The sequence below is a fragment of the Microcebus murinus genome, chromosome 6, assembly GCF_040939455.1.
Source record: "Microcebus murinus isolate Inina chromosome 6, M.murinus_Inina_mat1.0, whole genome shotgun sequence".
NCBI classification, from domain to species: domain Eukaryota; kingdom Metazoa; phylum Chordata; class Mammalia; order Primates; family Cheirogaleidae; genus Microcebus; species Microcebus murinus.
The window spans coordinates 91,136,943-92,267,659 of NC_134109.1; the positions used below are offsets into that span (position 1 = coordinate 91,136,943).

Genomic DNA, 1,130,717 nt, shown 5'->3' on the forward strand with positions numbered 1-1,130,717 from the left:
AATTATTAGTTTGCTATGGTTTCCTTTTTTGCCCTTATTGTATTTTTAGTAACTTAAAATGCAGTCACTTGTCTTCTTGGCTGAGATAAGGTTAGGAATGAAAATGTTTTTGTTCAATTTGTTTTGTTTATCATGCTTTTTTTTTTAATGAGAACTGAATTTTATTTACATCCATTTCCATTGAATATATCACATCTTCAGGATAGGTGATAACTTATTTAAAAGCTATGCCCATTTTCTTCAGGCTATTTATAAGTAGAAGACTCTCCCCAGAGTAGCAGTAACTTTTTGAGCTGAATGATTGAAGTCTTCAAATAAAGGAATAACTGCTGCAAGAATTCTTTCCTTCATTTTGAAGAATTTAAACTGTTGAGTAGGAATTCTGCAACTTTACATACTCTTAAAATAACATTCACACACAAATAAATGCTTGTATTCTAGCCAGACATAGGCTCAATTTTTCAAATACTCTAGCCATGGTAATATTTTCTTTGGGAAATCCTATGAAACAATTGCTCAACTCATAACTTCTCCTGCCATTAATATTTACACATCAACTGCCAAAATTTCTTTAAAAATGTTTTTTTAATTATTAAGGGTATATAATATTTCTATATGTTTGTAGGGTACATGTGTTTTGATACAGACATACAATGTATGTTAATCAAATCAGGGTAATTGGAGTATTCATCGCCTCAAATATTTGTCATTTCTTTGTGTTAGGAATACTCCAATTCCACTCTTTCAGTTATTTTAAAGTATACTGTAACTTATTGTTGAGTGTAGTCACTTTGTTGTGCTATCATATATTGTTCATTCTATCTAACTATATTTTTGCACCCATTAATTACCCCCTTCCTTGATATCTTTCCCAGCCTCTGGCAACCATCATTCTACTCTCTATCTCTATGAGATCAATTGTTTTAATATTTAGCCCCTACATAAAAGTAATAACATGCAAGATCTGTCTTTAGTAACTTAACTTTCTTGTTGGATGCATTGTAGAAGAAAGCTGTAGTATCAAGTGGACAAAAGAGTTGCATTCAGAATATATTTTAGCACAGTAGTTTTAAAACTGATATTAGCTTATAATTTATAAGCAATAGTAATGTTTAGGCCTCCTATCTTGTCTGATAATATATTCTGTATACTAACAATTTATGTATTCTGTATGATAGATGTTGCTAATTTTATCTTACCTGATTATTATTTGAAAGTAAGCTAGCTAAACATCATTATTTGCCTTAAAAAATACCTTATTGGCTGGATATTTAATATTGTTACTTATACATTTGTTTTAGTATAGTTTAATTCAAAAGTATCCTAGCGGTATGGTATAAAGCTCAGATTTTCTAGTTCGGACAAGTTGTCAAGACTTCTGTAAGGTATTGGGGCAATCAAGTTGGAGGCATTCATTTTAACTTTATTGTTCTGTACTTAAACTATATAATCATATGCAATTTGTTAAAACAAAGAATAAAGATGAAGGCATTTAAATGGACTACAAATGATTCTGACTTGTAAACTAAGGAGGCCTCTTGTCCATTGCTAACCAGATTATAGGTGGTATCATACTTCCTTTCGTTCTCCCGGAATTACTCTTAGAGCTAAGTGTCATTATTAGCATGTTGTTGCTAATTACATAAACAAGAACATATATGTAATCAGAGGGGGGCAAGTCTTTAGAGTTCCTTAAACTGTTTTAAAAAAAGAAGATAGGGAAAGAAAGAGAACTAAACCAACATGTTACTCAGATTCAAAGGTAAAACCAGGAATGGTTTCCATGTTAGCATTTTAACAACAGACAAATATAAAGCTTATAAGCAGATAGGACAAGACAGTATTACTAGTTCAACAGGAAATTGGGAGCTAGCTACAGGTTACTCATATGTGTGTACACGTCCCCATTTATCACTAGAGTGCCTAAGTGCTTTACAATGCTGTTCTGGTAGTCAGGTACTACAATATTAGGAAAACAAGCAGGCCAATTTCCCCATTCAACATCATTTCTTACTTTGTTCATTTGAATACCAATCATTTGTATTAGTTTTCTGGAGTATTATTTTGTAAATCTCACCAGCACCATGGTAAGTAGTTTTATTGTACAGAAGTTATCAGTGGCACATACAACCTTCCCCTGCCCACTTTGCCATGAGCGTTTTGTATGTTATAGTCAGACAGTAAGTAGCATTTCCCTATATATAAGAGAGCTGTCCAGAAAGTATCCAGCCAGGTAACCATTCCTATTGTATTAGCAATGGCTGGACAGCCCTGGACAGCCCAGACAGCCCTCATATATAGTGTACAAATACATTAAGAGCACTTAAGAATTTTATAAAATTGTACATTACATGAAGTGGAACCATAAAGATTATTACTAAATGTAGGTACAGAGAAACATGCAGAATGAGTCCTTTAAATTACACAGCCTATGTATGGAATACATAATTTTATTTTAAGTTTATATTTCCTGCAGGATGGTAGCATACATCTTTTGCTACCCAGAAGGAAAATATATTTTCCAAAAATGTTGACATTGCTCACTGCATTAAGTTTAAATTAAAATGTTCCCTATGTATATAGATGGCAAAATTACTTAACAACACATTCCATTTTTTAATATATCAAAGTTTCCAAGGTAACATTATTAAAATGATTATAACGTAGTCCCTAATAATATCAAGCTCTAACAGGAAGATACAGAGAAGGCAGAAAGGTTTCATCCTGTCAGTGGTTTAGGTGCTCTTCTTTCCTTCCCCTGGTAAATTCAGTGTCTTTCTTGGCGTGTTTATGATGGCATCTGCGGTCACTTTGGCTTTGGTTTTCAGGTCTTTCACCATAATGTCCGTCTTGTTAGGGACAGGTGCGGGTTTGCAGCACTAACCACAGGAGAAGAGGAGTGGGGCGAACTATCTGTCATCACTCTGTCGTACCAGCTCTGCTTGTGATTTTTCCAAGCAAGGGGCTGAAGAACCTGGACAACACCCCTCAGAAATGAACCCTGACAACCTGGGTCTTGTGCCTCAGGAAGAAAGACTGATGATGTCTTATAGAGCAGTTCCGCCCCATGAGAAGGGCTTGGGGCCATGCACCACCATAGGAAGCCATGCTTCAGCTTGTAGTAGAAGAGAACCATGACAGGAAGAGATCAGAGAAGAATTCAGCTATGCCAAATACACTGTGCACTATCCAGTAGGTCAGCCACAGGGCATCATCTTCTTTGCTAGAACTCTCTATGGCTCTAATTGAGATGTAGTCTGGGTAGCCAAATCCTATCAGAATGCAGAGGAAAGAGGCTCCATAACTGAATACCAGTGTCAATGGGAAAAAACCAAACTCTGTAAAATAATTTTAAAGAGATTTATTATGAGCCAAATTGGAGGACCATGACCCGGAGCCACTCCCAAGAAGCCTTGAGCAAGTGGACCCGCTGTGTCTGGGTTACAGTTTGGTTTTATACATTTCAGGGAGACAGGGGTTACAGGTAAAGTCATAAATCAATATGTGGGAGGCATACATTGATTTGTCCTGAAAAGGTGGGCCATCTTGAAGGGAGGGAGGGCTTACAGGTTATAGGTGGGTTTAAAGATTATTAGGTTTATAATTGCTTAAAGACACGAATCTTTGTCTAAAGGCTTGGAATGTTTCAACATGAGCTATTATCAGAGATGAGCCATGGGACAGATATCTGTTGTGTAAATTGAGGACCTGCAGGTTTATCTTGCATATCCTTAGGCCTGTTAATGGGTTACAAAGGATGTCCCCAAGAAGGGAGGGGGACATGATAACCATGTCTGACTTCCTTCCTCCTGGCAGGCCATTTAGTTTTAGGATATTCCTTTGGCCACGAGGGGGTCCATTCAGTCAGCCCGTGTGTCTTAAAAGGGGTGAGTCTTAAAATTTTATTTTAGTTCACACCAGGTTCAAGGCCACTTGGTGTCCTGCCTGAGGACACCAAGTGTGATGAAGCTGATCTGCGCCTCAAGCTTGGCCAGGAACTCAGTCAAGTAGCTTCTCATGCAGAAACCAGTGGAACCTCTCCCTCTTGGCCTCAGATAGGGGAGGGGCTCATTTAGCATGTGTTAAGGAAAGTAAGACATTACTTAGGCTGGGCCTGGTGGTAGCAAGCAGTTAGATTAAAAAAAAAAAAAAAAAAAAAAGAATCTAGGCCCAGCACTGTGGCTCACGCCTATAATCCTAGCACTCTGGGAGGCCGAGGTGGGCGGATTGCTCGAGGTCAGGAGTTCGAAACCAGCCTGAGCAAGAGCAAGACCCCGTCTCTACTATAAATAGAAAGAAATTAATTGGCCAACTAATATATATAGAAAAAATTAGCTGGGCATGGTGGTGCATGCCTGTAGTCCCAGCTACTTGGGAGGCTGAGGCAGCAGGATAGCTTGAGCCCAGGAGTTTGAGGTTGCTGTGAGCTAGGCTGACGCCACAGCACTCACTCTAGCCTGGGCAACAAAGTGAGACTCTGTCTCAAAAAAAAAAAAAAAAAAAGAATCTGGAATAGGAAGTGAGATTCTGGGAGAAAATGTTGAGAATACTTAAATAGTAAATTCTCCCCTCTACCCTTTACCCAAGTGTCTCCTGCCATAATTTTATTTGCTCAAAATTTAGAGGATTTAAAAATTCTATTTTAATAAGAATGATTGGTTGTTTGCTTTCAGTCCTGACTTTTTTTTTTTTGGCTCGTGTTTTGCTTTTGCTTATGAAAGCCACTCAATCGCAGAAGCAACAGGGAGGCAAATCAGTGAAAAATTGGGGTCTTGTTTGTGCTACTCTCACAGGCTAAGCTGCATCTCCAGGGGGAGGGGCAGGCACTTGGCCCTAGGCCCAGTTGTCTTCCCATTGTCAACAAACTGTTTATTTCCCTGCTCAGATTCTTTTTATTTTTTCTCATCCTCTTATCACAAGGTGCACTTATTAACAGCTTATTATTAGCAGTCTTTATAGTTAAGGCAGAGGTGAAAAATAGTACCTCAACCTTCAACCTTTCATAGCTTATAAATTCTCCCACCCCCTCAGAGGAGCATCGGTCCATGGCCTTGATATTTTTATCCCTGACTAGTAAGTCTTTTTAAAAGTCTATCCCTTGCTATGACAGGCAAGGCAAGCCTGAGCACAGGGACTGTCCCAGGCCTTGCAGCTCATATTACACACTGTCTAAGGCTGGTGGAGACAGTGCACTCCCATTGCCTAGTGACTGCCGGGTCCCACAGGGACTCAGACACTGGCTGTCTTCCAAGACAAAGACAAGTGCTAAAGTGAGAATGGTGAAGCCAGGTGTTTGTTTCTGCAGACACCTGTCGTTGGAGAGCCTCCATCCCACACACCATGGAATTTATCTGGTAATATAAGTCATGGGCTGGTGAATTCCTGAGGGGCATTGCATAGAGATTTAGAGGACTTCTGAGAAATATGGGACATGAGCAATTGTTCAAGAGTCACAGCATATGTGCTTACATGGCTCTGCAGGAGGGAGAAGTGAACATGGGATTTCTTTCTCCGATCTTAATTGTTTTTTTTCTTATGATATGTGGAGGCATAGAAGCTCTGTAATTCATGTGAATTTAACAATGTGGAGTTGAATTAAGTATTTCCTAAGTTGCCAATTTTTTTCTAAAGTTGTGCAAATCTATGTTTTCACAGGAGCACAGTGTTATGGTTAAATGTGTGGGTTCTGGGTTTGGTTCCTTGATTTGGACACTTAACTAGCCATGTGACCTTGAGCAGGTTATATAATAGTGTCTCAGTTCCTTTCATTAAAAAGTAGGGGTTAAAAACAGTGCCTAATCTGTAGAGTTGTTGTGAGAATGAGATGAAGTAGCATGTTTGGTGTGCTCAGAGATAGGTCTGGCACATCATAAACATATCTAGTGTGAATATCACAAGAGCCTACTTGTTTTCCTAGGTGACCATGGGTGTGCCCCAGTGAATCAATGCTCTTAGGACAGAGCTTCCCTGATTGAGTAGTGTACTAACTCCCTGATTGGAATCAGAGAGAAATTCTCAGAGGACAGATTCTTGGAGCTGCTTGGGTGTTGATTTCTAAACGAATGCAATTAAGCTCATCTACATTGCAGGTGGGCTTGTGTCCATCAACAATACACCATGTGATAGAAGGTACATAGCATATAACTTGGTTGTCTTATTCTAATAAAACATTTGCTTCTTGGTGTTTAAGGTCATTGAAGAATAAAGACCCCAGACGTAGAGTTTGGAGAATATGAATCATTCAGTAGAGAATGCATGCAATCTTCTCCAAAAGAGAACCATTTATTTTTCAAAAAAACAGTAACTGATTATTTTGCATGTTCCAGGCCCTCTGCTAGGCACTGAGGATAGAATAGTGAGCAAAAAGGCATGATTCCTGTCCTCTTAGAGTTTGAATCTAACGAGGGAAACATTTTTAATCAAATAACTACACAAATAGTCACATATCTAATATTAGCTACAATAATAAAATGTGCATATGCCATGAGGGTTTAACTATGGGGAGTAGTCAAGGCAAGAAACTCAGGGAAGTTTTCTAGGGAAGTGATATTTGAGATGAGTTTTGAAGGATGAACAATAATTTGAGGGGCAGGCCCAGGGTGTTTCCTAGACAATGGGGAGAGCATCTGAAACAACCTGTGGTAGGAGAGGAAAGGCTTATTTGAATGAGAAAGCCATCCCACGGTAGCTGGCGCACAGATATTGAGCCATTTTCTTTTTCTTTCTCTTTTCAGGCAGGAAAAATCACTCTAGAACATTTACTCTGGCTGTGAATGGGAGAATTGAAACAATGTCTTTGTTACTTTTACTCTGCAGATTTCTTAGTGCTGTAAAAACTGCTTCTAATACTGGTAAAAAAAAAACAAAAACCTTCAAAGTTGCTTGGTGGCCTATTTATGCTTATTATAAATAATCCATTTATAACCAATAATGAAAAGGAGCTGCCATATTATTTATATAGCTCTTTTTTAAAAGAGGAAATTCACATCTGTGTCTTTATGTCAATAGAAGGCATTTCATTTTGAAGATAACTTATGAGCCAAGGAAAGCAAATATAAATACTCTGGTTGATATTAAAGTTGGCCAATTCTCTGTCGAGACTATATATTGCATATGAGAGGAAGTCAAATTGCTGAAACATCTATTATTCTCGGAGCTTTCCAAGCTAATAACTTCTTCAATGCGATATCAACTTTCTAAATGTCAGGACAAATTACAGCTATATATGACTTAATCTTCTCTGGGCTATAAAGGACTCAAAATACTTGCCCTTTCACTCTGGCATGGAGCTAGCGATGGGTGGAGTTTGCAGTGCTTTGCATCCATACAAATGCACGTGTATGATTAATGGGTGTCTTATGGCCACCTCACGTTTTTATGGCACTTTAAATTTTCTAATGCACCTTCATGTGTCTCATTGTGTTATGAGTCCAATGTTAGAACCAGAATGGACTTTAAGAGTAATTTGGTCTAAAGATTTTTTTTTCACTTTTGATAAAAAAAAGTTTTAATTTTCTAGGAAGATACAATAATTCTAAATTTGTATCAATTAACATAATCTCAAAATACATAAGGCAAAAATTAGCACAGGCACAAGGAAAATAGATAAATCTACAGTCATTTTCATGCTCCTATCAGACGTTAAAAACAAAGTATAAAGATACAAGATTCCAACAAGGAAGTAAGTAAAACTGACCTAATGGATAAATATAATAATACATTGTACCCAACCACTATAGGGTATATAATTTTTTTTTCTTCTGATTGAATAACAGCTTTTTTTTTAAAGATGTTTTTAATAGAAAATGCATGAATATCATATAACCTAAGGCAGTATTTGCTAACTGTTAAGTCATGGAATTAGCGGGTCATGATATCAATTTAGTGGGTTGTGACTAGCATTAAAAAATAGGATAGAATATATCGAAACGCAGTAAGAATGATGTTGCTTTCTGAAACTGTTGTTTCAGTAGTGTTTATGCTTGTAAGCGTATTTCTTTGGTCATGCTTGAAAAATACCATAAGGGTAAATAATGATGTTATTGATTTTAAAAAGCAAAGGGGTTGGTGAATGGTTCAAACTGCAGCTCTGTAATCTACTAACGAAGTGGCCTTGGGCAAGTCATACAAACTGCGACATGGTCTCCTGATTTCTAAACTGGGGCTGACTAATCCCAATTGTATGAATCTGGTTCAAGTAATAATTGAGGGCATGTATGAAAAAGGTGGCAGGAGATGCTTACTCTATATAAATATTTCTAGGAATGGAACACATGTTCACACCCAAGTTGAGAGGCAGGAAGGCATACGGTGAATGGCCAGGTATTATTGATACAGGAGATGAAATGGAAGCCAATGGGGGCAAATGGCTTGTTCAAGACCACTTAGCAAGAATGAACGACAATCAAATCCAGCTCTCCTGACTATTGGTCTTTCATATTTACCTCCATTCTTGTCCTCCACCTCTGGAATTTCTCTTTCTGCCTCAAGTTCTCTTCAGTGATTTATTCCTTTGTATATTAAGCGGAAAATAAATAGCAACATTGGTGGGGCTTATTGACCTGACCCTCTGACCTCAGAATAACATGCTTATGCCTTGCAAAGTGCATCCCTAACCATAAATTATCGACTTACAACAATAGAGCACAATATTGAAGAAAGATACTAAACTGGATGTCAGAATATCTGATTGTAATACTTTTTAATTTCAGTGATTAACCATGTGATAGTAAATAAGATAATCTTTGTCATATCAAAGAAGATGATATTGAACTAGGCTACAGCTAAGAACTTTTCTACCCTTAATATTTTGAGAATATAAGTGCCCATTACTTATCAGAAGCAATTATCAGTGGTGATAATGCTTGAGGCATGAGGTGATCTGTAGTTATTATTTACTAAGCCATTTTATTCACCATATTTGCTCTGAGGTTTTTTTCCTTTCTATTAAAATATTTGAATCTTAGGCTGCTTGAGCATTCCCATGAGAATTGATGTTTTCATTTGTATTTATAGGTGAGCTGCAGCAGGAATCAAATACTACCCTTTCTACTTTTTGTTACTGAACTACTATCTCATCTATAAGATCCAGATCAAATGACGTAATTTCTCTAAAGCCGTCCCACTTACCCAGCTGGAGACAATCACATCCAAAGCACTTAGATATACTATCCACCAAAAAGCAGTGTGATTATTTGTTTATGTGTTCGTCTCCCAGACAAGACTGTATCCTCAGGATCTAGACTAGTGTCTGGCACATAGTAGATGCCCAGTAGTTATTTACTGGATGAAAAAAGACTCTGGAAAAAGTTGGTAAGTCTCCATGTGTCTGTCACTGAATGCACTAGACAGAACAAATTTTCCCATTCTTCGAGGACAGTCTTCATTGCATATTTGATACTATGCTGTGTTTATGGCAGAAACAGTAATGAAGAAGGTTGTGAAAACCTGAGTAACTGACAGCCTTGATGACTTGTAGGAAACTGCCCCTAGGACCCTTGACTCATCCTCTAAAAGCAGCTCTGCAACCCCATGCATTGCATCTTCCTCTAATATTAGCTATCACTGCAGATCTCAATTTTTTTTGCTTATTTTCTGGTGGAAACTGTTAATGTATAGTTGCAGAGTGTAGGATTCAGTTGAAAGAGATGAGTGCACAGAGAGCATGGGGTATATTGGGGGAGATTGTACTTCTTCCTTGCAATGGAACTATCACCCTAAAAAAATCATCTCTCAGTTTGTAAGTGCTCCACAGCTGCTTCTGGGAATGAACTCCTGTGTTTACCAAATTTGCAGAGTGTTTGCTAGAGTTAATTCACAAAGATGGGCAACCAAAAGCAATTTGGGTTCTAAGTTGATTACTCTATTTAAGGGCAAAGTTTATTCAAGAAAGGTAGCATGGTGCAGTTTCAGTACGAATAGACCAGATTTGTTTCCCGTGTTGCCATTTGCCAGCTATGTGACCTTGCAGAAGTCATATAGTCTTTCTGAGACTCAGTTCTCATTTGTAAAAAGGGAGCTATGATCCCGTCCCTTCTCTTTCCTAGAATTGTTGTGAGGCTCAATTTAGAAAGTAAATTGATAAACGTTTGTAAATTGTAAGATATTATTAACCTCTTATGTTTATATTTTATTTTTATAAATAAACAAAATAATGACAAGCTGTACTATAGTTTTAGTTTGCGGGTGAAGTTAAATTTTAATTTGGGAAAATAATTTAGGCAGTAACACTGGTTTACGATCTTGCATGTAGTTTAACTGAAATAATTATTTAATTTTCACTGCAAATTTAGTAGACTTGATGTGCCATACATACTGGCTATTAGTCAGAAAATCCCAAAGCAAGAGAGATCCTCTCCTAATCCCAAAGAAAGCCTAGATTTCATTTGATTGAAATCATAGACACTGAATCATCTGATTATTACAATCAAAGTTTACTTCTTTAAGCACAAATAAGTTCTGTTGATTTCAGAAATTAATGTTTCCCCTTTTAAGATGAAACGCTGTTTGTTGAGGCTATTTGGTTATATGTGTTTTCTTGCCTACCATGACTCAGAATCCCAAGGTGAGATGGGAATTAAGCTATCAATAGAAAATTGTGCTTTCGCAGCTGTTCTGGGCCAAGTATTGAATCAGTGTTGTTCAAGCAATGGTTTTTATACAGAGAGCGCAGGACTTCATTTCATGGGGGAATGTCCCAGAACAAAGGGAATTTGTTTGCATTCATTTGTGTTTTCAATGGAGGGAATAAATGTCACCAGGTGATTTGATTGGCCGTGCATAGACTTTTATAGCAATTTACATTAGATTCTTACTTCAAATAGTCTCTCATAAGGTAGATACCTTCCCAAAATAAAGATAAAGCACATCATATTGTATCTTTTCATGCTCCAAAAAGTTAAGCAGTCTGTAAAGGAGGAAATGAAAACAAGACACTTTGTTTGGGTCCTGTCAAGATCTCAAACCCTAAAGGGTCTGTGTTTGGCAATACAGCCTCTCCTTCCCCAGAGAGAGGCTTGTTTTTTTTTCTGTAGCAATTAGCAGTTGCCACACACCTAGACTTGGAAGGACTTCTAAGGTGAGAACAAAACTCATTTTAAAGCTTTGGTATAAAGCCCCTTAGTCGTGCAGAATAGAAGTGTTTTTGCATGTTAAATTATGGTTTTTTCTTAAGCTCTCTGGAAAGGCAGGCTAGCCCTTTTGTTTCGATTTTTAAACACACAGCTTTCCCAGTAAAAGTTGCAGGCTCTGAGAGTCTGGCTCCCTCATTTAATTTGTAGTGTCAGGAGAAACAATCCCTGGTGAAAATGTAAACACCAGACGATTATTTACCAGTGACACTGGCTCTGAGCCTAACTTCAGGTGTCTGCAAAAACTATTTTTTAAAGAAAGGTCTTCTTTGAGTAGATCTGATGAAAAATCTTCATGCCTGACCAGGTGCTTTGCTTTTGTGAGCATTCATGGCTGGGCCTGTAAAATATGAAGAGACATTGCCTTGCCGACCAAGCTTTCTTATCTGGCTTCAAGGACTTGGTGCCCTTGAATAATAGCACACAGGGACTTTGGTCACACCCTGATGGGAACACAACAACATATTGTATTGTAAAAAGACACCAGTCTGGGAGTTCGCAAGATATATTTGTAAGCAATGAATGCATTTGACCAGGAGCAATACTATTTTTGTTGATTAAAACAAGATGGTTTAGTTGTCTTTTTTGCAACTTTTTGAAGGAGGAAGTATGAATCTTGCAGACATTAAAGCAGAGGTGCTTCTTGAAAAAGGTATAGGGGGGCAGTATCATGAATTTCCCAGAGTTTAACTGATATAAAATGGTCATGTTGCAAGGAGAGTCTGTGACTGTAGACAAAACAAAACATGAAATTGGGAATTGCAAGCCCTGGATTTGAATGATGGCTGCACGATTCTAGGGAAACCATTGACTCCTGAAATCTGTTTTCTTGCCAGTAAAGTGGGAATGCTTATTTTTCTGTCTTTTATTTTATAGATCGGATCAAGATGATACAATGTGTTTCAAAGTGTTTTAGGTATATTAAGGCAGTGAACTATAACCACTATTGATACTGTTGGGAGAGGAGAGAAAGGACATAGAAAAAAAAATTAAATATGAGTATTTGTTGTATCCTATACTCCATGCTAGGTATTATGCTATGTGTCAAAGATGTAAGGATAAAAAGCGCAGTATTTGACCTCCAAAAGCACCCCTGATAAGGAAGGTAGGCTTGTCAAAAATATAATTGCAAGGCAGTGTGGTAAATGAAACGAGAGATAACTAGCAGGTCCCTGAGCAGTATCAAAAAATGAAGTCATTTGGCTTGAGTGAGTCTGGAAGGGTTTAAAAGGAAGAAGATACCCCCATCTTTAATGCTTGGAGGAATGGTGGGAGTTCATCCCACATTCCAGAGAAAGAAGGACATGGAAGAATAGCATAGCTCGACTGGATCAGCGATCTGCCAGTAGCTTTCTATGCCTACAGCTCTGTTCTTAAATGGGATGAACTGAGTGAGTTGATGCTAGATGGGTAAGCAGGTGCCAGATTATGGAGGGTTGCTTTCCCTGAGTGAGCACTTTCTTCCAGAAAAAGGTTTTAAGCAGGTGTTTTCCAGTTATTTAACACATGCTTGTACAGTATTGCACTTTCTATATTCCAGGTACTGTTTTAAGAGCTTCATAAATGTTGACTCATTTCATCCTCATAACAAGTAGATATTGCTATTTTTATTTCCATTTAACGTCTGAGGAAAATGAAGCACAGAGAGAGTAAGTAACATTCCTAAAGTGGCATACTCATGAGTGATGGAACCAGAATTCAACCTTGGTCCTGGAGTCCACATTCTTTTTTTTTTTAATTTTTTTTGAGACAGAGTCTTGATTTGTTGTCCAGGCTAGTATGAATGCCGTGGCATCAGCCTAGCTCACAGCAACCTCAAACTCCTGGGCTCAAGCAATCCTTCTGCCTCAACCTCTCCCGAGTAGCTGGGACTACAGGCATGCGCCACCATGCCCGGCTAATTTTTTTCTCTATATATATTAGTTGGTCAATTAATTTCTTTCTATTTATAGTAGAGACAGGGTCTCACTCTTGCTCAGGCTGGTTTCGAACTCCTGACCTTGAGCAATCCGCCCGCCTCGGCCTTCCAGAGTGCTAGGATTACAGGCATGAGCCACCGCGCCCGTCCTGGAGTCCACATTCTTAACTATTTCACTGTGCGCCCAATCAGGATTATTTCCACGTTTAAGAAAGATCACCCTGGCTACAATGCAGGGAATGGATTGACGAGGAGGCAAAGCTGTAGGCAGGGAGACCAGTTGGGATGTGGGAGCAAAAGTCCAGACAAGAAATGTTGCAACAGTTAGGTAAGAGAGAAGGAATGGATGGGTTTAAAGGACATGTGGAAGATAGAATTGATAGTAATCACCATAGAATGACTGTAGAGTGTAAAGGAGAAGGAAGTTAAGGATGTCAGGTTTCAGGGTTGGTGATGATTACATTATCAAGACAGGCAGTACAAGAGTAAAAATGAGAAGATACTTGTCATGTGGATTTTGAAGCAGCTGGGGGATATGAAGGTGTTATGTGTGGAAGACAGATGATTATATGGAGTTGGAATTCCAAGGAAGAATCTAAGCCTGAAATTTAGATAAGGTAGTCATCACTAGAAAGCTCTGGGTCTATATGTGATTTCTTAGGGAAGTTTTAAAAATGGAACCCTACTGATTTAATCCAGTTTGCTGATATGGATATTTGCCTTTTTTGGCATAAAGTGAGAAGAGCAGAGGGCTTGGGAAAGAACTCTAGGGAGAATCAGCTATCATGGTGCCTTTCAGGGTAGAAGAATGAGAAGAAGCAAAATGAATGGTAGAATAAACAAAACCATTTCAGTGGATATTCTTTCAGCAATTAGTTAAAACAGACATGTGTAACTATTCAATTAAAACTTTATGCCTCGGCTGGGCACGGTGGCTCATGCCTGTAATCCTAGCACTCTGGGAGGCCGAGGCGGGCGGATTGCTCAAGGTCAGGAGTTCGAAACTAGCCTGAGCAAGAGCGAGACCCAGTCTCTACTATAAATAGAAAGAAATTAATTGGCCAACTAAATATATGTAGAAAAAATTAGCCGGGCATGGTGGCTCATGCCTGTAGTCCCAGCTACTCGGGAGGCTGAGGCAGCAGCATTGCTTGAGCCCAGGAGTTTGAGGTTGCTGTGAGCTAGGCTGACGCCACGGCACTCACTCTAGCCTGGACAATAAAGCGAGACTCTGTCTCAAAAAAAAAAAAAAAGGAAATATCAAAAAAAGTTTTAAAAAATTTAAAAATAAAACAAACAAAACCTTTATACCTTCACAGGCAATAGTTTATGAAAAAAGAAAGGATGAAGGATGTGTACATGTTGAGCATTTCTGTGTAGAGATAGAACGTCTCACTATTCAAAAACAAAATTCTGTTTAGACTCTCCTGGAAAGACGCTTGAATATTTACTTTCATCTTTGCTATAAGAAAGCGTCACTGTGGGCTCTTACAGTGGGATTAATATTAACAATACAGTCTGGTTTACAGTAATCAGCTTTCCCAGGGCAGGGTGGGGTGTATTTCTGGAGGCGCTGCTGCTTCCACAGGGTACGGGGGAGGTCTAACTGTTTTATCCATTGTATAAGCAATCTTAACATGCAAGAGATTTTTGATGTCAGTGGAAGAACAGACAATTTCAGGAGTGGGTCATGCCCTTTATGCTCTCTTTGGGAAGACTCCCAGATTGAAATTCAACCCTGAAGAAAGGGGTGAAGTTTATGTCATGACAGGAGTCATTGAAAAAAAGATCGGACTTAGTGTTTGCTGGCAGATTTTATAGGGAGTTCATCTCATTGTGCCATGCTGTTTTGAAATGCCACTAAGTAAAAAAAAATAATGATATTGCCAGAGACTTTTTTGATGGGTGTAATTTTAAAGCATCTGATACTGAAATTTAGAACGATGCTGTAAGAAGCCATTTCTGATTAGAAAAATATTTAATATTTAGACATGTAGTTAGCTACAGAATGGATGAACTTAGACCCAATAATTTTTTAAGGTACATGTGGTAGAGCAGGCTACATTAAATTCAGGCTTTGTTATTCTTGTACTCACTACTTAAATATCAGCAGAATTTTAAGAAGAAAACTTTTGTGCGTTTGAATATTTCAAGTACAGTGAATTTGATTATAAACACTTTAGAGACAGACTGTCTCCAGTGTAATAAAAGTCAAGTTATCTGGCACTGTACCCATTGGAAAGTTTTAGAAACCAGCATTTTCCAAGTATAGCTCTTCATTCTAGAAACCAGTTTCAACACCGCAGCTAAAGGATACAGGCTAGAATTTCTATGAGAAAAATATCAGAGAAAAAACAAGGAGATGCTCATGGTGACAGAAAATGGGATAACTGTGATATTGTTTATTTTAGCTATCTATTACTATGTAACAAACCACTGGAAACATAGGGCTTAAAACAGCAATGGTTTATTATTTCTCACCATCCAGTGGGTTGCCTCGGTGGGTGGTCCTTCTACTGTGGTTTGGATCACTCCATTGGCTGCATTCAGCTGGTAGCTGGTCTGGTAACTGCAAGATGGCCTTTCTCACATGTCTGGGCCTTGAAGGTGACTGTCAGCTGGGCTACTTGAGTTCTCCAGGGTTTTAAATGTCCTATCTTTCCAAATGGTATTCTCCATAGTGTTCCTCCACAGTGCCCCTCTCTCCAACAGGAGAGCATGGGCTTCCTCATAGCATGGCGATTGAGTTCCAAGAGATAAAAGTGGACACTACCAGTCCTCTTATACAGCTTGTCCCTAACCTGGCACATGTCCCTGCCATGGCATTCTCTTGGTCAAAGCAAATCACAAAGCCAGCTCAGATTCAAGGGCAAGGGAAGTAGAAGGATGGTGAAAATGTTGGCTGCCATCTTTGAAGATAACCAACCAGGTCATTAAAAGTAGATTTTCTGGGAAGAGGGCTGCTTTGGCTCTTTCTAGGGCAGTGGTGGACCAACTACAAAAATACTGGTACTTAACTCTATTGGTCTGTCCGTGAATGGGAAGATTGCTTCTCAGTAGCCTTTGCTGGATTTGATTTGTATCTTCCCACTCTGTGTAGTCATTACCAGACAGAATCATTATAATACACAGATGGAAGATTGTACTCTAATTTCTACTAAAGTCTTGGTCGAAACGTTGGGGAAACAGCCATGAACAATGGAGACACTGTTGCTTTCCTCATGCGTTTTAGTACTGAGATCTTAAGATATTTTCCCAGTGTTAAGATTTCTAGAACAAGGAAATGAAAGTAAGATTTAAGTCCAGGTAGAGTTATTGTCAACCTCTGCAAAGAACACTTAGTTGTGTCAAATGAAAAATACTCCCTAGTCACAATGAGTTTTTCCTAAATTGAATGTCCTTAATTGAAAAGGACACTTAATCGAGAGGTTTCCCAAGAAAAGTACCAGCAGGTGACAACTGGCTAATGCCATTCAATGACAGTGACTTCTGCTTAAGTAAGATGAGCTTGCCATCCCAGGCAGGAAGTTGTTGTTGTTTTCCTTTCTGTATTTTTTTTTTTTTTGCTTGTTATAACTTTGTGTTACAAAGTAGGAGAGTCTGTGTATATAACTTGTCTTCATGTGCTTTCCTGGGTGACTTAGGGTGAGGGGTTGATTTATAGGGCTTTCCTGGCTTATGTGTCTAGCCCAAGCTTTACAACACATGGTAAGACAAAAACAAAAACAAAAACACGGTATACACTTAGGTAAGTTTTGTGAAAGATTCTGTGACTCTTCTCTTAGAAAGGATGAAATCAATTGAGTTGTGTTTTGGTTGAAATCATCTCCTTTTTTGCTAACAGCAGTATGCCTAATGCCACAGTAGCGCATCTGCTACAAACAAGTCAAGTCCCTAGTGTTGTGATGTTGTCAGCGATTCGTACAGGAGCAATGAAGTCATTTACCAAAATGGAGATGATGAACTTGATCATTTGTTAACATCTGGTCCACCCTCAATGTCAGTGTTTTTATCTGCCCAAAATGCAACTCTCATGTTGCTCTTAATTTGTTGTATACTAGGTGCTGGGTTAATGATGCTGACTTCAGACATTTAAATGACAGATGAAAATGTTTAACTTGGGAATACTATTTAGAGATAGTCTATTCAAAGTTATAATCTGTGTCCATATCCTATGATGTTAAAATCAATGCTATTTGTCTAAGTGCTGGCACTCAATAAATACCTGACAGTATTTATAGAATGAACAAGAGGATGCTGTTTACCCAAGAAAACTGGATATATCATTTTTATTCATGAAGCTCTTCCTACCTGGGCTTCCATGACTCCCATCTCTGCTCATGCTTTTCCCACCAATGGAACCTTTTCTTCTGAGTTTCTTTTTCTGCCTTTTCTTTCTATACCTTTCTTTTAAACATTGGAGTTTCCTTAGCTTGGACATCTTTTCCTTTGTTGTTCATTTCATTGTCTGGGCACTCTCGTTCATATATATGGGCTTTTGACTACAAGCTGGTAACACTCGTGCATATTTATTACCAGGCCAAATCTCTTTTCAGAACTTTAAAACTAAACATTCCCATCTGATTGTCACATAAGAATTTTACAATTAAACATGTCAAAAAGGAGCTCATTACCTCTTCCATCAAACTTCTCTATTCCCGAGCCCTGATCATTGTGGTTGGGTGCTGCCGTCCACTCAGTCACACGATCCAGGAATAAGAAAGTGCTTCCAAGTTTCCTCCCTCTTCCAGTCTCTGTTCATAAGTGACTAACTCCTATTGATTATTTTTTCATAAGATCCTCCCTCCTTTCATAAGGAAGGAACAGACCCTTCCTTTCTCCGCAACTCTAAAGCTATTGCCATAGTTCAGATCCTCACATCTCAGCCTAGAAAATTCAAATAGAGCCCTCACTGATCTCCCTGTCTCTAACCTATATTCTACACTGCTCCATCTTCCTCTACCAGGAGGGCTTTTTAATACAAAAACCTCACTGCTTTATGGCCCTGCTTAACAACTTAGCAGTTATCGCCAAACTTTGTAGGTATGTAATGTATCCCATCAGTAAAGAAAAAACATAGATGTATACTCCGATAGATGTGTATTTATTCATTTATAAGGTCTCCACATGTGTTACTACACAAATATATTACATTCTAAAAATACACATAAATAGAAATAATGGGATTAAAACAAACCCAATTGGATATTCTAATATTCACTTCCAACATTCTACCACTGGATATTGCAGCACAGGGGTGAGACACCCCACTATGGAAACCTCTGAGCTATTGGATAAATTCCAAAGTTTCTACTATGTCTTACGTGACCGATTCTCCCTCTCCAGCCATTGACCCTAACACACGGAGTTGGCACACTGGGCTTTGGTCATGCTGAGCCTCTGTGGCTCCCTGGCTATACCATGCTGTCAAACGCCCCTGGGCTTTTGCTCCCCCTGCTTTCTCAGCTTGGAGTGCCCTCTAAAACTCTGTCCATTTTGTGACCATTTATTGAACTTTCAAGGCTCAGCTCCTAAACCTTCTCACATTGAAGTTTTTCCTGCAATCGTACCCAATAATACTATGTATAGAACCTCTGCAAGAACACCCACACCACCTCACCGCACTTGCTTGTATCTGTGATTTTCTGCTGAGCTCATTTCTCCCTCTCCCCCTTGTCTCTCATTCTGTACCCCTAGCACCTAAAAATGTCTCAGGTAATAATAAGTATTTATTAAATGAATGAATATATTTATAAGTTTATCCTCAAATCAGTAGATACATGCAAGTCCTGGAATAACAAAGCTACCAGTCAGTGAGGGTCAGCTATTTCTAGACAGTTGTAATATGTTTTTAATTGACATTGTCTCCAACCCTGGAAATAGTCTTAGAAGGTGTATGTCTTATTGCATTCACGCTGCTGTCATAGAATGTCATAGACTAGGTAGGTGGCTTATATGCAACAGAAATTCGTTTCTCACAGTTCTGGAAGCTGAAAAATACAAGCTCAAGATGCAAGCAGACTCAGTGTCTGATAAAGGCTTGCTTCCTAGGTTGTAGATGGTTGTCTTCTTGATGCATTCTCTCAGGGTAGAAGGGGCAAGGGATCTCTCTGGGCCCTACTTTATAGGGTACTAATCCTATTCATTGGGGTTCCACCATCATGACCTAATTGCATTGGGGTTAGCATTTCAATGTATGAATGGAGAGGGTGGCCACACACATTCAGTCCATAGCAGTATATATTCTCATTTCCTTTTTCCATGTGAAGATACTGAAATGCAGAGATGGGAAGAGCTTCCTCAACATTACCCAGGAAATTTAAATATACCTGTTGCTGGTGGTGGTCATTGTCACACTTTCTCCTATTTTTCTTCCTTTTTAAAATTACTTTCATCCATTTCATTTTTTATTTTTTTAAGAACTTTTTCAGTGGTTCCTACCTGATTTGAGGAGGAAGGGGCCACTCATGATGAACTTTGCCTAGCAATGAGAATACTCCTTTCTACCCCATCCCCACTGAGTTCAAGAAATTATAATGCATAGAGGGCAGTTCTCAGTCTTTAGCTATATTCCCCTCTGTTCACTTATTTGGGAGATGTTAAATGACTTTTCTTTGGTGCTAAACAAATGGCACCATTTCTTTTCTGCATCTGCTTCTAGATCCATAAAAAGAAAACTATGTAATGCTTAATCACAAGGATATATAGAGAGTATAGATAAGAACCAGAGAAATAATGAATACTCATGAACCACCTACACAATTTATGAATGGGTACATTACCAATGCGTTTGAATCTGGGTATCCCTTCCATGGTCCATCACTATGTCCCCTTTGCAGGTAATAATTGTCCTGAAATTTTTCCTTGATATCTCATTTATGAAATTTTTTTTCCACTAAGAACACAAATGTGTTAGCATATAATTTTTTCTAAAATTTAAAGTTTATCACTGGTATGAGGTCTTTAATCCACCTGAAGTTCATTTGATGTAGGTATTAGAGATCTAATTTCATTCTATACCCCATTCCCTATTTGGATAGCTAGTGGCCTTGCCACAGTTTATTGGATTGTTTCACTGCTACCCACTGATTGGCAATGCTGCTTCTTCACATAGCAAGTTTAAGTGGATCTGTTTGGAAACTTGTAATTCCATCGTATTGGTTAATTTATCCATACTTAGGACAAAATTACCTTGTTCTGTCATACTTATATAATATTGCTATTCAGTAGAACAAATTCTACCATTTTTCTCCTTTATAACTATCTTTGCTATTATTGAGGCTCTTTGTAATTCCCAAGTAACAAGAATTCGCTCTTTAGGTTACTAAACAATAGCCACAATAAAACCCCAGAAAAACCACAAAACAAACATTTTTATCCTCTTTTGAGAGAGATTACTTTGAAACTATATAGCAATTTTGAGATAACTGACATTTTCTTGTCCATGATACATATATTTCTCTACTTTTCAATGCTTTAAAATAAATATTATAATTTTATGCATAAATGGTTTATGCATAATTTTAAAGTTAAACTTCCAGATTTTTTACTAAAAACTTTATGGTGTTACATTTTATATGTAAGTCTATGATCCATTTGAATAAATTTTTGTATGAGGTATGGATTTGTGATTTTTCTACTTTTCATTTATATCAGTTTTTGCCTTACATATTTTGAGGATCTGTATTTGGTGCATGTACATTTAGGATTGCTCTGTTGTCATGGTGGATTGATATTTTTATGACATTATGACTCTGCGATGTCTCTAAAGTGTCTGGAAACTGTTTTTGCCCTGAAGTCTATATTCTTATCTGGTATTAACATAGCCACCCCTGCTTTCTTTTGATTAATGTTTATGTGATGTGTCTTTTTCTATCCTTTTATTTTCCACATACATATATTATGTTTGAAGTGAGTTTCTTATTGACAGCATATAATTAGGTCATGTTTTTAAATCCACTCTGTCAATATCCATCTTTTAAATGGCTTTTTTAGATGATTTACATTTAACATAATTATATACTTTCAATATAAAAAGGCTTATTTCTGCCAGCCAAGGTAGCTCCAGTCTTCCTAATTGTTGTAGTCTCTTAAAACTTCAAAAAGAAAAAAAAATGAATTAGTTATTTTATTATTTTGATAATTTAATTTGTCTCACTCTTTAAAAAGTAATGAATACAGAGCCTAGCAGGTTGTAATGAAAGTTCTAGCTTGCTATGCTTGACATGTGAACAAACAAATGAATCAGTCAATCTTTTTTGTTCCTACTCTTTTAAAATTTGGTCTCAAACCTACAATGATGACTTATGTAAAATTAATTAAAAATCCAGATAGCCTGCCCTGGACTCTTCAGTCTATGCTCTGATGAGTTACAGTATTATACACTGTCTCAGACTTTCAAAATGAAATAAAACCTAACAATAAAAAAAAAGGAAGTGGATAGAGCATATTAGACTTTAAGCTCCATTAAGGCAGAGACTGAATCTCTTTTGTTCACCACTATGTACTTAAAGCATAGCATAGTGTGGCACATTGAAGACATTTGATTAATATTAGTATTTGTCAAATGAACAAATGAAGTAGAAAAATGATTTATTAGCCCCCAGCTCAAGAACAGTCCTATTTCAGTTAGAATGCCCTTTCTTGCATCTTCTCCTGTGCATATCCAATCTCCATCTTCCAAGATGCAGTTGCAAGTCCACTTTCTGAATTATCTCCCAACTGGAAACAGTTGCTTCCTTTCCTGAAATCTTACAGTCCTTCCTCATGCCATTGATCACTTTCCACCTGTTGCTGGAAGTATTTAGTCACATGTTTTGTTATTTCTTAAGAGGGGCATCTGTGTCTCTTAGATCTTGTCATCACAGCCCCTGGTAGAGTGTGTCGTTTGACACAGAGGCTCTTGTTGAATGTCTGCTGCAGAAAAGTGTGACTGCCTGAGATAGTTGTTGCTCTCCCCTGGGAGTTGTTGTGTGATGATGGTGAAGCGTTGCCAAGGTTATAAGATGACCCCTTTTAGTCTTCACTGAAGAAGAACAGATGGGCAGAAAAATATCTAGAACCAAAACTAGTGGGTGGTATCACAATGACTTTGTCTTCAGGAATATGTTCTTACATACATTTTTGGAAGTAGCAGCCAATATATTCTGAATAAAAAGTCAGCTATCGTTTTAACTGTGTCAGGAGGATTGATTTGCTATCTAATTTAGTAGTACAGTTAGGCGAACATAGTCTAAAAGTAAATGAGCAAGAAGTGAAAGTTCTCGAAACTCTTCAAAAAGAGTATGCTGGGTGTATAAACCAAACCAAAATCTTCATTTAAAAATATCTTTTTAAAAGCTACCTAGATTTTCTAACACCATAATTTTTGTTTGTTTACTCTTTTTATTTTAAATTCTTTGAAAAATTTCTTCAAAAACTTTTAAGTTTTTGAAGGTGGTTCTCATGGAGATTTTAAATATAGAAAAATGATCCTGCTTTCAGAAGAAAGCATTCTGTTGGAGGAACCTCTACCACAAGAAAGAACTCCCGTAGCTACTGAAGACCAATGGAAATTTATTATACTCTACCAAGTTAGGGTCGCGGGGTATTTTTAGTTTCTGAGCTCTTAAATTACAAAAAGGTGTGTGTGTGGGTGGGCCTGGATGAATCCAAAAAGACGTGTAGAAATTAGCCAGGTGAGGAAATAACCTTTCAAGTAGAAGAATGGGGAGACTGAAAGCACACAGCTGATATAGAGTAAGCTGTATGGAGAGACCTTAGGCTGAATTGAAAGACAGAAGAATACAAAAAAAAAGAAATGAAGCTAGAGTGATGAATTCAGAGCCTTAGATTTATTGTGCTTTATTTATTCTTTACTCAGGATAAACCATTACAAGTATTTCCTGTTAATCCATTCAAAGCTATCTATTGTGCCAGGCACTCTTACAGGTGTTTGGGATATAGACGTGGACAAGACACAGTATCTTCTCTCAAAGATTTATACTGTAGCAAGGTATGCAGAAAAGTGGATAGGCAATTATAATGTTTTATGTTTGTCTGCAGTGAAGAAGCTTGGCACCTGATTAAGAAGTTACCAGTATTTTAGGTTGCTCACTTTTGGGACAATTTGGAGATTGGTTACAAGGCTAGCAGAGCATGAGACATTGACCTTATCTCAGAAAAAAAAAAAATGCCTGCTACATACCAGACATTTAGCCAGTATTTTAAATCCTTGGCCCCTTTTTACTTGTTGGAAGGGAGACTAGAGGGTGTTTAAAAAATTTAGCACCTCACCAGGAATTATTCATTGAAGTATCCTGGGAAATCCACAGACGTTTCTTATGATTTTGTCTTGTTTGTTAAGAGAGAAATAAGAAAGAAAGCTGTGAGTTATCTAAAATAATTTGTGTAGAATAATTTCCCAGAGATTTCTCTAATTATGATCTGATTTTTACTTCTGTTTCTCCGTAGCACCCAGTGTATCCCTCCACAAGTATTTATTGCAGTGTGGTAATCTGATCGCACATCCCAGATTGGGAGCACTGTGAGCAGAGCAGAACTCTGAGCAGAATCCTAAAGCAGAGGACCTGGCATATCAGAGAGAGATTTTCTCAAAACATCATCCCAGGACCATCTGAAGGGCTTGCAAAAATGCAGATTCCTGGAGCTCTGCTGCAGGCATATTGAATCAGATTTTAGTAGGAGGGCTTGGGAATTGGCATTTTAAATACAGTTCTCAAAAGACTCTCATGTACACGAACATCTGAGAAGCGTTTTAATAAAGGCTCAGTGTGATGTTGGTCGTGGAACTATTACTCAAGAGCTTATCCTTTGTTTGTTTGAGACAAAGTCTCACTCTTCTTGCCTGGGCTACAGTGCTGTGACATCAGCCTAGCTCACAGCAACCTCAAACTCCTGGGCTCAAGCGATCCTTCTGCCTCAGCCTCCCAGGTAGCTGGGACTACAGGTATGTGCCACCGTGCCCGGCTAATTTTTTTTTATTTTTTTATTTTTAGTTGTTTGGCTAATTTCTTTCTACTTTTAGTAGAGACGGATCTTGCTCTTGCTCAGGCTGGTCTTGAACTCCTGAGCTCAAGCAATCCTCCCGCCTTGGCCTCCCAGAGTGCTAGGATTACAGGCATGAGCCACCTTGCCCGGCCGAGAATTTATCCTTTTTGAGTGGAAAAGCTGTCTTATAATAAATTCAGGTTTAACTAGCATTATATTTGACCTTAAAAATCTCCACTATCTATTTTTGTTCCTTTCGTATTTTTGGAAACACTATCCTCAATGTCAGAAACACAAGCAGGAAGAAGATATAAATGTCAATTTGCAGAAATGTATCTAGAGAAACATCTGTGACACTCTTACCTCAATATATTATATCAGTTCATGTTGGAGATAAAAGAAATCTACATTAACCCCAGCCAGGCAACTGAAAGTCATCTCTATGGCAACTTCTAACACTTAAAATATAAAAGAAGGGGCTTGGTAAAGATGATCAGGTAATAATAGCCCACTATGTGAGCCACAAACCTCATATTTTTAAATTTGTTTAATTTTCATAACAGCCATGTGAAGTAGACAATTGTATTTCCGTTTTGTTGATAGGCAATTGAGACTTGAAGAAGTCAAGCAATTTTTTCCAGGGAAGCTCTTTGCTTTTTCCTATTTAAAAAAAAAAATAAGTTGTCATTTCCCCCATTTTACCTTCTCTTTGTCTAAAAAGTTTTCAGCAAAAACAAAAGCTAATGAAGATTTTTGTCTCTGTAGGATTTGATGTTTCGTAGCTAATTTGATGTTAGCCTTTTCCAGTATAATTCTTCTAATTATAGTACTAATACTATACTAATTAGTACTAATACTAATACTAATACTATAGTACTAGTACTCTAATTTTGCAGTAACTTCTCATTTCTGACAACAGAAGATAATGCTTGGGAAATCAGAGGTGTCACGTGACACTCCAGTGTTTTTATATTTACTTTTGGAATACACTCAGTAGGTCTACCTCTAGCCTTCCATGTTTACTCTGTAAGACATGGAATGTTTCACAAGAAATGCTTCTATAAGCTAGAACACCAACTGGAGAGGGTTTGACATGATTCTGGATTCAGGGTTAAAAAACACAGAAACACTGAGCAGGTCGGTCGCAGTGGCTCATGCCTGTCATTCCAGCTCTCAGGAGGCCGAAGTGGGCGGATCGCTCAGGGTCAGGAGTTCGAAACCAGCCTGAGCAAGAGTGAGACTCCCTCTCTACTATAAATAGAAAGAAATTAATTGGCCAACTAATATATATATAGAAAAACATTAGCCAGGCATGGTGGCGCATGCCTGTAGTCCCAGCTACTCGGGAGGCTGAGGCAGGAGGATCGCTTGAGCCTAGGAGTTTGAGGTTGCTGTGAGCTAGGCTGACGCCACGGCACTCACTCTAGCCTGGGCAACAAAGTGAGACTCTGTCTCAAAAAAAAAAAAAAAAAGAAACAATGAGCAGCGGTCAGTGATCATGTGTTAATATTTTTCTCAGCTGGGAGAGCAAGTTCAGGAGTTCAGGGTTAGCATTAGGCTGTAACACTTTGTTATGCTTAGGTAGGACATTTTTGTGTTCAAAGAGGCTTTTAGGAAATGTACATTTCTTCATAAATATATTCCCCAAAGTCTTAAGTCTTTATGTAACAACATTTTTTTTGATATATTACCAAGAGAAATTTAATATAATAATTGAGTGAAAAGAACGCCAGAGTTATACTCTGTTCTCTGATACTCAGTGTGATAAGAACCTGGGGAGATTATGCTTTTCTCTGAAGCTGTCTCCTAAATGGTAAAATATGAGCAGTGAACTCGTATTTTAAGGTCCTGTAGTTGCCTTTTGCCAAACTTTGTTCAATGATTATCTATATATGTGCAAAAATACCTAACTTTTCTCTTAATCTTGATTCAACTTAATTCAACTCTTTTTTTTTGTTTTGTTTTTGAGACAGAGTCTCGCTTTGTTGCCCAGGTTACAGTGAGTGCTGTGGTGTCAGCCTAGCTCACAGCAACCTCAAACTTCTGGGCTCAAGCAATCCTGCTGCTTCAGCCTCCCAAGTTGGGACTACAGGCATGTGCCACTATGCCTGGCTAATTTTTTCTATATATATTAGTTGGCCAATTAATTTCTTTCTATTTATAGTAGAGACGGGGCCTCGCTCTTGCTCAGGTTGGTTTCGAACTCCTGACCTTGAGCGATCCGCCTGCCTCGGCCTCCCAGAGTGCTAGGATTACAGGCGTGAATCACCGCACCCGGCCAACTTAATTCAACTCAATAAACCTACATAGATGATGACTTGGCATCAGAAATGTCCTGTCAAGGAGTCAACGTACTTGCTGAATTGGCCATACTGAACTCCAGCTTGACTCATTTCAGCATTTCACCCCGATTTTACATGTGTCTCATCTGTAAAGGCTTTGTATGGTACCTAACTCAGTAATGTGAATTACCAAACCGTTTTGGGATGCCCACTCTATGAACTGACCTGGGGTTGCCAGGGACAGATCTGGTTTAACTCAATTACAGATTAATTAAAACCTATTAATCCCTGTAGTGACTCCTTTCACTCAAAAGTCTCCTGGTTTAAATAATAAATTATATGGCCACCCTATTCTTTCCAACACCTTTTTAAAGTACATGTATTGGTTTCCCAATCCCACACGTAAGGAAATGACAGTTGGCTTTGAGAGGCTAACCAACGTGATTAAACTAGAAAGTCGGGGAGCCAGGATGGAAAATCAGTTCTGTTTGATGCCAAAACCCAGGTCCTAACCACTATCCTTCAAGGACTCCTTTCCCTACCCTATGCTAGGAAAAAATGACTTACAATGCAATGCTGAAATGGGTACTACATCCTTTATTTATTTAAGTGCAAATAACCTTCCCTCCTAGGACATTTTTCCTTACGTTAAATTCATCTTATTACAAATTCAAGTGATTCCTTTGGCTCTGTCCCAGCAGACCTAGACACCAGCTGGTCACAAGGATTTTATCTTTGTTCAAGGTGTATTTATCCCTCAAGCTTCTGTAAGTGGAAAACTTTGCCTGCAAAGAACAAAGCACAGAGGTTTTACAGGCTGATAGGGCTCTTTGGTCTACACCTCTGCTATAGGGTGGTGTGAGAGTTTGGACAATGTTGAGGCTTATAGTGGTGAGCAAAAGTGATACTCTTAAGGCAGGTGACGCAGTAAACAAGTCCTCGATTGTCCTAGGAAGAAAAAGGGAATCTTTTCCAAAGCGTAGGGATTCTGAAGACCTTGGGCACCTGGCCTGGACAAGCACAATCATTGCCCTAAAAGTGGGCAGATCTGGAGCAAAGTGGGGTGGCTAAGAAGTAAACATGGCAATAGTGGTTAAAATGATGACATTACTACTAGTTAGAACAATATCACCATCCCTACTGTATAGAAAACAAAATAGATTCATACAGCTTTGGACTTACTTGCTCAGTGTTACACAGAAATAAATAAGCTAGATCACGAAGTCAGGATTTCTAACTCCAATTCTCCCATTCAGTATTTCTTCATCAATCCACCTTCCCATTCATCAATTTATTCATATTACCAGTTGTTATTGAATATTTGAGTACCAACTTTGGCTAGGCCAGTGCTTCCCAAATGTTGATGCCTTATTTGAAATATCTTGGGATCTTTAAAAACTACTGATTGCTGCCAACCTAGCTGTTCTGATTTAATTGGTATGGGCAACTAAATGTGATGTGGGCATCAGAAGTGTTTTAAAAAGTTCCCCAGATGATTCTAATAAGTAACCAAATTAGGAATTCACTGTGCGGACCCGTAGTTAGGAGACAGCAGTAAAAGATGACCCAGGCAAACTGACACCGTTAAAAAATTGCAAGGAAATAGAAAGCCCATCTTTCTTGCTGTAAGTATGCAGAGAAAACGTTTCAGCACGGGGACCAACAAAGTTGCTAAATTTTGCAGTCTCTTAGAATGGCTGATTTTTTTTCTGAGAGGTTTGGGGAAAAACATAGCAAAATGGAAATGAGATTTCTGGAGTGGCTTGTACTCTTGTGAAGTACAAAATGTAAAATATATGTCACTTCTCTGTTCAAAACATAAAGTAGTGGATGTGAATAAATCGCCACTGAATCAGCACCTCACGACAGCTGCTCTCAGAGGGTAATTTAGGCTGCTTTTTATGCCGGGCTTCAGACTTTGATGTGATGAGGGGATTTCGAAATTCACTTTGAGAAGTCCTTCTTTCCCTCAGATTCAGATGGTTAAGTGATCAGAGATCCCATTTGATTTCTGTGTGGAAAACCTCCATTAATTGGATGCAAAGCCGCACTCGAGAATCCCGAGGGAAATGAGAAAGTGACGGCTTTGCTTACAAGAACACAGAGCCAGGCTGTGCCGACAGGCGGCTGCTCCAGGTGTTTCTCCTCAGGAGGGCCCCAAAAGTCAAGGCACATTAGCAATGAGTCTGCGGCTTCTAACTCAGCCCTAAGGAATCTCCAGACCCAGGGATATTTCTGGAATAGCAATATTAAGGCATCACCCAAGAGTATTACAAGACGAGCAAAATAACGATTCTCCTTTTTGAACTTGGCTGAAGCCTGGACAAGTTTGCTCCAAAGATGAATGCATGTGCAGACTGGGGGCAGTCGCTCTGTGGCAGGGACTGCAGGCAATGATTCAGAGGCAGAACGGATATTTATTTGGATGTAATCTGCATGTCCGATAGCATTTGCTATCACACATATCAACGCATTAGATACTAATTCGGCCTGTGAGGTCATAGGATGGAAAGGGATATGAACAGATCCTAAGGCTTTCTGTTTCCCTGCTAAATCGCCAGTGAGCTAGCTAGGATTGATAGGTTCCTCATCACAAATCTCTCCTTGCTCTTACTTCCCCTGGAAGCAGTGTCAGAGCAGGATACAGGGCTGCTTGTTAAGGACCAGGCAGATGCTGTGTGCAGTTGGGTGTGAACAGATATGCATGGTGACTGAGAGGGACACACAGCAGCCAGGCAAGGATGCATGGCTCTGAGCTTCAGCTGGAAGGCACAGCGGGGCTGCTCAGCTTTCCTTGTTTTCTTTCTTTGTCTCCTTTCTTTCCTCTTCATCATTTCCTGTGCATCCTTTATAGAGCTTGAGTTTCTTGTCGTCATGGATTGTAGGAGGAATACCTACTATGTGCCTGTCAAATTTCTATACATCATCTCATTTAACTCAACCTGTGAGAGATGATTATCATCACCACCTCAACCCAAATCTGGGCTCAGTGTTTCCCTGCTGCATGTTACAGCACGTTCCATGTCTAAGTCTACACTGAGGCAGGGTTTTATCTATTTGCCCCACTAGACTGTGCTGCTTGAAGGTAGAGACAGTGTTTCTCTTTGAACTATTACTGCTTAGCTCAACAGTTGCATATAATGATAGGTGCTGGGTATGATGATAAATGCAGTTGGAAATGGATTGCCTAGTATTTGCCAAGGAAGTAAATATTAATTGAGAGAATAAAGAAAGCCAAAGTCCAAGAAGTTCAAAAGTAGTTTGCACAAGGTTACACACAATTATAAATTGATCGACCCAGGGTTCTAACCACAAGGCTCCAACTATAGGTCCCAGGGCTCTTCCTGCTATTATATGGTCTCCTTTGATGAAGATGAAATATAAAATTAGATGTCACCATACATTTTCACAGCTTGCTACTGAGTGAGCTGTCCAGGGTTTGTCTCTACTTCTATGCTTCAAACAGAAGTTATGAGTTAGATTTGTCTGTTACAGAACTATGAATTTAGATGGGTCTCAGTGAAATCTTATGAAAAGTTTTGGTTTATGTTTAAGAGATATAAGGCATTCTCTTTCAAACTTAAAGGAGAAACTTTATATGAATTAAAAAATGCTATGGGCAAGTTTATATTTTAAAAAAATTAGACGAAATAAACTATATGCTTCTAGGCTTACATGGAGTATCAGTGTACTGTCATCTTGTTACCTTAAGGCTTTCATAACTTATAGTGATACCAAAGTCAAAATTAAAGGTCAATGCTAAAGGTCAAAATGACCGAGAAAGCAGCATATTTTCACAGTCCAATTATAATGCTAAAAAGGTGAGCATCCTAGGACATCTGAAATTCAATTCATGGTTCTACTTATGATCTTTTGGTGAATACAGAGGAGAACTGGCACATACATGTTCAGTTGCAGAAACACCAACATATCAGTGCCATTGAGGGATATGAAAAGCAATTTCAGGCAAATGTATATTTTGAGCGTGAATTATCTAGATAATACCTTCAATTATCTACAGCATTGTAGAACAGAGATGCTAATCTGCTCTATGAAGATTTATGCCCCTTTTGGTGCTATAATATAAAAGCTATGATAGATATGCATACGTACATATATATATATAATATATGAGTGTGTATATATACATTAATATAATCTAACCATGAGAAAAGTCATAATGGGAAAAGAGCAACCTATAAATAATTTTTGATCTTGAATATGTTGAATTAAGGGATAAAACATTATTAAAGACAGCGTTATAGTAAGTGACATGATTTTTCAGCTGCTGTATTCCTGTTATTTCATTAGTACGAAAGAAGTAGGAATTGAGAAGAATTGAAACTGCTCCAGCCAAAATGATATGGGTAATTAGAGAAATCTACACTTGGCTGACACACAAAGTGATGGGGCTGTTGAAATTCCATCTTTGAAACAAGCACTTCAATACAGCTTGAATATTTTCTACAGAAATTTGGGACAGTCATTATGTGGTGGGGTATAAGTGGATGGGGGCAGCAACTTGAGTATACATGGAAAATAGAGTATACAGAGAGCGGGAAGCAGTTGGTTCTAAAAATCCTGAGGCTTTAAACATGCCCCATCAGCTGCTCTAGCAATACCAGAGCCACTTACCTTTCCCATCCTAATTCTTGTGCTGGTCATTTTAATCAGACTTCATCCATTTAAGAATATTGAGGGATGGGGTATTCACACAGCAAATATGCATTTGCTGCCTACAACGTGGAGGTACTATGCTAGGTGCTCAGAATGCTCAGTGATCAAAAAGTCCTTAATTATTATGTGATAACATCTTCGATGGGGTTTGGCTACAAAAAAAAAAAAACAAAGCTGCAAAGAAGGTTAGGGTATTGGCAAGAGTGGAATTGAGATCATAGGTCTTGGAGTGTAAGCAGATTATGTTGGCAAGGGAAAAAGGGGAGACGCTGTGGATTGGAATAAAATCAGGGGAGCTCAAAGGGATGGGTGCCTCTTTGAGTTTGCAAATTCATCACACTGAGAGCAGTTGAAGAAGAAAACCAAAGGAAACCCCAAGCAGAGAATGATTGTGTGTAGTTGGAGGAGTTATGGGTGATGACAGTCTCACACTGTGGGCCAGGAATGGGTGGTGGGAATAGAATGGAGAAAAAGATGATCAGAGTTGAGGAAGTCATGGAACCGAGAGAGCATTGTTTGGGTGGGTTGTCCATGGGGCTGGTAAAGTTAAGCTGAAGAGTGTATTTGTGTGCATGCATGTGTGTGTGAATCATGGAGCCTTTGCACTCCCAAGCTTACAAAATAGGAGCTCTGAGTATTACTCATAAGACTTAAACCATTCTGATATTATCTTCCTAGCAATATTTTTCACTAAAATAAATCAATGCTAAAAAGTACAACCTTTTACTATATGTATATTAATTATGACAATCCTTGTTCTGAAATTCTAACATCAAAGTGAGAATTAACAGAAATAAGAATGTCCTCAAAGTTGTTTTTTAAAGGCAGTGGTTCTTTTTTTTTTTTTTTTTTTTGCAAAACTTTGATAGACTTTCAATATCATTTAAAAAAATCCTCACAATATTGTGAATGTACTAAATGTCACTAATGGTAAATTTTGTTACCTGTGTTATATTATAATAAAAAAAAAATCCTCCCCTATCCACCCCAAGTAAATCATTTTGTTTCTACAGCCCAGAAATTCTGACTAGCTTCATGTAAATACCAATTCATTTCTCTTGCTATTATTTGGCATTCAATTATAGAATATCAAATGAGTAAGGGAAAGAGAGAGGTTGGCTTTCTTTTACATTTATTATAATTCAAGTCAGTACACATTCATTGAACTTTTGGTAGATGCTAGTAATAGCGCTAAGCCTTATATGGGAAGCCACAGCAAACATCAAATAGTCCCTGCCCCCTCGCTAGGAGCTCATAGCCTAAACAAAGGGGCATCAACAGACATACCTCTTATGAAGCAAACTATGGTTAATGATTACATCATGGGCTCCGGCAGTTTGTTTTGGTGGAGGGAGAAGGTGGAGACTGAAATGATCTTGTTCCTTCTTTCCAGAGCGCTTTTAAACAGGAAGTCAAACATGGCTAAGTTATTTCACCCAACTAAACAAATTAGTAGGATCCTGAAAAACTATACAGCCACTACTTAGCTGCAGAGAACTTTAGACAAAGTTTTTGTCACTCAATCCCTTTTTTGTCACTCTAGCTATAACAATATTTTAAAAAAATGGGAAACAGTTTCTAAAATCAGAACAACCTCAAATCCTCAATATCAGGATTTTGTTCTTTTTTATGGCTGAATAGCATTCCACTGTGTGTATACATACCACATTTTCTTTATCCATTCATCCATTGATGGAAACTTAGGTTGATTCCATATCTAGGATACTGTGAGTAGTACTGCAATGGCAGTGCAGATATCTTTTTGATATACTGATTTCCCTTCTTTGGGATATATATCCAACTGTGGGCTTGCTGAGTCATATGATAGTTCTGTCTGTAGTTTCTTGAGGGATCTCCATACTGTTTTTCATAAGGGCTATACCTACTTTACATTCTCACCAACAGCAGGAAGCGTGATCTGCATCCTGGCCAGCATTTGTTATGCTTATCGTTTGATAATAGCCATTCTACATATCCTATCTTGTTTCTCACCCCTGCCCTGTTCATGCCCGTGGCCATATTATTAATAGTTTAAATCTCATTGTTGATTTTCCACCCACACCTCGTAGCTTGCCCCCAGTTTCATGCCTCACGGTGTCTCTTTGGTTTTCAGGGCTCAAACAAAGACTTTCCAATCAAGTTTGATAATTATATTTAAAGTACTTTTTGGTAGAGATTTCATGGTAATGTTTTGTGTATTAAGTCTCACAACAGAAAACAGATCCGAGCTGCGATATTAAAGTAGAAAACTCAACATGATATAGATGATCCATGTTGATCAGAATAAATTTTACAGCCATGTTTTTCATAAAGTTAATTTCTACTTACAGTTTTTCATGGACTTCATTACAATATCTGAGCTGGGTATCACTGCACTAAATTAAATTGAAGAAAAATCTTTACAAATCACATTTTAGGGAAAAAATTGTGACATTTTAATAAATGTAGTGAAATGCGGCTAGAAGGCAGCGTTTAGAATTTCCTGGATAAGCATTATTTTTCCTATTTAAAAATATTGTAGTTTATAATTAGAACAACGATGATCACTCCTTCTTAGCCCGGCTAACTGCAGGCACTAAGGAGATGTACTGTTCCCAAGGAGTTGTGCCATTTTCTCCCATTCTTTGCAGTTACTAAATAGTCACCTGCATCTGAGTAGAACCATTTGCATCTGGGTTTGGATCTCCACTCTGCTCTTGTCATCTCAGGTAGACAAGTAACCTCTCTAAGTCTTTTCGTTTATCTGTGTAGTGAGGTATTGCCTACCTTGGAGGGCTGTTGTGAGAACTGTATATGATCCCATAGTGGACTCACCAAGTGTGGAGCCCACCACATTTTCTCTTTCTTCTAAAGGGTAGCTTGGGTTTTATAAGATCACAGGAATGGAACCAGAATGTAGCCTATTCTTTGAGAGATTATTTTGAATTCTTCGTCTTGTTCAAACTTTGATTAACCTTTTCAGCCCACTAGCGTACTATTTAATGAAAAGCTTTTGAAATAAGAGGCCCAAAAGCTATATTCTGGAATATACACATAAACTATGATTTAAAAAAATACAATTTCTATGTATAAATGCTATAAACATGCTATGTGAAGTAAGGAGATGTTCTGGAAATTACCCAGATTACTAGTTTAATAGTAACTAACCACTCTGACAACTTAGATCCCAAAGTAGAGTGCTTTTGGGGGGAGGGGAAGCATAATTTGATCAATTTTGTCATTTTTATAACCAATCCTTTCATTTCCATTGCAATTAATCCTAATGTCGAATCAAGTTTGTCCATCAAGTTACATGTGATAGATACTCTCATCTTCTCTGTGGCCAACTTCTTGCCCTCTTCTCAACTTTACACATACTAAATTACTTTTTCCTCATATATCTTTTCTAGTTTGATATATACCATAACAGGCAAAAAATATAATACAGGTGTTATAAATTATTCCTAGGTGATGAGTAAATTCTTAGGTAATAAAAAAAATTCTAAAGTTATTTATAGTGTGTGTGTATATATGTATTCTTTTACTTAAAATGTGTAGATGGGCAAAATTCACCTTTTGAGTCATTGCCTACTTTTTGGTGGTCCCCACGTTTCCTGTCCTTGTCCCTTCCTTCATCCCTGAAGTTTTTGGGGGTTTTTTGCAGCCAACAGTGAGTGAACAATTCTCTAGAACTTTCTGGGGCACTCAAAATAATAGAGCATGGGCCGGGCGAAGTAGTTCACACCTGTAATCCTAGCTCTCTGGGAGGCCGAGGCGGGCGGATTGCTCAAGGTCAGGAGTTCAAAACCAGCCTGAGCAAGAGTGAGACCCTGTCTCTACTGTAAATAGAAAGGAATTAATCGGCCAACTAATATATATAGATAAAAATTAGCTGGGCATGGTGGCGCATGCCTGTAGTCCCAGCTACTCGGGAGGCTGAGGCAGTAGGATTGCTTGAACCCAGGAGTTTGAGCTAGGTTGATGCCATGGCACTCACTCTAGCCTGGGCAACAAAGTGAGACTCTGTCTCAGAAAAAAAAAATAATAATAATAATAGAGCATGGCCCAGTGGAGTGGTATGTGTTCCCCCCAACTCATGCTCACTGGCCCAGAATCTGGTCATGAGTCCTCTGAGCCTTGGTGCTGTCATTCCTCCACCCAGAGGACCCTGCTATGGAAGCTCTCCTCTCCGAATTTCTTTACCTCTCCAGAAATTGCTTTGTTTGCAAATAGGGCTACAGGAGCTAGAGTTCTAGATCTTTTGTCTGAAAAATGCTGCTCTCCTCTTCATGATGAAGGATGGATGTATGAATTGTCATTACAGTTCTTTCATCAACTGGGGCTTTAAGGACATATACAGCACAGTGGTTAAAAACAGGTTTAGAATTAGAGCTGTACACAGAGGTTAAGAGTTTAGAAACTGTGTTTGAATCCTGATTTTGTTGTGGTGTGACATCTCTGAGCCTTCATTTCCCTAACAGTAAAGCAGAAAAAAAAAATGAGATTGCTGAGAAGATATTACATTGGTTAATATATGTAAGTGCCTACCAAAAAAGGTAGTTTTATTACTGGGAAATATTACTGCTATAACAACAATAGGCATTCCTAAAAAGCCTTGTATCTAATTTCCTATTCACTACACACATATGGGATAATTTACCTTATACAAATATGTACGATATTTCAAATGTTGCATCAGAATGAGGAATCTACAAACCAATCTCACAGTCTCAAAAATTTAAGGTAAAGAAGGGATAGAGATTACAAACTCCTTTTCTACTCTTCATTTATTTTTCTTTCTTACCTTTAGTGCCTTTCTTTATTTCTTCACTTCTGCTTATATTAATATTACCAAATTTTAGATGTGAATGAGTTATATTTCCTCCAAGAGATAGCTCCTCCCTATCTCCTTCAAATAACTTATGAAATTTGAGACTTGTATACTATCAGATTGTATGTATTATTTTTAATTGCTGACATTGATGACAATTATAATCCTAGACCCCTCCTTGTATTTTTTTAGAAAAAACTCTAGCATCTACTTAATATCTGACACTGCTAAGCATTTTGCTGGCATAAGGAGTATAATTTTCCGCACTAACAACTTTAATGAGGATATTAGAGAAATAAATATACAAATCATTGTATGAGCACTGGAACACACGAAACAAATTTAAAGATACAAATTTGCTAACAATTTGTGGATATTACCATTTTAAAACACTTGTCATCTTTGAATAAATTAATATTTTGATATTTCACTATCTCATTATAAAGTTATAATTTCTTTCAAGTATGTTATTTGAAATTATTTTCAAATGTGTGTATGAGTGTGTTTGAATGTGTGCTTATTATATTCCAGGCCTACCCTGGTTTTTTGCAAAGCACATACTTGATTGTGTAATCGTGTCTGGAAAAATATGATTCCCTTAGCTGCAATGTGCACTATACCAAGCTTAGTGACGGTCATCTGCCTCAAGAAGCAGGCAGACCTAGAAGATTCTGACTGTTCCATTTAAGTGTTGCAGCATTCATCAGGTACCTGGCCGCATAAAAGAATACTGCATTATTAAAGAGAAGAGAGGAATAGAATGGAGCAAATGCCAAGGTTTTTAGTGACTTTTTTTCCTCTTCAGACATAAAATAGAATCACAGAGGTGAGCCTCTGCTCTAATTAATTCTTTCCTTGCTCAGAATGTCAGCCTTCTCCACTGCCCTCATCTGAACCACCTGAAGGGAATAACTAATAGGAGTTCATCTGCCATCCGTTGTACATGATAAAATTCAGACTGCTAAGATATCAAAGGTGACAAGTTATGCCCACCTGAAAAGAAACACGATAGAGAATATCTGTGTAGTTCTCTCTATTGCATTCCCCTCTCCCCCGACGTTGGCTTACAGAGCTCAGAAAGCTGATTTTGCTGTCCTAGTTTTAAACTACTTTAAGGTGGGGTACATTTAAATGACCCTGCGGTAGGGTTCTGGCCTTGCCCAGACTGCTTTTGAAGCACAACTTAGAAACACCAGCAGGGGGCGAGCATTAGCCGTGAGAAATGCTCAGATTTACTTGATGGTTTGTAGAGGCAAACACACACTCTTCCCCACATGCACTCCATACGTTTATGCTTAGTTATTTTGGAGACCTTATCTTATTATTTAATTTTTTCCTCTGTCATACGAAGACTCCTAACTGCTGTCTTCATTGCTCACCAAAATCATACCCAGACTTTTGTTACAAAAACTCTTTCAGATTTGGGGAAGACAGCCTGACACAATGGAATGCACTAAGTGTTGCATTAAATCAAACCTGCCTGGGTTGATGCTCTGTGACCTGGAGCAAATTTCCTGACTTCTCTGAGCTTCAGTTTCCGCATTTGTAAAACAGGGACAAGAAAGTTACCTACTTCGTTGTGTTGTTGAGACACCAATGTGAGACAGTACATGTAAAGGATTTAGCCTCAGTATCAGCCATGTGGTAAAATCCTGATAAATATTACATATCGCTAGCTCTTAGTACCAATCCTGGGAAACAGTAGACACTCAAAAATAATGGTCGTGCCTATTAGAGCAGCCCTGCTAAGAGTGTATTTGGGAAGGCTTTTTACAGGATGAGTCTGCAAAACTGAAGGACGAGATGCTCATGGAAGGCTGATGCATATTTCAGTAAGCAGAGGTGAATCTACAAGCGTGAGGAACCAATGACTCGAGTTCACGGTTCACAACCCTAAAATGAGGAAGAAATTGTCAGGGGAATTGAGTGCTGCACATGGGAATGGAAATAAAACAGGCTGGATGGTTTTATATCCGGAAACATAATTTGCAGTCAAGCAATTGTGTCAGGACAGAGGGATTTTCTGCATCTATTTTTGCACCCAACTTCTTTCTGGCAGGATCTGGGGAAGAACACATCATTTGGAGTTAGGCAAATCACAAACAGGCCCAACTGTTTAGAAAGAAGTGGTCTTTACCCATTGTTCTGTTACAACTTGGAAGCTTGAAAGAAAGATGTGAACTTGGGGGAACGAAAATGGATTATGATTTCAGGAAATAAAATCAGAAAGGACAAACATGCTTATGGAGTAGAAGGAGTACTGAGAGATCTCATGGAAAAGACTGTATCTACTTTTCATCCTGAACTCTGCATACAGGGGGCTACTGAATCAAATAACTTGATAGAAAGGATTTGAAAGAAAACTAACAATTTTGCAGGGTTGTGTGTCTACTTACTGAAAAGAGTCAGGATGGATGATCTGTCTCCCTAAATCCTGAATACTGCATGGAAGTGGGAATTTAAATCTAACAATTACACTTAGTACACTGTATTTTTATAGCTATTTGTACAGAGCTATCCCTATGGGTGTCTATGAAAGGTAGATAAAAATGGTGTTTCTGCAAATAATTCCTGAGTAGCTCATTTTTTTCTACACTCTGAGGACATGTGATATATCTCGAAAAGAGGAAATAAATTCTCAAGTTGTGTTCAGGTATTCGTTTCAGGTATTTAAATACACATCTAAATAAAATAGGTCTTAGGACTTAGCCGGGAATCTGTCACATAAAATAGGTCTTAGGACTTAGCCGGAAATCTGTCACATGAAACAAAGACCGTTTTCATTATTAAAAATGATATATGAAATGCTATACTTTAAAAAAAAAAAACAAATAATATTTTAGAAATAGCATCTCATCCAAAGTCAGGAGACTATATTTAGCAAGTAATAAGGCAACTGATAATCCTTTGGCACTTAGAGGCTCTGACAGCAGCCAGTGCCATTGGACAGAAGTGGTTGCACAGCTTAAAGCCACGTTGTTGGCCACAAGCATACGCATGTATTACATGCTCAGATGGTTTCTAAGTTGTCGCACTTTTTGTGAAGATAGCACTTTGGAAAAGACTTTGTTCTCCATTAGTGCAGTTGCATTCGTCATTTACAGTGCTGCAGTCATAACAGAGGTGTTGTCATCTGGATTGATCTGTGTGAAGCTTGTTAAATATTGCACTAGGTCCTTCTAAAGTCATGTCTCATCAGCGTCTATCTAGCAAGAGTTGCTGGTGTTTTTAAGGCTGAGATAGTTTTGGCTACATTCTACCCCCAGACGTACATATTTTAGGTAAGAAAATACAATCGTGCAGGAAAGTAAGGTTAATGACTTTATAAGTTTTCTTCTCTGATTATGCGAATAAACCCCAAATAATTTTTATTTATAATGGTTTAGAAGTATCTGGGGCATTAGACTCACGCAGGCAACACTGCACAAAATAATATGGTTCCTTTACAATGTGATCATTAGACATTAGATGATTTGTTTCTTTTTTATTTTTTTATTTATTTTTATTTTTTGAGACAAGAGCCTCACTCTGTTGCCCTGGCTAGAGTGCCGTGGTTGTTGGCCTAGCTCACAGCAACCTCAAACTTCTGAGCTCAAGCTATCCTTCTACCTCAGCCTCCCGAGTAGCTGGGACTACAGGCATGCGCCACCATGCCCGGCTAATTTTTTCTATTTTTGGTAGAGACGGGGGTCTCACTCTTGCCCAGGCTGGTCTTGAACTCCTGAGCTCAAAGGATCCACCGGCCTAGGCCTCCCAGAGTGCTAGGATTACAGGCATGAGCCACTGCGCCCTAGCTGATATAAGATGATTTTAACTATGTTTTATTATGTAAAATTTTAAACATATAAGAAGTAAGCAGATTATTATAATGAACCCTCAAGTACCTATCAACTGATTTCAGTGATTATCAACCCATGACAAATCATTCATCTATACCCCTCTCTTCTCCTCCCCAGTCTGTATTAATATTAAAGCAATTCTTAGACATTATATCATTTTACCCTTAAATATTTTAGTATCAATCTTTCAAATATTTGAACCCCTTTTTTTAACACAACCTTCTGTATAATTGCTTCATAAATTAGTAATGATTCTCTAATATTATTGAATATTCATTTGAATGTTTCAATTTCCACTTACCTCACAACAGTTCTTTTTCTTTAATCAGAATGCAAATAATATCTAAATATTAAATTTATTTCTGTCTTTTAAGTGCACTTTTATCTATAGATTTCCTCCACTATCTTTTACTTTCTTTTTTTTTCCTTCTGAAATTTATTTATTGAAGAAACTGTTGATGAATTGCTTGTTTTATATGTTCCCATGTCCTGAATTTTGCTGATCATACCCTGTGGCATAGTTAACATGTTCTTCTATTTATATTTTCTATAAATTAGTGTTTGAATCCACTGGCTTGATTAGATTCAGTTCAATTTTCTTTGGCAGGGCTATTTTATAGGTGGTTGCATATTTTTCCATAAGAAGGAAGGCACATGATATCTGGCTCTCTTTTTGTGATGTTAATAACTATCAATGCTCAGCGCCACCAATTTTTTTTATGCCAAGGTGTCCCCATTTGTTTTGATTATCTGCAACTCTTTTTATAGTGTATTCCTCCAGGAGCTATCAAAGAATATTCCTTGAGTTTTTATGTTTATGCAGGTTGTACATTTTATCCTTGAAAGTCAGTTTGATTGTTAAATTCATGCTTCATATTTTCTTTACTAAAGTACCTTAATTTTGTTATTCCGTTGCCATCTGGCATAAAATTTGTCAGAAGTCTGAAGATAATGTGACTTGTTTTTTTCTTTATGAATGACTTAGTCTTTTTGTCTGGGTGTTCAAATAATTTGCCAGAATATATCCTGGCATGGCTCTTTACATAATGAGTTTTTCCAGGTATGTAGCATGCCCTCGCAAACTACCATCTAAATATATTGTTTTTGTTTTAAATTATAGCAAACTTCTTTTAAATTAAAAAGGTTTTACTGTTTTTTCCTTGGGAGTTCAAGTTGTATATAGTTTAAATTTTATTTTCTTAGCTTTCTATAGTTGTCATTTAATCTTGAATTCTTTGTACATGTTACTTAAAAATTTTACTCTTTTTACTTACATTTTTCCTAAGGTAATATCAGTCCTGTTTATAAACTGCATTCTTTCATTTCTGAAATAATTTCACTTTTATTCCTAATTCTTTTCTGAGTTCTATAATCTTATTTCTAGTTTTTCTAATTCTAATTTATGTTACTCTTCCAAATCTGGCATCGTTTTTTTCAAAATTGTAAAAACTTATTTGAAATATACTTCATCAGTTTTGTGGCCTTGTTTTCATGTCACATTTTCATTTTCTGAAGAGATATTATATTGCTTCCTATACTCCTTTTTTTTTTTTCTTGTAACAACTTTGTATGGGATTTGGATGTGCTCCTTTTCTAGTCACTTTTTCATAAAATTAGTTTTTAATCATACACAGTTTTTGCAAATCAGCCCAGTTGAAATATGCCACTACCTTGTTGCTGTTCACTAGTCTCGGGTTTTATAGCTTTGTTTGTCTCCGCCTGCTTATATTTTGGGTTCATAAGCTATATTCTTGTCAACTGCTTTTATTTGTTGTCTGTGGGGATTTTTTTGTTTTGATATCCTCTTTAAAGATGTTGCTTTGAACTACTCTTTTTTTTTTTTTTTTTTTTTGAGACAGAGTCTCACTTTGTTGCCCAGGCTAGAGTGAGTGCCATGTCATCAGCCTAGCTCACAGCAACCTCAAACTCCTGGGCTCAAGCAATCCTCCTGCCTCAGCCTCCCGAGTAGCTGGGACTACAGGCATGTGCCACCATGCCCGGCTAATTTTTTCTATATATATTAGTTGGCCAATTAATTTCTTTCTATTTATAGTAGAGACAGGGTCTTGCTCTTGCTCAGGTTGGTTTCGAACTCCTGACCTTGAGCAATCCGCCTGTCTCGGCCTCCCAGAGTGCTAGGATTACAGACGTGAGCCACTGCGCCTGGCCTGAACTACTCTTAAAGGATAGCTCATCATGCGGATTAAGGTGGGCGCAGGAGAGAAGGAGAAACCTAAATTATATTGAGCTCTTCTGCTTTAAGGAAGTGTTTGCCTTTCGTGGATATAAATGCCTACATTCGCCATAAGCCAGTTTGTTGAAATTGGTTTGGTAGTTTCATGTAAATAGTAAAATATGAAATAGTATCTATTATGATGCATTGTTTAAAAGAACTGTAGATCATGTAAAGTCATTGTTGTCAAATGGATAGCTTCGTTTTTCCTATTATCTATATATCTCAAAATATTAACATTCCATGTATTTATCTTGGAAAAACTAAAACAATTGCCATACTTGGAATTGAATCTGTACGTTCAACCCTGTGCAAAATGGAAAACATTTCTGATGGTAACATGGTATTATTCTCACAGCTTTGGAGACTTGGATATGGATCCTAAGAGGATAAATGTCCTTGTACCTTGGTGGTGGAAAGGTACTCACTGCATATCAGAGGGATAATTTAGAGAGGAGACAAGAGATTGTGTTATGCAGTATTAAAGGAACTCATTTCCCTAGGCAACCCCTGTGGGTTTGGATTATTCCTATGAGAACTGGGTTTTAAATGAATTTTAAAATTCAGTTCCCAGTTGTTCTTCGGGAACTAGGCATGGGAACTCGCCTTTGGAAGGCTTCTATCAGTCTAAGAGTGAGACACCAGTGAGAACAGCAGAAACACATATTCATCAAGCAGTTATTAGGACCAGAAAAAACCCAGGAAGAAGACAGTAGAAGCAAGCAGATCCATGTGGATATTGCATGACAAAAGAAAAAGAGTCTCAGTATAAGCACTGAAACTTCATGGGAGGAGCTTAGGAAAAGAAGTACCAGCAAAGGTTTGGGACTAAAGAAAGATGCTAAGTCCCCAGGTCACTGTGTTTGGGTCTGTCTATGAGAAAACAGGAGTCGGTCTTCCTTTTGTGTATAATTTTGAGTTTGGGCGAGGATCTAAATTCCTTGTCTCTTCAAGCTTTATAGCGAGAATCAAAAGCTCATGGCTGGCAAACTGGAAAGAACTTACAGATTATTTTTTTTCATGCAGATCGTTTGAAACATTGTAAAGATTGACACAAAAGTTCCAAATTTCTTTCCTATTTTCAAAACCAGCGGATTTCATGGACCGTGCTCCTCTCGTTAATTAGGAAGCTATCCTTTAGAGAGGGCATGCACTCTGTAGCTTCCTACAGTCCCTAGCTCTCTGCATTTTACCACACTCACCTGCCTTAATGCATCGACATAACCTTCCTGATCATTAAAGTATTTTTGTGTTTGAAACCTCTGCTTTAAAGGATAAAGAGAATAACTGCATTCCAAATACCTGGGTTCGCGTTTGCATTCCAGGAATTCTGGGGTTCTAGAGATCTCAGACTCACAGATAGTAGAAGGTACAGTCAGGGGAAAGTGATTGCAAGGTGATAAAGAAGAGAATCAGAGAAAGAGACTTGACTATATTGGAAACAGGCCTAAAAGAGACAAGAGTAGGGAGTGAGAGTATTTGACAAAAACACGGTACCCCAGGGCAGCTCCTGGTCATGCTTGTAAAATGCTCGAGAGGGAGATAGTTTCAGCATTCTAACCTCTAAACTAGTTTTTAAATGTTAATACTCAGCACAATACTTCCTTCAGAGCAGTTTAAAAAATTGTCATAAAAATATGTAGCATAAAATTTGCCATCCTAAACATTAAGTGCACACTTAAGTAGTGTTAAGTATATTCATACTGTTGTGATTATATTTACACAGATCTCTAGACTTTTTTCATCATTTAAAAATTAAACTCTTACACCCATTGCACAAAACGCCCTGTGTTTCCCTTTCCCTCTCTCCTGAAAACCAGTATTCTACTTTTGGTTTCTATGAGCTTACTACTTTACATACCTCATATAAATATAGAATCACAGATTATGTTTGTTTATTTATTGATTGACTGGCTCATTCACTGAGCATAGCATCCTCATAGTTCATTCATGTTGTAGCTTGTGAAGGGATTTCCTTTTTTTTTAGGGCTTGCTAATAAAAACGTTTGAGCAAAAATGAAATTAAAGGATAAAAATTAAAAAAAAACAAACTTTATTTCTCAACACAAGCTCCATCAAGTTCAAGACTCCTTTGTAGATGGTGGTACCAGCCATTTAGTCAACCCCTAAAGAACTGAGGGTCCTAGGAATTTCACCATGTCAATGCACCTATATTTACATTATTAACTGAAAAAAAAATGGGTGCCTTTTATGGATGCCCTTTAAAGTTTTTGTTTGTTTGTTTTTAAGATTAGGAAACAAATAGAAGGAGCCAAATTAGGACTGTAACATAAATACCTAATAATTTCCCATTGAAACTCTCACAAAATTGTTTGATGACAGGGATGAGCAGAAGCATGGTTGTGGTAGAGAAGAACTCTCTGGTGAAGCTTCCCAGGCATTTTTCTGTTAAAGCTTTGGCTAACTTTCTCAGAACATGCTCATGATAAGCAGGTGTTATTATTCTTTGTCTCTCCAGAAAATCAACAAGAAAAATGCCTTGAGCATCCCCCTCAAACTGTTGCCATGACCTTTGCTCTTGACCATTCTGTTTTTTCTTTGACTGGCTAACTTCCACCTGTTAATAGCCATTGCTTTAGTTGTGTTTTTGTCTTCAGGATTGTGCTGGTAAAGCCATGTCTCATCTCTGGTTACAATTATTCTTGAACAATGCACTTGATCCCACTTGTTTAAAATTTCCATTGAAAGCTCTGCTCTTTTCTGCAGCTGATCTGGGCACAATGGTTTTGGCACCCATCAAGTAGAAAGTCTGGTCAACTATAAGTTTTCATTCAGAATTGTGGAAGATGAGCCAACTGGGATGTCTATGGGGTTGGCTATTATTACTGTTGTTAACTGTTGGTCCTCTTCAATTAGGGCATGAACAAGATGAATGTTAGCGCCCAAAATTGCTGATGCTCAAAAATTGATGTGGATGGTCTGCTGCAGGCTTCATCTTCTACATTGTCTTATACTTCCTTAAAATGAGTTATTGATTTGTAACCTGCTGACTTCTTTGGGGCATTGTCCCTATAAAACTTTTCAGAAAACATCAGTGATTTCACCACTCTTCCACCTAAGCTACATCATAAATTTGATGTTTGTTCTTGCTTCAATTTTAGCAGCATTCATGTTGCTGTGATTGGGGCTTTTTTCCAAACTAATGTCTTATACTTTTTAGTGCCCCAAACTGGATCCTGTTCAGACATGTTATAACAAGTTAGTACAAATTTATTTTTGGGCAAAAACATCTGAAATCCCTGCACAGTTTTTTCATAATTCACATTTTCCATGAACTTTATGAAGATCCCTCATACATACTACATTTTCTTTATCCATTCATCCATCGATGGACCTTTGGGTTGCTTGTAACTCTTGAATGTTGTGAATAGTGCTACAATGAACATGGTTGTGCAAATATGCCTTTGATATCTTTCTTTTAATTCTTTTGGATATATAGCCAGAAATGTGATGGCTGGATCTAATGGTAATTCAAATTTTGTTTTTTGAAATAACTTCTCTACTGTTTTTTTTAAAATAGTAGATATACCATTTTTATTTCCACCAACAGTGCACAAGGGTTCCAATTTCTCCACATCCTTGTTAACACTTGTTACCTTCTATGTGTGTGTGTGTGTGTGTGTGTGTGTGTGTTATAACGCCTTTCCTAATGGGTGTGAAGTGATATCGTTTTGACTTGGATTTCTCTAATGATTACTGATGTTGAGCATAATTTCATATTCTTATTGGCCATTTGTATATCTTCTTTGGAGAAATATCTATTCAAGTATTTTGCCCATTTTAAAAATTGGGTTATTTGTTTTTGTTGTTGAGTTGTAGAAGTTCCTTTTATTTTCTAGATATTAACCCCTTATTGGATGGATAAAGACATATGGATCAATGGAACAGAATAGAGAGCACAGAAATAAAACCTCATGCATATGATCAAATTATTTGACAAAACCATATAATGGAGAAATAACTGTCTCTTTAACAAATGGTGCTGGGAAAACTGGATGTGCACATGCAAAAGAGTGAAGTTAGACCCTTACCTTATACCATGTACAAAAGTTAACTCAAAATGGATTAAAATCCTCAGTGTAAAATGTAAAAATATAAAACTCATAGAAGAAAACATAAGGAAAAACTTTAAGAAATTGGATTTGGCAATGATTTGTTGGATATAATACTAAAAATAAGGCAACAGAAACAAAAAGAGACAAACAGGACATCAAACTTAGAAACTTCTAACAACAAAGGAAACAACCATAAAATGAATAGGTAACCTGCAGAATAGGAGAAAATATTTGCAGGCAGTAGTATTTTTAATTTAATATAGTATGATCCATTAATCCAAAAAAGTCTCTACTAACTATTGGAATTTCAGTGTTATAGGAAGGCAGTATTTTAAAGCAAAAGATCTTTCTGGAATTCTTAAAAATATACTGAGCTTCTTTCAAGGAACACATTTTAAAAACTGAAAAACTTCATCTATATGATGCAGACTTTGTTATCTTCTTTTCAATTCTTATGATGCTATCAGACATTGCTTCTTTCCACCACTTGCAGAAGTAGAGCATCTCTTCCTCTAGCACCCATTATAAAACCAACAATGATGCCAACAGTAGCAGCTAATACTGTCAAACACTGTATATTTTTTAACTCAGTTCATCCTTACAACACATGTGCATGTGAATGGGTAGCCACATTTCATTTGCCCTCCTTTTATAGATGTCCCATAAATCAAAATTACCAACACACTCAACTGTTATGATGTCAGAATTATTCTAAAATGATTCCAAGTTCATTGCCTTGACTTCCTCTTCCTCCCATGCGACATCCTTTATTAATTTGCAATATAGCTTTCATTACTTACAGAGCCTTTTCTCAACAGAGAGAGCCAAAGTAACCAAAAAGTTGCTGAGGGAGAAATAAGAAAGGGCAAAGATTTGCAAAGTGAAGCGTTCTCAAGAAAAAAAAAAACAAAAACATCGCTTAGTTCACAGTTGACCTGGAGTCAACCCTTTTGACAGTTGTAAGAGCTGCTTTCTCCCCGGATCTAAACGAGGAAGCAAGGTTTTGTTTTTGCTTTTTTCCTCCCAGGCTGTGCAGAGTATGTGGGTGTGTTCTCAGGAGACAACAGCCAGGAAACTGAAAAGAATATGAAATGCTATGAAGAAAAAGGATATTGTGGCCAAACATATTAAATAAAATTCTGTAAGTGCATCTATTTTTGATACAAATATTTAAAACTCTTTCAAAGAAATATGTTCTTCACTGACTTCATGGTTTGTACACATTCTGGGTAGTTGTTGTTTAAGTTAGGTGGAGAGGACTTTCAGGATGAGGCATATGTGTATAACCAGAAACTGGACAATTAATGTCTCTTTAGTACCAAATACGGTTTTTAGAGACCTGTTAGACAAAGAACATTATCTCGACAGATTTTGGTTCTACGTAGTTTGTAGTCAATAATGATTCTCAGCAAATCATCAGGGAGCGTCTATTGAGGTTATTTTCACTGTTCTTGGAGTTATCAGCACATACTAAAAAACCCCTGAACTATTGGAAATGTGATGCTATTTACAATTTCACTCCTTAGTCTTCACAAAAAAAGGAAAAGAAGTCATTGTCTGGGGAAGAAGGAAAAACCCAAGATTTATATATTTATCACTGTGTACATAAGCATTTTATGTAAAACACTTATTTCTTCTAATATTGAACAAGATAGCTCAATTTATATGTAAACTGTACTGACAAGCATGTGAAAATGTCTAGTTGGGCCTAAGACATTTGGTGAGCAAATATAAATTATTGAGATTATAGTTTTCATTTTTGTCAAACCAAATGGAAATTTGCATTTGGAAATCTATAAAAGGACAAAAGGAAGACGCATACTGAGCACATAGTACATAGAAACACAGGAAACGGAGGCTTAGGGAGGTTATATGAACAGTATCAGGCAAAATGGTAGAAAGTGGCAGAGCTGTGAATCAAAGATAGGCCCTCTGGTACTCTAAAATTTATTCTTATTTAAAATTAAAAAGTACTCTGAAAACTTCACTACTATGAATAGGAGGGCAGATTAGTACAGAAAATAATGACAATGATATTTGGTAAGAAGTTTAATAATTATCACTAGCTAATACTTGAGTACCTACTACATGACAAGTGTATATACTAAATTGCTTTACATGATTTATCTCATTAGATTCATCAACAAGAGTATAAATAGCAATGAGTTTTGTGCCCATTTTGCAGATAAAGTAACTGAGCTTAGAAAGATTACGAAACTCGACCAAAATCAGAAGGATGGTACTTGCTGGACCCCAAACTGGAAACCAGCCACCCTGATTCTGAAGTCTGAGTTCTTCAACACTACCATATCACTAAATCATAATTCCCCGAATCAACAAAAGTAAAAAAAAACAACAAATAAATAAGAAAATTAAAATATTTTTACCAGTTGTTGTCCAAATGCTGTGTCTTTTAAAAAATGTAGAGTGTCTTTGAAAAAATGTGATGATTTGATGAAGTACAGTGCTGACAACTAATTTTACCGCAGGAAACAAAAAAATGAACAACAGAATAAAAGTATAGATGCTGTCACACACAACAGCATTCCACATCTAACGATCATTACCCAAGCAGAAATATTCTAAGAGTGTCTGCTTGAATAATTAACTCTCTTTAATTATTAAAAAAATTTTAGAAACCTTATAGGGTTGTGCCATTTATTACAATGTTAGTTTAAATAAATATCTGTCTGCTTTGCAGTGGAACCAGTTTTGAAAATAGTTCACTGCCTTATTTTTACTCCTGTCTCAACCACTTGCTAGTTCTGCACAGTCAGACAAGGCATGCAAGCCTTTCTAAGTCTCTGTTTCATCGGTATAGCATGGGAACAATAACAATACTACTATAATGTTCTGCAGGTTTTTAAAGATAAGTATCAAGTAAGAAAATATATGTAATAACATTTGTAAGGGTGCTAAACGTTAGACATTATTATCGTGTCACCGACTCATTACTGTTGGAATATATAGTTAGAAGGTTTGTTCTGGCATAAATTTCTGAGACAGCTGGTGAGAACTAAGGGCGCCATTTGGACCAAGAAATAGAACACAGCTAATTGGCTACACAGGGACTCAACCCATGTCCTTAGCCTCGTTAACTCTGTGCTTTACTAACTAAGGACACTGTTACTCATTCAACCTACCTTTAATGAGTCTCGCCTTAGGTAGGGCATTGGTGATAAACCGTAAACCATGGTCTCTGCCTTCAAAGAGCTCACAGTCTAACAAGGAAAGGCAAGCAGATGAGCAAATTAGTAGTTACTGTACTTTATAATAACCCAGTGCTGGCTAGGCACAGTGGCTCACACCTCTAATCCCAGCATTTTGGGAGGCTTGAGGCCAGGAGTTCAAGACCAGCCTGGACAACATAGTAAGACCTTGTCTTTACAGAAAAATAAGAAAAATTAGACAGGTGCGGTGGCACATGCCTACAGTCCCAGCTACTCAGGAAATTCAGGCAGGGGGATCACTTGAGCCCAGGAGTTGGAGGTTGCAGTGAGCTATGCAGTGAGCTACATCACTGCAGTCAAGCCTAGCCGTCAGAGCAAGAATCTTGTCTCTGAAAAAATTAATAAAAATATAAAAACAATACCAGTGCTGCAACAGAGAGCTATAAAAGCGCTAAGAATGAAGGAACAGAGACAAGCACTGCCAATACGGATTAGGGAAGTATGGCATACTCATCTTGTGATGAAATTTGTTGAGCCTAAAATTTTACTTCTTAAATCATTTAGGTGTATTTAAAACTCAGAGTTAAAAATAGTCAATCAAATTCCTCATGTGGAAATTTAAAAGTTTTTTTGTTGTTGTTAGCTTTAAAAATGAACATTTGTTATCTCTCAGTTTCTGTGGGACAGAAATTGGAGACTAGCTGAGCTGGGTTTTTCTGCCTTTTGGTTTCTCATGTGGTTTCCTTCAGCAGTCAGCAGTGACTCTAGTTATTTGAAAGCTTGAACATGGCCAGAGTGGCAGCTTCCAAAATGGCTTGTGCGCGTGATGGTTGGTAGGAGGTCTCAGTTCCTGTATGGCTGTTGGCAGGAGTCCTTAGTTACTTGCCATGTGGGCGTCCCCCTAGGTTGCTTGAGTGTCCTCATGACATGGCAACTCCCCCCAGAGTGAGCAAACCGAGAGAGAGTAGGCAAAGAAGCAGCAGCAGTGCCTCCTAGAACCTTGTCTATGGAGTGACACCCTGTCAATTCTGCTCAAAGGTGCCATCTTTAAATGACCCATAATTTAATGGAAAGCTTTAATTTCAGAATAGAATAGAACTTAATGTGTGTTCGACTATCATGTAATCTATGTGAGGCACATTCTTCCAAATTGCACTAGATAGTTTATTCCCAAATATTTGTTCCCCTATACATTATTTACTTATTTAAAGCTAGAAACACTAACTTGCTTTTTTAGGTGTAATCATGCTTTCATCGTTAATTATGACAGTCTATTTTGACAATTCATTTGTGTGGATACAGAAAGCTAATTACTGGTGAGAGGTTTTATTATTTATTTTAATAGTGAGGTACAATGATTGGTTATCATTTCCCCCAAATAAAGAGTAAGATCTCCTAGAAAACTGAAAATATGATTCAAGGCACATAGAGTTTGTTTATGCTTTTTCAAGAATTCCTCTATTGCTTGAATACAGGTACACAGTAACAGAACTCTGTAAGAATGACCTTTTATTTGGTACTTTTGGTTTAGTCAAGCTTCACTACTTACTAAAAAAAGCAACCCGTGACCCAGGTGCCTTGCTTTTCTTCCACCTGAACCTAAATGAGACAAATGATCTGGCCCAGTCTTGGGATATGAGGGGAAGGATACCCTAGAGCAGGCATCCTCAAACTATGGCCAGCCCGCGGGCCACATGCGGGCTGCCTAGGTCTTTTATTTGGCCCTCCGGGTGTTTTTGCCGCTGCTGCCTGTCCTGCTTAGCAGCCAACTCGTCCTGGGCCCACAGTCCGCACTCTCCAACAGTCTGAGGGACAGTGAACTGGCCCCCTGTTTAAAAAGTTTGAGAACCCCTGCCCTAGAGGTTTTAGTCTTAAATTACTGCCGAAGGATTTGAAGGAGAAATGATCTTATTTCATCAATTGATCTGTGAGTAAGTTTTGGGGCATGTATCTGTGGAGTGGCAAGTATGTAAGTAGAAATTACACATTTCCTGTCTTGTGGTGTTTAATGTTATTAATCCAGGAGTTTGAATAGCTCTCTGCAGAAATAGAATGCATCTTGTCGACAAGAACGTGTAGGACTCTAACATATTGTTGTAGTCACATCACTGTAATTATACATTATTCAAATCAGGTACTCAGCAGGTGAAAACGACCCATCAAAACTCAAGGAAGTTCTGTGAGGGATTTTGGTGTCCCTGCAGGTCAATCAAGTCATAAAGCTCTGTCATTCTAACAGTAACATATTTTATTAGCAGCCGGTGTCCCTCAGATACATGATTCCTGCCACTTTCAGAGATGTAAACAATTTCCATTTTGAAATATAAGAGCAGAATCCTGATCATTAGAGCTTAGCAGTGCATTCATTAGAATACACATACTGGCATTGGAGCATTCATAAAACATTATTTCCTCTTACCAGCAAAGACTGATGATCACCACCCCTGGTGTTATTTATTTCCTCTCTGAGAGTATTTGAATTAGAGCAATATTTTTATAACTCTTTTCATTATATTCAAAATATGTATGTATGTATACATACATATTTTGTAGACCACTCATGGTGAGGATAATCTGATGTTTCCTTCTACAGGTTTAAACATTGAAATCACTGACATTATATCCCAATTTACTGAGGGCTTATACACATTTGCCTTATTCTGGGTGCTTGGGACTCTCAGCTGAGCATAGCTTCAGAATTTTGGTTTAAACATTGAAATCACTGACATTATATCCCAATTTACTGAGGGCTTATACACATTTGCCTTATTCTGGGTGCTTGGGACTCTCAGCTGAGCATAGCTTCAGAATTTTGGTCTGGTTATTGCATAGCCCCCCCCAAAAAAAAAAATCTCTGAATAGGTGCCACTCCAGTGATGACTGAAGGCAGCAGGGATCTGCATCTGCCCCAGTGTTAGCCCCTGATGCAGATTTAGACCTTGAGCAGCTGCTCAAGTCCATTAACAGTCAATTAAGCAGCAGGCAAGGGAAGCTGTGCTCCTATGAACTAAAGGTGGGGCTGAGAACTGCCAATGGGGAGCCCTCTCCGCTAGCCAGTACCTGCCATATAGAGTATGTCTAATTTGAGGACACGTTTTAAAAGAATGCATGGAGAGGTTATTTATTGGTTGTGACATATGGTAGGCGAAATATGTTTTGCCACAAATTTTGCCAAGAAATGTTATATCAGGCTTGACTGTTCATTTTGCTGGCAACTTTTATTAAATATTTAGGTAGAGTCAATTCTAATGTTAGTCATGGCATATTCAATCTTACATGTACCAAAAGATGCCATATGCATCTGTGTATATGGCTTCTTACACTGTTTAATCTTAGCTACTAGTTAGTTGACTGCGCTACAGTTCTGAAAACATCCTCCCATGTTCTAAAAAGGAAAGAAAAGTAAAATAAGCTGGTAGAGCAGATGCAGCTTAAAACCTCCAAATTATTCTAGGACTTGAGCTTCTTTAAGGCTCTATTTTAAGATTTGGTACTTTTTTTTATTTATTTATTTCAACAGGAGGATTAGAGGATTGAGAATACTTTATTGATGCAAAGTGAGAGCTGTTACTCCCCCACCTCCTCTACTCAGCAAAACTAAAAAAAAAGCAAGCCAGCCCATTCAATTCCCAGCCAGATCTTTAAAATGTTAACATCAAATGGGAAAGACATTATTCCCAAGGGAGAAGAAAAAAAAAAAAAAACCCACAAAAAAACCTTTGTAGCACTGTTAAGTTTTCCACCATTCCCCACTTTGCTGTGTATATATGTGTCTTTAGTTCATAATATTGAGAAATCACCTTCAGATAGGTTTCCACGGTAGAAGAAGAGGCAAAACGGATGGGGGATGAGATGTCAGTATCTCCTCCATCTAAATAGGGAATCCCACTAGCTGCGTCTGGGTGGCTCAGTGGGAATTACAGCGTGCGCAGTGTACTTTCCACGATTCCAGGCACAGCCGACTGTATCTAAAGACAGGGATTGTCAGATAACGTGGGTCATTTCGTTGCGCCCACGTTAGCCTGCTGGAAGGAGGTGGCAGAATTGGCTCCGAGTGTCCCTTCCTAGGTCGTCCTGCAGTGTGACGAGGGAAAGACGAGGCTGAGGAGGCTCTGGCATCCGGGCGTCCCTCCCCAGCGGGGATGAAGCCGTGCCCCAACACAGTTTAGTTGTCAGTGCGGCGGTGACTGCCACACCTGGCGGCGGCTCCTGCGCGTCCCCTGCGAGCCGGGGCTGTGGCTCGCCCGCGCGGAGCTGCTCCGTGCAGCCTCGGCGGCGGCGGCAGGGTTGCGGGCAGAGCCGCGCGCGGTGGAGGAGGCTGGGGACATCACCCTGCTGCTGCTGCTGCATTCGGAAAAGCCCCGGCGGCGGCGGGCGGCGTGTAAAGTTGCCAGCACGCACCCAGCGCCCCTGCTCCTCACCGTCCATGGTTGACGCGCCTGGGCGCTCATTTGCACACGGGGAGGGGAGAGATCCCATCTTGCTTTCTTAGAGAAAGGGTCGCCAGACATTTGCTGCCGTCGTAGAAGAAGAAACGTGCCAATGAGAAGAGTGCAAGGCAGTTGTTTCTTGCCAGCAGCTAAGTTGTAGAATTGCTTTGGAGACCGCCCCGGGGAGCGCGATAGAATTGACAAGAGCGGAACAGACACCGTTGCAGAGCAAGGTACGCCTGATTGCACAGGAGTCGGGTCCCCGGGACGCAGCCTCTGCTCCTGCCCTAACTATTTGTGGCCCAAGAAAGGAAACGGGATTAGAAACAGGATTGCAAGCGGGATTCCTGAAAGGAAAACACATACACTCTCCTAAAGGAGGGGAGGAACAACCCAGCTGGCGTGTACATTTTTTTTTTTTAAAGGAGAATCCCTCAGGTATGTTCCCTTTCCCCTCTGTATTCGCTGCTGCTTCATCTGCATGCGATTTTTGTGTGTCTCTTTTCTTGTTGATTCTTTTTTCCTTTGCACTTTGAATTACAACCGTGGTGTCCTCTTAGTGTAGTAGTTGCATTTGTAAAAAGCCCAGCTGTCCTGTGTTTGTAATCCTGTTGAAGATCCCAGACTTCTTGGTCTCCTTGCTATATTTTAAATGCAGAATGATACATGATTGCTTAGTTTCCAGTCAACTTTCAGGGAAATTATCTGCATAGGGGCGAACAGGCTTGGGATGAAAGGCTGGGATAATATTCCCTAATTCCTTGGAATTTTGGAGGAAAAAAAATTAGAGCTCAACAGAGAACAAAAGTTGAGGCTTCCAGGAAAGGGTTAAAAGCCAAGATGTCATAGACTAGTATTGTTTTTCTAGCTCAGCATCTAATCTGGAGCACACCAAGCTTTACCAGTGGTTTTGCATTTCTAGCTCTTGATCAGTCCTTCAACAGGAAGATCCTGCAGATTTACTTTCAAGAGATGAATTGTTTACATTATGTGCCCGGTTCTGTTTTACAACTGTTCTATGGTGCTGGAGGAGACAGTTTAAAAAAAAAAAATCCCTTTGATCCAACAGCTTGAGTGAACCCGAACTTCTGCAATTACATCATCGATATACTTGTATAATAAAGAGAAAGACAGATATGCAACAGTAGTAATGTTGGCTGCTTTTAGTATCTAGGCTGAGATGACAAAGCTTAAAATCAATTTTCCTTGTTAGGCTTTTAGAGAGATAAAGAGGTGGGTGCATAACACATAAAAAAGTGAAATTTTAAAAATAGTCTGTGTTTCTTTAAGAGCTAAGAATATAAGTTTATATCATTTTAGAATCAATACATTTAATGCTTTTTAGAAAGTAATCTTCCTGTCTTTTTACTCTTCAATACTTAATTTTCATAAAAGTGGGTAATAAACTAAATGTACATGTATTTAAATGAGCGTTTCTAGAGGAGGAGAAACAAGAGGATGATTTTAGTATATACAAAACATCTTATAGATTTTTAGTGTTGTGTTAATGCAGAGAGTTAATACCAAAGCTCTAGGACCTTGACTTTTAATTGTTGGTCTCACTTTCTTGTGATTTAAAAGTCCAAATAGAATAGAGGTGAATGAGATTTTAATTATCATTTATGTATACTGTAAAGTAAACCACCATCCTGTCATTTGAAAATTACAATCTCATTTTTGCCAAATGGTAGTGATCTGGAGCACTGAATGAGGCCATAAAATGAGGAAATCAGTTGTTTCAAAATTCCACACATTATTATAACAATAATGTCAAAATATGGTGAGTAACTACAGGCAATTCTTGGAACTAGAGGAGTGATTTAGAAGATGGGCAAAGTGTTAAGTTTACGGTCATTAGTGGACAGTGAAAAACGTATATTTCTTCTGTATTAACTTTTTGTATGGAGGTTATATCTGTAGATGAAACACGTTAGCAGTCATACAACAGCAATTTTACCGAATCCATTAAATGACTGTTCTTGAAACTAATAAACTGCTATAAGAGAACCTAAAAGAATAGTTGAAACTTTCTTTTACAAAGTTGTCTTTTCAAAATACAATGCAATTTTGTTGAGAGAGTCATTTCAGTAGAATTATGGACTTCGCTTTGAGGGTAGATAAGAAGTCATGGGTTTATTTCCTAGCATTCAATAATTCATCGTTAGACTTTCATTAAAGAAATTCAGAAACTTTTCCCAGAGATTGTCATCACCATGTGCTTGGATCAGTCCATGCCTGGGTGAAATATGAGGCTACCATGTTCGATAAGCATAGAGAAATCACTTTTCATGTGTTTATTATTAAGAAAGTAAACTGTTTTCCTTCCTAGGTCGTATAATACCTTTTTATGGCTGCTAGTCTTTAAATGTGAAGCGGTGAAATATGTATTACACAGAACGAGGAGTCCATGGGTCATTGCAAACTGATGATAATTGCAGTGATTCCCCTTTCACAGATAAACTGTACTAAGTGTGTGTGGGGGGAGGCGAGGGAGGAGGTCAGTTGAGAAGAGGATGTACTTTGATGTCTTTGCCGATTTAGGGCAAACCTGTGTTTTTGGATATCAGACACTTTTGTTATGATAATATCTATTTCCCAATGCTGTAGGCACTTTCATTTCTATCGACCTTCTCAGCTAATGTTAATGCATAAACCCTACTGTGGTGACTTCTCTGAGGCATTTTGGTACCTGTACATCGTCTTCCAGTTTTAACACTATCAGTTTCTGTTGTTCATTTTTTCCACCCCCATAGTCTTTCCCACTGGAGAAGGGCTTTCACCAGGATTTCTGAAGACATTGGAATCCACCTTGCCACCTGAGAAAAATATTTTTGCTGTTTAGCTAGAAATTTTAAATACATGCCAAATTTGTCTCTAAAATACACTTTTACAGACAGAAAGTCACTTTCTAACTATATTATAGTTTATACCTAATATCAAGTTATTTAGTGACATACATTTAGAATAATATCCCTCAAGCAATAATTGCAAATTCAGGGAATCAAATTTGCATCTTTGTTATTGTCACCAATCCTTTCTGGATCTTAAAGTTAAGTTGTCTGTGGTTGGATTGCTAGGCTCCAATGTTCTTCCAGCTTTAAAAAAAAGGATTTATTAATAACCCTCTCAGTCTGTACTTTTTGAGTATGCAAAAGACTAAGCAACCGGTTCTCTAATCTCTATAGAGATAATGGATGCCATAGCAGTGTTTGCCTCACCTGTAGTCTTTTAAAGCATAGTTAGGAAGACACGAATAGGTATTCTAACCTGTAGGTCAAAAGTCTTCCAAAGGAGCAATAGACACAAAGACACACTGAATCATTTCTCCTTCTCTTGTAAAAATGAATGTGATATAAGAGGCATAAATGTTTCCTTTCTCTTACATGGTCTAGTGATATTGTGTATTTTAGCCTCAGCATACAGAGATTATTATAATCTTGATATGGGAGAGAGTTTTATATTACTCTTCTTACCTAGAGAGTTAAGAAAATGTTTTGTAGAAATAAATGTTTGGTGGAAAGATATAAACTCAACATTATAAATCGTACTCAGGGTTTCCAAAGTATTAAAGAAATCATAAAAGATGGGCTTCCCTTTCATTTTATTTATTTATTTATTTTTTATTTTTTATTTTTTTATTTTTTTATTATTTTTTTTGAGACAGAGTCTCGCTTTGTTGTCCAGGCTAGAGTGAGTGCCGTGGCGTCAGCCTAGCTCACAGCAACCTCAAACTCCTGGGCTTGAGTGATCCTTCTGCCTCAGCCTCCCGAGTAGCTGGGACTACAGGCATGTGCCATCATGCCCGGCTAATTTTTTATATATATATCAGTTGGCCAATTAATTTCTTTCTATTTATAGTAGAGACGGGGTCTCGCTCTTGCTCAGGCTGGTTTTGAACTCCTGACCTTGAGCAATCCCCCCGCCTCGGCCTCCCAAGAGCTAGGATTACAGGCGTGAGCCACAGCGCCCGGCCTAGGCTTCCCTTTCAAATACGTTCTTGTTTCCCTTATATTTACAATCCATCTTTTGCCTGTCTCTACTTCCAACAGCCGATCTCCACTGGCCAAGTCCTGTGTTCAGGGTAAAATATGCTTTTTTTTCTGAGCATTCTAGCTCTTGAGAATCTGGGTGCCATATGTCATTTTTTAATGGAGAAAAAGTGTTTTGCGTGAAAATATTTTGCTTCATGTGTTTTATAACTGTATAATAGAAATAACATACTTTAGAAGTAGCTTTTCCAGGCATATAAATCATAAAAAAAAAAAGAAAGAAGGCGGCTGTTAGACAAGGATGACTATTTCTACTTTACAGGTGGGAGGAACTGATGATTTGGGCATTATTACTGAGGCACTTCTTTGTTGACATAATCTCAGAACAACTGGAGGAAGAAGGGTCTTATTTTGCATCATGCCATTATTAAGTGGCATGTAACTGAAGAAAACATAAACTATTGCTTTGTTTATTAATGAGCAATCTTAGGTAAAAATTGCCAGTGAGTTAAAGCTAGAGAATTAGTGTGCACATTCTAAGAGTACAGAGCTTTTTGCTATCTAGCATAAAATACTGGGATTAACCAAATCTTGGCTCAGTCTCCAACTGGCTGGGTAAACTTGGGCTGTCATTTTCCTTTGTAAGCTTTGATTTTCTTGTCTGAAAGTCCAGTTAGATGCTTGTGAAGATCTCTGTAGTTCTCTGACTTAAGAGATTCTGTAGAAATTATTAATACATTATGCAAACCCCGTGGGGTTGATGCCCTTTGAAAGGTAGCTACAGAATTACTTGACTCTTACTTCTGAGAGGTTAGAAGTTCTAAACAGCATTTGCCTGCCTGATAAACTGAAGAAACAGTCTTAATTCTTTTAGAATTGAGTAGGGAATTTGTCAACTTGGTCTCCTTCAGACAACTAGGCAAAAGTATTGGCTTAATTATAATCCATGTAACCGCGAATTTTGTGTAAGTCTGTCTATCTGTGACTCATAAAATATTTGCTACAGCTTTGATAGATGTTGAAATACTGCCATTTTGCTAGCAAGAAACAAATGGCATTAGGGTACTTAGCATCTCACTTTTTTAGAGTCATTTATAGAACAGTGCTTTTAAAAATAAAGTGTGTGTACATACGCTACTTAGTCATTGGAATAGATTTACTTTCTCTCCCTCCAGCTGTCTTCTCTGGATGGGCGCACTCAATGAGAATCTGCTAGAAAGGAGGGGGTTGCGGGGCTCTCTCATGGCTGAAGGCGCAAACTTAACTAGGAAACTTCTCAAACCTAGGGAGCATGTACATTTCCTTTTAGTTTCAAAGAAGGTTGATTGGCAGGAGGCAAAATATAAAGACAATTTCACATACTTAAAAATTAAAATTTGACTGACTCAATACTTCTTAGAAAGTAATTTGTAGGATTAGAAGGTTGTGCTTAATTATGCGATAAGATGTCACAATATTACTGCACGGTAGTTGAAGAACATATTTTTTAACATAATAAATGATAAATGTAATTCTTGATAAATAAATATAGCAAGTGACAGGAAATACCTTCTTTAACGGGTGTCTTCGTCCACTTAGCCTTGAGTGGGAGCATTCCCTGGTCCTTTATGCCTACTCTTTGTCTTGGCGCCCTGAATTTCTTTAGGAGCCTAAATTACCTCTTTGAGGGGATTTCCACTAACGTGTCCCAGAAACTCAAGAGATTCAACTCTAACAGTTTCTCCCAGAAAGCTCCTCTCCCTGATTTGCTCAATCTCTGAGGCTCAAATCTCAAGTTATCCTCATTGTCTTACCCTTCCTCATGTCTCATATTCGGTTACTCACCAACTCTTATTTTCTCTTTTGTACATCATCTCCAGCCATGCCTTGTTTTCTCTTCCTGTTGCAACCAGCCTAGTTCAAATCCTTATCACTTTATGCCTCAGAATACTGCTTGAATCTTCCAATTGTTCTGTTACGAGCCCCTCCTCTGAGCATCTGTTCTGCATACTACTGCCAGGTTCATTGTCCTAAAAAAATGCCTCAAACATGGCACGTGTCACTCCCTGCTCAAAAACTTTCAAGGACAACATATTGTATATAAAAGAAGCCTAAAATACTTAGTGTGGCAAAATACACCTTGATATTAACACAACCAGTTCTCTGACTGCCATTCTAGCTTTACTTTCTTCTAGTTTCTTATCCAGTCTCTGCCCCAATTATATAGATTACTCATAGTTTCCGAATGTGGACATTTTATGCGATTCCATAGTACAAAATGATTTGCCCAGTTCATGTAATTAACACATCCTATATAGTTTAAATCTTTATTTTTGCATGTTTGTTTAGAAAGTCCTCACTAGGTTATAAACCTCTTGAGTATAGTATCTTTGCAAACTTTGTCAAGTTACTTAAAATTTCCACATCATAATTCTCAACTAGAAAATAATTACACTATAAAGATTATTGCTTTACAGAGTTTTCATGAGGGTTACATGAAATGATACAGAGTAAGTGCTCATGAATACAGCCTATATATTTCTCATTATCTGTACTAGAAGATAGAGGCTCAGTAAATATTTTTACATTTAATTTGAGTTTTATAATATCAGTTATTAGAAGAAAAGACTAGTAAGGGAAGGAGGAAACTTGGTATACAAAGTAGGAAATAACAACAAGAAAAATAAATTCAGGAGGAAAACTCAAATCTCTACTGTGTCCCAAGATAGTAATGATCTCAACAACTATGTTTAGGACAAATTGGGATATCTGCAGATAGTTTATTCTAGGTGAATCAGGTACCCCGAGATTACAATATAAGCTTATGTGTGTTATCCTTAGAATTATGGCAGCAAATCTTTTTTTTTTGAGACAGACTGTCACTTTGTTGCCCAGGCTAGAGTGAGTGCCATGGCATCAGCCTAGCTCACAGCAACCTCAAACTCCTGGGCTCAAGAGATCCTACTGCCTCAGCCTCCTCAGTAGCTGGGACCACAGAGATGTGCCACCATGCCTGGCTAATTTTTTGTATATATATTTTTAGTTGGTCAATTAATTTCTTTGTATTTTTAGTAGAGACGGGGTCTCGCTCAGGCTGGTTTCGAACTCCTTACCCCGAGCAATCCGCCCACCTCAGCCTCCCAGAGTGCTAGGATTACAGGAGTGAGCCACCACGCCCAGCCGGCAGCAAATCTTAATGGCTTTTTAGAGGACAGCTGGTGTGGGTTTCACGAAGACTCTACCATTATAAAATACTCTGTGAACAGGAAGAGAGATTAGGGTCTGACCAGTGACCCTGATTTCTTCTCATTGTTTAGGCTTCCTGACTTCAGGAGACTCTCAGTAACTCCATGGTGAATGTCAGGATCTAGTGTCCATGCAGCTCGTGAACACAGCCACTGAAAGAAGAGGTGTAGCTACAAGAGAGGTGGAAGATAGACATTGAATAGCAAGGGAGCTGCCTACCTGTCTCAATCTAGGTCAGAACCATGTCACATAGGTCCTTGTCACCTCACCATGTGATATTTGTCTTTCTCTTACTGATCGGGGGTTCTGAGACTAAGCACTACTTTTCTCAGTTTGGTTTCTGTAGTAACAATACTTTCCTCCTCAGTTAATGTATCCCATATCCCTCCTCACTTCCTCTGATCTAAATCTTTCCATTTTGACTCTAGCTGGTAGTCTAAGTTGTAGTCTACCAACCTCATATTTACTCATCCAGCAAGTCCACACTATTGGTCTCTACCTCTGTGCCTCCTGCTTTATGGCTTCTAGCTCCCAATGGATTTAGCAACAGCCACACCTATGGAAAGAAATCCAGAGAAGCTCCAGTGATCTTTTATAGTTTTCTAGAAGAAACTCTTAGAGCATCTATTTATTTCAAGATAGAGGGCAATGTGCCTCATTATAGACAAATACATTCACCTGTGATTTTATAGTGGAAGAAAAATTCTGAAAAAAAGAATGAATGAGGAATCTGAGCAAAATATGCTTTAACTCCCTTGTATGAACATAAAAGGAGGGTAGAAATGTCAAGTAGGAGAGACAGAGTGTGGCCAATTCTAAAATCTACAGAGAGAAAACTTCAGCTTAGCTTTGTAAGTTTTCCTTGCAAATTTCTAGATATCATGTTACCTTCATCTTAAGACACTTGACACTATAGGCCTTGAATAATTTCTCTTATAATTGGTTCCAGTTGTCTGTACTTCAGGCCTTACCTGCAAGATATTATTTGCTGATTGTTGTGTCTGGAATATAAAGCATCCTATGAGGGTGAAGATGATGTTTCTTGGCATGTTGAAGATTGGAAAAGTTCACAAGATATGACACATATTTCAAATTTCAGTAGAATTATAAAACACTAAATATGGTTTTCAAAAATTATAGAGACCAATAAAGCATTTATTTAAGTAGTTACAGTTTCTGGATGTCTGGTGGTCAATTGCTTCCCATTTCATCCACATATTTTTTTTACTTTTCATTGTGAACTCAATCTTAGTTCAGTTATCTAAAACTCCTGGAGGAGAGATAATTTACTGTCCTGCATCATACCAGATGAAAATGAACCAAAAATCAAAGCCTGTTTGTAAGTTAATGCACATAAGTTTGTTATATGTCTGTAAAAATTAACGTATGATAAAATCAACCAATCTGAAATCTAATGGAGAGATACTGTTTACCAGGAATTCAAATATTAGTGAAAAATTAACTAATTTATATCTTTAGAAGAAGGATAAATGTAATGTTTATAGGTGAACATACTACTTGTAGATAAGACATTTCATCTTTTGTCTGTAATGTTGTACAATAGTGATATGTATTCCTTATTATGGCGTGGAAGATTCTCAAGACTGCTCCTTGGTGCTTTCTACATTATAAAATATTAAATTATGTTTAGTATATTTGGCCTTCAGTTTAAAACTTTCTAATTGTTTGAAGTTGATAAGCAGATATTTTTGATAAATAGCCAATTCCTATTCAGTTAAATAACACAACATTAGTGATGAAGGGTGGCTGTCTGGGTAATTAAAATTCTGTTTTATTTGGTTCAGGAGGTAGTAGAAATGATCCTTTGGGTAGTGAGTTAACTCTTATATGGATTGATTGTTAGCACTGAGAGAAATAGGCTGTCTCAAAACCACTGACCTGGATCCAAACACATCATCTTGCAAGAGTAAAACAGTTGGTCTTAGAGAGGAACAGAAAAGAGATTGTAGCTATGCAAAATCCATCACTTTTCCCAGAAAAGCAATTCAAAGCCAGCATCCTACGGAAGGGAAAGTAAAGCACAAATTATATGCATGAGAGATAGTATATTTTTCATAATTCCTGAGTACTAGGAGGTTTATCTTAATTACCTTTTGCGTAGGTTACTACTGCAATTAGTTTGTGGGTCCTGAGAACTCAGCAGTCGGCTATGGAAGAAGGCGGGGCAGGAATGCCACGGGCAATAGGAGAAAGAAACATACCCACAAAATCCACAGTGTAGCAATCCCAGTGCACTGAGGTGACTGTATTTACATTTTCTGTGTTTGCTGTATGCCGTAGGCTATCCGAGGGATGTCTCTGTTCCTTCCTGGTTGCCATTGTCCTAATTAGGCTATCTATAAAACACTTGGCATCTAGGGGGTTTTCTCTGTTTTAATTACAGAACTGTGAGCAGCTTTTGCAGCAGCCATGAAATAAGTTCAGTTTCACACAAGATGCGTCTGTGTGGGTTCAATGTGTGGTTACTTCTGTAGAGTCCTAAAGGCTTGGCTTTCCCAGTATCCTCCTTCTCACCGTCCTATCTAATCTGAATTTCTAGTGCCTGTACCTGCCTTCTATCCTTCACTAGATTATAAATTCCTGGAGGCCACGTCTTGCTCCGCTTTTCTCCCTGCAAATTTGTTCGAATGCTTCCCTATACTAGATGCAGGGGCGGAAAACCCTGGTGAATTAAAATGGTTCTGATGGGATACAACACAGCAGTTCCCTGTGTTTGACATTATTAGTACAAAACATAGTGTTTAAAAGAATTTTTCTTGATATTTTAAAGAGGAGAGGATGCTATATATTATTATTGGTCAGAGAGAATATTCTAGACAGAAAAAATATGCTTATAGGAGAAAAGAAAATAACAAAGTTTTTTTGTGAATACAGCACAGGAAGCTGTTTCTGTTGTTATTTAAGAAGCCTTTTGGGGCACTTTGCTAGGTTCTACAGAAAAAAAAAATGTGAAGGTGAATAAATTGGGCACCTGCCATCAAAACTCTTGTATCTGTTGGGGAAGGGATGCATGAACTTGCAAGGAGTGAATGATAAGATTTTTTTATTTTTATTTTTTTTTTTGAGACAGAGTCTCACTCTGTCAACCTGGCTAGAGTGTCGTGGTGTCAGCTTAGCTCACAGCAACCTCACACTCCTGGGCTCAAGTGATCCTTCTGCCTCAGCCTCCCGAGTAGCTGGGACTACAGGCATGTGCCACTATGCCTGGCTAATTTTTCTCTACATATTTTTAGTTGGCCAATTAATTTGTTTCTATTTATAGTAGAGACGGGGGTCTTGCTCTTGCTCAGGCTGGTTTCGAACTCCTGACCTTGAGCGATCTACCCACCTTGGCCTTCCAGAGTGCTGGGATTATAGGCATGAGCCACCACGCCCGGCCAATGATAAGATTTTATATTGCAACACTGATGGTCTGGGGAGGAGGAAATAGAAGTATGTTCTATCCAAGCAAAGATGGAAAGAGGTGTCTTGGGTTAGAACAGAGAACATATGGTGAGGAGTAGGGCTGTCGTTAGGTGTGAATTTTGTCACTTTTTGGTGGAAGGAAAGTGCTGCTACTGTTTGTCGAAATGACTTGTTCAAACAACTCTGTTCATTTTGATTCCACAGAGGGCGGGGACTATTGCTATTTTGCTCCCCATTGTATCTGCCAAACCTAGCACAGCTCACAACATGTAGCTGGTGCCTAGTAAATATTTGTTGGGTGAATGAATACACTGTTGATATCTCCATCCTGTCAGATTTTTTTTTTAAGTTTATGAATGCACATCCAGGTTTTTAGTTAGTTCGATTTCTCTTGAATGTATCTTTCACCACTTTATCATCATCGGTAACCTATTCTGTGTCTTGCCCATGATGCAGGGAGTACTGGACTTACAAAGGATCCTCTTTTAAATGAGGGGCTTCCAGCCTTATTTCCTCAATAAGAGGAAGATGTAGATGCCATGCTTGATGTGAGTAAAATATTACAGAGTAGACTAAGACGTTTCTCTAATGGCAGCATATTGTTTAATATTTTGGAATCTGTTAGATGTTTTCCCTCCAAATTGTTATCAAATATTTCCCCCTGAAACACTGTGGCTCAATTTGCATTTCTCAATGAAGGCAAGGTTATGCAACCTCAATTACAATCTTAGAAAACTGTCAACAAGATATGATTAATAGGCGCTGCTTAATTGTTTCAACAATTTTTAAGCACTCTTTCTTGGTTTCTGCCTGCAACAATAGCCTGATGGGAGATTCAGGGGTAAAAATAGAAAAAAAAATTAGTCCAAACAATTATTAAAGATACCATGGCAGGGCAGTGGTTTAAATTAAAATTATAATTCCTCATGTTTCACCTGTTTTTCCATTAAATCTACAGATTTCTTCTTTGGCAAACATTTGTGTTTTATTTATTATGCCACATAAAACATGTTTTCTATTTTCACTGTTGGATATACAACAGCCAGATACACAGTAGAGGGAGGATTATTTCCGATCTGGTGTTCAGGTGTTTTTAAATTTATACACCATGTGGACTTCAAAAATATCTGCAAGTCAATAGCAATGTTAAATTCTCTAGGGAATTGCCTTTTTGTTTTCTAGAAAATTATACTAAATGCTTTTGTAAAGCATTACCTATCATGGATTTCACTACTTTTTTTAAGTATGATCTTGCTTATACTAATACATAACTATATTTTTTCTTGAAAACAGTGGACAGCATGGGTACTCTGAGGGCTGCTTTTAAAAGGAGCTGTCTTAAGTGTCAGTACTGCAATAGTTTTGCACCTGAGAGTTTTGGCACAGATCTCTGGCACTGTCACAGTAAGGAAATCAGAGGAAGACTTGGGTAGAGTCTAATCAGATTCTGTATTTCTGTGATCCTGACCATTATTTCTAAGCAAAGTAATGAGACAGAGGTTACTCAATTGGGGAATAACTCATAAAGGAAGAACAGGCCAGCTTATCCAAAAGGTAAACAGATCATGATGATTATGAGTGTCTCTACTGAATCTCATATAGACCTGCTTTCTCACTGTAATATAATTCTCCATCATTTTTTTTCTTCCTATTAAAACATACCTATTTCATTTTTCTTTCTTTCATTTGGGACTCTGAATTATTCCAAACATGCAGATAATTACTCTATATATCAATGGGGTCTTCTAAAAAAAAAAAAAAACAAGAGACCACGAATGAAAACTGAATAAAGAATTGTAGACCTTTCAGACAAACCTGAGAAAAGATTAGGAAGGTTAAATTCAGAGTAGCAGTGAAGGGGAACTTCTCTTTTGCCCTCTGCTGGCCAAGAAATTGGTGACACAACTCCAGCTTCAACTGGTCTATTCCCTGTGTTTCAGGGACACAGTAGAGTTACACACCAGTGTTACATAATAATTTTAAATCTTTTGTTTTTACATGCATTTTTCAGTGGTTACAGATAGACATATCTTTCCTACCTCACACCCCCTTCCAAACATCATAAATTCTCTTTGTACTTTCCCTTTTACTGTTTAAGTGGATTCAAGTTTCCCTACTAGTAAAGTTTTTACCTCTAAAATATGAAAAATAGCTTAAAGGGAAATAAAGTAGGGTTGTTAAGAATAGGAACATACATTTTTTTTAAATTTGGTAAGATATGATATGCTTATGGTTGGGGAAAAAGAAAAAAAAAAAAAAAAAACAACCAACCAACCTCCCTTATCTTTCTCCCCCTTAGCATGCCGAAGCTTTGTTACTCTCAGATTCTTACAGATATCCCAGAGGAGTTAGGCTGCATCAGTGGTTAACATCTCTCATCAGCAGGTTCTTGAAAGTTGTGGTAGGTCAGATGAGACCTGAGTCTATTGGGCACTTGATGCAGAAGAGAGAATCATTAAGTAGCTCAGAAAAGGTGAACAAAGAGCGGCAAAGGTGAGGCTAAGGTTTTGGGAACAAACATCTGTTGATTTCACAAAACTTTGTATTTTCAGGGCTAGACATTTCTGTGTTCCTTAGCACCGAGGTTCAGACCAATCAGATGAGAGCTCCATTATATGCTAATAAACCTTTCATTTAGAATGGTGTTCTGTAGTTGAAACACAGTCGAGAATCTGCCTTACAGACAAAATTTATAATGAGGATACATCAAGAATCATTTCTTAAGTTCTGTGCAATATGTCAACACAGGGCCTTTTCAGCAGAATATTTAGAATGTTTATATTTTGCATATTCAATACCATAATTAAGGTGATATGCATGCAGTTTATGTTTTCACTGACATAAGTGTGTGCTTTTTATATTTTTCAGATTATCTGTATAATACAATGATAATATAAGGTTAAATCTTTGGAGTTTTATAACCTACATTCAGATGTAGGTATGACCATTTTTGGAATTGTTCGTGTTTAGAAAAGTATTTAATTGTGCCAGGCCACAGTTTATTCCTCCCTACAACAAGAATAAGTATAGTACATTTTGTAGAGGATTGCTGTCATAATTAGATAATTTTTAACTGCTTAGCATAGTGCCTGGAAAAGAGCAAGCAAATATTAAACTGCACCTCCTATTATTCTTTGTTACCCATTAGCTGCCTCTGCTGCTTATGCTGTGAAAATAAAGGTATTTTGTAGATCTGAAGTCATATGACCTGCAGGTCAAAACTAGGGCATATGCAGAGACAGCATGGAAAAGCTATGAACTGGTATCTGTGCCAATCCAGGAACCAGATTCTCTTTCACTGAGGACCATTCCTAGGGTGACTTAAGGGAATGGGGACCTTGGTCTTGAAGGCATCACACTCTGGCATCCATTCTGTCCACCCTGTATGCCATTCAAGCATACTTGCTTCAAATGGTAAATTAACACTGAGGATAGCTCCTCCAAGATCCTGGCTGGTCTCTTTTCTTGGGAAAACTTACATGAAGAAGGTTATTGAAATGAAGTAGTAGAGCCCCTGTAATTGCAGGTACTCTCAAGATCACAACTCATCATCTCTTTCTTACACCTCCCATTTTAGACAGCCCCCCCCCCCAAATCCCCCACCTATGGCTATCACCTCTGCTGATCCGGGTGGCTTACCTGATGAGGTGACCCAGATTATTGTCCCTAAAAGTTCTGCGCCTTTGGTCATCTTGCCATTCTTGCCCATTTACAATCAAACTGGGCAAGGGATTATGAAGAATTTCCTCAGTGGCTTATCTGGGTGCCAAATGTATTCCCCCTTCAGCCCATTGTGTAATTTCGGCTCTATGTTCTCTTAATGATCAAAGTGGATTCCTCCTGCCAAGTATATCTTGGCAGCTATATCTTAAGATTTCATGGTATTTTTCACTGTGTCCCCTCGGAGAAGCAGTGTCCCCTCTGGAAACTAAGTGCTCTGTGATCACAGTGAGCAAAGTTGTGGGGATGGGAAGTACCAATACTCCAGTGGGACACTGAGAGTGGCAGTAAGTAGTACGGCCACTCCCATTTTCACTCCTTGGTTCTCACACTCATGTATTTTACATGCTGACTAGCACATGGGATAGTCACGGAATTGGTGTACATACTACATTCTGAATTATGAGACCCCTTCCTATTAGGGTATCATTTATATGCTGGTACTGCAGATGTACATTCAAAAGCTATTTCTGTATTAGTCTGGAGTCTTCTGGGCTTTGATATGATAGGACTAGCGGAGTTCATGGTCATAAGCCCAATGCTGCACTTCCACTACTGTGAAGTGGGCCCCTTTGTCTAAAATAAAATTATATGAATGGGAAAGGCAAGCTTATGTCTGGAATTGTCTCGATTCCAATTAAAACGAAGCACTGTCCTTTCCAGAGTAGAAGGCCAATGTAATCAATTGCTACCAAATGGCTGGTCAATATTCTCAAAAGATGTTGTATCAGGTGCTCAGCATTGGTCTCTGTTGCTGGAAGGTTGGATATTTGGAAGCAGCAGTAGTTAAATCAGCCTTGGTGAATTTTATTGTAGAGGCTGTCTTCAACCTCCTGATCATCCATTATTTCCTTTGCTTGTATAAATTAAATAGTATCTTTGGAAGGGTATGCATCTCCTTGCCTCTAGGAACTGCATTCTATTACCCATTTGCGTAGCTCTCTCTAAGTCAGGCCTCTATGGCTGCTTCTTTAACGTTGCAGCTTATTATAATAATCACACCCAAGTTGTTTCTGATAATTAAATGTTACTATCATTTAATCAGTTGTTTTGGGATCTTATCATTCCCATTGTTATTAGGGCCCTCGTTCTATAACAGCCCTGGCCTATGGAAGACAGCCACCACCGAGATACTCAGCAATGCCATTGAGAAACTCACTGTCACATTATTTATCTCATTGGTAAATGGCGTGTCCTCTTGTGCAGTATTCTTGGCTGGCCATTATGTAGTTTATTTATTATGTAGTCCACTTCTCTGAGACTTATTATCCCTTTTTCGGCTATTTTCAAAACGATTTCTTCTTAGTGTGGATCATAACTGTTTTCAAGTTTCAAAGGGCCACTATAATTTTGTGTTAACATATTTCCCATGGTTCTTGCCGGCTGGCAGAGGAGAGGACTTCCACAGTGACAAATTCTTCCTTGCTTAACTTTGTGTATCTCCCCACTGATGCGGCACTGACAGAATCCAGTCCACGAGTAATCTCAGTTCCTACTTGTGCATACCTGTCAGTGAGATCCTACAGCCTCTTCAACATGCAGTATCTTTCTTCCCTTCCTCCCTTAACAAACTCTGCCATTCCTCAGCTGGAATACCATGTGATTTTACCCTAGTGATTGGTCTGGAGTCCCAGGGGATGTTTGTGATAGGTCTTGATGGTGGATACACAGATTTTCTCTCAAGGGGAGGACCTCCATATTGTCTTCAAGCAAGTGTGGAATGCTAGCCCCTAAACCAGGGGGAGAAGACCGCTCTTGCAGTCTTAGAAGATTCAGGGAAATCTAGGGATTCAAGAGTTTCAAGTGATTTAACCCAAAGGACCCGTCCTATGACTCACAGTGCTATTTTTTCCCAATTAAGGCCCCAACATTGGCATAGCCAACCTGCCTAAGGTGAGAATTAAACCTTCTCTAGAGATTTATAACTGTTACGATTAATTCCTGGGCCTGGTACCCAGCTTCTTCTACGTCTGCTGCAAGAGATGAGAATTTGTTTATATCATGACATGGAGGTTGCTGTCTTTACTCTTAGCCTTAGATTAATATTAGGTCATTAAATTTGAAATGTCCAATTTTTTTTTTTTTTTTTGAGACAGAGTCTCGCTTTGTTGCCTAGGCTAGAGTGAGTGCCCTGGCATCAGCCTAGCTCACAGCAACCTCAAACTCCTGGGCTCAAGCAATCCTTCTGCCTCAGCCTCCCGAGTAGCTGGGACTACAGGCATGCGCCACCATGCCCGGCTAATTTTTTCTATATATATTAGTTGGCCAATTAATTTCTTTCTATTTATAGTAGAGACAGGTCTCGCTCTTGCTCAGGCTGGTTTTGAACTCCTGACCTCGAGCAATCGCCCACCTCGGCCTCCCAGAGAGCTAGGATTACAGGCGTGAGCCACCTCGCCCGGCCTGAAATGTCCAATTTTGAATCTAAAGTTTAGTTTATTAGTTCTCAAACAAGAAGTAGTTCAATCATGAAAACTGTGCACCTAAACTATTGACACAGTTTGGCCATCTTAACAGTAGCTTGTTTATGCCAGAAGCCTAGAGATTGAGAGGCAATGAAATCATGAAAGACATTTTCCACAGCTTGTTGAGAATTGAATATTTTTCCTTGGAAGAAATAGTCCAAAGCCTGGAATAAGTGGTAGTCAGTTGGTGCAAGATCTGGTGAATACAATGGATGACAGAGTTTCCAAGTCTAGCTGCTTTAGTTTGGGCAACATTGTTTTTTATAATATGTGGTCTTGCAAGAGGATTGGCCTGTCTGAATTAACCAATCTCAGCTGCTTAATAGCAAGCATCTTTATCATTTTGTCCAATTGGTTGCAGTAGACATCTGCTGTAATCAACCGACCAGGTTTCATGAAGCTGTAGTGGATAATAGCAGTGCTAGACCACCAGGCACCATTAGCTTTTTTTTTTTTTTTTAATGAACATTCAGTTTTGAACTATGTTTCAGCACTTCATCCTTATCCAACCATTGTGCCAAACACTTGGAATTGTCAAAAAAAAATCCATTTTTCACCACACATAACAATAAGTTGTAGAAATGGTCGCCTTTATGTCATGACAGCAAAGAAAGGCAAACTTCGAGACGATTTCTTTTCTGACGCCCCTTTTAATTTATGCAGAACCAATCTGTCCAGCTTCTCTACCTTGCTGATTTGTTTCAAATGGTCCAGTATTGTTGGAATTTTAATGTCAAACCTTGCTGCTAATTCACATGTAGATTGAGAAGGATTCGCTTCCACTACAAGCTTTCAGCTCATCATTATCTGCCTTGGTCTCAGGTCGCCCATGTAGCTTGTTTTCAAGATTAAAACCACCAGAATGGAACTTCTCAAACCATCAGTGTAATGTGTGTTCATTAGCTGTAAACTTACGGAACGCTTCATAGATATGTTCAGCTGTCTGCGCTGCATTGGTTCTAGGGCAGAATTCATTCAAAAATAACATGCATTTTTGACTTATCTATGGTTTCACAAAAATTGCTCTAAAAAAATATTTGAAAGATAATCACAGGCCACACCATGTGTTTGAAAGAATGGGGATGTACCTTCAAAATTAAAAAAAAAAAAAAGTGTCAAAGTGAAATGTCAGAGATATCAACTGTCAAGCTTAGTATTAATACTTAAGGAAATTGAACATTTCTTCCTTGATAACCTAGTAATTAATCACTCTTAGCCTTTCTTTGTCTTTCTTTACTATGTCAAGAGGCCTTAGCAACAGTTATTATATTCCATAGCGCTAATCACTTCTTCCCCTGACACTTTCAAATACCTGAGGTATCATATACACTAATTCATTTCCTTCTACTGGAAATGAATTATCCCATCCCAGTCTATCACCAGTGGAAATGTTTTAACAGTTGCATTGCTACAACATACCACAGGCTGTCGGTTTTCTACATGGCATCAGGGATTGAGTCCTCATTGCCAGTCCAACAGAAGATACAGATAAAATATCCTCATTTAGAATCACTACCTCAGTGTTCCTGGGATGCCAACTTTCTTAGATTAGGTTCTCTGGGCAACAGACTGTGAAAGAGATATATATGCAGAACTTTTGGATTAGCAAGAGGGAGAAGCCAAACTTGAATGTATTTGCAACCGAGGTCTCAACCAATCTCAAGGAAGCTCTGATGCTGGGGTGGTCCCTGTATTAAAGCAAGAGGGCCAGTATTTTAAGCTCTGCATTCATTAGTCTTTGGATGTGGACTGCCCCAGGGGAGGGAGAATGACGATTTCCACGGACCTTTCTCAGAGAGTAACTCAGCTGTGAGTGTTTGGCAACTAACACAGCACTCTTGGAAGTTGGAGGAACAAGTGTCTTAGTCCTGAAGTGGGTATCTGTGTGGTGCATCACAGCTATTTCACATCATATCTTTCCATTAATTCTGAGGGTAGACATGGATAGGAGGCTAGAATGCAAGTATTATGGTTGGCGTTACTTTGATGTCAAGTGTATTCAGAAAATGTACACTGTCTAGGATGTTCCTTCCATATTCTTGTCCCTCTTATGTCTCCAAAGACACAGAAGTTTACTCAGAAGATAGTCTCACTAGTTATTTTTTAAAAATCTGTGATGTTTATAAAAATTAGCAGATTGTAGTCCCTGGGTAAAAAAAAAATAGTCTTTATGATCCTTGTAGCATTTTTCTGGGTCTTTGCTTTATAACTGTACTCAAGGCCTAAACAAAGGCTCTGGGCTGAGTCAGGAGGCAAAATACAAGTAGAACCTAAGCCTTCATCTTAATGTAGTTTTATAGGAGGGAGGGATTACCTTCCTTTGTGACAGGGAGCATTGGATGGATAGACACTGTATATTTTTACCCCTTTATTATAGATGTAAACATTTTCCTATTACCTTCTTAATTGCTTCCTATTATTTCAGTTGCACTGGTGTTTAGACTTGCCATAGATCAAGTGATTAACTGCATCTGTTGTGATTGTTTAATCTCAAATATTCCTTGAGATAAGAGCTGGCTGATGCTAAGCATACTTTAGTTTTCAACCGAGGAGACTTTACATGTATAATTTGGTATTACATAATAAAAAAACCAAAACTTATTAAAGAACTGAACCTGATATTTGAATTCTTCATTGGGGCATGTATTATCTTTAATGAAAAATTTAGGTGATGTTCTTGCTGTTAGGCTTTTTGAAACAATTTTCTTTTTTTATTGATTTACTTAAAAAGAGCCCTGGGATAAAGGAAAAGGATGAAATTTCAGCTCTGTTTAGTGTGACACTAATTTAAGTTTTAGTTATAAATGCCACACCCATTTTGCTTGAGTGCCTGGAAACATAAGTAATTGGCTTTCGACCAAGATTTAGAATCAAATGGAGTTCCATTGTGTGAGGAGAATGAGTTGCACTGGATTCAATATTCTAAAAGGGAAAGGAGGAAGGATACTAATTACATAAGCATCTAAGTCCTGGTTTGTTGCTACTCTGTGCAACATTCATTAAAATTTAAAACTGTTACTTCTACTACAAAACAAAGACTTGACTAGAGTTTGACACAATCAGTGAGGAAAGAAGAACAGCTAAGAGGCCACATCAACAGTCAAGTGTAAAAATGTGTGTTGAGGGTTAAGTGAATTTGTGGTTTTTAGTGTAGATAGTTCAATACTGAAATATTTCAGAACCTATGTAAAAATGTTTAATGTTTTGCAGATTTTTTTCCTAAGAGAAGATTATGACTTCAAGTGAACACTGATCAAGGCCTTAAGTAAGAGAGTAGCTCTGGAAGGGAAAAGGAGAAATCCCTATGAATTTCTTTCATAGGGAATGAAAGGAATTGGAAAGTGAGGGACCACAAGATCTAGATACTGGTTAGAAGTATGAGATAAAGGAAAGGAGGCAACAAGGAAGAACTTAAGAGTTCCAGTCTGTAGAACTAAGAATGTTGGTTTTGTTAATAAATAATATATGAGGAATTTAGGAACCATTGTAGTTCATGGGTGAAGATAAAATTGCAAATATTAAATTTGTGATGTTAATGGTTATTCAGACCAAACTGGTCAACAGACAAATAAGAATTAATGCCCAAAAGAGAAGATAGATGCAGACATATATTAATTTGTTAGTTAGAAGAAAGGGGGGGGGGACAAAGTCCAAGAAAAGGAATAGAGGCCAGCGAAGGACCTTGTTACGGCTTCTTTGTAAAGAAGAAAAACTACTTAAATTGATACCTTACATAATAACATTGTAAACAAAACTCACAGTGGCTCCAGACCTCGACCTAGAAATCAATCAGAAACAAAGGTAGCCACTCCCTCTGTGGCCATCTGGTCTCTCATTTCTGCTTTTGTCCTCCTGTCTGCATTCTTCTCTTTTTCTGAAAATATGTTTTCACTGCCCTACTTTCACAAAGCTCAAACCTGACTGCCCAGGTCACTATTTTATGTCACCTTCTCGTCGAAATGCCTGAAGAGATTTGATGAAAGTCTTCACGTTCCAACTCCGAATTCCCAAGAAAGAGAAACTTACTGGCCCAGTTTTGATCCCATGAACACCCAGATAGACATAGCTGTGGTCAGAGAGTAGCTCCAGCAGGCCATGCTCTTATGGAAGTAGAGTGATTTAAAGAAAGCCAAGAGGTTAATGGTTTCAGAAGCAGTGATCATTTGGGGAAGATTAAGGTTTTATGCAAATATTGTTCATGCCCGATAAAAGAAATTCCAGTAGAGTTCTGGGGCTGGAACTGGATGTCCAGAGGTTGGAGAAGAATGAACTCATAAACACATAGGGAGAGAAGTCTCCAGTATACTTTCGAAGAGTTAGGTGGAAGGTGCAGTGGCCTGAAGTAACACTCTGAAAGGATGGCTGAAGGCTGTCTTTCATTTGTTTTTTTATTTATAATAGGGAAGATGTGAACAAGTTTATTGTTTAGGTTGGATGGACCCAGTGGAGAAAATGAGACTGACAATGTAATCGAGAGATAATTGCTAGAACATAGTCCTAAAGGTGGTGAGAGGTGATGAAGTCAAGAGTACAGCAGGAGGTGTGAGCCTTGGAAAGGAGGAATTCTTGTACCTTAGAGATGTACAGCAAACGTACAGTACTGAAACAGGAATCTTTCTGGATACTCCTTGTAGTTCTCCCAACTGGATGACGTTGAACCCTTGGACACCTTTAGTCTGATCAAGGAGGTATTTCTGTATCAGAGGATTTCCAAGCAGGATGGAGAGGTGAGGCCTAGCCTTTGTGTTGAGGATTAATGTCCAAAGGACCTTCTGTTTCCTAAACACGCTGTCTTTCTGCTTGAACCCTTAAACTTATATCTTTGTTTGCACGGGTCAACTTTATTTTCTGTGCGTTGCATGCTATGAAATGGCACTAAATGGGGCAACTGAAACAAGACCTAGTTTTAATACAACAGTCAAACCATTTTCTACCATTTCAGGATATTACTTCTCCTGTGCTGTTTCCATTATTAAAGTACATGCTATGTTCGTATTGGCTTACTTACATATTTTTATTGGAGTAAGGTTTACAGTGAAACGCATGTATCTCAAGTTTACAATTTCAAGAATTTTAAAAATGGAAACACTACCCTGATAAGATATAGAGCATTTCTATTGCCCCCCCAAATTTTTTCATGTCCCCTTCAAGTCAATCCTCATCCTTCATAAATAATAATTTTCAGGTTTTTATTATAAATTAGCTTGCTTTGAACTTAATATAAAAGAAAGTATAAAGTTTGTATTCTTGTATCTGGCTTATTTTTCTCAGCATATTTTTTAGATTCACATGTAATAGTGGTTCATTCTTTATTGCCAATTAGTGCTTCATTATTCAAATATACCATAATTTGTATATCCGTTCTCCTCCTGATGGAGTTTTCTTTTATTATTTTTTGCCTATTATGAAAAAAGCTACCATAAAAATCTTGTACACATTTATTTGAGAAAATATGTCTGTATTACTTAAGAATGCAATTACTGGATCATAGGGTAAGTGTAGGTTTCACTTTATGGGAAATTAACATTTCCTAAAGTGCTTTTATTTTATGCTGTCCTCTGCAATGTATAAAAATTTATAGATGCTTCACATTCTCTCTAGCATTTGGTATAACCAGTCCTTAGATATTTTAGTCATTTTCATCTGTATAAAATGGTATCTCATTTTTACTTTTAACTTTCATTTTCCTTATAATTAATGCTATACAACACAGTTCCATATGTGAACTGTGTCTGTTCATGTCTTTTCCTGTTTTTTATTTATGTTATTTTATCTTTTAATTGTTGATTGTTTTTGAAGTGTTTGTGTGTGTGTGAGAGAGGTATGTATTGCAAAGACAATCTGTGCCTTGCCTTTTTATTTTGCTAGAGGTTTTCGAAGAAAACATGTTTTTAACTTTGGTGAATTCCAAGTTATCAAATTTCTCTTTTATATTTAGTGCTTATTTCTACTTCTAAGAGATTTTTCTATACCTTAATTTTGTGACATTCTTTTATGTTTATTCTAAAACTTTATAGTTTTAGTTCAGCTGAGATTAATTCTGTATATGCAATATAACCTATTTTTCCCATATGTTTATCAAATTGTTCCATGATCATTTGTTGAAAATATACTTACTGAATTTTTTGCACCTTTGTGAAAGTTAAAGTGATCTATACATGTGTGTTTATTTCTGGACTTTCTTCTCTGTGTTCTAGTGATCTTTTTGTGTTCTCTTATGTCTATTACAAGTACAGTGCAGCTATTAGTAACTTTTGAAATTAAGTAGTATAAATCCTCCAATCTTGTTATTTTTATAGACTATTTTAACTATTATAGATTCTCTTCATTTCTATATACGTTTTCGTATTTTATTTCTGAATCCTCAAAAACAAACATGCTGAAATTTTGATTGGGATTCTGTTACATTTATAGATCAATTTAGGGAAAGTTGACATAATATTGATTCTTTCAACTTCTGAACATCTTTTTGTTTATTTCATTCTTCTTTAGTTTCTTTCAGCAATACTTTATAGTTTTCAGTATAGAGGTCTTGAACATATTTTAGTAAATTTATTTCTAAGAATTTTATGATTTTGGTGTTATTTTAATTAAAATTTTTCAAGTTTTAGTTTTCAGATTTTTTTCTGCTAATAGTAAGAAACATAATTGCTTATTGAACATATTTATCTATGTTGAGTTTATGTTCTGTGAACTTGTTATATTTACTTTTTTGCTCTAATAGTCATTTTGAAGATTCCTTAAGATTTTCTCATAAATAATCATGTCAACTGTGGAAGGGCAGTTTAACTTTTTCCTTTATGATGCTTATGCTTTTTGTTTCATTGTTTTGCCTTACCAAATCATCTAAATCCTCCAATGTTGAACACAAGTGGTAAGAGTAGGTATATTAGGCTTGATCCCCATCTGGGAGAAGGCATTAAATATTTTACTATTAATTATAAGCTTAGTTGTAGGTCTTAACTGTAGATTTGTAGATGTGTATTTTATTAGATTGATGATATTTACTGCTATTTTGCTAAGAAATTTTTATTTGTATAAATGTAAGGGGTACAAATGCAATTTTGTTACTTAGATATATTGTGTGGTGGTGAAGTCTGAGAGTTTAGCCTATCCGTTGCCCATGTACATTGTACCCATTAAGTTACTTAATCACCACCCTTCTCCCACCCCCCACCCTTCTGAGTCTTGAATGTCTGTCATTCTACAATCTATGTGTACATATTATTTAGCTCCCACTTATAAGTGTGACTGTTGAGTATTTGAATTTATGTTTCTAATTTGTTTCACTTAAGATAATGGCCTGCAGCTCAATCCATGTTGCTGCAAAAAGCAATGATTCCATTCTTTTTTATGGCTAAATAGTATTCCATCATGTATACATACACCTCATTTTCTTTATCCAACCATCCATTGATGGATACTTAAGTTGGTTCCATATCTTTGCTATTGCAAATAGTGCTGTGATAAATATACAAGTGCAGGTATCTTTTTGATATAATGATTTCTTTTTCTTTGGGTAGATACCTAGTAATGGGATTGCTAGATCAAATGGTAGATCTATTTTTAGTTCTAGCATCAAACTGTTTTTTTTTTTTTTTTTTTTAGCGGTGTACTAATTTACATTCTCACCAACAGTATATAAGCATTTTCTTTTCTCTGCATCCTCACCAACATCTACTATTTTTTGGCTTTTAATAATAGCCATTCTGACTGGTGTAAGATGATATCTCATTGTAGTTTTAATGTGCATTTCTCTTATGATTAGTGATGAGCATTTTTTTATAGTTGCTTGTTGGCCATTTGTCTTTTTTATGTCTGTATGATTTGTACTTATGCCCCTTCTTTCATTTCTGTTATTGGTAATTTGTATTTCTCTTATTAATTAGCTTTTCCTAGGAATTTAATAATTGTAGTGTTCTTTTTATTGATTTTTTTCTCTTTATTATTTTTTGCTATGTGTTTAATTTACTGTTTTAGTAGCTTCTAAAGGTAAAACTTAGATGATAGATTCTTAGATTATCTAAAGCTATATATTGCTCTTTACATACTACTTTTAGCTGTTTCCCACAAATTTTGATAAGTTGTTTTTTAAATTATCATTCTGTTCAAAATATTTCTATTTTACCTTATGATTCCTTTTTTGACCCATGGCTTATTTAGAAGAATGTTGTTTAACTTCAAAATATTGGTGTTTCGAGATACTTTATTTGCATTACTTTCTAATTGTCCTTTATTTTGGTCACAATATATGTTTTGCAAGATGTCAACCTTTTGAAAATTATTGAGGCTTATTTCAAGGCCTAAGAGACAGTCTGTCTTTGTTAATGGACTATATGCATATGAAAAACATGTGTGTTCTACAGCTTTTGTGTGTAATGAGTACATGATATTTTGACAGAAAAATTAAAGGGCTTCAACTATATATTCCTTATTTCAAAGAAAGGCAAATTGCTTGAGACAGTAATTCTGAGGGAGAAATTATAAATTAGAATAAAGTATTCCTCCTAAAATAGAGTCCCAAAGAATGATCCCAAGACTTCAAGAAATGTCATAAATATATCAGAGGGTCAGGAACAGCTTCTGGTTATAATAAAGTCAGTTTCCACAGGCAAGCACCACTGGATTTTAGCTCTGTGACCTTCAACAAGTCAACTAAATTTTCCAAACCTTGATCTTCTGGAGATAATGACCCTTCCCCACATGGCTAAGTATTCTAACTATTCTTAGAATCAAGCAAGAGAATATATATGGACATATTTTGAATGCTAAGTCATATAAAACATAGATGGTGATGATATTATACCATAATATAGCATAAATCTATAGCTAATTTTAGTCTAAGTGAAAGCAATTTTACATTGTCAAGTGTTTTTAACACTCATAGAATTCATAAGTCAGCATCTTATTCTTCAGAGAGGTCTTAGAAAACCACAGTTAGAAATCAGTCTGAAATTGCCACTAATTATTAAACAGTGTGTTGCTTTTTTTTTTAATTATTATTTTTTTTTTATTATTTTTTATTTTTTTTAATTTTCAGTGTGTTGCTTTTAAGGATCTGCTCTTTGCATTAGAGTGAATTTATAGACAGGTCAAAAGTAATAAAACTAAGCAAAATGAATTAGCAACACCTAGTCATCTACAAAAAATATTTTGTGAAAGATTTTTATTTAGACACCAAGGTACACAGCTCTTTAGACTTCATAAATTAGGCAGAAATATTCCTAATTTCTTATTGTAAATATATTTAATTTTAGCAAAAGATTTTTTGGCTGGAATACTTTATTATATAGGCAATTTTATGTAAATGCAATAACATTTTACACATTTGAACTTTACTCTCTTATATGATAATTCTCTCATCTAGGAGGGTAATATATTTGTATTAAGAACAGGATAACTTCTTTCTCTTCCACCCTAGTAACATTTGGGTTAAGTTCTGTTTGTGGTTGAGCAGGTTAGTAATAGTTCATGACAGGTTTTGATAAATTTATTCAATTTATTTATGAATTTATTACCTTTTTTTCCAGTGGAAAGGAATCAAATAGCTATTAAATATCAGTCACCCTGGTACCGTCAGTTAGTTAAAACAAATGCAAAAATGAGCGATTATATTACCCCATGTTGTATGCTATATTGCATGTAACAGAGTATAGTAAAAGCGTATATATGCTTCAGAGAAGGTTCCCTGATGATCAAATGATCCAAACAGAGAGATTGTATTAACTCCTGATGGGCCTTCAGGGAGACTTTGCAAGGGAGGTATTGCTTATCCTGGGTCTAAAGTTCAGTTTGCAAAGACACTCTGACTGTCTTCATGAGTTTTGACTTAAATAACATTTTGTCAGGTTAAGAGAGAAAGACACAAGGCAAAAAAATGGTTAGTAATAAAACCAAACAGTGTGCCCCACCAAGAAATGTGTTCACTGTCATTACCACTTCATCTCACATATCTCACAAATACCTCCATGAAATAGACCATATCGCTAGTGGTTTATGCAAGAGGAAAATGAAATTTCTGCGGTCCCAATCCCAGATTCAGAAATGTTAAAATGTGAAAATATGTGTGTCTTAAAAATCAATAAAACATGGATAAAATTGTTGTCATGAGTTTGCTATATACTCCTTTGGAGTATATAACATTTGAAAATAACACTTAACTGCATGTAGCACTATAGATTTTTCTCTTGCTTGCTCACAAACTTTCAAAATTAGTGTGATTCTTACTATACCTTAAAAAACATGTTGGACAACTTGCATTTGTCTAAATGAACACAGAGAAGGGGATGTGTCACTGTGGGGCTTTCTTGGCTGCTCTGTAGTCAGGAAAAGACCGGGGATAAATGAAGGTATGCTCAAATGGGAATCTTATTACTTACCAATAATAATAACAACTAGCAATTTTTAGTGTTTCTGATGTTCTGGGTACCATTCTAATTATTTAGTCCTTACAACAACATGAAGAAGTTGGTACCATTATTATTGCATTTGTCAAACAAGGAAACTGAGAAACAAAGGGATTAAACAATGTGCTCAACATACACAACCAGTCCATGGCAGAGCCATGATTCAGAGCAGGCAGTTTGACTTAAGTCCCCCCTCAATGCCTCTCCTCCCCACCAAGTGATAAATGGTATACATTGGAGCTCAGCTGAGCACCAAATGACATACAGCTCCTACTCATCAAGGATGGAAATGCTTCTAGACTTAATTGATGTTATTCCACTTAAGCAGTATGGTGTAGTATGGTTTGGGGACCACACAGAAATTGTTCAAATCCTAACTCTCTCACTTGACCAAGTCTTGAGGAGGTCACTCAGTATCTCTGAGTCTGTTTTTTTTTTTTTTTTCCTTGTCTTTAAAACAAGAGTGATATTTTACCTTGTAGCATTGTTTTAAGCATATAGATTAATCCTTTCAATATACAGAAGACTGAGTAGACCTTTTCTATTAGGCTGAAGATAGCACTAAGTCCTTAGGAAGCATGGGGAGGGGTGGTGGGGTGTAATTTGGTTGAACAGGAATATAGGCCCCCTGATGTTACCTATCCAACTTGGTGGAACAAAAAAATGTGGGAAACATTTGAGCTAGTAGCAACTTTTGCTCTAAGATAGTGGTGTACCTCAATGACCTTCCTTTATACAGCTTAGCTCTCTAGTAAAAATTCTAACACGTGTCAAAATTACTCATGGGTTTTACTTTCAGAAATTTCTTTTAATCTCAAAAGACGTTCCTATTGCAGAAAATTGCAGACACTAACTATAGAAAATTAAAGGAAAAGTGAAATTATTTAAGGATAGAGTTAGATTGCCCTGTCAAAGAATGCCGGGCACAGTAGGAGGATGCCAACCCTTGGATGTGATTGCTTTAGAGGAAAAGCAGCCCAGCACACAGGAAAAAACAGTGAATTCAGGGCAGGCGACCTGCCTATTTGTTCCAGCTCTGTTGTGTGAACTCAAAGTGTTTTGACCTTCCTAGGTTTCCCTTTCATGCTATGCACAGTTGCACAATTTGAGGATCAGTGCTGTTGAAACTGTATTTCCCAACACTCAGGACTCTGCAGAGGGGTGATACTGGATGCAATTTATATAGAAGCAGCAGGGTAAAGTGGGACTCTAGCCCTGCTCCCTTACCTAAACTGAAAGAGCTCCACTTTTTCAATTATATTCATTGAGTTTCCACATCTGATTTTGTTGAAAAAAGGGTGGGGGTTGTTTCTGAGGATAAAAACAAAAACCAAAAACTCATAACGCAAAACTTGGTTCTTGAGTGATATATTTCTAAGTTGCTCACCTGCAAACAGGTACCTATGCTCTGCTTTCTGTGCATGGGGTGGGCAGACGTTGCAAAGACTGAAAAAAGCCACAGCTCTTATCATCAACGAGTGTGTAAGGTAGTAAGTGGGTAAAGCTCACTCTAGGCTCCTCAGTCTTTCATTCCTGGACTATCCTCCAACCTCTCTCCCTTTTGGAGTGACTCTTCCCATTCCCAGGCACCTTTATGTTCTCTCTGTTCTCCCTCCTAGTTTTAAGGGATGTTATCATAAACCATTTATGCTAAAATACAAAGTGTCTAATAAACCTTAAAATATAGGGCCTCCCGGTGAGACTTGCATTTCAACAGGACCAAAATTTAAAACAAAAGGAATAAAACTCTAATTGTAAAAAGTAGTATAGATTCTTCTTGGGTGGAGGAGGGGCGGAGTTCTTCAAACACACTCTATAGGCAACAAGCTATTTTCCTAAAGTTGGCCCTCCTGGGCATAGTAGTATAATATAGTGTTTATGAGAAAAGACTCTAAAGCCAGTCAAATCAGGTTGCAATTCTACCTACATCACTTCCCAGCTCTGTGGCTTTGGGCTCGACACTCAGGCTCTCAGTTTCATCTGTAAAAGTGGAGATGAATAATAGTACCTACTCCAGAGATTACTATCAAGCATTAATGTAGTAGTCTATCCAAAGCACTCAAGACAGTGCTTTGGCATAATAATGAAAAAGTGGAAAAACATGTACAGTTGGTAAACAGTCTAGAAGAATAAGAACTAAATATGTTTCAGGCTATAAGACTATAATAAAAAGAGATGACTGAGAAGTTAAACACTTGCAGACAAGGTGAGTCTTGATTTATCATTTGAATAATTAGGAAGATTTGGTGGAAAATATTCTAGGCAGAATTAAGAACAAGAATAAAGAAACAAGGCTCGGCGTGGTGGCTCACACCTGTAATCCTAGCACTCTGGGAGGCTGAGGCAGGAGGATCATTTGAGCCCAGGAGTTTGAGACCAGCCTGAGCAAGAATGAGACCCTGTCTCTACTAAAAATAGAAAAATTAGCCAAGTGTGGTGGTATGCGCCTGTAGTCCCAGCTACTGGGGAGGCTGAGGCAGGAGGATTGCTTGAGCCCAGGAGTTTGAGGTTGGTGTGAGCTGGGCTGACATCACCACACTCTACTTAGGGCAATGGAGTGAGACTTTGTCTCCAGAAAAAAAGAATCAAGAAACAATGAGAGAATAAGCTTGGTACATCCATGCATGGAACTACGAAGTGGCCCAGAGTAGAGGGTATACAATCATCCACAGTGAGAGAATGGGAAGATGAAAATGATATTTAAAGAAAATTAGATGGTGTTTGCTCAGGATAAATCTTTTCATCACATTCTTATTTGATCATTTTTGTTGAAATATTTTAATATATATATTTCTCTCTCTCTATATATATATATACACTGAGTGAGGATTCCATTGCCTTAAAAACTAATGATTCTCCAAAACATCATTTCCTGTGTTGTGATTCAGCAATTTTCATTGTCAACAGTTATCCCTGGGACCATCAGTCACCTTATATTTGTAAGTCCGTTTACTCCTTAGCATAAAAATGTTGTACAAAATGGGTCCAAGTCTTCATTGACCCAATCAAGACATTCTAGATGATGTATTTTAAAACTAGATTTTTAATATCAACTCATTTGCTCATCATCTGCCTTGTTCCAACTTGTTCCATCACTACCAGCTCCCTCTGGCCAATCGCTCTGGCCCCTCGCTGGCTGTGTGTCTGGCTTGCCCTTACAGCTACCCTGCTTTTCTTCCACGCTTTGTTTGAAAGCCCCTGCTTCCAAAGGCGCTTGGTCAGTGTTCTGGCTGTGGACCTTCCCTGCACTTTGTCAGGTTTCCTCCTTCTCTGCTGCAGCCCCTGTGCCTTCCACCTGATGGGAAGTCTCTTTGAGTCAGCTTCTTTCCAAATCACCAGGAATTTACTGTTGAACAGATACATGCTTTGCCGATATAAGCCATATAAATATATATCGCTCTTTTAGTTAGTCTTGGAAGAATTTCTTTTCAATCAGCAATCATAATCTGTAGCAATAGGGTCGTTTACTGATGAGAAGCTATTGTAGTGGGAAGCAGAGGCTTTCTTGCTGTGTTCTTGTGGGGAACTAATCATAATTCCACACAGTCCAGGGTGCTTAACGCAAACTCCATGCAAATGAAGGAGCAGTTAAGCATGAGGTTACTTTGTCTGTCTGGGATTAAGCAGATAGTAGTAAATAGAAAGCCAGAAATTCGGATGATAATCATGAGGTTTCTAGATCAAAGGCAGAAATACAGGAGAACAGCGTCAGAGCCCGTGGAACAAGCATCCTGCTGGAGTGGGACCTTGGAGGGGGACCTCCTTGGGCTGTATCATGACAGGTCCTGTCTCTTTGTCCTCTGTGTCATCTTGAAATTTAACTCCTAAATGCCCAGCTCACCTGCTTTACTGCATTTTATAAGGAATGTGAAATTATTTATTGATCTGAGAATGCTTTAACTTAATTCTGGTAAATTGCTGACTTTTTAAAGGTTCATTAGCTCCTTTAGCTCACTAGGATGGGTAGTTTTATAGTCATATTAGGTAGTTCTCTTACAAAATGAATTTTTTGACATACCTGCAAAAAATGCTTAATTGCCCATTCAACACTGATATTAATTTCAGGGTTTACACACTTGCGGTCCAAATCTGGGGCTCAGAGTCAAGGCCGTGTTGCCTGTTATGTGCATTCCCCAAGGCATATTTCCAAAAACTCCAAACCTCAGCTTCTTTATCTGGAAGCTAATAATACTTATTTCATACAATTATTAATAGAAATGAAGTGAGACGAATTTTTAAAAATTGCATAGACAGGCCGGGTGTGGTGGCTCACGCCTGTAATCCTAGCTCTCTGGGAGGCCGAGGTGGGTGGATTGCTCGAGGTCAGGAGTTCGAAACCAGCCTGAGCAAGAGCGAGACCCTGTCTCTACTATAAATAGAAAGAAATTAATTGGCCAACTAATATATATAGAAAAAATTAGCTGGGCATGGTGGTGCATGCCTGTAGTCCCAGCTACTCGGGAGGCTGAGGCAGAAATTAGCCGGGCATGATGGCAGTAGGATCACTTGAGCCCAAGAGATTGAGGTTGCTGTGAGCTAGGCTGACGCCACGGCACTCACTCTAGCCTGGGCAACAAAGCGAGACTCTGTCTCAAAAAAAATAAAAAAATAAAAAATAAAAATTGCATAGACAGTGCTTACAACATAGTAAGATAGCAAATGTTATTACTGAGCCTTCTCATAGCAAAATAGTGTTTTAATCTGTCTCAATGGTCTTTTTCCCAAAACCGTAAATCTTATCTGTAAAGTTCATTACTGAAAATAGTGTGTGCTCGTGTAATTAAAGTTAGCACGACTGGAGGGTAAGTGTGAGCTCTTGAATTCAACTAGTTGGGAATCAGATAATGATATTGTGGTATCCTGGTTCCCACTCCACCCTCCAACTACCCCTCACCCATATTAATTTTGCCATGATCTGACCTATTTCCTTTTTTAAAAAATTGAACTTCAGAGAAGATAATAAGTATGTGGGTTCGTATGGGGTGGGTTTACCGACACGTGTCAGTTACCCCTGGTAATACTCTACATACAAATAATCACTCTATAAACTACAGGACTAAGGACTAAGCTATCTTTTTGATTTATTTAGCTGTGTGTTTTTGGGCCATATTGCTTTATCCTTTGGAATTCTTATCTTCTCACCCACATAATAGACATGGTAATGCCTTCTTTGAAGAGTTTCCCTGAGAATCGTTGAGATAATTTAAGTTTCTGCAACAGGTGCTTATTAAATGTCAGCATCTTTCTCTATCTCAGGCTTTTCTCTGAAGAAAGTTCCACAGCCGGTAATTTGGACTCACCAGGTCTTTCCCTAAGGCAGCCATCATTTTATGATGAGGTTGTATTTCTCTCTGTTTCTCTCTCTCGCTTTCTCTCTCATACAGACATCCATGGTAGGAACTTGGTAACTGGGAAGATGAGATTTCGATGTTTGTTAGGAAATTGTTGCAGAACCATGGAAGATGAAGGGCATCTTTCCCCTTCACTTCCAATGACTTCTTTAGGGTGTCCTACCTAGCAGAATTCTCAGGTTGCCTCCCACTTCTACCAGTCTTCATTTTCCCATCAGATGCCCCCTGATTAATCTTCTGTTATTGCGCCTTGCATCTTTTCCTTACCCTTCTCAGAGCTAACGATAACTAACAGTTACTGGGCTTTGCTATCTCTTTAGACACTATTCTAAGAACTTTACATGTGCTAACTTAGTTAAACCTTACAACTAACCTTTGAGGAGATACTATTTATTAGAGAAGTTAAGTAACTTTCTTAAGATCATACAGTTAGTAAATCTCAGAGTTGCGATTCTAACCCGGGTAATCAGGACCAAGAGACCCTGCTGAAAACTAATAACCATTAGTGTCTCCTCATCAAATGGAACTTCCTAACCTAAATTTCAAAACTGTCTTACATTCTGTTTCAATTTTTCCCACCTTCTACTTCCCATCATAGGCATTCCTAGGCATAGATGGCCAAGAGAGGTGCTTCTCCATCTGTGAACAAGACAGGAATGTCTCTGGAGCTTGCCTTCTGCTCACACTGCTTCTCCTTGTTTAAGGCTGAGTGCAGCCAGTCCAGGCTTCTCAAAACCTTTACTGTTTGTTTATTAGGTTTATTATTTGTCCATTTATTCATTTATATATTCATTTATCCAACAAATATGAGTCTATTATATATCAAGTAAATATGGATATTTCAAGTTAAGTAGAATATGGTCCCTGCTTTTCAAGAGCTCTCAGTAAGAGTGGAGAGGCAGACATAGGAATAAAACACTTCACATAAGTAATTATTGTATTGTCTGAGTAACCATAAAAAAGGGGCATTCAAGGTATTATGGAAGCAGAGAGGAGAGGGTACTGTACTCTGAGGAGGTAAAACATTCTGATGCCTTGCTGGGTCTAAGATGTATAGATAGTCTGCAGGTTTTTATGTGAGTAGGGAGGGGAAAGAGAAAGGAATTAGAAGCAGAAGGAATAGCATGGAGAAAGGCACATTGGTGAGTGAGGTAAGATTACGGTAATCGTGGAACTTGCTACTACTTCTGGACTGCTGGGCAGATGTACTTGTGGGAGTGGCAGGAAACAGGACCACTAAAATAGTATTTCAAGTAGAAGGTTTTATGTATTTTTTATTATCTTCACTTTGTATATTTAGGATATGAAGTAAGGGTCAAATTAGCATTAGAAGGACCATGTAGGATGCAATTGTAACAGTCCAGCTGAGAAATTACAGAGTTCAGAACTCTAAAGCATTACTTGTGGGATGAGGTATCTCAGGTATGGATACGAGATGGATTGTAGGGAATCTACTCCTGCATATATGTCTTGGGTAGGTGAATAATTATGACGACATTGATTGAGATTAGTAATTCAAGATTACTAGGTTCTGTATGGAGTTAAATTTTGAGCAACCAGGTGGAGATACTTCATAAGTGGCTGAAAAATGTGCCAATTCAGTAACAATTGAGTGCTTTTTATGTGCGCTGGGTTCGGATGTTTAAAATTGGATAAGACATAGTTTTTACCCTTAAAGAAGATGTAGTCCAATGGAGAGAGGCAGAAATATATTGAAATACAAAAGAATTCTAATGACCTATGAACTGGGCCATGGGAGAACATGACTAAGAGAAGAGCTCAGGATGGTTGGTGAAGTTTCCATGGGACAAATGATTTTGGGATTTAAATGCAATTTTTACAGATAGGGCGGGCTTAGTATGAATGATACTCTAGGCGAAGACAACTTAAAATTTATTGAGGTGTGAAAGAAGTTAGAGCCCTTACTTAGTTAATAACAGGTCATTCTTTGTGGCTGGAATACAGAGCAAGTGAATTCATATATGCAACTGTGGACATACATTCTTGGGTTTGTGTTTGATGGGGCAAGACTTCAATTCAAATTAAACTTTTTGTTCAAATTTGTCCTTAACAAGTATTGCCTAGAACAATATCTCTGAGCTAGTAATGCCAGGCAGGAGATTGAGATATGAAAACATCAGAGATAATAACAGAATTGCTACTTTCATTTAAACAAAAAGCAGGTATTTGTTTCTAGGTTTGGAAGATCCAGGATTTTGGATTGAGTAATTAGTAGAACACTTTATTTTATCAAAATTAGTTTTAAAATAGTTTATTAATATCTACCCTACTTCTGCTTAACTTTCCAAAGTCTTTTCTTCACAAGGAGAGGTCACCTAGGGGTATAGTAAATACATTTTGAATGTAACTCAGGAGTCAATTTCTTGATATTTTTATTAGTAGAAACCAGGTCCCAGTTTGTGATTGGGAATGAATACCAAATTGTTTCAAAAAGAGAAATTATACTGTGACAGTTCATGAAAACAAAAAGACATGGGCTCTTTTAGAGTTACTTCTTTTCTCTCCCTCTTTCCTCTTCTCTTCCTCATTTACACTCCCTGACTCTTGTGTAGCTTGGCTCCCGGCCAGACCATGTATTCCCAGAGTCCCCGCAGAGCCTGATTGGAGTGATACTGGCAGATTTCCAAGTAGAAGGAGCTGATAGAGAGTCAGCAAGGTCCTAAAACAATATGTAGTGTATGCTGTATTCTTTAATGAATTAAATAGATTATCTACCCCAGTATATACTGCAATACTAGCAAAGGCTTTTGACTGTTATTATTATTCTGGGATACATTTCAGTGATAAAATAATAAATTCAATTCAACAAAACTTTGAGTTCCTACCATATACAAGTCACTGTGCTAACAAATCAGTAAAATTAAATGTAATCTTTTTTCTTTTTTTTTTTCCTTTGCATAATTCAAGAGACTAGCCATCATAAAGATTGCTTACTTAGTTGTGTGGTCATTTGCATTGCAAAACATACAATCATAGAACAAACTCTAGTCAACCAGTTCTTGATTCTCTATATATTCTTTTTATCTGTGGTACCCTGTCTCCAATCATCCTTGGGTCCTAACCCCAAGGATGGGTTTTCTGCCATTACCACAAGGCTACATTGGTTGATTAGAATAATTCTGCTGACTCAAGCCACAGACTTTCAAAACTTGGTTGTATCATCATCTGCAGTTTCAAATATATTTTATTATATTATATTTTTATTGTTATGATACTTAATCAGATTTAACATTTAATTTTTTTCAGCTCATGATAGTCTGCAGACAAATTTGGTGGCTATACATGATCTGTTTTCTTTTAATATTTATTTAATCATATGGAATATTTCTTTACTTGGATAACCTTAATCATTATTTAAGAAATTCCCAGTCATTGAATATCTAGAAGAGTAAGAGATTATTTGAATAAGAAAAGTTCTTGCATACACAGATAATATTAACTTGTTGAATTTTAAATATCTGGGGTGGGGAGAATATACTGAAATTTAAATCCCTATGTTTATGTAAATAAATATGAATTTAGGAAGGAAAAGAAAGAAAAAAAACGACATTATGAAATTAATACAGCTGTTTAAATTGCCTGTCATTTTACTTAGTGTTTTCTAAATAAACATTACCATTTCAATTGTGTCCACCCATAAGTGATTTAGTAAAAATCATTATAAGTATAATCATTGGTACTGATTTCCTTTAGTTGTTTTAAAAGTAAATTTGCTTTGAAATTCAGATGTTCCCCTGCCCCCTCTGCAAATTTTCACACCATATGTATCATGAATACTTTTTGACGTGAGATAAATCTGGAATCGAATTCTGATATTTATTTTAACATTCCTTTCTTTTTAGATACTCTGTGGAGTTATGTGGAAATGAGAGCGATTCACAAAACCCCTCCTCCAGGAGAGAATGACTTTCATAGATGCAGCTTCGCTTCTGGTTTTCACGACAGTGTGACAGAGCCATGCCTGCCCTTCCTGCTATTTTCAGTGATTCCCAGAACATCTGAACAGTAATGCTTGCCTTGGATTTTCATATTGTCATCCCGATACCTTGTTTACTTCTTTGGGGCAGAAAAGCTTGCACTCATTACTCTCCATGGTGGCTCATTTTTTCAAGAGCTTGATTTTCCCTTACATACATAAGCTTTGCAAAGGAATGTTTACAAAGAAATTGGGAAACACAAACAAAAAAAAAGAGAACCGTCAGCAGAAAAAGGATCAAGACTTCCCTCCTGCTGGCCAGACCAAACCCCCCAAAATCTCTAACACCTTGAAAAGCACCGTCAAGAAGATCGCCAAGTGTTCATCAGCTCGCAACTTGTCCATTGACGACGACCAGGATAACAAAGAGTTTTCCCTGTCGCCCACGTTCAGTTACCGTGTAGCTATTGCCAACGGCCTACAAAACAGCACTAGCGTAGCCAACCATGATAATGAGGCTCTCCTTCAAGAGCTGTCTTCCATTGAGAGTTCCTACTCAGGATCATTAAATGAACTAAGGAGTAGTACAGAAAACCAGGTACAGCCAGCGCACACCATGCCTGTTCGACGCAACAGGAAGAGCTCTAGCAGCCTGGCACCCTCCGAGGGCAGCTCCGACGGGGAGCGCACGCTCCACAGCTTAAAACTAGGAGCCTTAAGAAAACTGAGGAAATGGAAGAAGAGTCAAGAGTGCGTCTCCTCAGATTCAGAGCTGAGCACCGTGAAGAAACCCTGGGGCATCAGGAGCAAGTCTTTGGACAGAACTGCCCGAAACCCAAAGACCAATGCCCTGGAGCCAGGGTTTAGTTCCTCGGGCTGCATTAGCCAGACACATGATGTCATGGAGATGATCTTTAAGGAACTTCAGGGAATAAGTCAGATCGAGACAGAACTTTCTGAGCTGCGAGGGCACGTCAATGCTCTCAAGCACTCCATCGACGAGATCTCAAGCAGCGTGGAGGTTGTGCAAAGCGAAATCGAACAGCTGCGCACAGGATTCGTCCAGTCTCGGAGGGAAACCAGAGACATCCACGATTACATTAAGCACTTGGGGCACATGGGTAGCAAGGCGAGCCTGCGATTTTTAAATGTGCCCGAAGAAAGATTTGAGTATGTTGAAAGCGTGGTGTACCAAATTCTAATAGATAAAATGGGCTTTTCAGATGTACCGAATGCTATCAAAATTGAATTTGCTCAGAGGATAGGGCATCAAAGGGACTGCCCCAATGCAAAGCCTCGACCTATACTTGTGTACTTCGAAACCCCTCAGCAAAGGGATTCTGTCTTAAAAAAATCATATAAACTCAAAGGAACAGGCATTGGAATCTCAACGGATATTCTGACCCATGAAATCAGAGAAAGAAAAGAGAAAGGGATACCCTCCTCACAGACGTATGAAAGCATGGATATAAAATTCTCTACCCCAGAGCCCAGAATCAAGAAGAACAATTGGCAGTCACCTGAGGACAGTGACGGAGAGCTGGAATCTGACCTCAATAGAAACAGTTATTCTGTGCTTTCCAAGCCTGAGTTTCCAACAAAGGGAAGCACTTCCAAGCCAAGCTCAAAATCACACAGTGCAAAATCCAAGAATAAAACGGCTAATAGCAACAGAATTTCAAATAAGTCAAATTATGATAAAACATCCTCACAATTGCCAGAATCAGATATCGTGGAAAAGCAAACCACAACCCATTATGCTGATGCGACACCTCTCTGGCATTCACAGAGTGATTTTTTCACTGCTAAACTTAGTCGCTCTGAGTCAGATTTTTCCAAACTATGTCAGTCTTACTCAGAGGATTTTTCAGAAAACCAGTTTTTCATTAGAACTAATGGCAGCTCCCTCCTGTCATCTTCAGACCGGGAACTGTGGCAGAGGAAACAGGAGGGCACACCCACCTTGTATGACAGTCCTCAGGACCAGCATTTAAGTGGGAGTGTTCAGGGCGTCCAAGGACACAGCGAAATTGAAAACACAGAAACTGTGGATAGTGGAATGAGTAATGGCATGGTATGTGCCTCTGGAGACCGAAGTCATTATAGCGATTCTCAGCTCTCTTTGCATGAGGATCTTTCGCCATGGAAAGAATGGAATCAGGTAGAGCAAGGAGCTGACTTAGGCTTGGATTCTTCTACCCAGGAAGCTTTTGACTATGACACCAACAGTCTTTCTGACCAACCCTTGGATGTTTATAATAAAGACCTGGAATACTTGGAAAAGTGCCACAGTGACCTTCAAGATGACTCAGAGAGCTACGATTTAACCCAAGATGACAACTCATCTCCGTGCCCTGGATTGGATAATGAACCACAAGGCCAGTGGGGCGGCCAATATGATTCTTATCAGGAATCTAATTCTAATGAGCTGTACCAAAATCAAAGCCAATTGTCCATGATGTATCGAAGTCAGAGCGAATTACAAAGCGATGATTCAGAGGACGCCCCACCCAAATCGTGGCATAGTCGATTAAGCATTGATCTTTCTGATAAGACTTTCAGCTTCCCAAAATTCGGGTCTACACTGCAGAGGGCTAAATCGGCCTTGGAAGTAGTATGGAACAAAAGCACACAGAGTCTCAGTGGGTATGAGGATAGTGGCTCCTCCTTAATGGGGAGATTTCGGACATTATCTCAATCGACTGCAAATGAATCCAGTACCACACTTGACTCTGATGTCTACACGGAGCCCTATTACTACAAAGCAGAGGATGAGGAGGATTATAGTGAACCAGTGGCTGAGAATGAAACAGATTATGTTGAAGTGATGGAACAGGTCCTTGCTAAGCTGGAAAACAGGACTAGTATGACTGAAACAGATGAACAAATGCAGGAATATGATCAGCCTTTATATGAAACACCTTACGAAACCCCACAAGATGAGGGTTATGATGGGCAGGCAGATGATGTGGTTAGTGAATGTGGATTGGAACCCTTAAGTGAAACGTCAGCTGAAATGGAAATAAGAGAAGATGAAAACCAAAACATCCCTGAACAGCCAGTGGAAATCACAAAGCCAAAGAGAATCCGCCCCTCTTTCAAAGAAGCAGCTTTAAGGGCCTACAAAAAGCAAATGGCAGAGTTGGAAGAGAAGATCTTGGCTGGAGGTACTCATGTTTAAATGCTATATTATGAGCCAATTGTGTTTTAACATTGGGTGGTGTTTCTTTAGGGCATGTCCTGTGTTTACTTGGGACAAAGAGTTGACTTGAAATTTTCCTGTTTATTCTGAGAAGGATTTTAAGAATTAAAAGTCAAAACATATTTCAAATGGATCACATTATATAAAATGACCCCAAACTTAACCCTTAACACCGCAGCTCAGATTTCTCTGCTAGGTTTAGGTACAAATCCCATTTCGTATTAACCAGCTTTGTGGCATCAGGTGTCAAGGGAAAGATGAGTGAAACCAAAGGTCATCCCCCTGAAGTAGCAGCCTGAGGTCTACTTCTTGGTTCCATTAAGTATTAAGTTTACAGGGATGGGGGAAAAGATGTAGCTAATCTTAAATAATTTAGAAAGTTGGACTCTGAGACTTGGCAGCTACTCTTCTCATCAAATCTACAATTTGGGGCTTGCCCATAGGAAGAGTGGAGTCTGACAGCAACCCTAGCCAGTCCCATGGAGGACCACAGACTCCCTTATCACCTACTGATGCAGTGGAGGGAGAGCAATAGAGCCAAGACCTAGGCCATGCCTGAGTGGTCAAAAGCTACTCTTTGAGTCAAGTTGCCTACTTAGGAGTGGACTGAAAGTATCTTCCCTATCATAGAAATGAGAAGGATACCTTTCTAACAATTTTACTTACTTCACTGGGGGAACAATTTTGGTTCATATACTTTTGAAAAGTAGCTGTGTATAAATATATATGTTTGTTGACTTTTTATTTCTCAGCCAAACCTCATCCGCACTTACCCAATCCCTTACCATTTATTTTATTTGCATGCTAATAACTTTACATTTGGGGGATAGTTTTTTATAATTTCAGTTTTAATCAATTGCACGCTATTAGTATGTTCCCTGACTGTGGAATTGTCATAATTAACTTAAACTATGACTCCACATATTTCACAAAGGTGTATATTTATGTGATCGAGTGTTACTTGCTATTATCAAATAATAACATAATTTCTGCAGTCAGTAGCTGATTGTGGCTTCTTTGTCTTTACCAAAGCTGTGATCAGATACTCCTCCAAACTAGAAATTTTCTGATTGGTATGAGTAGATTATTGGATAATCAGAAATCTTTACTGTTAAACTGTTCCAAGCCCTAAGACAATTAAAATAATTACTAGGATTTACTGCTCTAAAGATCAGTCCTTATAAAGCAATGTAGTCTATGTAATTTATTTAAAGAATAATGTAAATCAAGGGGATCTGGGTCCATTGGCTGTGATATTTTGTTATTTTTTTTCAAGGAAGGATAGTTCTCAACTATATTTAAAACTTACTTAAAAGTATAAAGTAGTCAAATGTTATGTAAATATTATTCATTTTGGAATAATGTCTATCTTATGTCAGAGTGATTTTTGAAAGTTAGACGTCCTTATTGCTGAAATTCAGTTGATAATTTTTTGAGATACAGGCCAGCAGTTCAGCATTGTATTTTATTTGCTGTTGACTCAGAGAAGTCTATTATTCAAAGGAAGATTAAGAGTAAGCTCTGTGTGTGTGTGTGTGTGTATGTGTGTGTGTTGTGACATCATTGATAAATGTATTAATGCCAATTGGTTAAAGTATCTGTGTGAAATGTTATGCAATATCATAAATAGGACAAGATCATAAATTTCAGAAAAAAATTCATCTACTCTAACTTTAAAAATTCCAAATTAGCAAGCCTCTGCAAAGTAAATTGTTACTGGTAATGGCCCTTCAAACAGCTAACAAACCTAGTCATCCAGTGGCACTTAACCTTGGAAAGCACACATGCTCTTGGTGTTCCATATGCCACCCACTTAAGAATTCTAAAGCAGATAAAACGATTTCGTGCCATGTACCTGACATACGAGGTCTGGCTTCAGAGGACTCAGGCCCCTCTACCGAATTGGAGCTTGCCTTGTTATTGTCCTCTGAGCCAATTTTGAATGGAATCTGTTGGATATAGTCTGTCCCAGGAGAAATCGGCACCCACATCTCTGGTGTTCTCTGGTTGTTGAAAGGTACCAGATTGCTTACTCAGGAGGCTGCAGTAGCCTAGATTTTAAAGGCCATCTCTGTCCCCCTTGGCAGGAGTCAGGCAGTTTTCCCCATCCTGTGCCACCAATATGCCTCAGAAGGAAGGGCAGCCAAAGAAGGACATTTTCCAGGCCCCTTCCCTGCTCAGAGCATTCCTGTGAAGTGCCAATTGTCATGATGGTTTTTGTGCCCATGGCCATCTGCTTACTGTGTTTTGGGCAGATGCCAACAGATTTTTCTCTCCTTGGCTACCTAGTTATCATTAGGTAGCAGGGCTGTCTTTTCTCCACCTGGCCAGATTGGACTGTAGAGCTCTTACTGTAAAACTCTGTGTGATGCTGTTCCCCTGACATCACTTTATGGAATTATAAGCTCATGCATTTGAATTATTTATTCCAACTCTTGTCTTCTGGGTCCAAAAGGAAGGAAAACCCCAGCATTTATAGATGTGGTTATTTGATGATAGTTGTTTCTAAAAACCTTCACCATGAACAGCATTCCAGTAGGGAAAGAGATCTTAGATTGTGTGGAGTCAGAAACTTCCCCATGAGGTCAATTTCTTCCATTTTTGTTGGGCCCTGCTGAATGGCACCATTTATGTAGTTGGCCTGAACCCCACATCATGATAGTGACTCTCTGACCCCCCACCTCTAGGCCTGCACCACTCACCAACTGGACTTAACTATTATCTCTTCTAAATCCCTATATACCTGCCTCTTGTGGCAGTGGCTTCTACCTTATACTTGTGTGCATTCTCCAGTTTCTCTTCCAAAATCTAATCTAGAGGCAAAAGGTCTTATTTTTCAATCCTTGTATTGCACTATGCCTAGACTGGTGCTTTATACCCAGATGGCATTGAGTTAATATGTGTTTGATAAATGCTTGAATCAAGGGAGGCAGGATACTGAATAAAAGCACAAGCTCAAAGTCAAATCCAAATTCAAATTGTGGCCTTTAATTGCTAAGACTATGACTTTTGGTCTTGAGAGCTCACACTAATGGTTAGAGATAAAAAGCTTATTACTCAGCATTACTATATATTAGGTATTTTCCAGGCAGTTTACCTGTTTTCATTCTTGTACTTCTTATAATCACACTATGAACTTGATTCCATTATTATTCCATTTTGCCAGTGAGAAAACTGAGATGCTGAAAACTTATGTAACTTAATGTTACAGAGCTAGTAAGTAGAGGGTCCAGAAATAAATGGATAATTATTTGGGTTGTTTAGACCAGCAATATGCTTACTCACTTCAGAGGTTGTTTTATTTATGATTTAAGTTGGAAAAACGTGATTAAAGATGGAGAACAGAGTCAGCCACTAGGTTTAGTTTAACTCAGGAATTTTCATGAGAAACCAGTGCTCATAAGAAAGGCACTAAGTTTTCTGGCACACTGAGGTTTTGATATGAAATAGCTCATTCTCAGTTTTTCTACTTCAAATCCTTGGTCCTTTTTTATAAATCAAAGTTTGTAGAGTACAATAAATATTGACCATAACAGCTGCTTGAAGGATGAGGTATTTGAAGTCTGAGGACACTTTTCCTGAAATTAGAGCTAGAAGTCAGTTTGAAGTAATTTTCATAGCAGAAGAATAAAATTCTTGTTCTGAAAGAGACTGTGATATTGGAAATTAGCATACTTACTAATTTTTTTTTTAATCATGGCGTACATTTTGTTTTCCATGTATATAGAATGTTCTCAGAGTATTTTGGCTCCAAAATAAGGATATGAAATTGTGAAGGTATTAACATTTTTCTAAGGTTGATACTTTATTATGTTAGAGCAATGGTTTCTAATTCGGCTGGTCAGAATCATCTAGGGAGTTTTTATAGTAGTTGTTTCTGTGATTTTTCTTTTTTTAATTACCAATTATTGGGATATTTTCACTGAACACTGTGATTTGGTGGTCTGGTAATGAGGCCAAGGGTATGTGTTCAAAACTGTATAAGTTAATGTCTGTATAAGTTATGTATAAGTTACTGTATAAGTTATGCCTTTTTGAATAAAAGAACAACCACCACACACACAAAAAAAATTAAAAAAATAATGAAACAAAATTTAAAGTGAAAAGTGAAATAGATAGCTCTTCCCCCTCTTTAGAGAAAGATAAGTAGTTCTAGACATTCCATATGCATAAATGCATATACAACTCCTTTTTTCCCTTCAACATAAATGGTATTATTACACTAGCATGCATTCATGTTTTTCTGTGCCTTGTTTTTTTATGAAATATATATTTGTAAGATTTTTTCATGTTATTATCTATTGCATTCTTTTTAATAACATAAACCTTACTACTATGTAGTTATTGCATAATTTATTGAATTAAGCCTCTATCATTGGACATTTAAGTGTCTTACAAACTCACATACAGTGGAGTCTTATCATCTATCTTTGGGCACATGAGACAAAATGCATGTAGGATAAATTCCTAGATGTGGAATTACTGAGTCAAAAGCTTTACTCCAGTTTAAGAGAGTTAGGAACTCATTAATTCTAGGTCAAATCTAAATACTTTATTCTCATATACCTATCATAGTTGCAAATTTATATTTAGGTAAATGATTATTTTACTAGTGTACATCTCTGTCACTATATTGAAAAGTCAGTAAATGATTCTTTTTTTCCAGTGCTATTATAATGCCGGAGCATAGCCCAGTATGTACCATGTAGTAAATAATCAATAAATATTTATTAAATACATAAATAAGTGCTGAGGTCCTCTTTAAGCAAATTCTTTGCTATCTAGTTCCAAATAAGGCAGAGGACTCTTAGAATTCAAATAAACTTTCATTTCGTATATTTCAATCAGAAGGACTTTTCTTGATTATACATAGTACAACAGCTTTTATTTGATTTTAACTAGGGAAAGCATAATTGAGGGTGAAAACATGGTCCTGCTCCCTACATTGGCTCAGTTAATCACATCCATGAGAAGGCTAGTTATTCTTTATGTGATGATGTAACATACACATCTCCAAAAACTTAGCTGCATTTCCTTAAATTCCAGGCTTAATGTTTAAAAGGAATGAATATTTAAATTTTGGGGCCTTGCTCTCTCAAAGCCATCTAAAAATGCTTCTCAAACTTTAGAGTGCACCTGGGCCTCACCTGCAGAGATTCCAGGTCAGGAAGATGGAGTGTGAGTTTCTAACATGCTCCCTGGGTGGTTCTGAGGAAGGTAATCATCAGGGCACATTTGAAGAGCCCTGCTAAACGCTACATAGCAAATACACCTGCATACACAGCATTTGTTAATTTCCTCCTTTTCAGTCGGAGGAAACATATGAATGATTTTCTCAACTTAAAAACAAATAATGAATGATTTGCCAGTCCTCCAGAGCAGTAGATTATTATATTTTATGAAAAGACTTGCCTATGTGGGGGGTCCCATAAATTAGATGTCCCTCTGCTTTGGGGTGTGCCCTGCTCTGATGGAGCAACCAGGCAAGCAGCACTGGGGAGAGCCAGTGAGCAGGGAGCTCTCACTCTGAGCACCCCTTAGTCTGCTACTGGTCTTTAAGAGGAGTTGTTTGAACCCTACTCTTTGTGGAAGCCCCAACAGAGGGGAACCAGCGGTTCCTGGGAGCTCCTATCCAAGCATCTCTCTCAGTAGGGGAGGGGAATGGGAGATATAGAGTGTGAATGGAGGAAAACTAGCACTCTGGACATCTCTTTCCCTCTCTCTGGAAGGCAGCCCACTTAGAATGTTCAGGCTCGCAGGCAACAGCCAACTGTCAAGATGATTTTGCGCCTGTGGTAAGCTCTAGTCCTTCTGGTGGAGCACTTGAATGCCCCAGGCTTTTGGAGGGGCCCTGTGGCTGCCGAGGAGTTGCTTGATCTCCACCACAGCAGAGATGGGTGGAAGAGTGAGAAAAACGCTGTTAAGTAGTACAAGCCTGCAAGGCTTTGCAAATCCCTGGCAGGGCTCAGAGGTGGTTTTTCTCGCCACCAGGGGGAGCCACTGGAAGGAGGGTCAAGGCCAACTCTCCAAACTGGGGAAAGCTGCTTGTGAGGAAGTGACTACCCAATTCCTGACGGCCTGAGTGCCAGGTGCCTGAATGCACCACAGGTGGTTACTATGGCGCCCTGGGCTGGGATCTTCCCCGCCCTGGTCCAACAGTGCGTGTGGCTTTCCTATGGGGGGGGATGGGTGCTCTCCCAGATAGATTGCTGCATCTGGGACCCCCAGAATATTCTCCCATCAACTCTGCCCACGTGAGCTCCCTTGCCTCCCAAGCCCAGCCCACAAACCTCCCCACTGTGTCCCCTGGCAACTCACCTGAGTCCTGGGGACGTGGGATCCAGCCTGTGTGCCTGGCCCACTGGCGTGCATCTCTGACAAATGCCACAGGGCCGGGAGCTCCCAGACCGGGTACCTGGGTCCACTGCAGGTCCTCAAGGGGAAAGGCACAGGCCCTGCTCTCTGTGGGAACCTCAGGCTGGAGGGTGCGCCAGCTGGGGGCAGTTGTCTGCTCTCCAAAATCTCTCTCCTTAAAACTGCTCTCCCAGTTGCAGCGGGTGGGGAAGGATGAGAGTCTGAATGGGAGAGAGTTGGCTGTGTGGTCGCTGGGGTCATTCTCCTCAAAGGGCAACCCTACATGGAATGTCCAAGTTTGGGGATCATGCAAGCTGTCCCCGCAATTCCGTGTTTGCTAGAGTGCTTGGGCTAGTGGGGGTGGTAAAGCATCCAAGTAATGTGGTAGCCTGCTGATCACCAAAGGAGTATGGGAAGGAGAAAGGAATTCCCCTTTACCCCTTCGCTGGCCTCCGAGCCTCTCGGGGTTGATCCACACCAATGTCTTCTTTCCCCCATCACCCTCTTCTCTGCTTAGCGATTTTCCTCTGTGAGGTCCCCAGCTGGCTCTGACGCTTCTCTGTGACCTACATCTGAGCTCCCCTCTTCTTTGTCTGAAAGCCTTCCTTCCCTCTGGGACAGTCGGCATGCCATGTCTCTAGTCAGCCTTCTTGTCCCTCTCGCCCCCTAGAAATCTATTCTTTTAGCAGTTTTGAAATATACAAGATGTCATTATTAACGGTGGTCATCACGCATTCAGTAGATCACTAAAACTTATAATTTAACTGAAACTTTTTACTCTCTGAGTAACATCTTTGCTTTTCCTATCCCTCTCTCTTCCCTCACAAGCCTTGGGTAATCACCTTTCTACTCTTTCTATGAGACCGAATTTTAGATTTCACATACAAATAAGTTTATACAGTATTTGTCTTGCTTGACTTATTTCACTTAGCGTAATGTTGTCCAGTTACATACACGTTGTCACAAATGACAGAATTTCCTTCTTTTTTAAAGGCTGTCTAGTATTCTATCGTATATATAATATATACACCACATTTTTAATCCATTCATCCATTGATGGACACTTAGGTTGCTTTCATATCTTGGCTATTGTGAATAATGCTGAAATGAACATGGGAGTGCAGATATCTCTTCAACATGCCAATCCCAGTGACTTTGGATATACAGTCATGAGCTGCACGATGACATTTTAGTCAATGATGTACCACAATCTGCATATATAACAATGGTCCCAAAGATTATAATATAGTATTTTTGCTGTATCTTTTCTAAGTCTAAACATGTTTAGGTACAAAAATGCTAAGCATCATGCTATAATTGCCTACAGTCTTCAGTGCAGTAACATGCTATACAGTTTCATAGCCTAGGAGCAATAGGCTATATCACATAGCATAGATATATAGTAGGCTATACTATCTAGGTTTGTGTAAGTACACTCTATGATGTTCGAAAAATAACAAAATCACCTAAGGACACATTTTGTAGAATGTATCCCTGTTGTTAAGCAACACATAACTGTATACCAAAAAGAGGAATTGCTGGATCATATTTTTATTCTATTTTTAGTTTTTTGGGGGAAACCTCCATAGTATTTTCTAAAATGGCTGTACTAATTCAAATTCCTACCAACAGTACACAAGAGTTTCCTTTTCTCTATATCCTTACCAACGCTTATCATTCATCTTTTTGATAATAGTCGTTGTAACAGGTGTGAGGTGATATATCATTGTGGTTTTAATGTGTATTCCCTGAGATGTTCATCATTTTCTCATATATCTGTTGGGTATTCATAACTCGTCTTTTCAGAAATGTCTGTTCTGGTCCTTTGCTCATTTTTTAGCCAGATTTTTTATTTTCTTGCTATTGACTTGTTTGAGTTCCTTGTATATTTTGGATATTAGCCCCTTATCAGATCTATGGTTTATGAATATATTCTCCCAATCTATGGGTTGTCTTTTTACTCTGTTGATTGTCTCTTTTGCTGTGCAGAAGCTTTTTACTTTGATGAAATCCCATTTGTCTATTTTTGCTTTTGTTGCTTGTGCTTTTAGAGTGAAAGGAGACCTGTGAGAGGTAAAGTGGCCAAGGGCCCCTAGAGGCACCAGAGAACAAATTGCAAGTCACTACTTCTTGCTAAAGAGAAAGCCCAAAAGGCCCAAAGGGGTAATTCATCTAGGAGACAGGACTGAACCCAAAGAACATGTTATGTTTGTAAATTAATTGAGAGGGGAGACAGGTAATGGTCTTGCGTATGAGGAGATTAGTCCCACGGAGAGCCAAATGTCTTAATGTTTACTCTGATGTGAGATGGAGCTAAGAGAAAGAGAAGGAAACTGATACATATTGAATACTGTCCAATCAGATTCACTTCTCGACATTCTAAGTTCATATTTAATCCTCACTATAGCTTTGAGAAGGAAGTAGTAGTAGCCCCATTTTACAAATGAGATGCCTGAGGCTCAGAGAAGCAAAACATGTGATGTCCAAGGTCACATAGCTAACTGGGGGTATTGGTGGACTCCACTCATGCCTCTGACAGAATCCAGAGTCTGGTATTCTTTCTGTGACATCCCATTGCCATTGTCAGCAAGTCTTCTCAGGAAAGGGTATGACTCATGTTTAAGCATATGCATGAGTTTGCTTTTAAAGTCAGCCAGTTTTGTGTTAGCAAATGTAGTATGCATTAATTTCTGTTAACACAAATTGAGTTATAATAGTTTGTGCAAAGAGTATCATATTTTTGGAAATTCAGCAAGTATGGAAGGGTCACACTAGTCACTTGAAAAGACTTTATTTAGGGGTGAAGAAATGCAACTAAAGCTAGTTTTGGAGGAATTAAATAATTTGACAGAGGGTAGAAGAGAAATTTAAAAGGAGTTACAAAGACTCTTCATGAATAGGAACAATGAAAATGTTTCAGGGTTCACAAAGTTGATTTATAATTATGAATACCCCCCGAACTATATCCTGCAATGCCTGCCTTTATAGAGAAACTAAAAACAGAATATAGTTTTTGAGGGGAAATATTAATGGATAATAAAGATGGTGATTTCCAGGTTGTGCTAGGAAGCCTACAATGCAAACCACCAAATCTCGGATTCAAGAAAGGATGCTATGTCAGAATTACAGATGAATAGGTTTTTTTGTTTGTTGCTACTAATGTCATTTATTAATGTTATTCTTTCGAGTTCAAACAGAGATATTTTATAGAAATTACGAATCATTTGTGGGATTTATGTGTGGAACAAAATAAAGAAACTCTAAACTCTGTTATAAGATACAGCAAAGTATAGCCTGCTCAATTGTTATGGGTTAGGTTAGAATGGTGCAGATGGAATATAGCTGTAACCACAGGGGTAATTCAGGCTCTGGGATGAAACTCTGGAGGGAGAGGAAGCACAGTGCAGCAGAGAACACTTGCTACCTGGAGCGTACGCCTCAGACCACAGTGACTACCCAGAGTTAGAGTCCCAAATCGGCTCAGTTGGATAGGTAGAGAACAGCAACAAAATAGCCAGGACCCAAGAAGATTGGTGGCCTGAGGTGGGCAGGAAGTTGCAACTAGGAAGCCTTAAGCTGACATTAGGGACCAGATTACCTGGCTAGCGACTAGGCAAGGATCTCAGCATTGCAGAATGGAAACTATTAAGAAGAATGAGGTTCTAGACAGGTTATGAAGGGAATTAGCTACTTACCAGAACTGAGGACCAAGGTCAGAAATGCATCTCTCAAACAGGTAAAAATCTATTGTTTCAATAACATCTAAGGCATATGCCCAATTTGCAGGCAGAATGACTTGATGCTGAATCTGAGGAAGCCAGAATGCCACGGCCCCAAATAAAACTGTTTTCGGCACTAAAGGGATTAGCTTCGGTTGCCTCCATAGGTTATAAAACTGGACAGAACTAAATGCATTGATTGATTTCTTTACCATAACTGATTTCAACCTATGATATATTTCTGTAAAATAAAAAGTATGCTATAGAATCTTGTCAGTTACCTCATTCATCAAAGTTGGTTTATGCTGGCTCTCAGCTACTTCCAAAGTTAAAAATCCTCAGAGGATAAAAAATGATTAACAATTGGCAGATTCAAACAACTGAGATATGACTCCGTAGACAATACTGAAATTTTCCACAGATACTTTGAGCAATGTCACTTTATTTAGAATAAGCATATTTCTCCCCACTCCCTCCAACCATCTTCACTGCCCTCAACTTATCATTCACTTTCTCCCCAATTCAGCCATGATGACTATAAAAAGGATAGTTCATATTTTGAGGTATGAAATTTGATATTTATGTGCTTGTGTGTGTACGTGTTTAATGTAACATGGACACACATATTTTCGTTAAGAAAGATGTGTTTTCTTAAGAAGCCTATAAAGGTAGGGTAACATTTATTGAGTCCTTTATTATGTGCCAGACACTATGCTATTTTACCCTATACTATTAATAAATCATATAATTATCACAATAACTCTATGAGATGGCTACTATTTTTTTTTTTTTTTTTTTTGAGACAGAGTCTCGCTTTGTTGCCCAGGCTAGAGTGAGTGCCGTGGCATCAGCCTAGCTCACAGCAACCTCAAACTCCTGGGCTTGAGTGATCCTTCTGCCTCAGCCTCCCTAGTAGCTGGGACTACAGGCATGCGCCACCATGCCCGGCTAATTTTGATATATATATATCAGTTGGCCAATTAATTTCTTTCTATTTATAGTAGAGACGGGGTCTCGCTCTTGCTCAGGCTGGTTTTGAACTCCTGACCTCGAGCAATCCACCCGCCTCGGCCTCCCAAGAGCTAGGATTACAGGCGTGAGCCACAGCGCCCGGCCAAGATGGCTACTATTATTAGGTCTGTTTTAAGGATGAGAAACAGAAATGTCGTAACTTACCTAAAAGGAGGGATAAAAAAGCAAGAAGTAACCAAACCAGGATTTGGACTTTGGTGGTGGTCTTCTAGATTCTGTGTGCTAAGCCACTACCTTATGTAGCCTAGTTTAGGGTTTCAGAAGAGAAGTATTGGTATTCAACTTTGTAAGATGAAGAAACCAAGGTGGCAAATGTTAATTTGCCCGACAGCACCGATTTGTCAGCAGAGGTGCGATTACAAGCTATTTTCCCAAATCATAAGCCCAGCGCTCAAGCTATCAGACCCATACTCCCATTTTACATGATATTATTATAGGCAACGTGATTATCCAGGTGTCATTTCTGTATAACTTGTGATAAAAGAAATTGTTGACTGCATATACTAGTGGCAACAAAAAATGACAGCTTGAATATAATCTTCTTATTTCCCAGAAATGTAGGTTAAGCTTCCCTCTTTTTAATGCCTTTTTTGATTCCTACAGTGTCTTGTGGAAAGCCCATCATTTTAGATTTACATTTCTGTTCTTCAGTGATTCCAGTCGAAGGCATATAGACTTTCATGCTCCTACATAACACACAGAGCAAATGAGAATTTACTTAATGTTTAATATAGTATTTTATTAGGGAAATGAATAGGAGATTCTCAAATCAGTCAACATGCTCTTTGCATTTTCTAGAAACAGAACACAAACTGATTATTATAAAAAGTTAACTATCACATATGTTGGATCCTCATAAAACACCAACAAGGTAGATTATAGATAAAGTCTCCAAGTCTCTGTTCCCTGAAGGCAATTACCAGTAGTTCCATGGGTTACAAAATTAGCATGTAACGAGACCAGGTGTCAGCCCTAGGATTTATGAATCCTTCTCTAGTATTTTTCGCACAATAGCATCCTCTTAGCTACTTGTGCATATTTGTGCTTCTTTCTTCTGGAAGTTAGAACCTGGCCTATAATACAAACTTCTGGGGCTATGTCAAGGGTATTTCTCTGCTGACTTTTAAAATGAGTGGTTCTCAGGTTTTAGAATGCGTGAGAATCATCTGGGGTCATTTGTTAAAAATATTCCTTGATCTAATCTCCAGTTGATTCTTCTGCAGGGTGATCCATGGATCACATTAAGAAATGCCGAATAGTTGATAGTTAATAATACAGTCTAAGTCCTCTTTTCAGTTTGTCTCGAGTGATTTCATTTGTTCTATTGGCTTCAGTTACCATCTGCCTGCCAATGATCCCAAATCAGTATTTTTGGGCTGTTATATACCTTTATTCTCTCTGTCATTAATTCATATGCTGCTTCATTCATTCTTCAATAAATATTTAATTCCCTAGCTGGGCATCTGGGATATAGTAGTAACAAATCATATTTGGCCTTCGCCATCACTAAGTGGGTGAGATGAATTTCATTTTTAAAGATTACACAAATATATAATTTTAAACTTTGATCACAGCTGTAGAAGTAACTATGAAGTGTTAAGAGAGCATGTTACAGTTTAGGGATTTAGAGAAGGCTTCCCTGAGAAGATATTTGATCTGATATCTGAAGGATGAACACATTAAATTAGCCTAAGGGAAAGGAAAAAGAGCCTTTTAGGCAGAGGAAATGGCATAGGCTGTGGTCTTGAGGCATGACTATTTGAGGAGTTGAAAGAAAGCCAGCAGTGGCTGGAGTGGCTGCAGGCAAGGCAGAGAGTGGTGGAAGACAAATCTGGTGCAACCGTCAGAGGCCACATACTTCCAAGCCTTGTAGATCTTTGGGAGATTTTAGGTTTCTTTTCTCTGCAAAACCATGGAAAGTCATTAAAGGGGAATAATATAGTAAGTTGCAGGAGTTACATCAAACAGGATACCCCGCAGGCTTCAAAATTATCTTGTCTAACACTGAACTCGTTTATTGCACCACCTCTTAATCCTTCTTCTCTTTCTGGGATTTCTATCTCAACAAATGGCACTCCCATTCCTGTGCTTGCTCAAGACAGATTTATGTTCCTCGGCTTTTTCCTTGTCACATTGTAGTGGACATTTTGGACTTTTTTTTTTTTTTTTTTTGGCAGTGAGACATCCAGTGTCTAAATTCCTTTCTTATTGGTGATCCCCAGGAAGGTGATCCCTTAGAGGAAAGTAGTGCTGTGTGTGCTACTGCAAAGCGGAAGGCAGCTGGAAGCTCCTCCTTCCTGCCCCTGGCAGCTGTGCTTTGAGCACATGAAAAACTTGGCTAATGGGAAGCTCTTGCCTTGAACTTGCAATTTGGAGTGAGGGATACAAGGTAGAAATAATTAGAAATTATACACTAGCACTCTACATAGATTCATGAATCCAGGTTAGTTAGTGGCTGCAGTCGGCCATGGTTTAGGTACCTATAGTGGTGAACCAACTATGAGGAGCATTGACTAGGATCTATGTCACCTTGATTCCTACATCTCAAGCCAGGTTCCTGAGACTCTGAGTTGATTCTGTGATGTACATAATGAAATTCTTTTCTCCTTTTATTAGCAGAAGTGAATTTTGCATATACTCATCACCCCAAATTCAATTACTTAACAAGCAATTTTACCTCCTAATTATCTTTCAAATACAGTGAATTTTCTCCATCTCCATTGCCTCTACCCTGGTTCTGGCAGCCACCATCTCTTGCCTAGACTATTTTTAGAGCTTCCTAACTAGTCTCCCTGTCTCTATGCCTTAACATACCCCCCAACCCCATCCATCACCTCTCTGCATTCCAGAGGTTCACACATCTGCAGAACTGTAAACATGTCTTTGTATTACTTTTAGGATAAGCTCCAAATAGCAGTGATCCCAGGGTACTGAAAATGCCTGTTTTCTTGCTGCCTCCATCACCAGCCTTTAAGCTCCTGGCAGGCAGGTGGTGTGCCTTGTGCTCTGGGCATCTCTCCCAGATGCCTCCTGGTGGCCAGCAATGACGCAGGCATGCATAGTGGTTAAGAGCAGAGCATCCAGGGTCAGCCTGAAAGTTGTATGATCTCGGGCAAATTGTTTCACTTCTCTGTGGCTCAGTTTCCTCACTTAAAAATGCAGATAATAATAGTATCTTTGTGATTAAAAATAAAATACATAAAAATAACATAAGCTTTCAACTAACAAGTAATCGGTAGTGAACCAACTTACCTAAAAAACACAAAGATTTCTCCTTTTGATCTTACACTGTTTATGAGAAATATGCACCAGAAGCCAAATGCTACAATTACCTTCCTGTATATTTCTGAACTGAAATAAAGCATCTAAAGTGCGTTCTAGGGAGTGATCAATCATGCGATTATTTTTGTGGTTTGAATTCTTCAGACTCTGGGCACAGGCAGCTTGGCGAAACTGAGCACAGTATTAATAGCTTTAGTTATTGATGTTTTCATGGAACACAAAAATATGCAACTGCCTGACTCTTTGGCTTGTTAACTGCTTTGCCTTGGGGCAATTTCAACGCAGAGAACCAAATAAGTCAATCAACATTTATTGAGTGCTAGTAGTGTGCTGAACTCAAGATTAGGGCCAGAGGGAAAAACACATGATACAAAAACAGGGATTTCTTTCTTGATACTGTTACAGTCTGGTTCAAGTCATTCAAAATTACATCTTGAGCTACTGTTGTAAGAGACATTGTGGCGAATAGTATTAGTCAATTTGTTTATTAAAAAATATTAGCATATATCTGAATGTATACTGGAAAGGATGTCATGGCTATGATCAGAAGAGAAGGCAGAGAAAAATGATTAAATAGCTGATGATTGATGACATTATAATTTAATTATTAATTATGATTTAATTACTAGCTATTATCACTAATCAATAAGCTTAGAGAATAAAACAATGTTAAGAATAATAACTAATATTTTATTCAGCCCAAAGTGAGAGTACTTTGCATGCATTTTTCCCACTTTTCCAAACAACTTCCAGAGATGCAGCAGATGTTTCTGGAATCCCACGTGGCCCACTCAGCCTTCCTCTGATTTTAGCTGCAGCTGTGGAGGACCATAGCGTAGGATCATGGTAACATCATCTTTCACTCCAGTGGGCACCTTCACCCTTTCAGATTTCTTCCTTGAAGTCTTTTTTGATGTTGAAGATTCCCATTAGTAACCCTCAACCAGTAAGGACAGCTGATACTGGACGAATGCTGCAGCTTTCTGTCCTGCAGGAGGGTGGTTCAGGGCAGCACGCTGAACATGAGTCTGGGGGACTCAGCTGAGTCAAGCCACTATTGTCTGCAACAGCCACCTCAGCAATGAACCCTTATATTGGTCTTTTCTCCTTCTCCTCCACTTTCTCCCTGCCCCTCATCCCTGCTTCCAGGAACCACCTCTCAAATAAGCTACCTACCTTCATGCCTTTCTCCCAAGCTCAATCTTTGGCAGGACCCAAACTAAGACCTAAGATTGTGACTATTTATATACTCATTTTGCTGCTGAGGTGACAAGCCTTAGGCCATTAAGCTGAATGTCACTTACTGAGTTGACTCACCTTAACCAGAGCCAGGGTTCAAGTACCTGCCCTTACTGTTTGTCGTTATATGACCTCTTGTGAACAATATAAAGGTAATTGTGAAAAAGGTCTAACTAATTACAATCTGGATGCCTCAGTTTGAGAAGACTTAGAAATAATCTCAGACAGCAAGATCAATTGGGTTAGAAATTACCATTAGTGGCAGTGGTCTAAATAAGCAAAAATGCTTTTGTATATGTTGTAAAGCATCAGGGCAAAATTGCATGGAAGTGAATAAGGTTTCCATCATCCTTTTATCTTATTTTAGTCTGTTTCTGCTGCTATAATAAAATACCTGAGGCTAGGTAATTTATAAAGAAGAGACATTTATTTTCTCACAGTTCCAGAGACTGGGAAGTCCAAGGTCGAGGCACCAGCGAGTTCAGTTTTCTGGTGAGGGTTGTTCTCTGTTTCCAAAGTGGCACTTCGAATGCTGCATCCTTCAGAAAGGAGGAGCACTGTATCTTTACGTGGCAGGGGGAGGAAGTGAAAAAAGGGGTGAGCTCTCTTTATTAGGCCCTCTTGTAAAGGTACCTAATTCCATTCGTGAGGGCAGAACCCTCAAGATTCAATCACCTCCCAAAGGCCACACCTCCCAATATATTACATTGCGGATTAAGTTTTTACACGAATTTGCAGGGACAAGAACATTCACCCCTCCTTCTTCCAGCCACTTCCCACCCAATCTCATAGAGTGGCAATGCTGAGTCTTCCAATTATCAAGTAGCCTGTAGCCAGTTGCTCTCTGCTTCATATTCCCCTGTCCTTCCCATCACTGCTTTGTATTAATAGAATGACTCTGATATTCATTGTAATTGATTTTCAGTTGATTAGCTTCATCTCCTGCGGATGTTTGCATTTTATGCCTTTTCTCTCTCGTTATGAAATGAAAGGTGTTCCTGCTGATAAAGGCATTTAGGCGCAGGCAGGCAGGTAGGGTACAGTTTTTGGATAGCAGAGCATGCCCAGATATCCTGAAATCATACCATTTTAGCAACTTAAACACACATAAGGCTGGATTTGAAGGGATTCATCTCTGAACAATTTGAAGTTGCTGCATTTTGATGTAGAATTAGTACTGACAGAGGTACATGGAAAGAACCAGAACATTAGTTTTGTACCAAGCATCTGGGAAGGGGCACAGTGTATATGTTTGTCTGTGTACATGTGTATGCATAATAACCTAACTGTATGGGTAGCCGGGACAACTGGTCCCTTTTAAAGAAACTATGGAAATAAGGATCAAATATAGTAAAGCTCTGGTTTGGCTGCATTAAATTAACCATAATTACGGTCCAGTATGTTATCTGCTTAACATGATCACATTACTCTCAAAAACCAATTATTATGCAAAACAAATTTTGCATTTCACTAGTGAACTTTGTCATACATTTTCTTATAATACTGAATTATTACACAGGTGTTTGATCCTTATAATCCGTTGCCTCCATAACTCATTTTTCTTCCCACGAGGTAAATAGTTACTGGGAGTATTAATTAGAAGGATTTCCTTTTCTTATGGCAAAGACCTGACTCTATGCGTCTGAAAGACTGAGGATAATTGTAGAAGGAAGAAATACACCTACTTCTCATTTCAGGGTCAGATAATTGCTTTGTCCTGAGTAGTACTACTGAGTGATGAGTACATTCATTTATTACTGTAATTTGATTCTATTGGTAGCTTTGCTCTCTCTGGCATTGTTCAATTTTAGTATGAATGATTTAGAAAGAGAAGCAGTTTGTGTTGAAGACAGTCATTTTGATGTCAAGCTAAATCAAATCAGATCGATAAGAACACATTCCCTTGATTACAAGGCCAAATAAGCATGAGGGATTCTTGGACAAGCCTAGAAGCCAACTCTTCAAAGAAACTTTTCCTATGTTTTTGGGCTTCCTCATTGAATTGAGGAATGATTACTCACGTTTGAAATGTATGTAACTATTAGAGTTGTTTACTTGTCATACTACGTTTAGCGCAAGATATCAAATTTTTGGAAGATTCTCTCTTTTAAAGTGCAACGGTAGACAAAAAGGGAAGACATGCATATATAATGTGGCATTTCTTAGACTCATAGAGTTTTAGGCTGGAAGGGACCTTCTAAATCATTTAGGCCAATTCTGTCACTTAACATTTGAGGGAAATGAGAGCCTGAAGGTTAAATACTTTGTCTAAGATCACACAAGTAATTTGTGCTAAAGAACTTACTAGAAACTGGTTCTCTTTATGTAGTCAGCTGTAGAAGTAAATGCTTAGTTGTAATAACAAGATGCTGCTATTAAAATAGCTGTTCCTTTAATGATGGCATAGATATAATTAATAATGAGACTAATTGCCTCAGAGGCCATCTCCTAATTTATAGAAAGAAACACAAATACAAAATATTCAATGTACTTCCATTTACCAATATTAGAATAAAAATCTGAAGATGCAAAAAAATAAAACACTAAGTAAATGTGAAAACATTTTTTAAAGAGGTTAGAGAAACATCATTACTTTGGATATATCTTAATTCCTAATTTTCTCTATTGGATGGAAAGAAAAGGACTTTTTAGATGACCATCTTTCTAACTTTATCTTATTGTCCTGGGATTTTGGAGCTGGTTTGGGTCTTGGAGATCATGGAGAACAGTTGTTCCCAAGCCTGCATGCATGCCAGCATCACCTGGGTGAAATTTTATATACAAAGTTTCTAGGGTCATACTCCTAAGGATTCTGCTTCAGTGGGCCTGGGAATATATACTGTGAATAGGATCCCCTAAATTTCTGAAGACCAGCCAGGTTGGAGAACCCCCAATCTAATCCAATACCCCTGTTTTGCAAATGAGAAAAGCTGAAATCCAGGGATATTATGTGCTTATATAATTTTTTTTTTTTAGGACAGTGCATGGATGGTGGGAGAGAGATCTAGCACCCCTAGAAAATTGATCCAAACACAAGCTTTCCAAAAGCTTTCACACTGAGCTTCTTGACCACATGGTGTCTACATGTCTTTTCACTCTTCATTTTTGTAGGCCAGAAAAATTATCCTTAAGCAATGAGCTCTCTAGCATAATCCTGTATTATACATAGTGGAGTCTCTTCGGAGGGTCATTGAATTTAGTTCAACTTTACTGGCAAAATTAGGGAAGGAGAGATGCAGAGAGTAATTTAAACAGTGTTAATGACTTCTCTTGCCAGTCCATTCAGTGACCTTTTGTCTCAGAATGGACTTCTCTGGCTGCTCTCTGCTCCCAAGGCTGACCTCCTGCAATACTGCATCAGCCAGTGTCCTTTGCCAGCAGGCTTCTGGGCAAGTTTGCTGGAGGTCAGCCAGCCGAAGGGAAAGGTCAGAATATCTTTTCTCACTGCCTGCATCAGCACCTCAGCCCTAGCTGTAGCTGTGCCTCTACGGCTTGCTGCTCTGTCACCTGGCACTGGGCACATCATTTCCTTCCTTTGTCCGTAGGTGCTAGGCACATTAACCATTTCCCTGTGTGCTTCATCTCAGGGGCCTTACCGTCCCTTTTTGTTCCCTTAGCTCAGCTCCTATCTCTGTAAATTGTACCTTTGTTAAAAGAAATTTATTTGAATTCTTGGCATTGATTTTGCTTCCTCCTGGCACCTAAATTAATACAAGGTGGGAAATACAGTTATTCGCTTCCCTCAGTAGTTCTACATTTTTGGGTTTCCTTAAAGTGCCAATATTTTTTTAACTGAAAAGGATTAATCTTTAAAAATATGGTGGATATGAAATTCTACTTTGTTTACTTGATCTGCAAGGCACATTACTGGACATTTTTATCATTTTTGCATACATATTGATGTACAAATTTGTTGATACAAAACTATACACAATGTACTTTGTGAGCTCTTTAAGATGTTTTTGAATATAATTTTGACTATATTATCTATTCTCCTTAGAAACTGATTTGAGAATCTCCTTCCATGGTTGTGGTTAAGTGCAGCTCTGCTGGGTGTAGCAGCACAAAGGATTTGAAAACTAGGAGGGAGACCACAGAGTGAGAGAACCAGTGTAGAAAGAATCCAGTTTATCTAATTTTTATAAGCCTGCGATTTGCTGTGGCCCAGAAGTCTGAAACTTTTCTTCCAATGACCACTTCAAAATGCCCCCAGAAGAGTATAAGTCAGCGCAACCACTTTCAAAGACAATTGGGCGATATTTACCAAAGTTTTAGATGCATATTCCCTTTCTCACATCATTTTTTTATGAATGATGTTTTAGATATACATGTGAAGGGCTACTCATTTCAGCATTGTCATATGAAACAGTGTACAACCTAGACATCCACAAATCCCTTGTTAAACATGTATAATGTATCCAGACAATGGCTTACTCTATTGTCATTAGAAGGAGTGAGACATATCTAGCTGCCTGAGATATATTAAGTTAAAAAAATCCAAGGTGCAGAAAATCATGCTTGTTACATATATATGTGCTTATATATGTATATATGTATGTATGTACATATATATAGTTATGCATATATTTATTTCACTTTATATCCCCCCTATTTTACTTTTGTGTTCTTTTTAAAAATAATGGGCATGCATTATTTGTATAATAGCAAACCGAAGTGTTCTAGTGACGGTGATAAGAACTTAGAGGAGCCCGATAAACGCTAACTGTTAATTAGCTAAGTGACTTCGCAGGAGCTCATTATCTCCAACTGAGAGACCCTTCTCTGTGGGAAGTTCCCTCCAAATTCCACTAACCTTATTCCAGCCACTTTAAATCTAGAGCCCATTGCTATGTACCTTTGTCACTGGGGAGGTGAATGGGGCTGTGACTTTATTGACAGGGCAATGCTTGTTCCCCAGCACCATCACCGAGAGAAAAGTGTAGAAGCCAGTTTGCACAGGTATGAGAAGCTTTCCACCATCCAAGATGGCAGCAACACAAATGATAATGGGTGAGCACACGAGGCTAGGAAGCAGAGGCCAGAACGAGACTTCAAAAGCTGGGCCACTCATATAGAAAGGCTTCGCACAGGGGGAAGGCATTCAACCAAAGAAGGGAAGATTTCAATTTTTAGGTGAAGCCATTGGCTTCCAGAGAGAGAGAGAGAAAAGATGAAGATGTGGTCATAAATTCCTGTCTTACAAAGCAGATCCGGTAGTAACACTTCAGGAATTTTGCAGTTTGGTCATCTGGGACTTGAGTTTGTAAGAATTTATTGTTATGCGAGGGGCCTGCAGGCCAAATCGAGAAGTTTCTTCCTAAAGGAAAAACCCCAAGTATTTTGATGTGCCCAGCTGAAGGGGCCTCTTTGATGGTCTCACTCAGTGGTTCTCAACTTGAGGTGTGACTGGCACTCTTGGGCCAGGGATGGAGGTGGTCATGCCACAGTGCCCCACAGGGCAGCCCCCACAACAAAGAAGTATCTAGCTCAGGTGGAGAAATCCTGACCTAGTCCCAATCCTTCAATTTATATAGAGAGAAAGTGAGGCAAAGGGAAGTTCTGCATTTCCTAGTGACATCAAAGACTGCATGTCCCATTTAACATGTTCAAAAGGTCTTCTGTCTCAGTTCTCTTTCAATGTGCCATAACATCTTGGTTAGCCACAGATCCACTCTTGGCTTTGATTGCCACGTCTATAAAAACAGAGGAAGGATGGAGCCTAAGTAGCTTCCTGCTCTGATCTGAGCCTGTCTGGCAAATGTTGCCAGCCTTCTCTGTCTCTGCTCTACACACACCCCTCCTTAGTCCCTTCCTCCCTTCCTTCCCTTCCATCTGGCTGAATCTGGCATTCCTATGATGGAGTTGGGGCAGTTTGCCAAATTGTAGAAAGTTTGACATGTTAGTAAGACCAAAAGATAACAGAGAACTTCCAAAGTTCTTTCACCTCCAAATTTCTTTAACTGCATGAACTTGGAGAACTTCCAGTGATTCAGCTGGGAGGATTGTAGATACAGTAGGGAGAGTGGACAAGCTCATGGGACTTCTGCCCTTGCTTTGCTTAAGTCACCAGAAGCAGGCCACTCTGCCCACATGAAGGGCAGATCTGCAAGGCTAATGAGCTTAATGTGAAGACTAAATATGATCTGTTTTATACTGTTTGAGCTACTGAAAAATCTACCATGAAGGGAAGATCAGTCCTGGGTACTGTGTGTGTTTTCCCAGTTAAAACAGTGTTCCCAAGCCTCAAATGCTTTTTGAAGAGAAACAGCTGCCTTGAGTCTAGCACCATTTCTTCTAGATATTTTCTGTGCTAGCTACCATTTTTAGTATCCACATAATTTTGCAGGTTTCCCATTGGATAGTAGTTGCACTTTTTAGGCAACAATAGTTCAGAGTGGTTACTTCGTAGTCAGAAAGACATAGTTTTTTCACTCCAAGTGTCTCCATGATATGCCCTGGGCAAGTAGTTTAAACCTTCTGTGCCCTGATTTTAATAGTTGTAAAACTGGGGTAATAATAATATTTTTCTCGTTGGGCCATCATGCAGAAACAAAAATATATCTAAAAACCTTAGCACAATGCTTGCTATTGGGTAAGTAATAAAAAAAATGCTAATAATTATTTCACTCTTTTTGAATCTATTGCTTATAGGAAAAGGCAACTTTGAATTCATTTATACATTGAAATGAATTTTTTTATTACTTGTGCTAGCATCTATATATATTTGATATATAGTAGCAGACGCCTCTTTGAGAGAGAAACCATTAACTTGACTTCCAACATTAGAGATTAGTTTGGTCTGGTTTTAGATGTGGTGTTCACTTTTATAAATAGTTGTCCAATTTATGTAAGACATTCCCATGAATTCTTCCATGAGGGGTCTAACACTATGCACTTAGCATTTAAAAAAAAAGGTTAAGTTTACCACTTGTGAAAGTTCTACTAGGGAGTCCATATATTTGGGCAGTTTTCTTTGTTTCCTATTACATTTTTGTTCTGAATAAAACTAAAATGTGTATATTGTATAAAATTTAACAAATATAAGAGAATCTTTTACCAAAAAGTGGGAAGTATAAAAGTGAGGGTGGTTTTATTGGTGTCTTTGAGGGCAGCTTTTGAGCAAGTAAATATCATTTACATATATTGTTTTAAAATTAATATGCATTTTATTACAGTTATAAAATTTATAAAAAAAACCCTAAATTCCCTTATGCTTTTAAATGCAGCTTGTATATCTTATTCTGGTTTAGATGGAGTAAATTTTAAGAGTCACTTTTAAAAATCAAGGAGGCTATGAATTAATGTTATGTCTCATTTACAAATGAGGTTAGTAAAACAATTTTAAACTTGTTAAACTGCATTTATACATTAAAATATTTGGTTTTCTTTTTAAGAACTTTAATTGGCTAACAAAACCTTCCCAAGTGATTAATTCTTTATAATAAAACTTATAAATAAGTTATCTTAAGTACTCAACACTGTTTAGAAATTTAACAAAATTCTCTTTGAATAACTAAAATCATAATTTTAAAATCAATCATGTTAAATTTAGAAGAATCATATGTTTAATAAATAAGATTATCTTAAATACTTCTATTTTAACTGATAAATATAGGTTATTTCTATTTTTCACAGAAATCATTTTCTTGAACTTAACACAATCAAGTTTAATTATGGGTTTGATGGGTTTGATGGGTTTGATTTATTCTCTGATAAATTCTAAACCTTCCTGTTTAAGGGATAGTTATACTCTCTTGGGCCAGTAGAAGTTACAAATCAATGGAAGATTAAGGGTCTAGGTGTAGTATTTGATTCTCCACATGTCACTTCCCTACAAGTTGACCTGCTTTTTATAGTTGCTATAGCAACAGGGACTTCATGCCCTTTAGAACAGCAGTTCCCAACCTTTTTGGCACCAGGGACTGCTTTCACAGAAGACAATTTTTCTGCTGTGATGGGGTCAGGGGAGGGGATGGTTTTGGGATGATTCAGGCACCTTACATATATTGCGTACTTTATTTCTATTGTTACATTGTAATATATCATGAAATAATTATACAGCTCACCATAATGCAGAACCAGTGGGGAACCCTGAGCTTGTTTTCCTGCAACTAGATGTTCCCATCTGGGGGTGATGGGAGACAGCGGCACCTGAAGTGTGTTGTTTATGTCCAACCTACTCCATAATCTCATTTTGGTTGCTCTCACCGAATAAAACCCTGCTTCACAAAGATAGGATGTTGGAAAGGGAAACAGGTTTTTCAGTGCCTCTGTGGCAATCTCAGGATATTCTGCCTTGACTTTAATCCAGAATATATAGACATTTGAAGTTATCTCAAACATACTTTTAAGGCCACCATCATTTGCGATCTCAAGCAGTTGATATACTTCTAGCACGAACAAAATCGAATCAACTTCCTTTCTCCAAATGGGTTGCGGATCCATTCTGTCCCAGTTTGGAGAGTCTTTTGTGGTTGGGAAGTAATGCTCAGACTCTTTTGAAAGCTGAGCTAGGGGATCATGCACCAGCTGGGCGAAAGAAGGCCCTGGCTCAGTCTCTTTCAAAAATCTCTGCTAATGTTTGAAACGTCAAAAAATCCCAGTGTTCACTCGTCACCCCCGTAATTCCAGTTTGGCTTTGAATGCAAACACTTTATCTGCTGACTTGAACACAATTGTCACGTTCTACCCCCAAAGTGACAGATTGAGTTGGTTTAGCAGATTGAATATGGCGCACAAGTAAGCAAGTTTTGCTACCCATTCTGTGTTACTGAAATGCGGTGCCAGTGGTGACTGTTTTTGTAAAAGAAATCTCTGGAGTGGCTCTCGTAACTCAAACACTCTGGCCAGTGATCTACCTTTGAAAGCCATCTCACTTCTGCGTATAAGAAAAGATGTGTGTGCTCTGTGTCCATCTCCTTACAGAGCTGTACTAATAGATATGAGTTAAGGGCATGCACTTTTTAATGAGGTTGACAGTTCTGATCACATCCTCCAAAATTTTGTTTAGGTGACTTTTTAAGCTAGCCAGCTTTTCTTTATGGATGACACAGTGCACAGACTCATGTTCAGAAGCAACCTCCTTGAGCCGAGTAGTGAAAGCAGAAAGACATCCAGTCATGGCAGCCACTCTGTGCATATATGGACACAAAATGACCAATTCAGTTTTCCTGATATGTAATTATTCAAAGACTTGAGTAGTTCTGCAGGTGTGGTGTAGGTTGGCAACAAAAGTGCATGTGACATCTCCTTATCCTAATCCAAAAATGTATTGCACAAAAGCAAGCATTGTTGCCTTGTTGTCAACATTGGTAGACTCATAGACCTTGATTGCATACCACACTGACTCAGTAATTCTCTCTAACAATTGTGCCTCAGTATCCTCTGCTATTTCATTAATTCGTCTAGTCGTGCTGCTAGCCGAAAGAGGAACATGTGCCACCTTTTGAACTGCAGCTTCTCCTAAAAGTTCACAGCAAATGTCCTTAGCAGCAGGCAGGGTCAACTCTTCACAATTAGTAAAGGATTTCTTAGCTTTGGCTAGCCACAAAGAACAGTCCTCTCAGTGCAGACACCTTTGATGAAGTGGTGGCCTTCAATAATTACTTTTGTTCTTCATGTTCACATTTTTTTTCTTTTGAAAAACTCCAAAGGCTTGCCTTTTAATGCAAGGTGCTTGGTCTCCAGGTGGCAAAGCAGTTTTGAAGGTTTCATGGCTTCATCGGATAGCCGGTCACCACATATTATACAAAGCGGGCTTGGAGAACGTAAATCACCTGTTGCAAGGAGCCTGTAATTTAAGTAGGACTCTTGATATTTTCGTTTAAATGAAGCTTTCATTTTGTTGGCAGTCTTAGAGTCTTCTGCTGTCTCATCATTGGGTCTTTCTCCATTTTCAAAGAGGCTCTCCAGTGACCTTTGTTTCTTACTCATTTTTGCTAGGGTTAGCTTGTGGGCTTATCAAAACTGTGACCGAGGACCAGTGCACAGTGAGGGAAAGAGGCACAGATGTAAGTGGTAAATAAAATAATGGACGGGCTATGTGTGGACTAAAATAAGTGCCATATTCTGACTTAAAAGCCTGACAACAGATAACAACTTAATTGTCACTTGCCACTCACTGATGGGGTTTTGATGAGTCTGTAAGCAGTTAATTTATTATGGTCTCTGTGCAGTCAAACTTTTCTGCTAATGATAATCTGTGTTTGCAGCTGCTTCCCAGTTGCTAGCTTCCTCAGATCATCAGGCATTAGATTCTCATAAGGAGCACACAACCGAGATCCCTCGCATGGACAGTTTTTACAGTAGGTTTTGTGCTTCTGTGAGACTCTAATGCCCCCGCTGATCTGACAGGAGGCAGAGCTCAGATGTGATGCGAGTGATGGGGAGCGGCTATAAACACAGATGAAGCTTTGCTCAATTGCCCTCTGATCACCTCCTGCTGTGCAATCCAGTTCCTAACAGGCCACTGCCTGGTATGGGTCCAGGGCCCAAGGGGTTGGGGACCCCAGTTTTAGACGACATTACTCCCTCTTGGGTTCAGGTGATTGTTGTGCAACATTTCTCTCCTCTCCCACTGAGGTTTGTTGGTCATTCTCTTTACTGCTTGGTTAGATTTTATACTTAATTGATTCTCTTTACACATTTTTATATTTTCTCATCTGGCTCGAAACACAGTTCCTTTCCATTCCATTGGCTATTTCACGTACTTATGTAATACTTTTGAAATCTCATTTAACTTTATTGCCTATTTGAGTTTTCAAAATTCTATATTCTTTTCATGATCTTCCCAACTGGTAGGGCCACAGTGAGATATGATGACGTGTCATTGGGTGCTGTGTATCCCTTGAGTCTTTGGCTCCATAGATGTAATACTGAAGTCAAGATAATGACAGTAAGAAAAATAACAACCAACTGTACTCCCTCCATACAGACACTGCTACCATTGACTTTGAGCATGTTCACTTCAATTTTCTAAAACTAAAGGGTCCCAGGACTCAATTTAAAGACTCACCTTTTTTTCATCTATTTATACTTGCTTTCTAAGTGATCAAATGCAGTCCCATACCTTCGAATGCCATGTACATTCTGATGGTGACCACTTTTATATCTCCTAGTACAGACTTCTTTCCCGAACACTAGACTAAGGAGACAATGGTTTGCTCGGTGGCTTCACTTGAACATCTAGAATCTGATGACAACTTCTCACATGTTCAACAATCTGTGCTCTTTCCAGCCCCTCACCATGTGCCTCCATCACCTCTGCCCTGGGTTACTGCAACAGCCACCCTTCTTCTCCCTTGTCCCCACCAGTAGCAGGGTGAGGCTACTAATGTCAGGGTATGTCATCATCTCATCCTCTGCTCAAAACTCTACAACGGCTCCTCATTTTACTCTGAGAACAAGCTAAAACCCTTACAAGGATACTATATATATTTTCCCCATGACGTCTCTGAGCCCTTTCCCTACTACTGAGAACCTCACTCACTCTGCTGTAGTCATCTGGAATTTATCATGTTTCTCTAGCTCACCAGGCACATTCCTATGGGTAGGGTTCCCCCCAAAACAGACCCTAAAACAACGTAAATGCAACTAGTTTATTTTAAAGGTGATGCCAGGTTAACACTATGTGGGAGAGAAAAAATGAGTCAAGGGTAAGAAAGGAAGCCACTGAAAGACATGTCCATGCTGTGGGCAAGTGAGCCCAGTCCCACTGAAGAACTCTAAGACCTTGGTACTTCAGGTGTGGTCTGTGGACCAGCGGCATTGGGATTGCCTGGGAGTTTGTTAAAATGAGAATCTCAGGCCCCAGCCCAGACCTACTGAATCAGAATTTGCATTTTAACAAGGACTTCAGGTGATTCATATACCCTAATTAATGTTTGAGAAACAGTGCCCTAGGAACTTTCTAGTGCTCTAGAAACAGTGCTCTAGCAGTGTAGAACTTTTCTCTGAGTTATCCTACCCAAGGGTGGGAAGCTGGGGGTATTTTTTCAGCAACTCCTTAGCTGTCATTTGTTGAGTCCTGTATACAGGGCAGTTAACTTCCAGTTTGCCCTAAGTACTGGCTTAACATGGTTGATGGGCTGAAAATAAAGGGCTGCAAGAAGTGAGTCACAGGTGTTTGCAGTAAACCGTCTTCCAGGTGTGTAGAGCGAGTGCCCAGAATATGTGTGTGGTACCAGTAGCATCTGCTGCTTTGCTCCAGCTGGTCTCTCGGCCTTAAATGCTCTTCCCTCAGGTATTCACTTGGCTAAATCCTCTACCTCCTCTAAGTCTTTACTCAAATCATACTGTCTCAATGAGGCTTACTTCTACTTAATTTTGCGACCTATGTGTGCCAACCCAGCATCCCCAATCCCCATCACTGTGGTCTTCTCTTTGCAATTGTATTGAGCCCTCTGGTTTACTCTATGATCTATTCACTTAGATCTATTCACTTATGATCTATTCACTTAGCTGCTCCAATGGAAAGGCAGCTTTGACAGAGCAGGGAACCTTGTTTTGCTTACTGATTGGTATCACAGAGGAGCTCTTTAATATTTTTTAAATGAGTGTGTTTCTGTATTTTTAAATATATGATAGTAGTATACATAAAACTGTGTATCCTACATTTTGTTTTATGTCATAAGTCTTCCTCATATCATGGAAATACTTAAATGCAATTTTTATTGGCTATCAAATATTTCATTGTCTCTATAAATTATAGTTAATTTAAACATTCTCAAAACGTTTGATATTTAGATTGTTTTCTATTTTCTTTAATTTTTATTTTTTATTTTTTTATTTCAGGATATTATGGGAGTACATATATTTTGGTTATAAGTAATGACTTTGCCTCACCTGAGGCAGGGCTAGAGGCATGCCCTTCACCCATACAGTGTGTACTGCATTCATAAGTTGTGAGTTTACCTACCCTGAACCCCCACCTGACCGACATGCATTGAATATTACTACCACGTGAGCACGTTAGTGTTGATCAGTTAGCAACAATTTGATGGCAAGTACATGTGGTACTTATTTTTCCATTCTTGTGATATCTCATTTTGAAGGATGGGCTCAAGCTCTATCCAGGATAATATCAGAGGTGTTAGATCACCATTGTTTTTTGTAATTGAGTAGTATTCCATAGTATACATATACTACATTTTATTAATCCACTCATGAATTGAAGGGCACTTGGGTTGTTTCCACATCCTTGCAATAGTGAATTGTGCTGCCATAAAAATTTGAATGCAGATATCCTTATTGTAGAATGTCTTTTGTTCCTTTGGGTAGATGCCTGGTAGTGAGATTGCTGGATCAAATGCTATTTCTATTTTTAGCTCTTTGAGGTATCTTCAAATTATTTTGCACAAGGGTTGTACTAATTTACAGTCCCACTAGCAGTGTAAGAGTGTTCCAACCCATCCACATCCATGTCAGCATTTATTGTTTTGGGGCTTTTTGCTAAAGGCCATTCTCACTAGAGTTAGATGATATCTCATTGGTTTTTATTTGCATTTCCCTAATGATTAGAGATGTTGAGCTTTCTTACATGTTTGCTGGCCATTATTCTGTCATCTTTTGAAGGTTTCTGTTCAGGTCCTTTGCCCATTTATTGATGGGGTTGTTTGATTTTTTTCTTGTAGACTTTTTAAAGTTCATATAGATTCTTGTTATCAGACCTTTATCAAATGTGTAGAAAGCAAATATTTTTTCCCATTCTGTAGGTTGTCTTTTCACTGTAATGATAGTTTCCTTGGATGTGAAGAAGCTTTTTAATTTGATCAGGTCCCATTTATTTATTTTTGTTGCTGCTATGACTGCTTTGGGGGTCTTCATAAATTTTTTTGCCTAGGACAATGTCTGAAAGAGTCTTCCCAACATTTTCTTCAGGGATTCTTAAGGTCTCATGCCATAGGTTTAAGTCTGGTATTCATCATGAGTTAATTTTTGTAAGAAGTGAGAGGTATGAGGTGGGGATTCAGTTTCAATCTTCTGCACATGGTTATCCAGTTTTCCTACCACCATTTATTAAATAGAGAGTCTTCTCCCCAGTGTATATTTTTGTCTGCTTGTCAAAGATCCGATGATGATATACAGATGGTTTCATCTCTGGGTTCTCAGCCCAGTCTCAAAGGTCTATATCTCTGTTCTTGTGCCATACAGCTACAAGTCTGTAGCTATATAACCATACATACTATTTTGGTTATATAGCCTTGTAGTAAAGCTTGAAGTCTGGTTTACTGATACCTCCCAGTTTGTTCTTTTGCTTAAGATTGCGATGGCTCTACGAGGTCTTCTCTGGTTCCATACAAAGCATAGAATTATTTTTTCTAGATCTGTAAAGAATGATGATGGTACTTTGATAGGAATTGCATTAATTCTGGGGATCACTTTAGGTAGTATGAACATTTTAACAATTTGATTATGCCAATCCATGAGCATGGTAGATTGTTCTATCTGTTTACATCTTCTACAATTTCTTTTCTCAGTGTTTCATAGTTCTCCCTATATATCACATCTTTTGTTAAATATATTCCTAGATATTTAATTTTCTTTAAAAGGTGCTGCATTTTTTATTTGGTTTTCAGCTTGACTGTTGTTGGTGTATATGAATGCTACTGATTTGTGTGTATTGATTTTGTATCCCAAGACTTTACTGAATTCATTTATCAATTCAAGGAGTCTCTTGGTTGAATCCTTGGGGTTTTCTAGATATAATATCATATCAGCAAAGAGTGAGAGTTTCCATAACTTTGTGAAGTAGTGAGTGTTTCTGTTGAAATTGAACTCTAATTTTATAGCACTGTGATCTGAAATGATACATGATATAATTTCTATTTTTTAAAATTTGTTGAAGTCTGATGTGTGGCCTAGGACGTGATCGACTTTGGAGAAAGTTCCATGGGCTGATGAGAAGAATGTATATTTGGCTTTATTTGGGTGGTATGTTCTGTAGATGTCTATCAGAACCTTTTGTACTAGAGCTCTGTTTAAGTCCATTATTTTTTTGTTTATTTTCTGTTCGGAAGATCTGTCCTGTTCAGTCAGTGAGGTGTTGAAATCCTAGCTACTATGATATTACTGGTTATCATGCTATTTAGATCAAAAAGTATTTGCTTTATGTATCTGGCTGCTCCTGAATTGGGAGCATAAATATTAAGAATTGTTAAGTCTTCTTGTTGGATTTTTCCTTTCACCATTATATAGTGACCATCTTTGTCCTTACTTTTGCTATTTTAAAGCTTATGTTATCTGAAATAAATACAGCTACTCCCACTTTCTTTTGGCTTCCATTTGCCTGGAAGTTTGTTTTCCATCCCTTGACCTTGAGTCTGATACGTGGCAGATACTTGGCTTATGAATTTCTATCCACTCTGCCAGTCTATGTCTCTTCAGAGGACAATTCAAACCATTCACGTTTGTTGAGAGAATTGATATTAGATTTCTGTTCATATTGTTGGATAAATTCTTATTATTTTGTTTTACCTCTTGAGCCATTGTGGAATCCAAGTTCTGAACTTTAACTCTTGAGTGATTTTACTTTGGTGAGTGTCTATTGCTCTGTTCAATATGTAATGCAGGTGTGTACTCAGGGCATGTCTGGTCTTTGCAAATTCCATCAGTGATTGCTTGTATGAGAAAGTCTTTATTTCTCCCTCATAGATGAAGCTTAATTTTGCCAAGTAGAGAATTCTAGGTTGACCATTATTCTGTTTTAGAAGATTGAGAATAGACACCCAGTCCCTTCTGGCTTATAAAGTTTCAGCTGAGAAGTCTGCAGTTAGTCTGATAGGTTTTCCTTTGCAGGTTATCTGCTGTTTCCATCTTACTGCTTAAGGGATTGCTTCTTTCGTGTTTACATTGGTCAGCCTAATAACTACATGATGTGGTGATTGCCTTTTCACATTGAGTCTCCTGGGGGTTCTGTGTGTTTCTTGTATCTGGATATCTAGATTTCTGGCCAGACCAGGCATATTTTTCTCCAGTATTCCATGAAATAAATTTTCCACCCCTTGTGTATTTTCTTCTTCTCTCTCTGGGACTGTTTTCTAATTTGTTTTTGTGATTATAAACAATGCTGTCATGAGCTTCTCTATACAGAAATCTGTTTCATTTTAAACATTGTTTCTCTAGAATAAATTCCTAGAAGGGAAAAATTACTGTGAAAGCTCTCTGATAGCTACATATGAAATTGTCTTCTAGGAATTTTGTCTCCATATATCACTAACCAGCAATAAATGAACATGCCTTAAACACCATGCCCTTTTCATCAACCTGAGGCAACACAGTGGATACGAGCATGATTCTGGAGACAAACCAACTTAGATAGAGTGTCAGCTCTCTGATTTTAGTTGTGTGACTTTGGAAAAGTTACTTAACTTACCTGTGCCTCACTTTCTTTATTTGTCTAATTGAAATGAAGAAAATTATATTGTTTATCCCATAGGGCTTTTGTGAGGATTAAATTACTTGATTATAGGTATAGTACTAAGAAACATAACTGGTACATAATCACCACATAGCTATTAGCTATTACTATATTGAGGCCTTCTTAAATTAATAAATGAATAAATTATACTTTGTTTTTACTTTATTTGCATTTTGAAGTTGTGTATTGAAGTTGAACATTTCACTTTCTGTGTAGCATTTATATTTTCTCTTTTGAGAACTTAATTTTTTCCTTATGTTTTCTTTATGTCTCAAGGGTAGCAGTCTGTTATATTTAATTGTTTATCTTTGATATCATGAATTATATATAATATATTAATATTTTCTTTTATGATGCCTTCACGTTTTAAGTTTAGAAGATTTTTCTCATTCAGAAAACCAGAGATGTTTGCCTATATTTTAGATTTTATTTTTATTGTTATTGGTTTACTTTTTGATTTTTTTAATCTCTAAAATGCATTTTAGTTTATTTTAGGAGGTAATTTCTAACTTAGTTTTTATTTCCAAATTAGCTTATGATTCTGAGGAAAATTTTATTAAGAGCAAGAAACAAAAACAATCAGGCCAATTCTCTAATTCAGGCACCAGGGCCATGGGGGACTTGAGCTTTCATGAGAACTTCTTTCAAAATTTTTGCTAGAGCTCCATGGCGTTCCTCAGAACTTCAGTATAAAATCACCCATGACATCCATAATTGGCAGGGGGAATAAGTCTAACTTCCTAATAGTTGAGACTGTAGTGCCCAAGTATTTTTAATGTGAGGGCTGGTTCTGCTAGAGGCTATGGAATAAGTGTTCTCAAATGTGCATGAAACATCTGGCTTCATGTGAATAATTTGATATCATCTGTCGAAGGAGGCTCTTACTGGGCACAGTTCTGGGTTAAAGAACATTTCTAGCACCTCATCTCTGCTGAAACTTGTCTGTCCTGGGGGTATAGTGCTGTCAGTGTGTCAGTGTGAAAGATGATTAGTTGGTAAGATATACGGAGACTGTAATGTTTCAAAACCTAGTCTTCTCAATTTAGCATGCTGGATCTGGGGCTTGGTGTTATAGGTTGAACATCCCTTATCTGAAAATCTGAAATCAGAAATGCTCCAAATTCTGAAGCTTTTTGTGTGTATCATGCCAAAAGGAAATGCTCATTGTAGCATTTTGGATTTCAGAATTTTGGGTTTGGAGTGATCAACTGGTATATAATGCAAATATTTTAAAATCTAAAAAAATTTAAAGGTGGAAATACTTCTGTTCTCAAGCATTTTGGGTAAGGTTTACTTATTCTCTGTAAGAAATCATAATACTACAGAGTCAGGTTCAGATAATTGCCGGAAAATTTTTCTTATTTTCTAAATATTTTATTTTTGACATAAAGCATGGAATGAAAATAGATGGGAATTTATCATTGATTAGTTTTGAACTTTTGGACCTATCATTGAAAGTGTGAGTCTGTAGGTATAACTTTTACTGTGATTTTTCAACCCCAACGTACCTGCAGGTTTGGGCAAATGAGGAAATATGCTGATATTGCTAGGAACCAGAGTTATCCATATGAAAGAAGAAAGATATAAATACAAAATATAAAATGGGTGAAGGAGGAGATTTTATTTCCTAGTGAAGGACAGCAGTTAAACAGTAAACACATGCCACCCAATTAGTCATTGTTCAGTCACTTAGTGCCTTCAAAACCACTTACTGAGCATCTATTCCGCATAGCATTGGACATCAAGGTTACAAAGTGAGTCTGTCACAGTTCATGTCCTTAAGGAGCCAGTCTGGAAATATTAATATGAATGCTCCTTTCCATAAGGGAAAGGCTTATAACATGTTCTTGCTACAGAACAATAATGGCTTCACCCCAGGACTCTACAAGGTTAAACTTTTGGTGAATTTACCTTATCTCTATATAGTTTCTGAGATTTTACTCTTTTAAACAGTGAGTATGTGTCTTTTATTACAAGTTGGCTAAAATCACTTTGACATGGAAATTTCTCTTGATATATGTACAGGAGGCAGCCTGGTGCAACACGTGAATTTCATAAGGAGATCACTATCCAACAGACAGAATTTGGGCAACATTTCCACTGCAGCGATTATAGACATCAAGCCAGCAGATACAGGAACATGCACTGCGTTATGCTTTGCTACTTAGATGTACTTATACTTTGAATGTTGAAGCACAAGTCAGGTTCCCCAGTTCTCTTTTAGTAGCAGTTTATTTTTACTCTGAGTCAAATGAGGGGTAGAAACCACAGAAATGGAGGCTGGAGGATTGTGCCTTTTCTAAACAAGTTTGTGCTTCTTTCCTCCTCTGGCTTCCCTCCTAGGTGGGAGCAAAGAAGAATAGGAGAGGAATCTGAACAACCAGCCATTTGGGTTGGGTCACTTGGTTCTTGTCAAGGGAAATAGATTTCTGCAGATGGCACAAGATCTATATAACCCTGGTTTCTTTTGATGTGTAGACTTCCAGAACTTGGAGGGTGAATGTTGTCACTGGAACTGCCCTATTTGGGGATTTTTTTTTCAAGATATATTTTCTCTCTCAGTTGGGGGTCCTATTGTTTCATCTGTCCTGTGGGATCACACAACTCCATCTACATACTCATGGCTCCTGGTTTGATAGCTGGCTCTATTGAAACATGGCACTGTTAGAAACCACCTTCTTTTGGGCCTTATATATCACCACAACTTAGACTTTATTTACAGAACATGTTTTTATCACAACTTTATGGAAATATCATTCACATACTACAAAATTCACCCTTCTGGAGTATATAATTCAATCGTTTTTAGGGTATGGAGTTGTACAACCTTTACCATAATCTAATTTTAGAACATTTCATCAGCTCAAAAAGAATTACCATGCCTATTAGCAGTCACCCACTATAGACAACCCCCCCCCCCAAGCCTCTGGAAACCACTAATCTACTTGCTATCTTTATGGAGTTGCCTATTCTAAATATTTCATATAGATAGAATCATATAATATATGACCCTTTGCATCTTATCTCTTTTACATAGCATAATGTTTTTAAAGTTCATTCCTTAATTCCTTTGTGTGCCTGAATGATATTCCATTGCATGGATATACGAAATTTGTTCATTCAATTCCTCTGTTGAATGACTGATGGAAAAAGTTGTTTCTACTTTTGGGCTATTATGTTGCTATGAACATTTGTGTACAGTTTTTAAGTGAACATATATATTCAAATTCTCTTCAGTATATATCTAAAAATAGAATTACTGGTTATATGGGTCTGTATGATTATTAACTTTTTGAGGAATTGCCAGATTGTTTTCCAAAGTGGCTGTATAATCATACAGTTCTACCAGCAATGTGTGGGAACTTCAATTTCTTCATTTTTTCACAAGTACTTGTTGTTATCTGACTTTTTCATTATAGCCATCCTATTGGTGGTGAAATGGTATCTCACTGTAGAACTATTTCTTAACATTTTTATTTGTATAAATGTATGGGGTAGAAATATAATTTTGTCACACTGATATATTACATTATGGTAAAGTTAGGGTTTTTAGTGTATCCATCACTGGAGTAACTCACATCGTACCCATTAGGTAATTTCTCATCCTCCACCTCCCTCCCTCCTTCTTCACCCTTCCAAGTCTCCATTGTCTATCATTCCACACTCTGCTTCCACACATACACATTATTTAGCTCCCAGTTATAAGTGAGACCATGCAGTATTTGACTTTCTATGTCTGAGTTGTTTCACTTAAAATAATGGCCTCCAGTCCCATCCATGTTACTACAAAAGACATGATTTCATTCTTTTTATGGTTGAATATTATTCCGTTGTGAGTTTATACCACATTTTCTTTATCTAATCCTCCCTTGGTGAGCATTTAGGTTGATTTCATACTTTTGCTATTGTGAATAGTGCTGTGATAAACATATGAGTGCAGGTAACTTTTTGTTTATAATAGTTTGTTTTTTTTTTTTTGAGACAGAGTCTCGCTTTGTTGCCCAGGCTAGAGTGAGTGCCGTGGCGTCAGCCTAGCTCACAGCAACCTCAAACTCCTGGGCTCCAGCGATCCTTCTGCCTCAGCCTCCCGAGTAGCTGGGACTACAGGCATGCGCCACCATGCCCAGCTAATTTTTTACATATATATATCAGTTGGCCAATTAATTTCTTTCTATTTATAGTAGAGACGGGGTCTCGCTCTTGCTCAGGCTGGTTTTGAACTCCTGACCTTGAGCAATCCACCCGCCTCGGCCTCCCAAGAGCCAGGATTACAGGCGTGAGCCACCGCGCCCGGCCTATAATAGTTTGTTTTGTTTATAATAGTTTCTTTTCCTTCGGATAGATACCCATTCATAGGATTGCTGGATTAAATGGTAGTTCTATTTTTAGTTCTTTAAAAAATATCCTACTGTTTGCCATAGAGGTTGTACTAATTTTCATTCCCACCAACAGCATATAAGTATTCCCTTTTCCCTATATCACTGCCACCATTGGTTAGTTTTTGACTTTTTTAATAAGAGCCATTTTTCCATGTAAGACGATATCTCATTTTGGTTTTAATTTGCATTTCTCTGATGATTAGTGACTTTTTATATACTTTTAAAATACTTGTTGGCCTTTTATGTGTCTTCTTTTGAAAAATGTCTACCCATGTCCTTAGCCCACTTTTTAACGGGTTTTTTATTGTTGTTCCCTGTAAATTCTGGATATTAATCACTTGTCAGATGTATAGTTTGCAAATATTTTCTCCCATTCTGTAGGTTGTCTGTACACCCAATTGATTATTAATTGGATATGCAGAAGCTTTTCGGTTTAATTTAGTCACATTTGACTATTTTAGTTTTTGTTGCCTGTGCTTTTGAGGTCTTAGTCATGAATTCATTGCCTAACCAATGTCCAGAAGAGTTTTTCCTAGGTTTTCTTCTAGTATTTTTATAGTTTCAGGTCTTCAAGTCTTTAATCCACTATGAGGTAATTTTTTAATATGGTGAGAGATATGGGTCCAGTTTCATTCTTCTGCATATGGTAATCCAATTTTCCCAGCACCATTTATTGAAAGGATTATCCTTTCCACAGTGTATGTTCTTGTTGACTTTGTCAAAGAGCAATTGGCTGTAAGTATGTGGCTTTACTTCTGGGATCTCTGTTCTGTACCATTGATCTATGTGTCTATCTTTAGTACCTTTCTATTTTGGTTACTACAGCCTTGTAGTATAATTTGAAGTCAAACAATGTGAAACCTGAGCTTTCTTTTTGCTTAGGATTGATTTGGCAATTTGAGCTCTTTTTTGTTCCATATGAACTTTAGAATTGTTTTTTCTAATTCTGTGAAAAATGATGGTTGTATTTTGATGGGGATTGCATTTGATCTATGGATTGCTTTGTGCAGTACAGTCATTTTAATAATATTGATGCTTCTGATCCATGATCATGGGATATTTTTTCCATTTGTTTGTGTCATTTAGGATTTCTTTCATCCGTGTTTGTAGTTTTCCTTGTAAACACATTTCACCTCCTTGGTTAAATATATTCTTAGGTATTTAAATATTTTTGTGTCTCTCATAAATGGGATTCAGTTCTTGATTTGGTTCTCAGCATGGTGGTTATTGGTGTATAGAAATGGTACTGATTTCTGTACATTGATTTTGTATCCTGAGACTTCACTGAATTCATTTATTGAATTGAGGAGTCTTTAGGGGTTTCTAGGTACAAGATTATATCATCAGTGAACAGAGTTATGTTACCTTCCTGTTTTCCAGTTTGACTACCTTTTATTTTTTTCTTTTACCTGATTGTTCTGGCTAGGACTTCTGGTACCATGTTGAATAAGAGTGATAAAAATGGGCATTCCTATTTTTTTTCTGGTTTTTAGAGGGAATATTTTCAACTTTCCTGTTCAGTATGACATTGGCTGTGGGTTTGTCATATATGGCCTAAATTCTTTTGAGACATTTTGCTTCTATTTGCCTATTTTATTGAAGGTATTTTATCATAAAGAAATACTGAATTTTATCAAATACTTTTTATGCATTTATTGAGATGATCATATGGATTTTTTTCCTTAAATTCTGTTTAAGTGAGGAATCACATTTATTGATGTGGATTTGTTGACCAACCTTGCTTACCTGGTATAAAATTAACTTGAGCATGGTGTATTATCTTTTTGGTGTACTTTTGGATTTGAGTTGCTAGTATTTTGTTGAGGATTTTGTGTCTGTGTTTATCAGGGATATTGGTCTATAGTTTTCTTTTTTTGTTTGTCCTTGTTTGGTTTTGGCATGTGAGTAATACTGGCCTTGTGTAATGAGTGGAGGAGAATGCTTTTCTTGAAGCAGTTTCAGGAGGATATGTATCGGTTCTTTATATGTTTGGTAGAATTTGGCTGTGATTTCATTTGGTTCTGAGCTTTTTGGGGGGCAGAGGGGGATTTTTTGTTACCGATTTAATCTTGGTTTGTTTAGGATTTCTGTTTTTTCCTAGTTGAATCTTGGGAGGTTGTACGTTTCTAGGAATTTATCTATTTCCTATAGGTTTTCTGGTTTGAACATAAAGTTTATAATAGTGATGATCTTTTGTATTTCTGTGAGTTCAGTTACAATGTTTCCATTTTCAGTTTTGATTTTGTTTATCTGGATTTTCTCTCTTTGTAATTAGTTTAGCTAGTAGTTTATCAATTTTGTTTATCTCTTTAAAGAATCTTCATTTCATTGATCCTTTGTATTTTCTTGGTCTCTAATTTATTTAGTTCTGTTCTCCTCTTTGTTATTTGTTTTCTTCCACTAACTTTGCATTTGGTTTGTTCTTGTATTTATAGTTTCTTGTGATGTAATATTAAATTGTTATTTGTGATCTTTCTACTTTTTTCAAGATAGACATTTAATGCTATAAACTTCCCTCTGAGTACTGTTTTCACTGTATCCCACAGGTTTTGGTCTGTTTTCAATTTCATTCATTTCAAAAAATTTTAAATTTCTATCTGAATTTTTTCATTGACTCAATGATCAGTCAGGAACATGTTGCTTAATTTCCATGAATTCATATGGTTCCAAAGTTCCTCTTGGTATTGATTTATTCCACTGTGGTATGAGAAGATACTTAGTATGATTTTGATTTTTTAAAATTTGGAAACATTTGCTTTATGGCCTAACATGTGGTCTATCTTGGGAATGTTCCATATGGTTATGAAAATAATGTATATTTCATACTTGTTATGTAGAATGTTCTATATATATCTGTTAGGTCCATTGGGTCTAAAGTCAAATTTAAGCCGAGTATTTCTTTGTTGGTTTTCTGTCTTGATGATCTGTTTAGTGCTGTCAGTGGGGTGTTGAAGTTCCTCACTATTACTGTCTTGTTGTCTATCTCGTTCTTTAGGTCTCATAATAATTGTTTTATGAATCTGAGTGCTTAAATGTTGGGTGCATACATATTTATGATTGTTATATCCTCTTGCTAAATTGATCCCTTTGTCATTATATGATGAACTTCTGTGACTTCTAGCATTCACTCCTAGACAATCTGAAATGTAGATGTCTCCTTACTATTCTGATTCTTCTCCATGGAAGAGGCACATATTGTCTGCATCTAATCAGCCATCTTGGTCCCTCTTTCTCATTGTGGTATTTTTAAAAATAATTTTATTGTGTATATTTGATGTATTCATTATGTTATGGGATACATATGGATAGTAAAATTGTTACTATAATGAAGCAGATTAACATATCAATTATTTCACATAGTTACTATATTTTTGATTTACATTTCTCTGTTGACTAATTTTTTTTAATTTGCTTATGGCTATTTGTATATCTTCTTTGGAGCAATATATATTCAAATTCTTTGCCCATTTTTTTTAGTTCGGTTATTCATCTGTTTATTATTGAGATGTAAAAGATTTTTAAGTAGTTTGGTTATAAAGTCACTTATGAGATAGGTGATTTAAGATGTATGTTTTTCTCTTTCTTTTTACTTTTTAGTTTTTTTAATTGTCACATAATAATTGTACATATTTATGCGGTACAGTGATGTGATACACATCTATAGTGGTCAGAAGAGGGTAATTAGCATATCCAACATCTCAAACATTTATATTTCTTTGTTTTGGAAATATTTAATATTCTCCTTCTAGCTATTTGAAACTATGCAATATACTATTGTTAACTATAGTCCTCCTACGGTGCCATAGAACCCTAGAATTTATCCCTTCTATCTAGTTTTATTTATGTATTTTTTAGCAGATCTTTTCCTATCCTTCCCATTACCCTTGTAATATTTTCCACCAATCTGTGAATTATCTTTTCTTTTCACACACTGTCTTTTCACAGATAACTCACAGATTGTGTGTGACTGTGTCCTTTGGAACACAAATGTTTCAAATTTTGATGAAGTACGATTTATCTGTTTTTCTTTTTTTTTACTCATGTTTTTGTTATTATATCCAAGAATCCTTTGCCAAATCTAAGGTCATGAAAATCTACTCATATATTTTCTTCAAAGAGTTTTATTTAGCTTTACAATTTATTTTTAATTAATTCTTGCATGTGGTATAATATAGGGGTCAAATTTTATCCTTCCACATGTTGATATATAGTTATCCCAGCATCATTTATTGAAAAGACTAGTTATTTCCCTATTGAATTAGTTTGGCAACCTTGTTGAAAATTCAGGATACTTTTAACCTACCCACGTTCTTTAAAATGTATTTTTTGGTAAATTTCTATGCTCATTTCCCCCTGAATAATACAATTGCTTTCTCCAGTGTATATTTTATATACAAGCATCCATACCCATAAATAATATTTTTAAAACATTTCTTAGCTGGAGGTGAAATTATTATAATGTGTGGTAGGTGCCTCCGACCAATCAGAAATCACAGCACCTTCCTACTATTCTAGCTGAACTGAGTATATGGTGAGTCACACTGATGGGGAGAGTAGCTAATCTTACCCCATTGCCTAGCTGAGATTTGTTTCTATTAAGAAAACAGGTAAGATCTTTACTGGATACAAGGTAAATTGTTACATAAAATAAATTATCTCTGGAGAAATATCTTGAGGTTCTGGAAATAGCCTATGTCTCATCAGTCTTTTGCAAACTAGATTTAGCATCTATTAATAATTCTTGCTTGAATTAATAATTACCATAGTGATTGCAAAAAGTTTTTCTAATTCAGTCAGTTTTTTATATGTATTAATCAGCATTCTTCTAGAGAAAAGAGCTTCTCTTTTCCTCTAATCACCCTTTAAACATTATTTTAATATCAGCATGGACTCCAAATTCATTTTTTATTCAACTTATCTATTTCCATTATTTATCTCTTTGATGTTCAGTTGTCTCAAGTTTACTATTATTCACCTAATACATCTTGGAGATTAATAGTTTCTAGAGATCTTACTCATTCTTTTTACTGCTGCATAATACTCCTTTGTGTGGATATACCATAATTTAATTCTGTCAATTTCTTATGTATGGGTATCTGGACAATTTCCAAAGTTTACTATTACAAATAAAGAATAGCATTGTGGATGCAGTTTTCTGTTATTGAATATGTCTTCAGAGTAAACTCCTAGAAGTAGAATTTCTAGGTTAATGCATATGTAGATTTGTTAGGTTCAGCAATCACCTTCCCTAGGGATTGTATCCATTTGGACTCCCACCAGTAATATATGAGTATGTTTGTTTTTCTTGAGCCTGAACAACAATATATGTTGTTAAACTTTTATATTTTTGCCAATCAACAGTTGTTATGGCATATTTCAATGTAATTGTAATTTGCATTTTTATTTTTATTTTTTATTTTATTTTATTTTATTTTAGCGTATTATGGGGGTACAAGTGTTAAGGTTACTTATATTGCCCATGGCCCACTCCCCCCTCGAGTAAGAGCTTCAAGCATGTCCATCCCCCAAACGTTGTACTTCTTACTCGTTGTGGTTGTATATACCCATCTCCTCCTCCCCCCTCCCACCCTCCTGACACCCGATAAATGTTATTCCTATATGTCCACTTAGGTGTTGATCCGTTAATACCAATTTGCTGGTTAGTACATGTGCTGGTTTTTCCATTCTTGAGATACTTCACTTAGTAGAATGGGATCCAGCTGTATCCAGGAATATACAAGAGGTGCTATATCACTGTTGTTTATTAGAGCTGAGTAGTACTCCATGGTATACATATACCACATTTTATTAATCCACTCATGAATTGATGGGCACTTGGGTTGTTTCCATAGCTTTGCAATTGTGAATTGTGCTGCTACAAACATTCAAGTGCACGTATCTTTTTCATAAAGTGACTTTTGATCTTTTGGGTAGATGCCCAGTAGTGGAATTGCTGGATCAAATGGTAGATCTACTCGTATTGCTTTGAGGTATCTCCATATTGCTTTCCACAGAGATTGAACTAGTTTGAAGTTTTCCTCTCTCTCTGCGTCCATGCCAGCATTTGTTGTTTGGAGACTTTTTGATAAAGGCCATTCTCACTGGAGTTAAGTGACATCTCTTTGTGGTTTTGATTTGCATTTCCCTGATGATTAGAGATGTTGAACATTTTTTCATATGTTTGTTGGCCATTATTTTGTCTTCTCTTGAGAAGTTTCTATTCATGTCCCTTGCCCATTTTTTGATAGGGTTGTTTGATATTTTCTTGCTGATTTTCCTGAGTTCCAAATAGACTCTAGTCATCAGCCCTTCATCAGATGTGTAGCCTGCAAAAATTTTCTCCTATTCTATGGATCATCTGTTTGCTCCCCTGACAGTTTCCTTGGCTGTGCAGAAGCTTTTTAATTTCATCAGGTCCCATTTGTTTATTTTTGTTGCTGTCGTGATTGCCTTTGGGGTCTTCTTCATAAATTCTTTGACTATGCCAATGTCCTTGCAGGTTAGATGTGTTTCTTGAAGGCAGCAGATACTTGGTTTGTGTTTTTTTAATCCATTCAGCCCGCCTATGTCTCTTGAGTGGAGAGTTCAAGCCATTCACATTTATTGAGATAACTGATAGGTGGGGAAGATTTCTGTTCATTATGTTGGGTTGAACTTTGTTGCTTTGTTTTCTCTCTTGAGCCACTGTAGTGTCTGGGCTTTGATCTTTAGCTTTGAGTAGATTTACATTTGTGAGTGTTTATTGTGCTGATCTGTGGGTAACACTGTTTTGAGTACTTTTGAGTACAAGAGCTGGTCTTGTCTTGGTGAATTCCCTCAGTCTTTGCTTATCTGAGAATGTCTTGATTTCTTCTTCATGTACAAAACTTAGTTTTTCAGGGAATAAGATTCTAGGCTGGGCATTGTTCTGTTTCAGAAGAGTGAGAATGGGGGTCTAGTCTCTCCTTGCTTGTAAAGTTTCAGTAGAGAAGTCTGGTGTTATTCGAATTGGCTTTCCCTTGTATGTTACTTGCTTCTTTTGTCTTACAGCTCTTAGAAGGGCCTCTTTAGTTGATATTTTGGTCAGTCTGATGACTGCATGTCGTGACGTCGTCCTGTTTGCATTGAATCTCCCAGGGGTCCTCTGAGCTTCTTGAACTTGTATATTGAGATTTTGGGCAAGGCCTGGGAAATTTTCCTCTATTATATCTTCAAATAGCTCGTTCAACCCTTGAGTGTTGTCTTCTTCCCCTTCTGGCAACCCTATGACTCTCACATTAGGTTTCTTCACATAATCCCATATCTCTTGTAGGCTTTGCTCTTTTCTCTTGTTTCTCTGCTCTATCTCTGTGACTGATTTATTTAATTGGAAGGTGTTATCTTCAATCTCTGAGATTCTTTCTTCTGTTTGATTTACCCTGTTCTTGAGGCTTTCCACTGAATTTTGTAGTTCCCTGAATTGATTCTTCATTTCCAGGAGTTCAGTTAAACTTTTCTTCATTGTATCAATTTCTTTAGTGAACTTTTGTTCTAGGTCCTGGAGGCTTTTTGTGGTTTCTTTGTGTTGGTTATTGAGTTGTTCTTGCAGGTCGTTGAATTTTCTTATGATCCACATTTGGAATTCCTCTTCTGTCATTTTGGTTGCCTGATTTTGGTTGGTGTCCCTTTCTAAGGGGCTGGTGCTCCTCTTTGGGGGTGTGTTTTCCGTTTGGTTCTTCATATTTCCTGAGTTCCTTCGCTGATTTCTTCCCATGTCGATCAGTTGTTGCTTCTTTCCTTTAGGTTTTCGTTTGGGTATTCACAGGCCTTGTTTAGTTTCTGGTAGGTGGTATCTGCAGGTGAGGTTTGACCACTCCCAGTATAATGAGTCAGTAGGTGCCGTGAAGAGGGTGTGCAGGGTGTCCTCCTTGTCAGTAGGTGGCGCTTGCTTGGAGGAACAGACTACACTGTTGTGTTTGTGCCCTGTAATCAGCTCTTGTTCCTCTGGAGAGGCACTCTAGTGCCTCAGGTGGTTGGTGGGGTCCTGGGACTTCCAGGTGTGTCCTTTTCTCCTCCTCAGTGAGGGCTGGTCTAGGAGAGAGTCTGGGTGGAGCTGGGTTGGGTAAGCCTGCCCTCAGGCACCACCAATGCCCTTAGCAGGGGTCAAAGTTCTGTTCTCTGCTTCCAGGAAAAGCTGACAGGGAGGGGCTGGAATGGTCCCGCTCAGTCAGAAAGTCCATGTGTGGGGGTGGGGGCTGTCTGAGACCTGCAGTCTGGAGCGGGCCTCGCTTCTTTCCACCCTCCCCAACTCCGAGGCTACTCCTGGGCCTCTGCCCGCAGGCCAGACCTCATGCCGAGAGAGCTCCCCTGGCTGTGATGCCGGCCTGGAGGTTCCCTGCGCAGGAATGCCACCTGGGCTGGGTGCACGGCCTCCTTTTGGGAAGAGGGTTGCCCTCTAGGATGCTGATCTGCCCCTGAAGGCACACACACCTCTGTAGGCTCTTCGCGTATATCCCTTCTGTGCCCCGGGCAATGCGAGACCTGGGTGCACGGGATCTGGTCTGCAGATCTGACCTCTGGGTCCCAGAGTTCAAACTATATCCCCACCAGGGAGAGGAGTGCCAGTCCCAATTCACCCACGGGGAGCCCAAGCTGGGTCTATGTCTCTCAGCCTCAGGGTCTGCACCATTCTCCTGGGATCACAGTGCCAGCAGCACCTGGGAGAGCTGGCGGGTAGGGAGCTCACAGTCTGAGTTCCCCTTAGTCAGCTGTAGGGCCCCAAAAGGGAAGGTCCTGTTCCCTGGAGGTGCCTCGGGCTGGTGGCTATACTGTCTCTCTTGGCAGCTGTGGGTAGCGTTGGGGGAGGAGAGAAGGAGGCAATATGGCGCCTGCCGCAGCTCGGGTCTGTGCACAGGGAGGTGCTCTGTGGGAGTTGGGAGCCTGGTGCTGTGTCCGCTACAGAGTTACTGTTCACTGGTGGTGGCCGTCTCTGGGCTGGTGTCCGCAGGTCTCTCCACCCGCAGGCTGGTGGTGGTGCCCACCAGCAGTCCTAGATGCAAGGAAGGGGAGAGTTAATCTCTCTACCTACCCTTGCCGCTGGTCTCCAGGCTGCTCCGGAGGTCTCAGCTTCCAGTTCTCCTCCGCAACCTCCTCCCGTGGAGTCTCAGGTACCCCTCCTTCTGACCCTCATCCTCGTCTTCTTGCTTCTTTCTTCTAATTTCTGCTAGAATCTGTCTTCTCTGCAGAGACACTCTGTCTGGTGGTGTTTCTTGTCCGCCATCTTGATTTAGATCCTAATTTGCATTTTTAATTGTGAAATAAGTCAAGCATCTTTTCACATGTTTAAATGCTATTTGTGTCATTGTCTTTTGTAAACCTCCTGTTATGCAGTTTTGTCCATTTTTCTAATGGGTGCTTTCTTTAATGTGTAAGAATTTTCTTGTTATTTTTTAGCTGTTGCAAATATTTTCTCCCAGATTTTCATGCTTATTGTGACTTCTGCCATGCAAAATTTTCATATTTGTATAATCACATTTATCAATCTTTTATTGTATCTGGATTACAGGCATAGTTAGAAAGGTTTTTCCCATACCCAGATTATAAAGGAATGTTTTCTTCTAATACTTTTATAATTTCATTTGTATTCTTGATCAATTTGGAGTTCATTCTGGTCTATGGTATAAGGAATAGATCCAATTTTATCATTTTCCAAATAGCTACCTAGTGTCCCAACACATAATTATCAAAAAGTGTATGAGGTCTATCCAGAAAGTATCCAGCCATGTAATATGAAAAATATGTATTAACTATGGCTGGATACTTTCTGGACAGACCTCATATTTTTGAGATGCAGGATGTGTTTACAACATATATAATATACTAAATTTGTATGTGCACTTGGGTTTTTTTCATGAACTTTCTAGTTTTTTTTTCCTTTGCATCATCTCTCTACTCATGTACTATATTGTAGTTTTTCAATTATAGAGGTTTTGGTGTATATATCAGTACCTGAAAAAACTAGCTGCTGACCAAATAGTTGTGGACGTAGGGTTTTTGTGACTTTTCATTATATTTCCAAGTGTTTTGTTTTTAATAGGAACTTTAAATATAGCTTGTTGACCTAAAAATTTTCATCAGTTATTTTTTATGAAAGGTGCAATAAACATTAATATGAATTGAGTGATAAATGACATGTTTATGATGTTCAAGTGTACTATCCAAGAAGAAAAGATGACTTTCCATTTGTTAAACTCTATATTAAAAGTTTAACATTTAACTTTTTACATGCCAAAGTTCATTTTATAGGTTGTTTCCCTTCCTGCATTGTAAATGTGCTTTACCATTTTTTGTTTGTTTGTTTGTTTGTTTGCTTTCATTTGCCATCTAGGACAAAGTTTTCAATATAGTTGTTTATTTGATTTTGTAAGAATCTAGTGACATGAATAGGATACTCAGTGAAATGATTACTATCCAGATAAAATGATATAGAAAAAGAAATTTAGAAATCGAATTGACTCTTAAACTTTTTATTCTTTTTCTTATGTTAGAATATTATGGGGGTACAAGCATTTTGGTTACTAACCTAATATTTATATCAAATGTGTATTTTCCTTCTATACCCTTGCCATGTATAATAGATAAGAGGCCAAATGAGATTGTCACCAAGATATTTATTTTTTGTTTTTTGTTTTCTATTGTTGACCCTTTATGAAGACTATGAACCTGAATTGACTTTCACACAGTTAATTTTTATTGTTCTTTAGTGCTCATGGTGTCTGTTGTTCAATGAGGTATAGAAATCATACTATTATAACATTTGAATCAACTGTGGCCTACATTGTTTGTTCAAGGTTGCTAGATTGCTTATGTATTTATTACTGTTTTAAATTATAGTCGACAGAAAAACAGGCATTATTTTAGGGGTTAAAGTTGATTTTGTTACAAGTTACATTACAAGAATCACTCTGTGTCTACAAAGGCAAAATGATTAGATTAAATTCATTAAGGTACAATGCCAAATAACTGATTTATTATAATAAAATACTCATACCTCACTTCTAAATTGGTTAAAGTAACTAATTTTTAGTACGTGGACATATTACAAATGGAAAAATCATGCTTCTGCGTTTCTGGGCTTCCTAAATTAACTGCTTAGGAGTTAGTCCTTGCCAATTTGATTATCATATTTTGTCTCATTTTCTTTTCTGTCATTTCTCTAGTAAAGTACCAAATTAACCATTCAATTATAGTTTGATGAGTGTTTACCTTGAAAAGGTATATTTGAGATTCTATTTTTTTATTTTGATGTTCTTTTGATAAGCACCGCTACAAAACAAACAAGTGCTGTTGTTATACTGATAGCAGAGATTTATTTGGTTCTTCAAGCTGATCAGCTGAGGGACTTTAGTCTGTAACCATGTCTAGACAAAATGCAAATGTGGGTAGCTGATATTTTTGTCTTACTATCAGTATGCATTTAGAAAGTGTTAAGCATTACTTCTCTGAGTTGTTTTATGGAACTAGTTATAAAGGTTTGTAACACATCGTTACTTAGTGGTGCTTTAATTTTTGGAATAAATTTATTCCTGCATATGTTTTCTAGAAAGACATTGGTATTGTCGATCTAATAATGGATAAAATGGAATGAAGGTGACACTAATAGAAAATGGAAGGTCATAAAAGTAAAATAGATGTTCTGCTTCCACTGGGTACAATTTGTTACTGACACCTAAGAATTTTAGGATGCCTTAGCCATCAATGAAAAAGGAGAAATCCTCCAAATGATAGTAAGAGAGCTGTGGGTCTCCTCATATCTACTGGACACCTTCTATTAGCTTCTGTACCTCTTTGTATGATTTCTCTGACCACAAGAGCATGCAAGGCCCAATTGAAGATAGGCCAAAAATGTCAGAGAAATTAATATCCTGAGAGTAGCCATTAACTAACAAGTAGAGAAAATAGGTAGATATGTTCCTTTGTACGTAGGTGGAACAACTCACAGATGTGTCCTATCATTTCCCAGAGGTGAGCCCCAGTTCCCCATAGAGCTAACTTTTCTGTGTTGGATTCCTCCTTTTTCCTTCCTTACTTCACCACTCCTCTGCCAGTGTTTCCTTCCACTAAACTAATTGTATCTACATCCTAGCTTCGGATCTGATTCTAGGAGAACTCCATCTAAGATAGTAAATAATGACTGTGCTCGCTCAGAATTTAGGCTACTGGAAGAAAAATAGTTCTATATTGAGTACACTTTAGTTGTGCAAACAGAAGAAACAGCTTCTCTTTGCTTTTGGAAGCTTGCCTACTTTTTGCTGTGGACTAGAGATGTTTTTTTCTTTTTTTTTTAACCAATTAGATCACTCCTCTATTTCCCTTCCTACCAGATCTCTCTCTGCTAAAGCTGGGTTGGAGCACAGAAACCACTTTACAGGCCTCTGAAGAAGTAAACAGCCCCCTATGTCCAAGTCCACATCTTGTAATCTTTACCTCCCTTGTTAGCAAAATGGTACAGCAAGCCCCGTTAGGCATGCTTAAGTAGGAGAGAGCAAATGAAACAAGGCAGTGGAAAAAGGAGGGTAGGAGTCCCTCAATATGGGGAAAAGAGAATGTGGAATCTCATTCTACAAAAGTTTTTCATGCACTGTGAGCTTGCTCATTATAAATGCAGCTTGATAAAGGTTCCAGAATTCCTTGGAGGCAGAAAAAAAATCAATGAAAAAAGGAAGGAGAAGGAAATGGAAAGTGAATGAGCAGAGAGACTTTCTCACCCCTTCACTTTTACCACAGGGATGTCAGTTAAATTAGAGCCAGAGGTGTTTATAAATTTCAAAAGTGCTGCTCAGAATGTGGGCAGCCTGTATCACACTCCGGGAACTTACTCTTAGTTTGTGTCAAGATGGGAATGTCTTAAGATGATTTCATGCATCGTTTAAAAGTCTCTATTCTCTGTGTTACTCTCCTAACACCTCAGAGGTCACAGTTTCCTAGGAAGGGTGATCCCAGGACCACAGTCTAACCTGGCGTGTGGTTCTTCCCTTCACTCCACTTTCCTTCTCCTCCTTTTCAAAAAGCTCAATCTCCAGGAAAAGCAAAATGACACTGGCACTAAGCATGCCATGCTTTTCTATATCATTACATCATTGTCATTCTCTCCTTTTGGAATGTTTTTCTCTTCCATGTAGAAGGGAAGTTTAGTATAAGGCTGTGGTTCTTAACGTGCTGTTTTGGACCAGCAGCATCAGCATGGCCGGGGAACTTGTTAGTCTTGCAGATTTTTCATCCCCTCCCCCCAAACATATTGAATTAGAAACTCTATGGGAGGAACCCAGCAATCTGGGTTTTAACAAGCCTTTCAGGCACTTCTGATCCACAATAAACTTTATGAACTGCTTGTATAATGATTGACAGATACAAATACTGGGAGCTGAGCCAAGGATGCCCTGCTGTAGGCTGGTGTAAGGCTAGATGTCTCGGTTGTTCTACCCCAACCCCTTTCACTGAGAGACAGAATTGTATAATGATTAATAAGGCTCACTGATCTTGATTTAGGAAATTGGTGAGAGGGGAAGAAGGAAAAGCTCACTCATTCCCATAAAAAATGGATTGATCTGGGGAATTATGGGGGGGGTTAGATTAAGAGAAAACCTGTGGTCTTTGGTTTTCTCTTTCAGAGATGAGAGAGGTTGCCTCCTATCCCAAAATTCCACACTGACTGAAATTTTACCGATTAGTGTTGATAAGAAAATATTCCGGAGTGTGTTAAGGAGTATGTGGGAAGATGATTAGTCATAAACTTAATGTGAATTAGCTTTCATTCTCACCTGGCTGATATACCTAGAGAAAATGAAAGTTTAGATTTATGAGATTTATGGGAGTTTTGATTTTGGGGAATTCCAAAGCAAGACATATGCGAGGCTGAGTAAGAGGTGTGTGGGATGTCATAAAGGGTGTGTGTGGTGGGAAAGGGGAGGAGTTAGGCATTTAGGGTCCTTGTTGAGCTTAGGCAGGGCATCAAGGGGGAGGAGAGAAGTGCTGAAGGTATATGCCAAAGCCAAAACCTTCTGCTTCTCACTTTCATTTTCGATCCCTCTTAGAAGTCATCAGCTCTCGGTCAAGGACAGTGGTCACTTGAGTTTTTTTTTCTTTTTTTTAACACCCTCACTTCCCCCTCATTTTCATTCTCCTGGATTCAGGTAGTTAGAGTATGTGAAAGCAAACTAGTAATTATTTTGGCAACAGTATGGAGGAAAAACTTTAAAGAAGATTCTCGCTTGAATGGATTCTAGGCACCCAGTAAATTCTACAAAAATAACTTGACCTTTAAAAAAATGACCACTCTTTGAGTTCAGTGTGTGAAAGAAATGATACGCTTCCATTGACTTCTACAAATATATTTTTTTTTTTTTTCGTGCAGAAGAAAGCTAGTGGCATGTAGCACAGAAACTTCAAGATAGGTGATGCATGAGCTTACTGGGAGAGTCTGACAATGGGGAGGGGAAAAGGCCAGTAGACAAATGACATTAATTCAACATGGAAATAAGCGATTTTAGGTGGCACAAAGGGCAAGAAGAATTTCAGAGAGAGAATGGTCACCACTTGTAGCTGTCCATGAATTTCTGAGATTTGATCCTCAACCAGGTAAAAACAGGAGCTGGATGGAGAAGGCTTTGCTGCCTGCCCCTCTCTGTGTCTAACTTCTCATCATCTTCCTACCTTGAGTTTTCTCCTTCTTTCTTTAGATTTTTAAGGTATATAATTTTTTGTGTCTAACTTTTGGCAAAATAGTTCTCACAAAAGACACTCCACCTATAAAGATAAGGTACAAAAAATTATTGAGAGACATTAACTCAAGGTCATGTGGCTAGTTTGTGGCAACACAGAGATCCATGGTGCCATGATCTTGCCTTGATTTCATTTCTGTTACTATTTCTGCTATAAATGGACCTATTGGCTCTGCATACATGTAGTCAATTTCTTGCTAAAAAGATTATAAAGAAAGAGTTGCAATCTTTTTTTTTTTTTTTAATTTTTAACTTGTTTTTATTTAGGTAAAATTTACATACAGTGAAACCCTAGATCTTAAGTAAATGTAAACACCCATGTAGCCAACAACAAAATTAAGATTTGGAAAATTTTCATCTCCCCGTAAAGTTTCCTCATACACACTCCTAGTTAACCCCTTCCAACCTCCAAACAACCACTGTTTTCATTTCAAAATCTCACCATAGTACTCTCTATCATTTCTTGAATTTCATATGAACAGAATCATACAGTATTTACTCTTTTGAGTCTGCCCTGTTTTGCTCAGCATAATGTTTTTGAGATTCATTCATATGGTTCAGCATATCATTAGTTCATTCGTTGTTATTGCTAAGTGGAAAGAGTCGCAATCTTGAAGCTTGAGAAAACGTCTATAGCTTATTTAAGAAGGGGGGAGACCACCGTGAGGTGTAAGGTCTTCCCTCACATGGCAGGGGGCTGGCAAGTCAATGTCTCAGGTTTCCACTGTGCTTCCCTTAGTCAGCATCAGGAGAGAATAAATCTGTATTGAGCCTGCACTGTTTCGTTCAGCATGCAGGTGGGTGAAGGAAATGCAATGTGGCTGATTTCCCAAGAGATGCTACTAACATGAACCAGAAGCTCATTCGGATGGATCCAATGGAAATCTTCCAAATACATATTTACTCTCATCAGTCACTTCCCTCCCCCGTTTCCTATCCTTCTCACTCCTCTGCACTCAATCTCTCAGCAGGAACCATCACCTGAAATCTTGTTAAGAGCAGTTAAATAGGAACAACTAGAGCCACTGTTTAATTTACCTTCAGGAAACAGGTTTTAATTGAAGAGTTCCCATCCCTTTAGATGTGCCTGCCAGAATGTTAGAGGTTGTAATTGGCCGTTGCTGACCGTCATTAGGTAAGAAAACTTTCATGGAAGAAGCTCTTGTACGTAGTTCCGAAAATTGGAGGGAGATGAGAGCACTTAAGAAGTAAAATATGTAAATAAATTCACTCTGCAAGGATTTCTAGCTGACTAATATTACTTTTGTTGGAGAAAACTGCCTGAGTTTAAGATTCATTCACTCCAGTGGTACCCTTGGAATTCTGAGCTCATGTCTAGGCTTCCAAATTAGATATGCAAACCACGCTGTCTTTCTCAGAGCTCTGGACTGCAGTATGCATTTCAAGAGGTCTGGCTATGCAGGAGCTCACTTTGTAGCCGAGATCATAAAGATAAACACCAAGTACAGTCAGAAAAATCCTCGGGGGCTCTCCCCGTGTTGGTGGCCTGCCTCTCCAGCCCTTACAAGGGAGCTGGCTGCGGGATGTGTTCTCCAAGCCCTTCCTCAACTGCTGCTATTTTTGCCTTTGTTTTGCCAACAGTTTCAGCTCCTCTGGGTTCCCGATTCTACTCTGTTTTGCTTTTTCTGCACTGTATGATGTCTGCTGCCAGCATCACTGTTCACCACTGTTCCTTACTTCTCCCTTTTGGATCTGATTGTTTTCCAGTGATGACGAGCCATGCCAAGGTGACACAGACTATTGGGCCTGTGCCCCTTCCTTGACACTGGAGTAATACTGGTAAAGTCTTGTAACAACCATCTCTCAAATCCCAGTGGCTTATCACAACAAAGATTTACTTTTTTTCTCCCCACATCCAAGCTCAGTGCAGATTAAGAGGCTGTGTTCCCAGCTGCACCCGAATGTTTATGGCAGCACGATTCACTATTGCAAGGACGTGGAAACAACCCAGTGCCCGTCAATTCATGAGTGGATTATTAAGATTTGGTATATGTTTACAATGGAATACTACTCAATTCTAAGAAACGACAGTGAGCTGGCACTGCTTATATTATCCTGGATTAAGCTTAAGCCCATTATCCAAAGTGAGGTGACACAAGATCAGAAAAATGGGCTCCACATGTACTCGCCATCAAATTGGTACTGACTGATTAACACTATGGTGCTCAAATGGTGGTGGTGTTCACCAGGGATTCGTGGATTTGGGGTGTAGACTCACATCTGTGGGATGTGGTGAGCATTTTGGGGGTAGACTCACATCTGTGGGATGTGGAGGGGGAGGGCATACCTCTAACCCTTGCTAGGGAGAAGCAAAGAAAAAATGCAACAGCAACAAAAAAGAGGCTGTCTTCCAAATGAGGACACAGGCATATGGGCTCTTTCTTTTGAGTGGCTTTGCCATCTTGGGGTCCTTCACTTCCAGTTAGAGGGAGAAAGTCCAAACTCTCAGAACTTTTAGGGACCAGGCAATTCTCCTGGCCAGAGCTAGTCCCATGGCTCTTACCTAATTGTAAGGGAGACTGGAAAGTGTAATCTTCCTATGCACCTAGGAAAAGGAAATGGTATTGGTAAACATCTAGCTACTCTCTGCTACACTTATCACTGGATGACTTACTGACTTCCAATAAAGATAGTAATAACATTAAATAATTAGAGTACTGGCTTAGGGAAAACAAAGCAAGCACAATTTGAATTTAATTATTTTCCCTTGATGATTAGTTAATCATACCTGCAACTTTTACTATTTATTAGCATGAACACTCATGTAAAATCCTGAAGATCTGAATTACCTTATCTCTAATTATGACTTTAATGCTACTTGAGCATTTTGAGCAAATATTAATAGAATGAAGTCCAAAAAACTCTTCTCCCAGTAAGCAAAGTTAACTCCAGAGCAGCTTCTGGGAATAGTTTATTTCACTTTTGTGGTTAGTGTCAACAAAGGATACTTACAGATCATCTAATTTAATAAGTAGTTATGGATTTTTTAAAGTTATATCTAAGGCTATCCCTGCTTCTATCACCATGGTCAGCAGCCTAGTACATAATAGGTACTGCATAAAAGTTTATTTCTTTTTCATTCCTCTGATGAGTAATTTCTCCATTGAATCTGGGGATAGTGTTTTAAAATCTTTTTTTAGTAAAGTTGGGTTATTGTTTGTGTAGAGTTAATCCATCTTGCTCCTAGTGTTTTCAAACATTTTTTCTAGGCTCAGAAGTCCATGTTTAAATTCAGTGTTATCTGCACACTCATGTAAAAAAGACATAAAGAGAGATGCTGCAGACCAAGGATTTCATGCAGCCTCCAGTCCTCAGCCCTCAGCCTGCCTCAAGGTGGTCCAGAAAGCTCTGCAGAGCACTCCCTACTTGAGGAAACCGAGGCCCATATGAAGTGAGATTTGTGATGCTGAGAAGTCGCCACACATTATGCCTTCAAAAGATGATTTGCAGGAAGTCAGTGACTAATCTGACAGGCCATTGCTCTCTTCTGAGTAGTGGAAACCAGAAATTAGGCCAATGGAGTATATAAACACTCAGAATTGAGGAAAGGGAAAAAAAATCATAGACAAGTTGATGACAAGACATCTCAGATTTTGTCCAGCACAGTATTCTGGAAGGCAAACTCTTGTCCTGTAGAAACATCTAAATTTTATGCCTCAAATCCAAGGGTCAGTGTTGACAGAAAAAATTAAAATAAAATTGTATTTGGTTGTTTTAAATCTAGGCAAAACAGATTCTACCTTACTGATACACGATATGAACACACTTACCCTATGCCTAGGCTGTTTTGACAGTCTTTTAGCTTACAGCCCTGGCCAATGCTGATATTTGTCAAGGTAAGTGATTTCCTTAGATCATTAAGACAATAATTCTTCCCCAGACCCCTATTTAATTCAATTTGGTGGCTTTTTAAATTGTGCTTGAATATTCCTAAAAGTGATGTTGCCTCAAGTAATGATATTTACCTCAAGGAAAACTGGATTGTCTTCACATCAACGTTACTGAATATTTAGATCAGTGCCATATTTAAAATACCTTTTAATCTTTTATCTGATGAGAGAACAAGTATATCCATTAGGTTGTCTTTTAGAGTAACACACTTGTACCTAATTTTGGATTATCTATTCTCATATTTAATTAATGTCTTATAATGTGTTATAAAATTGAATATTTGACTTTCTGTTAATTGATTTAAAAATTCAAGTTTCTCCCAGAGAAGGATAATTCATTATTTTAGTCAGTAAATTTTGCTGTGATGGGTGAAGCTGGTTCCTATGATGATGCATTCGAATACTGCTTTAGGAAATAACTGAAAATGTTACACTGTATAGACAAACACAGAAGTGAAGTTTTACACTTTTGACAGTTGTTCCTTTATGAGTGCCTATTGTACAAAGTAGACATCAATTCCATAATAAACTAAATGTTTGTATCCCTCTGAAGTTACTAAGAAATATTCAGACTTAATTTTTACTCACCCTCTGAGCTTGGATAATTTATAAGTCCTGGCACCTCAGCTTTTTACTGATTAGAATAAAGATAATGATCCCTTATGCCCAAGAGGTGGGATGCTGTGAGACATAATGAACTCGATACCTGTGAACGTCACATGTAAAAGTGTCTACAGTCTGACTCCTTTCTAAAATTTAAGGAATTAGAGTAATATTGCCAGATTAAATATAGAATATTTAGTTAAATTCAAATTTCAGATAAACAACAGATAACTTATACTTGCTAAATCTGGCAACCTTAAGTTGGGGTTATTGATAAGCAGTTTCTGTCACTTTCCTAAGGGAAGGGAAATTTACTGTCCCTTCCTATAACCTACATTGGTTACTGATTTTCAGGAGGTCCCTTGGGGAATCTCTTTAAGTCTTAAGAAAAATGGTGATCAATAGTTCTGAATATAACTGCAGTGCAACCTGAAATATTCGGTAGCCACAACGGTTGGAGAGATTTTGAGAATTGATCCATAAATACTTTGAAGTTCAATTCAAACTCATCTAATCTGCTCCATTTAGGGATGAAGACTCAAGCCTAAAGTTGTAAAGTGATTGCTTGCCATCATATAGTAGCTAGAGGAAGGACCACAGCTAGCATTTTATTTTCCTGACTCCCAGGCTGGTGCTCTTCCTGCTACACCATGCTGTGTCTGGGGGCTAAATCCAGCCACCTACTTTTATAAATAAGGTTTTATTTGAAACACAACCACGCTCATTCATTTACATATTTTCTGTGGCTGCTATAATTCTACAGTGGCAGAGTTGAGTGGTTGCAACAGAGACTGTATGGTTAGCAAATCCTATATTACCCTGTAGTTTATAAACATGTCTGTCCATCACTGCCGAAGGAGAAAGGGTTGTATTTACCTTATGGTTGTAAATATATAACTGGGTTTGTTCTTCTCATTATTACAGGGAGAACTATCCTAAATGTATAATTTACTTTTCAGAAATGAAAAAAACATAAGTTGCACAAAACCATTAATGAACACATAGATTACTATAACTGTAGTAATCACTGAATTTCGGAAAGGTGAACTAGAAATTGTCAGAACTGATTTTTTTTCTCTTTACATTTTTGATTTTATAATGAGAATAAACTACATGATTAGCAAATAATATTTATTGAGAGGTCATTGTGTCTGTTTTAGGCATTCTAAAATAAGGTATGGGACATGGATTCTGTCACCAAAATGACAAATAAGCCACATAAAAAAGTGCATTAGACTCCGTTTTTTTAAATTTCAGCATATTACAGGGGTATGAACATTTTAGTTTCATGATTTGCTTTTATGCAGTCTAAGTCAAAGTCATATGTGTGTCCATCACCAAGATAGTGTGCATTGTACTCATTAGGTGTGAATTTACCCATCCCTACCTCCCCTCTCCCACCTGCTTGATTTCCATTGAGTTTTACTGCTATATGTGCACATGGGTGTTGATCAATTAATTCCAATTTAATAGTGAGTACATGTGGTGTTTGTTTTTTCATTCTGTGATACTTCACTTAGAAGAATGGTCTCAAAAAAAATTAAAAATAAATAAATAAACCAAAAAAAAAAAAAAAAAGAAGAAGAATGGTCTCCAGTTCCATCCAGGTTGTTACAAAAGTTACTAATTCATCATTTTTTCTTATGGTTTAGATAGTACTCAGTGGTATACATAGGCCACATTTTGTTAATCCACTCATGTATTGGTGGGCACCTGGGTTGATTCCACATCTTTGTGATTGTGAATTGCACTGCAATAAACATTCCAGTGCACATGTCTTTTTGATAAAATGATTTTTTTTCCTTTGGGTAAATACCCGATGATGGGATTGCTGGATCAAATGGTAGGTCTACTTTTAGTTCTTTGAGGTATCTCCGTACCACTTTCCATAGAAGTTGTACTAGTTTGCAGTCCCACCAACAGTGTATAAGTGTATAAATATTTCCTTTCCTTCACATCTGTTGTTTTGGAACTATTTGATAAAAGCCATTCTCATTGGGGTTAGGTGATATCCCATTATGGTTTTAGTTTTACATTTCTCTGATGATTAGATACTTTGACCATTTTTTCATATGTTTATTGGCCATTAGTCTACTTTTTTTTTTTTTTAGTCTATCTTCTTTTGAAAAACTTCTGTTCATGTCTTTTGTTCACTTTTCAATGGGTCATTTGATTTTTTTTTTGTTGCTGATTTGTTTGAGATTTTTGTATATTACTGGTTATCACCTTTTATCAGATGTATAGCATGCAAATGTTTTCTCCCATTCTGTAGGTTGTCTATTCACGCTATTGATTCCTTGGTTGTACTGAAGATTTTTAATTTAATCAAGTCTTATTTGTTAATTTTTGTTGTTGTTGTGATTGCCTGTGGAGTCTTCTTCGTAAATTCTTTGCTGATGCTAATATCTGGAAGAGGTTTTACAACATTTGCTTCCAGAATTCTTATAGTTTCATGCCTTAGATTTAGGTCTGTTATCTATTGTGAGTTGATTTTTGCGAGATGAGAGGTGCGTATCCTGTTTTAGTCTTCTACATGTGGCTATCCAGTTTTCCCCAGACCATTTATTGAATAGGGATTCTTGTTCCCAGTGTATGTTTTTGTTTGCTTTGTCAAAGATCAGATGGCAATATGAGGATGGTTTTATATCTGTGTTCTCTGTTCTGATTGATAGGTCTATGTCTCTGTTTTTATGCCACTAGGTCTATGTTTCTGTTTTTATGCCATTGCAAGGCTGTTTTGGTTACTATAGCCTTGAAGCATAGCTTGAAGTCTGGTAAATTGATGCCTCCCAATTTGTTCTTATTGCTTAAGGTTACTTTGGTTATTCAGGACCTTTTCTGGTTTCATATGAAGCAAAGAAATATTTTTCCTAGGTCTGCCAAAAAAAATGAGATTGGTATTTTAAAGGGGATTGAATTGAATATGTAGACCACTTTGGGTAATACAGAGATTTTAACAATGTTGAGTCTGTTGTTCCATGAGCATGATATGTTTTTCCATCTGTTTACATCCTCTGCAATTTCCTTTCTCATTGTTCATGATTTTCCCATAGAGATCTTTCACCTCCTTAGTTAAATATATTCCTAGATATTTATTTTTTTTGTTGCTATTGTGAAAGGTATTGCATCTTTGATTTGATCCTCAGCTCAACTGTTGTTGGCATGTAGGAATGCTACTGGTTTGTGTATATTGATTTTGTAACTTGAAGCTTTGATAGACTTATTCTTTATTATCTGTCACATCTTAAATAATTCCAGGAGCACAATGTGCCATTCAATATATGCCTACAAATACGTATGTTTACCCGTTAAACTATCCTGTACGTCTGAGGAGCAGACTGAGAGACAATGGGAAGCATCTGTAAGATTTTGTCTTAGTTTTATTCCTCTCAATATGGCAATGGCAAATGTTATTACTGGAAGAAACGAGTTTCCCTTTAGGTTGAAATAGTGTTTAAGCAGCTCCAAGATGACCATCGGGAAGTTACAGAGATAAGGGCTGAACTAAATAGTTGTTAAAGTCCCTTTCTGTGTGCTGAGGCTATCAGTCTATGAGATTTTGGAAGGCCTGTGTACTGGCTCTTGTTTATCAGTCATGGGAGTCTTCTGTTCATGCAGCCCATGTAGATAGACATAACATCACAGGTGTGTCTATGAATACTGAACCACTGCCCATGTTTCCCTAATGCTATTGTTTATTTTAGAAATTTGTAATATTTTTCATGAAATAATCCTGGGTACCACATCCTTGACTAAATTGCTCTCATGCATAGATTGAAAATTACACATGGCTCTATGCTTTGCCAAGCTTGCCTCAGATTTTTTTTTTTTTGAAAGTTACAAATATCTTCTTGTCATGGGCCATGCATTTGAAGAGGTACTTTTATTGCTTCAAAGGAGAAGAATGATTTTTCAAGGCAACTCAGAAAACCATAGTTGGTTTGAAATCACACAAGGTACACCAGAGTTAGTGTCTTGAGCCATGGTGAAGTAGGTGTCCCTGACCTCTGGAGTTTCTGCAGCGGTTATTGGATCTGATTTTCTGTAGATGATGAAGAGAAAGATACTACATTGAGATGTAGTCTTCAATCTTTTGTAAGAACATTTCTCTTTCCTTGGCCACAGAAGCAAAAAAGAGAATGAGCAGTTACTGATATCTGTTCTATGCCACATACTTTATACATTACTTCACTTAATCCACAGAAAGCGTTGGGTATTGTTAACCTTCCATTTTACAAATGAGGCAATTGATCCTTAGACAGTTATGTAATAAGCTCAAGGTCATAGAGCTTAAAGCAAAGGAGCTGGCATTCTGCTTTAGGTCTGCTGGATTCCAAAGCTTCACTTTGGGCGATTTTGCCACAATGTCTCCCACTGGCAATGGAGAATCCAAGTAACTCAGACTTGGGCATTCTGATTTAGCCACAGCTATTTATAGCCAATTTTTACATCAGTGCAAATGTTTTCATTAAGCCCTTGCTGGGTCTGAGACATTCAGCCAATTGTTATAGAAATTCAGAGATACTTCATCACCCTCAAGGGCCCTCAAGGATCTTATAATCTAGTTAGGGATAAAAGACATGAAGATGTGAAAAGATAACTGAAAACTGAAGATACTCCATGCCAAGAGTGGACTAAGTGTAATATATAAGCACTACAGTGGCTCCCATAGTACAAAGAAGGGCAAGTCACTATCAGCTACAAGTAAAACTGGGAGGGAAAAGAATTTGAGTCTGAATGTTGTATAAGACAGTGTCACAGCCCTTCAGTCAGTTGAGGGTTGTAGCCTGAACATCACATCAAACTTACAAACCTATTTTTTTAGCTCGTGTAGTTTTTTTTTTTTTTAATTCAGGTTAAGTCACATAAAAGTATGATTATTTGTGTTTTCTGAAAAAATTTTTTCAAAATATTTGGACTGTACATGCCCACGTGGTGAAAGTCAGGACCTGTGTTTGCCAGTTTGCTATAGCCTCTGACCTCCTAGGAGCTATAGCCTCTCTGCTTCATCCTTGACATTTCTCACGTAACCCTGTGGGTATTTGGCCAAGATAAGGAAACTGAGATCCAGAGAAGTAAATTTTTTAAGATCCCAACTAATTAGTACCAGGCTGGATTAGACCTGAGGGTTCTTAATGATGAATCTAGTTTTCTTTTAACAGACCACAGCATCATTCACGAGAGTCAGTTCATACTTCAGTAGAGAACACGGAGTTAAGATAGGTATATAATTCATTATTGAATATCCATAGGGCCAGATGTGTTTGGAAAGTCAGAATTTTTTAAACTTCAGAAAGGTAATACTATTCAGATATCAACTATTATGAGTCCAGCAGGGTCTAGGGTAGCATCTGATAATTAAACACATTAATAATTCTTTTATGAAATGTATGAATGTTCACCCTAAGTGGGAGAAATAAAGATTATGCATGCTCACTGATTCAAGTCCAATTTTGCTATCAAGTTTGCAATATTTTGGTCAACTTTTAGAAATTAATAGATAAATCATGAATAGCCATAAATATCTTAATATTCTCATGTGTGTTGCTCAGTATTTTTTTATCTATAAGTGGAGATGATAATAGTTACTAATTCATCAAAGATTTAATACTGTATGTAAAGAATAGTGCCTGGAACATACTAAGATCTATATAAGTAATGGTTACTATTATTTCCTATTATTGGTATTTTTATGTAAAATATGTATTTCATAAATCAGAATCTTGATTTGTTCTTCTGCAACCAACCACCTCATAAATGTCCCCTTTTAAGCATACAGAGGCACCATAGATAAATAAATAAGTAAGCAAGTAAGACTCCATGCAGTCAGTTCTGAATGGCTTACCCAGACCAAGGTCAGCAAACAGTGGCCCATGGGCCAGATGTGGCCTGCCACCTTTTTGTAGGGACAGCAAGCTAAAAATGGCTTCTATGCTTTAAAATGGCTGGAAAAAAAAATTAAAAGAACAATATTACATGACATGTGAAATTTACACAAAATTTATATGTTAATCTACCTACATCAAGCTTAATTGAAATGCAGACACACCCATTTTCATGTTGTCTGTGGCTGTTCTAATGGCAGAGTTGAGTAGTTGCCACAGGGACTACAGGTCTCACAAAGCCTAAAGTATTTATAGTCTTGTGCTTTACAGAAAAGGTTTCTCAAGCCCTGCCTTGTTCTCTTCCTGCTCTGCTGCTCTCTCAATCTCTCTGGCTCCTAGCTTGGTTGCTCTTCATTTGCCCTGTCTGGTGTTGCCAAGCAAACCGTTTCACTCTACCTGATTTCCTAAGATAACTTTAACTTTGCTTCTACTACCATCTGCACCTTCTCTGTTGCAGAATTTGAGCCTCCCCTTTCTTCTTTTATTACTTGTCCCATGGATAAAAAGTCCCAATTGTTTTTCCCAATTCCAGGAGCGGAAAGCAGAAACCTGATCTATGGCTGATCAATAACTAATCTATGGATGTAGTGAGCAGTGAGCAGGGATGCATTTCCTGTAGTGCATTTCTAATGCAGTCTGCAATTTCAGTTGTTATTTCAAACTTATCTGGGATGCCAAAAGCTCAGCCTAAAATAAGCCTGCTAGATCCCTTTTGGAAAATCGGTATTTTTACACTGTAGATACTTTTCTGTCTGTTTTATCTATAGATAAAACTGGTGATCAACACAAATTTATGGCAAACTGAATTCTCCATCAGCGTGCCCAGCGGAAGTCCTGGTGGCTGAGGCTGTCGTTTATACTTTGTACTTAAATGGAGCCAATAGAGTTTGTGAAGGGGAGAATGGTACACATCACCCAGAATTTGGGGAGTATGCCATGTTACTATTATATTGGTCTTGATTTGCATAGACAACACAGGCCTCTTTATTCCACCTTTCTTTCAAGCCACTACATGTATTATTATTTTTTTTTCATATTGCACTGATTTTAATGGAAATTTCAGCTTGAGGTAGGCAGAGGTAAATTGAGAAAGGGCTTTGAATTATCTAGGAACTCTTAACAAGAAAGCTCTGTCCTCATTTCTCTTGGGTAATATGCACTTTTGAGCCTTCAGAATGATCTATATAAAAGAACATTTTACTACTTGTGGGTGTAATTACATAACTGAATAATGAATATACTAACCAAACCTTGACCTTGCCAACAATTTAAACTGCAGTAGATCAACAGCCTCTTTCTATTCACAGTTCTTTAAAAATTGATCACCTTAAAGGACTGTTTTACGGTCACGTACTTTTTTTTTTCTTTTGTAATTGAGATTTTATTGGTTGTGTTGAGGATCAGTACCGACATTTCAATTTGGACAAAGTTCTTAACATATGTACTGAAAATCTGAAAAGCCATTTAATTCTTTTTTAAACAGTTATTCCAATGACTTTCCAGCTTAAACTTTAGAGGCAAATTTTTCTTAAGAGAATATCAAGTACCAATATCTTCAAATGTTGATAAGCTGTTACATAAGTCTCACCAATTCACAATTTATTATCATATATAATACAGACTCCAATTTTCAATCTTTCATAGCACATTAACAAAGTTATTAGGAACACAGGACTATCACTACCAAAGAGGTTACAGAGTATATACAATTCTGACAGAGAAAGCCATGATCAAGGAGTGGTTTTCTTTAGGAAACAAGTCTACTAAAAAATAGAATAGAAGTAATTTAAAATGTTCAAGATATTAAATGCAAGACTGTGACTACATATTGCCATTTAGTATGCTTTGCATTATAGAATATAAAAACTAACCCCCACCTATGGAATTTTAAGCTGACACCCAAGACCAGGAGTCCTCAAACTTTTTAAACAGGGGGCCAGTTCACTGTTCCTCAGACCGTTGGAGAATGTGCACTGTGGGACTGGGACTAGTCGGCTGCTAAGCAGGACAGGCAGCGGCAGCAAAAACACCTGGCGGGCTGGATCAATGTCCTCAGAGGGCCGAATGTGGCCCTCGGGCCGTAGTTTGAGAACGCCTCCCCAAGACAGTCAAAGCCTCCTATAATTCAATATCCCACACTATTTTCTGGTTGTACCAAAAAACAAACAAGCAGTGAATGATTTCACCTCTTAAAGCATTTACACTTAAAACATGGGATGAGGTGGGATTCCTTCCTTCTTAAAAATGTTTCTAGAGCTACCAAAACACTTGCATTTACAAAATAGTTGATACAAATATTCCTGTGGATTGTACAAGGAGGGAGGCAGGGAGCGCTGATGAGACATGGTGTGTGGCATCACTCGGGCTTGGCTTCCTTCTCTGCTTCCTGAGAGGTTGGACTCCCCTTGGTGTCAGTGTCTGCATTTTCTGCAGGTAAATCTTTAGTTTCCTGGTTAGCCACTTCAGCTTGTCTTCCCTTTGCTCCCCTTGATCCTTGTGATTGTACTTTTTTTATCTGAAGATTTATCCTTTGCTGCCGCTTTTTTGGGCCTCGTTTCCACTTTTGCAGGAGCAGGTTTAGCTGACAACCATGCAGATCTCCTCCTGCGCTCTTCCTTCACCACCTTCAGGGCCCAGCTGACCTTCCTCTTGGGCATCTTGGTGGTCGGGAGAGCACCTGCCAAGTGCCTGCGGGTGGCAGGGCCCCAAGAGCCTTCACGAAGCTGGGCTGTCTGGCCTCTGCCATTGCTCCTGCCACCCAAGGTGCTCAATATATGTTTTTAATATTATCAATATAGTATAGTTGGAGGCAGACAGACCTGTCTCCAACATGTACTAGTGACTTAAATTGCAATTTCCATATCTGTAAAATGTCTTATTACCAAAGAAGAATGAGGTAAGGAAGAGTGTGTATATAAACTACTTTGTCCAGCATCTCAGACTTTTTGAACTTTCCATAAATGGTGATTGTTAGTGCTATTAGAAGTATTGAACAGCAATTATGGACTATCAGTCTGACCAACTACATTGCAACATATAAATGAAAATAATTCATGAATAATTTTAGATCAATCAAAAGAAGCCTCTAGATGTATTTCATTCATATATTCATGTATGGATATATTTTAAAACCATTCCCCATATAACTATTATCTTCAGATATAGCAGTGTCAGAGAATAATTTTTAAACATGCAAATAAGAATTTTTTAAAATCTGAAGCTCAACAGGAGCTTAGAGATTATCCAGTTAATTGACTTCATTTTACAGATGAGGGTACTTGGTAATTTGTGCAGAGTTACACAGCTAGTTCATTGTAGTCCAGTTCAGAATAAGGTCTTCTAGAATTCTAGGCCACCTCTTTCCACTCCCTCATTTAGACACTTACGTTTAATTTAATTTCCATTTAAATGCTTCCCACTTCTCATTTGTAAATGCAGAAAACATTTGGGTTAATTACTTTTTAAATGTTTATAATTCCCTGGAAAATGCCACATTTACCGGGTGGTGGAAATAGAATAGGAGGCTGCTGGTGAAAGAGAGAACCTTCATCACTATTTCTGCTTCAAGATGAACTGACTTCAGTGTAAGGAAACTAGAAATTGGAATTGCTGTTGTTACCTCCTGCCCAACACAGGCACAAACACATGCACACCTTTAACTTCACTCTCATGCTCCATTTTAGGTCAAATCCCTGTGGGAACATTATTTGCTATTGAATAGGAATAAAGGGGAAAGAAATGGATATAGGTGAACAAATATTTCTACTTGCTTTCTTTCCATGAGAGTTGAACTTAACATTCTTAGATTGATAAATGATTATAAAAACTCACTTTGTCTGTCTAGATGGAACTGGAGACCATCCTCCTAAGTGAAGTGTTGCAAGAGCAGAAAAAACAAGAACCACATGTACTCACTACTAAATTGGAATTAACTAGTCAGCACTCACATGCACAAATGGAAGTAAAACTCAATAGAAATCGTGCAGGTGGGAGTGGGGAGGAGGGGATGGGTGAAATCATACCTAACGGGTACAATGTATTAGTATCTGGGTGAGGAACCCACGTATAACTTTGGCTCAAGCAGTGAAAAAGCAATCCCTGTAATCAAAACATTTGTACTCTTATGATATTCTGAAATTTAAAAAAATGAAAAAGTAAAATGGCAACAACAACAAAAAAAATAGAGCAGAGTAAGGGGATAGGAAACACTGTAGGGTACTTAATTAATAATATACAGTAGTTTGGGAAGGCCTTGCAATTAGGATGACTTATTGAGCAGAAACTTTCATGAAGCAAAGGAGTGACCTGTGTGGATGTCTGGGCAGAGAGTCTTCAAGCCAGTTTATAAATAGTGTTAACAAACATCAGAAAACAAACCAAAAAAGGAAACACTTTGTAATAGTGGTCTTTATAGATTATTTAAAAATATTTTTCTAATCTGTAGAATAGACATTTTATCCCCACATTTAGGCATAAGAAAACAGCCTACAGATAAGTAGTTCATCCAGGTTACATGGCTAGTCAGTAGTTAAACTGAGTCTCCGGTTCTGATAATTAGGTAACAAGTCCAGGGTCCTTCTGGGAAGCCCATGAGTCTGTTTTTTGTCTGTGTTCATAGGTCTTAAATAGCACTGAAGGAAAGAAAAAGGAAAAGAACTAGCCATCATAAATAGGCTATTTCTTAAAAAATATCTTGCTTAGAAAATTCTAAATATTCACCCCTAAAACAGAGTATTAAACATTTTCTTTCTATGATGTATTTTAATTCATTTTCTTATTTGCAAATTATATTCAAGAAGACTCATTTAACATCTAATTCTGTAACTGGCACAAATAAATACTGCTTTTTTGGTCCCATAAGATCTAATTAAATTTAATAACAATAATTACAGACCAAGTTTCTAAATTAGAAATTACTACCTAAACAATAGGCTTATGTAATTTTCTTTTCCCCATCACGTTTTCTGCTTTGGTTCTGTTCTACTCTTCCTTTAGGCCAGGCGTCCTCAAACTACGGCCTACGAGCCACATGTGAGTATTTTTGCCCGTTTGTTTTTTTACTTCAAAATAAGATATGTGCAGTGTGCATAGGAATTTGTTCATAGTTTTATTTAAACTATAATCCAGCCCTCCAACATCTGAGGGCCAGTGAACTGGCCCTCTATTTAAAGTTTGAGGACCCCTCCTTTAGGCAGTTGGGTCTAAGTTCCTCATATGTAATAGAATGGGTGGGGTTGGATTCTTACAAAAATCCCTTTTTTTTTGCAATTGCATTTTATTTATGACTTGTCTCTATAATTCAGAAATAATGTAGGTAGAGGTATATCAACCTTCCTTCATTCTTCAATAAGTTTCATTTAAACTACTGATTTTTGGCTTTATGAATTCCCAGCCTCATGTTTGAAATATTTCCCACCTGATTTTCTAAAGTCAAGGGGTCCTGAATCTGTCCCCTTTATCATCATTGCCATTTTTATGCATGATCCTTTAGTGGGTCATTTGAATTTTCTGAGCTTTTTTTCTTCTTTTTTTTTTTGTTTGAAACAGTCTTACTCTACCGCCCTGGGTAAAATGCAGTGGCATCATCATAGCTCATAGCAACCTCAAACTCCTGGGCTCAAGGGCTCCTCCTGTTTCAGCCTTCTCCGCTGTGCCTGACTAATTTTTTCTATTTTTTTTTTTTTTTTTTTAGTAGAAAGGGAGTCTTGCTGTTGTTTAGGCTGATCTCGAATTCACACCAGCTGGGTGCAGTACTCACTCTCTGGGGATGGGCAGTAGCTCTGACTTGGGTAGTATAAAGTCAATTTATGTAACTTCAATGTTTGTTCCCCTGTAATATTTTGAAATAAAAAAAAATAGTGGTGGATTTGAATAACAATGTATTACAATTATTGATAAGCAATTTTGACATGGGGAAGGTATATCAATATTTTAGATAATTTCTAAAAATTAATTTTTTTCTTATAGAAGTAAATGGTTCAATTTATCCAAATCATCATTATTAAGAGTAGACTTTTGAATGTCACTTATGGAGATTTCTGCTAACGCTGTTGGTGGAATAGTAATTTGAACTACCTCTTTCTATAACAGTAAATAGAAAACCTAGGCAAAATAGCTTAAAGTTATTAGAGAAGTAGCAAGCTAGTGAAAGTTACAGGGCTAAAATCTCAGAGGAGACAAAAATCCAGAGATGTGCCCGGAATTTAGGGACACTTTTTCCTGTTACAGTTCCTGATTCCAGAATAGTCAGCCAGAGGTTTAATTGTACTTTTGATAGGCTCCTAAAGCAAGGGATATAAAAAATTAGGTCCAAAGTCTTATAAGGAAGGGTCCCAAGTAAGCCCTACACCCAGCTTTTTGGTTTGGGTCCAGACTTTTAAGAGACTGTGTCTCTCCTTTCAGTCATCTCAGTCATCGAATTTGGATTAAGAATATTCTGGATTGCCAGTGCCCAGGTGCCTTGTGGAAGCAAATGAAAATCTTTTCCTAAAGAAGACACATTATCCTTTGCCTCAAATTATTTCCACATGTTTTTCAAAGGCAATTTTAGCATGCAATAAAAAATGACTAGGCACATGAGCAGAAAAGACAATATGAACCAACAGAAGAAAGATTGATGATGAAACATACCCATTTTATTATGTTCACAGATTCTGTGAATGAGGAATTCTAGGTTATCTCTGTTGCAAGGAATGTTGTATAAGGCCCTTTTCAGGATGTCTCAGTCACATGTCTGGCAAATTGGTGCTGACTGTTGGCTGGAGGCCAGCTAGAGGCTGTGGGATGGGAGGCAAAGTTCTTCTCCACATGGGCCTCTTCATGAGCTTCCTGGACTTTCTCAAAGTCTGGCATCTGGGTTCTGAGAGTGATCACCCCAAGAGATTAAGGCAGAGGTACATGGTATGGTTACCACATAGCTTCAGCAATCACAGAGCATCATTTGCACAGATTATATTAATTGAGAGGGTCATGAAAGCCCAACCAAGTTCAAGGTGATGGGGCATAGACTCTATCTCCTACTAGGGGTTTCACAAGGTTCTAGATGAGAATGTGGGTGAGGAGATATTACTGAGGCCATTTTGGGAAAATTTAATCTGCCACAGTCAGGAATGCATGTTTTAATTTCTAGAGTAGCAATTATATAAATAAAAGAAGAATGAAAGAGTGGGTACATTTTAGTAGCTTGGAAATTTTGATCTATTTTTTTAAAAGAAGAAAATAAGGAAAGAAGCACTATAGATCAGCCAGAAAAACTTGAAGGCAAAAAAGTAAAATGATAAATTCAAACCCAAATATGTCAGAGACTAATGGTAGCATCAAGACAAAAATTGTTAGACTTTATTTTTTAAAAAGCATATAGAAGAACCACGTATAAAACATATAGATTCAGATAGTTTGGAAGTAGAGAGATGGAAAAAGAACTATTATAAAGATACTAATAAAAATAAAGCTATTGCTGCTATACTAATACCAAGATAAAAATAGGCATTTAGACAAAAAAAGACTATTACAGATAAAATACGTCATGATGATAAAAAGTTTCATTCACCAGGTAAATAATTCTAAATTTGTATATATCTTATAACTTGGTTTAAATCATACAAAGCAAAATTTGATAGGAATACAGAAAAAATATACAAAGCTACAATTGGAATGGTAGATGTTGAATACATCACTCTCATTAACTGAGAGAGGAGCAGAAATAACTAGTAAGAACATTGAAATTTGAAAAACACACCAGGTCTTATGGGTATATTTAGAGCACTGTAACCACAAACTGCAGAATTTACCTTTAAATTTTTTCAAGTACTCATGCAATATTTCCAAAATTTGACCAAATATAGGCACATCTCACCAAATTTCAAAGGGTACAATTAGTGAATGTTCTCTGATACAAGTCAGCAAAAAATGTTGTTTGAAAATTTAGCAATACATCTCTGATATACCAACCAGTTGTGAAATATGGATATCACAGATTATTTTGGTAAATAAACTATAAAAATTAAGTCATAAAAATTTGGAAAATTTAAATGGACTTGTCATTGTGTTATATTATAGTAAAGATTCATTGTGATTGTGATTTGATTTTTTAAAAAATCCCTACATTTTAAGCTATTTATGAATTAAATATTTAGAAATAATTTGCTTCTATATAATCCTGAGAGGTGAGGAGTAGATGCAGATAAAGATGAAAAAAATACCCACAAGGTAAAAATTATATGCCCTCGGTGGATTTATTAAACTGTGATCTCAATTCTTGTATTTTTTTTAAGTTGTCCATAGTAAAAAATTCAAAAATAATGCACTTAGAAATAACTCCTAAATCACATAATAAGTTTCAATAAAAATTAGGAAGTATTTTAAACACAGTAATTAAAAATGTGATATGAAAACTGAAGAATGTAGTAAAGCCAGAAAGAGGTAATAGTGTTTAATGCATATATTAGAAAAGAAGAGAGGCTGAAATCACTCATCCGAGCATTCATCTCAAGATATTAGGTAAAAAAAAAAAAGGAAAAACTGAAATAAAGATAAGTAATTAATGGATAGAAAACAAATATAAAAAATATAAAAATAAGATTAAGAATACCAAGAATTGATTCCTTGAAAAGACTAATAAATGTACTAAACACCTGGTGAAACTGATCAAAAGCAAAAGAGAAAAAGAATCAAAGACAAGGATTGAAAAAAAGGCTTATCCCAAGTTTTTTAGACTTTTAAAAGATCATAGCAGTATATGACAGACCTTAGGACCGTAAACTTGAAAATTTAAAGGGAATAGACAAGCACAGAGATACAATTACTATAACTGGCACAATAAGAAATAGAAAGTATGAACAGTCCAGTAACAATAATCTGTAATTTAAAATCTTTTCACAAGTAAAACTCCAGTGACAGTGTCATCACTGGAAAATTCTACCTAATCTTTGAAGAACAGATAATACCAATTTTTATCAACTCTTCTGGAGTCTTGAAAAAGAGGAAACACTTCAGCTAATTTTATGCAGACAGCACACCTTCAGTTCTAAAACCTCATAAGGGCATTATAAGAAAAAAAAAATGCAAAGTAATAACATTCTTGAATATAAATGCAAATATTCTAAGTAAGTATTTGCAAACCAAATCTTACAATATATAAGAAGGATAATATCATACACAAGTTGAGTTTTTTTAAGAACATAAATTTGTTTAGCCTTTGGGTAGCAAGACATGGCATTCAACATTACCAAAATGAAGGGGAAAAATTATGTGGTCTCTCCATTAGAGAAAAAACAAGTATTATATAAACATCAACTTCCATTTATAATCAAATGTCCAATGATCTGGTAAAAAAGAACTTCTTTAATCTGAAGGGTATCTATAAAATGAGACAGCAAGTGTCATACATAAGGATGAAATGTTGAAAATGTTCCTAAATCAGGAACAAGAAAAGGATGTCAGTTGTCACTGCTCCTATTGGACATTGTTTTGAAGATCCTGGCCACTGAAGTAAAGCAAATAATAATAATAATAAAATAATGATAAATATTAGAAAATAATATAAATTACATATAATTTGATTATTTATAGGAGATAACAGTTGTATGTAGAAATACAAAATAATATAGTTACATTTCTAGAATTAAAAATACATTTAACAAAATTGCTGAATACAAGCCCAGTATACCAAAAATAAATTCATTTCTTTATTCCAGCTACCTACAAGAAATACAGTGAGAAGATAAACCTTTTACAATGTCATAATAATAACAGTAACCTAGAAATAAATATAAGAAGGTTGTGTAGGACCTGTACACAGAAAAGCATAAAATATTATTAGAAGAAATTAAAGAATACCTAACTAAATACATCCATATACCATATTTACAACTTGGAAGACTCAATATTGTTGAGATATTAATTTTCCCCCAAATGATCTATAGATTTAATGCAGTGCAATCAAAATACCAACATGTTTATTTATGGAACTTGACAAGCTCTCTTTCTTTTAAACAACTTTATTGAGATATAATTCACATATCATAAAGTTCACCCATCTAAAGTGTACAATTCAGTGGCTCTTAATAAGCTATTTTTAAATGCAAGGGCTTTTAAAGAATAGTCAATCTTCTTCTTGGTCATATGTAGCATAGTTTTTCATTTTGATTTTTTTTTTTTTTTGGAGACAGAGTCTCACTCTGTTGCCCAGGCTAGAGTGCCATGGCATCAGCCTAGCTCACAGCAACCTCAATCTCCTGGGCTCAAGTGATCCTCCTGCCTCAGCCTCCCAAGTACCTGGGACTACAGGCATGTGCCACCATGCCCGGCTAACTTTTTGTATATATATTTTTAGTTGGTCAATTAATTTCTTTCTATTTTTAGTAGAGACAGGGTCTCGCTCAGGGTGGTTTTGAACTCCTGACCTCGAGCAATCCGCCTGCCTCGGCCTCCCAGAGTGCTAGGATTACAGGCGTGAGCCACCACGCCCGGCCATTTTGATTTTTTTATTATAAATATTTTCAAGTATACACAAAATTAGAAATTGTATAATTACGTATGTTTCTATTGCCTAGGTTTGACAATTTTTCAACACTCTGCCAATTTCATTTCATCTATCCTTCCATACCCTATCGCTTTGCTGATATATTAAAAAAAACTTTAGGCATCAGATAATTTCACCATTGAATACTAATTTGAATCTCTAACAGATATGGACTTTTAAGACATTCTTGATAAAGAACAAGGTGAGAGAATTTGTTTTGAATTAAGACATATAATAAAGTTATGGTAATAAAGTAAAAGTGGCATTGATCCTAGGCTAAAAATATAGATCAATGGATGAGGTACAAGAGCCCAGAAATTAACCAATGCATTATGAACAATTGATTAACAACAAAGTAGGCCCTACAGAAGTGTGGGAAAAGGGGGATATTTTCAATAAATTGTGCTGGTTAAATTGGATATCTGTATGGAAAAAAACTGCAATCCCATCCTCACATTCCACATAAAAATCAATTTTGTTGGATTGTAGATGTGAATGTAAAAGGAGGGGAGGGACATACCTCTAACCCTTGCTAGAGAGGCAAAGATATAAAATGTAACCAAAATATTTGTACTCTCATATTTTCCTGAAATAAAAAAAAAGGCAAAACAATGAAGTGCTAAAAGAAATACAAAAAATTACAACTTCAGGGTAAAAACCTTCTTAAAACACAAAGAAGCACTAATTATAAAGGAAAAGACTGATAAATGGGATTACCATTAAAGTGAAGATATTCTGATCATCTAAACATAGCATTAAGGGAGTGAAAAGTAGCTGAAAATATTTGCAATGCATATAATATGAACTGAATTGTGTTCCCCTAAAATCCATGTGTCAAAGTCCTAATCCCCAATATGACTATTTGGAAATTGAAACTTTGAGAAGCTAATTAATGTTAAATGAGGGCATACATGTGAGACCCTAATACAACAGGACTAGAGTCCATATAAGAAGAGGAGGAGACACTAAGAGTGCCCATGCACGGAGAAAGGCCATGTGAGAACACAGTGAAATGGTGTCAGTCTTCAGGCCAGGAGGAGAGGCCTCACTAGATAACAACTCTGCTGCCCCCTTGATCTTGGACTTCTTGCCTCCAGGTTATAAGAAAATAAATTTCTGTTGCTTAAGCCACCTGGTCTGTGCTATTCTGTTATAGCAGCCTTAGCATACCAATATATAACATATAACATATATTTAACAAAGACTTTGTATTCAAAATACATAATGAATTTCTACAACTCACATAATTCAATAGAAAAATGGGCAAGAGACATGAACAGGCAACGCACAAAAAGATAGTCAATTCGCCACTAAACATACCAAAAAAGGCAACCTCATTAGCAATCAGTAACATACTAATTAAAACTACAAATTAAACACATTTGAATGTTGCAGAGTTAGAATGAAAATAATTGTCACTAGCAAATGGTGATTGTGTAGAGCAGTGGGAATGCTTGTGTACTGCCGATAGGAATTTCAGTGGGTTCTACCAGTTTAGGAAAAATTTGGCATTATCTACCAAAGTTAGAGACCCCCAGATATATGCATTTTGTCCTCTTCCCTGACATATAATTCCTAAAAGCCTTGGAATCTCAACGGTGATAAGAGTCTTTTGTATGCTAATGATGTCACTGGGGGCCCATGGTAGATAACTTTGGGATGGCAGCTGGTCACCAGAAAGACCAAGGCAGGATTAGAAGTTTGGGACTTTCATGAAGCTTCACCCCACCAACCTCTGGGGAGAGGAGAAGGATGGACATTGATTGAGTTGATCACAATGACCAGTGATGTGATCAACCATGCTATAAAAACTCCAAAGAACAGGGTTCAGGGAGCTTCTGGATTGCTGAACACATGAAGGTGCCTGGGGGTGGGGGTGGAGAGGGTGTGGAAGCTACATGCCCCTTCTCCCATACCTCACCCTGTGCATCAATTCATCTGGCTGTTCGTCCATATTCTTTGTCATTTCCTTTATGATGAACTAGTAAACATAAAAGGATTTCCTTGAGTTTTGTGAGTGCTCTAGCAAATTTCTTGCCAAGAAGAGGGTCATGGGAGCTCCTATTTAGAGTTGGTCAGTCAGAAGTTCCCCAAGCCCAGACTTGTTACTGGCATCTGAAGTGAGTGGCAGTCTTAAGGTCCTGAACTTTTAACCTGTGGGATCTGATGTCACTTCCAGGTATACAGTGTCAGAATTGAATCGAATTCCAGAACACCACCCTGGTGTCCACTGGGGAATCTGTCACAGAATTGATTGGTTGATTTTCAGAGAAATCTGTGCACAGTTTGGTGACCAGAGATTCTGTGTTGATTGTTTTGTGAGAGCATGGTTGGAGAAACTGAGTTTGTTTTTTCCAATACCTTCATAGACCCATACCCTATGACCTAATTGATTCTACTAGATATGCATAAGAACATTCATAAGACATGGTATGGATTAGAACATTCAGAATAGTATTATTTGCAGTAGTCTCAAACTGGAATAAAACCCAATGTCCACCAACAGTAGAATGGATAAATTATGGTATAGTCAGTCATATAGTGAAATATTCTATGGCAGTGATTGCTAACAGGTGGCAATCTGGACTCCCACAGGACATTTGGCAATGTATGGAGATATTTTTGGTTGTCACAAGTATGTGTGGGATGTTCCTGGCTTGTGGTGAGTAGAGGCCAGGTATGCTCCAAAATATCCTACATTGCTTAGGACAGCCGCCTGTAACAAAGGATCATCTGGCCCAAAATATCAACAGTGCCAAGGTTGAGAGAACCTGTTCCATGTTAATTAAAATGGATGAACAGCAACTGCACCAACTACTTGGGATGAATCTCACAAACATAATTTTGAGAGGAAAAAGGGCTAATCTCAAAAGGATATGTACTGTATGATTCCATTTCTGTAAGTTCAAAAACAGTCTAAATGATAGGGCTTAGGGTTACCAGCTCATGTGGTAGAAGTAGAAAGAAAAGCAAGAAGTGATTAACATAGAAGTCAAGACTGTAGTAACTTTTGGGGGAGTGGGAGAGAGAGAAATTTGGATGAGACACAAGATAACTGTCACAGGGTTGGCAATATTCTATGTCCTAACCTGTGTGGGGGTTAGTTACATGGATGTCTGCTCTGTGATAAATTTTGAGCTCTGTATTTTATTTTGTGCAATGTATTTTTCTGGCTGCACAATTAAAAATGGTTAAAAAAGCAAATAAGAAACAATTATGAAGCTATTGTTGGACAGCTCTGGAGGTATGTTTGGCCTCTCTTTTTTCTTTTCCTTTTATTTTTAGTGGATGTGTAATAATTGTATATATTTATGGGATACAGAGTGATAATTTGATATATGTATATGATGTGTAATTATCAAATCAGGGTAATTAGCATATTCATCACCTCAAAATTTGTCATTTCATTGTGATGTGAACATTCAAAATCTTCTAGCTTTTTGAGACTATACAATAAATTCCAGTTAACCATATTCACCCTACAGTCCTGCAGAACACCAGAACTCATTCCTCCTATCAAATATAATTTTATATCTATTAACTAACCTCTCCTCATCCTCCCCTTCCCCACCTTCCCAACCTCTAACACCCCAAATTCTACTCTCTATTTTCATGTAGCCTCTCCTTTTTTTCATCCCAAATAAGATGATATGTTTTAAGAGACTCAGCATGGAAAAAGATGTATAAATTCTATGGGACACCCACAAAACATTTTTTTATAAAGAGGATCTATTTCTAGGATTTTCAGAAATCATATTCCCTATCTCCTTAAGCGTCACGTGGCATAACCAAACATTTTTTAGCAAAATAATAAGATCAAGGCTGCTAGTTCTCACAAAATAAAATGTTCTCGTCCAAAGTTCTGGAAAGTAAATGGGTTTGCTACTCCTCTAACGAAGGAAGAACATAAATCTCTTCTCAGCTGTTGTGTTTGTTTTGTAATCACCTTAAGATGGGTGTTAGAAAGAGGGAGAGTGGAGTGGTGAAAAAAGGAATCATAAATCTGTTGAAATGCAGCAATGTGCTGCCATGGAAATCGTCTTCTTTGTTATAGGTTTAAAACATTACCATTTATTTCACTTGTGCTGTGTGTGCTGCTAATTTTCTACCTCAGTGGTTGTCGGTTGCTGGAAGCACTATTTTCTTTTCTCCGAGCAATGCAAATTGAACATACCCGATTCAGGCAAGTGTCATTCACCTCCTGTGATGTATTCTTTTCATTGTTGCCATTTCAAGCCCTGTTTTTTAAATAACTTCTACTCCAGAAAGCAGAGTACGATTTAGTTTTTTTTTTTTTTAAGCAAAGAATCTTAACATTTCGAGAGCTCTTGGGAACCACTAGTTCATCAGTACAGATATCCTTTCTGTCACATCAGTGGCAGTAGGATTTCTAGCCTGTACTTGACACTGCTGGTGTCAACGAGCTCATTATCCGATGGGACAGCTCTCTACATTTTTGCAAAGCTCTACTACTGAGAAAGTCCTTTTCCATATTAAGTTGAAATGTGCAACCCTGTATTTTCCTCCTAGCCTAACTCACTTCATTCTACTCTTATTATGATGTGATCATTTTTAGTCCCCTTTTTCTCAGTAATCAGCATATGCTAATCAATGCATAGATTATCAAAGATTCACTAAAGTCACAGCTGTGTGGATTACAGGCTTAAATTAGGATGATGTGTATTATCACCATGGGTAGATCCCCTGTGCCTAAATTTCTCCAGTTACCACTTAGAGATACCTAGAAAGCAGGTGCTTTAGGTAGAAAGCTGTGGCACAAATGAGAATTATTATAGGTTAGCTTTTGTACTAGAGAGGCTGGATTAAAAATGGCTTTATGTATCATGCTCATTTTCAATAGTTACCAAACTTTTCCTCTCTACCAGGGACTTTCCAGGCTGAGGAAATTATCAATAATTTCTAACTCTAATCAATTCTGGTTAACTTGGGTATTGTGAGGAAAGGCACCCAAGGCAACTTCCAAGTATTGTTTAGAACAAAACTAATCAAATGTAGACCAAATGGAAAAAGTGTAATTTTATTTAATTATAATTACATCCAACATTCAAGAATACATTTATCTGTTCTAGAAACACTGTTAGAATGTATATAAATAACCTATATAGCATAGGAATCCAGAATATTACATGAATCCCTTGATTTTAAACTAGCCTTAAAATTACTGTTAAATGTGCTCCTAGAGTATTTGTATCAACTTAATTGTTCTTTTCTCATTAATATACTAGGCAAAAATGTAGAAATAGCTATAAACTCATTCTTTCTTTTTTCCCCCGCATTTAATAACCTGATTCCTCTCCTTGTGTTGATTCATAGGAATTTTATTTTTTTTCCCACCAAATCACCATTGTTATTGCTGTTGGTATTTTTTTAAATGAGAGCCTGACTACAAATAAGTTTATCTACTCTAGGCCTATAGCTCTTATCAGAGCATGTTACTTCCTTTCTCTACACTATTCTCTAGAAGGTGCATTTGATGTGGGAAGTAGGAATGTAGGCTGAGAAGAAAATGAATGCCCTCTGTCTTTTTAACACTAATTTCTAAGCACATAGAGGGTGGAGACAATTTCATGTATAGTTTGACTCTGCACTCAACACTGTAAGCAATAAAGGGGAGATTTAAACATTTTCTGCTTTTTCTTGTGTAATTTTCTACTCTGTCTTCCTGTGATGAGGGAGGTATGGAATTTAAAAAGAAGGAACTGATTTCATGCTACCATGCAAGAGAAATCTTGGGTTTGGTCCTCACCTGGCTTTGAAGTCAGATAACTAGGGGTAGAAACATCATGAAGTTCCAGAAACTTTCTGGGCTTGGCAATATCATGGTCTCATCACATACCACAAACCCATGTCCCCAGATGTCCTTAGCAGCCCTCTTCCACCCCTCTCCTATGCTTTGTCCATATGCCTCTCTTTCCTGCTTCCTTCCTGCTCTTGCTTTGACAATCCAAATCCTTTTCCACATGTTTCATAGACCTGCCAGTTGTATGACCTTGGGCAAGTCATTTATATCCCCCATGTGTGTAAGATGGAGTTAATAAAAGTGCGTTATGCCTAGTACTAGTGCAGTGCCTATAACAAAGAAAGTTTCCTCTAGATAGCCAGCAACTCATTATTTGAAAGAATGTGTCTACGCTTACCATTTCTTCTCTTGGTTTGATAGGGAGGAAAGAACTGGGATGCCATAGACTTAATTGGGGTTTCCTGGGTTTGGGCTGGAGATGGACTAGAATGGCCATCTCACGATCTCAAATTCAAGTACAGGTTTCAGAGAATAGCACTCTTCAGACTCTGTCCTCTCCAGGGTTAGAGGAGAAAGTATGTGAGTATGTGTGTGTCACTGTTGTGTACATGTTCATCCATTCAGAAGGGAGGTGTTGAACTAAAATATTTATGGTCTTTCCACATTATTTTCTATTTCCTAAATTATCACTTAATTCAGTGAAAGCACTTATGGTTATTGCTTCCAACATCTTTTTTTTTCCAATCCACATGCCTTGCTAGGTTGTGTGTTTGATGCACTTCATATTTGGATTCAGAATGGACATTCATTTCTACTGCTTAGAGAGAAATTTTAAATGAGTGGGACCAGGACAAACAGTAGAACGTCCACATGTGCTGTTTCAGTCCTCAGTGGGGCGCATGAGAGAGAACGTGGATTGCACCAGGGCTCTGACCCATGTTACTGGGAAGGACTTCAGCCTGATACAGAGTCTTGGGCTTGCATGTGTTTCCCTTGCTGATGCACAGGAAAGTCTGACGTCGTTTAAATATCTTTCTCTGAGGGCACGCATCACCTGCAAGTGATAATTTTGTGCTCGCCAAAGGGAATCAGCTCACTGAGAATGGAGCCACTTTAGGACTGCAAAGGGGAGAAGGTGTTCTTTTTGGACCTTCTCTTAGGAGCCTTTTAGGCTGTGCTGAAGGATCTTTTCAGGTACTGTTTGAGAAAAAAATGTGTCAAGTTATGACTGTCATTTCTGTAGAAAAATATGTTGGTAAAAAAGCTTAATGTTGAAGGGACAAGAAGTCCTGTATACCCAATGCCAAGTGTCCTCTTTAAAATAAGAATAAAAGCAAATGCTTCATAGTACTAGGTAATAAACATGCTTCTAAATTATATATATGTAGAACATATATATAATAAGTTTATATATATGTAGAACATATTAACATATATAATAATATATATGTAGAACATATATATAACATATATAATTATATATGTAGAACATATATAATAAATTAGAACATATATAAGTTTATATAACATATATAATATATAACATATATAATAATATATATAAAACTTATTATATATGTTCTCTCTATATATGTGTTCTATATATATGTTATGTTATATATATATATATATGTTCTCTCTCTATATATATCATTGCAACCCTCACAACACTCTTATGAGATATTAACCCCAGTTTACAAAAGATAGGTTAAGTGACCACTCACATTTAGAAAGTGGCAAAGTCAAGATTCACATCCTTATACTCTGTCTCAAATTCATGCTCTTAAACGATTGTTATATTTAGCCAGTCACTAAGAAGTTCATTCTGCACACTCCTAGGCATTGAAATCTTTGAAAATACCTGTAGTTACCCATCCCCTTTTCCACCTGGACATTGATATTCTACAGAGATGGTGGTTGACCCAGCATGTGATGGCTCCTTGTGGAGATGCTCTCAGCCTAGAAGCGCTCACTGTTGGGCTGAGCCACCTGAGATTTTGGCAGGTGCTTCAACTCTGGGAAGTATCAACATGACTCTGTCCCTCCATGATGAGAATGTGTAGCACAGGTTAGTAGAGACCTGATGATGTTATAACTGAAGAACACGAATAAAAATTTAGAGCCTGTTTGCCAAGAGGTAAGATGCTGTTGCTGCCCACTTAGTCTTGGTTCTGTGAGTTCTAAAGATAATCCCCAAACACCTGTGAATCACACATCTTTCCCAGAGGCCAGATGGGGTTGCCCCAGTAGCCACCCACGGCCCACCTCAGTGAGTTTCCTCTGACTCATGCTCAACTCTTGCTTTACAAGGTGTTTGACCATCCTGCCTCTGACCTTTGCAGTTTAGGATGTGTACTTGTCCCTCCTGCACTTAGAACCTTCTCTTTCCTTAAATGACCTCCTCCTGACATGTACTTCAGCTCCTCTTACTTTGCTTGTACTGGTAAAAACCGCTCCTTCGTCCTGACCTTGTAACAGCTTCAATCCCATGTTGTTCTTGACTATTTTTCCCAGTTATCCTTCCTGATGGATTTTACAGTCCTCTTTTATGTTCAAAATCATCAGTTGAAATTTACACTGAGACTGATTTAATTTCAGGAATTGATTTGGGAAGAGTTGATTCATTGATAATGATAAGTCTTCTCATCGCTACTATTCTATATTTTTCCATTTTTTGAGGTTATTTTCTATCTTGCTGTAAATTTTTATATGTTTTAAATTTAGTTCCCATATATTTGTTGATATGTTTATTTCTATAGATTTTATGTTTTATCATTCCCTTGAATGAAGTATTTGTTATTTTTTCTAACAGGATATTGCTAGTATGTAGAGAAGCTATCAATGTCTGAATATTTATTTTGTTGCTGGACTTCTTTCTGAAACTTTAAATTAGCTCTTACAGCTTTTCAATTGATAGGTTTTTCAGGAAGCATTACTGAGCTTTTGTTGCACAGGACTTAAAATTTTCCATTTGGCATCGTTTCTACTTCCAGCATTTTCCTCTTGAGATTTGTACCTTAATTTTTAGTGTTCTCATTGTTGGCAAACTTTTCTTATTGTATATCAACCATATTTTTTCTTAGTATTATTTCAAAAACATGAAAATATTTACTCAAAAATTTGATATCAATATTAGGTTGTATTAGATTCAAATTTACTGTAGCTCCTAGACTTAGGAATTTCAACATGGAGCCTCTCTCTTAGGAAGTGGGGAAAGTGTTTTTATGTCTTTTAAATTTTTTCCTCCACATTTCCACCCTCTGAGGCCTTGGCTATGATTTTTCTGTCTTACTGGAGGGGCATGAGATCCTAGAAAACTCTTTTCCTGAGGCTACACAATTTAAAGAAATCTAAAAAAATTATTCAAAAATCACAGGGTATGATATTAAGGAATCAAGCATTTAACATTATTTTTTGTGAACCTCCATAATCTTTTTAAGTTTGGGGTTTATTCTTGGGATAATAGGGTCATAAAACATGTATTCAACAAATTATTATAGATCACCTGCTATAATTAAAAATATAACCATTATAGTGAGAAAAAATAATGCCAACATTTTATAATTTATCTGGTTATTAAGTATGTTACTATATCTGGGTCAAGTCTTTACATATATTATTCCATTTATCTTCACAACAACACAGTGGGGTAAGTATTATAATCCCTCTTTTAAATTGTGTCTTGAAGACATTTACTAGCTTGCTCACGGAGACACATTAAGTGTTGGAACCAACATTTGAACCTGGTAATCCTTTCTCTTAATTACCAAAACCACTATTAGTTGTTATTGATGCAAAACATTTGAAAAGAAATACTCAATATCTTTAAGATATTTAGATGTCTATTGGGGAGATATACATTCAAATAATGAATATATGAAAACTATAAAAATACTATAAATGGGAGCATATATAAGGTGTAATGGAAATGTAGTTGCCTATGACATCATCATTCATTTGCCTTTTAATGTGGATTTGAACATTACCCCATTGGAGACCTCAACCAAAGATGGTTTTTAAACTTTCATTTATTCTATGACAAAGACAGGGGAAATTTTTTCTTTGCTTAGAGAATGAATATCTGACAATATCTTTCTCTGAGAGAAAGGTGAAATAATATAATTTGGGAAGAATCCCTAGCTTTTAAGATTAGAGTACACCTAATGGGTGCAGTGTTCACTTTCTGGGGGATGGGCATGCTTGTAGCTCTTACTGGAGTGGTGCAAAGGCAATATATGTTACCAAAGTGTTTGTACCTCCGTAATATTCTGAAATTTAAAAAACAGATTATAGTATCCCAGATCTCTTTAGTTTCCATTCATTCATGTTCTGCAGTGCTAGGTTCTTTAGGGTCCCATCTTTATTTGGCATCTATTCTTCATTATCGGCCCTATTCCCACTTATGTTTATGTTGCTATTATTCATCCTGAAGGCTGTGTTTATAGGATGCTAAAACATATGGGTAAATTTCAAAAAAAAAAAAAAAAATCTGTCAGTCTTTTCTACTTTGGAAATACAATCAAAGGCTGCTCCCAAACAAAACCTGAGTCAGTCAAATTTGTTTGACCTATTTCATGCTTATTGCACAGATGAAATAACTGATAGAATTAATTTTTCACTTTCCTCAAGGTTCTTTAGTTTTGTATCAATCTATGTAGATGTGGCTAAAGAGTTAAACTAGCTGTGTTCACTTTCTATCAGTCTTCTTAAATTGTCCTTTGTGTTTATGTAAATGTGTAATTTGATGATTAGTAACTAATAAAAAGCATGGATTATAAGCTTTGTCAAACTGAATATTAATGTTGCTCCCTCGAAATGAACAGTTTAATGAGAACCTATCTTTTATTTATTTATTTATTTATTTTTTTGAGACAGAGTCTCACTTTGTTGCCCAGGCTAGAGTGAGTGCCGTGGCGTCAGCCTAGCTCACAGCAACCTCAAACTCCTGGGCTCGAGTGATCCTTCTGCCTCAGCCTCCCGGGTAGCTGGGACTACAGGCATGCGCCACCATGCCCGGCTAATTTTTTTTTTATATATATATATCAGTTGGCCAATTAATTTCTTTCTATTTATAGTAGAGACGGGGTCTCGCTCTTGCTCAGGCTGGTTTTGAACTCCTGACCTTGAGCAATCCGCCCGCCTCGGCCTCCCAAGAGCTAGGATTACAGGCGTGAGCCACAGCGCCCGGCCTATCTTTTATTTTTAAATGAGTTTTTAGTTTAAGATATTGGTCATATCAGTGGATAATAACCAAATGCCACACTGGGTGTTGCAGTGGTTTGGACTTAGCATAATCTGAGAGCCCTTGGGAACCTATATTCAGATTTGTCTGCAGTAATGCAGCAGGTCTGTTTATACTGCAGCAGTGACTGCCTCTCATTGTTGTCGAGCCTCTGCCCATATCAATAATACCTTTTCCATTCTGATGAAGAAAAATAGTCACATTCAGCTTTATAAATACATTGTCCGAGGGCAATTCTATAACACCTGAAAATATGACAGCAGGAACCATGATTCATCCTCAAAATGCTATTTTCTCAGTTCAAGATCCCATAGCAAAAATAGTTAAGTAAATACATTAAAAGTCTGCATAACCACTGTGGCAATTATGAGAATGCATCCCTCAGACTGTAGGGAGCATAATTGACCTATAGCCCCAGCTGTTGTGCTTCCAAGTCCATTATGCATGTCCACATAGGACATGCTTCCCACAGGCTACACCCACCAATGACTGAGCATGCAAAGATGCAAAGGCAGATCTGTTTCTGGGTAACATGGAGCTCAGGAAATTTTAGCTTAAGGATGCCTACTGTACTCACTTAGAATTGTCTTGCTGTCTAAGACACTTATACTCAACTTCCCTTCCCTCTCACCTTCATCCAGTGTCAGACTCAGTTTTGCATGGTGGTTTGACAACACTCCCAGCCTCTTCTGGCTCCCTCATTATTTTCCTTTACAGATTTTACCCCTAATAAATCTCTGTGCAGCTCATCAATCCCATCTTGACATCTGCTTTTTGAAGGATCGCTCTGATGCTATCAGCTTACAAGCTAAGATAGCATCACAGGCTTAGTTTTGAGGCCAACTGGGACTCTGCGTTTGTGCATTTTGTATCACACGTTGAAGTAATTGTATAATTGTGTCTTTAAGCAAGCTAGACTCATAGTGTGAAACTTTAAAACAACTTTATTTTTATCTTTTACTGTCCCTTCACAGTTGTTTTTGGGATCTGTTCTTCCCATAATCTTAGATGAAAACTTGGGCAGATGCCACTGAATTTTATGTTATTCTGTTAACAAAAAGTCCTTTGAATAGTTTACTGAACAGCCTCAATTCATCAGTTACTGTGTGCCGTGGCCCATTTACAGGATGGAGGATGAACACAGAACACAAAACACAAATGCAGAGCATAAAGAAAAATGCAGACACACATACAGACAGTTGACTCAAGTAATAATACCCCGGGTCCGTTTTATTTTTATACTTAAAAAATTTAAAGTTAGTTCCTTGTACGTAACCACCCAGGCATTTCAGCAATGGCCATAAATTCCAGAATGCATAGTCTTTGGGGAGCAGATATTCCCTGGCTCAGAATTTCCAGGTGGTTGATCTAGGCATCAGGCATAGATCACGGACCGAGATTAGCAAGGATGGGCAAGGCAAGTCACAGGGGGCATTTCTCATCCCCAGCTTTTCTTAGGGTGATCCCCTAACATCTTTGGCTGAACCCCGGCGGCTGTGCATGGCTTAGGTCACCCCTCCCTTGAGGGGTCTTACCCGTCATTGACTAACCAGCCATCTTATGGGGTGTATGCAGCAATCACAGGAACAATGTGTTTATTGTGCGGCCTCCAGACCCCCAATGCTGTGGGGTGGGGTAGCTCTTGCTTACTTGAAACCCAGGTCTTTTGTTATGCCTCTAGGTAACACCTAGTTTTTGTTATGCCTCAAGGCAACAGGGGCCTTGTCCGGAACATAATCCTTTTAAATGCTCCAGGCAGAGCACATACATTACTAAATTTAATTCTTAAACTAGGAAAATATATGTCAGTCCCCTACAACTGTGCTCACTCCCATGTAATAATCAAAAGGTCTATTAAGGGTTTGTTAAATTTCTTCCTCTTCTCCAGTTCAGGCCTACACAGATATCCCTGAGTTTTGGCAAGTGTTCACAGCTGATCCTTCGCTCTTGGGTTGTCAGGGAAACACATCTGGGCTTCTTACTCCTTTTCCAATGATAGGGTCAAATGCAAATTGATTCGGACATTATATCTAAATTCTCCATGAGGTATATATCTAAACAGCTCTAACATCTTTGTGGTGAGGGATCTACATCCATTCTGGTGGCCCTCTCTCAGGCAACATCTAAGACAACCTCACAAGGACTCTCTCACAGGTGGTTCACATCTGTTCTATAGGAAATACACACCATTTTTCCAACAAACTGATGCAGGCTTCCCACCTAGTAGCCTTGCTACAGAACATTGTCCACCACAGCAGACAGACTGCTGAAGTCTCTTTTCCTTGGGTTTCTCAGTCACTAGGAGTCACTCTAACTCCAGGAGCTATAAATCAAGCTCTATACTAGTCACATTCAAGACCTTTTTGCTAGACTTGAGGGGTGAAAAAGCATCTCCTCTCTATTTCCCATAGGTTGGGTTGTGGTAGAGTGAACAGGACTCCTGAGATGCAACATTTACTCCAAAATTCTTGTACATTCCAAGCCCACTCTTGGCCACTTCAACCTTTCTTATAAGCTGGAGGTGCATTTTCTGTTTGTCACTAAGCTAGTACTAAGCAACCTTCTTTACTTTTGTGGTTCCACTTTGGAAAGTGGGAATAGTTGGCACCTATTTAGTGGATTGATATTCAAAGTGTGGTTCAAGTACCAGCAGAATCTTCTCTGGGAGCTAAGAAATGCTGAATCTCAGGCCTCATCCCAGACCCACTGAATCAGGATCTGCATTTTAACTTGATACCCAGGTGATGTGTATTCATAGTCACTTTGGAAAAACTCTAGCCTAGATACTCAGCTGAAACAGAGGTAAAAAGTATCCCATTTTAACATTCTGTTACAGCAGTAGATATTATTTATTCAACAAACATTTATTGACCACTATTAGGTACAAGACATTCTCAAAAGGCTCAGTTAGAGTCTTGTAGGGAGCTTGAACGAGCTCATAAATAAATATAATACAAAATATAAAATTAAAATGCTAGGCAAGTAATATAATTGTGTAGGATTTAGGAAGAGAAAGAATATTTTTTTGCCTGGAAATTGAGAAGGGAAATGGTTTGAATTGAGCCTTGAAAGACACATAGCACTTGGCCATGTGCAGTGAGAAACTGGTCTTTTTAAATACTTAGAGTACACAGAAGGGCAGAGAGTTGCTATATTTGACTGGAAGAGAGGGTGTGTGAGGGCAATAATGGGGGCAACACTAAGGAAGATATATTGGGGCCTTGAATGCTGACTCAGTTTGTACTCCATTTTTAAATGAGATGAAGGGGTCTGATGGGGTATGGAGTGATTCACCTTAGCTCATCAACATAACATTGAGATTATTGATAGAATTACTTGCAATGCGAGTATTGTGAAGGGAACACCACTCATTTATATTATATGTAGAGATGCTGGGATTTTAAGAAAAATGTCTCCTTCCTGTAGAGTTACATCTTATATATGCTGAATGATTATGAAAATTTCTTTGACATGTCAGTTTAAATTTGCACTAAATCTTCAAAGAATATAGTGAAGAGTTCTTTTGCCATACAGAGGTCAGTAACAAGTTGTGGAAGATTCAGTGGTCTCAGCTGGGTCTAAAGCACATGCTTAATCCTGGTGGTACCTTCTATAGCTTCCTTGCCCTCCTCCCACTTCCAGGAACTACAAGAAGTACCAGATTCTCAATCTCCCTTTTATGCACACGCCTCCATGTTCTTTCCAGGGATGAAGGAGTTAAGTTTTACTTTACGTGGTTGCCCCCTCCCATGGATTAAAAAGAAGAGCAAAGCACACCAGCATAGGATAGACAGGTATATGTCACAACGAATCACACTTTTCTAATTCATAACACAGCAGGCAAATGTATACTGTTGAATTTTTCCATAGGTGCATTTTTAGAATGTTTTACTAGGAAAAAATTTTAACCAAGAAATTGTATGTGTTACTGAACCAAATGCTTTCATCAACGTCAATGATGAACTCCACCCAGTCAACTCAGCCTGCATCATTTTCTCAATGTAATCTGACATGATGGGCCACCCCTGTCCTATGAATATATTCTCCACTTCTAGTTTCTGTGACAACACATTCACCTGGCATTTCTTCCACCTCAGTAGTCACTTCTTTTCAGGAGTGTCTCCAGAGCTGCTGCATCCAAATTCTAAATGTTGATGGATTTTAGGCTTTAGACCTGAGTCCCTTTCTCGTCTCCATTTAGACTCTATGCAATTTCATATAGTCACATGGTTTTCTTTAAATACCATTTCTATGCTGAGAACTTAGTTTATATCTAGCCTGGACATCCTGTCTGAGCTTAGCACCCAATGATCCAGTAACCCACGTGGCTAGTATTTCACAGTGTCAATGGAGAAGAACCCAAACTCAGTAAAATAATTTAAAGAGGTTTATTCTGAGCCCTTTGTGTGTAACTGTGACCATGGCCTGGAGAGTCACACCCAAGAAGCCTTGAGCAAATGGTTACAGTTTGGTTTTATACATTTTGGGGACACCACAATTACACGTAAAGTCATAAATCAATGCATGGAAGGTGTATATTGGTCTGGTCCTCAAAGACAGAACATATTGAAGCCGGGAATTATACTTCGTAGGAGGGTTTAAAGATTCTTTGACTTGTAATTGTTTAAAGAAATAAAGCTTTGTCTAAAGGCTTGGAATGTTTTAAGTTAAGGATGTCTGTCAATCAGAGACAAGCCTACAGGATACATACTTAGAGTCAAGTGATTTGTTAAATAAATCGATGAGCTGCAAGGTATGATTTAAGCTTTGTCTTGCATACCCATAGGCCTGTTAATGAGTTACAAAGGATATCTACAAGAAGGGCCTTGCTTCCTGTGGCCAGCACCTCAGCTTTAGGGTATTTCTGGAGTCCCCTTGGCCAAGATGGCATGCATTCAGTCTGCTGGGGGGGTTAAGATTTTATTTTAGTTCACAACAGACTTCTCCAACTTAACATGTCAAAAAATGAACTCCAAAAACTTAGAAATTCTTCAGCAATCCAATTAAAATTATTTCAAAACCTTTTTTATTTATTACTTTCTCCATCACTACCACTTAATCTGTGATGAAGAAAGTTTCATTTTTATGGAGGTGAGTAACTTGATGAAAAAGAATCCATATAAGGCTCACTTCATCTTTTTTTTTCCCCCTTGGAAAAGATTCATGTTTGGAAGTATTTTTAATCTAGGATAACTTTTTTTTTTTTTTTTTTTTTTTGAGACAGAGTCTTGCTTTGTTGCCTAGGCTAGGGTGAGTGCCGTGGCGTCAGCCTAGCTCACAGCAACCTCAAACTCCTGGGCTCAAGCAATCCTTCTGCCTCAGCCTCCCAAGTAGCTGGGACTACAGGCATGTGCCACCATGCCCGGCTAATTTTTTCTATATATATGAGTTGGCCAATTAATTTCTTTCTATTTATAGTAGAGACGGGGTCTCGCTCTTGCTCAGGCTGGTTTCGAACTCCTGACCTTGAGCAATCCGCCCGCCTCGGCCTCCCAGAGAGCTAGGATTACAGGCGTCAGCCACCGCGCCCGGCAAGGATAACTTTTTTTAAGTGCTTAGATTGTTGTTTCCCCCCACAAATGTCTTTATTATTTTTATTTCCTTTAACTTGAGGTTAGACTTTCATGATTGAATCATGAGATCATGATTGATCTCATCTTTTAAATTTTCCTTCCCTTTTTCTTCATGTTCTGACTTCTGAATGATTTTCTGAACTGTACATCTCAATTCTTAATAGTTTTATTTCAGCTGTCAGATTTTTAATAGCCAAGAGGTCTTTCAAATTTTTTGATAGTTACATTTTTATAGCATCTTATTCTTATTTTACATGCAATATAATTCCTAGTTTCTCTAAAGAATTCTATTTATAGTTTTTGTAAAAAACTTTGCTTCCTGGTGGTTCCATATGCTGACTGTGGTTCATATATATATATATATATATATATATATATATATTTTTTTTTTTTTTTCTAGTTTGGTTGTGTCTACCTTTGTTATTAGCAGTTTGTCCTTCATTGTCCTATAATCCTTGTCTGTTGTTTCATATGTAAGAATGAAACACTAGGAATATGACTGAAGCTCTGTAGACTCAGATGAGGGTTGATATCTATAGGTAAATCAAGTGGCAACGCTGAATTTTCATTGGCGTGTATTCGTGTGTCTGAAAATGCTACAAATGTTACTTTCTGGAAATCTTGTCTCAGAGGATCTTCATTTTGTCTTGAGGAAAATCACTGTTGTTCTTACTTAAGGGTCATACACCTGCTCCTGTGATTCTGGGAGCATGGTAGAAAAGTGGGCTGATAGTTCAACCATTCATATATAGAATTTTATTTAACTTTTCAGTTTTTATCTCATTCCCATTTGCCTGGAGTTTCTGGGTCTATAGCATCTCAGATTCAATTGCTCATGAGAATAAACCTTGGGTCTCCTTCCTGAAGTAGTGGCGGTTTAACTGTTTGTGGTGGAGAACAAAACATGGGGGTGCAAACAATGTATTCAGATGGTCGATCATTCTCTTGCTTTCAGCCTGTTCTCCTACGTCCACATTCCTTAGCACCTGCTGCCTCTCAATCTGGAATTTGTCAGGGTCCTTTTGATATGCATAAATTCACTTTTTGTAGTAACTTCCCACATTAGGCTCTTTCCTGTAGCTTCCTTCATTCTGAAGGATTTTGTGTATTTTAATTTTTTTTTTTTTTTTTAAGACAGAGTCTCCTTTTGTTGCCCAGGCTAGAGTGAGTGCCATGGCATCAGCCTAGCTCACAGCAACCTCAAACTCCTGGGCTCAAGCGGATCCTCCTGCCTCAGCCTCCCGAGTAGCTAGGACTACAGGCATGCGCCACCATGCCCGGCTAACTTTTTTCTATATATATTAGTTGGCCAATTAATTTCTTTCTATTTATAGTAGAGACGGGGTCTCGCTCTTGCTCAGGCTGGTTTTGAACTCCTGACCTCGAGCAATCCACCCGCCTTGGCCTCCTAGAGTGCTAGGATTACAGGCGTGAGTGTATTTTAATTTTTTATTATCTTTTCACCAATTTATCAAGTTTGAACAGAAGTGTCATGTTGCATTTTAAAGCTTCAGGTGAGTGAGGAATAGAAAGCTATAAACGCTCTTAACTACAAATTATAAAAAAAAACACAAAAAACACTTCTCCCAGTTTGCGATGAAAATCTAGAGGCAGAAAAACTGTATAAACTATTGCAGAACTCATGAAACTCTGAACTATGGCAGTGATAGTCGGAATGAATAGAAGAATGTGATTGTGAGGGGTATTTAAGAGATGGTTTCATCCTGACTTAGTGACTGGTTGAATATGGTAGTGAATGGAATAATTGGAATAAATGAATGGAATAAAAAGTGTAGGATGATTTTATGACTTTTGACTTAGTGACTGGGTAGAAGCTGTTACCATCTTTTAAACAAAGAGAATGAAAGAGGAAGACTGGCAGAGAAACAGGTCAGTTCTATTTTAAACTCGCTGAATTTGAGATGCCTGGGGCTCACCCAAGTAGAAATGGTCACTAGGTAGGTACTTTCCTCTTGAAATTTGAAAGGCAGTGACTGCAGCATGTGCTGGAATCCTCTTCAGTGATATAGTTGTAATGAACTCTAACAATTCTATATGTTGGTACAGTTGTCTTTCTAGATCCCTTGACTCATTAAGCAGATATGAGTAATACAGTGATTTCAATTCAGAAGCATATACTTTTATTTGAAATGAGAAAGAATTGTAAGTCCTCTGAGACTCATAGTTATAGAAATAGGAAATAATATATGTAGAACAGGCTCTGAAGCCTGCAGTTTGGGCTTGTCAGAATGGATAATTTCCTTTTTTATGAAAATGAATCATTACTGATTCTCAGGTCTTAAAAAGAATAAATCTTAAAACAAGAACTTGAAATACTCCAATGACCACCTAAATGCCCCTAAAGCTTTAAAATAATACATCAAGTATATTTTCAGATTTGCTGTTAAAAAGCGATTCAGATTTGAGAGATTTACATAGAATGACTTGCAGTGAACTTAGAATAAAAGTAGCATATAAGCATCTTTTCACACACATTCCTGTTCTCTTATTATTCTTTAGTTTTAGGATAAAAAATCATCTCTTTTTTTATTCAAATAAAGTTAATCCTTTATTTTCATTCTATGCATCATCTCTTCTTATCATTTTTCTACCAAATTTCATATTCTTCAGTCATTTTTTCCTTCCATCCTTCATCTAAAAAGACATTTAATAGATATCTACCATATGACTCAGGTTTAAACTGGCCAAAATATCGCATAAACCCATGTGGTTAATGGCAATTGGAATCAAGGGTATTACTGGCAGTTGGAAGTCAGGCAAGACAAAAAAAATGCTTTTCTTGTTTTAGAGTTTTCAGACTAAAAGCCACATGGCAGAATAGTAGTATATATGGTATTCCTTGGTAAGAAGTAGAATGTTTATGAAAGATAGTATGGCCTGTGAGTTGCCAGGGTGGGGATGGGTTATTATAGGTGAATATCTCCCTTTCCCCTATTAAATCTGTTCAGATAGGCTCTGTAACAACCCTTTCCCCCATCAAACTCACTCAGATTGGTGGCTATACCCCCGGTCTTGGGCATTAGTAAGGAAGAAGGAAGCTGTTTCAAACATCATTTGCACATACAGTTGTAGGTGCTTGTGTTTAAAGTATAAATAATGATAGGCAGTTCTTAACCTAACCTGGAAAATTCTACAGAAGACAAACAGTACTTTTCGAAGATTAGGAAAAGTACTAGGAAGAATAGAGAAAAATGTCATCATTCTGTTTGTCAAGTTAAATGAGATCTGAATGTAAAATCAAATTCTGTCTTCCACGGATAACCTTGGAAGCAAGATCACTTTCTGAGTTAGGAGACTTGTGGTAAAGATATTACAGGAATAAAGCAATACATTTTGTGGCAGTTCATTTCAAAATGATTAAAAGAGGCTTCCACTCATTACGAAAAAATATAATGACATGTTATTTGAACACTATAGCTCTAGCCATTTGACAATCCTTTTGAGAAAATTAATGATTATTAGTTTTCCAGACCATTAAGCCAGAGCCTGGAGTAGAGATCAAAGTTGGTTTTTTGTGAGTTTTCTTCCTCACTCACTTTGGTGCCTAATATAATTGTCTCCCTTTTTAGTGACTTCCTTGAACAGAATTGATTAGCCTCATAAATGACCTCCATTAGAGATCACCATGCTAACAGAGGCAGGAACAGAAAACTTGATGACTTAGTACTTCCTCCTGTAACTGCAGATGAAAGTACACAATTGCTTTCCAAAAAGTCTACATAAACCATCACACTTCCTTTAATGAGAAATGCTTATTTACAGGGTAACAGCTTGGTTACATGATCCCAAAGTTATAGCTATACCAGTTGGTCACTCTTATTCTTCCAACTGTTAAAGCAGGGCATGATGTTTACTATAAAATTTGAGGTGGAAAATTCTACCTTCTCCTTCCTCCTCGACTTTATACCAGAATTGCTGTGTTAATAAATTAAACAAAATTATTCTTCCGCTTTTGACTTGGCATTTTGGAGGAACACGTTCCTGTTTCTATGGTATTGCAGGACGGACAATAGACATCAAAGACTCCCACATACCTTCCTTAACAGCCTCCCACAGTGCTGAGAATTCTTTTGTAAACATCAAGTCAGTTAAACATAGAACTGTGTGACCTTGCTAGAAAATGACTTTAACTTTTTATTTGTTTTCTTATAAAAGTAAAGTTAATACCTAAACTCAACTATTTGCATCCTCCTTTTTGAGAGAGGAACTGTTTGTGGAAATAAAGTCTTACTTGGGAATCCAATTATAAAGCAAATAGTATCATCACTGTGTTACTTGAATTGGAGGATGTGGGTGCAGTGTTCTCGCCACCAAGACCTTGCCTCATCCCCCAAAGCCTCTCTAGGGAACCCTGGGGCTTCTCAGAACACAATTTGAAAACCACAGGGCAATATGATCTCTAAAAGACCATTGGTTCTGAGATACTGTGATTCCAACAAGTAATTACTGAATGTTTCTATGTTATTTACTCTATACTCTGATATCACTCATGGAAAATCAACAGGAGAGGGCTCTGTCGTCAAAAGGTGGCATGATGTGGTCAAAGAGAAAGCCAGAGAATATTTGAGGGTGCATAGAGGCCAGTCCTAGGGGACAGAGAGGAGTATTGTGTTTGGTGGTGAACAGTGAAACACAAGAGGAGATTTTGCTTTTCCTTAAACATTAGCAACACTCATCAGCCATTCAAAGGTGGCATGCAAAGTCCTTGCTTTATAGAGAAACAGCAGTCCTTTTGCCAAAGACATCGAGGTTGAGGGTAGGTAGCAGCTGTGGTGGAGACCACCATCATCACTTTACCTCCTTCCACCTAAGCCACTGTGATAGAAAGCTTCTGCTGAAAACCAGGGGGACAGGGGTGGTTAGGGAATCTACGGAAATTCTAAAAACTCTATTTTCTAACAGAGAAGAAGAGTTACTATTCCCACGCATTTCCTCTTCTACAAATTAGACCTCTCTGTTCAGAGCTAGCCCCACTTACAGTTGAGGCAGATAGGCAGTGCCGTGCCCAAAGGTTGCTTCCACTCACTCCAGAAGTCCAATCAATGTGAAAACACTCCCGAGAGAGAGGAGAGAGAGTCAGGCCTTGATAAAACATCACCTTGAACTTCATAATGGGTGAAAACCAGAGTATGAGGAAATAGAGTTGCAAATATATGCAGTAAATAGTGCTTTGCAGGTTAAATTGATGTGCAAATGTTTGTACCTTGATACATTGTGTGATGTTTTACACTTCATCCTGTTAGGTGACTTTTTTGGTCACCTCTCCTCCACATTCATCCCACCATGCCCCCACCACTTAGATTGCAAACTCTTTGGGAAAAGAGATTATTACGTATTCAGTCTCTTAATAAATATTGGTTAAATGAAAAGGGGAGGTAGGAATAAGAAAAAAGGAAAGAATGCTATTACATGCCCCCCACTTTGTTTCATTATTGCATTTGTGATCTCCCAAACCATGGGCTTATTTTAGAGACAGTAGGAAGACAAGTAGTAGGGACATCGATGTGTTTTAACAGCTGGTCAGAGCAGAATTCAAGCAGAGACATCAGAAAGCGGCAGCTGGAACCAAGAGGTTAGGTCAGATATCTGTGGCTGTGAGAGAGAAAGGGAGGGAGAATCAGAAGCAGGTTAGGTCCGGGGAAGGCTTCCAGAAGTCTGCATGCAAGGTGAGCGCTTAGGTCCTGTGAGTGCTTGTTAAAATGTTACAGCTGGATTAAACGTTTATGTAGTTTTAAAAGTAACGTGTCATAATTAAAAATATATCTGTGTTTGGATTCTGGAAGCTTTGGCTCCTATAAAAGTTACCTTTAGCCAGTCTAGTTGACCAATCTAATTAATAGATTCCTCTGAAAGGCTGGCTTTGTGCATTTGCTCAGCAATTTCCACCTGGATGTGGGCCCCTGCCTCACCAGTGTTCCTTCTCACTGCAGCTGACAGCTCTTGGGGATCCTTCCCCACCCCACCCCCAAAACCACTGCTGAAAACACTACTATGTAAATTGTATGAAAAGGATGAACTTTCCTCCTTTATTTTTTCAGCCGGCTCCTATTTTTCTAGACCTAAGGACACACTATGAGCCCACAAGCCTGCCACTGGAGTAGCTTTATTTAATTTTTACAGACACTTTTAATTAAGGGATAGAGCATAAGGATAAAACTGCGTCTCCTTATTTGGCTCTCTGGTCCCATTCCCTTCTTTCCCTACGGGCAATCACTATAAAAATTTTTGATGTGTATCTTTCCAGGCTATGTTGCCATAAATTTACTATCCATAAAGAGTAGAGAAGTGGAATTTTATGATTTTGAAGTTTTTATACAAATGATGCCATACCAGATGATTCTGCAACTTGCTTTATTCACTCAACGTTATATTTTTGAAAACTATTCACATTGATGCCTATCGATCTAACTCGTTCATTTTAATGTATTCTACTACATAAACATAGCAAAAGTTATCCATTCCTTATTAATGGGCGTTTTACTAGATCATTCTTTTGCCACTATAAATAATGTTGTAGTAAACATATTTCTAATGTAACCTGGTACACATGTGTATGAGTTTCTTTATGTCACATGCCTAGAGGCAGAATTGTTGGGCAAAGGTGAAAGCAATTTTTAACCTTACTAGATATTGCTATTTAGTTTCTCAGAGTGGTCATGTATTAATACATTTTTACTAACAGCACTACATGAAAGTTTTCACCCATAACAATATGTAGTCTCAGATATTTGATTGTTTCCACTGCAGTGGTTATGTAGTAATATATTCACGGCTATATTGATTTGTGCAGTCTTTGTAGCTGAAGAGTCAGAACATCTTTTCCTTCATTGTTAATTCAGATTTCTACCTAATGAATTTCAATTTCCTATTGGGTTGTTTTTCTTTCAGATTTTTATTGCAGATACTAATTCTCCACTTGTATGTTATGCAAGTATCTTCACTTTTTAAATTATATATTTTTACTTTTGATGTGATAAGTTTGTCATTCTTATTCTTTATGACTTATGCTTTTGGTATCTTATCTAAAATTTTTGTATCTCATTGACGTACACATACATATGTATGTCCTATATTTTAAAATATATTTTTAAGTTCTATTCACAGTTAGATTTTAATGTACCAAAAATATATTCATGTGCGTCTTTTGAGAAAGGAATCAGATTTTCTTTTACCTTTCCCATATGAAAATAAGTTTTGCCAACCTTATCAATTGCATCTTTCCTTATGGTTTTGTACTGCTATTTCCCTTATACAATAAGTCTCCATTTACAGGTACATCTTGTTTTACTGTGCTTCGCTTTACATAGTTCACTGATATTGCATTTTATAATTTTTAATTGTGGCTATATCTTCCGCATTCAGTAAGATACTAGCTGTGGGTCATATATGGTTTTTTATCATGTTGAGGTAAGTTCCTTCTATACACACATTTTTGAGAGTTTTTAACATGAAGGGATGTTGAATTTTATCAGATGCTTTGTCAATATCAATTGAATTGATCATATGGGTTTTGTCCTTTGTTCTCTTGAGATGATGTATCACATTGATTGATTTGCATGTGGCCAGTCTTGTATCCAGGGATGACCCCACTTGATCTTGATGAATAATCTTTTTAATGTGTTGTTTAATTTAGTTTTCTAGTATTTTGTTGAGGATTTTTGCACCTACGTTCATCAGATACTGGCCTAGAGTTCTCTTTTTTTTGTGTGGTGTCTTTGGTTTTAGTATCAGGGTGATAGAAATCTTGAGATTAGGAGTGTTCCCTAGGAATGAGATTAGGAGTATTCCCTCCTCCTCAATTTTTTGAATAGTTTAAGTAGGATTGCTATTAATATTAGCTCTTTGAATCTTGGTAGAATTCAGCAATGAAGCCATCCGGTCTTGGGCAAGAATTTTCTTTGATGGGAGACTTTTTATTACTGCTTCTATCTTTTTACTTGTTAATGGTTTATTTAGGTTTCAGGTTTCTTCCTGGGTCATTCTTGGTAGGTTGTACATGTCTAGGAATTTATCAGTTTCTTTTAGATTTTCCAGTTTATTGACATATCATTGCTCATAGTATTAAAAGTCTCTATTGATCCTTTGGATTTCTGAAGTATCAGTTGTAATGTCTTTTTTTCATCTCTGATGTTATTTGGTCTTCTCTCTTTTTTTTAGTCTGGCTAAGGATATGTCAATTTTGTTTATCTTTTCAAAAAAACCAACTTTTTTGTTAATCATTTTATTGTTTTTTTTGTTTCAATTTCATTTATTTCTGCTCTGATCTTTATTATTTATTTACTTCTAAGTTTTGATTTGGTTTGCTCTTATTTTTCTAGTTAGGTTGTTTATTTGAAACTTTTCTACTTTTTGATGTAGACACTTACTGCTATAACCTTACCTCTTATTACTGCTTTTACTGTATCCCTTAGGTTTTGATGTGTTACATTTTCATTTTCATTTGTTTTGAGAATTTTTTAAACTTCCTTCTAAATTACTTTATTGACTTGCTGGTCATTCGGGAGCATATTTTTAAATTTCCATGTGTTTGCATATTTTTAATGTTCCTCTTGTTATTGATTTCTAGTTTTATTCCATTGTCAGAAAAAAAATACTTGGTGTGCTTTTAATTTTTTTCAAACTTTAAGATTTGTTTTGTGTCCAAACATATGGTCTATCCTTGAGAATGATCCATGAGCTGAGGAGAAAAATGTGTATTTTGCAGCTGTTGGATAAAATGTTCTGTAAATATCTATTAGGTCCATTTGATACATAGTGCAGATTTAGTCCAGTGTTTCTTTGTCAATTATCTCTGGATGATCTGTCCAATGATGAAAGTGGAGAGTTGAGGTCTCTGACAGTTATTGTACTGAGGTCTATCTCTCTCTTTAGCTCTGATAATATTTGCTTTATGTATCTGGGTGCTCCAGTTTGGGGTTGATATATATTTAAAATGCTATGTCCTCTTGCTGAATTGACCCTTTATCATTATATAATGACCTCTGTCTCTTTTTACAGTTTTTGTCTTGAAATATATTTTATCTGATGGAAGTATAGCTACTTACGCTCTTTTTTGGTTTCCATATGCATGGAATATCTTTTCCCATCCCTTTATTTTGAGTCTATAGGTGAAGTGGGTTTGTTGCAGAATAGGTATAGTAAGCTCTTATTTTTTCTCCATTTAGCCACTCTGTGCCTTTTGATTGAAAAGTTTAGTCCATTTACATTCAATGTTATTATTTATAGGTAAGGATTTACTCCTGCCATGTTGTTATTTGATTACTGTTTGGTTATTTTTTTTTCTATGGTTGGTTCTATTTATTGTTATATTTATGACACACCCCCACTGACATCATGAGGGTGACCTCATTACTGTTGAAAAGCAGAGAAAGTCCTGACTCTCAATTATTAATTTCATAAAACTTATCTTTAAAATGACTTAATATTCTTTCTTGAGATTTTCCTACTGATTCAATTTCTTTAACAATTACTGGTTTGTTTAGTTTTTCTATTTTTGAGTAAATTTTGGTATCTTTTAAAAAATTTGCATTAATATTTTAGTAATATAATTATCTTTAGTAATGGATAATGAAAATTACCCATTTTTTTAAGTTGTAGCATCAATTGGCATAAAGATTCCATAGCATACACTTAGAATTTTTAAAAATCTTCACTGTATCTTTAATAATATCCATTTATATAATAATATTTATATGTAACTTCTGTCTGAATTAGTCTTGCAAAAGTTTTATGCTTTTGTTATACTTTTTATAAAATGTTTTTGTTCATATCTATTTCCCGTATCACCATTTTACCTCATTATTTTCTTTCTTTTCTTTACTACTTTTTTATTTTCTTTGGGTTTATACTATGGTTCTTGTGTTTAGCTTCTTGTGTTGCATTTTTACCTCATCTGTTTTAATTTTTATCATATTTAAAACATATTTTTAAGATTATAACCTTCCATTACATTAAATTTATTCCACAGGCATATGTATGCATATGATGTGTTTGTGTACACTTAATTTTAATTTAGCTATAAATATTTTATCATTCCCACTGTGGTTTTTCACTGTAAATCATATTAGGGCATATTTATAAGTTTCTAAACACAGGTTTTCAAAATTTTTGCTTTTGTTTTTAAAATCACGAATTCATTATTGTTTTCTTATTTAATTGGTCTTTTTGATATTACTTTTATGGAATATTTTGAAGCTGCTTTTGTGGCTAAGTGCATCATTAATTTTTGATAGTATTTTATGTGAAAAGAATAAATATATTTCAGTTCTGGTGTGAATTCTGAGCTCACACCTAGATGTGGTAGAGGCTTGAATTTCCTATTTCTCATAGGTTAATCTTTCCATTCATATTCCAAGATGGGTAGAAAATGTCTTTGTTTTTTCTCCATTTTCATAGATAATTCTTATCTTATGCATTTATATTTTATGAGTTTATTTATACTATATTCTTTCTGTTTTATACAGGTAGCTCCAGAAAGTTCTAGCTTTTCTTGTGTACAGATTCTGTTGTGCGGGCTTACTTATATAAAAGTTGCATGAGGAATAGCAGTATTTATCTTTGCTTTTCAAGTATTGTCTCACCTTCTCTAGTACAATGCCTAGAATTTAGGGGGCACTTGATGGGTGACAAATGAATTATGAATTAATGAAATGTTTTAAGACTCCTGTGAGCAATTTTGGCTTTTACTGCACTTCCTATTGGTTTTAAGTTGCTGCTGCTTTTGTGGTAATTGGGAGATTAAGTTTGATTTTGAGCTTAAATATTTTTCAAAGTTGTAAAAATTATGTTGCCTACCACTTGTGTGTTTATATAGAATTATTGTATATGTGGACCAGAGAGCAGAATCCCACCATATCATTTTATTCTGCCTTATTGTCCAGAGGACTGGAATGAATTTTTTAAAACAGAAAATAAAATTCTGACCATGTTATATGTCATTCTCTTACTTGAAATTAGTCTGTGATTCCACACTGGAAATAGGATGTGATTAAAATTGCTTAATACAGTAGTCCCTCCATCCCCTGTCTGTGGTTTTGCTTTCTGCAATTTCAGTTACCCATCGTTAACTGCAGTCTGAAAATATGGAAAATTCCAGAAATAAACATTTCATGTGTTTTAAATTGTGTGTCCTCCGGAGTAGTGTGATGAAATCTCATGCATCTCGCTTTGTCCTGCCTGGGACATGAATCATCTCTTTGTCCAGCATATCTGTGCTGTGTATACTACCCATCATTAGTCATTTAGTAGCCATCTCAGTTATCAGATCAAAAACACATGGTATTTCTAGGGTTTAGTACTATCCTAGGTTTCAGGCATCCACTGGAGGTTGTTTTAGAATGTATATCCTATGGATATGGGAGCCTGCTATAGAACACACAAGGACTTTCATGTTATGAGCCCTATTAATCTACCTTTCATTTCTGGTAATTCTTTCCTGTTGAGCTCCCTTGTTTTAGTTTCTAACACGACACTCTTTCAAGCTTCAATGCCTTTTCAAATCCTCTTCCCTCTGCAAAGAATACCTTCACACATCTGACAAAACCCACTCATAAATCATGTCCCACCATGAGTCCTTTCCAAACCCAATGTTCTCTTTGGCTGAAGTTAAGGGATCTTCTCTGCACTCCTATGTCACTTTGTTCATATATTTCATAGATTCTTATATTGTATTGTCATTGTAACTCAATTTTTCCAGGTTATACTCAAGACTATAAGTGAACAATCAATGGTGTATGAGATATGAGTTAAATTAGCCTTAATCTTTGACTCAGCACCTATCCAATTGCATCCGTAATTATGCTTGATGTACGCACCATGCCCAAGTGTTTCTTCTGCCATGGAAGCATGCAGTGATTTTTGATACCTCACAAGATAGTTAAAAGAATTCAATAAAAGAGCAGATAAAGTTTTTTGCAGACATTCTAGCAAGCACTAGGTACTCTATGAAGGCTAATGGCATTTCAACAATGCTCTGATTACTTTAATGGCTTTTCTTTCACTGTTTCAGCTCCCATATGATGACTTTCAGACATACTACACATGTTTTAAAGCTCATATCTCTTTTGATATGGTGGCAAATAAAGCAAACTATTTTCAAATAAGATAGTGAACAATATATTATCATCAGTGGGGAATTTATACTGTCTTATCACTGCAGGTCTTCAGAACAAATAAGTTTAAGGGAATTCCTAAGCTAGATGGGATAGAACTCAAAGTTATTTATGAACTTAGAGATCTCTTCCATTCAAATTTCCTTCAAAAATCATACTATAATAGGGGTAAAATATCAGGAGAGGAAACACAACTTTTTTTAGTTTTATCTTAGAAAACTTTACATTGATTATCAGGTATTAATTTTAAGTATTTATTTTTAGAGGTAACCAGTGAATAAATATTTCTTATTATAGCAAAAATTCACTACATATACCAAAATGAAATTACAGAATTTAGAGCTAGAAGTGTAGATGCTCATCAAACCTTCTTATTTTACTTATATGTGAAGGAAAACTGATCATGGCAATGATTTTTTTAATTTGAGATAGTCCTTTTCACTTGTTTATTTTTGCTTTCATTGCCTGTGGTTTTGTTGTCAATATCCAAAAAAAAGAAAAAAAATTGCTATGACCATGTGTCTTTTTCCCTAAATTTTCTCTTGGGGTTTTATGGTTTCAGGTCTTACATTTAAATCTTTAATACATTTTGAGTTAATTTTTGTATACAGCATAAAGTAAAGGTCCAATTTTATTCTTTTGTATGTGGATATACAGTTATTCCAATAATATTTTTGAATAGATTTTCTCTCTTCATTGTATATTTTTGATACTCTTATCAAAGATTAGTTGACCATATGTGTGTAGGTTTATTTCTTGGCTCTCCTTTCTATTGCATTGGTCTATGTGTCTGATTTTATGCTGATACCATCTTATTTTGATTATGATACCCTTGTAATATTTTTGGAAATGAGGATGTGCGATGCCTCCAGCTTTGTTCTTTTTTTTAAATCAAGATTACTTTGGCTATTTGGGAACTTTTGTGGTTCTATATGAACTTTAGAACTTTTTAAAATTAATATTTCTGTGAAAAAATGCCTTTGAAATTTTTGATAATGGTTGCATTGAATCTGTAGATTAATTTGGCGTTTGAACGAAGCAAATTTTTCCAATCCATCAATACAGGGATATTTTCCCATTTTTTGTGTCTTTCCTCAGTTTCTTTTCAACAGTGTATTGTAGTTTTTAGTGTATCATTACAGTTTTCAGTGTACAGATCTTTCGTCTCCTTGCTTAGATTTATATGTAACTATTTTTGGTGCTATTATAAATAGGAATGTTTTCTTTATTTCTTTTTCAAAAAAAAATTGTTGGTGTATAGAAATACTACTAATATTTATACTTGGTCTTAGCCAAAAGGCTGAGAAGCAATAAAACACTACTAGTTTTTGTATATTGATTTGTATGTATATCTGCCATTTTACTGAATTTTTAAATTAGTTTTAATAGGTTTTGATGGAGTCATTATGGTTTTCTATATACAAGACTATGTTACCTGCAAACAGAAACAATTAATCTCTTGCTTTCAAATTTAGATGCATTTTTGTTTTCTTATCTGATTCCTCTGGCTGGAACTTCCAGTACTATGTTGGATAGACGTAGTGAAAATGGCCAGATTCCTCTGGCTAGAACTTCTGGTACTATGTTGGATAGATGTAGTGAAAATGGCCACAGTTTTCTCATTCTCTTTCAGCTTTTCACTGTTGAGTATGATGTTAGCTGTGGACTTATTGTATATAACTTTTATTATGTTGAGGTATATTCCCTCTGTACCTAATTTGTGAAGAGTTTTTATTGTGACAGGATGTTTAATTTTGTTAAATGCTCCTTCCACACCTATTGAGATGATTATATATGTTTTTTTGTTCATTCTGTTAATGTGGTTTATCACATTTATTGATTTGCATATGTTGAATCATCCTTGCATCCCAGGGATAAATCCCAATTGATATGGTATGTAATCCTTTTAATGTGCTGTTGAATTTAGTTTGCTAGTATTTGGTTGAGGATTTTTTGTATATGTGTTTATCCGGAATATTGACCTGTAATTTTCATCTCTTGTAGTATCCTTGCCTGGCTTTGATGTAAGTGTAATTCTGGTTTTATAAAAGGAGGTGGTAGTATTCCCTCCTCTTCACATTTTTTGGAGCATTTGAGTAATACTGAATCTACTTCTTTAAATTCTTGCTAGAATTCACCTATGAAGCCATCTGCCTTGGACTTTTCTTTGTTGGGAGGTTTTTCAGTACTTCTTTAATCTCCTTACATATTATTGATCTATTCTGATTTTCTATTTTTTCATGTTTCCATCTTGGTAGGTTATATGTTTCTAGTAATTTATCCATTTCTTCTACGTTATCCAATTTGTTGTTGTATAATTGCTCATAATGGTCTTTATGATCTTTTGTATTTTTGTGGTATCTGTTATAATGTTTTCTATTTCTTTCATAATTTTATTTGAGTCTTTTTTTTCTTGATTAGTCTAGCCAAAGCTTTGTCTATTTTATTTATATTTAAAAAAACAACTTGTTCATCTATCTCTTCCATTGTCTTTGTAGTCTCTATTTAATTTATTTCTGCTCTAATCTTTATTATTTCCTTTCTTCTGCTAACTTTTAGCTTAATTTGATCTTTTTATAGTTCTTGAGGTACAAATTTAGGTTGTTTGAGATTTTTTTTCTTAATGTATACTTTTATTGCTATGTATTTCCTTATTAGAATTGCTTTTGCTGTATCCCTTAAGTTTTGGTATGTTGTGTTTCCATTTTTATTTGTCTCTAAATACTTTTTTATTTCTCTTTTGATTTCTTCTTTTACTCATTGGTTGTTCAGGCGTGTGTTAATTTCCATCTATTTGTGAATTTTCTAAAATTCATCTTTTTATTGATTTTTAGTTTCACATGCTATACTTAGAAAAGATTCTCAATATGATTTCAGTCTTGAACTTTGTTAAGCTTAGTTTTGTGATTCAGTGTAATCTACACTGGAGGTTTTTCCATGTGCACTTGAGAGGAATATGTATTTTTATGCCATCGTATAAAATATTGAGTCATTTTTAAATTAAAAAGATGGTTATTAAATAAAAGAACCTTGGAAAATGCAAAGAGTATACAGAGTATACAAATACAAAGAGTATACAGAAAGTAGAAAAAATATTTTAATCTATTGAGGTTGAACAACTGTTAACATTTTGGTGATGTTCTTTTCAAGGCTTTTTCTATGTATAAATATTCTTGTTTTTCATAGTTATTATTATAAACATGTTATTTTCTAATTTTTATTTCATAAGCTATAAAAATTTGTTATATTTTCACTTAATCTTTACATGAATTGATTTTCATGGTCATAAGTTATGCATTAAGGTCATAGAATAAAATTTTCATCCTGTAATGTCTAGACTTTATTAGGTATGTTTTCCTAATCTTTTTCTGATAAATAATGAAGCAATGCTGATCCTCACACATAAACTTTTTTCAGTATTTAAAATTATGTTAGTTTACTAGGGCTGCCATAACACAGTATCACAAACTGAGTGGTTTAGAACAACAGACATTGTTTTAGAGTTCTGGAGTCTAGAAGTTTAAGTTCAACATGTTGGCAGGGCCATACTTCCTCTGACAGTATTAGGGAAGGATCTGCCTAGGCCTCTCTCCAAGTTTCTGACAGTTTGCTTGGCTTGGGGCAGCCTAACTCCAGTCTTTACATGATGTACTGCTTGTGTGTGCATCTATCTGTAAATTTCTCCTTTGTATAAGAACACTAGTCACATTGAACTAGGAGCCCATTCTGCTCTAGGATAACCTCATTTTAATTAATTGAATCTACAGAGATCCCAATTTTACAATAAGGCCACCTTCTGAGGTACTAGAGATTAGGAGTGTAACATATAAATTTGAGGGAGGGTACACAATTCAACCCATAACAAAAATAACTTTCTTAGCATTGATTTCCAAAAATGGAAATTTCTTATCAAAACATTTTATTGATAGACATCACTGAAAGTTTCTGAAACTGTTATTATAATTTTACTCTCATCAACTATGCATGATGGTGTTTGATTCATGATATTCTCAACAGCCTTGGGGATTACTTTTATTAAAATTAACATATTTAATCTTCGCTAATTTTGTAATCATAGTTAGGCATAGTTTTAATAAAGTGAATAATTTTTTCATGCTTATTTACCATTACTGCATTCTAATTTGTGAATTGTCTGTTATTTCTAAATTTGAACATCCATTCTCATTTTATAAACCTGGCTTATAAAATGAGGTTAATTATAAAATAGGTTTAATAAATACTTCTTTCTCTTTTTAGTTTTTTTTTTATTTTACTAATTTTATGTTCTTTAATACATATGGAACTTGGTGGCATATGAATGAAATGAGGATACAGTTGAATATTACAGATACTATTGAATATTACAGATATATAACTAATTGTGTAAGGGCCATTTTCTGACCAGTGCTTCTCTATCTTTTATAAAAGTGTTTCCTTTCTTAGTCATTGAGTTCTTAAGTATGATAGTGTCTTAGTTATATTTCATTTCATTAATCTTTTAGTCTATTATTTTGCCAGACTAATATTTTAGTCTATTATTTTGTATTTTTAATCTGTTATACCATTTAGATGTTATAGATTTTTAGTATTTTTTTGTTCTCATAATGTTAATTTTTAAAAGTCTTAGATATTTTCACTTGTTTATTAACCCAGTTACACTTAAAATTAGGATGATTTGAAGTTACAACAACCTACCACTGGGATCTTGACTGTTAAATCTGAATTTGTTAGATTATAATCCATTCTCCCTATATAGGAAAATGAAATAATATTTTCCTTTCTTCAGATTTTTAGATACTTCCAGAAGCTGATATAGCTTATTAAAGTTGTTCGTTTAATATTCAGAAACATTTATTGGTCATCTGCTATATTTCAGGAATGTGGTAGAAGCTAGGAAAAAGAACTTTAAAAATCAGACTACCATTAAGGAGCTCCAATATGGGGAGGATTACAGATGAGGAAACTGGGAAAGGATATGCATTAGCAAAGAGGAATGCACAGGACACTTAAACCCAGGTCCAGGAGAGAGGGTTTTACTTTGACTGAGTTTTGGAGGATGACAGGCAATTAGATGAGGAAGGGAAAAAGTTGTTTTAGAGAAAGGGAACAGCAAATGCAAAGTCACATAGATTTCAAAGAGCTTGGCACAGAAATGGAACTTTGAGAATATAATTGTGACTGAAGCTTAGGATGTGAATGAGAAATGATGAGTCATGCGACTGCAGTAGGCATGGATTTGATGTTCTTTCAACATGGCTTTGTGTATCATTGGTGGGTTTTAAGACTGGCATAATCATATCTATATCTAGAAACGTTTCAGTATAGAATATAGCAGGGAGAAAAAGGAGTCAAAGTGAACAAAAAAGCTTCACTGATAATTAATAAATATGTATTCAATAAATGAATGAGCGAATGAATGAAACATTGAATGAGTCAATGTATTACCAGATTTAGTAGTTGAAAAGTAACTGATGACTGGTAAGCTTGCATTCATTTAGTAGAATGGTTTAGATGGAAGATAGATATTAATGGGAGTCAATGAAAACAAATTACTCATTCAAAGTGTTAGATATTTGAAATGAGATCTCTGTTCATTGTTTTCCAACTAGTTATGGCTAGTGTATAGGAAATAACATTATTATTTTGTTTATGGTTTGAATATATAGATTCTTTAAGTATTTTAGTTACCTTAACAGTTTTCCAGATGATTTTATTTTGTTTTTCTTCCTAGATATAAAGTTATAATTCTTAAAAATACTAACAACTTTTTATCTTGCCTTCTAATATTTATATTTTTTTTTTATTTCAGAATTTTACAGGAGTATATACGCTTTGGTTACATAATTTGCTTTTGTACAGTTTGAGTCAAAGTTATAAGTTTTTAAAAAATATATTGGCCAGAATTTCCAGAAATAAATTAAAATGACATTTCTGATCAGTTTTGTTTTTCTTTTAATGATTATTGCAATGCCCTAATATTTTACACAGAATCTGATGACTCCTAAAATAACATTTTTTAACACAAACTTAAGGAAAACCCATTTCAATCCTATTTAAAGAGTTTTTAAAAATTATTTAGAAGGTTTTAGAATTTCATCAAATGACTTTTTGGCACCTATACAGATATGTATCTTCTGACCAACTGAGATATTAAATTAGTCATTCCATGATTTAAATCATATGTGGTTAAAATTTTCTTGGGTATGGTATATTATTCTGAAATAATGCTGAATTTTATTTTCTATATTTTATATAGTATTTTAAAATATTTATGGCCATAAATTTGTCTTTTATTACTTTACAACGTACTGTGTCCTGTTTTATATTTGAAGATAAGCCTGAGATATTGTAAAATCTGCACAAAAATAGTTAGTTATGGTAATTAAGCAATCAATACTTGTTAAGTCAAGAAAACCAATACATTTCAGATTTTATCAGTAAAGGTCATCATTGAGCTACATGACCTTGGGCAAATCTTTATCTTTCTGGGGCTCATCTATATAAATAAGGAGTTTGGACTAAATTAATTTCAAGATCACTCCAGCTCTAGCATTCTGCCAACATATTCATAGAGAAGTTTCTCCAGCTTTATGCTAATTAGCAAAGCTATATTAATAAGTATAAGAGCAATAGTACTGTGTAAAGTAGTAATAGATCATGTCCTATGACCCTGGCAGATTTAGACCTGAGTTTAAAAAACAAACAAACAAACAAACAAACAAATAAACTCAGTAGTCTATTCTACTTGGGTCCATGAGCAGTAAGGACTGAAAATTGTTGACCCTATGATTTATCTGAAATTGCATTTGAAGTTTTGACCAACCACCGTTCATTATTTTGTTCAGCTCACCTGAAACATTGGGTCTAAAGAACACCAGGTGGGAGATCAGGAGCCTTGGATTTGTGTACCATTTCTGCCATTTACTAGCTTTCTCATCTTAATCAAGTCACCTAACCCCTTTAGGCATTAGTTTTTTTACTTGTAAGATGACATCAATTTAATTAATTTTTTATCTCTCAAGTTCTGTGATATGAGTATCCATAAATAAATAATGCCTTAATAATATGAATTTAATTATATAGTCACCTGAAGTTTACTTTCACAAATATTGATCTTAATTGATCCTCTCAATAATGTTGTGAGGCAATTAGGCAAAGTACTTGTGACCTTATTTTAAAGTGGACCTAGATGCAGCAGTCCTCAACCCTTTTGGCACCAGGGACGGGATTCATGGAAGACAATTTTTCTGCATTCCAGAGGTGGGGTGGGGATTTTCAGATGATTCAAGTGCATTACATTTACCATGCACTTTATTTCTATTATTATATTGTAATATATATTGAAATAATTATACAACTCCTCATAATGCAGAATCAGTGAGAGCCCTCAGCTTGTTTTCTGCAACTAGAGAGTCCCTTCTGGGGATGATGGGAGACAGGGACTGTAAACACAGATGAAGCTTTGCTCATTTGCTCACCTGCCACTGAAATGCTGCTGTGTACCCCACTTCCTAACAGGCCATGGACCAGTACCAGTCCATAGCCCGAGGGTTGGGGACTGAGGCTCTAAAGAATTTGTTTGCCCAGTGTGTTTAGTCAGTGGCAGAGCCCTAACCTGGGCCCAAGACTTCCAGTTCTTCAATGTATTCTTTTCTTAATATGACATGCTGTCTTTCATTAAATCCCATAATCATTCTATTATACTTTTCAAGCATTCTGTTACATTTTCCAGCTCTTTAAATTATGAGAACCAACTATCCCTGTTCCCTTGGGGTTCAGCCTTGAAACTCTATTTATGATTTTAAACAATGTAACATATTAACACTTTGTTCATGTATATGTTTAAATGACTTTTTTGAAAAAGCACTCCATCTAACATTTATCCCTTCTTTTCCTGATTCTCTTTCAGATAGCAGTTCTGTGGATGAAAAGGTTTTAAATCATGCTTTTTCTTCCCTCCTGAGGGATCTTGTCTTTTGTATATGTTTGTGACATATTAGACCTGTTTTGGTTCCTCTATTTTAGTTGTGAAATGTGCATGCTATCCCAGCTTTCCATTCTTTGGTTGTCCTTTAAGTGTGCTCCTGGTATGTTGCGTTTATGAAGAGGTCACACCTTGCCAGCTGCGCTTACTTTAGCTTACACTTGCCAACCTGGGGGTCTGCTACGGTCAAACACAGCATCTGTTCTTAAGTCTGGCTAATCATGACCTTCCTGACGGATTCATGATCTTCACTGCACATGTCAAGTTTTAAGGGCAAATAGTATTTGGAATATGATATATTTTCCTGGACTCTGCCAGTGCTTTTGTTTAAATGCTGACAGCTAATTTCAAAACTTCCACTCACAAAAACACAGTAGCTTTGACTTGGAGCTGACCCTGCTTAGCATCTGTCATACTAGGTGTTACGTGTGTAGTGCAGTTGACCCATGTCCCAAACTCACGTACGTACAGCTGTAGTATGCTAAAAACCTGTTTGCTTTGTTTTTTCTCATTCTTCATTTAAGGCTCGGATAGTAAGTGGCAATGGTTTGGATGCTTCCAAATTCGCTGCACTCCAGGTGTGTGGTGGGTAAGTACATCCATAAACTTTCTAATTCATTTTATTCCTTGATTATATTTGGCTGTGCTTGCAACATACTCATTTTGAATGCAGGATGTTGCATGATGGTTTAATTAGCTAGCCTCACTGTTGCTTTCCTTTTTCACAATATCTTTTGATCTGCTTATTTACACTTAATGATTTGTGCATGAACTTTTTTTATGTCAATAACTTATTGAATATAATTTGTACCATTATTTTTCTAGTTGCATACTATTGCATTTGATGGATTTATCAAAGTATTTAAAATTTAATCACAAAAATAAGGCGTAAACTTTATTCTCCATGGAAAATATTCAAATAAGAAGCATCCTCTTTCATGGTAAAAGTTACAAACTGGTATCACTTGGGCATGAAGATTCATAGGCCTTTTTCTCTGTGCTTACATACATATCTATGTTCATATAAAATAAATAATTTTGCATTGTGATCTCTGTGCATTTTAACATAAATTAGGTCATTCTATACCTGAATAAATAAGAACTAGTTTAATGCTGACTTTTTACCTGGTACTATTATAATTATTTCATATATAATGACTCATTTAATCCTTACAGTGGCCTTATGAGGTAAGTACTATTTTGATCCTCATTTTACAAAAGAGGAAACAATGTACAAAGTACTTGAAAATATTTTCCTTGATACAGCTAATAAGTGGCAAAGTCAGTATTCAAGCTCAGTATAATTCTAAAGTCTATGATCTTATTCATAATGCCATATTGCCTCTACAACTTGCTTTTTTCTTTTTCTCTTTTCTTCCATTTAATAATATGCCTTGCAAAACTTTCCAATTCATTATTTTTGAATGATGTAAATATTAAAACATTTATGTAATGTTTATTTGTTCATTCTTCATTAGTGAATTTTCAAAATTATTTCTGTGTCATTGTAAATAATACAGTAGTGAACATATAGTAATAGAGTTTTAAAGTGTAATTTGTGGAACAAACTTTATGTATAGTTTATATCTATGTATCTCCATATGCATATAAATATATACTAGATGTTTTATAAGTTTTGAAATTTACATTTATGTACAATATAAATAGAAGCAAAATTTAGATGTATATTTAGTTATTTGTAGGTGAAAAGTTTCACAGTTCTGTTTTATAATACTCTCATTCTTTGAGAGTTAAACCCATCCATGTTACTTTTTTCAAATTTGAAGCTCCTGCAAAATAATATATATGAATCATTTTTATTTTTATTTTCCCAAGTGATTAATATGTTATATCTATTACATCTATAAATTTGATGTGCTTAAAATAAATATGTGAAGAATTACTCACATTCCTATTCTAATGTCACAATAATTTAAATAAGTTACAAAAACCAGCTGTGATAAAAGCTGTCGATGACATATCGATAAAAATTCAGGTAATAAATAGACTGCTCTCTCTCCACTAACCCACACATATTGTGTCTTTAAGCTCACTAAAAATAATAACTTGGCCAATTAAATAAAATGGTTACCTTAGTCAATAATTAAGTTGCATTCTAATTTAATTATGAAAAAATATTATAAAATAGTGTCATGAGCCTGGAGGTTTATTTTAGTTTATGATCTTACCGACTCTGCAATTTCTCATCACCTACAGAATTCATCACTTTGTAATAATTTGATTTCCTGACTCATGTCCGAATATGGACTTTTATCATCGTCAAAGCATCAGAGTTAATCTATATCTGTGTTTTTGTTAAATGCATGCAGTGTAAATGTCTAGCTAAAATAGGCCATCTTGGTCTTTTGAATAGATACTTTTAATATTGTTATTTTTTCTGAAACTGCCTCTTTCAAGGGACTTTCCAGGGGATTTCGGAATTATGATATTATGGGAAGGGGTGATAATTTTCAGTGAACAAGAGGATTTGTCATTGTCTGACTGCTGATTTCCTCTTGAAGAACCTGACGGGTATATTTAAATATAAACTTTCAATCACAAGCTCTTTCAGAAGGATTTGCTTATTTTACTTTTCCTACAAATATTTTTAAATATCCTTTTAAATAAAATGAAATATTAATAGTACTATAATTCCTCTCATCTCACAACTTCTATTATCCTGAAAAACTGAGACTGGAGGAGACTTTCAAAATAGGAAGTCACTGCTGTTTCATGACAATGCTACGATATTCTTCACTTTTCTGCCTTCATCATCCCTGATCAGTGCAAAGCCAAACCACATTCACCCTGCTCCTCCCCCTTCTCAAGTGTCAATGAAAGAATAATCTATACACACTGAAACCAGATAATGGAATTAACGATTCTGCTTTCTAATTGCTGCTCAGCTGTCTGTACATTTCCTGTAAGTGTTTCTTGAAAATACATGCCAAACTTTATTCTCTTTTTCCCTTTTGTCACAATAAAACTTCACATGGGCTCTGGGAAAGGAATTGGGAGAGGGAGAGAGAGAAGGTGAACAGAAAAAAATAAATAAATGGAAAAGGGAAAAACCTGGAAGGATGCATATTTTGGTGAAATCAACAAATTTTGCATTTTACACCTTTTAGTACTTTTATAAGATTTTGATCACTTTTGCAATATATGTAAGTTAAGAGTCACATATAAAGCACGTACCAAGACAGAATTAGAAGTACCAGAGGTTTATTGGAGGGAAATGTGTCAAAGATAAAATGGAGAAACAGCAGAAGTAAGAAGAACCTTTTCTGGGTTCCTACTTGTTTGCATCATTCCTATAGTATATATTAATATTAGTTTCTTAAGTTATATGAATTTAACAAGATTCTTATCCTGCAACTGGATTTTAAGGTCTTAAGGAGCTTAAAGGAAGTCAACTTGCTTAAACCATTGCAGGTGGAACAACCAGACACTCTCTTAATTAAGAAAATGAAAGCAATAAGGCCACCAACTTTCTAAAACCCATGGAACAAGAATGAGTTGCTGAGCCATTCACTTTCTATGGCCAAGAATACTGCCTGTCTCATTTTGGCCTACCAGATCTCTTTAGTTCAAGGTCAGCTGAATGCTTCACTAGGCTCTGATGGAGATTTCTCAGGAGCACTTGCAATCGTCTCTATTTAGAAAGACATGGGATCATCAGAGTACATTTTGATATCAGCCACAGAAACTGGGCATTAGCCTGCCTACTTCAGTGTGTGGATTGATGAAACATCACTACAACCATGGACCCTTTTACTGGGCAATACATTTTGGCATGGTATCTGTGAAATTAAGGTAAAATTTGTTATCTATAATCTAAATCAGTCTTATAAATACCATAGTTTTCTTGGGGTAGATTATCAATAATTCCTTTTAGGCATATCTTTTCCCAAATAGATAGTGGCAAAAATTCATGAAACTAGTTCAAAGAATTAAGAAAATGGAACTGTCATACTCAAGCTACTAATAGCTCATCGTTCACCAATTTATAGATTGGCACCTTTTTCATCAGCTCATTTTCTGGCCTGAGTTTGTAGCTTAACCCTTTGTACTCGCTTGCTTTTTTCTCGATTCCTTTATTCTACTGGAGATTTAATTTTTTAAATACCCCAGATTTTACAAGGCGCGGCAGTAGAATAAAAAACTGGAGTTTCTTTTCATACAAACTTATTTATTTGGATTTTTTTATATTTCATATTATTGATACATTCAAAGAGCAATTTTAATCTCTGTAATTTTTGCTAATCGTGTCGAGTCACACTCGACATCTGAGTGCAAAGGGTTAAGATTCTTTCTTGCTTAGTAATAGACCGTAAATCTAGAAAGGACACTTGAATATTACCCACAGTCGATCCAATTATATTGTATAAAACTCCCCCACTCATTCTCTGGTAATATTAGAGAATATATCCCTGTGTCTTTACACATATCCAAGAAACCTGATATCTAATGTACTAGAGGCCATCTTGTGTGCTTAAGAGGCATATGATAGAAAATTCTTCCCCCCAGATTGTATTTTTACTTCCATTATTAATGGTATTTAAGAATGTAAAAGCTCAGGGTAATTCTGGGTTGCAAGCAAGGGCAAATTCAAATTTTACTCATTATATAAAAGTCATATTTTATTCTTAAGGAAGATAGGTTTATATTTTAGATCCAGAGGATTCATATGACCCCACATCCATATTGACCGAAGATGCAGACAGTGGCTCCACTTCAGGGAAGGAAATCACAGCTGTCATCCACTCTGACAGCTTTCCTTTAGCCAGTCCCTGGCACTGGATGCTTCCCTTCCTGATATGCACAGCGCTGGTTGGCTCCTCAGAAAGGGCCTGTTTCCCTTTCATCTTTAGATGATGGTCAATCAAATCAGACTCAACAAGAAATTTACCTTTCTCTGCCCTCTGTGAGCCACTAACTCTACCTCCTAGCATTTGAGACATACTTTAAAATTCTCCCAAATCAGGTACTTTTAAGAGACTAGTATTTTGGTAAGTCCATCTCATTTTAGTGAAATAAATTGTATCAGACACCCAATTCCTGAGGCCAGTCTTTTCTCACTTTAAAAAACTAAGGCCACCAACATAAGCTTAAGCACAGTGCTACTTCTTTCTTCTCACCCTTGTGTCTCCCATTCAAGATTTCTTTTTTTTTTTTCTCCAGGGTCTACATCAAAAAGCCACAAATACATCTCAAGCCAGTGCTAGTCTTATTCTCTTCTGGCTTTGAGCATCAAAGGAGGACCCATTTACTATAGCAGTTACTGGGGACAATCCAGCCTCAGGAAAATAGAATTCCTAGTAAAGAAACTTAAGGAGAGTGTATCTGTTGAAGAAAAACATATTACGTTGAGGCACAGTATTTTTCTAAAGCCTTTCCTGTGTTCAGTTTGGCCATGGAACATTTACATATTATTTTACATTTTCAGTTCTTTATAACAGATCCTTAATTATGACTCCTAAGTCTCTCGGGCTTAAATTTATTAGGAAATTAACAAATCTTCGATACAACACACATAATCAACTTTAGTGTTCTAATGCCTTCAAGATATTCTTTGAGTAGGAAGAATTAAGATCACTTACACATCCATTATGAACATAGTATTCCAGTAGTCTGTCTTAAAACAGTGACTTAAAATAGTTCAGCACTGTGGAGAATATCATCTGTTACACTGAGCAGAATAATCACTTGTGTTAGGAAATTACCAGCTATTAGCAAAGAACATTGAAAATAACCCCACTAAATGAGATGGGAAGTTGTAAGGATTATCAGGGCTCCTAAATCTGCTGATTCTTTCCAGAATGTTATTCATATGCCTAAGTACACCTAACATATATTAAAAAAAAAAAAAACTATTAGAAAAAAAAGAAGAGCACTGAAGATAATCTTTATATTTCCCATTAAAGAATATAGAGAGTATGTTTTAGGTCTCGTTTAGTAAATAAGCATCATACTCGATGAAGGTGGATAACATAGTCTTATTGGCAGACTATTTAATATTGCAATAGAACAGTAAAATAATCACTGCTGACAAAATAAGTTGCTTCTATAACATTGTAAGTAATTACTGCTTACTTATTTAAAGTAACAAGTTCATTTAATCCACAATACTTTCTTATATATTAAATAGCTTGTTGCCAGAACTGTACTTCAATTCTTAGACATGATGAGTTCTAAATCTACAACTAGTAGATTAAGGTCTTGTTTTTAGTCTTTCTTAGCATTTACAGTTTGAAATATAATAGGGTAAATATAAAGAAGCATGTTAATGAGATAATCTCTCAAATTCATAATTATTATAATGATATAACTAATACTTTTTTAAACATTGCAATATAACAGACCCATATCTAAGCATTATTTATTCATTACTTCCTTTAATCCTTGTAACTTCTTGAGGTAAATATTATGATTACTATTCACATTGTACAGATAAGGTAACTGAGGCTTCAAGGCAATAAACATGGTTATGATCAAACAGTTGACTAAATATCAGAGCTGAGATTTGAACTAGGTCTACCTGAACCCATGACTTGATGGTTTCACTGTTATGCCAAATTGATATAATTTGCAAATAAATTTTTGAATCAGTTCTATTATGCATTGTATTTTATATTTATATCATGTTTTGAGGGCTTTTTTTTTTTCTTTTTTCTTGAAACAAAGTCTCATTTTGTCACTCCAGCTAGAGTGCCATGGCGGCAGCCTAGCTTACAGCAACTTCAAACTCCTGGGCTCCAGTGATCCTCTTGTCTCAGCCTCCCCTGTAGCTGGGACTACAGGCATGTGCCACCATGCCTGGCTAATTTTTTCTATTTTTAGTAGAGAAAGGGTCTCCCTTTTGCTCAGGGTGGTCTTGAACTCCTGACCTTAAGCAATCCTGCCGCCTCAGCCTCCCAGAGTGCTAGGATTACAGGAATGTATATTTTGAGTTTAACATGAAATTATGTATTGGTCTGAAAAGGTTTCTGAATAGATGTATCAAATAAATATTGTAGATACATTTCTATCTTCATTTCAGAAAGGTATTTACAAAATAATTTTAGAATATCTCCTAGAAAAAATAACCTACATGAAGTAATAACAGGTTGAATGCCTGGACCCAATGTGTGATAATCTATAAATGATATTGTACTTGGGGAGGTTTTTAATGGAATGCTTCAGGAATTGCCTTTATATAGACTTTTTTATTGATATATACTAGATGTACATATTTTGAGGTACATGTGATATTTTGATACATTCATATAAAAATGGTAATCAAACCAGGGTAATTGACATAGCCATCATCTTAAACATTAACCTTTTCTTTGTGCTGGGAATATTTGAATTATTCTCTACTAGACATTTTGAAATATACAATAAATTACTATTTACTGTAGTTATCTATTTGTTGAACAAAATTTCTTCTATATAACTGTATGTTTATACCCATTAATCAACATCTCTTCATCCCCACCTCACCCATACTCTTCCTGGCCTCTGGTAGCTATCAATCTACTCTGTGTCTTCATATAATTCACTTTCTTAGCTCTCACATATGAGTGAGAACGCGTGCTATTTGTCATTCTGTGCTTGGCTTATTTCACTTAACATAATTGCCTCCATTTTTATCCATTTCACTGCAATGGGGTTTCTTTCCTATTTAGGGCTGAATAATATCCCATTGTGTGGTATGAGGGGTATGCGTGTGTATGTATATATACCAGGTTTTCTTTATCCATCCATTGGTGGACACTTAGGTTAATTCCCAAATCTTGGCTATTGTGAATAGTATTGCCATGAACATGACAGTGCAGATATATCTTTGATATACTGATTTCCTTACTTTTAGATGTATACCCAGTACTGGGATTGCTGGATCAAATGGTAGTTTTATTTTTAATTTTTTGACAAAAAATTATATTGTTTTCCATAATGGCTATACTAATTTACATTCCCACCAATAGTGGACAAATATTTTCCTTTCTCTGCATTCTCCCCAGCATTTTTCTTTTTTTGTCTTTTTGATAATAGCTATACTAACTTGGTAGATGATATCTCATAGTGGTTTTGATTTGTATTTTCCTCATGATTGGTGATGTTGAGCATTTTTCCACGTACTCGTTGGTCATTTGTATGTCTTCTTTTTGCCTGTTTTTGTATCAGATTATCATTTTTTTTGCTGCTATTTGAATTTCTTGTCTATTCTGTCTTATTATGCCCTTGTCAGATGGGTAGTTTGCAGATGTTTTCTCTCATTCTGTGGGTTGTCTCTTTACTTTGTTGATTCTTTCTTTTGCTGTGCAGAGGCTTTTTGTCTTGATATGATCCCACTTGTCTATTTTTGCTTTGGTTGCCTGTGCTTTTGAGATCTTAACTCAAAATATCTTTTTCCAGACCAATGTAGTGGAGTATTTTCCCAATGTTTTGTTCTACTAGTTTCAGATTTTGAGGTCTTAGATTTGCCTTTACTTCATTTTGAGTTATTTTTGTATGTGGTAAGAGATAGGGGTCTAGCTTCAGTTTTTGCATATATCGATCCAGTTTTTCCATCACTGTTTATTCAAGAGACTGTCTTTGCCCATTGCATGTTCTTGGTAACTTTGTTGAAAATTAGTTGGCTATAAACGTATGGACTTATATTTGAACTTTCTCTGTTCCATTGGTCTATGTGTCTGTTTTTATGCTGGTACTATGCTGTTTTGGTTGCTACAGCTTTGTAGTATATTTTGAAGTCAAATAGCATAATGCCTACAGCTTTGCTCTTGTTGCTCAAAATTGATTTGGCTATTTCGGGTTTTTTGGGTTCCATATACATTTCAGGGCATTTTTTTTCTATTTCTATGAAGAATGCCATTGGTATTTTAATAAAGTTTACATTGAATGTGTAGCTTACATTGCATAGTGCTGGTATTTTAACAAGGCAAATGTCCAAAAGTTATTAACATATTACAACAACGGGCTGAATCTAACAAGATCAAGTATAAATAGTGTATTGATCAAGATAAGCTAGGTTGAGACAGTAACAAACAACTACCAAATCTCAGTATATTAATGAAAGAAAGGTTTATTTCTCACCAATAAAACATTTTCAGTGCACATAGATACAGGGGAGGAGGACGCACTTTGTACTTCAAGGTTGTTCAGGGAGCTAGGCTGACAGAGGCTTTGTTTTGATACATGCTGAATCTGGAAAAGAGAGGGATTAGATAAGAATATCTTAAATTTCTTCAAATATTTAAAATATTGGGTATAGAAAAGGAGCTAAATTGTTCTGAGCTTCCTAGTGGACAGAACATAGATCATTGAAGAAATCACGTGAAAGCAGAATTCTGCTCAATATGAAGAGATATTTTCAGTGAGAGCTGTCTTTGTAAAACCTTAGTTTCCCTTTCTAGAGATATATAAACAGACTATGTCAGCAGTCCCCAAGCTTTTGGCACCAGGAACTGGTTTCATGGAAGACAATTTTTCCATGACTGGGGGTCAGGAGTTCAGGGGCATGTTCAGGAAGTGATGCAGGTGATGGAGAGTGTCTGTAAATACAGATGAAGCTTTGTTTGCTTGCCTGTGGCTCACCCCCTGCTGTGCAGCCCGGTTCCTGACAAGTACTGGTCCATGGCCTTGGGGTTGGGGACTGCAGGACTAGGTGATCACTTGCTAGAAATATTGCAAGGGAAACTTAAATATAAGATGCTTGATTCTTTAAATCCTCTTACAATTTTGAGATTCTATTGCATCCTATCCTAATATTATATCCTATCCAAATCAGATATAATCGCTGTATCAGTTAGATATTGCTATATAACAAACAACTCCAGAAATCAGTGGCTTAAAGCAATACATCCACAGATCTTGTCTAGATTCACTCACGCATATATGGCCAGCTAGAGAGGGGCCAGTAGTTGTCTCGCCATTTTGGGCAACAGGGAGGAATTGGACTCTGTGTCATGCATCATCCAGCTGGCCAGACCAAGTTTATTTACATGGCAGTGACATGATTCTAAAGGAACAAGTGGAAGCATGCTAGACCATTTGAATCTAAGGCTGGAACTGACAACCATCAGTTTTGCTGCATTCTATTGTGTAAAAAAGTCATTAAGTCTGGCTGACATTCAAGGAATGTAGAAATAGACTCTACCTTTTTATGGGAGAATTGAAAAACTGAAGCCTTTTTAAAAAATATAATCTAATATAAACATATATTATAATTAAATATTCCTCAAATTGCATATTTTTCATAATTGAAAGAAAATAGAATGTTATTTCCATATATTAATATTCACTTACAACATAGCATTCTTTGTATTTGGAATAATAAAAAGTAGCAATTGCGCAGTAAACATCAGAACCTCATTTTTGGTATTTACCCCATTATTTCAGCAACAACACAGGATAAAGCATGATTTACTTTCCAGAATAAAGTGTTCTGCAAATTTAAGGAGTCAATGTTTCCAATCTGGATTTATCAGGCCAGACTTTAGGGAGAAGGTGGCACTGAGTTGGGATTTAAAGTTTGGATACAATTTTGACGTGTGGATATGAAAAAGATAATGCAGACCAGGAAGCAGTACAAAAACTTGAGTAGCATCATGGCCAAGAGAATGTGTTGGGCAGTAGTGAGTCATTGCACATGAAGGAGAGAAGTGGAAAATTGTTTGCAAATGTAAATTCAAAGTTTGACTGTCTCATTACATGATATTAAATGTATTAATGTTTGAATGATGTATCTATAACTTGAAATATATCTATAACTCACATCTTATGAAATATGATTTAGGTGTTCTGGGAACATGGTGGTCAAACAATAACTACTGAGTGGTGATGACAATAAGGGAGAAGAAAACAACCCAAAGGGTACAAATTAGAGATAAAACGCTAAGTGAGGGCAAATTATATCTCCACTTCTTCCAACTGGGTAAGGGGAATTGAGGAGGGGAAAAATCCTATACTGCCTCTGAGTAAAAGACAGACAATAATGTGATATATGGATAAGTACAAAGAACTTAGGAGGCCTAGTTTTAAGTCTTGACTCCATCATTTATTAGCTTTGTGAATTTGGGCAGGCTGTTTAACCCATGAGTCTTAATGCCTCATTTGAAAAATGTAGATTATATACATAACATTATAATTGCAAAATCATTACTGTGTCTCAGCTTATTTTAAAATGTATCACACAATATAGAATATACTAGTTTTATAATATATTGTAGAAAAAGTAAAGCATTTCTCATGGTGATCAGAGGTAGAGTTTCCTGGGACTGAGGGTGTTCCCAGGATGCAGTGCTAAAACTAGGGAGGTCCTGAGCAAATAGAGAAGAGTTGGCCACCCTAGGTGTTCAGGGGGACTTTGGCTACCCTAGCTTGGCCACTGAAAGTGTTCCTCTGAGAAGACCAGCATAGCTATAACACACATATGGCTCACTAGAAGTTCTCATTTAGAGAATTAAATTAGGTGATATACTTCTGTCTACTTCTACTGGGGCAGCTCTACTTCTCTGGTCTTCTGCCTAAGAAAATGCATGGATTCAAGCTTGAGCCCTTGAAAAAGTAATTACCTACTTGAGCCTTCTACTTGGCATATTTCATTAGCCATGATTGTTTGCCTCTAGAAAATAGAAGGATCATATCTCAGGAAGCCAAAGTAGAGCTAATCTCCAGAAAGACAAAGGAATAGGGAAGAGAGAGGCCTCAAGAGATGGAATATGGGGTTCGTTTCTGAACTGAATTGCATCATGAGAAGGAGAAAGTAGACCTCATGCCCCATCCTTTTTCTAAAAACTTTGATGTTTGAATGAAGACATGGCAGATACTAATTTGTTCCCTTTCAGTGTGTGTTATGGTGTGTTTTCTGCTTTTGATATTAGCTTTTTAAACCTCTCAGCTGACAGCAGCCATTTCCTCCTTATTATTGCAAACTGGAGCATGGGCAGGATTTTATTTCACTATCTTTGGCAGGAGGACCTAGTTTTTGTTGGAGTCAAAGCTAGGAAACAGATCTTGCCAATGCTTAGAAACTTGACACTTCCTGCATCACACCATTAAACATCTGCCTACTGGCAGTATGTCTTACTTATTATACTTTAGCTATTTCACGCTCACTGTTGAGCAGGCTACAATAGAACTGTCTAGTAAACATGCTGATGTAATAACTTCTAAGTTTCTCTAGCATTCAAATTCTATTTAAATCACTAGACCATGCAGAATGAACACAGTAAAAGTTGGACACAATGTTAATATCAGTGGATTTAGCAGAGAGGAAAACTAATGGAAGAGGACTATCTCATTTCAATCAAAATCAAATCAACTTGGTGCATTGAGGGTATGCCAAGTGCAAAGCACTGCTCATTCTATGGGTCTTGTTTGATCAGATCAGAGGACATAGAAGCATAAGGCTCTCTCTCTCTCTTTGTGCATGTCATATTTAGTTAAGGAGATAGTTGAGAGAATCAGTCAGACAAGGGACCATAGGAACTAGAAAGAAAAACCAGGTGGCCCTGTGGCCAGAATGTACCTTAAGGGTCTCTTGGCATTTAAGCACCCTGAATTAGCAACTGAGTTAGGGGTCCAGTTTGGTAGGTGGATGAGGTATTATTGGGGTATAAGGATTTTGAAGATAGGCTAGTGCCAAATTGGGAAAGGCCTTAAATGTTAGGCTAAGAAGCATGTGGTTTTTGCTTGTGTTTTCTAACCTGTTTTTCTAATTCCAAATATCTCACGGATATGTTGGTTTAGCATTGTGTTCATGGTACCCTAGAGAAAGTACTAGAAGACTGGGAAGGCAGAAGGGTCATGTGCACCTACCTCTTCCCTTAGATATTATTATATCTCCTGCATATCGTATCCTGTCCTTGAGCACAACACCGGTTTTAGGCAATCAGAAGCTAGCGAAAGCATTTATTATTGTTTTTTATTTTTTATTTTTATTCATATAAATTTAAGGGGTTCAAGTGCAATTTTGTTGCATGGTTATATTGTGTAGTGGTGTAGTCTGGGCTTTTAGTGCATCCATGACCTGAATAATGTACATCGTACCCATTAAGAAATTTCTCATCATCTAATCTCCTTCCACTCTCCCACTCTTCCAAGTCTTAAATGTCTATCATTCTACACTCTATATATGCCTATGTGTATACATTATTTACCTCCTGCTTATAAGGGAGAGCATAGCAATGGCAGTTAAACAGAGTTTTAGAGAATAAATCTTTGTTGCATTAAGATTGAGGTGGAAGGAGTATATGATATGTATTAGAAACCATACAATTAGAAGACTTTGGGAATACTATTGACAAAAAGCACATGGGCTACTTTTTTAGCATAAATGATAACTCCAGCTTTAAGCATATTCTTCTTGGGGGAAACATGAAATGATAATCAAATAGAATTGTTGAGTGGACTTCTAGGAGTGAGAGACTCGGAGTAGGTCATGGGTGAAAGTTTAGGATTGGCATAGTAATTTAAGATTCAACTGTGGAAGTGGCAGCTAGATGGAAATGGCACAGAGCATAGGAACCTAGATTGAATGATTGAGAAAGAAGGATGCTGTTATAGCTACTTAGCACATACTTCTTTGTTCTTATTTATATCAAGTAACAGAAAATCATGCCACATGTTTGTGTCATAGGAACTATGATAAGTTGTTGATCACTTCAGGATATCCTTGACTCACGTTTTTACAAAGAAACTAAATTCCAAGAGCTAGAGTTGTTCATCTTGCTTTTTGATTTGGAAATGGAATTCATGAACATTAAACCTGATATAAGGCTATGTCTGGAATAAAATTCTAGCTATTTGTTCAATAGCAAAGCCATGGAAAAGTTGCCACATTTCTCTAAAATGATTTTGTTTTCATCTCTTTAAGAGAATAATTACAATTTCCACCTCATTCAATTGCTGTGAATATTAAATGAATTCACGGTGCATGGCACATAGAAAACAAATGTTCATTACATGTTCATCAGTAATTGTTCCATGTTTTAAATTATGCTTCCATATCTATATCTCTGATATACTTCTGATAATGAGTTTAGATTTTCAAAGACCAAACTATAATTAGAAATTAAGTGCCATACCTTTTCAAAGATGAAAAATCCCTAATTCTGCACATTCATGTTAGCTACATCAGCCTAAGAGGGGGAAAGAAAAGCCAGTGTGAATAAAAGCACAACCTCACAAACAGAAGATTTCATGCTCAGTGGATTATCATCAAAGACCTCTCTGATCTATATTAATCTCAGGGTTATTCTATAAATGGAACATAAACAGAACCATTAAGCTGGCCAATTTGGACACAGAGAATGAAGGTCTGGGACTTGCACATTAGCATTAGGCCAGGACTTACTGCCAGGTACATGTACCCAGTTTTACAGTGGTAAAAGATACTCCGAGGCCAATAATGTTGCCCAATGAAATTGCAAGCCAGAAAATTTTAAAGTGTATTGATTTAATCTTTGTTATGAATGTAGAGAAATAATAACTGCCACAATTTCTCTTACAATGGGAATAAACATCTCAGTATTATAAATTCAGAATTGTTTTCTTCTTGTTTGGGTGGTTCATTTTATATTGGATACAGCATGCCTTTTGCCAATTGTCATTAAATGTTTGACTTTTTCCAAGCAATTACGTGTCTGTGTGATGGAGAGATTTGTAATTTTGCTTAAGCACAGATTTTATGCTGGTTATCTAACATTCTTATTATCATGCTGCCTTAACCTCTAGTCATTAGAATATCACATATGTTAGAGTCATATTGCTGTTATTTGTAAGTGCATGTTTGTGTATATGCCAAGTGTATACTCTTTAAGATTTCTTTCTTCTTATAGCAGATAATTTATAACTCCCAAAGAGCTACTGTGAGCTCATGCAAGTGACTAGCATATAATGCCCAGTAATTTCACTAATAGGTAGAGACACTTGTCCATTTCCCTGTTTGGTTCACCCTAGCTAGGGCTCATCTCTTGTGATTGCAGAATCTATAGACCTGCCTCCCTTGGCTTGTGCCATTATAAAATCATGGATAGACAGACCAGAAGGCATTTATAGAGATTATGGGGGCCAGCCCTTGCAATGAAAGAGAGAATATTTGAACTATTGCTGCTTCATGCTGGAAGATCTCATTGCAAAGAGATTTCAAAAGCTCTCTCCCTCTCAAATACATTCTGATATTTTTTATCATTCTCACTGTCTGATAAAGATTCTTTTTTATCAAAACCAGAGTCTTGCTTTTAAATCAATTTTTCCTATTATGTCTTCTGTCCTTTGAGACCAGTTCCAAGAAATAGACAGTTCCCTGGCTATTAATGAGAAAGGTTTCCTGGGTCTTCCTCCATCCCCTTCTATTACATCCATACAAACTAGTTAATCCTTTTTAATTTATATTTAATTTATTATCTCTCTAATCTCTTATAGAGATGTATTTTTAAAAATTCTAATCTGGGTTTGAAACAGTTTCCCCCAAAAATCACCTACTAAAACTCAACAAGATTAAGCATGAAGGGGGAAATGAAGAGATGAACAGATATTGAACAATCCAAGGGACACTGAATTTAATTTTAGCATTTTAACCTATGTTCCCTGAGTAGGCGAGAGAAGAGTTATGCTAGATAAAGTTATGCTATATTTTTAGGATTTTCTTCTCTTCTCTCTTTCTCCCTGTAGTAGATAGGACAATGGCCCTGCAAAGATGTCCACATCCTAATTCCTTAAACTTGTGAATATGTTACCTTCTCTGGAAAAAGGGACTTTGCAGATGTTATTAAATTCAGGATCTTGAGATTCAGGATCTTGAGAGATTACCCTGGATTACTTGGGTGGGCCCAATATAATTATAAAGGTCCTTATAAAAGAGAGGCACAAGGGTCAGAGTCAAAGGCAAAGGAGATGAGAAGGGGCCACTATCCAAGGACTGCAGGCAGCCTCAGCTTCAAGAAGCTGGAAAAGACAAGGAAACAGATTCTCCCTTAAAGCTGACAGAAGGAACTCAGCCTTGCAGAGACCTTACTTTTAGGACTTCTGACCAGAACTGTTAATAAATAATAAACTGATTATCAGTTAATAAACTGATAATAAATTTGTGTTATGATAAGCCAGTAAGTCTGGAGTAATGTATTATAGCAGCGATTTTCCCTCCATTTTTTTTTTAAATAAGTCTAAGTCATTTTTAAACTTTGCCACCAGAGCACTTTGCATCTTGAAATGGAACACCCACTGTTCTTCTTTTCAGTTTCCTCTCTTCTACACAGGAGGCTTGTTTTTGTTAATAACTAGAACCTCTTATGCAAATCAACTAGCATCACTTCTCAAGGATGGGGATTGTTTCTGTCATCAAACTAACAGAAGCTCTTTATGCAGTATCTGCTAGGTGCTTAAGGCTGTGCTAGGTATTATTTTAATATATCCTCTTCCCTGTGAGATTACAGTCCTTGAGTTGAGGAATAAACTTAGAGAGTGAAGTTACTTGGAATCTAAAAACATAATTTTTATCCTTTTAATTAGCTGGCATAGAAAAACATTTTTTTTCTAGCTAGAGAATTATATTCTCAGAATGTAAATTATATGGCTGCCTGATTATAGAATTTATAGGATGAATAAATATAGAGATCTAATATACAACATGAGAAATAGTTATAATATTGTATAATGAAAATTTGCTAAGAGAGTAGGTTTTAGGTGTTATTCCCACAAAAAAGGTAAATACCCAGAATATGGATATGTTAACTTGTTTGACTATAGTAATCATTTTACTGTGTCTATTAAAACATCATGTTGTATACCTTCAATATATTCAAAAGAAGGAAAGAAAGATGGAAGAGGTAATTATATTTAAAAAGTAAGACTTTATGTATAGTTAAAATTTAAATTATGTCTGATAAATGCACATGCAATTTGAATAATCTAACATTATAAATACACTTGAAAAATATGTTTATATCTTGTCTTTTAAGGAAAAAATTGGAGCCAAGTGTAGTGGCTCATGCCTGTAATTCCAGCACTTTGGGAGGCTGAGGAAGGAGGATTACTTGAGCCCAGGAGATCAAGACCAGCCAGGGCAACACAGTGAGACCGTGTCTATGGAAAAAAATTTAAAAACTGGCTGGGCGTGGTAATGTGCACCTGTAGCCCTAGCTACTTAAGAGGCTGATGTAGGAGGCTTGCGTCAGCCCAGGAGTTCAAGGCTGCTGTGAGCTGTGATTGTGCCACTGCACTCTAGCCTTGGCGACAGAGCAAGACCCTGCCTAAAAACAAAACAAAAAATTGAAGTAACTGTGTAGGCATATAATTTTTGTTTAAATGTGATAAATTGTATATAACATTTCCCTAATTATGACATACATCATCAGTGTAAACCAAGTTAAAAATATTGTCTTCATCTTTAAAAAAATGTAGCTTGGCCAAGTCTTTGTGTAGGTACAATAAATAAGTGAAAAAATAAAAAAACCAAAATGGCAGACAGCATGAGACTGACATCTAATTGAGAACAGGTGTTGCAAACAGCTGCAACTTCTCTGTCAATTCAACTGGGCTTATAGAACATCAGCCCCCTGGGGGGTCACTTTCACTAAATTATTACGGAATGTAAATTTCAGCAAAGTGTTAAGTGCTCTGGATTGATGTAAACTATAGAATCTCAAAATTGTAAGAGGCTTTAAAGAATGAAGCAACTTATATGCAAGTTTCCTTTGTAATATTTCTAACAAGTGATCACCTAGTCCTGCAGTCCCTAACCACAGGAATTATAACTAGTGAACAAAAATGTTAATATTATATTTTAATATCCTGGTCTTCAAATATTAAGCCCTTATCATATTTGTGCTTTTAAGGTACTATTTGGTAATATTAAATTTATTCTTCAATGTCAGACTTTCATAAAATCTCTATAGGCTCAGATTTATTTTTTTAATTCTTTCTGGTCTTTCTGTGGGTATGAATTATTACAGCTATAATTTGCTACTTAAGAACCTTCTAATAAAGGATTTAAGTCATTCAACAATGACAACATGTTAATGGAATGTTCTAATATCAATTTTTTTACATATATGTAGAAACATTATTATAAGACATGCACAAAGTTTAACAGAGGTATTAGTTACAGGTCCAAGGTAAGCCAGATCCCAAAACTCAAAAAGACTGAGGAAGAAAGCCAGATCAGACAACCCAAGTGAAAAGGCATATGGTTTGTTTCATGGAAGATGATAATCTCATACCTTCTTTGGAATTGGCTCTTATCTTCTTGAAGACACGGGTCCACAGTGTGATTTAGAGATGTGATTAAAACATGTGAAATATTCTCTTATACATCATTGGAAGCTGCCATCATGAAATTTAGTAGAGAAAAAAAAAATCTACAACCTTGAAGAGTGTAGCTAAAAAGAATGTTGGACAGTATTTGTGAAAGAATGAGAATTCCTGAAAGTCTTTGCTGTCAAAAAATACTGAAAGGGAATCACATGAGCAGTGTTCATTGCAGAGCTCTCTCCAAGAAAAGGACTGTGCCTTTGAGCACCATAGCTGATCTAATGTCCAAAGAGCTTAAAGTACAGGATGTATGTACAGATAAAATTCTATAACCTACTCAAATGAAATGGCTGTCTCTTTCTCAGAAAAATAAGACAGTTTACAAAAAAAAGTTTAGGAAAATAGAAAAACCCTTACCAACATTTTTAATTTAAAAAGGGGAGACGTGACAGTCTCTCAGTACCATATATAATGATGATAATGGCATTTTTTGAAATCTTCTCAATATATAGATCCTCTCTTTTTATGTATTCATGCTTCTTCCACGTTGTTTATGTGTTAGATATTGTCTTTGCCAACTTAGAATTTGGAATCGGTAATCATCTGTGTGCAATAAGCTAAATGATTTTATTTTCCCAACTTTTCCTTCTTAGCATCCTGTATTTTTATGTCTGAGAATTCCGTTACTAGAAAGAGTCTCTCTATTCCATTACCATGTTGTCTATTTCTTCTATACAAATGCCTCTCAAGTGGAAATCTGTGAAGTCACTATCAGACATGAGTATCATGACAGAGACAGGATTTCTTTCTCTAATAGACATGTGAGAACAAGGTCTTATCTGAAAGAAACAGGAACTCATTTTGATAGCATTCAATTTTTAAAGAAGTATTTATGAATCTTCTACTATATACCATACACTATGATAGGTATAAGAATTACAATGATTTTTTAAAAAGATACTGTCCTGGCTAATATGAAGCTTACAACTTTGTAGGAGAGGAGATAGACATCCAATACATTAATACTTGTAAGAGATACAGATTGACAAACTGTGCAATGTTCCCCGAAGGAAAAGCACTGGCTTCCATGCAAGAGCACATGGGGACCTAATATAAAGTGAGAAAATGTTTCTTAGAAGAAGGTTCCTATGAGCACAGATCTAAGGTATGCACAGGAGTTGGTGAGGAGAGGTGATGTATACCAAAGAGCATTCCAGGCAGCAAGAAGAGCAAGCTTAAAGCTCTACCCTTGAAAACTGCAATCCTCATGTTCAAGGAAAGAAAATAGACCAGAATGGGAGGCTGCAGAAGTAGCCCTGACCTTCCAGGTCATGTTAAGTGAATTGACTTTTAATTCTACATGCCATGGGGTGCCATTATTTACTGAGAATGCCCATGGGAACACCAGTAGTCAACTGAATGACTGTTGGCCAGCAATGTGAACAATAGTGATATAGCACATCTTATATTTTCCTGGTTAGAGCTGGAACCCATACTACTAAGTGAAGTATCCCAAGAATGGAAAAACAAGCACCAGATATATTCTCCAGCAAACTGGTATTAACTGAGTAGCACCTAAGTGGACACATAGGTACTACAGTAATAGGGTATTGGGCAGGTGGGAGGGGGGAGGGGGGCGGGTATATACATACATAATGAGTGAGATGTGCACCATCTGGGGGATGGTCATGATGGAGACTCAGACTTTTGGGGGGAGGAGGAGAAATGGACATTTATTGAAACCTTAAAATCTGTACCCCCATAATATGCCAAAATAAAAAAAAATTAAAAAAAAAATCAGTAGCATTGCTACATGGAGAAAATCCCATACTTGGGAAGAAATTAGGTTGTGAAAAGCTGTTCATAACTCTATTAATGCATAAATTCAAAATGTTTAAGAGAAATTTGTTTATACCATTAGATGTATTTTCACCCAATAGACTTGGGAATTAGTCCGTTAAAGCTGTTTAAACAGTTATAATCTTCTAAAAATTCCTTTAGGCTTTTTAAAAGAGCAGTTTTCATCTATACTGAAAAGGTTTTAAGCAAATGCCCACCCCCTTTGATGTTTTCTGCCAGGTTCTACTTCTTCAATAGCTGGGTTACCTGCAAAAGTTTCCTCCCCGTTTGTTTTGATGTTGTTATCTATTTGGATGGGTTGTTATCTTCTCCAACCTGTGACAAAGTTTTATCAGCAGGAATCTATCATGCTTGTTGTTTTTCTGAATTAAAATTAGGTTAATAGGTAATCAAATTGATATATATGTTCTAGCACACCCTTACCATTTTTTCACTTTTTAAATCACTTTTATTGATTCTTGGTGATCACTGGTAATTGCATGGACAAACATTTGCAATAAGGGGACTGGAAGAATGTTTCATAATCTTGGTGTGAGGAATAAGCATTGTCCAAAGGCAGAGACTAACAGGATGGTGATAGATTTAATAAAATCAAACATAATTTCTTCAAGATGAATAATTCCATAAATAGTATTTAAAATACAATAAACTGGAAAAGTGACTATGTTATGTAACCTCAAAAATCATCTTCTTAATATATAAATAACTCCTACTAAGCCTTAATAGAGGAGATAATTTACCACAAAAAGTAAATGGAAAGAGAAAAATAGAAGAACAATCATGACATAAGAAGTACAAATGGCAATAAACATAAAAATACTTGAATTCACTAGTAACAAAAATACAAATTTTAAAAGTAAGATGCATTTTCAAGCTTTCAGATTGGCAAGAAAGAGAGAAAAAGAGGGTGTGGGAGAGAGAATGAAAAAGAATGATAAGAGAACAGGAAATAAATCTGGACTGAGGACAAGAGGACAATTTAGTCACTTAGTGATTGCACTTTAAGTAACTTAGAGCAATAATTCTGAAAGCAAATTACATGTAATGAGAAAAAACCTAAAAATCTAATAAAATATTAATAATTAATATATTATAATTATAATATAATAATAATAAATTATGATATATCATATTTCAATGTTTTACAATATAATATAAAAGATGGTGACTTATTCATTGGTGTGAAAAGATGTCTACAATAGCTAAGTTCTGAAGTAAGATAGGGCTGGGATTATAACTCAATTCTCTCATTTAATCACTGTACGGCCTTGGGACCCACTCAATTTGCTTACCTGTGAAACTGTAATAGGAGCCACCTAATATAGTTGTGAGAATTAAATGAAATAATGGGTTTAATATCAGTACCTGACACATAGTACTTATAACAGTTCATTTTTTGCATATTCTTCCAGAATTTTCCTAAATACTTGCATATATTTATTAACACCTTTAAGTGAAAATAATTAGATTTATAAATATGCTAAACATGATTCTGTGTTTATTGAAATCATATATCTACCTATACACACTTGCATTTCTTTAGCGTATTTTTGGGAGCATATTCAAAAAAAGTAAACACTGTTGGAAATGGGAAAGGGGACACAAGGAGTAAAGGGAAGGGGACTTTTTAACTTATTTCACTTTTGAGGCTCTTCAAAAATTTTAAATGAGCATTCATTATTTGAAAATAACATACACACAAACTGTTCATTCTAGTTATCACTGGATGTAGGATTTTACAAGTGATTTTGATTTATTTGTTTCTATATTCTTTTTCTATATTTTCTGTTTTTAATATAAAATATTTTTATATTATGAGATGCATCAAAACCCAAAGGTGAACCAATTATTGCCTTGTTAGCTAAAACATCAAATTACAAAATATCATGATGAAATTATTCCAAAGCTAGAGCAGCCTATTTTTGTTAAATGTTTGAAAACCATAGAATTCTCATTTCTTCAAGTTCTTTAGTACCAACTAGACCATTTTGAGAAAAACTGAGCACAAATAGTTTACAAATTGTTTGGTTCACTATATAGTTATAATTTCTACCCTGCTCTATGGAACAAAAGGATGAATTATAAGAGATGTCTTACAATGCTATAAAAGAAGCATAAATGCTACAAAGAATCATCAAGTTAAAGTGAAAAGAGATTAATATTCTCTTTAAGTGAACACCAGTAGCACTGAGATTGATATTATCACACTGTTTTTAAACTAGCAGGCTGGTTATATGATTGGGTTGCTTAACCTCCCAAATGAGTATTTTTCACTTAGTATATGGCCTAGAAATCTGAAAAACTAAAGTGTTTGAAAGGCATTCTGAAGAATGATTTTTAAAATTATTTAATTTTTTTCTGTACTTACTTGGTTTTATTATATATAAATTTCTTTACCCCTTTCACTTTCCATCACAACTTAAGAATGATCTTTAAAAAACAGCTATATCTAACAATTAGGGACCTATATCTTAGGATCATACCAATCACATGTTTAGTGGTTAACACACTTAAAGAGAATTGATCCCATGCAGGTACAATTTTATAAAATACTACCAGGACTAGCCCAGCCACCGATAGTAATACAAAATGACAGTGATGGTAATAGTTACCAGAGTTACTGTGTGTGTAAAGTGGAATAATGACTATATTGATCCATTATGTTTTCCCTTAGTAATACTTGAAGAGGTTCTTTACAACTCAGGATTTTTAAAACATAAATCAAAAAAATTAGCTAAGGCAACTTCCTATACTCTGGGAAGACCACATACAGTTTACTATGTAAATATATATATATATATATATATATATATATATATATATATAGCGCCATCAAGTAAAATATAGATACAATTACATGATAGTTCTGGCATGAGTCACTAGTTTCTCCTCACTAAGATGTTAAAAGGAGGCCATACACCAACTCAGAGGAAAAACAGAATCTTATTTTCACTTGTTTCAGTGTACTCTCTTGTTTCAGTGTACTCTCTTTGTTTCACAGTACTCTCTTCTGTGGGACTGTTTTCTGATAACTTAAAAACAAGTTTTCATTTAAGCATGATATGTATGATCTTGGGTGCTGTGAATTTTTAAATAAAGCTTTCAAACAGTGTGCTCAGCCCACAGTTATGATGTAATACGTAGTGTTTACCCTGTATCTGTCCTCTTTCTGAGTTACAAAAATATAACAGCCATGTTATATCATTCCCAAGAAAGTGATTTTCTATTATAACAGACAGAATCCTGTTATCTATTGTATGTGAGTAGCACTATTAAACATTTTTCCCTTCCTCTTTTTTTATTTTTTACAATTTCCTTTAAGAGCTGGTAGCCTGTGTGATCCTACAAGAATTTATTACTCAGAATTTTTATTTTTCAAAGTATTAAGCGGGTATAAATATTTTTGGTCACATGGATCACTTTTGTAATGCTTGGATCACAGCTGCAACTGTGCCCATCACCCGGATAGTTACATTGTACCTGATAGGTAGGTTTTTGCTCCTCCCTTCCTCCTCCCCCAGCCCATTGCTTTATTTCCACTAAGTTTTACATTCTTCTGTGCACATCTGTGCTCATTGGTTAGTTCCAGTTTAATAGCGAGTATGGGTGGTATTTCTTTTTCCATTCTTGGGATACTTCATATAGGATGATGGTCTCCTGTTCCATCCAAATTGTTGCAGAAAGCATTAATTTACCCCTTTTTATGTCTGAGTGTAGTACTCCATGGTATGCATATACTACATTTTGTTAATCCACTCATGAATTGATGGGCACTTGGGTTGACCCCACATCTTTACAACTGTGAATTGTGCTACCATAAATATTCAAGTACAAGTTTCTTTTTGATGAAATGACCTATTTTCTTTGGGGCAGATACCCAGTAGTGGGATTGCTGGATTGAATGGTAGGTCTACTTTTAATTCTTTGTGGAATCTCCATAATATTTTTCACAGAGGGTGTACTAATTTGCAGTCTCCCCAACAGTGTATAAGCATTCTTTTCTTTCTGCATCTACATCAACATCATTGTTTAAGGACTTTTTAGTGAAAGTCATTCTAATAAGGTTAAGGTTTAATTTGCATTTCCCTGATGATTAGTGATGTTTAGCATTTTTTTCATATGTTTATTGGCCATTAGTCTGTCATCTTTTGAAAATCTACTGTTCATGACTTTAGTCCATTTATGAATAAGGTTTGTTTTTTTTGTTTTGGTTTGGTTTTTTTGCTAATTTGCTTGAGTTCTTTGTAGATTCTGGTTATTAGCCCTATATCGATATAAAGTTTGCAAATATTTTCTCCCATTCTGTAGGTTATCTATTTGCTCTATTGGTTGTCTCCTTAGCTATGCTGAAGTTTTCCAGTTTAATTAAATCCCATTTATTTATTTTTATTGTTGTTGTGATTCCCATTGGGATCTTAGTCATAAATTCTTTGCTTAGGCCTCACAATTTCATTCTTGACCCAATAATCATTCAGCAGCTGGTCATTTAATTTCCATGACTTTGCATGGGTTTGAGTGTTTCTCTTGTGTTTGATTTCTAATTTTATTCCATGATGGTATGGAAAGATACATGGTATGATTTCTGGTTTTTTTTTTAATTTGTTGAAATATGTTTTGTGGCCTAAGATATGATCAATCTTACAGAATGTCCCATGTGCTGCTGAGATGAATGTATATTTGGTAGTTTTTGAGTAGAATGTTCTGTAAATATCTCTTAGTTACATTTGCTTTAGAGTCTGGTTTAAGTTGGGTGTTTATTTTCTGCTTAGATGATCTGTCTAGTTCTGTTAGTGGGGTATTGAAGTCCCTGGCAATTATGATGCTGCTGTTTATGTCTTTCCTTAGATTTAGTAGAATTTGCTTTATAAATCTAGGTGCTCCTGTGTTAGGTGCATAAATATTTAGGTTTGTTATGTCTTCTAGTTGAATTGCTCCCTTTACCGCTGTATAATGATCATATTTGTCTTTCTTTACTGTTGTTGATTTAAAGCCAATTTTATCTGATATAGGAATGGCTACACCTGCTCTCTTGGTTTCTACTTGCATGGAATAATTTTTTGTGTCCTTTCTTATTGAGTATTTGTGTATACTTGTGGTTATATGTATTTATTTGAGACAGCAGATACTTGGGTTGTGGTTTTTCATCCATTGAGCCAGCCTATGTCTTTTAAATGGCACATTTAAACCATTTATGTTAACAGAGAATAGATATGTGGGATGCTCATCATGTTGGGTATATCTTGCTGCTTTGTTTCCCCTTTTGTGCTATTGTTTTATAAGAGTTGTGAGCTTTAACTTTTTGGGGTCATTTTACACTGGTGAGTATGTTTTGTGAAGATTCATGTATAAATGAATATTCCCTGCCAGGCAGGTCTGGTCATGACAAATTCCCTCAGTGATTGCTTGTCTGGAAAATACTTAATTTCTCCATCAATTGTGAAACTTAGTTTTGCAGGATATAAAATTCTAGGCTGTTAGTTGTTCTGTTTAAGAAGATTGAAGATAGGGCCTCATCCACTTCTGGCTTCTGCTGTTAGCCTCATGGGTTTTCCTTTTTAGGTTAATTGTTGCTTATTTCTAGCAGCTTGTGGAATTTTCTCCTTCATTTTGACTGTGGTCAGGTTGATTACTATGTTTCTTGGGTATGTACTACTTGCTATGAATCTTCCCAGAGTGTCATGATCATCTTGGATCTGGATGTCTGGATCTCTGACAATACCAGGGAAGTTTCCCTCAGTAATTCCCTTGAATAGATTTTCCATGATATTAATGTTTTATTCTTCTCCCTCAGGGATACCTATAATTTGTATGTTAGTTTGTTTCGGATAGTCTCATGTCTCCAAGTGATTGCTGTGCTTTTTTGTTCTCTTCTCATCCTCTTTAACTGCCTGAGTTAGCTCAAGAGCCTTGTCTACAAGCTCTGAAATTCTTTCTTCTCCTTGGTTTAGTCTGTTGCTGATGCTTTCCACTGTGTTTCATAATTATCTAAATGATTCTTTCATGTCTTTGAATTCTATTATGTCCTTTCTTATGTTGTCTAGTCCTTTAGTGGCTTCTTAATTAATTTTCTGAATGTTTGGGGGGCTTCCTTTTGTCGGTTCTAAACTTTCTTTTCAATTGCATTTATCTTCTTTGCCATCCACATTCTGAATTCCATTTCTGTCATATGAACAATTTCCTTGGGAATGGGGTCCACTAATGTAGGTCCATTGTGATCCCTTGGGGGTGTCAAGATATTTTGTTTTTTCATGTTGCTAGGGTTCCTTTGCTGGTTTCTTCTCATCTGGTGCATTTTCTCTCAGCTCTGAGTTAGTAGGATTGCAGGGAACTTGTTCTCTTTTGCTGGGAACTGTCCTGTTTAGTTGAGAGAAGAGAGTGCCCTAGGTGGAGCTTTTGTGACCTGCTCTGGAATGTTTACCCATCAGGGAGGGGCAGGTGCACTGAGAGTCTGTAGAACAGCTGTTCTGTTTTAATCCATTTCCCTTTGATTAACTCAGTTCAAGCCAGTGCTGGATGATCTTCATGTGGGATGGAGGGTTGTTCCCTAGCTTATTGTTGGGAGTTCAAGTTGGGGGCTGGATTTGACACTCTCCACCACAGCTTTTATTGTGGGGGATTTCTCTGACCAGGGTCACTCAATGGAAGTGACAGTGGCACTGGATAGTCTGTATAGGCAGTGGTTATTTGCATAAACTATGTCCAGGAGTCATGTGTGCTCAGAGCCTGGGAGTCCTGGGTGAAGTGTTGGACCTTGAGGAGGTTCTGCTGGCCCAGTGGCAGTGGTGGGGACTCAGGAGTAGTACCTTGGGGTCTAAGCTTAACTTGGAATCTCAGGTGTGGTGTCACAGGCCCAGTAGGTGGCCTGAAACTACAGGAGCAGAGCCTGAGGCCCTGGCACAGTAAGAGCTTCAGAGCTGGATCAGGGATTATAAGGGCAGAACCACACCAATGGAGGGCTGTCCCACCAATGTGGAGACTGCTGGTGCCCACTCATGTAGGCAGGGGTTTGTCTCAGCAGCCCTGGGATTGTGGAGGCAAGCTGGAGCCACTCATTGGTCAAGGTTCTCCCCATCAACACCTAGGTCCCGCTGAGGCAGTCACCCAAGGTTTCCCAGGTGGTTCCTGTGCTATCTGAGGTTCCTCCTCTGCTCTGATCCCATGCAGGAGGCAAGGGGTGCTCAACCCCCAGTCTCAGGGCACAGCACAAGGGAGCATCTGTTCTGTCTGCTCCCTCCCTGGCCTGGCAGGGGTGATGCAAAGGCTACTGCTGGAAGGCCGAGTCCCAAGTGGACCTGGCTGTGTGAACCAGAGTGATCAGGATGGCGTCGGCTATAGAAACCAGGGATTGGCAGCCCCCAGATCTTTGCTGCACCTGCTCTCTAGTGCAATGTCCCTGCACAGACTCTGATAAGTTTCCCCATCAGCCCAGAGGTCTGCAGTGCAGGAGGGAGACCCTTCATAGCTCAAGTTGCCAGCAACATTTATTCCTCTCCTACAAAATGGTGCCCCCTCAGGCTGCTTCTATTCTGCTGTCTTCCCCTGCCCCAGCTGTGTGAGTTTTATTGGGACTCCCACCTTAATCCCTGAGATGGTAGGTTTTCCTTGTGAGTAAGAATCAGCAACGCACTGTTTGATTGATCAGTAGCTGCTTTAATGGACTGACTGTATAGTTCTCGCTGTCAGAAGTTGGTGCTTACAGGAAAGACCCAACTGCAGAGTTATTTTTCAGTGCCAGTAATTGGCTCTAGCCCCTCAGGAGAAGTACTTGAATGCCCCAGGCAGTGGGAGGGGCCTCGGAGCTCCCAGGGAATTGCTTGTTCTCTACCATAGCAGAGGTGGGTGGAGAAATGAGCCTGGGCGTGGCTAGGTCAGGGGAGCCTGCCTTCAGGATCCATAGAGGTAGTGCTAGAAGTGTCTTGGCAGGGATCAAGGGTCAGTTCCCAGGCTGCCAGAGAAGGACCCCAGGACTGGGCTGACATGGCCCTACCAAACTGGAAGTCTGCTGATGGGGAAGGAGCCATCTGCAATTCATCAACTGACTATCAGGAGTGATTTTTGTCCCTCCTTGCTCTTCCCCTGCCCAGAAAGACTCCTTCCACTGTCTGGTTTTAAATAGGTGCCTGAATTTACCATGCTCACCAGCAGTGGCATCGCATTCCCTACCTGTGGGCCCTCCCCAGTCCAAAGACATGGTTTTCTTGCAGGGGATGAGTGCTCCACTAGTTTGCTGCAGCTTGGATCCACCCTGCACTCCCCTGTCTTTTCTGCCCATGTGAGCCCCTCTGCCTCTTGAGTTTAGATCTTAATTCTCCCCTCTGTGCCCACAAGCAATCGGATTGAGTCCTGGGAGTATGGAATCTGGCTGCACTCCTATCTCATGGGCAGGCATCTCCAGGGAGGGTTGGCAGGCAGGGAACACCAGGACTGAGCACCCCTAGATCCACTGCTGGTCCTCAAGGGGAATGGTGTGGGCCCCTGTCTCTATGGAAACCTCAGACTGGAGGGTATACCAGCAGAGTGCAGGGTGCTGCTTTTGAAAGTCCTGGTTCGGTGGCCCCTCTCAGCTGCAGTGGGCAGGGGAGTTTTGGGGGAGGAAAAGATTCTGAATGGAAGAGAGTTGGCACTCCAGTTCTTCTAGTCTCTCTCCCTGGAAGGAAGCCTACAGGGAACGTCCAAGCTCTGGAATCAAACTGAGTTCTCTGGGGCCCACCGCATTCTGGGAAGGAATTGAGAACTGTGTGTGGAGACAGGTGATGTGAAAACTGAAGGGCTTGCACTCTCTGGGGTGGAGAAAGGGTTGGTATGAACAGAGAAGCAGTATGGAGTCCACCCTCTTGGCTCACGGCTGTGGCCATGGGAGCTGACCCTGAAACAGGTGGAAGCTCGATGCTTTATTTTGAAGAGGGTTCCAGTTCAGTGGTTGCAGCAGCACATGGGCTTATGAGGGTGGAAAAGCTCCCAAGCAGCTTGGCAGCCCGCTGACCATCAGAGTTGTGTGGGGAGGAGAAATGAAACCCCCACCTATCGCCTTCACCGGGCTCTGAGCTTCTCCAGAGTTGATCTCTGTTTATATCTCTTTTTTTTTTCTTCTTTTTGCTGTTCTACTTTGCAATTACTTTCCATGAAGTCTCCTGCAAACTCCAGTGCCTTTCCCTATCAACTACACCTGAGCTGTTCCCTTTCCACCCTCTCCTCTATCCGAAGCCCTTCCTTCCCTCTGGAAGGATGTGGCAATTGATGTCTCTGGTCAGCCATCTTTCCCCCCCGGCTTTTTTTGTCTCAGAATTTTTTGAAGATGAAAATTTTTTTGCCTGCTATTTTGATTAAAAAATATCAAACTATACTCTATTTTCCTCTGTTTTTCCCTTTAACTTATATCATAATATTTTTCTTTCTAATGGAAAAATTAGTTTGTTTTTCAGCTACAGTAAACCAAGTGATCATCAAGAATGGTTTTGAAGCTATAGAATCATGTATTAAATGACTCCTTGGTTATAAGTTGACTATATAAAACCACTGAAAGCAGATCTGTTTGAAGTTTGATATAGGAACCCCCATAAGGAGATAGGGGCTCCTTCTTCCTTATCTCTTCTCTTCACATGGTCTTTGGGTACTCAAGTCAGGAAAGCCTTCCAAAGTCTCCACAGCAAATCTTTGTTTTCCCATGAATAACTTAGAAATCCATCAGGTTTTAAGCTCTGCATGCGATGTCTCAAATTACAAAGCAAGGATATCAGCAAATATCTTTTTATTTAAGACTCTTAGAGTCTTAAATTACCTTTATTTAACAGTTTCTAAGAAAGCTGTAAAATAAAGAGGATTAAATAAACAGAAATTCCAAAGAAGACAAGGCTCTTCAAGGTGCAAAATTGGAGCCCTATTGCTTTCTTCCCTGGAAGTAATTACCAATTCTCAGTATGAATCAAGACTCAGGCTTTGCTCACATGAAGGAGCAAGTGAAATTAACAAAATTTCTATTCAGGCTTTGAACAACATTTTAGAAACTCTAGCACCACAGAATCCTATCGGTTTTTCTCATGGTCCATTTGCTGGACTTGGGGGCCATGCCCAAGGCCAGGGAGCTTTACAGAGAAGTCTTTTTCCCATACTTTCACAGAATTAAGGAAATAAAATCCCACTTGAGGAGCAGTTCTGCCTAAGACACAAAGCTTGGCATCTTCTCAAGGCAGGTATAAAATTTGAAAATAGCATAAAATGGAAGGCCAAACAGCAAAACTCAAAACCTCCAAAGACTTACTGACTTTTCCATAGTTGTTTAGAGGTAAGGATGTAGAAACCCACTAGTCCCTCAGGCAAAAACTTGACACATGCCTGAAGAACAAGAAAGAATCAGAAATGAATAAATTCTTACTAAAACACCAACACAGCCAATGACTCATCTCAATTCATGACTGGGTAGAAGTGATTAATCTCCTCCCCACACCTCCTATCTTCCTTACAGAAGGAAAGGGAAACCCTCTCCAGAAAAGAAGATGAGATCAACCAGAGCCTTTATCTTTTTAAAATATATAATATGCAATACGATAAAAAATTACTCAATAGGTGATTAAACAGAAAAATGTGACCAATAATAAAAAGAAACAAGCAGACCAACAAATAATCCAATACTGGATTTAGTAAATACATACTTTAAAATAATTGACATATTAACAGAAGGACAAGTGCACTAAATGTGTGAGTATATGGAGAATTTCACAAGAACTTTGAAATATATGACACAAGTTGGCATCCTAGAGCTGCTTAATATAATACATAATATTAAGACTTTATGGGATGAATTTAACAAGAGAAGGAACATAGAGAAGATAGTATGGATGTACTTAAAGATACACAGTTGAAAATTTCTGAGAAGATCTGAGAAAAAAATAATAATTAAAGAAAAATGGCAATATAAGAAATATGTGAGCTACAGTAAGAAATTCAAATATATTTGTAGTTGAAATCCCAGAAGAAGAGGACAAACATATATATTAGATGGGAAAATCAATATTTTAAAACAAAATAACTAAAAATTTTCCAAAAATGATTAATTACATCAAATTACAGCTTGAAAAGTTTAAGAACATCCAAGCTGGATAAATAAGAAACAGTAACGATAAAGTTTATTGGAGTCAAATTGTTGAGTGCCAAAGACAAGGAGAAAAATTTTAAAGCAGCCAGATATATTATCTTCAAAACAATAAGAATTAAAACTAATTTTTCAATAGTAAACTAGATGAAAATAAAATGACATCTTTAAGTACTTGAGTTTTTTTTAAAGTTAACATAGAATTTTATACCCAGAGAAAATATTCTTTAACAAAAACTGAAAGAATTTAGCAGTAGCATACCTTTTCTACAAGAAATACTAAAAGAATTACTTAGAGTGAAGGAAAATAATTTCAAGAAGCATGGAGCCTTAGAAAAGACTGAAATGTACCAAAAAGGGAAAATAGGTAGTTATAAGAGAATATTGACTGTTAAAGGAAAGTAATACCATATGCAGTCTGACATAAGTAGCAATAAAATAAATAGCAATAATATGGTATAAATGGAGTTAAGTATTATGTTTCATTCATTGCTCAGGAAATGAAAGTACTAATTTCAAGTTGACTTTAGTAAGCAAGGATGCACCTTTTCATATTTAGGAATGACCATTATCATAAAATAGGTAACACAAAGAAGCAAATAGAGGAGAAAAATGGAATAACAAATACATTTAACTAATCCAAAAGAGGACAAAAAATTTGGAAATGGGGAACAAAAAAGAGATGGGGCAACGAATATCAAATATTAGTACATACTATAAAAATACTTGTTTTGCATTTATTATAGTAATATAAAGTATATAAATACATTGTTTAAAGTGAATCAACTTAAAAAAATATTAAGTAAAAATGTTGATTATACACAGATTATAGAAATTTGAAAAATGCTATTACACTAAATATTACAGGGGAGTAGAGAAAATACTTTCTAAATTTAGGCAAACTAGATCCAGTCTGACTATGCTATTAACTTTCTGTACAACCAGGAGGAGATAGCAACTTGTTTTTGCAAAGTATAAGATGATTTTCCAAACATGTTCTTTAGTACATATATGATTCTTTATTCACTTTGTATGCACATTTCCATAAAATTTTACCATTTACCTTATATGAATATTTACATGTAGAGGTTATTAAGGGCCAATATATAGTTTGTGTTTTAAAAAATCAAAAAGAAATTCACCCACATAATGAGTTTATAAAAGTGAGGGGCATGAGCCATTAAAATGACATTCTAGAGAATATGAGTAATGGATCGTGGTCATTCATGCAATAAGTATTTCTTTATTGAACCTTTAATATATGCTAATCTTTGCGCTAGGTACCATAGTGAGATGGAAAAAAAAGTCACAGAGACCCATCATTGCAGATAGTGATCAGCAAAAGAGTAGAGCTAAGTCCCCAAGTGAGCAGTGGCACAAAGAGAGAAACAACTGATTTTGTTACCTTGAGACATATAAGTCTTCACAAAAGACCAGGCACATTAGCTATGTCTTGAATATTGTATAGTTCATTTAGGCAATGAAGGGACATTTAACCAGTTTTGGAAAAACAATTGCAAATAGATTTATAACTTATTAAAAGTATAAAAATTATCTTAAAATGGGTGACGATTTTTTTAGCATTATAATTTCTGAAATGCAGGATGTACATTTCTTTCATATGAATTGTTATATATAATTTAGTTTGTTTTTTAAATTTGTTTTGTTTCTGAGGTAATGGATGCTAATAAGAAAGTTAAAGAGAAAAGTCAAGGTGTTTTCCCATGTCGAATATCTTAGTGTTTCTCCATTTGATTTATTATTCACTTATGCTATAGTTTAAACTAAAAGTAGATAGGGGAAAATAAATTCCAGTATATATACTTGACACTTCCAAAATTATGCCTTAAGCTACAGAATAACTGTGGAGTCAGTCAATTATAACAAAACTAAAATATTTTCTTCTCCATTATATAGTACATTTCAGGATTCCAAAAACAAATTTATCTTAATTTTATATCACAAAATATGATTTTTCTCAAAGCAAATAATTTACATTCTGATTTTTATATTATAATTGAGAAAAAATTCACTTCCACTGTGGGAAAAATGTAATCATAGATTGTAGTAAGGATGAATCAATACCCTCTCCATATAAGCACAACTATTAATAAATATTTTTGATTTTTTGGAGAAAAATTATCTAGTAGAAAAATGAAAATGTGCCTTTGGCTTATACATTACTTAATGCACACTACCTTTAAACACCAAAATTATTATGTTTAATGACATACACGAAAAACAGGGCTGATACCATTCTTACACATAAAAGTAGGTATGAGCTCATACACATACATTTTTTTTAGAGCAATTTTTCAAATTAAATCAAAAACTCTAATGAAATGTAATATCTCCTAAATCTCTCTGCTTCCCTCCATCACTACCACCCTGACTTGGGCTTCTACCACAGTCTTCTAAGTGGCGTTTCTGCATTGGTTCTTGCCCCATGCCATGGCCAGAGCGGGCTGTTTCAAAATGTAATTATGGCCGTGTGATCCTCCTGCTTAAAATCCCTTAATGACTTTTCATTGCTCTTAAAATCAAGGTCAAAATCATCCGTCCAAGAGATGGCCTGATGCTTCTCCATAGCTCTTTTAGTCCTGCTCTTTGAATTCCAGTCACACATATTTTCAGTCTCTAAAATGTGTCCAGTTTTCTCTAGCACTGTTCCTTTGTATCTGATACTATTAAAATACTTTGCTCAGAGTCATCTTCCTGCCTTTCTCTACAGAGTTAACCCCTATTCACCCATCAGATCTCAGTCAGCTCATCCTTAGGGAAAGCCTTTTCTGACCTATGTGACAAAGTGATATTTCACAAAACATTTTCATGGCATCGTGTCCTCCTTCACATCACTCAATCAGCCGTATTGCAGTTACACCTTTATCAGTTTAGTGATTTGATTCCTGTCTTCTCCTTTCACCAGACAATGAGTCTATCAGGGTCCAGACTGTGTGTCTTTACTTTCCATTGGCTTCTCAACATCTAGCAGAGAAGGCTTGGTACATAAAAGAACTCAACAAGTTATTTTATCTTCTTACATCATTTAAGCTAAATAGGAAGTCATCACATTTGAAGTTAATTCCAATAACAGAAGAAGGCATAAACTGACTTTGTTTTGGTTAAAGTCAGAATTTATTTTACAGTTTTCCATGGTTTTTTCTTTTAGAGTATTTTGTTTGTTTGTTTTTTATTTTTTGTTTTTATTTGAGATAGAATCTCACTGTCTCCTAGGGTGGAGTGGAGTGGCACCATCATAGCTTATTATAACCTCAAACTCCTGGGCTTGTATGGTCCTCCTTCCTCAGCCTTCTTTCTCCATCCTATAGCTGGAACTATAGGTATAAACCACTGTGCCCAGCTAATTTTTCCAGTTATTATATAAAAGTAAACTACTTGTTGAGCTTATATGCTGGAAATAGGCAAATATTAATTATATAAGAAGAAATTTTATTTGTATTCAAAATATCTATAATTTTAATAGAATAATTGCACAAAATGTATTTCATGATAATGATAATTAAATACAGCATGCTACATTTATTTTTTTTATTTATTTTTTTTTTTTTTTGAGACAGAGTCTCACTTTGTTGCCCAAGCTAGAGTGAGTGCCGTGGCGTCAGCCTAGCTCACAGCAACCTCAAACTCCTGGGCTCGAGTGATCCTTCTGCCTCAGCCTCCCAAGTAGCTGGGACTACAGGCATGCGCCACTATGCCCGGCTAATTTTTTTATATATATATATCAGTTGGCCAATTAATTTCTTTCTGTTTATAGTAGAGACGGGGTCTCGCTCTTGCTCAGGCTGGTTTTGAACTCCTGACCTTGAGCAATCCGCCCGCCTCGGCCTCCCAAGAGCTAGGATTACAGGCGTGAGCCACAGCGCCCGGCCTACATTTATTTTTCATTCATTAAGTGAGTGGTACTCTGCTAAACAATTTGCAAATATCACCATATTCACTGCTCATAAGAGCATCTGTGAATGCGATTCAAAGCCAGATTACCTGCCTTCAGAGACTAAGCTCTTAATAATTATGCTCCTGTTTTACTGTGGCAATTTTATGTATATATCAGCCATCATTTGTTAAGCACCTATTATGTGTCAGATCCTCTGCTGTGGGCTTTATATACATGATGTCATTTGACTCTCATGGCTAGATAGGTATGTATTATTACTCCTATTTATTAGCTATCCTCTGGGTAATTTAGTTTATTGGAAATTTAAAATTGATTACAAATAGGGGCTTAGATTTTATTGCCTTTTTTCATATAGGAACTTAGGAAGAAGTGCAAGCTCGTTCTTCCATTGTTATTATCAAGAGTTTTCAAATTTCCCAGCAACAATGCATATGCTTACGTAATACTATTTGGAAAAAAGTACTTTAAAAATCAGGACTATTGTTGCTTTCAATATTGATTTTTGGTAAATTATATTCCCCCAAAAGTCAACTATTACTATAAAATTTAGAGATCTATGTACCACAAAATAATAAAATAGTAAGAACGTGCCATTGGCTGTCATGAGTACTGGTTATCTGCACTTATATGAGAGGCTATAAGAAACTTGGTTTCTTTGTCCCTATGGTCAGTGTCTGGAATGAAGGTAGAATGTATGAAAATGTTCAGGAGATTGTCTTCTTCTCACCCCAAAATAAACATTCCTTGGGCACAACAGGAAGAAATGGGCTGGAGGCTATGAGTGTTCAGCTTTCATGTTCCCGTTCTATTTAGAATGTATTTTCTTATACAGTGAGAGCCCTTTGATGTTACCATTTTTATAAATTCAATTTATTTTAATAGCACTTTCAAGAAAAACAGCTCCTTCAAAGCACCATTTGCCTTCTGAATCTTTTATAACTATTAGGAAAATGAGCTCCACAATTAGTAACTACTTCAATGGAAGTTATTAGGAAATTTTAAGAGTATATTAGTGTATGGAGCTGTGTCTACAGAGGCAGAGTGAGGAAGAAAATTGAAGCAACTTTCTAGATATTTTGGGTAAATGAAAACAAGATAATTAACATAATTGGATTAAAAATTGAATTTTTTAAACTCAAGATATTTCCTGATCATAAGTCAATGTTAGCTGTGGCAAATTTATAATTATTTTATATTTATAATATAATTGTTCCTCTAGTTTTTGAGATATTATTTATGCATATCTCATGATAAGTAATGATAAAATTAGATTAATCCACATTAATTTAGTTCCTCAATTTTCTCTTTTCTACCACCCATATAGTTTTATTATTATTTTACTTTTAAATATACTTATGATAATACTTCTATACTTAGCTTTAAGTGCTAGCCTTGCTCCTAGTTATACAAATATTCAAACAACTTCTCACCTACTGTTTTCCTTCCCTTTTGAACTTTTGTCAGCTACATAATTTTTACATAGCTAATGATTTTTTTACATGGCTATTGATATTATACATGATATTTTACATGGCTAATGATATTAGAAAGCTAATGATATTTAATTTTTTTCAATCATATTAATATCCACCAGTTAAATTTATTCGATGTTCTCTTCTAACCCTTTTGGGATAGTTTCTCTATTCACTTCTTGGTTAGTTGAAATTCATACTCCTATTTTTATGAAGGAATCATGTCACTATTCTCTGATCCTCAACTTTTAAAACATGTTTGTTTATTACATTTATCATTGCACAGTAATTTAGCTAATTTTATTAATCAGAGTTTAATGCAGGGAAACAAAAGCCACTATAATTATTTTGCATAGTCTACAGAAGTGTCTTCCAGAATAATACAGAACTCATCTAACAGCAAAATTATTACCTCTGAGACAAACACTGTGAATAGTGAATTCAATCCATAAACCTATAGCTGCAATCAGAGCTTAGGAAGCCAGAATTAAGAAGATACTGACACCATCACACCTGCCTTTTGACACCTAGAAATATGGAGAATCAAAATAGAATGTTGCAGGAAACCCCTCTTTATGCTTGCTAAAAGAAAGGCAGAAAGGTCAATTCTACAGCACTTTTGCCTTTCAAACTCACTGAAGTACATCTAACTGGTGGATCCTAATTTAAAATTAGAACTGTATCTGCAAGTGAGTCTGGGAAGTATAAATTTTACCTTCTCTTCATCTACTGTCTTGGAATAAATACTAAAAAGAAGATGATATGCAGATTAAGTTGACCAACTCATAGTACTCTATATATGGGTATAAAATTTGGGGATCATAGTTTCTTTTCTTGAGGAACATAACAGCAGTTCTATATTCTGAATGTTACTGTGAAGAAATCTAAGGCTAATAACTACCTTTCTACTTTTATCAGTAACTTGATATCTTTTCCTACACACTCTAAGTAATTTTTACGTTTAAGATTCATGAATTTTAATAAATATGTCTTGATATTGATCATTATACTTTTTTATTCTAAGGCATTATGTATCTTCATATTTTAAACCATTTTTCTGAAAGATAAACTTATTTTTAAATATATTATTATTATTGCTCCTTTACCTTTGAAGCATTGCATATTCATCATTAGGAATTTCTTTTTTTTTTCCTGTTCCATATATACCTATTTTTGGTAATTCTTTTATACATTGAATTTATTTCCATCTTAATTTTTTTTATCTTCTCAATCATATTTTTCTGGTCTCTTTCTGTATGTTCAGCAGTGTCTGTTCCCTTTTATTCTAGTTCTTTGTTTCCATAAAGGTTTTTGTTTTTTCCTTCTTAGCTTCTTCCCTCCTTTAGTTCTGTCTGCAAATGATTTGTCTGTAGATGCTATCCCATTATATGCTCTCTGAGCTCATGTATGTTTTCTGTGAGTCTCTGTTTTATAAAGGCAATTGCTTTATTGTATTTCTTGAATTATTTCTTGAATGTAAGACACTGAGCTTGTCACATTGCATCATTACATTTTTTTTTTATAGGAAACTTTTTATGTGGTGGTAGCATTCTTTCTTGTTACTTGTTTTTCCTGTTCCTTTATTTTCATAGTAAATGACCATCCCTGTCCTGTATTAGTTCGTTGTTGTTTTCCAGTCATTGAAGAAATAATTTCTTTCTTTCAAAAGCTTACCTTTTTTCCTTGTGCCCTAAAGCCCATCACTTCTCATGACTTTCTTATTCTCTTTCCCTTTTCCTCATCTACCTCTATCTAGAAGTTTCCATCTATGTTGAGCCACCTATCAGCCTTACTGCTTTTCTGAATTCTATCTTATTCCACCTACCAAAAACCCTGCACTCACACCCCTGGTCCTTCAGCCTGCTCTGCCATTCTATTTTACCCTTTACAAGTAAGCTAATTGAAAAGCTATGCAATTTGCTATCATTACATCTATTTTATTGATAAGATATTGAGGTTATAAAAGGTTAAGTGATCCAACCTTACCTCAATGTAAGGCCTTTTCTTAAGGGAAATTCATCTCCCTACAAAGATTTCCCTGTTACCTATATATAGTATTGATTGTATAAATGTACAAATCTGGATTTGATTTCTCAGGTACACTGAAGTTTCCTTTATTTTTAATGAATTGCTAATGAACTTTCCTACATATGAATGCTGTTTTAAAATACATTTATTTTTCTTCTTCTTCACTGTGTTTCCATGCCCAGAAAATTATTTTTTTACATTTATATTCTTTCTCTGTTATTTACACATCCTATTACTTGTTTCTTAGAGTTTAAGACCTGGCTAGTATAGTTAAATTCTTCTCTCTTTGCTTCCTGGCATTATAAATTCTCTGAGTAGTGTTTGTTCATTGAAATTCAGTTTACTATGCGATTCACTGTGAGTTTCTGTTAGCCCTCCTGTTGTCATTCTCTTTCATACCTAAACATATTTCTATACACTGCTCTGTGTGTGTGAACAATTTATAATTTCTTTCTCAAAAAGATAGAGTACTTCTCCAGTGATTATTGGAGAATATTTATCCATTCAACAAATGACTATTGACCTCCTCCAATGTTTTGGACACTACTTTAGGCTCTGGTATACCTGTTAAACAAGACAAGCAAGATCTCACTCTCATGCAACTTAAATTCTAATGTACTGAGAGAAACAAATAAACAAGAAATTATCAGATGGTGTTAAACACTATGCAGGAAGTAAAACAATATGCTAGAGAGTGCCATGGTAGCTATATTGGAATGCTTTTCAAAGTGACATTTGAGTTAATATCTGAGTAATGAGATCAGGACCAAAGGAGATCCTAGCAAAGAGAACAAAGGTGCCCTGTCCTCTTTAGGCATCTCTGTTCTGTTCTTTCAAAATGCCATAAGCTACATTGACCACTATAGTAGTCAAGAGTTAGGTGGGAACAACCGAAGTGCCCATCAATACATGAGTGGATTAATGAAATGTGGTATATGCATACCATGGAGTACTATTCAGGTATAAGACACAATGCTGATACAACACCTCTTGTATTTTCCTGGAGAGAGCTGGAATCCATTCTATTAAGTGAAGTATCCCAAGAATGGAAAAGTAAGCACCACATGTATATTGACCAGCAAATTTGTATTAACTGATCAACACCTAAGTGGACATATAGGAATAACATCTATCAGGTGTCAGGCAGGTAGGGGGGGAGGGGATGGGTATATACATACATAATGAATGTGATGAACACCAACTGGGGATTGGACAAGCTTGAAGCTCTGACTTGAGGGGGGAGGGGGTAGCAAGGGCAATATATGTAATCTTAACATTTGTACCACCATAATATGCTGAAAAAAAATAAAAAATAAATAAAGTAAAAAAAAAAGTTGGGTGGGTATGGAATTGAAATGGAGCAGGACACTGCCTAGGTACGTAAGATATGCATAAGCTCCCACGGGTTGGAGAAAGGACACTCCCTGCTCATTGTATGATAACAATAACATCTATTGGTAGAATATTTTTTCTTCTTTGAAGTTATTGGATATCTTTTGTGGCAAGAACAATATTGATCTGTATTTTAATCATGAAATATTTTAACGTTAAATAAAAATGTTAAAAGAAGTTTTAAGGTTAACACTCAATATAATCAAATTTGAGAACTTGATAATGGTGTTTGATTCTATGGATTAATCTCTTCTATGGATTTAGTTATTGGCTATTTGTTTATTATAAATGTAATGATTTATGATGAACCAATTTCTAACTCTATTATTTTCACAAGTTAGCCCTAATTCTACTGTCCACAGAGATGGAGAACAGGTCTCTTTTTTCTGCCATGGGACTTTTTTTTTTTCTTCAGAGTATCATGGGAGTATGAACGCTTTGGTTACATAAATTGCCCTTGCACCACCTGAGTCAGAGCTACGTATGTGCCCATCCCCCAGATGCCACGTACATCATTCCTTCAGTGTGGATTTACCCATCCTCTCCTCCCTCCTGCCTGACACCCTATGAATGCTACTTCCCATACGTGCACACCATTGTTGCTTGGTTAGTACCAATTTGATGGTGAGTACATGTGGTGTTTGTTTTTCCATTCTTGGGATACTTCACTTAGAAGAATGGGCTCCAGCTCTATCTAGGATAACATAATAGGTAGTTCACTGTTTTTAATTTTTGTTTTTATGGTAGGGTAGAACCCATAATATACATATACCACATTTTTTTATTAAGCTTCTGATGTGTTTATTGATGGGCACTTGGTTAAAGAGAGTCACGTCACCTATCACGTTATCACGTCACCTTTTAAGTTTGCCTACTTCTTGCAATGGTTCGAATAACCATTCAAAGTGTGATATGGAATGCAAACACCTCGCCCTTCAGAGCACCCTTCGTAGCACCCTTCCCACTGGAGGGTACAACAGTGATATCCCTCCAACATTGGTCACGAGTGAGTTGAGAAGGACGTAAGTCAGTCAGTCGAAATTATAGCCATGCTTCCGAGAATTTATGGCTAGAGGAGCTAAACTTGGCTTATCTAAGCACAGATTTCTCTAGCTGAACTATTAAGTTTTTACTTTGAAGAGATTGGTAAATAATATAATTTTAGCGCAAAGATTTGCACTCTTTGAAGACAATAAAATATTAATATAAGGAAATCAGTGATTTTATGGTATTATATTAAATGCATAGAAGGTTGTGGATTTGTAGTAAGTATTCAATCATGAGGGTAACATTATTACTGATATTACGCACTTCACACAAACTAAAAAATTGCCTTCCCAGAAGTATTTATTAATATGATTTTTCTGTTTTGTTTTTTGTTTTTTTGGTACTATAATAGTGTCTCTCCTTTCCCTTTGCACTAGTCATTTATCAGCCATTTCCCCCGATGCTCATTCTCCAATCAACTGAAGTGATCATTTACATAAATAGAAGTTATTTTCCCATAATAGCAAGGTTTGGAATATTTTTATTGAAATTATTTTGAATTCAGCTCCACCTTCTTGAAGCAGTTCAATGAGACCTAGCATTCCCAAAAGAAAATGGTTAACAATTGGAATATTAAACTCTTTGTTTTGACATTTAAATGGCTGATGATTAATGGAGAATGGACCATGAATCAATGCTCACAGTGTTTAAGAACTCTATCACCTCTCTTCTTCCTTAGATGAAACTGCCCATCCTCACAGTTGGGCAGTAAACCAGGATCAGGTGAAGGAAGTGCCTATTGTGTATGATTATGTCTGGACCAGATAGTAAATTATGTGAAAAGTATTTGTGGCACTTGTAAGCAGGTATAATGTGAAAATGGGAGCCTCATGGTGTTTCCAATAGACATATTTATAGTGAATATAAAGAATCAACTCAGTGTAGTCACATGATCACAATCTAGACAATTGCAGCAAAGTGAAACTGCAAAGCAAGAGCTCCTGGTTTAAGAAATTGCTCTGGCAAGTGCACAATCCATGAAATGTCAGGGCCTCTATATAATGTGCTGACCTCTGGTTGTGCTTATAACTCCCAACATAAGACATTGTGCTGGTTCTACTCCTAATAGACAATAAAACCCAAGATATCTGAAGTAGTATGAATACATTGGGTTCTAAATAGAAGTTTGGATATCAAGTATCAGGAAGCATCCTCCTGCAGTGGATTGTGATGTTGTAAGGTAACAATGGTACTTTATGATGGTGGTGGTGATGATTGCTATGGTATGGCATGGATGTGGTTTGTTCCTACCAAAACTCATGCTGAAATTTAATCCCTGTTGTGGCTGTATTGGGAGCTGGAGTCTAGTGGGAGGTGTTTCAATCTTGAGGATGGATTCCCCCATTATCAGAGTAATGTCCTCCCACAGGGGTGATTGAGTTCTTGCTCTCCTAGGAGTGGATTAGTTTCTGAGAGAGCTGGTTGTTAAAACGAGTCTGACTTCCTCGGTTTCTTTCTCTTGCTTCCTTTCTTGCCATGTCATCTCTTTGCACACACCTACTCCCCATCTGCTGTCTACCAGGAGTGTAAGCAGATGCACAATCTTGAACTTTCCAGCCACCAGAATCATGACCCCAATAAACCTCTTTTTCTTATAAATTACCTAGCCTTGGGTATTCTGTTATAGCAACAAGAAACTAAGTCAATGATGATGATAGAGAATTAGAGAAGATGAGGGCAAGAGTAGAGCAGGGAAGGGAAAATAATTAGGGGAGGGAAAGAAGAGATTGTAGAAGTAGAAATTGTTGAATGGCATTGTACAGTTTTTGAGAGAGTGGGGTGATTCATGTAAGTTAATTATCCAGATAACTGATATGCCCATTAAAGATAACTAAATAATATAATATTTTGTTGGAATAATTTTGATTGTCTTTCTAAAAGTATTGCATATATCCCTGACTACTTAAAATATTCAGAATACAGTATGTCTTTTCTTAAAATGACTCTGTCACCATTGTAAATATCAATCAGTACCATAGTGATCAAGATGTGAGCTCTGAAACCAAACTGCTTGGGGCAAGTCTAAGTTCCAAATTTGCTAGTTGTGTGATTTTAGAACAAGATGCTAACATCTCTGTATTGTACTATGTTAACCTATAAAATAAGGATAATAGTAATTCTGTCTCATTGGTTTATTGTATGAATTCAATGAATTAATGTGTGTGTGAAGCTATAAAAGTACCTGGCATGTAATGAGAACTCAATAAATTATCATTATCGAACAGTTCCATAATATTTATTGAGCAACTACTATGTGCTAGGCATTGTTCAATACATTTGGTAATAAAACAAAGATCCTTGCCCTTGTGGAGCTTGAATTCTAGTAGAGGTAATGGATGATAAAAAATAAGCATACATAATTTGTATCATATGAGTATATGTATGTGGTCATGAGAAATATGGAAATAGAAAAAAATAAAGCAGAATAAAGGGGATTGGGACCACTGAGGTGAGGGTGAGTTTTGACCGAGGGAGGGGCAATGTGCAGACTACAGTATTAAATAGGGTAGTAAGGTTATGTAAGACTCATTGACAAGATGAGATTGAAAAAAATTGTATATGATGTATATATCATATACAATAAGTAGCACTAAATTGTAGTACTTTTGAGATAAAAATACTTTTTAGTTCTCTCACTTATATATGATGTTGCCCCAAATACATTTATGCTTATTATATATGTCTACACAGTCAAATCAAAATGAAGCAGGGACCCTGGCTCTATGTGATTCAGAGTCTCCAAAAGAGAAACACTAACTTCTTTGTGCAAAACAAATGCATGGTTAACAAGGCAAGTCCCTTGGGCCTTGGGTGCCTGGCCACAGCCTTCCTCACAGCTCAGGGCTCCTGTACTGGAAGCAGGAATCCCTGGGCTGCTGCAGGCTGGTCTCAGGCCCCTCTGTTCCTCTTGTCACTTCACTCCAAGTGTCCAACTCTATGGAGATTTTGGTCCTGAGGAGGGAGGTCTTCAGAGTAGAACTGAAGTATGTTTAGGTCAATGTCTTAGAAACCCAAAGAAGAGAAAAGGAACTTGCTAGCTCTCCCATTTGAAGTTACATATTAACTTCATTTGATAGTTGAGAGATTGTACACAATCTGGAGCCACAATTCTATACTCCAATTATAAACTAACCTAAATGGTCCAGGGATAGAGTGAAGGATATCCTTTGTTGACCCTTACATTTTATGTGTACAGAGATCTCAGAGGTTCTACCATGGCTGTTACATTGGCTACATAGGGGTTATAATTTGGCATTTTGCTGTCAGTATGATCAGACAAATTAGTGTAACTGCTTCAGAATTGGGATATCCAATTTATATATTAGTTTAAATACTATTAAATGACATAGGCAAAAGTGTCTGGAACTTTTAAAATAAAAAGTACCAGACATGTTACTATATGTTTATTTTTTTTTGCAGTTTATATAAGACACTATGTTTCACAGCTACTTGACTAATATTATTTGAATCAATTTTCTGCTATTCAACAATTGTATTAACTTTGAACAATTTTTTTAACTTCTTTGAACCACAATTTCCTTCTCTTTAAAGTAGAAATAATACTTCTTATTTGAAAAGTTATTGTCAGTGTTACAAAGAGCCTACCTAGTACAGTACCTGACATAACAGTTTCAACAAATAAAAGATATGTTTACTATAATTTATTAAGCAAGGCAAGCTTACTAAACTGTATTTTCTGTCTAGCAAAATAAGTGTTATCAAATAATTTTTCTCATCTGTGATTATTTTTGAAAATCACTTCTAGGTTGTTTAAATCCGTTGTTTTGCCACTAATTAGATGATTAATGCTCTCATCTAACGAGCATGATCATAAATAAAGCATGTGTGGTATAAATTATTTATTTTTGTACTGAAATGCAATGCTGTATCATAAATTATACTTCATGATGAGTGATTCATGCATTTATGATACAAATCTTTCCTCTTTTGAACTACTTTATGTAGTTTGGTTATATGCAATTCAATGCTTTATGATTACATGCACTTATACATCATAACATATCTCCCCAGCAAGTTTATATGTTTCTTTACAGTCAAGAATAAACTTAATTTATGTTCTCTATGTCAAGAACTGTAGAATGTCTCATATTTTACCTTATTTGCAAGCTGACAAGTTAACCTGCCACAGTTGTAATAGATGCTCATGGAAAACACTGGACTCCTGGGTCAGGGACAATTTTATTACTCATGGCATGGCAGGCAGCATGAACATCATGTTTGCAATAATTACCCTTGTCCCCTAAGTCTCACAGGTGACACGGAGGTGGGCCTAGCTGGATGCAGGACACACAGTGAATTTGTATCTGTTTTTGAGTTTGGGAAACCAAAATCCAAGCAAACCAAGTCAAACTGTTTCACAGGGAGACATCATCTTTATTATACTGGTCAGCAAACAAATCTATCCTCTACTACAGAGAAATATACACTACAAAAGGCAATCAGTGCCTCCAATAACAAGATGTACAGAAATGCAAGAGCCCCATGAAGAATTATCTCCCAATATTCTACAGCACTGAGCAGCCTAGGCATACAGTAGGAACTCAGTTAATGTTGAAGTGAATTTGGCCAGAGAATCATCTCATAAAAGCACTGAGTTGATGTCCTCACTGTGAATTACATGACTATTCCTGTGTACCTTTATGCTGGCTTCTCTTTCAACTGAGTTTCTGAGAAAAATATTGATTTATAAGAACTAAATATTTATTCAAATATGATGTAGAAAGATGCTAAGAGTCCATGTCAATCAAAGATAAAGAAAGATAAAGCAAAATAAAGGAGTTAGTTCAGTTAGTGAAGTGACAAATTGTAGGAGTTCCTTATTGAGACATTAGCAACAATTGTGGTTAGCAGTGTTCTGGTGAATGTTTTACAACTGGCTCATTAGTTTAAATAAAAAGATCCTAATTTGTAGTCTTTGCCTATTTTCCTGGTCTAAGTTATCCTACTGTGGCCAGTTTCAAGCTATCAGTGTGACATCTCCAAATGCAGAGTTGGGGAATGATGTGTAACCATCTAGTCTCCAGAGCCATGGGGCCAGCTCCAGTGCACCCCTGGTTGCATTGCACAAAATAGAAGTAATAACACCATAAGCTCATTCACCCCGAAGTCTCACCCTCTGTCCCAGGCTTCTCCCTCAATATGAACAGAGTGATGGGTGCAATGCCAGTGGGTCATTTTGGGATATTTGGCAGATCCAGTCTTAGTTGCTTTTTCTACAGAAAAATCAGATGCAAAAGCCTGCTCTTCCCTGATACATTGTCCCCTAGTTGTAAGATTACTTCTTATCGGTTTATTCATGCCTAGGACCCCTTTATTTTCTATGGAGTTCTAATTATCATTGGCTCAAATGTTTTAGCTTGGCCAGGGAGGCAAAGTGACCAAGTTATGAGGCACTAACGTGTTCTGTGACCAGCATTTCTTGACTGGTACAAGGTTACTACTTTTGTTCTATTATCAGTACTCACAGTTTACAAACAAATTTGACATGCATTCTCTTTACTTCCCTTCCCAAGGTGAAATAATCACAAAAAAAGTAAGTAGTTAAGCTCGAACCATGCCAAACTGCAGAGGAGAGATCTATATAATAGGTGTTATGGACAAATATTAATACCAGGCAGGCATGCACCCAAAAGAAAAATTCAGGTAGATGTTTTGTATCATTTTTGTGTTACTGACCATATTCAGAAACATGTCTCTTTTCAAAGAGCTATATTTAACATACCACTGGCCAGATGATTTTTGCCAAAGTCCGGAGAATCATATGCAGTGCCAACCAGCCCTGACACCAACACATTTTGAAAGAACACTGCTAAATTATGATACGTACATGATAAGGTGCTCCTTACAGGGGCTAGAGAGAATAAGATCTTCCCTCTTTCTGCTCCTCCAGCCAAATCCCCCAAATCTACAGTTGGGTTCCCTCTTTCTCCCCTCAACCCTAATTAGATCTATGTTTGTTTGTTTTTTCCTTTTAAATACTGGGTTTAAAAAGTGTTTCTAGAATACAGTACTAGATTGTCAGTCTGCTAGCAGAGTTGATTACACATTAAGCTAAACATAGGTGGATATGTCTTTGTTTCAATGGCTATAATTACTTTTTTGTTGGGTGTCTGTTTTCTAAAGCTCCATTTCATTTAGCAACTGTACCTAAAAATGCAAGGCATATCTGTTAGGAACAGACAGTACTTATTCTCTATTTCACCCCTGATTGCCCTGCGGAGGCAAAATGCCCCTATGCTAAGAACGGTTAAGAACAATGGTTTGGTTTGCAAAGGAATTTATTTGTTTTTCAATTTTCAGAGAATTATACATTTTAGAACAAAAATATTTGTTCCAAACCCTGAAGCAGGGAAAAAAAAAAAAAAACTGGGACAGGCTTTTAATTTCTAATTACTCAAGATTTCCAAATGTGTATGTATGTGTACTCATGCATACACATTTGCTTTACCAAGGAGTATTTAAAAAATATTATTCTCCAATGTTTACATGTATCAAAACATTGTATTGAACCCCATAATTATACATGTTTATTATCTCTCAGTTAAAAATAAAATACAACTTTTAAAAATGAAGGAATTATTTCATGTATTAATGTCATTATTCACTATATATTATGTGTAAAATCCTATACTAACTACTAAACATGGAAAGCAAGATTTATATAGTTCCTATTTCTAAGGAGTTCATAATCTGAGGAAAGTCAGCTATGAGCTAATAACTTCAGCACAATGTTTAATGTTTGTCACAAACAGAATAAATTGAGTGCAATGATAACATGATCAGATTGGTTCTCAGCTATTAAATAAAGTTATTTAAGAGTATGCAGCTGAATCTTGCTAACTTTGTATGCTTCTGATCATTTGCACTACCCTGGGCAGTCACTCCTCTGTGTACCTCCGTGGATTGCAGACAAATTATTTTGTAGCAGATGGGTAGGTTGGGGAAGCCATTTCTCAACTTGCCAATAGAACAGGTTAAGTCATGATTGAAATTTTCAGAGGTGAGAGAATGTTCTCTAGCCCAGTGGTGCCAGAGGTCTACCAGCCGTAGGAGTCGAGATCATGCATCCAGGGAGGCAAAGGCAAAAATGGAGCTACTGAGGGAGAGAAATAACAGACTGGAAATCAGTGGCCAGAGAAACTTTTAAACAATATGACCGGTACTGCAATATTATTATATTTTATTCTCATGTTTGGATTATTGGAATCCCTCCGACACCCACCCTTTAATTGGCAATTCAGTAATACAGTACCTGGTATGTATTTATTGTCTTTATAGAATTAGATTTTAGTTCTATCCTAAGAATTCTGTACTTTCACTTAAAATAATGAGACAGCCATGGAATAAAATACAACCAGGGCCTGACTCAGTTGTATTGCCTGTGAATGGGGTACTTACTAAGATACACAGAGTGGGAATCGTCTTTTTTCTTATTCATTTTTTATCCTTTGAGGTGAGTAGGACCAGAAGGACTTCCTTGGTACTATCAGAGCTAAACCACCATGCTGGATGTGTCTTTAGTGTGAGATAAAGTCTGGGTTATGTTTTGTGTTCCTGTCTGCATGGAACTGGGAAACTATAAAAGAGGATGCAAGGAACATTGTCTGATAATAAGAGGGAGGTGGGCCGTGGAAGTCTGGCAACACTGGGTAGCTTTAGTCTCTGCTGTAAAGTACTGCTAATTTTCATTAGTGATAAAAGAGGACTTATTAAAAATCTTAGGGGTTTAAATATACAGCATACCTCTAAAGAACAGTATAATTAATAGATATCGAAGGTTTTGGCTTTGAGACATATAGTTTCTTTGCTATTGGATATTTGATTCTATTTAATGACTTTTAAATAAAGCCTATTAAGATGCTGGTCTTTCATTAATTATGAATGATTGTACTTTATGAACTATGTGTAAATGGATGCTGAGATTTTCCAGAAAGAGATTACTAACAACAACAACAAAAGAATTAGCTTCAAACCAAGGGATATTCTTACACAGAATTTCATATTTACTATGGTTTTGATCCACCGAAGCATGGCTTAGATGTTGAAAAACGAACGTCCTAAATTGAGACCCTACATAGCACAGGATTTTAACTAAAGGGAATTTTTTTTTTCAAACAATAGTAGGTGCTTAAATATGAGGCAGTTTGGGGGCTACATTTTCTTGTTTTTTGTTCTGTACTATGTGATAATGTCTGAGGTTAATTTAGGTGCAGGTGCACATAACACTTTAGAAGGAGTAAGAAAGTTTTTTGGTATAGGGAATTGAAAACTCTAGAAAAGGCTATATTGTCTACTTGATAAACAATGTGTTAAGGAAATTGAGCTCAAGAAGGTACATATTGTAACTGAGTTGTTAGAAATTAACCCTTTGCACTCGCTTTTTTCTCGATTCCTTTATTCTACTCAGGATTTAATTTTTTAAATACCCAGATTTTGCAAAGCACGGCAGTAGAATAAAAAACTGAAGTTTCTTTTCATAGAAACTTATTTATTTGGATATTTTTATATTTCAAATTATTGACACATTCAAAGAGTAATTTTAATCTCTATAATTTTTGCTAACTGTGTCGAGTCACACTCGACATCCGAGTGCAAAGGGTTAATCCTTGACATCTCACATTGTTCCCAAGCCTAATGCTGAGAAAACATGAAAGGGAGTGTTAGAAGCTGCATTTAGGTTTTTATTTTTTCAACTCCATGTAATAAAAACCTATGACCATTTTTTTTTGTTTTTCTATAAAAATATTTTTAATTACTGGAGATATGATTTGCAATTTCCTCTCTCACCAGGATAGTATATCTTTTATATCCCCTTTATCTCTTAAAAAACTTAAAAGTGGAATTAGCTTTTAAAAATTACTGTAAAGATGCATAATGAGTGGTTAGCACTTCTGAAACCATGTTTGAAAGGAACAAGGGTTTGAGGGGAAAAAAATGCCTGCCTAAAGTGTTAAGGAGCATTAGGGAGCTTTAAGAGGTCAAATGCCCAAGAAAGGAGAAAGTAATTTAGTAGAATACAACCTCTCCTTGACAGTGAGGGCATTTGCTCTTTAAAATATTATGGCAGTTTGAATTGGGAATTTTACCAGAGTTCATGAAGTGGAATGGAAAGGTTGAAAAAGAAAGTGGTGAAACCACCTCAGTCAAGACCCTCATTAAGAAATCCATTAAGGAATCCGGGATTACTGCGACAATCTTTTAGACCATCTCTCTGTCTCCTTTATTCGTCCTCCAATCCATCATGAATACCACTGCCAGACTAGTCTTCTTAAAACACTGTTTTCATCATGTTAGTCTCAGGGCTAAATACCTGTAGGAAGATGGAGAAATTAGTTTTTAGGAAGTCACCAAAAAGAATTTTAGGTATAACAATAAAATTCACAACAAATATAAGTGGTGATCAAAATGTAAAGGAAGATGCCAATGATAGAGGATATGAGGGTGAGAAAGAGAGAGAGAGAAAGAGAAGAAAAGTGGACAAGGCCTGATATTCCTTGGATATTAAGAGGTGAAGGGGAGGGAAGAAAGAGGAGGCAGTGATGGTCTAGAACCCTGATCTAGCTCGCTATCAATAATCTGGGTGTCTTGGGCAGGTATTTATATATTCTTTGAAGTCCAGTTCCCACATCTCTAAAGCACAAGACTGTTGGAATATATCATTTCATAGGTTGTTTCAATTTTACAACTAGGATTAGCTGTTATTTAGTACTTTAAAACCTCTTTGCATAAATGGTACTGATACACAAAACAGAGAAATTAAAAGGAAACGCCCAACTAAATTTGCAGGACAAATAATGTGTTCTAAAATGGATATATTGGCTTGAAAGTACTGACATGTTTGTGGAGATATTCAAGAACATTTAAAAATTGTTTATTGATACCCACTGTGTTCCAGGCACTCGGCCGAACAGATGTGTTCCTTGCCTGCTTCCATGGAGTCATTTCACAGAGATTTACTAGAGAAAATTTTGCTAGATTTACTAGAGAAAACCAGACAGGGAAAACAAGACAGAGAGAAAGGAAAACATTTAAAAATGATGAGAAATTCACCATGCCAGTTCACCATTTTATTAATACATGCCCGAAATGAGCAAGGTGAAAGATGTGAATATTTTGTACTGTAAGTTTCATTTTCCTTTTAGCTCTCAGGCATGAACATTATTGTTCTGCTGAGCCTAATTTTATATGTTTTTCATATAACCATGGCCTCTGAACTCAAGCCAATTATTGCATGTTATGTTCAACCAAGGAATGAAGGATCACTCCAAGGCAAGAGGAACTGCGGCCATTCTCGTGTTATTGAGAGACGGTGTGTTGATCTGAAATATGGTTCCCTCCAAAGAGATCATCCAGGTTACTTTACAGTACTATGTGTGATTTCCTACAAAGGAAAACATCCTGCTTTATGGCCAAAGTTAAGAGAATCTAGGGGTGAATGGAATCCTTAATACTAGGGAGGACTTTGATTCTTTAAAGTTTGTTTCCCTTTTGAGATAGGGCTTAGAAAAATATTTGAGAAAATAAAAGTGTTTTTCAGAGATTACAGTGAACAGAAAAATAGACTTGGTTGAGTCACCTGTGAGATTCTTGCCTGATGTGAAATTAAATATTAATAACTAGGACTAGGCTTGTAGAGAAGGACTAGGCAAGCAATTAGCTCAACCAAGAAGTAGCATCGTCAGGGCGAAGGTGCTAACCAAAGATCATCAGAGGAAAGATGTCCAGACCAAAGCTGAGTCAAGAGGGGAAATTAACAGAGCTCAAAATGCAATATAGGGTGCAAACACAACTTGGGCGTTCTGCCCTTCTCTTCTTTGAATTCTCTAGGTGGATAGCTACCTACAAGTTCATGTCTGTCAGAGGCTCTGTTCCTAATCTGTTCCTCAGTTTGGAGGAATGTGTTAATGAATACCCCAGGCAGCAGTGGGCCAGTATACATACAGTCAGCTTCAATACTGTTCCTGTCTGCACAAATCTCTGTTAAAATGATTGCCACCAATGGTGCATAATCTACTTACATGCATTATGTCAGTCAATAAATGTTCCCAACATGGCTGTAAGGCAAATATTTTTTTTTTCCCATTTTCCATAGGAGATAACTGGGAGATTTATAGAGGTTAAAAAATATTTACTGGCCTACTAAATACTAGGCTTTTTTAAAATCTTCTTCCCTGTGACTAAGGTTTTGCCTATTATCCCTTTATGGTGTGAGGTCCCTGACTTTCTCTCTGTTCCTTGGGCTTCTGTCTTGCTCTTTCCAGGTATTATTTCAAAAATTAAAATCTAAATGTTAAACCAAGACCATGGTTTATTTCCTGTCACATCCCTCTGTTGCCAACGCCTATTCTCTTTAACCTCCACTTGTTGTTCGTCTTTGGTCCCTGCCAGAGTTGGTTCTAGGGAAGTCAAGATGAGTAAGATTGGTTTCTTGATTTGAAGTATGTGTTATAGCGGGGACATTCCCTGGAAAGAAACAGAAGGCAGTTTTACCGGGGCTAGGATCTGCAGGGAGTTCAGGATGGCTGGAAGTAGTAGAAGTAGATGGGAGAAGTCGAAAGGGATAAGACTGGAGGACCAGTTGTACCTTACTGGGATGTAAAGGGGGTTGTTCTATATTGTGTCAGTGATCAGAGGCATTGAGTATGAAAATGACACGTGTTTAGATTTGTGATAAAGAAAAATCACTCTGTTGGCAGTCCAAAAAATGGGCTGGCAAAAACACTAGGAGATTAGGTAAAATGGTTAGAAATGGAATAAGGCACTGCCAACGGGGAGGTTCAGAAGGGGAACAGATGCCAAAAATATCCTATTTTACCAGTTCCACCACTTACATTTTTTAATGCATTACAACAAATTGATATGCATCTTAATAACTGATGGTTTCTTAAAAATGTTGGTAACCAAGCAGCAGTTGAAAACTTTCATCATCTGCATGCTTGTCAACTTAGTCAAAAGTTAGTTAAGTGTCTTGGGAAAATATCACGGGACTGTGATATTGACTGTTTTTGCAGGTGGCATGGCCAGACAACTACAATGTCTTATCGTTTCAGTTAAAAACAGTAAAGATGATTTGAGAAAGGATAGAGTGAGTCCTCTTTGTCTCCTTTGATGTTTTTTGTAAGATTGAGAGCCTACCAACATCAAAACCTGCAGCACAGCTGTTTGCTGCATGGAACAAAAGAAACAATAATATGGAGCACTATTTTACAAAGTACTAAATCACTGATGCTCTTGATGGCTTAGCGGACAACATTTTGGGAAAAGTTCTACACATTGACAATTCCGATGAAGAATGAATCTAAAAGTTTGGACTCTGAATAAGAAGTTTAAGGAATAAGTTAATTTATACTATTTATATTTTCCTTTCATGCATAGGTAAAAATGATTGATTAAATGATAAAAATCTGTCATAGACTAAGTCAGTGTAAGAGGGCCCTAAATTTAAATTCAAATTGCTAAGAAAGCATGGTGCCATAACTTAATTTCTTCATAATAGTAGATAAAATAATGCTGTATCTTATGACAGATGATGTCTTAGCTTTGATGAAGGATGGAATCAAAAATCTTTAGGAATTGGTGATTAAATGTATGTGGGGAGTGAATCATCTATTGCACAGACACAAATATTCATTTAGTGTCGACAATAATTAAAAAAAAAAGAGGAAATCATCCTGAATAACAAATATTCAGCAGGTGAATGTTTAAGTGAAGTACTTAATGATCCTCAGGAAAATTGTATTAAATGTACATAAAATGCAAAATGTTAAGCAAAAAAAAACTATATCATTGTATGTTTACACATATAAATAAATACAAAGAGTTGTTTATAAAAGTCTTAAAGAAGATATAGCTCTATTACAGGATGGGGATTTAGAATGATTCATTATGAATCTTTTACATTGGCTTAATGTTCTATAATGCTAAAAAAGATTAATTACATAGCTCTCTCCAATAATTGTCTTAGAAACACAGACATAAAACAGAAACACTATGAATTTATACTTTTTGGCTAATGGTTTTTAATTTTAAAACTTCTCCAGATATAAACAAAGTCTACTAATTTCTTTATTTCTAATGGAAATTAGCTAGTCTATGAATATGAGCCAAATAGCCATCAACATCCACTTGTGGAAATTGTACACCTTTGTCCAGTCAGAAAGATATTCCTTTGGAAGATCTGGTTGATAGTTTTCTTTTTTAAAATTGTCTTACCATTTGTTTTTTAGTTATTTTAAATTGACAGAATCATATTTATCATATATAATATTAAGTTTTGAAATATATATACACACATAGTGTGGAATGACTAAATCTACCTAATTAACATGCAGTACCTTACCTAGTTATCATTTATGTGATGAGATCACTTATCATCCACTTTCTTAGCATTTTTCAGGAAAATAATACATTGTTATTAACTGCACTCACCATGTTGTACAATGGATCTATTGAACTTACTCCTCTTTCAATAAAATTTTGTATCCTTTGGCCAACATCTCCCCAACCTCTTCTTTGATTCCAACCACCTTGGTAACCATCATTCTACTGTCTAAGGAGATGAACTTTTTAAATTCTACATGTGGGTGAGATCATGCGGTATTTGTCTATGTTCAGCTTGTTTCACTTAACATATCCTCCAGGTTCATTCATGTTGTTGCAAATGTCAGAATTTATTCTTGTTTAAGGATAAATAGTATTCCATTGTGTGTATATTACCACATTTTCATTATCAGTTTATCTATTGATGAACAGGTTGATTTCATGTATTGGCTATTGTGAATAATGTGACAATAAACATAGGAATGCAGATATTTTTTCAACACATTGATTCCATTTTTTATATATAGCCAGTATTTATCAAATGGTATATATCAAATGGATCCTATGGTAGTTCTATTTTTAATTTTTTGAGGAACCTCCTTGCTGTTTTTCATAATGGCTGTACTAATCTACATTCCCATCAACAATGTGTCAGTATTCACTCTTCTTCATATCATTGCCAATGCTTGTTATCTTGTCTTTTTCATTATAGCCATTCTTACATGTGTGAGGTGATATCTCATTGTGGGTTTATTTTTTACCTCTCATGATGACTAGTGTTATGGAGCATTTTTATCATATACCTGCTTGATAGTTCTCATGCAATACTCTCCTGGTGCCTTCTTGGAAGTCTTTTCCCATCTCTATACATTCAATAGGTTATCAGATCGATTTTGAATGAAAATAACTATTCTGTATTTAATCGGTAAAAATCAGCTTTTATTTTCTCTACCTAAATATCAGATGTTTTCAAATTACAGAATATATGTTATTTGTATAATTTATATTTATTTTGTAACAACTGAATCTGAGTCAAAGTACATAGCAATAGTCTTTTACATCTCAGATTTGATTAAATTCAGTAAACTCATTTTAATGTTATTATGGAAAGAATTGAGAAACAGAACCATTGAAATATTAAAACTATGTTAACTAAGTGTCAATTCTGAAGGTCTCACCACAAAAAAATAAGTGAGCTGATGAATATGTTAATTAGCTTGATTTAATCAGTTCACATTGTATACCTATATCAAAATATCATATTGTATTCCATAAATGTATACAATTATGATTTTTCAATTAAAATATTATGCATAAAAACCATGTTAATAGAACAAATGTTGAATTAGACCACATCTCCCTTAATTTAGCCTTTAACATAATATCTATTTTGTCAATTTTCTGTGATCATTGATTTTTCAGATATTTTTATAGATCTCACCTTTTTATCCCATCTGTAGTGCCTGTAGTCTAAAAGCTCCTTTTATCCTAGGGAGAACACGTGAATAGCTGGAAAGAAACCATTTGGGAAAGATTAGGGCTATTTTATACAGTGAACAGAGTTTTTGATCTGAAGATAATACTCTCTTGAAATGCATTGAAAAAATACCTGAATGTTGGCAACACTCCTGGATCAACTTGTACATGACTCTTATTTCCTCCTAGCAAAAAAAAAAAACAAACCTGGTGGCTATTAAGAACATGAAGTTTGAGGTAAAACAATCCTGCAGTGGAAATCAAGCTCTGCCATACACTGGCTGTATGATCTGGGCCTGGGTAAACTGTTTAGTTCTATTAAATGTAAAATGAGATTAATTATAGGCCCCAGTTCGTAGTGTTGTATATATGGAATGGTCCAAAAGTCTTCACCATTCTTGTTATTTAATCTCTCTGAGATCTCTCCTGTCTAGGAAGCCTTTTGATAAATATTACAAAAATATTTTGCATTTGTATAGACCTTCACTGTATTTATCAGGTGCCTCTCTAATCATGAGATGAGGCCAGCAGGGCAGAAGTTTTTTTTATTAAAGTCTAGGTTTTCTTCATTATTACTTGATGGAAGGGTCACGGAAGTGTATATTTATCTAAACTTCCTATGGTAATAATTAAAATGTAAAAGTATGAGGAAACACAACATGATAAAGAACATTTTTGAGGCTACTTATGAAGGTTAAGAAAACATTTTTACTGTCTTGCAGTTTTCCAGATTACCAAATGTAAGTTTGGTAAGTTAAGTGACAAATTCAGAAGAGGCAGAGATAAATTTTGGATGCACATTTTCTAATTTGGACTCATTATTGTTCAGATTTGTCCTATGTCCTTGGATATCTCTGCTCTGGTGAGACAAGCATAGGAGTGAAGTGTCAGGCCCAAGGAAATATATGTGTGTAACTGATTCAAGACTCAAGATTCTCAGTACACTCTGCAAATTTGAATTAAATTTCACGAGAAGGAACACATAAAGGCAAAAAATAGTGATTACTAGTAGGCAGAAAATATACAACTCATTTATATAACAGTTTGCAGTCTATAAATCACTTTCTCAGCTAATTATCTCAGTTGAACGTGTTTCTCTACATAGCTATGAAAGTCACATTATTTAGGAATCAAAACATTTCGAAACAATTGGAGATAGTGAGATAGTATGATTAACATGTACTATTGCGGAATGATATTTATTCCCGTACACTTAGGTCGTTATTATTATAATACTGTTCACAGAGAGGAGAAAACACAAACTGCTTTGATTCACAGTGTTAAGATTGGAGCAAATGAAATGGAAAAATTCTTCAAGAAACAAGTCACATAGCCATTGTCCCCATGTATTTGATGTTTTGAATGTGGGAGGGTCACACAAGCATTGGCAGGGAGAGGGAAGGGATATGGAAAGAGCACAGGAGGGAAGTAAGTTACTCTGATGGAGTAGTTGGTGTGCTTCTGAGAAGGGGCTTGGACTCACTATGACTATCACAGCCCTTCACCTAAAAAAGTGCCAATTGCCATTATTCTGGGCAGTTAGGGAAGCCATGTTAGCTTCTCTATCATAGAATCCGTTGTGGAGAGGGTCTTTTAAATGCCACTTCTCCCTTCTGCACACATTCTCTTCCCTTCCTTTCTCCTTCTTTCATCTTTCTTGATCTCTGCTCCACATTTACTCCTTTCCTTTATTTATTCTATGATCTAAACTGAAGGCAACTTTCAGTTGAAAGGCACGACTAAGAATAATTCATCGTTGACATCCTTGTGTACATTTGCAAAGGTTTTATCACACTTATTGCATTTGATCCTCACAAACATAAAGTTATGGTGGTGGTATTGTTCACTTGTTACCATTTTATCGCTATTATCATTTTGTTTTTATTACTATTTGACATGAATTGTATGGTGCATTTAGTGAATTGACTAAGACTACCGTGCTAGTCATCAACGCGTCAAGGAAGTGTGAGAGTTAGGACCAGGGCTACTAAGAAAAATCCAATAAGATGAAAAGTTGTTGTTTATTAAGCTAAGCAGCAAGAACACAGAGGCCATCTCTCTGTCACTGAAAGACTGGACTATAAAACGTTGATAACCTGTCATGAGCTGTTGTAGCCTATTCCAATGACAGGGTTGTCCAGCCAGCACCCAGAGGCGTAAACCATGTTGTTCATGGTGAATAAGCTGACCCTGAGCAAGAGGTCAGCAAGAGGTTTGTAGTCCAAGTGAGCATGAGGAGATTCGATCATCAGTGACTTTAGCTGTCTTGTTGGTGTTATAAAATGACTAGATTTGATGCAATAAAATGTCAAATTCAATGTGTCAAACTCATTTAAGAAGCATAAATATTCATATATCTTAAAAATTTAATTTTGAAATGATGAATGCTTATAAAAAACATTGAATATTATCAAATTTATAACATAGTATCTTTTCTTTCTCTTACCCAATTTCACTCCACAGAGGTAACTATAGTTATCAATTTCATGTTTATTCTAGATATTATCTATGCATATATAAACATACACATGAGATATACTAAATTTACTAATATGTAAACTTTCTTTTCTCATTCAAAAATATTATGAGTATTTTTATATACATATATATTATCTCTTCTGCTTTAATTATTGCATTCTTCCCATTAATTCATTCAATGAGTATACTATTGATAAATACATAGGTAACTTAGATTTTGTTGCTATTATAAAAAATTGCAATGAACATCCTCATGCAACCGATTATTTTGATAATTATGTGCATTTGTCTGGGATAAATTCAGATAAGTGGGACTTCTGGTATAAGGTAATCACTAATATTTTAAATGTGTCCATGGTTCCTTGAGATGCCATTTTTGAGTTTAATCTGTGAAGATGAAGCACCCAAAATATTGTTTTTATAATAAAGGTGATTTCTTTACCATTGTAGACAGACTAAGCTTGCACCAAAAATGGTTTGGTTCTGTTTCCTCCTGGAGGTACAAAGTTCCATATGTCTAACAATTTTGATTCTCCCCTCTGTGTTGCTAACGTAAAAGCAATGTGTCCAACCAGGCCCTGTATATCTTAAAGGGTCAATATATGGAACTATCCAAGAAGGCAAGTGATCAACAGGTGTGATAGCTAGAGTCTTCTTTCTTCTCACTGGACAAAGTCCTAGAATCCTGCATCTTTGCTGCTTTGTGAATTATTTTAAAACCGTGCTATCCATTTAATATTTTTCATAGCCTTTATACTATGAACACTGGATTTTTTTCTTACAGGAAGTCAACTTACCCATTGAAATTATTGCTTTTCTTTCCCCTTTAAGGGCGGCAAGGGCACTTTATGGCATTGACAGTATGCCTGATCTCCGCAGAAAGAAAACTTTGCCTATCGTACGAGATGTGGTAAGTCGTGCCTCTTTAATTCTCTTTGATTCCATGCGTTGCCTTTTTCTTTACTAAAATGTAATATCCTTCTCATCAACTGCCTCGCCTGTAAGCTTTTCACAGAATAAAATATATGAGGCCACATTCTACCAAGTGTTATATTTATTATTTCTTTAAAATCTATTAGATGGAAGAGGTAACTCTAACCTTTTGACAGCTTTTGATGTGAGTTGAAGTTACAAATTGGGTTAAAATGACCCTATAATTGAGCAAAAGGAAATTATACAGCATGCCAAGCAAGCTTCTGCAGCTAGGCTTTGATGTGTTCAGCGTTATGAATGACCACAAGTTTAATTTGCAAAGTTTAAGGCTCCGTTTGAACTTCTTTGCCTTCACCCACTAGACTTGAATACTTCAGAAAGCAAACAGATAATATTAATCAATTCTTTATTCTATTAATGTCAATTCTAGCCAAATTAATAAGGTCTCCTACTATCTAAAGAAAACCATGGCTTCCAAGTCATTAAAATCTTTATTATTCCTGATCATGACTCTGAATAAATCACTCTCCTATAATGAAATATGCTGAGACCACTTAGGCAAAGAATTGATAGTGGTCTGTATTAAACTGTAAAAATAATATATCCCATAAGCATGCAAAAAAGTGGCTTCTGTCATCCAAAATGTCTTCATATTTTTATAGGCATATTTTAATAGTGTATGATAAGAAAAATGTATTTTCTCCCAGAGAAACATGGATTCCCCTTTTTGCAACAATGTGTGTCATTTTTTGATGTAGTTTTTAATTTTGCTAAGGAAACCTTCATCTGAAGACTATCACTTTGGTTTTAAAATATGATCTTGACTGAAAAGATCTTATACTGGAGAGCATGACATGTCTGTGCAATTAGCTCAGATTCCTGTCATTGTGGCGTGGACATTATTTTAAAGTGTTAAGCTAGTCTAACATTGTTATATTCTTCTCTTACCTCTCATATGTCTAATGATTTATACTTTGTTTCCTCTCATTCCTGGAATCTTCAGGCTATGGTAAGTGCTTTCAATTGATCTAATTAATATTTGTCAGTCTTCTCAAACATGCACTGCACTTATTCATGGGGTAAAAGAGGGCAAGATGGGAAAATGAAAAGACAGAGACACATAAGAATAAAGAGCTTGGGTTCTCTAAGAATTTAACATTTAGTTCAATTCTGGAAGACCAAATTATGTACACAACAGGTACGAAAACAGACAAAATTTTGGGGATGATATTTGTCAGAGATAGATAATTATCTTGGGTAAACCCTTGGAGATAAGCTGTCTATAGGTTCACATGGTAGGGTAGAGATGAGTGGAGAATGACATCCTTCCTCAGGTATGTGCTGAATTCTATCTGAGTGCATGACTTTTTTGCCCTGAGGAGATATTTGTGTTACCAGATGGGGCCAAGGGTGATCAGGAACGCATTATTCCACTATAACGTCCCTTTGATCCTAATGGGATATCAGATTTAATATTACCATATGGAACTTCTGACTTCCAAAATTCTCTACAGCACTGTCAACTTTACTGTATTGCATATGTTGTAAGTAAGAACAGGTGATGATGGTTCTATTTTATAGGTATAGAAACTAAGGGGACTTCAATCTTATTTAAGATTACCTAAATTACCAGCATTAAGTGAAGCAAATGAATCCAGATATAATGATTCTCAGTAGATAAAATGAACACTTGGAAGAAAATATCCTGACTAGATATGGAAGAACATTCTAGAGAACTGTGAACAACTCAAGAACCATCTAACACCAATTATAATTCAGGAGTTTCACCAAAGTCAAGATGGCTTTGTATCAATGGTCATGTTTTATGGAGGAAAAATGTGATCATGAACACCATGAAGAATAACAAAATCCTTAGGAGACTCTTGCTACCGTGGTAACCTTGGGCTAGTCATCTTGCCTTGCTGGGCCTCAATTTCATCACCTATAAAATGTAGGGGTTAGGTTCAATGATCTATGGGATCTTTTCCAGTTTTAATGCTCTAAGATTCCATGTTCCAGATGAACTGGCTGATTGCTGAAAATGGCAGGCCCCTATTAACTAAAACATGAACCAATGATAACCAATATTCTTACATTTTTTACTTTCTGCTGAGCATTATCTACATGGCAACCTCTCCATGTATTAATAAGTCATAATTCTATTTGTTTTAGACTTTGGCTGCCCGGAAATCTGGACTCTCCCTGGCTATGGTGATTAGGACATCACTAAACAATGAGGAACTGGTAGGTGCAGTGTCAGTCACTAACTATGTATTGATCATAGTCACAAGAGGAAAACCTTTCTGCTTGAGCTGCTTGCCTGTAATGTTTATTCCAACGTTCCAGGAATAAGTGGGAGCATAGGGAAAGCCTGATCCCAAATAAACTTCCTTAGGGCACCAACTTCACTATCAAATCATCCTCTGCTCCTCAAACATGTATACACCTTCTCATCTTTAGAAAGGCTTTCTGTCCTAACATAGCTTACCTGTTATTCTCCCCGTGGAAAAACCCTGCTTATATTTTACATAATTTAAGTTTTGCCTCTTTCATGAGACTTTCCCCAAACACCCTTCTCCACTTCCAGTTGAATTATTAGTTTCCTCCTCTGGGTTTTTCTAGCATTTAATCATGACCTCCACAGTGTAGTATGATTAAAAGTCAAGTCCACTTCGTATGAATCCCACCTGTGCCAGTTAATTAGCATTGTTATAGCTGGTGAGTTATATAACTTCTCTGAGCCTGAGTTCCCTCATCTATAAAGTGAGTTAATAATAAAACTGAGAGGATGACAGAGTAGACATACACTTAACATTCATCATAGCCTAGGGCATAGTAAACAATGTATGAGTTTTTGTTTTTGTTTTGTTATTAAAATTAAGTTATTTTGCATGATAAACCTTTTCTTTTAAACTCTGATATACTTGAGGGTAGCACTATAGCTTGTTTTTCATTCTTGTTAACAGTTTTGATCACCATTGCTTAGCATACTGTCCAGCATTAGGTAGAGGCTTTGTAAATTCTTGTTGAATGAGAGAAATAGGCTGAGTAGAAGATGCAAGTAGGCTGCAGATATCTAGGTCAGGGGTTCTTACACTTGGCTCATTTAGAACACCTGAGGGAGCTTTAAAATTTTGGGGGCTGGGGTCTCAGGCTCAGCAATTCTGATTTGATTGGCTTCAGGTATAGCTTGGGTTTACAAGTTTGTTTTTTGTGTTTTGTTTTTTTTAACTCCCAGTGTTTGTGCCTTCAGTGTTGTGCTGTGGTAGCTCTGTTTTGGCACACTCAGCTGGGGATTTACTCAGAATAATTTATCTGTGCCCCCCCTTATGGGACCTAATATATCCTACCTCTCTCAATTTGAGCAACTTTGTCATTCTTACAGAATAAAAATTCTACCAAAAGTATTACATTACTTTAACATTCTATGCACTTGGCATTTACAAACTATTATTTATGTTTATATTTCTCATTCTCTTCTTTCTGTCATTGTCATCTTCCACCCCAAAGTCAACCTTTCCTAGGTTTTTCTATTAGCTGTCTGCCCCCACCCCAATACATGTCAGTAAAACAATACATGCCCATTTGGGTATCTGGAGACCACAGCAAGCTAGTACATTTTCAGTTGTGCTATAGCATTTTAAAAAATGTGACTGCATTCCTAGTGCCTTATTCTTATCTATTAGATTTATGATTCAGTGTAATATTTTGAGTATCGTCTGGATATAAGAGAAAGTAGAGACACCCTCTGGTATATGAGAAAGCCCCATATTGCTTGCTGAATCTCAAAGCGTCCAATCTATTTCTTTTGAGGAAATTGTCAAGGCTGAAAGATTTTTTATTGACAAACTCCTGCACTGTATCTTTATTATGTTTTAAAACATGATATTTAATTTGAACTGTGAATACTTATTTCTATGAAAAGTTAGCAGGAAAGCCATAGAAATTAGTAGAATGCTGCTATGTTTTCTGAGGTCCTGAACAGGGAACACATCCTCCCTTTATGGTTAAATTAGCTATTGATCTGCTTTTTAGCAACTTAAAAATATCACTTTACTCCTTTAATTTCAGAATGCCAAGTAAAAGACTTTTCTGTGTTGGTGTTGGATGGATGAACAGAGCCCATCAGCTCCCTCTCAAATTCGAAAAGCCCATTTCCCCGGGGCCCATGTCTCAAAAAGCAAACTAACTATGACTTCTGTACAGCAGGCATATTAAATATCACCCTTGACAAGCTGTCGCATTAAGTCATTACATGGGCAACTAACATAAATGCCGAAGCAAATAATTTCCAGTCCTTGGTGCCGAAAGCCTTCCTAGGCACCCTCGATGTGAAAGCATGAAGTATTTGCCTTCACAGGAAGGAAAGTGGCTTGGTGATGTGGGAAATATCAAATGGTAGTGCTTATATTTTAATTAAAGAGATGTATAGGAAAGAGCTCGGTCATCTCTTCCAGGGAAGCTTTGGGCTCTAACACCTGACACCAGGAGGCAGTGAGTCAGCCAGTTCTGCCTCCATGAGCACACTGTTGGCAGAGGGATGCCAGACACCCCATCCATCAGCAGTTCCAGCTCACCCACGAGGAGCTATTGACACTGATTGGGAACCTCAGCCTAATCAGCCATTAAGAACCGTGGTTTCTGAAATGTTCCATATGGCTTAATCATACAGAAAGTAATAACCAGTCTAGTATCCTTACACCACAGCAGTCTGTCTGGCACTCTCCTATCTATCTTGGTGCTTGCTTTCACAGAGTAATACTTTCCTTGGTGTGGACCCAACAGCAAGTCAAAGTGGATACATTCGATAATTTAACACATACTTGTTGACTACCTTCTATGTGTCAGGCATCGTTTCAGACAGGAAATGAAGCAGTGAACAACTCAGCTAAAAATTCCTGCCTTCATAAGGCTTGTAAGATTGTGGTGGGAGGGGCCGAGATATTTAGTTAAGTAGCCAGTGTTGCTATAAGTCATAATGGAACCTTTTAGTAGGCAGGAGTGTTTAAACCAAGATAGTCTCAGCTGAGGGCTGTGGGAAACTCAGGTAGAGGGCGTAATCCAAATTGCCAAGCCTAAAAGGGATTTGAGAGCACTGTTTGTTCTATCTGGGTTAATGGGCGTGTTAAGGGAGGTGGACTAATGGCAGCCTTCCAGGAAGTGTCAATTTTCAGTAAGGGGAAGTTTGTCCAGGAGAGTGGTGGGGTCCTTCTTCCAATAGCAGGATTCAGGCACAGCGAAAGGGACCAGAAAGAACTAGGTAAGGGAGTAATTGGAAGATCAGACTCCAGCCCTATTCCTAGCACGACACTAGAAAAATAACATGGAAGGACAATGCTGCTCAGAACACCTGTCTACTACTGAGAGTTGAGTCAGGGCTGCAAGCTCACAGCACACCCAGGTACTCTGGGTTCCTGCTCAGGAATAGTAACCCTTTCAGGATATAAAAGAGACCTACTCATTCATGGCCTCTGTCAAAAGATATATTAATATAAAATCTCAGTCTCCACCTCAAGTGGCAAAAATTATAGACTTTCTCCCATCCAAATACTAAGTAGTAACCAGGCCCAGCCCTGCTTAGCTTCTGATATCAGGCACATTCAGGGTGGTATGGATGTAGACAAATTATAGACTTTCTGCATTAAAATGGCTGAAATTTCCCCTCATGGAGAAATTCGTGCCATTTTTGGCCTCATATTTAGCAAATTAGTTATTTCATAACACCTCCTTCATTTATATATGCATTTTCATTGAAAGTTTGAATTGGAGGAAAAAAAATGACATTTATAATACATGAAAAATCTATCATACTATGTTTTTAGATTATGTGCCGCATCATAAAGGAGGGTGTATCCTATATTGTCCTCTCCTTGGATTAATGAATCATCCAATTTATCATTGTTCTGTCCTCTTTATTTGGACTCACCCCATAAGTTACTTAGGACAACGTTAATTAGTATCTGTTATAAAACAACAGAAGTAAAAGCAAATTACTTACATTCTTACAGGGACAAGCACATAAATTTTATTCTCTATACTTTCTGCTACAAAAAAAAAAAAATTTACCTGAATAATTGTAGCTTCTGTAGTCAATCTGACATGATGATTACGCTGATGAATAAAACAGCACTGAAACTATGTCTGGTTTTCTACCCAGGAACTTAGTCTACCATTGTTCTATCTTCATGTTTCTAACAAATTTCAAACGTTACATCATACCTAGTATTTGCTCTGCAAATATTTCTAATGCTTTTGTCTAGAAACAATAAAATATATACTTAACAGCATAGTAAATACTTTTTTCCCTAAAAAGTAAATATCAAGTGCATGAAAAAGCTTCAAAACAAGCATAATTTCTTAAAATTATCAAAATATAATATTTGGCGTATAGAAAAGGGGTAGTTTACCTAATCTCATGAGGGAAACTCACAGAATGATGAGGAAAATAGAGCTTCACTAGTTTAGTCCCCAGTTAACATGTGAAGGAAAAAAGAAAGAAAGAATATGGCAAATGGAGGCAGACAAGATTTGTTCCTGCTATAATTACTAACAGTTGGTAGATTAGAATATTGATGGTTGAAAAACACTAGTCATTGCTCTTGGCAGGATGCCCGATTGCTTTATTTCTCAGTCATGTTTTAGTTTCCTCAGGTAGTTACAAATAGTCAATTCATTTCCTTCCAGTGTCCTAATTGTTCAAACAGCGATATATTAGTGCAGCTCACTCTAGATTTATTTTTTAGAGCAGGAATATTGAACAAAATATTTGTCCAGCCTAGGGTAGGAGCATCTTCCCTTTTGTAGTCTACAGGTTGTACTTGTGTATACAGGCTTTTTAGAAAGTGAAGGCATTCCTTACTCTCATTTCTACAGCTTAAAACAATGTCTGCACACACTAAAAATCGGCATCTTTGTTGGAATTAGTTAAGCAGTGTAAAAATAATGATTTTAAAAAATCCTAATTTGCGGAAGTCTCACATGCTGTTTATACGTAGAAAAAAATGTTGCAAGGATATATTACTGAATCATGCCTAACTTTAAAAAGTTAAATTAAATAATGTTTAAAATTTTTATATTGGTGTCTTTCTGTTTTACAAATTATTTTTACACTTAGTATGTACTTTGTTATAATCTTAAAATACACAGTTTTAGAAAATAATATATATTTGTTTTAGAAGATTTGAAAAGCTTAGAAACATTTAAAATAGATTAGCAGCAAGTCACCCATTTTGCCAAATCTCTCTGTCCTTGGGTCTTAACCCCAGTAATTAGGGTTCTGCTTGCTCTTGGGCATACTCCCTCCATGGGTCTGGTTCTAAATTGTTCACATAAGCCATAGACCCTCTCTTGATAACATACTCAATCCCACCCTTTCTCTTCAGTTACTAGCTGTAGCTAATTCTCTCTCTGCCTGCTCTAAGTGCTACATTAAAAAAAAAAAGTATTTTCTCCTCTTGAATTTCTAATGGTAAACTACTGACTTCCATTTGTCATGATCTATGGCACATTTTAGGGTTTCTCGTTGTTTTTGTCTGCTGTACTTTTATTTGTTGCTTTCTGCTCTTTTTGCCTTATTCCACAAAAGGTCCACATTCTCTGTCCTTCTAATAATTTTGTTTGATAAACACATGCCCATATCCCAAAAGTCAAGAATGTAAAGGGATTATATCATTTCCCTGGGACTAGGGGTATATCCTCTCTAGTAAGTTATCTAATGTTTTTTCCTCCAGCTTTAAATTGTTTTTAAATATTAGAATTTGTATTAAGTTCTCATTCAATTGATTTTCAATATGTTGTCTGGTACATTTTCCATGTTGTTTGTTTTTTGAAATTAGCTTTACTGTCCCTTTGCATGGAATGGATTATGGCTCTTTAACAAAACAAAACCAAACTAAACATTTCAATGAAACCTTCTTGACTGTCTATTTAGAACGTTTATTTATTTTCCTCTAGTATGTTTAAAAATTTTTAGCAAGTGTTGCTTAAGTTTATTACTCCTATAACCTAAGAACTTACAGGACTGACTATATATCAGTTGAATTCAATAAAAAGAAAGTAGACATAGGGAATTAGATAAAATATATTAATCTTTTACTTAATCTTGAATTATATGAATAAGACCATGTTCAAAAATAACCCCTTGCCCTATTCCACTATCTAAATTTATATACAATATATCTCTTACTTTTCTTGTGTTCATTAGCATACTCTGTTCTGTTCTTACCTAGTATTCCATTTAATTAAAATAATGGTTATTTCCTTCATTAAGACAAACAACAAATTGCCTAATACAATTGCAAGTACATATAACTCAATTCCCTCCTTAGTGTTCAGCTAGATCACAAATGCTATATTGAATACACACACACACACACACACACACACACACACGCATTCTGAAGCCTCTTAGCCCAGCTAGAATGGAAGATTCTTATCTATGGATGGCTAATAAAAAAATCTCTTATGCCAAAGATCATTTAGTTCACTTTAATGATATTGGAGATATTCACTATGCTTAGCATTATAGGAGAGGCAGAGATGAATAATACATGCTCCTAATTCTCAAAGATCTCTCAACAGTTCTTTTCAAGACATCTTCATTACAAAATGAAGCCAAGAGATTTACTTGTCTCAGGCTATCTTTATTGAAAAGTGATGGATCCAGTCATTCTTTGTGTATAAACCCATATACAAGGGTCTTCCACTTGAGTGATGCCCATATTTGACCATACTGCTGCTCTACAGACTCACTTAAGTATAAAGAGCTTTGGGTTGATGAGACCCTCATATAGTAGATGGATCTAGCTGTTCAAAGTTAGAAAAATTTTAAGCAAGGTTGATAGAGGACCTCCCAGTGCCATGACCAAACATATTCTGGGAAAACACATGGTGAGGGGAATGTATGAATAAAGGGAAATAGGTTGTTATCCTATTGTGGAATTGAAAACTAATGGAAAGTTGGTCATTTCAATACTGTGGGAAGATACTCTAAAATGATATTTAAGAATAATTAATGCAAAATATAAATGCTTCCCTTCTGGTATTACTTAACATCTAGGCTCCTACAGGATTTGTGTAAATATCCATTCATTATGCATCAGGTGGTTTTGGAAAATTATCTGTAAGCATAACTTTGGAGAGTGCTGGTCTTTCTCTCAGAAGCATAGAGAAGGACTCATCCAATCAATTCTCTTTTCTATCAACTTATGTTTGTTTTTTGAAAATCCACTATCAATACCAATACTTAGTATTCATTTAGGATTTTGAAGTCTATAGACTACTTTTGTTATCATTATATGATTTGATCTTTAAAACAATACCATTAAGATAAGTAGAGAAGAAAAGTGAGTCTTAGAGACTTTGCATCTGTCTGTGGATTATAAAACTCATAAATGGTGAGATGTTTATTTATTTTTTTAAAAAATGTATATTTCTACTATGTGCAAGGGACAATGAGAAGTACTGCTTAGGTCAGGTGTCCTCAAACTACGGCCTGCGGGCCACATGCGGGTGTTTTTGCCCATTTGATTTTTTACTTGAAAATAAGATATGTGCAGTGTGCATAGGAATTTGTTTCATAGTTTTTTTAAAACTATAGTCCGGCCCTCCAACGGTCTGAGGGACAGTGAAATGGCCCCCTGTTTTGAAAGTTTGGGGACCCCTGGTCTAGGTACTAAAGAGAGAAAGATGGAAGATAGTTCCTGTCCAAAGAAGCCCATTTTAAATATCATGTGACCAGGGCTATGTTAGCGAACACAGGTCTCCTGGCTACTGTTGGATTTTTCTGTTTCCCTAATAGCTCATCATTAGGAAGTCCTTCCATGTGCTATTAAAAATTATCTCCCTTTGAAATACAAATCACCTTGGGAAAGTGTCTCATTTAACCTTTATCTACTACCAATGCTTTCTTATGAATAAGTTGATGAGATGCTTCCTAAGTGATAGATGTTGAAAGCAGTTTCCTGCAGAATGAATTACAGAAGACCATTCCTTGTGGCTGGGGAGGGGTGCAGTGTCAGGGATGGCCTGGGTAGAATGCAAAAGACAGACGGTTGGAGCTGAGACTATAGCAGGAACATTAACATTATCAGATAATTAGAACTGTATGCTGCCATAAAAGAAGCTGCATGACCATAAAGACCAGTTCAATCTGGAAGATTCGGGAGTTTCTTGCATTCAAATAATTGCATTGGGCCCTAAAACATTAAGAGAAGAATATAAGTCAGCAGAGCTATTGTGCTTGCTGTCGACACTCAGTGATCAAGGGGCTCCCTCAAAATAGCATTTTCGGGGAAGAGTGAAAAAAATGGTTGGTTTTATGTCAAAATTCTCCAGGTCCACTGACTAGGCTTGCATTGGTAACTTGTCACATCTTCACAGAAAATGCACGTCTTCAAGAAGACCTTGCAGGCACTGGTCTACCCCATGTCCTCCACCACACCACACAATTTTGAGGTCTGGACAGCTACCACGCCCACCTACTGCTACGAGTGTGAAGGACTTCTGTGGGGCATTGCTCGGCAAGGCATGAAGTGTTTGGAGTGTGGAGTGAAGTGCCATGAAAAGTGCCAGGACCTCCTAAATGCCGACTGCTTGCAGAGTGAGTACTTGGTTAGGCTGAAGAAGCGGTATGCAGAGCCTGCTTTATTCCGTATGTTTCTTCAGAGTAGATCTCTTCAGCTCTTGCTGGTGTTCAGCTCCTACCTATCCACCACCCGCAGCATTTACACAAAGATACACAGACTGCCCTTCAAATCACAGTAGATGATGCATGGCTGCAGTGATAACTAATAACTAGGCATTATTAGAATCCTCAGAGTGAGTATTTACAGTGACATTACACTCTTATCAAGTAAGAAATTTCAAAGTGGCTTCCAATCTATTTTCGTACCCACATGTCATAATAGCCCCGTGTGGTAAGTGGAAATGGGTCAAGTGGTGTTCCCCAAACGGGCCAAGACACACCCCTGCAATTACACCATTTAGCATTTGTTTGTAAGCCTATTTAGTGACAAGATTTACATACTTCTACAGCCCCTACACAGGCTGTAGAAATGAGGGGTCTTGGGTTTGAATGTTGAATATGACTATAACTTACCAGATATGTGGCCTTGAGTAAATTTTTTAACTTATTGGGGCTTAATTTTCCTCCGCTGAATGAACAGGGATGATCAAATTTACTTCAGAGGGTTATTAGGCTCAAAATGAAATAGTCTCTGCTAAGAGTCTGGCACATAATAGATGCTCAATGAACACTAATGGCCTCTTCATCCTTTCACAGTTTTGAATGAGTACGTGCCAGTTTGATTTTTATGACAAATTATCTTAAATTTTACATTTCCCCCAAAATCCTTTATCTGATACTTTAGGTCCAGAAATGCCAAAAAAATTAGGCTCTAAAATACATATAATTGACTTTTCACTTTATTTGGTAATGTCACTAAAAAAAATTTATTTGGTAATGTCACTAAAAAAAAATTGCCAAGAAATTCTGTTTAAACATGTATATTCATTTTTAATGTCTTTTTCCACATCCACTATTGTCCTCTCTACTTATTGTTTATATGAATGCAGTGAATGTAAGGTGAATGAGTTGCCTGACATGGAGGGTGGGGGGCCGAGGAAAATATCAAAATAAAGATTAAATCAGAAATGCTATCACAGCTGGCTTGTTTTCACATACAGTTTATCTACTTGATTAGTATTCTCCTTACATAATCAGATCAGATTGAAGCTGTATTAATGATAATAAATTACATTGTTAGCAAAAGACGTGGTATTTCCCCCTTTGGAAAAAAAATATATATATTTAGGAATGATTGCTTAAAGGGAGAGAGATTGATTCATTATTACTATTCCAATTTACTTGTAAAATCTCATAATCCAATACAAATTCAATCTACTTATTTAAAAATGAATTATAAACAAGTATCTAAGAAATAAGCATATTAGGGCAGTAACAGTTGAGAAAGAAAAAAATATTGTCATCTAAAAACAAATGGCTTGAATTCTTTAGAGAAAAAAGATGCAGCTAATACCTAAGAAATGATTTTATTATTCTTTTAGTCTTCCAGAGAAGAGAGAAGCCACCTACTCATTAAACTTTAGAAAAATTTTTATGTTTCCATTTATTAAAATAGCATGCACTATTTGATATAAGTTAAATTAATTATGCAATCCAAAATTTTCATTGAATTTATTCATTAAAATGCACACGTAAATTGGAAGAATCAAAAATATTGCAGAACAATGAAGGTGAGTTTGTATGCCCCAGGGAGGGATATTCTCTTTGCCAATCCCTCCTTACTGTTTCCTTAAAATCAACGCTCTCACATTGATCAGAAAGAGGTTCTACAATTATGTTTTTAATTCACAGCTTTCCACAATAACAATCAATAAAATTTGAAATTCTTCCAATAGAATCAGTGACATTTCCTCAAGAAATTTCTCTTCATTATTTTAAACAAGAAATTTGTAATGGTGACACCATGTATGAGATACTACCATGTATGACAATACTGAAGAAAAGGAAAGAATAAAAAATTAAAAGATCAGAGTTGGAAGATGTAGCTAATTCAACACCCTATAAATATAAGAAGATTCTATGATTTCCATTTTCTTATTTCTTTTAATGATCATTCAATCTCTGTTTGAACACTCAGAGGAAATTTCTTTAGTAATTTAACTCATTATTAGAAAATTCTAGCTCTTAAATTAAAATTTAAGTCAAAGTCTATCTCTTTATAATTTCTATTCATATCTTATCTCTGGAGAATATTTAATAAATTAACTTCCATTGCATATGACAGTTTTCAAACACCTAAAAGTAATTGTCTAGTTTTCTTTGGGTTTCTAAAACCGTTGTTATCTTGCTAATTCTTTTATGAACCATCGTAGTCTATCAACACATACACAAAAAGAAGAGAAAAGAAATTTTCTGTATGTGGTCTGACCTATGCAAAAGAGAGAGTATGCAAAGTTACTTCAGATTGATGTGAGTTGTGCATTTCATTTGCATGCAGTCTTGGGTTGGTACCTTACACACTTTCAGTCAAGTGGAATTAGACCAGGTGATTGTAAAACCTTTGTCACTGCTACAGTTCTTCCTTGCTGGTTCAGAGATGCATGGAAATGTCCAGTCAAGTCACCAAACAGCCTCATCTAAATTCCTTTCTAGCTGATTTTACTTGATGGTCATTCCTTCATTTTATAGCCTTCCTGGCCCAAGGCTAACAGCCATGATGTAGTGGACAGGAACAGAGAAGACCAAAGGGAAACAGAGAACAATCCTTGAGAAAAGAAAACTGATTTATCCTTCTCCTTCAGTTCCAACTCAGTGGCAGTGGCCACAGTCCACCTGCTCTTTTCTTTAATTAGCTAATTTGTGTCCTGTCATTTAAAGAGACATTTCATTCTTTTTTGGAAAAAGCATTTGGTAGTGGAAGAACTGATTTATAAAAAATGGAGGAGCAGGTTGTGACCCTGAATGATGTTAATATAACTTGTAGGGAACTTGCCATAGTACTACAATGACAGTTTTTAACTAGGAAAAAAACAAATGAAAAAAAAAATGCGTTGGCTGGGATAAGGGTTGTGTACAGAGTGAGACATATGTAAAGAGAGATCGTATATGAAATATTTTCCTTGATTATCTTTTCAATGTAGAAGAGACAACTACAGAAATTGAAAAATTATACAAATAATCATGGTAGTTTCCTTAAATATCTGCAAAGAAGGAATTCCAGAGTCCCACTGAATAATCATCCTGCCAAATTTTAATTTCTAACTAGAAATTTCAAGTACTTGCATAAGGCCAGAAAGTATTTTGCAAAAGTTCAGCAAAACAGCATCTTGTGCAATGTGTTCTTTAGTTCCATGTGTTTCCCACTAATTTTATGTTAAGCATATAATATAAGCAATTGCTAATTCATAACACAAATAACATCTGGCTAACATACTCTTGTTTGCGAATTAGTTATCGATTCCCTTTTCTTTGTTGTCCTATTGCCACATTTTGCAAGCATTGTATTTTAAGACACATACTTGTATACATTGAGCATCTACTATGGTTGGGAGCTTTATTCTGGGCTACCAGAGGTAGAAAGAAAGAAAGCAGTAGTTTTTCTGGACTCTACCTTATTTTCTAAAACATAAAAGAGATAAACAGATGTGAGCACATATCTTAGAAACTTTTGACATTTTCTTTCAATAGCAATTATACAAAATATGTTTAAGTAGTGAGTACTCAGAAAGCTTAGAAGTAGGATTCTTTTTATCCATTGCTGCAGGGTAGAAACCATACTTCTTTTTCCCAGAATATTATGGGAGTACAAATGTTTTGGTTACATGGATCGCTTTTGTATAGCTTGAGGCAAACCATAAGTGTGCCCATCACCCAGGTAGTGTACATTGTGCCCATTAGGTGTGATTTCACCCATCTCCTGTGCCCCCTTCCCACGTGCTTGATTTCCTTTGAGTTTTAATTCTGTATGTGCTAATGAGTACTGATCAGTTAATTCCAATTTAATAGTGAGTACATGTGGTGTTTGTTTTTCCATTCTTGCAATACTTCATTTAGAAGAATGGTCTCCAGTTCCATCCAGGATGTTACAATAGGTACTAATTTATCATTTTTTCTTATGGCTGAGTAGTACTCCATGGTATACATATACCACATTTTGTTAATCCACTCATGAATTGATGGACACTTGGGTTGATTCTTCATCTTTGTGATTGTGAATTGTGCTGCAATAAACACTCGAGTGCAGGTGCCTGTTTGATAGAAAGACTTCTTTTCCTTTGGGTAGGTACCAAGTATTGGGGTTGCTGGATCAAATGATAGGTCTACTTTTAGTTCTTTGAGGAATCTCCATACTATTTTCCATAGAGGTTGTACTAATCTGCAGTCCCACAAACAGTATATTAGTGTTCCTTTCTGTTGCATCCATGCCAGCATGTGTTGTTTTGGGACTTTTTGATAAAAACCATTCTCACTGGAGTTAGGTGATATCTCATTGTGGTTTTGATTTGAGCATTTTTTTCATATGTTTATTGGCCATTAGTATATCATCTTTTGAAAAGCTTCTGTTCATGTCTTTTACCCACTTTTTTTTTTTTGAGATAGGGTCTCACTCTTTTGCCAGGGCTAGAGTGCTGTGATGTCAGCCTAGCTCACAGCAACCTTAAACTCTTGGGCTCAAGCGATCCTCCTGCCTCAGCCTCCTGAGTACCTAGGACTACAGACATGTGCCACCTGCCCAGCTAATTTTTTCTATATGTTTTTAGTTGTCCAGCTAATTTATTTCTATTTTTAGTAAAGAAGGGGTCTCACTCTTGCTTAGGCTGGTCTCGAACTCCTGAGCACAAACAATCAACCCACCTCAGCCTCCCAGAGTGCTAGGATTACAGGTATGAGTCACTGCTCCAGGCCCTTTTACCCACTTTTTAATGGTATTTTTTAATTTTTTTCTTGTTTATTTGCTTGAGTAATTTATAGATTTTGGTTATTAGCCCTTTATAGTATATATAGTATGCAAATATTTTCTCCCATTCTGTAGGTTGTCTGTTTGCCCTGTTGATAGTTCCTTGGCTGTGTAGAAATCTTTAATTTAATCAAATTCCATTGATTGATTTTTGTTGTTTTGTGATTGCCATTGGGGTCTTCTATATAAATTCTTTGCCTAGGCTGATATCTAGAAGAGTTTTTACTTCTGCAGAACTTAACACACATTTAAGCGCAGGAGCTACTTAATAAACAATAGACAAAAAGATGACAAACACAATTAGAAATAGTCTTTAATGGCTTAAATATCATCTTTTCTTATAAGCATATACTCTTAGAGGAGCTTTGAGATTAGTGGATTGGGGAACTCAGTATACTGCTTTTACTAAGTTTGGCAGGTTTATCTTCTTATCAAAAAGAATCAAGGAAATGGCTTAGTCAGGGTTAGAATCCACTCTCTGTACTTAGCCTAGTGTTCTTTCCCAACTTATAGAGAAATATGCAAAGTCAGTCCTAGGGAAAAAATGAAAAGTTGTTGAATTTTATTTTCAGTGCTTTTCCACTTTCTCATTATCCCTGACTTGTAGAACTTCTATGCTGCTTAGCCTTTGTTTCTCAGATTTCTCACCATGATGCCTCCTCAAGACCTACCATCTATAGCCAACCCACCAATATACCCTCTCTCTCAACTTATCATCACATTGACTTTTCAATGATACTAAGAGAGAAATGATCTCACAAAGCCACTTAGGTAAAATGGAACCAACAGTTAAATTACCTTAATGCAATAGTCAGTTCTTTAACCCAAAGAAGTACACTAATGATGAAGCATTTTAAGGTGTTGTGGTCAGCTGGGGACCAACAGGATGAGTATGCTTTATGTCAGGCATCCTCAAACTATGGCCTGAGGGCCACATGAGGGCTGCCTAGCACATTTATCCCGCCCTCTGGGTGTTTTTGCTGCAGCTGCCTGTCCTGCTTAGCAGCCAACTGTCCCAGGCCCACAGTGCACATTCTCCAGTGGTCTGAGGGACAGTGAAATGGCCCTCTGTTTAAAAAGTTTGAGGACCCTTGCTTATGTAATGCCATAGAGGTATTCTATATAATATACACAATGAAGATCAATGTATACAAATATTTTTACAGTCTTGAGCTTCTTAAAAAATATCTTACCTCCAATCCTGCTGGTACTAGAATTTTTTAAAACCTCCCTGGGTATCATTTCCCTCATACATAAATAGAATTAATAATACCTAGCAATGTTTAAACTTCAGGTATGTTCCTTGTAGTTTAAAAATTGTCTTTTGTTACCCATCACTGTGAGGAGGAACACACACCAGGGTGAACTGCAGGGTATCTCAGCAAGACTATGTTGCAGTTTACTCTGGATAAGGTGTTGACTGGAAGTGAGAGTGAGTCTATGATTTTGAATCTTTAAAAATCTTATCCGGGAAGGAAGGCAGACTAGACAGAAGCCGTATCTTTATAGTCGTGTCCCGTTGTCTGTGGTTTCGCTCTCCTCAGTTTCTGTAACCCACGGCCAACTGCAGTCCAAAAATATTAAATAGAAAATTCCAGAAATAAACAACTCAGAAGGTTTTAAGTTGCACACCATTCTTGGTAGCACGATGAGATCTCATGCCGTCCAGCTCCATCCCATTAGTCACTTAGTGGCCATCTTAGTCATCTGGTAGAATAATAAGCCAGTATACAGAGAATTTGGTACCGTTTGTGGTTTCAGGAATCCACTGAGGGTCTTGGAACGTATGTCCTGAGGCTTAAAAGGATACTACTGTACTTCCTAAAGAAACAGTGGTCACTCATATTAATCAGAAGAGGGAATGTCTGGCATTTTGTGGTTTGCACAGTGCTTTGTTTTTGTCTGTGCTTAGACAAAATAATGAAGTGGCCTTCCTTGTCTCACTTCGACACTGTCACAGAGTGACCTTGTCTGAGGTTGATGCTCTGCAAGATTGCTTATGTCTGACAGGACAACATGGCCTCACTGTGAGCACCAGGCAAGCTTGAAACAACACTGTAAACTTGTTGTGTCACCTAAGTTTCCAGATGTCAGAGGCTGTTCAAGAAAATAAACAGAAATGTGTTTTAAACGTGTGTTTAAAATTTTTGGGTTTTCTTTTGCTTATGTTTTGAGAAGAATATGAAGGAATCTATGTAGCTAAATGTGATAAGAACAAAAAATATCTTCCTCCTACCATCTCTCCTTTGCTTGCTTCTTTTTTCCTTGCTTAGTGAAAATATTTTGAAAATTAAGCACATTTTTATTATAATTAATCTGTTCTTTAAACCATATAGATAGTTTTTAACTCTGTGATGACTGGGAAATCTCTGAAAAATGCTGGTAAAATGTAGTGACATACTATCTTGAGAGTTCATTCCTGATTTTGTATGTTTTAATGCAAATGTTTACACATTTGTTTTAAAAGTTTGCATTTGCCAGTGATGGGATGATTGAATATGGTGGAGTGGAAATGGTATAGGCAGAGGAGCAGGAAAAGTTTAGGGGAATGTTGTTTGTTTTTGCTGCCATGTTCTCTGATGGTGAAGTCACCTTATAGAAGGTGGTGATTCTTTGGAAGAGGGCTACCTGCGCACACTCTCCCACTGTCAGCAATAAAGTCACCTATAATTCAGGCATACTCAAACATGTGGGCTGCCTAGCACATTTATCCGGCCCTCCAGGTGTTTTTGCCACCGCTGCCTGTCCTGCTTAGCAGCCGACTAGTCCCGGGCCCACATTGCATACTCTCCAGTGGTCTGAGGGCCAGTGAACTGGCCCCCTGTTTAAAAAGTTTGCGGACCCCTGGCCTATATGCTCACACAGGAGTGGGAGATGATGCTACATTAGATCTGTACTCCTCTAGTCATCCTCCTGTTAAACATCAGTCTTTTGTTGTTTGCAAGAAACGTAGAGTGTGTGGCTTTGACTTTAATAGACAAAGGAGGCTGCTGACTTGAAGACTGGAGGAGTCATAGGTCTGTTCCTTGAGATTGCAGAGATCTTTAAAAGAGGAAAGGTTGAGATTATCTTGAATATAAAGCAACTAAAGGAAAAGGATTAAAAAAAATGCCAACTACATGCCCACCTACACGATTTGATAGGAAAGAAAAACAGAGAGCCACCCAAAGCAGGCAAAGCAATAAAGATCCATTTATGCTCATGGAGGGATGGCTAGAGAGAAAAAGGAATATTCAAATGCCTCAGCATCAGTCCCTTGCATGCATTTCATGGATGTTAACCACCTACCTCTTCTAGGTCCTCCTTCAACCTCAAATGCAGGTGAGGGTTTATAGATGTCATTCATAAATAAATAAATTTCTCTAGTTTCTTTGAGCTCTAATTTCTTTTATCTTTAGGTATTTCATTGGCCCTATCTACTAAATAATTATAGAGCAGTTAGCATGTGTCAGACACTGGGCATGGCTCTCTGTGCATGGGTGAATTTTCAAGGTGTTGTTTCACGGGTCAAGTGATTATGAAGCTCAAAGCTCTTAAATGTCCTACTTATGCGGAATTTCTTTGATAAGCGCCATCATCTTCACCATTTTGACATTCTGAAATCACTGTACTTATTCAATTGTTATTACTAAAGCTATATGCATTGTCTCATTTAGTCTTCACACAGCCCTGTTAAGGGAGGCATTGTTATTCCCTTTTGTTTTTCAGATGAGGAAAATAAGGCTTAGAGAGATAGTAACTAGCCCAAGACCAAATGGTTAGTGTCTTAGTCTATTTAGGCTACATAACAAATTACCATAAATTGGGTAGCTTATAAAAAACTTAAATTTATTTCTCACAGTTGAAGCTGGGAGGCCCAAGGTCAGGGTTCCAGCATGGTGGTCTGGTTCTGGTGAGGGCCCTCTTCCCAGTTGCAGATTACTGAACTTCCTGCCGTGTCCTTCAGGGGTAGATGGGGTGAATGAGCATCCTTGGGCCTATTTTATAAGGGCATTGATGTCATTCTCAAGGCCATGACCTCATGACCTAACCACTTCCCTAAGGCCATGCCTGTTATATTATCACATTGGGAATTAGGTTTTTATATATGAATTTGACTGGGGCACAAACATTCCAGACCATACCAACTCGTAAGGGGCAAATCAGGATTCACACTCAAGATTGTCTCCTTCTAAACCCAAAGCATCTTTAACTACTGTGAACTTTTGCTTTGCTGAAAAGTGATGTTCTTGATATATTTTTTCCATTTATAGTTGGGGTTATGCTCTTGATTATGCCGAACTATGTATGTGGTATATAGGCCAACCAAAATCTGCTTTTTTTCTTTTTAACTTTTTAAAAAAATTTCTGCCCTTGGTGAACAAAACCAAATTCTGCTTTCTAATTATGGGCATACATACAGCCTTTGTTTTCTGAGAATTCCAAATGAAGCCGAGGGCCAGGTGTATTTTATGTTTTCATAAGATGTATTCCACAGCCTATTTGTCATTTTACATTGAATTTATTCTTGTTTATTCCAGAATTGTGGCCACAGGGTAGTAGTTTTCAAGAAGTTTATAACACATTACATTAAACTTGAAAGCAAACTAAATATTCAGCTATAGCAATTATTTTATCTTAGGTTTTCCCCAAGAAATGTTTCTCTATTTATCAAATATATGCTATTTTCCTATTTTCACAGCAGTGTGCTAGATACCTGACTACACATTTAATAGTGGTTGGCCTTGTGAGCTAGCATGAGGAATAGACATATGTAGGTAACCATGTTACTGGTGATTGTTAAAAAGTCAAGAATTTTGTGAGATAGTTGCTTGGAATCATCCAACTTAAGAATAGTTACATCATGGAAACCTGCTGATACTACAAGTAAGGATTTTTTTTTCTGTAGAGAAGGAGAAAAAATGTGACTTTTGAGTTTAAAAGGCTACTATTTTCTGTTAAAAAGAAGATAAGATCATATGCTGAGCATGAAGGACAATGGGGTGAGCCAAGTGACTTGAAGAGAGAAGAAATGTTTTGGAACAGCTGTTGAGAAAAATAGGAAATCGAAAGAACTTAGAACAAGAGAATATAGAAGTTTTTTTATGAATAGATAATTCTTTGGAAAAAACACTGAAATTGTAAATTGTCTTGTAAAGGTGGTAAATCTATGTGATTTGCAAAAAATTTAGATGTTTGGGGTAATAAATAAAAATTAAAGAAAAATGAAGGGTTCTGGTTAGTTGATCATACTATTAAATTATGTAGAGCAGAACCAGTTTGCCCTGCCTAAAATAAGTTTGGCTCTGTAAGATTGAATTCTCTTGCCATTTTGATGTCCATAATTGTATTGCCAGCTCTGTCAATTAAGTGTTTTTAAAAGTAACAATGATCCATTCCATTTGGAAAATGTATTATATTTTATAAAATGCTTTTACTGTACATTATCTCTTTTGATCTCACCTGTTATTGATCTTTGGTTGGCAAATACTGTATTTCAATGAAGCTACTAGACCTTCTACCATGCACTTTGAAGGAAGACTCATATAATTCTCATATAAATGCAAATTTAAAGTTATCTCTTATGGCTTTGGGATAAACAGAATAAGGCTGGAAATTCCTGACAAATTACAACTATTTAAGGAATAGTTCGGTTAGATAAGTGAGATGTGGATTAGATAAACAATAGAGCATTGGAAAGTATTTATAGATCACTGACAAAAATTAATTATGAATTAGTCTCTGTATATCTGAGCTAAACAATCTAAGTTGAATAATTTTCTTCAGATCAAAAATGCAAAAGCAAAGAATTTTAAAGGCTACATATTTTTTTTTAGAAATAACAGATAAAAGGCTTAAACATAAGTCTCTATCAACCTGCTCTCCCCAAATCGGCAATTTTTCAGTTTATGGGTATGTCTATTGTCTGTACATATTAGAATAGATACTCAAGAACATAGCAAATTTCAAAGCTAATTATCAAGCTCTATATTTTTTTAAAAGATTCAAGACACAGTCATTAAGAATAGAGATTTGGTTCCTTTGGATGAAAACTCTCTTAACGTTCTAGCTTTGTATTAAATAAGCACTTGTGTGGCTGGTGATTTGCGGGGCTCTTCCTGAATTTAGGAAAATTATTCAAAATATATAATTATATTATTTAATTATATAATGAAATATATTTAATTCTACAGGACTTTAGCACTCCTTCTTAGACCGTTTGGGGGCACCGACAGCAACAATAAAATAATAGCTGTTTAGAAATCTGGGAAAGAGTCAGCATTTTTATGACACTTGTAACTCTTTGGGTATCCTGTGCATGGCTATCATAATCAAACTTTGAGGCACTTGGAATCTTACAAAGTAACACCTCCTTGCCACCACTGGCCTTTCCATTTAATGAATAGTCAATACTTGAAGTAAAATATGCCTATTGGATAGCTGCAACTGTTTAGTCCAGCCTAAGCTAATTTACTGTGTAAGAATTATGCACCGTGTAGCGAAGCCATTATTGATAAATTACACACAGGTTTATTTGCTCAAGGGTACACAGTTTACAAATGAGTTGCTCTTCTAGGGCAAGTTTGAACAGATGAGTAGGGCATTTACAATGTCCTTTTAAATTACCTTAAATGGAATGCATTCACTTTTGTATTCCTTTTTAAAAATGTGGTTTATATCCTCAAAGGTTAAAGAAAAAAAAAGGTAATCTACTTTCTACCATTAGGGTATTCACCTCTTTTAGCCTCCTCTTTTCACACCATCATTACTATGCATACATATTTTCCACTGTAGGAAACAAATGTTATACTTTCAAGTAAATGAATATTTACACAGAATTACTGCTATCAAATTATATATGAATTTATCATAAGGAAAGTTCATAGTTGACCTTTCCTCTTTTGTCTTAGCTTCTATACTTAAATTGGGCTCAAACATTCACAGAATTAGATTCAAAGAACATTATTGAGGTTATCCTTTATGGTAGAAATTGTGCAGATAAATTATCGCATTTAATCTCCAAATATTTCATGAGATATTAGTATTCCTGTTTCAAAAATATGATATTTCAGAAAAAGTAGAGTACAAATTAGGTAATATAGTCACATAGATGAAAATTGGAGCAATTACTAGCTAGGAACACAAGTCTTGATTCTTTTCAAGTATCTCAGTTGCTTTTGCACTAAAAATGACTTGATTTTAGCAGTGGCAGTTCCTGCAGAGGCTGGCACATGGGTTTTTGATTTTTCACTTCAAACTCACTAAGGAATTGTGAACATTGAAATCCAGGTCTACTATTAACCTGTGTACTATTGGTCCACACAGAAAGCCATACAGACCAACAAGACCATTTGGCCGATACCTTGAGGTGAGGGACCCAAAAATGGGATTTTGGAAATCCTTCACTGACAGAAGGATTTGTGTTACAAACAAAAATATCCAGAAGATTGAGACCAAACTTGAAAAACAATAACCTAGAAATCAAAATGGGTTTTGAGTGAAATAAAGTGAGAATTCAGTTTTTTCAAAACTAAAGAAATATGAGAAATATAAACTTTAAGTCTGTGGTCATAAGTTACTTTATAGGTCACCTAGCCCAGAGGCTTCCATATATTTTTTTAAATAGTTGAGTACCTTTTATTCCAAGTAAAATCTTACCCTGTATCTTCATATTTAACAAATAGAAGTGATATTTATTTTATGGGAAAAATTTAAAACATTTAATCATGACAAATGTCATCAACAGAAATAATGAGGCACATTGGATAGACACAAGCATTTGAATTACTGATTTCTAAGTGACATTTGCCATTTATATCCAATCAATTTTGTTTTGGATACTCAATGAGTAAATGTGTATGGCATAGAACAGATTTGATTGTGTGCATTCTTCTTGTTATATCTGAAATTTTCTTGGAAATTCAAACCAGACTTTTGCACGACTTTGGATTTAGTTCAGAAATACAAGTGGGAAAACTGGGAATCATGGAGGTCAATTTACTTGCCAATAACACAAAGAAGCGCGAGTTGTTCTCAATCTTAGCATAGTGACTTATTCCCCTGATATTTTCCCAAAAGGTAACCCTGACTCTGCAGAATGAAAGCATTCATTCATTCTCATAATCATCCTTCTCTTTCTTCTTTAGCCATCAAAAAGTAACCTCATGTACGTTCACATCACCATTGATTTTTCCATTACAGGAGCAGCAGAAAAGAGTTCTAAACATGGTGCTGAAGACAAGACTCAGACCATTATTACAGCCATGAAAGAAAGAATGAAGATCAGGGAGAAAAATAGGCCAGAGGTATTTGAAGTAATTCAGGAAATGTTTCAGATTTCTAAAGAAGATTTTGTGCAATACACAAAAGCAGCCAAACAGAGTGTACTGGATGGAACATCTAAGTGGTCAGCAAAAATAACCATTACAGGTAAAAATAAGTCATCTTTAAAAGTTTTATTCCAAGTGGAGATTTTGATGTATCTTAGAAATCACTGCTAATAATAATTATAGGTAAAATTAATAGAATTTTTCTCTCTTTTGTTAATATTGATAGGTCTAGGTGGTACTAGATGGTACAAATATCCAAAATATATGCTGGATAAGTGAAGTAATTTCAGTCTGTGTCTTGTTTTAATCAAAAGCTCTTCACAGGAAAAATATTTCTGATTTTTAATATATTCACCAATACCCTGCAGTTTCCCAGAGATTAGTTTTGTTGCTGCCTGTCACTGCTAAATCACAAGAGTAGCTATTAATCTCTTCAGTCAGTTTTATAAAATGAGAAAGATATTTTATTTACTCCTCATTCAATACCCCTTATCCTTTGAGCCAAGGAAATTTGAGTCTAGTGATATGTAGTAATTTGAACTTCTGAAGTTGCTTGTGATATTAGCAGCAAGTAACTATGTATCATGTTAACATTTACCAAGCCTTTTACCTTGCTCATTTTGTATTTACAAGGTAAATAAAGATGCTTTTTCTAAATGAGTAGAGTTGATCAATATTGACAGCAAACTTATAAATAAATAAATCAGTTTGGATCTCAGACCTTTGAATTATGTTGGTTAACTTTTTGTATATTGTATGCATTCCTCCTCCTTTCTTTCTCCATGTGTACAGTAATGTGTATGTGAGTGTATAGCTACTAATATATGTGTGTGTGTATATAAATATACTTGTATATATATATAGCTACGGTTCATTAGAAGCAAAAGCAAATATTGGTTAAAGGAAGATTTTAATTCTCAGTGTATTTATGTTTTAAAGTCCTGCTGGCCCTGAGAATGAAAGCAATGGGGATGTATCTGCAAATCCAGGGAACCAAATGATAGAAAGTATTTCCTTCATTATCATTGTATTAAAATGTTTATTTTGGTTTATTTCAGTGGTTTCTGCACAAGGCTTACAGGCAAAAGACAAAACAGGGTCTAGTGACCCATATGTTACAGTTCAAGTTGGAAAGAACAAAAGAAGGACTAAAACCATTTTTGGAAACTTGAATCCAGTATGGGATGAGAAGTTTTATTTGTGAGTATATAATGTGAAAGTATTACAAATATTAAAATATTTAAGAATAAATAAAATATTTAAGAATAAATTTAAGAATAAAAAATATTTAAGAATATACTTGCAAAAATTAACTGAGCAATAATTATCTCATATTTTAATAATTTCTTATGCAGAAATTACAGAAAGAGTGAAACTAATGTTATAAATTCAATAATCCCATACTGTTTATTATTTTTTCTTTATCTTTGTAAGCAAATGAATAAGAAGAATATTTCAAACCAAATAAGGTAGCACAATCGGGGGACTTTGTAGGATGTATAAAAATGTCTTACAACATTATCTATAACTTGGGATAACCCAAGATAGCTAGAAATTTATAGGCTTGATTCACTAATATCATGACATCTAAATATTTATAACTAATGACAACAGAAAGACTTTGAGTATCACCTGGCCCATCACCTGGGGATAGAGCCACACGTGCACTAGCCTATACTGATGAACTGGTTGATGATAACTTTTAAAAAGTCTCATTTTCCATGAAAGTATTTATTTTTAAACTTCTTATATCTTGCAAAAAACAGCAACAAATCATGTTTTCTCAAGTTTTTTTTAATTTCTACCACTCATTCTTAGAAAGACAAAATAAAATGGCTTTCAACTACCATTTGGTGGAAATGAAAAACCCTAAGTGAATTTATTTATTTATTTTCATTTTTTTTAAATTTCAGAATATTATGGGGGTACAAATATTTAGGTTACCTATATTGCCTTTGCCCCGCCCAAGCCAGAGCTACAAGCATGTCCAACCCCAGACAGTGCACATTGCTCCCATTAGGTGTGAATATACTGATCCCCTCCTACCCCCCCACCTGCCCGACACCTGATCAGTGTTACTACTGTATGTGCACATAAGTATTGATCAATTAGTACCAATTGGATGGTGAGTACATGTGGTGCTTGTTTTTTCATTCTTGTGATATCACTTAGTAGAAGGGGCTCCAGCTCCATCCAGGATAATATAAGAGGTACTAGTTCACCATTGTTTTTTGTAGCTGAGTAGAACTCCATGGTTTATATATATATCACATTTTATTAATCTACTCATGTATTGATGGGCACCCTGAGTGAATTTAAAGGTAGTCCTTTTTCTTTAGTCCTCTCTTTGCAAATGGTTTTAACATCAATCTCTTAATGTGTTAAGTAAGCAAACCTAGAACATCCAGCTTATTTGGGCATGGGAGCAAAAGTGTGTAAATAGAGTTTCTTGCATGTATGGGCTGATATAAGAAGTATTAAAAAATAGGTTTGGAAAATCAGTTGGGACCAAACAACAGGGTACTATAGAATGAGTTAGGGAATTTGGGTGATGTCTCCCTTTCAACTAATGGGAAAGACTAATACTCCTTCATTTGTTAACAGAAGACAAGAAGTCAAGTGGCACTCACAAATATAAATTTCTACTAGGGTCAAATAAATATTCATTTAAGGGCAACCAAGGGAAAGGATGGAGACCATGACAAACTGGAGAACAAATGGGTTTCAGAAAAGAAATGGTTTCCCTTGCCATGTAATTAGGAAGATACAATGCACCTAGAGCTTCCAGTTGATCAGGAGAAGCTAGAAATTAGAAAGTTTAAAAATAGTTTGTAAACTTTACAAACTTAAAGTTTATAGTTTGTTAAATTTTGACCTCTATGAAATCATCACCACAGACAAGGAACGTATCCATCAATTCCCAAACAGGTTCTTTACGTCCCCATTGAGTCATTCCTACTGACTTTCTTCGTGCCAAGGCAATCACTGGTGTGCTTTCCCATGTTATAGAATACTTTCCAAATTTTGCATTTTCTAGAATTTTATATAAATAGAATCACGTGGTTGGTACTCTTCTTTATTTGGTTTCATTCACTGAGCATAATTATTCTAAGCTCCATCCAAGTCGTAGGGGGTATCAGTAGTTTATTTCATTTTATTGCTGAGTAGCATTCCGTTATATTAATATATCACAGTTTTTTTGTGTGTTCATCTCTTGATGGATATTTTGGTTTGTTTCAAGTTTGAGGCTATTAAAAACAAAGGGACCTATATGTTAAATGAGTGATTCGTATTAAAACTAACATTTGTGCATAGGTATTTGTATGGATGCGTATTTTTATTTTTTTTGAATAAATAGCTAGAAGTGGAAATAACCAAATCATATATTAGGAACATGTTTAAGATATGTTTCCCAAGTGGTTTTACCACCTTATATATCTACCATAAATCTATGGGCGTTTCAGGTCAAGCACATCTTTCCAATATAGGTGATCATCAACTTAATGATGGTTTGATTTAATGGTTTTTTTTGACATCAACGTAGGTTTATAGGGCTATAATCCCATTGCAAACTGAGAATCTCCTTATAAATTATAATGGGGTTAGGGTTTCTATTGCGTGCCTGTGACTTTTGTACCCTCATAAATTTGAAAAATTGTTAAGTCAAACTATCATATGTTGGACCATCGGCTGTGTTGCCAGTGTTAAGTGTATTTTTGACTTATATATTATCACTTTATAGTGTGTTTATCAGGATGTAACCTCATTGTAAGTTGAGGAGCATCAGTACTTGGTAAGGCCAGCCTTTTAAATTTTAGCCATTCTAATCAGTGTGTAGGGGTATGTTATAAAGGTTGTATTTTATATTTCCCTAAAGACCATAATTTTGAGTATCTTTTCATGTGCTTGTGTGCTATACATGTATCTACTTTGGTTAAGTCTTCAACTGTTTTACCCATTTGTATTATTTTTGTATTTTTTATTCATATAAGTTTTATGGTTAGGGGTTTTACATTTAGGTTTATGATACATTTTGAGGTAACTTTTTAGTGTGGTGTAAGTTATAGACCCACGTTCATTTTTTGCATATGAATATGCAATGGTTTCTGTGACAATTTTTTAAAGAACTATTTTTTTTCTACTAAATTGCTTTAGTACCATTGATAAAATTTAGTTTTACATATACATGTGACTGTATTTCTGGACTGTTCATTCTGTTCTATTGATCTATTTTTCTGTTTTCTAATACCACACTGTCTTAATTATTGAAGCTTAATGATAAGTCTTAAAATAAGGTCAAATTTGTCTTTCTTCCTTTCTCAGAGTTATTTTGGCTCTTTTAGGATCTATCAACTATTTTGATATTAACTTTAGAATCAGTTCATTATTTTTCACAAAACAATACCTGCTAGAATTTTGATTGCCTTATAGCACTGGCTAAGATTTCCAGTATGATGTCAAATGGGAGTGATAAGAACACACATCTTTGCCTTGTTCCCAATTTTAAGTGGGAAACATTCCTTTCTTTATTTACTGTGATATTTGCTGTAGCTTTATTGTAGATGCCATTTATTCAGTTAAGAGAGATATCATCTATGCCCTGCATGCTGAGAGTTTTAATCAGAAATGGATGTTGGATTTCGTTATATTACTTTTCTACATCTATTGAGATGATAACATGATTCTGATTATCCTTTCAAATTAAATTGACATTAAAGATACTGCTTCATTGTCTTTGTGTTTACATTACATTATTTCCTATGATAAATTTGTTGTCCTCATTTTTGTTCTCCTGTACAAAACATGTCTCCTCCCTCCCCCAACTGCTTTTAAGATTTTTTTTCCTACTTATTTCTACAGTTTGATTATGATTTGACATGGTGTGATTTTCTTCCTGTTTCTGTTGTTTAGGGTTTGTTGAGCTACTTGGGACTATGGGTATGCAGTTTTCTTTCAAATTTGGAAAAATGTGGCCATTATTCCTTTAAATATCCTTTCTGCCCCCCTCCCACCCCACATTTGGAGATTCTACTTGTACATATATTAGGCCTCTTGAAGTTGTCCAAGAGCTCACTGATGATCTGTCTTATTTTTTTATTTCTTTTTAATTCTCTTTTTTCTCTGTTTTACTTTGGATATTTTTCTATTGCTGTGTGTTTAAATTCACTAATCTTTTTTTCTGTAAGTTCTAATTTGCTGTAAATCCCAGCCACTGTATTTTTCACATTAAATGTCTTATTTTCCATCTTAAGAAATTTAAATTGGGTCTTTGCATTTTCCCTTTCTCTACTTAACTTTTTGAACCATCATCCAAAAGGCCATCAGGATGGCTAAATAGTAGAAAGGAGAGCTTTATTGGCTATATCAGTTTGGAAACTGGGAAGAAACAGTCTCCAGCATGCACCAAAGGTGCTCTGTCTTTGAAAAGGTTGAGAAAAGATTGGTTATTATGTCTGACAAGGTCTGTATCACACAAGGGAGTCATACATATTCAGCAGGTTTGGGGGGAAAGCTATACAAATTTATGAAGGGGGGGTCAAATGCATGTGTAATGTGTAAACATATATGTAACATACACTCCATGTTCACCTTGAGGCAGGATTTTAGCATTAAAGTGAGGTGGAATTTAGCCCTTTATGTCAAAAGTGAACTGTAAGACACAAACACAATTTGTGCACAGTCTATAGCCAGGTGTACATTTGCTTATCTGGAAGGAATGTTTGTAAGGCCAGTCTTCTGTCCAGTAAGAGTTGTTATGGCCTGGGTTGTAAATTTAGGGTTAGGAAGAGTCTGACAATTTGCCTGATAGCTTCTATTGTTAGGTAGTTTAGCAAGAGTGTGTTTTGTCTTGTAGCTTTCAGAATTTAAGAAGTTTCCATGCTAGCTAAGCTCCCTTGACCTATAGGTAACTTTTGTTTTTTTAACCTTAGGGCTCGTCTTACTTGATTAAAGGGGCATCTAATTTGGTCTCTCAGATCACAAAACACATGCAAGACTGCACTACTTTTGGTAACTGTTTTGATGTCCTTGCCTCTGAATTCTAACATCTGTGTCCATTCGTGGTCAGTTTTGATTGATTTGATAGATTTTCTCTTCGTTACACATCATATTTCTCTGCTGTTTTGCATGCCTGGTAATTTCAGATTGAATTCAAGACATTACAAATATTACTTTGTTGGTTGATGGATATTTTCATATCCTGTAAATATTCTTTAGGCTTCATTCTGGACATAAGTTACAAGTTCTTTGGATCTTGCTTTTAAAATTTGTTAAATGGGAATGAAATAGTGCTCAATCTCAGGCTAATTATTCCCCACTACAGAGGCAAGACTCTTCAGTGTACTCTTCCTACTCACTCATGCATTATGAGGTTTTCTAATCTGCCTAGTGGAAATTAGCACAATTTTGGGCCCTGGGTGAGTGCTAGGCACTATTACAACTAAATACTTTGATGGCTTTTAACCTAGCTTTGGATAGCATGCACTTATCATTACTCAATGATTTCTCATGAGAAGCCCTCTGCAGATTATTGATGTCTTCCTCTGTTCAGCTCTCTTCTGTTTGATATTATGCCCTGTGACTCATAGCTGCCTTGCTCTTACCAGACTTTCATCACTATCTTTTCAACTGTGAGGGTCTAATGTACTCTGCCTGGGTTCCTGTTCTTTCCACAATACTCAGGAAACTCCCTCAAGGCAGTAAGCTGTAGTAATCATGGGGCTCACTTTGTTTTTTTCTCTCCCAGGGATCACTGTTCTTCATTGACAGGTCTCCTTTATATTGAAAACAATTGTTTGATATATTTTGTGCACTTTTTGATTTTTCATGTGGAAGGGTGTCTCTGGTCCCTGTTACTCTTGAAAGTCTCAAATCTGAACTTAATTGATAAGCAAAAATAAAACAGTATAAGAGCCAACACAAGGCATGTCAGACAAAATATAGCTTCCAGAGATATTTGGTCCATAGGTTGCCAGTTGCAATCTGTGAAACTAAGTAGCATTATTTATCATAGTATTTCCACCCTGCAAAGAGGTCCCCTATGAGAAATATACTGAGTATTAATAGGTGTATGCATGTGACAACCTTACCCAGGACCACCCAAAAGGGGACTAGATATGACAACGCCCAGTGGTTATCCAAGCCAGGAATAGTGCTTATTCCCACCAGACTGGCTAGAAAGCATCATAGTTCATGGGGCAAGTACACAGAAGTGTACACTGGAATGAATCATTATAATATGAATTATTTCTATTCCTATTGGCAGTTTTCATACAATTTTCTACACTGTATGCTTCTGTTTTCCTTTGGATAGGAGGTACCATCTGTACTGGCAATAACAATATCTGTATTTTTCAAACATAATTATTTAAAAAAAATTTAAATTTAGTCCATTATACTCTGCCATGCATGAAATATACGTAGTACGTACTTTTTCAAAATATTTTCCACTTTACTGACAAAATATTTACTGAGTTTGAGTGAAATTACACTCACAATTAATTTCTACCTGTCTCCTTCAAGAATATCAGAAATAAATGTCAATCTTTTAACATAATTCTCTATTAATTCTTGTTAGAGTTTCCTGAACTCTGAGATTTTATTCTTATTGTAGGTGTTCTATATCAATGGTTTCGGAAGTATTATTCTGAAGCTACCCATGCATGTTTTCATTTTATCATGAAAATGGCATGTGAATTGTAAAGTTATCTTTCCTTTATAATGGGTTCTCTTTTGCACAAAGAATGGGTTTTTCATGAATTTATGTGAAGATTTTGAGAAATGCATACATGTCAGAATTGAATTCATCCTGACAATTCTGCCTTGTGAACTGAGTTGTAGAGATGTATCAGATGACATTCTGAAAACAGGATGTTTTATTAATAGTACAGCTTTAAGTTGTAAGCATTAGCTTTTTTATTATAACATGAAAAATTGAGGTAATAATACACACTTCACAGAACTGTTACATTTTTTAAGATAGTATATGTAAATCTCATGGCCCTTAATAAGTACTAAAAGTAGTTGCATTATTATCATTATTAGCATTAATAACATGATCGTATCCTTTGCACTGAGCTTCAGGACTTTACAGCAAACATGACAGTAATACTTTGATGTCAAAAAAGTTCCAACCTGAATAGTGAGGTCAAGAGAGGACCAATGAACAGCGTGTTATTAAAAAAAAAAAAAAGAAAGTACTGCTAAAATAAGAATCAGGGAACTGAGATGGAGAAAAGGATCTGAGAGATTGTTTTTTCCAACTTTCTCATCTTACTAATGAAAAAAATTGAAGCTCAGCTGGGTTATAGTAGAGAGCAGGCACTACAAAGAAGCCCCCCTATTGTGAAGCCACAAATAAGATACAAGTAGAAATTAGAAAGTGTGATTTTTCCTTCATCCAAACTCTTCACTTGAAAATGTGCTGTTGGCCTAAACAAGGCAGGCAGTCACAAAGCCAGTAAAATGGAAATGCAATTGAAATAATTTTCCAAGTTTAAAATTCAGTTTGAAAGCTTAATTGTCCCCCATTCATGGCACTTTGATGCCTTCCAGAGAGTTTAATGCCAATTAATTTCAATTTTAATTTTATCTCTCCTACCATAGGCTAAAATAGGAAACTTGAGATTTTAACCTTCAAAGTCCTATGGGTGTTGTGTGACTCTGGCATGGGGCATCTGGAAAATGTTTGCGGAGAACAGAGGCATGATCAATCAGGCCCTTGCAGAGATCTGGGTTAGGAGGGGTTGTAAGCAAAGGTCTATTTTCTAGGATATCACATGAAGATTAATTAAGATAGCATGTATCAAAGTGCTTTGAAGATGATAATGCATTATATAAATCTAAGGTGCTTCTTATCTCTGTTCTTTGATCCTAAGTTGTATGGTTGATCATTTCATGATTAATTATATCATTTGATTTCGCTTTCGTATGCTACAGTTGATGAAATGTTTTATGCTAATTATAAAAGATTACCTCAGGAGGAAAAGAAGTAAGTCTCTTCCAGTGAGTTATAGAGAGAAGATCATTGTATAGTCTGTCCATTTGAATAAGAAATTTGAAAATCAGGAGACCTACATTTTCTATATATGTTGATGCTACGTTTTCCGAGGACTCTATAGTTGATTCCTTGTTGCCTCATTTTTGCTAACTTCTGAAATAAAAATAAAATTTTGTGCTGACCCCCTGCTAGTGGTGAGGTATGTCATAAAGGTAATAGCAGGGATGTGTTACTTAATCTGTGTTTAATTGATATTAACATTGGAGTGAAGAATTATGTTAATAAAAGAAAGTCTGGTTAACACAGTACTTGTGACAGGAGTGCAAATGTGCCCTTATTAATTGTAATATTGAATAGGCACGAAATGGCATTTAAACATTCTACTTATGTAAATGAAAAACCAGTTCTATTTTTTTGTGGAGTATCCATTTAACTCCAGCTACATCTCCTGAGTAACCATCATATGCAAAGCATTGTATTTAGGTGCCATGGGAAGTATTGACTTAAAGAGCCATTCCATGTTACACTAAAAAGCAATCTGATCTACAAGATTGTCAACCTGAGTTCCAGAACTGTTTTGTGCCTAACATCCTTCTTGATCTCCAAAAAAACAAACCTAACCTCTTTAGAGCTCAGTTTCACTGTGGGAAAGTGCTAAAAATTATTTCCACCTTGACAGGCAGTGTGACACTAAAACACCATAAACTCATGATGCTATTGTTTAAAGGCATGATTGTCTTGGCTCTTCTGAAGCATATGTGAGCCATGTTCATTTCCCCGCTACGCAGATGTGGTGGTACACGGAGTGCCTTGGGCCCACGGATCTCCACCATGCCATGTGCTGGTCAGCCAGGGCTGAGTATGATTTAAACATGAATAAAAATATCTTCATAGCACAGCAGACTAACATTTAAAAACGACAGCCTGAAAATAATCAAGGATTTGGTTTATTGCCTAGATTACTAGCACACTCCTTTCCTGGGCCACATGGGAAGGGGACATTTCTTCAGTTTTCTGAGCCAGCTTGTAGTGATGGTGCCAGCATCAGCAAGTCATTTATCATAGAAGATGGTTCCACAATTGTCTAAAGCAAGAAGGGGTTTAGTCACACTTTATAAGATTAGAGTTTTTGTTTGACTATTCATTGTCTACACTGTGACTGACGTTGGCAGTAGGGAGCTATGATAACCAATACTGCCCGTCACTTACTAAATGATATTAGACTATTACCCATCCACATACAGCAGAGCCAATCAGACAGCATTTACTTTATTACTGCTTTACACCAGAATATAGGGGATTTGTAATAAGGATAGGAAGGGGTTGTGGAAAGAGATCTGGACCGAATTTTGTAAAGTATAAACTTAGGGTCACCAAATAATCAACTCACACCATAAAAATAATAAAATGAAATAAAATATCAGATTAGGATGCATCCTTAGAGATAGAACTGTGATAGTCTATAGGCAGAGATGCCAGGTGCCATGAACTTTACTTTAAATAGAGAACCAGCAGAATTTTTTTAAAATCCCTCAAATCTTTAGGGAGTAATTGAATTACAGACAGCAGTCCTTGGGGCAAGGGGGGCTTTTCTGTAAGAATTCCTCTTGATCAGAAGAAATAAAACCCTCCAGACTTAAACTAGTCCTTAGAAAAGGGAATAGGAGAGGAAAATTTTTATTATGTGGAAACAGAAAGTCCTTGCAGGCACCCTGGAAAAGTCAAACAACAAAAAGTCCAAAGGGCAGAAGGCAGAAATGATTATATTATTTTATTCCTCTCTTTATTTTTCTATGAGAGTTTGTCACCTGTACCTGTTTTTTTATGTCCCTGCCCATTCATCTCTCGCTTTGTACCCTCCCCTTCTTCCTCTCTCCCCCTTTCCTCCTTGCCTCTCTCCTCTGTATACTAATCTGATTCCTGATCACTACTTCATAGCTCTTCATATCATTAGCTTCCACCTAGTACATAATAGTCTTAGCCATAAGGCATTTTTCTCCCAACCCCAGCACTCACAGTTTGCTGCCAGAAACCTCTCTGGGTTTTTCACCAATTAGCCCATTTCATCTTTGCAAAACAAACCATGCAAGTCATAGATTGTTGGTCTGCTAATGATTAGAACATCTTAAAACTATCAATTGTATGTTTTTTGTGTGGAGAGGAGAGGGGTGGGGAGCTAGGGGTCTGCTGGCCAATCAATTGTGGATTGAAGCAATTTCCCCTAAGTATATAATACATTTAGTTAGAGCATTACAACCATCCTGATCTAGCAGCATTTTCAAGACCCAAAAACTACAATGCCAAACCATCTCTATTTGGTTCATTTCCCTACTTCATGGATGTACCCCAGGTGTGGACTAGCTGTTTTGAAAGCAAGAAAAGAAGATCAATATGCTAATGCTATTCCTGGCCAAACTAGGAGTCTGCAGATCTCTACTGCCCCAGACCCAAGCAATGTAAAATCCAGCTCTCTAGGCAATGTTTTTTTTCCAGTATCAGCTCCAAAATTCTTTGGAGGAAGAATTTATTAAACATACATTTATGTGTAAGGCACTTTCCTAAATGCTACGAAGTCTGAGGTAAATATAAAAGACAAGTACTTTTCTTTGCCCCAGAAATTTCATTACAATTGGAGTAGAGATGGTACAAAGGCTAATATTATCAGCTATGAATAGTTATTTCTAGGAAGTTGGGGAAGAAGTGGACATTTCTGCTTGGTGCTGCCATCTTGGCTGGCCTTGACAATAGAATAGTTATTTGATTCTAAATAAAGGATGTCCAAAGCAAGGTAATATTTGAAGGCTGGGAAAAAGAAGTTCTAGGTAGTTAAACAACTTGTTGAAGAAAAAATGACTGGGGATAAAAATCTAAAACCCAAGTCACTGCAAATGTCACCATAATTATAGACATTTGTGTAGCCATGTAGTAGATGTATCTCAACTCCCGTCATATATATTACACTTCACAACTAACTTATGAAGTATGACCATCATGATTGTTGTTGTTGCTGTTGTTTTTATCATTATTTTACAAATAAAAAAGCTAAGGCTCAGAGAAACCAACAGATTTTTGCTAAAGAATCCATCCCAACAAGCAAAATGAAAGAAACAGGACTCATATCCATATCTTTTATTACCATAACAAATGTCCTTTCCACATCATTTCATTCCTTCACTAGAGCCAATAATTCAAAACAACCACCCAAAGGGAGCCATGGAAGAGTTAGTACAAACAGCACCACATGAAAAAAGGTAAGTGGAGACATGGAAGCTATACAAAACCTATACTAAAATGGAAACTTCTAGAGATGAAAACTACAATGTATAAAATGAAAAGTATGCTGAATAGGAATGACAGAACATTAGGTACTATAGAAGAAAAGATTATTGAATTTAAAAGTACAATAATGGAAAAACATTAAATGAATCACAGAGAAAAAAATTAAATGTAACAACAGTGAGACCACTTCAAACAGCATAATAGATGTCTAATCAGAGTCCCTAAAGGAGAGGAAAGAGAAGAGTGCAGAAACATTATGTGAGAAAATAATGGCCATTTCTTCCCAAAGATGATCAAAATTGGAAATCTGCAGACCCAAGAATCTTAATGAATCCCAAGCACAATAAACATGGAAAAGAATTACACCAAGGCACATCATAATCAAAACCAATGAAGAGAAAATTGCTTAGAACTAGTGAGGAGATAATGTTGAAAGCGGCCATAGAAAAAGACTTTATACACAGAGAGAAAAAAATAAAAAATAATAATGATAGCAGACTTCTTGTAGGAAATTATGTAAGCAATATTGCAGTGGAGGAACATCTTTAAAAAATTATTGAAAGAAATACTCCGAAACTCTAATTCTGTACCCAGAGAAAATATCCTTCATAGACAAAGGCAACAAAATAGTTTTCAAAAAACAAAACACAAAATAAAGGCCTTTTTTAGATATAAAAAATATGAAAGGATTTCTGAACTAAAATAAATCTTAAAAGAAGTCCTTGAAGAAGAAGAAAAGTGATACTATATAAAAATATAGATCTATATAAAGGCATGAAAATAAATGAAGAACACTGCAAATAGTTACTGCATTGGCAAGTATAATAGATCATTATGTTGTTATTAAGATTTCTTCTAAAAATTATTGGTTGTTTAAACAAAAATGAAAGTTTTTTCTTGGGTTTATATCATATGTAATTATTAAAATGTGTGGTAATGATTACATAAAGGTCTAGAGGACAGAACTGGAAGTATAATATTGGAAGTTCCTTAAGTTACACAGGAAGGGCTATAAAATTATTTGTAGATTGACTATGACAATTTAAAGATGTATACCATAAATGCAAAAGCAACTACCAAAATTAGAAAACAAAACTTATGACTATAAGCCAAAAAAATAGATAAAATTCAATATAAAAATAATAATTCAATAAAGGGGGTAAAAATAGGTGAGGAAAATAGAAAACAAATAGCAAGATGCTAAAAGCTAAATATGCTGATGATCACATTAAATATAAAACATCTAAATGCCCAATTAAGCGGCAGAGATTTTCACATTGAATAAAAAAGCAAAGCCCAACCATATTCTGCCTATAAGAAATAATTTTATAAAAACACAAATAGGTATATACCTTGTAGGTATGCTACATAGAATGCTTCATTCGATAACAGCAAACTACACATTATTTTTATTTTCAAGTGCATACAGAACATTTAGCAGACAACACATGAAAAATATGTTCAATGTCATTAATCATTCGAGAAATGCATATTAAAACCACATGAAAACCACTTTATGCCTAGTAGAATAGTATGTTATTGGCCTTTTATTATTCTTTTTGTGCATTTTTTGACCAATTGAATATTTTTTATAATTGCATTTGATCTACTTTGTTGAGTTATTTATATCTCATTTGTTATGTTAGTGGTTGCTTTAGAGTTTACAGTATATCTTTTTAAATCATCACAACCTATCAGTAGTATTATATAGAGTATAAAAAACAGTTTACTTCTTGTTGTCTCCTTTAGATCTTTATGCTATTGTAGCTAAGTATTAGCAAGATGTAGAAGGAATGTAATGTGGTACAACCACTTGGGAAAGCAGTTTATTAGTTTCTTAAAAAGGAAGCTTGTGTATACACAAAGACTCATACACAAATATTCAATGCTGCTTTTTTATGATAGCTAAAAACTGATATACATGACATCATGGATAAATTTGAAAATTATTCTGAGTGAAAGAATTCAGACAGAAAGAGTACTTACAATATAATTGAATTCATATAAAATTGGAGTAAATGAAAAATTGAAACTAATAAGAAATCATGTCAATGGTTACCTGGGGAGAGATGAAGAGAAAAGATGAGAGAAACTGATTTCAAAGAAGCCCTAAAAGAAACTTTTGGTAGAGATAGGTATCTTACTTACATTCATCACAGTGATGGTACCATGGGTGAATACATATGCCAGGACCTAACAAATTGTGGATTTCAAATATATGTATTTAATTGTATGTCAATTATATCACAATAAACTGCTAAAGAAGAAAACCTCTGACAAAAAATTAATTTCATTCATCATGCTAGCCGAGTCAGTATTCCAGTAGTTATCCATACTCCACAAATTCAAGATGATAAAAAATTGCTGCTGCTAGTACGGTGATGATGATGATGATGAATAATGACAACCACAACAATAACATCAATGACTCCCACCACCACCACCATCCTTTGTGTTCTGACAGTTTATAGTTTACAATGTTCTTCTACATATCTAAATTCTTAGAAGAAAATGTCATAGGCATTTGTATCCTCACATTTCTAGCTGAGAAAAATGAGTCTCAGACTTTTATGAAATGATAGGTGGTAGTGCTAGAACCTCAGTCTCTACCTTCTTAGTCTATGTACTTGATCTCATGGGAGGTTAGGTGCCTGAAAGAGCTAGTGGGTACATAATGTTGTGCATTTTTCATACCTTATTCATTGATTTCCATATAAAAATTACTTGAAATTAAAATAATTTGCTATCTTAGGCACATCTACTTGCATTTACCATTTTTCCCATTAGTCTTTCAATATTTTAGACCATTTTTTATATAATCCCTAACAATTTTTGTCTTTTATACATGTTAATGTTATTGTCTCACCTAAGTTTTGAGCTCCTTGAGGATGGAGACCTTCCAAAATAATGTTGGGTACAAAGTAAGCCTAAAAATCTGCTTAATGATTGTTTTCAAATGATTTATAAAGTGGATTTCTTACCAATGAAAATGTCTTATATAAGCTTTTATTTTTTTTTCATTTATTTGCATTATTGCTTCACCTTTATTTCTCCCTTCTAACTTTTTTCAATGACATTTGCTTCTAAATTATTCCAAAGGCATTTCTTACTTCTCTGTACACACTTCCTGAACATTATTTTGGTGAACTCAGACATCGACATTTTCATTAGCATCTCCAGAATGTTTTCCTGAATGATGAAATCTTAACAATGCATTTTGTCTTCATGATATGTTTGTTATTTTCTTTCAGTTATGTCTCTACCCAATAAACTTTGAAGCAGTTTTTAACTAGAATTGGACTTGGTGGACCAATAAAAGGGATAAAACTTATTTGACTTAAAGTACTGAAATAAGCAGTAGGAAACAACCTCTTGAGCTTTTACTATGGTTAGATACATGTCATCCTTTTTCACTCTGTCCTCACAGAACTAAGGGTAGAGTTAAGCAAGTACAATATGGAAAACTACCACTAACTCTGGGGAAATATTTGGCATGTCTTTTCATCTCAGGATAATCTCTAAGACTCTTAACATCATAGGTATATTATTTTATGAAATTATACTATTTACAATAAGTATACATACTGGGAAACTTTCACCAAAAAGGAGAAACTAACTTTATCTTTTTAACATGGCTAGTACTGGGGCCATATTTAAAATGGTTTAAGGAATGCTTTCTTAAATATTTAATTTTAAGCTATTATTTCTACACTACTTTGTTCTAAGGAGGAATTGAAACAACTAACTCAGTTTCAGTATATTCAGTCATAAAGATTGAAATGAAACTAAGTGGTTTGAACCCAAACTATTTTGTACTATGGGAGAAATGTGGGAAAAAATGGTACATTTGGGGAAAAATAAGTTGCTGATACATTTATGAACTCATGCTATCCTGGAAATCTTAGAGATTGGGGGCAACTTGGAAATAAAAGTCATTTAAGTACAAATATTATAGTAGCCAGTGCACAATAAGAGAGACGCAACCCCCTCAGGAGATTTTTTGCTTATGGAAGGGAGACCAGTGTGGGCATACAATTCAAGAATAACTCTTCTGTCAATGATATCTCCCAACTTGGCTAAATTTTCTTACCATCATTGGCCACCTCATCCTGACCTCAGATCTCAGGCTGTTTTGCCTAGCTTTTGCTGTGCCTTTTTTTTTTAATGTTGTCACCCCACTGTCTTTTCATGTTTATTTAAAATCATATCTTTTTTTTCTTTATCAACTACCCTTATAAGTATGGATCTTACATTTCTAGAACTCCAAGAGCTCCTTAATAGCCAAAAGGTTTTTTACTGCCCCCTGCTTCAGGGTCAAATGTCAGGATAATATTCTCATGTGAGCTTAAAAGCTTTAGATTTCTTTGAGTAGACAAAATTAATCCTTGGTCTGATGGCAGAGGGACCAGGAAGTCCCCTGAGGGGTGGATGAGTGTCTGGAAAAGCATTTCACCAGATCTAAGCGATCTCCTCTAGGGTCAATGCCATTCTCAAATAAATCAAATTTAGTAAACCTTGCTGACCTCCAGGGCTTCCTCTACATTGTTACTAAGCTATTTGATGTCCTTTATTTGCCGCACCTTCCAATAATCTCTTCAGTATCTGGTTAAGAATCAGACTAGGATCTGTAAATGTACGCGTTTTTAAAATCTAATAGAATTTCTTGTATTCACCAAATACAAACTGGATTACCAATTAGGACAGATAAGACTTAATCATATAGAACAGGTTATTACATGGTCAGGTCACATGAAATTATTGGTATTTGACTCTTTCGACATAAACAATGACAATTTCATGTGGTCCAACCTAAGGTAATAGCTTTCATAAAAAATGATTTCTACTTGAATCATCAGTATTACTTTTTTATCATCTAGAGCATAGTATTTTTTATACTTAAAAAAAAAAAAAACTTAAGCCATGTTTCTAGTCAATCAAATTGAGTTGTTTTATTTTTATTACAAAAACTTTTGGAAGTTTTGAATATATTCAAAGAGGTGTTTGGTAAATTTTTCATTTAGCTGTTCATAATTATATGTATTCAACTTTAGTTTTTGTGGCACTCGAGTTTACTTTCTAATGACAAAGGGTAGCTATCACAGATGGATACCAGTGCTAAAATATCACAGGCATTATCAAGTGTTTTGTAGCATCTGTGCAATAACTTTTTTTTTTAATTCCAGCTCTTTGTATTTATTATAACATCTAGCAAAAGAGTCCAGAGAGGACTGACATATAACCAACGTTACTATTTATGAATTCTTAAGCACAGTTGCACCCTTCCAGATAACTGGTTAAAGCTTAGATTTAAGTGGAAAATTTAATTGGAATGTAGGATTTCCTAACAGTTCTATTCTCTGGCAACTCCTTGGTGATTATTACAAAAGTTTTTTTTTTTTTTTCCTTAAATAATCCTGTGCTGTGCTGTTGTGTTGCTGATATTTGGGATGAGAGGGATGTTATTAATAGTTAATAGTGTTTACCTTTATGATTGCCTCTCCTGATTCAAGTTTGGTGTTCAGATAAAGTCTGGTCAGGACTTTTTTTTTTTTTTAATGTATCTATGTTAACTTGTCCTTTGCTGTTAAATACAGAACATATGTATGCATTTGAATGATATAATTAGCTACAATTAGATAGCTGCAGTTAAAAACATGAGTGCCTAACACACTTCTAAGTGTTTCACACATATGTATTATTTTTAATTCTCTTAAAAAGGTAATTATTGATATTCTAGTTTTACAGAGTGGGGGCATGGAGGCTCAGTGCAAATGAGTAACTTGCCCAAGGTCATATTGCCAGTAAGTAGCTCAGAAGGAATTTGAACCAGACAGGTCTTTCTCCATACTGGTCCTATTATTCCATTGTGTCTGAAACACATTGACCTTGGAAGTAAAATGCAAAAAGGTGTAACTTATACTGTAAATCACAGATCTTGGAATATTAGAACTAGAATAGGACAACCACAAAAACATCAGCAACATGAAATGTTCCAGGCCCTTTACCTTTATATTATCCTTTGCTCCTCATTATAACCCAGATCTTTAGAGGTCATGGATGTACAGCTGTTTATTCTATGGACAGGTAAGTTGAAAAGAACATATCACTTAAATAAAAATAAGATTTGAGAAGACAATGCCTTTATCAAAATGTCAAATGTATATCCAAAATAGACCTTGTTTCCAACTTCAAACAAATGGTCCAATTTCAAGTACAGTAATTATGCCACTAATTTGAACATACTTATTTATCATATTTAATAAGGAACAAAAAGGGAGAGTATGATTATTATTACCACCTGTTATATTTCTCTAATTATTTTCCAATACACAATTTTGAATACCTACTTGCTGCAGGTACTAAAGTTCAGAAAATTTAAAAAACAAAAACAGAAAACCTCCCAGGGAACATTCATGTAGAGATGACATTTTATCTGGGTTGTGAAAGAAAGCTGAGTGTTCACCAGGTAGAGGAGTAGGGGAGTAGGGAAAAGCCATCCTTACTAAGAAAAACATGAATACATGATCTGAGCTGGGAAAACATGGTGAACCAAAGAAATGGTGAGTAGAAATGACCTTCACCGTGAGCACATGTGCGCACACACACTCATTTCTCCTATGTTCTTAAGAGGACAATCTGATCATCCTCTTCTCTGATCTCTCTCATTTTACGTGATCTCTTTTCATGGCAAATGGATGCTGAGGTATTTTTTTAAAACAAGTTTTTACCTTTATCTTAATATTAATATTAAATTAATATTAATAACTAATACTTTTATCTAATTTATATGGTTTTACATTACGTAATTGTTATATTTTAATAACTTACTAATTCATATTATCCAATATTGGTTTATTACTATTTTAATTTTTAATATTAATAAATGTCAAAACATCTGTTAAAACAAGTTTATTCTGCAGCATTATTATCTGTGTAGAAAACATTAAATATAAAAATGTAATGCAAGACTTTGAAATATTTATAATCTAATTGTGGGAGCTAGAAGGTGGTTCAGGGAAATTCATGTACCTTAAGAAGGTCACACTTTGCCTTCTGGTTCTATGATCTGTTAAAGCAAACGTACTTCCTTCAGTCAACCCTCAAATGCCAATGCATGGACTCTGATTCTACCCCTTTTCTTTTTCAAAAGTCATGGCAATAATATAATTCCTTTCTTGTTCTTATATTTATTACCTTCTATGTTTCTGACATAATGTAGATTTATAATCCCCTAATACTACAAAGAAAAACCTTGAGAGAACAACAAAAGTGAAGTGTTGGGGACTTTTGTATTTTTTCAAATTGTAATTCCCATAATTAAATTCTTCCTGTTTAAAAAGTTTCTCTGCATTGTCACTGGGTTTTGAACTTAGAGCTTGTCCATCTACTGTAATGGAATTAAAGTTAACAGGGTTAGGGATCTTGATTCAATAACGAGTAAGACACCAGTATTGAGATGGAAGTGGGTTGCATAATTCATGATAAATCACTGAAAGGAAATGTGAAAGTTGAGTGTCTCATAGTATTTCCATTTGGTGGGTCAGAGTTTAAGGAATTAAGATGTAACAGGAGAATTTAATTACTGTTTGAAAGGCGGCTGCTGCTTTGCCTCAGGATGGCTCTTGCAGAAGGTTCCGGCTGGTGATTTTCTCCAACAGGGCCCTGCCTTCCAGCCTGAGTTGAAACGAAATTATTTACAATTACTAGAAGATATTTAAAATACAATTTTTATTAGAACAGAAAAATATAATGAATAAAATAAAAAATGTTCACTAATTTTAGTACTTATATTTTGATATATACTCTTACAGCTTATGTCAATGGATATATATTTTGGATGTATTCATTCATCTATATTTAATATTTCTTTTATCAATATGTCTTTTAAAAAACCTGGCATAATACAATTTAAAATATTAAAGAATCTTATTGAATGCAACTAAAATATACAACTAGAAATTTTAAATATTCTTAAAGAACATGATTTTTAATGGTGACATCACTATTGACATTTTTGGCTGATACAGTTACAGTGTGAGCTATATTAATATTTTAGATGTTTCATCAGGTCTAGCTTGCTTATAAGTTCATGTTTTGGTTTTGAAACTCTTTGCTAGCGTACTGCTTCAGTAACGATGTTACATTAGGAGATGATTACCTGGGCAGGAACATTTTCCCAGCAGAAATTAGGAAATCAAGCTTTATTGACTTTATGCAGTCCACAGGCATCTCTCTGGGTAGGGCAATCTATCACTTAATAGGTTAAATTCTGATGAGTTGAATAAGGAGAAACTTTTTTGTTGTTTTAATTATAGAAGGTAAGTATTGGGCCATATCTAGGAAACTCTAAATTAAAAATATCTGTACTAAGACCATTTGCAAAGTTGGAATAAATAATTTTAAAGAAATTAGTCATTTAGATGGTTGCCCAAGAAAATTATCCCAATAGTGATTGGCTCTACAGAGATATGGCACCTGTGAATTAAAAACAAAAATAAAACCAAAACAACACACACACACAGGCACGCACATACTACACACATAAAATAATCCTGAGTCCAGAAAGAAAAAAATTGTTGTCCTTTAATTTGGGATGGAATAGAATACTTTATTTCCATGGAAACAAAACCAGCTCTCTCATTAGCAATAAAAAAAAATGTAAAATTAGAAATATGAATCACTCTCTAAGAAGAATTATTTTTAATTAAAGGAAAATTACAAAGCAAATCACTTAGCTTTACCAGTATTTGTTTATCATGAGTTTATGCAGTTAAAGATCTTACTGATATTTTTCTATTGATAAAAAAGAAAAAAGCCAAATTCAGAAACTGGTAAACTAAACCATAAGTCTTGGTTAGCAAATTAATCAGGTTGGAAATTTTCTAATAGAGTAAGATTTAATAAAACTGTGAATTCTCTATTATACATGAAGGATTTTTTTCTCTAGTATCTAAAGATATTTCTCTTGCTGTCAAATTGTGCTACTACAAAAGCCTATCATTTCCCATCTTAAAATGCAAACCTTTATATTTTCATAAAAGTCAAGGTTTGTGAAACACATTTTAAATAGTTAAGGAATGCTGTAGAACACAGCAGGTATAAGAAATAATAACCGTTCATAAATTCAATTTATTTTAAATCATTTCAGATATGATCAAACAAAATCAACTCACTAAGAATTTATTATTCTTTTCCCACCTGATTTAATTAGAATTGTATTCAGCTTTAAATTAACCCACGGTTGTGGCTTAGTCAAGAAAGATATTCATTTATTTCATTCAACAAGAATTTCAGGTACAGGCATTTGGGAGCTAGTATGGTAACTCAGTATTCTATCAAAGAACAAAGCTTATTCTGTCTTACTGTTTTAACATCTTTAGAATAGGTTGTTCTGTGTCCATGTTCCAAGGTAGTAAAAGAGGAAAATAGAAGAGATAGCATCAGAAGACTACTGCTTATATCTCACTGGTAGAACTAACTTTATCAAATGTCCATCTCTAGTGCAGAGGAGTTTGGGGAATTGTGTAAAACTAGGGAAGGGAAGGGGGAAGTGGCTTGAAAGATTGTCATATGAGGAAACTTACAATATTTGCCACCATCCACCTCTTTGACTTCTCAACATTTGTATACAACTTTTCTACCCCTGTATTTACTTTATTATTATTATTATTAATTTTATTTTAGTATATTATGGGAGTAAAAGTGTTAAGGTTACATATATTGCCCATGCCCCCCTTCCCCTTGAGTCAGAGCCTCAAACGTGACCATCCCCTAAACGTTGCACATCTCACTTATTGTATTTGTATATGCTCATCCTCTACTCCCCCCTCCCACCTGCTCGACACCTGATAAATGTTATTCCTATAAGTCCACTGAGGTGTTGATCTGTTAATACCAATTTGCTGGTGAGTACATGTGGTGCTTGTTTTTCCATCTTGAGATACTTCACTTAGTAGAATGTGTTCCAGCTCCATCCAGGAATATACAAGAGGTGCTATATCGCCATCATTTCTTAAAGCTGAGTAGTACTCCATGGTATACATATACCACATTTTATTAATCCACTCATGAATTGATGGGCACTTGGGTTGTTTCCACAACTTTGCAATTGTGAATTGTGCTGCTATAAACATTCGAGTGCAAGTGTCTTTTTCATAAAGTGACTTTTGATCTTTTGGGTAGATGCCCAATAGTAGAATTGCTGGATCAAATGGTAGATCTACTTGTATTGCTTTAAGGTATCTCCATATTGCTTTCAACAGAGGTTGAACTAGTTTGCACTCCCACCAGCAGTGTAGGAGTGTTCTTATCTCTCCGCATACACGCCAACATTTATTGTTTGGGGACTTTTTGCTAAAGGCCATTTTCACTGGAGTTAAGTGATATCGCAGTGTGGTTTTGATTTGCATTTCCCTGATGATTAGAGATGTTGAGCATTTTTTCATGTTTGTTGGCCATTATACTGTCTTCTTTTGAGAAGTTTCTGTTCATGTTCTGTTCAGAAGTTTCTTTGCCCATTTTTTGATAGGGTTGTTTGATTTTTTTCTTGCTGATTTTCCTGAGTTCCAAATAGATCCTAGTTATCAGCCCTTTATCGGATGTGTAGCTTGTGAAAATTTTCTCCCATTCTGTGGGTTGTCTGTTTGCTCTCTTGACAGTTTCTTTGGCGGTGCAGAAGCTTTTTAATTTGATCAGGTCCCATTTATTTATTTTTGTTGCTGCTGTGATTGCCTTTGGAGTCTTCTTCATAAATTTGTTGCCTAGGCCAATGTCTAGAAGAGTATTTCCAACATTTTCCTCTAGAATTCTAATAGTTTCACACCTAAGGTTCAAGTCTGTTACCCAGTGTGAGTTGATTTTTGTAAGAGGTGAAAGATGTGGGTCTTGTTTCATTCTTCTACATGTGGCTATCCAGTTTTCCCAGCACCATTTAAATGAAATGAATTCATCCTCTTTCTTTTGAGGTAGGTAATCTCAAAATCATGTCCAATTTCTGCCTTTGGCTTGAAATCCAGGATCTTTGATTGATCTGTCCATCAGCTCTAGGTTTGGTTCTTTGTTGATCCTGGGACAGAAATTAAAGACAATTCATCTTCTTCCAACACTCCCACATGTATCATTGTGGAGAAAGAAGATAGGATAACAACAATTTTAAATTTCTCATTTCGTAAGAGGGAAAATGAGAAACACCTGTTATTGGTACATAGCAAATGTAGAGTCCTGCTGGACAGGTATACTCAGGACTCCCTGATCCTGGCAACAGAAGTAGTTATTGATTAGCCAGGCTGGTGTGCTGTGTCACTTCTTTCTGGATGAATTTCTTTTATACAGTTTCTCCAATTCTTTAGATATACAGCTGGGTAGACCTCCTTTGCCCATTTTGTCAGTGCCTACACTCAAAGTGGGTACTATGGAAAGCGAAAGTAAACTAAAAAGGCCTATAAAAATAATTAAAAAGCATTCCATTTTTTATAATACCCATAAATTTGGACCTGCCCAAGAAATCCAGGCAGGTGCTCTTCCTAAGTGGGGGGATACTGTACTTGGAGTCTACTTTCTAATGCTGTGAGTTCAGGGACGCTGGAATCACTTTAAGTACAGTTGCAGCCAGCCAAACCTAAAGGCACATTGACAATAATCTTTCCTGGAAAATTTACCAGGCTTCCAGGAGATGGGCTTTAAGACAATTTTATGAGCGAAAAACCACATAAGCTTGGAAATTTTAACTCCTTAGCTCTTTGGCTCCTCTGTTCTGATCAGTTTCTCTCTCTTAACCTAATGGTTGTAACCTCAGTCCCCACAAAATAATATGCCAGGTGAGAATGAAACACCTTTAATCAGATTTTTGCCACTAAGTTTCCCTTATTGCCACTCAAAGAAGTATTAAAAGATGGTTCTGGAAAAGCCCTGGGGCAATAATTTTAGCTTTTTTTTGCAGTTGTGCTTAGAAGCCCGCAATTTTGTGAGTACTGGCTTTTCTCAACCCCACAGGGTTCCAAATTATGATTGTTTCAGCCGATTTATAGTGCAGGGCACTAGCAAGTGAACCTCTTTTGGCACAGCTGTGCTTCCTTCTATCTCTGCTTACGGACTGTTTAGATCTAGTTTGAGCATATTAATCTTCAGCATATTTTTGAGAATGACAAGATTTCATAAGCATATGCCAACATTCTGAATTTTATTCCTACCATTCCTACTCATAAACATGGCTCAGTTGGCACGTGGTCAGGGTTTCTAAACATAGCAGGCAACAGTGTGACCAGCTGTTTTGCTATGGCACATCAAAATGCATTGGCTTTCCAGCCCGAGGTGGTTGAGTTTTCACTGCTTGTCCCACCATCTCCTTCATAGAGTCAGTTCTACAATTTTTTTTTTTTGAAACAGAGTCTCACTCTGTTGCCTGGGCTAGAGTGCTGTGGCATCAGCCTCGTTCACAGCAACCTCAAACTCCTGGGCTCAAGCGATCCTCCTGCCTCAGCCTCCCAAGGAGCTGGAACTACAGGCATGCGCCACCATGCCTGGATAATTTTTTCTATATATATTAGTTTGCCAATTAATTTGTTTCTATTTATAGTAGAGACATGGTCTCGCTCTTGCTCAGGCTGGTTTTGAACTCCTGACCTTGAGCGATCGGTCCCCCTTGGCCTCCAAGAGTGCTAGGATGACAAGCGTGAGCCTCCGCGCCCGGCCCCAGTCAGTATTCCAATATTCTTAATTGCAAACAACATAGTCCACTTTGGTTAGTTTATGCACAGAAGGATTATTTCATAGATTATTATGTTGCTAAAAATAGTTGGAGAAGTCAAAAAACGGCAGCAACAGAAGCTACTGTGTGGGAACAATACCAAATTATAGGGTAGCATTTCCTTGAAGAAAATACCAATCAATATTTTGGCCCCCACCCCCCAGATTAAATACTAGAAACACTATATTAAAGTACTAAAACACCCACTGCCACTGTTGCCAGAAGTGTAATTTCCCGGGATATGGCCATTGCATCACTTCGCTTGATTTTGAGTTCACATCTTGCTTGAATGCAAGGCAAATGTGCAGACCATAGCTGCAAAGGAATCTAAGAATGGGTGCTATCTAGCTTCACTATTGAGAAGATGAGGAACATAAGGAGGGATATAGCCAAAATGCAAGCAGAATGCTCAGGGATGCTGTGCATTCATATGTGATGGTTCTTCAGTAGAGCATCTTCAAGGCAATCTCTGGCTTTCTACCCATTCCCAATCCTTTGTGTAAATTTCAATATTTGAAACAGCAGCTCCATTGCTCTCTTTACTCTGTGGAGGTAAAAATGTAAGTTTCTGACAGTTTAAACCTGAAACATAATGGCAAACTTTGTTTTTAATATTCCTCCAAAATAGCTCTTAGAATTGAAGGAGCTAGTTATTCTTTATGTGGCAAAAAAAAAGGGAGAACCAATGTTTTGACAAATATTGTAAATGTATCATAAATGCAAGATTTTAATGATAGGGAATTCTGGGTCAGGGCATACAGGAACTCTCCAAACTGTTGATGTAACTTTTCTATAAATCTAAAATCTTTCTAAAATTAAAAGTTCATTTAATTAAAAAAATGAAAGAAATAAAATCAATGAGAACTACAGAGAGACTCAAACTCTCTTAAGCAAAATGCCAAGTATATTCATAGGGAGTATATCATTGTTTATTTATATTTGTCCTTCACCTATTAATATCATGTATTTTTGATATTAAATAGAAATTTTGAAAGATAGTATCATCTTTCCTTCCTCTTGCTATATAATATATATGTGTAGATAGATACATGCACATATATATTTATGAATTCTGGAGAAAGATATTGCCTGTATATATGTGTGTGTATATATATGCATTCCTATATGTTATTACTATTTTATATGCATTATTACTTGTATATATATTTAACCATTTAAAAAATCTTATCTTTATAACAAAACTAGAGCCTCAAAACTTATTTTTTCAAAATGAGATGAGATATTTTATCTTGTTAAGGAATAGATTCTAAAAATGGTTACCAATCTTTATTATCTAGAGCTTGCTATTTACTTTACTTGCTATTTGCAGGTAAAAAATATATTAGATCTCTGTCTCCTAGGACTTACATGAACTCTGGTGATTTATTTATTTTATCAAAAGGTGACAAAAAAAGGGCATCTTTCTGCTTTTGGATGTTTTGAATGTTTAAGACAATATAGCTGTGTTTCTGCTACTTCAAAATTTCTTTCAATCTTTTTCTAATATAAAAATGAAGCAAATAAACTGATTGTCGAGTTTTTGTTTCTACCTGAACATTTTTTTTTCTTCTTTTTGGTAGCAAAGAAATTAAAATCTGGGCCATTTTTAATATAAATATGGGGCAAATGCCAAATATTTTATTATCCAAATATCATAGCTACAGTAATTTCAGGTGTATATCTATATAGTAATCTTTGGAATTCTGAGAGGCTGGGAAACAGCTGTGCTGTTATCATTCTAACTGCTCTCCCTGGTTAATGCTGGGCTTTGTTAGCTGCTACAGACACAGTGTTGTGGATTAATTCTTCCTCCCTCCCCACTGTTTCTATCACATTTTGCTAATAAACATCAGTGACAATACCCCATGTAAGGATTTCTGACTCATGTTTGATTATATGTAGTTCTCTTAAAGGAAATAGGATGGGGAAATCAGTGACAATACCCCATGTAAGGATTTCTGACTCATGTTTGATTATATGTAGTTCTCTTAAAGGAAATAGGATGGGGAAATGGGGTTGGATTTTCTCTTATGAACATTATTTAACTAATCAAACTTTTCTTCAGTATATCTGCACTGTGTACCTGCAACATCCCATGGATGGAATGGGTTAGTGGGAAATCCCATTTATTATGTAACGTACTAGGCCTTTCTGGATTAGATAGATTTAAAATAAGTTACAAACATCAGATGCCACTTAGAGCAGTTATCAATGGTTGTTAACTTATCCACATTTATTTTCAGTGAGTGTCATAACTCCACAGATCGAATCAAAGTCAGAGTGTGGGATGAAGATGATGACATTAAATCCAGAGTCAAGCAACATTTCAAAAAGGAGTCAGATGATTTTCTGGGACAAACAATTGTAGAAGTGAGGACCTTGAGTGGAGAAATGGATGTCTGGTACAATTTAGGTGATTATCTTTATATCTACTTGAAAACAAGTTAAATAAACGTCCAGATTACCTGTAGCATGTATTATATTCCCATATAAATAAAAATAACCAACCAATGCCTTTCTAGAACATTCTGTTGGACTTTAGATGATTAATTTCATGGGCAAGTAAAGACTACTATTAATTTAAATTCAGTATTATTGAAAGGCTTTGGTAAATGAAATGAGAAAACCCTTTGGAAGAATCAACTAAATGTCTTTTAGAAGAAAAAATATTATTTCTTTCTTAATTTGTAATTCATAAAATATGGCTTCCAAAACTTTTGTCAAATGTGTGGGAAACCAATAATCAACCTATGATTTAATGCTGCTTGATTTTGGTCCATTAATGAAATTTTGGCAAAAAAGAAAAAATGTATTGGGAATATGTTTAATTGAAATGATTTTTAAAATGGAATTTTATTATGCAACCAGAAATTAAATAAAAAAAAGTTTTGATTTGACTTTTATTGGAATTACATAAAACCTAAAATCTTCAATGATGATTTAATAATAGTAAAAATGTATGGGTCACCTCAGTTTCTGTAAATGACTGATCAAAAGATTTCTAATCATATCCTCTGAAATGTTTTAATTAAATTTTGAGGGGTAGCTAGTTATAAATCAGAGAAATGTTGACACAGTCCCAGTATAACAAATAGGTACCATTTAGGATGCTAATATATTTTAACAAATTAAAAGGTGCTTTTGGCTTTTTTAGAACCTACATACCTCAAGTAATGTAATTGTTACAAAGTAAAGGGAGAGTGTCATAAAATTAGTGAAATTCTATATAATAATTTAAAGAAAAAATATATTTAATTTATCTTGGCACAAATGAGTCAAGCTCGACTAAGGGCTCATTATCAAAAAATATTTTAAGAAATTTTCCTGAAAGAAAATTGGTGCTCCTACATTATTGGAGTAGAGTTTTATCTCAGTTGTAATGAACACTCTCCCACATATCGTTTAACACATTGACTGTTACACTAGGAAAAAAAAAATATCCCTGGGGCCATATGTTTTATTAAAACAAAGCAATCCTTTCTAACATTTTTTTGTTGTTTTCTGTGCATGAGTTATATGCAACACAATCCACATTTTTAGAATTAAATTGTCAATATTAATTGTAACAATAAAAACATCAACAAGTAAGATTTTCACGAACCAGCTACAGGGTTTTGCTTCATGAAGCCCCAGGCTCAAACCTAGCCTGAGTTTAATACAACTCACATGGCAGTCAATGTGTTAAGTTATTAAATGACCTTATACATGAAAACATAGATGTTAGCTAAGGATAAAGTTCAATCCATTAACTCTGTGGAACATTCACAAATTATGTCTTACTATTATATTGAAGAGATTTACCTATCCGTGGACTCCTCCCTTTTGCCTCTCCCCCATGGGTAAGTTAACAGGTCTTTGGGTTGCCTCAGTAAAGCTATAATTCAGAACAGAAAATCCTCATTTTTTTTTTTGACAGAACATATATGGGTATATTCAATTTGCCATGGAACTCAAATGTGCTATTAGTAAAATCAGTAGTCTAGCTCTCCAGCTATAACTCTCCTTCAGTCTATGAAATGAAAATATGGTGCAACACAATATTGTAAGCCTTTGCCAGCTCACCTTCAATTGGTTCTTTGGTGCCCTCATTGCTGATGCTTAACCTTTGAGAGAAAAAGAGAGAGCAGGTTTTAGCTTTTTAGGCTTTGTGTAAAATCCTTAAATAGGTTCAATGCCCAAATACCCTATTTTCAGTCTTTGTAGTACACTTTCCTCCCTCCTCATCACTTAGAATTCATTCCATCACACAAAGGTAGGCTTGGGCAAAAGCCCTGGGTGTCCAAGCAGAGCCTGCTTCCCAGAGAGCCTTTGGCATGATGATAGTTAAAATCAAAGAACCAAGAAAGTTCCCTGGAGCTCTGGAAAGAGGTATGTGACAAAAAGATTCCAGGACTTGCATTTCTCTTGGCCCCAGCAGAGAACTTAAATATTTGCCGAGAATTAACTATCTCTCAGCTGGTAAGAAAAACTCTCAGGATCCTAGGGCTACTAAAATAGAAACTTTGCAACACAATGACTGTTTAATAGTAACAAGTAGAAGTCAGCAGGCATTCCACAAGAGGCAAGTAGCCTTCATGATTTACCCTGTATCTTACATGGCTAAAAATACAGTTATGTTTATAAAGAAGGCCAATTTAAAAAGTGTCCAGCACTGGCTTTGTGCCACTTTACCTAGATCCTATTTTTCATTTGTGAAATAGTGTCAAGCCCCCCTCACCCCCAACCCTGACTACAATCACATCCTGGGGATTCTGTGACTATATGTTTATTTCTCTGAAAGCTACCCATCATCTTGAATACACACTCATGCATATTATTTGGCTAAATTGACTGAATTGATTCCATTCAAATAAATAGTTAATCCAATACTTATAAATAAACACAGGTTACAGACTGTAGGTCTTTATGAATCACTCATAATAAAAACTATTAAAATTTTTATTTGCTAACTGGAGCTTTGGCTCATCTTTTGAAGCTCAGAAAGAAAGAGAAGAAACTGAGCAGCGGTAGCTTTTAGGCAAAACACTCTCCTGGTTAATTCTACACTTGCAATTGTCCTGCTTTTTTAATTGCCAAAAATGTATTTAGTTTCATTGTATAAACTTATCAAGTACACAGAAATTTTGTCAGAATAGCAGGGTCTCCTGATAAAGTTTTTCTATTGGGGGAATCTGTAAGACAGTTCGACAGTCACAATGACACAATAGGCAAATATTTTAAATTATATTTAGGGAAATAACGGTGGTTACTTAATAATAAAGTCTGACCTAGAAAAATGGCTTTTAGCTACTTAAACCTTTTTTTTAAAGCTTTTGAGAATGTGTATGAGAAACATGGCATTGCCAAAGATGACTAATCAATTACTTTTTTTGCTTTATCAGAGAAACGGACGGATAAGTCAGCTGTATCTGGGGCTATTCGATTGAAGATCAATGTGGAAATAAAAGGAGAGGAGAAGGTGGCTCCATATCATATACAATACACATGTTTACATGAGGTAAATAAATTGCATTATATGGATGATAAAACCTAGAAAAGAAAATGGTCCTGATTATGGATTATAAAACTAAATAATTTGATTTAAAAAAATCGTTGAATTAAGTTTGTAGAGTCCTTCCTGGAGTTCTGACTCTCTCCTATGGCAGGTGATGTGTTAGGGTATCATAAATCCTATGTGTTGCCCCCTGCAAGCTTGTCCTCTGATGAAAGTTTAGAACAAGCCCATGAGGCACATATTAATAGGCAATAAGATGATAATGCATAAGTAGGGAAAAATTACCATTTTCCTGAAGAGTAAGAAAGAACATTAAAAAGTGTTTACTGAAGAAATGAGTAATGACAAGTACTTTGGAAGCATTAAAGAGCTAGTAATTCCTTCGGTAGCACAGGAGAGGATCCAAATCATAATTGTTTCTGAGAACTCCGAGTTAGGGTTCAGATTTTATGGAAGATTTAATTAGAGGTATTATTTATAACTAGAAACATAAAAATGCTGATGTGGTTTCAATGGCTTTTGGGAGCCAATGTAACAAGCAGTCATTTTTTTTTTTTCTTTTTCTGAGTATAACAAAGGGCTTCATACATATTGAACCTTCCTCCATTCTAACTTTTCTTTCTACAAAGATAAATGAGAGGATCAGGAGGTGGTTACCCACCAAAGAGGTAGGGCCTGGTTGGTTTGGAGAGAGTGAGAGACCACTCACCATTAATCCAAAGGGTGGATTCACCAATTCCCTTTCATGCCTCAGTATGGATGCATACATAGACTCATAATCTTGGGGTTCTATTGGATGCTTTGCAGCTGATAGGTTAGTTAGAGATGTCACTGGAAATGTTTTCTGATGCAAATGATACTTGTCTCATATATCAAAAAGTATGAGATGCATCTGAGGAATAAGTGTACCTTTGTTCATGTTCAAAGTGATAAAAAGAAAGTACATTCCTAAGACAGAAAAAGACAGTTGAAAGACAGCTTTGCCCTTCTGCATGCTATTTTTTCTAAATACATTTATGAAAATGTATACATGTAAATATTTACACCCCATTTTACTAAGAAAGAAATGAGAAACACTGTTTAAATCCATTTACATACTACAAAGTAATTCGATATAGGATTTAGGCTTAATTTTGTGACCACAATCTAGTAGTCATTGATACTGTTCTTTGAAGAAAGGTTGTTCAGTTTTCAGACCAATAAAAAGAAATCCCTTGGACTGGCATGATGGAGAACTCTGGCCTTAAAGTATGGGCAGAGAATATCTGTGATCAGAGGAACAGCACTGAGCTTCACTCTTTAGAGTTTTTTCTTCTGGTCCAAGAACCAGGTATTATAAAACTGAAATCGAAGAAAAAGGTCCTTCAGTTTACCCAGGCTGCATCCATATAGCAGTTCCTAAACTTGTTAGAAGCAAAAATGAATTGAGGGTAGTGATTTATTTTTGCATTATGAAATTTTCAAACATTCATTTCAACCTCAATTCCTTGACCTGACTCTTAGCATTTTGCAGCTGATGTCCTTTAGTATCATTTACATAACGAAAATCACATTATTCATCCAGGGCACTAAAATTTACTCAGAACCTATGAATGCAAAATATATTCTATTACGTAGAAATGTCTACATACAAAACCTTTTACTTCTGAAAATGGTTTGGTATGCATAAAACATTTGAATCGTTGATTCTGCATAGACCCAGGCAGAAGTAAAAGCAGATTTTTCATAGAAGATGAAGTGAGGTTCGAATAAAAATCCAAGATATTCCTGTTGCTTGTAGATGCTGATGAAATATTAGAAGTGATGACAATGCAAGTGCATTTTGCTGAAACTTGTAGTTAAGTATTTCTGGCCTATTCTAAGGAATCACTGAACAGTTAAAAACCACTTGCTTTTAGAATCTATTCCATTATTTAACTGAAGTGAAATCTAACGGTGGAGTGAAAATCCCAGATGTCAAAGGAGATGAAGCCTGGAAGGTTTTCTTTGATGATGCTTCCCAAGAAATAGTTGATGAATTTGCCATGCGTTATGGGATTGAATCCATTTATCAAGCTATGACGTAAGTATTATAGAACATTTACATGGTCAGAAATCTTTGTTGAAATCTAAAGAAAAAAAAAAAAAACCACATTCATCTCACTTCTAATTCAAATGAAACTTTGATTAAAAAGATGATTACATTTCTCTGTGCATGTTTGATGCTGACTGCTGTCTGACAGCTGAAGTACTAATGATTTGGTGACTCACTACCACCATCTTCCCAATCCTTGTCTTGTTCTCCAAGTGTGGCCCCTTGACAAGCAGTATGAGCAGCACCTGGTAACTTAGAGATGCAAATTATTCAACCCACCCCAGACCTACTGAATAAAAAAAATTCTGAGGCTAGAGCCCAGTGACTTGTGTTTTAACACACCTTCCAGGTGATTCTCATATAAAGTTTGAGAACCAAGGCCTTGTTTGATATCTTAGGAAACTAAACCCCTGATGCCTGGATTTGTATAAGGTTACAAGGCCTTTTAGTGTCAGAGATATGGCTAAAGCCATAATTGGTCTTGCCTCAAATGTTAGACTACGTCCTTCCTTCTTATATTTATATCAGCACTACTAAGTCAGTAAAACAATGATTATTTATTTAGCATGCACAGAACTCAAATATTGTAGCAAATGTGGTACCACAGGATTGTCTTATACGGGCACCTAACCCCTATTGAGGAGTTTCAGTAAGGATTTAGAACTGGGTCATTACTTCTCTATAATTTGCTTTTTGACACTAAGTGCATTTGGTTCAACTATATATCATATATAATGTGTAAACTATTTATATGCATATATTAGAGGCCTTTTCTTTTTTATTAAGGTCATATTTTCATGTGAACTGAAAAAATTCTGGACCAGATGATCAGTCAATTTCAGCCATCTTAATGATGGATGTAGATTGGACCAAAATCAGTATTCCTCTTCAGGGTTTAATGTTCATAGCATTTAATCACTAATTATAATTCTAGAACAGGATAATGTAACAATGAGTGTTTTTAAAATTACTTCTAGAGATATTGTGTGTGCTGTTTCAGTTTATAGAATGTTCTGATGCTAAATAATAAAGATATACAGATTCTTAGATGCAAAACAAAACAAAAAAAACCCTTAGAAATTACCCAATTGAGCCTCCCTCCCAAATTTAGAAATCCTGTTTTTAGATCCCTGAATGACGGTCATCATCCCTCTGCTTGTTCACCTCCAGTAACAGGGAGCTCATTCCTTTCAAGGCAACCTATTTTATAATTGTGCAGCCATAAAGGAGTCTGTCACTTTGATATCTGCTCCATCCCATGCCAAAGGCTGTAACTCAGCAGAACACCTACTATAATATTTGAGCACAATTAAAATGCAACTATGATTAACAGTCTAAGGTAAATGAACTATTCTACCCAAAGAAAGCTAGGTTTAAAAAAATCAAAACAACCTGCTTCTAAAAAAATCCCAGTAAAAGAAAGGATCAAGTTAAGTGTATTCCAATATATCTCTGTGAGATGGTGTTAGATTTCTTCATTTCCATCTTCCTATTTTCTGAAAAGCACATAGTTGTGTTAGTATAGAAAATTGATAAATAAATGAAAATTGAAAAGAGTAGAATTAGCCCTCCTTCATTCTCTCACATTGTATTTTTCTCTTGCCTCTCAACCTAAGTAAACAATGAAAATTATAAAAATACATACAATTTGGATACTTACTTGGTATCAAGTGACCGGCAGGTAAATTGGGTCTTATTTATCAAACTAAGGTTTGACAAAGCCCCTGCTCACACTAGATAATAGTATTAATATAAAATAGAAGTTGGCAATATTTTTTTTTTCTGTAAAAGGCCAGATGGTAAATATTTTGTGGGCCTTGCAGTCTCTGTGATGCTGCTTAGCTCTGTAGTCCTAGTGCAAAGCAGCCATAGATGTTAAGTAAACAAATTGGCATGGCTGTGTTCTGATAAAACTTAATTTTAAAAACCAAACACTATACTGAGTATTTGTCTTGCGGGCCATAGATTGCCAACCACCAGTCTAAGGAGTAAAAAGCAAGGCAGACAGACATAGGAAAGAATGCCTTTCTTGTATGTGTGTAATTCATTTACATATGCACTTTAATGATGACAAAATGTGATAGATTATATCTGTTTGTGGTTATACATTTAATTTTATATTAATATTTTTATTTGTCACATGTTTATTTTAGCATTGATTCCCAGAAGAAAAGAATTAATTTCTATTGTCTGACAATCTGAGAAACCCTGAAAACAAGTTACTACCAACATAGATATAATCTCTTCATTTACTATTTATTGGTATACATTAATTATTGGAAATTAATTGCTCATATACAAAAATACACATGTATTCATTTAATATGAATAGGTTAATATGATTATAACCCATAATTATGTTTAAGAGAGATAATAGAATGGCACAGCTTGGAGGTGCATTTGAATTCTATTCAAGGATTTAAAAATTAATATTTTGAAGACAGCAGTCCTTTTTTCCATTACTGCTTTTTAAAAAGTTCTTGATTCGTGGTAGAAACTCAGTATATTTTTGTAATTGAATGAATCAGAAGCAGAAGTTGTTTATCAGAATTACATTTATTTTCAACTTCTCCTGGCATGTTTGTAGGTGTCAGAGGTTTTCAGTTGCCAAAAGCAAGCAAAGTAGAAATGAAAAGCTTAATTAAGCTGATACAGGTATCTATGTGACCACTTATGTTGCATTTAAGTATTTTAGAGCACACCACATTGATCATTTCTAATAATCTGAGGGAATTTCAGAGTACTGATATTTTTCAGTCAGGGGTTGAAATATAGCTTTCAGAGTTAGTTTTGACCATACTTTCAAAATGATACTTTTGCAGTTGAACTGTATCTTGAGTCCTGATCTATTTTTGACCAATGACTAACTCAACTGGGAAAAAAAAAAACAGTTTATGAATAAATCTATTTTCAAATTTAAACTGGTTGAATAGTGAACAACTCTTTGTTGTTTTGAAAACTTGCTTCAAGGAATAACAATAACAAAAAATAACCAGAAAACCAACCAACCACAAATAAAAAAAACAAAACCTAGAACTAAACATTTTAAGCTTATCTCAGAATTACTTCCTCTTGATTTTTAAAAACACAAAATAGGAGAACTCAGCTTCAAGGAAGAAATGGTATCCTATCTTGTATAGTAAGGATATTTATGAGTTTGGGAAGGGACAAAACTGCTTAATTCTGTAGACTTTCCTAGACATTATTTGATCAGAAACGGAAGTCAAATTGCAGTTTCTTTTGATATTTAAAGACCCTTTAGACTTATTCAAATCCCCAGGTAACTTCATAATCTTCCTTTTTTTATTGGAGATTGCTTAGTTACTTTTAAGTATATCACTAGTTCTTTGAAGATAGATTTGGAGAAGAAATAAATAATGAGAAGTATGCATTAAGTCAGAGAGTCTAATAGTACATTATAAAATTTTTCTCTTGTGTATTTCTCACCATGAAAAGGAGACCGAATCTATTTTTCTGGTAAATAGCCTGAACATTAAGACTGAACTTTCCAGTCCTCCAAGGCAATTCCTGTTTACTGTAAATGCATTCCCCTTTCACCACAAAATAGTCTTTCTGAGGACACAATTTATTAATATTAGCCCTATGTGCTGCATTAAAATGTATCCTTTGTTCTGGAAGCGTTTGTGAGAAAGAAAAGCATTACAATTTTTCCATTTGAACAAGTAATGGATCAAGGATCTGAAGAATTTGTTCCTACGAGGCAAATGAGACCATCGATCTAAAATAAAAGCAGTTTTCTGATTTATGACAGTAAGAATGAAAATCTGTTCCCTTTTTCAAAGGAGTGTACTATTCTGGATATGTTGCCTTGTGGGTTAGGCATGGAACATGTTCCCATTTCCATCATGAGCATTTTGGAAGTTCTTGATGCTTTTCATCTATTTATGCAAGTATATATGTTCCTGACAATGTTCTGACAGATTCCCTGTTCACTGCTGAAAACATCTAGGGAATCTCAAATCAGGCATTAAGGATTAAATCATCCTCCAGAGGGGATTTCTATCGAGCAAATACATTTTAACTGAGTGTTTCATTAGTCATTTATTGTAAAATGTAGCCCAACGTGTTTCACAAAATCTCAGATTCTGTTAGACTATGGTTATGTCTCCCAAATACCAAATGAGAGAAAAGCATTAGGTCAATATTTTTTTTTTACCTCAATGTGCTTAACAAACAACCTGTACTTTGCCACAGGCTGACTTAATTTAATCCATATTTAAACCAGAACCATTTGGATACAGTTTACTTTAAAGGCACCAGTCTATTTTAGCTGCTTGAACATGAGCCTGCTTTCCAAGCAGAGAGCTGCTTAATTGAATCATTCATTCATTTCAGAAACATTTACTGAGTGCCTATCATATTCCAGAATCTTTCTGTTCTAACTTTCTGTTTAGGCACGGAGGATACAACAGCAACAAGAAGTGAAGGCCTAGTTTCTCATGAGGCCCACATTCTAGAAGATTAAATTAATTTATTCAATAGACATTTTCAGAGTGTCTCAATGTGATGACTTATATATGATGTCTTAGTGTGTTCAGCTGGTATACTCTCATTTGTCTATTTTTGCTTTTGTCACCTGTGCTTTTTGGGTCATAGCTAATAAATCATTGTGCAAATCAATGTCATGGAGTTTTCTACCTGTTCTAGTAGTTTCATAGTTTGGTATGTTACATTTAAATTTTTAATCCATTTTGAGTTGATTTTTTATATAGTATGAGATAAGGGTCAAATTTTATTATTCTGTAATGTGCCTATGTAGTTTTCTCAACATCATTTATTAAAGAGACCATCCTTTCCCCATTGTGTGTTGTCAAAAATCATTGATGCTTGTTAACAGTTGTTAGGCTGTAAATTCATGGATTTGTTTCTGGGCGCGCTATTCTGTTCCATTAGTCTATGTGTCTGTTTTTATGCCAGTACCATGTTTCATTATTCACAATAAGCATCATCTTTTGGAGTTTGTTACTCTAACTTTTCCCATGGAACTGAAATTCCATTTGTTAAATTGTTTTGACATTGACCTCACTTACTTGCAAAAGTGAAGTGAAGTACTTTTAACATTATTAGTCCATTGTTTTAAATCATTTCTTTGGGGAAGAATGTTAAACATTTCCAGAGATTGCAATAGCACTTTTTGACCTATTTCTTTTTGAAGAGGTACTTTTCGTTTTTTGAAGAAGTGGTTTGCAGCGGAGATATAGTCAGTCATTTTTAATTGCTGATTGTACTTTCCACCCTGAGAATAATTTAAGTAGCATTGGAACTGTAGCCTTTAAAGGGAAATGATTTTCAACAGAGATGGTTAGAAGAAAGAATAAGTTTGCCTTGGCTGTAACCACACATAAAGAGAGAACACACACAAACTCAGAGGCAGACGTTTTGCCATATTGAACTCTGTGCAGAAGCCCATTAGCTGAAAGCTCTGCACAGAGCAAAGATTGCTTCAGGTTGCCTCCCCTGTCCCGTGCTCTTGTTAACCTTCCTAAGTCCAGGCTCCAGTAGAATCAAATGCTCGGATGTAGAAAGGGGTAGAAAGAAGGGATGTATATGGCTGGGCAAAACCAGCATGTTATTTCTAGTCATAAATGTATACTATGTTAGAACTTGTAAGGATTGGATCTTCTAACAGTCCTTTAATTTTGCATATGGAAAAACTGATTCTAAAAGTGATGATGTTACTTTTCTAAGGCCACAAAAGCAAGCCAGGGTTAGAATGAAGCACCGTTAGGAAATAGTACTTTTAACTCTACATTGCCCACCCATACTCTCTTTATACCTCCACATGCCAAAAAAAAAAAAAAGCAAAACATTTCACTGACCATTTCTTCAAGATTTCCAAGAAATGCATCTACTAACCCTCAACACTTTTTTAAAAATTTTTCTTCCTTTAATCATTTAAGAAATGTGTACATTGCTGCACACTACTAACTTTATCTTATCAATTATCTAATCATTTACATTATAGGGTTACGAGTTAACATAAAAAGGCAAGTTCAGTGTAGACTATTGTTTTGGTACCAAGAAGTACCTTCTTTAACTTACCATGTTTTTAGTCACAGTTTTTAGAAAAGGACAGGTATTTTGACCAACCTGGGCAAAGATTATACTCATTGGAGTGAACTGAACATTCTTTTGCCATTTCATTCTTTTAAAGTCAATATCAAATGATTAAACTTTTAATCTTGGTATTCCAAGTTTTGTTTAAATTCCAAATCACTAGCTAGTTCTAAGAAGAACATTTCAGTAAGTTTCTAGAGTTGGCAACTACTTCCTAGGTATTATGTCTTTAATCTTTAGGTATATTGAAACATGTTTAACTTAAATCTGACCAAATTAAGAGGGTCATATTTATGATTTTAATGTACTTACCTTTTTCTTTTCATCAAACAACAAAAGTTTTGCTGATTGATGATCTGACAAGGAAAGCACCATGGTAATGCTAATTTAATATTTAAACTGATATAAAAATACAATGGGAAGAAAAGTAGCATTAAGTGAAATTTTGAAATTTTCTCATTAACCTCTGCTGATTTTTAACATCTTCACCATTCTCATATTTTGTTTCAGGAAGTTATGCACCAAAATCGTTCCATTAATATTTGTAAAATTCCTGATATATTTTATTTAAAGCAATCAAACTGATATCTATTTAATAGTAATTTTATTGTATTAGGGGGCATATACTTCTTAACCATAAATTACAAAAGTCTGTGATAAATTCGGAAAGAAAAAAATCATGTTGTGAGCATTTGTTTGGCTTCATCCACAAAAATCTTATTTAATGATATTTTAAAGAATCATTATATATTAGACAGGTTTACATTATATACTTTCAAGGTTATGCAGTTTTTTTAAAAGGAAAATACATATAAAGAAATTTCAGTTAAACAAGAATTTTAAAAAGTTGAATTATCTCATCAGTGTTTAAAGTTATTAAAAAGAGACTGTTAAAATCAAACAAAGGGCAAAATGTGAATTAGAAAAATTTAATTTATAGTTCCTATATTTTTCTGATTAGAGTAATAAAACATGCTAATAGTACATTTAAAAAAATACAGTCTACATTTTTTAAATGACAAAGTTCGATAGCTCTAACCAGAGACCATTTAAGTTAGTGTATTTCCTGTCAGGTTTGAGGTTGTTTTGTTTTCATATGTAGGCACCTACACATAAATATATGTGTGTGATGTGCACAAATGTGTGTGTATATGTGTGTTGAGATATACAAAGGCATTCGTATCCTTCTTGTTTGGACAACTTGGAGTGTTCGCTTAAATCCATATTTGCTGACCACCTGCATGTTGTCAGCAACCACCTGCAGACTTTAAACTGAAAAGCAAGTCCCTAAAAATTTTTCACATTTTGCCTTGTCTTTATTCAAATGGAACTCTCTTTTAGACTGGGGAAAAATATTCGCCTGATCCTACTGGTGGGTTATCTAAGCCTATGATTTTTTCCTAAACAGTGTAAACAATAAATTTTATGTTGCTAAAAGCAGAACATAAAAAATTCTATATAATCCCCAGGGTAGACTGTTCCCATTGCTTTTCCAGCCCTTCCTCCTAAGTAGCTACACATCCCATTGTCCATTCTCTATTGCACAGGCAGTATTACAGCCTTGGGAATTGCATGCGCTTTAATGGGTATAGAGTGAGAAGGTGTGGGGAAACGAAAAACAGCTTCACCGGCTTGGGAGGCCATTACCATGAAATAGGTACTGATTGATTAGCCTTGCTGGGCAGCAGCCTAGGCCCCACATATCCAATATAGGGGCTGATGGTTGATGACTCCTAGAACCATCCTCCTATTTCCCTCTGGTCCAGTTAATGTTTTAGTAGTTTAGACTCTAGTCAGTCACTGAATATTTCCCAATCTATTCAGTTGCCCTAAATTTAGGAAAAGTTCCTCTGAGATACTGGGAAATGTTTGATTGGTATCCCTAATGTCCAGTGCTATTGTGATTTTTCATCGTTTTTGGTTTTCATGGAAGTTTCCATGGGAATCTTAGAGGGGTGAATCATATGCAGCTAGCCACCATCCATCACACTCCAGAGATCACCTCAGTTAAATTTTAATCAGAAAGGAAAATATTTCTGTCAGTTCTCTAAGATGAATATTTGCCTAATGCTCTGGAAAAAAATCTCAACTACTGCTCTTAGCATACCAATTATAAGTGGAATACTATTAGCCTTCAAAGTAGCTGTTGTCATTACAGCATTAACTGCTGTGTACTTCAGCCAAATTTTCACAAGGTAACTGTCAGAGTCAAGGTAACCAAGCACATTTCCTGTACTCTCTAACTCTACATAAATACCTTTAGTTCATATTCCTTTTCATTAAGAAATGTTCATTGATCAATTCCTATGAACAAGAAAACACTATGCTAAATATGGGCCAGATAAGAGCATAACAAAGCATGAGCCAAACACTTTCTAGAAGTAGCAGATATGTACACAAGTAATACACAACATTGGAGAGGGAGCCTATCCAAGGGAAATAAAATCATTATATCAAAGACTTATCTGCACTCCCACATTCATTGCAGCACTATTCACAATAGCCAAGATGCAGAGTTAACCTACGTGTCCATCAATGGATGAACAGATAAAGAAAATATGGAATATATACACGATGGAATACGATTCAGCCTTAAAAACAAAGGAAATTCTGCCATTTATGACACTATGGTTGAACTTGGAAGATATGTTAAGTGAAATAAGCCATACACAGAAAGACAAATACCAAATAATCTCAATTATATGTAGAATATAAAAAAAGTGGAATGGTGGTTACCAGGGGCTGCGGGGGAAGGGAGAGGGTTGGAGAGATAGTGGTCAAAGGAGGCAAAATTTCGATTAGATAAGAGAAATAAGTTTAAGAAATCTATTGTGCAACATGGTAATTATAGTTAATAATAATATATTGTATTCTTGACATTAGCTGAGTGGACTTCGTGTGTTCTCATCACGAAAATGACAAGTATATGAAGTAATGCATAGCTTATCAATTCCACAATGTATACATATTTCAAAACGACATGCACAATAGATATATGCAATTTTTTTGTAAATTAAAAAATAAATAATTAAAAAATATATATTTAAAAGAGAGAGCAGGAAAAATTAAGAGAGGATATACCCTTAATTAGTTAAAAGAGATATGTCTGAATTTATATTGCCTGAATTCCAATCTTTGGGAGTCTTACTTGCTCTGTGACCTTAGGTGAAAAACATTAGAAAAGCTAAGAAAATATTTAATGACAGCAAATACTCTCAAGTGGGAGTCAGACTTCTGAAATATTGACGAAACAACACAAAAGAAAACAGAACAACCAACTATTTGGAGACAAAACTGAAATGTCTAAGATTACCTAGTTCACATTGTGTTTTCATGTTGTTTGTGATGGGAACGGCAACTTCCCCACGCGTTTTCCTATTTTCAGAGGTAATCATGTGTCTTCAGTTATAACATGGTCAAAATCAGGTTTACATTTGTTTTGCTAGGAATTTGGGGTGCTAAAGAAATATTCAAGGTTTTTTTTTATGTTTTGGAGATCAGAAGCAAAGAGTAATTCTGTGATTTCTGGATTATCTCAAGGTAAAGTATTTTTACCTTGTAAAAAGTATTTTTTAATCTTTCTGACGGTCCTATGGGAAGTGATCAGTCATATTGGAGACTGAGCGCAAGTGTCAATTTTTGTTTCTATGCCTCCTATGTTGCTTTTCTGCTTCCAATACCTACTCATTTCAATCCATCTTTATACCACTTCAGAGTCATCTCTTCAAATTCATCTGAGAATGCTAGTTCCCCCAGCAAAAATCTCAGGTGACTCAATATAGTCCACATTAGAAAGTTAGAACTCCTTAGCTGCATACTGTACCAATCAAAATCTGGCTCTGACCTACTTTAACTTGGTCATGCCCTGGCCACTTTCCATCTTATTTCCTCTTAGTGCAAATTCCTGTCATTCTACTAACATTGATCTTGCTAAGATCACAGGGATGTTTATTTGTCAAGTCCAATAGCTTCTTTTCTGTCCTTATTTTATAAGACTCATACTGCACTTAACAGTTATCAATCATCCTCATGATTTCCCCTGATTCTACTTTCCTGGCTTTCCTTTTCCCTATCTGGTTGTTTTTTTTTTTTTTTATTTGCTCTCAGCCATAGAATTTACTTTTTCTTCCTCTTCCACCAGTTCCTTTTATATTGGTGTTTCCCAGGTTCTGTTCTCTAACACTTCTCATCAGCCTGGACTGTCTTATCCTTTCTCATGACTTCTCGTGGTTCATGCTGATGATCCCCAAAACCAATAAAATTCTTAATATGGAAACTTTATAAACACCTTAAGCTCAGACTTGACATCATCCCCTGCTTCAAATTCTTTTTTTTTTTTTTTTTTTTTTTAGTTCCCAGTTCCCTTGGCAAAAGCACCATTCATCCAGCCACCCAAACTAGACCCTTGGAAATTTAACCTTTTCTCTTCCCTATCCCTTATTCCTTGTCAAGTACAAGTCCTGACCGTTTATATAGTTCTCAAATCCATTCTCTCCTCCCCATTTCCACACTACCGCCCTAGTTCACTTATCATCTCTCCCCTTCTTAGCCTCACAAGCTCCTCCCACCCAAATTAGTGTATTTTAAATACAGATCTGTTGATTTTCACTTCCTACTCCATGTAGAAAAGTTAGAATTCCTTGTATATATATATTTTTTTTTACTTATGTTTACACTGTAAGATTTTGACTTTTGTTTGAAAAATCTTTTGACCTATAGAATAGGTCTAACTTACCTAACATATTGCACAAGATTCTCTAACACCCCCCAGCCTTATCTCAGGCCATACCAGTTCTGGAATATTTGCCTGCAAATCTGGGCTCTACCAGCCTAAAATTGTTAGAGTCCACTGTACACAATATTTTTATTGTATCTTGATTTGTACTTTGCTAATCCTCTGCACCACATTCTTTATCTAGCAGTGATACTGAGCCCTATGCTTGGCTTGGCTGTGATCCTAGCCATTCTTTGCCTCTTAGTCTAGCCTCGTCTCCAGACGTCTTCCCTGGCCCTTCTCTACAAGTCTGTGATATACACCCTCTAACCCAGTGTCCTTGCAGCACTCTGCTGTGCCTTTTTCATGACTTTCTCATAATTGCATTCAATTTCTTGTGGGGCTGATTCCCCCACTAGTCTATAAGTAGATCACTACTGTATGCCCAAAGCTTATACAGAATCTGCCATTCATACTTGTTCAGTAATGTTTGCTGAGCCAACTTCTAGGAAGACTAAACTCTTCATCTGTCACAATCATTGTCTCAATCTTGTCCTCTAGGCCTTGGCTCAGACATTTCCCTCTGATTTCTTCTCTCTTCACCACTAGTGAACTGAACTCGGCCTTTGGAGCTTTGCCCTGCACCTCCAGGCCTCACTCTTCTACCCTACGACCCACTTAAGCCTTTTTAGCTGACTCCATAATAGCACTTTCTGCAGTATGACAAAATTAAGATTTAATGCACGTGCCTCTCAATTACGAGTATGCATGTTTTACAACATGACCATGTTTTCATCAACTCCAGATCCCTACCCCTAAGAAAGGTGCCAGGAATAAAGTACCTATGTAGTCAATAAAGGGAGAGGACTCTGACCAGATGGCTTAATGAAAAAAATAAAACTGATTAAAGATTAAACAGAAAATCCTAGAATCAATTTTAATATTAACTCTAACTCACTTTGATAAAAGAAAGTATTACAATTACTATGTGGCTATCAATTCAAATTATTTTAAAGAGAAAGTCTATAGTAACAGATGTTTGACCTCACTGATCTTCTAAATTTCCTATGAATAATAAATATTTGCATTCATGATAAGTGCATAGCAAAGATTGTATTAATTCAGATAACTCAAAGTTGCATTTATTTACATGGCTTTTCTTATATATACATTTTCATATAAACCTACAAATTATTTGTTAAACTTTTCATTTTGGTTGTGAAACTTTGCTGTGGGTTCCCAAAGCCACAATTTCTTAGGGCATTTTCATCATCAAGATATTGGCTAAACCAACTCAGAACATAAAATAAGCAAATCTTGATTTTTTTTATATTCCAGTCATCCCATATGCCACTCTTGTTTCCCTCAGATGGCTTATAAATAGTGAGCATAGAGTTCAATAATTATGTCTTTTTCTTTTTTAATGTATGTTTATTTTTTTAACTTATTATTTTTTTTATTGATTTCTGGGGTATATGTGCAGATTTGCTACATGGTTATATTGCATATATATGTGAAGTCTGGGCTTTTTGTGTAACCCTCAACAGTTAGTGTACATAATTTCACAACCTATACCACTCTCCCACCCCATGCCCTGCCCTTCTGAGTCTCCAATGTCTATTTATTTCACTCTGTGTGTCTATAGGTAATTATTATGTAACTCCTACTTATAAGTGAGAACATGCAGTGTTTTCTTATTTCCGTTTCTGAGTTAATCTCAATTAAGATAATGGCCTCTAACTAATTTTTTGAGGAAATTTTATCCTGTTTTCTATAAGGACTGTACTAATTTATTATACATTACTACCAACAGTGAGAATGGTTCCCTTTTCTCTACCTCCTCACAAACATTTGTTATCTTTTGTCTTTTTGATAATAGCCATTCTAGCAGGAGTACAGTGATATTTAATTGTGGTTCTAATTTGCATTTCCCTGATGACAAGTGATGTTGAGCATTTTTTATTTGGCCATTTGTATATCTTCTTATGAAATATATATATATTTAGATTTTTTTGGTCCATTTTTTAATCTGGTTATTTGTTTTCTTGTTGTTGAGTTTTTTTCAGTTTCTTATATATTTTGGATATTAACCCCTTTTCAGATGTACGGCTTGCAAATATTTTCTCTCATTCTGTAGGTTGTCTCTTTACTCCATTAATTGTTTTCTTTGTTGTGCAGACACTTTTTAGTTTGAAGCAATTGCGTTTGTCTATTTTTGGTTTTGTTGCCTGTACCTTTAAGGTTGTATTTAAAAAATTGTCATTTTCAACATAAATCTTTCCAGTTCACTTATGAAAATCACACTATGAATGCCTTATGTAGGTTATTACCATTTTCTCTATTATTTATGCTTGAAGTAACTGCTAAGCTATTGCTGCTATCTTAATCAGGCACCAGTCACAGGGTAGCAACTAAAAGAAGTAAAGCCTGAGTAACACGGCTACAGTATGAGGACTCTAATCCCTTTTTAAAACCAAGAATAAGATTATTCAGTCTGGTGACTGCCAGTATCCCTTTAAATTGACAATGCAGGCTCAAGGTAATAAAACACTAGTCTTTGAGTTTCTTAACAGTTTATTTTGACAATTGTTTATGATGATTCTCTTTTCCCCTTCAGAATGTATATTTTCTGTTTGCTATCTCCCACACCACTGTATTTAGGTACTGCATGTTCCATAACTTTAACCTGTGATTTGAGCCTAATAAATCTAATTACTTGTGAATTGTTGAAAAAAGATGGTATAGCATATCTCCAGGTTTTTGTAAATTTCTATTTTAATACCTTTATATTCATTTGTGAGATTCTTAATAGATATGAATTAATTATAATCAATTTGGCATATAATAAATTCAAAACTTATACTGTTTATCTTGAAATCAGCATTGATAATCTAATTCCAGGGTTAAATTACACAAATCGCGGAACTCTCGTGGCATAAATTTTTATTCATGATTTTCAAAGATGTATATATAAAAATTTAACCTACTGTTGTTGGCCAATATGACAAGCTAGGTGGAAAGCTAGCCTGGTTGAGATCTAAGACAAGTCACAAATATCAGGACCACCATCTATTTATTTGGGGGTTACCACTCAGGCCTTTATGTATGTGTATTCCATGTTTGTGTTCAGTAATACAAAATTCAGAAATGGCTAGGTGGAGGATAAATTACTAAGATATGAGAGCAAAATAGGATCAGATTATAGACTGAAAATTGCTTTCCTCCATGCATATTTTATCTTTCACTTTTATCATAAGCCGTGCTTTCAATTTTCAAGTCTTTTGTTAAAGTTCAAATGAAATAGGTTTCCTTGTGAGAAATAACAGAATCGAACACTTGATACTTCCGATGGCTCTAAATGATACTGTTATTCAAGGTTTAAAAGAAATGGTCTTTAAGCATGAAGCTGGTATAATTCAATCTGTCCTCACTATTCATCTGTTTCCCTAATTAAATCCTGTCTTTAACAAAGTGCTTAGAAAACAGAATTTCTTGTTGAAAGTATTCCTTCCTGAAAACAACAACAACAAAACTCACAAACTGGACTCAAGTCAGATGTTACTTGACTTGTTCAATCAAATGTGTAATGAGAAGAGGCCCTCTTGCTACTACATTAATGCGAGAAGAATACAAACGCCAAAGGAAATTTTGGCTGGAATATGGCATTTCAGGAACTAAAATAAGTTGAGTCAGGGTCTTGGGGAGAGAGAGAGAGACTCTTGTGATTTCTGACAGTACTAAATTCCACTGGAAATTTCACTTTAGCTGTGTACACACACAACACTCACACCGTTGAAAGAAGTTATACATGTTCTTGTGGCAAATTACATTCTAATTAATCCAATTCACATTTATGAATGAAAATTTTCAAAAAGCTGAAATTGTTTTCTCTTTCAGTTAGGGACTGTGGGAGTTTTCTCTCCTTTTCATAGATGTGGTTGAAGAATTACTTAATTGCTGATGTTAAAAAGCTATGCTGTTATGTGAATTATTTCTGTTTTAAAAGCACTTTGTGATTTTTGTGTTGCAGGCACTTTTCATGTCTGTCTTCTAAATACATGTGCCCTGGTGTTCCTGCTGTCATGAGCACCTTGCTGGCTAATATAAACGCTTTCTATGCGCACACAACAGTTTCTACAAACGTTCAGGTGTCCGCCTCAGATCGATTTGCCGCTACGAACTTTGGTGTAAGTATAATTTTGTAAACTTTAAAATTCCTAATAGCTTATGGGAGTTACATTTCAAGGGCCTTTGGACTTAAGATAATCTTGTCATCTTATTGCAGAAGGTACATTTTAGGGTATATCTCATAGTGTAATGGGCCGCATCTCAAAATTTATTTGAAATGTTTCCAGTGAAATGGTGGATAGTCAATAGGAATCTTCATTAGATTGAATCTCCATTTCTGGAATGACCTTTTCCAGTGGGGAAAAACACACAGCTTCTAAGAGAATGCTGGGATTCACCATTTCAGATGTACCATTTTTTAGATAGTTTCCTGGTCGCTAGGAGCTTGGCTGTCTTCTCTGGCGCCTATTGGGCTCCATTTGCACTTCCTGTTGGTTCCCAGTGGTACTGATAGATAACAGCACATCCTCTAAGTAAAAAAATAGCAGGTGTATAAAGAGCCTAAAAGAACAATCTTTACATAATTAGGCTGCCCATCTGAGGTCTTCAAAGGCATCAAGAACACAGTGAAAAGTAGAAATGTAAGGATTCTAAAGAGTCAGAAATTTGTCTGCTGCACCCATCACATTACTCATTCTCTACAAGTATAATGAAATTGAAATTGGCAAGACTGGAAGTAGGATTAAAAGTAATCTCAATGAAGTGGTGAGAGTCAAAACTAACATAGAATTAGTGCAGATGGAGAAGAAAGGACACATTCAGAGTCTTTCAGGGCATAAAATCAACAGTGCTTGATGTCTTGGGGACATGAACAGTGAGGGAAGGAGAACAGTAACTGAAAAGATTACCAGGATTTTGGCCCAGGCAGCTGAGTAGGAAGTAGTGCTGTTCTATAACTCCGTAAGACAAATATTTTTATTCCCCCCCCCCCTTTTTCTCAGGGAGGAAACTAAGATCTATTGTAGGACAGTGATCTCTTTTTTTCTACTGCACTTCCAATTTAGTTCACTGAGTAGGTGTTTGTTATTGAGTATGTTGTTAGAAATCAAATTTGGGGGTATGTGACATAGAATAGAAACAACTGAGGCAAGTAGATTAAGGGTGAAAACCCAGTATGGAAAAAAAAAAATTTGTGCTGCTGTGTTTACTTTTTCTCTTTTACTCTTTCCTTCTAAAAGAGAGAATACGTGCATGGTATGTGAGGCAAGTTTGAATGAATCAAAGGAAAAAATAATTGCTTTGTAATGACAAATCCAATGAAATACCATTAAAAGAGAACACTCTTTGGGGTGGGAGTAACAGAGGCTAAGTTTTTATTCAAATTTAGGAAGTCAGTTCAGTCATCCAAACTTCACTTTCTCAATCTGCTCAATTCAGATGATAATTTGTATTCTAACATTTTTTTTAATTTGAAATGAATGAGATAAAAGGTAGAATGAGATAAAAGGTGGTAAGCCAATTTGTAAAAGTTAAAAATGCTGTCCTTCTATAAGGTATGAGGATTTTTGTGTCTCCTGTATTACTTAGAGCAGGCATCCTCAAACTATGGTCCGAGGGCCACATGCCACCCGCCTAGGACATTTATCCGGCCCACAGGGTGTTTTTGCCTCCGCTGCCTGTCCTGCTTAGCAGCCAACTTGTCCCGGGCCCACACTGCGCATGTGTGGAATGTGCGCCGAGCTCTCCAACGGTCCTCCAACGGTCTGAGGGACAGTGAACTGGCCCCCTGTTTAGAAAGTTTAAGGACCCCTGACCTAGAGTATAACCAATACACTATTAGCTGCTTCTGTTAGATTGACTTTTGCCTGAGCTGAGACCGAAAAAACATTCTTCTAGCTACCTCAGCAAATACTATTATGACCAAATACCAGATCATAGAACAGTTTTGTTATAAAAACCTCATCTTGGTAATAGCAGTCATTGTCTTGGGATTTACTTGTAACATAAAGAATTCTGTGTTATGAAATTGTTTTGTTTCTAATAGTCTGTGTGTGTACATTGTGGAGAATAAGCCAACCTTATACAACTTCTGAGAAAGAAGATATGTTTATATGATTAATATCCACGCTAAAATTACCTGGAGGAAAATTAGATAGCGTGCTCCTTTACTTTATGCTGAACCAAAGAAGAGAAAGCAGATTGATTTCAGTACATTTCAGTGTTTCACTGGCCACATGGTTATAACAAATTGCATTTTATAAATTATATAATTTAATATAGAATGGAGAGAAAAGGAATATTTCTTTAAACTACATTGGTTATTTGGTATGTCAATTTGACTATACTTTTCTATAACTGTTGAAAATAAGGCTATTTGCTAAGTTAAACATATCTAACATTGTAATGTTTGGTGCCCCAAATTTTTATTCACCTGACTATATCACTTGGGACCTAGTGACAATTACGTGGTACTTTCTTTATCCTTCTCAAAGGTGTGTTACCCAGATGTTTTGAGTCTCCAAAATATAAACCAGTGGAAAAAGATGTCTTACCTGTGAGAATTGTAAAACAGACAAATCTTTAAGAAAATAAAACCGTAACTCCTCTTACAAATGCAGACCTTTTAATGTAAAAATGTCATTTGAAATTAAGGTGTGAATGCAAAATGCTCAAGAATAAGGTGAAAAGGACAGAAGCCTTGGCTATAGAGAATGGTCGTAAGCAAAGTTAGCGGAGGAAAATGGTTAGAGAAGTTGGCTTAAAATGATAATAAAAATGTGATATTATAAAAGGCAAGAGAAACAAGTTTGGGGAGGAGAAGTGTATATCATTGTCAATTATAGAAAATTCAAGTAAGATGAGGAAAAAATGAGCCCATCGGATTTGGCAAGTAGATGGGCGTTAGTTATAGAAGAATTGAAGTTGGAGGCTGATTTCATGGGATTGTTCAGTGAATGCCATAGATGGAAAGTTGTACAAATTGGGGTTCATTTAGTCACTAAATTATAATAATCATTAAAAATGAGTTTTTGTAGAGGAACTTATATGATTGAACAATGACTATGATATAATGATAAATGAAAGAGAGTACTACAAAACTCTACATACAATCTAATTCCAATATTGAACATGCATGTGTACATGTACACAAATTTAGCAATAAGACTAGATGGAAATGAAATTTGCTAAAATGCTGCTGCTACAGCCACCTGGTAAGATTGCAGCTGATATTTTGTTGATTTTTTTTATATTCATCTTTATACTAAAGTTTAAACATTTTATCTATTAAATTTGTATTAATTTTATAATAAAAATCTGAAAAAAGAAAGTGGGTGAGGAAAGACTATTCTTTCAGGGAACTTGAATGAGAAGGAAAAACGAGATCGGGTAGGAGTGAGATTTTTGCCATGTACAAAGATTATATTTTTACTCTATTGTTGAGTAGGGATATTTATACTTAATAAGTTAAATTTAAAAATATTTATAGTATTAGGAAAGGAGGTAGTTGCAAGAGTGTGTTTGCAGATTTATCAGTTGGGAGAATAAGTGTTCCAGCAATATCCCAGAGGAGGAAGAAAGAAGTACAGCAAGAGGAAATAAAAAGAGATCTTTAGAATGAGAAAGGACAGGTTCTGTTCAGAAATTTGAGGAAATAGCATAAGAGTCCTATGGTGGAGAGAGAGAAAGAAAGAGGAAGTGGGGGAGAGAGCGGGAGACAGAGAGAGAAGGTTTTGTGGTAAGAACTTTTCATTTCAGTTAACATTTCAAAGGGGAAGTCTCAGGTCCAAGATGTAGCTCTAGGAGTCGATTGTTGAAAATTAATTGTAATACATTGGTATGCTACAGCTGGCTTGTACCTGCTTATGAGAACTGGCTGCTAAATTTTCAGGAATATTGCAAGGTGGTTGCTAAACACAGCCATCCTTGAAATTGCAAATGTTGAAAGTATTTACATCATGGAAATTGGTAAATGCTAAAAATCAAGGGTTTTTGTGTTCAGAGAGCCATTTTACCAGTATATTATTGAGTGTAAATGTTGTTTGGAGTCAAGATCTAAGAACTTTATTGGATAAAATATCTCTATGTATGTTCAAGACACTCATGGGTAGATCACGTTGGAAAGGAAGAAAATTCCATGAGGTGGGAGTCGGTATTTTAATTTTGAAGATGTCTTTAGGAAATTTATTTGGTAAGTTATCTTAAGACACAAATATCAAATGAATTACTAGTAAAATGGCTGTTTTCTAGCTCTGTTTTTTCCCCCCAAGCATATATGCTCCTTTTGACATAGCCAGTATTGGGCAAAACAAAATATGCTAATACACATTTTTTACCCTTACTTATGTTCTTTTATTTGTCCACTAGTTCATTCAATACATATTTATGTGATTTTTCATGTAAGCTACTACAGCAGATAATGGAAGGACTGAAAATAAATGTTGACCGTTACTCTCTGAAGCTTATATTCTACTGAAATAAGCACATAAACATGTGTAAAAAAAAACCAAAAACATAAATCACTTTCAAAATGTGGAAAGTTCCAAAGGAGTTTATTCTTATAAATGCTTTGAGGTGGAGGAGGAGCAAATGGTTGATTCTCTTCAGGGACTCATGGAAGCTTGACAAAGCAATAGTACTCTTAGGGAAGAATATTTTCAAAGTCCAGAAGAAGTAGAAAAATTATGATAAGCCTAGGAAGATATTTGAATAAAAAAAATAAGAAGTAACAATGCAAAATAAGTTCAAAAATGTATGTGTAAAGTAGTCTACCTGCTGAGTAGGGCAGATAGAATAAAAGATGGAAGTATAAGAGGAGACTGGATTATTGGGTTGATATTAGACTGTTGAAGGTCTTTAATGCTAAGATGTTTGAGCTTCATTCTTAAGGCTTAGGGTACAATCTGATACAATTTCTGCTTTAGAAAGATCACTGTGTAGAGGAAATGTTGCAAAGGGGAGAGAGAGAAGGTGTGTAAGACAGGATTCAGTTGCAGTAATACAAGCCCTCCTAGTGACTTTAAGTAGAGAGGGATTTAATATAGGGAATTACTTGTTGTATAATCTTGTCTGAAGGACTGGAGGAGGCACCCTGCATAATAATTCTCAAAATAGCACAGTGAAACTGATTTTCAAGAGAAACTATAAGCTTTCTTGCAATCAAGAGGGTAGAAAACTAGGAGGCTGCCTCTGTTGGCAATGCCACTGTCTTTTCAAATACCACCAAGCTAGTGACAAGAACTTTTAGGACCATAAAATCTTTACTAGAAAATTATGTACAAAATTAATATCTATTTATGACAAACAGCATAAACATGATAAAATCCAGGGGAACAAACCATGGTACTTTCATTAATTAACTGCCTGACAAACCTCTGTAATAATTTTTTTCTATAATGTTTGGCTACAGATTCTTTGCTCACTTCTTCATATGACAAAAATTCTGAAATTTTTTTTATGGAAAGGAAAGAAATATAATTCAGTTTTTTTGTCTAGCAGAGTTGAGAAAAATTTAAAAATTGATACTTTAGAAAGGTTTGTTTTACTTTCACATAGCCTCATCTATTTTAGTGACTTTTATGAAATTTGAGGAAACATCTTTCATGTACCTTTCATGTGTGATATAAAAGCAAAAATTGCACCCAGCAAAATTAAACAGGCAAGGCTGACTTTATTCAAGGCTATTGCAATAGGGGAGAGAGGTCAGAGCTTAGTTTGAACTCCACTAAAACAAAAGGAAGGAGGGCTTCTAAGGGCCCGAATGAATTAGAGGGAAAATACAAGAAGATGCTGAAGGGAGGTTGACCAATGGGAAGTGTCCAACACACCAATTTATTCTGAGTTTGCACTTTCTTGTCTGTGACGGCCATCTGTGTTTGCTAAATGATGCCCATCAAAATTAGGCTCCTACTGTCCCAAGAAGGCTGGGACATAGTGATGCTCTCTTCTTGGTGATTACATTTCAAAGGGAAAGCTCCCAAATCTTTCAGAAATCTTTCCTGGATTATAAAACTGGCAAGAAGCTTTTTAAAAGATTTACATATCAAGGGGCAGGGAAAGAACTTAACAATTATAAGCTTTCTAAAGAAAATGCTCTAATAAAGGAGAAGTCAGGATCTAGAGTCAGGAAGAAGCCTGTCTAGAGCTCAGTCAGGCTGAGAGAACATTCGGGTGTCTTGATCATTGAACTATAACATTTCAGTGCTTTTCAAGTTTTCCTGTGAAGGAACTCTTTATCCTTTGAATTGATGAAATGTATTAATTAGTTTGTCATTGGAAGCATCATTGTAGTAGTGTTTTATTATTTTGTGGTATTTCTGTTGGTATCTGTATTCATCTCAAATCAACAAGAGTGGTACACATGTGTCCAGTATGTTCGTATGATTAACATTAATTGAAATGTCAAAAAATGATCATAATAACCTATGCATTACTTCTATTTGAAATGTGCCTTTTTTATTAATAAATTGCTTTTTTGTTGTTACAATCTTGGAAAAAGATGCATGTCCAGATCAGAATAATTTTTAACTTATTCCTACAAATGTTATGAAAACCTAAGATCACATGATTACATAGCTAGGCCTCCTCCTAGATCACTAAGCAAATAGGGGCCAAGAAGCTTAAGCAACAGTAGCTTCTGGTGAAATTGTCCTCTGCTGTTGGAGCCAAACTTTGAGAGAAAAGGAATTAAAGAGAGAAGCTGAGGGTAATGCAGAGGTTTTCCACCCTTTCCTTACAAGGATTATCCTTCCACAGTTCCCAAAATCCTGGCCCTAACAGTGCACTTAGCAGGTGGCTACCACTTCTCTCCCAATCAAGCCCCAACCTCTTCCCATAAGCCAAATCCAGCTTGCCAACTGGTCTCATAAGGCTCAGAAACTAAGAATGGCTTTTACATTTTTAAATGTTGAAATAAAATTGACTATTATTTTGTGACACACAAAAGGTTTCTAAAATTCAATTTCGGTATACACAAATAAGGTTGCATTGGAAAATAACCATGCCTGTTTGCTTACATATTGTCTGTGGCAGGTATAGTGCTACAGGGTCAGATTGAGTAGTTGTGACAGAGTCTGGGAAGTCAGAAATATTTCCCGTCTAGCCCTTTCTAGACAGTTTGCTGACCCCTGGTCTCGTTATTCTCACCAATTAATTAAACATAAATTTTTGATAACTGACAATACTTAGTAGTAGTAGTAGTATTAATTTGCCTCCCCCTAGACATATGTGGCCCTTATTTAATACAAAAAAACTGAATGGTGTGGTGGTTTTGGATATTGTGACGTGCCCCTTGGGGGAAACGTTTTTTAATCAGCCAGTTTTTTGTTGTTCCTCAAATCATACCCTACAGGCAGTAGGCCTCCACTTCTTTGCAAAAGTGATATCACTGTAGTTAAATATAATATAGTAAACAAAATTAAATTTCAAGCTGTCCTGCTGTTTAAAGAATCTCTATGAAAATTCAATCAGCGGCATACTTTTAATTTCACATCATCTGATATTGTTAGAGAGTCAGTGACAACAAGCCCGGCAGTTTTCTCCACAGTTTCCTATTTTCCTTGAATGTAAAATTTTCAGCTGGGCCCTGAAGACCAGGGAGAGAAACCAAATGTGTGATTTGTATCAGTCAGAATTCTGTTCAGCTGCATGACACAGAAACTCAACTACTCTTGAGTAAATAAGATTTTGCTTTTTTCCCTCGGTGTAACCTAAGCCCAGAGGTAAAAAATTCAGGGCTAGGATAGCTGCTCAGGATTGTAATTTTTAAAAAGGGTGGGCAGATGGGGTGAGATGGGCATGGGAACTCCTTTCTTAGCATTTGTTTAGCTTTTCGTCTTATGGGCATGAAATGAGGGCTCCGTTTTCTAGGGTCTATCAGATTTTAAGGTGGGGAAAGGGGAGAAGCACAAAGGGCAAAATAAGAAAGGCTGAAAGTTATATTTAACGAAGAATTCTAGGGCAAACACTAATAGACACTATCTGCCAAGCACTCTTAGGATCTCCCCAAATAATAATTCATTGATGATATGGTAACTAAGTCCATGTCCTTTAATAAGCAATTTAACCAAAACCATGCTACCTGGCCATCCCTGGAGGAAAAGAGATCTGGGAAGGTAAGCATTTCATACTGGGCACATTTGACCCATGAGGTTCTATTAGAAAGGAACAGCAAAAGATTGGCTATCAGGCAGAAAATCAACATAGTTCACCCCAGTAGGTATAAGAGGGCCAGCATGGTGGATCAGAGTCACTTCCATTGTCTTGAAGATTTGTACCAGTTGCGGAGGTCAGACAGACAAAGCAACCAGAGACATGCCATGAATCATACTGACTTTTACAATCATTTAAATGACTAACTTTACTGTGGCCCAAACTGATTATTGTAGTGGCTCTTCTCTTGTTCTCTTTTAATTGAGAGCTACCAACTCACAAAGATGGGAGTTGGAGAGTTAATAAAGGACAGCATGGCTTACCTCCTCCCCAGAGAAGGTCTGATGGAGAATGGCAGAGAAAAATCTAAGATCTTCACCTCATCTGTATTTTCAGTAGCTTCATTGGCACAGACAGTCTTGACTTGCCTAACAAAATCTAGAAGGCAAGTTTCAATTCTCACGATCTTTTATTACCTCTGTGGGGGTTAACACAAAGGGGATACTCAAACTTTGTTCAGTGATGTATAAATACAAAGGCAATTTACTCAGAAAACTGGAATTTCAACTTAAGAACAATTCATCAACTCTTGGTAATATTCAGCTCACTCCATAAGGACAGTGACTTCAAGGGATAAGAGTCATATACCCTAGAAATCCACTTCCTATGTGAAACTACTAGGGAAAGTTTCCATTTTTATCAGCATATTCCAAAGTGGAATTTGGTGTTTACAGAATATTACTGTAGGAAGAGACAATTTTTTGTCATTATATTCCATCCCCCCACTGATTTTCATAATATTTTTGATGAGAAAACCGGGACTTAGAATAGTGGAATATCTACATCTATAGGGTTTGTATGTGTGACTTCAATGTTTTTTTCTTGTTTGTATTTAATCCGTACAACTTGAACCTTATACTTATTAGTAAAACTCTGTTCTTCCCATTGTATCATACTTCTGTGAAGAGGATAGTCTAACACTGAGACAGCATCAAAAGGAGGCAGCATCATTTTGGGGAGGCCTGATTTCTATACTATTTTTATCGCTAAAGCATAAACATCCTTTAAAAGAAATTGATCCTTTCGGGTTATGAAGTCTATATTTGCTTGCAAAAGGGAAATGCTTTTTCAAATTGGTTTTTGACAAAAATAGCAGCTGTTCCCACTTCTAGAGGTGGGGAGAAGTTTAAAAAACTAATTTATTTTCTGGGGAGGTGGCATGGTGTGCTGGAATAGAAAGAAGGATGGGTTGTATTTTCTCTTGTTGATGCATTATATTGCAATGAGTTATTACACATAAAGAAGTACAGAGGCCATTCGTCTGAGCTGTTTCTACAGAACACAACTTTCTAGGTACTTTGTTAGAACAATTATACATGTCTCATTTATCATAGAGAGGCAGTATGAATTGTTGAAAAGAGCATGGATTTGGTGTCAAAGAGACCTGAGTTTGAATCACTGCTATGCCATGATCTTGGCCAAATCACTGACCTCTTTGATCTTTCCTTTCTATAAAATTGGGACAATAGCTCATAAAATTGTTGTGAGAACTGCTTTAGAATAGCCATTTATTTCCGTTCTCCTCTTTTGTGTTTGCTTTGCACAGAGGGAAAAATTCATAAAACTACTGGACCAGTTGCATAACTCTTTAAGGATTGACCTGTCAAAGTATAGGGTATGTACACAATGAATTGCTTAAAGGTAAACTGTTGTGTTTGGTCCAGGTGATTTCTTAATCGTATTATAAAAATTACTCATTAAGTAATAGAAAAGTAAAAGTACTGATCTCAGGTCCTGCCACATTAGAAGTAATCGAGTACATCTTTTTTGTCATTCAGGTACTTTGCTCCACATCAACCTTCAGTAATACTCTATATGTGTGTGCACCCACACACATGTGGCTTTAATTTTACAATTTTTTAAAAAAGCCATCAGATTTAGTGACCTTCAGCTAATTTATGCAGTAGACATGTGGGCCAGTACTCATTTTAAATCTCACCCTTTATTACTGACATATTTTTCTGATATTTTTCCAATTTCTGAGATTCCTACTGGGACTTACTGCTTGCTTCTCTCTTCTACATGAGTACAGTGTCCTCTTTCAGAACTGCCCAGTGTTTGTTATCTACAATTCTGTATTTCACCTCCAGGTGAAACACATCCACACACGAAAATATACTCATGTATATAAGTACATAAATATACACACATATGATTTTAGTTATAAAATACCTTAGTTACAAAAAATTTAGTTACAAATTTTAGTTACCATAACTACAGATGCTCTTCTACAGCTTACATTTTTAAATAATTTATTCTAAACATCTTATTTGTACCCATGTATCTCTCATGCATTCAGTTTTAATTAGTCTTTTCTTGACAAATGCCTTAATTGCATATTTCTGGAAATTATAATGCCAAATTTTGTGAAACTCACATTTCATGTTGGAACTTGGGCCAGCATGAGATGCGAACCAATGGTCCAGTCATTGAAAAAGATTTGGGGGGGGAGCAAGAAGGGCCTTGAGGCCACCCCATTCGCCATCTCATTATTTAGGCAACCCAATTCTGCTCTAGTTCATGTATGTCTAGAAATTAATTGTGGCTTTCCTGTTGGCTCTTTAGAAAGCCAGTCTGGAGGCTTGTTAATGTGAGAAGTTTCTCACTGTTAAAATTGTTTCTTAGTTCAAACATTTTCATAATTATACCTTTCCTTTCCTTCAAAATTCTGGACATCTGTATCTTTAAGTGCTACTTCTCACCAAAGAAAGTAAATATAGTACTTGTATAACTTCCATACTATTTTTTTAAAAATGGAACCTATCTTGGGAAAATAAATTACAAAAATATTTTCAAATTTATACTGTACTCCCTTCTTTTAGAAGCAAAACTATTTTATGAACAAGGTTTAATAATATCATAGCATTGCAATAATGATATTGTTTTGCATCTTTTATTGTGTTGTGAGGATAAATATGAATATGGCTTTTTAACACTAAAAAGTTAACATTTCCAAGTTGTTTATTTTCTACAATGTTTTATGATATTTTAAGAACACTTTAGGAGTATTTTTAAATTTTTATGCAGTTTATTTTTCATTTTCTTTCACAGGAAGCTAGTTTAAATTTATTTTTCCACTGGAGGTTTAATGCTGATAACTTTACCTATTTTCTGTTTCCTAATTAACCAGGACAACTTTCCTGCAAGCAATACTGAAAGGCTGCAAGACTTGAAATCAACAGTCGACCTGCTAACAAGTATCACCTTTTTTAGGATGAAGGTATCTTATTTTATTTCACTGTCTTGGAATGAAGTAGAACACATGCACTTCCTGGCAATGTCTTGTTTTACCCTCCTTTGATCAAGTACTTTGTCAACCCCATTGATTAAGCTGTGCTGTCTTTGCCTGAGTTAAATGAATCTTCCAATATAAGGTGCATTGAAGAGAGAGAGTATCCCAGACACTTGAAACACTCTGATACATTTGGCTCAAATTTAGTTCCAAATTAATTCCATCTTAAACAAAGCTCTCTAGTAAGTGGGCATGGCACTTAAAGTAAGAATCCCAAAGAATGGTAAATGGATACGGAGTTCACTTCTCATTTTAGTTGTAACTGAAATGCTTTGCTGACTTTTTGCTGCAGGGAGAGTAGCTGACTTTTTAAAGTTTACCCCCCAATGTTAGCAACTTCCATTTCAGCCCTAGACAAATATACTGTGTCTATGTAGTATATTTGATCACCTACACCACTGGTATAATTGGCTATTATTTAACAAACTATCCAGGCATTTCTTTTTAGATATGTCTCTTTTGCTTTAAAAGCAAGTTCTCTGCAATCATAATTTTGACCAGGAATGCAACTTAGGTAAAGCCTTTCCAAAACATACTTGCCAAGCTAAAGGCTAAAATTTTTTACTCTTTGAAAGAGAGTATTATGATCATTATTCAGAAAGTTCCTAGACAGAAAAAAAAAGAAAGAATTTTTTTTTATTTTTATTTGCCCATGATTTTTATTTCATTAGAAACTCTAAAAATGATGTTTTATAATGCAAGAGAGACAGAAAACCAAACCATACTATATCAATGGTCATTTAGATTTTTTAAAGTTTAATTAAAATTCATTTGGTTTAAAATCAGGCTAAACTGGGTAACTGGCATACATAGAATTTATGTTAGTTCTGATCTACCAGCAGTAGCTGCTGGAGCAGTGTGCAGAAAATGACGGTGAGACCCAATCAAGTTGACTGAGATTGACAAGTGATGTCTGCTATTGACACTGAGGATGAGGAATGGCATTGAGGATATTGAGGAATGACATTGAGTTGTTCAGCACAGTGTTAAACAACTGGCCGTGCCTCAGCCAGCCCCACAGTGCTTTAAAACACAATCTCCTCAAATTTACAACTACTCCTTCCCCATCTTCTCTACTAGCTAATGACTTTGCTTCGTATTTCACTGAAAAAAAAAGGAGGAAAGACAGAAGAGTGTTCTCAAACTCTGAACCCACACGTTCCCACTGCCCACTCCATCTAGGTACTTAATGCATGTGTCCATATACTCTTCCTTCTTTTTTGTTACTGTTGATGAGCATCTGCTATCCTAGACAAGGTCATCTCTTCCACTTGTGCAATTGATTTCATCTCCTCTTGTGGACTAAAACATTGGTCCAGCAATCCTTTCCACTCTCCTGAATTATCAATTTCCCTGCAGTACATGCTATTAATTTCCCAATATCAAAAATACTATTTATAAATGACTTCATTTTCTTCTACTACCCAGTTCATCTTTCCTTTTAATAGCAGAACTACTCAAAATAGTCGTCTGTGCATTTCTTTCCAATTTCTTTCCTCCCATTATCTTTTGAACAATTTCCTCCTCCAATTATCTTTTTTTTGTTATCGTAGACAGCATAAGTCACTCTTGTACAGTTCTATTAGTTCTGACAAATGTTTAGCTGTATAATCACCACTGCAAGACACAGAACAGCTCCGTAAACCTATAAAATTCCCTTGTAGTCAACCCCTCGCCCACACACTGACAACCACTACTTTGTTCTCCAGCTGTAGGTTTGCCTTTTCCAGAACATCATGTAAATGAAATAGTACGCAATGTAGCATAACACATTGGATATTAATCTGTGTTATGGATAGCATCAACAATTCACTTCTTTTTATTGCTATTAATAAGTAGTAATTCTTTGTTATGTATGTACTATAGGATATTTATCCATTCACTGATTGATAGATATTTGAGTTGTTACCCATTTGGGGTTATTACAAATAACACTGTTATAAATAGTCATGTAAAGATTTATAGTATAAACATAAGCTTTCACTTTCTTTTGATGAAATCCACAGCAGCAATGTATGAGAGTTCCATTTGTTTTTCATCTTCTTATGAAGCTCTGGGTGTTTTCCTTTCTATCTATCTATCTATCTATCTATCTATCTATCTATCTATCTATCTATCTACCTACCTACCTACCTACCTACCTACCTACCTACTTACTTACCTACCTACCTACCTACCTACCTACCTATCTACCTACCTACCTACCTGTCTGTCTGTCTATCTATTTAATTCATTCTAATTGGAATGAAGTATCTTACTGTGGTTCTTCATTTTATTTCTCCAAAAATTAATTTTGAGCATCTTTCCTTGGGCTGAACATCTGAACATCTTCTTTTGTAAAGAATATATTGAATGATTTTACCCATTTTCATTAACCTGTTTCTTTTTTTTTTTTGTCAAGGGTTTTTAAAATATTTTTTAAAAACTGACAGGTGAAATTATATATATTGTGTACAACATGTTTTGAAATATATATACATTATGGAATGTCTAACTCTAACTAACATATGCATTAGTACATAAAGTTGTCATTTTTGTGGTGAGAACATTTAAAATCTACTCTGTAAGCATTTTTCAAGAATACAATATTGTTGAATTTTGAGAGTTTTTTATATTTTGGATACAAGTCTTTTGTCAAATATATGATTTGCTAATATTTTCTACTTGTTTTTCCTTGTTTTTTCATTCTCTTAAGAGCACCTTTTGCCTAGCAAAAGTTTTTAATTTTGGTCTACTTTATCAATTTTTCCATTATGAATAATGCTTTTGGCCAAACCCAGATCACAAAGAGCCATTCTTATGTTTCTTTTAAAATTTTTATATTACCTTTTATATTTGGGACTATATTTTATACAGCATTCTGAGGCTTTTTTGTTACTGTTTTTGTTTTATGTAATTTTGAAGTATGGGCCAAGGATAATTTTTTTTACATATTTATGTTCAATAGTTCCAACACTATTTATTGAAAAAATTTTCCTTTCTCCATTGAATTGCCTTTGTAGCACTGTAAAAAAATCAATTGACCACATATGTTTGAGTCTATTTCTGAACTCTATATTGTTCAATTGTCTATATTTTCACCACTACAATACTGTCTTGATCACTATAGCCTTATGGTAAATCTTAAAATATTAAATCTTCAAATTCACCCTTATTTTTTGAACCTACTTCAATCAGACTTTTACCCCCCCTCCCTTCACCAAAAATAATGTTGTCAAAGTCACCAATGACCATCACTTTTCCATTTTTTTTTTGAAACAGAGTCTCACTCTATTGCCCAGGCTAGAGTGCCGTGGCGTCAGCCTAGCCCACAGCAACCTCAAACTCCTGGGCTCAAGCGATCCTCCTGCCTCAGCCTCCCAAGTAGCTGAGACTACAGGCATGCGCCACCATGCCCGGCTGTCGCTTTTCTAAATCTAGTGATCAGTTATGGATCCTCGTGTTATAATACTCAGCAGAGTTTAACACATTTCATTACTCTTTCCTCCAGAAAGCTCTTCCTCTCTAGATTCCAGGATATTCCTCTTGTTTGATTTTCCTCTTATATCATTGGCTGCTTTATCTCATTTGTTCTATCTCATTTGCCTGATGTCATAGGGTTAGAATTACATAGGAGTTATTTCTTTGACCTCCTCTCTTCTCTATCCATACTCATCTAGTATTGTTTGTTTATATTCTTCTGTAAGCTAATAATGTCCCAATTTATATCTCTAGCCAGAACATTTACACTGCTTTAGACTAATTTATCAAAAAGTCTACTTGAAATTTACTTGGGTGCCCAGTAGGCTTCTTAATCTCAAGCTGTCCTAAACTGAGCTGCTGATGTCTCAGCCACACACAGTCTTCCCATCTAAATTGAGGCCACTTTCATTGTACCAGTTGCTCAGGATAAATAAAATCTTGCAGTTTACGTGACTCCCTTCTTTCTCTTACACCAATCGCCCAATCTGTCAGCAAACCCTGTTAGCTCTTTCTTCTAAAATTTACCAGAATATGATTCCTTCTAACAATTTCTAGTCCTACCACCTTGGTCCAAGCATTATTTTCTTTAGACTGAATTGTTACATTATTCTTTTAACCAGCTCTCTTTTTTTTTTTTTTTTTTTTTTTTTTTTTTTTTTTTTTTACTTTTCCATAGCCCTCCTTAAGACAGTATAAGGGAGCCTTTTAAAAGATAGTTATTTTGCCCTTCTGCTCAACCATCCAATTTCTTCCCACCTTGCTCAAAGCTAAGGTTCTTACAATGGTCTACATGTGATTTTCCCCGTTCCATCCTGTTGCTTGTCTGTCTTCATCTGCTATTGCTGTCCTCTGTATTAATTCTATTTCATTGCAACACTTCCTCTCACCCCTCCTCTACTTTATTTTTCTTTTCCAAAAATATATTTTACTTATTTATTTTATTTATTATCTCTAGAATTTAGGCACATGAGGAAAGAGATTTTTGTTTCTTCCATTCATTGCTGTATCACCATTATCTAGCATAGAATAAGTGATAGATATTTGTTGAATGACGGAATAGAATGAATGCTGTTGCAACTGGTCACTTTGTTTCCATTTGAATGTTTACAGCCATGATCATTTTCAATAAGTTGTTATATCAGAAAACTAAAATGGATCTTTACACGTTTAAAACCACATTCTAAGAGTGTATTTCTTAAACATAGAAAGATCAACTAAAAGCATTTATTGAATATGATTTAAGTAGTTTATACTGGATTACAATGTTATATTGTTGCATTTAAGATAATAATTTGTCTATCAGGTTCTGGAGCTGCAAAGTCCCCCGAAGGCCAGCACGGTAGTGAAGGACTGTGTCAGGGCTTGCCTGGATTCTACATACAAGTATATTTTTGACAATTGCCATGAACTCTATTCCCAGCTAATAGACCCGGTAAGAAAAAACTGTGCGTCTTTTATGATCTCTACTTTTCTGATTCTAATGTCTGTTTCAATAAGTTTAGAATGAAAGTAAATGGGAAAGTATGCTCATTTAATTTCACATTAACTGAACATTTGAGAATATTTCCGTACTTTTTCTTCACATTTGAACATCACTTTAATTTATGTGAACTAATTCCCTCCCCATAATAACTTTATATGGTAAGGGAAGATCTTATTGTTCAAGTTTTTCAGCAGAGGAATCAGTTTGAGGAGAATTTAAGTGATTTGTTCAAGGCCACACATTGGGTAAGTGGCATATTTGGGACTAAATGTTAGGATTCCCACTACTGTTTCTAGGTTCTTCTAATTTACACTGCCTTCACCTCATAAAAGTGATAGATGAAGAAATTTTTATAGAATAGGTGGTAAAATTTTTATATAGGTTAATTTATTAAGGAATATTTCGAAAATACAGAAAGCAAATCAAACACACATATACTTACCACCTACCATGTTTCCCCGAAAATAAGACCTACCCATAAAATAAGCCCTAGCTTAATATAAGCCCTACCCCGAAAATAAGACCTAGTGATAGGCATGGCTGCGCAGCATATCTGCACAACCCATGCAGCCCTTCTCATCTGACCCATCGTGACAGCTACTATCCCAGAGGTGACCGGAAAGGTGCGGGCAGCCCCACCAACAAGGTCGGCTTCCCCTGTCAGGTCCCGGCCATCCTGTGAGTGCTGCAAGCTGAGGCTTTGAGGGGAAAATAACACATCCCCTGAAAATAAGCCCTAGGGTGTCTTCTTGAGGAAAAATAAATATAAGACCCTTTCTTATTTTCCGGGAAACACGGTAGATAACCAAATGTTAACATTTAGTATTATGTCTCTGCTCTTTATTGTTTAAAGGCAGGTAATGTTTACATATAAAGTGGCATTTTGCTTTGTACTTCTTCCCAACTGTGTCCCCCTTCCTTCCTTCTTCCTTAGAGATGAACATTGTTCTATGAGGAGTTTGAAAATCTTTCACATATGTTCAGTAAACAATTGAGTTTTGCCTTCTATGACTTGTCTGTTAATCCTTTGCTAATTTTTCTCTTGGCTCGCTTCTCTTTTATTAATTAATTTGTAGAAGATTCTAAATATATTCTGGACACTACTCCTTTGTTCTGTGGATTTCACATACTTCCCTCTTTATAATGTGCCTTTTTGTTGTATTTTCTAATGCACACTATGACACATATTACTATTACTTCTACAAAATTGGTGTTTAGGGATATCTTGTAAAAATGTATCTATTGCTTACCTTCTTCCCTGAAGAATGCAGTTGCTGCATTAAATATTGAAAACTGTGTGATTACCCATGGAACTTTCTGGTTACTAGGGTGAGGAAAATTCTAGAAATAAAGTGTCAGATGAAGGCAAGTAGGACTCTTCTGAATTGGATTTTAAGCTAGGATTCATATAGTACTACATCATTGTAAGCTTGCTGATTCCTTTGGCTAATAGGAGAAAAAAAAATTAAAGCTGGAGTTTGACTTTATATAAACAAAACAATATATAACTACATACTTGTCCATAATTTTAGCTTATCGACCCTAATAGATATGCTCTAATTTAAAACCTTGGTTCTCTGAGATTTCTAGGGATTAAATTAGTCCACTCCTGTACTTGCTCTATGGGTGACTTCTTAATGGCTTCCCTTTGTGTGTTCTCTACTCTCTATCTTCCTCCCACAAGGCTCTTGCAATTCTTCTATATTTTCAACACCATTGTCTTTATTTTACCTAAAGGATAAGATTGAAACTTTTTATCATACCATGTAAGTTACCCATGCATAACTTTGTAATCAATATTGCCAGACTTTACCAGCTTCAATTTCTTACTTCAATCTCAAACCAAACTGGTCTGCTCTCATGAGCCCTAAATTCTATAATTTACATGAATCAGACATCCTCTTTCACATTCCTACATTTATGTATCTTGTTCTATATGCCTAAAATGCCCTTTCCCCACTGTGCCTTCATCAAAATGCAGCTCAAATATGATCTCCATTAAGGAGAAAAATTATTCATGATAATCATTGAAGAATGGTAAGGCAGACTATTCAAAGAAGAGTATTGTGATAGTCACACAGGAAGGCTACCACAATGGGGTTTTATAGTATGAGAGAGAGACTGGGCGCAACTCCTAATACTACAAGGAAAAGTGGGAATTTATAGCCAAGGAGCTGAGGTGGGGGATGGAAGTCACTGGATGACAGTTACTAAAAGATAACATTCAGAGGTAAGGGGGGATTCTGGATAAACAGATATGACAGGATTCTTGCTGAGGGCAGACCAAGGTGATCAGATATCACCTGGGTGGTAGTAGAGGAAGAGAACCTGATCAGATATCAAAGGGTGATCAGTTGCTGAGAGTGGGAGATTTTGGCTAAATTGACTTAGTAGGATTCTTGCTAAAATTTGACAATGCAATGGAAGCTCAAAAGTTTAGGTCTAGTTAAAAAGAGAGCTGAGAAGAGTCTGACCAAAGTTTGACTGAAGACAGAATCTTTGTCACCTCATGGGCTGCTAATTCACATCCAGTGGCTGAATCAAACCACCAAGGTAAAATTGCATACCTTATTCAGTGTCTTTCTAATACATAAATGTTTATAGTAATAAACAAATTAAACAGTTTATTTCTATAAGAGAGCCTCATTGGCAGTTCCCATAAAGCAAAAATGCCCCTAACAAAAAAAATAAATGAAGTGTATTATATCAAAATAAATCTAATATAATTTAATATTTCCTGACTTGGCTTTTAAAACAAAATATTTACATAATTTTCTTACTAACTAGCTTTCTTTTTAGGTAAATATATCTACAGATTTTATATGAAATTTTGTCAATGTAGGGGATGCTTGGGGTTAAGCTTTAAATCTAATAAGAAACTTTTTTATAAAAAATTGTTATCATATGAAATTCTAAAGGAAGCACACACTGGAGCTGAATAATTTAGAATATTAACCTTTCTGAAGTCTTTAGGAATAATTCAAATGATTAAGGCTCATCTCCGCTCAGTTGTCTGCAACTTTATTCTCCTGGGTATTCAAGTTAAGATGTTTTTGTCTCATACCACACATCTGACTTGTCTTCAAATTATGATGATTTTACCTTCAAAGTTAAATACCTTAACTTCAAAATGAGTGTAGAGGCTGAGCACTTTTCACCAGCTGCTCCATGCTTCTACCCTTGTCCAAGCAAGACCATTGTCACTGGTTACTTGGATTACCACATACCTTCCTAATAGAGCTCTATGCTTCCAACCTACCACCTTACGTCTGTTCTCAATAGAGCAGCCAGAATGATCCTTTTAAAAAGTAAGTCAGATTATATCACTCTTCTGCACAGAATGTTCTAAAGGCCCTTCATTAAGTCAAATTCAAAGTCCTTACAGTGGCCTATAAAGCCTCTCATGGTCTGGCCCATGTTGCACTTTCTGCCTCACTTAATCTAATCCTTTCCCCTTTGCAACACATCAGTACATCCCTGGAGAGCCAAGGAAGAGTTTAATGCACAGGGAAGAAACATGAACGAGGCTGTACCCCTGCTACTCATGGTAGTGGCAGTGCTTATGACTCATGGCAGTAGCAGGTGCTCAAAAAAGCATGTGTTGAATGAATTGAATAAATTAATAAACAATGTTTTCTGTCAAACAATACAATAAGAATTTATAGGTGCATTTGGTAGATTATAAACAAGACTGAACCCTGCAGGTACACTGACATGTGTACCCTGTCATGTGGCAGGGTCCTGGACAATGAGATATGGGAAAAATTAATGAAATCTACTTCTAGTCCCAATCCATGCAAACATCTTATAACCTGCAGTGCAGAACCTGAAAGGATACATATTCCAGATGGTATAGCTACCAGACAGAGAAGGGCTGCCCAGCCAGCTTCAGACTTTGGATATTTAAGAAATAATCCTTTATTGCATGAATTCACTGAGATTTGGAGTTATGATCACAGCACAATCTGGCTTATTTTGACTGACTGACATTTAGATCCATTTCCTACTTGCCACTTCCACGATCCATTTAAAATATGTCCATGTTTGTGTCACTAACCTATTTATAAGTCTTGACTGGCTCTTCCTTCACTCGTGGGATTAAGTCCAAACTCTTTGCCATTATCCAGAGTCCCTCTGAAGTTTAAGCCCTGACTATCCCTTTTTACTTTAATGTCATCTCCACCTTGCATTCCATGCTTCAACATGCTAAACTCCATTATGACTTTGCCTGCATTATCTTCCCCTGCCTGGAGTGTGCTTCACGTCCCCAAGCCCCCCCTGACAGCTAACTCCAGCTCAGCTGACCTTCAGAAAGCCTTTATAAACTCTTCTAGCTGGATTAGGTGTTTCTGTTCCCTGTTCATGACAACCTCTTGTCTTGACACCACCAGTGTAGTTATTAGGCCAAATTTATTAGGCACATAGTATGACATCAGTTTGGCCTGTCTTCCCACTAGGCTGTGAGTTACATCTTAGTGTCCCCATTGCCCTGTGGTACACCTGACTCAGAGTAGGATTGATAAAGTATTTATCTAATAAAAGTAAAATTTTATAAAAATAGCATTTCCTTAATTAGTTATTGATAGTCTCCTTCAAAAACTCTACTTTAAAACCTATGGTCAAGAACATGATCTCCCATATCAAAACCCCTGAGTTCAAATCTAGGCTCTACTGCTTAGTTTTTATAGCCTTTGATGAACTACTCAGCCTCTGCATGTCTCAGTTTCTCTATCAGGGTGAAGTTTTGATATTCATGCTGCTTCTGTTTTATCAGAGTTCTCTCTAGGTGGTATCAAGCCCGAAACCAAAAATTAAGAATTCCAAGGCTGTTAAATTCGGATTATTTAAATGTGGAAGCATACTTTCTCTCTCCAGAGGGACTTTGAAGAAGCATGTAAAACTAAAATGCTTGGAATAGAAAAGGCAAATAGATTTGATAGAAATGTCAAAATAGTTGTAGTTAAAAGAGCAGGATCCAAATGGGGTCTTCAAAGGCTGGCTGCACAGTCAGTGGGTGGTACATACTTTGGCTAAATCACCAGGCTCCATGTTTATCCTTTGGCTTAGCAAAATGAAGAACACCAGTGTGTCAATGTGGGCAGAGGTCACTGGTCTCATGCATAGAGATAAATGGGAGATCTATAAACTAGGATAGATACTCATTCTGCAAATATACGCTCAGCATTATTGTATGCTAGGCACTGGTATAGGTTCTAAGGACACCTCAGGGAACAAGTGATAGTTTCTTTAAAATAAATAAATACGTGCATACATACATACAAATAGACTTGAAATGTATATATATTATTTCTCTCCTGGAAGGGTATGTAAATGCAAAGAAAATCTGTAATCCAAAGGTTGCTTTAGGAACATGGAACAACAGCAGGAGAAATTAATTGGATAATCTTAACAGTGATTATCAATGGCTAGAACATGTCCATTTTACTAAAATCTACATAAAGAGATTTGTGGGATGGGAGGATAAGATAGTCTTTTAAAGTGTGTTTCTAAAGGAGTGATCCTGGGCTAATGTCACAGCAACTCACTTCCATGGAAACAAGTAAACCTAAGAATTTTGCTGTAGACCAGTGAAAATGTTTATCAACTCACTTCTACAGCCCCCACCCACCTCCACCCTGACCTGGAAACCTGTTTACACAGAAAAACATCAAAAACCAATAAAAATCTATTTGTCTAAACATGCTGCTATATAAACTATAAATTTTTTGGCATATTTTAAGTTGTTAATTAAATAACTGCCTAAGAAAATTATACTAAGATATATATATATATATTAACTAAATTATACCATATTTTAAAATTTGAAGTATATCTGTGGATGATTTTTTAATCTGATTTTGAATTTGATTAGAAAGTTTTAAGCTAAAGATAAATAAACAGGAACAAACTAAAGTTCTTGACGTTCATGTAATAATTTCTTTTAAAAAATCATTTCCCTAAATGTGTTTTGTTATGAGGCAATACCAGTTAAATACATATATAATATCAATAGAACACATTTCATTCTTTATAACTTTTGGATAAACACACATCCACACACATATATGAAAAATTATACATATATGCTTAGTCTCTTTGTTTCCCTCCCAAATGAAATTCCTTCTCCTCTTACCTGAGAGGTAATCTCTGTCGTATATTTGATGTTAGCTTTCTGGTTCATCTTTGCATATATATAGAGAGAGATAATACAGATAATATAGATAATATATATTTTATACATAATATAATATAGATATTTTATATAATATAGATATAAATATCTATATATAGATAATATATATAATTCTATTATTTACATATATATGTATTATACATTTGTGATGCAGTCTTTATCTCCATCAACCTGTGATATACTACATTGTAGATATAGGCAGTATAATGGTATGGTTATATGTACTAATTCTAGAACCAGACTATCTAATTTTATTGTTGAATTCTTCTGCAATTTACAAAACTCAATATTACTTTCTGAGAGCTATCTATGCTGATACATGTAGGTACAGTTTATTGACTTTTTGCACCTGCCTACAGCATAAATATACCACAATTTATGCATCAATTTTAATTTTTCATTGTTACAAATAAGGGTGCAATGAAGATATTTGTGGTAGAGGTAATGTGTACAACTTCTAGTCTGTTCTCTTAAAGGACAAGAGAATGCTTCCCTTTCCCCTGTTTTTTCCTTTCTATGAGAAAGAGTGTTGACTTAATTTTGAGCCATCTTATACCATGTGGAAAAAGCACTCTCTACTTTTTCACATATATTGTAATACCCTTTTATTTGTCTGATTTCCACAGTAAACATTGAGCTTAATGAAAACAGAAACTTCATGTTCTTATTATTTCATTTAGAGCCCATAATACTATGCCTCACATGTAGTAGCAGAAATCAATAATACATACTAAATGAAAATTCAATCCAAAAACATATATATATACACCACAATTTTGGTCAAGTGATCTGAAATTCCTTGGGAAAAAGAAAATATCCTCCTAGAATGCTTTAAATTGGCAACTTACATGAACTTAAATGTGCCAAATTTCAGAAAATATATGCTTCATTTATAGATGCATCTTTTTCAGTTATTTTAATCAAAAAAGGTAGTTTTGCTGTTTGTCTTTTTCCTTTACCATTGTTTTTGATCTAGCCAATTTCTAAATAATTCAGTAATTAAAGTTAAAAATTAAATGTGTCCTGAAGTTCACAAATAAGAAAAAATACAATTCTGTAACTCTTAATTTGAAATATTATTTAAATAATAACCATTAAGAAACTGGCTATAAATTGTCCTTGACTTTTCTTAGATTTTTTTTCCAGCAACACATACTTTCTTATGTAATCACTAACTTTTTTAGGAATGATATTCATTCTGAAAGGAAGATGCCTACTTAACACTTCACATGATTATTGTCTTAGCATTATCTGAATAAATATGGACACATTTTTAAAAAGACTTAATTTTCTTTTATGATTTGATTGTTTATAAAAAGTATAGGATAAAATTATGAATAGAAAATTTATTCTTAAATACCAGCTTCATAAGTAATATATAAAATGTCACATGTTAAAAAAAGCTGCTAAAAATGAACGATATATTGCCATATCTTATGTGTTGTAAAGAAGAAAGAAACATGAAAATCTAAAGCCTAAAAGAATTATTAGATAGCTTTTTCCATCACTGTGTATTTTTTCTAACAAAATCAATAAACTAAGCCACAAATGAAAACTCAATAAATTCTTAGAGAATCAATAACATGTATTTTGTGCTAGTGACACAAGCATAACTTTGTTAAACTGTATTATAATAATATATGAAAAATTATAAAACCATGTTAAAAACATTTAAAAGAATGTCTAAATAAAATATCAAATAATATATTTAAAAATACAACTTGATAAAGTAATTTTATTCCATGAATGCAAGAATGGTTCAACATTAGAACCATAAATATAATGGTCAAAATATATAAATCAATATAATTCACTATAGTAGTTAACTAAAGAAGGAAGGTCATGTATTTATTCAGTATATGTAGAAAGAGAGTATGGTAAAATTTGACATCTCTTTATGATTGAAACGAACTCTCAGCAAACTAGATAGTTTGCTGAAAATAGAAGTTTTTTAGTTTTTTAAAATTTGGTTCAGGTTACATTTTCTTTAAAAAAAAACTATAGCTAACATTAATACTTAGGTGAAATTTAGGTACATTCATTTAAAAATATATAAAATCTACAAAACAATCCACAAAATATTATTTCATATAAGAATAAATGTCATTTAAGAAATACAAGAATAGTAGCATTTCTTTACACTAGAAATTGTGGCACATGCATTATTAGGGAAAGGAACAGACTATTTAGTATACAGTGTTACAAAAAATCGTCTCACTATATATGGGGCAGAAGGGAATGGAATGACTGGATTCTTATCCAACACCATATACAATATGAACTCAAGAGGATTAAAGAGCCAAATGTGAAATGCAATGATTATGATAGTAAAAGGGAACACCTTTCTAGGCAGGATATGAAAGACTTCTTAAAATTTCAAAGCACAAATCTTAACTATAAAACTTGACCAATTTGATTATATTAAAATTGAGATGTTTCTATAAATGTATACAATGACAAAGTTAAAGAAAAATAATAGATTGTAAAAAATGTTTCCAGTGTGACAGCTGACAATGAGTTAAGGAACTCTAGTATATCAACCAGAAAAAAGAAGGAGATTCTAGTCTAAAAAATAGATGTGATATGAACAGGCAATTTACAAAAGAGATTACTCAAAATGTTAATAAGCTTATGAGAAGATTCTCAAACTTGTTATTAATTAAATAAATAAAACTAAAGCATCATTGAGCTATTATTTTGTATCCATTAGGTTGGTAAAAATTGGTAAAGTGAGTAATGTGGTATTTTCATGTTGACATGGAGACATTGGAACTGTTAGGCAATTTTTGTTGGCAAGTAAGCCAGGAGCCAGCAGTCCTGCTCCTGGATATATATCTTAGAGAAATACTCACAAAGTTTCCTAAGGGAATGTTTACTAGGATATACAATATAGCATTGTTTGTGAAGCTGAATCATTGGAGGCAACCCTGCTGTCCTTCACAGAAAAACAAGTAAAATGTAGTGGATTCATAGTATGGAATACTGTAGAGTACTTAGAAAAATGGGTTAGGTGTTTACATAGTAACATGGGCAGAAATTAAAAACATAGTACCAAGTGAAAAAAAGGAAGAAACAATGTTTTATGTAGCACAATACTATTATATTTATGTAAATTTTAAATAAACAGCTAAAACAATAATAAACACTTTTAAAAGTGTAGAAATAGGCAAACACCAAACTAAGTATACAGTCTTGTACAGGTCATAAGGAGATGGAATTGTAGAATGGTGATAAAAAGAAACAGGTAGACAGACATGGATGAAGAGACAGACTGAAGAAAACTTGCATGGTCTAAATCTCTGCATTGAGGTTCCAACATCCCTACCTCAAATAAAAAAAATAATAGGTGTAAATTTCTGAAGCAAAGTATGCTGTATTTGTGATATATTGGAACCAACTACCTAATATTTATAAAACTTTTCAATCAGTATGAATTTAGTGTCTAACAAGTACAGAACTGAGTTAGATTTGTTGTTTACTCTTTTTTCCTCGTGTGGCCAAATGCAAAAATGTGAATGGTGGCACCTGGAATTGTGCAATGTTGTAGCCATAAAAACCACCATAGTAGAGTCAAGAAGTATATATACATAACCTAAACATTTGTACCCCCATAATATGCTGAAATTTAAAAAAAGAAAAGAAAAGAAGTATAATTAATTTTGTATCATATGATTTTTGTTTGAATGTACTCCTACTTTAGAAGTGCTCTTTATTCACAAATGATTACAGGCAAAAATGAATTCTACAATGTGTTTCTTTGCATTTCAACACTGTTTGGGAACGTATAGTATTTTATTGTGACTGTAGTTCCCTGAAAAATCAATAAGCTTTGAATCTATTAGTTTTAAAATATAGTTGTGGATTCAGGTGGGACATTTTAGTAAATCAAATTACTCCACATTCATGAAAAGTCCAGCAAACATAAGAAAATGGAAACAAACATTTTCTTATAATTGTTTGACTCTAGTGCTTCCTGAACGTCCCTGCTACTAAAATCACCTGAGAACTCATTAAAACGCAGGTTCTTGGCTACTTCAGACAACAAAATAGAATCTCCAGTAAAAAGTGCCAGGAATTGCATTTTTAACAGTTTGTGGAGGGATGCCTTACATTAGGCAAGTATTACATTAAATAGGTCTTTATTTGTCACTATGTACTCTGATTTCCCATTTTCTTTTAATTTTTTTCTTTTTAGTAGATAACTAGTGAAAAAGAAAAGAAATTTCCATTGGAAATTAAATTGTGAAAAGAGCTATCATATATTAAGAAAAATCTGCTTAAGGATTATTTTTATCTAATAATCTTCATTACTTCCCAAGGCTCCTCTTTCCTAGATTCCCAGAAGTTGTAGAATTCTTAATATAATTCCTTTTTAAGAGAGAAAAAAATAGGTAGATGTTATCATATGCAATATAGCATTTCACACATAACAGGCATTTCATAAATAGTGAATGTAATAGTTGTGATTTTTATTTACAGTACATGTAAATTAAAACCATAAGACTTTTATTTCGATTTGTGTTTCTACTGCTTACTAATTAGAAAGATAACAAAGAAATCACATAGTAGCCACTGTTATCTCTAAAATAAACAAGATGCCTTTTACTTCAGAGTTCATAGGTTATAAAATCAGAAAGAGATATTTGACAGTACCTAGTCAATTAGAAAGAAGTATAAGGTCATAACTAATTAAAAGAGAGAAATATAAAGAAGATAGAACTCAGTTAAAATATTATTTGCTCCGTGATTTCTGTGAAATACAGATCTTGTGTAGAAGGCAAATATAAAATTCTAAAACAAGAAGTCAGGTACTTTTAACCATCTAAAAGAACTCTCATATGGTTATGCTTGATGCATTTTTTTTAAATCACTATTTGTTGACTTATAGAAAATGCTGATACTGCTCTCATTACTTTGATTTTGTTTATATATTTTGTTTATAAGAATATGTAAAAAATATTTAGAGTTAGGATATACCCATCTAAGAATAATTTTGGTCATAATCAATGGTTTTGGTCCATCATCAGCAACAACAAAATCATGTAAATAAAATAGTGTCATATTAAAAAATGAAATTTAATGTGTTAATTATGCAAGTCTCTTTTCTTTAAAAAGTCATATATTTAGTAGCAGATTTATTTTAAAGTTCCTAATGCCTCAAAACAGTGTCAAATAGAAGGTGCAAAAAAAAAAAATACGACAAACTATGAACTATACTAACTTGTAGAATACATATGTAGTTTAACTATCACCGATAAGTGGCACCTATACTTATTCTCTATTAGATGGTTAGCAAAGACAGTAATCCAATTTCCCCTTGTTATCTCTAGAGCAAGTTAAAGGATAATGGAATCTCACAAAGAAATGAACTGGTTGCTTTTTCCATTTCCTTGTTGCATTTTATTTCCCTCAAATATGCTACGTGGCTCTCCATAGAGATGTCGTTTCCTTATCATTCTTTAAAATGCTTTATTAAAAATGCAGTTCGTGTATCCTATTTTATTCCTTTTCCAATTTCATTTAGTGACAAATTCTATCTTTGAGCTACTCTCCTTTTTTTTGGCAAAGGTAAAAATGGCCAAGGGGAAGAATTCTAAATCATACAGGAAGGCTGGTTCTGGGCTTTCTGTACCATATAGGGAAAAGGATTTAAGAGTCATTCATTCAGTCACAGACATATTAATATACAATAATTAAAATTTGTTGAGTTCTTGTTATGTGCCAAACACTGTAAGGTTAAAGAAAAGAGCAGTGAAAAAGACAAATAAGGTCATCGCTCTCATGGGACTCACACTCTAGCCAGAGAGATAGATATTAAAAAAATAATTACACCAATAACTAAAACAGTGTCAGAAGCCAGGAGGGGAAGATTCAACATAGTGTTACAATATAGAAAAGAAAGAACTATCTTAGTCTAGGATGTACACAGTAGAACTTAAAATAGTGTAGTTTCTCTTGGAAACACATCCAGGCAGACCCTTTCCCAGAGGTAGTAATTTTGGGGACATGTTCCTAGAAAGGCCAGGGAAGTGTTACAAAGCAAAAAAATAAATAAATAAAACATTATCTTATTTTCATTCAAAATGACAGTGTATTAGTAATTGGAATACTATAGGAAGTTCTATTTTTTATCTCAGCCAAAGAGGCAAAGTAGAACCACTTTAGTTGGGCTTTAGTTATCCAGCTGTGCAAAAACTGTCTTAGCTTCATGAACTATACTTTACGTGAACCAGTGGCCAATTCTCTGGCCTCATTTACTCAACCTGTCAGAATCATTTGTTTCTGCTGGCCACTCCATCCTTCTTAAAACACTTTATTTTACTTTATTTTCTAAGTGTCTAATTGCCATGCTTACCTGGTTTTCCTCTGACCTCACTGACTGCCCCCTTTTGGATTTTTTCCAAATACCCTCTCCAGCTAGGCCTGTAGGTGTTAAGAGTCCCCAGAGCTCTCTGGGCCTTGGTGTTAATCTAGCTGTGCCTAATGATTCATTTCAGTGCTGTCAACAGAAGGCAGTCCCATAAAAATCCTAGAGGACATCAACCTATTGGAAATCAGGGACTATATTCGGGCCAAGATGAAGGAGCTAGACACTTTTTCTTTAATTCTGGAAATAGAACTCTCAATTCCCAGAGAATAATAGGTCGCTTTGCCTGCCTCATGTGAAGAACAGCCTTGTTCCATCTTGGCCAGCCATGGAATGTCTTAGGAAGAGATGAAGCCTTGAAATAAGACCCACCTAAACTCAAATAAAGGCCTCTATTAGGAAGATAGTGAGTCTTGGGCAAGTTATTTAATTCCTCCAAGCCTCAGTTTTTTGTTTTTGTTTTTTTTATTTGGAACAGGAGGATAACAACAACGACCTCATAGGATTGCTGTGAGGATTAAGTGAGAGAGTGTTTGTGAATCATCACGTGCATAGATATTTGGAGAGGTTGTCCTTTTCTTTATCCTATCAATACTTGCCTTGTTCTTGTGCTAAATTCCCTGATGGGGTATGATTTTGGGCACCATGCACTGAAACACAAAGAGTTTTAGTTCGATGGTTCTTTTACTGATTCTGACTGTTAGCCTTATAATAAAGGGGATTATAACACAAAATATTAATAAATAGTTTGCTGGATCCAGCAGGCTTACTCTGAAAGGCTGTTACTCTCCATCTGCTTGCAAAGCATCTTCTCAGTATTTGGAAGCACTGGAATGTGCTCTGTAATTAAACTTGGCACTGAAGCCCTATCAGAATTGCTACTGCTGGAAATGTACTTCATTGTCCTTTCCTTATTTTTGGTGGCTTAGCTTCTGGCATAGTTTTCCCTCAGAACTCGTAATAGGAACAAGGATGTACAAGCCAAAGGAACATTTCTAACTCAGGAAAATCTCAACTTTGCTGTTATTCAAGGAAAACAAGGATCAGGAACCCATAATTCTGAATAAGATATAACTTGAAATAAAGAAAATGGCAAGAGTCACGTGCTATGGTTTGAATGTTTTTCCCTTTAAAAACTCATGTTGAAACTTAATTTCCAATATGGCAGTATCAAGAGGTTGGGCCTTTATATATGTAACCTTAACATTTGTACCCCCATAGTATGCTGAAATCGAAATACACACACACACACACACACACACACACACACATAAAGAGGTGATAGAGTCATAACGGCTCTGCCCTCATGAATGGATCAATCCATTCATGGGTTACTGTGTTATCACAGAAGTGGGGCTGGTGGCTTTATAAGAAGAAAGGAGACCTGAGTTAGCATGTTAGCATGCCCAGCCCTCTCACCATTTGATGCCCTGTGCCTCCTGGGGACTCTGCAGAGAATCCTCACCTGCAACAAAGCCCACACCAGATGAATCCCTTGACTTTGGAATTCTCAGCCTTTATAACAGTAAGAAATGAATTCCTTTTTGTTATAAATTACTCAGTTTTATGTATACTGTTATAAGCAACAGAAAACAAACTAAGACATTACTCAAGTATCAAAGACAGGCAAGAATTGGAATTACTTCCATGATCGTGCACTTGAGGAATCATGTTTGATCATCTCTGATTTTTAATTTAATTTTGATTTTGATTCAAATGTTATTTCTTTTTTTAATATATTTTCAATATATTCATTGGGCACACAATTAAAAAGCCATTTTTAAAAAGTATACAGTAAAAATTCTCCTGTCCATCCTATTTCCAAGTACTCAATTCCCCTTCCTGGAAGTAAACAATATTATCATTATGATATATATTATCCCTTTCCTGGAAGAAAACAATATATCATTATGATATATATCCTTTTAGAGACATTGCATTGACATACAAGTATATATGCTTCCCAGGTATATGTATGTTATAGATTTATATATAGATATGTTTATATATATATAGACACACAAATACTGATATATGCATCTCCTCCATTATTTTACAGAAATGGTAGCATACTGTACATACTGCACTACACTTTGTTTCATTTAACAATATATCTTTGAGATGGTTTTATATCAATGCATAAAAAATTCCTATTTTTTATGTCTGCATGGTATTCTATTAAATACATATTTCACAATTTATTTAACTTGTCCCATTAATGGAAATTCAAGTTGTTTCTAATGTTCTGTTATTATAAACAATGCTAGGAAAAAACAAAATGTATATTATTTTGCAACTTGTAAAAATGTATCTGTTGGATAAAGTTCCAAGAGATATATTTGATTGATGGAATAAATGGCATATAGATTTGTAATTTTAATAGATATTAGCAAATTATCCTCTAAAGAGATTGTGTTAATTTTCAGCTCTTCTATAATCTATAAAGTTTGTTTTTTTTCCATGCCTCACACATGCACTGTTCTATCAAAGATGTTATTTCAGACCCTTTTGGCTGCTATTAAAAAATACCTTAGAGTAGGTAATTAAGAAACAACAGAGATTTATTGCATACAGTTATAGAGGCTGGGAAGTCTAAGGTCAAGGTGCTGGCAGATTTGGTGTCTAGTGAGTCTTACTCTCTGCTTTCAAGATGGTGATTTCTTGCTGTGTCCTCATGTGATAAAAAGAACAAGGCAGCCCCCTTTTTTAATGATTTTTACATTTTTTCAATTGTTTGAGATTTATGGCCTAACATATGGTCTATCCTAGAGAATGTACTATATGCTAATGAGAAAAAATCTGTATTCTGCAGCAGCTGAATAAAATGTTCTATAAATATCTGTTAAGTCCATTTGGTCCAGAGTATAGTGTAACTCTGATGTTTCTTTGTTGATTTTCTGCCTGGATGATCTGTCCATTGATGAAAGTGTGGTGTTGAAGTCCCCTACTATTGTTGTGTTATAGTCCATATCTCCCTTTAGATCTGTTAATATTTGCTTTATATATTTGGGTGCTCTGGTGTTTGGTGCATATATATTTACTATCATTATACTAATATCCTCTTGCTGAATTGACCCCCTTATCATTATCTTATGAGCATTTTTGTCTCTTTTTATAGGTGACAGTTTTTTACTTAGTCTGCTTTGTCTAAGTACAGCTATTCTTATTCTTTTTTGGTTTCCAAGTGCATGGAATACCTTTCCACCCCTTCACTTTCAGTCTATTTATGTCTTTATAGGTGAAGTGAGATCCTTATAGGCAGCCTATAATTGGGTCTTGTTTTTTAATCCATTCAGCCACTCTATGTCTTTAACAGAGAATTTAGTCCTTTTATAGTCAATGATATGTTATTGATAAGTTATTGATAGGTAAGGCCTTCCTTACTACTGCCATTTTGTTACTAGTTTTCTTGCTGTTATGTAACTCCTCTCTTCCATTTCTTTTTTTCTTACCATCTTCCTTTGTGGTTAAGTGATTTTCTCTGGTAGTATGTTTTGATTCTATACTATTAATTTTAAGTGTATCTATTATAGGCTTTTGGTTTGTGGTTAAACTGTGGCTTATTAAAAAAATCCTATAGTTATAGCAAGTATCAACCAACCTTTGAATAGTCTGTAATGATCATTTGTATTTCTATTATATCAGTTGTATTGTCTCATTTTCCATCTCTGATTTTATTTATTTGGGTCTCCTCTTTTTTTTTCTCTTAGTCTAGCTAAAGGTTTATTGATTTTTGTTTGTTTTCTCAAAAAACTATCCTTTTGTTGATATTTTATACCTTTTTAGTCTCAATTTTATTTATAATAAATCATTTTTTCATTTATAATAAATCATTTTTTCATTTTTCAATAATTCATTTTCATTTATAATAAATCTGATCTTTTTTTATTTATTTCCTTCTACTAATTTTGGATTTAGTTCTTGCTTTTCTAAAGTTACTCAAGGCACATTTATTAGATCGTTTATTTGGAATCTCTTTATTTTTTTGATGTAGGTATATATTGCTATAATGTTTCCTCTTAACACTGCTTTTGCTATATCCCATAAGTTTTGATATATTGTGCTTCCATTTTCTTGTTTCAAGAAATTCTATAATTTCCTTCTTAATTTCTGCATTGATCCATTGCTTATTCAGGAACATTTTGTTTAATTTCCATGTATTTGTACAATTTCCTAAGTTCCTCTTGGTACTGATTTCTGGTTTTATTATGTTGTGGTCAGAAAAGATACTTGATATGATTTTGACTTTTTTGAATTTTTTAAAACTTGTTTTGTGGCAACCTCTTTTATAAAGAAACTAAAGTCATTCATGCCCTCATGACTTATCACTTCCCCCAAGGCCCCACCTCTGAATACTACTATCACATTTAGTATTATGTTTCAACATATGATTTTGGGGCAGACACCAACATCCTGATAATAGTAGTTATTTAACTGTGTTTTCTTAATTTAACATATGTAAAAAGCAATATTGCTGAGGAGTTTCAATTTATATTTCTCTTCCTATTGGTAAGTTTACATATTTTATATATTAAAAAGCCAATTCAGTGTTTGATCTAAGTTTTATTCTTTTTTTATTGATTTATGGTATTTTGATCCATAGACTCTTATTTTATATTAAGGAAATTGGATCTTTGTCTTGATTAGGGATGCAAATATAATTTTTTTAGATTTTATTTTTAGTAGTTTTTTACAAAAAGCATCTTACATTGTAAATTATATCAAATTTACAGCTTATAGGATTTAGGTTATATTGAGAACCAGAGTCTCCACTCTGAGGTTACTTTAAAAATGTGACTGCATCTTTTTATCTAGAATTTTTATACTTTTTTAATATTTAAACTTATGACGCACCTGGAATTTATGTTGATGTAAGGTGTGATGGAAACATTGTTTTAAAGTAGTGTTTTACTGCTACTTGGAAAATAAAAATATAAATTGTAGAGAAGAATCAAAACAAATGTGTTTGCTTTGCATCCCATCCATCCAAAAATACAGCCTGGAGTATTTTTTAAAGATTCCCTTATTTTTTTCCATTTGCCAGCAAGCCTTTCTGTAAATTGTTTTCATGAAATATTAAATTTGAAAATAGTTGTCCAGATCAGCTTTAAGAAAAAAAATTTCCATTCTAATCTTTTTACTTGAAATTCCAAAAAGATGAGAGTTAATTTTTAGTGCTATATGTTTTCACATACATTTTTGTACACTGATAAATATTTTTAAAAGATAAAGCAGAAATTAAAAGAGGTTTTGGCAAACTCATATATTTAAAAAACTAACTTCAAGTATCTAAAGTTAGCTTAAAAATAGACATATTAGGCCGAGTGCAGTGCCTCACTCCTGTAACCCTAGCACTCTGGGAGGCCAAGGAGGGAGGATCGCTCAAGGTCAGGAGTTCAAAACCAGCCTGAGCAAGAGCCGGACCCTGTCTCTACTAAAAATAGAAAGAAATTAATTGACCTACTAAAAATGCATAGAAAAAAATTAGCCGGGCATGGTGGCACATGCCTGTAGTCCCAGCTACGTGGGAGGCTGAGGCAGAAGGATTGCTTTAACCCAGGAGTTTGACGTTGCTGTGAGCTAGGCTGATGCCATGGCATAGCTCTAGCCCATACAACAGAGTGAGACTCTGACTCAAAAAAAAAAAAAAAATAGACATATTAGTACATGTAAACTTTTTAGGAGAAAGTAATTTAGGGATATAATCACTGATTAAGCCAGGGGAAAAATGCAAACCAATTCTTTTATCCTTTCAGTAAACTACTCTTTGGTTTCCATATAAATTTCCCTTGCTCTTGGTATAGCACTTTGTTACAAAATATATATGAAATATATATTTAATTTTTTCTTTATTTTAATCAAAAGCCATGTATGCTTGGCTATGTTAATTACATTGCTGCCCAAAGACATATTTTAACTGTTCTAAGTTAAAAAAAAATGTCAAGCATATTCTGCATTTAATCAGTATGCAGTCTAGATTATTCTCATAATCCATTTAAATGCTGAAATGTGAACATGTGAAAGCATAGTAATGATAGTGGTGCTAAAATAGTAGGAAATATGATCAGTCAGTATTGAACTGAGGAAGCTTTTGTTTAAGTTGTTGATTATAATTGACAAATAATAGTTGTACAGATTTATGTGGTATAGTGTGATGTTTCAGTATATATATACATTGTGCAATGGTCAAATCAGAGTATTTAGCATGTCCATCACCCCAAACCCTTATCATTTCTTTGTGGTGATAATTTTCAAGATCATCCTTTCTAGGTATCTTAAAATATATGATACATTATTATTATCTATATTTACCCTACTATGTAATAGAACACCAGAACATATTCTTCTAACTCTAACTTCGTACTCACTGACCAAACTCTCCCCATCTACCCATCTCTTCTCCACTTCCAAGCCTCTTATAACCACTTTTGTACTCTCTACTTCTGTGAGATACACTTTTTAAAAAAATTTTTTGAGGAATTTCCATACTGTTTTCTGCAATGGCTGTACTGATTTACATTCCCACCAAGAGTGTATCAGTTCCCTTTTTCTATATCCTCACTAGCATTTTTTCCCCTTCCCTTCCCTTCCCTTCCCTTCCCTTCCCTTCCCTTCCCTTCCCTTCCCTTCCCTTCCCTTCCCTTCCCCTTCCCCTTCCCCTTCCCCTTCCCCTTTCCCTTCCCTTCCCCTTCCCCTTCTTCCTCTTCCCCTTCTCCCCTTCCCCTTCTCCCCCTTCCCCTTCTTCCCCTTCCCCTTCCTTCCTTCCTTCCTTCCTTCCTTCCTTCCTTCCGTCCGTCCGTCCGTCATTTTGATAACAAGCATTCTAATTGGAGTGAAGTGATATCTCATTGTTTTAATTTGCATTTCCCTGATGATTAATGATGTTGAACATTTTTTAAACAAAGCTGTTAGCCATTTATTTGTATGTCTTCTTTTTAGAAATGCCAGTTCAGAATTTTTGCCCATTTTTAATAGGATTATTTGCTTTTTTGCCATTGAATTCTTTAAGTTCCTTATAAATTTAGGATATTAATCCCTTACCAGATATATAATTTGCAAATATTTTCTCCCATTTTGTAAGTTGTCTCTTAACTCTTTTGTTTTTTTATTTTGTTCTGCAGAAGCTTATTAATATGACATAATCTCATTTGTCTAATTTTGCCTTTGTTGACCATGATTTTTGAGGTTCTGTCCAAAAAAATCCTCACCTAGGCCAGTGTCATGACATTTCCCTTCTGTGTTTTCTTTTAATAGTTTTATAGTTTGGGGTTTTACATTTAAGTCTTTAATATATTTTGTGTGGATTTTTTTGTTTATGTTGAGAGATAAACATCTAGTTTTATTCTTCTGCATGTGGCTATCCAGGGTGGTTTTTTTTTTTGTTTTTTTTTACCATTGTTTATTAAAAAGATTGTCCTTTTCCTAATGTGTATTCTTTTTGTCAAAAATAAGTTGTCTTAAATGTATGGATTTATTTTTGGACTCTTTATTCTGTTCTATTGGTCAATATGGCTGCTTTTATTCCAGTACCATGCTATTTTTTTTTTTTTTTTTTTTTTTGAGACAGAGTCTCGCTTTGTTGCCCAGGCTAGAGTGAGTGCCGTGGCGTCAGCCTAGCTCACAGCAACCTCAAACTCCGGGGCTCAGCAATCCTACTGCCTCAGCCTCCCGAGTAGCTGGGACTACAGGCATGCGCCACCATGCCCGGCTAATTTTTATATATATATCAGTTGGCCAATTAATTTCTTTCTATTTATAGTAGAGACGGGGTCTCGCTCTTGCTCAGGCTGGTTTTGAACTCCTGACCTTGAGCAATCCGCCCGCCTCGGCCTCCCAAGAGCTAGGATTACAGGCGTGAGCCACAGCGCCCGGCCAGTACCATGCTATTTTGATTACTATAGTTTTATAGAGTATTTTGTAGTATATTTTGAAGTCAGGTAGTGAGATGTCTCTAGATTTGTTCTTTTTGTTCTTGATTGTTTTGGCTATTTGGGTCTTTTGTAGTTCCATGTGAATTTTAGAATTGTTTTCATATATTTCTATGAATAATGCAATGGATATTTTGATTGTGATTGCATTGAATCCATAGATTGCTTTGAGTACTATATACATTTTAACTATATTAATATTTCCAATCTATGAAGATGTGATATCTTTCTGTTTCTTTGTGTCTTCTTCAGTTTGTTTCATTAGTGTTTTAAAGTTTTCAGATTGGATGTTTTTCACATACTTGATTAAATTTTTTCCTAGATACTTTATTTTATTTTTATAGCTATTATAAATAGGACTGCTTTCTCAAGTTATTTTTCAGGTATTAGTATTTTTTATTGGTGAATAAAAATGCTACTAATTTTTATATATTGATTATGTATCCTAAAACTTTAATAAATTCATTTAATCTAATAGTCTTTTGGTAGAATCTTTGGGATTTTCTATATATAAGATCACGTCATCTGTAAGCAGGGACAGTTTGACTTCTTCTTTTCCATTTTGGATGCACTTTCTTTCTTTCTATTACCTAAGTGCTGTGGCCAGGACTTCCAGTACTGTGTTGAATGGAAGTGGTAAAAGTGGGCATTCTTGTCTTGTTTCAGATATTGTAGGAAAGGCTTACAACTTTTTCCTATTCAGTATAATGTCATATGTGGGTTTGTCATATATGACCTTTATTGTGTTGATGGACATTCCTTCTATACCTGATTTTTTGAGAGATTTTTGTCATGAAAGAATGTTAAATTTATTGAGTATGTCTTCTGCATTTATTGAAATGATTGTATGGGTATGGTTTTTGTCCTTGATTCCTTTAATATGATATATTTATTGACCGTCTCCCTTTTTTTCTGAATCTAGCTAAAGGTTTGTCAATTTTATTTATCTTTAAAAACACCAACTATTTGGTTGACCTTTTGTATTTTTTTAAATCTCTCATTTCTTTCTTTCCTTCTAGTAATTTTGGGTTTAATTTAATTTTTTTTTTTTTTTAGTTCCTTAAGATGTAACTTAATGTAGGTTTTTAATGCAGGTGTTTATTACTTTAAACTTCCCTCTTTGAACTGCTTTTTCCATATCCAATCAGTTTTGGTGTGTTGTGTTTCTATTTTCCTTTGTCTCAAGGGATTTTCTAATTTCTACATTGACCCATTCTTTGTTTAGGAACATGTTGTTTAATTTCTGTGAATTTGTACAGTTTCCAGCATTCCTTCTGTCATTGATTTCTATTCTTATTCTATTATTTTCAGAAAAGATGTTTTAGATGATTTTTATTTTTTAAAATTTGTGAAGACTGTTTTGTGACCTAACATATGGTCTATCCTGAAGAATATTCCATGTGCTATTGAGAAAAATAAGTATTTTATAGCTTTTGGATGAAATGTTCTATTATATAAATAAATATCTGTTAGGTCTCTTTGGTGTAGAGTGCAGTTTAACCCTGATGTTTCATTGTTGATTTTATGAATGGCAAAAGTGTTTCCATTGCTGAAAGTGGGGTGGTGGAGTGTTGAAGTCTCCTACCATTATTGTATTGTGGTCAATCTCTTTAGGTCTATTAATATTTGTTTTATATACTTTGGATGCACATATATTTATAATTGGTATATCCTTCTGCTGCATTGACACCTATTTTATTTTATTTTATTTTATTTTATTTTATTTTATTTTATGAGACAGAGTTTCACTTTGTTGCCTAGGCTAGAGTGAGTGCCGTGGCATCAGCCTAGCTCACAGCAACTTCAAACTCCTGGGCTCAAGTGATCCTCCTGCCTCAGCCTCCTGAGTAGCTGGGACTACAGGTGTGTGCAACCATGCCTGGCTAATTATTTCTATATATATTAGTTGGCCAATTAATTTCTTTCTATTTATAGTAGAGACAGGGTCTTGCTCTTACTCAGGCTGGTTTCAAACTCCTGACCTCGAGCAATCTGCCCGCCTCAACTTCCCAGAGTGTTAGGATTACATGCATGAGCCACTGCGCCCGGCCAACCCTTTTATTATTATATTAATATTGTGACCTTCTTTGTCTTTTTTTTTTTTTTAACATTCTTGACTTTAAAAGTCTGTTTTATCTAAGTTTAGCTGCTCCTGCACTTTTTTGGTTTCTATTTATATGGAATATCTTCTTCCATTTCTTCACTTTTGGTCTATGCATGTCTTTATAGGCAAAGTGAGTTTCTTGTAGATAGTATATATAATAATTGGGTCTTATATTTTATCCATTTTTTGGCCACTTTATGTCTTTTATTTAGAGAATTTAATTAATTTATATTCCACATTATTATCGATAGGTAAGTGCTTAGTACTGACATTTTGTTACTTGATTTTTGGTTATTTTATAGATATTTTCTTTCTTTTTTCCTCTCTTACTGTATTCCTTGGTGATTAAGTTATTTTCTCTAGTAGTAGTTTTTGATTCTATGTTATGTGTTTTTAGTGTATCTATTAATATTATAGATTTTTTGCTTTGTGGTTACCATGAGGCTTACCAAAAAAAAAAAAAATCTTATAAAAGGTTATATTAACCTGGTAATAACTTAACATTGATCATAAAAGAAAAAAATGACAAAAACAAACTCTACACTTTAACAACACCTCCTATTTTGATTTGTAATGTCTCAATTTACATCTTTTTATATTGTCCATCTCTTACCCAATTGTAGTTATTGTTTTTAATAGTTTTGTCTTTTAGTCCTCATACTTAAGGTATTAGTTATTACTCCCCACAATTATTTTTTTAGAATATTCTGAAATTGTTTGTTTTCTTAGTTTTACTGGTGAGTTTTATACCTTCAGATGTTTTCTTGTTCTACGTTACTGTCTTTTTCTTTCAGATTGAGGAAGTCACTTTAGCATGTCTTGTAAGAAAGGCCTATTATTGATGAACTCCCTCAGCTGTTGTTTGTCTGAGAAAGTTTTTCTCTCTCTCCTTCATGTTTTAAGGATAGCTTTTTTTCTGTACACTATTCTTATTTGGCAGGTTTTAGCAAATTTATTTTTTCCCTCAGCACTTTGAATATAGTATGCCACTCTCTCTGGGCCTGCAGGTTTTCTCCTAAGAAATCCTCTGAATGCCATATTGGAGTGCCAATGAATGTGATATTTTTATTCTCTTGTGGTTTTGAGTATTCTTTCTTTGTCTCTGATATTGGTTAATTTGATTACGATGTGCCTTTAAAAATTCCTTTTTAGGTTGAATTTAATTGGTAACTTTTGAGCTCCTATACCTGGATGCTGTCATCTTTCTCTGTATTTGGGACATTCTCAGCCATTATTTTCTTCAATATTTTTCTAGGCCTTTTCTTTTTTATCTCATTTTGGGATTACTATTATGCAGAGGGTAGTTCACTTGATAGTGTCCCATAATTCTTGAAGACCATCTTATCTCTTTTTTATTATTTTTTTTTCTTTTGGCTCCTCAGGTTAGGAGGAAAAGACATTTCATATGTATGTCCTCAAGCTTAGTAATTATTTCCTCCATTTGATCAAGTCTTCTTTCAGAGATCTCTAATGAGTTTTTCAGGTCAGTTATAGCATTCTTTATTTCTCAGGTTTCTATTTCATGTTTTTTTAATCTTGATCTTTTAATTCTTTCTAGGCCAGGAGAAGACTCTACACAAGCACTTGGGTTTGGGGAAAATCTGGGCAGGAATTTGGGCCTTCCTGCATATTGTACCCTTGCAGTGCTATGGCTCTGGCCAGTCTCTTCAGCGTGGCATACCTCCAGATCAGAGTGCAGAGTAGCCACCAAGTTCTGCATGCTAGTCACTGAAATAAGACCCCTGATATTTGTTCCCAGTTCACCCTAGGTGGTTCAGTCCTCCTGTTATTCCCAGTGATTCCAATGAGATAGAAGAGTGGGCTTCCTGTGAAGATTCCAAGACCTGTGGGGAGATCAGATACCTACCTCCACTTCCCTCATCTCATCTCATCTCAGAAACTGTGGGCCTGGGGAAATTCTCCGTGATTGGCATTATGTTGGCTTGGCATAGTCTGAAATGATCGCTTCTCTTGCTGGCCATAGCTTCTCTTGATTCTGTGGTCCCAGGGGTTTTCTCCACTTCTCCCCCAAGTTCTGGTGAATTCAGAGTGGCATTCATCTTTTTGAATAGTTTCTAGTTATATTTTTGTGGGGGGAGTGATGCTGGGACATCTTTTATTCTGCCATTTTGCTGACATCATTTCTCCAAGTTTACTTTCCATTGCAGGCTTCGCAAAATGAAGTCACAGACCCATAGCATTAACATCTTCTGGGAACTTTTTTTTTAGACATGCGCATCCTTAAGCCCCAACCAGGAGCTACTGATTTCAAATCTCTTGAGGGTAGGGTCCAACATCCATATTTGAACATGTCTTCCAGGTGATTTAATGGACTCTGATGTTTGAAAAACACTGATTAGCATGACTCAGATAAATAAAGGGACACTTAAATTATGGAAAATGCTTCGAGAGAGAAAAGGCAGGGTGTTCTGTGAGAATATAGGAAGCTCACATAATGCCTTGAGGGGAAGGGAGGATCATAGAAGACTTTTAATATAAGATTACTTCTAAAGAGACATGTAAAGGATAAGTAAATTACATAAGAAGTGTATCTTAGGGAAAAGAAGGATGGGGCATGATGGTAGACATAGGACCAGAAAGAGTGTTAGAAATAAAGTCCCACATGTGCAAAATCTCAGAGGTGTAGGAGAGTTTGATACCACCCAGAACTGAAGGCTGGAACAACCACCCCCAACCACAGTGCTGAGCTGATCATGAGGCTTTATCAAGGGTGAGGGTGACACAAGTCATTTGATACTAATAATAGTGAAAGTGGTAGGGACTGCAATGATTCCCTTTTACTGGTGGTGGATAAGATGTAGGAAAGCACATATTTTGTGAACCAAGTTGAGTAGTTTGGATTTGTCCTGAAGGAAATGTGGAGCCACTAAGAATTTTAAATAGAGACATGACATGATCAAATTTGTGTTTATAAAGATGGATCTGGCTGCAGAATAGAGAATTAGTCAGAGGGATGAGATTAGAAGCAAATAGAGAAGATAACAGGCTATTTGGGTAATCTGGCTGTGTTAAATTTACTATAGAACCTGGTTTGTTTTTTTCTGAAATAATTCATTTACAAAAATATGCCCTCGGTTTTGGTGTATGTTGAGTAAGAATAATGCATACAGAAAGATTAAAGTCTTATCTCTTAAATAATCGTTTCCAATTTGAGGATTCTGGGCAACTATAGGTTTTTATAAAAAGTAAAGAGAAAAACAAGCTATTTTCAGTATATTAAAAAGTCCAACAAGAAATATGCATTTGTGTAAAAGCAAATTAAAGATTCATGTTTTCTTCATTTTGGCTGAAAATTATGTCAATTCAGTATAGGCTCTCATCATTTCATGCTGATTAGAAACTCCAGCTTGACCTTTATACATCCCTGGAGAACAAAACATGAGAAAATGAGCTTTTTGCTTGACCGATGTAGTATGAAAGAAAAAAATAGGATCTAATGGGAGAAAAATAAATACATGTATCTTGATAGTGAAAGATTACAAACCATGACATGTTATCTATCATATGCTGTAGCCGGACCCAAGTGCATTAGGTGATCACCCAAGCATTAGGCAGAAATGTGACCTAAAATGGAAAGAAAAATTTAATTTCATGAAAATAGTTCAATTTTTGAGATAGTCATATTTTATTTATAAGTAATTACACTCAGAGCTGCTATGAGAGGGAAAAGCATTAGCTGCCATCAAAGCCCTATTCCCTCACAATTTGAGCAGGATCCCAATTCAGTGTTCATTTTTCTGAGCTGCTGGGGTTTCATGTCATTTTGCACAGATTCAAATTCAAGTCAATGTCATCTTTTGGATGGTAGGTGCTGTTGTAATGTCAGCTGATCCTAGTTCATCCTTTCATTGAGGGACAGTAAGATTTCAGTTTATTAATAGTAACATTTTTTATGGGAGTAAGCTCATATAAATCTAAATAAAACATCCAAAACCTTTATGGGAAATAGAGTTTCCATATTTAAGGCTCACCTCAAGCAACTGGATGTGTGATACAGCACTGATTGTACTTACTGTGTTCCCATTAAATGACTTAATGGACCTTATTCAATGCAATTTGTGTCTAGAAAGTACTGGTAACACACTTATCTAGTGATTGATTCTCACCGATCAATAGTTGTGTAAACTAGAAAACCATGAATGAATCTAATTGTAGTATGCTAGAGACATTGTTGGCAAGAAATAAAAATAATCAAAGTGGGTCTTAACCATTGTACAGACTACTGCATTTCTATATATCAATGCTGATTCTAGCACTATACTAGGGCAACAGCTTTCATTGAGTTGCAAAGAACCTAGCCCCTGAGAGGGCATAGCCCCGCCACCACTCTAATTTTGACAGTCTTTTCCTCTTCTTTGCCCTGGGGAAGAGATCCCATCCAGAGAGTTAAACTACTCCTTGTCATATCTGCTGAGCTGCAAATGGGTTTTCCAGTCTTTTCCTATGCCCACTGTGTTCCTGGGTTTGCTGCATGCAGCTGCATTTCTTGCTGACATTATTCCCTCTGTACGACTCTTCCTTCTGGCTAGCTGGTCCTTTTCAGAGGGCTAAGTTTATTGTATCCACTGGAATTCTCCCCCCTCATATTCAGACCATCTTGGGGAGAGGTGATTACTAAATACTGATTACTAATTACCGCCCATGGTCCCTTTATTTAAGGTAGCTTTTATTTTTATTAAAAGAAAAAAAAATACTTTACCAAGGTATCGTTGATATATAAAAAACTATAATATTTAGTATTTACAACTTGGTGAATTTGGGGATAAGTATGAACCCATGAAACCGTCACCACCATCAAGCTCATAAACGTATCGGTCACCTCCCAATGTTTTTTTTTATTTGCACGAGTTTATTTCTCTTATATTCAAAAGATATCTTTTGTATTACTTAGGAATTTGGGATGGTATAGAAGTCCATGTGGATTTATGATTTTACATGTAGCTCTGAGTCTTGGGAAACCCAGGCTTTATGATAATAGAGTCTGAGTCTTTCTGGTGAGTCGTCATATGACAGATTTCCTAGGATCCTACCTGCTCTGTTCCCCCTTCAAGAAAATCTGATCCCAGAAACAGTCCCATTTTCTGGACATTGTAGAAACTTTTTTTTAGAACTTCATTAGTTATACTATGTCTTCCTGGAAGTTCAGTATTCAGACTACTGATTCAGTTATAAAAACATCGTGTTCTTCTATAAGAGGAGAAAAATGTATCACTTTCAATTCCCCATTTTGAAGATACTTAGACTTATGTTAATTTTCATGACCTTCACAGCACTTTGGGTAAAAGTGTTCTAGGAGACTTTGTATTTATTTAATTGTTCCACAGATTTTGCGTATATGTGTTATTTTATGTCCTATTTTTTAAATGACTCCATTTAGAATCTCTCGGATGCAAAGGCCTTATTTTTATTTAAGAGCATCTGATTATTATGATTATTCTGTTATTCAGAATTATTTGCTGATGTTTCGTCTACACATAATTTTGGTGATGCATTTTCTACTTGCTGTAAAACAGATTTTGTTCCATAACATGGCAAAATGTTATGAAGAAGCTGGCAGCTTAGGGTATTTACATTCAGCCCTTTCAGATTTCCCTTATGGCTTTACAGATGTGGATTTTAATCCTGATTTATATTTTGCCTGAGATTCATTTTCCAGCCCAATTTCAGATCCCCAGGATAAAAAACATTCTGTCCAAAACCATTTTATTGTATTTTATTTATATGCACATGAATGCACACATGCACATAACTATACCAGATACATTTAACCCACTGTAGTTTTATGTTGTTATTTTTTGATATCTTAGGTCTACAAGGTTTGTATGCTAAAATGGTAAATATTATCTAGTAAATAATATTTTTTGAAAATAATTAATGGTTTGACCCAGGTTACTGGCTGTCATTGAAAAAAAATCTGAGTTTGCTGGACAAAGCAAATCTGACACACTGATGGGAAAAGAAAATCTGTCGGTGATATTTCTATTAAACACCGTCTTGGCAACCGATGGTGTTTTATTATGGTTGCGTGCCTGAGCTTTCACAGGTATTTTACAGAAAACCCATACAATACAATTTTTCTTCCTTTTTCTGAAAAATTGCTAACCTGCCTTGAAAGCATATTTGGACATATATTCATGATTGTATACCTGGCATACACACAGTCATCTAGTGGCTCCAAAGCCATTAGGATAGAGCAGGACACTATTCCCTGAGACCCAGTTAGAGAAGGAATTATTGGGTTCTCACACCACTATCTTCTCCAGAAAAACTGGCTGGCTATCATCAAACCTCAGGCGATAAAGGTGATCTTACAATTCATAGAATTTGATTATATGTCAGATCAGCTATTAATGATGACCTTTATTAATTTAAATATGTTTATATTAAAAATCTATTTATATTAAAATTGTTTCTCAGAAGCTATCAGAACAGAAGATACCAACAAAACACAAGAAATATGCTAACCCTCTCCCACACCTTATATTTCAAGCCAACCAAACAATTCTTCCCATATAAGGCTCACATTTTTCTCCAACCTTAGCTCTTCTTGTAGACCTCTCCCTGCTACTATGGTCACATTTCCCAATCCTACCTACCCATAGAGGCTAAATGTAAATACCACCTTTTCTACAAATATTTATTAATAGATATAATAATAAATAATTTCTCCCCACTCTGAATTCTTATTTGGGAGTTTGTTCTGCTTTATGTTATTGTTATTTTTCACAAGTCTTAGCTCACCTTTTATGCCACATGCCTACACACACGGTACCTGGTACATGGTATCTGCTCAATAAATACTGATAGAATGAATGAATTAAAAATATTTAAAAGTTTCCTGATGGGAAATGCAAATAACTCAACAAATTATAGCCTAATTAAAGCTGCTTTTATCATCTCCTTCATTCTGGAACCCATTTGCAGCATCTAATCTCAATTAAAATTAAGGCAGTTATACTCAGATTGTGGATGGAGCCAGGTCAATTCGGCCCAATAGAATTTTCTGTGGTGATAGAAATATTTCAAAATTCCACTGGCCAATATGGAAGCCACTAGCCAAATGTAGATGTTGAAGATTTGAATTGTAGCTAGAGCAATTGAAGATCTGATCTTTTTTTAACTTTATTTGCCCGTGTGCCTAGTGGTTACTGTATTGGAAAACATAGCACTGGAATTCATAACAACTGTTGACATTCACATTGTGCTAAAAAATTTCATGTGGGCCAGGATCAAAGTCCACTAGGGTGAGAGTCTCAGGGTATGCCCGTACATGGTCAACCCTTCAATGTTGCAATCGGGCACCTCACTTACCTCACTCTAGTCCCAGTCCTGTATTTCTGTGATAATTAGTCAGGGTTTCTCAACACTGACACTTTACCTTATGTTTTTGGAGCCACATTAAGCCACAGATGTCACTGGGGCACCATTCAGTACAGAGTATTCAAGAACCTTGTTATCTAAAGAATGAATTGTACACGGATCTAATGAGGTGTTCTTTCTGCTATTGTGGGAATGGTAACATGTTTCCTTTTATCCATTCATATCAGACTTTCTTTTTATAATCAAATCACATGTTACCTCCTCTGTGAAGTCACTTGTGGTGCTTTATATATTCATTTCTCCTGAGAAAATTGAGTTTAAGCAGTGAATATACAGTGTGACCTAAACAAGTTACTTAACTTTTCTGTACCTCGGTTTGCCTTGCCCCACCCCCGCCAATATGGTGATGCTAACACCTAATTCATGTTAATTTTCTTCAGAACTATTTAATGAGTGCTTGCTGTATGTCTGGCACTAAATTCAGAAATTTCATTCAGAAAGGCAGATTTGGCCACTTGTTTCACAGAATAGGCCCATGTAAATAATTAAATAAGGAATTTTATTAAGTGTCTATCATTGGCTGTAGAGCTCTTGTTTCAGTAACTGAAACAGAGTAGGCACTCATTAAATAGTATTTTTAGTGTTATCTTTCTATTGTTATTAAAGCTGAGGAGTCTATTTCATAAAGTCTGGAGAGCAAATGAATTAGTATAGCATTACTGTGTAAAACAATTATAATAATAGATTAATCACTGTAGTTTGTCAATAAAGGAAGAACTGTTAGAATAATCTCCTCCATGAAGTAATAATTTGGTAAGTATCACTAACAAAGTTATCCAGAGTTACGGATGAAGGGAAAAAATTAATTTTCTCTAGTTACCACAATTGATAAAATTAAACCTCCCTGTGTTTTTATATCTATGAGCCGATTACAGAAATAGACTTTGTGGGAACAAGAATTGTCAGCCAAACAAAAGTTGAATTTCGAATGCTAGAGCAGGGGTCCCCAACCTATGGTGAGTTGTATAATTATTCCATTATGTACTACAATGTAATAATAATAGAAATAGGGTGCACAATAAATGTAATGTGCTTGAATCATCCCAAAACCATCTCCCCCAATCTGGTCCATGGAAAAATTGTCTTCCATGAAAATGGTCCCTGGTGCCAAAAAGGTTGGGGCCCACTGTGCTAGAGGACACCAGTGGAATGATAGGATATTATATTTTAATTTTGGTTTATAATTAGTAGATTTGAACTGCAATTATTTGGGGTAAGCTTTAAGTTGGAGATTTTCTTCCTCTACAAAAGTATTGCCTTTGCTGAAGTCCTTTCTTTTCCTTACTTGCTTATTGCAATCCCAGATAGCAGCCACATTTGCAATTAAATTGGTAATTGACTATTAGATCAGTGTTCCCTGTGCAACACTAAACTCCTAAGTAATGATTCCGGCATTAATAAAAAGCCATACAATTTAAAGAATGCACCACAAATTTTATGTCTACCTAATGAATTGATAAATCCAGAAGGAAATTCCAGATGGATACTATCCATTATAAAATTACAGATAGGATATGAAGAAAGCATAGACTCCTTTTGATTATTTACAGATGAGTTATCTAGTTTGAAAGGTCCTTTTATTTCCTCTTCTATGTTTTATCACAATTTCACTGATTTACTTTTTCACTAATGGGTAGACAGTGAAGATTAGTGACACTCAGATCAGTTGATTCACTTGCCTAAAATGGGGTTGACATATTGGAGAGACAAAGAAGAAAACCAAAAGGGTATGAGGGCTTGTGTGTGCTCCTATAGTTACCCAACTTACTTTTTCCTAGTATTTGTAAGAAAAATGAAAGTTGGCTGTATTAACTGTTCAGGGGTCTGCAATTTGTGTTGACTACATACTCTACTTGTGTTTTTAAGGGTGATAAAAAATAATATGTAACATTTGTTTCTTATGAGCTCCTTGGTTGTACCTAAGATCACTTGTTGAGGTTTTCTATGCCCCGTTATTACTAAAATATTGTGGCACTGCTATAGAGCTAACACCTGGCATTACTATAACATGATATTTTCTTAGTGCTTTTTATTAACTGCTTTTATTTCTTTCTATGCACAGATGGAAAAACAATAACAACCCCAAGATGGTAGCTTGCTACATCTATTCAGCAAATGTCAGAATTGAACTAATATCAAATCTGTTTACTTACCCCATTTATCATGGCTGGTAAACAGTGAGAAATAGTTTTAGAAAAGCAAGGTGACTGTCTATTGTTGCTAACTCTCAGGTAAATTGTGGAACCTTGAATCGCCTTTAAGCAATTTAGTTCACTACATAAAATCAGTAAATACCTTATCACAAAATATAGACATTTAAGCATATAATGAAATTTGCTTACTTCTCATTAAGCCTAGAAAAAAAAAAAAAACAGGACTTGTAATCCTAAATTCCCTTTCAACTTTACGACTTCCTGACAATAAATAATCTGACAGTTATATCATGACATGATCATGTCCTGCCGCTGCCTCTGTGCTCATTCACATTGAAATGCCCCTGCCTGCCTCTTGACTTTCAGGCTACTTTTGACAAAACAGGAATATGGTTTTTTCCTAGTTAATCATTCTGATTTCTAAGCCGACATGTTGTCATAATTTTACATATAAAGTCAGCACTGCAAAGGCTATTTACCTCTTCCTGGCTTTCTGGCCTTCAGTAAGAGTCTCTCACCTTCAGAAGGTATCTGAAGGTGGTATAAGTATGAAAATTAATCATTGATATAGAATTCTAATTCTAAAAATTAAAATATTTTCATTAAAATGTAAATTTTACTAACTTAAATAAATTTTTAATTGACAGATACAATTGTGTATTTTTTCACATACAACATTATGTTTTGAAGTATATATACATTGTGGAATTACAAGATCTGTCTAAATAACATATACATTACCTCACAGTTATAATTTTTGTGGTGAGAGTACTTTATAACCACTCTCTTAGCATTTTTCAAGAATACAATATATTATTGTTAACCATAGTCACTAGGTTGTACAATAGATCTCTTGTATTTATTCCTTCTTGCTAACTGAAATGTTGTATCCTTTCATCAACGTCTCTACAATTTCCAATCACTACGGCCTATGCCGCCCAGCCACCCTAACCCCTGGTAACCACCATTCTACTCTCTATTTCTATGAAATCAACATTTTTAGATTCCATATATGAGTGAGATCACGTGGTATTTTTCTTTCTGTGCCTGACTTATTCACTTAACGTAATTAGAATGGTTGCCACCCTTTTGAAGGAAACAAATAGAATATAAGCTCTCAGGTCCAATTAAACACATGTACTGCTCATCTACCATTCTTGCCTTCGGTGTGGCACCCAATTAAGTTCCTTAGTTGAACAAAGTAGTCATACCCCAGTCATCTCAAAAGATTTGTGAGTGGTCTGAGGCTTCTCAGCAGTTCCTATTTCATTAGCTTATTATGGATAAGAATTTTTATTATGGAATGTTTTAATGTGATGTAATTGAAGATGTTGTCACTCTGATTGGCTTCCTAAAATGACTTTCATTTATAATTTTTGAGTTCTCAGCATTTGTCTGTAGCTTTACTACATCTTTAAAATAAAAGACTCCTTAATAATGGTAACATCTATATACACACAATGAAATACTATTGAGACTTTAAAAAGAAGGAAATCCCATCTTTTGTGACCACATGGATGAACCTCCAGGACATTATACTAAGTAAAATAAGCCAGGCACAGAATGAAATATTGCATGATCTGATTTATATGTGGAGTGTAAAGAAGTTGAACTCATAGAAACAGAGAGTAAAGTCATACTAAGCAGAAATGGGGGTGGAAGGACTGGGGAGATGTTGGTCAAAGGATACAAATTCTCTCTATCGTACAACATGTGACTACAGTTAATAACGATATGTTGTATATTTGAAAATTGCTGAGAGCAGATTTTAAGTGTTCTCACCTCAAAAGAGTATGCAAGATAATGCATATATTAAAAAGCATGAGTTAGCTCTCCCACAGTATATACATATATCAAAATATCATGTTGTATGCCATAAATATATGCTATTTTAATTGCCAATTAAAAAATTTTAAATTAAAAAATGATAATATGTCATATCTGTAGGCTCTACCTTATTTATACCCATTTTTCCAATAATAGAAAACAAATCAATTTCCTTTTCCTTAAAAGCCTAAATTACTTTTTAATCATTTTTATTATGAAAAATATCCTAAGTAAAAATGGTGAATATTTATGTTTTTAAAAGAGAAAATGAAATGAACACCTAAGCACTATTAACCCAGGTTTAAAAGAGATTACCTTGATAACATCTGGTCCCCAGAAAAAATTACTCTCCTGAAGCTTGTGTCAATAGTTCCTTTCCTTTTCATTATAGTTCTACCACATGTAAATACTTCTCTATAAATTTATCTAATTTTTTTAGTACTGTATATGTTTACTGGTGAATAAATGCAAGAGTTTCCCTAGGATATATTCTTATAAGTGGAATTACAGGGAATTAGAATATGTGCATAATTGACTTCACTAGATAATTCCAGGCTGTTTTCCATAATGCTTTTATAGTTTACAAATTAGAGCCTTTCATCACTGTCTCAGTTGTGTTAATTGAAAGGTTTATTTAGAACTTCTAATCTACTGTGCAGAAGATAAACTTGGAGCTCTTAATATTATTTTCCACTGAATAAAGTATGAAAATATGTTTAACCCTGCAGTGCTTGGCAGAATTCTAAAATAAGCCCAAGTCATGTTCTTTTGTTATGCATTTTCCTTGACCATGGGCAGAATTGGTGAGTTGCTTCTAACCAATAGAATATGGCAAAAACCATAAGCCAAAACCAAAATCTAAATTCACACTTAGATTATTTTATATTGTTAATGGCAAAGGGTTGTATAGATTAAATTAAGGTCCTAATCATTTTGAATTAAATTGATGAAAAGAAAGGTTACACTGGGTAAGTGTGACCTAATTAGGTGAGTCCTTTGAAAGGGGTCTTGGGACTTTCTTACCTTTCTGAGGTAAGAAAGCTTGTTCTGCATACCTTAAAGAATCAAGCTTCCATAAATTCTGGAGATACAAGGGACTTAACTCTGCCAACAACCATATGACTTTGTATGAGGACCCTGAGCCTCAGATGAAATACTGGCCTCAGTCAACACCTTGACTGTAGCATTCTGGAACATACAGTAGAAGACCCAGTGCAGCTATGCCTAGACTCCTGACCCAGGGAAACTGTGTGACAATAAATGTATATTATTTAAATCTGCTAAAATTGTGGTAATTTCTTACACAGCAATAGAAAAGAAACAGCTATTAGCAGCCAAATTTCTTCTTTTTTCAGTAACATTTCATTTTCTCTATCTCATTTCCCTGGGTTTTATGTATTTAAAGTGAGAGACTTTATTATTTCTGTTTTAAAGAGAAGTGTTAATTCATTGAAAAGAGACACTAAGTATCACTCAAATTGCTATCATGTAGTATCTAGTAGTAACTGCTTCCTTTCAAGGAAATTATGTAACTTTCCCATAGATGTATATACTTGTAGGAACTCAAGTTTTGAAAAGAATTTATTTATGTAGATTTCAAGGATAAAATATCTAAAAGTCATTTTTCTGAAACATCTAAGAATACCTAAATTTAAGAAGAAAAAAAGTAAGGCTTACCTATAGTATTTTAAGATTCCTTTAAGAACAAAAGGGATTCTTAGAAGATAACAGTAACAGAACCATAAAGGAAAATGTGGGTGACACCTGAAACGTAGCCAGGAAAAAACTTGCAAGAGTTTAAATTTTGTAAAGAGCAGTGGATTCGTATTATTACATATCAAACTAGCTGGTCACATGTGAGTGATGAGTTTTATTCTTACTCATGAAAAGTGTGTAGACACCAGTCTGCCTTATACTCAAGTGGTCTTTCTCTCATAGTGTGGTTCTCTGAAAGCATGGCCTAAAAGACTTATAGGTAGTTTGAGACAAGATCCCTGGAAAGAGAAGTTAAGTGTGTGGAGCAAATGAGATAAGGAAGAGAGAAAAGCAATAAACTGTGCTATAATAAGCTGGTTACTTCTACAGTCAACCGAGGCTCTGTTCCTCTGAGAACCCCCTCGAAAACCATATAGAACATATCTCAGAACTGCCCCAATGGATGATGGGGAGTGTAGTGGGTTTCATGATGTCCCCCAAAAGATTTGTCTATCCAGGACGTCAAAATGTGACCAAATTTGAAATAAGTGCCTTTACAAATTTAACTAAGGTAAAATCTTGAGATGAGATCACTGTAGGTTAGAATAGGCCCTAACTTCATTGGCAATTCTTTAAAAAGCCAGAAAAGCAGCAGAAAGACAGAGAGAAGAAGCCCTTGTGAAGACAGAGGCAGAGATTGGTGTTGTGCAGCCACAAATTGCAGAATGTCAAGCGTTGCTAGCAGCCATCAGAACCTAGAAGAGAGACATAAAATTGATCCTCTCTCTGAGCCTCTAGAAAGAACCAACTTTGACAGCCCCTTAATTTTGGATTTCTTACCTCCAGAATTTTAAGCGTATACAATTATGTTGTTTTAAGCCACCAGTTTGTGGTAATTTGTTATGGCATCCCTAGGAAACTAATAAATGGGAGTGCGAGGAGCTGAGCTGTTGACTCTCCCACATTTCTGGGTCACACTTGAATGTGACAGAATAGCCTTCTATGACTTTATTTAAAAAAAAGAAGAAGAAGAAGTCCTGAGTAGCAAGGCAGAGAGAGGTTGCAACAAATGCTTGATATGGGGACCTACATGCATGGAACTATTCACCAGAGATGTACTAAAATCAGGTAGTCTGAAGGGATGTAACACTGTTATCTACAGCAACTGATTCAGTACTCAATGACTTAGAGAACAAGGTCCCTTTTATCCTGTGGCTCTGCCATCTTAAACATGGTATTAAGATGACTGCCTTTTGCATAGCAAACAAGAAGAAGGGAAAAGGAGAAGGAGGATTGTACATGGAAGGTTTACAGGATAGAGCACTCTACTCACATTCCATTGGCTAGAACTCAGTACGTTTCTATAACTATAGATTGAATATCTCTTATCTGAAATGCTCAGCAGCTCATGTGTTTCAGATTTTGGATTATTTAAGAGTTTGTAATGTCTGCACTATAATTACTTGTTCAGCATTCCTAATCTGAAATCTGAAAAGCTCCAATTAGCATTTCCTTTGAGCATCATGTCAGTATTCAGAAAGTTTCAGATTTGGAATTTCAAATTTTTAGATTAAGCATACCCAATCTGTACCTACAAAGTAGTCTAGGCAATACAGTTGCTCTGGTTATTTATTGCTGTGTAACAGTCAGTACCAAAACTCTATCAAGTGCTCAAAACTTATTGTCTTACTCCATTCAGACTGCTATGACAAAATACTTATAAGTAACAGAAATGTATTGCTCACAATTTGGGAGGCCAGGGAGATCAATATCAAGGTGACAGAAGATTTGGTGCCTGTTCCTCATAGACAGCAATGTCTTGCTGTGTCCTCACATGGCAGAAGGGGTGAATGAACTCCCTCAGGCTTCTTACATAAGGGCACTAATCCCATTGTTGAGGGTTCTACCCTCATGGCCTAATGACTTCCCAAAGGCCCCTCCTTTTAATACTATTGCATTAGAGATTAGGTATCAAGATATGAATTTGGGGGTGGGGCACAAACATTTAGATCATATCACTTGTGGTCTATGTTTTCATCTCTATAAATTTAATTACAAGTATATAATCAAGAAATTCAAATTAAAAAGAAATTCAGATGGCATGTAGTTAATTTTTAGATACAATATGGAGAAGGGATTTTTTTTTTTTTGTAGAGTACTTTCTGACAAAGATATTTTTATGTTGGTATTCCTCTAAGTGCCTGGGGGTTTATAACATTTGGAGACATCTGATATTAGAAAATGTTCCTTATATTGTACTAAAATATTTTCTATTGAAAATTTTATTCACAAGTACTAGTATTATTTTCTTGACCACACAAGGCAAATCCAATTTATCATTTAATCTCCTTCTATATAACAACAATGTATTTGAAGTCAGCTATTATGTTCACTCTGAGTTAACTCTTTGCTCTAAGTGCTACCAGTTCTTTTAAAAATATGATGTCTGAAATCAAGAATAAATGCCAGCCAACTTTGATCTATTGCATTTTTATTTTTTAATCTAAGTTCAATTTATGTTATAAGAGCAAAATTATTGGTTTATACATTAAAATAGTAATGTTTTATATTCAAGACACTTTCATATATGTATTTCCTGGGATCTTGATAAGAACCTTGTCAATTAGGTAGAGCATATACTATAAATTAAATGTGAATATTCACTTATTATCATAAACATATATTATTGAAGATATTCTACAAATAAATGTGCTTCAATTATCAGAAAGATAGAATTAGTTATATATATATATACCATTTCAATATTAGGAATCCAAAGTTTGAAGAGATTCATTTATTGACTAATAAAATAATGGTAAACTGAGACCAGAATATAAATTTCTAATCCCATGTTCAATTATGAGTTTTCGGTACTACCATGCTGTTGCATAATTTGTATATATAAATGTCCACATTCAGAATTATGATATAATTACATATAGAACTTTTAAGCATATACAGTCTATTCAGATTCATGGAACCATTTAAAGATGTTAAAAACCACTTAGTGTGCCCAAACACTTTGAAATGCTGTTTTGGCAATTAAGATGTCAGGATTCCTCTGACTTCTTGAAGCTGAAAGGACCCAGGGAAGATTCTTTAAATATATTGCTATAATGAAAGAGAAATATTCTAATATATGGAAATTCCTGGTTTCAAACCTGATTAATATTTTTTTTTAGTTTTCAATAATTACTCTTAAAACTACTAGTTGCTTGGTATTTTTATTCTCAATGAGCATTAGTATATTAAGTTATTTGAAAAAAAACAGTAATATCCTAGTGAATGTTTATATAAAACATACTGTTTTACAAAAGGATCTAGCATTGAAGTCTATCAAGAGCTGAAAGGGATACCACATAAATACTTAGTGAAATTTCCACCTCCTCTTAAAATCAGACACCTGTGTATAGTTGGAAACGAGTCAGATGTGAAACACAAGCCTGTGGTTATTATGGAAGAATGCAAAAATCTATCAAACCCAGGGACTTATACTGGCATCCAGGAATAACTATATCGCTCTTCTTCCTAAAAAATGATACCTATTTTTACCTGACTTATTTACAAGGTAGTAGTGTGCTCTTCCTAAGAACATGAAGAAATAAGTCTAGATTCCCAGGCTGTATTTTCAGTTATCCTGATTTAGTAGGCCTACAACAGATGCTCTAAAACAAACTGTGTTTCTAATAAGCAGCCTACATGATTTTGATGTAGATGATCCATGGACGAGACTTAGAAAAACACCAGTCAATATCAGTTTTGAATATAGTCTCAAACTTCACTCCTCAATATGTTTATTTTACATTGGCTGTATAAGTTACAATTTACATTTTCCCGAGACACTTTTGGTATGAATTTTTAAATTGACAGATAAAATTGTATTTATCATGTACAACTAATGTTTTGAATAATACATACTTTGTAGAATGACTTTATCTAGCGAATTGACATATCCACTGCCTCACATAGTTATTTTTGTGGTGAAAGTAATTTATATCTATTCTCTTTGGATTTTTCAAGAATACCATATATTGTTAACTATAGGCAATATGTTGTACAATAGATCTCTTGAATTTTTTCCTGCTATCTAACTGAAATTTGTATCCTTTGACTTGTTGGTCCAACAAGTCTCTGGCCTCTCCCCTGATCCCAAATATTCCATCCCTGGTAACCACCATTGTACTTTCAACTTCTATGACATTGTAATATTTGTCTTTCTGTGCCTGTCTTATTTCACCCAACAATGTCCTGCAGGTTAATTTATCTTCCTGAAAATGGCAGGATTTCTTTTCTTTTTATGGCTGAATAATATTCCACTGTATATATATACCACATTTTTTGTCCATTCATCCATGAATAGACACATAGGTTGGTTCTATATCTTGGCTATTGTGAATAATGCTACAATTAACAGGGAGTGTAGTTATCTCTTTGTCATACTGATTTCATTTCCTTTGGATATATGCCCACTAATGGGATTGATTGTATTTAGTTCTATTTTTCATTTTATGAAAAAGATACATAGATAATACAGTTTTCCATAATGGCTGTATTAATTTATATTTTTACCAAAAGTATGCATGCAATGATTCCCTTTCTCCATATTCTCACCAACACTTGTTATCTTTCCTTTTTTGGATAATAGCCATTCTAACAGGTGTAAGATGATATCTCATTGTGGTTTTAATTTGCATTTCCCTGATGATGAGTGATGTTGAACATTTTTTCATATATCTTTTGGCCATGTGTGTATCATCCTTTGAGAAATGTCTATTCAGGTTCTTTGCCCATGTTTCAATCAGATTGTTTGTTTTCATGCTATTGAGTTGTTTCAGTTTCCTACATCTTTTAGACATTAATCCCTTATTAACTATATAGATTGAAAATATTTTATCCCATTCTATACATTATCTCTTTAAAAGATATCATCTGTTATTTCAATTCATTTTTTGCATGTAATGGTTCTTTCTGTGCATTGATTCTTTCTTAATGAATATGCTTATATTTTCCCATTTGATATCATGAAAGTGTAGTATACATCTCATCAGCTTGTCTGTATAAGCTTTCCTATAGTGAAATATCTTTTGTAAACATGACCGTTGAAACCTCTCTTCAACCTATCCTATACCGTGACAACTTTCCTCTTTCAAAAAATCCTTTCCCCATTTTATCCTCACAGACTTTCAAGTCTCTTTCCTCAATAATCCATTAAAATATTTTAGCCATAGCTATAATAATAACTATAATTATAATTGATATAATAAGCCATCATTTTATAAATGAGTTATAATTTTATTTGTTGTTATTAATGAGTTTATAATTACTGTATTTTCTTACCATGATAAATATTAATTCATAAAGGTTTTAGTAAAAATTAATATACTTGTTATTAGCTTTTGAAAATTCTACCATTACCTTATTTTTTCCAATCATAAGGTCAAATACCCTAGAAGATTTCTAGAACATAATAATAAAATGTTACTTAGAAAAATTCAGTACTTAAGAAATAGAGTAAATATTATAATATACCCGATTGTACTTCATCCTTTTAAGCATACAGTCTACTATAATACATTCTTAAAGCAGGGGAATCCTGGTTTATGATACTGTTGTGTGCTATGCAAAAACTTAATAATTCAAAATCCAGTTTGATTTATTCTGATGCAACTTACAAAGTTTGATGGAAAAAATGGGAACATCAATAATCCTCTGGTGTCATGAAAAAGAATGATGGAAATACAATTTGTGACAGCTAAGGCTTCTGGGAATTAATGCATATTGAATACTTCTGTCTCTCCTTTTTATTTCACTTTTTACAGATGTTGATAAGTGGACGTAATGTTAAATATATCATCTATAATCATTTCCCTTCACTTAATCACATTACTTAAAATATGGAAGGCATGTAATTTGGCTATGTACACATCATGGTGATTGATGACAGTATTCTAATATAGTTGACTGTGGCCATAACTACTTTTATTTATAATCTTCACAACTCACCAGTTTCTCCAGATTTCTAGATACTTTAGAAATGTATTGAGCTTAATACAATGCATAAATAATTACATTATTGTAGCCATAATAAAGCCCTATTCACAAGATAAATAAACATTTCAATTAAAATTTAACTGAAAAGTTGGCAAAGCTTGATATTTGTAAGCCTGTATTGTTGCCTTTTTCCTCCTAAAGATCCACTGATATACCTTGATATACCTCAGAAATTGAAGGAGGAAGCTTGTCAAGAAGTTTCAACTGGTTCTCAAGGATTAGATATACAAGATTTTTAGGATCCTTTGGATATGGCTTATAATTTATTCTGGATATTTGAAGTCATTTGTCAGCCACTAATTTTTTGACCATTTTAATTTAGCTCCACCAGTTTTAACATCTGTTACATTTTGAACATAAAGGTAATCAACAGCTCTTACCAGAACCCTAGGGAAATACATGTCCTTAAAGGTACATTTTAGTAGTCTACATATAGAGGTCTCTTGTAGTAAGTGGATTTGCTATGGACTATCTTTGAACTTAAATGAGAATAATAACAACATAACTCATCCAAATATGGTTCCATGTCATAATTGGCACTGGAAGATATGGATACACAATTCAGCAGAGAATGGCTGCTCTTCCTATTACAGCAGAAGACATGGCAATTAGATATAGCAATAGATTGGGCCAAATGAAATTTTTTTTTTAGCGTATTATGTGGGTACAAGTGTTTAGGTTACATATTTTGCCCATGCCCACCTCCCCCCTCGAGTAAGAGCTTCAAGAATGTCCATCCCACAAATGCTGCACATCTTACTCATTGTGGTTGTACATACCCAACACATTTTACATCAGAGTCTTTGTTTCCTGAACCACAAATTAAAGTTTTCAGATATTCTGGACATACAAGCTTGTAAATGATTTAGCTAAAACTGTCAAAGAAGCCATATGTTTCCCACTTATTTGTATACTTGAATGAAAACTATCTCTGATTGCATTTTTTTTTGCCTAATTTTAAAAAGTAAATGTAACAGAATTGCTCTAAGAAGAATTCCCACCAAAATAAATAACCAGAATAAATTATCTGTTTGTTGGGAAAGACTGCATATGTTGAGAATGAAATCTATATGTGAAACATGAAAGAGTGTTATTGTACTCTGTTAACCTCAAAGCAAATTTATATCATCCCGTGTCACATTCTGCCTTTGAGAGGTGAGAATTAAAGAATTCAAGCAGTGTGGTAAATTGAGAAAGATTCAGAGATAATTTAAATAATGGGAAAAAGAGTAAAAGTTTGACTTACAAAACTTTAGTTAGCTAGATAAATTTGTGGGCAGGATAAGAGAGTTCAAGGCTATTAATGTAGTGTGTATATATATATTGTAGAATTTAACTGTACTGATATTATAACCAGTCTGCTTTGAGTTCTGCACACTACCTACCAATGTGAATTTTGACAAAATATTCAAGGAGTAAAAAAAAACACAGATACACACACACACATACCTTTGTACACACAAATCTTTACACACACAAAGTTCAATCTTTATCCTTAGAAGAAGCCACATTAAAGGGATAATGTCTACAATAATAATTCCTAAGGTCATGAATAGCTATAGTTTGAGGAAGAAGAAACTTCCAGTCTAAAACTAAAAAAAAATAAAAATAAAGAGTAAAAGAGTTATAGAAGTTAAACCAAGAAAGAAGAAAAACAAGAAGAGTGATTAGAAATATAAACCTGGCCACTGAGTTTATCCTATGGGATGCCATTCAATGAAGAAAGGAAACCTGAATTTAATACCTTTGGCTTACATGATCTAAGAGTTTTTCCATGATCACTTTTCTTTGATCCTTCTGTTTGACAGTGACATCTAACTAAAGTCATCCCATTTAACCTTTTCTTTTGCATGTTGTGTGAACTACTGAGCAGAGTAAGAGACAGGACATTCCTCGGGAAGATCAGGGACCAACTACCAAGAATTTGGACTTTTGGCCTCAACTTATTACACTGATGGTCACTATTATTGATGAGGACAAAACTGCGTACACACCTGTCCTGAATCAGTAAGTACACTGTTTTGGAAATGAATGGATTTTATTCCACTAAACTTAAAAAAATATTTTAAGCATAGCTTATACTCTGATGACAATGACAAATGTTTCCAAAATGAAGCTGTAGAAAACAGAATATTTTTCTACTTTTATCAGCAAATATCAGGTCAGTGATACTATGAGTTATTAGTTTGAGCCCCATAGAGTATGATTGTTTACTTATGGAGTCAAATATTTCCCAAGATTTGATTTTTATGTGATGTAAAATGTTCCCTCTTTACTTTGGTTCCATTATTTCAAAAGAATAAATGTGCACTCTCCCCAAAACTAAAAAAAATGTTGAAGAGCTAGTGTTAAACATATTCTTTACTTTGGTTCCATTATTTCAAAAGAATAAATGTGCACTCTCCCCAAAACTAAAAAAAATGTTGAAGAGCTAGTGTTAAACATATTCTATTATGGCTTTTTAATAATAAAGATTTGTCAAAAAAATCTTCTTTTAAAATAGTCATGCATATTGATTTAAGAAATTTAATGCAACACTTAATAGAAAAAGTCCATTTTCACAAATTGCAACCTAAAATTTATGCCTTCAAGACAAGGTAGATGAATTAAAATTCATGACTGTTCTAGAAGAGTCTGTAGAATCATCATTTTATCAAAATGTCACTAGCTATGAGACCATGGGCAAATTACTTAATTTCTCTGCATCTCAGTTTCCTCCCATGTAAAATAAAGACATATTGCTAGTTAATTTCCAAGATCCAATTCAAATTTAATGTTGCACATTTAGGTTTTACTTCACACCTACAAGTTGCAGGCCAAACAAGCAAAGTAACAACAGACTGCCAACCAGGCACTCGCAATCTGGTGAACAAGGAGGGTATCTTGACATGTTAGTAAGATCTAAAATGATGTGGGCAGTAAGGATAGCAGAAATAGGCAAACCATGAAGTAGAACAATGAAGTCGATTCAGAGTCTCTATGGAGAACTGGCTTTATTGCTATTTTCTCTACTGGTCAAGACAGGGTCAAAGTTTATGTTGAGTACAATTAAAATTCCAATAACAGAGGAAATCAACTCACGTATTTCAGTTTTCACCCTTTCCTGTCTTTACTACCCATTTTACCTGCCCCCAATTCCTCCTAATTGTGGAGAAGGTGGTCATGTTTTTGATATGCAACCATGATAGCATTGTTTGCCTTTTCACTTTCTTCTCCATTCCCCTCAAACCTAATCCTTATACTCACCCCCCTTTCTTCCTGATGGCCTTAGTGTCTCTTGGTCACCATCCATACAGACTTCGCTCTTTTATTCTCTTCTGTTAGGACTAGATCTTCTCTCCTAATCCACGACATGTCCTCATCTCATCATGGTCCCTGGGAAGTCTTTCTCAGGTCTCCAGCAGCTTTGTGGAATAGACTTGTTTTCCCAGTCACTGTTTGGATCTTTCTTGAGGACAGAGTGTTTCCTGAAGACTGGGAGACTGACAGCTGTTTTCTAGACTGTGTCCTTGGGCTGGGATAGGCCATTTGATAAAAGATTATTGAATGATAACAAACATCTGCTGAGAAATACAAATTAAGTCATTTGAAGGGATTTTGAAATCAAAGATATTCATTACAATTGCAAAGTAACTTAAATCAAGCTATAGCCAGTAAAAGATACGTTATGAAATCATGGAATAAATGAAAATTTCCCAGATTGATTTTTAATCATATACCACAAAAATATACACAAAGATTTTCATTGACTTTTGTAATTGTAGTAAAGGAACTGGAGTAAATACACTTAGTTATGGCAAAAATAAATGTAAAATTATGAACTAAATTAAACCTACGAAGCATAAAAATTAGCAATGACACATGGAAAGGAAAGGAATGTCTGTTTTTTGCTTTTTTAAAAAATTTCAGAATATTATGGGGATATACACGTTTTGGTTACAATAAATTGCTTTTGTACAGGTTGAGTCAAAATTATAAGTGTGTCCTTCACCCAGATAGTGTGCATTGTACTCATTAGGTGTGAATTCACTCATCTGCTCTTCAAGTTTTTTATGTTTTGTTTTTTTTTTTTTTTAATTTCAGAGTATTACAGGAGTACAATGCTTTGGTTACATAAATTGCCTTTGCACTGCCTGACAAGCATGCCCATCCCCCAGATATTGCACACTGTATCCATTAGGTGTGGATTTACCCATCCCCTCCTCCCTGCTCTCACCTGCCTGATACCCTATGAATGTTACTTCCCATATGTGCACATTAGTGTTGATCAATTATTGCCAATTGAATGGTGAGTGCATGTGGTGTTTGTTTTTCCATTCTTGTGATACTTCACTTAGTGGGATGGTCTCCAGTTCTATCCAGGTTGTTACAAAAGGTATTAGTTCACCATTTTTGTGGCTGAGTAGTACTCCATAGTATACATATACCATATTTTGTTAAGACACTCATGTATTGATGGGTACTTGGGTTGTTTCCACATCTTTGCAATTATGAATTATGCTGCTGTAATCATTTGGGTGCAGATGTCTTTTTTATAGAATGCCTTTTATTCCTTTGGGTAGATGCCTAGTGGTGGGATTGATGGATCAAATGGTATTTCTACTTTTAGTTCTTTGAGGTATCTCCATACTACTTTCCATAGAGGTTACACTATATCATAGTCCCATCAGTAGTGTATGAGTGTTCCTATCTCTCTGCATCGTCAACATTTGTTGTTTGGGGACTTTTTGATAAAAGTCATTCTCACTGGAGTTAATTGATATCCCATTGTGGTTTTGATTTGCATTTCCCTGATGATTAGAAATATTGAGCATTTTTTCATATGTTTTTTGACTATTAGACTATCTTCTTTTGAAAAGTTTCTGTTTATGTCCTTTGCCCACTTTTTAATGGAGTTGTTTAATTTTTTTCTTATTGATTTTCCTGAGTTCTATATATGGATATGTAGCATGCAAATATTTTCTCCCATTCTGTAGGTTGTCTATTCACACTAATGATAGTTTCTTTGGCTGTGCAGAAGCTTTCTAATTTGATCAGGTCCAATTTACTTATTTTTGTTGATGTTGCAATTGCTTATAATTTTGTTTTTAATGTCAAGAGTTTAGAGCCACTTTTTCTCTGAAATCCTGGCCCTAATATTTTGAACTTCTCCCTCTCTTTCAAATCTCTGTTTTATGATTGTGTTTGGTCACATTTTAAGGACATTCTTAAGCTTTTTTTTTCTTACTGAAGATCATCCAATTTAGTTTCTCTCTTATTTTAAAAAATGCTTTAAGTCAATTCACCTGGAGATTGAGGTGTGGTTGTGGTGGCCATTGTTGCATTTGTATAATTTGGTGAGCTTTTTTTTTTCACATCTGTTTCTTTATTTACATAATGTGCCGTCACATTTAGGCTAAGTTACTCACCTCTATGATTACTTAGGCTAGCACAGTGTTTTCCAAAAAAGAAGGCCAGACCAGTAGCGTCAGGATCACATGGTTGGATCTGTAGCTGGATTTGCAGATTCTGAGCCCCATCCCAAATCCATGGAGTCAGAAAACCTGAAGTTGACACAGAAGTCCATAATATCAATAAAGGATCACTTGTGTGCCTGAAGGCACAGACCAACTGTAAGGGACATGTAAAGTTAAAACAAGTTTGGGTTTTATTTTGGAGACAATGGCAAGTGAATGAATGATTTAAAAATATAGGATTTTTTTTTGTGTGTGTGTGTAAGACAGAGTCTCATTCTGTTGCCTGGGCTAGAGTGCTGTGGCATCAGCCTAGCTCACAGCAACTTCAAACTCCTGGGCTGAAGCCATCCTCCTGCGTCAGTCTCCCAAGTAGCTGGGACTACAGGCATGTGACACCATACCCAGCTAATTTTTTCTATATTTTTAGTTGTCCAACTAATTTCTCTCTATTTTTATTAGAGACGGGGTCTCGCCCTTGCTCAGGGTGATCTCGAACTCCTGACCTTGAACGATCCACCCACCTTGGCCTCCCAGAGTGCTAGGATTACAGGTGTGAGCCACTGCACCAGGCCTATAGGACATTTTAAAATCTCTTTCAGTGTAATCTAGGATTATTGATAGAAAGAATTTATTGAATAAAGGTCTTATCGTTATCATGACTTTGATAAATAATTGTAATAATTGTAGAATATAAACCTGAGGGGAAAATGTCTTCTATTTTGTTTACTAGTATATATCCAGGCATATATATTAGTGAATGAACAAATACATTAAGGTTAATCTACACATATAGCCAGTGTCTTTTCTCTCTGTTCCCATGCTGTTGATTCATTAATGGACTGGAGTATTTCTTCAAGCAGTATTTTCTCAAATTTTAAAATTCTTTTTCATGAAGTAGCTTTCTAGATGCTTGTAGAAATTTCAGTATTTCATTGAAACCCAAAACCATTAAGCAGAGTAGTTTTATATTTAGGTATAGTTCTCTATTTACTGAAGTATAATTGAATACAACAAAATTACACATATTTAATGTGTATAATTCTATTAGTTTTGGCATATGTATCTAGCCACAAAACTGTTATTATAATCAACATAGTTAAGGTATCCATCACCCCAGTAAGTTTCCATGTGCCTTTTGCAATCCATGACATCCTCTAAAAACCATTGATCTGCTTTTTGATACTATAAATTAGTAGAAACTTTATCATTACATATAAATGTAATCATATATTATATATACTCTTTTTTCTGGCTCCTTTCATTCATTATAAATATTTGGAGATTAATGAGATTATGTTATTGTCTGTTTAATTTGAGATTAATGAGGTTATGTTATTGCGTGTTTCTTTCTATTTCTGAGCAATATTCCATTGCATGCATACACCACAATATATTTATCCAGTTATCTGTTAATGAAAATTTGAATTTTTTCCAAGGCTAAGTTGCTATGAATGTTTATAAGTTTTCTATAGACATATTATTTAATTTCTCTTGGATCATGAAGTAGATATATGTTTAGTATTTCTAAAAACTGTCAAATTGCTTTCCAAAGTGGCTGGACCTTGTGAACACTTGGTATGATTATTATTTTTTTAATTTTAGCAATCCTAATGGGTGTATAGTAGTATCTCACTATGGTTTTAATTTGTACCTTCCTGAATCTTAATGAAGCTGACCATATTTTCATATGAATATTTGCAATTCATATATCTTCTTTGGTGAAGTTTCCATTCCAATCCTTTTCCCGTTTCCAAATTGGAATGTTTATCTTATTATTTTTGAGTTGTAATAGTACCTTACATATTCTAGGTAAATGTCTGCCATCAGAAATAAATGTTGCAATATTATCTCCTAATTTGTAATTTTCTTTTCCATTTTCTTACTAGTGTCTTTTGAAACACAAAGTTTTTTTTTTTAAATTTTGATATAGTAGTCCAATTTATTGATTATTTTCTTTTATAGTTTGTACTTTTTCATCTTATTTAAGAAATCTTTGCAATACCCACAGTCAGCTTACAACCCACATTTATCTTCTAGATGACTTACATCAATGTCTATCATTCATTTCAAGTCAATTTTTACATATGATGTGGTAATAGAGTTTAAGTTTCTTTGAGTTTGTTTGCGTACAGTCATCTAATTTTTTCAGCTCTCACTGAAAATAATTTTCATTGGATTGCTCTGGCACCTTTGTCAAAAATAAATTCAATATATATATATATATGTCTCATTTTGTTCATTTATCTATAAATCTATCCTTATATCAGTACCACACTTCCTGGTTACTATAATTTTCTAATATACCTTGAAACATTATAGTATGAGTTCTTCAACTAAAGTTGTTTGGCTATTCTAATTCTTTTGCAATTCCATTTAAATTTTGAATCAGTTTGTTGATTTCTACAACAAAAATACCTGCTTGACTTTTGATTGAGGTTACATTAAATATATAAATCAATTTGGGAAGAAATAAAAACATGCCAATATTGAATCTTATGATTCATGAACATGATATATATCTCCATTTATTAAAGCCTTCTTTAATTTCTCAAATTAATATTTGACATTTTTAGTGACCCCCAGGTTTTGCACATATTTTTTCAAATTTGCTTCTAAGTATTTTTATTGGCATCATAAATGGTATTTATATTCTAATTTCCCACTGCTGGTAGTATATAGCTATAATTTTTAAATATATTCCTTTTATATCTTCAGCCTTTCTAAATTTAGTTCTGTTTTGTAGATTCCTTAGGATTATTTAAACACATGATATTCTTGTCTAAAATAAAGATAGCTTTACTCCTTACTTTCCAATCAGGATGTCTTTTATTTTTCTTGCCTTATTGCTCTGGCTAAAATCTTCAGTATAGTGCTGATTAAAACTCGTAACAGCAGACATCCTTGCCTTGTTCCCAATCTTTTGGAGAAAGCATAGAGTCTTTTATCATTAAACATGATGTTAACTGAAATATTTTCATAGAGGAAGTTCTGTTCTATTCCTAATACTCTGAAAATTTTTATCATGAATTGGTGTTAGATTTTGTCAAACATCCTTTTTACTTATATTAAGGACATCATATAATTTTTCTTTTCCAGTCTATTACTATTGTGAATAGTACTTATTGTACTTATTGAATTTTAATCTTTAAATCAACCTTGCATTCCTGTGATAATCTCTATATGGTTGTGGTGTATAATCCTTTTTATATATTATTAGATTTCATTTGATAAAATTTTACTAATGGTTTTTACCTCTGTGTTTATGAAAATATTGGTCTATGGTTTTCTTTTCTTGTAATGTCTTTTTTATGGGTTTGAAATCAGTATAATTATGACTTTATAAAATGAGTTAAGAAGAATTTCCTCCAGTTTGATTTTCTGTGAGAGTATTTGTAGAATTGGGATTTTTCTTTCTTGAGTGTTTGGTAGAATTTACCAGAAAAAAATCATTTGGCCTGGAGTTTTCTTTGTAGAAAGTTTTCAAACTATAAATTCAATTTCCTTATTAGATGTAGGGTTATCTGGGTTATCTGTTAGGTCTGATTAAGTTTTTGTAGTTTGTGTCTTTCAAGGAATTTTTCCATGTAATCTTAGTGGTCAGAATTTTTGTCATACAGTTGCTCCTGCCATTCTTTTATCATCCTTTTAATGTATTAAATCTGAAGTGATTTTTTTCTCTCTCTTTAATATTAATATTTTGGGTATCCTTTTTTCTTATCTAACTGGATGAACATTTATGAATTTTATTGGTCTTTATAAAGAAACAGCTTTTGGTTTTATTAAACTTCTGAATTGTTTTTGGTTTTAAATTAAATTGATTTCTTCTCATTTCTTTGTTGTTGTTTTTCTTCTGTTAGTGGAGACAGCTGTTAAGTGTCTATACTAGTAATCCAGTGAGATGATATGAGAGCCTTGTATAATAAGCTAATAGAGAGTTAAGGTCAGATCTATGGTATATTTAAGGAGATAAATCAAAAGACCTTTTTGATTAACCGCATTAAGTGGAGTGTTAAGGAAGAAAGTAGAGACAATGGAAATGCTATATTTATAAAGGCACCATTAACTGAGATAAGAAATACAGGGAGAAGTGTCAATTTCAGGAAGTACATAGTGACTTATATTTGGATATATAGAGACTTTGTTACCTGTGTGACTTCCAAGTATCATATGTAGTAGGCAGTTGTATACTTAGACATGAAAGCCCTTTAGACTAACATCAATTAAATACAGAATGTAGGGAAGGTTTACTACATATGTCTAAAAGTAAGACATCTGAATTCTTTTTAAATATGCATAAAATTTTACTTTCATTTTATTTAAACTATTATTAGTTTACATTACTTTGCTTTTGCAGTCCTAACCAAAATATAATTTCCAGTCATTCTGTTATTCTATTTGTTTGCATGCATTGTATTATTAATATTATATGCAATTTCTTTCAGATTTCTCCAAAAGTATATACATACAGTCAAATCTCAATTTATTTTCTCTCTTCATTAAGAGTATATAGCAGAGAGTATCACAAGACATTGAGTAGAAAATGGACCAATTGAAAAAAACTTGTCTATTCCTTTTGCAAAGATAAAATATGCTTTTATTTTTCACCTCAAGCTATGTGATGAGCCAGAATGTTATTTTCAAATTGTATGTTTTAAAAGATAGAATATTTCATTTACCACCATACAGAAGATTGGGTTTAAGCTACTTTGATCAGGGGTTTGCATCTTGTTCTTTCTGTTTTGGAAATAATTGTGTTCAAAGTATTAAAGGTATTGATTTCTTCACTTGTGCTATGGATCCCCTAAATTATTTTTGTATTTAAGAAATTGTTATGAAAATGTTCATCTTACTGAAAAGTACACAGACTATATAATAGAGCCTTGTATGTTCACTGCTCAAATTCAACAATTATCAAATTGTTGTCATATTTTCATCTATACTCTTGTTTTCATTTTATTTTGCTAAATTGTATTAAACAATTCTCAGACATTATGTCATTTCGTCCCTCTATACTTCAGTATTTATCTTCAAAAATTATGGCTAATTTGTTTTGTGTATTGCAGTGCCATAGCACAAGTAATAACATTGACAGTAATGCCTTGGAATTGTGTAATCCCTGTTTCTTAATTAAATGTTCCTGATTTCCTTAAAAATGCCTTTTTATATTGCTTTGTTTCAATCAGGATCCAAAAAAGGTGCAGACAACATGTATGGTTATTATATGTCATAAGTCTCTTTCATTCTCATTCAGCCCTCCTTCTTTCCATTTATTTCATTTATTCATGCCATTGACTTATTTATTCATGCCATTGACTTATTTATTCATGCCATTGTCCCTTAGAATATGCCTCTTTCTAGATTATTCTGTTTGCCTCCTGAGGTATTATTTAACTCTTACCTCCATATTCAATACTCTCCTAGTCTGGAGAATAACTTTCAGTTTCATTTTTTTTTAAAAGCACAGGTGGTTCTGTGTACTTCATCCTACATCACATTAGGTGGCACATTAAGTCTGGTTGTTCTCCTGTGGTGATGCTAAGACTGAGCAGTGCTGACAGCTTGATCTCTTCATTAAAAAGTTCCTTCATTAGCCTTTCCTCTAATGGTTTCATTTATTTATGATCATTTCAGAATTCGTTATTTGATTAGGGACTGCAAAATAGTGGTTTTATAATGTCATCATTCCTTAAACACTTATTAGTTAGACTTGTTTATAAGGAAGAAACTTTCCTTCATTAATTAGGGTTACTTACATGGTTGTCCTGATATATAATAAATATAGGAAAAATAGGTAAATACTTAATTCTTTCTTTTAACATAAAATATTATATCTCATTCTTTTCTTTCCTTCTCCATTTACTTTTATTATTTTTTAACAGTTTCATTTCAATTTAGTAAATATGTATTGAATATTTAATATGTGTCAGGTACCATGCAAAGTTGGAGTCATAAAGATTTATTAATAATTGAGAAAAAAGATATGTACAAAATTAATCATGGGTCTGAAGTTAATCATTGTGCCTGCCACATTCACAAGTCATTCTGGGATTAAACTCTTCCTCCTACAGACCCTTGTAGAGGCAACCTAATGAGACAAATCTTCCAGGAGAAGAAAACTTAGGTTCACTCTCTGGAACTTGACTGTGAAATTCCAGAAATCTGACAGTTGACAAGGAAAGGAGATATTGAAAGTCTACAAGTTTGGAGACAGCTGTGGCAGGTGATCTGAAATAAATAATGAATTAAAATAAAGTATGAACAGAGCTAGGAGATAAACAGAGTTGAAAGAGAAGGTAGTTCACAATGAAAAGAAATGCTTGGAAGGAAAATCAGAAACAAAAGTAGCAGAGTCATAGTACTGGCAGATTTCTTGAGTGAGGATCCTCACTTGTGATCATATACTACACTACCCAGAGCTTCAACTCTGAAAGCAGTGAAAGCCTGACTCCACTGGCTGCTAAGCCAGTTCAGGTTTTGTTAGGTTCTAGTACAATATGGCAATACAATTTTGTGTTGTTTCTCCATTACCCAAAATATTCTTTTTTTTTTTTTTTTTATTTATGTCTTGGGGGATATCACAAAATTTTATTACACTACTCAGAATGGCATGCAATTTAAAACTTATGAATTATTTCTAGAATTTTCCATTAAATATTTTTGGACCATGGTTGACCTCAGGTAACTTAGGAAAGAGAAACCTAGGAAAGAGAAACCGTGGATAAAGGGAGGAGGACTACTATAATTGCATTGTTTCACAAACTAAGTCATTCTGTCGCAGGAACACCTTGCAATTAGATTTGCTTACCTGCCTGTGAAATGCCTTTTTTTTAAAATTTCTTTCTTTTTTTTTTATTTCATCATATTTTGGAGGTACAAATATTGTTAGGGTTACAAACATTGCTCCTGCCCCCTCCCTCCCCCTGAAATGTCCAATCCCCTGGTGGTGTGCATTGCACACACCATGGAAACATACATCCCTTTCCTCCTCCCCACTCCCGCCTGCCCACCACCTGCAAAAATTACCTTTTGAGTGTGGTGGGGTGCTAAGGAATGGGGACCTGTGAAGGCGCCACTTCGCCCATTGGAAAGCTGCCATATTGGATAGGGGAGTAGCATTTGGAGAGAAATAGCCTAGCTCCCGGTTCCTTGGTAACCAAATACCAGGGGAACTCAGGCTGAACAGGAGCTGTGGCCCCTCCCCCCTCGTTACAGTAGGGAGTGCAGCTTGAGCCAAGAAATTCACAAGTGGTTGCTTCTCTCCAGGGAGAGAGTGCCCTAGCCTGAGGTCCATGCAGATAGAGAGACCCACTGCTTTCCCATTGGGGGCTTATGGTGGAACAGGGGTGCACATTTGGGGAGCTCTCTGCCAGCCAGCATTTCACAGAAACACACACTAGCGGGTCAGACACATGGATTGCAGGGGAAGTAGGAGAGCTGGAGTCAGGTGATGAAGGAACTCACAGGGACTGATCTGACAGCAATCTGCTGTGGAGTTCCAGCACTCAAGCCTTTAGGCTCCTCCCTTGGGAAGAGCCTTCCTGGTTTGGAGAGCTTGTCCTGAATCTCATACCAGTCGTTGCCCCCTTGTGTCTAGAAAAGCAACTTGTGAGCACCAGAGAGGCTTTACAAAGCCTTTCAGACTCTTGCAACTCAGCCACAATCTGCTTTACTCCTCCTCTGACCTCAGTGGGAATAGAGATCAAGGAACCTCCTGGCAGCTACAGGGTCCCTCCTAAAGCTTGGGGCACTCATGTGCTCCACTTAGGGCACCAGAGTTTACCATGGGCAAAAAAGAACATCTTGGCAGCTGGCTCTTCCACATAAACATCAACTAATGACATGGGGAGCAACTCTATAGGTCAGCATAGTGCCTTCTAAGTCAAACAAACATTTGACTCACAAGTACTACCTGCCATCTCAGAGATTAATCTGGGGAACCAACCCCAATTCACACTTCTGGGAGGAGATGAAGACAGCAGGTCAGAGGCAACCGAAGAGATTCATCAAACCTGCTTGAACACCCCATAGGCAACTCAGGACCAGCACTCATCTCCCTGCCACAGTCAGACATTGATCTTTGGCGAACCAAAAACAGGCCTGCAAGCCACACTAGTACTCCCAGATCTCGATTGAGAGGCCAGATGAGAAGGAATCAGTGAAAGAACTCCAGAAATATGAGAAATCAGAGCAAAAGTACCCCACCAATGGAAAATAATAACTCCTTACAAATGGATACCAACCAAAACAAAGATATTGAAATGGCTGCTAAAGAATTCCAAATATGGATTGCAAGGAAGCTCAGTGAAATACAAGAGAAAATGGAAACCCTACATAAAGAAACCACAGAAACAATGCATGAAATGAATGAAAAAGTCATTTAAAAAATCAAATTATAAAAAAATATAGAACATCTGGAAATAGATAATACATTCAAAGAAATACAAAGCACGAGGAAAGTTTTAAAAATAGAATAGATCAGGCAGAAAAAAAGCTCAGAACTTGAAGACAACACCTTTGAATTAAAAAACCAGTCAAAGATAGAGAAATAAGAGGAATGAACAAAGCCTAAAAAAATATGTTATTATGTAAACAGGTCTAATATAAGAATTATAGGCATAAATGAGGGTGAAGAAGAAAACACCCAAGAGTTGTAAAACCTATTTGAAGGAAAAATTGAGGGAAACTTCCCTCACTTAAAAAGTTTCTGCACAGCCAAGGAAATAATCAGTAGAGCTAATAGACAACCTGCAGAATGGGAGAAAATATTTTATGTTATACTGCCAATAAAGGGCTAATAACCAGCATCTACAAAGAATTCAAGCAAATCAGCAAGAAAAAAAAAAACAACCCCATTAAAAAATGTGCAAAATACATGAATAGAACTTTTTCAAAAGAAGATAAAATAAAAATGCTCAACATCTCCAATTATCAGGGAAATGCAAATCAAAACCACAATGAGATGTCACTTAACTCCAGTGAGAATGGCTTTTATCAAAAAGTTTCAGGCCGGGCGCAGTGGCTCACGCCTGTAATCCTAGCACTCTGGGAGGCCGAGGCGGGTGGATTGCTCAAGGTCGGGAGTTCGAAACCAGCCTGAGCGAGACCCCGTCTCTACTAAAAATAGAAAGAAATTAATTGACCAACTAAAAATATATATAGAAAAAATTAGCCGAGCATGGTGGCGCATGCCTGTAGTCCCAGCTACTCGGGAGGCTGAGGCAAGAGGATCCCTTGAGCCCAGGAGATTGAGGTTGTTGTGAGCTAGGCTGACGCCATGCCACTCACTCTAGCCTGGGCAACAAAGTGAAACTCTGTCTCCAAAAAAAAGGAAAAAAAAAAGTTTCAAAACAACAGATGCTGGCATGGATGTGGAGAGAAAGGAACATTTACTTGTACACTGTTGATGGAACTGCTATCTAGTACAGCCTCTATGGACAATAGTGTGGAGATTCCTCAAAGAACTAAAAGTAGACCTTCCATTCTAGTAGGGGATCCAGCAATTCCACCACTGGGTATTTAACAAAAGGGAAAAAAGCCATTTTATCAAAAATATACTTGAATGATTATTGCAGCACAATTCACAGTTGCATAGATGTGGAATCAACCCAAGTTCCCATCAACTCATAAGTGGATTAATAAAATGTGGTATATGTATACTATAGAATACTGCTCAGCCATTAAAAAAATGAATTGGTAGCTTTTGTAACAAACTGGATGGAACTGGAGATCATTCTTGTAAGTGAAGTATCACAAGAATGGAAAAACAAACACCATATGTGCTCACTATAAAGTTGGATCTAATTGATCAGCACTTATGTGCACATATGGAAGGAAAACTCAGCAGAATCAAACAGGTGGGAGTGGGGAGGAGAGGATGGGTGAAATCATATCCAATGGGTACAATGTGTACTATCATGGGCATGCTTATAACTTTGACTTTAACTGTACAAAAGCAATCCCTGTAACCAAAACATTTGAACTCCCATAATGTTCTGAAATGTAAAAAAACTTGGAGATAAAACTAACTCATGGGAACATTATCAGGAGATCTCCTTTGAGGAGATAATGAATGGGAAGCACCCAGCCTAGTGTCTGCATTAAGTAGGTGCTCTACAATGGTGATTTCCATCTCTACTGCCTCAAGCTCCCTGCCCTGCATGGTGAACATGAGGACTTATTTATTTTGATGTCTTTAATCTGAAATTACTGGGGAAACTTAAGAAACTGTTCTCTTTTTTTTAATTTTTTTTTATTTTTAACTTTCAGAATATTATGGAGGTACAATAGTTATCTGAATTCAGTATATTGTGTCGGTAATTTGACGCAGATGCACTACACAAGTTATTTAGGCTCTCTCTGGCCATCTCAATCTCCTTTGCCATTGCCAGCTAGCATTTTCATTGTCTTTATAAAGCAGTGATTTCAATAATTAACCTAGGGCTACCTCCGATTTTATATTTCATATTTAAATTAAATATATACTTAAAGATTTGAATTCATTAAAATAATGCCTTAGGTTGTAAATGAAATAAAGGGTAAACAAAGGATAAAAGGGCAATAGGCTTTAAATGGCACTGATAATCAACTCCATTTTAGAGAAGCTAAGTACAAAAGGACAAATTATCACCACAGGAAGTATTCAATTAGATGAATTCGCACTCCAAATGCTTAAGCTGATTTTTCACCCTTAACTGCAATGTTATAATTATATTTTAGTTTCTCTATAATATAGCTTTAATTCGTAAGACTAGTTTATAATTTACTAGTGGAATCCTGCTTAATCAAATTCATTCTTGGTTGTTCTCTATGTTCATGACATTGGCAGTTAATTGCACTATGACTGGTTAAAAAATCTTAAAATGAAGAACATATTAACAAAAGCTTAATAATTTTATAATGTAAAAAGAGCACAGCAAACTGTCTCTTGAGTTCTAGCTATGATAAGGAAGTTTCAGTTGCATACAGGGAATAACAGAACCATTGCTTACTGATTTGTAACATGCACACACTTTTTCTTCAAAGATAAACATTGCATATCAAAATAATACTTCACATTTAATGAATTCTAATTTCATCTATTGTGACTAATGAATCAGTATTATCAAATTTGGCAGTGGCAGATTATGTTATCGTTATTTCACTAAGAAATTTGCAAGATAATAAATTGGGTTATTAAATTATGTCTCAAGATCCAAGGTTTAAAACATTTATGCTTTGTATTAATTGCTGTAAATTAAAAACAGGAGACATTCACATAATGGTGGAATGGATCAGTTATTTCATTAAACCTCTGCTTTATAAATGATAGATTAAGTTAATCTATGACTGCATTAAAAATGAAGAAGAGGTGGAGTTACACTCTAGAGAATTTAATTAGTGTACAGGAAAACTTCACAAATATGGATTGGTATAAGAACCAATTTAAATATATATACATATATGATAACATATGAACACTTAATGTACCATATTTATGTATACTAGAGTTAACAAGTACATATATAATTCTAATAAGGTTAGAAAATGGTTGAGGAAAGTTAAAAGTTCTTTCAGTCTTTCTTTTATGATGGTTTGGAATTTATTTGTGATTAGCATTTGAATCGTTAGTGTGTAGTTCAGGATTGCTGAAGTTTGGAAAATCATTTACTACTGTGAATACATATAAAAATTTTCCTCTGCAATCAAGGTTATTGCTATTAATTTTAATAATAATTTTTTCCCTAGAGACTAAAAACCAGAAAATACAAATATAAATTTCCATTCAGTTCCTGTGATGATTTTTTTCACATTAGAAACCAATGGAATCTAAATAATATTATATTTTCTTATGTGTCTCTTTTATAGTTAGAATTTCATTATCATCAGCAGCAAACATTTAAGTGCTCACTATGTGCCAGTGACTATGCAAAGTATTTACATATAAAATCTCATTTAATCCTTACAACAACCTAGAAAAAGTCCCAAGTTACACAATTACTATCATCTCCATTTGACAGATGAGGAAATTGAGTTTTAAAGAGATTATTCTCTGCTCCACTGGGTACATTAGTTAATAGCATAGGGGAAATCAAATCTCTGTCTTTTGGATTGCATTGAGGTTTAACCACTGTCTTATAATACTGTGGATTATGCAGAGGAAATAGCCAAAGCTGTGTTAAATTTTAGAAAATAAGACTCTAGCAAGTATACAGATGGTATAGACTTCTTAGCTAGCCCACAGAGAAGGCAGAAGTAGTCAACTATGGAGTGTGTTGTAAGAAAACAACTCTTGTTTTTAAATCATGATTTGGTGCTGGAAAGATAGCATTAAAAAAGCATGTAAAATTTGGTGCCAAAGTGAGACTATATATTTACAAATCAATGAAGGAAGTTTGGACACAGTGCAAAAAACAGTATTATAAAAATGTGATTATTTTTTACCCCCTTAAAAATGGAAACTAAAATCTAGCCAACAGTTAATAATTACTCAGAATTTGATAATAAAATATATCTTATAAGAAAAATAGAGTATCTCTTGTCTCACTCTAAGCATTGATTTTCTTCTGCCATTTGTTGTATTTTACTCATAACTGTGAAATTTTCTCCCCTTTTTTCACAAGACAAAAAGAAGTAAATAAATTGTTTTGGAAACTATTAGCTATGCAAATGTCACCAGCTTATATTCTGGCTGTTGGAATTGTTTAAATTATATGGAAAGGAAAAATTATGTATATACATGTATATATTTTATATATGTAATATCAGTCAATATCAATTAATAGCAACATAATTATATGATAAAATGTTATAATAATATAATTTAAATAATATATAATTTAGAAATAATATAACTGTATAAATATAATTATATAAATAATATAATAGATGATATTATATAATTATATAAGATGTATAATTATATAAAAATAAATATAAATTATATAAATTATTTATATAATTAGATAAATAAATATATAAATTGTATAAATGTATATAATATAAATAAATGTATAAATATATAATATAAATAATATATAAATATATAAATATAAATAATAGATTTATATTATATAATGTAAATATATTATGTTTATTAATATATTAAAATAATATATTCAATTGTAATACTATAATTAGTATGATGATATAATCAATTAATATTCTACTAACATTAATTATTGATAACATTATAATTATATATATACAAAGAGAGAGAAAGAGAAAGACTGTATAAATACAATTAATATTTTCTGGTAGTGAAGGGATGCTAGGTGAGAGAAGTGTAGGGGAAGAAAAATATCTTTTCTTTCCAACCTCTCTGTTCTCAGCTGGGGCCCCTGTAATAAAAGACAGATTAACAAGAGAAAAGTATAAGTTTATGTTATACAAGTTTTATGTGACATGGACATCTTCATTAGGAAATAAAGATCTGAAGAGAGAGTTAAACCTGAGAGTTTTTTGGCTGGTTTTGATGAAGAATGGAGAGTCTTGCAGCTATACCATGCTCCTTTCCTCTGGCTATAGGATTAGCACCTCTCACACGAGAGTCTCAGCACCTGCTTCAGAGGAAGGTCAGAAAATTCTTCCAAGGTTTTATGACTTGCCTCAGGGACAAGTTAGAAAGTCCTTCCTGCACATTCCATTTCTCAAATTCGTTCAGCTTAAAATATTCAGTATGCCAAGGTGTCATATTTTGGAGTAACATGTCCTGAACCCCATCAGAAGAAAAGTTTCTTAATGATATAGAAAACTGGTTAAAAAGAAAAGGTATTCCTATTTTTTTCATCAGTTCTGAACTATAAAGCAAATGCCAATAAAATCATGTCAGTTTAATTAAATCCTGTCCAGGTTAAAATTATGGAATTTACATAGTATAAAAGCACCAATATTATCACTAATTCTTAATAAGTGAGCTGCGACCCAGTTTATAGTCCACTGTGTACTTTTCTTTGCCCTTATCATTCACAGCTATTTAATCATTGCTAATTCTGCCTTGAATATAACAAAGATTTCAGAGGGAGGTGACACTTGGGCTATGCTTGGAAGGGAGAGAGAGTAGTTATCACATAGAACTTGAGGAGGAGAGAGAACAGGAAAGAAGGAAATGATCAGAAGATAAGGGACCTCAGACACAGAGAAATAAATAATCTGAGTGACTAGAGCAAGGTGACAGTCATGAGTTGAGACTTTTATATGCTAATGAATGTATTGACAAGCAATGATTTTGATGATTTTAAAGTGGTGTTTTGAAATAGTATGGTCTGTGCTTTTAAAAGGTAAATTAGGTGGTAAGATAGAGGATATGTTATAAGTAGAAGAAAATGAGGCAAAAAGATAAAATAATGCAATTCTAAAGGCGAGTGAAGATAAAGACTTGAATTAGGGATGTGAAAGTAGGAATGGGGAAGAGACAGACAAATGCCATGGATATGCCAAAGTATGAGTCTAGGGGCAGTGAAAAGGAGGAGAAGCTGCAGATTATGGCAGAGGTTGATGACTACAGTAGCTATCTAGATTCATGAGCGAAATAGTGATGTCATTTATTTGACTAGGGCATATGAGTCAGAGTCAGAGAACTACTTCCAAGTGTATCAAAAACTATAGAGAAGTACGGCTGGGCACGGTGGCTCACGCCTGTAATCCTAGCACTCTGGGAGGCCGAGGCGGGCGGATTGCTCAAGGTCAGGAGTTCGAAACCAGCCTGAGCAAGAGCGAGACCCCGTCTCTACTATAAATAAAAAAGAAATTAATTGGCCAACTAATATACATAGAAAAAATTAGCCGGGCATGGTGGTGCATGCCTGTAGTCCCAGCTACTCGGGAGGCTGAGGCAGGAGGATCACTTGAGCCCAGGAGTTTGAGGTTGCTGTGAGCTACGCTGATGCCATGGCACTCACTCTAGCCTGAGCAACAAAGCGAGACTCTGTCTCAAAAAAAAAAAAAAAAAAAAAAAAAAAAATCTATAGAGAAGTAGCAAAGTAAAATAAAAATACAGGCTTCAGAAGAACTTATCTAGATACGAGGTAAATAAGGAAACTTTGCATTCTTTTTTTTTTCTTCTATCATAAGGTATCTGTGATATCCACAGGTAGTAGCACAACCAAAGTTGAAACCAGTATATTATAATATACTATAATGGAGCAAAAATTTTTCTAAAACAGGTCAGAATGACATCTCAGACCCAGAATATTGTTTTCTGTATAGAAGTAGATCTTAACAAGAAGTAGATCTTGAGATTTAAATTTAGAGATGGACTATTACATAAAATATAAAGCAAATAATTTAAACTGTAAATATTTTAAGAGAAAACCAATAGACTAATACAAAAAAAAGAGAGAAAATTAGCTATGAAAACATTTTCAGTGCTTGGAATGTTTTCTTTTTTATTTTTGTTTTCTTTTTATTTTTGTAAAAAAAAAAAGGAATGAAAAAGAAATATGGTCATAGAGAAACAGAGAGAAAGAGAGAGAGAGTCTTATTAAAGTTACCTTTGCACACATCTCCTTTAAGTATCAAAAAAAAAAAAAAAGAAAGAAAGAAAAAAGAAAACCTCATTAAATATTTGCTACTTCATTTTTGGAGAGATCTCAGAGTTCAAATCCTGACCACCAATTCCTCATTTGTAAAATGAGATTAATGACAGCTGAATAGGAATTTTGTGGAAAAAATAAATGAATTTTATTTATTGTTTGAAAGAACAAACAACCCAAGTGCCCATCAATTCATGAATAGATTAATAAAATGTGGTATATGTATACCATGGAGTACTACTCAGCTTTAAGAAACAATGGTGATATAGCACCTCTTGTATATTCCTGGATAGAGCTGAAACCCATTCTACTAAGTGAAGTATCTCAAGAATGGAAAAACCAGCACCACATGTACTCACCAGCAAATTGGTATTAACAAATCAACACCTAAGTAGACATCTAGGAGTAACATTTATCGGATGTTGGGAGGGTGGGAAGGGGGAGGAGGGGAGGGGTATATACAAACACAACGAGTAAGATGTGCAACGTTTGGGGGATGGACACGCTTGAAGCTCTTACTCAAGGGGGGAGGGGGGCATGGACAATATATGTAACCTTAACTAAAATAAAAAAATTAAAAAAAACATATAGTAAAGCTCCCATTGATTTTACTTCAAAATAGAGTTTTTCAAAGTTTTAATGGTTACAAAAATAATTATATTCAGCTTCAGAGGACTCTATGAAGTGGGAAATAAAAGTGCTAATGTTTATGTATCAGTTTGTGTAGAAAAGCAATAAAAAGCAAAAATATGACTCCCTCAGCCAAAGCCTTATAAATTTTTAGTAACTTGGTGTGTTTTCTTCCAGCTAATATTTTCTGCACATGTAAGCATAGAAATTCATTTAATAATGTTTATTTTTATATTGTGGGATTTTTTAAAATAAAATGTGGGATCATATTATATATACTAATCTGTAAGTTGGTTTGTTTACCTAGCACTGCTTGAAAGACATCATTTCATGTCAGTCCAAGCAGATCTGCCCTGTTCACTTTAATAGCTACATATTATTCTGTGATATGTAGCATCAGGATGATACAGCCAACAAGGGGAATACTTGCTTGGGGGACAGAGCAAAGAAGTGAGTGAGGCAACCCAGGTATTGCTATAGTATAACAACTGGAGGCCTGTACAGATTCATCAGATAACTAACTATAAGGAAATCAGGTTCCAAAAAAGCCTGAGTTTTCATCAATTTTTTAATGGTTTCCAGTCTAATAAATAAAAATAAAAAATCACTCTTATTTTAATTGACATTTCTTTGAGTATTAGGGTGAGAGCATCTTGAGCCTTTTGTGTTCTTTTCTTTTTAAATTGCCCATTCATCTCAGTCATTTTTTTCTTATAGATTTGTAATAGTTCATATTAATAATATCCCTTTGCCTTTTATACAAATTGTGTATTTTTTTTTCCTAGTGTGTTGTTTTATTGTAAATGATGGTTTGATTTTGGTTTGGGTTTTGTCGAAGATTTAACAGTTGTGGTGAGAACGCTTAAACCATAGTTTTTCAAGATTAAAATAATCAGACTTGACAGTGCTCATGTAACTGAGAAACCCCTGAGACTAACATCTTAATTTTAGATTCTGTGTTGTGAAGTTATCTGACTGAGGCTTCTAGATTAAAGAAAAAAAAATAGTTTAGAAGTCACGTTGAGAGTCTTTCCTTGTGGCAATCGCAACTATTCACTGGGGAGAACAGTTTTTCTCTCCCACCAGCATCTCTTTAGCCTCCTTCAAAAGTATACAGCAATCTTTCTTTCTTCCACTAACTTGTGTGAATGACCACACCAGTGTATATTATTCTGCATCTAATATGCCCCTTTTAATTGTAAACCATGTTTTTGAAGCCACAACTCAAGAGTAGAAATAGAATAGAAAAATAGCCCACTATCATATCTTTGGCTGTTTTTGCTAGTGCTGTTTGATGTAGCCTCTCAGTAGCCCCTCAGCCCCAGTTGACAGTCTTCATTCTCCCTTTACAGAAAGGGAGACTATGTTTCCATTCTCCATGTTGGTCTTCTTCTTATCCCCACTGATATCAAGGTGGGCATCATCACTTACAGCATAAACCAAGTTTTCTATCACTGCTGTTGCCTGATTAAAGTTCCAAATCATTTTTTGCCAGAATGACTCATGCTGCTGCTTCCCACTTCTGTATAGGATATGGGACTCGCGCCCCTGAGAATAAACTGCTGTCAAAGCCAGTGAAGGTCAAGGATGAGTGTTGTTACTGTTTTTCCAAAACTTGATATAACAAAATCATTCTGTTTTCCACAACTATCTCAGTCTTTTCACTCTATAGTTTCCTTCACAGGATCTATCACAATTTCTGATTTTATACATATGTGTGTGTGTGTGTGCACTTGCTTATTTTTATTGCCAGTTCCACTAAATTGTAAACTGAGAGGCAGAGACCATGTCTGTTTTATTTAGTAGTATCTGCCTTTAGCACCGTGCATGGCACATGCTAGGCCATTGATTAGTAGCTATTTATAAAAGGAATGTATGAACAAATGGCATTAGAAGCCATCTCTATTATAACCTATCAATTTATTACTTGTAAACTAATAAATTTTTAAAATTTTTACTGAAATAAAACTTTACAAATATGATTGAAGCCTTATATATGCATATACCTCCTTGAATCCAATTCTATTTACTCCTCACCCAAACATAACTATTAACATGATTTTGATGTTTTTATCCCTATAAATGTTTTATGAAATATGCATGTATTGATTAGAAAAGCATGTCAGGTATGTGCCGACCTCACCTCGCACCCCTTGAGGCATCAATTAATTTGAAAGCAAAGACTGAGGGCCTGAGAAACTTCATAGAAAGCAGCAGCAGAAAAACAGAGAAGCTAAACACAGGAACAGAAGAATAATTGGAATTCATAGCCTACAAAGTAGCAGGTCCTTGTAAACACTCCATGCACACAGCTGGGGCTACGAAGGTCTAGATCCTAGGAGTAAGTGTGAATAAAATGTGGATCAGCTTTAAATGGGATCAGTCCCTCATTGGGTAAAGCTCATCTTTCCAACCCTAATATGCTACCGTCAGAAGGACAATAAATTCTTCCTGGAGGAACTAACATCATCCGGAGACACAAATTATATACATATTTTTCACATGCAAAAAGTCTTTTATTCAATCAAAAATAGCTAGGTAGGCATTATAAGAGGTTAATATGATGGAATTTAGAGACTCAGATGTTATAATAGCTGTGATTAATGTATTTATGAAATTATCAAAATGGAAAAACTCAGCAGTGAACTAAAAACTAGTGAAAGAATTCAATGGAAATTCTAGAGCTAAAAACAAAAAAAATCAAACCATCAATATATGGGTTTAACAGTAAGTTAGAACTGAAGGGAGAATTAATAAACATGAAGATAGTCCAGAAGAAATATCCAGATTGAAACTCAAAGAAACAAGAGATGGAAAATCAAAAATAGCATATTTACCAGAATTAACTGTGTACTGAGCTATAAAGCAAATCTCAACAAATTTCAGAAGTCTGAAATCATTTAGAATATGTTCTTTGTCCTTAGTACAATTATGCCAGAAAACAGCAATGAAAAGGTACTTAGGAAAATCTGTAAGTAGTTGGAAGTTAAGAAATGAAGCGTAAAATTATGAAATATTTTCATTGAATTAATAATGAAAATATATCAATTGTTTAGAATGTAGGTAAAACAGAATCCTAAAAGAAATGCATACCTAAAATATGAATGTTAGAAAGGAAGAAAGGGGAAAACTCAATTATCTAAATATCTTTCTTAAGAAAGTAGGAAAAAAACCAGCATATTCAACCCAAATAAAGTAGAACTCAGGGAAAATTGAAGAGCCTAAATTGATAAAATAGAAGACAAACTCATAGTTATATAATGACCACGACAATTAAAATATAAACTGTTTGCATCTCAAAATTTCTTCATGCTCCTTTATAGTTAAAAGAGCATAAAGAAACTCCTGACAACAACTGATATGTTTTCTGACCCTATATTTTTTTGCCTTTTCGATAATGTTTTATAGTTGGAATCATACAGTATGTGAGCTTTGAGTCTGGCTTCTTTTATTTACCATAATCATAATTCATTTGATGTTCATCTACATTGTTACATGTATCCATAATTTATTCCTTTTTATTGCATAGTAGCATTCCATTTTATAGATTTATCTTTTAAGCAGCCAAAATACATTAATTGCTTATAACTTTTGGTTATGAAGTAAGTCACTGAAAAGATTCATGTGTACATTTTGGTAGAAACCTAAGTATGCATTACTTTTTAATAAATACCTAGGAGTGGCATGGCCAGTAAATGTATATTTACATTAAACTGTTTTTGAGCATAACTTAGATTTTGCATTCTCAGAAGCACTGTGTCAGAATTCCAGGTCTTCTGCATTCGGTATCTTTACCAGCCCTTGATATCATCAGGCTTTTGTTTTTGTTTTGTAAATTTTTTAAGCTATTCTAATAGACATGTAGTGATATCACATGGTAATCTTAATTGGCAAGTACTTAATAACTAATGATGTTAAGCATATTTTTGTGTTTATTTTCCATGTAATTTTCTTCCTTGAAGAAATGTCCTTGAAATCATTTGCCCATTTTTATTGGGTAAGTTTTTCCCCTGTTATTGAGATTTGAGTATCATTTGTATGTTCTGGGTACAGGTTCTTTATCAGACACATGGTTTCCAAATTTTTTTTTTTTCTCTCTGTCTGTGGCTTATCTACATTTTCTCAACAGTATATTTTGAAGATCAGATTTCAATTTAAAAGTCCAATTTATCAATATTTTATTTTATGGATCACTATTTGTGTCACATCTAGGCAACTTTTGCTTACTACAAAGTCACAAAGATTTCTACTGTTTTCTTTTAGAACTTTTGTGTTTTGTAGTTTTACCTTTGACATATGTCTCTGGGTCTCTGATCTATTTCGAGTTAATTTTTTTATATATTGTGAGGTATAGATCAAGATGGGTTATTTTTGCTCACAGATGTCTTATTCTAGCAACTTTTGTTGCAAAGACTATCTCGTGTCCATTGACATACTGCTGCGCCTTGTCAATCTTATGTTTGAAGACATACTGTATTGATTATTATATTTCTATAGAAAGTTATAAAGACAGGTGATGTGAGTTCTTTTGCTTTTCTTTTTTTGAACAACATTGTTTGTCTTACAGTTTTTTTTTCTTTGACATGTCCATTTTGAATCAGTTTGTCAATTTGCATAAGAAATACTGCTAGAATTCTGAGATTGCATTGAATCTATAAATCAATTTGGGAAAAATGGCATTCTAATAAAATTGAACATATCAATCTATGAATACAATGTGTTTCTCTATTTAGGTCTTATTTGATTTCTTTCCTCAAAATTTTATAGTATTCTTCATATAAATGTTATACAAATTTTCTTAGATTTATACCTAAGTATTTAATAACTTTTGATGCTATTATAAATCACATTTTAATTTCAATTACCAATGGTACATTGCTAGCATATGGAAATACATTATTTTGTATTCAGTGACCTTATATTTAGTAGCTTTTAAAGTAGTTTTGGGGATATTTTCTATGTAGGCAATTTTTTAGTAATTTTTTTGCAATTTTTTAGGTAGACAGTCATGTTATCTGCAAATAGAAAGTTTTATTTATTCCTTTGCTATCGATATGCCTCGTATGTCTTTCTCTTGATGTTTTGCTGAATTTAGGAACTTTACTGCAATGTTTAATGGAAATAGTAAGAGAGTAAATATCATTGCCTTGATCCTAATCTTAGTATGGAGCTTAAATATAATGTTAGCAGTAGGTTTTTGTAGATTCTCTTCCTAAGATTAAAAAGTTGACTCTACTAGCTTTCAAAAGGTTTTTTTTTAAATCATGAACCTATGTCAAAGCTTATCAAATACATTTTCTGTATTACCTATAGAGATGATCATAAAATTTTTCTTTTTTAATCTAATTATATAGTAAACTACATTGATTCATTTTGAATCTTAAACCAACTTTGCATTTAGGGGATAAACCTCTCTTGGTCATGATGTATTTTTCTTTTTATACATTAAGAGATTGAATTTGGCATTTTTGTTGAGGATTTTTACATCTATGTTTATAAGAGATGTTATTCTGTAGTTTGCTTTTTGTGTAATACCTTTTTATAAAACAGAAAACTGTGAATTGACTTATATGTTCTTACTTTATTCTTGATTCAAAGAAATTAAAATAATTAATTTCCCCCTTTATGTGCTCGAAGTATTCCATTATATTACCTTGTTGCTTGTGTCTATTACATAAAAATTAATATACTACAAATTGTGAGATGGTAGTACCCATGCACAAATATAATATTTTGATATAAATTGTATGCCTAAGATTATTTTATATCAATAAAGTAAAATTTAATATTGAAGACTAATCTTTGTATAGTCAGGTTGTATTCTATTAATAATTATTTATCACAAGAAAGAATTCTGAGTTTAAATATTTAATAAATGTAAAGCTTCTGCATTTAAGCTTTTGAAATATCAATTGACCTTATTAGACAAATTGACAGAGAGCAATCAGTAAGGGATATTGATGAAACACATCCTCCTTTTGATGGAAAATTGAACTAGGATAGTTCAGTGGATGTCAATGGTCTTTTCTTATTTGAGGTCATATTGAGGTTATATTTACTTAGGTAGTACTTTACATTCTATACAGGGTTATATTCTTTTTTTATTTAGACCCCCAAATATGGATGAATATGAGAGCTATTATTATTCCTTGACTCTCTCTCTCTCTCTCACACACACACACACACGTGTGGTTTATGTGTGTTTGTGTATCTATCTATCTATATATTCATTTTGTATACATAAAGAAAATACTTTCGTCCTACATTCTGGCATACAGTAAGTGTTTACAGTGCAATTAAAAGACTTGGCCATCATATTCACTGAGCTTATATTACTAGGGGCCTTACTGTGGGATTGAAGACACATGCAAAGAGAATACATATTCAGAAGCAGTAGGAATCTTGTTTTTAGCCTAAGCTTGTTTGGTCTAAAACACAGACCTGTCTAGGGGGCATTCTGGAGTGTTGATTAATGGGTCCACATAAGCCATTTTACTAGAGGGAGTGAGGAGTCTTTCTTAAAATAATTCACTTTAAGAAAATAGAGAGTAGAAATGGACAGCTTTTAATTGTCGACAACACCTAAGGGATGCATGTGGAGTGTGATTTTTTTGCTGTTCCCGGTGTCTGCTATTCAGGTTGATCTGACCTATCTTCAAAATTGAGACATAGGAAGGTGGAGTGTTTTATAAAAATGAAGGGGCTCCTCATAGACAAATACTCTTCATAAAACATCCATGGGGAGCCCTGAGCACCATTACTTAGGCACCGATATGTTGAAGAAAATTTCCCACCCCCAAATAACTAATTTAACACTATACTCTGGTGTGTAGCTTTGTTCCCTACCTATAAAATTTCATGAAAAGAAATTTCATAAGTAAAAGTATTTACAAACTATATAATAAATACTGTGTCATATATGTTAAATTAGGTATTTTGATTTTTAGGCACATTATTCTTTTTATGCACAATAAAATGTGTTTGGTTTTAGGTTTCCTCAAGAACTGAACATGGGAAAAATAAGTGCTGAAATCATGTGGACTCTTTTTGCTCTGGATATGAAATATGCATTAGAAGGTAATTATAAATATTTATACTTATTAGAGTACACGTTTTAGTTAAATTGTGATTTTGTGTTCTTGGCTTTAAATGTAAAGAATTGATACATTGAAACATTGATTATTGTGATCAATTTAGTTCTAACACTTATTTCCACATGTCAGAAGATAAAGGTTGCAAAGTTATTTAAAAGCCCTAAAGAAGTATATACATTATTAATCTGGTATTCTAAGTTGCAGGATCATAATGAGTATTTCACTTACAGAATAATGCTCAGCTGCAGGAATACTTTATGGCAGTTCATTTGCCAGAGGAAACCATTGAGTGAGTAGTATTAGTCCAGATATTTGTTTACATGGACTTAGAAATAGTATCCACGTGTAGGCAGGTTAAAATTTGACCAAAGATTACACAAAGACAATGGGCAAGGCTCTTCACCAGAAACACCACTCATAATAAATCCAAATCATACAATGTAAAGCAAGAGAACTACAGCTCTAAGTTAAACAATTCTATAAATAGTCTTTGAGTACCTGCACCATGTTTAGAGTTGGAGAAAGAACCCGAAACCAGGTTTGTATCTTCTAGCAACTCATAGCCTGGTACAAAAATCTCTTTGCACTTACTCGACAAATATATGTTGAGCCCATAGATACTAAATGACCACCAGTGCACTCAGTGTGGGGATATAATAGTGAAGAAGCCAGCCATGCTTCCTGCCCTCAACAGGATTATAGAGGAGAGCTGCACACATGCAGACTGTCACAAGGTGGAGTGGTCAGGACTGACGATGAGGGAGAGTCTGGAGGAAGCACCTAAACCAGACTTGAGGCTAGGCGACAGAGCAGGCTTCCTAGGGGAGCTTTTTCTATGGAAATGTTATCTTGACAAAGACCTGAAGGAGAAGTAGGAGCAAGAAGGGCTTTTGGTAGAGGACAGAACATTAGCAATTAGGGTGAGTACAAGGTGCACTTGGAAATAGAGAACTCAGGGGATGAACAAGAGGAAGCAGGAAGTGAGTAGAGGAAGCAGCAAGGACCTGCATTATGGCCTTGTGGGCCATGTTGAGGAGTCTGACTCTCTGCTAAAAGAAACAAAAGACCATAAAGAATTTTCAGCAGGGTCATGTCTTGTTCAGGTTTGCAACTTAGAGAAGGCATTTTGACTGCAGCATGGAAGATAGATTGTTAGGGCAAGACTGGATTTGACAGTTCATGCTCACCGTGACACTGTGTGATCATGTCACTGTGTGACACTATATAATAAATACTGTGTCATATATGTTAAATTAGGTATTTTGATTTTTAGGCACATTATTCTTTTTATGCACTATTCTTTTTATTCTTTCTATGTATGCTTTGCTTACAGTGTGAGTTTGCTGCATGCAGATGCAGAGGGAACGTTCAGAAGCTTACCTTATTTGAAGCAAAAGATATACAATGGATTATAATACCTAATTTTCTGGTAAAGTTAGGGTCTCCCACCCACAAATAGAGAGGTTTAGCTAATCTTTAAAATTACACCAGAACTGCTCAGAGGTACAAACTCCTTATTCTGCCATGAGGTGTTTCTTCTCTACTGTGTTCATGGCCCACCCTTCCCATCTCTGCCTCCTACCAACCACATTCTTTTTCATTTCTCTGCTTTGTCTCTTTGGGTTCCAAAAAAATCTCTTAAATTAGACAGGAACCACCAGTATACTAGGCAAGTTAGTCTTTTTCAGATGGTGTTTACTTCCCTAGGCCAATCCTTGCATTCACTCACCCTCTTTGAGTGTCTGCCAGGCATCTCAAACTTCATAGGGTCAATATGGAAGTCTCAATCTCCTCTGCCAAAACCTGCTACTTCCACACTGTTCTCTATTGCCATTATTGTCACCACCATTCATCTGGTTACTTAAGGCAAGCGTGTAGGGTTGTTATTGATTCATTTCTTATCCTCACCACAATCAAAGTTTGCTCCTGCATTAGGGCTTATTTGCCAGCCGGTCCATGCCTGGACTTCTCTTCCCACCAATCTTCACAAACAGCCATGCAGGGCTCAGCTAATGTCACCTCCTTGGAGAGGACTTCCCTGAGCACAAGTATCTACAGTTGCCCACAGGAATAACTTTATTTTAACCCTCTGTATAGCAACTAATTATTGTCTTTTATTTAGTTGTTTATTTACACTTGTTCATTTGATTTTTTCTTATGTGTCTTTTTTACCACAATATAAATTTTCTTCTATGATTTTTACCAACATGTTTACTACTATTGCCTAGAATGATGCCTAGAAAATAAAGTTATTTGTTGAGTAAGTATGTTAAAGACTTTACTAGGTAATTTTAACTCAATGGAGAAGTGGAAATGGTGGTGGAGGAGACATCCCGTTGTGATCTTCTTTCACTGTGTGGTCTTGGGAACATTCCAACAGCTCAACACCTTTGTGTTCCATTATCCTCACTTTGTGTTTGAGTAGAACAAAACCCAATGCATTTTGAAACATTTAATGCTATTTTGTACCATAATGCTCTATAAGCCAGATGTTACATAAGATGCATAATTAATTTTACCACTTATGTTTTATTTATCTTAGAGTAAAATTAACTGGGTATTTAGGTAAAATTTTACATAGCAATATTTTCCATATTTCACTATTCTGCATACTTCATATATATTTTGAAGATTGAATATTTTTTTTTGCTTTTTAGTAAAATAGATGGTCTTCTTAGTGACATTTTCAATCATAAAAGATTATGAGCTCTTTGGAAAAAAGAACTATTTGCCAACCACATGTCAGCCCTTAACACAAACCTGGTTTGTGGTAGGTGCCTAATAAATAATGGTTGAGTAAAAATCTAGGGTACATCAAACAGTATGTATGTGAATATGCGTGTGAAGATTACCGACATAATTCAGATTGATTTTCACTCCGATTAGAGCCAGGGATTGCACGTTATTAAAAGTTCCTATACGTTTTCCAGTCCATTCTATGTTAAAGTACATTATTCATCACTTTAATTGTCCATATTGATATTTGGGCAATGGCATAGTAAAAGTTCAGCTCTTTAGGATGCTTTTTAGCCTCAATCCTAAACAAAAAGCTTTCTAATATATAGCAATCTATTTTATAACACAGAAGACATGGTAAAACCACTTTTATGAGATAGAGCCAAATTTGAGCCATAAACAGATTTCACGGGCTGGTTAATAAAACTTGGCAGTAAGGCTATCCATCTAAAGTCCAGAAACATTCCAATAAATCCCTTATGTCATTTAATGGGAAAAAGAGATCAGTGAGGGTAAATGCTAAGAACTAGGGCAAGACCGAGGCAGACAGGTGTATTTCAGCCACACCTGCTTCAGCTTGTCCTGCTTTGCTGTCCCCACTCTCTCTCTGCCCCGCCCTTCTTTAGCTACAGTACCTCTCTCGGGCACCTGGTACACTCAGGGCTCTCTAGCAGACTAAATACACTAAAGTGTTCGAGACATCCTGGTTATCCCGCCCAAAAGAACTGAAATCACAATAAGGAAGGAAAAACATTACAATTATAAATGAGAGGTGTGGGGGTGGCAAGTAAACCCCACGCACAAGGTTAGCAGGAAGTGGCCGTGTGGGAATACAACCGAAACTGGAAATGAAGCTTATTAGCGCCAGCTTTTCACCTTCTAAACGTGTTTCTCAGAAATTTAGTAGTCCCTTGCCTCCTTTCATCTTTCCTTTGAAGGAAAGCGTCAGTGTTAATTCACTTAACCTAACCTGGAAGCGTGCGTGGATTCTCTTTTGCACTTAGAGTAAATGCACTTCACACTTTTCTACTCTGGCAGGTCCTTCTGCCTTCTGTCCTTCCTGCCCCCTCCTCCATTGCAATTAAGTTGAAAAAAAAAATATATATATATATATGGAGTAGATAGAGAGGGTAAGCTATGTGTGTAATTAATTTAGAAACACGCTGACTAAAATATTTGGTTTCTAAATAACAGAAAAGAAAAATGGACATCCAGAAGTGTTTGTAATGCTATTATTCTTGTCAACCTTTGACCACCTACTAATTCATTTTATTATCTATTTGAGGAAAAGATAATTAAAATATGTTGACCTGAATAACATGCAATGTATATATACAATGTTCCTTTGGTAGAGATGAATATATCAGAGTAGGTAATTAACTGGTCAGCCACTTTGTTGGGTTCAACTCAAAAAATAATTAAATGGCCAAAGCACGGGGCTAAGCTAACTTCTCAGACTATGAACATGGTCTCACTGGCAATATAAGCAAATCCATTTGTTGAACACACCCCTTGTGTGTTCTGAAATTAAGTTCAATGGCTAAGTCTGTCTTCTCATAATGGTGAAATTTAGGAGAAACACTGATAAACAGAAATGAGTTTCTAAAAGGCCAGTGACCTGGTTATTAGAATCAAGAGATGAAGCATTATCTATTCATATATTTTTAATTGTTACATGATCAGTATATAAATAGAACATAAAGGTCTTGATGGGTGTTTTCTCCTTGTCTGAATTCAAGCTATGACAAGAAAGTTCTAGTTTTTACATAATTCCTTTTATTTGGTTTTGAAATAAAAATGACACACACTGACAATTCTAGGGTTCAGTTGGGCAACCCCGTATCTGTGCTCTAATAAACCACTGAACTTTCTTGCATTTTTTTCATTTGAGATGATATTAGAATTTAAATTCCCTATTAATTCATGGTCCATGTTTTCGTGAACACAGCTAGCCTCTAATATCTGAGCTTGTAACTACTCAAAAGTCACAATATTTATCTTTCTCTCAGATTTGAGGCCTCAGGAGACTACAAACAAGGCAGGAGACTGGGTTTTCTTTTTCTCTCACTCTTAGAGCACACTCACTTTGCTAGCTAATCATGTTAGACAAGCTTAACGACTCAGAAAAGAATAAAATAAATAGATCACCTGCAGTAGCACCAAAATAGTAAAAGAGAAACTCTCAGCTCAGATATCTAAAAAATACAATGTTTGGGATTAGTGTATCAGTTATCTATCATGATATAACTAATTATCCCCAAACTTAGTGGCTTACAACATCAATAAATATCTATTATCTCTCGTTGATTCTGTGGGATGGGAGGTTCTGGCTCAGGGTGTTTTGTGAGGTTACAGTCAAGATGTCCAGCAGGGTTACAGTTGCCAACGATTTGAGGGCCGGGGATCCCCTTCCTTGATGTCACAGTCACATGGCTGTCGAGTAGTTGTAGGCTGTTGGGGGGAGATCTCAGTTGTTCCCAGCACAGACTTCTTCACAAACAGCTTGACTTCACTGCAAAACGTGGCATCTAGCTTCTCCCAGAGTGAGCAATGCAAGAGCAAAGGCTAAAGCTGCTGTGTTCTTTACAATCTTACCCCATCACATCTGCAATATCTTGTCAGTCGCGCAGTTCAGCTTGCTGGGTGTGGGAAAGAGTGCATGAAGACACAAACTCCAAGAGTCAAGGATCGCTGACTTCATCTTGAAGGCTGGCCAGCACACTTAGTATTTGCCTCTCTGATCATTTCTTTATAATACTAGCAACAAAAAATGGGTGTTTGTTGTTTGCCGTGATTTTAAACAAAAATAACAATCAGCATGGATAAAGCCAATCTTTTTCCTTCTGCCCCTTGTCCTCAGCCCCTCCCTACAGTCACAAGAAAAAAAGCATGAAACAACTATTAAAATTTTACAAAGACAAATTATCTCCCAAGATGCTAAGGCTCTTGTTTGCCCCATCTACTTTTCTTAGTTAAGCTCCTCTGGAAGGGAAGTCTGGCTCACTGAAAGGAAATTAACCCCACATTCCCAAGAAAGGCATTTACTGATCTGGCGTGTTCTTTTGTTTCTCAGAACAGTAGGTTTCAACCCTGGCTGTGCATTAGAATCACCAGGGGTAGAGTCTTGACTTTTCAAAGACACTCCAGGTTTTAATCTTATGGAGAACTTGTTAGACACTGTTTTAAGTGATTTACAGGTATTAACTTATTTGATCCTCATAAACAAACCTATGAAGTAGATACTCTTATTATCTCCTTTTTATAGATGAAAAACATGAGGTGCAGAAAGGTTATTTTGAATAGAAGAGCCCAAATCCCTTGTGGTTCTAGTATGCATCCATGGTTGAGCACCACAATTCATAATGTTGATTTAATTTTGGAGGACTTCTTTCAGAATCTGATGAAATATGCAGGTTCTAGTTACAGAAAAATGATAAATAGCCTCTACATCAAAATTCTGCATTCTCCCAGGAATACATATGCGAATTCTCTGTAGCCCATTTGTAGACTTCCTCCAAGGATCCAAGAGCCCCAGGTTCAAAATCTTTGCTCTATAGAGCACTGGTTCTCCCTGGACCAGCAGTTTCAGCTGGGAAATTGACAGAAACGCAAATTTTCAGGCCCTACCCCAGATCTACAGAATCAGACCCTCTGAGCGTGGGCTCCAAAAAATCTCTGTTTTAACAAAATCCCCAATTGAATCTAATGTGCACTGAAGTTTGAGAGCTACTGCTCTAGAAAACTGCTCAGGATTTAAATTTGCAGGAAGCTGCAAGTGTTTACATGAATGAGCCTGTTTTCACAGTGCTTTGTAGACATCTCATTGTTCCTGGCCTACCATTATGCAAAATTCTCTTCTGTTAAAGCCTGGTTTCTTTAATAAAAATGATCCACAACAACAACAACAAAAGTCAATCGCTGATATTCATTCAGTTTTTCATTAATACAAACATATTTCATTTATTCAGTGTATTCCCTGAATGCTGATTCTGTGCCAGGTGTCATGCAAACAAGGCTCAATGCAGACATAAACAAAACAGGCGTGACACCTGCCTTGAAGAATGTTTTACTCTATAATAAGCAAACAATTACACAAATAAATGTATAATTACAAAATTTAGTCAGGGTTATAGATAAAAAGTATGTGCATCAGGCATTGCAAACTTGCATGTTAAAAATAAATGTGTTAGTCCATTTTGTATTGCTAGAAAGGAAATAGCTAAGGTTGGGTAATTTATACAGAAAAGAGGTTTATTTTTGGCTCACAGTTTCTGGTGAGGGCTTCGGGGAGCTTCCCAATCTAGGTGGAAGGTGAAGGGGGATCAGGACTGTCACATGGCAAGAAAAGCAGCAAAGAGAGAGAAGAGGAGCTGCCAGACTCTTTTAAACAACCAGCTCTTTTGCAAACTAGTAGAGTGAGAACTCATTACCTCTGGGAGGGCACCAAACCATTCATGCAGGGTTCACCCCCATGACTCGAACACCTCCCAATGAGCCCCACTTCCAACATTAGGGGTCAGATTTCAACATGAGATTGGGAGGGGACACGTATCCAAACTGTATCAATAAACCCCTAGAATTAAAACTTCCCACCCAAATCCTACTCTTCTAGTCATTCCTATTCCAGCAAAATATGCCACCATTTGTTAAGCATCAGGCATGATCTATAATCCCTTTATTTCTCTTACTCTACCACCCTCCCCAGACACATGCTACCTGTTCTACCTCCAGAACATATTTGGCTCCTCCCCTTCTCTCTATTTCTACTGCCTCCAATAGTTCCAGCCATAGACACCCTTAGCTTTGATATCTGTGACAGCATCCCAAGTACTTTGGACATTTCCACCTTTGCATTCCTATAATCCATTAGCTCATAGCGTCCAGATTGGCCTGCACAAGTTTAAATGAGATCAAGACATTCTCTGGTATATAAAATCTTCCAAAGTCTTCCCTTTTCATCAAACCAAAATCTGTTTGTTTGTTTGTTTGTTTGTTTGTTTGTTTGTTTTTTACCATGGCCTACAATGAACCAAGTAGTCAGGCACTGCGGGCTCTACCCATCCCTCCAACTTTGTCTCATTCATGTTCTGTCTTCTCTTTAGCCACACTGTCCTCATGCCTCTTTCTTAACTGGGACAAATTTGTTCCCACACCAGGGCATTCACGCTTGCTTCTCCTTTTGCCTATAAAGCTCTTTCCTCTCTCTGCAAGGTTAGCTCCTTTCCATTCCAGGTCTCACTTCACAGGCCACTTTGCTTCCTAACCCTGCCCGACCATCCCACCCCTTGCCATATTCCCACACATCTCTATCCTAGTAATTTGAATGATATTATCTACCCTGAATGATACTATTTACCCTAGTAATTTGTTCATTTGCTTGCTAATTTTGTTCTGTTTTAGGGCACTGTTTATAAATGTTCTGGTCACAATCCAAAGCAAAAAAAAAAAAAACAATAAAAACCACACATACACATTTACAGTGCTACAGAACACATACACACACACACAAACACACACACACATACACAGGTACAAAACCAAAATAAAAATTTCAGGACATGTAGATAAGGAAACATCTTGATAAGGATAGGGGTAGTAAATTCTGAAATTTTATTTTTCCGTATGTATGTGTGTATATATATTATATATGCATATATCTGCATACATATTACATTTAATTAATATATACACTTAAATTCCAGTCATAATTCTCTAAATTGATATCATGACCCACTTATGGTTTGAAGCCAGCATTTTAACACTACTTCAAAATAAGCTTTGTAGAGTCAGAAACCTTGTAAGCCCCATTTACAGTTGAATACTCCCATTCAAAAATAATCATTGAATAATTAAAAATACATTAATACTTATGCTACCTCAAAACTCATGAAAGTTATATTCAGACATACTTCTATATTAATAAATTTGCCAATATAATACAGCATGTACATAATTTCACCAGTAATATTTGGGAATTTGATACAATTTGGACCCAATTTTTGTGCACCTTGCTTTATTTATTTATTCTTTTTTGGAGACAGAGTCTCACTGTATTGCGCAGGCTGGAGTGCAGTGGCATGATCATGGCTCATGCAGCCTTGTACTTCTGGGCTCACGTGATTCTCCTGCCTCGGGCTTCCAAAGTGCTGGTATAACAGGTGTGAGCCGCCATACCCAGCCTTACTTTTAAATATCTATAATGAAAATATTATATTTAAGCATAAAGTTTTTTCTCTTAATACTAATTAAGATATCCCCAGCAAATGATCACATCTCTTAGGCAAGGTATTTGAATGGAGCATTTGAATATGAAAATCTATAGGGGATCATACTGCCAGAAGGAAAATGTAGTAAGTGCAATCAAGAAAATCAAGTTAATTTTAGCGGAAAAGAAGGAAATGAAGCTAACTGTAGTTTGCATATGTCAATGTCATAACATAGTAAGTGTTCACTTCCATGAAAAGTATATATTTAATTTTTTTCTATTTTTTCCTGCTATTAATTTTTCAGTCATTTACCATCCAGGAAAAGATAGGAGAAAAAAGCAAAGATAAAGAAGTGCTGAAACCTCGGTTATATTTTTTTCCTTATTATTGGATTTTAGAAAAAAAGTTTATAGAAATAACAAATTAAAAGTAATTACTAAAATTAGTTTAGAAAAACTCAATTTAAATAGGATAAAATATTTAAATGCCATGGCCTTAGATTCTAATTGCTGCCTTGCTGGCTCTTATAGATATTAAAAAGACAAAATTATTTAGGAACAAATGAACATTATCTAAACTACTTGAACTTTAATAGTGGAAATTGTAAATTTACTAAATCAAATCAATCACAAGTCCAGCAATACATGCAAATATATACATGTAACCAAAGAATAAAAACAACCATGACTATTTTTCTTACTTTTTGGTCAAATATCCTTTTCACTGTTTGGAGATTGCTGATATTCAGCCACTGGAAATGTTTTGATGACAAAGAAAGCCTGGAAATGAGATGGCAGTTGACACGAAATCGGCTTTCTGGAAACTTTCTCCTCCTGAGGAACTTAGGAAACCATGTATTTTGCTCTGCTTTTTTATTTGGAAACCTTCCAGGGAAAGCTCTGAAGGAATGAGCCCTTGTTGGTTCTCTTGGGGTGATTGTCATCCACCAAAAATGATTATCAATGTCCACTCACATAAACAATATAAAAATGGATGTCTTGGCTTGTGGCCATCTTCCATCTTCAAAGTCAGAAATATATATTCAAGTTTTTCTCACATCATTTTAACACTACTTTTTCTATCTCCCTCTTCCACATTTAAGTATCCTGCTGAGCTGAAAATCCAGGATAACCTTTTTATCTTAAGGTCAGCCGATTAGCAAATTTAATTTCAACTGAAACATTAATTCCTATTTGTCATATAACAGAACATATTCATATTCTTTAATCTGGGCATGCCCTAGTTTGGGTCTCTGTCCTAGGATCTCTTAGAAGGCTGAAATCAAGGTGTTATCCAGGACTATGGTCTCATCTGAAGGCTCAACTAGTGCAGTATTTGCTTCCAAGTTCTCTTGTGTGGTTGTTAGCAGAATTCAGTTTCTCAAAAGTTATCAGACTGATGGCCTCACTACCTCCATGGCAGTGGCCAGTGGCCATCCTCAGTTTCTTGACAGGTGGACCTGTCCAACATGGTGTCTTGCTTTATCAAAGTAGGCAAGGCAAGAAAGCAATACAGAAAATGTGAGCCAGAAAAAAAATCAGTCTTTTATGACCCAATCACAGAAGTGACACCTCATAACATTTGTTATATTCTAGACATTAGACATTGGAAGCAAGTTACTAGGCTAAGTTTATGCTCAAGAGGAGGGGATTATCAAGGCTGTGAATACGACGATGAGGCAGGGATTATGTAGGTTATTTTAAAGGCTGCCTTCCACAGAGTGTTGCTTAGCAACAAAGACACTGGCTTTAATCAGACAAGTTAAGAACAAAACCTTACTACTTACCAGCCATGTGACACTGAGCAATTGACATTTCAACTCTATGCCTCAGTTTCTTCCGCTGAAAAACCATATTGTTGTGAAGATTAAATGAGGTACCATACATAAAGTAGTTATTGCCTGGTACCTAGTAAGAAATGCTCAATAAATATTAGCTTTGGTGATAATGATGATTAAATTCTTCACTTGAACAAAGAATTCAGTGCTAAAACCTGGGTTGAAAACCATTCAGCTAGATACATTCTAAAGCTCTATCTAAATTAAGAATCTATATGTTTCATTAGTGACCTAGAAACGCAATCTTTCTCCTCTTAGAAAATATATAATAGAATATATGGAGCATAACATTTTACTAAACACCAGAGAATATGACCAGATGACTTCTTCCTTCTCTATTGAAAATATATAATATTATCTTTCTAATTGAAAAAAAAAACAATGATAGGAAATTTGGAAGATACAAAGAATATTGAAATCACCCAGTGTCATCCAGAAGTCATGTATATACTTTTATATGTATTTATAATAATTAGCAAAAATACTTTTTATGGAGAAATGTTGTAGTGCAATGTATTCTATTAACATTCTCAACTCCTCTTTTTACAGTCATGCTCATTCTTTTTTTATGTGTATAAATTTATTGGATACAAATACAATTTTGTTACATGCATAGATTGCATAGTGGTCAATATCCATTCTTGATTTAGTTATTTGGCAAGCCTATATCTGCAAGTCATTTTATAGAAAATATACGTGGATTATGCATTCTAGGCTCCTGCATATCTGAAACTATTTGTCTATTATACTTGAATGACACTGTGGCTAAATATATAATATATATTATATATAATATCAATATATATAATATATATATTAGGTCACACCTGTTTCTTTCAGAACTTTTAGACACTTCTCTATTGTCTTATGTTACATAGGATTATAGCAAGGGAATAGGAGACTGGAATATTTCTTTTCTTTGTACACAACTTGTTCTGTTTTGTTTCAGCCTAGATGCTAATTAGATATTTTTCTTTATTTCAAAGGTTGAAAGTAAGCCAAAGCGTTACTTGCTTTGTTAATTTTGCCTGGTACTTAATGAGTTCTTAAAATTTGTATGCTCAGATATTTCTTTAATTTTAAAAACATCTTTTGATTGTTCCTTTGCTCCTTGTCTGACAAAAATCAAATCGTGTCACTCTTCTGCTCATGACCCTTATCACATTCAGAATGAAGTCCAAAGACCTTACCCTGGACTGTAAAGCCCTACGCTGCTGCTAGTGGCTGTCTCTGAACTCAACAATCATCTCCTACCACTCTCAGCTCATCCCTTGGCTACAGTCACTCTGATTTCTTTGCCCTTTTCCAATCACAGCACACACACCTCCCTCTTGGGTTCTCTGCATGCCTGTTCCTGTTGCTTGGAATGCTTTTTCCATGAATATCCACTTCTGATGTCTAAGGAAGGCCTTGCCACTTACAAAATAGGAAAATAGAACCACCCTTCATCTATCATCTACTGATATGATTGTTTATTGCCCATTCCCCTATAGACAGTAAGCTCCGTGAAATGCCCTTTTCTGTGTTGTCCACTGCTGTAACCTTAGCATCTAGAAAAGTACCCAGCACATGGATAGTAGGTACTTAACGGATATATCCCATGAGTGAATTCCTCATTAGTTTCCTGGCACACTGTCTGTGCTAGACCTAAAGTGGATTTATAGAAGCAGAGCTATAGGGTCCCCAGACAGTGTGTCCTTTGGTCCCTTGTGTGCTTCCCAAAAGGTTGATAGCCTGCAAATGTGTTCCTATGACCACGTGGTACTCTGCTTCCTGCCCACCCCTTCTCAGTTGGGTGGTTGATGGAATACTAATAGGTTTCTGCCTATTTCTTTATAGCTGTTCCCTCACATGCTGCTTTCTTTAATCTGGTCCCCTGTTTCCCATATCTTGTATAATTCCTTAAAGCTTCTTGCATGTGAATGCCATCCTTCCCGGGAGTCTAGGCTCTTAAAGGGTTTTGTAAGGATGAAATGAGACAAGGCTGAAAGTGCTTTAGTATATATACAAGGTTGTGCAACCATCACCATAATCTAAATTTAGAATATTTTCATCATTGCGAAAAGAAACAATGTACCCTTGAACAGTCACTCCCTATGTCTCATCGCTCATTGGAGACTTTAAATAGGTGAAATTTATATGTAAATTATATCTCATAAAGCTATTATAAAAAGTAATTTATAAGTGAAAGTGTTATACAAATGTTTTCAATTATTATGATTAAAAGAAGAATACAGAAATCCCTGAGGGCTGCAGGTTAAAGCATTATTCTTTCATGAATTTCCCATATTTTCTTTTTAAAAATTAACGATTTCAAACTTTATCATATTATCCATTATTTCTCTCAAACCATGATAGTTATTTCTCACACATCATAAAAGGCAGTATGGGAATATGTAATTTAATATTTAGCCTTAATATATTAACTATAACTGGTGTTTTTCCCATCATTTCTCTTTATCAAATTCATTCATGTAGAGCATAATACAGGTAGATAATTTCCATTATAAATAGGTACTTATATTTGTGAATATTTATTCAGTAGTAATTTCAGTTAGTTTTTCTCTTAATTGAATTCTACCCAAGTTTATTACTTTCAGATTTTATCATCTACTAATTCTTATTTTTTATCTCCATGGGAAATTGATACTGAAACTGTGAAGTCAATGTAGTGACAGCATTGCCATTTTGCTATTCCTTTAATTTATTTCCATTTGCCTAAGGAGAAATATGTCAAGTTACTTTAGAAGTAAGCATCAGAAAGTGAAAACTAATATAGTTCTGGATAATATGTAAGTGATTTGATTTAGATGGAATTGAATTTTAATGGTATTTTATGTTTTGTGGTTAAAAAGGCATATAATATACTGAAATGTACACTTATAACTGAAACACTTTATTGTCAAAATAATATGGCAATTTGAGAGCATGAATATAGGAACAAATATTTGTATGTTGACTATCACTTCACTTTTTAAAGCACTCTTCACACTCAGGCATATCTTTAATTTAACCATAAAACGTTCTCTAATCTGATAGTACACTGACATGTTTGGTAGGTGGAAGTTTCAGATTCTATATTCACTTTTTTGTGAAGGGAAAATAAACTCTCTACTTTTTAAAGTTATGATTTATCAACTCCACTTAATTGAAGGTGATAAAGCATCATTGCATTGAGTTTTTTACTCTCCAAATTATGCTAATGTCTTAAGCATCTTGGTTAGTGCTTGATAACCAAAACCCATCTGGTATCAGCTATCAATACTGTTTTAGATAATTTGTAGTAAATTGTAAAGAAATCCTAAAATTATGTTATTACTAGTCTTTGCATGCTTCTTTCATATTGAATTTTGCTTTTCATTTATATGTTTAGACATTTAGAAAATATGCTAATTGCTCAAACTCATTAGCCTATTGAGTGAGCTTCTCAACATCCAAGGAGGTAAATTAGTATTAAATATTATTAATTGAAATTAAAGTACACAGGGGTTAAATGACTTGTCAAATCATATTTTTATGCCATTGCTGTTAAAAGAATTATCTTGTTTAAATTTGCACTGACTAAATAAATCTGTTTGTCTGGGAATTAAAATCACATTTTCTTTCCACTACATGGAAGAGAAAGCCTGTGAAATTGGTAGCTGCAGTAAATACTATCTCAGGAATTTCAAGAAGTAGAATGAGCCTGCTGGGATATGGAGGACTTTCATTCATTTATTCCACTGAGAGGTTCCGGCATTTGGCAACGATATTCAAATAGCTGATGTAACGGAGGGAACAGTTGGTACGTGGGTTTGACAGATCTTCTTACTTAGTGATCCGAGTCTTCTCATGGGAAATTTCAGATACCATGAACCATGCTGCAAATTTTCTTTAGAGAAAACCTGGAGAGAAGATGATAACACCCAAAACAGTAACATTAACACTTTTTGTTTCCCACAGCCCTCACAAAGTAATTTGTGAAGTCACTATTCAAGGAAGAATATTCAGAATAATTATTGCTGACAGAGTACTGGATTCGGGGTTTTATTTTGTGAATGTTTACTTTTGTTCAGTTATATAGTAAAGAAACATGTAAAGCAGGCTCTATTCAGATTTGTAACATGAGCATATTTCCTAGAATAATTATAATTTTTGAATTTTTGATCTTCTTGAATATTATATCACCATTATTAGGGGACCACTTCTGCCAATATTCTCTGAATAACAAGATTTTTTATCCTGCCTAGGGAGTCAGCATTTGTCCTCTGTCTTCATAGGCACTCTCAGAATTTATCTCCTCCTTCTATAAATGGCTAAATATTTAGAGTATCTAATAAAGTATCTGATATACAATGTCCTATCTTGTCAGTGCATGCCAGTTTATTAAAATGTGCATCCATCTAGTTTTATTTATTTTAAACTCCAAAGTTTGAAGAAATGAATTTTTATTGTTTTACCATTCTTGTAAAATCTACCTTCTATAAAACATCTACCTAAAGTAAGATATGTGCTATAGTCTATGTAATATAAATTGACTGGAACTGAGGAAGTACATTTGAAGACTGTTGGGTTTGTAGTCTGCAGGTCCTTTGGTAAAGTAGCATTTTCTGAAATTCAGAATATCCTATAGTTATGGTGACTATATCTTTTACATATAATAACAGAATACATGATCTGACAGGAGAGAACTTCTGTATGAAGTTCTGTATGAAGCAGAACAACATATATACAATAGGAACAGCCTCAGAGAGCCAGACCATATGGTATCCATAGCTATAATATTTAGAAGTATCAAACAGTCATTCTTTAACATCATTTTTAAAAAATGCATTGCAAAAGATTTTTACTATAGTTAACATCAATCTATTGTACATTTCAAAGTAGCTGTAAGAAAGTAATTCCAATGTTCCTAGTGTAAAGAAAAGACAAATATTAAGATAAATCTTCAAGGTGATGGGTACCCCAATTACGCTTATTTGATTATATGAATAAATCACATTAGCACAAGTACACCAAAAATATGTACATCTATTATGTATCAATAAAACAGAACAAAATATTCTTAACATGTGAGCTGATCTACACTTCATATTTAAATACATTTATAACACCTGCAAAAATGTTACTCACTTATCTGATGCTTAATAAGCTAACATTTAAATACCTATTCTGGGCCAGGCAAGGTGGCTCACGCCTGTAATCCTAGCACTCTGGGAAGCCAAGGTAGGTGGACAGCTCAAGGTCAGGAGTTCAAAACTAGCCTGAGCAAGAGCAAGATCCAATCTCTACTAAAAAATAGAAAGAAATTAATTGGCCAACTAAAATATATAGAAAAAAAATTAGCCAGGCCTGGTGGCACATGCCTGTAGTCCCAGCTACTCAGGAGGCTGAGACAGAAGGATTGCTTGAGCCCAGGAGTTTGAGGTTTCTGTGAGCTAGGCTGACGCCACAGCACTCTAGCCCAGGCAAGAGTGAGACTCTGCCTCGTCAATCAATCAATCAATCAATCTACTCTGTGTCAGGCTCTGTGCTAAATACTTGAGACAGAAAAGAAATAAAATCTCTGCCCTTATAGAGCTCACAGTCTTGTCAGGGAGGTAGATATTAATCAAATATTCATGCTTACTTAAGTAAAAGTGCTATAAAAATGCATATATGGTGCTAGAACATCTAAGAGGGACATTTTGTCAGGGGATTCAGAAAAGTGTTTCCTAAAGAAGTGATTTTTGAGCTGAGATCTCACAAACAAGCAGGGTTTAACCAGTTGAAAAGGGATGGGAGAATCTGTATTAATTAAAAAATTGAAAAGCAATAAATACATAGCAATATATTTTCCTTTATATTACTGATTTTAAATATCAACACTGACCCTGTAAGTTATAGCCTGAAAAGTTTGGAATTTACATTTCTCTGTTGGCTACCTGCAAAGAGAATATTTGGCTTACAAGCATATGTATTAACCAGTTTGGCATGTCTGACACCAAACCTGTTTCTTCACCATTGTAAAATTAGCTTCCCCTTGGATAATTGTTCTTACTGGTCACCCTTTCGACTCAACAATTATTTGTGTTGGCAAGTCCCCAGAAAGTTCCAAAACAGGAAATACATGTCCATCTTTCACTATTTGATTATATTCATGATATTTTAGTCACGAAACAATTACCAGCTGGCAAACTTCACATACATATTCAATAGCATCTAAATATTGTTGTTGCATCTATTATATAAGCTGCGAATGAACTCACTAAACAGATGCTCCAAAATTTATAAAACTTGTAATTTTCAAAACATTTGATGTTTTTATCATAAAATCTTAGTCTCATCTGTGATTGATTTGGGTTTTTTGTTTGTTTTATTTGAGAATATTACATGGTATACAAATACTTTAGTCACATAAATTGTCTTTGCACCACCGAAGTCAAAGCTATAAGTGTGCCCATGCCCTATGCAGTGCCCACCGTACCCATTAGATGTGAAATTACCCTCCCCATCTACCCCTCCCACCTGCTTGATTTCTGAGAAATGTTATTTTCACACATGCACGTAAGTGTTGATTGATTAATTTCAATTTAATGGTGAGTAGTGGTGTTTGTTTTTCCATTCGTGTGATAATTTCCTTAGGAGAATGATCTCCAGCTCCATCCAGGTTAATACAAGATGTATTAGTTCACCATTTTTTACAGCTGAGTAGTACTCCATGGTATATATATACCACATTTTATTAATCTGCTCATGCAGTGATGGACACTTGGATCGTTTCCACATCTTTGCAATTGTGAATTGTGCTACTATAATATTAGCATGCAGGGTGTCTTTTTTACATAATGCCTTTTATTGCTTTGGGTAGATGCCTAGTGGTAGGATTGATTGATCAAATAGTAGTTCTACTTTTAGTTCTTTGTGGTATTTCCATACTACTTTCCATAGAGGTTATACTAGCTTGCAGTTTCAACCAGCAGTGTATAAGCATTCTTATCTCTTTGCATTCACACCGACATTTGTTGCTTTGGGACTTTTTGATGAAAACCATTCTCACTGGAGTTAAGTGATATCTTATTGTGGTTTTGATTGGTATTTCTCTGATGATTTGAGATGTTGAGCATTTTTTCATGTTTGTTGGCTATTAGTCTATCTTCTTTTGAAAAATTTCTCTTCCTGTCTTTTGCCTACTTTATAATGAGGTTGTTTCATTTTTTCTTGCTGATTTGCTTGAATTCTTTATAAATTCTAATTATCAGCCCTTTCTTGGATGTATTAATATGATATGCAAATATTTCCTCCCATTCTGTAGGTTGTCTATTTGCTCTAATGATTGTTTCTTTGGCTGTGCAGAAGCTTTTTAATTTGGTCAGGTCCCATTTATTGATTTTGTTGTTGCTGTGATTGCTTTTGGGGTCTTCTTGCCTAGACCAGTATCTAGAAGAGTTTTTGCAACATTTTCCTCTAGAATTCTTATGGTTGCACACCTTAGGTTTAAGTCTGAGCATTAATATATGCCAACAGCAGTCAGGCTGAGAACCAAATCAAAGATTCAGTACCTTTCAAAATAGCACTAAAAAAAATAAAATACTTAGGAATATATTTAACAAAGGAGGTGAAAGACCTCTACAAGGAGGAGAACTACAAAAACTAAGGAAGGAAATAGCAGAAGATGTAAACAGATAGAAAAGCATTCTATGCTCATGCATTGGTAGAAATCACATTATTAAAATTTTTATACTACCCAGAGTAATCTACAGATTTAATGCAATCCCTGTTAAAATATCAACATCATTTTTTGCAGATTTAGAAAAAACAATTCTACATTTTGTATGGAACCAGAAAAGACTCCATATAGCCAAAGAAACCTTAAGCAAAAAGAATAAATTGGGAGGCATCAGTTTATCAGACTTCAAAGTATACTACAAAGCTATATAGTAACCAAAATAGCACGGTACTGGCATAAGAATAGAGACATAGACCAATGGATCAGAACAGAAAACCCAGATATAAAACCATCCTCATAGAGCCATCTGATCTTTGACAAAGCAGATAAAAACATATACTGGGAAAATGAATCCCTATTCAATAAATGGTGTTAGAAAAATTGAATAGCCACATGTAGAAGACTGGATAGGATCCGCACCTGTCACCTCTCACAAAAATCAGCTAATGATGGATAACAACGTAAACCTATGATTTATTTGAATTTTCACATTAGAGCCCTTCCCTTTCCCCGATCTATGTAGTTTGTTTATTTTCTAGGTTCCTACTTATTCCATTTCTTCAGCATTGGGACATTTTCCTTGTAGCCAGGCCATGAAGTTTCGTGATAGGAAATGTGGGGAAAGTCATGCCAGTTTAGTGCATGACTTAAGACACATCAGAGAGCAGTTAGTCCAATTTTGTCCTATTGCAAACAAGAACACTAGTGACAAGGAGCATTCATGATGGCTGAAGGTCACACACGGATGGTTAGAACACAGCTGAGGTGTTTGAACTCCCTTCTCTAGAATCTGTCCAGTATATTTTCTGTTGTACCTTTTATAGGATGATTAAAATCAACTTTTGAGATGAAAGTTAAAAATGAAATTAAAAAGTTTTTGAATAAGCTACTTACAAGCCCCTCAAAGTATTGCTATTGTGTATATAATGAAAGTAACATAACCTCTCTCTGTCTTTATAACTTTCATAATCTTTGACTAAAACCCATAAATTTCTCTTGATAGCAGGGATGTCTGTACTAATAAGAGAAAAAAATAGGGGAAAATAAATTTCAAGTAATGGCCAGTTTAGTTCCCTTTACAAAATATTTGATGCGGTTACTCTCGAGGAAAGCCTATAAGACTCTCCCAGAGGGAAAAAATGACCACATTACTGGCCCAGCTCACATCAGCTTTTCAATATGAAATCACCCAACCGGCTGCTCTGATCCCTTAGAAAATCTAAGCTGCATGAAGTTGATGGCTGAATCCTTCCAAACTCAATTAATTCTCTGAAGTGTGTCTCTTAACGGCCCTCATTCTTCTACTACAATATGGATGGAAGGAAATCACAGCATAGAGTTTCCCATTTATTTGTTTCCTCTCATTCTAGTAAAATATGTCACATCTACAAGAGAGTTGAATTCTCTTGTTTCCAAGTCTTAATGCTCACGATTGCAAGCATGCACATTTCTAAACTGCAGATTTAAATGTAAGTTGATCCCTCTACTCTAGTCTCTATAAAATGTCCTTTTTTTTAAGTTCCAAGATTCATGAAACTAGAATTTTCCTCCAGTCTCTAAAATGATAAATAGAACATACCTTAATGTTTATATACATGCTATCAAGGCATGTTTTCTCTGATTTAATTTCCCAGTCTCCTAAACTGCTTACGATCTATACATCTTTGAGTTGCAGTTAACCTGTCTAGAGGGTTGGGGGTGGGGAAATAACCTGTTGAATCCCAAAAGCCCTTCAATAATGTATCCTTTCCCCAAAGGTGTTCTTCCTCCTACGTTCCCTATTCCATATTGTACCTTATGGCTTTACTCTGACCTCAGTATCCCCAGTTAGATCCCCAGTTCAGACTAAGTTCTCCTCTCTCCTTTACTCCTCACTTGCAGAGTCAAAGCTCTTCTCACTCCTAAATGTCTTCTCTGCCTTCCTCTTCTCACACCCACTCATCACTGCACTAGTTCAGGATAACATCATTTTTTCCCATAGAATTTACTAGCTTCCAGGCCTCTCAAATTGCCTCTGTCCAGCTGCATAAGATCCATCTAAACTCAAAGCATCTTTCCTGCTCTCTCTGCTACGTGGAATTGTTCTAAATTCAAAACACTTCACTGAGACCCTATTAATAACTAAATTAAGTCCAGCACCTTTTAAATGAATTAACTACCTAATCCTTCATGAGAGTGACTTTTTTGTCTAAATTATTTAATAAACAAGATTTAGGGGAAAAATTGCTATGTTTATATTATCGGTTTGATTTTAAAAGTATAAGGGCTGGGCACAGTGGCTCACACCTTTAATCCTAGTGTTTTGGGAGGCCAACACTGGAGGATCTCTTGAGGCTAGGAATTGAAGCACAGCCTAGGCAACATAGCAAGACCCCCATCTCTATAAAAATGTAAAAATTAGCTAGGCGGGTGGCATAGTCCTGTACCACCTGTCCTGTACTACCTTCTGTACTCTGGAGGCTGAGGCAGGAGGATCACTTGAGGCCAGCCATTCAAGGCTGCAGTGAGCTATGATTACACCACCACAATCCAGCCTGGGTGACAAAGCAAGCCCATGTCTCTAAAAAAAAAAAAAAAAAAGTACATAGTAGGGACAAATGAACTTAAATTTTATGGTCATTTAAACAAACTTCAAGCACTTTTAAAATGTTGATTAATCTTTTCCAGTTATGTCAATTGCATTTACTTTTTTTAAAAAAAATTTATTGATATATAATAGTTGCACATATTTTGGGGTTACTTGTGGTATTTTGATACCTATATGCAATGTATAATGATCTAATGATCAAATCAAGGTAATTGGAATAACTGGAATATCTATCACCTCAAATACTTATCTTTTCCATGTGTTGAGGTCACTAAATGTGTAAATATGCTATTACTCCTGAAAGAGCAGTAAGAACCCAGTGACTTACTCACTTTTCATTGGACTAAGTAATCTAAAGATTGAATTGAAATCTAGAAAATAGAAAAAATTCCTATCTTCAAGGAACATAAAAACAGGTTCCCTTATTGATAATTTTGAATGAATTTATCTGATTTATTTTTATTGCTCAATTATATTATAATAGAAATACATCTTTAAATTAGCCATGATCTTACCACCCCTTTTCTAGTGCTGCATATGCATATAAAATTTTATGCAATTGTAATAATAGTATAGATATACTTCCATATTATTTTCACATTTTTTAGATTTGGGCATATTGATATGACTTGGGGTCATTTTAATAGTTGTATAATATTCAACCTAATCCCTAATTCAGCTTTTTAACCACCTCCCATCTTTGGATAATCAGGTTGTTGGCATTCTTTAAAAGATTGTGAATAATGCTGCAATGAACATGTTCTTGCATTTTGCTTTTTCACATTTTGTTTATATCTTTGGGAAAATTATCAGGAGTGAAATTACTGAGTCAAATTTATTAATGCTATATGCCTTTTGAAATCTATTGCCAAAGTATTTCCCAATGTTTTCAACAGCGTGCACTGCCACCAGCAATGGATGGGTGTTCTTGTTTCAGCACCTTTGACAGAATAGAATATTGTAATGACTTTAAGTTTGCTATTTTAATAGTTATAACAAAACTTTATTGTTTGTTTATACTTTGAATTTCTTTTATGAGTAGGAGTTGAACATTTTTATATGTTTGTTGATTAACTTTATTTCTTCCTGTGTTTCTTTTCATTCATTCCTTTATCCTTAAATGTTGGTCTTCAATTCAATGAATACTGTTTTAATTTTTAATTTATATGGCTTATTTATAAAATATAGATTTTATTTTTTAAAACAATTGCTGCATTTTTCTTAGGGTAATTTGATTTAAGTGACATTATTTGTGTTGTAAGGGTTTATTACAGGTTGAGCATCCCAAATCCAAAATGCTACAAAATTAAAAACTTTGAGTGCTGACATGATGCTCAAAGGAGGATTTCAGATTTTGGATTTTCAGATTTTGGATACCCAACTAGTAAATATAATGTAAGTGTGCCAAAATCCAAAAAAAAATGCAAAATACAAAACAGTCCTGGTCTCAAGCATTTTGGATAAGAGATACTAAACCTGTATATTATCCAATCAATCATTGTATTAATATTTATGCTTTCTTTTAGCTTATGTTATCTAGCAAAATATTTTATTAGTCTACAATTTGATTTATTTATGTATAATGGTAATTCTTTAATCACTCAATTTTCATTTTAGCATTAAAGATCCATTGATGATGGGAAAAATGGCATGTGTTCTTATGATTATGAGAACAATTCAGTAGACAGACAAAAATTTGCAATGCAAAAGAGAAAGAACATAACTACAACAGCCAAGTCATTGAGTAAATCAGACAGGATTCAGTACACACATAGACTGATTAGCCTTACAGAGTAGTATGAGTAGTTCAGCCATAGTAGCAGAGAAGAGACAAAGTAGGGGGGGCTTCAAAAAGTTTGTGGAAAATCGGATCAAAAGATAAAAATAAAAAATATAAACTTTACTTGTTAACATAAGCTCCATCAAATTCAAGATGCTTTTGTTAGCAATGATATTAGCAATGATATTAGTCCATCCCTAATGAACTGAAGGTCTTGGGAATTTAACCATGCCAATGTAGTTTTTTTCTTACATTGTTAACTGAAGCAAAATGGGTACCCTTTATAGATTATTTAAGATTAGGAGCCAAAAGAAGTCCAAAGGAGCCAGATCAGGGTAGGTAGTGAGGTGGATGCCCAATGATTTTCCACTGAAATGCTCACAAAATTGCCCTTGTTTGATGAGAGTAATGAGCAGGAACATGGTCATGGTGGAGAGGTACTCTCCAGGGAAGCTTTCCTGGGTGTTTTTATGCTAAAGCTTTGGCTAATTTTTCCAGTGCACTCTCATGATAAGCAGATGTTGTCATTCTTTGGTCCTACAGAAAGTCAACAAGTAAAATGCCTTGAGCGTCCCCCAAATCTGTTGCCATTGACTGGTCCACATTTGCTCTTGACTGGTCCACATTTGCTTTCACTGGACCACTTCCACCTCTTGGAAGGCATTGCTTTCATTGTGCTTTGTCTTCAGGGTCCTACTGGTAAAGCTGTGTTTCATCTCTTGTTACAGTGCTTCAAAGAAATGCTTCAGAATCCTGATTCCACTTTTAAAAAATTTTCATTGATAGTTCTGTTCTTGTCTTCAGCTAATTCAAGTGCAATTGGAGTGGAAAGTTTGCTAAACTTTATTTTTTCAGTCAGAATTGTGTAAAGTGACAAATTGAGATATCTGAGGTGTTGGCTATTGTTTCTGCTGTTAATTGTTGGCCCTCTTCAATAAGGGCATGAAAATAATTATTTCCTCACAAACTGATGTGGATTGTTTACTGCCACAGGCTTCATCTTCAACATTGTCTGATCCCTTATTAAAATGAGTTCTCCATTTTTAAACTGCTGATGTCTTTGGGACATTGTCCCCATAGACTTTTGGTAAAGCAACAATGATTTCATCATTCTTCCAGCCAAGCTTCACCATAAATTTGTTGTTTGTTCTTGCTTCAATTTTAGCAGACCTCATGTTGCTCCAATGGGGTCTCTTTTCAAACTGATGTCTTATCCTTCTTTGTGCCTCAAATGAGATCCTGTTCAGATACACTATAACAAGTTAGTACGAGTTTGTTTTGAACCAAAAAAACTTTTGAAATCCTTGCTCAGTTTTTTCATAATCCCCATTTTCCATGAATTTTTTTGAAGACCCCTCACGTATGGCTACAGAAGAAGACAGATTGATACATGTGACAGTGGGAGATTTGGGATAGTAAGTGATCAGTCAAGAGTGAGGGGAAGGACGGTGATATTTGGAAAAAAGAGAACACTAGTATGAAATAACTTCCAAGAGTAGGAGGCAAAGGTGTTTAGTGACATGTAGAGATCACTGCAGAGATCACTGTAGAGATCAGTCCTGAGGACTTTTTGAGCTTTGTGGCCATCACTTAGGTTAAGACCATTCAGCACGGTTGTATGGTTTCCCAGTCATGTCTGGACACTGGGATACAGGCACAAAATAGAAAGGAGCTGGGTTTACCTGCATTAGGCCTTTGTAATGACAACAAAGAAAAAGAGAGCCCAGGTAATTGAAGGTGTATGTAAAAGAGAGATTATAATCATGAGCCACAGACTCTCAGCTAGATGAGGAGGAAGTAAAGTTATGAAAGGGCCATTTATAGAAAAAATGTAATTCTCAGTGGATGCATGAAGGAGTGACATGAAAGCCAAGTTATAGTCAAGGAGTAAGATGCTTGTTAAAGAGCAGAATGATAAAAATTGAGTGAAGGGAATGCCATCGTTGGTAATGACATGATGTAGGCTAAGACCAGGGGAAGGAATGGCTGAGGTCGGGAGGGAGGATGAGCCAAGTGGAGAACAGGACATCAGACGCTGAGAGCCAGAACACTACACAGGCCACCTATGTAGTTATAAAAATCAGAAAAATGATGACAAGAGTGATGGTGAAGAAAAAGCAGTGGGCTAAGGAATGTAAATCTCAGTATCAATAGTTATTTCCACTGATTTGTCTCATGTAAGAATTTTATTAACAGTATTTGAAAGTGCATGCTTCTCCATATCTTGCCAACACTGGGAATTATCAATGTGCTTAATCTTTATAAATCTCCTAAGTGCAAAACAATGCATTAGAGTTGGAATTTTTCTTTTTAATAATTAAAATAGTTGAGCCTTTTTTCCCTGTGTGGTCATTCATATTATCTTTTCATTCATGACTTTTGCCTATGCATATGCTGGTGTGTCCATCTTTTATTATCTATTTGAAAAAAATCTTCTGGAAATAGAAAAAAAATCTTTCTGGGAGCTATTACTTGTCTTGCAAGTATTTTCCAATTATTTTTATATTGAGATTTCAGTGAAATATCAATATATTCTTTCATTATTGAAAACAAACATTATAATTAATAAGTAATAGTAGATAGAACATCATATTGATAAAAAATCGCATTGTTTATTAGTTGAATTTAATCAATTATATGAGTTAAATATATGCTTGAAAATTCCATAGAGAGTGCAATTTGCATGAGGAAAAGGGTATATCTTAACTTAAAAAAAAACTTTTAATCAAAATTCCATTTGAATAACACTGAAAAGAAGAACTTTAGATTCCCAATAGCAACCGCACACATATAAGATGTGGTATTATTCCAGACAAATTTGAGTTGTCCAGTAGAAAATAAGAGTAAATTAATGTAATACTAGGAGGAATGAAACTTTATTGACTATTTTCCTGACTGAAAAGGTATTAAGCACTCACAAATGGAATGCTTTAAAGGATAAATAGTTTCAAAGGTATTCATGCATTGCTTTTCTCTACATATGAGAACTTCTATAATAATATGCTTCACTAAAATTTTTGTTCATTGTCTAGCTCCATGGATAATAGCAGCTGAATTGCGATATAATGTATTAGAATTTTTCTGTATATCGAATTTGTAATACATATCTTGTGGCAGCATTCAGTATCATACAATTTCAGCATGTATTAATGCTATTGTTACCTGCTTTTTGGAACATGCCTGTGAGGCACTGTAGCTTGAGATAAGCAATAAATGAAGCAAAAAGAGATAATGAATGAGACAGTGAAGAGAACAGGGTAAATTCTCAGATTTCAAATAAATTGTGCTGCTTTGTGACTCTACTCATTTTCAAATTACCCTATGTATATTCAGTCAGTCATCAAGAATATATCAGAAGATAATTAGATAATTATATGTTATAGTATTCATATTTTATTTAGCCAATCCTGTTAGCCTTTGAATAATGCCTCATTTGTTGAGGGTTTTTATCATGAAAGGGTACTGTATTTTTTTGAATGCTTTTTCTGCATCTATTGAGATGACCATATGTTTTTTTTGTTTTGTTTTATTTTGTTTGCTTCTGTATATGTAGTGAATCACATTTATTGATTTACTTGTGTTGAACCATCCTTGTGTCCCTGGGATGAAGCCCACTTGGTCACAGTGGATTATTCCTCTGATGTGCTATTGAATTAGGTTTGCTAGTAATTTATTGAGGATTTTTATATCTATATTCATAAGGAAAATTGGTCTATAGTTTCTTTTTCATTGCATCCTTTTTTGGCTTTGATATCAAGGTAATACTGGATTCATAGAATGAGTTGGGGACAATTCCCTCCTTCTCAATGTTATGGAATAATTTCTGTAGTATAGGTACCAGCTCTTCTTTGTAGGTCTGGTAGAACTTGGCTGTGAATCCACCTGGTCTGGGGCTTTCTTTTGCTGGAAAATATTTTATTAATGCTTTGATCTCAATGCTTGCTATTGGTCTGTTCAGGAGTTCTATATTTCTCTCTGACTGAGTCTTGGGAGATTGTATTGTTTCCAGGAATTTGTGAATTTCCTCTACATTTTCTAGTTTATATGTATAGAGATTTTTGTGGTATTCATGGATGGTGTTTTATATTTCAGTGATGTCAGTTGTAATGTCTCCTTTTTCATTCCTTATCGACTTTAGTTGGGTCCTTTGTCTTCTATTCCTGGTTAATCTAGCAAGAGGTATGTTGATTTTGTTTATGTTTTCAAAGAACTTTTTGCCTTTTGATATTTATACTAAAGATACAATTGATTTACCCACTGCCATTACAGTTCTAGAGTGTTTTAGATGTGACAATGTACTTACTTTTACTAGTAAGTTTTATACTTTTATGTGTTTCACGTCCTAATTAGTGTCTTCTTCCTTTAGTTTAATGATTTCCCTTTAACATTTCTTGTAAGGCAGGTCTAGTGGTGATAAACTAGACCTGGCTATCTCAGCTTTAGTTTTTCTGAGAAAGTCTTTAGGACCCTTTCATATTTAAAGACAGCATTGCTGGATATAGTATTCTTGGTTGCTGGACTTTTTTTTCTTTCAGGATTTTGAATATATCATCCCACCTTTTTCTGGCCTATGAGGTTCCTGCAGAAAAGTCCACTGATAATCTTACTGAGATTCTCCTGTATATAACAATTTACTTTTTACTTGCTGCTTTCAAAACTCTCCTTTTGTTTTTAATTTTTGATAATTTAATTATGTTGTGTCTCAGTGTGAGTCTCTTTGGATTCTTTTTTTTTTTTTTTTTTTTTTTGAGACAGAGTCTCGCTTTGTTGCCCAGGCTAGAGTGAGTGCCGTGGCATCCGCCTAGCTCACAGCAACCTCAAACTCCTGGGCTCAAGCAGTCCTGCTGCCTCAGCCTCCTGAGTAGCTGGGACTACAGGTATGTGCCACCATGCCCGGCTAACTTTTTCTATATATATTAGTTGGCCAATTAATTTCTTTCTATTTATAGTAGAGACAGGGTCTTGCTCTTGCTCAGGCTGGTTTCAAACTCCTGACCTTGAGCAATCTGCCCGCGTTGACCTCCCAGAGAGCTAGGATTATAGGCATGAGCCACTGCACCCGGCCTGGTCCTCTTGAATCTTAATTTTTATTTCCTTCCTCAGGCTTGGGAAGTTTTCTGCTGTTATCTCTTTGAATATGTCTTCTTTTCCTTTCTCTCTCTCTCTTCTTCTGGAACTCCAATAATGTGTAAGTGTATGCTGTTCTACTTGATAATGTCCAATATGTCTCTTAAGCTGTCTTCACTCTTTTTTTCATTTTTTTTATTTGCACATCAGATTGGATGATTTTCAGTGACCTGTTTTCAAGTTCACTGATCCTTTCTTTTGCTTGATCAAGCCTGTTGTTGAATCCCTCTATTGAATTATTCAGTTATGTTATTATATTATTCAGTTTTATGATTTCTATTTGGTAGTGTTTTATACTTTCTATGTCTTTATTGAAATTCTTACTTGTTCTTGCATTGCTTTACTTACTTCAGTGAGCATCTTTATGAGCATTATTTTGAATTCCCTGTCAGGTAAACCACATAACTCACTTCATTCAGGTTGGTTTCTGGAAATTTATCTTGTTCTTTTATTTGTAATATATCTCCCTGTTTCTTTATTGTCCTTGACTCTCTGTGTTGGTTTGTATGCACTAGATAATACTATTGACCCCTCCAGTCTTGTCAGACTGGCTTCATAGGAGAAGAACCTCACTAATCTGTCTGGCCAAAGATTTTAAGTTACCTCTTAATTTTTTGTGTTTGTCCAAAGTACTGTCTCTGTTTTAAGTAGCCCCCTGGAGATTAGGAGGTGCTACATTCTATCATTATTCTGAGACCCATAAAGTAGAAGCTAGAACCTCTAGATGTATCTAGAAGGGTTGGGGTATTGGATGTGTATTCCAGTTTGTTCTATCCTCACATCGACGATGCACACATTGATCTCACATGTTCTCTTCACTAAGCTGTGAAGAGGATCTGTGGAAAATGACTGTACTTGTAGTTAGGCTGCAGCCTTTGATCCTGGGGAGACAGCTGCTAAAAGTGGGTCCACCATATATCCACCTCTTTGTTTTCTATGGTCTAGGGACACTCACAAATGCAAAGCTCTGTCAACTCCCAGAGCTGGGTCATTAAGAAGACAGTCACTTGGGTGAGAGCTATAGAAATTGTGGCACTCAGTGTGTGGACTAACAGGAAGAATGAGTAGACCTGGATTTATCACCAGAGCGAGCTAATGGAAAGGCTTTGGAAGTGCCAAGCTCTGGCTCAGTCTGCTGGAGAGTATTGTTTGTATGCCCCATTAGGTTCCTGGTGCAAGTTCATTAAAATCCAGGTCACCGAGTAGCAAGCTACTCAATGCATAGTATAAATCCCTGTCAGGAAGAAACAGGGAGTTTGTTTGTAGAGACTTTTCTCTGCACTGTTCTTGGGGGATGAAGCCCTTGGAAGTGCTTGCATGCCCATATACAACCACTGCTTTTTTTCTGTGGTATAGGGTAATTCAAATATGCCTAGTTCCCTGTGCTACCGGAGCTGGAAAATTTAGAATGCAGTTTCTGTGGTGGAAGCTGTAAAAGCTGAGGCACTTGATGTGTGGAAAAACTCCTTCCTTCCAGGAGGATTAATAGACCTAGAGTTATTGCTGGGGTGAGCTGAGGGAGAAGGCTTAGGAAGTGCCAGTCTGCTTCTTAGGTCATCAGTGGGCTACATTTGTGTTCCTCCTTTCACTCCCTGAGGCAAATTAGTTAGAAGGCAGCAATCAAATAGCTTCTGAAAAAGCATCATAAGCCACTTGTTGAGAGAAACAAGTGAAATGTGTTTTCGAGCCCCTTCTCTGCACTGCTCCCAAAGGATAAGACCCTTGGTAGTGCTTACACTCCCATATACAACTACTGCTTTCCCCCTGTGGTCTAGAGATACTTACATATGTCTGATTCTCTCCACTCCCAGATGTAGGAAGTTGAGGATGCAGTCCCTTGGGTGGAAGCTATGAAAGTTGGGGCACTTAATGTGCAGACAGACTTCTTACAGGAGGGATTCATAGACCTGTAGTTGTTGCTGGGGTTAGCCAGTGGAAAAGGCTTTGGAAGTGCCAATCAGCTTCTCAAGCTCCCTTAGGGCTAGTAGTTGTCTGCTTCTTTAACTCCCCAATGCAAGTTAGTTAGAAGCCAGGCCACCAAGTAGCCACTGGAGGAGTGTGTCATGAACCCCTCTGGGAAGAAACAATGAATTGAAGGGTTTTTAAAAAGTCCCTTCTCTACATTGCTCCGAGGGAATGAGGCCCCTGAAAGTCCTTGTGCACATGAATAAAACTGCCTTTTGCCTGTGGCATATGCCTAATCACCTCTGTGCCCAGAATTGGGGAACTAAGAGCAAACTGTGAGGAACATTAGAACTAGCATACTATATGTGAGATACAAACCCTCCTCTCCATAGGGAGTATCTGGGTGTGGGGGATCCCTTTCCCACTTGTGAGGCAAGTGCCTGGGACAGGGTCCATGCCAGAGATGCCTCGGCTTCTCCTACCCATTTGATGTGGATGTTTTTTGGTTGTCCAGTGGGTAGAAGTCTCTCAACTGGTATCTGACTTTATCTCGGAGAGAATTGATCTGTGAATAGATGTTTCTTTGGTGCATCTGTGGGTGGAAGAGAGAGTCGAGAGCCTCCTATTCTGTCATGTTACTGATGTCACCTCCTACAGACTTTAATCATAAATAACAAATTTCAACAGAGATAGCTTACAGTATTCCACCACAGGTCTTTCTCTATGCAACGAGAGAGCAAGGGTGTCCATGAAAACTGCATAACAGGGAAAAGAAAGGAAAGGAAGGCTGAAAGAGGAGCTTAGGCCCCAAAGAGACAGTCTACCTTAAATGTGAAAATTACAGAAAAAATCCATCATAAGCACTTAAAAGAGGCAGAAAACTTAAGGTGGAAAGATGTCTCATAATACCATTGCTTCTTGAAAAATATTGAAAAGAAAATGTTTCTCTTATTTTCTTGGTGGTAAGTGATAAAAGGAGGGGTGGAAAAAGATAGGATCCTGCAAGAAAACAAAGAAGAAAAAATGAGAGGACACATAACCCCTCACCTCTCTATCAAAAAAATATCATCCATTCTAAAAATTACACTTTTTTTACACTGAAAATAAAAGAGTCCTTGTAGTAGGAGTGTTGTAAACAGCCCCAAGGCTGCCATTTATAAAGTGTGTTTTGATGATGATATGTTTATACTAATGTTATATCACTGGATTTTCATAAAGAGAAACTGAAATGAAGGTAGAGTTATAGTCATATTTTACGTTTCAGGCAGCTGAGTCTTCAAGAGGCCAATGGCTGGCCCATGGTGACAAGGCTAAGACTAAAGTTCATGTCCTCTGGTTCCTTCCCTCTCTCAAGTCAGTCCTCCAATGATCCATTTGACCTAAAGGAGAGATTGGACATTTTGCATACTTTTGTTTAAATGCAGAGACCATGTTCTAGGCATCTTTTGTATTCCCACAGCATGGAGAACAATGATTTGCACATGATAAGTATTCAATACTTGTTGAGTTGAATTAAATTAAAGTATAATGTAAAACTTACCCAGAGAATTTTCAGTGGAATATGGAGGAGGAAGGCATACAGAAGTATCTTAATTCATTTAATCATGAAAGATTTATTGAGCACATAAAATAGAAGCAATGAGCATAGAGAAGTAAAATACGACAGTATAATATTTAAGGGCATGTGATTTGGGTACAAACTGCATGGGTCTGAATCATGGTTTTAATGCTTCTTAATTCCGTAATTTGTGGCAAGTTGTGTAAATCCTCTAAACCTCTTCATCTGTAAAATGGAGATAATTAAAATACTTGTAAAAACTTTAGTATAAATAAATAAAAAGGAAAAGAGAAAGAATAAAAGTTTGTGCTCATATAGCTCTCTGGACATAGGGATTCTCTTTGTCTGAACTTCAACCTAACGAGTAAAATTTGTTAGTTAACACAAGGAAGTAGTTAGATATATGTATACAAGCTGAGAATTGATGATATAAAGGTAGTGTTTAAAATGTAATTAAAAGATACAGCATATTTCACTAGTATTTTTAACCTCGAGGTAGGAATTCTAATGATGGTAAGTTCTAACTGGGGGAAATATGCCAAGGTACTTGTGTCTTTCACCCTATGTCTGTTTCAATATGTATTTTCCAGAACATGGTGTAGCTGACTTCATATAACTTCTAGGTTCAAGGTTTTTCGATTATATGAAATACTGTTTGATCACTGACCATGGCCTAAGAATGATGTTTATTTTTACTAAAAAAACAAAACAAAAAACTTTTATTAAACTATAGCATACATGGAGAAAATATATAAACCATAGACATTGAGCTGGAAAAATTTTCACACACACTTTACCTGTAACAGACCTTAGAAGCTCTCACCATTCCACTTCCCAGTCACTACCTAATCCATCTCAGAGAGTTACTCGTGACGTTGACTTCTAACTTCTTCTTAGAATAGTTTTTTTTTTTTTTTTTACTATTTGGAAACTTCATTTAAACCAAATTATGGAGTACATTCTCTTTTGTACTGGGTTTCTTTCTTTCAATGTTGTATTTTATGTGATTTTATCCATACTGCATCAAGGTATACTTTGTTCATTCTCATTATTGTATTCCAGTGTACAAATATGCCATTATTTATGGATTTTACTGTTGAGGTAAATGTTGGATGGTGCTATGGTCTGAATGTTTGTGTCCCCTCAAAATTCATATATTGAAACCTAATCACCAATGTGATGGTATGAGGAAGTGGGGCTTGTATTAGAAAGGTGATTAGGTCATGAGGGTGTGGCTCACATGGATGGGATTAGTGACCTTGACCATTTCCACTGTGTGAGGCCACAGAAGGAAGCATGAACAGCATGAACAGCTGGGCACAGTGGCTCACACCTGTAATCTCAGCAACTCTGGAGGCTGAGGCAGGATGATTACATGAGGCCAGGAATTTGAGACCAGCCTAGCCAACAAAGCAAGACCACATCTCTAAAAAACTAAAAAATAAAATAGAATCTATGAACCAGGAAGTAGGCCTTTACCAGATATCAAATTTGTCAATGCCTTGATTTTGGACTTTGCAGCATTCAGAACTATGAGAAATAAAGTTCTATCGTATATAAGCTACATAGTTTATGGTATTTTGTTACAGCCCCCCAAATGGACTAAGATAATCAGTTTCTGGTTTTAAACTATTATGAATAGTGCTGCTATGAACATTATTCTACACAATTTTCAATAGAAAAAAATATATATATATTCCCAAGGTATATATATAAAATATATATATATATTCCCAAGGTGTGTGTGTGTATGTGTGTGTGTATATATATATATATATTCCCAAGGTATATTCCCAAGGGGTGGATTTTCTGGGTCATAAAGTGTGCATATTTTCAGTTTAGTCTTACAAAATTGTTTTCTAAAGTGGTTATACAATTTACCTCTCCCACCAACAGTGTATAAAAGTTCTGGTTGCTACACATCTTCACCTACTTGGTATTGTCTGTTTCATTTTAGTCATTTTGGTACATATGTAAGGGTATCAAACTGTGGATTAATTTTCATTTCTCTGATGACTAATAAAGTGAGGCAATACTTGTTGATCATTTGGATATCCTCTTTCGTGAACTACCTTTTCGATCTTTTGGCCATATCTATTAGTTTGTCTGACATTTTCTTATTAATATTTTAAAATTCTTTATATATTGCACATATTAACCTTTTATTGGATACTTGCATTGCCGTATTTTCTCTCAGTCTATGGCTTACTTTCACTCCATTGATGTCTTTTGAAAAATAGAATTTCATAACTGTAAGACTACAATTTAATAGAATTTTCACTCAGTGCTATTTTTGTCTTGTATAAATAATCTTCCATTCTACCCCAAATCATGAAATCATAGTCTTATGTTTTCTCCTAAAAGCTTTATTTATTTACCTTTTACTTTTAGATCTACAATCCATCTAAAACTCATTTTTGTGTATCAAACCACCCTTGAGTTTTATAATAGATTTTTTTGTAATAGAAAGAGCTTAAATCCTAAAATCAGATCTAAAGAACAATAACAGGAATATGTAAAAGTATATATGTCAAAATACAGAAAGCATAATTTTTAGTAGCCATTTTAGTAGATGATATAAATCTAGGTTTATGGACATGGAAAAATGTTGAATGAAAGGAATGGGTCGTAGAACAGAAAGGATTTACACAAATTGTATGCACATATTTGTTTATAGATAGATACCTTCATAGAGCAATATCTTGAAGGGTATTCACTCATCATTTAACATGAAAAATATTTCTTATTAAAATGTGTTTATTTAAAGTACATAGAGGAACTATCCAGAGATAAATACAATAACCTTTGGATTTTTCTGTCCAATCTTTTATCTTCGCATAGATAGATGGTAGTTTTCTCATTCTTTTAAAAAGTTTATAATTCCTGTTTAATTGGACTTCTGAATCTGGTATAATCCTGATTTGAGGGGGAAAGAGGCTTTAACAGAGAAGCTCCTTGTGTCTAATTAATAGGTTTACTTCTGTAATAAAAAATAATGATTAATGATAAAATGGTATCATTTTTAAGCTTTAGGAAGGAAAGAACCAAAAATTTCATACCTTTGTGTGATTATTACTGAAGCCAGTTTAGCTCTAAGTTCCTTGCTTTCCTGCCAAGAAATATGACTGAATACATAATTCTTCAGTCTCTGCAAATTTTCCTTTTGTGACTCTACAAATGTTGCTTACTTATCTCATAGCCTCTAAGATATTGGTTTTTGAAGATGTAATACATACATATATGGTTAAAACAATCAATTAGTACAAAAGAATATTCTGTGAAAAGTTTCTCTTCCATACCTCACTAGGCTTTTTCCCAAAGATGGTTGCTGGTTCCAGTTTCTTATGTATTTTCAGAAACAGTCTAAACATTTACATATATGTATATATATGTCATTTTCTTTTTTACAAAAGTGGTAATAAACCACTCAAGCTCTTCTGTACCTTGCTACTTTTTTTGGCATTCTTAGAAACATCCTTTTAAAATATAGAACAGTTTTTGTTCTAGTTTTATTGAGGTAAGATTGACAAATAAAAATTGTATATGTTATGGTATACAAGGTGATATTTTGGCTTATGTATACATTGCAAAATGATTACAGCAATCAAGTTAGTTAACATACCCATCATCTGACATTTTTGCATTTCTGTGGTGAGAACACTTCAAATCTACTCTCTTAGAAAATTTAAAATGTATAATACAGTATTGTCAACTATAGTCACCATGCAGAATGTTAGGTCTACAGTACTTATCTATCTTGTAACTGAAGGTTTTAACTCTTTAACTAATATCTCCCTCCCCCACCAAACCCTAATAACCACCATTCTACTTTCTGCTATTATGAATTCAAGTTTACTTGATGTTCTACATATAAGTGAAATCATGAAGTATGTAATTTTCTGTGTCTGGCTTATTTCATTTAACATAATGTCCTCAAAGTTCATCCATGTTTTCACTGAAGGTAGGATTTCCATTTTTTTTAAGACTGAATAATATTCCAGTGTGTGTGTGTGTGTGTGTGTGTGTGTGTGTGTGTGTGTATCACATTTTCTTTGTCCATTCATTTATCTATCCATGAACATTTAAGTTGACTTCATATCTTGCCCATTATGAATAGTGCTATAATATAATAAACATGGGGGTTCAGGTGTTTCTTTGATAATCTTAACTTTTTTTTTTTTTATAAATACCTAGTGATGGGATTGCTAGAACATATGGTAGTTCTAGTTTTAGTTTCTTTAAGAAAACTTCATACTGTTTTCCATAATGGCTCTACTAATTTACATTCCCACCAACAGTGTATAACAATTACCTTTTCCCTATATCTTTACCAGGATGTATTATTTTTGTCTTTCTAATAATAGCCATTCTAACTAGGGTGAGATAGTATCTCATTGTGGTTTTGATTTGCACTTCTCTGATCATTAGTGATGTTTAGCACTTTTTCCATATACCTGTTGGACATTTCTATGTCTTCTTTTGAGAAATACCTATTCAAATTCTTTACCTACTTTTTAATGGAATTATTTGTGTTTTTTACTTTTATTTGTTTTTTATTTTTTTATTTTTTTGGCTATAGAGTTGTTTGAGTCCTGGCATATTTTATATATTAGTGCCTTGTTGGATGAATAGTTTGAAAATATTTTCTCCCATTATACAGGTTTTCTCTTCAGTCAGTTGAATATTTCCTTTGCAGTACAGAAACTTTTTAGTTTAATATATTCCCATTAGTCTATTTTTATTTGTGTTTTTCTTTGTGTTGCCTGCACTTTTGAAGTTTTAGCCATAAAATCTTTGCCTATATCAATGTCCTAAAGTGTTTCCTCTGGTTTTTCTAGCAGTTTTATAGTTTTGGGTCTTATGTTTAAGTCTTAATCCATCTTGAGTTGATTTTTATATTTGATCTGAGGTATAGGTCTGCTTTCATTCTTCTGCACATTGATATCCAGTTTTCCCAGCGCCATTTATTGGAGAGGGTGCCTTTTCACTAATGTATGTTCTTCATGCCTTTGTCAAAATTGAATTGGCTGTAAATACATGGATATATTTCTGGGTTCTCTATTCTGTTCCATTGGTCTATGTGTCTGTTTTCATACCAATACCATGTTGTTTTGGTTTCTATAGCTTTGTAGTATATTTTGAAGTCAGATAGTGTGATACCTACTGATTTGTTCTTTTTATGCAGGATTTCTTTGGCTATTTGAAGTCTTTTGTGCTTCCACATGAATTTTAAGATTGTGTTTTCTAATTCTGTGAAGAGTGTCATTGGTATTTTGACAGGGATTGCATTGTACCTGTAGATTTCTTTGGATAGTATGATCATTTTAATAACATTAATTGTTCTAGTCCATGAGCATGGTATGTCTTTCCATTTATTTGTGTCCCCTTCAATTTCTTTCATCAGTACTTTGTCGTTTGTGTTATAAAGGTCTGCACCTCCTTGGTTAAGTTTATTCTTAGTTATTTCATATTTTCATAGCTATTGTAAATGGGATTGATTTCTTGATTTCTTTTTTAGCTAGTTCATTATTGTGTGTGTGTGTGTGTGTGTGTGCGTGTGTATATACACACATATATGCATGCTACTGGGTTTTGTATGCTTATTTTGTATCCGGCAATTTTACTAAGGTCATTAATCAGTTCTAAGAAGTTTTTTGGTGGAGTCTGTAGGTTTTCCTATATATAAAATCATGTTATATGCAGCTTTTTCTTATTTTGTGTGATGTTAGCTGTATGTTTGTCATATATGGTTTTTATTATATTAAGATATGTTCTTTCTTTGTAAAATATGTTGTGAGTTTTTATCATGAAGGGATGTTAAATTTTACCAAATGTATTTCCTGTGTCTACTGAGATGATCATATGGTTTTTGTGTTTCATTCTTTCTCACTTATTGATGTGTGTATGTTGTATTATCCTTGCATCCTGGGGATGAATCTCACTTGATCATGGTGTGTTACTTTTTTGATGTGTTGTTGGATGTGGTTTGCTAGTATTTTCTAGAGGATTTTGCAGTTCATCAGAAATAGTTGCCTATAGATTTTGTGTGTGTGGTTTTGTTTTGTTTTATTTTGTCGTGCCCATTTCTGATTTTGGTATCAGGATAAGACTGGCCTCTTACAATGAGTTAGGAGGAATACCCTCCTCTTCAAATCTTTGGAATAGTTTGAGAAGAATTGACATTAGTTCTTCTTTATAGGTTTGGTAGTATTCAGCAGTTAAGCTATCCAGTTCTGTGTTTTTCTTTGTTCAGAGATGTTTTATCACTGAATAGTTCTCATTACTCATTACTGGTCTGTTAAGGTTTTCTGTTTCTTCCTCTTTTGATCTTGATAGCTTCTATGTGTTCAGGAATTTTTCCATTTCCTCTATCATTTAACTTTTTAACAAACTGGTTTATTAGCTGTTATTAATTTATAAATTTCTATAAATATTAAGAAAATTAACCATTTGTCAGAAGTGCTACAAAAATTTAGGTAGTTTTAAGCCTTATCCAATTTTAATTTTATACTGAATATTAGTTTTATGATATACTGAATATTAGAGCTGCAACTCTGCCATAATTAATAATCTTATTATCTAAGTCACTTCTTTTTATTTTCCTATATTCCTATTTCAGAAAAAGTAAGATATCTTCTTACAGCTTTTCCAGCATTTAATTAATCATATCTTTTACCCCTTGAGTGAATTTTTCAGAGATTTGTCCTAACTTTGGTGACAGGGTCTCTCAAAATATGCAACCCCAATCACTTGCATCAGATTCACCTGAATGCTTATATTTTTATAAATATATTTTAGTAAAATGGTTCCACCTCATTTCAGACTGAATCTTGGAGAGTAAAGGTCAAAAATCTGCAATTTAACAAGCTCAGACTCAATTTCACAAATCACTATTCTAAATAATTCAGATTAAGTCTCTTTTCCTTTATTCTTAATTTCTTTTCATAAGCACCAGACTGTTTTTTCCACATTACTTATTCTTTGTCTTTGCCATTACATAAGATGTTAAGGTCATTTTAATCGTGAGAACCATACTCCTTAAGATTCAAAATGCCACTGGCATTTCTTTCTCTCACTCTCCCAAGACCTTTCACCAACAGAAGCACACATATTCACAGAAGGCACATGCATACACACACAGCACACTTATTTCCTAGCCAGTTATTTTCTGTCAGTGGTCATCCATGACTGCTCACACATTAAATGATACAGCGGAGAGTTGGGAGGATTATGAATCAGAACTCTAGCTGCCCTAAAGAAACCACACCTGGGCAGCTGAGGATTAGCTGTATAGTTTTCTCTTCTGCACACTCAAACCTGGAAAGTAACAAACGTGGGAAAGAGGTTGGCAGGAAGACAAAAGGCATGGAGAGGGAGTCAGGACAGTAATGTGGAACATGCTGTTAAATGCTCAGAATGCATCCGAGTAGATCATGTATTGCAGTTTTATAGATTCAGGTTTCTTTTTTAATCCCTCCTAAATTCTGGCCATGCTTATTGATCACTTTTACTTTCCAGTGGGCATGTAAGTATTTGTGTCTTTCTGTGTCTACGTAAGTATTTTCAGAGTAAAATTGAGACATGCTATATTAGGTCTCCTATTCAGATATTATTTTAAAAACCTCAGATGAAGCCTAACATGTTACAGCTAAAATAGTCATACAGAGAAAATAACTTATACTTATTCAACAAACAGATTATAAATAAAGTAAGAAAATAACCACTTCTACCAATAATAAATTTTAAAGTAATCAAATAGTTAGAATATTTTAATTACTTCCAGTCAAAATATAAACAACGTGAACAATTTTTCACCTTATCTTCATGACTTAGTTCCATTTCCTTTGTAAGTAACAAAGAGGTGATGGCAAGCTCAGAAAGCTAATGAAAAAATAGCTTTGAAATCTACCAAAAAGGCAAATCCCTGCTCTTTGTTTTGGTATGCTGTAAATAATTGATAGAAATCAATTTTTTCCTAAAAAGGGATCTCAAGTACAGGTTATAGTTAAATAAGTAATAAGGAAATGTACAGGAAATTACAAGAAGTGAAATCCATAAAGATTTGAGTCTTTTAATAAAAAACCGTAAGTAATGATTTTGCAATATATGGTATAAACTTCTGAGAAACACATCATTATTTCTGAGTGATTTATATGAGCTCTGCATTATGGGAGAAATTATTTTTTTGTATCTTGACAATTCTTAATAAACTTACTGACATAAACAGAATCTTTTATTTTAACACAGAAAATTGAGTCTTTTAAGACACAGCAATGCCTTTCCCCCACAGCAAGCTACAAACCAGCAAACTTGTGTACCAAGTTCAATGTTGATCATTCTGATCGATGACCCACTGCCTCCTCAGTATGACTGAGGAGAAAATGGGGAAAGGGACATGGCAAAAATGTTGGCTATAACCTTCATATTCTTTTATCCATCCACTCATCCATCTATGGTTCTAAGCAAACAAGGTAGTATGGGGGTACAATATTTCAATAAGTTGCCATTTCTGTCTTTAGTTTATTTAGCAAGGGGAGAGGTGAGAGGCAAAGCTATGGAATGGAAAGACACTGAACCAAGATTAGACCTCAGGCCTCACAACTCTCACCATGGATCATCTCAGTTACCACCCAAGTCCAAGCTCCCCAATCCATTGTTTTTCTTACTGCAGTGGCCTTCTATGTACCCTTTTTGATCCCTATAGTCTATTCTCCAGACAACAACCAAAGTGATATATTACAAGTGTAAATTAGACCAAAATCATCCAGTGTTATTTTATAACTATTAGAATTCCACAATGTCTTTATTGTGGGTTACAAGATCCTATGTGACCCAGTCCTGGCTCCACTCTGAACTCAGAACTTAACATTCTCTCCCTCGCTCACTCTGCTTTAGCCACACTGGCCTCCTTGCATATCTTTGAACTAGTCCAGCATGCTTTTTTTTGCTTGAGGGCCACTTCGCTTGCTATGTTCTCTGCTTGAAATGCTCTTTCAGGAGATGGCTGCATGGTTTGCTTTCTGACTTCATTCCGTTTTGCTCTCATATCATCTCATTAGAGAACATCCTTGGGCACTCTATTGAAAAAGACACTCCTTTTTCCTTATTTACTCCCTTACCCTATGTTTTTTGGGTTTTTTTTCCTAGAACACGTACCACTATTTCACATTGTATTGAATGGTTTTTATTGTCTGCCTCTTCTGACTGTTATAAGCTCCATGGTGGGAGCAACACTCTGTCTTCCTCTTTGCTGTATTCTCTGAACATAGAACAGTATCTGGTTCATAGTAGATAATCAATAAACATGTTATACAAATGAATAAAATCCACATTTTAGTCCCCAGTTCTAATTCTCATGGAAATATTCTGTACTACATCTATTGTTGGGATTCTAGGTAAAAATACAAAGTAAGTGGAGCTTGGTTTGTTTCTTTTTTAATATCCTTGTTCCATGATTTGTCAGTGAATGCCAATAGCTTCTTTGAGTGCCTATATTTTACCAGTATATTCCAGACTATTGTCTGCATCTGTTGTTTTTCTTTAAAACACACTTTCCTTGCTTATCCTATTTTTCTTTATAACTATTCATCTCTATTCATTGCACCAGATTATGTAGACCTGCCTTTCTACTACTTCCTGATTTTCTAAGGTCTATGGCTCAAACAAATCACACAGCATTCTTCCAAGTCATACTCTGGAGTGATTCCCTACTCTAAACACACCGGTCTAGCCTTGTGTGTTGTAGATCTAGACCAGAATTCTAAGTAGATATCTGAGAGAGTGCATCTATGAGGTATGTCTAACTCCACATCATTCTTAGCTTAATGAACCCAGGGAACCTGGATTCATTCTGGGCTTCTGCTAAGAGCTCGGTTGTAATTATGAACAGAATTGCCAACTGCTACTCTCTCAAGGGTACTGCTTCTTCTGGCTTCAGTCTTAGTGGTCATAAAGTAAGGCAATATTTTATTAAATTTCTGGGCCTTTTTGTGATATTTTTCTAAGATTTTATTATCAGAAATATGTTGTGAAAGAACCTTCTCTATCTTCTTTCTTACCCTACAAAAATTAACTATACTTGTGCCTCTGTAGTCATTGATGCTTAAGAAATTTGATTACCATAATTATAATTATGACTAATCTTTTCTTTTTGTCAATTTTTTCTCTCTGGAAGATTCACATCATGGGTCAAAATTATTTTTCCTAACATATTATGTATAGTCATTTATTATTTTATTATTTTATTACTCCAAGCTTTTACCTTGTTAATATCCTGGCTTACTTTTGGCAGCCATAATTTTAGGTGATTTCTCACCTTCAAAGATGTGCTGACATTATATAAACCTTTATAAAGCTTCTCTAAAATTGAAAATAGTAACTTTTATTCTACTTTTTAAAAAAATTTCTAATTATATAGCTTAGTCTCCTCGGTGTATGAAAAAGAACCCATGATCCCCATCTATAAATATTTAATATGAATTTATAATTACCTTGGAAAAATATATATGTGTTTATGTATCTATATAGTCTTGTATGTATTATTTTAGCACCAGAGTTTCTGGGTGTAAGTTTTGTGTTTGTGAGCACATAATATCTAGCAAAACATCATAAATATTGGACCCCAAAACTGGATTTTTATCTGATACTCTTTCCAGACCTTCCATACCACATATCAGCACCTATTAGAAACAGAGCAGGCTTTCAGATTATGGAGAGGGATGCTGAAGGTAGTCTTAGCAAAATTATATGCTATGAGCTATAGGATAAAACAGAGTATTTATGGAATAAAATGATAGCACAAATTAAAGACTGAAAAATGACACTGTGATAACAACAGAAAATGTGCTTTTGCCATGCGACTAGGGTAAGTGGTTACCATCGTTATCATGTGAACCAAAACATAATTATACACTTCTGCATTCTACTTAAAACCTCATGCATAAACACTAACTTTATGAAAAAAAAAATTCCTTCCAAGTAAGCACTGGTAAATGCCATCTAAAAGAAAATAGTCAGATTCTTCCAAATTGCCAAGCTTTTTTTTGGTACATTTTTAATTAAGCATTTTTATTCTGGTAGTAAAATATTCATATTTCTCATTGAAATTCAAAGATTAAATTTTGTATAAAATTATCATACTGCAGCTTGGAAAACTAATTAAATTGTTTTATTTCGTAAATGTAATGAGCTAGTTGAATTTTTGTTGCCAAAATTAAAAATGTAGGAGGATTGATGGCTAAATAAATCCTAAGAGTCATTCACATTATATGAGATTGATGCAATTTTGTGAATGTAGTCTACTACTAAGTAGAAGATAATTCAAGTAGAAATAATGATAATTTGAAGTATTCTTTTGAATTTGATATGATAGTCTGTTACATTGATAATTTGGTAGGCAGTAGTTAGTACATAATTGTACTTATTGTTTATTTGAAATATCTCCTATATAATATGCGGTTAGCCATTATGGAAGGAATATATGAACACATAAGCAAAACAGACACATGGATTTTGGAAGAAAAACAGCTCTCTTTTCACAGAAGCATTTAAGTGGCAATAACCACCCAGAATGTAACCGAGATCCCACAAGTATAGAATAAGGCTAACAAGAAGGCAACAAAGGATATTAGTCTATCCAGAAAGCCTATGTACTTTACTTTTATGATTACTCCTTCATTCAGAGCTTACATACTTTTTTCTTAACATGAACTTAACAAATTTGATTAAGGGGTTTCCTATGTAATAGTGCATTAATTCATAGTGCGGTAGTCTTACATAGAGGTACTTACACTGATATAGTTCCAACAAAGCAAGGAAACAGCCTGAAAACATGCATATATATATATATATAAACAGAGGCAGGAAGTTAGAAAGCTGAGTAGTATGGATGATAGTTAATAAGTGGCTCTCAACCTTTGAAAACCTTTTTGTGATACAACAAAGCCCAAAATTTAGTCACGTGGCAAGGAAGGCTGGGACGGGTCATTTGGTTATATACTTGGGAGGAAAAGGACATGGTTTGGTAACCAGTTAGTTAAACCTGCCACAAATACTGAGACTCCTGGTGATTTCAGTACTACAAGTCACTGTGGGGGGAAAAAAAAAACAAACAAAAGTTCATATTTGACATTTGCTGTTTGAGGACAAACATCACATGTGGATCTCCTTTTACAGGAGCACACCCTTCCTTTCATTTTAGTTTGCACTGTCCTCAAGATCAGACCTACCTCATCAATTAACTCAAGAAACTGAAAAACTCCTGTTAAATCATCTGAAGTGCATCAGGCATGGAAAGATGTCAATTACTCTTTTGTTGAACTGGCAGAACGTAAAAACAGATAAGTGGATCTGTTTCTGTTCACAGAGAACAGTAAATGTTCGTTGATAGTACATGAGAGAAACACAGCTTTAGAGGGATAGAAACTAATTCCTAGGGGCTCACAAGCAGTTCAGGAAGGAGGAAATTATTACCACTAATTCTTCTATGATTTTTTTTTTCAGCAAAGGGGCTGATGAAACTCCTGATAGTTTTGAGTTATCATACCAGGCACATTCTTAAGAACTAAAATGGATAGTCCATAGACAAGATCAAAACCAGATTTTATCTTGTCGGATGGTCAGGGGTGTGTTTCCCATCTCTTGCCCATATCCATCCTCAATGGGGAGAGTTGGAGGTGAGGAAGAAGCAGCGACTTGCCAGTGTGTGGCTATAGCAAATTAGACACATAAAAGTGTTTCCTTTTTGGAACTGTGAGGACAGCAGGAATGAATGAAGGGACTGCAGCAATGCAGGAAGCTTTGGCAGAGTCCAGAAGGATGAGTTTGGGCAGGTCTGCAAATTCTGACCAAAACAGCTAAATAAGGGGGAAAGAACAACTGCAGTTATGAAGAAGTGAAGTGCAAATGAGTTGAGCAAATGACCTAAATGTCCTGCCAGAAAAACCCATTAGGACGCTGTCCACAGCTGACTTTTACCTGTTTTCCAGAGTGTAGAGGCTACTGAATTGTAAGGGTCAGGGATGGGTGAACCCTTTCCTTTTGTGGCACCGCAGAAATTCAGGATGTGACCAAACTTACCACCAAAATACTTAAAAACATGAGTAGAGAGGAGGAGAAAGCCCAAGGTTTTAATTGGAAACATAGTTATGTAAATTCATGGGAGACACACATACATCTTAAATAGCATCCCATTTAAATAAGAAAAATAAATCTTGTTTTATGTGATATGTTTCTTCTGACATAAGCTCCTCTCCAGGCACTAAACTTTACTATCACTATCAGAAAATCATTTGTTACTTAATTGTTGGCTTCTAGCACAAAGTTGGGCTAAATTCATCTCCTCCAAGAATCCACAACACCTTATACTTTCTGTAAGTCATGGCACTTGCCACATTGTGTTAACTGTTAATATGTCATTCTTCCTCCTTAAGCTCCCTGAACTTCAGATCAAAGAACATGTGGCCATCTTTATATCTCCAATGCCTCACACATGAGCCAGCACAAGATACACACTCAATAAACATTTTTGGTATAAAATGAAACTGGGTTTCTCTTCCCTGTGGGATTCTGTGAATGTGCAAATACTCTTGGAAGAGGTAACACATTAAGTCAAGCTCATTACTAACATTTCAGAGCCAAGAACATCCATGAAGACCTATATAATATAGATCTAAATATTTATAATTTATCAATCAAGCTAGTAAACTCTTAAATAAAATATATTCTATCTCCCTACCTCAAAAAATATACCTTCATACTGACATGATAAAACTTGTGTTTAATAGGAGCTATGTTTTATATACTAAAAGTTAAAAAAAATGGTCAAAGTGAAAATTTAGTTATCAATATGTGTATCTAGGTGTTATGCTTAGATTAGTAATATTTGGTGTTTAAATAAAGATAAATCATATTTTTCTTCCAGAAAATACACTTTCTCATCTTTATTGCAGCAAAATCATTAATTATGCAGTTATAATCAACATTTTCAAATATTTTGTGTTCCATTTAAAATGGTGACAATAAAAACTTTCCTGAGTCACATGATGTCTGCTGTCTTTCATTTTTTTTCTGTTTTAAAAATTTAAGCACTCCTTCACTTTGAATTTTTTTCTATTTCTATTTTCTCTTCAGTACTTTTTCTTTCCTGAATTCTATTTACACATTTCCTTTTTCTACCCAATCTCAGTTTACACGGTCTTAATATTTAAAGAATTAAAAAATAAAATGTCATATTCAAAACAGATATGACTTGAATATATATTTTATAAAAGGCTGTAATTTAAATTTAAAATAACAAAAGTTGAAATTAAAAATTATATCCATATGTATTCCCAGATATAGTTCACATATAGTTTTTAGAAAGTTATTTTCTTCTAAAATTTCCAAAAAATTTGCCGGGCGTGGTGACTCACTCCTGTAATCCTAGCACTCTGGGAGGCCGAGGCAGGCGGATTGCTCGAGGTCAGGAGTTCGAAAACAGCCTGAGCAAGAGTGAGACCCCCCACCTCTACTATAAATAGAAAGAAATTAATTAGCCAACTAATATATATAGAAAAAATTAGCTGGGCATGGTGGCACATGCCTGTAGTCCCAGCTACTCGGGAGGCTGAGGCAGGAGGATGCTTGAGCCTAGGAGATTGAGGTTTCTGTGAGCTAGGCTGACGCCATGGCACTCACTCTAGCCTGGGCAACAAAGTGAGACTCTGTTTCAAAAAGAAAGAAAGAAAGAAAGAAATTAAAATTTCCAAAAATATTTATAGAAATGAAGGAAAAATAAAAATTATTATTTGATATAATTTTTAAGTAAATCATTTGAATGAAGATAAAATCCAATTAATTAAATCTCATGTATCTAGATTTAAAAAATAAAATAAAGCTACTGACAATTCTAGCATTCAATGGCCATCTAGTTGGCAAAGAATCAGTATCAGGCTTCACATAAAGTACATCTAGAAGTACACATATACAACTGAAAAGTAATATGAATTATTTAGTATGTAAAATAGTTCCCAGCCATCATGTGTATCTGTTTTAATTCCCAAGTACCTTCAGAAATATAAATTGGATCCAAACAAAAGTAAGAAAATGGATGCTTGTTAATACTTGAAAATGATACTTTATCATACAATAATTTATTGTATCTATCTATTTCATTTCTGCTACCCAAAGGAAGAATCTGGGAAGTTAATTCGTTTGCCCTTTCTCTTGCCCAAGTGCTTCCACAGCTTCTCCCCATACTTCGAAGTAGAATCTGTTTCTGTTGTCAGCAATGGCACCACCTGCAAACCTTGGTAGCATTTGGACACAGTCACCTTTTGTTTCTAAGACATAGGACAAAAGATGGTCCAAAATATTACTCTGGGGCATGGAGGGGGTTAATCGTAAGAGCAGGTGGTGGTAGTGAGGAGAACAGGTGTTTAGCATTCCAGCTTACTCTGTGCTGGCAGGGAGTGTGGGTCTCACGTGATAGAGGAGCCTGAGAGCCATTTAATTTTTGAGTCTGTACTGGTGATATGTTAAGCACTGTGAATGTACGGATCCCAGAGCTCAAGCAGAACATCGTCTTGCTCATAATTGTGTTTGGGAGTTTGGCCTAGAAGAACTAGTTTATTACTGTTGTTTCTGTGTGAGCACATATCTGTATGTGGCCCCCTCCCCCCCCACTTGGTTCTACAAATTGTCTTAAATTAATCATTTTTCTGATAATTTGAAAATATTTGATTTAGGGTTGTATGCTCTCTTGTGTTTACCATTGGGAATTTTATTTTATTTTATTTATGTATTTATTTATTTAGAGACAAAGTCTCATTCTGTTGCCCAGACTAGAGTGACGTGGCATTAGCCTAGCTTACAGCAACCTCAAACTCTTGGGCTCAAGCAATCCTGCTGCCTCAGGCTCCCGAGTAGCTGGGACTACAGGCATGTGCCACCATGCCCGGCTAATTTTTTCTCTATATATTTTTAGTTGGCCAATTAATTTCTTTCTATTTTTAGTAGAGACAGGGTCTCGCTCTTCCTCAGGCTGGTCTCCAACTCCTGACATTGAGTGATCCTTCCTCCTTGGCCTCCCAGAGTGCTAGGATTACAGGCATGAGCCACCGTGCACAGTCATACCATTGGAATTTAAGTCCCTCTATAGTCCGGCTTTGAAAAGCAGGGATGTCTTCAATGTATTTATAATAATCTAATTGCTTCAATTAGTATTTTTAGAATTTCACCTGGAATATAAAATATAGGATGTTTCTCCTATACATCAAAAGCCTTAGGAGACTCACAGACCTCAAGCAGAACTTCTAAGAGAGGACTTTCATTCTGAATATAGCTAGGGATATTTTGGGTTTGGTTGTGTTCATAGTTAAAACCAGAATTGGCCAAAATTCTGGGGGACAAAGCAGAGATAAACACGTTCAATAAGATTATTATTGTCTCCATTCCCAAGTACTATATGTCTGGATCACAATAACTGTTTTAAGCTATACTTTATGAGCAAGAGTGAAAAAATGCCACATATTAGGAAATCCTGCTAAAGAAATATAAAAAAAATCCACAGAGTGAAAAATATTAATAATTTTAGCTAAACTTGAAAAGTAAAGACAAAATCATATGGCTTAGAAGTTGGAGATATTTCCTTTCCTTTTCAACTACCTTAATTCTTTAAGTGGTAAATATCTAGGCCAGAAATATGACCTACTCATTCATATTTCCAGTATTAATTGGTGATTATGGCTCCTAATTCATGTTTTATCCATGCTTAGAATTTTAATTCTTTTTGTCACTTCGCATCAAACTAAAAGTAGTCAAAATATGAAAGTTTGCAGATAAATAGAAAAATTTTAGTATGTTATTACTCCTTAACTCCATCAGACTTCTCACTTTTCCCAGTAAAACACATTAGAACATTCAAGTTATTTTGTATTACTCCTTGACCTGTTCTATGTAGGACCTGTAATTTTCTTTGCATTTTGTAAAATTTAGGTCAGCTTTTAGCAATTCATTACGCCTTTACTGCTAATCTACTATTTCTTTCCTTTTAGAAATGCTACTAATGAAAGTAGATTGGAACACAGAAGCATTGTTGGCAAACCAAGCTTTATTAAATGTATGATTTTATCTGTTATAGAACATGAAAAGCAGCGGTTATGCAAAAGTACCGATTATATGAATTTGCATTTCAAAGTGAAATGGTTTTATAATGAGTATGTGCGAGAACTTCCTGCCTTCAAGGATGCTGTTCCTGAATACTCCTTGTAAGTAGCGATTTTCATACGCACACCCCCAGTTCTCAATTCACAGCCCCATAAAATTACACCTGAATGGTGTAGCACTAAAATCTCTTCACATAGTCTTTGTTTGAATGCAGAAATTTCTGTTATAAAATTAACATTTTAAAGATTTGCATGTCTTCGGGAAGCATACTTAATTGAATTGTGTTGCATTTTTCCAGTTTGCCTTACTTGGATATTCAAATCAAAGACAAAGAAATATATAATAGCATATAGCTCACATGATCATACTGTTTTCTGTAAAAGTGCTAGAAGGCAGATTTTTTAAAATGAGGTGCTTGTATGTTGATCTATATAGTCAGATTTTCCCTTTGACTCAAACTTGTAACTGTCTTAGAAATTTATATTTCTAAAATAGAAATCATTATTTAACAGGTAACTTTTTCATAAATATGTCTCTGTGAAACTCATTTGTAATCACACAGTCACACATGTAATACTCCATATTTGATATGTATTTGAATTCTATTTTGTTCTATTGAAGGGAGACTTCCATATGTCAGGCTTTGTGCCAAGTGCTGTAGTGCAGTAGTGAATAAGATAAAGACCCCACCCTGAAAGGAGCTTATACTCCAGGAGATATTTATAAGTTTGAAAAGGATGATAAAGAAGGCAAAATTAAATATGTGCAATAGAGTTTCACAAAAGAGAGACATTACCCCTGTTTGGGGGACTCGACATAATATTCATAAATGGAATAGCTCTTGATATAGACTTTAAAAAAATAGGCAAGGTTATGGCAAGAGAAGGGAGAAAAGCATTAAGATGAAAACAAGAGTTATGAGTAGAATTATGGAGGTAGGAATATATTGGCTCTCATCTATGGGAAACAGGGTTATTCCAATGGGGTATAGGGTATTTTTACAAAATTAGTAGAAAGTAATATTTTAAAAAATAATATACAAAAAGTAGTTTAGAACCAGATTATTGTAAATAAATGCTGTGAAGCTTGCACCACATTCATCAGGCATTTCTGGAGTTGGAAATGACAGAGAAGAGATTTAGAAGGTAATAAGCAATGTAACGAGGAGATAGAATAGCTCTTTAATATAACTTTTCTTGCGGAAGTATATAATAAGGAATGGGATAGTGGGACAAGATAGATGGCTATCTTGGGCAGGGAGTGTTGGAGAGATGTTGGTCAAAGGATACAAAATTTCAATTAGAAGGAATAAGTTCAAGAGACCTATTGTACAACATGGTGACTATCTTTGTTAATATATCCTTAAAAGTTGCTAAGACAATAGATTTTCTGTGTTCTCACCATTAAAAATAAGTATGTGAGGTAATACATCTGTTAATTAACTCAATTTAGCCATTCTGCAATGTATACATATTTCAAAACAATATGTTGTACATGGCAAATATATACAATTTTATTAATTAAAAATTAAAAATATTTAAAATAAATTCATGTTAATGAAATATCAGTGATCAAAGGTAGCTTGGAATTGTGAGACCAAGATCCCAGAGAAAAGGAAACTACAGAGATAGGAGCACAACACCTTGCAGGCAGTTTCCCCTTGTGGTATTTTCTGATTCCTAATCTGTCCACATGTAGAGATGGAGGCAGAAACAAACAAGTAGAAAGTAGACACTAAGGGATTTAAAACTAAGTAGAGGCATTAATAGTCTCACAGTGCTAGAGGGACAAAAGTTGGAGGTCAAGGCTTTTTAAGAAAAAAGGGACATTGTACATGATCTAGGCTCTTAGGTAAGATCTTTGAAGAGTTCTGTTCTAGAAAAAGGGCAAACTAGAAACAGACCAGCCTAAAACTCAGCCTTGTCTAGATCACGGTGATCTCCCTGCGTTCTGTCTCCAAGAAAAAATTTAAATCCTCTCTGGAGGACATAATCAACCAAAGATCCATAATTTTTCATGAACAATGTATAATTCACAAAAAAATTAAGGATTACCATGCAACAGGATTGAACAACTATTTGCGGATTACACTTCTTCAGCAATGTATTGGAGAATCAGACAAAAAAATAATAAGTTTAAACAATAATATATTTAAGAATAAAAAGTTTAAACAATATAAATAACACATTTGAAAATGTCTATCTATCTATACAGGTATCTATACCTATATATCTGTATCTGATCATCTAGAGGTTCCATAATTTTTCACAGACATTGTTTACACACACACACATATATATCCTACATACAATTTATAACTTACAGTGATTAAATATATATTGTTGCTAGATGCACATGGTACATTACCAAAATAGCCATGTATTGGGCCATAAAACAAGTCTAATAAATTTTAAACAATTGAAAATATGTATTATATATTCTTAGACCACTGTGGAATTAAGACAGAAATCAACTCCAAGAAGATAACTACAAAATCACCAGATACATAAATTAAGCAGAATATTCTAAGTAACTCATGAATCAAAAAAGAAATCACAATGAAAATTATAAAATATTTTGAACTAAAGTAATAATAAAATGTGGCACATTGAAACTTGTGGAATTCAACTACAACAGGAAGTGGAGGAAAATTCATAGGTTTAATTTCATTCATATGAAAGAAAAAAGAAAATCAATAATAAAAGTAATTATCAGAAAAACTTTGAAAATAGCAAATTAAATCAAAATTCCACATGGATGCCCACATCAGGCACTACTTATTTACTGCCTTGGCCTACAGATTTAATGTAATCCCATAAAAATTCCAGAAGGTAACTGTGCAAATAGACAAGTTCATTCAAAAATGCATATAGAAATGCAAAGGCATGGCCGGGCACGGTGGCTCACGCCTGTAATCCTAGCACTCTGGGAGGCCGAGGTGGGCGGATTGCTCGAGGTCAGGAGTTCGAAACCAGCCTGAGCGAGACCCCGTCTCTACTAAAAATAGAAAGAAATTAATTGACCAACTAAAAGTATATATACAAAAAATTAGCTGGGCATGGTGGCACATGCCTGTAGTCCCAGCTACTCGGGAGGCTGAGGCAGGAGGATCGCTTGAGCCCAGGAGTTTGAGGTTGCTGTGAGCTAGGCTGACGCCACGGCACTCACTCTAGCCTGGGCAACAAAAGTGAGACTCTGTCTCAAAAAAATAAATAAATAAAAATAAAATAAAAAGAAATGCAAAGGCAGACAATACCAAGGCAGTGTTGAAGAGGAAGTTTAAAAAGCCAGAGAACGACCCTATTAGCTATCAAGATTTACTAATATTATATAAGAGCGTTGCATTGGTTCATGACAAGTAAGTCAAAGAAACAAAATAGTCCAGAGACAGACCTGCACAATGTCATTACTGGATTTGAATCAAAATGCCAACTCAATGCCAACTCAATGGATGGTGTTCTAAATAAGTAGTGCCTGATGTGGGCATCCATGTACAATAAAGAACTTTGAAACTTAGATCATTTACAAAACCCAATTGCAGATATACTGTAGATCATAATTAAAAAATCAAAGGGAAGCATGTTTGAGGCAGCATGGGAAGAGGCAAGAAAGAGGTGAAGATTGAAGGTAAAAAGAGAGGGGGATATTTGATGAAGTGAAGGTAAAGGTCTCTGAAGAAGCAAAACTGGAATAGGGGAAGGAAAGGAGATTTTTGATCCTGGATTACATTCATATAAGAAATAGCAGCATTTCTGTGAATTATATGCAGCGATGTCCTTTGTGATATCTAACATGATTAATTTTTTTAGGTGGTTTGAACCTTTTGTCATGCAGTGGCTAGATGAAAATGAAGATGTATCAATGGAGTTCCTTCATGGAGCACTGGGAAGAGACAAAAAAGATGGAGTGAGTTTAAATTGCCACAATTCAGTCACATTACTTGCTTTTAAGCTAATAGAAATGGTTAGGCTTATTGTTACTAATGTGATTTTGTTTTGATTCCATCATGACCAAAATAAGTTTAAAACATGATTTCAAAGGGCTGGTTAGAACTGTAGAGAATTGCTTAAATTAAAAAAAAATCAATCATCCATTTGTCCCAAGATTCTTCTTTCCTTCTCAAATTGGTCTGAATCTACAAGTTCCCCAAGCTTGTACAAAACTTCTGTGTTGTCCTGTAACATTTCTGAGATTTCTAGATTAGGAGCAGGTAGCCTCCCAGTCCTTCTAAAGCATCTCTCAAAGTCTTGAGCCACAGCCAGCTTGTTAAGCTATTCTAATGACCATGAGGAAGGAGAAATATGAAAGAACCAGTCCCTCAATTCAACAGTGGAAAAACCAATCAGCAGTAGGTTGGCCCAGGATATTAGTTCCACTACACTTTCCAGAAAAGGAGGTGAATGATTTTAAAGTGAGTAAGCATTTTGTTACTGGGAAATGAAGGTAAATGGTATGAAAGATTTAGTTGTTGAAGAATAATGAAGATTCTTTCCACACCCTTACTAATGCTCTTATTGGGATGGTTTTACCTCCTCTCCCCTCAGTTCCAGCAGACATCTGATCATGCCCTCTTCTCTTGCTCCGTGGTTGATGTCTTTGCTCAGCTTAATCAAAGCTTTGAGATTATTAAGAAACTGGAATGCCCTAATCCTGAAACATTATCTCACTTAATGAGGAGATTTGCAAAGGTAGGTTAAATGGAATGATCTTTCTTTTTTATTCTCCCCAGGGACTTTGGCAACCTGAAAAATGCCATTGTTTTATAATATTAGTCTTCTCTGACACCACTACCCCAATCTACTTTGTAATTCTGTACTAATAGGTTCAGTTGTCTGTAAGATTTTCATCGTATTTACTAGATTTCCTATTTCTTTAATACGGATTTTTCATCTTAAAAAACTATTGTTCACATTGATGACTCAGTCAGTCACTTATAATTGAAGAGACTGTCATGGATGATCAAATTATTCCTATTTCTAATGTGACTTTCTAGCTGAAAGTAACTCTTGGCATTTTATATGCAAGTTGACAAGTATGTTTTAGCAGACACTGTAGTATAGTATACTGGACTTTGAGTCATGAAAACTGAGTTCTGATTACAAATCAACCAATATTTACAGTGTGAATCTGACTTCTTCAGTTTTTTATGAATTTAGTTTTCATATTTGACAGATTGATTTTGTTCAACCAAATTTCTCTTAACACCTCTTCTCTTAAAATCTAAGTTGGCTTGCTAGGTGCTTACTTCTTTGCCAAGAGTTTCAATTCAAGGGAAATATAAGAAATAAAAGAAGCAATCTCTGTCCATCAAATCTTAAAAAAAAAAAATTCTGCATAATAATCAAGAACACATGACATAAACTAATTAGAAGATGGCATGAAAGGGACACAGTTCAGCTTCAAGCATTGTGGGATCTACAGTGAATTGAGAGGAGGGAAATATGATGAGAGCTGAAATAGACAGAGGCTTCCTGGTAAAACCAGAGCTCATAGAAATCTAAAGAGGTGAAGTTAGAAAAGTGTCCTAAGCCAGAGGAATAATGAGAACAAACGGACAGGTAAACCTGAGCATGACATGGCCAGGACAGAGAGAAACACCCTTTGGAGGTTGGGGGAAGCAGTAGGAAAGGTTGAGAGAGTAAACATGGCCCAGACCTTGAGGAGCTCTGCTTTCCAGGTTGAGAAGATTAGATGTAAATTTAGGAAACCCTAAACATTTGGAGATTTTTATGCAGGGTAGTGACATGACAAACATAGTGATTTAGGGAAAATACTTTTACAGTTCTATGTCTGGCTGATCTAAATATAAATCTGGCTCCATGGGTTGAATGATGATTGAGGTTTCAGCTGTTAATTCAACAAGTGCTTACTTGATTGCCTCACTTGCACACTTTCTTAGCCACCTTGAGAGATGTAATCATGGACAAGCATACTCTCTGACTTCAAGAAAACTTGTAATGGTAGGGCCAAAACTATAAACAACTATGACACATTCATATATATATATACACGCATGTATATATTTGGCATGTTAAGAAATAAGAAAATGCCAAAACCTAATTTAAATTGTGTAATAGTTGTTTGATTAGTTTGCTAGGGCTGCCATAATAATAAACCACAGACTGAGAGACTGAGTGGCTTAAACAACAGAAATTACTTTTTTAAAGGCCCTGTCTCCAAACATAGTCACATTCTGAAGTATTGAGGGTTAGGACTTCAACTTATGAATTTTGAGCGTACAATTCAGCCTATAACAGATGTGTACATTTAACATGCTACTGCTTTTAACCACAGAGACAAACACAATGAGAACATAACTGCATTTGGCATCATTATAAAAAATCCTTTATAAAGTTCAAGTCCTTTATGAATGGAAGGTTTTGTCCTGATCCTCTCTTAGAAACATTTAAATTTCGTTCTCTGATTGATGGATATGGGAAGATCTCTTCCAGGAGACTGCATCTTTATTATGTGTGATAGGATAGTTCATATTGAGGAAACAAACGCAGAAACTCTATGGTTTAACCCCACGAAAACGTACTTCCTGCTCACAAAACATCAGAAATAGGGTGGGTGATCCTGTAATCGAGCTCTCCACCATTCTATGACTCCAGGATTCTAGCCTAAGAGGTCCCAAAGGGGAGAAAGCATAGAGTTCCTAGAAGGCTCATGGAGCTAAGATTGGACAATTAGGTTCACATCGTAAAGAGCCTTAAAGAACAGAGAAAGTGGCTGAACTTATTTAGCAGAAAAATGAAGAGCCAGTGAAGCTTTGTGGAAAGACAAGCTGTCAGCCTAAACAGTACTATAGTATTTATTTGCCATGAAATATTTTGAACTCACATCGTTTTATGTATTAATTAGGAAGGCTAACTTCCCACTTTTTAACATAATTGCTAAAAATCATTTACTTGAATCATTCTTAGAGGGGATTTCATAGTCCCCTTTGATGATTTCCATTTCCCAATATGGTGAAATCTGCAGGAGGATAATTCTAAGGATTCTCTAAGTCTTTTCTTGATGAGATGCTGCATTTTGGATGAATGCCGAGAAAGAATGAAACTGGGTCATTAGGGATAGTGTTTGAAAAAGCATGTCACATGAAATTCTTGGAATTCTGTAGGACTTGTAGTGAAAACAGGATCATATGAGAATTTAAAAATCTAAGAGTTAATATATTTAGTGACATATTATTATAATGGTACCCAATATTAGAAAAGTAACTAGATTTCATCCTCAGAGCAGTCAGGCAGATAGGTTATGTAAAATGGGATCCTTTTATCAAAATATACTGGAATCACGTTGTCTTTCTGGAACTTATATTGATTTAAACAGTCCTCCTGGAGATAAGACGTATTGATGATATCTGCAGACAGGATGGGTGGAGTTTCATGGAAGACAGTTTTTCCACGGAAGGGGAGGGGGATAAGGAGGGGAGGGGGATGGAGGGAGGGGGAGCTCAGCTGGTCATGCGTGGACCAGTTCCTAACAGGCCAAGGACTCATACCAGGCCACAGCCAGGGATGTTGGGGACTGCAGTTTTAGAAGATTTAGCATTCTAAAATGGAATTCAAAGGGATAATTCATTCTTACTAAAGAGTCTGTAGGGTTGAATAAGGCTCCAAAAAAATGTTTCCAATTTCATATCAAGAACACTCAGGAGCTGTAATGAGTGATACAATGGCATGTGAGTAGTGAATATTCCTATGACTATACTGCTGCTCTTGACAAGTATAGGTAGTTTGATTTCAAAAAAGAGATATGAAGTAGAGACATCTTTAATACTACTTAAAACAAAAAAAAAACAAATATTGAGTCCTGGGTATGAGCCTGGCTGCCAGGTGCAGGAAGTTCTGTGGTGAATGAGACACACACATTCTCGTTCTTTGTTCTCTGGGAACCTAATCTTAATTTTAAAAATTAATAAGGATAATCCTTTGAACATTATTTTATGCTAACACTTTGTATATATTGTCTTGCTTATTCTTCACAGCCACCCCAGAAAATGAGTACTGTTATTTTCCCTAAATTTTCAAATGATAAAACAGGCTCAAAAAGTTTAAACCACTGAAACAAGGCATACAACTATAATTGGTATGGACGGAATGCTTTTAACCACTAAGCAATGCTCCCACCTCATCCAGTGTAATCAGAAATCAATCGGTAATTTGGAGTATAGACTGCCATTGTTTATTTTTACTCTTACGGCCAAACCTATGCATCTGTGGCGGAGGAAATGGAGAACGCTCTCTTAAGTTGCATATGTTAAAATATAGCACATAAAGCATTCAAGTCACATTTCTAATGTTGCTCGAGTGATATGATAAAATCTCCTTGCATTGCTCTAATACTATATTGTTCCATGCATAAAAAGTTAATGAAAAGATGCAGTTTGAACCAGAGTTCTTATCTTGCTGATCATAAGAGCAATACACTAGATGGGACAACTGGGAGTGTTAACAGGATATGTAGCCCACTCCTACTAGTGTGACATTAGTTCAGGAAACCACAATGGCTCTGTCTGAGTAGTTGACGTCCATCCCACTCAATGCTCCACCAGTAGCTGCATGTCAAATCAGAACTGATTTAGGCTGGGAGATATTTTAGTCGTCCTGTCTGATCCTTTAAACGCCGCAGAATCACTGACTTTCCTGCCACAATCCTATTAGAATTTCATCTTATTTAATCAGCAGCTCTTGGAATTGCAGTTCTTTTGGTGTATCCATAGAAGAGGCTCTGCACCTCATGACTAGCTCTTCATATAAGCTGTGTTTTATAATAGAACAAAATGCAAACAGCGCCTGCTAAGCTGTCTGTTGCATCTTCCTCTGCACGTCTACTGAAGACCAGCAGTTCCCCAAAGATAAAATCATGACTTAAGCTCACACACCCAGGAGTCCTATCTTCCAGGCCTTGTCAGCTACCCTTTCCATCAGCAGTTCTCTCTTAAGAGTTACCTCCGCTCGGCCATTCATTAGTTAGGACAGTGGTTCTCAAACTTAGCATGCATCAGAATCACCTGGAGGCTTGTCAAAACACACTGCTGGGGCCCACCTCCAGAGTTACTGACTCGGTAGATCTAGGATAGGACCGGCAAATTTGCATTTCTAGCAAATCCCCAGGTGATGTTTATGCTGTTGCTGATCTCAGAACTACATTCTGAGAACCAATGACTTAAGAAATATGTCATATGCAGCTACTTATTAGTATGAAAGAACTAATGCCTGGTAGTGATTTACTTAGTTGAATAAATTAGAATGATATTTTAAAGTGTTCCCTAAAATGTGCATTGTACATTCTCATTCAGGTATGCTTTTTACATTAGTAAATAGATGGGGGTTATCCCAGCAGTGTACCTATAACTCTTATGGGAACACAATCTTAAACTATATCCTACAAGACTGTGAAGTTTTCCTTACTTGTAGCTCATCCTGGCTTCTTCTCCTTGGCATTTGTAGATTAGTGGATGTGAGATCCCAGGATCAGTTGTCTCTAAGCAGAAATTCAAGGGACTGGGGGTGGGGGTGAGAAGGTAGGGGGAACAGACTTATGAAATAGAGCCAAGCTGTAGAGCATGGGAGATACCTTGAGAATAATCATAAAAGGATGTCCAGATTCCCCTTTCTTCAGAGGGGGAAAAAGGAAAAAAAAAAAAAAAAGCTGTTCAGTAAGTCAGTCTGAACAGATACCCAGCAAGTATCTAAATGATACTGAGTTATAGAGGATTTTCATGCTGTCCAAACTTTATCTTAAGCAAGTCATAGTATCTGTGTTATAACAATCTCCTAAAGTCAGGATTATGGGTTGCATTTGTTTTGTTTTTGCAATAGAGTAAAATGATTCTTAAAGCTTAATTGTCATTAAGAAACTGCAAATTGAGAGTAGTGTTTATATGTACATATAAATTATACTCCCTTAGGTAAGCCTGGAGTAATTCAACATTATGTCTAAAGTAAAATTTGAAGAGGCACATTTAAGATAGTCTGATCAGCCATCTGTTTTCCTAGATTTATTGGCCTGCTGCTTGATAAGATTTTATAATTTTCAAGGTAGACTTTCTAATTAAATTGATGCCTGTTGCCATATTACTGTGTCCTTCTACAAAGTATCAACTTTCTGTCTGCATGCTATCCCTAACTTCAGGTTTTCATTGTGATTTTAAAAGTCTATAAAACAAGTTCATAGTCAATTTAGTGAATTCTCCTTTACAGGTTAAACATCTCTTTTTCAGGTAACTCCTTGGAGTGTCACCCCCAGTAGATTTTGAGCCGCTAAGAAAACTTAGACAAGTTTGTTGTACACAAAAGAAAGTAAAAAGCGTTTTGTCTTTGCTTTTCTATGAAAAGAGATAACATATTTCTTTCACTGATGCTCTATCTCACGTAAGGAAATGACATCCACATGTAGTTTACTATAATTCAATCTATATGTAAAAGCAGTAGGATGGAAACTCAATATATCTTTAAGTAATTGGAATGAAATTTAATGAACATGGTTCATGCTTCTTTTGTGTAATTAATAAAAACAAACGACATTCTTAGGCTCAGAAATAGTAGAGAGTGAAAGAAAATATAGAATTAAGAGGAAAAGGACAGCAAGAGGGGAAAGCTAAAGCTATATTTTTAGCAAATAATGTGTTAGTAACTTAATAAACAAAAGGTAAATAAATTGAGGTATAGAAATAGTGTAATGTAAAAGCTGGAATTTTAGGTTTTAAGAGGTAGTTTTTGATAGTACTCAATATGACTCATCATTGCAGGAAAATACTGAAAATAGTCATAGCTAAGTGATGTGCTCAGGAATACTCTGACCCCACTTATAAACAAGGTTTTTAGGAACACTGGAGAAAGTTCAGAAAATGACCACCATGAAAAATTTTGGCATGGTAGGTAGAAGGGGTGGGTAGGGACTAGACACCATAAGAGATGATTCAAAGCATAAGGTATCTATTCAGGGGGTAGAGGGGAGAAGCATTAGACATCATTCCATTGTAAGTCTCTAAAAATAGAGGAGGTTGCCACAAGAGGTCAATATATCTTCTGAATAAAGTTGAGATCCTTATTTTTTACAAGGGCATAGATTGAAGCACCGCTTATGGCTCCCTCTCAACAGAAAAGACATCTGAAAAATTTGCCTTACTTAGCATTAACCTGTGTAGCAATAGGTGTAAAACCACATACCTGGATAATTTCACAATGTTTTCTGTCTTAGACCATCAATAAAGTGCTGCTCCAGTATGCTGCAATTGTATCAAGTGATTTCAGTTCATATTGTGATAAGGAAAATGTGGTAAGTAAAAATGTCTCTACTTTCAAGCATCCATCATTGAGGTTTACTTCTTCAAACTGTGAATAAGGAAGAGAAATTGTTTGCTTTCTGTTTTCATAGTGGATGATAAAAAATAGCAATCTCAAGAAATTGTTTGAAAACTTCTCTAGTAGTCTTGAGCTTGTTTTAATTCACAGGAAGGTTGAGTGTCTTGATATAGCCAACTTGTGGTTTTCCATATTGTTAAGGAAGAAGACTAGCATAAATAATTGAAAACTCGCATTCATAAAATATTGGAGATGAATATTGGATAGTTAAAAACTAGATAAATCTTGGTACCACCTAGTTTCATTATGACACCAATACTAAAATTAGTATAATTTAGTCTTTCAGTTTTCAAATAAATTGAGAAGGATGATTAATGTATGGAATGATGCTGATTTCTACTCCTAATGATTAATTTACCCTTTTTTGAATATTGGGGAAATATTTATAAAATTCAAATGAGTATTACAACTTAATAAAAGGCATAAAGGGAAGCAAGATAAACTGAAGTTATTTGCAATACAATTAGTGTTATTTTATGATGGAAGGAGAAAGCTTTCTTATTCAATCTGTAATATTAGGAGAAATATGTTGGCAACATTGTAAGAAGTTTATAAAAGAGCAGCATTGAAACAAACAAGTGTTAAAAAAAATAAGTACAATAGTTTTTAGGAGAAAAACCAATCTTTTCTCCCCTCAAAAAATCAATTCTATCAGCCGGTCTACACGAATTCTAAGGAAAGCTACTAGTCTTCTCCCTGAAACCTCATTGACCTCTTGCTGACAGTTCATTAAGATAAGTCAGTCCTAATGATTCTTGAGAAATCCAAAAGATGCCTCTTTATCTTAAATTAATATGCTGCCCAGAAATTTTGTTAGAATTTCCAGACATCTCAGCAGTGATTTCTAATTGTCATTGATTATAAATATTCTAAAAGCAAGGTAGAGTATTGATTTATCAAAAGCATATATTTCTAATTAAATGATAATACACATCTAAAGTGTTATATTAAAAATCCAAACAGTATCTGATAACTTCAGAAGAGATTCTATTTATATTATGATAGCCAAATTGAAGATTTTGAAAGGTGTCTGTGAACTACTAAAGCTAATTCCTGCCATTCAGAAAGGAAAATTAATTTTTAAAAGCCCCTGGAGACTTCTACTTTATGTATTATTAATAATATTCTATATTATAGTTTATATTTTAAAAACATGAAAACATAAATCAATAACTATTATATTATTCTATGTACTTTTTCTGTATGTTTTATACTTTTAAACATTAAATCTTACAAAGAGAAAAAAAAAGTCCTAGAAATATTATAGTACAGGAACTTCCTTTTCCTTCCCTCAGTCTGTTTGTTCCACAATTACTCATGTCTTGACCAGCCTCATACTCTATTGCTTAAATACCAAGTATCATTTTAGCTTTTACGAAAGAATATCGCTTAGCTATTTGGTTTATAATTTCAGTTGAGACAAGCTGAAGTGCTTTTGTATATTTGCATGGGTACATATAACTGTTATTACAAATTTATTTCAATATCAGGACCATTGAAACTTGTACACTGAACTTTCTCAGTATATCTATTTCATCTGCAAATTGAGCTAGAAACTTCTAAAGAAAGATATCATTTAAGATATGACCATAACATTTGATTTCTCAGGGGTCAGAATCAAAGACCAGAGTTAAACATTAATGAAATGTCCACCTCAGAATAATTTTTTTTTTACTGTGACATTTTAAATTAGAAATGGGTCAAAACATTTTCATCCATTTTCTTCCATATTTCAAAATATAGCAAGGTATCACTATTGAAATCAGAGTTACTTTATTTTTAATATTTTTTTAATCTTTTTCAATACAGAAACACTTTACCCATGTAGAAATGCCCCAGTCTGAACAAAACTAACTTGCATATTCATCATATTTCAGGTTCCTAAGTTTGTTCCATCATGAGATAAAATGAAATGCATATTTTTAGAGAACAGTCAAAATATATAAATAAGAAGATATCACTTAACTTCAAACATAAGTTATTTTATCTTACTAAACTCTTCAATAAGCAATATGTCTGAATCAGTTACTGTTCGCTTTACTACGGATTTTGGTTTTTGCACTTACTATAGAGTTGTTTAAAGTAAAAGCTGGTTTATGATTAAATTGAAGGTAGATTTGTATAATCTAGATCTCAGTAGTGATTTGACAAATTTAATTCAATAAAATTGAATTTTGAACATTTCAAGGTCAGGGAAAGCTTAATGAAAGGGGAGAGTCTCATATTTATTTTTATCTCCCTTTAGATAGCTGTCTCTTTTTTCTCTGTAGACCTTACTTGGGATCAATAGCAATCCATGTCAAGGGAGAACAACTGTCTGTGTTAATTTTGTTCTTAGTAGCTCTTTTTCATCAGAAATGATTATATTAAGAAGTCTACTAAGTGATGTATCTCAAGAATGGAAAAACAAGCACCACATGTACTCACCAGCAAATTGGTACTAACAGGTCAAGACTTAAGTGGACATATAGGAATAACATTTATCGGGTGGGAGGGGGCAATGGGGGCATGGGCAATATACGCAACCTTAACATTTGCACCCTCATAATATGCTGAAATAAATAAATAAGAAGACTTGGCCACGGCCTTTAATTATAAAGCTAGTACAAGAGTACTGTTATATATGCCAACAAAAAGAAGCTTCAATGCTAATGTCAAATAATCACAGAAGATTCTACCCAGCAAACTTAGACCCATGCATGGGCAGAAAGGTGATAAAATAGTTACATCCATGTAGTCTTCCCGCTTCTCATTACAAGTCATGGTCTTACTTTGACTTTGGATTTCTCCCTAGTAGGACTTCCCAAATTCAAACCATATCTTCCTCTTCTACAATTAAAAGAAGATACCAGTAACCTTATTTCTTATTGGAAAATTTGTCTATTGGCTCAATTTATGGACTTTGGGTCAAGATACTGAATTTCCTGAAAATTCAGTTGTATTTAAGGACTAAGTAGCTCTCAATCATGGCTAGGAGTCAGAATCATTTGTGAAGCATTCTGATTCAGCTTACTGAATCAGAATTTCTGGGGGATAATTCTCAGATATCTGTGTTGAAAAAATAAAACTTAAACAACTAGAATCAAGGGAACAGAAATTGAAAACTGTTTTCATAAATTGAAGTTAGTATGTGGTCACTTTAAGAGTCAAGTAGAAATTTTTCCAAGACCAGTAATGTGGAAATCAATAATAAAATCTTCCCATTGAAGAGAGCTAGCATCTCTCTGACATCCCATGAGTCCTTTGCATGACTCTCTCTGACTCAGTATTGGCTTATTTCCCAGCAACTTGGAAGATATATTCATTTTCCTTTCTTTGTTTTCTCTTCCTACTGGAATTCGTATTAGGAATCAATGCACAGCAAATATTAAATGATTCTGTAACTATTCTGAATTCTGTCTTCCAATTATTAATTTCTCTATCCTGAGTTCACATGTAGTTCTGTCACAAAGCTTTACATTTTGTTATTTTTGTATTTCTGCCTCTTTGGAAACAAGTGGAAAAACATTTTTGAAGCGTGTATTATGGGTAAAGTGCTATACAGTAATCTGGGAATAAGAAAAGCAGAAAAAGGCATAGCACCATGGCACAGTGTATTTAAGGTTAGCTGGTGAGACAGTGAAAAGCAACTCAAATATAAAGTAATATAAAACAAATGCCAAGTGAGTGATAAAAAATAAAATCTAGGAAAGGGAGAGCTCTAACCTAAATGATAGATCTAATTCAAATAAGCAAAGAGGAAAATGAGAAGGGAAACATGGATTACAGCTAGAAACAAAGAACCTTGAGTGCCAGCATATGGGCTCTATCTACAGCCAGAGAATTCATTTGAAGTTTTTTTTCTTTTTTCTTTTCTTGGATTTAAACAATTCAGATGGTGTTTTCATTTTTAGATAGTGAAATAACAGAAGAATTTAATCTGTCACAAAACAAATCTATGAAAACAGAATATGGTTAATTTCTAAGTATGAAATGCTATAATGTTAAAGGTAAAAGAAACTTAAGTAGCAAGTCTGCAATGGTTTATTGTCTGAGTATGTTATTAAATTTCATTCCCCAAAGTGGCATTATATTTTTCCCTTTCTATTCTCAGTTGTTATACCAAATATAGTAAGATGTCAGTGATTACCACTTTTAAATTAAACTCATTCAATAACTTAATATATAAATATTACTCACAATACTCTTCTTTTTTCTTATTTAAAGCCCTGTATTTTGATGAACAATATTCAACAATTGCGGGTCCAGCTGGAAAAAATGTTTGAATCCATGGGAGGAAAAGAGGTGGGTATGTTTTTACTCCTACATTTACCAAATACCTACCTAGAGATCATTAGCAGTGTATCTCTTGCTATAGAAAGTGTCTTAATCCAGGTTTACATGGTTTAGCTGAGAACATGAACTGATAATAATCTAAAATCCCATTAACAACTAAAATGATTATTATCCACAACAGAATAGCAAATACATCAGAAGTGTGAAATGGGAGGTGGGAAGAGTAAGATAACCAGTAGCCCTTCATTTGTGTGTACGTGTGTGTGTGTGTATAATCACATATACACAGATGTATATGCTAATAATCTATAAAGTTCCAAAAATCATAAATGTTTTTTACTGTCCTGTACAATGTCACTTTGATATCTATGTTTGTTCTGATGTGGTGTTACTGTTTTTTTGTGTATCGGAGGTTTATTTTTCACATTGAAAAAGTTCTGTTAAAAATGTGTTGTGTGCTGTGTCTGTAATGTGTCATGTCTTTGTCCAATACTTTTGACTTGCCATTCCATGAGCAGAAGAAGGAAGCAGAAAGATTCTTTTATGAGGTTTGTGATCGTAAGCTTCTTATCCTTTACCTGGCTGTTTCCCGACACACACACCTAAAGACCATTGCACTTCTTTCTTATTCTCATTTGCTTGTTTGGAACAGACAGACAGCAAAATACTAGCTGTGCACCTGCCTCTTCCTGCCTGCCAGAGTCTTCTCTTGCACAAACTGTTGTGAGCATCTGGGGACTGAGGACTGAAGAAGGTGCAGAGAGGGAGGGTCATGGAGCCCCCTACCCCGGTGAAATAATCCAAAGGGTGGTTATGTCAAGAATATGTAGATGGATATTTCTATTTAAGATTTGTTTACATCGTTCCTTACTGTGACAAAGGTTATGAGAGGCATATAAACCTAGGCTGGATTTCAAGGCAAACATCCCTTGTATTTCTGAATTTATGACACTGCAAATACTTCTTTTAAGATTGGCCTACTCACATGTGATTTTACTCTAAACCCCAAGGAGACATTTGTACATTTCCCCCCATGTCTATTTCCTTTTCAGTCTTTTGAAAAACGGACCTGCTATTTAGCATCCCTCAAATGAGAAGCACTAGGAGACAGGTGTGATGGTGCAGAACTTAAAAAAAAATGAAATTTTATAAGTTATGTTTCCATTGCAATCTCAATTTAATTTATAAGGCTTCATTTCCTAAAGTATGTTAATGCTTTTTGCATGGGCTGACAGCATCAAACTCATTTGAAAATTCTTCTGCTGAATTAGGTGAACACAAGCAATTGGGGATCATAACTTGATATTTCCTTTTTAATTTTAGTGATGTTTTATATTCAGACTTTAGGTCCACTTACTGTTTAGAAAAGTAGTGCATAAATTATTGATTTCTTGTGGGAAATACTGTCTCCTTTCAGTGAATTTTAAAGCCTACAAATCATTTAAGAATAAGTTATATTTAAAATGTCGTATTTCCAGAAATTTGTCCTTATGCTCCTACTGTTTCATGACTGTTCTGTGTGTGAACTTCAATGTGAATAATATATTGCTGAGCTGAATTTAATCAGACAAATTAGAAAAGACAGACCAATTACACAAATCACACCTATACTTAAAGGAAACTTTATTGGTTAAGCCACCTGCTAACCAAAAATGTCATGGGGTGGCTTGTTTACCAACCAAAAATAGACACTTTACTTCAGATAAAATTGCTAGTTTGAAATGTACTGGTCTCACATAATAATTTTAATTTCAAATATATGAGTATATCACAGAACTCTTCTACTTCCTGGAGAAAATAATGAAAACAGAAATACTGAGTTTGGTGCCTTTTCATTTTATAACTCTTGCAATGTCTATTCGCTAAATTTCTCAGACATAATTTGAAGGTAAAATCTAATTAAATAAATAACTGTAATGAAATTAATGCCTAGTTTCTAACAATGTAATCTGTCCAAGAGATAGCATTGACCCTAGCTCCCTTCTTTTCCTACATTTAAATATTTTTCATCTCCTTCCTCCATCTCTTTACTCTGTTCTCCTCTTTTATCTCTTTCTCTATGCATAATTTTTTTTTCTCTTATCCTCTTTCCTTTTCATCTCTTGTCTTCTATTGCTAAGGAAAAGCTTTAGGCAGGCCCAGTCAGCATTGACATAGGGATTAATGAAATGTCAAGAAAAAGAAAGACCAGAATCCAAGTCTGAATGTAACATGCATCCTCCCAGACAAAAATAAGATTAATTAATACAGAATTATGCTACAGTTGCTGGTTGCTACACTCAGCCTACTCTAGGCAGCAGAATTGCAAAATAATAGGCAGAGTTTTTCTAATAAAGTTATCTATATATGACAGTATCTAAAAGGATTCCTTGGGGCTTTTACGAAGATGAAAAAGGATTTGATTGAAAATGAAACAATTCATCCTTTGATATGAGAAGTATATATAGCACTTGATACAGACATGTTCAATTGCCTTTAAAGGTTATACACTGTGTATTAATGCCAACTCCCAGTTTTTTTCTTACAGTGGAACTGATTATAAAACCTTAACTGGTGTTGCTAAGGGATAACTTTCTAGCCTATACCTTCTTCTTCTTCTTTTAAGAGTATCTTATTATGTTGCCCCCTACCATCCATGCTAGGTTGTGAACTTCTTGCTACAAAAATTAAAGAGCAAATGATTGCGTGTGCATTTGCTCAAAATAGTTTTTAATGCCATGCATTTACTAGTTGGCTTCTAACAACAACATTGCTTGCCTCTAATACTATCTGCAAAGGGCTGGCCGCTTGCAGGCATGGTTGCATGATGGATGCCCCAGCTCTCTGCTGCTTTAACCTGATCAGTGTGTCGTTGGGGCAGTTGTTTGTTCTTTACAGAATAAGCCTCTTTTCCTTCTGAAAACAGAAGGATTGTTTAAAAGCTTTTTTTTTTTTTTTTTTTTTTGGTTGGAAAAAAATCTGCTTTCCCTATGAGTCCAGGATGGAAGCATGGCCTCATGCTATGACAATGTTGGGATTACGTTATTGACAATGGCTCCAAAAGCAGTCACTTAAGCAATCACTGTTAAACAACTGCACACACAATATCCTGTGGGTCATGTCAGCACGTTTATTTTCTAATGCCCTATTTAGAAAAAAAAATCAAAATATAAGAGTGAACCGCTCAATTTCTTCTCCTATGAAGTGACTTTCCAACACGCTTCTCTACACACAAATCAAGAACATGTTTTGGCATAATATCTCTAACTCCTCTAAAGAACATTTCAAAAAAAATCTCCTAAACCATGAAGAAATACTAACCTTTAGGAACGAGATCCAGAGTCTATTTTTTCTTTCTTTTTCTTTCTTTCTTTTTTATTTTAAAGCATCTCAAGTGATTTTTTTTAATATGGATATAGTTTTGGAAATCACTATACTAAAAAAGAATAAATAGCCAACCCATGTTAAGGACTTAGTTGAGCTAGCAGTTAAATTATTTACACTACCATCCTCATACTACAATACCTGTCCCTTTATAACAAAATAACAGCAAAACTATTATCAGGATGACATGTAATAATTTTGTTCATTGGTGGATGATTATTTTATTATCCTGCAATAGCTCAAAAGTAAAACATACATTTTAGCTTACATTATTTTACTGGCTTAATTATTTTATGAATATAATTTGGTGTATATCAATTGCAAATAAATATTTAGTGTTCATTTTATAACTAAATTTACTGCCACAGCCTACAGCCCATGGAGAGGACTTTTTTTATATTTCCTTGATCTGTCATCTAACTTGTACAAGTATATGAAAAAAAATTAAGTAACCTAAAATTTAATTTCTTTTCAGAAAGTCATAAGATATTGGTTATGAAACTCTGCAGAACTTATACTGTAGTTATTGATTTAGACCATGCATTACTCCCTTACATTATTGTATTGGTACAATCATCATGGTAGAATCTGTTTTACAATAGAGCCTACTAACTATTGAGAGTACTTTAAATTCTATTATAGTTAGCCATTACTAAGACATTTAGGGGAAAGAGAGGTTGTTTGTTCAGCTAAATTCTTTCACTCTGCTGACATAAGGCAGATAAATTATGAAAGGTACAATGATAATGCTGTTTTTATTGACATGTCTCAAAAAAGGATTGAATCTTCTGATTCATCTCATGGTGGTAAAATTTCCTATGAGAGTAACTCTCACATATATCAGTCTGAATAGGGCCAACAAGTCTGGACCATAGCCCCATTGTCCTAAAAATGTGTATACTTTAAGGAGCAATTTGATTATTCTCTAGTTTCCTAGATGCCTATTTATATTACTTTTAACTTTACTGGTTAATTTAATATGTCAATTAGAAATTGCCTCTGATTGCCCAAAAGTGTGTGTGTGTAGCTCATTGAAATTCATTGTAAAACCGATTAGCCATATGGATTCAGTCATTAGCTAGGAAACTCTAAACCAGAAAGGAAAGAAATTAACCTCCATTATTTTTCACTTGACACTACCTGCTCAACTTTATACATGCTGAGGCAACAGGGAATTTAAGATCACTGCTTTAACAGAGATAATACTCCATGCCAATAGTTCTTGAACTTCAGCATGCATCAGAACTATCTGCTGAGCTTATTAAAACACACATTGCTGAACTTCACCCCCAGAGTACTTGATTCGGTAGGTCTGGGTCAAGTCCCAGTGATTTACATTTCTAACAAATTCCCAGGTTGGATTCTATTGACCTGGGGAACACACTTTGAGAATTACTGCTGTATGCTTTTCAAAAACGAATCAGATAATTAGAAAATAGCCTAAAATATGTCTTTGTCTTTATCTTGAGCCACTCATAACAAGCCTACTTTCTGTGTTTTGATCTCGAGGACACATAAGAGTCAATGTGTTCGAATGGACATCAGGGCAGCATACAAAAAAGCAGGCAAATATTTGTACTAAAGAATATAATAATCTCAAAATATAAGTAGTCAATTTGCAGTCAGGTACAAAAGTGGAGCATTTTGTTTTATTATTCTGGCCTTTATGCTTACATTTTGTATGTAATCTTATAAAAGGAGGTGTTATAGTTTGTACAGAGGCTAAACTTTATGTTGAGGTTTCTGATATGTGTCACTTTTTCTCCTTAATATAAACAGAGATAAGTTACTAGCTAATAAATTAATGAGAAGCAATCTGTCGTTTTTATCTTTTCCAGCAAATAAAAAATAAATTATAAAATATATATCAGAAATAGATAATAATTTCAACTAGTCACATCACATCATCTTTTCAGTCCTTAAATTGTCTCGTAGCAATTTGCAAAGTTTTTCCTGTTGAGTTTAAGAATCCATTGTTGCCTACTTATATTTACTATATCTGTTGAAGTAGGCAATAAGATCTTTTTAAAAAATGCCTTTGGCTTCAAGAAGCTTACGAGTAGTAAGAGACCTTATAAAACAGCAATTAGAGCAGAGATACCTTTTAGCACGTAATGAAAGATTTTAAGAAGTCAGACGGTGAAGATCTGTCTCGGCCATTGTAAGCACCTCTTCTGCTTGTGGCTGCCCTATGAGAAATAGAGGTCAAAGTGCACTGAACAAGAAGTCAGAATTTAGCCCTTCATTAATTCATTCAACAAATATGTATTTTCCGGCACCTATTATGAGGTGTAAAGTTTACTGGGCACCAGAGATACAATCTTTACTAAGATGCAGACCCCACCCTCAAAGAAATCCAAGGTCATGAAGGGCAGTCAGAACAATCAAAGACATAAGGTTTGTGGGAGAAAATCGACAACACTTTCTAAACTTGAAGATATCCTTCAAATGAAAGCTGTGATTGTTATATCTGATCCCACAACAATTCACAGAATGAACTCATACCTGTAGCCTCTTATCGCGTAGATAAAGCTCCAAGATGAGATGACATTTGGCTGAATTCAGTAAAAGCAATCAGTTATTTTTAGTTTCATAGCACCGGATAACAAGGAGAATTCAGTGTTTGAAAAGTGGTGGCCTTTTATTTTGATGGCATGCAGGTAGTGCCTGCTTTCTTTCTCCTCCTAACCATCTCTGCAGTTAGAGTTAATACATTGGATTCAATAGAAAAATTAAAAGAATAATGAGGGCCAGAAAGGCAAATTGTATCGAGGTGATTTAATAAACATGAGTAACAATCCAGCACTACTACCGCATTAAGTTCAGCTAACTGCTAAGGCTGTAAAATTAAGAAAAGGCATTACTGGGAGGTTGAGAGGTTCCTGGGCTGGCAATCCATGTCACAGTGAAAGACAGGCCCAGGCAGGTGCTTCTTGTTAACCTCATTCCCCAGAGCATTGGAGAGAGATCATGGGTTGCTCACATACCGCTAAGTCTCTTTAACCTCTCTAAAACTTGAGGAGAACAAATACATGCCACGGCCAGGAGGGAGAGAAACAGAGTTTTACTGCCATCTTCTGCAATAAATCTACTTCATTATCTTGTGATTACTTATTCCTGCCCTAACAAACACTAAATCAATGCAGTCATTAGTAAGACTTAACTTTTATAACCCAGTCCATCTCCCTCTTCTGCTTGGCAGAGTGGTCCTTGAGCACGTTGTCGTGTTAACAGCTCACTGAGGGCATTCTGTCTGCCCAGCACTTGACGTTGTTCAACATGTACTGAACTCAGTCAACTGAGCAGACTGTATTCCCATTGTTGAACAGTGGTTCATTTTAGATGCAGGAATACGAACCAACAGCCAAATGGGAAAGACAGAGTAGGACAGGGGGAAAAGGCAGCATTTACAGCATGTAATTCTAAACATAAAGTATCTCATTTCTTCTATTCCTGAGTTACCCCTACTCTGTCCAGATTCATAGTTAGCCAGTAGATGCAGCTAATAAGGCCTCACTTCCCTTCCAGGCATTATTGTACTTGAGGATGTTTGCTTTCTTAATGAAGATTTTGAGAAGAGAGTTTCTTCAGAGGGAATAGCTTCTAAGAGTGCTGTTCTTCAATCCCCATGTGGTTCCAAAAGCATGACACATTATCTGGGCCTTGCTTTTGCCCACCTGTAAAAAGGAGGAAGTTGAACTATGTGATTTCTGAAGCTCATTCTTTTTTTCTGAAATTCTGTGGTTCTAGGACAAAAACCTTGTTAGCAATGCATAAAGGAAAGGGATAGTGTATATTGGTGTAGGTGAGAAAGGAAAAAAACTGCTTAAGAGAAAAAAACTGTCACTCATATAAGGCCTGGAGGTGTAATTTTAAAAAGACAATTCAGATAAATAGAAATAGAAAAATACAAAATTTGCTATATATTCACTAATTTGAAACTACTATGAGCGAATTATAAAAGATAAGGCAATCTTTCCCCCCCTACCACCGCCTTTGGTTATCTAGGCTGAAAACATAACATAACTCAAAGGCATTTAGTTGACCTGAAGCACAGTGGCAGATTTACTGCATATTCTCTTTAATTAGGATGGGAGGCAGCTACTGACATTCAACTTTTTGAAACCAAAAAGTTACAAGCATGAATTTACATAACTGATACCTCAAGCATAACGTTCATGCAAATCTGAATGGGATAAAGAAAATGCCATTGTCTGTCTCTGAAAATGGCCGTGTAAGTTTTTGCAGAGGATCTCTCCTAAGAGGAATATTAAGAAGAAAGTAAAAAACAGCATAGCACTTTTAGAGCTGGGCACATTTGTTTGCAATGGAGACCACATAGCACAGTATTCATGCTGACACGTTGACACAATACAAAGTGATTTAGGGCATTTCTTGGAATATACCCTACTGCTGGATTCACTAGGGAATTGTAACTTATTTCTCAATCATATATTTTAAGTTGAACGAGGCATTATAAAATGAATAGACCCTGGTCAAATGGAAGGATCGGAGAAGAATGATCTTTTCAAAATAAAATAAATAGCAGGTGCCCAGATAAGATTGTGAGAAATTGCTTAAAGCAGTTCCCTACTTAAAAGCCAGTGTGAGGGGAAAGCAAGTGCCATGATCACATTTGGGCTTTATTAAAACAACTTTGGGGAGAATTAAAAGGATAGAAAGGGAAAACAGGAAACAAGAACGCACTTTTGGGATGATTGCAATAGCCTAGATGAGAGAAATATCGAATCAGGAAACGAACAAGAAAGGACAGATGGAGAAAACATTTCAAAGATATCATCAATCATATTCGGTATCCAAGTAAATAGGGAAAAAAGAAGATAGAAGTCAAAGATGACTTTCACATTTCTGCCTTAAATAATTTGAGGCTATTAACCAAGTCAGAGAAAACAAGAAGAGAATTAAATAAGCTACCCATTTTCAGGTAATAAGTTTTGTTTTTGTTGTGCTGTGATTGAGGCATGTGTGGGCCATCAAAGTGGAGGAGTCTACTAGGCACTCTGGAAAACGGATGTGATGCTCAGGTATGCTGTTAAGACTGTAAATAACAGGCTGGGCTTGGTGGCTCACGCCTGTCATCCTAACACTCTTGGAGGCTGAGGCAGGAGGATTGCTTGAGCTCAGGAGTTCGAGACAAGCCTGAGCAAGAGCAAGACCCCTTCTCTACTATAAATAGAAATAAATGAGTCAAACAACTAAAAAATAGAAAATATTAGCTGGGCATGGTGATGTGTCCCTGTAGTACCAGAAACCCAGGAAGCTGAGGCAGGAGGATCGCTTGAGCCCAGGAGTTTGAGGTTGCTGTGAGCTGGGCTAACTCCACAGCACTCTAGCCCAGGCAAGAGAGTGAGACTCTGTCTCAAAAAAAAAAAGCCTATAAATAACAGATTTGGAGGTCATTAGCATATGGATGGCAGTTGAAGCCATAGGTGTGGATCTGATTGCTCAAGGAGTATACAGAGTGAAAAGAAGACTGCAAAAGAAAAATTGAGGGACATTAATATTTAAGGGGTATACAGAAGAAGAAAAGTCAACAAAAGTGACATACAAATCATAGGAGCTATAGAAGCAATGAAACAGCTTGAGAAATAAATAGCAATATGAATGAAGTCTGAGTAGGGTAAATAAGGTCCTTGCAATTAAGAGATCTTTGGTGGCCTAGTTGGGAACATTTTTGTGGCATATCCAGAGAAGAAGCCACATTGCATAGGATTAATATGTTTAGTAAAAAAGAATATAGAGTCAACAAGTTTATACTATGTTGTCATCAGTTTGAAGGTCAGGAGAAGGAAAGATGTTAGCTAAATGTCAATGAGAAGGGAGTTGCAAATAAGTTTGGCTTTTTTGTCATTTTTTAATTTTAACATAAATGTTATTTGAGCATATTTGTAGGATGGAGTAATAAAATTAATGATAGCAAGATTGAGGAGGGAGAGTAAGAGATAATTTATGGAACAAAACCCAAAAGAAAGAACCAACAGCATTGGTTGACCAGCGTTTTTCTTGGAAATAAGGCTTTCTTTTTCATAGAAATAGTGGTGAAATTTGCATTTATTAAAGGATTTAATGAAAAAATATTGAAGAGTCTGTGGAACCCACCAGACTAATGATCAAATTATGGACCCTGGAAAGATGAAGGCCAGGAAGCGATCTTCTTTCCTGGTCTACACTTCTTTAGACAAGTTCATAATGGAACCCTAACACTGATGAGCTGAACCCAAAGAAAGACAGCCTAATAGCCTGTACAAAAGAAAGGAAATTAGATAGTAATAAACACTGTGGAGAAGAAATGAAATTCAAAGTAAAAATCTTTATCTACTTCCATGCAAAGTCTTTATTGTTCAAGAGTTTGTATTGAGCTATCTGAAGAGTTTAAATGCCACTGTGCAACCCTATAGTTATAACTCTGGGGCAAGAGCTTGAAGATCAGTTAAACAATTCTTGTTCTAAGAGGGTGAAATCACAGTCACTCTCTTTAGATCTCTAGGGAAAGAGTCTGCTGGAAAACAAAGAAGAAACATGCAGAGTAGGTGTGGTAACCATATTTTCTGAGCCCAGTAAATATCAGTCATAATCTGACATGGTCTGGCAATGAGACAAATATTTGACATCAGGATTAACTTGATAATGCTAGAATATGTGCTTGCTAAGGAATGAAAGATTTCGAAAGCGAAGGTATCCTATTAATAGTCAATATTAATAGCAAAGTGTCAGTCCAAGCAGAAGCAGCATTCTGGATATCAGGACTGCTCCAGTGAAGGAATCTTTTCATGCTCTATTAGTGCTTAACTCCTTCTTCAAATATTTGGTAAATGCCTATGCACACAGGGCACTGGGACAGACACCCAGGATAGAAAAGTAAGATAAAGTTCTGTGGAAGAGGTATATTTATGAGAGAGCAATGAGAAGAGAGTGCTGCATACACACTAATAGCAAAAAGCATAGTTGGTGCAGAAGCTAGAGCTGCTAGGTTGCTGGAGCAAACGACATTTGGATAAAGATTTGCAAAAGGAGGGAATAGTGGACTGTCTTTTAAAGAAAAGGAAAAGTGAACCTCAAGGAAAAGAACTTAAAAGATATCTTGCCTACTAGCTATGTCTCCCAGACAAGTTATTTCCATTACGACAGTTCAATGGTATAAAATATCTCACTAGTGTAAAAACTTAGTTAACACTTATATGTGACTATAGTTTATTCTGATCATTATAATCATACTTCACTAGCCCAATATTAATATTTTTGAAATCCCAAACCCTTCATAGAATGTGGACAAAATCGAATTTGAAGGCTTTCTTAAAATTTAGAATTTGACTCGATATTCACAAATTTTCATGGAGTATATTCCCCTTTATATAGAACCTTTACTTATTTACCCAACAACAATGAAGTTGTTCAGTTACACATGTTGATTCAGTTTCTAACTTAGAATAACTTTATTAACTGTAACTTTTCAATGTTTTAAATTTGTGTTATTTTCTTTTTCTTTTTGTTTTTAACACTAACTGAATAACAAGACAAAAAAAAATGATTCGAGTTAACTTTGATGCTATACTACTTAGATAACCAGACTATGATCTAAAGCTACCTGAAAAAAAATTAAATTGACTTTTACCTTTACAAAGAAGCCAATAATTTTTAAAATATGTTCTTGATAATATAGGCAGTGAACTTTTAAGTCCCAATTTATTATTTCTGAAAACTTTGCAGAGTTTGGAGGAATGAGGAAAATTTCCTCAATATGGGCATATAAAGTAATGCTAGAGAACTCAAGAACTGGTAATTTTGCTGCCTAAAGAGATTGTCTTATAATTAGATGAGTATAATATTTATGCCCATTATTCTCATTTGCAAAAGACCTACACTTTGCAAGAGCCAAACATATTGGCCCCAGAATTGCTCTGGCTATTTTCATGGTATGATTTTGGATCAGAGAAACATTAAATACCTAGCTGAAACAAAATTTTTATTGATTGATTGATTGATTGATTGATTGGTTGATTGCCTGCTTACATGACGAGGGCATGCCATTGGTACCTGCTTAGAAACACACTTACATATCAATAAATTAAAACTGTCATCCAATGCAAAACTGTCATCCAATCCATTAAATTGCTATAGTTTGGCAATATCAAAATTTCAAGTAATGATCAATTATTTTAATAGGAAATGTTTGTTCACAAAATACATAACTTGGACTAAAGTAATTTTATGGAAAACTAGCATAATTTTACCGAAGTGGCGTATGTATCCATTTTGTATGACTTTCAAGTCATTATTTTAACAGGTAAACAAATCACCTCAATGTATATCTCAAACTAACATAGAAACCAAAGCACATTTTAAAGAAAAAGCAAGCTTGTTTCCTGAATAAAACCCTACCTTTGGAGCCATTTGCTTGGAGTTGGCAGGTGAGAGATAACCACCTATATCCGTAAGAAGTGGGGGCCCAAAGAAAACCAAGTGAGAGAACTGTCTCATTTCCTCTTCCTCAACATTTTTATCCAAGGGAAATCAAGTTAAAGTGAGGGAAATAACAAGAAAATTTAATAGAAAAAACATTCAGCCTGCGTGATTCCTTAGGATTGCTGTGGGCAGTCTATATATGCTTTCTCATAAGTGAAGGGTTAGGAAATTATTTGTTAGGCTAATGGTGTTTAAATGCATTATCAGTTTTATGTCTTTTTAAAATAAGTATGTGCTATCTAATTGTCTTTCTGCATCACTGCCCTATACCTGGTTATAGTTGAATAGAACTCTTAGAAAGTATGAGACTCAAGGAAGGATATTTTAATTTTCCCACTCTTAGAGAAGTTTCTATTTTTTATGGTGGCCTGTGTGTCTTTGGGCAAGAGCTGAGAGCCTAATTGATAACAGAGACAGAAAAAAGATACAAAGAGTCCAAAAGAATCACACTGGTTCTGATAGACAGCCAGAAACTAATCAATCCTGGATTTGAGTTAAAACTCATGTAAAGGATTAGTTTCATATCACCAATAAAGTCTCAGATGCCAAATGCTCATTTTCCTTTTCATTCCAATGTTTTTTAGTCATATCAATACAACTTAGAGCTACCTAGCTAAGGAGGTATGTAGAGACTACTTCTTCCTAACAGCTGTTTAGTATTAGAAAGTAATCTTAGAGGATTAGAGGACTTATGTCCAGTATACTTTTAGGAACACTTCTTGGTGGTGAATTGGCTCCCAGGACTTTAAACTGACATTGAGTCCTATATTTATTTGGTGTCCTTCTTGGATTATCTTATTTATACTAAGTCATGCTTTAATTTGTTTTATTCTCCAAAGTGGGCTTTATCCCAACCTCTTCTTTTCAATAGTAGACCAGCTTGGGTAAGAACTAAAGATAGCAATGGTAGGAAACTAAATTTCTGAAGTCTCAGAGGAAGAAGATTGACTGACATTTCAATTTCAGAGAATATTTCAGATTGCCCTCTACACGACTTTCTCTCTGCCTGATGTAACACAACTATTATAAGTTTTGTGGGTTTTTTGACAATTTACAAAAGCACAATTAGCAAACAATATAAACCTTTCTAAGATGCTTGGTAACGTATATGCTGATCCTTCACTTTAGTTACAAAAATAAATGCTGCCAAGTTTGTAGATTGGTGTGTCTGTTTGCTTTTGTTTATTTATAGTACAAGCTATTTTGTAATATTGATTAACATTATTTTAAGAACAAACCAGATGAAAAGTTGGCCTTTAAAATTTGTACTGTTAAGAACAAGCATTAAAAATCAGTTACCTCGATCTAATTATTTTTATTTTGCCCCAAATTGGCTCACAAGCTATAAATAATTGAATACTTAAAGAAAAAATAAAAATAAAATTTGAAACTTTGAATCTTGAACTTTGAGTTGTAAATTGGCATCGAGGAAGAGAAATCAGGCTTGTCAACTCCAAAGAAGAATGAGGGCACTTGATCCTATAACTTTTAATTCCAAACTTGGGAAAATGTGAAAATACCTTCAAATAAGGCACAACACAGCCCTCAAAAATTAAATTTTAACTGAACTTTTACTGGGCCTATTTATAAGGATATTAAAGATTGAAATATATTTTAAAGCAACACATATATTCAGCTAATGTATAACATGTTAGCTTTCTAAATTATGAAATTATCATGTTCTCGAGGATATTTTTGTCATGCCTTGCACCCCATGCTATAACCAACAGAGGCTTTGCTATTTATTATAGTTCTTATTTGTATGCATGCCATGCATTTCAGTCGATTTTTTTTTCATATATAAGAACCCTCCTGGTTTCTTTACAATTTCTCACACTTTTGCATTTGGTTTCAAAGACAAAAAAAATAAAAAAGAGAAGAGAAAAAAGTATGTGTTGTTTGAAGTTACCATGTAACAATCAAAATGCTTGTAAAAGAAACAAAAGCATGACTTCTCAAAACTCCAAAGTAATATTGCTTATGGTCCCTCTACAGCTAGATCCCGAAGCTAGCACTATTCTAAAAGAACTTCAAGTTAAACTCAACGGGGTTCTGGATGAGCTCAGCGTCATCTATGGTGAAAGGTAAGTGGCCTCGGTAGTTATTACCTAACTGTATTAGGTTTCAGTTCATAATATGCATGCCTCCAGTTCTGTCTCTCTCATCTGGTTCTAAGTTCTAACTTAGAAGATGATAACTAAATCCATTTAACATCATGACCCGATCTATGCATCATTTTCTCTGAAAAGTCTTTTATGACCCCATGATCTAACAGTGATGCCTCGCCATGCACTCCCCAGAACTCTGTGCATCCCTCAGTTGTGTAGTACTTAGAACACTGTGTTCTACGTTTTGTTTTATCTGCCTCTTTCTCTCACTTTTCTATATGTTCCTTAAGGGCAGAAACCATATCTCATATATATTTGCAATTCTAATGTCTAGAACTTAGCAATTGGTTATGGAAAGAATAAAGAAAGGGCTGGAGGAAGGGAGAAAAACTTTACGTACACAAGAAATATGAGTTGTGTTCATGCCATACATATCAACATGGTTGCTCTTCAGAATAACTGAACCCCAATCCTATACCAGGTTAACTCAGGATTCTTGATTTTAGGGCTTAAAAGTCTGAATGCAACTACCCCCATGGGCAAGAGTTTGGAAACTTACTGACATATCTGTATTTGCTTTTCTGTGGTATGGTTCTAAAGAAAGAGATGTTCACCTTCTTTCAAAATAAACTTCATTTTGGTCCTTTAGAAAAAACCATCATCTCATCATCAAATGTTAAAATAGATAGGAAAGCAAATGCATATTTGAAGGAGGTCATTAATTTATAGAAGTTGCTTTAAATATAAGTTCAATAAATGTTGGTGTATTATTTTAAACTGTATGTCCAGTTCTCAAACAAGACTGTAAAGTTTGCTGTTATAAAGAGATAGGTCACCTCTTTGAACACCACGTATCATCTGTTGTATTTTAGAAAGGTACACAATTACTAAAGATTTATCGGTTAGTTATACCATTTTTAAATCAGAAAGACTAAAATGAAAAAGACTCTGGAAGCACCCTATTTTTTTCCCTTGGGTATAGGGATTTCTCTCCATTATCAGAGGGGTGTCCATAACCCCCTTGTGTTAAGTGGCATTGTCTGTGTAGAGGCCGCCTCCAGGCACAGGTGCTGAGCCGGAGAGACCTTGCTATGCTGAGCTGGGGGTAGTTGCTGTGTTGCTCTGTGTTGTTAGCTGACTTCTGTCTACTTTGGACGGTAATCAGAAATGTGAAGTTTCTGTTTACCTGGAGTTGGAGTGGCAGAGATGGTTCCAGAGATGTGGGGCTCACTGGCTCTGAGTTGGGATAACACTTAGTGATGGGGCCTTTTATTCAACCGTTTCAACCTTGCCTCCCTTCATTCTAGTTGAGAATTAACCATGGCTAGCAGAAAGGCTGTTGCCTTCAGCTCAGAAGGCAACATAAGAGATTATTTAGCAAAGTTAGGGGGAGCAAAAGTGGGCCAGGAATAGCTAGAGGTGTTTAGAACTCTATGGGAAATAAGATGACTAAACAGAATAGAATGAGAATGAGAAGATAGAGAAGTCTATTTAAATTACTTTCTGCAAAATATCCAAATCATCTTGATGCACAGTGTTTTTTATTTTGTTTGAGAGGGGGGGAATATTCAGGTTGTAAAGGGTAAAATATGAATTCTGGACAAACTTCAATTATGCAAGAATAAGTGGTGCCTTTAGGAGGGCCCTTGAAGTGCTTTGTTTGTATGATGTCAGCTATTTTAGCCTAGATATTGAAACTCATGGCTATCCAGCATCCATGCCTTCCTACTTTGTTCAATTAGGATTATTAGGATTAAAGAGGCCACATTCCATGCTTTCCTTATAAAAAGAATGACATATCTGTGTTGCTATGGCTTTATTTCTCACACTACCAATCAGGCCTGCATCACACTCTTAGAGTGAGTGAAGAGTCCACAGTGAGCAATGTGAAGATGCTGTAAAGTCAAACTGCATAATTTTAGTCTGAACCCACCCTTCCTAGGGTCTAAATTAGCAATCTAGGGCCTTAAAATTAAGTGCATAATTAATTGTCCAAATCCTCTTTATCTTACATTATTAAAACACACAATTAAATAAATCTACTACATGTAGTTGTTAGGATAGCTCTGTAGTAAGCCAGGGATGAACCAAACAACATAGAAACTGTTTAGGAAACTGGTTTTCACATAATTGAAATATAAATGTCATATCTTCTGTTCAATCTATGCCCCCACCCCAATGCATTGATGTGAAAATCAATGCAAAAGTAAGTAGCTATTTCAAACATTATTATTACTACAACCAGCAGGATCACAGATGACCCACTGGTAGTAAGTCAACTAGTTCAAATTTTCCAGTATCATTTGCCTTCCTTTTCTGTTGCCCCAAGTATGACCCCACTACCTTTGGCCCAAAGGCCCACTACCTTTGACCCCATTAAATACACACTCCACCACAAATACCATCGCCTTTGCCATTTTCCCCACCATCCCTGCTGTGACCCTCCCTTGCAACCACTACCTGAGAGAAGTCCAAGGAAGCTCCAGCCAGTTGAAATCCAAATAGTAGAGATTTAGATTACCCAGGATGACAGCTTGGAAGGGAATGTTCCATTGAAGCAGAGAGAGCCAAGAAATGAGCCACATCCACAGGCACCAGTGGAGATCCAAAGATCAAGGGATCACATACAAATGCCAAGTCCAGAGGGGCAAAAATGGTGTTGTCAACAGTAAAGAAAGGCAAGGAGAAGTCAGGAGCCAAAGATAGAGACAGGCAAACATGATGGTAGAAATACAATCAGGCATTGAATAAGTGCTCAAAATTATTGACCAATGTGTTGAAAAACCTGCTATTAAAGGCCCAGGAGCAAGAAAAATGTCCAAGTTGTGATAATTTAAAATCTATTAAAGATTTCCCATATTAGGCAGTAAAACAAAAAACTGGAAGAATGAAACACTTAACAGGTTAACTAAAACATTCCATAATGTAAATGCTAGAATAAAAGGTCTCACGTGTGCTACAAGAACCAGAAGTTTTCCTGATTTGTTCATTGATGTATCCTCAGCAACCACAGTGGCAATTGGCACGTAGTAATTATTTTTTAAATATTTGCAGAATGTAGGCATGCATGAATGAATAAACAAATATGTGTGTTCTATTTAATTCATAATTAAAGCCTTATATAGTGATAATTCTTAAACTTCTCTATAAGATTTGAGGAATTTATGCATTTGGATACTTCTCAAATAACAGTAACTGTGTAATCATTGTATATGGAGGAAGAAGAGGAATGGAATTGACTTGATTGCAGTACTAAAATGAATGTCCTCTGTCCATCATAACCATTCCAGTGATTTGACCATTTTCTAAGCTTTCATTTATCTTGATTCACCTATGTGGGTTTTTTTTTCCTTGCCTTCCTGCACATGTGTTATAATTACTCCTATTGTTGGAAATGATATGGATGTCAGATATGAGAATCTCATTAGACTTCTAAGAGGAAAGGCTACATAGGCAGTTGAATAAAATAATCTAGAGTTTAGGGTAGAAATCAGGTCTGGAGGTGTAAACTTGGGAACTACCAGTAGTATGCAGAGAGTATAGAAGCCATGGGACTAGATGTCATTACCAAGGAAATGATTGTTGGCAGAGAAATGAAGTGGTCCAGAAGACTACAACGTGGGGTTGTCAGATAAAATACAGAATGCCCAGTTAAATTTGAATTTAATATAACCATGAATAATTTATAGTATCATTTTGTCCAAAATATTACATGGACATATGTATATTTTAAAATATTCACTATGTGAAGTTCCAATTTCACTAAGCATCCTTGTGGTTTTTTTTATTTTATTTTATTATTTATTTTATTTTTTATTTTAGCATATTATGGGGGTACAGATTTTAAGGTTTCAATAAATGCCCATTTCCCCCCCCCCTCTACAAGTCTGAGTTTCCAGCATGACCATCCCCCAGATGGTGCACATCTCACTCATTATGTATGTATATACCCACCCCCCTCTTGTGTTTTTATTTGATAAATATGGCAACACTACTCCAATGGGTAGAGGTCAGGTGATTGAGAAAGAACAGCCTTCTCAATGTTGGAGAAAAACCAGGAGAGTGTAGAGTCACAGAAACCAAATGAAGAAAGTGTGTCCAGAGGCCAAGAGTCTTTCTAGAGCAGCCATTTCCCCAAACAGATGCTCAGAGGAGCATATCTACTGTTACTGTCAGAGATGGGGGCTGAACGAATCCCCACTCAAATTAATTCAACTTGAAGAACAGCACCTTTATCTGCTTTACCTATAAAGGGCTCCAAGTAAGCTTTCATTGTAGTAAACATTTTTGCAGTGGAACAATGAGTTTTGAAAACTAATGGGCAAGGAAATCCATACCATTTAAAACAGATCCAATGCCCCAAGGTGGAATTAAAAGAGACTCAGGCAACATGTTTACTTTTGTTCCAGAATTTATATTCTTTCTTTTTAGTTTCCAGCTTATAATTGAAGAGTGTATAAAACAGATGAGTTTTGAACTGAATCAAATGAGAGCAAATGGGAATACCACATCTAATAAGAACAGTGCAGCCATGGATGCAGAAATCGTGTTAAGACCACTCATGGATTTTTTGGACAAGACGTAAGTTTTCTACCAAGTTTTCTCTTTACTTATTGCCCTAAATTTGACTGATAAGGCTTTATGGGGAAAAAAAAATATCTTTCTCTCTGTAAGATAGCTTTGAAAACATTGCTGGAGAAATAAATGAATTCATTAAGAAACAACACACTTTTAATTCATTAGTAGATGGTAAAAAAAAAAATCAGGAATGACTACACAGGAAAGAAAAAAAATGAAAAATGTAGGCAATGCAGGAGATTGCTGTTATGAGGCAGAGAGAGATTTTAGGATTTCATGCTCCTCGGATAACATATTGTTTTGCATCCTCCTGAATATAGAAAAATACTGAGCTGAGTCCATAATATCTGATTTCATGTCAGAAACCCACTGAAGAAAAGAGTAGCGCAAATGTGACTAGAATTAATTCAGCTCAGAGGCAAGCAGATAGCTGCCTGACTCAACCTTCAACAACTATCATTTGAGTGCCCGTCTGTACCAAACCTACTATAGGCACTGGACAGTAATGAAAAAGAAAGTCCAAGCGCCTGTTGCCATGGAGATTGCAGTCTAGTAATGGCGGAAGTGGGTAGGAATAGAGGCTTTTGTGACTGACTAACGCAGTGTTCCTAACCAGGAAGGTTGGTTGGTTGGTTGGTTGGTTGGTTGGTTGGTTGGTTGTTTTTTAACACATTAACTGCCACACTAGAAAAAAAAATTTTTTTTCCTGGGGACACAGTGTTTTAGTAAAACAAAATGAACCTTTCTAATTTGTTTTTTTTTTATGGTTTTTTTGGTACATGAGTTATATGCAACAACAATCCACATTTTTAGAATTTGTTGATACTAATTGTAACAATAAGAACATCAACTTATAAGATTTTCACGAACCAACTGCAGGGTTTTGCTTCATGCAGCCCTGGCCTCAAAGCTAGCCTTAATTAAATACAACTCACATGGAAGTCAATGTGTTAATGTTTCTTCTCTGTCCCTAGTCTTAGAAGTTCTAATTTAGTGGGCGAGGGTCAAGGTGCCTGTATTTTAAAATGTATCCACAATGGGGGACCATTGATATAAAGAAACCAGAGATATGATTTCATAAACAGTGATACTAAAAACCAGAACTGAAGGTAAAAGAGAAAAGTAAATAATAATTTTGAATGCCTACCAAGAGACCAGTGTTATATGTGGTAGTTTACATGTGTTATCTCATTTATGATTTTTGTGGCAAATTAATATGAAAGACAGCAAGATGTAAAAGAGGGATACTATTAATATACTTCTATTTAATATAAAAATAAAAAACAAAGAAAGAATTAGTGGGGAGCATCTCTTCTGTATATTTCTGACTTCTATTTTAATTCTGCCTCCCTTTGGCTATCATCTTACTGCATAAATAAGCCTGATATTCTTATCAATTTAATCTCACTATTTGGTAGAAAAATTAAGTCTTATATTCTTTTCTCTGTAGGGACATATCCAGAAGATAGGTGAATAGGTAACTAGATAACGAGAAAGTAGGTAGGCAAGTAGGTATATAAGAAAAGGAGAATAAAGAAGAGAAAGAGGAAAGGGAGTAAGAAAAGAAAGAGAAAGAAAAGGAAGAAAGAGAGAAACAGAAAGGACTTTTGTTTATTTCTTTAGTTTCTTAATGTGGACTTCTACCACATCATTTCCTATGCATTCCTTTGAAATGTTTACCTTATAGTAGGACTTTTTCTGTGGACAATACGGAATCAAATCATTATAGACCAGCATTGTGAATGTACTAGTGATAAAAAAGCAGGGCTAAGCCATGGTGATTCTCTTAAAACTCTCACTTGAATGCCTTCTGTGTTTTAGAACTCCAAACAGTAGTTTGGAGACACATTTATCATTTGTGAAACTGTTTTGTATATTCTATGATCAAAGTTGTACAACATAAAGTTTTAAATAATCTCGATATTGCCAATTACTACCTGAGTGTCTGTGAATCTATTTCACCATCTGTAAAATGGGGCTAATAGAGAAAGTGCGTTGACCCTTAGTTTCAATACATTTAGAGGCTTCTTTTACTCAGCCTTAATTTTCTACTTCTGATTATTATGTCATCATATAGGTCATTTCTTATAATTCTTAGCAGAAAGAGATATAAAGACAGAAAAGAATCTATGAGTTTTAAAAATTTGTGAAAGAGATTTAAAATTTTTTGAAATAGATATTGTATGAAGCAGAGATTCTGAGGTCTAATTCAGAATGAATGTCTTTAAAGCTACGAGTTAGGGAAGATATTTAAAAGTCAGATATTGATTTTGTTTTCAAACAGCTAATAGTTTAAGAGAAGAAATAAGAAAGGTACACAGATAAACATAATAAGGTGCAAAGGGAGAAATGAGTAGAAATTTCATTTCAACTTGAAAGAATGAGTAGAAATTACATTTGAGTTGTGTATGTAAAGGTGGATAGAGTTTGGATGTATCTGAGGGATGGGCATTCCAGGCAGAGGGAATACAGCTGGGTAAGTTTTCATGAAAATCTGATCCACTGTATAACAGGAAATCTCTATTGCCAGTCAGTCCATATGGCGGTTGACAATTGTCTGGTTAATTGGTTCTGTGTTCAGCCAATCTCCATAGCTCAGGTTCCAAAATATATGCTTTTCACCTTGCATTATCCAGTTAATTAACTCTGACTAAATTAAAAAGACAGTTGCTAAATTTCCCCTTTATTTTTCATTATTGAAAACAAACAGTAGAGGGCTGAAAGTCGTAAGGAGGGTTTTGAGAAAAATCCCCTTAGAAATCATGTTGTATAGGCATTCTGTCTTTGTGCAGCTGCTCTAAATAAAACATCTTATTTCTTTATGTTTCACTGTCTCCACCAAGACCTCACCACTTCATAAAATGAGCTGTAAACTCCATTTCCAACCATCAGAAATCCCACGAAGAGCTGCAAACATGTCAGTGATTTTATTGCTGTTCTTTCGGTTCCATTCCACGCAGAGTTAGTCAGCAGGCCAAGTATGTGAGCTGACCGTAAAAACAAGATCAGTTCTTAGACTCAGATCTTTTGAAAGTGGAAATTACACATCTGCAGCAAAACTAACAGATTTGCTATGTCTCAAATCATCCTGGGAATTTTTCTGAGGATAGCCTTGGTTGTTCTGCCATGGTTTGTACCCTGTCTGCTGGTTTCTACCCTGTCTGCCACCAATATTCACCAGCAAGATAGAAATGCAGCCCTTGAACAACAGTTTCCAAATTTGTGGACAGATATACCTCAGGGGTCTCTAAACCTCCTTTTCATCCAGAGAAGCTTGCTTTCATATATTTTTTACATATTGGGTTTCTACATACAATAGTATTAGGAGAAATGATGTTACATGAAAAATATATTTTGGAAATATCTATATTTGCCTCTCACATGTCACATGCTTTTAAATATTAATTAATTTTAATTATTTAAATATTAATTATGAGCCGGGTGCAGTGGTTCATGCCTGTAATCCCAGCACTCTGGTAGGCTGAGACGGAAAGATCACTTGAGGTCAGGAGTTTCGAGACCAGCCTGAGCAAGAGCGAGACCCACCTGAGCAAGAGCCAGACCCTGTCTCTACTAAATATAGAAAAATTAGCCAGGCACAGTGGCATACGCCTGTAGTCCCAGCTACTCAGGAGGCTGAGGCAGGAGGATTGCTTGAGCCCAGGACTTTGAAGTTGATGTGAGCTAGGCTGATGGCACAGCACTCTAGCCTAGGTGACAGAGCGAGACTCCATCTCAAAAATTAAAAAATTAATTAATTAAAAGATAAATATTAATTATGTGTGTCTTTAAATATTAAAAATAGTCAATTCTGTCTATCAGAACCAGAGCCTGGGTTATAATTTCTGATTCCAAAAGGCTACAGAGAACCTAGTAGCACTATAGGGATTCGATGAGGCTGTTCTGAAATACATGACCTGCTTTTGGCCCCCTGTGAAACAGGTTTAATTCACTCTAATTAAAGAAATGTCAAAGAGTCCAGTGTTATAGAACATGTAACAGGCATTTATGCATCACTGTGCCTTCATACATGCTGGGACTCCATGCATAGGCACCTTCATCACGGGCAGTATGGAACATTGAAAGACACGCTGAATTTAAAAGACAGCCTCATTTTGAATTTCACTTACTAGCTTCACTTTCTTGGGCTAGTACCATAACCTCTCTGAGCCTGTTTTTGATTTCTAAAATGGGTAAAATAATAAATGAGAAATATATGCTGAAGAGGTTTCTAAAGAAGAGGTTGTATAGTTACACAAAAGCTAGATAATGTTACAACATTGCCTTATCATGAGAGGAATTCATAAGGAATACCTTACACTTGTTAAATTTGGTAAATTTTGGTTCTTGACTGAAATCATATGCACCTTGGTCATGTTATGATGTTGATTCAGTGCCCAATAGTGATGAAAATGTATTTCCTTGGTGTTTGGCCTAGACCATGAACATGGGCATATACTAAACACACATCAGGGGTGTGTGTTAAAATTGTGTACTTTGGGAGCCTTGACTCCATTATAGTGAACTGTGTGCCCTCTTCTCCCATCGGGTGGGTGAAAAATAGTCGTTCTGCCATCCGTTTTTCAACCCCAGGCCAAACCCTGGTGACTGATCTCAGAAAGTGCTCTTGATTTAATAAGTATTAAGTATGAATGAAGAGGGATCCTTTACTTTTAAATGTATTTTACTTTGTGTGCTTTGAAAGTTACTTTTCATTTTGAAGCCTGTCAATTTAGGAAACAACTTAAGGAAAGAAATACTCTGATTTCACTTTCTAAGAAATAATTATTTAACAGGTGGTGTGATGAAATAGATTTTTGATATTATGTGTTTTTACATAATATTTTAGTAAATGGAATTTAGCACTTGAAAATTGTAAAGGCCTACTACTTGATACCTTGATATGCAATTTAAAAGTGAGTATACATTTTTGTTTTATTTCAGATTAAGTCTTTCAGCAAAAATCTGTGAGAAAACAGTTCTGAAGCGAGTTTTGAAAGAACTGTGGAAGCTAGTCCTTAACAAGATAGAAAAACAAATTGTTCTTCCTCCTCTGACAGATCAAACAGTAAATATTTATTTATTTATTTATTTTATTTTTTTATTTTCAAACAGTAAGTATTTAAACTTTAGTTGCTATACTTTCAATAACCCATCTTTTTTTGTCTAAATGAATAGTTTTGATCCAGATGAAATTCTAATTAATTAAATCCATTTTGAGAAAAAAAAAGTGTTTGGTATACAGCTTTTCAACAATGATGATTTAAATTACATTTTCCTATTCAAGTCCATTTTAAATTGTGGCAGCATGAGACAGACTTCATACTTACTTGACATTCAAAACTTTATCTCTTAAAAAATGTATCGAAGTTCAATTCATAATGTTATCTAGCCTATGCATATAATTTTTTTATTTAATTTTACTGTTACCACAGGAAAATAGATTTAAGATACAATATATCTACTGTGTTTCTTTCTTAAATTTTAGAGTTTGAAGAGATAGTTCAAACACTGCTATATGGGATTTTTTTTTTTTACCTTTCCATTCTGCTTTCCTCTATTACCTTCCCACTTGGAGGTTAATAGAGGAAGCACCTTTTAGTGGATTTGAAGAATGTGATTGTATCACACACAGTGAAATATAAAAGAACCAGAAAGATCAATTGGCAGCAGAATTAGACAAGGGTCAAGTGGATACACAGTGCTGGGTATCTCAGTTCATATACCTTGAGCCAAGCAAGAAAAAAATAACCCCAACAAGCACCTGTTAAGGAGTAATTGATATTTTTTCTGTGATTGAAGAAATTGATACAAATAATTAGTAATTATAAACTAAATGAAATTACTTATTAACTCCTTAATTATGCATAGTCAGTTCATGTTTATCCAGTAAAATTATATGTACAGGAAATATTTTCTTATAAAGTATTCCAGGATGCAAAGATGCACATGTTTTTGTTGATTTACTGCCAGACTGAGTAATAAAACACAAATTACTTTCAGTTTTGCTTAATGCCATGAATACGTGGTTTAATTATTTATAGACTACATAAACAGGTAGCCTAATCACATATATAAATACACACACACACGCATACCTTATTCTGATAAAGTACATAATACATTTCTGTAACACCAGTTAGTTCTCATGTAGTTGTTCAATAGGAGGATGATGTCAGTATAATCTGAAAGTTGAGTTGATTTATATGTAAACTTCCCTACATCAGAGATTGGAATATAATAGAAGAACTATAGCTTTGATAGAAAAGGAAAGGGCTCTCACCTTGGCTACTGCACAAGTCTGTTTAAAAAAAAAAAAAAAAAAAGAGGGGAGCAGACTCCCTCTCCAGACAGTTTCACCTTGCAGGCTTTCACATATGACCGGCTATCCTCCACCTGTGTTGGGAGCTCCACTTGGCTTGGGCATTGTCTCAGTACACGATTGAACTATATTGTTTTGTGTTTGTTTAGGTTGCTTTTTTTTTCTTTTCTGTTTTTTTTTTTTTTTTGCATTTTTAATATCCCTTGAGGCAGCCACCAACCTCAATGCATTCTCCTCCAGCTGTCCAAGCCATGTCCCAAAGTATCAATTATTAGTTTTAATAGTTCTTTAGTAACAAAATTGCATGGGCTTTGACTACACTGCCCACTGCTATTTTCCCCATGAGCCCTATTATTTTTAATGTGCAATCTTGTAGAATATGAGGGGTTTTTTTAAATGTATATATCATGTTACAGTAGAAATGCTATATATGACATTTCGTTTTCTTTATAAAGTTTTCCCTAGGAAAGCTTACCATCACCTGAAGTTTCTCTCGCATTGGAATCTCAAAGTGTGAACCTATATCATTCATTTATTAGTTCATAGAATAAATATTCTTTGAGCTTCTATGTACTATGCACTGTACTGGGTTCTGGGGAAAAAAATACAATAGCTACTATCTATTGATTACATTTCTTTTGTGACTACTACGGTAGATCTTAAGACTGAGTATTCTCTCTCTTTTTCTTTGTATGTTTCTAGGGACCCCAGATGATTTTCATTGCAGCTAAAGATATTGGACAATTATCCAAACTGAAGGTAATAAGAATAAGGAAATTACTCATTGTCCATGGAAAGTAATGAGCTAACTATAGTTTTACAAGAAACCACCCTCCTACTAGTGATCGTATCTAGCATGGTAGGATTAAGGAGTTGTATGCCTGTGATCTCACAGTCTGCTTTATGCATTTTTAACTTTGTATTGTAGCATTCAGCATTATTTCTTTTGGAGTAAATAGAGAACATATTTTCTTTCATATATTAAACTGGCTTTGTATGAATGAAGGCAAAATGGAACCCTGCGTAGAAATCCAATCTGAAAGCCAACAAACCCAATATGGTGAAATGAAACTCATCAAAACAGACATTGAGCTTGTCAGTATGTCCAATCCCATTATAAGTGGAGATGTTCTGACTAAATAACCCTACCCTTAATTATCACTTAAGATTCCCAAAACTTTGGAGTTATGGAGGGAACCTTAGTCCCTCTCTTTCTAGGATAGGAACTTGACTGGTTAAACTACATGTTTTTATTTCATTCTACCTACTAGCATATAGTTAGGGGATAGGTTTTAGACAAAGATGATCTTGGTTTAAATTCTTCCTCAACTGCTTCTAGCTATGTGACACAGTCCAAAGTATGTAACCTTTCTCATCTTCAGATTCAGCATTTGTAAAATGCAAAAAAATTTAACACTTGGTTATTAGGATTTGTTGCTGGTATAAGTGAGATAATGCATGCATCACCTTTGCATGGTAACTGCAAAGAGTATGCTACCTCCCACTTAAAGAGGGAGCTATCTTCATTTCTTTCCCTGCTGATAGCTCAAAGTTAGGTATCACTGGGTATTGTATTGTTTTGTGTGTACAATACGGGGAAGGACACCATTGTGCATAGTTATTTACTGAGGTAAAATACATGCCTTATAATTTCAGTATCTTATTTTATCATCTACATTATCCCCTTCTTGAGAAAAAAAAATTAAAACCAATAATCCATATAGAAGACATAAGCATCACCTAAAATTGTTTCTCAGAGGTGTTCAGTGCTATTGATGATTAAGAGGAAAGGCAGATGGCAGATGTCACTGCCAAACTATTGTTTTGGATGTTGGATCCCTGTCCCCTTCTTAATCCCTTCTATTACCTCCATGGGATTTCTGGAGCTGACTTTGAAGAGTGGATTTATATAGTGTTGAAGTTTCTCACATAAAACCATGAAGGTGAAATAGCATAGGAATCATTACAAAAGAAATGGCCCTCACCATGCATCTAGCATCTGTGTGACATTAGTAAACACACTCCATGTCCCTGGTCTTTAGTTTCCTAAGCTGAATGTTCTATTAGCTAGAATTGTTCCAGTTCAAGTGATGGAAAGACAAACTAACACAATCAAAGAGGGAATTCATTGGTACATGAAGTTTTAAGGTCCAGGGGACCTCTGGTTGCTATTACTGGTTGATTAGGGATTCAAACAATGTTACAGGACCTGCTCACTATTGTTCAACTCTGCTCTTCTCTTTGATTAATGTATTGCCCTAACAGACCTTCATTCCTGTTTGAAATAGGGTTGTCGTTGCTCTTACATCCTTTGATGTCACCTCCTTTCAACTTCTAATCTTGTAGAAAAGAGCAACCATCTCGGTGCAAGGGTCGCCAATAAGTCTACCGGCACATTACTGATTCTGAGGGAGTGTCAGCCCCATTCCTAAGCCATCACTGTGTCCTGTACCAATTAGTTTAACTCACATGCCTACCATTGAACTGGGGCTGCAGTCAGCCTTGTCCAGAACTCCCAGTGGGCTAGAGACTAGCTCTCCAGGGGATATGTACACACTGATGAGAAAAATCAGAGTACATAGAAAACATCCATTGGCACCTTTTGTGGCCCCCAAATCCAATTTAGTGAAGTTTTCTGTTCTAATAACCTAAAAGCAAACTATGAATAAAATGGCCTAACAATATTACTTCATCAACATTGAAATAATCTGGAAGAAAAAAAATAGAATCTCATTATCCATTGGTAATGAGAAAAATAAGTCATTTCTAGATCATGTTATTCTATTATTGGCCCTTGCTTTTTTTATTTTTTTTCAACAGTTAGCCATTCTGTTTTTACAACAGGTTTATTTCTTAATGATGTACAACTTATCAGCTCTACAATAATTCATGTCAAACTTTAAGTCAGTATTTCTCTTTGTAGTAAAAACATACCTTGTTCTGTGTATAGCTAAATAAACAAGTGCAATGGGAGAGCAGTCTTGGACAACTTTTAAGAAAAGATGACAGTGAGGCATCGTGTGGAGTTATATTTAAAAAATGGGAAATTAAATGCAATTCAGAAATTAAAAAAAATAAACATCTTACATATGTTTGTCATGCACACTTCTCACCTATTATAAGGATGACTATAAGAGTCTTTTGGGAGAGAGCCTAAAAGATGTTGATTTTTTATTTTTAAAGTATTAGTCTATTTAGTTTAAATTACACAGCAGTAAATACTCTATAATCTTATACAAAAATTGAAACTCCAGCGGCACGAAGACCTTCAAATTTTACAATGCTATTATTCTTATTTTACTAGAATGTCACTGCTATTTTTTTTAAATGTAAACCATAGGTCTTTAAATTTTTAATATGTTAGCTTGAAAGTAGATTTGATTTGCTGGAAAGGTGCTATTCGAAATAATTATACTGATGGATAATTTCAGAGCTCCTATTTAGAAACACTAATAGATAACTATTTTATTTAAATAAACACAAGATGAAGAAAAATAAAACAATGTAGAGAACTAATTGTTTTCCTGCATTGGACTATGATTTAGGATTCATTCATTAAACACATATTTATTCAACAGATTGACATTTATATTACTTCATACTCTGGAACTTCATCATGTATGTATATTATATATGTCTAATATTATTTGATGTGGTCAGATTTAATTAACATAAAATGAAAGAAAATATGCATAAATTTTCATGAACTAGTGATACAGTATCAAAACTAATTAATAAAATACACCTAAGACTATGAGTTTATTTCAAGCTTTTCACTTGGACAGTAATTCCCATTGCTGGCTTCCTTCAAAGACCCCCTTGAATGCTGACCTCTTTCAGAGCCCCCCACCTCACTGAATGAGCTGTTGTTAAATCCCCCAAAAAATGTTTCTAGCAAGAATTATATTTTTCTATAGCACTAACAAATATTATTAATATCTGTTAAAAAATAATGTGACCACATTGTAAAACCAGTGAAGATTGATAAAGCCAGAGAAATTTATTTAATATAAAATACTTGTAATTACTTGTCAAAAGCATTCCCCCCTATAACTCAGCCAACATTTTCTATTACTCTTTGAGTTTCAGTAGGTGTTTAACACTACTATTCAAAAATATTAAATGAACTCGTATGTTTCAGCTGAAATCCCTATATCAAAGAAAAATGCGGTAAGATGCATAAATGTATATCATGGATCCATGAAGCATTACACGAAGTTTTTAACAGTATTCAAAGGCAATGATTCCTTTCAAATACATTGAACCCTATGAGATATGCTGAAGGAAATACAATTCAATTACCAAAAATATATTTAGTACCTACCAGGTGACAATTGCCAAGGTAAACATTGAAAAGCTGAAGAAGTGGGTAAGACATAGAGGTTATCTTTAGGAACTCATGGAAATTACTAAATAAAAGAATAAGAAAAAGGCCAGAATGGATGGACAAGTCACTGAGTGTGATTGCAAAATTTGCACATTGCACAAAAGTGCCTGGCTAAGGGAGCAAGTGACAGCTAAATTCAAGTCCAGGCTTCACTTACCAAGCCATGTGTGCTGACTGGAAGCTGTACCCTCACAGAGAAAGAGACACCTTTTATTACTGACCAAAGGTACTACTCCTTTGTCAGGCCATGCATTCTCAGAGCTGTGACCACCCACATGGGACTTTTCCTCTAAGTCACAATTACATGAGTTAGAATTTAAGCTCCAGAAGGAAAAAAAAATTATCCTGTTATTGAACAGCATATTTCAATCACCTAGAGTGGCACTGGCACATAATAAATAGTCAATAAATATTTGGTGAATGTGGCTGAATAGATTCATGGCAACCCTGGGAAGATCATATCAATTTGTGGTGGGGGAAGGGTCAGAAATGTTTACATTTTTTCCTGTTATACAAATTTCTATTCGCTTTATTATTTTCTCTAACTTTCTACCATCATTTCCCCAAATAACCTTTGAAGGATGGGTCGAGACAGACCACAGTGAATAATGAAGGAAATCCATTGTAAAATGATGAAGTCAGTTTTAAGATCAGTTCTAAAATATTTTAAAGGATTATGAAATATTTTGAAACTCTCCAGAGTCAAATTCAGTTAATTCTTTGTGGTTTTTTTCTAGTAATGAGTAAGCATAAAGGGGATCCAAAAGAGAGAATAAGGTGAGAGTATTAGGTTTAAAATAGACCTTATTGGTAACAATTGGGAGAGGCTAAAATTTGCCCCTTACATCTTGTCCATGATTGACATTCCTCAGTGTGACAGACATAAAGCAAGGAACTCAGGTACAAAAGCTTTGACACATATCTTTCAGGTTTCTCTCTTCTTTTCCTAACATTAACTTGCAAGTGAAAATAAAGGGTATCAAATACTGCTTTTTTAAGTCAACATTTAACATTTCTTCCTTTGGCAAAGGTACATTTATTAAATATATGACAAAATAACCATTTAAAATGCATCCATATGAAGAAGATATTTCAAATAGGAAATGTTTGCATATGGGAGGTATACAGATTTTGTTTGAAAGTAGGTGTTGAATAAATGAACTGATCATTTTGTAAGCAATTGTTAACCCATTTTCCAGGAGCACATGATTCGAGAGGATGCCAAGGGTCTGACACCAAGACAGTGTGCTGTAATGGAGGTGGTCCTGGCTACCATCAAGGTAAGGATATAGTTCCCCTGGATGAGAATGAAATAACTAATTTTTGGAGTTATAGGAGCACTAATTGCTACATATAGGGATATGCTAATAGATAAAAATATGAGATCTAGAGTGTACCATGAAAAGGGAAATAATAAAATTTTTAGAATGTGAATTTATCCCTTCCAGGTGAATGCATGACTTTAGGAGGGGAAGGAAAATGTGTTCTGTGGAAATAGGGAACAGCATCCAATGTGCTGACAGACCTGGCCCCCATGCCCCACCCCAACATTTCTCTAGTTATTCCTGGTGGGGCCAGATAACTACCACCTGCAGGCTGAGTTCTGCCCAGATTCTAAGATAATCTTGGTCGCCAGAAAAATCCCTTTGATCCACATCTTGACAGCTCAAGCATCCTATATTTCTGTTCAGGTCAACTGTGATAATCTTTGAATTCAATCTCAGCCACCAGACACTTACCTTGTTCTTTGAGGATGAAACTATTATCTGGTGTCTGAAATCCAAGAAATGGGTCCATGTCATTGTTTCATTTCTCAAGGACTGGAGTCTGATTCTGGTCTTTCTGAGCCACAGAGCCTGTGGTCAGGTCTCCAGGTCCCCTGTTTCCTAACTTCTGTGATGCCAATTTTTTCTCCAGGAACCTGCATGCTAGGGCTGCCTTGCCTGCTATGAGACTCTCTTGACCCTGTAGACTGCCTATCTGAGAAAGTATTCACTTGATATCTGATATCTGATTTTCAATGCCTGTCATCAGTTTACCAAAGCTTAGACTTCCTTTATCTTGTCTGCCTCTGAGATTTGCCCCAACTGACTGTCCCACCAAGTAGTAATTCTGATGCTGACTCCAAAGGAATTCGGGAGGAGAACTACTTCAAGTGTTTTAACACTATGAGCTAGAGATTCAATGTTTGCCTGTAGCTCAGGAAAGGGAGCACTATAACACAGAGACCTCAGGAGAAAGATGTTCTTAGACCAAAACAGCAGATGTTACCCAGGCTAATTCCCAATGGCTGCCAAAGAGATGATGCCTAATTCCTCTCAATCTAACTGAATAAGCTGGAAATGAGAAAATGAAGGAAAATGCTATGGAGTTTGTAGAACATAGGCTGAAATAATGTTTTATTTTTTCTTTCAAATCTCTCTCATGTTTGTATATCATCTCACCTAATCCTTAAAAACATCTTTGGTGTTAAATAGGTCAAGAGTGATCATTCACATTTTATAGGGTGAGAAAATTATAGGTAAGGGGATTAAAGTTGTTTGTCCAAGACCCTACTGTGGCTAGTAATTGGCAGAGCTGAGAAAGAGCTCCAACGCCAGTGTCCTTACTCCTCTGTCATATTTTTTCGCAAATGTTTACCAAGTGCAAATAAAATATAGCAGGCCAAAATGGATAATGTTGCCTCAGAGGGATTACTTCTTTCTACATTAAAATGCCGTGTGTCGATTATTCAGATTCTTTTCTAATAATTTAAAAATTCCCAGCCTTATATAAGGATGTAAATATTAACTTTTCTAAATACTAAAACTTTAATTGGGCTGGAACTATTTTGTCACACCAGTCACATGTAGCTTCAGTTGTAATTCATGGGTGTGAAATATGGCAGAAGTAACAGAAATCATGGTCATCTGCTATAGGTAAGATGTTAGACTTTGAGATATTCTATCTACCTGATAAAACAGCCGAATCAATGGTAGTCGAAAGTAAAAGTAGTAAGGTGACAGCATGAGACAGTTAACCAACAACCTAATCATTATGTGCAAACTAGTGGAGAGGTCAATAGGGAAACTCTGGTCTGAAGGGGTCCTAGTTGGACTTTGAGTCCCAACCCCATACCTTAAAATGACTCAGGACTGCCATAAGATTCCCTGAAATGTGGGTGTCTTTCAAAGAGAAACATGAGGCCTTTTCCTGATAGCAGCTACTCTTTGACTTGGAAAAAAGCTAGAGCTGGTTTGGTTTTTCCCACCCTTTCAAAAACCTGGAACTCTTGCTCTATGGACCTGAACATGACACTGTTTTATTTGTTGCAGATATATTTGGCATTGTGCAATACAGAGATTTCTCTAAAAACAATATACATGTGGACCATGGCCCTCTAGAAATCTGTAATTTTTGGTATAAGGGAAATAATTTAGACTACATATAAATTCAAATATAGCTTTGGATTTTATTACTGTCCTATTTAATCCTAGATAATACCATTCCTTATACTCGGGATTGCAGACAAGCAGAAGAATATGTTGATGAACCACATTTTATGCCCTGGAGTTTCTAACCCTCACTGAGGTCCTGTCCTATTTTCCTATCTGTTACCCATGTGGCAGTTTTAGTGGCTGCTTCTCAGTGTCTTCTTTATCATCACAAGTATAATTTTCACACTATTTCAAATCTAGCTCCTCAAAAGAAGAACAATATAACCTACCTAGTTTGGAGTATTGCAACTCAAAGATCATTATTTGAGAGCTTGCTGCTTGTAGAAAATATAGTAAGTAATGAGGAAGTGGCTGGAGATGGGACTCTTGCCTTTGACTTGGGGGAAATAAAACACCTACAGTCAATGAAATGAAAGAACTGTAGACAAACTGGGGAGGGTAGAGAGGGTGATGAATTTTCTCTAAATGTCTAGGGGAAAAGCTTCCTGGAGGGGGACATTTTGGAATTTGGAGAATGAAGAGGGACAAAACAATGAGAGAAGGGCATGGTAGGACTAACGAAGTAAAAAGAATGAGTGATATAAGAAAAAATATTGGTCAGCCTGAAAACTTCAAATTTTCTAGCATGATAACTGGCTGAATATCACAGGGAATGCAAAAGGAACTTTGGGTTGGGGCCAGAATGCTGAGGCTTGAACACCAAAGTAAAGATCCTCAACTTTATTTTGTCAGCAAAAGGGAAACCCTAAAATATTTTATGGGAGGGAATAGCTTATTATGATCTGATGTATAAAAGAGGATTCCAGTTGTGGCAGAAAATAATTTTTAAATACATTTTCAAATAATTATTTTTCAAATAATTCCTAAAAAAAGAAAACTTAGTGATTAACCATTAAAATTATAAAGTTAAAGTGGGTTATGGTTATGTGTAAATTTGCAAAAATGAATTGTCTGCCTAGATTTGCCAAAATTATGAAACAGGTATGGGAAAGAAAAATTGATGATGGGCATTGCTACTAAAATAGTGTATATATAACCAAAAAGGGAATTCTTCTTACAATCTTGTGAAGAAGCATTGGCATATTCCCATAAGTCAGTAAAAATAGATTGTGAAAGATTTTCAATCTTGAAGAGTTAGAAGAATTTAGAGAGTTTTGTTGGGATTATAAAAAGAATGGCTTGCTAAGCATGCAGACAATGTTTTTCTTGGTTTTTATTTAGTAGTGCTATTTTTTTTCCCCATATATCACAACTAGGTCTGATGTGCTTTATTTTCTGCCTTGTCATAAAGAATATAGGAAACAGAAAAAAAAAAAAAAGTTCAGCTATTTTTCAAGACAAAGAAAATAGAAGAAATTGAATAGAATTGAATACAAGAAACTGACCTCTCCACTAGTTTACACACAATACTTCATATACTTCCCAATCCCCATTCAGATGTGATGAGGGTGCGCCTCACCACCTACCCTTACCTTAGTGAAACAAGCATATTAATGTATCTAGAGTGGAAGCCTTTACCAATGTCAGAAGACGGCTAGGAATACAAACCTAGATAAACGATCAGAAACTATGTGGGGGATTGTACCACTGACAAGTACAGTAGTGGGATAGTGGGTGATTAAGAGAGAGAAGGACACAAGTATGCAAGTTACTCTCCTCTCCTCTGGGAATAATAATACTACTTAAAGGATTATTGAGAGAAAATTAAATGAGTTATCACATTTAATACAATTAAAATAGTTCCTGACATGCAGAAAACTCTTCATAAATATTAACTACCCTATCGCTTGAGGACTGGTTCATTTAGATTCTCTTTCCACTGTTAAGCCCAAGATCCCACATACTCTACTGCAAACTGTGTGGGGTTTTTTCCCTCTTTTCCTAATAAACCCTTCATTCTCTCCCAGTAAAGCTAACTATTAATTCTGACTCTGCCCCAAGCAACAGTTCAAGTTTTTTAAGACTTTGTCCTCTGGGCTTTTGGTTTCCTGTGCAAAGCACATTGTCAGTACAATGGCACAAACCCACCTAGGATTCTTGAGCACTCCCCTTAGTCTTCCCTTTGAGAAGCAGAGCTGTTCTTTCTCTCGAGGAGTTTGTAATCTACATTAAAAGATGAGAGAGGCACATTGAAAATTCAATAATGATATGTGTTAATTCACAACATGATAGTGTAAGAGTGGAACAGGATGATACATATACTAACTGAGGGGTGCAGATAAAAAGTCTTAAGTGTTAAGTGGGTGGTGAGCAACTGGTAAGGACTCGAGATCAGGAAAAGTTTATGGTCTTGAAGGACAGAGGGGCATGCACAGGTTGGATAGGAAGTTTTCCTGGGGGGAATACTGATGACATGAACATAATCAGGGAAAAAGGATCTCACCATGAAAAGGTGCTAGACACAAAGGCTGGGAGACGATGAGTAGACTGCTCTGGACGTACCTGGGTGTCTGCATAATGAAGCAGTGTAAAATAAAGTTGAGAAGAAATGTTTAGTTTGAAGATAGAGAGGTCCTTATGTGTCCTCAGTATATTCTTAAGAAAAAGGATCCATTGATGCTTTTGAAAATATGATATGCTAAAAATATTATTTCAGCAATAGTGATCTTAGAGAATTGTGCAAATTAGATTGCATAGTTCAAGATCATAGTCACAGAGATCAGTTACAGTTAATTAATTCAAAAGATGATGAGGACTGTCACCAGGGTGGTGGCTTTAGGAGTTAAAAGTGAAAGATAGAGATGATAATGCAAGGAAGGGAGAGTCGTTGGAAGCTGGCAACTAAATACAGGGCAAGAGGGAAAGGGAGCCTAGTGTGACTTAGGATGTTTCAGCCCCAGTGACAGAGAAAGTAGGCTTCCACTGAAAAAATGGCAGATCAGGCAGGAGGGTTGTCTTCCTGTTGCCATGTGGGAGTTAGAGATGATGGTAGGAGCGTGGAAAGAAATATCCAATAACCTGCTTGAGACAGGGGCTAGTGCTTAGATAGAGAGATGCCATCTAAGTGTTGTGGGCACATGACCATCTGGCCACCACTTAATAATGGCCAGTGATGGGATCTCACTACTTACAAGTGTCAGTTTTGGTTTTCAAGATGCACTATTACTAGAAAGGCATTCTTTATATCAAGTCAAAATCTGCCTCTCTGTTACTCCTAGCTATGTATTGGGCTTCCTTTCGTTCCTGGAAACTACTCAGAAATGATTTTATTTTCTTTTCATGTAATAGTCTTTCAGATATTGAAGAAAACTATCATGAAAACGACCATGCCATGTGAAGCTATTAATTGATTAACATGTTTTCTGGGCCTTATGAAATTCTGATCATCTACTACCTTTCGATGTTTTCCACTTTTCATATTTCTTATGAATGATGAAGCCCAAGAATGAACTTAATATCCCAGACATGTTCTAACCAGTGGAGAATATTCTTGCTATTTCACAGCCTTTGTCTTGACCTATCTACCTATATTAATGCATGATCAGATTTCACTAGCTTTGATAGCTGCCCCATTACTTATTAAATCATGTTGAACTTGAAAGCAAATAAATCTTTATGACTTTCAAAATTTTGCTATTGTTGAGCCATGTCACCCTCATTCTGTACTTTGCAGTAAACATGAACCTGACTATTTATTCTGAATTCAGGCTAGTTTTCCTTTTCTTTTTGCTATCTCATCCTGGAAATATTGGCCCACCATTCCAAACTACTAAGACCTTTCTAAAGTCAAATTTCGTCATTCAGTGTACTCACTTGAAACTTTGGCTCAGCTGCATATTTGACAAACATAATTTCTGGCTTTGTCTTTCTAGCCCCATAGGGAAAATGTCAGCCAGGATAGGGCCAAGGGCAGAGAGAATGTCACCCAGCTGACATCCTTGTCCTTCATAGCATTAAACAAACAGCCAGCTTCTCCATGGTCTTCCAACTGAGAGCTTGAAAGTTCTCTTTTTGAATGAGGAGGAAATGACCTGTACCAACTTGCTTTTGCCCGTTATTTTCTACCAATTTGTACCAATCTAAGTAGAGCATTAGTAGAGCAACAGACCAAACTGGAATTTCTTAGATCATGGTGCAAGTTGCAGAGGAACACTAAGAGACTGAGTCCTTTTGTTTAGAAGCAATGGAGAATAACCCATTTTTCATATGCATAAAGGAGACATCCAGAAGGTTTTAAAACCCCACATTTACAAACTCCCCTCTAACATATAATTCTCTTATAAAATGCTTACTGAAATAAATGGAGAGCAACTAAACTGCCCTGAGCTGAGGATAGTAGGTTTTGTTTAATAGCTGTGGCTAGCGAGATAGTTAAGACGTTTACTCCTACACATCGCCACACATTTATAGCCTTCAAACCCAAGCCTCAGCAAGGTACAAATTCTGCCTTCGTCTTCCTTTAGGGTTACTTGCAAAGAGTCAAAACTAAATGTAAGATCTTTTAATGCCAAAGTCCATATAATAACTGCAGCCTCCTTTCTCTTGATCTGAGCCAGTGAGAAAACCAGACCAGTGCTCTTAGGTGTTCTGAACACTGTGTGAAAAAGGTTTCCATAAAGTAGCATTCTCATGAGTTTGCATAAGGGTAGAAATAATTCCCTTCCCTGTTTGAGTGAAGAACCTATGGCCTGTGTCTGTCTGTGTCCACTGAACAGGAGGTTTGTGTTCTTAGCACCTTGCAATTTGTTTTCTCTCCTGCCATTGCTACCCTCTATGCGGGTTTCTGTCTTGCAACATCTATTATAAAATGCTCCCAAAAGACAAAGGCTTAATTTCCACCATCACAAATCTTCTGCTCACTAAATATCCTACCTAGAGCCTTTAGTAGAATGACGAATGAGACTCTATAGCTAAAAAGGAAGAAGTCAGTTGAGTTCATAATCTAAAACTCTAGGGAGATCCTTGGGCTTTTCTCAGGAGCAAAGTCATACCTTATTTATGGTTCACTTCATGATTAGTCTCCAAAGTCCCAGAGTCTCACAAAATAATGCTTTAGTATTAGAAACATGTCTTCCTATACAGTTATTGTAAAGGATTCAAGGACAAATACATAGTTTATGCCTTCGTAGCTTAACTCTTTTCCCTTTTTTTCCATAAAACCTTCTAGACCCTCAAAAATATTTCAGTTATATCAAGGCCAGTCACATTCTTCTACTCTAAGGTGTCCCAAATCATAGTTTATGAAACACTTATATTCCCAGAAGCGTCAATAGATGTCTAGTGATTTAGGTATCCGATAGCCAAATAATTTTAGGAACAAAGTATATCAATAAAAGGTTAAACAGATTTAACACAGTGGGCCTCAGAGCCGTTAGTGTGTTTGTTAATAAGCATTGTGAATCTTTAAGAGTACAATGTCACTTCTTAACTTCCGTAGGCCCTCTACTGCCTAGAGGCAGCTTGGAGCTTTTGGACAGCACAAATTTAGTAATGAGAAAAAAAACAACGGTAGCAAACAGTACTTTTTAAACTCTACCAAAGGGGAATATACTTTATGTGCCTCAATTCTTCTAAAGTAATGCTGAGATGACCAGGGGTTCTCTTGGTTACTTAGTGTAATCATCTTCTTTCTCTAGTCACTATAGTGGATTTTCTAGTGGCCGTTGCAGTTAAAAATGACAGAACTGATAAGCTGATAAACACGAAAGACATGACTTCTTCGGAAGTCTTTACTGACTCCCTAGACAACAGAATTACTTGCTTCCCCCATTGTATGTATTTTCAAATCATTTTTCTAAAACCTGCAATATATTTCTGGAGTCATTTGTTTACATGTTGGTGTATTTCCTACTAGATTACAATCCTTCTAAGAGCAACCACTGTGCCTCTTTTGCTTTATATTATTGGCATGCAGCACAGGGTCTGGCTCATAACATAGGTTTAATAAATATTTGTTAAAGGAGGGAGGGAGAGAACAGGAAGGAAGGCAGACACATCCACTGATGCCGTGAAGGTGATTGAAGGTCCATCGTCCTATCTTCCCATATTAGGCAATAAAACCTACAGTCATCTTTATGAATGCTGCCACCCATGCTACTTTATATACACTGTTAAAGAACAGTTCTTTTAAAAGGGTATAATTGTGATATTCATGCAATTATCAAATGTGTCAAAAAAGTTATTTAATTCATCAATCAATGAGGAAACAAGTAAGATGGAGAATTCCAAGCGCCACACATACATAAACAATAAGAAAAGCTGAAGTTTACAAATATAGGCAAAACAGATCTATGCACAGAGCAATAATCAGTTGCATCCCACCAGAAATAATTAATTTGCATTTCTGTGGCCAAATATTATTTGCATTATTATCTATTTTCCACAATTTACAGAGTTTTTAAATAGCTCAACAACAATGAAAAGTGGAAATAAGCCAGATGGGTACAGTAGACAGAATAAGCAGTAGACTTTTTTGCCTGTTTTTCCCAATAGAAGGCAAAATCCTTTACCATTTTTGGTTTCCCCTTCCCCCTTTATTACAGTCATCCAGCACTCATGCCCAGGTTTCATAACATGGGGCTTGCCTGAGAAACACTGACAGGAAGATTGTCTTCCCTTCTGGTTCTCTTCATACTCTGGGTTCAGTGTCTAATACTGCATTTTACTCTCAGAATGAGTTATTTCTTCAGATGGCTTCTTGGTTTATGATGTAAACAGACCTACAGAGAGCAGCCCACCACTCTTCTAGGTGATACAGAGTCAAGACCAAACTAAATACATTGACATATATTCACCTCAGTACATCCATTTATTTTTTTTCTACCCTTAAATATCATATCATCTTTCTTGAAACAAGAAACTATTATATGTTTTTCATTCATCAAGGCATCTGAAACAGTTCTGGACTGCATGTAAAAATATTTTAACATTTTTACAACAAAGATCAAGGTGTAGAAGAATTTTAAATGTTATATCTTTGTCTTCTTGTAAAGAGTAAGAAAAGGCCTTTCTCGGGTTTTTTTATGCTTTCTCTTCATAACCACATTGTAGTTTTTGCCACAATTTGTAATTTCACAGGGCACCCGGGTAGAATCAGTAAATGGGATTTGAAATGAACATGGGCTTTTCTCCTTGGAGAGAGTGTCTGCAATGGTAGCAGGTTTTCTGAAGTTTATATCCCTGTTTCCTACTTTTTCTGGCCTACACCCTGAATCTCCTCTGCATTTTGCTCTTTGAAAATGCACTCAGATGCTTGCAAATGCCCAGAATGTTTTTCTGCATCTTCCCTTGAATAGTGGAGAAAACAGAGATAGTTATGATTTTTTAATTCATTGAATTCTTCCACTTTTGAAAGTCTTAAGGAGAGTAGGCTAAAAGGATGACACATACCCATTTAGGAGAATGTATCTGAATTATTCTTTGTGCTTCTTCAACATATTCCATTCTGTGAGAATTGTAGATCACAATGAGTCACAGTTACCAGTGTGTTTGGTTTCTAGCATTGTTGGCACAGGAAGAGAAAAAGAAAACCATTTATCTAGACTTGACAGAATATTACAAAAACATTATCATCTATGAATGGTTGGAAAAAATATCTTCAATTCTATCACATATTTCTAGACATTATGCCTTTTAAAGAGATGTCTGTATTTAGAAACCTGCAATGTGAAAAATGCTAACATTCCTCAGTAATCATATTTATTTGTCAATGAGCATATTGAACATATATATTTTCTATTACCTTACTTATAAATATTAGAATATTTTCAAGTTTTCTGGACAGCAATAGCAAAAAAAAAACACCAAACAAACAAACAAAAAACACCTCTCAATGTTTTCTTATGTTTATCAGGCACAGGTATCAAGGGGTGTTGGATTCTAGGGATCACTCCAAACATCAGGTTGGCTAGATCTGCAATATGTATGATTAGAGGTTGAGGAAGATAGAGCAACAGGGGCTTGGCCCAGAATCTCAAACTAATATCTGGAAAATGTATGCCCAGGGGCTACCTTCTCCATAAAATTTTGAGAACCCTAGGTATTTTTCTCATGCTGTGGAAATAGAAGTCAATGAGCAAGTCAACAAATCTTATTATACCTAAATCTGTCATTCTATAAGGATTCTGACTATTGCATCTTCCTGCAGTATTTAAGTTAAATTTTGAATGAGAGGAAAAGGGTTAGACATTTAAGGATCTTGGGTCTATGATGTAGTTATGTAGACTTCAGAAATATCTAGGGAACCTTAATTAGATGACGATGACTTAGCAATGTGCAAATGGTGGCACTATTTCTTTGTACCTAACTTATATCGATCATACTATGTTATTCCATTTGAGTTTCCCTTTAGACTAATAAATTCCTACCTTTAATATTTCTTCCTAAACATCTCTGCTTAAATGCTGTTTTATTTTTTCTTTTTAGCAATACTTTCATGCAGGAGGAAATGGCCTGAAAAAGAATTTCTTGGAGAAAAGCCCAGATCTTCAGTCTCTGAGATATGCTCTGGGTCTTTATACCCAAACTACTGATGCCTTGATAAAGAAATTCATAGATACTCAAACCTCACAGAGTAAGTAATACATTTAACCTAAGAATAAGCCAAACTGAACATTAAACCAAAATTTAACATCAGAATTATTATAAATAGTATTACTAATTTTTGCTATAGTAAATTGAAGTATCATTAAGAATGGAAGATTATAGTTAACAGCATACCAATACTTTTTAGCATTCATAAGTTATAATTTTATAAATAATTTCAATAGGATTAGGATATATTTAATACTAAAACTATAAGGAATGGCTGACTCTTGTTGGTAATTTTAAGTTTCATAAAACTACTTTAAGTATAACCTAGTTTTGAATATTCATGACCATAATATTTTCTTGAATTTAGTGCAAAAGACTCAGTGTTTTCTGGTCCTGGTAACTTCTAAAAAAATGATAATAATTTTCTAAATCCTGAATTCAAATGTAAAATCTCCTGCTTTGGAATTTTCATAAGGGAAATCTTATTTTGTCCTAATTTCATATGAGAAAACCTCCAAGTTTTTCTTTTAGATGGGCCAAGAGGCAGGCTTTGCATTTTATTTGAAACTCACATTTCATATGGCAAAGTTCCTATTGCATAAGCTTCTAGGATATTTCTGTTCAAAAATCTTTCTTTCACATTGCTTTGTGATTTATTATATTTTGGCGATTTACATGCATTTAAGATCTCGCTTTTCTGAGAGATTATTGAAAATGTCAATATGAGTCAAAAAGAGCCAAATGCAGGCTCAAACTCCAGGATCTAATACACATAATTATACTACATAAATAATAAAAATTAACGAGGACACTGTCTTCATTCACAAAAGATTCCCAGAAAAGAGAAGATACAGGTAATTTGTTTTAACTGTGGTGAAAATACTCTGGACTTATCTGTGTTTCTTCATAGATACATTAATTTTTCTAAATATATTGATGACAATGCTAAGGTAAGTGCTAGGTAGGTGTTTAACTTTAATACTTTAACAGTTTGTGCTTTCTGATATATTCGATTAAACACTACAAAACAAACATCCCTCTTCATATGGAATAAAAACCCAGGCTATATTGTTGGATAGTTCCAGAAAGGGAAAAAGAGTTGAGCTCATGACAGACTTGAGTTGAGCTCAAGAGATACAGAAATATTCAAAATGTTGCTCCCTGAATCCATGCTCCCTAAAGTTTTCTGAACTTTATGAATGTAATTCCAGTATATCAAATAAACGGTGGTTATAGCTTACCCTTGAATGCTTGCCTCAGGTTCTACTTCTTAGAGAATTCAAACCTAGCCAAGGTCTCATGGCTAAAAAGTGGGGAGGCAGATTCTAATTCAACTAGCCTAGATCTAGACTCTGTGCTCTTAACCACCATATCTACATCTCTTTGATTACAGTTATAAAGGCTAAATATCTTTAATAGATTTTTCTCCATTACTTGGGCTTTTTCTATATTTTTTTAAATATCAAGAATACAGAACTGATTAATAAAATTCAAATTGTAAATAAGTATTAGTTGGAAAAAACTCACATGTTTTCATTTACCTTATTATTCAACACAGAGATTTTTTTTTTTTGTCCCTTAATTTCTAGTTCATACTCTTCAGAGAAATTATTTCAAACTGCATTGGATCATTATTCAAGTGTTATTTAATCAATGTATATGTTGTATTAAAAAAAATCCTGTGATTCTTAAGAAATCTAAGTGTATTTTTTAAAGCATTCATGTTTTATTTTTCTTATTTTCATAAAATCTCCCCTTCATTTTCTTCATTTCCTTTCTTTTTTAAAAATTTTCCTTTTTCATCTCTTTCTCTTTGCTATTTTTCTTTGTCTGAGTTAAAAAAAATAACTCTAGTATTAAATATAATGAAAAAGTCCATGACTTTTAATTGAATTTTTTGCTATTTTCAAGTTGAAAAATATATTTTTAAAAAGTATTTTTATTGAAATTCAACTTTTTTATAAATGAGTTTATAAATATGGAAAAATCCATTGTCTCTTGATCATTTATTCTTTCTTCCCCCCCCCTATTTTTTCTTGCTCCTTTCTCTCCTATTTTTACCCTGCTTTCCTCCTTTTTTGTTCTCTTTTCGGAATAGATTTAGATGCCATCTTTCTCTAGTCGTGAAAAAATAAAAGAAGAAAGAAAGGAAGAAAAGGAATAAATAATTGAGTCCCATTAGAAAATTTATGAACCACAGAGTTGAAATGAGTTCTATCATATTAGGAAAACACTGTCTTCTTTTCTCTCTCTATCCCAAACATTGCAAAAATAAATCCAAAATGGATATAGAAGTATTCTTAAGTTCTTGTGTGAAACTGAGAGTTCAATTTTATAAAAGTAACATGTTTATCATTTTAGCAATGTGCCACAATACTAAAACACCTTCTTATTCTGCACATGTTTAACAAACCATTACTGAGCATCACTTCTGAACTAAATTCAGTACAGTGAGGAATATATTCAAAGGTGAATATGACTTTACGTATACAAGTTGCTCTGATATGGTGGTTCTCAAGCAGAGGTGATGTTGTTCCCCAGAGGACATTTGGCAACATCTGGAGAGATTTGGTTGTCACATCTGGGAGTGGTGGTCAGTTACTGGCATCTAGGGGGTAGAGGTCAGGGATGCTGCTAAACATCCCATAGTGCATAGGACAGCCCCAGACAATAAGAAATTACCTGTCTCCAAATGGCAATCGTGCTGAGGTTGGGACACACTGCTCTGATGTAGCTGATAAGTGGGAAGTAATAAGAAATAGGTCATGTTAGAAAAGAGGAAATTTTGGCTTAAGGAGATAGAAGATGCAGAGAGGTGAGTGAGTAGATTGAGTCAGGAGGAAGTAGAAGAGGAAAGGTGTTCTGGATGCAGAAACTGTCCAGGAAAGGATACTTAGCCCTCATTTTAAAATTCCAATATAACAAGGATGCCCAAAGTATATTTTTATCAGGAAAAAATGTTTATTTTGATTTTAAAACAAAATATGCCACACCAATGCCCATTTTGGTCAATAGATGTTGTTAAAAGTGCCTTAGCTTTCCCTGTGCCATGGAAATATACAGAAATACTATAGTAGGTTTTGTGTAACATTAGTAAAAATTATTTTAATATTTGTAACAATTATCACATATTCTTCTTCTAAAAGTTGCGTCAGTGATTTAAATTGGGTAATGAGCTTGAAAAATTATACTTTTTGTTGTTGTTTCTCAAGATTGTGTTACTTACAGTTTTAGAAACTGGTGCAGAATATATTCTTTTGCATCTTGATTATAATATCCATCATCAAAAGAAGTTTTATAACAGCTATTTTATTATACCAAGGGCTTTTTGAATATTTTATGCAATAGCAGACAGTGAAAAATGTATGAAACTTTAACATAGTAAGTAGAGGGGTTTTTTTTTTCCCAATGAATAACACAATTTGAAATAAGACACAGAATGATTAATTGCTGAGCCATTCTGTGTTCAGTTTCCCTCTCTGATTTCTATTAATGCTTGAGGAACCTGAATTACAAAAGCTTTACACAGAAAAAGGATATTTTATGTCTAAGTAACAACTGTCTCATAAAGGAAAAAAAAATTTTATAGTTAATGACCACATGAATTAAGATATATGAGATGAAATGCTTTTATCTGATTATCTATCCTCTTTTTCACTTTTTATGAGTCTAGCCTTTGAGTCCCTGCTTACTTGAAGTTTTGTAAAATTTAAATCAGATCATTTTGATCATATTAATAACCTCTATCTTGCTGAAATGGAGTATAATATATTTTAATTTGAAATGGAAAGCAGGTAGCTACTAATTCCCATTTTGGAATCTATGAATATACTTCAGTACATTCATTATGTTACATTAATGTTATTTGGAGATTGGTCACTTTTATTTCTATTGGCCATTGTTATGATTTAAGTGCAAGAAATGTGTTATTTCTGACAATATCCAGAGTATAGGATGGAATGTTTGATTGCAAAATTTTGTATCTAAGCACACTTTTATTCTCAGGAGTAAAATGTGCAAATGTCTCAAATACAGTCAATTGGGGCCATATTACCTAATAAATGGGTTAATTATCTTCAGTTATGTTCTTCAAACTATAGACAAATGCTCAGAAATGGAAAAGAAACTCTCATCTGAAATGGTTCACTGCGGAAAGGGTCTCTTACGAGAAATGTAGGAGACTTTAGCATTAAAAATATTTAGTTGGCAAAAAAACTGCCATCAAAATAAAAATATGAGCTTTGGGGCCAAGAACCACAGCTGAAAATTCAAAGGGATAGCTACCTATGGGAGAAAATGCTGAGAAATGTCTTTATGTTATATGGGGTAGCAATCTTAAAAGCCACATGGCCATTTTCAACTTAATACTGATTTGAAAATATAGAAGCATTTCAAACCAGAAATCTGGAATCCTATCCCATAATTCTGTATCATTGTCTGTTTCTTGAGGATCATTGGACTAGCTAGAACTACTTTCTAAGACAAAAGGTTAGCATTTCTCTGGAGTCATAAGTAGAAAAATGGAGAATTTGTGAAGTTTGGCTCTTCAAACATTGCAGTTGATCTGATGACATTCACTTCAAGAAGCTGGATGAGGATCTTCAGTGCAGTCAAAAAGTTGTACACCGATAACTTTTAATAGGAGAGGTGATGGAGTATGGTTCTGAATTTGTTGACTCTTTCCCCAAAGTAGAAATGGCAAGTTTTGGATAAGTTTACAGTAATGCTAAGCAAACATCTATTATACACCAACCAAGTTGTCTACCTCTGTGCTATTCTTCCCAATAATCCTACAAGACCAGTAACATTATCCACATTTCTCAGATTAAGACACTGTGAGTAAAGATTTTACTCACAAGTAGATTAAGAAATTTGCTAAAGTAGTTAGCCATGGGGATTAGTGGCAGAGAAGATGCCTCTCCCCCTGCTTCATGCTCATTAAATCAGTGTATTATTATTACTTCCCATGGGCTTTCTTCCCAAGAAATCACATAAATTGTAATCACATAATTCAAATATAAGAACTATTATATCACACAATTTTCACAACTGTTATATCACATAATGCTTTCTTCTCCCTAGTTTTGAATAATTAGACATACTTCCTCCCTTTTACTCTACATTGTATCTTGATGATCTTGAAGCTGATGTTTGTGTTTTCACGTCAGCACCAACTCCCACCCCCAAACGTCTAACTTCTTCCTTTGCTTCTCAATTTCTTCTCATTCAGTAGCCAGGATACCTTTCTGAATATTAATTGGAGGGATTTAGATTATAAAAATCCAATTTGGAAGAAAATGCATCCTACTTTCAGGAATCCCTTTGTGGTATATAGCCTGATTTCATTCCTCTGGAGTCTACCTACTACGTTTGTTTGCATATAGGAGATTGCTGCTTTGGTCCTCCCCATCCTATTCTTCATACTGTCCTACATTGGAAGTATTCACTTTGTAACACTCCCCTAGCACAGGGAGTCTATCATGGTTGCTAATTGATATTTCTCTCCTCTCATGATGTAAGCCCCGGGAGGACAGGCACTTGGCTTATCCATCCTTGGAATCTAAGTGCTTAGCACAGTGTTGGGTACAAAGGTGTTTATTTAGTGAGTTTTAGAACAAATGATGCTATTAAATTAGATGGAGGAAATTTAAAATTGTGTGATATAACAGTTCTTATATTTGAATTTATGTGATTACAAACCCCTTATTGAAAGCAATTATATTCAGGACCCTGTGCTACATGGTGGAGCATTCAAACCATGTATATGTATGAATGTGTGTGTATCTTCGGGGAGGGGGAGCTTAAAATTTTATGGCTGATGCTATCTGTTAATTATCATACAAGGTAGAAGATACTAAGTGCCAGTGTAGAACTATAAAGGAGTATATAAACTTAGATGGAGACGGTGGCTCACGCCTGTAATCCTAGCACTCTGGGAGGCTGAGGTGAGCAGATTGCTCGAGGTCAGGAGTTCGAAACCAGCCTGAGCAAGAGCGAGACCCTGTCTCTACTATAAATAGAAAGAAATTAATTGGCCAACTAATATATATGGAAAAACTTAGCCGGGCATGGTGGCGCATGCCTGTAGTCCCAGCTACTCGGGAGGCTGAGGCAGGAGAATCGCTTGAGCCCAGAAGTTTGAGGTTGCTGTGAGCGAGGCTGATGCCACGGCACTCACTCTAGGCCTGGGCAACAAAGCGAGACTCTGTCTCAAAAAAAAAAAAAAAAAAAAAAACAGAAAGAAAGAAAAATAAATAAATAAATAAAAATAAAAAAAAAAAGTTAGATGGAGAGAATAAGATTATTTTTTGTCAAACTCTTGAAATCATGATATTTTATTCAATCTATTACATGAAACTCAAAGGTGACCAGGAAAAACTTAAGTATGCGTCTGTATGCAGTTTAGGTCACTGAAAGATTCATTTATCCTTTCACTTGACTCATTTGTGGAAGCATTTACCATGTGCCCAGGCTTTGTGCTAGGCAAACTGACAAAAGGCTGTACTGAGTATCTTTCATCTGCCCTTTCTAATATACCCTACTCTCTCCCCAGGAGGCTGAGCTGTACTGATCACTATGGACACTCTTACTCTGTTTCCTATTTAGGTCACACAGTAGGGAGCCCCTCAGAAGATTCATGAGAAGACAGGCTCCCTCTGGGAATGGTCCCCTGGGGCTGCCTTTGTCCTCTGACTCTAAGGCTCTTAACATTGTCTCTTCTAGAGAACTCTCTCCTTCCAAGTTCCTGTACTACTTTCTCCCCTCATGCTTTATGAACTAGAAGGTGTTAGTAATTCCACTATCCCTTGCAGTTTCCGTAGATCTCCACCTAAACCTTTGTAAACAGTCTCTTTCCTAAACCATCCTAAAATTACTCTACTTTGAGTTTCCATCTGTTTGCTGTTTATTAATACCCTGACTGATAATGAAGACAAATGTTTATGGCTTTGCTAGGTTTCCTCCCATGTCAACTCTTTCATTTGGGTCAGAGATTAACATGTTCAAATAAGCAGGTCAGGCATCAGAATAATGCTCTTTGGAGTGAGGGAAAGCATTAAATTTTAATGAGGCAGTTGTCCAGAATGAACCAAAGAGCTTTCCACAGAAATGTTTCCATTATACACCACACAGGACATCAAAATCCCAGATCCCACTTTCTCATAGTGCAGTTTATCCTATCCAGCATGTTATCTTTTCTGGAAATCTGAAATCATATTGAGACAACTAGAATCACTGGTAAAATCATTTGTAAAATTTAAGAGTTCTCTCAACATAATAGTAGAATAAGCAGGTGTTTGTTGTATGTCATGCAATGGGAAAAGTACCATTTTTAGTGCATGAGTAGATTAAATATACATATTTTTAGCTCAGAACAAGTATACTGCCATTTTTTCTTTATTTTTTGCCATAAATACTTGAAAGAATAATTTTCTAACACTGCCTATATTAAATCTACAACTCTATATGCATGTGTGTGTTTGTGTGATGCATTTTGTCATTTCTCAATTGGATGATAGTCATATCACATTCCAAGGTTATGCTAAATATTAGTAGTATCAGAATTTCTATTTTAACTTAACATGTTCCTTGTTACTTGCTTCTCAAAGGCTAGGACTGCTTTAAATAATTGTGAAAGTGAATGTGTATATATTTTTTCAAGACAAAAACACTGTACATATAAAGATCTAACTAATAACACTCACACTTGCAGTGTACTACCATTTATAAGTGCTTCACATAATTTTTTCTCGTGTAATCCTCAGAACAACCCTGCAAAGTCAAACAGAGATCTTCAGATTATTGGTCTAATATTCCACATTGCTTCTGGATGCCCTTTTGAGACAATTGTCTCACCCAAGAGCAATGGATGCCATTGAAGTGATTTGGGCAAGAGTACAGTGTAGGAAATAGACTGAAGGCAGACAGGACACAGCAGGCAGACAAGCTGGAGTCTCTAGCAAAAATCCAGGTGAGAGATGGTGTGGGGCTTGGGTGACAGCAATAGCAATGGAAAGATATGGGCAGACTCAAGATGTAGTTCAGCAGTAGAATAGGCGAGTGTTAATGAAGTAAATCTTGCCAAATTAATAAAGATTAGGATATAAAATTTCTTCTACAGAATTCCAAAATAAAGCAACAGCTACTTCTGTGTGGTTAAATTATAGTGGATTTTTTTTTCTGCCTGCTTATAAGTTCCTATACTTTCAAATTATCCCAATATATCTTGGTATTTCTTTCTGAATCACAATTTTCCTTTGAAAAAGAAACATAAAGAGCCTACTTTCCTATGCAAAGTAAAGTAATCAATTACCAGGGTGTAATTAATTTAAAGTGGTAGATTTTGAAGTCTTCCAGGGCCTTGGATTTAAATCTGTGAGCTGAAATAAAACAGCCCAATTAAAGTTTCTCTTTGGGAGTCAAAAGACTTCAAAACTGCTCCGTGGGTAGAACAATTGTCTGGAGTGGGAGCCACATATTATATCTATACACATATCTATATGTGTATATGTTATATCTATATGTGTATATCTATATATACACATATAGATATATGTGTATATGTGTATATCTATCTATATATATCTATATATACACATATAGATATATGTCTATATGTGTATATCTATCTATACATATATAGATATAACATATGTATATTTAATAACGTCTAAGCTTTATTCTTGAAAAAATTTACCAGTTATTACATAATGCACTGATGATTAAATGCTGAGTTAATGAGAAAGCAGCTGTTTTCAAAATTCTGTAATACTTTCTTGTTACGGGTAACTGTAATACTCTTCACTATGTTAATTTTTTAGGTCTGATTAGAAAGTAAAACAGATGTTGGAATCAGTTGTTTGGGACTCTTATAAAAATGCTGACATATCAGAAAAACATTCTTCAAATCACTGAGTCAAGAGAGCAAAATGTAATACAATTTCTCTGCACCCACTGAACCATCATGCCTGTTTTTGCTCCCTGAGAACAGGTTTCGGAATCAATGGGGTTATTAGAATTGAAAACTTCAGATCGTTGCCTCCCAACCTGCATATGCCCTTCACAGCTGATTTTCTAGAGAAGACGTGGGGTTTCTCCTTCAGTTATCCTTTGGCACTAGGAGTTAAGCTGTGTTTAGTTTATCTTAGAAAAGGGGAATATGAACTGTGTTAAGTGGTATGTAAATAGTAAACTTTAATCTTTAAAGGTTGAGAGGCAAGTTTGTATAAACCTCTGGCATAAAGGGAGGAGAGGCGATAAATGGGTGTGTTGTTTAAAACAGGTGAATGGGGAAGCCATGTGGGCACGGCCCAAGCATCTGTTCTATCTCTGCCTGGTGATAAGACCTTGGGATAAGTCACTTAGTCTCCCTAAAGTTCCATTTTCCCATCTGCGAAATGGGAATAATAGCACAATAATTCCTACTCTGTTGGGCTGCTGGGAGGACAAGTGTGAAGCACTTTGCACACTGCAATCTCTCAACACACGTTTGCTCTTATTGCATAATTACTATTACTAAATACACTCTTTCTAAAAAGCGCTCTTCTTCTACAAAACAGTAAAAAAGAGGGACCCCCTCAGGATTCAGCTCTCAAAGCCAGGAAGCCAGTAACAGCGTGCTCCCCTGTGAGGGGTACCTCCTCATCCCCGAGGGCAGGGGTCCTCAAACTTCTTAAACAGGGGGCCAGTTCACTGTCCCTCAGACCGCTGGAGGCCATTGGAGAGTGTGGTGCACAATCCACACATGCGCACTGTGGGCCCGGGACAAGTCGGCTGCTAAGCAGGACAGGCAGCGGCAGCAAAAACACATGTCGCCCAGGGGCTGTAGGTTAAGGACACCTGCCCAAGAGGTTCTCAGAGTAACTGAGAAACCCGTGACACCTGACTGAGTCACACCTGCAGTTTCTACGAACCCCTTCTCTATACACTCCACACAGTTGTCAAATAATCGTATATGTATTGAACCCCTGCTGTGTACGAAACGCTCTATGGGGTGTGAGACCCCAGGGAAAAATTCTCTCCTCCGTGGAGCTTATGATGGAGCTAAAACAACTATCTGAAGAGAAAAAAAAAAAAAGAATCATACTAGGTAGCTTTTGCTAGATGCCAGGTGAATCTACAGGTCAAGTGATAAAGTCTTTCAGGGGAAGGAGAGGTTACTGTGGGCAGGAGGACTGAAAGGCTTCAGGGACAAGGTGTGGCTCAAAGTGGGCTTCCAAGGATGCACTGGGGGTCAAGTAAGGCGAGAAGAGGGAGGCATGTCAGCAGGAACGGAGGTCACTTTGGCAAGAAGGCCCATAAGGGTGGAGTAGAGAAGCGCTCTGGAGATGAGGTCCCAGAAACAGCAGCCTGGGGTCACCTGGTGCATCGTTCTTATTGGGCTAACATGACAAAATACCACGGACTGGGTGGCTTAAAAACAGAAATATGTTTTCTCAGAGTTTTGAAGGCTAGGAAGTCCAAGGTCGATATGCTGGCCGATTTGGTTTCTGGTAAGATCTCTCTTCCTGGCTTGCAGACACCTTCCTTCTTGCTGCATCCTCACAAGGCTAAGAGGGAGAGATCGCAAGCTCTCTGTATCTCTTCTTGTGAGGACACTAATTCTATCAGGCCAGGGCCCACCCTGTGATGTCACTTAACCTTAATTACTTCCCTAGAGGCTCTCTCTCCACACACAGCCACACTGGGGGATAAGGCTTCAACATGTGAATTGGGGGCAACACAACCTTCTGTCCACAACAACTGGGCACTTTTTAGAGATGCAAAATCTTGAGCCTGACCCCAAAACTGCTGACTCAGAAACTCTAAGAATGGGGCTCACAATTCTGTATTTTAATCAGCCTTCTGAGTGCATGAGTTTGACAACCACCAGAGTCCGTAGCAGGGGGAATAGAGGCAGGTGAAAGAAATAGACTATCATGAGAACTTGGAGTGTCAGGCTCAGGAAGGTGGAGATTGGTCTTAGTCAGTGGGAGGCCCAGAAGGAGAGGAGGTCAAACAGGTTCATGTAGAGGACTCATTATGTCATCTGTTTTTGAAAAGGGAGGAGGGGAAGGAAGGAGGACATTTAGATAAGTTTTGCAGTTTGAGTAGTAACAGCAGAATGGACTAGAAGGGACAACTATGGGAAATACCATGAAGGAAAGAAAGATCTACAAGTCATTACAAGGTAAAGCAAGCAAAGGAGAAATAATGGTCAACTTAGGTAATTTATAGATTTGTACATCCTACCACTGACCAAACTGTAGTTGCTTAGGTGGGGAGCTGTTTTGAGGCACATTATAAACTCAGTTTTATTTCTTTCTGTCATTGTTAATAGCATGGTATTTAGGTGACTGTGTCCACTGAGCAAATGAGGGCTATAGTTACACACAGTGAGGGAGGATGAGCAAAGTCACTGAGTAAGGAAAAGAGGGGACAGGAAACAGTGAAGATGGGGGCAGGCTATTTAAACACTTTGCTGGCTGATGCCTCAAAAGGTCTCTTACTGAGTCCGAGCGCTGCCACTGTCGAAGGGACATGTTTGCAACTCGTTGTGAGTCCTCTGGGTAAATCTCTGTGCCTGTGAATTACAGTGGCCACTACTATTAGCCTGACCCATTGTTAAACAGGGTAATGGCCTTCAGTACCACCTAAAAGACTTAAAGATATTAGCCATTTATACGTACCTAAGTAATGTGTTATCTCATTTAGGGTTTCTGTAACAGTAAACTGGTGGTTCTCTAACAATAGTGCACCTCAAAAATCCCATGCAGGGTGTGTCGGAATACAGATTGCTGTACCCCACCCTTAGAGTTTCCGATTCAGTAGGTTTGGGTGGGGTGTGAGCATTTGCATTTATAACAAGTCCCGGGTGCTTTCTGATGCTGCTGGTTCCAGAACCACAGATTGAGAACAATTGTTAAACTTTACACTGAGCCATGCCTATGAGGACCACGTGTAGATAATTTGGGATAACTTGGCTGAAAACTATAATCATGGGCAGATTTTTTTTAGCAGAGTGTTTACAGACTGAAACCTCTAGATAAAAGGAGCAATGGGAATCATAACAGGAAAATATGGAGTCTGTTTAAAAAAATGTTATTTTCTAAATAAAAGCATGTGTTTTATAGCCTCAAAAGACGATCCTTGTGTAGACAGCACTAAAAACAAACAATAAAAAGTGAAACTACGATAAAGGAAGGCCTTTGTGAAAGAGAAACAAGCACACTTTCATGCTTGCCGAAGATGAGGCTCAGGCCCACCTATTTTCCCCACTTTCTTCTCAGCTCTTAGCGTTCAAGTAAAATGACATTACCTTTTTACGAGTAACGTAAGAACCTAGAAACTTGACTCCTGCCTGTTCAGACTGAAGGAGTTATTTTCGATGATTTTCAGTTCTGTTTTTGTTCATGTACGATACTATATAAACAATTTAAGAGCTAGGTTTTGTGGGAATTTGCTAAATATAGTTGTTGCCTCAGCATCCATTTCTAGGCCTGACATAAGTTGTGTGAAACACAGTCTTACAAAGTCACCTTTGGTCTGGTTGAAACCTTTCCTCCCCATGCGTTCGTTTGTGATATTTGTTCCTCACCCCTAGTGGCCCAAGACACATTTCACAGCTACTGACCACGATAAAACCTAATGGTCAATGCCAGTCCTGTAAATGAGTTCCCCCTGCCCACGTGTTTTCTCTAAACTAATCAATCCAACCCCGCCCCAAAGCCCGAGGGACCATGGCCCTGGGCCTCCATAAAGCCCAGTCCCACAGGCCCTCCTTCTGTTCTCTTGCTCCTGCTACCTCCAGACGCTCTCCCGGTTTCCCGTCGGCGTGCCTAACCTCTCTGGGATCTGTAAGTCATAGATTTCTTCCATTTCACGCATTTTTGGTTTAATGTCCTCTTTGTACCTCACTGCACCGTACACTCCAGAAGCTAACTATCCTCAGTCCAGGCTTTCCTAGAGAGTGGCTGGCCTAAGGCCACTCTCCATGGAAAGATTCCAAGACCAAATTAGAAAGAAACCTAAAAACATAGATCACAACAGAAAGCTTTGTCGTTTACTTAAAATATATGTTTATTCTGTAAAACATGTTTATGGTAGGCTTAGAACCCACCAGACCCATTCTAGCTGTAAATTGCCTTGCTATCTTGTAGTAAGCAGTTATGCCCTGTTTCATTTTATTTTCCACTTGAAGTCATTTCATTCCCTTCACTTGTAAACACTTGGAAGTTTTCTTTAACTGAAAAGGTAAGGTAATTTGATAGTGCACTCCCCTTAGCAATCATAACCCCCAATGCAGAACAAATTAAACAGAGCAAAACTATAAACAGTATGTCCTACATCATTAAAGAAAGGAAAGAAAATGGTGCTGAAAAGCAGAAAAGCCACAATGAAGAATACAAGAATAGAAGGGTAGATAAATTGGAAAGAAAGTCAATTTTTCTTTTCTGTTGGTTTCAGCCAATTTGGGAATCAGCTGGTAAATGTTAGTCTGTATATATGGTGAGGTTTGTGAGTAGTAAGCAAAGATTATGGGGCAAATGTTCATTATACAAAACACAGCTGTGATGTTTTACTCCGTCCTGTCAGGGACCCTAAAGGGAAGAAGAAACATTTTCAGATGAAGACACTAGGCTTCAGGGTGAGATAGGGTTGATTAGGTGACTTATGACAGTCACGTAAGTAGTAAGTGGTGGAACTGAATTTAAATTCTTCCAACTATAAGCAGAGGGCATTTTCCAGTCATTGGCCTATAAACCAAAGAAATTGAATTTTTCCAAACATTTACAGTGGTACTATGGCCAGCTGAGTAAAACCAATTTGTTTTTTTGTTTTTATTCCTTATCAGCCTATCGTTGGTTAGCTGATATAAGCAGCAGAATTAAGATGTAATAATATCTAATAGACCCTCTAATTCAACAAATTTATTGCCTAATACTTGCCTGAGGACTGGGAAGTTTTGGAAATATAACTAAAAACAAAGTTTCCTCCTAACCTAAAACTCCTCCACAAAGATAGAAAAGTTTTATTGACCACAAATTAAATCAGAATGGGATGTGCATCACAAGAAATCTAAGGGATTGCAAAGACCAAAGAAATATCACCCTTTTATGTAGCCAAGATTGTATAACCCATTACATACATTTTCTTGAGGTAAACAATAACTTGTCCTCAAGAGAACTTGACACCATTTGTGACACACACAGTTCATCCTAAATGCCCATAGTAATTGGGACAACCCTCTATTTTAGATAATTGGCTTTATCTGAAGGAAAGATAAATTTCTCATATCTTTATAAAAGGGGGAAGGTAGTTTTACAACTTGGAATAAGACACCTGCTGAAGTCAGCCTCCTACCTTCCTTAAAGAAACCAAGAAATAGGGAAATAGGGATGCTTTCTTCCTTGCTGCATTTCTTTTTGTTTTTGTCTTTTGTTTTTGTTTTTGCTTTGTTTTTTTGAGACAGAGTCTCACTCTGTTGCTCTGGCTACAGTGCCGTGCCGTCAGCCTAGCTCACAGCAACCACAAAGTCCTGGGCTCAAGCGATCCTTCTGCCTCAGCCTCCTGAGAAACTGGGACTACAGGCATGCGCCACCATGCCCGGCTAATTTTTTCTATATATTTTTAGTTGGTCAATTTCTATTTTTAGTAGAGACGGGGTTTGGCTCTTGCTCAGGCTGGTTTTGAACTCCTGACCTTGAACGATCCTCCCGCCTCAGCCTGATGATACGATGATGTTAGTTTTACCAAATGAGAGCAGCCACTAAGTTCAAACATGGTCATGTTATAAAGCATTGTACAGGCAGGAGTACTGGGAAGTCCAGTCCTCAAAGAGCCAAGGGCAGTGGCAGTGTACCAGAGGATTGGTACACTAGTCCTGGAGATAACCTAACTCTGGGGACCCAACGTCCTCTGGTAGAAAAGAATGTCCAGGCCAGGGTTTCTGCACATGGAAGGGGTTTATCTTAGTTAGCGCATGGCTTGGGGTCCTCTGTTTATAAACCCCATAGATATATCTGGGGAAAGACATATGGAAGAGGAGGGAAGATCATTAGGCATAAAAATCACCTCTTAAGGCACTGCAGAAGGGGTGAGAAAGCCCCCACTGTGTGAAATAAAATAATTACAATAAAGTGGATTTTGATCTCTTCATGGACTGGTAACTTATGACACATACTAAGCATTTAAAATAGTTGAGGAAATTAGTGAATGTATTAACACATGGTGTCAGAGATCACAAATGGTTGCTAACATTAATGATTGTAGGTGTTAGAAAAGCAAATACATTATATAGAATTTTTATTGACTATATAAAAATAGTTTTGAGTCCAGCCAATAATACAAACCATTTTCCAAATATACCTACTTTTCATGAACCACAGTAACAACTTTTTAAAAATTGAGGCATTAGATGTATTCCAAGGATATAGACTGGGTCTTAATATTTTAAAGTGCTAATCACTGGAGCTATCTAGCAAAAGAACAGATGCCTTTTTAGATGATGTCTCCATGATAGAAAATAGTGAAACTAAGACTGGTTGAAATTTTCCAGGAATATCATAGAAAGCACTCCCACAATGAGTGGAAGATTTTAACTTTTAAACTCCTTTTTAATTCTAAAATTCTACACTATTACTTTGGGATTTTGGAAATTCAGGTTGGAAACCTCTCTGTGTACAAGGACAGTTTCATGCACTCCCCAGAAGCATGTCCAGGCATTGCACATATGATTTGAGTAGAGTTAAGGTCTGTTAAATCAGGCTGATGGAAATAGCACTGGGAAATGTTCATTAAAGTTTTTCTAAAAGAATTTAATTCATACTTAGTTTGAACACTGTTAAGTTGTAAGAATTGAGTCCATTTTTATTGATTTGATATCATTTTTAGTAAATACTTCAATTTATTTTTTTACTATTTTTAGAACAATCTGGCTGCTTCCATGTCAGATGATACTTTAAGCATAAAGATTCATCTCCTAATGTTGATGTAAAAACATTCATGCAGCATCTGTTATGTAGCAGGCTCTCAGTAAATGTTAGTTACATTGTATCAAGGCACAAATGCTCACATATTTGAAGTAAGAGTTTATTTTCCTTCAAAAATGATGGCAGGAGTATTTGTTCATTTCCATCCCCCCAGTGCCTGGTAACTCAACAAGTATTAAAAAAAAAATCAGTAATTGTGTTATTGTAAATAATACATAATAAATATAGGAAAATAATACTCTTGTCACCATCCCACTTTTTCCTACTTGACCTCTTATAATAATATCTTACATTAATAACAGATTGTAGTTTCTCAAATATCCATACTCAATATTTGATCACAAAAACACAAATACTGTCATTCCCTTCTTATCAATGGGAAAAACAGATTCAGAGAGGTTAACCCTTTGCACTCGGAGTGTGGATAATGTCAAGTGGATAATGAGAAAAAAGCAAGCAAGTGCAAAGAGTTAAGTAACCACATCGCTAGTGACTAGGATGCGAATCTCTGCTTCAGGATTCCACGTCAGAATAGTTTCTACTGAACTTGAGCATTTATGCCAGCTTCAGAAGTACAGATGAGATCAAGAAAGGAGTAAAGCCTGAACAATTTCCTCTGCACTTATGCCTTTCCCTTTTTTTTTTTTTATTTTTTGCTTTGACTTTGTATCTTCTATAAACCTGCAATGTAATCTACATCTCCTCAGTATCTCCTTGCAATCATTATCTTTTATGCTATTTGTAGATGAAAAGGTAAAAAACCTTTTCTTTTATTCCAGTAAGACTATCTAGGTTTTCAAAAGTAAGATTTTTTAATGATATTCAATCATTATGGATCTAGGGCACTGGAAGAACCTCAAGAGAGCAATTGCTCCTACAGCAGTAAAATGTTCAAATTACCCAAAGCACATTGTTATCCACACTGTCTTTAGGAATCACCTTTAAGTAGCCTACTTCAGTGTTTAGTCACTTGTACAGTGAAAAATTCGTCCTCACATCTAGACAGATTTTTCTCTGGGTACATGTTAAATCTATTTTACCTTATGGTTCTGTCCCCTATGCAAATGAAAGATATCTAGTCATTTTCTACTGTGTGTGTGTGTGTGTGTGTGTACATTATAGATATAGATATCCATCCAGATCCTTCTCATTCTTCCTCTCTTGCCTCTTTCCAACCATTGCAAATAAACTTGCATAGAACAATACATATCTATGCCACTTAAGTTATAGATATTGGAATGATTAACTTCTCTTGCTTTTAATATTAAGTGTTTTGATTATTTTTGTTTTTAAGGAAGAAATTTCCTAGCTATAACTTCACAGGCATATGATTATTTATTAACCCCTTCCACTAGGTGCATTGGAATAAAGAGAATAAAAGACACACTCCTACTCCAGAGTGGTTTATGATCTCACTCAGCAGGGCATATCCAGTGTGGAGAGTGAGAGGGTCATTTCAAGATAGCACATATTTGTGTGTGAGCACGGCAGACCCTAGACTGTTCTTAATTTCGTTATAGTGAAGCCTCTCTAAATCTCAAAGGATATTTACTCAGGGAACAGTGTAGAAAAGGGGAATCTAGGGAGGAATCTGAATGGAGGCATATGATTTAGGGAAGAGGGATTTTCTATGAATACACAATGATATCAACAAAGGCAGACGTAAGAATGAACAGCCCGTGTTCAGTGGGAGAGAAGGCCCGATGGGCTAGAACAGAAGGTCTAATCAGAGAACAAAGTGTGCTCAGGTAGATTAAATTATATTATAGGAGGCCTTTTAGATTCCTTTGTTCACATGATACTTTTGCATTGCTGAATGCTCAGTGATTATAACACATCAATACTGACTGTAATTAACTTTGGTGCCTTATTTTCCAGGTGTGTGTTTATAAAAATTTCTGAATTATGGAACATTACTCTCACCCAATCAGTATTTGCTGTGTAGGTTTCTTGTTGTTCTATACAAGGGAAGTATTTTTTTTTTCCTTTGAGGAAAAAATAAACCTCTTATACCTTTAGATAACTCCATAGATTGATTGATCATTGATTCATTAATGGGACTAATGTTAGCTGAGTGTTTGTCATGGACCAAGCACTATTCTAGATGTTGATGATACAGCATTGGATTCTTAAGCTCTCAGGTAATCTACAGTCTAATGAGATAAATTAGATGAGCATGAACTACTGCATTCTTTCTTACAATTTTTTTAGTACCAAAAAAACACTTGATATATCATGCAATGAGTACAAGTAAAATAAATCAAAAAAGCAACAAATATGTTTTTTATGGCCTGTATGCCAGGAACTCTGCTGGATGCTACACAGAATGCAGAGGGTAACACAGTCTATAAAATCAAGGTACAGATAAACTCCTGGGGCAATAGGCCACGAACGAGATTATTTAAAACCCAAGCCAGACCTATAGGAATATTGCAGGACAGGCCTAGACGAGGGAGGAAACACTTGATGGCAGGAATGGACTGAGAAGACACTGGTGGGGCACAGAGACCTCGCTTGGGTAGGAGTTGAATAGTCACCAGCACTAAGACAGCCCTAAGTGTGGGCAAAGCGGTATGGAAATTGCCGCCTTTGCATCCGCGTCCTGTATAGCCAGCTAATAAAAACTGACTGTCACTGCCTCTGTCAGCAGGAAAAACTGTCAAAGCTTTGGTGATCATAGAGTACAAGGCTTGGCCTGCTCCTTACCAGTGTGTCCTTTCACTTTGGGGGCAAAGTGGCCCAAGGGTCCAGACATCACCTTCCCTTCACCTTCCCTCTACCACAAAGGGGTTTTATCACTGCTGGATTTAGCAACAGGCAGAATGAAATGAAAATCATCACAGGGCCACCACCATTCACTTAAGACCCTGTTTCCCCTCCCAGTGGAGAAGTGGAAGCAGGGAAAGGGACGGAAATACGGTGTGGGTGAGAACTGCCTGGTCTCTACAATCTATGGCAGCGATTTCCAGTGTTCCCCACCCCTGCCCCTGTGGAGAAGAATGGGGCTGACTTGTGCTCTCTTATTTTGCTCTCCCTGCGATCACTGGCCAGCTCTCCAGTCCCCTGCTCCCACCCCCCCTTATTAGCCCCTTCATTGGGTTTTCCTGGCTTGCACTTTCCCCAGCTGTTGAAAAGAGATGAGCTCCCCCACTGCCCCACTAAGGACCAAGAAGCATTCAAAGAAAGCAAGTGGGTGGTTTCCATGGGGCTCTGCCCCTTGGAGTTGGAGGGGGTGATTTTATTTCGGGAACACCTTAATTGCCATAATAGCTCATGAAGTCTCACCACTCGGTGTAATAAATCCAATTGTTTGCAGTTCTATGAGAACGGTAGACTGGCGCGGCCCGGGTGGCAGGCGCGCGACTGCGTCGGCCCTGCCCTCTCTGGGCGCGTCTCTGCGGCCGCTTCTCCCCGCCTCGCCCGAGATGGACCCGGCCGAGGGCACCGGCGCGGCGGCGGCGGCGGGGCCCAGCAACGCCCCGGCCTTCCTGACCAAGCTGTGGGCTCTCGTGAGCGACCCGGGCACCGACGCGCTCATCTGCTGGAGCCCGAGCGGGACCAGCTTCCGCGTGTCCGACGAGGTCCGGTTCGCCAAGGAGGTGCTGCCCAGGTACTTCAAGCACTGCAACATGACCAGCTTCGTGCGGCAGCTCAACATGTACGGCTTCCACAAGGTGGCCCACGTTGAGCAGGGCGGCCCGGTCGCGCCCGAGAGGGCCGACGCCGAGTTCCAGCACCCTCATTTCCTGCGCGGCCAGGAGCAGCTCCTGGAGAGTATTAAGAGGAAAGTGGCCGGCGTGTCCAGCCCCAAGAGCGAGGGCATGAAGAGCCACCAGGACAGCGTCGCGAAGCTGCTGGGGGACGTGCAGCTGATGAAGGACAAGCAAGAGTCCCTGGACTCCAGGCTCCAGAACATGAAGCGCGAGAACGAGACCCTGTGGCGGGAGGTGACCGGCCTGCGGCAGAAGCACGCCCAGCAGCAGAAAGTCGTCAGCAAGCTCATTGAGTTCCTGAGGCTGTTGGTGCAGTCGAGCCGGATCCCAGGAGGGAAGAGGAAGATCCCCCTGCTGGTGAAGGACAGCAGCTCGGCACCTTCCGTGCCCGAGTACGGCCGCCAGAACTCCCTGGAGCGTGTCCACGGCTCGGGCCCCCACACGGCTCCATCCCCGGCCTGCAGCAGCTCCAGCCTCTGCCCCCCAAAAGTTGTTGCCAGCTCCGGACCCATGATCTCCTACATCGCTGAGCAGGCCCCCACCCGCCCCGTGGCCTCCCCAGGCGGGGGTGTAGACGGGAGTCCCTTGTCCCGCAGCCTCCTGGTGCGTGTCAACAAGGAGCTCTCCAGCCCGCCTTGGAGCCCCCTCGTGAAGGAGGCAAGTCCCAGAGCCCCGTCCTCTGCGGACACCCCCTTGTACCCGACCACCGTCATTGACTCTGTCTTGCGGGAGAGCGAGTCCACCCCTGCCTCGGCCAGAGCCCTCACAGATGCCAGGGGCCATTCCCCTTCACCCCTGCCCACCTCCACCCCTGAGAAGTGCCTCAGCGTAGCCTGCCTGGACAAGAACGAGCTCAGGGAACACTTAGATACCATGGACTCCCACCTGGCCAACGTGCAGACCATGCTGACCAGCCACGGCCTCAGCGTGGACACCAGCACCCTGCTGGACCTATTCAGCCCTTCAGTGATTGTCCCCGACATGGGCTGCCCTGACCTTGACAGCAGCCTGGCCAGTAGCCAGGAGCTCCTGTCTCCCCAGGGACCCCCCAGGCCTCTTGAAGCTGAGAACAGCAGCGCTGACTCAAAGAAGTAGCTGGTGCACTAAATGGTGCAGCCCTTGTTCCTGTTGGACCCCCGCCCTGTGGACGCTGGGAATGGAGACCTGCCAGTGCTCTTTGAGCTCGGAGAAGGCTCCTACTTCTCTGAGCAGGACGACTATGCAGATGACTCTACCATCTCCCTGCTGATGGGGTCCGAGCCTCCCAAAGCCAAGGACCCCACTGTGTCCTAGAGGCCCCAGGAGGGAGCCAGTCGGCTGTGGCTTGCCCAACCCCCACCTCCCAGTGCAGGGCTGGTCCTGGGGAGGCAGGGCAGGCTTGCAGCCCTGGGGCACCACGGTTCAAACACCATAACCCCAGTGTGGGCAGAAAGAGGGGCTTGGGGCTGGGCAGGGCCTGTGTCCAGGAGAGAGGGTCCCACGGGCCTGCCTCTCTGCCTTCTTCCCAGCCACACTTGGACTGACCCTGCAGGTTGTTCATTGTCAGAATTGTATTTTCGATTTTTTTTGTTTTGTTTTGTTTTTTACACGAGAGCCCTTGCTCCTTCCATAGAGATAGACAGATATATACACACAGGTGGACAGATGGACGAGACAAGCAGAAATCTATAAACATAGGCTCTACACTGAAAACAAACAAAAAAACCATACTTTCACTGTGCTGAAAGTGACATAGGATTAGAATAAGTTACAAGTAGAAAGAGAATCCTCACACATACCTGTGCCCCCCCCACAATCTTCCATATTTCCACAGAAGTGACACACAGAAATTGCCTTCAAGAGGTCATCCCAGTTCTAGCATCAAGGAGGTAGAATATTTGCATGTTTTTATTGTGAGATGATTTTTATCAATAGATCATATGTTTTTAAGTACTTTACCTTTTGTAGGAAAAAAACCAGCTGACCAGCCACTAAATTTAGACCAGACTCTAAATTTAGAGTCTTTTAATATTTTTATTTTAGATCTTAGGTTTATCTTTTTTAAAAACCTTGGTTGTAAAATACAGCACAGAACCTGAGAGCCACACAAAACAAATGTAAGGAGCACCAAGGTCAACGAAGGACTTTGCCAGCCACCCTAGACGTTCCTCCAGGTGTCCCATCCTGGTCACGACCTCCACCCTCCCTCCGACAGTAATTACTATCCTGACTTTCAGTGTGAGCCCTTCTTTGCATATGTTAGTTTTTAATACCCATGAGTGGATCCTTAGACACTATCGTTTTCTCTTGCTCATTCTTAATTTGATGTCTTTTAAGTCCCTTTAACTTACACATTCCTCCTCCATCTCTTTCTCTTCTTTACAATTTATCTTTTGAAGAACATGAATTGCTTCCTTACAGAGTCAACTGCCTAGATTTTCCTGAGCAACAGCAGAGATAGCGTGTGAGTCAGCGTGTCCTTCTGTGTTCCTGCACGTTGGCCACTGGGTCCACAGGCTTTGGACTGGAGTCCCATCCCTGGGGCAGGAATTGGTGTGGCATCAGTGGGGAGTTTACTAGGGCTCGGGTGCTCCTGTCCCTTTAGTTCTGGATCTGTGCCTGTGCTTTTCCACATAGACACCAACTGCACCAGGACCTCGTGGCTGTCGGTGGAGCCTCCTGCATTCTTAAATTTAGGGATTTAAAAGGCCACCTTGACTCCCGTTTCATAATAAATGTTTTCTGTGGGTGTTGGGCTTGACTAAGTAGCCATTCTGAATGTCTTTGTGTGGATTTAGGAAGATCCAAAATATAAGCTCTACCACATCTCAGCCACCTTCCCAGATATTCTCTTAAGTATGACTCTTTTATAAAATGATTAAATGCATCTTTGAAAGAATGGATTCTTGAATTTTTGATGAGAAAAATACTTGATATTCAGAAAATCACTTCCCTTGAAGCTTTTGAGGAACACATTTATTCTGTATATTGAGAGATGTTTATCTGGTGGTTTGTCATTCCACAATTTGCTGCCAGAACCTTGAGTGTAGCACTACATTCATTCTTAGATACAGAAAAATCGCTTCTGTTGCTAATGTTGCAGTGCAGATCTATAACCGTGCCCACCTCCAAACCCATTCACGTATGGACGGTAAAAATATGAAGAATTTCTGACGAGCTAGATAGACCTTCTTGAACGTGCACTCCTGAGCACAGATCTTTTCTACTTTCTGGAAAGCCTTTCCACTGTCTTTATTAACAAAATCAAAACGTTCTTTCCCACTTATTCATAGATCCTTTGTCCTCTGGCCACAGACCCTTGTCCCCAGGTTTCCAGGCCTTTGATCTGTATCTGATGCTTCAACCTTGAGATTGTTTATCTGAGACCTAAACCCCTGCCTATCTCTTTATGGAGTCTGCCCTTTCTTAATCCTACACTGGATTGGTTGCCCGCCCCCCCCCCCACACACACACACCCACCTGCGTCATCCATGTCCTGGAATCATATATGTCCCATTGTATATAAGGTGGCTTGCTTTTTTTCAATAACATCTTCACATGTCTAAAAATTTCTGAAAGTATGAATTAAAGTATACATAATTTCCCACCATATAGATGAGCTAAAATGTACTTACCTGTGTCTAACACCTGTAGGTTTTTGACTATTTTTCAATTAAGAAAAACAACTAAAAGTTTGAAATTGCGTTTGTGCATAAGCCAGACAAAAGTTGCAGTTTCAACACCTCTGAGTTTAGGTCCATATTTTCTTATAAGCACTTTATATAAGACCCTCAAGGGGTTTATTTTCCTGGAGGACTTTGTAATTCCCCAGAAGAAGCTCCAGTGCTAAATACTGATTGCAGAAAATAAGAGGCCACTCCTGTGAGGTCAGACTCTCCTCATACCTAAAGTTGGCAATTCCTCCTAAGACCACACTATTTCTGGCAGGATAATATTTCCACTTCAACACCTTCCAGTGCCAGCACAGGGCAGTACCATACATGCGATGTCCTGGAGGCCTTTAAATTGTTAAGATGTTTCTCTGAGAGGCCAGTGGAAGAGGAATGCCACTATAATAGAATGAGAAAAATCAAACAATGGAGTCTCCCCTCCATGCTTTAAAAAAAAAAAAAAAAAAAAAAGAGGCTAAAACCTGATGCATGATCTGGACCCAGGCCTGCCTAATCAAACCCAACTTTGTTCTCTACATTGAATGAGTAACTTCCTCATCCCCAAAGAGTGCTGCATCAGCAGGGGAACCTGTTAAGGTGGTGGTCTCAGCTGGGGGTCAGGATTCACAGTGCATGAAGAGAAGAGTATTTGTTCTGTGCATTTCTGAGGGAAGAACTAGGACTCCCTGGGCAGTGAAGTCAGGGGGAGGGAGAAGTGATCAGTGGCAGGTTCACAAACAGGTAAACAAATGGTGGCCCCAGGGGAGGGTCAAACAGTAAGCCACCAATTTGTCAGCATATCCATTCCTAGCCTAGATCAGACAGCTGAGATCCAAGAGGGGGTCGGTATGAGGAAGTTGACTGCTTTCCCCGTGCAGTGTCAGGTCAGTGAAATTGGTCTTAAGCCTATCCCAGCACTCTGAGCCACTTCCCCGTGTCAATAAAGTGCTGCTCCTGTGTGCTCCCAAAGCCCCTGGCTTTCCTAGCATAATATTGACCCCACTGGATTTTAATTGCATGTCTACTTCTCTACCCCTCCAAGAGCCTAGGAGCTCTTAAAAATATTCTTGTGTCTTGGGAACCCCTATACCTGTAGTTTCCAACTTTGGCTGCATGTGAAAACCATCTGTACAACTTAAAAAAATAAATGTAGATACTGGAGTTCCACCCCTAGAATTCTCATATAATTATCCTGGGGCCCACGTTTGTTTTGAAGTTCAAGTCTTTCTAGTACATGACAAGAGTCAAGCATAGCTATCCTAAATAAGTTTTAGTGCCTGAGATGTAAGTGCCCAGTCTAAATGTTCAATGGATGATGAATGAATCGGTCCTGGATTCAGTAAGCCAGGATGTAGCTAGAACAGAGCAGGAACTGGTCACACCTATTTTACTCTATCATTTAAATGCTTTGCTAGTAGCATGTTCTTCCTCTTATTAATAGGCAAAATTCATGAACATTTCTTCTCAGCATAAGTATTATCCATGGACACTGGACTAGTACTGCCTGCAACTATTAATGTCTTTGCAAACAAAATGAACTAGGGCTGGTTGTCATGCCCTGGGCAAAGCGTTGTCTGCCTCTGCCGCCTTTGGGAAGCCAAACCATCTATGTGTGAAACTATTACATGGCATTGCTGGCTACTTGTTTCCCATTCCTTGTGAGAAGGGCTTTGTAAAATAAATGTCTTTGGCTAGTTGTTCGTTATCATAGTAAAGTACAAAAGAGAAGCACATTTATTAAACAAATTTCATGGTTACTTGGCATTGTAGCAGAAATCATCAAGGTTGTCTTTGACTCTAGATTACCTTTCTCTGGTGTAGTTAGTCAACATCTTTTCAACACAGATTTGAGCAAGGCCATAGGACTTGTAAATTTATTCAGAGTGACTGAAAAAATGATATGGCAAACTTCATAAAGTTTTGCAAGAGTTACACAAGACAAATTTCTAATTTGAAGGAATCAAATCAATGTATTCATAGATATTTTCCCTTAAAACATAATATATTTAAGTTTACTATAAACATGAAATGGTTTTGTAAGACATTAAATACATCATCTTACTCAAATCAAAACAAAAGAACACAAAGAAATTAACATTTATAAGCACCTAATATGTGTTCGACTATGACATCAACCAGTGCCACCTCATGGTTTTTTGAGTGGATTGTGATGATTTCAGTTCCACAGTTAAAGAAACTGACCCTAAGGGACAATGACCACAGATAGTCAATAGTAGAGGCAGACTTCAAACCCAAATCTTCAGATCACAAAAAGATCAGATCATTTATCTTCTTCAGATCATTTATCTTCTAGTAAATTTATATTTATGTATATATCTACTTCTCTGGAGGTATGAAATGCACTCATTTCAAGTTTTTGTTTATTTTTATAATATCTAGCAAAGTGATAGATTTAATATATCAATAAACAGATGATGAAATGATTATTTTTAGATTATTGTTTAGATATTCCAAATTCCAAAGTCTTAGTACTGTATAATGATCAATATGATGTATGTATAATGATCATGTATAATGATCAATAAACAAACAAAAAAGACTAATAGAAAACAGAGGGAAAAAAAGGAACCACTGAGGTTTTCTTGCCTTATGTTCTCTATGTTCACTGTATCTGCTGGGAAATGGAACCATTATCTGTTCTCTCTATCTCTTCTGACAAAATGTTACTCATTCTTATTTTGGTGTCCTTGCTGAATTATGTTAGATTCAACCAGTTCCTGACAAAAAGGTCAGAGCAGTAAATTACCAAACCCTGTTGCCTTTTCTGTAGGAGAGTTAATTTGCATATGCCTATCTCCTGCCAAATAGCTGCTTCAAAGTGATGGTGAGAGTTACATTTTAATTTTACTATTTCAACATTAACTTCTAATTCTGATATTTCCAGGGTTTGAGGTGGTGTTTTTTTTTTTTTTGCTTGTTTTGTTGTTGTTGTTGTTGTTGTTGTTTTTTGCTTGCAACAAAGTCTTTGATATTACATGAGGCTATATACGTTCTGATCCTTGGACCAACGGCTGATAATGGTGGTCATCTCTTAGATCTGATTGCATTGTTATCTGTAACAGCTGATTTTATTTTTTTAAATACGGATTTTTATTGCTGCTGCTTGAGTATTCTGCTAGGTGAGCATTCTCGATTGATTACTGGAAGGAAGTCAGTTCTGTCTTCTGCTGTCACCCAGGTACCTATTATCAAATCACTATGGACACCGTTCCATCTTCCCATCGATGTACATTACCAGTTTTCCTGTCGACACCGTTGAATTACTCACACACTGCATTCAGCAATTTGTTCATGATATCTGCTGGGCAGGGTAGATAACATCCTGGTCAAAATGACTGAGCCCCATCAGCGAAGTGTGTATTCTCCAGACAGGAAGGTTTTAAGTCAGTGAAATGAACTTGTCATTTATATTTTCTTGCTCTAATTTTCTAGCTCTTTATTGTATAATTAAACATTTTAATTAACAAGTGGTAGATGTTCATTGAAAACAACTCAGATATATGAATGTATATGATGGAAAAGCTAATACTCAGCCAACTCCATGTCTGCATTTTTATGTTTGTTCTCCCAGACTTCCAATCATACACGTACAAAACTTACAATCTTTACTTCCCCACAAAATTGAGTAATGTGTATATACTGTTATGTTGTTTGATTTTTTAAAACACGTCTCTTCATTTCTTACATGCTATAGATTTCCTTTACTCAATATGGATTCATAGTATTTCATAAGATACATGATTATACTCACTATTTTACTACTTATAAACATAAGTTGTCTCTAATTTTTTAACCGTTATGAAAATGTTAATCATAAGTCTTTGTGTATTTGTGCAAATACTTCTGTAAGAAGTTTATAGAAAAGAAATTGCTTATAAAAGGGGATGAATAGTTTGCCATTTTAACAAACAACTGCCACAATGATAATAGTTAATATTTATGAAGGACTTTACATATGCCAGGTATTTTTATAAGTTCTTTACAGATGATAACTAATTTAATCTTTACAACGATCGAATGAGGCAGGTACTATTATCATTCCTATTTACAGATGAGGAATTAAAGCACAGAGATTGAGTAACTTGCCCAAGGTTGTGGTGGGCCATGGATTAAATCTCAGGCAGTGTGGCTCAGAGATCTCTTACTTTCTACACACACTGCCTCATGATTATAATACATCTCCAAAAATTGTATTTCAGTTAACATTTTTTTGTTTTTGTACCAATCATCCCACCAATTGGCCAATAGTAAATACTATTAAAACAGTTAAAGTATACTTTTTACAATTCAACACTGAAATTATTTTAATCTTGGTATAATTTCATAATGTGATAGATTTGATTTGTAGGAATATACAACAAGGTGAAATATTAAGTGCCAAAATGGGTGGTTGGATAAGAACCAGAATAGTAGTGAATAATGTCGTTTGGAATTTCTGGGAAAGCCATGGAGAGAGACCACAGCTTGGAGGTGGCTTAGTGTGTTTGAATATGTGAAAGGAAAGTTTGTGAAAAGGGAGTGTTGAGTGTGGTAAGAAATAAATTTAGTTATAATTGAGGGGAGGGGGTAATTTCTAAAGCCTAGAATTAAGAAACCTGGAATTTCTTTTCAAATCAGCAGGGTCCCTTGGTTTTAGGTGGAGAAAAGTTAACAGGATCTAGAAGCAAAGCACACATCTTTACAAAAAAAAAATGGAGAAGGATGGAATTTGTATTTTAGGAAACTTAGTTTTGCTGTGTTGTTAGAATAGAACTGAAGTGTAGCTGAAAGCAAAGTCACCTCTTAGAAGGTGACATAGATATCTAGATGAAATGATATGGGCCTAAATTAAATAAGTATAATATAGAAGTAGAGATTGAATCAAGCTGTGTAAAAAAAAAAAAAAAAAAAAAAATCTATTAAAAAGACTTAGTTATTAGTTAGGTCCAGCAAATAGAAACAGAATATAAAAACCATGGGGTTTCCAGTGACCTGTGCTTGGATAGTAGCAAGAATAGTATTATCAAAATTGGAAATGGAAGTTGAGAACAAGAAATATTTTGAGAACATGAAAAGTGAACTTTTAGATTTGATGAGGTTAATAAGCTTAAAGGAAGACATCAAACAAGAATATGCATTAGACAATATAACACAATTGAAAGATCAGGTTGAGACTAGAAATATAGATTTTAAAAAGTTGATAAAATGAAAGTTGCAACTATTAAAAAGAATGTATAGAGAAAGGAGAGTAGGGAGCCAACTGAAATTGGTGGATGTTACATATCAAAAAGCTAAAAGAAAAAAATGGAGGCTACCAAGACCAAAGACAGAGGAAGAAGAAACGCATAGGAGAGATAGTGAACCAGTAAAGTAGGCAGTGAAAGTAGCCCAGGGGTAAAGGTCTGTAACCATGTCAAGACCAAGGACATAGCAAATAACTAGAAAAATATACACATAGTTAAAAAAGAAATGACTGGAAATTTCCAACTTTCAGCAGGATTATGCTACAAAATGGAGAGGAGATGAAAAAACAAAAAACTAAATGTAAATAAGCACATAGGGACAGTACATTTAAGAAAGTTCATGATTAAATATGAAAGATTACATGTAAAGTCGAAAGATCAATGCATAGGTTGGTTGAGGTTTTAAGATATTTCTGAATTAGTCTCTGAAGGAATTTCTAAGAATCCAGCTATTTTTAAACTCTTTACTATGCCCTTTCTGGAAAAGTATATAAATATGCTGGTTCAAACCTGTATACTTATGAGTTATAAATCCCTATTTCTTGATAACTCTTATGTTTTAGCCAATATTAAATCAAGTTCTTTTGACACAAGTTTTAAAATGTTTTGACTACATTTATTTTCTCTCTAAAGGTAACATACATATTGGAAAACAATAGGAAATAAACTATAAAAAAAATTACTCAAATTATTAAGTTTTTGGTATATTTTCTCTTATTTTAAGTATTTAAGTACTTCAGAAGCTTTATATACAATTATATATACTTTTATATAAAATTATGACTTAAGTATTTCACCTATTTATTAAATATCATACTTTTGTTACATTCAATCACATAGATATTTCATTATTTATCTTCCAATTGCAATATACTTGTTTCTCTCATTTTTCAATCAGAATTTTACATAACACTTAACATTTTTCCACGTAAACTTTTTCTGTATCTAAAATTATATTCTGAATAGAATTTCCTAAGTGGAATTACTGAACTCATAGTTCTATCTAGAAAGCATGTAATACCCAAGTTGCTTTCCAACTGAGTTCCCTTTCTGTCCTCATCAACAGATAATTAAAATTGTAAATTTCTCCACAGAATCTCTAGCATCAAGTGATTGTATTATTTAAAATCTCTAATGTGATAGGCAGTACTAGGTATCTTATATCAATATATACATATTAATTTGATTACTAAAGTTAAATATTTTCCACATTTATTAACTAGTTGAATTTCTCCTTTTGTGAATTATTTGATGTTTATTGTTCACATTATTCATTACTCTGGCACCTGAAACTTTATAATTTATATGACTTATTTATACATGATGGGTAGTAGCCCTCTATATGTTAATATTTGTTGCAAATATTTTCCCTGTTGACAAATTATAAATCTTCCAAAGGATGTCTGTTGACCTACACATGTTTTCCATGTGTTTAAGTTTGTGACTTATTTCTTTGATTTCAAATTCCAAGAGTTTTTTTTACATACAGATATCAAATAATTCATCTGTCTTTTCTTTTTCATAGTTTATTTTCAATTTTAATTTTTCTAATCAGAATTTATTTTTGGTATATATGTGAGGAAGATGTAAATTAAACTTTCTCACCCTAAATAGTAACTAATTCTCCTGGAACATTTTGTCCAATAATCCTGCCCTATTTTACTGATGATTCCTTTTTCATTAATATTTAAAATATATTTGAAATTCTGTTTCTGGACCATTTATCCTAGTCTGATCATTTTATAGTCGAGGGTTCAACAAATTTAATCACTGCTGCTTAACAAAATGCTTTAATATTTTATAGAACATAAATGTTCTTTCTCTTTAAGTTCTTAGTTACTATTCATTTAATAAGTCTTATAGTAATAAGTTCTGCTTTTAATAAGTTCTAGTTACTATTGTCATTGCATTTCCAAATGAGCTTTGGATTTTGTTTTTAAAAAAAGGGAGGGGGTGGTCTGATTAGAAAATTGATTCTGATTAAAATTTAGTTAACTCATAACTAAAGATACATATAACTGACATCCTTAAAGTATCTTAACTTTAGAGATAGGATGTTTCTTTTGATTCTTAATTATTCCCTTATGCCTGAATCAAATTTCATGGTTTTATCACATTTTCAATTATCTCAGGATATGCCATTTCTGTTCTTACAAAGAACAAAAGAGTGTAAAAGAATGCTGTTGAGTTTTGAGAGTGATATATTATCATGCAAAATTATGTAACAATTTCTCAGTTTTTAATCCCTTATCAAGTTGACCCAAGAAACTGTTGTAAAATCATTTTTCAATTATTATGTTTTTTATACAAGCATACTATTACAAAAACTTAATGTTGCATTTGCAAGAAATATGCTATATTTTTAATTTTTTAATCATGCCTTCATGTGCATTTTAGAACAATGCATTCTTATTGTGCATACTCTTATTTTCTAAATTTTTCCAATTTTTTTTACAAAAATGTTTAACGAAAGACATTGTTGAGAGAATGCATAAACAAGACTAGAGAAAATATTTGCAAATCAGATAAACAACAAAGGCTTTTTATCCAGAATATATATTAAAATAAGAAACAAAATATAAACTCAATAATAAGACAAAACAACATAATAAAAGATTTGAACATATACTTGACCAAAGAAGATATATATGGCATATAAACACATAAAACAATGTTATATAGTTTCAAATTAGTATAAAAAGGATATTGAATGTTCTCAACATAAAAGATAAATATTTGAGATGATAGATATGCCAATTACCCTGAAATGATCACTGTACATTGTCTCAAAACATTACTGTGTATCCCATGAATATGTCTATTATTTTAATTAAAAAATTAACTTTTAAAATAGGCTAAATCTTAGTCATTAAGAAAAGACACATTTTTTTAAATTTTTAATTACTATGACTATATAATAGTTGGATATCTTTATAGGATACATATGATGTTTTGATACAGGCATACAGTGTGAATTAATGAAATCAGAGCAGTCAGGCATCCATCACCCCAGGCGTCTAACATTTCTTTGCATTAGGGACATTCCAATTCCACTTTTTAATTTTTTAAAAAATATACTCTAACTTCTTGTTGATTAGTCAGTTTGTCATGCTATCAAATATTGTTCATTCTATCTAACTATATTTTTGCACCTATTCCCAATTTTTACAGTTTGTAATGACTTACATGTGAGGATGATAATTGGTGATTTTTTTTTCCTTTTATCATATTATGGTGGTACAAATATTGTTAGGGTTACATACATTGCCCCTGCCATTCCTTCCCCCGCCCCCCGCCTTGTCAAACATCAAGCGTGTCCAACCCCCAGGTGGTGTGCATGCACCTATTTTGTAAGTATATATCCTTCCCCTCCTCCCCCCTCCCATCTGCCCACCACCCAATAAAAGTTTCCTTTTTTTGTATTTTTTTTTCCTTTTTTGACCTTTTGGTTACATTGTATATCTTTGGCTTTCCCTATGAAGGGTTAGAGGTATTCCCTCCCCACCCCCACGCCCCAAAGCTCACCACAACCCTAAGATGTGTATCTCCCTCTCCCCCAAACCCTGGTGAACACTACCACCATTTGAGCACCATAGTTTTAATCAGTCAGTACCAATTTGATGGCGAGTAGATGTGTAGCCCATTTTCTTGATCTTGTGTCACCTCACTTTGGATAATGGGCTTAAGCTTAATCTAGGATAGCATAAACAGTGATTAGCTCACTGTCGTTTCTTAGAATTGGGTAGTAGTCCATTGTGAGCATATACCAAATTTTAATTATCCACTCATGAATTGATGGACACTTGGGTTGTTTCCATGATCTTGCAATAGTGAATTGTGCTGCCATAAACATTCGGGTGCAGATGTAATAGAATATCTTGTGCTCTTTTGGGTAGATGCCCAACCATGCTAATTGCTGGGTCGAATGGTATTTCTATATCTAGCTGTTTGAAGTATCTCTAAATTCTTTTCCACAGAGGTTGCACTAATTTGCAGTCCCACCAGCAGTGCCTGTCTCTCCACATCCTCGCCAGCATTTGTTGTTTTGGGATTTCTTGATACAAGCCATTCTCACTGGTGTTGGATGGTATCTCATTGTGGTTTTGATTTGCATTTCTCTGATGATTAGAGATGTTGAGCATTTTTTTATATGTTTTCAGGCCATTCTGTCTTTGGAGAAGTTTCTGCTCATTTCCATTGCCCATTTCTTGATGAGGTTGTTTGATTTTTTTTCTTGTTTATTCTTTTAAGTTCTAGATAGATTCTTGTTATTAGATCTTTATCAGAAGTGTAGAGAGCAAATACTTTCTCCCACTCTGTGAGTTGTCTATTTGCTCTAATGATGGTTTCCTTAGCTGCGCAGAAACTTTTTATTTTGATCAGATCCCATTTGTTTATTTTTGATGCAGCAGTGATTGCCTTGGGGGTCTTCCTCAAAAATTCTTTGCCTAGACCAATGTCTGATAGGGTTTTCCCAACATCTTCTTCTAGGATCTTAAGGTTTCATGCCTTAGGTTTAAGTCTGTTATGCATCTTGAGTGAATTTTTGTGAGAGGTAGGGATCCTGTTTTAATCTTCTGTATGTAGCTAACCAGTTTTCCCAGCACCATTTATTGAAGAGAGATTCTTTTCCCCATTGTATATTTTTGTCTGCTTTATTAAAGATCAGGTTGCCGTATACTGATGGTTTCATCTCTGGTTTCCCAGATCTATTCCAGATATCAATGCTTCTGTTCTTGTGCCAATACCAGGCTGATTTAATTATTATTGCTTTTATAGTATATCTTCAAGTCAGGAAGACTGATGCCCCCCAGTTTGTTCTTTTACTTAAGATTGCTTTGGCTATACGAGGTTTCTTCTGGTTCCATACAAAGTGCAGAATTATTTTTTCTAGATCTGTAAAGAATGCTGGTGGCATTTTGATGGGGATTGCATTAATTCTGTAGATCACTTTAGGTAATATTGACATTTTAACGATATTGATTCTACCAATCCATGAACAAGGTAGATTTTTCCATCTGTTCAAATCATCTGCAATTTCTTTTTTAGTGTTTTGTAGTTCTTCTTGTATAAATCTTTCATATCTTTAAATGCAATACCTTTTACTATAGCCCCAAGGAAAATTAATTGGTGATTGTTTTGAAAGAAGTGTTTTTTAAATCACATTTAGAAAACATTCTCCAAATCTGAATAATCTGTTTTGCTCATAAATGAAAATTTAAATTTATTAAATGCTTTTACAGAATTTATATAATTAGTATTGTGATATTAGGGTTATAGTTTAAACCAACCTTTTATGATAAGCCTTATTTGATCAAAGAACTGCATTTTATCCATATTTCATTTCGTATTTTTGTAGTTTTATAAATTAGTTTCTCAGCTCTACATATGGTTTTTATCTCAAGGTTACATAAACATAAAATTAGGGAGATTATCTTCTCTACTAAAGAACAAGGAAATTAAAAACATAAGTAAGAAAGATAATTATTTAGAAAGTATAGTCAAATCTATATAAAAACTATTAGAAATTAAGGGAGTTTAACAAGATGGCTTACTGCAAAATCAGCATTAAAAACTCAATGGCATTCATTTATACAGTTAATATCCAATTAGAATATTTTCCTAATTTTATTCTCAATTAAAATGGCAATAAAACAATAAGATACCTATAAATACATTTAGCAAAATGCATGTGAAACCTCTAAGAAAAAAATTCAAAATTCCAAGTAGGACATAAGCGAATAGCTAAATAAATGTAGGAAACTATTACATTCATAAACTATATAATACCAAGGTGCCAATATCCAAATTAATCTATAAATTCAGCACAATGCTGATCAAAATCCCAACAGGAGACATATTTGAAAATGCCTACGGAAACTGTGTTGCCATATATATTTTTTATTTCAAAATACTAAGGGTGTTGTACATATGTTTTTGTAACATGGACACCTTGTATAATGTTTAAGTCAGGACTCTGAGTGTGCCCATCACCAGAATCGTGTTTATTGTACCCAATAGGTAAGTTTTTACCCATAACCCCTTCCTACTTTCCCCTCTCCTTAGTGTCCAATGTACTTTACACTTCTTTATGTCTGTGTGTGCCCATCATTTAGATCTCAATTATTAGAGTGTACATGTGGTGTTTGTTTTTCCATTCTGGAGATACTTAGAATAATCTCTAGTTCCATTCAAGTTCTTGGAAAATATATTATTTCATTCCATATTATGGCTGAGTAGTAATACTTCATGGTATATATATATACACCACATTTTCTTTATCCAATCAATCAGTTAATGGGTATTTAGGTTGATTCCACATCTTTGCAATTGTGAATTATAGTGCAATAAACATTTGAGTATAGGTGTCTTTTTAATAAAATGACTTATTTTCTTATGGGAAGATACCCAGTAGTGGGTTGCCAGATCAAATGGTAGGTCTACTTTTAGTTCTTTTGAGGAAACTACATATTGTTTTCCATAGAGATTGTGCTAATGGCAGTACCACCAACAGTTTGTAAGCATTCCTTTCTCGCTGCATCCACACCAGCATCTACTGTTTTTGACTTTTTAATGCCCTTCTGACAGGAGTAAGGTGGGTATCTCATCACAGTTGTAATTTGCATTTTCCTGATGGTTAGTAATATTGAGCATTTTTTTCATATGTTTGGCCATTTGTCTATATTGTTTTGAAAAACTTCTGTTGGTGTCTTTTGTCCTCTTTTTAATGGGATTGATTGTCTATTTTTTGCTAATTTCTTTGAGTTCTTTGTAGAAAACAGATATTAGTCCTTTGTTGGGTGTAGAGTTTGTAAATGTTTTCTGCCATTCTGTAGCTTGTCTATTTACTCGGTTGATTCTTTCCATTACAGTACAGAAGCACTTTAATCAAGTCCCATTTATTTACTTTTGTTGCTAAAATTGTCTTTGGGGTCTTAGTCATAAATTCTTTGCCTAGGCCAATGTCTAGAATAGTTTTTCCTACATTCTAGAATTTTTATAATTGTGTGCCTTACATTTAAATATTTTATCCATCTTGAATTTTCTACATAGCAAGAGACAAGGATTCTGTTTCATTCTTCTGCATGTGTCCATTCAACTTTCCAGCACTATTTTATGGTATAGGGCTTCTTTGCACCAGTGTATGTGGTTGTCTGTTTTGTTGAAGATCAGTTGCTTGTAGGTAGATGGTTTTATTTCTGGTTACTCTATCCTATTCCATTGGTCTATGTCTCTATTTTTATACTATTACTATGCTGTTTTGCTTACTATAGCCTTGTAGTATAATTTGCAGTCAGGTTAATGTGATGCCTCCCAGATTTCTTCATTTTGCTTAAGATTGCTTGGGTTATTTGTGCTCTTTTTTGATTCCAAATGAACCATGGAATTATTTTTTTCTAGATCTGTGAAATATGGCATTGGTATTTTGACAAGGATAGCATTGAATCTGTAAATCACTTTGGACAGTATCGACATATTAATGATGTTGATTTTACCAATCGATGAGCATGGAATGCTTTTCCACTTGGTTTGTGTCATCTAGGATTTCTTTTATCAGTGTTTAGTATATTAATAGTTCTCCATGTAGAGACCTTTCGCTTCCTTGGTTAAGTATATTCCCAGGTATTTTATTTTCTTTGAAGCTATTGTAAATGATACTAAATCTTTGATTTGACTCTCAGCTTGACTAATATTAGTATATAGAAATGCTTCTGATTTGTGCACATTGATTTTGTAACCTGAGACTTTGATGAATTTATTTATCAATTCCAGGAGTCTCTTGGTGTGGAGTCTTTGGGATTTTCTAGATATAAGATAATATCATCAGTAAAAAGCTATAGTTTGAACTCTTCTTTCCCAATTTGGATATCTTTCCTTTCTTTCCTTTTTCTGATTGCTCTGGCTAGGACTTCCAACACTAGTAACATGTTGAATAGAATTGGTGACAATGGGCACCCTCATCTTGTTCCAGTTCTTAGGAGAAATGCTTTCAACTTTTCCCCATTCAGTATGTTGGCTGCAGTTTTGTCATATATGGCTTTTATTATTTTAAGGTATGTTCCTTCTATACCTATAGTTTGTTGATGGTTTTTTAATAATAAATGGTGCTAGATTTTATCAAATGCTTTTCTGTCTATTGAGATGATCATAATATTTTTGTTTTTAACTCTGTTTATGTGGTAAATCACATTTGTTGATTTGTAAATGTTGAACCATCCTGCCATTGCTGGAATGAAACCCACTTGAGCATGGTTAATTATCTTTTTGATGTGCTGTTAGAATTTGTTTGCTAGTATTTTGTTGAGGATTTTTACCTCTATGTTCATGGGAGATATTGTTCTGTAGTTTCCTCTTTTTGTTGTATCCTTTCCTTGCTTTGGTATCAGAGTGATACTGGCTTCATAGAATGAGTAGGAAGGATTCTCTCCTCCTGCATGTTATGGAACAGTTTTAGTGGGATAGGTGCCAGTTCTTTGTAGGTCTGGTAGGTTTCAGCTGTGAATCTGTCTGGTCTGGGCCTTTTTTATGAAGGTGGGTGGTGATGGGTTTTTTTGTTTGTTTGTTTTTCTTTTCCCTTTTTTTTACTGCCTCAATCTCACTGCTCATTATTGATCTGTTTGGGATTTTTATTTCTTCTTGATTCAAGCTTGGGAGTTTGTGAGTTTCCAAAAATGTATACATTTCTAGATTTTCTAACTTGCCTGCAAACTAGTTTTTCTGGTGTTTCTGTGTTTTTCTTGTTCTGTTGATATAGTAATCATGGGTGATATTTTGTATTCCTGTGGTATTAGTTGCAATGTCTCCTTTTTCATTTCTGATTGAGCTTATTTGAGTTCTTTTCTATTTCTATTCTAGCTAGGAGTCTATTTTCTTTTCAAAAACAAATGTTGTGTTTCATTGATCTTACTGTTTTTTAATTCCCATTTCACTTAATTCTACTCTGATCTTTATTTCTTCTGTTAGCTTTTGGTTTGTTTTTTTCCTTCTTTTTCTAGTTCCTTGAGGTATGATGTTAGATTGTTAATTTGTGATCTTTCTTTCTGATGGAGGCATTTAAGGCTATAAACACCCCCTTCTTAGCACTACTTTCTTTGTATCCCAGAGATTTAAGAAGCTTATGTCATCTTTCTCATTCAATTTGAAAATCATTTCATTTCTATCATGATCTTGTCATTGACCCAATATAGAGAATTATGTGAAGAAAATAGGGCGAGAACTCCACTCGAATTAACGGTTGCTCCAGCTGTTTCAATAGCAAAAGTTTTCTTCAAAGGGACTTGAAGAGAGGTTTTTGACTAATTATTATACTGCTTTCCTTGTTTAATTCTTCATCATATATAATGTTCATGTTTTTCCTCTTTCCTTTTATGAAACTTGACATGATGTCAATACCGCATGTGAATTTTGGACCTATTTTTGCAGACTTTATAATTTGAAAATTTTATTTCTGGGGTTCTCTTTGTTTTCTGATTATTGATAGTGTCTTCCCATTTCTATTTTAATGCCATGTTAATAATAAATAGAACTTGTACCATAGCTATTCCCTACAAGACCAAACTCCTGAGACTTCTATAATGAAGGGATTGCTATGAGCATTTCTGAGCTACTACAAAGCAAATATTAGACCCCATAAGCATCTATTCAAATAATTGTTTTTTATCTATTTGTATCAATTTCTCTGCAAATATGGTAACTTGCCTCTGTTTCTGTAATAATACAAGATATAATGTGTTGCAAAAGCAAGGAACAGATCAATATCCATTTGGATTGTAATTTTTTATTGATATATAACAGAAGTACATATTTTCAGTGTACATGTAATAATTTAGTACATTCATAAAATTTGTGAAGATCAAATCAGGTAATTGGGATATTTCCTTAAATATTTGTCTTATCTTTATGTGAGAAATATTAGAATTATTCTTTTCTAGCTATTTTGAAACATATAATAGATTATCATACACAATAGTCACCCTATGGATATATCAAACACTAGCTATTATTTCTTCTATCAAAGTGTATATTTGTACCCATAATCAACCTCTCTTTATTTGGTCCAACCCCAACTTTCCCAGCCTCTGGTAACTGCCTCTGGTAACTACCAATCTACTCTCTGTCTTCAAGAGAGCCACATTTTCATCTCCCACATGAATGAGAACATGTGATTTTTGTCTTTTAATGCTCAGTTTATTTCACTTAACATAATGACCTCCACACCATCCATGTTGCTGCAAATGACAAGATTTTATTCTTTTTTATAGCTAAATAATATTGTGTGTATATATACCTCATTTTCATTGCCCATTCATCCATTGATGGCACTAAGGTTGATTCCATGTCTGGGCTATTGTGAATAGTGAACATGGGAGTGCAGGTATCTCTTCAATATGTTTATTTCCTTTCTTTTGGATATCTACCCAGTCATGGAATTTCTGGGTCATATAGTTCTTAGTTTTTTGAGGAACATCCATATCATTTTCCATAGAGGCTCTGCTAGTTTACATTCCCACCAACAGCGTACAAGTGTTCTCCCTTCTGTACGTCCTTGCCAGGACCTGATATCCCCTGTCTTTTTGATGTAAGCCACTTCAACTGGGGTGAGGTAATATCTCACTGCAGTTTTGACTTGCATTCCTCTGATTACTGATGTTGAGCATTTTTTCATATACCTGTTGGATATTTGTATGTCTTCTTTTTAGTAATGTCTATTCAGATCATTATCCCATTTTATTTTTATAGATTTAGGGGGTACAGATAATGTTCTTACATGGATATAGTACATAGTGGTAAACTGTGGGGTTTTTGTGTATCATCATTCAAATAGTGGACATAATACCCATTATGTAATTTTTTTTATCTCTCCCACTTTTCCAAGTCCTTAATTTCTGTTGTTCCACTCTATGATCATGTATACACATTATTTAGCTCCCACTTATAAGTGAGGAAAAATGCATTATGTGACTTTCTGTGTATGAGTTACTTCACTTAAGATAATGGCTTCCAGTTCCATCCATGTAGCTACAAAAGACATGATTTCACTCTTTTTTAATGGGCATTAGGCCATTTTAAAATTGTATTTTTTTTTCTTTGACTACTGGGTTGTTTGGGATCCTAATATCATCTGGTTAGTCATCCTTTGTTAGATGGATAGTTTACGAACATTTGTTCTATTCTATGGATTGTCTCATTACTTTGTTGATTGTTTCCTTTGCTGTGCCAAAGCTTTTAGCTTGATGAAATCTTATTTGTCTATTTTCTTCTTTGGTTGCCTATGCTTTTGAGACCTTATACCAAAAATCTTTCTCAGACCAGTGTCCTGGAGCATTTGGCCAATGTTTTCTTGTAGTAATATCATAGTCTCACATTTAAGTCTTTAATCCATTTTGATTTGATTTTTGTATATGGTGAGAGATAGTTTTCCCAGAACCATTTATTGAAGAGACTGTCCTCTCTTCATTGTATATTCTTGTTGCCTTTGTTGAAAATGAGTTGACTGTAAATGTATAGATTTATATATGGGTTCTATTCTGCTTCATTGGTCTATGTGTCTGTACAATAGCCTATATCTGTGTTTTAGATCTATCAGTGTTTGCTGTATATACCTAGGAGCTCTGGTGTTGGATATGTAGATATTTATAATTATGATATCCTCTTGCTGCATTGACCCCTTTAACATTATATAGTGACCTTCTGTGTCTCTTTTTACAGTCTTTGATTTGTAGCATGTTTTAACTAGTTACCCCTGATTTTTTTTTTTTTTTTTTTTTTTTGTCTCCAGTTGCATGGAATATCTTTTAACTCCTTCTCTTTCAGTCTATGTGTGTTTTATAGGTAAAGTGGGTTTCTGGTAGGTAGCATTTAGTTGCCACTTGTCTCTTTATCCATTTAGCTACTCTATGCCTTTTAATTGGAGAAATGAGTCCATTTACATTCACTGTTATTATTGCTAAGGACTTACTAGTGCCATTTTCTTGCTTATTTTCTTGTTGTTCTATAACTTCTCTTTTATTTCTCAATGCATTTCTTTGTGGTTAAGTGATTTTTTTGTGGTAGTATGTTTTGTCTTTGGGGCTTCACACTAGAGTTATGAGTAGGTTACGTGCCACAATCACAATATTACAGTAATCTAGCTTTGTCTGTGTACGTAATTTTACCAGTGGGTTTTATAACTACAAGTGTTGCTTTATTGTTGTGGGGTTTTTTTGGGTTTTTTTGTTTTTTGCAAGTTAGTGGTTTTTTTCTTTTATATTGAAGAATTCCCTTTGGCATTTCTGGTAAGCGGAGTCTGGTGGTGGTGAATTCTCTCAGCTTTTGTTTTTCTGGGAAAGACTTGAATGTCTCCTTCATATTTGAAGCTTAACTGGATGCATTATTGTTGAATGACAGGGTTTTTTTGTTTTGTTTTCCCCCCTTCAGAACTTTGAAAATGTCATCCTACTCCCTCCTGGCCTGTATGATTTCCGTTGATAAATCTGTTGCTAGCCAAATTTAAACTCCTTTATGTGTTATTTACTTCTTTTCTCTTGTTGCTTCTGGGATGTTTTCTTTGTCTTTGGCCTTTGAGAGTTTTATTATTATATGCCTTGGGGGTAGTCTTATTTGGTTTTAATCTGTTTGGTGTTCTCTCACCCTTCCTGTACCTGCATATTTATCTCTCAAGTTTATTTCTTTAAATCAACTTTCTACCCCTTGCTCTTGCTCAGCTCCCTCTTAAAAAAAGTAAGTCAGATTTAGTCTTTGGAGGTAATTTTCTATATCTTGTAGGCAATCTCAATTCCTTTTTCCTCTCTGACTCTGCATTTTCAAATAGCCTGTTTTCAAGCTCACTGATGCTTTGCTATATTTGATCCATTTTACTGTTGAGAACCTCTCTGGAATTTTTTGGTTCCGAAAATGTATTTCTCAGTTCCAAGGTCTGTTTGATGTTTTAATGACTATTTCAATCTCTGTTAAATTGTTCTGATAAGTTTCTGAATTACTCTTATCTTGAAGATCAGAGTTTCCTCAAAACCATTTTGAATTCTTGGTCAGAGAGTTCACATACCACCATCTCATTAGGCTCAATCACTGATTCTTTGCTTGTTTGAGACTATGGTTCCCTGTTTGCTCTATGTCTCTTGTGAATGTCTGTCTGTGCATTGAAAACTTAGGGGGTTTTTTTGTTTGCTTAAACAATCTTTGTAATTCACCTGCTAATTTTCTATCCTTTTTTCCCCCACTAGGTTGCTTTTTAGCGCTAGATTGTGCCTTAAGGTCAGGGTTGCCATAGTTCCTAAGCCATCAGAGTGCTGCCCATCCTGAATGGGGAGGTTCCAAAGGGGATATCCTGGCAGTGTGGGAAGGCTGGCTGGGGGTTCAGGCCCAGGGGGCCTATGAAACAAACCTCCTATAGCATGGTGCTGCTGAACAGCTGCTCTGATTTGGCATTTGTTTAGCCAAGTTATAGACCAGAGTTTTGAGGATGGAGATGGTAACCCCACCTTGCCCCTGTCTCTTGCTGTCCTCAGGGGATATTTGTCCCTTCAGGTATTTCTGATGCTTCCTGTAGGTTGACACAAGAACAGGAGTCCTGCCAGGCATCCCAAGATGACATGGAAACTTGTTATCCAAGTTGACCTCACTTTTTCCAAGCTATAACCATGAGGCAGGGGAAAATCTTCCACATGGTGTTTAGGCAGACTGGGGAAAGGAGTATCACAAATATGGAATTAAAATTCTCTTGCCATCTGCTCAGATTTTTTTTCATGTCTCTGGGGCCCCAGGAACTTTATCCTCCTCATATTTGAGTTCTTGGATATGGATAGTGGCAATCTTGATGCTGTATATTTGTTTTGGGGGTTTCTGTGGGGAGGAGTAAAGCTAGCTTGCTTCTGTGTTGCTATGTTGGCCCCTTTTTAATTTGTTAAGGAAACTGTCTACTGAGAGTCATTATTTTAGCCACTGATTTACTTGCACAATATCCCGGCATTAAAACCAAGAGAGAAAAACCTTTCAAAGATACTTTCCCATTAAAGTTTTTATCCCATCTTAATGCCTGCCTGCCTGTTCAGTCCACACATCATCTCTCTGTTCTTTCACCTTTTTCTTGGAGCTCCTTTATTGTGCCAGGCACTGGGAGTATAAAACTAAGATTATTCTTGCTCTTATTATAAACTCAAATCTAATAAGGGAGAGTATCAATCTCACATCTACCTGATAGTTACAAACAATATATTGACATTTAAATGATGTCAGTACTCACAGCCATGCTTCTTACAGCCCAGCGTCTCCAGTCGTGGGTTCTTTGGGCTGAACTAGGTCTCTAAGTCATTTTCTGAGCTCTTAAAATGACTTTGTTTCATTCACACACAAGAAACAACTGGCTGAATTTAAAATTCTAGAATCATAGACTCTTTCTCTCATAACTCTGTAGGCACTGCTTCATTTCCTTCCGAATTTTATTTTTGAGGAAAAATATAGGCCAACTGGGATCCTTTCCCTTTTATTCTTGGATATGTATTAAAAGGCATTTTCCCCTCCTTCTTTGAAATTTACACATTTCACCCAGCCATATATTGGTATAGTTTGCACTTTATTAATTTTGTGAAACAACTTGAATTCTTTATTCTAAAAATTTAAGACTTTTAGCTCAAGAAATTTGCTTTTATTATGCATTAGATAATGGTTTCATTTTTTGATCCTGGCTGCTTCAGTAACACCATTTCCAGACATAGGGCTTATCTTCTGAGTTGTGAATATATTATCTTTTTTGTGTGTGCTATAGAACTTTTTTTTTCAGAAGTCCCTCACTGAGTTTTATATGTTTAATCATCCTCAACTGACAAGATCTATTCAGGCACAGGATTTTCAATATGTAGGTAAACTGAATTACCCTGAGCTACTTCTTAACTCATTGGTTCCTGGTAGATCCAATGGTGTAGCTAGGGATGTGGAGGATGCACAGCCCCTAGCCAGACTTCACTCATCTGAACTAGCTTGGCTCCCACTATGATGCTTATTGGCTTCAGTAAGAAGAAGATCTATCCTGAGGCTCTCATCCCTCAAGATGCATCATCCCCTTGTCTCTCCTGGCCTATAATGCCAGGTGGAAATACACACTGCCACATGGAAATAATCCTTACTCTTCTCTTTCCTAGGTACCGTGTTTCCCTGAAAATAAGACAGGGTCTTATATTTATTTTTCCTCAAGAAGACACCCTAGAGCTTATTTTCAGGGGATGTGTTATTTTTTTAAGTACAGTACAACAATCTACATTGATTCAAATATAGTTAAGTCATCGTCTACTGGAACATCATCATAACTCTCCAAACCCTGAATTCCTTATGACCTATGTCCTTTAGAACCATTGGCCCCAATCTCTCATAGGGCAGAGGAGAAGGGCTGCTCTTCGTCTTTACTGCTCTTCCACGAAATGCATGGGTTGTGCAGATGCGCTGCGTAGCCACGCCCATCATTAGGTCTTATTTTCAGGGTAGGGCTTATTGTGCAAATGCTTAGAAATCCTGCTAGAACTTATTTTATGGGTAGGTCTTATTTTCGGGGAAACATGGTAGTTGTTTGCTAGGAACCATGGTACACAAATTTCAGAGGAGTGATGCTAAGGGGTCAGGTAAGAAGATAATGGCTAGAACTTTTTCTCAGGATTAGAGAGGGTTGATATGTTGGTTTTCTGTTTTTTTTGTTTTTTTTTTTTTTTTTGCAACTGCTGAGTTTCCAGGTACACACAAACAGTAATTGGCCAAATCCACATCCCAAATTCTATTGACAGTCTGTCTGTCCCATCATTTGGATTCCAAAAGAGCTTTTTCAGAAGCAAGCTAGTTTGTCAGTGGAAAGAATCCTAAACTTAAAAAAGTGAGAATACCATTTACTAATTGAGCCCACCTGTGCAAAGAAGGAAGTAAAACTCAGTGGAAATCAACCAGGGGGGAGGGTTAAAAACCTTACCTAATGGGTACTATAAACACTATTTGGAAGATGGGCACATGTTAGCCAGGACTTAAGCATTACAAAAGTGATCCACGTAACCTAAAACATTTGTACCCCTTAATAGTTTGAAATAAACTAAAATGAGGATACCTGCCACTGATACTGCCCCACTGCAGTAACTCATTAAAAAGATATACTTAGCCTCAATTTCTTTAAGTCTAAAACAAAGAGCTCGGACCAAATCATTTTCAAGGCTCCCTCCAGCTCTAACATTCTTTGATTCTACAAAGCTATTTTTCACTTCTCAGTCCTAAAACATTTCAAGTTAGGGTAACTAAACTTCCCAAAGCAATTCTAAAAAGTTTCTCAACTAGCATGGTGACATCATGGAATTGACACTTATCCCAAGTCCTGTTGATCACTGATTTCTCACCGCACACTTCAGCAAACTGGTAGTCATCAAGACTTGCGGTATCAAGTACCAAATATGTTATTTCAATCAATAGTAAGTTTCAGGATACATCCCAGAGAGTCAGGAAACTGTAGAGTCTTGGGAGGCAAAATAAATTTAAATATATATATTTGGATAATTGCTGTGGAGTTTAATACAATCATGTGCAGCACGAAGACCTTTCAGCCAGTGATGGACCACATAAACAACGGTGATCCCGAAAGATAATGGAGCTGAAAATTTCCTATCACTGCCATAAGGTTGTGGTGTTCTTTGTAATAATGGTGGTATAAACAAATGCACTTCCAGCATAGCACAGAGAATTGTACATAATTATGTATAGTACATAATACTTAATTATGATAGATGACTAGGGTACTGGTTTGTGTATTTAGTCTACCTTTTAACATTATTTTAGAAAGTTTTCCTAATATTTATTTAAAAATCTTAAACAGCTCAGGCAGGTCCTTCTGGAGGTATTTCAGAAGGTGGCATTGTTGGCATAGATGCCAGCTCTATACGTGTTACTGACTCTGAAGATCTTCCAGTGGGACAAGATGTGGAGGTGGAAGACAGTGATATTGATGATCCTGACCCCGTGTAGGCCTAAGCCAAACAGGAGTTTAAAAGTAAAAATTGAAAAAAGCTTACAGAATAAGGATATAAAGAAAAAATATGTTTGTACAGCTATACAATGTGTTTTCAGCTAAGGGTTATTATAAAAGTCGGTAAAGATCAAAAAGTTACAGTAATCTAACATTAAAGAAAAAATATTTTTAGTGTAGCCTAAGTATATCGTGTTTATAAAGTCTATAGTAGTATACTCCAATGACCTAGGCCTTCTAATTCACTGACAACTTCCTCAGAACAATTTCCAGTCCTGCAAGCTCCTCTCATGGATAGTACTCTATACTGGTATAACACGTTTTATTTTTTATACCATATTTTTACTGTACCTTTACTATGTTTAGATGTATTTAGCTACCCATATGCTGACCATTGTGTTGCAGTTGCCTATAGTATTCAGTAGAGTGACATGCTATACAGGTCTGTAACCTAAAACCAATAGACTATACCATAAAACCTACGTGTATAGTATAGTTGTGGCTATAGCATGAAATTGTGTAAGCACACCCTACGTGGTGTTCACATTTCCTTGTTAGGAAATCACCTAGCAAGGGATTTCTCAGAATGCATCCTTGTCATTAAGTGACAGATGTCTATATAAAACACTCTGGAGTTAATAATTTGAAATTTAAGCTAAATCTTACTACAAAAAAATCTTAAGCTAGCTAGGTAATATGTTTTTTAATCTCTGATTCCACATCCCCTTCTAGCTTTTAGTTCAGCAATATTTTACATGCCATTAAAGGACAAAGCTTGCTTTTTCCTCTTTGATGTATTAAAAAAAAAAAAAAAAAGGTGGAGGTGGTAGAAGGCATTTGGTAAGCATCATAGCACAGTATACACTGTATAAGTTAGAGATCCATAGGCATGTTTTGTCCCTTACTGACTTTAACATCTGAGTCCAAGTTTTACCATCTATAAAATGTGCATAATACTTTCATCTGATTAAAAAAAGGAAATTATACCTGAAGCATTTATCATTATGCCTGGCACATGTAAGTGGTCAAAAATTGTACTGATTAGTGTTGTCATGACCAATAATTCCTTCAAATATATATTAAATAACATGGAGATAATGAGGAAAGAAACAGGAGAAAAGCCCAAGAAGGGATGGGGTGGGGGAAAGAGCTTAAGTCAAGTTACTGTCTGGTTTGTTCGCCCTCTGCTATCTTTGATCCCTAATGACTTAGCGAACTGGATGGAGGTATGACACTCTGACCTATAGTCCTGGACCTAAGGATGAAGGGACTATATAGGGCAGGTAAGCCCTGACATTGCCATAGCAGTTGTTCTTAATAAGTTATCCACACTTTCCCTTTGAATCTGTCCACATCTGAATCTGACCTTTGCTGGGACCTACAAACTCCTTTGTCAGGGACTTAAGTAATTCAGTTAACCTACAGGTTAATCTGTAGTTAACCTACAGTAATTAATTACTAATTACTTAGTAATTCAGTTAACCTACACTTGAGAAGCTGCGATATTTTTCATTTAATGTTTTACAAGATGCTGTTTGAGGACTTGGGAGTAATTATCAATTAAATTCATAATATGAATAATCATTATTGAATGTTTTAACAATACTCACTCCCTCACCTGGTATACTAAAATTATGGTAGTTAAGAGTTGCTCAGTTATAGTGCTTATATAATGCTATGTTATAATCTGAGAGTAAACAGGATCTTTCTTCCTCAAAATCCGCTCTTCTAAAAAGAACTTGAGTTTTTTCAGCTTCCTACATTTTGCCAATGTTTACTCACATAGGCACTATGCATTCCCAAAATATTCATAGTGATGGGGACAGAGGATACATTCTAGATATCCTTATAGTGACTTGAGACACACAAAGTCTAATCCCTATGGATTTAGAACAGACAAGATTATGCCTCATTAAATTTCATGAAGTATACCATATTAGACTATTTTCATGTTCAGTTCCATAGGAAATGGAAATATGTGCTGCTTTTTTGCTATTTCTGGCAAACAATTGCATGATTATTTTATTGCAAAATATTAAGGGAGTGCAAATGCTTTAGGTTACATGGATTGTTTTTGTAATGCTTGAGTCCTGGCTATAGGTGTGCCCATCACCCAAATAGTGTTCATAGTACCCATGAGGTTGGTTTCTGCCCCACCCCCGTTGCTTTGCACTGAGTTTTACTTCCCTCTGTGCACTTGTGTGCTCATCAGTTAGTTCCAATTTAATAGTGAGTACATGTGGAGCTTGTTTCTTCATTCTTGGAACATGATTGATATATTTTTTCAACTATGAAATGCTTTTGTTCAATTCCATTTTTATCCCAGGATAAACAATTCACAAATTTCACCATACACAAATGTTAGACAATCAGATTTAAGGCTATAGAGAACCAAACCCTCCCAATGGGAAGTGTAAAATATGTTGCACAATACAGCACACACGTAAATCACATCTGGTTGAATTAAGCAGGCTCTATAGTTTGAGCATTTACAGAAGCATTAAATGAATCAACTCAAATATATGTACAGACAGTCTGCAGTTACTTTATAGTCCTGCATTACTGTGAAAAGTTCAGACTAACAGCATGCAAGGCAATCTTTATAACTAATGGGAAAAAATTGCAATTCTATCATGACATTTAATAACATTTTGTATAAACAAGAAAACCTCTGTCAGTTATAAATATATAGCGAGACGAAAAAGTAGTACAACTAATATTTAGTACATTGTAATCTTAAAACATTGAGAATTAAAGGGTTTTCTTTTAAAATCTTAACAGAAGTTTGAACGGTGCTTCCCTTTCTCTTCCCATGGTATAATTATAAGGGGCGAACATCTTTTCTGCACCTTAGTGGATTGTCATACTGCTTTCTAAGTTTGGATTTGTTACCAACATTTTTTTTTTTTTATCATTTCTGCTTTCTGTGTTGTAACATATCTGAGAGTTGCTTTAATGTGAAGTTTTTCTCTGATCTTTCTCTTGATTTATGTCAGTAAGTTCACCTTGACTAAGACCGTTGGCTGCTTGCCTTAGATTCTCTCCAAGGGCAGCAATGTCAACATTCCCAGGGTCAGTAATGTATTAACTCATTTACATTCTATGCAGATTTCACTCCAGCATGACCACTTTTCCTTTCTTTGCTGCACTTTCATCTTTCCTGGAAAATCCCCTCTTTTGATGATCCATGTTTGTAAAATACCTTGTGAGTTCAAGGTGTGCATGTGAACAGGTACACAGTGGCCAATCACTGACGCACTTTGAAAGAAGGGATTGGCCACTGATGATATGCATCTGTTATTTACATAGTGATTAGTGCACTGAAAAACTAGCCTGTGAAGGTTGTACTTTATGCAGTGACAAATATTTAATATATCATGGTAACTGAAATTTGAACATGTCATTGGGGGAATAGTGTTATTTTGGAAGTGAGATCCAGGCATAGAGAGATTGTGAAAAGTGAATACTATTTATGATTGATCAGAGTCTTGCTATGTTGCCCAGGCTGATCTTAAACTGCTGGCCTCAAGCAATCCTCCCACCATGCCTGTCTGCATATTTAATCAACAAATATTTAATTGGTCATTTAATGCATATCAAAAGAATATAGAATTTTATGAATTAAAGTATGGATTATTAATAGTAACAGAGGCTGCCTATTATTATGGAATGTAGCTAAGAAGAAAAAATCTGCATAATTAATCATAACACTAAGATAGAGTGTTAGAAAGTAGTATAAACACTTGGCCACGAAAGCACAAACATAGTTCTAAAGTGACAATTATGAATAGCAAGATTGTTAACAGTAATAATGATAAACCCATACTGACCAGTTGCTTTCATCCATGATTATCAGAAAAACTTTAATGTTTCCAATGCGACTGTTTTAGGGTTTATCACATTTAGCTGCCAATTTTCAAGGCTATGTTTGAACTGATTGAATGGTAAATTTCACATTTTTGTGTTAGAAAACAAAATATGTATTTTGACAATCTGGTAAATGTTTCCACCCAGGAGGCTTCAGAAAATTGTTCAGGCACTGCTGAGTACATAAACATGATTTTTAAATCCCCCCTCCCGCCAATACAACCCTACTATCTCTTTAGAAAACACGCAGAAACACAGTTATAATGTTCAAATGGAAGATCACAAAAAAAGCAGTTTGGGAAGGGGGAAAATCTCTATTCTATACATTTAAACAGTCCTTTTTAAAAGGTTTTAGGCACATTTCTTTAGCTGTTGCTTGTTCCAAAATGGCCTGATAGTCTTTCCCTACAACTCAGGACACCAAACCAAAATTTGCATGGTGCTAATTAGAATTTTATATTTGTTACCATTTAGATATCTCACATTCTTTAAATTACCTTGAGGATTAGAAAGTCTGATGAAAAATGACACCTCTGGTGAGTGCTTTGATGGAAGGCTTTTCTAATTTGTAAATATGTTAAAATAATAATTTGACCATCATTTCCTCATGTTTGCTCAGGGTAGAAATCAGCCATGGCTACATTCTGCCATGTATTATAGTAATGCACAGAAGACCACCCACAAAAGTTTTAACCACAAACCCAGGCACTGAGCAGGCTTTGATCCTTAACAACAGAGAATAATATAAAATCTGAGTACATTTTCTGTGTTGCTGAGAGAACTTTTCCTGTTTGAACAATAGTTGTTTTTTTAACTTATTAATCAAGAAAACTTAGGATTATTGGTGAATCAAAGTTTTTATACTACAGAAGGGGGCAGTTTTCCCTGTTAGCCATTTGGGGGCTTTCAGTAATCTGACATCCCTAAGTAAAAAAAAAATAGGAATTTTTTTAAAATCTTTTTTTAGCCTCACAGTAAAGCTGCCAGCTAAAGGGTTTTCTCCCAATTTATAAATAAGAAAATTCAAGGAGTTTTAATCACCTGCTAATGAGCATCTGAGAGCACATTCATAATCAGGGCAGTCGGACTCCATTGCCCTGAAGTTTTGTACTATGTTATATAGTATTTGAGCTCAAAAATACAATATTCATAGAATAAAAACCATTTGATAGTAAAGATATTTGCACAGGGCTTAATCAGATAATGGAGGAAGGATGTTCCAAATAGGCAGTTTGTCTTGATGAAAACAGGAAAAGTGTTTGGAAGAATTAGTACAAAGATAGCAGCATGGTCCAGCACTGCAGATGAAGCAGAAGGTTATTGAAGGCATCCTAGTTAAATGTTAGGTTTTAAGACTTGATTCATGTTATAATGAGATGCAACTGGGAGGCTATCTAGAAGAGAATGGAGTGATGAGAATGATCTATACAGGTGAGAGAAATTCTTTCTAAAAATATGACTTAAAAACTTAGCCTTTTTAACAGTTCTAGGATAATGTCTAAAGACTTTTAAATGGCATTCAGGGTACCTAACATTTTTTTCTTACTCCTCCCTCATCTGTACTGAACTCTTTATAATTCAAACATAATCTCATTGATCCACAAAACCTATGAACATTGGGAAAATAGTTGAAGAAGCCTTTCCATTAAAGTTATCAGGAGATCAATATTAACTGTACTAACCAAGTTCCCATCAAGAATCAGATGGCACATCTAAATTAAGATTATTTGAGAGGATTTAATAAAGAAACTATCTGCAAGGGCAAGATCTGAGAAAAACAGAATAATAAAGTAAGAAAGGGAGGAAGAACCTAGCAGAGTCATAAAAGAGACTGTCATCTAGTGTTACTGAAGGAAAATTGATTTTTGGTGGCTGCACAGGGCAAAGACTAAATAAAAAGATAAATACCTGACCCACCTCTCTTCTTCCAGGCTTTCCCATTGACCAAACCCAGCTAGACACGGGAATATAGAGGAGACCACTGATACTATCCTCATAGATCAGGTCTGAGGGCAGAGTGGAGAAGGGTTGTTACCCAAAGCTCAGCACTTGTGCCTGAGGCCACATCAGAAGAACAAGGACAAGAGTTGTGAGGAAAGGGAGGTTTATTATTATTTTTCGGGCAAATGAGGAAAACGCAAACTCCCATCATAAAGTACCATCTTTCCCGTCTATAAGCAGCAATACAGAGCTTTTAAAAGGGGGGGTTCAGCTTTAGGCAACTGCTGCTTAAAAGCACTTTCTGGTTCTGATCCATCCCATCTCAGGTGAAGATAATCTCATGACCTCAACCTGGAAAATTCCATTGAGCTATCTCCTATAGTACAAGAAAACAAAGGACACTCCCCTGCCCTCAGGCAGGGATGTAGGTTTCAGTTTCCAAAAAGGATGAGGGGGATTTAATGAGACAGCCCACAAGAAAAAAAAGAAAATTGGGGGAAAAAAAGAGACTTTAGTAATAAACTGAGTACTGGTTCTGGCTTTATACCTAAAAAAAAAAAAAAATTGATTCTTTTTTTTCAGGCCATTCTCTCTGTTACAGGGGAGAAATGAATTTGGAGGGCCAACTTTTTAATAATATCACATATTATAGCTTTAGACATACAAGGCAGGGCAGGTAATAATAGGAAAAAGTAAATGCTTCATTTATTGAAGATGTGATTCTATACCTGCAAACCTCAAGGGATCTAAGTGAAAATATTATTAAAAAATTTAGTCAGTTGCCTGGATAAAATGTAAAAATCACTAGCCTTTTCTATTACCAGGTATAATGAAAGAAATAGGAGTCAACTTTTTAAAACATACTATATTTACATGAGGAAAAATGTACCTGAAGTACACAAATAATGGGAGGCTGTCTCCCATTCTTAAATAGAAAGATTTCATATCATAGGGATGCTATGAAACCATTATGCCAAAAAAAAATCAACTCTTATGAGTACCACTTTCTACTGCACAGATGCCTCCCTTTCAGTATGAACCTGGACTGTGATATCAGTATTAGTTTCTTGTGCTGCTAGAAAATTATTCCCATTTTTAAGGTTTTTTCCTGCTCACATTAAAGCTTTAATCACATATTGGTTCAGAGCTCTCCTCCTCTCTCCAAAGAGCAGACTAAAATGGTACATCTGATAGTAGAAAGAATAGAATGGGGAAGGTGTGGTGGTCTCTCATGTACCTGTCCTCTCTCTCCTGGTGTAGTCTCTCTCGTGTTGAGGAAGGAAGAAAAGATAGATGACTCTATTTGAATGCCAGTGGTGGTGGGGTCATTATCTATTTTGCTGTTCTCAGGTATCGTCACTGGGGAAGGTAGACCTGCATAGAGTGGGCTAGTATGAGAGTCATTTCCAAATAGCTCCCCTCAGTATCAATGGACTCTTCCAACACTCAAGACTGGGTCACTCATTCCCTTGAGGTACCTGCCTCTTTGGCCCAGCATGACAGTCCCTGTCAAGACCGTATCCCACAAGTATCTCTTCCAGTCTTTTTACCATCAAATGGCCATGCAAGGGGTAGAGAGGCCCTTATGGTGAACTTGCTCTTCTCAGCAGGTCCAGCTGAAAGGTTCTGACCTGAATCCTGATGATTTTCTGAAGTTACAAACTGGAAGCCCTTCCGAATATTTTGTTTTCAGTTTTGCGCAGTAGCCATTTGGTTTTCTGAAAATAACAGTCTTATTAATCTCATACATGACAAATGAGAGTGAAAAGGGTTACGATCTCTATGAGACAAAACTGAAAATCTAAGTAACTTTGACAAAGATATTCCACATTTAATAACTATACTAGAGATAAACTCATAAGAAAAATTTGTAGATTTTAATAGCAAGGAATGACAAACAATTAAAATATGATAAATTATGATACAGTCATAAGATGGACTAAAGGCCAAATATTATTTTAATCTCTTAAATATTTGTGAACGGCTCAGTGATTTATTTTCGAAGTATTCCTTGAAAATTTACTTTGTAGTTAGTGCTGTGACATTTCAGGCCATGTAAAAGAAAGTGGCAGCTCTATATACTGAAATGGAATGACTTCCCTGCAATATTTTTAGGTGAAAAATAAAGGTAAGGTAAGGAATAGTTGTGCTTAAAGTTATGGAAAAAAAATGTGGTCATACATTATATGTTAAAAATGTGTATGTAGTAAGAGGTGTTGCTGTTTTCATTTTATAAATCAGAAAACTGAGGCTTCAGAATATAATATATTATCTAGCATCACAAAATCAATAGTAGCATAACTATGATTTGGTTTCAAGTTTATCTGACCCCAAGTCACAGGCACTTTCCATTATAATATGTTTAGCCTTTAACCAGGGTAGAGTTGACTACTCCTTTTTATGCCATCAGCAGACCTTGTGAATATATCTACTATAAATGTTATGACACTATACATTACAAATATATTTTTATTTTAGTCTCTCCTGGCTTACTGTGAGCTTCAGGAAGGCAGGTGCTCTATAGAGTCACTTTTGTGTCCTCAGTGCTCTGGTATGATACAGTGTAAAAAAAGAAAAAAAAAGCCCTGAAAAAAATGAAAGAAAGCCATAATGCATCCTTGTGCATAAGCAATTAATAAATTCACAGTAAAGTCACAGCAGGTTCTTGTAACAACAGTAACAGGTTATCTTATGATATTTACAGAGCATATGAAATTTTAGCTCAGTGCTCTAAATATGGTGATACCCGAACCTCTTGCAGACTATTTAGCAACACCTACTATAAGTTATTCATGGAAAGAACTATTCATTTCCAGTAACACAGTATGTCTCTTGTGCAGAGAATATGGATGTCCATTATTAATTAGTCTGACAGTTCAGGCTGGTAAACTTGTGTTTATTTGCAGGTCGCTCCTCCAAAGACGCAGTGGGTCAGATATCTGTTCATGTGGACATCACTGCCACCCCAGGAACAGGCGAGCATAAAGTCACTGTAAAAGGTATAATATATCAGGTCCAGATTCATCAAAGACTGTAACCTCTGCAGCAATACTAATATCAAAAATTTAATGTTTCTTGGGTTTTTTAAAAAGTGTGATAAATTATATTGAGCATGCTAAGTTCTTCATGAAACCCAAACTTTTGCTTTAAAACTGGGGAAAAAAAATCAATGGCACAGATGTTTATCCTATATTATTCTAAATGGTTTAAATATATTGGCAATTAAATTTTAAAACTTCTGGGGTTGGTGCTATGAAAATCATTGAACTTTAGAACTAGGTTTGGCAATGAAATTTAAATGTTAAGTCAGTATGTTCTTATTGTTCTTATAATCCACCTGTTTTTTGTCCATACTTTCCAATGACTGGTTTAATTTCTTTTTAAAATAATGAGTAACTCAGTCTATTGATTGTTTTTACACTATAATATCTAAATACAGGTATCATTTCAAAGCTAAAATTTAAGAGTTAATATTTTGCTCAATATAACCCTGTTTTAGTTTTATATTATAGATTTAGTGACTACAAATATTTACTTGATAAAAATCATGGCCTCCAATGTTTTAAAATTATATTACATAATGTATTTGTGTGCTATAAAAGTAAAAAAAGTATAGAATAGCTTGTATTCAGTATTGGTGAGGATACAGGTAAGAGGACATTCCTGTATACTTGTCAGTGTCCTTCAATATTTTTGAAAATTAAAGTTTACAGTATATAGCAAATGCCATACAGTTTAAATTGCTAACACAAAAAATTCATTAAAGTATAAGACATGTTCCTAAGCATACCATCATCAAAGGCTGAGTTAGGGTGTACACATGAGAATGTTCATTTAACAAGTGACTAATTACAGGATGGAATATCCACACAGTGGCATACTTGCAGTTGGAAACTATATAATGAATTGGAACATTAGTCATGATGGACTTTAAAAAGTAAAGCTACTGAAAAGATTGTAATATATTATAAACCCCTTTTCTATATAAAATAACTAAAGCATACACACCAAAATGTTTTCATTACCTCTGAGTGGGAATTGGGTCTATTTCTTGTATATTTTCTAAGTTTTTCATGATGGACATATCTTAATTTTGAATATGAAATACACTGTTTTTACCTAAAAGAGAATGGTAACGTTTCACCGCACAGCATAGAGCTGAAAGCTCCATTAAGTTAGCATTCCAGAAAGGAAATTGTTTTTTTCTTCAAGGACATTTTTCTTGCAAATGGGGTTAGGGCACTATCAAATGCAATTTATGACTTCATAAATCATTTTTGAAAATAAAGATTCATTCTAAGGAACAACCAGGAGGCTATATTTCCACACATTTGCTAAAATTTCATATTTCCTTTCTATTTTAGTGATTGCTATTAATGACCTAAGCTGGCAGACCACAGCAATGTTTCGCCCCTTTGTGGAAGTTTGTATACTGGGACCCAACCTTGGAGACAAGAAGAGAAAACAAGGCACAAAAACAAAAAGCAACACGTGGTCACCAAAGTACAATGAAACATTTCAGTTGTAAGTCATAAACTCAACTTATTTATTCAACTAGGCAGTAGCCATTGTTCAACTGAACTTATTGAGGAATTCAGGGTGAGAAAGACTATAAGGTTTCAGTATCCTAATTCATTACTGATCCCAGGGAAATAGAAAAGGCTATGTTTTAATTCAGTATCTGTTTGCTGCCTACCGTGGGTCAGGCAGTGTTATAGGTACTAGGTATATATAAAAAGAGGTCTCTGCTCTCATGTGACTTACTTCCTACAGATGATAAATAAAATCATGAATAAAAACATGTCATAAAGTACTATACAGAGAACTAGAACTATATGCAGAGAACTATGTGGTACTATGACTACCTGCTTTGCTTGGGTAGTCAAGGAAGCCACTGAGCATGTGACTTTTAAAATGAAACCTGAAAAAATAACCAGTCATGAAGGGAAGACAATTCAGAGCATTTGAAACCAAGCCAAATCTGCTAGTCAAGGTCTCTAGGGCAGAAACAAATCTGCCATGTTTAACAAAGAGTAAAACATGGAGTGAATCAAGGGAGTTTGGAAAGATGGTCAGGGTACCACCTCACACAGAGCTTGCAGTGCTAAGTTCAAGGTTGGGGGGGGTCCATTGAAGGGTTTTCAGATGAGGGGTGAACAATCTGATTTACATATTAAATGATTATTTACTGAAAACAGAAATAATTATAGGGAAGCAACTCCAAATTTATAAAGAGAATAGTAACTGGTGACTTAGATGGTATAGTAGAAAAATGAAAAAAACGAAAAATTCTGGATGTCTTAACAGTAGATTCTTGCTATCAGCTGAAGGTGGTAGAACATGAAAGAGTATATCAATTAAATTACCAAGAAAATTCAATTTAGGATAATTCAAGGCGGGCTTATTTACAAAGCTGTATGAGCAATAATGATGTGACCAATAGTACACAAGCAATTAGGGGGATAGGGATTTACTGAGATCTGAGAGGAGATCAAGGATTTTGTTTTAAATCTATTAATTTGGAGATTCCTATCAGATGACCAAGAGGAGATATACAATATATAATTGGATATAATTTGAGAGTTGTTTTGCATATAGATATTATTAAATTCTATAAATCTGAATGAGCTGGACTCAGGACAGATAGAGAAGATGGGGTACCTAGGACAAAGCCCTATAGGTTTACATACACAACAAAACAGTCCCATACAGATTTGTTTTGCACTTGGGGGTTCCCACAGTCCTTTCAGAACTCTGTTCTCTGAATACTTCCCTCTTGCCATATCTAACAAAAGGGTTCCAAAAGATTAAGCCCATTAATACTGCTACTAAACCACCTTACATTGATTCTACCTATCCTCCAAATTATATAAAACTTTGACCCAATTAAAATCTCCCTAGAAAGGTCCTAGGGATTACTTGAATCATGCAAACTTTAGATAAAACAGTGTGAGCTTCTGAGGTCACTATTCTTAGAAAATGTGGCACTGTAATTCACAAGCTCTAACATCTATCATATTTTGATCTTCTATTCTGACCCAATGGTCTTCCATTTTCTTTCACATTATTTCATAAGAACAGTTTTACAATCAGCGTTGCGCAGAAATGAAAGTTTGATTCTGCAAAATATTTCATTAGAAAAATACTGCCTGGAAAAGGATGGAATTTGGAAGCTCGTATTGCTGAGGAATGGATATGCATTCATTAGAAAGTTAAGAATATCTGAGAATGAATGAAAATAAGGAAAGGATGTTAAGACTATTCCCAGCATATTACCACTTAGCCTTCTTCATTATGTTCAGTTCTACACTGACAAGTTGTCTGGGGTTGTTATTAGGAGAAGCCATCCTCAGGCATACATTTTTGACAGGTCTAATTTTTTCCATAAGAAAGAATAGGTATTGAAGCACACCAGGCTCCACTGGAGGTGATTTACTCTGGAAGTTAGTATCCAATTTAGCACCTTGGGACTAGAACTTGATAGTCTATGCAGTGTATTCTCCTGAGAAAAGACTCCCAGATCTAATAGCTTATCCAGGAGTCTGAGATAGAGACACTATAGTATTGATGTTCAATTGAAATGGCATAGAAATTCTTCCAGGAGGTAGCCCTCACCCAGCTCCAATAACACCTAGCATCTCATTCTACCCACAGGCTTGTGATCAGTGAGAAGAACCCTGCCTCTAGTGCTTCAGTGCATGATATTTTAATCTCCATTTTTAACTATGTAAAGACAATCCAAATAAAATTTAAAAGATATTACATCAGGTTTAAAATATGATGATATTCTATTTGCCAACACACTATTCTGATCAATGTATACTCTTTTCAACAGTATCGTAGAACCATACTGATTGCTAGGTGAAGTAAAGTTTTTGCTCAAAATTTGTATCTTTAATCCACACAGCGTTCTGAGTAATGAAAACCGTCCAGGGGCCTATGAAATTCATCTCTCAGTTAAGGATTACTGCTTTGCCCGAGAAGATCGAATTATCGGAATGACAGTCATTCAGCTACAGAACATAGCAGAGAAAGGAAGCTATGGGGCATGGTATCCTCTTCTGAAAAATATCTCCATGGATGAGACTGGTTTGACTATTCTTAGGATCCTCTCCCAGAGGACTGGTGATGATGTGGCTAAAGAATTTGTAAGACTTAAATCTGAAACAAGATCTCCTGAAGAGAGTGCTTAAAATGAACACTGCAAGAAAGAGTCTTCAGAATTCAAAAACTCTAATTATCTGATTACTGCATGCATGTGCAAATACATGGGAATGTTTATTTACCTACGTTTCAATGTTTCCCAGTACTCAAGTACAATGTATGCAAGGTATGTGAAAACTCTGCTGAACTTTTATACCTATTCTGGTCTTTGGGAAATAAATGTTCCATGAAGTGCCAAAATTATGATGTAAAGTGAAATATCAAGAATATCTTTTAAAATGTTCATTTCATTACCAATTTCTCATTCATTAAATATAGTGTTTTGAGTTGGCCCATCGGTTGTCCTTGTTAAATGAGTTTATATTGCCCATAGATCAGAAAGCATTTATTACTCAAATTCTGTTTTATTTAGACTGACGTCATTGTAGCTGTCTTACAAAATACCCTTTTCTAACAGAACTAGAATTGCAGTCACTTCTAGAAAGCATTTGTAATTTTATAGTTGCAGATATATTGTGATGATTTTTGCATACAAATTAAAATAGAAAAGGTGGGAAATATTTTATGCTGACCAGTTTCCAACCTTTCTGAAATATCACTGTGAAGAAATGCTACTAAAGCAAACTTATACATAGAAATGCTAAATAGAGTTTGTTAACAATGTTTGATATATTGACAAAACTTTGTTCTTTAAAACTGCCAAGGTCACATTACATTTGTAATAAAGGTAAGTTGATGCATTTTGTCATATAGCATTATGTCTGTTTTATCATACTTCATTCTTTAAAAAGTCATAGCATTAATGGTTTAGAAATGGGATGGAAGGTTTATTAAAATTCCTATGCTACTTTAGTATTTTCCCTCTGCCAGTTATCTCCTTATTTACTGAACTCTATAAACAGTTCAATGTTTTCTTCTCAAAAATATTCAATGATTTGTACGGAATGCAGCATCACTATATATTGCATTGGAGCCAAAAGTCATGTTTTCATCTATTTAGTGACGATAAGTAAGAGAAAGTCTAAAGAAATTGCTTACAATTTTGTAATTTGTATTTATAAGCCCAAAATGCATCAGATGCAATAGGAGAACAGCAGCTCGGTAAGTAAAAATACAACTAGGTTGGGTTTTGGAATATTTGCATTTTCTGTCTTTTCATGGTTTGACTTTTTTTAGAGTCTGTACCTAAATACTTGGCTGTAGAATAGTATTAATACTTTGTAATTATAACTGCTAGCAGACTACCTACACGTAGAAACAAGACCCTGTTACAATGATTGTGTTTTGTGAACAAGGCTGACTAGATATGTTAAGAACAGAACTGATTAATATCTTGACTGTCAGAACCATTCTGCTTCTGGGTGTAAAAACACAGACCAGTGAGATTGGCTATTTCATGTTAAATTGTTAGGCAATTGCTTTGTTAATGACTTCTCCAAATACATAGTATGATGTGATCCTCTGGCATATGCATTAATAAATGGATATATATAAAGCACATGCACCACTTTATTGTATCTTCCGCCTTTTCATTCCATTTATGTAACATGATTTTATTATTTAGGAATAAAAACAAGCTCTTTTTACCATATATAAAAGTCTTAGCTCTAAAATTCATTCGACATGTTCAAGATGATAATACAGAAAAACTAGTGTGTATACCTCCATGTTGCTGAACACTGTTTAGCCTCATAAAAATACTCAACATGCATAAGAGGTTTCATCAAGTAATTGAGTTGTTCTAAATTTAATCTTACAAATATTTTACAGAACATTGACTTGAGCTTTTTAGGAGCACATTAAAATAATAAAGCATGATGTTTTTGAATAAACACTAGTTCCGGTTTAGATTGATAGCTCATAATTTTTTAGAGTTAAGTATTTTTTCACAGTATTTGTTTCATTGAATCTATTTATTCTTTTTATTTATTTATTTATTTATTGAGACAGAGTCTCGCTTTGTTGCTCAGGCTAGAGTGCGTGCCCTGGCGTCAGCCTAGCTCACAGCAACCTCAAACTCCTGGGCTCAACCGATCCTCCTGTCTCAGCCTCCCAGCTAGCTGGGACTACAGGCATGCGCCACCCTGCCCAGCTAATTTTTTCTATATATATTAGTTGGCCAATTAATTTCTTTCTATATATAGTAGAGATGGGGGTCTCGGTCAGGCTGGTTTTGAACTCCTGACCTCGAGCAATCCGCCCGCCTCGGCCTCCCAGAGTGCTAGGATTACAGGCGTGAGCCACTGTGCGTGGCCCATTTATTCTTTTTAAAATGTACACAATATGCATCAAAGGCTAATAGTGGTAGTTTGAATTGTCTATTACTAATTTTGAAATAGTTATAAATTCTGTGGACTGTTTTTCTCTAAAGATCCAAGTGTTTCTGATGTCTTTAGAACAAAGCCTGTTGCATTTACTTACCCAAATTAGTAGCTACTCTGGGACTCCCAGTCAGCTGTCCACTTGAGTACTCCACTAATGTGTATGGCAATTTATTCGTGTTATTCTAGATAAAATGCACAAAGGAAAAGCTCTGTTATTTATCTTCATGGTACCAGTTCTGAAAGATACATGTGTAAATCAAATTTGGCCAAAACAAAGTATTTTAAAACCAGAGTGGTACAATTACAATTTGAAGTAATTCTGATGAGTTATTAAGATAATTAGATGTCCCCATCACAACCTGCTCTAACTCACCTACTTCTAGAATACTTTATGCATTGAATGACATTTACAAATGACAGTTCTAGCCTAATGTCTTCCATTTTGGTCTTTTTAAAAAATGTTTAAAACCAGGTTTCCTTTCGAATCCTTTTCTCTAAATTACATAGGTATTACTATACTAATGTGGCAGCTTTAATCTTTATACTCAAATGAAAAATGTGACATGACAGAGGAAGAATTCCTATTTGTGAATATCACATATATAAAGATCCCCATTTTTTTTTCATACTATGACAGGTACATTTTATAATCATTTGGCCTGTTCTAGTTTAATTGGTATTTTTTCTCCTGAATATTACACAAACAAAATAATGGCTCATCTTACAATGAGTGACTTCTTCCAATCAATAATTATATTTATGGCAAAATATTTACAAAGGCATGAAGAGAAAGTAATGATCATCTATTTAAAATCATTTTAATTTACATATGCTAAAATTATCTCATTTGTGGTTTGGCAAATGCATAGTCATGTATTGATCACAATCAAGATAATAGGACAGTTTCATCATCCCCCAAAAGTCTATCATGCTACCACCCTGTAGACACATACCTTACCTACCATCAACCCCTGGCAACACAATCTATTTCAGTCCATCTAATTTTATGTGTTCCAGAACATCATATAAATGGAATCATATGGTAGATACCCTTTCAGCCTGTATTGTCACTTAGCACGGTACACTTGAGATTCATCCATTTCATATAGCATGTATCAGTTGTCAACTATTTCTTATTGCTGATTAGTCCATTGTATGAATACTCTAAGGATGTTTTTATTTACCAGTTAACATAGGTGGATTGCTTCCAGTTTGGGGATATTAAGAACAAAGCTGTTATAAACATTTTCGTTTGCATATAGTTTTTATTTCTCTTGGGTGAATAGTGGTAGGTCTGGGTCTTATGATAAGTGAATGTTTATGAGAAACCATCAAACTTTTTCCAAAGTTGCTTGTATCATTTACATTCCCAGCAGAAATGTATGAGAATTCCAGTTGCTTCACATTTTTGCAAGGACTTAGGATTGTCAGTTTTTCTTCATTTTTAATTTATATTCACCTGATGACTAATGATGAATATTTATGTGCTTATCTGGTATCTGAAAATCATTTGCGTATTTATTTAATGGATTGTTTTATTAAGTTTGGGGACATCTCATTTAATGGACTGTTTCATTAAGTCTGGGCATCTTTGTGTTTTCTGTATACGAGTTCTTTGTCAGAGATGAGATTTGCAAATATCCTAATCTGTGGCTTGTCTTTTCATTCTCATAACAGTGTCTTTCAGGCAGCAAAAGATTTTAATTTTGATGAGGTCCAATTTATCATTTTTTTTTCTTTTACAGATCATAGTTTTGTTATCATATTGAAGAATTCTTTGCCTCACTCCAGGCCACAAAAACTTTCTTCTATATTTTCTAATAGAAGTTTTATACTTTAAAGCTTTACAATTTTGAGGTTGTCTATTTCAGTATAGGGTTTGGATTGAGGTTCTTTTAGGATTATTAAATTACATAATCAGAAATTAATTTGCATAGAGATGTTCAGTTGTTACCAGCAGCACACCATTTGTTGAAAATACTACAATTTTCTCTTTTGAAGTTGCAAAGCTTATTCAAATCTACTGACCAAAGGTGTGTGGGTCCAGTTTTGGACATCTCTAGTGCATTCCATTGAGCTAAATCTGTACCCTTTCACCAATGCAACACTGTCTTAATTACCACACCTTTATATTTCCTTGAACTCAATGTCAGTTTTCCACATTCTTCAAAATTATTTTTCACTATTCTAGTATTACTGCCTTTCTATCACAATTTTAAAATCCCACTGGGATTTTGACTAAGATATTATGGATTTTCTAGATCAGAGGTCCTCAAACTACAACTCGCGGGCCACATGGGCCCACCGAGGACATTTATCCCATCTGCTGGTTATTTTTGCCGCCACTGCCTGTCCTGCTTAGCAGCCAACTCATCCAGGGCCCACAGTGCACATGTGTGGAATGTGCACCGCACTCTCCAACAGTCTGAGGGACAGTGAACTTGGCCCCCTGTTTAAAAAGTTTGAGGACCCCTGATCTAGATCAATTTAGAGACAACTGACAGCTTAATAATACTGTGTCCCTGAATTAAAGATTCAGTATTTGTCTCCATCTCCTTTGTTGATTTAGGTCTTAATTGCTTTTATTAGTGTTTGATGGTTTTCTATATACAAATCCTACCAAGTATTTTGGGTTGGGGGTATGTGAGAATAAAATTCAAATTCCAATTGTTTGTTTCTTATATAAAAAATCTATTTTTTCTATTGACATGGATACCTCACTTATTAGGATCACTTTTGTAGGTTCCTTGGGATTTTCCATTACATTGAAAATCATACAGAAAAGCAATTGTTCTTTTTCCTTTCCAGCCTGTACACATTATTTTTCTTTCCTCAGTGCACAATGCACTTGCTAAGGCTGCCAGTGTGATGTTGTATAGGAGTGGCAAGCACAGATATGTTTGCCTTGTTCTCAATCTTAGGAAGGATACATTTCAACTGCACCATGAATTATGGTAGCCATAGGTTTTACTCATGCCTTTTATCAGCTTAAAAGAAGTTCCCTTCTACCTTGCTAAGACTTTTCATCATGAATGACTTTTGAATTTTGTCTAATACTTTTCCTACATCAAGTGAGATGATTATAAAATTTTCCTAGTCTGCTAATATGGTAAACTACTCTGGTTGATGTTTGAAATAACTTTTCCCTTCAGCAATAAACTCCACTAAATCATTATGTATGCCGCCAAATTTAATTTGGTAATAACTCTGTTGGAGATTTTTGCATCTATATTCATAAGCTATATTATCTATGGTTGTTTCTTGTAATGTTTCTATCAGGATATTTATGGCCTCCTAAAATGCACTGGGAACTATTCCTTCCATTTTTACATTCTGGAAGAGGCTGTGTAGAAGAGGCATTAATTTTTTTACTTAAATATCTGGCAGAATTTAACAGTGAAAACATGTGGGCCTATTTTTCTTCTTTATTGGGAAGTTTTAAACAATGAATGCAACTACTCTAATAGATATAAAACGATTCAAGTTTATTTATTTTGGTTTAAGCTTCAATTATTTGTGCCTTTTAAGGAATTGCTCCATTTAATTTGTCAAAGTTACAGGCATAAAGTTGCTACAATATTTCTTTATTAGCCATTAATATTTACAGGATCTGTAGTGATTTTCCCTCTTTTAATAATCTTTTAAAAGATTAGATTTGATTTTACTGTTTTTCTAAAGTGTCTTTTATTTCTTTCATCAGCTTGACTTAATTTTTTTCCAATTCATTAAAGACCTTGGATTGATTTGATACTTTGTCTTTTTAAATATGAGCACATGCCACAACTTTTTCCTAACATGGTTTTCACTTCATTTCACAAATTTTGATACTGTATTTTGTTTTTGTTCAGTTAAAAATATATTTAAACAAATATTTTCTAATTTCTCTTGTGAGTTCTTTGACCCATGGGTTATATATTATATATTAATCCATGAAATAGAATAGATCCTCTAGAAACAGACCTATGAATATATAGAAATTTGGTATCCTCTAGAGTAGAATATCAAATATATATATTCTATATCCATGTTGAAATAGGTAAAATTAGATCTCAATGGACAATACAACAAAAGTAATTATTAGGTGTAAAATTCATCTGCATTTCAAATGTCTACATGTAATATTTTTGAGAACACAGTATTACAACATAGGAAAAAACACCATTTCTTAAATAAGAAGCACACAAAAGGGGAAAGCAACAATAAATTCGACCACATTAAAATTTAAAAGCTTTCAATGGCAAAAGGACAGTATATGCATAGCCCAACTAAGAATATATTTAATATTCATAATCAATAATTGATTAGACTGTGATGTAGTATAAACTTATATAAGTCATTTAAAAATTCAATGAAAGACTGGGAGAAATTGGGGAACACCAATGACAGTAAATAGAGATGCTCGCTCCTAACAGAAATAGGAAAAATGCACAACATATCAAATTGGCAAAAATGTTAAAAAGTTCCTTCAAGAATCAGCATAATATTTTGGCTGATTTTTTTCTCGAAGTCATTACCAAGATTCAAAGCCAAAATAAAATATGCTTTGCATGCACTAAACAGCATACATTGTAAAGATGAAGACAGCACAGAGAAAGAAATAATGAAAGAAAATATTACAGGAAGGCAGGGGGATCCTTTATTGTGGAGGGCTTCCCTGTACATTGTAGGATGTTTACCAGCATCACTGAACCTTACCTTAGGGCAGAAGCACAGCAACCCACAGTCCCTCAATCATGACAACCAAAAAAATCCCAACTCAGAGCCATTGCTATTAAAACTGTAGCCTTTAGGTTAGGACTGACCTCAGTTTAAATCTTTATTTCATCAACAGCTTCAAGACATTACACAAGTTACTTAACCTTACTAAGCCATAATTTTCTCATCTGTACAATGGATATTATAGCATTATGACTATTATGTATAAATTAATGCATATAAAAATATTAAGAATAGATTGATAAGCATGGAGGCCCACAAAGGACAACTAAATAAAAGAACTAATTCCTCATGAGAAAAAGACTGATAAGGTAAACATAAGTAATAATTAAAACATAAAAAAGCTTAACCGTGAAAATTTTACTTCTAAATGACAATTTATTGCTCTAGAATAAATTGATAAAGTCTAGGAAAAGCAAGGGAACAAAATTTTTAAAAGATAAAAAATGAGCTACATTTCTCATGATTTGAAATAAATGTCATGGTATGGGTATTCAAAAATATATGTGAATATTTGTGAAAATTTTTAATTCATCACTGGGAACATTAAAAATAGAATATATTCTAAATCAATGTAGAAGAATAAGAGCTGACAAAACAGTTCAAACAAAAAAATTGGATAAACATATGGGAGACAAAGAAAGCATAAAATAAAAACACTCTCCAAGTATGACAATAAATTATAGATGGAAAATACCCCTATACAGACTCACACAGGATTAAAGGTAAAGTATTTCTTTGTAAAAGAATCATGCACCTACAAACTAAAAAATCTGTAATCATCGGGGAAATACAAGTCAAAACCACAATGAGATATCACCTAACTTCAGTAAGAATGTCCTTTATAAAAAAGTCTCCAAAAATAAAATGCTGACATGGATGTGGACAGGCAGGAACACTCTTACACTGCTGGTGGGACAGCAAATTAATACAACCCCTGTGGAAAGTAATTTAGAGATACCTCAAAGAGCTAAAAATAAAAATACCATTTGATCCAGCAATCCCACTACAAGGCATCTACCCAAAGGAACAAAAGACATTCTATAATAAAGACATCTGCACTCAAATGTTTATGGTAGCACAATTCACAATTGCAAATATGTGGAAACAACCCAAGTGCCCATCAATACATGAGTGGATTAACAAAATATGGTGTATGTATACCATGGAACACGACTCAACTACAAAAAATGGTGAACTCGTACCCCTTATATTATCTTGGATAGAGATTGAGCCCAACCTTCAAAATAAGATATCACAAGAAGGGAAAAGCAAGCACCAAGTGTACTCAACCATAAAATTGGTACTAACTGGTCAACACTAAGGTGCTCACAAGGAAGTAATGTTCTATTCAGTAGGTGCCAGTCAGCTAGGAGGCAGGTGGTAGGGGTAAACTCACAATAGATACAGTGCGCCCTGTATGGGGGAAGGGCAAGCTTGTAGCCTTGACTTGGGCTAGCCAAAGGCATTATATGTAAACAAAATGTACTCCCATAATATTCTTAAATAATAAAAAAATCAAGATGGGGGCATACACAAATTTAAAAAATGGCTAGATTGAGAAGGTGACATCACCAAGATAGTTGCATAGAAGGCACAAGCTTTCATCCTCCTCACAAGTGAAATATGGACAGCTGTCCATGAATCAGATAACTCTAAAAGGACTCAAGGGCCCATTAAATACCTGTAGCAGAAGCTTTTTAATTAAGTTCCATTTATTTTTGTTGTTGCTGTAATTGCCAGTAGGGTCTTAGTCATAAATTCCTTGCCTAGGCCAATATCTACAAGAGTGTTTCCTACATTTTCTTGTAGAATTCTTATGGTTTCATGCTTTACATTTAAGTCTTTCATCCAACTTTAATTAATTTTTGTGAGTGGTAAGAGATATGAATCCTGTTTCATTCTTCCATATGTGGCTATCCAATTTTCCCAGGACCATATATTGAATAGGGCTTATTTCCCCCAGTGTATATTGTTGACTGCTTTGTCAAAGCTGTCTAAACAGCTAAGAAAATAATCCACAGAGCAAACAGACAACTTGCACAATGGGAGACAATATTCACAAGGTATTATACATCTAATAAAGGGTGAATATCCAGAGAATCTACAAAGAACTCAAGCAAATCAACAAGAAAAAAGTGGCCTTATTCAAAAGTAGACAAAAGACATGAACAGAAGAAGATAGATAAATGGCCAATAAACACTTCTGAAAATGCTCAATGTCACTAATCAGTGAAATGAAAATGAAAGCCACAATGAGACATCACCCCAGATAGAATGGTTTTTATTAAAAAGTCCAAAAACAACAGATGCTGTCATGGATGCAGAGAGAAAGGAACACTCACACACTGTTGGTAGGACTGCAAATTAGTACAACCTCTATGGAAAACAGTAGGGAGATTCCTCAACTATTAATAAAAGTAGACCTACCATTTGATCCAGCAATCCCACTACTGGGTATTTACCCAAAGGAAAAGAAGCCATTATATGAAAAAGATACATGCACTAGAATGTTTATGGCAGCATAATTCACAATTTCAAAGATGTGGAATCAACCCAAGTCCCCATCAATTCATGAGTAGATTAACAAAATATGGCATGTCTATACCATGGAATACTATTCAGCCATAAAAAGGATGACTTAACGCCTATTGCAACAATTTGGGTGGAACTAGAGACAATTATCCTAAGTAAAGTATCTGAAGAATGGAAAAACAAACACCACATGTACTCACTATTAAATTGGAACTAACCAATGAGCACACATATGCACCAAGGACAGTAAAACTCAGCAGAAAACAAGCAGGAGGGAGGGGGAAGAGGTGGTGGGTGAAAACCTAGTTAACAGGTACAATGAACACTATCTGGGTGATGGGCACACTTACGGCCCTGACTCAGGTATTACAAAAGTGATCCATGTAACCAAAACCATTAGTACCTCCAAAATATTTTGAAACAAGTAAATAAATAAAAGTGTCAATATAACTGTAAACATTAAAAAAAATCTGCAGGAACACAATGCAGCAAAAAAAATGGAGAATATTCACTTACGAAGGATCACTGGTAAGACTGGCATACCTGACACACCACAAGATGGCTAAGAAAAAGAAAAAGGAAAGGAAGAAGGAAGGCAGGCACAGGTTATAACTGTACCATATAGCAGGAACCATGGTCTCCAGTGGCCTGTTCCACATAGAACACTGGCATCTTTTGCCACTAACATAACCAACCATCACCAGGGAACCACAGGAAGGGAAATGCAGCTATGTACCTCTTCCTGCTGTTTAGGTGCTTCGGGAAAGGAGCTGCCCCCTCTCCCAAACTTGCCGGTCCCCTGAACCCTGAGCTTCAGCTGCCCTGAGAGTGCTCACAAATCCAGACTCAGGCTCTGTGACTGCACTGCATCTGCTCACATCTCAGACACCAGAGCTGTCACCATAGCAAGCTAGTTCACACTGCAGGCCTACAGCTAATTCTTGCTAAGTATGCCTGTGGCCATAGCTGACCTTAAAGAAAAGATATACAACTGCCAAAGAATTCACAATAACTATTTTAAAGAAGCTCATCGAACTTTAACAAAAGGCAGAGAGTTTAATGAAGTCAGGAAAACAACACAGGACCAAAATGAGAAATTTAACAGAAATATTGCATTTTGTTTACTTACAGATGAGGTATTGCTATGTTTTCCAGGCTGGACTTGAATCCTGGGCTCCAGTGGTCCTTCTTCCTCAGCCTCCCAAGTAGCTGGGACTACAGGTGTGTGTCACCACACCTGGCTTGAAATTATTTTTTTAAACAGAATTTCTGTAGCTGAAAATAACAATGAATGAAAATAAAAATTCTATAAGAGAGCATCAACAGCAGAATTGATGAAGCACAAGAAAGAATATGGAACTCAAAGACAGGTTATTTAAAAATACACAGTCATGAGAGAAGAAAGAATGAAGAATAAAGAAAGCTTACAGGATTTAGGAGACAACATCAAAAGAGCAAACTTCACATTATAGGAGTTTAAGAAGGAGAAGAGAGAGACAAAGGATCAAATAGTATACTTAAAGAAATAATGGAGGAAATTTTTCTAAATCTGAGGAAATAAATATCCAGAAACAGGAAGATCAAAATCCTCCCATCAGAGTTGGGGGCATGGGCAATATACGTAACCTTAACATTTGTACCCCCATAATATGCTGAAATTTTTTTTAAAAAGTCAAAAAAGAAAAAAAATCCTCCCATCAGATTCTAGTCAAAGAAGACTACACCAAGACAAATTATAATCGAAGTGTCAAAAATCACAGACAAAAGGAGAATCCTGAAAGCAGCAGGAGAATATCAGCATTTTATGTAAAAGGGAGTACCAATAACGCCAACAGTGGACTTCTCAGCAGAAACCTTACAGATTGGAAGAGAGTGGGGTAATACATTCAAAGTGCTAAAGTAAGAAAAAAAAATCATCCAAAAATACTTTACTCAGAAAATTATCCTTAAGAAATACTGTCCCAGACAAACAAAAGTTGATAGAGTACATTGTCACCAGACTTATCTTACTTAAAATGCTAAATGGAATTCTTCAAGCTGAAAAAAGAAAGATGCTATAATAATTAGTAATATAAAGTCATATGACAATATAAAATTTACTGGTAATGTAAGTACATAAAATCAGAATATGCTAATGGTATAACGGTGGTGGGTAAATCACTTATATTTTTAGTATGAAGGTTAACAAACAAAACTATCAAACATACTAATAGCTAAAATAATTTGTTAAGAGATAAACAATATAAAAAGATATAAATTGTGACATCAAAAAATGTGAGGGAAGGAAAATATGGAAAATTATTTTGATATGGAGTATAGTTTTTATGTAATCAAAGTTAAATTATCAGCTTAAAATAGCCTGTTATAGCTATAAGATGATTTCTGTAAACCTCTTGGTAACCACAAAGCAAAACCCTATAATACATACACAAAAGAGAAATAGTAAAGAATCAAAGCATACCACTAGAGAAAAATCACCTAAGCTAACAAAAGAAGACGGCAATAGAAGGAAAAAAAGATCTGCAGAACAACAAGAAAACAATGAACAAAATGCCAGTAGTAAGTTCTTACCTACCAACAGTTACCCTGAATGTAAGTGGATTAATTTCTCTAATCAAAGCATGTGCAGTGGCTGAATGGATAAAAAAAATATGTTCCAAATATGTGCTGTCTACAAAAGACCCACTTCATCTTTAAGGACACATATATTCGAAGTAAAAGGATGAAAAAAGATCTTCTATGCAAGTGGAAACCCAAAGACACCAAGGGTAGCTTTATTTATATCAGATAAAATAGACTAAGTCAAAAACTATACAGTAAGGCAAAGAAGGTCACTGTATAATCATAAAGGGGTCGCTACATTAAGAGGATATAAAATTATAAATATATACATGTACCCAACATTGGCACCCCTCATAAAGCAAATGTTAAGAGATATAAAAGGACAGACTGCAATGCAATAATCATACGGGAGTCAAGTACCCCACTTTGGACATGGACAGATTATCCAGACAAAAAAATATCAATCAGCAAACATTGAACTTGAACTACACTTTAGACCAGATGGACCTAACAGATCTACATAGAACATCTATCCACAGAATAGAGAGTCCAGAAATAAATTTACTCATTTATGGTCAATTGATTTTCCACAAAGATGCCAAGAACACACAATAGGGAAAGGACAATCTCTTTAATAAATGGTGCTGAGAATGGAGAAACAAACACCACATGTACTCACCATTAAATTGGAACTGTCTGATGAGCACACACTTGCACAGAGGGAAGTAACACTCAGTGGAAATCAACCAGGCGGTAGTGGTGAGGGAGGGAGGGGCAAAAGCCTACCTAATGGGTGTAATGAACACTATTTGGGTGATGGGCACTGTAGCTGGGATTCGAGCATTACAAAAATTATCCATGTAACCTAAAACATTCATACTCCCTTAATATTTTGAAATAAAAGTCACTCAAAAAATAAAAATAAAAAAATTAATGGTGTTGGGGAAACTAGATATCTACATGCAAAAGAATGAAATTAGACTCTTACCTCACACCATGTAAAAAAAATCAACGCAACATAGATTAAAGATTTAAATGTAAGACATGAAACTATAAAACTACTAGAAGAAAATACAGGGGAAAATGCTCCATGGCATTGGTCCCATATAAATGGTCACCATATATATGAAGAAATGCTCAATATCACTAATCATTAGGGAAATGCAAATTACATTTTTTCTGGAGCAACGAACCTTGTCATTTAAAGTATGCAAATTTTCACTATCAAGATATTTTTATTTTATATTCATTATTTTAATTGCATTTTAAGCAATGATGTATATCTACTTTATCATCTTTCTCCCATGAACAGTTAGTTCTTTTATTTAGTTGTCTTTTGTGCATTATGAATAGCATCAGTGCTTAATAACTAATCACTACCATGGGGTGATACCATAAGCCAGATGTTCTAAATGTTTCAAATGCATCAGCTTATTTAATCTTCACAATACTATTATGAAGTTGGAATTGTAATAACCACTGTAAAGATGAGAAACATATGGTTTAGAAAAGTTAAGTAAATTGCAGTGCCATGAAGCTACCGAAGAAATTAAGATTTAAACTCAGTCTGATTCCAATTTTAAATTTAAGGCAAAAAATCTTAAAGAACAAAGAAGAACAATGATATAACTATCATGAACAAACATTAAATTGTAGTACAAGTGTACAGCAAAATACATTTAAGCAACAACCTATAAACCTAGAGGATTACAAAGACAGAAGCCAGGAAGTACAGTTGGCAAATTTAATATCCCTATTTCAGAAATGTATAAAGTCCCTCAAAATAATCATAGACATCAATTGACTATCATAATTCATGTCACTGCAGTTAATAAATCTAAGCTCTTAAATAAATATAAACAGAGAAATCTTTATCCTATAAACAGGGAATATGAATTGATTTTGAGAATGGGAACTGAAGATTAAAAATTTTTTAAATATCTTTTAGAAAGGAAACATGTTTTAGAAAGACTACAAAACATTCTTCTCTCCATACATGATTTTGTATTTGAATCCCAATATATACCCTAAACATGAAAACTCTATTAAAAGGAAAAGCAAACTATACCAGTATTTTAATTTTAGGATAAATGCTCCTGAAGAAAATGGCTTAATTTAAAATGCACTTACTCTAATATCTGAAAATAGTTTTGCTCTCAACCATTAACTGATTTTAATGCAACATAAAAGTTAATCGCTTTCTTAGCCACAGTTTTATTAACTTGGAAATTTTTCAAATACCACAAAAATATACTGCAGGAGTTCACACTTTCTTTACATAATTCATCTGTTTCTTCCCCATGGACTGCTCCTTTATCATGTACAAAAGTCTAGGCATACAGTCAGATCATTGCTGTTATTTCACTTCTTGTCACCGTAGTTAGTACATTAGAAACCAATTATTAGTTTACTGTTATGTGTTATTTTGGGAGTTTTTGTTTAATTAAAATATCTTTAAAAATTTCTTACTCTTTACTACTTTAGAACCTTGAAGGCAGGGACTATGTCTACCTGGTTCACTCTTACATTCCCAGCTTTTAGGATTTTGCCTTGAACATAAAAGATGCTCGACAAATATTTCTTAAATAAGTTAATGTTATTAATTTTGGCTGCAACATTGATTTCTATAAATATTACTAGACCTATTTTGGAAAGAAAGCTTGTGAATTTGATTCAGAGTTCAAATTCATAGGTTTGGGCTCTATTTATGTCACTCAGAGACTCAGTAGCATGTTACTCATCACTCTGATTCCCAACTTCAAGTTTAAAACATGATTCTTGGATGATCCATAACTCAGAGTCATTCCCCAATTAACCAGTTGCCCTTAGTGTTCTGTGGTACCGTAACAGAAGGGAAAAATAGTACTTTTTTTCTATGCAATCCCTACTGTGCACTAGGAATCACACTGTCTTGGTCTAAACCTATCGTAGAGGAAGATTTTTTTTTAATTTATTTTTATTTCAGAATATTTCAAGGGTACAAACTTTTATGTTAAAAATATACCTATGAATGTTACTTCCATATGTGCACATAAATGTTGATAAATTAGTACCAATTTGATGGTAAGTATATATGATGCTTGTTTTTCAGTTCTTATAATATTTCACTTAGGAGAACGGGCTCTAGCTCTACCCAGGATAATACAAGAGCTGTTAATTCACCATTATTTTTGGTGGCCCAGCAGTACTCCATTGTATACATGTACCACATTTTATGAATACATTCATGTATTGATGGGCATTTGGGTTGTTTCCACAGCTTTGCAATTGTAAATTGTGCTCCTATAAACATTTAAATGCAGATGTCTTTTATATAGAATGTCTTATATTTCTTTTGGGTGGATGTCCAGTTGTGGGATTGTAGGATCAAAGAGTAGACCTACTTTTAGTTCTTTGAGGTATCTCCATATTATTACTTTCCATAGAGGTTTACTAGTTTGTAGTCCAACAGGCATTGTATGAGTGTTCCTATCTCTTGACATCCATGCCAATTGTGTTGTTCTGAAACTTTTTAATAAAAGCTATTTCTCACTGAAGTTAAGTGATATCTCATTGTGGTTTTTAGTTGCATTTCCCTGATGATTAGAGTTGTTGAGCATTTTTTCATATGTTTGTTGGCCATTAGTCTGTCTTCTTTCAAAAAGTTTCTGTTCATGTCCTTTGCCTACTTTTTAATAGGGTTATTTGATGGGTTTTTTTTGGTCAATTTTCCTAAGTTCTATATAGATTTAGTAATCAGGTCTTTATCAGATGTGTAGCAAGTGAACATTTTCTCCCATTCTGTAGGTTGTCTATTCACTCTAGTGATAGTTTCTTTAGCTGTATAGAACATTTTTAATTTGATCAGGTCCCATTTCCTTATTTTTGTTGATGCTGTGATTGCCTTTGGGGGTCTTCTTCATAAATTCTTTGCCTAGGCTGGTGTCTGTAAGAGTTTTTCCAATGTTTTCTTCTAGAATCTTATGGTTTCATGCCTTAGATTTCAGTATTTTATCCACTGTGAATTTTATCCACTGTGTATTTTATCCACTATTTTATTTTTGTGAAGGGTGAAAGGTGTCAATCCTGTTTTAGTCTTCTCCATGTGGCTATTCAATTTTCACAGCACCATTTACTGAATAAGGATTCTTTTCCCCAGTGTATGTTTTTGTCTGCTTTGTCACAGATCAGATGGCTCTGAGAGGATGGTTTTATACCTCAGTTCTCAGTCCTATTCCATTGGTCTATGTCTGTGTTCTTGTGCCAGTACTATGCTGCTTTGGTTGCTATAACCTTATAATACAGCTTAAAGTCTGACAAATTGATGCCTCCCAATTTTTTCTTTTTTTCTTAAATTTGATTTAGTTATACAGAGTCTTCTCTGATTTCATATGAAGCACAGAATTATTTTTTTGTAGATCTGCGAAAAATGACGTTGGTATTTTAACAGGGATTGCAGTGATCTTTAGATCACTTTAGGTAGTACAGAGATTTTTAACAATGTTGATTTTGCTGATCCATGACCATGGTATGCTTTTTCCATCTGTTTCCATCCTAGTTTGCAGTCCCACGAGCAGTGTATGAGTGTTACCATATCTCCACATTGACACCAACTGTGTTGTTTTGGGAAAACAACCAACTACTTTTTGCTATCTCCTTCCTCAGCATTTTGTAGTTCTCCCTGTAGAGGTCTCTCCCCTCCTTAAATATATTCCTAGGTATTTTATCTTCTTTGTTGCCATCATGAAAGATACTGAGTCTTTAGTTCTCAGTTTGACTACTGTTGACATATATAAATGCTATTAATTTTGTAACCTGACTTTTCTGAATTTATCAATTTCTGTAGTCTCTTAGGTAAATCTTTGGGTTTTCTAGATGTAAGATCATATTACCAGCAAAGAGCGATGGTTTGACCTCTTCTGCCCCCAGTTGGATGCCCTTGATTTCCTTCTCTTGTCTGATTGCTCTGCCCAGGACTTCCAGTACTATGTTGAATAGAAGTGGTAATACAGGGCAACCTTGTCTGGTTCCAGTTCTAAGAGAAAATGCTTTCCATTTTCTCTGTTCAGTATGATGTTGGCTGTGGGTTTGTCATATATGGCTTTTATCATTTTGAGGTAAGTCCCATCTATACTTATATTGTTAAGTGTTCTTATCGTAAAAGAGGGCTGAATTTTGTTGAATGCTTTTCATGCATCTATTGAGAGGATCATATGGTCTTTGTTTTTACTTCTGTTTATGTGGTGAATTACATTTATAGATTTGCATATGTTGAACCTTCCCTGAAAAGAGGAAGATTTTGTAAATCCAATAATATTTCTCATTTCTCAATTAGGTCCTTTTTCCATTTCTATGTTAACTCATACAACAAAAGGTAGGAGAAGATTCTGATTTTCCCTAAAGTCTTTATCTGTGATCTTCCATGATTTATGAATCAACTAAATAGTCCAGACATCAAAAATCTCAACTTATCTTTTTTTATCATATAGGGCATTGTTTTGTCCATATATCTTTTCACAGAGGCCTGCAATTGGCTCCAATCATGGCTGAATGGCCAAGGTACTCTGTAGCAACTAATAGGCTCTACTGGAAAGCTTTCAGCAAACACATACCCTTTGAACTTTGTAATGCTTTCAGGATATAAAACCAAATATGAAGACATAAGAAAAGAATCAAAGTAGTCTGAGTGTGCTCCAGTTTTAATACTTGAATTATAATTAATATTTGGACTTTGAAATAGCAGATCTTTGACATTTAAGTTATTCATAATATCTCAGTAACATCTAAACCTAATATCTTTCATTCTACTATGAAATATACATATGTATTTTTGATCAAATTAACTTAAAATTCCATAAAATATAAACTAGATAAATAATAATTTGTGTTTATATGCTGACATGTCAGTTAAACTGTTTAGAAATCAAATTAATGTTTTTTTAAGAATTACAGTATAATGCAGGGAACTGTTCTAGATTAGGGTATTAAAATATATCTTCTATATTATGTTTTAGTGGAAAGAATATACTTTGAATTAATTACAAATTTACATTTGAATTCCATATCTATAATTTAATAGTTAATTGACCTTGAGACACCTAAGTGAAACATTGTCTCCACCTCCTAGATTTCTACAGATTTTCCTATTTTACTTTTTACCAAATATAAGTAACATTTTTTGGTCCAGGATTGACAACTCTAATAGTCACATGCGTAGGGGTCAATGAACATGCTTGCACTTGTTTTTTATGTAAATGACCCTACATACTTCTGTTAATTTGGAGAACTGCCTCCCAAATGTATATTGACTTGATTATATTTTCATTCATTTTCCTAAATTGCCTTTTTGGGAGAATGTTGTGAGAATAGGGTTAGAAAACTCAAATTCACACCAAACATATGTATTTTTAATAAAGTCAATAATGATTTATTTTGACTTAGTAGAAACAACAAGAGTATGGTGCTCAATAGCTCAGACTTTGGAGTCAGACAGACCATGGTGTGAATTCTAGTTGTACCATTTGTTGGTTTACTTGTTTGTTTAGGATGAGAGACTTGATCCAATATATGGAAAATGGACTAAGAGAAGTCCTTGTCTGAAATCACCAAGTTGTCACTAATAGTCCAGGAGAAGAAGTAAGCAATCTGCTTTCCCTAGTCCATACTTAAAAAAAAAAAAAAAAAAAGTAACGCATTTATCATACGTAACTTTTATATGTGATGTCAAATGTTAGAATCTCATTGAAGGCATTTTAGGCATTAGAACAGTCCAGTCCTGGTGACCTGGCCCTGTTACTTGTCATCCCTAGGTCCTGGGGCCCTTTCTGATCTCTGTGTTTCTTGGCCATCAGACGCACAGACAGCTTCATGGGTGTTATGACCCATTGAGGTGTATTTTGCTCTAACGGGTGTCTTAAAGAAGATGGTTGCTATTACTGGCACTTCTGGGGGCAACTGAGAACTGGCTATGGGACATTGTTTTGGGAGGTTCTAATCTATTCAAGAAGTTTATCAGTGGCAGGAAAACTACGCATGATATTCTTAAAGGAGTTTCTAAAGCAATGAAAATTAGTCTGACTCTTTGTACTTTTTATGCATTTTAACTGAAATGGTGATTTTGCCATTCTCCTTTTCCTGCTACCCCCTCTCTTCTAGTGAGCACTGCATCTGACATCTATCTAGAGCCTTCTTTTAACTCAGAGGCGTCCTCTGGGATATTAACATTCAATTGTCATGTGGGGGTACAAAATGACTTTATTATTTGTAAGACACTGGTCTGAAATTAATCCAATACTGCATTCTTCTGGATATGTAGGATCATACCTGTATACAATCTATAAATTTACATGTTCATTGTTGTCAATGAATGTTTTATCAGTTTGCTTGCACATTAAGTCCTGAGATTCTTAAGGATCCCAGTGCCAATGAATAATGTCTGAACCTAGTAGAGTTTGTTATTATCATTGCAAATAACACTGCCTCTTAAATTATGTCATTTTGACTCCATTCTGCACCCTGTACTTTTTCTGCAAAGGTTTGGTCAATCACCCAGAAACTTTTTTTGAACTTTAGCAAGAGTTATATTTCCTAAAAGGAAACATATTAAAGAAACATGCTTTGACATCATCTCCCTGTATCGCTACCAAACTTTGCTGTCCCTTCCTATCTAAATGGCCACTGTTTGAGATACCCATGGTTAGAATATACAGTTTCCTAATTGGCAAAAGAAAACCCAAGGTATCTTCCCAGAAGATACATGAATAATTCAATTCCTACCTGTGAGCTCATGTCTCTTAATGGAGTACAGGAATCAAAAAGAGTTAAGGTTGGCCGGGCGCTGTGGCTCACGCCTGTAATCCTAGCTCTTGGGAGGCCGAGGCGGGCGGATTGCTCAAGGTCAGGAGTTCAAAACCAGCCTGAGCAAGAGCGAGACCCCATCTCTACTATAAATAGAAAGAAATTAATTGGCCAACTGATATATATATAAAAAATTAGCCGGGCATGGTGGCGCATGCCTGTAGTCCCAGCTACCTGGGAGGCTGAGGCAGAAGGATCACTCGAGCCCAGGAGTTTGAGGTTGCTGTGAGCTAGGCTGACGCCACGGCACTCACTCTAGCCTGGGCAACAAAGTGAGACTCTGTCTCAAAAAAAAAAAAAAAAAAAAAAAAAAAAAAAAAGAGTTAAGGTTTTGTTATAAAAAGAGGACAATAATATCTAATGTTTGGCTGGTATGTTACCACCTGCATACCCAATTGCATTCCCTGTGCACAGCTAGTCCAGGCCTGTGAGGCTGAGAGATTAGTCTTCTGTCGGGTGACTTATTAGATGAATACCAGGCAGGTAGAAATGTGGGTGTAAGAATCAGACAAACCTGCATTCAGATCTCACTGAGCTCTAGGACTTGCTGTATGCGTGACTTTGGACAAGTTACATAATCTGTCTAAACCTCAGTGTCTTATCAGACTAGGGATAATGATTTATCTCATGCATTTGTCATTAGAATAATATAAAGTATCTAAAAGCTTAGCATAATTTCTGGCATGTAGTAGGTATTCCTGAAATAGGAGGTAGTATTATTAAGAAAAAAAATAACTTAGTCCTCTAAAACATTTCTCAGGCTCATGGTTTATAGTAGCTTGCAAACAAAAATCGGTAACAATCTTACACTCTGACAAATGATGGTCACAGCTATGATAAAATATTTTGTAAATCCCAGATATTTATGGCTTTCAAGAATGACTAAAGCCAATGGGAGTCGTAAGATATTTGAAATGGAATTGCTCTGGAACATAGCTGGAGTTGACTCCTGGTGGTTAATTAATACCCTTCCGTCTTAAAAAGCAAACCAACCAACAAACCCAGGATTGATTATCACTCATTACTGGAAAAAACTTAACTTACAGCAGCCATAAATAAACACCTTCTAACTGCACAATTGCTCACTGGTTCTCAGAAATGCCTATATTTTTCAATAGTCAGAATGTATTAGACATAAGACTGGACTAGTCACCAGTTGGATAGTGGACTATCCAATGGTTTCCTCATTCCCTGGAAAACACTTGGAAACAGTTAACTGTTTCTAGAGGTTCAGCCAGAATTGTCTGGTATTTTTCTGTAGTAAATTCAGGGAAAACTATTAACCCTAGGGACTGGAGTTAAGCAGCTTTTAAAGGAAAAGTAAGTGTCATGTACGATTACATTTCAGATCCATCTGTCAATCAGCCAGGCTTAACAGGACCCCAAGAACAGGCAAGCAGGAAAAATAGATGTTATTAACTAGGGAAAACAAAGTATCTTTTGTTTGTGGGTTCCATTGTAGTGAAAAAGTATTCAAAGGAAGTGATCTCATTCATTTCATTCACAGCTGGCAACTTCAGCAATGAAGATTAGAACTGCATAAAAATGCATGGCATGTTGCTTTGATGGATATTCTCAATGTTTTATATAATCATGCTTTCCTTTGAGATAGAAATCTGGACAACGCAGTGCTTGGCCCCAAACACCTCCAGCTGTTTTCTCAAGGTGTTCCAAAAATCTTTGCGCATAGAGGAATCACTGCTGTTCTATTAAAAAAACCAGTAATCCCTGGGGCTTACCCATACACTATGATTCTGAGATGGGACCCAGAACTTTACCCACTTAAACAAGCATCCTCAGTGATAGATCAATAAATTTTCCTGGAACCACACTTTAGGAAACAATATTAAACCTTAATTATCCTGGGCAAGTTGCATAGTGTTTTTGAGCTTAAATATCCTCATTTTCCCCACATTAGAATGTAAGACCCCCACCCCTTGCCCTCAGGCAAGTAGTTTTTGTCTGTTTAGTTCACTCATGTATCTGCAGAACCTAGACCCATGCCTGGCACATCAAAAACATACAATATATATTTTGTAAATTAATAAATGAACAAGTGACTAGACCTGTTAATGGAGTTAATACCTACTGCATAGAATTGCTTGAAGGTTTCAATAATGCATCTAGTGTTATAGTATACTGCAGGCACTAAGTAAATACGAACTGTCCTCTTTTCCTTGAATTTTCAGTCACCATGTACACAAAATTTCAGCTACAATTCGATGGATGGTCTTATTTAAAACAACAATTATAATAAAACAAGAAAAATGAGCTTGCCAGTTCAATGGCACAAACAGGATATGCTTTATTTTTTAATGGAAGGGTTATAGAGATCAATCCATGCTGTGCCCTTTTTCTACCAAAGAATTCATCATGATAGAAGCATTAACTTATTTCAATGGCTGTGTGAAAATGTGAAAAATATGTGACAGGTCACTATATTAATGATGCTTGCTATCATCAGTCATACTCTGATATGTACAGAAGCAGAATAATGTGTAGAAGCAGAGGAATATTTCTGAGGATAATGGGAAATCTATTTAGTTTTTAGAATTATCTTCACTACTTAAAATTTAATAAGGATAAAACTGGTCTTCTAGATAAAATAACATACATTTTATTTTTATTTTACTTATGCACACCATAATTGACATTTTTGTCCAGGCTGTCAAGACCTCCCTTACCCTTGTTCACTGTGGCAATACATTGGTTACATAGTAGACAAAGCTTTTCAAAGTTTTAGATTTAACAGGTTATGACACAGAACTTCCACTTCTCATTAATAGTAGCTTACTGTTTAATTGGGCATTTAACTTCATATTCTGGGTGTTTCTGTGAAACAATATAGTCATTCAAGAAGTTGTAAATTATTCTGCTAGAAAATTACTGGAATTGCAAGTTTACAAAATAGAAAGTTAAGATTTATCCTTAAGACCTTTATTTATTTATTTATTTATTTAACCCTTTGCACTCGGATGTTGGGTGTGACTCGACATGGTTAGCATCAGTAGCAGTTCACACCATGAAAAATTACAGAGATTAAAATTACTCTTTGAATGTATCAATAATTTGAAATATTAAAAAATCCAAATAAATAAGTTCGTATGAAAAGAAACTCCAGTATTTATTATTCTGGGGTATTTAAAAAATTAAATCCCAAGTAGAATACAGGAATGGAGAAAAAACAAGCGAGTGCAAAGGGCTAAGTTTCTTAAGAAATGGAATCTTAGTCCGTTGCCCAGGCTGGATCACTGCAGCCTCAAACTCCTGGGCTCAAGCCATTCTTCTTCCTCAGCCTCTGAGTAGCTAGGATTATGGGGGCACGTCACCATGCCCAACTAACTTGTTATCATTATTATCATTGGTAGAGACAGGGTTTCGCTATGTTGCCCAGGCTGGTCTTAAACCCCTGGCCTCAAGAGATTCCACTGGCTCAGCCTCCTTAGTTGCTGGGATTACAGCAAAAGCCACTGCACCCAGCTGGCCTTAAGAGCTTTAGAGACAAGACAAACAAAATTTCAGAATACCAAATAGGTTGTATTACAATGGAAACAGTAAAAAAAAAAGGTCATAAGGCTGTTTTTGTGGGGAGTTCAAGGTAATTAGTATGCTTATCATAAAAAAACAAAAGTATTTCCAAAATGTCAGCTATTTCTCATCAGAAATTAGACAAAGTTGAGTCATTTTGCCTATGAACATAGTGTTAAGATCATGTCTTTATAGCGAGGTAAAGTAGAATACTATGGAACATCTTGCCTAGAGGCAGATTAGTAACTTGTCAGTGGCTCCAGGTAACTGAGGGAGACTTCCAGGAAGGTGACATGTTAGGGAGCATCTGTCATGACTTATGACTGGATGTGATTCACAGAGGTGATACTGGTTAATGAAACAGTCTAAGAAAAGAGGGAGAAAGCAGCATATTTTGCCCCTAAGGGAACAATACTCCACTACTGCATGTTCCATGTCAGATACAAAAGTCAAATTGATGCAGAGAAAATAAAAATGCCATGCCCAAGGTACATGGCTGCTAAGGAGCACATATACCAAAAAGAAAATAAAAAGACACTGATCTAATAAAGAACATTTTTGAGATTCTTGACTCCTATTATATTTATAAATGAAACTGGATACCAAATAGATAATCTTATATCATTTCTTGGGTAGAGAATATTGCATCAGTCAGCTGGATGTGGTTTCCTGGACACTTTTCATTGGTAAAGGTGGACTCCCCTAAACATGATCCAACTACATGGGTGGCAATTGTCAGTTCTCATGAACAGGGCTGCTGCATGTGGTTGTGGTAGCCACATTGCCTCTTCTGAAACCCATTTTTGTCAGGCTGTCTGGATTTGTAACCACTCTTCTGCATTTGTTTTAGACATTGAGTATTTTGCTCTTTGGCCCGAACTGTAACTGTGAGATGAGAATGCAATCTGCAGTCTAAAACTAGTATATAGGAAAGTAAGTTTGGTTTCTTCCCTACCCTGGTAGGCTTCTTCCCTACACTTCCCTTCCCTGGTTCTAACCCTACCCTGGTCACCACCATGTAGAACCTGTATACTGCAATGCATTACAGGGGTCCTCAAACTTTTTAAACAGGGGCCAGTTCACTGTCCCTCAGACTGTTGGAGAGTGCGCACTGTGGGCCCAGGGACGAGCCGGCTGCTAAGCAGGACAGGCAGCAGCGACAAAAACACCCAGAGGGTCGGATAAATGTGCTTGGCGTCCCGCATGTGGCCAGTGAGCCATAGTTTGAGGACACCTGAATTAGAAGCACTCTGACAAAGGAGTGTGGCTTTTCTCCTGAATATTCCAGCCACCAGGGCTCGCTGGACAGGAAAGGCAGGAGAAGCCTACCATAGGGTGGACATTCTCACACCCATGGCTGGCAAGCCAACAATGTGCTTCCTACAGGCAGAATGTCCTCTGGACCCTGCTGTAGCTTCTTATAATGTTCTAACCCTACCCTGGTCACCACCATGTAGAACTTACACATTCAGTTTGAACATGGCTGGACCAGATTGAGCCAAGTGGATGGGAACTTGATCTAGATAAATAGATAGGATTTAAACCAATGGACAGGCCTACAGAGGCTGTTGCCAGCTGAGACAGCACCTTGAACTCTGCCCCACATTGGTGGGACAGAGAATCATATGAGTTATGGGTAGGGAGGGAGTAGGAAGTACAATGGGGTCAGCTTGGTTAAAGCAAAGGATAAATGTTTGGAAAGTAGGCTTGTGACCAGGGTAGGACATACTGCTGCCAAATTTGAAGTCTAGGTAAGGAGTTTCAATATGGAATTATATGTAGTCCTTTAGGATGGATTAGGGGGGAAAAAGCAGAATATATGTAGAGAATGTAGTGCTACTATCACATTCTAGGCCAGAAGAAGAATGTAATGAGAAGAAAAAGCAAATTTGAAAATCATATTATTCATAAAATAGCAAGAATTAGCAGTTCATATCACATATCACCAAACTTATAATCAATATAATTAAACTTATAATCAATCACACCACATATCAAACTTATAATCAATCAAACTATAGTGGTTGGATCAAATTTGCTCATCAGTAAAATAGTTATTATTGTAATAGGAGATTAAAATCCAATAGTTAATAGTTATTATAACCTAATAGTTAATAGTTACTATTATAATAGGAGATTAAAACCCAACGTGATAAATAAGCTATTAGGGAAGTGGCCAGTCCATTCGGGGTGTATTCTACATAGTACAGGCCACAGAGAGGACAGCCTATGGGGAACTTTAGAGAAGAAAGGAAGGCAAACAAATTTTTATTTCCCTCCTAACTCACTTCTTCACCCCAACTGGGCCTCTGATGCCAGAGGCCTCCTTAGCTCTCAGGCTGCTCATCCTCAGGGGAGAGAATCTTCCTGAAGGACCGTAGGTCATATACTTAGAATCAAAATATTACCACTTTGGTAGCTGGGGATTTGAAAGAACTAGAGTTACCTGCAAAACCAAGGATGCAATAAAGAAATAAAGCTCTTGAAACATATGACTCATAATAGCATTTCAGAAAACTGAATGCCCAATTGTGAGTCTTAGGACATTTCTCAGAGAGAGGACATATGTCAGGTCACTGGTGGATACTGCATTAAGGTGGAGGACCATGCAAATCTCTAGGAGCTTTCTTAGTCCTCTCATCCGTGCAGCTGCAGCTAATGGGGCTTCCAGTTTGCTAATTTGATGTCTATTTCTTCACACATTCAAGAAGCTTTGAGGCCGGGCGCGGTGGCGCACGCCTATAATCCAGGTGAATCGCTCAAGGTCAGGAGTTCGAAATCAGCCTGAGCAAGAGCAAGACCCCGTCTGTACTAAAATAGAAATAAATTAATTGGCTTACTAAAAATACATAGAAAAAATTAGCCGGGCATGGTGGCGCATGCCTGTAGTCCCAGCTTTGAGAGCTGCTCCAAGCCCTCAGGGCGCAGACATAAAGGTTTAATGGGGGAAATACATAGGTGAACAGATACGTGGGCTAGGAAAGGGACATTTGTTTGGGTGGAGTGGATACTAAGTTTTCCTACAAAAGGGTGACTTCTGGGGCTTAAATTAAAGGAATATCAGTAGGACCTTTCCAGGTGAAGAGAAGAGATGAAGGCGAGGCCATTCTGGGACGAAAACAGAGCTTGAACGCAACTTCTACTAGGATATTTTGTTATCAGTCCAGAGAGATGTTTACAATATCAGTATGTTCGAAAGGCATTTCTCTCCCTGAAATCTTTTTTTCTCATTAAAAAATACGTGACTTGTGTGCCCAAGTGAAGGCTGACTCTGGCAGAGGTCGTGAGAAGGGCTCCTGGAATCACTTAGTGTGACAACTGATAGGACTGTGACCTCCAGAAAATTGAAAGAATTGGTGAATCTGCAGTGTCACTGGGTTCACTAATAATAGGAAAGACCTTCTTGAAGAGGGAGGAAGGACTTAAACAATACCCTCTGTGGCTTTCTTAAATCAGCCTGAGCATATCTGTTTCAAAAGAGTTTATGTGGTGAGGATATGTGGGACTCCTCACCGGTGGGTTCATCAAGGAGGCATGAACACTGACAGGGAGTTGGCCGTCCAGTGGGAAACACATGCGACTCAGTCTTCCAAATCAAGTGTCTTCACGGAGCAATCAGAGTCCAAAAAGATAATCATTGATAAAAAGATGGTATTTCTCAGGACCTCAGATTCTCTCCCTGGCATAGTATCAGATTTCAATGCAACTTCTAATAATTACATATTAATGTAAGAAAAAGCAGTCGGGTTTTTTCTTAATTTAAATTTAGGGAGCACAAATGTAATGTTTTTACATGAATATATTGAGTAGCGGTGAAGTCTGAATAGTGTACATTGTGCACGTGAAGTTATTTTTCATCCCTCACTCTCTCCTGCCATTCTGAGTTTCCAATGTCTATTATTCCACACTCTATATATCCATGTGTACATATTATTTAATTCCCAGTTATGAGTGAGAGCACATAGTATTTGACTTTGAGTTATTTCTCTCATATATATATGGCCTCCAGATCCATCCATGTTGCTGCAAAAGACATGATTTCATTATTTTTATGGCTAAATACTATTCCATTGTATACATACACCACATTTTCTTTATCCAATCATCTGTTAATAAACACTTAGGTTGATTCCATCTCTTTGCTATTGTAAATAGCACTGCTACGAACATATGACATCAGATATCTTTTTGCTATAATGATTTCTTTTCCTTTGGGTAGATACTCAGTGGTGAGATTTCTAGATTGGATAGTTCTATTTGTAGTTCTTTGAAAAGTCTCCATACTGTTTTCCATGGAGGTTGCATTAATTTGCATTCCCATCAACAGTGTAGTACTGTTCCGTTTTCTCCACATTCTCGCCAACATCTTACTTTTTGACTTTTTATAATAATGGTAGCCATTCTGACTGGTGTAACATGGTATCTCACAGTGGTTTTAATTTGCGTTTTGCTGATGCTGAGGGAGGTTGAGCATTTTTTTCATATGCTTGTTGTTCATTTGTATGTCTTACAAAAATGTCTATTCATGTCCTTTGCCCACTTTTTAATTGTGAAGCACTGCTGGTATACGAGATAAATTCTGGTGAAGAGGTCCTGAGAAAGTTCTTTGAGATAATAGTGGTTAACACACTGTTGTGTTAAAAAAAAAAAAAATACAGCAGAAACAGGTGCTAGAGATTTGTGAGAGTTTTATTAGGGAAGAAGCTCTCAGGGAAGTGAGAGACTCACACTTCTTATCCTTTGACCTACATCTCCCCATTTCCTACTCTCCCCCAACCACTGAAAACCAACATTTTATTCTCTATCTCTGTGTATTTGACTTTGGAAATTAATTTAAATCGGTCCTGAATTACAAGTACTCCTCAAATCTGGTAGGAAAAAAATCAAATATACTAGAAATAATAAAAGTTTAAATTTTTCAGTTAAAAACATAGTAATTATCAGGCTTAGTTTTAAAATGTCATCTAGCCTCATACCTAAAATAAAAGCACACAATGCAATGAAGTTTCTTGTTTTTTCCACTGATCACTGCTTGACAATGTATACTCTGCTCATTTTCAGAACAGTGAAGAAAGGGGTAAAGAACTGAAGGAAATTGCCATTCTCAGTGGACAGGCAGGCATGATGCTTTTGAATTTTTAGTGGACCTCGCGCAAGCACCTGTTTTATGTTTAGACTATATAAATAGTGATGCAAATACTAGATGAAATAACTGTTTAGCTGGCCAAGTGTTTGTTCTCTGTAGTATAGTAACAGACTTGGATTTCATTGTTACCAAGATTTTTAAAAATGCTCTATCTTTTATAAGAGCCTTTGGGAAAAATCTCCAGGGGCAAACCTCTGATATATCCCTGCAGCCAGTAGCTCGACTGCAGTACTGCATTCCCCCATTCCTCCATAATGGCCATTGAAGCTATAGGTAACACGTGGACAAGAGAAAGTAAGTTCTCTGTTTATAATACTTGCAGATTTCAAGAGTGACTTATCAATTCTTCCTAGTTCATTGTATTAGTCAAGTTTTTCTAAATATATTTTTCATTCTACTTCAGCGTGTCAAAATCTTTTAAAATTTCATGCAATATTTGGTTTTGGTCCTTAATCTTTTAAAGTTTTAACCACTATTTGCTTTTAGTCCTTATCTTGGATTTACTCAATTAATTTTTGAATCATGGACTCTATAATTAAAAAGGAAGTTTTCAATTAACTAAAATAATTCTGAAAAGCAAAAAGTTAAAAAATATCATAAATATAATAATTTAAATAAGGTGGTCAGAGAAGAAATCTCTATCGACGTGACTTTTAAGCAGAAATGCAAAGAATACATAGCCTTCCGAGAACAGCTGTTTGAACTATTTCTCTCTAATGGAAACAGCTTGGAATAGAGTACTCAAGGCATTACTGGGAAAGTTTCAATTGTAGGGGTAAGAGTCTAGTTTATACAAAAACACAGGAGGCTGATAATGTAGGCCTATATAGGAAACAATAGAGAAATTAGCTTTTATTTCAAATATGATGGGAAGTCATTAAAGAGAACATGATGAATTTAAAAAAAAATATATCCGTGTGTGCAGCCTGCATGGAATAGACAGACTAGTGGGGCTCTAGAGCAGAAGGAAGACCAGTCAGGTGGCTACTAAAATAGTCTATGCAAAACATGGTAGTGATCTCTGTCAGAGTGATGCAGACAATTATATTGGAGATATAATTGCTTGTAAAATACACATGGCCAATAGGTTGGATGCAGAAATGGAAATGAAGGAAGGAAAGGTTAATTCTCAGTCACCAGCTCCAGTACCTGGATGGATGGATGTTGCTATTGGCTGAGATTGAGACTGGGAAGACTAAGATCCAGTGTAGGATGGCAAAGCAAAGGCTCAATTTTAGAAATATTCCATTTCAGGTATTTGTGAGATACTCCAGTGAAGACCATAACTAGGTAATTCATTGTGTGATTGGGATGTCTAATCTGGAGTTTTTATACTACCAGTAACTCAGGATCTTGAATGTTAATGACCATACAGGGGACAAAGAGAAAGCCTTAGGTCTATCCAACATTTGAATATATACATCTTTATAAATGCAGAATTCCAAAGGGGGTAATGCACTCAGCAGTGGGGAGGACAAGGAAAAAAAACCGCAAGAATGGAAGATGTCAGAGAAATTAGTCTTTTAGCCTGGACTCTGAGTGGAGAGGAATAGGCTCCCAAAGAGATTTGCTACCAAAAGCCAATTCTCATGTGAGTTTAGATGAATTCATATTACCTACATTTTCCAAAAAACTATATTTTTATCTATAAATGTTGTTTCTTTTGAGAATTAACTCTTAGCATTTATACTCTTACTCTTTATTATATATATTTAAGGTATATAAAATGATGTATATATTTAAGGTATATAGCATGATGTATATGTGTATATATATGTATTTACATGTGAAATTGTCACTAAAGTCAAGCAAGTTAATATGTTCATCATCTCACAGAGTTGCCCTTTCTTTCATGGCAAGAACACCTAAAATCTACTTTTATAGTAAAAATCCCAAATACAATACTATTAACTATAGTCTTTATGTTGTACATTAGAGCTCTGAACTTGTTCATCCTCCATATCTGCTACTTTGTATTCTTTGACCTCCATCTCCCCATTTCCTACCCTCCTCCAACCCCTGAAAACCAACATTTTATTCTCTATCTCTGTGTATTTGATTTTGGAAATTAATTTAAATCGGTCCTGAATTACAAGTACTCCTCAAATCTGGTAGGAAAAAAATCAAATATACTAGAAATGATAAAAGTTTAAATTTTTCAGTTAAAAAATAGTAATTATCAGGCTTAGTTTTAAAAAAGTAACCTCAACACTTGTACCCCTATAATACGCTAAAATAAAAATAAAATGTCATCTAGCCTCATATCTAAAATAAAAGCACACAGAAGGGTGAAAATCAAAGTATTGATAAAGGCATAACAGAAAGGAACTAAGAAAAAATACCTGAGAAACCTATTGTAGTATCAGACCATATATGCGCTAAAGGAAAAAGCATTATTAGCAATAAAAAATGTTTCATTACATAATAAAAAATTTCAACAAATATAAGTTGTATACCTGTAAAACACAGCTTAAAAATATATTAAGGAAATCATTCAGGACCACAACAATTAAAGGAAAACACTAGGACAGTAAGAAATTTTAATATGTCTCTATCAGTCACTGATAGATCAGGAACAAAAGTAATCACACCATCAATGTAGAAAAATTTGAGCAACTCAACAGTTAGAATAAATTGGATCTAATGGACCAAAAGAATATCACCCACTCAAAAACTTGAAAACATACATTCTTCTGGATCATAAAAGATTTATACACAAGACTGACCATGTACCTATATATATGTATGTTAACGAATTTTAGGAATAACATAGTCATCCTCTGACAAAAATACCAATAAGTTAGATATCAGCAGTAAGTAGATAACACTTAGTAATGAACAGTATGTTAAAAAAAAAAAAAAAAGCACTTAGAGGTGGAGAGGCAAGATGGCAGATGAGAAACACTTCCAGCCAGAGTGTCTCTGCAAGAAGGAAAAATTTTAGATGAAAGTGAAAAAACCAAACAGGCAGACAAAGATAGACCAGATGAGGGTTGGAAGGAAGGGAGCAGACAGACAGGAGACTCCACAGGAAAAGGATGCAGAGCAGAACTGAAATGAGAAAGGCATCAGCAGGGACTAAGCCCCAAGATGCTTGGAGACCACCACCAAGTGCCCATCAATACATGAGTGGATTAATAAAATGTGGTATATGTATACCATGGAGTACTATACAGCTATAAGAAACAATGGTGGCCGGGCGCTGTGGCTCACGCCTGTAATCCTAGCTCTTGGGAGGCCGAGGCGGGCGGATTGCTCAAGGTCAGGAGTTCGAAACCAGCCTGAGCAAGAGCGAGACCCCGTCTCTACTATAAACAGAAAGAAATTAATTGGCCAACTGATATATATATAAAAAAAAAAAAATTAGCCAGGCATAGTGGCGCATGCCTGTAGTCCCAGCTACTCGGGAGGCTGAGGCAGAAGGATCACTCGAGCCCAGGAGTTTGAGGTTGCTGTGAGCTAGGCTGACGCCACGGCACTCACTCTAGCCTGGACAACAAAGTGAGACTCTGTCTCAAAAAAAAAAAAAAAAAAAAAAGAAACAATGGTGATTTAGCACCTCTTGTATTTACCTGGATAGAGCTGGAACCTATTCTACTAAGTGTCCCAAGACTGGAAAAATAAGCACCACATGTACTCAACAGCAAATTGGTATTAACTGATCAACACCTAAGTGGACATATATGAATAACATTTATGGGGCACCAGGCAGGTGGGAAGGGGGAGGAGGGTATGGGTATATACATACATAATGAGTTCAATGCATACTATCTGGGGGGGGGAAGAGGGGGAAGTCAACATGTAACCTAAACATTTGTACCCCCATAATATGCTGAAATAAAAATAAATAAATAAATAATGGTTATTTTAAAGGTTCTAGTACCAACTCCTTGGAAATATCCAGTTACCTGGGCCTAAACATAGATTTGTTTGCCAAAAACCATTTTTGATTCCCAGCTGATTAATCCAAAGATGATTGGTAGAATCAATATCTTTAAAATGTTAATACTACCTAAAGTGATCTATAGAATTAATGCAATCTCTATCAAAGTACCATCATCATTCTTTACTGATCTAGAAAAAATAATTCTACACTTTGTATGGAACCAGAGAAGACCTCGTATAGCCAAAGCAATCTTAACACCTTTCAGACCACTCACGAGTTTTCTCATGTTTCTTGAGCCATCTGTTATGGGCCTTAGATGCCAACACACTGTCTTGGCCATTAGGGAGAGTAGAGGTTTACCACCAAATTTGCAAATGAAAACATCAAGAATGAAGAAAGGTGACATAATATTTTCCAGAAAAGACAATATTCTTCCCCTAGCGTGGAAAGACAAACGGGTTGTCTGAATGATATCAACGATCCATGACACTTCTGTCTCGACAACAGGAAAATAAAAAATAGAAAAACAGGAGAGAATATTGTAAAACCTGCCTGCATCAAGGAATACAATGCCCACATGAAAAGCATTGACTGTGCAGATAAATTCCTTTCGTGTTGTTCCATTCTAAGGAAAACGATGAAATGGACAAAAAAAGTACTGTACCTTATAAACTGTGGACTTTTCAATTCATTTAGAGTGTACAATGTCCTCAATCCACAAGCAAAAATGAAGTTTAAATAGTTTCTGCTATCGGTGGCGAAAGACTGGATAACAGTTGACAATAATGAAGGCTGTCTGGAACCAGAGACGAATCTGTCCAGCCCTTCCCCTGGGGGTGCAAGGAGAGTACCTGGTAAAGATCCACCCAAAAGATTGTCAGGTGATATAAAGCAGCATGAACCTACGTGTATTCCAGCGAGTGGAAAGAAAAAAATTTCCTACGAGAGCCTGCAGAGTTTGTGCCACCCATGGAAAAAGGAGCGAATCTAGAGACTTATGTAAATTTTGTTTGGTCCCTTTTCATAGAGGAAAATGTTTTATGCAGTACCATACGTTTAAAAAGTACTAGGAACTTTAATTGTTTAATTCGTTAATTGTTTCTGTAAATAAAAGTTATAATTATTGAAAAACAACACCAAAAGTGCATTATGATCTGTAGTTATGATGATTTAAATAACGTGCAGTTTGCTCAAAAACGTGTGGTCCCTGACATAGAGATTCCTATGTGGTCCAAAAGGTGTTTTGAGTAAAAAGAACAAACTGGGAGTTATCAGTCTACCAGACTTCAAGCTGTACTACAAGGCTATAATAATTAAAGTAGAATGGTACTGGCACAAGAATAGAGACATAGATCTTTGGAACAGGACTGAGAATCCAGAGATGAAACCATCCGCACATGGTAATCTAATCTTTGACACAGCAGACAAAAATATACATTGGGGAAAAGAATATCTTTTCAATAAATGGTGCTGGGAAAACTGCTACATGCAGAAGAATAAAACTGGATCCTCACCTGTCACAAAAATCAATTCAAGATGGATAACAGACTTAAATCTAAGGCATGAACCCTTAAGAATTTTAGAAGAAGATATTGGGAAAACCCTTTCAGACATCAGCCTAGGTAAAGAATTTTTGAAGAAGACCCCCAAAGCAATCACCACTGCAACAAAAATAAATAAATGGGATCTGATCAAATTAAAAAGCTTTTGCACAGCCAAGGAAACTATCATTAGAGCAAATAGACAGCCTACAGAATGCAAGAAAATATGTGCTCTCTATACATTCGATAACAGCTGATAAGAATCTATCTAGAACTCAAAAGAATTAACAAGAAAAAAATCAAACAACCCCATCAATAAATGGGTAATGGTAATGAATAGAAACTTTTCAAAAGAAGACAGAATAATGGCCAGCAAACATAAAAAAAATGCTCAACATCTCTAATCATTAAAGAAATGCAAATCAAAACCACAATGAGCTATCACAATGAGCTAACCCCAATGAGATTGGCCTCTATCAAAAAATGCCAGAACAACAAATGCTAGTGAGGATGTGGAAAGCCAGGAACACTCTTACACTGCTGGTGGGACTTCAAATTGGTGCAACCTCTGTGGAAAAGAATTTGGAGATACCTCAAAGAGCTAAAAATAGATATACCATTTGATCTAGCAATAGCACTATTAGGCATCTACCCAAAAGATCAAAAGACATTCTATAATAAAGACATCTGAACCCTAATGTTTATGGCAACACGATTCACTATTGCAAGTATATAGAAACAACCCAAGTACCCATCAATCCATGAGTGTATTATTAAAATTTGGTATATGTGTACAATGGAATATTACTCAATTATAAGAAACAACAGTTATCTAGCACCTCTTGTATTTTCCTGGATAGAGCTTGAGCCCATTATCCGAAGTGAGGTATCACAAGATCGAAAGAATAGGCTTCAGATGTACTCGCAATCAAATCAGCACTGACTGATCAACACTATGGTGCTCACACGGTAGTAATATTCTCCAGGGATTAGGGGATGGGGGTGGTAAACTCACAACTAATGGATGCAGTGAGCATTATAGTTGGCAAGGGCATGCCTCTAATCCTCGCTTGGGTGAGGCAAAGACAAAGTATAACCAAAATTTTTACCCTTATAATATCCTGAAATAAAAATTAAAAAAGACTGTCCAGTGCTACCTAGAACACATTACTAAGTTCCTACGTGTTTATATTAATATATATGATCATAAAAATATAAAATATCATGAATATTTTTCATTTTTACAACTCTATCTCATTGAATTATATTTCATTAAAATTATACCTGAATTTATTAAAACAAAAAACTTATTGGGCATTAATGTAATTTCTATTTTATAATATTTCAAATAAATATAATTTCATTAAAAAAATGTTATTTCCTAGTATGAATAGTTGAATTGTGCTTATAGAAAAAAGCAGGGGAAATAGACAACAGAATATTTCAGGGTAATGGGACATTGTGTCTGCAATTTGCTTTCAGATAGTTCAGAAAAAGAAAAGTGATAATGATCATATGTGTATATATTTATGTTATATATAAAGAGATAGAGGGGTAGATGAAGCATTGGGATAAAATATCAACAATTGGGGCATCTGTATGAAGATATCATGAGATTATGAGACTTTTTGTACTGTTATTACATTGTTAATGGAAATTTGAAACATTTCAAAATAAATTATGCAAAAAGTAATGAGGAATATCTCTATATTGCTATGAAGTGATCTTCAGGATGTATCAAAAATATAAGGCATAGAAATTTGCTTATGGAGTATCTTAGTGTCTTAAGATTAATAATATTAGAATTTTATAATTATGTGAATATTATAGAATAAGACAAGTATGCTAATGTTATAAAGAATGGGGATGTTCTATTTAAAGGAAAAGAAGATAAACATTTTAAATTAAGTTTAAAATATTAACCTGCATTCTTAAACCTGAATGGAAAATATCAATGTTAACTCACAATTCATGTCTTTCTTTAAAGTGTATTTTTAATTCTGCTCATTGAAATAGCCTGGAAACAATAAAAACTCAGTAGCAATCTCAATTGCCCAGATTATGGTGTCCAAAAACCAACCCAACTAGCACCAGGGATCCTGGAGAAATAGCTAATTTCAGATTGTGCACAGGAAATATACAAGATGAACCTAGTACATATTTTCTTTCTTATATAAAAGTATAAGAAAGAAATAAAAAATATTAAGAAGTACTTACTAGGCTAGACCAGTGTTAAAAGGACACCAAAAGCCATCTTAAAGAAATACAGAGGCTACAAGTCGAAAAATTAATCATCAAAAACAAATAATGACTACAACTGATTGAAATGTCAAATATTTGTGTTCAAATCCATGAATTCATAGGGATATCTTTTAGGGAAAAAACTATTAGTTCCCTATGAGGGCTGGTAAAACACCATCAAATGAATCCAAAAGCTAAAATTAGTTCATTGAAAGCCAACAAATTAACTCTGAATGTTAAAGGAATAAATCAAACACTGATTTTGTGTTTCTGTACAAACTGTTTCAAACTAAACAGACCGTTCTCCACTAATATACTGTATGCCCCTCTGTGAGTTTCTTCACCTCTCTGAGCCTTGTCAGGCATCTATAAATGAGATGATACTGCCTACCTTATAGTGACACTAAGAGGATTAAAATACAAGACATATGTAACACTCCCAGTACAAGGACTTATTTTCTCTGTGAAGATTTTTATAATACTTAAGGACATTTAACCAGTCATGTGCTTCTTTTGTATTCTGCAGACCATTCTCTGGTTCATTAGTCTATCATGAAACTGTATCTACTCAAGGGCCTGCTGTATATCGAGCACCATGTTAAAGTTGAAGGATGAAGATTAAGCCATATTCCCTGACCTCAAAGAATGTTTAACCTAGTAGAACCTAGAACAGAAGGAAGTTTTGGGATTAAACAGAAATTCCCAGACTGGTTTAAGAGCCTGCCCAGGTGGTTCTTTACCACCCATCCTTCTCGTGTTATGAAAATAAAATATGAAGACAGCAGTGGTCTTGGCATAAAATTATCCAAAATGTAAGAAAAGGAGAGTTAAATGAACAAGAACAACAAACTGACAAAAAGAACAGATTTACTATTACAGGTAATAGTGTCTAGAGAGTATGTCTATATTTCAGTCTTTGCCTGCCTGACAGCACATAGGCACCACTAAGCTATTCAGGTCACGTTGACCGAATAGGACAAATGGGACAAGAAGGAAGATTAATGAAGACAAACAGCATTTAAAAATGGCAGGATCTAATTCTACGTAAGCTGTCTTAGAGATGACAGTTGAAATTCACTCATACTCTAAAACTACACCCAACAGCAATCCATTATATGTACAAAATGAGATGAGAATCAATGAACCAGAGTATGTGCTTGTCTTCTGGGAATCTCCTGAAAGCAGGTGGCAAGGCAGATGCAAACATCTATTTCACTCTGAGTAGAAAGGTTTCCATTGTAACAACTGCATATAAACAAGGATAGTGCCCACTGAGGAATCCTGAGTAAGAGTGATGGAAAATGATTCTTTGGTTGAGCATCACCTGTTATAACCAGTTGTGGATTAATTTATAAATACACACTTTTTCTTAAAGTATTACATATAAACAATGAAAAGAAAGCAAAGTAAAAGAAAGTAGTGAGTGAATAAACTTGCAAATTTTTTTAAAGATGCTGAAAATTGTTCATTGGACTAGTAATTGTCGAAGTGTTCGTACAGTGAAACCTATAGCCATGTTTATGGTGACAAAACTGGCTTAAAAACAGTCTCTTAGACCAGTGGTTCCCCCAATTTTTCATTCCATAACATATATATGAAATAACATTTGTATAAACCTCGAGTAGACTACTGGAGGCAATTGGCCAGGAAGTATTGTTATCTAGGTCTTGTCCAGTTGACCCACGGGCTACAGGGGTAAATGTCTAGATGCCCCTCTAATGCATTCACTATACATGTTGTTTTGCTGCACAACTGTCTTAAGCTAAGAATTTTCAAACAGGACTGATGAGTGGTCTTAAGGGTTCTGAGATGGAGCCTGAGAGATCTTGGTTAAGTAGACCTTCTAAATCAGGGGTCCTCAAACTTTTTAAACAGGGGGCCAGTTCACTGTCCCTCAGATCATTGGAGAGTGCGCACTGTGGGCCCCGGGATGAGTCAGCTGCTAAGCAGGACAGGCAGCAGCAGCAAAAACACCCGGCGAGCTGGATAAATGTCCTAGGTGGGCAGCATGTGGCCTGCGGGCCGTAGTTTGAGGACGCCTGTTTAAATCTTACCCCACAGCAGCTCTATTTTTTCCTGTTTTGTTAAAGAAAAGAAATTCCACTAGGAAAAAAACAGGTTCCTTGGCAAGTTAATTCCTTGGTTCTAGAACCACTGAAATTGAATTTTAAAATAAATGTGAGCTTGGAGACTAGATATCTAATTATAGCAATGTTTCTCAACCCTGACTACACATTAAAATCACCTGGGGGCCTTTTTTAAAAAAAATACAAATCCCTGGCCCTACTCTCAATGACTTTGAATCAGTCCTGCTGTGTCTCAGGCATTTATTAATAGTATTGTTTAAAACCTTCCCAAGTGATTCTCATATGTAGCTAGGTTTGAGAAGTACTTAATTAGATCCATCAGCAAGGTAGAAAAAGTCCCCTAATACGAGTAGTTGAGACCCATTGCTTACAGGTTTAATTTGCAAATAACTTGTGTGCGTCAATGGGAGGAGCAAGAGAGGTAGGTCTTAACTTTCTTGTTTATAAGACAATAATTGTTACATGTTTTGAGTTTTTCAAACCAATGAATTTTACCGGGGGAAAAACCAATGTTGTCAATGATAGGAAGATTTGGAGGCCACAGTGTGGGAAGAAAGCTTTGTAGCTTTTTAAAGAGAAAAAAATCCAGAATGCAACAAGAAAAAACCATAAACTGGTGGGGACACACCATGCCGATTTCTTTGTTTTTTTTCCCTTCACCCCATCCTCCCCCACACTCATTGTGAAAGGCAGGGATCAAGGTTACTTGGAAATGGAAACTAATAGGAAAGAGAGTACAAAGCTGGAAATGTAATTGAGAACAGAAAAGAAAAGAAGAAAAAAAAAATAGAAGGGAGGCACAGAGGAAAAAATCTGAAGTAAAAATCTGGTTTGCCTGTTTTATTTTCTAGAACTCTAGAATTTCTGGTAAAAAGAATGATACAAGAAACAAAAATCATCTATTCAAACTTCTGGAAGAAGATAAAAATTGTGACACCAGGTATAAGACATTATGTGATCATTAAATTTTGATTGACATTCATCCAAGGTTCTCATTTGCTAAAATAGTAATACTGATCACTTATTGAATATTTTCTATGAGCCTATGAGCCAGATATTGTTAGATGTTTTTTAAAATATTATATCAAATATGCATGTTTTTATGATCATCCTTTACTTATGTTCTAATTTTTATTATACTATTTCAGTGTACTGAAAGGTACTCTTTGTATTTTACAAAAGAAACTACTCTTTCTATAGCACCTGAAAATGCTTAGGAATCAAAGCATTTAAATAAGCATTTAGTGAGTGGCAAACAGGCACATAATTATAAGAACTGCAGCAAGAGGAAAAGAAATGCAAGGAGATCTTTTTCATTTTCTAAAGCTTGCTATATGAATAACAAACAGATTATTTTGTAATAAAAATTTAAACAGAAGTTGTCAGGTTTGGATCTAGGAATATGAAGATAAAGTAAAATTGTGGCAAGAGACAGAAGGATTAATCAATGTCAGATGCTTTTCAGTTAGGGTCAGATAAGGATTAGAAAATACATGTTTTGTGGATCTGGCAATAAACAATATAATATACAGTAAATAAAAACATCACAGCTTTTTAAAACAAGCTCACCACTGTTCCTATGGGATGGGAAAGGAGGGAGAAAATTATGTATAATTTTGTGTTTTACAAAAGTACTAACCTGTTTGGGGTGCCAAAGACCATAGAATAATACAGATAGGCAGGAAGACACACGTGTTCAGGACTCAGAACACAAGAGAGGAAAGCACCAACAAAGCAGGTAAAATTTGCCCCCAACAAATCCATAGTCCCTGTGAGAAAGGAAAAATCTGAAGAGAGAGTTACAGAAAGATATGAAAGGAATTAAAAATGGTGATGGGCTTATGGTTTAGGGATATAAGAGGAGGAGGAGGAGGAGGGAAACAGTTCATTTCACCAGGAAGATAATCAGTAAAGAGAGAAGAGAGGTTTTGGAGGAAAAGAAGAAAACACTTCCTTTAGAGAAAACTACTTGATCAATCAATTAGCAGAATAAGGTGGGGCTCTTTGTGATGGAAACTTTTTTTATTTTAATCATCGCTGTTGCAGTGGCTATATAACTGAATATATTTGTCCAAGCTCATCAAATTGCCCACTTAAAATTAGAGAATTTTAATGTATGTAAATTATATCAAGAAAGCAGAATTGTAAAATCAATTAAGAATGAAAGAAGGTGGACAGAGTATTCATAAGAGAAATCCCGAAAGCATAAGAAAAACAGGTTATTGCAGCTGTGCCACTAGATTCAAAGGAGAACTTGCAAGAAGACGGAGGAAGAAATCAAAAACAGAATATTGGAATATGAAGTACCACAGGTAGAAAGAAAAGAGGGGATTTGTAGAAAAATCTTAAAGGCCTAAAATCATCACACATGGGGAAAACAAACAGGCAAAGTGGAAAAAAGAATTGGAGCGAACAGGTTGCATCAATTATAATGTGCGAGAGAGCTGAAGGAAATTTAAGAGGCAGTTCGGAGCAGGGACGTCAAATTGAGTATCTTGCTTTGATTGTTCTAGTTCAAACCAGAATAACATTCCAAGTTTCTGAGATGAGGAGAGAGCACCTGCAAGGGAACAGATTGGAACGTGCTGAGAGTATGGCAGGGAAAAAGCACCCAATACTGAGCAATAATGAAAGGCTTATGGGGGAGGTTCTTTCTTTAATCTCATTGATATTTATATAACAACAATAAATTAAAATCCCATAAATTAGAGAACCTCCAGAATTTTCCCTTTTAACATCCAAGAGATTACATATGTATATACACTTAGAAGACCCGCGTAAAGTTGAGGGGTACGAAAAAGTAAAAGGTGAACACACAGAGTCAAATGTCAGAACACTCCAGCTTACAAAACTTCCTTTTGTTCACTGTTGCACCTTCAAGACCTAGACGAATGCTTGGCTCTGAGTAAGTTTTGATTGAATGAATGATTGAGTGAATGAATAAACAAACTTAATGGGAGAACTTATCTGGTGACAGTATTGGTAATAAAATGTTATTTTATGAAAACAAACAAAATAAACCAGGAATCTCAACGTTGGCAACTTGGCAACTGCAAAAATGCAGAATAAGATAAAAATGTAAGTTATCAGAAAAGAAACAAAGAGGGTACAAAACATTACCAAAAAAAGAGAAAGAGCAAAAGATATGTGAAGAACTTTATTTTTTTTTTATTTATTTTTTGAGACAGAGTCTCACTTTGTTGCCCAGGCTAGAGTGAGTGCCGTGGCGTCAGCCTAGCTCACAGCAACCTCAAACTCCTGGGCTCAAGCAATCCTGTTGCCTCAGCCTCCCGAGTAGCTGAGACTATAGGCATGTGCCACCATGCCCGGCTAATTTTTTTTCTATATATATTAGTTGGCCAATTAATTTCTTTCTATTTATAGTAGAGACGGGGTCTCCCTCTTGCTCAGGCTGGTTTTGAACTCCTGACCTTGAGCTATCCGCTCGCCTAGGCCTCCCAGAGTGCTAGGATTACAGGCATGAGCCACCACTCCCGGCCTTGTGAAGAACTTTAAAACAAATAATCCCATATTAAATGGGCCACCTCTTGAGACACAGGATTCTCTACTACCAGAGAAATACATTCAGCCAGTGCTAAGCCAATAGTTTTCGTGGTGTTGTAGTAGGACTACAGAGGAGCAAAAGATTTGGAGGATGGTAGAACATGACCTATGTGTTACCTCTCTGCCTTGGTTCTTACATACCAATATACTCTTTTCTATTAAAATAGAAAGCAAAGGGATTGCATGAGAAAATTAAATTGCAACCTCTCCATGTAGTGTGCTGGTCCAATGTGTATTTAGAATAACAAGTAGTTATCTGCTTGTTGTTTTAACCTGAAGATTTTTTTTTAAAGGGATGAAGGAAGAAAGGATGGGGTGACTGTGTGTCAGTAAACAATGATGAATGTATTGTGTTTCCAGAATCACAATATGGACTGAGGATAGGAAAGGCAAATTTGAGTAGGCGAGATGCCTTTGCTCAAAAATATCTTCTCTCACATTTAACAGTCATAATTGTATCTTGGTTAATTTACCTGAAATGCTGATATCTTTGTAGGAGTATGTTACATGGATAAGAGCCTACCAGTGCAAAAGCCTATTAGTCATTCATCTCTTTCTTTTACTTCAGTTCCTAATGAATTAATATTTGCTAATTAGCAGATGTAGGAATGAGAGCTTTCATGGGGTTATATGAAAGATATCTGATATCTGTAGGGTGGAGTAGAAGAGCACTGAAAGGAAAATAGCAATGAAGGGAGTTAGGACATCAAAACATTAACTCCGATCACTCTGCAATTTTGTCTAGAACTCTAGTTGCAGCCGGCACACAGATGAGTAGAGAAATCACAGGAGCTCCTAACTGATATTAGGAGCAGTTTGGAAGACAAAATCCCTAGATTCCTAAATTTCATTTAGTCTTCCCAGTTTAAACTTATTTATCCAAATTCACAATCCCAGAGCAGTGTGTCCCCATCCCTGTTTTGCTCTTCTTTATTTGGGGTAGGATAAATTAACATGCATGGAGATTAGTAAATGATAAAAAAAACTAATATTTCTTGAACACTCTTTTCAATCCTGGGGTTAGGGTCATGCATATATCCAATTTTATTAACCTTGCCTGACAAACACTATGTAATCTGACTCCTGTCTTCCCTTTCTAAACTATCCCATTCCACTCTTTCTCTAGCCAACGATCCTGAGCTTTTCTGTTGCTCAAATACATTAACCTCATTCCACCTCAGGGCCTCACACTTGAGTTTCCTGTGCATAGAATGTGTGTCTCCTCTTCTCCCTAACCTTAACAAACCTGATTTTTTTTTGGGGGGGGGGTTCGTGGAGGTCATTTAGTTTCTAGTTAAAAGTCACCTACTCAGATCTGACCATTCAATGTAAAATAATCCCCACCTGACTCTGTTATCCTCTATTCTTATCCTGCTTTATTTTTTTTTCTTTAAGGCATTTATTACTACTTAAACTTGCCTTATTTTTAAACATGTTTATAGTCCATCTCTTCCCAAGAGAACGCACACTTTGTAAAGGTAAGGGACTGCTTCTCTCTTGCCCACCCCCTGTATCACTAGGAACTTTAGTATTGGCTGGTGCACTGCAGGTGCTCAAATAAGGTTTTTTGAATTGACAAGTATATTCTTAATCTTTGCAACAGTAGTATGTAGGTGCCATTTTTCTTAAAGTAACAAACTATTATTCAAAGTGAATAAGTAAGTTTCCCAATGCCACCTGATAATTAGTTGCAAACCATAATTTCTACAGAGATTGTCTGGCTACAAGTATAAGCGTCTAAGTTCACCATAAAACCCAGTGTGATTACAACCCCTGAATCATATTTTTTCAAATGACAAGGTGATAACTAAAGAGTAACTACCCAAGTTGGGACCATTTATTCAGCTATTATAGCATAAATATCTAGAACCAGAAATAAGAACAGCTAGATGGTTATAGTTATCTCTGTTTAATATGAAAGGGTTGCAAGGTTCTACTGCCACTGGTAGAAAGCTGCAAGAAATATAACTCTCATCCTAACAAAAAGAAAAAGCTAGACAATCATAAATTTTCTTGAGCCTGTGAGAGAGCTGAAGTTTCAGAATAATCAGGTAAATTGAGTTCCCAAAGGAAACAATAGGACACTTGAACAGTTTCCCCTTTGAAAAAACACAGGAGAAAGAGGCAACTGCCATGCAAGAGAGTCAGATGAAATCAGCAAAATAACAAATTAAAATTCTTAAAGGCTGACTGTGGATTAGTGTGACAGTTTGGAATCCCTGAGAGTCTAGACACAAGAGTACATCTATATTCACTCACAAGTGCTCTTACTGAAGCCTCCACCAGGTACTCACAAAAAAGACTGGGATCTGAGAAGATTGAAGAGAGGCCCCTGTGGTGGTGCACAGACACAAAATATGCCTATTCTCTGAAACAGCTTCTATGAAACAAAAGACTTAAGCTTTAAGAGAGGTTTAGGGAATCCTATTACCCCATCAGCCAGAGAGAAGGATAGTAGCAAAAGTTAACTCGTGTTAGAAGAGGGGTAAAAATATATAGAGAGATCCCCATTATGCCCAGATATGCAAACATTGAGAAAAACTTTGTGGTATCTGAATCCCCGAAACTAGGCACAAGGCAGGAGCTGCCCACTGCTGGACATATTTCAAGGTTGTGGTGTACTGAATTTAATAACAATAAAAAAATACAGCTCAACTACTGGCCAGATTGACTCAACTCCCCACATGAATGACTAGACAGAAGGAGTGGGCCCATTTCCAGACATAAATATTATTCATCTCAGTCTCCACCATTCTTCTACACAATGTTTGGCATTCAATTGAAAAGTATGAGACACACCGAGAGACTAGAACAAAATAACACTGTCAAGTGAAAAAGTCATCAAAAGAACTAGATCCAGAGATGACTCAGATGTTGGAACTATCAGAGAGGACTTTAGAATATCTATGATTAATATCTCAAATAATCTTGTTGAAAAAGAATATTCAATAATGGATGATAATTTTGTCAGAGAAATAAAACTTATGAAGAATAAAATGCTGAAAATATGAATAAACTCTATAGCTGTACTTTTTAATTTTCATCAACAGAAAATTCTAAAGCTATGTGTGTATACTTTGGTTTTGACATATCTTTAAACAACAAATGTCATGTGCTAAATTTAGACTTTAATTTTTAAAAACCAATACTTTTATATCTGATATTGCTGTTTATCTCACTCACAACAGAAGTCCAATCCCCTTCAAGTCTTCCATTATCATATAGCTTCTCAACCTGGTGATGGTTTATACATTTGTGGACAGTCTCTTATCTCCTCTTCCTCCAAACTTCTTCTTCTGAGACCTTCAGAAGCAGTCAGACCATGCCTTGGCTCAGCAACTCATTATTTATGTGGATTTGAACAAGGTAACTTGCCTTTCTGAGCTTTAATTTTTTTTATTTTATTAATTTCATATTATGGAGGTACAAATATTAGGGTTACAAATATTGCCCCTGACCCCCTCGCTCCCCCCAATGTGTCCAAACCCCTGGTTATGTGCATCACACACGTTATGGAAGCATACACCCCTTTCCTCCTCCCCCCTACCGCCTGCCCACTATCAGTAAAAGGAGAAACATAATACTTACCAGCTCACAAATATGTTGCTAGAATTATAAATAGTATATGTCAAGTGGATAGTATATAAAGACACCCAACAAATGGTGGCCATCATTACAATAATTTAGTGCTTGTGTTCATACTAATCCTCATTTACTCGAAGATAGGAGAAAGTTGAGCTGGTGACTCTGGAGAACTTGTGTATCTGTATCTGAAACAAGGGATGTCTGTCCTAAGAGTCAAAACCAGATTCTCCTTGACCCATGTCAACATAATGAGAAGAGTCACATCAGGCCTCTGGTTCCTGGTTTCCACAAATGTACAATGGCCAAGCCAGATCATCTCCAGGGTCTCTTGAAATCCTAAAATGCTGTGATTCTAAGCCTGCGGGAGTCCCCAAATTCTAAGTTTGCATAAAATTAAGGAGGTTTATTTTTCTTCATAACCAAAACAGAATGTTTATTATTTCTACCATATACAGTGTGATCAGGACATAGGCCAAAATATAACATCTATCTGTGGAGTAATGAATTAATAAATGATACACATACATGCAAGAATCTCAAGTTCAGGTACATTTGTTTTATCTAATAGCAGGCAAGTATGTTTTTTCTTGTATCTTTTCTTCTCAAAGTTCTATTTCGTCTGTGAATTTCTCTTTTGCTCTTTATAAAATCATAAAGAATTGTGATCACTAACCAATTGCCAACTGATATAGCCACGAATCTCCACTGAAACTTTCACTTGTTAAACTTTGGTACTTTAAACAAAATGATTTTGCAGCATCTAGCTTTATTCTAGAACTATACATGGCAAGATTAATAAAACTGAAATGAATTATACATTGGGTTAACATGAAGCATTTTGTGTTGTTTTCAAGAAGGTTTACTGAGCTGGAAATTAATGTAAGCAAAATATTCCCAAGAGGATTAGAGTTAGAACATTTAGTCCTTTTCACAACTTCATTATCATGGCCATCAAAATACTTTGGACCAGGATTCCCTCTATACTTTAGGGATAATTATAGAAAAATTAACATTATAGATAGGGTTAAAGATTATCTTTATCTCTTTATCATACACATTTTATTTAATATAAAAAATCAAAATATTTGAAAATAAATTCCTCACTTAACATCATTGATAAGTTCTTGGAAACTGCAACCTTAAGCAAAAAGACACATAGTGAAATTGTACCATAGGCTAACTGAAATAAACAAGGGTTAAGTTCCTACACATATTCCTGGTCACAAAAACTTTACCAAACCTCTAATTAACAAACCAAACACTTCTAATGATAAACACTGAAATGAATGTGAGATGTAGATACATTTAAGAAAGACTAATAAAAACAAGTAAAATAATTATTTACCCAATTATTCCAGTTCAGGGTCTTGAGTGGCCAGAGCGCAAGGTAGGAACCCACCCCAAAAAAGATGCCATTCCTTTGTAGGGTACACTCACAAGCACACCCACACTCACTCATCCCGGGACAGTTGAGAAACGCCAATTCACCTAATGACCTAATGTGTACATCTCTGAGATGTGGGAGAAAACCGGAATCCTCAAAGAAAACCCACACAGACATGGGCAGAACATGCAAACTCCACATATACCAGGACTCTGGCTTGGAATCAATTTTTTTTTCCCTCTATGTTGTAATGAAACGATGTTGAAGAAAAATAAAGTTATTTGAGGACCTAGAGGAGGGCTGGCTCTGAATAAGCTGTGATTGAAAAAATGAATGAATGAATGAAGAAACAAAAGAACTTATCTTTTCTAGTGATAGTATTGGTAATAATAAAGAATGTTATTACCTTAAGGTAATAAAACTTCCTTCCCCTGACTCAAAAAAAGTTCTAAGCATGAATGATTTTTAATATACAACAAATTGTTTTGTGCAATGGGAAAGGTGGTAAAGAATGTTCATTTGAAAAATCAAGTAAGTTGTAAGTGAGAGGAGGGTTCATGGTTTTTCAGAAGAAAATGATTTCAGGACATTTCTCTTTTAGATTAGGGGACTTAAGATACAATGCAATAGTATTCAATTTACACCTCAAAACTGATTTTACACAGGACCTTATGATCAATATGCTGAATAATTTTATAGACACACAATGCTAGACTACATAAATTAAAAGTAATCATGTTTTTCAGAGACTATAAACTTTTAAAATGTGATGTTAAGAGTCAAGCATCCATTTTCCTTTAATGACTTACCAAAAATAATTCCTTAAAATATAATTGTATAGCTACTAATTTTTAAATAATTTGAGTCCTATTTTCACAACAGTGAATGCTAGGAGAATTTCTAGGAACCAGAGAGAATATAGTTGTGCTTCACAGAATTAAAGGCTGCAAAGAAGAACTGCTGCCTCCAATCTCCTGATATGACAGGGACCACAAGGGTCTTGGCACAAAACAAATCAGTAAATTTACGTGAGCAACAGAGTGACTTCGTACCATTGACCAACAACCTACTCCAGCAGACACAGAAAACTCCAGAGCAGGAACAAATCCTACATTATGGTTCCAGAGTTAATGGAATTAATTTCCCTAATTTCATAGGGAAGTTAGGAGTAATGGTTCCAATCTAGAGTTTCTGAGAGTCGAGATGATCATCCCCAAGCTATGTTCAATATTTCAAAAGGCCTAGCAGAAATAGTGTCTCACATTATTAATATAATGGGTATTTAATAGACAAAGACCTTCATGGAATAGATTCCTATTATGAGAAACACTAAAAATTATCTGCAAAAACAATTATTAATTTTTTTAAAGATATCTAAAAAATCTAGGCAGGAAAATGAGAGCCAAAGGGAATACTTGAATTTCCCTTCATGGCCCTCTTTCCTTTTACTTTCATTTAGTTTTTCTGTGTTCTTCTCTTCCCATTTCTTTCCTTCCTTTTTTCCTTTATTCTTTCTTCCTTTTTTGTCATTCTCACCTTTCTTTCTTCTGTCTCTCTAGCTTTTACTAGCTAAAAAGTCAACCAATCATTCCAGATCATTGGCAGACCTCAAAGGAAAACTGTCCTCTCGAGTCTCATCCTAGTGCCAGTAGCTAACTGCTCTGTTTCTCATGGTCCACGGCGATATGTACTAGACCCAAAACCATGAATGCTGCTTTCACTTGCAAATTAATCTATATGTCAGAGATTTTATGGTCATAAGAAACAAGGGGATCTTTCATAAAGGTTTTATGTCTACTGGCTTGATCCATCTTCTAGACAGCCTAGTAGCTTGACACTATTCATTCAGCTTTTGCAAGAATGTAGACATAGATTTACTTAAAAAGAACTAGATTAACCCAATATGCTAATAGAAAAAAAAATAGCTCAGTTCTCCAAAATTACTATATCCTCTTGCAAGCTTAGCTTTTTATTATCTGGTCCTGTCCATTGTTGTTTCGTAGCACATGTGCTATACATGCCCACACTTCACTTCATTTAGAGATTGTTGAAATACATCAGTCATGACACAATGCCATAATTTCCCAAACAAACTATGGAACATACACTACTCAGAGGAGCGCCTTTCTAGATCTAAGACGTGGTTAGTCATATGGTGGCAACATGCAGCTCTTGCAGTGAGAGTACAGCTCATCTTCTTCAGATCACTCTCAAATAGGTTAATGTCTGATTAGAAAATAGCATGAGCCTCTTCTCCTGGGCCTGAAGAGGATATCCTTCCACCATCTCTACCATGGGATTAGCTATCTCTTGAAAACAGTCCAAAGGTTTTGACCAATTGTTGAAAATGCATTCGAAGAAACACACTCACACACAGATGATACGCTGGAAGCCATGGGTCTTATTTGGGGCAAGCTTGAGTCACTTGGCAAATTCAGTCTCATTAAAAGAGGCCACTTGCATAATTTTAGGCAGTAAGTGACACATTTTTGCAAGCTGATTGTCCACCTTGCTTAAATTCTGTTGATCATGTTTTTCTGTGCTGCTACTTTAGTAAGTTCCTTGCCTTCCCCAAACAACTGAGATTTACTATGCCATAGTTCTAAGTAAGGTCCCATTGGTCAAATTCAATTTATGTGGCTTTAGTAGATACTTTGAATAGCTGGTACAAGCCTGTAATTGATATAAATTAGAAAGCTATTCCACACAGTTCTAATTTCAGAGAACAAAATTATCTGCACAAATCCTGAGTACGCTGTATCTTTCCAGCATGTTAACTGTGCCCTTGGCTATCCCATATATTCTCATTTCGGCCACTAATGTTTTGTCATTTTGTTGCTCACACAGCACATTTGTCTTACTCTATTTTTCTCACAAAACTGCCTACGTCTACGCACAGCAATAAATGTGAAAATGCAAAGCATTACAAAAAAAGTACATTATCTTTACTAGTGATAATTTATGGCAAAGTTTAAATACACAATTTCTCAAATCTCTCACCTCTAACGTGTTATCAGCACTTAGCCCAGTTCTGTGCATGCCTTTCTCCTCTGTACTCAAAATGGTCCAAGATAAATTGTCTACTGTCTGCTTTCACAGTCTCATCAGCAATCATAGAAGTCTGTGCTTTTTCATTTGTAGTCCCAGTCCATACCCTGGTCACGTACATCCTAGGCAAGTACAGAGAAATTTGAAGAAAAGCACTTCAGGGGTTTATGTACATAAAGGATGAAGAAGCCTCATGGGGGGAAAAGGAACATCCTAAAAGGTGATAACTGAGGCACACACATCTGATCAAGTGCAGTAGACCACTGTGTAAAGACAGTCTCTGATTACTGTAATGTTTTAATTGGGGTCTTCCAAGAAGCAAACACAAAGATGGAATGAAACATGCAAGGGTTTTATTAGGAGAAACGCCTTTGTTGAAATAAAGAGGTGGACAGATAAAACTGTGGAGCCATTGGACCATCATAATCTGGAGTAATGAGACCAAGAGAAAGTTGGGTAGATGCATCCTAGAGAAAGCATCAGTAAAACCTTCAGGAAGTTGGCCAGCAAAAAAGTTCAGTGACTCCCCAAAACTGGTCTTCCTTCTGCAGCCATTGGGCAGGAATATCCTGAAGGAAGTGTGGCCTCACTGCAAACATGGCCTTGGATGCTAAAGTGCAGCAGTGGGGGGTCTACATCAGTTACACTCCTTGTATGAAAGTCTGCCATGTACATGTTTATGGCCAGCACACCTACAGAATTTGTCACAACACAGTCATCCACTTGCCTAGCCTCCCTTAATTCCTTTTTCAAAGGCTGCAATAAAAGATCAAGTTTAATCTAAAAATATAAAATACCTTCCCCACACCTAGAGTCAAGGGCATTGGTGGTACTGGCATAGCCTTTGGTCTCTAGACTCAAGATGCTTATTAATATTTAAGAGGGTGGTAGTTTTAGGAGAGAGGTGGCTACCATAAAATAAACTATATAAATCTAATTAATTATAACTTTGGTAAGTTCTACAAATAGAAGCACAGAGTCCTTGAGACCTATAATGTAGTATCTTGCCAAAAGATTTATTTATTCAATAAATATTTTATGAGCATCAAGTTGGGTTCAGACACTGTGTTTCTATAGTCCCCAAAGAAAATACAAAGATGCTTGACATGGAGAAATAACCATCCTCTATTCATTAATCATTTGCAGCCCCAGTGATGATATCAGTAGATAGAAGCAACTGCAGTAGCAGTGCCCTTTGCAATGAGAATATGCAGGTTCAGTGCCTTCATTTCAGAAACCAGCTGTCTGGACACTGGACATGGACAACTTTGTCTGGAAGATAGCAAAAGCAACTACTTCAAAATTTGATAGAACAGTATTTCATTTCACATATGTATCAACACCACATCTGTGTGTCAGCTATCACGTTTCCAGCGTTGTGCCACTTAAAAGAGGAGGGGAAGCTCCCCCAACACAAAGCAGATTACAGTAGTCTCCTCACCATGTTTGTTTTCAATCTTTGAAGGGCGTAACAGAGGAGTAGCTGCCACCAAAACTAAGAAACCAGCAGATAAATGAAAACCACTATTGTTAAGAAATAGCCATGTTGTTTCACATTCTAGAGGCTGCTAAAGTTGTTCAAAGAACAATCAAACTTATGCTGAGTAGGTAGGGAGCTAATCAGGAAAAAATATGGTTTGGGGTTAGTTATAGGTGCTTTCATTTTTATACCCAAACTGATCTGACATGGAGAACATAATATATATATAAATAGCTTAATTTACTCAAGTCCCATTTATTTTGTTGTTGTTGCTTAATTACCATTGGGATCTTAGTCATAAATTCTTTGCCTAGGCTGATATCTAGAAGAGTTTTTCCTTCATTTCCTTCTAGAATTGTTATAGTTTCTTGTCTTACATTTAAGTCTTTTATCGATCTTGAATTAGTTTTTGTGAGTGGTGCAAGGCATGGATCCTGTTTCATTCTTCTGCATGTGGCTATCCAATTTCCCAGCATTTACTGAATAGGCCTTCTTTTCCCCAGTGTGTATTATTATCTGCTTTATCAAATAGCAGTTGGCTGTATGAGGATGGTTTTACATTTGGGTTCTCTGTTCTGATCCATAGGTCTCTCTCTCAATTTTTGTGCTAATACCATGCTATTTGGTTACTACAGTCTTGTAGTATAGTCTGAGGTTTGCTGATATGATTCCTCCAGATTTGTTCTTTTTGCTTAAGACTGCTTTGGCTGTTCAGACTCTTTCCTGATTCCAAATGAAGCATAGCATTATTTTTCCTAGATTTGTGAAATATGCCACTGGTATTTTGATGGCAATTGTATCAAATATGTAAGTCACTTTAGGTAGTATGGACATTTTAACAATGTTGATTTTACCAATCCATGAGCATGATTGTTTTTCCATTTGTTTGTGTCATCTGAGATTTCTTTCTCAGATTGTTCTCCTTGTAGAGATATTTCACCTCGTTGCTTAAGTATATTTCTAGGTATATTTATTTTCTTTGTAACTATTATGAATGTTACCGAGTCTTTGATTTGACTCGCAGCTTGACCCTTATTGGTATATAGAAATGCTCCTGATTTATGTACACTGATTTTGTAACCTGAGACTTTGCTGAATTTATTTATCAATTCCAGGAGACTCTTTGTGGAGTCCTTAGGGTTTTCTAGATATATATCATCAGCAAAAGCAATAGTTTGATCTCCTCTTTCCCAATTTTGATACCCTTTAATTTTTTCTTTTGTCTGATTGCTCAGCCTAAGACTTCTAGCACTATGTTGAATAGAAGTGGTGATAGTAGGTACCTTATGTTTTCCAGCTCTTAGTGGGAATGCTTTCAACTTTTCCCCATTTGATACGACATTGACTGTAGGTTTGTCATATATGACTTTTAAAATTTTAAGATATATTCCTTCTATGCCTAGTTTGCTGAGGGTTTTTATCATAAAAAGGGTGCTGGATTTTGTTGAATGCCTTTTCTGAATCTATTGATCATGTGATCTTTGTTTTTGCTTCTGTTTATGTGATGTGGTATATGTATACCATGGAGCACTACTCAGCCATAGAAAAGATGAATTAATACATTTTGGAACAATTTGGATGACCATTATCATAAGTGAAGTGTCTAAAGAATGGAAAAACAAACACCACGTGTTGTATTTACTATTAAATTGGAACTAACTGATGAGCACACATGTGCACAGAGGGAAGTAAAACTCAGCAGAAACCAAGCAGGGGGAAGTGGGCGAGGAAGAGGAGACAACTGAAAACCTAGCTAACAGGCACAATGAACACTATTGGGTGATGGACACTCTTGTAGTTGTGACTCAAGCATTACAAAACTGATCCATGCAACTAAAAACATTTGTATCCCCTCAATATTTTGAAATAAAAAAGGAAACATATGCTTCCATGAATACTGATAATAGAATGGAGTTAGTAAAATAAGGTTCGTAATGTGTAGAAGATGACTGCTATGCACTGAGGGACACATGTCTCCTGCTGAGTGAAGGAGTGGATCTACTATAAAATTGAAACCAGGGGTGAAAAATTAGGGGTAAAGAAATTTCCTACAAATGACACATCCCCCTTTCAGAGAATACTCATAACTTATAACAAGGATATAGTTAAGTCTTCTGAAGGATCTGTGCCTTGATGGATATGTTGGTGCATTACAAGACAGGCCACCCCAAACAGCCTTAGGAGCCTTAAGATTAACAACCAATGCATTTGCTACTGGTCTTACCCACACCAAGTTGTCTAGACCAGGCATGTCTAAAACTGAGTTATCTGGTATCCTGGGAGATAGTCAAGATGACACATGACAGCATGATAAGAAAAACATCAGAAATTTTATTTAAACTTATTCTTGTATAACAAGAATACAGAACTATATTTTACTTAATATACGGATGAACACCAAATCTCTGTGCCAGATACTGCATTTCCATCACATGCCACCTCAAGAAGGAAGGCAAGCTCTCCTACAGAGTAGATTAGAGGGGCACTCTTGCTGTGTTGGTTTTTAGTATACTGCAACATATTTCATTCTATGTAAGGCTAGTTAAATAGATTTTCAGTTTATGTTGTCTATTTTTGACTAATACAAAAAGGAATGAGCTTTAAAAATTTTCTTTGCAAAATAAAATCAATTTAGATATAATACCAATATGAAAGTACAAGTGAGCAACAAATAAAAGCAGCGTTAACACTTTTCCTACTCTAAGTACAAGCTCTTTGTCAGCTCTGAGGTTAAAAAAAAAAGATAATATAATCACATCTGACAAAAAGTGTGATTTCAAAAATTGTGATTTATGAATATTTGAAATAGGATCTATATTTATTTCCACTATTGTTAAGAGTAAATTTTGTCCTAAGTATACATTTTGCCTTGACATTTTATCTAATGATTGTATGAAGCCATTATGATTAACAAACACTGAGCAATTAATCATTCAGAATCTAAACACAAATCTCTACAATGTTATAGCAAGTCATGTGATTCTTAATCCAGGACACAATAAAATTTTACTCAATGCAATAAAAAGATAAGAAACCTCTTTTGAGATTTATGATTTCACAATTCAAGCCAAAAAGGGGGAGGTCTTGGGAGAAGTACTTGTTCTACCTGAAGCAGTAAAAATAACTGAATAGCTTAGACAATACACCAAATACAATGTAGTTATAACAATGCGTATCTTTACTAGACAGTGCTTTCAAAGGATGCATAGATACATTGATGAAATTTTGATGAAACAAGCATTAGAGTGAATGACATAAATATAGGCTTGTTATATAGTTATATGAAAGAATAGATATTTCTAATATCTCAGCATATACTTGCTACACTCTGTTTCAACAGCACATCATAACCTTTTATGTGAAATACTAAATGAAAGAGTACACACATATGCATACATTCTCAAAAATAAATATATTCTTTAATTTTAAAAGAATACAAATATTTATGAAAGAAAGCATGCAGTATAACCACTGGTAGAGTTATACTTTAACTAGAATCTTTAGATGATATAATTTTGATTAATCCAGTTATTCATCAATTCAGTTATCCCAAGGTTAATATTACATTCTTTTACTACACAAACAATTTTAGCGGAAAGGTTACAGCCATAGCTCAATCCTTCTGATGAGCTCTGTAGAATGAATCTTTAGATGCCTGCACAGGCCTGGATCATGGATACTAGAGTCCAGCTACAATCAGTTGCCCACAGGGGAAACCCAATTCCCAGTAACATCAGTATTAATACAAAAGTCTTGGTACTGGGCTGTCTTTAGGTGGATGTTTCAATAAAAGACTACCTGTATTTTCTCATGAAATAGTCTACATAGGCATTCTCTTTTACTGAAGCTTCTGTCCTCTAAAGTTAAGTTTACCCCTTTAAATACAGATCCCCAGTTTATGGGTTTGGTTCTACTGATCCCTGTAGAAAATATGTGGAAACTTTACGTCTGATAAAGGGCTAATTACCAGAATCTACAAAGAAGTCAAGCAAATCAGTAAGACAAAGAAAAAAAAAATCAAACAACCCCATTCAAAAGTGGGCAAAAGACATGAACAGAAGCTTTTCAAAAGAAGTCAAACAAAACACCAATAAACTTATGAAAAAAATATTCAATATCACTAATCATCAGGGAAATGCAAATTAAAGCCACAATGAGATATCACCTTACCCATTAGAATGGCTTTTGTATTCAGATAGAAAGGAATGCTTTTACACTCTTGGTGGGACTGAAAATTAGTACAACCTCCATGGAAAATAGTAGGGAGATTCCTCAAAGAACTAAAAGTAGACCTACCATTTGATACAGCAATTCCTCTCGTGGTTATTTACCCAAAGGAACAGAAATCATTTTATCAAAAAGATGCTTGCACTTGAATGTTTATTGCAGCACAATTCACAATTGCAAAGATGTGGAATCAACCCAGTACTTGTCATTTTATGTGTGGATTAAACAAAATGTGGTATGTCTATACCATGGAATACTACTCAGCCATAAAGGATGACTTAGTGCCTTTTGCAACAATCTGGATGGAAATGGATTCCATTTCTCCTAAGTATCTAAAGAATGGAAAAACAAAACAAATAATGTATGTACTTGCTGTTAAATTAGAACCAACCAATGAGCCCACAAGTGCACAGAGGGAAGTAAAACTCAGTGGATATCAAGCAGAAGTGAGGTAGGTAGGTAGTGAAAGCAAACAAGTTAGGTAGTGAAAACCTACCTAATGCGTACAATGAATACTATCTGGTTGATAGGCACACTTATAGCTGTGACTCAAGCATTACAAAAGCGATTCATGTAACCAAAAGCATTTGAACCTCTGAAATATTTTAAAATTAAAAAACAAAAAAAGAACAGTAGTTGCTTAAAAAAAGAAATTCATACTTCAGCAGGAAATCTTTGGAAATTGACATTTGGAAATTTTTCTAGTCATGTCATTTTGATTCCAAGAACAACCTAAGTGTGTTAACTATATAAAATTTTGTCATAATGTCAAAAATTTGAGAAGAGAATACCTTAACCTGATTTCAAAATCTTTCAGAGTTTCAGTGGGTTCTAGGCCAACTTGTTAAAAAATATAAAAAGGTAGCATTTTCTGATTACTTTGTGAGAACAAATAATTGCCTCATATATCAGATGATTGAAACTTAGTATATAAATTGAGAAAAAATGTTACATAGTTGGTGCTTAAGGTTGAAATACAGAAGTACGTGTTGAAAATGTTTTACCTATCAAAGTGTGCAATGACAATCTTGACATTTACTGGTCTGTAGAAACAAACAGGAAGTTATTTCTCCCTACCTCTTCCTTCTTAAAAAATGATTACCAGTCATTGCTGTCATAGTTTGCCTTCCTACTTTGTCCTTCCATTTCATTAAATGTTATTAATACTTATATTAGCTATTGGTATCATTACTTCCACAGTAACAATACCCTCTGTACCTCATGTTCACCATACATGGAGGAAGAATTATTTCCAGTGTACCTACAAGAGTCAAATAACACTATGAATTGGTACAGGGTACATGGTAAAGTCTTATACTAACATGAGATATTAATATATTGCTTTTGTCTATTTATCTTAAATTGGGCTGCTGTGTCTCCCAATACTTTGAATGCTCCCTAAGATTTCATATCTATTTTTTTCTCCCACTGAAAGTTTGAAAAACAAATATTTAGTCCCAGGAATTAGGCTATTATTTATTTCCCTTAATCAAAAAGGTTAGCACAGGAAGTAAAGATGGTAGAAGATTTGAGGTTCTCAGATAGTCAGGTATCCCAATCTCATGTTACTCACAGCCCGAACAAGCACAAGAAGGAGAATAACACCCTCCCCAATATGTATTTGCTCATCTGACATTGATTTTAGTTCTCCCTTCATACTCTTTTCCAATATAATACAAATAACTGCTGCTTCTGCAATAAAACTTAAGAACAAAATTCATATTACACTAAAAACATCAATCTAAATACTCTTGGGTTAACAGATCTAACAAAAAATATAAATTCCAAAATCACAATGGCATAGTATAAAACACCTTGACTTGTCATAAGATTCAGTTATATGTACAGGCATCACCATTGGATGACTGCATGACTATTAACAAATCATCAAACCATACTACCATGCCCAGCACTTGGTAAATTCTACAAAAAATACCACATATTACAATTATTTTTGCAATTATAATAAAAAACTTCTGAACCGCAGTTTCATCATATTGAAAAAAAATTGGGGTGAAGGAATGATTCCTGCCACACCACTCACTAGAACTTTTGCAAGAATCAAAATAATGCCAATGAAAGTCCTTGAATATGATAAAGCTCAGTATGAATATGTGATATTAAAAGACTACATAGTACTAAACTTCCCTAGTTGACAGTTTTTGCATCTTAATCTAAACATAATGATAATAACCTGGGTACAAGGAACTTCATGCATGTTAACATGTCTATTAACCACAAAGAATAGTCACTTTATGGAAAAGACACCTGTACTCCAATGTTTATAGCAGCACAAGTCACAATTGCAAAGCTGTGGAAACAACCCAAGTGCCCATCAATTCATGAGTGGATTAAAAAAATGTGGTATATGTATACCATGGAGTACTACTCAGCTTTAAGAAACAACGGTGATATAGCACCTCTTGTACATTCCTGGATACAGCTGGAACCCATTCTACTACGTGAAGTATCTCAAGAATGGAAAAACAAGTACCACGTGTACTCACCAGCAAATTGGTCTTAACAGATCAACACCTAAGGGGACATATAGGAATAACATTTATCGAGTGTCAGGCAGGTAGGAGGGGGGAGGAGGGGATGAGTATATACAAACACAGTGAGTTAGAGGTGCAACGTTTGGAGGATGGACACGCTTGAAGCTCTGACTCGAGGGGGGACATGGGCAATATATGTAACCTTAACACTTGTACCCCCATAATACGCTAAAATAAAAAAAATAAAAAAGAGTATCAAAATCAGTAGATAAGACAGGTAGGGGAGTCATTAAGGGAGTCATTATTCCCAAAGGTATTGATGGAGAATTGAAGTCCATGAGCTGATAACAGACTCACAAGAGAAGCCAGTTCTCTGATCCTAGCGCAGTGAGTATCTCCCTCCACCACACAAGCTACCATGAAGTTTCCACAGCTAGTCATCTGCAGATTTATAACAACCCATTAAGACAGTCTGCAAGTGTACATAATTTAAAAAATACATTTGCTTAATTCTCTTTCCATAACTACAACAGATGAAACTTCTTCCCTTGGCTTGTTTAACCTATGATTCACGAGGCTAGTTGTAGCATGACCATTTAGATAGAGAATGCTTTAAAACACGCATCATTACCAATAAAAAATTACCATAAATATTGAAGCCATGGGAAAACTTCAAATGAATAGGGAATACATGCATTTCATATGTGCAATATTGTAACATAATATAATGGATTAATGTATGTTTTATTCATTTTGAAATGTAAAATATATTCATTCATTTTTGGTTATATATTTGCTCTTTTTTATTTGCCAACTAAGTAAAATTATATTATCTCTTCTTCCAATAAGCATCTTTGACCCAAACTGAAAGTATAGTTTACATGTACTTATAGATTAACTGAAAAATTTTAAGAGATATATATTAATTTTCTTATATGATTGTTTTTAATAAATTAAGATAATACATAAAATATATCTTGCTATAGTCCTATACCCAGAGGAAAAAATGCTATTAAAATTAACAGCTAGTTTATATCCTCACAGACTATCATTTAAAATAACTTTATATAATTTTAGTTTATTCTAAAGGAAACTATTAATAGAAGAACACTGAGGATTCTATCAATACAGCTTTAAATATTTTTCAATGAAGAAGAAATTCAAGCACAAAAGAAAGATTTCATGGCACCTAAAAATAAAAACAATTTGGGCTGTTACTGATGTGTCTCATTGGACAAGTATAGGCATGCAGCTGGCCTTCAGAGATACCAGAATCAGCTAGCACCTGGAAACAGTAAGAACTCAGGTGATTTTTGCCTTCTGTCTCTTGTCTCTGCATATCTACTTGATTTTTGTTTTCTGCACCAGCTTTCTCTTTTCTGGGTTCATTTATATGGTGTAAGGTGGTTGTATAACAACCATGAAATTTTAACATAGCCTCTACTCAAGAAATAAAATCTGGAGCCGAGGCTCAAATCTTGGTTCTAATTCCAAATTAATAGAGAAACACTTTGTATCAGTCAGGATCCCAACAGAAAACAGAAGCCTTACTTAGCTCTCTCTTTCTAGCAGAATTTAATCAAGGGAATATTTACAGAGATTGGGGCAAAAATTACAGGAACCAAGAGGGGAGATTGAGAAACCCAAGATGTAGCAACAAGAGGAGTCCTTTATCACCCAAGCTTGAGGGAGCTAGGAGAGGGAGTTTTAGGGGATGGGGTTTTCCAACAAGAGCTATAGTTAAACACAACCATTGCAAGAACCTCAGTGAATTTGCAGAATGAGAGTGAGGGAAGAGATATCAAGACCTCTGTCCCCCATACTCCAAACATATCTGGCAGCCAGAAAGCAAGTAATGAGGAGTGTAGGGGCCATCCCACAGGCACAGAGCAGAGAAGAAAGGAGAAGGAAAATGGAGAGAGATGAAAAAAGGGATGAAGAAGATAGAAAATGGGGGGAGACAGGGGAAAGAGGAAGAGGCCAAATAAAAAAGGAAAAAAGATGAACCAGCACATATCTTATGGGATCTACCTGGCTTGAATTCCTTCCTTCTCCATCCAAGCAGTTATGACCAAGAGGTTAGATGAGTGAACAGTGACCCAAAGATGCTCCTATACCACCCTGCATCTTTATAGCAGTTATCTCATTTGATTTATACAGTCATTAGTTCACATATAATATTGGTTTCCTTAAGTTTCTTGAAATGCCTTGCATTATATGTTGTTTGGGGAAAGTGTGATGCCAGTCTAATGTTCTTGGCCTTTAGATGTGTCATTCATGTTTTTACCTAGAGACCCTGATTATTTTTATACTTAAATTTTTTTAATGTGATATGTTTTGGAATTGATTATTCCAGATCAATTTTCCTAAGTACCAGGTAAGCATTTTCAATGTAAGATGAAGATTGTTTGTATTTATGTGAATTTTTTCATTATAGTTTTAAATATTGATTTTGTTCCATTGTTTGATTTTTCTATCTTTAAGGAAACCAATTATACATATGTTAACTAGCCTTTGTTTTCCAATTCAACTCCTTTTTCTCTGACCCTTTTAGTTTCTACATCTTATTTGTATTCCATCTGATTTTTGTACTTTTCTTCAGATACTCATAATTTAATCTTCATTTCTTAAATTAATTTTTCTTCTAGTTTCCTGAGTTCAATCAACTCTGTTTGCATTTCTTCCTAGTTGAGGTCAATTTCTTGCCTCAGTATTTTCATTTTTAATTCAAAGTGTCTATTTTTATATATTCAAATGCTCAATTGAGATTAATATGTGAAATATGTTAAAGTTTTCTCCAGCTTTATGGTAGGTTATCTTCATGGGAAATTTTTAATCAGCAGTGAAGCTTTTATTTGTATTTTCTATTTTTTTTTTAACACTGGTCTGCTTTTTGCTGCTCCATTTTTTGGATATGGCTCAAGTTTAAGAGTAACCTCTTCTGTTAGTTCTGCTCTGTTTTATGCAGTTTCTTATGGATAGTGTTGGGGTAAGGAATGGGAGGCATTAGCAAGTCTTATTTTTTCTTTTGTTCCTGTAGGATTCTTAATTTTCTACTTATACTGGTTTTTTTTCCCTTTACTGCCTTTTGAAAAAAAAAATACTCCTCCTCCTCCATATATCCACTTTTCTCTCAGAATGCTTCCCCCTAAGCCTACCACTCCCAGTCCTACACACTTTCAATCCCCTTTCCTGTAGCCAAACTGTGGAATATGTTCAATGTATTGACTTTTATTGTACTTTTTCTTTCTGGGGATGATTTTGTGTGTTTTTTGCCTAAGTTATCTGCTCCCCTCCACTCTTTTTTTATGGGCTTCCTTAAGCTTCCTCTCCCACATCTTTGTAATCATAGGCTTCCAGTGGTGAATACATGATGACTTTTTTCCTTCTTTTACAGGTAATCAGAAATTTGTGGTGTTTCTATCTTCTGGTTATGCAGGGGGTGTGGGTCATGAGTAGTTTTATTTGACTTTTTTGTTGTTGTTGTTCACATTATGTTACTTTAGAATAGAGTCTAGGATATATTTGGAATCCGGCAAGTGCCATTGTTCTCTGAAGCCCCATAATTATCTTTATTTGAAAAAAATGTATTATGAAATAAATACATGCACATGGTGAAACATCAAGTAGCACAGGTAAGTACAAAATGAAAATAAAGTCTCCCTCTCTCACTTAAAAATTGTAATCCCCCAGTATCCTTTCCCAAAGATCCTGGTACTAGTTTTGTGAATAACCTTCCATAGATAATGAGTACAGAAAGTTATATGTTTGTGTATGTTTGTATATGTTTATATGTGAAATAAAGGATTATTATATATAAAGTATTAAATACACACTATTTTATACTAATATAAAACCTGAGTATATAGTCATTTCTCCTATTAACATCATAGGTTCCATAAATAGAAAATATTTGTCACTATTTAGATACTTAGTCCCTTTGACTTTAATGAAATTAATAATTATATTGAAACTATCATCTTACTACATGTCTTCCTTTTGTCCTATCTACTTTATGTTTCTCTATCATTCATTTTGGATTAAGTAGATTTTATTATTTCATTTTAGCTTGTTAGTTATAAATTCTTTTTACTGTAATTTTACTATAGAAGATAAATTGCTGTATTTATTCCTTCCTAAATAATCTACAGCTCTTAGTATACTTTAACTCTATTCCTTCATGTATGGAATTTCCCATTATCCTCTTGTATTTTAATTCTCTATTTTTAAATATTAAAATGTTATTTTCATTATTTAAGTTAACATTCAGTTAGATTTACCCATGTATTTATAATGTCATTATTTCATTTCTCTTCCATTATTTCTTGTATCCTGGAGCTTTATTAGTTTTATTCTGCCTGAATATCATATGTTAGTACATGCTTTATTGTGAGTCTACTGTTAACAATTTCTCTCAGTTATTATGTGAAGTTATTTCTTTCCTTTTATTTTTGCAAGATATTTTAATTGAGTTAAATTCTATGGAATTCTAGGTTGGCAGTTTTCTTTCACTAGTATCAAGATATTTCATTTTCTTATGATTTTCACATCTTCCAAAGTTCACTCTCATTCTTATTGCTGCTCCTTTGGAGTCATTTTGTTCGTTTCTATAGCCAATTTCAAGATTTTTCTCTTTTTCAGTATTGTTACTATGAATGCTTCAGATTTAAGTTTTCTTTTGATTTAATGTGCTTGGAGCTTAAATCTGTGGTCTCAGGTCTTTTCTCTGTTTTCCCCATTCTTGAAATTTTTTTTTAACATCTTGCTTCTGCTCTATTCACTTCTCTTCATGATTCTTTACTTTCACATGTTAAAGTTTTTAACTATATTGTGTTTCTTATGCTTTTTCTGTACTTTGAATTCCTAGATGAATACATCTGGATTTTTTTCTTTTGATTTACTTCCTATTTCATCAATTCTCTTCAGTTGTGTATAATTGGCAGTTAAGCACACCAAGTTATTACCTTGGTATTTTTCAGTACTAGAATTTTCATTTCTTTATGTCTTTCATTTTTATGCAAAATTGTTCAAAAAATTCTTTATTTTATATGGCATGTTTCAATTACCGACTGTTTCACAATTTTCAGTCCCATCTTGTCTGCTGTTACACCAGATTATTCTTTATTGAGTGCTATACATAATGAATTAATTTTAGTAGAAATAATATGAGACTCAACATGATACAGGTTATTTTCTTCCAGAGATGATTTGCTTTTCCTAGAAACACTATAATTCAAGATGATTTTAATTTCATCAGGAATTGAATGGATGTGAATCTGGTTTCAGTCCTATCAGGGCTGATTTAATACTAGTTCGCTATTCCTAGGATATAGCCTCTTTAAATTCCAGGTTTCTGGGGTATTTACTATATCCTAACTCCTTGTCAAGGCCTACACTTTTTTTTTCCTCACTCTAAACCTATCTTTACCATGTGTTTTCACCTGATTTTTTTTTTGGGGGGGGGTTTGGCTAATCAGTCACTTTGGGTCCCCACTGGAACCATATTTATCAAATGGCCAATATGTCTAATTTAGTCTCCAGTCTTTACTCCCTAGAGCAAATATCTACATTACTTTTTATTAAAAAAATATAATTCTTAATATTCTGTGTGCTACAGAAAACAGATTATGAATTTACTACTCATAAAATAAGACATTCAGAAGTGCTGTTAGAAGTGTTAAGAAACTGTCACGCCAATATAAGAATAAAGATGAGTTACCAATATGCAAATTTTCATTTTAAATATTAAACTGATAAAATACAATTTCATAATTCAAACTTGATTTTATATTTTATTCATATTTTAGTTTTTCCTATTTTTAGTTGACATATAATAATTGTACTTAATTATGGGATATAGAGTGATATTTTGATATATGTATATAATGTGTAATGATCAAATCAGGATAATTAGCATATATATTAATGAAAACATTCATTTTTTTCTGTTGTGAACATTAAAAATCCTCTTCTAGCTTTTTGAAAATATGCACTAAATACTGTTAACCATATTCACCCAACAGTGCCGCAGAACGCTAGAATGTATTTCCTATATCTGTGTACCCATTAATCAACTTCTCTTTATCCTTCCCATCCTCTAATAACTATAATTCTTTGTACCTCTGTGAGCTCGAATTATTTTATCACTCACATGAGTGAGGACATGTGCTATTTATCTTTCTATGCCTGACTTATGTCACTTTCTACAATGTCCTCCAGGTTCATTCATGTTGCCACAAATGACAGAATTTCATTCTTTTTATGGCCAAATAGTATTCCATCATGTATATATACCATCCAACTGCTGATGGCCATTTAGGTTTATTCCATATCTTGGCTGTTGTGAATAGTCCTGTGATGAACATTGGGGTGCAGGTATCTCTTCAATATACTGATTTTCTTTCCTTTGGGTAAGTAGTGGGATTGCTGGGTTGCATGGTAGTTATATATTTCGTGTTTTAAGAAACCCCCATACTGTTTCACATAATCGCTTAACTAAATTCCATTCTCACCAGCCATTTATTAGAGTTCCCTTTTCTCCACATCCTTGCCAGCATTTGCTATTTTTTGTCTTTTTGATGATGGCCATTCTAACTGGGGTGAGATGATATATCTCTTTGTGGTTTTGGTTTTACATTTTTCTGATGAATAGTTAGATTGAGCCATTTTTTCATATACTTGTTGGCCATTTGTATTATTTTTTAGAAACATACATTTCACATCCTTTGCCCACTTTTTAATGGGATTATTTTTTTGCTGTTCTTGAATATTATGAATATTAGTCCCTTGACTTTGCAAATATTTTTTCTCATTCTACAGATTGCCTCTTCACTCTGTTTATTGTTTGCTTTGCTGTGCAGCAGTTTTTCAGTTTAATATAGTCCCATTTGTCTATTTTTGTTATTGTTGCCTATGCTTTTGAAGTCTTACCCATAAAATCTTTGCCTAGACCAATGTCCTAAAGCATTTTTCCTATGTTTTTGTCTAGTGTTTTTATAGTTTTGGGCCCTATATGTAAGTCTTTAATTCCTTTGAGTTGATTTTTGTATATTTTGTTGTTAACTGAGAGATAAGGGTCTAGGTTTCATTCTTTGGCAAATAGATATCCAGTGTTCCTAGCACTATTTATTGATGAAACTGTCCTTTCTCCAATGTATGTTCTTGGTGCCTTTGTCAAAAATCAGGTGCCTAGTGCTGACTCCATCGCTTAGCTGGTTAAAGCACCTGTCTAGTAAAAATCAGGTGCCAATTAACAAGTTGATTTAATCTGGATTCTCTATTCCGTTCCATTGATTGGTCTATGGGTCTGTGTTTATTTTAAATCTTTTTCACTTAAATGGTAAAATCACCGGAGACACAGAAAAGTTTTGCTTACTTTTCTGTTGCTGTTGTTTTTCTCACTCATAATTGACTTAAATTTTTTAAAACTGTGAAGAAATGTTATTACTAATGTTTTAATCATTATCATCATTATATTTATCATCATCACTGAGAATTTTAAATGCATGCCACAATCTGGCAATTAAAAACTCTGTAAGCAAAATCTATTTTTAAAATAAACATACATAAAATAAAAACTAATTACAGCTTACATGGTTAACATCCAAGTCATCTTTTAGTGCTAATGTCAAGTTAATTAATTTAATTCAAAACACTTAACAAATATTACTTAGACACCTACTATGTACCAAGTATAGTTCAATGTACTGGGCATATAGTGGGGTAAACTCAAAGTTCTAGCTCTCATGGGATTTACATTCTTATTAAGAGGGGTAGACAGTAAGTAACACAGAGATAAATACAAAACACATTTTATCAGATGGTGACAAGGGCAACAGAAAAAAAAAAACAAAGCAAGATGTGGTAAGCAGGATGGGAAGTAGTAGGCAAGGATGGACATTATATTATTGTCAGCAAGGTAAGGTGACATTTCAAAAAAGACCTAAAGGTACTGAGAATGTAAGCTATGTAGATATCTGGGGGAAAAGTATTCAAGGCAGAAAAAAGCAAATGCAAAGGCCCTAATGTAGCAGCATACCTGGAATGTTTGGGGAATAGCACAGAAGCCAGAAAGTATGTGATCTAAATGAAGTCAGAGTGGAAATAGTGGAACCACAATGTCTGGGGCTTTATGAGTTATTACCAAGATTTGGACATTTACCCTGAAGCATAGGAAACCACTGTGCAATTTTGAACAGAGAAATGACATGATCTGACTTATGCTGTTAAAGTCTTACTCAAGCTGGCATGTTGAAAAGAAATAGCAGAGTGTGGGGTACAAAGAAGCCAAGAGACCAGTAATGAGGCTACTGCAACAGCACAGGTACGAGATGGTGGAGTTTGAACTAAGTATTGGCATAATAATGGTGAAATGTAGTCATATTCTAGAGGATTTTTGAAGATAGCACTGACAGGATCATGAGGATGATGGATTACTTTACAGCTTTTGGCTTAATCAAGTGGAAGGATGAAGGTGCCAACTGAGATGTGAAAGACAAGGTGGAACAAACTAGATATGGTATGGCCAGGTTCCATTTGAAAGCTAATAAATTTTAATGGCTATGAGACATTTGTAGGGAGGGTTGAATAGGTCATAAAACATATGAGTCTGTATTCTGGATAAAGGTAGAGATATAAATTTGGAAGTCATAAGCTGATTGACAGTATTGAAAGTCTTTACGTTGCCTAAGATAATAACCTAGTGAGTGTGGAAACAAAATAGTAGGGGTCTGATGATTGAATCCTGGAATACTGCAATATTCATAGATCGTGGAAAGAAAAAAAGCAAACCAAAATTTAATTGTAGGTGAAGTAGTGCTATGGTCTGAATGTTTGTGTTTCCAAAATTTATGTTCAAATCCTATCCCCCCAGCAGGTGATGGTATTAGAAGTAAAGTCTTTGTAGGGTAATTGGGTCAAGAGGGCAGAACCTTCATGAATGGGATTAGTGCACTTATAAAAGAGACTCCAGAATGCTCCTTTGCCCCTTCTGCCATGTGAGGTTACAGTGAGAAGACAGCTGTCCCTGAGGAAGCAAACCCTGACCAGACACCAAATCTGCTGGCACCTGAATCTTGTACTTCGCAGCCTCCAGAGCCGCGAGAAGTAAATTTCTGTTGTATGTAAGCCACCCGGTACTTGGTAGTTTGTTATAGCAGTCCAAAAGCACTGAGACAAGTAGGAACCCAGAGGTTGTAAAAGACGACTTTAAAAGAAAATAAAGTGAACAAGTGACCAAACAATAAGGTAAGTAAGATGAAGGACTAGAAACTGACCACCGGATTTAACAACATGGCAATAACTTAAGACTTTTCTGACGGAGGTGAGTTCAAGCAAGAATGGAAAAAAGAGAACTACATGCAGAAAGACAACAAGCACAGGCAACTCTTTTCAGGAGCGCCGCTAAAAGCAGCCCGGAGAAATGGAACAAACTGGAGAGGAATGTGAGACTGAGCAAGTTTTATTTTTAATATAAGATATTATAGCTCATTAGAATAATCCAATAAAGTGGTGAAACTGATGATGCAAGAGAGAGGAAGAGGCAGGAAAATTACTAGAGTCATGTCCTTGAGAGGGGATGAGCTCCAGTATAAAAACAAAGGGGCTGGCTCTCAATACGGGCACAGACATTTTGTCAATAACAAGAGTAAGAGCCATATAAATAGATACAAAAGCAGTCAACTTTTTTTTTTTTTTTTTTTTTTTTTTAGCTCTGTGGAACAGAAAAAGAATTGGACTTAGCCAGATTTGAGATTTTTTTTCTGGGCAAACACAATGTAGGAAGAAAGAAGAATTTGTAAGAGGGCGATTATAACAATTGGGCAAGGACTCTACATGAAAGTAGAAGTGAAGGCAAATAATGTGTGAGAAAATATTGCAAAGGTCGTAAAAATCCATGGATTGTAGATCCTAGCAGGATTTAAGAATTCTTGGGGTCAGGGCAGTCAAAGGAGTGAGCTGGACAAACAGGAGTGGTGTTTGGATAGTGTAATGCTCAAAATGAAGCTTAAGGAGGAGTGTGATTACTGGTAATGTCAACGTCTAGGTCATGACACTTAGAAATGTGTGCCTGAGTCAGAGTAAAAAAAGATAAAAAGATGATCACTGGGGGCACAAGAGGTCAAGGAATTCAGGTGTCAGATAAATACACAATGAAATTTATTTATATATACACACACACTCTATGTTTTATGTACATATGTATTACATATATGTATGTAGGTGTTAAAAAAGAGAATTTTTTAAGTCCTCAGAGGTTAAAGGAATATAAGGGAAAGAGAAAGACCTAGGGATCTGTAGATGCCTGTAACAAGGTGGAGTAATCATAGTATGATAGCTTCAACTTCAAACGTAGGTATTTTTAAGAAAAATGGTCTGAAAGGGGCCAAGACAGTATCTATCTATCTCCAGGCCCAGGGCAAAAGAGTGCAGAAGGAAAAAAACATTTCCTTTGTAAGAGGGCTTCATGAGAAGCTGTTCCTTTGGGAGAACCAAGTTTCAGAGAGCAAGAAGGTAAAAGAATATTTAGTGAATAGGTCAACGATGCAGAGAGTTTTGCTGATAATGAACACTGAGTCCCAGAGTACTCACTGGAAGATGTAGGGAGTCGGGAAGGCAGAAAGATTTGACAAACAATAAAAACCTTTATGAGGATGAAGGCTGAATTTGGATGATGGGAGTTGACTTGGAAGACTTCGGGTTCACAGAGTAATAAACAGAAACAAAGATAATGGGCACAATAGTATTAGTCCTAGAGTCCGTAAGCAGCATACGACAGGAAAGTGGTGAGTGTTGATGAGAAGGGAAGAAGGAGGTCTGGTTAAGAATATCTGGAGCTCTAATATCATCTTCTTCTTACTACTAATGACAGCATGAAAACCAGAGAAGATGCTATTGGTGAGATATTCTAAAACACATATACAGAGAAAGTTTGACAATTACTAAGGCATTTACAACATGATTCAGTAGGAGCCAGAATATTATAAGGTCTGTGGAAAAGCTAATATTATAATTTTGGTTGGAAAACAAAAAATATGCAATAAGTAATTTGCCCTCCGTGTCATGGAGAAAATAAATGAGTCTCATTTATGCAATAGTGTTTTGCAATGGTGCAAATAAATCATTGCACTGTCAGAATTTTTACCTGCTGCTTAGGTACCTAAGTCTTATGGATATATTTTTAATCATCAACTTATAATATCCATGTTGCAGACATGAAGCCCAAGCTTGAATTGCAGAGAATTCTTAAAAAAAAAAAAAAAGAAGAAGAACTGCAGAACACTCTAGTCAAAGCACAGTATATAAACCCTTTATCCCATGTAACACCTACAACAGTCTTATGATATGTTATTCCCATTTTTCAGAGGAAAAAAAAAAACACTAAGGTTTACAGAAATAAAATTATCCTGGGGCATACATTGGATAAATATTTGAAATATGGTATATATGAACCTAAAGCACTATCTGAAACCACGATCTTCGTGAAGATCCTGTAATAAGCACTTCTCAAAAGGCAGTGGCTGGACTCATGAATTTGTAAGAAAGGCAAATTCTAGGGCTCCACCCCAAACCTATAAAACCAGAAATTCTGGGGTTGATGCCCAGAAATCTATTATATTAACAAACCTTCCAGGTGATTCTGATGCATGTTCAAGTTTGAGAACTCCGATTCTATAATAAGTAGAGATGAAACATCAAATTATTGAAAGCATGATAAATGGCAGGCTAACTACCCATTATTATAGGGTCTTTAAATTCTCTCTCATACAGGTGGGGAGGTGAGTGTGGATGTGTGTGTATGGCGGGGGGTAGGAGTATAATACTTGCTAACCCTCCTCCTCTGTTATAAATACCTTCAGGAATATTATTGAGGTCAGGAATTATTGAAGATTATGATGAAAGTCAAACAATTTGGAAATACATCCCATTTACAATCGTGCCACTGTGAGGATTTTGGTCGTCAGCCCAACTATTGTCTTTATTTTCTAGTCTATTAAATACATGAAGAAACAATAACTCTTGTTCTTTGAAACGTTGAAGCTCTCATTTGCACTACAAAATCCTGTGATTTATAGATGTGTCACATAGGAGCCCCTCAATTGTACTAGTAGTAAGATTTTGCAAAACAGGACAGTAATGTTACAGGGCTGTGAGACATGAAAACTGTCATGACATTAATCTCTGACTCCATATAGGGAACATCTTATTAGAAATGACGTTCTTGCTGCTGCAGAGCTGTTATCAGGGCAGCTAAATTGCTGAAACAGCCATTTACTCTCTCTCTTTTTTTTTTAATTCAGTGAATAGAGAATCAATACGAAACAGATTGTGACTTTTTTTTCATATTACAGGAATAACTGATTTTCATGGAAAATAGATTTTCCAAAAAATCACAGCAGGGGTTCTCTCACGTATTTACACATTTTCCAACTAAAACAGAGACCATTATAAAACCATTAATTAATCTAATACTCTTCTTCTAGCCCCGAGAGCATAATGAAACACTAAATCCATCAGGAATCCTGCATCTATTCTTTTTGTGCGAGACAGGGCTGGTGAAAAGGGATGATAGGAAGAAGCAGCCACTTGCATTTGTCGGTCTCTGCTAACTTCTATTCCAGTCACTTTACATCTACCATATCATATGCATCATCATCATGAAGTAATCAGCAGGTACAATCACCCCATTTTACAGAGGAAGAAACTAAGGCCATAGAAGTTTAACAAATATGTATAGGTTATGCTGTATGTTGTGTTTAGAACTTTGATAGGAACCTGGTTCTCTTGACCATTGCCTCCCTACCTGATACTACCCCAATTCCCAAACCACTTGTAAATGACCTGTCTAGAAATAGTATGTGCTGCTTCCACTCAATGAACGCATGATGATCTAAACTAGTAGTTCTCAAAGTATAGTAGAGTGACATTCTTTCAGTGGATGTTTTTATAACAACACTAGACTGATATCAGCCTTATTCACTTGCATTCACCCATGAGAGTACAGTGGAGTTTTCCAGAAGCTACATGATATGTAATATGGCAACAGACTGACTGCAGAAGCAGATAAGAAAATTCTTCTACTAAGCTGTCATTAAAGGGATTTGAAAAATCATTTAAAATGCCAATCTTCTCACTTGTTTTTAAAATTTTCATAAAATTATATTATCTATGTTAATGTAATGATTTTATCAGTTTTACATTGAATTAATAAACATCTCTAAAACTCTTAATTTCTAATATGATAAATATTAATAGCTATAATATATATTTTTAAAAAGTTACTTGGGGGGTCTCAATCACTTTGAAGCATCTAAAGGAGCCCTGAGAACAAAAATCTTGACAACTGCATGTCTAGACTAAAAATCTGACCTACAAATAAATTCCTAGGCTTCAATCGTGTTCTTTTATTATTTATTCTCTCATTCTGCATTCAATAAACATTTCCCAAGCCCTATCACATGCAAAATAGTGCAAGATACGGGATCCACAGTGATGAACAAAGCAACAGCCCTTACTCCTGGTGAGGGTAGAAAACAATAAATAGTCAATACATAACATATACATGTTATAAACATTGATACAGATTTTAAAGGAAAAAAGCAAGATGGCATGAAGTAGAATAGAGGGAGGGAAGAGAATCCTAGAATAAATTGGGAGGGCTACGCAGAAGAATAAGGAGGAATCACATGAAATGAATGAAAGAAAAATATCTGACAGAGGAAACATCATGTTTCAACATTTTAAGGTGATTAAAAGCTTGATGGACTACAAGAAATGAAGCTTGAACAGGTCACTGGAGTATAGTGAGCAGAAGGGAAACTGAAAAGAAGTTGGAAACTGAGGCAGAGGCTGTATGCTACGAACCATCATATGTCATGGTAAGAACTTTAGATTTTATTCTTTGCACAGTACGAAGTCCTTAAAGGATTTGGAGCAGTGGAACAGCTCCACCTGTGTTGAGTGGGAAGTACTAATGAAAAGAAGGAAATCTATCAAAGTTAACCAATAAAAACAAAATGGGCAAAATCAGTCCAGGAGAAAATCAACGCATTATCAAAACCTAGTGCAGGAATAGGCAAACTAGGAAAAAACTGTAAAAGAATTACTTACATTCCTTTAAGCAATAAGGTGAGGTGAGCTAAGAACACAGTTGGATTTTGACCAAATAGACCACAGTCCACTTGAGCTTGAACTCCCCAGGCACCACTCCAAGTTACCATGGCAAGGGGATCTCCCTCTATGCCTATAATGATAATAATAATAATGAAGCCCCCAAATGAAATAAATAGCAACCGGAGACAGAGAAGTATACGGTCTAATTAGCTCCATCTAAGTTGAGGTCTTAGAATGCTGAAGCAATATCCATTTATGCAAAAGTATAAAATTTTGTTTTTATTTTTTCATAGATTTAGGGGGCACAAGTACAGTTTTATTACATACATATAGTGCATAGTTGTGAATCCTGGGCTTACAGTGTAACCATCATTCAAATAGTGTGCATTGTAACCACTAAGTATGGAATGTCATTTTTGGCAAGGAACCTCTCAGACTGAGGAATGGGCTCGTGATGTCTGTGCCCTTGGTAAGCTGGTCTTGGATCAGGACAAGTTTAACACTTACTGTTTAGACTGCTCTCCTTGCCTTGACTTTCACCCAGGAAAACTGGGCCTACTCTGTGAGAGAGAAATGGGATAGAGACTGAGCCAACAAAGTGACTTATACTTTTAAAAGGTCACTCCAACTGCCATGTGAGAACAGATTGGGGATAAGGAAGTGAAACCAGAAAGACACATTAGAAAGCTATTATAGTTGTCAAAGGGATAGATGACAGAAGCTCGGATAAAGTGGAGATGGAGGAAACAGAGAGGAGTGGATGGCTGTGTGACAAGGAGTAGATAAAAACAGAATGGGGCTCTTGATGCAATGGACTGTGCAAGGTGAAGACAGGTAGAAATCAGATATTACTCACATATTTCCAGTTTGTAAAGCTGAGTAGATGATGGTTCTATTTACTAAAATAAGAAAAATAAGAGGAAACATGTCAAGCAGGAGAGAGGAAATCAAGACTTTGGGTTTAACTTACTTGTGAGACAGCTCAGTGGAAAATGACAAGGAGGCAGTGGGATAAAAAAGCATGGAGCCCAGAGGAAAGGTCTGTAATGAAGATACACATTTGGGAACTAAAGGTATGTACATTGAAAGACCTAAAATTCCAATTGCTCCTTTAACAATTTTGAGCCTCACAAAGGGTTGAGCCCAAAGGCCTGTGTGTTCTCCAGCTTGCTCCAGATGTGCCCCACACCCAGCTAGTGCCCCATCACCCATACCAGCTGCATTCTACTTGGTCCTCAACCTATAATAGGTTCACGGTCCTGCCAGCCAGAAGAATTATTCAAACATGAAGCTATTCACATCTTCCCATGGAAACCATGGGGCACCCTAGCCCCATCTATCACAAAGCCTGACTGGAGAAAAGAAAAGAGGGCCTAGCAGTCAGGTCCAGTGATGATCTGGCAGGAGAAACTGAGAGGTATAAAAGGAAAACCAGTAGGAGAAGGGTCCTAGAAACCAGAAGGAAAGACAAGAGGAGGAAAACCAGCAAGGAAATAAACCAGAAGGAAAGACAACAGGAGGATAAATATTTACCTGGCTGCATCTGGCAATGTGGAAGTCATTAGTGAATAAGTCAAGAGCAAGTTCCTGGGAGTAGTGGGACTGACACCAGACTGGAGTTAAACAGGGAAGGAGAGATGAAGATGTGAAGACAAGTCATCTGAGAGATTCAGGGACAAAGGGGAGTAGAGAAGTAGGTCACTCTCTAGGTAGGAACTTGGGATAAAAAGAAGGAACCTATTTGAATTGTGGTAGAAAAAAATCCAGTAAGGCAAAAGTTTGATGATCTTAGGAAAAGAAGAGGTATTCAAAGAAAAGAGGCCCCTATAAAGACAAGGTGGAGTAGAGTAGAGGACATTTGGAGTGTGAATCCTGGTATTTAGTAGATTTGACAACTAGAAGAGAGTTCTTTTCTGGTGGCTTCCATTATTCTTTTGAACTATGAGGCAAGAATAGCTGTAATGGAGACCACAAGTGTGAGAAATGAGAAGATAGTATGAGAAAGTTAATGTGGAGAGAAAGCCCATTTGAACAGTTATAGTGGAATTTTCATAGTTTAGCAATTCTTAATGAAATCAGCACTTCATTGACTATGAATCACAAATTTAACAGTAATTGCTATAATTGTCTGAGCACCTACTATCACTTCACACATATCATCCTTTTTACTTGAATCTTACAACCAACTTATGATGTTGGAATCATTTTCCCCACTTTATATATAAGGAAATATAAGCTCAAAGTCTTATGTAATTCACAAAGCTCTTAATAGTAAGTGACAGGGCAGTGAATGGAATTCAGTTCTAGACAGTGTAAAAGCTGTTGCTGTTAATATTTGTAGCATCTTGGTGTTTCTCAAACTTGAATGAAGCAGGCACACTTTAAAGTGAACTATCATGGACTCCTAGCATTGACTTAAATTAGCTTTTACTTTATTTAAATATCTACAGATATAAAAATGAGAATAAACTCTATTCTTTCATCTCTTACTCAACTAGAAATCCATATAAAATTTATAAAGTAGCAATAATAAAACCATAAGACCAACAAAATTCTAATTATCAATATTATTTTAAAAGTGATATGCTTTCTTAAAAGTACCCATCAACTGTTGAGTGGATAAAGAAAATATGTTATAGATATTAATATATACCATGGAGTATTTTCATTCATAAAAAGGAATGAAATAATGTCTTTTGCAGCAGCTTGGATGGAACTAGAGAATATTATCCAAAGTGAATCATCTCAGGAATGGAAAAACAAATACCACGTTCTCACTTAAGCTGGAGCTAATAATGGGTATATATGGTCATAAAGTGGTATAATGGACAGTGAAAACCAAGAAGGGGAGAAGGTAGGAGAAGAGTGAGGGATAAAACTCTACCTATCATGTACAATGTACACTATTCTGTTGATGGGTACACTGACAGCCTTGACTTCAGCATTATACAGTTCATCTATGTAACAAAAAACACTGGTACCCCCTAAATCTATGGAAATAAAATTAATTAAAAAAGAAGTCATATTTATAAGCTATATTTTGTGAATATATATCAAACTTTATAACCTTAAAATGAAAAATGTATATTCATATTAAAATATTTAATTAAAAAATAAAGATAATATTTATTGAAAAATAAAGATAATTAAAAAATAGACATAAAATTATATATAATTATATATCATATAAATTATATATTATATATGTTCAAGGTATATATTATGATATACGTATATATTTTGTGATGATTATCATAATCAAATTGACAATCCATCAACACTTGTTCTGAACCACACACGAAACATTCATAAAAACTAAGTCAAAGAGAAGCCACAAAATAGAAATAAGGAAACATTATCTTATCATAATGCAATAAAACTCAGAATAAAAAATTTTCAAACTCCCATCTTACATTTGAATCTCTATTAAAACAAGTTGTTGAATATGGAAATTACAAAATGTAGAATTTCTAAAATGAACAATGGAAACATTCCACATCAGTATCTGTGGGATAAAATGCAAACACTTATCAAAAAAAAATGAGTAGCCTTTTTTACTCATATAGATTAAAACAAAAGAATAAATATAAGTTAAATTTTCAACTGAAAATAACTGCTAAAGAAATAATAAATCAGAAAAAAGCATAAGGAAAGAAAAATGTGAAATATAAGGAGAAAATAGTAGATATAATAAAAATATTGATACCTTGAAAAAAGTAAAATAGATTAGTAAGAAAGGAGAAAAGCTCCAAAGCAACAAATAAGAAATGACAATAAAATAATAATTTGAACATTTCTCTTATCATAAGGGACTATTTAGCACAACTCTATGCAAATAAATTTGAAATGTGAGTTCAGTATTTTCCAATAGAACTGCAATCATGGGACTGTCCTGTATCTGCACTATCTGTTGATAGCCAATAGTAGCCACATGTGTCTACTGATCACTTGCACACTTATATGTGGCTCATGTGACTGAAGAAATGAATTTTTAATTTCATTTAATTATAATTAATTTAAATTTAGATAGCTTCATGCAGCTAGTAGTCATCATAGTAGAAAGCACAGAAGTAGATAAAACTGAAATTTTCCTAAGAAAATGCAATTTACCAAATTTAACTCCAATAGGGAATTTTTTTTGGAAAAGCTTAAAGACAGACCAACTCTACAGATGAAATATAGTTATCAAAAAATGTCAGTGTTCTCTCTCTCTCTCTCTCTCTCTCTCTCTCTCACACACACACACACACACTACAAGGAAAGAGAAAGCTCTTTTTCATAATCTAGAATGGAAGTGAGCAAATTACTGCCCACAGACCAAATCCTGCTACAGCCTGTTTTTGTGCAGTCTATGAACTAAGAATTTTTTTTACATTTTTAAAGAAAAAATAGCATATGCAACAGAAACCATTTGTGGCCCACAAAGTCTAAAATATTTAGTATGTGGCTTTTTATTAAAAAGTTGACTGATTCCTGATCTAGAAGAATGACTGAAATTAAAAACATCACAATTTTGCAACCACCAATGTAATGAGAAATGCAGGCAAGAAATTAATCCTAACACCATAGGCTAACAAATTGTTAGAAAAAGGACATTTATATACTCTGTCACCCATCATCAGATTTTTATTAATAACAAAGGTAGAAACTTACCTTTTAAATGAAGAGATCAAAATTAGCTTCCCTAATATCAGGACAAACTGGTATGAACTCCCTGATGTGATGCAGTAGGAAATATATATTATTTGCCAAAACATTTGAACCACAGTCTAGAGATGAGATAATTAGGTGAACAGTTTGAAGAATGTTTCACAATTGGCCTGGACTCTTCAAAAATGTCAGTGTTTTGAAAGACAAGGGTAAAAACAAAGGCGGGAGATCAGCAATATTCTAGATTGAAGGAAATAAGAAACGAATCTGGTGTGTGATCCCTAACTGACAAAAAGAACATTTGAGAGCAACTGAAGACATTTAAATTTAGACTTTAATTACATAATATTAATTATTAATGGCAAATATCTTGTCTGTGATTGTTATTGTAGATATACAGGAAAATGTGCTAATTGTTAGGAACGTTACCTTGAGTATTTTGGATGAAGTGTTTTTTTTTTTTTTTTTTTTTTTTTTTTTTTTTGAGACAGAGTCTCACTTTGTTGTCCAGGCTAGAGTGAGTGCCGTGGCGTCAGCCTAGCTCACAGCAACCTCAAACTCCTGGGCTTGAGTGATCCTTCTGCCTCAGCCTCCCGAGTAGCTGGGACTACAGGCATGTGCCACCATGCCCGGCTAAATTTTTATATATATATCAGTTGGCCAATTAATTTCTTTCTATTTATAGTAGAGACGGGGTCTCGCTCTTGCTCAGGCTGGTTTTGAACTCCTTACCTTGAGCAATCCGCCCGCCTCGGCCTCCCAAGAGCTAGGATTACAGGCGTGAGCCACAGCGCCCGGCCGGATGAAGTGTTTTGATGCCTGCAATTTTCAAGTACTCTAGTGCACCCTCAAAACGTGTGTCGGAGGGAGAGGAGGAAGGGAAGAGAGAGAAGGTTTGTGGGTAGGGACAGAGAAAGCAAATCCCAGAAAATGTTAAAGGGTATATGTGGTTGTTTTTTTTTTTCATTTTGGCATATTATGGGGGTACAGATTTTAAGGTTTCAATAAATGCCCATTTCCCCCCCTCCCCCCAAAAGTCTGAGTCTCCATCATGACCATCCCCTAGATGGTGCACATCTCATTCATTATGTATGTATATACCCGCCCCCCTCCCCCCTCCCACCTGCCCAATACCCTATTACTGTAGTACCTATGTGTCCACTCAGGTGCTACTCAGTTAATACCAGTTTGCTGGAGAATATATCTGGTGCTTGTTTTTCCATTCTTGGGATACTTCACTTAGTAGTATGGGTTCTAACCAGCTCTAACCAGGAAAATATAAGATGTGCTATATCACCATTGTTTCTTAGAGCTGAATAGTACTCCATGGTATACATATACCACATTTTATTAATCCATTCTTGGATTGATGGGCACTTGGGCTGTTTCCACAGCCTTGCAATTATGAATTGTGCTGCTATAAACATTCGAGTGCAGGTGTCTTTTTTGTAGAGTGTCATTGGATCATTTGGGTAGATGCCCAGCAATGGGATTGCTGGATCCTTTCAATAGATGCAGAAAAAGCTTTTGACAAAATTCAACACCCTTTCATGATACGAACACTTAAGAAAATAGGCATAGAAGGGACATACCTAAAAATGATACAACCCATATATGACAGACCCATAGCCAACATCATACTGAATGGGGAAACATTGAAATCATTCCCACTTAGAACTGGAACCAGACAAGGCTGCCCACTATCTCCACTTCTGTTCAACATAGTGCTGGAAGTCTTGGCTACAGCAATCAGACAGGAAAATGGAATCAAAGGTATCCAAATAGGGGCAGAAGAGATCAAAGTTTCATTGTTTGCTGATGATATGATATTGTATCTAGAAAACCCCAAAGATTCAACCAAGAAACTCCTGGAACTGATCAATGAATTTAGTAAAGTCTCAGGATACAAAATCAATACACAGAAATCAGAGGCATTCATATACGCCAACAACAATCTAATTGAGAACCAAATCAAAGACTCAATTCCCTTCACAATAGCAACAAAGAAATTAAAGTACCTAGGAATATACTTAACCAAGGACGTAAAAGACCTCTACAGGGAGAACTATGAAACACTGAGGAAGGAAATAGCAGAGGATGTAAACAGATGGAAATCCATACCATGCTCGTGGATCGGCAGACTCAATATCATCAAAATGTCTATACTACCCAAACTGATCTACAGATTCAAGGTATATGTGGTTTTTTCTAAGAAAGGGTCTCACTCTGTTGCCCAGGCTGGAGTACAATGGCCTGATCATAGCTCACTACAGCCTGGAACTCCGGGGCTCAAGTAATCCTCCTGCCTCAGCCTCCCGCCTCAACCTCCTGTAGCTAGGACTACAGGTGCAGGCCATCATGCCCAGTTAATTTTTAAATTATTGTTAATTCTTTTTATAGAGACTGGGTCTCAGTATGTTATCCAGGTTGTTATCTCAAACTCCAGGCCTCAAGCAATCCTTCCTCCTCAGCCTTCCAAAGTGCTGGGATTATAAACATGAACCACCACATCCAGCCTGTGTGTGTTTATTATACTACTTTTTCAAATTTTCTGTGTGCTTAAAGTTTTATTAAAAGTTGGAAAATTTTTAAAGGCACTTGGTTATTCACATTTATTTGCTAGATTTTGGTTTCCTATGGTTCGATACTCTCATAATACCTGACTGCCTTGTGAATAAAATAAACCCAACTATAAAAGAAAAAATAAGCTGTCAGTGTAGCTACAAAGTCAAACAGTTTCTCCCCTGAATAGGAAAAAAAAAAAAAAAAAACACCAGCATTAAACTTGTTGGCAAGTGACATTCTTATAAATTATTATTCTCCTAATGTCATGTAACCAATTATTGCCTTGTGTCAACATCTACCGACAAGCAGGGACAAATCGGCAGGATCCATGCATAATTACACTGAGGCAAATTCTTTATACTCTGAATAATAGTATGTCAAACATTAATAAAAGAAGATACAGGAGGTACTTCTTCATGATTTGCAGGACAAGAAATCACATTACCTCCTTCTATTACATGATTAACTATTTCAGGAAACATATATTCAGGTTAATAGTTCTAATAGACAAGTATCCAAGGTATATAAGCAACCCTGCCATCTTTCATCATTATAATCAGCCCAGTTTGAAATGAAGAAAAAAAAAAATGACACACATAAGAAGGAGCATTGATTTAAGAGAAGGAAGACCAGGGTTATGACTTCAGCTCTGCTTCTGAAGAGCCCAATATTTTTTGGTAAGTCACCTCCCCTCTCTGAGCTTTGGTTTCCTCATCTATAAAATGAGACGGCTGACCTGACTTAAGATTGTTGGAACTATAGGATCAAGGGCTGTTTATGCTCCAAGGACCAAAAGAGGACATGGCAATTTAAAACAATTTTATAGGAAATAAAAATGCAATTGATGTAGATATTATTGATTAGCATCTAATAGGGGAAAAGTGGAGGGACCAAGAGGTGGCTAGAAGCTGTTATTAATTAGCTTGAGGAAGTCACTCCCTTCTGGACTAAGAGGCTGCATCCAGTGGAGAGGGCCACTTGGCCAGAGGGCCAGCCTATGAAAGTTCTGGATGAGGGATGGCCCTCAGAGGAAGGGTGGAGGTTAGATCGGCCAGCAAGATTGCTACTGCCTGCTTTGTTGTGTGATGTGATTTCTCTATCCAAAGCTACGAAAGCCCTTACATATTTGGCATGGCTTGATTTTTTTTTTTTAATGAATTCTAGAAATGAGCAATATTTGGCATCTGGGTAGCAACAGAAATTTAAAAGGCCCCCACAGATAGGAGAAGAGTAAACGTTGAGGAAGTAACTTCAGAAATGCCCCCAAACTGTGAAATTGGAGCTTCAAGAAACAAAATTCCTCAAATTCTGAGGATAAGGATGTGTGGTGAGTTATGGGTTAATTTAAACAAAGTAAGATCATAAGTGAGTGGAATGCTTGGGAAATGGATTTTTTCATAAACTTTGAGTTAATTTAGAAAACTTGTCTCTCGGTCTTCATTATTCAAAGTGATTTTTTTAAGTACTTAGGCAAGTTTTCTTTCTTAAATGGGAACAGTCTCTCCTTAACATTAGTGAATCTTCCTTTGATCATTTTACATCCTGGGATACCTCTGGACAGAGATTATAAATATGGGATTGTACTATGCATTGGACTGAATCTATATAGGACTCATACATTCCTGGAAGATGATTTTTGAAGGGAGATAAATCTTGAACTATTTCTTACTCTTTGCCCCTTTTTCATGAGATTTAAATGTGCCCCCCCAAAAAAAATTTAAATTAACTGAGGATTCTGATGAGTTTGGGTTCATTTAATCAAACTCTTACTATAGTTTGCTTTAAATCAAAATGAATCAAATTAAAATCCACATCCCCTAATCTAATCCCCTTTAATAAGACTGCACACTTTGAACAGGGCTATTAGAGTAACATTTCTTTGCCCATGCATTTTTAAGAAAGTTCCTGAGGCTTAGAACATACAGGTCATTTTTTAAACTATAAGAATAAAGAAACAGAAATTCTACTTAGAGTTGAACTTTCTTGAGTTGGTTGACACAGTGTTTTAAATTCTAATTCGACTGTGGAATAAGCTCACATTGAAAAGTTAAGGACAAATAAAGTGTATTGTTTGCACTTAGAAATTGTATTCACCAACAGTTTTTGATACACAGTGGCAAGTTCTGTTTAAGACGTTTATGCTCCTGGGAACTTTCCCTAGCATTCCTCCCCTAGATTATATATACACAAAGCAGTGTTTGCAAACCTTGAATGGCGCTGACATCAATTTCTAGACAAACATTATCAGACTGAGGGTAAGTTTTTCTAATTTCTGATTTTGAGTCTCTTCTTGGAATAAAATGATTGCTTGCTCAAATCCTGTGCTTAAAAAGGTGGAAATGGCACATGATAGATTAACAGTAAGAGCAAATTTCATCTCCCTGGAATGGTTCAAAAGGTGATGGTTTATATTACCCATGGTGATTTAATAGCAGTTCATAAAGCAGAAAAATAGAACAAAATTACCAGGTCAGGGTTATGTTTCTCTGCAGTTGAGAGAGGAGAAGTTTAAGCTTTTAACTCTTTTTTTTCTTTTTTATTTCCCATATGCTTCAGATAAGCACTCTGGTATTATGGCAGGAATGAGGTATGCATGAACCAAATAGCATAGCATCTCAATCAACAAGGGTCTCTAGCTATTGTTACTGCCAAATGAGGCAACATAGGCCAATAATGATCCCCTGATTCAGCACCATTCCCTGGAGACCAACCAGCCTCTTGGTTTGATAGACATCACCAAACATTCCAGGTAGAGCTTCAACAAACACTACTATCCAAGAATTTGCAAAGCATTTGACCAACTGGCACAGCATTCCGGACATTTTCACATCACTTTAAACCAAAAGAAATAAGGCAGTGGGCATGTGACCATGAAATCTGCTAGTCTGTCACTACCCAGAAGCTGCTGACATAATAGAACATCACAATGGCCTGATGAAGGTGCTAGGTGCTGCTGAGACCCCAGACCAGGGACAATATCCTACCAGCACGAAGCACCATCCTCCAGTATACAATATGCACGCTGTCAGTGACCGTTATATGGTGCATTGTCCCCAAAAGAAAAAATATATATGGGTCTCAGAATCAAGGCATGGAAGCAATAATGACCCACTTACAGAATATGTACTTCCCTTTCCCACAATTCTGGGCTCCACAGGTTTAGAGGAGAAACCTTCCACCAGCAGACATAGCAAAAGTCCCAATGGACAGAAGTCACAGCTGTCACCTCAGCACTTGGGGCGCCATGTGTCCAGGCCCAGCAAAAAAGAGGGGGTAGAGTAAGCACCATCCTGGCAAGGGTAGGAGATCTAGTTACATCAGGGTAGGGAGCAATCAGTTTGAAACCAAGGCGACTGACATATATTCATACTCTATTATCTAATCATAATGACAAACCCACAGCTGCCACAGCCTAAGAAAGGTATGGTAAACCGGGACTCAGTCCCTCAGGGAGGAAGGTCTGGGTGATCTGCATAGTAATTCTCCTCAACCGTCAGAGAAACTAGGGTAAAGGGCTCATAGAGGTATCCTATAGCCCAGCTGTAGCAGCAGGGGTTGCAATTTCTCCCGTTAGCCTTGCTCCTACAAGTTCATCCAGAAAAGAGCCTACCAGAGTCCTAAAGGAGCTGCCCCAGAACTTATATCAGACAAGTGGCTCCAAGGAGCATAGGTAGACTGTCATGAATGCTGCACTGCCCAGCTCTCCCTCCCCTTTTTCCCTACGAGACTGAAGGATTCATTTCCCCAGCTGAGTATACCTTAGTGAAAGAGATTCCCTCTTCACCAATCAACCCCTGCCCATGCATTGGGGATAAAGGCTCAGCCCCTCTCCCCAAAAAGGAATACCTCTAAAGGGTTATCCCAGTTTCACAGCTCCTTATGAAGTCAGCTGAGTTCCTTTTGAGACTGCATCATAAGCCAAATTCTTCCTAAGTCCAACCTTGATTCCTTCCTTTTCTCCCACCCCGGGTGTTGATCCCAAGATCACATTCTAAGAAACATCCTGCACACTCATTTCCATCTCAGAGTCTGCTTCCTGGGGTGAACAATCAGCAACAGTAAGCCCTCCTAGGGAAATTCTTAGGTAACCCCACCAGATTAAAAGAAAAAAAATTTTAACTTGCTATTTTTCTTAAGCCACAATATTTTTCTATGTTCTTAGAGTATTTTTTCTTTCTCAGATCTAAGAGCAAAAAAAATTTTTCCCTCAAATGTATTCTTACAAGAGCTGTATTATATAAGATTATTTTTAAATATGTAAGATATCTTTGATTTTACCAATTATATATTAAACATGGATTTAAAAAACAAGACAAACAGGAAAAAGGGAATCTGATTATGGAATATAATATTTGGGCATTTGTGGTGAAGAAATGGCTGAAACATTTAGTGTACTTAATTGGCATATAACCTCAAATTGATCAAATATATCAGATATTAAGTGACTTTTCTGCTACAATCAGATTGTAATACCATTTACTAGCCCTTTTATCTTCTCCCTGTCTTTGTTCTTCTTTCCATTTCTGTAATTTGTTTTCAAGCCTGAAAGCCCGGTAACCGTGCTCTCCTACCTGTTGTTGTTCATTTCTGAAACCTGTTTACCACCCCTGGGATGTGACAGTCTCTCGATTATCTATCTGCTGATTTGAAGCATCTGCAGCCTAATCCTGCAGTACCCAGCAGTGTTCAGTATCTGTGTTACTTAGACTCTTTGTCCTTGCTAACTGTTTCATTTCTTCTTAATTACAATACAGAAAAGTCACAGCTCACTCCTCAGTTAGATTCTAAGGTAAGTCGATAAGGTGAAAAATCACATCATCACTGATAATACTATCGAAAATCTCATCAGAATAGAAAAAAAAATACATTATCTCAATAAATGCATCACTGCTGATTTTTCCTCCAACATTTGAACCAATTACTATGAGGTGTTTAGCTTTCATTTAAGGCAGCAGTCCCCCACCTTTCTGGCACCAGGAACCAGTTTCATGGAGGACAATTTTTTCATGGACTTGTAGGGGATGGTTTGGGGATGATCCAAGTGCATTACATTTATGGTAAAGTCAAACCTCTCTGCTAATGCTAATCTGTATTTGCTGCCACTCCCGAGAGCTAGTATCACCGTCTCAGCTCTACCTCAGATCATTAGACATTGGATTCTTATAAGGAGTGAGCAACCTAGATCCCTCGCATGTGCAGTTTACAGTAGGGTCCACAGTCCTATGAGAATCTAATGCTGCCACTGATCTGAAAGGAGGTGGAGCTTATGCAGGATGCAAGTGGTGGGGAACAGCTGTAAATAGAGATGAAGCTTCCCTGGCTTGCCTGCCACTCACCTCCTGCTGTGCAGCCCGGTTCCTAACAGGCCCATAGACTGGTACCAGTCTGCAGGCTAGGGCTTGGGGACCACAGATTTAAGGGAATGAATTGTCTAAAACAATACTCTGCTTGTATACTAAAGTTCCATCTAGCTTGGCAAGACGCTGACACCATAAAAGGCATGAGGGATTCAAGAGCCACCGAGGGAAAGGGCACTGATGTTCATTAAAGGACGTCACTTGTATTGATCATTATATATACTTAATTCTTTTTAAAATTTTTATGGATACCTAATATTTGCACATATTTCTGGGGTACATGTGATATTTTGATACATGCACGGAATGTGTAACGATGAAATGAATCAGGGTATGTAGGATATCCATCACTTCAAATATTTATCATTTCTTTGTGTTTGGAACATTTAAAATATTCTAGGTATTCTGAAATATACAATATATTGTTAACTATAGTCACCCTACTAGGCTATCAAACACAGGAAATTATTCCTTCTATCTAACTGCACATTTGTTCCCATTAAGCTCTCTTTATCCCCCCACCCCAAACACATGCCCTTCCCAGCCTCTGTTAACTCTCATTTTATGCTTTACCTCCATAAATAAAAATTTGTTTAGCTCATATATATGAGTGAGAACATGTAGTATATTTGTCTCTCTGTAGCTGGCTTATTTTACTTAATATAATGATCCATTTTTACCCATGTGGCTGCAAATGACAGGATCTCATTCTTTCTTATGGCTGAATACTATTCTATTGCGTACATATAACACATTTTCTTTATCCATTCATCCAATGATGGATATTTAGGTTGATTCCATATTTTAACTATTGTTAATAGTGCTATATAAACATGGGGGTGTAGGTATCCCTTTGATATATTGATTTCCTTCACTCTGGATAAATACCAAGTAGTGGAATTGCTGGATCATATGATAGTTTTGATTTTTTGGGTTTTGTTTTATTTTTGTTTGAGAAACCTCCATACTGTTTTGTATAGAGATGGCATTAATTAACAATCCCACCAACAGTGTATAAGAGTTCCCTTTTCCCCATATCCTTGCCAGCATGTTTTATTTTTCACCATTTTGATGCTAGCCATTCTAATTGGAGTAAGATGCTATTTCATTGTCATTTTTATTTGCATTTTCCTGATAATTAGTGATGCTGAGCCTTTTTTCATATACCTTCTTGGCCCTTTACACTTTAATTCTTGTAAATTAAACACATGCATGATAGAGTTAGTTGATCTCATGGTTACACTAACAGGTGTCAGGACCTCACCTATGCAAATGCAGCATCTTCCCAAAACCCTGCTCCAGAAGTTGTTTCATGTGACTTTGTTTCAACTCTTTCAGATTATGTTTCTATTTACATATTTCTGCCCATCATATTTCCACCTACCTAAGTATTTCCACTTACTCTAATTTTAATCTCAGCCCATGACTGATTTCTGCCTTTGCCATTCTATCTGGGCACTGACTCCAAAGGGACTTCAGATCTGTTTAGCTACTAGATTATGATACAGAAGAGAAAAATAAACAGAACACTGAACTTGCATAACCATATTAGCTTTTTACAAATCAGATCAACCATGTCAGTGAAGTCGCACCATCCATCTTTTGGTTCATTAATGTTATAAGCAAATCTATCCCCGTGGGCAGACTGTAAACATGAGAGAAATTAACACAGTTGCATTGATGCAAACACAATGTCAATAATTTATAACGTGAGGAAAAGAATTGGTAAACCACATTTTAATTATATGGGTTCATTCTGACACATTACTTATGTGACATTTTAAAATTCATTTACTCAATAATTAATCTGGGCAAGATGGTTTTAATAAATTATAAGCAGGTACATTATACTAGCATCCTTTCTTCTCAGTATATTTTTGCCTATCCCATTGGTCATTTGTAAGAATATCCCTGGTGTCAGAGATATTCATGCTCCCTAATTTCCCAACGTGTGCGAGTGTTTTAACTATATTAATTTGTTACCAATGAGAGAATAATTTACTCAGTAAACCAACGAATAGCTGAAAGCATTACTGTGTGTTCATGAATATCATATTTGCTGCAATGAATGGACAGGTAGAAAGTGGCTTAAAAATTCAAATCATGTTAAATGCAGGAGCATGCTAGATGATTTTAGGAGTTATATAGTTGTAAAGACACAAAACCATGTTTCATTTATGGAAAATCAAAGTCCCTAATAAGAACATTGAAAAATTTGAAAGGATATATTTTTCTAGCACTTGTTTTCTGATAGATCTAAATTCAGTATTGTCCGTGGGCTTTCTTGCAACAGTTCTAGTAGTAAATCTAGTTTTAAAAGACACAAAATGTATTCAACCCTTTGACATTCTGAATTAGCCCTGGTTCTCTACCAAGTTGGACACTGGATGAGTAATGCTTCTAAGTTTTACAGGCCACCAGGTTTCCTTGTTAGAACAAAACAAAACCCTTATATTTTGATTGCCCATTATAAAGTAATCCCACATACTTCAGCCTATCTGATCATCTCAAGACAATTTAATCAGGACAGATACTATTATTCCTATTTTATAGTTGAGGACACTAATATCAGAGAGGTTTCAACTTTTCCAAAGTCACACAGTTTTAATGCTGGAAAGCTTCCAATATCCATTTCAGTTTTGGAATCACCTTACCACTACAGTTGGAGTGAAGAGAACATGCTTTGTCTACATTTGTACCACTGGAACACAGAATAGTATTAGATATGCACAGTTTCATGTATAGTTGGTAAATGAATGATTAGAGAAATGATTAAGTGTCTGAGTGACTGTTTGCTGTATAAATGAGAAATGGCATAGCTACCCTTTTTAAGGAAATGAATCCTTCGAGCTCATTACACTGGCACCCAGGGCTCTGGAGATCTGAAACATTTTAAAGATTCCTAAAGCGTGAATACTTAAGGGCCTAGTTGTACATTCCGTTTTAAAATGCCTGTCTCCTCTATGTAAGTGAAGTATTTATAAACTTAAAATAGACTGATGTATCTATAAGCTGTTTTACATAAGCCTCATGGTAACCACAAAGCAAAAACCTACAGTAGATACATTAATATAAAAGGGAAAGAGAAAGACATCAAACCATACCAGTGTAGAAAATTATGTAATCACAAAGGAAGGCAGCAAAAGAGGAAGATAGGAATAAAGAATATACAAAAGAACCAGAAAACAACAAAATGTCAATAGTATATCCTTACCTATCAGTAATTACTTTAAATATACAAGGTCTAGGCGGGGCATGGTGGCTCACACCTATAATCCTAGCACTCTGGGAGGCCAAGGCAGGAGGATTGCTTGAGCTCAGGAGTTTGAGAGCAGCCTGAGCAAGAGTGAGACCCCGTCTCTACTAAAAAAATAGAAATAAATTTGGCCATGCAACTAAAAATATAAAAAATTAGCCAGGTGTAGTGGCATACATCTGTAGTCCTAGCTACTCCAGAAGCTGAGGCAGGAGGATTGCTTGAGCCTCAGAGTTTAAGGTTGCTGTGAGCTAAGCTGACACCATGGCACTCGACTGGGCAACACAGCAAGACTCTTTCTCAAATATAAATAAATAAATAAACAAACAAACATGGTCTAAAATTGGCAAAGTACATAGACTGGCTAAATAGATTTTTTTTTTTTAAAGACCCAACTACATGCTATCTACAACAGTCTTGCTTCCTCTGCAAGAAAACACAGATTGTAAGTGAAAGGATACAAACAGATATTCCATGCAAACAGAAACCAAAAAGCAGGAGTAGCTAAATTTATCAGATAATATAGACTTTAAGTTCAAAACTATATGAAGAGAAAAAGAAAGCCATTAGGTAATGATAAAGGGATTAATTCATCAATAGGATATAACAGTTACAAATACAGAACAATTGCAAATATAGATGCACTCAACATTATAGTACCAAAATATGTAAAGCAAATATTAATAGACCTGAAGGGAAAAATAGATGGTAATACAATCATAATAGCAAGAGATTTCAATACCTCATTTCCAGCAATAGACAGATCATACAGAAAGAAAATCAATAAGGAAAAATTGGACTCCAACTATACTTTCAACCAAATGGGCCTAACAGACATCTGTAGGACATTTGTAAAATACATATTCTTCTCAAGCCCACATAGGATATTCTCCAGGATAGATCAAATGTTATGCCACAAAACAAGTCTTAAAAAAATTTAAGATTGAAATCATATCAAGAATCTTTTCTGACCACAATGGTATGAAACTAGAAATAATAGGAACAAAACTGGAAAATTCTCAAAATCAAGCAACATGCTCCTCAACATCTGATGGGTCAAAAAAGCAAAAGGAAATTTTAAAATATCTTAAGATAAATAAAAATAGAAGAACAACATACTATATACAACAACAAAGCTAATGGTATACAGCAAAAGCAGTTGTAAAAGGAAAGCTTATAGAGATAAACATCTATGTAAAAAAAAAAGATAAGATGATGATCTCAAATAAATAACCTAATATTACACCTCAAGGAACTAAAAAATGAACTAAACCCAAAGTTAGCATAAGGAAGCATCAGGAAACAAAAATCAGAGCTGAAATAAATCAAATAGAGAATAGAAAAACTATCAAAAAATCAATAAAACTGAGTTTTTAAAAAAATAAAATTAAAAAATTCTTACCTAGGCTAAGAAAGAAGATTTAAATGAATTAAATCAAAAATTAAAGTGGACACATTACAACAGATGCCTCAGAAACAAAAAGGATCATAAGGGACTATTATAAACAACCTATGCTAGCAAATTAGATAAGCTAGAGAAATGCATAAATTCCTAGAAACACATAACTTACCAAAATTCAATCAAAATGAAATAGAAAGGTTGAACAAACCAATAACAAAGTTGAGGTTAGTAATTAAAAACCTTTCAACAACAACAAAAAAAGCCTACACCCAGATGGTTTCTCAACTGAATTCTATCATATAAAGAAGAATTGATACAAATTATTCTTAAATTCTTTCAAAATATAGAACTAGAGGGAATGCTTTCAACCCTTTATGAGGCTAGCATCATCTTGATAACAAAGACAGACAGAGGCACCCCAAGAAAAGAAAACTACACGCCATCATCTCAGATGAACATAGATACAAAAACCATCAATAAAATAATAGCAAAATGAATTCAACAAGACATCAAAAAAATTATATATCATGACCAAATGGGATTTATCCTTGGGCTGCAAGATTGTTTTTTTAAAAGCAAATCAATTAATGTGATACACCATATTAACAGAATGAACGATGAAAACCATTATTATCTCAATAGATACAGAAAAAGCATTTAACAAAGTTCAACAGCCTTCATATAAAAACATTCAACAAATTAGGTAAAGAAGGACATTTCTTCAACACAATAGAGGCCATTTATGAGATTCTGCACAGCAACAGAAATGATCAACAGAGTAAAGAGACAATCTAAAGATTGGGAGAATACATTTGCAAACCATGTATCTGTTTAGAAGTTAATATCCAAAATATATAGGAAACTCAAACAACATAGCAAAAAATAAAAACCTGATTAAAAATGGGCAAAAATCCTAAATAGACATATCTCCAGAGAAGACATACAAATGGCCAACAGGTATATGAAAAGCTACTCAACATCACTAGCCACCGGGGAACAAAAATCAAACCATAATGACACATTGTCTCATACCTGTTAAGATGGCAATTACCAAAAAGGAAAGAGGTAAGTGGTAGTGAGGGTAGGGAGAAAAGACATCACTTGTACACTGATAGTGGAAATGTAGACTGGTGCAGCCACTGTGGAAAACTTTACAGAAGTTCCTAAAAGAAATTAACAATAGAACTACTGTATGATCTAGCAATCCTTCTTCTGGACATATGCCCAAAGGAAATGAAATCACTATCTCATAAAGATATTTGCATGAGCATGTTCATTGTGCCATTATTCACTATAGTCAAGATATGGAAACAACCTAAGTTGTCTGTTGATAGAGGAATAAAGAAATCATAATGTACTACTATTCAGCTTTAAAAAAGGAAGAGGTCTTGCCATTTCCAGCAGCATGGATGAACCTATAGGACATTACACTAAGTGAAATAAGCAGACACAGAAAGACAAATACTGCATGCTCTTACAAAGTTGTACTTACATAGGATAAGCCTACAGATCTAATGTATAGCACAAGCATTATAGTTAATTATATTGCATTGTACACTGGTAATTTGTTGAGAGTAGATTTTATATACTCCTACCACACACAAACAAAAGGCAAGGTAACTATGGAAGATGATGGATATGTTAATTTACTCGACTGTAGTAATCACCTCACTGTGTACGTGTGTATCAAAACATCGTGTCATATACCTTAAACGTATACAATAAAAATCCTACTCTTACCCCTATTTTTGTTTGGAAAATAAAATTATTTTTCATAAAAATTATTATTAACATGTGACTATTATATTATTGTTATAAGATAAATTTTATGTACTTACCATTTCTCAGTATGATAAATATCAATAAATATAATTCACCTAAACAAAAAGATTAAATAGAAATAAAAATCCCTGCCCTATTCTACTGAGAAATTTGCAGGGAAAATATTCTAGTGGTCCAGGGAAAATTTTTTTTAAAAATCCTATAATGTCAGTGGCCATAATTACCAAGTCAAAGAGCATCTGCCTATGAATCATCAACCATTTCAGTGTCCTGGACAGTTCTTGAAACAAGCCACAAGATAGCTCAAACCTGGAAAAGAATTAAAATTTTCCTCATTTCAAATGCATTGTTTTTGTTCATTAGTAACAGTAGGAATTTTTAGAAACCAGGTTAATTTCTACATGCTCTTAAAGTACACTCAATAGTATAGATCTCATGAAAATGTTCCCAAATTTGTCTGCATACCTAATTATTAAATTGTAATATAAACAGTCAATAATTCATTAGAAATGCTCTTCTCAAATTACTATGAATTCAAGTGTGATCATTTAAATCCCATCTAAAAAGGCAGAGTGGGTTGATTGCAAACCATCTGCCCCTCTAATACATTCCTCCTGACATACATCAGAACTCATGTGCTTGTAGATTACAGGGATGATATTATTATTCCTTCTCACTCCAATAAAGTGTACTCCAGTTTACTACTTTGACCCAGGGAGGAGTGGAGAGAAAGTGGAATGGACTAAAAACTCTCGCAGAAACAAAGCACAGCTAAGGCAGGCATCCAAAGAAGTTGAGGTTGTGGAACTGCTTGCTTTCTCTTGGACGTTGGGAACTTTTTCTTTGTGGTAGAGATCAGCTTATTTTCCTCTAACGGAGGGGGACATTTGGGGGTAATCATACACAGGTGTATAGAAAGAGTAAGTTCTAACTCGAGGATCTCTCAAACTGATGCGATTCACAACACAGCTCTATGCTAACAAAGACCAAATACACAGTTATAATAAACAATACACATCATCTTCCTCGACATCATCATTTACAGAAATTTTCCCATGTGCCAACCCACAGGGTAAGTGCTTTGCAGGCAACTTCACAAAACCTGTATGAGCCAGGCACTTTTATGAATCCCATTTTACAAGTTAAGAAACTAAGCCCTACATGTATTTTAAGTAATTAGTCCAAGGTTGCTAAGCTAGTAAATATCAGACAGTCCTCTCACTCTACAGCCCAGTCTAGCCAAATGACAAAGAAGAGAGTAGACTGGCCTTGACATCAGAACACTGAGTAGCATTTAAATGAGAAAAGGGAGTATTACAGGAAAAAAGGAGAAATAACATAGGATGGAAAGCGAAAATAAACAAGTCATGTTTGTGTAATTAGGAGACTGACCAGGTAAGTGGAGCATTAGAGTTGAGGAAGGCTAAGAAACAAGGATAATAGACTGGAGACAAATTAGCCAAAGCATTTAAATATCAGGCTAAAAATCAGGGCAATTAGAAGGCATTGAACACTTTTATTCAGGGAATGCAACACTTCATTGAATAATCCTGTGCTTGTTTTAGGGAAAGAAATCACACAGGCCCATTAAAATTTACAGCTAAAATGAATCTTATAGATGATCTGGTAAAATACTTTCAATTTAGAGATTAGACACTGACATATGAGCTGAGGATCCCCACTCCCTGTTTCTAGTATTAATTTAAAAATCAAGATAGGTGAACATTAGGTTTAGCTAAGAAAAGAAATAACCCGTAACTGCCTTTTGAATATACACTTTTTAATCACCGTTCAACCTTTTGTTCCTTGTGAATCAGTGATCTTCTAAAGAAAATAGATTCCTATCCTTTTGATAGGGACTTTATGAATGTATTACACACTCAGTGAGAAAGCAATAAGTGGTGCCAGCCAGAGACTACAGTTTTAGAAGAATAGATACGAACTGGGTGAAAGTCAAAGGCTCCATGGCAGCCATGTGCCCCAAGACCCCTAGAAGGCACTTTGCCTATATCTGCTTGTTGACATATGGTGGCTTTCAAGCTAATGCCATAGAGCTTCTTGGGCAAGGAACATAGAGAAGATCGATCAGAATATCCCTGGAGTCATTTCCCACAGTGAAATATTTCCTCTTTCATGTACTTTCTCTGAGTTCTACACATTCTCAGTAATTAGCTATTAATACATTTGATCACCTCCTCCTCCTTGCTTCTTTTTATTTACTTTACATATTTTTTTTTTTTTTTTTTTTTTTTTTTAGAGACATGGATCTTGCTGTATGTTGCCCAGGCTGGCCTCAAACTCCTGAGCTTAAACAATCCTCCCACCTCAGCCTCCTGAGTAGCTGGGACTAAACACACGTGCCACCATGTCCAGCCCCTTCCCCTTCTTGTTTCTAACCACTTACTTCTAGAATGTTCTGCTATGTGATACTACAATGCATGCTTATTTACAGAGGCCATCAAAAAAAAGTCCCAGAAGTACTGTGTTCCAAATGTGACAACAGAATTTTGGTTCATTTCATGTACTGTTTAATTTTTCAGGCTGGGGAAGCAAATGTATCCCCTTAAGACCCACCTAGTCCTCCGCATCCTCTGGGAAGACTTTTCTTCATACAGACACTTTCAAATATAGAAATTATATTCATATAATAAAAAAGGGCCAAGGGTGGGAAAGCCATGACAAATTCAAGTTCTCAAAACATAATGGTTAGGAAAAAAATAAATATGGCATTGAATATATGCATTCACATATTTGAGACAGATACAAATATGAAAATAAAAATTGTGAAGGCTGTCCAGTTTCAAAGCAAAACAGACTAATTTTAGTAATTTTGTTACTGCATTTCTCCTTCTGATTCAGTGTCTTCAGACCTTTAAGAAGTATTATAAAAGTGCTAAGACCTCCTAAGGTATGTTCTCCTCCAAATTTTATGTTTTGTTTTTGAAAATGCTCAAACCAATGCGTACTGCTTTTTAAATTAGTGTCTTTTGCATGAAAATTTCCTCGTTTCACACATCTTTCCAAAAAAATAAAAAAAAAAAAAGAAAAAACCTTGTCACTGTTTGATTTCCTCGCAAATCAACTTGGTGCCTAAGGATATATTACACTTTATTTTCTCCATATGCTGAAAGGGTAGACATATTTTCTCTGTGGACAGCCCCACAAAGCCACCATCATGTACTAAAGAACAGTTTGTTATGTGTTTTTGTTCACATGCACCCAAACACAGCTTATATTTAAAAAAAGAGCACAGATGTTTTCTTTATTGCAAAACCAAGAGTAGGAAAGGATTGGTACAGCCAACTTTACATTCATCTCTCTTGTCATCTACTTCCTACCATCCTTTTAGTCAGTATCTATCAATGTTGAACATCTGTTTGTCGTTTGCCATTTCTTTTTGGTGTTTCACATTCTTTTTTTAAAGTATCATAGTACCGCTCTCTCTCCACAAGAATGACCGCTCAAAGCATCAAATGAGGACAACCCTGATTAAATAAGAGACCTGTCACATGTTTTCTTATTTTATTCTTATAAAAACTATTTTTAAAAGACATGAAAGTCATGTAATTCAATTTGGCAATATGTATTAATGGCAATATGTTCCTAATCTTTGACTCTAATCAATTCCAGTCTTGGGGATTTACTCCAAAGATCAAAAGATATGTGCCAATTTTACACATTCAAATAAGTATTAATGATACCAAGTTTTAAAAGGGCCACAATATCTGGTAGTAATTTGTTAAATTATTGGTTAAATAAGTTATGATATATCTGCATGATTCAGTAATATATCCAATCCTCATAACAATGTTAAGGATTAAAGGAAGGATATAAAACTATAAACCAGAGGGCAAACTTGCATAAAACTATATGACAAATTTGATTGTATTTATACATGGATATGTACACCAAAGAGCTGAAAGTTTTCTATCACTGAATGGTAATATTATTGGTAATTATCTTTATAGTTAAAGAGGAAATGGAGGAAAGAGTAAATAGCATACATTTCATGTGGGATACATATATGTGTGTGTACATCTATATATCCATTTATATATATATATAATTTATACCACAATACTCATAAAATTTTACTTTTTAAGAAAAATAAAACTGATGTTACTACTTACACATGACCCAGAAATTCCAGTAAATATGTACCCAAGAGAAAAAAACATTTGGCTGCACAAAAACTTGCACGCACATGGCTGTAGCAGCATTAACAACAGCCAGAAGGTAAAAACACTCCACATGACCATTTGATGAATAATTAACAAGACATGGTAGCCATACAAAGGAATATTATTCAGCCAAAGAAAGGAATGAAAGCTTGGTATACACCATAACATGATTGAAACTTAAAAACATTACGTCAAGTGAAAGAAGCCAGTCACAGGAGATCATATATTATGAGACACAATTTATATTAAAATGCCTAGAATATGCAAATCTATAAAGACAAAGTTTATCAGGAGCTTCTATAGGGGTGGGAGGAATGGGGCCACAAGAGTGTATTGCTAAAGGTGTAGGATTTCTTTTTCAAATGATGAAAAAACTGTAGTGATAGTTGCATATATCGGTGAATATACTAAAAATCACTGAATTGTACACTTTAAATAAGTTGTATGGTATGTGAATTATATCTGAATATACATATAATTCACGTACCATACTGCTTTTTTGAAAACAGGTGGTTTTTTTTAAAACATAGCATGTATATTACTAGCAGTTTTCTTTCCCTTGGTAAAAACTTTCATTTACTTCTGTAACAGACTGTTTTGAAAACAAAAATCACAAGACTAGGTGCTCAGTCACACAAATATGAAGCGCACACTTCTTGATTTAGGAAAACTGTAGGATCCTAACAATTCTCAATGCAGAAGCTGGAGGCTGAAATATTACATACTCTGTATGTGAATATAAGTTGAGTATATTTATTTTTAGGAACACTTGCCTTTTGGAAACTTAGATCCTCTTTTCCTGCCATAAATACATATTTAATCTGAACTATTGACTTTACATATGGAGCTAAGACTAAATAGTTCAACCTTTGAGAAACATATGGACAACTTCCATGAATATCATTCCTGGGTCAGGAAAGCCTAACCACACCACTGTAGGACGAGTGTGGATTTCCATGAAAAAAGTGAGTATTTCCACTGTCAAACACCCAAGATTATTAAATGAGCAAGGCTTCCTTCGACAAGAGGAAAGGGGACCCTGCTTTTCTCTCTGGCATCCAGGAAGTTTGCTTCCAGGTATCTGTGGTATAAGATGGCAGAGATTACTCACTGATGGAGCTGAGATGTCCCTGCCCAGGCAGCAGCCTGCCAGGACCTAGGCAGGAACGCTGGGGTTGACTTTGTGCCTAGGCACTAAGAGAAAGTAGTGCTAATAGCAGTGTAGTATACTTCTTCTGTTGTGCTCTATGTTTCTACAAATATTTCATAACATACCATAGCTTGTCCTAGATATGATTTGGGAAAATTAAACGAGGGATTTGTGTTCATCCTGAGTGTGAACTGAAAGAAGAGTTGCATGACTCAGAAAAGCCACTGGAGACAGTGAGGTGACCTGAGAATTCTAGAGATGGTGAACAGAAGTACAATAGGAAACAATAAACCAATTCCCAAGTATAACCAAAGGGTAGATTTGCAATATATATTCTTTATATCATGCACATACATTTGGGGGATTTCCAGAAATTTGGGGGATAAAAGAATGGAATTTATCCTGTGATCTAAAGGAGGGGGTCTGAAATCATTATATGTAAATATTTAAAAGGAGGGATAAAATATCAAATTTAGAAGGCCCAGAAGGACAAATTTATTTCCTTTATTTGGAATAAAAACTACATGGAAATAATATCATAGTGTTATGATTATCTCTGGGTTGTAAAATTATAGAGTTTTCTGTTTTCTTATAATTTTTATGCTAAGTTTTCCAGCACATGTTGCTATAAAAGCCTGTACTACTTTATCAAAATAAATGTTATATTTAGAATTCATATCTATGTTATATATAAATTGTCGATATAAATTTATACATAATTATTCCCAAGGTTAGGGAATAAATAAATCAGCTCATTGGAATTTTAGAAAGGTTTAACCTTTAGAAGGTTCATGTTTATATTGAGCTTTAACCTTTAGAAAGTTCATGTTTATATTGAGATTAAATCTGCCCTCGATCTAAATCTGTAGTTTATCTCAAACAAGTCAATAAGCCGTACTGTATTTTAAATAATTGAAGTATCCTTCCTGAATCTGCTCTCCTTCAAACTAAGACTTCCTTTCTTTCAACTTCTCCTTGGATGATATAGATTTACTTCATTCAAGAATGATATCAAAATATTTTAGCGTATTATAAATACTGATCAATCAGAATCAGATGCCTACCGATCAGAAAAGTTGCAGATCGATCAGAACACATGCTAACCAATCAAAATAGACAGTGGTAAGTGCTAGAGTAGGGTCTCCTGGAAGCTCCCCACCATACAAGGCATTACCTCTGCAGTTACTAAATCATTGGAAATACAGGTCTCAGAAGAGGCAGGAGACTTGGTATAGCTACTAATATCCAATCTGTGTAAAAATACTGCAGTGGTTTAACTTGGAGAGCTATAGCAATGCACACTGATGCTATCATCAGCCCTTCCCCTTCATTGTACTTCCTTCTAATGTCTTCTAGGGTCTCTAAGTTCCTTTTAAATTGTTGTAACAATAGAAATACGATGCAAAACTTTATCTCTGCTCTCTCTCCAAACATTGCTCAAGTGTCAGGTAAGCAATAAAACAGGTAGAGGACCCTATGGAGAGATAGTCAGAACAAGAGTGGCTAACCAACTTTCACAAGGTGGTAAATTGAACGGCAATAGCCGACGTTACACAAAGAGGAAAGGTGTTTCCCAGGCAGATATTAAGTAAGACGCTAATGAGAAATAAGAGAATTTATCTTTTAGAACTCCAGGAATTTTCGGCACTGGAGGTGCCAGGTAACAGAAGTTGTGGGGGAGGGGCAAGACACTGACAGTGAGGGACTGGCTGGAAGTCTGTACAAGAACGATTAGACTCTATGACTCTTTCCCTGACCCCATGAAACCAAGTGGTTTTCTCCTTTGTTCAATGTCCCAGGGGAAAACCGATTTGTTCTCTGGAGAAACCCAATCCAAAATTCTCAGAATTGGGGTCAGGGAGGCGCAGCAAAAAGTTAGGGCGAGGTGCCACGCTAGAAACAGGATTTACCCAAAGTACTAGACCTTGTCCCCTTCCCTCACCCACATTCTGAAGCATTCACAGGCAGGTTTATACAACCTGGCAGGTCCTGGGAGGGTTATTCTCTGGAGAAAATGTTGGTAAGAATGCAAAATGATATGACTTCCTTGTGAAATATATTGGCAGTTTCTTAAAAAGTCAGATGTACACTTACTCATTTGATCCAGCCATTCTGGCCTGAGGCCCAAAAGAAAAGCATGTCTCCACACAACGGGTTGTATATGAACGTTCATAGCAGCTTTATCTGTAATAGCCAAAACCTGGGGATACCCTGAATGTCCATCAAGAAACACAAACTGGGGGGGATTCTACACAATGGACCACTAACTACTCAGCAATAATAGGCAATGAACTATTACTGTAAGCAACAAAATGGAGAAATCTCAAAATAATTATTCTGAATGAAAAAAAATCTAGAAAAAAGAAGTGCCTTCTATATTTATTAGGTGGTGGAGAACAAGGAAGTGTTGGGACAAAGGATTACAGAGGGGTACGGGGAAACTTTAGGAGGTAAAGGATATATTTGCTACCTTTGTTAGCAAAGGGTTTCACAAGTCTGTATGTCAAAATATTAAATTGTGTATTTTAAATATACACAGTTTTTGTATATCCAATATAACTCAGACAGACAGATAGGTATGAAAAGCCAGGGATCCCCCTAGACATTTGCATCTTTTAAAGTTTGGGCATTTTGAATCATCACAGACCCAGATTGTCCTCTTTGAATCCCTGGTGAGTGAGACTATCTTTAGGTCTTTGGCATTGCTATTTTTTTATTTCATTATTGTATTAGTCATTTTTGTAGTTGTATTCTTACTTATGCTTTACTTTAAATGCAAAACTTTCTTAACAGTGAATGTCAGTATTCAATAACAAACTGTCAGTTTGAATACCTTTTAATAAAAAAATGTACTGAGAAGTCAAAATATAAAATTGACAAGAACATTATGGTTCTGCCTTAGTTTATTGTGTAAATAACCTCAGATCATGCTAATGATAATGTCCGAAATTGCTTTCCCTTCATTTGAATGCTTTGATTACTTTTATGAAGAAGTTCTCTAAATTTAAAGCATTTATTTTGTGTCTGGCTTCAAGAAGTGTGATATACGAGTTAATCATCCGTGCTGGAAGATACAAGACTAATTTTATAGTCATTTGTAAAAGGTTGAAAATACCCCAGTAGATGCAGCATAATTTAGTACCTTTACTACTTTCTCCATTTCCTTTTGAATAATTTATCTTTGTTTGAATTTGTAAATCATCTTTACCATGTGCCTGGCATGCTTCTATCCTTACATCGCCCCAGGCTTTTTTACTTTTTATATGCTGCTCATAACCATAATTTAACTCAGAGGTTCATACCAGCTGCATATTACAATCACCTATTAAAACACCAATGCACAGGCCCAACTCACAGAGATTCTGATTTAACTTTCTCAGATAGGGCCCTGGCACAAATACTTTAAACACCCAAGTGATAGTAATGGGTAGCTAGAGTTGAGAACAACTACTCAACACACTTTCAGTATGAACGGTTCTCAAACTTGAACATAAGAATCTTAAAATGAGATATCTCAAGAAACAAAACACTCTGAATTCCAGAATTCCAGGGCTTCAAGCCAAACCTCTTGCATGGTGAGCCTCACAGAAATAAGTAGAATCAAGAGCCCAGATTAAGAAACACTGCTTCACAAAACTCCAAGGACATTATAATTAATCCCAGAAAGGTTGGTCGGTCAGGGGAAAGGAAAAAGGAAATAAACACACACTGAAGCCTTTAAATCTCCTACCTCCTCATGTCCACATCCAATGCAGCACCCTTTTTTAAAAAGTGTGTAACATCAAGCTTCATGAAGTGCTACTGTGGTATCCTCTTACCAGGTTAACGCCAACCTACTTTCCCTCATTAGAGCAAGATCTCATCTATGGTTTGCAACATCAATCTGATCATGTTCCCCAGGGCTTAAAATACTGCTGATAGCTCTTAGGTAAATACAACACCAAACTTTCACAACCTTAGTGCCCTTGTGGCCTGGCTGGAGAAGAAGATGGGAGCCAGGCCACATTTTATGCTTAAATTCCCCTGTACCTCCCATGTGGCCCCCATAGCCTTCTTTAGGTTTTCCCTACTGACTGAGCATCCTACTGCCCAGGCCATTTGCAGATGCTGAGTTCTCTGCCTGGAATGATCTTCCAACCCTGACTTTATCTAGTTAATGCCTGTGCATTCTTCACAAGTCAGGCAACAGCCGAGCCCTCACATTCCTCTAGCAAAATCAGATTCATCAGCTTCAGGCTTAGTAGCATGGACCTCTTCTTCCTAGAACTTATCATAATTACGATGTTACTATTATCTGTGCCACTTCATTATTGTTTTCCCATATCCCCAACACTCATTGACTATGAACACAGTGGGGATGGGACATTTTTGTTTTCCAAGGCCAGACTGCCTGGGTTCAAACTCTAGTTTATTGGTGTGGTGACTTTGGGCAAGTTATAGTATTTGTCCTTTCATGCCTCGGTTTTCTCATCTGTAAAACAAGACCCATACCGTTACCTACCTACCTCATTGGGTTGGCTTAATGAGTAAATTTACATGTAGAATGCTTAGCACAGGGCTTATTTACTACTGATTACTACCATTATTTTGCACATACCCAGTTGTGGTAGATAGAATAACAGTACCTAATCCTAGGAACTCGGGAGTATGTTACTTTACATGGCAGAAAAGACTTTGAAGACGTGATTAAGGTTATAGACCTTCAGATGGGAAGATGATTTTCGATTATTAGAAGGGTCCAATCTAATCGGAAGAGTTAATCAAATAGATAAGGAGGAGGAATTCAAATTGTGAGACTTGCCCACTTGGCTAATTTTGAAAATGGAAGAAGGGACCACGAGCCAAGGAATGGAGGTGGCTGCTGGCAGCAGGTAACTCAGCAGGGAGATGGGATCTCAGTCTCATAACTACAAAGACATGAATTCTACCAACCACCAAAATAAACCAAAAATGGATTTTCCCCAAAGATCTTTATTTCAACCCATGAGACCATATAGCTCCAACTGACAGAACTGTAAGGTAACATTTATATTGTTTGAAGCCACTAAGTATGAGGTAATTTGTTATGGCAGCAACACAGAAAACTAATACACTGGCAGCACATAGTACAGACTCAATAATGAAAGGGGGGGAAAGCGATTAATTCTTTCCTGTGCTGTAATACTGGAAACTTAAAATGTTTTATATATTCTCTCATTTAACCTACACAGATACTTTGTGATTTTGATGTTAATTTTTCCACTTTTGAAAAGAGGTAACTAAGGCTAAAAGTTATTAGTCAGAAGTTATCCAGCTTTTGTCCTGACCTGTCTGACTCCAAAGATAAAATTTTCCTCTACTACATCACATCTCTAGGCACGAAAAGTAAGAATCTGATTTATACACCATTTGAGCTTACAAATCACTTTTTATCTACATCATCTCCTCAGTTCATCTCATTATAAATCTAAAATCTTCAATATTTGCAGTTTGAAGGAAAATGTATTCCCTAAAAGGAAAATACTAAAGATAACTTATGTAATAATAACTAAAATTCAATAAATACTATGTGCCTGGTACTACTCTAAATACTTGGTGTGTGTTAAAACTCATTTAACTCAGATATTAATATAATTATTCTGATTAATTTCACGTTATAATTGTTTGCTTCAGAGCATTTGTTTTTTCAGATTTATGTAACCATATTAAACTGAACCTTGGAATTATTAAGTATAGCCACAGAATCAAATCTTTATACTATTGGCACACTTTTAAGCTCAGCAATTTAAAATACATAAAAAGTAATAAACTTCTTCATATGATGTACTTTTAATGTTTTTCAGAATTAAAAAAAAAAAACTTTGGATTTGAATAATGAAATGAGATATTTAGATAGCAACAGATGTCTATGGAAGAGATGTCCCCCAGATGTAAGGCTCCCTGAGGAGACATTTGTTAATGTTTAATCACAATCTAAGGTGTTAATTGGCACAGCAAAGAATTCTTTTAGGCAAAATTATTTCTATGACTTACTCAACTTAGCTATTAAAATGGAAATTACATAGAATAGAAAATCAGCACATGATTTTGTTCATAGGAATTCAAAGCCCTATCAAATTGTAAAAGTACTTTCAATGCTTTCATACTGCTATCATTTGACTTTGGCATTTCTTTTTTTAAATTTACTTACGTTTGACGCACAGCAACTGCACGTTTATGAGATCCAACATGATGTTTTGGTACACATATGCAGGCATACCTCATTTTATTGTACTTTGCTTTATTGCACTTCACAAATAATTGTTTTGTTTTGTTTTTACAAACTGAAGCTTTGTGGCAACCACATGTCGATCAAGTCTATCAGTGCCATTTTTGCAATAGCATGTGCCCTCTCTGTGTCTCTGTGTCACATTTTGGTAATTCTTGAAATATTTTGAACTTCTTCATTATTAGTGTATCTGTTATGGTGATCTGTGATCAGTGATCTTTGATGTTACTATTTTAATTGCTTTGGGGCACCACAAACCGTGCCCATAAAATAGTAAACTGTAACCAATGAATGTTGTGTATGTTCTGACTGCTCTACCAACTGGCCATTCCTCACCTCTTGTTGGGTTTCCCTATTCCGAGGAAAAAACAATACTAAAATTAGGCTAATTACTAACTTTATAAGGACCTCTAAGTGTTCAAGTGAAAGGAAAAAATCAAACATCTCTCGCTTTGAATCAAAAGCTACAAATGATTAAGCTTACTGAGGAAGGCATGTCAAAAGCCAAAATAGGCCAAAAGTTAGGCCTCTTGCACCAAACAGTCAAGTCTTGGATGCAAAGGAAAAGTTCTTGCGGGAAATTAAAAGTGTGACTCTAGTGAATACATGAATGATAAGAAAGCAAAACAGTCTTAGTGCTGATACGGAGAAAGTTTTAATGGTTTGGATAGAAGATCAAACCAGCTACAACATTGCTTAAACCAAAACCAGAGTAGGACCCTAACTCTCATCAATTCTATGAAGGCTGAGAGAAGAGAGGAAGCTCCAGAAGAAAAGTTTGAAACTAGCAGAGGCTGGTACATGAAGTTTAAGAAAGAAGCCATTCCCATAGCATGACAGTGCTAGGTGAAGCAGCAAGTGCTGATGTGGAAGCTACAGCAATTCATCCAGATCTAACTAAGATATTTGATAAAGGTGGCTACACTAAACAACATATTTCTATTACAAGAGTATGTTATCTAGGACTTTCATAGCTAGAGAGGAGAAATCAATTCCTGGCTTCAAACATTCTCTCTCGTCAGGGGCTAATGCAGCTGGTGGCTTCAAGTTGAGCATTGGCTTTAAGCCAATGCTCACTTACCATTCTGAAAATCCTAGGGCCCTTAAGAATTATGCTAAATCACTAAATCTACTCTGCCTATGTTCTATAGATGGGATAACAAAGCCTGGATGGCACCATATCTGTTTATAGCATGGTTTACTGAATATTTTAAGCACACTATTGAGACCTACTGCTCAGAAAAAAAAGATTTCTTGCTCATTAACAATTCACCTGGTCACTCAAAGCTCTGATGAAGATGTATAAGGAGATTAATATTGTTTTTACACCTTTTAACACAACACCCATTCTGCAGTACATGGATCAAAGAATAATTTCAACTTTCAAGTCATTATTTAAGAAATGCAGTCTGTAAGACTATAGCTTCCATATATGGTGATTATTCTTATGGATCTAGGCCAAAGTCAATTGAAAACCTTCTGGAAAGAATTTGCTGTTTTTATGCCATTAAAATATTCATGATGAGGCCGGGCGCGATGGCTCATGCCTGTAATCCTAGCACTCTGGGAGGCCGAGGCATGCGGATCGCTTGAGGTCAGGAGTTCGAAACCAGCCTTAGCAAGAACGAGACCCCATCTCTACTATAAATAGAAAAAATTAATTGGCCAACTAATATATATAGAAAAAATTAGCCAGCCATGGTGGTGCATGCCTGTAGTCCCAGCTACTCAGGAGGCTGAGGCAGGAGGATCGCTTGAGCCCAGGAGTTTGAGGTTGCTGTGAGCCAGGCTTACGCCACAGCACTCACTCTCTAGCCTGGGCAACAAAGTGAGACTCTGTCTCAAAAAGAAAAAAGAAAAAAACATTCATGATGTATGGGAGGAGGTCAAAATGTCAACATTAATTGGAGTTTGGAAGAAGTGGATTCCAGCCTTCATGGATGAGTTGGAGGGGTTTAGGACTTCAGTAGAGGAAGTAATCACAGATATGGTAGAAATAACAAGAGAACTAGAATTTGAAGTGGAGATTCAAGATGTGTGACTGAATTGTTGCAATTTCATGATAAAACTTGAAAAGATCAGGAGTTGCTTCTTACGGATGAATAAAATAAGTGGTTTCCTTGGGATGGAATCTACTCCTGGTGAAGATACTATGCACATATTGAAGTGACAAAAAAGGACTCAGACTATTACATAAACTTAATTGATAAATCAGTAGCAATGTTTGAGAAAACTGATGATTTTGAAAGACGTTCTACTGTGGATAAAATGCTAACAGTATCACATACTACAGAGAAATCTTCATGAAAGGAAGAGTCAGTTGCTGTGGCAAATTTCACTGCTATCTTAAGGTGCCACAACCACCCAAACCTTCAGCAAGGACCACCGTGATGTGTTTGCAGACCTGAACACCGAGGTAAGACCCTCCACCAGGAAAAAGTTTATGACTTGCTAAAGGCTGAGATGATCATTAGCATTTTTAGCAATGAAGTATTTTTAATTAAAGTATGTACATTGCATTTTTAAATATAATGCTATTACACATTTAGTAGACTACAGTACAATCTAAATCTTTTTATGCATGGGGAAACTCAAAAAATCGTGTGACTCACTTTATTGCAATATTCACTTCATTGCAATGATCTGAAACCAAACCCTCCAAAATCTTTAATGTGTATCTGTATGCTTATGATCAAATCAGCACAAAAAGCATATCCATCACCTTCAACATTTATAATTTATTTGTAATAAGAACATTAAGAACCCTCTCTTCTAGCTATTTTGAAATAAACAATACATTGTCAACAATCACTTTGGTATTTCTAATGCTAACTTGGAGGGATTTTTACTAATAAATTTTCAGACAGTCGATTTCCACACTACAATTTGTCTAAGAGCTAGCTCTTGACTATACATAAAATGTGAGTGCAATTGTACATATAGTAAAGAGGAAGTGAAGAAAAGAGGTGCACTCTTTATATGTTCTGAATCAATACATATATATAATATCTATCAACAAAATTATACATTGCGTTTTATAAAACATACAACACTATCAAGTCACCTCTTCTTTAGGCTGGCTCATTAGCCCCACATTATAAAATTCTACTTCACACCTTGATCTGTCTCCCAAAGCCAGATTTATACCCAACAATTGAAGAGAATAAGACAACAGTTTTTGGCAGTTTCATAGGTCTTTCGTTCCTTCACTATACAGAGGGGAGCCACGCAAGACAGAAACTGAGCTCACATTCCAATAAGCTCTTTACTCAACCTGTAGAAAGGCAGAGAACCTGTGTTCCCCCCAATGTAATTCTGCATCTTTCTCTAAAGATGGGCTGACAGACCGTGCCACTTCAACAATTAAATAACTGAAACTCCTGCAAATAATACGGAATGAAGGACAGGAAAACTTAACTGGATACGTGGATCTACACATGGAGTTTTTAAATTAAATAATCTAAATCTTTGTCTTAAAAACTAATTTAAAAAAACTGCTCATATTTGGAGGATGATTTTTTTTTTACAAGTCAGTATAGTTTATTTAAGGATAATGGATAGTAATAGCACCTACAGGTTATTTCTTTCTCCCTCAAACAACAGAAAATTTTCTTTTTCCCCTCTGAATACACTGAATTTACTAGTGTTTGTCTTTTTCCAAGTCTGGCAACCTCATCCAGTATAACTTGGTTCAGTCTTCAGTGTCACAATCCAACACACTAGGATGGATTTTAAGCAACTTAGAGATTTCGTTTTGCAATTAATTTGTCTTTAGCCAGAGATCTTGAGTTTATTTCTGAACTTTTTTCTCTTTTAAATCAGTTCCAAAAATAAAGCATGAGGTCCTTTTTTTGATGTTGTCCAGCACGGAGTGTTTATTTTTTTTATTTTAGCCTATTATGGGGGTACAAATGTTTAGGTTTCATATATTGCCCATGCCCCACCCAAGTCAGAGCTTCAAGCATGTCCATCCTCCAGACAGTGCGCACAACACCCATTACATGTGTACACTCAATCCCCTCCCCCCCGCTCCCATATGCCGGACGCCCTATGAATGTTACTCCTATATATGCACTGAAGTGTTGATCACTTAATACTAATTTGATGGTGAGTACACGTGGTGATTGTTTTTCCATTCTTGGGATACTTCACTTAGTACAACGCGTTCCAGCTCTATCCAGGATAATACAAGAGGTGCTATATTCACCATTGTTGTTTGTGGCTGAGTGGAACTCCATGGTATACATACACCACATTTTATTAATCCACTCATGTATTGATGGGCACTTGGGTTGTTTCCACATCTTTTCAACTGTGAACTGTGCTGCTGTAAACATTCTAGCACAGATGTCTTTTTATAGAATGTCCTCTGTTCTGAAGTGTTCTTAGAGCACAGGCTTCGAGGAACTCTTCCCTGAAGAGTCTTTTGTATATTGACATTTGTGTTTGTGTATATCCCCAGTAGAAAGGCCAGGTGGTCATACCATCACCCTGTAATTAAGACTAGTCTATAAGCTCCTGCCATCCCAACACAGAACTTCCAATCAGCTTTTTAGTGGCTGGAAGAAGAAAGACATGTTAGGAAAAACTCTAATGTTGAAAGAAAGAAATCAAGTCAAATAAATAGTAGAAAAGGACTTGGAAGGAAAAAACAAAAGGCAGAGCAGAAAAGCATTTACAGTTTTATAATCAATATTCACTGAAAGAATTTATTTCTTCTCTGAAACATGAACAGTATTCTATATAAAAAGAATAGAGAACGAGAAGGTGCTTCTGGAAATTAAAAATATAAGTTCTGAAATGTACAAATTCAGTGGGTGTGTTGTAAGAAAATATTTAGAAGATCTACTAGCTAGATGAACACAAAGAAAAAGACAGTTAATAGACAGGTAAAAAATAAAACATCTAACTAGTAAGAGTTTCACAGAGGGAGATTAGAGGAAATTTTGGAAAGGAAATTATTAAAGAAATTATGTTGTTTTATTTCAGGAAAATATCTGAGTTTACAAACTGTAAAGACCAAGCAAATTCCCAGCTCAGTGGTTGCTCATCTTTGTGAAATTTAAAACACCAGAAATAAAATGACAATTTGTAAAGATTCCAGTGCAAGATTATAAATATCAGCCTAGGTTCATTGGAATGAATATTTTGCTTCTGTTTTCTAAGCTGCTTGTTGCTTTGGGATGATTTTTAAGAGAGGGACAGAAACAACTTTAACTCTACTATTTGAAACTGGAACACTTTAAACAACCTAAACAGACCATCGTAGCACTTTCCTCTCTTTTCCTGATATCAGAGTTCTTTGTGTGCATGTCTTGTTTCTACCATAGACCTCATGCTTCCTGAGAGGAGGCTGTCTGTATCAGGGCCTATCACAGTGTCCTTCCTATACCAGGTTCTTTACATATTAGTGGAATGAATAAATGAAAACTTCAGTAGGGAATGGCAATAATATCCTTTTCTCTTAATCTCTTTTTATATGTTATTTTTCTGTAGGGTATACAGGCTAGACTGTCTCAAGTTTTCTGGAGTTAAACAACATTTCACCCATACTTAGCTTGATTCTAGAAACCATGAAAATACAAAAAGAACAAGACAAACAGAACAAAGCAAAGGCACAATCAATTCCTCAAGCAAATTACAATTTTTTTTGAGTTATAAGGCTGACAAGAATATAATCAAAAAAAGACTAGAAAACAGTATTTAATGAAACAGTAAATATTTTGTCACAATATAAATGTAAGAGTAGAGGGGTCAGCTTTAGGATTGTGTAACAGAATCATAGTTTCAGTTGTCTGCCTCTTTAGCACAGACCCCCTCCTTTGCAAGATGATTGTAACATTTTCCAAAATCAGCCTGTCTGCTTACAGTTTTCCCATGATGATTAGGAGTCAGGTCTCCTAAAGAAACCAAAATATTAATACAACTTTATGGGCAGTAACTCTTTTGACTCCTTGGAGCCATCAGCAGCCAGTTTGCATTTTCATGAGACTGTATTATTTATGACTTTATAAATGCTTCCTCCCATTCCAAATGGCTCTGAGTTACCTTCATCACTAAATCAATAAATTATGCCTATACTTTAGAAATTCTCCTTTGATGTTTATTAATGCTGAGCCATTTGCCAAGGACCCAAGAATTCAGAAATTCAACTTGTCTTGACATACTTAATTGCTTTCCTAAAGCTGAGAGAAAGTTACTAGATGAATTTCTCAGGTCCCTTCCAGATCAATATTTCTGTGATTAGGTAAATAGATATAGATCTATAGGTCTATAGCTAGATATAGATGTACAGAGATAAACAGATATACTTTTGTAAGTTGCCAAGTTTGTTCTAATAATATTTCTTAAATCACCACATCAATGGTCAACATATGAAAGATGAGGTCTATTTATGAAGTATTATAATTCCTCATAATAACAACTTCAATGTGTCAGCAGGACCATCCATATGTAAGGTGTCTGATAGTCACATAAATGATCTTTTTATTGAAATTGAGTTATGATTGATAGATAAGTGGACAGATAGACCAAAAGATTAAATCTTACTCAGTAAAAGCATGGTTTCTGGAAGCAGACAGACTTTAACTTAAATTCTAGCTTCATTACTTGTTAAAAAATGTAATGATGGAGAAGTTACTTTTTGTTTCTGGGACTTAATACTCCCATATTTAAAGTGGGTGTTATAATAGTCCTTCCCTCTGAAAGGTTCTATGAGTAATAAATAAGATAATGCATATTAAGTGCATATAATTCTGGCACATAGTAAATAGTGAGTAAGTGTTAACTCTAATTAAAAGTGTCAAATGTTCCAAAAAAGCAAATCTTTACGAAAGTATATGATGCCCAGGCCACAGATGAGACACTTCTTCCATGAACCACTGAAGTAAAAGCAGAGTGGGACATGACAAATATGTCCACCAGATATATATATATATGAAGGGCTATCTCTCACATAATCTATCACTTCCATTCACTCTAATTTCCACCAGTGCCAAAGTGCTTACAGTTCCCGTAATGTGTCATTCTGTGCCATGTCTTCAGGTCCTTACACAAGTTTTTCTCTGACTAAAATTTCTATCTCCCTCCACCCCCTGCCTGACTCCTATCTGGAAAACTCCTACGAATCTTCAAGAGCCTGCTCAGGTCCTTCTACCTCTGTGAACCCTGAACTTGTAGTTGCCTCTGCTACTGCAACTCTATTTTCTTGTCTTTTGACCTATCAGTCTCCCCTACTGGTCCATGAGCTTATTGAAGGTAGTAAATACTACGTCTTATTTATCTCTACACCTCTGGCAATAGCACACAGCATAACATCAAATAAGAGATAAGGAAATATTGAATTAATGACCAAATAAAATATAGTATGTTATGACTCATGCATGAGTCATTGTTTTATGTGAAAGAAAACTCAAGATAACAGTGGTTTGAAGAAGTTAGAAGTGTTTTTCTCTTTTACGATAGAAGACCAGAGTTAGGAATTCTAATGTCAATATGGCAGTTCTACAGTCATTGTCATCACAACTCAACCTCCTTCAAACTCTGGGCTACACCATCCTTAGGATATGGCTCTGGTCTTCATGGTTTAAAATGGAAGCTACCATTTCAGCCATCACTTCAGTGCTCTGGCATATTCCAGCAGTGAAATGGAAAATAAGGATGAAGGGCATACCCCTCTTAAGACAAGAGTCCTCCTACTTATCATGGGGGATACATTCTAGGACCCTGCATCAGAAACTGTGGTAATCATACCAAACTCTATATATACTATGTTTTTTCTAATATATACATACTTATGATAAAGTTTAAGTTATAAATTACACATGGTAAGAAACTAACAGCACTAATAAAATAGAAAATTATAATAATATACCATTAATATAATAAAAATTGTATTTTATCTCAATCTATCTGCCTCAAAATAGCTTAATATATCTGAACCAGAGTTGACAGCTAGTAACCGAAACTGCAGAAAGTAAAACTACGAATAAGGCGGGACTACGGTACTACACTTCGGCTTATTGGTTAGAACTTAGTCACATGACCACATATCCTAAGGTGTTTATTGCTGGCAAGAGGTAATCAGGTATTCCCAATCTGAGTTCCATCACCAAAGAAAATTAGTGAATCCATACCAGCATTCAGCAGCAAAGAGGTAACCAGAGACCAACTCAATCACTTCTTTTCACATTATCTATGACAGCATATAAAGTTTGGACCCAGAGACCCCTTGCAATTCTTTCCTATCCTGTCTATGACAATGCAAAAAAATATTAAAGCTACAAATGGTAAAAAAACAATTGAGATGCACTTAGCCTGTAACTTTGTAATTATTTTAATCTCCAATATCTGTACTTCAAAAGATTCCACCATTAAAAGACCAATAAAAAATGGGAGTAGCATAATCCAATATTTTGGAATAAGAAAATAAAAACACTTTAAAGACAGTTTTTTAATGGTAAAAATATATCTCATGCCATGTCAGCAACTATGGGTATGGAGGTCAGTCCCCTCATTATCTCCCCCAATGTCCCCAATCTCCCAAATAATATACGAAATGGATAACTGGGGTTTCCTCAATTCTGAACTAAGCATGGTAACATTTTTATTGGTAACACATTAAAAGCAATTTTGTTATGAAACAAGCACAGCTTTAGAATAAGCCCCCCAAACCTTCCCACAACCCCACCTCTGCCACTTCCAACCCTCTTCATGGCCAGAATCCTCCTCCCATAAAATCCTGGAAACAACACTTGTCTAGCCTTAGGAGTAGGATACTCATCGGCACTGCCAAACGTCAAGTTGTTTCATAACAAAAAGAATTTTTGGAGTTGTCATATACTAACGGCTTTTGGTAATTTTTAAATCACAAGCTGCTGCCAATACAGCACTGAAAGGGTCTTCCTATCTCCCAACATAAACACTCATCAAAGCATCCACCTGAGATGTCTCTGTAAACTTGCATGCAGAAAGCAATCAGCCAAAGAGACGTGGCGGTGTATGCTTTAAGCTAATATTCCACACCTGCTGCTTCCAATTTTCTGCAAAGTAAATTCATGTGACGCTGTGGTTTTTTTTTTTTTTTTGTCTTGTTTTATCTACTTGCCTGTTATCTTCATTCCAAAGCAGTCCAATTAGATTTCAAGTTTCTGTCACATAAACACCTATCAGAAAATTGTCAGCTGCTTTCATAATTAATGTACCACATACTCCTGGTCCTCATAATTCTCAAGAACACAGAATGGTGTTTTTTCCATAATGCAGCTTTTAGCTGGTGGAAACAAATAAAAAAATTCTATTTACTGATAATTATCTGAGGCAGCATTGACATTGTACGAGACCCATTGTGTCTTTGCAATTGGCCACTTATCAACTAATAATATTTACTAATTAAGTCTCATGTCATGTTCCTGAGCATCACAAAATCATTATCATGCCCCCAAAAGGGAAGTTGCCCCATTACACATCTCAGAAAGGATGTGTGCCTGAGATTGGGCAAAATGCCCTGAGGGCCTGGCCTTCTAGTCTCTTTTGACAACATCTAACCCATCAAAAGAGTGGGACAATTTGAGTCTAATGTGAATAAAAGAAATAGAAAAATTACTCTTGGTTAATAAATGTCAAATGATAATGGAACTAATTGTCCTCTTGCTGTCCCTGAGAGAATACCACCAATGCCTCCTCAGAGAACAAGTACCTCACTCCACCTTCATCCTATATGCTTTCTTTTCTAGGCAGAGGAAAGTGTAGTCACTGCAACTATATTACTCCCAAAATCTTATAAACCTCTTTCCAGGATTTAGTCTTGTCCACAATACCACATTCCCCATAGAAAATCATTCACAAAATTCTTGTATCTATTGAATTAAACTCAAACTTTTCATTCATTCACGTCAGTTTTCCATACTTTGGGACTTCTGTGTTCAACACCTAGATAACAGGTAGATTATATCGACTATATTTTAAACACATTACTGAGATCCTCAAGAAAAAAAAAAAATCTAAAACACAAAAATATCAAAGAAAGAAAAATATAAAGCCGAAATATGAATGTTAAGTGATCTCAGAAACCAAAGCTCTCTTGGAACAACAGCTAATGCTAAAAACTAGAGGCTTTAGAAATTAATTGCTTAGAAGAAAAACTGGGTGTAGGTCTGCCAAGCTGTGTGCATATATTGAGGGAGAGATGCTGAGTCTGAGACCCACACCCAGCGTCAAACCCTGAAAGGGGCCACATCATCAAGGGTGGGCGGGCTAGACAAAAATGCACCTGCCTGCACTAATAGGAACTTACAAGTAAACCTGTTTATCTCTGTCAGCACATTGTATGGAAATTAATAATAGTCTCCTCTGGCAATTTGTAACCACAGGTCTCACTTCATATGGATGTACAATTCTAAGTTATATACATAATAGGGTAAAGTCTGATTCAAACATTTAAAGGTGGTTCTGAGAAGGTCTTAGAAGCAGACAGAAAAGTCAAAAACCTACACAGGACTACAACTAGACTTACTGAAAACTTCACAAAAGCAAAAATTATACTAGACAATGTTAAACAAGAAATAAGACTAAGACTAATGCCATCAGGGACACACACCAGAATGTTGTCTGAACTCAACTCCATTGAAACAAAGGGTGGGAGAATTTTTAGGAACTGAGATAGGAGCATTTTAAGACATCTGTGTTTGCTAACCAGTTTTATCCAAAAGGAAATTTTAACATATCTTCAGGACAGAGTTTTGCAACTTGGATCAAGACATCCATTGAAGCTAGCTCCTACCTTTCCACAGATACTGAGAGATAGAGGTCCTATCTTCCCTGATGGTTACATTTCAAAGGGATAGCTTCAGGTCCTTGAGAAAGACTTTTTAGGTCGTAAAATGAGCAAGAAGCTTTTTAAAAACTTACATCTAAGGAGGAGAGAGAGGATTTACAATTAAAAGTTTCTCAAAGTAAATGCTCTAAGAAAAAAGAGCTCAGGTACCTAGAGTCAAGAAAAAGGCTGCCTAAAAGTTTAGTCAAGCTGAAGGAGGAACATTAAGTCTGTCTTTGTCAGGAACTATAGATAAAATTGATAAATCTATCTTCCTCATGGGAAATTTAACATCTTTCCATAACCGAAAGATCAAATAGGCAAATATTCGAAAATAAAACATCTAAGCAATACACTCAGCATTTTGATTTAATTATTATAATAATTAGAACACTGTTATTCTTTCCGAGTACATGTAGAATATTTATAAAAATTGATATGCACTATGCCATAAAACAATTTCAGAGTCAGTATGACACAGATAGTTTTCTTATCACAAATATATGTTATAATATGTTATATAATACAAATATATATTTGTATTATATAGAAACTATGTTAGTAAATGTTGTTGTTGTTGTTACTGTTATACTTTGAGGATCTATTATTTACCAAGCCTCTTTTGGGGGGAGAGAGGGAGAAGGCAAATTTGGTCATGATGCTGAGATTTTTAAAAGGTAACCCGTATGGATGGGGGTCCAATGACCAAGATGTTTTCATTTATTTAATAAATGTTATTTCAGTTCTACAGTGTTCTGGTATATGACATTCAGAATCTTTCTATTCTGAACTGTCATTTTAGTATTATCTTCCCGAACCTGAACCCTTGACTGCAAGCTAGTTGCTTTCCTATGTTACACAAAAAGTTGGATCTTGAAGGCATGCACCCAACACCTTCACCTAGCTCCCAAAGAGAAGTAGAATGGATTTCTGCAGGGTAAGGAAAACAAATCAGAGTCCTTAATTTCTATATAAATATCTGGCATTAAAAGTATATGGATATTGCTTCAATCGCTAACACAAAATGCCCACCAGTCCAAAAGTTTTTTCTTATGATGACTACCATTGACTTTCTATCAAATGCAGAAACTCTTCCCCTATTCTCCTAGGCTCATAGCTAGACTGCATTTTTGAACCTCTCTCAAAGTGTAGCCACACAACCAAGTCCTGAACAACGATCCAACTACAGATGTGATTAAAGCTCAGTGGGGCCCTTAAACTCTGCTATAAATTCTCTTTCCCTTTCTCCACACAATGGCTAAATGGAGAGGAATTCAATGTTCAGTAGAAAATTACAGCCACTTTGGAAAGTAGATTTTAAGTGTTCTCACCAGAGAGAAGTGATAAGTATGTGAGCTGATGGATAGGTTAATTAACTTCATTTAATCATTTCACAATGTATGCATGTATCATAACATCACACTGTACTAAATATATGTACTTGTCAATTAAAAGTAAAATTAAATTATAGAAAAAGAAAATAGAGGCACAAGGTGAGTTGTTTCTTCCTAAAATTACTACCAAATATATTTTCTGTTACAGAGCTCAGTGTCTTTTACATGCCAACTTGAAAATCAGGAGACAAATCAAGACTTAGTATACTTCCATGCTTCCCATTCTTTCATTGCTGGGAAACTTGAAGCCAAACGTGGGACCCTATTCTATTTATTTAATTAATAAGTTGTTTAATTGCTTAACATTATTTTAAGCCGTACTAATAGGTACTTTTAAAAATCTACCTCAATCCCTTCTGGAATTGGATAATATAGAAATTATGAGTGAAATAAATACTATTCAGGTTATGCCACTGTTAATGTAAGTACCCGCACCTAAAAAGCCTGTCTTTCCTCTCTGTCAAATCCTACCCCACCTTCCAGACCCAAACTAAACACCACTTCTATGAAGCTCTTACTGCAGGACTTCAATACATTTTGACTTCCTTTCCTTTCTGATCTTTTACTGTACTTTTTGTCAGGAAAATGTGTTGTCGTCTATACTAACATTTCCCAATTGCCCCATTCTACATCAATCAAATCATGATCTCACCCTACATGGTAGTAGTTGTACTCTGAGCATTCCATAAGAAATTTAAAAATCCTACAGGCATAGAGACTGTACCCTCTCCTCCACTGTGCAGCCCATGCAAGACAGGAAGCACAAATTCAAGCCACACTACTTAACCAGCTCATAGACATTTCCTTCCACTACATTCTAATTCTCAGATTTAGAAGAAAAGTTTCTAGAGGTCTAGTGCCAATTACTATACCATTATGATGTCTTTCTAAGATCTTAGTGAAATGCTGGGTATAAAGAAGGTTGTCAAACAGCTGATGGCAATTCACTGACTGGCTCACGAAGAGTACCTCAGGAAAGACCAAAACTAAAACCTGAGGATTTTAACCTCCTACTCAGGATTCCTTTGCCCCAAACCCTAAAACTATATAATCTAATCCTAGTTCTACTTCCTTCTCTTTTGTCTCAGAAACTCTTCATCATAGGTAGCCAGGTATAGTAAAAGAGTGAACTCTGCAGTCCTAGCAGAAAAACCTTTAACTCTTAGATCTGTTGGCTGCCTAATGTTGGCATTGTTTCCTCATCTTGCCCAAGCTCAGCTTCCTCTTCTCTAAGATAGGAATAGTAGTTACTAACCTCATAAGGCTATATCAGGATCAAATAAGATATTACCTGCAAAGAACATGGCACAGTTGCCTTGCATACAGGATCACTATTTTTTTTTCCTTCCATTCTTAAGAGATCTGTCCCACCATTCATACGTACTCAAATGCACTGTTTCAGCGTTCTTGGGCTACCTATCCTGATGCATCATTCTCCACTTAAAATTAGAATTTCAGAGGCTTTCAACATTTACAAACTAGAAACTTACACTGTATCAAAATCAATCACTTTTTTTTTAAGTTCTATAAAAATGATGGAAATCCTGACTTGAAAGTAACCAAGATGGGTCTGGATCTACTAGCTCAGATCCAACTACTTACTAGAGGACAGTAGGCAAAAGGGAAAAGCTCTTTCTCATAGTTTAAATCTCTACCGTTTGTTTAGTGAGAATTTCTTTTACCTTCATTTCTGAAGCCTAGCAAAACGACAAAAAGAGGGCAAATAACCATGGAAATAAACACAATCAGTAACAGCATTGCTAAGACTCCTATTATCAGTGGGCCTATGCCAAGCTAGCTGCTCATGTCAGGTGATCACTAATTCTGTGTACACTCTTCACACTGTTCCATACATTCTTTGAGTTTCTTTCAATAGCACATTTTAGACATTTGCATTCAAAGATACAAATCTTTGATTAAGACTGTGCCTTCTATTACTTTCTGTTCCATTTTATACACATAGATTGTCAAATTGTGAAGTAAAATAAAATCTTAAGGCTTACCCCCACTGGCTGACTGAATGGATCCCCTGTTGGCCAAGGGGATATCCTGAAACTAAATTGTCTGCCCCAAGAGGGAGGTCAGACATGCCTCCTCATGCCCCCCTCCCTTTTGGGGGACATCCTTGGTAACCCATTAACAGGCCTAACAGTATACAAAACAAACCTGCAGGTCCTCAATTTACACAATGAATATATGTCTGGTGGCTTGTCTCCAATTAACAACTCCTTATCTTAAAACATTCCAAGCCTTTATTTATTTATTTGAGACCAAGTCTTTCTCTGTTGCCCAGGCTAGAGAGCCAGTGGTGTCAGCCTAGCTCTCAGCAACCTCAAACTCCTGGGCTCAAGCAATCCTTCTGCCTCAGCCTCCCAAGTAGCATGTGCCCCCGTGTCCGGCTAATTTTTTCTATATATATTTTTTACTTGGCCAATTAATTTCTATTTATAGTAGAGAAGGGTTCTTGCTCTTGGTCAGGCTGGTTTCGAACTCCTAACCTTGAGCAATCCGCCCGCCCTGGCCGCCCATAGTGCTAGGATTACAGGTGTGAGCTTCCTATCTTCAACCAATTACAAGTCAAAGAATCTTTAAACCCACCTATAACCTGTAAGCTCCCCCCACCCTTCAACATGGCCCACCTTTTCTGGCTAAACCAATGTATGCCCTCCATGTAGTGATTTATAACTTCATCTGTAAACCCATCTCCTTGAAATGTATAAAACCAAACTGCAACCAAGCCACAGCAAGTTCACTTGCTCAAGGCTTCTTAGGTATAGCTCCGGGTCATGGTCCTCAAATCTGGCTCAGAATAAATGTCTAAAATTATTTTAGAGTGTGGACTTTTTCCGTTGACAAAACCTTTAACTTTTTCAGTTAATTTGTATGCTCTCAATCTGTATGAAATACTTCTGTGTTAAGTGAACTGATAGATTTCTAAGGAGCTGGTGTTAAAAAAAAAAACACAACTCTGTAAAATAATTTGAAGAGGTTTATTTCGAGCCAGTTGCGTATGATGTACGTCCCAGAGCATGTTTTCAAGAGGTTCTGAGACAAAAATCCTTGGCAGCCAGGTTACAGTTTGATTTTTTTAAGACAGAGTCTCACTTTGTTGCCCAGGCTAGAGTGAGTGCCGTGGTGTCAGCCTGGCTCACAGCAACCTCAAACTCCTGGGCTCCAGCAATCCTACTGCCTCAGCCTCCCGAGTAGCTGGGACTACAGGCATGCGCCACCATACCCGGCTAATTTTTTCTATATATATTAGTTGGCCAATTAATTTCTTTCTATTTATAGTAGTGACGGGGTCTCACTCTTGCTCAGGCTGGTTTCGAACTCCTGACTTTGAGCAATCCACCCACCTCGGCCTCCCAGAGTGCTAGGATTACAGGCATGAGCCACCTCCCACGGCCTACAGTTTGATTTTATACATTCATGGAGACAAGAATTACATGTAACATCGTTAAGTTAACATGTGGAGGGTATACTTTGGTTTGGCATCTCAAGGGGGGCGTCGTGAGGGTTATAGGTGGGTTTAAAGATTCTTTGGTTTGTAATTGGTTAAAGAAATGAAGCTTTGTCTAAAGGCTTGGAACCTTTTAAGATAAGGATGTCTGTTAATCAGGGTTAAGCCACCAGATTTGAGTTTACCTAAACTCAAGTTCACTGTTAAGTAAATTGATGGCCTGCAGGTGTGCTTTAAGATTGCCTTGCATGGCCTTAGGCCTGTTAATGATTTAGTATCTTGTTACAAAGAGTTAACTCTAAAAGGAAGGGGGTATAACAAGACGTGTCTGATCTCCCTTCTCCCCATGGCCAACAAAATTCAGCTTTAAGGTTTTTCTGGGGTCCCGTTGGCCAAGAGGGGGTCCCATTCAGTCAGCTGGGAGCGCTAAAGATTTTATTTTTAGTTCACACTGGTATACAACTGAAAACCACTGAGTATCACACTTTAAAATATGGTAGTGCTATTTCAAAATATGGACGTATATTACCTGGATGTATTATGTATGGAATGGTAAGAGTTTATAGAAAGAACAACATTTAAGGTATCTATCATGCTTGTTTTTGGTCAATTTTTAATGAACTCTTCTCAGGCTTTACACATTTAATTACACTGAGTCAAAAGAAATGTATACTGGTATTATTTAACCACCACATCCAGCTCCAAGGAGGACTTGGCATTTGAGACAGTATTAGCCATCGTTGATGGAGTGTGATTCTAGAGAAGGGCTGCCGAAGAGCAGAGGAGAAGTCTCAATATGACAAATACAGCCTTTTTATCCACATAGTGAGGAGAGATTTTTGGCTTCTAAGAGGAAAAGCATGAAAATAGGAAAGATGGGTAGAGAGAAAGGATTAGGGCAAATATGAAGACAGATAGGATATTTGAGAAAGGGGAGGTTATAGGACTGTGTGCTTAAAAATTTCTAGTGTTCTTAAAAAAAAAAAAAAATTTCTAGTGTTCTTGAAACTACTTAAACCTTCTCCTCAACCCACCTCCAACCCTACATCTCCACCTCCTTAAACCCATTGTCAAGGCCATTAACGCAGATGGAGCAATTTCCCTAGGCTCTGCTTAGAAATTCCCTCTATTCCTCCCTAGCCATTTTTGCATTCTCCTTTTCATTGCCTCACAAGCAGCCCATGTTTGTTTTTAAAAAATCAAAAACATTTCTGTCTCCACCTCTCTCCTTCCCTCCCCTCTTTCTCATTCCAGGTGTGGGAGCTTTCCTTTCCCACCAGAGAGTGCCTTTCCAGCTGCCTTTCCTCTCACCCACTAATTAAAAAATGATTAAAACAAAAAAAAATCAAAACAAAAACCAATCTTCTGTGTTTCTCCTATCAAGGCTTGGACTTGGCCAGACTAACAAAAGACTAACCCAACCTCAGATTCAGCCTACTGCCAAGGTATCAACCTGCTTACAGAAGCCTGATTTAAAAGTTAGTAGGACTGGGGCATAGAGTTACATGTGAACTCTCTGTCCTTTCCACTTAATTTTTACACCGTTTTTATTTGTATTTATTATAGGTACATAATAGTTGCATATATTTATAGGATACACTAGAAGGAAATTCAGTCTAATGTGTACATGAAGTAAATTTTATACAACATGGAAAATTGAATGTCTAAGATATCTTTAACGTTAGCTGTGAACAGAATCCCAATCTATTCAAGATAAAGTATTTTTAAAGTTCAGGTGAAATTGTTCTATAAAAATCATAGATTTAATACCACTTGAGACAATACTTAAAAAGTAGATCGGGGTATTGTTCACAATATTCAATTCTGCACACTATAGCAGAATTTATACATCCCTGTCCTCTTAAATGCAGAAATTTCTATGTGACTTGGTTTGGCTACTGAATGGAAGCAGAAATGATGTGTGCTGTTTGCCCTGCCCACTTCCCCTTTGGGATACCTCCAGATAGATGTCCAGATGGAGGCTGCTCTATCAGCCTACATACCAGAGGGATGACCACAAAGACATCTTCCTTTTCCTCTCTGGCTGCCTTCTTTAGCCCCCGACAAAACTGACAAACCTAGGAAGAAATAATCTCCCAAGGCCACCGATAATCCATTTTTCTTCCCCATTTTCACTGCCCTCACTAGTAGCCAACATTTGCTAACCTCATTTGCCATTTTCCTCCTCCTGTCAGGACTGGCTTTGCCAAACTCAGGCCTCATACACAGACCCCAGACCCAACCTTTGGCCGAGGGAGCCTCCTGCTCACTGAATAGGAAACATAATGTGACCAAGATGGACCTGTGACATGAGTAGAGAAATAACCCTTTGTGGCTGGAAGCCATTGAGATTTGGAGGCTGCTGATAACTGCAGCATAATATAATACCCTAACCTGGCTGATGCAGCAGGATTGGAGTATGTGACAAGGGAGATACTGCATTTAAATGGAGAGAATTCTAGAACTCTGAAAACATTATGAAAAGCAATAATTCAAAACTGTTAGTGCTTAAAGTATATAAAAGGAAAGAGCATAAAGCCTGCTGTGCTTGAACCTACATTTTTAAAAAAATTACCAATTTCTTATACCAGTGATATCTATTTCTAGCTCATGTAATTATTTTCTCAAATTTTAGTTGATTTCTCTACCTGCTTTTATTGCTTTTATTTAATCTCACGTAGAAAAAAAAATAGGTTCAATATTATTTCCTCATCTCCAGGTGACATTTAAAGATTGGATTAAATCTAGCAAACTCTGATTTATGTGGCTCTGATAAACCATGACATTTCCCAAATGAGTCTATAAAAAAAAAAAAAAAAAAAGAAACAGATGATAGATTCTACTGATGTTCTGGGGCATGGTGATGATTTCTACACTAAAGAAATATGTAAATTCTGCTTTCTAAATTGTTATTATATACTGGTATCTTCTTGCTAAAGGGACTAAAATGAATACTAAAGAAGGGCTGCTCTTGAAAATTTAAAAATTATTCTCTGAATAGGTAAACCCTTGGACAAGTAACCAACCTCTCACACCCACTTTCTCACCTGGTAATGGAAATCCAGAAAATTTACAATTATTTTATAATGGCTTTATTGGATCTGAATGGCCACATGTAGCCTAAACCATCATTCACATTTATCATAAATCAAATTTGTCTTCTATTCATATATTCATATTACTAGGGACAGAGGTCTTTCACATAATCTTGTTTAATTCTATTAATGACTCAGAATAGCATCATCACACCAATTTTATAAATAAGGGCACTGAAGCTCAGAGAAGGCATAATATTTCTATGAATTATATTTATTATAATTCTATGTCACGTAATTATATATAACTAGAATTCAACCCAGAAACCTGACTCCCAGTATTTCAGTAAGCTCGGTACACTTAATACCCTGGTCCAACCTCCCACAGTATATTATTATATGAAATTATATTACACGTATTATTAAATGATATTAAATGCTCTCTCCTGTCCACCTCTGCTTTCTGCTGGTCCATCAGCCTGTACTTGCTCCTCTCTGTCTTGCTAACCCCAGTTGTAAAAGCTTCACTGCTGACCAAATCTGTGCTTTGACATCTCAGAGTTTCTCCTTGGCTCCCAGGGCCTTGAATTTCATCCTTCTCAGGCAGCATCAAACCTTGCTCCCCACCCCCTCACTCCTGGCCTTGGCTTCCAGAGCGGCCCAGATCCCCAAATGTTACTTTCCCAAGAATTCAGTATCCTTCCATTTTAGCATTTCATACATGCTTTTCAAGAATGTATGTACGTAGCAGGCACTTAAACTACTCTTCTATCTCATTTTCAGTTCTTCAATGTGTTTTCACGTTAAAATAGCTCACATTTTAAATCCCAGCCAAAACTAATAGAACATTTTCATGTATATTCTTCCCACATAAATGATTGGGATTTGCTTTGGCTGTTTGTAGGTCACGTATGTATAATCAGTCACAGTGATTCTCTGCAAGGCACAAACACATTTCATCACCTGCATCCTATAGACCAGTCTCCAGATCAACAACCCAACAGCAGGCATCAGCAGAGGTAAACAACTATAAACATCCTCTACAGCCAAAAAATATGCCACAATTCAGAAACAATTAGCACGCAGGGATGTCAGTAAGTGTTGCCTAACAAACGTAATTCTTCTCAGGACAAGATACATCCTCTGGAGCACAAAGGTCAAATGATTTGCTGGTATTTATGTGACAAATCAGGAAAAGAACAAGATGATGAAGCAATTCACTTTTTTGCAATCACAGTAGTCACTATTCCTGGCCATCATTTAGGGGATTGATAGGAAAAAGGATCGTAAAATGGTCACAGTGTTTATAAGTCTGGTAGAAAAATAGATGAAGATTGATCTGGCAAAAATGAACCTAAAGCTTCCTCAACTTATGAAGAATTACAAAGGCCAATGCCTTTTATGGTATAAGAGAATAAAAAAAATTTTTTTTTTGGTTCAAAAGTATAATTCTAAGAGGGCAAAGGTCATGCCTTACACTTCTCTCGTATACCCTTTAGGGTCAGGCACAATGCTGGTTGCTTAGGTCACCAAGACAACAGTGAAACACCCCTAGACTGGAAATCAGACATGTTTCCCAGTCCAAGCCCTGCCCTTGCCATAGGGACAGTCTGTTATCTTCTCCCAGCCTCTGTCTCCTCATCCGTGACAAGAGGGGAATAGCCTAGATGACCTATAAAGTCCTTCTATCTCTAGCTTGTTGGGCTTCGATGACTTCCTTCAGTCCGAGCTTACTGGTAATCATAGGCTCATGCAAATATTAATCATTAACGTTCTGACCTTCATCCTAACACTCGAGGGGTGATAGAGTTCTTTTGAACAAATTAGCTAGTAGGATTTTCAGCAGGACAAAGATACCTCTTCAAAAGTAGAAAATGGCATAGAACAGTGTAGAAAATGAAAATAGTATCTTTGCTGGAGCCAGAGGGTTAAGCTGAGCTCGAGGAATTGCTCACTGCAGCAAAGAGTAAGTACAAATGAAGGTGAAACAAATTGAAAGGAAACATAGAAATGTTATTACTACGGGCAACAGCTTTCTTTATCAAATCCCGACAAGCCTCTTGGCCTGGATTCTCTTGGCCTCCTCCGAAATGTTTCCTGTGATGAATCCGGCAGGTCAACTAGATAACTGAGGGTCTTGGCCGGTTTTGTGAACGTCCACTAGTCGGCACTTGCCACTTTCAACAAAGAGCCAGTGGCTTTGGAACATTCGTTTTCTTGACAATTTTTATTCTAGTTCTCATTTCTAAGGAAAAAATAAATCAGTTTGGCCTGACAGAATAATCAAGTGATATGTATAACTGTACTCTCCTTATGGAGTTCCCATGAAGTTATTAATGCCAATTCTCAATTGTCTTTATAAACTGCCAAACATCAAACTATCAAGACAAATTTAGTTTTTATTTATCTAGATGAGAGGTCCCACCAGCACCTACCAAGTCTGCTCTTCCCAAATTCTTTTCTCCCACTGTCTCTGCCACCTTTTCAATTGCCAAGGTTTGAAGCCTTAACATTGTTACTGAATGTTCTCCTCCCTAGCCCCCAAATTTAGTCATTTGACCCATTCTCTTAGTTACACCTCCAAAATGTTTTTTGAAATTCACTCTGAATTCCCAACTTCTGCTATCATTCCCCTACTTATCCCATAAAACATGTTTTTCCTAGACCATTAAAATAGACTCCAGTTTTGTCTTCTCCCTACTTAGTCTCACCCTTTTTTAATCCATCTTAAATACAACTACCTTCAAAATAATCTTCCCAAAGTGTCTCATCTCTGCTCAAAACTTAAGATTTCTTTAGCTACAAAGTCTAGTCCACTTAGCTTAGCATTAATGGACACTTAGCCTGTATTTCTAAATTATATTGTTTATAAATTACTAAATTTGGGGTTGATTAGCTGGGACAGTTCATTTTATGTGTCAATTTGGCCAGGCCATGGTAGCCATATATTTAGGCAACTATTATTCTAGATGTTTCTGTGAAGATATTTTTAGATGTGGTTAACACTGAAATTAACAGACTTTGAGTAAAAGAGATTACCCTCTATAGCACACATCAACCTCATCCAGTAAGTTGACGGCATTAAAAAACAACAACAACAAAAAAAAAAACCTGACATTCCCAAGAAAGAAGGAATTCTGACAACAGACTTTGGACTTGAACTGCAACACCAGCTCTTTCCTAGTTCTTCAGTCTGCTGGCCTCCTCTGCAGAGTTTTAACTTGCCAGCCACCACAACATGTGAGCCAATTCTTTAAAATAAATGAATCAAAATCTCTCTCTCTTTTGCTCACTCCCTCCCGCCATTGTTTCTGTTTTTCTGTAGAGAACCATAATGAATACATTAGCTTACTGCAAAAAAGATTCCATGGACATAGACATGCAGGAAATGACAGCTTGAACAAAATACAACATGTTTATCATCACTCTTCTAAAATTGAGTAGTATTCTGATGTGCACTCTAAAGCACTACATCATTCTAGTTTGTGTCCCCAAAACGAGTAGGAAGAAAAAAGTCATCAACGATAAGCTGGTTGTGGTTTAAACCAGTTGGGAAAGGAGGGTGACAGCATCATCTTAGGAAGAGAACCACTGCTTTGTCTAGGTAACCACATGAAGAGAACTGCTTGGTTATGAATGGTAAAGCTATCACCTATAGGTACAGTTCAAGTGTTAGAGGTTTAACAAGTTAAATTGTTCTGCATAACAAATGAATTTAAAAAAAAAAGAAACTTGGAGTTATCTTTTGCTATCCAAGAAAGGGACTTGAGAACCTTGGAGATAAAGTAAAACACAGACAAGAGAAGACTCAAACAAGGTGGGAGGCCATAACCTACAGAGAGACATGGCCAGTGTAGTTCTAGGGACCCATAATCTCAAGCCTCAGAGAATTAAGAGAGAGGGGCCCATTATCTCAGAGTTCCAGCAATTGGAATAAGATCTACCAGTTCTTGACGATTTTTAAATAAATTGAGCTCAAAAATTTGAGTGACTTGTCTAAATGACACAGCCGAGGGCAGACATAGAATTAGAACATACGTCTTCTTACTCCTGTCCAATGCTGTACTCAGATACTTAAGGATGTAGAGTCTAAACACAGAGGAAGAAGTGAAGGAGGTGAAAAGCAAGACAGGAGATGGATAAAGGAGATTGATGGGCAAAGTCCAGAGGAAGGAATTATCTACAAAGTGAAGACATTCACTTTGGAAACTAAAGGGCATACAGTACCTCTAAGATAAGAGAGAAGGCACTTGGAGGTAGAAAGAAGAGTGGCATAAAAGAAATAACTTGAAGTAGAGAGGAAGGAGGTTGAAAACACATGTGAAATTGTTCTCTCTTTTCAGGAAAGTGGGAGGCTGCAAATGAGGGAGAGTAGACTTCAGATTCAGGTAGGCTCCTGTGAATCCCAGCTCTACCACTCATTATCTGTGCAGTTTGGTCAAGTTACTTTCCTCTCCTGCACTCAGGTAAAATATGGCATGTAATAAGAAATCAATGAAGGTTTATTACCCTTGATGTTGTTATCATGACGCTCTAATATTACTGGCATGTTTAATATTTTATGTAGTGCTTACTATATGCCAAGTACCATTCAATGAGCTTTACAAATATTGTCCTATTATCACAGCAACTCTATCAAATAGGTATTATTTTTAAATCTCATTTTACAGATAAGCAAATTGAGGCCAGAAAGGTTAAATATCTTTCTTAAGGTGATAGGTGATATGAAAGTTGGATAAGATGTAAGCCACTCCATGTGCTGGGAGCCAAGTATCTTTACCCTTAACTGAAGGCTCACCAGATTTAAGCAGTTAATTGTGCACTCACTAGTAAGAGAAAGAACTACAGGTATTAAAAACAAAATTATTAATCCTCAAACATGATCTCTGTGAACACAAATACTCTTACAATATTAAGTCTGTCCAATTTTCAGGAGTTATATAAGTTTCTAGAAATTCACAACATAATCCCCTCTGTTATGGTAACCTATAAGACAATGAAGTTTATATTTAAGGACAAAATAAACCTCTTAAAACTGTGGCACATAACTACCATTTACCCATGTGTAAGTTTGTCCATGCAGAGATCTAAAAAGGTTTTAGAACAAATTCACAAACTATAAACATTTGCAGCAATTAAAACCCTATTTTTTTTTTTTTTTTTGCCACTTTGAAGGTTACAAGTACTTTCATATACACATGCTACCTTTATGAATCACGGTGTAGTGGGGAATGGTCACGTGACATTATGGGAAGGACACAGCATTGGAATCAGGGAAATCTGGGTTTGACGGTGACCTGCTCTTTAATCCTGAAAAACTTTAAAATTTTATTTATTTGACACATTGTAATTGTACATGTTTACAAGATACAATTTGATTTTTTTTCACAAGTCTTTTATAATGTTATTCTTGCCTAGTACTACAGACAGCACACCGTAGGTACATAATATTTCTGTGCATGGTAAGATGAAATAGCCCCAGTTTATTCGTCTCCTGGAATATCCACTGTTATATGCACATTTCACCCCAGCAGCAGCAAATGCTGCATATTTTATATATATGTGTGTGTGTATATATATATTTTTTTCAAAATAGTAAGAGGGTACAAATTTTTTAGGTTACATAGACCATTTATGTAATGCCTGAGTCCTGACAACAGGTGTGCCCATCACCCAAATGTAAACCTTTTTTTCCCTTTTACAATTTAATATTTTGACATATATTATATATAATGATCCAATCAGAGTATTAAGTATATCCATCACCTCATACATTTATCATTTCTTTGTGGTGAGAATCTTCAAAAGCCTATCTTGTAGCTATTTTATAATATACACTATTTTACTGTTAACCATAGTCACCCTACTGTACTATACCTAATGGTAACTTTATACCTATTGACAAACCTTTCCCCATCCTCCTCTCCCCAGTCTCTGATAACCACTGTTCTATTCTCTATGATACAATTTTTTTCCCTTTTTTTTTTTTTTTTAGATTCCACATGTGAGGGAGATCCTGCCATATTTATCTTTCTGTATCTGGCTTATTTCGCTTAATATGATGTCCTGCAGGTCATCCATCTTGTTGCAAATGACAGGATTTCATTCTTTTTATGGGTCAATAGTTTTCCATTGTGTATATATACAATATATAGCACGTTTTCTTAATCCATGCCTCCATTGTTGTGCCCTAGGCTGATTCCGTATCTTGGCTGTTGTAAATAGTGGTGCAGTAAACATGGGAGTGCAGGTATCTGTTCAACATATTGATTGTTTCCTTTGCATATATAACCAGTAGTGATTTGATGTAATCTCATTTGACCACTTTTGCTCTTGTTGCCCGTCTTTTGAGGTCTTATTTTAAAAATCTTTGCTCAGCCCATTGTCATGAACTATTTCTCTGAGTTTTCTTCTAGTAGGTTCATTGTTTCAGGTTTTACATTTAACTCTTTAACCCATTTTGAGTTGATTTTTGTTTATGGTGAGATGTAGGGGTCTAGTCTCATTCTTCTGCACATGGATATCCAATATTCCCAGCACCATTTATTAAGGAGACTATCTTTTCCCCAGTGTATGTTCATGGCAGCTTTGTTAAAAGTAAGTTGGCTGTTAACTTTTGGATTTATATCCTGGCTTTCTATTCTATTGGTCTATATGTCTGTTTTTATGCCAATACCATGCTGTTTTGTTACTGTAGCTCTAGAGTACAATTTGAAGTCAGGTAACGTGATACCTCCAGCGTTGTTTTTTGCTCAGGATTGCTTTGGTTACTCAGGTGTTCTGTGGTTCCATATGAATTTTAGAAATGTTTGTTCTATTTCTGTGGAGAATTTCATTGATATTTTGATAAGGATTATATATTAAATCTGTAGATTGCTTTGTGTACTATAGTCATTTTTATAATATTAATTCTTCTAATCCATTAACATGAGATATCTTTCCACTCATTTGTGTCCTCATTATTTAATTTCATCAATGTTTTATAGTTTTCAATGTAGAGATTTTTCACCTCTTAGGTTAAGTTTATTCTTAGGTATCTTTTTTAAAGCTATTATAGATGAAATTCTTGATTTCTTTTTCAGATAGTTCACTATCAAATCAAACAACCCCATTAAAAAGTGGGCAAAAGACATGAACAGAAGCTTTTCAAAAGAAGATAGACAAAGTGCTAACATATTGAAAAAATGCTCAATGTCACTAATTATCAGAGAAATGCAAATTAAAACAACAATGATATATCACCTTACCTTAGTTAGAATGGCTTTTATTAAAAAGTCCAATAATAATAAATATTGGCATGGATGCAGAGAGAATGGAACATGGATATTTTGGTGAGACTGAAAATTAGTACAACTTCTATGGAAAACACTCTGGAGATTCCTCAAAGGACTATTAATAGAAGTAGACCTGCCATTCAACCCAGCAATCCCACTACTGGGTATTTACCCAAAGGAAAAGAAGTCATTTTATCAAAAAGACACCTGCACTCAAATGTTTATTGCAACACAATTCACAATTGCAAAGATGTGGAATCAGCCCAAGTGCCCATCCAATTCATCAGTGAATTAACAAAATATGATATATCTATACCATATTTGGTATATGGGACCTATCTATACCAATATGGTATGTATATCTATACCATGGAATACTATTCAGCCATAAAAAGGATGTCTTAATGCCTTTTGCACAGTTTGGATGGAATTGGAGGAAAAACCAACCTCATATGTACTATTAAATTGGGAATAGCCAATGAGCATGTATGTGCACAGAGGGAAGTAAAACTCAGTGGAAATCAAGCAGAGGGGAGGGGGAGGGTCAAAAACCTACCTAATGGGTCCAGTGAACACTACCTGGATGACGTACACACTTATGACCCTGACTCAAGCATTACAAAAGTGATCTTATAACCCAAAACATTTGTACCCCCATAATACTTTGAAATTTTAAAAAGCATATATTGAAATGCTACTGATTTTTTATGCTGATTTTGTATGCTGTAACTTTACTGAATTCATTTATTAATTCTAACAGATTTCGGTGGAATGTTTAGGGTTTTCTATATATGACTTTGTTGTCTGCAAACAGAGACAGGTGGACTTCCTTCTTTCCAATTTAAATGCTTTTTATTTTTCTCTCTTGCCTGATATATGCTCTGGCTAGTAATCCCAGTAGTGTTGAATGGAAGTGGTAAAATTGTACATTCTTGTCTTGTACATGGTCTTCAGGAGAAAGCTTTCAGCTTTTCCCCATATTGTATCATGTTAGCTGTTTGTCATATATGACCTTCATTGTGTTGAGTATGTTCTTTCTCTACCTAATTTTTTGAGAGTTTTTATCATGAAGTTGAATTTCATCAAATGTTTTTTCTCCATGTACTGAAATGATCATATGGGATGTATTTTTGTTTGTTTCTCTTAATATGGTATATCACATTTATTGGTTTGTGTATCTTAAAACATTCTTATATCCCTGTAATGAAACCCACATGATCACAGCAAATGATCTTTTAACATGGTAGATTCAGTTTGTTAGTATCATGTTGAAAATTTTTGCATCTCTGTTCATCAGGGATATTGACCTATAGTTTTCTTTTTTTGTTGTTGTGTCCTTTTTCAGTTTTAGAATCACACTAGTACTGGGCTTATAAAATGGGTTTGGAAGTATTCCCTCCTCTTCAATTTTTTAAAGAGTTTGAGCAGGACAAGTATTAGTTCTTCTTTATATGTTTGGTAGAACTCAGTAGTAAAGCCATCAGATTCTGGGCTATTCTTTCCCAGAATACTTTTTATTACTGATTTAAGTTCCTCACTTGTCATTAGGTCTGTTGATATTTCCTATTTCTTCATAATTTAATCTTGGTAGGTTTTATGTGTCCAAGAATTTATTCATTTCTTCTATTTTATCAAATTCACTGGCATATAATCAACTGTTTTATGGTCATTTTGTTAATCCTTTCTTCCTTTCTAATTTACCACCTCAGTGGTTTGGTGGTTTCTATGGTACTTAAGCTTTGTTTTCTTTCTTTCTCATGTGTTTATCTTCTGTAATTTTTTTCTTAGTGGTTACCATGGACTAGCAGGAAAAGTTTTATAGTTATAATAGGCTATTTTAAGCTGATAGCAAGTTTGGTAGCATAAAAATACTCCAGATTTTTCCCCTCCCACCCCCTATAATTTATATTTTTTGTGCCTTAACATACTTCATTATCTATACTGTGATCCTGACCAACTAATTGTAGCTGTTGCTGTTTTTAACTATTTTGACTATAATAAACCTTTGTACTAGAGAACTGAGAGAGACACATGACACCACTGTATAAACTGGAGTTTTATGACTCCACAGAGATCTTGTCATTCCCCTGGTGCTCTCTGGCACACTTCTTCAGTCACCCTAGTGAATACACAGTTGACCATTTGTTGTTTCAGTCCCTTTTTGTGGGGGGATAAGCATGAGGTGATACTAGTCACATTACCCTCCTTGCTGACATCCCTGGCAGCATTCCTGAGACACTTTCTAAAAATACTTTGTGGCTAAATTTTCTCATTTCCAAAAACAAGGAAAATAGCTGCATCAGGTTTTATGTAATTAAAATAAAGTGCATAAAACTTTCTAGCACCATGGCTGGCTTATTTTAGGGAGAAGGGCAACCATGATATATTGGAAGCAGAATTCTGCTTGCCTATCTTAGCCAACCCCATTTTTTCTCTGTGTCTAGAAATTTAAAACATGAATTGACTCAAAACTGTGCCCAACGAAACACCCAGTGATAATAAAGCCATCGTTCACATTGTTCATGTTACTGTAGTGGAAATAATATTGTGATCTTAAACTTTTATCACTCATGAGAAAGAAAGCACCTATTTCACATTGACTTTTCCTTGTACTGTGTCTTGACACCTCTAAACATTTTCTACCTCAAATTGAGATCAAAATTCAATTATATTCAGAAAGGCCACAGGTTTGAGTTTTATATGGCAAAAAACACTGAAAATAGACCATTACCTCACCTTGAGGCTGCAGAACCAGCATTATGTGGATAAGACCTTTTAAAATATTGAGGGCTAAATGCCATGCAGTCTCCTGTATTAGATCTTGGAATAGAAAAAGGACATCAGTGGGAAAACTGGTAAAATATGAATAAAGTCTGAAATAGTTAATTGTAATGTTTCACTTTTAACAAATGCATCAGGGTTATGCACGATGATAACATTAGCAGAAACCAGGTGAGAGATACACAGGAACTTTCTGTATTATCTTTGTAACCTTTATGTATGTCCAAAATTATTTCAAAAATCAAAAGTTTATTTTAAAAAACATCATTAAGGGGAGCTAAGTTTTATACTGCAGAAGGAAAACGTTACAAATATGGAAAGTGGAAGGCCTAGAATGCAATCTGTGGTTTTCAACTGGAACTGGAGGGAAAATAATTTGTTCAGGGAATACCAAGACTTGTTCATTTTAAGATGAGACCCAGATCTCAAAAAAGGACCTGGTAAACTATAGTAAAAAGTTGAAACTTTGTTGTCAGGCAACTGCTGAAATGCTAGGATAGAGTTTCCAGGGCCTTTGGTTTCTTACCAGCATCTAGCACAGTGCTGGGCACACTTTGGAGACTGCCTGGGTCCCATCTGCAAAATTTGGGATTAGTTGCCTATAATCAGCACACTAAGGGACAGAGTCCTCAGGGACTGAAGGTGCAGTGAGACTGCAGGGGCTGTGCCTAGTCAGGAACCAGAATAATATGGAAGTGGCTATATGGTCTGTCACCAAAGTAATATACAAAGCAGGGTGCAACGTATAGATTGAGTCCATCTGATCAGGGGTTTATCTGTAAATAGAAAAGGTAACACCAGTGGGCCCTGAAGTATCCCATAGGTAAGGGGACAGAAGCAGGCTCTTACAGAGCTGTGCAGGGCTGAGCAATGCTCAAAAAATCTTCACCAATGCTGAAGATTGTTGGACAGGCCAAAACCCTAGACGGGCCCTTACGCACTTTAGACAATTAAGAATCACAAGTATCCTTTTTTTGTTTTGTTTTGAGACAGAGTCTCGCTTTGTTGCCCAGGCTAGTGGCGTCAGCCTAGCTCACAGCAACCTCAATCTCCTGGACTCAAGCAATCCTGCTGCCTCAGCCTCCCAAGTAGCTGGGACTACAGGCGTGCACCACCATGCCCAGCTTTATATATATATACATACACACACACACACACACACACACATACACACATACACACATATATACATACACACATACACACATATATACATACACACATACACACATATATACATACACACATACACACACATATACACACATATATACACATATATACACACACATATATATACACACACACATATATATACACATATATATATTAGTTGGCCAATTAATTTATTTCTATTTATAGTAGAGACAGGGTCTCGCTCTTGCTCAGGCTGGTTTTGAACTCCTGACCTGGAGCAATCCGCCCGCCTCGGCCTCCCAGAGTGCTGGGATTACAGGCGTGAGCCACCGCACCCGGCCACATACTTGAGATTCTTAACCAGCGCCCTTCTCAACACACCATGGAGGACTTTGCCCTAACCCAAACTCACTCCACTTTATTACGTGAATTCAAAGAAATTTTACTTCTCCAGACCTTGGGTTGCTTCTTTGTAAACAAGGGCATTAGGCTAGTTCATCCTTGAAGTTCCTTCTAACACTGATTCTCTACAATAATTCATATTTGACATGTACATTTGTGAGACCCTGAAAAGTGTGTCCATAATACTTATAATTGAAGACACCAGCCACTTTTTTTTTAAAGTGCTTGTCTTAACTCATTTAATCCTCATACAACTCTTACGTGGCTGCCACTTTATCTCCATTTTATAGATGAGCAAGGCAGAGCGAGGTTAAGGAACGTTCCCAAGGTTACACTGTGCTAGGGAATTAGGGAGCCAGGATATGAACACGGGCAGACTAAGTGTCTGAAACTTGCTCAGATTCAGGGTGAATTTTGCAGGTAGAGTTAACTGGACTTACTTTTGCACTGGATTTGGGGAGTGAGAGAAAGGTATATCAGAGATGATTCTAACTTCTCCACCCCACCTTGGCCTTGCTTCTGCAAATATCTTTTTGGGGTGATATTCCCCAAGGCAGCACATCCATGGTGAGGAAGTAGTCAGTTCTTTAACTTTTCCTTTGTGAGCAACAAAGAACATAACTCTTCTTTGTGTTCTCCAAGGAAAAGTAGGCATGTGGCAAAGGGCTAAGCACACACGACTGCCTACCTTAGCAGAGGACTAGGTTTCATTGCAATGAGTCCTTCCACCTTGCAGAACTCAACATTTACAAGGCTTGACTGTCAGCTTGAGAACAGGGCCTAGCCTTCCCCTTATGTACAGACGTGAAGCACATATAATAGAGGCATGCACCCTTTCAGTACTGAATTAGTCAAAGCTGAGCATAAAAAAAATCCTTTATCTTACAAAAGTGTCTCATTTTTTGGTTTTTAATGTTCTAAAAAAGACAAAGAATGGTAAAAATCTAAATGATGAGTCTCTCTATAAAAACAATTCTTTAAGTTACCACTATATTCTTATAAAAAGTCGTAAAGCACATTATACACCTACGGGTGATTTCCCAGAACTCTAAGATATTGGCAGGAAGTTGAATAAAAGTCCCTAAAACAGATTAATGGCTCAGTGTCAACACAAAACAGGATGGCAGAGAGGGTTTCATCTTGTGTGCCATTTCCAAGGCTTGGTAGTAGCTGCCTAGAGGCTAAGTGATAAAGCACAAAGATCCACAATGATCAATTAGTAATGCCTACCAAGGTGTGGGAATGAAGAATGGATATACACATGTCAAGTATTTCCTTCTATCTTCCAAAGAGGGAATTCTAACAGCTAAAGCAGTTCAAAATGAGTGTGGGCTACCTTGTGATAAAGGTTCCTTATCACTGGAAGTATGCATTCAAGGGGGGTGCTGCCAGATCAGTCACTGTTAGTACTTCCTCTGTCTCTGCCAACAGTTATTAACAGTAGCTATCCTTTTGGAGGTAGAAATGTAGGATCAGTTTAACAATCTTCTTTATACTTTCATGCACAGGCTCAATTTCTATAATACTATCACTTGTTAATTTTATAGTTAGAAAAAAGGCCATTTGTATTCATTTAAAAATTAAGTATCTTGGAATTAGGTCTGAGTGTATACAGAAGCAGTAATCTCTCCTCAATTTTTAATGTTTTTATTACCTCTAAAACTTTTGATAAAATGGAAATCCATATATGGTATATAGGACCTGAGAGTTTAATTCTGTAAGAGATTGCTAACAGGCAGGCAGGCAATAAATGGGGAAGGAAGGGTACAAAAGAGAACCAAAGTAGAATTTTTGTAATGAAACTTTAAGAGAAGAACAGAAAGCCAAGAGACAGTCAGGTCAGACCTAGATGATGCTGTTTTGTCAGGAGAGCAGGAAGCGAGAGGCATAGACTCGGGTGGCGTTAAAGCAGCACAGCACTGCACACGTACAGGCTGCTCGAGCAACACGCAAGAGTGCGATGCCCAAGAGTGGAATCCTAGGTCTGGCTCCTTAATGAGGTATGACCTTGCATGAACCACTTAATCTCTTTGTACCTGTTTCCCTGTGAATAAAATGGGAATAACTGCTTTTGTCTCCCAGGGCTGCTGTGAGCATTAAATGAGTTAATACAGGGTAAAATGCTTAGGACAGTACTGATACACCACAAGTAGAATAAATGTTCAATGCATTTGGGGGTTTATCATCTTAAAAAAAATAATTTGAGAACTATTCATCCATAATAAGTAGATTAACATATGATATCCAAAGTTTTTCCCACATCAAGCATCAAAAATGCTTTTGTTTCTGTGTTCAGGGTGCGACCCAGGAGATAGAGATCAACTCTGCCACATAAAGAAAGTCTTTGAATAATTAAAGAAGAGACCACATTTTGAAAACACCTAAGTTGCAGATTATTTGCAGAGAAGCTAAATGAATTTATAATCATCTTACTGCAAGTAAAAAAAAAAAAAAAAAACTTCTAGTGAGCAAGGACAGGTAGGAGGAATTTAATTGCACATTAATTATCATCACTAAATTAGGATGCGTGAAGCAATATTATTTCTGTTTATTTGGGTTGTTGTCTTGTTTTAATTTAGTTAGCACACAAAACCATACTGATAAGGGCTTTTGTAAGTTTAATCAAGACTTGGGCCTGGCCTTCTTTCTCTCATAGTTCATTCAGTTTTACTAATCATCATCTTCTACCCAAAAAGGGGTTTTGAGAAGAACCTCATCAATGGGGTATGACTAGACTTAAGATACTGAAATCAAAACTGCGTTTATAATATAATGTGGTTTTTAATCTTTTAGTTTTTTAGATTAGATATTCATCTTAATTCCACAGACAAAAGACTTTCATCAGGGCACCCTGATTAGGTTATGAGACCCTTCTAGAGACATAAAAATGTTAGAAAATACACTAGAACTCCTTCCAATTTACTGTTGGCCCTACATTCTTCTCCCTTATTCAAAATACAGTTGTTGTTTTTTCACTAACAAAACAGCTCTGGCTTATTAGTAAAGTCTGCTAATCCTAGCTCAAATCTTAAATCCATTTTTTTTTTTTTTTTTTTGAGACAGAGTCTCACTTTGTTGCCCAGGCTAGAGTGAGTGCCGTGACATCAGCCTGGCTCACAGCAACCTCAATCTCCGGGGCTCAGGATCCTATTGCCTCAGCCTCCCAAGTAGCTGGGACTACAGGCATGCGCCACCATGCCCGGCTAATTTTTTGTATATATATTTTTAGTTGGTCAATTAATTTCTTTCTATTTTTGGTAGAGACGGAGTCTCACTCAGGCTGGTTTCGAACTCCTGACCTTGAGCAATCCGCCCCCTCGGCCTCCCAGAGTGCTAGGATTACAGGCGTGAGCCACCACGCCCGGCCTTAAATCCATTTTTATTAGCTATATGAATTCAGGCAAGTTCTTGAACTTTCCCAAACCCTTTAATAGAGTTTTCTTTATATTAAAGAAAATTCATATTATAGAAAATATAATATTATAATATAATATATTATAATATAATTATATATTATATATAAAAATTATATAAATATAATATAATTATAATATAAAGAAAAATGTTTCTTTATATTAAAGAAAATTTTCTTCATATTAAAGAAAATTATTTCTTTTATATTAAATATAGTACATGTGAAAATTATAGAACTCTTATATAAACATAACTGGAGATGGTAGATAGATAAAATATTGTGTCCCCCCATCCCAACCTCTCCACAGAAAACCTGAATGAGCTAAAGAGTGATGAAACGTACTTACAGAGTATGAGAAAGTTAAGAGGAAATAAAGTGTAGCCATGAATAAAGGAGACTATTCTTTTTCATTCCATTCACCTCTGAATCACGAGATTTGGGGATAGAAAGTGTGTAAGGGTTTTAATAAACAAGGAGATCTTAGGGAGGTCGTTTCTTTTCCTCTTCCTCTCCCATGTTCTAGTCTCTCAGAACTGCAGTCCCCAGACTTCAGCTGGATCAGCTGCCCACAGAGCCCTGCGGTCTCCCCATCTGTTCTGGAAAAAATGCCTTCCATGAAAGTTAGGAAGGAGGGGAAGGTGGGGGGGCCCACACAGCAGGAAGTGAGTGGCAGGTGACAAGCAAAGCTTCATCTGTATTTACAGCTACTCATATCACCATTTGAGCTCTGCCTCCCCCCGACCTCCATTCTGTAGAAAAACTGTCTTCCATGAAACTGGTCCCTGGTGGCAAAAAGGTTGGGGATTGCTGTCTTAGAACATTTCTCTCATCACCCTCTGAACCCACCTAGACATCCTTACATTTCTTCCTTTCTCCTGCCTTCTCCTTTATTTTGGACAGTGGTCTTCTGTTGCCAACCATTTAGCTTTGGAGAATTAAGAGGAGCTAAGATTGGGGTCAGCAAAGGGAAAGAAAGGAGTTTGCTGATTGGAACCTTCTCCAGGCTGCAGAGAGAGAGAGAGAGAGACAGACAGACAGACAGACAGACAGACAGAGACAGAGAGACCTCTGAGGCAATGAGGGCTCGGGCAGATATTCCAAAGCAAACGGAAATTAATGCAGTGAAATAAGTCATTACTAAATTGTTAGAAGTGCTGGAAGAGAGTAAGTTGAGGGAGATAAGGTGATCTATCCAGAAATCAGAAAACTGTGAGAAACTAAAGCCTACTATGCCAAAGCTGGAGAAGAGCACAGGGGCCCAAGGGAGCTACTGCCATCGCTGTAGGTACCCTTGCCAGGCTACCTCCGCCACAGCCAGGGGAGGAATTCCCTCTTCCCTCATGACTTCCAAACATCACAAGTATTTCTCTTTGCCTTGCTGGCAAATGTGGTGCTCAGGCTTGCAACAAGGTGATTGAGGAGAAAACCTATAAAGAAGGGGCATGGTGTTAATGTCCAAGAAACAACAGCTGTAACATCCCCATGTTTCAATTTCATTCTAATTATTTTTGTGTGTTTGTTTTTCTCTCTAGCTTAACCCAAGGGAACAAAATCTATGCCATGTCTGTATTGTCCCCTGTACCATGTAACTCAGGAGCCTGAACATGGTGGGCCAGGAACAGGAAGACCTGCCAGAGACCGTGACTAAAGCTCAACATCACAGGACACTTTAGTCCCAGTGGAGGCCCTTGGCTAGCAGGAAAGCTGACTATGAATGGTACCACTGCTTTGTCTTGATCATCTCTGCATTTCTAATGCCCATCATAGTTCTTGAAACCTAGTAAATGCATGGTGTTTCCTGACTAAGCCTCAGGATTATTGTCCAGTGGGCTTGGAAATGAAAATTGATATCAATGAACATAATGCCTACCATATACTGAATAATCCCAGCACCACTAGCCTCCAATTTATAACAGTATCTCGCCCACCTCTGTTCCCCTACTCAGTGCCACAGTATTCCTTTTTAAATGTTAGATCCCCCATCTCAGCTAAGAACACTCCAATGGTCTCCTATCTTCCCCAGAGAAAGCTCCAAAGTCCTTCCAATGGCCCGTTCTCTCTCTGCCTCATCTTTTTCTCCAGACGCTCACACCTCTCTTATCATGTTGGCTCTTTGCTGTTCTTTGAACATGCTCTGATGACTTTTGATATACCAACTGGTGAGACTACAGTCCCCAGTTGTTCAGTTGAGCACTGTTGTAGGTGTTGCTGTGAAGGCATTTTACAGATGTAATTAAAGTTCCTAATTGATTGCCCTTGTAAGAGAGATCATCTTGGATAATCTGGCAGGCCTGAATTAATCAGGATTTAAGAAAAGGGCTGTGGCTGCCTGCAGTGAGAAGAGATTTTACATGTGGACAATAGCATTGGCCCATGTCCCTGGACTTCCATCCTGTTTATACTCTTCCCTTCCTGACTGCCTGCCCTGCAGATTTCAGACTTGCTTAGCTAGCCCCCAAAGGCACATAAGCCAATTCCTTATGATAAATCTCAGTGCATGTGTGTGTCTTGGTGACTTTTGCTTCTCTGTTTGAACCCTCAGCGGCACATGTGGCAAGCACTCTCCCACCTTAGAAGCCTTTACACTTTCCTCTTCCTGAAAATCCTCTATCCCTAGTTTGATGCACAGCTTACCCCTTCATCTTTGCCAGGTATTTATTCAAAGGCCACTTTCTCAGAGATACCTTCTTAAGCCACTCTATTTAAAATTCCAAGATCTGTACCTTGGTATTTCCTGTCTCCATTCCCAGCTCTACTTTTCTTCGAAGCAACATGTGACACAGTCTATACTTTACTTATTTATTGTCTCTCTCTTCCTAGTAGAATCCAAGTTCCACAAGAACAATGACTTCCATCTTTAATATTCATTGCTATTTCCAGTGCCTGAGATATAGCAAATGCTCAGCAAATATTTAATAAATTAATGAACAATGAATGAACTCATTATATATGAGTTCAGTTAATAGAAATGATCCTCTGTCTTCATGCTCCAGCTACCTCTTAAATTCCTCTGCTGGGACCAAAGTTCAGCTCTAACCTACTTTGTTAAAAACTTGAGACTCTAACACTTGGCAATGAGTCACCTAAGGCATGTCTCCTACCCCTCATACCTCAAATATAGTTATGGATCCTTTCATCTGTGGAAAGATAGTCCAATACAACATCACCACCCACCCTTCTGTCACTGCTGAGCTCACTTACCCTCCTGACCCTTCCTCATGAAAAGGTCTGTCCATTGTTTTGGGCCAAAGTTGCTCTGCTAGAAAAAGATACTTTTACCTTCCCATGTCATAATATGCTGGTTACTTCTTCCTTCTCACCGACCTTTCTTTCTGATCAGGCAAATTCCTCAGTTTCAAGTCTACTACTAAATGACTGATGTTGTTAGGATTTTAAAATTGCTTTATGTACCTAAGAATAAGGACATTTTTGTGGACGCCTCAGCCTTTGAATTCATTTTTTAAAAATTTTAGCTATAGTCAGGTTTTGTCCCCATTCGTAGTGAAAGTATGGGGTGTAAAATGAAATTCACTTTACGTCTCGTGGTTAGGCGACTTTTAGTAGGGGCTGAGAGCCGATCCAATACTTAAGTACCTAAAGTTGTGAGCCAAACCTCTCCTAGAAAACCTAGAAATGATGTCTTCTCTTTGTTGATCAATATACACAGGGGGAAGGACAAGTAGTTGAAAGCTGTGCCTAAAAGGTAGCTCATAGCCACTAGTATTAAAAATAATATAAAATGCTTGTACATCTTTTTAGAATCCTCTTTCAATCAAGAGTTGTTTAAAAGTAGGTCAAAATTATCATGGAGAAGTATCAGTTCAATTCACTAATTTAATTAGTCCTTAGAGACAGATGGATAATACATAGTTGTTAACTCTCTTTATATCCTCTTCCCTCACATTCTATTTTATTTTTATATGTGCTAATAGGAATTCTGCAGCTTTTAAAATGAGTTGAACTATCCGTATTAGTTTTCATTTCACTAGTGGAATGAAGAATATGGTCATATCAATAAACATATGATAGTTTATTGGGGGGGTAGGGAAATATTTCTTAAACATATCCCAAAACACAAAAGCCATGACGGAAGATACTGACATATTGTACGACATTGAAAATTTCAGAATCCACTATAAACAAGTTAAAAGAGAAGTTATAGATCGGAATAAAATGTTTTCAACATCAGTAATAGCTTTTCTATCGAGAATATATTGGTAAAACTCTATAAAAGTTACAAAAGTAACCAGATATGAGTACAAGATGAGAACAGGAAATTCACAGAACAAATGACCAATAAACATATGAAACTATGTTCAATATCACTAGTATTTGTAATAAAATGATTCTAGTTTTGTCTGTTAGTTTAACAAAAATTAAAAAGATTGATGATATCAAGTCCTGGCAAAGATATGGAGAAATAAGTATCCTCATTATTTGTTGAGGATAAATGAAAACAAATGGAAACACTCTGGAGAGCAAATTTTCACTATCTCACAGCATTTTAAACATACATTCTTTTTGACCCAGAAATTCTGCCTTTCAGTGTGTATATACTTGTACATGTTTGCAAAAAGATACTCACTTCCATATTCTTTGCAATGGCTAAATATATATATATATATATATATATATATATATATATGGAAATGGTTAGATGATCATACACACATTCTATGTACTCACATTCTGCAACATGAAAAAGAAGATCGAGAACATAAAATTGAGTAAAAAAAATTGCAACATGTTGTTATATTTGTATTTAAGTGCACAAAGCTTTTCCTATGTTTTAAAAAGAATACAGAAAAATAATGACACTGATAACGATGGTTCATTCTAAGAAAAAAACTCACATTGAAGGGATGTGGGATGGAGGGTTTGTAAAAAGGGGTGCTTATTTTATCTATTCCTGTTGAAATTTTCGTAGTGAAATAATAGTTATATCGCTTTTGTAATTAAAATGTTTCTGTAAATTATAGGAAAAAGTTTAAAAGGCAAATATAAACTATTTCCACATTTACCAGATGTAACAATCTTTATCTAATTCTCCCATTCTATGCCTTCTGGGCCCCACAAACACCTGATTAGCAGCCCAGGTAGCATGTCATTTAATTTACAAAGCCTTTTCTTGACTTACCCCTAATCAGAAGCATGCAGCTCCCAAATGTGTGTTTATTCCTCTAATATGGCTTTTAATTGACTTCTTCCTTTCATCTTTCCTAAAATGATGAGCCTTTTAAGGACAAGGAATCTGAATCTGTGGTCTCCGACATGGGTCTAGCCATGAATAAAGGACTGAATGAAAAAAATCATATTGCCCATAGCTCCTCTTTCCTGAAACTTAATTAGAAGCTGCCCTCATCTTTCTAGACTCCTAACAAGATTTTTGACTCAAGTCTTGCTTCTCATCGTGTCTGTCAGACTCACACAACCTTTTAAATTCTGTTTAGACCCACAGTCCCGAGTAGGTCCTATACCCATTCTTGCCCTCTTATTGATCACACTCATACACAATCCTGGAGAGAGAGAGAGAAAAAGTCTTTATAAACAACAGGTAAGTCATATGAATCTTTGAATCTCCCCCATCTATTGAAGTGGCTGCCACATGGTAAGTGCTTGGTGAGTGAATGAATGAATGAAAATGGTAACAGTCAAGTTCCAGTAAACATAGCCCCAAGGGGTCATGACACATACCACATTCTCAAAGAAGTCCTCCCTGATCCTCGACCCACACCAACACCTCAAAGCTTAGATCCTATAAATATGAACTAATAATTCTTTTGCATGGGTAATATAAATGTCACAGATTCCATGGACTAAAATACATTTACGTTGTAGGGGAATCATCTAAATCTTCCCGAGAAACTATTACTTTCACATCATGTCCAATTTGAGCAGAACCATGCAGTAGTCAAAATTATGGGTTCCAGAGTCAGACATCTCTGAGTTTGAATCCTGGCTTCTTTACTTACTAATTGTGCTAGCTTGTTTGGAGGAGCTACTTGCTTCTTTATGCCTTCTTTTTATCACCAGGAAAAAAAAATGTAAGTTACAGCATCTCTCTCAAGGGTGGCGGTGGGGCAAACAAAGTGCTTAGCACAATACTTGGAACCTGTTCAAGTGAGATCAGCTAGACTGTTACTGTTGTTACTTGGTTTTTGGCTTCACGACAGACCAAAAGCAGAAAATGAGAAGGGAAGGGGCTAAATATGTAAGAGAAAACAAGGACCAAGGATAGGAAAGAAGTTGCTAGAACTTATAAAGCATCTTTATCCATGGTCCTTCTGTATAACTCCACGTTCAGAACAGTCCAGGAAGTGCTGAGAGAACTGCTACAACGCAGGGCAAACACTGCTGTCAGCACTGACATCCGGGACAGAACAACTAGCGTTCTGCTTACACGGTTTGAAAAAGCAGGAAATTATGTGGGACATCAGATTTTTTAAATATGTATTTGAGTGATTACTGTAATCATTTCCCTGAGGAAGAACGTCTGTGTGGGGTGGAAATGTTTAAATCATTTCAGTAAGGGTAGGTTAGTGGCTAGAAATCATGGATTTCAGCTGGTCCCTGGGACGGCAGCGTAACAGTAAAACAAAACCAAAACCTACTTTTGATGACAGGGGAGAAAGTTGTTCCCCATTGGGAGGTGACATAAACGGGGAGTGACGGAAGTGCAAAGGCAGAAAGTGGGCAAGACTGTGGACCAGCGAGGAACTCTCCCCCCTGAGATTCTCCCTGGATTCAGTGAAGTCTACAGAAATCAGAAAGGTTGTGTGGTTGAATCTCTTCTGGAAACTGGCCAGGGCTTTCCGTTCTGAAAGTGGAAGATGAAGGAGCTGGGCGATCTATAGAAAGAGTGGCAAGATCATGGCTTTGCCCAGCTGCATAAATTGGGAAGGGGCTAAAATTTCAACTAGAGTACAAGGAACAGGCAAATCACTCTTCAAATACACAATCTGAGATAACCCATATACTATAGTTCTGAAAGATCTCCATCAGAAAATGGTTCAAATTCCTTTCAAAAAGGGTTGGCACATAGGGCTAAGTTCTGTTTTTCAGAATAATTTCCCTGCTGCCAGTACACAGGAAGTAAGGCACTGATTTCTTCTTCTCAGCATGAGCCCCACCCACATAGGAGGGTCAGTCTCTGGACATAATGTCCCTCTCAGTCCTCCCAAGACCCAGCTTTGTTCTCATGTCCCAGCTTACCCTGGGAGCAGAGGTGTGTAGAAGAAAGGGTTTCATATTCCTAAGCTGTGTGAAGGTCAAGGCCTCTCTGTGCATTCCCTTTCATATTGGCTGTGGAGTTGAGCAACATATGCACCTTCAAAGTCAGTAACACTAAGAGGAATGGATTCTGGGATATGAGGACAGGACAGGGTGTCTCTACCTCTCCAGGCTCCTTTTAACAGCTCCTTTCCAAAAACAACCTCTCAAGCCATTCCAGGCCACTTTGTTTCCATACTGTTCTGGAGGAAGAAGGCGGGGGGGAGTCACACAGCAAGAAAAAAAAAAAAAAAATCAAGGCCAATTCCCTGAGTCATCATATTCCAGCCACCTCTGCCTCTGTCCCTCATGGTTCAGGTTGCCACCATCCATGAGTGATGAGACTCCAGCAACGGAATCACTTTCCAGAGCGTGGAATCACATGGGACTCTGAATATGGCATGGAATAACATGGGACTCTGACAGGCCACACCAGGGAGGAGACACTGTCGCTGTCCAGATCAGCACCCCCACCGAGCTTCCTCCTCAAAACAGAGGGCCCGCCTGAGCCCCTGCTTAGCACAGAGCCCTGTGTTCTGGGCAGAGGACAGTGGCAGGAGCTCCTCCAGTCTTCACAGCTGCTCTTGCCTCCTTGATGGAAGGCAGAGGGAACATTTATTGAGTACTTACTGTATGCAGGGTATTTTGCCCAGCATTTGGCATAATGTTTTGTTAAATCCTCACAGCAAATGGGAGTAGAGTTTTTGCTCCCATGTTAGAGGAAAGGCTGTCCCTTAGGATCCCTTCAACGTTGCATCATATAAATCCCCAACTGACGGGAGTTTAAACCTTTTTAGCATAGTGGCTAAGAGAACACAGGCTCTACAGACAGAATGCCTGTTTTCAAATCCTTGTAACTTTGGGCAATTAACTTAAAGAGCTTTATGCTTCAGCTTCCTCATTTGTAAAATGGGGCAAAAATAGCACTCTTAGCCTAGAATTGCCGTCGAGTATAAAATGTGTCAGTATATGGAAAGAAGAGCGCCTGACCAGTACAAGCCTGGGGTGAGGCAAGACCAGGGCTGGTTTACCGCCTCTGTGATGTCAAGTAAGACTAAGCTTCCCAAATTTCCATGCTGCCACCCTCAGCATGTTGACTGCTGCTGTAAGGTGACAAGTGGCAGGCACGGTTTCCGTCATCACATGTGGGAATAACAACATCTGACCAAAAAATAAATTTTAAAAAGGGACTGTTTCTTCCCATGCTTTGCATTTGAAGAAGGAAGAAAGCCTTCCCAGCAAACTTTTCTTCATGTTCCTTAGACCTGCAGTCCCCAACACCCAGGTTGCCAACTGGTATCAGTCCGTGGCCTGTTAGGTACCAGGCTACAGAGAGCTTCACTGGCCTGTCACACCACCCCCATCCCATCTGTGGAAAAATTGTCTTCCATGAAACTTAGGAAGTGGAGGGTGGGTACACAGCAGGAGGTGAGCAGCCTGAGAGCCACCAAAGCTCCCCCACTCCCCATGGCTGGCATCACTGCCTGGGCTCTGCCTGCCCCCTACACCCCCATCTGTGGAAAAATTGCCTTCCATGAAACCCATCCCTGGTGCCAAAAAGATTGGAAAACACTGCTAAGACAGGCTGGAAAAGCAAGTATCAAGATTCTCAGCCTCTGCTATCATTCATATTTCTGCTAGCAACAAAAGAGCAAAGAGAGTGTGAAGAATGACTGTTGTTTAAACCACTAACAACGTAAGTAAACGGATTTTCAAAGTAAAGTAGCTTAAGGTCACACAGCTTAGTACACAGCAGAACTAAAACATGAAAATGAGCCTGGAATCTCTGCTAAGACACCACTTCCCAGATGACAGAGCACACGCTGTATTAGTTTGCTGTGGTTGCTGTAACAAAGTGCCACAAACTGGCCGAAACTTAAACAACAGAAAGTTATTGTCTCACTTCTGGAGGCTAGAAGTTCAAGGTCAAGGTATCAATCTAAAGGTTTTCAGGTAAAGACTTGTTCCATACCTTTCCCATGGTTTCCGATGGCTTGCTGGCAATCCCTGGCATTTCTTGGCTTGTAGAAGCATCACTTCGATCTCTACATTTTTCTTTGCATTAACATTCTTCCCTGTGTATGTGTCTCCTTAGTTCTCTTTTATTAAGACAATGGCCATGTTCAATTAGAGCCCACTCTAGCAACATCATTTTAACTTTATTATCTCTGTAAAGACCCTATCTCCAAATAAGGTTGCTTCTGAAGTAGTAAAGGATAGGATTTCAACAGATGAATTTTGGATGGACACAATTCAACCCACAACATAGGTGAAACCATTGTAAATAAAGACCAAGAACCCGGTGGTTTAATGTACATACTCTTAGCAGAAATAATCTGGGGAGGCAGGTGATATCTTTCTACTTATCCAATTTATAAGTAATTAACATTAAAGGGCTGGTTGAGACAAAAGCATCTCTAAACATACTACAGGGAAAAACACCAATTGAGCTCAAAGACAGATATTCCTTCAACCCGACTAGTAACAATTTTTAGGAGAAAGAAGAATGATGTTTGTTCCTTTGCATCTTTCTTGTCTCTGAAAAGACATAATGCATTATTCATAATGCAATAATGCTTTGCTTGTTTAGAAGTCCTTTTAACTGAAACCTTTGGGGAAACAAAACATGGAACGCAGAATCTTACATTCTCTCTTACTTTATGAGAGAAGAGGTCAAGTATTTAAGGATTCTAAAATTTAGTCTATTAAGGAAAAAAGCTTTGTTCTTAAATTATCTCTTATATTGGGTTACTCTTCCCATTAAGCTAAGGCACGCCGTTGGTCACCAGCAAACCAGCCAAGAACACTTGGGAAAAAATGCCGTGTTTCCTAATGTATTAGCTGTTACAGATACCTCAACAAGTGAAATGTAAGTCCAAATTATATACATTATGTGTATTTTTTATATACCAATTGTACCTCGGTAAAGGTGGAAAATGTATTATAGTAAACAGTTACTATGTGCAGAGCTTTAGGCTAAGCAAAGCAAAGGACTTTGCATGGGTTACCTCATTTAACACCCAAACAATGATTTAATAAGGAAAGAACTATTTCCATGTCTATGCTACAGATAAAGAGGCTAACACATAGAAAGATTGTTCACAATTATTACTACTGAATGGTAGAACCAAGTGCTTGAACCTGGGTCTACTTCACTTCAGAGCTCACACTCTTGAGAGAAGCAGCCCTGGCACCGGCTGCACTAAATGTCAAATACTAGTTTTGCCACTGGTTCTGAGACACTGGGAAATCTCTGCATCATCTGCAAAAGTCGGATAAAACTGCCTACCTCAGTTAGGGAAAAGCTGGCTTTTCCCTTAGACTTCTTGCCTTTGAATTGAAAGCATTTGACTATACATGCCCTTTGTCTTAAGAAAAAAAATGATTTTGGTTCCAGAACCACACAAAGACACATTGTCTAAGCAAAGGATTCTTCCTGAGACCCACGCCTTCAATGTTTAGTGTATAGCCCCTCCTTCCTGTATTCATCTTAGATTTTCCTCACCAGGGTTATGTGTCAGCTCACAAAAGAAACCCAGTCACCTTGTGCATCCAGCCTCCTTTCTATCTGTTAACTATTTTCTGCTTATGATGCTTTCACATTCAGATATTTTATCCACCTAGATTCTACTCTTGTATGTGATGCTACACACATCACATTTATTTCCATATAACGAGCCCATTTTTTCCAGATACCATCTACTAAATAGTCTATTCTTCCCCCATTGATCTGTGGTGTCACCATATACACACGAGTCTGTCTTGGAGTTTTCTATGTATGTAATGGTGCATTTCCCTGTGTTTGCCCTAATATCATCCAAGCTTTATTACTAAGCCCTCGTAATGCCCATCTTAATATCTGGAAGAGCAAGTACATCCTTCCTTATTCTTCTTTTTTTAAGGTTTACCTAGCATGTTGGAGGGGAGGAAATCCCCTAACTCAAACTGTGTTTTCCTCTGTTCTCATTCCACAAAAATCAACACAGAACACTTCTGTGGTCAAATGTGAGGGTCTCTCTGCACACAACAAGCAAGCAATCTGTTTCTGCAGTAGACACCAGATGGGTGTCCTCTAGTTCAATTCAATCCTGATGCTGTCTACCTGGGGAAAGCGTCAGAAACCAAGATTGAAGTCTCAGTCCCACAAGACCACGCCCCTTTCCTTCCCACCAGCTCCAAGTCTGAGCCTCTGGAACTTTTGGCTGACCAGCTTTAAGTTGGGGTTCCTATGACCCCTCTTTGGGATCAATTAATTTGCTAAAGCAGCTCACAGAACTCAGAGATACTTACATTTACTGATTTATTATAAAGGATATTACAAAGGGTACACATGAAGAGATGCATAGGGCAAGGCATGTGGGAAGGGGTTCAGAGCTTCCATGGCTTCCCCACGTGTGCTACCCTCCAGGAACCACCACATGGAAGCTCTCTGAACCCTCTCCTCTTGGGCCTTCTGTGGAGACTGCATTGGATAGGCATAACTGACGACCACATAGAAATGTGCTTGGACAAAAAGTGTATGATGTGATGCTAACAGACTGAGTGGAAAAACTCAGCAAGGCCTGTCCGTTCAGATTCTTCTTGGCTTCTGTGTGTAGCATTCCTTCCTCCATGGCATGGGGAAGGACCCCTTCTGAAATGTAGGTCTTATTACCTACAACCAGAGAAGGTGGTCAGAGAATTTCTTTATAGCTAGCTCCAAGACAGAAATGCAGAGGAGGATTCCTGCCTTGGGAAGAGAAAGGAGCAGGTGAAAGGAAGGCAGGAGAATACCAGAGAGGGGGAGAGCTCTTTCTGAGGCCTGCTTCTGAGGCCTAAAGCACCCCAATGTTTTTATAAGACTGTAACAAGGTCTATAGGAGTTATGAGCCAGGAACCGTGGATAAAAACTACACACACACACACACACACACACACACACACACACGCACACCCCTACACACACACAACTGATATTATGATATCCATACCATAATATCACATCTAGCCATTTGTGGATCACAATTTTTCCACATAACTTTGAATAGCCTTAGTAGCTTTTTCTTTTTCTATAGTCTAGAACAATTTTAATAAACTAGGAATTGACTGGGCTTTGAAATCATGGTAGAAGTCATCTAGACTACCCATGCTAGCTGGCTATTTGGGGTGGGGGGTAGGTTTTGACTATATTAATTTCTTAAATATTTATTGGTCAGTTAGAGTTTTCTATTTTCTCATGTACATGTTATAGATTGTGTTTTTCTAGAATTTGTCAGTTTTATCTAGTTATTCAAAATCATTATAACTCTGACTTTATTTTATCTATTTTTCCTTTTAAATTCTTTATTTACTTACATTAGATAGTTTTTTTCTTGGTGAGTTTTTCCAGTTGTCTATTAATATTAATTCTGACAAAGAAAAGCAACAAATGCTGACAAGGATGTAGAAAGATAGGAACACTCTTACATTGCTGGTGGGCCTGCAAATTAGTGCAACCTTTGTGGAAAAGAATTTGGAGATACCTCAAAGAGCTACAAGTGGAACTACCATTTGATCCAACAATACTACTATTAGGCATCTACCCAAAGGAACAAAAGTCATTCTATAATAAAGACATCTGTACTCAAATGTTTATGGCAGCACAATTCACTATAGCAAAGATGGTGGAAACAACCTAAGTGCCTATCAATCCATGAGTGGATTAATAAAGTATGGTATATGTATACAATGGAATACTACTCAATTATAAGAAATGATACTGATCTAACACCTCTTATATTTTCCTGGATAGAGCTTGAGCCCATCTTCTGAAGTGAGGTATGAAAAGAATGGAAGAATAGGCACCACATGTACTTGCCATCAAACTGGCACTGACTGATCAACACTAAGGTGCTCACAGAGTAGTAATATTCTTTGTGGGTAGAGGGCTTGGGAGTGGGTAAACTCACAACTAATGGATGTGGTGAGTGTCATAGGGGGACAAAGGGCACGTCTCAAATCATGGTTGGGATGTGGCAAAGTCATAACCAAAATGTTTGTACCCCAAAATTTCATGAAATAAAAAAAAATAAATTCTTATGAAGAATCATGTTTTGGGTTTTTTAATCTTCTCTGTGGTTCTCTAATTCATGTATTTTTGCCAGTATCTTTCTTATTTTCATCTTCCCGATTTCTTTCAGTTTGTTCTATTACTTTCTTCTAACTTAATGGTTGAATACCTAGCTCATGTTATCATATATTAAATACCATAAATATTTATATGAATATTGTTAATTCTAAGTATTACTCAATTTCCATTCATTATTTTCTCTTAAGCCCAAGTTATTCTGTAAAAAGTAACTTAATTTAAAACCAATGGGCTTTTTATGCACTCTTAAAATGACTTCTAATTTTATTACATTATAATAAAAAAAAAGTTGTATTATATTGATCCAATGGAATTCAGTGAAACTTTGAGGTCTTTTTTATTGTCTGTAAGTGTTCTGTTGTCTGTATTGCAATAACTCCTAACTGATCTACCTACAAACATGCTTAACAAAATCTAGTTTGTCTCCAGAGAGCAGAATTTTAATGTGTTTTTTTTTTTATTTCGGCATATTATGAGGGTACAGATTTTAAGGTTTCAATAAATGCCCTTTCCTCCCCTCCCCCCTCAAGTCTGAGTTTCCAGCATGATCATCCCTCAGATGGTGCACATGTCACTCATTATGTATGTATATACTTGCCCCCCTCTCCCCTCCCCCCTCCTCAATACTCTATTATTGTAGTACCTATGTGTCCACTTAGGTGCTACTCAGTTAATACCAGTTTGCTGGTGAGTATATGTGGTGCTTGTTTTTCCATTCTTGGGATACTTCACTTAGTAGTATGGGTTCCAGCTCTAACCAGGAAAATATAAGATGTGCTATATCACCATTGTTTCTTAGAGCTGAATAATTTTAATGTTTATACAAAACAAATCAGTATTCTTAACACAGTGGTCTGTAGTTAAAACCACCACTGCCCCAACCCTACCCTCTTCTCTACCTGTCTTCATTGGTTTCCCATTGTTCCCAGGATAAAGACCAGGAGTCTTCCGCAGTCTTGTCTCTCGCCATTCCCCATCCTGCTTGGTATTCCAGCTATAATGCCTTTCCCCTGAACTGCACAAGACTCTCTTCCCTCCACAAGGCCTTTGCATCTGCTGCTCCCACCACAAAGAAAGTTTCTCTCCAGCTCCCTTTGCCCAGTTAATGTATACCTATTTTTCATATCTCAATTCTGTCATATCTTCATGAAAGTCTTCTATAGCCTCATGGCTAGTTCAGCATCTCCCTCCCATTACAAGACCTTGGAGAATTTACTGCTGTTTTATTGCATTCATTATAGCTCTAATTGTATATTTACTTGTATGATTCTTTAATATATGGCTCATTCACTAGTATGTGCCAATAGAACTGGAAGTTTCTATTTTTTTCCACTCTAATTTTATTCCCAGTTCCTAAGACATTGTCCTTAATAAACATTCATTGAAGGATGAGTGAGCAATCTAGAATACAAATATAAATCAGACATTTCAACGTTGTATTTGACCTCCTGCTACCATGCACCGGGAAAGAATCTAGCCAATGCCCACCTCCTCCTCCCCAGATTTCTCACCTACCTTACAAATATGAGAAGACGACTAAATTGGATAAACAGCAATTCTCCACTTAATATATCAAAAAATATTTCATGCACATACATTCTAGGAAACACGTTAATAATTTCCTTAGCCTCATTAATTATGATACACATATTAACAATAGAATGAATAAGGGAGAGGCAAAGATATACAATGTAACCAAATTGTCAAAAAAAAAAAAAACCTTTTATCGGGTAGTGGACAGGTGGGAGGGGAAGGGTGTATACTTACATAACAGGTGCAGTGCACACCACCTGGGGATTGGACACGCTTGATGCTCTGGCATGGTGGGTGGGGGGAGGGGTGGCAGGGGCAATATATGTAACCCTAACAATATTTGTACCCCCATAATATGATAAAAGGAAAAAAACAATAGAATGAATAAACTGTGTATATTCATACATTAGAAAGCCACAGACTAATATCCCTTATGAATATAGATACAAAAATGCTCAGCAAAATATTAGCAAACTGAATTCAATAGCACGTCAAAAAAATAATTCACGATGAACAAGTAAATTTCATCCCAGGGATACAAAGATGGTTTAACATACACAGATAAACGTGATTCACCACATAAGGAGAAACAAACACAAAGACCATATGATCATCTTAATAAAAGCAGAAAAAGCCTTTGATAAAATCCAGCACTTTTTCATCAAAACACCATCAACAGACTAGGCATAGAAGGAACATACTTCAAAATAATAAAAGCTGTATATGACAAACCCACAGCCAACATAATACTGAATGGTGAAAAGTTGACAGTGTTTAATACTCAATTTTAACTTGGTATCTGGTGTTCATTAATCACTGATTCCACTCCATCTCCTAAAATTTCAGTAAAGGTTAGCTGCACGTGACAGCTTACAATAGGTGGCCTTGTGAGAAAATAAAGTAATAGATATAATGCCTAACATAAAAATGCAGAAACAGGACAGCAATCATAGAAGCAAGAAACATATAGAGACCAAGAATTTCCTGGAAAGGGGAGGGGGAGATTTAGAAGATGTTGGTCCAAGGATATAAAATTTCAGTTAGATAGGAGGAGTAAGTTCAAGAGATTTAGTGCAAAACATGGTGATTATAGTTAGTAAAAATGCATTGTATCCTCAAAAATCACTAGGAGAGTCCATTTTAAGCATTCCCATTCACAACAAAATGATATGTGAAATAATTTATATATTAGCTCAAATTAGCCATTCCATGATGTATACATATTTCAAAACATGTTATGCATGATAAATATTTACAATAAAAGAAAGTAAGTTCCAATGATGGAGAAGACCAAAGCAAACTAGTGGAAAAACAGAAGCCCCCCGAAGCTTCTTGGGGATCTTGATGAAGAAGCTAGATTTCCTACAACATGTGGAATGGGGCTCAGGCTGCTCAAATATTTCAGGAAATAGTGATCCCAACAGTCTGGAGGACTTGAAAATGCCAGAATATTGACATTTTGTTATTCCCTACCTTACCAGCATCTGACATTAATGGCTTGATAACTCAAGGTTTATACAAATAGACTAATACAAGCTTCACTTAAAAATGACTTTTAAAAGGTCATTTCAAAGAGAGCTGTGGAACTGTGAAACCAAGAACTCTTAATGCTATGATAAAAAATTGAAGTTCTCCATGGAATGCAATAGTCATTCAAGAGTGCTATGTTTTCCTCAGGACAAATGTGATGTAGCCTCTCATAGTGATACATGATTGGTGATATGGTAAAGTAAATAAATGTCTTAAAGTTTAGCCAAAATAAAAAGACAGATGACCCTAATCACATTAAAAGAATTTCCCAAAAGCAGTTTCGCAGCCTCAAAAATCCCAGATTTCTGGAAAAGAAGGAATGTAAGGAACAGGCAGTGTGTCTGGTTAAATACAAGGACTGAAACTGATAAATGTCATCCATGGTGCCCAGAAAACTTTGCTGGAATCAGGTTGACTCCTGAAGCCCTCTCACTTACTCCCATAACTTCTTTTCTTCACCCTACAGTTGTTATACAAAGATCATGGACCTATGTTTATAAACAGGTCCCCTTGTTGGTGACTCTGTGATCTGAAACCTCCAAAAATCAAGAGAGACCTCCTTCAAGTTCTTAGAATATCCATCCATAAAGAAACAGTAGAAGAATTTAGCTTTTCCTACCCAAATAGAACCAGCTGGAATGAAGAGGGTATAGTGTAATATTAGCACCAAAGCAATGTGATTTTCTGCTCTATACCACACACCCATCTGTACTCCTCAATGACTGGCGACTTGTGTAAAGATAAACATGGCCAGTCATTGACTCCTCTGAAAGAATCTGAAGTAGGAAAAGCTGAGTCTTGTCACTTCACATATCACTTTGTCCTTCTAATCTTTAATGTCAAAAGTCACATAGGCTAATACCAGGGAAAAGTAATTGAAAAAAAGAGACTATCTTGCTTATAAGCACAATTAAAATAAGTTCCTCTGAGATTGTAGAACTAGAGGATATTAATAGCAAAAGCTCTATCACTTATGAGTGTTTTTCCTTTCCTTCCTTCTTTGCTTTCTTTTTTCTTAAACAGAGTCTTCTGCTTGGGCTTTATTACTGACAATCATCCCATCTGCCCTTCTATTGAGTTGTCATCCTTTTGGTCCTGCATGTTACCTGTTCAAAATGTGATAGTCTCACATGTCTTTCATTTCTAAAAATGTCCTCACTGCCTAAAAGTCTTCTTTGTTCACACATACAATTTCTAAGATACTAAGGAACCCAAGAAAAGAACCATAATTGAGGCATCTCCCCAGTCACATAAGGATTGAAGAGAAGTATCATTTCCTAATCCTATATATCCTCATTGGGAGAGGTTCATTCATTTAACTTCAGCATGGTATTTACGTCTCTGCCATCACTGGGGGTCAGACAAAAGCTGGGAGTCAGAAATTCAAAGCTGGGAGTCAGGAAACCAAACCAAATCAAGGGCATATATTTGGTGTGAGAATCTTGTAGCAAGAAACCAGGCAACTGCCAAGGAGCAGGGTGACAGAATGGAAGGAGCACTAGACTAGCAGTATAAAAACTCGGGTCCAATCCCAGCCCAGCCACGAATAGACCCATGTGACTTCACACAGGTCACATGACTTTTCTGAATCTCATTTTCCTTATTTGTAAAGTGGGAATAACAGTATTTACCTTGACAGTTACTGTATAGATTAAATAAAGTTATTGATATAAAAACTCCAGGCCGGGCATGGTGGCTCACGCCTGTAATCCTAGCACTCTGGGAGGCGAGGCGGGAGGATTGCTCGAGGTCAGGAGTTTGAAACCAGCCTGACCAAGAGCGAGACCCCGTCTCTACTATAAATAGAAAGAAATTAATTGGCCAACTAACATATATAGAAAAAATTAGCCGGGCATGGTGGCGCATGCCTGTAGTCCCAGCTACTTGGGAGGCTGAGGCAGCAGGATTTCTGGAGCCCAGGAGTTTGAGGTTGCTGTGAGCTAGGCTGACACCATGGCACTCACTCTAGCCTGGGCAACAAAGTGAGACTCTGTCTCAAAAAAAAAACAACTCCATACTTACAATAAACACCTAACATATGTCTGGGAATCTGCAATTAGCCTTTTGGTGAGCCCCCAGTTTTCATACATGAGTCAAACGCCCACTCAGCTCTGTGGTATCCAAACTTGGCATCATGGGAACATGTCAAGCCTCCTAGAGAACCTCTCCACAATCCATATTTCTGCAATCTGACAAGCTTCATAGGTCTTTACCATAATTATGCCAGTTGCCAAACTAGGTGACAACCAGAATCTTCATTCCTTTGTAACTTCCACACAGATTAGTTAGCATAATGCTAGTAGCATAAGCAGGATTTTGATATGTGTAGGAAATATATAAAAATATTTAAAGGGAAAATGATAGAATTTCATTACTCGACAAATTGAGCTAACAATAATGGTGAGATAGTCAAGCTAATCAAATTGTTTGTCTCCTAGCTATAAACTCCTTGGCAAATACAATTCATATGTTAAAGTAAATGACACACTTTACTAGCTGACTAAGAAATAAAGCATCCCTTAAATAGTAACAAAGTAATAGAGATCCTTTTACCTAGAAATAGTTATGCAAAATGATAATAGGTGTGTTGTACTATAAAACAGAGGTATCAATAAATGTAGTATATTCTAGATTTTTACAAATTGAATCCTCCCTTTCTTTTCTAATGATTTGTCTGAAACATAATAAAAGTCATATTTAAAACAAAATAAAGTATCAGATTTCTAGTTATAAAATAGTATAGATTTCCTTTCAAAAATTACCCCAAAACAAGTAATATAAGAAACACAAATGGGGACGTAATCTTTAATGAAAGTAGATGACAAGTCAACATCAAACAACAAGATATATGAAAGAGCTTCCAAAAACCCCAAAGTCAATCAATCATGGAAAAAGATTCTGAAAAGACACCTGACACTGCAATCTTAAAACTGGCAGACTTCATATCCTCAAATAGGTAACATACCTAAAAGGCAAAGCCAAGAATATCTGGAGTTTTACAACAGAAAAAAAAAAATCCAGAGATTGTTCACAAAACCTTCCCTAAATTAGTTTTGACACTAAAGAGAAGCAAGGAAGACTAAAGGTAAAGGATGGATGAGATACCTTGCCATGTCGGCCAGACCCCACAACTTCCCATTCTTGATGACTAGGGAGAAGTGAAGGCCGAAAGGACCCCTTCATATACACACATGTGTTATGGGAAATTTCTGGCCAGCCTAAAATATTACCTCAGTTCTTTCCCAACACAAACCTCCTGCAAATATGTAGTTTGGGAAAGGCTTACATATTTAAAGATGAGTAATAAATAAAATGGAACTAGGCCCAGAGATATACAAGTTTTTAAAATGTTAGGGGTAAAGAATAAGAAAAATTAACAGTAGAAAAAGACAGTCATAAAAATATCACCATAGAGAAAATGAAAATCATCAACAAAGATAGTAACTGAGGAGACCACCGGAGCAGCCCGGAGACCAGCGGCAAGGGTAGGTGGATTCGCTGTTTCCCCTCCCCTGCATTCGGGACTGCTGGTGGGCTCCCAAGCGGGTGGAGAGACCTGCGGACATCAGCCCAGAGACTGCCGCCGCCTGCCAACGGTGAGCCTGTAGCAGACGTGGCACCAGGTTCCCAACTTCCTCTGGGCACCTCCGTGTGCACGGAGAGCCGCGCGGCAGGCGCCATATTGCCTCCTCCTCCCCTCCGCCGACCCTACCCGCGGCTGCCCAGAGAGACAATACAGCCACCAGACGGAGGCACCTCCAGGGAACGGGACCTTCCCGTTCGGGACCCCGCCCGCCCTCCCAGGTGCTGCTGGCACCGTGTTCCCAGGAAAACGGTGCCGACTCAGAGGCTGAGAGACATAGACCCAGCTTGGGCTCCCTGTGGGTGAATTAGGACCGGAAACCCTCTCCCTGGTGGGAATACAGTTTGAACTCTGGGACCCAGAGGTCGGACCTGCAGATCAGATCCCCTGCACCGAGGGCTAGCATTGCCCGGGGCACAGAAGGATTATACCTCAACAGCCTACTGAGGTCTGTGTGCCTCCAGGGGCGGATCGGCGTCCTAGAGGGCAACCCTCCTCCCAGGAGGAGGCCCTGTGCCCAACCCAGGTGGCGTTCCTGTGCAGGGAACCTCCCCGCCGGCATCACAGTCCGGGGAGGCCTGGTGGCTTGTGGTCTGGCCTGCTGGCAGAGGCCCAGGAGTAGCTGCGGAGTTGGGGAGGGTGGAAAGAAGCGAGGCCCGCTGCAGACTGTGGGTCTCAGACAGCCCCACCCCCACACCCAGACTTTCTGGCTGAGCGGGACCATTCCAGCCCCCCCCTGACAGCTTTTCCTGAAAGCATAGAACAGAACTTTGACCCCTGCTAACGGCCTGAGGGCAGGCTTACCCAACCCAGCTCCGCCCAGAACGAGAGCTGATAACAGGACTCAAAATCAACACCATAGCCTGTTCCTCCAAGCAAACGCCACCTACTGACAGGGACGGCATCTTGCACAGCCTTTCCACGGCACCCACTGACTCAATATACAGGGAGTGGTCCAATTTCACCCACAGGCACCACCTAACGCCTCAGAAACTAAACAAGGTGTGTGAATACCCAAACAATAACCTAAGGAAAGAAACAACAACTGATCGACATGGGAAGAAATCAGCGAAAGAACTCAGGAAATATGAAGAACCAAACGGAAAACACACCCCCAAGGAGGAGCACCAGCCCCCTAGAAACGGACACCGACCAAAATCAGGCAACCAATATGACAGAAAAGGAATTTCGTATGTGGATCATAAGAACACTCACCCAGCTGCAACAACAACTCAATAACCAACACCAAGAAAACACAAAAAACCTCCAAGAAATGGAACAAAGGTTCAACAAAGAGATTGACACAGTGAAGAAAACTTTAACCGAAGTCCTGGAGATGAAGAATCAACTCAGAGAACTACAAAATACTGTGGAAAGTCTCAAGAACAGGGTAGATCAAGCAGAAGAAATAATCTCAGAGCTTGAAGATAACACCTTCCAATTAAATAAATCAGTCACAGAAATAGAGCAGAGAAACAAGAGAAAAGAGCAAAGTCTACAAGAGCTGTGGGATTATGTGAAAAAACCTAACGTGAGGGTCATAGGTGTAGCCGAAGGGGAGGAAGACAACACTCAAGGGCTGGACAAGCTTTTTGAAGATATAATAGAGGAAAATTTCCCAGGCCTTGCTCAAAATCTCGATATACAAGTTCAAGAAGCCCAGAGGACCCCTGGGAGATTCAATGCAAACAGGAAGACGTCACGTCATGCAGTCATCAGACTGACCAAAGTATCAACTAAAGAGGCCCTTCTAAGAGCTGTAACACAAAAGAAGCAAGTGACATACAAGGGAAAGCCAATTCGAATAACATCAGACTTCTCTAATGAGACTTTACAAGCAAGGAGAGACTGGGGCCCCATTCTCACTCTTTTGAAACAAAACAATGCCCAGCCTAGAATATTATTCCCTGCAAAACTAAGCTTCATATATGAAGGAGAAATAAAAACATTCGCAGACAAGCAAAGGCTCAGAGAATTCACCAAGACAAGACCAGCCCTACAAGAAGTACTTAAAACAGCGTTATGCACGGAACATCATAATAATAATCCACGGATATAAAAACAACCAAAACCCAAAGATATTAAAGGCCAGATATTACAATGGCTCAAGACAGAAATCATAGCAACAACATCCAACCCAACAGAATGATCAGTAATCTACCTTACCTATCAGTTCTCTCAATAAATGTGAATGGCTTAAACTCTCCACTCAAGAGACATAGGCTGGCTGAATGGATAAGAAAATACAGGCCAAGTATATGCTGTCTTCAGGAAACACATTTAACCTGCAAGGATGCACATAGACTAAAAATAAAAGGGTGGAGATCAATATTCCAAGCAAATAGAAGCCAAAAGAAGGCTGGTGTGGCAGTTCTAATTTCAGATGATTTAGTTTTTAAACCAACAAAAGTAGTAAAAGACAAAGAGGGTCATTATATAATGGTGAAGGGCACAGTCCAACAAGAAGAGATAACAATTTTAAATATATATGCACCCAACTTAGGTGCACCCAGATTCATAAAGCAAACCTTACTGGAGCTAAGCAAATGGATTAATAGCAACTCCATAATCGCTGGGGATTTCAACACCCCACTGACGGCACGAGACAGATCCTCCAAACAGAAAATTAATAAAGAAATAATGGACTTAAACAAAACTCTAGAACAATTGGGTCTGACAGACATCTACAGAACATTCTACCCAAAATCCACTGAATATACGTTCTTCTCATCAGCTCACGGGACATTCTCTAAGATTGACCATATCCTAGGACACAAAGAAAATCTCAAGAAATTTAAAAAAATAGAAATCATACCATGTACCTTCTCAGATCACAGTGGAATAAAACTAGAAATCAACCCTAACAGAAACTCACATTTCTACACAAAAACGTGGAAATTAAACAACCTCCTACTAAATGATTACTTCGTAAATGAAGAAATCAAGACGGAAATAAAAAACTTCTATGAAGAAAACGACAATGGAGAGACAAGTTATCAACTCCTCTGGGACACAGCTAAAGCAGTTCTGAGAGGAAAGTTTATCTCCATAAATGCCTATAACCAAAAGGCAAGAAGATCACAAATAGACAATCTAATGAAACGACTCAAAGAGCTGGAAAAAGAAGAACAGACCAACCCCAAACCCAGCAGAAGAAGTGAAATCAACAAGATCAAACCAGAACTAAACGAAATTGAAAACAGGAAAGCTATTCAGGAGATTAATAAAACAAAAAGTTGGTTCTTTGAAAAAATAAACAAGATTGACACGCCATTGGCTAAGCTAACGAAAAGCAGAAAAGAGAAATCTCTAATAAGCTCCATCAGGAATAAAAAAGGAGATATCACAACTGATCCCAAAGAGATACAAGATACAATTTATGAATACTACAAAAATCTTTATGCACACAAACTGGAAAATGTGGAGGAAATGGACAAATTTCTAGAAACACACAGCCTCCCTAGGCTCAACCAGGAAGAAATAGATTCCCTGAACAGACCAATCTCAACAGCTGAAATAGAAACAGCAATTAAAAATCTCCCTAAAAAGAAAAGTCCCGGTCCAGATGGCTTCACACCTGAATTTTACCACACGTACAAAGAAGAACTAGTACCTATCTTGCAGAAACTATTCCACAACATCGAGAAGAACGGAAACCTCCCCGACACCTTTTATGAAGCGAATATTACTCTGATACCAAAACCAGGAAAGGATGCAACAAAAAAAGAAAACTACAGACCAATATCCCTAATGAATATAGATGCAAAAATTTTCAACAAAATCTTAGCTAACCGAATCCAGACACTTATCAAAAAAATAATCCACCACGACCAAGTGGGCTTCATCCCAGAGATGCAGGGATGGTTCAACATACGTAAATCTATAAATGCAATTCACCACATAAACAGAAGCAAAAACAAAGACCACATGATCCTTTCAATAGATGCAGAAAAAGCTTTTGACAAAATTCAACACCCTTTCATGATACGAACACTTAAGAAAATAGGCATAGAAGGGACATACCTAAAAATGATACAAGCCATATATGACAGACCCATAGCCAACATCATACTGAATGGGGAAAGATTGAAATCATTCCCACTTAGAACTGGAACCAGACAAGGCTGCCCACTATCTCCACTTCTGTTCAACATAGTGCTGGAAGTCTTGGCTACAGCAATCAGACTAGAAAATGGAATCAAAGGTATCCAAATAGGGGCAGAAGAGATCAAACTTTCACTGTTTGCTGATGATATGATATTGTATCTAGAAAACCCCAAGGATTCAACCAAGAAACTCCTGGAACTGATCAATGAATTTAGTAAAGTCTCAGGATACAAAATTAATACACAGAAATCAGAGGCATTCATATACGCCAACAACAATCTAATTGAGAACCAAATCAAAGACTCAATTCCCTTCACAATAGCAACAAAGAAATTAAAGTACCTAGGAATATATTTAACCAAAGAGGTAAAAGACCTCTACAGGGAGAACTATGAAACACTGAGGAAGGAAATAGCAGAGGATGTAAACAGATGGAAATCCATACCATGCTCGTGGATCGGCAGACTCAATATCATCAAAATGTCTATACTACCCAAACTGATCTACAGATTCAATGCAATACCTATTAAAATCCCATCAGCATTCTTCACAGATATAGAAAAAATAATTTTACGCTTCGTATGGAACCAAAGAAGACCCCGAATATCAAGAGCAATTCTAGGCAACAAAAACAAAATGGGAGGCATTAATATGCCAGATATCAAACTATACTACAAAGCTGTAGTAATTAAAACAATATGGTATTGGCACAAAAACAGGAATATTGACCAGTGGAACAGATGTGAGAATCCTGATATAAAACCATCCTCATATAGCCATCTCATCTTTGACAAAGCAGACAAAAACATACGCTGGGGAAAAGAATCCCTCTTCAATAAATGGTGCTGGGAAAACTGGATAGCCACCTGTAGAAGGCTAAAACAGGACCCACACCTTTCACCTCTCACAAAAACCAACTCACGCTGGATAACAGACTTAAACCTAAGATATGAAACTATTAGAACTCTAGAGGAAAAGGTTGGAAACACTCTCCTAGACATCGGCCTGGGCAAAGAGTTTATGAAGAAGTCCCCAAAGGCAATCACAGCAGCAACAAAAATAAATAAATGGGACATGATCAAACTACAAAGCTTCTGCACAGCCAAAGAAATAGTCATGAAAGTAAACAGACAGCCTACAGAATGGGAGAAAATTTTTGCATCCTATGCATCCGATAAGGGACTGATAACTAGAATATACTTAGAACTCACGAAAATTAGGAAGAAAAAATCAAATAACCCCATTAAAAAGTGGGCAAAGGACTTGAACAGAAATTTTTCTAAAGAAGACAGAAGAATGGCCAACAAACATATGAGGAAATGCTCAACATCTCTAATCATCAGGGAAATGCAAATCAAAACCACAATGAGATATCACTTAACCCCAGTGAGAATGGCCTTTATCAAAAAATCTCCAAACAATAAATGCTGGCGTGGTTGCGGAGAGAGAGGAACACTCCTACACTGCTGGTGGGACTGCAAACTAGTTCAACCTCTGTGGAAAGCAATATGGAGATACCTTAAAGCGATACAAGTGAATCTACCATTTGATCCAGCAATCCCATTGCTGGGCATCTACCCAAATGATCCAGTGACACTCTACAAAAAAGACACCTGCACTCGAATGTTTATAGCAGCACAATTCATAATTGCAAGGCTGTGGAAACAGCCCAAGTGCCCATCAATCAAAGAATGGATTAATAAAATGTGGTATATGTACACCATGGAGTACTATTCAGCTCTAAGAAACAATGGTGATATAGCACACCTTATATTTTCCTGGTTAGAGCTGGAACCCATACTACTAAGTGAAGTATCCCAAGAATGGAAAAACAAGCACCAGATATATTCTCCAGCAAACTGGTATTAACTGAGTAGCACCTAAGTAGACACATAGGTGCTACAGTAATAGGGTATTGGGCAGGTGGGAGGGGGGAGGGGGGCAGGTATATACATACATAGTGAGTGAGATGTGCACCATCTGGGGGATGGTCATGATGGAGACTCAGACTTTTGGGGGGAGGGGGGGAATGGGCATTTATTGAAACCTTAAAATCTGTACCCCCATAATATGCCAAAAGAAAAAAAAAAAAAAAAAGAAAAAAAAAAAAAAGATAGTAACTGAGTTAAAAATACTGAAACAAGTACCTCCTTAGAAACAGCATCACAAGCTGTATAACTGGAAATATGAGAAAAAGACAACAGCAAGAGAAAAAATACATGCCAAATTCAGAAATAACATGGAAGGGAAAACTAAAACCATTATAGAGATTAAGACCACATTGGAAATGACAGAAAGCAGGGTAGATACTATGGAAAACAAGACAAGAGAATTGAGAAAATCAGTAAAATAAAGTGACAAAGAACAAAGAGTTAAAAATGACAACAGAAAACATAATAGACTTATAAACAAAGGAAATACAATACTTAATTTTTGTCCCTGAAGAAAAGAACTGGAATCACGGTTCAGGAAAAAAACAAACAAACAGGCAGACAGGTAGGTAGACAGACAGGTGTGTGCGTGTGTAGGGAGATGTGTATCGCAAACTATCTGTGGTGAAGCACTACGCTTTAAATTTTTAATTCATTGCAGGCTGATACTTTTAGTTAAAATAGCAACAATGATGAAGATATCAAATATTAAATGACTATAAAACTTTCCAAATGCTTACTCTTGTTTTATGTATTTATCTTATGAACTTATATTTTTGGCCCATTAAAAACACTTTGATTGTCTGGTTTACATGTAGCTGAATAAACTATCCAAATTATAGTATAGAGAGACAAAGAAAATATAAAAGGAAATACAAAGGACAATGGTGAACAGAATGAAAAAGACTACCACTAATTTGAGTTTCTAAAAGAGAGAATATAGTGACAAGGGAATATTTGAAGAGATATTGCCTGAGAAATTTCAAGAATTGTTGAAATGTGAATCTTCTGGTATGAATCACAAATCTAAAGCAAAATTGATAACAAGAAAACTATGTCTAGTTACATCATAGTGAAAACATACAACACCAAAGACAAAGAGAATACAATGAAAGCAAGCAAAACTAAAGAGAAAAGATGTAACAACAAACAACTTAAAAATGAGCCAAAGACCTAAAATACTTCACTGGAAAATATATACAGAAGACAAATAATCATGTGAAAAGATGTTTTATGTCATATGTCATCAGGGAACTGCAAATTAAACAATGAGATATCACTAAATACCTATTGGAATGGTCAAATCCAGAACATTGCTAATACCAAATGCTGGTGAGGATGTGGAACAACAAGAACTCTCATTCATAGCTACTGGGAATGTCAAATAATACAGCCACTTTGGAAGACAGTATAGCAGTTTCTTATGAAACTAAACACTCAGTTATCAAAAGTGATGTCAGCAAGATGGTGGAATAGAAGATTCCTCAGCATCTCTCCCCCCACAAAAGTACAACTAGAAACTATTTAAAGACAAGAATATCATCCTTAATATACCGTAACTTATGGCAGAAGCAGAAAAAAACCCTGGGCCCACCAAATTGTGAGAAGCCCCACCAGTAAGATGACTAGTCATTTTAGACTGTGCCACCCCCCCCCCCAAGCCACCATAATGCCACTCACAGAGAATTTCCCTAGAAATTCCCATGTATACCAAGGTAGGAGGAGGGAATTGGAAGTGGACAAAGAGATATTCCACGCAATGGAAACCAAAATAGAACAGGAGTAGCAAGGGACAGAAAATCAACAAAGAAACATCATAGTTAAACTGCACTCTAGACCAAATGGACCTTATGGACTGCCTATATCAAAAAGTAGAAAGATATCAAATAAACAATCTAACGTACATCAAAGTACTAGAAATATAAGAACAAACTAAATCCAAAATTAGTAGAAAGAAATAAAGGTCCAAACTAAACAAAATAGAGATTTAAAAAATACAAAACAACGAGTTGGTTTTTCAAAAAGTAATCAAAAAACCTTTTAGCTACCCTAAGAAAACAAGCAAGACGACAAAATCAGATGTGAAAAAGGATACATTACACATGATACCACAGAAATCCAAAAGATGATGAGATTATTATTAATCACTGTGTACCAACAAATTTAGAAAAAAATCAAAGACACTGGTAAATTCCTGGACATAAACAACTGACCCAGATAGAATCACAAAGAAATAGAAAATGTGAAGAGACCAATAATAAGTAAAAAAAAAAAAAACAAAAAACTGAAGCACTAATATAAACTTTCCCATCAAGGAAAAGCTCAGGACTTGATGGCTTCACTGTTGTATTCTACCAAACACTTAAAGAACTAATACCAGTTATCCTCAAAAAAACTGCAGAAAATTTAAGAGAATGCACTATTTTCAAACTCATTTTACAAGACCCACATTAAGTTGTTTTCACAACTGGTCAAAGAGACAACAACAAAAATACAGGCCAATATCCCTTAAGAACACTGATACAAAAATTTTCGAAAAGACACTAACAAACTGAATGCAACAGTATATTAAAATTATCATTGACCATGATCAAGTAGGATTCATCCCACAGATGCAAGAATGTTTTAACATAGACAAACCAATAAATGTGACATACCATATTGGTAGGAAGAAAAACCAAAGCCACGTGATTATTGAGATAGATTCTGAAAAAGTATTTGATGACATTCAACATCCCTTCATGATAAAAACTTTCAACAGATTGAGCGTAGAAAGAACATACATCAACACAATAAAGGCCATGTATGACAAACTCATGATAACTGAATGGGGAAAAGCTGAAAGCCTTTCTTCTAAAAACTGGAACAAACAAGGATGCCCGCTATTATCACTGCTATTCAACATAGTACTGGAAGTCCAAGCCAGAGGAATCAGATTAGAGAAAGAAGTAGAAGGCTTCCAGATTGGAACAGAGGAAGTCACATTTCCCTCTTTGCTGATGATACGATTTTTTTAAATTTTTTTTATTTCAGCATATTAAGGGGGTACAAATTTTAAGGTTTCAAATATTGCCCTTGCCCCCCCACAAGTCTGAGCATAAGCGTGACTATCCCCCAGACGGTGCACATCTCACTCATTACATATGTATATATGATGATACGATCTTATATCTACAAAAACCTAAAGACTCCATGAAAAAACTCTTAGGAATAATTCAGTAAAGTTGTAGGATACCAGATCAATATATAAAAATCAGTAGTGTTTCTATACACAAATAATGCACCATCAGAAAAGGAAATCAAGAGGCAATCCTATTTACAATAGCTACACAAATAACATAGGTAGGCATGAATTCAACCATAGAGGTAGAAGACCTCTACAAGGAAAACTATACAACTCTGATGAAATTGAAGAGGACACAAACAAATGAAAAGAAATCTCATGCTCATGGCTCACAAGAATTATCATCATTGAAATGACTATACTACCCAAAGCGATCTACAGATTCAGTGCAATCCCTATCAAAATATCAGTGCCATTTTTCATAAAACTAGAAAAACAATCCTAAAATTTATATATAAACAAAAGATAGACCAAATAGCCAAAGCAATCATGAGCAAAAAGAAAAAAACTGGAGGCATAATACTGCCTAACTTCAAATTATATTACAAACATACAGTAATCAAAACAGTACAATATTGATATAAAAACAGACACATTACCAATGCAACACAATGGAGAACTCAGAAATAAATCCACATGTTTACAACCAACTGATTTTCAACAAAGGCACCAAGATCATACATTGGAGAAAGGACACCTCAGCTTCCACAATAAAGTGTGCTAGGAAAACTTGATATCCATATGCTGAAGAATAAAATGAGACACTTACCTCTTACCATATACAAAAATCAACTCAAGATGATCTTAAGATATAAGCATAAGATCTGAAACTATGAAACTACTAGAGGAAAGCATAGAATAAACACTTCAGAACGGGGATGTAGGCAAATATTTTATGGCTAAGAATTCAAAAGCACAGTCAACCAAAAATTTAAAAAGACAAATGCGACTATACTAATCTAAAAAGCTTCTGCATAGCAAAGGAAGCAATCAAGAGTGATGATATAGCTTAATGAATAAGAGAAAACATTTGAAAAGTATTCATTTGACAAAGAACTAATATCCAGAATACATAAGGAACTCAAACAACTCTGCCACAAAAGCTATTAGAACTGATAAACAAATTCAGTGAAGTTGTAGGATACAAATCAACATATAAAAATCAGTAGCATTTTCATACACTAACAACAAACTATGTGAAAAAGAAATTAAGAAAATCTCATGTATCATAGCCTCAAAAATACTTAGGAATAAACTTAACCAAGGAGGTGAAAGATATGTATACTAAACACCATAAGACACTGATGAACACAGTTAAGGACTGCATAAATGGAAAAATATCATTTGTTCATGGACTAGAGAAATCAATATTATTTAAACGTCCATACTACCAAAAGCAATCTAAGATTCGATGCAATCTCTATCAAAATTCTAATGTTATTGTTCACAGAAATAGAAAACACAATCCCAAAATTCATGTGAAACCACAAAAGACCATGAATAGCCAAAGCAATCTTAAGCAAAATAACAAAACTGGAGGCATCACATCACTACATCTCAAATATACCATGAGGATATAGCAACCAAAACACCAGCATACTGCCATGAAAGTAGGCACATAGACCAATGTAACAGAATAGAAAACCCCAAAATAAAACCATATAGCTACAACCAACAGATCTTTGACAAAGCAAACAAAAACATACATTGATGAAAGGGCACACTATTCAATAAATGGTGCTGGGAAAATTATCTAACTTTGTGAAGAAGAATGAAACTGGATCCCTATCTCTCACTATACATAAAAATTAACCCAAGATAGATTGAAGACCTAAATGTAAGACCTACCACCATAAAAAATTCTAGAAAACCTAGGAAAAACTCTTCCAGACATTGGCCTAGGCAAAGAATTTATGACTAAGACCCCAAAAGCAAATGCAACAAAAACAAAAATAGATAAATGTGACTTAATTAAACTAAATAGCTTTTATTCAGCAAAATAAATAATTATTATAGTACATAGACAACATACAGAATGGGACAAATTATTCACAAACCATGTACCCAACAAAGCACTAATATCCAGTACCTACAAGGAGGGCAAACAACTCAGCAAGAAAAAAAACAAACCTCATGAAAAAGTGGCCAAGGGAGGAGTAAGAAGAGTAAAACCCACTCCTGATAGCCAGTCTATGAATCCCAGATGGCCCCTCCCCCATGAGCAGATTTTCTGGCTTGCTCAGGGCCACTCAGCCTCTCCCTGGTAGCTTTCCACAGCAGCCTGGGAACATACCTTTGATCCCTACTGAAAGGGATCTTTTGCCTGCCTTTGTGGAGCCTGAAGGCAGGCTCAGCCAACCCAGCCTGGCCCAGCCTGACTCTTCCACCCATCTCTGCTGTAGTTGAGAATGAGTCCCCTGAGAGCTGCAGAGCCCCCACCTACCACCTGGGGCATTTAAGCACTTCTCCTGAGGGGCTATTGCTGGTCACAGATCCCCAAAAAACAACAGGGCAACAGGCTCTTTCTGGCAAGTGTCACCTACTGGCAGGAAGGACAACCTGTACTGCCCGTTACAGCATTTACTGACTCAATCATAAAGGGCATGGCTGATTATTATCCCCAAGCACCACCCATTGTTCCAGAGATTAAACTGGTTGTTCTAATATAACTCAAAAGGTCAAGAAGACCATGGGCTAGGAAAATGGAAAGGATTTCAAAGACCTCCATCTTCCATCAACAATGAGAGATAAGGAGTCTCCCCACACACATAGTTCACTGCTACAGCTTACAAATAACTAGCAACTGAGAAAAACACCACACTAAGGATACCTGTAACTAAAGTATCCATCCCAAACCTAGACCTTATTAAAGCACCCACAAGTAACGCCAAATGTTCTTACCCAGCATATTCTACAGACACACTCTCAAGAGTTGGGGGGGGCTATCTAAACAAACAAAAAATCCAAAAATAAGGAATGACAGATGATCCAGATGAGAAGGAATCAGCACAAGAACACCAGAAGTATGAAAAATCAGAGTGAAAGGACACTCCCCCAAAGGAGCACAGCAGCACTCTAGCAATGGATTCCAACCAAAATAAAAATATTGAAATTACAGATAAAGAATTACAAATAAGATTATAGAAAAGCTCAATGTAATTCAAGAGAAAATGGAAAACCAACTGAAGGAAACCAGAAAAACAATTCAGAAAATGAATGAAAAATTCACTGAAGATATAGACATATTAAAGAAAAACAAAATAGAACTTCTGGAAATGAAAAATGTATTTAAGTAAATACAAAACACAGTCGAAAGTTGTAAGAATAAACTAGACAAGGTGAAAGAGAGAATCTCAAAGCTTGAAGACAACTCTTTTGAATTAACTCAGGCAGTCAAAAATAATGAACAGAGAATTAAGAGAATGAATAAAGCCTATGAAAAGTATGGGATTATGTAAAACACCCAAATATAAGATTCATAGGCACCCCTAAGGGTAAAAAAGAAAAAGCACAAGGGTTGGAAGAGGTATTTGAGGGAATAATCAAGAAAAATTTCCCTGGTCTTGATAGAAATTTAGACATCCAGGTACAAGAAACTCAACAAATATTGGGAGAGTCATTGCAAAAAGGCAATCACCAAGACACATAGTTATCAGACTGGCCAAAGTCAACAGGTAGGAGGAACTCTTGCAAGCTGTGAGATGAAAACATTAAATAACTTGCAAAGGAATACCCAGCAGACTTCTCAGTGGAGACCATACAAGTCAGAAGGGACTGGGGCACCATCTTCACTCTTCTTAAACAGAACAACTACTAGCCTGGAATTCTGTATGCTGCAAAACTAAGTTTCATAAATGAAGGAGAAATGAAGACCTACCTTTCCAGACAAACAAACACTGGTAGAATTTGTCAAGAGCAGACCTACCCTGCAGGAAATGCTCAGAACTGCATTATACATGGATCAGCACAATGGTCACCAATTAGTGTAAAACCACCCAAAAGCTAAATCTTAGAGTTCATATAAAACAACAGTACAAGAGGTAAAAGAAAATAATATGGTACCCCACAACCAGATAAACAGAACAGCATCCTACATATCAATTCTACCAATCAACATGAATGGTTTGAATCCCCCATTCAAGAGACATAGGCTGGCTGAATGAATTGAAAAAAAAAAAATACAAACCAACTGCCTTCTCTCTCCAGGAAACATCTAACCCACAAGACTCACACAGACACAAGGTGAAGGGATGTGAAATACGCTCCATGCAAACGGGACTGATTTGATGTGTTATTTTACACATGTACATCTGAGGATATTTAATTCAGTTTGGAGTGCTATGATACTGTTTCTATTTTATGTCAGGGTTGGTTTTGCAGGATTTTTTTTTATCAGTCCAGAAGTTTTAATTCTCACTTTGTTTTCTTCTCAGTTTTGCATAGATAAGACTACTTGTATCTCTGTATTGCATGGGCAGGGCTGGCATTTGGAGTGGTTTACAGATGCCTGTTTCAGGAACATCCTTTTCTGTTAGTGAATCAGTTTCTTTAATGTATGGCTTTTTTTAAGGAGTCAGGGAGGAGGGCTTTTTTTGTTTTTTGTCTTTTGTTTTGTCCTTTGAATTTTTGGTTTTCTTTTGTCTTGAAGGATTCTAAATTTCCCTTTCATGTTTTTTCACCTTTCTACTCAGTTTCGAAAGGGTAACTCCACTTCATTTTTATTCTTTTTCTGAATATTTCCTTTCCAAGGCTTCTTCTTAAAGCTCTACATAAACTTTTAAATTCCTTCTCTGTGTTACTGCTACTGCTCTGCTCTCCCAGGACTTTTCTTCATTACTGTCACATGTTTAAGTAAAAAAACCTAAAACTTTCTCTTTCTGGAAGTGGTTTTATATCAATATCCTTTTATTTCTTCCATGCAGTTTTTCCAGATATCCCAGCATTCCACAAAGGCCTGGGACAGAAGCTTAAGACACAGTTCTACTGGCAATTATTATTTTTCTACTTACAGGTAACTGACTTATAGTTTTAGTGCCTCTGTCTTTCAGGTATTCGGAAGGCTTAAGATTTGTGTGGTTTCAACTTTATCTTCTTGCTTATCTGTGTAATGGATGGTGGGGGTGTTGGTGCGGAGAGATTCAGATTTCTAACAGTTGCTATTACACCTAAGCTACTCCTACACTGACTTTTGGAAAGTATTGCCAAGAATCTATAATTGAATTCTAGGTATATTACTTGCAGCAATTGCTTTCATAAGATTTCACACTGATAAAAAGTTAAAAGTTGAAGAAAAGCCCATAGACAGACTGTAATCTAATTTCCTAAAATTTTATTTATGAAAACAGTATGAAGTTTCCAAAAAAAAAAAAAAATATCTTTGGCATTAGCATAGAGTTGTCGGCATTTTTTTAAGTTAAGATTTTAAAATAAACACTAACTGCTATCAATATTTTTAAATCCCAAAAGGAGCTAGAAAATATAAAATTAAACGACAGTCCTTAAAACATTTTTTTTTTCAAATGTCCTTAATTTTTTTCACTTTCAAGCCATGAAAATTTCATGAGAGATAACACCAGTCTATTGATCGTATTTTGGAACTACTGAATTATTCACACTCATCTTCAATGAGGTAACTGAGACTTAGAAATGTTGTTAGGTCACTCGTCCAAATTAATCTCAGAGCTCTGATCAGTCACGGTCTTCTCTGCTATATTATGTTGACTTTTACATGTTGTACTAATAGCAGTACAAATCGTTTATAAAGGCTACATGCTTTTTGTTTGCATTTTGTTGGTTTGTTGTTTTATTTGTTTCTGATTCTTTTTATGTTCCTCATCGATATGAGAAGACGATACTGTACTGCCAAAACTTTTGTTAGCTTGCCCCACGCATGCTGTTTTCCCTGACAGTCTTACTGAAACATTTCATCAGAAAAATTTTTCCTATTTTCCTCAATTCTGACTGATGAGAGGAACCATAAATCTTTCAAACTCTCAATGGATACAGGGCATCCTACCATTTGAACTTTCACAACATACTATGAAACTGTATTTGGTATAAAGTACAAGAAAGATGCACCGAGAATTAGGACTCAAGATACCAATCCGAATTACTATTGATGCAACACTGCTTTGTTTGTCAATGAGGTGTAAGAGTAAGTTCCTTCTGCCTCACATTCATCTTATAAAACCTTTCTATTATCTCTATTTACATAGGAGGTAAAATTAATCATGCACTAAAAGCCATTTAATGTTTCAACCATCACTCAAACTGCTCTCAAATGAGCCTGAATTTTTTTTTTTATCTATAGGCTAGATATCCAATATATTCAACTTCTTGATGCCTTATATGAAGTGTCTAGGGAAAGGCTTACATACTGCAAGAATAACTTTAAACAATGCATTATTATAGTTTTCTAGGAAAATGATTTAAAGATATGAGTCTCAGTCCCTGGCAACAGAGATTTCCTAGATAATTTATATGAAATGGTTTGCATCAATTTTATTTTGCATATGCAACTCAATTCTCTTGACTCATGATTATCATTATAAAGTGGCATTTACTAGGTTTTTGCTGGTTATATACATCCTGTCAACACTATAGAAGTTTTCAAAATATCAAGAAGAATCTCCCTTTTCCTTTGTAACTAAACCTTTGTGTTTGCAATATACTCTTGGGTAGTGGTAGCTTATAGTCTAGGATAACCACCCACACCTGCACCCACACACACCCACAGCCCTTCAAGTAAAAAAAGAAATTTATGGAATAAACTAAAATGTATTCGGAGAGTGTGTCAATTTTCTTATAAGGCTTAAAACTTTAGACAGAGGTATTCTCAGGTAAAGTGGGGACATTCAGTGATAAAAGCAGGCCTGGTAAAGAGGAGATTGTCTCTTTAGCACAGTAACACTACAGTAAATATTTTGTAAGAAGTATGTTAATTGATGAAATATTCATTCCTCATATAAACTGGCCTTTGGAAAAACGTTAATGTTTACTGAAGCAAGGTGGGTAGCCTTTGCATAATTCATGATGAAATTAGGCTCTGGACAGACAACAGGGAGAGACTGAGGTAAAAAAAAAAAAAAAAAAAAAATCAAAGAATAGACCATTGCCTTTATTATTTATAGGGCAATAGGACCCCTTCCTCATTGGGAAACCAGCAGAAGCCTGAGCAGAAGAAAGCTCTCTGTAACACTTGCTAAAGTCAAAGGCATTAGAAGAGAAGGATGACTGGACTTCGCCCCAAAGTGGGAAGAAAAAAAGTTTACATAATGAAAAAAAATGGGAAAATCAAGTCAGAAAGTAGAGGCTGGGGTCATTAAAGGTTGTGGAAAGAAGCCAATGAGGAATCAAGAAAATAGAGAAAATGGAAAGGTAGAAAGAATTAGAGATGCGGAATTGGAAGTAAGCACCCTCACAGGACATCTAAAAGCCTCAGCTCTTGGTCTCTGAAGCAAGGAGAACTATAGACCAGAAATGACTCTATAAGCATAAGTATTAATAATTATGGCTGCTTTCCCTGATCCTTCATTCCAGAGGATATCCAGCATGAGAACAAGTGGATGGGACTATACACATCCCATTTACACAGCTGTTAGCCAGTTCCATGATGTACCTCCAGGAATGATGTTAACTTGAAAATAGATTAGGTGCCTACTCATTCCCCTCTGAAACAACTCAGCATTCCAAACCACTGTTTGAAAGAAAAGTAAAAAATAAACAAAGAAATGTAATTCGTTTGCCAGTTTGATAACTGAGCTAGCCAAGTTTTCAGATCCATAATTATCTGCCAGGTAAGCCACTGGAAAGAGTTGACTTCTGGGTTACAAAGAATAAAAATAAAGCTGTGTATTGGCCCAGGGTGAAAGGTTAACAGACACAGCTTCAGCCATGTTTTTGTCCAACAGAGACACGGAGATGCAGCTGTGTGTACAGGTAGGGAAGCTAGGCTACACGGGCTGCATTTTTAGACTAAAAGCCATATTCCATCATCCTCATGTTTCCATGCAGCTCTTCCTCTTTATGTCCCACACTCCAACAAACACCAGCATTGGTGAGACAATGGAGATTGATCAGATAGTAACAAAGTAATGTGCTCTGGGCCTCACCATCTAGGTAGCAAGCCCACTGCATTGAAAAACTAATGGTCCATCTACTTTCACCCTTGCCTTTCAAAGTGCAGTGTGGTAAATTTCAAACCTCTACCTGACTACGAAAGTATACCTATAGTTTACTGTCAGCACAGAGCCTTTCTCTAGGACTCCCCCTCAAGGGCTAAATTTAGAGATATTATAAAAAGGATAGAAAGAGATCTCAACCTTGGCCTCATGCCTAACTTATATCTTCCAATCTCTCAGAAACTCTGTATTTTTGAAGTGTCACAAAGGATTATATCCTTTGAGTTCCGAGTTTCCTTTAGTCTCTAATCCACTGCTTCAAACTCAGAGGGGCCAACAGGTTGTTAGATACCTGTTAAATACCCTACTTGGGGCTGATAACTCCATCCCTGCTCCCACTCCCACCCACCAGCATGAATAAAAGAATAGTAGATATAGACAGATAAAGCAAATAGTTCAATGGGGAATTTAGAGGCCTGAATGAGCCTAACAGTTGAAAGCACTTCAAGAACAAAGACCCAGACAGACAACTGGAGGGGTTAGAGTCAGGGAAAAGAACCTTCTAGATCAAGAAGACTAAGTGGGGCTGCAGAAGGGAGGTAAAAAGGATGACATCTCCTGCCCAAACCATCCCAGTTCTCCATCATCTCCTGTCCCAAACTGGACATAAGACAAATATAGAAGAGGAGAGAATATCAAGGCTTTTTTCTATACTTTCTGCTTTGTATGGTATTTTTTATGGGTATGTTTTATGTCTCCTACTAAATCTGAGGATGTATATAAACTGTGCATAATTCTTTTTTATGTTCATCATAACCACTAACACATACCCTGCCATTTAATCTGCTCACTTTAAAGAACCCATTAATTTTAAACAAATTAATGCAGATGAAATAATGCTGAGGGGAGGGTGGATCATGTGAGTGGTCAAAACACAAGCAGGTATTGAGGCAAATGCACACACAGCTACAAAACACAGTCCCCTCTTCAGCAGAGGGGAAAAGAGGACACCGGTGACTAGGATGGTGGCACTTTGCCCATCCTAGAAGTGGCTCCAAGGCACATACAAAGATATAGATAGGCTTACACCTGAAATTTTCATGAGACTCCATTAGGAAAGGAGTTATCCTTTCCATAGAGATGGATAAAGGCCACAGGAAACATCCAGCAGAACTTCATCTTGATATAAGTGGAGAGTCTGGTTCTGAGTGAAGGGAGTGGCAGTCAGAGACAAGGCAAGCCGAGTCCAGACAGGGACACAGCCCTAGATGCTCAGCCCGAAGGGCAGGGAAGGGGCACAGCAAATTGGCATCCCCATCCCTCGTGCTTCCTTCTTTCCTATCAACCTCACATAAGCCTTTCTTCTCCTGCCTTGAACTTTTATTTTCAGACTCTTCTCAATTTTCTCTAAACCTTTCATTCTCCCACAATCTTGTAGTCTCCCTTTTTGTTGTTGTTTATATTGTTGTTCTCTGCCCCTGTAAGACTCTGAATTTTTAAACTTAGGTCCGAATCTGAATTCTTTTATTCTGTCTACACATAAAAGAAAAAAGAAAGAAAACACTTAGAAAAAGTACAAGTTACAATGAACTACAACATTGCTAACCCTAACATTCAAAACTTTTTAAAAATTAAAAATTCAACTAAGGACTTCTAGGTAGATAAGATCAAAAATTAAAGAGGAAACATTACAACTGATACCACAAAAATGCAAAGGATCCTAAGAAACTGCTATGGGCAATTATATGCCAACAAATTAGATAATCTTAAAAAAAAAATGAGTAAGTTCTCAGACACATAGAAACTACCTAGATTAAAACATGAAGCAACAGAAAATCTGAACAGAACAGTAACAAGTAAGGAGATTGAATCAGTAATAAAAAGTCTTCCATCAAAGAAAAGGCCAGGACCAGATGGCTTCATTGCTAAATTCTACCAAATATTCAAATAAGAATGAATGCCAATTCTCAAACTCTTCCAAAAAACTGAACAGGAGGGAATACTTCCAAACGCATTTTATGAGGGCAGCATTACCCTTATACCAAAGCCAGACAAGGACACTACAAGGATAGAAAATTTAGGCCAATATCCCTGGTAAACATAGATGCAAAAATCCTCAACAAGATACTAGCAAATCAAATCTAACAACACACTGAAAGGATCATACACCATGATCAAGTGGGATTTATCCCTGAGACACAAGGATGGTTCAACACAGCAAATATATAAATGTGATAACCACACTGACAAAAGGAAGAATACACATCATATGATCATCTCAATAGGTGCAGAAAAAACATTTGACAAAATTCAACACCCTTTCCTGATAAAAATTCTCAACAGATTAGATACAGAGGAAAGATATCGCAACACAATAAAGGTCATATATGACAAACCTGTAACTAACATTATTCTCAATGGTGAAAAGTTTCTCTAAGATCAGGGACAAGACATGGATGCTCACTCTCACCACTTCTTTTCAACATAGTACTGGAAATCCTATCCAGAGCAATCAGGCAAGAGAAAGAAATAAAAGGCATCCAAAGTGTGAAATAAAGGGTTAAACTGTCTGTATTTGCTGACAACATGATCATAGATGTATTAATAGAAACCCCTAAACACTCTGCAAAAAAAAAAAAAAACTGTTAGAACTGATAAACAAATTCAAGTAAAGCTACAATATACAAAATCAACATATAAAAATCAGCATTTGTACACACTAACAATTATTGAAAAAGAAAGAAAATTTCATTTATGAAAGCCACAGAAATACTTTAATAAGTTAAACCAAGGAAGTAAAAGATCTATATATTAAAAACAATAAAACATTGATGAAAGAAATTGAAAATTAAATAAATAAATGGAAAGATATCCTTTCTTCATTGATTGAAAGAATCATTATTGTTAAAATGGTGGATTAGTTTTTTGATGTGCTGTTGAATTTGGTTTGCTAGCATTTTATTGAGGATTTTTGCATCTATATTCATAAAGGATATTAGTCTACAGTTTTTTTTCTTGTGTCATTTTCTGGCTTTTGTATCAAGGTGATACTGGCTTCCTAGAATGAGTTGGGGAGGATTCCCTCCTTCTCAATGTTATGAAATAATTTCTGCAGTATGAATACCAGCTGTTCTTTGTGATATGCTAAAATTCAGCCATGAATCCATCTGGTCCAGGGCTTTTTTTTTGTTGGAAGCTTTTTTATTACTGCTTCACCATGACCAAGTGTGCTTCATCCCTGGGATGGAAGGATGGTTCAATATATGTAAATTGATAAATGTGATTTACCATAAAAACAAAAGCAAAAACAAAGACCATATGATCATTTCAATAAATACAGAAAAATCTTTCAACAAAACTCAGCACCCTTTCATGATAAAAACCCTCAACAAACTAGGCATAGAAGGAACACATCTCAAAATTGAAAAAGTCATATATGACAAATCCACAGCCAATATAACACTGAATGGGGAAAAGTTGAAAGCATTGCCACTAATGGGGAAAAGTTGAAAGCATTGGAACAAGACAAGAGTGCCCACTGTCACCACTTCACTTTAACACAGGGCTGGAAGTCCTAGCCAGAGCAATCAGGCAAGAGAAACAAAGGTTATCCAAGTCAGAAAAAAGGAAGTCAAACTGCCACTTTTCACTGACTATATGATCTTATATCTAGAAAAGCCTGAAGGCTCCAATGCCTGGAATTGATAAATAAATTCAGCAAAGTCTCAGGTTACAAAATCAATGTACACAAATTACTAGCATTCCTGTACACCAATAACAATCAAGCTGAGAGTCAAAACAAAGACTCAATATCATTCACAATAGCCAAAAAGAAAATAAAATACCTAGGAATATACTTAACCAAGGAGATGAAAGATCTCTACAAAGAGAACTACGAAACACTGAGGAAAGAAATCTCAAATGACACAAACAAATGGAAAAACATATTATACTCATGGGTTGAACAACATTGTTAAAATGTTCATACTAATACATTTGGTGTATTCAGGGCAATCCTCATCAAGATACCAAAGTCATATTTCAAAGATCTTGAAAAAGTAATTCCATGCTTCATTTGGAACCAGAAAAGAGCCTGAATAGCCAAAGCAATCTTAAGCAAAAAGAACAAATCTGGAGGCATCACATTATCAGACTTCAAACTGTACTACAAGGCTATAGCAACTAAAACAGCATTGTATTGGCACAAAAAGAGACACAGACCAATGGAACAGAACAGAGAACCCAGATATAAAACCATCCACATTTAGCCAACTCATCTTTCACTAAGCAGACAACAATATACACAGGGGAAAAGAAGCCATATTCAATAAATGGTGCAGAAGAATGAAACAGGATCCAACTGTCTCACCACTCACAAAAATTAATTCAAGATGGATAAAGGACTTAAATGTAATGCATGAAACTATAAGAATGCTAGAAGAAAATGTACGAAAAACTCTTCTACATATCAGCCTAGGCAAAAAATTTATGAAAAAAGATACCAATGGCAATTACAACAAAAATAAATAAATGTGACAATTAAATTAAAAAGCTTCTGCACAGCCAAGGAAATAATTAACAGAGCAAATAGACAACCTACACAATTGGAGTAAACATTCACAAGCTATACAACTGATAAAGGGCTAATAACCAGAATCTACAAAGAACTCAAGCAAATCAGCAAAAACAAACAAAAAAACACATACACAACCCCATTAAAAAGTGAGCAAAAGACAAGAACACAAGCTTCTCAAAAGAAAATAGAAAATGACCAATAAACATTTGAGAAAATGCTCAATGTCACTAATCATGAGAGAAATGCAAATTAAAACCATAATGAGATATCACCTTACCCCAGTTAAGTCTATTAAAAAGTCCAAAAACAAGATATGCTAGTGTGAATGCAGGGAGTAAGGAACATTTATACATTGTTGGTGGGACTAAAAATTAGTACAAACTCTATGGAAAACAGTATGGAGAGTCCTCAAAGAACTTGAGTTATAAATATCATTTTCAAATAAAAGGAGTCAGAAATCCTAAAATGTAGTTGAATCCAGATCTAAGGCTGGGAAAATACAAAGTCAGTCTGAAATATCTGGTGGCTCCAGAAAGTAAGGAAGTAATCAAAAATTAATGGACCACATTGACAAAAATAGGAGCCAACATAAAGAAGCTCCTAATGGTAAAATTTTAGATAATTTGAGCAATAAATAGTTGTTTATTATAATCCATAGAGTAAAACAAATATCCATGAATCTATACCAATATAAGTAAATAATTGGACAAATAAATGGAGATGGTCCAGTGATTCCTTACAAAAGAATTCCCATTAGAAAGAATGATGGAAACAGAAAATCACCATTAGGCAAACACCACAGTAATAACTGTTGCAGGCCAGAACCATCAACAGGTATTAAAATTAGTGGGCGAAAATGTGATGAGCAGCAGTGTAGTCACACCATCTGAAAGAGTTTTCCCACAAGATAATTTATGAACCACATAGGATAAAACAGTCACTTTACAATGAATAAAACTTCCAGTCACCTCCTTGACCAAATGATCAGAGTTAACATCACAGGAATAGGGCTGATCAACATTGCATACCCCACGAAATGATGCATGAGAAAGTCAAATCACTTTTGTGGTATTTTAGCCAAAAATGCATAACCTTGATATAATCATAAAATGATATCAGAAAATCCAACTTAGGGAACCAGTCTCCAAAACAGCTAACCATTGTTCCTCAAATGGATCAAGATCATGAAATACAAAAAAAAAAGAAAAAGATAAATACTTATGTATTAGGAACTGTGAAATAAGTCTAAGGATTAGGGAGACCCGATAACCAAATGTAACATGAGATTTCAGGTCAATTCCCGAACCAACTCGGGACATTAGTATGAAAACTGGCAAAATTTGAATAATGTCTATAAATTAGTTAACAATATTACATCAATGTTAATACACTGGTTTCAATCATTGTACTATGTTTATGTAAGTTGTTAACCTACAGGAAGATGTGTTAAAGGTTTATGGGAACTCATGCAATATTTGCAACTTTGCTAAAGTTTAAAATTTGTTCAAGATAGTTTTTAAAAATAGAAGGGGAAAACGTAGCCTAACTTGAAACTTTTGTTTACAAGTTTTCTACTAAAATGCTGCCAAGTGGGGTCAAAATTATTCATTTTCTAACAAATATTTTTGGGTGCTCACTATTTGCCAAGCATTCTCTGATGAGAGGAATGCGCTGATGAACAAGACAGGGAAGATCCAACTCTACTCTTACAGAAATCAAGGGAGATAAAAAGCAACAAATAAACATGTAAATAAGAAAAATATGCGATAGGAATAACCGACTACAATGCAGGCAAACAGAAGAGCTAATGCAACATCTCTGAGGTAGGAACGTGTTTGAAAATACTTGCATTTTCCCTACTTCACCATTTTCCCATGGGAAAATAAACACACACCAGCCCCAGATCATTCTCTTCCTCCCAGGTACGTGTTCTAACATTTAATAGCTTTCATAAATCTTTGTCAAGCAACCACCTGTCAACAGTTCCCATGTCAACTGTAACTGCAAAATCCTGGGCTCACCCCACAGCCTCCTGTGATGTGAGGATTGTGCTAACGTGGCACTATCAAATGTTCACAGCCCTGTGACCCTTTCCCTCACATGATTTTGAAGAATCTAATTTCAGTTAGAGAGCAGGTGCTAAAAATGTAGCACCCCAGTGCATCTGTGTATTTCAGGTAGCCTAATTCACAGATGTTGAGTCCAGGAAGTCTCTCACGACCATGCAAAGTAGTGAGTGTGTTTCTGTTCTCTACATCTCAAAAGGAAAACAGTATAAGATTAAGAAATTATGTCCTCTTTCATTCTAAATACGTGAAAGATGTGTGTTATATTAGCATAGCAATGCTGTCAGCAAAAATTGAAAATACTCTAAGAAACTTAATGTAATCTAAATATTTCTAGGCTACATTTCATTATTAGTACAAATAAAGAGATTAACAACTACAACCCAAATTTCCTACCCTCACTCTCATCTGCTTATGAGGAATGTCCGTGTTCCAAAAATCTCTGCCCGTGTTGTCCCCAATATTTTGGGAAGCACCTTGAGGTGTTTTGACACGTACTGGCGCTAATCTAACAGCTGCGGTCACCTCACACAGCTGCTATGATTTTCTCTCCTGCTACCCCACAGCGGATGTCCTTTGCTCAGTAAGCTTTGTGACGGTAGCTCAGGCTTCTACTGTTGATGGTCCTTGTCCCCAGGGAATGCTAGGTGCTGCCCCCTCCATGTCTCCTCTATCACTGCTCCTCAAGTTTCAAAATGTTCCCTGCTGTATCTGATGCCAAGCTTTGTTCCCGGCAGACCCCACACCTGTCTAGGCCCCACCAGCCCATGTCTGTTCAAGATGGCGGCTTGCTGCCTCTGAATCTAGACCTGTTTCTCCCTTATGGTCTCAGCAAGCAAAAGGCCTGGGTGGTTGACCATTTTGGTTCCCCTATTCCCATCCTCTCCAGAAGCTGAGAAACACAGAACCCCTTAATCCTCCTATCAGAAGAAAGAAAAAATACCTCCTTCATATTCCTTAAATCAACATCAGACACAATTATTCCCGTGGACCTCAGCTGGGACCGCCCACCAGCCCGGCTACCAAGGTTTCCAGACATTTTCCAATTATGACTAGCTACCAACTATGTGCCACTACTATTATTTTTTTAAAAAAGCACTATGTAAACTATAAAGTATTTTTGTAAACGCTAACTGTGATGATTTGACTAGTTCTTCTTGTATTTCTTTCTAATTTGGCCATGAGGTTTCTCTCATCAAAGTAGCTATAAACTCTGCCCTTCCCTGATTCGGCTTCCAGGGTTTTGGACATGGATGATTACAGTGTCTCTTTCACAGAATACTCCCTTATCCTGGCAGACAGCCTAATAACCAAGTGTCCAACCTGTGACCAGGTGTCCCTCTCATAGAAAACTTGTTTATACTAGCAGACACAGTTGTGGTTCTTGTCTGACCCGTGTTTAATTTATTACTACTCTCTCTAGGAGAGCCCTCACCAGGAAAGAAGTCAGGTTCAAGTGCGGTGGTCACATGAGACACAGAGGAGGCAGCTCAACAAAACGCATGACCTGAGAGCAGCAATTTATTACTTACAGGTCCAGCGAGAATAGGACACCATGCCTTACAGGGCTAGCAAGAAGCAGGGAGCTCTCTGGGCCTTGCAAACTCAACTAGCAGGTGGGAAGCATGAAAAATGGAAGATCCTGTGCACAAGAACCTTTACTGGGACTCAGGGCATTGCCCCAGCAGGTTTCCTGCAGGGAGTTGAAACTGGTGGGTTTAGAGCAAGCAGACATGAGTTCCATGACTCACACTGTGACTAAGAGGTGGTCACTGAGGCATATCTGTGCCATCCATGCAGGGTTTGGGGTCAGTGGGGCTAGTCAAGTAGGTTGTATTTAGCTGTCCCATTGAGAAGTGGTCACCAGAAAGTGGTTATGTAAGACAGAAGTATGGGTCGATCACAGTAAGGAAAACTGGAGGAGAAAACTGGAAACTGTCACAGGTGACTGATCCCTGCTTCTGAAAGAAAAAAGCTAAAACTATATTCAAAATAAATGCAAAACCAACATAAAATCACAGAAAGTCACTACAATTCTTCCCCTAAGTTTGGAAGAATTGGTCTTCTGGGTTCCCTCTCCTGTATCTTTTTTGCTAGATAAAGTTATCTATCTAAGAGTTTTTCCAACTCTTCTACACAGCAGCCTGGGCAAAGAATTTATGACTAAAACCCAAAGGCAAATACAGCAACGACAGAAATAAATAAATGAGACTTGGTTAAATTAAAAAGCTTCAGCACAGCCAAGGAAATAATCAACAGAGCAAATAGACAACCTGCAGAATTAGAGAAAATATTCCCAAACTATACCATCTGAAAAAGGGCTAACATCCAGAATCTACAAAGAACTCAAATCAGCAAGAATAAAAACAAACAACTCCATTAAAAAGTGGGTAAAAGACATGAACAGAAGCTTTTCAAATGATGGTAGACTAGTGGTTAATAAACATAAAAAAAATGTTCAACATCTCTAATCATCAGGGAAATGCAACTCAAAACCACAATGAGATATAACCTAACTCCAGCAAGAATGGCTTTTATCAAAAAGTCCTAAAACAACAGATGCTGGCATGGGTGTGGGGAGAAAGGAACACTTATACACACTGCTGGTGGGACTGCAAATTAGTACAACCTATATGGAAAACAGTATGGTGATTCCTCAAAGAACTAAGAGTAGACCTACCATTTGATCCAGTAACCCCAATACTGGGTATTCACCCAAAGGAAAAGAAGTCATTTTATCAAAAGACACATGCACAGAAATATTCATTGCAGCACAATTCATAATCACAAAGGTGTGAAATCAACATAAGTGTCCATCAATTCGTGAGTGGATTAACAAAATTTGGTGTGTATATTTCATATTCTCTCACACACACACACACACACACACACACACACACCATGGAGTGCTACTCAGCCATAAAAAGAAATGAATTAATTAATGTCCTTTGCAGCAAATGTGGATAGAACTGGAAACCATTATCCTAAGTGAAGTATCTCAGGAAGAGAAAAACAAACACCACATATATTCTCTAATAATTTGGAATTAACTGGCACATATGGGCACAGAGAGAAGTAAAAATCATTGGAAATTAAAAAGGGGTGAGGGGGGAGCATGGGAGGGGTAAAAGCCTACCTAACAGGTGCAATGAACACTATTTAGGTGATGGACACACGAATACCCCTGACTTACACATCATAAAGGCTATGCATGTGACAAAAATATTTGTACCCCCTTAATATTTTTAAATTAAAAAATAAATAAAAGGAAATAGCAGACAATAGCCTAAAGGTAGAAGCAACACAAGTATCCATTGATGGATTAATAAACAAAATGTGATATGCACATACTATGAAGTATTTTTCAACCTTGAAAAGGAAGGAAATTCTAACACATCCTACAACATGGATGAGCATTGAAGACATTATGATACATGAAATAAGCCAATTACTAACAAATATTATGTGATTTCTTATATGAGGTACATAGAGTAGTCAAATTCATAGAGATAAAAAGTAGAGTGGTAGTTGTCAGGGCCTAGAGGGTAGGGGGCAATGTGGAATTAGTGTTTTAATGGGTTCGAGGTTTCAGTTTAGGAAGATAAAAAAAGTTGTAGAGATGATGGTGGTGATGGTTACACAATGATACAAATACACTTAGTACACTGAACTATAGATTTAAAAATAGTTAAAATTTTTGTTATATACATTTTACCAAACTTAAAAAGGTAAATGGCAGAAAAGTATACCATCATCTAATTTTGGCTAAAATTTTTTGAATCTCTATATAGCATCTATGTACAGAAGAGAGATTGGAAGAATATATACCACACTGGTAACAGGGGTTACTCTGGGAGACTAAGATCAAGAAGGGGTAGTAATGGATGACATGCTTTATAAGTTGCACGTGTCTTAAGGCATGAAGGCTTGTGTTAATATTTGACAGGACAGTGGTTATAGATTCTGACTCTCAAAAAACATTATTTTTTCCCAAGCAGGAGAAAAATTATCATCTTTCATTTAACAGTAATCATGCCTGATGAGACAGGACTGTTGTCTTCGAAGTACCCTTACTGTGTTTTTATAGCTACTAGCACAAGCATTTGCAAAAATATATTTTTAAAAAGTTAAGCCAAACTGATGAGAAAGTTCAGTAATACAGTAGATTACTTCCACGTGTGTTCTTCTACTTTGGCCAAAACTCTATAAGAGTATCCAGCATATTTTATATAATAATTACCCTTACTTTTTCATCTGACTGACTCCCAGAATTAGGCTCTACCACTCTTTGTATCACTAGATCTAGGCAAAGTTTTAAACATATAATAATTAAATTTATAGTTGGTAAATAAGAAAAAATTTATTTTAAAGTAAAATGATAGAGTTGTTCTAGATAAGAGACCTCAAATCAGTAGTACCTAGACTAGGTCTTTTTTTTTTTTTTTTTGAGACAGAGTCTCACTCTGTTGCCCGGCTAAAGTTCCATGGCATCAGCCTAGTTCACAGCAACCTCAAACTCCTGGGCTCAAGCAATCCTCCTGCCTCAGCCTCCTGAGTAGCAGGGACTACAGGCATGCGCCACCATGCCTGGCTAATTTTTTCTATATATATTAGTTGGCTAATTAATCTCTTTCTATTTATAGTAGAGACGGGGTCTCGCTCTTGCTCAGGCTGGTTTCGAACTCCTGACCTCAAGCAATCCGCCCGCCTCGGCCTCCCAGAGTGCTAGGATTGCAGGTGTGAGTCACCGCGCCCGTCCCCTAGACTAGGTCTTAAAGCACATTTTCCAACCTTTAGAAATCAGGAACGTTCACCCCCCAAAATCCACATTTTTTATTCCCAGCACGGCATCCATCAGTCGGAGGCGAATTGCAGCTACCCCTGTTAGTGTACCACAGCCCTCGCTGGCTTACTTAACTCACTGATGTAATCCATTTGACCCGAAAAACATTTGATTGTATGAACCCTTGGCCAGATGATCTGTATGGTTCCTTCTCCTATAAGTGGTATTAACCCTTGTCTTCTCACTCGTACTCTGGGCCTCTCCCTACCCAACTGCTTCTGTGTTCCTTTTGAAAGCCCAGAATGTGCTTGGTTTGATGTGACTCTTCCTATAGCAGCTGAGTCCTGTCGCCCAGAGCACACCAACCCTAGGGTAGAGGGTGGGAGGCATTTCTGTCCTGTGATTTGAAACATTCCGTAAAATCAAATTCCAGGGTTTTACAGACTTCAGGTATATTACGACCCCTTGGTTAATCCTCCTCTTTCCATAATAGAAGAAAACCACATCTTCCATCAGGTCTTCTTACAGTTTATGTAAGCAATCAGTTATGTAGAAAAAAAATGAAAAAGTAGTCTGAGTACTTAATCATGTCTATAATTTACTTCATGATTTATGCTTTGCAATGAGGTTTCACATCCATTACTTCATTTATTCTTTATAGCAGTGATGCATTCCTAACTAGACAAGATGGATATACAGCTCTCAATTTACTCAGGAGACCACCACAGAAAGGCTACGGGACTTGTACAGCTAGAGGAACCTCGCAGATTATCTAGTTTCTAAGAACAGAAAACAGAGGCCCTAAAAGCTTCAGATTTGCCCAAGGTCACACACGTAGTTATTGGCACAGGGAAGAGAAGTCGGTTCTGTTGTAACTTGGTGTTTACATAAAGCCAAAGGGTTCTTCAACCCATGAGAGAGTGTTAAATTTGAAGGATACTTTTATTGGTTAGATATACTAACTATATGGAAGATTGACAGAGATGTCTGAACATTTCCCAAATTATGAGGAACATATCTAATTTCCCTCAAAAATGTAAAAATTCTCATTTGTAAGTAGGAATGTCAATCAGCCTGTCATAGAAGACACAGCCAGACCGAATGAGAGAAAATATCCCAGCTTTAGTGAGAAAATGCGAATGATAAACTTTTAAATATTCTCACTATTTCTATCCTCAAACTTCATCTGGCACAGACAGGTGACCTCTCAAAAACTTAACATCCTCCTGCCAAGTTGATGGATTTTTTATTAAGGTTTTTCTCCAATGGCAGTTTTGAGGCTTCATTTCTCTTTCAACAAATTCATGAGAACGCTTCAGATATCAGGAAATACATTGGCCAAAAAATGTGGTCATATATATCGTATGTTTGGATAGTACAGACCTCAGGTTCCAAGTTTAATTTAAAATCGCTAATTCTCAAGTCTTCATAGTCTCAAAAAGATGGACTGTGATGAGCTTGGACCCAGAGGGGCTCCATTGCTAACTCACTGTATGAACTTAGAGATGTTCAGTCTCTGAGCCTCAGTTTTCTCACTTGAAAAACGAGTTCACAAGTGCTTTTCCCACAATGCTATTGTGAGGATCCCACTTGATCTGTCTCACCCAATTCATGTGCAGTGGAGGTACACTGGTACAGGAGTCAGGAGAGTTGACACCAGTCCTGATTCTGACCTCAGTGGTGTTTCCCTTCCCTGTCTGAGGCTCTGTTTTCTTATCTATAAATTAAGGGAGGCAACAGGGAACGATGGACCAGGGTTTTCTCCCTGGAGTTGCTCACAGCACTAATACTCTCCGAGCTACAATTGAGTGGGACATACTGAGCATAATACAGCTACTGAGGATGAAGAGAGAAGCAAGGGCGTGCTGGAGAACCAGCCACAGTGTCTTTCTTACAAGCTGCTCAAGTCAAAAGACAGCAAGAGCTTCTTTCAGAATAATTCTCAGAGATTGCTAACAAAAGACATCTTGGCAGCCCTCCCTCCCTGGGAATGTGCGGTGGAGAAGGTATGTCCCCCCTCAGGGAGTAACAGTTCTCAGTACAAAAGTACACTCTAAAGGATAAAACTCAAGTAGTGGAGTGTGGATGGGTAGAAACATGAAGGGGTAGTGTTAGAGAGGAAATAGGAAAATGAAATGTACCAGGATGTCTCCATAGAGCCAAACAAGACTTGAATTTTTTATGTAACTAGTGGAGACTTAAAGATCCCTTTGGAATCTCTCTGCATGAGATGATATTCTTAAAGTCATTTTGTGTGGGACTGTTTCCTAATTTGGAAAATTGAGTGGAGAAAAGTGAGGGTGGAACAGGAAATGGAACTGCTCTCCATTCAGCCCTTAGTACTGGTTTTAAGCATAGAAGGAGAGGTGTTTAAGACTAGAGGCTGAAAGACCATGAATTGTTGGCAGTAGCTGGGCTGTTTCTCAGGGGCCAGATGACAAAGTGAGACAGAGCAGAACATGTAACTATCTTCGTGGAAACATCCCTTCCCCAATAGACTCTGGTTCTGAGAACACCAGGAAAATGTACTCTGTGCACAGATAATGGCATCCTTATATCCCAGCTCAGGCAACACTGAAATCTCTTTAAGTCTGTTTGAGGGTAGCAGATGTCAACATGATACTGAAGCAAGAATGCAAAGAGGGCTCCCATGGGATTAGACATGACAAGTTGTTTTAAAAGAAATTCCCAAAAGTCCCAAGAGGACTTAGTAGGACTGAAGGTCCTGCATGATCAGATGGGTTATTAACACTAACAGGAAAGTCACAATATCAGGCTTTGCAAGAGTTGATTCTTCTCTCCATTTGTGAATTATCAGTGTATCTTCTTAGGGAGAACCCCGCAATTATGATGCCTCCGAGGTATCAAGTGTGCTACATGGAAAGAGCTTGGAACTAATTGTAAGTCCCCAAATTCTTCTCATTGCCTGACTTGCAATTCTGTCTGTAATTCACCTCATAACTCTGGAGTCATACTAACCCCTCCCTCTCTCTTACTACCTATGCCCAATTTTCAAATGTAGTCAGTTCTTTTTAAATGCCTCTCAAGGTTCTTCTCCCTTCTTAAACTCTATTCATCACTTCTTACAGAACAACAGTGATCTCTTAATTTGTTTACCTCTCTCTGGTATAATACCGACATTTCTTCTTTCATACTATTGTCAAATATGGTCACATCACTCAAACTCTGTATCTGGAGCAAGGGGACCTTCTTTCTGCTTCCACAGCATCCAGCTGTGGCTTGAGCTATATTACATTTCTGTACTCTTTGTGTTCCCACCAAAGAGGGAGCATCTTGAGAGCAGGTTATATGTTCCACATTTCTGATTTTTTAGGTCCTGGAGTGGAATCTGGCATGCAACAAACATTAAGTTTGGAAAATGAGTAAATGAGTGATTGAAGGGATGCATGAATTTCATGAATCTCCAATTCCTCATCAGTAAACTAGGATTAACAACCTGCTTTACAATATCATTGTAACAAATGTGATAACATGAAAAACAACTTTGTTGAAAGTTAAAATATTATTACTATCAGTAAAAATAATGGCTACTATTTTTCTTAGAGCTTTGGTCCTTCCACTGTACCTTCTCTACCAAGCCTCAATCTGGTATCAAGTCCCGCTATTCTTTTACACCACTTCTGTTTGTCACCTATATAGCCCTGATGGAGAAAACTTCAAAAACAAACTGATTCCTTCCATTATATTAATAAATTCATGCTTTCCAAACTCAGCTGGGTCCTCAGTGTTTCTCAGCACCGATCTTTCATTAATTCCTTTCCCATTCCAAATAAGCAGCTGTTCAAACATTTACCATCTTCCAATGGCATCCCTCATTCTCAATGAGTAATCAAGTCTCAAAATTCACCAAGGCATTGATCTAACCAACGGTCATCTCCTTGATATTCAGACTTAACTCCAAGTATCATTTTCCCTCTACACTGCTATCTCAAAGTAAGATCTCTTTAATCTGTTACACGCTTAACCACTCTACCAATTTAGCAGAAATATTTTAGCTATTTTTTCTACTGGTAGCTCCATGTGCTGACCACAAGCCAGCTGATACCAAAATTACAAAAATAAATTTTGAAAATCATTGTTAGATTTTATTCTCCAACTAAACCAGATGCTTTCAGCTGAAACTAAATAAGAAATCAACTCAAATCAGCTTATACGATTTAAAAAATGTACTAATTCCCTAAAAGGGAAGTCCATAAGTAGAATGAGATTCAAGACTGGTTTATGTAGCCTTTCACAACCACATCATCGAAGACCTACATGCTTTTTATTTCTCCACTGCAATACACACCTTCAGCTCAATTCTGATTCTCCTGGCAGTTGTAAGTCAATAACAACCAGGGGCTGTCAGTTCCTCATTTACAAATGAGGAGAAGAGAAACTGACTTCTCATGAGGTTTTCCAAAGAAGAAATTCCCAGAAGCCTCAGTAAACTTGTCCTTGCATCTCATTAAGTCACATGTCTACTTATAACCCAATCATTGACAAGAGGGATGAAAATACTTCCAGGCCAATCAAGCCCACCACCAGAGCTGAGGACAATTCTCCAAACCACATTAGGCAAGGGTAGAAACGCCATCAGGGAGTCACCACAATGTCCATTACACCACCCAAGCTGCCCTCTCACACACCTGGGTATTGTGCCTCTAGTTGGTCCCTCATGGCTCATAAATCAGATTTCCTCTGGACTCACCAGGCTCCCTGCCCCTCTCCTCTTCACATTCAGTTCTCTTTTCACAAACTCCTGAAGAGGAGTACATCACCAATGCCACAGCCAACAGCATCCTCTGGTACAATGAGAATTCTCCGCTAAAGGAGGTATGTCCTAAAGTCCAAGCCTGAATCCTCTTTAGTCACCTTTATGCCTAAATCTCCCTGCATAAGTATATTGACTAGGGCCATCTCCTCAACCCTGAGTTGGGATTTTCAGCTGAGGACTTCATTCTCCAGCCAGCCAGGCTCTTCTCTGGGCATCCAGTGTGGACTAAATGACAACACATTGTCTCCCTTCAGCCTGTCTCCCAAGCAGTCACGTTTGAATTCCCTCCTCCTTTAGAAACAAAGCTCTCATGCAAAATATCTCATGCAAATGGATTCCATTCCAGCCTCTCCACTAGCCCCCCAAAGTACTCAGACTTTCCCACACCCCAACAGTGGATATGGCCTAGGGAAACTAGCAGATGGTAGTAGGATATGAGAAGCTTTGGAGTTAGAGAACACCTGGCACAAATGTACACTCAGCAATGTTTTCCTCTAAGCCTTATTTTTTTCCCATCTGCAAATTGAGTTCATAGACCTCCCATAGTTGAGTCATTTTAGGTAAGTCACTTTACCTCTTTCAGACTCAAGTTTTCCCCACTGCAAAATGCAGTTTATAGAATCCATACAGAGCACAGGACTGTTGTGAGTGCCAAGACAGACAGTAAACATAGTATCTACAAGAATGCCTGATGTATAGTAAGTCATCAATAAGTTTCTTTTTTCCTTCCCAATCTATTTTATCCCTTAGTTGGGTAGGAATGTGGTAGGGGAGATGCAATAACAACTATAAGTTATTAAGGGGTGGTTATTATGTACTATGAACTGTGCTAAACTCTTTATACTAATTATCTTAATCTTCACAAGAACAGCCAATACTGGTATTAACATCCCCTATTTTACAGGTAAGAAAACAGGCTCAGAAGTTAGATAAACTGCCAGGTGCAGTGGCTCACGCCTGTAATCCTAGCACCCTGGGAGCGCGAGGCAGGAGGATTGCTTGAGCTCAGCAGTTCGAGACCAGCCTGAGCAAAAGCAAGACCCCATCTCTACTATAAAATAGAAAGAAATTAGCCAAAACAACTAAAAATAGAAAAAATTAGCCAGGCATGCCTGTAGTCCCAGCTACCTGTGAGGCTGAGGCAGGAGGATCTCTTGAGCCCAGGAGTTTGAGGTTGCTGTGAGCTAGGCTGATGCCATGGCACTCTAGCCTAGGCAAGAGAGTGAGACTCTGACTCAAAAACAAAACAAAAAAAAAAGCAGTTAGATAAATGGAACAAGGTTACTGATCCCTAAGTGACAGAACCAAAACTGAAATCCAGAGCTGACTCTGGCACCTGTGCTCTTAGCTACTACACCATCAGCCTTGCTAACACAGCTGCATTTAGAGCAAAGCAGGTACAAATAAAATAATGGCAACCTTGGGGCTCTTCTGTGAATGTATTTAAAAAGCAGAAAAATTAGCTTGTCAAATAACTCACCTCAGTGGACCTGGCTCCTGGTAATGTAATTGGAGTTTCGCATTTAACCCTCTTTTCTCAATTGCTTTGACCACCTGTTCTTGATCTATCTGCCAAAAATTTTCCCACTAGTATCCTCTCATCAAGTTGTATGACTTGAATAAGTGACAGTCTCTCAGTCTAAGCTGTATCTTGTCATCACTGACACTGGGCTTTAACAGCATTTTCCTCAGAGGTGTTTAAAGAGGAGTAAATGATACCATATTTATAAAGCATTTAACCTGGTATATAATAAGTCTTCAGTAATAATTATTATTCTTGAATCGATGTCACCTGATTCAAAAATCCAGGTAAGAATGGCATGTAATCCCATTTTTATATTAGCGGAAAGTTTCATGACCTCCCCAGTATCTCTACAAACTCCTAGGGGGCCAGAAAGTGCTTATTATATTCTATTTACCTCTGGCGCTGAGGGCTACTGAGCTACCACAATATATGGATGGTTTTGCTGGCCCGTGTATGCTATCTGTTCATAATTGCACCTTCTGGACATAGGACTCAGTTCTTTCAACTGATTAACATTCATTTTCATTCACTTTCTCCCCCAATTCTCTCTCTCTCTCTCTCTCTCTCTCACACACACACACACACACACACACGCACGCGCACACAAAGCATGCATGTGCATCACTTACACAAGTCTTTTCTGTGTACATAACAGGTGGGCTTTATACTGAAGCAAACTGAACTTTAAAAATCTGGATTAGACATCTTTGTTCTTAAAAAGTCCCATGGCTTGTTTTACATTTCAAGCCCAAACCACAGCCACGTTGTTTAGTTGTCTTTTCTCTCCCCTTTCCCTATGCTTTCCTCACTACCCTAGATTCCAGTTCTTTCCATAACAAAGTGTGTCTTTCCACTGTAGCCCTGCTAACCTGTGCCCCAAGAGTTTCGATTTCTGCCCCAATTGTTAAGAAAATATTTTTCACTCTCATCATTAGGATAAATAATTTATCTATCCTTGGCCCTGTTTCTCGGAACTTTTGGCAACTTTATGCCACAGTTAAAGTTTCCATGTGAGTAGGGTCAGGACTTTAAAGAAGTCTTATTTTCTATCCCTAAAGTCATTATTTCATTTATTAATTCTTTCAGTGCATATTTACTGAGTTTACTCTGTGCTAGACACTCTGCTAAATTCTGAGGGTGTCTTGGTGAACAGGACTTAGTCACTGTTCTCATGGCACTAACATTCAATAAAAAGTATTTACCAAAGTAATTAAAATTGTGCTGGATATCACAGAAAGTACCATCGGGATATATGACAAAAAGATCAAGGACTTAGAGGAAAATAGACACGATGAGAAAAGAAAATGGAAGATACACAAAAGAACCAAAATGAACTTATAGAGATGAAAATTATAGTATTTGAAATGAACATTTTAACAAATGGAATAACAGAAGATTAAAGATTGCAGAGGAAAATAAGAGCAAACTTGAAAACTTAACAAATCAATAAGATGGCAGAAAGAGAAGACCAAAAAAAAAAAAAAAAAAAAACAAAGCCTCAGTGGCCTGTAGGACCATATCAAGAAATTTAATTTACATGTAACTGGAGATCCAGAAGGAAAGGAAGTGGAAACAAAATAACTGAATATATTAATATATATCAATAAATATATAACAAATTTTTATATAAATTTTTATCAAAGTATATAAAATATACTAATATTTTCTAAATATATAATACTTATATAAATATAGTGTATATTTTTAAATATATTTATATGTTAATATATTTTAATATTTATGTAATATATTGATATAGATACATATTAATAGAGATATATTAATATATAGATATATAGATATATTTAAATAGCCAAATTTTCCCAAATTTGATGAAAACTACAAACCCATAGATCTAAGAAGTTGAATGAGACCCAAGATGGATAGACACAAAGAAAATACCAAAACACATCATAATTCAATTGCTAAATACCAATGATAAAGGGAAAATCATTAAATTAGATGCGGTAGAGCACATTATGATAAACAAAAAATAAGAAATACCACATATTTCAAAACAAAAAACATTTAAGGAAACAATAAAACATTGTGAAAGTGCGAAAAAAAATTACAATCATTCGCTTAGACTTCTATGTTCAACAAAAATATCCTTTGGACATGATGGCAAAATAAAGACTTCCCCCTGCCCAAGATTCCTATTACGTTATTTCCACATGATTGTACCACATTGCCAAAAACCCAGTTATCAAGCCCATTCAACAGCATTTTAACACAGTCCATAAATATTAATTCAGTGCCTACTTAATCAAGTGCCTGATACCTTCACAAGGTGAAGAGTGCCAAGAAGGAGATGTGATAGAATCACTGGTGACAGAATGACTAAGGAGGTCAGGGAAGGTTTCTCAGAGGCAGTGAAATTTAAGCTGAGACTTGACAGTGAAATGTCAATGAAACAAAAAGAACACTGGCACCTCTAAGAAATGAACATATTATTTTATACATATACACATTTGTATATGTGCTAGTAGGCCAGGGAAGGGAAAACTTCCTTTGGGCTTTTAATAATAATGCCTTTAAGGCTGGGTTCACACCTGTAATCCTAGCTGTTTGGGAGGTTGAGGCAGGAGAATTGCTTGAGCCCAGGAATTTGAGGTTGCAGTGAGCTATGATGACGCCACTGTACTCCAGCCCAGGCAACAGAGCAAGACCCTGTCCCAAAAAACAAAAAAATAGTAACAACTTTAGGATTGGCATTGTGAGGTGGAGGTAGAAGCCACACCTCATTCTGATGGGTCCAAGTGCTGAAATTTCAGCTTCTGACACTTCTCCTCCAACAGAACCATAAATTGTTAATTTAGTAATTAATAATGTAAGTTAAGTGTAAGCCAAATTACCTCATTTTTAAATTCTTTACAAGAGAGGCTGGGCACAGTGGCTCATGCCTATAATCCCAGTGCTTTGGGAGGCTGAGGCAGAAGGATCACTTGAGCACAGGAGTTTGAGACGAGCCTGAGCAACATAGTGAGATCGCATCTATACAAAAAAACAAAAATTTGCCGGGTGTGGTGGCATGTGCCTGTAGTCCTAGCTACATGGGAGGCTGAGGTGGGAGGATCACTTGAGCTCTAGAGTTCAAGGTTGCAGTGACTGATGATAGCAATACTGCACTCCGGCCTATGCAACTGAACAAGACCCTATTCTCCATAAATAAACAAATTTCTTTAGAAGAGAATTGATCATTTAAAACAAACATTACAATGTATTGTGGAGTTTGTAACATATAAAGTAAAAAAATAAGTATGACAATAGAACAAAAGATGGGATGAAAACTATAAAATATTGTTAGAACACATTAATGAAGACCTAAATAAATGGGGAAACATACCATGTTTATAGATTAGAAACCTCAATATTGTTAAGATATCAATTCTCCCCAAAAATTTAAAGAAAAAACAATGTTGATGTACTATATTACCTGATTTGAAAACTTTCTGCAAAACTACAGTAATCAAGATAATGTACAATTGTTGTAAGAAAACATCTATATCGATGAAACAGAATAGAGATTCCTGAAAAAGACCTAGATATAGCCAACTAGCTTTTGAAAGAGTTCTTGTAGTAATTTGGTGGGTAAAGGATAGTCTTTTCAGTAAACAATGCTGTAACAACTGGATATCTGTATAGAAAGGGAACAAAAGAAACTTAACCCTTATCTTATGCTGTTATTAAAAAAAAAAAAAAAAAAGATACCAACTCAAGATGGGTCACAGACCTACACATAAGACCTAAAACTGTAAAACTTTTAAAAAGAAGACAGAGGAAAATCTCTGTAAATTAGAGTGGGCAAAGATATTTTAGACAAAATATAAAGTCATGAAACCACGAATTAAAAATTGACAAATTTGACTTCGTCAAAATTAAAACCTACCATCTGAAAGAAATCATTAGGAAAATAAAAAGGCAAGTCAAGGACTGGGAGAAAATATTTGCAATACACATATCTCATACAGTACTTCCATCCAGAAGACATAAAGAACATTGAGACTTCATCAAAGCCATTATAAAAACAGTCAATAAGCACATGACAGATGATACAACATCATCATTGGTCAATGAAATATAAATTAACACCATGATGAAATACTACTACATATCCTCTGGAATGGCTAAAAATAATCAAACTGAGTTTACTAAATTGTGGCAAGGATGTGGAGCAACCTGGAACTCTCATACTTTGTTGGTGGAGATGTAGAATGGTATAACCACTTTGTAAAACACTCTGACGATCCTTAGAAAACAGAACATACACTTAACTTATAACTCAGTAATTTCACCGCTAGGTATTCTCCCAAGAGAAATGAAAACTGTTGCCATTGAAAGGCAATGTTGTTGAGGAAAACAAGTTCAGTTTTAGGAATTAGATATTCTCTTTTCATAAATCTAGCGGAAACTATCTCAGGCATATAGAGTTTCTGGGGTACAAGTGTCCATTTTTCCTCTTTTCACTTTAACCCACTCATTAAATACGAAAGTAATTGTTCAAAATTTCAATTGAGGAAAATTCAGATTAGCAGCATCCCTGCAGGGCTATCCAGGATGCTCATTCTGTTGCAGCACCTCCCAATATCTTATAGCTCTCTCTCTCATTCTGGGGTGCATTACGTAGATGCTCTATATTCCTTTTAATTCCAATGGGTCCTACCCTCAGGCCTGTTCCAGAAAGGACATCCTGTAACTGATCTCAAATATTTTTCTGCTGAGATTTAGATCCTTTTTCACTAACTTGTGGTTGCCTTACTGTTCTGGCCTGAAGTCTCTGTGGCCCCAGACCCACAGAGACCCTGTGGAAGTTCTACTCCATCCCTTGGGCCACATTTCTTTCCTTCACTGAATATGTCCAAAACATATTCACCCGCCAATTTCTAAGTGTCTCATATTCTTAGGTGACATTCTGAACATGTTTTTGTTCCAGTTATTCCCAGAACATACCTGGATCTAACCTCATCAGCAGCCAAGTGTTTTCATTAGTGGACCCAACCACCCCTGGAGCCGTTCTCTGTACCAGTCATGGTTTTCCTTCCCTCCCTAATACAGAGATTTTCCATTGTCTTTTTATTCTTGTTATATTCTTGTTATAAAATAATAGTAGTATCTACCTCAAAGAGTTTCTATGATGTTTATAATTTATATTTTTTATTATATTATATATTATTACATTAATTATATATTATATAATCATATATAATATATTATATAATATATAATGTATATTATATAATTATAATTATAATACATATAATTATATATTATATATCATTATATTATTATTTATATTATATTTATAAATATACATATATTTATTTATATTTATATTAGACAATACAGGTAAAGCACTTAGAACACTGCCTGGCATACGGTAAGCACTATGGAAGTGTTAATATTTAATAATTGTTACTACTTGGGATCCTCTTAATATGGTGGGAAAGAGCAACACTTCTCTCATTGTTATTCAATGAATGTCTATTATTTTGACTCATCTTCACAGTTGTTTCCCATCCTAGGCATGTCTACAATTCAGTCCACTATCCCAGGTTCTCTCAGAAAACGCCATGAAAAGTGACATGAACAAAAACAGGCTGTTTTCTCTCACAATTACTGGATGTTCCAAGAATATGCATGAGTTCCTAGCCTTACCACCACCTATCTGCATGATCTTGGACAAATTATCCAGCCACTCAGAAAGCTTCAAATTTCTTATCTACCAACTGGAGAAAAGCCTGAGAAGCTTTGGATTAGGACTTTTCATTAGGTCAAGAATATGGATAAGGGCCGGGCACGGTGGTTCATGCCTGTAATCCTAGCACTCTGGGAGGCCGAGGCAGGCAGATCGCTCCAGGTCAGGAGTTCGAAACCAGCCTGAGAAAGAGTGAGACACCATCTCTATTAAAAATAGAAATTAATTGGCCAACTAAAAATATATACAAAAAATTAGCCAGGCTTGGTGGCGCATGCCTGTAGTCCCAGTTACTCAGGAGGCTGAGGCAGGAGGATTGCTTGAGCCCAGGAGTTTGAGATTGCTATGAGCTAGGCTGACGCCACAGCACTCTAGCAGGGGCAACAGAGTGAGACTCCGTCTCAAAAAAAGTAATATGGATATGAGTGAGCAATGAGGAAGAAAATAAAGATAGGACAGTGTCACAGTTCAATAAACATGCAGAACAATTTACTTGTTGAAGAAGAGCCATATGCTCTGCATCTATTGTCTCCTCTGCTATATTCTACAAGATTCTGCACAGTCCCATCAAATTCTGAGCTAGACTTTTCAATGACTCTCTATGCGAAAAATAACTTAGATGAGCAGCACAATGGGGGTGTTCCAATGGATGAAGAATCTTCACTTAAGTGAGATGGAGGAATGAATGACTCAAACTTCGGATCTCTTCTAACCCCAATAGACCAGAATTCAGTGAAACTCCTTCATGAAAGACTGGAACCCTAGTGAGATCAAAACAGATTTCAAGATCCCTATTTTGAGAAGCTTGGGATTCAATCAATCCTTGATACATCAGATAATGTTTAGAGCTCCTTGTTTAGAATGTGTCTAACCCAACAGACCCACAGCTGCCTCTGCCAAACAGGAGAAAATGGGCAGGGATCACAACCCTGGCCAATGTCTTCTTGCATTTCACAGCAAGAGAAATGAGCTGAGAAAACTAAATGTAAGATAATCCGATTCCTGTATTAATGGAGTAGATCATGGGGTCTAGGCTTATTTCAGAGGCAGATCAGTATACAAGATGTTCTAATTAGTTATTTAAGGATCTCTATTGAACCTCTTTCCCAAAGGCCTCATGAAAAGGTTTAGCACAATCTGATTCCTTTCTAAAATTCTACTTGTGAAAGAATGGCACTGAGATCTTTGTATTATTATAACTCCCTCCTCTCCTCTTCCCTCAGGCAATTGGTGATACAGTCATCAAACTCAGGAACTTATGTGGGTACACAGTCATGTTTTAGAAATTGTAGATGTCTGTTTTATGGAAGCTGAATTATTCTGAATAAAAGAAAATAATTCTGCTCTAATAAGGCTGTCCTGATAGCTGTGGGAGGGGGGGAGATATTTAACATGCACCTTTTATGAGCTCCCTGGAGCTGTGATAGATTAGGGGCACCCTTCTTCCCTCACAAGGTAAGCTTTTAAAATGAGACCATCTGTCATTATTTTGCACTCGAAAGAGAACAAGTATATATCACCTCTCCCATTGGACAGGAGTTTTCCCCTACCATGGCTCCCATGTATAAGAAAAGAAAAATGTTTTGAAATTTTAAAATTAATTAATAAACATACTTTAAAAATTTTAAGAAATCTCTTACTTAGGGATTAAGATTAAGCAAAGTCTGCCGTCTAAATCAAAACAGATAAAAGCTGCCAATCGATGGGCTGGAGAAATTGAAGAGCTGCTAAGCTGAATTTTTGCAGTATAGGACATCAAAGTATCTAAACCACAAATTGAGCACAGAGCTTCGGTGCTTAGGGAAAGTAAGTACAGTGGTTTGTTTCATTTTACTGGAGCCAAAACTTTCTACCCCAGACCTGACGTTTACATACATCTAAAAATATGATGGTCTGTAATCAGGCCAAATCAAGGTCAGCTGCTCTTACAGGCCGTTTGAGGCAAACCCAGGGTGAGTACCAAACAGGTGGCTCCTGCAATGTGAGCTAAGGATTTTTCCATCAGTTCAATATATAAACATTGAAAATTGTGTTCATTTAATAATTTAAGGACAAGAACTGTAAACAAGCATGACTCAGGAAGTCACACACAGAGTCACTGAAAAGATTTGCAAGGGAATAGTTTTGTGGATTTTCTAAGTCAAGGCCTATAAAAGGTACCAAAATGACCTTCTTCCTGACAAATCTCAAGGAAGAACATCCTTTATCAAAAGGAGACGCAATGACAATCAAGAATGAAGTCAAAGTGTGTTCTGTCTATATTCACAGGTCTTAGAAAAAGAGAAAAAATTGGACCAGAGATGAGATTAACCCATCATTTTAAGTGACCTCATTTCAGAAGAGGAAACATACACTTACCTGTAAGGACAGACCTATCTCCACATCCCCACCCATACCACTGAGTTTGTGTCAGGACAGTGTTCTTTGGAGCAGGTTCAGCCAAATGCTAAGACTCATAAAACCACAAACTGTGAGATGAGTAATATCCAAAAACTTAAGAATAAAGCAACGGTTTCCGGAAAAGAAGATCAGCTAACTTCACATACCAGCATCTGAATTACTGCTTTTGATTAATTAGGATTCCAATATCTTGAAATATATGATGCTTCAGTAAGCACATTTAGTAAAACAGATCATCCCAAGTTTACATATACCAAAGTTAGACAATTACATCATTCTTATTCTGGGTTTTCAGGGTAGGAAAAGTCAACGTAAATGGTAACCTATTGTTATTTTAATAAAGTACCCTCTTTTATCAAAAATGCAATGGCTTTCCAGATTGAAGATTCTCAATTGTTATGTGAATCAGATTAATATGTGGATATTGTTTAAAAATTTTAAATTTCCAAATATGGCTTTATCTTGATTGTATTGGAATTTGCATTTTCAGAAACATATACAGGTGATTCTAATATAAGCAGTTTGAGGCACACACTTTGAGAACCATTACGTAGTATGTATTCCCTGTGCCTTATCAGTCATCCCTAAGTGGTATAAGGCCTACCAGTTTCCTCTACATGGCACCATTAAAGTTACTGCCATTCCAAAAGGCCATGTCTTGCTACTACTTTTTGAACATAAAATGTCACTAGTTGTAACAGAGGATTAAATAATACTTGATCATGGGGATTGAAAACAATTAGACTGAGAATTAAGGGAAGATACAAGTTGTTTGCTTTATAGTATCTGCCCTACTGAATGTGTGATACAGACATATCATCAAATGCTGTCACCCCTAAGGGAGGGTGATGGCCTTCAGATATTTCTAAAGCCATGTTAATAAACTCTGCACTCAAGACTTCAAACTGATTTTAAATATTCAAGAAGTGAGTTGATAGGTTAAATGACCCTAACCACCCACACAAAACTACCTCCACCCCTGCCTAACTGTCTCTACTAGCTATTGTAAGCCTTCATACTCTGTGTGCCCGATTTGCAATGGCCCTCTACTTTCCCCACATTTACCCAACCTCATTGTGCAAATCAGTTTTCCCATCAGCAAATATCCCTTGCCGTTGGCCCTGCTACTGAAAGCTACTGCCCCAGCAACCATTGAGCTTCAAAGTCTACTCAGTATTTCCAAACCTTTGTCCATTTCTCTGTCCATGTGACAAACTCAATTCCCTTCCACCCATCTCTGCCATTCATACCCACATAGACTGTCAACCCTCAAGCCATCAGCCTGGGAAGTGACCCCACGGGGCAGAGCTTATCAAGGTAGCCTTGTGATAAAGGAAGAAAGAACGAGTTTGTTAAGTAGAAGTAATAGAGCACAGAGCAGCAGGAATCAAATTCTTCAGGCTGATGTCAGGGGAAGGAGTATAAGACTATTAGTAGATCTGAATTGGGAAATACAATTCTACCCATCATTATTTCATAGGTGCAAACAAAAGTGAATCAGTGTGCAATCTGTGGTGAATGGTTTTGATGGCAACGATAAATTCATCTGATAAAATACTCAATTTCCTCATCTGTCTATTTAATTAGCCTCAGCATCAACAAAGAACACTTTGAGCCAAAAAGAAGACTTTTACTTTAAAAACTCCTCTGTGTTTCCTAGCTCTAATTAAGCAGCTTAATGGGGAAGAAGGTGTCACTGAAGGTCGCCTGGTTATAATTTCTGAACTTTTCTCCAAACTCTTGTTCTTATCTCTTTCATACCCTTCATGTTCCATAGTACATTTTCCACCAAATGCACTGACTTCATTATGCATTAGCCTTAGGATTTTTGAAATATTGGAAATAAGCTCTCAGATACCAATTACTATCTTTGAAGACTGTAGGTTTTTCCACTGAGCTAATCTACCCTTCTCCTCTAGACAGAATCTTAACCATGATAGCCAGAATAAGACTCTTACTCCTAAGGACAGAAGGAAATGAGTGGAAACAAAGCCAGCCCAGCCAGCTGTTTAAGCCATTGACTAATAGAACAATTCAAGAGCAAGAGGTTTAAAATAACTGGTCTATTTTCTCAAATAAAGAGTTCTTCATACACTTGAAAGCACACGTCTTTCGCTGACATCCTGTTTCCCTGCCTAGTCCAGCAACTCATTTAAAAATATAACCAACCCATTATCACATGGATTCAAAAGCACCTTTGTCAAATAACATTTCCCAAAACCTAACTATGTACAACAAAGAGCTCAGAGAAAGAACTGAGTTAGCCTGAAATAAGAACCAGTTCCATTTCCCAACACCAAAAGAGTTTATTATATTTTCTCTCAAACCATTTGCTTTGAACTGTCCAGGTTGGTATTTATTCGAAACGACTAATTGTGCAAGTGGAATAAGCTCTCACTGGATATTGATCAGAATTCTTTTTGCAGCAGACAAAACGCCATTTAGACTAACTTCAACACAAAGGGGACCACAGTGGGTTGTGTAATCAAACCTTAAGAACACAGGTAACATTGGCTTCAAGACCAGTTGGATCCAAGGACTCAAAAAGCTGAATAATTCTCGCTCTTTCCCTCTTTCCCCTTCTGCCCTTCTTTCTCCCTCTTACCCCTTCCCTCAGCTTTCTCCGTGTGCTGGTCTTTCTCTCTGGCAGAGAACACAGCTGCTGACTGCTCTGAGGTCAAATACTAGGAACTCACAGTTCTAGAGAGAACTTAGAGAGAAACATTTCTTGCAGCTCACCATGATAAACCCCACAAACGACTCCAGTTAGCCAGGCATGAGGCATACGTTCACGGGTATGACAGAAGGGAGTTACAGGTTTAGTGTGGTTGAAAGGACTGGAACAGGGCCGACCAGTTCTTCCAAAGGAAGGGGGTCCTGCTACCAGAGGACAGGAGGAAGCCTGCTGCACATGGAGAAAGCCCTCAGAACAATTATCTCACCTATGGCCTTGTGTCAGAGAAAAATCAGGGGTGATTAACCGAGCAATTAACATTAGCTTTCCTGCGATCCCTCTAAAACTAATATACGTGCGAAATAAATCTCTGAAATATGACAAGGTGAACATATTTTTACATCTTTCTTACTCTTAATGAGCCCATCAATCATTGCACATTTGAAATTATTTTCTTAGTTCTTCCTCCAAGCCCAAAGAGAATATTTTTTCTAGTACATACTTCTTAGATATCTTGCATTTAGACAATTGCATGGAAAAATGCAGAGCTGTAGGCATATTTTGCATCAAAAAAAAAAAGCAACTTTCCATAACACTTTGTTCATAACTCTTAGCAGATTTTCTCTGCTTTTTATTATATGATGTTAGAGAAAGCATGGTTTGACATTGCAAAAGTTTTCAGTTGGTTTTTTTTTCTCCCTCCTGTTCTAAGTTTTAAGAGATCCTGCATCTTCCCATCCATTGCCTGGCAGAAAAAGAGGAAGATGATGGGCAGGTACAGAAGGCAGATGTTCCTAAAATTTGCTAAGTTATCTGTCTCGGAAAACTTACAAAAGTTCTTCTTACAAAGAACTTACACGTTCCTCCTCCAGCTTTACAATGTGGGTCTCAAATGTTAATTTTTCCTTCAACTAATAACTTCTGTGGTTTCCTACTTAATAAGTTATTTTGAAAACAGACTTTTCCTGAACCCGGTTCTTAACTCATACACAACTTTACACATAATTTATTGAAATGTCTTATAATCCCTTCTCACAAAGCGTAACTTTAAAAAAAAAAAAAATCACTAAATAGTGAACTTTAACAATTACTTGTAAAACCATGATTTTAGGGAACAAAATATACTACCATGCCTCTTAAGAATGCAAATCCCTTCTGCACAAAACTCATTTGTATCAGGAGTAGTTGCTCTGAAGTGGATTTATGTACCAGTAATTATTTGATAAAAGCTCCGGCTTTTCAGTAAGGGCACTTCTGGGTTGATCCATGATTCTCTTTCTGACAGGCCTAGAATAAAGTGGGGTAGAATCAATTTCTAGTATCTGTCACAAAAGTCCACCCGTAAAGCACCCATTTCAAAAGAGCCCTTCAGGATATTAGTGCTCAGAATCTGAAATCTACTGCAAGAATTTGAGGAACTGGTACAATTTTTGTGTTAAGTGAGAAGTACCTTCATAAGTCTTTTTCTAAATGACTATACTTAACATACACAGATTTAAAAATATAGATTTTTTTTAATGCTATGGTACTTTATTTGATTGAATATACTGTATTTCAGTCCCAAAACAATTGCAGAACAAATGCCCAATATTCTAAATGCATAAAACTGGACTTGCTAATGACAGCCCAGGGACACTTAATAGAAAAATATCATGTATTTGAAGTTCATCATGCAAATATGGGAAATGCTTCAGGGAGAATTTATGAATCTATGATGTTTGTTTTTTTGCAATAGAAAACTTAATCTTTGATCTCATATGTGAAATTCGCCAAAGAATGAGACTTGGTTTTCACATCTATAAAAACAAGAACATTTAAACTAGGTAATACCTAAGGTCGCTCAATTCATCTTTGGTTCTGTGATTCCACTTATGCATTATTCTTCATCTCTGGCTTTTTTAATTTGTCAAAAATAAGAACTAAATGTAATTATTGTTAAAGGCAAAAACTAAAGCTTAATCAAGTTTATGGTTTTGTTCCTAATTTCATCAAGAAATACATTTGAAGTATATTTGAGGCAAAAGTTGGAATAATATCTATTTTGTCCTTTTTGGTTTATTTATATCAAATAAATCTAGGATCATGATTTAGTGGGGGAGTGGGCACAGAAGGATAATGGGGAAGAGGAAAAGAGAGAGAAAAGATTTTGTTGTATTTGGGGAGAGATGGCTTTGAATTTGACAAATTTATGAAACATTCAACAGTTTCTTGGTGGATCACTTGGTAAGTTAGTGAATTAACAAAGTATAACTATTTACACACAATGATTGGGTAAGTTTCCTAAACTAGCATAAAATTAATCTTGTGATTTAAAGAACATTTTAAAGAACTTGAGCCTAAATTTTTTTTTCATTTAAAAGGAAGCACAAAAAGTAACCCTGTATATGGAACATTTCAATTATAAGGTGAACTGGCAAATTGCCTTTGCAACAGTAGCTTGTCAAAGCAGTGGCCTATAAAAAAATGCTTAATAAAATACAGAAAAACACATTATATCAAAATCTGCCAAACAAGATTCTCAAGGGTATCTGCTGACTAACCGCTTAATATTGTACAAGGTTTATGCTTACTCCAGCATTCTGCACTAAACAAATAGAATGCAAAAGTGACACCAATTACCACTACTTGAATGCATAGAACAAGAAAAATCTCTCAATAGCATCAGAATCATAAAAGATGTGACAAATACATAGCCCAAGTCTCACAGCTAAAAACCCAATGCAAGCAGAGACATGGAAAACCATGTGTTCCACTGGCCCTGAGCACTCTTTAAGTCCACTGGCTAATTCTGCTCAGTTTCTGAGTGTGGGTTCTTCACTGTTCCTGCATTCCTGAAGGCTCAGCCCACCTTAAGGAGTATGACAGTGACTATGCCAGTCTGAATAACAGAGCAGCTGCCAATGGAGACCTGCCCCCAGCTCTAACATCAGCAAGAGCCCAGAGAAAAGCCAGCATTGGACATCCCCAGCAGAGGGGCCCTTGGCCCAAACCTCCTGTTCCCCCCAGATGACATCCCAGATTAATTCATTTTCAGCCAGCGGAACACAGAGGACATTAGGAGATAGGTGGACATTCCAGTCACATTTCTTCCCATAGGCCAGAGCCACCTCAGGCATTAAAGGATAATAAACCTGTGAGGGCACTCTCTGCCTTCTTGCTTAAAGTTTTCCCAACACCGTGATCTCAGATTTTTACAGCCAGCTCATAAAAATGTCCACCTCAGTGATATAAGCATTTTCATGTTGTTGTAGTGAAAGTATAATTTGGCCCAACCTTGCAAGAGGATGAAAGATATACATGTGCTTTGACATAATAATTCCACATTAAAGCATTTGTCCTTAGGCAATCATCAGAGATTTGATCAAAGCCTTATGTAAAAGGGCATTAATTGGAGTATTATTTATAGGAGGAAAGATGAGGAAGTAATTTAATAAAACTAGAGAACTGATTAAATAAATTGTACTAATCAACAACATTAAATATTATTAAGCATGAAAAATATATTTCTGAACAACATTTAAGAGCATGGGGATGTTCATAATAATCCAACTCAAAAAATCAGTAAAAAAAAAAATCAATATATCATTATTCTTTTAACATGCATATATAAAATGCATGTGTGCACAGGATAAAGACCAGAAGAACACATAGAATTTTTAGTATTGACTCTCTTCATGATGGGATTAATTAGTGATTTTGCGTCTGCTTTTTTCAGTATTTCACAATATTTTAAATGAACATGAGTAAAAACTGGCATATTACATATTCATTAAATATGTGTTGAATGAAAAAATAAACTATTTTAAAATCAAGAAAAAATTACAATCAAAAAATCAATCACAGGCCGGGCGCTGTGGCTCACGCCTGTAATCCTAGCTCTTGGGAGGCCGAGGCGGGCGGATTGCTCAAGGTCAGGAGTTCAAAACCAGCCTGAGCAAGAGTGAGACCCCGTCTCTACTATAAATAGAAAGAAATTAATTGGCCAACTGATATATATATAAAAAATTAGCTGGGCATGGTGGCGCATGCCTGTAGTCCCAGCTACTCGAGAGGCTGAGGCAGAAGGATTGCTTGAGCCCAGGAGTTTGAGGTTGCTGTGAGCTAGGCTGACACCACGGCACTCACTCTAGCCTGGGCAACAAAGTGAGACTCTGTCTCAAAAAAAAAAAAAAAAAAAATCAATCACAGCCTAAAATTTCATGCCTTTTCTATAAGTTTTAGATATTGAACACCTGAAGTGGAGCATCCTCCTGAATTTGAAGGGGAAACCCAGAAGCCGGGCACAAAGGCAGGGCAATTCTTCAAGCACTACTCAAGCCAGGTTTCATAGACTGCCACTGCCATTACCACCACCACCTCACGTCCAAGGGCTCTGAGAGCCTCTAAGCATCACCTCTCTCCAGTCTCAGCATCCAGAACTTCATGGAATCCTCGAATTCCTTAGGAGACTTCAGCTAAGATGACAACATCAATCACTGCTATGAGATTATCCTTCCTGGGATAATCCAAGATTATAAACAGCAACGGAGCTTCAGTGGTGATACACAAACCCACCACTGATGTTGTCAAAACTGTAGAGAAGATAAGTAATTCATCTATCACAAGATACGTTTGTTTGGAACCAGAAACATACTTTTCGTTTGCCAGTGAAAACTAGCTTACAGCTGTCTAATTAGATTCCTGTGCTCTTGGTCCAATCTCAGGACCAGAGAGATATGTCAGGAGGCTGAGAAGACCTTAGGGGTACATATTTGTATGAGATCAGCAAGTCTGCACTAGGTCATAAAGATAGATGGCATGCTCGTGTAATCAGAGCATAGGGAAGCCCCCTGGGGGGGCTCTTGAAAACAGTACTCCCTGAGCTCACATGCCATAAATCCTGGCCCCCAGCACTACCACAGCAAGTCTAGGTACAAAATTCCATCAAAGGTGCATGATGACCTAATGAATCCTGGAACCTTACAGATCTTCAGGAATGACTGGATACAGAAGATAACACTTCCCTTCCTCCATCCATACCAGACTTTCTCATACCTTTAAACACCATACCCACTCAAATTGCTTGGTTGTAAACTGTACAGGTCTATCTAAAATTAATCCAAACTTTGGGCATGGCTTCAGTTGTTCTGGATATTCTAGGGACACCCATACCAATACCATAGTGCCTGTACTAAGCTACATGCTAAAGAGAACACACATTTCTCCAATCACAAAAGCATCAGAGAGTGGAACACATCATTTAGGGCCAATCACTGGTCAAGACAAATCCTAGACAAAATTTCACAAAGGTGCAGTTTATTTGGGCTTCTCTCTACCTTTCCCTTAGTTTCTGCTCTTCAGTCATGTATCTTTTCTCTGCCCTCCCACCCTAGAGCCATGCTGGGCTCAGCACTCCCTCAGCAAATTCTTGTGAACACCTCTCACTTTGGAGTGATTTCTCAAAATGCCTTCCCCAGAGCACTCTCTGGTCAAGTGATTTGGTGAAACTCAGCAAACTACATCCTCCTCCTGGAGATTAATACTGAACATAATTGACATAATTAATGTTAAATCTTGACATAATTAATGTTAAATGTTTAATATTAAAGATTTTATTTAATCCTACATTTCCCATACATACTTGATCAAAGAACTGGTCACCCAACCCCAGACATAATCCCTCGTAGCACCCAGTGGAACTACTGCCTTGGAGAATGTTCTTTGGGATGTTCTTTAGGATGTAGTAATGCATCTTTTGAATAAATGTGTTAAAGGATAATTTTTTATTTTTTACATTAACGGATAAAATTGTATGTTTTTACCCTGTGCAACATGATGTTTTGAAGTACAGATACATTGCGAAATGAATAAATCTGGCTAATTTACATATGCAGTACCTCACATAGATATCACTTTTGTGGGGAGAACACTACACCCACTCTTAGTACTTTTTAATAATATATTATAAACAATAGGTTCCGTGTTGTACAATACATCTCTTGAACCTATTCCTCCTATCTAATTGAAATTTTGTATCCTTTGACCAAGATTTCCCCAACCACCCCAGCCCCTGGTAACCATAACCACCATTCTACTCTGTATGTCTCTAACATCAACTTTTTTAAAATTCCACATGAGTGAGATCACTCAGCATTCATCTTTCTGTGCCTGGCTTACTTCACATATCATAATATCCTTCAGGTTCATCCATATTGTTGCAAATGACAGAATTTTCTTCTTTTTTATGGCTGAATTCTGTTGTGTGTGTGTGTATAGACATTATCCATTCATCCACTGAGGAACATAAATTGACTCCATTTCTAGGCTATTGTGAATAATTCTGCAATATACATGGAAGTACAGGTATCCCTTTGACTTACTGATTTTATTTCATTTAGATGTCGACCCAGTAGTGGAATTGCTGAATTATATGGTAGCTATAATTTTTTGAGAAATCTCCATACTGTTTTACATGCTGTTGGTGGGAATGTAAATTAGTACAGCCAGCATAGAAGTGTTCTCTTTTCACTACATTCTTGCCAACCTTGTTATCCTTTCTCTTTTGATAATAGCCATCCTAACAGGTATGAGGTGATATCTCCTTATGGTTTTAATTTTCATTTCCCTGATGATTAGTGATGTTGAGCATTTTTTTTCATATACCTATTGACCATTTGTATGTCGTCTTTTGAGAAATGTCTGTTTAGGTCCTTTGCCTATTTTTTAATTGGGTTGTTTTCTTGCTATTGAAATGTTTGAGTTTCTTACATATTTTGGATATTATCCTTTGTGGATGTCTAGCTTACAAATATTTTGTCCTAGAATGTAGGTTGTCTCTTTACTCTGATTTTTTGTTTGTTTTGTTGTGCAGTAGCTTTTTAAGTTTGATGCCATTACACTTGTCTATTTTTGCTTTTGTCTGTGCTTTTGGGTCATATTCAAAAAGCTATAGCCCATAGCCATAGTCCAGACCTCCATAACATGGAGGTTTCCCCTATGTTTTCTTCTAATATTTTCACATTTCCAGGTCTTCCATTTAAGTCTTTAATCTGTCTTATGTTGATTTTTGTAGATGGTAAGAGATAAGGATCTAATTTTATTCTTCTGTATGTGAATATCTAGTTTTCCCAACACCATTTGTCTTTGGGTAATCTTATATGGATTGAAGTGATTGCAGACCTTTGACCTTTCTGTTTCTAGATATTTATCTCTTTCTCCAGGTTTAGAAGGTTCTTGGCTACTATTGCTTTAAATAAACTTTCCATTCCTTTATCTTTCTCTTCTTTTTCTTGAACTACTATGACTCAAAATTTTGTTCTTTTGATACTGTCCCATAAACCCCGTAGCTTTCTTCATTCTTTTTCAATCTTTTTTCTATTTTTTCCTCCAATTGCATATGTTCAAATAATCTGTCTTTGAGTTCTCAGATTCTTTCTTCTGGCTTGATCAATTCTGATGATGTTGATGCTCTTTCATTTTTCTTTTTGTTCATTACATTTTTCAGCTCCAGGATTTCTCTTTTTTATTATTTTAATGTGTCTATTAAGTTTTTTGTTCTGGACACTACTTACTTCATTTTGTTGAACTTTATCTCCATTTTTTTTGAAGTTCACAGAACTTTTTAAAAACAATTATTTTGAATTATTTGTGAGGCAGTCCATGTGTCTCTATCTCTTTAGGGCCAGTCACTGGCACCTTAACTTGTCCATTGGTGACATCATGTTTCCCTGATTGTTCTTGATCTCTGTGGTCATGTGTCAATGTCTGCACATTTAAAGAAGTACTTATTCCAGTCTTCACAGACTGGCTTTGTCTGGGAAAGCCATGTGGCAGGCCCAGTGCTGGAGCATACTGGAAGCCTGGGACAGTTACAACTGGCCCAAGGCTGCCAGAAGCCTAGGTCCGACTATGACAAGCACTGAACTGGGGCAGGTCAGAAGCCTAAAACCACTGATGCCTGTCTTTTGCTGAGGGCTTTCTGGACCCCAGACCTGATAACATCAACCCAGCAGTGATAAAGGCTAGAGATCAAGTTCACTAACACAAGCCTCAAGTCTGGGCTGTCTAGTCTCACCTGGCACTGGGGAAAATCTAGAAGTTCAGTCTGTGGGGACCAGCCTGGAATATGGAGCCATGAGGGTCTGCCCAGTGCTAGGTTTTACTACAGCAGGCCCACTGTTGGAGCTTGAAGCAAAGTCTTGTGCTTACTTCCTTCCTTCTCTTTTCCTCGAGCAAGCAGTATCTCTTCTCCACACGGTGCTGCCTGGGATTAGGGGAGGGGTGATGTGGGTAATGTAAAACTGTACTTCTTTCCCTCATCAATGCATCTTTTCTTATTATTCTTATCTGGTTTCCTTGGTTCTTATGAAAGTATTTTTGCATATAGTCAGTTGCTCAAATTGATGTTTCTGCTGGAGGACAGTCCCTGCAGAGTCTGTCTGCAGGGACTCTGCAGAACCCACCATCTCACACAATACCTCCAAGGATATTTTTTACAAAGAAAATCATGACCTCCATATTAACATAAACATATATTTAACTCATCCATTAACAAGGAAGCAGTAAAACGTTATGACTCAAAAGGAAATCCAAAAAGCAGATACATATGCAAATAACAAGAAATTCTGAAGTTATTTCACAAATAATGCAAAATGGGCTCCCACAAGGCATAAATAACTATTTCCATGGACACAACAAATGTGCATTTCACTGGCCAAGAATCATTTTGTTAGTACCAGGTTTTTATAATTTTCAAAATTATAAAGCAATGAAAGACCTGGATAACTCAGGTGATGCACTAGGCAAGACACACACTCATCTTTCTTTGCCAATTTCAACATCTTTCACAGTTTTTCCTGACTGGTGTTTTCTTTAAGATCCAGAACTTCTAGAGATCCAAAAGAAAAACACAAATAGGGAGCTAAAAAGATTTAAATACAGGGTTCTACCAATCTTCAGGTTGTATGATCAAGCAGCTAGATGCCTTATTTTCTGGATGCTTACTTACATGAAGTAGATGGTACTCTCATCCTCACTTTCTTAAATAAACCCACAGTACAGCCAAGAGTCAAATCCCTTTTCTCTGGGCTATAGTTTTGCTTTTCTCCCCAGATAACTAGTTGTCAAGTCCTCAGAGGTAGCAGAGTAGCTTCAGATATTTGAGATTAACATCCTAACACACTCCAAGTATGCATATTGTACTAGATTTCCTGAAACACTTCTAGTAATCTGGAGATTCCTACTGTCTATGGCCTTAGGGGACTTTTAATAGCAGCATTAAATAGGGAAGAAATTTATTTTAGGACTAAAGGCATCTGCTGAAACAGAAGAAAGTCTAACATGGTACTGAATAAAATTCTTGCTGTGCAATGCATTTGAAAAGAAGGGCAAGTTTTTATAAAGCAACTGTTGCTTTCTCTGTGGGACCTCAGAGTCCCAAAGAAACTGCATACACTATATTGCCTCCCACTCAGCTGTAGCAGAAACCCCATACGCATGGCTCATGGTGCTTCAAACTGAAATTAAGTGCTCACATTGAATAACTATGGTTTCCACTTGTTGTCAATGATAAAATATTAGCCTCATTCTCACCAAGTTAAGCCCAAGAAATAAATTCTTTGATAAAATTAAATGGGGCTTCTGCTTTAAGTTAGGGTTAGAAAGAAGTTCATAAGTTGGGGAATCTTATTCTTTCCTAGAATAAAGGCTCTGTTAAATGACTGTTCTGTTACATTTTTAGAACTACTTCTAGGGTGTTAGCCCAGGTTCCCTTTTAGGCCATAACTTGCATGTCTCTGCTTAGAACCATTCCTGCACCTCTCCAAGGTACATGCACCAGAATGTAACCTCCTTACGGATGGGAACTGGGCCTGGTTTATTCCCCCACTATATCTCTGGGACCTAAGGACAGTATTTAGAATGTAGCATTCACACAAATATTTATGTAAGGAATTAATGGAAAATATACATGTACGTTATAAACAAAGATCAACCCTGAAACTTCAGGTTCAAGGTTGTTTAATGATCCCTAATTCCCACAGGACAGAGGCACTTTATATTTCTCCAGAATCTATAAAACACTGATAGGGAATGGGAAGAGACAAGGAAGGGGCTCAGCTTCCAGCAACGACTGATCAGTTATCTGTCATATAAATGGAATCATACAGTACGTTGTCTGGCTTTTTCCACTTAGGAAAATGTTTCTGATGTTCATCTATGTTTTTGTATGAATCAATGTCCTCTGTTATTGCCGAATGGCATATTCTATTGTATGGATATATAATAATTTGTTGATCACTGACCGATGACTGTGTTGTTTCCACTTCAGAGCTATTACAAATAAGGCTGCTATTTACATTTATGTACAAGTGTTTCTATGGACATTCACTTTCATTTCTCTTGGGTAACCAGATAGGAGTGGAATAGTGATTGTGAATGAAGATGCTGAAACATTTTCACACAAATTTTTGCATGTACCTATGTTTTCAATTCCTTTGGGAGCGAAATTGTTGGGCCATTTGGTAAAAGTATGCTTAACTCTATAACTCTATAAGAAACCAAAGTGGCTATACCAACTTGCACTGCTACCAAAAATCCATGAGCATTGCAGTTGCTTCACATCCTTGCTAGTGCAAAGTGTTGTCGCTCTTTCAAATTTTAGCTCTTCTACAAGTAGACCAATCATAGTGTGGGTTTCCTGCTCTTTCAAATTTTAGCTCTTCCACAAGTAGACCAATCACAGCGTGGGTTTCCTGGAGCACACATTTTGCTGATGATTACTGAAAACAAGCTTATTCCTACAATTTCTTCCATAACATTCATCCAATGAACCAAAATGGCGGCATAGCACCATCCATGGTATAGCATCAGGTGACCCATTATCACATGCATCATCAGCTGCCTCTAATCAAGGGTGTTTTGCCTTGGAACCAAGAGTCCAAATAAAGGAATAAGTGTAATCAGTGCCACCTCTATATTTGCCTACTGTATGCATTAAATCCCCCAAATAGGATCTCTTTTCTCTCATTTAGTGACTGCTGTTTTGCTCAAATCCGTTGAAGATTTTGAGTGGCTACAGAGAACTTGGATAGATCACTCTTTAATTTCACTAGATAATCAAAAAGCCACTCTGTAATACAAGTTTAATAGAAAAAGAATGGCAACATCAACTACAGAGCACTCAGAAAATATTGCTTCTTTTGGTTTGGGGACTTACATAGCTGTCCTACAATGAGGATCCTTGTGATATATTAAGGTCTTCACACATATCTGAAAGCATTTTCTATTTTTTTTTAAGATTTCATTTTGTCGAATGTTTAGGTAACTTAAAGTCAAACAAGTTTTTAATGCAGGGCTAGACATATTCCTTAATATGTTAATGTTAATAATGAATACGTAGGAAATGGTTTAAGTATGCAGTCTTTTATGACAATGGTACATTTTTTACCCCAGAACACCTATTAATGTCTCACTTGAGACACAAGTAATCCATCGACTAGCTTCTGAAATGCTGCCCTAGAGACTCCTCAGTTTATTAATATCCAACCTAAAGTGTGTTATACAGAACTGAACACAATATTTTAGATGTTTGCTAGCTATCTCACAGTACAGCAGGGACTATCTCTTCTCCCATTTTATGTATCATGCTTCTATTAATGCAGCCTAAAATAGTATTAACCTATTTAGTGACATTACCATCTTGACTCACTTTGAACTTTTTCATCAACTAAAATCTACCAGACCTTTTTTCTCAAGACTGTTGACCAACAATTCTCCTCAGTTCTGTGTATCACAGTATTTATTTTTGAACACAAATGCTGGAATTTCTATTTGCCCCTATTAATTCTCATCTTATATGTTTTGCTCTCATAATTTCCGAAAGCATTTTCTGATTGGTTTCCAAAATAGGTAGATACTATTAGGTAGATACTATACCTCACTCTTCATCCTAAATCCCCCCTATGAGCTTTGTCTGTATGTTTAACAGTGAGTGTCAGTAGAAAATAAGCAGTTGTGGCATTCCCCCACCACCATCCAACCTCTACCCACTCAAGGGGTTTCACCATAAGTACCCCTCCTGGCCCCTTCTTCCTAGCCAGGAACTGTACTGTTAGAAATGCTGTCAGAGCCCACCAGTATATGTCTAGGACCTTCCAAACTTGTAGGAAAAGTGCTTCCTCATCATGAAAATTGAGGTAGGAGAGGAAGAAGGGTAGAAATCTTACAAGGAACTCATCTTCAACTCCAGGTCCCTCTGTGCCTTTTTATCTCAAATCATAGTTACTTGAGACCTTCAGTGTGATCATCTCTTATTGTCTTGCCTTTGAGCTAAAAGAAGCCTAATTGGCTCACAGTGTCCAATAGTATTCCCAAGACTTGTGTGCCAAGTAGTGGCATTTCCATTTCTCCCTGAAGGAGGTTTGAGTGTCCAGAAAGTGACTTAGATCATACCGTGTTCCAGACTGGAGTTACATCCATCCTATTTACAGCTCTGAGAGTGTTCTACCTCAAGGACACAGTAAAAAATGCAAACACCTAAATATTGAAATAATAAAACAGAAGCACCCGACTCTTGTCCCCCAAATCACTTTTTATAATCATAAAATTTTAGACATATAAAATGTATTAAGATTATAACGCCTGTAGTTCTACTATTCAGCTTAAAAAATGACATGCAGACTATGAAAACCCCATGTGTTCCTCATTGATTCATCACCCTCTTCCCTTCCCAACCCTTATCCTTAGAGGTAAACCACCTCTCAGAATTGGATGTTTATCATAGAGCAAAATATAAAGAAATGTATGGTGATGTGTATGGATCCCTAGGCAATATATTATTTAACATGTTTTTAAATTCTATTCTCAGGATTACTCATGATATAGTGCTGTATTTTTCTGCAACTTCATTTCTTTGCAATTTAGATTTGTGAGCTTTATCAACTTGCTCTATAGTATGCCATTTTATGGATATATCTTAATTTATTTATCCACTCTCCCACTGATGGACAATTAGAGTGTTTCTAGTTTTTGATTTTACCTATCTCCTTATACACCTGAGTGAGAGTTGCTTTAGGGTATATATCTAAAAATGGGGTTACTTCATCAGAGAAAAGGCACAGCTTCATCTCTCCCGCAATTTCCAGAATGTGCCCTAAAAGTATCATGCCAATTTATATTTGCATCAGGAATATAGAAAAGCTCCTATTGCTCTCCAGCACTAATGCTCATTAATATTTCCCATTCTGATGGCTGTGAAATGGTCTGATGTACAGGTTTTTATTTTGTATTTTCCTAATTAGAGGTGTAAAAGCAAAAGTTGAATGGAAAAAGTTAAAACAAGACAGACTTCATTCAAATGTATTCCAATAATGGAGAGAAACCAAAATGCACTCCGAATTCAACTCTGCTGAAAGAAAAGGCAAGAGGATTTTCAAATGCTGGGGTGAGCTAGTGGAACAGTACTGAGGACTTTAGGAGGAAGGTCCATAGATCAATGGGATGTGTCCAGGACACTTAGTCATTCAGAGTTTGCAAATGAATTTTTTCTATGACTGGGTCACCTGTGTTTGCTCATTGGTACCGCTGAATTCAGGTACTATAGGGGGTTCACGATGTCCCCAATAAAGATGGGGTCCCCGGGCAGAACATGTTGTAAGAAATGAAAGAAACAAAGACACAGACACAGAAATAATATTTAAGAAAGCAGGGAAATCAGGTGACCACCAGCACTCCGGTGCCAAGGTGGCAGTGACTGAAACCCAGTACTTGCTTTATATTCTCTTTGCCATACTGCAAAATCCAATGATCTCGTGTGACAAAATCACGGGATACAATGATCAAAGGTCTCAGGGCTCCCCCGAAAATCACAAGGTGTCCTAGCTAATTTCCTTCTCCTTTCTAGAAGTGAAAAACACATAATTCTTCAGTAGGTACAACTCTTTTGATCAAGATAAACTAATTTTATCCCAAGCTCAAGCTATGTACACAGATGTCAATCTTTAACTTCAGTAGCTGCGACCCATTTGATCAAGGAACAAAGAAACTACATGCTTTCCACTGGGAGACTGATTTTATATTAACTGAGGCATTGTTAAGGAAAGGGAGAGAAGAAACTTGGCCCATTGCTCTAACAATGGAAGCCTTAAGATCCTTCTCCCAGGCTGACATATTGCAATCTACCTCTACCGCCATGAGTAGTTTTCATGTCAGACCACCCATGGCTTTTCAGGCATGAGACCCCTTAGGCTCTGAGGTTGGAGCATGCTTTGCTGTGCTCCCAGATCACTGCTGTATGTCCCGCAACTAGGCAGTTAACATCTGCACTTATTTCAGGTTTCTGCTCAGGCAATTCCTTCACCTCTTCTCCTCTGACAGCCTCAGACATAGCATCCCTAAATCCCAGTGGTCTTAATCCCATCAAGGTGCCTTCCCAACTGGAAGACAGAGATGCTATCTCCCAGTCTCCTTGATGGTTACATTTCAAAGGGATGGCTCCCTTTGAGAAAGAAATTCCTAGATTTAAAAAAAAAAAAAAAAAAAAAAAAAAAGCCTCTTACCAGTTTTACAGATTTATATCCCAAATGAGCAGAGAAAGTGCTCTAAGAAAAGGGAAGTCAGGGGCTTAGAATCAGGAAGAAGCCTGCCTAAAGTTTCATTAGGCTGAGAGGACTATGATAAGAACATCTTGTTCAGAGGTTATTGGTGTGTTATCTGATTCTGAGAATTGCCCGTTTATATCTTTTGCTCACTTTTCTACTGAGTTGGTTAGTCTTAATGATTTATAAGAGTTCTTTAATATACTCTGGATACTGTTCTTTCATCAGTTATACATGTTACGTATCTCTCAGTTTGTGGCTTACTTTTTGATTTTTATTGTGTATCTTTTGATAAAAAGCAGTTTTTAATTTGGATGTACCTGAAGTTATCCAGTATTTTTCCCCTGAATTATACTTCTTGTGTGAAGAAAGTCTTCTCTATCCCAAAGACATAAAGCTGGGCTCCTACTGTATTCTAAATTCTGCTTTCCAAATTTAGATCTTCAATTGATTCTTATGTCTGCTGCTTATGCCTTTAGAATACCATTTGTTATATATCAAGTTTCCATATAATTGCAGGTGTATTCATTGATTTACTCAATTTCACTGATCTACTTGTCTATACTGTCACCAAAACCACAACGTCTTATTATAAAGCTAAAGTACACAAATCTTGACATTTAGTGGGCCAACTTATTTTTCCCCAAATTTTCTTTCCTTTAACTGTTTGTTCGTTTGTTTGTTTTTGGCCTAATGCTTTGTTATTGGGTTTTTAAAATCTAATACAAGTGGGAATGGAGATAGGAATCTATTAAAAGGAAAAATTACTGACAATCCGAATGTGCTGTTATCACTATATTATCACTTTGGTCAGTCTGGCCCTGCAGAATAAAGCTCATCCTCTTCTTTCCATTCCTCAAGAATATATGATGCTCTATTCTCCCTATTCCCATGCATGTTTCTAGAAAGAATCTTTCAAAAAAACCCAAAAACTTGGATCCATATGTAGAGCCATAACTCAGTTGCAACTCAGCAAGTAAGGAAAAGATTGAGGCTGGTGATGGTATTATAGGTAATGACTGCTTCTTCCAAAGTACACTTTCTTAGGAATCTTAATTTGCACCCTCTTTAAACACTAACCCTTCCAAGTGGCTATTTAATTGCTGAAATATGCTGATTATTCGCTTTGCCTTTAGCCTTAGTAACATTCTACTGCTACCAATTGGCTCATATCAAATAAAAAGATACAGCAAAAATTTTTAAATTACTGCTACATTCTTTGTACCCTCAGCTTCTGAAAATTTCCTCCCTTGCCAGGCAGAAGTCTGGCAGCAAAATTGTAATGAATAAATAATAATCATTCAAAATTTCCTCCATCCCTCCTCCAAAAAAAAAAAAAAAAAAAAGGCAAATTCAGCTTCTATTCAGCAATAAACTTTCATTAAATCACCATATAATCTTAGTATAAACATCAGATCACTAGCAGTTTGTTCTGACAGTCCTTTGGCTTTTATATGTTAATATTCCTTCCCCTGCCTCGGGTTCAACTTCTCTAAAAACATGAGCACTTCTTTTTTAAACAAAAAGTGAGTTACACTTTTAAAAAGACATCTATAAGCATGAGCTCAGATGACGTATTCCAAACGCCACTTTCAGCATGGTGCAATTGCAAGGCTGTAGCTAACCTCATTTTTTTTATTCTGCTTATTTTTTCCTCCCTCTCTCTAAGGGACAGACAGGACAACATAAAGCTCCCTCCAAGGCAGAGATGATAAAAGTGACTTCTGCTGGCAGAGAAAGCAATTTTCCACTGCAGAATTGTAAATGGATAGGATTCCTTCAAGTCTCTGAGCTGGTCCTTTGGCACCTAGAGTTCCTCTGAGCCAACCTTAAGCCAGACTCTGGATTTTCATCATGAAACTTAAAACCTCAGAATACAGCACCACTATAATTGCGCTTCCTAAATGCCAAGTAAATAATTACCAGGAGAGTTTTTTTTTTTTTTTAATAAAACTGGGATCCCCTTTTTGTGACTTCTCAATTCCACCTCCAGGGATTTATATTAAGGAAACAACAGCATAAAGGTTAAGAAGCAGGGATTCAGGAGCCAAACTGAGTTTGAATCCTAATTTTGCCATTTATAAACTTTGTGCAAGGCATTTAATATGCCTGTGCCTCAGTTTCCTCATCTGTACAACAAGAATAACAATTGTAAACATCTCCTGGGATTATTGTAGGAATAAATAAGTTAATATATTTAAAGTAGATAGACAAGTACTGGTACATAGGAATCTCTATATGAGAGTTTGCTGTTATTAAATAACTAAGGGTAAGAATGTTCATCATAGAATTGTTTCTAAGCGGAAGAATTTTTTTAAAAAAAATCTAAATGTGGGAGGCCAAGGCAGGGGGACCGATTAAGGACAAGATTTCAAGACCTGCCTGAGCAACATAGCGAGACCTCATCTCTATAAAAAATTTAAAAATTAGCTGGGCATCATGGTGTGCGCCTATAGTCCGAGCTACTTGGGAGGCTGAGGCAGGAGGATCACTTGAACCCAGGTGTTTGAAGTTGCAGTGAGCTGTGAGCTAAGCGAATGCACCCTAGCCCAGGCAACACAGTAAAACCGTCTCAAAAAAAAAAACCTAAAATGTTCGTTGATACTCAGTTAAATAAATAATGGATTATTAAAAAGCCAAATAGCCATTGGAAATAACGACGTATAGCACACAGCTTAGGGAAGCCCCAACAGCATAGCAGTCATACCCAGGTTAAAAAGGAAGACATGTTCTTTAAAAAAAGAAGAAAAAAGTATATTGACCTACTGGGAAAGATCGGTCACCTATTATGGGTACTGGCACTCTGGAGAGTAATCTTCCATATTATGTAATTAGAATAGGAGCAGAGAAAATTCAGACATTTAAGGAGTCAAAGTTATTTCCTACGTACGGTTTCTAACAAAATTACTTGAGGCCAATTCCAGCAAACAAAATTAAAAGTTTAGAATAAAGACAGGCCAGGTGCGGTGGCTCACGCCTGTAATCCTAGCACTCTGGGAGGCTGAGGTGTGCGGATCACTCAGGTCAGGAGTTCGAAACCAGCCTGAGCAAGAGCAAGACCCTGTCTCTACTATAAATAGAAATGAATTGGCCAACAAATATATATACAAAAAATTAGCCGGGCATGGTGGCGCATGCCTGTAGTCCCAGCTACTCGGGAGGCTGAGGCAGCAAGATCACTTGAGCTCAGGAGTTTGAGGTTGCTGTGAGCTAGGCTGACGCGACGGCACTCACTCTAGCCTGGGCAACAAAACAAGACTCTGTCTCAAAAAAAAAAAAAAAAAAAAGACAAGGTATCCAAGAAGCTATGGACATAACCAAAGGGAATGAGAGGGCCAAAAAGCCCACAAATCAGAAAAAACTGAGCTATAGACCTTAGAAATTTAGACAGTCAGTCTAAACTGGAATAAGTCAGAGCAGTCTGGAAACCACCTTTTACAAATAAATAAAGGGGTGCAAAGCAAGAACTATGGTAAGGGCCTAAAACTCTGCAAAGGTACAGGCATAGCTAGAAATAATAATAACCAGCCACTGTCCCCTTGTTTGCTTTCCTACAATTGCTGCTCAAGAATCACTCATAGCTGATAGTGATAAAGATTCTTAACTTTCCCTATAGATAACATCACCCCTGTGAAACCCAAGGCTAGTTTTTGAGATATCTTCCAGGCTATCCATTTCAGTGGATGGATGATCCAACCAGACCAGTGGCCTATACTAAGGAACGGACTCAACTGGTATTGTGACCCCTCACCCAAGAACCATCTCAGCAATGAAAACAATTTCTACCCCTATGGTTCTACCTAGAACCCAGCCAATTAGCAAACCTAATTGCCTAGCCTTTAGCCTGCCAAACTGTCTTTAAAAACCCTTTCTCCCAAATTTTCAAAGAGATGAATTTGAGAAATTTCTCCCATTCCCTTACATGGTGCCTGCAATAATAAACCTTTTCTCTGCTGTAACACATCTTTCTCAATATATTGGCTTCCTATTGGGCAGTGAGAAATGAACCTGGTTGTGCAGTAACAGTCTTAGAAAGAGGTCTTTAAGAAAGTAGCTTTAACAAGTATCTCATTTAAAATTTAATGATGAGGCCAGCCCATGGTTCACACCTGTAATCCTAGCACTTTGGTAAGCCAAGGTGGAAGACTTACTCGAGCTCAGGAGTTGGAGACCACCCTGAACAAGAGTGAGACCCCATCTTTACTAAAAATAGCAACAATTAGACAGGTGTGGCGGCTCATGCCTTTAGTTCCCAGCTACTCAGCAGGCTGAGGTAGGAGGACTGCTTGAGCCTAGGAGTTTGAGGTTGCCATGAGCTATCATGACACAACTGCATTCTAGCTTGGGCAACAGAGTGAGACCCTATCTCAAAAAACAAAATAAAATTTAATAATGAGCTATCAACCAGCACAGAAATTGAAATTAAAAACCAGGGAAAACAACATAGAAAACTATCAATAAAACAGAAAATAAGTATTATTGATAAGGACATGGAGAAATTGAAACTCTTGTACACTGTGGAAATGTAAAATGGTACAGCTGCCATGGAAAACAGTATGGTGAGTCCTCAAAATTAAACAGAATTACTGTATGATTCTGCAATTCAACTTCTAGGTATATAGCTAAAAGAAATGAAAGATACAAAGAGGTATTGGTACACCCATGTTCGTAGCAGGATCATACCCAATAGCTAAAACATGGAAGCACCTCAAGTGTCCATCAATGCATGGATGGACAAGTCAAATGTGTTATATACACACAATGGACTGTTACTCAACTTTAAAAAGGAAGGAAATTCTGACATATGCTACAACATGGATGAACTTTGAAAACAACATGTTGTAGAAACCAAGACTTTAACCAGGTGTCCCCAAACTACAGCCTGCGGGCCACATGTGGGTGTTTTTGCCCGTTTTTGTTTTTTTACTTCAAAATAAGATATGTGCAGTGTGCATAGGAATTTGTTCATAGTTTTTTTTAAACTATATAGTCTGGCCCTCTAACGGTCTGAGGGACAGTGAACCAACCCCCTGTTTAAAAAGTTTGAGGACAAAAAAATAATAATAAAAAATAATAAAAAGTTTGAGGACCCCTGCTAAGCTCTCTAAAGGTTCACTCAAAAACCACTAACGTGAGGCAGACCGATTAACGGGAGAAAAAAAACATAGAAATTGATTTAACGTGTATATACGGGAGCCTTCAGAATGAAGGCTGCAATGGGGTAGACAGGCTAATATACCATCTTGAGGTAACACAAAGAATGTAGGCTCAGGGCATGGCCAAAAACAGGTTTTGTGGCCAGACAGATTACGGGAGGGAGAAAGGAAGAGGTTTGGCTAGGAAAGATGGTCTTGTTGTGTAGATGAAACTGCACAGGCAGCAGCTCTCAGAAGGAACAGATGGTAAATGTTTCTTTGCAGACCTTTAAAAGGTGTCAGACTCTCAGTTATCTTTCCTGGATCAGACCAGAGAAGGCCTGGATGCCTCAAGGCAGATTCTCTACAGAAGGTAACGCCCCCTCCAAAAGATAGCTTTGCAATGGTACTTCTGTCTCCTGGACCTGTGGCAGCCACCTCAAAATATGTCAAAGAAATATATTTTGGCGAAAATATTCTGATTTCCTTCAATGCTAAGTGAAATAAACCAGTCACAAAGAGAAAAATACTTTATGATTCTACTTATATGAGCTACATAGAGTAGTCAAAAATCATAAGAGACAGAAAGTAGAATGTGGTTGCCAGGGCCTTGGGAGAGGGGGAGCATGAAAGGTTATTATTTAATGTGTATGGTTTCAGTTTGAGAAGATGAAAAGTTATGGAGGTGGATGGCAGTGATGGCTACACATTATAAATATATTTAATACCACCAAACCGTATACTTAAAAATGGGTAAGATGGCAAATTTTATGTTATGTGTATTTTAAAATAAAATAATTGGAAAAACTAGGAAAAGAGCAAATTGAATGCAAAGTAAGCAAAAGGAAAGAAACAATAAAGAGCAAAAAATGATATAGAACACAGAAAAACAATATAGAAAATGAATGAAACCAGAGACTGATATTTTTGAAAAGAACAATGGACAAAACTCTATCCAGACTGACCCTGTAAAGAAAATAAAATACAAATTACCAATATCAGGAAGCAATAAGGTGCTTTCAGAGTCCACAGGCATTGCAATGACAAAGAGGAGTATCATGAAAACTTTATGCCAATAAATTTAACAACTTAGTTTAAATGAAAAATTTCATTCAATCATACAAACTGTGGGAGGTCACTCAGGAAGAAACAGATAACCTAAATAGCCCTATATCTAATACAAAAAATTGAAATTATAGTTAAAAACTTTCCCACATAGAAAATTCCAGGCCCAGATAGTTGTATTGGTAGATTCCACCACACATTTAAGGAAGAAATACTATTAAATACCTACAAAATCTACACAGACTCTTCCATAAAATTGATGATGAACGCATACTATACTAAGGGTACTATACTAAGTACCTACCCATCGTAAACACAGAAACTAATTTAACATTTTATCAAATCAATCTAACAAAATATAAAAAACATATAAACTTTTCATGACTAAACGTGGTATACCATCATAATACAAAGCTGGGTAAACATTTAAAAATCAGCGTAACTAGCAATTATCAATAGGTTAAAGAAAAATATAATCATCACAATAGTCGCAGAAAATGCGTTTTACAAAATCCAAGATTGTTCATGATTTAAAATAACACTTAGAGAACTAGGATAGAAGAAGAGAACTTTCTTAACGTGATAAAAAACATCTACAGAAATCCTATTAATAGCTAATAAGAAGCTAGTATCTACTTAACAATATAAGACTGACTACCCTACTCTCAGAAACAAGGAAAGAAAGCCCATTCTCACTTCTCCTATTCAACATAATACTGAAGTTAGCCAGTGAAATAAGAAATAAAAGATAAACAGATCACAAACAAATAAAACTGTCCTTATTTACAAATGACATCATTATCTATGAAGAAAATTCCAAAGGAAAAAAAAAAGGCTACCAGAACTAGCAAGTTTAGCAAGGTCAGAAAATACAAACTACATATACAAAGGTCAGTCATATCTATGCACAGTCAATGAACGTTATAATTTTTTTTAATATCATTTACAATAGCAGCAGTGTGGCATTGGGATAAAGACTTAAAAATAGATATAGGAAACACAGAATATAGAAATAGATTCACACATATATGGTCAACTGATTTTCAACAAAGACACAAAGGCAAATTTAATGGAGAAAAATAGTCTTTTCAACAAATGGTGCTAGCCCAATTGCATATTCTCATTTTTTAAAAAAATCTCAATCTTATACTTAGCACTATATACAAAATTGATTTTTCCAACTTCAAAAGCATGATCTATAAATGAAAAAAATAGATAAACTGGACTTAATCAAAATTAAGAACTTCTGCTATTCAAAGACATTGTTAAGACAATGAAAAAGGCCACAAACTGGAAGAAAATATTTACAAATCACATATCTGATAAAGGACTTGTGTCCAAAATACATAAAGACCTCCCCCCAAACTCATTAAATAAGAAAACAACTCCTGCCAAAAAAGATGAAGATTTTGACACTTCAAAGAATATATGAGAATGTCAAATAAGCACGTACAAGTATGCTTAATTTCATTAATCATTGAGGAAATACAAATTAAAACCATAATAAGATACCACTTCACACATATTAGAATGGCTAAAATTGAAAAAAGGGACACCACCAACTGCCAGGAAAGTCACAGAACAACTCCAAGTCTCATAACAATTTGCACTGGGCATGCAAAATGGTACAATCGCTTTAGACAATGATCAAGCAATTTACTGTAAACAAATACACATCATACAACCCATCAACCTCAATTTACCCAGAAAAATGAAGGCGTATGTCCACATACTTATACATGAATCCTCATAACAGGTTTATGTGGAATGACCAAAAAATCCAAACGTGAATATTTTTCAACTTGTGAAAAGATAAGAAAAACTTTGGTACAATCAAAAAATAAAATATTACTTGGAAAACTAAAACAACCAAAACTACTGACTCAATTAATAAAATGGATGAATCTCAAATGCATAATGCCAAGTGAAACAAAGCAGAGGCGAAAGGTTACGTATTATAAGCTATCATTTATATGACAATCTAGAAAAAGTACACCCCTAAGGATAGTACACAGATGAGTGATTGTCAGAGGCTGGGGTAGGGGAGGGGCTGACTACAGGACACAGAAATTTTAGGGAGTAGTGCAACTTACTTCGTTTGATTTTGGTCATTATTACAGAGATATCCAAGTTAGTAAAAAATGCACAAAATGTTGCTTCTCAGCCTTTGGGCTAAGATTGAGCATAGTATCTGTTCTTACCAGTTTAATATCTGTCATGTTCCTCTATTCGAGAACAACATATTAAATCGATTTTTGGAGCAGGAAGATGAAATAAGAGCTTGCTTTGTCCCCACTCCACATATCAACCTAGTAGTGTAGTATCTCCAGGAATGGTGCATTCCCAGCCAGGGGATTAAAAAATAAATAAACTCACAAAAGTGTACATTTAAAAGGGTGAATATCATATATAAATTATACCTTAATGAAGAAAATTAAAAATAAGAGAAAAATATAACGCAAACTGAAACGTAACATGCTTTTTTGAGACAGAGTCTCACTCTGTTGCCCAGCTAAAGTTCCATGGCATCAGCCTAGCTCACAGCAACCTCAAACTCCTGGGCTCAAGCGATCCTCCTGCCTCAGCCTCCAGAGTAGCTGGGTCTACAGACATGCGCCACAATGCCCGGCTAATTTCTATTTTTAGTTGTCTGGCTAATTTCTTTTTTTTAATTTTTAGTAGAGACAGGGTCTCGCTCTTGCTCATACTGGTTTCAAACTCCTAACCTCAAGCAATCCTCCCGCCTCAGCCTCCCAGAGTGCTAGGATTACAGGCGTGAGCCACCTCACCCGGCCTGTAACATGATTTTGAACTAAGTGAAGGTATGTAAGAAAAGACAATTCTTTTGACCTTTATACTTAGGACCCTGTGCAAGCAGCAGAGTTTTAGTCACATAGGCGTCTACATTTTGAGAAGGATCATATGACACACTATACCTCTACAGTGAGTAAATATACAAAGTTATATTTTATTCATTTTCAGGTTTTAGAATAGACATACGGACACAACACTTCATTATAGTTGCAGAATACAATGTATAAAATTTATCAATCTTCTTTATTCTCAGCCCAAACTGTATCTTTGTGTGAACTACAAAATGACACTCCTTCCTCAAGACACTTTACACTTCAGTAACTATACAAACCAATGGTGACTATGAATGAATGGGACTCCTTGCAATTGCCTGTTTAGCCATCAACTATGGGCTGCATAAATTAATACAATTAGGAATAGAAAAGAGGGAGGATTGCTAATGATGTACGTTTGTATGTTTTACCTAACAGGGAAATCAAGAAATCTCTCTAAGTTTACTTTATCAAGAAAAGAAGATTTAAGTTTATTATTTAAAATTATAACAGTAAGCCAAAAGAATATATTTTTGACTAAAATTTGGAAATTGGAGAAGAGATATGTATTACTGTATGTGAGCTAAGTTTTTTTTACTAGTGTAGAGATTCGTTGATAAACTCAGAATGGGTTATAAGATTTCGAGTTATGAAAGATGCCATCAGAAAAATAAAAACAGTAATCATGAAAAACTCCTGCATATAGAAAGTTAGATGACAGGATGAGGAGATGGTGTTGGACAGAAGACTAATTTTTTATTTCATACTATTCGATATTGTATTTTTGTTATGTATTTAGATTACTTTTATAATAAATTTTAATAATGGTACTGCACATTATAAATAAATGGTTATGGGCTGCAAGCAGTGGCCCACACCCGTAATCCCAGCACTTTGGAAGGCTACGGTAGGAGGGTCATTTGAGGCCAGAAGTTCAAGACCAGCCTGGGCAACATAGTGAGACCCTGTATTTATCCCCCTCCAAAATTTTAATGTATATTTATAGTGTGTGTGTGTGTGTGTGTGTGTGTGTATATATATATATATATAATTTTATAAAAGCTTTATAAAAGCTATACAAAATAGTAATTTTTCTTATCTCTGGATTATGGATTATAATTCTAATTTTAGATTTTGCCTATTTTTAATCTTCCCAACTAGTATTGTATACTCGTAATGTCACACTTTACAAACAAAATTATTAAATTATCACCATCAAAAATCAAGATGCTACAGCAAAAGGAAACAATCACTAGAGTGAACAGACAACCTACAGAATGAGAGAAAATATTTGCATGCTATACATCCGACAAAGGGGATAACTAGAATCTACAAGGAACTCAAGCAAAACACCACTAAAAAAAAAAATCAAACAACCCCATTAAAAAGTAGGCAAAAGACAGGAACAGAAGCTTTTCAAAAGAAGATAGAATGGCCAGTAGACACATAAAAATTCTCAACATCTCTAATTATCAGGGAAATGCAAATCAAAACCACAATGAGATATCACTTAACTCCAGTGAGAATGGCTTTTATCAATAAGTCCCAAAGCAACAAATGTTGGCATGAATATGGAAAGATAGGAACACTCATACACTGCTGGTGGGACTGCAAACTAGTACAACCTCTTTGTAAAGTAATATGAAGATACCTCAAAGTACTAACAGTAGAGCTACCACTTGAACCAGCAATCCCATCACAGTATTTACCCTGTATACACCCAATATTTGGGTAAATACTGGGATTTACCCAAAGGAAAAAAAAAAAAGATATTCTATTAAAAAGACACCTGCATTTGAAGGTTTGTAACAACACAATTCACAATTGCAAAAATGTGGAAACAACCCAAGTGCCCATCAATACATGAGTGGATTAATAAAATGTGGTATATGTACTATATATGGAGTACTACTCAATCATAAAAAGGGAAATGGTGAACTAATACCTCTTATATTAACCTGGATGGAGCTGGAGAGCCTTCTTCTAAGTGAAGTATCACAAGAATGAAAAAACAAACACTACACATACCATTAAATTGGAACTAACTGATCAGCATTTATGGGCACATTTGGAAATAACATTCATCCAAAATCAAGCAGGTGGGATGGGATGGGTAAATTCACACCTAACAGGTACAATGCACACTATCTGGGGGATGGGCACACTTACAACTTTGACTCAAAAGGTACAAAAAACAATTTATGTAACCACAACATTTGTACCCCCACAATGTTCTGAAATAAAAAAAATTGAGATGCTAAAATTCATTCTAAGATATGATAGCAAACTTATCAACTGTTCCATCTACCTATGTTATCTCCCTGTATTTCTGGCCAGAGTTGGGAAATGTTTGTGTGGGAACAAGCAAGACAAAAACCAAGGGCTGAACCCCCTTGGGAAGGACAAAGGTACATGGTGGGTGGAGAAGCAATATGGTGCCTGCTGTCTCGGCTCAGGTCTGTGGTGATGGGAAATGACCCCAAAGGGGCTGGCATCCTGGTGCTTTGTCTTCAAGAAGCTCCCAGTTCACTGGCAGTGGCAGCTTTGGGGCTTGTTAGGGTAGAAATGCTCTCCAGCAGCTCAGAGACCTACTGACTTTCCAGAGATGCAAGGGAGGGAGAAACAAACTGCTCCAACTTGCCCTTCTCACTGGTCTCCAAGTCTCTCAGGGGTTGATCTCTGCTGGTTTCTTGCTCCTTGTTCTGCTCCACAACTTAAACTTCCTGTGGAGTCTCTGGTAGGTTCTGGCACTTTTCCCTCAGAATTACACTTGATCTATGTTTGCCTGTTTCTTTTTCATCTAAAACTTTTCGTTCTTTCTGAGACAATCGGGCAGCTGGTGTCCCTGGGCAGCCATCTTGTCCTTTGACCAGTTTTAATAGAGCAATGAAACCCAGGAAATCTTTCTGGGGTGTTATGATTTCCCTGGGATTGGGAAAGAATCACAAGGCTCTATATCTTTGGTCCTGCCTTAGGTCACCACTTTCAAGGAGTTTAGAAGAAGGTTCAGATGGTATGCAGATGACAGCTGGAAGCAGAATTCAGATTTAAAAAAATCTCCTTTTTTATGCTGGAAGCACTAACCAAAACCAACAGCAAGAAATTTAGCAGTTAATATATGTAACTTCCTCTATTTGGGCTTTAAAAAATTATATACAGCTGTTCATGTTTAAAACAAAAGTAGAGAGAGATCTGAGAAAGTTCTGGCCAGAATCTCTGCATCAGCCAAAAGCATCATCCAGCTGCTGACAAAACTGATGTGATCTGGTCTGCATTAGAAAGGTGATGTCCAGATGAAGAAAGGGCCTGGTTCCAGTGCACCTCATGCTGCTGAAACCACATATCATCTTCTCTGCTGGGTGCCACAGTTTTAGAGAATCAAGAACAAACAAAGCATGCAAAGAATAAATCTGGAATAATCAAGAAATGTAGAAGATACATCATTGAGAGATCATTCTGGGGAAATGAGGGTATTTTCCCAGAGAAGAGAGGATGTATCTGAAAGTAGTGTTGAGTAGATGATAAATTAGACCAACTCTGTCCTGTTGTAGGTGGCAGAGACACAGGGCCAGTGAAAAGAAGATACATGGAGGCCAATTTTAATTCAAAGTAAGGAAGCACATGCTTGTAATTTAGGCTCTCATGCAAAAGAATGAACTACTTTACAGAGCCCAAAGTTCCCTGGCAAAGTATCTAATGAGAGTCTTGGAGGATAACCTAACAGAAGTGTTGTAAAGAAATTCCTGAATGCCAAGGACATTTGAATTCAACACATTTTTAAAACTTTTTTCTATGCTACAGTTGTAGCACAATACAAGAGGAAGAGAGAACCTGAGCTTTAGTTCCAGCTCCACCACTAGTATGACAAAACATTAGCTACAAGGGAACCTTTCTTCTAGTTCAATTCTTCCATCTTGCAAATGTGGAAAACCATGTCCCGAGAATGCAAGTGACTGGTCCAAAATTCATAGCATTATAAAGTAGCAGCTCCAGATCTCAAATTCAAGTCTCTCTGGAATAATATGCAGCTATTTATATTGATGCAATTAACATTAGAAAAACAGAAAGCCACAGATGATATTTAGTCAAAGAAAAATATTTTCTACGTGAAAAATATGATTAGATAAAATCAGAATGGAAAGAAATACTAAATAGCTGTAGTGTTGAGAAATAAAATGGTTATTTTCCAAAATACCAAATTCTAAAATTTTTGTGTTGTGGGCAACTTTTATAATTAAGTCATAAAAAAAAAGAAATACAAGAGAGTTCTTGATTTCCCTGCTTAGCTATCTAAACCCCTTTGAGCACAAACTAACCCAACCTGTGACAGCAGAGGGCAGAAAGTCATAACAGCAGTAGGTTTCTGCTGGTTTCCCAAGACAATCTAGACAAGATACACAGTCCCTCCATTTCCCTCCATTCCATGCGGTGGTGTCTACAGTGTAACGAGTAAGGTGCTGTGGATTCTTGAACACTTGTTTTGTTTATCTTGCCTGCAGCCACCACAGCTGGAGAGATATCAGGTCTACAGAACCCAAGAAATGTTACTGTTTGCTGGCTCAGAGCACTTTTATTTTCACCCCTGTGATCTCATTCTTTGTCCACTGCACACAACTTCTCCAAAAATGGAGCTACCTAGAGCACTTCTCTAATTAATATTTCACATGCATGTGGCTTGTCACATTATGAAATCTCCAACTAGGGAAAGGGCATTGTAACTGAGTCCATTGGAAGTCCAGCCCTCACAGTGCAGTCAGGTGAAGCCTCGGTCTCCACTTGGCCGGATTCCAATTGTTTTCCTAATCCACCTCTATGGTTTCCCCTTCCTTATCTCACCTGAGTCTCCCAATAGTTTGCCAAAAGAGACAGCTTCCTGAACCTACTGATTCAGTGTGTTTTGCTTCTGTTCTAAATTCTTTGACTCCTGAGTGCACAGTCTACTTGTTATTAGTCCATGCACAGCCCTTCCCTTCTCACCTAACTCCCAACCAAAACACAACTGCTATAGTGTGATGAGACTTGCTGCCAGACTGCTTCCCAGAAAGGCCCCTCCAGGCTTCACTGCCACCTGTGATGTGCACAGGCTTCCTGAGTACCCAGACCACCCTAGGCCTCAGGTGACTCTAACCTTTCCCTGCACAATGGGTAAAAATTAGCATGCCATTGTTTTGACTTGCATGTCCTACCAATGACTTTGAGTCTCTCTTTACAGTAGGATCACATTCTAAACCCAAGCCATTCTGATCCTACTGCTACAATAGATTTTCCTTCTGATTAACATTACCCAGCTGTCCTAAACCAGGCTTTCTGCCTCCAGGTTCAAAGTTCTATATACCAGATGTTTTGTTGTACAACAAGAGGGGGAGGAAGTGGTCTGAAAGATTCCCCCTCTCTTCTTTCCTAGACCAGTCCTCCACACACAGGTAAACCTGTTTTGATTATGTCAACATCTGTTCTCACAGGCAAGTGCTCTCTGCATAAAAGCCACCTTAAAAACAGGGATCTCAGGCCGGGCGCTGTGGCTCACGCCTGTAATCCTAGCTCTTGGGAGGCCGAGGCGGGCGGATTGCTCAAGGTCAGGAGTTCAAAACCAGCCTGAGCAAGAGCGAGACCCCGTCTCTACTATAAATAGAAAGAAATTAATTGGCCAACTGATATATATATAAAAAATTAGCCGGGCATGGTGGCGCATGCCTGTAGTCCCAGCTACCCGGGAGGCTGAGGCAGAAGGATCACTGGAGCCCAGGAGTTTGAGGTTGCTGTGAGCTAGGCTGACGCCACGGCACTCACTCTAGCCTGGGCAACAAAGCGAGACTCTGTCTCAAAAAAAAAAAAAAACAAAAAAAAAACAGGGATCTCAGTCAGCATGGTGTTGACACATTTGGAACATTGATCAGATTGTGCGTTCATTTAAAATAGGCTAACTTAATCTCATTGCCACACAAGACAATTCAACTTCTTGACAATTTGCCTATTATGCCAGACAGATACTCCTTTGGGTCCTAGAAGGAAAGATTCATTTCCTTTCAAAACCATTTCTTAGATTATTTCTGAAAAGACTATTTCCATAGAGTCAGTGCCTAATCCTTTGTTCTCTCCCACTCTTTGTGCACCTTCTTTCTCATCTTACACCTTGCTTACTTCTTGACATTTCAAAAATCACCCGATATTGTGTATCAGTCAGGCCCTCCTTAAATGCCTTCGTGAAAGCAAGGTGTCTACAGGTCAGTTTGAATCGGCCCATGTCAAAGCCCATGATGGACCTCCAGCAACTTGAAGGATGGGATTTTTCTTTTCTTAATTCAAGTAAAGGCACAGAAGCAGCTTCAAATTCTGAAGTCTCCACATATCATCCCAAAGGCATGTTGGACTCTCAGAATTTCACAGCCAGAAAAACCAACCGAGCTTAACTCCTTTATTTTTTAAATGAGAAAGATATTGGGGCCCAGACAGGTCACAGGGGTTATTCAAGTTTTCAGAACACATTTTAATGTGGAGTATCTCAAGAATGGAAAAACAATCACATGTACTCACTATTAAATTGGAACCAACTGATGAGCACAAATGTGCACAGAGGGAGGTAAAATTGAGTCGAAATCAATGGGGGGGGATAAGAGAGGGGGTAAGGAGGGGAGGGACAAAAATCTACCTAATGGGTACAATGAACACTATTTGGGTGATGGGCACCACCTACAGCTGGGACTTAAGCATTACAAAAGCAATCCATGTAACCTAAAACATTTGTACCCCCTTAATATTTTTAAATAAAAAATAAACAAACTAGAACCCCGGCATGCAAACTACTGTTCTCCCTGCTATTCCATACTAGTGGGGGGAAAAAAGAAAGATTCCTTTAAAATGTTGTCACTCAAGAAGGCCTGCTATCTCCAGTTCCTTGTCGCTAAACGGCCTGCAGCTTGGTAAAAGTGGCAGCCAAATTAGTAACCTCAGCTGGAAACAGATCCCCAGATCCCCAGAACCTGCAGTTCTAGGGCCCTTGCAGTTGGTGTCACACTGACCTACCAGCCCTTCAACAGCATAAGGAATCCACTGCAGTGCCACGCCAACTTCCACACTGGAAAATCTCCCAAGCAGAATTTATTTATGAAGCTTCCCCCAGATATTTTAACGAAATTAATCAAACGCCTACTATAGCCAGGTCAGTCCCAACTTTTAAGAGAAATTGTACAGAAGAAACCTCAGCCGTGTTCTACTTCAAACCCAAAAAGATCCTTCTTAGAACTGCGAATGCTGCAGGTGCCATGTGGGGGGGTCCAGTGGGCCACCTGCTCTGGCCTGCTGTACCGTCCAACTGATGCAACCCAACTGTAAGTCCGTGAGAGAGACAGGCACACAGCATCACCCTGAGGCATATATAGCATTAAAAACAAAAAACAAATGGAACCCCTGAGATGCTTCTGGCTGCTGAACAGGAAATTAAGTTCTTATCCTAGCTGCAACAATCAGGTTTGTTATCTATATATAGTCTTGGAGAAAAGACGATGGCTTGCTCTATAGCATTGTTTGCTTAAACTTTAATGTTTACTTACAGGCACTGGTTGAGTAGCTTGGGAGTAGGGCTTGGACTATACTTTTCTAATAAGCTCCCAGGTGATGCTGATGCTGCTGGTCCTTAGGCACACTTTAAATAATACAGCTCTATCTTATGGGATTCTGTGAAGGGGAATCTCTTCAAGGAGATAAAAGAAGAGAAATGATGACTTTTACCTGGGATTCAAGTGGTATGGGTAGCATTCTTCCAATAGCTACGGCACTACAGCTTTAACACTGTCTTATCGCCATGACCTGAATCTCAACATATATTTCAAACAAGATCAACACCAAAGGGGGCTACCTGAGAATTATGTGGTGGTACATAACTGATCATGACCTGGCCCACCTACCCATTTCCTTGGTCTCCCTAGGTGAGCCCCTAAACAAATGCTATAATCATTGAGTATGATGTGTGAGCTCCCGTTTGATGACCTTGTGAAGTAACTACCCTGAGATATGGGCTTAATGAAAAAAGACACAGACCCTTTGAGTTTTGAAGGAAGATTGCCATAGGTACCCAAGGATTCAGACCAAAGCTGGGAGAACTGACAAGAGCAATACTGTGCTAACTGCCAAAGAAGAGCATCCTGTGGGAAGTATTCTAAAGTTGTACATAAAGTGCCAAAGCTTTGTCCTTTTGGTGGCTGCAAGGACAAAATATTCCGTAAGTAACCCTTAAAGAGGGTCTCTAAACTGAATCCTGCTATTTCAAAGGATGCAGTAAAGATTGACTTGAAAAACGAGGAAATTACCCCCAAACAATAGTCCCCAGATTGTTACAAGACACTGAGTGAGTGAAGATTAATGATTATCCATCCCAGGATAAAGCCTTAGCTATTGGAGCCCCTTAGAAAGCCACCCGAGCAAGAAAGACACACATAGCAGTGCTTTAACTACAACCAGTAGGGCAGATACCGCCTCACTCAATGAAAGGGAGATCCAAAGAGTGATCACTTAGAGCAGGATGATGAACTGAAACACCTACATATTTCTAATGGGCTATAAAATAAACACAATGCTTCCAAGCAAAGGAGAAGCTTGTAGTATGTTTCTAAGCACAATCCTAAAACTAAAAACTGAATTTGTACATGTGCTTCTGTTGATGTCCTTGGTAAATAAAATGGCACGAGGAATCTTCTGTAGCCCTTCAGCAAGATCAAAAGCCAAATGCAGGAGGGTTTGGAGTCTACCAAGAAACTCTTTGAGCCATTTTTTACTGTTGCTATGAATCAGTCACTGGTGCACAGCTATTAATACTTTTTAGAAAAGCAAATAAAACAAAAAAGAAAAGTAATGAAGTATCAGACTTTCAGAGCTCGTGTCTCTCATGGCAACACAGGAGAAAAGCCTGAACAAAGCAGGGAGTCTGGACAAATTCTTGACCTTTGCCCTCTCTCACTGCACGTGACATGACTATGAGGATAACAAATAGTGATGCGATGTCAGAACACAGAGATTCTGCGAGCTACTGAAGCAGTAAGATATCGAAGGGTCAACCAATGCCAGCAGTGGAGAAGCAATGGAGGCACTCGCAGCAGAGAGATTTCCTGTTGCTTTTTCAGGCCTTCCAGGGAAAAGTCAGGATTAAAGTTCCTGTTTTGAAGCCTGAGACTTTTCTAACAGTCTTCCTCAGACTATTGCAGCACATTAAGGAAAGAAAACAAGTTAATTTCTTTTCCAACAACTATTAATAAGACACATAGTGATTCTGAGAAAGTACAGCGTTATCAGAAGGAAATTAACTATTTGGAAACAGCTCAGACACTAATAACAGACTTCAAAGAGAACTGTGAAATTCTTCTAACACCAACTCTTAAAGTAGCCAGAGTTCATGCATCACCAATACCATCAGGATGTGCTGAACTGAAAGGCACATCTTACAGTGTGAAAGTTCACCAATTGGAATATGCATTGTTGGGCATTTGTTCTCATCTGGCGCCAGAGACGAGGATTCACTTTTTGAGGCCCTTGTTTTTCAAACTGAATCTCACCCAATGACAGTGGCCGAGTCCGATGGCCATTCAGTTTAGTCCCATCTATCTCTGGTGTGTTCATCATGGATTATTGTCAGAGGAAAACACAGGACACGACTAAGAATGCTATGGATCGTTTTAAGTCAAGGCAAGGTATTCCAGGATACTCCTTATACAAATTATAAGAAAAGAGAAGGGACAGGCAAGCAGATTATGCAGGTACCATATTCAATGAATTAAAAATATTGTCTGCTATATGTGAAAATCAGTAACAGGTTACGTGGCCCTAAACCACTGATAATAGCAAGCAGAAACAAAGTTGAGAACATATTATAATTATATCCAAATAGATGTTTTGAATTTGATGGTGGAAATGAAAGCAACTGTTAAAATGAAGTCATCCAATAAATCTAGAGATACAGTAGTTGTTACCATTAATAGCCTTAAATGCCAGGTGACACAATGTAAAATAGTTAAATGTGTGATTCTGCAAAACTTCAACCTGTACTTGCATGACTGGAATCCTATCAGTGAAAACTTCAAGCTTTCTCTTTAATATAAACATTAATATCATTTAAAAACTATTTTGGCTTTTTAAAATTAAGATAATTACATACTGTTTTTGTTAGCATCATTTTCTCCATGTGCCAAAATATATCCAAGTTCTAATTGCTTTTGAAATAAAGTTATTTAGAAGGGCCTAATCGGTTTTAGATAATGGCATATATTTAACATTTATCTATAGACATAGGATTCAGCTTCTTTTCACATTTTTGTTTTGTTTTTCCATGACAACATTTACGATCTTCCCATGTTTTTAATATATAATGTATATAGCAAAAACTTTAATAGTTATTCTATGCTAAGTTTGGGACCCTTCGCCTGAAGAGTTTATAGTTGAAGAGAGGATTAATAGTCATGTAAACATCTCAGAATAAAACTCACCCCTGAATACTTACATATCTTCAATCTTTCTAATCATATAGGAATTTATCATGTATATCTAATTTAATCATAGGTAGCTAGGTGAACTCATTTTTCCCTCTTAAAGCTACTCTTGGTCCTACTTTTCTTACTATAATAGCAGCTGCTTGAAGCTAAGAACATTGATTGATTCTCAAGGTTTAATTCTCTGCATCCTTGCTTTGTTGGTTGCATTATTATTTCATAGTGCTTACAAAGGAAGTCATGCTTTGCTAAGGCCTGGTGCATTCTGAAATAACTTCCATCTCACAAGATTCCCGTGCCCTTGTAAAACTTCAATGAATCAGCTTAAAATATTCAGATGCAAATAAAGCAGAAGAGAACAAACTTGCTCTGAGAATCCATGTTTTAATGACATTTACCTCCAGAAGCCCAATTCTATTCCTTCCTTTTCTCCTGTAAACTCTATGACCACAAAGATACAGGGGTCTTGTTTAGTTCTGTCTTCCCAATGCCTTATCCTAACATATCCTAACATTATGGTTTTTTGACACATAGTAGATACCAACATATACTTCTCATATGCACAAATAAGCCTTTTGTACCACCCAAGAAAATATAACTGGAAAGAATTATTTAAGTCTGCTCAGAGTCCTATGGATCTTATCTCAATGACCAATTAGTTAGTTTCTTCTCATGTGATTTGACCCCTCAAAATCAAGGTGTCGGCATAATCCATACTCCTTTCTGAATGATCCTATGATTCAAATTCATACAAGAATAAATTTTATAGCAGCTTTTAATTGCAGCTCTTATAATTCAAGTTCATACAAAAATAAACTATGAACCAGCTTTCAATTCTTCAAGGGGCATATAGAAATCAATTTTAAAAATACTTAGTCACCTGCTATATCTAAAGTTTGTGTGGCTTGTCACAAGTACTAGCAAGCTTGTGACCACTGGGCAGGACATCCTTTCCCGAGTTTGAAATACATCAACAATCTCATAGATAATTCAACATTTGCTTGGAAAGTACAGCGATATAGTAAAAGGCTTTAGATACAGTTAAAGGTGCTTTCTTCCATCAGCAGCAGTAGCCTGATGAACCACTCTTCCTCCTAGTAGGGATATTCTTGCCAAACTACTGGAATATTCACATTTGAGTGAAGGACTCTGTTTTAGACACTGTGAGCAAGACACTGGTAAATCCTTAACAGTCCGTTTTCTCTGCTATTATGGGTTGAATTGTGTCCCCCCCAAAAGATACGAAGAGCCTTCAGAGGGAATATGTTCCTGCTGACAACTAGGTTTCAGACATCCAAGGCTTCAGATCTATAAGAGAATACATTTCCTTTGTCGCTGGTTTTTGTTGTTGCTGTTACAGTAGCCGTAGGAAAGTAATATAGCACACCCTTTTTGTTTTATCTATTTTCATTGTAGAATAATAGGGATCGACTATTTTATGACTGTTAGTAATTATATATGAATCTAGTTCTATTCTAATGACACCTAGGAAGGCACGGTTATCTGGTCTTTAATAGCAATGTATATACTTCCCTCCAAAAAAGGTTCTCTGAAAGCCATATCCCCTCACCCTCATCTTTTAAACCATTCCTTCCTCTGTTGTTTGCAAGAGCACAAATGGCTCTGTTTCCTTTGTCAGGCCTATTCATTTTTTGGTACAAAATCAAAATGAGATATTTTCAGCTGCAAGAGACAGATCAGTCAAAAACGTTTTCCTAAAGCCCCTTTACTCTCTATCCAAAATAATACCGAATAGCAATTATTACCCACACTGTTCCTCAGCCTTCTACTAGTGAGAATTACTCCTTTTTCAAAGACAAGCAGTTTTGGATATCTGATGGAAAGGACAGAAACAAGAAAAATTTTCCCAAGGCCAATATTCAAGAGATCAATTTGCTATCTATTTCCAGAGGGACAGGCATTCTGATCTCTTATGATTACTTATCCTAAGGAAGAAAATATGCACAGTTGACAGCTAATTTTAGCTTTTGTTTTCTCATGGAAGGCACTGAGAGGCATGCCTTCCATCACCATTTTCTACTAGAAACCCCAATATAACAAGCACACCTAATTTCTAAGCAGAGACAGAATCATTTAAAAATGTGGCAGAACACAACATCATTTGGTTCCTTTTCCTTAAGGCAACAAACATACATTTCCTCCTGGCATGGAGTGTCTATAGAGCATTGTTATCAACACTTTAGGAACAATGGTTCCAATTTTCCAAAGAGAAGGAAGAATTATCAATGGCCAAGTTCCAAGGGCTCTCAGCCCCAAATTGAGACTTTTCGAGGGTCTTCTGGAGCATCTGAACTAACTTTATATCCCATATACTTGTAATACCACACTGAACCCCTAACACTGTTTATACCTACTTTTTCATAAGACATGTAACCGTGAAGGGGAAATGAACCTTACTCTTTTTTATAGCTCCAGTATCTGATTATTGGGTGTCATTTATTAGTTGAATGAATTAACAAATATTTTAATAAGTCAATCTCTAAACCAAATAGGAAGTTAGATTTCTAAGTTTCCAGTGAATAGACAACTTTATTCATGGCGTGTTAATGGTTATTATCTTATTTCAAAGGGATTCCATCCCACAGTGGGATGTCTTATTTTTCTTTTCATCTTTTCTTCTTACTTTTGCCTCGCACCTTTTTACAGCTAGCGCATCAAATCAAACTAGATTGTGGAAGGCCATTCCTATCACTTTGAGTCTATGTCAAACTTGTTTCCTGACTGTAAGATTGGTCACTGCAAATTCTTCTATGCAGCCTCTCCCCAAAATTGAGTGAAAGCTAAGGTTACCCCAACAAATATATATCAAACATCTAGTAGAAGAACATTGTATAAGTGTTGTGAAACCTTTAAGATAAGATCACTGTACCTGAGGTGCTTACAATCTAGGTAATTTTTGAAAACCTTAGTAACCAATGAAGCATTTCAACAGACTCTGCCACCAGACCCCCAACTTCAGCAGCCAGGAGGCTCCCAAGGTGAGTTAGTGGCATGGGAGGAGCCAAACTCTGCACCAACAAACCTGAGTTAGAATCCTGGTTCTTTCCCACTAAGTCTGTGACTTTGAAAAGTTAATCAATTTTTCTCAGCCTCAGCTTCCTCATCTGTAAAAATTGGCTGGATAATGTTTACTACACAAAATTATTGTGACACAAACTAACATTTTCACATAACACAAAGAAGATTGTTATGACTGTTCATTTGTTTTTTTCATATGGAGAAGTGTTTGCTCACGCCACTGAGAGTCTACATCTTAGTAATTTAGTGCACGTTACAATGCTTTGGTTCTGTGTTTTGCACTGGATACTATATCCATTAAGAAAGGAAACAACCTCTTAAAATCTCCGAAGTGCCTATGGCCAACTCCATCCACACACACCGTTCTCCAAAAAAAAAAAAAAAAAAAAAAAAAAAAAAAGATTTCACCTGACATAGCTAGTACCAACAATAAACCCAGAAAATGGGAGAACAAAGTTTATGGTCATCCCTGTAGATAAAGTTGAAAAATCAGCCACCGGTGTGTCTCTACTTCCAGTAAACAACTTTTTCCATGCTGAAGAACTCTATTTTCATCCCATTTTCATTTGTATTGCTAAGCAACACCATGTACCCCCAAGTTCTATTTCTGACTCTGCGTTTATAGTCACAGACACCTACAAAGTTACATCCCACATGCTGGAGTATTTTTAGCTTTCATTTGTGAACAGTCATATGTACTATCAAGTACCCCAAGTCACAATAATGATGTTTTGTACTTGTACAGAACTTACCTTCACTGGCAAAAACGGATCGCAAATTTTTTTCTAATTTTATGACTCCGTGAGGCCACCTGTGGTGACCTTGCTGTGAAGGCAGGTGGCTCCTATGAGGCTGTCCCCTACAGGAAGGAGGGACTCAGAGCAGAGGCCAGATTCCCATCGCCTTGCAGCTCTGAGACAACTGATGTGTTATAGGCCTCAGTTCATTTATCTGTAAAATGGAGAGATTTGGCTGGATTATAACTCTACGCATCTACTATTTATATATCTAACACCTTGTGCCCCACGAGAAATTATCTTGCTTCCTGGTGACTCACACTCTCCTACCAACTAATTTTGAAAATGGAAGCAAATGGAAATTTGTCCTAGGTTTAATAAAAAGCTGATGAACGTAAACAGGAAGCCAGGGAGATGACAGTATTTAAAGGAGTCCTTGAAAAAGACAGGGTAGAGAATTTAAAGAAGGTATCCTTGACGCAAAGCTTTTATTTTGTGCTTTATAGCCCCATCTTCCTAGGTATCCTGCTTAGGTATGTTTTGAGTGTTTAGAAGAAGCTGCCCACCAAAGATCAATAGTTCTTGTACCAGAGGCTCAGAGAAATCACCAGATTTTAAAATAAAGAGACCTTAGAGACCAAGAAGTAATGAGTCATAACCAAAGGGACATTTCAGAGGAGGGCAGTAGTTGGTGATTCAGGATTTGGGTGAGTGTGAGCAAGTAGCCCAAAAGACTCTGCTTCCCAAGTGGCCTGCATAACCCTGCAGGAGAGCTTGAGTGGGAGCTGGGAAATGGAACCAGAGGGAACAGCAGGAGTCTGAAATATCCATGCCTCTGCAACTTTCCCAGTTTGTATATAGGTTATTTTATTTATTTATATCTCCTCTTATTCCAAAAAAAGGTCTAAGGCAGTTTACAAAGAGCCATACAATATAGCAAGTTGAAATAAACTTTAAAAGGAAAACAAAATAAGGCAGAGGAAATATAATAGTGGGAGGTGTATGATGTTAACTCAGATTTGGTGGCACTGCAGGGAAACACATTTATACATTTTAAACAGCTGAACTTCGATGCTACAGCAGGAAGCATGGGGCATAGCATAGTGCTTGGCACATATGTACACAAATGACAGTAATCGCTATGCATGCTATTGTTTGTATTTATTCCTGTTAGCCCAAAGTTTGTTTTCTTCCCTAATTGTTTTGGGAGTCAAGAGGTCCAACTTGTCTCCATGGAAAATTCCCTTCCCTATTCTACCCATTTCCTGCCTTCCCACACTTCCTGTTTGTCCCAACATGCCCTTTTAACTTTGCAAAATGATGAATAAAAACACAATGAGGCCTCAGGGTCCCAGAGCCAGTGACTAACTACACCATTGGCAACATAACCAGCTCTTAGCAAAGCTGTGGAATTGGCTACATTTCTCATCTTTTTTTCCTTCTGTCCTTTTTCTTCCTCTCTTCTCTTGCATTGTGTAGCCTCATTTATAGTATCCCTTAAACTCAGTTCTATACCACCAGTATAAAAGACACCCCTTGCCCTGAAGTTTAAATAGCTCACATTAGTTAAGTCCTGGGAGGACTACATTCTCGAACGAAGCAAAGCCTTAAAACAAAGGGATTGAGTTTCTAAAGTGAAAACTCAGTTGTCCATGGGTAAAGGAGTATGGGAAGCATTTTTATTTTTTGAAAGAGAGAGAGAGAGGAAATTTTAAGTCATTTTTTTAAAATTGATCATAGCACGAAAGCAGAATATTAACTGAAAGTGCAACCCAAATATAACTGGCACACGTAGCATGGTTTTAATTAAAAGTAACAAAATTTTGATTCCCACAATTTTAGGAAATGTAAATAAATTTAAATGTGTAGGGAGGGAAATAACTACCTAGGTAATATACAGAAGTCTTTAAAACGCTTTAGAGTCCATCTTGGCCATTTTCATTCTGCTCTTGATGCCAATGTGTTCCCAAAAGCTCTCACCCAATCCCAAACAAAAAAACATTGCCATAACATTGACTCGCTGGACCCTTCTCCCTTCTAGGAGTCTTTGCTTTTCCTCCTGCTTGAAATTTCTTGCTTTACTCCAAGTTTTTTTTAGCTCTTTCTACCCATCAGTATTACTAACATAATGAAAGGCCAATAACCCAGCAAGTAGACTATAAAACTTCCTTTTAAGGAGTGACAAAGGAAGAGAGAAAAGAATATCTAGCCTTGGTCCAAAGGTAAAATTAATATTGCCACTGAGGAGAGGAAGAAAGAGGAAGAGACCTGGAACAGGACCTCCCAGAACCGGGTGCATCGGACACAAGCTTTGACTATTCTACTGACTGTAGCAGAGGAGGGCAGGCGTGGTAATACTAAGGTGTCGATTTCATTAAAAAAATAAAATAAAATGAAAAGCTATGACCATTAGCTGGAAGGTACAAGCAGACATGATCTTCAATGAAGGAGTGTGTATAGCCATGATATAGCCCACTTTTCAGATAATAAACACGACCTAGCACGTCTCTCAAAGCCAATAATCCCAAGATCAGTGCTGGGGCAGTCATGTTTCCCAGGAAGACTGTATCTGTACATTCTAGAAACATTTATTCTAGTTCCTCTTTCCAAAGACAACTCTGACAACCATGCTATCATCTTGCCATACAGAACATTTAGTGGCCAGTGCCTCCTCCTTCTGGACGCATTCTACAGTTTTGCATCTGCACTTTATCCCCATACCTGCCGTGGATAATTTTCGGGAGCCTTCAGCCAAGTGCTTGTGTTAGATGTGCAAATAAAGATCCTACCCTTATTTACTAGACAACATCTTCCAGAGTTACTCCTGCTGTCATGGGCAAGAATTCTCATCTCTGAGTATCTTTAGAGACCATTGACATTATTATAACACATACCTGTAACTAAATTCTTCTAGATTTATATGCCTGGAAATTTTACCAAAGAATAGCATTATTATGCCATTTAGTCCTAGGTATTCATAACTTCTACTTTTTCTCCATTTTTCTTTTACTTTATGTTTTTGATGCCTGCAGGATACATAAAGAAAAAAAGAATAATCTTTATTACAGCAAAAACTCCTTGCTAACTTCACCCAAACATGCTATTGCATAAAACTACAGGAATTAAAAGAAAATCCAATAACCACTAACACTGAAACTAGAGAACCTCCAGGATATAGATCAATACCTCTGTAGTTTAATAACTATTTCCACCCATAAAGTCATGTCAAAAATCAACCAGTATTGGCTTTCACTTCCAGTTATGACAGAGAAGGATAAGAAAGAACCTCACTCCTGTGGTAACAAGATAAACCCAGATAAAATATAGTTGTATTTTTCCGTAGAGCTACAAAGAGTGGTAGGAGCAAAGAAATGCTGATGAGCTGAATTTCAGAAATGATGTGCTCCTAAGTGAGCAGAGAGTGGCAGCGGCTTCCATGCTTGGATGAAGGCACCTAGTCAAGGTAGGAATGCTCATAGAGAAGACCTGCTGTACCTGGCTAACTTCACAAGAATGAATAGAGCATTGGATGGCAGTATGGATTGGAATCTGGAAGATCTCCAAATGAAAACCAGATCACTTGACCAAATAACTCTCTACACCCCAGAAGCAGCAGTGGATAAAGGACCACAAAGCAGAGGGTATAATCCTGTGCAATCTCATAGAATCTGGATTCTAGGACCTTGCCAGGTTTGAATATAAAAGGAGAGCAAGAATGCCTGATATCACAGCCCAATCCCTTCTCAGTTCAACTACTGACCAGATCAAAGAGGCAATCTTGGCACAAGAAGTTGGGGTTTTGTTTAAGCAGAAATGAATCCAATTCCAGTTAAAGTTGCCACCTGCCCCAGCTCAACTGAATCATAGGATGAATTTAAATGATTAGCCCCTCACCCTAACCACTTCATGAAGAATGTCTTTCACTCTCTAGAAACAAAACAAAAAGTTATTTAGTCTCCACTGTTGTATATTATATCCAGCATATAATAAAAAGTTATGAGACATGGAAAGAAATAGGGAAATGTGACTCATAATCAAGGAAAAACAGTCAGTGAAAACTAACCCACAGGTGGCTCAGACATTGTGATTAAGCAGGTAAGGACTTTAAGTCAACTACTATAAATATGCTAAAGAATTTATAGGAAAATATGGATATAATATGTGAAGGGAGAATGTCAGAAGAGAAATGGAAACTGGAAATTAAAATTCTAGAGCTGAAAAATAACGTATCTGAAATAAATAAACCGTTATTGGATAGCTTAAAAGCAGACTGAACACTGCATGTAGAAGGTTGTATAATGGCCAGAAATCACTCTCAACCCAGTAGGCACACCCCTTTGTGATACAATTTTGTTACTCTTCTCATACAGAGGTTGAAACTATTTCTGTACTCCTTAAATATAAAGTTGGCTTTGCATCTTGCTTTGACTAAGAAAATGCAGCAGCAGTAATGTTAGCCTTTATTCTAACGCTACGCCTCAATCTGAAAATAGACCTAAAGAAACACTGAAGTTTATACTTTGACCCTCTTGGAATGCTACCTTGAGATTGACATGCTATGATAAACCCTGGAGTAAAATACTATGTGGACAGAGTGACTCAGCCATTTCAGCTGTCCCAGATGAGCTGAGCTTTCAACCAACCCACTTCCTGTATAAAACTGCATATGTGAACTTAGGTGTAACCAGCAAAAAATGTGCAGTAAACCTACAGACTTGTGGCAAATAATAATTTGTATTTAGCCACTAGATTTTGGTGTGATTTGTAACAGCAATAAGGTAATTAATACACTGCAGAAGAAAGGATCAGCAAATTTAACTGCAAGTCAATAAAAGTTACCCAAACTGAAGCAGAGAGAGATATAATGATTGGTAGAGAATAAATAAGGCATTAGTGATCTATGGGGTAATAGTGAGAGAATAGCATATATATAATTGGAATCTCAAATGCAATGGAGAAAAATAGAACCAAAATGTATTTGGAAGAACATTAGCTGAAAATTCTCCAAATTTGCGGAATTACATCAACCTTCAAATCCACGAAGCTAGGGAATCCCACACTAGAAAAATACAAAGAAAACCACAACTGGGAGCATCATCATCAAACTGCTAACAAAGTTAAAGAGAAAACTATCAAAAGCAGTTTCAGGAAAAAAAAATATATATGCACATTACATAGGAAACAATTTTAAGAATAAAAATTAACTTTCCATCAAAAACAACAGGGACTAGAAAGCAATGGCAAAATATCACATGGGAAAACATTCCAGCAAAAATCATATACACATATATACATATATTTGCATGTTCATGCCTATGTAGTATGTGTATATCCACAAAGACTCTTTTTTAAGTGCCAGGCTTATTGATGTATAATTTACTGATGCATAATTTCCACAGAGTAGAATTCACTCATTCACGCTTTTTAAGTATAGATTTGATGAGTTGACAAGCATATATAATTGTGTGACCACCACTACAATCAAAATGTAAAATATGAGCATCACTCCAGAAAGTTTCTTCATGCCCCTTTATCATCAATCACTACTCCCACTAGCAGCCCACTACTGATCTGATTTCTATCTCTGTAGCCTTTCCTTTCCTGAAAATCATTTAAATGGAATCCTATAGTTTTAATCTGTTTAGGCGGTTGTAATAAAATACTACATACTAGGTGGCTCATAAGCAACAGAAATTTCTCACAGTCCTGGAGGCTGGGAAGTCTAAGATCAAGACACCAGCAGATTAGGTGTCTGGCGGGGGCCCACTTCCTGGTTTCATAGATGGCCGCCATCTTTTTTGCTGTATTCTCCCATGATAGAAGAAACAAGGGACTTCTGATAACTCCTTTATAAGGGCCCTAATCACAGCATGAGGGCTCCACCCTCATGACCTATTCCCTTCCCAAAGCCCCACCTTCAAATACCATCACACTGGAAATTAGGTTTCAACATACAAATTTTAGGGAAAACACATTCAGTCTATAGCTTACGGCATGTAGTCTTTTGCGTTCAAGTTCTTTTTTAACATAATGCATAAAACATTTATGCACAATGTTACCTGTATCATTTTTCATTTATTATTGAATAGTGATTTATCATATATGAGTCACAATTTGTTCATTCATTTATGAATTCATGAGGATTTGGGTTGCTTCTCGTGTTTAGCAATTATTCATGAAGCTGCTATGAACATTGGTCTACCAAGTCCCCATGATGACATATATTTTCACGTCTCTTGAATAAATACCCTGGAGTAAAAGTGTTGGATTATGTAAGTGCATGTTTAAACTGCCACATTGTTTTCCAAAGTGGCTGTACCATTTTGAATTCCTATGAGCAAAGGCCAAGAGTTCTAAGGCCTCCAGTTGCTCTGTATCCTCTTGGCGCTTGGTATTTTAATTTTAGCCACAATAATAGAGTGTGGCATCTCATTGTGGTTTTAATTTGCAAGTTCCTGATGACGAGTGATGTCAGGCATCATTTAATGGGGTGGTTTTGGTGTCACTATTCATATCTTTGTTTTGCAAATCTTTTGTGATAGGGAAGGAAGGGTATTTGTTTTCTTGTTGAGTGAATTCTATATAAATTCCAGATATACATCCTTGGTTAGATAAAGGTTTTGCCAATTTCTTCTTGTAGTCTGTTCTCTGACTTATCTTTTCATTTATTCAGCACCTTCCAAAGAGCACAAGTGTTCAATTTTGACATACTTCATAATTTTTTTGTTTATGGTTTACACATTATGTGTTTTCTAAGAAATCTTTGTCTAACTCAACATCATGAAGATTTTTCTGCTTTGCCTTCAAGAAGCTTTATAGTTTTAGGTTTTACATTTAGGTCTGTGATGTATTTAACGTTAATTCCATATATTATATGAGGTACGGGTCAGGTTCACTTTTTTACATATGGATGTCCAACTGTTTCAGCATCATTTATGGAAAAGATTACCTTTTCCCCATCGAATTACCTTGTCACCTTGTCAAAAAAAAAATCAATTGACCATATTTGTGTGGGTCTATTTCTGTATTCTCTATTGTATTCCACTGATCTGTATGTCTTTCAACAATACCACATTATCTTGATTTCTACAAATATAAATACAGTATATGATATATATGAAACAGAGAGTCAGCTATATGACAATAGCACTAAGGATGGGAAGTTGAATATCCATGGAATTATGCTTTTATAAAGTTCTGACATCATTTGTAATCTATTTTAAAGGTAGACTATGATACGTTGAAGTATATTGTATTCTCTAGAACTACCACTTAAAGAGATAAAGCTTTAAAAAAATAGTCATTAGAAAATATAAAATAGAATACTAAAAATATTCAAATTACCAAGGAAATTGATGAAAAGGAGCATCTTTCTTGCTCTAGATCTGAATTTGATACTGTACAGAGGACTACTAACATATTTAGAGTATTTATTTCATATCTACCAAGTATTTAATGAATCTCTACTATATTCTAGGCTTTGTGATACACTTAGTAAATAGTGATGAATAAAACAGGTGTAGGCATTGCCATCATAGAGTTCAGAATCCAATGGGCAGATATGAAAAACACTCATCAAAAAAAAAAAAATAATAGTAATTTAAATTCTGAGAAATACTACCAAAAAAAATAACAAAATAACAAGATACTATAAGATCTAGTGAAGAACAGAGGGTAGAGGGTGTAGAGAAGAAATACCAGGGTTCAGATCACCAATACTGCCAGTTCTTTTCTCCTTCCAGGCCCATGGGAGAATTACACTTCTCTGTCCCCTTGGAAGTACTTGTACCCAGTGCTTTGGCCAATGAAAGGCAGGCAGAAATGATGCAGTATTTCAGAAACATTTCAGAACCAGTTCCCAATCCTGTGTGTGCTCTTTCCCTGCCTCAACAACAAGAAGCCTCAGGTAGAAATGGTAGTATCATAAAATGATTAAGTCTTTCAGACTAAATTCAAGTCATAGATGAGCAGAGCCCACTGCCTATTTACACTGGACATATAGTGTAAAAAAATAATTCTTTGTCAATTTACACTGCCATTTCAAGGTGTTAACATAGAATGTTCTACTCTGACCTGACTATTACAGGGAACGTGGAAGGACTTTTAAAGCTAGGACCCAAAAGATAAATAGGGCACAGGTGAAAATTTGGGGGGGGGGAGGGGAAGTATTTTATGGAGAGAGAACAGCACATCCCAAACCTTTGAAGCAAAGACATTGACTCATTTTAGGAATGGGAAGAGAGCTAGGAGGATGTGATAGAGCGAGCAATGGGGGAAGAATTGAAATGAGGGTGGAGCAGCATTCAGGCAACAGGTTGTTCAGAATCTTAGAAACTATGTTCAGTGTTTTAGGTTTTGTTCTAAATGCAGTAAAATATCATTGAAAACTATTATCCAGTGGGTAGATGTTTACATTTCAATTAGATTCCTCTGGATGTTGTAGGGAGAATGGATTAAAATTGGAGAAAAGTGGAAGCAAGAAGACCTGGTTGGAGACCGTTTTAGAAGTTAATGGGAAAAATAACGGCTTGCAGAAGATGGTCATAGTGGAAATAGAATCGGGTAGGCTTCGAAGCTGGGACTGGTAATTGTGATAATGAACAGAATACAAAGAAGAATAAAGATGGAAAGGAAGGTATCAATAATGTCTGTCAACTAACTGGCTCCCACAGCAGGATGGATGGTAGGAAAGGTTAAGTGACCAAGGGAAAGGGCTGGTGGAAAGAGAGCTTACTTTTACACATGTTATATTTGAGAGAATGTAATAGGATGTCTAAGAAGTTGAAATGGAAAATTGGATGTGTGAATCTAAAGCTAAGAAGGATATCATGGTTTAGAAATAAATTTAGGAATCATTGGTATTTTAAGCCTTGAAAATAGATGGCCTTAAGTAAAAAGAGGACAGGAGGTGAGATGAGGGGGAAAAAATGCTGAGGAATGCCAACATTTAGTGGTTTTTAATGGAAGAGGAGCTGTCAAGTAAGATTAAGAAGTAGCCAGAGAGGCAGGGGGAAAACCAGGAGAGGCAAGAATTAGAATCTGAGAGGCCAATGATTTGATAAGGAAAAAGAGTTCAGAAATTCTAAGAGATCTAATAGGAGGACTCAAAATTGTCCATTAAGTGTGACAAACAAATGCCATTACTAACTCTAGCAAGAGCAGTTAGGTAGAATGTCAAGAGTGAAATCCAGACTAAACCAACGTGCAGAGACAAAATGTAATGAAATTAGACATATCAGTAACTCTATTAGGGAAGCTAAGTTATAAAGCATAGTGACACAGGCCAGTTTGCTGGGGAGTGATATAGCTTCAATGGAAGGCAGTTTTGTTTTTAATGGGAGACAAGACCATGTTCAAATAATGAGAAGTATCCTGAAAACCAGAGCTCATTATCCTTCCCTTTTATAACCCTACCAATATACCCACACAATCACCCATCTAATCAGTTATCAAATCCTGTTGCTTCCATACTTAAATTGTGTCTTTAATCCATTCCCCTATTTCCCTTTCTACTTTCTATGCATTAACTAAAGTGTTCGTGTCTCTTAAAAGAGTTTTTATTATGGCATCTACCCAGAGATATCCAAATGGCAAGATTAAGGACACATTCTTCCAGACTAACAAGTTGGCCCAAGACTTCCGACCCTAACTGCAAGGAGTTACGGTCCAACTGCAAAGTTAGAAGGCAAAGTCTATACAATCCCACCCTTAGTTCTCACACCAACTACAAACCATCTTCAGTTTTACTAGAAAACTCACAGAACTCACTGAAGTCCATCATACTCATGATTATATTTATTACATAAAAAGGAAACAAATTAGGACCAGCCAAAGGAAGAGGCACAAAGAGCAGACTCTAGGAGGGTTCCAAACATGAAGCTTCATTTGTCCTCCGGATGAATTGCCCTTAGAGCACCTACGTATGACAATACACATGGGACACTGCCAATCCGGGAAGTTCACTTGAGCTTCGGTGTCTAGAGTTTTTATTAGGGCTTCATTACATAGGTATGACTAATTGTCCACATGATTGAACTCAGTCTCCACCCTGCACTCCACCCACAAAAGATTAGCCTAGTAGCATGTAGTCTGAGAGGTCCACCATGAATAACAAAGACATTCTTATTAATACAGGTGGTGATAAGGTCACTGGTTCAAGGCCCTTCACTTTCACAGGACCCCTGTTCCCATCTCTGCAGTTCTTGAGAAGCAGCCTAAGAGACAGATACTGTTCAATTCTTCAGTCCCTCCCAGTAACAAACATATAATCCAGACCCTTTGCCATGTGACTTTTCAGGGCTTCCCTTTAGTACAGATGATAAACACTTCCTCAACCCATTGATGGGTGTGGCCATAAACTTGCTTTGATCAATGAGACAGGAATAGAAAGAACAGTGTACCAGTTTCAAACTGAGTCACTTGAGGAAACCTGGCAAGTTTCCTTCAGCCTTCTTGAAGCTTCTGCCATCTGCCATGAGAAAGAAAATGCCTCTGGGTAGCTGCTGTTCCCAGAATAAACAGACACATGGAACAGACCTGAACCCAAGTCACTGTCCAAAACCAAGGACAGTCAATCCAAGTGACATCCACAAAAGCTATAACAAGACTTACAAAGCCATGAGAAACAAATACTTATTTTGTTAAACCAGTGAGCTTTGGGGGTTGTAATTAGGTATTATCAAAAGCTAATTAATATACTCAAAAATAATTTTTATTCCTAGGTTAAGCTCCTGTTCCACATTCACATCTGGTTTTCTGAACTCTGTCTGATCTTCTCCTGGTAAGCCAAAAATCACAAATTTCTACCTATCATTTTCCCATAAAGTTGTAAAGAAACTCAGCTGTGAATAGCTTTAGTGAAGGCCATTAGTAAAGGACACTCTCAGCCTCAGAGAACACAGAATAGCACTCTGGTTGAGGAAAGGTCATTTTAACCATCCTTCTCAGAGAAGCCTCACCTTCAAATAGAACAGACATTGTTTTTTAACATTTTCCATTTCTTTCTTGTGCATTCCCGTAGTACTCTTCCTTATGGCAAGACAGTAGGCATTGCATACATAATTGCACACTGAATGAAATAGATTGTTTTCCCTTATTACATCTATTATCTTTGCTAGCAGCCTTCAACATTGCAAACCAAGGAGAAACCACATGACAGCAGCAGTCAGGAGCAAGAGTTATACATCAAGCTTTTCCTTATGTGCTAACCCAGAAAGAATGAGAAGGCACAGGATGATAATTTCTGATTGACAGAGAAAGTTCTAAGTCAGTATCTTAGCACTGCTGGTGCACAGAGATACTTGTTCAGATTTAAATGCCCTTTTTATAACCTCTCCAGCAACAAAGTCAGCTAAGGTGACTTGGAAGAAAAGTTGCCAAGCTTGGCAGAACAAAGGAAGTCTCCAAGATGAACTTTATTTATCAGAAACACTGAAGTCAATCCAATTCAATTTAACTTCCTCGGGGTATTACACATCAGTTCTTGGTAGGAATGTTGAGAGTAGCATCACCCACAGGTTTTGTGTTTTCAAGAATCTGTTTTCATTCCTCGGAACACAAATTGGGAAGCAAAAACTGCCTCCAGACAATCACCCATATGCAGTTACTCAAAGCTGAAGGGGAAAAAAAAGCTAGTTCAGAGTAAGGGCCAGAGGTCAAAAATATTCTGAAAATTAAACAGAACATTTTTAGTCCCATAGGAGAGTTTGACCTGTGCTAAAAGGGAACATTTTTATTAGACTAGCCCTCATTGGCCACTTAACATAGCCACAAGGTAGGAAGACGAAAGGCAATGCTGAGATGTTACTGAGCAGAGTTAGAATTGTGAATCCCTTCTTCCTGCTGACTGAGAAAGGCAGTAAGTTCCCTTTGCTTACCTTTACAGAGCATGATGGCTTTCACATACATTATCGTCATTTAGTCCTCACAAAAACCTTGTGAGATTAGGCATGGTTATCGGGTTAAGTTCCCAGGGCTGTTACAACAAATTAACACAAACTGAACAGCTTAGAATAACAGTTATCTACTCTCTCATATATCTTGAGGCTAAAAATACGAAATTAAGGTGTTAGTAGTGCCATGGTCCCTCCGAAACCTGTAGGGGAGGTTCCCTCCTTGTGTCTTCCAGTTTCTGGCAGGGTTTGGTTACTCCTTCACTTGTGGCTGCATCACTCCAATCTCTGCTTCCATCTTCATAGCACCTTGTTCTTCCTGTAAGTATCTTTACGTGGTTTTCTCTTCTAAAAAAGGATTCCAACCATACTGGATTAAGGATCATCATAATGACCCCATCTTAACTTGATTGCACCTGCAAAGGCCCTATTTACAACTAAGGTCACATTCAAGCTGTACCAAGGGTTACAGCTTCAACATCTGTTTTGGGGAGACATAATTCAACCTGTAACAATGATCATCCCTATTTTGCTGATAAGAAAAATGGGCTGTACAGAGGTCAAGTGACCTAAGTTTATACTGTCAGCAATTAGCAAAGCTAAGACTTAAACCAGGTCCAACTTCTGATCCTGAGCTTCATCTACCACACAGCAAAGCCCTATCTGTGGCCATCTCCATAGCCACAGCATCACCACGGCAGCTATACAAGTCCTTGAAGGCTTGATCCAGACAAACCAGATCAAGAGTGTACTATCCAAAGTCTGATGGACAGATTCCAGCAGTCATCTGCTCAGAAATGACTTTGCAAATCTACTGTCCAGGTGGCCAGGTATATAGAGTGACTTGGAGGGCCACTCTAGCGTGAGTCCTGCACGACCACTCACAATGCCAGAATGCCCATGATTCGAGTCCATCTTTTGTTTCTATTAAGTGTCCTATTTGAATATAAATGTCAGTGAGCTATTTAGCTTTTAAATTTTGTACATATTGTTAATAATCCCTTCATTGTATGAAAACCCTTTTGTTCACTTACACAGGTGTTATGTGTCATACAGATAGATGAATGGATAAATTATGCTAGGCACTTACAGGGAATAATTAAACTATAACCTCTGTTCTCAATAAGCTTACGTTAGGAAAATTCATAGTGAAAATGAGAAGACTCAATTTTTCAAATATAAGGAGAAGGATGTGTAAGTCAATGGTTTCCAAATGCGGGCAACTTTCAAAATAACCTGAAAAGCCTTTTTTAGTCTATTTGTTGCTTTTTATTTTTAATGATTTTGTTATAGGTTTTTGCTTTCTGGGCTTACAAAACACACCTTTATAGATATAACTTTCATTTTCAACCAATGACAACTTATTTTAGATCACAAAGAAAAAAGCAGAAACCAAGAAAAAGCTTTAAAACTCTATTTTAACTCCACCCTTCCCTCCACATTTTGACTTTTTGCTGTCTCAATTTACATGTTATATTGCCTATCTTTTATCAGATTGCTGTAGCTATTGTTTATGATAGGTTTGTCTTTTAGTCTTCATACTAGAATTATGAGTAGGTTGCAAACCACAATTATAGTATTACAGTATTCTGAGTTGGTCTATGTGCTTACTTTTATTAGTGGGTTTTATCGCTTTCTCAATCTTTTGGCTAAGATCAAATGTAATATCACTGTGTTTTACACCTTCAAAAAAATTTTTGCACATTAGCATTTTTTTCTTTGAGATTATAGAACTCCCTTTAGCATTTCATGTTAAAACAGGTCTAGTGGTTATGAATTCACTCAGCTGTTTTTTTATGTCTGGGAAAGACTCTCTTTTCTCCTTGTTTGAGGAAAAGCTTTGCAGGGTATTAAATTCTTGGTTGGCAGTTTTCTTTCAGCACTCTGAATATGTCATCATCCTATTTCTTGTCATCATCCTATTTCTTCATCATGATCTGTATGATTTTCATTGAGAAGTTTGTTGCCAGACAAACTGGAACTCCTTTATATGTAATTTTCTTCTTTTGCTGCTTTTGGGATCCCCTCTTTGTCCTTAATCTTTGAGAGTGAGATTTTGGTTTTATTTGGGTTTAACCTGTTTGGTGATCTCTGACCTTCCTGTACCTGGATATTTATATCTTTCTCAAGTTCTGGAAAGTTTTCTGTTATTTGTTTGAACAAGCTTTCTATCCCTTGCTCTTGCTCAGCTCTTTCTTGAACACTAATAATTCTTAGATTTTTCTCTTCTGAGGCAATTTTTCTACATGTTGCAAGCATTCTTCATTCCTTCCAATTCTTTTTTCTTTATTCTCCTCTGTGTATTTTCCAATGGCCTGTCTTTGAGCTGATTCTTTTTTTCTGCTTTATCTATTCTGCTGTTGAGAGCCTCTAATGAATTTTTCCATTCGAATATATTTCTCAGTTACAAGATTTCTGGGGCTTTTTTATTATTTCAGTATCTTTGTTAAATTTCTGACAAATTTGAGTTGCCTTTCTATGTTATTTCTATGTTATTTTGATTGCCAAGTTTCCTTAAAACTGCTATTTTGAATTCTTTATCTGAGCACTCACCTATCATCTTGTTATGCTTAGTCATTGCCTCCTTGCTTTGTCTATTTGGGGAGGTCACGATTCCCTGTTTGCAGTTGTTTCTTGTAGATACACATCTATTTCTTTGCATTGAAAGATTACTTATTCCAGTCTTCTGTCTAGCTTTAGTTTTTATTGTATACATTTGCTTTGGGATTTCTTTGCCATGTACCTATTGAATTTTTTTTTTCTGGGTCACTGACTCCTTTTTGGCATGAGCTGGTTGGTGCCTTAGGCCCAGGTTGCCTTGACCCTAGCCAACTTAGAGTGCTGCCTCTGATGAGGGAGGTCCCAAGGGGTATCTCCATAGTGTGGAAAGACTGCCTAGGGGTTTGCATCCAGGAGACTCAAGGAACATACCTCCTATCATGCAGCACTGTTGAATAGCCACTCTAAGCTGGCATCTCCTTTGGTCAAAGATACAAAGCTGAGTTTTCTGGTCTGGGGATGCTAGTCCTGGCCTCCCTTTTTTGTCTCTGGATGTCCTCAGGCATTTTTCTCCCTTCAGGCATTTGTAATGCTTCCAGGGGGTTAGGAAAGAAATGCACCTCTTGCCAGGGAACCCAATATGGTGAGGTAGCTGGCTGTCTACCTCAGTCTCACTCTTTCCAGTATAGTAACCATGAGTCAGGGGAAATTTTTCTGCATTCTTAGCACCTGACAGATTGGGGAAAGATATATGTTGTGAATATAAAAGTCACATTCTCCTACTGTCTGCACAAAGTTTTGTTTTTCTTCTCTATGGTCCCAGGAACTGTCTCATTCTCAGTATCTGCTGGTGATAATCTCAGCACTGTTTATCTGTTTTTGGTTTTCTATTGACAGGTGGAATTGAAGCCAGCTTGCTTCTAGGCCTCCATTTTGGTGATTTCACTCTCCTAGAAAGCCTTTTTAAAGTAAATTTTATCCTATTTTTAAATGACAATAAATTAGAAAATTATAAAATTAGAATTTAGTATCTAGAAAGCAGTTATAAAAATCAAAAATATTCTATACATAAAATAACCAGCCTGAAAATAATTTAAGTGACTTTCATAAGGGGAAGAAGAAAATATGTAGGAATAAGAGTAAGAATGTGTGCCTCTAACTAACCATGGAGGATTGAACATGTTTGTCAATGTTCTCTGAATCTCCACTAAAGTGACTATAGAGGAATAGCAAAGCATTACCTACATGCATAAAGAATAGGGAAAAAATATAAATAGAGGAGAACTGTCAACAAAAGTTTGGAAACTATAAAGTGGATAGTTAAATAATGCTTAGTTAGTTGACCAATAAAGTAGGATGAAATTTAAAAACCAACCACAAGAAAGCCATATTCCAGAACCCTACATGGTCTTGGGAACTGGAGGCATCAAATGCCCCTTAAAAAAAAAAAAAAAAAAAAAAAAAAAAAAAAAGATAAGGATCGGAACAGCCTTACATAGTTTAGATGGAAAAGTTATTTGACTGTTTATCAAAATTGTAAACGTATTTATCACTGACTTAGCAGTACCACTTAGTGATTTTCCTATAAGTGTAATTTATGCATATATACAGATATCTGTAAAGTTATATTCATAGTATCATTTTAATAACAAGATTAGAATTAATCTCATAGTCTATTCGATATATCAAACAATGGTATATCCATATAATGGACTGTGTGTATAAAAGGAATACTCTGAGACAGATAAAAAAGATCTATATTTGCTATTAAGGAAACATTTCTAAGTTAAAAAATAAAGTCAAAATGAAAACACCATGTATGTTATGTTCCTGACTTAGGCCATTCCCCCACTATCTTATGGTAGAGGATTTCATCTCAGCCCATTAGGACATACTAATCTCTGTATCTTAGCCTATACTGAGATACAGCAGCCAAACTATCCATCTGTCTAGAGGTCTTTGAAGAAGCCCCTGACAGAAAGAAAAAACAAATGGATCCCTGAAAGGAAACCAACATGAAAACTGAAGTCTAGTACAGTGGATCAGACAGGGCAAGGAGACCTGCACATCTGAAGAAATAATAGTGACAGATCCAGTGTGAGGCTGTGCCTGTGCCTGACCACCCTCGAAATTATTCTCTCCTGTACCAACCCTCAACTAAACCTTACCCACTCCCAAATAAAAGAGCAATAGGAAAATATGCAACCATACTGCCAAGGCCCAGCAGTTCTGCTACAGGAAACCCTTCTGAAGAGCTGGCCAGATAGTGGAGCAGCCCCTTCCTGCTGGGCAGAGCTGGGGGTTTAATGTCTAGAGATGCTTACAAGTCACAGAGGTGGAGAACTTGCTGCGGCCCTAGGAAATAAAAGGCAGCAGGCCCTAAAGCAAAGGGATGACAACCCATCAGGCAGCGAGTGCCTCTGATCACATTCTGTGTATACCAATGACTTCTGGAAGAAGCCTGTCATACAGTTATGAAGGTGACACATTTGTAGTGGTTGTGGCCAGCAAACTGGCAGGATACAAGACAGAAAGTAGCATCCTAGTTATGCTATTTTCCATTTGCGCCTCCAAATTTACTCTCCATCCTTTTTCGTGCTGCTCTGTGCTTAAAGAGGCTGACCTAAGTGCTTCCCTTTGGTCCAGACTTCCGGTTAGGTTAGCTGCTAGGGAGACCAGGAAGAGCTCAGAGAAACAGAAGAGAGTGAGGTCACAGTATTTACTCCCTGGATCCCTCTGTGCAAGTTCACTTCCGATTGATGACACCCATCCCCCGTCTTGTTGGGGCAATGCATCTCCAAGCCTTCCAGCCCAAGGACAGTAACTTCGGGATAACTCAAAGATTTTGCACATCTCTTGTGGTTTCTTAACAACCTGCCCATGCCTTCATAAATAATCCACTTATCAAACTCTCCTCAAATCATCATCAGCTGCTCTTGGGACCCTAATATATCAGCTGTTCAAGAAAGACAAGTATTTCCCTTATAGTTTGTTTGTTGTTTGTTTTGAGACAGAGTCTCACTCTATTACCCAGGCTAGAGTGCCATGGCATCAGCCTAGCTCACAGCAACCTCAAACTCCTGGGCTCAAGCTATCCTTCTGCCTCAGCCTCCTGAGTAGCTGGGACTACAGGCATGCGCCACCATGCCCAGCTAACTTTTTCTATATATTTTTAGTTGACCAATTAATTTCTTTCTATTTTTGGTAGAGACGGGGTCTCACTCTTGCTCAGGCTGGTTTCAAACTCCTGAGTGCTAGGATTACAGGCGTGAGCCATCCCTTATAGTTTTTAAATGAATTTTATGACATGTGATACACACTTTGGTCAGTATTATAGACATTGGCAGTATTTCATGGAAATCCATTCATTTAACCTACAAATGATTAGTAATATCTTGGTTTGTTCCAGTCACTGCTATAGATGATGATAAAGCAGTTAACAATAGACAGAGTCCCTGTCTTAAAGTACTATATGTTCTAGTAAAAGAATCAAATAGAAACAATGTCTGACAGAGTAAGTACTGGAAAGAAATAAGGTAAAGAGGACCGGAAGGAAGGGAGAAAACTATTTAGGTAAACTTGTCAGAGAAGACTTCTCTTTGCCAGCAGCATTTGAACAGAGACCTAAATGAGCTAGCTAACTATAGAGGAAGAGTGCTTAAGCCAGAAAAGAAGAGTGGTCCTAGGCCTGAGGGTAACACAATGAGATTTATATTTTTAAAACATCACTCTAATTTCTCTAAGAAAGACTCTGTTAAAAAAAAAAAATGAAAAGACAAGATAGACACTGGGTGAAAATGTTAGCAAATCGCGTATCTGACAAAGGACTCATATGTAAAATATATAAAGAACTCTTTAGACAGTAAAAACTAAAATGAAACAATGCAATTATAAAATGGGCAAAAGACAAAGACATAGGCTTTAAAGAGGTAGCATGAGGGAGATCTCAGTGTTGATGGAATAGTTCTACATTTTGATTGCAATGGTTAGTTACACAAATCTAACGTGTTATAAAATGACATAAAACTTGAGAGCAGAAGATGGCGGACGAATAACACCGCCAGACAGAGGGTCTCTGCAAAAAAGACAGATTCTAGCAGAAACTAGAGGAAAGAAGCAAGAAGACGAGCATACAGCGGACAAGGGCCGGAAGGAGGGGTACCTGAGACCCCGGGAGACTCCACGGGAGGAGGCTGCGGAGGAGAACTGGAGGCTGAGACCACCGGAGCAGCCCGGAGACCAGCGGCAAGGGTAGGTGGATCTGCTGTTTCCCCTCCCCTGCATTCGGGACTGATGGTGGGCTCCCCAGCGGGTGGAGAGACCTGCGGACACCAGCCCAGAGACTGCCGCCGCCTGCCAACGGTGAGCCTGTAGCAGATGTGGCACCAGGTTCCCAACTTCCTCCGGGCACCTCCGTGTGCACAGACCCGAGCCGCGCGGCAGGCGCCATATTGCCTCCTCCCCCCCTCCGCCGACCCTACCCGCGGCTGCCCAGAGAGACAATACAGCCACCAGCCGGAGGCACCTCCAGGGAACGGGACCTTCCCGTTTGGGACCCCGCCCGCCCTCCCAGGTGCTGCTGGCACCGTGTTCCCAGGAAAACGGTGCCGACTCAGAGGCTGAGAGACATAGACCCAGCTTGGGCTCCCTGTGGGTGAATTAGGACCGGAAATCCTCTCCCTGGTGGGAATACAGTTTGAACTCTGGGACCCAGAGGTCGGACCTGCAGACCAGATCCCCTGCACCGAGGGCTAGCATTGCCCGGGGCACAGAAGGGTTATACGTGAACAGCCTACTGAGGTCTGTGTGCCTCCAGGGGCGGATCGGCGTCCTAGAGGGCAACCCTCCTCCCAGGAGGAGGCCGTGCGCCCAACCCAGGTGGCGTTCCTGTGCAGGGAACCTCCCCACCGGCATCACAGTCCGGGGAGGCCTGGTAGCTTGTGGTCTGGCCTGCTGGCAGAGGCCCAGGAGTAGCTGCGGAGTTGGGGAGGGTGGAAAGAAGCGAGGCCTGCTGCAGACTGCGGGTCTCAGACAGCCCCACCCCCACACCCAGACTTTCTGGCTGAGCGGGACCATTCCAGCCCCGCCCTGACAGCAGAGAACAGAACTTTGACCCCTGCTAACGGCCTGAGGGCAGGCTTACCCAACCCAGCTCCGCCCAGAACGAGAGCTGATAACAGGACTCAAAATCAACACCATACCCTGTTCCTCCAAGCAAACGCCACCTACTGACAGGGACGGCATCTTGCACAGCCTTTCCATGGCACCCACTGACTCAATATACAGGGAGTGGTCCAATTTCACCCACAGGCACCACCTAACGCCTCAGAAACTAAACAAGGTGTGTGAATACCCAAACAATAACCTAAGGAAAGAAACAACAACTGATCGACATGGGAAGAAATCAGTGAAAGAACTCAGGAAATATGAAGAACCAAACGGAAAACACACCCCCAAAGAGGAGCACCAGCCCCCTAGAAACGGACACCGACCAAAACCAGGCAACCAATATGACAGAAGAGGAATTTCGTATGTGGAACATAAGAACACTCACCCAGCTGCAACAACAACTCAACAACCAGCACCAAGAAACCACAAAAAATCTCCAGGATATGAGAAAACAAATAGACACATTGAAGAAAAATGTAACCGAACTCCTGAAAATGAAGAATCAATTCAAGGAACTACAAAATACTGTGGAAAGTCTCAAGAACAGGGTAGATGAAGCAGAAGAAAGAATCTCAGAGCTTGAAGATAACACCCTCCAATTAAATAAATCAGTCACAGAAATAGAGCAGAGAAACAAGAGAAAAGAGCAAAGCCTACAAGAGCTGTGGGATTATGTGAAGAAACCTAATGTGAGGGTCATAGGGTTACAGGAAGGGGAAGAAGACAACACTCAAGGGTTGGACAAGCTGTTTGAAGATATAATAGAGGAAAATTTCCCAGGCCTTGCTCAAAATCTTGATATACAAGTTCAAGAAGCTCAGAGGACCCCTGGGAGATTCAACGCAAACAGGAAGACGTCACGACATGCAGTCATCAGACTGACCAAAGTATCAACTAAAGAGGCCCTTCTAAGAGCTGTAAGACAAAAGAAGCAAGTAACATACAAGGGAAAGCCAATTCGAATAACATCAGACTTCTCTAATGAGACTTTACAAGCAAGGAGAGACTGGGGCCCCATTCTCACTCTTTTGAAACAAAACAATGCCCAGCCTAGAATATTATTCCCTGCAAAACTAAGCTTCGTATATGAAGGAGAAATAAAACATTCTCAGACAAGCAAAGGCTCAGAGAATTCACCAAGACAAGACCAGCCCTACAAGAAGTACTTAAAACAGCGTTATGCACGGAACATCATAAAAATAACCCACGAATATAAAAACAACCAAAACCCAAAGATATTAAAGGCCAGATATTACAATGGCTCAAGACAGAAATCATAGCAACAACATCCAACCCAACAGAATGATCAGTAATCTACCTTACCTATCAGTTCTCTCAATAAATGTGAATGGCTTAAACTCTCCACTCAAGAGACATAGGCTGGCTGAATGGATAAGAAAATACAGGCCAAGTATATGCTGTCTTCAGGAAACACATCTAACCTGCAAGGATGCATATAGACTAAAAATAAAAGGGTGGAGATCAATATTCCAAGCAAATAGAAGCCAAAAGAAGGCTGGTGTGGCAGTTCTAATTTCAGACGATTTAGTTTTTAAACCAACAAAAGTAGTAAAAGACAAAGAGGGTCATTATATAATGGTGAAGGGCACAGTCCAACAAGAAGAGATAACAATTTTAAATATATATGCACCCAACTTAGGTGCACCCAGATTCATAAAGCAAACCTTACTGGAGCTAAGCAAATGGATTAATAGCAACTCCATAATCGCCGGAGATTTCAACACCCCACTGACGGCACGAGACAGATCCTCCAAACAGAAAATTAATAAAGAAATAATGGACTTAAACAAAACTCTAGAACAATTGGGTCTGACAGACATCTACAGAACATTCTACCCAAAATCCACTGAATATACGTTCTTCTCATCAGCTCACGGGACATTCTCTAAGATTGACCATATCCTAGGACACAAAGAAAATCTCAAGAAATTTAAAAAAATAGAAATCATACCATGTACCTTCTCAGATCACAGTGGAATAAAACTAGAAATCAACCCTAACAGAAACTCACATTTCTACACAAAAACATGGAAATTAAACAACCTCCTACTAAATGATTACTTCGTAAATGAAGAAATCAAGACGGAAATAAAAAACTTCTATGAAGAAAACGACAATGGAGAGACAAGTTATCAACTCCTCTGGGACACAGCTAAAGCAGTTCTGAGAGGAAAGTTTATCTCCATAAATGCCTATAACCAAAAGACAAGAAGATCACAAATAGACAATTTAATGAAACGACTCAAAGAGCTGGAAAAAGAAGAACAGACCAACCCCAAACCCAGCAGAAGAAGTGAAATCAACAAGATCAAATCAGAACTAAACGAAATTGAAAACAGGAAAGCTATTCAGGAGATTAATAAAACAAAAAGTTGGTTCTTTGAAAAAATAAACAAAATTGACACGCCATTGGCTAAGCTAACGAAAAGCAGAAAAGAGAAATCTCTAATAAGCTCCATCAGGAATAAAAAAGGAGATATCACAACTGATCCCAAAGAGATACAAGATACAATTTATGAATACTACAAAAATCTTTATGCACACAAACTGGAAAATGTGGAGGAAATGGACAAATTTCTAGAAACACACAGCCTCCCTAGGCTCAACCAGGAAGAAATAGATTCCCTGAACAGACCAATCTCAACAGCTGAAATAGAAACAGCAATTAAAAATCTCCCTAAAAAGAAAAGTCCCGGTCCAGATGGCTTCACACCTGAATTTTACCATACTTACAAAGAAGAACTAGTACCTATCTTGCAGAAACTATTCCACAACATCGAGAAGAACGGAAACCTCCCCGACACCTTTTATGAAGCGAATATTACTCTGATACCAAAACCAGGAAAGGATGCAACAAAAAAAGAAAACTACAGACCAATATCCCTAATGAATATAGATGCAAAAATTTTCAACAAAATCTTAGCTAACCGAATCCAGACACTTATCAAAAAAATAATCCACCACGACCAAGTGGGCTTCATCCCAGGGATGCAGGGATGGTTCAACATACGTAAATCTATAAATGCAATTCACCACATCAACAGAAGCAAAAACAAAGACCACATGATTCTTTCAATAGATGCAGAAAAAGCTTTTGACAAAATTCAACACCCTTTCATGATACGAACACTTAAGAAAATAGGCATAGAAGGGACATACCTAAAAATGATACAAGCCATATATGACAGACCCATAGCCAACATCATACTGAATGGGGAAAGATTGAAATCATTCCCACTTAGAACTGGAACCAGACAAGGCTGCCCACTATCTCCACTTCTGTTCAACATAGTGCTGGAAGTCTTGGCTACAGCAATCAGACAGGAAAATGGAATCAAAGGTATCCAAATAGGGGCAGAAGAGATCAAACTTTCACTGTTTGCTGATGATATGATATTGTATCTAGAAAACCCCAAGGATTCAACCAAGAAACTCCTGGAACTGATCAATGAATTTAGTAAAGTCTCAGGATACAAAATCAATACACAGAAATCAGAGGCATTCATATACGCCAACAACAATCTAATTGAGAACCAAATCAAAGACTCAATTCCCTTCACAATAGCAACAAAGAAATTAAAGTACCTAGGAATATATTTAACCAAAGAGGTAAAAGACCTCTACAGGGAGAACTATGAAACACTGAGGAAGGAAATAGCAGAGGATGTAAACAGATGGAAATCCATACCATGCTCGTGGATCGGCAGACTCAATATCATCAAAATGTCTATACTACCCAAACTGATCTACAGATTCAATGCAATACCTATTAAAATCCCATCAGCATTCTTCACAGATATAGAAAAAATAATTTTACGCTTCGTATGGAACCAAAGAAGACCCCGAATATCAAGAGCAATTCTAGGCAACAAAAACAAAATGGGAGGCATTAATATGCCAGATATCAAACTATACTACAAAGCTGTAGTAATTAAAACAATATGGTATTGGCACAAAAACAGGAATATTGACCAGTGGAACAGATGTGAGAATCCTGATATAAAACCATCCTCATATAGCCATCTCATCTTTGACAAAGCAGACAAAAACATACGCTGGGGAAAAGAATCTCTCTTCAATAAATGGTGCTGGGAAAACTGGATAGCCACCTGTAGAAGGCTAAAACAGGACCCACACCTTTCACCTCTCACAAAAACCAACTCACGCTGGATAACAGACTTAAACCTAAGATATGAAACTATTAGAACTCTAGAGGAAAAAGTTGGAAACACTCTCCTAGACATCGGCCTGGGCAAAGAGTTTATGAAGAAGTCCCCAAAGGCAATCACAGCAGCAACAAAAATAAATAAATGGGACATGATCAAGCTACAAAGCTTCTGCACAGCCAAAGAAATAGTCATGAAAGTAAACAGACAACCTACAGAATGGGAGAAAATTTTTGCATCCTATGCATCCGATAAGGGACTGATAACTAGAATATACTTAGAACTCACGAAAATTAGGAAGAAAAAAATCAAATAACCCCATTAAAAAGTGGGCAAAAGACTTGAACAGAAATTTTTCTAAAGAAGACAGAAGAATGGCCAACAAACATATGAAGAAATGCTCAACATCTCTAATCATCAGGGAAATGCAAATCAAAACCACAATGAGATATCACTTAACCCCAGTGAGAATGGCCTTTATCAAAAAATCTCCAAACAATAAATGCTGGCGTGGTTGCGGAGAGAGAGGAACACTCCTACACTGCTGGTGGGACTGCAAACTAGTTCAACCTCTGTGGAAAGCAATATGGAGATACCTTAAAGCGATACAACTGAATCTACCATTTGATCCAGCAATCCCATTGCTGGGCATCTACCCAAATGATCCAGTGACACTCTACAAAAAAGACACCTGCACTCGAATGTTTATAGCAGCACAATTCATAATTGCAAGGCTGTGGAAACAGCCCAAGTGCCCATCAATCAAAGAATGGATTAATAAAATGTGGTATATGTATACCATGGAGTACTATTCAGCTCTAAGAAACAATGGTGATATAGCACATCTTATATTTTCCTGGTTAGAGCTGGAACCCATACTACTAAGTGAAGTATCCCAAGAATGGAAAAACAAGCACCAGATATATTCTCCAGAAAACTGGTATTAACTGACTAGCACCTAAGTGGACACATAGGTACTACAGTAATAGGGTATTGGGCAGGTGGGAGGGGGGAGGGGGGATGGGGGTGGGTATATACATACATAATGAGTGAGATGTGCACCATCTGGGGGATGGTCATGATGGAGACTCAGACTTTTGGGGGGAGGGGGGGAAATGGGCATTTATTGAAACCTTAAAATCTGTACCCCCATAATATGCCAAAATAAAAAAAAAAAAAAAAAACTTGAGAGCAGAAAAATAGCTCAAAGCAGTCCGAGTTATGAGGAATGCAAAATTCAGTCTCTCATGACTCAGAGAGACATGAATATGGGACTTCTGTCATGCCCACCCCAACTCATGCAAAGAGGCAATTATTTAAAGGCATTTTCTTCTTTCTTTTCTTCCCTATAGTTTCCCGACTAGCTGCCTCACCCATTATCATCATGTTCCTGGATTTGTGATACAAAGAATAATGTACAGCCAATCAATAGCTCATGTCATTGTAATGTAATTCCTGGTAAACAACTTAGGAACTGTCTCTTCTTTTTTCCTTTAAAAACCCACTTCTAACTGCTACTAATCCGACCATATTTCATGACAACTTGAAACTATGTTCCCGGGTTGCAGTCCACAAACATGTCCCAAATAAATCCTCTACATTAATCTTGCCCATTTTTTTCCTTTGGGTCAATAAACTGAATATGCACATTGCAACAATGTCAAATTCCTGGTTTCAATATTTTACTGTAATTATGTGATATGTAACCATGGGGGGAACTGGGTAAAGCCTACATGGGACTTCTCTGTACTAATTCTGCAACTTCCTGTGAATCTATCATTTCAAATTGAAATTTTTTTTAAAAGGTCACTCTGGCTGCTGGGGCAGAAAACAAGAAAAGGCAGTTCTTCAAAGGAGCAAGAGCAAAATCAAAAGGACCAATTACAAAGCCTTTATGGTCATCCATGCAGGGATGCAGGTAATTTGTGAGTAGGGTGGTATTAGAAGTAGCAGAAGTGGTTGGATTTGGCACATTTTGAATGTTGACCTATAGGATCTGCTAGTGGATTGGAAGTAAGGTCTGAGAAAAGAGCTATAATAACTCCAAAGGTTTTTATTTTTGTTTTTACTTGAGCAATGGCATAAATGGAGTTTTCTTTCGTGCAGGGAAGATGATAGGAGGAGGAAAGGAATACTAAGTGTGGGAATTAGTTTTAACTACAAGAAGGTGCCCACTAGCCATTCAAGTGGTTTTGTCTGGTAGGAAATTGTATATACAAATCTGGAGTTCAGGAGGAAAACCGGGGCTGGTATATAAATTTTGAAGTCATCTGCTTACAGATGATATTTAAAAATATAATAGTATATGAGATCATCCAGATACATAGAAAAGAGGTCTGAGGCCCTGCAAAATGTTTTTGTAGCTTTGAGTTTTAATTGACAAAAATTGTGAATACTTAAGGTGTACAACTTGATGCTTTGATGTATGTACACATTGTGAAATAATCACCACAATCAAGCTAATATATCTATCACCTCACATAGTTGTGTGTATATATATATATAATAGAAACACTTAAAATTTGCTAAGAAGGTAGATCTTAAGTATACAATACAGTACTGTTAATCATAGTCACATTGCTATAAATCAGGTCTCCAGAACTTATTCACTTTGTATAACTGATTCTTTATAGCTTTTGAATTACCTCTCATTTTTCCCCTCCTCCAGGCCCTAAAGAAAAGTTGTGTTTTGTTTTTTGCATTTTCTTTTTGGTGGGGGTGACCAACAATGTCAGATAATACTGAATAGTCAATTGAAAATGGGAACAGAGAATTGTCCATTTGATTTGACAAAACTGTTAGGTAGACAGTGAGGGATTCCGGGTCTCCTAGGGGTGAAAGTGGGATCTGTCCTGAGGCTGCTCTACCTTAATCCTGTCCCTTAGTGACTGTCATACTTGGGGAAGGAGGGAACACCCTATGAATCTGCCAATCAGAACTTGGTACACCAACTGCAAAAAAAATGCAGAGGACTCTCTAGCCCATGGGCCAAGGAGCATAGGTACGATAGAGTCTGGAAAGTGACCCAGAACAGCCAGCTTTCAGAGAGGCTCATGGTGGATCTGCATGTGCAGTAAGACTCAGGTCACATAACTCCCAGTTGTCCAATCTAAGTGTTTTTGATAATGATGTCTGAGCCATGAGGGAAGTCCCAATCCAGACACTATAAAACAAGACCGAGACTATAACCAAGGTCCCTTTTTTGCCCTCTTTTCCTATGATAAAGGGTCCAGTCATCATGTGGCATGTATGTCTCACTCTGCAAGCCTGTATATCTTGCTCTTGCTCTCTGATTCTATCTTTTTCTCCTCAATAAATCTCATTTTCACGATTGCCTGATTTTGGTGCATCTGGTCCTTCTTCAACCATGAGCGCACCAAGAACTGACATTTCAGACTGCAACCCAACAAAACCATTAGTAACTTTGGGGGGAAAAAAAAAAAAAGTTTCCTTCCTTATGGCCATGGCAGATTCATTGTACCTTCACCTGTCTTCAATATCACACCAAGAATAGTCTCCCCTCTTTAACACATTGAAATAGGTATTCAAACTAAGCTCTCCAATTCAGTCTTCTGCCCAGCCAGATCACTGGACTCAAGTTGTAGAGTACATTGTTTTCATCACGCATAAAAGTATCTTACCACCTCATGATTAACCTCCCTTCATGCATTTTTGGATTATTGTACATGTTCCAACTAAAAGCAGGAGGAGCTTCAGGGATCATAGTTACATGAGCCACAGGCTGCAATAGTAGGGTTTTTTTTTTTTTTAACATAATTCATTCTCTTAAGAGCTTAAAATGCTAAACCATAGAAATAGCATAATTATTCTGTCCGCTTTCCTCTGAGATAATCAAGGCATTTGATACCATTCCTGTCTAAGAGTTGAGCTTCAAAGAAGCCGTGACCTACTCCAAATCCTCTTGCTTGTTCTGAGGCGGTGGCTGAAAAACAGCCAACTAATCTCTGTTGAACTCTGCTACGATGGAAGTCTGCAGAAATCTCAGCCAGCTCTGTGTTTTGCCATGAATAGGGTCTGTGCCATAAGCTGTTTTGCCAGTAATGAAGATAATCACACAGGTCCATTCTATCTCTTCTTGTTACCCCCCAACCCCTACATACACATCCTTTTATCAGAAAAATATATATATATAATTCCATGTACAAGGGTGGTATGCAATCTTAAGTGGAAGACAGCCTATCCTCACATGTATCAAAACTCTGACCTGAAAATCATAACAGCATCATTAATAGCTAACACTTGAACACATACCAGATGATGTTCTAAGTGTTTTGCATGTATTAACTCTTTTAATCCTTACATCAATCATATGAGGTAGGTATGGTTGTTAACCCCATTTTATAGTTAAGAAAAGTGAGATATAGAGAGGTAAGTTATTTGCTGAAGTTTTTACAGTCAGTTCAGTGGTGGAGTCAGGATTTAAACCTAGTCATTCTGGTTCCAGGATCCAGAATTCCAGCCAGCACAGTATATTACCTCGAAAAAAAAAACAGTCTCACCAACTGTGTTTGTTAACGTGAATCATTCACTCATTTCTTCCCATTGGCATGGAACTACTTCTGAGAGTAGAGATAAGAAACTCTTCAAGACAGGATGATATTGAAGGAGCCCGGGGAATTTTATCCCAAATATAGTACCCTGGTATGCTGAGTATTTTGAATTAAAAGCCCTTGAAGATTAACAGATACTGGAAGAGACTTTTCCTTTATCTGCATAAAGACTGGACCCATCTAAGAGAATAATTGCTTTCCATCCTCGCCTTGAAATCTCATTACCATTGCAGAAACAAAGGCCAAGAAATGTAACCACATCTGGAGGGAAATTTTAATAAAATGTCTTACTCTGGGATTCATTCAAATTCCAAAGAGAATCATTTGCAAGTTGATTTCTGTCTCCTGAGTCCATTCATTCTCCCTAATCATGTACTGCCCCTCAAAAGAATTGTCTGTATTCTGCACCAACCCCCTCCCCCACCATAGAAAAGAACACATAAGCTTCTATACCACACTGGATTATGGGATATTTTGTCCGATTCCTCCCTCTTCCCCCAAATGCATGTTAAATTTGTATGTCTTTTCTCCTATTACTCTGACTTTTGTCAGATTTTCAGCAAACCTTCAGAGGCCAGGGAGAAAATCTTCCCTCCAATATACTTGCTTAATTTCGCCCAAAGTACTAGATGGCCAGGAAGCAGCTGTAACTCAGAAAATAAGTTTCTCAGTGGAAAATTATCCTCTAGTGCAGTGATTCCAAAAGGTTAATGGTCATGACATTCATTTGTCCAGCTTATTAAAAATGCATTTTCATGGGACCTATTCCCCCAGAGTCTGATTCACTGAATCTGGGATTGGGTCCAATAATCATTAACAAGCCTTATCACTGCCACCACCTCCAGGCAAACCTAATGGAGGTAGATGCTAGATCACATCAGCAAAGCACTGCTGTAGGGATAAGCAATTCAGGTTATGTATCAAAAGAGATGAGAGTTACATGAGATACCAAAATTTGGATCTTGGGTCAAACGCAACAACAACAACAACAAAAAAAAAAAAAAATAAAAAAAAAAAAAATAAAAAATAAAAAAGAACTCTGATATCTTTTTCAAGTGAAACACACACCTCTTACATCATTGCTAATATATTAGAAAGAGTAAGAACCTGGGAGTTAAAGAAATGTGTAATTGAATCCCAGACTTCCTTCTTTACTAGCTGTGTTCCTTGGGACATTGAGTCGCCATTTTATTTTTATTTGTAAATGACAGACGACAATGCCTATGATCCTGTTATAAGATTAAACTATATATATTTATTTATTCCCATCATATGCCAGAAAAGTGGACACATACCTTTTCTTCCTGCCTGCAATGTACATACAAGGCTGACGGTGGACCCGCCATCTTACCACTGTGACGTGAGCAGAAGGATGGAGGAGCCTGGGTCTCCACCTGCATCCTGGAACACCATGCCCATCTCCAGAGGTTTCCCTACAGATAAACAAGCACACAGAACCCCAAATTTAAGCCACAGTTTTTCAGGTTTGTAGTACTCACCACTGAATGCAATCACTATCTTATAAGATTATGTGATTTTATTTCTTATGCTTTGATATTTCTCCAGATTTAAAAAAGAAGAAGTCCTCCATGGGAAAAAAAAAAAGTCTCATTTGTTTCTACCCCCAGATAATTCATGTTACTAGTTTTTATTTATTCATAATACTAAAAAGACCTTGCCCGTGGACTCTCAGAAATAATTAATTTTAATTTGGAGAAAAATATAGACAATAAAAATGGTTCTAAAAGATTAAAGTACCTAATATATTTTCTGAAAGAGGTAGACCAATGTGTTTACTGCATTCTTCCATAAAAGTTTATTAACAGGCTATCAAACAAATGATTTGTGGGCACTTGCAGAAAGTAGTGATTACTATAAAGCAGTATAAATTAATTAAGAATAAGTCCTGTCAAATTAATGGCTTTACCTAACAAACAGGTTTGTAATATTGATAGAATATGGATGTGTTGCAGATATCAACTTTGGTTAAAATGGAAAACTATGAATTGACAGAAAATGTGGATAGGCAGGTTTCTAATTGAACAATTATGCCCAAAGAGGGCCGATTAATAGAAATGTAACATCAGTATTTAATCAACATCCTAGAAAAATATATAAAAGATTTTTATCAACTTTGTAGATAAACTACAAGGAAGAGTTAATTTGTTACAGAAAGTATCAAGACTTAATCTCTCAAAGATAGTTAAGATAAAAGAACCTTGCTTTTACAACTCAGAGAAGATCATACCAAGAATACATTGTGAAGTCAAACTTGATAATCGTTCAGGAAAAATAAATAAATAAAAAACCACAAACTCAAAGTTACTCTGTATTGTAGTTTGAAAAAAAATAAAATAAAATGAAACCCAGGCTATTTTAACAAACGCATAATGTTCTGATGGAGTTACATTGTCTCAATGAATACCTTTAATGAAAGTATAATATATTTTTAAGCAGATGAATCACATCTAGAACATTGTGGAGTTTCATGTTGTCCATCTGAAGAAAATAAAAGACACTAGAGAAAATTACCTCTGAATATGTTGAGTTTACTCAGATGTAGAAATAAGGATTATAATCTGGAATGCATGGAATGGCAAGCCACCAGTGCATTCGGTGAGGGAAGGGTAAATGGAGCTTTTATTAGCAAACAGATTTACAGAAGCTGCTTGGAAACAGAGTTCATTGTTTCCAGAGGTTCAAAGCCAGAGTTGCTGTCAGTTCATTGGTGGAGATGCCATTAATGAGCAAGTGTTCTTTCCAAGAACATCTTGTGTGAATCACTATAGTCCTAGAGAAGGTCTAGTGATAAATCTTATCGATGTAAGAAATATGTGAAGAACACATATTCTCTTCAAATATGTGAAGAGTTTTTAGAAAGTCCTTGGGAAATAGTTCTTATTTCAGACATGTAAATGTGAACCTCCTCTCCTTTGGGGCTTCCTGACCCTATTTTGTCTGAGAATGACAAAAATGATTTAATCCTGGTATCTAGGATCCCTCTTTTCCTCCCCAACTAATCAGGTTAGGAATAAATACCTGATCTACTAATTGGTAAGCAGTACAAATTGGTGCAAATTGCCTCTATTTCCTACAGCTTTTCAAATCTCAGAGCTAAGGATATGGCATCTTTTTCTCTGCAGTAGATCCACCACACTAAGCTGTTTTGTTACTTACATAGAATAAAGGGAGGGCTACCAAAGGATGGTATTGGTCCCAAAGCCTGGCTAGGGATTAAAGTTCCAGGTATGATTTAGATGATGTAAACCAGAGATCCAACACACTGAACATTCCAGATACCATCCTCTTAGGATAGCTAGTACGAAAAAGAAAAAAGATAACAAGCATCGACCAGACTGTGAAGAAATTAGAACCCTCATACACTACTAGTAGAAATGTAAAATGGTACAGAGACTATGGAAAACAGTATGGAGGCTCCTCAAAAAAAATGAAAAATAGAACTATAACAGGGTTCAGTAATTACACTTTTGGGTATGTATTCTAAAGAATTGAAATCAGAATCTCAAAAAGCTATCAGCACTCAATGCTCATTGCAGCATCATTCACAATAGCCAAGACATGGAAACGACTAAGTGTTTATCGACAGATGAACAGATAAAGAAAATGTTGTAAGTACATACTGTGTTAGAGTTCTCCAGAGAAACAGAATCAACAAGATATATGTAGAAATATAAGAGGTGATTTCTTATGAAAATTGGTTCAGCCTATTATGAAGTCAAGATGTCCCATGATATGCTGTCTGCATGCTGAAGAACCAGAAAAACTGATGGTGTAATTCACTCTGAGTCTACAGGGCTGAGAACCAGGGTAGCCGATGGTATAACTCTCAGTGTGAGGCTGAGAGAGAAGTTTGGCCCTGATATAAGCCCCAGAGTCTGAAGGACCAAGAACCAGGAGTTCCAATGTCCAAGAGCAGGAAAAGATAGATGTCCCAGCTCAAGAAAGAATTCACCCTTCCTCTGCCTTTTTGCTCTATCTAATCCCTTAATAGATTGGATGATTCCTACTCACATTGGTGAGGATGGATCTTCTTTACTCAGTCTACTGATTCAAATGCTACTTCTGTCTAGAAACATCCTCACAGACACACTCAAAAATAATGTTTTACCAACTATCTGGGTATCCCTTAACCCAGTCAAGTTGACACAAGTTAACCATCACACATGCAGTGGAATATTATTCACTCATGAAAAACAAGGAGACCTTGACATGTGTGACCACATGGATGAACCTGGAGGACATTATGCTAAGTGAAATAAACCAGTCACAGAAGGACAAATACTTCATGGTTCCACTTCTGAGGTATCTAAAATAGTTAAATTCACAGAAACAGAGCAGAGTGGTAGTTGCCAGGGGCTAAGGGAAATGGGGAGTTGCTATCCAAAAGTATAAATTTGCAGTGATATAAGATGAATAAGTTTCAGAGATCTGTGATACAACATTGTGCCCATAGTTAACAATATTGTATTGTACGCTTAAATTTTTTACGAAGGTAGATTTCATAAGTTCTCTTACCACAATAAAAAAAAAACTTTATGAGAGCAAACGATGGGTACACATGGTCATGAAGTAGTGTAAAGGACATTGGAAACTAAGAAAGGAAGAGGGTGGGAGGGAGTCAGAAATAAAAACCTACCTATCAGGTACAAGGTATACTATTCTGGAAATGGGCACACTAAAAGCCCTGACTTCAGCATTATACAATTCATTCACATAACAAGAACACTTGTACCCCCTAATATTTTGTAATAAAAACTATTCAAAAAATCTTTAAAAGTAGAAATAGGTGAAATTTTAAGAATCAAATTATTTGGAATAAATAGTATTATGGCAAAAACTGAAGAATTAGAGGAGTTAGCAATTCAGATTAAAGAACTCTGAAAACAGAAGATGACAAAGAACTTCCAAAAGATAAATCATGTGGAAGATAGATGTGCCAACAACAGAAGAAAAATTCTCAACAGATTCAAAACAATTTGATAAGATTCAACATCTGTTCATGAATTAAAAACAAAATACTAGCAACTTAAGAATACAGAAGAATTTCTCAAATCTAATTACCTATAAAAAAAACTTGCAGAAAATATTTAGCAAGAAAGAAAAAAATAATCAAAAGAAACTATTAGAAGTCAAAGCAATCTTGGACAAAAGAACAAAGCTAAGTCATGGGATTATGCTAATCGTCTGTCAACAAATGAACGGATAAAGAGAAGGTGGTATACATATGTAATGGAATACTATTTAGCCTTAAAAAAGAAAATCTTCTTAGAGAACATAATATAAAGTGAAACAAGCAAGGCATAGAAAGACAAATACCATATGCTCTTGCTTATATGGGGAATATAAAAATGTCAAAGTAATAGAAGTAGAGAGAGTAGAATGGTAGTTACCAGGCTATGGGGGTGGAGACTGCAGAGATGTTGGTAAAGCATAAAAAATTCAGGTAGACAGGAAGAATAGGCTCAAGAGATCTGTTGTATTAATACAACATGGTGACTATAATTAAAAATGTATAATATTGTACACTTGAAAATTGCCAAGTAGTTTTTAAATGTTCTCACCACACACACAAAATGAGGTAATACATATGACTAGCTTGATTTAGCCATTCCATAATATCAAATAGATGTTTAAAAATTTTTTAAATGAAACTATTAGAACAAGCATATTCAATAAGATTGTTGTATACAAAAATCAACCTATAAAAAAATCAATTGCATTTATTTAAATTGCAATGACTATCTAAAAATCAAATAAGTTACCATTTTCAATAGCAACGAAAATGAAGTACCCAGGTTTTAACTTAAGAAATGAAGTATTCTATGGAGAAAATTTTTTAATCTAATAAAGGATGTATAAAATGACTGATATAAATAAATGGTGGTTTCCATAATCTCAGGTGAGAGGAATCATTATGAAATATTATTTTATACCCAAAATTAATGTAACCCTAATCCAAACTCCAGTTGGAGTCAAGGAACTCATATTTAAAATGTGTATGACAGTAAAGGTACATGAATAACTAACTCAGCCTTGAAAAGAAGAAAATGATATGATATACTACAGACATGATGCTATATTAATACTACAAACACTGATAAAACTAGTGTGGAACTAGCACAAAAACTGACAAAAGGCCTCATTTGCACATAAGAATTTTATATGTAATAAAAATGAGACCACAAATCAATGGTGAAAGATGGTTAGATAGAACTGGGAAAACTGCCTCACTGCATTGAAAAAAATTTGCATGAATCCCTACTTAACTCCAGACACAAAAGATGGGTTCCAAATGGAATACAGACTTAAACATGAAAGGTAAACTATCAACAAAACATGGAAGGATATTCTCAAAGGTGAGGAAGAATTTCTTAAAATACAAACCAAATACCTGATGAATTTTATTATATCAAAATTAAGAATTTCTATGCAAAGACATTCTGGGAAAATTAAGCTGATGACAGATTTTAAGATGACACTGGCAATGTCCAAAATTAGCAAGGGTCTAACATATCAAATAATGAAGGAAGTCTTATAAATCACTAAGATGAAAACTCTAATGGGAAAATGAGGAAAGGATCTCAAAAATTTAGAAAAAGGGAACCCTAAAAGCGAATAATCATGATGTTAGTAATCAGAAAAATACAAATGAAAACAATAATGCAATATTTTTAGGCCAAATAAACTGAGAAAAAAATACATACAACTATTATGTACCCATAACAATTAAGATATTTTAAAACTGAATGAAAAAAATTAAAATACTAGATAACACCATGTGTTCCTGGTGAGTGTGTAGATTGCCCCCTAGAGTATCTGCAGCAATCTGGTAGTACTTAATCAAATAAATTAAGTACACACTCTGACCTCAAAATTCCACACCTGAGTATGAACAAAAGAAATTCTCACACAGGTCCATAATGGGACATGTATAAAGATGCTCATTGCAGTTCTGTTTGTGGTAGGAGAGAGGTAAAGGCAATCCTCGATACCCCCCCCCCAGGGAAGTGGATACACCTGGGATAAATGCACCACAGGTACCTTTCAGTAACTAGAAGTAATGGTCTATGTACCCACAAGCACAAGTATAGATCACCAAGAACAGTATTAAGTCATGAATAACCAAAATTCTATAATAACATTTATTACATAAGAGAAGTGGTATCTATAATTTTCTTTAAAAATAATCCAAGTAGTGTGGGGGTGAATGGAGAGTCAGAAGTTATAGCTGAAATAGAATCAACCTATCAGTTCACTATTGTTGAAGTTGGTAATGAGTATAATTTTTTTCTACGTTTAAATTTTTGTATAATTTTTAAAATACACAAAAATATAAATTTTACCCAAAAAAAAATCAGAATACACATAAAATGTACCAGAATGGTCACCTGAGGGAGCAGAAGAGAAGGTTGAGATATGAAAGGGAAAAAAAAAAAAAGAGGCCTATGTGGACCAATGATAATAATGTATCACTTAAGAAGTACGATTTATTGAACATTGGCAGCTGGGGTCCAAAACCAATACTAACTACTCAGAAAGCTAAACAGGCTACACAACAGCCAGCACAGAACGTAAGAAACTCTAAGAGGCATAAGCATCCATAAAAACCCAACGTGAATTCTGCACTTCAGAGAAGTTCATAGGTCAGTGGCAGTAAAAGGCAACAGTCATTTTATATCACATTAATTAGCAGTCACTGCTTTCATTTGTCTAACACAAGATGAAACCTACTGTTCCTTAACTCAAAACTGGATTCAATACCATGATCCTCCATTTAACAGGGCTATTCCAAAGCGTCTTCCATGGCACACATTTTACTATTGATTTCCCGTTTAACATTTACTTTTTTCAAAGTAATCGGTTTGTTTTATTCTCCCACCATGATTTTCCGACCATAATATTAAATATTTGCCCTCTCCTCCTATGTAACTCATCTTTTGCATATTTTAAAGCAACACACATAGCCAACTTGAACAACAATACCACTATAGAATAAAGGAGTAGAAAAAACTATTTGGGGGCATAGCAAGATGGTGGAATAGAAACCTCCAGAGATTGTCCCTCTGCTCAAACACCAAATTCAACAACTATGCACACAAGGAGGCACCTTTGCAAGAACCAAAAATCAGGTGAGTGATCATACTACCTCATTTTTACATTATATCAAAGACAGAGGCACTGAAGAGAGCAGAAAAGACAATCTTGCACTGCCTGTGCTACGCCTTTTCCATCGCCCTGCCCACCACATTAACCAAGGGGGGAGAGAATCTGCATGCCTGGTAGAGAGAAGTTATTGTGGGACTTTGCACTGAAACCCAGGTTCCAGATACCTCACCCCAGTTAAAATGTCTCTTATCAAACAGGCAATAATGAATGCTGGCAATGATGTAGAGAAAGGGGACCTCGTACACTGTTGGTGGGAATATAAATTAGTGCAATCACTATGGAGAATGGTATGAAGTTTCCTCAAAAAACTAAAAATAGAACTACCAATGCCCCAGCAACCCCATTGCTGTGTATATATCCAAAGGAAGGGAAATCAGTATATGGAAAAGACACCTGTATGCCCATGTTTATTGCAGTGCTATTCACAATAGCCAAGATTTGGAATCAACCTAAGTGTCCATCAATGGATGAATGGATAAAGAAATTGTACATATACACAATGGAGTATTACATACCCACAAAAAATGAAATCCATCTCAAGGGGCTAGAAAATGCAATAATTTTTTTTTTTTTAAAAAAAAGGAAAAAAGATGAAATCCTGCCACTTGCAACAACATACATGGACCTGGAAAACATTATGTTAAGTGAAATAAGCCAAACACAAAATCTCTCATGTTCTCACTCATTCACTCATACATGGGAGCTAAATATTAAAAACAATTGATCTCATGGAAACAGTAGAATGATGGTTATCAGAGGCTGGGAAGGGTAGTGGGGTGGGAGAGATAAAATGGAGGTGGCTAATGGGTACAAAAATAATAGAACGAACAATAGTTGATAGCACAAGAAAGTAACTGTAACAGTTAGGATATACTATAAAATAACTAGAAGTGTGGAACTGGAATGTTACTAACACAAAGAAATGATAAATGCCTGAGATAATGGATACCCCAATTGCCCTGATTTGATTCACATTGTATGCCTGTATGAAAACATCACATGTACCCTATATAAAGATATACAACTATTATGTACCCATAGTAATTTTAAAAAAATTAAAATAGAGGCTTATAAAAAATAAAGTTGGGCTAAACTACTAAAAGAAACTAATACAATGAAACTGACTATTTTTATATCACCTTTTTCAACAATGTCTCTTTAATGTCTAGGCCATATATATTTTACTCTGAGAAGTAAATGGAACAACACATATAATCAGGCTCCATGGAATCCAAACCAAATATGGTATGCCAGTAGAAGACTTAGTGTCCCCATATTTGCAAATGGAAAGATATAGCCAGAATACGGCAATTAATTTGAGTTCCCAAGTATGGGTCTCAAAAGAGAAAAGGTGTAGGGAATGAGAAATAGTACAATAAATGGTTCAAGCCAGGTGTTCTCAAATGTGAGCATGCATCAGGATCACAGACTGCTGTGGCCCCAATCAGAGTGATTCAGTATGTCTGGGTAAGGCCCCAAGAAAGACTTTTCTAACAAGTTTTCAGGGAGTAATAATGGTATCCCAGGGTTAAAGCTCTCAAGCCAGCCCTGCCCACATCCAGGGTCCAAATGACCACTAAGACATACTACCCACCATACTATAATGAAGTTTCGCTTAAGATATTTTTTCCAAGTATCTTTCTAAAAGATATGTTTAATTTACAGGTATGTCTATGAAGAAAGGCTTACTCTAGCAGAATTCACAAAGATAATTCTCCACTTATCAAGCAATTGTACTTCCAGAAACTTCAACTTGACCAAATATTGATACACACACACACCCCAAACATTTATAATGCGTTCTTTCAACAAATGTTTATTAGGGACCCATGGTGTGACCCAGCACTGTATTAAGTACTGACACACAGGGAAAAAAAGAGTTTCCACCTTCCTGGAGCTTACATGCTATTGTCAAGGATCACCAAGTTCCCAAAATAAAAGTCACAACAAGGGCTCCACTGGTCCATATAGTGTCTTCCTGTGAATTAGAAAAAAGCTCCCATCCAACAAGTGAGCACTGGCTGGATTTCAACCCCTCCTTGACCCTGTGAAGGACCCCTTATGTAGAGCACAACCTGCACAAACAGTTGCCCTGAGACTCTTATGTTTAAACTAAGCCTTTAGGGTTAAGCTTTCTCTTGTTTCTATTTAACATACAATTCTCCAGCTCAGTCACGGATTTTCAAATTCCACAGCATATTCCAAGGTTTTAGAGGCTTTGCAAGGCTGTATAACCATCCTCCTAAGCCACTATCATTATCGATCCCTGCAAGGCCTTTGTTTTATTTTTCCCCCTCTCTTCTTCACTAATTTTCCTGCTTCCTCACTTCCTCTCAAGAAATATACTGTATTTAAAACTATATATTCAAATGTATGAATAGGTATGTAGAAACAACTATATATAAAATACTTTAAATAAAATGCATTCATGCAATGTTGAGATCAATGTGCTTTTAGTTTCCAAAAATTGCATTATAGACCATGCCCTGTTTCTTACATTTTTCACTTAACGCTGTTTTTAAATTCTAACCATATAGTTTAATTATGTGGAGTTCATTCCTTTCAACTGTAGCAAAGTATTCCTTGGAGTCCATCTACCACATTTTGCTTTTTCATTCCCCTAGCGACTCACACTGAGGCCATCACCAATGCCCAATTACCTCCAGTGACATTATGATGAAAATGCTGATATCTCCAAGTGGGCTATTTCAGGCTGGAATAAGAGTTATAAAATGAGAAGTGATTGTTGGAAGCAGGTGGAGAAAAAGATTCAAAACTTATGCAGAAAATAATTTCTTGATGACGTTAGAGGAAATGTTTCTGGAGTCTCCTTTCATGGTAAGCAAAGAAAATGCTACAAAAATGACTCCAAGAAACTGACAGGAAATGCTTGCTCACAGGTGCACTCCTGAAATTGCCCAAAACCCTCGGACAGAGGAGAAACTTGAAGTAACACAGAATCCAGAATAAGCTACTGAATTAGAAGGAGTCAGTCTATAAATTTAGAAAAGTGGTCATGTTAACCTAGCAAGTGTAATTTTAGTACCAACTGTACAAGAAAAAAGTAAGTCTTATCCTACTTCTTATAAGGATACTGCCCATCTGCTTCTTTTAGTTTATATAGTTTTCATTCTAGGATAATTTGGGGATAATGTCAGGAAAAACTGTTCTCAGTACTTTGAAAAACAAACCCTCAGTAGTCATATTCACCAACAGTTCTCAGTGCTGCCTGCACTTTACAATCAGCTATTGCAAAATTGCAATGCCGGGGCTCCATGCTGGGCTACTTAAATCAGAATCTCTAGAAGTGAGCTTGGGTTTCATTTTTTTTTTTTTTGAAACTTCTTACCTAACCCAAAAATGCAAACAGGATTGAACACCACTGAGTCACACACTTTTGGTTACAAGGACTCACTTAGGTTGTCAATGTGGATGAGATTAGCTGCAAGTAACAGAAAACTTTGCCTCAAATTGGCATAAACAACAAGGGAACTTATCAGCTTACCCAATCACAAGTCCATAGCGCAGACTTGCATAGACAGGTCCCAGCCACACATCTCCAAAGCTTGGCCATTTTGGCTTTGACACCTTCAACCTCATGGTGGTGGCAAGATGGTTTGCAGCCACTTCAGTGTCGTCACATATTCAAGCATATCCAGCAACACTTCTTTACAGCAATGAAACCTTTCCCCTGACAGCTGAACACTCACAGCTCATTGACCAGAACTGGGCTCCAAGCTGGCAAGACTGGTTGAGGCTGACGGTTCTTAAATGCGAATGTGCATTATTAGAATCACCTGCATAGCTTGCCAAACCACGGATCACTGAGCCCTACCCCAAGAGTTTCCTATTTAGCAGTCCCAGAGAACCACTACTTATTTAGGAGTTCTGGAGAACCACTAATTTCAACCAACGAGGATCCACCTGCTGAGACTGAAGTCAGCTTTGCCTATAGCACGTGACTATTCAAAAGATGAGAGTAAACACCTGAAGGTCATTTATGTCCACAAGATCTGACACATCTTTCAAAAGGTGAAGCCTAATTTCCCTTCCCTTGAATGCAGGCTGGACTTAGTGACTCACCTCTAACAATAAGTAGACATGACTTAAACAGCAAGTCATAAAGGACATCGCAGCTTCCAATTGGTCAAGCTCTCTCTTGAATCACTTACTCTGGGAGAAGCCAATGGCCGTGTCATGAGAACACTCTAAGGAGAGTCCCACGTGGCAGAGAATGGAGCCCTGCAGCCAAAAGCCATGCAAGGCAGTCCTCCACCTCTAATCAAGTCATCAGATGACTATAGCCCTTGCTATCCTGAGCCAGAACCTCCAAGCTCAGCTGCTCCTGGGTTCCTGACCCACAGAAATTGCAAACTTATAATGTTTATTGTTTTAAGCCACTAAGTTTTGAGGTTAACTTGTTATGTGGCAATAGATAGCCAATACAATAACCAAACAAAATCGGAAAGAGAAAGAAACCATTTCGAGTAATCAACAGCGTCTGGTGCAGCTTGCTTCAGTTAATGAAGGTTTAGTATAAACACACACAAGCTTGGGAACTCAGCAAATCCAAACTGGATTTTAAAGAACAACAGGAATTTAAAGGTCTTCCTATATCCAAGGAACCTCAGGAATCTCACATCAGAAGTTCAGGGATCTTTGTATAGTGCTGCTCCTCAAACTAGCTTAGCAAACATCTGATCCTCTTCCTAGAGATCTGCCTTCTCATGCTTCATTCTGTATCTTTTGTTGTCGTTCATCTCACAGTCTCTGTCCCCCCACCATTCTGGTTTGTGCCCCCTCCCAGGGCTTCTCAGATCCCCTCATTGCTATTCAATGTATGATATGTAGACCAGCACAGCATTATCTAGGAGCTTGTCAGAAATGCAGAACTTTGGGTCCCACTCCAGACCTATGGAATCAGAATCAGCATTTAAATATGAAAAATGCTGCTTTACATCATCACATGACATTAGGTTTAAGCCCCCACAGCTTACTTCAGTGGTTTCCAAACTTTGCTTCACCTTGTAACAACCTGGACTCTTTGAAAAATACCAATGCCTGGCTCCCACCTCAAACATTCTGCTTTGATGTGTATGAGGTAACACAGGTCATTAGAAGTTTTAAAGCTTCCAGGTAACACATATCCAAAAAATGTTTGGGAACCACTAACCTTTGGGAATGACTAAACCGCTCTTCTTTTCTTGCTATTTCACAATTAAATTTCAACAAAGAGAATTTGATTAACCTGTCTTTAAATTGACTAGACTTAATCTAATCAACGTAGAGGAAAGGATATGCATTGCAGGTTTGCATGACCCAAAACATAGCCACTGCCACCCAGAAAGGCTACAGGGAATGTGTTTTCCTTTCCTGCAATATTTCTCAATCCTGTCTGCCTATTAGCATAATCTGGGGAGCTTTAAAATCTCCGTACCTAAGATCCACACAACAATTAATTCGGAATCAAAGGGTTGGACCCAGGCAGCAGTAGTGAGTTTCCCTGCCCAAATGATTCCAATTTGCAGCCAACATTGGAAACTATTTGTAGAATAGTGGGTATAGTAGTGAACATGTCTGTATAAACAGTATCTCAAAAAAAAAAAATACAAATTTCAATTATGCTGGCTTTACAATCATGGTTAATTTCTTTTGGCTTCAATCCAAAACTCAGCTGAGTGAATAAAAACGTCACATAAGGGAAAAAAAGATAGGTTTTTAATCCAAAAGACTTGAGCTCTAACCCAGTGGCTAAGTGGATTTGGACAAAATTTAATCCTGATAAACTTCAGTTTCCTAATCTGTAAAATGGAGATTAAACAAACTCAAAGAGTTATAAGAATAAATATTGTAATATATGAAATAGTAAATTTTATAATATACATAAAACACTATGTGATAAAATACACTTTAGATATTATAGCTGATCAAATGTTATTGGCTCCCTCTTCCATGGGGCATATTTTCTTTAAAAGTGTAATTCTAGGTATTTGTCAGATTTAAATCTCCCACCAATACCATGGGCTAGTACTGTTGTTATTCCAATCTGGCCGATGATAAAATGGAAGATTTTTAAAAAGAGGAGGCTGAATAATGAGAAACAAAGCTGATATTCAAACAAGGCTAACCCCAAATCCCAAATTTTTAACCATCCCACTATACCCATTTTCTACAATAGCCTAGCTACTATTTTCCTTATCATAAAAGACAGACCAATATCCATGTGCATATCAGGTGGAAACCAGGGACCCGGAAGTGGGAGAGTAACACCTGCAGGTATGTGGTTTGGCACATGTGCACTGCCATCCTAGTAATTGTTCTGCTCTTCCCCTTCCCTCAGGCCAACTTGTCAATTGCAGCAGCTCAGTCCTGTCCTTGAAGGTCACAATGCAATTCTTCAAAGGTAACACTGTCAGATTTCTGAGAAATCACCAGAATGTGCTGCTTCTTTTCATATACAATTCTTGCCTACATACGCATAACGCAGTCTGTACTTTCATAGTCTAAGGAATGTAAGAGATACAAACCTATAAATAACCATTTCCAATTAACCTTCCACTACCTTCCCTGTCTTTCAATTTGATCCAAGTTATCTCTCTTACAGAAGCCAATTACAATTGTCACTTGATTTTTCAGAGATGTCCTTTCTCTTGTGTATACTGCTGCTGCTATCTTGTGTGGTTAATTCCTGCAAGCTCCCTTGATAAATTCATTAGCCAGGATGGTTTTCAATTTAACTACATTTCATTTGTACTTCTTTGTATCTCTTCAACACATTTATCCCTCTATAACCCTTCAGTTGGACACTTATAGAAGAAATATGCACCAAAACTTAGACGTGGATTTAAGGGTTAGTATTAGAACAAGCTCAAGTCCTGAATTTAAGTTTGTGCTTACTACACTTATTCTCTTTAGTTTCTAGGACCTCTCACTATTCAGACCTTTCCATTTTCCTTTTTTCATATCAAAATTTAGCCATGCCATACTAAAGCCATTTGGCTTTTTGCTAAAAAAAGAGAATAATCTTCTTTTTCTACATTATCATTTCACCCCTCTCAAGTGAATCATTCCAACTGACATGTAATCATGTTCAAATATTTCTCATCTTAAAAAATCTTCTTTAAGCCCACATTACTTTAAACTTACTATCTCATTTTTTTGTATACCACTTACAATAAAGTTAAAGAGATGTCGGTAGTCATTGTCCCTAATTCCTCACCATCTAGCCTTTCTGAAACCACTCAAAACGAACTTTCATGCCCACCACTCCACTGAAACAGCTCTTGTCAAAATTATCAACTGCTTCCTCTTGCCAAAGTCAATAGGGCAATTCTCTGCCTTCATCTTCCTCAATCTCTCAACAGCCTCCAACAGTGTTATTACTACCTCCTTCCTGAAACATGTTCTTATCTAGGTGTCCATGACACCAAACTCCCTATCTTTCTTTATTGGTTCTTCCTTCTAGTCTCCTTTCTTAGATCTTTCTTCTCTGCCTAACAGCTGAGCCCATTTGTCTACTCTGTTCAAATTCTCTCCTGTTGTCACATGACTCTAAACACCATCCAGGTGCTGAGCATTCCCAAATGTACATCTCCACCCCCGACCTCCCCTCAAGTTCAAATCTGCATATATGTGCAAACCTACAAACTGTGTTTAATGTGTCTTAGTGCATGTTTAATAGGCATCTCAAATTCAACAAGAGTTCTAAAACAAAACTCCTGGCTTTCAAACCCAAAGCTTCCCTACCCCATTTGGGCATTGGTCTTGATTCCTTGACTCTTCTGTCCTCCCCTTTATCCTTGATTTGTCCCCTTCATTAATTTTATCTCTCTACCCCAACCCCATATGCCATTCATCAATCCATCAGCCAATACTTTGGGTTCTACCTATGAAACGTATTCCAAATCCAGCCACCTCTCACTGTCTCCACTGCTAGTACTTTAGTCCAAGCCATCATATGTTAAGTGTAATAGCCTCCTAAATTGTCTCTCTGCTTTTAATCTCACTTTCCCTTACAATTCATTCTTTATTCAACAGATAGATCAAAAATAGATAGATCAAAGAATATCTTTCCTCTGACTAAATCTTCCAGCAACATTTAATTATACTTGGAATAATATCTGACTCTTTATTTTGGCCTACCATTTCCAATAGTCTGATCCCTGTGGTGGCCTTTATGGTTTCCTCTCTATGATATAGTTTTTTCTTTAAATGATTAGCCTAAACCAGTGGTTAGCAAACTTGATTGTCAAATGGCTCACTTAAGGACTGGAGCAGGAAATATTTAAATGAGTCTAGAGCATCTTCTAGTGCCATAAAGTAAGGAAGTGCTAACACACACACACAAAGAAAAGCAGGCAAGTTGAAGGGGCATAGAAGCCAACTGAAAGAACTCCCAATAGCCAAAGTTAGACTCATTTGAAGCACAAAACAAAGTAGCATTGGATTATAACCCAACCTCTGAATCTCAAAACCCATGATATAAATAAAACTGACATAAATAAATGATTGGATAAATTAATACATGAGGAAATGAGATAAATCTCTTATGTAAAAGAATTTCCAATAAATAGCATAGATATTCTACCATAAAGGAGAAATCTGACAAATACCACTTGAGGCAGGGGATCAAGGTCAACATCAACATTCATAAATCATGATGATAGTATGTACCCTTGAAGAAAATGGTAGTTTAATTCTGTGGTTTTCCTCCCAAAAGTCTAATCATGAGAAAACATCAGACAAATTCCCATAGACAGCCATCCTACAATATATACCTGACCAGTGTTCCTCAAAACTGTCAAAGTCATCAAAAACAAGAAAATCTGAGACACCATCATATACAAGAGGAGCCTAAGGAGACATAACAACTAAGTGTAATGTGACATCCTGGAAGAGAAAGAGGAAATTGGACAAAAATAAAGAAATCTGAATAACCTATAGACTATAGTTAATAATAATGTATCAAAATTATTTCATTAATTGTAGCAAATGTAGCAAATTAATATAAAATGTTATTTTATAACAACATTTATATAAAATGTTGCTAATGGGAAACTGGGGGAGTGGGGAATTCTACTATCCAATTTTTTTATAAATCTAAAGCTGTTTTTAAAAAATAATGTCTATTTTTTAATTAAAAAAAAAAATAAAGACAAACCTTATGGGGAAGTTATAGACTTTGTGAGAAGGCATTAGACTGCTCCAGGACTTGCAGTGAGAGGTTGAGTCGATCTTATTCAAATCCCAAGTGGCTTCTGGTCTACACCACATACCTATTAAGACTAGATACTGCTTTAGTGTTCCAGGTAGGAGTAAAAACTACTTTCTTCTCCTTCTCCTCAAAAGCACAGTAAAATTTATCTGAGGTCTCCCAGCCTGTGTTTACCTGAAGAAGTTCTGATGATCATTCCTCTTTGACTTTTTCAAACTTAGGGCTACGCCATAATTGTCAATAGATCTTACAAATGCATATCTTGCTCCTAACTTGGATCTATACTTAAATGTTAAAAAAAAAAATAAGTATACATCAGAATTACCTGGAGGGCTTGTAAAAACACTGATGACAGGACCCCACTTCCAGAGTTTCTAATTATTGCATTTCTAATGATAGTTCCCAGATAATATTCCTGCTGCACCAAGGACCACACTTTGAGTGCCTTTGATAAAAATCAAACATGGTAACTACATTCTTACCAATATTATTTTAGAAATGGGCAGGAGATCCAAATGCCGCCAATGATATGTGAGACGAAATTAGATGGATTGCTTGTAGAAAATGCATTCTCTATCCTAAAAAGAAGACACAGACCCCTTTCTTCTCCTGTGTGTATTGTGTCTAAATATAATACCTAAACTAATTGCAACCAACATAAAACCACAAAGGAGCTGCCAAAAGATGGCAGGGCAAAGACATGGGGGGGGGAAATGGCATTTTTTTTTATCATGTCTTTAAACTATTTAACCAACCAACCCTGGAGCCCACCCTATCTCCAAATATCTTATGTTAGATAAAATATTTTCTTATCATCTAAGCCAATTTGAGTCCTGGCTCTTGGTTTCTTATAGCCAAGATCATCCTGAGACTACCTCTCAGATCCCATTCCCTTATATTCTTCCCATCATTTACTAGCTCCAGCCACACTGGCCTTTAGTTTCTCAAACCTACAAAGCTCACTGTGCATCAGGATCCGCCAGGATTCCTCTACCTGAGCTCTCTGTTCCCAGATCTCTGCATGGCTAGCGCCTTCCTGTCATTTGGGGTCTTAGCTCAAATGTCACCTCTTCGAAGATGTCTTTTCCTAGACCACCCAATCCAAAATGGTGTTTCTACCCCACCTCCAAAACTCTTTATCATATTACCACATTTTATTTTCTTCAGAGCATTTACCTCCTAAATTATATTATGATATTTGTACATTTGCTAACTTCCTTGCTCATTTTTGGCCTTCAACAGACCCCTTAGTTTCTGTAGTGTAAGATCTATGAAAATTGTGACCATGTGTGTCTTGTTCATCTTCATGTCTCCAGTGCCCAGAAGAGTATCTAGAAATGTAGCAGGTTCTTAATATTTGTTTAATGAATAAATTATCTAAAAAAGGCTAACATGCTCATTTTTAAATACATATGGACTTTTGTGAGAATTTCAGAAGGATTGTGAGAGAATATGTTTGCTTAAAGGTATATCTTAAAGATTCCCTTCGAAAGGAAATCATTCCATGTAAAAAAGCATAAATGGCATCTACACATAGTACATCCAGATTTTCAATTAAAGATCAAGCCAGCTGTTACCAAAACTCCTGGTGTATAAAGACAGTTACCAATAGACTCATACACCAGGCTACAGCTATGCCAACCAAAAGAAAGGGTGGCAACTTTCCAAAGTCAAAAGTCACCCAGAGCAAAGAAAATACCCTATCTCTGGGGCAGGAGTTTCTTGTTAATAAAACAAAGGATTATTTCATGTGTTTGTACTTTTTTTGATAGTGGTATGTGTTTCAACACAAGTCGAAGGGTGGAATCACTGAACACTCGCTTAACCTGGCCCAGAAAGTCAAGTGAGTTTCCTAGAAGAGCAGATCAGAGCTAGGCTTTTCTAGAAGGGAGCATAGCCAAGGAGAGTTGAAAAGCATGTTTCCCGCTTGTTCTTCAGAAAAAAGCTCCATCCAAAGGGCACCCTTAGAGCCATCTGGGGCACAGTGGTGGGATCATTTATTTCTTCCTCCAACATCTGCAAGTTTCCTGTTCTCTGGATTGATCATCTACTCTGAACCTACTTACAGCAGGCACCCTCCCTGCCTCCTTCTGGGATGTTATCACATAGGCCAGACAAACTGTCTCTCCCTATATTGTGTTTTTATCCTACTCTTGCAATTGGAAAAATCTCTTTACCAAGCTGGCTGAACAGAATCAGTAGCTACTGATGAGGTAGGAGTTACAGCCAGAGACAATGCCTTTAACTCCCAAAATATTCCCCTAGCCACTTGCCCATCATTGAACTTTACCTTTAAAAGGGAAATATTCTTTAAAAGTGAGCAATTTTCATTTTGCACAATGTTCATGTCCTAATTTTCTTTTAAGTGTCTTGTGGAATTTAAATTATTTCAGTAATTGTTTTAATAAAGAGCCAAGCACAAGTTCCTGGAGGAGCATATTCAGTCACTGGAAGATGTACTGTCTCTATTACAGTGACCTACTATGTTCTCATAATAAGTTTAAACCAAACAGGGTTTGCTATCTGTGGCCTTAAACTGGTTGAATATTCATAGGAAGAATTTTTTTTTCCCCTAAAAATTACTTTTCAAGCCCGGGGGATATCTTCCCAGCCTCCTTCTCCAGAGAGAGAAAAAAAAAGCACCCTCTTTCCCCTTTATCATCCAGATAAATCACAACATGTATTTGAGGAATGAGAAGCTAGAAAGCCCAAAGCATAGGGCTATCAGACATTATTCTGCTCAGAATTATGTGTGTGGAGGATAAGAACTGTACTCACTACTGCTGCATTATCACTCATGCAAGTATTTTTAGATAGAATAATCAATTATAAAGGGTTTTCTAAACTAGGTTTGGTTTACAAATCACTCTACCCTACATTTACTTTCATTTTTATTTCCTTCTGATTCCTATAAGCATACCTCTATTAGTCCTGTTTGCTCTCTGTCACTTATTGTCAATGGATTTAGGGATGTTTGCCCTGCTTTTGCTATTAAATTAATTATTCTGTTTCCTTATCTGCCTGATTGCTCTATTAAGGCTTAAGTAAAAAGTCAAAGAAAAATTTCAAAGATCAGTCTTCTGTTTCCAATTGGGACTATCAGGGTGTGCCTCATGTATTTATAGTTATTAAGTACCTATGTATCAAATCTTATGCTAGGCATCACAAGAAAAAATAAAAATGAAGACAGTTTCTACCCATGATGTCAGTTGTGATGTAGTAAGAAATGCTTTAAAACAAGAGTTATATGAAGTGGAAAGTGGTAAATTTACCCGACAGATTAAGTGGGATGACACAGCTAGAACACAGAAGAAGACATACAGACCAGACACATGAGAAGCCGCTCATTAGGAAAGATCGTGTAGTAAATTTCATTGTCAAAAAAATACACACCTAATGGGAAAAATATACAAATTGGAGATTGGAAGGATGTTGCAGAATATTTGATTTTAGGAAAAATGGGGAGGGGAAAGAGGAGTGAATTATTGCAAGATTGCACAACAGACCACGTGCCAGATTAAGAAAACATAATTTATTAAACTTTGATGCAGATTATACACTTTAGAGGTGTAAATTACACCTCTAAGTAGGAGATCAACAATTAAGACATCTTATTTAGTCAAATCCTACCTGAGAAATTCTGGACTTTCAAAACACATTTCTCTCTGAAAGTATAGAAAATAACTTGTGGACATTGCTCCTCTAACAGGTTAAATAAAAATGTCAAAACCTTGTGGGAACCACAAAACCTTGGACTTCGCAATAGCTAGAAAAAGGTGAAATTAGCAGAGTCAAGAATATATGCTATCTGGGAAGCCAGATTTTAAGACATTCAAAAGAAAAGAAAGAATGATTCCAACTCTGGCCTCCAGAAAAGAAAGTCTATCACACAATTGGAGGATTTAAAAACTAAGTTTTATTATGTAACATCAAATCCTGATTAAAAGGATAAGAAATGTATTCAAATAAGTGTCATATGAGGTTTTTCAAAATGGGAATACGTCGTAGAGAAGGCTATGTAAGGAGAGACTGATGTAGTTGCTCAGAAGGTTCTCTGATGGGCTCAGAATTTTTAAAAATGTACAAAAGTTAGAAATAAGATGCATAATCAAGTATAAATAAGAAGTCTTGGAATTAGAAAAAAATAGTGCAAGTTTGGCTAAAGCCTTGTAATAAATTGAAGCTTGAAGGAAAATTAGAACAAAGGGATGAAGAATAAACATTGAAAGGAAGCCACATAATGAAATATTTTAAATATCAGAGAGAAGAAATCAATTAAATAATTCAGTTCTGCCGAAGTGCACAGGCAAGGCAACAAAGATAGAAAGAGCAACGTGTTGGGCTTCAGTGAAACCAGTTTCTCACCCCTGACACTATCACCTTTAGTTCCTTGAATTTCAGTTTCCTTCTCCTTCCTACAGAGCTCTTCATGCCAGGGAGTGTATTTGGATCTTCAAGTGTGTGATTCACATCAGTACTTGGTACACCTCCTTCTCCCCCAGACCCCTATTTTCTCAGAGGATTCTTTTCTTTTACCATCTCAACTCCTACAGCTTTGTTCAACCTTCTTAGGGTCTTTGTATTCTAGAGTGGGTAGGCGTGTAAAGACACATACAAATTAAAAATACAGTAATAGGGTATTGGGCAGGTGGGAGGGGGGAGGGGGCGAGTATATACATACATAATGAGTGAGATGTGCACCATCTGGGGGATGGTCATGCTGGAAACTCAGACTTGTGGGGGGAGGCGGGGAAAGGGCATTTATTGAAACCTTAAAATCTGTACCCCCCATAATATGCCAAAATAAATAAATATATTATATATATATATAGCTTAATTCTTCCTGTTGAAAACAAGGGAAGAGATTTTTCTTCCCCTCCTTTTTCTCAGGGCATTTTCCTTAGAAAGTTTGGAATTGTAAGCCCTTTCTCATCTCTTTGAAATGTATATAAATCCTTTTGAAGAAGGACTAGATTGCCTTTTGTCAGCTAGCCTTTTGTCCACTGAATGATCCAGCAATGTCTTTCTCAACAACATAGAAGATATCTCTTTGAAATGCAAGCATCCAGGGAGCTAGCATCCCTGTATCCCAGTTTCTATTGGAGGGTAGGAGCCTGTTACAAAGACATAAGTTTGTTTTTTCTGTGGATAAAGTTAATTAGCTAATACAGATGCTCACTCCAAATTACCAGGCAAAGTTCGGATAAATTATGCGTGATAAATAGTGTTATCAAGTCCTCTCACTTAAGGACCAGTTATGGTTTATCTTGAAAACATGTATGTAATGCCTGTATAAAAGAGTAAGATTTCTTTTTGTCTTTGCAATCTTTTAGTGGATTGCCTGTGATGTTCATTACATTCTGGTTTAATGCCTATTCAATAATAAAATTGTTTTCTTTCTCTACTACCTTTAGGAAGATGATTTCTGGGTGGGGAGAAGACATTGTTTTTAATATATTTCTCCAACAAATGCTAACCATTCTATTCCTGCTGACTCATTGAAAATTAACATCTTCAAACATATTTTGTGACAGGATGCTTAAGGCAAGTTTATGCTTATAAAGAGAGAGGTAAACTTACAATACACTAAGTTTGGGAGTGTTGCTTTATCCATTCTCAGAAGCTGACATTTTCAATGCTACATTTCTCATTTGTTGAACTAAATTTTTTTTTATTTTTTGCTTGATTCCAAGTAAGAATCAGAATTGACCTTAAGTTGAGTTTCTGCCCTGAAAAAAAGATTATGATCTATTTAATATTGTTGAAATATCTGAGAATTTCTCCAAACAGAAAAAAATAGCACTTTATATATTTTTATTAGCATACAGTACCTGAATACTAAACATTTGCAGTCTACATAACAGAATAGTCGCCATGTTCCACTGAAATCACCATTTTTCTATAACAAAACATTTCATTAAAAAAAAAAAAGAAAAAAAAACATTTCATTAGAGGTCATTGAAACCATGGAAACCATTTGGCAACATATTTTCTTGACCCGCTGCTACAAATAGATAGTAATTGGTCTTTGACAGATATTTGCCTGTAGAAGTGATGTGTCTCCCCCAAGGGATAGAGACTAACAGCCACATTAGTCATTGTTCTGATGCATGGACAATAGCAAAACAAAGATGCCCATGTGGGATGGATAAACAGGAAATTGTGAAAGTTACGGAAGGCTAAGTTCCCTGTGGTCAGGAACCAGTATGTTTTAGGAATGCAGAGAGGTTTTTGGTTTTTTTTCAATGTCAGAGATGTCAATGCAAATGCTCAAAGAATATGGATGACAAATGACTTTAATGTCACAAGCCAACTTTAATTGGGAAAGATTGGTAGAGTGCTGTGTTAAGGAAGATTCTGAGGTTGTATCTGCCAGGTTCAGGGGTAAGGAGTGGCAGCCCATGGGTCACATATTTGCTATTCCTAATCTAAAAGGTCCTTTTGTACTTCATGCCTTAGTTAGACCTATTGACAGAGTGTAGGCTGCTATGGTATACAAGAGAGAGCTGAGAAATAGCTGCAACTGGCTAGATGGAAAATTCTGACACAGGCTACAGCATGAGGGATGACTTTTAAGTTCTAACCATAAGAACCCAACTCACACAAAGCCATAAAGTGGGAAGAATGGGATGGGAACATCTGTTCAACAGTGCTCCAATTTCAAGAGTTGAAGGCTTTGGCTTATACAGAAAAAAAATACATATAATTTAACTAGCATCTAATTCAACTAGCAAAGGGGGGGGAGCAATAGAGAGTGCTCACCATGGCCATGATAACCAGTGGTCATCTGGGACATCTTTGAAGGAGTCATACCTCTCCTTGCTGGCTGATTTTTAGTTCTTCCTTCGAACCTCAATTTCCCATATTTATAGAATTCTAGACCTGGAGGGTATCTTGAAAACCATGGGATACAACTTCCTTACTTTCCAAAATAAAGGAGGAAGGTGAGGCCCAGGAAGGTAAATGGTTTGAGGTCACACAACTTCTAAGTGGCAGAACCAGGTCTAGAAAGCCCTGGGACCAGAAGAGTTCAGTGCTCTTTTCATTTCATTATTCTGTGAGACTGATGCCCCTTGCCTTACTCAGTCTGGAGTTCCTTTCCTAGGCAAACCCCCACCTCATGGGAAAGCCCTGCCAGGGCCCTGCACCTAGACTTGGAGGCATGTCTTAAGTGGACAGATCTGAGCATAAGGACCTACTCAGACAAACCTCAAGGGCTTCTTGTATTATTCTTATAAGAATTAGATAACTTCCATCCCCCCAGCTGCTCTTTGTAGATACCCAAAGTCCCATCAGAAGGTCAGATTAAGCTTCCACTCTGGGAAAATGTCCCATCCCATACCTACCATGTGATGCCAAACACACTAACAGTAGGTGCCCCGTCAAGGGATCTACCTATTCCTTGAGGCCTTGAGCTCAAAAGATCCTCTATTATAATCTCCCATGAGTCCTCATCTCCTATTCCTGAATGCTCCTAAATATAGAGAAAATACAACACTCTTGTGACCTGCTATGATCGAGTTTCCTCTTCACTCTTTAATGAGGCTGACTAAAGTAAACACTTACAACACAGCATCCAAGTTTTAAGTCAAGAAATGAAGTTCTGTGGCCAACACCAGAAACCCAATGCAGCCTCACCCTATCCCCAAGACAGAGGAGAATGCTTTGGGGCAGAATTTTGCAAACTCTTCCTGGACCAATCATAGCTTCTTAGCAAGCTGAGGACTCATGGGACTTGTGCTCTAAAGCTCATTCCTAAATATTAGGATGAGAGAACAACTTCAGATCATGGCATTTCTCTATTTGGTCACATTCTGGGATCCGTCCCAAAGAGGCTGTTTCATAAATCCTCTGATGTTTACATTCGTAAAATATTCTCTTCCAACTTTACCTAAGACACAGTGCTATGGACCTCTTATCACATTGCCCACATAGAGAATATTACAGGAAACAAGAATGAAAACGTTGGTTAAGATTTCATTATTATTCCTCTGTTTATGTTGGCAACTAAGACAGCATGGGATTTTGGCGCATACAAAGACACAAACACCCACATAAATAAAATTAGTAGAGGGGACTCTTCTGCAAGGTGAACACAGTTAAGCTCTCATGACACACCATTCCAGACAACAATGTTTCCTCCACCTCTATTAGGGCCTTCTCAGGGTATGCAATATCCTCCCAGAGCCCTAACAGAGGCATACTCACAACATGGTATTCTCTGCAATACAACAAGCCAAGACTCTGGGGGCCTTCTACCAGTCTTCTGCATCACTGCATCAGAACATCTTATCTTCCTAAATCCACCCCTGCAAGAGAACATCAGAGAGTAGAAGAAGCTGCAGGACTGCAGCAAAGAATTACAAGCAAGCAGCTCTCTACAGCTGCTAACAGCCAGGGGGCTGATAAACTCTTTGATCTTTCTCATCTTTCAAGGTTGCTTTGGAATCAAGAAACCAGGATATAATCTAGAAATCAGGACAGTACAGAGGGTCTTTTCCTTGCCCTTGTTGCCCAGACATTTTACTCTAAAATTGCAGGTTATGTTGAGGGAAATAGATAGTCATATACTTTTTGTTGAGTTTGTTAAGAAGAGGGCCCCAGGTCTGTTTTCTATATGCCTGCAAGCCCTAAGAAGCAGGAAAAAAAAAAAGAATACCTAAAGTAAATATTAAGGACTGAATTCTGATCTTTTTCTTTGCCCAAAAAATTCCTTTCTAAGGGGGCCTGGTGAATCATGCCTACAGATGATAAAATTTCAGTAAACAGGTTTTTATGATGTGGTTTACTTCCCAACCTGATTCCAGAATAGCATCACATGAAGGATACAAGACCATTATCTTAACTCAAGCGTTCCTTTTGGCTGACTCCTGGTCTTTTGGACGAAGCCTAATTCTTTTAGCCAATTGTCAACTAAAGAATCCCTAAACCCACCTATGATTTATAAGCACCCGCTTTGAGGTGTCCCACCTTTTGGGGACAAACCAATGTATGCCTTCCATGTATTGATTTATGACTTTACCTGTAATTCCTGTCTCCCTGAAATGTACAAAACCAAACTGTAACCAAGCCACAGCAAGTCCACGTGCATAAGGCTTCTTGGGCATGGATCTGGGCCATGGTCCTCAAATTTGCCTCATAATAAACCTTCTTAAATTATTTTATAGAGTTTGTCTTCTTCTGCATTGACAGTATTAATACCATGAGAAAGTAGCCATGATGGAAATAACATCGAGGGCATGCATGATAAGAGCCATTTACAGGCTGAACTTAAAGTTGTAATAGCAGGAAGAAGGGAAAAGAGAACAGGAGAGAGAGATCCTGCCCCAAGTAAGGATAAAGCAAGCAAGAAACTGCCCAAGAGAAAAGAGCACATCAAGAATGAGTTCAAACAATGAGCTCTACAGTGAGGTCGGCAAAGCTGCAGATACAAAGATATACCAGAGGGATGCTGTGAACCCCTTGCAAGACCCACAGGAAAATGACAGAAGAGTCAATAGACATCAACGCAACTAGACTGATGCTGGCCTGGCCTGGCCCAAGTTCCTCATAGACTCTCTGTGTAGGAAAGTGTTGTTGGTGAAAACTAAATTTGCCATTGTATAACATGTTCAAAGTAAGGTATATTGGCTGAATTATTTAATTGTTCATTGAATTTGTTAGCCACATTTCTTTCCCCACAGAAAGGGTATGCTTGGTCCCCTGTGCCTGATGGAAACCCACAGCTGGGGTCACTGTAGCTCATACCAGTATAGCTAGAACCATCACATGGAGCCAAGAACATAGCACGAGGAACAGAGAACTTTAGTTCAGCCTGATTGGTGGAGTCCTAGATTGTTGCCAATTTTACTGTAATCTTTCCCTCCTTCTAAAACAGAGGTTAGCAAACTATGGTAGCATGTGGACCAAATTCACCCAGCTGCCTGATTTTATTTTTATTATTTCAAAACATTAAGGGGGTACAAATGTTGTTGTTATATGGTCTGAGCCAGGGCTATCATTATGCCCTTTGCTCAAATAGTGTTCATTGTACCTGTTAGGTGGGGTTTTGCCCCTCCCCTATCCCCTCCTTCCTGCTTGATTACTAATAACTTTTATTTCCCTCTATGCACTTGTGTGCCCATCAATTAGTTCTAATTTATTAGAGAGTATCTGTGGTGTTCATTTTCTATTCTTGAGACACTGCACTTAGGATAATGGTCTCCAATTCCTTCCAAATTGCTGCAAAAGGCATTAATTCATCCTTTTATGGCTGAGTAGTACTCCATGGTATACATATACCACATTTTGCTAATACACTGATGAATTGGCAGGCACTTGGGTTGATTTCACATCTTTTGCTACTGTGAATTGTGCTGCTATAAACATTCAAGTACAGTTGTCTTTTAGAGAAAACGAGTTATTTTCCTTTGGATAAATACCCAGTAATGGGATTTCTGGATCAAATGGTAGATCTACTTTTAGTTCTTTGAGAAATTTTCATACAGTTTTCTATAAAGGTTGTACTAATTTGCAGTCCCATCAACAGTGTATAAGCATTCCTTTCTCTCTGTATCCACACCAGCATCTATTGTTTTTGGACTTTTTGATAAAAAGCCATTTGAACAAGAGTAGGGTGCTATATCACAGTGGTTTTAATTTGCATTTCCCTGATGATTAGTGATGTTGAACATTTTTTCATATGTTTGTTGGCCCTTTGTCTATCTTCTTTTGAAAAACTTCTGTTCCTGTCTTTTTTACCTCCTTTTTTAATGAGGTTGTTTGGTTTTTTCCTGGCTGATTTGTTAGAGTTCTTTATAGATTCTGGATATTAGCCCTTTATCAGAATTGTAAATATTTTCTCCCATTCTATAGTTTGTGTCTATTTACTCTATTGATAAAATAAAGCTTTATTGATACACACCCACACTCTTTTGTTTATGTATTGTCTGTAGCTGCTTTCTCATTATAATGACAAAGTTGAGTCATGGCAACAACCAGTATACTTTCCCTACCGCATGCAACATTCTTCCTCCTTGTCCTCACTTTTTCCCTTTTTAGGGCTATTATACAGCCACAGTATTAACTCCAGAAATTGTCTGGGTCCCCATCTAAATAGGCAGTCCAGAATGTAGCTGCCATTATTGGTTTATTCTGTAGCTGCCATTATTGGTTTATTCTAGTTTTGTTTTGGAGTTTGGGGAATTTTTGTTGTTATTTTCATCTCACTGGATTTATTAAATTAAAAACATTGCTTTGGGTAGCAAGTTGAATTATATTGAAGTATATAAAGAAAAAGTTAAGAATCTCCCCCTTCCCTCTAGTCTTCCTCTTGAAGTAATAAATGTTAATATTTTAATCCTTCCACACTTTTCTCTAGGAGTGGCTTTTCAAAATTTTTCTATTATTACATTAAGCCTGAGAGAAGAAAATATTTAATATGCAGAGTACATTAATTCACTCAGTAAATATTTTTGAATTCCTCTGTGCTTCAAGCACTGTGCCAAGTGCTGAAAAATCAACTTAAAATTCTCTAGAGCAGATACCTTAATATCAAATATCAGCTGTTTCTTTTTACAGAATGGTTAAAAAGTCCCAACGTGCTTAACAAAGTGATAACAATTTGCACACACCAGCTAGCCAAACCAAGGATCAGTAACATTAGACAGAAGGAAGACTAATAGATAGTTGAAGAAAATCAATTTTCCAGATCTAAAAAGAAAATGAACTCAAAATCCAAGGTATAAAAATAATCAGCAGATATCTTCTTATAATCTTTTGCAGTTATTAGTCATATTTGAAAACAAATCTGGTTCCCTTCCTTCTGGGAGCTTAGTAGGATTGCACTTTTCCGCATTCTTAAAGGTAGGTATCACTGCAGTGCTTTCATAAGGGATAGGAAATTGGAAAGAGGAAGAGCAGTTGGCAGGCTTATGCATGAATTGAGGCATAAAGCAAAGAGGACCTTAACTAAGGCACAGATAAGGATAAAAATGTAGTAAAGAAGTGGACACTAGAGATTTCAAGATGACAGAACTTGGTGCTGATAGCTTTAGACACTGAGTAAATGCCCAGATTTCTGTCCTGAGTAATTGGGTGGGGGTGGACAACGCCATTTACTGAGAGAAAGAATAGAAGCATAATTGGTCACGAAAGGACCCTAGTAAGTTGAATTTGAGACAAAATGTGTTTGAGGTGCCAAATGGAGATCTACAGAAGACAGATATATAGACAGTTGGATATATAAGTATGAAACTCTGAAAAAAAGTTTACTGTAAAAATATAGATTTGAGGTTACTGAGAGAATAAGTACTAATTACAGTCATAAGCTTGAATTAGTTCTTTCAAAGGAAGACTACAGAGCAGCATTGACCAGTATAAATTTCTATGGTGATAGAAATGTTTTGTATCTGCCTAGTCCAACACAGTAGCCATTAGACACAAGTTGAGCACTTGAAATGTGGCTAGTGCAACTGAGAAGCGAATTTTCTATTTTCTTTAATTTTTATTTATTTAAATTTAAATGGTCATGTGTAGCTAGTGGCTACTGTATTGGATAGTATGTTCCTCAAGGGAAAAAAGTGATGAACCATGATTGAAGTCTCAGGAAATATTGACTAACATACTTAATCATATGTGTACCCATCTCGGCTCAGGTCTGTGGTATCTGGAAGCAAGACCAGGGAAGTTTTCCTCAATTATTTCCTCAAATCGTTTTTACAGCCCTTGTGCATTTTCTTCTTCATCTTCGAGGAGGCCTATGATTCTTTACCTGTGTGTTTTATATAATCCCATATCTCTTGTATTCTTTGTTCATCCCTCTTAATTCTTTTTTCTTTATTTTTTACTGACTGAGTTAATTCAAAAAAGTTGTCTTCAGGCTCTGAGATCCTTTCTTTTGTCTGGTCTAGTCTATTCTTTAAACTTTCCACTGTGTTTTGTATTTCCTTGAATGCATTTTTCACTTCTAGAAGTTCTATTTGGTGTTTCTTTAAAAACATGTTGATCTCTCAATCTCTTTAATGAATTTTTCATTCATTTTCTGAATTGTTTTTCTGGTATCTATAAGTTGGTTTTCCATTTTCTCTTGGATTTCATTGAGCTTTCTTATAGTCCATATTTGGAATTCTTTTTCTGTCTTTTCAATATTTTCATTTTGGTTGGTATTCATTGGTGGAAATCTGGTGTTCCCTTTTGGAGATATCCTTTCACTCCTATTTTTCATGCTTCTGGGGTTCTTTCACTGATTCCTTCTCATATGGAACAGGTGTTGTTTCTTATTTTTGGATTTTTTTTTATTGTTGTTTATATGGGGCTTTCCCACTCAATAAGAAGGGAGTGTCTGTAGCATATGTTGGGTAAGAACATTTGGCTTTGTTCGTGGGCACTTTGATGGGGGTCTAGGTTCTGGATGCATGCCTTAGTTGTAGATATCCTTAGTGTGGTGATTTTCTCAGTTGCTAGTTGATTGTAGGTTATAGCCATGGTGAGCTATGTGTGTGGGCAGATTCCCTGTCTCTCTTTGATGAGGGAGGATGGAGGTCCTTGAAATCCTTTCTCTTTCCCTAGCCCTGTGGTCTTCTTAACTGTGTGAATTATACTGGCATGTCCAGTTTAATATCTAAGAGAGTAGGTGGTGCTTGTGGGTAAGAATTAACCACACCTTGTATGATTGAGTCAGTAAATGCTGTAAAGGGCTATGCAAATTGACATCCCTGTCAGTAGGTTGTGCTTGCTAGATGGAACAAGCTGCAATGTTTTTTGGGGGGACATGTGACTGGGCGTGGCATTTCAGGAGAAGTACTCAGATGCCCAAGTATGGGTGAGGCCCTAGACCTTCCAAGTGGGTCCTTATTCTCCATTATAGCAAAGATGGGTGGGGAAGTGAGGCTGGGTGGTACTAGGGTTGGATGAGTCTGCCCTCAGACTCCATAGAATCTGGTAAGGTTTTGGCAGGGGTCAAAGGTCTTCTCCCAGTTTCTGGGGAAAGCTGCCAGGGAGGGGCTGAAGTGACCCCACCCAGCTAGAAAATCTGCATTCAGAGGTGGGGGCCATCTGAGATCCACAATCTGGCTGCTGGGAGCAGACTTCTCCCCCCCAACCCTGCTCTGTGGTCTCCCTCTGGTAGGCTAGACCTCAAACTAGATGAGCTCCCCCACATGGCACTATGGGCTAGGAGCTTCCCTGTCCAGGATCCTGCTCTGGGCTGATAACATGGCCTTCCTGTGGGGAACAGGGTCCTCCATGAGTGTGCTGCAGCTGGGAACCACACTGCATTCTCTTTTCACTTCTGCCCATGGGGGCTCCTTCTCCTCCCAAGATTAGTTCACAAATCACCCTTTGTGCCCCCAAGCAACACAATTGAATCCTGAGGTTATGGGATCAGTCCTGCAGGCCTTTCACCTGGTACCCAAAGATCAATCCCTGACTATCCCAGGAAGAAGCATGCTGATCCCAAGTTGCCTTTGGAGTGCCCAGACGGGTTTGATGTTCCTCCACTCTGGGGTTTGCTCTGCTTTGATGAAGTCACTGGGCAAGCAGCACTGGGAAGGGCCAGTGAACAGGGAGCTCACAGTCCAAGCACCCCTTAGTCCTCAGCAGGTCTTTAAGAGGAAAGGTTTAAGCCCCACCCTCTGTGGAAGCTCCAGTGTGGTATATGAACCAACAAGAGGGAAGCAGCAGCTCCTGAGAGCCCAAGCTCAATTGTTTCTCTTGGCAGATGCGGATGGAAGAAAGCGAGGGGAGGAAGAGAGTCTGGGCGAAAGAATGCTAGCACTCTGGTCATCTCAGTCCCTCTTCCGGGCAGCCCATCCAGAATGTCTGGGCTCTGGGGTCATGCATATCCCCCACAACCCCTATGGCTCCTACAGTCTGGGCCAGAGTTGGGAAATGCTTATGTGGGAATGAGCAAGACAAAAACTGAGGGGCTGAAGTCCCTTGGGGAGGACAAAGGTGCACAGGGAGTGGAAAAGCAACATGGTGCCTGACATCTCGGCTCAGGTCTGTGATGTCCAAAAGCAACCCCAAGGGGGCTGGGCAGCCTGGTGCTTTGTCCTTAAGAAGCTCACAGCTCACTAGAGGCATCAGCTTTTGGGGTAGAAAGGCTCTCCAGCAGCTCAGGAGCCTGCTGACTGCCAGAGAGGTGTGAGAGGGAAAAACAAACCACTCCACCTACCCTTTTTGCTGGACTCCAAGTCTCTTAGGGATTGTCTTCTCCCGATATCTTGCTCCTTCTTGTTGTGCTCCTTGACTTCTTCCCATGGAATCTGTTCTAGGCTCCAGCAGTTTTCACTCAGAATTACACCCTATCTATGATTGTTTATTTGTTTGTTTTTTTCTTTCTCATCTAAAATGTTTCCTTCTTTGCCAGATCATCTGGCAGTTGGTTTCTCTGGTCTGCCATCCTGTCTCCCCAAACTACCCTCACACTTTTAACAATTTTTTAAAAAGACATAATGCATAAACAACATTTTCTAAGACATTGGACCTCAGGCAATGAAGGACAGTGATCCCTAAGAAACAAAACAAACAAAGTGCATTCTGTGATTGTCCCAACTTAATGCTTGTGAAAAGTCTCCAGGCTGTGATGCAAAAAGAGGGGATACAAGCGGGTCCAGCCTGGCTGATGCTTTTAGTTAATGAGAGGAATTGGGAGGTGCCACACCAGAGGGGACAGAGCAGCACAGGGAGAGACAAGCGTCAGAGAAAAGACCAAGATATGAAAGATATGAAAAGATAGGAGAAAGAGATATGAAAGATATGAGAAAGTCCCAAATGGAATTTCTAGAAATGAAAACTATAATGTCTGAGATGAAAAATAAACTGAATGAGATTAACAGCAGATTAGACATTATAGAAGGTTAGTGAACTTGAAGATATAGCAATAAAATATTCAAAAAGGAAATACAGAAAGAAAGAAGCTGAAAAAAATATTAACAAAGCATCAGTGAGCTGTGGAACAACTTCAGGTGGCCTAACTTACATGTAATTGGAGTCCCTGAAGGAGATAAGAGAGTGGGATGAATGGGGAAAATATTTTTAAAAATAAAGACTGAAAATTTTCCATGTTTGATGAAAACTATAAACCCATAGATCCAACAAGTTTGATAAATCACAGTATGAAGAAAATGCAATTGTTTGTGTCTCGGTTTTGATAGATGCTCTAAGACCATGGATGACAGCCACATCTGCCAGCCTATCTGTTGTAGGTTGAATTGTGTCCCCAGAAAAGATATATTTGAAGTTCCAACATTTAGTACCTGTAAACATAACCATTTTTAGCAATAGGGTCTATCCGATGTAACCATTGTTAGGGTGGGCCCTAATCTAATATGACTACTGTCCTTATAAGAAGAGAAACAGACACAGACAAAGGTACACAGGGAGAAATCCACGTGAGACAGAGGCAGAGAATGGAGTGATGCATCTACAAGCCAAGAAATGCCAAGAATTTCCAGCAACACCAGAAACTGAGAGGAAGTCATGGAACAGAATCTCCCCTAGAGCCTTCAGAGAGAGTATGGATCTGCCAAAACCTTAACTTTGAACTTCTGGCATCCACAACAGTGAGAGACTACATCCGGTTTGTGGTAATTTATGATGTAAGCCTTACGAAGCTAATTTACTCTTCTATGCAGGACTTGTAAATAATCAGCCAAAACTGTTTTTGCTACACTCAGCACAGCATTCTCCCCTCCACCTTGGGGGTATAAAAATGTTGAAATTGAAAAGTGCAGGATGTATTTAATGTGCTCTGAGCTTCACTCCCATCTCCCCTTGGTGTCTGACAAATGAATCAATGCAGAATTAGACTGTTTTCTCATCCTAGGTGACATCTAATCTCTCACCCACCACCCCCAGCCCAAAACCCATAAAGCTCCACTACTGGTGGATTGGGCCAATATGACAAGGAGCTAAAATTTCTAGGAAGGGATCCTCTTATTCAAGACTCCTGAAACATTTCCCTCAAGTACAAGAGAAGGACTTGGCTAATGAAGCTCCTAGGAGAAGCATCAGCCACTCAAGGAAAACTAAATTGTCCAGCAGTGCTGTTACAGCCAGTCACAGCATTCAGAGGATCACAGAAGGTAAGTGGCCTCAATTGGCCACTGGCCACCTCCTGCATGTGTCGTAATTCACACCAGGCTGTGGTAAAGTGTTTTAGAGCACAAAGACCCTTTAATTCTGAACGAGAGTTCAGTCACAGACTCTGAGCACTACGGTGACAAAGACCTTGAGAACAGCACAGAGAACAGAGCAAGAACAGAAGCACGCACATGGAGTTGGAGGCAAAGAGGTGAGAGAGAGAGGCCTGCAGGTCACCAACAGCACCTTGGCTGCCTTAAGCAGGTGCCTTTGCACATGAGCCACCTATTACACACACAGATGTCCAGTGGAGTGTCACGACTCTCAGTTCCTCCATGTGTATGTATGGTGCGTGGTGTGTATGTTTATGTGGTATGTGCATGTGATGTGTGCATGTATGTGTGTGGTATGGGAGAGAGGGGTTTGCGACTGAATGCCTGGCTTCAGGATTTCCTAGGTTCAGGCGGAGAGAAACGAGCCTGGGTCTGTAGCTGCAGCAACAGCAGTGACTTGGAGCCGATCCACTGTCTGGTCTATTTTTAGCAATGATGCGCCATGACTTTGCACTCTTCCTTAATATAATTGACAGCACCAGGATCCCATTGGGAACAGCAACTACAGCTAAGGACTCTCTGCTTTCCAGATCACACCATCTCATAGTTCTTTTGAACAAATCATGAAGCATTTCTAGACCCCTGAGACATTTCAAACAGGGCATATTATTTTCCAGAATTTGAGACGCAAAAGAAAAAAATGATTCACTGTATCAACACTAACTCTATATGAGGATTTTTAACCAGTCCCTCCAGGCACCTTAAAATCTAAGTAAACAAATGCCAACCTAGTGCAAAATCATGATTGGTGTTTGTCAGAGTTAATAGGAAAAAAATTAAGATAGTGCTATAGTTTGTAAGAATTTATTTTCCTCTCAGCCCATTTTAAAGCTACAAGGCAGGTAGCTTATTAAATAAAATAAATTAAGTTACATAATATTAATGTCCTTTTATGAAGTGATGATACATCACAGATACTATAACATTTCATGCTAAGATTACTAATAGATAATAGTTGTCCTAGCAACTCTAGCTGTTTCCTCCTCAGAAATGTAAGAAAACATTACAGATAAGTTCGAGAACTCCTAAAATGTCAAATATGACCCAAAAAGCAAGCATGCAATTCAATTAAACAATGCAAAGCAATTCGATGAGCGATTAGAAAATGCCTATGAGGATTGTGGATTAATCATGAAAACTGAAAGAAACCTAGAGCTCAAGCCTGTCATTTTACAGATAAAGAAATAAATTGCCTGAGAGGTTAAATGACTTGTTCAAGGTCACATCCCAGGTGGCATCTCTTTAATTGATCTAAATCTTCTGACTTCTTACCTAATATTCTTCATACTTCCTGAACTGTCCTGGCACTCTCTATACCTTACTCTATGCTAGGTGCTGTAGATACCACAAAAATGAGTGAACTTCAATGATAGTCAACCAAGAGTTTTTAGACCTCTCTTGCTAGTATAGCCATTCTCTAAAAAATTTCTCTGCATTATGACCTCCCTATTTTCCAGGAAGAACTGAAGTCGGATCACCAGAATCTGCAGACTTTAAAAACCGTTTCACCAATGGAACCAATGGTGACCACCTCCTGTTCCTAACAGTCTTTGCTGGACCTTCTCAGTGAAGGCCTAACTACTGAGTTAGAATGCTCTGGTAGCCATGAAGAGGGAGTTGACTTTGGGTGAAGGAAGGCTGAGTCTATAAGTGAGAGGTAAGAAGGAGACTAACTTAATTTCATTTTCATTTCAAACATTTATTGAATTAGGTACTAGGAACACTAAGTCAGATAGTACACAGTCCCTGCCTTTAGAGATCTTGATTAATAAATAGTTAAATGTAGTGGATACTATTCCAGAGGTAGGTAATAAGCCCCAATCTGAGAAGACTTTCTGACGCTAAACACAGAAGTTGCTGTCTTCAGAAAACAGTCACATACAGATCAAAGGACACCACACAGTGAAAAATCAGCATACAGAATGAGAAAAAAATATTTGCCAATTACATTGACTACGGGGTAAATATCCAGAAGATAAAAAGAATGCCTACAACTCAACAACAAAAAGACAAATAACCTGATTGAAAAATGGGCACAGGACTTGAATAGCCTTTTGTCCCAAGATGGCCATGTAGATGGCCAACAAATATGTGAAAAAATGCTCAACATCACTAATCATTAGAGAACCACAGTGAGATATCACCTCACACCCTTTAGGATGGCTGCCATTAAAAACAAAATAAAAGATAACAAAGACTATACTTCCAGGAATTGTTTCTATCATTTGTTACTTAAGTTTCTCTGAATGTGTAGAGCACCAGGAACCATGAGAAGGAGGCGCAGCATTCTCTCCTAAGTGTGAAGCTGGCTCTTAGTGTTGCTTCATTGCAACCCCAAATTGCCATTTATGATCATTCTTCTCTTTCTTCAAGAGAGTAAGAGAGAGAGAGAATTCAGTTCAAGTGGTTCTCTTTAAAAAAATAAAAATAAAATAACAAGCATTGATGAGGATATGGAGAAATTGGAACCCTTGTACACTGTTGGTGGGAATACAAGATGGTACAGCCATTACAGAAAATAAAATGCAAGCCCCTCAAAAAATTAAAACTAGAGTGACCATATGATCCAGTAATTCCCTGTCTTGGTATATATCCCCAAAAATTGAAAGCAAGGTCTCAAAGACATATTTGCACACCCATGTTCATAGCAACACTATCCATAATAGCCAAGAGATGGAAGCAATCAAAACATCCATCAACAGATGAACGGATAAGCAAAATATGGTATATACATACAATAGAATATTATTCATCCTTAAAAAGAAAGTCACATGCTACATGACTGAACCTTGAGGACATTATGTTAAGTGAAATAATTCAGTCAGAAAAAAGCAAATATTGTATGATTCTACTTATATGAGGTATCTATAGTAGTCAAATTCACAGAAACATGTGCTAGGGGTGGGGGAATGCAAAATGGGAAGTTGTTGTTTAATAGGCATAGAATTTCAGTTTTTCAAGATGAAAAAGTTCTGGAGATCATTTGCACAACAATATGAATATACTTGTTACTGAACTGTATACCTACAAATGGTTAAGAGAGTCAATTTTATGCCGTATATTTTTTGCCGCAATTTTTTTTTTTAAAAAAAAAGGCATCAGTAATCTCTCCAGGGGTCCTCAAACCACGGCCCGCAGGCCGCATGTGGCCCACCAAGGATATTTATCCGGCCCGCCAGGTGTTTTTGCCGCCGCTGCCTGTCCTGCTTAGCAGCCGATTCCTCCCGGGCCCACAGTGCGCATGTGTGGAATGTGCGCCGCACTCTCCAACGGCCCTCCAACGGTCTGAGGGACAGTGAACTGGCCCCCTGTTTAAAAAGTTTGAGGACCCCTGCATCTATTTATTCTAAATTTCTCATTTTACCCCAAAGGAAACTAGGGCTTCCACATATGAAGGGGTTTGGTCAAGGTCACTCTAATAACGAAGACGGGCAGGATCATGCCATCGTAAAAAGAACTCTAAAAATCCCAGTGGCTTTATACAGCAAAGATTTCTTTCTTTCTCATACTACATCCCCAACACATCCCTTCATAATCCCTTAGGGACCCAGACTGACAGAGATTCCGTCTTAACACATGCTTGCAGGATTGCTACAGCAAGGAAAAGGAAAGCTGATGTCAGGCACTAGAGAGTTGGCATTCTACCCACAAGAGACACATGTCTTCTCACTCACATTTCCTTGGCCAAAGGAAGTAACATGGCCACACCTAACTTCCAAGGGCTAGAAGAGTGCAATTCTGATACCTCACCAAAAAGAAGAGAGCAGCAATATTTGTGAACAGTACTCATCAGTGCTGTTCACTGATGAGTGCAACACTCATCATGCTACATATGTGGCAACCAGAGTCACATATGTAGTTAAGGGCAGAGTCAAAGCTAGAACTCTGGTCTTCCAAACCCTGTTGATGTGTTCCTCTACTTCCCTGTCCTGGAGACTAGATCAAGTCTCACCCCCTCACAAAGCCCTGTCTACTGTAGCCCACTTTGCTCTTGCCCTTTACTGCACTCCTCTATCTGGATACCTTGGCAATTGTCATCAGTGAAACCCAACACCCGCCTTTTCTCCTTTTATGTCTAGGAAATATTGACAATGAGGAGAACCTAACCATGCATTGAACATGCACACATACGTGTGCAGTTTTTAAGATAATAGAACCTATATTCTTTATTGATAATAGAGCCTATATCCTCAAAAAATGGGTGCTAGAAAGAGAAGGGTCTTCTCTTCTGGGATCAGGAGAACATAAGACAGGGAGAATTTAAATAAGAAGGCGTATAAAAAAGAATGAAATAATGTCATTCCCAGCCACTTGGATGGAACTGGAAGCCATTATCCTAAATGAAATATCTCAGAAACAGAAAAACAAATACCACATGTTCTCATTTATAAGTGGGAGTTAAGCGATGGGCATACCTGGCCATACAGAGTGATATAATAGGCCGGGCGCGGTGGCTCACGCCTATAATCCTAGCACTCTGGGAGGCTGAGGTGGGTGGATTGCTCGAGGTCAGGAGTTCGAAACCAGCCTGAGCAAGAGCAAGACCCCATCTCTACTATAAATAAAAAGAAATTAATTGGCCAACTAAGATATATATAGAAAAAATTAGCCAGGCATGGTGGCACATGCCTGTAGTCCCAGCTATGCAGGAGGTTGAGGCAGTAGGATCGCTTGAGCCCAGGAGTTTGAGGTTGCTGTGAGCTAGGCTGACGCCACGGCACTCACTCTAGCCTGGGCAACAAAGCGAGACTCTTTCTCAAAAAAAAAAAAAAAACAAAACAAAACAAAACAAAAAGAGTGATATAATAGACTTTGGAGACTCATACTGGGTAAGGAATCACAAATTACCTATCGAATACAATGTATACTATTCGGGTGACAGGACGCTAAAAGCCCTGACTTCACCACTATACAATTCATTTGTATATCAAAAAGCCACTTGTATCCCGCTAAATGAAGGGAAGAAGAAAAGGAAAAGGAAAGGAGAAAGAAGTCATGGTCCCAAGCTTAAAAGGAGGTGGTACAAACTAAGCCATGCAGAGCATTTTGACTCTGTGAAGCAATGTTTGCTAGACATTTTCAGTCTCTTATTTTGTTCTACAATCAACATCTATTCCCCTCCCTCCTGTATCACACAGAGCCGGATGCCTAGAACTACAGTTCCCAGATTCCCTGGACTGCAGAGGGTTGGATGTGATTTATGTTGTCAGTGAGATACATTCACGTAAGATCTGAAAGGAGGAAAGGAGACAGAAACCATTTTCTTCTTCCTCTGGCAGTGGCACCAGATACACAGGCTTTGCACAAATGAGTTTTTCAACAGCCTCTGCATTCCCCTGCCATTCACTCAGCTCAGGATGTGAAGAAACTGTGAAGTCAGCAGCAATGTCCTGCAGATTCCTGACCCTCAGGTGACAGCACTCTGACTCTGGACCATAGGAGTGCGGCAAAATTGAAAACTGATGGCTGATCCGATGACTTTCGCTCCTCCAGGCTTGATAGTAGTTTGTAAACCCCAAAGTCCCTGCTTAAAATTATATATAAACTTCCTGTTTTCCTGACTGAACCCTGACTGATACAACTTACCCTTTCTAATCATTTGCTTCTGGTTATAAAAATAATACATGAAGTATAAGAAGTTTAAAACAAATATACCACTCAGATATTACCCATCTATGGATGAATTTTATTCTACTCTCTTTTCTATACAACAGTGTTCCAGTCCATGGCAATTGCAAATCCATGGCAATTTCACTATACACATAGATGACTCTAACACCCTAGAGCTCCTCTCCTCCAATGGCATTGTCCTCCACCTTATCTCAGCCACTCACTCCCATGGCCATGTCCACAATGGCCCTGTCATTACCAATAACTTCAACCCCTCCATAACCTCATTTTCGTGCATTCCACTGCCCAACCACCATCCACAATTCCAGCTCACACCCTCTGGTTACCAAGACTGCATCAATACTAAGACCCCAACAAGACCTCCAATTCATTGGTCCCATAAACTTTTCATTCTCTCTCATAAATTGATATCATTCCTCCTCCCTCTTTACCTAGATTATTCTATGCTAAAAAATATAATCAATTTGTTCCCTTTTATAGTTCCTTTTATACTCCCTTACCCATCTCTTACTTCATCACATTCGATGTGGTAAAACCATAACACTAAATAAATCCAACTTTGTACCTATACCATGCCTGCCCATGTGCAGCTGAATGGAACTGGAGAAAAACATACAATCCATGGACACTGGGCTTAACTTTAAAATCCATAGCATGAATGTCAACCAGGCTCTTAATGCTGTCCAACAACCATACTTTATTTTCTTAGTGTATTCGCTCTTTTATAAATCTATGTGATTACTTCATATCTACTCCAGCAGTTTTTATCATTTTTCCTTACATCAGTTTTCCCACTCCAGTGGCTCTTTCCCATCAGAAATGTGTTTCATTTTTCCCAGTCTTTAAAAATCAAACCCTCTTTTGAACCCACTTCCCCTAGTATCTCATGTCCAGTTATCTCCACTCTTTTGTAGCACAACTTCCCAAAAGAGTTAGATCCATTCATGTCTGTCCACATGACCCTACCAAAACTTGTCTGGTCAAGGTTTAAGATGACTTCCATGATGCTAATTCCACTGTCATCTTGGTCTTCATCTCTTTGATCAATCATCAGTATTTTACAGTGTTGATCATTTGTTCTCCTTAATGTACTTTCTTTACTACAGAGCACCACACTCTCCTAGATTTCCTCCTGCCTCACAAGTTCCACCTTCTTGGTTCCCTTGTAGTTTCCTCTTATCTCAGTCCTCTTAGTTTTGTAGTGCCCCCAGAACTCTTTTTTAGTTATCCATGCTCATTGGAAATTTTATCCAAGCCAATGGTCTTAAATACCATCTATATGCCAACTTTTCTCAACTTTACACTCTAACCTAGACATCTCTTCAGATTGCCAGACTCATAGCTTCCTACTCAACATGTCCACTTGGCGTCTGCTTGACATATTAAATTCAAAAGGTTCAAAATTTAAATCCTAATGTTCCCCCCAGAAACCTACTCCAGGACAGTCAGTCTTCACCATCTCATTGAATGCCATTCAGTGCACACTTAGGTTTCATACTTACCATTTGGGCACATACCTATGGTTTCTTACTGCAAGCACCAAGACTCTTACCTGAAGGCTTTCCCTGGTGACAGAGGTGAATTCTGCTGTACATAGAATGGGCAAGAAGTGCTAAGGATTTAACACCCTAGAGCAGTTCTCAATCAATGTCACATGGTAGTTGGTGGACAAATATCTCAATTTCCTCTCCCTCCAGGTGGGATACCTGTAAGGCATGTTCTACACTGTCTTCCCAGTTGCCCACAATGACCAATTACTCACTAATGCACTCGGGAGTGGCTTCTTTCCCTTTCTTGCCTCATTCCCCATTTCCCTACAAGTGTTCCCTGGGATTACCAACTAAACAACTCAAATCTTTGTCAGTGTCTGCTTTTGGAGAGAACCCAAGCCATTTGGATCAATGGTTGCCAAAACCATGTGTTACACAGCCCCCCTAAGTTTCCACAGAGGTGCTCAGGAGCCTGCATAAAGTACTAGGGACCAAAGAGTAGGAATTCAGAAGCACTTCAAAAACCACCCAATGCAGTTTTATTTCTGTATGTTTTGTATATATTGTGCTTCCTCATAATATTTCTAGAAAATAAAACACAATAAAGATTCCTCTACAAATTATAAAACTTTGGAAGTTATGAGACTAGGTGATCTCCAGTAATCACCAAGACCCTTTGTAGATATAATATTTGGCACGTCTATCAACATTTTTGTGAGTGTTTAGAATTGAGGAAATTTTCCATGTTCAGCTTTTGTTACAAGGTTTCTCATGGAGGTAACAGAAACTGTTCAAACTGGAAGGTTTCCCAGTAAATTAGAAATGTATCCATCTGGGCTCATTGTGGCATCCTCTCACCTGGCTGGGCATCACAGCCTGGAGATGATGTCCTCCCTTCTAGAAAGTAGAGTGTCACTCACATCCACAGGACCTGCTTTCTGCCCCCATCTCTTGCCTAACCCTGAGAGGCCATGATAACCTGGCTGAGGGATTAATGGCTTAAGAGGTAACTCTCCTCCCTTGCTCTTTCCCCAAGTAGAAACAGGCCAAGTAGTTGACATTTTGCTGGGGAGTTAAACAGCTGGTGACATACCACTGGGGAGTTGGCATTTCCAACAAGGTCTTATTGTGCAAGGAGGGTTGTTTGTTTATAATAAACAAGACCATGTTTGACTTGGCTGCAGGGTATACCAACATAAACAAAAATATGTTAAAAATTGCACTGCCTACTCCCAAACACTCAGGGCCTTACTGCTACTGTCTGCTTGAATCTGGCAGCATTAATCTCATTAAGCCCTTTATCCCTGACTATATCAGTCACCATAAGAAGCCTGAGATTCCAAGACCACTCCTCATTGCCTTCATTTTAATCTTCATTAGGACACTTATCTACTCCCTATTCCTTCCACTTTTCTACCCTTCTCCAATTCCTGTACCCAATCTACTGTGCTCTCTGGAATTCAGTCAGTCATTAGCAAAGCCCCCTTTGTTTCTACTGCTACCTCTCTGAGGGTCCCTTTCCTATCTCGTTCTAGTTGAAACCTAGAATACTACTTCCCTGACACCCTCCTGGTAGAGACTGATTTTTCTCCCACAACCATCAAACTACTAGACCGAGGTATACAGTAGGTGTCCTCCTGGCTCTTCGTTGTCACTGTTATTCTCCCTTCCTCTTCCCTAGAAATCTCCAGCTTTGAATATCAAGCCATCAGATGATATCACTTACTACCCTTCATTCTTACTGCAGCAACCCCTCAATCAATTCCACCTCATTTCTCATTGATTTTAGCTTTTGGTTCACTATTATTCTAATACTACTCCTGTTTTAATTTTGGGCAATTTCAACACACACATAAATGATCCTTCCAATGCCTCGGCCAATATAATAACATTTTCTTATAATGTTCCCTATAATCTTGTCCTTCATCCTACTTCAGCCACTGACTCCCATGGTCATATGCTGGACCTCGTCATTACTGATTACTTAAAGACTCAGACCCCAACCAACCTTCTCTACCTTCCCACCTATTAAGAGAGATGAACATACTCCTATCTAAAGTTAATCCCTCAAATTCCACACTAAATCCCACTCCCTCAGCCTATTCAAGGACTCCTCCAGCAATTTCCCCCTTGTCAATTTTTCCATCTCTACTGAAGCTTTCCAATCAGAACAAAAATGTGGCATTATTTTTCCCATCTTAAAAAAATAAACAGAAAAGCTCTGTATCGACTCACTTTTTATACAAGGTGATAATCCAATTTCTATGCACCTTTTTGCAGTGAAACTCAAAAGTGCTCTGTAACTTATGTCTCTAATTCCCCTCCTTCCATTTCCTCTTATACCTGCTCAAATCAGCTCTTCTTTGTCTATATCACTCCATGTAACTGCTCTTGAGTGGGCCACCAAAACCTCTATGTGGCTATGTCTGTCAATTCTTACACTTCATCTTACTTATCAGCATTTGACACAGTTCGTCACTCTTTCTTGACACTTTCTTCACATGACTTCCAGGCTATCATAATCTCTTGATTCTTCTGCCACACTGCTCCTTCCTTGTCAATATCCTTTCCTGGCTGCTCCCTTTCTGTTTGACCTGTTAATACTGAAGGACCCCAGGGCTCACTCTTTGGTCAAAGTCTTTACTCCATTCTTACTCATAAGGTGATCATCAAAGTTATGCAGGTTTTGTATACCATCTTTCTGCCAATGGCACTCAAATGGATCTCCCTAATTTAAGATTAACTGAGTAATAACCTTAATTACATTTGTGAAATCCCTTTGCCACATAATATATTCACAGGCAAGATAACTCATATTTATAGTCCCAGGGTTAGGTCAGGAAATCTGGGAGAGTAGGACATTTTTAGAACTCTACCTACCACATATCTAATTGGCATCTCATATTTGGTAGGTCTGAAAGCAAACTCCTGCTACTCTGCAACAAAACCTGCTTCATCCTCAACTTTTCCCATCTCAATTGCTTAAGTCAAACACTCTGACATCATCCTTGATGCTTCACTTTCTCACACGCCACATGAAATCTATCAGCAAATCCTGTTGACTCTATCCTCAAAATACCACCTCCACTGCTAATGCCTTTCAAACCATCATCATCTCTTGCTTGGATTTTGCAATCGCACTTTACTGGAATCCCTGATTCGGTCCTTCTTTCCCACTGTCTATGTGCAACACAGAAGCTGCAGAGATCTTTTTGAAATCCAAGTCAAGTCATGTTTCTCCCCAAGATAGTTAGAGTAAAAGCCAGAATCCTTATAATCCTTACAAGACTCCCCATGATCTACACCGCTTCCTTTTAACTTCTTTGACCCCATTACTTACTATTCTCCCTCTCAGTAGTTCTGTTGCAGTCACTGTGGTTTCTTCACTCTACCTCAAACACGCCAGCCATGCTTCACTCTCAAGGTCTTCACACTGGCTTCTCCCCCTACCTAGAATGCTTTCTTACAAGAAAATATATAAAAACAGCAAACTCAGTAACCCCGAGTCTTTGCTACAGTGTCACCTGCTTACCACTTTCTCCTTTCCTTTCTCCCAAAGCTAATTTCCTCCTCTTGATCCTAGCAAAACACCTGGTGACCATCACCTTGCCTATGGCATCTGGCAACTTTTCATAGAAGCTGACATCTCATACCATCCTGAAATTAGGCTGTGGCAGGGGGTAGAATGACATGGTGGAAACCTAGAATGCTATTTCACTATAAAAGGCTCAGGTATCCCCACATTCTAGGAAATTTGTCACACTAAGAATAGTTTTTTATTTATAAAGTGGTACACATATATACCATATTATCTAGTTTACAGCCCTTTTATTCATTTAAGAAATATTTTTACCAGTGTTTGGTCTATGTCAAGCACTATTTGGGGCATAGCTAACAGTTCCATGACATAGCATTCCTTCTTTACAAATGACTTTACCCAGGCTAAGAAAATCACATGGTTCACTCAAGCTCACACCAAGGCATCTGATGGCAAAGCAAGGACTAAAACGAGGGCTCCTAATTCATGGTCACATGTGCCATTATCTAACCTTCCTGCAAACTATACGTACTTTTTGCCAAAACTATTCAATATTCATTGCTTTATTTGAAAATAAAAGTTTACCCAGCTCTGAACTCTTAGCTACTGTTCCCTATGCTCTATAGTTCCTATATTATTTTTTTAAAGAAATCCAGGAAAGAAAAAAAAAATAGCTAGATAGCTCAGCTCCACTCAGTTGACACCATGCTTAGAAAGAAAAGAAAGTATGATCTCTTAATAAAAATTTTAAAAGACAGGAAACTAGAAGAGCCTGAATAGAAGAACTAAGAAATATAGGTGCTCTTGGCACCTTGAGAAAACAAGTCTCATTTGCTTCCTCTCCCAGCGCAAAGATGATGTTGGCACAGGCTTCCTGACAAGCCATCCCCTCTTCCTACCAAAGTGTCCACTTTGTTTTATTTCACAAACACTTGAGAAATGCCAGGTACTGTTCTATTACTAAATGCTTTGTAGGGCAATCACAACAGCAACAAAAATAAACAAATGGGACCTGATCAAATTAAAAAGCTTCTGCACAGCCAAAGAAACTGTCAAGAGAGAAAACAGACAACCCACAGAATGGGAGAAAATTTTTGCAAGCTACACATCTGATAAAGGGCTGATAACTAGAATCTATCTAGAACTCAGGAAAATCAGCAAGAAAAAAATCAAACAACCCTATCAAAAAATGGGCAAAGGACATGAACAGAAACTTCTCAAAAGAAGACAGAATAATGGCCAACAAACATATGAAAAAATCTTCAACATCTCTAATCATCAGGGAAATGCAAATCAAAACTACAATGAGATATATCACTTAACTCCAGTGAGAATGGCTTTTATCAAAAAGTCCCCAAACAACAAATGCTGGCATGGATGCAGAGAGAGAGGAACGCTCCTACACTGCTGGTGGGACTGCAAATTAGTTCAACCTCTGTGAAAAGCAATATGGAGATACCTCAAAGCAATACAAGTAGACCTACCATTTGATCCAGCAATTCCACTACTGGGCATCTACCCAAAATATCAAAAGTCACTTTATGAAAAAGACACCTGCACTAGAATGTTTATAGCAGCACAATTCACAATTGCAAAGCTGTGGAAACAACCCAAGAGCCCATCAATACATGAGTGGATTAATAAAATGTGGTATATGTATACCATGGAGTACTACTCAGCTTTAAGAAACAATGGTGATATAGCACCTCTTGTACGTTCCTGGATAGAGCCGGAACCCATTCTACTAAGTGAAGTATCTCAAAAATGGAAAAACCAGCACCACATGTACTCACCAGCAAATTGGTATTAACGGATCAACACCTAAGTGGACATATAGAAGTAACATTTATAGGGTGTCGGGAGGGTGGGAGGGGGGAGTAGGAGATGGGTATATACAACCACAACGAGTAAGATGTGCAATGTTTGGGGGATGGACACACTTGAAGCTCTTACTCGAGGGGGTAGGGGGGCATGGGCAATATATGTAACCTTAACACTTGTACCTCCATAATATGCTAAAATTAAATTAAATAAATAAATGCTTTGTAAATATTACCCTACAAAGTCACTAAGTTGTTGAAGCATCATTTCAAACACATCATCTTCCTCAGAAACCTGCAATGCTTCCAATTGCCTCTCAGATTGGAACTCCTTATCAAGAATCTCAAACACAAGAATGCATAAGAAAGCTTTTGTGCAAAGTATGAAATCTAATGTACGTGGAAGGGGTCAATGTCTACACTGATTGAGTTGATATTTCCCTCCACTCTAGCTTTTCTTCTCTGCTCTAGACAAGTAAATACTTTTCCTCTTTTTTTTTTTTTTTTTACCAAATTTCCCTCCTCTCATCTCAATGCATTCATATATGCTAATATTTCCTATAACTCTTTGAGCTCAGTAAATTTCAAAGATCCTTCTTATGAGAGGATCATAACACATGTAAGAAACTGGGGCTCTTTGAGGTCATCTAGCCCAACTCTCTTAAAAGTAAGAAAACAGGGGCATAGGAAATTAAAACAATTTTCTCATGAATTAATGGAATCGCTGGATACTGACTTCTAATCCTGGCCCATTTTAACAAAGAGAAAAATGAGCACGTCCTGATGAACCAACAAGAAATCTAAGAAAAGATGCATCTATATAACACAATTTTTGATTAGGTCAAAATGGATTCATTGTCAAGTAAAAAACCACTTTTTTGCTTTAAGATAATTTGTAATTTTCTTTTGAAGATTTTCTACACTATGCTGTGTGGTAGTATTGATTTACGCGCTGTATTTTGCATTGATCCAAAAGGACACTGCCAAGGTCTGCTTTAATCTATAATTAAAGAAGAAAGTTTCCAAAGCCATTCCCCGAGAATTTAATTCCTTGCACCTGATGCACGGCGCGTTCACAAATACCTTACCACAGTTTAAAGATGTACTTTCCCGTTTTCACCAGCACCACTAAAAGAGAATCGTGTTTAAAATAAATGTCTAGTCATTTGAAATAACCTTTCACATTTATATGCCCTCAGGTTTTGCTTAAGAATATTGCTGGTTGACAGGCAAGTTCATTACAAATCTTTCTTCTCTGTTCTGTTAGGCAAGCACTTCCTGAAATTCTTTTTTTACTGCAGCCAATTTAAATTCAGAAATCATGCTCTTTCGTAACACAGAGAGCAGCAGTGATTACACATTAAGGAAGAGTTGAGCAGAAACATACAATCTGACACTCATCAAAGGAATGATGGAATTAGATGCAATGTGATGAAACTGTATCGAAGTTACACCACTTCTCCCTTCCCTGGTCCATGAGCCCATTGGCAGCTACACAAGATTCCCATCCTGGTCAGAATCCCACTCGGCTGCCCCAGCACCTGGGCATTGCCCCCTTTGCCTCCATTTTTGTCTCCAGATCACTATCTTCTGTCATTTCCCTCTCTCTTCCCTCTTCTGTCTCTCTCATCTCTTCCTTCTTAGAATCATAGAGTTGGAACCTAACTCCAGCTCTCTCTGATCTTAGAATCTCTCTATAACATTCCCTCCAAATGACTGTCCAGACCCAATGGTTAGAAATGCCTTCCCTTTTTTTAAGCCAACAGGTGTGTCTTCCCGGATTCTTTCACCTCAATCTTCCTGGGTCCACAGGTAACAAGTGGAAATCCCTCTTCACATGACAGCCCAGGTATCAGTCACCTTTCCAGACTAAATATCGCCATCCCAGGGCTGCAGATGTCTTCACTTGCCAGTGAATCACTCCCCCTTGAGACCGTCCTCCTCACCACAATGTGCACAGAACTTCACGATGTCAAAGCCAGTTTCGCTGTCTCATTATATGAACACATCCACTATTTAAGCTTGATCGCTTTTGCTCCTCTGAATTCCCACCCTTAGTGTAGGGGCCTTGTAATGGTAGGCTTAAAATGACTTACAAGTCACCAGTCTTATCATGTGTGCGAGGCATATTCCCACAGCAAGATTACAAACTCCTTGAAGGCAGAGACCATGATTTATTTCTCTTTTATGTCACCAGGAGCCAAAGCCTGGCTCACACAGGGAGCCTCTTATAGTACTGCCTGCTGTCTCATTAGCCAGTTGCCGGCTTCGTTGGCTCAGGGCCTTACGCTCCGGCTCCTGGTGTGCATGTTCTAAGAAGGAACACGGCTCTTTTTGCTCTGCGGCTGGGGTGGGGAAATCTGTTTCTCCTCCATTCTCGTCAATAAGTTTTATCTAGACCAGAAGACTATAACACCTGAATGTGTAGCAGAATCACTGGGGCAAGGTTTCATTTAAAAAATTCGGATTCTCTGGCCTCACCACTGACCTCCTAGGTGAATCTCTCCTGAGTAGGACCTAGGATGTTATATTTAAAGAACTGCCCCCACCCCGAGGGATTCCCCTGCAACCGGTCTACTCACCAATATTTGGAAACCTCCAGATCATTTTGCCTCCAGTGACAAACCCAGTTTATGTTTTGAATCATTTCTTTGTGGGAAATAGCACTTCCCCGACACAGCAGTAATGATACGCCATGTGGCAGGTTTGTAATGAGGGAGAAAACAGAAGCAAAACAGGTCAGAAGCAGAGAGACAACCTGAAGAAGCCCTTAACAAGGAACGCCCAAGTACCTTATCACAGCGGGAGCCCCGTGGCAGACCAGGGCACTGTTTTCTTTACCCTGGTTTTAAAGTTACTCTGAAGACTGGCACAAGGCAGCAGAGAGACAGAAAGCACAGGCAGGCCGTGTATAGAAGGTTCCACAGGAAGCACGTGGTACAGAAAAGAGAGTGAGAACAGCTATGTTCAAATCTCTCCCATCCTTCCCCGCCTTGTAGCCTGGCTGGGTTCATTTTCCTTGTCTATAAAACATATAAAAAGAGAGTTGTGGCCGGGCGCGGTGGCTCACGCCTGTAATCCTAGCTCTTGGGAGGCCGAGGCGGGCGGATTGCTCAAGGTCAGGAGTTCAAAACCAGCCTGAGCAAGAGCGAGACCCCGTCTCTACTATAAATAGAAAGAAATTAATTGGCCAACTGATATATATATAAAAAATTAGCCGGGCATGGTGGCACATGCCTGTAGTCCCAGCTACGTGGGAGGCTGAGGCAGGAGGATTGCTTGAGCCCAGGAGTCTGAGGTTGCTGTGAGCTAGGCTGACGCCACGGCACTCACTCTAGCCTGGACAACAAAGCGAGACTCTGTCTCAAAAAAAAAAAAAAAAAAAAAAAGAGAGTTGTGAGGATTAAACTAGAGGACATCTGAAAAGCACAAAGGCAATACTGGATAGATGTGATTTCTCTTCTACTCCTGTCTAAGGTGTTGCTCCTTCCTGAAGACGCCAGTGAAGGACAGTGTGTTTCCGTCTATACCATGTCGGAAATATTTTTTTAAATAGCCATACTTCAGAGGGTACCAAAACAGACTGTAGCAAAACAACACTTAAGACCCAGGACACAGATGTCTTCACTTTTCTAAGCCTAATACTTAGGCATTGAGAAAATTAAACTTTACAAATTACTCTGAATCTTTACATTGGGTCAAAGACTTTGCTTATTCCTTTTCGGCTGTTGGCATTCAGACTGTGGGCTGGCCCCGTGTCTGTGCAAGGTCGAATTTGGTGCCTCCGAGAAGACAAATCAAAAGGCATTCACTTGCCCTCTTTCTGCTACCTTTTCACTAAAAGCTTCATCAAGACAGGAGCTAACTGCATTGAATTCCTACCACACAGGATTATCGAGCAAGCACGCTACACAGGTTATCTCGCTCAGTCCTCTTAACCCTGTAAGTTAGATGGTATTATTCTGCCCATTTTATAATAAGGAAGCAGAGACTCAGAGACATTAAATAGGTGGCCTAAAGTAACAGCAAGGGAAAAGTAGCACCAGGACTCAAAGCCAGCTGGAAAGACGACACTTTTATTCGAAGTGTTCTGCTGCCTCTGTGTTGCTCCTCAGTCAGTTGACGAAACCGTATTAAATGCCTCTCACAGACTGAGCATGTTTTAAGCAAACTGAGGAACATAAAGATAAGTACATGTCGTACATGGGTCTTTTCTTAAAAAGGGCTTATCGGGCGCGGTGGCTCACGCCTGTAATCCTAGCACTCTGGGAGGCAGAGGCGGGTGGATTGCTCGAGGTCAGGAGTTCGAAACCAGCCTGAGCAAGAGCGAGACCCCGTCTCTACTATAAATAGAAAGAAATGAATTGGCCAACTAATATATATATATAAAAAATTAGCCGGGCATGGTGGCGCATGCCTGTAGTCCCAGCTACTTGGGAGGCTGAGGCAGCAGGATTGCTTGAGCCCAGGAGTTTGAGGTTGCTGTGAGCTAGGCTGACGCCATGGCACTCACTCTAGCCTGGGCAACAAGCTAGACTCTGTCTCAAAAAAAAAAAAAAAAAAAAAAAAAAAAAAGGGCTTAAAATTTAGCAGGGAAAATATAGTAACAATAATAACAATGACAATAATAACAAGCACATATAGCATTTATTATGTGTCAGGCACCAGTCTAAGCGTGTTGAATGCTGATATGTTAAACTTTTAATCCCCCCAGCAAGTCTGTGAGGTATGTACCGATTGTACAGCAAACTGGGGCACAGAAAAGCTAAGCAGCTTTCACACAGCTTCACACTGGGTCACACGGCTGGGAAGTGAGGCAGAATAGGGACCGGAACACACGGAATTTAGCTCCACTGAGTGTACGCTATGTATATATATCAATGATCCAAGGGGAAACATGATGTCTGCTCAGAGAGGCACTAGTTAAATTCTGCCTCAACTAAAGAAAGGAAGAGATTTCTTACAGCTGGACAATCTGAAAAGTTCTCATGGAGGAAGCAACTCTTCACCTGGACCTTGGAGGATGTATGAGGGACATTCATAGGCCAGGAAGGGCATTCTAGACAGAAGCTATGAGCAACAGCACATAGGAGGAAAACCACAATGTGGATGGGGAACATAAAAGATCCCTTTGGTCACAGCATCAGGCATGCAGGTAGTAGGGAATAGTTTGGAAGAGGGGTTAAAGTTAGATTTCTTCTCCCTTTGTTTCGCCTCTGGGAAAAACCAGACCCTGACTCTCTAATCACCCAAACTTAAATGGATTTTTTTTTTTTTGAGACAGAGTCTCACTTTGTTGCCCAGACTAGAGTGAGTGCCGTGGCATCAGCCTAGCTCATAGCAACCTCCATCTCCTGGGCTCAAGCGATCCTTCTGCCTCAGCCTCCCAAGTAGCTGGGACTACAGGCATGTGCCACCATGCCCAGCTAATTTTTTGTATACATATTTTTAGTTGGTCAATTAATTTCTTTCTATTTTTAGTAGAGACGGGGGGTCTCACTCAGGCTGGTTTCGAACTCCTAACCTTGGCCCCTCAGAGTGCTAGGATTACAGGCGTGAGCCACCGAACCCGGCCTTAAATGAATTTTTTTGTCCTGATCTCTCTGAAAGAGATGGAGACCATTGGCTTCTTATTTCTTTGTGTCTTCATTTCTGTAGCTGGAGCTGAGCATAGCTGCATGACTGGCAGTATAGCATGTAGTTTAAAAGCACAGACTTAGAGGCCAGATAGACTGGATTCAAATCTGGTTTCCACCACTGACTAGCTATGTGATGTTGGCTAAGTAACACATCTTCCCTGACTCGTTATTTTATAAAACGGGTGTGATAAAATGCTTCCTAGTCTTGTTTCGATGACTTGCAGAGATAATATTTGTTAAAGCACATAATACCTTGCTTGGCATCATGGCAATCAATAAACATTAGATACTATTATTATTGTTTTCATCATTACTTTTGCATTCTTCAACTGGTTTCCCTCACTCGCAAGCTTAAGGTACGTATATCTGTACCTGCCTGGGCAATACTCAAGATATTTACCAACCAGTATGGCTCAGACCCTGGCCAATCAGAACAGACACTTGCCATGATGACACATGTGTGTGCCGATATGCTGGCTGAAATATCAGTGCTGGCAATATGGAAATTTCTGAAAGTAACTACTGACTTTAAAACAGCAGATTAACTGGGAAATTTAAACTGTTGGTAAATACAATGAGGCATCAGCTCATTGGACAAATGCAAACTATATAGTGGGGGTAACAGGAAATGAGAAGTAACATGGTTATTTTTAAAATGCATCTACCAGGGTTGTTTGTATAAGCAAACATCTACAGACCCCAAAGGAAACAACAGTATAACTTAGTTAGTTTTAAAGACACATCTAAAAGGGTTCTGTAGCAAATAGGTTACAAAACAACAATAACAAAATATACTATGAGTCTAAGAAGGATAGGGAGAGGAATATTTTTTGGCAGACTAAAAACTACATTAGAGCAAAATATTAAAAAGAAAGAAAGAGGCCGGGCGCTGTGGCTCACGCCTGTAATCCTAGCTCTTGGGAGGCCGAGGCGGGCGGATTGCTCGAGGTCAGGAGTTCAAAACCAGCCTGAGCAAGAGCGAGACCCCGTCTCTACTATAAATAGAAAGAAATTAATTGGCCAACTAATATATATAGAAAAAATTAGCCGGGCATGGTGGCGCATGCCTGTAGTCCCAGCTACCTGGGAGGCTGAGGCAGAAGGATCACTCCAGCCCAGGAGTTTGAGGTTGCTGTGAGCTAGGCTGATGCCACGGCACTCACTCTAGCCTGGGCAACAAAGTGAGACTCCGTCTCAAAAAAAAAAAAAAAAAAGAAAGAAACAGACACTTCTCTGGGCAGAAGAATGAACAATGGAGTTCCCACAGAACTTTATTTAGCATTTTTATGAGAGATCTGGAAGGGCAATACAACCAAATCAGCAGAATATATTAAGTTCTTTCAGGAGGTCAAATGTTCAGCCAATCAGAATAAATCATGTGGGAGGGATGACAATTGGCAAAAGAACTTCAATGTGGACCAGTATTATGTTTGTTTAAAGAAAATGAATTCAAATATACATTCATAAACTGAGCTATGGACTTAAAAAATCCAAGAGCCATGATAGACAAAAAATATTTCTAAGACAGTAGCTCAACATCCTTGTCTTGACAAGAAAAAGGCAAGAAAATATTGGAAAAACTTGAAAAAGTCTTGAAGATGATAAAGTATTATACAACCCTTACATAAAATCTACCATCTGAAATCAAGTATACTGCTGCATTTCTGCATCTTATGAAAGACATAATGGCTCTTAAAGAGGTCCAAAGTGGAAAACTAACAAAGCAAAGGTATATGGTTAAAATGTTTGTATTTTTTTTATTTTGAACCTCAAGTTCAATGACTTGAGTTAAAAAATAATACTATATGATCATAATGATGGTGGGTAGATCATTTTTAATTCATCACATTCTTTAATTCATGGCTTTCTACCATCAATATTCTTATCAAACCCCTCTCTTTTATTTGTCCCTTTCATCTCCAGTCTTTAATCCTACCTCTCTTAACACCCATTGGTATATACCTGGGTTTCTCAACTCTGGCACTATTGATTGACATTTTGGACCAGAAAATTCTTTATTTGGGGTTATCTTGTGCATTGTAGAATGCTTAGCAGCATCTCTGTCCTCTAGTTACTATTAATAGATGCCAGTGGTACCCTATAGTGAGCTAAATTACTTCCCTCCCAAAAACGTATGTTAAAGTCCCAACCCCAGTACCTGTGAATGTGACCTTATTTGGATATAGGGTCTTTGCAAATGTAATTAAAATATAAGTGAAGAACACACTGAATGTTGGGGTGCAGACATCTGTTGGATAGCAATTTTAATATTTTTGGATATATATCCAGAAGTGGGATAGCTAGATCATGTGGAAGCTCTATTTTTTAATTTTTTTGTGGAAACTCCATAGTGTTTTCCATAATGGCTGTAGCAATTTATATCCCCACAGCAGTGTGCAAGGGTTCCATTTTCTCCATACCTTCACTAACACTTGTCATGTCTTGTCTATTGAAAACAGCCATCCTAACACATCTGAGGTGATATCTCTTTGTGGTTTTGATTTGCATTTCTCTGATGATTAGTGATGTTGAGCATCTTCTCATATATCCATTGGCCATTTGTATGTCTTCTTGGAAAAATATGTACTCAGGTCTTGCCTATTTTTTAATCAGTTTTTATTTTTTGCTATTGAGTTTTGTAAGTTCCTTACATACTTTGAATATTAATGCCTATCAGATATATGTTCTCCCATTCTGTACATTGCCTTTTTAGTTTGTTGACTGTTACATTGCAGCATTATTCACAATAGCCAAGATATGGAATCAACCTAAGTGTCCATTGACAGATAAATAAAGAAAATGTGATGTGCATATATGTGTGTATATATCTGGTATAAATAAATGCCACATTTATATACATATACTTATATATTTATATTTATAAATTACATATGTGTATATATACTTTTTATGTATATATATTCAGCCAAATATTATTAAGCCATAAAAAAGAAGGAAACTCTAACTTCTGCAACAACATGGATGAACCTGGAGAACACTATGTTAAATAAAATAAGCCAGACACAGAAAGACAAATACCATATGGTCTTACTTATAGGTAGAATCTAGTGGAATCTCTGAATCCATAGAAACAGAGAATAGAATGGAGGTTGCCAGCGGCTTAGGGGAGGCAGAAATGGGGACTTGTTGAGCACAAGTACAAACTTTCAATTATAAGATGAATAAGTTCTGGGTCTCTCATGTACAACATGGGTGGTGATGGTTGTGTTAATTAATTTTATTGTGATAATCATTACACAATGTGTGTGTGTGTGTGTATATATAATTACATTGTATATGTTGAATATAAACAATCTTTATTTGTTAATTTTAAAAAGTATACATGAATAAAAGGTGGGAAAAAAAGATAAGGTCATCTCTACTCTACTGGAGTAGAGCAGGCCCTTAATCCAATATGACTGTATCCTTATAAAAAGAGGAATAGACACAGCAACAGACATACACAGAGAAGAAAACACCATGTGAAGACACGGACACATACAAGAAATACAACTGTGTGGCAATGGAGGCAGAGATTGGACTTACGCAGCTGCAAGCCCAGAAACACCAAAGATTTCCAACAACCTCCAGATGCAGGAGAGAGAGCACAGATCTACTAAAACCTTGATTTCCAACTTCTAGCCCCTAGAACTATGAAAGAATAGATTCTGTTTTAAGGCACACAGTTTGTGATAGTTTGTTACAGAAACCCTAGGAAACTAATACATACAGCCCCAGTTGCAACAACCAAAACTGCCTTCAGACATTGTCTAATGTCCCTGGATTAGACAAATGACAAAATGGCAAAATCACCACCCCCTGTTGAGAACCATGAACCACAGGTATAATGGACATGTACATGAATTTAATTTATATTTTTTAGGAATAGAATTGCTAGGGCAAGGATATTTCGATTTTTAATTTTTGCACATCTTACTGGGGTAGAAGATAACTCTAAATCTTGATTTGTACATATCTTCATATACTTGTTAGCATTGGGACTTCCCTATCTATAAATTTCCAATTTATATAGAGACATGGCTTACTGGACCGTCCCAGAGAGAAGATTGGATTCCAGACAAAGGAGAGGGGAGAAGAGACACAGATCAGATGTAGACCATGGAGAGAGGTGCTGGAGCTTGCCAGGGACCTCCCTGAGAAAAATTTGGAAGCAGAAAATGAAGAAGATAAAGGAAAAAAGATATTGACAAGGATTGAACCCAGAGAGGCTCGGAGCCCAGCAAAAGGGTAAGAGCGATCCCTCCCTCCCTTTCTCGAGTCTGAGCCTTTGGTGACCAGCAGGCTACCAAGTTTCTTGGAGGCTTTTCCACCTCCGTGAGCCCAAGCATGGTAGCAGAATACCAGTGAGAAATTGCGTGATCCCAGAGCTTGGTCATTCAGTATGGGGCTCCCCTCCAAGTGTAACTGGCTCCATAAACAAGAAAATGTTTCCTCAACAGTGTTTCACATTTCAAATGAGTTTTCCATGTTCACATTGTGGCTGGAACTAGCTGCTCTATGTGGCCTTCAATTGGCAGGACCATGAGAGAAGGTGTTATCTCAGTGTGGTAGTTTGGCAGCTGCAGTGTCAGAGTAGGCAGAATATAGAGGGCTTGCAGAAAGAATTGATGACCAGAACTTTGCAACTCTGTTGTACTAATGCATTCCTTTGTGTTTCTCTCCCAGAACCAACAGGATCTCCTTGCAGCCACAGATACAGTTTTGCACCACCTGTCTGCCTAAAAAAGACAAAATAAGTGATACTCCAACACAGATTGTGCAAATAATTGGGGTGCCATCTTCAGTCTTCTTAAACAGAACAACTGCCAGTCCGGAATTTTGTATCCTTCAAAACTAAGTTTCAGTGCTCGCTTCGGCAGCACATATACTAAAAATTGGAACGATACAGAGAAGATTAGCATGGCCCCTGCGCAAGGATGACACGCAAATTCGTGAAGCGTTCCATATTTTTTACCTGCAACAACAACTCAATAACCAACACCAAGAAAACAGAAAAAACCTCCAGGAAATGGAACAAAGGTACAACAAAGAGATTGACATAGTGAAGAAAACTTTAACCGAAGTCCTGGAGATGAAGAATCAACTCAGGGAACTACAAAATACTGTGGAAAGTCTCAAGAACAGGGTGGATCAAGCAGAAGAAAGAATCTCAGAGCTTGAAGATAACACCTTCCAATTAAATAAATCAGTCACAGAAATACAGCAGAGAAACAAGACAAAAGAGCAAAGTCTACAAGAGCTGTGGGATTATGTGAAAAAACCTAACGTGAGGGTCATAGGGTTGGCCGAAGGGGAGGAAGACAACACTCAGGGGCTGGACAAGCTTTTTGAAGATATAATAGAGGAAAATTTCCCAGGCCTTACTCAAAATCTCGATATACAAGTTCAAGAAGCCCAGAGGACCCCTGGGAGATTCAATGCAAACAGGAGGACGTCTCGTCATGCAGTCATCAGACTGACCAAAATATCAACTAAAGAGGCCCTTCTAAAAGCTGTAAGACAAAAGAAGCAAGTAACATATAAAGGAAAGCCAATTCGAATAACATCAGACTTCTCTAATGAGACTTTACAAGCAAGGAGAGACTGGGGCCCCATTCTCACTCTTCTGAAACAAAACAATGCCCAGCCTAGAATCCTATTCCCTGCAAAACTAAGCTTCATATATGAAGGAGAAATAAAGACATTCCCAGACAAGCAAAGCCTCAGAGAATTCACCAAGACAAGACCAGCCCTACAAGAAGTTCTCAAAACAGTGTTACACATCGAACACCATAATAGAAACTCACGAATATAAAAAAAAAAACAAACAAACAACAAAAAAAAAACCAACACCCAATGATTAAAGGCCAGATATCTCTATGGCTCAACAGAGAAATCAAAGCAACAACATCCAACCCAAGAGAATGAACAGTAATTTACCTTACCTATCAGTTCTCTCAATAAATGTGAATGGCTTAAACTCTCCACTCAAGAGACATAGGCTGGCTGAATGGATAAGAAAATACAGGCCAAGTATATGCTGTCTTCAGGAAACACATCTAACCTGCAAGGATGCATATAGACTAAAAGTAAAAGGGTGGAGATCAGTATTCCAGGCAAGTGGAAGCCAAAAGAAGGCTGGTGTGGCTGTTCTAATTTCAGACGATTTAGTTTTTAAACCAACAAAAGTAGTAAAAGACAAAGAGGGTCATTACATAATGGTGAAGGGCACAGTTCAACAAGAAGAGATAACAATTTTAAATATTTATGCACCCAACTTAGGTGCACCCAGTTTCATAAAGCAAACCTTACTAGATCTAAGCAAATGGATTAATACCAACTCCATAATCACTGGAGATTTCAATACCCCACTGACGGCTCAAGACAGATCCTCCAAACAGAAAATTAATAAAGAAATAATGGACTTAAACAAAACTCTAGAACAATTGGGTCTGACTGACATCTACAGGACATTCTACCCCAAATCCACTGAATACACGTTCTTCTCATCAGCTCACGGGACATTCTCTAAGATTGACCATATCCTAGGACACAAAGTAAATCTCAAGAAATTTAAAAAAATAGAAATCATACCATGTATCTTCTCAGATCACAATGGAATAAAACTAGAAATCAACCCTAACAGAAACTCACATTTCTACACAAAAACGTGGAAATTAAACAACCTCCTACTAAATGATTACTTCGTAAATGAAGAAATCAAGACGGAAATAAAAAACTTCTATGAAGAAAACGACAATGGAGAGACAAGTTATCAACTCCTCTGGGACACAGCTAAAGCTGTTCTGAGAGGAAAGTTTATCTCCATAAATGCCTATAATCAAAAGTCAAAAAGGTCACAAATAGACAATCTAATGAAACGACTCAAAGAGCTGGAAAAAGAAGAACAGACCAGCCCCAAACCCAGCAGAAGGAGTGAAATCAACAAGATCAAATCAGAACTAAATGAAATTGAAAACAGGAAAGCTATTCAGGAGATTAACAAAACAAAAAGTTGGTTCTTTGAAAAAATAAACAAAATTGACACGCCACTGGCTAAGCTAACGAAAAGCAGAAAAGAGAAATCTCTAATAAGCTCCATCAGGAATAAAAAAGGAGATATCACAACTGATCCCAAAGAGATACAAGATATAATTTATGAGTACTACAAAGATATTTATTCACACAAACTGGAAAATGTGGAGGAAATGGACAAATTTCTAGAAACACACAGCCTCCCTAGGCTCAACCAGGAAGAAATAGATTCCCTGAACAGACCAATCTCAACAGCTGAAATAGAAACAGCAATTAAAAATCTCCCTAAAAAGAAAAGTCCCGGTCCAGATGGCTTCACACCCGAATTTTACCACACTTACAAAGAAGAACTAATACCTATCTTGCAGAAACTATTCCATGACATCGAGAAGAATGGAAACCTCCCTGACACCTTTTATGAAGCGAATATTACTCTGATACCAAAACCCGGAAAGAATCCAACAAAAAAAGAAAACTACAGACCAATATCCCTAATGAATATAGATGCAAAAATTTTCAACAAAATCTTAGCTAACCGAATCCAGACGCTTATCAAAAAAATAATCCATCATGACCAAGTGGGCTTCATCCCAGGAATGCAGGGATGGTTCAACATACGCAAATCTATAAATGCAATTCACCACATAAACAGAAGCAAAAACAAAGACCACATGATTCTCTCAATAGATGCAGAAAAAGCTTTTGACAAAATTCAACACCCTTTCATGATACGAACACTCAAGAAAATAGGCATAGAAGGGACATATCTAAAAATGATACAAGCCATTTATGACAGACCCATAGCTAACATCATACTGAATGGGGAAAAACTGAAAGCATTCCCACTTAGAACCGGAACCAGACAAGGCTGCCCACTATCTCCACTTCTATTCAACATAGTACTGGAAGTCCTGGCTACAGCAATCAGACAGGAAAGTGGAATTAAAGGTATCCAAATAGGGGCAGAAGAGATCAAACTTTCACTGTTTGCTGATGATATGATATTATATCTAGAAAACCCCAAAGATTCAACCAGGAAACTTCTGGAACTGATCAATGAATTTAGCAAAGTCTCAGGATACAAAATCAATACACAGAAATCAGAGGCATTCGTATATGCCAACAACAATCAAATCGAAAACCAAATTAAAGACTCAATACCCTTCACAATAGCAACAAAGAAATTAAAGTACCTAGGAGTATACTTAACCAAGGAGGTAAAAGACCTCTACAGGGAGAACTATGAAACACTGAGGAAGGAAATAGCAGAGGATGTAAACAGATGGAAATCCATTCCATGCTCGTGGATCGGCAGACTCAACATCATTAAAATGTCTATACTACCCAAACTGATCTACAGATTCAATGCAATACCTATTAAAATCCCATCAGCATTCTTCACAGATATAGAAAAAATAATTTTACGCTTTGTATGGAACCAAAGAAGACCCCGAATATCAAGAGCAATTCTAGGCAACAAAAACAAATTGGGAGGCATTAATATGCCAGATATCAAACTATACTACAAAGCTGTAGTAATTAAAACAATCTGGTATTGGCACAAAAATAGGATTATTGACCAGTGGAACAGATGTGAGAATCCTGATATAAAACCATCCTCATATAGCCATCTCATCTTTGACAAAGCAGACAAAAACATACGCTGGGGAAAAGAATCCCTCTTCAATAAATGGTGCTGGGAAAACTGGATAGCCACTTGTAGAAGGTTAAAACAGGACCCACACCTTTCACCTCTCACAAAAATCAACTCACGCTGGATAACAGACTTAAATCTCAGGTATGAAACCATTAGAATTCTAGAGGAAAATGTTGGAAACACTCTCCTAGACATCGGCCTAGGCAAAGAGTTTATGAAGAAATCCCCAAAGGCAATCAGAGCAGCAACAAAAATAAATAAATGGGACATGATGAAACTACAAAGCTTCTGCACAGCCAAAGAAACAGTCATGAAAGTAAACAGACAACCTACAGAATGGGAGAAAATTTTTGCATCCTATGTATCCGATAAAGGACTGATAACTAGAATATACTTAGAACTCACGAAAATCAGCAAGAAAAAATCAAATAACCCTATTAAAAAGTGGGCAAAGGACATGAACAGAAACTTTTCTAAAGAGGACAGAAGAATGGCCAACAAACATATGAAAAAATGCTCACCATCCCTAATCATCAGGGAAATGCAAATCAAAACTACAATGAGATATCACTTAACTCCAGTGAGAATGGCCTTTATCAAAAAGTCTCCAAATAACAAATGCTGGCGTGGTTGTGGAGAGAGAGGAACACTCCTACACTGCTGGTGGAACTGCAAACTAGTTCAACCTCTGTGGAAAGCAATATGGAGATACCTTAAAGCGATACAAGTGAATATACCATTTGATCCAGCAATCCCATTGCTGGGCATCTACCCAAATGATCCAGTGACACTCTTCAAAAAAGACACCTGCACTCGAATGTTTATAGCAGCACAATTCATAATCGCAAGGCTATGGAAACAGCCCAAGTGCCCATCAATCCAAGAATGGATTAATAAAATGTGGTATATGTATACCATGGAGTACTATTCAGCTCTAAGAAACAACGGTGATATAGCACATCTTATATTTTCCTGGTTAGAGCTGGAACCCATACTACTGAGTGAAGTATCCCAAGAATGGAAAAACAAGCACCAGATATATTCTCCAGCAAACTGGTATTAACTGAGTAGCATCTAAGTGGACACACAGGTGCTACAGTAATAGGGTATTGGGGAGGTGGGAGGGGGGAGGGGGGCGGGTATATGCATACATAATGAGTGAGATGTGCACCATCTGGGGGATGGTCATGATGGAGACTCAGACTTTTGGGGGGAGGGGGGGAAATGGGCATTTATTGAAACCTTAAAATCTGTACCCCCATAATATGCCAAAATAAAAAAAAAAAAAAAAAAAATTCAGTACTAATAAACAGTCTAAAAACATCAAATAAAAAAAAAAAAAAAAAAAAAAAAAAAAAAAAAAAACTAAGTTTCATATATGAAGGAGAAATTGAGGCTTTCCCAGACAAGCAAACACTGGGGGAATTTGTCAAGACCAGATCTGCCCTGCAGAAAATACTCAGAACTGAATACATAAATCAGCACAATGGTCACCCACTAGTATAAAACTACCCAAAAGCTAAAGCTCAGAGCTCATATAAAACAACAGTACAAGAGATAAAACAAAGCAACAAGGTATTCCCTAACCAGATGAATAGCACAGCATCCCACATATCAATTCTCTCAATTGATGCAAATGGTTTGAATTCCCCACTCAAGAGACATTGGCTAGCTGAATGGTTAAAAATATATATAACACAAGCACCTGCTGTCTCCAGGAAACACATCTAACCCACAAGGATTCTTACAGGTTAATGGATGGAAAAAAACTATTTGATGCAAATGGTAACCAAAAGAAAGCAGGTGTAGCTATTCTTGTATCTGATAAAATTGACTTTAAATCAATAAGAATAAAGAAAAAAATGGTCATTACATAATGGTAGAGGGAGCAATTCAACAAGAATACATAATAGCCCTAAATATTTATGCACCTAATACAGGAGCACCCAGATTCATAAAGCAGACACTACTAGAACTAAGCAAAGAGATAAACAGCAGCATTGTAATTACCAGGGACTTCAACACCCCACTGACAGAACTGGACAGATCAGCTAAGCAGAAAAAATATCTTTCATGATAGCTACAAAGAAAATAAAATACCTAGGAATATATTTAACCAAGGAGGTGAAAGATCTCTACAAAGAGAACTTCTAATTACTAAGGAAGGAAATGTAGATGATTTAAACAAATGGAAAAGCATATCATGCTCATAGATGAGCAGAATTAACATTGTTAAAATATCTATACCACTCAAAGTGATTTATAGATTCAATACAATCCCCTTCAAAATGCCAATGTAATATTTCACAGATCTAGGAAAAATAATTCTACATTTCATTTGGAACCAGAAAAGAGCCCGAATAACCAAAGTAATCTTAATCAAAAGAACAAATCTGGAGGCATCACATTATCAGACTTCAAACTATACTACATGGCTATAGTAATCAAAATAGCATGGTATTGGCACAAAATATAGACATAGACCGAAGGAACAGAACAGAGAACCCAGATATAAAACCATCCACATACAGCCAAGTGGTCTTTCACTAAACAGACTACAATATACACTCAGGAAAAGAGTGTATTCAATAAACTGTGCTGGGAAAACTGGATAGCCACATGTAGAAGAATGAAACAGGATCCACACCTCACACCACTCACAAAAATTAATTCAGGATGGATATTAAATTAAGGCATGAAACCATAACAATTCTGGAAGAAAATGTTGGAAGAACTCTTCTAGATATCAGCCTAGGCAAAGAATTTGTGAGGAAGACCCCAATGGCAACCACAGCAAAAACTAAAATAAATTAGTGGCACTTGATTAAATTAAAAAGCTTCTGCACGGCTAAGGAAATAATCAACAGAGCAAAAAGACAACCTACAGAATGGGAGGAAATATTCACAAGCTTTACATCTAATAAAGGGCTAATAACCAGAATCTACAAAGAACTAAAGCAAATCAGCAAGAAAAAAATCAAACAACCCCATCAAAAAGTAGGCAAAAGACATTAACAGAAGAATTTCAAAAGAAGATAGATGAATGACAAATAATCATATGAAAAAATGCTCAATGTCACTAATCATCAGGGAAATGCAAACTAAAATCACAATGAGATATCACCTTACCCCTGTTAGAATGGCTTTTATTAAAAAGCCCAAAAATAATCAATGCTGGCATGGATGCAGAGAGAATGGATAGGACTGCAAATTAGTATCACCTCAATGGAAAATAGTATGGAGATAACTCAAAGAACTCAAAGTAGACCTACCATTTGATCCAGCAATCCCACAACTGGATATTTATCCCCAAAAAAAGTCATTTTATCAAAAATACACCTGCACTCAAATATTTATTGCAATTCACAATTGAAAAGATGTGGAATCAACCCAATTGCCCATCAATACATGAATGAACTAACATAATGTGAGATACACACACATACACATACCACAAACATACATCATGGGATACTACACAGCCATAAAGAAGGGTGACCTACTGCTTTTTGCAACAATTTGGCTGGAACTGGAGACCATTACCCTAAGTGAAGTATATAAAGAATGGAGAAACAAATACCAAATTACTCACTATTAAATTAGAACTAACTGATGAATATACATGTGCATAGAGGGAAGTAAGATTCAGTAGAAATCAAGTAGTGGGGAGGGGGCATGAGGGGGTGGGCAATAACCTACATTATGGATACAATGAACACTATCTGGGTGACAGGCACACTTATAACCATGATTCAAGCATTATAAAAGTGATCCACATAACCAAAAATATTTGTATCCTCATAATACTTTGAAATTTAAAAAATATATATGCTAACAATAAAAAATCATAACCTTTACCTACTTTTCTATCAGATAGTCTAAATTTTTCTCATTCCTTGAATATTCTTGATAATATCCAAGAATTTGAATATTATCTTGATTATATTCCTTGAATTCTTTGAATATTCTTGATAATCACCTTTTATCAGTTTTATACATTGCAAACAAATTATCTTTTCCTAGTCCTTCTCTCAAGTGTTAATTCCATCAATTTTTCACCTTAATGTTTAGGTTTATGGGTACTAGACAAGAGGTCTTTTCTATCCCATAGATGTTTGCCAACATTTAATTCTACTAGTTTTAACATTTTAAACCTGGGTTATTTTAATCATCTCTAGTTTACCTTTGTTTATAATAATGGTTAGGAATTCAGCTTTATTTTTCTCCATACAGGAAGCACATTTTCTCACCACCATCAACTAAACAATCCATTATGTCCCCACTACTTTGTGGTATTGCCTTCCTCCTATATGAGGGCCCCATATATATAATTCTCTCAACAGTGCTCTTGACTCTTGTCATTGGTTCTGTTGCCTACTAATGTACCACACTGCACTGTTTTTATTGCTATTAGTTTGGTGTGCATCTTCATATCTGGTAAGATATATTTCTCCTCCTTGCACTTCTTTGTTCCAAAATTGACTTAGCAATTCAAAACAAACTTAATATTCTGAATATAAAGATAGAATGAGCTTTTTGTGTTCTCAAAGCTCTGCTGAGATTTTAAGTCAGAGTTGCATTTAATTTGTAAATTAATTTGTGGAAAGGTGACAAACTTACAACACTAAGAGAGTCAACCACAAATGTGGTGTTTTTCCAATTATTTGTATATACCAGGTTTGTATAGCTCTGGAAATAGAGCTGCAAAAGAACCTGCTTCTTAAAAAGAAAGAATAAACATCACCCATTGATTGAAAATAGAAGAAACGGACATTAAACATGGGAACCCAATACAAATTAAAACCACAATGAGATACTATGTTACCCCAAAATGGCCATTACTAAAAAGTCAAAAGCAAACGATAGAAATGGATGAATAGATACAGTGAAGGGGAATGCTTATATATACTATTGGTGGAAATGTAAATTAGTATGACCTCTACAGAAACCAGTACAGAGATCTGTCAAAGAACTAAAAGTACATCTACCAATCTACTTTTGGTAGGTCCAGCCATCCTACTACTGGGTATCTACCAAAAGGAAAAGAAGTCATTATATCAAAAAGACACCTGTACTCATATGTTTATCAGAGCACAATTCATAATTGCAAAGATACGGAATCAACCTAAGTGCCCATCAATAGAGAGTGGATAAAGAAAATGTGGTGTGTGTGTATATATATATAATATATATTATATATATATAATGAAATATTACTCAGCCATAAAAAGGGTAAAATAATGTCTTTCACAGAAACTTGAATGGAAATGAAGACCATCATCTTAAGTGAAATAATGCAGGAATGGAAAACCAAATGTTGCATGTTCTCACGTATAAATGGAAGCTAAAAATAATAATAAATCGGAGCTAAGTTATGGATATGCAAGGACATACAGAGTGATACAATGGACATTGGAGACTCAGAAGGGGGGAAATTGGGAGGAGGCTAGGAAGAAAAACTACCTATTGGGTGCAATGTATGACTCAGGTCATGGATACACTAAAAACCCAGACACCACCACTATACAATTCATCATCCATGTAACCAAAAACCACTCATACACCTACCTGAATTTATCAAAATATAAATTAAAAAATGGGAGCCCCTCTCTGGTAAAAAAAAAAAAAAAAAAAAAAAATCTCTTCATTCTGTGGCTAATGTAGGGGAAGGAGAACTTACTTTCTGAAATGTTGTTTAAAATCCCAGAACTTACTGGATGGTGGGAGAGATAGATTTTTCCCTCCCTTCTTCTCCCCACCCATTCCAGCCCCAGTATCACAAATCATGCATACCACTTCCCTTTAACATTTCCTTAGAGTTATTTACAACACTGGACAACTGTGTCCTGAACCCATTGTGTACTTTCATGCCTTTGTTTAATTGAACTTTTCCTTCTGTCTGGAAGGCCCTTCCCTCCCACTCCACCTCCTATCAATCAGGCAAACTCCTATTCACTAACTAGGGCTCCGCTAAATGCATCTCCTCTCTGTAGCTTTCCCTCATCTTCTCATCCTCATAGACAGAATTAGCTGCTCCTTTCTTTGTGCTCCCAAAGTACTTTGTACATTTCCCTATTATTATATTATATATTTCCAGATTTATCTCACTGAATTTTAGTTAATGGTTTAAATTAGTTAACATATATAAAGTTCTTGAAATGATGCTGGGCTCATGGGGGCATTATATAAGCATTAGATATCATTATTTTTAGCATTGTTAATATTATCATTACTGTCGTGCATATGTCTCTCCTGCTAGCACTTGGAGTTTCTCAAGGGCTGGAACTATGTCCCAGTCATTTTCATTTCCCCAGTGCCTGGCAGAGGATGTGGCATACAATAAGAACTCAAAAAGCGTTTGCTGAATTATGTGTCCTCAAGGCAGTGAGAACTGCCATGTCCAAAGCTGGAGCAAGATGCTGACTTTGACCTTTCTAAGTTTATAACATTTTAAACTAAACCTTTGGCTGTTCTGCCCCTTGACTGCTGTAGTCAGTTGGGTGTTGCGGCCATTCTAGTGAAATCATCTAGAATAACTGAGACATACCCAATCTATGGTATATGGGGAAACCATGTCAAATACCCCATGAGAACTCACCTTCAATGGAAACAAAAACCATCTATTTTCTGCTGGTTTGCAGCCAGCATGTCTGAACAGTCTTTGCCACTAAAATGCAATAAAGTTTGGTAGCTTTATTTCCAAGAGGTGGATAGTTAGATATTCATGGTTACTTCATCTTTTCCCCAAAATCAATTGTGCTTGAGGCAATGACAGAAGAAATGAATCATATGTACCAAACCAATATCCACAATGACTTTTTTTTAATTTGGGAAGAATTAAATCTCTCTTCCCAACACCAGTCATGTTTATAACCTAAGATGTCACTATATCATGCTTTCAACGGAGTCAATTTTCTGCTGAAATGAGTGTATTGCCCTTCTTTCTCAATTCAGTTCTGTGGAACTAGTCTTGATAAATTATTCTGGATTAAAAAATATGTTTTGGACATTTCTTGCCTAGATATCCAAATTATATTTAAATGAATTATAAACGTGAGCCAGCTTGTCAACAAGAAATGTAGTCTTACAACTGCACAGAGGGCAAAGTGCAGATCTTGACATTTGTCAATAAGGTTGCACAAACACATTTTCATCCACCTTAAAAATAATCTGGCTTATTCCCTAAATGTGTCAGGGGAAAGGGGAAGCTATGGAGTGGTACAAGCCAGCAAGTAAAGTCACCTCTACCTGCTTTAACTTCAGAAATAGGAATTTTCCCAACCCTGCTGGGCTCCCATTGCCTACTCAGGGAGCATTGTCTAGGCACTGACATCCTTGGGTTCCAGCCTACATGTTCCCCAGCAAGCCAACATGCCCAGAGAATACCAGTAAAGTCTAGGGAATGGGGGGAGAAGGATCCTTGATCCTTTCAGTTCTAGCTCTTGTTCCAGTGCAATGACGATACCGTTGTCGATGAGAACTTCATCAGCCCATGGCCCTTGTAGGATTTCATCTTTACAGAGCAGAAAGTCACTCAAGAGACTTGAATGATCATTAACACCTATTTCAGACTCTTTTGTTGCTCCCACAATACTGAAGTCTATAAAGAAACATCCCTAACACAGAGACATCAGAAATTATTCAAATAGTGGACAGGCTAAAGCTATCTCTGAGCATCCACTGAATTGATTCTATTTGAACTCAGGATTCCTCTTGGAGCATGTAAGGTTTTCCAGCCTTCTTGGGTCCCTTTTGCACCTGTCCATTCAGGTTAGACAGAAGGTGCACAGCCATCAGGAATGAGGAGTATCTCCCCTCCCTCTCCCTAAAGTTCACCCTGTTTCCACCATAAACCACACACCTCTTGGAGAGATACATAGCTCAAGAAATGAATAGATGGATGATAGACAGATAGGTTATATTAAAGTATTGCTTTCTTTCTTTCTTTCTTTCTTTCTTTTTTTTTTTTTTTTGAGACAAGAGTCTCACTCTCTTTCCCAGGCTAGAGTGCTATAGCATCAGCCTAGCTCACAGCAAACTCCAACTCCTGGGCTCAAGCGATCCTACTGCCTCAGCCTCCCAAGTAGCTGGGACTACAGGCATGCGCCACCATGCATGGCTAATTTTTTCTATTTTTAGTAGAGATGGAGTCTCACTCTTGCTCTGGCTGGTCTTGAATTCCTGAGCTCAAGCAATCCTCCCACCTTGGCCTCCTGGAGTGCTAGGATTACAGGCGTGAGCCACCGCACCCAGCCTATTAAAGTATTTCTAACTAAATGGATGGAAGCTTTTCTACTACATTGGAGCCCTATGATTACAGGGATGAAGTCCTAAAACTGACGCAACTGTTTTTCACAAGAGTCTTTGTAAGACTCTGGTCAAGGATTGAGGATCAGAAACAAACAGACTTTGAGACCTGTGGCATAAGCAGATTAGCCTGGGGGCTTAGGAAACAGCATGGGCTAGGGGTGGGGGAATGACTGTTCACTTGACTTCTGCAAAGAAGCCTTGGTATTTGGGGGATCTTGAGGAGATGACACCCTTGGAATGGACAACAGTGTGTGCACAATGGGCACTGGCAGCACGGAGAGTGACAAGCCTTTCTCAAGCAGCTTGACACGTGTGATAAATAGAGAAGGCTGGAACAAATATCGTCTAGTCACTGCATGTGATGAACTAGTTTGCATGCACATGTGAGACATCTCTGGGAATCACAGAAATATCTATGGGAACACTTTAAAGGGCTAAATTAATATCACAAAAGGTTTCAAAAACTATATTGATTTGGGAATAATATAAATACATATTTATATTAATTATAAGTAATTATAATTATAAAATATATAATATAAATATGAGCCAATTTTGTCATCACATGGTAAGACCAGGAGACAGATTACACATAAATTTGGGGCATCCCTTAGTAGCTTTTACCCACAAGACTGATAGAGGGCATCCTTTCTGCACTTAGCAAGGACCCTCAAAGATTTAGCCAGCTCTAAACGTTGCAAATAGTCCCCAAATATTTCTATTACCATGTGCATTTAGCCCCATATCATATGATAGGATCATTTGATACATATGTCATAACCTCTCAATGCTAAGGAGACAACTCATGATTTCCGAATAGACACTTAAATTATTCCTGATTGTAATTAATAATACGCTGGACTCAAGGAAGAGACAATAATTCATGAACTCTATTTGAAGTGGTGTCTTGGGGATTGTTTGGCACTGAGAGCAGATCTAGCCTATCTCAATCCATCACAGCCAAAAGATAATATGTCATGGGATTGTTAGCAAGACTTAAATAATTCAAAAGGACAAGTCTCTTGGGATATGATGGAAGAATTAAGTTTAACTTTATTTTAAAGCAAGTCATAAAAATCTGCTTTTGAATCTGCCAGGGTGGATGACAAATCCATTTAAAAATCCAACAATCAATCCAGTAGCTTTTATAGCTAACAAGGTGAAATAAACTCCATAGCCTTGGCCAAAAAAAAAAAAAAATTCTAACTATTTTGGAAGTTAAAGATATGTTAGAATAAGAGAAACTAGGATCAGGGAGGAAGGAGAAATGACTGTTTCTTTAGTCACATGAGATAATAAGGATGAATTAAATCCACTGGCCAGAAGTCAGTACAGGGGGCTCATATCAGATCTTTAAAAAGTATAATAATGTTCTACCTTCCCAGTTATCTGGTTGTTGTGTGCTCCACTGGTATAATGAAACCTGATTTCACCTACCTCTGATTATCCAAGATAAACCTCACCCTTGGCTGTGAACTCCCTTGTTCACTAAATCTCAGAGGAGAGGGATGGAAATGGATCTTACTAGATAGAAATGTATGGTCCTTTTGTGAAAAATACTGAAGAATCTAAGTTTAAAAATATCTGTTCATAAGATACCAATAGGGACAGTGGTAACGCCAATAATGGGTAAAGGTAGTTGAAAATAAATGAGAAAGGAAGGAATGAGTTGGAAGAGGAAGAAAAGATGAAGAGTTTTGTTTTAGCCATGTTGTGAGTGAGAGTTATGAAGATGGCTACTAGCAACTGAGAATATAGGAAGAGAGGTTAAGAAAGAGACTGGAGCAAAAGTCCTGATTTGGAGGTCCTCAGCACAGAGCTAGTTGAAGCCCCCATAATGAATAAACGTCTCCCTTCCAGAGATTGTAGAATATAAAAAAATAGAATCAGGGCCGGGCGCTGTGGCTCACGCCTATAATCCTAGCTCTTGGGAGGCCGAGGCGGGCGGATTGCTCAAGGTCAGGAGTTCGAGACCAGCCTGAGCAAGAGCGAGACCCCGTCTCTACTATAAACAGAAAGAAATTAATTGGCCAACTGATATATATATATAAAAAATTAGCCGGGCATAGTGGCACATGCCTGTAGTCCCAGCTACTCGGGAGGCTGAGGCAGAAGGATCACTCGAGCCCAGGAGTTTGAGGTTGCTGTGAGCTAGGCTGACGCCACGGCACTCACTCTAGCCTGGACAACAAAGTGAGACTCTGTCTCAAAAAAAAAAAAAAAAAAAAAATAGAATCAAAGGCCATCCACCTATGCCCTGGGGAAGGCAGAGAAGAGGTGGAGGAAGGAAAGCATGGTGTCATTGGTGCTGACGAGATCAAGACAAGCTTTCTCATGACTGAATAAGGTTCTATATACACATGCCTAGTTTTTAAAGGCCAAGGAATCAACTTATACTGGTATCAGTCCCTGAGGAGGGCACAGGCATTAAGTCCCAGGATACACATGCTTAGAAATTAATGGTGTGGGGAAAAAATATTTTAATTCAAGACAAGAATGAAGATGGTCCAAAAAAAAAAAAAAAAAAAAGGAAAAGTTGGGAAAGAGTGGAGAACAAACCTAAGTCTGAATTAAGTCCCAGGGAAAGGTCATATGAGAAGTAGAGATGATCCTTAGAACAGAATCTCAGATCCTGGGCGGATTGGGGTCATGACCACCGGAACCAAACACCTTTTGGAGGTGGTCGATAAGACCTGCAATGAGGCTTTATGCTCCAGGGCAGACCAGCCCTGTGTGTGAACACAGTCCTGAGGGCTTCACAGTACACCAGACATATTAATAGGAGTTCAAAACACCAGCTGTCACATCAGATAGACTTCAATTCAAGTCCTGCGTCTGTCACTTACACCCCTCTGATTTTGGAATAATTCCCTTATCTCTCTGTCTCAATTTCCTCATCTATAAAATAGAAATGGTGGTAATAGTGTATATATCATAGAATTTTAGTAAGAATTTAATGAGATAATGTATGGAAAGCACTTAGCACAGTTTCTAGCCCACAGTAAATGCTCAGTAAAGAATAAAACAGCCTAAGCCTTGCTGATTACATTTCCCCAAATTTCTCTCAAATCAGTTTGGAAGGAGCAATTATAAATAAAGCCTTGCCATGTGCTGACCCATAGCTTTCATTCCCCATTATTCATGAAGAGAGACACATATCTCTCTGAATCCTTCTAGGTTAGGGGGGGACAACCTATTTTGCAAGGCTAAGTGGCATTAGTATGCGGGTAAGTACCAGTGGCCCTGCTGAGGTATGCTTTTGCACGTGGTTCCTGGGAACTTAACCTTAGCCCTGCTTCTCCAGTCAGGCCAATGGTTCTATGAGTTTTCCAATAACCTTTTGAAAACTCTTTTTCTGGCCTAGTCAGCTGCCGTCAGCTTCTGGGGAATGCTGTTAAGAACCTTGATTGAGTTCGTACTTGAATGTGGAAAAGGTATACTACTTTCAACACAGGGTTTGAGTTGGGTGAATTTCAAAGTCTGATTTTTGTTCAAAAAGAGATTATCTGTTTATGGTCTCAGTGATAACCCTTCATTCACCAGAATATACCATTCCCCAGCAATTTTCTGAATATAGTAAGAATTTATTATAATTTACTTCATGTTAGAATAAAGTCAGAATTTAATTTACTTTGTGAGCAAATTGTGCCAAAGTAGCCAGTTTTGTCCAAAAAATCAGTCAACTTGAAAAATATCACTCAAAATAAGCTGAATTATTCCACAGCATAGGACTAATATATTCTCCTGATTACATTTTTTTTCCTTTTTAAACCAGTGTAGTAATGACAAAAGACATACTCTTAAAAATTATTTCCTCACTAAAAATATAATATTCCCAGGATGTGAAATGTGCAGTTATGGAACAATAACCTTTTTTCTTGAGACAGGGGAGTTACAAAGACACCTTTCTTCTGTCAACACCATATTGGATCTCTGGGCAAAATAGACAGTATCTCAGTGACACCATTGGAAAACACAGAGAAATTTAACTCTAGCCACTCCACTATCTCTCCCCGAAATCCTCAGCAATTCTCTCTAAAGAAAACAAACAAAAACACAAAAAAAGTAAAAGCTTCATCTGACAGCTTTTGGAACTATTCAGAAATTCTGTTACATGATACTATCATCATGTCACAGAAGCCCAGACCACTGCCTGGGAAGTTACAACCCTAGGGATTCCCTTCACCCATAGTGGTTCCATCCCTCAGTTTAGCACGATCTGGGTGTCATCTTCCAACAACGTTTCCCTGGGGTGAAGATGGTTATGCTTGTTTTGCCTCCTAGACGAGGGCCTCCTGAGTGGCTTACCAACGCCCAGCTTGTTTTGTAGCCCAGCACCCCATACAGCCTTTCCAGAAAAACTCAGTGCCTTTCAAACATTTTTGAGCCTACTTTAAATATTATCTAAAATTCAAAAGAGATCAAATACCATTGTCTAAAAGCAGATCGAAACAATGGCACCAAGTACTGTTTGGTTTTCAAACTACACACTGCTTCCACTCACACATCACACACATGTACCCTTGTTGAGAGTCACTAAACAACCGAAGAAGAGTAGTGTCCCTGGGTCCTAGGCCCACCTGGGCCCTAACTGGATGATAACTTAGGGGAAGTCTCTTTACTTCTCTAGACTCTGTTTACGCAGTTATAAAATAATGGGACTAAACTGAGGTATCAAATATTTTGTTTCTAATGTATATCATTTAGTATAAAATTATGCATTTTGTTTATATTTACTTCCATCTCACTCTAAGAGAAATGGTTATACTCATTTCAGGAAAAGCATAGGAATCGATTCTACATAATCACAGATAAACAGTTCAAAGGATTTAATTTTTAGGGTTTTGTCCCATAATTCTATAGCATGAAAAAGCAAGAACTGAAACCCACCATTTCTGATCTCAACATAGACTCAAAGACTCCAGATTTTCTGATCTTTAACAATGCCTTGGCCACAAACAGCCATAACCTGATTACTGGCACCGAGTTTTCCAGAAGTATGACAGTGTTTCATAATTATTCCAAGGAAAACTTCAGCGTCTTTACCATCAGCTTGTCTGTGAATACATCTGGGATTGTAGACAGCTCAGGAAATAATGACATTCACTGCTCACATTGATCTGGCTGCTGGAGCAGGAGGAATCAATACGCATTACTGCAATGATTTGCTGAACTTTGGATTCAAAGAAATCAGCTTCTATTTAGGCTGAGGACCACATATCTACCACTCTTCAATACAAGTTTAAGGGATGGAAGGAATATTCAAGTCTCCAAGAAAGCCAACACTGGGGAAATTAGGTTGAAAAAAAAATTCTTAAAAGTAGGGCAACCAAGTTATGTGAAAGGATTAAAAGCCTGTTCTTTCTGCACTGGCAGACCCCTAAGTGGAAGTGAGGGTCTCTGGGTAGAACAGCATCACAGTATAATAGCAGCTCTCAAATGGGAGCTGCTTTTTCTCCCAAACTACCACTAGGTGAGAATATAATAAAAACATCACCCTCCATTCCACTGTTAACGTCAGACTTTACTCTTCTACCCTCATGCAAAAGTCCCTCAAATAATTACACTCTTCCTCTAAGAAACATCACTGTCCTAGTGCATTCAGACCATACACTGAAACTTAATCCTCAACGTGATGGTGTTAAGAGATGTGGCCTTTGGGAGATGATTATTAGGTCATGAGGGCTCTGTACCCATGGGATCAGTGTCCTCATAAAAGGAGCCTGAGGAAGCCTGTTAACACTTTTTGCCCTTCCACCATGTAAGTAAACATAGAAGACACCATCTATGAAGCAGAGAACCCTCACCAAATACCAAATCTGCTTGCGCCTTGGTTTTTGGACTCCCCAGCCTCCAGAACTGTGAGCTATATATTTCTGTTGTTTACAACTTATCTAGTCTTAAGATATTTTGTTGTAGCAACCTGAACAGTCTAAGATACCTTGTTACCCATCACCCTCCTGATCATGGCCTCACCTTCACTGAGAATTTCAACATCTGCTTTACAAATTTTCTTTTCCACTCCTGATACCACCACCATTCTGGCAGATCCCAATATTGGTATGGACAACCTACACAGGTCTTGGTCACACAGCTCCTTGACTTCCTCAGTACCAATGGCCTTTGCCTCATCTCCACACCAGACACCAGAACCCAACCCCAAGGCCAAGTCTGGACCTTACTTGTCAGCATGCAGAACTCTTCTACCTCTAAAATTGAACTTCATTATTCTATTTTGGAAATAACGCCTCTACTCTACTTCAGATATCTGACCACCTTATTCCTCATCAACACTTATTTTTTCAACTTTACCACTATCTCTAGAGCTCTCCAATTTTCCCCAGGTAATCACTAACTCCTAGATTCACAGCCTATCCTCCTCATCCTGGACCCCCTACAGTCATGGTCAATCCTGGGAGTCTCGCAGCTAACAGACCTTCTGCCTCTCCACACCCTGGATCAATCTGCTCATCTGCTTCTACTCTCAAGCATTCAGAAGCCTGATTCTAAAATGCAAAATTGAGAGCTCAGCTTTTAGCTGCAGTTACCAACATTTATCAAGTAGATAGAATTTTAAGATGGATTAGGTATTAGAAATAAACTAGTTCAAGTCCCTCTCAGTTTACAGACGAGGGAACAGAAGCCCAAGGAGGTGCAATCACTTGCAAAGGTCACAGAGCTCATCAAGCAGCAAGGTTGGAACCAGCTCCCAGGGCTCCTGGCCTTCTGACTCCAAGCGTGATGCTCTTTCCTTCATGTCACATCACTGTCCCTGGCCAGTCATTGATGACTGTCACACACAGGAACCTAAATAAAAGACATTTTGTTCTCTGAGTTAGGGAATTTTACACCATACAAACTTTCCTTGAGACATTAGAATACATTCCCTGTTTTTTTGGTTTTGGGTTTTGTTTTCTTTATCTAATCAAGCAATTCTTTGTCTATCTGGGGAAAATAACTCTTAAATACCAAAAATACAAAGATCATAAACAATCTATAGTAATTGATGAGCCTACAGCCGGTACTGAATCCTGAGACTAATGCCCTATGGCAGAGGTTCTCAACCCCAAAAGACATCAGCCTCACCAGGGGAGATTGCGAACAGACAGAACTGAGGATTCTTGCACCTACAATAGAACCAACATAAACAGTGGGATATGTTGCATTTGCAAATCCTGATCTTAAGAAATATTTCTCTTCAGATTAACAAAATTTATTTTTAGGAACACAGTGTTTCTGCTAAAATCTAGTTGTTATTCAGAAAATGAAATATAATGTAGAAGGGTTTGAATTCCAGTCTTAAAATTTTATAAAACCATTTTAAATGCTGTGTTATTTATTATTTTTATATTATAGGATATATACACATTTATAATAATATATACACACACATATGATTTTAATTATTTGGAGGTTTTTAAGAAAATGCAAGACAAAAAAATATGCTGAGACACCCCAGTCCCTCCCCAGACATAAGTATCAGAGGCTCTAGTAATGGAAGCAGGTCCTCTAGATATTTTATGTGCTTTTCCAGGTAATTCTGATGCCCATCTAGGTCAAGAACCTTTATCACTTGTAGCTATAGACCCTGAGCATGAGGTTGGTAGGCTCTTTCAATATTCCACTTCTAAAACACAATACAATTCAGAGACTTCTTGACAGCCGCTACTTTTGAGCTAACAATTCCCAAACTGAGCATGTACAGAAATCATCTGAAGTCCAAAGCTCACACCCACTATTACTCAGACATATAAGTCACCCATACAAATAAACTTCTTATAGACATCATGATGGCATTAAATGTAACATTAGCGGCCTCACCAGAGCATCTCACCATGATTATCTTTTCTGTTGCAGTTTTGCTGAAACTTTATCTGTGTGGACTTTAGTACTTCAAAACTACTCTGGGACATTATTTCTTCATCTGCAAAAATGAAAAACTTACTGAATTATTCTTAGTCTGAAAGTATATAGTCTCTCCCTGCACATTCTTTCCTCATGTGCTCTCTAAGTCTAAAGACTTCCCTCCTGTCTTGAATTTTGGTAATACAGACCAGTTACAACCATAGTTTACATATATAAGACTAAACTGAAATACAAGTATTAATAATATTATTATTTAGCACTTACAATAGGCCAGGCACTGTGCTAAGTATTTGAAAATATTTTGTCACATGTAATCCCTTCCAAAACACATAGAGACAGCCAGGGGTGGTGGCTCACGCCTGTAATCCTAGCACTCTGGGAGTCTGAGGCAGATGGATTGCTCAAGGTCAGGAGTTCGAAACCAGCCTGAGCAAGAGTGAGACCCCCATCTCTACTACAAATAGAAAGAAATTAATTGGCCAACTAATATATATAGAAAAAATTAGCCAGGCATGGTGGCGCATGCCTGTAGTCCCAGCTACTCGGGAGGCTGAGGCAGCAGGATTGCTTGAGCCCAGGAGTTTGAGGTTCCTGTGAGCTAGGTTGATGCCATGGCACTCACTCTAGCCTGGGCAACAAAGTGAGATTCTGTCTCAAAAAAAACAAAAAACAAAACACATAGAGACAGATACTATTTATTATTGACTACATTTATAGATGAGGGATCAGATTCAAAGAGATTAAATAATTTTCCCAAAGTGGCACAGTAGTTGGCAGAACCTAGATTCAAACCAGATCTGGCTGATTCCAGAGCCTTCTACTCCATTTCATTGCTCTTCATGTTTAGAAACTCAAATGGATATTCTGCTGAAGACTGCCTCGTGCTCACATTATTTAATAATGTGAATTTAAATAACTGGGTTTTGAATTAATAAATTATGACTCTTGTTTGTACAGAAACATAACCCTTTGACCCTCACAGAGACCATTTTTTTCTATTACCGAACACACACACACACACACACATACAAGCAAATAGCCAATGAATACAATCATTGAGTGTTCTGCTGGATGGGGCCACTTAGAGAATACTTACTCCACCCCCTTTATTACATATAAATGGTAGAACAGGTTCAGAGTCTTGCCTAAGATCATAAATCTAGTTAGAGACAAAACTGCGAGCCCTCTCCACTGTTCACACCGCCTCCCATAGTTAGGCATTACCAACTAGTTTATAGCCACAAATGAGTTTTTAATACACACATCAATTTTTTAAAGACACTGGTAAAATCCCATTACAAGACTTCAGTGCAACAAAGCTATTTTGACATAGGAGAAAGCAGTTCAAAATCATACCCTGTTGTCCTGCAAAGTTCTTTTGTGTTTGTTTTTCCAATGGTAGCATGGTGTGTAAAGGATTTAGGCTCAAAGGCCTCCAAATTGTTTTGAGTGCTGTCTCTTCCACACGTCACTGTGGTAGAATATGCAAGTCATTTAATCTCTGAGGCCCAGTTGATAATATCTCCCTCAAAAGAATCCTTGTGAAGATCAAAAGAACTCATAGATATAAAAATAAAATGTTTTGCATACAGCAAAACAACCACAAAGCCACTGGCAGTGGTAAACTAAGACGTGTTGTTCTACCAGGAAATCCTTTTTATAGCCCTTCCCAAAACAAGATTCCAATGTTGGCTTAGAAGTTTAAAATTTTCCTATCTGAAACCTTCATTTGAAAGGTCAAGTTGTCATCTGATCTGTAGAGTATCGCAGGACTCAAGGAATCCAATCATCCTTCTAACTCCCTTGTGAACACATTCTTGGTATTTCTCTGGCTACGATGCACCATGGGCACAGGAAGTAGCACTCAGCAAGTATTTAGGGTTTGGTCTTACCTATAGATGAAGTTCCTCCTTTTAATTTAGCTGTCATCTGAGCATTTCAGACATCTTGTAGGATCCCAGTCAGCTAGGGCTACATTTGAGGGGTGGAAGTGTAAGTGGTTGGGTAGCAAAATTCTATTCTAATTTTATGCTAATTGGAGTGAAATTAAATTATGCTGCTTTGAAAAGACTGGCTCATCAATACAGCCAAACCATGCTTTAGGTACTCAGAAGCACCAATCCTGTCATTATTTAAAAAGCTTATGGCAATTTAGACTGATTAATTGTATTTCCACTTTGATTTAGTGATGGCCTTGCAGACACAGCCTAAGTCACCCTGATTAAAAATGGGTTTTTATATCGATATTGCTTTGTACCATTTAGGGTACTCCTATCAGAAGAAAGAGCTCATGTTCACTTGAGATCTCTCTACTGGAGTTTATCCTTCTGAGGATAAAAGACAGAAAAGAATCTCTGATTCTCCTCTTCATACATTCATTTGCCAATCAACTACTAGATGCCAGGAAATGTGCTTGACAAAGATTCTTGAGAGAAATAAAAAGCAACCCCTCATGGCAGAAAGCTCACTGTCTAGAAGGGATCAAACCTACAAACAACCAACTACAATACATGTAACAAAATAAGGGCTAATATAAAGCTGAGATACAGGAATACTAAGGAAGTAACTAGCTCTGCCAGGGGAGATAGAATTTTAGGCTTCACAGTTGATAAGACATAAAGCAAGTCTTGCAGAATGAGATGGAAGTTTCCAGATAGAAAACATGGAAAGGACATATAGGAGCTCGCCATGTTCCGGAATAAGCAAGTCATTCAATGGCATGAAACTAGATAAGGATGTCAGGACCAACAGTGAGACTGAGAATTTTGGATTTTATCCAGCTGGCAACAGGAAGCATTTGACAGTTTTTAAGCATGGGGGTATTCAATTCGATTTGAATTTGTATGATACCTCTGGTGGCAGTAAAACGAACAGACAGGAGAAGGAAAATATTAAGTAGCAAAGCCAATTAAGAGATGAGAATGAAATATTTCTTGAGAACCTGCTATCTGTCATGTACTGTAAGCCCTTCTGCACTTTTGCTACCCCAATATTCTAACAGTATTGCAGGGCTCTCCAAATCACTTGTGAACTCATTCTTAGCTTTTGTTTGGATTTCCATACAGAGGCCCACGAAGTAGCACTTAGTAAATATTCCTTGGTTTGGTCTCATTTGCAAGTAGTCTATTTCTTTGACCTAGCTATTATCTGAATGTTTTATGTGCCTTTTAGGATCCCTGACATTCTTATTCAACTCCTATATCTAATTGGCCAGCAGTACTTTCAATTCTTCCTCTGATAATAATCTCAAAACCATCCCTACATTATTGTAACTGCTCTAATTTAGACCACAATTGTCACTTGCCTAGACTGTTGCAGTACCACAGTATACCAGAAATAATGCAAATTTGGGGACAGAGTTTGTCTTGGCCCTGCTATAGTACCAGTGTGCTGTTGGTCAAGTCATGGAACCTCTCTTGGACTTTGGGATACTTCTCTACAAAATGAACTTACTTTTCTGATCTCCCTTCTTGAAGCTGGTGATGGCCGTGTGATACTGTTTTGATGAATGGGACATGAATAGGTAACAATAAGGGGTCGAGGAAGTGCAAGGGATGGGTTTCTGAGGAGCTTTTGAAATCCTGATGATACTGTTCTCCTTCATTCATCGAATGTGAGTGTAATGAGTGGAACATGAGCAGCCTTTTTGGCACCATGACAAAAGGCCAAGAAAAGTACAGAGAGGTGTATCCCACAGGTTTGGATATATTGCATTTCCATTTCCATTTGTTTTTTTTTGTTTGTTTGTTTGTTTTTATTGAGACAGAGTCTCACTTTGTTGCCCAGGCTAGAGTGAGTGCCGTGGCGTCAGCCTAGCTCACAGCAACCTCAATCTCCGGGGCTCAGCGATCCTACTGCCTCAGCCTCCCTAGTAGCTGGGACTACAGGCATGCACCACCATGCCCGGCTAATTTTTTGTATATATATTTTTAGTTGGTCAATTAATTTATTTCTATTTTTGGTAGAGACGGGGTCTCGCTCAGGCTGGTTTCGAACTCCTGACCTTGAGCAATCCGCCCGCCTCGGCCTCCCAAAGTGCTAGGATTACAGGCGTGAGCCACCATGCCCAGCCCATTTCCATTTGTTTTTAAAACATTTTTTTAAGTTCAGCCTTCACTTCTTTGTTGACCCAATGACATGGATGGAACTGGAGGCCATTATCTTAAGTGAAATAAGTCAAACACAGAAAGACAAATACCGCATGCTCTCACTTATAAGTGAGAGCTAAATAATGCATACACATGGATGCAGAGTGTGGAGTAATAGACAGGGGGGATGGAAGTGTGAGGGGATGGAAGGGAGGTGGATGATGACAAATTACCTAATGAGCACAATGCATGTTATTCTGGTGTGGGATTGCCCTAAAAGCTCTGACTTCACCACTATGCAATTTATGCATGTAAAAAACTTACACTTGTATCCTTACACTTGTAAATTTATACAAAAGAGAAATAAAGTCTTGACACAAGAAAAAAAAAAAAAGAAAGAAAATTACAGGGACCAGAGACGGTGGCTCTGACAAGTTGATCTGCTTTAACCAACACCAGCAACAAGCTCTCTAGATTTCTTCTTCTTTTTTTTTATTTCAGCATGTTATGAGGGTACAAATGTTTATGGGGTGGGGGAAATGGCCTCCTCTTTGTTTAAGGCAACATTATTACAGTTATTACAGTTTTATTAAGGTTTTCTGTTACTTGCAGCCAAAATCTTCAAACATGATGACCCTGCTTGTTCATGTCAAGATCACCAGTGACCTCCATGTTGCTTAATTCAATGGTCAATTCTTAATATTCACATTAATTGACCCAACAATAGTACCTGGGATAGTTAAGAATTTCTTCCTCTTTGAAACACTCTCTTTGCTTGGCTTTCAGGGAAAGACACTCCCCTGGTTTACCACTCACCTATCAGCTCAGTTTCCTTTGCTAGTTCCACCTCAGCTCCTTGACCTCCCAGTGCCAAGATGCCCCAGGGCTCAGTTCCCTTTTCTATCTAGATTCACTCCCTTAATGACAACCTCCAATTTACACCCCTAGCCTCTACCTCTCCAAGTGAATACCAGACTAATACATCCAATAGTCCACATAAGCTCTCCATTCAGATGTCTAATAGTTCAAATGTAACATATCCAAAAACGACTCCTGAGCTTCCCCCTGACCACAAAACCTGGGACACCTGGAGCCTTTCCAATCTCAATTGACAGAATTTTTCTTCTTCTGGTTGCTCAAGCCAAAAACTCTGGCATCATCCTTCATCTTCCTCTTTCTCTCATATCCCACACCTAATCTGTCAGAAAATTCTACGGGTTCCACCTTCAGGATAGTTCCAGAATCAAGGACCTTCTCAATACCTCCTCTTCTATTTCCTTGGTCTGAGCCCCTGTGATCTCTTGCCTGGTTGTGGTCACCTCCTAACTGGGCTTAATGCTTCCACAACTAGCCCCCTAAGGTCAGTCAATTCTCAACACAGAAACCAGAATGGTCCTTTATTTTCTTTAATGTAACAGGTTTTTACTTACTTATATCAATAGATTTAGGGGGTACAGGTGTTTTTTGTTATATGTATGAATTGTATGGTAGTGAAGTCCGGGCTTTTAGGGTACATGTCACCCAAAGAGTGTACATTGTACCCAATATGTAGTTTTTGATGTCTCACCCCACTTCTTAGTTTCCAACGTCCATTATGCCACTTAAAGCCTAAGATCAAGTGACTCTTCACTGAAAACCTTTCAATGGCTTGTCTCATTCAGTGTTGAGGGAAGGAATAAAAAATTATGTTTCTAAGTCCTGTGCTATTTAAATCCTGAGCTTTTACATTTCTCTGGGTGCTTCTTTTTTTCTCAGCTTTTTATTTTGAAAATTTTCACACCTACAGAAAAGTACCAAAAATATAATGAACATCCAGATTTCCTTAATCTAGATTCACCCATTCTTAACATTTTCCCACATATTTTGCTCTCTACATATATATTTTTGTATGTATATGCATAGACTTTTTTGCTGATCCTTTTACGAGTAAATTACAGACATCATACTTTACTCATAAATATTTCAGCATGTCTGTCCTATAAATATGACATTCTCCCACATAACTAGAATACAAAAATCATGCTCAAGAAACTTTATATGAGCATAATATTCCAATATTCCAATAATGTTATTAAAACTATTTTTTCTAATCTAGGAGTCAATTAAATATCACATACCACATTTAATGTCTCTTTAATTGCCTTTATTCTATTGCCCTCCACCCCCTCCACTTTTTTTTATTTCATGACATTAATATTTTTTAGGAAGCCAGGTTGGTTGTTTTGCAAAATGTCCCTAAATTTGGATTTGCTTATTTCCTCATGATTGGATTTTTGGCAAGAGTACTAAATAGGTGGTGTTTAGTTGCTTCCCTTTAATTGATAGGTTTTTAAGTAAATAAAGCATGCAAGTACCACAATCCTCTCTCTCCCATTTTAGAGCCCTGTCCTAGCTAAACATCATAATTGCTCAATAAAGTATTCTTCCTTTACAGCCATTGTTGAGCATGTGATAGACACTGGTGACCTCTCTCTGGTTTACTGCGGGCTCCATAAAAATGACCAGAAATATTGTTAGAACTCAAAATGCCTAAGTTGAGAAAATTTCTATTTTAGGACTACAAAGAGACTTCTGACATAGCATTCCACAGTGAATACCAGGCCACTGCACTCCTCTGTCTACTATCTAAACTAGTCTTTGTTTTTAACTGGAAAAAATAACACATTCACATAAAGAAACAAATGAAACAGCCCAATGTGTACAATAAAATTAAATCTCCATCTTACTCCAAATCCTCCCAGTTCCACTCCCTAGAGAACCGATGTTAGCAGTTTCTTGTACCTGTTACAACACTTTCTATTTACAGACATAATACACACTGCTCCACATCTTTTTAATGGTAGAGATCTTTCTATGTTAGCACAAATGTATTTACAACTTTCCCTTCAGAGGTATTCCATAGAATCGACCATATTGATTCAAATTATGAATCAATCATAATTTACTTGATTGATCACCAATTCATAGATATATTTTGCTACTGCTATTAGGAACAAGGCTGAAGAAATATCTTTGTACATAACTTCTTTAAACATTTATCTTAGGATAAATTCTAGGTGTGGGATCACTAGGTCAAAACATGTGCACATTTTCAGTTTTATTAGCATCTAATTGCTCTCCAAATGGTTGCACCCATTTTTCTCTCCTTCATAACATTTGAAATTGACAGTTTCTTTACCCCTTGACACTGGATATTATCAAACATCTAAATGTTGACAATCTGGTATATATCTCCTTGTCTAGATTTCATGTCTTTAATTGCAAGTAATGCTGAATAGTTTTTATATTTGTATAATCCATTTCTATTCCTTTCTCGTGACCTATTTCTATTCTCTTGCCTGTATTTCTACTGAGTTATTATTTTTTCCCTTATTAATAATCAAGCTTCTTTGGCTTGAAATTACTATTATGAAAAATTATATCTTTTCTCTCTCTCAAAAAAAATATATAGGAACCACTTGAGAATTAAGCTTTTCTTCATGGATTTATAAACCCCAGATTTTTTTTTTTAAGTCACATATTCTCTTTTACCACTGCAAGAAAGGCTACAAAAGTTATCTCATACCTCTATATTCATGGGGTTACCATTTCAATTTTTTTTTATTTCAATAGATTCAGGTGGTACAAGAGTTTTTGTTCCATGGATGAATTGTATAATGGTGAAGTCAGCTTTTAGGGTACCTGTCACCAGAATAGTGTACCCAGTAGGTAAGTTTTGATCCCTCATTCCTGTCCAACCCTCCCTGCTTCTTAGTTTCCCATTTGATAAACCTGACCTGAGAATGAAAAAGCTTTTCAGCCCATACCAGGTAGTACATCCCTAGATTTTTTTACTATTTCTCTGTTCTCTATTATTTCAGAAAGAAAAATCTCCTTTGAGTCTCTTTCTTTCCTCTTTATTTGATCATTCAGCTATCAATTTTGACCATCAAAGAGTCCATAGCTTATGATAGATACTCTATAAATATTTGGGAATTGTCGAACCAATGTATGAATAATACCAGGCCTCCTTCACAATGCCTTGTCATCCACATGTCTGCTTCTTTGGATGAGAACTTACAAGGACATCAAGTGATGCTTCCTCCATGTCTTAGTGATAAAATCATGGAGTTGCCTCCATTTTGCCCTCATTGGGTACCATGTAGATGGTTTGATATCATCTGCTATGGTTTGAATGTGTCTCCTCCAAAATACAGGTGTTACTAATGTGATAGTATTAGGAGGCAGGACCTTTAACAAGTGATTAGGACATGCAGGCTCCTCCCCTTATGAATGGGGTATTGGATTAAGTCCCACATACAAGAGGCTTCACACAGAGGGTCACTTGCCCTCTGCTTTCTTCTGTGTGAGGATGCAGCAAGAAGGCCCCTCACCATATACTGGTGCCTTGATCTTGGACTTCCCAGCCTCCAGAACGGAAAGAAAATAAATTTTTGTTCTCTGTAACTTACTCAATCTCAAGTATTCTGTTAAAGAAGCACAAATGGACTAAGACAGTATCTATGACATTCTGTTGCATTTACGCACTTAGTATGTATGATATTTGCATATATGTCTACCCTACTAGACTGGAAGCCCTCTGAAAACCAAGCTGTTTCCAGTTCAAATCCATACATATCCAATATATCCATACTGGGCCCAGTACACACTCTGGCACATGGTAAGACTTCATGAAATATATTGGATGGACAAAGAAATGAATAAAATTGCATTGTTCATTTATAAGTTAACACAAAACCTAAGGCAACCCTTCCCTGCTTACACCTTATTTTAGGAGAATTCCCCCAATAAACCCTTTTCCCTAGAAGCAGGAAGATAAATCACGTTGCTCTGAAAATAATCAGGAAAAAGGTTTTGGAGTCTAATCAACCATTGTCAGATCCCCCTTAGTGATTATTATAAACTAAATTACAGAAAATCCAAGCTGAAATGTTTTGTAAAGCAATTTAAAATATTTAATAAGATGCTTAGTTCTTCTCAGAGGGAAACTGCTCTCCTTTCCCTGGTTAGATGATGTGTTGTTTTTCTTCAGCCCCCAGAAATGTAATTGATTACATTAACTATAAATAAATAACTAAAAGTGAAATCTGTTAGCAACTTGGAACTCTCACAAGCCAGGCTGCCCTGGGCATATCTGTGCTGGGATTCCTATCTCCTTCCACCCTGAGATGGTGATAATTTTGCAGTGTTAGCATACTAATCTCTAGCCAGAATGACATCAGTATGCAGCCCAGCATCAGAAGAGAATTCTCCCAGGGATGCGATAGCAGCCTTCATTCACAGCTTGAATTGTTTCTTAATGGAATTCTACAATGCCAGAAAAGTTTTTGCTGAATTCTGAACTGAAGCTTGTCACAATACAATGATTAGACTGACAGCTTGGCTTGGGATCCTAGGAAAAATATAATTGAGTAGGGGCTGAGAGACTTGAGGGCAAGCGGCCCACTCTTGATGCTGCATGATTGAGAAGAAGTAGTAGCATGGAGTTGGGGGAGTTTAAAGCTGGAGAGAAACATCTTGAAAATAAAGGTCTTGGGCCAGGTGACAAAACTGAAGCCCAGAGAGGTGCCAGCTTCTCCTGGGTGGAAGGGTGAATGGGAGTTAAGGAAAAGGAGATGGTAAGTGTTGATTCCTCTTTCCAAAAGTTCCTCTTTCCAAAAGTTCAATGGTGAAAGGAAGGAAGATAATAGGAACTTCTTAAATATTTCATGACATAGCAAGGATTGGTGTCATAAAGGTCCCACCAATGCAGAAACTACAAATGCTTACGGAGTACTTTGAGAGTCACAGGTCACGATACAGACTGATGAAAAGGTAATGATATCATGAGTTGCATAAAGTCAAATAATATGAATAGCAAGAAAAATACCATTTCATTGCACTCTTTAGATATACAAATTCATTCAGCCTCTATCTTTTGAGACCTAAGATAATTAGCCCCTATAGAATCTACAGGAGACAGAATAATAGACCTCCAATGATATTTACATCCTCATTCCCACAACCTATGAGTATATTACCTTATATAGCAAAAAGGACTTTGTGATTAGATTAAGGACCTTGAGATGGGGAGGGTGTCTTGGATTATTCGGGCGTGCCCAGTGTAATCACAGGGTCCTTCTAGGAGGGAGGCAGACAGGTCAGAGTAAGAGAAGGCGATGCAGTGATAGAAGCAGGGGTCAGAGTAAGGCAAAGAAGGGGTCACCAGCCAAAGAACGCAGGCTGCCTGCAGAAGCTGGAAAAGGCAAAGAAATGGATTCTCCCCTAGAGCCTTCAAAAGGAACACAGCCCTGCTGACATCTTGATTTTAGAACTTCCCACCTCCACAACTGTAAGATAAATTTGTGTTGCATTAAGCTTTTAAGTTTGTGGTGATTTGTTACAGCATCAATAGGAAACTAATACAGAATTGAAAATGGATTATGAAGAGAAAATAAATTTGCATATTTCATGGACTTTAGCCCTGGACCAATGGGAATATGGGCAGTGTTAATATAGAGCTGGGCTGTGATGACCACCACCATTCCCAAATTGTGGTCTTTCACAACTCTGTGGCATGTGTTCACTCTGTTCCTTCTCACTACTATTCCATTTTACCCTTTTTCAACCTGTCATATTCCCGGTCATCCTTCAAAGCAACTCAAATGTTACCATCTGATTGGTGATGGCCTCTCAGATGCCTCCAGAAAGACTTCAGTTTTCCTTTTGTGTTCCCAGTGGACTTTGTTTTATGCCTCTGCTACACCATTTATTACAGTCTAGCATTAAATTTACCTCTGTGCCTCCCCCAACTCCTCTTAACCTGGCCTGAGTCTTCGCAGTGGTAAATGTTAATGCAATCCTCAATTGGTAGAATATCAAGCAGTTCGCTGGCAAAAGATAGTCCCCACTATTTCTTTTGTTTTGTGGTAGAATATATATAACATAAAATTTAGCATTTAACCATGTTTAAGTGTGCAGATCAGTAGTATTAAGTTCACTCACATGGTTGCACAACCAATCTCCACAACTCTATCTTGCAGAAATGCTATTCTATACTCATTAAAGAACAATTCCTCATTTTTTTCCTCCCCTGAATCCCGGGCAATCACCATATTACTTTCTGTCCCTGTGAATCTGACCACTCAAGATATCTAATACAAGCGGAATCACACAGTGTTTGTCTTTTTGTGACTGGCTAATTTCACTTATTGTGATAACCTCAAGATACAGCCATGTTGTAGCATGTGTCAGAATTTCTTTCCTTTGTAAGGCTGAATAATATTCCAATGTATATACTATATTTGTTTATATATTCATCCATCAATGGCCACTTGGGTTGCTTCCACTTTTTAGCTATTATGAATAACACTGCTTTGGACATAGATGCACAAATATCTCTTTGAGACCCTATTTTCAATTCTTTTGCATGTGTACCCAGAAGTGAAAAGTAATGGATCATATGGTAAGTCTATTTTTAATTTTTGTTTTAGGAACCACCACACTGTTTTCCATAGTGATTACACCATTTTACATTTCCACCAACAGTGCACAAGTATTTCAATTTCTCCACATCTTTACCAACATTTGTTATTTTCTGTTTTGATTTGTTTTTGTTGTTTCCTTTTTGTTGATTTTTTGTTTGGTTTTTGTTTTTGAAACAGGGTCTCACTCTATTGCCTAAGCTAGAGTACAGGTAGTGTCATCATAGCTAACTGAAACCTCAAACTCCTGGGCTCAAGTGATTCTACTGCCACAGCCTCCCAAGTAGCTGGGAGTACAGGTACACACCACCACACCTGGCTAATTTTTTTATATTTTGTAGAAACGAGATATCACTATGTTGACCAGGCTGGTCTCAAACTCCTGAGCTCAAGCAATCCTCCTGCCTCAGACTCCCAAGATGCTAGGATTGCAGGTGTGAGTCACTGAGCCCAGCCTGTTGTTGTTTTATAGTAGCTATCCTAAAGGAAGTGAAAAGGTATGTCTTTGTGGTTTTGATTTACATTTCCCTAATGATTACAGCATCTTTTTTTTTTTTTTTTTTTTTTTTTTTTTTTTTTTTTTTGAGACAGAGTCTCACTTGTTGCCCAGGCTAGAGTGAGTGCCCTGGCATCAGCCTGGCTCACAGCAACCTCAAACTCCTGGGTTCAGCGATCCTACTGCCTCAGCCTCCCCAGTAGCTGGGACTACAGGTATGCGCCACCATGCCCGGCTAATTTTTTGTATATATATATTTTTTTAGTTGGTCAATTAATTTCTTTCTATTTTTGGTAGAGACGGGGTCTCGCTCAGGCTGGTTTCAAACTCCTGACCTTGAGCAATCCACCCGCCTCGGCCTCCCAAAGTGCTAGGATTACAGGCGTGAGCCACCGCGCCCGGCCTTACAGCATCTTTTTTATGTGCTTGTTGGCCATTTATATATCATCTTTGGAGAAATGTCTATTCAAGTCATTTACCCACTTTTAATTGGGTTCTTTTTGTAATTGTTGAATTGTAGTAATTCTTTATATATCCTGGATATTAACCCTTTCCTAGAAAGGTGATTTGAAAATATTTCCTCTCATTGTGTAGGTTGATTTTTACTCTGTTGCTTGTGTCCTTTGATATACAGAATTTTTTGTATTTTAATGTATTCCGACGTATCTATTTTTACCTTTGTATGTTACCTGTGCTTTTGGTGTCATATCCAGGAAATCATTGTCAAATCTAATGTCATGAAACTTTCCCCCTGTGATTTCTTCTAAGAGTTTTACAGTTTAAACTCTTATATCTAGGTCTTTGATCCATTTTGAGTTAATTTTTATATATCATATAAGGTAAGGGTCCAAATTTACTCTTTTGCATGCAGATATCCAGTTTTCCCAACACCATTGGTTGAATTCCCCATTATTTCTTAAATGGCATTTTTTAGCCTATGTGACCTAGATGACAAAGTATTTAAAAAAAAAAAAACTGTATGCATTAAAATCCCCAACCATTAAGAAATCATGATGATGCATCTGTAAGACAAATGAGTTCCTTCTGAGGAGAAAAGGCTGTGGCTAGCCAGTGGGGCAAAAAGCACTAAGGAGGAAATGGAGCCACAAAATAAAAGGTCAGTCTTACAAAAGCAGCTTGGAAAGTGTTGCCAGTGACACAACAGCCTCTCAATGTACCATATTTCCTTTCTATACATTAAGGGTACTATTTATTTAATCCAAGAGAGTTTAACCCAAGTACCAAATACAGACAAGAAAAGTTATTAATGTATAACTACTTTTCAAGACCCCAATGATTGTGGAACTCATTGAAACATGTTAATGTTATAATAATTTAGTTTTTGTTATAAGACATGGTGCCTCTTTCCCATTCGGTCATTATAATCTGTTGATTTAAAGGATATCTACTTATAACTTCTTTAAATACTGCAGTGAAATTTTGTTCCAGGACTAAGATCCATTCTGCTTTTAGTCTCATTTGTTTCCACAACATCAACTGCACCTACCTGTGCCATAACTGATGTCTCTAACAGGAAAAGTTAAATCATGTTTATAATGCCATTCAAGAAAACTGAACATATTTAAAGTTTTTAGAATGGTTTGTTTTTAAATTTTACAATGAAACTTCTGCTATTCAAAAGATGAAACTTCACTCTCAGGGCATTTTATCATTCCTGAGAAATGCTAAATAAAAGAGCTCTGGAATGGATCAGAGCAGGTGCAAACAGATACCATGACTCAGAACACAAGTGAACAGAAACGTATCAGATTTGGCAGATAAGCAAGGTAGTGACTGCTGCTAAAATGTACTAAACTTCATGAAATTAAAATGAATACTCTCTGCAGTCATGATAAAGTTTTGGTCCATTGCTTTAAGTTCTTCTAACACAAACATACGACCAACAGCACAGACAAATTTCAATCAAGAAGAGCTTAAGTGTAGAAAATACACAATCAACCCAGTTTCCTCCTTCCTGCACCACAGGGCATAGCTTCATGCCATCTGGTGATTATTAGGGGAGAAAGCTGCCATCTGCCACTTCTGCTAATACATGGGTGAGGGCTAGCTCTCCCCACCCTGTAAGCCTATGGGAAATTTCCTTATGCTTGTTGACATGCCCCAGGGCTCCAACTGAGTTAGAATTTACTCTGTGTGTGTGAGAGAGAGAGACAGAGAGAGAGACTTCACATACTCAACACCAAAGACAGACATCCCTTTCTGTCCCTTTTGTACAACTTCTTAAGTGTCACAGGTGTCTCCGTTTGGCCAGATTGACTCATCCCACAGCAAGCCTCTTCCTATCCTGCCTAACTCAAAGCCAAGATACTTTCGGATACAACCTAAAGAGACGAAATTGGATGGCAGCCATAAAAATAGATTATGAAATGGACACAAATAGAATTCAAGGTGTGAAAAGGACCTGCTATTCCTTCTGTTTCACATCCCCTCCAGGAAGGACAGAACCAAAATCATCCTCAAATGAGTGTTTCCATCGGCTCTCACAGAAGAATTTTTAAGGTGTTATATTTTTTCCTTATGCCAGTCAGAAGTACATTTCCTTACAGCGTTTTTAAAAAAGCAAGAAGAGGATAAAACAATTCCAAAGAGGCCTTAGCTGAGACCCAAATTTGAACATTTATTTGAGTTTAATGAGGTGTGAATTGAGAGAGAAAAACAGGAAATACAAACAGACATGAGTGTTTTCTCCCAACTTATGTCAGGCCTGACAGTTTTTCAAGCTGCTGCACGTAACAGGTGCTTCATGTATGTTTACTGAATGAATAACTGGAATAAATGCCCCCTTTCCATAGAATGGAACCACTTGATCCCGTGTATGATTCAACTTCACCCACCGAAGTTTTATATTCTTATGAAGTAAAGAATAAACTTTTTTTAAATCCCCAAATGACCCAGGACATGACTCTATTCCTGAAACATCACTATAACAGCCTGATACAGCACAAAGGTCACAGGAATCTGATTCTGGATTCCTAGATCCTAGTCTCAATTCTTAATTATACATTTTGAGCACATCACTTAGCCTCTTGGTGCCTCAGTTTCCTCATATATCAAAGAATCATGACTACTGGCCCCAACCAGTCTAAGGCTTCCAGGAAAATGTATAAGACACTGGATGTGAATGGAGCCATGTGTATAAACAGAAGTATGAAATGCTTACCAGTGAGTTGTGTAATTTGTTAAACAGAGTAAGTTTTTACCAGGCAATATTACAAAATTTTTGCATAAAATAAAACAGAAGAACTTATGTTTCCAACCAAGATGGAGTAACAAGAACTGGATTCACCATATTGCCTGGAAAACTAAAAAAAACTGGACAAAGTGTATGAAATAATTCTTAAGACATTTGACATCACGAAACAAAATATGGTGATCCTAAAGAGGCAGGAAACAAATGAGGTGAGACCTATTATTACCCCATCTTACTACATGAAGAACATTTCCAGGCCATGGCACAGAGAAAGGGGCTCACTCAGAGCCCAGAGATCTCCCTAAATTGAGGAGACAAAGCTGGAAAATCTGAGGAAGTCAGGGAAACTGGAGTTCATAGGACAGGGTACCAGAGAAGACAGAGTTGCACAGAAAAAGGATACAAAAAAATATGCAGAGGTTTTCCTTCAACAACCTAAAAGGTGTAGAAGCAACAGTGTTAAGAAGAGTTTACAAAGAGATGGAGATAGTGTCTATTCCCAAAAGCCAGAGTGAGAACATTTTATAAACCACAGGGGATATCATTCGAAGTACAAAAAAACTCTCACCTCGATGCAGGGAAAATTAACCCAAGACTAAATGCAGGCCTGGTGTCACCTAATAAAACATTTTTAAAAGCCTCAAGAATACGTGCATCGAAACATCGCACTGTACCCCACAAACATGTACAGTTATTGTTTGTAAATTAAAAATAAAATAAAAATTAAAGTTAAAACAATGTCAAGGAGATCAAACTATTTCCAAATAATTAAACCACATTTCAGAAAAAAAAGCATAAAAATATTTATAGGAATACAAAAACATCTAACACACAATAAGGTAAAATTCATAATGTCTGGCATCTAATCAAAAATTACCAGTCATGCAAAGAAGGAGAAAAATATACCCCGTAATGAGGAGAAAAGTCAATCAAACCCAAAAATAACACAGATAACAGAATTAACAGACAAGGATGTTAAAACACTTGTTGTAACTGTATTTCACACATTTAAGAAGTTGGTGGAAAGACTGAGCATGTGAAGTACAGATGTTAAAGATATAGAAGAGACTCAAATTGAACTTCCAGAGATAAAAACTACAGTGTCTGAGATGAAAAATACACTGGATGGGGTTAACATTAGACTAATCGTTGTAGAAAAAAGAGTAGTGAACTTAAAGACATAGTAATTAAAAACTGTCCAAATCAAAAGAAAGAAAGCAAGAGTGACTGAGAGCAAGAGAGACAGAGAGAACAGACTGAAAAAATTAAAACAGAAATGAATGATGGGTTATCTTCAAATGATCAAATACTTGTTTAATTCAAATCAACAAAGGAGAGAGGGAAGACAGAAATAATATCTGAAGAAACTGTGACCAAAAGTTTTTAAATTTGCAAAATATATTATAAACCCACAGATCCAATTATTAATAGTTCAACAAACTCCAAGCAAAAGTGACAAAGAAAATTAACCTTAGTCAAATTGCTCAAAACCATGAAAAAGAGAAAAATTTTACTACGGCTAGCAAAAAAAAAAAAAGATAAGTACAAAGAAACAAAGAAATTTATTTTGACAGATTTCTCATCACAATAAATGCAATCTAGAAGATAGTGGGATAACCTATTTAAAGTACTTGAAAAAATTAGCAACCTAGAATTCTTTGCTAGCAAAATTATCTTCCAAAAATGAAGGTGAAATAAAAACATTTTCAGACAAACAAAAGCTGAAAGAATTTATATAGGAGACCTGCAGTACAACAAATGTTAAAGGAGTCCTTTAAGCATAAGGCTAATAACACCAGATGGAAATTTGGATTTATAAAAAAGGAATGAAAAGCAGTAACAATATAATAGTAACAATGGAATAAATATAAATAACTTTTGTATTATTTAAATCTCTTTAAAAGGTAATAAACTGCTTAAAGCAGAATAATAGCAGTATATTATGTGGTTTATAAAACATCCAGAAGTAAAATATATGACAAAAGTAGCATAACAGCCTGGTGAGAGAACTGTAAGTATACATTTGTGAAGTTCTTATATTATATATGAAGTGGCATAATAGCACTTAAAGGTAGGCTGTGAAATATTAAAGACATATATTATAAACACTAAAGCAACCAATAAAATAACACAACAAAAACTTTTAACTAAAAAAACAAAAATAAAAGATAAAGTGGCACTATAAAAAGTAATCAGTTAACTCAAAGAAAGAAGAAAAAGAATGAAAAGGGACCAAAGAACAGATGACATAAATAGAAAACAAATAGTATGACGATCAATTTAAAGCAAACTCTATCAATAATCACTTTAAATGTAAATAATCTAAATACCCTAAATTAAAAAGCAGAAATTGTCAGATTGGATTTTAAAAAGAGAGAGAGACCTACTCTATGCTGCCTGTAAGAAAAACACTTTAAATATAAAGATACAAAAAAGTGAAAAATAAAAGAATGGAAAAAGATATATGGTGCTAACACTACTCAAAACTGTAATGCTTATACTGAATATTAGACAAACTCTATTTCAATGCAAAGAACATTAACAAGGATAAAGAGGAGCATTACATAATGATAAATGGTCAATTAAGAGAACATAAAATTTCTAAATTCTTACACAGCTTATAGCTTCAAAATAAATGAACTAAAAGGAGAAATGAACAAATCCACAATTACAGCCGGAGATTCAATAGCCTACCCTCAATAATTGAACAAGCAGATAGAAAATCAGCAAGGATATAAAAGACTTAAATATAATCAACTGACTTGACATGATTTACATTTATAGAATGCTCTACCCAACACACTCTTCTCAAGAATACACACATTCTTCTCAAGTGCACAGGAACATTTACCAAGATAGACCACAGCCTGGGCCATAAAACAAAGCTCAATAAATTTGAAAGCACTGAATTCAGAATACAGGTTACGTGACTACAGGAAATTAAACTAAAACTTAATAACAGAAAAACATCTGGAAAATCTCTAAATATTTGTAAATTAAATAACATGTGTCTAAACCCATCATCGGTCAAAGAAGAAATCAAAAATGAAATTAGGAAAAAAATGAAATTAGGAAATATTATTAAATAAATAAAAATTAAAACACTATATATTAAAATTGACAGGATACGGCTAAAGCAATAGTGGGAATTTCACAACACTAAATACCAAAATTAAGACAAGAAGAATGATCTAAATCAATTACCACAGCTTTCGTCTTAAGAAAACTAGAGGGAAAAAAGCAAATTAAACTTCAATGAAGCAGAAAAAAAGAAATATTAAAGATCAGAGCAGACAGCATCATTAATCGTCAGCAAAATGCAAATCAAAACCACTATGAGATGTTGCATTATGCCTATTAGGGAAGGCTATCGCGAATAAGTAAAAAGATAACAAATGCTGCTGAGGGTAAAAAGAAAAGGGAACTCTTGTACACTATTAGTGGAAATACAGATTGGTACAGACATTTTGGGAAACAGTATGGACTGAGATTTTCTAAGAAAATTAAAAATAGAAGTACCATATGATGCAGCAATATCCCACTTCTGGATATATTTCCAAAGGAAATGAAATCACCACCTTGTAAAGATATCTGTGCAGACGGGCATGGTGGTGCATGCCTGTAGTCCCAGCTACTCGGGAGGCTGAGGCAGCAGGATCGCTTGAGCCCCGGAGATTGAGGTTGTTGTGAGCTGGGCTGAGGCCACGGCACTCACTCTAGCCTGGGCAACAAAGTGAGACTCTGTCTCAAAAAAAAAAAAAAAAAGATATCTGTGCCTCTATGTTTGTGGCAGCATTATTCATTATAGCCAAGATATGGAAACAACCTCAGTGTTTGTCAATGGATGAATGGATAAAGACACTGTGAGATATATATAAATATATATATACAATATAATATCATGGAATATTATCTATTGCTAAAAAAGAACAATATCTTGCCATGGAGATGAGCTTTGAAGACATTATGCTAAGTGAAATAAGCCAGACATACACAAAAAATATTGCATGATCTCACTTACATGTAGAATCTTAAATACACACACACACACACACACACACACATATACAGAGACAGAGACAGAGAACAAAACAGTGGTTACCAGCAGTCAAAGGGAAGGGTATCATGGGAAGGAAATGAAGAGATGTAGGTCAGAGAATACAAATTATTAATAGCAGATATGTAGGATGAACAAGTCTAGAGATCTAATGTACAACAAGAAGACCATCAGTAATATTATTAAAATTGTCCTGTATTTGGGATTCATATTACAAGAATAGATTTTAGCTGCTCTTGCCATAAAAAAAAAAAACAACTGTAACTATGTGAGATGATGGACATGTTAATTTGCTTCACTATGGTAATTTCTTTACTATTTATGTGTATCTTATAACACCATGTTGTAGACCTTAAATATACACAATATATATATATTTTTTTAAAAAAAAATCAGAGTAGAAATCAATGAAATACAAAACAGAAACGCAGTAGAGAAAAATCAATGCAACCGAAGCTGGTTATTTTGGAGGAGGAGCCGAGGTGGCGAGAAGGTAGGATATCGGATTGAGGAGAAGGGAGAAGAGTTGCAGCTCAGGTGTGGATCACAGATAGAGACCATAGAGACGGCTGGGGACCCCACAGAGAAAAATTGCAAAGCTGAGAAGGAAGAAGATAAAGAGGAGAAGATATAGGTGAAGCTCAAACCCAGAGAGGCCAGGAGCACAGTGAAAGGGTAAGGGAGGATTCCCCTGCCCCTCCCACGTGCTGCTGGTGAACAGAGGTCCAATAAGTTTACTGAGCCCAGACGCAGCAGCAAGTAAGGAATAGTGGGTGAACAAGTGAGCCCCAGGAGTTTGGGCAGTCCATGAGGGGTTCCCCGGGGAGAGTGCCACAAGAGGCCAGAGTGCCAGCTGTCCTCCATCCAGACACTTCCTCTCCTGCCCCTCCCCCTAACTACTGCAAGCCTCAAGAAAACAGGTTGAGGCTGGCGTGGTGGCTCACGCCTGTAATCCTAGCACTCCGGGAGGCCGAGGCAGGCGGATTGCTCGAGGTCAGGAGTTCGAAACCAGCCTGAGCAAGAGCGAGACCCCGTCTCTACTATAAATAGAAAGAAATTAATTGGCCAACTAATATATATAGAAAAAATTAGCTGGGCATGGTGGCACGGGCCTGTAGTCCCAGCTACTCGGGCTGCTGAGGCAGGAGGATTGCTTGAGCCCAGGAGTTTGAGGTTGCTGTGAGCTAGGCTGATGCCAGGGCACTCACTCTAGCCTGGGCAACACAGTGAGACTCTGTCTAAAAAAAAAAAAAAGAAAACAGGTTGAGCTCAGACTGACTAACAGCCCCTCCCCCACCCATTACAACCACAAGAGTAGTTTGAGCTGAGAAGTTTGCGAGCAGCAGCTACTCCCCAGCAGGTGCACACTCCCGGCGGAGGTCTCCAGAGAGTAGGTCCCACACCTCTTTCTTTGAGGACTTTTGGTGGAACAGAGGGGCACAATTCGGGAACTCTCTGCTCACCAGCCTTTCACGGGGTCCTACGCTGGTGGCTCAGATAAGCAAGCTGGTCCCAGTGACCCCGGGACACGAGAGGAGTACAGGAGGGCAGCAGGAGAGACGTCTGGGAGCTGGACTTGGGTGTCACGGAAGCCCACATGGACATATCTGGCGGGAGAGTGTGGTGAGGTGCTGAGGAACAGGGATCAGGGAGCACACCCACCGCCCTCCCACAGGAGAAGGACTTATTAGATAAGGGTGTGGCATTTGGGGAGGAAAAAGCCTAGTCCCCAGCTCCATGGCAGCCAAACGCCTCGCACACTCAGGTGCACCAACTGACTGGGTGCTGCGGCCGCTTCCCCCCCTCATTACAACAGGGAGAGCAGTTTGCACCTAGAAGTTCACAAGCAGTTGCTTCTCCCCAGTGGGCGTGTGCTCCAGGCTGAGGTCCTTGCAGATAGAGAGGCCCACACCTTTCCCTTTAAGGACCTGTCGTGGAACAGGGGTGCACATTCTGGGAACTCCCTACCCTCTGGCGTTTTGCAAAAATACATGCTAGTGGGTCAAAGAGCTGGACTCAAGAGGAGAGGGAGCACACATGGACCGAAATGAAGGGAGTGTGCTGTGGGGGTCCAAGGAGAAGCAATTTGAGAGAGTGCTCACCCCTCCCCGCAGAAACACTGAGCTACTGCATACCAGCAGAAAGAGCCCAGCCCAGGGCCAAAGCACTCAAGCATTTAGGCCCCACCCCTGTAAACAGGCTTCCTGGTTTGGAGAGTTTGTCCCAAAACTCCTACCAGCAACTCCCCCTAGTGGCCAGAAAAGCAACCTCTGAGCCCTGCCAAGGCTTTGCAAAGCCTTTCAGGACTCCCACAACCTAGCCACAAACTGCTTGCTCCTCTTCCCACTTCAGTGGTGGTAGAAATCAAGCCACCCTCTGGGATAAATAAAGGTTATCCAAGCCAGGAAAAAGGAAGTCTAACTGCCACTTTTCACTGACTATATGATCTTATATCTAGAAAAGCCAGAAGGCTCCACCAAGAGATGCCTGGAATTGATAAATAAATTCAGCAAAGTCTCAGGTTACAAAATCAACGTACACAAATCGCTAGCATTCCTGTACACCAGTAACAATCAAGCTGAGAGTCAAATCAAAGACTTGATTCACAATAGCCAAAAAGAAAATAAAATACCTAGGAATATATTTAACCACTTCAGTACCACACTCACCGGCAGCTAAACCTTGCCCACAGCCAGCACTCATAGTCCCCACGATAATTTGTGCATTGATGACGAATCCATTTTGTTCTTGTGTGATGAGGAAAGCTTAAAGCACTAAAGGTTGTTTTACTTTACAGGCAGCTTTAGGAAAATAACTATAATAACTCCTACTAAGGACTTGTTAAAAGGTCACAGATTCGTAGTAACTTATTAGCTGAATTTACACACTGCAGCTGCAGAGATAAAAGCAAAAGCTCTTGGCTGTCCACTATAGTCAACACTGGGCTGTGCGCATTTATCTGTGGCTAACAACTATAGTTGACTCTGGTACCGAGGTGGTTTTAACCAAGGAGGTGAAAGATCTCTCCAAAGAAAAGGATGAATCACTAAGGAAGTAAATTACAGATGATGTAAACAAATGGAAAAACATATCATACTCATGGATTGGCAGAATCAACATTGTTAAAATGTCCATACTACACAAAGTGATTTACAGATTCAATGCAATCCCGATCAAAATACCAATGTCCTTTTTTACAGATCTAGAAAAAATAATTCTACACTTCTTTTGGAACAAGAACCCAAAATAGCCAAAGCAACCATAAGCAAAAGGAGCAAATCTGGAGGCATCACTTTAGCAGGCTTGAAACTATACTGCAAGGCTATAGCAACCAAAACATCATGGTACTGGCACATGAGACACAGACCAATAAAACAGAACAGAAACTCTGATATAAAACCACCCACATATTGCCTTCTAAACTTTGACAAAGCAGAAAACAAAATACACTGGGGGAAAGAAGGCCTATTCAATAAACGATGCCAGGAAAACTGGAAAGCCATATGTAGAAGATTGAAATATGATCCAAGTCCCCTACCACTCACAAAAAATTAATTCAAGATGGATAACAGACTTCAACCTAAGACATGAAAGCATAAGAATTATAGAAGAAAATGTTGGGAAAACTCTTTTAGATATCAGCCTAAGCAAAGAATTTATGGAGAAGACCCCAATGGCAATCACAGCAACAATAAAAATTAATAGATGGGACTTGATTGAATTAAAAAGCTTCTGCACAGCCAAGGAAATAATCAATAGAGTGAACAACCTACAGAATGGAAGAAAATATTTGCATGCTATACATCTGATAAAGGGCTAATGAGAATCTACAAAAAACTCAAGCAAATCAGCAAGAAAACAATCAAACAACCCCATTAAAAAGTGAGCAAAAGACATGAACAGAATCTTTTCAAAAGAAAATAGACTAATGAACAATAAACATATGAAATATTACTCAACATCACTAATCAGCATAAAAAATGCAAATCAAAGCCACCTAACCCCAGTGAGAATGGCTTTTATCAAAAAGTTTCAAAACAATAAATGCTAGCATAGATGCAGAGAGAAAGGAACACTTACACACTGCTGGTGGGACTGCAAACTAATACAATTTCTATGGAAAATAGTATGGAGATTCCTCAGAGAACCAATAGTAAACCTACCATTTGACCCAGCAATCCCACCACTGGATATTTACCCAAAGGGGAAAAAAAGTCATTTATCAAAAAGACACTTGCACTAGAATGTTTATTGCAGCACAATTCACAATCACAAAGATATGGAATCAACCCAAGTACCCATCAGTTCATGAGTGGATTAATAAAATGTGGTATATGTATACAATGAAGTACTATTCAGCCATAAAAAAATTAATAGCTTTTGTAACAATCTGGGTGGAACTGGAGACCATTCTCCTAAGTGAAGTATCACAAGAATGGAAAAATAAACACTATATGTACTCACTTTAAATTGGAAGTAACTGATCAGCAGTAGCATGCACAGATGGAAGTAAAATGCAGCAGAAATCAAGCAGGGTTGGGGGGAGGAGGAGATGGGTGAAATCATACCTAATAGGTACAATGTACACTATCTGGGTGATGGGCACACTTATAACTTTGACTTAAGCAGTACAAAAGCAATCCATGTAACCAAAATATTTGTACCCCCATAATAGTCTAAAATTAAGAAAAAAATGCTCAGCAGGAAATTATAAGGTAAAAATAAACATAGAAAATACTATTTGTATTTTGATATATGACAAAAGGCAGATGATCAAGGCCTGTCTTGCCCAATCACTGTCTCAGCTCCATTGCTCGCCTTTAAAATCTAAATGATAAGTAGAATTAAAATAAACTAAACCAAAAGATTAAAAACAAAAATGAAAAAAGTTGGCTGTTTGGGCAGATAAATAAAACTGATAAACTTCTAGCTAAACCAACCAAAGAGGAGAAAACAGAAATTACTAATTCCAGAAACATGAGTGTTTGATTGCTACTGATTCTATAGTAATTAAAAGGGTGATAGGGGAATAGTGTGAAAAACTATATGCCAATAAATTTGACAATGCAGAATTAAATGGACAAATTCCCTGAAAGAGACAAACTATCACAGCTCACTCAAGAAGAATTATATAACCTGAATAGTCCTATATTAAAGAAATTGAATTTGAAGTTTAAAATCTTCTATAAAGAAAATTCAGGCCCATATGTCTTCATTGGTGAATTCTACCATAAGTTGAATAAAGAAAAAAATAGCAACTGTATACAAACTCTTCCAAAAAATTGAATAGGAAAACAAACTTCCCAATTCATTTTATACAGCTAGTATTACCCAGATACAAACACCAGTCAAAGAATATGCAAAAAAAGAAAAGAAATCTACATTTTATATTCCTCTAAGTGAGTTGAGCAAGGTTAAGTAATATGAGATGAATATACAAAAATCAATTACATTTCTATATACCACCAACAAATCATAAGTTGAAATTTCAACAGTACCATTTAAAATAATATCAAAAATATAAAATACATAGGATAAAATCTGACAAATCATGCACAAAACCTGTACACTAAAAATTACAAAATTTTGCTGAGAGAAATTTGAGAAGACCAAAACAAATGGAAAGATACTGTGACCAGGAATCAAAAACATCAATATTCTTAAAATGTCCTCCAACTTTGTTCTTTTTCAAAGTGTGTTTTGGTTACTCTAGGCCTTTTACACTCCAATTTTAGAATCAGCTTGTCAATTTCCACTGTAGAAAAAGAACAAACTTGGAGAACTTCCATTACTTGTCTTCAAAATTTATTATAGACCTACAGTTACCAAGACAGTGTGGTATCGGTGTCAAAATAAACAAAAAGACCAATGAAACAGAATAGAAAGTCCAGAAAATAGACCCTCACATATATGAAGAACTAATTTTTGACAATATTGCGAAGGCAATGCAGTGGGAAAAGAAGTCTTTTCAACAAATGGTGCTATAACAATTGGACATCTATTTGCAAAAATAATAAAATTTTATCCACACCTCTCATAATGTACAAAAATTAACTCAATATAGATTACGAACCTGCATGTAAACCTAAAACTGTATAACTTCTAGAAGAAATCATAGGCAAAAGCCTTTTTGACTTTGAGTTAGGCAATGACAGATATGATACAAAGAGAAAACTCCATTTTAAAATGGTAAATTGGAATACATCAGAACTAAGAACTCCTGTTCATCAGAGGATGATGCCAGTTGCTTTCTCCCACCCCTGATTAGAGGGTATGCCATTTTTCCCTTGAAATGTCTCAGGTACCCAGGGCTTATCTTTGAAGAAGCAGCCTTGTATTCATTCAGTTTCCCGCAAAGCACGTTCTAAATGACACAACCCACGGCCACCTTCACTTTTACACATTGAACTCTAACTGAGCCATCTGGCTCCTGTCCTACAATGAGATGCTGTGGACGCAGGATCTAGAGATGCCACAGTTAGAATCTCAATGCTCTTCCTGGACTTTTTGTGTTACTTGTACCTAGTTACCCTGCTTCATCCATTCCCCATTGCCCAGCATAACCTGAAAGATTATATAGCACATTATTTCAAAGACACTTTTCCTGGGTACCATGCTAGGAGCTGAGTGTAGCATGGGAAAAAAGGTATAACCATCAAAAAGTGAAAGTGGCAATTCCACTTCCAGGAAGATGGAACAGATACACTTTTTTTCTATTCCTCCAGGGAAGCACAACAAAACACCCTGGACATTATTATAGTAAAAAGAAATATAAGAAGACTGAAATGTAGAGAGAAGGCGGCAAACAAGCCAAGGACCTCGGAAGCCAAGGAATGACCCCGTGGTAAGTTCCCTGGGTTTTGTTTTTGCCTCACCATATCTCCCAGGCTTAGAGCTAAACAAGCCACCACCCAGAAATGACAACAGGTGCAGGACAAAAAAAAAAAAAAATGCCCCCAACAAAAGCCTGCTCTCTGTAACTAAAGAAACAGGAAAAGGTCAATCTAGTAAGACAGGAACATTTGTAGATAATAATTGTCCTATTTCGGTCAAATACCATCAGAATTTAAAAAAAAAAACACTATGGATTTACCCCCACCAACGCCAGCAAAGGCCAAGTAGGCAGCCCAGACGTCCAACCTGATAAGGCTGTCATAAGGGGTCCAACATCCTTGCCAGAGAGGTAACCAGCTGGAGGGCTGAGACTGTCTTTCCTGCCAGCCTGTAATGAGGCCCGCCCCACAGTATCAGTGAAAACCATGAGGGGAACCTGGACTTCCACACCTACTAGCAGCAAGGAGTCACATCTCCCCTCCCATGTGGCAGACGTGGCAGAGGAAGCCAAGTGGAGAATAAGGACTGTCACCATCACCCAGTGGTAATGAGGCCACCCTCACCATGGTGTTTGTACAGACCACATGGGAGCCGGGACTCCCACTCCTGCCCAGCGGTAACAAGGAGTCCCTTCATCAGGTATCCACAGAGGCCAAGCGGGGGCCTGGAATTCTACCTCCACCTGACAGTAACAAGGTAGTTCCCTCCCCATCCCCTGAGGGAGCAGTGTCAGAGAAAGCCAGTTAAAACAGGTTTAAATAAGATCCAGAGTCTTATAATATGAAAATGTCCAGGTTTTGGCCAGGCGCGATGGCTCACGCCTGTAATCCTAGCACTCTGGGAGGCCGAGGCAGGTGGATTGCTCGAAGTCAGGAGTTCAAAACCAGCCTGAGCAAGAGCGAGACCATCTCTACTATAAAAATAGAAAGAAATTAATTGGCCAACTAGTATATATAGAAAAAATTAGCCAGGCATGGTGGCACATGCCTGTAAGTCCCAGCTACTCGGGAGGCTGAGGCAGGAGGATTGCTGGAGCCAAGGAGTTTGAGGTTGCTGTGAGCTAGGCTGACACCACGGCACTCACTCTAGCCTGGGCAACAAAGCAAGACTCTGTCTCAAAAAAGAAAGGAAAGAAAGAAAGGAAAGAAAGAAAGAAAGGAAAGAAAGAAAGAAAGAAAGAAAGAAAGAAAGAAAGAAAGAAAGAAAGAAAGAAAGAAAGAAAGAAAGAAAGAAAGAAAGAAAGAAAGAAAGAAAGAAAGAAAGAAAGAAAATGTCCAGGTTTTGATCAAAAATCCCTTGTTAGAAAATGAACCAGGAATATCTTTAACTGACCATGCAATGGGAAAAGACAGTCTTATCAACAAATAGTGCTGAGGAAACAGGATAGCCACATGCAAAAAAAAAAAAAAAATGATGTTGTGCCCTTACCTCATACCACATATAAAAAGTTACCTTGAAATGGATCTGAGACCTACATGTAAGAGCTAAAACTATAAAACTCTTACTAGAAAACATAAGAGAAAACCTTCGTGTCATTATATCTGACAAAGTTTTCTTAGATACAAAACCAAAACTACAAATAAAAGCAAAAGTAGATTAATTATACTATACCAAAATTAAAAACTTCTGTGTGTCAAACTTATGTACAATCAATAGAGTAAAAAGGCAACCTTCAAAATAAGAGAAAACATTTGCAAATCATATATCTGATAAGGGTGTTTGTTTGTTTGTTTGTTTGTTTGTTTGTTTGTTTTGAGACAGAGTCTCACCTTGTTGCCCAGGCTAGAGTGAGTGCCATGGCATCAGCCTAGCTCACAGCAACCTCAAACTCCTGGGCTCAAGCAATCCTGCTGCCTCAGCCTCCCGAGTAGCTGGGAGTACAGGCATGCACCACCATGCCCGGCTAATTTTTTCTATATATTTTTAGTTGGCCAATTAATTTATTTCTATTTATAGTAGAGACGGGGTCTCGCTCTTGCTCAGGCTGGTTTCGAACTCCTTACCTTGAGCAATCTGCCTGCCTCGGCCTCCCTGAGTGCTAGGATTACAGGCATGAGCCACCGTGCCCAGCCCTGATAAGGGGTTAATATGCAGAATATATAAAGAACTCCTATACCTCAAAAACAATAAAATCAATCCATTTAACAAGTGGGCATAGGACTTGAATAGACATTTCTCCAAAGACAATATACAAATGGCCAATAAGCACATGAAAAAATGCTCAACACTGCTAATCATTAGGTAAATGCACATCAAAACCACAAAAACATATCACCTCACACCCCTTAGGATGGCCACTGTCAAAAAAAAACAAAAAATAACACATGTTGACAAGGACATGGAGAAATTGGAAGCTTTGTGCATTCTGGGTGGGAATGTAAAATGGTACAGCTGCTATGGAGAACAGCATAGCAGTTCCCCCAAAAATTTTAAATATAATTACCATATGACCTAACAATTTCACTTCTGAGACTCAAAGAGTTATTTGTACACCCATATTCATAGCAGTATTATTCACAATCACCAACAGGCAGAAGCAACCCAGGTGTGCATCAAAAGATGAATAAATAAACAAAATGTGGTGTGTATATACAGTGGAATATTACTCAGCCTTAAAAGAGAAAGAAATTCTTGTACATGCTACAATGTGGCTGCACTTTGAAAACATTATGCTAAGTGATATAAGCCAATAATAAACAAGTACTGTATAATTTCACTTATCTGAAGTAGCTAGAGTAGTCAAATTCATAGAAACAGAAAGTGTAATAGAATAGTGGTTGCCAGGAGTTACAGGGGAGGGGGGAAATGGGGAGTTGTTAATAGATATGGAGTTTCAGTTTGGTAAGATGAAAATGTTCTAGAGATTGGGTGCACTTAACACTACTAAACTGCACACTTAAAAATGATTAAGATCACAACTTTTATGCTGTGTTTTATCACAAATAGAGATGTAAAAATAATCTTTAATTAGCTGTTACTATAAACATTCATATACAAGTTTTTGTATGACACTAAGTTAAATTTCTTGCACCATTTTACATTTCACCAACAATGAGGGATCCATTCTCTGCATCTTCTCTAGCATTTTGGTGCTGTCACTACTTTTTTATTTTAGCCATTCTGACAGGTTATTAGTGATATCTCATTACAGTCTCAGTTTGTATTTCCCTAATGGCTAATAATGTCAAACATGCTTATTTGCCATGTGTAAATATTTTTTCACATCTTTCACCTATTTTTTAATTGTATTTAATTTTTACTACCTGCTTTACAAACATAAACTATATAAAATTTGGAAGATTTTCAGAAACAAAGCATCTTCTGATGAACAAAACACATGAGCGCAAATAAAATTTTAAAAGATAGACAAACCAAAAAAAAAAAAAAATGAATAGACCAAAAAAAGGTAAAAAAAAAAAAAAAAAAACCCAACATTTTGAAGCAGTTTCTCAATAGTGACATATAACTAATACCTGTGGTGATAAATATATTAATAGTTCTCTGCCCCACTGAGTACTCTGAAATGGATCCAGCATCCTGGCTAGCATCCGTGATGTGACAGCTTTCAGACCACAGGCTCTGCAGGAGTCACTGCAGGGGCTGATCTCAGGGTCAGCCTCCACCAGTCCAGGAACAAACCATATTCTTTAGTCACACATGAGGTTGACATGAGTCAGTCAACTCAATTTAAAGAGAAAATTTGTTTCTCCAGGCTCCTTCCTACTGCCTTCCCGAAGTTTACCAGCAGAACAATAGTAATCATAATTATAGTAAGAGCTACTAGCATTAGCATAGTTTCTGTAAGTTTACAAAAGATTTCAAAACCAACGTCATCCTATCTTGTCTCATCTAATTGGGCAAAATTAAAATGTAATTGCAATAAAATAAAATCAGCTAATGTTCTAGAATTCTCAGGAATGCTGCAAATCTAGAAAATAATCATTAAACCTATAGTTTATTCTGCCAAATCAATGAAATTCTTTGGAAACAACCGTTGTCAACCCCTCAAGGTAGCTCAGCAGTGCTTAAAGAAACCCAGAGTTTATTTTTTTCCAAAGAAATGCTGGAGTTCTTTTTTATTGTTTTTGGTTGACCTCAGCTGGGCTAAAGAACTGAGATCAGACTAAACTCTAAAAACATCTTCTTTCTCTGTGAGTAGTACCCCTCTGGGTTTTTTTTATCAAAGCATTATAAATTCTTCTGGAGCTACATCTTTTTTTTTTTTTTTTTTTTTTGAGACAGTCTCACTCTGTTGTCCAGGCTAGAGTGAGTGCCGTGGCATCAGCCTAGCTCACAGCAACCTCAAACTCCTGGGCTCAAGCGATCCTCCTGCCTCAGCCTCCGAGGTAGCTGGGACTACAGGCATGCACCACCATGCCCAGATAATTTTTTCTATATATATTAGTTGGCCAATTAATTTCTTTCTATTTATAGTAGAGATGGAGTCTCGCTCTTGCTCAGGCTGGTTTTGAACTCCTGAACTTGAGCAATCCGCCCTCCTCGGCCTCCCAGAAAGCTAGGATTACAGGTGTGAGCCATAGTGCCCGGCCTGGAGTTATATCTTGAATGATCATCTTACATCTCAGCTGAAGAACTGAATTCACCTTGTCTTCCCATGTTGTTATGCTGAGAGCACAGAGAATTCAACCAGACGCACAAAATGGATTTTCATCACTGGAATTTTTTGTTGCTTACTCAAAAGTTTTTACACTCCACAGCTACTGTCTGTGTACTTAGATTGAGATTATGCACTAGAACTCCCTCTTCTTGGTTCAACAACAATCTTCTTCACTTTTAATCCCACTTTCTTGGTTTTCTGAAGCTTTTCTTTCTCTCTACTTTGCTTTCTCATTATAATGTGCATCTTAACTATCTCTGTCTTCCTGAAAAGTATCTCTTTTACTCCTTTATTTAATGCCAAATAGCAAATCAACAGGCAATTCAAGATTGTCTTTCAAACAATTGGAAGCAGGGAAATTCTTCAGGGTCATCATTTCTTATAATTTTATTAGGAAATCTGGAATATTTATTTAGGGCTTTCATTTATCTACTGGGGACAAAGAACTGGAGATACAATGATCAGATGAGATCTCTACCCTTGAGAAACTCACATCTGAGAGACAGATGTGTAAACTATTACAGCCATCGCAGCACAATGGGGTCATTGCCATGGTAAAGCTGTGGGCAAAGTGCCTTGAAATCCTGGGTAGGAAACTGGAGAATTTGGAATACAATTAGAGTATAAGCTTACAAAAGAAAGATGATAAGTACAAAGTAAGCAACAAGCTATGGAGATTCAGATACACATTTGGTAAATTTTTATTATCATTATTATTATTATTTTTTAGATGTAAGACCTGGTCCTAGTTACATGACACCATTAGAATCCATAGAGAAGGCCCATTTACTCTGCATCTGACACTGTACTGGGGGAGACAAATAATTGCCAAATATATTTTTTACAATGTCAGCAACAAGTACTACAGTGAAAATAAAATAAGGTAAGGCAGTGAGGAAGGCTTTGGGGGCTATTTTAAGCTGGGTAGTCAGTAAGAGCCTCTTTAATGCCAAAGAATGGCAATTGAGTACCTAGATTTTTGTGCCTTGACAAGCCCAATACTTCAATACTGCTCATTAGAGGGCATCTCACAAAGACTGAAGAACATGTAGCAAAAGGCTTGATGAAATTATTAAAAGCATTTGCTACTAAAAATCAAGAGGAGGTCAGAAAAATACCTAGCATTAATGCAAAGCTTGTGAGCTAAGTCACAGAGATTTAAAACACATACATACACACAAACATAATGAAGAATATGCACAGTAATTCTTAGGAGAAAACAGGGAACAGTGAAGAACAAGCACTTAATCCTCAGCAAGTGAAAAGGCAATCACTGATGCGAGTTGCTTGTGAATGCTACCAGATGCAAAGGATGCTTGTGAATATCTTTTTTGTCTTTTTTTTTTTTTTCTGTGTGTAGGAATGCGGGGGGGGGGGGGGGGAGAGCAGATCCTAACTTGACATACAAACTTTTCTGCATTAATTTTTTCATATTAAAACATTTTAGAAATTATTCTATACCAGTAGACAAAAATATGTCTCTTTTTAAAAAGCTACATGTTGACCCCGTATTTAACCATTAATTTCGTAATATAAATGATAGACATAGAGGATGTGTGAGGAATTGGCTACCTGTTAACCAAACACGTTTCTTCTTCCTGGGTGCACATCGCTGGGCCTCATTTCCCAGCATCCCTCACACTTTTGTGTGGCCACGTCACTGTGTCTTAGCTGACGAAATGTGAATAGAAATGACAGGTGCCATTTCCAACTCTCACCCTCTGAATTGTGTGTCTTTTTGATGCTGGAAAGCAATGGTACCTGGTGGGAGCAGAGAACAAGAAAAGTCAATGCAAATCTGACGCTCGTGCAATTTGAAGGTGGATCTGCTTGCAGCGTGTCAAGGAACAAGGTGAAGCTGCCATTGCTGAGATAGGACGGCAACTCATGGAAATGGAAAGGCTGTTTCCTAGGAAATATAAAGAGCCAGTGAACAATCTCAGCTGCCTCTTTTCTACGGGGAAATCAGCAATGAGAGTAGGATAACCAAACAGAAATTGCTGAATATGTTTCTCAAAACCCACCAAGTTGCCCTAAGTGCCCAACACCAAAATAAAATTCTTTCTAGAGAGAACCCCTTATGAATATCACGACCTTAATAAAGGCGAATTCTGATTTGCTGCAGTAGAAATTAAGCAGGAATTAGAAAGCAGAACTTTGCATTGCACACAATGATACAGGCATCATCTGAAATACTCATTTATGTGGTTGCTTGGGAATTTGGTTTAAACACATTTTAGTAAGTTTTACTAAATATAGAGCTATCATTTATAGTTGATTAAATTTAACGTTTATGGCTGTTTTTATAAAATGTTGGTTAGGAAAATAACTCCATTGTAAAATAGAGTTGAAATTTGTAGCAGACAATATTAGACATTTACCTGCACTGCAGGAGAGCAGGAAGTGCCTGGAAATTTTCTTTCCCCTGGACCAGCCCTTGACCAATCACTAAGCAAGGTAGGGTATGAAAGTCTAGCTCCCTTGCCTGGGGGTGAAAGTAGGAGCTCCTGACACTCCCAATCCCAGGGTTAATTTAACATCTAGGGTTAAGCTGAAGGATCAAGCTGAAGCTTCCCCCCCCCGCCCCCCGTGGGATGTTGCATGAAATCACACCCTTAACTGGCTCCCAACCCCTTCCCTGTCCTTCCCCCACTGCCCTGCCAGTCTGCCCCAGGAGAACTTGTATAATAAACTAATGCACACAAATCCCATCCCCGGATCAGCTTCTAAGGAAAGCAACCTAAGACCACTGTACCCCAAATGTCCTAGGCATCACTAGCTTTTTTTTTATTTTTTTGAGACAGAGTCTCACTTTGTTGCCTAGGCTAGAGTGAATGCCGTGGCGTCAGCCTAGCTCACAGCAACCTCAAACTCCTGGGCTCAAGCGATCCTCCTGCCTCAGCCTCCCTAGTAGCTGGGATTACAGGCATGCGCCACCATGCCCGGCTAATTTTTTGTATATATATTTTTAGTTGGTCAATTAATTTCTTTCTATTTTTAATAGAGACGGGGTCTTGCTCAGGCTGGTTTCGAACTCCTGACCTTGAGCAATCCACCCTCCTCGACCTCCCAGAGTGCTAGGATTACAGGTATGAGCCACCACGCCTGGCCCAAATGTCCTAGGCATCACTAGCTTTTAGATAAAAAACAAAATTACATTCTCTTTTAAGCCACAAAAATTATAGCACATGCTTTTTAATCAATTTAATAGTTGCATTGTGCTAAAAGTTGGGGATATAGAGGAAAACAAATAAGAAAAGAAAAGAAAGAAAGATAAGATAGGAAAGTTCCTATCTTTGTAGAGCTTAAGCCACAGGTCTGAGGACCAGATAACAGCCCTTCCAGGTAACCACAGATAAGTCGGTGCTCCAGGCCCCCCTGCCATTTTGGTGCATTCTGCTTTGACCTCACCCCTTGTCCACATCAGCTCCTGTGAAGCCACCCCAGGAGAACACCACTGTTCATTCAAGTTGGCTGATTGTCCTTATGTCCAAACCTTCTAGTCCTCAAGAAACTAGTGCAGCTGGATTCTGGGTAGAGATGAAGAAAATGATCTTCTCCTCACTGTGCCATGTTTTGTCTAAAAAGAAAGGGAAATTACATAAACATATATGTGCATATATGTATATATACACGTGTATTACATATTAATGTTATAACATAAATACATATATATCTTATTTTTATAAAAAGAAACTAATGAAAAACAAGGGGACGGTTGGAAGAGATAGGAATGAGAATAATATTTCTTCTTACAGTTTTTACTTCTGAAATATGCAAAAAATAAAATTAAAAGAAAAAAGCACTCCCTAAAATAGGATACAAGTCAAAACAAAGGATCCAAATTATATTTCAATTTGATAAAATATCCACTCAGAGAAAACAATTACTTCAAATAACTTGTAAATGCAGTCAGTACATTTATTGTTAGTAGAAACTTTAGAATTGTAATTTTGAAACTATTTTTCTGTATATTTTAAGTAAAGCAAATAGGAATATATTAATGTTATTAGGAACCAAGATTTTCAATGTAAGGTAAAACTTGATAATAACAGCAATAAAATAAAGAAAAATGCTATAATGTCATATTTTCATTACAAGTATCAATATGCATTTGTGATTGTTTAAAAATATATATTGTTATCTCCATCCACTGAAAAGGGTGAAAAATTAATGACAGTCCAGTAGGAACAAGGATATCTAGCCTCTAGATCCTGGTTTCTAATTCTCCACTAATACACATATTGAGTTCCTTGGAAAAAACAGCTGATTTTAGGGAAAGTACAAGTTGAACCAAGGACATCTTATTCTGCCAAAAAACAAGAAAGTGCTGAAAGACTAACAGAGTTGTGTCAAAAGGACCCAGAAGCCAGGTCAAAGGAGCTTCTATTGTCCTTTGAAACAAATGTGAGCATCAAAAAGAATAATGACTAGAATGATTGTAATACACTGAATAAACAAACATCTGTGAACCATAATGAAACCCAAGAAAGAGTAAGAGACAAAGGAGAATAGAGAAAAAAAAGAAATAAAGCTCTTATTTCATAATAAATGTAAAAGTGATAATGGAAATTAGAAAATTACAATACACATATTGAGGTTCCTTGGAAAAAACAGCTTTTAGGGAAAGTACAAGTTGAGCCAAGGACATCTTATTGTGTCAATGCAATATGAAGTATACAATATGTGTGAAATATTCTTGCCAAAAAGGTTTAACCTGAATCTATTCAAACCTCTAGACCTAACTTCTGATTTACAGACAACAAGGAAATAGAAGTACAAATTCAATAACACCATGAGGAAGCAATCAGAAAAATATAGAATTTGAGACATTTTATATGACAACTGGCTGGAACTCTTTAAAAGTCAATGTGGAAAAAAAAAAGTGGATAAAAATGCTAGATTAAGAGATCCAAAACAATCAAATGCAATGTGTGAACCTTGATTACATTCTGATTCAAAAATTGAGGATATAAATTACATTTTGGAGACAATTGGAGAAAACTGAATATGGAATGGATATTAAATAATATAGAACTATTATTGAGCAACAATATTGTGTATGTATAGGAGAATGTTCTCAATCTTAAACTGATGTGTGCTGATACATTTAGGAGTGATTTATGATATCCACATCTTATATTCAAATGGTTCCACCAAATATTAGCTATAGAAAGAGATAAAGTGAATATGACAAAATGTTAACCATTGCTGAATGTAGGCAGAAGGTTTAAAAACGTTCACTGCACAATTCTTTCAACTTTTCTCATGCTGGAAATTTTTCATAACAAAGAGATGGGAATGAAAACAAGATCACAGGACTCTATGATGGCCACGAGTCCTCACCAAAGAGTAAAATCAACAACTAATTCCCAGATGGCCATTTCTCTTCCTTCCATAGTTATTATAGATCTAAGATACACCACAGATGCCTGAAAGAACTTACATTTAGAAGGCTGTATCATTAAGACCTTAACTATAAAGATTTTAGAAAAACTTATTAATTTTCTCAAGTAGCCCAGATACTGGTATCATTCGAGAAATATATGGCTTTTTTTAAACTTGAGCTGCTTTCAGATATTCCTTTGTTCACTGAATTGGTTTAAGCATTTGTTAAGGTTTAAGGCATTATTTGCCTCTTGCCAGTATCAGATGTGGTATTGGATTGTGTCTGAACAATCTGCAGTTTCTAAAAATACTTGATACGATCTCCTTTCTCTATTTAAAATAGAAAATTATTTGGACTGGGCTAGAAAAGAAAATGGTTTTTATTCAAGTAAAGAAACAGGCATCTTGCCTGCTTATTTGGTTTTCCAGACTCTACTACTTTTAACATTAAATCATATCATGCAAAGGACCTTGAGGATTCCAACATTACTTTTAACAAATACAGACAGAGATCTGCAGAGATTAAATGATTTATAAAGGATCATATAGCTAACTAGTGGTAAATTGGGACTGGAGCCAAGGTATTTTTGTCTCTCAGTAAAAATATAAAAATTTCTGTACAATATTGCTGTACCACTTATTTACTGTGTGATCTTGGACATGTTGCTTAACCTCTCTAAGCCTTGGAGGTAATAAAATTGTGCCAACTGTCTCAGATATCCAGTATCACAACCCCTCGGCCTACCTCTAATTTCAGACACAGTGGTGACGCCTGCTTCTGTGAGAGTTCACTTCTGGGGAAGTACACTTCTGTGGGAGTTCAAGGTCAATTTACGCTGACAGCTTTCCACCTCAAACATTCACTCCTTGTCCCTTCCAATCATTCCTCCTCCCTCTGTTTCCTTCTCATCCAAAGAGAAAAGGAGGGGCTCTCAGAAGCCAAGCAAGGCCTGGCCACTTACATTTGTGAGGTTTACTGTAAAATGAAGAAATTCTAAAACAAGTTACAAAAATGATCACGCGTTAAGGGTTTATATCGAAGGAATTAAGGACAAAACATGCAATTCATAATATAATTACAGGATTTACTTTTTAAGATCAATTCATAATATATAATATAAAAAGTGGTTCCCAATGAAACACATGTATAAAACTGAGCATGAACAGCTTATGTCAATCCTCTCCAAGTATTTGTGTGACTAAGTGAATAATTTATTTGAAAATAACATCAAAAGTATAAATGTGAAACCTTTTATGCATGTGAGGATGAGGCCTCAAACTCCACCTAACCTAATGGTCTGTAGCCAGGGTTCTGCTGAGGAACAGCTGCAGTTCTTTCTTTCTTCCCCATCTCAGTCCCAGGAAGGAAATGCATAATGTTCTCTTTACTTTTTTATGTGTTCTAGAATGCACTATCTCTTACTATCCCTCCCCAAAGTATGCCTTACCAAGATCCTTCTCTTTTAACAGTAGACTACATTACATTCGATCCTCATCATTCATGATTTCACATTTGCAAATTTTACTACTCACTAAAATTTGTTTGTAACCTCCAAAATCAATATCCAAAGCACTTTCATGATCATTCAGGTACATGTACAGAGCAACAAAAAATTTAAGTCACCCAATGTGCACATTCCCAGCTGAGGTTGAACAAGGTGACACTTCTGCCTCCTTGTTTCAGTTTTCATTCTAGAGAAAAATTAAGCAAACAAAAGGCTGGTTCTTTGAAAAGCTCAATAAATTGTATAAAACAGACCAGTCAAGAAAACAAAAGGGAAGACAAATCACCAATAGCAGGAATGAGAGGATATTGGTACAGATTCTATAGATATTAAAATGATAAGGGAATACAATTTAAAAAATTATGCCAAAAAATTGAACAACTTGGATCAAATGAAAAAAATTTTTCTTGTAATACACAAACTACCAAAGCTCACTCAAGAACAAACAGATTATTTGAACAGCTCTAAATCCATTTGTCAAATTTTAATTTATAGCTTAAAACTTTCCTAAAAAAAAAAAAAAAGAAAGAAAGAAAGCCAGGCACAGATGGCTTCACTGGTGAATTCTATTAAAAAATTAAGAAGAAGAAGTAAACTTTCAGGAAATAGAAGAGAAACTCCTTCCCAAATCATTTTATGAGGCCAGCATTACCTTTATAGCAAAACCAGACAATGGCATCAAATAATAGATAGCTATAAATATCCTTTATGAACACATTTACCAGAATAGCTAAAATTTTAAATTCTCACATATTGCTGATAGGAGTACAAATGGTACAATCACTTTGGAAAATAGTTTGGCAGTTTTTTATAAAGTAAATTATATATTTACCATATGACCCAACAATTCCACTCCTAGATATTAAACCAAAAATTTGTTTAATTTGTCATATGTCCACCCAAAATTCTATCAAACATTTAAAGAACTAATACCAATCCATCTCAAACTCTTCCCAAAAGCTGAAGATGGAATACTTCCAAACTCATTTTACTCAAGACATCATTACCCTGATATCAAAGCTAGACAAAGACACAATAAAAAAAGAAAATTATAAGTGCAAAATCCATAATATTGAAATGATTTTCAACAAAGCAGCCAAGAATAGAGAATGGGGCAAGGACAGTTTCCTCAATAAATGAAAATTATAGATGTAAGATCCTCGACAAAATATTAGCAAACCAAATTCAACAGTACATTTTAAAAGATCATTTACTGAGATCAAGTGGGATTCATCCAAGAGATGCAAGGATGGTTAAGCAAGCAAATCTATAAATTTGATATATCACATTAAGAGAATGGCAGATAAAAACCATATGATCATCCCAGAAGATGGAGGAAAACATCTGACAAAATTCAACATCCTTTCATGATAAAAACTCTCAACAAATTAGGTCTAGGAGGAATGTACCTCAACACAATAAAGACCATGTATGACAAACCCACAGCTAATATAGTACTCCATAGGGAAAAGTTGAAGGCGTTTCCTCTAAGATTATGGACAAGAATTTCCATTTTTGCCACTTCCATTCAACATAGTACTGGAAGTCCTAGCCAGAGCAATTAGGCAAGAGAAAGAAATAAAAATTAATCAGGTTGGAAAGAAAGAAGTTCATTTATCCCTGGTTGTGGACAAAATGATCTTATATATAGAAAAGCCTAAAGAATCCATTAAAAAAACTGTTAGAACTAATAAATTCAGTAAAGTTGCAGGATACAAAATCAACATACAAAAATCAGTAGCATTTCTATACATTAACAGAAAACTATCTGAAAAAGAAATTTAAAAAGTCCCATTGACAATAGCTACAAAAAATAAAATACTTCAGAGTAAATTTAACCATGGAGGTAAAAGATCTGTACACTGAAAACTATAAAACATTGATGAAAGAAATTGAGGGAGACACAAATGGAAAGATAAAGATATCTTGTGTTCATGAATTGGAAGAATTAATATTGTTAGAATGTTCATACTAACCAACGCAATCTACAGTTTTAAAGCAATCTCTATCAAAATTTCAATGATATTTTTCACAGAAATAGAAAAAATACTAAAATTTACATGGAGCCACAAAAGACCCCAAAGAGCCATAGCAATTTTGAGTATAAAGATCAAAGCTGGAGGCATCATACTACCTGACTTAAAAATATACTATAAAGCTATAGTATTCCAAAGAATATGGTATTGGCATAAAAACAGACACATAGACAAATGAAACAAAAATAGAGAGTCCAGAAATAAATCCACACATTTATAGCCTACTGATTTTCAACAAAGGTGCCAAGATCGCACAATAGGGAATGTACAATCTGTTCAACAAATGATGTTGGAAAAATTCAATAACCACATGCAGAAGAATGAAATTAAACCATTTTTTTCTAACACCAAAAATCAACTCAAAATGAATTAAACAAAAGACCTGAAACTGTAAAACAACTAAAGAAAACAGGGTGAAAGCTCTATGACATTGGTCTGAGCAATGATTTCTTGAAAATGACCCAAAAGTAGAAGCAACAAAAGCAAAAACAGACAAATGGGATTGCATCAAGTTAAAAAGCTTCTGCACAGCAAAAGATATACAGAGTGAAGAGACAACCCACAGAATAGGACAAAATACATGAAAATCATGTAGCAGATAAGGGGCTAATAGCCAAAATATATAAGAAACCCAAACTACTCAATAACAAGAAAACAAATAATCCATTTAAAATGGGCAAAGAGTGGGGAGGGGGTATGGGCAATGTAGGTAATCTTAACACTTGTACCCCCATAATATGCTAAAAAAAAAAATAAAAATAAAAACGGGCAAAGAACCTGAACATACAGTTCTCAAGAGAGGACATACAAATGGCAAATAGGTATATGAAAAAAACGCTCAACATCACTAATCATCAGGGAATATAAAATTAAAACCATAATGAGATATTACCTCACCTGTTAGGATGGCTATTATCAAAAAAGATGAAAGATAATGAGTGTGGGCAAGGATGTGGAGAAACGGGAACACTTGTACACTGTTGGCAGGAATACAAATTAGTAAAACCGTTACGGAAAACAAAATGGTGGTTTTTCAAAAACCTAAAAGTAGAATTACCATATAGTCCAGCGATGTGTCTTCTGGGTATATACCCAAAGGAATTGAAGTCAATATGTCAAAGAGATATCTGCATTCTCATGTCTATTGCAGCAATATCTACAACAGCCAAGATTAGGAAACAACCCAAGTGTCCATCAATGGATGAATAAATTTTTTAAAATGTGGTATATATACACCATGGAATACTATTCAGCCATAAAAAATAAAGTAAGAAAAACATATATCCACATAAAGACCTATATATGAATATTAATAGCAGCTTTCTTTCATAATAGTCAAAAACTAGAACAGTTCAAATGTCCATTGACTAGTGAATAGATAAACAAATTGAGAACCATCATACAATGGACTACTACTCAGCAATAAAAAGAATAACCAGTGATAAATGCAACAACTTGGATGACTAGCCAAGGCACTATGATAAAGAAAGAAACCCAACACACACAAAGAAATACATACTCTATGATTCCATTTATATGACATTCTAGAAAAAGCAAAAGTATAGGGACAGAAATCAGACTAGTGATTGACAGGGACTTGAAGAGGCTTAACTGTAAAGGGATAAAAGAAAACTTTAATACAATGGAAATGTTCTATAACTTGATCTCAGTGATTGTTACATGACAATATAAATTTGTGAAAACTCATTGAATTGTGCATTAGACACACATAGTGTCTAACAATATAGTGATATTTGTTGTATGCTATACCTCAGTAACCCTGAAATGAAAGTAACCCTGCATGAAAATAAATACATAAGCATGGTCAGGCATGGTGTGGTTCATGCCTGTAATCCTACCACTTTGGGAGGCTGAGGTGGCAGGCTTGCTTAAGGCCAGGAGTTTGAGGTTGCAGTGAACTATGATGATGCCACTTGCACTCTAGCCCAGGCAACAGAGCAAGACGCTGTCTCAATCAATCAATAAATAAAATATATTTACTTGATAATTTCTTAACTTATATTCTCTCATACAAGGAAATAGGACTATTCCTGCAAGGAACTTTACACCTTGCCCATTCTATTGTACTCTCCACTTCTGATTTTCTCTGTACTGTGAGGGGCAAAAATATATGATTTTCACATAAGTCAAAAAGGAAAGTGATAGAGGGCCAACACATGTGTCCACAAATGGATCAAATTTAGTGCCTTTCTTTGATAAATCCCCTCCTACCATAACAACAATTTTAAAAGTTACAATGTTGTTGTCTTGTTTTTTCAGAAATCTATTTCAATTTATACAATCCTAAGGAAGAAATTCTAGAAATGAATGCCAGTGCATTTCAAAAAAAAAAATAATAGTTCCTGTGGCTGAGATCTAGGAAAGCGAGGTGATTGAAAAAGGCTTCAGATGTATTTATTCAGACTCGGGGGTACACAGTTGAAGACAAGGGAATGAGGCAAGGGTTTCAAAGTGACAAACAAAAAATCAGAGAGTTTAGAATCCCTTAAACTCTGACCTCTTGTAGATTTAATTAATTGAGAGAGAACGAGATCGAGGGAGGGAAGACAGAAGGAAGGGAAGGGATGGAATGTGAGAAAGAGAGAGAGAGATCTAACACAGGCAGCTAAACCATCCTTACTTGATTATGATATTTGTAATACACTGATAGATTTGGTTATATAATGTTATTTAGGATTTTTACATTCAGTTCATAAGTAAAATGGACTTGTAATAGCCTTTCCTTGTGCCATCTTTATCCAGCTTCAAGGTCATACTGGCTTCATAAAATGGGTTGGGAAGCTTTCCCTCTTTATTTCTAACACTTAGTTTAGAAAACAGTAATTTTCTTTCTTTATAGATTTGGTAGAACTCTCTTCATCGAGGGCCTTTGGAGAGTTGGTATAGAGGTAAGGATCTTTGATTACCATTTCAAATTTAAATGGTCTCTTCTTTCTTCTTCTATGAATTTTACTAATTTTATATTACTCTAGAAACCTAGGTCATCTAATTTTTCAAAATGTTTATTAATATTCTTTTTTTTTAATTACTTTTATGAAAGAAGACTCTAGCTTCCGGCCCTTCAGGGAACCTCAAAAGTCCCCCGAGATTATAGGCTGTGCCCCTCTTGGCACTAATCTTCCTCAAGACCTACCTCTCTCCACTCTAGCACCGAACCTTCAAGACAGAGATGGCGTTCTTGGCTAGTTGGTATAAAAATCAAACAGCACTGTAAAAAGCAGTGATGTTGCTACCCAGTCCTTATGCGAGTTTTCTCTGTTGATAGATAGTTGGAGTTTTCCACAGCTTCAAAAGCAGAGAAATTGAGTAGGACATTCAAAGGTAGCTAATGTGCACTCAGGGCTATGAAAAATAACAACAGCATAGAACTCTTCCACTGCCAGGGTCCCCATGGCAAAGACCCACTTCTGTGAAAGACCCTCCCGAGACACAGACAAACAAAATAATTCTTGACTAAAGGCAGCTTTATTCCCATCCATTAAAAGGAGACCCACTTAGGGCTACACTTCAAAATTCCCTTCGCCTTCATGTTGAACGCTGGAGTTTCAGCTTCCATCCTCACGGCTCAAGTTCCAATTCACTAACGTCCTAATGAAAATTTATAATAGTTTAAAAAATATATGTAATCCAGATGTCAGCTGGCATTGACCTATTTCTTAGTATCTAGATAAAGATAGATTAAAATCTCCCCGTTATGGATTGCAGGAAAATACAGTGGCATGCTCAGGATTTCTGCCCATTTCCGGGGGGGGGGGGGGCTTTCTAATGGCTGCCTCAGTTTCCCCTCTGCTGAGTGAATAGTTGAGTGATCCGTGATCCTCTTACCATCCACTCCCATCTGGCTGTACCCTGGGTTGTACTTGTCTTTATTTTTTTACCCAAATGCCCTACAATCAAGGCATTTTAAGTGAACAGATAATGTTTTTCAAGGGTTGCAGGGAAATCTACATTGTGGCAACATAAATAATTTAAAATTCAATAATAATTATTTTTATTGCAAAAGATTCCTTGGCTAGGTCCTTGACACTGGCACCAGCCTCCCTCCATTTCTGTTGCTTCTCCTCTCTCCTCCTTCCCCCTTCTATTTTGTCTCTCCCGCCTCCCTCACCCCTCTTAAGTCCTTGTTCATTTCCAGGACACCCTACACTTCAGCCATCACTGGTTTGCCTTGGTTCCTCTAGATGCCCACACAGCGCCCCGTGATCTCACCTTTGCCTCAAAAGTAGCTTCCGAAGGTACTTTTGCTCTTCTAAATGTATCTGCAGCCATATTTCAAGAGATCTCCATTGGATCAATTTTAAGTACTAGATACCTAATTGGATACCTAATTCTGGAAAATTAGGTAATATCCTTTTTTCTCCTTTTTTCATCCTTCCCTCCAACCCTATGCTCTTTCCATTTATTTTTTCTTCTCTTACTGTCTCATGTCCCCTCCTTGCCACCATCCCATTTAAAAAAAGAAAACAATTACACAATCTTCTATGTTTATTTTCATGGTGCCCTGTTTGCCCCGTCTCTAGCTAACAGCCAACCATGAGCTGCGGCAGTGACAAAAGTGTTTCTTTTTTCCCTGGGCTGTTACATCCTAGTGGAAGAGCCAGGACCTTGCTGAGCTGACCAAAGCAAGTCAATATGGAGACATCACAAACTTAACAGAGTACCATTATCTAAAATTGAGAGTACTCCCTTTGCCTTGCTGCCTTTGCTGATCAACACTGGGCAAGACCAGAGGGTTGATCTTCCTCTAAATACGAAATGTGCTTTGAAGAAGTCTAAAACCAAAGAAAAAGTGGACAGATGATGTCACTTGTTTCTATCTCTGTTAGAATCTCAGTATCTCAACCAAAGGGCACCTAGATTGAAGTGTGCAGCCCAACTGCCTCATAACCAAGGAGTCTGGTCACTCTTCAGAAGAGGGATGGGGGAAATGCCTTTGCTATCGGGTGTCAGAAGTGTGAGCTACCCCCTAGGAAGTGGAGCTTGTTCTCATGGTGCCCCACCCCCAGGGGGCAGTCACCTTCCCTTCCTCTGAACTCACCTCCTTCAGGGCTCTTACCCCTTTCTACCTTGTTACTTACCTTTATACCTTTGCTCCCTGTTAAAAGTAAGTTCCCTGAGGGCCTTGGTACTTGCTCTTTCCCTGGGCTCAAACATCATCTTATCTGACAGGCCTTTCCTAACCAGCCTGTGCAAAAATAACACACTCTTTATCCCCGTCATCTCTCTTCTCATTCCCTGCCTTATGCAAAGCTCTTACCACTACTTGACATGCGATATATTTATTTGTTTGGGGGTTTTTTTGTCTGTCTCCTCTGTGTACCCCCTGGAATAGAGCTCCCCAGGAAAAGAGACTTTATTGTGTACCCTGCACCATTCCTAGCTTGCAAAATAGAGCCTGGCACACAGTGGGTAGTGAATAAATAGTCACTAAATGGACGAACAAATCAATCCTACTATTCATCTATGTATCCCCTACAATACTCAGTACAGGGTCTAGCATTTCTTGAGATTCTAGTAATTCTTTGTTGAAGGGAAGAAAGGAAAAATGGTGGTAGGGATTAAAAAGGCAGAGAAAGGAAGGGTGCATAGAAAGAAGAGATAAGGAGAGAGGAAGGAGGGAAGACAGAAGGACCAAATGGCTAGATGAGTGAAGAAATGAAAACGTTCTACATAAGCAACATGTCACCTTGGGAAATATGGGAAAAAAACTGCAAGTGTCATTAAAAACAACTGGTGCAAGGAATAAGCAGCCCAGATAGTTGCTCATTTCCTCGGTAGAGTGATTTACTGCTGAGAGTCAAGATGCAAGGAAAATTACTGTAGGAAAACTCCATCCTACAGTCTGGCCAAGTGAAATATTAGACGATGTTAGGCATTAGCACTGCTTGGACAAGAGCCACAGAGCTCATTGTTACTTGTTTAAACCTCTCAAGATTGCACCATTAAAACTTGCATTTTTAATATAACGAATAAACGTCTTTGAGCCCCATAATTAGAGATGGTCTAGCAAATTAAGAAAATTACTTTTTTTAAAAAAAGAGGAAATGAAGAAATGGGACCAGTCCAGGAAATTGTTCAACTGCCCCTGCATAGGATCAATTCATATTCTCTCCTTGCCTCTTTAAATACCTTTTGGCCACACAGCCACTCCTCTTCAGCCCCATCTGACTGTCATCGGCCAAGCCATGCTGAGCAGCCTTCATGTTCCAGCCGTTCAACCATTGCATGCATGTGAAGATGGGTTTATTGCCCAATGAACAACAGAAGGGCACTGAAGGCATCCATGTGATGGGAAAGCACAGTGACTAAGGGTTCAGGATCTGAAATCAGAGCCCTGGGTTTACATGCTGGATCGATCTTTTCATTGCTGTGTGACCTTGGGCAGCTATTTAACCTCTTTAGTCCCAGGTTTTATCAGTAAAATGTGGCCAATAACACCTAGCTAGCTCTTAGGGTTGTAATGCATACGGTGCATGCAAAGTATTTAATACAGTTCCTACAAACATTAAGTGTTTAATGAATGTTAGTTCTTTTCTGATTTATTTGTATTTGTTCTTTTTTTCCCTCCTTTTTGGAAGATAAATTCCTTAAGGAAAGAAACCATGACTTCTCTTTCCTTGATAATGATTCATGTTAGCCAAGAAAATATCCCGGAAAAAAGTGGGTTCTCACTTTACATGATTCTGTCCACCCCCAGTCAGTAATCTCCATGTATCTTTTCCTGAAGAGAGCATCCAGTTGTGAAGAGAGAAATAAGGATGGATGGAAGGAAGGGAGAGGGAAGGAGAGAGGAAGGAGGGAAGCTAGAAAGACAGATGGCTAAAGGAGTGAAGGAATGGATAGGTTCTACATAAGCAAACTATGCAGTGAGTTGCTGCAGGTTTGTAGGTGATTAGTATGCACCTGCATGTTATTTTCAGGTAATAGTCTGATCCCCATCATTTCTTTTCCTATTTTTCTCTTTCTCTCCACTTTGCTGTCATCTTTGACTCCATTCCCCTACTCCAGAAAGTTACATTGGATATTTGCAACCAAACTATTCCCACTGGCTTGTGTGTACTCACATGAAACTCAAATCACATTCTCCCATAAAACACAAATGCATCATTAATGAAGGATAGTATAACTTCCCAAGATAAGAGCCCTGATCTCTCTACCCCTCCCACTTCCTGTAAAGTCAAAATGCTGCTCCTTTATCAGCAGGATGGAAAGAAGCATGGCAGACACTTTGCCCTAGCATACTTAAGCCAGAGGGTGAGAAAGCTGTGTTGACATCATTGACCCTATATGTGGTCCCGCTGAGTGACCCACCAGACCTTCTTTCTTGCCCTTATTGCAGCTATAAGGAACCATTCTATTGGCTCCATCAACTTCAGCCCATTAATTTATCTTATGTCCATGCCCCAGATCCAGCAAGAGAGGAATCACCCTGCTTAAACAAACAAACAAAAAATCTCCCACCCACCACTGAGCCCAAGTGCACCATGGCAAGTAAAAGACTTCCCATAGAAGAAAAATCAAGAAAGGTTGAAAAAGAGAAGACAGACTAATGAAAATCTGCACATGTCAATAAAGGGCTCCCAGGCCATAGTCAGACAAACACAATGCATTGGAAAAATAACAAACTTGAAGATTCAGAAAAACAAGGGCACAGTTTCTAAAGAAAGGAGTCACAGTTGGAGATCGCCAAGATAATTCCAGTGTCAATGTATTCCCTATGGAGGAAAAATTTGGGTTCTTCAAATAGAAATGCCCCCTACATCTTGAGTATTTAAAAACTTGGATTTACTTGAACTTTTAGGTTCACCATCTGCCAGTAAATTTAAGCCTGTTTTCTTATATAATCAAACCCTGGGTACAGCTGGTATTAATAATACATCTGTATTACCCATAATTGCTTCAAGCTTCATTTTGGCACGATTAAGGGCGATCATAATCCTTTGAAAAGTCCATAGTTTATTCTGTTTAAAGCTACTGTTAGAGTTAAAACATTTTCATTATTCTCCATTCAATCAATCTGAAGTCAAATATGCATCTCTTAGTAGTGTCAACTTTTATTTTTCATTCCATAATATACCAAAGTAATAAGTTTGAATATTTAGCAGATATAAATAGATGTATGTATTTTGGTTGCCAAATGTCTTAGAAATTCTTAAAATATACACAACAGTATCACACTTATGCAAAGGTCACACGTAGAGGGCCTTTGGTATCAGAGTTGAAGCTAAGAGCTCACAAGTAATTGAAGGTCAAAGTCTCTGGCATAAAAAGCAGAGGTTGCTCATTATTAAATATGACTATGGCTGCTCAGTGGGTTTCTGTTGTTTCTTTACTGCCAACTAGTCCCAACTGTCATCAGCCAAAACCAGACACCTGCCAAAGGGTGGGGGTTGTCACTACCAAGTACCTCTCCCAAAGACATCCATCGCTCTATTTTCAGACATTTTGTCACACTCCTAGATAGTCTCATGTATCTCACTTTCATTTTGCCACTCAAGCCCTCCTTGGAAGTGACGAGAACCTCCTCAACAAGATTTATTCTTTCCCACCTTTAGCAGAAGAACTTTTGGCTCTACTCACCTCTTGGTGCACTCTCAAAGCACCCCTCCCCAACCCTTGAGGAGAAAAAAGGAACCTCAGAATGAAGTTATTCATGTTACTGACTTTCCTTTTTCTACATATTCCTGCAAAATTGGCAATTAATGACCCAGCCCTCTCCAGGGCTCAGCTTTCTTAGTGTAAGGACTATAGTCAAGTCCAACCAGACTAACGGCTATACTTCCAAAACCAGAGTATCTGTCATATCCTCCAAATCTTCCAAGCTTCCAACAAGAGAGAAATCTCTGACTGCTGCGATCCTCATCCCTCTACCTCTGTCCTAAAACCACCCCCCTCAGGAACCCAGACTTCCAAAGAGGATCTGCAGATCACCTAAGGCCACCTCAAAGTGTGACTGGGCAAACTCCCTTATGTTTCTAAACAAAATGTCTTGCTAACTGGCTCTAGCATACCAGGTTGCCCTGCTTATAACTGAACTATGCACTTCCAAGACAGTTCTTGTCATAGGCCAACTGTGGGAAGGGCAATGCTCCTCCTGAGCCATCTGCAAAATACTAACATCTGTAACCACCATGCCTGAGACAGGCTTAGGGACATTGCTGAAAATACGGCAGGGGGATGCCTAAGAGACTCCCCACCACCGCCATCTTACACCCAAAGACATAAGACACAACAAGGCTTTCTATGGCTGCCCTTCTATTGTGTACATCAGACTCTACATCAAACTCAGACACAATTGGCATCCAGTAATTATTAGTAAAAAGGTAAATCCAAAATGGAATCCTATTGAGGATGAAAAGTCAGATTTTAAGAACTTACACCAAACTTCAATCAAATGTAATCCATAGAGAAAGTTCCCCTCTATATATCAATCTGACCAACAATGATATGGTTGCCTATAGAACACAGCACTCTGTGATGTGTAGTGAAGGATGTCTTTGGAAATTCATTATATGACAGTCTTTATTAAGGCATTTATAGCTAGAGAGTTGAAACATGGTAGGTTTTCAGAGCAAAGTGTAAGTGTGCTTTAGATATGGGGAAAATTTACAAAGAGTCATAAGTTTAATACTACTTTATTCCCTTTACTATTTCTTAGGGAACAATTATCTTTCTTTGGCCATTATATTCCTTCACATGTTTCATAAATTATCTTTGTTATAATTATTTCATAGGGATGCTTCAAGAGAAATTCTTTAAAACAAACAGATCTTACTCTGTCTCTCTTACTGCTTTTTTGTATTCTCATCCCTTCTTCCTGCTGGTTCTTGCGGGGGTCTCATTTACCTTTTCACAACCTTCCCCTTTCTAGATATTTTCTGCCTCTGTTTCAGCTGGCTTGCCCTGGCCAACATGTCTGCCACGAGTTTCACAGAAATAAATTCTCTTAACAACCCCTCTCTTTTGGCCAGGTGCAGTGGCTCTCGCCTATAATCCTAGCACTCTGGGAGGCCAAGAGGCAGGAGGATCGCTCAAGGTCAGGAGTTTGAAACCAGCCTGAGCAAGAGTGAGACATCGTCTCTACTAAAAATAGAAATTGGCCAACTAAAATTATATAGAAAAAATTAGCCGGGCATGGTGACGCATACCTGTAGTCCCAGCTACTTGGGAGGCTGAGGCAGGAGGATCGCCTGAGGGAGGGAGTTTGAGGTTGCTGTGAGCTAGGCTGACGCCACAGCACTCTAGCCTGGGCAACAGAATGAGACTCTGTCTCAAAAACAAACAAACAAACAAAAAAACCCTTCTGTTTTAAGTCAGGTGACTCTTTTCAAAATCACAGATAAATTATTATTCCTAAAGAATTCAAGTCTAAGAATCCACTGAAGTAATAATTTGAGTGAGGGTGTAGACATTTTTTAACTGTTTCAAAATAGGTGCATTTGGTTTACTTTTTTAAAAACAAGTACAGATGAATTCAAAGGAAAGGGTTTGAGCATTCCCTGCGTAAGAGCACTTTTATATTACTGTAGCAAATGTGAAAGTCCTGAGATAATTACTAGTTTTTTTTTGCTTTTCTTCGATAATATATCTGTAAGTTATTTTTATGAGCTGGTTTAGACCCGTGGCAGTGAAAATTGCCTACTTACCCAGCCAGCTGTAACAGTGATACATTACCTGTGGGGAGAAGTCTAAAACAATTTTAGGGGACAACAAATACAAAAGCACTGAAAAGCTACTGGGGAGAGATGTAGGGAGTAAAAAAAGGGTGAGCCCCCAGGGCTAGAATAAAGACTTACACGGGCTTGGCTAAGTGCCTGAAGTGGGTGCAGACTGAGAGGAGCCCAAGCAACCAGAGAACCACAGAAGGTGCCTTCCAAACTCAGCCAACCCCACTTTACTCCGACTTCTGCCTCCTTCCACCTTCTAACTTTTCCAACAGATCTCTGAGAAACCAGAGGAAATAAGACAAAGGAAAATAGTCAATGCTGGTATCCAAGAATACCAAGGAAAGGAATGGCAGAGCATAAGCTTATCCCAAATAGTAAGTGGTCAGTTCCCTCAAAGAAGAAGGTAGAAACAAAGCACCCACTTCTAGTTCTGAAGGAAAATAGGAAGTAAGGAACGGAGACAGAGAGGTAGAGAGGAAATCAGAATTGCAGAGGAAAAAGCAAAATGTTCACTAGAAACTAGATGTTATATTAATACAATCAGCATTTCTTTTTATTCCAAAGTCTTCTGCAAAGTTCAAAGAGGCATATTACTTGCAAAACCCGATCTTTGGATAATTTAAGTACTGTCAGCATGGCCCCTAGGCAAACTGAAATGTATCAGGAAAATGGACAGCTCCTGCACTTTAGGTTGTGTAAACCCTTTGTAACTGATAAACCGCCCACGTTGAAAACGTTCTTTGCATAAAATTCAGACCCAAGAGATAGCTGATGATTTTTTCATTTTTGTTTTTTTTTTTAAATTTCATTGTACTTCTAATAGAATTAGTGAGATTAAAAAAAAAAATGCTGTGCTCATTTGTACTTTTTTTTCCCATCTCAAGGCTGGTAAACAGACTGCTCCGGCCTTTCCTAAGTTATCCCAGATAGCACAGCGCCCTCTATCGGCCTTCCTGCCACACTGCCTCTCCATGACCTCTGCAGCGACCTCGGTTGTTTTAAACATTCTGCAGCCAAAGCTCCCGCTGCCACAAGTGATAAATTAGTGGCTTAAGAAAAGTACTGTTTGGGTCGAACACATACAATCTGATAAACAAAAGGAGAAATAGATATAATGGACTCTAAAATCAAGCAGTAAAATTGCTTATGGCAGGGTCAATGATTATGTCATTTTCCTCTTCTAAACAGATTTAATTTGATTTTTCTTAAAAACAGCTTTGTTACATGGCTGAATTACCAATAATTGTGGCTTTAAATGACTTGCTTCAGAAGCGTACAATAAACCGACTCCAGTCTTACCAAAGTGACCCAGCAAACAGCAGGAGTGATGGGAGACTGCCATGTTAGCCCATACAGGGCAAACCTAATTTTCTCTGGGCTTAAGACTGATCTGGAAAGGGGTTTAGCAGTCATCAGGTGAGAGAAAGAACCTCCTGGTGGAGGAAAAGTGGAAATTTCAGAAATCAACCTATTCAGACTCCTAGAGCATCATTTCTTAGCAAGCACCTTTAACCCTACCATCCTTGACCCCTTGAATTGTTTTTTAAATGACACTGTAGGATAGCCCTTGTTGTTGGGATTTTTCTGTTGTTGTTTATTTGTTACTTTGTTTCAGTAGAAGATTTTGTCTTCTGCACAAAGGCTAATTTTACTCCCATACATGAAAAATCATAAATTCCAAATTTTCTGCAAAAAACAATGAATAGTCCAAGAGTAATTTCAATCTGGGACCATTTAGATCTCCATGCAAAACAGAAAAAGAGCATCACCTCCCCATCCCTCTTTCTGATTGATTTGTTCCTGAGGCTAGAGACCTCATAAGTGAGATCTCCTTGCAACACAAGATAGATATCAGGAAATGGCTTCTCTTGCCACTACAATAGTGAATTGTGGCTGTGGCTCAGCAGTGTTGAATCATTTATGTGCCAGGCATTGGACAGGAGTTGGAGGAACAAAAATAAATAAAACACAATCCCTACCCACAAAGATCTCAGTCAAGTAGGCTACAAAGACAAGTGAGCACAATTAGAATATAACACTGTAAACTTGATGATAAAAATATGCACAGAGTGGGAGCAGAGAAGGTTCTAGCAGGATTCGTGATTTCAAAGCAGTAATTTGTACTGTACCCCCAAACCCCTCACTTTCATTCAGTGAGCACTTGGGGGCTGCCTGGATCTCTCTAATATACTTCTGACACATGGTTACCAAGGAAAGAGCTGGAGATAAATTTAATAACTGAAGTATGATTTACTCAACCAGAGAAAGCATCGAACACAAAAAGCAAGCTACTCAGAAACGCAGGAGAGGAGCTTCAAGGAAAGAATGGCAGGCTATGTCCAATAGAGTCGAGATCAAGGAAAAGTCAGACTCAAAGGATTGCTGCATTTGGCAGTCAAAAAGGTCATTGTTGAGTGCAAGACAGCCACTTCAGCAGAGCGAAGAATACAAGAAGCCAGGTTCAAAGAAGATGTGTGTAAAAGGGAAATAAACACAGCAGGCACAGATACTATTGTAGGTTACAATTACAGGTGTATTTTCCTTAAGTGAGCCCCACCGGAGACAGTACAGGGTAAGGTTTTCCTTGCGGATGGCAGCCCTTCCTACAGGGAAGAAGCTGAGAATATGGAGAGACCTGGGTTCAAGTTCCAGCTGTGCCACGTAAGGTAACTTAGCCACTCCAAGCCTCTGTAAAACGGGATAACCAGAGGACCTACCTTGAAGAAAAGTACCTAGCATGAATACTCAGTGCAGAAACTGGAAAGAAGTCAGAGAAACCACTATATGTCTTCAATTCTATAGCTCACAATTTAACCTTTCTGAAATCAGGGTGCATCGTGGTTTATCAGTATTTTCCCCTCTTAGCAGCACATAAAAGAATGACTTATGTGATATGTAACGATGGCATCCCAGATTTAACAAAAGTGTTAGTCCCTAATCCTGAAGCAGCTAAGTAACTGTCCTAGCTTTATGCAAATTGGCTTATAAAGAAATGTTACAGTGAACATTCTGTTTAAATTCATAAGGGTTTTTAAAAAAAAATGTCTTCTGGGTCTATGCTTCTCGTATTGTGGTCGACAAACCAGCAGCATCAGCAGGACCTGGGATGTCGTTAGAAATGCAGAGTCTCAGGCCCTCCTCCAAACCCATGGAATCAGAATCCTCATTTCAACAAGGCCCCTAGGTAATTTTTGTGCACAATCAGTCTGAGAAGCGCTTCTAGCCTTTTTGTTTAGTGTTAGAAATCTTATTGGTATAATTAGACATTTGGATTCATTCCCTTTAAGTACTCACCAAAATTTTATTCTCTCACTAAAAATATAATTGAAAATTGGAGTTAAGTCAATGCTTTAAAATCTTATTTAAGATTTATCATGTATGTGGGGATTACTGTAATGGAAATTAAAGTCTCTGGAAGTCACAGATAATGTTAACACCAAAATTGGGGAGATAGAGAATAGAGTTTTCATTTTTTAAAAAAAAAAACCTTTATTCTGTGGCATTGCTGAATTTGGTTTTTAGATGATGTTCCAAATTGACACAACATTTGCCGCTGTTGACAAAATGGACTCCCGATGAGATTGAACTCTTACTGTACACAAGGACTGAACACACAATTAACTTGCTCTGACCAACTTAGATGAATAATAGGCCGCCAAGTATTTGATTGAACATCATATAATTAGAAATACTGAATTGTTATGAAATTTGTTGTTTGGTGATATCTACTGTAGAAAACATAAATCATTGATATGGAATCTTGTGATGCCCTAATTGAGGATAATTGCACAATCACGGCCAGAGGTAGCACAGCTTTGATTATCCTATTATTCTCTATGGTGGGTCCAATCAAAAGAGAATGTAAAATTAGGAAGCATAACTCTGAAACAGAATAGCTGATCCGCCACATGAAGAGTCTAGATTGGCTGCCAGATGCAAATAGCTGGAGTGATGAATGTAAAAAGATTAGCAGTCCAGATAGACCCCTGGACCCTGCTACTTTATAGTGCAAATAAATTAGGTTTTCTATAATTGATGTAGGTAGAAGGAATTGGATTGAGCCTTTTTCTTTTTTTAATCTTCTTGGCTTCATTGCATGGATGTGCCTCCTTCCGCAGCCCCCAGAAATCTGGCGGCCATCCATCCCCAGATTCTTGCTGCAGGGGTCTCTTGCCAGCTGGTCAGGACCCAGATAAGCTCCGACTCTCTGTCACCCAAGGCCATGGGAAGCCCACTCTCCCATCTCTGCTCCATGGAAAACATGCACACTCCCTCCTTTGCCCCCAACAAACTCCAGGGTGCAGCCTGGTCCCTAGGCAGGAAGCCCTCTGCTGCCTCCACCAATCAAGCAGACTCTCTCCTTTCAGACTCCCTAGACAGGACCCTATTCCTGTTTCCTGTGCCTGGCAGTGGCAGAGGACACATAGCAAGCTGTCCGAGTAGTACTGTTAGGTCTCTGCGTTAGCTGCTTGCCTCAGAAGCAGGCGCTGAGACAAGGACTCAAGGGCAAGTTCATTTAGGAGATGATCTCCGGCAGCTCTGGTGGAGAGGTGGGAAGCCTAGGGACGGTCGGGGGCTGTCATGTCCTGCCCAGGCCCCTCAGGAAGGAGGGCTGGAGTGTCACCGGAAGAGCCCCAGCTGTCACCCCTCTCTGGAGATTGCCTTGGCTGAAGAAACCTGTTTCTCCCAAGGTCAGGCCTCCTTCCAGGTACAGCCCAGTCCCAGTGACTGCTCATTAGGGTTATACATGCTTGTCACTCTCACCCCAACTCGGGCCATTCCAGCTCTGGAGCTCCCTGAGTGCTCAGCTGAGGCTCTGGACTGCACTGCAGCCATCTCCCCCCTCGGCCACTCTGCTTCCGTCCCCTCCCTTCCACGGGTATTGACCCCAAGAGAAAACCCTGATAGATATCCCGCACACTGCTTCCTGGTGAACCCAACCTGTGACCACAGGGAAAAGAAGGAAGCCAATACAGGGTATGTCATCAAACAACTTGCCATTACAGGTAATTGGAGCTCAATCCCACCCGAAAACTTTGGGAAAGGGCGTAGAATATGTGCCTCAGAATTATCTCACCCAAGGGGTAAAGGGGCAGAGGTATTCGTTGCTGGAAGACATTAGTTCCTTTGCACAACTGGCTGGCCCCATGCACAGGCAGAGCAGGCTCCAGCTGCCACAGGAAGCCTTCAGGCCAAAGGTCACGGGGTTGATGGTCAGGAGTTGGGTGAGCGTGTGCGGAAATGAGAGGTGCCACGCATCTGGGCAGGCCCTGGCAGTTTGCCTCCAGCCGTCTGCTCCACTTTAGTCCCGAGAGGAATCATTCTCCTGGATTAATAATACTGTAGACCCAGAGGGAGGGAGAATCAGATGTGAGAGAGCACAAGAAATACCACATTGGAAAGGGAGTGAGGCTTGGAACACAGAGAGAGGCCATATAGCAAACGTTAATTGAGTATATCTGCCTCTACTTAACTATTCTCACTCATGAACTCATTTAGTCTTCACAACAATCCCAGGACGTATTTCTATTTAACAGATGAAGAGTAAGTGAACTTTAGAGGAGGGAAACTTCCCCAAGTTAGTAACTTAATCCCAAACCTAACACCGAAGTCCATATTCTTAACCAGGCTACAACTGCTCTCTGCCTTTCAAGGAGCAAGAAATCGATTTCTCAGGAAAAGAACATCTTTCCTGAGTCTTTGGAAGCACAGGGTGCTCTCTGCAAAGCTAAGCATCATTCACTTTTGATGGGTGGAGCATTTTGTTGCTGTGCATATGAATTTGTTGTGGATCTTCTCTACTACAAAAGTTAAAATAGATCACATGGTAATAAACCACTGTATACTTCAAAACACCCAGTCATCCAGGTATACTTACATATTTGACATTAATTAATGCAATTAGCCTAACAAGCAAGGACTTCAGGAACTGGTCCATTTACCATCACCAGTCTTTCCCAAGGTTCTTGTAATTAGAGTTTACATTTACATATCTAAAGAGGCACCAAAATGCAACAGATACTAAATGCCAAGGAGAGAAGTCCACACCAAAAGGCAGATCTTTCAAAGAAAATGACAGAAAGCCAATTCAAAAGTTCTAAAGCCCACAAAGAGAATATTAAAATATAGGAAGGACTACGAGTAAAGATTTGGGAAAGATGATTTTTCTTGTGAGTCTATTCCTCCTCAGGCATCAGATTGAGAAAATTCTTAAATGTTCCTTTATGGAAAATGATCAAGTGTTGGAACATTTTCCCAGGACTGGGGTTTCAGCCTCAAAAAAAGTGAAGGAAATATTTTTTTTTTTTTTACACAGGGCCACAACACTAGAGGGAAAAGTAGAGATGTCAGACAACACTGAGTCAGTAAGAACAGAAAGGAGAAAGACACATCAGGAGTTAAAAATCACAGTAAAATGTATCCATGGAGTTTCAGAGTTTTAAAAGAGAAGGCGAGAAAATCAGATATAAAGGCAGAGGTTTTTCAAAAGAGACTACAAATTCTAAAATATAAATAAGCTACCATAATACTCTAAAGATTCTGAACGTTTGCCATCATTTCCTTTTGAAATTCTAATTAACTCATAGATCACAGTTCACAGCCCATCAGCCATTCTTTATCCATTAAAAATAATCCGTGAGGAAATGTTAGCTCACAGCTATTTACAATGTCCATACAAATGACATTTCAGAGGCTAATCAACTTGGAAGAGGGGGGGGGGCATGCTCCCAACTCCACTACAGAAAAATTGCTCATCTCATGACCCCAATAATTATTTTGTAAATCTTGAAATGGTTCTTTGTTATAGCGACGGGCAAAACCTCACCATTTATCTACATTTAAATCTGGGACATCTGGCTACCCTAACTAACCTTGTCTACTAGGCAGAGCATAAATCACAGGCCAGGGAGCTATGAACAGTAAAAGGCACAAAGTTATGAAAATTTATGGCCTTCCAAACAAAATCAAGGGACTACTTCCATGTATGCTGTTTTATTTTTAGATCATCTCCCAGGCACCTCTCCATCATGGCTTGAATTTAGGGAGAGGCAAGTTGGACACATCTGGTTACTTGTAGCTAAAGCTCATCTTTAAAACAGCACTCTAAAAAGGGGACAAAAACCTCACTGCTGCCAGTAACAAATTTATTAAAGCAATGGTGTATTATTAAGAACTCTTGAGGAAGTTGGTCCTTGACCCAGATTGGCCTATGCATGAAAAGATCAGAAGGGGATGATTGGAGGGAATAGTGATAGATACATAAAATTATTTTAGATTTTATAATAAGTTGTCTAAGAAATAAATTGTCAAAAGAAAAAAAAAGAACAGATTATGACTATTGAGTGGGAAAGCACGCTGCAGAACTGAATGTGTGGTGTGATTATTTTTTAATAAGTGTGTGTGTGTGTGTGTGTGTGTGTGTGTGTGTGTGTGTGTGGATAGAGAGAGAGAGGGAGGGAGAGAAAGACTGATAATTACCTGGAAGAATAGTTATTAACCTCTTAACAAAGGTCTCCTCTACTAAATATATTTCTGTATTCTTGAGTTTTGTGCTTTTTAAAAAATAGTCATTTATATTTTTAATTTTTAAACCAGTGAACATATTTGTTTATTTTTGGTTTTTGAAAAAGGGTCTCATTCTGTTGCTCAAGCTAGAGTACAGCATCATCATCATAGCTCACAGCAATGTCAAACTCCTGGGCTGAGGCAGTCCTCCTGCCTCGGCCTCCTGAGTAGCTGAGAGTATAGGTGTGCAACACCAGGCCCAGCAAGAAGGTAATCTCACTATATTGCTCAGGCTGGTCTTGAACTCCTGGACTCAAGTAATCCTCCCACCTCAGCCTCCCTAAGTGCTAGGATTACAGGCAAGAGCAACTACACCCAGCTGAATATAAGTTTTTTAAAAAAATCTGCTTCCTGAGCCTTGCTAGCATGCAATCCTTTAGCAGTTTTCTCCCCAGTGATAACAGGACACACACAGTTTATAAGAAAATTAGACAGTTTATTTAAAGCACCTAACCACACACTTAGCACAATAGATGTTGTATGATCCGAGGCTGCTGGTTTCATTGGCTTATAACATTTTCTGAAACCAAGCATTCAACACTGAAATTGATATAATATTGTGGGTTGTCATTTTCACGTCCCTATGAAAACCTTTACAAATGAAAAAAAAAAAGGACCTCAGAAAAAAGTGTTTTAGTAAGGCAAATTTGCACTATATAATGAATCCCATTTATAATAATTGCTGTAACATTCCGTTCCTTTTGACATTTATTGAATTTTTACCAGATCATTATGCAAAATAAACTTTAGAAACACTGTTTTCTACATCATAATCCCAACTCAAACACAACAAAAGTCTATGGTGTGAAAAAGAAACCTTCAAACATTAAAACATAAATGATAGCAGAAGATAAAGAAAGGCTGACACACGGGACACGAAATCCCGCATCTTCTTGTCCCCACCCCATACGTATCCCAGTATCTGCACTGAGCTCACCGTGCCTCCCTCCACTGCCAATGGAAGAGTGCTCTCTTCCCGTGCCTTGCTTAAGCAAGTACCTGACTTTACCCGTTATCCTCTACTTGCCATTGTCCTAGTTCTCCTTCTGCCTCCCTCAATCAGTCATGTAACCCTCTCAACCTGCCTTCCTATAGCTCTTCCCTGTCCCTGCAACTTTAAGAGAATTTAGTTGTCTCTACTTTCTTCTGTCAACTCAGTCTTGAACTCCCTGCAGTAAGGCTTCAAACACCCCAACGCTCCCATGTCACCTAGCAAAGGTCACCAGTGACCTTCATTATCAAATCCAGTGTACACTCTCCCGATTTTGCCAGGATTCTGGACCTCTCTGCTGCATGGGACATCACCAGCTACCTCACTCTCCTTGAACTCTTCTTTCTTGACTCCTCTATCACAGCGTTCTTTTTTCCTCTCCCCGACTGCTCCTTCTCAGCTTCATTTGCTGACTCAGCCCCCCTGCCTCTGACTGCTCTTATATGTTGACACTTCCCGGGGTTCTGTCATTCCAGCCAATGATGTCAGTGATCCACCAGATTCCGTTTGCTGTTTTAATACACACTCCCAACAACCTGCTCCTGCTTCTCTTTGACAGAGGCCCACCCCAGGGAGCCGAAGTCCACCTTGCCTGTCTGTATTAGTGCCTAGAAGTGCTTAAGAATTCACATCCCCTAACAGTAACCTTAGCCCAGCTGACAGGGCAGGAGTATAAATTCCCCAGCCCTTTGGTCCCAGCTGGGACATCTCTGAAGTGGGACCTACACTGTTCCCGAGCTCTCCTTGGCTTTGAGGCAAAGTCAGCCTCTGTGGAACTTTGCTTAATGTTGCATTCCTTGCTTGACTTCTTTTCCTGACCCACTTTCCTCCTTCCCTACTTGTCTTGCTAATTAAATCACTTTTACATGAATTATCTCTAGGACTGCCCCTGGGGAACCCAACCAAAGGCAGACAGTGGAATCTTCTCTCACACTGCTCGCTTTCTCTGGGTGATTATATTCATGTTCACAGCTTCACCTCCTACCTATATGCAGATGACTTTGAAATAATCGCGTTAAGCTTTATCTTCTTTCTTGAGCTTAGACCTGTGGACTCAGCTGTCTGCTGGGAAACCTCAACCCTGACAGCCCTCAGATAAGTCACACTGAGCACATCTCCAAAATCGAACTTGTCTAGCATGAGTTGCCTCTTTTTGTATCCTCCTCTTATGACAAAATTGCATAAATGTCCTGCTACTGGTACTAGCCAGGAACCCAGGACTCACCTCAGATCTCTCCTTTCCTCACCGTCCACATCTAACTGGGACCAAGTCCTGTCAATTATAGTTCCTTAATACCTGTCCTATCAACCCCCTAATCTCCATCTCAACTGCTAGTGCCCATGAGCCATCTCCTAGTCTCTGGCAATGGGGAGACAGCGTAGTATAGTGTTGTATATTACCGTGAGGGACAGCTCAGGCTCTGGAGCCACATGGGTAAGGTTCAAATCCTGCCTCCTCCCAAGAACTACCTGTTAGACAAATCACTTCTCCTTTATGTTCCTCAATTTCCTTGTCTGCAAAGAATGATGTAATTATCTATCCCCATAGGCTTGTTGTTGGGTTTAAATGTAGATTAATAAAGGTAAAGTGCTTAGAAGACTGTCTGGTACTTCGTGTTAAAAAATATACATATTCACATTATCGTTTCTATCGTCTTCTAACTAGTTTATGGCAGGAACTGATCCTGGGGCTGAGGTTGGCAAGTATGCCACACCAAGTCAGGAGAGACCCAGACCTGGCTGAGTTCCAAGAGCAGGACCTCAGAGACCCAGCATAAAGATCACACACAGTTCTGCTGCAGCCCTGGAGCGTGACCAGGAGGCTCTCAGCAACCGTATGAAATTGCCGTTTTTATAAGTCAGAAACAGATGAATTACAATTTCACATGGTTGGATCTGACACTTTAATATATAGAAATGAGATTATGCATTTACACAAGAAAAATACTATCTTTAAACCTATTGTTAAAGAACTTTAAAAAGTGGCCAGGCACAATTGCTCATACCTGTAATCCTAGTGCTTTCAGAGGCTGAGGCAAGAGGATCATTGGAGGCCAGGAGTTTGAGACCAGCCTGAGCAAGATAGCAAGATCTCTACGAAAAATAGATTATCTGGTGGTGCATGCTTATTGTCGCAGCTACTCAGGAGGCTGAGGCAGGAGGATCACTTGAGCCCAAGAGTTGGAGGTTGCAATGAGCTGTGATGATGCCACTGCACTCTAGCCCGGGCAACAGAGCAAACAAGACCCTACCTTAAGAAAAAAAAAAAAAAGTAGCCCCTTCTCTTTAAATAATTTAAGATTTTTCAAGCCATATTCCTGTATCTATATGTCATCTAGCATTCCTGTAGCTATATGTCATCAGCATATAGTTCATCTTCATTGAGATCAAGACACTCATTCATCAGCATCAGGCAAACTCAGGTCTGGGCTTCCGCTTCTCCAGTGTTCTCTGAATAGATTTCTTGGGACTCTGCCATGATGCCTGGAATCACCCACCAGCTGCTTAATTTTAACCCCTGGATTGCAGAGTTTCCAGCTCCTAAACTCGACTTGAACATTAAAATCTTAATGGAGATGCCTCTCCCTGCAGGTGTTCCAACAGGCTGATGACAGCGTCTGTTTTCATGAACACAGCCCTGTCAGCAGGTTCTCTGGTCTATTTTGATGGTACATGGCAATGACAGTGGCAACAGTTGCTGCAGAAACATCTTCATCTCACAAAAAAAAAAAAAAGAGAGAAGATGGATCAAAGAGAGCTTCTGAGTGCAGAAGATGCAGCGTATTCAAACAACCAGATGTTCTAATTTTGCAAAGACAACTTAGATTTCATCATTATGTCCTATGAGCTCCCACTCCAAGTGGGGGTAGAGAATTGGAAAGTTCAAACTCAGTTCATGTCTTCTGGTTGACTGTCGGGAAGAGGGAACATTGTAAGATGATTTCCCTGTGTGGCATCATTCTTACTTCTAATGCAGGTCCCCAGCCACTTGTGGCAGATTCAATAAGAAAAGGCATTTTAGGAAACTGGAAGAGTAACAGGTCTAAGAACCACACTGGCACACTGAGAGGTAAAGCAAGGCTCTCAGTTTGGAAAACGTTAAAATCAAGAGCAGGGGTGAGGGCTGGGTGTGGTGGCTCACGCCTGTAATCCTAGCACTCTGGAAGGCCAAGGCGGGCTGATCGTTTGAGCTCAGGAGTTCGAGACCAGCCTGAGCAAGAGCAAGACCCCATCTGTACTAAAAATAGAAAGAAATTAATTGGCCAACTAAAAATATAGAGAAAACATTAGCCAGGCATGGTGGCACATGCCTGTAGTCTCAGCTACCTGGGAGGCTGAAGGAAGAGGATGGCTTGAGCCCAGGAGTTTGAGGTTGCTGTGAGCTAGGCTGATGCCACGGCACTCTAGCCCAGGCAACAGAGTGAGACTCTGTCTCAAAAAAAAAAAAAAAAAAAGAGTAGGGATGAGGAATATTCCCTCCCTCCTCTTAAGGCACTGATAAGTTGGGCTGAAAAGACAAAGAAGGGGCACAATATTAGTGGCCCAGCTCCAGTGGCCAAGCTAACAATAAGGAGATCAGGTGTCAACAACAAAGCCCAAAAGGCTTGGCCTGGTCAGCCCACGTCATCAGAAGAGATGGCAGTGGTAGAATCCTTGGGGTCTCACCACGACATCGGGGTGATGGGCGTCACAGTGCAAACCCCTGCAGAGAGCTTGTGCACCACGCTGGGGGACCAAGGGCAAAGACGCAGGCAACCCAGAGGCCAGGTGTTCCGTGTGCGAACACAGACTGAAGACCATTTTCATCCTTGCTTTTTGTTTTCCCTTTATGATTCCAGGGAGATTTCCCTTTATGATTCCATGCATCAATGTGCCGCAAATAGGGCACATGAATGCCATTGTGTTATCCTCTCGTCCTTCAATATCTGGGCACAGCCTAGGGCCAGCCACCTCCGGCTAGAGTGACAACTGTTCAGAGCTTCAGTTTTAAAATCAGAACTGTCCCAGGCAGCCAGGCATGGTGGCTCATGCTTATAATCCCAACACTTTGGGAGGCCAAAGCAGGAGGATCATTTGAGGCCAAGAGTTTGAGACCAGCCTAGGCAGTATAGCGAGATGTCACTTCAACAAAAGTGCAAAAATTAGCCAGATGTGGTGCTATGCACCTGTGGTCCTAGCTAATCGGGAGGCTGAGGTAGAAGGATCACTTAAGCCCAGGAGTTCAAGGCTTTAGTGAGCAATGACAGTGCCACTGCACTCCAGCCTGGGCAACAAAGTGAGACCCTCGTCTCTAAAAAGGAAAAAAGAAATGTCCCAGGCAAACCAGGACTAGTTGTTCACCCTATCTACCTCCGGCCATGAGTGCCTTGGTACCCTTGTGGCCCTGGCACCCCAGTATGCCAAACAAATACTATCTACATGTGCCAGGACAAGGAAAAGATTGGGATACCGGATCTCCTTTATAATAAGATATAGAGAATATTCACTTTAAGGTGAAAAAATCAAACAAAAACTATACCCAAATTAGGATCACTTGAAACCCAGAGCCTCTCATCCTACAAGTAAAATTGCTTCTGGGGCTGCCCTGAGGAACATGGCAGGGCTCACATGTTCCAATTCCACACACCCTATAATGTCACTTTTAGGATCGCAGAGAAGGCAGAACAAAGAGCCTCCCAGGATGAGCACTATGGACACAGTTCTCCTTTGAAGGACAGGCACATGAACAACCTCACAAAACAGGATCCTCACTCCACCCCCACATTAAACTGTAAAGTTGACCAAAGCAGGTGCTGGATGGCTATGACTACCAGACCACTCGCCCAACTTTCTTTTTTTTTTTTTTTTTTTTTTTTTTGAGATAGAGTCTTACTCTGTTGCCCAGGCTAGAGTGCCATGGCATCTGCCTAGCTCACAACAACCTCCAACTCCTGGGCTCAAGCAATTCCTCTACCTCAGCCTCCCAAGTAACTGAACTACAGGTATGCGCCACCATGCCCGGCTAATATTTTCTATATATTTTTATTTGGCCAAATAATTTCTTTCTATTTTTAGTAGAGATGGGGGTCTCGCTCTTGCTCAGCCTGGTTTCTGACCTTGAGTGATCCTTCCGCCTCAGCCTCCCAGAGTGCTAGGATTACAGGTGTGAGCCACCATGCCCGGCCCCTCACTCAACTTTCTTGCAGCCTGTTTTGTTTGGACTTTATCCTATATGCCTCAGAAGTATCCAAGAATCAGTTGATGATTGAATGCATGCATAAATGAAGAATATTAGGAGGTTTTGAGAGTCCAACAATATGCCTGCAAACCCCAGCTCAAGAGCATAACTTTTGCAAATATTGTACGAGCCTGAATGTTAAAATGATCCTGATTCTCATCCAAGTAGCTAATCCCTCCCACCACCATGCACAAGGAATACGATCGCCTGGCATCAAGTCAGCAAATTCAGCACTAGGCTTTGAAGATCCCTCATCAGTTATCTGGGAATAAATAGAGTTTGAAAAATGTATGATGCCAATATACAGTTACTAATAGTAATCTATCTTGAGGATTGTTTTTCTCAAATAAGTCAGATATACCATGGCCTGTCCCCAGCCGCTCAAAATATCTCCTGTCTGAATTATTAGAATCCCATGATATCCCTGGTTTTTAATCAGGGGCAATTTTGTTCTCCCGGGGACATTTTGGCAATGTCTGGAGACATTTTCAGTTGTCACAACTAAGAGTGGAGGCTGCTATTGGCATTTCAGTGGGTAGATGCTTACAATACACAGAACAGCCCCCCACAACAAAATATTCCCCAGCCCAAAATGTCAACAGCACTGAGGCTGAGAATCCATCCTCTTATTAGTCTCAAGTCTTGTCAGCATCTGTCTTCTGCAGTCTTTATTTATTAATGTCACAAAATGCAGAGCTTTTTGTTCACCAGAATATCTCTTGGGGAAAGCATAATATATGTTTGGAGGAAATATTTTGATCATCTAGGATAAAAACAAGGCTTCAAATGGCAATTTTAAATAGCCCAAAATGGTGGCTAAATCTCTCACGAGGAAGCGTGGACCCTGTTTACTGGGAAACCTTTTGATTTACTGGGCATCGGAATGAGCTGTGGGGGAGAGAGGCCCAGTGCTGCTCAGAAAAGGGAAAGGAGAAAGAAACCCACGGGGGCAAAGCAATAGGGAAAGGGCTTTGAAAGAGAGCAAATATGCCTAACGGGGATTTTTCCAAAAGTTGTTTGTGGTGGGTCATATGATACAAACACCCTCCTCCATCTTTCCTAAAAGGTTTCCTTCGTTATTTTATTTTCTTATTTTTATTTATTTATTTTTTGAAACAGAGTCTCACTTTGCTGCCCAGGCTAGAGTGCTGTGGTGTCAGCCTAGCTCACAGCAACCTCAAACTCCTGGGCTCAAGCAATCCTCCTGCCTCAGCCTCCCGAGTAAGCTAGGGCTACAGGCATGTGCCACCATATCCAGCTAATTTTTTCTGTATATTTTTAGTTGGTCAATTAATTTCCTTTTATGTTTTAGTAGAGACGGGGTCTCACTCTTGCTCAGGCTGGTTTCAAACTCCTGACCTTGAGCGATCCTCCTGCCTTGGCTTCCCAGAGTGCTAGGATTACAGGCATGAGCCACTGTGCCCGGTCTCCTTGGTTATTTTATACGATCACAAAAGTTTTTGTTGGTTTGTTCCTATTGACCCTAAAGAGATTCTGAGTGCGTCATCTAGGTTGACCCAGAAACTGATCCTGGAAATGCTGAACCTGGGCTGCAGTGAGCACCTGGGCAAAGTTAATATTCCTCACCATTCACAAATATCTCCTTCAATCTCGAACCTCTCCTATCATTTGAAAAGAGACTCTATTGGCCCAGGAATTATTTTAACTACAAAAACACTCTTAGAGATTTCTTAACAAACACTTGCTCCTGTTACATTTCCATAACTGTCTCAAAACACAATGCCAGCAAAGAGTGACCCCTGAATTGTAATAAATAATGTATATTTTCATGTATGAGAAAAAATAAAAGGTAAAGGCAGCCCAAGGTGATGCACTGGTTGAAATAATGATGTTGCAGTTACACCATAGCAAAGTTGTACAAAAGGTAAATGTCAGCTGGCTCCACACCACTCATGGGAGCTGGCCGAGTAATACAGCCCCAGTGCAGCCTCTCATACAACAGGGGCCTGAAAGAGGCAACCAGATTTCATTGCAAGGAAGCCTGAGCCCCACCTGAAGCCCAGGGTGCCCATCTACCTTCCTAAGATCAACGCTGCCAGTCGTTCCCAGCCCGAGGAACTGTGGTCTGAAAAGCAGCAGGAATGGCACCACAAAGAAGCCAAACAGATGAGACATGTTTTTACATTCTGTGTAATTTCACACAAATGTGTCTGTTAAAACAATCTGAGTGGATTGAAGTAAATAAATGAAATATCTTACTTAACTATCTACAAAGCACTTCCAGGCAATCCTTTGAAACAGACTTTATCTGGAAGTTCTCCCAAGCTGTAAGCTGGTCTGTCAGCAAAATCAGTAAAGATGGGTAGAGATTGGAGAGTAGAAGGCAGTGGTGACAGCCCCTGGCATTAGTGTCAGCGATAAGCTAGAGAAAATCGCTGCACTCTGAGCCTTCTAGAAGGTCAATGCCAACCCCACCCAGCTGGTCCAACTGTGAAAGGAAGAAACCTTCTAGGATGCAGGGATGGGTTTGCAAGGGACAGAGAACCACACAAAAGGAGGGAGAGTGGGAACAGTAGAAAGAGGCTCTGCTGAATTCTCCTTGGAAATTGTGATTCACACTAACTCAACCGCTGACATCTAATAGATTTGGGCAGGGGCAGGAGACTCTTTGTTACGTAACTGATTTCCCATGCCAGTGGAGCTCTTAGAGCTGATTCTCCAAACTAAGAGAGGAAACGGGGGTAAAATCCTAACTAAATAGGTAAATGAAAACCCTAAGGTATGAGGTACACTCAGTTGTCAACTTCTAGTTGTCAGCTGTAATGAGCATGAGTGAAACACACATTTGCTGTAGTTTGCTAACCTGAGGCGTCTGTTGGTCTGGCTAGTTCCATCTTCCAAACTTGAGACAGATGAGAGACTCTATCCATGGAAGTGTAGAACTTCCTCAGGTACCAGTAACACTTAGTCTTGCCAGCAGGATGCCCGGTGCTAAGGGGAGAATGGCAGGAAGCCACTTGCTCACCTCAGCCAAGTCCACATCCTGCAGGAAGACTGAGAAATGCACATCTAGGAACATAGCGTCAACCCTGGGGAAACCTGAAATTTGAGAGATTTAAAAAAAAAAAAAAATTATATATATATATATAACCACCTCTCTTAGTGCTAATTAATCATTCCTTTTCAAGCATGAATGCTCCAGTCCTATAGCTCTGTCTTCATATGGAACAGGATAAGCAAGGTTTAGTGGTGATTAAAATTCAGAAAGTTCCCGAAGTAGAAATGCAAAAGGACCCATGATGCCGGCTAGATCTGAACAAATGCAGAGTGGTGTGGTGAACCCGTTGTCAGGAGACCCGGGCAACACTTTTGTGCCTGCCTCTAACCCTACATGACTTCTAGCCCTTGACTTCCTCCTCTGTGAAATGAGGTTGGGATGGTCGGTTTTGTATTTCATCTCTTATTATGTATACTCTGGTTGACTGGCAGTGGCTTCCTGGATGGTTGTTTGTGAATATTCTGAGACTGGGTTCAAAGGAAAGGAAGCTTGTGATTAATTGGCGATGTCGGCAATGCACACAGGATTATGAAGCACTGACACATAATTGACCATTTGTGGAACTTCCCTTCTGGGACCTCAGATTTATATGCTTATGATTTACCTGATTTAGCACTACTGAATTAGGAATTACTGGCCTCCATTGTTTCTGATGAGAAGTCAGCTGTTAATCTTATTGATATCCCCTTGTATATGTCACTTTTCTCTCAATGGTTTCAATTTTCTCTCAATGGTTCCAAATTTTTTCTTTTTTCCAGCTTTGAGTTATAATTGACAAAATTTGTGTATATTGAAGGTGTACAATGTGATGATTTGATATAGGTATATGATGTGACATGATCACCAAAACTCAAGCTAATTAACGTATTAGTCACCTCACAGATACTATTTGTGACAGAACACTTAATAGCAACTTTCTTAACAAATTTCATGTATTCAATACAGTATTGTTAACCATATGGTATCTCATATTTCCCTGAGGCTCTTTGCATTTTGTTTTTCATTTTTTCTCTGTTTGTCAAATTATATAATCAGTTATGCTTGTTTCTGTGGGGCGGGGGGGTGTTCATGGAATTCTTCATACTGCCATCCCCAAAGTAGTACCTCCTAGCTGCCTTCTTATCTTAAAAAGAAGGCTTAAATTTGCTGCAGTTGCATCTTACTTAAACCTGTCACCTCTATCTTTCTTGAAGGAATGTCTGATCATCAGGTACCTGCTGCTATCCAGTTAAATTGCAGAGTGGGTAAATATGGATCTATGCTTATTTTTCATTCTGTAGAAAGAATCTATGTTACATAAGGCTCTTAATCATTGTTAAACCATATTCTGGCAGAACAAGAAAATTCTCGCAAGAACACTTTATTACATACCAGCCACCTCACCTTTTGTGAGATTTTGCCATGGCAGGTAATTCCCAGATTTGGCTCTTTTCAAATGATTAACAGGTTTAGCCTCAGGACAAATCCCAGGGAGTCCACTATGGTTTCTTCGACTTTGTTTACTCGTAAGTGTTGATTTAAAAAGTAGATTGAAAAGTAAAGCTACTTTTCATCCCTTTCTCACTGCTTTTGACTCAGAACTACCACGAGGCCAAAATGTGCTGTGAATTGTACATACCAAGCACCATAAGGCCAGTGCTAAATAGCATTGACCGATCTACAGAAATACAGACAGTCCCTGGGTTACGAACAACCCAACTTACGGCATTTTGTACTGACAAATTATACTTATGGGAGCCCATTTGTAATTAAATAATTCAGGAACTAGTTTCTCCCACGCGTGTAAACAAACCCGCGTGGTGTGCGTGGTTTGTTGGCATAGCATCGTTACGCAGGGGAGCTAGTCTCACAGGGGAGCAATGGATAGAAACACAAGAACTTGAAGAATCAGAAGATCCAGAGCCAGGAAAGTTTACAACAAAAGAATTAGCTGAAGCTTTTTGTCTCGTCCAAGCAGAATTTGCGAAGCTTGAGGAGCAAGGTCCTAACATTGAGCGGTTTTCAAAGGTTTACTATGCAGCAAGTGAGAACATCAGCTGCTACGAGGCCATTTCTGATGAAAAACAGAAAAAGGGCTGTGCAAACAACCCTAGATGCCTTTTTCAAGCAGCAACTTCAGTGGTCAACTCCCCTCATCCTGCCACAGACCCAAATCCCAATTTTCCAGCACCCATTCCATCCTTTCCTGCACTGTCTCCATCACCCCCTTCCCGTTAATGTCAGCTGCTGTCTTGCCCCAAAAGTACCCCTCCCAGTGAGCAAGACATCAATGCAACATTAGGTGAGGGTTAACCTTTAATATTCTTTTGAAATTTCTCCCACCTCCTACCTAAACTTTTTGTATGAGTTTACTTGTATGTTCTGTTTGTTTGAATTAAAAGAAAGAGCACAATAGTCTCTTTAACTTGTTATTATACTGTATTATTACCACATGAGCCATCATGGTATTGTTTTTATTATTACCACACATGCACTGTTCATTAGGGATCCAAGTTATGCACAAATCCGACCTAAAGATGTCCTCAGGAACATATCTCATCCACGACCTGGGGACCACCTGTGTTCAGATGAAGGACAACAGCAATGAGACCAGAATCGAGATCAAACCACATGATACTTTCCTTCGATGTGACTAGAGACTGTGGTAGGCAGAAAAATACTCCCCAAAGATGTTCACATCCACATCCCCAGAATTTGTGAATACATTCCCTTACGTGACAACAGGGACTTTGCAAATGGGATTGAGGTTTAAGGACCTTGAGATGGGGAGACTAGTCTGGATGGTCCGGGGGGCCCAATCTAATCCCGTGAACCCTTAAAAGTGAAGACTCTTTCCCAGCTGCCGTAAGTCAGAGAGAAATATGATGGGAAAATGTTCAGAGAGATGCTGACTTTAAAGACAGAATGAGGGGTCCAGAAGCCAAGGAGTGTGGACAGTCTCCCAAAGCTGGAAAGGCAAGGAAACAGCCCCCAGCGATGCCAGGAAGGAATGCAACAGCCCCGCCCACACCTGGATGTTAGTCCGGCGAGTCCACGTCAAACTTCTCACCTCAAGACTGTAAAATAGGCTGGGCGGGGTGGATCATGCCTGTAATCCTAGCTCTCTGGGAGGCTGAGGTGGAAGGATCACTCAAGGTCAGAAACCAGGCTGAGCAAGAGCAAGACCCTATCTCTACTATAAATAGAAAGAAATTAATTAGCCAACTAATATATATAGAAAAAATTAGCCAGGCATGGTGGCGCATGCCTGTAGTCCCAGCTACTCGGGAGGCTGAGGTAGGAGGATTGCTTGAGCCCAGGAGATTGAGGTTGCTGTGAGCCAGGCTGATGCCACGGCACTCACTCTAGCCTGGACAACAAAGTGAGACTCTGTCTCAAAAAAATAAATAAATAAAGACTGTAAAATAATACATTTGTGTCATTTTCAGCCACTATATTTGTGGTGATTTGTTACAGCAACAATAGAAATCTAATCCCGGTATCAAAAACTTCATCCTTCCCATGCACACATGCTACAACCTCAGCCTTGTTGCAGCTGCTGGGGTTTTTCCCTGGGTGTGAAGAAAGTCTGCACACAGCTGGTCTTCCATGCTGCCCCCAGGGCCAGGAGAAGACTGCCCGAATCCTGGATAGTCAGAACTGAGTATGTAGGCCAGTGGGGAAGCCAATCTCCAGTCCGAAGGTTTTTACAACAGATTTACTATTAATAGATCAAAGCCTGCCTACTCCTCTAAGATGGGGAATTACAGGACTCAGGACTAAGTTACAAAGAACGAAAAGCTTAAAAATAAGAGTCATATGTCAGATCCCCCATACTTAATGCTTATAAATGTGCAAAGAATTTGGAGGAGCCATGTGAGATAAGCTCTGGAAATAGGCAGGTCTGAGTTTCATTCTTTCCTTGAACAAATCACTTAACTTTGTTGGTAAAATGGGACTAACAATGCCAGTTTCCAGAGCTGTCAAGATTATTAATAATGCATGTAAATCTGCAGATTTCAATGCATTAGTCTCTTTCACTGCCACCCATCGCTTGCAAATGGGTGCTGCTTTGCGACTTTTTCTTGCTACATTAGGCCTCACTCAGAAAGCTAACACCTGCCACGCTCAGGGTTTCAATTTTTCGTTGGCACATGCTGCCTCATCGAATTTTGACAGTACCCTGAGAGGTAGGCAGAGTAAGCTTTATTGTTTTATAGAGGTAGAAAACTGAGCTGGGACGAGCTGAAGTGATTTGCAGACTGCTATTAAGTGGCAAAGAAGAAATAAAAGACATGGAGAAGGCAAACTGACTCCTTGTTGAGCGTTCATTCCACTGTCTCCCCGTCTGACGTCTGCTGATTCTGTCTCTGGTTTCTATAGGCATTATAGAAAGAGCATGGATCTTTCTATTTGAGCAGCTTCTCAGCAAGCCCCTCCGTGCTATTTTGTCTGAGGCAGTGTCGTGATGTTCCTTTTCCCACACTTCTCACAGTGACAGCCTGACACCTCCCTGTATGGTATCTAACAAGCTGTCTTTCTCTCACTCATCCACTGCACAAACCCTCCCACGTACGTTGGACAGCAAAAGCCCTACGTCCAGGCTGGTGGACAGCTTCCGGGTTTGGAGTTGTCCACTTGCTACAGGTTAGCAATGGTGGTCAGGGCCGATAAAGAGTTTAAGACATTTGTAGGGTCAGCTCTATGAAGAAGCATGACCATCAGCCAATCACTCCACAGATCTGTAGAATGGTCTAAGGGTAGATATGTTTATTGTCGCCTCAGCTTCCCCAAAGGGAATCACTTTTCGGGATATCATTAGAAATTTGGTCTAGAGGCACGCAGCGCAAGGTTTGACAGCCACTTTTTGCCCTTGCCTCTCTGGGGGCAGTCGCCATGATTTAGGACATGTGTGTTGTAAATACATATAAATACACATATTCGTATTGTCAGAGGTCTCCAGTTGCAAAGCTGGCTCTCATATACTCCTATGGCCTAATTGGAGAAGTTCCCCTTCCCAAGTTTTAAGAACTCTATACTGGGTAAGGGATGAGAATCTGCACCGGAAAGGCTTCCTGTATCGAGACTTCGGTGCTCCTGTTTTCACAGCCTACCTTGGGGCGGGGGAAAAAGAGAGGGAGGGAGAATGGGGACAAACATCTGGTGCATCCTGACTCTGCCTGGCACCACACTGGAGGTGGTTTTCATGTAGCACCAGGAAATAGATAGGCACTGCTGCTTCTTTTTTACAGATGAAAAAACAGAGATTAAATAACTTTCCCAAGATCACACAGCAAATAAGTGACAGAACTGGGATCCAAGCTCAGGCTGGATTTGCTCCAAAGCTCATGCTCCTTCAGCTACCCCATGCTACCCAGAGGTGTCTAAAGAGAACAGCCAAGAGGGCTGGTTAGATGACAATTGATTAGTCATCAACTACAGCTATAGTATTCTATGACAGTAGTTCTCAACAGGGAGCAATTTTGCCCTCCAGGGGGCTTTTGGTAATGTCTAGGGATGTTCTTGGCTGTCACAAACATGGGAGATGCTACCAGTACCTAAAGGGAAGAAGCCAGGGATGCTGCTAAACATCTCACAATGGACAGGACAGCCCCACAACAAAGAATCAGCCAGACCAAAATGTCAGTAGTACGAAGATTGCGAAAGCCTGACTTATGAGATCCATTCTCAACATTGAAAGCCCACTGGCCATACTCCATTTCCTCAATCTCTTTTTCTCTTTTTGCTGTTGTATTTCCAAAAAAATTGACCATTGCTAATAATAATTGTAACAGTTAACATTTATTTTGGGCACTTACCATGTGCCAGATATCATACCCCTTTAATTATTTAATGCTCTGATATAGGTATTGTTATTTTCATCCCCATTTTACAGATAAGGAAACTGAGGCTTACAAAATTATATAACATGCAAAACACTACCCAATTAGAAAAAGGTGGTGTTAATATTCAAATCTAGACAGCCAATTCTAGAGTCATTGGTCTTAATTACCATGCTATACTACCACATGCATAATTTCTCTGAGCTTTCTCTTGCCTCTGTAAAATAATTTAATATTTCCCAAATTTTACTAATTCATATAACCACCTTGATGACTTTTTTCATATTATATACTCTCAATGTGATTATTTGGTTAATGTTTTCCTTTAAACCTCCTCATTCTTTTTACAGAGCCTAATTCTAAACAGGACCTGTGTAAACAGACATGAGGCAGATACTGTGACGTGACTACTACCATGATGGCCCTTCAAACCTCCCTTCATCCTTGGCTTGAGCCCAGAAAGCTGTAACAATATTTGATGTCTAGGACACTGATAGCATCACAGAGCTGCTGTACCAGCCTTGGACTATGGGGTGAATCCAGGTTTTGTGAGATGTCTAAGAAAAAGAACACTTACCAGCAAACTGGTATTAACAGATCAACACCTAAGTGGATATATAGGAATAACATTTATCGGGTGTTGGGCAGGTGGGAGGGGGAAGGAGGGGATGGGTATATACAAACACAATGAGTAAGGGGTGCAACGTTTGGGGGATGGACATGCTTGAAGCTCTGACTGGGGGGGGCATGGGCAATATACGTAACCTTAACATTTGTACCCCCATAATATGCTAAAATAAAAAATATATATGTATATATATAAACCGAAAAGAAGACTTTTCTCTACTGTCTTTCTCCTTTATGCTATTAAAATATTATCTTCTTATGATCAAAAAAAATAAAATTTAAAAATTAAAAATTAAAAAAAGAACACAAAATTATGAAAGCAATACTGTTAGGCCCTCCCAGGGCCTTGGAAGGAGCCCATGCAGCTTATACTGAAGCTTCATGGGAAATTGCCTTTGTTAGAATTCTCTGGTACATAAAAAACACACTCACCCCTATGTTTAGGCCACTGCTCTTTGGGTTTTCTTTTACATGCACTTAAATGGAATCCTGATAGAAAAATTATAACCAGCCCATTGTGTCTAATACACACTAAAATAAGTGCAAAATTAAAATAAAACCTACTTGGCTATGCACAACCTATACCACTGTATATTGTTTCCTATACCAGGAAAGTCCAAGAATAATCCAATCCTCTTTAGAGAATACTAGCCCAGATGCCTGCTGGTGTCCCTTCTGATGTTCTCTGCTCTGGTAAAGTGGCCTCAAGTGTATAGCCCAACATGGCTTCATGAGGGATTTAATGGAAGACCCAAAAATAATTAGAACAAGAGGCCGGGCACAGTGGCTCACACCTATAATCCCAGCACTCTGGGAGGCCAAGGCAGGAGGATTGCTTGAGCTCAGGAGTTCAAAACCAACCTGAGCAACAGCAAGACCCCATCTCTACTAAAAATGGAAAAAAATCAGCCAGGTGTGGTGACTCGCACCTGTAGTCCCAGCTACCTGGGAGGCTGAGGCAGGAAGATCACTTGAGCCCAGGAGTTGGAGATCGCAGAGCTCTGATGATGCCACTGCACCATAGCCTGGGTGACAGAGCAAGACTCTGTCTCAAAAAAAATAATTAGAACAAGAAACATGCATACTCCATCCTGATGGGCCTCCAAAGCACCACCCACATGAAGATGGAAAGCTGATGGAGAATGGTAAACGACTCAGCAACAAGGAGGAAAGTGAGAAGAGAAGATGGATATAGTGAGAAGCCGAGTGATTTAAATTTCTGAAAAAAGATTAGGAATTGGAGGCCCCAGATACTTCAAAGATGACTAAAAATAAGAGGGTTGCTTTAAATCCTGTAGAAGCAGTTAGCCCCTCTCTCCCCAAAAGTTCTTCATGTACCTAAACTATCAATCAAGTGTGAAGGCAGAATAAAGACCTTTTAAAGTTATGTAAAGCCTCAAAACATTAGGATATGATCACAGATACATATTCATATAAAACTATACATAAACGTAAATGAAAAAACGTTGGCCAGGCATGCCTATAATCCTAGCACTCTGGGAGGCCAAGGCAGGCGAATCCTTTGAGCTCAGGAGTTCAAGACCAGCCTGAGCAAAAGGGAGACTCCATCTCTACTGAAAATAGAAAGAAATTAGCTGGACAACTAGAATATATATATATATATATATATATATATATATATATATATATATATATATATATATATATATATAGCCGGGCATGGTGGCACATGCCTGTAGTCCCAGCTACTCGGGAGGCTGAGGCAGAAGGATCGCTTGAGCCCAGGAGTCTGAGGTTGCTGTGAGCTAGGCTGACGCCATGGCACTCTAGCCCAGGCAACAGAGTGAGACTCTGCTTCCAAAAAAAAAAAGTTAATTGTTGAAAAGACACTCAAATTTACTTCCCATACCCCCTCTTCTCAGAAAGCTACTGGTGGATGGGCTAAGGCTTTTGGAACCGAATCCATGAAGAATTGCCGGTGTTTTCTCTCTCCACTGCCCTACCCTCCCCATAGGGAATGAGCAAATGGGAGAAGCAAAGGGGACATTTCTACAAGAGAAAAGATCCCTGGTTAATTGGTTAAAAGAGATCTGTTCTCTTCCAAAAGAGAAAAAGTCACTGGTCGATAATCCCAAAGTATTTTCCAACTGCACACATTCACCCTCCTGCTGTACCCCCGGCAGTAACCACTCAGAACGAGCCTGCTCACTTCCCCCTCCTCCTGATACACGAGCTACAGCAGGCAGGCAAAGAAGAAATAAGCACCGCGAAATGCAAATGGACGTCCACGTTTGCCATTGCAGAGGTGGAGTCCCCAGTTTGGTCCGATTGGTCTCAAGATGATTTCTTCTCGAACCTGAGAGATTTGGGAAAGAAATGGCACAGAAATGAGGGAACGATGGTTTCTGTTATAAAATACAGGAATTTGGTTATAACTCATTTTCACTCGTCAGTGGACACCCAGTTCGAAGGGCAGACAGGGAAGGGTGGCTTTTGAGTTTTTGTTCACATTGTATCTGTGGCCTTTTAACTAGCTATGAAAATGAATTGCCACATCTAGATTAGTAAGCCAAACAGTAAATAGTAAAATAATCACCTCCTCCACACTCTGATGGCATCCTCATGTATACTATAAATTTCTTTAAAATGTACCTTGGATGTAAGTTCATTATTTCCATGTCTTACAATATGGTAATGAAGTCAGGATACTTGGGTTCGAAATGCAGCTCCACTATCTATCACTCTAGGTAAATACCAGGGCCCCAATTTTCTTATTGTAAAATAATGTCTTTACTCAAGATGATTTCCAGTGCTCCTTAAAACACTCTAGGATAAATTGCTTGCATAAAAATTCAAAAATACTCCAGAGCTAAGGTACTTTGTGCTAGAAATGAAATGCAGAAATTATGAGGCATTAAAGAGAGAGAAGCATTAACGTTGAAAAGCCTGCTCTTTTCTCCTAAAGGAATATGCATTTAATTTTTCTGAGCCAAGGGAAGTTCTGCTGCAGGTGGCTGTTCATGGAGAGACATTAGAAAGATCCAGACAGAGACAGCTGCCTGCCTCACTGAATGCTGAAAGCACTCAATCATGTATTACACAGAGACTCCAATCTGGTGAGTTTTTTTGTCTAGAGAAACCTCAAGCCTAATTAAAAGAATTAAATCCCTGTTCTGAGTTTTTCACATCTCACTCACAGAGCCTGAAAAACAGAACCACTTAGGCTAATTTCTTTCAGGGTCTACCCAGAGCTTGGTTTTGCCATCAACTGGCCCTCTTGTATCTATCCTTCTCCAGGTGTCTGGTGGGAACAACAAACTCAGATAGTGTCTCCCATTATCTACTTAATTGATTGTTTACTGTTGAACCCAGGCAGGAGGAGTTCCCTAACATTCTCGTTAGAAAACGTATTCACCTATAGCCCAGAGGTACAAAGGACCGTAAGAAACTACTATGAACAATTATATGCCAGCAAATTGTATAATTCTATAAGTAGACAAATTCCTAGACATAACCAACCAACATGGAATCATGAGGAAACAGAAAATCTGAACATACCAATAATAAGGAAATTGAATCAGTAATAAAAAGTCTCGCATCAAAGAACCCAGGACCTGATGGCTTCATGACTGAATTCTAAAAAACATTTAAAGAACTAATTCCAATTCTTCTCAAACTATTCCCAAAAAGAAAAAAAAAAAAACTCAAAGCAGAGGGAATACTTCCAAACTCATTTTACAAGGTCAGCATTTCTCTGATACCAAAGCCGGACAAGGACACTACAAGAAGAGAAAATGACAGGCCAGTATCCCCGAATTTTACAGATGTAAAAATTCTCAACAAAATATCAGCAAACCAAAAGAACAACACATTAAAAGAATCATTCAAGAATCATGATCAAGTGGGATTTATCCCTGGGATGCAAGGATGGTTCAACATCCAGAAATCAATAAATGTGATATGTTACATTAACAAAATGAAGGATAAAAATCATATGATCTCAAGAGAGACAGAAATAGCATTTGACAAAATTCAATACACTTTCCTTATAAAAACTGTTAATATATTAGGTATGGGGGAAAGTACCTCAACATAATAAAGGCCACGTATTGACAACTCCATAGCTAACATCACACTCAACAGTGAAAAGCTAAAAGCTTTTCCTCTTAAGTCAGGGACAAGACAAGGATGCCCTCTTTTGCCACTTCCATTTAACGTGGTACTTGAAGTCCTTGTCCGAGCAATTAAGCAGAAGAACGAACTTAAAAGCATCCAAATTGAAAGAAATAAGTTAATTTGTCCCTGGTTGTGGACAAAATGACCCTATATAGAGAAATCCCTAAATATTCCATTAAAAAAGAACTATTAAAACTTAAAACAATCTAGTGAAGTTGCAGTATATAAAAAATCAACAAGCAAAAATCAGTAGCATTTCTATACACAAACAGCATACTGTCTGAAAAAGAAATCAAGAAAACAATCCCACTTAGAATAGCTATGACCAAAATAAAAATAAAATACCTAGGGATAAATTTTACCAAGAAGGTGAAAGGTCTGTACACTGAAAACTATAAAGCATTGATGAAAGACATTGAAGGAGACAGAAATGGAAAGATAAAGGTATCTTGTATTCATGGATTAGAAATTTAATATTGTTAAGATATCCATACTAACCAAGGCAATCTACAGTTTCAAAGGAATCCCTCTCAAAATTCCAATTACATTTTTCACAGAAATAAAAAAAAAAAACTTAAATTCATATGAAGCCACAAAAAAATGCCAAATAGCCAAAGCAATCTTGGGTAAAAAGATCAAAGCTGGAGGCATCACACTACCTGACTTCAAAATACATTACAAAGCCATAGTATTTTATAAAGCATGGCACTGACATAAAAACAGACACTTAGACAAATGGAACAAAATAGGAAGCCCAGAAATAAATCCATACTTTTATAGCCTACTGATTTTCAATAAAGCCAAGAACACTCAATGGGGAAAGGACAGTCTCTTTAACAAATGGCTTTGGGAAAACTGGATATTCACATGCAAAAGAATGAATTAGACCTTTTATCTCACACCATATGCAAAAATTAACTCAAAATGGAATAAACACTTGAATGAAAAACCTGAAACTATAAAACTACTAGAAGAAAATAGGGAAAAGATCTATAACATCAGTCTGCATAATGATTTCTTGAATATGACCCAAAACACAAGTAACAAAAGCAAAAAATGGATAAATAGGACTGCATCAAACTATAGTTTCTGTACAGCAAAAGAAACAACATACAGAGTGAAGAGACAACCCACAGAATTGAAGAGAATATTTGCAAACATCTGATAAGGGTTAATATTCAAAATATAAGGAACTCAAACTACATAATAACAAGAAAACAAATAACCTGATTTTAAAATGGGCAAAGGACCTCAACAGTCATTTCTCCAAAGAAAACATACAAATAGTCAATAGACATGAAAAAAAAATGCTCAGCATCATTAATCATTAGGGAAATGCTAATTAAAACCACAATAACATATCACCTCGAATCTGTTAGAATGGATTTAGCAAAAAGTTTAAAGGTAACAAATGTTGACAAGGATGCAGAGAAAAGGGAACTCTTGCACATCATTGGTAGGAATATATAAATTAGTACAGCCATTATGGAAAATGGTATGGAGGCTCCTCAAAAAACTAAAAATAGAACTACCTTATGATTCAGCAATCTCACTTCCGGGTATATATCCAAAGGAACTGAAATCAATATGTCGAAGGGCTATCTGCACTCCTGTGATCATGGCAGCATTATTCAAAATATGACATGAAATTAAATATATATCAATAGATGAATAGATTAAAAAGTGTGGCATTTATATACAATGGAATACCATTCAGCCTTAAAGACAGGGGAAATTCTACCATTCGTGACAACATGGATGAACCTTGAGGACATTGTGCTAAATAAAATAAGCTAGACACAGAAAGACAAATACCACATGATCTCAGTTATATGCAGAATCTAAAAAAAGTTGAACTCATAGAAGTAGACTGTAGAATAACAGCTACTAGGGGCTGGGCTGAGAGAAGGAAAGAAATGAGAAGCTGTTGGTCAAAGGGTACAAGGTTTCAGATAATCAGGAAGAATAACTTTTGAGATCTATTGCACCACAGAGAGGACAATAGTCAATAATAATGTATCGTATATTTCAAATGTCTCACCATAAAAATAATAGGTAAAGGAGATGATGGATACGTTAATGAGCTCGATTTAATATTTCCACATTATAGACATATAACATCACATCATACCCCACAAATGTATTATAATTTATCAATTTAAAATATTAATTTTTTAAAAAAGAAATTTTTTGTTGCAATTAGACTTTGCTTTGAACAAGTAAGGTACATCCTTCTTTGAAGTGCTTCTGCAGGCTTCCAGAAGAAGCTCTCCTCATCCATTGCCTCTATCCTGAACCACAACCAGTCTACCAGCTTCTGACACAGTTTCCTGCCTGTAGTATTACTTCACCCCCTAGACCACTTCTCCACCTCCCCCAGACCCTGTTTCACCCCCAGACTACGACTGGGCACTCAACTCCTTGTGAAGATTCTTCCCACCACCCTCAGTAAAAACTCCGTACAATTCAGCCTGACCCAGAGGTGGCTTGCAAGTCCTTGTGACCCGTGTTCCCCGCTGGGCCTACATACAAGCAGAAACCATACTACACTGAGAATCCAGCCAAGTAAGGGTAGTCTCCAAAGCTTCTCCATAAAGCCATCAACCACGTAAGGGGGAAAATCTGAACCCTGGTTCAGAACATACGTGCGAGATAGCGAGGGTCCTATTTCCCCTGTGTTGTTGGTGGGATACCTAATGATAACTAACTCTTGGTCTTGAGCAAAGGGAGAGAGTCATGAATAGCATTTCATCTTAAACAGCTCCCCAAGACCCACAATAGTGGTCACTATTAAATACAAACAAATGCCCCTTCTTGGGTGTGAGTGGCCTATGACATTGGTTTCCCCTATGGGAAATGGCCAGTGACTGAAGAAAAGAATCCCAATTCTACTGTAGCCTTATAAATGAAAAAAAGAGAGAATATTTGCTCTACTCATGGAGATTATTCACAGGAAATAACACCTAGCAAATGTCTTTTTGATGCCAAAAAGGTAAGTATCAAGGAACGGAAGACAAAATGTTACTTCTGATGATATAGCTGTCTTTGCCCATTCTCTTATATATTTATGTTCCGGGTAAATGTATTTTTATTAACTAAAAGACATTATTACAATATTAGATCCATAAACATAATTGGAATTGTACTTGTTCGTTTTCTACTTACCAATGTTTTGAGAAATCTGAGTCACTTAAAACTCTCCAAGCATAATTTTGGAGAAATAAAACTACCTGCCAAGAGCTCAATGTATTCAAGCCATCCTAATTATCTTTGCACTAGGCTGCTCCCAAATAGTCTCTATTTTTATAAAACAAAGATTGTTGAAGAGGAAACGTTCCCTTTGCAAGTCTGTTCAAATTGTCCTATCCTTCCTCTTTGAAAGTAGGGGGCTTAACCCTCCTCCCACCATGAGCACCTTGCTGCCCCTTTGGACACCAAGATGTGATGGAACTGCCCACTGAGGAAGCTCTCTGGCACCTTGTCCTCAAAGTTTGGGTTATCTAAAAGCTGGTCTGGATCAAAGCAAGAGATGCCATCTGCTGTTCATGCTACAACAGAGGTAGCATGTCTGATGACATGAAAATATCTAAGAGTTGGGTTCTAGCCCCAGCTCTGCCTTTAACTGGATATGTGACTTTGAGCAAGTCTGTTGGGACTTTGTGGTCTCGGTTTCATCATCTGTCCTTGGGGAATAATAATAATATGGGCCCCACAAACCATGCAAGGTTTTTACGTACCTCAAATGAAAGAAATATATGAAAGTACTTTGGAAAGTTTAGATCTCTGTGTAAATGCCAGGTTACAATCATGACTGAGTAAAATCTCATGGTATTTGGGGATCCAGTAATTCAGTGCCCCAAATTTCCATAACCTACTTGCTCCATTCCACGGTATATAGTCTGCACCAGCTTCTTGATGCTTCATTGATGGACAGCATCCCAAAGCATCCTTCTAAACATGTTTGTTTCACTGTTATTTTCTTTTGCAATGTTTTTCCATTCAAGTCAACAGCTCAGTCGTTCAACTCATGTGTGTTAAATCCAGCATCTTCTGCTGGTAGGGCAAACAGTGGAGATGGGAGGATACAGGGCAGAAGAGAGTGAAGCTCTCCCTTTTTGGATTTCCATCAGAGATCTTGCCCAGACTCTGTCCTAACCTCTTTAGCTTCTCCTGGTGGCAAAAACCTTCCCTGTTCCAGCTTTCATCACTGCAGTGGAGACACATCACCCCGACCGGCAGACTGATCACGCTGTTATCAGTGGCCTCAGCAGGCTCACGCACCTGCTTGTTATTGTCTTTCACCTCCGTCCAGATTGCCACGGAAAGGTCAGCCGGGGAGACGACAGCCCTTCCACGGCACTTTCAGCAGGAGCCCACTTCACGCCCTCCTCTGCCCACCAGTCCTCAGCCTGGGGCCTCAGGTGCTTATTTTCTGCCCAGAACACACAAGCCTTGTCATTTATTTTTCTCCTCTCCAGCAGCGGAGCAAAGATAACTTGCTGTATTCAAACACATTTTCTCCTGCAGTTTAGATCTAAGGAATGTCTCATCTTCCAGGCAGAATCTTTCTGATCTTTAAATGAAAAGTCCAAAGTGACTGTGGTTGTAGTCAGTAATTAGCCATGAAGTCACCAACTTCATTGGTCTGTTTTGCCTTCAAAAGCAGGGTGACAGGAGTGTTCTATGAGCAGCTGGCCAGCCCTTCCAGTATCTGTCTTTAATAAGCATGCAGTCTGGGGTCTGAGATGAGAGCCCCGGTTATCCCGATAACAACTCTCCAAAGCTAGAAGTTCTGATAGCATTTTGAGAAGGTTCCCATTTTGTTTTCCTGTGAACAAAAACTCTAGTACATCAGATTCTTGGGCAAATGTAGGATATCAGAAATGAGTTGCTCAGCAGCATGTGAGAAAATGTATACCACTTTCCTGTTGCTCGCTATGTCCCAGAGAATGGCCTGTCCCGTATAAGTCATTGTTTTCCATGGCAACTTCCTTCACACTGAGAGTCACAGTAGTCGTCCAAAGCTGGCCCAAGAAAACCCAAAACCTTTATTCCCAAGTTGCTCTTTTAAGCATCCCAGACAATCACAGACCAGGTCAGCTTTCTCAGCCCTTCTATAGTGAGGGAGGGTCTTTGGAGAAGTCAGTGAGAACAGCTCATTCAGCTCTTCTATGGTCATTTGGAGAAACCAGATGAAAAAATATTCTACAAGGTAGCAGAATAAGCCATGAAAAATTCTCTACGTCAGTACAGAGCCAGTGCTGAGACCCCAGTGCACTGAAGAGTTTCCCTGAAGTACTGTTGGTCCACATTTCAGAAGGCTAGAGGGAAAACACCAAGAAATAATTTTCTTGTTCAAAGAACAATTTGTCCTTTGGTAGAGCTGCAAGTCTGAGCAGCATTTGACAAGAGAACCCCTTGGGAATGATGTGAAATAAACTAAGCTACATTCATTCCCTGCTTCATCATTCAACAATTATTTATTGAACACCTACTACGTGTCAGGCTCTTTGGGGACTCAGTGGGGTTTCCAAAAGTGAATCAGCCTTTCCTGAACCCCAAACTGTTGAAGAGGAAAACATCGGCATTATTGGCATCACCACAAAAGTTTCTATTTATTAAGTGCTAGGGACTATTCTAGGTGTTCTCATTTAATCTTCCCAATAACCCTACCAAGGAGGTGCAAGGGAAGTCAGTGAGATTCAGAGACTTTTGGTAAGTCAGCCAGCACACCCACAGCTAGCGCATGACAAGGTCAAGATGCAAAGCAAGGCCACTCTGTGCCCAAAGCCTATAACGTGATGAACACCAGCCTAAGGTCTACTGGGAGAAGGCAGACTCTCCATGCTAAAAAGACAGAAGTTACATCTCAGCCTTTCTGTAACTTTAGGATCAGAAAAAATGTTTTCCCAGACTGGGTGGTGTCACCATAATACATATTTAACGTAGAGTTTTCCTTAGCCTAAGAATGAGCCTGGCAGCTTACTTCAGTTTCTCGTGCCCACTTACAATTTTTTTTTTTAATTACACATTGGATTATGGATGTTAACATTTTCAGATGGGCTACTTCTTCCTGACCTCTCCCGTTGCAATCAGCCCCACTGTCACTGAGACTGCTGTGTGCCGAGTCTGCCCACTTTCCTGGAGGAAATCTTTGCCATGTGGTTCCCATGGGGTTAACCCATACCCTACCTTTCCTAAGAATGTGATGAATCCAGGTAATCAGAATAATCCATTCCCACTGACCACAGTGATTGGTTCAGATATGGGCATGGGACCCACCCAGACCAATCAGTTTGGAATCCTGAGGAGAAAGTCTTCTGCAACTGGGTGGTGAGTTGGAAGAGTGTGTGTTCACAGTGCCATTTTCCATCAATCCCCACACAAAGAGCTGAGAGACAGAGCGAGCACATCCTGACACCATTGAGCACCTAGACCCCCATGCCTGAGGCTAGCTGCATATCTGCTCTTTTTAGTTTAGAGTACCCAACAAGAGCCTTCTTTCCATAAGCTAGTTTGAGTTGGGATTTTAACACTAAAAAAACACAAAAATTCTGACTAATACACTAAGGCAGTTGTCTACAGACTTCTTTGATTATGCATACCTTGTCACTAAAAAATTTTGGTTGCCCTCAATATATGTATATTTATTATATACTTGTATAAACATTGCAAAGCATACACAAAAACATATACATTAGAAAAGAGTGATTAAAAGCTAAATATAAGCGAAAGTTTAATGTTTCCTTTCTGAAACCCTTTGATTTATCTTGCAAACCTCTTTAATGGTCACATCCCACTTCACAGACCACCTCATTAAAGAATAGTATTGACTTAGTGGTCTATAAACTGAAGCCATATTGGAAGACTTTTCTTCAGAATGCCTAATGTTCTGTCAATAACCTAACTATAACCTAAACCCTCATGATCAAATATTCCTAGGATAAGCAGATGCCAGATCATTAGTTTTGAATTATATATTTAAATTGCAAATATTTCACAAGGAACACCATTTCAAAGAGCAACATCTAGAACTCCATGGAAAGGGATAATGATCTAAGAAATAATTCTGGGCAGAGCTATATCTACTGTCTTCTACCTAGAGAGCAAACAGGAAGAGACACTATTCAATTTCCTAAGATCTGTGCTAGAGGCAATCAATACAATAAGAATTATAACAAGAGTATCAAGGCCCACACCTACCGAGAAATACCCATTTTTGTATATATCAAACGCTCAATAAAATTTCCCTGAACAGGCCAGGTACAGTGGCTCATGCCTGTAATCCTAGCACTTTGGAAGGCCGAGGCAGGACGATTGCTTGCAGCCAAGAGTTCGAGACCAGCCTGAGCAAGAGTGAGGCCCCATCTTTACTAAAAATAGAAAAAATTAGCCAGGCATGGTGGTGCACACATGTAGTCTGAGCCACCCCAGAGTCTGTGGCAAGAAGATCGCTTGAGCCCAAGAGTTCGAGGTTGCAGTGAGCTATGATGATGACACTGCACTGTAGTCTGGGTGACAGAGTGAGACTCTGTCTCAAAAAAACGAAAAAAAAGAATTTCCCCCAATGAAGTTAGGAGAATAGGAGAGGTTGGGCAGTACTGAGAGGTAAATCAGAGCCCAGGTCTTAGAAAAATAGAGCATTTTCTATTGGTAATACACTCTAGGGCAGGGGTCCTCAAACTTTTTAAACAGGGGGCTAGTTCACTGTCCCTCAGACCGTTGGAGAGTGCGCACTGTGGGCCCGGGACGAGTCGGCTGCTAAGCAGGACAGGCAGTGGTGGCAAAAACACCCGGAGGGCTGGATAAATGTGCTAGGCGTAGTTTGAGGACACCTGCTCTAGGGTGTCACTTTGCTGGGGAGTGGTGGAGTTCACTGGTAGAGATGTAGGTAATTGGAACTTGGAAGACTGGAGATTTTAGAAGACAGGATAAAAAGTAACTCAATAGTGCCCTCTCTCTTCAATACTGTCACTGAAACCCTCTCTGCCCCTGTCTTCCTCCATGGAATTAACTTTCCCACAACTCAACTTTGTCTCTCATCACACTGTATCATAGCTAGATGGCAACTATATTTCTTTTACCTAACTGTAAACATTTGATTCATCTGGGCCTCCCTAATGCTTGTTTAACACAGGACTGGGCAACTTCTGTGATGAACAAATGCATGCATTACCCAGCTTAGAGCCAGAAAAAAAAATCTATTTAAGTCTTTGTTTGGCAAGGGATAAAACAGTAAGAACTCCAGTGTATCACTTCTCAGCTCAGAGAACTTTCTAATCTCTGCCTGGAGATGAAGAGAGGATAAGAAGTGTTGAGCCTTATATGGGTCATTTTAAACCCATGTATGTAAGACCCACAGCCCGGGTCTACTGCTTCAAAAAGAAAGCTTTTTCAATGACTCATTAAAACAAAGACAAGAATAATAATAGCAAATATTCAATATATGTATTATAATGAGCTCTTTACATGCATCATCAACAACAACAAAAAAATGAACTATCATCCCCAACTTACAGATGTGAAAATTGAGATTCACAGAAATCAGATAACTTGCCCAAGTTGACAAGAGAATTCAAACACAGAATAGTGTGACATCAAAGCTATGCAGTATTAGAGCTTTCGGGGTTTTTTTGGTTATTTGTTTGTTTGTTTTTAAAGACTTCAATTTAATTGATATGGGAGTAGCCCCAGCTTAAATCTGTCCAGGTGATATTAATGTGCATTTATTTCTATATTATCACATATAATGACTTCTAAAAACAAATTGGAGCCGGGCGCGGTGGCTCACGCCTGTAATCCTAGCTCTCTGGGAGGCTGAGACGGGTGGATTGCTCAAGGTCAGGAGTTCGAAACCAGCCTGAGCAAGAGCGAGACCTCGTCTCTACTATAAATAGAAAGAAATTAATTGGCCAACTAATATATATAGAAAAAATTAGCTGGGCATGGTGGCACATGCCTGTAGTCCCAGCTACTCGGGAGGCTGAGGCAGGAGGATCGCTTGAGCCCAGGAGTTTGAGGTTGCTGTGAGCTAGGCTGACGCCACGGCACTCACTCTAGCCTGGGCAACAAGTGAGACTCTGTCTCCAAAAAAAAAAAAAAAAAAAAAAAACAAATTGGACTTTTAGGTAACATAACACCCTGAGTATATGTATTGAATTTTTCAGCACATACCTGTGCTTTGAACTGTCTCCTCCACCCTATTCATGGGCAGTGAGGTTTTGGATACAAGTGCAGAAGTTTACATTTTTTCCTTATTGAATGCCATTTTATTACAATCAACACTTTTCTTCCTCAGAGAGCTTTCGTTTTTTTAAGCAGACTTCCCTCCTCTAGATTGCCCTCCCTCTAATCCCTCTCAGCCAGGATCCAGGATCTGATCCTTGTGTCCTTGCTGACTACATTCCCATTTAGCCTCTTTGTTGACATCCTGCCTGTCCGGCTTGGTAGGACAGCACTTTTAGTACTCTCGACATGGAATCCTGACTCTAGCAACTCTCTGCTGCCCCCACCTGGCAGCTGGACACACACACACTCCATCACTTCAGCCGCCCTGATCAATCCTTTACCAGTGCCATCCACTAAAGCCACACAACGTGACTTTAAATTTCCTAAAAGCCACATTACCAAAGTAAAAAGAAATAGATGAAGTTAAAATTAACTATATTTTTATTTAACCCTACCTATACAAAATGTTATCATTTCAATGCCAAAAATGTATGAAATTGTTTATATACTTTTCCATCAAAATCTGATATGTATTTCACACTTACAACACATAATTAGGATAGCTACATTTCAAGTGCTCAGTCGCCACATGTGGCTAGTGGCTATTGTAGTCGACAGTTTTGCCTTAAACACTAAATCTACTCTTCATGTGCAACGAAATTAGTAAAGTGGTTCCCATCTGGAGATAAAATAGTATTACCAAATTTTAATGCTTAGCTCATGTGTTCCACCAAATCAAACTGGACTACCATAGAAATATATTACTTTTAAAGGCATTTTATACGCTGGGAAAAGAACAGGTTTTAAAGTCAGTCTGGGAGCAGTGTGAAGAGGAGGGGAGAACGACTCCCGGACTGACCAAAGCCACACGCCGCTGCATCCCTGCGTCCAGCACCTACGTCCCACCGCCACCGTGGCCACCACGCCCAGGAGAAAGGCTGAAGGGGATCATGCTAAAGGAGATAAAGCCAAGGCAAAGGACGAACCACAGAGAAGATCCACGAGGTTGTCTGCTAAACCTGCTCCTCCAAAGCCAGAGCCCAAGCCTAAAAAGGCCCCTGCAAAGAAGAGAGAGAAGGTACTCAAAGGGAAAAAGGGAAAAGCTGACGCTGACAAGCAGGGAAATAACCCTACAGAAAATGGAGATGCCAAAACAGACCAGGCACAGAAAGCTGAAGGTGCTGGAGATGCCAAGTGAAGTGTGGGCATTTTTGATAACTGTGTACTTCTGGTGACTGTACAGTTTGAAATACTATTTTTTAATCAAGTTTTATAAAAATGCAGAATTTTGGTTTACTTTTTTTTTTTTAAGCTATGTTGTTAGCACACAGAACACTTCATTGTTGTGTTTTTGGGGGGAAGGAGCATATGTCACTAATAGAATGTCTCCAAAGCTAGATCGATATGGGGAAAACATATCTTCCCTTTCTAGTTTTGAGAGACTTCCTCTTGGCTCTCAGGAGCAGGGATTCCCTGACATTGACATGCAGCCACCTTGGCACAAATGCCTTGTGGTATGGAAAAACTGATTTGTTTTTATGTCCTATTCTCCCTCTCTGCCTTCAGCATAGTCTTAACTCCCTTACACCCAGACACCTCCTGGGGCCTGACCTCCAGTAATTGCTTACCAGTATGTCGGGTAATCTGGACTTTTCCAGTGGCACCACTGAGATGGCATCCCTCAGAAGAGCAGCAGTCCCATTTGTAGATTGTGGATCTTCAGATAAATTCTGCCATTTTCATTTCATTTCCTGAAAGTCAGGGTCGGCTTGTGAAAAGTTGTTAAACAACATGCTAAATGTGAAATGTCAACCCTCACTCTAAACTTTCTCTGTTCAGAGCATCAAATGAAGACTTCATTGGGTTTTACAGTGGCTTTCTGATTTGGGTAGACCATTGAAGAAGGGAGTTTGAAAGTTGTTGTATACTGTTAATGATTGTCTGCCCATGTCCTGCCTGAAATACCATGATTGTTTATAAAAAGTATCTTTAATAAAGCTGGATACAGTTTGGCTTGGACAACAACAACAACAACAACAAAAAAGTCAGTCTGAAGTTCCAGTCCCAGAGAAACAAATAAAAGGAACTTCACTAATTGATTGTAATAGTGAGAAATTAAGCATTTGTTTAAATTTCCCTCACTAGGATAATGGATAACAAATTATGGTACCTTTCCATAATGAAATATTATACATTGTTTACTAAACTAGATCTACATGTATGTAAAACATGGATATAATGATAATGTTTAGTGAAAAATATATATGATACAATAGGATACCTTCAGTATAAGACCATTTTTCAAAAGATGAAATATACGCCAAATATTTTAATCTATTATTTGTGGATATATACTAATAAAATGAAATTATAAAGACATGACTGGAAGGATAAATTTCCACTTGAGAACAGTGGTTCTCTGGGGATGGATGAAGGGAAATGGAGTACAGTGTGGAAGGGGAGACTTCAACAGTATTTGCAATGATTTATTAAGAAGAAAAAGGAGAAGGAGGAAAAAAAAAATCTAAGACCAAAACTTGGGCGGTTAACAAATGACTATATGTCAGAAAGTCCTTTGCCTGAAGAACGCTATTTGTTCAGCTTCTCTCTTATTAGTTTTGAAGTAGCAAAACCAGCAAGTGCAATTCCTAACCCAGAAAGTTTCTAGACAAGCTCCAACCTGAAAATCTGTTTTCCAAGGTAGCCCATTTTCACACAAGGCAAACCCGTCCCTCAACAACACTAGCTTGCAGAAGGTTAGAGAAGTGAAAAGAAACAGCCACTCAGTATTGAACTTACCACCTAGACAAGTCTGGGTAGAAATGACTTTCTGAACAATCTAATGATTTAAGTTAAATGGAGCATGAAAAGAAGTGCCTCCACGGTTTGCTCAATTTGTAGGATTTCTACTCAGAGCGGTAGACAGAATAAGAAATTTTAAAGTAATTAATGCAAAGTTGCTTGTCCTGCAGGCATTTGGATTTTAATACAGTGCTTATAGAGGATTTATTCCTAGACATATTTTTTAATCACCATCTCCTAACGCATCTGTGCTTCAGCAGTGAGCTTTCTAATGCTGAAGTCCTATGACTATTTCCATTTGCTCCATTATAATTATGCAAAACCATGTGTTTTGTTCTGCCTGATCCCAGTTCAATTTAAACACTGATTAAATGGAAAATAAATTAATGTGGTGCAAGTGTGGAAGGAATCATCATAAATTGGCACTTACCCCTGGATATAAACCATCCACTAATGAATTAATTGTAGTCTTTATTTGGGGGAGAACATTAGATGTAATCAAATGGAGTGCACGCACATTCAGGGGCCCAAACAAATGGGCATGTTACAAGGATGACGGTAAATTAAGTTAATTTCAAGAGGCTCTCTAGCACAGGATACGTAGGCTCTAATTAGAAAAATAAGGAGTCCAGTAAAAGAGAAGATATAATCTGCCTCACCTACTTGACAATAGCTTGTCCTTCCAAGGTAAAATGTGACTTTTAATCAAAGAGAATGGGGATGATTAATTCCCTGATTAATAACATGTACACAATCAAAGTAACAGAAATTCTAGATGGTTACCAGGGACCATTTATGCAGAAACAATAGTCTTCCTACAAACAAGCGTGATGCCACTGGCCCTGGGTTCCCCACGTAGAAAATTTGGGGGCTCATTAAAGGTATTTTGTGGCTAATCTTTATTTCTATGGTAGGCTTAAAAGGAAGAGGTAAATTATCAAGTCCTCTTAGACCCTTAAAAGCCACAATATCCCAACGCAAATAATTAGACAACTAACTACACCCCAGATTTTGTGGAGATTTTGAGCCAGGAATGGACCTGCCAGGATAGAGTTCTCAGCAGGTGAAGCATTTGTGGTACACCCTGTTTGTCTTTGGGGACCCTTGCCAAAGGATGGGGAAGGGTCCCTCTGGCTTCTCTCGACTAGAACCCATCAACTTCTAAGAACATGCAGTTCAAGTCACAGAACAGACTACTTCCCCGGATGGATGTAGGTCATAATTAAGTGGGGTTGTACATCAACACATGTTACTGGAGTCAACCAGGACCAGACATAACCCAGGTTCCATCCGACTAGAGGCACCACAGATACAGGCAAGGAAAGCAAAGAGAAAAAAAAAATGCCTGAGCCTTTTTAGAAGCAAAAAAAAAAAAAAAAATCATTCTCAGGCTGAGATGAGTCCAAAATTTAGCACCACATTTTGAAAAGTTTTTGTTTCTAATTTTAAAGTCAATACTTCTCATTTAAAACAAAACCCAAATAAACAAAGATAACATTTAAAACACGCAGGATCCTGTTTATTCAGAAGGCATTTGTCCTTTCAACACTACGTGTAATTGTTTCAGAGCAGGCTTTCTTAACTAACTCAGTACGCTTGAAATTTGGGACCTAATAATTCTTTGTTGCGAGAGCCGTCCTGTGCATTCTAGGATGTTCAGCAGCATACCTGGCCTCTACTCACTAGATGCCAGTAGCACCAACCTCCACCCCACTTATGACAACCAAAAGTGTCTCCAGACACTGACAAATGGCCCCTCAGAGGCAAAAATCACTCCTGCTGGAGAACCACTGTTTTAGAGAGATCATACAATTTTGAAACCAGTGATTTTCATTTAATATATCATAAGCAGCTTTTTATGTCATTGGAAACACTACTGTAGCATCCTTTTTAATGGCTTTGGGGTAGTCCATTACATGTGCAGTAATTTACTTAACCAGTCCTTGCTTCCAGTGTTGTATTAAAATATAGTGAACATCTTTGTACATGCCTATTTGGGCACATAATTATTTCCTTAGAATATATTTCCTCAATAGGATTTCTGAATCAAGGTTTTTTGCATTTTTCATGGCATTTTTATTTTAAAAGCGGTGATGCACCTGGTATCAATTTCCACTTGTGATTGGTGTTAGCCTTTCTCTTGTGACATTCTCTCCCACGCTACTCCATGAGAGCAGGGATTTCCAATTAGTCTCCTCTCTACACTGCCACTATAGTATCTAGAAGTGCCTGGCACATTGCAGCTGCTCAATAATATTTATTGAATGGGTGAATGGATGGCAGTTAACACCTCTCAGGTTGCTAGTTTTGTAACTTACTCACCTTATCCAAAAAGACACATTTGAAGTTAATCCTGAAATAATAAACAGGCTAAAGTCACCTTCAGAGAAGAGGGAAGAGTATTAAGAACAAGAAGGTTAAAGGTCTAAGACCTGAACACTTCACAGTTTCACCTTTGCAGTTAAAGTGAAAAGATTTTGGTGGAGGTAGAGAAGCAATGAACTATTTATTGAATCCCCCTGGCTCTGGAGCTTCTTTAGAAGACAATACCTATTTACTGATGACTGTACAGCTTCCTTCCTATACAGGAAAGGAGAAAAATAGTAAAGACCAAAAGTAATTTCTTTGAATATTTTTATAAAACAAGCAATTCAGGCTGGGCGTGGTGGCTCACACCTGTAATCCTAGCACTCTGGGAGGTTGAGGTGGGTTGATCGATTGAGGTCAGGAGTTTGAAAACAGCCTGAGCAAAAGCGAGACTCCCTGTCTCTACTAAAAATAGAAAGAAATTAATTGGCCAACTAAAAATACATAGAAAAAAAATTAGCCGGGCATGGTGGCGCATGCCTGTAGTCCCAGCTACTTGGGAGGCTGAGGCAGAAGGATCCCTTAAGCCCAGGAGATTGAGGTTGCTGTGAGCTAGGCTGACGCCATGGCACTCACTCTAGCCCAGGCAACAGAGTGAGACTCTGTCTCAAAAAAAAAAAAAGAAATTCAGAAAATGCTGCTTTGACTAAATGACCGTGTTTTGTAATGGAAACCCTCCAAAACAAGATTGAATAGTTCATCCTCATTAACACTTTGTCCCTTGTCCATATCTAATTAATGGACCTTGAACCCCAATGTCATTGGGAAAACACAAATCGATGACAGAGTGCCTTAGTCCATTTTCTGCTTCTATAACAGAATACCTGATACTTATAAAGAAGAGAAATTTATTCCTTACCATTCTGGAGGCTGGCAAGTCCAATGGTGAGGTATCTGCATCTGGTCAGTCGTCCTTCTTGCTGTCGTCCCAGGGCAGAAGGGCAAGGGAGCACAGGCAAGAGAGAAACGGAGCCCACGTCCAGAAGCCGTTTTTTGAAGTCATTAAACTCACCCATAAGGGTGGAGCCCTCATGGCCTAATCACCTCTTAAAGGCCCCACCTCTTAATACTCTTACAATGCCAATTAAATTTCAACACAAGCTTTGGAGGAGACAACATTCAAACTACAGCAAAGAAGTTTTGATAAAATGCTTCAAGTAATATTCCATCTTTCTATTATGCCCACTTGCCGATGATACGATACACTTTTCTTAGAATAAAAACCCCAGTTCCTACCATACATATGTCCTCTTCACCTCTCTTTAAAATTAGGTGAGTTTTATTTCCTTTGATAAACTGCACCATGACAGGAGCACCAATGGAAAGGCAAGATTACAGTGGGTGCCTCGTTTAGGTTTCAAGCAAGAGTCTTAGCCAGGCCTTCATAATTGGGAGAATGAAAGATAAAATATGTAGATCCTAGCAAATGGAAATCACTGCAATCCTCACTGCCCAATGACAAGGTCACATCAATCCAGGCAGAATATTAATCAAATTAGAACGAAAAATAGAGATGCTTGTTTTAAAACTCAGGAAACATCCAGTTAACTATCATAGTGTAGTCATTAGGCGCTTGGAAAATAATCTACTGGCTACTGAAGTTATCTAAGCATCATACTAAAAATGTTCCCATTATTTTGGTGAGCCACTTGATAACATAAACAAACAAACCAGTGTTTAATAAAATGCCTCCTGAAAACAAACTGTTTGAAGACACCTTTGCATTAATTGCCTAAACTAAGAAATTCTAGGTGTTCTAGATTGGTAGTTTGCAATCTTGGAAACACATTAGAATCACCTGGTAGCTTTTTAAAACTACCAATACCTAGGCTCCAATTCAAGACATTTTCATTTAATTGCTCTGGGACAGGCCCCAGGCACTGGTAATTATAAAGCTGCCCCAGATAATTCTAATATGCAATCAGGTTTGAGGCCGCTCTCTCAATGTTAGCCCATCCTCTACTGTTTTGACCCAAATCTTCTTCAATGCCTAACCTCTAATGGAGACTTCCCATAAAGTCAAAGAAAGATTTGCTCAGTAAAGCTGTGTTATTTCTGAGGTTCCTTTTAACCACAGTGGGGATGAAATGTTATCATGTGTACTATGCATTGTGAGAACATGATCTTAGATTCTTTGCCACATCAGTTGTTAGACGACTCAAATAGCACATTGGGCATCTGCAAAACCCACCTCCATGAACCCCGACACTTGTCAGCATCAGAACTTTCATCCCCTGGAATGAAGACAGAATTCTTGTTGGCAGTAATCCTGATAATTTTGGAGAACTTAAAAATTGGCACAAGTGCAATAAATAGCTATTAGATTTAAATAGTCCTATAAGACATCAACTATAACTGGAAGAATACGTTTTCCAATGATTCAGATTTCTCAAATATAACATGAACTAATTATTCTGATGCTAATTGAGGCAAACAATGCCTCACACAGTGTAGACAGATAATAAACATTTTAAAACCTAATTAATGATTACTGAAATTGCTCATAAATAAAAGCAGGTGTTGATGAAATTTAGAATTCCTCTTTGGATAACGGGATTAACATGCATTGCAGGGCTAAACAGTTCTTCCAATAATTATATTATAATTAATGGCATTGCTGTACTACCTTTTTTAAGAATAGTAAATTCCAAAAAACCTTCACTTCATTAAATTTGCTGTCTTAATTATATTCAACTTTAGACAGATGATACGCTGTCAGTCTGGAAAGAACCGGTAAGAAAAAGTATCCTTTCCAGTCACAAGAAAAATTAAACAACTCCATAAAATCTATCATTTTCTCCAAGAAAACACCTTCTTTTCCTTCAGTGAATAAATATATTTTGAGCACCAGCCATGTGCCAGGAATTATGCTAGATGCTGTTTGGGATATAGACTAGTGATTAAGGGCCCAGAAAGACTGAGCTTGAATCTAAGCTCTGCTAGGTGTCAGCTAGTGACATAGACCAAGTTATTAAATTTCTCTTACATTCATGATCCTCATCTGCAAGATAGGGAGGACTAAATTGAAGGGTTGTCAAGATCAGGGGGTAATATATGCAATGTACCTGGCTGTAATTATTACTGTATCATTGGATTCTCACAGCTGTGGGACTAGGTGGTACCATATCCTGTTTGCAAAGGCATAACCAAAGGCGCTGAGAGATTGTGACCTGGACAGTTTATCCTTTGAGATGTTCTTCCCTGCACACGGTTTATTTCCACTGTATATTGTTCTAAAGTCTCTTCTGGTACTTCTTATGTGCCTTCTAGAAGTGGAGAAATTTTATTTCTACAGAGTCAAAAAGCTACCAGCTCTGATGTTTTGGCAGCATGAAGAATCTGGAAATATTGAAGAGAAACTCAGGGGACATGCAATGCAGCCACCTATAGTTTAACACAGCATGAGCAAGCATTTTGTATCATTATCTGCTTTGGGATGGCAGATCCTTTGAATCGCGTGAACTGCCTTTAATACTTGTTTGCTGTCTACACTGCACTCCCTGATATGAGAAAAGGAAATATGTGACAATATCATTAAGTGTAGATTTAAAAACTGCATGGGGTAACTCACTGATTAGAATGACATTCTCATTGGTGTTCCTCTTAAGAATCTACCCATGGATTGGTGCTGAACCAAATATATACACACTTTACTAGAATATACTAAACAAAGCAAGTATTTAACAGTTGGCATTCGTGAAACAAAGGATTCCACAATACTGAGGGGCCTGACTCCTGTATTTTTTGGTCAGTTAATATTCCTTTGGAGCAGTCCTCTTAATGTCTTAACAGAGTCTCTCCAATTAGTTCTCCTTATTTCTATTTTTAGACTCTGTGGCTACTGAAATAAGGGACTATTTCCATCAAAAAAGCAAATTCTGGACAAAAGTTCTTGAAGAAACCAGCCAACAACAGCTCCTGTCTTTCCTGGGATATTCCTTCACATTTGAGAAGTGTACAGGCAGACCCAGAAATGTAGCTTTGATTGGTCTACTGCCATTAGACAGTGTCTAAGCAGCAAAATCAGGTATGTAACCCAAGGCCAGCACTGCTGTCCAGCAAGCCTTCCCAACAGTGAAGCTTTGATCAATGTTGGAGTCAGACAGGCTGCTTCCGTTCTTAGTGAGCCTCTCTGCTGTTAATTTATTCTTTTTATCTTTCAAGTTATGAGTTTTAAAAAATAGACTAAAACTTAGCATATGGTTACACACTCATTTTCCATTTAGACATTGACTGAGCACCTTCCATATACCTGGTACTTAATTGGTGCCCGGGATAAGAAACAGTCCTCACACTCTTGAAGATTATGATAGAAATGGGTTGCCTAGATTTGCTGAGAGCATGTCTATCAGTCAAGATTTTTGGTTGCAAATTTTGCCAAAATGAATTTATTATCAGGATCATAGGGAGCCACAGAACCAAAGGGAGGCTGGAGAAAGAGACCAGGTAACTGATAGTCCAGGGAAGATCATGTAGCAGAAGCCACTACCTTCAACTCCCACATGAGAGCTTCAACTGATTACAAATAAAAACCCAGGAAGTGTTCACTTAGGAGAACTGAAGTCAGAGGCTTATCCCATGGCACCAGAAGGTAGAGATGCTTACATTCAGAGCATAAAGAATACACTCTTAAGAAGGATTCATTTCTCCTTTTGTAGAAATGATTCGAATCAACATAAGGCTGATTGCTACACTCAGTATAAAGACATGCAAGGTAAACTTATGGTCACCTGTTCAATACTGTAATATATTCATAAATGAATAGAGACTTTGGAAAATTCTTCCAGAGCCCTTGAAATTGAGTTTTTAAGATTCTTTTTTAATGTTGATTTTTCTCCTTGTCTTTTCAACACTTAATCCAGCAAGCTGCCATGTTAACTTTTAAAGGTAGTCCTCACTGAATATTAGAATGCATACTATACCTGTGAGTGACTGAAGTCTGATGTCTTTTTCCAGATCTCCATTTAAGATGTAGCTAAAGGACAGGGGAGAAAATAACTTTCCTTATATCTTATAAAATTGTGGGCAATTATTCATTTTTTAAATTATAGAAGAAAATAACCTAAAACGTATTTCACTTTCCCACTCTTCACTACAGAAAATGTCTGGGAAATGAGAAGCTCTTAATTACAGAACTTTCTAGCTGACTTAAAGGCTAAAACTGACTTTTTTTTTTTTTTTATGGTTTCAGCCACTGCTGAAGTTATTTATCAAATACATATGGAGTATCTATTATGTCCTAAGTATTGTTCTGAGGGTACAGTAGTGGTTGGGATAGGAAAAAGTCCCTTTCTTCTTAGAGTTTATCTTCTAAAAGATGAAATTCTGAAGCTTTTCAGAAGCATACATATATATGTGTGTGTATACATATATAAAACTTCTGATTGACTATACCGAAACAAGATTGTCTTCAAAAAACTGCAGTCACCTTCATATGGATGTTTAAACCATACATGTCCCTATCTTTGTAGACTACCTACACTACACTCAATTTAGCCACAGCTATCCCCAAACCCTAGTACCCTTCTTTCTCCCAAGTCAAACACTAGTTTTAACACTATTCCACGGTGGTGATGGACTTGAAATAAGTATTTTACATGTACTAACTGATTGAATCATCACAAAAAATTCCAAAATCAGTCTTCTTATATTCATTTTTCAAAAATTCCAAAATCAGTCCTTATATTCATTTTTCAGATGAAGAAACCAAGTCATAGTTGAGTGTCTCTCAGGTAACTTGCACAGTCATCTCTCTTAGCACTCACCTGGGACTGTGGAGACTGGATAAATCGGGCTCTGAATAAATTCTTTCTATATATATGCAGGGCAACTATGGAAACAGCTGTAATAAACACGAATCCCTACCCCATCCATCTTCTAGCTGTGTGCTAAAGAGGCAAGTTGCCTAGATCTCAAATGTTTCCATCTATAAAATGAGAATAATAAATCTACTTCATGGGATATTGTGAAATAGGACAGTCCTCAAACCCCTATCTACAGGATAAACATCTGCCTACAGTTCCTATTTTTAAGAATTTTTTTTAACGTGGTAAGTTTTTTCTGCATTCCTACAAGGCATTGTGATGGGTATGTGTTAAGGATATTCCTTTCAATGATTTCCAATCCTGTATTGTTCCTATAGAACTAGAGAATGTTATATAGCAGCTCTGTGTAGTGATTGGAAAATGTTATGCTTTTGTCTTGTGCTAACTGCTCAGCATAGGTCTTGACCAAACAAGCCCAAACAATAGCAGACTAAGAGCACTGCACCATGGCAACCTTTCAGGCACCATTTTAAAGGTAAACTAATCTCAGTGATCCAAACAAACTCAGAGAGTTGGTGGGCGGGGAGTAAAACAGTAGCAATTATATCCATATAGTTTAAAATGATACCTGGGTTCTCAAAATACTATGAAATCATGACAGTGAAGAGAACTGCCTGGATACTAACCCCAAGAGGTGATGTCAGCTCTTCTATTCAACCCAATTACCCCTAATTGAGGGTCTCAAGGCAAGAGCAGCTTGCTCCTTCCTAATCAGCAAGGTAGAAAACTTATATCCTAATAGTATGCAAATTTAAACATGTTTATATTTAAAAAGACATGAATATAGTATGCATTCAAAACTTCAAGAAATTTTACAAATGTCTTTCGTCACATATTATTTCCCCTAATCTTCACATCAATAATGTTGCTTAAAAATGAGTTGTACTTCACAAATAAGAACACAGGAAAAACCACACTGGAATTGAGGTCTTCTAACCATTGTTCCAGTGACTGGTCTACTTTTTTACTATCTAATACTAAAATAAAAAATACAAACTCAGCCAGGTGCAGTGGCTCACACACCTGTAATCCTAGCACTCTGGATGGACAAGGCAGGAGGATCACTTGAAGTCAGGAGTTCAAGACCAGCTTGAACAAGAGTGAAACCCTGTCACTACCAAAAATAGAAAAAGTAGCCATGAACAGTGGTGAGTGCCTAGTCCCAGCTACTCAGAGGCTGAGGCAGGAGGATCACTTGAGCCCAGAAGTTTGAGGTTGCAGTGAGCTATGATGATGCCACTGTACTCTAATTCAGGGCAACAGAGCGAGACTCTTATCTCAAAAAAAAAATAGAACCCCCAATTTGTAATTTATTCTAAATTCTGCCCTAGCAGAATTATAATTGACATTATTATCAGTATACAAACTGATAGTTAATATTCTTACACTTAAAGTTATAAACAATATAGAAATAGAGAAGCACAAAGTATATATTTTTCTATAATAAAATATATCTCCTACTTAAGTAGTATGTGTAGAGGAAGTTATTTTCTTCCAAATAACCGATACTTCATATCTTTATTTAGTGCCTTTAAATAATAAATATATCAGCATTATTTACTTTTTTTATTTCAGAATATTATGGGGTGCCCATCAATACATGAGTGGATTAATAAAATGCAGCATTACTTTTGAAATGGTCTCATTTTATGTACAACTAATGGACAGATGTTCTACCCATAAACTCTATTTTCCAAAAATAATCAGGAGCTTTTATACAGAAAATCACACACAAAAAATTTTCAAAGGCACTGGGATTCCTCTGCTTCTAGATCACTGCTGGGCTAGAAAAATACAGCCTGTTGTACCAGGAATCACAAGTTAGAACTGAGTATACTCCAAAGTGGAAATTACATAGTGCCATTTAGGCAAAGATTATTCAGCTTTCATCATCAACATCCATAGGGAAACCAAGCCAGAACAGTTCAGTATAATTAGGCTTCACAAGAAGAGGCCATTATGCTCTTCTTGTAAGATGCTAATAACCCAAAACAGGAAATACTAATCAAAATAAAAGAGTACTTGAAGCTGATAGTCACAAATTGTTAGTTCCTTGTTGTATCTCCCCTTCTATAACATTAATAAAGAGAATTTTACTGCAAAGAAAATTTTATTTTACATATCACTAGCCAGAATTTTTCTCCTTAGTTATTACACAGATGTTCTCTAGTGCCATTATCCAAATGGCATGACCATTTTGTCCATAATTCATTTCTGTATTTACAAACAGAATTTTCATAATTTACATAAGCACATCTATCAGTGAAGGCTTAACATTGAGATGCAATCTAACATCCATACTATCTGATGTTTTGCAGACAGCAATGTAGGAAATACATTTTTAATCACCTTTCATTTGAGTGACCTTATGTAAAAAATAAATCAATAACTTAGAAGTTCTAGTCTCCAAAGGACACTTTCAAATGTACATATAAAAATGATTACAGTGAGATTTTTAAGAAACATCTTCCATGTCCACATCCTCTTGTAATTGCTGTACCATTTTCTCTTCCAGCTGCTTTCCTTTACCTTTAACAAAAATAAATTTAAAAATTAAAAACTTAATCCAGTGTGTCCTTACAGAATTCATATCAACATTTTATAAAGGATTTTGTATGTTTTGTAATATTATTAGCCATTTCTAAGAAATTTAAAGATAATAATAGCTAAATTTATAAAGGCCTTATCATATTCATGCATAAAGTAAGCACTGTATATACACATATCATTTCACCCTCATAACAACCCCCATTTTAAAGATGACACAACTGAAGCACAAGTACAGATTAACCTGCCCAAGGTCACTCAGCCAGTAAGTCAAGTCAGGCAAAGAGCTGGTATTTAAACATTGGTCATCTAGATTCTAAGGTCCCTGTTCTGGTCACTGTCTACTGTATTATCTACCTCAAACAGGACTACCTAAAAAATTAGATAACAATGATTCACTCATGTTGCTTTCTGAGTATCAGTTAGTATCATCAACATGTTAAACAAATGCTCCAGGATTTTGTCTGTTTTAATAAAATTTTCTACAATAACTCAGGTAGGACCTTTACACAAATCTATTTGACATGTGATTATAGAATTTGACTTTTACTAAGGTTTAGGCAAAACTTCTCTCCCTTTAGCCTGCATAAGTAAATTTCATAATGGATGGTGCCAGCTGAGTAAAAGATCAGTTTTCTAGCACCTCACAAACTACACAAATCAACAACTGCCCAAATGGGTGACTACCAGTAAGTAACATAATCACAAAGAGAAGGCTTTCATATAAAACAGTAGTCCTCAAACCTGAGTATCAGAATCATTTGGAATGCTACTAAACAGAGGCCCAGACTCAAAAGGGCCTGAACCTTTGTATTTATACTAAGTTCCCCAGGTAATTCCAATACCAACCAAAGTTTGAGAACCACTAATAAAAACACTGTCCTTTAATCAGAACATTTATGATGCAAAATCATCCATGAAATTATTACTCAAATCATTTTGCCTAACTTGGGGAAGAATTTAATGAAGAGGAAAAAGAAATACCATTTGCAATAGAGATTGACAGCAACTGGGAAATATACTGAATAAATTATATTTTTATAAACCAAGTCATATCATAAATGTACTTTGAAAGACAACATTTAAATGAAAAAATACCCAAAGTTAATTGGTACCCAATTATACAGACCACAAAAATCTAGATTTTTTCATTTCTCTAACTTAAAACAGAAAAGTCCTGTAAATGCAGTACTTACCTGCAAGAGGCGCTCGGATAAGATGGATGCTTTGTTTGACTTCTTTGATGTCCTGAACTTTCTGTAGTTCTTTATTTTTCTTCAATCTAGGATAAAACATACCAAAACCAAAATTTCAGTTAATAAAACTACAAGAGATATTAATTCACAATACAGCTATTAAATTTCCCTAATTAAGTTGACCACACAAATGGGAAATGGAAACTACACGACTGCCCTTCTGTTCACTCCCTTTTCTTCTCCCCTTCCTCCCCAACCCTCATTCCCAAATGGCAAGCGGTGAACTTAACCTAACAGATATCTACTTTATATTTATTCCGAAATTTAAGGTAAAGTGACCTGTTAAGCCCTTATAGATCTACATTTTCTTCCCTATTGATTCAAATTCAAAAGGATTTTTAGTTCCTAAATAGCTTAAACAGGACTTCTATACTACCACAACTTATTCATTCATCATATCCCTGTACCTAGTCTGGCACAAAATAGGGCTCAATGAACATATTTACTGAGTGAATGCAGGATGTGACTGAAGAAAAGAATTAACAAATCTCAGAGATTAACATTTATTATACACATGTAGTACTCTACTACATGAAACAATCTCTAATTGTCAAAGTGCCCAGATCTTTTCTCCTCAAATAGATAACAGTCTCTGTTATGTAATTAAAAAAAAAAAAAAAATTCAGTAATTACAAAAGCACAAAACACATATGATGGTCTAAAATGCTAACAAACTAGTTCCCAAACATTTAGGCTCCTTTTCTGTAATGCTTTAACATTTTTTAAGCTAGTAAACTGCTGGTACATGCTTCTTTTCTATGACACATTCCACAGTGATTAAAGACCAATGCTCTTGCTCTGAACAAAATAGCTGGCTCCAGGCTGGGGCAGGGGAAGTACAAGATGAGTCTTGAGACATCTTATTAGCCATAAAACAAGAGAGCCCTCAAAGAAAATGAGAAATTGTCAAAATGACACGAGAGCCTGCCTGAAGGAACTGGCAGGGTCAAACTTGGCCCGCTGAGAACATCAAAATAAATAATGACAATAAAAGATTATAACCCACTGAATACCATAAAAATCCATGAATACACATAGACGTGATATGAATAAAGGAGTGTGTTTTTAAAGTGAGGGGAAAGGGAAAGCTCTTTCTTACATGAGAAAGCCAAATAAGAAGTGTAAAAGAAATGATGGAATTAGAAAAACCACCATTTGGTAACAGGAACAATAGTAACTGATTCAGACAAGGCTCTCTAATGGATGCTATTAATAAAACCAAGAGGTACAAGTTGGAAGAGGAACAGGCTTTTGCTCTCAATGAACCTCTCCAAAAATAAGTATTTGTTACAAGGGGAAAAAATTCTCTACTTTCCAGTGGAGAAACTTGACAGACACCTCCTTAAACAAGTGATCAAATGTAACATCACCAGCAAGGTGACACGTGTGCCTCTGACATGATGCACAAGGAGGACACACCATCACTTCTTAAGATTCCTGCCAAAGGTGCCTAGCCAGAAACTAATCATGAGGGAAACATCAGAGGAACCCAAATTGAGAAACATTGTATAAATTAACCCTGCCAGTACTATTCAAAAATGTCACTGTCACGTAAGGTACATGAGAAACTGTTCAGACTAAAGAAGCCTGAAGAGATACGACCACCAAATGTAAAGCATGATCCAGGATTTTCTGTTGCTATAAAGGACATTAACAATTAACGAAATCTAAGCAAGGACTATAAATTATGCAATGTATTACCTCGATGTTAATTTCCTGGCTTTGGTAACCACACTGTGTTTATTTAACAGAATTGTTCTTATTTTGGGGTTATATACACTGAAATATACTTAGAAGGAAAGGGCAATATGTCTTCAACTTACTATACATAGCTGACAAAGATAAAGTAAATGTGGTAAAATGCTAACAATATACAAGAGTTCTTCATATTATCCTTGCAAATTTTTTGTAAGAGTGAAGCTATGTCAAAATAAAAAGTTAAGGAAAAAATATGAATGTCTCTAGATACCTACTATTAATTATCTTTCTAACAGTTACTCTATACAAATATTCATACCTGTTCATTATAAATTTGGCTTGGCGTTTCTGTTTGATCTCTTCAACTCTCTTCATTGCATCAACTACAAAAAAATTCATAAAAGTTAGCAAATTTATGCACATTCAAGCAGCCAGCATGATTATAACCAACGAGTGCTTTAACAAACACTTCTATTTAAATGAAAACATTCATTGTAAAAACAAGCCCTACTGAAAAAGCTGAAGAAAATATATAATCTTGACTAACAGCACTGTCAACTTTCTCTTTCGTAACTATCGCTTCTGGAATTTTTATTCAATAGCAGCCTTTCCTGCTAGTAAGTTTTCCTTCCACTTTAAACTAGCTCATTGCTTTTCAAATTTTATTTTAAAGAGAACTTGGATTATTGGCAACTAATCCCATTCTCAGCTTGTTATCTCCTTGAATAAACACAGCACCTTTCAGGTCATAAACATGTTTTCTTCAAGTGCCTGGGATATGGTCAGCACATGATGAATACTGGTAGAATGAACCAATCAATCAATACTGCCATGTTCTCAATCACTAAAATCCAACAGTTTTGGAAGATGTCTACAGGAGCCCTGGCTATAAGGGAGCTTAATCCAACTATGTTCTAGAATCTGTATCAGCACTGTCCAATATAAGAAAAACCACATAAGTAATTTTAAATTTTTTAGTATATACAAAATAAAGAAAGAGGAATAGGAAGAAATTTAATGACATATTTTATTTAACCCATAAGTCTAAAATACTGTCATTTAACATGTAATCAATACAAAAAATTATTAATGAGAGATTTTATTTCTGTTTTCATAATAACTCTTCAAAATCCAGCATGTATTTTCTATTTATAGCACATCTCAATTCAGACTAGCCACATTACAAGTGCTTAGTACCACTATGGCTAGTGGCTACCATACTAGATACAACTTCTGCTCTAGCTCCTTAAAGTGTAGTCTGTGGATCTAAAGAAGAACAGGACAGCCATATAGTCTTAAAGTATCTCCCCACAATATGCTTATTAATTACAAATAAAATAGTAACTTTCCAGTGGAAAAACTGGGCAGACACCACCTTAACCAAATGATCAAAGTTAATACTGCCAGTAATGGGACTAATGGACAACATGTGTCTCCTGACAAGACACACTAAGATCTCAACATCACGTCTCTGGTGTTCTTGCCTAAAGTGCATTGCCCAAACCTAATCTTGAGGAATCAATGGACAAACCCAGATAAGGGTACCTGGTTCATATTCTTCAAAACTGTGAATGTCATGAAATATCAAGGCAAAGTCCTGAAATGTCAAAGATTAAGAGACTAAAGAGACCTATTCCTACAACTTTTGCAATAAAGTATATTATTGGAATGACTGGAGACATAGGAATAGGTTTGCAATTAGATAATAATATTTTATCAATGTTAATTTCTTGATTTTAATAATTACATTGTAGTTATATGGCAGAATGTTCTTTTTGGAAATACACATTAAGCTATTTAGGGATAAAGAAGCATTATGTATATTTAAACAGTTTAGAAAAAAATTATATACTGAAGGAAGAAAGGAAGGGCAGGAGAGGGAAAGGAGAGACAGGGAAAAAGAAAGTTAATTTAATAAAATATTAACATTCAGAGAATCTGGTTGAAGGGTATCAGAGAATTTTACTCCTGCAACTTTTCTGTAAAGTCTGAAATTAAGCCAAAATAAAAACTTTTTTAAAAATGTAGTCTGGGGCAGGGCATGGTGGCTCACGCCTGTAATCCTAGCACTCTGGGAGGCCGAGGCGGCAGGATTGCTCCAGGTCAGGAATTCAAAACCAGCCTGACCAAGAGCGAGACCCTGTCTCTTCTATAAATAGAAAGAAATTAATTGGCCAACTAATATATATAGAAAAAATTAGCCAGGCATGGTGGCACATGCCTGTAGTCACAGCTACTCAGGAGGCTGAGGCAGGAGGATTGCTTGAGCCCAGGAGTTTGAGGTTGCTGTGAGCTAGTCTGACGCCACGGCACTCACTCTAGCCTGGGCAACAGTGAGACTCTGTCTCAAAAAAAAAAATGTAGTCTGGGACCAGTAAAATTGTCATCACCTGGGAGCTTGTTAGAAATGCAAAATCTCAGGCCCCACAGACCTACAGTATCTGAATCTGCATTTTAACAAAATCATCCAGGAGGATCCACAGGACCTCTGATATTAAAATGAGTACTACAGCTGGCTCACGCCTGAAATCCCAGCACTTCGGGAGGCCGATGCAGGAAGATCGCTTGAGAACAGGAATTTGAGACCAGCCTGGGCAACATAGCAAGACTCCATCTCTACAAAAAATCTTTTTAAAAAATTTAGCCAGGCATGGTGGCACGCTCATATAGTCCTAGGTGCTCAGGAGGCTGAGGCAGGAGGACTGCTTGACCCCAGGAGTTAAAAGGGTTACACTGAGCTGTGACCAAACCACTGCACTCCAGCGTGGGTGACAGAGTAAGACCTCACCAAGAAAGCAAAGGAAGGAAAAGGCAGGGAAAGGCAAAGGGAAGAAAAGAAAAAAGAAAATGTCAACTATACATTTGTATATGGTACAGCTTAGAATTAATAATATGCTGGATATATAACTTTTTTTTCTTTCTTTGCCTTTTAGTAAAAATGGTAAGGACAAGTTCTAGTACTCAGAAGCATTTCTACACCTTAAGGTTAAGCATAAGGGAAACAAACACAAGTGGCAGGTACATTCTTTCTAAAGAATAATATACTGTATTTCCAAACATTCCAGAAGACTGAAACATTTTGAATGTAAAAAGCATCTGATACACATTAAAAATTGGTCTGCAATATAGAGAGATACGAGAGATAAAACAAACTATTCTTCCTAGTATTCTTGCTTCTGAAGTTCTACTACTACTATTTCTGTGTACATCAGCACCTTAACAATTGCACCTAAGAGCAACTGAGGACAGGTTCAATCCACATCCTCACACAATTCAATAATGTAAGCAATGGATATAGAATACTGTCAACAGATTAGTTTATAGACAAAATGATACTGAAACATAAGGGGTGTGGGGAATCAACAAATCTCTCAGAAGGTTAATATATGTTTCTGGAACACTACTGATGACATTTATTAATTACATAAAACAGCAGGAAACAATCTGAAGTTCCAAAAGACTCTCATACTTGTCTACCCAGCAGATCATCTTCAAAAAATCTAATTTTAGGATCCCAATACAAAAGGATAACAAAATCCATGCAGAAAAAAATCAATAGAGCATTGCTTCTTACACAATTTACAGATGTATAAATAAGATGGGCAAGGGAACGAGAGCCTGTGATAATACCTGAACTAATTATCACCTAACAAAAACAATAAAATAGGAATACTCAGTAAAATGTACCCAGAGGGCAGGTACCATGTGTGACCTGTGCCTCTTTGTACGCTACAGGCAGAGCTTAATAAATGTAAAGTGAGTCAAAATAAATTAAGAACTGCAGAGAACATCACTATTAAAGCATACAAAGTCTTACAGAACACAGCAGTATTTCTCAAGAGCAATGTAAATGACATGAAAGCAGCATGGAGGGTCATAGTAACTGAATATCCACATATCACTAAAATGGGACAGGTACCTCAATTTCAATATCAAATTGAATATCTACCAAATAAAAGTAGCTATAAAATATGTAAAAAATAATCTTGAGCTGCTGTGCTCAAGTAGTAACATAAAAACAAAACAAAGGCTAAAATGAAATAAAACTAAATAGGGTCCAGAAATGCTTTAGGACATTCCAATAATGTCCTTGATAAGAGTACCTTTTAGAATCAATTTAAGAATCCTATGAAGTTAATCTCTTTAGAAATCCTCACCAAATTATAAACCCATAAAAATTAACTGCTTTTCATAAAGTAACTTTTCTTCTAACTGTAAAACAGAAGGGAAAGATCTTATTGAAAGAAAAAGCGAGGCAGGGGGAGTGGAGGAAGGAAAAGAGGAAAGGGGGAGAAAAACCAAAGGGCAGAATACTCAGGGCAACGTGGAAAAGGGAATTCCAAATCTGGACTCTAACTTCTCCACAAGGTCCAGGAAGATAAAGCGTTAGAAGGTGTCAAATACTACCACAAAGGTCCACAACTTTTCAATTCCTCCCCTGAAATCTTGTGACTCACCTGGGAAAAGGTGTTGAAAGGGATGCCTACCTATGATCCATCAGGAGAGTGATAAAGTTTGTGGAATTCTAAGCCTTAGAGACTCTGGTTACTAAGCCAAATCATGCCCACATTCAATACTAGAAATGCTTAAGAACAGCATACAAACAGCCCTGGGAGGAAGAAAAGTCAGGGCCAAAGGCCTTAAACACACAGGAACATAGCAGAATCTATAAGCTAGCTCTAGACACTAACATTACACATGGGACTCTTTTCAGTAAAGTCTCTGCCTACATCAGGGAAAAAAAAAGATATTTATTGCTTTGAATTTCAGTAGCTTATAATTTCATTTTTACCTAAACCAAGCAGTTCGAAGTTCTCTTAGAAAATTTGTAATGATCATCTTAAGTGCTACACTTTTTAATTTTAAAGAAACCGATAAATTTCATAAGGTTTACAGAATACAACTTATACCCCTTAACTAGATCTAAACTTATAAAGTACATTAGGTTTTGTGTCTATTTTAACTGTGTTACACTCACACCAAAACTTTTCCATTTCTATTTTTTTCAGACTTTTGTATGTTTTTACATCTTTGGGTGGGCACTTCAAGTAGTACCAAATTTAATAATAATATTTTTATAATGGGTACACCAACCAATTCTGAAAAGGGTTTAGGATAGCTTCTAATAAAAGATATACATACAACAAAATTATTAAAATGAAGATAAAAGAATAAAAGCCAAGCAATGAAAATGAGAAATTTAATATTTAAACAACAAACCAGTAATATCCCAAATCAGTCTCCCCTGAAAATTCCTTTTATTTCCTTGTGACTTACTAGTTTTACTCCATAGCTCTCTCTGGTATTTGACAGGTTCATTTCTACGTTTTTCAAATTCAAATGAATTATCCTGTAAGAGGAAACAGAGGGGGTAAAAATATGGTTTTAAGAAAGGAAACATTTCTTAAAACGTCCTCCTTTTCACAAGAGTTCCAAGTGAACATGGATTAACGTCTCCTCCCCACCCCCCAGGATGATCTCAGAGAATACAGATTTTCAAAGTTTTTTTCCTTTATATACCTCCATGTATAAGACAGCCTACTGAAAACATCTCTCCATATACAGGTGATTCTCAAATGGAGAGGAGAGTATCATTCCCATCCCTCAGAGGGCAATATAACAATCATGGGGATTACAAAACAAACTGGAAAAGCTTCCTCAATTTCCCATCCCCAGATAAGACTCACAGCCAAAAAATTTTTTATTAGGTTGAACCATATGAAATTGCGATTTTTCACACATTAAAGCCAAATATCAAGAATTTCATATGGCTCAAGCTAAATACCTATCTGCTACAACAAAAAGGCGGGAAATAATATGTAACTTCAAATAAATGTGGTGCTACCCTGAAGGATATAAGATTTGCTCTGCATTTCTTCAGGTTCCCTCCAAATACTGATTACCTCTCTCGTGGTGGGTATTTTGACAATCATTGATCCTATTAACCCAAAAACATGCAAAGCAATTTGGGAAAAGCTACAGATATCTCTTGGTTTTCAAACCTATCTGACATAGGCATATAGAATAGTATTAACTCTGTAATTAGCTATTTCTTTCATATACACACACCTTTGTTCAGACCACAATAACCTCAAAACAAGGTAACTAGTAATCAGCATATAACTGCGACTGGCATTCTTTCTGCACTCATGCAGCTGCCACTGGCATTTGGGGTGCTATGCTTCTTCTCACCCAGACTGAAAATTGTATGTCTGACAATTATTGTGATTTGGCCTTGCATCTTGTCAAATAATCTTTATTTCATTGAAAAGCTCTCGTTAAGGAAGCCACAGAAGGGCTTCATGGCAAATGCTTGTAGATACTGTCCTTTAGCAGTAGAGAGGTGGGAGAGAGGACATAGGTTTTGGGGGAAAGGGAGGCCATGGACAGAGGGGATAGATTAAAAGAGCTTTCCTCCCTCAAAAGTAGCCTGTGCTGAAGCATTCCTCTCCTCCCTTTACAGGGATCAAATACGGACAAGCTTCAATAGATCCTGTTATCAATTTAATAATAGCAATATGATGGTGAGGGCTCCCCCCATGAAATTCCCTCACCCCTTGACTTCCTTATTCCCCTTCACACCAACACTACTAACTAATCTCTCTGCTCTTAGACACAAAATTCTGCTAAAGAAATCTAGAAACTGATAAATGAGTCTATTACAAACCTCTTCTAAGTCCTCACTGCTGTCCTCATCTAATCTCTTAACTTCCTCTCAAAACCCTTGAGTAGAAATTTCTAACTTCACCCCAATCCATTTAAATGATTTTCCTCTTTGTTTGCAGGAGCTGAAAATAGTTTTCTGACAATAAAAAAAAATCACTTCTATAAAACTGGACTGAGAATTTTTTTCCCTTTTCAGAATTCTACAGAATTATGGTTTTCAAGATCATGTGAGAATGAAATTATTTCCATAGCCAAAAACAAATAAAGCATTTGCCAATCATATTACAGGAAGTTTTGTTATAATTAAATCACATACACCCTCCAAAAAATTAAAATTCTGAAAAATGTAAAAACCATACTGTCAGCTAACTATACTCACCACTGTAAGCTCTTTACCGGCTGCTTTCCGGAAGGCTTTAGTCCACCTGACCTTGCGAGGATTGCGCTTCTTTTTAAAGTTTTTATGACATTTGGATTTACAAAATCTGAACACCTACAAGAAAAGTAAGTTAAAAATATTGAAAAGTCAACATTAGAAATTGTTCTAGCATATTACCCCTGCTAGACAAAAAATACTATAAAGCCTGAGAAATGACAATGGTTCTCACTCACAATTCCTTCTACTTACTCACAACACCATTTAGAAATGTGTAAGACATTAGATTAAAAGGAAACTGAATTCTTTTTTGACCAGCAAATGTCATCCCAACTAAAGGCTCAGGGTCCTTAAAAAAATGGTTAAAAACTACTAATCATTTTTATAGAATAACAGTAAAACCTTACAATCATCTTGAATAAAAAGAATAATTTAAAGTTATTTTAAGTCCCTTCTCAATTCAGGATAATTTTCAAAATTCACTTTCTATATACCACAATGGGATAAAAGTTTCAAACAATCATTCTGAAATTTCCTTTTAGTCTTTTTTCTTGTTAAAGCACAATATACTTTTAAAAGCAATTAAAAATGACAACAGATTTGTTTTCTAAAGTATTTATTCACAGATATAGTAAGATTCTTTATTACTTTAATTCTCCACCTTTATCCCAAAAGATCTAAGCCTTCAGTGCTAACTTACAACTTAATAATGCTTCACTGTGTTCCTGAAATGGCTTACTGGGACTCATTTTATAAAACTAAAATGCATTATTTTGTTACTCTGTAATATCTTAGAACACACTGTAATTTGTTTATGTTACTGGAGGAAATGTGAAGAGAAAAAGTAATTCTTTCAGGTTTATGAATCTTGGCAAAGAAAATTAAGTGTAATTATCTTACCTAAAAGGTGTGACCCGTAATAAAATAGATCAAAATAAACAGTATAAACATTTCAAACCAAGGAAAGTTGTATATATATTACATATCATAATACTTTTTACCATATATGTACGTTGTTCTATGGGGAACTTCAAGCAGGTCACTACACACAGGACAGTTCCCTTAGAAACTGACAATATCAGTTTAATCTGATCTAGATCCATGCCTCCAGGATAGCCTTCTCCTAAGAGACTGGAGTGAAAGCATGTCTATAACCCTGAGTTAATTTCAAATAGACTAGGAAAATATGAGAACTACTATAGCCTCCTAGAGAGTAACCTACTATGAAATCTTTATTGGTAAATTTCATCTGAGTATTTTCAGCCCAAAATACTGCTAACCTCTTTAAGTAAAAGTTTCCTAAATTTCATACCTACTAGATAACCCTAAGCAAATCTCCATTTCTGAGATCTAATGAGAGCACTGAACTTGTTCTGGATCTTCTCAATTCCAAACAGAGACAATGACAAGTCTAATTGGTTATTATCTGAAAAGCACAAAGAAGAATCTGAAGAGACTGGTGTCACTGGAGGTGTGAAGGACATTCAATCAGCAAATAAGGAGTATCTACTATGTGCCTGATTAGGTGCTAGGAATATAAGAATTAATCAAAGCATGGTTCCCTGTCTTGGAAAGCTTAGTCTAGCAACGTGGTAAGTCTCACTTTGGGAACCAAAAAAAGATCAACATCAGACTAGGATATCAACAATGGGATAAAGCTATAATCATGTAAAAGTAATTTGTAAACACTTATGAAGAAGTGGCTAAAACTACAGAGGGGTAGGTAGTGGATGGATTATGTGTAAGGCAAAGCTTCTGAGGCTCAAGTTTCCCTTTTAATCTAGTCAGTCTTCAACATGCAAACAAATGACCCATCATCATACCCTGGCCTCAAAGTTGTTCAGACTTTTCTTATTCCACTAATTCAACAAACATTTATTAAGGCCTCATTAAAATTGTAGATATTCTCCCTGTTTGCAAAGTATGTGAAAATATGGAGCATTAGCACTAATTCTACCTTTAAGAAACCATATAAGAAGAGTAAAGAGGTGAGATTGCTATGAAAGACAGTCTTAAAAGCTAAGAGAATAAAGACAGAAAGACTAGGTAAGAGACTATAAAAGTGGCAAGTGCCTAATGTGATCCAGGACAGGAGGACAGAAGGAAGGCAAAGACACCACCATCCTTGCAGAAGCAGAATGGATAGGACTTGTTAATTGGATACAAAAGGTGAAAGATTCAAATATAACTCTCAAGTTTCTAGTAAACCATCTAGGCACAATGGTATTAATTCAGAGAGCAAAAAGATATGATGTATAATAAGGAATTCTCTTTCATTAGGCTCACTGTTAGGTGCAAGCAGGATTTCCCCATCCAATGGAAAACTCAGATCAGGAGCTGAGGAGATACAGATTTGGCAGAAAAGATGAGACACTTGTTCTTTGTTAGTGTTTCAGGACCCCTACTTCTTCCTATTTCCCCCATCACTCTGTTCTGGATCCGCTGGTCTTCCTCAGGCCAAGCTGATTTCCAACTAACATAACACTGTCCTTGTTAAATTTCCTCATCAAATTGAACTTCCACTGTGTCTACAAAAACAATACCCAGATCTCAATAGCTCCCACAATCTGTTCTAATTCCAATACTCAGCTGGGCAAAATCATAAAATCATGATGATCAGATCATTTACAAAATCACACTGCCCACTGTGAATTAGACCCCAACCTGGCAACCTTTTTGTTCATTTTTATAAATTTCTTATCATGCTCCTTAAGCAAGTATTCAACACATCCTACATGCTCTTTTAAGTTTTTAAACATAGTTCTGAGCCCTTTCAACTGGATCTCTTGTTCCTAATTTAATTAGGTAATAGACCTTTGGTCTATTACAGAGATACAAGGTGATGAAGTCAGACATGTTATTCTTTGGTATGTAAAAAATCACCTTGTTAAATGTACAGATTATTAGATCCTCCACTCAAAGATTCCAACTCAATAGATCTGATGGAAATCAAGAGTCTGAATTTTTAACAAATGCCCATTAATTCAGAAGCAAATGTGAGAGAGATCAAATTCTGAGAAACAATGTGTTTCTCTGAGAAACAGAGGAATGGGATTCATTCTGATATGAGAAAGCAAATTAATACACCATTCAAAAACTCTTTCACAACTTGGCCTCATATCTATTAGTTACATTTGTAGGTTTATTATATTTGTATTTGTAGCCCTACCCCAAGCCTCTATCATTTACAATCCAGTCACTTCCTCAAACAGATGTAATTGCTCTGTTCTGTGCCTGTGTTCACAATGTCCTTTGCTTGCACCCAGAATGCCCTCTCCTCTCTTTCTCCCGCGAAATTCAAGATCCAGGATAAATGTCCCCTTTATTCTGAGTCTTTGCAGCCTCTCTAACTCACCTTAACTAACTCACTAAGTTTCTCAACGGTAACTTAATACATAACCCTACTATTAGAACATACGCAACACTTCTAAGCAACCTCTACACCTTGGTCTGGACTGGGAATACGTTCAACAAAATAACACTGGAATCGAGAACTTGGCCCATGTACAAGAGTAGCCAAACAGCCCCCACAGACCCCCCGATTCCTGGTGGGCGCTGGCTGGGACTGCTCCTGAATCTCATCACAGCCAATCCTAACGGTGTCCCGGTGGCCAGCTCCGCTACGGATGCAGGCAGGAAAAACTCCCAAAGTAAGAGACTGATGCCGGAGTACCCCGCCGAGCCACCCTCCCACAAGAGCAGCGCGGGGATCCCGGGCCAACTCCGGCAGGCGCAGAAGAACCCGGCGCCCAACCGGCGCGCCCAGGGCCCGCGGGAGGGCGGCTGGCGCGCGCGTTGGCCTCGGCCGCCTCACCTTGCAATCGTTGCGGACGAACATCATGCCGTGGCCAGGGTAGATTGGCCCCGAACAGAAATAACACTTCTCGATACGCATGTTGAACCCGCGTGGGGCCCCACCGACCAAACGCCACACTTGAGAGGAAGTGACGTCACGCGACGACCGGAAGTGATTCTCTCCCCCCCCCTCCCTGACCCGGAAAAGGCGAGCGTCCTCGGCTCCTGCGGGTCCGTAAGACGCAATCCGTACGTGACGGTGCCTCCTAGAGGTGCCGCTGATAAACGCGCTGCTGTTTGGCGCAGGCGCAGAGCCGCAGACGAGGCCTTTTGGTTCTTATTCTGGGAAATAATTTCTCTCAGCTCCTCTCTATACGCTGATATTTACCCATGTTTCATATATCTTATGTTTGGTTTGTGCTTTGCCCCAGGGGGCTCTCCACATTATTGGCCTGTCTCTAAGAACTCATTTTTCCACTGCCTGCCCCAGATCAGCCCCGGATTCCGCTCCCACGCGGACTAGCCGGGCGTAAGCAGCGAGAACCTGCAGTCCCACTTTGCTTTGAACATTGCAGTGAGAACAGTTGAGCCGCTAAGGCTCTGCGGACTTTATCGGTGATTTTTTTTTTTTTTTTTTAAATCCTGTAGTCCCAGCACTTTGGGAGGTCAAGACGGGAAGATCGCTTGAGACCCTAGTTTGAGACCAGCCTGGGCAACATAATGATACCCTTTCTGTACAAAAAATAGAAAAATTAGCCGGGTGTGGCGGCTTTAGTCCCAGTTACCTGGGAGGCTGAGGCAGGAGGCTCATTAAGCCCAGGGGTTTGAGGCTGCTGTGAGCTACTGTTGGGCCACTGCCCTTTAGCCCTGGCAGGAGTGAGATGAGATCTTGTCTCTTAAAAAATAGACACATACAAACACACACACACAAATTGGTGTTCACCTTTTTCCTTTCTCCCCATTTCAATTAATATACATATTTGGTAAACAAACATTTTCACAGGAAACTAAAGTTCCCTCCCCAGTCTTTCAGTCTTCCTCCTCAGTGGCAAACAGTTCTTGTTATTACCTATCAGAGATTTTCTGTGCTTAGACAGACATGTATTTGTGTGTGCGCCTGTCTCTACTCCCTCTTATTTTTTATAACACTAATGAACATGCCCTTAACCCTTTTCTGCATCTTGCTGTGTCTCCACCAGAACGTGAGCTCCGTAGGGGCAGGGATTTTGGTTTGTTTGGTTTACAGCTATATCCCCAGCATCTAGAATAGTTCTTGGCACATAATAGACATTAAATACATATTTTATTATGGTTATTTAACATTCTTTTTCATAGTTGTATGTATGCCATTGTATAACATTCCTATCTTTGGCATAATAAGCATTCATACTGATGCTTTTTTTTTTTCAAAAGAGTTTGTATATAACTGGGCAGAAGATATAATTTTAAATTTTGGTAGATAATACTAAATAGTCTTCCAAAAGTTTTTTTAGCAATTAGCTCTCAACAACCAATAAGATGCCTATTTCACAACACTCCTGTTAAAAGTGATCTTTGTCAACCTGAGGTGAAAATATATTTCATAATTATTTCATCTTTCATTTATGTAATTATAAACGAGATTAAGAATGATCTTTTACAATGTTAGAAGTCTTTTTTTTTCTGCGAATTGCCTATTAATGTCCTTACAGAGTTTTCTCTTGTGTTGTTGATTTTTAACAGCACTTTACATATTAAGGTTAGCTCTTTACTGACATGCATTTGGAAATTATTTCCCAATTTATCAATATACCAATTGCTTATGGTATTATGGTTTTATTTGTATATATTCAGATTTATACAGTCTTTTATGGTTTTGGATTTTTGTATTTTCCTTTGAACTGCATTTCCCACTCCAAAACTGTTTTTCAAATATTTTTCTCTTACATTTTGTAGTGTCACTTTCCACATTTGAATTTTCAACTGATATGGAATTATAAATGATATAGGATTCCAGTGTTTTTCCCCCAATACCATATATGTTGTGTAAGACATCCTTTTCCCAATTGATTCAAAATGTCACTTCTCTATGGATCTGTCTCTGGACTCTGCTTTGTTCCATTGTTTTACCTACTTATGTGCCAGTTCCCAAATGTGTAAATTGTTGTAATTTCTTAAATAACTAGGTTTACCTCCTTTTCCTTCCTTCCTTGTCCTTCTTCTTATTTCTCTGGCTGTTCTTTGTTTACTTTTTCATTTTAACTTTAGAATTAGTTTGTCTAGTTATAATCTTCAAATATATTTTTTCCTTTTATCTGATACATTTTTGTCTAGTCATTTGGCCAGTAAGTACAGAATAATGTTAAATAACAAAGGCACATACCAGAAATTTTAGTAATAAACATCTTCCCAACACTTTATTATCCAAGAGACTGAAAATTATTTCATTAACACTATTCTTTAATCTCCCTCTCCTACCCTCTTCAACAATAATGGAAGCACCTCATCAGTCTTCCCAACTCTCAGTGCTTCACTTTAGATCAAATGGTTGAGCAACCAGCCTTAGAAAATTTTCTTTCCACCTATCTTAATGGAATACAAGTGGAAGAGGAGAAAAACATGTATTCCACATCCAAAAAAAAATTGAACTGATATCTTGCAAATACTATTTCTTCTCATTTATCTTGCTTGGGACTTATGATTTCTGAATCTGAGAATATGTCTTTTGTCATTACTAGAAAATTCTTGGCTATTATCTTTTCCTGTAGTGCCTCTGCCTCCAATTTCTTTCTAGAATTCCTATTAGATATGTTGGAGCTTTTTTCTTTCCTCTATATCTCTTTACCTCTCTAATACTTTCTCTCTCCCTGAATTCTGTATAACTTCCTCCAACCTATCTTCTGGTTCGCCAGTTTTCTCTTCAACTCTGTCAAACCTGCCATTAAACCTCTAACCATTAAGTTTTGAATATCAAAGGCTATGTTTTTCATTGTGGGAACTTTTTATAAAATTCAAAACAGTCTGGTATCTTTAAAATTGTTTTCTTTTCCTCGATTTTTCAATTCTTTTAATTTTTACAATTATTTTAAACATTTTTACTTGATGGTCTCCATCTGGTAAGTCTATTATTTGAAGTTCTTAAATGCCACATCTTGCTGTTTGTTTGGTCTGCTGGCCCTCGTTCATGATTGGGAGTGAGAGGAAGAAAGTGTAAGCTTATCCAAAGTAGGGTGTTTTCTGTAGGAATCCAGAAGTTCCTCTGAAAAGATTTTTGCTTTGCTTTTTTGTGTGTATTTTTTTTTTTTTACTTTCAGAGTATTATAGGGATATAAACGTTTTGGTTAAATTCCTTTTGTACTGTTTGAGTCAAAGTTATAAGTGTGCCCATCCCTCAAATAGTGTGCACTGTACCCATTAGCTGTGAGTTTACCCATCCTTTCCTCCCCCCCCACCTGCTTGATTTCCAATGAGTTATTTCCATATGTGCACATAAGTGTTGATTGATTAGTTCCAATTTAATGGTGAGTAGATGTGTTTGTTTTCCCATTCTTGTGATACTTCACTTAGAAGAATGGTCTCCAGTTCCCTCCAGAATAATACAAGAAGTATTAGTTCACCATTTTTTTTTTTTATAGCTAAGTAGTAAACCCAAGTATCTTGACTACCAATATTGTAAAAACCAAGCCAAAAGAAAACTAAACTCAGCATCAGGTTGTTGTAAGTTCCCTCTGTTATTGTCTGGTTTTAGGGGGAGGAGGATGGTATTTCCCTTATTTTCTTGAGAAACCAACAATACATTTCTAAAAATATGTTCATCATATTTTATCCAGCATTATCTAAGTACTTTATAATGGGAGAGTTTTCCAGTTATATAGTCGCCCATATTGCCAAAAACAGAAAACCTGGAAAATACTTCTATAGAGATTTCCAGTTTATAAAAATGCCAACTAAACCATTCCTTATTGAACACCTCTTAAATAGATCAAATTTACTACTCTTGTCTTTCAACATTAGTAGTTACTTCTATTTTGAAAACTCTTTCACCTGACCCTGCTACCTCTTAAGTCCTTTATTCAGCCAACAAACATGTGGGTACCTACTGTGTACCAGGTCCTTTTCTGGGTGATGGTGACAATTTTAAAGAGTGGATTGTAGACAAACATAGCAAGTGAATCCCTTCTCAGCCTCTTGGCTAAGATCAAGTGTAAATATTAATACATCAAGTGGTGATGAGTGATATGGAGAAGAGCAAAGCAGAATGTCAGTGAGTGACAGTCTGACTGGGGCCATGCAGGGGACTGACTTCTGTTTTACACAAGGTTGTCAGTAAAGTCTTTTCAGATAAGGTGACATTTGAATAGTCAGGCTAGGAGAAAGAGCCATATAGAGGATGCTAGTCCTCCAGTCTATAAGGAGGACTAGCATCCAGACCAGAGGGAACCACAAATGCAAAAGACCTGAAGCAGGAACACATTTGACTGCTCCAAGGTGGCCAGTGTGCCTGAAAAGAATGAGTGAGGTGAACAGCGGCAGGAAATTAGAGAAGGGAAGCCATCTTTACACACACATTCCCTCCTCATCCCATCAATGCCTATTACCTGAAACCCATCCCAATGTCTCATGCACTGTCTCTCAGCTCATCCTAGTTCAGGCCTTAAGCACCCTTGTTTTGCTTATCTGAGATTACCTACTACAACACTTCCCAAATACAGGTGCTCAATAAATGTTTGATGATAACATTCTGACTTACAATTTTTCAAGAATATGTTGTCCTGGCTGTCCCTCTCAATGAGCACCTAATGGAACACATATCCCTGAATTTTGTTTCCTTTGGCATTACAACCTCTGGTTTGAAACTTGTGATGGGAAATGAAGTTATGTTCACACACAAACTTGACAGACTATATCACTTTTTTTTATTTGCTTAATTGGTACACGGTTCACTGAAGATACACTTCACTTTTACACAGGCTTGTAAATATAAAAATACATTGACACACAAAAAATATGGTACTTCAATATCAAATTTAAACAAATGATTTCCAAAAAGAATACTGGTTATTGATTTCAATAATTAAAGGTGGTTTTTATGTGTATACTATAATATGTATGTACATTGAACTATATATTTAAGGCCAAGGGAATCTGTAGTTAATTACTCATTTGGTTCTTGAAAACTGAATCATACATTTTCTTATTTTTAATTACACCAATAGACCATATAAAATATGCCCTGATGCATAGCTATAAAATCATGATATACGCCACTGATGTCTCATGGCAACTTGAGAAGGCACCACTGTGTGATTAAGACTTTGCCCTTGAAACATCTGAATCTTTCCCTCACTAGAATGCACAATTCAAAGGCCTAGGCCTCCAGGACGTCTTTGGAATTTAAAAGCAGCCTTCATTTCCAGGATAGAAATACTGACCGTGGCTAAGTTTGTTATGAGAGTGGGAGAAGGACAGTGGCAAAAAACATGATAGGTGCTCAATAAAAAGGCATTTGAAAATTGTACAAAAGTAACTCTTTTTCATAATACTTGTTTTTCTCTAATCACTGTTCTGCCAAACATTTGCCACCACAAAATACATTTATTTTTATTCTTTATCTACATTATTATGAGCGATATTTCTTTCTATGTAGCCATTAACCTCTCTGGAAATTTTAATTTACTTTATTTAAAGCACTTTAACAAGTAAGAATTTTCCCTTAAATGAAGACCTTTGAATGTTATAAACAATTTCCATGAATCGTATTTTAAAACCGCCTTTAATTTGGTATGAAGACACTTTGGCAATGTAGCAGAATACATGGCTTTGGCAAGTCCCAGCAAGTATGGTAAATGCCCTGTGATCTCAGTGAAAAATACAGGCTATAGAATACTTCATTTTTCTCATGTTCAGCTAGAGTACAAATGTGACTGCTTAAATACAAACATCTATCTTCCACCAAATAGCAAACAGACATTTTATATAATTAAGAACAAATTCCTTTAATTCAACCAGTGGAAAAGTAAAACAAGTTGCAAATATCAAAGATACAGAGCCTGATGGTGAGAACAGAAATGAGCAGTTTGCAAGCTAATTGAAACTGCAGGCTGAGGATGCCAGATCAACGTTATAAATATGAAGAAAAAGAACCTAAATATTTACTCCACAAATAACTTCAGCACAAGCATCAGCGATGTTCAGATGTGGCCAGCACCCAGGCCAACTATAAACAGATCATAGTGACCTGGAGCTATAAAACTGAGTTCTCTCACCCTTCAATCAACCATTCAGAGCAATAGGAATATAGTGAGGTGCCACAAGTCCCACTTCAGTTGCTCATACTGCATTAAGCCACCCCTCCCACCCCTAATCCCTCTCCCACCAACAAAAAAAGGGAGTGTACAGTTGGTCAATCCAATTTATCTAGGGTCTATGGATATGGCCATAATTTGTCCTATATTCACATTAAAGACAATGCTTACATAAAATTAACACTCAATGACATTGAACTGATGTGTGTGAGTATTCTTATTTAACATTCAAATGATTTAGGTGGCATTTTAGAAGGTCACCTATGGCATGAGTTTTTAAATTAGGATTCAAAACTGTGATAGTTTTACAATTGCATCTCAAATGTGAGATCTACATTGAGGCAGGGACAGTATGCTCCATCACTCTATGTCATGAATATACTCTTCTGCGGCTGCAAAATCCTGAATCCCAGAGTGATCTACTGTCGTAGGCTAAGGTTGTATAAGGCACTTTTGGCTCTGTGAAATATTTCTCCTAAATCTCAGGCTGAATCCTAAAGAAGTATTTACAAAGTGCAAGAAATTAATCTTAAAACTGGATGCTTTATTGATAGGCCTAACGCAGATGGTGAGAAGCAGTTTGTGTACAATGCCCATTCATCTCTCACTGTACCAGGAATCAATCATAGAGAAGATCACAGGGCATGGGCCACTTGAATGACTATGTCGCGTACTTGCCTTTTCAACAGCCACATGCCCCCTTATCCTTGACTTCATTTAACTGATCTGTAGAGGTGTGACCATTGGACCGCACCACTCCTTCGGGAATCCAGGACTTGTCCACACACCGTTCCATTCGCTTCATGATCAGGTCCAGAAGCATCTCGATTGCTTGGCTTATATTTGTCCCATTGGCAGCACTAGTTTCAAAGTAGGGAATTCTGGAAGACAGATAAAACTTAGGTAACAATACATGGAGGGAGAGGACAGAGACCTTCGCCCTTGATTATCCAAATTAAAGAATAAGTACAGTACAAATTCACATGACAAAAACATTTTACCACCTAAGGGTTCATTAAAAAGTAAAAAAAATACAATAAAATAAAAATAATTCACACTGCATTCCTAATAGAGATACAAAGCTGGGAATTTTAGACAATTGATCTTCAAAAGATCAATTTTTATTATTTTTAAGGGAGCATATTTATGCAATATATATTTTAGTAACATTTATAGAGTTAAAACTTTAAGAATTTAAAACTTTATTCGCGGTATAAAAAACTGTTTAAATTCCTCTATGTGAAAAGACTTGAAAACTTTTTTTTTTTTTTTGGCATATTATGGGGGTACAGATTTTAAGGTTTCAATAAATGCCCTTTCCCCCTCTCTCCCCACAAGTCTGAGTTTCCAGCATGACCATCCCTCAGATGGTGCACATGTCAAGACTTGAAAACTTTTAGAAGAAAATATAAGAGATTATCTTTTTTTTTTTTTTTTTTGAGACAGAGTCTCACTTTGTTGCCCAGGCTAGAGTGAGTGCCGTGGCATCAGCCTAGCTCACAGCAACCTCAAATTCCTGGGCTCAAGCAATCCTGCTGTCTCAGCCTCCCGAGTAGCTGGGACTACAGGCATGCACCACCATGCCTGGCTAATTTTTTCTATATATATTAGTTGGCCAATTAATTTCTTTCTATTTATAGTAGAGACGGGGTCTCGCTCTTGCTCAGGCTGGTTTTGAACTCCTGACCTCAAGCTATCTGCCTGCCTCAGCCTCCCAGAGTGCTAGGATTACAGGCGTGAGCCACCACTAGAGATTATCTTTTTGACATTGTGATAAAAAAAGGCTTTCTTATTTTTTTATGGTGATTTTTAATGTATTTTTAAATTTTTTTTTATTTCAGCATATTACAAGGGTACAAATGTTTAGGTTATGTATATTGCCTTTGCCCCACCTGAGTCAGAGCTTTGAGCATGCCCATCCCCCAGACAGTGTGCACCACACCCATTAGGTGTGAAAATACCCGTCCCCTCCTCCCCCTCCCATTTGCCTGACACCCAATGAATGTTATTACCATATGTGCACTTAAGTGTAGATCAGTTAATACCGATTTGATGATGAGTACATGTGGTGCTTGTTTTTCCATTCTTGTGATAAAGAAGGCTTTCTAAATATAGATCCAGAAACTCAAACCACAGAGAGAAAAAGTTTGATAATCTTGATAATATTAAAATGTAAAACTTTGGTGCCACAGCATATATCATAAGCAAAGTCAAAAAACTGAGCCATATTATTAACTGAGCAGCACCTAAGTGGACACAGAGGTACTACAGTAATAGGGTATTGGGCACGTGGGAGGGGGGTGGGGGGGTATACACATACATAATGAGTGAGATGTGCACCATCTGGTGGATGGTCATGCTGGAAACTCAGACTTGTGGGGGGAGGGGGGAAAGGGCATTTATTGAAACCTTAAAATCTGTACCCCCATAATATGCTGAAATAAAAAATAAATAAATAAAATGAGCCATAGACCAAAACAGATGGTATTTCATATAACTGAAAAGAGGGTTAGCAATGAAAAAAATACAAATAATCCTTCAAATTAATTAAGGTAACAAATAAGATAATACAAAAATTGAGAAAGGAGATGCACAGGAAATTCTCAGAAATGATATTTATGGGCCGGGCATGGTGGCTCACGCCTGTAATCCTAGCACTCTGGGAGGCCAAGGCAGGAGGATTGCTCGAAGACAGGAGTTCAAGACCAGCCTAAGCAAGAGCAAGACCCCATCTCTACTAAAAATAGAAAGAAATTAGCTGGACAACTAAAAATATATAGAAAAAATTAGTTGGTATGGTGGCACATGCCTGTAGTCCCAGCTACTTGGGAGGCTGAGGTAGGATTGCTTGAGCCCAGGAGTTTGAGGTTGCTGTGAGCTAGGCTGACGCCACAGCACTCCAGCCTGGGCAACAAAGCGAGACAGTCTCCAAAAAAAAAGAAAGAAAGAAAGAAATGACATTTATGAAAAAATGTTCAACCTCACCAAACATAAGGGAAATGCAAACTAGAATAATGGCGTATAATTCAAACCCACATTGACAAAAATATAAAAATCTCCCAATACCAAGTATTTCCAAGGAGTGGGAAAAGAGGACTTTGTATTTACTGCTGGCATAAGTATAAGCTGTTATAACTACTTTGGGAAATAATGTGGTTGGCAATAACTGGTAAAGTTGAAAATGTGCATGCATTATGCCTCAATAACACCACTTGCAGGTATACAGTCTAAAATAGAGCCAAGGTATGCTGATGTGCAGTGAGTTACAGGTATACCTGAGATGACATTGATCCTTCAGCCTTTGGGGCAACTGAAAAGGGCCTGCAGCAGCCAGAGTCCCTGAACCCATCTCCTCCCACCTTGAGCAACCTTATCCATTTATCCCAGTGAGCTGTACACATAATTTTGTAAGGCTTTTTTGGTTGTTGTTTTCTTGTGTGTGTGTTTGTTCTTTTTGTTTGTTTTTTGAAATAGGGTCTCACTATATTGCCCAGGCTGATCTCAAACTCCTGGACTCAAGCAATCCTCCTGCCTCAGCCTCCCAAGTAGCTGGGATTACAAGTGTGTGCCACCATACCCACTGTACAAATATTATCATTTTCTGTGCATGCTTTTAGAGGTCTTTTCAGAACTGTTCCACCTCTAATCTCACTAAGAAGCACACTTAGGGGATACATATGTAGGGACATAAGGCTATTTCTCCATTGTGATTCTTCGTGATGCTGTCTTATTATATGCACACTTCTTCGAGAAGCTGACAGGCCTTGCAGCTGAACCTCTGCAATTCTCTCTTGTTCTAACATAGCTATTATTAATAGAAACTGGTTGGGGGATTGTCATCTCATTTGAGCACTTATCTACCCGCCTGTGAGTTCTGCAAGACACAGTTGCTCCACTGAATCAACCATGCCCATGTTCTATTACTCTTTCATTGATGACTCTAAAGTACCTTAATCAAAGAAGGGATTGTTGGGAAAACTACCTGGTCTTAGCAGTTTTTAAGCCTCCTGTCTGTCTCTTTAGTTACTGTCAATCTTTTTTCTTCCATCTCCATCTCTCACCTTGCCCATAAAACGAAGATAATATATTTTTATCACCCCAGTCACATATGATATTTGATTAAAAACTGCAAAGAGGGCATTTTTTATGATTGAATTCAATAAACATTTATTTATTGAGTACCTATGATATTATTGAACCAAATCCTAGGGACAGTTTGTGATTCTGCCATTGCTATAGAAATGGAATTTTAGATTGCGAATTCTCAAAATACTTAAATTTTCTTCACCATGATCTTTCTCAATTACCCCCATGAAAAAAAAATCAGCTAATGTCTGACAGAACATTTCTTACACTTAGGAGAGAGCTTGAGAATTCTATCACCATTCATAAATATATTATTACATGGAAAAGCAACTTAAAAGTTCACGCCCCCAAGAATAAATTGGAAATACAAACAAAAAATAGTTAAGCATTAAACTTGCTTTAATTACTAAGTCACAATAATGTATGCCTCATTTTTTAAATTCTCTCAAAATCAATTATAAATATCTTTCCAACTTGAGACTTCAAACCCATTCAATTTCTCAACTCGGTCTCCAATTAGCTATTTCTACTTTCCACAGTTACTTCCCCCTCGGCTCCTGCAAATTACTCCACAGATATTTTTGAGGCATAAATAAGAAAACAGCTGAAAGCACTTTGAAAATTGTAAAAGTTATGCATGGAAATTACAGACAGTATGGAACAACGGTGAGAGCCATAACCTGTGGAGTTAAGCTGCCTGGATTCAAATCCTAGCACTACATCTCATCCACTGTGTAACCCTGGCAAACTATTAACCTCAGTGCCTCAGTTGCTTCATCTACAAACGCCAAGGAATATCAGTTTCTTCTTGTAAGAACTAAATGAGTTGATGTTTAAAGCACTTAGGTCAGAACCTGACACATAGTAAACATTTGATAAGTGTTTCTCATTCCCAACACAGAAATGGGTTAGGCCACAAAAGTTTCATTGTAATTTTATTTTTTAAATCTCAGAACATATCATCCCAGGGAATTAATGTCACCGGCAACATTGTAGACATTAAATTCCCAAACTAGCCCACAAAGTTTGGTTTAATCAACAATGTAGCTGGTCTGTCAAGTCTACAGTACTGCCCTAATTCTGGTACCTGGGACCATGCTTCCCACATCATGGATGGCTCGCTCAGCCTGCCCTAGCCAAAGTGCTTCACGCTCCGAAGCATCTGCCTCCTTCAGTCCTCATCAAACCCTTCACTCCTCAAGTCATCTTCACTAAACACTAGAGAAAAAAATGGATCTTACTTTACTGATTAATGCCAAGGGATAAATGACAAATGCTTCTAGTTCAATGGTTATTAGCTTAAGCAAAATTAACTGGTAGAATTTCAAGGTATAGGAGTTAAGCTATAAATTCTTAAGTCACTCATATTAAAAGATATGCAATATTAACAAGATAGAGCTTAGAACTATAACTCCGAAGTCAAGTAATAAACTTATTTTAATGAAAAATATATTTTCCTGCCATTTGTAAACCTCTAGGTCATGCAACCAGGAGTCAGGTAAACAATTTTAAAATCTTTAATCATTCAGAGTTTTCTGAGCAAGTGGGGCAATAAAGTTTTCATTTCTACATGAATAAATGAATGCTAGAGATCACTGCATTCAATTCGTTGAGTTGCCAGAGGAAAAGACAACTATATGAGATCCACAGAGAAGACTCTGAATTAAGACTTTCCTTCTTAAGGAAATGATATCCCAGAGACAGAAATGTGCATTGTTCTTACATTTGAAAGTGGGACTGTGCAGCTTGCCCTAAGGGCATTGGAAGTCTACTTCCAATCAGAAATATTTTTATGTCCATATCATCTTAATGCTCACATTTAAGAGTTGAAGCTACTTTATTTGAATGCTTTCATTAAATATGTCATACATTTTTAAAGCAATATAAAAATATCTCAAAGTCTAGACTGGAAATGAGGATAAAGGAAGAAATAAAGTTAAGATTCTGGGTTCTAGAGCCAACTACCCATATCCCCATTTCCAACTCTGGGACCACTGCCTCCATATCAATAAGGGGAGTAACAGATCCCTGGGGTCATGGTATGTAGGAAATAGGAAAATAGATGTAAAGTGATTAGCACAAGCCTAGCAGCCAGAAATAAATTTTAATCTAATTGGATTTATTTTCTTCTCTCAAAAATATTCTGCTTTTCCCAAAACTTACTAGGAAAAAATTTAATAATCATCCCTTAAGTTCAAGATGATGAACTGTCCCCAGTTTAACCATAGAAAGATATTGCTCCTTCTGTCCACACGGTGGCGCTAATGTAACGTTACCATCGAGCAGTATTGCCAAAAGCATGAAAAAAAATTCTGTACTGCTAATCGCGCTATCAGTCCATAAATGAGCGCTTGGAATACATGCAGACTACCTTTACTATGCTTTTCAAAAATAGATTAATCTTAAATTTTAAAATTAAAAAAAAAATTAAATAAACAGTTGCAAACCAATGAGAGGGACATAATTGCTTTGCAGTTTTTCACTGAGATCTCACTCCTGCCATGGGTCATGATCCAGATCCAGCTGATTTCTTTTCTATCATTTACTCCCATAAAACCAAAGGATCCTAAATACCAGTTAGAAGTTTCCAGGAATGATAACAAATATGTTTGATGATTCTGTCAAATGGTTCTAGGTCTTTGGCTCACATGTGGATCCAGAAATTATGGAGAAATTTCTCACTAAAGTGAAAAATGAGTCTCACTACTTTTTCATAGTCTGTTGGATGCTAAATGAACAACATTTACAGGAAATGCTGACTGTTCAAACCCAGGAGATTACAACAAATGAAATCTAGATCCTTTACAGAGTTAAATGGGGCTCTGCAAATCAGGCTTGTACATTTGACTGTGGTTTATTTGTGTGGTTTTAAAACATGCCCAGTGATACATCCCTAGTTGATTTCTCAGATCAGGAAAGGATGTCAACAAGTTTGCAAAAATAAAACTTTTAGAGATCAAGATAGTTGTACATGTCATCAGACTAGGTAAGACACTGAGCATTCTGTGGAACTAAGCCACGTGAAACCCCTGGAATTATCTGTACTGATATTATTAATGTTGTGAGTAAATGTTTTAATCCCTCTTTCATTCCAGAAACTCTTGAGTATCTTCCTCACCAACAGCCAGCAGCCTTCAGTGGGGAAAATGTCATATTAAATTTACTGCCCATTTCTTTGCACAGCACATGAAATACATGTATTCAGTTGTCATGCTTTGATCATTGTCACAATTTTCTGTATTTCCCTCAACTCCAAATCAAGAACAGAATCTTATTATGACCACCAACAACCCTCTGTGAATGAAGCAGTGTGGAAAGGCAATTTGATGCAACCATTTTTACTCACAGAGTGAAGTCATCATCTGCTCACTTGTGGTTGGGTAGTCCCTTAGTACCAGTCCCAGTGTCCCTTCCCAGTCTATATCATAGTTGATTTAATTAATGGTGCAAGGGAAAAAAATCCTCCTCTCTTTAGCATGGATTTTCCAATGATAAGTCATTGTGTACACTTCCTTCACCCATGCATGGCACAAGGAGATAACTGTTCATGTTCTGTGCATGAATGACTTTGTCCAAGGAAAATATCTGCTAGCATGCACACCTGCTGAGGAAAATGTCTGATAGCACGCATACCTGATAGTGACTAAGCGTCTACACTGGTTTTCTCAAAGTGCTGTCCTGAACCAACCAGCAGCAGCATTTAGGGACTAGTTAGAAATATAAATCTGCGGGCTCCAGCCTAGGCCTACTGAATGAAAAATTGTGAGACCCAGTGTTCAGGTGATTCCGATGCACACTAAAGCCTGAGATCTAACAATGTCATCTAAAAGAAGAATGTTGCCATTGTTTCATTCTGCTTTCTCTTCTAATATATTTGTCACTGATTGTATAGATATTTTTAAAAGTCTTTCAGCAACAGTGTGAACTTTAATTGTTTGGCTGGCAGAAGTACAAGTTTCTGTTTTGCTCTCTTTTCTGACTTCATTGACAACATTACTAAATATATTAATAGCATACTGGAAAGCATATTTTGCACTTGTCTTGGGAAAATTCAATTGGTTTACCAAAAGAGATCACTTGTTTTGCTGGGAAGTGAGCTAAGAGCTTCATATTATAACTTAACCAAGTTTGACAGCAAAAAACAAAAGCAAAAATCAGCTATTTTCGAAAATTAGAAGTAAATGGATGCTTAGGCTGGTAAAAAAAAAAAAAAAAAAAACATTCTGCTATTCATGCTGACAATTCATTCACTTTTTCCACTTTTAGCTGCTGTGTGAACTCATTCTCAGATTTACGTGTCCCAGCACACACAAATTTATGTTCCATATTTGCATGTAACATTCTTTATCAGGCTTGCAAAGTTTTTCTGATACAGTCTTTCATTCTCTAAATGTATGTGTATTCCAGAGAACCACCTGTGAGCCAGTGATCCATTTTTATGAGAAGACAGCAAAATAGTTACAAAAAATATAAATTTAACAGACAACATACCAATAATATGAAGATCTACCATAAATTGTACCCTTTGGGATTAACTGACCACCAGAATCCTTTACTGGTTGCATACACAACCAATAAAAATGTTATCATTAAGAATGAAATAAGGCCGGGCGCGGTGGCTCAAGCCTGTAATCCTAGCACTCTGGGAGGCCGAGGCGGGCGGATTGCTCGAGGTCAGGAGTTCAAAACCAGCCTGAGCAAGAGCAAGACCCCGTCTCTACTATAAATAGAAAGAAATTAATTGGCCAACTAATATATATATATAAAAAAATTAGCCGGGCGTGGTGGCGCATGCCTGTAGTCCCAGCTACTCGCTGAGGCAGCAGGATTGCTTGAGCCCAGGAGTTTGAGGTTGCTGTGAGCTAGGCTGACGCCATGGCACTCACTCTAGCCTGTGCAACAAAGCGAGACTCTGTCTCAAAAAAAAAAAAAAAAAAAAAAAAAGAATGAAATAAGCCTGTAATCCTAGCACTCTGGGAGGCCGAGGCGGGCGGATAGCTCGAGGTCAGGAGTTCGAAACCAGCCTGAGCAAGAGTGAGACCCCATCTCTACTATAAATAGGAAGAAATTAATTGGCCAACTAATATATAGAGAAAAAAATTAGCCGGGCATGGTGGTGCATGCCTGTAGTCCCAGCTACTCGGGAGGCTGAGGCAGGAGGATTGCTTGAGCCCAGGAGTTTGAGGTTGCTGTGAGCTAGGCTAACGCCACGGCACTCACTCTAGCCTGGGCAACAAAGCAAGACTCTGTCTCAAAAAAAAAAAAAAAAAAGAAAAAAAAGAACGAAATAAGATATCTATGAAAATAATCATTAAGCCAAATGTGTGAAATGCGTGTGAACCAAATCGATGCATCATATCTTCCTCTGGAAGTGGCCAACAGCCTATAGAACAACACTTCATGCTTCCTAAATCCGGAAGGAATTATTTCCATCCCTTTCCCTCCTTCTTCAAGAGTTTCGATTATTCTTTTCCACTAACCACTCTCTTCTCATTTTAACTCAACTCGGAAACCATAGATTGAGGCCCTGTCTATGACCTACTCCCTAGCCACCCTGAGCTGGGCACAGCTGAAAGTCCCCACGTTCCTCAGATGCCCGGCATGGCAGAAGGCCGTGTGTCCTGCCCCGCGACACCAGGCAGGTGGCTGCGGAATCCTGAGAACCAGAACGCAGCAAACATCGAAGGGCTAAAGAAGCCCAGAGCGGGAAGAAGTCAATCTTGATTTCTCCCCCAGTGCTTGAGAACATACTTGTTTGATCTAACTCCCCTAACTGCCTTTTTTTTCCCCCCATTTACCAACACAGTTCTCAAAAGCATGGGCTAGATACACGGTTTCCATTGCTTCATAGCTGACTTCCTCCTTGCTCCCTTGCAACACAGCTCCCAGCTCCAACACTTGAGTGTTCTCTGCGGTATTTGACCTCTCCATGGGTTTCTCTCCCACTATGTTACCTGAGTGCCTCTCCAGGGAGGAGGGGGCTTACCAGAACCGCCTGTGAGGCTTTGCCAGCCGCCACCTCAGAATCATCTGAGTCAGTGGTTCTCAACCACCATACACGAAAATCACTTCGAGAGCTTTTATTTATTTATTTTTTTATATTTATTTATTGAGACAAAGTCTCGCTTTGTTGCCCAGGCTAGAGTGAGTGCCGTGGCGTCAGCCTAGCTCACAGCAACCTCAAACTCCTGGGCTCAAGCAATCCTCCTGCCTCAGCCTCCCAAGAAGCTGGGACTACAGGCATGCGCCACCATGCCCAGCTAATGTTTTCTATATATTTTTAGTTGGCCAATTAGTTTCTTCTATTTTTAGTAGAGACAGGGGTCTCCGCTCTTGCTCAGGCTGGTTTCAAACTCCTGACCTCGAGCGATCTGCCCACCTGGGCCTCCCAGAGTGCTAGGATTACTGACGTGAGCCACCGCCCACGGCCAATTGAGAGTTTTTAAAAGGTACCAAATGCCCAAGCTTTGTAATATGTCAACTTGGCCAGGCTGAACAGCATTCCCCAGAATTCCCTTTCCGGTTAGGGTGGACCACAAAGGAGATTTGGGGACAGAAGTGAGGCAGCAGCCGTTTTACGCTGTCATCTGTTGTTGCTTATCTGCTGGCTCATCTCATCGGCACATGCCAGCAACCACACCTGCACCTGGGCCAGGAATATGTGGTTAGCTAGCCCTGTGACAAAGGGCACTGGCTTCTGCAGGACACCCACACCGTCCAGGTCACAGGCAATAAGCACTGACGTGGGTTTCGGTCTGTCATTATGGGTCCCAGTTGGTTCTCACTTTTTTCCTCCATGTCCCAACTTTATATCCACCTTCCTTCCCTGGCTGCCTGTCCTATGGACCTCAAGCCTCAGCATCAGACACAAAGACAACACCTTACAGAGACTGCTTAACAGCTCCCACAGCTGCACATGGTCAAATCCCTGTAACAGGTCCCTTCATATATGTGCAGGTATTTCTTCCATTGAATCCTGCCTGATAAATTGAACTCCTCCAGACCCATCATATCAAGACGCACAAAGGTGAGGCCCAGACACAAGCATTTGTTAAAAAGCTCTCCAGATGTTTCTAACATGGTTAAACACCATCTACCCTAGGGTAAAAACCTCCACATCCAATTGTAAACCCTTGCCAGAGTAAGCCTGTAGTTGCTGAGAATCCCCCAGGTGAGCTAGAACTGAGAAAGGTTTAAAAATCCTGTTCTGCCCCACCCTATGTAATTATTTTTTCTGATTTATTCTTCCTTTTCCTCTTCTGCAAATCCAGCCTCTACCCATCTCACAGATCACTGCAATCTCCCTTCCTCTACTCTTTTCTCCCTCCTTTTCACAGCCCCCAGACTGATCTGGAAAACCTCCATGCTCAAAGGCTTTCAGCAACTCCCTGAAAGGGAGAGATCAAATCTAATCTCCTTACCTGTTATTCAAAGCTTTCCACAACCTGGCTTCTTCCCACCTGGCCAACCTGTCCTTCCATTCTCTTTGCAGTGTAAACCCTATCAGCTTTCTAAACCTCCATCAACCCAAGTAAGAACAAAGCAGTGGTAACGCAGGGGAAAGGGAAAGGCCAGAATCCCTGGCCTCCTTGGATTCTGCCTAACCACTAAAGCTGCTAGCTGGGCACCATCCCAACCTATCACACCACACCACTCCACCTCCCCTCCCTTCTCAACCTTGAGCTCCGCCTTCCACTTTCAATACCAGGGTTTGAAATTGCATTTGGATCCTCAATGTATGGGAAGTAGAAAGTACAAATTCCTTTGTAGAAGTGACCTTGACACTTGTACACTTGCATACGCAACAACTGACCACTTCTTTTATGTCCAATTCATGCAGCTGCTGCTACGATCCTATTCCCAGAACTTGAGGAGAAAAAGACAGTATTTGGCTGACCCTCCACCAGGAAAACATAGCCTAACTAAAGGGGATCTTACACTCCTCTCCCAGCATAGAAATTTCAAAACCAGAACCCAGTCTGCAATGCCCAATAAGGCTTTATTATTTATTATATTTATCGGGTATGCTAGAACTTTCTACAACAGTACATGAACTGCCTTTGAAATTTCCTTGTCCCAGGAGTCTCCTATTTGTATCTTGGAAAGAAAGCCTTATGCAGTGCATAAGCGCTCAAAGCTATCTTTCTGCAAATGCCAAGAGATTAAGAAAACAGCACTGAAGGAAGCCCTCACCCCATGGTTTTGCTATGGCTACCACTATCATATAATATTAATGTAAAAAAAAAAAAAGAGAGAGAGAGAGAGATTTGACAACTCCCAAGGCCTGTTGCTGAGCTTTTTGCTTTAATTTTTCACTTTTATCTTCGCATTACCCACTCATGTGCTAAGGTTTATATTGAAAATTGCTTTCTCTAGATTTCTCCACAAAAATACTCACCCATATTTCTCTGCAAGCCCTCTGGCTTCCTCTTCTTTCACTGCTCTCTGGTCTTCCAGATCACTCTTATTTCCACATAACACTATGTCTGGGTTTTCACAATATGCATGCATTTGTAGCTGACCTATTAATACAAGAAAGTTTATTATGGGTAAATAACAATGTATCATATGATCAAAGGAGAATACATGCAACAGTTCTTTGAAAGCTGCAAATGTATATATGGATATAAGAAACCGATATGTTTTCAAAGCATCAATAATCTAATCTGTAAAGCTGAATAGATGGGGCAGAAATATAAAACCACTCCTGTTCTTAAGCACATACCCCAGTTCATTTCTGTCGGGTAGTTATGAGAGAATGTGCTAACCCTCAAAATGTGAGTGCCCACATGTGCACACACACACAAAAGACCTGACTTTTTTATGGAAGTCATTTGAAAAGAAACTTGGAAGATTTCCCAGTGCTTATTGCTAATCTTAAAGCTCTGATTTTCACATATTTTTTCTCCACAGCAATGACATTTTGAAAAGAATTATCTTCCTATAAACTAACCTATTTCCATCTGAAATGTCTTTTTACATTTATCTATTATCCTAGAACAGAATCGATTCATTTAAAACAAACAAGATGCAGGACTCAATGAGGAGGAAAGACCCAGAATAAATAGTAAATAATTCTGTCACCAGAACCAAGAGGAAGCAGGAGACTATAATTCTTTTTCCATAGCTTTTATTTCACCTGAAAACCTGTAAATAGGCATAATTATAAAAAAAAAAAAGCAATTCACTCAAAGAAAAGAGCTTTACACTAAGCTAAATAATCTCCCAAAGAAGGAAAAACAAAGCCTTACTTCTTACTCATCACACCCCAGAGTGAAATTAAAGCAGCCCAAACTTTCTCAATAATACATACCTCAAAGTGTATGGCCTAATTTATTTTTTTTATCATGGTTAACCAGAAAAGTGTTGACATTTTAGTTCCTCATTATAAAGTCATGTTATTATCCTTCTCAAGAGAAAGTCAGGTCAGCAAGCATGTACTGAGCATCAACACGGGCAGATGCTTTGGGTGGAATTTCAGGACAGTTCTTTGCCCCCAAGGGGCAACTGTGGTAACAAGACCCACATGGGCAAGACCAAACTGCGCACCATTTCCGATAACGGCCATGCCCTTTCTTTCCTCCGGGTTGTTACACGGGCTGTTCCCACAGCCTTGAATACTCAGCCACAACCTTCCTTTGAGACTTGCTTCATGGTTACCTCTACTGTGAAATCTTTCTGGTCTGCAGAGTGGCTCTGTGCTCCGTGAACACCTGACACGTCCAGCATCATGACTGTGAGCATGGACTCAGGACCCAGTGCACCTGGGGTTGAATCCCGGCTCTGCCATTTACTAGCTGTGGGACCCTGAAGAAGGTATGTGCCTGCCTCAGTCTCCCCTTCTGTAAATGGTGATAATGATACTACTTACTTCATAGGTCAGGGTGAAGATTAAATGAGTAAATTCAGGAATTCTCCTGGTAAGGTCTGCAGACCAGCACCCTTAGTTAACATCACTTGAGAATTTGTTAGAAAGGCGAATTTGAGAACCACTAAGTTGACACATTAAAGCATTTATAAGAGCTGTGTGTTACCAGTAATAATGGTTAATAGTGGGGTTTTTTTTGGGGGGGTGGAGTCTGGGAGGTGTGATTATTGGTGATTTTTTTCCCATTTCTTTTTTCCTAATTTTTCTACAAAGATTATGCTTAAATAAAAAGTAAATGAATCAGTTATTTTTAAAAACTCACTAAGGGAAAAGGCACATACATAAACAACAATAGCATGAGGCAGGATGTGATCAGGACCCTAGTAAGCAGTAAAACCTGTAACTGGGGTAAGAGGAGGGGAGAAAGCCAATCCAACTAAGGTTATCACAGAAAATTTCATGGCGGCCGCTTTTGCCAGGTTATAAAGAATAAGCCAGGCCAGGCGCGGTGGCTCACGCCTATAATCCTAGCACTTTGGGAGGCCAAGCAGGTGGGAGGATTGCTTGAGCTCAGGAGTTCGAGACCAGCCTGAGCAAGAGCGAGACCCCCGTCTCTACTATAAAATAGAAAGAAATTAGCCAAACAACTAAAAATAGAAAAAATTATCCAGGCACGGTGGCACATGCCTGTAGTCCCAGCTACTCAGGAGGCTGAGGCAGGAGGATCACTTGAGCCCAGGAGTTTGAGGTTGCTATGAGCTAGGCTGACGCCACAGCACTGTAGTCCAAGCAACAGAGTGAGATTCTGTCTCAAAAAAAAAAAAAAAAAAAAGGATAAGCTGAACTCTAAATAGTCTTTAAAAATGGGGGTGAATATAGAGAGGGCTTTTCAGACAGCAGGAATAATAGAAAAGAAAATAGAGAGGTGAAAATATGTTAAACAAACACTGTTGGGCTCTTGTACCACTTGTGTGACGCTGTGGAGGTTTAGAAATTTATGCCAAGGTAAAGTTTCCTTACAAAACATGCTGGCACTGGAGGAGGGATGACTGTGAGCATGACCTGCTTACCCCTCTGAACCTCAGGAAGACAGAGCATGGAATAGGACGCCACCCAATTCCTTTCAGATTTCTGTCCAGATCCAGAGGACTCAGCTCACTGCTCAGTCTCTGAAACCGAGCGGGCCACACCCTTAGGCTCTTATCACCCTTCCAAAGAGGGCATGAAGAGATTCATAGTGGAGAAAGAAGCGCCTGCAAGGGGCAAAGGGAGGGGACAGACCTGCTGTCCTCTCCCTGGCCACTCAGGGCCCAGGAGTCAGCTGCTTCTGTAATGCAACACTGTCTCTGTCTTGGCATGCACCATTTTTATAAATGCAAACATGCATATATATATATATGCATGTTTGCATTTATAAAAATGCATATATATGAGATATTTATTTATTTATTTAAAATATGTATACTTTTTAGGCCGGGCGTGGTGGCTCGCACCTGTAATCCTAGCACTCTGGGAGATAGACATGGGCGGATTGCTCGAGGTCAGGAGTTCGAAACCAGCCTGAGCAAGACCAAGACCCCGTCTCTACTATAAATAGAAAGAAATTAATTGGCCAACTAATATATATATAGAAAAAATTAGCCAGGCATGGTGGCACATGCCTGTAGTCCCAGCTACTCAGGAGGCTGAGGCAGGAGGATCGCTTGAGCCCAGAAGTTTGAGGTTGCTGTGAGCTAGGCTGACACCACAGCACTCACTTTAGCCTGGGCAACAAAGCGAGACTGTGTCTCAAAAAATAAAAAATAAAATAAAATATATATACTTTTTATATATTATTTTGACAGAAAAAAAAAAGAATGACCCCTGTAATATTCAAAATGCTAACAGGCAGAGGAAAAATAAAATGTATAAACAATTAACAACTTTTTATTCCTAATTCAGATTTTATATTACCACCTCTGAAACTGAATATTATACCTTTTTATTTAAATGGGGGAAGATGGGGAATAGTTTCCACTGGAGACATGAAATCTTCAATATGTATAAGTGTTTTTTGGGTTTTTTTTACCTAACTGGGCAATAAAGATTCTTTACTCTGTAAGGAAAAAAAAATACATACATACGTACATGTTTTTACATGATTTTGTTCTTTAGCTCTAAAGCTAAAGACATTTATCTAACTAATGTCTCAGAGTTTCAGTTTCTGCCTGGGAAAAACAAGGTGACAGGCTGGGCACGGTGGCTCACACCTGTAATCCTAGCACTCTGGGAGGCCGAGGCAGGAGGATTGCTCAGGGTCAGGAGTTCGAAACCAGCCTGAGCAAAAGTGAGACCCTGTCTCTACTAGAAATAGAAAGAAATTAATTGGCCAACTAATAAATATAGAAAAAATTAGCCAGGCATGGTGGCACATGCCTGCAGTCCCAACTACTTGGAAGGCTGAGGCAGGAGGATTGCTGAGCCCAGGAGTTTGAGGTTGCTGTGAGCTAGGCTGACGCCACGGCACTCACTCTAGCCTGGGCAACAAAGTGAGACTCTGTCAAAAAAAAAAAAAAAAGAAAGAAAGAAAGAAAGAAAGAAAGAAAGAAAGAAAGAAAGAAAGAAAGAAAGAAAGAAAGAAAGAAAGAAAGAAAGAAAGAAAGAAAGAAAGAAAGAAAGAAAAACAGGGTGACTATCTTTCTTTTTTTTAATTTCTTTTTTATTTTTATTTTAGCGTATTATGGGGGCACAAGTGTTAAGGTTACTTATATTGCCCATGCCCCCCTCCCCCCTCGAGTAAGAGCTTCAAGCATGTCCATCCCCCAAACGCTATCTTTCAACACTAAGCTTCTGAGTGCACTCTCTAGGAATCCTTACAAAGTGTGTGATTTAAGAAAGGCCCAGAACTTGTCCTGAAGGCCCCAAGGAGAGGATGATGAGCATGGGCTGAGGATAAGGGATTAGAAATAGCCACCGTCATTCAGCTGCAAGGGAAGTGATGAGGTGTTCAACTCAGCCAGGCATCTAGCAAAATGCAGCCCAGGAAGCATAACCACATTTGGGGAACTCATATTTAAACTATTTACTAGCTCTTCAACTCTTGTGGCCAATTTACTTGAGAAAAGGCACGAAAGGCCACTGACCTGAAAGCCAAAATCTCCACATCCTTGGATAAGTCTGTTATTGTAAGGTGCCGTGTCCTCATCCTGAAATAAGGACCCGACCCAACCCGGATCTCCCCACAGAGTGGTTGTGAGGATCAGATACAAAGTATGTGAAAATCCTTTGGAAACCTCAAGGCACCATATAAATTGTTTTAAACTCATCTTAAAATAAGGCTATTATCAAAACTACAGCCCATTACCCTTTCATAATCCCAAAACACCAAGTAATTTTTAGATAGCAGATATTTTTAAATAAATGTTTTAAAGATCTGGATGTTAAGAATTTAATATCACAGCCTTCTCTAATAGATTCTCTAGGGTTACACTAATACAACTGAAGAAGAAAAATGTACATTTGAAAGCTGTTATTTGGGCCTGGCGCAGTGGCTCACGCCTGTAATCCTAGTACTCTGGGAGGCCGAGGTGGGAGGATCGCTCAAGATCAGGAGTTCGAAACCAGCCTGAGCAAGAGCGAGACCCTGTCTCTACTAAAAATAGAAATAAATTAATTGGCCAACTAAAAATATATAGAAAAAATTAGCAGGGCATGGTGGTGCATGCCTGTAGTCCCAGCTACTCGGGAGGCTGAGGCAGGAGGATTGCTTGAGCCCAGGAGTTTGAGGTTGCTGTGAGCTAGGCTGATGCCACGGAACTCTAGCCTGGGTAACAGAGTGAGACTCTGTCTCAAAAAAAAAAAAAAAAAAAAAAAGAAAGAGAAAAGAAAGCTGTTATTTGGTCAAGTGTTAGGATTTTAAATGGCTATTTAGCCAATCAATTCCGAGGTTAGAACCTCTCCAACAAGACAAAATGAAGGTTGATGTATATTGTACTGACACTGCTTTTGCTAATGCATTGTAGAATTTTCCATGGCAGGGTCCTCTTGGCAGATGCTCTGACCCTAAAAGCAGAGATGGAACCTTATAGGGCCAAGGGTATGATCCATTAAGCCTTCAAAAGATATCCACATCCATGTAATAGCTATGTAACACCCAAGGATGATGCAAGAACTGATAACACACAACAGACAAGGAGATACTTAGAGATTTAACTTCTCTAGGCTTCTACTTCCTCATCTATAAAATAGTGATAAAATTCCCCTTAGAACAGACTAATTAGGCGATTACACTTAAAATGCTGCCTTGTACCTGGAGCACAGGAAGTACTCAACAAATCAAAGTAAATGTTACTAGGAAAAGCAGAGTATTTCAATTAATTATCTTTGCCCTTAAACTAAAAGCCTTGCTCCTTTAAACAGCACTTGCACTAATTAGGAGCTCCTCTAAAATAATTTACAACAGAAGCAGAGTAAAAGAGAGCCTTCCATTCCAGAGAGTGGGGAGCAGGATGCAGAGAAACAGTAATACTCACTTATCCAGTTTCTGACATTGAGGAAACTTTGTTCATTTGTCAGATCAAAGAGTAGAAGAAAACCCATAGCATCTCTGAAGAACGCTGTCGTCAAGCTACGAAACCTAGGAACGCAAAAGCAGATTGGTCAGCTAAGCCATAATCCCAACTCCTGAGATGCAAAGCTACAGGCCATGCCCTCAGCCTCTTACAAAAGTTTATCAATAACAAATTACACAATGATATTCCAAAAGTGTGTAGGACAGTTATTAATCATTTATATCAACTTAAGTGTTAACAGATCATGTGACTGGAAAGCCCAGCCTGTTGGGCAGGGTTGAAGAGAACTAGCTCGTGATCTCTTAGTTTCAGCCAAGAATTTATTGTACAATGATGAGTTAAGTAGGCCAAAAGCCATGGTGCTTGTTGTGTATGATTTCCTTTTGCGAAGGCTCATTTTGGTCCTACAATGTGTTCCATGACCTTTTAACGCCAGTCTCTACAGAAATCTCTTATCTCCGATAACCATTTCTTTGGCTTTAGGGTGAGGATAGTATAGTTATAGATAGTATAGTATAGTTATAGTTATAGATAGTATAGTATAGCATAGGGTATATTGATTCAGACCCTATCCTTTCTTGGTTCTCTACCTTCCAAGGTTCTATCCTGCTGTCTCTTCTCTCTCCCTCTACCAGTCAGCTTCCTCTCCCTTTACCTATATGCAAAGCCTATAAATGACAATCCCCAAGCTGCAAGGAAGAAAATACAGGTATAAATTTGTCATCTAAATAGCAATATTAGTTTTTCCTCAGAAAAAGTTTTACCTTTCAGAGCTACATATCAACATGATTACAAATGAAATAATATCATCTCTAGAATTTGCAGACAAATAATATGGAGAGGGTGAGAAGTGGTAAGAGACATACACGAAATATGAGTGACCACAACTTGATAATTATTGAAATTGAGTAATGGGTACATGGGTTCATTATACTATCTTCTCTGCTTTGGAAAATGCTTGAAGTTTTCCATAATAAAAAGTTAAAAAAAAAAAATAAACAAAATCCTTCATGGCAGCTGTGAGAGAAAACAAAAGCTAGAGCTAGCTAAAAGCAACTTTATATCAAGATTTCATGTGCTTTATTTTGGTCAAGTAACCTCTGACCATATGGATTCATTCCAGCCAGATTTTCCACTAGGTTTCAACAATCAGGTAAGAATAACGCATGCAACTTTGCAGCTTTCCTGTAGTTAAGTAAATAGCCAAAGTAAGTGGACAAAAGTGTATGTAAGTCTAAAAAAGAAGAAAAAGAAAAGAAAAAGTGAGAAGGTCCATTTTGAAAAGGATTCATTTTTTTCCTTTGACCTTGTATGAAATAAAGCCACCATTATCATCTCCGAGTAATAAATTCCCTGCCAATTTAGCAACACATCTTATTGAGGTACAAATCAACAATCTGCTGGCTTTTTTCTGCTTAGGTCACTGTGTGAAGACTGCAGTTATTTTTCTCTTTCCTTCAGCAAGGAGCAGATAACTGAAGATCTCCTACCTTTCCTGACCTGCTGTGTCCCATAACTGCAGGTGGATTCTCTGGCCTCTGCCAATGGCTCCATCCGGCCCGTTGGCTCTGTACACCTAAAACAGCAAAGTGAAGGAGAAAATAAGAGAACTGTTGACACTAGTTAACTCTTACCACTTTTCTATTTGATACAAATCTGCGAAGCATATAAACTTCCAAAAAGAATCTCATCTGAAATACAATCATGTTTGTATTTTATGTCAAATAATTTTATTTGAATAACAATTTGTATTAAAATATATACATGTTTTATAATTATAAATGTAAATAATGCAATAATTTACATAAAAATAACGGTTTGCCTTTCCTCAAGGCTCCCTTGAATAACTAACTAGTTTTAGGAAATATTACCTTCCTATGGCTTTTCCCCATCCCGTGTTTAAAAAGTGCTCTTCATATAATTTTATAGAAAGCACTTCTGTAACAATAGAGAAAGGACCTCCAAAAATGTCTTCCTCCATAAAAGCAACAGAAACACTGGTAAAAATTGTCAAAATCAACTTTTTCAGAACTCTGGAAATTAAAGGTTTGCAACATTCGAATGAGCATTTACTCAAGAAAAATGACTGAATATCAGTAAAAAACAGTAAGTTTTCTGGTGTTTTTAACTTGCCTTATTCCCATCCACCTTGTTCTAGCTCTACAGTAGCCTTAAGAATCAAGAAATGTACAACTATGGTAGCCATGAAAACCATCAGTCTAGCAGCCCCTGTGGACGGTGGAGGCAGAATAGGTTTAGAGCTCCCTAAAACTCCTGTCTTCAGAGAACTATCAGAAGCTCCCTGAAAAGCTCAGTCTGTAGGCTTTGTCTTTATTTGACCTCACTCAGAGCTTTCTCTATGAAAACAGCCCTATCCCCAGGGCATCTGTGGAAAACTATCAGAGGCAATTATTTAACACCACAGTCAATACTACTTAGGGGTAACAAAAGTCTAACCTGACATGGGCAGTGGCTCACACCTGTAATCCTAGCACATAGGGAGGCTGAGACAGGAGGACTGCTTGAAGTCATGATTTCAAGGACAGCCTGAGCAATGTAGCAAGGCTCTGTCTCTACAAAAAATAGAAAAATTAGCTGGGCATAGTGGTACACATCTGTAGTCCCAGCTACATGGGAGGCTGAGACAGGCAGATTGCTTGAGCCCAGGAGTTTGAGGTTGCAATGAGTTTTGATGACACCACTATTCGCTCGCCCAGGTAACAGAGTGAGACCCTGTCTTGAAAAAAAGGAAAAAAAAGAAAAAGTCTAACCAATTGGGTGTAGTGGCATATGCTTATAATCCCAGCATTTTGGTAGGCCAAGGCAGAAGGATCACTTGAGACCAGGAGTTTGAGACCAGCCTAGGAAACATAGCAAGACCTCATCTCTCCAAAAATTTTTTAAAATTAGCTGAGCATAGTGGAGCATGCCAGTAGTCCTAGCTTCTCAGGAGGCTGAGGCAAGAGGATCACTTGAGCCCAGGAGTTCAAGGTTGCAGTGAATTGTGATCATGCCACTGCACACTAGCTTAGGTGATAGAGCAAGACCCTACCTCAAAAGGAGAAAAAAAAACTAACCAAAAAAATTTGAGAGACTTATTGGTTCAAGGAATTTAAGAAATTCTGTCTCTTCCTTAGGTGTCCACTAAGTTGACTGAGTAGAGATTTCAGCTGCACACAATGAAGAATACAGACTCTATAGAATTATCCCAGGAATGTCACTAAGCAAACAACAACAACAAAAATAATTAAATAAGCAGCAAAAATAAGAAACCCAGTCTGGGGGGAAGAATCTAATTTCTGGAGTTGTCATATTATATTATTTTAAACATCCAGTTTTCAATAAAACTTATAAGACACAAAGAAACAGGAAAATATGGCTCATACATAGGAAAAAAGCAAGCAATAGAAACTGTTCCTGAGGAAGCCCAGATGTTGAACTTACTAAATAAAGACTTTAAATTCACCATTATAAATATGGTCCAAGAACTAAAGGAAACTATGTATAAAGAATTAAAGGACAGTATGTAAAAAATGGCTCACTATATACAGGATAAAGATATAAAAAGAAGTAAATAGAAATTCTGGAGTTGAAAGTACAATAGTTGAAATGCAAAATTCAATATAGGGGCTGAACAACAGATTTGAAATGGTAGAAAAAAATAATCAGTGAATTTGAAGATAAGTCAATTGAGATTATCCAGTATAAGAAACAGAAAGAAAAAGAATGAAGAGCATGTCAGAGAGCTGTGGAACACCATCAAGCATATCAACATATATATATTGGATGTCCTGTAAAAAAAAAACAAAAAAACAAAAAAAAACAAAGAGACATAGAAAAGGGCAGAAAAAAATTTGAGAGATTTTCAGCTTTTCAGAGTGCCGAAAGAAAAAAAGACTATCAACCAAAAATTCTATATTCAGCATAACTAACCTCTAAAATTGAAGGAGAAATTAAGACATTCTCAGGTAAAAAAAAAAAAAAAAAAAAAAAAAAGAAAAGAAAAAAGTCACCTCTAACAGACCTTCCTTGTAAGAAATAAATAGCAAAGACAGCTCTCGAGACTGAGCTGAAAGGATATTAGACAGTAATTCGAATCCACATAAAGAAATAAAGAACAACAGTAAAGGTAACTACGTAAGTAAATATAAAAGACAGTGTAAATGTATTTTGGTTTATAAACTCTTTTTCTCCATCTGATTAAAATACAATTGCATAAACCAATAAGTATAAATCTGTGTTGATAGCCACATATTGTATAAAGATGCCACTTGTATGACAATAACACCACAAAGGAAGGGGAGAAAACAGTCATATAAGAGCAAAGTTTTGTATAGTATTAAAATTAAATTGATGGTAATCAAAACTAGATTGTTAAAAATTAATATGATAATTGTAATTCCCAGGGAAACTATTGAGAAATAAATCAAATATATATAGCAAAAAAAAAAGAAAATGGAATTAAAATGATACACTAGAAAATACTGATTTAACATAAAGCAGTGATAGAGAAATCAAGGAGCAAAAAAGATATAATACATATATTAATATAAAATAAGTAGTAAAATAGAAGACATAAATTCTACCTTATAAGTAATTACATTAAATGTAAATGGATTAACGGCTCCAAATAAAAGAGATTGACTAAATGGATTTTTAAATGTCCTCCAATTATATGCTATGTATAAGTGACATGCTTTAGAGTCAGACACAAGGAGGTTATAAGTAAAAGGATGGAGAAAAATATACCAGGCAAACAAAAGAGAGCTGGAGTGGCAATACTAATATCAGACAAAATAGACATTAAGACAAAAATTGTTAGTAGATACACAAAAGGATATTTTATTAATTACCTATAAAAGGGTCAACCTATCAAGCAGACATAGGGATAAAAAGGAAAAAGTAGACAACAATAATATTTAGAGACATCAATACTCCATTTTCAATAATGGATAGAACAAACTAGCCAGGTCAACAAGGAAATAGAAGACTTGAACAACACTGTGAACCAACTGGACACCTATAGAACACTCCACCCAACAGCAGCAAAATACACATTCTTCTTAGATACACGTGAAATATTCTCAAGGATACAACATATGTTAGGCCATAAAATAAGCTTCAATAAATTTAAAAGACCAAAATTATACAAAGTATGTTATACAAACACAATGGGATAAAATCAATAACAAAAAATATATGGAAAAAAATCACAAATATGTGGAAATTAAATAGCACACTCTTAAATAAACAGTGGGTCAAAAAAGAAAAAAGGGACACTATGAAATACTTTTAGATGAATGAAAACAAAAATAGCATCTGAAAATTTATTGAATAAACTAAAGCATTACTCAAAGGAAAATTTATAGCTATAAACACCTATATTTAAAGAGAACAATCTCAAATTGATAACTCGAGCTTCCACCTTAAAAAACTAGAAACATAGGAGTAAACTAAACCCAAAGTAAGCAGAAGAAAACAAATGATAAAGATTAGAGTGGAAATAAATGATCTTTTCTTTGAAAGGGTCAACTAAACTGATAAACTTTTAGCTAGATATGACCAAGGATAAAAATAGAAGACTCAAATTCCTAAAATCAGAAATAAAAGGACAACACTACAAACCTTGCAGAAATAAAAAGACTATGAAGAAACTATTAATAATTATATGCCAAAAAATTAGAATATGTAAATGAAGAAATTCCTAGACACAAATGACTAAAACTGATTTAAGAAGAAACAGAAAATCTAAATCTATAACTGATAGATTGAATTAGTAATCAAACAACTTCCCATAAAGAAAAGCCCAAGCACAAATATCTTCACTTATAAATTCTACCAAATGTTTAAAGAACACCAATCCTTTCCAAAATCTTCCATAATATAGAATATGAGTTGGGAGGGGAAAACTTCCCAACTCATTTTATGAGGCCACTATTACCCTAATTCCAAAACCAAATACATCATGAGGATGGGGGGAAAAAACTATAGACCAATATCCCTTCTGAATATACACACCAAAATACTAGCAAACAGAATCCAGCAATATATAAAAAGGATTATAAACCAAGACCAGGTGGAATTCATCACAGGAATAGCAAGGTTGGTTTGCCACAAAAATCTATTGATGTAATACATTAACAGAATAAAGGACTAAAAATACAATCATCTCAATAGATATAGAATAAGCATTTGACAAAATCTAACACCCTTTCATGATAATAAAAAAATTTAAATATGGAATAGAAGGGAATCTCTTCAACCCAGTAAAGGACATTTATTTAAAAACTCACAGCTTTTATTATACTTAATAGTGAATATCTGAATGTTTTCTCCTTGAGATGAAAAGCAAGACAAGGATGTCCTCTCTCATTACTTCTATTCAGTGTTTTACTGAAGGTTAATTGCTAGGGCAATTAAGCAAGAAAAAGAAATAAAACATGTCAAATTGGAAAAGAAGTAGATTAGCAGATGATATGATCTTATATACAGAAAATCCTATGGCATAAATACATACAGACACAAAGACTATTAGAGCTAATAAACAAGTTCAGCAAGATTCCAATATATAAGAATTTAAAAAATAAATGGTATTTCTGTACACTGGCAATAAACAATCTGAAAATAAAATTAATAAAATCGGCTGGGCGCAGTGGCTCACACCTGTAATCCTAGCACTCTGGGAGGCCAAAGCGGGCGGATTGCTCGAGGTCAGGAGTTCGAAACCAGCCTGAGCAAGAGTGAGACCCCCATCTCTACTATAAATAGAAAGAAATTAATTGGCCAACTAATATATATAGAAAAAATTAGCCGGGCATGGTGGCGCATGCCTGTAGTCCCAGCTACTCAGGAGGCTGAGGCAGTAGGATTGCTTGAGGCCAGGAGTTTGAGGTTGCTGTGAGCTAGGCTGATGCCACAGCACTCACTCTAGCCTGGGCAACAAAGTGAGACTCTGTCTCAAAAAAAAAAAAAAAAATTAATAAAATCAATTTATAATAGCAGTAAAATATTAAAATATTAATACTTAATACATTTAACAACAGTACAAAACTTATACTCTGAAAGCTACAAAATATTGCTGAAGGAAATTTAAAAGGTCTAAATAAATGGAAAAAAATCCCATGTTTGTGGATCAGAAAACTTAATATTAGGAAGATGGCAATATTCCCCAAATCTACCTACAGATTCGATTTAATATCTATCAGAATACCATCTAGCTTCTTTGTAGAAATTAACAAGCTAACCCTAAAATTCATATGGAATTTCAAGAGACCCAAGACAATCTTGAAAAAGTTGAAGGACCCATTCTCCCCAACTTCAGAACTTATTACAAAGCTACAATAATCACACTACTATGGTACTGATGTAAAGATAAAAATAGAGATAAATGGAATAGAATTTAGAGTCCATAAATAAACCCTTACATTTATGGTCAAGTGATTTCAACAACAGTGCCAAGAACATTCAATGGGGGAAAGAATGGTCTTTTAAACAAATGGTGCTGAGACAAGTGGATATCCCCATGCAAAAGAATAAAGTTGAACCCCTATTCACACCACACAGAAAAATTAACTCAATATGGACCACAGACCTAAATGTAAGGGCTAAAACTATTTGCATATCATATTCATTTAAATACACACACGCACTCACATACACAACCTCACACAGTCTAACTCCTTCACTGGCCTTTGGTTTTTCGGATTTAAAATTGATATTTATAAACTTATAATGCACAGCATGGAATGATCATATATGCTATATATTAACATAATGCAGGTAAGGATGGCTATAATCTAGTAGGAAATAAAGTGTTTGTGAGGATGTGGAAAAACTGGAATCCTCAATACACTGCTAATGAGAATGTAAAATGGTGCATCTGAGGAAATTCCTCAAAAGTTAAACATAGAGATAACACATGACCAAGTAATTCCATTCCTAGGCATATATCCAAGAGAATATCCACACAAAAATTGTATATGAATGTTAATAGAAGCAATAATTAGAATAGCTAAAAAGAAAAAACCCAAATGTCCAGCAGCAAATGAATGGATAAACAAAATGCAATATATCAATACAATGGAACATTTGTCAGCCATAAAAAGGAAGAATGTCCTGATACATGCTAGAACATGGAAGAACCTTAGAACATCATACTTAGTATAAGAAGCCAGATGCAATGGCCACATATTATATGATTCCATTTATATGGTATGTACAGAAAAGGGCAAATCCACTGAGAGTAGACTCATGGTGGTCAGGGGGAGAAGGAATCACTGCTAACAGGTATGGGGTTTCTTTCTGCAGTGATGAAAATGTTCTAAAATTAAACTGTAATAGTTGCACAACTCTGGGAAAATACCAAAAACCACTGAATTTATACTTTAAAGGGATCAATTTTACTTTTTGTGAATTGTATCTTAATAAATCTATTTAAAAAAAAAACAAGGTTATAAAATAAGAATTAAAGATAATCACATATATATAGATTCTACCAATTATATGTCAATACTAAAAATTTCACTAGGATCCCATTCTTACCCAGTGGGTCTAAGTCTCTATAAGACTCTCTGTTAGCCGGGCGTGGTGGCTCACGCCTGTAATCCTAGCACTTTGGGAGGCCGAGGCGGGTGGATTGCTCAAGGTCAGAAGTTCGAAACCAGCCTGAGCGAGACCCCGTCTCTACCAAAAATAGAAATAAATTAATTGACCAACTAAAAATATATATACCAAAAAAAAAAAAAAAAAAAGTTAGCCGGGCATGGTGGCGCATGCCTGTAGTCCCAGCTACTCGGGAGGCTGAGGCAGTAGGATCGCTGAGTCCCGGAGATTGAGGTTGCTGTGAGCCAGGCTGACGCCACGGCACTCACTCTAGCCTGGGCAACAAAGTGAGACTCTGTCTCAAAAAAAAAAAAAAAAAAGACTCTCTGTTAGTAGAAGAAAAGACCTAGAGTGGGTAAACGGCAATGACTTTCTGTCTCGCCCCAGGGACTCTGTATCTTCCTGAGGTAGAATGCATTCCATTGAGGGCCTTTGTCATGAACCTCCTGACCACTTGTTGACCTGCTTTGTGGTAACAGTGGATTTTTCAGCAAGAAATGTAGTCCGTGGAGAAGGCCATCTTCCTTCATCTGCAACTATGACACCACAGCCTTCTGCATTCCCTTCCACCGCTAAAATAATATTCAGTCTTGAGGTTCTTTTTTTTTTTTTTTTTAACATTCTGCAGAATGTTCTGCAGAACGTCACATCCACCACCAGCATTCCCCACTCCTACTCCAACCTCACCCTCCTGGCAGCAGTGATGAGTTCTGCCACTGACTGTTCCATGTGGAATTGCTGAAGCTTTAATTAAGAGGAATGCCAATAAAAATGATAAGATACCAAAGGTGGAAGGTATAGCCCACAAAACAGGGCTACGTGGGACAGGGTGGGTGGCAGGCTTCATGACAAAGGTAGACAAGTCACTTTTGTGGAGTTCAAAGGGGAACATACAAGCCAAAAGGGGAACATACGAGCCACAATAAAACGTAAGTAAACTATTCACTTTTACTTTCTCTACTTGGTTTTATATGAAGTGTCCTTCAACGCAGCCTGTTCAATCACATCGCCGGGATCGAACATAACTCACTTTCACACACACTCTTTAATTTTAGATCCCAACCTTTGTCCTCTTAACTCTTACAAAGTAAATGAAACAGGCCAATGTTGACTCAAAGATTACATTTTTACATAGAAGGATTTACAACTTACCACTCTCTTTTCCCTGAAATCAATCCCCACTGTCGTGATAAATTTGGAATTAAATTTACCATCCGTGTACTGGTAAAGCACGCTGGTCTTCCCTACTCCAGAGTCTCCCAAAGCTAAAAACTTGATGAGGTAATCATAATCCCCATCAGACATAATGAAGAACTCAGTGGTTCACCTGCAAAATACAAGCAAATGTATATTGATTAAAATCCACTAGAAAACATCACACTCATCCACTAATATAGTGACTACTTAATATTCAGTCCAACAAGTCCTTCTGCATAACACCTGTATATCTAGGGCTTCTGTGCAGAGAGGGTTACATTTTAGGGTCCCAAGGACCTAAAAACTTGCTAACGGAGAAGCTACTGAAACAGTAAATAACAGTTTAGTTTTAACATGCTCATTATAGTACTATTAAGACAAAAATTTCAAGTAAGAATGATAATCAAGAAGAAGATAGCAGTCACTTAGTCGTATATGCAGACCATATAGAACAAAACTAATAAAGGAAAGTTATAAAGAATAATAGGAGATCTTAGAGTACAAGTGGTTCCAATTTCCCTTCCGATTTCAAAGTCTCCTACCACTGGATCTTTGGCTTTTCTCTCTCATAAAAACAGAGAAAATGAACATCTAAGCAATTTCATTTATCCTATTTATTTTCATGTTACTACTGTTTCTTAGAAGGCACTTAATTCTTTTTTTTTTTTTTTTTTTTTTTTTTTTTTGAGACAGAGTCTCGCTTTGTTGCCCAGGCTAGAGTGAGTGCCGTGGCGTCAGCCTAGCTCACAGCAACCTCAAACTCCTGGGCTGGAGTGATCCTTCTGCCTCAGCCTCCCTGGTAGCTGGGACTACAGGCATGCGCCACCATGCCCGGCTCATTTTATATATATATATCAGTTGGCCAATTAATTTCTTTCTATTTATAGTAGAGACGGGGTCTCACTCTTGCTCAGGCTGGTTTTGAACTCCTGACCTTGAGCAATCCGCCCGCCTCGGCCTCCCAAGAGCTAGGATTACAGGCGTGAGCCACAGCGCCCGGCCTAATTCTTTTTTATTTCAAAATATTAATCAAGGGGAGACAAGTGTTTTGATTACATGGATATTCTGTACAAGGCTTAAGTCAGGGCTTTTGGGTGTGCCCAACACCAGAATAGTGTTCATTGTACCCAATGGTTAAGTTTTTATCCCACACCCATGCCCCCCATCTTCTCACCCCCTTCCTGGTGTTTCACATCCTTTTATGTTGCTTTGTACCCATCTATTAGCTCCACTTCTTAGGGAGACATGCGATATTTTGCTACATGCATAGAATATGTAACGATCCCCACTGGTTCCCTCCTAAGGGCTGAGTATTTATCATTTCTATGTGTTGGGAACATTTCAAGTCCTCTCTTCCAGCTGTTTTGAAATACATACTAGGCTATAGACACCCTATTCTGCTTTAGAGCACTAGAACTTATTCCTTTTAACTGTATGTTTGCACACATTAATCAACTCCAGTTCCAGACACTGTTAATTCACAAGTAAAATTTGGCTTGCAGCTTCCTCATAAATTATTATCAATATATACCCATTAAATCAGATTTGTCTGGAATATCACTGCTCACTTCCAAGTGAGTTCCAGTATTGAGCAGTTGCTGCTCAGAGACAATAGTTCCACAACTATAGGGCTCATTTACCTATACTTAACCCTGGTCTTCTAACAAGAATTGCTAAAAATTCAGCTCTTCAGTTTTGACTAAAACAAAAGCCCACTTTAAAGAAGAAAAATTTGTTTTTACCAGCAATACTTAACCATGGTTATTTTTGGTCCTTTGCAATCAGCACTTTTCATGATTTGTTTTTATCCTATAAATAGATTTAAACCCAAAATATCAGTCCAGATGAAAATGAAGTCTCTCTCCAGGGAAGGCTACTTATTTTTTTAAAAAATGTTTATTAATACATAATATGTAAATATATTATGGGGTATATGTGTTATTTTGTTACATGAATAGAATGTATAATGATCAAATCAGGGTGTATAGGGTATTCATCACCTCGAGTATTTATCATTTCTATGGGTTGGAAACATTTCAAGTCCTCTCTTCTAGCTATTTTGGAATTAATATTTATAATATATTATTAACTATAGTCACCCTATTCTGGTTTTGAATATTAGAACTTGTTCCTTCTAACTGTATGTTTGTGCCCATTAACCAACCTGTCTTTATCCCCCTTAACACCAATCAATGCCAATAAACTGCCCTGAAAATCAGAAAAATCAGTTGTCCATCACCATGGACAACTCGACCTGCCCATCCAAACACACACATTCTCCTATCCACATGCACACCAGATGCCCTACATTAGATTCATGCCCTTGTCTCTTTTTCATCCAACCCCATATCCAGAAACATTGTTGTCATACTCAGTGCTTCCTATAGGATTATTTCTATAGATCAATAAAATTAATAAAAACTTAGGCAAGAATATGTATGGATTTCCAAGGTTACCTCCCCACCCTCATCCTCAACTTTGTGACTCACCTTATGCTGAAATATCCTAAATGCCGGGGCCCAAGAGCCACTGCAGGGTGCTTCCTTGGAGTGCCTTAGCACAGACCTGTGATCTCACATTTCAGACATGGTCAGTTTGTCGATAAAGGGCAGAGCCTCTACAAACATTCATAATTCTATTTACCCACTATAAAGAGTGACACTTGACAGATGATGGCTTTCCTATGGGAGTAGCTTCTGTATTTGCAGGTGTGGGTCGCCAGTATTAATGACACATCACAGAATTCCTCTCCAAAAGATGACCACTTGGGCATCCACATGCTAGCATGTCCTATCATGGCATCTCACCTAGCACCAAATTATTTCAGAAATAAGAGCTAAAAATTGAAAAGTAGGTCCAGGTAATGTTTAATCTCTTGGGGGGGTGGAGTTCTCCTCAAACTGAATGGGGAAGCAGAGAGCAACTCCAATCTTGCAATAAGAATGAAGCAAGAAGACACCGTGCCTGCCCTATTTCCTCTTTACTTTTAATTTGAAAAAAGTTGGTCTTTTCTATAACTATGTTTTTTATACCATTTAAGGTATAGGAGAAAATGCTGTTACCAATGGCATCAATATTCTAGGATTCTCAAAACCTACATAAGTGGAATTCAGAGACTTAGATGAAACTATCCTTGCTGTACCAACAATTTAATGTGTTTAATTTTCATGGGTGAAGAATCACACATGAGTCTGCAAATGATTCTTGTGAGTTTTGCTTTCTATTCATGATAGCAATACTAGCCAAGTCATCATAAAGGAAATGTTAACAAACCAAATACCACAAACTGAAGGTATAGATACCACCACCAATATTAACCATGGTTTGCATTTCTCAGACCACACCTTTAAGACAATTATCTGCTCTCTTGATCTGAAAAAAAATGCTCAAACCTTTCACTCTCTCAGGTCAGTTTTCAAAAGGATAAAGCAGAACCCAGAGAGACAAATTGATTTACATGATCTAGAATCTAGATCTCCTAGTTCCAAGTCTAATGTCTCTTTCACCTCAAGCTTCACATCCATTACTTATTTTTTTATAAATGCATATTAGGCTTAAAAGTGATCAGTGGTATGACTTTTTTTTTTTTTTTTTTTTTTAAGAGACAGGGTCTCACTCTGTCACCCAGGCTGGAGTGCAATGGTGTACTCATAGCTCACTGTAACCTTGAACTCATGGGTGATCCTCCTGCCTCAGCCTCCTGAGTAGCTAGGATAGGCATGAGCCACCATGCCTGGCCCTATATATTATAAGGTAGCATAACAGGAAACAACAGTCAAACAGAGCTGGGTTTGAATCCCAAGTCTCCCACATACCAACTACTTGGATATCTCTGAGCTTTAGATTTCTGGGTTTCTGTTCTATGGAAAAAAAGATACTATACTACCTCACACTATTGTTCTGAGGATTCAATGAGATACTGTTTGTGGAGCACCCAGTACAAAGCTTGGCATACACTGAATACTTAAATGTTAGCTCACTCTAGTTTCCCCATAGAGGACATGCAGACTCACTCTTAAGACCTGAAACAATTTCCGAAATTGACTCTGGACAGCTCAAAACATATTTTTCTAGCAAAAAAAAAAAAAGTTTCTGACTAGCTCAAAGTAATTTGCTGAGTCAACAAAGATCACTTTCAAATTAATCCTGTCTTTTTGTTGTTGGTTCAAACCATTTGCACTTCTTTTTAAATAGATATGCTTATTTCAAAAGAGTTCTAATAAATTTAAAAACAGGTTCAAACCCATACAAAACAGTCCAATTCATTTTAGCAAACTCATACTTGTTCAAAAGAATCTGACTGGTTCAAATTAGTTTAGAATGAGTTAAAAGAGGTTATACCTACAAAATTATTTCTGACCGCTCTAAAACCATGTTGGCTACGACCAGATGTATCTAACCAAAATTATTGGAGTCTCATTTTAATAGTTTTAATTGATTCAGACTGGTTCTTTCCCCACCCCCCTCAGACTGGTTTTAGCTAGCTCAAATAGGTTCTGACCTGGACAAGCAGGTTCTTATTGGCTCACATAAGTTTTGAACGGTTCCAAGTATATTTTATTAAATCAAGCTGGTGCTGACTAATTATAATAAATCTACTTCCAACTTGGTCACACTTGCTCTCATTTTATCAAACTGCTCCTAACAAGTTCAAGCCATCTATAAGATAGCTTTTACTGGTTTAGACTGGCATAAACTGGTTCAAGACAGTCTGAACCGTTTCAGACTGATTTCAGATGTTCATTTCCTTCACGACTAGCTATGTAAAACTACAATCAGATACACCGCAAACAGTGCAGTGCTTTGAACTTGTGCCAAGCCAACAAACTTAAATTTAGACTCATAAATTATCTCATAGAACATTCTATACCACAAAATTTGTCTCCATCACAGTATCATCTATCTCTGCCCTTTACGGCTTGTATGTGGTGGCATCCAGGAAAGGGGTTGGGAGAGAGGAGTCCTGGTAAAGGACAGTATGATCAGCAACAGGGAAAGGGGACACAGCCTTCCTGGGCTCAGAATTCACCTCCCATTTTACCCCAAGGACCTGGCTTGAAGACCTTAATCCATGATCCAACAATAAAACAGAGATCTCAGTTGGGGAAAACCTTCAGCAAAGTTGGAGTCTGTATAGAGTTTGTCCAAAGTTAGTCACACTGACCAGGCTGGTCTGGGTTAACAGAGACCAGAATTCTAAAGAATAAGAAAGCTGCGAGGAATAAATGGATTCAAGGGGCAGGCAGGTTTTCAAAGTGACAACAAAGAGACTTTTCAAGGTTTGGGCATGGTGTTGACGGTGACAGTTTCCTTATCTGAGCTTTTGGCCCAATCGGTCAAAGCCTGCAGTTAATGGAATCATCCCATCTTTCAACGGAAAATAATTCTAGTCTTTATAACAGACTACACTCCTGACCCCATCCTGCAATCCCATATGTGTTATCTCACCATTGCTTATCACCACTAGGTGAAGACAACTTAATGTTAAGTCTCAATGGATGGTAGGTTTTCATATAAAAAATTATTTTTGCTTTCTTATATGTTACTCAAGTCCTGAGTGGTGTTCTTGGGGCCTGTTTTCCAGAAAGAAAATACCGTACTGCTCAAATATGGAAATCTAAGATCATAAATTATTTTTATGTTGGCATTTTACAGCAGAAAGGGAAACACTGAGAACACACAATATGGGAATTTAACATCTGGAACAACCAAACCACATTTAACACACACCATCTCCTGCATGTACTGCAGCCTGTTGACACTGGGGAAGCCAACTCATCAAGGTGTCCCTCTTTTCCTGCTCTTGCTGGAAATGGGTCTGAAGCCTGGGGCCCAGGTGTCAAGTGCTTTACCTGTGTTAGCACAGCCATCCTCATCACAGCCCTGGAGGCAGGTCATACGTACCACACACACTGCCTGGAGCTAGTGCTGTTCTATCACAGGTGTCACGATGAGGGGATACGTAGCTGGGTCTCGGCCAGTCTATCCATATGTTAGCATGAGATCAATCCCAGTGTATGGTTGAGACACAGACAATACATGGAGGTTAAAAGTACAGCCTCTAGAAACGAGTCACCTGGATTTGAATCCGGTCACGTAACGCTGGAAAATGTATTTAACCACTTTTTGCCCTGGGATCCTCATCTATAAAATGTGAATATCATATTTTATTCATTCTAACATGTATATGCTTTCTTATTTTACCTTCTTCAAAATTAGAGTGCATCTTACACATTTCGTAGCCTTACAACCCTTGCAAGGGTTGCAATTGCTACAACATCTTGCTAGCAACATCTTGCAATTGCTATTATAAATCAGGCGTCACTAGAGATCCAGCTGTGTGAAAACCTTTCGTTAACGTCTTCTAGCAAAATCAAGAGTGCCCCATCCGCACATTTTAGTCTTGATGAGGCACAATGGTAAAGCTGTCTCCGAGGGCAGTTGTGAGGATCGAGTTAGTGTACACACATAAAGTTTAGAACAGTGTCTAGAACATAGTAAGTCCTACATAAGTATGAGTAGCTATCAGCAAGCTAGCTTCCTAGGTCAACATGCAGGCAATGTTCCTTCCTCCCCTAGAACTGTAAAAAGCACACTGAGCCCCAAAACTAAAAATTAATAAAATAAAAAATAAGGATCTGTTAAAAGAGCACTTGAGCCTAAGGTCACATATTTAAACTCCGAAACTCCCTGAGGAAGTAGTATCTAAACACCTCAAAGAAATATTGTCTAAAAAGTTAAGAGTGACCCGAATTTGGTACAAGCAAAAGACTTACTTTCTTACTCAGCTCACTTCAATCTCTCCTCCTTACACAAATATTTTTTCAAAGCGCTCTCCACCCTCACTCTCATCAGATTAACAATAGAAACTAAGAAACACCCACTTCCTCAACATATACTATTGGTGATAATTGCCTGCTGAGAGAAAGTCAATAATCTTCTTCCTTATTTTAAAAATAAAACATATTCTAATTTGTGTCAGGGAATAAGACAGAGGAGAGTGATTTTAGTTAAGAGCAAAGAGGAAAGATTTTTTTTCTCTCTCTCTCATACATACACACACGCCATAGCTCAAATTCTCTGTGAAGCAACATAATAAAGTCAGCCATAGACTCCAACCTTAGGATCCCCTATCATAAGGCAGATCTTTCTAAAACTATATTCTAGATGGGCCAGACATTTTTTCTGAAAGTCATACTTTCCCTTTATTATCCACATTTAGTACAGAGAGTAAAAGAAAGGGGAGGAATAATATTAACTGAATAGCTACCATGTGCCACAAACAGTACTAATACTATACATATTTGATTTGATTTGATCTACTCATCATCCTTAAAAAGAATTTAATGTCTGTGCAAGACTTATACCAAATGCAGCGGTCCCCAACCTTTTTGGCACCAGGGATGGGGGGCTAGGGTGGGTTGGTTTCAGGATATTCAAGCACATTACATTTACTGTGCAGTCGAACCTCTCTAATGATAATCTGTATTGCAGCTGCTCCCCAGCGCTAGCATCACCGCCTCGGATCAATCAGGCATTAGATTCCCATAAGGACCGCACAACCTAGATCCGTTGTATGTGCAGTTTACAGGAGGGTTTGCGCTGCTATGAAAATCAAATGCCCCCACTGATCTGACGGGAGGCGGAGCTTATGCAGTGATATGAGCAACAGGACAGCTGTAAATACAGATGAAGCTTCCCTGGTTTCTCTGCCGGCTCACCTCCTGCTCATCCTTACCTCCTACTGTGCAGTCTACTTTCTAAAAGGCAAACAGACTGGTACCCGTCATCGTCCATGGGGCTGGGGGACCACAGATTTAGAGAGTGATGTTTTCTCAATGTAGGCTTGGGTTCAAATTCTGACTTTCCTGCCTTGTATGATCCGGCCCAAGTTCTTTAGGCTAAGCTTCATTCTTTCAACTGTTTTATGGAGACAACAACATTGCTAACCTCGCTGGGTTGTTTTAAGAACTAAGTGAGATAATCCACAGAAAGCTTTAGCACATTGCTTGCTCTGTGTTAAGTGTTCAATAATTGAAACTTATTAGCAATACTATTATGAGTAGCTTCATCAAGTTCTTTATTTAGCAAGGCATGTAACTTTTTTAAGCCTATTCTTAATGAAACCAGTACCTGAAAAATCACAGAAAGAAATTCAATTTAGGTGCAATCACTTTTAGGGGCTCTATCCATCACAAAAGCTACTTGGGCATTCCAATCTAACAGTGAGTCTTATTTATGGGGGTTTTGGCAATTTCAGAGTTGGGAGTATTCGGGAAGGGAATGTTTTAATTTCCAGAAGAGGAAACTGAGGCCTAGAAAAGGCAATGAATAGTTAGAAATCTACCAGCTAGTTAGATATGGGGCTGGACTAGATCCCAAGTCTCCTAAATTCCAATCTTGTATGCATCTCTAACATATTTTTTGTTCTCTTTGTATTCCTTCCTTCAGGGCTAGAAACCTCAGTCGTAGTTTCTTTGATTCAGGAATCAAAAGTTTTCTTTGATGCCAGCAGCTATAGTAATAAATTGCTTGGGATTAAAGCTTAGATCCTCAGAGATGTTGGGCTGAGGGGTCTGTACTTCTGCCCTTGCAGCTCCTCTATCAAAAAGTCCTTCCTTCCAATGGGCTCCCCCAAAGAGGGAAGCCATAAATTTGGGGGTTGTCTGCTTCTTGTTGGCCATAGCAAATCCAAGAAAAAATAAGTCTTCTTGATACTTGGTACCATCTTCCATAAATCCTCATCATGTCTGTTTTTCTTGTGGTTTCAAAATGAAAAGCAAGCAGAAAAATCATGACATTTTTCATTTCCCCCGTAGAGTCGTTCAGTCCCTTGGTATTTTCCTCTCAAATAAGATTATTTTCTCTGGCACCACTTCAAGTTCTCTGTAAAGATACTTCTGGCCCTCACTCACGCCTTCATTCAACAAATATTGATTGAAAGCGTTTTCTGTGCTGGGAGCCAGGGTACAATGGGGAGTCAATTCAGTTATATACTCAACGTGGAAAATGCATTTTCTTATTTCTTTCCTACCGACCCTAGACCTCACAGTTTTAGCCATGTTCCTATCTAAATTCTTCCAATAACTATACCTGCCTATGGGTTTTCAAAGAAGCCAATCCTTATGAACATTTTAAACTTCTCTCATAAACATCACGCAACATGACATCAAAATTCACATTTTGGAATTGCTTTTTCCCTGCAGATATGCACACAAGTCACATGTTTGCCATACATGTGAAGACATAAAAGGAATAGGAATATAAAGCTCAATAGAGAATAGGTAGACATTTTTAAAAAGAAATATGAAGTATATTGTCAAGAATGTTTTTACCTGAAAATATGTTGAATTTTTTAAATGGCTAATAAAATGTTTTAGTGTTTCTATGTAGCATATGGACTTCACTTCCCCCAGCCCCAAGTGATTTTGATGTAGAAATAGGAACATGTGGATATAACCATCGTTCTTCAGATAACAGCACAGAACATCAGTATCTATGAGAATGATATTGCCATATCTTATTTCATATAATTTAATACCTTTATCCATGGATTCTTTTAGGAAAAAAATGTTCAAATACCAATGAATGGCACAGAAATATAAAATTTATCAGTGTTTTTATGTGTCATGTTAAAACACAGTAGCCTTTTCTTATTTTTATTTTATTTTATTTTATTTTATTTTATTTTTTTGAGAGAGAGTCTCGCTTTGTTGCCCAGGCTAGAGTAAGTGCCATGGCATCAACCTAGCTCACAGCAACCTCAATCTCCTGGGCTCGAGCAATCCTGCTGCCTCAGCCTCCCAAGTAGCTGGGACTACAGGCATGCGCCACCATGCCCAGCTAACTTTTTCTATATATATTAGTTGGCCAATTAATTTATTTCTATTTATAGTAGAGACGGGGTCTCGCTCTTGCTCAGGCTGGTTTCGAACTCCTGATCTTGAGCAATCCGCCCGCCTCGGCCTCCCAGAGTGCTAGAATTACAGGCGTGAGCCACCGCGCCAGCCCTTTTCTTATTTTTTAATGGTGCAGTTGTTGACCCATACCTGGCATTCTAGGGGGATTCACATAATAGAGACAGCAGAAGGGAGGAAGAGAACTGACTCGGTGGGAAGTAGGCTAAAAGAGGCATTTTATAATGCACTCAGACATGAGTAGGGGCAACGTGTGTTTACCCAGTGAGTGCTGGCTACCACTCTCTCAGACCATTACAATCTCTACACCCTGGAGTGAAGCACAGCTACTTTCACTACAAAAGCAAGATGCAGGCCGGGCGCGGTGGCTCACACCTGTAATCCTAGCACTGTGGGAGGCCAAGGCGGGCGGATTGCTCGAGGTCAGGAGTTCGAAACCAGCAAGAGCGAGACCCCCGTCTCTACTATAAATAGAAAGAAATTAATTGGCCAACTAATATATGTAGAAAAAAGTTAGCCGGGCATGGTGGCGCATGCCTGTAGTCCCAGCTACTCGGGAGGCTGAGGCAGCAGGATTGCTTGAGCCCAGGAGTTTGAGGTTGCTGTGAGCTAGGCTGACGCCACGGCACTCACTCTAGCCTGGGCAATGAGGGGAGACTCTGTCTCAAAAAAAAAAAAAAAAAAAAAAAAACAAGATGCACACTGCCCAACAGCTAGGACCACATTTCCACAAGAGAAGACAGCCTGTGAACTCTGTGCACATCAGTTTACTAACCTTAATTTCTGCAGATATGTTTCCAGCCTCCTTAATAGGTCAAGAATTGAACAGATAAAATTATAAACAAAGAGCTTGTCTTGTTAGTGTAAAGAAGTAGGTGGAAATAGAAAGAAGTAGGTGTAAATCTAACAGCTTTGTAAAAGGGAAATTAGAATCTGGTTCTTCCTTGTCTGCTTATTGAAAGATGAGTTTGATTTTTATCCAAATTCAGAATATCAGGTTGTAACTGCATTACACATTCACGTATAACTTGTGATTCATAAATGCATTCCTGTCAACACACTGTTTTATAGGAATGTCATAGATCCAGCCTTAGCAGTGAGGGGAGATGGTTCACAGCTAAAAACTGATAGGATCTAAGTTTGCATATCATTTTGCTTAATATTTATCAATATGCCTGTTACATTGAAATATTCCACTTCCCCCATTTAAACGAAGTGAAAAGACTAACTTCCAACAGATGGTGATATTCCAAAAAGTTCTTCAGAGAAAAAATAAAATTATCTGCAAATACTGTTGAATTAAATGTACATTTCCAAAGGCTTCCAGGACATCCAAACATATCCTCATTTGTAAGAGCTTCCTCTAAACATTCATAATTTATCTTAAAGAAAAAGACTAAGATGAAGAAAAAAACCATGCAGTCTCAACCCAGTAGTCTATCTACTATTTCTGGGATGTTATAGTCACTTTACTAGGTGACCCACATAACTCAGTAAGCAAATAATACAACTTGTATGTTAGGACAGAAGAGGGTATAGGAATGATTCCTGAAAGCAGAAAATGTTCTGGAAGACCATTGTCAATGACTCAAATGAGATACTGTTAAAAAGATAAGTTAAAATCTTATCTCAAATGAGATAAGTTAAAAAACTTACGGAGACCACTGACTCATTTATCCAAAAGACATTATTTGTTGTCAAGCCTCTTTTGAGATCAGAATATGAGTATTTGTAAGAATTTATGTACAAATGTTTTGGTGACATGAAGAAAAAAAAATAAAAATAAAAAAGAATTTATGGAAAAAAATTCACTGAAACACTGGATGTTATAGTTCTTATAGTTTGTGACAAGTACCTCTTGCTTTATAGATATAGGATAACAGAAAAAATGGCACACACAGAATATGTCATTTGTAAGATATAGGCAATACAGTGGAAATAGGAGTGGCTGTTTGGTTTGCTGAGTAATATCTCAAATAGTATGGAACAGCCCCATAATGGACACGGCCATATGACACTGCAATAGAATGCCCAACCCATAGCTAAACATGCTTCTCAACACCACCATGAAGCTGGGAAGTCCCCAAGAAGTTGATAAAAATGCAAAATCTGTAAAATCCACTCCCACTCAGCAGTGGCTTTCTGTGAACACATATAAGACAATGAAACGCTGACTTTGGAGTCAGGTCTTCTAAATTCAAATAATAGGATATCATCACCTGCCTGTATAAGGTGAGCATCAAAATGCCCAATAAAGATCAATAAATCATAGCTGTTCTTATAATTACAACAGATTAATCTTATGGCTTTGAACTTTTCCCGCTATACCTTAAGAATGACCCTGAAACTTTATACAACTCTCAAAGAATGGAATGAAAATATTTTTTGAAAATGGAAAAGGAGGAGTGCCATAAGCTATCTGAAAGTAGAACAGCTACACGTTCAACTACTCAAACAGAGGGAATTCTGCTGTTCCATCTAACAAGCTCTGACTGATGGAATAAAGAGCTTTAGTCATGTCGGAGTGCCATCAGACTCCTGGGCTCAAGACTTAAGGGGAAAAAAATCAGCAATAATAGCACTGCTGCCACAGCCAGGACTGAGAGGACTACAAATCAGGCAACGTTCAAAGGACTTGAAATTGGAAAGAGAACTTCCAAGGTTGCCAAACACAGAACACCTTTCCGCCTCTGACCTAGAAATGGAATCAAGTGTTCTGCCAAGACGTGACCTTCCAGAACACAGAGCATGCATGGTGAGGCCTCGACCAGTACAGCGTGGCTCCCATCTTGCCTCTCACCTGCCTCAAGTTTTTCGTGTGCTGCAACACAGGAAAGACGCCGACCTGTCAGGGAAGCACACCAAATCGAGACGCAAACCCTTCACTTCAAGAAAAAGTTATGAATTAGAATAAGATCTGTTGAGGATGACTGTCCAAATAATAAAAACAATTAACAGGCCGGGCACAGTGGCTCATGCCTGTAATCCTAGAACTCTGGGAGGCCGAGGCGGCAGGATTGCTCGAGGTCAGGAGTTTGAAACCAGCCTGAGCAAGAGTGAGACCCCCATCTCTACTATAAATAGAAAGAAATTAATTGACCAACTAACAATATATAGAGAAAAAATTAGTTGGCAGTAACTAGGGAAGGGAGGAGGGTAATTTATCATTAATTTTTTTAAAAATGAACATATAAATACTCTATATTTTACTCTCCTTATACAGAAATTGTGTACAAAATATACAACACCACCCTGTCTTTCTAGACCCAACCATTTACATGCTAGAATGTTATTTTCGATGTTGTTTTGTAAGAATGATTTCTTTTACAGTGTACTGCAATCATTCCTCAGACTTCTTAAACAAAAGGTGCAACCATACCTAACTTTTCTGGGAGGAGATACGCTGTACCCGCATGCAGCACTGTGAATGGTGGGGCTCCCATCCCACACACCCTTCTCCAAAAGTTAAGCTGAACCATGGGTTGGACACACAGATACTTACAAAGGCTACTAAGACGCACTTCTTCACTCCTCCATTGTCCTGTCTACCCCGCACCCTCACCCTCACCCACCACATCTAAGCAGAGCTGTTCTCTGCACAGAAATACGTTCTTCAGGTACATGGTGGCTTCCGACTAGAACACGCAGGACTTGCATCTCTGCACAGCTGATTTCCATTTCCACAGCCAAAGACCAGCCCTGCCACACCCCCATGTTGTGTTCCAACAGCCTCAATTTCAGCCATTACCCCATGGCCTCTCTATTCTTATTTTTCCTCTTCTGGCTTTCTTGTCCCTCATCTCCTGGTACTCTTGCCAAACTCCAGTTTGCATGTGCAAAAACTGCCCTTGTACTAACAATGGCAGTTAACAAATTCGTGCTTCCGTTGCAACACAGTGAGCTGATTTTTTTTTTTTTTTTTGAGACAATGTCTAGCTCTAGCTCTGCTGCCCAGGCCAGAGTGCCATGGCATCAGCACAGCTCACAGCAACCTCAAACCTCAGGCACACACCACCACGCCCGGCTAATTTTTTCTGTTTTTAGTTGCCCAGGTAATTTATTTTCTATTTTTAGTAGAGACAGGGTCTCGCTCTTGCTCAGGTTGGTCTTGAACTCCTGAACTCAAGTGATCCTCCTGCCTCAGCCTCCTCCCAGAATGCTAGGATTACAGGCATGAGCCACCATGCCCAGCCAAGCTGCTAATGTTTATCTCAGAGTATTCAACCCTCCTCAGTAAGCTCATATGCTGTCTCTTCAGGGTCTTCTACTTTTCCAACAAGGAAAAGGGTTTTTTTCCCAGCTACCTCTGAGAATAGAGCCATTTCAGAAATCCAAGTGCTTCTCAACACTGTTCCAGCTTTAGTTTTAATATAATGTTAATGAAAAGGCAGCACATTGATAAAAGTAAGTCACAAGTAGTATCTATAAATATTTTTACTGTGTACCAACTCAGTTCTTTTTAAAAATAGTGAAATAGGCTCAGAAAAACAAACCATTTCCTGACGTTTTAACATCACTAAACCAATGACTCTTAGCAACTCCAATCAGGTGCCAATAAGCTGAAGGCAGTTGGCTGTAGGTCTTTATTTTTTTTTTTTTTTGACACAGAGTCTCACTCTGTTGCCTGGGCTAGAGTGCCATGGCGTCAGCCTAGCTCACAGCAACCTCAAACTCCTGGGCTCAAGAGATCCTCCTGCCTCAGCTCCCAGGTAGCTGGGACTACAGGAACACGCCACTGCACCGGGCTAATTTTTTTTATTTTTTTTTTCAGTTGTTTGGCTAATTTCTTTCTATTTATAGTAGAGACAGGGTCTTGCTCTTGCTCAGGCTGGTCTCAAACTCCTGAGCTCAAGCAATCCTTCTGCCTCGGCCTCCCAAAGTGCTAGGATTACAGGCGTGAGCCACCGCACCTGGCCAAGCTGTAGGTCTTTTTGGTCCTCTTCAGGTCTGCTATCCAATAATACACTCACAACATATTCTTTAGTAGCTGAATCAAAAGGAAAGGAAAGGAAACTCACCTAATGGACAAGCTCTAATCAAATATACGCCTTACTGCTTCTCAAGAAGTCTTTCCTTATTCCGCCTAATGCAGAGTCCCAGAACTGACTGTTTGCATTTCTGTCAGCAGCCATTTACAGACTGGGGTGTGACTTGCACTTACTTATGCACAAGGACTGGGGAACAACAATGTACGGCCATCTAGCCAATTTCTAAATCAGCCTGTCAGGTCACACTTGGCTTTTTTGTTATTGCTGTTCTTGATTTCTAATTTTATTGCACTGTCATCACTAAATGTGTTCTGCATAACATCAAATTTGAGGGAATTCATTAACATGAGTTACGTTTTCTAAAGTTCCATGAATGTGTGAAAATAATCTGTATATCCTGTCTATTGGATGCAAAATTACATACCTATTAATACGAGGCTAGCTAGTTAGTTGTGGTTTTCAATCTGATATATCCTTATTTATATTTTTGCTACTTTGTTTCTCAGAAAGGTATGTTAAAAACCTAGATCATATTCCTTTTTAGAAAATAAAGCCAACATGGTGTCTTAAAGAGGATGAATATAAAGCATCATAAAAGAACGAGCACTGCAGTCCTTATTCAGAGAGCATTAAATCTGTGGTTTTCAATTTGTGTTCTGTGGAACTCTGGGATCCATGGAGGTACTTTAAGAGTTCTGCAAACTTTTATTCAAATTTCATCTTTCCCTCTATTTTTTTTAACTGGAATAAAAAAGCATACAGTCAAATGCGTTATATACCAAATTTATAGACTTCCAAATTGTTCACTTATGCTAGTTGGCTAAGTTATTTACTTCTACCTTCCGTGCACACATGTTATTTGAAGTTCTTGGAAACATGTTATCAATTGAGAAGGTTGTAGTTTGCACTAGACTTCTCTCTTTTTGTTAATCAGAGTGGATTTATGTGTCCACTCTTGTGAAATTATTTAAGAACACACATGTGAGCCACAATCAATAAATGCCAGGGAGAGCTCAGGCACATGTATTCAGCATGTTTGCTTTTATACTGTTACAACAGTCAGTTGAGCAATGAGGAAGGAACACAATATGTCGCATGATAACATTTAATATAGATCACTGGAGAGATTATTTTATGTTTGGGGAGCTTTTTGTCTGACTTCTACAAATGTGATGGAGCTCTTCTAAGTTTGGGCTACTTCTTGGCCATAGCAGATCAGTGTCTTCACAGCCAGCTGGATGCTCCTGCATAGGAAACCTACATACTGTCATTGCAGCAAACCTTTCATTGCCTCAGGAAACCGCTCTAGTCCAGCTGGTTGCAACCATTCTTTAGCAATAAAACCGTTTCATCAAATGAAATTTTACATGGCACCCCAACATATAAAATGCATGAAAACAGAACTATTCTAATGAAAGGAGTAAGGGTTAAGATTCCACCTCCAAGGCCTGTGGGCCCATCAAAGACCTAAACAATGACTCCACTGTGCACATTCCCAAAACCAACGCAGAAAGGTCCACCTTCAACCTGGCTCTGAGTCATCATCGCATTGGCCTTTGTCCCCAGATACTTCCTCTCTGCCTAAATACTTTAGGTCAGAGTTCATTTGTAAGGTCTGCCAGGCTTTTCCATTCAGCGTCTTCTAAAGATGCCACTTCTCAGATAGCCCAAGACTCTTCTCATCTGGGAATGAAAATCTGAAATGTATTGGGTGCCCCGGGTGAGAACTCCAAGGGTGGCTACCTAGAACTTGAGAGAATGAGATGAGACTATAGGAAAGAATCTTGGGGACAACCGATATTGGGTCATTCATGGGGAAGGAAGAGCTTTGGGTCTAGGGCTGAATATTCCTGGAAAAATCTAGGCCAAACTGTCCAAAAAGGAACCAAGACGCAGCACTGACCTTGCGATAGGAAACCAGTGTCCTTAAAGAGACAATAAAGGGAACTACTGGGAGAATGTTTGTTACCAGCTACCCTGGTGATTCTTTCCTATATCTAAATGGACATTTTGAGGTTATTAGAAAATATGACCAGATTAGTCTTTATGGGCTCAAGAATCTATGTTTGGGTGGAACCCTCAAAAGTCAAGATATACTTCAAAGAACACAATGAAATTGGTATAGCAAACTTAAAATAACTGAGAATATATTATTTTGTGCTACATCAGAAGCCATTTTGTACTAAATTATAGTACAAAATAGTGTAACGAAGTACAAAACTTTTTAAAAATACTGCTCAAAGTAAAACTTCAAATTCTCTGCACTAACTTGATTTTATTCTACAAATTCAGAAGAAATTGCTAGTATTTGAACCACAGAGCCGCTTGGCCCAGCTAACGGCTGTGTAAAAAGGAATGTTTTATATGAAAGCATTGTTACTTAAAACCAATAGTAGGTTTCAGGGAGAGAGAAAAGGGCAATAGGGAGAGGGGACAGAGAAGATGTGTATTTGCACATCACATAAAAAACACAATTGCTATATAGCTATAAAACCTTGAAAGTAACCCAAAATGTCTAACCTTAGACATCAATGGTATTAATCTATTTTCCTAGATATATCACACGAAAACTTTACATATTAGTGTCCAAGAAATAAAAGATTTTACATTTTAGAATATACAGCATAGAACATGATAGAGAAAATTACTTATTTTGCATAGAAATTACAATTTTTAATTTGAAATAATTTATCTTAATTTCTTGTACCTCTAGACAGTTGAGATATATATTCCTTTAGCTCCTATAATATAGTTCTAAACTGTGAAAATTTCTGACACAGGAAGGAAAAGATTTTAAAATTCTATTCTAGGCCAGGCACAGTAGTGTATGCCTGTAGTCCTAGCACTCTGGGAGGCCAAGCCAGGAGGATTGCTTGAGGCCAGAAGTCTGAGACCAGCATAAATAATAACATTTTATTCTAATCTAAAAGGTCTTGATCTTATGTTCTTTATAGGAGATAGAAGGTCATAAAAGAAAATGTGTTGACTTCTACTGTCAGGAAATTGGACATTTTCCACATGTATTATTGTGGAAGAAGTTTTACATTTCATTCAGGTGCAAAATTGTTTTTGAATGCAGGAGCAGCCCAGACATAAAAAGATAAAATGCAGCCCGATTTTCCAGACCAAAATCTGGGCATATGTATATGAGTGGATTTTTGTGACCCTTTTGGGAAAAGGCAGAATTGGAAACATAATTTAGTTGTGAAAGCATTGGAATTTCTAAAGCATCTCTCTGATTTATTGGGAAAATGCACAAGAATATGTGAAATGACATGGTATCAGAAAATCCATCAAGTCGGTCATCACAACACACCTTCATGCAGAGATGACACACGCAATTATTTGCATTTCCTTCACTTCTGACCACAAGGGCTCAGGGCTGAGGCCATACTGATTGTCCACAGTAGAGGAAGGGGAAGGGAAGTTGTTTCGATGGAAACATCCACACCTACTTATGTTCCTTTTCTCACGGCCCTGGTAATGAAAAGGATGATCATACACTAAGCCAAAGGCATCTCTACCTACACCACCCTCACCTGGAAGCTTGTCCTCATAAACCCATCCCACCCTGGGTACTCCCTTAATCCACGTGTCTCAAGAGGTATGAATGCTTCACCGTGGTTAACTTGTACAGGTCATATGTCACTTCTAAGTACCCCACTCCTATCTCATGAGAATGTCTCATCTCTCTAGTAAAGTTGCATATTTCCTGAAGACCGTCTTCTTGTGTGTTGCTTCTCCGCCATCCCTCACCACTGGACTGACAACTGGCCAGCTGTCACTCAAAGGCTAATTGTGTCTATCATCTGGCTTTCTCAAACAGCCCCTTCCTTCCTCTGGTTTCCTCTGTTTCCTGCTGATTTCATTCAGGAATGACTCAAAAAGTGTCTTGAGACTCCAATGATAGCTGCACTTTTTCGGTATATTAAACTATCTTTGCATCAACTCCACAGTATTTGATTAGCAACTACTATGTGTCCAGTACTATGCTAGCAACTATGGATGGCATGAAAGAAACACAATCCCCTCAAGAAGTTTATAATCAGGGTGAGGCAAAAAAGATGAACTCATTTACAACAAAGAACAAATAAAACAGTATTATCAGGGAGCAAAATATCCGGTACACTGTGTTGACCAGCCAGCACAAGATATCAAAAGGGAAATAGGCTTGAAGTCAGAAGATCTGAACTCTGCTACTTACTTCTTAGCTGTGTGACCCAGGAGACTCATATAGCCTCTCCCAGACTATTTCCTCAATATGGTAATATTTATCCAGCAAGATTATTAGGAGGATTAAGGGATATAGCATATGAATAAATTTTGTAAACTGTAAACTGAGATACCATCTTATTCTAATTAGAATGTCCATTACTAAAAAATAAAAAAACAACGGATGCTTGTGCAGGTATGGTGAAAAGGGAACATTTATACACTAGTGGTGGGAATGTAAATTAGCACAACCTCTATGGAAATCAGCATGGAGATTTCTCCAAGAACAGCATGGCTTCAAGCAAGAGCCAGGACCTCAGCTGATCTACCATTTGGTCCTGTAATCCCTCTACTGGGTATCTACCCAAAGGAAAAGAAATCATTGTATCAAAAAGATATCTGCACAAATAGGTTGATGGCATATCTTTGCAATTGTGAATCGTTCTGTGATAAACATAAGTACGGGCCAACCAAGAGTGGATAAAGAAAACGTGGTGCATATAGCCTGTAGAGTACTACTCAGCCATAAGGTGAGGGTGGCCACAGTGGGAATGGGAAGGAGGGGATCCAGGAGATACACTGATTTTAACATAGGACACAGTGCCACAATGAGTGGAAAAGGACGCAACGAAGGGAACTCCAAAGCATGCAGCCTAGGTGGCCAGGGGAACAAAATGGTGTTGCAGACAGAAACGGGATGTTTGAAGTGGGAGAGGGGAGACAGCTGGAGATGTCTGCAGGTGGATGTTAGATTTTTGGAGGAGAAAGATAATGAGATTGGATTGGGTCAGGTTCAGCATTAGGGATCACCAAAGCCACGCCAGGGAGAAATGCTTGAAAATCATCCCCATTCCCTATAATCCACATCTTCGGGACAGAGGCAGAGTGGCCAACAGTGAAAGGTCTTAAAAGAAGGTTGTGACTGTACAAACCACAGAAGACGGAACACTCTGTTAGTTCAGCATGAACATGACCAAAGACCACAGCAGGGTGTTCTCAGCCAAACTAAATGACACAGGACATGCCAGGCAGCCCCTGCTGTTCTAATGAAACTTTATTTCCAGACATCATTCCTTGGCTGTAAGGTACTTTAGGGAAATGTCAGAGAAGACAGCTGCAGGTCCCTTTGCCTGCGCAGCATTTTCTCCTTGGGAGCCTTCAGATTCAAAACTTAGGTCTCACCCACCATCATCATCACATACTACTCATCTGACGACATGTCAATGAAAACGCACACTGGCCAGCAGTAGTATCATTCTTCTCCTACTCCTTCCCTGCCTTTCTCACTCTCCTTGAAACAATTACCACTGCAACCACTGATACTAACAAATGATATGTTAAAACCTTTCTCTAATTACTTAACGTCTGTGGGTTTTCAGAAGATAATTTATTTAACTATACCATATCTGCTATGTTTTTGTTCTCACTTAAAACAACACTGCTAAAAATATGTCCATACATGTCTCCTGAGGCACACCAGCAAGAGTTTCTCCAGGAAATTGCTTTCCAACCTTTCTCGTGATATTTCTATGACCTACCAGGGGAGACGCTCATGATCAAAGGCAACAGGTAGGAGGGCTCCAGAAAGGTCAGGCCCTGCCCAGCTACCCCAAGGAAAGAGGGGTTCAATATCTCGACATATTCGAACCAGTTCAGCACACACCAGGGGAAGCTCTGCTCTAGGGCAGATGTCAAAGAGTGAACTATCTGGGCCGCCTGTATGTGCATGTTGAATAATATAAGATAATGCTAAATTGTTGTCCAATATAGCTGTTTTATACTCCTAACTTCACTTTTTTTTTTTTTTTTTTTTGAGACAGTCTCACTCTATCACCCCAGGTAGAGTGCAGTGGCATCATCATAGCTCACTGCCACCTCAAACTCCTGGGCTCGAGCAATTCTCTTGCCTCAGCCTCCTGAGTAGCTAGGTCTACAGGGGAACACCACCATGCCCGGCTAATTTTTTCTATTTTTGGTATAGACAAGGTCTCGCTCTTGCTCAGGCTGGTCTCAAACTCCTGACCTCAAGCAATCTTCTTGCCTCGGCCTCCCACTAACTTAACATCTTAACCAATCTTTGGTGTCTGTTGTTCAGACTTCTTAAAATGGTAACACACTGTGATCTAAACTAGCATTTCTCTGATTACTAATGGGGTTAAACTTTTCAAAAATTTTTTGGCCATTCAGTTTCCTCTTATAAAAAAGCATATTTGGGGCCGGGCGCTGTGGCTCACGCCTGTAATCCTAGCTCTTGGGAGGCCGAGGCGGGCGGATTGCTCAAGGTCAGGAGTTCAAAACCAGCCTGAGCAAGAGCGAGACCCCGTCTCTACTATAAATAGAAAGAAATTAATTGGCCAACTGATATATATATAAAAAAATTAGCCGGGCATGGTGGCGCATGCCTGTAGTCCCAGCTACTCGGGAGGCTGAGGCAGGAGGATCACTTGAGCCCAGGAGTTTGAGGTTGCTGTGAGCTAGGCTGACGCCACGGCACTCACTCTAGCCTGGGCAACAAAGTGAGACTCTGTCTCAAAAAAAAAAAAAAAAAAAAAAAAAAAAAAGCATATTTGGGTCGGGCGCAGTGGCTCACACCTGTAATCCTAGCACTCTGGGAGGCCAAGGTGGCAGGATTGCTCGAGGTCAGGAATTCAAAATCAGCCTGAGCAAGAGCGAGACCCCATCTCTACTATAAATAGAAAGAAATTAATTGGCCAACTAATATATAGAGAGAAAAAATTAGCCGGGCATGGTGGCACATGCCTGTAGTCCCAGCTACTCAGGAGGCTAAGGCAAGAGGATTGCTTGAGCCCAGGAGTTTGAGGTTGCTGTGAGCTAGGCTGATGCCCGGACACTCACTCTAGCCTGGGCAACAAAGTGAGACTCTGTCTCAAAAAAAAAAAGCACATTTGTGTCTTTTCCCTATTTTTCTATTCACTTTATCTAAAAAAAAAAAAAAAATGAATTTTTTAAAGTTTTCAATAAATACTCTTCATAAAGATCTTGTACATCTTTCAGTTTATTAACTAGTACTTTATACTTTTGTCACTACTGTGATATCTTTTAAATATGTATCTTCCATTTGTTAGCCACATTAATTCCAACAATTTGTTAGACATATAAGAATAATTAAATTTTGTTTCTTCCTTTCTAATCTTTACACCTTTTATTTATATTTCTTGTCTTATCTTGCTAGTAAGAATCTGCAAAAAAATCATGAATGGACATGGTGATACAGGCAGTCTTGTCTTGATTATACAAGATTTCAAGAAGAACATGATAAGAACATGAAGAACATGATAAGACCAAGAAGAACATGATAAGAACAAGTATGAATGGACAAAAACTACACAGTACACAGGATAACATGGGGATGAACTTTACCTCATATGTCAGCCAAAAGACAACAGATAATATAAACAAAATAATTATTGACACCAATCCAAAAGGTATAACATTTTTTACGGGATTTGAAATGGGAAGTCTGATATTCAAAATACAAAAAAATAGAGCAAGTTTAAAGCCATCAAGAAAGGAGCACAAATTGGGCTCACTGATGAGGGGTCATGCAATTGCAGGGGTATGAGAGACTAAAAGTTACTTATGAGGCATTGAGGGGACCTCAGCAGATAGATATGGCTAAAGGGGTACATGGAGTCAAGAGAGGGTGCATCCAGGACAGAGGCTGAAAAGATGGGAACGTGTTTGGTACCTAGGCCTGAAAGCACTCTTAGATGGCACTAAACAGTTTGGGTGCCATCCTCTGGACAATGGACAGCTACCACAGGCTTTTTATGCAGGAGAGAGACGTGAGATGAGTGTCTTAGACAGATCTCTAGGGCAGCCACGTGGAGACTGGGAACATACAGAGCATGCGGAGGCTACGGTGTGATGGACTGAATGTTTGTGTCTCCCCCAGATTCATATGTTGAGATCTCACTCCCAATGTGATGGTGCAAGGAAGTGGGCCTCGGGAGGTAATCAGGTTATGAGGGTAGAGCCCTCATGCATGGGATTAGTGCCCTTGTGGGAAGAGCCCAGAGAGCTATCTTTCTGCCAGGTGAATATACACTAAGAAGTCAGGAGTCTGCACCTGGAAGACAGCCCTCGCCGGAACCCTGCTGGGGTTCTACCCTGCTGGCACCTGATCTCAGACTCAAAAGCAGCCTCTAAAACTGTGGGAAATAAATTCCTGTCGTCCATAAGCCATTCATTCTATGGTAGTTTGTTTTAGCAGTCCAAAGTGGCTAAACGTAGAGAGAGAGAGACGTGTGTGTCAGTGACAGTAGGAATGAAGAAGGGAGTAATTGGATTAATTCAAGATATATCTAGGAGACAGAAGTCTATATAGCTTGTTTTAGTGCAGTGGTGCTCACTGCAGCCTCAGACTCCCGGCCTCATGCGATTCTCCCACCTCAGCCTCCTGTGTCATGGGATTACAGGCGTGAGCCACCCCACTCGGCCAGTGTAACTTCTGAACTGACTAGCATAGAAGTTAAAGATAATCAAAACTTTTAGTTTGGTGAGTGGATGGTATTATCATTAACTGAGAGAGGAAAAGAAGGTTTGCGAAGGTGATTATTATAATTAGTACTTAATGAGAACATCTCTAAATCCTTTAAAACATTAACTCATTTAGTCTTCACAACAACCCTATAAGGTTCCCACTCTACAGATGAAAAAAACTAAAGCACAAAAAGGTTAAAAAACTTGTCCAAGGTCACACAGCCAGAACTGGCAGGACCAAGATCTGAACTCAGGCACCTTCTCGACTACTGTGTTATACTATGTGGGACACCACCAATTAAATATCCCTAATGTCTGAGGGACACCCAGAAAGTTGTGTTTAATTAGTACTTGGAAAACAGCACTAGGGCTCAAAAGAAGAAGAAGGCCATGGCCAGGTGCAGTGACTCACGCCTGTAATCTTAGCACTCTGGGAGGCCAAGGCAGGCGGATTGCTTGAGGTCAGGAGTTCGAAACCAGCCTGAGCAAGAGCCAGACCTCATCTCTACTATAAATAGAAAGAAATTAATTGGCCAACTAATATATAGAGAAAAAATCAGCCGGGCATGGTAGCACATGCCTGTAGTCCCAGCTACTCAGGAGGCTGAGGCAGCAGGATTGCTTGAGCCCAGGAGTTTGAGGTTGCTGTGAGTGACGCCTAGCTCACTCTAGCCTGGGCAACAAAGCAAGACTCTGTCTCAAAAAATAAATACATACATAAAGTGAGGAGAGGGCCAGAATATAAGGGGCAGCAAGAGAGAGCCAAGGACACCAGGAAGGGGATTATTTGAGCAGCGATAACCCACAGGCTGGGCTAGCTACCACAGCACAGATCTGCACGCGTAGAGCAATCTGGATTTTCTCCTTTGCTGGGTGATGAATCTAGCTAAATGACAGCTAAAGGATCCCTGCTCAGATTATGTCATTGAGAAGGAAAACCTGATAGAGTATGAAATGGGGAAGATAAGAAAAAAATACAACAAAACAATTGATGCTCTCAACTCTGGAAGGATGATTTATGTCTGTGTTTGAGCAAAGCGGCTCCTGCCTCCAGATGAGCAATGCGAGCTCATCTCTCCAGCAGCACCCGGCCTCATCCATCACCCCCTTCCCCCTCTCTCCCAGCGCCCCCATGCCAGGGGACCTCTGCTCTGCCAACAGGCCAGGGCCCCCCACCACAATGAAGCCACACTGGGAGCGCAGGTAAAAAACATCCTCTTGCAAAGACAGGGCAAATAAATGATAGCTCCTGCGATAATCAGCTTTTGTTTTTAATGGGCTTCATTAATGACTCATCAGCTATCAGCCTATGTTATATCCTGAGCTCTGGCTCTAAATGCACCAAGTTCAGAGGGAGGAAGAACAGAATAATAGCAAAAGACGGCCCGATCTCTCAGGAAGCTTTGATCCTAAGAAGGAAAAACAGAAATGCGGGGGAGGTGACCGTTTCCTTTTTGAACACTCAGGTACTGAAGGTCTGGAGAGGGCGGAAGCTGAAACATGGGCAGGGAGAGGCAGCCTGCCCTGGCCACAGACGTGCGCAGCCCGGTTGCCATGGTGCCATCCTGCTGGGCAGCAGGGTTTCATCAGCCCGCTCCGTTTCTGCCACAGTTCCTGTCTTGTGGGCAGCAGAAGCAGCAAGAAAGAAGAAAAATGTTGTTTGTATTCTAATGGCTGCAGGGTCATTGAACACTGTCTAGAAGGATAAGGACAGAGTGGGAAGAGACAGAGAAAGCAACCACGACCAGAGGTAAACCCCTTTGGGATGTATTAAACCCAACCTCATTCTATATCCTCATGAATAAACATTCCTCCCAAAACTTTTATATATATATATATAATCTAAGAATCATGACAGAGAATGTCAATTTGTAATCAAGGCTCTTTCCCACAGTGACTTCTGATAATGGAGTTCTGGGTTCACTCCCAGGTGAAACACATGAGCTTGTGGCAAAGAAAACAAAATGTATTTCTTGGTCAGCACCCCGCAGTGGAAGTCGGGACACCCGGCAGGATGCCTTGTCTCTGACACAGATTAGCCGGATGATTTTTATCCCTTCTAAGCCTTCACCTGTAAAATGACATGGCTAGAGATGAACATTAAGAATCCTTGAGGCCGGGCGGTGGCTCACGCCGGTAATCCTAGCTCTCTGGGAGGCCAAGGCAGGAGGACTGTTCAAGGTCAGGAGTTCAAAACCAGCCTGAGCAAGAGCGAGTCCCCCGTCTCTACTAAAAATAGAACGAATTAAGTGGCCAACTAAAAATATATAGGAAAAATTAGTTGGTGATGGTGGCACATGCCTGTATTCCCAGCTACTCGGGAGGCTGAGGCAGGAGGATCGCTTGAGCCCAGGAGTTTGTGGTTGCTGTGAGCTAGGCTGACGCCACTGCACTCTAGCCCGGGCAACAGAATGAGACTGTCTCAAAAAAATAAAAAGAAAAAGAATCTTTGTACTCTCTTAACCTGTAGTTGAGGATACTCAGGGCAAGGGAGCCCTTCCAGTTGCCTCTCATAGGATATCAGACTGTCCATGTGCCAGGAGCCTGATTGTGCCTCCAGGGACATGAGACTATGGAAGTGGCTACAACTCAATGGAAGTCATAAGTAAACACATCCACACTCACAAAGCTAGATCCATACCTTTAATTAAACCATGAGTTAGTGAGCAGGGACCGTGTCTTATCCATCTTCACACACTGAGCATCCACCACAGTGCAGGCACTTGGCCTAACAGTTTATTGCATGTATTTGCAATCTTTAAAATGTGATATTAATTTATTTTAGAGATGAGGTCTCACTCTGTGGCCCAGACTGGAGTGCCGTGGTGCAATCATAGCTCACTGCAGCATCCAGCTCCTGAGCTCAAGTGATCCTCCTGCCTCAGCCTCCCAAGTAGCTAGGACTACAAGCATGCACCACCTGATTTTTCGCCCGGCTGATTTTTCTTTATTTATTTATTTTTTTTTTTTAGAGAGACGGAGGTCTCACCATGTTGTCCAGGCTGGTCTCAAACTCCCGGCCTCAAGTGATCCTCCCAGCTGGGTGTCCCAAAGTGCTGGGATTACAGGCAAATGCCACCATGCCCAGCCAATACTATGAAATTTTGCAAACGTATTTGTTGTGGGCTGAATTGTGTTCCTCCAAAATTCACACGTTAAAGTATCTGAAAATGTAATCTTTTTGGAGATAAGACCTTTATAGTGGTAATCAAGTTAAGAGGCCACTAGGGTGGGCCCTAATCCAATATGACTGATGTCCACATAAGAGGAGGAAATCAGGACGCAGACCTGAACAGAGGTAAGATGACATGAGGGACACAGGGAAAATACAGGCATATCTACAAGCCAAGGAGAGAGGCCTGGAATGGATACTCCCTCACAGTCCTCAGAAGGAACCTACCCTGCTAACAGTTTGATCGGACTTCTGGGCTCCAGAAGAGTGAGACAATAAATTTCTGTTGTTGAAGTCACCCAGTTTTGAAGCCACCGGGTACTTTATGGTACTTTGTTACAGCAGCCTTAGTAAACTAATACAATATCCAAAAGGAGAAAATTGTGGCATGAAACCTCCCAGCACACCCATCACCCAGACCTTTCACTCCTGAACACTTCACCATTCCCCCCTAAAATATGCGGACCTTGATTCACATAGCCGCAATACCCTTACCAAACCTAACAAAACTAATAATTTCAAGGCAGATTTAATTCATAGAAGAAATATGCCTTATACTAAAACACGCACATTCCTCCATTAAAGCTATTAATATTAGAAACAAAATCTCAATAAGCTTGAGTTTTTGTCAATAAAATCCTCAGAGGATAAGCAAGACTCTTAGAGTAATTCAGTTTCTTAGCTCTCTTATTCAACCTATTATCTAAGAATAAAAGCTTGTGTTGCTTTGTTAGAGTACAGAAAAGAAAGGAAGAATGTAGTCAGTATTCATATTCACTCCCTGGTCATTGAAAATGCACCTTTCAAACTCATCCCAAGAAATTCGGCAGACATCATGAAGTCTTTGATTAAAAATAATAACATGTGCAATGGTATTTATGTTCAATTGCACACGATTTAAGCATTTTGAAAATGGGCATGGCAGAGCTCAAAACCATTACAAGAAAAAAATAAAAAATAAAAAGATAAATGCAAAACCATACCTTGACAGGGTAGAGAACCGTTTGTCCAGTTTTTCTAAAACTTTAGAGACTAGAGTTGCCAACACTTCCACAATTGACAACTTCCAATCACATGTCCTCTTCAAGAAGGTTACTTTTTGTCTAATGTTAAGACAAAGAGAAACGTTAAAGTCAGAATGGCCTACTTATAAACGTTTTCAAAAGAGCCTTTTGAAAAGCAGTTCGCTCCATCAACTTTCGAAATCAGGCACTGCTATAAAAACCCACAATCCAGCTAATTAGTCTCAGCTGTTTGTCATATGGCCTTGCAGACCAGTCAAGTGATTTCTCCCCTTTCAAGCTCACTAAGATCCAATTCGACTGGCCTCTCAGACAGAGGGTGGCTTTATTAACCTCTTCTGGTGTTAGAAGACTGGTAGGACTTCAACTCTTTCTTTCGCCCCTCCCCAAATCAAAAGAGAACATGTGTTTTCTTGAGAAAACATCTTGAAAAGCATCGTTTTCTCAAGGCCCTTAAAGATTACATAATATTGATATTGTTTCTTTACAAATACAATGCCTGACCCAAAATATAGGAGACCAAATTGAAGTGGCAGGAGGGAAGGGCCAAATTACTTCCCAGACCTTGTTCCTGGCCTCCAGACCCATGAATAAAATGGTCTACAGGGAGGTCCACCCAGATGGCTTGATGGCATCTCAAATCCAACATGTCCTACACTCAACTTACCTCCTTTACTCTCTTCCAAGACCCTGCTTCAGACCCACTCCTCTTCCTGTATGTTGAGTAACACAATTCCAATGCGACCCCGGCCAGAAATCTGATAGGTCTCATAATTCCTCCCTCTCTTCCCCTCCCACTTCCAATTGGCCACCAAGTCCTAAGGATCTTTCCTCCTCTTGCCCTGATTCTGAGTTTGTATTATCCCTTGTCTGGATGGCTATGATAAACCACTTATTTCATTTTCTGCTCCACAACCTGGTCCTGCCTCTGATCTATCCCCCACACCACACCCAAAGTGATACTTCCAAAAAGCAAATGGGAATCCGCCATTCTCCTCCATAAAACCTATCAATGGTGCCCACAACCTCCACAATAAAATCCCTATTCCTTAGGCTTCTGCCTTCAGTGCCACTTCCCATTCCCTGCCTCCTGCCTGTGAGCTGCTCGAGTCCAGCCACCAGAATTCTTTGTAATTAACCAGTGGTTCTCAAAATGTGGTTCAAAAACCAGCGTTACCAGCATCTTCTAGGAAGTTGTTAGCGATGCACATTCTTAGGCCTCCTCCACCTCAGATCATCTGAGGATAAGACACAGCTGTCTGTGCTTTAACAAGCCCTCCAGGTGATTCTGATACACACTGAAGTCAGAGCAAAGCTCTATTCAGCAAGAGGCTTAGGTCTTTGGCTCCTTCTTCTGCCAGCAACGCTGAGTTAGATACCCCTCCTTTGTGCTTACTATCTCTAGAACTGGTCACCCCTGTGTGATAATTATCCAACTTACTTCTTGGATTCCCTGTTGGTTTATGGATATCTTGAAAGCATGGGTTGTATCTTATTTATTTTTGATTCACTCACCCCACAATCACTTGCTGAACACTAATCATTGGGTGAGATGCTGGGCATACAACTAAACAATCTATCCCTTGCCCCTAGGGGAAGCTACCTTCTCATTTTGGCAGCTCAAAATGTGACTGAAGACTCAGTCTGTCCGATCTACGAAATGCCATCACCAACCTCAAGAACAGTAGGCAACCAAAAAAACCTGAACATAACGAGTTTGACATCTCTTGCAGTAAATGAAATGGAATTTTTGGTTCATACCTGTTGCTGACTCAAATATATAGATGTGGTTTATAAAGGGGGGAAGGGACCTTGTCATGAAAACTGGTGTATTCCTTCTCAGCAATCTCTAGAATTCGGAGAATAATCTAGTACGGAAAAGTACTAAGATTTTTAAATCCCAGATTAAAATTCATTAGAGTTAACTTATTACAGTGGAAGTTAAGTGACATTTCATATTAGCACTTCTCAACCTTCATGTATATAGGAATCTGCTAAGAATCTTTTAAAACGCTAATTCTTTTTAATGTGCCTGTGGGGGGGGGGGCTCAGGATTCTATATCTCTAACAAGCACCCAAGTGATACCTGGGTAATACTGATGTTCCTAGTTCTTGAATTATACTTTGGCTACCAAGTAAAATTAGGACGATACCATTTTTCATGGAGCTGTTGGTTTTCCCCTTAAAGCAAAAAAAAAAAAAAAAAAAAAAAACAGAAAGAAACTTTTGTAGGTACCTTTGCAGTGAAAGTTTTCTAAAATGTCTTTCAGAGTTCAGTATAAAGATGGCATACTAAACATGTACGTGTAGTTCGGCTGCCTCTCAAAATCTCACTCATATAATAATAAAGAGAATTTTATTTCTTTAAGACATAAACTCACAAGGACAATGATCAGATTAGTAGAAGCAACAAAATGTTGGAAGCTAGAAGGTAGAGGGACAAGAGGAAACTGATTAGCAGACCTTGAAAAGCTGACTCCTTATCTGCCTGTAGAGAACTCTGAGAAGCAATTCATCATAGAACATCCAGAAAGTCTCAGGGATTCAGAGTCCACAAACCTCTAGAAGTTGGGAGAAGGTAAAGCTGGAGCTCAAAACAGATGGAATGACAGAAGTCTGCTTTAAAACCAACTCAGCACACCAAGAGAACAAGAAAGGAGCAAAAGGACTACAAAACAGAAAACAACGGACAAAATGGCAATAGTAAGTCCTTATCTGTTAAAAATTACTTTAAATGTAAAAGGATTAAATTATCCAATCAAAAGACATAGAATGACAGAGTATATAAAAAAGATAAGATCCAACTATTTGCTGCCTACAAGAGAGTCACTGTAGATTTGAGGGCAAGCATAGACTCACAGGGAGGGATGGAAAATAATATTCCATGCAAACGGAAACCAAAAGAGAAATGCAAATTAAAACCACAATGATTTTGATCATATCTGTTAGGATAGCTATTATTAAAAAAACAAAAAATAACAAGTGTTGGCAAGGATGTGGTGGGAATGTAAATTGGTACAGCCACTATGGAAAACAGTATGAAGTTTCTTCAAAAAATTAAAAAATATAAATACCATAGGATCCAGCAATCCTACTTCTGGGTATATATCCAAAGGAATTGAAATCAGGATCTCTAAGAGATACCTGCACTCTCTTGTTTATTGCAGCATTATTCACAGTAGCCAAGACTTGGAAACAAACTAAATGTCCATTGACAATGAGTGGGTAAAGGAAATATGCTATATATGTATACAATGAAAAATTATTAAGCCTTAAGAAATAAAGAAATCTTGCCATTTGTGACAACATGGATGGACATGGAGAATATCATGTAAGTGAAATAAGCCAGACTCATAAAAAAATACTGTATGATCTCACTTTTACATGGAATCTAAAATAGTCAAACTCACAGAAGCAGACAGTATGCTGCTGGTTGCCAGGGACTGGGAGGAGGGGGAAACTGAAAGGTGATGGCTAAAGCGAACAGAATTTCAATTCTGCAAGTTAAATGAGTCCTGAAGATCTACTAATACCGTAGTGCCCACAACTAACAATATTGTATTATGTACTTAAAATTTGCTAAGCAGGTAGATCTTATGTTAAATGGAGAGAAATTCTGAGAGGTGATGGACACATTTACAGCCTTGATGGTGGTGATGGTTTCACAGGTGAATATTCCCAAACTCATCGAAATGTGTATATCAAATATATAGCTTTTTATATGTCAATCATACCTCAAGAAAGTAGTTTTTTAAAATGGAAATTACTAAGTTGGAACAGAAAGGAAGGAAGGAAGCCCACCCCCAGATCCCAGTCCCTACACCTGCCAGCCTGTGAGTGCCCACCCCCCCCCCAGCTCTGGCAGAGCTTGAAGGTTTATTCTCTGGAAAGGGTAAAGCCCTCGGGGTCTCTCGGGCACACCAGCTGCCATGGAGGCAGAAGTAGGCAATGAGATGTGACATAGTAAATATTGAGACACTCCATCACCACCCACTCCTCACCGACACAACTGGACTCCCAGAATGCAAGCATACTGCACAAGAGGTGGCTACAACAGTCCTCTCTGGAGATTCTGCCCAGCCCAGGAGGGAAGGCCTAAAGATAGAAACCATGAGCCCATGACCTATTGATCTAACTAAGATTGTAACGTATGTGTTTCAGGAGAAGAAAGGGATGAAAATGGTACACATGTATGGTAAGGGTATGTGGAGAAATGAGCTAAATTCTCTTCTTCCATGATGAACTATCGATAGATAATGCCTAAACTGAAAAATTGGCCATAGAAATATAAGTGCGTCATTTCAAGACCAGGGGTGTAACTGCTGGCAGAGTTAGCTAACTACAAGAGCTGAGTTGTTGACTCTGGGGAGCAGGAAGTGGGCTGGGGGAGGGGAGCCTGCTGGCTTTTCGTAACAGGCCTTGTAGAACTATGCCCATGTTTATATAGCCCTGATAAAATTTTTAAAATTAATTAATATGAAAGCAAATTTAATGTCCATGCTTTCATTTTTTTCTTTCTTGGATGATGCAGGACATCACAATAAACATCACTAACTTGCTGTGCTATGTGCTCAGGGTCTAGGACCTGCACTGAAGAGGGATGCTGAGGACCTGAGCTCTGGAGACAGTCTGGCTTTGAACTTCAACTTTACCTCGCGGGCTTGTGTGCCCTTGAGCAAATTCCCTAACCTCTCTGCCTCAGCTGCCTCATCTGTGGAACAGGAATAATTATAGAATTATTCTGTAAGGAATGAATTCCATACTACTTATAAAGTGCCTAAAACCATGTTTGGTACATGGGAAATGTTCAGTAGCTATTTTATTTTATTTTTATTGTTTCTGCACATTATGGGGTACAAATGTTTAGATTATATATGTTGCCTTTGCCCCCTATAGTCAGAGCTACAAGCGTGTCCATCGCGAAAATGGTGCGCACTGTACTCATTATGTATGTATATACCTCTCCCCTCTTCCTCCCCCCATCTGCCCGACGCCCGATAACTATTATTCCTATATGTCCACTTAGGTGTTGATTAGTGAAATCAGTTTCTTGGTGAGTACATGTGGTGCTTATTTTTCCATTCTTGGGATACTTCACTTAGTAGAATGGGTTCCAGCTCTATCTAGGAAGATACAAGAGGTGCTATAGCACCATTGTTTCTTAAAGCTGAGTAGTACTCCATGGCATACATATACCACATTTTATTAATCCACTGGGCACTTGGGTTGTTTCCACATCTTTGCAATTGTGAGTTGTGCTGCAACAGCAATTTTTATTAAGGCATGTTTGCCCCTGTAATAAATGGTTCCTGACCATTTTGGTTGATGTATTGATTTCGTGTCTTCTGTTAATTTGCATTTTCTTCTCCCTTTGCTGTCAGTCAGCCAGCTATCCCTCACCACGGTAATCAGAGTGCCTTCCTAGAACAAGCCCGACCCCTTAACAACGTGCAGTTTCTAATTGACAAGCCACCTGGAAACCAAATGACCAGGCTTATTAGAACTGTTTGTAATATGGAGGAAAATGGGCCCCAAGACAGGTTCTGAAAGTCCCTCTGTGAGGCAATTTGGCAAGTTTCAGTATATTAACCCTCTGCCTGACCGCTCAGAACCTTTTGGGCTTACTTCCTCATTGTCAACTGTGGGTCAGAAGGCTGGGTGGCACTTAGGCAACCAACCATCCCGGTTTACCAGGGACTGTCCAAGTTATAGCACTAAAAATCCTGCAGCCCTGGAAATGCCATCCCTGCACTGAGCAAATTACTTAATCCTTTTGAACCTGTTCCAACATCTGGAAGATGAAGGATAATACCTACTTTGAAAGGCTGTTGAAGATTAAATGAGCAAATGCTTGTATAATTCCGGACACATATGGTAGATTGCATATTGTCATTGTCAACTCTAATATTGGGTGGGAAAAGAAAGTATTCTTAGAAACATAACTTGTAACTTGCTCTGTATACAGAGGGTCCTAGAAAGCTGAATTGTTTGCTTTTGTGAGTTTCCTTCCACCTTTGTCATATACAATTTGTTTCAAGGACTAAGACATATTAAAGAAATTGAATAATTCAACATTGCTGTCTTCTCTACTGGGCAAAGGCCTGGCAGGTTTCCACCACCTTTTCATACACATGACTCTTTTACACTATGGAACCCTAGGGTATTTATGTCAGTAGCTGCTTCTGAACTTGCAGACAATCAACTCACCTCACCAGTAACAATATCAATTAGTTTTTAATTTGTATTTCACTTTTTTCCTTCATAATGGCACCAAATTATTTAGTCTTCTAATGGACTGCCAAGTCATTCACTAAACATGTCAACTCTATCCCTGAAAAATAAGGGCTCGTATCACCAAAGAGATGAAATACCATTTCTGACCTCCAGAGCTAAGCAACTCACTACTTCACAGTTATTAACTACAGCCTAGAAGTCGCTCACATGTATGCACCCCACAGACTCAAGGGCAAAGTTGCTACAAGAAAAGTTACAAAATTTGGGGTAGATAATGGAAAGGATAACAAGTTACTCAAATCCAAAACATGACCTGAGAACCCTCTAGGAGGCAACAGAGAGAGAGGGCAGAAACATCCAGGCATAGAAGAGACTTCCCTATAAAGGTTCTCAAGCTCCCTCCCTCCCACACTCGTATTTCTTCTGCCAACATCCCCACCCAGTCCCCAAGGCCTGTGAGCACAAAACCCAGGAGAACCACAAAACCTCAGAGAAGCCTTGAGGGTCATCTGGTCAACCAATTAGGGCAGGAGTAAAGGGACCTAGGACTGGCAGCAGAATCACCTGGGGTATCTGATAACAATACAAAGTTCTGGGTCCCACCCAGGCCTCTGAAAACCCAGGATCTCTGCAAGGGAGGGCTAGGGAATTTGAATTTCTAACAAGCTTCCCAGAGACTTCCTGGTTATGCATAATAAGGTTTGAGAGCCACTGTTCTAGGAAGACAACAGATAACAAAATGCACAACTGTAACCAGCATGTGGAGATCAGCCTCAGATTCCAAATCATATAATGGGGATAATAACACTGACCTAACAGAATGGTTGTGAGAATTAAATGAGATAACAAGTAGAGGCCTCAAGCACGGTGTCTCACATACAGCAGGCTCTCAGTAAATATATTAGTCTGTTTCCTCTCCTGTACATGACATTCTAATGAAGACTTATAACCATAGTTCATGTTTCGAATAAATGTCAAGGAGGAAAGCAGATGGCTAGCATAAGTTAAGGCCTCAATGTTAATGAGTCATCAACTACAAAGGCCAAGGTCGGCAGCTTTAATGTTAGCAAGGGGTGGGTTGTAAAATGTGCCAGTAGACAGTGGTTCTCAGATATCAGAATCACCTGGGTGGATGGCTTTAAAACGCAGACTCTGGGTCTCACCTGAGTTTCCGATTACTCAGTAGGTCCTGGGGTGAGGATGAGAATATACATTCCTAACACGTTCCCAGAAGGTGTTGATATTGCTGGTCCTCTTCTGACATTTTGTAACAAAAAAGAAAAACTATGCTGCTTGTATTTCCTGTTTGACACCACACTGTAGTTACATGTAAATAAAGAAAAAAGTAATAAACAATTTCTGAGGCTGTGCTGCCCCTGTCCCTGAGAATCTTTCTTACTACGTTTTGGAACGACAGGGATATTTGAGTTTCATCTTCCCACTCACTAGCTGTGTGACCGTGAGTGAGGAACATGATCTCTTTGAGCCTCAGTTTACTCACCTGGGAATCGAGGTGGACTTGGGTCAGTGGTTCCCAAACCTGGCTGTGCACCATCAATCACTAGAGCAGCATTTTAAGTAAAACATGTATTCCCCAGCCCTAGCCCCAAACCTAACCAATTAGAATCGCAAAAGAAGAAATTGAAAAATATGTTTGTTTTGTGTGCGTATGCTTTAAACAAAAATTCCCTGTGAAATTTTCATGGGCAGCAAGTTTAGGGGAACCATCAACATGGTGAGCTTTCTTTTAGACTTCTTCCAGCATTAAAACTCTCTGATCTTTTTGATTTCCAAGTCCCTGTGCCCTGCGTCAGTGCATACCAAGTAGCCTTCTCCTTTTATACATATATATTTGCTTCCCCTGGAGTAGGAAGCAAGTACACTAGTCCTTTAAGAAAAGAATCTAGTCTGCTTAGCAGTTCCATTTCTCATGTACCAATAAGCTGGCATTCTGGTTGAGTTTAAAAAATAAAGTCCAACGTGTAGGAGAAACTATGAATTGCATAGGACTGAATCTGAGTTTGGCATTTCCAAGGAACAGAAAGGGAGGAGATGGGGTTGGAGGAGAGAGGGCCAGGGATGAGCCGAGCTCAGGGAGGCCAGCAGCACATGCATCACAGAGGCCCTTTGGACCACGGCTTCCCATTTGGGTCTCATACCCAATGCAATGGGAAGCAACTGGGGAATTTTAAACAGAAGAAGGATATGATCTGAATTCCTTTTTTCAGAAGATTGATGGCTTTATGTGAAGAATGGGGTATTGGGGGAGGAGGGGGACCAAGAATAGGACCAGAAAGCAGCAATACAGACAAGGAATGATGGTGGTTTTTAACTGGCAGCTGGCACAGAGTGGGTACTCGGATATTTCTACACTGGCTTAACATAGGTAAAAACCATAATATACGTGTTTCACCTCCTGTGATATTCCAGAAGCCTTCAAGGAAGAGACCATGCTTGTTAGTAAAGTTCTATCTAGAAGTCACTTCCTTTGAACAACAAAACAACACAATTTTGGATTGCCCGCACCTTACAACTGGTTACAATCAAGAAATATTATCACAGAGGCATGAAAAGAACACACCGTCATCAGATCAGCCTTCGGAAAACCTCTCTGCCATCAATTAGCCACGTGTCCCGGGGCACAGCTCTGGATCTCTGGGAGGGGAGGTTGGGCTACAGTTTCTAAGGTCCCTACCAGCTCTTAAATTACACAATTCTACAAGTGCAACAACAGTGGTTTCCTTATCTGGGTGGCAAAATAGTCTGATGACTCAGGGTGAGGTTTTTTTTTTTGTTACTGACTTTCAATTTCCCCCAGAGAAGCTCCAGTTAAGCAGGAAACAGGGTGTTAATGAAGAAACTGCCCAATCTTGCTATTTCCTTGGCCTCTCTGGCACAAGGGTATGGTGGACAGCTGGAAGTTTGGGAAGTAGACACTCAGGCTCTGGGAGCACAGGTCCTTGTGTAACCCTTCAGTCATGCTCTCTGTGGCCTTCTGGCAGGCTTCTGTCCACGTAGAAGCACGTAACAGGCACTGAGACCAGCGTCTCATTTCCTCCTGCTGGTAGGCTGTCCCCACAGGGTCCACTCCTCTCCAACTTGATACCTCTATGAGAACCTCATTTGACATGAGCCCTCAGGGCAGAGGGGTTCTCAGCCCGACTGCCCATCAGAGTCTCTTGTGGAGGCTTTTTTTTTTTGAGACAGAGTCTCACTCTGTTGCCCAGGCTAGAGTGAGTGCCATAGCATCAGCCTAGCTCACGGCAACCTCAAACTCCTGGGCTCAAGCGATCCTCCTGCCTCAGCCTCCCAAGTAGCTGGGACTACAGGCATGCGCCACCATGCCCGGCTAATTTTTTCTATATATTTTTAGTTGGCCAATTAATTTCTTTCTATTTTTAGTAGAGACGGGGGTCTCACTCTTGCTCAGGCTGGTTTCAAACTCCTGACCTTGAGCAATCCGCCCACCTCAGCCTTCCAGAGTGCTAGGATTACAGGCATGAGCCACCGTGCCCAGCCTCTTGTGAAGGCTTAAAAACAAAATACAGATACCTGAGTCCTATCTCACACTCAGTGACTTAGAATTGGGGGTTAGGGAGAGGTTAGAAAAACAACAGTGGTAGCGTTAGGCGTAGGTAGCTTTACATGATGGAGAAAATTTATAACTTCGGAAACTGCAAGCCAAAGAGGTTCAATAGTTTGTCTAACGCAGGGTTTCTTAGCCTGGACACTACTGACATTTTGAGTAGGATAATCCTTGGTTGTGGGGCTGTCCTGTGCATTGCAGAATGTTTAACAACATCCCTGGCCTCTATGCACTACATGCCAGTGAGTAACTCCCCAGTGGTGACTATCAAAAATGTCTCCAGACTTTGCTAAATGTCCCCAGGAGGCAGGGGGAGAAATCACCCCCAATTGAGAGCCACCGGTGAGGTATCAGAAAGTTAATTATCGGGTCAGGCACGGTGGCTCACACCTGTACGCCTGTAATCCTAGCACTCTGGGAGGTCGCGGCGGGAGGATCGCTCAAGGTCAGGAGTTCAAAACCAGCCTGAGCAAGAGCGAGACCCTGTCTCTACTGAAAATAGAAAGAAATTAGCTGGACAACTAAAAATATATAGAAAAAATTAGCTGGGCATGGTGGCGCATGCCTATAGTCCCAGCTATTCAGGAGGCTAAGGCAGGAGGATTGCTTGAGCCCGGGAGTTTGAGGTTGCTGTGAGCTAGGCTGACGCCACGGCACTCTAGCCTGGGCAACAAAGTGAGACTGTCTCAAAAAAAAAAAAAAGAAAGAAAGAAAGAAAGTTAATGATCAGCAACACTGAGACCAAGAACTAGCCTACTGATTCCTGGCTGCATTGGTTCCTCCACATTCAGGCAGGGATGAGCCACTGCCTGAGGAAATACTGCAACCACCCACTTCATAGCCCCGTGTGCCTAGAGCAGAGAGGGGGTGATGGACAGCTGGCCTCGTCCCTGGCAATAAAAGCCATATCAGGTCTTCAGTATCTGGCTGTAAGGATAATATATCTTTTCAGGAGATGCTAGACCTCTTCACTCTTTCTTGGGCTCACTCCCTTGCAGTGGTGGGATTCATTATGAAAATTAACCACGCATAGCAAGAAACAAAGAAATCCTGACCACAACCATGGATCATATTTTAAAAATCCAGCTATGTCAAATGAATATTTAAGTCATGACCTATTTCTGTATGTGTCATTCCCCCCAGCCCATATTAGGGATAGCACAGCAAGAACAAAATTACCCTATGGTCACATTTAACTAACCGATTGAGACACCTTGTCTTTGCTTTTAATGATACAAAGGCACAGGAGCTTAGTGTCCAGTCATACCCAGATAGGACTGGACCAGCCACCCATGTGGAGGGATCAGGCCAAGGTAGATAAACTGTGGCAAATAAGAACAGAACAGATTTCTCGGTCTCTTGGCAACCAATTTTATTATTATGCTTTGACCTGGCAGCTGGTAAGGCTTTATATGAATTAACCAACAAGGCTATGAAAAAACAAGATTAGTTGTTCTGAAATATGGCATTCTAGTGGCAGTTAGAGGAAACATGTTCATTTTCAAGTCTGCTTTCTTAAATAGGGACAAATAATTTTAAAATACTTATAAGATTAAAAATAGTGTTTCAAAAGGATACATCTCCAATGTGACAAGTCACTGGGCAAGTCACATATACATATCTATCTACCTTGGTCCTTGCCATATGTCTATCTTTCATATTTATTCTACCAAAATACAAAGCAATGAGGAGTGCTGTAGGAGTGAGCCACTCAAAGCAAGCAGGCTTTCAATAAGACAACACTTGGTTGTTGTGGAATTACACTCAGGAAGTCTACCTTAATCAAAGCATCTTACAATATGTACAAAAATATTAACAAGATCTTAAAAGGAATGAAAAAACACAGTGAACTACAGGCTTTCTGGCATCAAAACAGGGAATACCAAACAGTGGCTTTCAATAGTCATGCCACTCTCAGAGAAAAGTCAAAGGTGTCTCATGAGAATGGCTTTGGCTGCCACATGTTGGGTCTGGAGACCAGAGGGACAGTGTGATAATGAAGTAATCATGAGTGGGTGACAAGAGAAATGATTAAGGGTCAACACTAAAACATAAGCAACTTATACGTGACCTTTTTTTTTTTTTTTTTTTTTTTTTTTGAGACAGAGTCTCACTTTGTTGCCCAGGCTAGAGTGAGTGCCATGGCATCAGCCTAGCTCACAGCAACCTCAATCTCCGGGGCTCAGCGATCCTACTGCCTCAGCTTCCCGAGTAGCTGGGACTACAGGCATGCGCCACCATGCCCGGCTAATTTTTTGTATATATATTTTTAGTTGGTCAATTAATTTATTTCTATTTTTGGTAGAGACGGGGTCTCGCTCAGGCTGGTTTCGAACTCCTGACCTTGAGCAATCCGCCCGCCTCAGCCTCCCAAAGTGCTAGGATTACAGGCGTGAGCCACCACGCCCGGCTATACGTGACCTTTTAAGGGAAAAGATCACACAGCAGACCAACGCCTGGTCCCCAAGTCCCAGTTCTGGGTCTGCCACTAATCCTATGTGACTTTGTTGAAGTGACAATCTCTCTGAATGCAAATGTCCTTAACTATAAAAGGCTGGAATAAAACTAAATTTTTTCTAACTTTGTTCTACTTCTAATACCCCTTGAGTTTACAAATCTTCTCCTTCCTTTAGATGGTTACATGCACAGTCACCAAAACGAGCCATAGCTCATTCTTTGGACATGATCATGATCAATGCATTTGGTGTGCATAAACATGACCTCCAACTAGGGCTGCCAGATAAAAAACAAGCCACGCAGCTACCTTTCCATTCCTGATAAACAACAATTTTTTAGTAAAAGTTATCAAATAGTGCATGAGATATAGGAAAAAACTATTTATTGTTGATCCAAATGCAAATTTTACTTTTTTTTTTATTTGCTAACTCTGGCGCCCTACCTCTGTCCCCACATTAGAAGTTCAATCTTAAGAAGCAAAAGTCTGATTCTATATACATGGATAGTTCTAAGAGTAGCTGGCTAAAGCATTAAATGGGAGGCCTTCTCAAGAGTAACATATACAGAGGAAAAAAACAGGAAAGGAGGCAGTGGCTCACACCTGTACTCCCAGCACTTCAGGAGGAAGGGGGAGGATCACTAGAGCCCAGGAGTTTGAGACCAGCCTGGGCAACATAGCAAGACCCTGTCTCTAAAAATAAAAAAAAATAAAAAAATGGATAATAATAAAAAAAAAAAAAAGATGGATACTGTGGCACACTTGTAGTCCCAGCTACTCTGGAGGCCGAGGCAGGGACATGGGAGGCTTGAGCCCAGAATTTAGAGGCTGCAGTGAGCTACGCTTGCACCATCTGCACTCCAGCCTGGGCAACAGAGTGAGACCCCGTCTCTAAAAAATATTTTTTTTTTTAATTAAAAAGTGCGTGGTGTGCCCTCTGAGTACTGCCCAACCACACAGAAAGACTAAAACATGCCAAATGCTCCCTACTCCACACACCGCACCCTATTGACATAAAGTTAATTACAAACCCTTTATCTCTGCCTCCAACTCAGTGCTAATGTCTGCTCCCAGGGTAATCAGCTTAAGGGAAACCAGATCATAAACTCAAACTTCCTGACCAAGAGGCAGAGGAACAAATACGGTGGAGCAAAATCTGCAGGAGGCATAAAAAGTGAAGGCTTTCTATGGTAGGGAAAAATTACTCTTGTCAAGAGCCAGTCTTGTTTTAACAATAAAACAGTTTTGCTTCTTAGTGGCTCAGACTTTAAGCCTAAAAGCCCTGTTTTGTTTAACAGAAGATATCAAACCTATTATAATTGATTAGGAATATATACATACCATATATATATATATATATATATATATATATATATATATATATATATTTAAACAATTATTTCATGCTGTGCTGTGAAGACAGGACATATTCCAAGATAAGTTTAAATAACAATGGATGGTAGATTCAATTTTTAAAATGACAGAGAAAATTAATTACCATGCTTTCTAGGCCAAATTAATTCAATTCTCACTGAGAATTCTCACAATTCCTCATTCAGCAAGAAACCCCATTGAACTACAGCCAATACTGCTCTATCAGCAGCAGTAGGACAAGGTGGATTATAACAAGATACTTGCAGCTCTGGCCCAGAAAAATTAAATGTTTGGACTCGATGCATTTCCAGTGACGACAATTAACCAAAGTGTATCCATTAACTTAATCGTATGTTTAGCAAGTTTATTGAACACTTACTTTGTCCAAGACATCTTGTAATGGAAGACTCAAAAACAAGCTGAAATCATGAATATTTTTCCAGGACATTACAATCTAGTCATGGAAATAAACCCAACATACCAACAGTTGACAGTCTAAAGTAGTTACATATTTAAAAGACAAAATGAGTTTTGGAGATGGCAATTTCTTTTAGAAACCAGAGAAAGATTAATTCACTGCGGTGCCAAATATTCATCTAGAAATTAATTTCCATATTTTAAAATTTCCAAGATATTTCATTTTCTCCCTAGATCAGTACAAGAGACCAAAATACTGAAGACAGGCACTAAATGGCCCGCCCAGTCTGCCCAGGGTACGAAGTACGGGGCCTCCCTCTGCCACCATGGGAAAGACCACGAGCCCTCATCTTTCTACCTATTTCACCTTTCCCTTTTTAAGGAAGAAAAGGCCATTATCTTGGGGGAAATCAGAGGATAGAAGAGGAAAGACTTAGGAGATGTTAGTGTATCTATGGGCATTGCTTCTCTTAGAAAAAATGGGAAGGAACAGCAGAGTAATTCCCAATCCCTTTCCATTAATGTTTTGGTTTTTCGGTTTTGGAGTTGGTTTTTTGTTTTTTTGTTTTGTTTTGTTTTTGTTTTTGAGTGCTTACTCAAAAGTGTCAGAAACCATTCTCTGTGCTCTGGACACCACAGTGAAGAAGACAAATTCCTGGCCCTTGCAGAGCTTGTATTCTACCAGTGGGGAGACAGATATCATATGCGTGCATGTGCGTGTATGATGATAGTTAATGTTATAAATACTCTAAAGAAAAATGAGGCAAAGTAAGGGGGTAGAAAATGATAGGAGTGGTGAGGGACACTGTTTTAGATAGGGTGGTCTCTAGAAAAATGAATTTGACCTGAATAAAACGAGTGAGAAAGCCCTGCAGACATTGGAAGAAAGAGCATTCTAGGAAGAGGAAACAGCAAGTGCAAAGGGCCTGGGGTGTGGCTGGAGTGGACTAAGCAAAGAGAGGAGTAATAGAAGATGAAGCCACATGCCATGTAAGGGCCTCATGGATCATCATGAGGATGATGAGGACTTTGTTTTTTTCTTCTGAAATAAAAAGCCACTGGAGAGTTTTGAGCAAAGTGACATAATGGACTTGGACTGCTATGTTGAGAATAGACTGGAGTGGGGAGGGTGGGAGCAGGAAAGCCCTTTAGGAGGCTTTTGCAGTAATCCAGGTAACAGAGATGACGGGAATCTGGTGGAAGAAGCAGAAGTGGCGAGAAATGGTTATTATCCTACATATATTCTCAAGATAGAATCAATGAGATTTGCTGAGGGATTTGACATGGGGTATAAGAGAAACAAGAGAATCAGGGGTGATTCTAGGATGTTTAGTCTGAGCAACTGGAAAAGCGAAATTGCCATTCACTAAGATGAAAAGACAAAGGAAAAAGCAGGATTGGGACAGAAAACTCAAAGGGCTGGCTCCTAGAGATTGTTGCCCACTTCAAAACCCTTACATCTGTTCTAGAACTAAGGCAACAGAAATTGGAAAGTTGATCTTAAATTTCATATGGAAATTCAAGGAACCCAGAATAGCCAAAACAATCTTGAAAAAGAACAAAGTTGGAGGACTTACATGTCCTGATTTCAAAGCTTACTACATAGCTACAATAATCAAGGCAGTGTGATACTTGCCTAAGGATAGACATAGATCAATAGAGTAGAACTGAGAGTCCAGAAATAAACCCTCACATTCATGGTCAATTTTCAGTAGAGGTGCCAAGGACATTCAAAGGGGAAATAATGGTCTTTTCAACAAATGGTGCTGGGAGAACTGGATATTGACATGCAAAAGGATGAAATTGGACCTCCTCCCTTATACCATATTCAAAAATTAATTTTAAATGGATCAAGGAATGAAATTTAAGAGCTAAAACTATAAAACTTTTAGAAGAAAACACAGACATAAGTCTTCATGACCTCAGATTTGACAATGGCTTCTTAGGTTTGAGACCAAAAGTACATGCAATAAAAGAAAAATAGATTAATTATGCTTTATCAATATTAAAAATCAAGGCAGGTCATGACAATTAAGAAAGAAAGGAAAGAGGGAAGGAAGAGAAAGAGAAGGAATGAAGGGAGAAAGAGGAGGAAGAGAGCAGGAATGAAAACCAACATAAAACACAGAAAAGGGCCAGGTGAAGTGGCTCACACTTGTAATCCTAGCACTCTGGGAGGCCGAGGCAGGAGGATTACTCAAGGTCAGGAATTCGAAACCAGCCTGAGCAAGAGCGAGACCCCATCTCTACTAAAAATAGAAAGAAATTAATTGGCCAACTAAAAATATACAGAAAAAATTAGCCGGGCATGGTGGCGCATGCCTGTAGTCCCAGCTACTCGGGAGGCTGAGGCAGCAGGATTGCTTGAGGCCAGAAGTTTGAGGTTGCTGTGAGCTAGGCTGACGCCATAGCACTCACTATAGCCCGAGCAACAGAGTAAGACTCTGTCTCAAAAAAACAAAAACAACAACAAAAAAAACCCCACAGAAAAGGATGATCCTCAGATAAGTTCTTTCAGCATTATATTAATTTTTCTTCATTCTTAACCATCTGCAGAAACTGCTTTCCAGGCTGTTTTCCCTGTAAAGCAAGTTTTTAAGAAGGCAAAACAAGAAAAGAAAAAAGGAAACAGGCAGAGTAGGGCACTCACAAATTTAGTCAGCAATGATTACAGAAAACTTACATGGCATAACACTGCGGTCCCCTACCTCTTCTCCCCAACATATGACTGATAAGGGAACGATGAAGCGAGAACTCGTCCAGTAGGAAAGAACAGCTGTTACCACAGAGGTGAGGAAGAGGCCCCCTGCTGCAGAAGATTCTGAGGCCGTGGGGGTCTGGGTGGCCAGCACAAGCAAGGCCAGGGAGGCTCAGACAAGGGCTCACAAGATTCCCTTAGGCCAGGCCTAACTTGGCTTAACTGGTGACAGAGACCAGGCTTTGGCCATAGTTAGAGAAACCTGTCATCACATCAGTCACGACCCGAGGGCCTGGCTGCCAGGTAGGGTTTTCTGTCCGACTGACAGGAAAAGGGAAAGCCTCTCCCACGCAGCTAGTGTGCAGTGCAGACCCTTATCACCAAGGGGGTAAAGACGTCAAAGAAACTGAAAGCAACGGGAGGGAGGAAAGAACTAGGGGACGGTGCCAGCGGCCTGGGACCTCCCTCCCCTCCCTCCAGTCAAGTGTCCTTTCCCCCTGAGTGGGACCCTCGCACCTGGATGCCACCAGGGGTGGCCTTAGACGCCGGCGCGACCTGGAACTGTACCTGAGCAGCACCTGGCACCGCTAGTTCCCCACCCGCGGCGGTGTCATCACTGGGGTCCGCGCGGGGGTGGCCTGGGACCGGCAAAGCAACTTTTCTGGCGGGCTCGGGTGGGGAGGGAAGGAGCCCCAGCCTCCAAGCCCAGCCCCAGGGTAGAGCCGCCACTCCCGGGACGCCTGGCTCTGCTCCGGGGATGGATGGGACGCTGCGGGGCGCCGGGGCCGAGCGCGCCTCCCCACCCCCACCCTCTCCCCCTCCCCCACCCCGCCCCGGGCGGCCGCCCGCCCTCACCTGGTCTGCCCGCCGTCCCGTCCTGTCCGGTCCGCGCCCGCGCCCGCCGCTGCCGGCCCTTTTTGGGTCCTTGGCGGGTATTTTCCGTCTGGCCCCACATCACTTCCCGTAAAGGAGAGCGAGGTGGGGGCGGGACCTCCTCTCTTCCCTCCACCTCCCGCTTCCTCCTGTCACCTCGGGGAGCACCCCCCGCCCAGCCCGCCTGGGGGAGCGTGGGGACAGGCGAGCGCGCAGGGCGGCCGCCGCACCTGCCACGAGACGGCCCCCGGTCGCCTCCTGTGTCCCTAGACAAAGGTCCACTGCCTCATGCTGCAAGGCGCGAAACGACAGGGGGGTGTTCTGGTTCTGAGACACGGGGTGACATCTGCAAACTCCCCAAGGATCCGTTTCCTACGCGGAACGGTTTGGTGGCTCTCGCCAAACCTCCTCCTCCAAAACCCGTTTCCTCAAGGTGTTTCCCGGGGCATCAGGTCGGCGTCTTGTCGTAGCCAGAGGTGCTGAGCGGCTGCAAGTTGGCACCGCCCCAGGTTCCTAAGTCCCGGGGGCTCCGGCGACCGCGCCCCTGGGTCGGCTTCTCCAGCCCCCTGTCCATCCCGCCGCTCCGGCTCGTCGCTCGTGTAGACGCGGGCACGGCCTTTCCGGGGCAAGGGAAAGTCTGGGGGTTCTTGAAAATGACAAGGGGGCGGAGGGGGGGCAGCGGGGGGGGGGAGGTGAAATAAGTAAAAATTCTGGCAGGTAAAAATAAATATAATTCTGGGAGAGAGGGACAGGTGGAGTCTCTGCTCACACGGTTTAATTCGGATTATAAAATCACTCTGAATTTTTAAGAGAGTGTTAGAGAATTCGGTTTTTTAAAAGAGGAAAAAAAAATTACAATGCATTAAGAACTGCCTCTGCCAGGAGGAACCTGCGAGCTTTTGCTGCCACCCTGCGGCTTTCCTTCTCAGCGCAGATGGTTTTGCGTGGGCCTGCAGGGCCTGGACTGGGGGCCCAGAGGCGGTTCAGACTGCCTAGTTCCCACTCAGGCAGCCAGGCTTACCCTACAGTGGCCTGGAGGTCTGAACAGCGGCCTTTGGGCCTGCCCCGGAGGCTCTAAAGCAAAGCCCCTTGGAAGCAAGCAATTCCACTTCTAAGCGGAGTAAAATGTTTGGAAGCCTTAGTCCAGCTTCTCCTACCTCTGTGCCATCTCACTGAATCTGTGTCCACCTCCACCACAAATACCAGCTGTCCCAGGCCCACTTGCCCTACTCCATCCTCCTTCCACTCTGTGGCTGCTCAGGTTGCATAACAGCACCGTTAGCTTCTCGGATATCTGTCCAATTTACAAACTCACATACAGGTGAACCAGGAGTTGGCAATTTTATAGAATCAGTAGAACACTTGCAAGCAAACATAGCACAGTCAACTCAAGATTAGAGGTAACAAATTTCATCATAGGGTGACGATTTCAGTGGCTGTTCCCCATGGGAGAGAAGGGCCTTCAGACTGTTGGTGAGGTTAAGAATGGAAAAGTAACCCCATGTTCGTGTCTAGAGAAACAGTCCAAGTAAGAAATAATAGAAAGAATTAAGAAAGCCAAGTAAGAAATAATAGTGATCTGAGGAAGGCGGTGGCCATAATGATGGAGATGAATGGACAGATTTGAGATATTTAGGAAGGTGAATCAAAAGGACTTTGTTGCAAGGGGTGAGGGAAGGGAAGGGTTCCATGTAGATGCCCAAGTTTCTGGCTTAGGCAGCTAGGAACCATAGAGCAACCGCCAGAAAATCTAGTTGCAACAGGGAAGGAGGGTGAAATAGACCACATGAATGTGCTTAGGACATTTCCATTTTGACACACTGGCACCAACAGAACATCCAAGTGAAGCTATTTAGTATGTAGTTGAATAGGTTTACCTGGAGCACAGAAGACACGTGGCAGAGCTATTCATATTACCCAAGGGGTACTGGAAGATGTGAGAATCAATGAGCTAGTCTAGAAAGTGAACTGAGAGGACAAATAGGAGGTTGTCACAGAAACCAGAGGAACACTCAGCATCTAAGGCATGAGCAGAGAAAATCCAAAAAAGAATCTAAAGAAAGAGTGTCCAGAGAGGTCGGAGGAAAACAAGCAGAGTGTGTTCTTACAGAAACAGAGCACAGCTTGTGCACCAGTTCCAAGCCATCTCTACGTCACTTCTTACCCCAGCTACAAAATTGGTGACAGTATACGTCTTGCTTCCCCACCCTGGGGCTTTTCTGACACTGCAGACTCCTACTTGAAACATGCAGAATCCCAATATTTCTAAAACAATTGAAATCAGAAGTACCAGTAAGAACTGGTGGATTTCAATATACAGAAATAGATAATAGGTATGTGCGTATGCATGTACTGACCAGGTCTGTTTGCTAAGAGGTCCCAGAAGCAATTAGATCACAGTAGCTATGGTACACTTAGCACCCAGATCTTGATTTTTAAACACCCCTTTCCTATAAAAGGAACCCAGTACATGATCATACATATAGAAAATTCTAAAGAATTAAAAAAACTATTAGACCTAATAAATGAAATAATCAAAGCTACAGGATACTAGATCCACACACAGAAATTAGTTGTATTTCTACATATTAATGAAGGAGAGACAGGCAAAAGGCCACAAGATCCACCCTGAGGGAGGACTGTTCCTCAGTTAAGGACTTATTTTAACTGAGACCTTAAATATATTTTTGTTTTTAAGCTACATTAGCAAAACTCGTTTTTCAAAAATGCCCACCGTGGATGTTAAAGTATATTCTTAAGTATTTTATACCTAATTGTAAATTTTTTTCAAAAATCTTGTTTTATATCTATTAAACTGAACACAATTTTTGGATAATGTTTAAACATCACTTTTTGTACTTGAAATAAATATTTACTTAAAAAAAAAAGGACACTGGAACCAGCTTGAAGGGATTCCCACTCACCAAATCTAGGACAATTTGAACATCAAAATAGTGTTTGTCGGCCGGGCGAAATGGCTCACGCCTGTAATCCTAACACTCTGGGAGGCTGAGGCAGGTAGATTGTTTGAGGTCAGGAGTTCGAAACCAGCCTGAGCTGGTTAGTGTTTGTCAGGGCTAGCTTTGTGGGCATGTAACCAGGAGAGTCACGCAGAGCCTTGAACTCAGAATTTTAGTGCTGTGCAGTCACTGTCTTGAAATTCTTAATAATTTAAACTTTGAATTTGTGTTTAATAAGTGAAGTCTGATGACACAAAGGATGATGCTGAGAGAATCAAGAACACACCATCATGGAAGGTTCAATCCCCTGTGGGTTGCCCATTTGCATGGGTTGAGCAGTCAGCCCATGTGAAGAAGAAATGGACTCCCTCAGCCCCACTCCAGGCCCTGCATTTTCATCTGCAATGGGCCTTACAAATCATGCAGCCAGCCCTGATGATAACAATGGGATGCAACTGGTGGAATAAAATAGGAATCCGTGCATGAACCATGTTAACACATCTGTTATATGTATTCCTATCATATTGAGTCTATTTAATCATGAAAAAGCATCAGTAAACCCAATTTAAGGGACACTTTACAAAACAACAGGCCAGTATTCTTCAAAAATGTCAACATCATAAAAGGGAATGACTGAGGAATTGCTCCAGAATTAACGAAACCAAAAAGACATAACAACTAAATTCAAATGTGACCCTGGATTAGTCCCAGGACCAGAACAAAAGAGTTTGTCTTTTGCTCTCAGGGACATTAATAGGATTTGGTGGAATTTGAATGAGATATGAGACTAGATAATAATATCATTATCAATCTTAATTTCTTGATCATTATACTATGAATATGAAAGAGAACATCTTTGTGTTTAGGAATTATACACTGAAATATTTAGGAATAAAAGGGCATCATGTGTGCAACTTACTCTCAAAGGATTTAGGAAAATAATGAGCTTGTACATGTATATGTGTGAGTATACACACATACATACTCACACACCTACCTACATATATAAGGAAAGAGAGATCAAAGCAAATGTGGCAAAATGTTAATAATTGCTGAATATGGGTAACAGTTGTGTGAAAATTCTTTGTCCTATTTTTGTACCTTTTCTCTAAGTTTGAAATTATTTAAAATAATAAAAACTAGTCTCTTCAAAAAAATCCCATAGGACCTGGTCACCTATATTAGTGGCCCACTTGAAATTAAAGTATATCATTGTCTTGGCTTTCCCTCTTAAACTCTTTTACTCCTTCTATCCTGCCCTCCTGATCTTAGAATTAGAATGGATTTATTATAAGACTGGAGAAATCAACCCCTGCTTATGTTACCTGGAAAGGCCATGATGATACTTGTCCCTTCACTGGGACAAGAACGGACGCACTGGTGAGGAGGGCACTAACATCTTTGAAAAGCTTAATGGTGGTTGTCCTTCACAGGCTGGGGTTGTCAAAAGCAGCAGCTGCAACAGGGCTCCCTAGAATCAACTAGAAGTAAAAGAATTCAAAAAGGCAAAGGACAGACATTATAGCAGGACATAACTGCTATATGGGAAGCAAGCTGGGCACAACTGGGGTGTCTTGAACCACAGGGATCTGTGGTGATGGCTAATAGATCATGGTATGCTAAAGGGAAAGATAGGAGTGTTTCTTTTTATGGAGGGAGGAGTATTTCTTATGTGTATATACATATTTATATATATATATATGATTTTTTAAAGGAAATTGAGAACTAGTGAGCAGAAGGCTAACGTCAGTCTCCACCATGGAACTAATGGTCCCTCCCCAGTTTCCTGATCTAAGCCACTTTATAGATTTCATAGACTTTGAGCTCAATGATGGAAGAAGCTGTATCCACTTGAGGAAGGACTCTTCAATACAAAATTACACAAAAACATTCCCCTACTCTTTCCCCCAAGAGATATAACACCATTAACCAGGATAAATGTATACTGGGGCAAAAGGAATACTCAGACTTTGATGACCACTGGATACAAGACCTAAGCTGACTGTACAAGCAGACAAGAAATACCCCTATGGTCCTTCAGTTCAGAGTAGGAGCTCAGGGAGGTGAAAGGATGAATGCAGGTTTAGCCCACACTAATCTAACAGGACCCACTCTGTTCGGTCTCCACGCCCCCCTCCCCACACCCAATTCTTAAGTAGGATAAATACAAACTCAGTAGTTGACAGAGACCTCATATTGATCTGTGCCGTTGATGAGAGCCTTTATGGTAGAAAAGGCCAACTGAAAGCTCCTGAACCTGCCTTACCCGAATAAGATAGTAAATTAGGGCCGGGCGAGGTGGCTCACACCTGTAATCCTAGCATTCTGGGAGGCCGAGGCAGGAGGATTGCTCAAGGTCAGGAGTTCAAAACCAGCCTAAGCAAGAGCGAGACCTGTCTCTACTATAAATAGAAAGAAATTAATTGGCCAACTAATATATATAGAAAAAATTAGCCGGGCATGGTGGCACATGCCTGTAGTCCCAGCTACTCGGGAGGTTGAGGCAGTAGGATTGCTTGAGCCCAGGAGTTTGAGGTTGCTGTGAGCTAGGCTGACGCCAGGGCACTCACTCTAGCCTGGGCAACAAAGTGAGACTCTGTCTCAAAAAAAAAAAAAAAAAAAGATAGTAAATTAGAAGCAATTGATGCAAAGAACTACAGACATTAATGCCACATTCAAAGATATCAAAGATTTAGCGATGGAGTCTCTACATCCCCATTCAATTCACCTCTCTGGGCCCTGAAAAAACTACATGGAAAAAATTCTGGAGATAGATGGTGGTGACAGTTGCACAATATGAATATACTTAATGCCACTGAACTGTACACTTAAAAATGATAAATTTTATGTTATATATATTTCACTACCAAAAAATAGATGGATTGTGGGCTATCGCAATAGCAGAAAACAGTGGACTACCTCAATTGCAGCTGCTATTTTAGATGTATTGTAGTATCTTTTTTGACAGTTTTATTGAGCTATAATTCACACAAAATGAAGTTCACCTTTTAAAATTCAGTGTTAATTTATTCACAAAGTTGTACCTTGATCACCATTATGTAGTTCCAGAACATTTTCATCACCCTAAGAACTATAGCCATGGAGGGGACTGACATATATTTTCCTAGTTTATGAATTAAAGTTAGTGAGTAATGTATGTGTTCTGCCCAGAGCTTTTGAAAGTAATGTGTTCCGGACAGGTTCCCTGTGATAAACAAAGGTGTTGCCTAGAGGCATAACAAAGGACCTGAGTTGCAAGTAAGCAAGAGCTGCTCTGCCCCATGGCATTGGGGGTCTGGAGGCCACATGATAAACACCCCGTAAGATGGCTGGTTAGTCAATGACGGGTAAGACCCCTCAAGGGAGGGGTGACCTAAGCCAGGCACAGCTGCCAGGGTTCAGCCAAAGATCTTAGGGGGTCACCCTAAGAGAAGCTGGGATGAGAAATGCCCCCTGTAGCTTGCATTGCCCATCGTTGCTAATCTCGGTCTGTGATCTATGCCTAGCGCCACCACCTTGAAATTCTAAGCCAGGGGATATCTGCTTTCCTAAGCCTACACATTCCAGAATTTATGGCTCGCCTGGGTGGTTAGTACAAAGAACTAACTTTTTTTTTTTTTTTGAGACAGGGTCTCACTTTGTTGCCCAGGCTAGAGTGAGTGCCCTGGCATCAGCCTAGCTCACAGCAACCTCAAACTCCTGGGCTCAAGCAATCCTACTGCCTCAGCCTCCCGAGTAGCTGGGACTACAGGCATGTGCCACCATGCCCAGCTAATTTTTTCTATATATATTAGTTGCCCAATTAATTTCTATTTTATAGTAGAGACGGGGTCTCGCTCTTGCTCAGGCTGGTTTTGAACTCCTGACCTTGAGCAATCCACCCACCTCAGCCTCCCAGAGTGCTAGGATTACAGGTGTGAGCCACCACGCCCGGCCC

At 37.1% G+C, this 1,130,717-nt stretch overlaps 3 protein-coding genes, 4 non-coding genes and 3 pseudogenes across 9 annotated transcripts; 6 read left to right on the top strand and 4 right to left on the bottom strand.

The window, feature by feature from the left end:
* Nucleotides 1-2,735: 2,735 nt before the first annotated feature.
* LOC105881368 (receptor expression-enhancing protein 5-like) lies at nucleotides 2,736-29,194 on the bottom strand (annotated as a pseudogene).
* Nucleotides 29,195-90,146: 60,952 nt separating this feature from the next.
* UNC13C (unc-13 homolog C) lies at nucleotides 90,147-583,622 on the top strand. Its single transcript, XM_076004387.1, has 32 exons — nucleotides 90,147-93,239; nucleotides 201,972-201,994; nucleotides 202,571-202,635; nucleotides 261,214-261,292; nucleotides 262,319-262,324; nucleotides 263,488-263,559; nucleotides 271,696-271,915; nucleotides 284,979-285,206; nucleotides 286,165-286,306; nucleotides 312,372-312,541; nucleotides 315,510-315,625; nucleotides 317,521-317,684; nucleotides 332,519-332,675; nucleotides 342,311-342,379; nucleotides 343,895-343,984; nucleotides 348,822-348,950; nucleotides 392,594-392,727; nucleotides 419,307-419,392; nucleotides 467,952-468,078; nucleotides 471,787-471,883; nucleotides 472,522-472,665; nucleotides 479,189-479,266; nucleotides 483,559-483,636; nucleotides 497,470-497,558; nucleotides 502,014-502,163; nucleotides 507,105-507,228; nucleotides 509,185-509,241; nucleotides 514,069-514,149; nucleotides 524,671-524,818; nucleotides 579,054-579,146; nucleotides 580,512-580,671; nucleotides 583,055-583,622. Exons 1-32 carry the CDS (start codon nucleotides 90,248-90,250, stop codon nucleotides 583,338-583,340), a joined length of 6,654 nt encoding a protein of 2,217 aa, XP_075860502.1. The 5' UTR covers nucleotides 90,147-90,247; the 3' UTR covers nucleotides 583,341-583,622.
* Nucleotides 157,190-157,490, bottom strand: LOC142871511 (non-histone chromosomal protein HMG-14 pseudogene; annotated as a pseudogene).
* Nucleotides 544,067-547,831, top strand: LOC105881428 (heat shock factor protein 1 pseudogene; annotated as a pseudogene).
* A 152,755-nt stretch (nucleotides 583,623-736,377) lies between the features above and the next one.
* On the top strand, nucleotides 736,378-736,505 carry LOC142871768 (small nucleolar RNA SNORA25). Its single transcript, XR_012919960.1, has one exon. It is a non-coding gene; the product is annotated as a small nucleolar RNA SNORA25 (small nucleolar RNA).
* Nucleotides 736,506-808,633: 72,128 nt separating this feature from the next.
* On the top strand, nucleotides 808,634-808,827 carry LOC142871572 (U2 spliceosomal RNA). Its single transcript, XR_012919829.1, has one exon. It is a non-coding gene; the product is annotated as a U2 spliceosomal RNA (small nuclear RNA).
* A 79,839-nt stretch (nucleotides 808,828-888,666) lies between these two features.
* Nucleotides 888,667-888,881, top strand: LOC142871588 (small nucleolar RNA U3). Its single transcript, XR_012919832.1, has one exon. It is a non-coding gene; the product is annotated as a small nucleolar RNA U3 (small nucleolar RNA).
* A 20,574-nt stretch (nucleotides 888,882-909,455) lies between these two features.
* LOC142871617 (U6 spliceosomal RNA) lies at nucleotides 909,456-909,563 on the top strand. Its single transcript, XR_012919853.1, has one exon. It is a non-coding gene; the product is annotated as a U6 spliceosomal RNA (small nuclear RNA).
* A 119,973-nt stretch (nucleotides 909,564-1,029,536) lies between these two features.
* Nucleotides 1,029,537-1,043,951, bottom strand: RSL24D1 (ribosomal L24 domain containing 1). The gene is made up of 6 exons (XM_012783100.2): nucleotides 1,043,803-1,043,951; nucleotides 1,039,992-1,040,105; nucleotides 1,038,224-1,038,296; nucleotides 1,033,266-1,033,329; nucleotides 1,031,189-1,031,274; nucleotides 1,029,537-1,029,974 (listed from the first exon to the last, which is right to left on the bottom strand). Exons 1-6 carry the CDS (start codon nucleotides 1,043,881-1,043,883, stop codon nucleotides 1,029,901-1,029,903), a joined length of 492 nt encoding a protein of 163 aa, XP_012638554.1. The 5' UTR covers nucleotides 1,043,884-1,043,951; the 3' UTR covers nucleotides 1,029,537-1,029,900.
* Nucleotides 1,043,952-1,048,655: 4,704 nt separating this feature from the next.
* Nucleotides 1,048,656-1,123,938, bottom strand: RAB27A (RAB27A, member RAS oncogene family). Of its 3 annotated transcripts, none has more exons than XM_012783095.2 (7): nucleotides 1,123,803-1,123,938; nucleotides 1,106,145-1,106,264; nucleotides 1,078,325-1,078,499; nucleotides 1,070,062-1,070,147; nucleotides 1,068,533-1,068,636; nucleotides 1,062,552-1,062,675; nucleotides 1,048,656-1,050,948 (listed from the first exon to the last, which is right to left on the bottom strand). In XM_012783095.2, the coding sequence occupies exons 3-7, from the start codon at nucleotides 1,078,475-1,078,477 to the stop codon at nucleotides 1,050,750-1,050,752; spliced, it is 666 nt and encodes a 221-aa protein (XP_012638549.1). In that variant the 5' UTR covers nucleotides 1,078,478-1,078,499; nucleotides 1,106,145-1,106,264; nucleotides 1,123,803-1,123,938; the 3' UTR covers nucleotides 1,048,656-1,050,749. The 3 variants fall into 3 exon arrangements, with proteins under 3 accessions (XP_012638549.1, XP_012638550.1, XP_012638552.1); XM_012783096.2 differs by lacking the exon at nucleotides 1,123,803-1,123,938 and adding an exon at nucleotides 1,123,515-1,123,615; XM_012783098.2 differs by lacking the exons at nucleotides 1,106,145-1,106,264; nucleotides 1,123,803-1,123,938 and adding an exon at nucleotides 1,123,515-1,123,621.
* Nucleotides 1,123,939-1,130,717: the final 6,779 nt, after the last annotated feature.

Excerpts from the sequence above, each read along its gene's own strand:
- RSL24D1 (XM_012783100.2), bottom strand. The coding sequence starts at position 1,043,883 with ATGCGTATCGAGAAGTGTTATTTCTGTTCGGGGCCAATCTACCCTGGC. Across the intron at positions 1,031,275-1,033,265 it reads GCCAAATTTATAATGAACAG|ATTGAAGAAAAATAAAGAAC; the intron begins GTATGAATATTT and ends GTTTTATCCTAG. Across the intron at positions 1,029,975-1,031,188 it reads TATCCGAGCGCCTCTTGCAG|GTAAAGGAAAGCAGCTGGAA; the intron begins GTAAGTACTGCA and ends TTTTTGTTAAAG.
- RAB27A (XM_012783095.2), bottom strand. The coding sequence starts at position 1,078,477 with ATGTCTGATGGGGATTATGATTACCTCATCAAGTTTTTAGCTTTGGGA. Across the intron at positions 1,062,676-1,068,532 it reads CAATGTCAGAAACTGGATAA|GTCAGCTACAAATGCATGCA; the intron begins GTGAGTATTACT and ends TTGTATTAATAG. Across the intron at positions 1,050,949-1,062,551 it reads GGGCTTGCAGAGAAATATGG|AATTCCCTACTTTGAAACTA; the intron begins GTGAGTATTTTT and ends TCTGTCTTCCAG.
- UNC13C (XM_076004387.1), top strand. The coding sequence starts at position 90,248 with ATGGTGGCTCATTTTTTCAAGAGCTTGATTTTCCCTTACATACATAAG. Across the intron at positions 317,685-332,518 it reads TCCATTTATCAAGCTATGAC|GCACTTTTCATGTCTGTCTT; the intron begins GTAAGTATTATA and ends TTTGTGTTGCAG. Across the intron at positions 392,728-419,306 it reads TACACACCTGTCCTGAATCA|GTTTCCTCAAGAACTGAACA; the intron begins GTAAGTACACTG and ends GTTTGGTTTTAG.